Source organism: Sinohyriopsis cumingii, chromosome 7 (assembly GCF_028554795.1).
Source record: "Sinohyriopsis cumingii isolate HCF-2022 chromosome 7, ASM2855479v2, whole genome shotgun sequence".
In the NCBI taxonomy this organism is placed as follows: domain Eukaryota; kingdom Metazoa; phylum Mollusca; class Bivalvia; order Unionida; family Unionidae; genus Sinohyriopsis; species Sinohyriopsis cumingii.
Window position 1 is genome coordinate 92,020,813 of NC_142967.1, and position 1,131,122 is coordinate 93,151,934.

At 35.5% G+C, this 1,131,122-nt stretch overlaps 11 protein-coding genes, 1 long non-coding RNA gene and 1 other non-coding gene across 32 annotated transcripts; 5 read left to right on the forward strand and 8 right to left on the reverse strand.

Annotated features, from left to right (window-relative positions):
• Positions 1–5,149: 5,149 nt before the first annotated feature.
• LOC149795712 (guanine nucleotide-binding protein G(i) subunit alpha-1-like) lies at positions 5,150–70,741 on the forward strand. Its single transcript, XM_089965594.1, has 8 exons — positions 5,150–5,324; positions 40,094–40,217; positions 41,804–41,988; positions 56,915–57,195; positions 62,759–62,887; positions 65,386–65,515; positions 66,309–66,462; positions 67,239–70,741. Exons 1-8 carry the CDS (start codon positions 5,283–5,285, stop codon positions 67,421–67,423), a joined length of 1,230 nt encoding a protein of 409 aa, XP_089821720.1. The 5' UTR covers positions 5,150–5,282; the 3' UTR covers positions 67,424–70,741.
• Positions 70,742–96,146: 25,405 nt separating this feature from the next.
• Positions 96,147–262,418, reverse strand: LOC149795713 (uncharacterized protein ZK1073.1-like). 3 transcript variants are annotated; one of them, XM_089965598.1, is made up of 14 exons: positions 262,307–262,418; positions 262,084–262,134; positions 238,153–238,210; positions 220,772–220,889; positions 181,095–181,130; positions 154,909–154,971; positions 154,323–154,383; positions 152,086–152,172; positions 132,659–132,736; positions 116,993–117,108; positions 114,835–114,870; positions 114,198–114,342; positions 109,079–109,130; positions 96,147–102,378 (listed from the first exon to the last, which is right to left on the reverse strand). In XM_089965598.1, the coding sequence occupies exons 1-14, from the start codon at positions 262,322–262,324 to the stop codon at positions 102,113–102,115; spliced, it is 1,185 nt and encodes a 394-aa protein (XP_089821724.1). In that variant the 5' UTR covers positions 262,325–262,418; the 3' UTR covers positions 96,147–102,112. The 3 variants fall into 3 exon arrangements, with proteins under 3 accessions (XP_089821724.1, XP_089821725.1, XP_089821726.1); XM_089965599.1 differs by lacking the exon at positions 181,095–181,130 and adding an exon at positions 214,756–214,788; XM_089965600.1 differs by lacking the exon at positions 181,095–181,130.
• Positions 262,419–262,622: 204 nt separating this feature from the next.
• Positions 262,623–332,357, forward strand: LOC149795714 (cilia- and flagella-associated protein 99-like). Of its 4 annotated transcripts, none has more exons than XM_089965603.1 (20): positions 262,623–262,689; positions 266,310–266,442; positions 269,713–269,857; positions 274,051–274,145; positions 281,766–281,878; positions 285,855–285,946; positions 289,874–289,932; positions 293,956–294,063; positions 297,649–297,801; positions 298,727–298,777; positions 305,170–305,258; positions 308,849–309,053; positions 311,291–311,349; positions 313,733–313,815; positions 316,385–316,437; positions 317,697–317,837; positions 318,424–318,507; positions 320,363–320,442; positions 322,255–322,429; positions 329,763–332,357. In XM_089965603.1, exons 2-20 carry the CDS (start codon positions 266,335–266,337, stop codon positions 329,877–329,879), a joined length of 2,010 nt encoding a protein of 669 aa, XP_089821729.1. In that variant the 5' UTR covers positions 262,623–262,689; positions 266,310–266,334; the 3' UTR covers positions 329,880–332,357. The 4 variants fall into 4 exon arrangements, with proteins under 4 accessions (XP_089821729.1, XP_089821728.1, XP_089821727.1 ...); XM_089965602.1 differs by lacking the exon at positions 262,623–262,689 and adding an exon at positions 262,831–262,953; XM_089965601.1 differs by lacking the exon at positions 262,623–262,689 and adding an exon at positions 262,841–263,136.
• Positions 332,358–333,592: 1,235 nt separating this feature from the next.
• On the reverse strand, positions 333,593–430,205 carry LOC149795715 (G protein-coupled receptor kinase 5-like). 5 transcript variants are annotated; one of them, XR_016422392.1, is made up of 16 exons: positions 430,042–430,205; positions 429,800–429,895; positions 402,894–403,006; positions 394,044–394,121; positions 385,111–385,214; positions 380,615–380,707; positions 376,914–377,118; positions 375,874–376,102; positions 372,747–372,836; positions 371,386–371,474; positions 366,811–366,930; positions 365,998–366,135; positions 362,505–362,642; positions 359,839–359,970; positions 346,450–356,702; positions 333,593–346,321 (listed from the first exon to the last, which is right to left on the reverse strand). XR_016422392.1 is itself a non-coding variant. In XM_089965605.1 (15 exons), exons 1-15 carry the CDS (start codon positions 430,091–430,093, stop codon positions 356,685–356,687), a joined length of 1,695 nt encoding a protein of 564 aa, XP_089821731.1. In that variant the 5' UTR covers positions 430,094–430,205; the 3' UTR covers positions 333,593–356,684. The 5 variants fall into 5 exon arrangements, 2 of the variants coding, with proteins under 2 accessions (XP_089821731.1, XP_089821733.1); XR_016422394.1 differs by having other exon boundaries at positions 333,593–346,096; positions 346,228–356,702; XR_016422393.1 differs by having other exon boundaries at positions 333,593–346,096; positions 346,185–356,702.
• An 11,392-nt stretch (positions 430,206–441,597) lies between these two features.
• LOC149795716 (uncharacterized) lies at positions 441,598–585,276 on the reverse strand. 3 transcript variants are annotated; one of them, XM_089965608.1, is made up of 16 exons: positions 585,146–585,276; positions 560,367–560,837; positions 538,689–538,753; positions 524,258–524,344; positions 497,393–497,540; positions 496,084–496,134; positions 493,532–493,549; positions 488,672–488,851; positions 481,729–481,992; positions 481,005–481,097; positions 476,525–476,604; positions 474,054–474,111; positions 468,029–468,069; positions 461,562–461,666; positions 459,860–459,931; positions 441,598–455,458 (listed from the first exon to the last, which is right to left on the reverse strand). In XM_089965608.1, the coding sequence occupies exons 1-16, from the start codon at positions 585,147–585,149 to the stop codon at positions 455,345–455,347; spliced, it is 1,851 nt and encodes a 616-aa protein (XP_089821734.1). In that variant the 5' UTR covers positions 585,150–585,276; the 3' UTR covers positions 441,598–455,344. The 3 variants fall into 3 exon arrangements, with proteins under 3 accessions (XP_089821734.1, XP_089821736.1, XP_089821735.1); XM_089965610.1 differs by lacking the exon at positions 524,258–524,344; XM_089965609.1 differs by lacking the exon at positions 493,532–493,549.
• A 327-nt stretch (positions 585,277–585,603) lies between these two features.
• Positions 585,604–607,025, forward strand: LOC149795717 (failed axon connections homolog). Its single transcript, XM_089965611.1, has 6 exons — positions 585,604–585,742; positions 602,446–602,581; positions 603,288–603,484; positions 604,793–604,998; positions 605,821–605,937; positions 606,505–607,025. Exons 1-6 carry the CDS (start codon positions 585,618–585,620, stop codon positions 606,681–606,683), a joined length of 960 nt encoding a protein of 319 aa, XP_089821737.1. The 5' UTR covers positions 585,604–585,617; the 3' UTR covers positions 606,684–607,025.
• A 24,391-nt stretch (positions 607,026–631,416) lies between these two features.
• LOC149795718 (sodium-dependent proline transporter-like) lies at positions 631,417–702,636 on the reverse strand. The gene is made up of 14 exons (XM_089965612.1): positions 702,441–702,636; positions 668,737–668,871; positions 656,938–657,082; positions 656,404–656,445; positions 655,137–655,269; positions 652,836–653,033; positions 647,099–647,205; positions 643,617–643,741; positions 641,789–641,901; positions 641,233–641,373; positions 640,423–640,519; positions 638,700–638,779; positions 635,979–636,149; positions 631,417–635,155 (listed from the first exon to the last, which is right to left on the reverse strand). Exons 1-14 carry the CDS (start codon positions 702,580–702,582, stop codon positions 634,952–634,954), a joined length of 1,833 nt encoding a protein of 610 aa, XP_089821738.1. The 5' UTR covers positions 702,583–702,636; the 3' UTR covers positions 631,417–634,951.
• Positions 702,637–718,416: 15,780 nt separating this feature from the next.
• LOC149795719 (uncharacterized) lies at positions 718,417–863,824 on the reverse strand. Of its 8 annotated transcripts, none has more exons than XM_089965620.1 (13): positions 863,247–863,824; positions 760,095–760,161; positions 757,290–757,378; positions 742,175–742,362; positions 739,705–739,793; positions 735,281–735,421; positions 734,709–734,889; positions 733,742–734,281; positions 731,516–731,905; positions 725,871–726,092; positions 725,163–725,251; positions 724,727–724,867; positions 718,417–724,060 (listed from the first exon to the last, which is right to left on the reverse strand). In XM_089965620.1, exons 4-13 carry the CDS (start codon positions 742,316–742,318, stop codon positions 722,338–722,340), a joined length of 3,660 nt encoding a protein of 1,219 aa, XP_089821746.1. In that variant the 5' UTR covers positions 742,319–742,362; positions 757,290–757,378; positions 760,095–760,161; positions 863,247–863,824; the 3' UTR covers positions 718,417–722,337. The 8 variants fall into 8 exon arrangements, with proteins under 8 accessions (XP_089821746.1, XP_089821745.1, XP_089821747.1 ...); XM_089965619.1 differs by lacking the exons at positions 757,290–757,378; positions 863,247–863,824 and adding exons at positions 745,444–745,581; positions 810,021–810,119; XM_089965621.1 differs by lacking the exon at positions 863,247–863,824 and adding an exon at positions 810,021–810,119.
• LOC149795720 (uncharacterized) lies at positions 833,088–844,243 on the reverse strand. Its single transcript, XR_016422395.1, has 3 exons — positions 842,440–844,243; positions 835,181–835,298; positions 833,088–833,785 (listed from the first exon to the last, which is right to left on the reverse strand). It is a non-coding gene; the product is annotated as an uncharacterized LOC149795720 (long non-coding RNA).
• Positions 863,825–895,638: 31,814 nt separating the features above from the next.
• LOC149795721 (exportin-7-like) lies at positions 895,639–1,071,786 on the forward strand. 2 transcript variants are annotated; one of them, XM_089965624.1, is made up of 30 exons: positions 895,639–895,687; positions 901,330–901,476; positions 906,644–906,737; positions 911,367–911,437; positions 915,568–915,663; positions 917,794–917,871; positions 919,124–919,273; positions 923,018–923,144; positions 929,133–929,206; positions 929,984–930,103; positions 930,478–930,624; positions 934,673–934,845; positions 941,761–941,818; positions 949,766–949,898; positions 951,604–951,709; positions 953,835–953,970; positions 955,807–955,880; positions 957,890–958,034; positions 959,869–960,025; positions 961,192–961,256; positions 962,785–962,873; positions 963,482–963,589; positions 978,273–978,355; positions 981,540–981,594; positions 983,571–983,730; positions 985,668–985,806; positions 989,426–989,580; positions 991,988–992,086; positions 1,067,784–1,067,911; positions 1,071,382–1,071,786. In XM_089965624.1, exons 1-30 carry the CDS (start codon positions 895,673–895,675, stop codon positions 1,071,494–1,071,496), a joined length of 3,297 nt encoding a protein of 1,098 aa, XP_089821750.1. In that variant the 5' UTR covers positions 895,639–895,672; the 3' UTR covers positions 1,071,497–1,071,786. The 2 variants fall into 2 exon arrangements, with proteins under 2 accessions (XP_089821750.1, XP_089821749.1); XM_089965623.1 differs by lacking the exons at positions 1,067,784–1,067,911; positions 1,071,382–1,071,786 and adding exons at positions 993,693–993,820; positions 997,290–1,008,023.
• On the forward strand, positions 952,559–952,635 carry Trnaq-cug (transfer RNA glutamine (anticodon CUG)). Its single transcript has one exon. It is a non-coding gene; the product is annotated as a tRNA-Gln (tRNA).
• Positions 1,016,805–1,059,913, reverse strand: LOC149795723 (ferric reductase 1-like). The gene is made up of 14 exons (XM_089965622.1): positions 1,059,767–1,059,913; positions 1,057,348–1,057,491; positions 1,053,762–1,053,910; positions 1,032,036–1,032,127; positions 1,029,829–1,029,925; positions 1,029,100–1,029,297; positions 1,028,074–1,028,169; positions 1,023,698–1,023,860; positions 1,022,239–1,022,355; positions 1,020,621–1,020,736; positions 1,020,002–1,020,088; positions 1,019,230–1,019,386; positions 1,018,503–1,018,643; positions 1,016,805–1,017,961 (listed from the first exon to the last, which is right to left on the reverse strand). The coding sequence occupies exons 1-14, from the start codon at positions 1,059,819–1,059,821 to the stop codon at positions 1,017,804–1,017,806; spliced, it is 1,770 nt and encodes a 589-aa protein (XP_089821748.1). The 5' UTR covers positions 1,059,822–1,059,913; the 3' UTR covers positions 1,016,805–1,017,803.
• Positions 1,071,787–1,087,103: 15,317 nt separating the features above from the next.
• On the reverse strand, positions 1,087,104–1,109,821 carry LOC149795724 (ferric reductase 1-like). Its single transcript, XM_089965625.1, has 14 exons — positions 1,109,669–1,109,821; positions 1,107,324–1,107,467; positions 1,103,751–1,103,899; positions 1,102,674–1,102,765; positions 1,100,464–1,100,560; positions 1,099,735–1,099,932; positions 1,098,708–1,098,803; positions 1,094,339–1,094,501; positions 1,092,627–1,092,743; positions 1,090,892–1,091,007; positions 1,090,307–1,090,393; positions 1,089,535–1,089,691; positions 1,088,808–1,088,948; positions 1,087,104–1,088,278 (listed from the first exon to the last, which is right to left on the reverse strand). Exons 1-14 carry the CDS (start codon positions 1,109,721–1,109,723, stop codon positions 1,088,121–1,088,123), a joined length of 1,770 nt encoding a protein of 589 aa, XP_089821751.1. The 5' UTR covers positions 1,109,724–1,109,821; the 3' UTR covers positions 1,087,104–1,088,120.
• Between the last annotated feature and the right edge of the window lie 21,301 nt (positions 1,109,822–1,131,122).

The window sequence follows — 1,131,122 nt, forward strand, 5'->3', positions numbered from 1 at the left end:
ATGCATGGGGTAGTTAAACAAAATGTCCGCAACGATGAACCATTTTACTACAGGATTTTCCATTGACTCAGTATATTCCCATGTATGTTAACCTACGGCGTAAGGTTAATACAATTCCACCATACAACTGTTAGTGTTGTTTAGTGTAATTTGCATCACGTGGATAATGTATTTACCGACTTCAATTGATAATGTATTTACAGACTTCGATTGATAATGTATTTACCGACTTCAATTGATAATGTATTTACCGACTTCAATTGATAATCTATTTACCGACTTCGATTGATAATCTATTTACCGACTTCGATTGATAATGTATTTACCGACTTCGATTGATAATCTATTTACCGACTTCGATTGATAATGTATTTACCGACTTCAATTGATATATGGCAAAGCTAAACACATTAATGGAGAGAGAGAGAGAGAGAGAGAGAGCTTCCATATTCTGTAATTTAAATATAGATCAAAAGGGGACTCTCATTTCTGAGCTTTCAGTTTTATTTGTTTTGTTGCTTTCTTCAAGTTTACCAAAGACAAATGAAATCTATATACGGCGCGAAATCCCACATTTTGCATTTCATTTAAGGAAGTAAGTTAACGCATATGCAGAGAGGTTGCTGTTTTTGCTTGTTTTGTTTACACCTAATGCTTTTTTAAATTTGTGAAACGAATTGTGCCAGTGTTAGAGAACTGTATATGTAAACAATACGGATATACATAATATTGGTAAATTACCAACACGTTTTCTTTCCTTCTGGAAGCTTAATCACTAAATTTGTCATTGTTTTAATAATCTTTCTCGCCGTTTCAAAGCAGCATTCCTCAACGAACTCTTTTTGAAACTGCAAAGTGTCAAGTGGTATTTTTCAACACCATAAACTATTTTATCAATTCTCGTCATTCATTTTTTAAAGACGTTTTTGAAAAGGTCGCTTATTTAATGTGGACGTATTTCGTAATTAAGGGACCCACTAATATAGCTATAATCAAGTAATGAAGTCGGACGCGTTTGCATTTGATTGTGCAGTCATTGCTAGTAAAATTATTTATGGACCGGAGTGAAGCATCATATGGAATACTTCAGCATTCTATATGAAACTATGGCACATTTCAGGTCACTCATAGCGAAACTTTATTCCAACATTTAAAGCGAAAAAGAAAACATATAAATAACGTTGAGTAAAGAATTAACCATTAGAGACTAAAACATCATACTTTACAAAATTATTGTTTTCTTAATGATCTATTAAAAAGCATGTATATCCGCATATAACACGAACCGCAAAAGACCTCAGATCAGGGTCTACCCTTCAAATTATACATGTTAAAAACAGCGACACATTGTGCATCGTGGGATCTGAGTCTATTATGTTCACAATTATGTGTTTGTTATGCACACGCAAAAAGGGTACAATATGAAAAATTGAGATTTCTATACCATTTTATGTGTAAAAGGAAAATGTATAAGATAGGGTACATTTTTATATTGCTGTAAATTCATACATTAATTATCTTGAATTTCTATAGCTTTGAGCTAAGATGAGTTTTATGTAGAACTGTATGAAACAAACGATTATTCGTATTCTTGCCATTAAAATTAATTGGCATTTATTTATACATTGGTCATGTAGGTATTTGATGTCCCCGACGAACATATTAAAAGTGATGATTTCTGGTGAACATTGTACTAGAATGTTAACTAAGATAATTTCATATTTCCTCTGTATATCATACTAATAAAACTTACCTACAGTGGAATCTAATGTGTTCGGCCATACGTTTGCTTTCTTGTGCGATTGCTTTTAAAATAGATCATAAATGTTCGCCTTTGCATATCAGTCAGCCAGCCGGTAAAGTCGGTGCTCTATTCGATCAATATGGTAAGGACAAAGGATATTATTTTCTTGATAATTCTCCCAAACAGCAATTCCTTTCATCTTCCTCCGAAGCACACAAGTTCGGCTTATCTTTTAATCAGCTTGATATTAGAAAACGAGTTTATTCATTCTTTCTGTTCCCCAAGTGATTAACTCCTATGGATGCTTAGTGTTTGACTAATGGGGTTAAGATACAGCATTAAAGGTGACTGTAACAGTTATTGTCTTTGGTGTAGGCTGATCATATGACACGATTGCTTTCAAGTGAGTTTAACTGAAGCTTCAATGAATTGTGTGTAAATATATTTCACTCAAAGATACGATGCGACATTCCAACCTGATACATGACAGAGAATTGCTAGAATGTGTTCTCCGTAAGGCAATAACTTCATGCAGATGACGTCATGCAGCATGTAGACTTAATCGATCATTAAAAATGACAATAAAATAAAAAAACAATAACCTTGCACAAATCTTAACAGCCATCTAGAGGTCGCTGGCAGTTGTTTGCTAGATGAAGATTATTAATTTGTGCCTTTCAACGAAAATTTATAATAATTTGTTTTGTACATGGTAAATATTCTATTCGTTAGAAAAAACAAGACGAAACAATAATTTACCTGTGTTAAGAAAAATATTACAAAAAGAAAATGCAATGAAGGGCTTTAAAATTGTATTGGCTATATAACACTCTGAAACGCCTCGTGCATCTTCTTCTACAATAGCAAAATTAATATAGGATTAAATGACCATGGTTGGGTATTTATCCATGTTCAAATTTTACCTAATCACTCACAAAGTAAATAAAGTCCTGACCTTTAATAACCGCTGCTGTAACATGTTGTCGAGGTGAAATGCAATAATGTCTGAAGATTGGCTTCTAAAGCATGCCATATGCCTTCTTCAGCAAAAGGGGTGAGTGTTGGAGTGCAAGAAGGTCTGTGCAATAACATTGTTTTAACTTCTAATGGTCAATTTTAAGCTGTGGCTTGTATTTTTGTATTTTTTGATCGGAAATCACAGGAGTGGGTTGGTGGGAGCTTGTTGTTGTTATTATTAGGGTGTAAGGCATTGATATAGATAAAACTTCACATCAAATGATATGCAAAAAGGGAACCAAACGCACAAACAGCATACTTAACTAGGAAAAACAGGCAGATAGAGCTTTTCCATCAAATTATAAAACTGGCAATTGGTTTTTCTACATACAGATGATATTTGCTATTTGTGTGAAGAAGCAGTCTAGTGAGAACCGCAGCTTAGTTTATGATCATTTCTAACTGAATAACAAAACTGTTGTATTAACTACTGATAAATGCAGAGTCATACAGATGTTACTGCTCACAAATCTGTAAGATACCAGTCTTTAGAAACAGTTGCGCACTCAGTGTATGCGTGTAGTATCCAGTGATTATTTCTTGCAATAAGACCACAAATTATGTAAAATAACTTCGGTCAGAAAATGCCAGAGCAACAAACGTTGTCAAGCATGGCCTCGTTAAGAGCTAGTATTTGACACCGCCAACGAAGTTATTGGATCCCAACGACGAGTAATAGTCCTCTTTGACATCAGTGTAAATACTATGACATGATTTCGCTGTCTGGACTTCTTCTATTCCCTTAATTGTTTCTGTATTTTCTGTGGTTATCCGATTTTTAATACGTCCTGTGTTTTTCGGTCGCATATTACCTGCAAAGGGACGACGGCGATCGAACCTAGGATAGAGGAGTTAACTGAAACAATTAAGCAATTTGATAAATCAAAGGTAGTCACAAAAGTATTTATCGATTAATATCATACTGCCTAGTGAATCTGCCTCAGGAATGCCAAATATAAAAGATACAATATGTGATTGAATATATGTGTTACCGATGTTTTTTTCCGTTATTAGATTGAATTCAGTGATAACCTTGTCATTCAGGGAGAGACAGGATTTTGCATTTGTTAGCAAGGAATTTTTTAAGGTCTAAGTGGATGTATTTTTTGGAAATTCTGGACTATATTATTTTTAAATGATACACTATTAATGGTTATAAAACATGTATTATCGGAACGTTAGCATGTTTCACGTGGATTAGGCAAATCTGTATAAACTGCGATGCCAGTGTGTTCATCAAATATATTTCAGTGAATTTAAGCATTCATGTAACGTTTGTATTACCGTTCCTTTTCACAGGAGAAACCAAATGCAGTCTTTGGTGTTACTATTCTTACTGCTTTTGGTTCGACTTCAAAGTGATTGACATTTGTTTTTCTCAAACAAACTATGGTGAGCATAGTTTTGTTTCTTCAAATGGGTTGACTATTGTTTTCCAGATCAAGAAATAAGTATGAAACTTGTATCATCGTTTATGATCAAATACCACGATGTTAGTTCCTATTTTCAGGTTGTAAAATTTAAGTTTCATGGAAATCAAGTGCATGTTTTCATTTAAATGGATCAGACCTACGTATATTCGGCATCTCAACTGTTGTATAAAATTTTACATGCAATGGTCATGAACATTTAGCAAAATTATCGACGCCCCTAATCAATAACGAAAAATATGACTATTACAGGATGAATAGGGGATGCAAATTACATTGTCGGGCAATGCTTGTTCAAATAAATACCTCCATAGCGTTTGGATGACTTGTGAGAGTAGGCTTCATAAGACCCTCAGTAAGCCCTCTAGCTGATCAATAGATTACTTGTGTAAGTACAGATGCTGGAACCAGGTTGCTAAGTGGTATAAGAACACGAGTCTGTGACAACGGTAAGGAAGTCGAAGAGGACTGAAACTGAATCAAATTCAACACTATTATGGATAGTTGCGAAGGAATTATTTGTCCTGGAGCAAACATTGATACAAAATACGTAACCATGGATGACATATAGATAAACCCTATGTATCTTGTCTATTACCACAACGTTATTCTCAGGGCTTACGAACGGAACATGTGCGAAAAAGTTACAACTGTCCCTAAGAGTGAACATTTGATAAGTATTTTTATAAACAAAACCAGTGAGTAAATTTAATTATTACTGCAAACAGATGTAAGCATTTTCTGAATATGTTTTCATTTTAGACAAAGAAACTTACTAGATGACATATAAAACAGAAATACATGTTTTGAAGTTCTGAATAATCTATTCGTGGCATTTAACCTACCAATGGATAAAACAGCGAGGCTATGTGTCTTAAACTTAGTTTGACTTAAAGAAGCAGATTCTAGGAAAAGATTGTTCACGGAGATCAAGAGTACATCGTATTGAGAATTTTAGGCTAAAGGCTAACTCTTCTATCCAGTCTTGCGTACAAGAGTTTGAAGGAGAAATCATCTAACGTTGATAAACCACTGAAGGTTTGCAATCGTAAGAACAATTCTTCTCATATACTGACTTCGTATTGGAAATCATGGAAAAGTCAAAGAAACCGACACTGAAAAAGTTTAAGAAGGTAAGATGTACTTGCATAGTAATATCTTGCCCCGCCCACTAATTAGCATGGGCCTTTTCTTCATAGTGTTTCAAAGATTACAGTTAAATATCTCATTAATATTAGAAGAAAACTTCGAATAAAGATTTGTAGTTGTAGAACTAAAATAATCTAGGTCATCCATTTGATTGAACAACATGTACGAATTTAATGTGGCAAACATTGTCAAATATCTGGATAGTCGACCTAAGTAGACTTTAAGTAAATGAAAGAACTGGACCAGTTAAACCTAGATATCACCATGTCAGTCACTTTATTATCTTCTCTGTTAGCTACCTGTTCATGCAAGTAGCTTTACCTTTCCTTCAGTCATTCCTTCCTTCACTGGGTTTATGTCCCCATTTTGTAACTCTATTTCGGTTTATGTATGAGGACAATCTAAGACTTGCATATATTTTTATTTGCCTTATTGAAGGTTAAGGACAACAGTCGTTCGATATCACAAACTTTATTGTTTAAATCTTTGTGTATCCTCTTCTTTTATATTTATCAATTTTCTTTAATGCAGCGAATTACCTAATTTCTTTGAATTTTTAAAAGAGTATCTTTACAAAGCACAAAGTGTGTGTGTGTGTGATTTGGATTTTTATCGTAGCCTTTAAAAAATTCAGTCATATTGCTATGATGTCTAGTGTGGCAGCTTATAGTGATGTCTAGCACTGGGTCATCATGCCGCAGATATTTAGCATGAATCCCGACCCAATCACATTATTTTAACACCAGGCAGACCAGTCCTAACACTAACTACTAATGATGAGTGCCTAGCGAGGCAACTGTTAGTGCTATTTTTATAAGTCTTGGGCATGACTCGGCTAGGGTTCAAACCCGCGACCTCCGCATCCGAGGCAGACGCTCTAACCACTAGACCACCGGAGCTGTCCAAAGCACCAAGCACTATGTATCAATAAATATTTACATGTACACAGGGGAAATATAACAATGAAGATAATTTATTAGTATGAAAGGGTATTACTATTCAATTATACTAATAGGATTAATAATATGAACCAAAAGGATTAACATTCATTGCTTCAGATTCAAAACACAGTAAAGTAAGTGTCCTGGAACTGAATCTTTTTCAATGGTATTAAAAGCAACCCAGACTGGTAACTTCAAACTGATTTATGCTCTTTATTTTTTTTAAACCTACATCCTCAGGCTCTATACTGAATTTTAAACACTTGTCATAATTTTCACAACGATGTACCTTACCTTATTACTGCATCAAATACTCAAATGTCATACATCGGACTGATCATAGATTATTTAAAGACACAGAAAACTGATAAAACAAGGCCTTTTCGACAGTACATTTACCTTTTATAGCAATTAAATTTTATCTTTGCGTGGTATACAGAATACATAAACAATTTCTAAATTATTAAATTTTATAGATGCTATTTTTTCAAATTAATCACATATATTGGATTGCGTAATCAACACTGTGAGATAATATAAAAACTGAGAATTCCAAGGAAAAGACAATTTCATTATGCTGACTGGTTCGTCCATGTCTTTAATATCGTTCTGAATTTGAAATATCATTGATCCGCTTGAATTGTTACTCGGTATGTTGCATAAAATGTTTCCATAAGACTTACATTCTGGACATAATTTGAGGAACTTGCTGTCCTGACATGATTGCTGACAAAAGACGTGTTTTAATGGCACTTAATCCATGCGTACATGTTAACGATCCAGTTAAATGCCATATGTACACATTTATAAGGCTCATTGGGGATGATTTATTAAATCGATACATATTTAACATGCAGATAGCATTTTTTTTCTCACTCTTTCAAAGAGTATCTCTTGCAAATCGATTAAAGGCATTACGAAAATTAGCATTTATTTTCAATCACCCTACCGTTATTGAAATTCTCCATTAGGAATATTGCTGTATGGAGTTAAAAAAATTTGAAAAAGTATTCCAATATACGCAGAAGGATGGTTAATGGTGTTTGGTGTAAATGTTACAGTTTTAATGGCAGTTGTGAGTGTCATGTTACCCAATATTTTGATTCCGTCTTAATTCAACTCATATCAATCAACCTTAATCTGTAATTAAATTGCATCAGAGATTGTTGTATATATATATATTCATGTAGTGCCCCATGCTACTCCTCCACTGAAATTCAGAAGCGTTTTTGATTCGTATCACTGGTGAATCCTTTAAATGTCGCTTATTGACTTTGTATTTTAAATGTTTCTGCTAGATTTCATATTGTATGCCAAAGCAGGAACATCAACACGTTTTCCATAAAGAAATAGTACATACATGGAGACGTATAATACTCGTATATGATACATATAAAATAGTGCGTTTGATACAAGCCATTCTATAAACAGAATGACGACTCGTCCAAATTAGAAAGTACTGAGGCGACATAGGGATGCTAATGTGACACATTTCCTTTACTACCAAAATTAAACAGGAGAAGGCTCGACCTGAGACGAATACCAAAGTTTACCTTTAAAATATTTACTGACTGTATTCTGATAGAATTATAATATTCGTCTATGTTACTACATTTATAAATTCCATCCAATTTGATTTGTCTTCCTGAACACTAACGACCAACAACATGATCACACCCACTGCCTATATTCATATTCGAACTCAGTCATGTAAAATATACTGATCGAGTCTTGAGTAACGTTTGTTGTAGTCAGACTAAAAGTAAACATGAATGCTAGTGTTATGTTTCCTGTTTATTTTCAACCTATTTCTGATATAATTAAAGTTCATCTGTTGATTAAAGCATCAGGGCTTAATTGACTGTGACGTTCTATACCGTTGGCTTTAATGTTTGCCGTGTTCCACGTTACATTTTTAAAAGCACCAGAATGACAAGGAAAGGAAATGGCGATTTTATGATTATAAAATATCTTTAGTACGTACTGCAGTATTTGTCTTAAATAGCTTTGATTTTTGTCATGTTTCAGCATTTTGTTCATTAGCCTGGGATTACATCAACACTGATCATTTTTTATATATAAAAGTTTCCTAATTTTGCAACAACGCACAACAAACTTGTAGCTCACTCATTTTAAGACCTTTTAAAAAAATTTCTTCTTCATGTTGTCCGTTATTTAAATATTCTGTGTACTTTCTCCTTGATATAAAAACATGAAATAGTCCAGGTTTTATCTCCATTTTTGTATTCAGTATTTGTTTAGTCATGTAATTTGCTTCTTACACTGACAAGGAGCTTGATTAGTTCCAAAGGTTCTGAAATTCTTTTATACAACCTTCAATATGAAGACTTCAGAAATAACCTTTTCCTCCAGATACGTGGGAAATGTCTATCAGTTACTCGATGTAATTAAGTTCCTGTTTAACTATAATATGCGATTAAATTGACAACTTAGTTAATTCGAAACAATTAGAAGATTTGACCACCTATGTTGGATCTCTTTCATCTTGTTGGGAAGAGGAAATAAAAATTGAAAGTAATGGTAATTCCGATTTATTAATAGACAATTTAAACCTTCAACTCGCAATAAACTAAGATCAAGACATTAGAACAAAATCCTAATAAACTAAGTTCATCTGTTTGTGGACATGCTTCATAATTGAATTATAAAACATTTTTCAAATCGAACCGATCCATTTTCAACTTTGTACCTTCTTTATGGTCAGTGTTGAAATCATTACAGTTCCATTCTTATCAAACTGGTAAAGCAAATCAGTTTCTATGATGAATATCGCCATAATCAAATTTTATTTGGAGCCGGGTTGCATTTGCAGTATAAGAAACAATAAAAGCGTTAAGATTGATGAAATCAAATTCTCACCTGTTGTCAAATAGCTTATCGCTATCGAAATTTTCAATAATGAATATATGGCGTGTTGTTGTTGAAAAATCGTGTTCTGTCATTCAACGCCTTCATTTACTAGGAAAGGTTGTATTTTATAAAATCCTTACTTTTTTGTCCAAACAGCATTCATTATTTCACGTTCTAGTTTTTGTTCACAATTTCCATAGTTTTAGTTGTTCCTTTATGTGGATGTTTCCCATTTCCGGTGTTCATGTAGAACCCAATTTTTTCTGTGAATAGCTTTTCCTAGGCCGCCATTTATAAATGAAGCTGATAGCTGGCTTTTTTCATTCAGTCGTAAAACGGACCTAAGCCTTAAATGAGCCTTTCTTAATAAACAAATAAGAATACTTCTAACAAGATCTGATAATAAACAACCATAGCAACCTCCGATGATTGCCACACAATACTCGCCGATATATATCGAAGGAAGCAAACAGATGATTGCATCCAAGAGGCGAATACTTGCCATCCTGGACACCAGTGAAAATACTTCCTCGTGATTTACTGTCTCAAGTTGTTTAGTTGTCCTTAGTTACGAAGATATTTTCCATCGTGACCCTTTTTATGTGTCTTTATTTCAGTTTCCCATTTCCTTGACACGAAAGTGGACAATTAAACTGTCAATCCTTCGAAGAAAGAGGACATAACTCTAACAATTTGATTAAACATGGAGAGATCGCAGAAAGAATACTCATTTACTGTTATCGATTTAAGAACATTTTATAGGACAATATTGACAATAGTTTCTGGACTAAAATTTTTACCCGAGGGGACTGCATGCAATAGTAGAGAAAAGTTCCAGAAGTCTCAGCTACATTATTTGTAGTAACACTTAGGAAATATCTAAGTTTCCACCTCCCCCTAGACCAACATGCTCTCTTTCATGTCGTGCGAGGCAAAAAGTAGACGTAGAAGCGTCAGTGGCTCACCATTTAGAGTGCCGGACTCGCGTGGGTTTGATTCCAAGCATGTGATCAACCCAGGTCAGATACCGTGGTGTAGATAAAGTACTTTAATCGTATTGCCTCGGCACCAAAAAACGTACTTGTGTTGCTGAGCTATAAAACACCAGATCAAACAAGTGAAACCGAAAGCAATATTGCCAAGAAGAATACGAAGCTTGTAAAGAGTGCAATACTTGAATTTTTCTTAAAATATATCTGGTTCCAAAGTTCTGTAAGCTTGAAGATTCATACTATTATAATTTTAATATATGTGGAATGAAATAATTTTACGATCGTTGTGCTTAGTCTGATAAAAACCCTCGCCTTTAATTCTGACGAAAAATAAATTATTCATAGGGTACAATTGTGTAATTTAAATAGGTTTGTTATAGTTTCTTGTGCCAAAAGAAGATATGCTAAACATAAACTGTAATATTTTTCTTTTGCAATAACAATGAATATCATTTTATATACAAATCAAAAAAGCAAAAGAATTACCTACTTCAGTATGACTACCACACAATAATTGCAGGTAATGCCGGTTTAATTAATCGCCAGCCTGACGTACTAATGACCCGTGAGAGTCAAATCCCAAGGTTACCCTACCTGATTCCGATGAAAGGTTGCGAAGTTAAATTAGTCATCCTCGAGCATCGATATATGTCTCTAGAAACGTAATTTACAAGAAAGATGCAAGGCAATGGAAGGTATGAGGTAAACGAATAATTATTTTCTTTGTTAGACATTCTTCTTAATAGCTAAAGAAGCGATAGAGATACAAAGTATATACTTTCGCTTGGAACAGGCTACGATTGTAATTTCATTCCTTCGTAAATTCTTCTGTTGGAGATTTTGAAAACATTATTCCGTGTTCGTGATGCAAACATGATCTTGTTTGTAGGAACACAACGTCAAAGACAAAGGTTTTTGAGTAGTTAAAAAAATTGCTTTCAATCAAAATGTCAGACGAGAAATCGCTTTTTTACCCATTCTAGCGAAACATAGCTCAATGTTTAAGAAATTCCTTTCTTACTCATTCTAGCGAGTGTTTAAGAAATTGCTTTGTCATGCATTCTAGTGAAACATGGCTGAGTGTTTGATAAATGAATTTGTCGATCACTTTTCCTGAGTAATTCAAAGAAATATGTTAATTTTCTTGTAATCAAGCTGATTTGAGAGACAAAGATGATATCACAGTGATCAATACATGTTCCCAAAGTTATAATTTTTCATCCTGATTTTGTGTAAAGGAAGTGGAAAGAGAAATTGTATGTATTGTTCATCAAAATTGCTAATCCACGAATCTGATGCAATCAAAGAGGACAATAATTCGTTTTTCTTCTGGTCTAATGGTTTGCAAGACTTGGAAATGACAAAATATAGAAGAAATCAGCATTTTGAAAAAGATACTCTGTAGAGGATATGCAGAAAAATTGTATTGCCTGCTCAAATTGACACATTTTATCCACAGTTGCCTTCAATAATTGTTTATCAACCGTCTGTGGAACGAAAAAGAACTGGATTGCTATATTTTTTAATCTGTTTTCCTTTCATATTTCAGTTAAATTCAGTTTCTTCTGTAAATAGTAGCATACAATTTTGCCAGAATCAATCTCGATAGATCAACTAGAATTACAATGATGATGTGTACGGTGGTTATTTTAAGTAAGGTAATGGTTTTCCGTTTTTACACCACTTTCCTACTTAGAGACTTCAGGAATTTTATTTTTTTAAATTAGCTGTCTTATTCTAATTCATTTTCTCTTAGCGAATCTTCAATTTCAATAATACCTTAAAGTTTGAAGTTACGTTTCATTGAACACATGTTTACAAGAGTTCCTCTTTTTTATTTGTTCAATTTGTCTTGAAGCTATTATAACTAGACCTTGCAAGTATTGAATACAGACGACAATTTTATTTTACTGAAATTGGTTATTCTAGAAACCAGAAAGGGACAGCAGGCGGTCTGCCTGCATGTTTACACCGGCAGTTTCCATTTGCTTTCAAACGTCAATAAGTCTACAGTGTTAGGGACCCATTGGGACGATCAGATTACAAATTATTAATGAATGATTGAAATTACTAAGTTGTGTACATTTTTTTATATCCTTTAAGTTTTTTGTTTTTACAATTGGTATGGTTACAAGCAAACGAGAAAGTGTGCGATTATTATAGATCCTATCATTTCTAACTTGATACGTAGTGGAATAAAAACAATTATATAACTATTGTCTATAGTGTGATGGATGTGCAGTAACCTAATATCAGTAGTTTAATAAATGGATAATAAGTAGCCTTAGTATTGAAAAGTCCAGATGTTGAATTACATGCTTTTTCATAAAATACAGGGAAAACTCAGCATTCAACGTACATCAGAATGTTGACACACATTTTTTCACTCTTACATAGGTCTATTGATAACTAGTTTTGAATGATGAAAGTAAGGAAGCGCTTATTTAATGTAATTTATCAAACTGTCACTCGAAGGAATGCAAGCAGGGGTACAAAGCTCATAAATACATTTTCAGCGAGCAATTTTTAAAAAAAATGTCTCCAATGTTTTCTCTTTTCTCATTTTAGATTTAGGTTTTAAATTCACATGACAATGTTTATAAAAATATAAACATTACAAGCTTAATATTTATTATTCTTATTTTGGCTAAAAAGGTTCATATTTTTTAAAGCAGTTTTATTTCTTCCATATTTTCACAAGGCACATCAAAAATGCAATTCAGCAAAAAGGATATTCCCACCAAAAATCACTAGATGACTGAGTTGTTGAATACTGACCACATAAACAAGAATAAGGCATTATGGTCTGGTTTTTTGATACCATGTTTGTTTCCTAATTTATTTTTCTCCTAATTAAATTATTTAGCATTTTATAGAACTGAATCAAACCAAATAATTAACAATGCATTTCAAGGAGATTTCTTACCTCCCACATGAGCAGATTTATGTCAAGAAGATTACCAATTAAGACTGTCCTTAATCTCCTCTATATACGTCTGTCTCATGATTTTCTAATTATCCGAAATCATAATCCTACCACAGGTATTGTAGTAAACTACTACTCATTTTCTAACATTACCGAAATCATTATCTTAAACATTTCACATTGATTTTCAGATAGTAGAAAATGAGTGTCTAATTTCAGAAAAAATGAGTTTTGTTCATATTAACAAAAGAGTTTTAAATATTAAGTATGCCGCGTTTCGTCCACAACGGCTTGCCATACAGTCCAGACTGGACCCCTGTCATTTTGTTGGGTAACCTTAAGGTGTGGTAGATTCAAATAAAACGTAAATCATTCTACCTTGAACCTATGACAATCCATTTTATAGACCTGAACGAGATTCCATGGAACTATATAATAACTGCGTGTTCTCAAAGCAGATATATTAAATGCAAGAGTAGTTTCTCCAGTATGAAATCACAACGCATACGTTTGCATGAAAACATTTAAAACTTCTAGGTCAATTGTATGGATCGTACGTCGAATGAATGCCGATAGCTGTGGTTGGATCACCTCGGTTTATTGTGAAATAAGGAATGACCAAAAGGATGTGAATACATCGGACTAATTTTTATTTACAACTCAGTCAATCCAACTGTAAAAATAACCAAGGTAGACAGAATAGATTGCGGTTTATTTTATCGGCCAACAAAATGTATGATTTTACTGTGAACTGCTGTGCCCACATACAAGTGAGGCATTTTTTTGTCTCGCAGAAATAGCTGAGGTGATATGAATAAAATTAGTGCTGTCTCTCAGGTGATTTTATTTCCCATGGATTGGGGCTGGATAGGGGGTGGCATATACCTTTGTCATTTATACCGAAGTCAAAATCGCTACGGATTCAGCCAATGTGGGTATGTGAGAAAGCTTTCCAGTAGCTTCTCGTGGGTCGGTGGTTCTTTCCGGGGTTTTCCCGGGTTCTTCCTCCACCATTAATACTGGCCACCATGTATAGCTTATCGTGTGCTGAAAAATGGCGTTAAACCCTACAACAACAACAACATCAAAATCGCTATCGTGATCATGTGACAAGCCTTTTTAACATAAATTTCATTTTTATATATGTGAAACTAATGTTTTACATATGAGGAAAAGGCTTATTTGACATCTGTGTATTTCGTTATCACTTATGGAAACATTTTTTTAGCGCATATGAAAACATATATTGCTTGCTAGTCAGAATGAATAACTGTTTCAACTCAAATATTACGATAAATTAAACTAAAAGTCATCTTGCGGAAAAACCATACATTAAACATTAAGCAAATTATCATGGCCCTAGGTATTAAACAATGTGAATGAGTACATATTAAATACACGTATAGCTATTGTCGCAAAACTGCCGTTCTTTACAAATTTCACTCTGGTTTAGACCTGGACACGCAAGGTGTGCAAAGAAGAGTACTATTTAAATTAAGAAGTAATGGGATTGTCGGGAGTTGTTTGGGCACATTTAGTAAATTGTGTCACTAACAAAACTCGTCCATATTTGTTTAGCTTATATCGACCAACTATTGGTGTGCCGGAGGGATCAGACTTATGTCCCTTCTTATTTCTTTGTTAATATTGATGACACAAGTGATAGCCTAAATTCTTTAGTCCGATTATTTTCAGACAATACCTCTGAAACGTTAAGACTGTGTCAATTTATGGCTTGTAAATATCAATCTCTAAAAAACAGAGTGTGTTCTGTTTACTAATCGAGAAACTATATATTTACCATATCTTGAATTTTCCGGAGAAACAAAAATCAGTAAGGTACATCTCAGAGTCATCTTAGGAATAATAAAGTATCAAGTGATCTTTGGTATAACTATATCGATTGTATAGATAAATCTGCTTGTGTACGGTGTGGACACCAGAAGTTTAAAAACTTCGTATATAACGATAATACAAGCAAAATATATTGAAATTTTATTCGCCCGGCTCTTGAACACGGATCTGAAATTTGTCGTCATGTGCTATTGCTGGTTATAAAAACTGAAATCTACTACCGCCATATGCAACAAGAAATGTTAAAAACCGTTTTACCGTTTCTGAACTCGTCAGCAAACAACAAAAACTAACAAATTTCGAAATTTATAATTTCATAGAGTAACTAATTAAGATGTAAGTTTGTCTGTATTAACCTTGATACACTTAATCGTACTTTTGCGTCTACCAAACTCTCTCTCTCTCTCTCTCTCTCTCATAAACTGTTTGATTTCACTTTATACTCTTCTTCCCGGTATTGTGGATAAGTGGTACTAAATGGAGTTGAATTTTAAGCTGTACATTTTGTTTTCAATCTTTTTGATTTGGGTATTTTAATTTTGGCAATAAAATATGCTTGAACTAACTAAATTTCTGTGTTCAGGCTTGCCGTGAAGATAAAATAATGTAACATTGATAATAACAGTTAAAGACCCACATGGTTCTAATATCGATGTTTTGTTGATATTAGCAGTGAAATAACAACTCCGTATCACATACCATAACAAATTTTAAAATAACGAGCATTATCAACATATCACTTGACTAACGTGGATTTCTCCCCAATAAATAGAAAACAATATCCCACCCCGTTCCAACTTTTTATGTCGTCGACAAACTTGAACCTAAGTATTAGTATCATGTAAATAATTTTCAAACAAAAAAGACTCTTTAAAGAAAAACAAAAGAATACATATATTTTAATAGAGATCAGGAAACAGCCTACGCATATAAATACCATCTTTTCATATTAATGACAATTATATAAGCATTTTAAAAAAGAAATTTAATATATTTTATGTTCGTGTCTGGTTATAAAAAGTGAAACAGTGAAAAGTAATTTTCTTAAATACATCTAGATAATTTATGAAATCAAACTTAATCCTTTCTAAGTTGGTGACACGTTTTTTTCGTCACGCACGTGGATATCACGAGACTATAGGTTTGATGAAGAAAAACAAGACAGCTATTTCGAATCGTGAATAATGTCCGTATGTTATGATTGGTTCCAGATCTTGCACCAGCAGAATGGTATTTTAACTCCAAAGGCTGAAGCCTATAAAGAGGAGATCCATATTTTAAAAAATCCAGTTATGGTTTGCCAAACGTTATCGGAAGAAAGTGTGTTAACAAATCATTTAGCAATGGCGAGAACAGCAATGATTTAGAACAGAGAACAATGTTTGCATATCCGAACTGAATCAGGATCTTTATTTATGTATTGACCCTATGTGACATCAATGTATTTATGTCAAATAAGAATAAAGCCAAAAGAGAGAATATCCAGATAAATCAATGTATTTATGTCCAATAAGAATAAAGCCGAAAGAGAGAATATCCAGATAAATCAATGTATTTATGTCCAATAACAATAAAGCCAAAAGAGAGAATATCCAGATAAATAATTAACAGTGATGGTTTATCAAATGTTATCTGAAGAAAGTTTGTTAGGAAATTATTCAGCAATTGTAAGAACAATCAAGAATATTGTTTCCATGGAAACGGCTTTTAAGGATTCATTCAAGAATGATGTTGACTTAAGGAATAGGTCCCTCATTTGCCTTACAAGATTAATAGGCCAACAAAATATATATAGATTATATTCGAAAGTAGAATGATCTGACCTAACGGAATTATGTCTGTCCGAGCGTAAGTCTAGACTAAATGCACATTTGACCATCGCGTGTCGACAGCATTCATCAAATTAGGCACCCTTATTCATAGCACTCGTTCAATGTAAGATGCGACATACTCTTCGTGTAGACTAATTCATCATTTAATATTTCTGATGAACAGAATCGTCTTAGAACGTAGTGGTTCGTTTCAGGAACATAAAAAATGCTTTGATAATGTTTATTCCCAAGATTATCAAATATAACTATGGAAAATCTATGATTATAGCATTTGATCACTGCATGACCTAATTAACGCTAAGAACCAAGTAATGCGAGCATTTTCAAATACCAGAATGAAAAGTTGAGTCCGTATATTATGTGATGTATACTTATACCTTTTGTAGGTCCTGGTATATGCTTTTATTTATTTTTGGCAATTTTTTTTCATGGTTATAAACTGTATAGAATATTTTTTATTATAAATTGTGTACGTGATTTGAATCTGTTAAGAACACAAATTACGTCTGATCTATAAATGATGACTACGTACGTATTGACAATTAATAATAATAATCTTATTAATAAGATAATATGGCGCCTATGGTGTATTTTCTCAGTGACTGATGGGGTATGGAAGTTTCGAAAATAATTCTGAGGCTTCTCATTGTTGCGTGAGGTCATGTGAATATGCTTAGTACGTCAAAAATCAATAGGTTTTGATGTCACGTAGGGTCAATTTCAAAGTAAAAGCGCAATAAACGGTGTATACAAGGAGAAAATTAAGCATTAAGTTTCATTCCGATTTCTGGAGTGATTCACATATTTTGTGTTCCTGATGTAAGTCTACAGACGTGTTTTATGTTGTACTTAGATATTTTTCGAGAGGAAAACATTTGGTTGGACTGTTCAGTGGTGATAGAAAGTGCTCATTATTTGGACAATATTATTCTGGTACTGTTAGAAATTATTCGAAGGAACTCTAGACAACACTATCATGACAATGTCACGGTTCTTGGAGAATCAGTACCTTTCCGGTATTGAAATGTATAAGGGACTTTGCATTCATTTCGGACTTACATAGACCTTTATTAGGACTAGCTTGGATTCACTTTATTATACTATAAGTTCCTCTAAAAAATTCCATTTCTCACTTTAATTATTAAATTGGTTGTAAAGTTTTACAAAACCTTTTGGTTTTGCTTTTTTTCTGTTACTTAAGTTTGTGGCCATAGAATCAAAACAATTAAATTTGGACATCCGGATAATAGAACATCTTATGAACAGAATATTATGAACATAAAATTTGAACATAACATTTGATTCAGACTTTTTAAGTAAGGAATTTGGTGAGAGTAAATTAAATGAAACTCTAATTTATTCGGTTAAAGAAAGAATATAACACTAGAGCATAAATTAGTATTTAATGGACATCCAGAGAACTTTTTAAGTTACAAATAACGTTAGTCTGAGTTTGAACCAATCGTAAAGTTAAACCATAGTCGATTGAATAAGGATAATTAAATCCCCACTTGTTCCTAGCTTTTATTTCATATCCATTTAATCTTACATGGCTCAGTTGGCGTTTGTTACAGCTGTTCAATCCGTGTTTACAAATCACAAACCAAGGCTAGAACTACTTATGCGTCTTTTTTAAAGTCCGTACGTTGATATTTCAAGATGTAACGAATCGGACGTTTATAAATCAAATTTCTTTTGAATTTCACTTATTAAGTAAAGCAAGAACCATTTTAAATCGTAAAAATGGTGTTTGTGTGTAATAAATAAAATACCGCATCGGTGTTTTGTGTTTGGTCAGAGAAAGAACTCGTTTAACATGGCTAATGAATACGTATCGGCATAACTACCTAGACGTATCCCTACGCCATATCACACTCGCTTTTATTGTTCGCCGACTCATTGCAAAATACGTATGTACTTTTGTGTATATAACTCATAATTTATAACGGAATACCTTCAACAACGCCTTCTCATCTAATCAAGACACATATTTTATAAAATGTAATTGTAGCTGCTTGCATTCACGTTAGGTATTTTGGATTCGCGAAATATAGTCCACTCTCTATCACTCTCAGAATGACAATATTTCATTCAAACAGGCCATATATTTTCATCCAACTGCAGGCGAGATGATATATTAACTTAGAAACGTCTTTAGAGACCTTAGAGAAACTGACATCTCAAACAGAACTAGCCGACTTACAGATGAAATTAAAACATCGGGCAATAGTCTGGTCTGGATACGGTATGCATTTATTTCTCGGTAAATATATTAGAACTGTAAACAAGATTAAAATCCGTGATAGACATAAAATCGGATTTTCATCTGAGTCCTTAGGCCAAATTGTGTAAACAAAAATTGTTGACTCGTGGAATTTTCAATATTATTGTGATTGAAAGAAGTGTGTAGTTTTAATGTGATGCATAATGTTCATTGATACTAATAAAGTCTAAAACTTTGAATCTCAGATTTCCCACCACATTGAGCTTTATTATTTTAAAAATCACAAGACGACGGGGCAGCAACAATGCACCAAATAACCAAACATCCAGATAACTACAATGCACCAAAATAAGCAAATAACCAGATAACAACAATGCACCAAAGAACCACATAAAGAGCAATGTCCTCGTATCAGTGGTTGAAATGGTTCTTTTTCCATGACAAATAAATATTTCCAAACGTATGTTGTAAACAGTTACACTTTATTAAATGGTTAGTATGTATATATTTTCTACTGAGGAGTTTTCTTAACGTTCGTTGAAGATACTGTTTTAATGCGGTTCAGTTCTTGTTGAATCTACCAGTGCCTATTCAGCACAACGAAATATGAGAACAAGTTAACTTTGAATCATAACTGATCTGTACATGGAGGAAACGATAGTATTTTTCTTTCCGACGAGGTTTAATTGTGCCACGAATCTCGATTTTATTCTTATCAAAACCGGAAAACGTTATTTTGACAGAATTTAATGTACCAAGTAGGCATACATCTATATCTACTGCCAAAACGCTCGGTTTATGTTCTTGGCCTATATTTCACTTGTAAAGAATATGTTCTAGCTGCCTACAACTATATATTTAATGATTGTAATATTGTAACATCGATAACAGCCTGAAAGCTCCAGATTGTAATATATAGTTTAAATCAATTGTCACTATTATCAAGGCAGTCCTGACAGTAAGTTTGATCTAGGCCTAAGTAACGCTACAATAAGCCATAATCGATTACCCACCTGCCTAGGCCTAAGTAACGCTACAATAAGCCATAATCGATTACCCACGTGTCTAGAAGCAGTTGCTGAGCTTGTTTAACTAAAGTTTACAGTTGATAACAGTTTAAACTTGCTTGACAGTAAACAAAGCGTTTTGCAAAATGAAAATAAAGATTCGCTTCCAGTCTATGTCAACATGTGGATTATAGCAAAGAGAGAATTGTATTTACTTCAATGGTGATTGATCTCCAGCAATAAGTTTGGACTTTATAGTGTGCTCCTCAGTCGTGCAGAGGAGAAGAGCACTTAACATTTCGTGGGAAATGTTTGCTTTTTAGTAGATAATGATTTAGTTACACTCTCTTGTAGTACAAATCTATCGGGGGCAAAGATGTATGACCCATTAGCGTCATGGCAGCCGTCGGTACAGGGAAACCATGGAAAAGATCAATTTCACGACTTCTGAGCGACCTTTTAAAAGTCATCTTTGACTATTGACTTTGTTGAAGAATCAACTGTACGATTCACAAAATCATCTTAGGAATTATCGACAAGATAGATTTTGTATAATAATGCAATGTCATGTGTTGGAGAGACTGCCAGAATGAAAGGAAAGCATAAATAAAACATTACTTTTTCAGAGTTTGATTTTTCAATACATCTGTTATTATTAATTATAAAATGTGTATTACATTATGTTCAGAATCAGTAAAACAGTAGTTAATACAAACTTTAACTTAATCTCAACATATTTGATAACAGAGTTTTAATAAACCTTGTCTTTCTTACTGGACTTGATTTGGTTGCTTTCTTCAAAGGTAGATACTGAACCAAATTAGTCTATCAATAGATATTTTTTATTTGTCAAGCCTTGCCTGAAGAAAAAACTAAAATCAAATATCAATATCAAGGAATAACAAGAGGAAACAATGAATGAGTTTAACGATACACTCTCACAACAAGATATCAACTGTCTTGAAATCCTTTGCATGCAATACACGAATATGTGTTCCTACAGTACACTGTCAACGATTTTATTCCAAATGTATTATGGTTCCATGTGAACCATGTATATCAACTATATAGAACTGCCAAACCTAAGACCATTTTCAATAACCAACCAAAATGCGAATTTTTAGCAAGAGATAAGTATCTTAGTGATTGATAAGGAAAACGAAAACAATGAATAAGTTTTTGACAAATGAAACATTATACTCAGGTATTCGTTAAGCAATCTCTCATTTTCTAGGCTCTGAAATGTTTTCAAACTTTCGAGTTTATATGACTCAAAGAAGGCAAATGGAAATAGACGTTGTCCTACTTTATAGGGTAAAAAGTTTGTCACACTTTTCATAAACAATAACTCTCTTCATGAGTGAATCGGCTTTCTCTAAGAAAGTATCCCCGTTATTGTACCAATAAACAGCTCCTCCTTGTCCGTCCATATCAACAACATAATGTGCAAGTACTCTATAACTAATAGCGAAATACATGTTATGTTCGGTTTGAGAGAAACATCACAAAAGCACTAATGACAGATGACACTAAAACAAATAATAATTAATTACTGGACAATTTTTCATTCACTATAATGTTGACCTAACACATGTTTGTGTCGTCAAACGTAACTTTAACGATATACTTACGAATCTTCAGCTGTGTCCGTGATTTGATCACAAAACCTAAAGCTTCCTGATGAGAAAGATTATCTGACATTTTATGAGCGAATAATTTTCCAGTTTATTACTTCCGCATATATTTCATCAAATCGAAGATCTCCTTTCACAATACAAAAATTTAGCATGCACATTATCTCTTTATGGCTATTTTACTGGTAAAACATTTAAATAATATAAAGGCTAATAAGGAAAAAAGATTCAACATGCATGGCAAGAAAACAATTTTTACAATTTCTGTCAAGAGATAACAGTGTTCATGTAACAAAAACACCTCGATGTTGATAATAAACTATTATGCTTCATAAATGATTCATTACGATATTGGTGAACACCTAATGACCCAAGAGGACGTTTGGACACAACTCGATGCTAAATATTGCATGCGATAGTAACTTTTTATGATTCTGTGATACTGGTTGTAATGACTAGAACTGTATTTGTTTTCCAGTCCGTATCCAGAAGGCAGCTTGATTTCATTGAATATTTTCCCTCGCCTGAGATATGAGTGAAAATATTATTATACTGGAATATCCTGACAGGGAAAGATAAACACCAGGGGCAGTATAGCGTCATTTGAAAGCTTGTCTTTCTCGATCAACAATTAAAAATGCAAGTTTCTTTATCCAATTTTGTATATAAAAAATATTTTGTAAAAGTTAATTGTCTAAAAAAGATCACTCTGCATATGATATTCCACACTTCTAGTCTAAACACATACATACATACATACATACATACATACATACATACATACATACATACATACATGCATGCATGCATGCATGCATGCATGCATGCATACATACATACATACATACATACATACATACATACATACATACATACATACATACATACATACATACATACATATAAAGACCGCTCCAGTGGCCTAGTGGTTACAGCGTCCGCCTCGGATACGGGATGTCGCGGGTTCGAACCCCGGCTGAGTCATACCAAAGATTTACAAAAATGGTACTAACAGCTGTCTCGCTTGGCGCTCAGCATTAAGAGGTTAGTGTTAGGACTGGTTGGCCTGGCGTTAGGATAATGTGACTGGGTGGGACATCATGCTACATGTCGGCGGCATGATGCCCCAGTGCTAGACATCACTATAAACTGTCATACTGCAGACATCGTAGCGATATGGCTGAAAAATTGTTAAAGCTACGTTAAAAATCTAAATCACACACACACACACACACATATCTATATATATAAACTCGTTGCATGATAATTAACAGTTGCTATAGGTACAAAAGTAGATCTTTAAGATCCGTCAAACTGATGTCATGCCCTTTATTTTAGAGACATGATGGAGTCTAAAATTAATGTTCTTTGTTTAAAATGGATTTTGCAATAATATAGTATGACACGACATTTTTAAACATCTAGTTTAACATTAATATACGGAAATTATATTTTTATGTGATTAAGATTGAGAAAAGCCTGATAGAAAATATGAAATTAATAACGATGATTAAAAACTCTTTTGACATCAAACATATGCAAATATTGCACCTCAATGCAAAAAAGAAATTTCCATCTAACTTTCTTTTTTATGACACTGTTCAACCTGTGAAAATATTTAGATATACAAAAAAGAAGAAAATGAATACTGCCATTTTTGGATAAGGTTAAATACGTGCCATATCTATCGTATTACATGTATTTAGTAACATGTAAGTAAGACGGAGAGCACTCAGTGTGTGACAACATTTCAGCATTCATTTCAGTATCTAAATTTTCATTGTAGACTCTATACAGATCCCGGAGATTTCATATTTGTTTTAAACAACCAGTATCTTTTCAAGTTAAATTCTTCGCAAGCTCTAATAACTGATGTTGCATTTTATACGCAGAATGATTTATTACTCAAAATCAGATGGAACTGGAACCTTTCATTTCTCAGCCTCCGCCCACACGGCTAACCCAGTATCAGGTGCGAGAATACGAGGACTAATGATATTTGAAACCGCAACAATTTCTGCTTCCATCGATAATGAGCGCGTTTTCAATTTCACCGTGTTCGTTTAAGAACAAATGAACAATACGAACACAGTGCCCTTCTAATTTCAAGGAAGACTTTCCTAGGATAACAATATGAGTATAATAAAAACATAATACATGTTCAAATTCCAGGGAGACTTATTCGAAGATAGGAACATGAGAATAATTACATGATAACACGTAAATTCCAGGGAGACTTGTCCTAATTACATGCAAATTCATCGTTTTCGTTCGGATTAAACACCTTAAAATAACATCATAAGAAAACGTTTGCTATTATGTAAAATCGATGATGGACTAAAATGTCTAGGCCTTACGAAAGGTCACTGAATCTTTGGAGATGGCTGTCTTCGAATCAACAAAATTAAGCAATTGCAGTGATTCACAATTGCAACACTCACAACGTTGACTCCTTTTCCGAACCCAATACCGTCCACCCTAGTCCCATCTATCGCCCCGTACTCAACTCCACCTACAGAAAATGACAAAAGGAGTCAAATTATTGGTTTCACAAAATCACAATATTTTCCGTTTGTCAGAAATATCTTCATTTCTATTTGAAGGTAATATGCAAGATTGAAATTCAACTTTACTATCCCGTCTACCGACATTAGCCATGCAACTTCCAGCTTTATTTTGTCTTTCGTGTGATAGGGGCACATAATTTCATGTATAAGCTATATATCATTTCGATGTAGTAAATATCCTTATAGACGATTAAAGCAGATTTTAATCTTGAATGTACGTGATGTTGAAAACGGTTTGTTGGGAAGCAAGAACGAGCGCGCATAATGTTGCTGGTATTTTCGTACACAAATATGACGTCTGTGCAAGCAACGGGTACATAATCAGTCAAGTATGCGTTTTTAATATGACTGCATATGTGGAAGTTTGTTAGAAAAATATTTAAATATTTTAATGCAGTTTAATTTTTTTTTACACATTTGAACTTTGACCACCTCCCAGAGACCCAGGATCAGGAGTCAAAGATTCTTTTTTCACAGATGGATGCCACAGGGATATCGTAAACATACAGTTTCATGAAATGCCATGAAACGGCTTAGGACATTTAATAGCAGACAGACTGACAAACAGAGGGACGGACAGAGGAATGATATCACAGTTCTGAGAGATTTTTAAAGCGTATAGACAGCTAAATCGTAGCTGAATGAAAAATGGCGCAAAAAAAGAAATAATTTTACATCCTCCAGCATGAGGACTGTTTGTGGCAGTGATTCCTTTGAAATTAATTGGGACTGAACTGAAGATGATATATGCTAACCTGTAATCAAATTGTACTAGAGACACGTCAAACGTTCACTTCATCTAAATGTACGACAGCATTAAGAGAACCATTACAATTACTTCTTTCTTCAATTTACTCTATTTAATTTGATTTGTAAATTTGAACCTTTTAACCATGTTCAACAGGAACATACATTCAGTATTAACTGGATTAAATATTTATTCGCAACGTTCCAATAAAAGTCACCAGAGAAGTCTTTTAAAAGCTGGAAGCCTACAGGTCTTGGAATGGTCATATCTTGTAAGATCAATCTGTTTTTATCTCAATGCCAAACAGTTTGGGCCACTTCCCAGTCCCAAAGCGAACTGTCTTTTTTATGGTCAGCTTATCTTGTCATTTAGTCGTGATCTAATAATAGAAAAATATGGATTTTTCCTTCCGTATGGTCTTTTTTGCCACGTTTTGATTGACTAATTGATTTTATACATCCCTGGCCAAAGTTAGCTTCATGATAAAAACGTATTTTGAAATTAACGAAGAAACAATTGTATTTACTAGCGTTATTGATGTTTCTTGCTTTCTAATCTCAGGGACCTGATTGTGGACAGTACAGACGCCAAGGCAATTCATGTCACTCCAGTGACTGTTTGTCCGCGTGGTATTAAAATGAAACCCTTTATCCAATAAGTGAGGCAAAATTTCCATACAATTACCAAATTTGTTCCTTACTTAACCTTTATGAATTTGAGCCATTCATTCTTCCGTCCTTGCGATTCCAAAGTATAAAGACAGTTCTAATGATGAGAGTGTCTTTTACTGCATTAGAAAATGTCTTGATGTCCTGATGCGCTCCGAACACTCACGAAGGGAACACAATTTTATCCGATATTAATAAAAATAAAATAAAATAAAATTAATTATTAATAAAATAAAGCACATGAAAAGGGATATATTTGTTACAGTCTGTATCCAAATGCTAAAGTCGTGTCGACTTCTTAAGTAACCGTACCAACATGCAAATTTAGAAACTGTAATTCATGTGATATTAGCTACAAAAATATTTTGTTTTAGATAAATGCCTTTCCAATATCAAACAAAGTTCTGCAGTTATTGTTAAAATCACTGACGTCAATATTTACAGTAAAAGAAAATCTACCATGAAAACCTTAGGTTGAATATGTGTAAACATTTGATGAGACACGAAAGGAGATTTTCAGTTTCAATGTCCTTCTGTGTGTTTTGGTACACATCAAACACGTGCTTTTTCGTATACTTAATTATCACGTACACACTTTATCTGATATATCTCTACTAAAACTTCTTTTTGTGCAAGAAAAAGCACTTAAACGCAAGTGTGATTTTAGTGTTTAAGTACGGGTGACTTTACGACTCAAACTAGCTGCAACCGGTCTAATCTTGCAAAGATCTGAATTCTCACTTTATCGGACTGGACCAAACTGCAATTTTGTGACGTCAGCTGTACTAGCTACTGGAATCGCACGTAGTGTAGGACTATGATTTCATGAGCTATTAGGACAGTATTTATATCTAATTTGTACATAATTATTTTTTTCTCACTATATAAGAAAAGCAATCAATTAGTATGTGCCGTTTGCAGTTCGATACAAACAACATAACTGTTGATATAGGATGATGTTTCAGCAGATTCGCTGACATTAGATATAATTAATAGAACATTCAAGCAAAATGTCAGATATAAAAACATTCCGCTCATAATCAACGATTAATGGAGAAAAAATATATTAGTCATTTCCTTTCCTTCCCATCCCTATCCCAAAGCTTATCTCTAAGGTAGAATTTACAAAAGTCTACGAATAAACTTTATCTTTTTTGTTTTTCAGATTTGCACAATTTCACTGGAAATTGCTGTCTCCCATGTCTAGTCAAATATGAAAATCGTATGTTTAATTGTTAAAAATTCGTTTTCTTTACGTTAAGCCTGTTATGATTTATATAATAGCGCAGCCGTAGTGATTGATTTACAGCAAGAATGTTTGATCATTTTGACCATATCCTCAAAATAATTTTAAAATTTCAAACTGAGATGTCAAAATAGCATACACGTGCTGAAACTCAACTCTTTGCGAGTTTTTGATTCTTTGTTTATCTCTTGGATGATCATATCCATTTTTCAAAAGATGCTCTCTTCGACGCTGCTGACAAAATCAATGCATCCATCGTCTCAATGTGTGCCCAAGGTACTGTTCACAGTACCACAAGTATAGGTTATAAAAAGCAATAGCGTGGTTTCATTTTGCAATACGATCACCATCAATGGCATCATTTGTAATATGAAAATAGAACGAAATGGTTTCATAAGTGGCAATTGGCATTTCCAGAAAAGATAGACATATGGCTTCCACGAATACATTATGATGATAAAATGAATTTAGATTTTTTATAGCTTATAAGATCGTCTAATATGTCATTGTGCAACCTGAATAAATTCTATTCTTCATCACATTAAAGTGGTAATTCATGTGACATTTTCTACATATACGTGCCATTATGGCAGTCAAGTTCAGTAATAAATCTGTAATTTGACTACATCCATATTAGCAAGTGATCCTTCAGAACTATCGATATATCGATCAAAATGGTCCATAAATCATAATCATTCTAAAACAGAACATGTCAGCTTTCTGTTGAATTAGTTTGAAACGGATATCCGTTAATAGTAAGTAATATGGATGTTAAAAACTAGGGATACATTTCCCTCGGAAGGAAGTTTGCAGAACACTTGACTGACTGGATTGAAGCCAGGTAATTTGGCGACGGTTAGAAGCGTACTGTTAGAAGCGTAATTGACTTCACGTTTTGTCCTGATTCGAAGTTTCTTTGAAATGAACGTTGTAATCTGCTCTCGATTACGCTAACCTAAATTGTTTTCTAAAACCCTTCAGAATTTAATGCATATATGCAATGTTTACACTGAATTTACAAATTTAAATAGTGTATTAATTTGCATTGTTCATATCTCAGTTTGTTGACCGAAGCTAAACAGCTTATTTTAAGCTCTTTGATGCTGGAGGTAAAAAAAAAAAATAGGAGTATAATGCCTATGACAGTAAATAAACTAGGTTTGTCGAGCATTTTTCTATGTTCAATTGTTATAGTTAAAAATTGTTGCACTTGATAAAATGGGTAATTCGTGTCGGTTGTTTCCATTTCTTTTTCCTCTAGAATTTACCTTTTTGTTAAATCTTGGGTTTGTACAGGACAGAGCATCATATCAATTAACCATGTTGTACAGTCCATATATTTCCTTCCTTAATCCAGCCTGGGAACTTAAGGGTGTCACTTATACCGTTAGTCTTTTCAGTGCTGGATTTTAGCTACTTAGTTTGATTACCCTTTTGAGAAATTTGCATTCATTTTGCTTTTTTATACGCATTTCTTGGTATAGCAGTGTTTCCCTAGCTTGTTAACATTCAAACACATCAATATTGAAATGTAAGCAGAGGAAGAACAAAACAATTACCACGAGTATGTACTTAGCCTTTGTTTTTGCCACTTTGACCACAGTTGTAGCAAATGCATTTATTACTGGAGTGTCTCTCTATTACCTAGTAAATAAAACATGCAATCCAAAATTTCTCAATGATACACTTAGCAAGGTTGAAAGCAACGACTTTGACTCTTCTCACATCTCTCTTTCAGAAGATATTTTATGAAGGCAAGTTATGAATAGCTTTCATATATCTTATGTTTAACCGGTGAAAGCATTCTATTGGTTGTTCAGTGTCATAATAGATCAAACGCAATACAATGAACAACATTATTTATATTGCAGTAACTTCCTTACACTCCATGAGTTACAACGTTTTACATCTCCTGAAGAAATCAACAGATGGAACACCTAGCCGATTCAAAATCGTATCTAATTCGTCCGTATCGCATGTCCACCATATCTGAGTTTACCAAACTGACTTTCTCACTTTCATTATTTACAATGGTAACCAAACATCGTGCTGCTAATGCCTTCGTCCAATACGAATTTCATACTGATCCATACAACTCGTATGATGTCATTGGCAAACTATATAACTAACATTATATAGTCCATGATATAAGTAAGCCGAGCAGAGTAAAAGTATTAATAGCCGATACTGGGTAGACGTAAATTATTATAAATGTTGTTATTATATACTCATTTATTTCCCCGTTAACTTTACATTGTCAGAATCGTGTAATATTACCCGACTCTGAACTCGCGTGCAAATACACGCATTGCATTCACGTGCATAAAGGAACTACTTTCTAGTGTAAACAAACAATGGACGCAGATGCCAGCACTTTTGATTTGTAAACAAATCATATACACTCGCGTAGTAGGCGCTTTACATTGTGGTTTTTTAAATTTGCTTCTGAATGAACTAAAGCAGATGTTTCGTGGACTGCCACATACCAGCTGCTTTGGCATATTCAGCGTTAACTTTTTTTATACAATGTATCGGATTTAGGCTAGCTATACAACATACACAAGATACGGTCCTTACAAATAACATACAAGTGACAAGGCATATACTGTCTTCTTTAGCTGGTGATAAGAATGGCAAAATAAAATACTTACAATTTTACATCCTGAATTTCCTCAAAATGTACTTTCTTACTTCTGCAAATCCGAATTACGGAGTTATGTGCGCAGTAATAATGTTTTTGCTGTGTAATGATGAATCTGCGCTTATGTATTTAGGTTGGAATACGGCAGACATTCAGTTACTTTGCTTCTTGTAGTGTATTTTGTTAATATAATTAAGCATTAGGTAGAATTAAAAAAATGAGGATATAAAAAGGTTACTGCATTTGTATGGGAAAATATGAACTCGTTTTTTCTGATGGATATACTGCACTCACGAGGATGTACAGTATTTCCATTCGAAAAACTCGTTCATATTTTCCCATACAAATGCAGTGACCTTTTAACTATTCATTATATATAGTGGAAGCCGGGTATTATTAACCATGTTACTATTCATCAGCCGACAGTGGGGGGGGGGGGCAGGAATTATTAACCATGTTACTATTCATCAGTCGACAGTGGGTGGGTAGGCAGGAATTATTAACCATTTTACTATTCATCAGTCGACAGTGGGTGGGTAGGCAGGAATTATTAACCATGTTACTATTCATCAGCCGACAGTGGGTAGGCAGGAATTATTAACCATTTTACTATTCATCAGTCGACAGTGGGTGGGTAGGCAGGAATTATTAACCATTTTACTATTCATCAGTCGACAGTGGGTGGTCGGGAATTATTAACCATTTTACTATTCATCAGTCGACAGTGGGTGGATAGGCAGGAATTATTAACCATTTTACTATTTATCAGTCGACAGTGGGTGGTCGGGAATTATTAACCATGTTACTATTCATCAGCCGACAGTGGGTGGGTAGGCAGGAATTATTAACCATTTTACTATTCATAAGTCGACAGTGGGTGGGTAGGCAGGAATTATTAACCATTTTACTATTCATCAGCCGATAGTGGGTAGCCGGGAATTATTAACCATATTGTTATTGATAAAAAATAATGGTAAGTCTAGACATATACGTCTGCAATATTCTCAGTCAGATGCTAGCAACATTCAATTATACAAGATGGGTGTAAGTCAGATGCTAAACTACACACAAGTATACAAGATGGGTGGAAGTCAGATGCTAAACTTCAGACAAGCATTCAGTTGACTTGAAGTCAGGTGTTAAACTACACACAGTTATACCAGATTGTATAAAAGATGGTTTAAATCTGGTGCTAAACTACACTCAAGTGTACATAATGGCTTGAAGTCAGATGCTAAAGGGTACATAAGTGTACAAGATGGCATGAAGTCAGATGCTAAACTGTACAAAAGTGTACAAGATGGCATGAAGTCAGATGCTAAACTGTACACAAGTATAAAAGATGGCATGAAGTCAGATGCTAAACTGTACACAAGTGTAAAAGATGGCATGAAGTCAGATGCTAAATTGTACACAGGTGTACAAGACCACTTGAGGTTAGATCAAACCTGATTTATTTAATGCGAATGTTTTAGGTATATACATGTATATATGTAAGTGCAATTGTTCTATTAATGTGCATTCAATTACCACAGGACATCAAACAATGTTCACGTGATATAATTAAACGAAATTACTTTAAACTGGTACATGTATATATATTAAGACCAATGAGATTCTGCTTAGACAGTAACATCGCTTTCAAAAATTTCCCGGTAATGCCGCGCAAAGGAAAATTAAAGTGAAAAGAACTAAATGTAATTGGAAGAAGCAGACGTAGCTTAAAATATTTAATTGACTAATTTACATAAAAGAGCCATATGAAAGAAGATATCAGTTTTGATATGAATTCATTTTAATCGGGTGTACATTTGATAAATAATTCATGACAGAAGAGAACGTAATCGGAACTATCAGCATTTTAGATTGATCAGATTTAGCAACTTTCTGACGAAATGGATGTATATGCAACACACATCGGATGTCTCTTGATACACACATCGGATGTCTCTCGATATTTTACTACATAGGAAACAACGAACGAAATTACAAATAAATCAAAACAAGGAGTTCATTAACTCCACCCCAAAAGAAAAGAAAAAACAATTTATGAAAAAAACATTTTTACCCGCAAAAATTTGACCTTAAAAAATATTCCGCATGAAATAGAATAATGGTATGTCAGGTCTGAAAGGTTACCGCTTGCTTCTTGGCTTGGTACTCAAGAAGATATTTTCCATGATATGTGAAATAATTTTCATGATCGGGATTTTCCAGTACAATTTCTTTCTTGATCAAAGCTGCATTATATTTGTATCGTATAGAAAGATAATGCAGCACTTCGATAAGTTGCACCCCATTACTAAAATTGCCACAAAAACTGCATTTCTCCTCATCAATCTTGACTATAGTCAATACTTCCATCTGTTGTCGTGGCATACTTTGCGTCCCTTAATGAATTATTGGTGCTTAATTTGAAGCGTGGACTGCTGCTTCTCTCGCTAACATGAATTTCACGAGTATAGGAGCCTCTGTGCACATTTTATATTGTAAAAGCACACGTCGATCTAAAACCCTTGCATTAATGCATCCTTTATTTACAATCCTCGAGCTTATAGTCATCATCTAATTTGATAGTGGGTGTTTTCGTAACTTTTTTTCTTTTATAATATTTTCAAATATTAGTTTATCGTATTAGTTACACATACTAGTTTCACGTATTAGTTACACATATTAGTTTCACAGGTTAGTTCCATCCTATTCAACAATTCGTAAATTAAAATGATCCACGATGTCTTTTGCGTCAGCTCTATAGAGGCAGTACAACGTCAAAACTGAAGAAAATTCCCTTTTTGTGTCCATGTGTGTCTGTATGTATGTGTGCGTGTGATTAGGATTTTTAACGTAGCTTTAAAAAAAATTCAGTCATATCGCTACGATGTCTGCAGTGTGGCAGTTTATAGTGATGTCCAGCACTGGGGCATCATGCCGCAGACATGTAGCATGATGTCCCACCCAGTTACATTATCCTGACACCAGGCCGACCAGTCCTAACACTAACCTCTTAATACTGAGCCCAAGCGAGGCAGCTGTTAGTACCATTTTTGTAAGTCTTTGGTATGACTCGGCCGGGGATCGAACCCAGAACCTCCCGCTTCCGAGACTGTCTCTGTGCGTGTGTGTGTGTGTGTGTGTGTGTGTCTGTGCGTGCGTTCGCCACTTCAGGCAAACCTGTAAACCCATTAGGATGGATAAACCCACCTCGATTATAATCGGTAACAATTTTTGTTCCTGGGTAGTAAGTGTTATTTCGTCATTGCTTATGCCTAAAAAGTATAGAAAATGGCTATTATGCCCCACAAACTTTGCTTTTGTGACCACGACAGTGATATTTTGAAATTTACCTATTTTCAATGAGAAAACGGTCGAATTTGTGTCTTTTCGTTCTCATTAGGTCAGAAAAAAATATGAATAGAAATTAACATGTATTTATACTAAAGTAATACAAAAATGACCACAAAAGATAGAGAAGTGAGTAGTTTTTTTTAGATTTACGATTGTACTGTAAATCACATTCAAGAATCAGCCTTGTACTGCAATCATTTTCACGAATCAGCCCGCAAACGTAGTCTCCCATCATGTTCTTGTTATAATGTCCTTGGTAGCGGCGTTCAAAGTCCAATATATTCTAGTGGAAGCGCTCGCCTTGCTCCTCCGAGTACGCTCCGATGTTCTCCTTGACTTTATCAAGATGAGCATCAAGGATATGGACTTTGAGGGACATCCTGCAGCCCATTGTGCCGTAGTTCTTCACAAGAGTCTAAACCAGCTCCACGTAGTTTTCTCCTTACTAGTGAGCTTCTTGGGGAATTCAATGCACTACAGGATCTTCTTTCTCTGTGGTCCGACGAAGACACCGGCTTTGACCTCTTTGCCTCAGACAGCTTAGGGAAGAAGTCTTGAAGATAATTGAAGGCTGCCGACTCCTTATCTAGAGCTCTGACAAACTGTTTCATAAGGCCTAATTTGATGTGCAGTGGTGGCATCAGCAACCTCCGGGGGTCCACCAGTGGCTCCCACTTGACGTTGTTCCTCCCCATAGAGAACTCGGTCCGCTGTGGCCAGTTCCACCTATGGTAGTGCGCCTCAGTGTCCTTGCTGTCCCAAAGGCAAAGCTAGCAGGGAAACGTGATCAAACCGCCTTGGAGACCCATCAGGAATGCCACCATTTTGAAGTCTCTGATGACATCCCAGCCCTACTCATCATACGTCAAAGCGTCCAGCAAGGTCTTGATGATGTTGTAATCCTCTTTGAGGTGAACCCAGTGAGCCAGGGGAAGAGACGGGTACCTGTTCCCATTATGGAGCAGCACGGCGTTGAGGTTCCTTAATGAGCTGTCAATGAAGAGGCGCCACTCATCCTGTTTGCATGCGATTCTGATTGCCTCGAACAGACTGGACACATTTTGGCATAAGCAGAGCCCATTTTTACGTTTGAAGAAGCTGGAGAAAGCTTGGTGACGCTTCCTCTGATCTGCGACACGCACACTTTCATCTAACAAGTTCCACTGCTTGAGCCTAGACATCAAAATCTCGGCATTGGACTTGGTGAGACCAAGATCTAGCGTCAAGTCATTTTTTTGTGGTTGTGGTAGTATGGGTTTCTCTCCTCAGCTCCACCTCTTAAATTGTCATCTGGATCTAAAACTTCGTCCTCGCTCTCTGACTTGTTGATCTCTTCTAAAGACAACTGCTCTCTCTTATGAGGAGTGGGTAGTGTTGCACCGGGACAATGGATGAAGAAAGGTCCGCATACGTGATAGCAGTTGCTTGAGTAGTCAGTGAGTTCCCGCCAAATTCTTTGGATAGAGAACTTCGTGCATCTCTTTTCTCCTCTGTACCATCCTACAAAAATACATCTATTTCACCCGTGACTAATGAGTAAGAGATTCTCGCAACATTTTTCATATATGATATATTTTTTCAATAACATTGAAAATGTTAAACATTTTAAAATTAAAAACTTTTACAATTTGAAAAAAAATTAACACATTTTGTAACATGAAATTCCTAGCAACAATTGTCCATCTTACCTTCCAGTTTTTTGGGGGGCAGTGCTCGCATGTGAAATGAGGTGCCCAGGGCTTGTCTTGATCCCCGACAGGCATGCCGAATATGCCTTGTAGGCCTCACACATCTTAGCAGATACTTTCACGGAGTACGTTTTCGCTCTTGTCTTGATAAACTGGTCGAGGACATAGCAAAATGCGTATGTCAAATGTGTGCAGTCTCTTTATGCCATCTCAGACAAATGCAGATATGTATCCACTTAGTCAGCTGGAACTAAACTGAACTGGTGGGCTTAAAGCCCTTGTATTTATATAAATATTTATATTACTGGAAAGCTCAAGAAAGTTCTAGAAAAAAAATAAAAGTTTACCCAGAACTGAATCTATCTGGAATGTTCTGGAAAATAAGTAAATTTCAAAATATCACTGTGGGGAATAATAGCCATTTTCCATACTTTTGAGGCATAAGCAATTAGGAAATAACACATACTACCCAGGAGAAAAAAATGGTTACATAATTATGTAACACAAAACATTACCCAAGATGGAACACAACAGATGTGAATCAATCCAATACATCCCTTAAATTAGGTTTATCCTGTTTAATTATACGATTAGATACCTTTATTGTATATGCGTCTATCTAAACAAGAGGAGACGATCCAATTCGCTCTTAGTTTTGTTCGTAAACAAAATATTAGAGAATAAAAGTACTGATTTCAGCAAAGAAAGGATTATATCCGTCAACATTTCCTTTACGAAGAAGCATTCATTTGATTACTATTGATAATATTTAAAATGCCAGACTTATTAGAATTTATGAGATAAGAAAGTCCCGGTGTGTTTTCCATGTATTCATGTGCTTGCGAAATCGGAATATTTGCATTTTTGATAAAACAACAGCCCAGTGCCTCCACTGAAACCTGTCTAATCGTTTTTCTAACCTTCGACAGTCTCTCCAGAGTAGATGGAGCTCAATGAACTCCGGGGAAAATTGATCATCTGCCGGGAAACGAACAGATGATGATCCCAGCAATATATTTGATTGGCGTTAGGAATAAATTTGCACAAGGTCAGAATTACTCTTGCAAAAATAACCATATAAAGAAGAATTATTTCAAGATGTCTCTTACAGATTTATTAAAACATTAGTCCAGTCAGGTTTTATTATATTTTCTTATGCTGCATTATTATCGATAGCAGTTCAAAAGGATGAAACATTTTGAATACGAAGTTACGATAGTGAAATAATATTTAAATGGGTTAGATAAAATTCTTGAGCTCAGACTAATGTCAATTTTCTAAGCTCCAATCCAAAATAGCAGTGACAGTGTAACTGTGAGCCAGACTAATGTAAATTTCTTTCAAGCTCGAAGCCAAAATTTCAGTGAGCTATAGTTGTGCACTTCATTGTTATGTTCGTTCGGCAGCAGCAATGACTCTTAAGGAGTGTAGGTGACTTATTTAAATTCAAAGTCTCTCTCTCTCCCTCTCTCTCTCTCGTTTGTATGAACTACTGAAGGCAACGACCCGTTTCGGTACTAGATCTGTCTGAAACCGAGATGCAATGTCTCTTTGCACACATTTCCCCCAAAATAATGGCTGCAATAAACATCATGTGACGTGGTAGCAAGGAAATAGTTTCTACTGTTGTCGTAGTATAGAAGATTTATATTGCCATTAGGTTTTGGCACAATGAAAATTATCAGTTTATAAACACAAGGCTACTTTGTATTTCAAACATCTAACAATTCGAGTCACATATCATATAATGACAGATATGTGTGCCTTCACAAGTTTAAGGAAACAATTGCGGAACACAATATCACAGAAGGCATGCATGACCAACTGTTGACATCGTCTGCAAAAACTCAATTGTAAGCAAGCAACCTCTTCATCAACGGAAAGGATCTTTTTTCAACCATACGTTTAATTATTAGGAGTGAGAGTTGCACCTGACATTTACTGTAATAAAGATACTTCATGCGATTGTTCATTAATGGAAAAAGTGAAGTCAAGAGTTGTTATGAAAGAGCTATTGTATTAGGTCAAGGTCTGTTATGAAAAAGCTGTTTTGTGAGGTCACGATCTTTTTTAAAAAAGCTGTTGTGTGAGGTCAAGGTGTGTTATGAAAGAGCTGTTGTGTGAGGTCAGGGTCTGTTATGAAAGACATGTTGTGTGAGGTCAAGGTCTGTTAAGAGAAAGTTGTTTTGTGAGGTGAGATCTGTCATGAAAGAGATGTTGTGTGAGGTTAAGGTATGTTGTGAAAGAGCTGTTGAGTGAAGAAAAGACCTGATATGAAAAAGTTATAAAAGGATAACATTCTGTGCGAACCTAATTTTTAAAATCCACGTAGAGTGAAAGTCGTACTAAATTCAAACGACCCCACTTTAAAATTCAACAAATCACGTTCTGTGGAAAGAAAGTGTTGACGCAACAGACATGAAACAACAAAACGGCATGGCTATATATCACTGTAAAAGTTTCTGCTTAGACTGTTCAGTTTTACGTAAAACAGAACGCTACTTTTATGATACACATGAAGCCTTCATTTTCAAATTTTAAAGTTTTAAAACTCTTTCCTCTGATAATCACCGAACAAAGGCAAGTTTAAAAGAAGTTTTAAGAATATATCATTACAACTGTTACGCATAAAGCTTTTCAGGAGACAATTTTGGCACCAAGTCAGACAAACATTCATCCAATTTTATTGTTTTTGTAAGTGCAACCTTAGAATATTTATTAATTATGTTGCACAGAGAGAGGACCAACAATTTTATGTGGCTATTGCAGGCGATAGCAAACGAAACCTTAAAACAGACTATTGGAATAAATTCTTTCTACAAGTAATGTGCTGAAGATTGTCAGAGAAACTGCGGATGGGACAGAAAGGAATTTTGGGCTTCAGCTACGATTAATTTTATTGCGAACAGAGTGGCATTTCATTAGTGACAAAGAAAATTGGTTCATTATGCACAAGTTCGTTTGATTGACCTGAAAATAGTCATCGCACGTGACATAAGGTGTTCCTATGATTTAGCAACTGCAAGTAATCAGTACCATAACCATCGTCTCCAGTTGTCAGTAGATTGTGAAATTATGTTAGCCAATGTGGTTCGCAATAAAAACATTCCCTTGGTATCTCAGGGAATATTTATTTAAATGACCTTTATTTACTTGTGCTTTTCTTTGGAGTATATTAATGTTTTTATATCGTCGCCATGGGTAATTTTCATATATATTTTAGAGTCGAAAATGCATTACTTGTAATATCAATATTTATAATGAAAGATAAAATGATGCACATTTTGAATGATGGAATTAGTCTGGATTTTTTAAAAAATCTCTCTCATTACGTAAGTTTACTATTGGGGAGCTGTTGTCCCATGAACATGTAAAATTTCATATTTTTCGATTTTAGTGTGGTTCTATACCTGTACATGCACGTATGTATAGTTGAATCAAATTATCGTCGAATGGCTCAACTGGCACTTAAAATGTGGACCAATTATACCCGAATGTTTGTCTCTATATTTAAAATAGTTATATTACTTGCGATCACGACGAATTATGACCACGTTCCTTGGATGAGCTATAATTGTACGTTATAAGCAGATAGGTAAAAGCAGAATAAAAATAATTCTTCCAGGCATATTTAACATCCCCTTAGAACTACCTCAAGGAGGGATATATCTAATAACCTTTTTCATTGATATGCCTTGGCGCTTTGAAAATGGCTAATGCAGCGGGAATGTTATTGTCATCTGTTTTAGAACAGGAAATGTCAGATCTATTTTGAGGCAATTCTCCAACTGGCATCTGTCAGTTAAAGTACTTCAGATATTGTTCAATATGAGAACTTTCTCCAACCGGAAGTTTACAAAACACTTGATCTAGCTTGGAATGAAACGGCGCCCAGTCATTTGGCGTCCCATGAGATATACTTGATATCTGTATATTGAAAAGATTAATTAATTTTCATTTAGAGTTGATATGTTATCCTGGAATGATTTCTTTCAAAACTATGTCTCAGGGCGGTTATTGATTTATTGATAATCTGACTATAGAAATAGACTCCAGACTCCAGACTCCAATTCGAATACAAGTTGATTATTAGTGTTTCGGTACATAATATGTAATTCTAGATTTTTAGCTTGTGCGCAGCATTATCCACCTGATCATTAGTACTCCAGTTAGATCCACTACATTTTACGGGGAAATTAACAGTGCACGGTGCACGGTTTGCATTATTTTGGAACGAGATCAGTCTATATAAGGAGAATTACAGTCAGCAGAACCTTTGACAATATTTTCGCATAACTTGTTCAGGTGCAACGAAAAATCCCATTAGTCTATTAACAAAATAAAGCATTTTTAAAACGTTGTATGAGTTCTTCTTGAAAATGCTGATTAAAATTTTAATTTGGATAACCTGTCTGGCAAATTGTTCCAAATCCAAAGCATCCGCTGGTAAAGTTTTGTATGCAAAACATATCAGTAAAATATCCTAACACTATGCTTCATTTTTAAAGAATCCAACTTGTTTTCGATACGTATTCGATGGCTTTGTAAGTGTTCCTTGTTGGTGTTCACGACAGTTTGAAGTACCTGACTTCTTCCAAATGTCATTTGTTCTTAGAATAGATCCAGTAATAACGTATCCAATTATATGCAATCCAGTAAGAACGTATCCAGTAAGATACCATCCAGCAATAATGTATTCAGTAATATACGATCCAGTAAGAACCCATCAAACAATATATGATCCAATAATAACGTATCCACTAATATGTGACCCATTGTTAGCGTATCATATAGTATACGATCCAGCAAAACGTATCCACTTACAAACCTTGACATTTTTAAAAGCCCGACCTTGCCGTAAGATGAGACATATCAGTTGTATTTAGATTAATATCGAAAGTGTTTGTTGTAAACCACCTGCGAACTTCCTGCCAGTAAACCGTTCAGAAAGGAAGAGAACTATAAATCCTTACAGCATCGCAGACTATAGCTTGTTTATACAATAAAGCTGTCACTTTTGCTCAATATTTCCTCTACTACTTGAAGGATGGAGAGAAAACTACTTATATGCGTTTAGTCTACTGCTATAATAAGAATCAAAGAGCACAGAAATGGAGAAAAAAAGAAAATTCACGGAACTCTTTAGTACTAAAAGGAACTATAGAAACAACATACTTTTATCAAACACAAGATTATCCCGTAATAGGTAATTATCACAGTATAGGTGCAGTTCAATCAGAACACCGCTTTCTGTTTTGGTTTGACCAAAATTTCACAATATGAGAAGAAGAAAAAATTTGCTAAATGCCTAATATTACTAAAACAATTTGCCAAAGTTCTATTTTGTACAGGACAAACATATTTTTTAATTGAGCTTATGTTTGATTAGGTATTCGGTGCCGTCTTTGCAAGTCTAATACAATTTTTGCACGGAACGCTCAAACTCAGCGATATTTTAAATCGAAAGGCAAAAGTGCTTTCCAATGTGCTAGGTTGCCTTCTATTTTAGGATGACTGTCACGCAAGTCTTCTCGTTGGGAATTGACCATGTTTTTGTTCATCGTTTCAGACACTGTCGTGGACCGCGATGAACAAAGGGAGCAGGGCGGCATTAGCGAGGAGTAAGAGCATTGATCATCAGCTAGATGCTGAACGTGAAAAGAGACAACGTGAAATCCAGCTGCTGGTTCTAGGTAAAGACGTCATGTCTTGATTGGTTGCCCTTGCGATTCCGTGGTAGAACGCTGGCTCCGATTCCGACCGTCGATTTGTCCGTCTTAAGTAACATACTACATGACAAAGTAGATGCAGAAGCGGAACAAACTAGACCAAGTTTCCTCTGTCATGGATATCGCTTTCCTATGAGGCCACAAAAAGATCCCGCTTTCCTTTTGGGGTCTGATTTGAATTACAAATTGCGAGTTTTATGGAATTTCTCAGTTGCGTGTAGAGGGATTGGTGTGATTATAAAGGTGCTAATCTTATCAGGATCACTTGTGTCTTGCTAATGATTTTACTGATTACATTTCTCCATTATCTGACGAGTTGGAAAACGAATACGTGTTGATGATTACGAGACTTTATTTTGATTGAGGTTGGCTTCAGTGGAACGTGGACTCATCCTTATCTTATCCTTTGCAGAAATCTACTTGCAGAAATTTGCTGCCACCTTAATGAACATTTATATATTGCTTAAGCTCACTTCTTCTAATTTTGAATTCATGCTTGAATGTCACATATTACACTTATCTCTGAAATTAAAACTTTCCTACGAGAACAGTACGGTTAAAAAAGATTAAACTTCATGAAACATATTCTCACCCCACCTACACCCATTTTCGTACATATGAATCTATTTTTAGAATGTTTCAATTTTTGGTGTGCACACTACACCATTTCTCCTATTTTAACCTGAACCTTTCGCCACATACTCGTCAGATGCTTAAGATGCATATCACGGTGTTACCAATGGTAACGAATCTCAATACCACAATGGTAGAAGGTTGAAAAGTACACAAATATGATACCAGCGTCGAAAATTGTTAATCCCATACACTTTATGAAATATTTGTCTATCCTACTGATATAAATAAGAAAATTGTTATTCAGTGGTTACTTTTATTGTCTTATTGGTCATAAAAATTTTCAAATATTTATGTGGATTGGTCTAATTTTGCTTTGCGGGTTTTAACGCCATTTTTCAGCACACGACGGGCTATACATGGCGACCAGTATATTTGTTGGAGTTAGAACCCTGAAAAATCCCGGGAAGATCAATCGGCCCACTGAAAGCTACTGGCAAGATTTATCATATACCCACGTTGGCCGAGCCGAGACTCGAATCCATGAAGACATAGGTGAGATGCTAGTGATCTGTAAGGCAAGTTCTTTGGACATTTCGGCCATTTGATCCTCCACTTTCCGTATGAAGTTGAGGTTCTCCGTATCCGCCTCCCAACCCGACACACGCGCACACACACACGCGTGCGCGCACACACGCACACACACACAGACACACACACTACACGTATCCACCTTTCCAGAGGAAAGTGGTAAATCAGAGTCTCGATTTCTATCTATCGCAAAATCTCAAAAGAGGTACAACTCCTCAGTCTGGTAACTGGGTCACAAGCTTTTGTCTTTTCTAATAATCACTTCTGCAAAGTTTTGCTTCTGTACTTCTCTTCCTATTCCTCCTTCTCTTCCTTCTCCTCATCTTCTTTAGCTTTTCGTTGCTGTTGTCATCCTAATATTTGGAACACGTTACGATATTTTGCAGGAGGAGCGGGTTCGGGGAAAAGCACTTTCATCAAACAACTTCGTATTAATTATGGTGACGGCTTCCCCGAATTAGAACGCGAGAAGTTCAACCATCAGGTACACGACAATATGGTCAACGCAATAAATACAGTATTAGATCAAATGAAAACCCTCCAGATCCCGTTTGACAACGAAACTAACAAGGTACAGTTTATTGATTTTTTATTATACAATAAATCTATTTTTTTTATTTATATACTATTTAAATCTGTATTTTTTTAGAGGAAAGACATTGAAATACATTATCAAAATTGTATTAGTAGTAGTTGGTAAAATCGCCCACCAAGACGAAAGTACTCTACATTTTGTGGCTGCTGATACCCTCCACCTTCAATAGCTTTCACCACCAAATGTGTTGTTTTTTTTCTTCTCGAAATTTCCCAGCCAACAACCACATGGTATTGCACACAAAGAATACACATGTTACAAAACATTTCCAGCCACTAAAATCCTGCATGCGCAAAAATAAATATTTTAAACATTCATCTTCCCAAAACGAACAATAACTAATTAAATATAAACTTCGGTCAACTTTCCGCCAGTAATTTTAAGTTAAAAGTATTAAAAAAGTTAGAAAAGATTAAGAATGAACAATCTGAGACCCTGCAACTGGGTCAAACTGTACAGTACTATCAACATATAATCAAGCATATTAAAAAATAAAACATAAAAGTTTGATTATGACCAAATTTCAGCCGGTAATTATAAAATTAAATTTCTTACAAAATGACATATGCACTTTTATGTTAAATATGAGAAAATATTCAGAATGACAATCCGCCTTTTCGAAGCTGATAAAGAGGCTTCAAACACCCACAGTACCTCATTTAAACTAAGCTATTCTACAATAAATATATCATTTTATATATTCTACTATATATATATATATATATATATATATATATATATATATATATATATATATATATATATATATATATATATATATATATCTGTGTTGTTTCAGATGAAAGACATTAAAATAATTATTAAAATAGTATTAGTAGTAGTTGGTAAAATCGCCCACCAAAACGAAAGTCTCTACATTTTGTGGCCGCTGATACCCTCCGCCCCCAATCCCAATAACTACCACCACCAAATCTCGAAATCTCCCTGCTAAAAACAAGAAAATAACTTTAATTTTATATATAAAAAAATTAATCTTGACACTACTAAACTTATGATATAATTTAAGGAAGCTACAGTTCAAACGTACAATGTAGAAGCTATTCAAGTTAACAATCCAGCTCTGAACATACCTTTTTGAAGCTCCTACCTAATTTATACTAAGCAATAAAACATACAGAAATATACAAAAAATTAATACGTAAATATACAGAAATATGCACACAAAAAATAATACGTAAATATACAGAAATTTTTACAAACAATTAATACGTAAATATTTAAATTTATTATGCACTTTAATGTGAAATATAGAGACTTATTGGGTAAATAATTTTCATAGTATTTTCCTTCCTGTATTTTCACATGTGAAAAATATATCCTTATATTTTCACGTGTGAAACAAATAAGATTTTCCATCATGTCATGCGACTTCTGATTGTGTATGCCAGCAACAGTTGTACGTCCAGTAACAAAAAGAGAGTACCTTGTGAGCTAGTACAAATATGTAGAAACTGCCTTAAATTTCATACATGAAAATTATTCTTTCATAATGCAATTAGACCAGACGCCTTTAGCGTCTCGTTGATGTTATTTCCACTTACTTCGACAAAAAGCTGTTGTGATGCATGACTGAATCGGATTTGCGTTGTTTTCAGATAGGGTAAAATAGTTTTTAAACTGACAAAAAATGTAATTTACTGTGACAGATTATGTCAACCCAATCCTACTGCTTTCTTAAGTCACGTATATTTATATGATCTGGCTGTGAAAGTGAGATGATTTTACGAAAAGACTGTGGGGGTTAAGTGTTGTGCCGAAGAGTGCGATTAATAGTCTAATCTTCGATTCTCCACCAAGTTTGCTATAGTATAAAAAATGATTATACGTTAATACCTGATATATTATATCCTTTATATACTAAAACATTAATTAGCATATGCAAAATGAAAAACATAAATATGAAGTACCAACATCGTTTATTCTAATTCATTGTTACTATCGCATTGAACCATGTAAGCCCCATTTACTCTACTCAAACACTAATAACTTAAAATCTACATTTTTCTAAATAAAATTTAGATGATATCATTAGAGAAATATAAATTTTCCTAATATATGCTCGTTTTTTTAAAAATATTTTGTAATGAAGTAAATTGAGCTTGATTTAAACAATTAACATAAAAGTTTGAGTTCAGCACCCCACTATCACAAATATAACTTTTAAGATGATAAATACATGACGTGACTAAACAGCCCTATATGACGTTAGCAGCGAAACCGAAGAGTTTTTATCAGCAAAGATAGGAAGATTATAATAGAATTATCATGAGAGCTGTATGACTATTTTACTTCCGCTAAAACTCTATTGCTATAATGATGTAGGGAATTAAATTAATGTTATATATACACGCATATACATTCCTAATTCCAGGAATGTCGTATTTATACACATGTGCATATATTTTATTAACAATAATATCCTTACACAGGTAAAAATCCGTTATAACGCGATGCTCGGATCCAAAGAATAACATCTCGATATAAGCGGGATCGCGTTAACAATTTTTTGTGGGGAAATATATCGCAATATGTTTTAGAAAATTTCGGAAGTTACGGCAACATTAAAGGCAGTGATGAGATTACAAATCTGCTAGCTAGGGTTACGAAGAATCGGCTTTTCCGAGAGCATGTATTTAGGATGTTACCTTAAATTTAAAAAATGGGAGCCATGCTAATATCGCGTTATAAGCGGATTTGCGTTATAACGGGTTTCATCTGAAGTAATTTCTTTATCAGTTTTGCGCAGACTATTTATATTTGATTATTTTATTAAACATGATAATTACTTTATGACTGAATAGGTTTTAATAAATAGCTCCACCCGTCACCATAATACATTTCATATGGTTAGAAATGATAAATGTGTGCACTGTGAGAATTGTTTTCCAATTACTTATTAAACGTTTAGAACTAAATTTTAAAAAAATTATTTTATTGCAAGGCAACAGTATTATTGAACATGAAAAATAAATTAGCTTTTAATCATAGAAAAACAGTTTAGCTTTTAATCCTTTCACTGCGAAAGTGCTGTAATTATTGAATATATTTGATTTATGATCAAACGAAACTTAACGATTCGTTATAGGCGTTAAATAAAATTATGGTTTTCGTTTCCTTCTTAAAAGTATTATTATTATTATTATTATTATTATTATTATTATTATTGTTGTTGTTGTTGTTGTATTTGTTATTATCGTTATTATTATTATTATTATTATTATTATTATTATTATTCAGAACACCTGCTTTGTCTTATGGGTTTGTTATTCGTATGACGCCAACATGATAACAAGGGATGGGTTGAAATTTATTCTAATTACAAGTGCACGTTATACAGCTGATATGAAATATCACAATAACTGTAGCTTGACTAACTGTCGGGACTTCTAAGACTTAAAAACTGTAATGGAGGATATAGTAAAATGCGTAACTATTCTGACGTTTTAAAGCAAGAGAGTTGTCTTCTAGGACAGTTAGACGCACTAAAATCCGTAAAATGTATTGCCCTTGGGGACTGAATTAAAAGAATGAGCAGATGGGTTTTTTCGGGGTGGTTGTTTGCAAAACATTTAAATCGATGTCAATCAGTGGTCACAACTAAATGCCGGGAAAATTCTACAGAATAATTATATTAAAAACTATATAATGTATAAAAAATGATTGATGAACGATAATATTTAAGATTTTTTATTTTTAGATCCTGAACGTTACGTTGCTTAGGCAAATAGTAATCAATTGTAGGAACGTATTAGCAGGTAAAGTTTAATTGAAAGAATTGTTAATTGAACAATCTACCTATACTTTTCACAAACAAATGAACATGGTTCTAAACATAATGAACAGAAATGAGATGCACATGCTAAATGGAGTCAAAAAATCTTAAATAAATGATTTAAAAGATGCCTCGATAGTTTTTATTCTGAATTTTAATTACAAATATCCAAATTTTAGTAGGATACAATTCTCATCTGGTTTTCAAGGCCGTAGTAAAATTGAGTCCAGATCAAGAGGTGTAATTAATACCCAAATAATGAAGAAACGTTAATTTTGTTTAGTAACACTTTTATTGCAGATAGATTTTGCTGTAACATAATAAAAATTATCATAAAGAGAACTATTAGAATTCTAGATCGTTTTCGGTTTAAGTGTTAATCATAGGAATAACTTGCTTGAAAACTAAACGATGATGAATTCACGAACACCATAATATATTTAGTAGCATGGAACCAACATATTAGAGAAAATACATTTAACCTAAGGAGTGCACTGATTGCTTTGAATGGTTTCTTGAAACTCAATTGGCACTAAATTAGAAGTTTCGTTCGATTCTTCAAGGATCTAGCATAACGACTGAAGATTACCAGCGTACAAAATATGTCAGGAAACATTTTAGTTTGAAATATCTTGAAATATCACTAATTTAATAAAGATAGTTTAATGTCATGTGACCTTTTCGATGAATTTAGAAATGTTTGCTTAATAATTACAAACCAAATTTAACAAACAAATTTAGTGTACCTGGGCTAGCTCATGATGAAGGTTTGACAATAGTAAGGTAGGATTAGAATAGCTCATGATGATGGTTTGACCATAGTAAGGTAGGATTAGAATAGCTCATGATGATGGTTTGACAATAGTAAGATAGGATTAGAATAGCTCATGATGATGGTTTGACAATAGTAAGGTAGGATTAGAATAGCTCATGATGATGATTTGACAATAGAAAGGTAGGATTAGAATTGCTCACACATTATATGTTTCTTATGATTGTATATGGAATCAAACGGGTAATAATTATAACACGGTATAGATATGCTAATGCAAAATTACGAGTATTGTCCACAACAAGCAAGCAATCCTTAATGAAGAATAGAATAAGTAATGGTCAAGCTCATTTATTTCGTACCTAGAGTTCAACAGTTTAGATGATTTGGTCATGTGCTAATTTTTGCCTGTCAAAACATTAGATGGGTAACCAAGCAACAACAAAAAAAAACAACGAAGGTATTCTAATGTCTTAGAGTGACGAATACTCTATTGGTGTCATTTTAAAAGTAAATTTGGGAGTTACAGCACATTTTATGATTAATTTAAAGAATTTAATAGAAAACTAATTGCTTAAAAGACTGGTCTGTAGCAATTACAACAGCAACAAAAATAGATAGAAGCTGAAAAAGTATAACCTCTTCAGTACCTAATTATAAGAAAATGCTTTATCCACTATCGTAAATTGGACTTATATGTTCAATTAGAATTCGAACGAGAGACAGATAGAGACATACATACATAGAGATAGAGCAATTTTATTTGATTAAAAGCTAAAGTTTAACAGGTTACATAAAATTATATACAAATTGAGACAAAAACAACAAATGACTGAAAATATTTTAAGCTCATGAATAATGATGCGTTGGTAAAAACTTGGAAAATTGATACTGAAGAAAATAAATATTTTCCTCTTCTAAATGAATATATCATTTGTAAAAAGAAAAATCACAGAAAAGGTGCTTTTGTACGTCACATTAAAGAATTTTAAAAAATTTAAGACAATTTATAGCACCTCACAGTAGCATGTTTATGAATGACGTCTAGATTCCAGTATACTGACAAAGTGAACGTTTTAATAACTGATCCAGACGCTTTATCAATTCTTGATGAGACAATTTATTTTGACAGTGACATACAAAGAAAATATTCAGTTTCACGACACAAGTGACTAAAACAAGATAATATTTTGGTGTTCCTCAGAACAATAAAAATACACCAGGACTATATACAGTCGATGAAATAGTGTACCAATAAAAGATTTCTTTGGTCTTAGATGTGAGCTATATGATTGTAGGTCTGACAATGATAGAAAGAAAGCAGGCAAGGTTATTAAAATATGTGTAGTATAAAAGAATCTTAAATTTAGAAATGTACAAATATTATCCATTTAACCAAATTATGGATTGAATTACATCCTACTATCACGTAATATATAATACTAGGTAAAATAGGTTGCATTATATTGTTATAATGACAAGAAATATTTAGTGGATACCAGACATGCACACACTTCCATATAATTAGTTTCGTTCAGGATATTTTAAAGGAACGGGTACTACAAACTTAAAAGTTTATTTCTTTTGTTTTCTTTTGATTTTCGTCTAGTTTATCTCTCATAACCACATGTTTGACAGTGTTGTTCTATAGTACATTTTCCATAGACATTTTTAGGTTTGACAGTGTTGTCCTACAGCACATTTTCCATAGACTTTTTGCTTTTGAGTAAATACATGCTCGCAGATATCTTTGATGGCATGATTATACTTTGTGCGCTATCACGCACATAGATAATAAATACTGTCTCGTAATGAATGTTAAATTGTTGATTAGACTAGTTGCTTTCATAGAATTCCTATCTTCTTTGTTGTGTGAGTGGGTTGTTTTTATAAAAAATGTTTCTGTCTGCATAATCATAATCAGAAAAAAGCATTAGTCCGCTGGCAAACATTGGTAAGTAAGTCAAGTCACGTATTTGATTTATAATCAATGTCTATCACATTATATTATCGTCTCTAAAAAGCCATATCCTGTTGAAAGTCGTATTATACATAAATACTGGTTATATGATAGTAATGTGGTCAACGAACATACTTTTTTACATTTCCATCAAATCCAATGCAAACTGTGTCATTCTTCAACCGGGTTATTTTATATGGATTTATTAGCTAAAACCGTTTGGTTCTGAATATCTATCAGCTCACTGGACAGAAAATAAATACATATTGTGTGTTCATCTACGTATTCTTTTCGATTTATCTGTACGTGAATGACTTGTTAAATGTTATTTAATTTTGAACCAGTTCCTTGAAATCAATGTATTAAGCGAGCTTCTCAATTCCAACCTGACACGATAGTACGTTTGTTTTTGTTGGTCGTCAAAGAAATATTTTCTTGTTTCTTTAAACTGCTCTTTCTGATTAATCCCTGTGAATAAAACATGTTTGGTCCGATTTCCACAGTAACTAACATATTCTCAATTGCTGAATTAAAATTATTTTCAGAATCAATTTCTCTGTCTCCTTTGACAGCATAAATACTATTTTACACTTTCATAGTGTCTCAGTATGATATTTGTCAAAATTGTATTAGCGACCACATCAATAATTCTCTATCTTGGGATTATATAGTAAACAAACGAAATGCAATTTTGATGTTTTTCTTAGCATGTTTTAACCATTATATAATTAGCTTGCTTTAGACAACTAATCTGAAACTTTTAATGCTGGTTTGCACCTTATATAAATACAGACGACGCATCCAATATAATTGTATATCTTCATTAGTATTGAAAATTCAAGTCGTATTCTAAATTTCATCCCCTTGCCTAGAAATTTAACAGGTTCTGTATAGATGCTTTGTGCATTAATACCTCGTAATCGTAACTTTTTGTACCAGTGACATATTGCTTTATGTTATCTATTCTTGACAAACCGACAACTTTAAACTGCTGAGCGTTATAAAACACCGCCACTAATAGTAAATAAACAAATGTTATTTTCTAACAAGCATTCTTTCCAAATCGTTTACACCTCCATCATTAGCATCTCTTTAAAACTTACATAGAAAGATATGAACAAACTACCTGGTAAATCGTGCATTAGGTTCCAATCTATTATTACATGAAGCATGTTTCCAAGTGTAATGCTATATGGATTGTTATAAAGATGTTATGGAATATATGATGTTTTAATTCCAGTGGGTTGTTTAGTTAGAAAAAAAGAACATTATAATTTATTTTTCTAGTTTACGAGGAGGTAAAGATATTTTAAAGACCTATATACATACTAGTATCCATTACAATGGCAATAAATATCTGCTCTTAAGTTATCTGCTTTTCTGGATATTGGTAAAAATGATTAAGTATACTTTTGCCAAGGTTTCTCTAAAGTAGCAAAGGGATGAGTAGAAATATGGAGGGTGAAACCAACAACCATATTTAGTAATCGTTTTAGTTACCTATCCTTGTTTTCTCAATCGTTCATTTTTTATAGCCGCGTGACGTTGCTCGAATTCCGTATAAATCGTCCGTTTTCTCCTGCAATTCTCCCATTTATTGATTGTCTTATTATTTCTTCATTACCTTGAAACAAAAAATTAACATTATTTTCCTGTGCATGCAGGACAATTGAACGTCGACTCGCTGCTGCAGCTGCCTTTCTTTTTAATGGAAAATAAATTATGAAACTGCTATCGGTTTTGAGTTGGTAATGTCTGCTCGTTAGTTTTTTTTTTGTTCCCTAGAATCAATAATATATAAATTGTATGTCGTTTCGTAGATCTGATTGAACTATTACTTAGCTTTACTTTCTTTAGTTGTCAACTATAATTTTGTTACTACAGTTAAAATCGTTGTTCTTCTGTACTGTGACAAAGTGTTACTTCTAGCTGTTATTTTATTGCAACAACATTAAAATCCCTTTCACGATTACATGGTCTTAGCTGTGTAACAGAAAAAGCATAACCATCACGTTTAGTAAGTCAACAAATAATTTATAACTGTATAATACTCAGTAAAAATTCAAAAGATACTTACAATATTATGAATAAATCCAAAATAATCCTATACTTTCTATCACAAATAAAAAAGTATGTAATGTTCTGAAATCCAATAATTTGAATTAGTAATGAAACACAATGATATAATTCAGAATGTCATTGAATGAGTTCTCAATGATCCCAAAGTAGTGTTTTTGTCCAAACGATCAATGAGCACATGGAATTCCAATGAATAATTTAAATAATTCTTCAATAATTATATCTGAATCCAATTCAAAACTCTGATCTTAGATTCTCATGGACTGATATGAAACAGGAATGAATAATAAACATATTTCACTTGACCATACACAATAGTATTTGCCAAGGAAAAACCAAAATCACAGACCGATATCAAGTAAACAATATAAATTAAATCACTAATTAAGTTTATAGTTTCTTATAATTTGCCTTGATTTCATTATTTGAGTAATTGTTTAAATGATCTATATCTGCGTTTGCAAATTTCGGAATACATCAGTGTTTCCTTATTTTCTTCATTTCACTCTTTTATGCATCTGTCTGAATGTTTATTCCTTGTTAGTGGGATGTAAGTACTGATCTGCCGTTTCTTTGACGGATTGCTACGGATTTCTGACATAGTATGTGATATTATATCTCTGCTTAAACAAGTCCTGTGGATCTAAAAGCTTTTATTTATTTTCCTCAGTTTTACAACTCGTCTCCGTTTGTATATAATATATCTGATTTAGCCATGCTTTTATGCCTTTTAAATTATTATGTTCCAAGGTCTTACGCATCTGAGAGTCAATTCATCTTTTTGTAAATATTTTACTAGCTGTTGTTATATTTGTTTATAAATGTGTAATATAGTTGTAATTAGAGTTTAAGTAATTTTTTAGCGATTTACCTGGTTATGGGTGTGCCTCACAATTTTCATCTGTATATTTAAAACTAAAATCAAAAGAACCTATTGAAGATATTTGTTCTATCAGGCTATGTGCTTAAGATGCAATTAGCAAATTGAAGGTTGATCTGAGACCCATATCATGACATCAAGAATGAAAGGTATATCATGAACTAGCAATTTCTTTACCAGGAAAGTGTGATACGAAATTGCAATTTATCTATTCATTGAAATGTTTTGAGAGATAATTTTTACTCATATTTTCATTATGTTCACCAACATTCAATTTTGCGTCTTTTCAGCCCACGCTAATTGTTTCCTTAACGATTTCGTCCCGTAAAATTCTTTATTTTATCAGATAATTAATCGAAAACAGCCCCAAAGAAATTTTTAATAATCAGCTTTACGACTTCTTCATAATTTATTAACGTCATAAATATCTTCTTCAATTGCATGATGATACCAACTGTAAGAACTGAATTTAGTGCATCATGCTACATAGTGTTAGGTTATTGATCTAACTTGCCACGTATTAATAAAAGATTCACCTTTTAAGTCTGCTTCCGTCTCAATAGCTAAAGCAATGAATTAACCGATTCTTGACTACTTTAATTGGCTGTCTTTTTTAGACGACATCTAAGGTATAGCCATTTTAAAATACATCATGTTAACACCTAATCTTAATGCAAGTAATACATGTTCCAGCTACGTGTACAATCTTGCGTTTCCTCACTCACAAACATATACTAATACTGCAACTGTTTTAAAGTATATGGTAAACATTATCCAGGAATAAAACCCATAAAAAGCATGTACATAAATGCGTGAATAAATATACTAAACACAAATATCACAACGAAGAATCACAGCAAATAATTTACAAGATGAGACTTAGATTTTCTTACCGGCAATAAATTATATAAAGTCAGATGCAACACTAAAAATTATTGTTCCAACACTCTAGTTATGTAAATGCTTCTTAAATGGTTAAATCAAACTAGAATCAATAAAAGCAATTGTTGAAAAAGATCGAGAACAAATTAAAAGACGTCAGCAATGAACAGATGCAAATAATAAACCTTGATTGCAAGAAATGCTTCGAAGCGCTGAAAGTAAAATAGCATAAACAGTGGACTGACTAAGAAAAGATCTTTAAGGATAGATCAAATAAACATCATTTTAAGTTTTTAAAAAATAGTGACAGACAGGTGAAAGGTTAAAATAAATGTTGAAAGAAAATGGTGCAACAATTGCTATGATTATTGCAGCATTAGAATAATAGCATTGAGTTCTATACTAAAAATAACAATATTGTAAACGCTTTAAAGGGGTGAATAATTTGTAAATGCTTTTTTGTAATAAAAGTAGCAAAAAGTCTTTCATTAACGAAGTTAAGCAAGGATTTAAAAATATTTATAACTTTTAGTTTTATTTAGCTAAAGAAACACCTGTAGCAGTAATAGGCTAGATTTTCCTAGATTTTCTATAAAAACCTAAATCCCAAATAATCTAGAAGAGTTTGGACAATTTGTTTCTTTATTAGCTGATTTAGACAGGTTTGCTTTTTTAGAATTAATTATGTTGTTGTATGTAAGCAAAGTTTTACATTTGGCATCAAAAAGATAAAGAAGAAAAATGCAATAATCGTTAATAATCCTATTTAAGTAAGCAAATTCCACCAGCGCATGCAACAATAGATATAACGATATACACTGGTTTTGTTTCTGTTCCAAAACATTTGTTATTACAGTATGAATTATATAATTTTAAAAATCGAAAACCAACAAGTTTTGTAAAAATTCAACAAGTATATTATTTTCCTAGAATACAAAATGAAAATATTTTAAAAACAGTCAATTTTGAAATAAATTACAAATAGTAACAAAGATTAGTAGTCCAAAAGTATTGAGTATTCCAAATGAATTCCAGTGTTGTTCCGAACGAATTCCAATCTTGAAAGTGTGACGTACGAATAGCCTGAACTAGTGTTGATGTGTTAACAGTCTTGATGGATCACAATGGTATAATCCAAAATCTCTATAATCCCAAAATAGTGATTTAGTCCGAAAGTATGATCGAACACTGTGTAATTCCAGTGAATACTCTAAATAAATAAATCGTCTCAAATTAAACAGAGCACGGACAAATACCGATTGCAATAGCCAGATATTAAAGTAGGAATAAAGAATTTCTGTTTACTTCTATTAATCTAGAATTTCGAACAAAAGCCCTAATGAATACAGTTCTGAATAAACTTTAGGGCTATTCTAAAAAAATCCAGCGCTGAAAGTGATTATGTCCTGTGGTGTCCCGTGTTGTGGTGATGTGCAAACAGTCTTTAGTTTCTCACAATAAAGTAATCCGCAAATATATCCTTGCATGAATTTCATTAAAAATGTAAGTCTTCGTTTCCAATAATGTTTTTTAGCACATTTTATTTCCAGAGAAGAATAACTTGAATTAAATAATTTGTATAAATAAATTCCAGCCAATTAAAGTATTGGAGACAACAATATTACAACCTATTCTGCTCTGCTTAGACCTTACAGCACGAAAAAATCTTTTGTCAAGTAAACAAAATTAATTTTAAAAAAACTAAGAAATGAAAGAAGAGACAGTTTGTAGGATAAAATTTAATTTCTAGAAAAATCTTAGTTATGCTTAGAAAGTCTATTACTAAAATTGTTATAAAGAACATAGAAAACACAATGTCCTTGAATCAGACAAGATTATAATCCTAATAGCAAATATACCATCACAACCAGGAGTAAAGTTGTTTCTGTAAATTCTGAAATATATTGCTGAAATCTTATACTTTTATCGGGATGGGGGTGAATAAGGTTGTGACTCAGAAGAAAGCTTATGTTTTAGGCTGAATCACTCAAAATAAATTCTATAAATTTACTTTTCTACAGTGGCTTGAACAGCATTTGCACTGGCATTTTCATTACAGAATCCATAATTTTGTTTAATTTTATCATCATCAACCTTTACTATCTTTATATACTACATAATTCTTTTCTTTGTTTGCTTTATACGTTTTCATTTTCCAGTACAATTACGAAGACGAATGTTAGCATTATTGTGTTCAATTGTTTTAGGTCAATAATTGAGTATGTTGGATCAAAAGTATTTTGATCAGGTAAAGGCAACGAGTACTCAAACAATGGGGGTTTTTTTGTACCTAAATGTAAACATGAAACATACATAGTGATTTTGCTAACTCTCGTATAGTTTCATACGATAAATAGCAGTATGATATTCCACTTCCTGCTTTAATACCGGCCAGTGTAATTTTGCCATAATTTCATATTAAACTGTTCTGTATCATCTATGTCAAATCTTAAAGTGTTTTTATCGAAAATAATCAAATCGTGTATGTAAACCATTTATTTCTATTTGGTAGATTTGTATATCCCGTGATATGTGTGCAGTATTTTTATTACAATGCGAATTGTAATAAGCATAGAACGTCCTGTTTGCTAGTATGCCTCTTTTCTTTAAAATTATTTATCGATTTATCACAAATTAATAGCAAATAAACTAAATCAGAAACCCCAAACGGTTAATCATAACCTTCTTCTTTCCTAGTTTCGGAAAATGTCTGATAAATTTCTTTTCACGATAAATGTTTAAGCCATGCCAATTTTAGTTACCTTTAAAACCCTAATAAAATGAATGACATAGAATGAAAGTTAATATTTCTAAATCTCTATCATCTAAATGTATAAAAAATATAGGTTATAAGTTATGGAGTGTTTAAGTATCAGAGGTTAAATGGCTCAACGCGATAGTAGCACTGTATTAGACAATAAATTGTTACTTCGTATTTATATGTTTAAGTGTTGTGTCCGTTAATTAATATATCTTTCTATCATAAAGTTTCAATCATTTTAGGAATATGTTTGCAAGTTTTATTAGTTAATATGAATGACATGGGCGGATCACTTTAATTGCATGAATAACTTAATAATGTCAAGTTGGCCATTGATAATGACAAATATTGTTAAAATTTTCCTAAATTATTGTTGTTTGTTGGTATTTTTGCTTAGTTTAAATGAGATACTGCTGGTCTTTAACGCTGCTTCTCAATTTGTAAAAGGCGCATGGCTACATTTTTCAAAATGGATTGTTCATTTTGATTAATTTCCAAGTTTTTGCTTAAAAATTATTAGATCTTGTAATAATTTGATTTTAAAATTTCTGTCTGTAGTTTTGTCATAGTTACACATTTCAATTTTCTATTTATGTTTGCTTGATTATTGTTTTATTGCATAATACTTATGAACCTGACTCGATTTTTCGCTGCTTTGCAACTTTTGAGTTTCATATACCTGCATATTTTTTAGCTGCTTTGTGACTTTAGATACTCATAAGCTACGTAATTCCTGGCTGCTTTGCATCTTCAGTGACTCATTTATTTATGTAATTCTGAGCTACTTTGCAAGTTCTGAGTCTCGTATAGATATATAATTCTGGGCTGAGTTGTTCATTTTTCATATTTTATCACTTTTAGCTCATAGCTTTACTTGCAGTAAGTTGGCAAAAATATATATTTTATTTTGGAGGTAGGGTGTACCGATACATTGAAAATGATTCATGATAGTATGGCTAAAGGTCAAGGACATTATGTTATATAACATATGCTGGGGCGTTGATTCCCCAAACATATCTTGTTAAATATAGTACGGTTTTAGTAGCTAGAAACGTTTTACAAAACAAACAAAAGGGGGGTAATGCATATGTTGTATCCCGGAACATTTTGACATTTTCTGGGGGGTGGGAGGATGGGATTTAGTGACCGGAACGCTTTAAAGACAAATTTTTGGTGGGGATTAGAGTTCTAGTGGCCAGCGGTAGGTATTTTGTCCTACTATTCATGTGCTAATAATTTTAGGTTTAAGGTACGATGTTTAAAAATGTATCAAAACGTGTGTCAATGATCACGTATTCATTTTTTATTCGAGTGCTAAATGCGGAAAAAATAGTTTCGCAAAAGATGACAAGTAGATAATACATGAAAATAAACATAAATCCTTCCTACGCAGAGAGCTTGTGTGGTACAAATTACTGACTTAATGATGCTGTGTAGGAAGAATACCACAGTCTCAGTTTCAAATCAATACAATTGTAGCTGATATAGAAAACAACTTTATAATGATTTTTGAAGCCATGAAGAAAGCACGTATACTTGGATGTAGATAAGAATGTTTATTATTAGCTCTAATGATGTGTTGAACAGAACTGTTTTGGTACAAGACTGCAGAGTAGTTCACACAAAAAACCTTAAAACTATGAATTTGAAATATTAGACAAACAAAATTGTCAACCGCAGACAATAATATCAAAGAGTCATACATACACTCATTCGCTCACTCACTTATTTTACTTTAGCCAGTTATATAATGGCCAATCTAACTGTTCTTACAGAAGAAAGCTGCTGAATTCCAAGAAAGGAATCCAAAAATCAGCTTCATCTCTCTTCTGAATCAGCTTCCGGATGACGAAATAGAGTCAAACAAGGGAGCTAACTGTCTCATGTCCACCACAGAATTGACGAAACGATTTGCTTATGTAAATTTGAAATACAATGGCTTGCAAACGGCAGATATAGAAATAGTTCTGAATATTTGGGAAGACAGTGGTGTGCAGAGATGTTACAAAAGGCGGGCAGAATATAAAGGAAACATCCTTAGTAACGGCGAGCAATAGTAAGTAATACAAACAACAGTTTTTTAATTATTTCCATATCCATTGTGGCGATACCATTTTAATCGCCAAAGTAGTGATATGACATTTGCGAGTACTTTTTCCCCATTTAAGAAATATATCTAATCATGTGTATGTAACTTAAACCTTTATTTCCATGCTTAGGCCTATTTCATTTTTCTTCTTTTTCTGCGTCTTCTCTCTCCCCCATTATCCCCACCACTTTGGGATGTAAAGATCATAAAATGTGTCAAATGAAGACCCTCTGTAGTGTTCATTTATGCAATCAGTGAGGTAGAGCTGGGTATCACGAAAATATTTTGAACATAGCGCGATACGTACCAAGGTATCCCGAATTAATACTGTGGACCAACACTTCAATGTTCAGGAGTAGGGGCCTCATACGTTTTTGCTTAATCTCCGTCTCTCAATAGCCGCAAAAATTATCTTATTCTGATATATATATATATATATATATATATATATATATATATATATATATATATATATATATAATCATATTACATCCGTGATATTATTTAGAAAATTAAATGGCCAGTTCCTTATTAGTCGATGAATTTTATTAAGTGTATGATAATTGTTGTAAAATCGCAATCTAAAACTAACTAAAGCGGGAGGAATAAGCTTACACTATTGCTAATACTGTTAAAAACATCATGTTGACATTTGAGAGCCTATTGATACAATAGGAAGTGTTGACACTTGTGTCACACTTTTCTATGCACGCTAATGATATAATTTGGCCCGAGTATGTTTCTGAACATTTCACTTGGATACCGCGTGGTAAACATGTAATAAGGGACTATAAATATAATTATATTTGTGATAGTCACTATTAATTTGTGACAGGTACAAACGTTTTGTAAAAGAGATTATAAGATTATAATCTGTGCTATTTTTCACGAATAATGAAAACCTGCTGTTATCATTAAAATAGTACCAAGGTTCCTTGGGAATTTCTATACATTCCTTGCTAACGGAAACTACAGACGTACCGGTACAGTGAAAAATACCACCAGAAAAAAATATAGCGGGAAACAATTATATCGGTAATAGCATTCACCTCTGCCATGAGATGTCATCAAGAAATGTCTCAACTTAGTTTTCTACGTGGATTATAGAAACTGCCAGTGACTGAACATGCATGACATATTTTTAGGTGTCCCCCAAACAGTATTGTATACCAGTAATACTCTATGATAAACGGTACGCATTTTTAAGAAACATAACCCTCTTTATTAAATATAGTAATAAACAATTGAGATTAGAATTTTTACTCTCATCACAATCGTGTTTGAAAACGATGGATGAATCGGGTATTGATTGTTGTTGATTGCAGACCGAAATTAACTGACAATCGAAAATCAGAGTTTCTGCTACCAAGCTAGACTGCAACTTTGACAAGGCAGCATCATTTTTGTTTGCTTGTTTCACTGTAGAAATAAAACAAAATGAAGGACGAAAACCCTTCAAGTTAAACTCAAAATCATTTAAATCTTTTATCTGAAATGTTAAACTTTGAAGCCTGTCAGATATAACGACTCTGTCTCGTTTCAAGCTACTCCACCCCAACAGCGCTTCAGGTAAAATCTATGTACGCACTGTAACACAGCGGCCCTGTAGATAATTTACAGTTATTTAAATGCACTGGGCACGTTAAATAATTTGTTTTAAACCTTTACTTGTACTTCCTTCATTTTTTTATCCGAACTTTCTCCAGTCATTTCTTCTTTCCTTTATGTTTAGTTTTTGTTATAAAAGCGTAACCGATGCAGTTGTCCATTAAGCACAGTCAGACTGGGAATGTCTTTCACTCTTGAAGGGTCACAACTTTGCAAGGAGTCAAAAGTGTGCGGTAAATAACTAAATACATGATTCTTTCTTCGTCAAAATGAAACTTTTTTGATAATTGAAAACTCCATGGACTATTTTGATACAATAATACATGTGAATACTATGCACCTCAGAAAAATGTCGCATTGCCTAATAAATTGTACCGCGTTTTGTTTTGATTTGATTTGGTCTGTCGTTAAGAGCCGAATCAACTGGCGTACACTGCCTTGTCCAAGAACATGCAACGGTCGCCGACCATGGCTGAACTGATAGCAGGATTCGAACCACATCCTTTCAGTCGTAGGTCAGGCACGCTAAATATAGCCACCATGGCTACTTCGCCCAATTAGACCTCTCTTGCAATGCATGCAGGACGGCACATAACACACATTCTACATCCCCGAGCCTCATTACGTCTTTTTTCTTTGGCACATGCAGAACAGAATAACGAATGTACGTAATCGGACATTCCTGTATGATCATTTGCAGTCGTTATATTGTATCAGAACGTATTCTGATGTACAACACTTGTGTAAATACACACACACACACACACACACACACACATATATATATATATATATATATATATATATATATATATATGCATGCATGCATCCTTCCATCCATCCATCCATCCATCCATCATATGTTCATGTATATAATGCTCAAGTTTGGATAAACTACGTGATCTTTTTTGGTAAATATTTTTAAATTCTTTCATGCCGACTCTAAGATAATTGTTTTATAACAACAGAAAGGAACTAGTTATGTAGTTATGCGCCCTCTCTATGTTCTTGTACATCATTTGTAAGCAATCTTTAGTTTAAGATCCCCCCCCCCCATTTCTGAAAACACTAATTTTATTGTATTTCTTGTTTAAGTTCACATATCATTTCTCGTCGAATTGTCATATCAGCGTTTCAAAATATTGCTAAATTTACCGAATTCGTTTCTTACGCGAATGATGTAAACATAATTTATATTGACATATAGCGAAACACCATTCGTTCGATACATGCTGAAAAAGATTGGTCTGTGCACACGTAATCCGCTTTGTTCATCCTGAGTTCTGAAAGAGTCCATATTTGACGCTGCAAAGAAATCAAAATGAGGCAACTACATTATGACCGAATATAGCTGAATGGGAAAGCTGACCACTCATTAATAACCAAATCGACTCTTCAACAGGTCATGGTGCATCGAAAAAAATTATTTAAACTGACACCCTCTTGTAGCATGTATTTATAATGAGATGTATTATATTGATTGGAACGGTGCTGGAATACAACTGAAAAAGTTGATCCTTACTCTGGATAATTAATCATTAGTAATTTCCCATACTCAGAGCATAAATATCTTAATAATTCAAAATTTTCGGCAATATCACATTGCCTTCAGCATCGGTTAATCTTGAGCATGTGACTTATAATGGTCACGTTATACTAGGGTTGATTATATTCAGAAAAATTAATTGTTGGTTAACGGCAAAGAAACATAACAGAAATTAAGGAGAGACCCTACAACATACGTAAAAAAGCAACTTGATTGACATGTTAAAACAATGAAAGGAAAACAAACGTATACCTTAAACATTATACCACCATATTTACCACACTGCTGAAAACATCCGAAGATAAATACCTAAAATCACATGAAAGATGCCCCACTCCGACCCACAGTATTTAGTTCGGCCGTGAACTTTATACTTTGGTCAAATATTGAACTTCTGTCATAGATCCCCTAGTGGGCAATACGGAACAGTATAACATCACCAGCATGGACACTGTCCCACAAAACCAAGAACCTACAGGTACCACTATGTCGAAAACTGGTCTCTTATGATTTCTCAGCACTTTTCACTAGTATTCCAGTGGATCAAGGTAAGCATATAGAGAACTAAAACGATTTAAAGCAATGGCCGCCTCTCTGAAACCCGCATATTTGCATCCTTAGTATCTACATTCGCCTTTGCAATATGGCCGCTTTCACAAAACACTTCCTCATAACGATATAATCAATAGGCGAGTTTCCCTCGTAGGGACCAAACTAAAAGCTCCGGATGTCTGGTACTGGTACAAAATGAGTACACGTCTGAGATCGGATATCTTGTACTGGTAGCAATAAGAGTACATGTCTGAGACTGGATACTTGGTACTGGTACCAAAACGAGTACATGTCCGAGACCGGATGTCTTGTACTGGTACAAAATGAGTACATGTCTGAGACCGGATGTTTGGCACTGATACAAAAATGAGTACACGTCTGAGACCGGATGTCCGGTACTGGTACCAAAATGAGTACACGTCTGAGACCGGATGCCTAGTACTGTACTAAATTGAGGGCACGTCTGGGATGGTTGATCATATATCTCATTAACATATTGAATTGCAAAAGATTCAATGATTTATTATCGATTATTTAAAATCATAGGTGAATACTTGATTGTTTTTTTCTTACCAATCTTTGATTGTTTTGATTTTAGTCGTCACACAACAAATTGCAGCCTGAACGATAAAGTCAACAAATACAAATTGTTAAAGACTATCGACAGAGATTCCAAGGGATTGCTATCAAGTTCGATATGAATAAGTGCGTACACATTATCGTGTGGCAGGAAACAAGACTCCCCCACCGGTATGGGCATATGGAAATAATTTGCTGTAAAGCACGCACAACTTTATCTCTTTATATATTGGACATTTTTTTAATCTAAGTTAATGCGCCCATAGATTCTTTAAAAGGCCCTGTGGACTTTGGGACCTACCATTACATATTTGGTTGGGGTAGGAGGTGGCGGATTTTCAGTGAAGCCAAGATATATATTTTTTTCTTTTACCTCATAAAATGAATCTTCAACTAATATTAAGGATATAATGTATTCTATGTTGCTATAAATTCGAACAAGAATATATTTTCCAAGTTCTTATACATTTTTTCAGAAACAAATTGCATCAATATCACCATCTCCACCCCAAAAAGTTAAATGGTATGTCCCTTATGCAATTACTTTAGCTTCAAGGTAAATTCAAGATCTTTATATTGCTTTAAACATTTTCAGCAATACCTTTTTTGCATATTTATTCTAGCAGAAAATTTTAGGTTCAATCACACATACATTGTATCACATCTAAATTGTATCACACATACATTGTAGCACATCTAAATTGTATCACACATACATTGTAGCACATACACATAGTAAAACATTAGGTTCAGTCACACATACATTGTATCACAAATACATTGCATCACCCATACATTGTCTCACACACATATTGTATGATATATACATTGTATCACATATAGATTTCATCACACATGCATTGTATCACACGTACATTGCACCACACATACATTGTATCACACATAGCTTGCATCATACATACATTGTTTCACATATACATTGTATCATATATACATTCTATCACAAATGCATTGTATCACATATCGTATCCCACATCCTATCACATATACATTGCTAAACATTAGTTTCAGTCATGCAAACATGTATCACACATACATTGTATCGCATATACATTGTATTACACATATATTTTATTGCATACAATTGTCAGTACTGTAAGTCGACAGGTCATATAACAAATGGTATTTGTAAGTTAACGTTTAGACACATATAAGGCACTAAAAATACATCTGACGTCAACGCGACGTAACTGACTAAATAACACTGTGATCCATCATTTTCAGTTTTCTCGAAAATATGAAGAGAGTTTTGGCCCCCCAGTACATTCCCACCCTTCAGGACATATTGTACATAAGAAGGCCTACATTTGGTGTCATAGATCATTACTTTTATATCGATGATTTTGCATACAGGTAAGATATTTCTGGATGACTTTTTTCAGATCATTTTGGATGACGTTTTGTACAGGTGAATATGTGTGTGTGTGTTTGTGTGTTTGTGTTTGTGTCTGTCTGAAACATCTGTGCACGCGCAGACATTACAGCAACAATGTAATCGTTAACCCAGTTCAAATTTCGAATTCGACCATCTCTAGTAATTACTATAAAACCAGTTAAATACTGGTTAAATTAGTTTGAAATGTCGACTTTCTGAACTTGTTACACTATGCAACTCAAATTGTCTGACACAACCAGTTTGGGTTCATAAAATTAAGCCTGTACACTGTTTCGGAGAAGATAGACAATATCAAGATGCTGGCGGTCAAAAAGGTTGGCTGAATTTAGTTGAATAAAGACATAAAGTATATGACCAGGATAGACAGACAATTTACAAATTAATTAAGTATTGAAAAAGAACCAAATTTTCTGGACCATTATTGAAAATCCCCTGCATGTATTTGTAAATTAAGAGGAAGCTGTCTGAACCTTAAGGTTGATGAAGTGATATATGAATGTGTGAACTTTAAAACTGACACATGAAGATATGAAGTGTCTGAACTTTAGGGTTCGTACAGGGGTATATGAACTGTGTAAACATCAGAGCTGACACACGAAGATATGAACTGTGTGAACCTTAGAGTTGACACAGGGATATATGAACTGTCTGAAACTTAGGATTCACACAGGGATGTATAAAATGTCTGAACTTTAGAGCTGACACAGGGATATATACATTGTCTGAATCTTATTGTTGACATAGGGATATATGAACTGTCTGAAAATTTGGATTCACACAGGGGTATATAAATTGTCTGAACCTTAGAGCTGACACAGAGATATATAAATTGTCTGAACCTTTTTGTTGACACAGAGATATATGAACTGTCACAAAATTAGGGCTCACACAGGGATGTAAGAACTGTATCAAACTTAGGGTTCACACATGGATATTTGAACGTTTTGAATCTTAGAGTTGACACGGGGATATATGAATTGTGTGAACCAAAGAGTTGACACAGGGATATATGATCATATTTCTTCTTATGAAAGAAATGCATCTTGTGACAGTGACGTCGAGACCGAATATCATCTGATTGTGTATGTACAATTTTGAAACTTCAATGTCACCGTATTTATCTTGGTTTCTTGATTTGTGTGCAACTGTACAACAATCTATATCTGTACCGCTAAACAAATACAAATATATATTCAACTGCATTTGCAGACTGATTGTATTACATGTATTCAAGTATAGAAAGAAATCTTGTATGAAATACAACAGTATGTATACATGCAGTGGCTGTTTACAGCACATCAGCACAATATTGTCTATTGAGAACCAACTACCTTATGTACTCGCGTGGAAATCGAGTCCAACTGCAAACAACTAAAAGACCCTTATCGGCCGGCGCATAATACGACTGCGGATCATGGTCTTTTGTTCCTTGTGCAATTTTGGTTAGTGCTAAGAAACATCATAGATTCATTATACGAAGACAGGTCTGGAGCTATGCAGTGTGCAGTGGATCAGACTTTTAAGCGAGTACAATCGGTAGCTGTGAAGTTCGAAATCTGTAAATAGACAAAAATCGATGTGAGTCTTCGTGTAAAATACAACGTTCTTAAGCATTTTTGCTGATATTAGCTTACAATTTTTCTCTAAAATATATTGATTTATGGTAATTTAATTTTCTGTTATCACACTGATTACTTGTAATGGATAATAAGGGGATTATTTCAGTCTACACTAATAATGTTCATTCATATATATATAAACTTCCTTTCCATGCACACGTTAGAATCAGTGAGGTTTACTTAGCTCTACTGTATTCTCGTGGGTCGGTGGTTCTTTCCGGGGATTTCCCGGGTTCTTCCTCCACCATTAATACTGGCCGCCATGTATAGCCTATCGTGTGGTGAAAAATGGCGTTAAACCCTATAACAACAACAACAACAACAACAAAGCTCTTCTGTAGGTGTTCTGTCTCCAGTCTATGTTTCTGCAATTTATTTTTTTTTTCGTTCTTTTACTGCAACATATTCTCAAATGTTGATGTTTCTCACGTAAAGTTTAGGCAAATGCAAAGTAATTTAAAAACATAATGTACGAGACAGACAATTGGTTTCTTTGGGATCTGGAAGGAAATTTACGTAATCCATTACTTGTAACAGATATTACCAGGAACAAGTAGGAAGTTGTGAAATTTGGCGGCCATGGGAAGAATGGGCGTCTCGGAGAATATTTCATTAACTTTCAACCTTTAGGTTTACTTGGATTTGATGTCAATTTGTTTTTCGTACCCAGCGGCTAGAAATCATGTTCATACCAGAAAATTATTTTATAAAAAAATTAACTTGATTTTGAGCTTGAGATGTTGTTTTGACCAGAATAGAAGAATTTTGTTTTCAAGTAGCTTTTTCTCTTATTCCTAAAAGGTTTATATTTTTTATTATTCTATTTTCAATTAAAGGGTGATTGACGTTGCCGGCCAAAAAAGCCAACGGAAAAAATGGATTCATTTCTTTGAAACGGTTACCTCTATATTATTTTTCGTTCCCCTCAGCGAATTTGACGAATATCTGGAAGAAGACAAAACACTAGTAAGTAAAATGAAACCCCTCCCGCACATGAATACATCCTCTTCCACTTGTTAACGTGACACATAAATTAACAACAATGAGCAAATATAGAAAACTCAATAAATACAGTACAGTCTTAAAACAAGCTACTTAACATAATCAGTCTCCTTGTTGTGTACTTTCTTTTATCATCTTTTCTAATTTGCTGGTTTATTGTTTCTCCGCTTTTTATAATTTTTAGTGTTGCTGTTCTTTTTGTGCTGCATGTATGGTTGTTTTCTTTTACTTTTTATTTGGCTCACGTCTTTAGGCTATAAAAATAATTTATTCTCGAGGCGTGATGACATCTAGTACCGAGTTTAAAGCCAGGACATTCTTAAACTTGTTCTTTTCTAAGTCATCTCTCCTGACCAATTCTTGCAAAACATTACTGTTGTACAGATTATTTTAATAATGAACAACTCCCTCCTCCACCAGGTTATGAGATGCGTACTATTGTTCTCTCTCATCGATTTTGATCTCTATTTAAATATTAAAACTATTAAAGCAGGAAGAAAGCTCGATGGACAAATCAATCATTTACCTAGGAAATTGTTTTGGATCGTTCTTAATTATTTGATGATAACCTAATTAGAGAGAAAGGAGATTGTGGGATCTTTCGATTGTCGCTGAAACAATAAGAGGCAGGCAAAACAATTATGAAATACCTTATATTGTTTGAGATGGTCATATATAAATGTGTGTGTGTGTGTGTGTGTCATTTGTTAAAAAAAGTAAATTTAAAATGAATTTTCAACCTTTAAATATTATTTAGAATTCAGTACAAGACAGTCTGCAGACATTCCACGAAGTGAGCCACAACCAGTACCTCGAGCGAACGGACTTCCTCCTTTTCTTAAACAAGTACGACCTTTTCGTCGAAAAGCTGAAGTGGAAACGTTTACAAGTATGCTTTCCAGATTATGACGGTATGTTAATTTGTTGCCCATTATTGCAGATAGAGGACATACAGTTGTATGCTTAACACCTCTGTATGTGGTTTTATGGATTCTCTTTGTCAGTTTTTGCGTCTGTTTGTCCAACTGTCTTAATTGTCTATGTTGTATGCCTTATTTCAGTATCCCTTTTGCGTGTGGTGTGTGGGTGCGTCTTGTTAAACTTAAAATTGATTACTGTATGCTTTCCAGGGCTTCTTCCACACTGTTTACTAAATCTTACATGGACTTTAATTTTAATACATTTACACACCGTACCACCAAAGCTGACATAGGGTGCCTCATGCCATGAATTTCTTTGGTGCTCCAAAACTGCTTCGACGTGACGTTTCTTTCCAATGATTATCAATTACAAATAATATAAAGAAAATACTAAAGCTAATAAGCAGTGGATATATTGAAGTTCTCAGCAAAGTAAATTATAGTCCTTTTATGCTTTGTTGTGGTAATATCTTATTTTCGTTCGCATTCTTCATCACACTTCATCGAGCCAAGGCTCAATTGTTTTGTAACCGTTATAAACCAATTTCTCTGAGTAATTATATTACAAACATGCAGCATATTTTGTGAAAATTATCAAGTTTATTTACTTTCTAAATGTCTACTATACCTGTACGCTAACTCAGTGAGGAAATTATAAATGTGCTTCATCTAAGTACATATTGACACCAAGAGCAAGTTTTCTGCAAAGTGATGATAGAGAGAGGGTATTGTGTTCCCTTGTTGTATTTTTCTTTATGTCTTTGCAGATGACAATACCCCCGAAGCATGCGTGAGATACATTCGAGAACTGTTCCATCAACATCGACCATGTCATAAGCACGTGTATACTCATGTATCCTGCGCCACAGACGTGCCGATCATGCGTGACGTCCTTTCCAAAGTTCTAGACATCATCACAGAGATAAACCTACGAAAAGCGGGAACATTCTAAAGCTTAAACTCGTTGATCCTATGTCCAAATGTTTGAGTAGGGATAATTTTACTTTCCGTCTGAGACATCATTTTCCAAGTCATGCGCAGCAAAACTCAGAAGAGTGAGGGCATTGATGAACAGCATAAACCCATGGAATCTGCATTCCTATCCTTGGAGAAATCAAAACTAATGTGCGGTTCCGCCTGCTGCTTGCAAGATTGAAGAACGCAATACATTGCTATATGGATTCACATGTTCTTAAATGAAAGGATGTAGCAGAATGCTGAAATATGTATTTACCAAGAACGATAATAGTTTCATTCAATAGGATTGTAGATACTGAATCTGCTGTTCGTAATAAAGCACACGGTCAAGATTTGAATCAATGAATGAATGCTGGTAGACAACAACACGTCAATACAGTTGAAGAAAAATGTTTTATTTTAAATATTAATCAGATATGACACATTATGACACATCCTATTCTTCCTTATTTCGGAAAACTCCGTGTATGAGACACGCATGAGCAAACATTTTAGTATCGGAAACGTCATGACTGTCACAGTTGATATGTTTGCAAGCATGTCTGTGCACGTGCTTCGGAAACCTGCAGGAAAAGAGATATTACAGAATAGTTGTAGATTAGAGACAGACTATCTTCATGAATTTTCACACCCAAAGAATACTACTTTACGGACACCATTCAAAGCAACGAGTAGCTAACATACTGTAAATAATGCTGTATTTCACAGCCACTATAAATACACCAGTTGCCTGACAGGAGGTTGTGGAGAGCTCAGCACCAGAAACTTTAACGAACACTTGGTACGAAAATTGCGATGAATATGGATGTCCAAACGCATCTACCAACGGGTTTATAGATTATCACTTCTGCGGCAGTAGGGTGCACCAAAATGAAGTCTCAGTGGAAGGGTTGATATTAGGACAGTCAGAAATATAGAAATAATCAAGGTTAGTTTAATAAAAATAATTGTGCAAAGCAGAATTCCAGGAAGCTACATGTACTATGGTCAGGTGACAACCGACACTGCATACGTTTCGGATTATATACAAAATCGTACACAAGACTTTCGCCCCTGATAAAGATAGTGGTGTATGTAGACGGTGATTATGAAAAAGATGCAAAAGAAAAGTGCATATTGTGCAACAAAGCACTTAACTGAAACACTTTGATCTTTTTATCTCTGGAATTGTACATATAACGCATGAATAACTGTATAACATGTATTAGTGTTAATATTTCAATTGTAGGGAGCTATGCTAACAGATGATATACTATAAACATGTAACGTATAAATTAAAAATAGTTCACCACCGTATTCCATTTATGCGGAGAAATATATCAGAATGTGAACTGTCTAGCTGTAAAGGATGCACGTAATGTAGCACAAAGAAGAGAAAATTGAAACCAGAATGTTGAATGCCACGCTGCACATCTTTCTGACATGCCTAATATGTTAGGAAAAAATCCACCCTCTTTTGTCATTTGGATTTATTATATGATACCACGGTAACCACTGATGAGAAGAACTGCAAATTAATAGGAAACTAATATTCAATAGTGCACACACACACACACACACACACATATACTGATGGAAAAAGTCTTAATGAGTTCTCATAAGAAGATCTTATGATATCGTAAGTCGGCTTAGTCAGACTAATCGCCTGAAGGATAGAATCGACTACTCGTAGAATATATATTTAAAATGCATCATCTTGGCGCTGACTGTATATGATTTGCAGTGGGTATATGATGACGTCATGGGATACGTAACAATCTCGTAGAATCCCATCTCTGCTTACACCTCATAAATAGCCATGTTTGAACATTGGTCTGTCAATGACAATATCACTTGATGTAAGAGTGAATTTTTAGTAGCAAATTATTATCAGTAGCAAGATATCGTTCCATAAATCATCTTTTTATATGCTCATTTTTTCCCCCGTTAACTTTACATTGTCAGAATCGTGCAGTATTACCCGATATTGAATCCGCGCGACAATACACATATAGCATTCACGTGCATAAAGGAATTACTTTCTATTGTAAACAAACAATGGACGCAGACGCGAGCACTTTTGATTTGTACACAAACCATGTACACTCGCGTAAGAGGCTCTTTACGTTGTGGTTGTTTAAATTTTTTCTGAATGAACTAAAACAGGTGTTTCGTGGGCTGCCACATACCAGCTGCTTTGGCACATTCCCCGTTGATACAATGTTACGGATTTAGGCTAGCTACAGTATATAACAGACGCAAGATAAGGTCCTTACAAATAACATACAAGTGACAAGTCATATACTCTCTTCTTTAGCTGGTGATAAGAATGGCAAAATAAAATATACTTACAGTTTTACATCCTGAATTTCCTAAAAATGTATTCTCTTAATTCTGCAAATCCGAATTACATGAGCCATGTCATAGGTTTTCAGTCTGGATTACACATTTCGAAATTGTGCTGTAATTTCGATGATAAGTGCAACTGAATCCTCCTTACTGCACTCAAAATAAAATAAGCATTAAATTCCATAGCGTCTTTTTGATAATTGCAATTGAAAGACTTCATATTTTTGCCACATTATGATTTCAAATATTCAATGACAGAAACAGAAACACATTTGCAGATGTCAACATGCTTCTCCCTAGCTTCTTCGATCTCATGTATTTCATGTGGATTCGTCACATACAAATCCAGTCCATAATCACAAAATGTCCTAGAATCGAGAAGAATACCAAAATCTAATCATTCCAGATCAAATGGAAAAGTTGTTGCAATGCACATTCATTCACAATATGACTCCAAATTTCAAATTTAGCTAGACACGCCATTTTCTTTCGAAAGTTATGTCAAGCGCGCGATTAAGTTCAAATTTATCTGGGCGGAGTTATGTGCGCAGTAATAATGTTGATTTGTATAATGATGAATATGCGCTTGTGTATTTAGTTTGTAATGTGGCATACATTCATTTACGTTGTTTCTTGTAGTGTATTTTGTTTATATAATTAAACCTTAGATAAAATTAAAAAAATGAGCATACAATAAAAAGGTTACTGCATTCGTATGGGAAAATATGAACTCGTTTTGTCGGAAGGATATACTGCACTCCCAAGTTCGTGCAGTATTCCATCCAAAACCTCGTTCATATTTTCCCATACAAATGCAGTAACCTATAAATATAAGCATGGCAACAGAAAATATAAATTATCAAATCGCGTCAAAAATTTAAATGATCCGAGTTTGCAAATTGTTCAATTATGTAAAGGATATATATGATCCTTGATAATAAATTGTCAAACCATGTCAAACATAGGAATGATCTTTGTTTACTAATCGTCCACATGTGTCAATAAGATCACTGATCCTTCTTTACCAATTATCCGACCATGTCAAGAAAGCAATGATCCTTGTTTACAAATTGTCTGTGTCAAAAATGTAGATGACCCTTGCTTACAAATTGTCCTAGCATATAAAAGATAATAATGATCCTTGTATAAAAATTGTTAGTCATGTCATAATATACAAATGATTCTTGTTTACAAATCGTTAGACAATGTCAAACATGTTAATGGTCCTTGTTTTGCAAATAGGCCAATCATGTCATAAGATATCAGTGTTCTTTGTTTTACAAATTTTTAAAGCATGTCAGAAAAGTCAATGTGATCTTTGTTTTAAGGTTTGTCAAATCATGTCAGATATAGCAGTGGTCCTTGAGTTACATACATACTGTCAATCAATTCATAAAATGTTACTGATCATTGATGTGCAAAATATCAAAATAATCATAAAATGTTAATGGTCGTTGTTTCAGCAAATTGTCAAACCATATCATACAAAGTCAAAGACAAACCATTTTAAAAATGTCAAATATAATTATTCGTTGCTGGACAATGTTATTATCAAATCTTTTTAAAAGGAACTATGAACGATCATCATTTTACAAATTATTGTAATGAAGCGTTCAACTGGGACGAAATCATTGGTCAGAACTTCAACTCGGACGATATCATTGGTCAGAACAACCATCATAAACGTCAAGACACGTGTCTGAAACACGATTATTGCGAACATGGTTGTTTTTAAAAACACATCGTTGATTGTCAAATTAATTTAAACACAAAATGCCAATCCATTGTCCGGTGCCTGGCGTTAGTGTTCGTTACTTTTAAAGTCTAACAAAGTAGCGGCGAAGATTTTTTCAGAAACCATGCCTATGGCATGACAAATCAAACTGTGTATTAGTATGTTACTTTGCCTCTGCTTATTACAAAAAAAGTAATACTGGAGATCCTATATGTTGGACTCAACCTAAAATTTAGATATGTTTACAAGGTAACCATGATAATGTACAAGGAACAATAATTAGTTTCATATCTGTACATATTAAAGATTTTTTAATCTACAAATTTGATAGATGATTTTACATTTTGAGAAAAAAGTATGTCTTTATGACCTTTTGTGTATCTAACACAGACTTACTTTCATTAGAGTATAATGCATCCTAGACTTCCAAAAATATATTAAAATAACAAACCTTGAAAGAGAAATAATTTCAAATCCTGCTTTTCCAAACTGATTGTGCTGTTCACGCATCGATGAGGTAAGACAAACAATAGTGTCAACGGACGTCTTTTAAGTCTTTGATCTCGAAATAACTGTTAGAAAAAGTTCTGCTTGACTCTTAATTCAAAGTTTTGTACAAAAATGCAATTAAACAAAATATACCAGATCGACACACATTTGGAAGCTCTTTGGCTTCATGACTATTTTATGCCTATAACTAACCAAACTGATAAATGTTTGTATTTGTTTTTTAAAAAAAAAGAATGATGTAAGAAAGAAAAGTATTTTTATTTGTCTATCTATAAAACGCACGCATCTTCAACGCTTTGTTTGACCTTCAGATAGAATTAAGATGTGGCAAGGTTTTTTGTTGCAAAACTTCATCTGAGGGGTAGAGTTACTATAAACTGATTGAGTTCAAATTGGATTACCTCGTCTTTCTCTGGCTGAAAACTGTTGTCCCTGATGATTAGTGTAGGTAACAATTTTATTAAATATTAATGTCCGATAATGTCTGTTTTTACGGAAAGATGTTCCCCATGAAATGTAGGTTTGAAAGTAATTCTGGGCGAGTGATGAATATCCTGATTAAGCAACAAACTTTGAATGAAACTGATTTGGTAGAATCGTATAAAATATTATTATTTGAAAGGTTTTTCTTATTTTTTTCTTCTTCTTTTTCAACTTGTTGGACATGCTGTTAATCTGATTCGATAAAACAGAGCTTACGGCAGACTTTGATAATATTTTTCTATTGTGTCCTGAAATTATTCAACCAGTAAAAGTCTGACCTAAAAGAAGTGCTCTAGTTTGGGCTTACCGGTTGACCATCCCATTATGTGATAATATTACAATGCGGAAAACGGCAATTTAAAGATCTCTGAAACACTAAAGTTGATTCGGAGAGAACAGATTATTGAAAAAACTGGTGTGGACCAATTTGAATCTCTTAATGGCCGATTGTTTAAGACCTATGAATACTTTGTTTGAAATGTTTCCGGGACTTGTTTGCTAGGTGCCATGTTGTGAATTTTGGGACGAACGTTAATGACAGAATGTAAAATGTTGGCTCTGTCATCTAAATCTAATTATACTGGTTCCAGTTATATAAATAATACAATAAAATATTTGACCTTTCCTATTGAGTCACATTCCTCGGTACAGAGGACAATTTTGAGAAAACAAAGTGGCTATGGCAAATCTTCTCAACGAAGTTAATTAGGCAAAATCATCCTGGACAGAGGATGGTGCACAGTGGAATTCGAAGACTGTAAGATTGACATCAGTCATTCACAAATTCCCTCCTCGTGTGCAAGCTGTTCATGTATTCTTTTATTGCCATGCTTCAGAGTCCCAAAACAGTGTTCTTTATGCGCTTGCAATCTGACAGCAAAGCGTATTTGCAAATCAAAATATCCGAGAAGATTCTATTCGGTGTGTCATCATTCAAAATTAAGTGGGATATTCCACTGATGTAGCTTTCATAATGTTTAGATAAACGTTTGTCATGCGATATTATTGAGAAAATGGAAATACTATTGCGAAATATTATTGGAAAATCTTACTTTAATATCTACAATAAATATTGATACTCAGATTGATTATTTTCAATTTGCCAAAGATGTAGTGATTGCGCTGTATCGAAATATAACAAAAAATCTTAGGAAACCTATCATATGCATCGTATATAGGCAATAAAAGAGGACAAGGAATCGATTTCCGCCTACATTGTATTGATTTAATCAGCAGGCATCATGCTGCCATAAGCAGGGACAACTAAATATTAAAACTGCATTACCAAATCGGCAATTATGGTCACATTGATTCCCATGATGGTAGGCACGACTTAACATTGTCTTTTTAAAAAATGTTTTAGCATATTATGAATTGAGAGATTGTGACCATTTACTTGTATATAGCAAATTTGTGTTTACTGAGGTTAAACACGATACTATCCCCTTTTAAGGTTTTTATTATGTAATTCGTAAAGTAATCACGTTTCTGCCAGTTCCGCTTCAAAAAGACAATAGAGTAAATGCATCAAAGCGATTGATTTACGAATTATATCATATAAACATCATTCTTGTTTATATTAAACAATTTATGTCTATCAATGTTAGATTTCTGCCGGTGAACGTTTTGAATATGTAGTCTGTAATAGTGTTTCTATAACTATATCAGCAATGCAAACTAAAGTAGATTGATATATTTGGTCTTTGAATTACTGACATTTTTGTTCAGAAGACAACTCACTGTAATGACAATACAACGATCCTATAAAGTACACGGTCTCGCTTATGAATAAGTTATGATGACATCAATTTCTGCTTACACAGTCAACACAGAAACACCTAGTATATATATTTTTTTTAAAAACAAGAAGACCTAGTATTTATAAAACCAGGAACACCTAGTATATAAAAAAAGGAAAACCTAATATCAAGGGCAGGAACACCTAGCATATATAAAACAGAAGCACCTATTATATATAAAACCAGTAACACCTAGTATATAAGATGAGGAACATCATGTATATCAAAAATAAGAACACCTGGTATATTATTAAAAAACAGGAACACCTAACATATCAAACACATATTAAATCACATACTTATACTATAATGTAGCGAATGAATAAGTGGTTCGAGTTCTGTCACTTATTTATCAAATTATTCTAACTCAACCTGCAAAGACTATGCTATTATGGTACTCTGGTTGCAAACATGGTTCATTTTGGCCATTAGTTTGTAGTTGAGGTAACATCGGTTTTTGGTGCTTTGACGTTGTCATAAGCATAGCGTAATCCGAGGGATACCTTCGTTTCGCTAGAAGCAAGATGGCGGTTCAGTTTAGTAATTCAGCTGAAGAAAGAGGTGGGTCTGCAGGTTGCCATTTAGTTCCTTTCCTGCTGTTCTCACTCCAAAAAAGACAATGCAATTTGTTGATTCATTCTTGTGTGATGATACACAGAGCTCGAACACAGACACTATAATGTATACTAGATAATTAGTGTAACAATAGCATTATACTTTGCTGCGATACGCAGACCTTTTGCATAGTGAGCGTTGAAAATGTACGTCCACTTAAACACAAAGTATACCAGGCTCAAACAGTGTGGCAACAATGGATTCAACTAAAAACATTACTGGTTAAAAATCCAACGTTTATTTGTACAAAAAAGGTAATAAACACAGAAAAACGTAGAGATATATGTAACAGATTTGTTAACAGGTCAGCTTTTAATCTCATTCACATATATTATCCAGATCACAAATGTGGGATTAACTTTCTAATAAATCTCTCACTAAATACAAAGGGTGCTTCATATTATATGCAAGCATTTCTAGTCTGATGAATCGACCCCAAAACTTGTACTGATATCGGGTCCCAAACCGTCCAATTCGTTACCTGTTGGATAGTAGGTGGTTTTAATGGAATTATGTCAACCTTTTATCTTTGTAAGAAATAATTAATTTAATGAGAGGAGCAAATTGACAGCGCTTTCTTTGCAATAAAATAGAACATTAAAAAAGTTAGTGTTTCTTTCTATCGTTTTCTATTTGACTATGAATGTTCTCTAGTCATATTGTTTAAGTATGAGACAGGCGTATAACTAGAGCGAGATAAGTTTCCGTGTCTGATAATCCTACTGACGTTTAGAAAATGTAACCAAATTGATATGTTTATCAAAATCTAAACAATAAATCTCTTATTCAATATGACGGCCCAGACTCGAGAGCATGGCTAAACTATGATTTAGTGCTATGGTGATGAAAATAAGTCTTAAAGAAAGTTACAGTAACGTGCGTCATCAAATAAATTTATTCTAAGATAAAATACTGCTGTAACAGAAGCCAGGCGTGGTTAAAAAAATATGGAATTTCACCATCTGACTAAAAACCAAATATAATGGCAGTTTTCAGGTAAACTAGTACAGGTCACAGTAAACTCAGTAAACACTTTCCAGGCCTACAAACATTTAAGTATCATACAATAAGTGAAGAAAACACAATGTTTAATAAAGTTTTATTCACATTGCCACATTACTTTTTAAAACTGTTAAAAAGTAATTTTCACTTGATTGATTTTTCCTTTAAAATAATTGGTTTGCTATGGAGGCAAAAAGAAATGACATTTTACTAGAATACGTCACATGGAACATTTTCGCATAGTTTGATAACAAGTAATAAAGTTGTCTTTCAAAGTTATGTGTGTGTGTGTGTGTGTGTGTGTGTGTGTGTGTGCATAGTATGTACGCTGTATCAGTGATATATAACGAGATGTATAACTGTTTCAATAAAAGGAAACGAGTTGTGTATCATTGATATACATAGCATACATATATTTTATTTGTATCACCTACAAATACACATATTTGCCGTTGGAATGGAGTTACGATATGCTCCGGACAACTGTGTATTGACCGAATGAATGAGCTCCTCACATCCCTGCGAGTGTGTCCGCTACAAAAAGTAGTTCTACGACTTTTCTTGTTGCTCACAATCACATATGCAAATTGATAAGTTGAGTTTGGGGGCCCGGAGTGGCCGAGTGGTCTAAAGCGCTCTCCGTTACGGATCACTGCCATCTCTCCTCTGTCTGCGTGGATTCGAGTCTAGGATTCGGCCAAGATGGGGATGTGAGCAAGCTTGCCAGTAGCTTCTCGTGGGGTTTTCCCGGGTTCTTCCTCCACCATTAATACTGGCCGCCATGCATAGCCTATCGTGTGCTGAAAAATGGCGTTAAACCCAACAACAACAACAACAACAACAACTTTTTGAGTTTCTATTTTTATTCCTACTTATTAAATCAATATAAGACACACACATGATTTAAACATGAAATATGTTTTTTAGGCAGAAAGTAGTGCACTACACACACGGTTAGCCTCTTGTACACTGATCCTGAACTGTCAGGCATTCACGTACTGGCGTATAGAAATTAGCGTGGAATAGAAACTAAGCAAATTGATGAACCAACACGATGTAATTGAAATATTTTAATATATTTATAGTTCATCAAAGTCAATATTCTGCTTTCATTAACATTTCTAAAGACTGTAAAATTCTCTCTCTCTCTCTCTCTCTCTCTCTCTCTTTGGACGGTTTGACTAAACTTTACCATCATATGACACAAACGAAAATCCCCAACGCTCGTATTTTCATTGATTTTTGCCCGTATCTAGCCACGATAATCCAGAGAGAGAGAGAGAGGGGTTGACCATTTGGACATTCTTATATTTAATGATTAATAATCAATTTTTAGAACATTATAATAGGTTTAAGAAACAACAACAACAGAACATTAAATGCGCAACAGTATGTATGCTACGTAACGGACAAATTTAACATATGGGCCTAGTGTCGACTGGCTATTGCACCTATGTATCATTGATATTATGAACACTTTAGAGAGATCCCAAGGAAAGCGTCAACATACCGTTACGACGAACCAGATTAATGTAGGTTACTTGGTACCAGTTCAGTTTTAATGTTCTCGTCCAGCGCAATATGTTTTTCTCTCTCACTCCAGATTTTTGCTTATTTTGTCCATTACGCACGAGAGGGGAGAGGGGATGGAGAAAAGAAAGGATTCCGATGAAGTTGTGTAGAATTTGAAGTTCGTTTAGAAAACAGGGACTAATAATACTTTTTATAGTTATTTTCATACGTCATTTATGATTGATGAATGAGTAGAAAATCAGCATTGATCTACAGGTCTGCAATTGAACGAGTGTTTATATATTCGATTATTGCACCATGGGCGGATCACAATTTGATATAGAGAGATTGGTATATAGAATTGGTATATCAATTTACTTTATACCAACACTTTAAATGCCATGTTATTTTTAATGTATGTAGTATAAATACAGAATATATGTATAGCATGTACGCTGTATCAATGATAAATCACGAGATGTATAAATTTTTCATTAAAAGGATACGAGGCTTTCTGAGTTTTCTTTTAATAAAAAATTTATACAGCGAGTGATATATCATTGATACAGCGTACATACTGTACATATATTTTATTTATATCACATACAAATACATATATTTGCCCTTTGAACGGAGTTAAGATTTACTACAGGCAGCTGTGTATTGACCAAGTGAATGAACTCCTCACATGTCCGAGTGTGTCCGCTACAAAATATAGTTTTATGCCTTTTGTGGTTATTCACAATCACCTTTGCATATTGATCAGTTGATTGTTTTCTTTTATTAGTTTCTATTCTTCCTCACATTGATTAAATCAATATAATACACACTTACGATTTAAAAATGAAAGATGGTTTTAATGATTAACATGGTTAGCTTCATCATTCACATGAAAGCTTAGCCATTCACATACCGTCGCATGGAAATTAATGTGGAATAGAAACTAAGCAAAGTAACGAACTAACAAGAGGTAATTAAAATATTTTAATATATTTACAGTTGATCTAAGTCATTATTCTGCTTTAGTAACAGTACCACCAACCATAAACTCTCTCTCTCTCTCATCCTTTGATCGGTTTGATAACTTTTACCATCATTCATAAGAGAGAGAGAGAGAGAGAGAGAGGGAGCCTTTGGGCATTTTCATATTTAATTAATAATAATCGATTTTTAGAACATTATAGTATGTTTAAGAAACAACAACAACAACAACAAAACATTAAATACATCACAGTATGTGTTCAACGTAACCGAGAAATTAACCGTAAAATGTTTGCAGCTTTGTATCATTGATAAACACTGTGAATAAATCCTAAGGAAAGTGCACACATATCGTTAGGACGAACCATTTTCTTGTAGGTTACTTGGTATAATTTCTATTTCAAGGGTTTAGCCAACCCCGATTCATTTTCTCTCTCACTCCACATTTCTGCCTAGTTTGTCCGTTATGCATGAAAGGGGGACGACAAAACGCAGAAAGGATTGTGATGAAAATGTGTACCATATTAAATTCATTTAGAAAACGGGGATTATGAATACCTTTTTATCGTTATTTTCATATGTCACTAATGATTAATGTGTGGAAATTGATCATTGATCTAGAATAAACTGCAGACGCTCGTGAGAATGTTTATATATGCGTATTATTGCGCAATAAGCGGATCACAATTTGATATACCAATAGTATTGGTATGTCAAATTGCTTTATACCAACACTTTAAATGCCATGTTATTATTATTATATATATATATATATATATATATATATATATATATATATATATATATATATATATATATACACACACACACACACACACACACACACTGCTGTCGGTCATTTCTGCGCACCTAAGGTTTTCGTTTCCAATACTGAAGCAAAACGCATACCGAATTCGAGCGATTGACAAAAATAAAATACAGCAATGCTTACCTTTTGAAAAGATGCATTTGTCAGCAGAATATTCTGTTCAAAATAATAATAATTTTAGACACAGGGGATACCACCCCCGTTTTTCTGACTCGCGATATGTCGGCCTGTTCTGTGCATAGCTTTGAAAAGATGTGATGTTTATCCATCTTGCTGTAGAAATGAAATATATTACTTTGGACTGTTTCTGTCAGCAGTTCAGTCGGATAATTAGGTCACGTTTATAGCTAGTTTTACAACATTCAACGTAAAAATGACAAGAAATGGCTAGATATATTAAGCAAACTAAACCTATCTTGTAAAAAAGTTAGTAAAGTTCAACATTTTCTGAAAAATAAGCTATTACGTGGAAGAAAAACAGCAATGAATAGGATGTAATGTGTTTACAACGTCTTGTTGATGGGGAAAAATTACTACAGAATTTAGAAACAGACTATACGCTTGTGAATTTCTTGAGAATTTATATTGTAGCGGCAAGCTGACACATTGGGTAGGAGACGATTTTGTAAATGCAGTTTTGTTTTAAGGTACACATTTCCATCTTTTATAGAATGCATTTATTTGTATGATTCTAAAAGATGCATAGTAAATCGAATTTTCTGGGTTACAGGTTCAAGAAGGTCATGGAGTGGGCCTTCATGTTGACATTTAGAAATCAACGTTTTTATGTGCATTTCAAGTCTAAATGTGGGATATTTTGTACACTTTATGAATATCACTTTTCTTAATTAATGTACGGTTCTTCTTTCTGGATACAAAATAGATTTTTGACCCAAAATAGCACGTGATCAAATGTTTACAGAGCCGACATGGCGATATATATATATATATATATATATATATATATATATATATATATATATATATATATATATATATATATATATGTGTGTGTGTGTGTGTGTGTGTGTGTGATCTGGTTGCTATGGAAACCAATTCTATCATTCCCTAAAGTATGCAGGACAAATGAATAGTGAATAATGTGTGATATTGTACGATACTGTATGTGTCATATTTGACTTCATGTAGAGTTAATAACAGTCGAAACAATAATCATAGACTTACCTTGTTTTCAGATGAAGAGTTCTTTGACAGCAAAGTTAGTGTCACGTGGAACTTTATGGAAACATATCTTTAAATGGAAATATTTATATAAAAAAATACAGCTGTTGAAAATTCCACGGCGACTAAGAACTACATACTCAAAACAACCCAAATAACACGTAAAATATTACATGCATTTAAGCCCTTGTCCATATGTGTCGGTAAGCAGAAGACAACATCCTCAAAGTCCACACACTTCGATCTTGTCTGTGGGACCAAAACAGTAAGATGTTACACAGCTTTGGGGCTTTAAGTAGACCCGCAAACAGCATAACATATGCCAACCAATGACCTTGACTTTCTAACTTGATAATTTCCAACTGAATGGTAATGTGTGCACCTTGGTAAAGTTTCATGAAAATGTTTGTGGAGGTCAAAATGTGACAGAGTAGATAAGGACAGTTAGCCACTGACTTAATTATCCCTTAGTTTGGAACCTGAATTTTAAGCAGGAATAAAATGGTTACTGCGCGAGACTCTACGAAGTTCACATCTATAGCAGGTTCAAGTTTCTGGAAAATATCTTCAGTGATTCATATATTATACATGTATACCGGTAAAAGTCACTGATTTATATTTTCGTTTGATGTGAAATTAACCTTGAGACAGAGTTTATAGGTACGGTATGCAGTACATTGTCTGGCAATGATTAAAGTTTCATTAAAAAAATTCGTCAGTAATTCAGAGTTCTGCTCCTGACAGTTTGCAAGTCAAGGAATTACATTTTTTGTGCATTGCTGTGAACGTAACCTTGCGGAAGGGTGCATGGTTGTGGTCTAATCATGATCTATGCATGACCATAGTTTCATGAAAATCTGCTGGACAAGCAAGTATGAACCGAAGGATGGACATAGCCTGCCTTAATACAACCAACTTAAGGTTGGCACATAGAAATGCATCTAGGTTCACATCACAATTAGCACGACAACCGAATTAGATGTCAACAAACGTGCTCATGCCTTGACCTTAAGAAATTACATAGAATATGGTATACAACACAATGTCGAGTCGTGATATAGTATACATACTTTCCCCCTAATATCTAGTTTCATAGCTACAGCCTGGACACAAAAGACTGAGCACCTTGATCTGCGAGGTAAAACGATTAAAACAATTTATGAAATTTTATTCGATTGAAAGTTGTCCTTGAAGTAGATAATTTTGGGGGATTTCGAACCTGCTTGAGTTACTCAAAAGTTACTGTAGCTATTTGACTACTCGATGGTTATCCCCATTATAGCTGATGCGTTGATAGCTTTTGCTCTTGGGTAAGGTGGAAACAGAACCCGTTGCCCCTGGCTGAAGTGTGTGATGTAACATCTAGAAGAAGACGTATCTAGGTTAATCATACTATTGATCTGATATGGCTTTATCCAATCAACTTGAAATCATACAATCCACACTGATGCAACCGGTACATACGAATATAACCCCCTGCCAGAAGTGTAGCAATTTCATATTGACTAAATAAACAACGCAATTAACACTGATTATCATGCAAATGCCACCTCTATACTTGTTGTTGACTATAGAGTGGTCCTAAATATGCTATTGACATTCCGTGTGGGGCCACTCACCAAGATGATATGCAAATTGCATTGATATAGTTAAGTGAGACTACTTCGTGGGATCCGGTTTCATGCCCACAAAGATTTTGAAGCCCTAAATGGACAGTTGTATTAATTATAGAGGGAAGAAGATCAGTGAAATCTAGAGCGAATTAAGTAAGGATATTAGACATTTTCGACGGGTAAGAAAGAAGTTGAAACTCGTGTACAATTGGTTTTACTACATAAAGGTATTAATGTCAACCATATTGGCTGCAGTGGGGGTAAGGTAGGTACGGTACCCCACCGGTGGTTATTGATTCCGTTAGCATTTACAGTTCTGGTTTAAATGTATTAGCTTTCATTGCATAAACTCTAAGAGATAGGATCCTTCGCAAGAAGGTAATAAAGCAGGACGAGATAGGTACATCTGTACTGGGCAAACTAAATTAGTATATATTATGTCTTTAGAAGGTAACTGAATGATAATGAGATCCATCGCGAGGAATTTACTCAGATACTGAATAGATTGTCATTTAGAAGTGTATGAAAATTTGACCTGTGAATTAAATGGATAGTCTGGCGGAAAATATACTAAAGATTGTTGATAAACTATGCTTGATTGAGTAGATAATGTGTCAAATATGTTAAATCATACGAATTCTTAAAAGCTTATTCAAGTACTTCTAACTAGTATCGCGAAGAAGGTGGTAAAAGATGAGGAAGAAAATGTATCTTGTGTACGGGCTGGCATTGCTGACAAAATAGGACAGCCTAAACTATTGCTCCAAGTTGCGCCACAGATTAACTGATCAACCCACATTTCAGCCCATAATTGAGAGCCTATTGAACCCGTAATGAAACTTGTAACTATATCTACAACTGAAACTATTGAACCTATAGTTGAACCTATCAGTGAATTAGCAAGGCTAAAATTTAGAACATTTTAAACTTTCTGTTGTATATAATAAGGCGAACCAGAAAAAAAGGGAATTACAATAGTCGAGTCTAAGTACTTAGGAACACACAAGTATTTTCGTGGTATCAACCGAAATAAATTTGCAAATGGCGCTGATGTATCTCAGCTCTAGATACGTAACCTTGCATATATGCATTACATATTGGTGAAATGAGAGTACTGTCGAAGGCGAAACCCAGATTTCGTACAGGCTGTGTGAATTCAATGTTGCCGATACGTATTGTTTGAGGTAAAGGACGTGAATGAGAAAGTCTGCGTGGTGGTCAGGATGGCTTCAGTTTTATCATCATTCATCTTCAGCTTGTTACATGTCATCGATGACTTCTCATCGGGAATGCACCTCTCTATTCATTGGACGGTGGCCTCAGCTTTAGCTGGGCAGTATTTGTATATTTGAGTGTCATCAGCATACAACTGGTGAGACACCGGATGGCGATCTATAACACTTGAGAGCGGCTGAGTGTATGGAATGAAGAGAACGGGCTGAGAACAGAGCATTGTGGAACACCAAAACATAGATTAAATCGGCTGGAGTGTTTTTAGATTTACAGACACAATATTTGTCCTATTGACTAAGTAGAACTTGAACCATAGTAATGTTGTATCATGAATACATGCTGGAGACGCTGAAGTAATATGTATTGGTATGTTGTGTCAAATGCCACAGACAAGCCAAGGAGGGTGAGGACTGTAATCTTTCGACTTTCCAAAGCAGAGAGAAGGTCGGTAACTACTCTCAAAAGGGCATTTTCATTATTATGGCGGGAAAGATGTCCACATTGTACATTGCAAAACAGACTATTTGAAATGGGATAGAATAGCTTATTTCCTAAGATTAACTTACATGAATGAGAAGTTAGAAACAGGGCGATAGTTCTTTAAATAGCTATGGTTACGCGTCGGTTCTTTTAACAATGACAGTTTCGAAAAATGACGGACATTCCCCGTATGAGAAGTATTGATGTTGGCAATATTAAATCTAAGCGCTCAAGCAACAATGGTGTCTGAATCAGATCTAGTTCACATGACGGGGGGGGGGGGGGGGGGCTCTTCATCACAATTGTATGTACCAAATCCATGGTGACATGTTCAAATGCTGTAATAGGTTGCCGTGCATATTCTTTATCACATCTGTATGATGACGACGAGTCAACTGAAAATTGTTGTCAAACGTATCTCTAACAGGCACGGAAAGTTGACCAGAGAGAAGGTAGTTCGAAGTGGTGAATACTTATTCCTTGATATTAACGTGTTCTTAATCTCAAAGACCGCTATGCAGATAGAACTTTCAGCGACGTTAGTACTGTAGTAGGATGATTTCGCTGCATGAACTACTTTTGTGACAATCTTCTTAGCAGCTTGATAGACCTGCATATTAATAGCGAGGTTGGTGGGAATCAAAATCCTCTGATCGTTATAGTGTTCTCTTTTAGCAGAGCGAATGTGATCCCTAACATTAGTATACCATGGAGAACACTTCTGAATTGACATTCTGTTACCTATATGCTGGGGCATATTTGTCAAGCAAGAAATGCAAGCACTTGTCAAGTTGTACTGCCGTAGGAGGTAACGATGTTGTTCGGTCCTTGATTGAATGCCATGCATTAGTTAGGTTCATAAGGAGGTTTCTCTTAGTAACGAACACAGTTGGTGGGTTGGGGACTGATACCTTGATATGGCACATAACGCAGAGGTGATCTGGTGCAATTTCGTGAGACATGAGTAAAGACTGTAGAATATTATGATGAGGTCTATGAAGAATCCAGTCTAAATGTGACTATGTTGGCTAACTGCCTCTTTGGGATTGAAAATGTGAGAAAAGATATTATACGTGTCTTTTCCGAAACAAGTAAATGAAGGAACACATTCCAACAGAACAGCAAAGCGTGATGAAATCGATAGCTTGCCCTTGTAGGCTAGAAGTGAATTTAGTCGATTACCAGAATCATCTATGACTTGAAGCCTTCTTCTGTCACATAAAGAATTGTTTACTTCGTGGAGAACAGAGACAATCAAACACATCCCCTCTTGGATTCTGTTTCTATCTGAATGGGGATAAAGAATATCCCTGTGGTCCAAATAGTTATTGACTGCTTTGAAACGGTCTACAAAATATCTGCAAAAATTGAATAAATATTGGTTATGCTGAGATCAGAAATAGTGCAGTGAAGGTGTATGGTAAAAATACTTCAACAAAACCTCTGCCTGTCACATCTGTGAAAAACACATAGAGGGTATAAAGATCACCTGGCAGGTCGATATACTGCAGATATGCGACAACATTCCACTATTAATCCATACTGGAAGTACATTTTACGCGATTATTTTAGAGACTCTTCGTTAGCTCCAGACATGTTAGTACCCAGCAAAGAGGAATTGCCACCATTACAGAAGATGATGGAAATGGTATTAAGCTCTTCATGTTTAGGCTGATGTGTACACTTTACCAGATGGATAAGTGCTTCAGTCATTACAGTCACCTTAATATGATGGGTATGAAGATACATAGATTATTCCTATTTAATAAAAAAGCCATTGTTACTTTGGAAACAATACGGATAAAGGGTAACAAATTAGTTAGAAAATAAGTCCTGAAATTAATGACAAATGCTGGAAGCAGATGGAAAATTTAGGGAAGAGAAGTGGAAGAAAAGTGAAGATATGTGCGCATAACAAAGGCACAGACCAAGGATCAGAAGGATCTCACATTTGCCAGCAGAACATGAAAGATGTCGATTTGGTCTTTGTTAACATGAAGAAACTGAAAGATTAGGTTATCAAAAGGTATTCATAGTGTTTTTTTAAAGCTGGAGTTAGGTAAGCAACAGATGTCCGACTTCTTTCGCAGTAGGATGAAAAGAAAGAATGCATCACGCTAAATTATATCTACGAGTTCACGTTATGTAACCGTTCCCACTGATAACTACAAAGAAGATATCAAATAATCAATGGGACAATACACGTGAGCACGAACGCAACACCCAGTTGTTTAACGACGAGATGCAGATTGAGTGGAAACTTTATCTTCCCATAAATAGTCACACCAGATATAATAGTATAGTGATGTTCATCGGGTCATTTAGATATCATATAGCACATGCTATCATCTATATCGGTATAATTTTCAGATGTCACATGGTCTTAATATAGATGTGCAGTACTTACAGTTCAAATAAATATGGAAACTTTTTAGAAAAATTAACTATTAGGCCCCAACCTTGGAATAACTGCTTGCTTTAATAGTTCCAGGAGAACGTATGATGCAATGATAAAATGAATTTAATCTCTCCACATGCAGTCGTATCTTCTCCTACCTACATAGCTGGCTTCGTGAAATTTCCTTAGGATGCCATTCAAGTACGAAAATATTGTTCAAACTTTTCCAAAATATTTTCCATGTTATCCAATGGAGTAGAAGATGTTGTCCGGACGGCTTGAACGAGATGTCCTCCAATCATCCACACGACCCACCGACATTTGGAAATAATAACAAAATATACTATCGAAGTCTCAGATACTTATATATATCTGTACCCAATCCACACAATATCACACTTCACATCAGGTTTGACTATGTACTCCTACTTAACAATTTCGTCGCAGGGCGAGTAGAAATCATTTTGCTTTGGAGGTTTGGGATTATTCAGAATGGTACTTGGATATGTGACTGCATAGACAGAAAAGGTATCATCCATGTTCGTTAGGTATTAGGTTACCAGACGTTGTTTTCTCAATCTGTAACTATTAATTCAAGAAGGTGACGAAACATTGCAAATTAATAATTGCATCAACGTTGTAAATATTTCAGCTGCGGTGTTTCTTCTACCAATCGATACTGCATCTCTCGAACTCTCATCTTTTTTAGGTTTCCTCTTTCTCTGTGGTGCGATACACACAGGATATTAAATATCCAGATGTTTAGTTCTTGAATAAGTACTGTTTGCATCTTGTTTAAGTTTGCAATAGAGACAATGCGTATTGTGTCTAGTTCTGCATTTACTACAGTTTTGAATATTTCCATGGTGCTTGTAAACTTCTAGTCTACATCATTACATGCTTTCCTCATGCGTTTCTTTCTGGTATGAAACTGTTTTATGCCACCGTGTACCACACCTACATAAACCACTATTTCATTGTCGTCGTACTTCTTGGCATCCTGCATGTTTGCGTTCAGAAAGTCCCAATGGTTATTGAAGTCAGATCATTAAAAACCTCAAACTTGTTGTTGACATGCTGTCAAGATGTGCCTTGGGTTGTCTTCATCGAAATTAGAACGTTTTCAATCGCCCTTGCCTTTATCGACAAGTCCTCTGTCTTCCATCTTTCGATTGACTGATCGAAAGTAATTTTTGCTCTGCGTAACAATAACTGTTAACCATATCAAATTTTTAATACCAGCCTTGGAGTCGTCAAAAAAGGTTCAAGCATTCTGTTATTTTCGTCATCAAAATGATTCTGCAATTGTTGAAGCTGAGTGTTATAAGTATGATTTAACCCTAAATGCTGTATCAGATTCTAGCTGTTAGCAATGACAGTTGGCCAGAACATTAATCCCAGCATTCTGGATATTTGATACCAGAGAATGTCAACTGATTCCGTTCTGTTATTTATCTTCCCAATGGCTAAATGAACCTGGACATCTTCCTGCGAATGGAACAAATGTTAAATTAATTAAGATCCCGTATCTCTAACCCTTGCTAAACCAAGAGCAAAGTGGTAGAGCAGGCAGTTATGGGCTTGGTACTGTAAGAATTTTTTTTTTTTTTGTAGTTTCCGTTAAGATTTTAGCTCTCTTTATTTTACATAAAGTTGTAGGACCATTACTTGTTGTTTGTGTTTCCTTTGACCCCGAATGTAACACTGAGATTGGAAAGTTTGTAATGTTCAAAAACTTATATTTCAGCCACGACACTCTCCTGTTGATCCTTTACTCAAAGAGCTTGCAACTTTGGTACTTCATCATTTATTCCTAGCAGCTTTTAAAACTTTTAACGAGGTAGTTATTAAAATGCTCAAATTTTTGTTAAATGCTTCGTGACGTTCGCCTCTATCTGTGTCTAAAGCTTTGTGTTGGCTACATTCTGAATCATATTCTGATTGACAATTTTCAATTTACCATAAACGTCTTTTCGCCATCATCAAATATCTTTCGGATTGTTATCTTCCAAAGTCTCACGAATTTAAGCATACAGACACTGTTGTACAAACTGTTTAGAATCTTCATCATCATCACTTTATTTAACTGGGGCACCTGCATTCATGCATTCTCCTTATCAAGATCACCCAAAATACAATATCAACAATACTGTCTCCTTTCGTCCAACATGGTGGGCCGTATTAATATTTCCACCATTTACAACGTGGAAGATAGATGTAATTGGAATGGCATTAAATTGTATCATCCAAATGTTAGTTACTTAGTGGGCAACGTACACATTGTAAGTTTTTGTTATATTTTCATGATTTGATTTTTGAAATCAAATACATAAGCCATTGCAAGTGTGGCACTGCTATGGCTGAAGACATAAAGTTTGATCTAAGAAATAGAAACGAAAAATTAATCACTATTAGAGTCGTTAGATCTCAAAGAAGGGATCTAAAAATTAAAACCAGTCATACACGGAGATTGGGAAGAGAAATTAAACCCGTATTTTACGCAGATATCGAAGAGAAATTAAAACCAGTCTTGAAAACGAAAAACAAAGAGTGAACTAATAGAACTGATTAGGTGAGTTCTACCGAGCGGTTTGAGATAATTATATGAAAAAGACACTGAAAAGTGACAAACAGATAGATAGATTACAACATTTACAAAGCTGAAAGGTTGCTTAACATATTTTGATAAACTTTCGGACTTTCCGTGTTGTGGAACACCAGAACACAAAAACGGTCAAGTCGTAGCTTTTAAACAGCCAAGAGTGCTACACAAATATGCGTAAAATGCGAGCTGTTATGTGAAAATAGTGTTCGACAGTGACATGAGATTTGTTTGATTTTTCACAATAGTAGTAACGTCGTCTGTCAAAGCTCCCTACACCTGTAGTGCAAGCCTTAATCTAATTAGTTTTGTATAATCACTTGACAGTAAAAGTAATCAGATATTCCACACTGGGTTAGACCTGATACACATCAGCAGCTGGTTTATGTCACAATTCAATAGGGTTTATATTCCATGGGGAAAATGCTCTCAGGGCAGTCTTTACTCCCTTTCCTAGCTGTATTGATGTCTTGTATTTAATAAATAGTACAGAACGTCATCTGCAGTTATTCTTCAATAACAGCTAACATTACAACACCCACCTTATGATTGGTGTCGTAAATTCCAGTTATTCGTCACCAACCTGGGTTATTTTAATATAGTTTACGGGAATTAGCCAGAGAATTATGGTGTCAGCTGCAATAAATGAAGTTTTGTATTTCGAAGCGGAAGTCAAAGCTCTACCGATGCTGCAAAATCCAAAGGTGAGGTTGGAGATGGTTCTCACGTCAAACCTGTAAACAACGATGCTAGTGAATCAGGATAGGATGAGATACAAAGTTAAACGAAAGGCCTATTCAGAAGGCTTGAAAGAAAAGTGTTGTCTGAAACGTTCGACAAATTAAAAGTAAATTTTCAAACATTATAGAGGAATTCAAAAGATATGTGAAATATATCAGATCCAAAGTGGAGACAGCAAAGGTTAATGCGAGCGTTTTGTCGAAAAAGTGTAATGAACAAGAAGCGAGTGTCATCAAAGAATTAGAAATAGAGGTACACAAGAAAGAAGATAAACAGGCAAAATTTATCAAATCAGTACAAGAAAAATTCCAGCAAAATTTAGACAAATTAATAAATGATGTTTTCTATTAGAGAAACATGATAGAAAATAAAACTTATCGTTGTATGCCATCAGGGAAAAATACATGAAAATTGTTATGTTATTGCTAGAGATTATTTTTTGTCAGGAGCTTCATAAAGATAGATCCAGAGTAGATCAGGTTTATTTTGTTAATGTCCACAGAGTGCCGAATCCACGCTCTGGACTAAAACCCATGATTATAAATTTTCCTTCATTTGATGATAAAAATGTTGGTACGCTCTTGTTTACTTCGTCTTGCTGATATTAGGAAAAGAATTACCACTGACCTATCGTTACCGACGAAGAAAGGGCGGGTAAAATTTCGAAACTTGCGCGTAAACTTAGAGAACATGCCAGGCGAAAGAAAAATACAATATTCGTAAGGATATAGAAAGGACTTAGAAGTCAAGCTGGAAACAAGGAAGCGGAAGAACGAAAATTGTCTAAAATCATATGAATAAAATGTAAAAGATAATAGGCAGCTGATCATCAGGATGATGCTGTGGTGCTTGAGGTCTCAGTTTGCGGGTAAGTGCTGGTGAAGGAGTGAAAATATTGGTTATGATTAACATGAGGATAAATATGATAATGGTAGAAAAGATGAGGATAAATATTGTTACACGCACACGGGTATTTACTTGACCGAGCGGTTGTCAAACCCTGGCGCGATTCTCGCTAGAAGTCATAAGTTTCCCCGACTTTCCAAAGACTTCCATACAACCTCAGTTGTAAATCAGAAAGCCCGACGTGTCCATTCTATATCTAAATTTTCCTCTAATTAATGCAAGACCACATATAAACCAAACTGCCAACTATCTATCAACCGTACATCTGTGTGTTTTGGCTTCATTATGTTTCCGTACCACCAACCGTTCACGCCTTAGAACATATATGAGTACTCCCTAACAATGGGAACTATTTTAACTCCGCCACCTTAGGCCAGTCAATGATGCTTTTCAGGCACATTTCGCCGATATAACTGCACCATATTCGCCCACATGGCGACATAAACGGTGTCTGTCAAGTCCCTTTTTATTTATTCCCTTGTGTAATTTACCAGTTTAATACCGTAAGTACTGTCCTTGCAGTCACGCTACCAATGTATACCATTAGATTTTAGTATGTACTATTTTACGACAGGTACATTCATTCGGTTTTGGTCGGAATTCACTACTAGTGAACCAGGACATTATGGAAACACACTAACACTTCACTCCGTGACGTTTGCTCCTATTAATTAGCTCATTAGTTCGGGCCAGGAATATTTCCATGGCGCCGAATTCCAATAATCAAACAAGTAATCACACAAATCTAAGAACTGCTTAAAACGGGGCACTACAACCAAGTGCACATACTCTAAATTTACTACAATATGATAATGGTAGAAAAGATGAGAATAAAGATGATAATGGTAGAAAAGATGAGAATAAAGATGATAATGGTAGATAAAGGTGTTGATATAAGTATAAGGATGCTGGCAGAAAAATTCAAGGTATGAAATAATAACTATAAATGGATTCCACAGATGTGGCAGTCAGTTCTTGAAATAGAATGAGGTTGTTGAGGAGTCTGATATTCAAATGTAATTGAAGGATTATTATGATGGCTGAAGTAGCATTGATGAAACATTGAGATAATTACAATGAAGAAAAGGAGTGTGATAATTTTTGAATTGGTGGCTTATATTGTATGTATAAAACGTACCTAAGATAAGCACTGGTACCTGTAGATTTCAAGATATGCAGGTAAGAGTTTAAACTGCTAATTTGGCCTCTTTTATTCTTAAATAATTATTTTCTTTTTAATGTTTCTAGTTTTTTTATGCAGCTTGAAATTAGTTTTGTATTATGCGTAATGTTGCATATTAAGTACACGAGATACACATCATGTTGTTCCCAGAAATTGACTTAAACTTTTTAGCTGTAGTTGTGGGCTTGACGCCATTTTACGGCACATGATAGGCCAGTATAATTGGTAGAGAAAGAACGCGGGAACACACCGGGAAGAACCATCGAACCACGGGAAGCTAATGGCAAACTTTCTCACATACACACATTAGCCGAGCATGAGGTTTGAGCCTATGCGGACAAAGGTGAGATAGCAGTGATCGAGACCACTCGGTCAGCTGGGGCCCCACAACCTTTTAGTAATGTGTTTGGTAAAGCAAATACATAGTTGCACTTTTTAAAAAAAAATTGTTGACTGAAAGGCTAACATTCTACGCTGTCTACGATAACTACATTAAAAGGGAAGTAACTATCTAAGTAATAATTATAAACATCAGGCAACTGCATGTGTATGAAAAGTTAGCATCCTATGCAGTCTACCATACTCATGTTTAAAGGGAAGTAACTCTTAAATATCAAAATTACTAAGGGCTGTTTATGTGCTTGTATTATTATTGGTTTGAATTCTATACAGTGGAGTATTTTGGAACAATTTTGTATAATTTAAATTTGGATTACTGTTAATTTGTGTTCTTGTCTTTTGCAGCTACAACTAAGACACCCTCATGAATCTTTTTTATAGTGTGGGAGCACATCTAACTGTATATGATACGATTTAAGTGTGTTTGTGGGTATAATGTGTCTATCAACATTCCATCTCTTCTGTGTGATACTATATTTATGTACGTGTTAGCATTCCAGACCTTGAGTGTAGGGTTATGTGGATTATAACAGTGGTGAGTGTGCATTAGTTTTGCTCATTAGGGATGGCAGGAAACTTATAGAGGACATGGGGGAAATAGGGGAAAGTTTCGTTTTGTTTGTAATGAGTGAACTTTCATTTTATCTAAAAACAAATTACATCTAAATGTGCTGGTTAGTAGATGACTGAGTGTTGGTCAGTTTATGTGATGGTTAATACGTGTAGGTGGTGGTCAGTCAATGTAGTTTTAACATTAAATTTTCCCTTGTCACCATACAGACCCATCATGTTAAACCTTTAAACATTTATAACATTAAATTTCCTCTTATTGTCACACAGACCTATTTCAATATTATTTATATCAACAGGGTGAAATGCCAGGTTAATTTTAGCATGTCATATTTTCCTTGTAGCCATAGCGTCCCATAATATTAATTTTATGGAACAATGTTAAATTCATAGTCACCATAATGGCCCACTTTAAAATGGACGTCCAATATTACCTTCTCAATGGTACCATAAAAGCCCTTCTATACCCAAAGTATCATCCATATACTACTTAGCTTTTATTTCATAACATGTCGATTATATTATTTTTTCTTAAGCTTTACTAACAACGGCAATATTTCATTGTGTAAAAATATGAAATGCTTTCCTGACAGAGTGCTATCGGCTAAGTTTGTTTGAAAATGAATGGTTTGGAGAAGAACTTGAGAAAAAAAAACTCCCAGCAATTGTTGACAGACATACAATGCACCACGTTATAGTGCAAAAAAAGGCACCAGTGCATCATATATAGATCGTCTGTTTTGCATCTACCTAATAGACAAATGCAAAAAGAGCATTTCAACAAGATATATAGTTTAGTAAGATGCTTTTGGAAGAAATTTTTTCAGTTCTGTTAATTATATACGGTATGGAAACAACCGTGTCAACATTTCTGTGTATTTTTTATCTTTATCCATTCACATTTGATGATAGATTGTATACTATCAAAAGGCATGGTTCCTTTCTATCTCAGTTGTTGTTATTTGAGATAATGTCCTCTGAACATTTATAGACTTTCAGAAAGTGCAACATATTTGAAAACGCTTGGTCAAATTCTTTTGATTGCTTTTTGAGAATGTATGCTTTTTGAGAAGTTATCAGTTTCTTTAAATTTTTATAAACATCGACATTTAACAACGAATTTGCAACATTTAACAATGAATTTAATGACAAATTTACGACATTTAACAATGAATTTGCATTAACTGAAGAAAACTGAAAGGCATTCATGCCAAAGTGCTTTCTTTAACATTTTATGTTTCGTCAAATTTTGTACTCTCTTTAGAAGTAGTTATGTCTTTCTTTTTTGTCACAGACTATGTGTAATGACAGAATAAGATCATATGTACATGTTTTGAAAGGCTGCTATGCAAGGTTTCTTTATGACAAATATTTGTTAATTCTGTTGAGTGATGATCAAAAGAATTTGCTTGATGGTTTCTTCATTTAGAGCGTTGGTGGCCACATTTAAAGTCAAATCGCCATCATTGTTACAAATATGAAATGCCAAGATGCCTGGGCACTGTTTGGTGAAATTCTGTTCAGGTTTTAGGAGAAGGCGTTTGTTTTTAATTTTTAGCAACAGCAGCCAGTATTGATGTAGACTTGGCATAACTGGCATGAATTTGAAAAACTTTATGCTGGAGAGCTTTGTGTCAAATTTTTTAACAATATGTTGCATTATTTAATGTCAGATTGGCATAATTTGTACATATTTCAAAGCCTCTTATGTCAGGGTGCTTTCTGTAAAATTTGATAAGCATATGTTGCACTATTTAATCAGAGAGATGCATCACTGTGCATATATGAAAGGGCCTCTTGTCAGTGGGGTTTGTCAACATTTTTCAAATGCTCTTCAGCAATTTATAAGACAAGAATCTGTTTATTAATCGTGTTAAACATCAAGATTTAATGAGAGATAAACATCTTTAAATAAACCTGAGAGACTCTGATGCCAGTTTACTTTTTGTAAAATCAGTTTAAGCATTTGTTGAGCAGTTTCTAAAGTTAAAAATAGCAGATTTGCATGGACAACACTCAATGGACACAGTACCATACCATAAGCTCACTTGGCCATACGGCCAGATGAGCTAAAAAATTGGGTCAAGCTAATGGTTAGAACAGCTTTTTCCATAACAAAGTTTCAAGAAAGCATTCGAACCAGAAAGTAGCAAGAGGGGTCAAATGTTTAGCCAATCATATGGAAGATTACTTCATTATTATGCAACTATTTCATTCATTAAAAAATGATCAGGGTAGGGTCTTCAGATTGGCATCATTACATAGTTTAATCAGAATCAAGACATAAATGCAGTCTGTAATTAAGAACCTCAATCACAGGCATGCTCGCCTCATTAACATGCACGGATATCGCTTATTATGGAAAATAGTTAAGATATTGATGACATAAGTTCACATTTTAAATTCGACCAAAACTGGAGATGAATTAAGTCATTCACATTGGCAACTGTTGATGTTCACTTAATCAAGAACACCCAGAAAGTTAAAAAAAATAAATTTAAAACAATTGATGTTGTGTTGTACATGAAAATACAAAATTTTAAGATTTATCACAAGAAAAGCTTTCAGACTACTGGTAATTTGAAAGAAAATTTCAAACTGGTTGATTTCACAGCAGTAACAATGACAAATGATTTTTGGAACAAAAATGTCAGCTTTAAATAAGGAATTTTGGAAGACATAGCATATTTATGATGTATATAATTTCAATTATTTTTATACGCAAATGTAATGTCAATTGTATGTACGTTAATTTTATGCTACTACTATGGATTTAAGCATATTTGTTAAAATATTGACAAGTTATATGCAAACTAAAGTAAGTATTACAAAATGTGTGGTCACCCTGCAGAAATAGTAATTTACAACTGTTTATCTATTGTTTCTTGCTTTCACTTTGGATTCTTTTTAAAAATTTGATCAAAGCATAGAAAGGAAATGCAGCTTTAAAATAGTATCTGACAAAATACTTTTTGATCTTTTACTTCTTTTTCCTAATTTCATTTTCACATACTATTTTGTAATCTCCTTGATGACAAGTGACCATAAAGAACACCTTAAAACCCAGTTTGTCACTTACAAACTTTGTTCCAAATCAGCAACCGAGATCATGCATATATCAAAGGAAAAGTGGAGTAAATAATGGTAAAATTAAATTTTCAAGTGAAGAAAAATAAAAATAATCTCATGCAGAACAGAGATGTATTTTGCATACAGATCTACCACTAACACTCTTGCTACATTCCCACACATGATTTACTAGTAATGTCAGCAAATGTCAACCAATTAAAAACTGAATGATGCAAGTTGACATGCACCTTTGTAAGGGCATAATGAGATAGGAAGAAAATAATCGAGGGTCATGGAAATCACAATAATAAAAAGTTCCTTTTAAACATTTTAGATCCCAGGTTTTAACGTATTGTTCAAAATGTGCAACAAAAGCATGTTGTTGTCAAACCAATGTTGCAATTTCCTTTGAATTTTCAATCTGATCCTCCAAAAAGACAATACCAACATCTGAGCCACTGAGAGAGCACTGAACATTTTCTGAAATTGTACAAATGATGCTAAATAATCCAAGAAAGAAAAATTAATGAAATTCGACTCTTTTATTTTTCGAATTCTCAACATCTATTGTATTTAACTACATCATACCACTGGTTAAATACAAATAACTTAATATCATAATAAAATCTTGTTACAATTAACTTTCTTCAAATAAGTAAGAGTTCAACAAAATTAAAATATCCAACATATATTTCCCATCACCAAATACATCCAATATACAAAGTACAAAGTTGATGAGGAACAAAATGCACACAAAAACACAGATCATAAAATCAAATACATGTCCCATGTCAGTAATATCATCTGCCTCTATATTTTATCCGCAGATGTGTAGTTAACTTCATTATTAAGAAAAAAACACTCAGATTTAATACAACCAACCAAAATAGTCAATAAAAACTGTCCTAGTCTTCACACAATTAGAAGATATTTAAATTCCTATTTCCAATCAAAAACCAAATATAAGCTTAGCACAAATCTTCCATACACCACAAATATTCCAAGTCTGAAAGATATTGGAAGCACATAAAATGTATTTCTTAAAAAACAATAAACAAATTATACATGCAATTGCTTTGTTAACTATTTGTGGAACCAATCTCAAAATTGTAAATTTTATGAATATTGCCTTAAAATTAAGTTGTGGAAGAAAAAAAATAAAAAAATAAAAAGACATTCTTGTGACAAACACGCTAATGCCATGTTATAATTCCATGTTTAAGTCAAGATTACTTGTAACTCCACTGGCATTTTTGATTGAAAGCAAAATGCATCAGTCATTATGTTAGATTAGAACTGAAGACAGAACACTCCACGGTGAATTAATGAACTGAAAAAATAATAAGTATCAATAAAAATATGAGGAACGAAATGATTCAGAAACTTTCATAAAAATCTTGTAGTTTGATTTTAGTACAGATTCAAAATGAGGGTCTAAATGAATGAAATTGAGTTTTAACAGTAAAGATTTGCATTCTTTAACAAAATGTTTTGTTTATAATCTAAACTGGAAGGAAGAGGTCTGTAAGTTATCATAAAATACAACATAAGAGTCATCCTAGTCTCCTGCTTCCAACCAAAATTTCCCTATGGTCCATCTCTCTCACTTTATATATAATTATGTAAAGAGTCCAAGTGAAATTACCCTATCATCCATCTCTCTCAATTTATATACTACTTATGTAAAGAGACCAACTGAAAATTTCCTATAGTCCATCTCTGTCAATTTATATATACTTAATCAAAGAGTCCAACTGAAACTACCCTATGGTCCATCTCTGTCTATTTATAAACAACTTATGTCAAGTGTCCAACTGAGTACCCTATGGTCCATCTCTATCACTGTATATACTACTTATCTAAAAACTTGGATTGAAAGTACCCTATGATTTAGTATTCCATGTTGTTTTTATTGCATATGCTAGTACTACATGGTCTAATACTATGAATTTATACACTATCTGTTATACTTGATATCCTTAGTAACATAAATAATACTGAATGTGGATACTTTTAGGTAATTAAAGTGCTTGACAGGTATACCAGACATCTCTAGCACAATGTACCGATTGTCGTAGTGATAGCTGTATTTCCCTGTATTACATACTGGTGGGATAATAATATAGTTTCAATTCTGCAACTTAATTTTAAAAATAATCTACAGCAAGAATGAATGGTATCAAGGTGAAAAGGATGCAAAGTTATGCAAATTGTTACATTATCCTAATCCAAACTCACACCATTCTTATTATTTCACTGGGGTTGGTGATGGTGGTGTCAAATTTAAATAGTTGCTGACCATGGAGTAAAATTTCTTTTACATAACATTATTCAGTGTTATATATTAAGATATCAAACCCCATTTGTTTCAGTTGGTGTATATTTATATACATCGACTAACCCAAGTTTTCTGTCTCATGTGTCTCTCAAAAAGCAAGAAACTTCACAGCAAAAACAACTAAAAATTTTATATCCAATTACATTCGGTAGATTGTCCAGGTCATATCTCTGTACCAAATAAATAGTCTTGTATATGTACTGGATTGCTTTGGTTTCTAAAAAGTGAACAAACAGAAGTAATAACAAGTTCATCAAGATCATGTTCTAGAACTCTAAAGGATCCATCCTTAGTAGGAATGTGTTCCCCTGGATGATGAAACTTTGTTTTTTTGAAGGAAAATATAGACAGAGAAAATATAGAAGAAAGTTATTTTTACTAAACACTAGTAGTGAATATTTTTCACATATGGACTTCACACAATATTTTTACTATATTTCAATATCTGATTTAACCATGGTTATCGATGACTTAGTAGGTTAATGCAGACATTAATTTCTGTAAATGTGTTATTGGCACTGTCTGAATTCACTGCAGTTCATGCATTGTATTACTCAAGAAGTCTTTAAAAATCAACCTGTCTTTAAACACTCTGGTCCTGACTATTTTTTCATTCTGAAACTATATACAAAACCATTAAAATAATGCAAAGATTTTAGATAAATATTATTAAATACTTTAAAAATATTGCTGGGTTCTGATTTTGGTTCAAATGTCATGGCATGTAGTAAAAAAAATGCAATGACTGCTAAAAGAAATGACTACATATAAATACTCAGGTCTGACACATAAGCCTATTGTAAAATACTACTGAAAAATATTCTTTAATTGCACCAACATCATTATCAAAGAATTAACATCATGCATGTCTAAAACAGAAGATTCTGTAAAAATCCAAATATGAAACAAAATACAAAACAACATCACATACTTATCGTAAGTTTGTCTCCAATTTTCATAAATTAAAATAGTAATGATAAAGGTTTTTGCTGAGAAAAAAAAACATTACTTGCAATTCTGGGTGACATTGAAAAAAAAAAAGCCTTTGATGTATGTATTTGTAAAGAAAGCAAGTCAATAATTACACAAGATAATGAGGAAAGCTGTGTTTCTATGGTAAATATAGCTAACTGTACTCCGGACCAACTACAAACATATTTAATAAAAAGATCAAATCAATTTAATAAAAACTCAATCAACCCCACAATTTGCACAAGTTGATTCTGAAATATTCTATATAGGACATCAAATAGAATAAATTTTGTGAACACCACTTGCATATATTGTGCATTTCCAACAAAAGCTTGCACTCAGTATCTCACAAAGGTTTAAGTTCATACACTAAGCTACACAAAATACAAAAGAATATTTAACAGATCTGACTATTAAGCAGGAATAATCTTTTGGTATTGTGCTCCCATCAATTTAATTGACCAGTGAAACGCACACACCAAAAGGATTTTAATATTTAAGGTGATTTGAGATGACATGTACAAATCATGCATTTGTAGAAAATAATGTCCCAATTAGAAAAGAAGTCTGTTACCATTCTAGTTAGAGGTAGGATATATCAAGACCTGGACAACATGGCAAGTATATGTGCAGACTGTATTCAAGTGTTCATGACAAAAAATATGAAAACCAATTTCCTGCTGTTTTTATTTTGCAGATGTTATCTCATTTTCCAGCATAGTAGATATTTTACTATACATAATCTACTTGATGGAGAATGGATATAAAACTGCATTTTTATACACAATAAAACTTTAGTTTGTCTCTATGTATACTGGAGTTCATATATATATATATATATATATATATATATATTCAACACCTATTTACAGGGTACAATCTTGAGGTTTTTTACCAAATGCTTTGACTCGTATTCAATATAAGACATAGCAACACATATTTTAAAGTGATATCAGTTTCTGAAACAGCTGCATATACATTGTTTTGTTGAATGAAAAAATTCATAGAATAAACTAATGTAGATATTCGCTTATAAGATCAGTCAAACTGCCAAGTAGACAAGTTATAAATGTGCCATGAGAAACAGACTTAACATAGTGTAACATTATTCTCTTGGGTAAGTATACGACAAAAAAAACAAACATACCATGAGAAACATACAGCCTTGAAATATGGATAATTTATTGTAACATGAATTCTCTTGGGTAAGCATACAACATGTTAAAAACATGCTATCAGAAAGTACTGCTTTGAAATGCAGATAAACTCACTTTAGCTTGCATTCTCTTGAGTAATTATACAGCTTGTTACAAAGATGCTATAACATTTTTCTTTACAACTCTTATGTCCATTTCACAGCTTCTTAGTCATACCAACCATAAATCTTCCTTTAAAATTAAAACGTTTACTAGTTATACAAAAAACTGACTTCATCAAAATGAAGAGAAACTGACATGCAAGGTAAGAAATAAGCACATTATTTTTGTAATGATAAATCAACATTTAAAAACTAATCATGAACTAGAGTTAAAAAAGCAGTACAGCTTTAATTACTGACCAAAACTTTTCAGAACCTTTGGCAATCCACTCCATGAAATGCTTTTCATATTTGTGATAAAGATTTCTAATATCTGCACCCCTAGGGGAAAAAAGTCTGGATGAAAGTTAGCTGGAAAATTACATCTATTGAAATCTATTTTATGCACACAACACGAGTACCATGAAGGAAGTGACACTCTACTGGCTGATTTTTTTCCAGTAATCTATGGTGTGGTTTATTTGTCCTCAAAGATATAGCAAGAAGTCTTTTAATGAAATCCTCATGTACAAAACCACCATTCCTTCAAAACGAGTAATGATACCAAAATTTTATAACTGGACAAATAGGCAGCCATACTGGAGGTCTGATTGGCACCATTTTTATTAAAGACCAACTACACATCTTTGGATGTAGTTTAGTGAAAACTCAATGTCCATATTACAAATCAGTTAGACTGGTACCATTTTCAATCAGAAACAACTAGACGTCATATGAAGTACTGTACCGCAAGCCAAATGATGCTATGACCAGACATTCAGGAGGAATAGTGGTAAGATTTTCAAGATGGTTGCTGCAGCTGCCATATTTGATGACTGAGGGGTGCTATTTTCATTGAAAATAATCAAGACCAAGGTATGAATATGTATGTAAAATTTCATGGCAATACTGTAAATACTTTAGGAGCAGTAAAAGACAACTTACAGGTGGACACAATTCCAAACCATTGCATATGCTCTTCAGATGTAAGACCACTGAAAATAAAAACTGTTTGCTCTGTTAATGAAATCCAAATTAGTACCACTGTATGCATTTTCAGGATAATGAATACAAAAATGTTTAAATCCCTGTGTGTAACTGGTTCTGGTAACATGAAGTGATGCCTGTCCAACAAATACACAACTGACTCAACATAAAACATTACAAGTCTTGAATACAGGCAGAGTGCAAAAAAAATATTTTTTGAATTTCTGATGAAGAAACATTAAATATTTCAGTGCATTTCTTCATTTTAGACTTTGTTTTGAACTCAAGTAGTACACAAAAAAAGAATCCAGCTTTACTTTTGCTTGACATCGGGGGGGGGGGGGGGGGTAAATGTACTTTTTGTATTCCCATGACAATTTCAATTTCAACTGTAATACATAAGTTTCAAATTTATTATTTCTAAATGTAACAAAGGATCTCAGCATGCAAAGATATTGAACATCTTGACAAACTTCACCTTTCTTATTCAAAATTTATTTCTTACCATCGCCATTGTGACCAAGCCCTTCATTACAGATTTGTGTGCATGTTTTGTAAACTCTCATCAACTGAACAATTTCTTTTCTTCTTTTAACAATAAATATAAACCAAAATACGTAATGTCTTTATCATCTCCTTAATTAAATAAAAAAACTTCCTTATTTATTGTACATACATTTGATAATCTTCTTTTGATTGACAATTACCACTATGTTACGCTATAGGATAAATCTCATATAATTACATCGACTATAATTTCTACCCTTGCCCCTGACCCTCAAGGGGTTTTATAGTTGTTTTATATGTGGAACAGCATCAAGGTATTTGTCTCATCTATACACCCTGCCTGATTCAAACAGCTATTGCAAAAACAGACACAAGCTGGACATTATAGTGCTTTAGCCATCCTTCTCAAATGCCTTTTCATTCTCCTCGAGAAAAGAGTCAGACAAGGGAGGGCTGCCTGGTTTAGCAGAGACATTGCTGCTCTTAGGTGGGCTCACAATCTGGGGTGGGCTACTTTGCTTGGTGGGGCTGGTGGAGTAGAGTCCTGTGGGTTGATCAGCCTCCTCCATTGACATGCTGCGAGTGCGGAAACCCTTAAAGCCATGGTCTGTGTAATCTTGTGAACTGCTCCGGACTCGTACCATTGGAACTCCACCCACTGAAATAAAATAACCATTTATATCAAATATTGTTTCCTGCTCCTACAAGGCCATGCTATCAAGACAAGTGAGTCAAAGTGGAGAAAAATTTCACTTTTTGAAAAGCTAGACTGGGGTTTTGATAACATCACTTTTCTCTGCTGACATTTGGAGCCATTAAGGCATTAAATTCTTTGTGTACCTGCTGTACAAGAATGTGTGACTAATTCCACTACCTGTTTTACAGACCTCTGCAGCTGACATAAAAACATGAGATTATTTACTGAGATAATTGCTTTACTACAGGACTAATTAACTGTTTTAGATAGGGATGAGTAAAGTTGTTTAAAATAAATGAGCAGGTGAAAGTGAAGAACTGAAATCTGAATGGAGGCATGTGAAAAGAAAATTTGTCATGGATCATTTTAGTATACTCTCTTGGTGACATTTTACTGTTTATTGGATATCTCTAAATTCAAACATGTGATGGATAAATTGATGAAATATTATATCATTATATTACTGAAATTTAATGGACTTATCAAATATCGCACACTACTTCTTTACATTTCTCTGCATCTCCTTTCTTTTCTAACTGTAATAACCATAATTATACAGATTTATTGAAATTCTGTTTAGTATCCCATGTGACAAAATCAAGTGTGACATAATGTACATTGAAATTTTATTATCCTGACAACCATCAACACACACAAATACACATACACACACACAACCCCTGTATATACTGGACATGTCTGATTGTATCCATGTTTTGATTGCTTTATTCCTGTTGGACTATTGAAGTTGTGAATGTACATCTTATTTTCTTATCCTAACTTCACAAACATAAAACTGTATGATTTCAAACCCGTATATGACAAAACAATCAATGGATGGCCAATCTTCATATGAGATCTATCCAGGTGCCTCAGATATTAGTCATAATCACTCCCTAATCCCGACTTTTGCACTTGAAGTAACAAAGCTGATTATGGTTATACACTGCCATGAATCCCATCTATGCTGGTATGCATAATATAAAGAATTCAACATGATCTCCACATTAAATTGTCAGCATTGCTACAACAATAAAAACTATTGCAGCTTTGTTTTAAATAAAAAAATAATCATGCAGAGAACAATAGGAAAGTAAAGATAAAACAAGTAAATAAAGAACCCGAGTTTCTTTAATTGGTTGTTCAACAGTAGAAAAATGCCAAGTTAAGATGTTTGATGAAATAAATTGGCACTGATTAACTATGTAACAATTCGTAACATCATAGGAAGGATACAACACTATTATTTTCACAAAAGTGTTATAAACAGCATTAACCATTATGAAAGCAAGGCAGTCAGGATGGAAACTTTAATCCAAAGAAGTTTCAATAGCACATGATAAGTCAGTTCTCATGGCTGAGATAACCACAACAGTGAATGTAATGAGTTATGTCAAGAGTATAAGCAGAAGAACAATTTTTCTCCTCTAGGTGTTTAAAATTTTCAAAAGTCACCTAATATTGATCCTACAGGATGTACTGAACATATACATTCTTCCAAAGTTCAAACTGTGAAAAGCTATCCTATCTTTACTTTGTTTTCATACAGTTTCATACAGGACACATGAAGCTACTAAAGATTCTAGAGAAAAAATGCATGCATCACAAATGAAGCACACGAGTTTCATGTTTACATGAATACAAATGACAAAAATGTTTAGAAAAAAGACACCTGTCTCTGTACTATAAATACATTCAAATAACTATATCTATACTATTTAGTATGGATAGTGTTTGTCATTTTCTGAACTTTTATCCTTTTTTAACACAAGAAATATCAAACTCCTTTGGATGCAGATAAGTCCAGTTCTGACTAAAATGATATTCAATCAATTGTTTAAACATTTATTTTAGTAATATTTAGTTTCTTAATGAACTAAAATGCTTTTATGTTCATTTGACTAAACAGTTGCTGGAAACTTTAATATGGCCATGCTAGAGACCCCACCCACATCAACTATCTGCAGCATCTTAAAACTTCCAGACTGTTGATCAGGGCCCCTGAGTGGCCGAGTGCTCTAAAGCGTTCTCTGTTACAGATTACTGACATCTCACCTCTGTCTGCATAGGTTCGAGTCTCGGATTCGGCCAATGTGGGTATGTGAGAAAGCTTGCTAGTAGCTTCTCGAGGGTTGAGATTCTTTCCGGGATTTCACGGGTTCTTCCTCCACCATTAATACTGGCCGCCATGTATAGCCTATCATGTGCTGAAAAATGGGGTTAACCCTACAACAACAACAACAGCTGTTGATATAAACAGTTAAAATGTAAGTACATGTATGAAATTATTTGCCAACCCCAAACAAGTCTCCCAGAGTCCAATCTTTTCCCTCTTTCCCTGTGTTTGAGAAGTAACTTCCTAAAATTCTGACCTAGTTTGATTCATGTAGGCTAACATTCCTTAGTGAATATGAAGTTGGGGGAGTATGCTACCTTTTAAGGCATTGAAGTGGTATGTGTATGCCATCCTTTTATGGTTGTGGAGTGGGAAGAGTATGCTGTTCTTTTATGGCTGTGGGTTGGCGAAGTATGCTGTCCTTTTATGACCGTGGAGTTTGGGGGGAGAGGGGTAAGCTGACCTTTTATGGCTCTGGGGTTGGGGGAGTATGCTGTCCTCACATATGAAGAAGTAAAACAACAGGTAACATACCATTTTTACATATGACGTGATCAAATCTTAGCAGGGTGATGCATTTTGAAAGAAAAAAATAATAAGTAGAGGTGCGATGATTTTTCATATTACTCAAACATTGGTCAGTTAAAGTCAGATCACAAAATATTGGATTATGATTTCCCATAACTGAAAATATATTCTAAAATTTATCTGATGAGAAGAATTACAGAGATGATAATATAAATGACAAACACAAACTTTTCTGCTTTATTTTTTTTTATTTTTTAATGTACCAGAAAAGCATCATCCATATACAGGTGTGAGTAAGAAGTAATTCGGTGAAAGAAAACATAATGATCAAGCCAAAAGTGTAATGGCTAGCATGTGTTCAACTCGAAGGACTTCTCTATGCCATCATGTGTTAGAATAACAGTCCCCTGAAGAGAATGCTGTTCTACTGGCCAGATAATTTCCATGAATTTAAGATGTGACCATTTCTTCCTTGTAACCAGTAAGTATAGCAACCCTGTCTGATTTTCTTAAGTGATAACAAGATTTTCAGATTTGCTGCTGTGGCCACAAGGCACAGATCTCAATGACATAATAAGTCTTTTAGTGAAAACCCGATGTTGATATGACCATCCATTCAGGAGTAGCAACAACAGGATTTTCAAAAGGGGCACTATGCTGTCCATATTGGATAACAGATCAGCAACATTTCCATTTAGGACTAACTAGACATAATAAAAAGTCCTCTTGTGAAAATGCCATATCAATATCACTTTCCAATCAGGAGTAGGGATAAATAGATTTTCAAGTTGGCTGCTGTGTTGGCCATATTGGATGTTAATTCAACATTATTTTCATTTAGAACTTTGTAGATATCATAGGAAGTCTTTTAGTGAAACCCCCAAGTTAATATGACCATCCATTTAGGAAGAACAGCAATACGATTTTCATGATGGCTTGTCTAGTATTATCTTGGACATCAGATCAGTATCATTCTCATACTGGAACAACCAGACATCATAAGAAATCTTCTGGTGAAACCATCTTGTCAACATAACTTTCTCATCATGTGGAATAGTGATAAAAAGACTTTCAAGATGGACATCAGATCAATACCATTTTCATTTATGACAAAGTAGATATCATAAGAAGTCTTCTTGAAAACATGATGGTGGTCATATTGGAAGTCCACGTGGTACCATTTTCATTTAGGACTATAACTAGATGATGAGATGAATGCATGTGTAAGTTTCATGGTGATCCTCCACATAGTTCAGGAGGATTGGTGCCAACAAACTTGTGGAAATGGATAGATAACAGTTTTAATTTGGCTTTGTGGGTTTAACACCACTTTTCAGCACATGGCTAGTATATTTGGTGAAGAAAGAACTCTGGAAGACCCCGAGAAGAACCGCTGACCAATGGGATTCTACTTACAAGCTTTCCCACATTCCGACATTGGCCAAGCCAACACCTAGGCCCTGTCAGACAATGGACAACAGATAATTCCATAAGCTCTCCTGGTCTAGGACTGGTATGCCTAAAAATTCCTCACTTGTAAATAATGATCACTGTCAACCATCCTCAAGCAAGTGAATGCTATTGTATCTTAATAATTTCACTTATGCCATAATAACTGAATAGTATATCACAAGAAATTGTTTCAGGTTACTGAAGCCAACTGACTTTTTCAAGTTTTGCATTTCAAAGTTGCAGGAATAACATTAAAAAATACAAATGCTGGTGTTCATTTGACTGCTGAAATGTCATTTGAGTGTTATTTTCATCACCTACTATGTTATAAGAATGTGTTCTTCGCATACTTAGCTGGGTGTTCATCCATCAAAAACTTACCAAAAAGGGAAGTAATATTATAATTATCTCTTGGGTCTCTCTTTTAGAGAGCTGAAGTTACTTGACTAGCACTGACAAGAGATGAAGATGTTCTCAATGACCTAGATACCAGGATGATTTCAATAAAATGTTAGTCAAAATATGTTAAGCATGCAAGAAAAAAACTAGATGCAAGATGTTTGGTCCAGAGGTCTTTTGAATTTTCTGTATTTTACTCTGATTAACATATCATTTATTTTCATGGGTCTCAATTTGTGTGGTTTTATAAAAATGGACATATTCACTGGAACTTTAAATTCATGGTTTTGCCAGTCTAACTGCATATTTGTAGGTGTTTTATTTCCTGGCACATCTATAAACACTACTAACAAAGAACACAAAAGAACAAGGCTATGAGACCAACAAACAACAGGTGCTTCAATTCAATTCATGAGCACAAATCAAACACATGTACACTCAACATTAAAGAATGCATGAAGCAGCCTACAACATCAAGCTAAGCAATCATTAGCATACATGTCAAGTTTCCTGAACTGTCTGGGAGTCTTTTGATTTTTGACCCCATCCTTTGATCTACCGATTTGCCAACAAGATCTCCCCAAAATTAAAAAACTGCTAGGCATAGGTATTTGCAGCTAAAACAACATTCAATATGCTGTTCATAACTATTGTACTCCATGAATTAAATTATTTCAATTGGAATGTTCTCTGCCTTTTCCTTCAATTTGCGAACTAAACCTCAGATGTAATTTGTCCCCACTGATAATTATATTCTGAACTACTTTTGTTGACATGGAGCAATATGGCAGTGGAAGTAGACACATCACGATCGGAATATCATCATTGGCCTTTGCTGTTGTACAATATGTAGTGTGCTGTGCTGGAGGTGAATCACCAAACACATAAAAATTAATGTATATTCCAAGGTTGGTAATAAGAAACATGGATGGTTGACCAACCTGTAACATGCATACTTTTTGGAGGGCTACAAAAGAGTACATGTGTATAATCACTTAAAACAGTATCATGAAGTTGCACCATTACTTTCTGAAGATCCCTGTCAGTTTGGATAATGTCATCATTCCCCATCTGAACCAAGCATGTGACCAACTGTCCTTTGCTTAATGTAATTAGCAGGCGGTGTTAAATGTTAACATTTGATTTGTTCAGAGCCCATCACGGTGTGAAGATGTTCCTAAATTGAAAAACAATGGAATCACTTGTTTGAGTGAGCCCGCCATATGTTTGAACCATCTTCAACCACAAGACTTTACTTAAACCTTGTCAATGAAGTTGGTCCATGCTGAATGAATAATTGTGGCTCATGCAAAAATCAGACCTAATTATCTATGGCTTTGAGAACATTGGGCTTGTTTAATTCAACAATTTCAGACTTATTTACCTGATAAACATTGGTGTGTACCAGCCTACTTTGTTGACATGATGTTGATTCAGTGATTGTCCAAAAATCAGCATGCCTTAAACTTCAATAATCTGCAGTAATTAGTGCATATACACAGTGTTTCATTTGTAATTTGTGCTTTAAGCAATAGTTTCAGTATTTTTTTAATTCATGTTGTTCATTGAGATTAAGCATGCATAGATAAAATGAGACATGCTTTCACCTTGATTTAAATTTGTGGACAAATTCATTTCAATGATGAATCTATTCGAATAAGTATTAAATCTAATTTTCATTACAGTATCATTTCTTATTCATTTTTTCATTTTCAGTAATAACAGTATTTGATTACATTATGCTTTTTCTTATTTGTCTTTGTCCTTACTTAACTCACAACCTATAAATTTAAGGCAGTGAACTGAAACTACAGCTACTGGATACCATAAAGATATGTGTGCATTGAAACAATATACAATGCTTTATAATGCTTTCGTAAAATGTTCAAACACATGTAAAGGCTAATATTTGTTACCAGATTACAGAAGTGATGGTGATTTATCAAATAATTTTGTTGATCTCCAGGAATGAAACACACTAAAGAAATTGGTGCTGGTGGGAAGCTTTTTAATCAATGTGGCTAATGTTTGATGGGTCTCAAAATTCCAAGTTTGTAACAATGAAATCCATGAAATCTGGGATAGTGATATTAAAATAGATTAATTTTAAAAAATAAATAAATGCTACCTATTTTTGCACTGACTGTGAAAGTGTCAGCTACTTACAAAGTCCAAGACCCTGGCAGAAATACAGGAAACTTTCTGCTAACTTCTGAGGCTGCAAACAAAACAAAAACAAAATGTAGTAATGGAACAAAGTGTGATTCATATACTTCATATTTGTACAAGTTATCTCTGAAAGTAGTACAGAAGGGGCATATTCACTTCACCATCACTGCTGTGTTGCATTAATGACAGTGACATGGCAAGATATTCTTGCCAATTCTATAAAAAAATAATATGAACCATGTCCTTCTACTGCAAATACGTACAACACTTAATCAAGATTGATACAAGTCACTGAGAAAAGTAAATTTGTAATTTCTGATGAGTTCCTATTAATATCACAATGTTAAAATGAACAATTTTCACTATCCCATTCCTGTGAAATACCACATAAGATCTTTTATAATGCCTCATCAAAAAAGTGTTTTTGATAAATGTAAAACTGTCATTCACAAAAGGACCTGCAATTTGGTCTTCTGGTAATCCCCAAGAATGGTGCTTTCCACTGTAGTTGATCAATAATCTTGGCTTGCTCAAGAGGTGCAGCATGTGACCAAGATCATGTCAGAAATATGATAGAGAGTTTAAGGACAGTCAACAAGTGAAGCAATGTACAATGAATGACTACTGGGAAATGCTTTATTTTTGGTGGGGGGGATCTCCTAAATGTCAAGTCTTCTAAAGGATGTTATTGATTACAAAAAATGAATTACTGGTATGCATTATAGATGAAAGTTTGTGCAAATTAGATATTTATCACCATAACTGACCCATAGGACTAAACATTTTGTCCCAGGCTCACAAAATTATGCATAAATAATGTAAAAATACAATCCTGATGCAATACTGTTACTGGTTACTGGGTAATAATGGTAGGCAAGCAGGCATAACACAACTAAATTCACCATAGAATGCCTTTAAAATGAGGTTCTAAGACATATGATCTACCTTTTTCAAAGTTGTTGGTTTGTGTTTTTCCATACCAGCAACACAACTTTTTTTGCTGCACAGAAGAAGTTATTGTTACAGTACAATTCATGTATAGCAAGAGCTGATATATAACTAGAGTCTGCATATAAAGAGCATGCTTTCCCTGCCAAACTTAAAACTTCATTTGCAGAGCATTTTAAAAACAAGATTCACATACACAAAAGCAAACTTCTTATGACCTATGCAATTCATTATTAATGAAATTTACTGTGATTTGTTAAGAAAACTGGTGAACCTTCCTCTGAATCTCATTCACTTACAGCTTGAAATAACTAGAATGCAATAAAACATTACACAGTTCACCTCTATATTCACTAGTCTCCACTGTAAACATTATCATGCAGAAAATAAATTCAGGCTAAAGCAGTCCTGGCACTTTTTCTAAAGAATGTTTTTAAACTTTAAACCTAAATTTGAAAGACAGCAGTACATACTTCATGTATCATTAATTACCTTGATTAACCACTATAGGTAAGGCCTCCCATGAAATGCATGCAACATAAAGTTCACACATGTGATTGGTATACAAGTTCACATGTACACATTTACCTGCTGGTTGGGGGGGGGGGGGGAATATCACAATATACAGTGAAGTCTTTAATATATGGAATGTTGGTGTTTCTTTCAAGCATATGCTGTACCTCAACCATGCATCCCAGAGACAAAATGCCTGAAGTCTGTTATGCTAAGAAGCAGAGGTAGGTGGAAGAAAAAGGTATCATGTGATCGCCAAAATGCTGCCTCCATGACATCCTCCAAGGAAGAATGATTTATAGTGACTCATGAGACAGCAATGGCTTAAATCTCATAAAAGAAATGTCTCTATAAGTAAGGGACTGATTGTATTTTTGATGGTAGCAAAAATCACTGTGAAATGGTGGAAGCTGAAATATCAATGGATCCATTAAGAGGAAGAAAAAGACATCTGCAACCACTCCTTTTCCCTCTGAGAGCACTGAGATAGATATGTGGTGCCCTAATGGTGCATAAAAGCATAGACTGATCATCTCCAGCACATATCCAACTGAGACTGGGGATCTCTATGGGCAGAGGAGTTAATGAAGGCAATTTATATCTGGCAAAAAATCCCAACTGGCAAAAGAGGAAAACAGAATTGTAATTGCCATTAACTGGAGGCAGCCAGTGTCAATAGACAAGTTCCATGCATCTTCTTGAAGATGCCAAGGCAAGTAAAACAGTTTTGAACGTATGGTTCTGGAAGGAAATCTCAATGAATGGTTCATAGTGGGTTTTCATAAAAGACCAAAAATACAAGAAAGATTCCATCTGGGTGTAAGATCAGCTTTACAAATCCAAACCAACTGCCATATTAAGAAAATTAATGTGTGTTGGAAATATCAGCTCTTTAGCCCTTGATAGATGAGACTGATCATCCATTGTTCAAGAAAAGAAACACAAGGAAATCTGTGACTGATCTCAAGCTAGGATCAACATGTTTCCTACTGCACCAATCACAAAAGATTCTCCACCTAGTATCACAGACATTGGAGGCAGAAACTCTCCTGGCCAGGATGACACAGTTGGCAACCCAGCCTGAAAACTTGCTTTGCTGAACAGATTGCTTGACATCAGCTGAGTGTGAATTTGGAGCATGTGAGGGCAGTTGTGTAAGAGGGAGTCCATGTGTTGCGACAGAAGATTCCTCCTCTACAATGATGTGGACTGATCTATTAGCAGGTCTAGAATATCACTGAACTACAGTGAGGTTATGAGAATGATATGAGAAGTGGACATTCTGACTTTTTGTTGAACTTGTGGCAGCAGTCGGAATAGTGGGAAGGTGTACATGAACAGATAATCCCAACGAAGCTAAATGCCACCACCACAGTTCATGCACTCAGGTCTGAGACTGAGGTCAGAGGTCCCCCCCCCCCCGTGAAGAGAGACTGTTATAGAGTGGTGTGGTGACCATTCTGTGCCTGACATGGACATACTGTTTGCTAATATTCTTATTTCACATTTTACTGGCATAAGTGAAAGTTGGTGTATTTAGGTCATGACTTTTTGGCATGCTAGAACTTGATAATTAACAGCAATATACACAATCTGTTGCTATTGTGTAGCTTACTTTTTGTGTTGAAAAATCTTATCTTTTTGACATGAATCCATCTTCCCATAGCATAGAGAATTATCAAAAGGATACAGTCCACCTGTGCACCACCCAAGTCCATGCACAAAACTGTGATTACTGTCAAACATGCCATGTTCATGGATGTGTATTCAATGAGAGAAGTTGCTTGTTGCTACTGTTGTACAGCACTGTAGTCTTTCAGACAATGGAGTTTAAATGTCAGTGTTGCAGTTATATCCTTGAAAACCGTATCAATATTTATCACCCATCCCACCCTCATAAGAATATTTTTCATTAAGAGACCACCAAGGTTACCACACTGTATTCCACCACCACGGTGATAAATATTTCTGTTGCAGAAATTTTTTATTTCAAAGACCAAACAGTGTTGGGAGAGTCTGTGTGTTAATGTGTGGCCAAAAGAAAGTCACTTGAGAGGCTCACCCAGACCGCCTAACTTGTGCAAAATCACAATGATAAATGATATTCCACATGTACATATATGGGATGAAGGATATGTCAGACTCCTTTCACTTCAGAATTCTCAATTTTTTGTCTTGCAGAGGTGCTAGGGTCTTGCTACAAGACGACTAGCTCGTCATGTTGAAAGAGTGCTCCAGGGACCCAGAAGCAAGAGATTATGGTACCAGTCTCACCAGTTTCTTCTGAGACAGGTGAGGCCCCTCCATAAGGAGGGACTGAATGTTCATGGATGTGTCGCTCTCTCCATCATGTACCAGGAGTTACAAAAATTACAGACATACATAACAATAAGAAACAGACATCTGTTTGGTCATCCAAAGCTGTCCTTTAGCAGTATCTTCAAAACCCTCATTCAATAACACATGCACCCTTCATCAAAGAAAGCCAACTACAATCTTCAATAAAAACAAATAACCTTTCATCAAAGGAAGTCAGCAAAAATCTTAAATAGAAGCAATGGAAATTATGCTTCCGGTCACTACCAACAGTGGCATAAAACGCAAGTTATATTTCCTATCTTTTGAAACCAAAGATATATGGCTGTCAAATTAACTTAAGATAGGGTATCTTGCAAAGATGTTTGTTAAACATTTTAATTTGTTCAAGTTTGCATTTCCTTTTCAATAACCTCAATGGCCGAGTGGTCTAAAGCACTCTCCATTATGGATCACTGCCATCTCACCTCTGTCTGCATGGGTTCGAGTCTTGGATTCGGCCAATGTGGGTATGTGAGAAAGCTTGCCAGTAGCTTCTCGAGGGTTAGTGGTTCTTTCCGGGGATTTCCCGGGTTCTTCCTCAACCATTAATACTGGCCGCCATGTATAGCATATTGTGTGCTGAAAAATGGCATTAAACCCTACAACAACAACAACAACAACCTCAGTCCTGGGTAGCCTTGGCAAGATGATACTGCCTCCAACTGACCAAAATGAAGTACATGTAGCATGTAAACAGATATAGCCATGTGTTAATTGAGACAACTTGTGAATTGTTAAGTGACAATCAGATATATATAAAAACTAGGACTACAATATTTTTTTATTTATACGTTTTATGTGTGTTTTCTAATGGGATGAGAGTCATTCATGAAGTTTATAACTTGTGATCTATACTCGAATTCATGGATTTATTATATACAAGTACATTACTTAATGGATTATGGACTGTACTACACAAGTGGAAGTTATTAATACACTAATGTTTTTGTTACTAGTTTGTCTTCATTGAATCTAAAGCATATATTTTTGTGCCCACTTATTTTATTACCCCCTCCCCCACCATATGTTAGGCAATTGCATCATTTTCTTCAGCTAACTGACTTAATTGGTTATGACACAGCTCGGTCTATAACATGGTCGGGTTCGATGGACCCCAACTAGAGAGTTATAGTGGGGTCACACTGTATATATAGTGATGCAGCTTTAGATTGATATATAGATATATGTATAAAATAAAGCTGATAGTGAATGTAGAACATGGTGTATTGATGGCAGTTACATTTCCTGAATGTCGTTTGAAAAATGAAATACCACAGAAGACTTTATATGATGATACCTTTTCCTCAATTACATTAGCTACCCCCTCCATCTCTACCAGTTCAACATTCTTTTTGTCCAGTTTGACTGCCATGTTACTATGCAGGGTGTGTACTGTGTGGTTGAAAGAAGCGCGGTCACCTGTTACCATTAGTACTGGGCACCTGGAAGAGAATAACTGATTAGTTGAATCATTTGTTTATTAATTCCTCAATATATCTTTGCACCAAAATCTAGTATTTAAGGCTCACAAAAAGGACCTGAATTTGTTTGCTGTCTATTTTTGTAAGTATTTCTGTAAATGATCAGACAGATTAATCTATTACAAGCTGAGATTAATCTATTACACACTTCATGTAATTCTTGGAATAAATAAATAAATCAATTAAAAGAAAAAAAATAATATTTAGCATCATTACATCCTTGGAAATTATAGAAATTTATAAAAAAAAAACAACATGTTTTTACAATCTGATCATCTTCAAAATAATACAGCTGGTAAACATGTTCAATCTTTACAAAGATTTTAGCTGTGTCACTAAATTTACTACAATTTTATGGAAATATGATTGACAGATTTCCAGCATTTCAAGGATTTTTTCCCTAACTGTTGATATCTTGGACAAATTTTAAGTCACAAATCAGTGAATACTCACTTGAGTTTCCCAATTTGGTCAGCTATGTTAGAGCGCCTGAAAAAAAAAAATGCTTGCAAAGGTCAAAATTACTACTATAATGTGGGGTCAGGTGTAGATTCCTCCCCACCTCCCCAACAATATCAAAAGAATTGTCCTCTATTTACTAGTATTACTCCTTTATCATCAAAAACAGTAGTTAGTGCCCAGAATTCTGATTCAACATCATGAAATTTGCAACTTTTAATAAGAAGTCATATATTTTGTTAAGTTTTCTATAAAAAATGTCAGTACACAGTAAAGAAAAAACAATATTCAATGATATTTTCACATGTGAAAATAAATACCAATTGAAAAAGCATTGTCAAATGAAATTTGTGTTTAAGCTTTAAAATTCAGTTTCAGTGTAATCTTTATAAATGATATATGCCCTCTTGTAGACAAACATGAAAAGTATCGATCTTCTGCCACAGCTGTTTGTGAGCATTTCTGAGAACCTTATTAAAGGTAAACTCTACTTTAATCTCCAATTTGTTTAAGTGCTTCTTGTAATTTTACAATCAATTAAATGCTGACCTGTATTATATTATGATGTATTAAATCAAATAAAGGGGGTGGAAAAATAAAAATAAAATACATACAAATTATGCCTGCATAAGAGCTATTGGTCATGACAATGTGTCAGATCATTTCAACTTACCAGCTGCAAACTGTTATAAATATTATTATATAGGTAAACAATTTAAGTATCTAATATTAATCAGTGGTTTATCCTAACTAATTTGTAAATGTGAATGGTGATAGTACAAGATGTAAGTGAAAGGATTACTCAGTGCATTGTTTCACCAATACAGTTCGTCATGGATAAGCAAGTTACAAGGTTTGTAGTTAACTTAAAACTCCTGAACTGGCACTCAGAGGTTCTATCAAGGATGAGCAAGTTACAAGGTTTGTAGTTAACTTAAAACTCCTGAACTGGCACTCAGAGGTTCTATCAAGGATGAGCAAGTTACAAGGTTTGTAGTGAACTTAAAACTCCTGAACTGGCACTCAGAGGTTCTGCCATGGATGAGCAAGTTACAAGGTTTGTAGTTAACTTAAAACTCCTGAACTGGCATTGAGAGGTTCTATCAAGGATAAGCAGAAATTTCAGTATTACTTGCAATGAAATCATGTCAAAAGTTTATAAATAGAACAATATTTTTTTTAGAAATCAAGTTCTGATGTTAAGATCCATTACTTCATGAAATAAATGTCCCAAGGTTTTGAATAAAAATCTTACTTTGGTTGTGAATCAACGATAACACTCAAATATATCTACATTCATATGCAAAAGGCATTCACAGTTACATAATACACAATGTTTTTGGAGGTACACGTGTGATGAATGTCAAAATCTCTGAATAATGCTGATAACAGTCTTTCTGAGGCCAGTTAGCTTGAAAATAAAGCTACTTTGTATACAAAAGCCAAAAAATCATTAGAAAAAGCAATTTATTGACAATTATTTCCAGTGTGATTATAAAATGAGTACTAAACCACTTAACAGTACACCCCACCCCCAAATCCCCTAAACCCACAAGCTGTGCTCTGCCTTGCATTTTTTTTCCTGACATGACTGATGGTAGATTATGTCAGAAAAAATGGCAGAGAACAACTTGGTGGTTTACCCCCTCACTGTAATTTCACTGTTGATGTCCCGTGATGATTTAAATTTTCAGAGATCCCTTGGGAACTGGTGCCATCTCAAACTGTGTGCATGTTTTAGGACCCCACTGTTCTCGTGGAGGAGGTGTATTTGAATTATATCTGTTTTACATATCTTTTTCTGATATATTATTTACTATTTGCCAACTGCTTCTCAGAAAGCTTGTTCTCCTAATGTTTCTACCTTTTGCCTTAGCTATTACATGCGTGTAGTATGTTAAAGTCGTGGCAAATAAATCACCAAAATAGGTTACACAGAACAACTTTAGAAATGGTGCACTTGTTTATTACATGATACAGCTAAACTGCAAACTTGGTGAATAAATGAAAAGATACTTCAATAATTAGACCCATTTGTTAAGAAATGTTGAACAAACTCTGAATAATGGGCAACATTAACTTAGTTATGCTAAGTAATAGTAACGTAATGATACATGTACAAATATCTGTCTAAATATTATCATGGACCTACTTCATGAAAGACTGGACAAAGCGGTTAAGGTTGATAGGATTAATTTTGCTGCGAAGCTTTTCTTGGAATGTCTCAAGCACTCGATTTAGTTGTTCAGGATTCTCTGCCTTCTCAAACTGTGAAAAATTCAGAACAGTTTGACATGTATTCATTGAAACACTGTTTGCCAGCAGATAAATATGGTCTCCTTCAAAGAAGAAGGCTGATATCTAATTTGCATTGTGGTGACAGTTATGAAGATTATTAAAATAAACTGACAAATAAATATTGTTCAACACATATTTACCAGTAATTCATTACCATAATGCTGTATTTAATATCACTGAATATACCACAAATATAACTGCTGAATACAGAAAAATAACAGTATTAGTATCAATGGACATAAATGAAAAAATCATATTGCCTTCATTCTTCAAAATTATAATTTAATTTCTATTTTTATGAAAGTTATTGTATTTTAATTCAAATCCATGCATTGAAATTTTGTAATATGCATCAATTTTGGAGCAATGAATAATACAAAACATGTGCATTAATGCTGTTACAACAAACCAAACTTTAGATAACACATCTGGTAAATATTTAAATTCTTGTATGTATGAACATAAGACATTAATACAAAATTAATTCTATAATACACAGTATGTGAAAAAATGTTCTTGACAAGTGCTTGGTAAATAGCTGTACTATAATGTACTAACAGGTTTAATTAGTAATATTATATTTATTTCTTGTAATAATTCTTCCACTTGTCGTATACTTCACCTTTTCAATCTGAAATCAGCTTGCCTTTCTTAAATGTTTGCCTTCTCAAAAGGCTGGTCACAGTTAAAGAGAAACATTAAATTTTTGGGGTGGAAACCATACAGACAAACATAACATTACATTTTTGGGGTGGAAACCACACAGATTCTTTAAGTCTTGATGATCCTGATTTTTTGACTGACTGACCCAAAAGTCAACAGATGCAAGTTTTCTCAAATACAGGCCATCCACAAAGTTTGGTCATGATTTGATGCACAGGACTTGAGTTTGTGGAAACCATTTTTCTTCATGGAGTCTATCTAGTCTTGACCTTTCATTAAAATCAATAGATTTCTTTTCCTTGTCTCAAATGCAAGCCATCTATAAGTTTACTCAAGGCATCTGGTACACAAGTCAAACAGTATTGTGGAAATTGATTTTCCTATTTTTCAGTTCTTGTGCTTATGACTTCTGAGCTTTTAACCTAACTAAAATTGCATCTTTCTGCTCTCAAGTACAAGCCAACCAAAATGTTTGGTCAAAGTAGGTGATAAAGAACATAAGTCATGCAAAAAAGTTTGACATTTTGACAGAAACATCAATAGGAGTCTTTCTTGTATGAAATGAAATCCATTTACAAAGTTTTAATAAGATATCTGGTAAACAACTTAAGTAACTGTATGAAAAGTTTTCTTTCAGTCCATGTGACCTTGACCTTTCAACCCAAAACTAACAGGTCTCTTTCCTGTCCCAAATACAAGCTACTTATGCAGTTTCATAACAGCAGATGGTATACAACTTAGGTTGCTGTGTGGAAATAAAAAGTGAACAGACAAATGGACAGACAACATTTCAACATGGTATACGCTGCCTTTTTTGCAGGCATCTAAACAGACATTTTGACATTTTGTTAAATTTAGAAATTAAACATTTCTCAAACATTTCACTTTAGTTTGTTAGTAAAAATATTTCTGTAACTTTTGAATGAAGTCTTACAAATTACACTTAGATGAAAATTGAGATTATTTTTAATTTTAATCACTTTATTTTCAAACCAGGAAGAAAAACAAGCTGCAAAATATGCCATCTTCAAATGACACAAAGAATTCAGTCTGAAAATGAAACTCTGGGTTATTCACATGCTATGCTTTTGATTAAGCTCGGTTTTTTCTGAAGAAGCTAAAGCATGCAACATGAAAAAAAAAAAGACATGAAAAAATACTGTGAACCTTTTTTTACTTTTGCTAGGTATTAATTTTCAAGGTTTTAAGAATGACATTTCTCTTTTTACTAATAATTAAAAGGTTTATTGTTTCCACAGGACAGTTTTTGTTAGTTTGGTTTTTAAATTGATGGTTAGTAGCAATCACAAAATCCTTGACTTTACAGTACTCTGATTATTGGGATAAAGAGCAGTGGTTATTTTTTTTTTAAAACCTCTTTGAAAACAAAACTTACCTTAGATTTCCCCTATCAAAATATACTGCTGTATCCTGCCAAGGGCAAATTCATGAACAACACATAAATAGATTACTGTAATTTTTCAGGTTTAATCCATAAGGAATTAATACAGTTGGCCTTTACTATAAAATACTTCAGAATAACATGGTCTGACATAAGATGATGGAAAAAATATTATGGATAAGGATCCTATAGCTGAATTTTATTTTTTGTCTTGGACTAGGTATTCTTAAAATGTGTATTTTAAAGTCTTGAAGTCTTTTAGTGGAACTGTTCCAAAATGAGCCACCGTACAACAAAAGAAGCTTGTTTTAGAGTCTATCTGAGTCTGCTACTGACGTCTGTATTTCAATACTTCATACATGTTGAGGAGCAAAATAAAGAAGTACATCAACTCATCTATGAGACATAAAATCATTTCTTTCATCATGCTAGTTGAAAGTTTATTCAATTTTTTCAAAAAAAATAATCTGAAAAGACCTTATCTTACGAAGAAAACATTGCTTAAAAAATTAATAGTTGAATGAGGTAGTAAGAAAATTATAAAGTGAATTCTTCAAAATAGTCAAACATTTTTCTTTTGATGAACATTATGAACTATTAATCCAGACAGTACTTTCATTTCCATGTATGGTTGAAGAGTACTTGCAAGAAGTATTTTACTTACCAGTTTCAAAACTGTTTTCTGAATAGTGGTGATACTCAATTATAAGTCGATTCTGACTGCAAACAACACAGACCCCGATCTGCCATTGCATAATGCACCAGCATAGTAGGGTCTATGATGTTTGTTTAAATAACTATTCCTAACACAATTCAGAGAACCAGACCTGCCAATCACTATGCAATGGCAGATCTGGGTCTGTGCAGTTTGCAGCTGGACTCAACCTATAAGCAAGTACTTATGCCAAACTTCCTGTTGGGCTAGTCTAAATAAAGAGAACCTGTAGCTTGCATTTATCCATGTGTAATGTTAACTACAAGCACTGTAGATCCCACATCTACAATTACAAAAGGCAATGGCAGATCAGGGTATAGGCTATTCCTTTAATGGCCATGGTTCAATACTGGTCACTTTAAGGGGTAGGTAGCATATGCTACATATTATATTACGATTAGTCAAGTAGCTTGAATTTAGTTACCTAACTGCATCTAACAAGGTATAAATAAGAAAACACATAATTAGCCTCCATCAATAGCCAATCAACAAAGTGCTCCATTAGGTGTTAAGCATCGCTATGTCAGTTTGTTCCTAAAGCCAAACAGGTGATCAGGCCTTAATTTCAACATGTCTCATTAATAAAATCAATGCTTGAGACATCTAAATGGCCAAATTTTAAATCCACCTTAAATTTCATCCAATCTGATTACCAGAATCTATATTTAGCTCAAAGTCAAAAATAAACATGATATGGATTAATGTTCATCTAAAGATACATATATATATATATATATATATATATATATATATATATATATATATATATATATATATATATATATATACACACACACACACAGATAGATAGAAAAATCTGTATAAAAAATACATGTATTTCTCTTATTCATTAGGCTACTTGCTGTAAGGAAAAAAATTGACTCTGATAGTAGTTCTACTTTACCTCTGGCTAAATGTAATGCATGTAGAGAACATGACACTTAGTCTAGATGTAGGTAATTAATAGTGGAGGTAATTAAAATTAATATGAATAAAGTGCTGTGTGGGTAAGTAACAAGGCAGCAATAAACAAGCTATACTCCATACTGAGTGTGTAACCTGTGTTCTGACAGAACATAAAAAGTGTCTTTTTTTCTTGTCAAACAGTAATACTGCTTGTTTCAATCATAACAATGTCAGGGGTCAAGCTAGACTTAGATTTTAGGGACAAGTGACTTTTCCTTTTGGAGAGAACTGGGAAAAGTGTGAGCAAAGCAAGACAGGCAATATATATATATATATATATATATATATATATATATATATATATATATATATATATATATATATATATATATATATATATATGCCTATACATACACAGTAACTAGATTATAGTATTGTAATTTCAAGTTAGTACAAATGCTTTATCAACTACCCTTAATCATGAATTTTTCTTTTTACCTTTTTGTAAGTTTATTTTAAAACAGCAGTTGAAAAGATTTCTAAACTTGTTTGAAACAACCACTGCACCATGTATATGAGAAATGCATGTCTTTCAGATCATACTGTTCATCCTAATTTATTTGTTGCCAATAAAACATTGACCATAAGTCTTCACAGACAATGCACTGAAGAATTAAAGTCAGCATATGAATGAACTAAAACCTTTTTTCAACTGAACTGACATAGCCAACAGGCAAGTGCATCTATTTTTAGAAAGAGGGGTTTTCTTCATGTATCCAGTAACTTTATATCTTTGTTACAGCAGTCCATTGATAGGATTGCAAATAGGCCTATCAAGTTTTATTATTTGTCTACATGTGTGTGTGATTTGGATTTTTAACAAAGCTTTAACAATTTTCCAATCATATCACTACAGTGTCTGCAGTGTGACAGTTTATAGTGATGACTAGCACTGGGGCATCATGCAGCAGACCTGTAGCATGATGTCATACCCAGTCACATTATCCTGACACCAGTAATGACCAGTCCTAGCACTAACCTCTTTATGCTGAACGCCAAGCGAGGTAACTGCAAGTACCATTTTTTACAAGTCTTTGGCATGACTCAGCCTGGGTTTGAACCCATGACCTCTCGCATCGAAGACAGAAGCTCTAACCACTAGACCAGCAGAGTAGTCTGAATTGTCTACATACTTGGTGTAACATTACACATTAGTTAAGTAGTATTTGCTTTGCTCTTTTTCTCTTTGTATTTTCAGAAAAATGAGTGAACTTAGAATACAACCTTGACCTTAAAGCACCTCTCAAATTCCACAAGATAGCAATGTCCCATATGTTTCTGATCTACATATTTGCATTTTAAAGCTAAATCTTCAATAAAGTAATAAGTAGACTCTGTTTTCTATGAATTTAATATTTCTCTGAATATATCTGCCCAATGATTTATGAAATGAGACAATCTGATAAAGTGGTACTTCCCAGACACAGCAATTCCACCATTATTTCCCAATGACAGGTTCACTTACAGTTCCAGTGGCCGAGTGGTCTAAAGCGCTCTCCATTACGGATCACTGCCATCTCACCTCTGTCTGCGTGGGTTCGAGTCTCGGATTCGGCTAATGTGGGTATGTGAGAAAGCTTGCCAGTAGCTTCTCGTGGGTCGGTGGTTCTTTCCGGGGTTTTCCTGGGTTCTTCCTGCACCATTAATACTGGCCGCCATGTATAGCCTATCGTGTGCTGAAAAATGGCGTTAAACCCTACAACAACAACAACAACAACAACTTAAAGTTCCAAGCTGATTTTTATGAAGAAAATAATGTACATGTGGCAGTCAAAATATTCATGTTACTGATTTTATTCTTAAAATGCAAATCACTATTTACATAACTTTAAGTTTCAAAACACAAGTTCATATGTTTTTATCGTCAAAGGATAACTTGTGGAAATCAGGCAGTAATAGTTGCTAACTTACTTAGGAAAAATGATCAATCAGCTAACAAAATACATGCCTGTCAATGTGCAAGAGTTTGTCAGCGCGACTGATACCAACACCAGCTATTTGATTGCTTGATGCCTACATTTTGCCTTGAGCTAGGCCCTACAACATAACACTGGAACTAACTCCGCTAAGGCGAGGTAGCTTCTAAAAATGTATGGTTATTCACTGTACTGGTAAAAGAATCACAGGTCAAAGTTGTTTTCACTTTCCTAACAGAAGAAGTATACATTTTTTTAAGCGACTTTGCCTTGTAGCATGACCCCTGAATGTTACATAAATGACTGTTACATACTGATGCACTTTACTGTAAGGAACCAATCTATTTCCTGTATCCTGTATCAATTACATGCTGTAGTACACCATTGCTTTTCTCTGAAGGTATCAGAAATATACAAGTGCAAAATAAACTTCTGGACTAATGGTAAAACAATACACCATTTAACTTTATAACATATTAACATATAACAATAAATTAATGTAGATAATTTCTGTTCAAGTAACCAACTGCTATGAGATACATTAGAATTACTGTATATAATGATGAGTATTCGTTTAAATTATTGTACATGTATAAGGGAATGTATATGATTACACTTGTTAATTAACATGTTGAGTAAAATGTAAATATTAGGACTGTTTTCAAAGCCTCTGTAAAATGTTAAGCAAAATATAAAGATATGGGCTGTTCCCATTGCCTTTGTCAAATGTTGTTGATAAAATTGTAAAGACTAGGACTGTTCTACAGCGGCCTTTGCCAAGTGTTATTGAAATAAGATTGACATATGAGTTTAAAAATTCAATTATGAGAAAATTAACTTGTAACAAAATTTCCTTACAGCAAAAAGATGTCATAATTTGAAAAAGAAAAAAGTAAATATAATTTCAGTGCAAACATATTTAAATATTAAAAAGTAAATGATTCTGAACTGAGTAATATTTTAATGAAAATAAATAAGAACGAATGAATGAGTACAGGAAATAATCTAGAATGGCATACATGAAAATAATTATGCTAGTACTGTCTTATAATAATGCACAGAACAGCAGCATGCATACAAACAAATAACATTACCTGTTGGCTACTGCAGACTTCAAGAATTAACAATTTCCCACAACAGACCTTGTAATGCCTTTTATATTTTGTGCACAATTTATTATGTTTCACAAATAGATCAATTCCTATAGTAACAGGTAAAAATTTGCTTATACAATAATATTCCAGTTACCATGGTAATAACCTTCTGGTAAGACATCCATCTACATGGCTGCCACTTACTTAACTATAATGATGAGATAAAGAAATCCTACGCATTCAAGGCCAGTCAGTGTAATTATTATAAACTGAAGTCTGCATGTAGCTGCATAAGATTTGCATTCTACCATTACTTAACTCACCGATGGCATGTTCTATACAACATAAAAATGATATTAATGTCATCACAGGTACCATCCAAAGTATCTAATCAATTAGGCTTCTCCAAGACTTGCTTAATTAATCTAAATTCATCAACTTAGGTTTGAACTAAGTAAAATATTTCAACATCTGTTACAAAGAGTAAACAAGAATTATTTCTCTCAGCCTGATTTACTGTATTTGACTTTAAAACCACACAGGCCTTAATTTGTTGTAAAGATAATGGCATAATTACTATGCAGTCTCTTGGTCATAATCAGTCATTCTTGATATTGATAATATATCCCCATTAAGCAAATTTTATACAAACTGGAAGTGAAATACAGTCCCTGGATCTAGGAAGGCAACAAACTCAGCCAACCATTATGCAAGGTAATTTCACTAACATAGCCTGTGTTTGAAGCTTAATGAAAATCAGATCAAAATTATGACATTAAGAGAGGCAATAAGCTCAGCCAATCAGATGCAATATCACCTCATAAATATGCATTGATCTTGTTCGTTATTAAAAATGTCCAAGATCTTGATGATATAAACATATTTTCCAATTCTGATCACAATGAGATCAGAAATATGACCTTCAGTGTGGACACAAGCTCAGCAAATCTGATGCAAGATTACATTTCATATCCATGGATTTTGCTCATTAGTGAACCCATCCAAGATCTAGAAAATGTAAGCCAATATTGCAAACTTGATCAAAATCAGATCAGATGTGTGGCTTCCAGAAGGGTTTTAAGATCAGCCAATCAGTTGCAAGATCACCTAATTAATATGTGTGCATCTCAGTCATTGCTGAATTCATGCACAACCTTAATGATCTAAGCATGTATTTCAAGTTTGATAAAAATCAGATAACAAATACATCATCCATTAGGGTAACAAGCTCCGCCAATCAGATGCAAGAACATCTAATTAATATGTGCTAGGGATGGACAGGTAGGATAATTTTGATGGGTACTCTGTAGCATTAGTTTTAACCGGGTCAGGTTTCTCCACTCCCTTTTTGTCTGTTTTCTACAGCCCCCTCTCTCAGCACTATATTTGTCAAATATAAAACAATGGTTTTGTTTTTTGTTTTTAAAAATGTATTACCGAGAGTCATAAAATGGTGAATAGTGGGTGAGGAACCAGATACAGCAAGATCAAATTTCTATCTTAAAACCTGGCCAGGCCAGGTATTTCCTGGGTAGTTGAAAACTTGACCAGGTCCTGGTGGCAAGGCCAAATACTCATCTATCTCTAGCATGTGGAGATCTTGCTCAATATCTAACTCATCTGAGATCTTCATGATATACATATATATTCCAAGTCTGAGCAATAGGATCAGAAATATGGCCTCCAGAATGATTACATGCATAATCACCTCAATATTATGCACTGATCTCACTGATTTTCAAAGTCATACAAGATCATCATGAATTAAATGTATATATTCTGAAATAGGATCAGAAATATGGCCTCCAGAGTGATAACGAACTTAACAAAACAGACCCAAACTCACCTCATTAATAAGGATGGATTTTGCACATCACTGAACTTGTCCAAGATTTTTATCATGTAAAACCCTTTATCCACTTCTGAATCAAATTAGATCAGAAATATGGACTCCAGTGCTGTAAGAAGCAATCATTCATGGACAGATGAATGACACACGATTCACAACAAATGATGAATGATGCACAGAGGATCATAGTATAAGCTCCCTTGACCTTAAGACCTGATCTAGTAACAACAATAAGGCCCATGCTTTCCAGGTGAGACCAAATAATGGAAATGGATCTTTACTTTACCTTGTGGTTTAAAGTATGAGATGGAGAAGACAAGATTCTTGAGATGTTTAAATATTTAGTTAAGCATACCAAAATTCAAACATTACATATACATGTTGGCTAATATTTACATATGTAACACTTTAAATGCATCAATATTATCATCATATAAGAAGTATGTTAGCATTCATATAAATAACATACACATCTGATAAAGTTTTCATTCCCAGAATTTGCATCATATGAAACCAAGTGTTAATGCAAAATTTGCCTAGAGCTGACAGTTACAATAATTATATTTCCAAGGAACATTTACTACAATACCGGTAATTATGGTTCCTAGGAACATTTACTAAAGTGTTCCTCTCAATAGGCCACAATTAACACAGTAATATACATTTGAGCTTAATTTCAATCTGATACAGATACGATCTGATGACATGTTACAGTATACAGATAACACTCAAATGGTCTTTAACGCAAATGGAAAAATGATTTCTGATGTTCTGAGCAGAAAATTCACTTGTCAAATAAGAAGTTCACTGTTTTTGTCCTTTAATCACTGATAAAGGAGGTAACACTGGTGAAATTTGTTAACAAATGATAGTAATAGCAAATGGGAAATTCAGGTTTAAAAAATGGCAACAACTGTCTGCGAGCATTGTCATTCAGATGAAAACTCCTTGGCAATAACTAATGGAGCTTTGTTACAATTTCCACACTTTATACTGTCACACAGTTGCTCTCTTATTCTGACTTAAAGATGTTCATTTTTGTCATGCTCAGTTTTAAACTTTACAGCTTGAAATGATGTGATTGCTATATTATGATGTCATCAACACAATGTCAGGAGTTATCTAATGATACAATAGCACTCTGAAACTTGGGAGAGTTAAGACCTAAAATGGTAGAGTTGTGACTTCTGCCTCTTAATAATTAATCAAAAATAATTTTTTGTACAATTTTAATAAACAAATTACAGTCCTGTGAAAGAAAATGATCAAGTTAACGAAAAGTATATGTGACCTTGAAAAATAATTTGTAAATTACGACCTGGTGTAAGTCTTTTATTGTGGAAAATTGCCATCTCAATAACTATATCATATTAAAAAGTAATTTACCTACCAACATACATTTAATTTTTCATTAGTTTATTTTAAAAGATCAATCTGTGATCTTAAACGTGTGTAAATTGGTTGAGGATTTTAAACTCATTCAGCAATTTTTTGTAAAAAATAATTGGTGATAAAATATTTTTTCCATACTTTTCTTTGTAATGACACTTACATGGGGACAGATTTTCATTTACTAACCATGACTGGATGTATAAAAATTTCTGGGAATGAGACTTTAAGGAAAGCATTGCATCAATCCCATGCTTTTCACTTATATTCACTACATGATCTTGCAATCAAGATTTAGAATGACAGCGTGAAGAACTTGACCTCTCATCATTAATGCATTGAAAAAATTATATTCAATGCAATATAATTAAAACTGAAGTTTCCAACATAATCAATATATGGCACTGATAAAAGTTTAAGTTTTCATGACCTTTGGAATCCCTGATCCATGAATTTTTTTTGCAGCATTTGAAATAACATCATTCACTTTCTTAAATATAAGACCTGTAATTTGATTGTTGAATTAAAAGGTCAAATACTACAGAGCATGACTTTTTATCAGTGCCTTTCAGACCATACTTACTATAAGCAGATCTTAATTGAATGAAATGCAATGCTGTTCATATAGAAGATTATTTTTGTAATTACCAGGTAAGATTATGATTTCTTATGTAAAATCCAAAAATGTCTTCCACACTGTTCATCTGTTTCTTGAACATAAAATGTTATTAAATGATAGCAAAGCTTTAGTCACAAACTGACCATTATATTAATATCAACAAAATATTATGCAAAATAATATAAAGGCATGCTTGACAGCTGATAATTTTATCTCATACTTCATTAATAAATAAAGTACATGCATAAACTGATAATTAAGATTATAAAACACTAAGCTCTAAAAAACAAAAAAATAAATAAATAAATAAAAACATACAAAATGTTACTGGCATCCTTGTTTCTAATAACAAAACCCTCAGAATCTGACCAATGATTGGAAAAAATAATCTTATAGTAAACTTATATATTACAAACAAAAGATCTAAACATGTTCCGAACAATATAAATTTCGAATATAGAAATTATACCACAGACCTCAGTATTTATTCAACAACAGTTCCTGATGATCCAATCTTTTCAATCAAATAGACCATAACAGATTACAATGCCCCTTATAATGGCCCTTTAATCAACCTATACTGTTCACTGAATGAAACATACTCCAACAGACCATAATGTTCCTTAAGACAATGAGACTGACTATAATTCCTGTTCAATAAATCATACTATAATTCACCTTAAATTATACAGACTATAATAGACTATGTCCTTCAATGAAACAGACTATAAGACCATAATGCCATTCATATATAAAATTTTCCACTGAATTATTTTTTAATTTCAGCTGAAAAATTTTATCTTCTTTTTAACAGATTATCAATCAAGAGAAATAATTTAGTTTCACTAGTTTTTAATACAGATAGGGCTTTGTTTATATTGACGGCTTTTAATTCTATTAAAGAATTAGCAAATTGTAGGTACCTAAGAAAATTACAATACTTTTAACTATGGTAATTTGTGCACCTGCAAACACTGGTACTTAATAAACACTGCACAAAAAAAAGTTTAGGATTGTCTCACTGGGGGTGGAAGGAATCACAAATTAGTCATTTATGTAGTCCTTACAAATAACATAAAGTGATTGATTCTGAGCGAGAACAGAAATATTTCTTCCAAACTGGACTTGGGTGTGCTGAATAATAATATGAACAAAACTGTTAACACAGCTTTCCAAATTGTATGTATTGTTATGTTGTGCACCTTACTGATTTGCTGAGGTTTTAATAGAAAAGTAAAAAAATTGGCCAGTTAGGTTAAGACAGGCAAGATTACATATTGTAGCTGAATCACTCTGATTTTCATTTTTATGTCTCACTCACACTATTGATCTATGGTTCCAGAACAAACCTGATGGATGTACAGTTCTTATGAGAGCCATAACTTAGATTGTTTAGCACTGAGTAATACTTGTAGATTTGACCCTTAACATTTCTTCGAAAAACCACCAATCAATCTGATCAATATAAAAAATGGCAAATACAACCAGTGTAATTTTTAACATTGCTACAGCAACTTTTTGGTATATCCACATGGTATCTAAACCTGAGGTGAAAATGTTTTGGAACATTAAAGTGAAACAAGCTACCAGTAAAATATGATATTTTGTAACCTCTCATGTTTCAGGCATAATCATTTACCTTTTAGTAACAGTATCACTGCTTTTTTGGCTTGCATGCAAGATTTCTATTATAAAGATATGCTCCATGTAAGATTTCCAAAACTGGAGTTTGAAGCCAGAGTTTTGTAATTTAAAGAATAATCAATTGTCACATATCTAGTTCCAAGTATCATTACTTGAACTAAATATTGATGGGCTTTAGAATAACAACTTTTAATTAGGCTGTATTGATAAAATAGTGAGTTTTAACCTACTGAATTACAGACCAACCTGTCATACACGGTCACCTCTGGGAATAAGAAAATAGCATCATAATATTGGATGTACCATAAATATGTTAAGTTCTTCAGTAAATTTGTTTTCTTTTTTAAAAATACTCATTTTTTAATATTTCTCTTTTGCAACTCATGATAGTATACTTGTTATCTCACATATTAAGTTTAATTCCTATTTTCTATATTGCAATGATTACATCTAATTTTGTTCTTCAAGCTATATTATAAAATACATCTGTTATAAAATGCACCACCTAAAGCAACATAATGGATATGTAATTTTCACCCAGTGAGGTGTGAATGCAAACAGTGGAGTTAGACCTTTGCCTTAATAAAATACCTCTTAACACTGCAATGGTGGTTTCAAACCCACATGACAGTGATGTGTTTTCCACCCATGTCTTACTGAAATATTGAACCCCATCAACAATAATCCTTCTTTCTCATATACCTGCAAGGATGTGGATAGAAAAGTCAATGTTTTTTTAAAAAGTTTTTGACATAAAGAACTATGATACTGGATTAGAATACTTAATAATGAAAAGTTACAGAAAGCATTTTTTTACTCCAAAACAACCATTTTTCTTTTTCAATAATGATTTACAAATCTTTGGGTTCCCCTAGTGTCAATATAAACAAAGCCTGTCATATGACTGAGAAACAACTGTGGCATAATCCATTTGATTCAATAAGTACATGGTCTACTGAGGGTCTTGTAATGCAATATACAAATATGAAATTATGCAAAAATTATTCATCAATATTTAGAAAATGATTTCCTCTGATCTGGATTCTCATCAAATGAAAACCTTGAAAATGAAAACTGGCTAAACAAATAAAAGGAATTAAAAAAAAAAACATCAACTGATGAAAGAGAACCTCTGAGTGAGCACTGTAAGACTGAAATTCGACAAGAAAAAAAACCACTGAACATAAATGTCTGAAAAGGTTACATTAACCTAATTAAAATCTTATGTCATCTTATACTGTAAGGATCATCTCCTCTAGCCAAGGGGCATTGATCCACTTTATTTCCCAATGACCCTTGGCAAATACAACTGGCCAAAACATTGTTTGCTGCTCTGCTGTCAGATTTACAGCTGAAAGGAACTGATTTGATAAGAATGCTTGTTACATTTACCTAGAAAGGTAGTTTGGGATATTAGCGGTGGTCTCCATAAGCAGGTTCTCTGCTTTAACCATTCATATGCAAGTTCTTCATTCAAATCAAGGCAAGGTGATATCTACGAAGTCACCATATTAAATGCCTAACGGGACAGGTAGCGAGCTGCTTGATTGGTCAGTGATATTGCTTGCTTTGGGCAACAATGATTGATGAAATGTGGAATGAAGCTAATTGATGAACTGTGGAATGAAGTGGATTGATGAAACGTGGAATGATATGGATTAATGAACATTGGTGTGTGTGTGTGATTTGGATTTTTAACATAGCTCATAACGCTCTGATGCCTGCAGTGTGACAGTTCAATGTGATGTCTAGCACTGGGGCATCATGCTGCAGACATGTAGTATGATGTCCCATCCAGTCACATTATCCTGACATCAGGCCGACCAGTCCAAACACTAACCTCTTAATGCTGAGTGCCAAGTGAGGCAGCTGTTAGTACCATTTTTCTAAGTCTTTGGTATAACTCAGCCGGGGATTGAAGTCATAACCTCCCACATCTGAGGCGGATGCTCTAACCACTAGGCCACTGAAGCGGTCAATGAAATTTGGAAAGAAGTAGATTGATGAAATGTGGAATGAAGTGGATTGATGAAATGCGGAATGAAGTGGATTGACGAAATGTGGAATGAGGTGGATTAATGAAATGTGGAATGAAGTGGATTAATGAAATGTAGAATGAAGTGGATTGATGAAATGTGGAATGAGGTGGATTGATGAAATGTGGAATGAGGTGGACTGATGAAATGTGGATTGAAGTGGATTGATGAAATGCAGAATGAAGTGGATTTATGAAATGTGGAATGAAGTGGAATAATGAAATGTGGAATGAAGTGGAATAATGAAATGTGGAATGGATTAATGAAATGTGGAATGATGTCGATTGATGAAATGTGGAAGTGGATTGATGAAATGTGGAATGAGGCGGATTGATGAAATGTGGATTGAAGTGGATTGATGAAATGTGGAATGAAGTGGATTGATGAAGTGTGGAAGGAGGTGGATTGATAAATTGTGGATTGAAGTAGGTTGATGAAATGTAGAATGCAGTTGACTGATGACCCTTGATTAGTGAAGACATGTAAGGATCTGACAAATGCACCTGCATTTTAAAATAACTGTTTAATCAGCTAGTCAGAAGATGGCACTAAAATTTCCAACATTAATCCATTGATCTCATAGAAAAAAGTCTAAATTGTTTGGACGATTAAGACCAAACCATGCATGAAACTGGGATCTTTAATTGGTTTTAAAATTATTTTATTTGTCTGTGTAAATTCAAGTTTTGAGTTGTAAACTGTGGATATGTGACAATCATTGCAAGTAGTTCTCACAAGCTGGTGGTTATTCCCAGGGATTTCCTGGATTCTTCCACCAAATATACTGGCTGCCATGTATAGCCTACCATGTGCTGAAACAAAGCATTAAACCAGTGCTGTCCAACCCGCAGCCTGCAGGCCACGTGGCCTGTGGGATGATTAAATGGCCCGCTAAGACTTGAGCAGCTATACAGTCGTTGCTTTTCAGTTTTCTGCTGCAGCCCTCGGCTTCATGAAAAACATTTTTCAGTGGCCCAAGGTGTCAAAAAGGTTGGATAGCACTGCATTAAACACATAAAAACATTTTAAATCTAATCTCTATTATGGACATCAGGGCAGTATTTCCAAATCAACTGTTTCATATTGTTACTGTGTAGATCAACATGTTGCTAGAGGTCAGATTTATATGGGATTGTTTAAACAATCTTTATGCTGCCCACTCAGAGGTAGGAATGACTATAATCCTAAAGGAAAAGAAGCCTGCATTGAGTTATGGTGTGTACTAACCGAGCCAAATCTGTGCAACATAAGATAGGCTTCTGCTGATGGATTCATTCCAATGTGTGTCAGCTTCCAGCCAAGCATCTGAAAAAATTAAAAACAATACAACGTTATCTAGATGATCACATATCAGTGTTCATTTCAAAAGAAATTCAGGACACTCAATGAACATTTCTATCTATTGAAAGCATTGGTGATTAAAGGATTGAAAGTTTTCAAGAGGTTTCATAAACTTAATTTAGAATGAGCATAAATGTAGATTCTTTTGATCAAGCGATGAAAAATATTCATTTTTATTCAAAACCAAATATTACTGAGGCAAAATGACTGAAATGCATTTGAAATCATCACTAAACACCTTTGCCGTATATAACATCATTTTGTGGCACCATGAGTTGTTCTTATACATGTTAAACAGAAAAACTACCAATATAGCATGGGCATATTAACCTCCAAAACACAGTAGTCATATGATAAAATAAGCCATTAAATAAGCAAGACCTTGTGTGTGTGTATGTGTGTCTGTGTGTGATTTGGATTTTTCATGTAGCTTTAACAATTTTTCAGTCATATTGCTACGGTGTCTGCAGTGTAGCAGTTTATAGAGATGTCTAGCATTGGGGCATCATGTTGCAGACATGTAGCATCATGTCCCACCCAGACACATTATCCTGACACAATGCTGACCAATTCTAACACTAAACTCTTAATGCTGAGCGTCTAGTGAGGCAGTTATTAGTACCATTTTATAAGTCTTTGGTATGACTTGGCCGGGGTTCAAACCCACAACCTCCTGCATCCGAGACATCATTACTCTCTTATTAGACTTAAACATGACCCTGACCTCTGACCTTTAAATCCCAGATTCTATATGTTTGTACAAAATCCTGAAAGTTTGGTCAAGGGACTTACAATAGAACAAACTTTATTTTACAAAACCAACTGTTCTTACAAACTTTGGTAAATGTGGTCTAAAACCAAAATTATTGTGCAAACAATATTTTTCTTTTTTCAGTCACAATAACTTTGACTATTGCTCTTTTCACCCCCTCCCAAAAAAAACTTACTATTGTTTTTTTCACTCAATGTGCATGATATCCACTAACTCTTGTGAAAGTAAATAGCTGATAACTGATATTTTTGTGCAAAAACCATTTGTCTTCCTTCAGTGACCTTGACCTTTTAACCACAAAATCAACAGTCATACCCCAAATGTAAACTATTCACAATTCACAAAGTTTGTTAAAGGTCCAACTAAATTTGCTGTGCATAAACCATTCATCTCACCTTCATTACTATGATCATGACCTTTAAGAAAATCATCCCAAAATTAATAGGCTTCTTTTGATCGCCAGATGCATGCCTAGCAGTAAGTCTGGTAACTGTATTTGGAGTGGAGTACTCAAGCTACTGTGCAGAAACCACTTCTCTTCTTTCAGTCACAGTAACCTTTACCATTCACCTTCTGACCCTCAAATTAATAGGATTCTTCCTAAATGAAAATGCAAGTCATCCACAAACTTTGCATCTATAGAGGACAACTATAGTTACTGTGTGGGAACCATTTTCTTCTTTAAGTTAATGACCTTAATCTTTGATCTTTTGACACCCAGGACAATAGGCTTCTTCCTTACTCTAAAAGCAAGAAATTCACTAAGTTTGCTAACTTTAGGTGTTCTACAACTTGTGTGGAAATGAAACTGGTAACAGAAACATAGACAACAACACAAAATTACATTTAACTTGCTATGTGTTATGGCAGACATATAGAAAGGAGAAAACCTTTATGACTTGTATGATCAAATTCCTAATGTCTAAACAGACCAAACACTATAAATGTATTCATGGCATAGATATGTCCCTCCACAGGTACATAAATGCAAAATTTAAATGGCTTGATGGACAGACTGATGGAAAGTTGGATGGAATCAATGTTTTATCACACTTCCAATTTGTTTCTGATTACAAAGCAACTTCTCCCAGGTATCTTCTTTGTAAATATATCCAACCACATTACCAATAGAGAATATTTAGAACTACAATATTATCAAAAATATGGTGTGACTCAGTATCCAAATGGGCAACAAGTGTGCTGTAAAAAAGAACATGATGAATTTGTAACCATATTTAACTTTATATCAGACAAGCAGTGAATTTATTATCTATATATCATTGAATTAAATACTTCCCATGTCATCTAAATCAATGTAAATTAAATTAAAGTACATGTAGTCAATTTTTGTAAAATCATTGCTTACAGAGTAGCTCAAAATGCTCTGGTCACTAAATTATGACATTGATATTACAACACATTATGTCTACCTGCATCATAGTACTATGAGAGACTGGCCATGAAATGGAGTTGAAATATCTGTTTTGTAATAAATAATGATAATGAAACTAATACAAATACTAACAATAATGATTTTGTCAATTAAAATGATAAAGAAAAGTATACGAAAAGTATATGATATCTTAGGATATCTTTAGCGATATAAGACCTGTAGTAAATTGTCAATGTTGGCTGAATCTGTTGCAGAAAAGAGTGATTTCCAAAAATGTGTCACTCTGAAGATTGTTTTTTTACAAACCAACTGACCCTTTTCTTTGTGTATTTTATAAGAAATCTATTATCTTCAACCTGAGTATGTAAATTTGATGAATTTGATTAAAATACTTATTCAGCTGCAATTTAATGAGACATGTATTTAGTGGCAATGTACATTTTCCATCACTTTTTCTATGTAATTACCTTTACTTCAGGACAGAGATTCAATTAAGAGGAGTGCAAAACAAAACCACACCATCATAAAACCTTTCCAGTGACTTTGGATGACCTGGATCTTTAGCTATATACAAATATAGGTGGGGACAGAGGTAAAATTAATTTTAACGATGTAATGCTTTCTGGTTGCTATAGTCAAGCTTATCTTTTACCTGATGGAAAATACCCTCAAACATATGATGAGAATTCATCCTCCCACAGGGTAACTTGTAGAAAGAATTTAAGTTTAACCAATGATCATGGCTCATATGTACATGCCCTTGTTCTCTTTCAGGATGTAGCCTCAAAACTAGTGACACATCAGTGCTGGGCAGGAGGAGGGAACATGCTATAGCAACAGGTAAGTATTACATGATTAATACTGTTTCCCCTAACCCCCATCCCCACATTTTAAAATCAGCAATACATAACCTATTGCTATGGTGTAGCTGAAATTCCCAGTTCAGTGGGTGGTTGATGACCCCAGACTAGTGAAGGTAAAAGGAAGGAATACTCACCGTTACTTTAGAAATGCAGACTACTACTGGATGGTATCTGCATGGGCCACTTTTTGTGCCACTACTATCTGCCCCAAGGAAAACATACCTCCTCTGCTTTGGTGAGCCAATGAGCAAAGTCAAAAGGAGAACAAAGTCATACAAGATAACCAAAATGTGGCTTTCATCACATCCTCCAGAGATGAATGAGTTAGAATCTCGATGTAGGAACAACTCAAACCTAATGGGCTTTAATTTTATCAATGAATGGGCACTCTTTTTAAGGGACTGATAAGTTCATTTCATAGTTGCGGTAATCCACCAAGAAACAGAGGAAACCCAAATATCAGCAAAGCCATTAAAGGGGTGGAAGAGATGCTTCTTACCCTTTCCTCTCCCTTTAGAAGCTGCCAACTGAAAGCTTAAAGCCTTAACTGGCCATAATGTCAGTCTTATTTGTTGCCAGCAAAGAAATGATTCCAACTGGGGATCTAACACAGGAGTGGAACAAATGATGGAAGCTGTCATCTTGTTAAAAATTTGGTTGACAACAGATATAAAAACTGACTCATGATTTCTGCTGAACTGCTGACAGCCTGGTTCTATGGAACAGGCATGAAGTTTACTCCTTTGTCTTGCAGATGCTAAAGAGACCATAAGGTTCTCAAAAGTAGCTTAACCCAAAGGATCACAATAGTTTTAAATAGATCACAAGGCACACAAGATATTCTGTCTAGGCATTCTCAAGTGAGATATCAATCTTTGCAGCTCAAAATACCTGATCAGGTTAGTAATTTTGAGTCCACAACAACTGCTGATTTTTTTTAAAATTGAGTATGCTGGATAGGGCTGCCCTATAGTCCTTCATAGTTTAAACCAATGATCATCTCTCTTCAAAAGATTCTCCACTTGGTATCAGATTGATTGTTGATTCTCTTCTGGACAAAATGATGCATTTAGCAAGTTTCCTCAAAAACCTGTCCTTTGCACTGTTTGAGATATGCCAAACGTTAAAGTGAAAAATCTGCAGGCTGTTATTGAGTGAGCCCCTGTGCTGTGATAGGTCCCTCCTAGGGGGTGATGTCCGGACTAATTTACAGAACATGAAGTTGAACCATCCACTGCCCAGACTCTCTGATTAGGGACCAGGGAAACTTGAAAGGAGAGCATTTTTTTTGGCTTATCACAAACAAGTTCACCAAAGGTCTCGCCCAAAGCCTGAAAAGCAAATCTGCTATTGATTGGTGCAGAGACCATTCAGTGTGGACAATTTTACCTCCAGCACTGACTGTATGCCAAAATAATCTTTTTGCCAGGAATGTGGCAAACTTGGGAGGGTAACCTCTTCTTAAGTTTCCCAATGAAGTAGGTTCCAAATCTCCACATAAAGAGGAGGAACATGTGCCTTCATGTTATTTGTAGTATGCCACCACCTACATTTTGTTTAAGAAAACCATCACACTGCTATTTCTTATTTGTCAACACACTCTTGATGGGCTAAGGACACACCCCTCATTTCCAAATTGTTCATGTGGAGGGCAGATTTTTCCCAGGTCCACAAACCCTGAAAAATTATTCCTCTCAGATCCAGATGCATACCCCAACCAAAATATAACATGTCTGCAAATAGACAGGAGTGGGGTTCTGGGGGAATGCATGGAAACTCCAGCCAGAAACTAATCCAGATCTAGAGAAATATGAGCAGTCATAGGATCTCTGTGCAGTTTCTAGTTTACTAGATGGAGAAACTGGATAATGTGAAAGTGCAATCTGCTGTGGGTAACCAGATCCACTATAGAGTTCAAGGTTCTTGTAAGAGAGACAAGGCAACATCATGGTCCTGACAATCAGTGCCTCCAACAGGATCAGGATCTTGCCTGCTCTGTCCCACTAGACACGGAGTAATCCTCTGTTTATGAGGAAATTCATCCCCATTTTGACACAATCTTGACATTTGAGTAAGCTCCACTTCTAGTTGAGGGAAAGACCAAGTCTAATCATTATGGACCAACAGTAAAACATATCTAGTCTGAGGGACTTCCGCCAGCCATTATAGATCAACCAATCATCAAAATATTGCAGGACTTTAAGTGGACAGCCACTACAAATATGACGCTGGTAAAAAAGCTCTGTGTGCAGAAGCCAGGCCTCCATATCCAAAACAAATCAGAGATACATCCTGTGAGAAGAAAGATATGGATGTGAAGGTACATATTCAGATGTTCAATGGAGACTGACCACTAGCCAGGTCTTATGGCATTCCTGACTGAAGCTCTAGTGTCCATATTGAAAGGTTTCTCCAGCAGAAACTTCCCCCCCCCTTTTTTTTGGTACACTAGTGAGTAGAAGGCCAAGACTGGCCACTGAACAGCCTCTCTACTGTATCCTTATGGAGATATCAGTGTAACTCTACCTTAATCTTATCAGATTCAACTGGTTGAAGCACATGGGGGAAACTTACTAGAGGAAGATCTCAAAAGTAAGTCAGTATCTTTCTTTTATCACAAACAGGACCCACCCATTGAGTGTGATACATAACCAAACCCTATGAAAAAAGGTTTAGTCTGGCACTTATGGGAACTGAAAAAGGGGAATACACTGCAAGAGAGGGAGCTAGTCCCTTGGGCTGCCTGCAAAGCTCTTCCCTGGGCGTGCCCTTCTACAACCTGACCGCAGACCAGGAGCTATGGATTAAGTTGTTACCTGAACTAGGGCTGAATGGTTTTAAAGAAAATTTCTGACAACTCTGAAGAACACTGATGAACAACATTGAAGGACATTGCTGACTCAGTGGGTGCACAAGATGATTCTGCTTCTTGGATGGTTTCAACAGGCTAGGAGTGAATGAGAGGTACCAGTGCTCCTGGTCTCTTAAATCCTGGGAAGCCAAAAAGGATACAAGTCCTCCAAAAAGCATCTCTGAATCCATAGGAGCAGTTCTTAAAAGGTTCTTACTGTGCTCCACTAAGACCTTGGATGTGTCCAACGTAACATCACTGCAGAGGTGCCGAGTTCTGCTAATAAAGCCATGGATATCGATGATGCACGCTGAGTGCTTCTAGCAAATATTTAAGGGCACCTGGCAACAGAGATTCCTCTTTCAGCAATGGTGACAATGCATGGCTTTGGCAACAAGAGATCTAGCCTTTAGTTTTAAGGCATCCAGTGTGTTACCCAGAAGATGAGCCCAGGTCCCACTAAAATGTACAGCTGCTCCAGCATCTAATGTGGGAGGGTTAAGAGGCCAGGTAGTGGTGTGAACCCCATTACTTGTGGAATTGACCAAAGATCTCAACATGGGGGGGAAAAGAGCCAAACCACCCATTATGCTTTCTAGCAATTTTGTGACCCTTACTAAACTTCTGGGAAACCTCCTTGACCATACCTTTGTGAGGGAGCAACAATACATCTGGGCAAGAAGCAGCCCCAGAGAGACTCTCCAAGTTGGAAAGAATTTTAGCATCCTTGAAGCCTGAAGGCTTAAATGACAGATCCTAGGAAAAAGATGGGAAACCTCATTTACTGCCTTGTAAAAGAACAAGATCTTGATGGTAGGGAGGAGGTAGGAGACATCAAGAGGAGTTGACACCTCTGTCTTTTCTACATCAAACTTGTGAGAATCTATGAAAACTGACAGGACATCCTCATTCATCTTGCACTTGCTCCTTGGAGGCAGGGCTTTGTGAACCAAGACTTGGAAGTAAGAGGGACCTTGACCTGTAATTTGTCACATGAAGCTAAACGACTGTCCCTAGATGCAGATGTTGCAGGTTGGTGAGAGTGGCTCTCCATCCTTTTGGGGTGTTTAGGGGAAGGTCTACTCTCCTTCATCCTTTGTTATATCACTTCATAAGCAGCCCTGACCTTTCTAGCATGTGATCAAGGCTCTAACGTCCATGGCTGCATGCAGGGAAAGGACCAATTACTTCCCTGTGGTGGAAGGCCCCACATCCCATAGAGATATAACATGATTATTTATGGGGGGAGGGCAAGATGACAATCTGATACCCACTCAAATCTAACATCTCTATGCTAATTCTCAATGCCAAGTATGATTCATTGGTAGCCGGGAGAGGTATGATGATGGTGACATGTGGGGGTGATGGGGTATGGTCTTGACCTGATCCTTATTCACAATACTCATAGACTGGTGCTGATTGTCAAGTGACAGGTGCTCAGCCAATGGTCAGACAGTGACTCTGATCCGTAAGATCCCTTCTCAGATCAGGGGTGGGAGGTTGGGGGCTGTGCTGCCCCTCCCTAACAGGGACTTTCTTGTGCCCACACCAGACACTGCTGCCAGAGAAAGACTCAAGAAAACAATAACAATAAAAACTTCTTTAAAGTATCTGGCAATAGTATTTGCATGTAACTATGTATGCAGCACTCTTTTGATTAATAAAGATGAAAATCAGCAAAAACCCATCTCAGTAAAATGCTAATAATAAAGTAAACTAATAAGAAATACTATCCTAAATTGATTTCTAAGAATGAAAGGTGTCGGATTACTAAACATACATAAAAAAAAAAAAAATGACTGCAGTGATAACTCCTTCTGGAGAATCAAAACAGCAGAAATCAGATTAAATGAAATATGAATTCCAATTTAATGTTACTGTATTAGAACAATACAACTGATTCAGGATGAGACAGCAGACTTAATCAGCAAGAATAGAGAAAAAAATTAAAAAATCTGAGCTAGAAAAAATGGAATAAAATAATTTTTTGTCACAATAAGTGTTACCTGAACAGCTCTGTGTGTGTGTGTGTGTGTGTGTGACCTAAATGTAAGGTTATGAAAAAATGTAACCACAATATGCTTATAACTCCAAAGAGTGCTTATTCAGAACAGGAGTAATAACTGATCTCAAGAGTAATTTCACCCTGTACAAATGAAAAAGCTCAATTTGTTATGTGTCACTCAACACGAAGGCAATTTTCTTTGTGATAGTTGTAAACCACTGATTTAAACACTTAACAAACAATGATCCTCTATGGAAAGAAACGGGACTCTTCAGAAACCACAATGAAAGGCCCAACAAACCAGTGATCCTTTGTGTGAATGGAACTCTTTCAAGAATCCACAATCAAGGTTCCAACAATAATTTTGAGTAGAAAGAACAGGAATCTTGTTCTATATATTTCATGTATTACCAGTATCATTTATAAAATATTTATCTGGAATCCGACTCGAAACAATGAAACATTTCAAATTTGAAAATGAGCAATCTTGTCTGTTTTTGTGCCAGCAGATCTGGGTCTATGGAGCTGAAGGACTAATCAGTACAACATACAGCACAGAAGCTTATCTGCCATCACATATTGTGTTGTTTGCAATTGGAACCAACTACATGTAGTATATATCTGGTACAGTGATTCACGAATAGCAACGTCTGTGGATTCATGGGTGCCACAAATTCAGACCCAATGAACAGAAACTCTTTTGAGGAAACAGTAGGGGTTCTTGCCCAAACCATGAAATTACCAACAACAGTCACTTTTTTGTAAAACCATAAGAAATAAATTAAATTAATTCAGTTGTCACTATTAGAAGGAGAGACTGACCTCTGTTAAGGCTATGCTGTATATTGATCAGAAATCTGATCAGTGGGTGTTTACACTGCAATCAATGTATTTTCCTATTCATTAGACCAGACTGCACATAAAAACATGAATTCAGTCACCTACACCATTTATGTAAAAAAAATCTGGTATCATGACCAGTTCAATTTACAGACACTGGGCAACCAGCATAATGCTTTTTAAGTCAGATGGTAATTATCCATCCTCAGAGTATGTCACAATACAATGGTCACATGCTATATTACTAATATCAATAATTATGCTTACTTATAGAGAGGAACTCAATAATTACAGTGAATATTCAACCATAAAGCCATCTATGATGAAAATAAAGGTATGAAATAGAAAGTGAAACATAGCACGACAAAAAATGTAATCTTGGCGAAAAGAAATAAAATCAGATTGAAGGAATGTATACTGTACGTAAGAAAATGATGTATGGTTTACACAAAATAAGGACTGTTGTGCTATGAAGTATGGTCTGTTAAAAAATGGAAATCCATGCCTGACACCGCATTATAAGCAGGTTCGCGAGTTCTCAGGGCACGAGTTATCCAGGTAGTGGTGTACTATGCAATTTTATGTTTGTAACATCTTGAAAGAGACCCTGTGCAGGTACACCCAAATCCAGCTATAGACATTCACTACAACTGACAGCCATGAAAACAAATTACAAATATTCTTGATATACACAACAGGTCTTATAATGCAGCAAATGGACTGTCTTGTTATAAAATAAGATTTACACAGCAAATGGAATCTTGTATTATGAAGCATGGTTCGCACAGCATATGGATTTTTTTGTGTAATTGGTTTTCAACATGTTTAAAAAAATATCTTTTGATTTGACATTTTCATCTGTCATTACACGTGGGAAGTGACTTCTACAGAATGCCAACAGAGTATGGGAAACTTCTTAAACTATTCAGTTTTGAGGTAACACTGACAAATTTACCATTTTCAGCTGATTTTGAATGATCTTGTGTGAAAGCAAGCTGAACATTTTCAGCTGTTCTCAAATGATACTGTGTGGAAGTAAGATGAGCATTTTCAGTTGATCTCAGCTAAAACTGTGCGGAAGCAGGTTGAACATTTTCTTGAAAACATTTAGGTACTATTCCATTTGTTTACTTATATACAAGGACTGCCTTTTAAGATCAATCATTTGTTGAATATTTTTACATTTAAGTTCTGCATCTAAAATGACAACTGCTGCCCAATGGGTCTCAAATTCAACATTTTTAAAACACTGCCCATAAACTGAGAGAGTTTGGGTCTTACATTTAACATTTTCAATACACTGCCCATAAAATGTAATTGAGTTTGGGTCTTACATTCAACATTTTCAATACACTGCCCATAAAATGTAATTGAGTTTGGGTCTTACATTCAACATTTTTACTACATATAACAGTAACAGAGTTTGGGTCTTACATTCACCATTTTTTGATCATTGCCCATAAACTGTAATTGAATCTGAGTCTTGCATTCAACATTTTCACTGGCCACACACTGTAACTGAGACTTTTTGTCTTACATTCAACATTTTCAACACACTGTAACTGAGAATTTGGGTTTTACATTCAACATTTTCAAAACACTGGTCACACCCTGTTACACAGAAACTGGGTCTTACATTCAACATTTTCAAAACAATGGTACATGCACCCTGTTACAGAGAATTTGGGTCTTACATTCAAAATTTTCAAAACACTGGCCATACACTGTAACAGAGCATTTGGGTCTAACATTCAACATTTTCAAAATATTGACCACACACTGTAACAGACAATTTGGGTTTACATTCAACATTTTCAAAACATTGGCCAGACATTGTAAATGAGAATTTGGGTCTTACATTCAACATTTTCAAATCCCCAGCCACACACTGTAAATGAGAATTTTGATCTTACATTCAACATTTTCAAAACACTGGTCACACACTGTAATGGGGAATTTGGGTCCTACATGAAACATTTTCAAAACACTGGCCACACACTATAATGGGGAATTTGGTCTTACTTTCAACATCTTCAAAACAATGGCCATGCACTGTAACTGAGAATTTGGATCTTACATACAACATTTTCAAAACATTGGCCAGACATTGTAAATGAGAATATGGGTCTTACATTCAACATTTTCAAAATGATGTCCACACCCTGTTACAGAGAATTAGGGTCTTACATTCAACATTTTCAAATCCCTGGCCACACAATGTAATCAAGAATTGGGGTCTTACATTCAACATTTTCAAATCCCTGGCTACACACTGTAACTGAGAATTTGGGTCTTACATTCAACATTTTCAAATCCCTGGCCACACACTGTAACTGAGAATTTGGGTCTTACATTCAACATTGTCAAATCCCTGGCCACACACTGTAACTGAGAATTTGGGTCTTACATTCAAAATTTTCAATACAGTGACCACACACTGTAAATGATAATTTGAGTCTTACATTCAACATTTTCAAAACATTGGCCACACACTGTAACAGAGAATTTGGGTCTTAGATTCAACATTTTCAAATCCTTGGCCACACAATGTAACTGAGAACTTGGGTCTTACATTCATCATTTTCAAATTCCTGGCCACACACTGTAACTGAGAATTTGGGTCTTAGAATAGGCATTTTCAAATTCCTGGCCACACACTGTAACAGACAATTTGGGTTTACATTCAACATTTTCAAATTCCTGGCCGCACACTCCAGCTGACAGTTTAGGTTTTACACTCAACATTTTCAAAACATTACCCGTAAAATGAAAGACAGGTTGGGTCAGAAATTCAACATTTTTATTAAACTGCACATAACAATAACAGAGTTTGGGTCTTACATTCACTATTTTCAATACATTACCCACAAACTGTAACAAAACATTTGAAATTAATGCACAATATGCCTTGACATAACAGAGTCCTTCATTTATAATTTACCTAGCATAAGACAACCTACCACTAAGATTTAACACAGTACACTTATAAATCCAATGAACAGTATTAAAGAGTGAGAGGAACTGTAGTTTACTGGATAATCAGTCATGATGGATCAGATTTTATGCCCGGATGGCATTCCAAATTAACACGCAGGAAAACCAATTATTACTAAGTCAGTATGATTGCAGTATTCTGTATAATGACATCTTTTGAATCAGTTTACTAGTATTAACAATTGCTAGATTTGTAAACTTTACCAAAAAAAGAAATGTTTATACATAGCATGATAAAGTATGACAAAGAGTTTTCATCTTATTCAGGTCACCATTTTACTATCCTTCTTTTGGAAACCTGTCTGTCTCATGGCATGACACCATTGTAAACAACTAAATATAGGAGTAAATTTTTACCTTAAATGATGCTCGATTAAAACAAAGCCTAACAAAAGCATAAGTGGCAAATATTTTAAATCTGCCTTTTCTGTTATCAGACATTCTCAATGACAAAATTTTATTGATATGGAAGAAAGCAGTAGCCTTGGACTTCATTTCCACAGAGCTGTCAAGGACAGGAAAATTGTTATACATCTTTAATGAATAAAAACTTTAAAAGTGAATAGCATCAATGTTGATTTTATTCTGTTGAGAAGTTACCTGCTTTTTTTATTAAAAATCAGGCTCTCAGCACATTAATTTGTTGCTGTGCAAGAAAACATCAGCATCCATGGGGATTTTATCTTAGGTTGCAAACCCATTTTACACTAATTCTTTTAATGTAACCATCTCTCCCGGATGATATGAAATTAAGTTTGACTCAACAGTTAACTCATTATCAGCACCCTGGATTTAAATACAGCCGTGATCTCATTCAAACATGTAATGAACACTTTAGCATGTTTCCAATAAATTTACCATCATTTATCAATCGTCCAAGTGAACCGTTCATTGCCAAATACAAATGATCAATACTTTGTTTTCCCATGAAGTATCAAAACCACACATAATAAAGACTGGATCATGAAATTACCATAATGTATTACATGATATATTGTTGTTGGCTGGTTTTCAATTGCACTTTCAACACATTACTGACACTATCATGCTGAGGATATTTGAGTAAAGTGATTTTCCCAAACACTCGATAAGAACGTCGACCTATGCTGGCTTGGGCAAGTATCAGACCCAGGATCTTCTGATTACAATTTGTGTGCACTACCAAATGATCAAAACATGCTCCATATTGCAAAAATCATAATACAAATGCCATGTTGAGTATCATATTTATGCATAACTTGAATCCAACAATAAACCATCTATACATACATTTGCCATGTTATGAACAAGCAGTTCAAAGTCTATGTTGTACATCTGCAAGCTTAAGTAGAACAAACAGCAGTGACAACCTAGATCTCCTAGAGCTTGATGTGATGGTAGTTAACCAGGTGTATGCTTTTGTGAGTTATCCCAATAATACAAGTTTAATATTTAATGTGATGTTATATTCATTAAAGTTTTAAAACTCAGCTCTGACATTCATTCTAAGCCAACTGATAGCTAATGTGAACAAGCTATAATAATAATAATAATAATAATGACCTTATTTAAAGAGGGTAACACAATTAGCTAAAAACTAATCTACCTTGAGGCCCTCATACAAAGGAATTCATTTATTTAAGCTGCATCTCTGAAGCCACTGGATATATTGGGTTTGGAAGAAGGAAATAGAGTGGGCATTTCTAATCTCAGCTGGAATACTATTCCAGAGCAGAGTTCCAGAGTATTGGAAACTTTTTTTAAATAACTCCTTATTTGGTTTGGGAATTTTATACTGTTTGGTTGAAATGGATCGCAGGTGGGGAGTATTACCAGGTAGCCTATACTGGAATAGTGATTGTAAATATTCAGGAGCACTGTTCTGAGATATCCTGTACATTAATTTGGCTTTTCTCAAACAGATTCAGTCTTTAATAGGTAATATTTTTAACCTACCAGCTAAACTCTCCTTGCTTTCTTTCTGGATTGATATTAGCCCAAATGCTCTTTTTTGAAGATGTGCCAGCTTTGCTATGTTTTTATCATTTGAATTACCCCATACTGTACTACAGTAGTCCAAATAGGGTTGTATGTAACTGTTATAAAATAGTTTCCTGTGCCTTTCAGGGAGAAAATGTCTTATCCTACTGAGAAGTCATAAACTTGAATTGACTTTTTTACTGGTATGTTTGATATGTTCAGTCCATGATAGGTTATTATCTACCAGAACACCAAGTAGCCTATCATGACAGACTATTTGCAGATTTGTATCCTTCCATGTCAGACATAGTTCATCACTATCAAGATTTGTCCTTCTTTGCCGTGTTGAGATAAGTAATATTTTAGTTTTACCAGTATTTACCACCATGCCATTACATGTGCACCAGTTTTCCAGTTTGTTTAGGGCATTCTGTAAAGAAATTTCGAGCTCATGCTTTGTGTTTTGGATGTCTGACAATGTTGTGTCATCTGCATAGAGATCTGTAGATGTTATTGAGTCTCTTAGTAAAAGTGGTAGGTCATTAATAAATAAAATGAATAGTAGTGGACCTAGAATTGAGCCTTGTGGTACTCCATATCTAATTGTTTCGGGTTCAGACAGAACATTATTTATGTAAACATGTTGTGTTCTCTCATTTAAGTACGAAGTAAACCATCTAATTGTTCTTTCATCACACTGGTAGATTTTCAGTTTCTTCAAAAGGATTTCATGATCCACCATGTCAAAAGCTTTCCTGAAATCTACAAATACAGTTCCTATTATTCAACCTTGGTCAAGTGCTTGAAGCCATTTATCAGTTAGGGAGATCAAGGCAGTCTCACAGGAATGGTTCTGTCTAAAGCCTGATTGATTAGGGTGTAACAGCAAGTGTTTGGTTAAATATGACATGAATGAGTCATGGACATGTTTTTCAATCAATTTTGACAAGTTTGGTAGTATTGAAATTGGTCGGTAGTTATCAGCATCATCCTTAGAACCAGATTTGTGAATAGGAGTTACTTTTGCAGTTTTCCATATTTTGGGGACAGATGAGGTTGCAATACTTAAATTAATTATGAATGTTATGCTATCTACAATAGCAAAGGCAGAAGATTTAATGAGTCGTGGACCAATCTGATCAAGTCCTGTAGCTTTCTTGGTATCAAGTTCACTGAGACATTTTTTAACAAAGTTTTTTGACACTGGTGGGATAGAGAAACATACCTCCTTTGAGATTTTACTGCTGCAGAACTTTTTCAGTTCATTAAAGTTGTTTTCTATCACTGGCTCTTTTAACTTTGTGGTAATGTTGATGAAAAAATCATTGAAAACATTTGCAATGTCAGTTTCATCAGTGACTATGGTGTCCTTTACCAGAAGTGAGTGAATTTTATTTGTCTGTTTTTTGTGCGTTCCTCCAGTGAGTTCATTGAAGACTTTCCAAATTGAGTTTGTGTTGCTCTTTTTGTTTTCAAGCAATGATTGATAATAAGTTTTTTTAGCTTTTTTGATCATACTTGTTATTTTATTTCTCCATACTTTATATTGTGCATGGTTTTCCATAGCCTTGAATTTGTCTCGTGTTTTCATAGCATCTAGGATTTCAGTAGTAAGCCAATTAGGTTGAATATCAGTCTTTACTCGATGTACTTTCAGTGGTGCATGCTTAGATACTACATCCATAAACAAGTCAGTCCACACCCTCATGGCTTCATCTATGTCATCCAAATTTTGGATCATACTCCATGGAACTTTATATAGGTCATTGAGAAATTGTTCTTCATTAAAAGTTTTGAACGATCTGTAAGTGATCATTTTATGTGTATTTTTCTTATTTTTCTTGCATTTAACCTTTCTTGTCAAAAAAGTAGGATAGTGGTCACTAAGACCAACATTCGGTACATTAACACAAGCCACATTGTCTGGTAGGTTAGTATAAATGTGATCAATAAGAGTGCTTGATTTTTCTGTTACCCTTGTAGGCTCATTTACCAGCTGGTCTAGGCCTAATGATTCAATAAATTCCATCCAGTTGTTCCTTATTTGAGTATTGAGAAGGTCCTTATTTATATCTCCGAGTATATATGTTTCTTTCTCCTGTGCAAGAACATTTTCTATTTGTTTCAAAAAGTTATCATTCCAAAATGCTTTGGAGGAAGGTGGTCTATAAATGAAACCAGCTAGGAAAGATTTTGCATTATTTTGAAAAATTTCCACCCAGATACTCTCAATTTCATGTGACTCCAAGTCAAGTCGCCTTTTTACATTTATATCTTCCCTAATGTATACAACAAGACCCCCCCCTGCTGTCTCTCTGTCCCTATAGAGACATCAATAGAAACTGACTAAAGATAAAATCAACAGCATATCTATTAAGTCAAGTTTACTGAAAGCCCCATTGTTTGGTTTGGTCAAATGCAGAACAGGAACAAAAGTTGGTTACTGAGTGCCAAGGCAATTGGAGTAAAGTGCCTTGCTCAAGGACACATCATGGTAGCTGCACCAAGCTGATCCGATGATAGGATTCAATTTGGCGACCAGTTTGGCATGACAAGCAATGTGCCACAACAGCTCCTGTCTCCATTGGTCTCCGAATATGAGATACAGCAGGACCCATCAGACCTATTCTACATACCTGATTTTGCAAAGGGCTAAACACTCAATATATTAAGCATCTGCCCTTATTTAGTATTTAACCAATGAAATATCACTTGAGCAATTCCTGTATTGTAACTGCATCAAGAGAAACCATTGAGATTTGGTCATAAGATATGACCAAAAATACATCTGTTGCTTATAAATGTTCCCAGGATAAAAAAACAACAATCCCTCAATGGGACTGAAGTTTTTTTAATTAGCTGTCTTTAGGTACCTGTTAAGAATTTTTTAAAATGTTTCCAAATTCAAATTATAGACATCAGGAGTGAGTGAGACACAGAATAATGATTACAGTTCGAGGCTTGTATTATATGACTATTAGATGCTGCACATTTATCATTAGTCCGACCTCCATCTAATTTCCTTATTTTCTATTTGTAGTAACTGTACATAAAACAGTTCCAAGAAAACATGGGTTTCTTGAATGTGAAACAGTGTGTCACTGAATCATTCTGATACACTCATACCTAGGAGACCAGTCTAAATATAAAAAAAAGGCACCAGATATTAAGAGAAACAGGCTTTTTTGATGTGTCTCATAGATGCTATATGACTAAAAAACGTTAGAGGAGAAGGATTTTGTTACACTTAAAAACATGTTGCATTAGAAAAGGACAAATCAATAGCACTTTTCAAATTCTAAAATAAGAATTCGACATTGTAATACAGCATTCATCATTTGTGGATATCATGACCATTCAGTGAAAGATATGTAGACTAGTTAATGTGAGTGTGATGCATAAATAAGTTATCAATTTGTCTTGTGTCTATACTCTAGTACTAACTACTAATCCACATGGATTTAGCTGATTTGTAATTATAGCATGTAATGTACAGTATGGATTGTTCTTTTTATGCTCAGATTATGCTTTTTTACCACTTATATTAGTAATAATTATACCTCTCTGAAAGGCTGGCATGTATGATCCTATAACAAAGCAGTTCAGGTTCACACTTAATGTGACATCCCTTTGCATGGGTACATGGGTAAACAATCATTAGGATATCTGGGTAAACAGTAGAAGTTTCCTAAAATTTTGACAGCTCTAATTAAGTTCTGCAGCATTAAACAAATTCCAGTAATTAAATACCATAATCTTCTTTTAAACACTGGAATTTTTAAACAACCTCAGATATTCTTGAGTGATAAGATCTTCAAATTGACCACTGTGGTAACCATATTGGATATAAGAGCAGTCATTTAGGACTAATTAAACATTATCAAAGTGTTCTGGTGAAAGCCCATACCTAAGGGACCATCCATTCTGGATGAGTAACAATAACAAGGTTTTCAAATGGTCGTTGTGGCAACCATACTTGATATAAACTTGGACAACCATGCAACAAGTACCATCTACTATTTTCATTTGTCTTTTTACATGTTGTCTGTCCCCCATCTTTGGAGGATGGGGGACAGTGCCCTCTGCTCTGTCATCTTAATGTACATTTCCATTAATTTGTAAACAAGGTCAGGTCTGTTTACTTCAGTTTAAGCAAGCTACCTGGCAATGATCAGGCAGTCCATGTTTTTCTTTCAAGGGGAATACCTATGTCCTGAACTCAAATCTAAGTAGTGTTTATAAAAATTATCCTAAAGTTTATTTTAAAGTCATGGACAAAAGTTAGCTTTTTAAAAGTTTTACAAAATGACCCTTACAATCTACAATCATGGAGAAAAATGTAACACACACTATAGATATACATAACACAATTACCATGGTAAATGTTGTTTTACCCTAGGTAAGTCATTAACCTCAAAGGATCTGGTTAACTTGACTGCTCATTGTGACTTGTTTCACTTAGAAGGTTAACCTGTGATGGATTGCTTTTCCATCCAGAAGTCTTTAACTGTCAGTCATTTCAAGCAGGAGATACCAGGCATGGAGACCATACAACTTTCTTTAACATGTTCCTGCTATACCGACAAAAAAATGTAACCAAGTCAAATACATATGCATAGACATGCCAACCAAATTTGACTTGTCTACCAAACAAATATGACTTGTCTGCCAACCAAATTAGACTCGTCTACCTCAGGTGACTTTTGCTTAATCATGCTAATAAGGTTTTTGTCCAAAAATAAAGTATACATTCAAGAAGTCAAAACCTGAAGTATAATCAGGTGATATATATATATATATATATATATATATATATATATATATATATATATATATATATATATATATATATATATATAAACAAGCATGCCAACCAAATTTCATTTGTCTACATTCAGCAAATTTCAAACTAACAAGGTTTTTGCTAAACAGTCTAAGCCACAAAAGTTCAAAAACAGGCATAAACAAAACAGAAAGACCACTGTAATGGCATGAAACTATAGTCAGGTCATTTACATATGGATACTTATATACTACATATAAAGCCCAATTTTATTATAAATATAAAAGCATAATTTTATTTGTTTACATAATATATTAACCATTATTTTTTTTAACATGTATATTAGCGCAACTTTATTGGCTTATTATATTTGTTTTAACCCAATTTTATTTGTTTCCATATATATATATATATCAGCCCAATTTGTATTTGTTTACATATTTATTAGTCCAATATATATTTGTTTACATCGATTATTAGCATAGTTTTATTTGTTTATAATACATTTTGCACAGTTTTACTAACAAGCTTCTTGAGACAGATGGTTGGATATACAGAATGAAGTAGAGATGAATGTATATCATCAAATCAACAAGCCTCCTGCTGCAAGCAGTGGGATATAGAAATAAAGATGTATATTTTATATCATAATGCAGTTTTCTTTAATGTTGCTCTTTGTATTTGACAGTTTTAACAATTAAGTTCAGACTGATAGTCAAAAGTTTTTTGGGTTTTTTTTACCTCCATGCCAAGATGAGACTGGGGCAAAGGTGTTAAAGTTTCAGGAAAACTTTGATCTTTAGAGTGATGGAGGAGGGTGGGGTCAATATAAGGCTAGGTGGGGTTGTCCTACCTTGTCCTTCAAAGATTCCATGAAACCAGCAGTAGTACCAGTACAGTGGATCAGACAGGCCCCCATACAACGGTTAGGATGAGCCATCTGTAAAAAGAAAAAAAATCAATAAACTTAGTGTAACATTAAATGGCAATTATGAATGCATGTATACTGTTATGAATACGTGTATTGTGTTTGCTCAAAAAATATTCTAAAAATCTTTGTATTTGCAATTTTATCATAAATAGATGCCTGACCTCTCCCTAGGACTGGAGAGGATAGGGCCACAACTATACCCCACTTGCTGATGGACGCCATATTAGTAACTTATGTACCAAGTGCCCATACATTCAGGAGAAACATTTCATGCATAGATGGACAGACAGCCAGACACTAGACAAGTATCACAATAACCACAGGTGTCAACTCGTACAGTTTACCCATAATTTGTACGTTTTTTTCTTTTTTCGTCAGTGTATGGCCATACAACCATTTTGTAATTTTTTTTTGTACATTTTTTTGTTTTGTGTGCAACCAGGACCCTAGGCGTACTTTTTTTAGAACAAGAATTCTTTTTTAAATTTCTCTCATCTAGTTTAAATATTCCATCCATCAAATGGCTGAGCCTAAAGTCAAAGAAATACAACCTTGAAGACACTGACTGAGGTCGTGGCAAGTTTCAGACTGACTGAATTAAAGTCTTCCCTGGCACTGTAGATATATCCAAGTTAGGATCTTCACATGCTTTTGGTAAAATATGCAGTAAAGACATTAAAGTGGTGGCGTCGAGCATATATGATCTGGAGGAAACACTTCATAACAAAGCTGCGTAAACCAAATTTTGAAATGAAGAAGGAAGCATCCATCAAAAGCTTCTTTGCTTAGCCAAAGCAGGAAGATGATAGTGTTATAAGTAAAAAGAATGAAATAAAGTTTCAGGAATGTAAATAGTTATGTAAATATGTGTAAAAATACTTTGCATATAACATTTGTTGTTTTAAAACTGTTGTTCTTATATAATGTATGAATACATTTTTTGTGTGTAAGGTTTTTTGGTCTTTGTAAGGGTTTTATTGGTCTGGTGTACAGGTTTTCATCTCACCTATGCAATACCCCTGACACTCATGGGTGTGTATGGCAATAAATCTCTCATACATGTACTCAGATTATGATTGTGAGTAATTTGTGAAAGTGGAAATATGAATTAGTGTTCCAAAATACAGTGTCATTAAATTTTGAATAGGAATGAATGTGTATCCTGAACAAAGAGGGATTCAATTTACATCATTAATTCATAGCCATATATGAATGGTTAACTTGGTAGCAAGGAATTATCTTTTGGTAACTTCTATCAAGCTTCCTTAAATCAATGTATCTGCAAGACATAACCACCAATTCAAAGGTTTTTCTCAGCATATACTCTGAGAAATTCAACATCCATCATAAGACATCCCAAATATTATTATATCAAACTGTCTCTGAAGAGTTGGGCAATCAATAGAGGTGTCTATTGCCTGAAGGCTTTACCACTTACAGTTAAGTGATTAAATGGGGGGTAGAGAAGGGCAACTAAATCAGTAAATTTCAAGGATCTACTTCTTAGTAAAGATGTTGGTTTTTTATTCTGAATATTTCTTTTTCTTTTCTTAATTTGTAGGTTTAGAGTCCTATTTTTATTGCTTGAGCAAAAGCTACTCACCGTGTCAAAGCTGAAGATTAATAATAATGTAAATTGCAACCATTAGCAGATGTCTGTAGACATGAAGATTCACTGTACAGTACTGTGAAGCAACATGTTGATGAATTTTTTACATTACTGGAAGCTGTGTACCTTGGAGAGAAAAAAAACATTTTGTGCACCTTTGCAATGAGTTTCTAACAGCCACAGTTGAAGTGATAACATCAAAGTGATAGAATTGAATCCACACACACACACACACACACACACACACACACAATTTGGAAATTGGAAGAGAAAGATTGGTGCGGAGGGGGAAAAGTATCTGCTCCTCAAAGCAATCTATATAACATGCCCTAAAATATAATCAGTAAACATTCATCCACTACCTAGTTCCTTCACATAATCAGCATTGTTTTTAATCAGCATTGTTTTTATTCGAGAGAGTGATGCTGGATACTAATGATAGCTGCATGTTGTTAAGTACCTATTGCTTTTTTGATAGCATCATAATGAGGTAGACAGGTGAATAATTAGTTACATAGTTATGTACAGGTAAAAACTGACTTGTACTTACAGCAAATCTGCATAAAATATTGGCACCTGCCCCCTCTCCAAGACCAACCACAGCTGAAACACTGTAACGACAAAGAGAAGTACAATCTAATTTTGTTAATAACACTAAGAAGAATTGCTATTAAATGATACTGTTGAATAAACCTAAATATGGAAGAAATAGTTTTCATTTTGATTATTTGAAAGAAATTGTTCTCATTAGTGACACTCGTGTCCAAGAAACGCTACATAATATGTTGAAATGACAGGCATGACCATAAAATATGAAGTATTAGCAAAAATGTCTTTTAATCTGATAAAGATTAAATTTGACAGATTTTCTTAATAATCCATTCTAGTCACCAACATATTTTTGACATAATTTTGACAATAATAGGATACTACTCTTTCTTATGTGAATACAATTAAGACACACTGGCTTGCACCAACAGACAGATCGAGAATCATACAGATGTCAGAAGGAGAGTTCTTGACAGAGAATCATAAAGGTGTCAGAAGGAGAGTTTTTGACAGAGTCATAAAGGTGTCAGAAGGAGAGTTCTTGACAGAATCATAAAGGTGTCATCAGGAGAGCTCCAGTTTCTTACTCTAATTGATCCAACACACACACTAAATCTTCTCCCAGACTCTGCATAGATGGAAATGTGTAGCTAGAAAAACAAGAAAATTATATTGATGAATTATGGTAAGAAAACAGAATGAAAAATCATAAAATCCCTGAGCATCAGGCATGAAGCCATTCGATATTATGAAATTATGTTCTGTAAAGATAAAACCTATCACTAAAAAACATCTGGTTTTCAGATAATGAAAACAAAGGACAGTCTAAATAATGTCCTAAACTGGCACTTTCCATGTTAATTAAATACAGGCTATTAAAGTTGTAAGAAATAAGTCATCCTAGTGCAACTTCAGCAAAATTATATCACACCCCAAGCATATGGTAAAACGTCTGCCAAATTCCTCTGATCTAATTTGCATGTCCTTCTGGTATAACCATATGTTTGGTTTTGGTTAGGTTTCTTATGGACCAATAAATCTGTCCCCACAACAATTTTTTAAAATTCTGACTGAAGTTATAACGACTGTGAGAGTTTAAGAAAAATTTAAAATGGGGACATATTATGTCTGTGTTTTATGGCACAGTAACACATTATTTTTTTGCTGTGCTAAGGCAACTGGAGTAAAGAGCCTTGCTCAAGTACACACAACAGTAACTGAACCATGATGATCCAATGGTAGGATTCAAATCTGCATACTTTTGATCCCAAATCCAGTTACTGTGCCATTGGGACTCTCGCCAGTTCTTCATCACCTCTTACCTCATGCAGGAGAGTGCATCAGGGCCATTCTACATTCTCAATAAGTTGGTAAAAAAATATTCCTAAGTGTCACTGTAACTGCAATTTTTGTGTATTTGTTCTTTAACCCTCTCCCAAAGATCCCATATAAGGAAGCAAACAATACTCTTCTTCTGGTGATAAAGTTATGAACAGAAAGACAGATGGAATATGTATTTAGTATGGATAACAGTCTTTGTTTTTGGTTTATATACAAATATTCATAATGTTTTAAGGACTTTAAATGTGTTATCTTTTATATTATATACAGTTTGCAGAAATGTTTTCTTGTATTTCATGTTTACATTTATCTTGAAAGTTTTAGCAATTTAATGTTATGTATCTGGAAAGTTACCTATAGCTGGCACCATCTAGCCATTATTGTGGATTGCTGCTTTAAAATGTTACATCACACATACATATTATATATGCACGTATTCTTGACACTTAAATCTGCAAAAAAAACTGTACCTATGTTTCCAATATAGTTTCAGTTTACTCAGACCTAGCACACATGGTTGCATTCTCCAACATTAATAGATTATTCTTGTCCACATTTGACATGTACTGCTTATCTTGTCCACATTTAGACATATATGTATAATGTTAATCTTGTCCACATTTAGGCATGTACTGCTAATCTGTCCACATTTAGACATGTATTGCTAATCTTGCCCAGATTTAGATAATTATGTACTACTAATCTTGTCCACATTTAGAAATGTACTGCTAATGTTGTCCACATTTAGACATGTGCTGTTACTATTGTTCGCATTTAGACATGTACTGCTAATGTTGTCCACATTTAGACGTGCTGTTACTACTGTCTGCATTTAGACATGTACTGCTAGTGTTGTCCACATTTAGACATGTACTGTTACTATTGTCCGCATTTAGACATGTACTGCTAATGTTGTCCACATTTAGACATGTGCTGTTACTATTGTCCACATTTAGACATGTACTGCTAATGTTGTCCACATTTAGACATATACTGTTAATCATGTCCAAATGCAGATATATACTGCTAATCGTGTCCACTTTTTGATATATGGCTGCGTTTTTCTACATTGAGATAATGTATTATACTATACAGAGAGCATTTTTGAGCTTAAATATTTGATTACTGTATTTACTCACTTTAAAGTCTGGTCAAACTATATAGACCCTCATCTGCTATCAATTGTGACAGCAGATCTGGGTCTATATTTTACTGATTACAACAACAAAAAATTCAAAAATCTGCTGCACATTATGTGCCAGCAGATTTTAGTATATTTATGTTGCAGTTGGATTTGACTTATAAGCAAGCATAGAGAGTCTTCATCTGAACGATGTGACACATATGCAAACAACCTATTGCAGGACTGTCATGTGCAATCTTGATTGATCCTGGCCTTGATTCTTGAATCAGTGAAGTTTATTACCACAGCTAACTTGTGTGACATTATCTGAAACTAATCCAGTTGTATAAAATGGAGATTTCTTTTCCAAAACAAAATCTGATGAAAGATTATGCAGGACAATAACAAGAGGCAAACATAACTGTTATTTTGATATTAATCTCTGTGATAAAAAGTAGATCGTGAAAAAAAAAAAAGAATCTAACAGCAATCAGAAAATGAATATTTAACAGGGCAAAATACAAACAAATACAACAAATCTGAAACAATCTGAGCATATGAGAAAATGGTTGAAGGTTTCTCAAATTCAAAAGTTGGGTGTATCACAGGCTGGCAGCTAAATTAGAGCTACTGAAATTAATAATTTGGATATGTCAGACATAGTTTATTGAGGTGTTTTTTGAGACTGTATTGCATCAATGACCACGTTCATTGGGTTGTGTGGGCACAGTCCTCCATCAATGACCATGTTCACTGGGATACCTGGGGCACTTGTTTATTAAGGCTGTCATGCATTAATGACCACATTCATCAAGACATATGGGCACCATCCCCCATCAATGACCATGTTCACTGGGATATCTGGGGCACTTGTTTTAAGGCTGTAATGCATTAATGACCAGATTCATTGAGATATATGGACACCGAACCCCATCAATAACCATGTTCAATGGGATATCTGGGGCACTGTTTATTAAGGCTGTCATGCATCAATGACCACATTCAATGAGATATATGGGCACCGTCCTCCATCAATGACCATGTTCACCATGGGATATGTGCAGCAATGTTTGTTGAGGATACAATGCATCAATGACAGTGTTCACTGGAATATGTGGGGCACTTTTGATTTAAGGCTGTACTGTCTCAATGACCGCCTTCATTGGGATAAATGGGACATCGTTTATTGAGGCTGTTCTGCATCAAAGACCCTGTCCATTGGGATATTTGGGGTAATGTTTATTGTGGTTGTCCTGCGTCAATAACCATATTTTAATTTCTGGAAACTGAAATTATCCACATTCCTTAGCTTGCTTCAAATCAAAAACACTTCTACCAATGTTTGCACAAAAATCTTTACTTGTAAATCATGCAGTAAATGTAGAATGCATGCAGATCATTATAATGCAAACAATGCAGGTTTTCTAAACATTACTCACATAACTATATGATATATTTTGCTTGTGTTGATGTTTGTACATCCAATTGCATTAAGCATAGACCGAACTCTGATGTGTTACCTGCCAGAAGATCAGGGTCTACATAATATTCATTCCAGATACTGTATAATTCCCTGTTAAGTAGGTAGACCATGACAGGCCTATCATGCCAGATCTAGTTCTATACATGCAGTTCAGAGCACAGGGGCTTGTATCGTTGTTTACATTTTACCTGTCATACATGCACTATACAATAACTATAAGGGAGGACACTACTCTCCTTTCTCGCGTGACCTATTTAAGAATAAATGCTGATATTTCAAGCTACATTTCAAGCAGTGTAATAAATTTTGTACCAATGTTTAGTTCAGGCATTCTACTTTGTATGCATATCCAAAGTATGGCTTGCTGTCATTATACATTTAAGGAATGCCAGACCATTTTCCCAAGCTACTGCTTGACATGGCCATGATCGCATCCGCTTAATATACAAAAACAACATGCTGAATGGAATACTGCCTTCTCATTGGCCAACTGAAAATAAGCTACAAAAAATGAAGGATGAGATTTTCTTTTAACCAATGAGAGGACAGTATTATTCAGCAGGGTTTCACTTGCATAATAAGCAGGCGCAATCATGACCATGTCGAGCAGTAGCATGGGACGATGGTCTGACATTCCTTAAAAGTATGATAGTAAACCAAACTTTGAATACGCATACAAAGTTGTATGCCTGACCTAAACATCGGTACCAATTTATCACATTATGTGAAATGTAAGCTTGAAATATCAGCATAGGTCATGCACAAGAAAGGAGAAAAGTGCCCTCCCTTGTAGTTATTATATAGTACATGTATGACAGGTAAATTGTAATCAACGATATGGGCCCCTGTGGTTAAGAGTGGGTTGAAAGTCATCCAATGACAAATATGATATCATCAAATACAACACATACTATTAAGTCACATTCAACTGCAAACATTATGGACCCAGAACTGTCATTACATAATGTACTGGAATATCTGGATCTAGTCAGTTTGTCAGAACTAATCAAAGTAACAAATAACAAAGAACCTAACAGGCTTAATGCACTGGCAGATCTGGGTATAGGCAGTTAAGATTAACTGGCCGAACAAATGACACAGATCATGATCTACTGGAACACTATGTGACAACGGATTAGGATCTAAGTTGTTTGCAGCTGGATTGGTCTTGCATGTGAATATTTATATGGTACATTCAAGTCTTAAACAAATGCCTCATTATAACCTTGCAGAATACAGAATAAGATTACTGGCCCTCAGAGTACATATATTAATAACCTTAAATCAAATCATATATTATATAGTTATATGTCTAACAACTGATTTGTGCAGCAGACTTGGCTAAACAAGAAGGCATATAAAACAATAATTCATTGACCCTGAATTCCATACTAGTAACCATAGGGAAATTAGTTACTACTGAAAACACAATCCAAGGATGATGCAGCTTAATGTGATAACTGTGATTGGTTTGACATGTATATTTCCATGCTGACAATTCTGACCTCTCATCCTCCCATCCATTAGGTGACTGAAGGGATCTTACAATTCCTTTAGCATGTTGAAAATTAATATGAAAATCTACCATTGCTAAAGGAATGATTCTTTAACAAAATCTTAAAAACTAGGAATGTCTTTGAGAAACAAAATGCCCCACCAATGACCAAAAATATAATAAAAATAATTTAAATCTTTCAGATGCCCCACTGATAAACAGACAAGGGTAACAGTTTGGGTAACACTGTAATGACGTGCATCATATTTGTGGTGTAATGTAAAACTGTGTCACTCAAAGGACAGTATACCAGATGGACAAATTGTTTAAAAAAAATATGCCATCTAATTGTGGACATTAATTTGTATTGATGCTCAAAATATAACAAAAGAAACAGAAAGAAAGAACAGAATTCCATAACACACATGGAAGATGAAAGGTCTGATAGAATGATGAGCTCAGTGCCACTTTCTCAAGCAAAATATTGACACCAATGCTTGTTTGAAAAAGCTTTGATAACCAGTTCATAGCAAGAATATCAGAACAGGGTGCCCTGAATTATTTTCTTGTTATAAATATATAGATTTGATGAGCAACCTAATCATGTTAGAAATTGTTATGTTACCCTCAAAGAAATATCACATACATTTTTAAAACATCATTCAGATGACTCTGTATAATGATTATAACTAAAGTTGTTCAAAGCAGTGAAAACTGGACTGTCTGGTAGGTGTTTCGTTGAAAACTGGACTGTCTGGCAGGTGTTTCATTGAAAACTGGACTGTCTGGCAGGTGTTTCATTGATAACTGACTGACTGTGATGCAAAACAATTTTTACTGATGCCAAAAGGATGACTGCAACAAGTTATGTAAATGCACTCAACTGTACATCTATTCTTATTGACGTATATACTTACTTATTTATCCAGTCCAATTTCACCATATACAACCCACCCACGCCAATCACATAATACAACAGCAGATCTGGGTCTATGCAGTTTGTTGGAAGTAATCAGTGGAAAAAAAAGTCCAGTCAAACTACACTGATCCTGGTCTGTTGTCACATAATGTGAAAGCAGATCAGGGTGTATGTTTTGTTTGCAGACGGACTTGATTTGAAAGTGAGCGTATAGTATGTTATATACTCTATTTTGTCCAACAGACTTGACACATGAGGTACATAAACAATATTTACCTGTTACTAATGACGTGCCTCATGACATTTTGATTTTACAGAACATTTTACATTTACATTATGACACCATTCAACTTTCCCAACACATTCATGCTCATCAGGATTGAAAGTAATGCAGGAAGTTACTACTGTATTGGATTCAACACCCATTTTTCAACACAAGATAGGCTATACATGATGGCCAGTACATCTGGTGGAGGAAGAACCTGAAAAATTCCTGGGAAGAACAAACAACCCACTGGAAGCTACTGGCAAGCTTTCTCACATATTCATGCCCTATGAAGGAGTTCAATAGCAAATAAAAAGCACATATTTATTTTAATATTTCTTTCCTTCAGTAATGTTAAAATATTTTAGTAAATGGTGCCAATTGTAAGTTAGAGTATATAATAAACATGTTATTGCACATTTGCTGCCTTAAATTAGGGGTGGGGTGGGTGCTTGAGGGCAAAATGCAAAAACAATATTTCCTTCAGAGATGTTAAACAGTACACATACAATAATCTTAATGATAACAGTTTCAGTCCTTAAGGCATCAAACAAGAACTTAAATATATTGGGTATCCTGCCAACAATGTTGCTTGCAAACGAAGCTCAACCTTAGAATTTTTGCTGGGGTTAAACAAATCCATCTGTATGAACTCTTTTCACAAGTTTCTATAATTTTGGCAGGGTACTACATTTGATAGATTTTGTTTGCCTGCTAAAACCATGAATTTCAAGAGCCAAAGAATCTATCTTTTTGTGGAAGGAAACAAATTTATCTCTTTGGAATCTTGTTACAAAATATATTTAAAATATATTTTTTTCAAAATATGCTTGTATGGCATGAGCAAATGCCTGGCACAAGTGAGGTGCAAATAATTTTGCAAACACCCCAAAGTTAGGAAGAAAGATGTTATGAACAGTACATTACTGCAAAACTTTTGCAAATTGGTACTCAAAAAATAATTCCAGGTACCGTATTTACCATCCATTACTTTCATTTTATTAATGAATAGGCAGTTTATTTATCTATTCTATTGCAGCCTGCAGTCAGAGGGGAGGGTGCACAAATTTAACATGATTTATTTTGTTTCCTAATTCTTGGGTAATGTGATCTAGGTGAAAAAAAATCACCGTTCTGCGAGAGGAAAAATATCAATGATTTTATCATGTTTCAATACATATGGTAAATACAGTAAGTTAATTAGCCATAGCTACTGTGCACAAACAAAGGATATGCAAATTTTCTAAACTGCAATTATCTTGCAAACACTGCCTTTTAAGTTGCAATTATGATGATTTGACATTTTGAACCCAATGGCTACTCCAGGGGTAGTAGTGACGGTGGTTACTCAAGATTAGTTTTCAGTTACTCATCTAATAGCACACAATACACAATATAAAATATCCTCTTCAAACTGTTTAGCTAGAATCTTGGTTACCAGAAAAACTGACAAACAGTAAGTAACTGTAAAAGGTACTTAAAGAATAGAACAAGACAAAACAGGGGAGATGGGGTGAGGCTTTATTGAACCCATACTGTTTGTGTTTGCAGAATATCTGCAGCAAGCATAATTGCTCCTTTTCTGATTACTTGAAACTCGATCAGAAAGCAAAGGGTTTGGAAAGGGTAAATGTAGCTGTGCTACGAGTCTTTGCATAATATTTCCTGCAAGTATTTACTAAATATTTACTACTATACTTGCTTATAAGACGAGTCAAAATGCAAACAAAAATGCTTTCCTGATGTGTTGTAGCATAGTGCACCTGAAGATCAAGGTCTATCCTGTTTGTTCTACTAATTACTCCTAACAAACTGCACAGAACCCAGATTCACTGGAACAGTATGTGATGGTAGATCTGGATCTGTGCAGTTTGCAGTTGGACTTGTCCTAAAGGCGAGTATTGATGGTATAATTCATCTTTAGAAAGTGTTCACAGCATACTCTTCCCAACCCATGGTCTGCAGAATATGTGAGGTGGATGTTTAAACCACAAGGCCACCGGAGTAGATGTATGTATGTATGTATGTATATATGTATGTATACATGCATGTATGTGTGTGTGTGTGTGCACATGCATGCATGTTTGTGTGCGCAATGACATGTCATCACAACAATGGCTATATGGTGCTGAGAAAATGTTGTATAAAAATGTTACAAGAACAAAAACAAAATTGAGGAAGATAAACCCTTCTAAATCCATGCAAACATAAAGTACTACAACATCAAAATAAAAGTAAATACGTTAAAATTCTGCAAAATGTATACAAAATAAAAGACAACAGTAAAAAAAAGATTAACATAATTATGCCTGAGCAGCATTTGAAAGACCCACTCTCTAAACATATGAACCTGGTGAACACTGTATTCTGAACACAACATATTATGAATATTGTGATAAATATTTACTGGTGCAACAGGACATGAAGTATAATTTGAATGATTCATTAACTGATTTGCTGACTGGTGCATATTGGCATGTAGACACATGAAAGACTATTCAGTGTTGCAGCAAGTGGAACAGAATGAAGTGGATTCAAATGAAGATGATATAGTCTGCACAGATGTGTTTTGTTTCAGAATCTATTTCTTGTGATAATCTTTATTAAAATAATATATTTATTTAACAATATGATTTGCCAGTATGTTACCTCACAGGATGGGGCAAATTTATATTTTAGATTAATGCAAGAAGCCATAAAGAGGAATTACCTGTATAGCAGAATATAATAAATAATTTCGTGCAAACTCTACATCAGTATTTGCTAACTGAAACATTATTTCTTTCTTCCTGTCTTGGACAGGCAAGTCAGATATCAATATGGAAGCAAAAAGAATTTCACTTAGGTAATGGGCATATAAATGGCTTCCACATTCTAATTATGAAATGTACCAGTTACTGGGATACATGTATAAACAAGCAAATTTTGTGAGATGTCTTCATTATAAACCACAATGAAGTTACCAAAAGTGTACAAAGACGAAATATGTGACTTTTGTGACAGCGCTATACAGTTACTGGGCAGACAATGAAAGTTAACCAGTTTCATGTTATTATGTCAAAGGGCATTAGTGTCATCATGAAGAAAATAGGAACAAATTGACTCTGATATACAAGATGTTATCATAGGAATCATGTCTACCATGTTTCATGCTTGTACTTCAAATCACTTTTAAGTTATAAAACAAAAGCTAAAGAAACCTTAAATATGGACCCATGTCCTTGACCTCAAAGATGTGATTCCCAAAGTGAAATACAATACATTTTCTAGTGACAATATAGTCAAACCTGTCCTAATAGTCACCCGAGTTCAGCAGTCACTGGGTCACAATGACCATTCTAATTTTCCCATTCTAATTACGCAGATCAAATCATGTACTGTATGTTAACTCTGAACCTCAGTAAACTACATAATAAACGAATGATGTTTACGAGAACATGGTCATGCAAGGTCTATCATTCATGTATTGGAAAAGAAAAGATGCCTATTACAAGTTAGATGAAAGAAAATGTTTTATCATATTTCAGACATGGTTCTGCTTTGTGGAGCAATCTGGTATAAAATCGCCAGGTGAAAATGTAGTCATTTAATCAAGAAATTATAAAAGGTCAAGGACACCCATTTTACACAGATAACTCGATTGGTTTTTGCAAAATACTGCCAAATCTATGTCCCCAAAAGTTCAAAATTGTCTGTAAATTTGAGAAATTGCTATGGTGAAAGGAAAATGCAAACAGATCATCAACCATCACTGGTACAAATATCCAAACATTTAAATTTTTCCAGATACCTTATTTTTAAAATTTGGAACAATTCCAATAGGATGTTCATTTATGGACATCAGGCACGGTTTTTAAAGCCAATGAGAAATTAAAAATTAAGCTGGAAAATTCAATAAAGGAAAATTTAACTTGTACAAAAAAAATAGGAGAATCATTCAATAGATGACAGTCAAATTGTGAAACTACTTTTAATTACCTTAATTTTTCCATGGATTAAATGGATTAGCTGGATTAGTTGGGGTGTGTGTGAGATCTGGGCTACATGTCTGCTCGCCAATGGAAAGTGAAAAGTCACTCATAGCCTCTCCGTTCCAGGTGGAGTGATTGCTGTGGGACCACTGTCTGGCTCTGCTAGGCAGGAGGTTACATGTATATGGCCTCTCCTACACTACTGTGTCCCCAGCAGCACTTCATGTAGGTACCTCTGTTTTCACAGAGCCTGCTGTGTGGCACGACCAAGTGTCCAGCAGTATAACTGGGTGGGCAGACTGGGCTCGTTAGCCTTGGCAGGTATCCAGTCTAAAAAAAGAAAAACTCTGACTCTAAACCCGGGCAGATGGAGCTTGTTAGCCTTGTCAGGCAGTCCATATTGTAGAAGGAAACTCTGATGCCAAACCCACCAAGTCCCAGCCATTGGATGATGACTCTGCTGCCTTGTGGATATCTTTGGGAGAAGGAAAGGCTATGGGAGTAAACCTACATAGAAAATCCGAAGTGGAGCCGCTAAGGCGGCTGTGTGTCAACTATGACTTCCTTCTGACAGCTCCTGCATCTGAACTGGTGCCAAATGTCATGCTCAGCATTCCTTTGGACCCCACCAGCAAGGATGAGAGGAGGATCCTGATGTCTGGGCAACCCAGGATCTCCATACTCCGTGCCCAGTGATGTGTTGAGTGATTTGGATTTTTAACGTAACTTTAACAATTTTTCAGTCATATCGCTACGATGTCTGCACTGTGGCAGTTTATAGTGATGTCTAGCACTGGGGCATCATGCCACAGACATGAAGCATGATGTCACACCCAGTCACATTATCCTGACACCAGGTCGACCAGTCCTAACACTGACCTCATAATGCTGAGCACCAAGTGAGGCAGCTGTTAGTACCATTTTTGTAAGTCTCTGGTATGACTTGGCTGGGGATTGAACCCACTACCTCCTGCATCTGAGGCGGATGCTCTAACCACTAGGCCACCAGAGCAGTTTACTCCATGCCCAGGCTTGTGCCTTGGAGAGGCCACTCAAGCCTTACTCCTGAGTGAGGAAACAACACGGAAGCTGGCAGTCTACAGGTTATAAGTCCCACCTGATTGGCGTAGAGAAGGGGTGCGGGTCAGCTTTGACAGAGGGAGTGATCATCATGTTCCACTGGCCAACTACCATCCGCCTCAAGCCAGGCAGCCCCTGGTCAGTAAGGTGTTGGCCCACCAATGTCTGCCTGCTCCAGTGGGTGCTTGGAGCTCAGTGTGTTGCTCAGCATGACAAGCAGACAGAAATTCCACACCAGACAAAAGAAACAAGAAACCAACAAAGAAGACTCCAGGTCTTTGATTTGCAAGCTGGAACACATACGCACCATGTGCACAGGCTACTCTGATGACCTCAAGGAGGAGGACAACACCAGGAAGATGACCATCATCAACAGAGAGCACACCAGACTAAATGTCAGCATAGCTGCCCTCCAGAAAATCATGCTACCCTCCAGAAAATCATGCTTGCCTCCAGTGGCTCCCTCTGAGAGGAAAACTACACCTTCTGGAAGGGTCAAGAACCTGAGAAGCCCACCCAGAACAGAGTGGGCTTCGCCATCAAAAACACCCTCCTGTCCTCAGCTGAGCCTCCCTCAGGGGCCACTGAGCATCTCTTGTCCATCCACCTTGCCACTGCTGCAGGTCCTGTCAGCATTCTTCAGAAGACACAATTGATCAGTTCTATGGGCAGCTGGATGAATAGATCAAAGGATGCCCTAAAGATGAGCCACTATTCCTCCTTGGCGACTTTACTGCCAGAGTAGGTGTGCACCATGAGTCATGGCCTACCTGCCTCAGACATCATGACACTGGAAAGACCAAAGAAAACGGTCAGAGACTGTTGGAGCTGTGCACCTACCATGACCTGTACATTACAAACACCTTTTTCAAGTGCAAGCCACAACACAAAGTGTCATGGAAACACCCTAGGTCTCATCGCTGGCACCAGCTCGACTTGGTCATCACCAGGCACTCTGCCCTGAACAGTGTTCTCTCCACCAGATGCTACCACAGTGCAGACTACAACTCCGACCATGCCCTCATGATGAGCAGGGTGTGCCTACAGCTACACCACTCAAAACCAAAAGGTTGTCCTCACATCAACACTGCGCAGATGTTGGTCCCCTCCAAGGTGGAGAAGCATGTGTCCGTTCTGTACTAGGCTATCCAGGAAGATGCCACAGCCACATGGAACGCCATGAAGGGTGCCATCTACAGCATATCCATGTCCATATTTGGCAAGAAGGAACGGCCCAGTCAGGACCGGCTTAATGTGCACCTTTCAAGGACAGAACCAGTGATCAAGGACAAACAATAGCTTTCACAGCTTACAAAAAATGCCCCAATGAATGGACGCTTGCTGCCCTCATAAGTGCCTGAAGCATCACCAAACGCATCACTAAACACGAATGAGTACTGGCAGCAACTGTGTGAAGGAATCCAGCATTGTGCCAAGTCTGGAAACATTCAGGATATGACAGTGGCATCAAGAAGGCTTTAGGTCCTACAGTGAATGGGGTCTCCCCCCTCCCAAATCAATGATGCATGATGCCCACATTGTGACCCTTTACAAAATCAAGGGCGACCACAGTGACTGTAACAATTACAGACGGATCTTGCTCATGAGCATTGTTGGCAAGTGTATGCCCACATCATCCTCAACATGCTGCAGCTGCTGGCAGACCATGTGTATCTGGAATCTCAGTGCGGCTTTAATTCACTCCAACAACTCCATGAAAAGAACAGAGAGCAAGGTCAGCCACTCTACATGATGTTCACTGACCCCACTAAGGGCTTCGACCTGGTCAGCAGGAAGGGCCTATTTGAACTCCCAAAACTCCACAGCATGATCTCATTCCATGCCAATATGAAGGGAACAGTCCTGTATGATGGATCCTCCTCAGACTCCTTCCCCATCAACAGCAGCATGAAGCAGGGCTGCATGCTGGCGCCGACCCTTTTCAGGATCATCTTATCCTTTCCTATGCCTTCGACTCACCCACTGATGGCATATATCTGCACACCAGGTCCGACGGGAGGCTGTTCAACCTGAATGGACTGCATTCGAAGACCAAGGTGAGGTTGGTGCTCATCAGGGAGATGTTCTTTGTGGATGATGTGGCTCGTGACCCACACCAAGGATGCCTTCCAGAGACTGGGAGACCATTTCGCTGATGCCTGCAAGCAGTTTGGGCTCACCATCAGTCTGAACAAGACAAACATCAGTGTGCAAGATGCAACCACTGCCCCTTCCATCAAAATCAACAGTATCACCCTGGAAGCAGTCAACAATTTTACTTACCTGGGGTCAACCATCAGCAACACTCTCTCAGTGGATGTGGAGCTGGAGAGAAGGCTTGGAAAGGCAAACACTATCATGGCACGACTAATGAAGAGGCTGTGGGAAAACAATGTGCTGACAGAGCACACCAAAATCCAAGTCTCCCTGGCTATGAGGCAAGAGGGTCAGCTCAACTTTTTCCAAATATGGTGCCTAAAATGCATCCTGAAAATCAGCTGGCAAGACCGCATCTCATACATATAGATCCTCAACATGTACTCCCTGCTGAGCAAATGCCACCTTTGATGGCTGGGACATGTGCAATGCATCAAGGATAGGAGGCTGCCAGAGGACATCCTATATGGACAAAGGATGTGTGCAAAAGGGATATGAAGGCATGTGAAATTTCACCTGATGGCTGGGAAGTGCAGGCCAAGGACAGAGGCACCTGGAGACAGACGGTCTGTAAGGGCATAGCAATCGCTGATGTGAGGAGAAGCCAGCTGGTGGCAGAGAAATGTGAGAGAAAGAAGAGCACAGCAGCAACCGCAGCAACTCAGACTTCCCAGTACATCTGCACCAACTGCAACAGGGACTGTCACTTGCATATAGGACTGCACAGCCACAGCAGACGTTGCCAAAACCCTAGAGACAGATGAAACTCCAAGGATGCTACTCGCATGGTCTCTCGAGACTGAGCCATCAATGATGATGAAATGGTTTAGCTGAAGGTATTGTGAATGGATAGAAATAAAATGGCTGGCATGCTCAACAACTCATGATCATATAGCTTTCTAAACAAAATGGTCTACATATCTGACATGTGCGTTTCACAGGTTTTAACATCTGTTTTAACCAATGGCATATTTTCCCTTAATAACCTAATTTGAATGTACACACACCAATAGTAGCATTACAAATAACTGTATTCCATCATCAAATTCCTGAAGCAGTCAAAGTGATTTGGTTCATCTGCATATCTGCGACAATTCTCACCATATCTTGAGCAGACAACATCATTTCAAGGATTCAGAAAGTACATGTATGGCATATGTTTAAAATCTTATGAGGTAAGATAATTTAAATTCACGTATATCATTTCAATAATACATTTTGATGGTGCAGCCGATCTTTTGAAACAATTTGGATAATTAAAACTTGTTCCAATCATCATCAGAATATATTATTTCAATTAGGTTAATAGTCATGGTTAGAGATTGAGCAATGAGATGTATTAAGGATTAATCAATGAGCATTAATCAAAAAATTTGTTTATTTTTTTATGTCCATTCAAACTGATTTATGCAACATGACATTTGCAATGGTTTGTGAATTTGCCCAGGGTTTACAGAAATTAAAGCAATTATGTGATTATTAGCTAGTCAATTACCATATTTAGGTACTGTGCATATTTATCACCAACTGCGGTAATATAACTTTGCAAAAACAAACACCAGAACTGCAACCAGAATTTTATACTTATAGAAGAAAACAATGAAACATTATCATGCAAGTGTTCTTTATTGGCACACAAGGACATGTTTAATAGTCAACATCTAACAAGCACTGAATTGTTGCCTGATGCATCATTATGCAAATCATACAACAGAGATATTCATTTTTCAGAAAAGAAATCTGGGAAAAATTGTGCTCAGCTTATTAGCACAAAAAGTATTTGAATCTCGAGAGAAAAAAGTCTTTTTTAACATCTAGATATTTACAACAGTGATGGTACCTATGCATAATAATAATATGCATTCTAGATTTTGTCCAAAATAAGTCAAAGAACAAAAAGCTAACTGCTTGACCTGTTGATATTAAAGTCTGGTCATGGATCCCATTAAATTTGTCAAATTATGTTTTGTAAATGCAACTAGAATTTTTGCAATTCACAGTTCTTGGGTCATAAGAACTAATTATACTGAAGCGTGATTTAGCATCATTAAATATTCAAATGTTTTTGCATTTGAATCCAATATAAAGATACAGCTTTGTTCGAACATCCCTGTTTAATGTCCCCCCCCCCCCCAGTTTATAACATGGAGTCCTTTTATGGATTCCATGACTCGAGTCACAAAGAAGAAGTAATGCATTGAAACTGAGCTGATGGAAGATTCTGGAAAGACCAATGACAGGAAAAGTTGTTTTCAACTACAAACTATCATTACTGTTGATGGTGTTATAATACTATGGGTCTCAGGTTCCTGATTTTATAAGTTTCATTCATGAAAGAGAGGACTGTTAGAAATCTGTTGATTTGCTAATGCCACATAGCAACATACATTAGTGATAATGTGAATTCCTTCATATATTTGGACTGATGCACATATTGCAGAAGAAATACAAATTTAAACATGACTCACTGAAACAGACAACATACAAACTCATTTCACACACATGGAGAAGCTTCATAAACAAAATGAACACAGCCAACAGAAAATGAAATGTTAAATGAAATCGATTTCACACCGAGTGTTAAATCAATATTAGACAGCAAAACTGATATTGATACAAGCTATCAGTGAGTGATACAGTGGATTGAGTGTTTTCATGGCTGGCTTGGAGGCAACGGATACATTTGATAGCTACATGTTCTCACAACCTTTCCTATCCCTAACAATATCTCAATATCAATACAACTGCAAGGGTGGTTACAATGTCATCTCTTACAAGTGGAAACTGAAGTAAATTTATTTTCTTCATTTCAATCATTTAGGCTACCATAGAATAATATATTTAAAAAAAAATAGGGCACTGTCTTATAGCTTGACTGTCAGACATAAAGTATAGATTTATATCTGGCTAAAAATGCTATATATACTGTGGACTTTGAGATGAGCTCAAGAATTTTGCTAAAGACGGATGGGCACATCAATTTTTATCTTAATAATTTTTTCTTTAAAGATCTTGGAAAATTTGAAACACATACGTGAACAAGTATTCATCCCGAACTAATAGTAAATTATTTCTGGAACAGAAGTTACAAAAACTCTCTGATGCATTATCACCATCATATCTACCTGCCTCAATATTAAGTTCATGGCTAGAAAATCTAAATATAGAAAACTCCTGAGAACTGTACAATGATAATCCACCACGTAGACATTTCTCAACATTCCACAATGACTGGTTTTCTTTATAATACATAGATTATAATGACTGATTTAACTTCTCATGCCAATTCTGACACATACTCTTTTAATGTCTGAAAAAGTTAATGCAGGAAGAGTTTAAATGCATATTTTTTTTGCTTGATAAAAATTCATATAATCTTTGGGATTTCTTTTCCCCCCGACTATATCCATTTAATTATAACAATGTGCCTTAAGTTTTTTTCTGATCGTTGTTTTCTTCTAAATAATTAGTATTGAGACTGTCATTAATAATCACATTCATCTGGTTTTTAATTCCAACATTCAGTCTATAATTAAGAGGAATGCACAACATTGAACAAACAGGTGAGTGCATATAAGCTGGCCAGTAAAAGTGTAGACATAATAATAAATTGAATGATGTAAGGATAAATGACTGAATGAAAGAATGAAGAAATGAATGAATGAACAATAAATAGATGTAAGAAAAGATAAACAGAAGAATTGTGAAACATATGAATTTACATATGTCTGAGAACAAATAAGAGGATAAAAAAACTTTACTCAAACCAGGAAAGGAAATACAAGATAATACAATACAAATACAATGCAAATTACAACAATGAATGGTGGTTACTAGCAAAAGGGGGTGGTGGTTTACTGATGGAATTGAATGGACTGAACAATAAAACAATAATCTTCTTCGATGATAAATTCCTTTTCGTCAAATTAGAGGGCTTAACAACAACAAAACAAGCTTTTATTTGCTTTATATACTAAATATAGTTAATATTTTATCTTTGAATGTTATTTTGTACACACTGATACAGTACAAACATTGCATTATAGTTCACAGAGTACAGACACAGAGCAGCATAAGCATTTCATTGTGTGCAATCTAATGTTGTTTTGTTTGTCTGAAAGCAATATGGCAATGCACACCAGATATTGTGGGTAAATGAAATCAAATTCTATTTATAACAAGGTAAATTCATAACCTGTCATATTTACTCCAATTATCACAGCACTAATTACCTCTCCTGTTTTGCTGTGCTGTAAACTTTCAAAGCAAACTTAAAGCCATGCTATGATATAGTGGTGCTATTTGCTGTATATGTGTGTGTGTGTGTGTGCTACTATATTTATTAATTTGAAATCAGTTTTAAGCAGCCTGAGAGTATAAAGAAACTCCAAAGACAGAAATTACTTCTTGCTAGGAAACTGAATTCATGCTTATTCAGTGATCAAAGAATGCTAATAATGCTTACAATAAATATAATATTGCTGAACAAACAATAAAACTTGGAAACCTTTGCAAATCAAGACAGCACCAGATTATGTCTCACAAACATGTATGCCCATGCTGCAATGAAAAAGCTTGAAGTAAGAAAAGTTCTAAAACTATAAGATTAGTGGAAAAAGGTCTCTAATGGCATTAAAATTCAATTAGATTTCATTGAGTGGTTTGCTAATATCTTGGCAACAATGTTCTGAACATCCCACCCCCTACAAAATGTGATCAAGTCCAAAAACGTGTACAAATTGACAAAAACAATTATAACCGGAGTCCAGACTGATGCTCTATGTTTAAGAATTCAAGATGAGACCACTTCTTACTTTTAACTCTTTTTGCTGAAACCACCCCTGATATTCATCAGTGATGATAACATTTTCAAATCAGCTGTTCTGGTAAACATACTGGATGTCAGATTAGCACTATTTTCATTTAAGACAAGTGGATTTCATTAGAAGCTGTTTGGTGAACTGCCCATTTCATAATGATCATCCATTAAGGGGGCATAGTGACATGATTTTTAAGACAGTCATCAGTACAACCACATTGGATGTGTGACTGGCACCATTTTCATTTAGGACCAACTATGTATCATAATAAGTATATTTCTATATTAAAAAATGTTGATATTAGTCACCCATTTTGAAATGAGCAGAGATAACAATATTTTCATTTTATGACTTTCCATTCTGGAGTAGCAATAACAAGATTTTTTCAAGGCAACTGTTGTGGCAGCCATACCGGGTAACAGATCAGCACCATTTTAATTTAAGAACAACTAGACAACAGAAGAAGTTTCCCGGTGAAATTCCCATGTTGATATGACCATCTATTCAGAGTAGCCACTGTCGATGCCATACTGGAGGTTTGAACATCAACATTATCATTTAGGACTATAAGTAGACCATAGGATGAATGTATGTGTAAAGCTTCAAAGCAATCCACCAAGTAACAGCTTAGCAGTATCAGTGATAACAATCACGTGGATAATAGATAGATGGACTATGGATAATTGATGAAAGACTCTTTCATCATAAGACTTCTCTGGTCTATGAGCAGTAGAGCTAAAAATTGTGCACTAATGCCAATACATCTTTAGGCCAATACATCTTTTATGATCAATGACTGAACACATCTGAGAAAATCTGGATTTGAACATGTGGAATTTCAATTTGGAACCTTCTGATAAATTTGATAGATACAACTGAGCATTGGATTTGTCCAAGGGTTATGGGTTCAATCCCTGCCCAAGCCAGCTTAGATCAGCTGCCTCTGTATTCTTGGGAAGGCATTAACTCCCATTTGCTGATCATGATATATCCAATACTACATTAAAAGTGCAGTTAAAACACACAAAAACAAACAAAACAAATTGGTAGATACAAATGTCTGAGTTTCTTTGTAACAGCATCACTAGGATTGTTTGATACTTTAATATATATTGTAGACACAATGATAAAAAAAGAAAAATAAGAACAAAGAGATTTGCTATTTCTTTGTAGTTTATAATTTCTTCTGTCAAAAAGTGGGGTTTGGTACTTCCAAATTTGCTAGAATATATCAGAAAGATTTCCATAATGAATGTGTAGTATGGATACACTGGTCCAGGATATTGTTCTTTGCCTTTAAAATAAGATTACATACAGTATTCCTCCATGTTTGATGGAGTTTAATTATTCTGTTGTTTTCATACATTCTTTACTCAGCTTCATTCTTAATTTCATTCATGATGTAAATTAATATATATGGTGAGCTGGGTGACATCATTGTTTTGTTAATGCATATCATTACGGGTGACATATACCATTTACTTACTGTATATGCTCTACTTGTAAACTGAGCCAAACTGCAGATAACAATGATCCTGATCTACCAGAGCAAAATGTGCCTGCAGACCAGGGTATGTGTTTTTTGTTCTACTGTTTACTCCAAACAAACTGCATAGACCCAGATCTGCCAGTGCATTATAAACAGCCTTCTGGGTATGTGCATTTTGTAGTTGGACTCCACTTATAAACAAGTACATACAGAAAGAGCTATGCTCAATGTTATTCATACTGGACAAAATCAGACTATATACTACTACTAAATCTAATCTTATCATTATCCAACTCCTCTCATTTATTCAGAATAAATTCCTTTTGAACCCCATAGGTTCCAGCACTCAAATGATCTTTTGTTGTATTTAATCAAGACTCAATTAGTTGAAAACTAGACATAGCATCCACTCTGCAACAAATTAATATGACAGGAAATCTGATGGAAGCCACATTGTGATTGAACAATCCGAAATAATGCAATAAATAATACTGAGATGAAAATCAGTGACACCTGGTAGGAAATATGCACCAACTGGCAGTAATCTTCATTGCAAAAAGCACAAGAGAACACAGCAGAGGATCAATAAAGTCCTAAGCGCTGTGCCTTCTATCACATCATTGCCTATAAACACTGTCTGACAAATATATTTCTATCAGATACAATTAATGAGAAACATGATTAGGGACAAGACAATAGCTTCTTCATGCAACCAGTAAAGACGACAGTTCAGTTTGGCAGACAAATCTTTCTCCTTCATTTTTGGCACTGACTAACTATTAAAAGCTACATCACTCATGATACAGTGTAAGAGGCACTACGAGATTGACCATTTAATCAGTGGGGGAAACCTTCTGATTCTCTTTGGAAAAAATATTTTGGCTCAAAATAGCTTGAAAAATCCATTTTCCCTATGATTTGCAGTACAAAAATGAACTAATTACAGCATTTACACTGTTTGAAAGGAAGAAATTATCTACTGATAAAGAAGACTGTAAAACATTCTGGTTTCAAAAAAAATCACCGACACAACCCCCAAACACAAATTCAAATAGTCAGTCAATATAATGATTTGATTTTTGTTGCATGCATTTACAAAACTCATTTATATCTATATTTTATATGCAAGTACATGAAATAGCTTGGTTTAAATGTCAAAATTTTAAAACCATCAATATTATAGCAAACGTTCTTTCATATTTTTCCATTTAAAATACATTTCAATTTACACTACAGCAAACTGTCTTTAGAGCAGAATATAGTCTGGCTGAACAGTTAAATTTAACAATGAGGACAAAATAAGTAACTTACTTACAAAGTACTCAAAAGTACTTTACTTCTCCAACCTAGAACTAATTAAATTTTTACCTTTCTCTAAACCGCATGCCATAAAAAACATGCAAATTCTTACTTACATGGCAAGTTTAATGAATCATGTGTAATGCCAGTGCATCCCAATCTAAATGCAGCTTGTTCTACTGTTCAGTCCTAACAAATGGCATGCACCCAGATCTGCTACTGCATTAATCTATGGTGGATCTGGGTCTATGCTGTTATTCTGTCAGATATGATATTTATGCTAGTACATGTATATATACTCTGTTTACCAATGTACAAGCTCACCTAGCCGCAAATACGGCAGTCCAATATCTTGAATTCCATAATGCTCCAGCAGATCAGGGTTCTGCATCCTATTCACTGATTTGCTCCAGGATTGGAAATAACACAATTCTGCGCTCAGTTTGAGCTTGAAATTTTGTTACAGCCAATCATAAATGATGCTACTTGTCAAAGCTTATTTCTGATTGGCTGATAGTAGAAACTCAATCTCAGAGTTTTATGATCTCCGAGTCTGCTTCAAAATGAACTTTATCAGGCAGCATATTATCTGCTGATGAGTTGACGCTGTTTGCAGGTGGTTTCTCACTCAACCTGGGTAAATGCATTACCTTGATTCCAATTTCCCTGGTAAGTCCATCTTTATGGATGTGAATCAGTTAAGTAACTCCCTGAAGACTCATTGAGCAAAACGGAGGGCTGAAAAAAATTAACCACTGCCTATGTTCTTTTAGGTCAAGAGAATAAATATGCCTGGGTTCAATTTTTCAGCTTAATTCAAACTGTTGTCAGCTTGTTGCATTTATCTTAAATCCCTGACACATGTGATACCCATTTTGTATCCAGTGCACTGAACAGGACTATGTATATGTGTGTGTGTGCATGCATGCATGTATGTATGTATGCATACATGCATGCGTGTGTGAATGAGTGATTTTGATTTTTTAATGTAGCTTTAACAATTTTTCAGTCATATTGCTACGATGTCTGCAGTGTGGCAGTTTATAGTGATGCCTAGCACTGGGGCATCATGCTGCAGACATGTAGCATGATGTCCCATCCAGTCACATTATCCTGACACCAGGCTGACCAGTCCTAACACTAATCTCTTAATGCTGAATGGCAAACGAGGCAGCTGTTAGTACCATTTTTTAAAGTATATATATATATATATATATATATATATATATATATATATATATATATATATTTTTTTTTTTCACCACATTAAACCAAAGAGCAATCAAATGTGTCTGTTAAAGCTTAGTGGGTTCTCTGTGGTATTAAGAAATCAATAGCTAAGTATGATGGTTACAAAAGATCTATCAGGGGAAATTGCAAATTTTGATTTCAATAATTTCTGAATAATGCTTCTTTGATATAAACAATATCAATTAGAAATGAAGAATGAGAGTTCCTTAAAGGGTCCAATACTCTGCCATCCCATAAGAATCTCTAGGAATTCAAGATACAGTCAAGCTTTTCTTTTTAACTGCTGAGCATTGAAATTATCTCTAATACTTTTGAGTGACAAAATTATCAAAAATTAGCCATTGTGGTAGCCATCATGGATGTAAGAAGGCCACTATTTTCAATTATGGTAAGCTAGATATAATTAGAAGACTTCTGGTGGAAACTCAATTGATATGACCATTCATTCTGGGGAATTAATAATAAGATTTTGAATAAGTTCATCGTGGTGGCCATATCTGAGTTCAGATATGCACGGTATTCATTTAGGACCAAACTAGATATTATAAGTAGTCCTCCAGTGAAAACCCAATGCAGATGACTTTCCATTTACGAGGATGAGCAATAACAAGTGCTGTCATTGTGGCCATTTTGAATTGGTATCATCTTTAGTTTAGTACCAATCAGACATCATAACAATGACTTATGGTGAAAACCCAATGCTGATATGACTTTCCATCACGGAAAAGTTGCAATAAGATTTATATGCTTTTTTTTTCTCTTTTTTTACTCCAGTTTGTAAAACACACTGAGCCCTACTGTGTTATCATGCCAACAAGGTTTCAACAAAAATGTTTAAAATGCAATATCACTTAAATGGTATATAAAAAATGGGTCATCTAATATGCATATTTGCATGCATATTAAGTTTCATTTGCAAAGGTTAAAGTAAAGCAGTTCTTGTGCAATTATGCTAACAAAAGTCTAATTCAAAAAGTTCAAGACTGAAAATAAATGTGTGATATAAAAAGTATCACTGACAGTACAATATGAGATGTTGATCCTATCAACAGCAAGTGTTCATTTAACACCAATGACTACAAATGTAAATGATGAATGTTGCACCCCAAATGTAAATAGTACAAGCTCACACTAAGTGTCCCACAGGGGTGTGAATGATGCAAGTTACACTTGCAAACTGAGAAAGCTTCTCAACTGACATAACTCAAGATAATAATTAAAATGAATATTTTTCTCCCTGCTTTGGAACTAATAGTGTATTTGGCCATTGCAAAATACAAACTTTGGACACCTGACTTAACTTTCATCATTGAGAAATGCCAATAAGACCCAAGTTAATTCAAGATGCACTCGATTTTGTTTCTATTTGATGCAGTGTTCTCACCGGTGATCAAGCACCAGCTTTTCAAATGTTCATAGAACATCCAGACTTAGTCCTAATAACACAAGTTACATCAATAAAATGTGGTATCATAATAATACAGATTACGTGTATGGCAGAGAAAATTGCTGACAATTTAGGTTTAAAATGCATACAATTTAAATGCTTTGTGTAAATAGAAAGCATACAAAATTTCACAAATGCACTTTTGGTCAATTCTTTGCACAAAATTAAAAAAGTAAGCTGCTTTAGATGAGCTCTGTACTATATATATAGTTATGAGCTGACCCTCATCTCCATTCATGAATGACACGGCAGTGAACAAAGAATCTTTATTACAAATGTCACCAAACGATAAACTAGACATCTTTTGAATTAAATAGCATATAACAATTGCTCCCCTCATCACTTATGTCAGTTTATGCATGGTTTTCAACTACATGGCAAAACACTAATATGTTCATCTGAAATTTATGACCCTTAATCAGTACATTAAAATTTCATCTGAAATTCATGACCCTTAATCTGTACATTAAAATTTCATCTGAAAGTTATGACCCTTAATCTGTACATTAAAATTTCATCTGAAATTCATGACCCTTAATCTGTACATTAAAATTTCATCTGAAAGTTATGACCCTTAATCTGTACATTAAAATTTCATCTGAAATTCATGACCCTTTATCTGTACATTAAAATTTCGTCTGAAATTCATGACCCTTAATCTGTACATTAAAGTTTCATCTGAAATTCATGACCCTTAATCTGTACATTAAAATTTCTCCCAAATGCAAAAGAGCAGTCATGTTACTGTTTCCAACTAAATTGGATGTAATAACGACAATTTAAGATTTTTCAAGACTCTAGTCATTTTTCAATTTTTCCAATCAATAACAAGGTTCATCAATATGGCTGGAAACATGGGTTGGCTTATGCGAGGGTCATGCAGATTTTAAAGTTTTATTTATTCAGTCTGAGTGGTCAGCTTTTAAGCAAATGGGCTTATACGGACTATATATGGTAAATCTCGCCTTTGTTTTTGGTCTGCAGTCAATAATCTTTCTGTTGGTTACTACAAAGTCAGTTATGGGCCTGTAAAAAGTTTCAACATCAGCTTGCACAGAAACTTCGAGATTAAGTCGATGCTGCTGTGGTATTCTCACCCTTTTCTGATCTGCAGTCTACACTATTTCTTTTGGTTGCTACAAAGTCAGTATGGGCCTGTAAACAAAATCTTCAACATCAGCTAGCACAAAACTTTCAATACTATGTTACGCTGCTGCGGTGCCTGCCAGTGACAACTACATCACCATCACTTACCTTGCATTTGTCTCAGAAAATAAATACACAGACTGAGACTGGATAGAAATTTCATGACAAGAAACAATATTGAAAGTTAAATACAATAACAAAGTCTGAAACTTAAAGAATAGACCAGATATTCATTACTAAACCATCAATTACAAAGAAGGGGACAGACACAAAACTTGGGACATAAGAGTTACTGTAAACATATTTATCCTGATATAGGAAACCCTGCAGAATTATTACTTCTTGGTGATTCTTGTAATTTACTGAAGAAATGCAAGAAAATGATTTTAACTTTTAATCTTGTTTTAAAATTTAGCATCCTATCAATTTTTAGTTTTTTTTTGTTGAAGTCAGTCAAAAAATAATTGAACTGATAGTTGAGGAGTGATCAAAATGCCACATTACATAACTGACATGGTATATTAATGGAACTAATTTTCCAAAAGCAGACTAAACTTGTCACAAAACATCAAAGTTACGTATGGAGGAAAATACTGACCCAAATCGTAACCTCAAAGTACTATTAGTTTTCAATGAGTGCATATTGAAATCATTGAATTAAATCTGAACTATATATGCTGTTTGCAAGACTTGCTGAGAATATAGATTATACATTTTAGGAGTAAGGGCCATAATTTAACAAGAAAGTGTGAAATACAAATCCCACAAAAGGCAAATCCACTTCATGTAAAAATTACAGGTATACCAAAATCTTGCAACATCATGTACACCAAGTGGCAATAAGACCCATGATAATGGTGATCATAAAAAATAGACATTAAATTCAAAATTGTGAATTCAGTTTTGGGCCATTACTGTATCAGAAGATAGACCAAGCAGACAAAACCCTAACATGGATATCATACATAAATCCTGCCACTTTATACTAAACTTGAAGAATGTAGTGTTTTTGCTGGTTGCAAGGCAGAAAAACAGACTGGATTGACACTGAAAAGAGTTACTAAGTGTGTCTCTATGCATGTTTATCACCATGGAACTTTGGTCAAATCAGAGTTCTCATTAGTGAGAGTCCCTGCTTCCAGGATCTGGTCCTGGACATGACCTACTGGAAAGTGGTTAAATAGCTTTCTTTATTTTAGTTTTTGGCTAAATACAGCCCTTTAGTTCAACTATAAATCCTACTGACATATATGCTGATATGTGTAGATATGACATGTTTTATTTACCACAACAAAGCTGCATGATGAAAACAAAAAAGGGTCCAATATGAAGCTTGAATACTTCTACTAACAGAGCAGTTATACATACACCAAACATACATGCTGCATGTACAGCTGACTGGTTAGGGTTCATGGTATCTACAATACTCAAGCTTCTACAATACAGAGGTTTAGTTCACTTATCAAATATTATCGAACAGTAATTACCAAACATTCAGCCCGGTGCTTTTCCTCTTTGGAGCCCTGTAATTGAGTGTGGGAGAAAGGATAGTAAAAGTTTACATTAGTGCCAAGAATAGTACAATACCCAATATGCTACTGTATATATACTTACAACACTGTTACGAAGAAATGGCGGCTCACTTTTTCACTAATCCATGTCTTCTAAATGAAACTTAGAAATGCTTAGCAAACAAAATTTGTATATATTAATTTCACATGCCACCCAATCCCCCTCAGTCTCAAATAACATACTAAATGTACTTGAAAACAATGTTGTATCTTATCATGTTGGTGCTAAAATTGAATAAAAATCACATGACAATACATTATTATGTATACAGAGACAATTTTATAAAGTACCTTAGTTGTCACTCATGTGAGATAACAAGTGGCAGTGCACTGACGATATTCACTACAGTACTAGTTTGAGGTACCCTGATTAAATGTACATGTACTTTTTCCAAAGCTCAATAACGAAGATAAGAGTAGTTGAATATAAGATGTTTTCTTTTCCTGTTTTAATACCACATATATTTTATTGTGTGGTGCAAATAATGTGATATTTAAACAAGTGGTGAAACCATGAATTAAATTATATCATTTGGTATCAAAAGATGAAATATATATGTTATTAAGATAGGAAAAGAAAATTTCATTTTGTAATATATCAAACCGATCCAGAATCCATGCTTAGATGTTAGAAGATTAGTGGTAAACTCACTTTGCAGCTAAACACACACCCCTTCGATAATTCATCTCACTTTCCAAGGCTGGTCATATAAATATCAGTGACTTACAAGAGCGATGGGATTTGGATTCCCAAACCTGTTGCAGTAAATTACTATTTTGACATTTTTATTCTATTTGACCATGAGTCCGATTTGCAATGCATCACAGTGGGTTTATCATTGTTTCTAAGTAATGGGAAATAACTTCATAGAGATGTGAACGGTGTCAAATCAAATTTCTTAAGCAAAAGTTTATTTCCATATCTGAATGGTAATGCAGCTTCCATTTATTTGTTTAAGTTCACAAAGAGCTTCTTTTTGTTGCTGCAGGTGTAAATTCTGTAAGCAAACACAATCAAGCATCACATGGCATGATGGGAAATCTTATATTTTCACATGCAAAAATATAAGGATATATTTTTCACAAGTGAAAACATAGGAATGAAAAAAATATGGAAACTATTCCCAAGTAAGTTTCTATATTTAACACTTAAGAGTATAATAAATATAGTTAAAACAATACAACTGCCAGAATTAACACAAATAAACATGTCAAAATCAGTTCCATGCACCCTGCCTTGGCTTGTGTGCTCAACATCAAAAGGAGCCAACACAGTAATACTGTAACACCAAGACAAGTGGTGACTGAAGCACATCAACATGATTTTTTAACTTAAACCACTGTCCATAAAGTTGCACCATCAGTACGTTTCAATGATCATGGTGTTAAGAATATTCAAATTTAACTCAGATCCTCAAAAGAAATGTCATTTCAAGATCCTGTCTTTTCAGGATTATTCACGCTGCTAAAGCTTGCATGTAAACTTGTTAGACTCGATGTCTGTTTAGTAGTTTTTTCCCAAAATAGTGACATATGAGCTTTCGTGTATACATGTATATACATATTTTATTTGTGTCTGTGTTCCAAGCAATAGTTCAACCTATTCCTCTATCAACAGTATAAATTGGGAGATATTACATCGCATGTACTATGTTTAATGTAGATTACATTTTCAGATGGACTACAACTCTGTGTGTGTGTGTGTGTGTGTATGTGCATGTGCATATGTGTGTGAGAGAGAGATATATATTTGGATTTTTAATGTAGCTTTAAAAAATTTCAGTTATGTATATCGCTACAATGTCTGGAGTGTAGTAGTTTATAGTGATGTCTATCACTGAGGCATCATGCCACAGAAATATGGCAGCCGCATAATGTCCCACCCAGTCACATTATTCTGACATCAGGTCGACCAGTCCTAACAATAACCTCTTAATGCTGAGCACCAAACAAAGCACCTGCTAGTACCATTTTTTATAAGTCTTGGTATGACTTGGCCGGGGTTCAAGCCTGTGAACTCCCACATCCGAGGCAAAACTGTATTTAAATCTTATATTACAGAAGACTGCAGAGAATAAAGTACAATATTTTCATAAATGTATTATGGACACAACTTTTACTTCAATGAAGGATCTACATAAAAAAGAACATTAAATCTAATTTTCCTTGACTATTTCATTGTCTTTTCTTTAATTATCAATGCATGTAATACTTTATCACTTTCTTTTTTCTTTATATCCTTGAGGACAAAAGAAAAATGTGTGTTTTCAGTTGGTTGACCATTCCTGTTTTTTGTTCCTGACCCTAGTACATGTACTTTTTTTTCCTCCCAGGTTTAAAAACAAAAGGTTATCAAAATTGATTTGTGCATTTAATTTAGCTGGTTTTACTTAGTACGTGAAGCATTTAGTGCATTATATATTAGTGATAATGTTAAAAAACAACAAACTACCCTAATTTTACAACCAGTGCAATATTAAACACACATTTTTGGGGGGCCTGATTTAAGTTATAAGTTAGTTAAAGTAATCAGTAGCAACCAGCTACATGCAAACTAACATGTGCAATTAAACAGTATTAATGATTTCTAAGAAAATTGTTCCAAAAATGGTTAAAATGAAATAAACACATGTAAAAGGTATTTTTTTCTAACTACATCAGCAAGGAAATGGGGGTGAGTAGGCTTTCTACATCACAATTGTTACTTACTGGGTTTTTAAATTTTCAGTCTGGAAGAACTATGAAATCCACAAAAACTGGTATCCCATAGTAACAAAACTAAATGGAAACCACAGTACAGGAATATTATGAGCAAACTGACAGAAATACAAGGAGATATGTACTCTTTAATGGAAAAATTACATATTTAAATATTAAAACATGATTGCATATTGCAGACCTGTTAATGCAGAAATGTCAGCAAGTAATGGGCAATAAAATACAATTTTGGTAGTCTTGATGAAAATTTAAATTCCAAAAGTAACTATCTCATATTATTTCTGTGGTCTTGATAACTGAGTTGCATATATTATTTAGGCCCTCAAAATTATTTCGGAAAAGACAACTGAACTTGTGTAACGAAAGTACTGGTAATAGCTGTTTGGAAACAATACACACAAAAACAAAAAAAAAATGCTGATCACCACCCACTCCCCTTATCAGAGCATTAGTAGTAGGGGTGGATTCAACCACCGCAGTAAATTCATAAAAGTTAAATTATAACACCAGGTCTATTTTTAAATCAAAACCATTTAAAAAGTACAATAGATCATTACCTAAACATTATGTTTATTCTTGATATTTAGCAAGAAACAAGATCTGTCACAACCAGGGGCTCCAAGTGGCCAAGTGGTCTAAAGCACTCACTGTTACAGATCACTGACATTTCACCTCTGTCAGCACGGGTTCGAGTCTCGGGTTTGGCTAATGTGGATATGTGAGAAAGCTTGACAGTAGCTTCTCGTGGGTTGGTGGTTCTTTTCGCGGGTTTTCCCGGGTTCTTCCTCCTTCATTAATACTGGCTACCATGTATAACCTATCTTGTACTGAAAACTGGCATTGAACTAAACAGCAACAACAACAACTGTCATCACCCAATTTGGCACAATGCAGCCATTTCAGTTCATTTACACAATAAGAATTCCATTGTTTATGAACAGTATCTCATTTTATTCAATGACTAATTTTTTACCATTACATTACACTGTTTTCTGCTCAGTACTGAAGGTAATACCAGTAGCAACAACTTTGAGGACATTTAAATTCTGAAGATCAGCACACAAAAAAAGAACTAGACACAGCCTGCCTCTCAAATGTTAGTACAAACAGTATTGATGAACGTTCTGAAACAATAGCTTCTTTATTTATAACAGTGCTTTAACATGAGCAGTGCTGAAAAGGAATTTTTTTTAAAGTAGTAAGAGACATTGCTCACCCAGCTGCCATTTGCCTGAAAGACAAATGTAAAAGCAATGGGCCAAGAAATCAGTACCAGTCTGAAGCTTCCTGATATTTAAAGTGTTTTTTTTAAATTACTGGCAGCCAGAGTGCATGGCTGATAGGCATTAGCTGTGCAAAACTTAAAGGCCTTATGCCAGGATGCCTACTCTGAACATTGGTCAACTTCTAGCCAATGCTTTTTGAGAAACTGTTCCCAATTTTTTTTTTTTTTTAAGCTACAATGGCTAATTAATGATGGATCTGCATCATTTTTATCTTCCACGCCAAATGCTTTCTAATTAGTTTATAACATTTGTATTTGTACATAATTTCTGAGAATTAAGTAAAATGTGAGGCAATGAATATCGTAAATAGCAATGATGTTGTATCAAATAAAACACAGTAAATGGTACCTTACATGCAATTTAATATGATGCCGATTATGGCAAATTCATTAAATACAATGTCTGAAAGGAAAAAAGGCTGTGCCCATGGATCAAAATCCTATATCAGAAACAATGTTAGAAATAACTCAGCATCAGGACTATAGACTATTTAAGTACTGTCTCCAAATGAATTTCAATTACTAGATGACAAGCAAGTAGATGACCATTTAATATGTGCTAGGTAAATGACATTGTTTGCAAACCTAGATGTTTAGCTGCTGGAATGCCAGAGATGTAAGATGCAATAATGCATCATGTGTCTTTAGAAATCAATATTAGAATATGAAATGCTGTCCAACTTAGATTCTATATAGTACCATGTGGCATGCAGAGAGATGATGGAGAAATGGAGATTGAAGTTACGTGCAACAATATAATGCATGCTTATGAGCAGAGAATAGCAAAGAATATCTAAGCAGGAAAATGAGATAAAACTGAAATGCACTGAGAAAGAACGATGTCAGACTGTGAAGCAAGAGCCTGACCAGTCAACAAAACACAAGGAATAAAGAGGTCAAATGTAAACACTGAAAATTCACAACAAATAGTTACCAAAGTCATAACACAAAGAAGACATAAATTAGACTAGGACAATTGCTTGTATCTTGCTGCATACAGTTTAGGAGGCATTTTTTTAATAAGAAAAGTTGGCAAACCTATTTTCTAAAGGATCTGGGCATGCTGAAACTGAATATTTTGTTGTCATGCTCTATTTTGATGTATTAGGACTGAAATTAACATCCACAAAAAAAATAATTTAAAAAATGGCTGTCATGCCAAACTTCAAACGCCTATAAATTCTGAACAGGAAGTCATGAAGCCTTGATCTTTGTGTATAATACCATGTTTTTTATGCCTACAAACACTCTGAATACATCAGAATATGGCAATGTCCAGTATATATATAAGTGGAAACTGTTATTAAGAACAAATAAATTGAATTTTTTTGTGTAATACTGTTTTTTTATGCCTACAACACACTGAATACATCAGAACATGGTAATGTTCAATATAAATATATATATATATATATATATATATATATATATATATATATATATATATATATATATATATATATAATATATATATGTATCTATGTATGTATGTTATAGGTGGAAACTGTTATTAAGAACAGCTAAACTGACATTTTTTAAGCAAAAACGATGTAAGAAATATACATATTTCTGATCCACAATTTACTTATTGAAACATGTACGGGTACAGTGCAACCTGCTATAACATGCCCACGGTAACGCGAATTTGGATATAATGCGGTCATGGCATGGCTCCTGAAATTGTATATATATTCATTTGCACATAAAAAAGTACTTTTTGTTGAAAGTACATGAAATAGTGTATAAAAAATGTATTATCATTTTGGGGAAGAGACTGTGTATGAATTTAAACATAATACAATCATGGCATGGTCCCTGAAATTTGAAATACATGTACATGTATTTTTCTTATACCTGGAAAAATGTTTTCTTTTTTCAAAATATGAGAATTAGTGTGTAAAACATTTATTTTCATTTTGGGGAAGAGTTCGCATATCAAATCGAATATAATACGATTGTGGCGAGGCTTCTGAAATTTAACAATTTCACCAGATTCTTGAAGTGTTATGACAAAATAAACATTATCACAAATGTTACTTATTACTGATCCATGAGTAAAGCCAGTAAGTCTTTGTGATTGTCTTCAATTAATTTTGTGTACAATCATTGCTCAAACAATAACCGACATGTGTTTCTTCTTTAACTGCATACACAACCAAGCGGCAGACAATGCAGTGGTTGATAAAAGATTATCAAAATTTAATAAACATCAAAAATTGAAAACTGCCAACATTTTTGCTGGACTTTGTGGCGTTATTTGATGCAATCAGTTGACCAGTAAATTATGTCTGCTTTATTAGCTGGTCAAATGAGAGAGTATAAAATTGTGATGTGTTCAGCTTAAAATGTTTTTTAAAAGTGACTCTTGACCACTGCAGGGCTACTGCACTTAGTTCTCTGGTTTTACATGTGTATGGTGTTTTCTTACGAACTCGTTATGAATTTCCTATTTTTTATAAAAATAATTTACCATTATGGAAAAGCATGTTCACAAACGCCAAGTCATTCACTGCATTTTGCACACTGATTTGTAGTTTTCACACGTTTCTTTCGATTTTCACAAAATCTGAAGCAAATTTTATATGCATGCTAAAAGCATGTGTTGATTGTTAATTATTCTTGCTGTAGTCATTCAAATAAATAGGCAGAGAAGCATTAATTATTGGAAATTTACAATGGATAAATAATACACGGAAATGTATATGAGAAAATTTTAACATAATTAAATTTGTACAGACACCATTCATAGACCCTGGAATGTAATGAACTGTACATGTGCTTCGTCTTTCTTAACCTAATTTTGCTGTTAATTTTTCCCATCGAATTCAGACACATAATGATCTGTGCCAAAATTATTAAATAGTTTAAATATGTATGCAATTTTTGCAATGGAATTACATGTATTATGGATTAATTGCAAGCCCCGACGGTACGATATCAGATGGCAAGTAAACAGTGCTGATACTCTGTTTGTGCTATATATTAAACATTGCATTCAGACATTATGATCCGAGACAAAATTATTGAATATTTAAAATCTGTGTGCAATTTTTCAATGGAATTACATGCATTATGGATGAACTGCATGCCATGATGGCACAATAGTAAACAATGTTGATACCCTATTCATCATATACATTAGACATGTATACACATATATGTGCCAATCAGTTGTTCTCTGAAAATAGGAAAATAATGTCAAAACCCAGTAATAACATGCCCCCGCTATTAAGACAATCCAATATTTTGGACCCCAATTATCGCATTATAGCGAGGCTCAAATGTATACTGATTTAATTCACAAAACCGACATTAAATACAAGATGAAAACTATCTACTCATAACATTATAGTCACATAACATTAACAGGTAGTCTTTGCAGCCAAATTTATTCTTGAAAATGCTGCTAGTATTTACAATTGTTTCGCTTAAGAGAAAGTGTGCTAGGTCTGCCTTGTTAGCTGACACTGCTAGAAAGTCGGTCCAGTTGCAAGGACTGGCACTGTTCCATTATCCACTTTTCTTTTAGATGATAATATTTTGAGAATTCCTCCTGGTACCTGCCTTTACTGCAAGTTCACAATACTGATCAAAGTAACAATGACTCTGTCAAAGTGTCTTCATGCATGAATTAAAGGTTCAACTAATGCATTTGCCAGTTCACCAAAGTTAACATCACTCCCTACAATACAACTACCATTTGTTCCTTCTGCAATTAGCAAACTCCTTGCTCTGTTCAGGGTCAAATCGGTTGAAGTTTTTCTTTGATTCCTTGAGAACAAAGTTAACAAAGTTACAATTAAAACTCATCTTTGGCTTCATCCTGTAGCTGGTTCATCTCAGTCAAGTGCACTGGACCCCAACTTGCATAATTAGTGTGATCATAGCAATGAAATAATGGAAGTGTTTACCGAAAAGCAGAGGTGAAGCTCCAAGAAAGTAACATGCTGGGCTGCTCAGAATGAACAGGAGTGGTATGCAGACCATATTCATACACTATACTACCACCAATACTGTAAATTCATGTCCTCATCTAAGCTGAGTATAAATGCTACCTTGTGATTACAATACTGGGTGGATCTTATTGATCATGTGATTGTGCTGCATTCACTATCTTCCCTCAGCCCACGGTCCTACTCCTCTAGATATGCCAGGAGTTCTGGAAGCAGACGCCGACAAGAGCTTACAGCGCGAGTTGATGTGCATGTAATCTCTTTGTTAAATCTCTTCCAGACATTACTGCTTCATCTGAAATCGGTCTCAAAATTCCACTCCCTATTCTAGTGTATTCAAGTCCAGATTCTTAAGTGAGCTGTCACGAAAATTTACTGATGTATGAAAGCCTCTAAATTGTGAAATCAGAACATCTTTGTACTGTGGTATTATCCATTGCAGCTCCATCATTGCAGGAAAATGAGCCTAATCAACTATAAGCAATGTATGTTTTAGCTGAAGAGACTGCTACATGTAGAACAATTGTATTCAACATTCCTATGTCATGTGCATTGGCTTTAATAACTGGCAAGTATCTAGCTGTTTTTATTTTCTGGATCCATCTGACTGTTTTTTTGTTGAAAGATGTCATGGTGGGTTTTGGCTGTTGAAACTTTGTATATTTTAACTAGTTGTTTCTTAACATATAAAAAATATTGAAACTTTGGCAAATCCCTGTTTGCAAATGATTTGGGTAGGCTGAAACCAAAAAGTTCTTTTGCCACTTTCTATTTTAATGTTTAGTGACTGAAACTGCCAAAAAGAGAACTTGTTTATAGTTCAAGTATCTGTACAATCGGCATGATTGAAAAGTTGAACACCATTTTGTAGTGAACACATGTATATTTATAATACATATACCCTGATATTTTTAAATCTTTATTTTGATAGTTAATAATCCTTTCTTTTTGTTTGATATTACTGATATAATAATAATAATAATAATAATAATAATAATAATAATAATAATAATAATAATAATGACTTTATTTAATGAAACTCATCTGGTCCATTGACCAATCTTCCATGAGGCCTTCTACAATGACATATCCATTATAAATATATAATCACAATTTTTACCAGATGAGGTGTCTTTAGACAACAAATGCTATTAAAAACAAGACAATGATCCACTGCTACAAAAAAAATTGCACTAGGCTTCAAGGATGAGTATATACAAGATTCATACAAAAAGTAGTAGCAGTGTAAAACATTTTAGGTGAGTATATGATTAACAATGCTGTAAAAAGTTGTTGTTGTTGTTGTTGTGGGGTTTAACGCCATTTTTCAGCACGATGGGCTATACATGGCGGCCAGTATTAATGGTGGAGGAAGAACCCGGAAAACCCCGGAAAGAACCACCGACCCACGAGAAGCTACTGGCAAGCTTTCTCACATGCCCACATTGGCTGAATCTTAGACTCGAACCGCCGCAGACAGAGGTGAGATGGCAGTGATCCGTAACGAAGAGCGCTTTAGACCACTCGGCCACTCGGGGCCCCCTGTAAAAAGTAGTTAAGTACTGAATAAAACCAAATCATACAAGTGATTGTTTCTGAAGATGTTGACTAAGCAGCTTTTTGAGAGCTTGGCATGAGTCAGCTGACTTTATATTAGGTGGAATTCCGTAGTTTGGCACGAGAAAAAAAGCAAAACTCTTCTTATAAAACTCCGAATCTGGTTTAGGAATACGTACCAAGCCATACAATACTGATCATTTTTACTAAATGTATATTAGTCAAAACTCAACTTAATAATAATGATAAACTCTTAGTTAGGGTCTTCTGCAGATCGGACAGTAGAACTATGGATATTAAGGCAAATTTGAACAAAATTAATGTTAGCGGCATCCAGTTTCAGCCTTTTGAGGATAATTTCAGCTCCCCAGAGATATATAGGGAAATCATGGAATGTTAATAGGATTACTACTTGTTCTAAAATTTTAAGAAACCAACTAGACGGCAAGATGATACATCAACAATATAAAATGGGAGATAATACATTTGCAATATAAACTGGGAGATAATACATCAACAATATAAATTGGGAGATAATACATCAACAGTATAAATTGGGAGATAATACATCAACAATATAAATTGAGAGATAATACATCAACAGTATAAACTAGGAGATAACACATCAACTGTATAAATTGGGAGATAATACATCAACAGTATAAATTGGGAGATTATACATCAACAGTATAAACTGGGAGATAATATATTAACAGTATAAATTGGGAGATAATACATCAACAGTACAAACTGGGAGAAAATACATCAACAGTATAAACAGGAAACAATATATTGTGACAGATATTAACAATAACTGGAAGAAATTCCCTGTCGAGATGAAGGAAACTAAAGATAGATATGTCCCTAAGAATGAGGTATACAAGTCCAATAATAAGAAAGGGAAATATCCACTGGACAAGAAGACTGATGAGAGAATAAAAAAGAAACATGCAATTTCATGGAAAGAAATATTAACAAAAGACCCAAAGTAAGGAAAGAATATAATAAAATCTGGAATTAGGTATAAAACTCAATGACTCATAGATCAAAGGAGACATAGGGGAACCATACAGCAATCCATCTGGACTGCATCGGTTATTTCTAAGAGACAAAAAGATTGCCTCTGATGTATGTCAGTGCAGTGATTTACAGAAAAATTATGCATTTTATTTGCCAAAATTTTCTTCTTAAAAAAAAGAAACTTCAAGCTATTCAGACCACCTCAGCTATTTCTATAATTAAACTGACCATAGGTGTTACCAAGAAGTTACCAATGAAACAAAGATCCCTTGAAAAGACTTAACACTTCCTGGGTGAAAAGAATTTCCAAAACTTTCAATATACCAGTAACACCATTTCTTACCTTTAACTCCTGTGAGTCAAAATCATCTCTAATATTTTTTAGCAATACAAATTCTCTGAAATTTACTGCCATGGTGGACATATTGGATATCACATTCGCATTTAGGAGAAAAGTAGACATCATGCGCAGTCCTTCAGTGACTATCACCATTTCCACTTTGGACAAGTAGACATAATTGAAGTCTTGTAGTGAAAAGTCATGTCAATGTGACCATCCACTGGAGGGGTGGGGGGGTGACGGTGTAGTGACAGCAAGATTTTCAAGACAGCTGTTGTGGCAGCAGTGTAGTGGATGGACAATTGCCACCAGTTTTATTTAGCACCAACTAGATCTCACAAGAAGTCTATTGGTTAAAAGCCCATGTTGATATAACCATCTATTTGGGAATAGAGATAACAATATTACGTAACAGCCACCACAGTGGCCATATGGAGAGTCAGTTTGCATCATTTGTATTATGGACCAACAAAACACCATTAAAAACTCTTTCTGATTTAAACACAGTGTTAAAATGACTTTCTATTTAACAGGAGTGCATCATAATGATACCATCACTTTTAAGATGAATGTCAGAGAGTACCAGTTTAGTTCAAGATCAAAGACATTATAAATAGTTTTCTTGTGAAAGAATCAAAAACATTATAATTAGTTTTCTTGTGAAAGACAATGTCAAAATGACTCCTTTTTTCTGAGTAGCAAAAACAAGATTTTCAAGATGGCTACTATGGTCACCATAATGAGTATCAGATCTGCAACATTTCTATACAGACATTATAAAAGACATCTGGCAGAAGTATAATGTTGATATGAACAGCCATCTACGAGAAGTAACCATAACACAATTTTCAAGATAGCAGTTGTGGTGACAATAGTGACACAGTTTTTATTTAAGACTAATTAGGCAACATAAGAAGTCTTTCACTGAAACCCCATATGATATTATGGATAGTGATAATGATGGCCACTGAGGTGGCCATACTTTAAGTCTGAGCGGCACCATTTTAATTAGGACCAATTAGTTATCACAAATCTCAGTTTTAAAAAACCATGTTGATGTTGCCATCAGTTCAGGAAGTTACAACCAGAGATCATAAGAAATCCTGAAGTGAAAACCCAGTATGTCAATATGACTTTATGTTCTGCATGAGCACCAATAACAAGATTTTCAAGATGGCTGCTACAGTGACCATATTTGAAACAGACTGGCACCACTTTCATTTAGGACTAACAATATATTGTAATAAGTCTTTCACTGAAAATATAATGTTGATCCAACCACCAATTCAGGGACAGCAGTGCTAACAAGATTTTCAAGATGGTGACTGTGGCAATCATCAGATTTCTTATCAGCAGAATTTCATTTAGAACCAACTAGATCTAATAAGAAGTCTTCTGGTGAAAACTCCATAACAATATGAATTTCTGTTCTGTCATGGAGACCTTATTGAATATCAGATTGGCACAATTTTCATTTAAGACCAACATGTCATAAGAAGTCTATTAGTGAAAACCCCATGTGGATATGACAATCCATTCAAGAAAAATAGCAATAACAAGATTTCAAGATGGTAGTTGCAGTGGCCATATGAAATGTTGGATCAGCATCATTTTCAGTCAGGACCAAGTAGACATCATAAGAAGATATAAGCATCCATTCAGGAAGAGTAGTGTGACTGCTGTGGTGGCCATTTGGATATGCGAGCAGCACCATTTTCATTTAGGATCAACCAGACCAGAGGATGAATGTGTATATGTAAAGTTTTAAGGCAATTTTCCAAGAAGTTTAGGGGGAGCAGTGAAGACAAACTTGTGCTAATGGATGGATGAATAATGCATGACACACTATACCATAGCACTGCATCACCATTAGAGAGAAAAACAGCCTAATGCATTCAAAACATTTCAGTCAATCCTTGTTTCTTATATAGCTAAGGTGGCAGATATCTGCATACAATCGTGGCATTTAATGGAACTTCAAATGTATAACAATCCTAAGGACCAAATTCATGAAAGCATACAAATGCAATTTCCATTTAGGACCAACTAGACATAGGTCTTCTGGTAAAAGCACAAGGTCCATGTAACCAGCTATCTAGGAGGTCAGATTTGCACCAATTTCATTTATAACCAGCTAAACATTATAAAAAGACTTTCAGTGAAAACCTATGCCAATATGAGCCTTCGTTCAGGAGAAGTAGTGATAACAAGATTCTGTTTCTTCTACTAAGGACTTGTTATAAAAATCACTATAACAGCAACTTCAATACAAATCAAGAACAAAACTAAACAACTAATTTTGGTTTATAATATGAATTTTCTTATTAGCTATGAATGGACACATAAAAATAAACTGCAACATAAAACATGAGCTAAATTAGGCATAGGAGATAATGCACCATTAAGTCTGGGTGTTAAAAATTCCCCCCAACACTAAGTTTGCAATGTAAAATTCCCAATCCTAGGAATGGGGTCCTTAAAATGTTATTGTTGGATTTATCTCTGCAGGTGGAGCTAAACATCTTAAAGGTCCCCATAATGCTTTCTGCAAAATTTTGCTGAAACTGGTCCAGCAGTGTTTAAGAATAAGCTGAAAATAGCAAATGATGATGGTCAATGGACAGGCAATGGATTGTCATGTAATGTACAAAGGACCATACCATAAACATACATGGCCTGAAGGCCAGTTGAGCTTTGATTACAGTGCATTGCATGGATGGCAGCTATCAAAAGATCCATAATCCACATGAAAGGCATTACAACTATTATCAATACATCCTTTCTACAAGGCACTGTGCAATCGAAATCTAATTTTTAACTTTTCTTGATCTTGCTCTATGCATAATATGCCATGCATGTTTCATTGCATGTTAAATACCAGTTCCCTTCATTTATCCACACATAAAAACATGCAGTAATTCAAGAAATGCAGAGACTAAATGCATGTGAATATGCTATCTATTAATCGCTGAGTAATTTTATCATGTGAACAAAAGAAAAGCTTTCTTGCCTTTGAGAGATCTGTGACATAAAAGAAGTTTTGATTCAGCTTACAGGCAACTATAACCAGCCATTTTAAAACTGGATACTTAATGCACAAATATGCTTACAAGTATGTGATAAAAAATGAAACAGCACAAGTAGTCCTCAAGAACTAGACATCTATTCATTGAACATGAATATCCTCCTGTCCCTGTGCAAACCAATTTACTCAAACACAAAACTTAGCCAGATTGGAAGACAAACTATAATCTAAGGTAGCTCTATATTGTCCACCTTAAAAGCTGGGTATAATAATAGTTCCACATAATGGACATGTTCTGAATGTTCCAACCTATTTCCAGATACCTGGCAAAGTAATAAAGAGTGTTAAAAGTAGGTCACTGTGACCTCCTTTTGTCTGTGATAAGTAGTACTTCCATGATGAATATGTCAATAACATTTTGTAACTATACATGCATGAGCATCAGAAAACTGAGCTAACTGCATACACTTAATATTGGTGCAGGTGTCAACAACAGAGATGATGCTGCTGGAAATGTCATATATATTTCTCACCTAAACAGCTGTATTGTATAGAAACTATATCGGTTCATCTTGTTGAAATGTATGAACATGCTATAAATTATGTAACCCATGACTCTTTATCCTCACATATATAATGTGGTAGTGCTCAACTCTGAAGCTCTGTAATGCCAATATCATTTAAGATACACTAAATCGGATGGTATAACAGAAATGGAGAAAGATGTAGCTCTACAATAATACCAAATAAAGTAGACTTTCAACATGTACTATGCGGGACAAATAGCAATTTAAAAATGTCTTTCACACCTAAGCATCTGGACAAATGAAAATCCTTCTAAAATAGATGTGTTTGGATGCAATCATAATTAATCCCAAACGTGTTCCTAATCCCATTTCAGGAAAAAATAAAAAGAATCTCAAGAAACAATGAGTTAATGCAGTATTTATCATGATCAATGTGTTTAGTAATACTAATAAATGATAGTAGCATATCTGACTAAAAGATTAATAAAATTACTAGCAATAGTCTTTTTTAATGATGGACTTTAACGACTACAAGACTCATGTATAACTAGCCTCCTCTTTTTTATTCATTACAAAATATCATGATTTTAGATGACTCTGGAAGAAAAAGTACTAAATCATCCGAAAAATTACTGTCATCACATAAAGGATATAACTGAAATTGTCATGCATCGTAATCATTTCATACTTGGGGACATATAGATAGTGTGTCTCAACATCAGGAAAGTGACCAAAATCAGTTGTTTAATTTGTTGTTTAAACATGATGATTGACTTTTTAAAATGCTTTGGAAAGCAAGAACTTCAGAACAAAAAGAATATATTCACTACTAATGATCACATGTCACATGCTTTAACAAATGTAGCTCCTACTTTTTCAAGGAAAATGGACTAAGCAAACTTTAGATGTAATGGACAGGGTTTTAGTGGAGTAATTAGCCAGCAGCTGAACATGCACAAATTAGCATTTTTAATGCTTGCTTTAGATATGCTCTTTAAAGAACAGTAAAATCAAGTGACAACTGTAGTATAAGAGCCATTGTACCCAGTCCATATCTTATATTTTAAAATCCATTTTTTTGTCTAATAAAAAAATAACAATCGTGTGGGAAACATTGGTTTATACATGCTCAGTCAATAGCTTACTCCAATAATGCCACCCATCTATCAAAGTATGCTTGGATGGAGGTCAATCAATTTCCCAAGCCTTAGCCCCACATGTATAAATTAGCATGTTTAAAGGACACAAATAAGACACTTTCACTTTACATGTAAACCACTTGCATAAAATTGCCTAGTTGTAGTGTAGTAGAATATTTGGGTTGTTGTTCTTTTTTTCTTTTCTTAAGCAAAATTTCTGGATAATATCCAAGCTGCAATTTTAAGAATTCCCAACGGAAACATCTCTTATACACAGCAGAAGTCAATATTGAATGACATGAATGGGTTTTAAATACTGGATATAAATTGACCACATTCGTAACACTGCATTCAACTACATATTAACACGTACCCACTTGAAAGTACAGAAAGAAACTAATCACATTTCCTCAGATTCTGAATTTTGTTGATATCATAAATGAAGCATGAATGTAAGACAGTGCCTTTCCCCTGAAAATGAGGGATTTTCAAATAGCTCTTTCCTTGCCTGCACATTTTGAGTCAAGTTGGAAAATACACTGAATACCAATGCGTGTTACACTGCATATTATAAATATTCATAGATTTGTCGATGTATGTGCTCTTTTTGTTGTGGACAGTACATTGCATTTTTTGACAGCACATTAAAATTTAACCACACGTCCCACATCCCATACAAAACCTTATTTTCTTCATGTAAATTCATAATAACAATAGCTCTCATGAACCCTGAAATTTGGAGCAACCTGAACATCAGTTCTGACCTAATTATTGTAGAGTTTTCATCCACATGGACTTTACAAAACTATTATTTACCAAGCATTACAAAATGAAGTATGTTAACTGTTTCTTCTGACACATTATAAGGACTGTCCCCCTCCACCAATAGAGTACCAAAATGATCTTGTTATGCCATGCAGAGTAATACTGCATTTTTTGCTATTCCCTCTTCGGATAGTCGCAATTGACAGCTTTTGCAGAAAGTCTTATAGTCTGGAAATTTGTCCCAATACAACCATAGCTATTACCTGCACATCTTTGGGAGGAAAGCAAGTGTCTCTGAAATCCAGACCCCTGTGTCAAGGGAGCCTGGCAGGAATCCAGCACTGTGTGCCATGATGAAATGAAACCAGAATGAGACAGCTGTAGGATTGACATGAAAGCATTAACAGCTTTGTCACTGATGACCTTGTTGATAGTTTTCCCTACTAAGTGGAAACGATGAATCCATATGACCCAAACTCACGCTAGCTACAGGAAAATGTAGCCCAAAATAAATTTATCAATCTAACGATTTAGAAGCAAAATTTCTCTATTTAATATCAACTCTACTTTTTTTTAATAGAATTTCCTAGAGTAAAATTCAGCACAATTATTATCTACTCATGGTAAATACATGTCTAAAATCTGTAAATCTCTTCAATGAATTAGTAACCACCATAAAGTAGACTGAGGAAGATATTAATTTCCTGGATAGAGTGATTTAATTATTGTTGGAAAATGCACAATCATGTATTGACCTGCTAGAATATGAGTTTGTTTTCTTCTGTGCCAGATAACAGAGATTGTTAGGTATGAACTGTAAATGGGCAGAAGATCATTATAATTAATGTATAATAACTGGATTCTTCAACTGGACAATGGCCACAAATAGCTTGATTTGCATCTGCAGAAATAACTCACCACCTATTGGACACATCCAAATGACAAAATCAACTGTTCTGGGTCTCAGCTTTTGAACATTGTATTTTTTTATTTCTTCCCTCCAAAGCTTGTTTAAAGGTATCATGCAGTGAACCAACAAAAAGATGCTGTCTGGTATAAAAGACTGTCTTGATGGTTTTCTGACTGGCAATGTACTGTATACATGTATTTATTGAACATTCTACCTATATTTTTATGTTTTATATAATTTTTTGGAAATGTTCATATATTGAACACTTAAATATGCATCTTTTAGATCAATAGGTATGACCAAATCATATTCCTGTATTTATTTCCAAACCAAATGAAAAACCATCTTGTTTAAAACCATTCACATGTCACAAGGTCATTCAAAGTGTTTGATTTATGCCCAGTCTGTATTTACAATTAGGTTTGAAAAACCCTCTTCATAATATTATGCAATGAAGGTACTATAGTTCCTTTCTTGAACATTTCATCTACTTTAATTTAAACTGGAATCTTTTGCAAATCATAAATGGTAATGTGTTTTGGTATTTTGCATTGGTTTCAAACATAACCAAATTCATACTGATTGTATATAAATGATCACATGATACTGAGGTGATATTTTTTACACATTGGTAAGTTCTGCCAACTACATTTAGTTCATAGATTCCAGATCATTTTATGTGAAGCTTTATCTATGTCAACACCTGACACCAAAATAATAACAAGCCCCCACCCATGAATTCTGATAAAAATTTGAGACCCATGATGAAAATTGCCTATTAGAAGTTAAAACAGTGTACAGTCCTTCCTTCACCCCTACACTCACCCATTTTGCCAAAGAAAGCATAAGGCAGGCTTTACAAGCCAATCTATATTCAGAAATTATTGCATTTTGCTTTAACAATATGTTCCATAAACTGTTATTAAAGGTCAGGGTCATATGACAAGCAAGGGGATCTCACTAAACGTGAACACAATTTTTGCTTTAGAAAGATTGAAAGGTGTAGAAAGCAAAACAAAAAAAATGCTAAAACAACATGCAATGTAATGTTGATAAAAAAAAAGAATAGCCTAGTTTAAACAACAACAACCAAAAGAAAATTTAATAAAATGACCATACCAAGTTCCTTAGATCGCAATCATGACCTGCTCTGACAATCTACACTAAGATACAATATAAGAGTCAATGACTCTTGGTTATCAATGATGGAGCTCCGTCACTTCTGGTGCAGTGTGAAGAAGGCAGTGAAATAAAAGTATGGACTATCGACAATTAAATTCTTTGTTCACAAAATCTGCTGACTTGATGACTGAAAGGAACAAAATTGGAATTAGAGGATTAATGATCATGGTTGGGTATTTTTAAATGTGTACATTGCTACCTAATCACTCACAAAGTAAATAAAGACTTTTTTCTTCCTGCACTCTAAGCAGTCCCACACTCTCAAAGAATCAAGTTGAATTCATGTGGCCATATTGTTTGGGAGTATTTTATGAGCATAATCTGCTGAAAATTCTACACCTGTAGTGCCTGTTGGGGTTAATGCCAGTGAAATTGTAAGCCGCTTCATATTACTGGAAATGAAGTACAGTAACACATTATTTTTTTACCAGTAAAGTTAAGTAGCACATTATTTATTTTTGTTTACCAGTGAGGTCAAAGCCTTTGTATTTTTACAAGATAATCAAGTTTGACTATGGACATAACTGCAGCTCTAATGAACTGTTCAATGTCACAAAGGTACTGCCTGTGATGAGAAAAGATGGGATTTGAAAGTACACACCCTGAAGGTCAATGGAGACTACCCAGTGATTGTGTCTTATGGCATTCCTGCAAGAGGCTGTGGTCTGCATCTTGATGGGTTCATCCTATAGAATCTTGTTTAAGGTGGAAAGGTCAATAGATGGATGAAACTTTCCACTATTTTGGAGGGGGGGGGGGCTGGAAAATCCAGGAGGATAAAGCCAGAGACTGGTTGTTTAAAAACATCTCTACTGCACCTCTACCTTTAATTGTGTTAGAGTAAACTGGAGTAAGCACATTGAGGTCCTTAACATAAGTGGCGGTTCCTGGAACTGACGCCAGCAGCCTCTGCTTATATATGGTAGTAACGACCCATCACCCATTATGCCTGACCAAACCTCTAAAAAGAGAAATAGTCTGGCACCAATGGAATCACACTGCATGAGAGGGGGTGAGACCTCATAGCTCCCCCCCCAAAGGAAAGACAGAAGGGACTCCAAACTTCCTCCACTGGCCTCTCTAGAGACCCCTGGTGAAGTGCAACTGCTGAATGGAAAGTCTGAATTTTGTTTTTCTTTGGACTGGTTGCATGGCTTTGAAGAACTTCACGAATAGCCCCATGGGATAGTCAGGATAACCCAGCTTCTTGGCTGGTTTTGACAGGTTAGAAATGGGTGTGAGGAACTGGTCTTGTTGGTCCCTCAGGTTCTGGGAAGCCATGAAGGGAATGAGACATATAAAGAGGGTCTCTGTCTCCATGGAAGCAGCCTGCAGAAGGTTCTTAGTGTGCTCAAGTAAGACCAAGGAAGTGTCCAAATCAACATCTCTGCTGAGGTGGAACAGTTCCATTGATAATGGCATGGACATGGGCAAGGTATGTTGAGAAGTCTTTACCAATGCTTCCAGCAAGAGATGAAATGCAGTGGTCACAATGTTTTCCTTCAACAGGCTGAAGGATCCAACCAAAATATGAGTGGCATGTGAGGATATGGTAACCTATGGAAGCACCTTTAACTCAAATACCTTCAGTGTCTTGATGTGAAGACAGACACAGGTCCTATGCACTTTTGATGTTCCAGAATCCAAAAAGGGAGGATAAAAGCGCAAGGCAGGACTGTATATTAATTTATACATAAATTACATTTTTTAATTTCATGGTATTTGTGCAGTTAATTTTGCCAACAGGAAATAAAGATATAATTCTAAGCTTCATGTTTTTTTTTCTTTTGAAGATAATGATTACTGTTGTTGAAGTCAAACATTTGCTGGAACAATTAAAGTATAATGGTAAAGTTTTGGCCATGGGTCCCAGAGCAGTCCAACAATATAACCATAATAATATTAAGATAAAGGGTGTTGTAGCTAGGATTAGCTATATGTCATAAACAGTGGTGTATTATGAATTATGTATCAATTATCATCTGAAACACACAGACACACACACACACACACACATATATATATATATATATATATATATATATATATATATATATATATATATATATATATATATATATATATATATGGGTGCACAATATTACTGGTATTTTTTCCGGTGGTACATACCATATTACTTCTTCACTGTTCCAGTATGTTGATAGTTTCCTGTCAGTAATGAATGTATGGAAATTCCCAAGGAATCAAACTATCACTTAAATGTTATTAACATCATGTTCTCATTATTCATGACAAAGAACAAAACAGTTGTAGTTGTCACAAATTAATAGTATTACAAATATAGTTTTAGGACATACCTGTTTAATATTACATGGCTGATCTGGCGCTATGAACAGATGTTCAGTCTGTAATTCTGTATCGCACACCCAGCCTGGAACAACTTTTACAACTTGGAAACATTACTGCCCAGAAATTACAGTTAGTTGTTGTCATTGTTGTTGTTGTTGTTGTTGTTGTTGTAGGGTTTAATGCCATTTTTCAGCACACAGTAGGCTATACATGGTGGCCAGTATTAATGGTGGAGGAAGAAACCGGGAAAACCCCGGAAAGAACCACCGACCCATGAGAAGCTACTGGCAACCTTCTCACATACCCACATTGGCTGAATCTGAGACTCGAACCCACACAGGGAGAGGTAAGATGGCAGTGATCTGTAATGGAGAGTGCTTTACACCACTCGCCCACTCAGGGCCCCGTTATTGTTGTTATTGTAGGGTTTAATGCCATTTGTCAGCACACGGTAGGCTATACATGGCGGCCAGTAATAATGGTGGAGGAAGAACCTGGGAAAACCACAGAAAAGAACCACCAACCCACGAGAAGCTACTGGCAAGCTTTCTCACACACCCACATTAGCTGTATCCAAGACTCGAACCCACGTAGACAGAGGTGAGATGGCAGTGATCCGTAACGGAGAGCACTTTAGACCACTCGGGGCCCCTACAGTTCGTTGAAGCTGACAACAATATTTTGGACAAAATGCTTGATAATGAGGTCTCATATGAAACTACTGTTTCCAATTGATATCAAACATGAAAAAGTGGGAGAGACCAAGTTCTTTGCCACTGAAATCTTGTATTGAAAGTTTAACAATCCAGACAATGTAAGAAAGATTTAGAGTTTCATGTCAAGATTCTAGGCTTGGTTAGAAAAGTCTCTGTGTTTGGAGAACACTTTATCCCTGTTTAATTGGACACAAAATGTTTTGCATAACTGGTGAATAATGAAACCAGATAACAAGATACCCAACAGTTAACAAGGACAGATAATGAATGGACAGTATGGCAACAGCATTTTGAACTTCAAATGAGATTGCTAACTGCCACAAAATGGTGCATTCTGGGCAAAAACCAACTTTTGAACTGTGCACCCTGCTTGATGATGTTCCCAGCTGCAGCACTGACGACACTCAGATGGACATACTCCACAATGTAAATCATCCAAAATATCAAAATCTCCCAAAAATCAGTTTCAACAATTTGGTCTGGTGAATTTTGGTTTTCTTTCAATTTTGCTTCTAAGGGGTAAGTGGAGGAACCTTTAATGTCTATTAATATTACTGAGTAAACAAACTTGTTTAGTAAATCTGATCAAGCAAAAGATAAACTTTTGTAACATAAACACAGATGTATTACAGAGAGCAAGTGTTTGGAATATGATGCAAAGTTATAAGAATTATGTTGTGTTACAACATTGTTGTTGAGAATTTTTCCTTACTGGGGCATTTTCAGGGATTTGTATGTACTGTTATTCTGTGAAATGGTAAGTATGGTGAATGAAAAATCAGTCACTTGTCCAAAACCATGTTCCATTGGAGAAATAAGGTAAAATCCACTTACCTATTACTACAATATAAGTCCATTCATATGTTCTATACATCATTTTTGAAAAGTTCAAAGCTAAAGAGTAAATTACCATTGAAGCAATGCACACAGCCTGATGACACAATTGCACAAATTGTATCTAGGCCCAGCCCCGGTTATGTACATAGGGATTTTTCAGCGCATTGTACAATATCTTTCATAAAATGCAAACTGCCAAAATCCATTACAAAACTGAAACATAAAGGTGATGTTTTAATATATACAAAACCACATAAGTGCTTTGTTCCATGTCTGGTGAAAGAACTCATTTGATGCAGTGTAGAAAGATACGTCTCAGCCCGAAAGCCTTGACGCATTCCTACTCTGCATTAAACTCATTCTTTCTGTCCACTTGAAACAAAACGTAACTTTTCTCTATATATTTATAAACCTTTAGTCACATGTTTAATAATAATACAAATAATGATAGCAATAATAATAATAATAATAATAATAATGACTTTATTTAAAGAGGGTAACACAAGTAGCTAAGAACTAATCTACCTTGATGCCCTCATACAAAGGAAGTTGTAGCTACATCTCTGAAACCACTGGATATATTGAGTTTGGAAAAAGGAAATAAGAGTGCGCATTTCTAATCTCAACTGGAATACTATTCCAAAGTTCCAGAGTAATAAACTATTTTTAAAGTAATTCCTTATTTGGTTTGGGAAGTTTAACCTGTTTGGTAGACATGGATCACAGATGGGGAGTACTGCCAGGTAGCCTATACTGGAATAGTGATTGTAAATATTCAGGAGCACTATTATGGGATATCCTGTACATTAATTTGGCTTTTCTCAAATGGATTTGGTCTTTAATAGGAAATATTTAAAACTTACCAGCTAAATTTTCCTAGCTTTCTTTCTGAATTGATATTACCCAAATGCTCTTTTTTAAAGATGTGCCAGCTTTACTATGTTTTTATCATTTGAATTACTCCATACTGTATTAGTCTAAATAGGGTTGCATGTAACTGTCATAAAACAGTTTTCTGTGCCTTTCTGAGAGATTTGTTATCCTACTGAGAAGCCATAAACTTGAATTTACTTTTTTACTGATATGTTTGATATGTTCCATCCATGATAGGTTATTATCTACTAAAACACCAAGTAGTCTCTCATGACAGAACATTTGCAAATTTTTATCCTTCCATTTCAGACATAGTTCATCATTATCAAGATTCGTCCTTTTTTACCATGTTGAGATAAGTAATATTTTAATTTTACCAATATTTACCACCATGCCATTGCATGTGCACCAGTTGTCCTGTTTGTTTTGGGCATTCTGTAAAGACTTTTCAAGTTCATGCTTTGTGTTTTGGATGTCTGACAATGCTGTCATCTGCATAGAGATTTGTAGATAATATTGAGCCCCTTAAGTAAAAGTGGTAGGTCATTAATAAATGAAATAAATAGTAATGGACCTAGAATTGAGCCTTGTGGTACTCCATTTCTAATTGTTCCTGGTTCAGACAGAACATTATATAAACATGTGTTTTCTCACTTAAGTACGAAGTAAAGCATCTAACTGTGCTTTGAATACATTGGTAGATTTTCAGTTTATTCAAAAGGATTTCATGATCCACCATGCCAAAAGCTTTCGTGAAATCTACAAATACAGATCTTATTATTCTACCTTGGTCAAGTGCTTGAAGCCATTTATCAGTTAGGGAGATCAAGGCAGTCTCACATGATTGTTTCTGTCAAAAGCCTGATTGATTAGGGTATAACAGCAAGTGTCTGGTTATATATATGACATGAATGAGTCATGGACATGTTTTTTAATCAATTTTGACAAGTTTGGTAGTATTGAGATTAGCCGGTAGTTATCTGCATCATTCTTAGAACTAGATTTGTGAATAGGAGTTACTTATGCAGTTTTCCATATTTTGGAAACAGATGAGGTTGCAATACTTAAGCTGGTTATGAATTTTATGCTATCTAAAACAGCAGAGGCAGAAGATTTAACAAGTTGTGGACCAATCTGATCAAGTCCTGGTATCAAGTTCACTTAGACACTTTTTAACAAAGTTTTTTGATACTGGTGGAATAGAGAAACATACCTCCTTAACGATTTTGCTGCTGCAAAACTTTTTCAGTTCATTAAAGTTGTTTTCTATCACAGATTTTTTTACTTTGTGGTAATATTGGTAACAAAAATCACTGAAAACATTTGCAATGTCAGTGTCATCAGTGACTATGGTGTCATTTACCAAAGTGAGTGAATTTTTTTTGTCTGATCTTTGTGTGTTCCTCCAGTGAGATCATTGACGACTTTCCAAATGGAGTTTGTGTTGGTCTTTATTGTTTTCAAGCAATGATTGATAAGGAGTTGTTTTAGCTTTTTTAATCATACTTGTAATTTTTTTTTTCCATGCTTTAAATTTTTGTGTATGGTTTCCTTCAACCTTGAATTGGTCTCATGTTTTCATAACATCTAGGATTTCAGTTAAGTAAGCCAATTAGGTTGGATTTCAATCTTTACTCGATATACTTTCAGTGGTGCATGCTTAGAGACTACATCCATAGATAAGTCAGTCCACATCCTCAGAGCTTCATCTATGTCATCCAAATTTGTTGGATCATATTCCATGGAACTTTATATAGGTCACTGAAGAATTGTTCTTCATTAAAATATTTGAATGATCTGTAAGTGACAGTTTTGTATGTATTTATCTTATTTTTCTTGCATTTAACCTTTCTTGTCAAAAAAATAGGCTAGTGGTCACTAAGACCAACATTTGGTACATTAACACAAGCCACATTGTCTGATAGGTTGGTATAAATGTGATCAATAAGAGTGGTTGATTTTTCTGTTACCCTTGTGGGCTCATTGACCAGCTGGACTAGGCTTAATGAGTCAATAAATTCCATCCAGTTGTTCCTTATTTGAGTATTGAGAAGGTTCTTATTATATCGCCAAGTATATATATATTTCTTTCTCCTGTGCAAGAACATTTTCCATTTGTTTAAAAAAGTTATCATTTCAAATTACTTTGGAGGAAGGTCGCCTATAAATGAAACCAACATGGAATGATTTTGCATTATTTTGAGAAATTTCCACCCAGATACTCTCAATGTTGTGCGACTCCAAGTCAAGTCTCTTACTGCATTTACATGTTCCCTAATGTATACAACAAGACCTAACCCAGCTGTCTCTCTGTCCCTGCATAATGGTTTAATGCAGCCTTGGCAGTGAAATAGATTATCATTGTGGTTAGCATTTAATTTGGTTTCAGCAAGTCCTAAACCATTTATAATATTTTATACATGTCAATGCTGTGGCAAAAATGGAAAGTTGTGAAGCATATTCAAGCAAATCCAGCTTTCAGAAATATTTTCGTTTAAAAACAAACCAAAAGAAGAAAAAAAAAGGAACCCCACTTGTCATATTTCAGTGTGTTATGAGTATGTGAATTAAGTATATGCATTCTTTTTTGTAAGATTGCGATTCATTCTATGCTTTTCAGTAGCAGACTTGTTTTCTATCATATGTAATTTTCTCAAGTCCATAATATTTTCTCATTTGTTGAGTAAGTGTGTTTTGCATTTACTGGTCTTCTCTGATAAAGATCATGCCAAGGAGTTTTCGTCCCAATCAGAGCTTCCCTGACTATTATACCAGTAGTGTAGCTAATAAATTGTTGGTTTCAATATAGAGCATTTTTATCCATGGGTCCTCGAATGTCAGCATTAAGTTTTTAATAGTATGATTTATAATGTTTAAGCTTAATCACCCTACTTTACTTTCATGTGTGTGTGTGTGTGTGTGTGTGTGTGTGTGTGTGTGATTAGGAATTTTAACATAGCTTTAACAATTTTTTAGTCGTATTGCTATGATATCTGCAGTGTGGCAGTTTATAGTGATGTCTACCACTGGGGCATCATGCCGCAGACATGTAGCATGATGTCTCACCCAGTCACATTATCCTGACACCAGGTCGACCAGTCCTAACACTAACCTCTTAATGCTGAGCGCCTAGCTAGGCAGCTGTTAATATCATTTTTGTAAGACTTTCATATGACTTGGCCGGGATCAAACCCACAACATCCCACTTCCAAGGTGGATGCTCTAACCACAAGGCCACTGAAGCAGTGCCTTTAGTTTCATCTTTTCAATTGCAAAATTTTACAAGAATTAATGTACATACAGAAAGTTATGGCTGTTCGCTTGTAGTTTTTTTTTTTGGGGGGGGGGCCTGAATTGAAATATTTTATTTTCTTTCATTTCAAGATAATTAATATTTTTTTCAAAATAATATTATGGACTATCCCTAATATAATTACAGTATACTGTGGTACGTATTGCAGTATGTTCAGAAATACCATGGTACAATTTTTTTGTGGTACCCAGCTCTAATGTGTGTGTGTGTGTGTGCATGTGAGATATTATCTGCTCATTATCAGTAACTTAGGTCAGATATTTGTACTTTTTTTTATGTTTTCCAACTGCCTCAGCACTAAATGATATACATGTGTTGAAGTGACATAAAACATCAAACCAAATCAATGTACAGTTCCAAATCATGATCATAATCTTGATAATTAGCAAAATGTAACAACTGATCAGATATCTTAAAAAATTCCCATTTCATAGTATGCAAAGAATAATTAACATATTGTTTCACTTGTTTTGGGCAACCATTTCCAAATATTTACTTCAGTCATAACCCTGATGTCAGATTTTTTATTCTTGTTTTTGCAGTGTATCTCCTTGGAGTGCATGACTGAGAGTCAAAAATCCACTCGCTGTCAAAACTGGGGGTTAGAATGAATAAACAACCAACCATAGTGTCAAAAGTTAAAAATGTGCGGGTCTCTGATACACAAATAAAGGTAAAGTACAAGATGAAAATTTTCAGATAAATTTCTGTATTATGCAATCTATAACAACAAGCCATAATGCTTATCTGCATAACACAGTCTCCCTATGTAACAGATTAATAACATGTAATAGGATTGGACAATGACCTACTCAGTAACCAACAGGTATTGATATTACATTATGGTATTCACATACTCTCCCATTTAAAAAAAACAACAACAAAAACACGATTTTACAAACAAAAGTCCTCAAGGATATGCAAAAAATTTAGTCATTTTATTCACTGATTTATAAGTTCTAACTGGAATGTTGTCAGCGGGTCCAAAACACTGTCAACTTGTTGGCATTTTGAATCAAATGGGAGCTTCGTTAGTAATATGGTCATCATATTTGCATGGGTGAGTCCATGTTTGCAAATGAGAGACATGATGTTGTTCAACATCTTTGATAATCTGTAAATTTTCATTCTACATTTCTCGGAATATATTTATACAAGAGTTCCTCCTTTTTTCATTTGTTCAAGCTGTTTTAGAAATACATTGTATTAAAACTAGACACTGCAGATACTGTACACAAATGACAGAGCAGTTTTTACTTAAATGGACTGTGTTAGAAACCAGAAAGGATAGCAAGCAGTCTGTCTGTTGGCTTACATAGCTTCCATTTGTTTTGAAATGTGAATAAACTGACAGTGTTAGGGACCCATTGGTGAAAATGAAGTTAGAACTTACAAACCAATGAAAGAAATGATTAAGTTTTGTGCATTTTTCATGTCCTTTATGCTTTTTTTTAAATATAAAATATTGAGGGGGATACAAACAGGAAGGTGTGCAAATACTATAATTACCGAGTATCTTGGTCAACATAGTACCATTTGATAGCTTTAGTCAACCAAACAAGATTGGCAGCTGGTTCAGCATGATCACAAATTTGCATATACCTATGCAGAGTTTGTAAACATGTGCAAAAAATAATTTCTTCAATGTTCACTCCAAAAACGATATAGAAAGCAAGACAGATGCATCACAGGGCCTTCAAATGAGAAATGGGAAAATATGAGGGGCCATAACTCCAGTAAATGATAATGTGGCATGCTCAAAGTTAAGCTCATTCAAGGTCTCGTCAGTAAGGTGCCTATTTAAAGACTATATTAATGAAAGCCGGTTAGTAACCTTCTTCGAAGAAAAAATAAATATTAAATTTCAGGACTGCAATGATGTGATGTTATTCAACAATTTCAACAAAAATTTATTTATGGTAATGTTGTTTATATATTTCTATTTTTTACCAAAAACAATCATCAAACACAGGCTGCAGAGTCTATTCTAAAGCAGAGCTGAAAACTGGACAGAAAAATATAAGGTGAACATTTCCTAAACATAGGAGAAATTTAATAAAGTAAACAAATATAAGACATGCAATCATGAATCAATGGTGTGTGATTTATGCACATTCTCTTTATTTTAATACATAATCTTTGAGAAATTGGCATGAATCCCATGATCATACAATGCAAAGTAAACCCTGGGCTATTATACTGAAACTGAAAAATATATGCTTAGTTCAGCAATTCAAACTCAAAATCAGACACTGAAAATCTATGGCAGGTAAAATAATGGTCAAAATCTCTTAATTAGAACAAGGTCATGCGGGTGTGAAAAACTAAAACATTATATGATTATACTGTGTAACATGGCATTGGCAATACAAAATTGCTGTTATGCTCTGTCCACCTCCAAGCTGGATAACATGCAAATAAATTAAACTGCAGTTTCTTCCTACATCTTCATTTTTATTTCTAGCAGAATTATATTTTTAACATAAAGATGAACAGAAAATTTCAGTCTACCTGAAAAGATAATGTACAACTTTTATTTTTCTTTTTTCTCATTTACTCTTGCAATACTTCATTCAGGACAAACAAGATATTATATTAATTCTATTGGTGAAAATCCCTTGTAAATATGACATTCCATTCAAGATGAGTAGTGATAAAAAGATTTTCAACATTGCTGTCATGGTAACCATTCTGAATGTAAGGATGGCACCATTTCATTTATGACCAACTAGATATTATAACAAGTCTTTGGGTTAAAACCCCATGCTGAGATAGCCATCCATTCTGGAGTAGTAGTGATAAAAATATTTTCTAGATGGTCACTATTGTGACCATATTGGATTTCAGATCAGCAGAAGTTTCATTTAGGACAAAGAAGATATAGCAGAAGTCTATTGCTGAAAACCTCATATCCATTCATCCTGAAGTATCAATAATAAGAGTTTGAAGTTGGCCAGCATAGATGTTATCCATCAGCACAATTTTCTTTGAGAACCCACTAGACATCATAAGAAGCCCTATGGTGAAAACCCCATGTAGGTATGACCATTCATCCAGGAGTAGCTATAAAAAGATTTTCTAGATGGCCACCATAGTGACCACATTTGAGGTTAGATAAGCCCCATGATCAAATAAGTATGACCAAGTAGCCATAATATTAAGTATTCTGGTGAAAAGTACATGTTTATATGACTATCAGTTTAAAAGGAGTAGAAAATTTTCAACATGGCTGCTGTGATGGCATTTTCATTTACAACCAATCATACATCATTAGAATCCTTTGCTGAAAACACCACATCAATATAACCAATCATCAGTGGTAGCAATAACAATATTTTCACGATCGCTGGCAAGGTGGCCGTACTGGAGAGCAGATCAGAAGTATTTTCATTTAGGAGCAACCAAACACTAGAAATCATAAGAAGTCTGTTTTGTGAAAAATACATGTTGACAATTCAGAAGGAGCAGCAATAACATTAGACTTTAAAAATGGATGTCCAAGCGGTCCCATTTTCATTTAGACCTTGGAATGAATATGTGTGTAAAATTTCAGGATTCTCCTCCAAATACTTCAAAAGAGGTAGTGATAATAAACTTGTGGTGACAGACAGCAACAATGGACAACAGGCCATTCCATTACAAGACCTTCTGGTCTATGCTGATGGAGAAAGCGAATCCTAAATATACAAATCACCTACCTTTTTAAAGCAGCAGTAAAATAAGCATAACATTAAAAGCTAACTGAGATTGCTGAAACATATTCTTTGATCTATATCACTTACACCATATTGATGACAAATAGAAACCTTTCAGGTTCTGTGACATTTGAGTGCTTTTTGAATTACAAAATGACTGTGCATCTCATTCAGGAATCAAGTATAATTCAGCTGAAAATGTTATTCTAAAGAATTTACTAACCATACAAATGAAAGGAATAACAGTTTCACCAAACAATTCAAAATAAATTCAAGTTTAATCGATAAATCTTCAATTCAAATTCAATGATAAACTGATGTTTTACCTAGAAGTAAAAATATAAAAAAATAGTGACCTCCTAGCACGCAGTGTACTGTATGCATTCATGTAATACAAATTTGCAAACATGACACACCCAATTGTGCCATCATCATAATGTATCTGCAAATCTGGGTCTAAGCTGTTGGCTCTACTAACAATTATTTAAAAAAAGCTCTGACTGATCTGCCAGTATATGTGGTATCAATTCAAAGTATAGTGTTTGCATCACAGCATGCATTATATATAAAATATATGGCATAATCTGTTAAAAGCTGCAAAGTCTGTTGGCTTGTGAGTAAAAAAATGTATACATGCATAAGTGAGGTCCTTTTCTTTGTGGCATTGACCATTTTAACTGTTTTCATACATAAATACAGTCATTCCTAGTTCACTAGAATATTATTTACTGGAGTCGTAAAAGTTTAGTATGTGAAAGATGAGGTTAACTTATGCATAGGTACATAACATTAAAAATATAAGCTTACCAGGAAAATGGAATTGTTGCCCATGCCTGTGATGTATCAGGGACCATGTTATACTGATGACGGTGTTGCATCAGGGACCATATTATACTGAGACATCTGTTGTATCAATGACCATATTATACACAGAGCAGTATTGTATCATGTACCATGTTATACAATGGTCTGTACCGTATCAGGGGCCATTTTACACTGATTGATATATTGTCTCAGGGACCATGTTATCCTGATGGCTGTATTGTATCAGGGACCATGATATGATAATGGCCATGTTGTATTGGTGACCATGTTATACTGAGGGCTGTGTTGAATCAGGGAAAATGTTATACTGAGGGCTGTGTTGTATCAGGCAACCATAGCATAGTAAATGAAAAAGAATATAGCTTGTTTAAATTTTTAAAATAAGAAACAGCATTTGAAATCCAACCAGTGAATAAATGTGGTTGTTGTTGTTGATGGTATAATGTCATTTTTCAGCACAAAATAGGCTATATATGGTGGCCAGTATAGTTCTGGTATGTGTTATTTTCGTTAGAAATTTTTACTCTTATAAAAAAATTCCCATATGTCATTTACCATTTTCTTGCCACACAGAAAAATTTGTTATCAAAATTTCTGTCAAATGATAAGTGGTGCAGTATTGTAAGGTCATTCATAAATTGTTTTGCTTAGAGCTGCTGCAAATCAAATATGGACTTCCTCTGTAATACAATTTTGGTAGGTTATAGCTTTACATCAGACAACATCATTGCTTCAAATTGATTTTGTTTCAGTGGAGGATACAGACATGTGGGCTATTTACAAGGAGTCTTGCTCTCTATATCTGAAGTCAATGCCACAATTACTGGGACACATAGCCAGTGCCAATCTTGTATGTCATTCTTTTCCAAACCATAAATATCAATGTACAGATCAATCTGAACAATCCGTACAATCCTTAGCAATTCTCTGATTATAAGGCATAAATTAACTGAATGCGAGACTGAAAGGTTTTGGTTGCTTCAAAGTCTGCAAACAGAACGCATGAGAAATTAAATTTTCCTTAAATTAGGTTATATTTGACAGTGTTGTTTTTGCTAAAACAACTGCTATATGTAATCAGATGTAACGTTTTACAATTTTTGCACATGGCATACACAATTTTTTGTTTAAATAAGACATTTATATGAAGAGGTAACTGTTATTCATGAAACTAAGAATGTCCAGAATTCAACATTACTACCTGTCCTACAAAGCCCAAGGAGCCAGCATTGTTCAGAGCAATCATGCCTTATCCTTTAAAATTATAGATGCTATAAAACTGTCCACCCTGATAATACTGAGCTGTACGAACAGGGTGCACTGTATATTTAACTTTGGAGAACAGCAGTTGACCTGTACATTGACATGTTAGGTAGGCAAGTTAATACACTGCTCAAACATTTTCAGCAGGAGAGATGTGAACAAATTGATTATGATAAATAAGTTGGAATGTCTTAAAAAGTTTATTTACTTTCATTTGCTGTCCAGTATTTATTAATTTATCTTTGTACGTTATATGCTGAGTTTGTGAACCAGGCAGTTGGGAAAGGATGGGAAGCATGTGCTACAATCTGCCCAGACTGGTTGATTTTGTCTTCTTTTTCTTCCTCCAAGCATTGCTTCATTATGTACACGTGTTTCAAACAAGGTATGTAAAATCTAACATCAACTGATACCATGGATGACAAGTTTTAATCTAATTAACCTCAACAATCTAAAATCAACTGACATTCATAGGCAATCATTCAGGTACCAAGTTTTGTTACTGTGTCATGTAGTTACAGGTACTAAAACCAATGAGCCAATTAAACCCTCATATCAAGCAACTTTCCTCAATGGTACCCAGGTTCACACACTAGAGTCTGAACCTTTAACTTGAGCCATCATAGCTCAAGTTGAAGAGTGTTAGACTCATAATCCAAAAATCATAAGTTTGATACCCATTTAGGCCAGCCCAAGTCCATTGCCCTGGTGTGTCCCTGGAAAAGGCACTTAGCTCACATTTCCTTGGCAAGATATAGCCAGTAATGTATCAAATGTGTAACGATAGCAAACATTCTTAATACTTTTATAACATATTTGCTTATTCCAATCATTATTTTTTTCTGAGTTCATCAGTTTTATTATCAATTCTGTTTTCTTCTCTAAATGTTCTGATATATACTCAAAGAAAAATGTCTGAATCAAGTACAATTAACAGAATCATGCTTCCAGTTTCATGTAACCTTTCAATTCATCCTCAGCCATCAGAATGATAATATTTAGCACTGGATTTCATAAGATATAACTGAATGTCTACCCTCTGCCACCAACTCACATAATAATAACATGGAAATGCAATAATATAAACTGTAAACATTATCATAATATATATAGTATGTTGATTGCTTTCCCCTCCTGTCTATGATTTTTTAAAGACTGAAAATATGCTGATTTTTTGAGCAGTGAACAATTAATTTCTGTCTGGTAATATATACAGAGCTGTTTGCAAAGACTTCTTTATAAGCCACACTATTGTCATCTGCAACCAACAAAGCCATCTGTATTGCAACTGCCACAATCACCGCAGTAGCACTGGGTCACTTACTATTTGACAGAAGGGTCTGGCTCTTTCTCATCCCTGCAGAATCACATGGAAAATAAGCATACAACTCTAATTATTTTCCATGATTTTTCATATGCTATCTGCAAACACTTTTCCTCAATCTTGAATGCTAAAACTATTTGTACAATGGTGAAAGTAAAGTGTAACAATTATCAAAACATTTACATGCTGACCATTTTAAAACATTTATCCCATAGCACTCGTCAGATGCTGCTGATAAAATATACTGAACACGTGCAGAAAAATAATATTCTGTGCAAAATATTGAGTTAAAAAACATATTAATACAGTCTCAATATATATAAAAAAATTTAAATTTCAGGTTAAAAAGTTATACATAAATTAGTCTAATTCTGCCATGATCATATTTGGCAACAACATTAAAGAGCCTGTTTTACATTTGGAATAAGCAGTACAATGCAAAGATCTATCAAGTCCACAAAAGAAACATATGCATTTGTTAGACATCATACAACTTTGTCAGTCTAAATGCATTTCACTCAAAAGTACATACATGTAAGTGGCTTAGCAAACCATTATAACGATATCTGTTTTGGTAATAAAAAACAAAATATAGTCAAACCCATCAATAATGGCCACCCATGTGAAAAGGCAAAAAATATATTATCACTCACTTAAATCATTGATGATAATTTGTTCACACTTTATTAATATATGGATTAGTCAGTTGCTGAGATCAAAATGACAGCTGGCTTATATGAGAAGCCTGTTATGAATAAGAATTAAAATAAACTACATATGGCTATTCTTGATGACACAGAAACTAAAATTTCACCTGCCTTTACAAACAAATTTTAATTATTTGATGATCTATGACCCTAATTAAAAGGTACATAACTCATATATCTTCTCAAACACCAACATTTTCTTCAGTGAGAGTGTAAATTCACAGGCAAATAAATGAAGATATTGCACTATAACTTTCACACTGGCACAGAAGTTCATTTCTGTCTCTGCTGCAATAACACAAAATGGTTTGCATCATCTAGCAAATTAATTACTTCGACCCTCTAACTTAATGATAATGTGTTTTGTTTCGGGGGGGTGGAAGTGGGGTACAACTAAATTGAATGATGTAATACTCACCTGTTGCTATTGCATATCTAGTACTTTTCTGGGAGGAAAATGCCCAATAGAACGATGGAAATTTGGTCATCCCATTAGGTTGGACCAGAATCTTCCAGAACAATGGATCAGTTCTGGAACAGTTTTACACCTACCCACCCCACAAAAAACTAAATGTTAATTATCCCAAAACTGGCAAATCAAAAACATACACAAGGAATACCGACCCTCACAGAAGCGCAGGAGGTTACTGCAGGATGGAATATACATGGGCCACTTTTAAACGTAAACAAAAATGGTTGGGTCTAGTTAAAAAATACCTTTGCTTTAATGGGCTACTAAGAAAAGGTAAAAGAAGGAGAAAGTAGTGAGTGAGTGCCCAAATGCAGCTTTCATCACATCCTCCAAATATGAATGTGTTAGACAGGCCCATGAGGCAGTAATGGCATGAACCACATGAGCTTTAATTTTCATGAAAAACAGGTCCCTATCAGAAAGGAGATTGCAAGCTCTCTTGATAGTTAATGCAATTCACTTAGAATGGTAGAAGCTGAAAAGTCAGCTGATTTTTTAATGGGCAAGAAAGATCTGTCCTACCCTTCCTTCCGTCTTTAGAAGCTCCCAAGTAAAAATATAGATCCCTAATTGGACATAGAAGTTTATCTTGCTCATCTCCAGCACATACATGGCTAAAAACCTGGTTGGCAAAGGAGTCCATAATTCCCACTGAACCTACCAATGCCCTGCTCTAAGGAAAGAGAATGCAGCTTACTGCTTCATCTTGCAGAAGCTAAGTTAAGCAAGAAAATCTGACTTGAGGGTAAGGTTCTTCAAGGAAGCTTCATCCAAAGGTTCATGAGGTGGGTCAGTTTATTTACAGATCACAAAACACAAAAGCGATTCTATTTGAGTATTAGAGAGCAAGACACTGGTCTCTGCAATTATCTGATCAAGTATGCTAAGTTAGAATTCGTCACCATGGCAGGGCTTTTTTGAAAATTTAGCGTGTTGGAAAGGGCTGCTCAATAGTCCCTAATAGTAGAAAATGAGTATTGTTTCTCAGTGAAAAGGAAGACAATTGGCCACTGCATTCAGAGAGGGACAGCTAGGATTTACATGTTATCTACTACACCAATCACAAAAGGGTCTCCAATGGGCATCATATAACTCTGAGGTTGATTTTTTTCCTGGACTGAATGATCCACTTGGCATCTTGGCTTGAAAACTTTCCTGCAGTGACCATTTTAGATGAGCCAAATGTAAAAAGGTGGAGAATCTGTATGCTGTCATGGAAGGGCAAGACACTGTGCTTCAACTTATGGTCCCTCCTCTGAGGTAATATCCTGGGATGGTCCACCAGCAGATCACTGGGGCCATAAAGGGCCAAGCGACCTATGGTAAACTGTGGAGTGCCTGGATTTGTAAAGGACCTGTGGAATCATCCTGAAGGGCGAGAAGACATAACTGAACAGATGATCTCAATTAAAGCTGAAGGCCTCCACTACTCAGGCCCTCTGGAAAAGTAAATGGGGATCTAGTTGTTCAGTTGGTGGTAAAAATGTCCACCAAGGGAGTCTCCAAGATGGAAGAGAGAGTCTGTAATGGATGCATGAAGAGACCGTTCTATAAGAACTATTTTCCCTTTCTTTGAAACTGTCTGCCTAGTGTTATTCCTGCTAAGAATGTGGCACACTCGAAAGAATATTCCTTCTGAAGCTGTCCAGCAAAGGAGGTTCCAAACCTCTGTGCAGAGAGAAGGCACACGTGTGCCTCCTTGTCCCCTGAGATACTCTACCACTGACGTGTTATCAGGAAACAATTATGCACAACCTCTTATTTACTTGACGCACCACTGAAGGTTTAAAAACACAGCCCTCATTTAAAATTTGTTGATCCTGAAGGTAGATTCATCCTGAGACCATGAACCCTGAGGAATCTGACCCACCAGCTTTAGCTGAGTGTCCCACCCTGAATCTGATATGTCTGCAAACAGGTAAGAGTGGGGTTGGGAGAGTGCATGGGGTCAGAAACTGGTCCCAATTTGCTCACCAATTTAGATGATGGTGAAAATACCCTGAGTAGATGGTACGAGTCTCCAAAAAAAGAGTCTCAGCCACCGAGGAGGAGGTAAATCTTCATAAGGTTCTTACCTTGCTCTCCTAAGACTTTGAAAGTGTCCAGTGCCACATCTCTGCAAAGGCAGAGAAGCTCTATTCAAAAGAGCAAGGGCAAAGAAATGTATGCCTAGAGGATTTTTCCGCTGCTTCCAGCAAATGACAGAGAAACATCGGTGACAGGGATTATTCCTTCAGCAGGTTGAATAACGCAGCTGAAATGAGTACCACATGCAAGGCTATACATGTACTTACTTTTGATCTAAGGATTCCAGTGCCATCAATGCAAAGCAAGACAAGGTTCAGATAGAAATACCTACTTCAGCATTCAAAGTGGTAGTTTTAGTAGGCCTGGAAAGAGTATGTACCTTGTATCTAAACTCAGCTACCAAGGGTCATAACATATAAAAAGAGGCAGACTACACCCTACATTACCTAGCAAAAGCTTGTCCCTTGCTAAACCTTTGAGAAAGCTCCTTGATCATAGCCGAGTGACAGAGGAGCAAGTGATCTAGTTGAGAATTTGTCACTAGATAGTTACTCCAAACTGGAAAGAGTTTTGTAATCAGATTATTAGGCATGAGGTGGCAAACCTCATAGTCTGCTTATCAAATCACTAGGATTCCTCCTCCTCTGATTCGTAAACCAAAGACTGAGCAAGGGTATGGGATCCAAATGTTGGGGGTACTACATTGGCTTGCTCTGTGTCAAATTCATTGGCTCCAACGAGGACAGAAAGGATAGTTTCATCCTGCACTCTAACTTGTGATGCAGTTCTGTGTGACCCAGTGTCTTTCTGCTTAGGGGGAAACTTGGTGGGGAAACAAACTTTGGCCTCTGCTGGTAGCCTAGAGAATTTGGGGGAAGATGGTCTATCTCTCTCCCTCTTTTTCAACCCAACCTTGTCAACAAAGTAGGTCTAAGGCCTGCAAGCACAACCTCACTACATTGTGGTCAGGTCCAGAAGTCCATGGCCACATTTAATGAAAGGGCAAATTGCTTCCCTGTGGAGAAAGGGCCCTCATCCCATCTGGAAAGGGGAGGGGATTTCACTTGATCCCTGTCTCTCAACCATGTTGGCTCCAAAGACCCATGTCTGGTGTCTGGTGCCTGGTACCTGTTAGACTCTACGAAGCTAATTATAAGTAAAACTTTAAAGAAGGCTATCTAAAAATAAAACCCGAGTTCAATAGCCAAGCACGAAAGATAAAGTGAAGAAGTGGTGTGACCTTCTTAACACATATAAAAATGTAACAATTCACAATAGAGGTAATGTAAATAAAATGATTTTGTCAGATGATTCCAGAGACTAAAAAAAGTCAATGATATCAAAATTAAAATAAACTACCTACCCTTTCCTGCTGAGGAATTATTATTTGAATATAAATAAAACAACCCAATTGAAAAACTAACATCCTTAGAAGGGGAAAATAAATTGCAAGATGTACATCATTGTACTGAACAACTGTTTAAAATTATCTCATGAGAACTCTTTTAAGCTGATAAAAAGCAATCAGGGTAAAATCCTAACATTCATGAAAAATACAGCACACAATATTAAAAATTTGCTCATAGACCCATTCATATAGGACATTTGTGGGGGAAGTTTGAATGGTTATTGTGAATAGGTAACTGCTAATTAAAGGTGACCATTATAACAGGTTTGACTGTACATGAAAAGTTCTAATAAGCATAGGGTCTTTTCTAGAATTTAAAGTGAAATTCTCCACCCCTCAACTGCCCCCTTTCTGGTTTAAATAAAAGGGCAGGGGTCTGAATATAGGAAGGATTTAATGAGGAAATAATGGTTCAGCTTGATTTTTAGGAACCAGTCCCAGTTCCACAATCATGTGTCCTAGAATGGACCCTGCAAACTAAATGCAAGATTATAATTCAATACATGATTAAAACAACACAATAAAAAGCTATTAGCAGGCTCTGACAACTAAATGTATGCTGTTATGTCAAAGCATTAATCATACATTTAAACCACAATTCACATAAGTAATAAAAAAAAATTCCTTTAAATAACAAATGTTTTGAGGCATAATATTACGGCACATTTTTGCTTCTTAAAAACAAATATCCTTATGTTGAAAATTACTATTTTAAAACCTGTATTTTATCTAATTTTGATCACAAGGGTAATCTGTTGTACTGTTGCTAGTCTACTGTTATCTCAAGACATGTATCTGAGTGCATTCAATATATGAAAGCATGTGCTATTCACCTTAAACGAAACTTAAACTGAATTTTTCACCCAAAAAATTATTTCATGACCGAATCCATAAATTTTCTAAACTTATCTTAAATTATGTGTACTGATTAGTGGTGGCATGGTATACTATATAGTGATATACTTGATTATTGGTCCATGTTGATGTGCAAAATAATAATGAATGTATCACATTTTATGCAAACTTTTAGTCTTCTAAAAAGAAGAGGAAATTCAGTCAAAAGCACTCAATTTTACCTACCTGTGCCTAAAGTTCAAGCAACCACAGAGTTTAACCACATATATGTGTTATTCCTTCAGAAAGGAGAGTTGGCTTCATAGCCAACTTGCAGATTTTGTTATGCTTAAATTAAGCACTTTCTAATTAAATTATATGGAGCAAATGCAGTCACTTCTTTACAATTTACAGTTGAAAAATATTACTTCAGCCATAACTGGACTAAGGACCTTTCAGTTATTGTATGGTGGAAGGTAGAGAAGAAAAAATGAAAGCTCAATTCTAGTAAACTTGATTTTGTAAAAGCAGACTGACCAACTGCTAAGAGGTAAAAAAAAAACTTACTCTGGTGGGAGAGCTGGGGCATCATCTTCCTGACCTGGAATGTCGATATGGATGAAGGCAGCACGTTTCTGGATCTCTTCCATAGACTCATGGCTGATGAAGTTCAACCAACTTGTGTCTGCAAGAGTGACATTTATCATTCATTCATGCATTCTATCTGATGTATTTATTAATAAACATGAGAGAGGTAAATTCTATGGACAAACAGCTATGTTCTTGCTATTTTGTCTAATATTTATTCTCTACAGCATACCAATGGTACCAAATACCACATCCTGAAAGGAATGATGTTAGTTCTACCATACCACTGTAATCAGTGCTCATTAGAATTCAGTTATTTCAATCACCACACAGGGCACATGCCACATTTAATTGGATTATTTGAGCCATACAGACATCCAGCATAAATCAGTAATAAAAAGAGGAACATATGTACCAACACTGTGACATGGATGCACACCAAATATATGTTTATGAAAGTGGTACTCCCAACCAAGAAATGCCAATCTCACATAAAATATCATCAAGAAATTCTGTTTTTGCTATTATACATTGATTCACAAATGATTTCCCTTCAATGGCACCACTATCTTCCATGATCCTATAACCTAAACAAATATATTGGTCTTGCTGCCTTGCACAAAACTGATGATGCATGCACACAGTATGTGTTTAACCAATTATTTATAAAATAAATTAGTCTGGTCTGCACACTGGTATTTAACAGAATCAATAACAATATTAATAATAATAAGAATAAGAATAATGACATTTTTTTTAAAATATGTATTTTCTGCCTTTAAGACTTGGTATGCTTATGTCACAAATAAATGCTATGTACCCTGTTAAAAAAATGTCAGTAATTCCTGAAATAGTCACCATTACTTAAAGCTGGTGCTAATGTTATATGCAGTTAACAAGAGAGAAATTACGTTGGTATGTATTTAATTAATTATTAGTAAAACAAAATAAAAAACTAACAAGGATGACAGATAAAGACCATCCCAAAAGCTCTTCTGGTTAATGACCAGCAGAACTACAAATGACCCATTATATATCAACTGTACTAGATGGTATAATGAGATTGTAGGTGATATTAAAATGCCAAACTGGAAAGAAAAAACCCTCTCATGCAAATAACAAATGATATGAAAATTTAAATTACTCAAATTTGGAATAATATCCCAGTAAAACCATAAAAAGATGTAAAAAAATATGCCGACTCAAACCTTTCAAGCTGATGATTATTAATGTGTGTGTCTGTGTACGTGTGTGTGTGTACGTGTGCATGCGTGCATGAGAGATTGTGTGTGATTTGGATTTTTGGATGTATAACGTAGCTTTTAAAAAAATTCAGTCATATCACTATGATGTCTGCAGTGTGGCAGTTTATAGTGATGTCTAGCACTATGACATCATTCATGCCGCAGACATGTAGCATCATGTCCCACCCCACCCCCTGTCACATTATCCTGACACCAGGCCGACCAGGCCTAAAACTAACATCTTAATGATGAGCGCCTAGCAAGGCAGCTGTTAGCACCATTTTTATAAGTCTTTGGTATGACACGGCTGGGGTTCGAACAAGTGAACTTCCACATCTGGGGTGGATGCTCAAGCCCCAAAGCTATCAGAATGGTATGATTATTACTTTGGAGACACCGCTAATGTACTTTATAATCTTTAGTGAAAACGCAAAAATGGTGTTCTGTTAAATCACCAACCAATTAATGATTACTGTTGTGATATAATGAACATATGGTTCACTACAGTAAGTAAGATTGATATTTTCATGTCTCCATATCACACCATCGCAAAGTTAGTTGGGTATTTTTAATGATATCGCTAAAATTGCAGGACATGTATTGGTGTCTTATTTTACATCTTCTGTGGAAACCAAAAAATGCTATGATCAATGTAAAAAAGAATGTAAGAATTTAAAATACCCAAATTAGGAATATTAAAGCAATAAAACTGCAAAACAAGAATGTACACATAATACTCTCAACTTTTATCTTTCAAGTTGATGATTGTTCATTTGGACAGTCCTCTAATGTATCTCAACATCTTTGGTGAAAAAGCAATTATGGCATCCTGTTATATCTCCAACCAATTAATGGTTACAGTTTTCATATATTGATCTTAATATTCAATATACCAAGATTGGTTCTTTTGTGTGTGTCATCACATAATCACAACATTAGCTGGGTATTTTCACTCATGCTGAGAATATTGTTGGACACAGATTCCTTAGGTGTCTCACATTATATCCTTTTTAGAAAATGTTAATTTTTACACAGTATCTATGAGGAACTATATCCATTTATACAGAAATAAATTGCCCATCATCTGAGAGCCATGTTCTATGAGGAACTATATCCATTTATACAGAAATAAATTGCCCATCATCTGAGAGCCATGTTAAATAACTTGGGCAACTTAAAATATGTACAAAAATGTTTAGAAAACCTTGTCTGAGATGCAAAAAATACATGTATTTATGACACAGAATTTTGCACCATATTACAAAGTGAAAAATTATTTTATAAAGTCTACAAACCACCATGCACATGTGCTCTGCAAATGTTCTGTACATCTACTTTGTTGTAATGACAAAATTTACCATTACATTGCCAAAAATCTCCATTGCAACACTGACTATTTTGGTACACCTTACAGCTGGGACACACTGTTGTTTCTTCTACTGCTTACTAATGAAAAAAATATATAAACCTTGGATCAACTGGTGCATTATGTGATAGCAGATCTGGTTCTGTGTAGTTTGCAGTTGGATTCAACTTATAATTGAAAATATATGATATGTGGTGTGTAATTTGCTTTCAAGATAATAAAAGCTTAAAATCATGCTATAACAGAACCACAAAAACAAATGTATGGTTTTTGGCAGAAGCATTCAACTTTAAAGAAAATACAACTGAAAATGATGTTATAAAAACTTCCACAAAAATGGACAGCTTTATCATAACCTTTCTCCCAGACATTTCAGAACTATGCTGAAGATTTTATTTAGCCATTTTTCACATGCAAAACTATTTTAAATCATTGGGAACATGGATGCTACTGTATCTATTTAAAGTGTTTCAGTTACAGAGATGTTTCATGAGCAGAAGTCAACACAGAATTATCCATGGATCATGATTATTAATTGTACTTATGCAAGATCTTAGTAATTTAAGCCAATATACTATCTGATTCAAACTCAATCAGCCATACAGTCTCTAGAGTGGTAGCAAGCTCACATACATTATCAAACTTGTGTGGGATCTTCACAATATAAGCCTAGATTTAAAGTTTGATCAAAATCAGATTAATAAAATATGGCTTCCCAAGTGGTAAGAAGCTCAGCCAATCACATGCAAGATCTGCTGATTAATATGCATGCATCCCATGCATTGTGGAACTCAACTAAAATTCTTAAGATACAAACCCAGCTTCCTGGGTGCCAAAAATATCCGCTAATCAGATGCAAGATCTCCTTATTAATGTATGTGGATCTTGCTCATTATCGAAATTGTCCAAGATCTTGATGATATAAGCATATATTCCAAGTTTGATAAAAATCATATAAAAAATATGGCTTCCATACTGGTAATAAGCTCACCCAATTCTGATGCAAGATTACATCATTCTTATGTATGGATCTCGCTCAATACCAATCGCATCCAAAATCCTTATGACGTATGTCTAAAATCAGATATGACATCCAGTGTGGGAACAAGTTCAGCCCAAAAGATGCAAGTACATCTCATCAATATGGGTACATCCCACTCTTTATCACAATTTTTCAAGATCTTCATGATATAAGTACATAGCCAAAGAATCACCAACAGTATCAGAAATATGGCCTCCAGAGTAGTAACAAGCTCAGCCAATCAAATGCAAGATCATATTATTAGTATACTTAGATTTTGCTCGTTATATGCAACTCATCTAAGATCTTGACGATATAAGCAAATCAAAGGTTTTGATCAAAACTGGATCAGAAATCTGGCATCCTGAGTGTGGATCTCACTGAGACTGAACCCATCTAAATCTTAATGGCAAAGTACATATTACAAGACTGATGAAAACTGGATCATAAATACGGCTTCCAAAGTAATAACAAACTCAGCCAATCAGAAGATCACCATCTTAGTATCCATGGATCTCACTCGTTATCAAACTTATTGGAGATCTTAATGAAAAAGTCAAACTGATGCCGGTACACAGACCCTGTGACTTTTTTTGTATATTTACATTCAACGAGGAAGATAAAAAGAAAAAGATGTTTTATTCTCTGTAGTCAATTTTAGTACTAATTCAATAATTATAATACAAAATAAAGATAACATAACTTCTAGAGAAATCCTATCTAGAATTCACACACACAATCCATGAAGAACAAGTGAAAATTTGTCTAGCCCAATCTGACAGATGCAGATTAGTTCTTGGTGGATGCAACCAGATTCATTAATAGCAAAATTAATAATATCATCAAATATTTCATCATAAACATGTGTGAGTAAAGGTCTTTTGTTATAGATATGGTTGATGATTTGCACAACTTATTTTTGAGATTAACATTTTATGTTACAAAAAAACTGAAGTAAAGCAATATAAGAGAAGTTTTACTAGCATTATAAACTAATAATGTTTCAACATTTTAAACATCTGACATGAAAACAGGCAGAAACAGTATTTTCAAGTGACAACATGCATTTAGACTCGACTCTGCTTCTCCCTATTTTCACCAACTTCAACCTGTTCTGGCTAGAGAGCAGTAACATGTAATTTCACTAAAATATTGTAATCAATGAGTTATTATGATTAAATACACTTTCTAGAAATGCCAAGGTTTTGCATGATTAATATTATATGTACTTCTAGTAAAGAAAAATGTAAAATTCCAGCTCCAGTCAACAGGGTTCCTCCTTATCCTACGTGGAAGCTATCCATAAAGCTTGGTAGCTGTAGATGGTGCAGAACTGATTATAAAGAAACCAGTTTCTTCTTTCAGTCACAAGGATCTGGACCTTTGATTGATACTGATGGAGTTTTTCTTTTCCACAAGTGCATTAGCCAAACATTAACTTTGGTAACTGTAAACAGCTGAAAACCATAGTTATTCTGCTGAAACCATTTTTCTTTGTTCTGTCACAATGACACTGACCTTTCATCTTATAAGCCTAGAAATAAATAGGGTTGTTCATGTTACCCTAAAAGCAAGCCATCCATAAAGTTTAGTAGTTATTGATGGTGTGTAAGTCAAGTTACTGCACAAAAATGAATTGGGAACAAAAGGACACACAGACATCATGACATAATATGCTCCACATTATGGTAGGTATATAATAAATAAAACTTTCAACCGAATGCTTAACGAAAAACTGTTCACAATTATTAACTGCTAGCAAAAAGTAACTATGTGTAAGACTCTTCCACTAATGAGTGCTTGACAAAAGTTGAACCCATACCAACATTTTTCATAAAGTAAACACCGCAGTTGTACATAAGTACATGTTGACTAAGGTTCTATTACAAGATTAACATGTCTGATTGTTTCAACAGACCTTGAAGCCTTCACTCACAATTTACCAAAACAAACCTACATGTAAATACATCACATAAGCCAGTAACTTCCAGTGAGAAGTCAAGCCTGGCCAAACACCAGCCTCATGAAGGATTTAAAACTGAAACAAGTGTGATTATATGAATTATCACAGATATACTACAAGTCTATCAAAGTGAAAAATATGGTTTTCACAATTTTGCTCAGAGCTCAGATTTTAATTTGTGCCAGGATTGTTAAAGAACTTTTAAGACTGCAGGCAAAAGTACAATAGTTTTGGATTTTTACAGATGGCAAAATATAACTACTTTTTCTGTCCAAAACACAAATATTTTTCAGAGTCTGAAATCAAATGAATGCAAAAAGCAAACAGACATACATATATGATATCGTGCATACCTGCCATCCTCCCTATCAATGTTGGAGGGTTTCTGAGACTCAAAAAGTACGTTCTAGGGTACCAAGGCAGTCAGTGCACAAATCCCAAAATCAACAATGTACAACTGAAAATAACATATCTACTCATACAGCCTAAAGAAAATTACTGGAAATTTAAATCTGAATAAAAGAAAATGGAGGTTGTAGGGGGGGGGTGCATTATTAAAGTAAATTGAAAGCTGAACATGTATACATTAGCATTTTCACCCAGTTGCTTGCTTGAGAGTTGCTTTTAAATATAAACAAAATCATGTGACAGTCACATAAAACCAACTGTTTTATCCTCCATAAGTGATATTTTAACCCTGCTATTGTTGGCTATACCACATCATAATAGGGTGGGAATATGTCACTGGGAGGGTTTATACATACTCAGCCTCAGGCTTACTCTAATAAATTCCCTCATCTATCACATCTCAAGTATGCATGGATGGGGGACCATTATGCTTCATATTAACCTTTAGCTTCACATGTATAAAATAGCATGTTTAAAGATGACAACAAAAACACACAAATTTAACAATCATTTCATTGGTAGAACTGCATTTACAAAGGTCTTATTTAAATTTTTATCTCATAAGTAGAATTTGTAAAAATTCTTGGTCAAGGACCAATAAGCTATTCTAAGAATTTCCTAAAGAGACCAAACTCCATTATGGGCTGCAGATGAAGCTGAATGATATGAATGAACTTTAAAATACTGATTATCAATGTGCTACTTGCAATGGCTTAAAGGTACAGAATGACACAAGGAATTGATCACATTTTCTAAGAATACAGGTTCTATCAATCGAATGTATAAGTGTGTGCATAGGACAAACTTTTTCCTCAGAAAAATGAGGGATTTTGAAACAAAAACTCTTCTTTTGTCTGGCCAGTTTACGTAGATAAATAAAAATGAACCTCCTTGTTTGACATACAAATACATTTTATTATGAATATTCATAGCAATCAGTATTTGTGCCCTTGCTGTGGTGGAAAGTGCTAGAAGAACCACTCTTTTAAATGACAGCAACTTCAGATCTACATTCTGCAGGGGAAACAATTTGCTTATATATTTGTTGTTGTTGTTGTTGTTGTTGTTGTTGGGTTTAACGCCATTTTTCAGCACACGATAGGCTATGCATGGCGGCCAGTATTAATGGTGGAGGAAGAACCCTGGAAGAACCACCTACCAATCAGAAGCTACTGGCAAGATTTCTCACATATCCACATTGGTCGAATCCTACACTCGAACCCACGCAGAGAGAGAGTGCTTATATATTTGAGCACTATTCCAACATCCCATAGGAAAGCATACTTTGCTTGAGGTGGAATCATTTGCATTTGTAATAGCATGAACTTTTGAGTGTTTACAGCAAAGCAGAATTTACCAAGGGATAAAACAAACTCAAATGTGTCACAACTATTTCTTCAGATGCACTATAGGGATTGTTTTTCCCCCCAAAACACCAAATGTTCCACCTGCTCCATGCAAGGTCATAATGTTTTTGTGTGCCTTTTTCTCAGGAATTACAGAGGAGTTCAATAACTTTCTACTTTGGAGGTTTGCCCTGATGCAACCTACACACCAATCAGCTTTAATGTTTCCTTTAGAGGATGAATCTCTCCAGACTTGGTGAGTGTAAGCTGGTTCTTGTGTCAAGGTAGCCTGGCAGGAATATTGATAATGCAAGCCAGAAGTATAAAAAAAATTACAATGTTGAGATGCTAAATTCACTTTATCACTACTGATCTTGTTAACAATTTTTCCTATTAAGTGGAATGGTGGAAAAATGTAAGGTCGAAAATCATTCCAGGAAAAGGAAAAAGCATCACACTTAAATGCTCCTGGTTCTGGATTCCATGAAACAAATTCATGAATCTGAAAATTTAACCCAGAAGCAAAATAAATCAATGTCTGGATGAAAAAAGTAAATGCAGACTCATTACTGAAAATGTTCCTTTTCAACATCCACTCAGTCATGTCTGAAAACTTTCTAGAATAGAAATCAGTAGAAATATTATCAACTCCTGCTTAAGTATATGGATGAATGGTAAATATCTCTTCTGAGGCACCAGTCCCAAACAGATTTTGAAAGATCATCCATGTCTACAGACTGCATTCCAACCATATTAATGAATGACAATGCACGTCTGTTTGAATACCAACATGTTTATTCACAATGAGCTCACAAAAGGATCTTAAGGAATGGAAGATGGCAAGAAGTTTTAAATAATTAATGTGATAACTGGATTCTTTAATTGACCAATGGCCACCAATAGAGACTAATTGAATTCTGTTGAACTAGCACCTCACCCAAGTGTGGTTGCAGCTCTCTGGTGAAAATAATCAACTGCTTTGTTTTTACCATTTCATTTTTGAATGTTTTCAGACCACCATTTTCATTCAGTCTTGATGTTTTCTGACAGGATTATATGTGCATCATAGTTCTGTTAATATGCAATAACTTTGTCTCTTTCCAAATTATGATAATACATTGGCCTTTCTAAAACTGCTTGAAATGCATTAACAAGTAAACAATAAATGAAGCAAACTCTCTTATGTAAATTGCTGTCATGACCAATAACTCATTCGCAACATTCATTTTTTTAAAACTTCTGCATCTGTAACAAAGACTTTAAACTTTAATGAATCAATAAGAAATCCCCATCCCAAAAGTTAATTCTATGAGATGGGATAAGGTGATATTTTTTATGATTAAATAGAGATATTATCTTTTCCAGCATTAAATTTGTATTTTTGTGGCACAAGTTTTGCACTTATTCATATTGATGGATTCATCAAAGTTAAGTGAGAACACAGAACACCTACCATATATACTCATGTGTAAGCCAAATAATTTAGGAAAGAATAAAGGCCTGGAAGAAGGGGGATCGGGGTGGCTTATCTGCGGGCCAATGTCATAACTTTACAGTTTTTAGTTGTTTTTTTTGTTGACTACTGTAATGACTAAATCTTGGGACACGAAACAATATTTGTTCCGTGTCCTAAGACATAGGCATATAAGAGAGTAACTTTCGGTGACCTGACAATTATTAAATGGTTAAAAAGTACTACAACAAAGTTAAATAAAGGTAAATACAGACTTCATAATTTGCGGGCCGGTTGAGATTACCAGGGAGACCATGCTGAACTATAATGTAAAGTACTTACACAGTGCAAAGCATGCATAACATCACTAAAATCCTTACTTATTCCCAAACATATCAGATGCAGATTTTGGTTTATTCATTGTTTCGATTAAATTGCAGTCTTACAGATAACATTTTAGCTAGTCCATAATTGCTGTTTCATTTACGTTGAATCACGCGCTCATGAGTTACTCATTTTCATTGATATAAGCCATCCTACAAATTGAGGTAATATTTTTAAAAAGGTATGCATGTTTAATTGTACAAGGCACATAACCATCATAATTTACATGTTCACGAAGAGTGGTAATAAAAAAGGCTAAATTCTCATTAGATTAACTAAGATCAACATCAATCAATTTTAGTTTTGTGTTTTAGCTGAATAAACATCATAACTTTCCACACAATGGAAAGCTTGATGTTTCGGCGTCTCCTATGTTGATAGTCGGCAAATTTGTCTTTCGTTTTGCGAAAGCAGTACAGGCCAGTTAATCATTAAAACCCTGAAACTGGCTTGTGATAAGAGGGAATTCTGACCAGTAACTATACCAGTACATTGATGTGTAATTGCCTTTTATTCCATAATATTAGCACGATTACCGTAGTTTTGTAAAATGGGGTGTAAGGCATACCTATGAACTTTTCAAAAGCCAAGTAGGGAGACTGAATATAAAAAATAGAGATTGGGACCTAAAATCTGGAGGTTTTTTTGTGGCTTTTTAAAGCATTGTTTTCACTAAATATTGATTGATCTTCCTGGTCCAATATGCATGAAACTTCGCAAAAAGACTCGCCGATTCTCCCTGTGATGTGCATATTTTCCTCATGGATGTGCCCTATTTTCATATTCTGGTCAGCTGTGGTCAAACTGCACAATAGGTTAAGATTAGTCTTAAATAAACAAGCAAGAAAGCCAGCACGACTAATTAAAAGTTAAGCCTTATCCATGCAACTATTTTGTGAAAACGATTGGTCCTCCGTTATAATTCAAAGAAACCACACAAGCAGCAGCAACTGATTGGCAAATGAAGGATTCCCAATTTTGTTGAACTAAAGGTAACAAAATACACAGCCTCATGGTACCGTACATGTGCCAACTATTTTCCCCTATTTGTATATCCTACCTTACTCCGTTATTGTCAACTCGTAAAGCATTTAGTATTGTTTATTATAAAACATGTATTCTGAATTAGTTTTTTGAGGACACATTTGCTGCGTGGTATGCATTTTCATTCCTTCTTTTAATTTAATGAGGGTAATTAACATTGGTATATACGGTATAAAAATGCCAGTTGTTCATTCGTGCAAGTTTCTTTTGTGGGAATGGTGCTATAGCATATCGAGTCATAGCATTTGTAGTGATCATTCTTGGAACTGAAATTAATTATGGACGATTTTATTTATGTGGTTTAGTTTTCAGTTGTGGTTTATTTTTTTTATTACTGTAGAGGTTAAAAAAAACCATTAATTTACATAAATGTTTAAACTTAACATTTTATCTAGTGAAGAAGCGAATTATTTATAGTAATTACTTTGTCACAACAATAATTCACAGGTGATACAACAGAACATGTAGGACTTTTTTTGTTTAGAAGAAATGAAAATCGCAGACATAATGTAATAATCGGGAGTTCTCTGCAAAAATCGGAGGATATTATAAAATAGGGAGGTAGACATGGAGTGACCCCAAACATTGAGGTTTTTTTCCCTCTTGGCATGAAAGTTGACAGGTATGATGTAAGATCGCTTACATCAAAGCAAACTACAACTCAGCTTTTACAGTATTAGCATAATTTTCAAAACAATATTTCCGAAATTTTATTATTCTATTTTGGAGATATCATTAAAATTTAGTGCAATGGTGCCCATGATTTGACTCCAAGGGATGTATTTAATTCAGCGTGTAATCAAACCTGCACTGTACATGCGGTGGCACCATTATGTAAATATGTTCAGCAACCTAATTGCGACCATGAATTGAACCATATTGTTTGTTTCATTGTGTTGTCATGCTGGGATTACATTTTAATGAGTTAGGTATTTACAATTTCAAAGCAAAGTAAAAACGTAATTACCAGTGCACTGATATAAAATGTCCAATGCAATAATGTATAAACAAACAATAATTGAGTCAAAAGGGATAGGTAGTGTTACAGCAATTCACAGTTGTTAAATTCTTGTCATCCTTTGATCAAATTATATATAAATCTAAATTAGGCAGAAACAATAAGAAAACAGATAATTAAATTACTTTTCAAACAAGATTATACCATTTCTTTTTAATAATCATGCACTCAAACCTCAAGATAAGTACATATGTAATTTTTTTAATATAAGTTTGCTTAAATAAATGCATTTAGAACTTACCTTGTGGATCTTGAGATGTTTCGGAGTAGTAGGTTGGCTTTTACGCGGGTCATTCACTTTGTAGTGTTTATACCTGTTCAGTCTGGGGGTCAACTTATATGCGAACAGGCTTATACATGAGTATATACAGTAGTTTTCTAAACCATGAATACAACAGTTTCAAAATTTTTGTGAAGACCATTGGTGCAAGGGAATTCTCAAAGGGTAAACAAATTAAAAAAGTATTCTATTCCACCAGAATCTGAGATATTTTTAAAACTTAATATGAATTGTGTGACAACACTGAATTACGCATCTTTTTTATCAATAAATGTGAAAAAACTCATTTTCTAGTATTATTTACAAAACATAAGAAAAACTTCCTTACTTAAAATTGTTTATAGGTATATAAAAAAATGATTCAAGACATATCTGAAACAATATCAGCCTTTTTGTGAAAAGAAGGTATAATTGCACCTTAAATTTCCTTCATCCTGTATCAGAATTTTCTGTTCCTCAGAAAATCTGATGTCATTTGGAAATCTGCTTTGACAAGGAATTTTGTTACATTAAATCTTGTAAACAATAACTGTTTGCAAAAACAACTTTTCAACATCAGTTATTTCCATCCAACAAGACAATTACGTATTTTTGTTGCACATGAATTTACCTGTCAATTAATTTGATTAAATACACTTTTCATCAATTATTTCCATCCAACAAGACAATTACATATTTTTGCTGCACATGAATTTACCTGTCAATTAATTTGATTATCTCCCTATTGAGACGTGCAGTTTTAGCCTGCCACAAGTTGCATTCAGGAGACCATACTGTTTGGGGTTATTATATGGCTGGTATCTGTTGAATCCTATATCCATGTATGGTCTGGTACGTGGAGCCACCTCTATAGTATCCCCTACCTCTGCCATTGAAATCAGAAGCATAATAATCTTGCCTAAGGTGAAATCCAGTTTCCAATTTCTTTATTTTTTGTGCCACGTCATTGCCAAAGAGAAAAGAGGAAATGGGGGTGTTCTGTTTGCACAGACTGGAATATTTCTTTATTAGTGAGGTCTTAACATTATCATCTGCAGAGAGAAATGTTAAACTGAACTGGGCCCATTAGGGTAATTGCATCCAAATGCATTCCTTAATCTTGGGAGTAAATGACACTTGTACTTTTACAAGATGAGCAATAGGCATAATGGCAGCTTTGACCAAAAGTTGTTTGTCTTGAAAATTCCTGTCAGCAGACTATCATTTTGTTCAATTCTTCTCAAACTTCTGGGTTAACTTTCTGAGGTCCCATTATGTTGCAGTATTGTAGAATTTTCTATTTGTCCACAACGTTATCAGTGATACACTGATGTTATTGCAGCATTAATCAGCTGTGACAAAGACTTTGAAAAAATTTCTCCCAATTGGGGGACATAAGACGGGCAATTCTCGTACCATTTCTAGTCAATTTTAATCAGTGTCATTTATATGAACAACTGCATTTTCATCACACCCTGTATCAAAGAGGGCTTCATATAGGTTCCTGTCACTGATGTACTTGGAACACCACCAAGTGGAGTTAAGATTCTATGTTGAGTCTCAGGGACTGTAATTAAACATGTTTCATGAACTATCCAAAATTTCAAAATCTGTGACAACACAAGTATCATATGTGTTATCAAGGTTTGGGTTAACACCCAATAAATCACAAAAAATATGATAATTTCCAGGTTTAATTTATTGAAGTCGACTAAATTCTGCCATGCCAACCTTAATTTGCTCACTAACCCCACCTTGCTAGTGGCTGGGCCATCCACAACATAATGTTTGGAATGTTTATCCCTTTTAACGCATGTTTTTTCCCAGCGAGACAACCAAAGACTTTGCCTTAGAAACATGATTTGTCTTTTTGGCACTGGTGTTTTCCTTTCACAATTTTAGGAGTTGTCTTTCCTTTCCTCATCAAGGATACTTCCACATGTGTTGTAATTTTGTTAATACAGTATCTAACTCTGAAGAATATGACATCTTTGAATCAGATGGGGTGAGTGACAGGACATGGTCAAAGTCGGCAGCCATAAACCTGTGTTAAATTATAAGTTTGGGTCATTTGACCAGATCAGCATTCAAGGTCAGCTGTATTTATTACAGAAAAATTTTATTAGCTGCAAAACTTGCAATAAATACCGACCACATGGTTAAAATGATATTCTTACATCCTCTCATCTAGTGCCAGTGAAAAGACGACTCGTGGAGCATAATACCGCTGGTTACATGTATATGACTGTGTCACATGATTTCATTTATCTTTAAAAAGTGCTTCTCAAGCAAGCGCCTGGGTGAATATGCTATTTTATACATGTGAAACCAGAGGCTTACTAAAAATAATAACATGTTTTCTTTGAAGTACTTTCTAACAAGAACTAGTTGGAAGATTAAGTGTTTTAAAATATCACCTAACACATGTGCACACACATGATCACAACCACACAGACATTAAATACAAAAATACACCAAGTTTCTGTCTTTCAAATCTTATGGACAGTGGAATATAGTCTCAACTAGATGCAGTCTTTGCTGCTTTCAATAGTTCATTAGTTTTGGGGTTTAAAGGTGCAATTTCCTTGTGCAATGGAAATACTATTTTGAACAAGTCAGAGCGTATGAGGGGAGATGACTAACACTGGACTTTCTGCAGATGCAAAACAATTGTCACTGCCAAAGAAACTTGCTTCTGCCAGTGCAAAAAGAAATTGTTGACAACATCCAGTAACCCTTCTGCAAATTAACAAGGTGACTATAACTGGTACAGTTTGGAATCTGTCCCCATGCCAATTCTGTGCTAATTGTTTTGTCATCCTGTCGTAATATTGTCAGATGTTAGATGTGACATATATCTATGCATGACACACTGCCTTCAAATACAATGCAATTATACGACATGTGAAACAACATAGAAACTTTGCGTAATGTGGTTATTAAATGATCAGTAAATTACTTAATTCACACATGGGGGAACAAACATCGAATGACTTCTTTGCAATGATATGTTATTAGTGGCTTAGCATGCTGACAGGATAAAATAATGAGCATCGAACTGGCGGGCTTGGTATTTGAGGCATATTTCAAACCAAGTGAGTTGGCCACATTGTGTTTGTTAATTTTTTGTTAAACACATATCACAGCACTTCCCCATTTGAAAAACACTGAAGTTTGAGCTGCTTGGTAGGCCCATGAGGGTAAAGTCTTCCCCTGAATTTGGAGGCTTATTTCAAACCATTTGAGTTAGCGACATTGTGTTTGTTAATTTGTAGAAGATGAGTAAGTTTTGTCAATAGTTTTTCTTTCTTACTGACAGAAATAAGTGCATGTTCCTGCAATGGCTGCATGGGCCTAGAAAGCAGTTCAAACTTCAGTGTGGTTAAAATGGGGAAGTGCTGGGATATGTGTTTTATATGTGTGACAGTGAATAGTGGACAAGATGAAGTCCGAGTACAAATCTGGTAGGAAAGCACGATTCCCATTATTCATGATGATTTAGGTCTGACTCATTTCAACCTTCCTTTGATGCAAAGCAAGATTAATAATACAGTCAAACCCGGTCATCTCGATTACGTCGGGGGTGTAAAAAAATCGTCGACATAACCGGGTCCCGAGATATCCGGGTTCATAAAAACCGGTAATTTTAAAAATGTCCTTGAGCATTACTCCTGTCTCTTGCTGGTGTTTACTGGAATCCCCTCCCACTGCATGTTACAATAAAATAAACAAAACGCTTAATTGATAATAAAATGAAATGAACTAACCTGGTGTTGTTATCATTTATTCCTTTTTTATCATCATAAGTAATTTATTAAAGACAAAATATATCTATGAACTCTTTATATCACATGTAGCGTATGCATCCATTACTGTAGTGTGCATCACTTATGTCAGATAACACACGACGCATTTTTATAATTGATGTGAATATTGAAAAACAAATCATGTTTGGTTGTACTCAGAGGTTTGAATATGTTATCAGATTGAAAAATGGATCAAAGAAAATCACAAACGAGAGAGTGAGAGAGAAACATCCACCGATTGCTTTCAGGCACCCGCCATTCATGCATAACGCGGTGTTAGGTGCAAAATAACGAAGATTGTATTATATCCAAGTTAATATATGACAGTATCTCGCAGATAAAGATCAATAAATGTTTTTGAAAATACATGTACATGTACATTGACTGTGAGTGCAAATGACACTCCTTTCGCTAGCATAGGTTACAAAGAGTATTTATTAAAGCAAGTTAATGTTGAGTAGACTACTTACCCCGCAGGCATCAATGCGAGTTTGTATCAATTATGATTCCAGATGGCAAATAAATAGATGTGCGGGTGGTGAATAAACACATCCGGTAGCGAGCAGTAAACTAATTCTTTGAACTTACCGGCAGGATATCAAATACAAAGGTTATTTTATTGCAAAGCAAACCGGAAACTGGAAACTGACTTTTGATTCTTTCAAGTGTGCCGATTCTTATTTTCTTTTCTGTTTTTCTTTTTGCCGACTTGGGTTCCCCTTTACTGGTATTCACAGGAATTTTGAAAATAAATTAAAACAATGGAAGCCAATTTTTCTGCCAGACCTAAATAAGATATATTACAAATAAGAAAACAAAACAAAATTAAGAAGACCTCAAGCATGAGAACTAAATTATGGGGCCTCGACTGCCACTGTATAGAAGCCAAGTGCCTGAGATTATCCATTCGCGTGCATATATACGAGCATATATATAGGGTGATATTCTGCCTAGAAATATATCTGTTCTGTTTATTTTCTGTTGACAAGTACATGTACAGTATATGCTGTTTCATGAGAGAGAAAAAAATGTTCTAAAAGAGAAAGCTTTCAAACCAAAACATTGAACTGAAGTATGAAATTTTGCTACAACTTGAAAAAGGCGAAAAGTGTGCTGATTTGGCAAACAAGTACAACATTCCATCAAACACTATTTCAGGCTGGAAGAAAAATGCTGATAAAATCAAAACTACTTATGAACTTGGACAATTTGGTCCCGATAGAAAGAAAATGCGTTCCGCAAAGTTCGATGATGTCGACGAGGCAACACTAAAATGGTTTAAAAACGTCCGTGCCGAAAATATCCCAGTAGATGGCCCTCGTATCCAGCAACAGGCTGAGAAATTTGCAAAAGACTTGGGACACGAAACATGGAAAGCATCACATGGCTGGTTAGATCGTTTCAAACAGCGCAATAATATATGTTTTAAAACCGTGTGTGGAGAGAGTGCATCTGTTTCAGATGTGGCTGTTAAGGAATGGCATAAAGAAGTTTTGCCAAAAATCTTAGACAAGTTCAAGCCATGTGATATATACAATACTCTTTTAACCGCATGAACATTATGACAAGTCATCTCTAGGATCCCGTGTTCAACCTAACTACTGTACAGTGGTGCATCACAAGCTCTGTACCTGACTGGCAAAAGCTATAACAAAAATGTATGGTTGACAATACCACTTCCACAATATAACTAATAACTAGTCTTAACCTGCTTATTAGGGCGAGACAATAATCACAGAATTAACATCATCTGAAGAGTAGAAGAAAAAAAACCAGAGTGCTTTAATTCATCAAAATTTCTAATAAAAGTATCCAAATGTAACATATCTTCTCGGCTTTACAGTGAAACAGCAAACTGAACTGAAACAAGCTAAGGCCAAAGAGTTGCTTGTCTGCTGGCTGGGTCTATAAGCAGAGATACTCTGGTACCTGATGAACCATTGGTCATAATAACAGCTGATCAAAACTTGTAGTCATAACAACATATGGTAATCTGCCATATCTGAATGACTTTCAGCTGTACAAAAGCATTAAATGTAAGAACTTACGATTACATCCAAGGTCATGTACTGTCAAGATCTTAAAATTGCATCGTTTCAAGTCACCCTGCAAGAGAAAGTGAAAGAGAAAATAAGTTTCACCTGACGTAATAACAATAAGAACCATGTGACACAGCTAAATTTATGCACAGCACATGTACAGCAAGCCACAATTACAAAGTCACATCTACATATTAGAACAAAGAATTTGACCATTGTCTCAATTTCATTTTTAAATTTAAGGAAACAGGACCCCAAAATTCAGAACAGCTAAATTTCATTTTTAAATTTAAGGAAACAGGACCCCAAAATTCTGAACAGCTACTAACTTAATCCAGAAATGAATGACGGTTTCTACCAATGACATTTATATACTGTTTAATGGATTGTGTTAGGTCCTCAACTTACTGCCATATATGGTACAATACTTGAATCTTCATAATACAGTGAAAATGTTTTTTGCATAAATGTAAAAACTATCTATCCTTCACTACTTTTACTCAGTTTTCAGGTATAATATCTAGATACGTATTAGTGTTGAATGGCACATCTGCACAATAATGGCTACATGATGCCAACGTAAACAAGTTTTGTACACCATTCAGTGTAGATGAGATATTAAGTGCTGAAGAGATTTCATGCTCATAAACAATTGGGTAATAAACTGACATACAGTGAGTACTCACACACAGTACCATTAAAGAATTGGGTAATAAACTGACATACAGTGAGTACTCACACAGTACCATTAAACAAATGAACTTTGATATACAACAAAGACATTTGAAAGAAGATGCAATGCAAAGTTACAAGTTGATGCACTGATATACAAGGTCCTGCCCTGTCACTGGCTTTGCATTATACGTGACAGATCATGGTCAAGCTAAGGGACACAACTCCTGATGTCTAATAACAATAACCGTAAAGTGTAAATATGTCTGTGTGTATTAGCATTTAATGGCACCTGAATATAATAATGACTTATAATATAGGTGCCAATTAAAATTAAAGTTCTAAGAATTAAGCACTGCAAAAACTTTAGTACCATAAACCCTTACAAACAAATGTAAACATGGTGTACTACAAAGTCCACAATAAAAGATAAATAAACCCTTCCAAATAAATGTAAACATTACAAAAGTGCTTGGCCGAGATCATGGGTCCCAAAAGTGTTACATATATGCCAAAAATTGAATATATGTAAACAGTTTTTAGTCACTGGTTGCATACCTTTGATCTTATATTTAATGAATATTAATAAAACTGACCTCAGAGATTCATATTTTGACTTAAACATGACAAGAAAAACAACACATTTAAAACACTGCACACATAAAGTGATGTCCTCTTTATGCGCAAATTACAAGTGGAAATAGTCACAAACAAGCATAATAATACAGAATATCTCATTTCACAGCATTTATAATTGAACATTTCTGTGAAACTTGATATAAAGTAGTAACCTGACATATAACAAACATATATAATTGGACACTGTTATCTGTGGAACATACACAAGATTAACTTTTTCCTACTTAAAAATTCTGAAAAAAATGTTATTATTTAATCTGACCTGTGCTATTTTCCAGTATTCAGTGGTCAGGTATACGCATGTGAAAAAAACAATATTATAATTTAATTAACAATATTTTTTTAAAACTACATTTGGTACACATTTAACTTGGACACCAAATCCCAACTAAGATGGCAAATGATCAATAAATATTCAAATAAATTAAAATAAAACATTACATGTGATGTTGGAAAATCAATAAGTTTGTAAAAAAATGTATATAGAAGCAAACTAGATAAATGGGTTGAGAGAAAATATGTATTTATGTCAAACAGTTCTGCATATAACACCAGACAACATAGAGATAATATATTTTTGTGTCTTAGTTATTACCAAAACCGATAGACCAGAAGATATATTCAAAGCAGATTAATACTTGCTGCATGTTGACAAATTTGCTGCAATAAGAACAAGTACAAAAGCCATTACTAAATCCCAAGTTACATGCAGGTCTTATAATACAAAAACAGTACTGTGGTATGTTTGTCAGCAAACACGGCAGCCACGTAACCACCATTTTTACAGATGCAACCAAGCTTATATAAATCTATTGTGAAATAACACCTTCTTCAGAAACACCAGTTCTTACATTAAAATAAATACAACCATTGGTCTAATTTAACTAAGTTACCTTTGATTCAGATAAAACTTCTGCTACCTGAACAAAATTGGTGCTCCTCTGTAAGGGTGAACAAGGCACCAATTTTCTATAGGAAATGGTCTGAACATTATGTAATCTGTATCAGTGATATGGTTACAGATCAGAGAACTATTACTGATTTTGATAACTTTAAAGCCAAATATGGTCTTGACAAATATTTCCTTGTCTTTAAGGGCATAATTCAATGTGTAAAGTCCTTATGTAAAAAGTTAGTTTCATAAAACAAAGTCAGACCATTTATCTTTTCCGTTTAGAAATTGTATTTTATAACAATGAAGTATGTAAGAACTATTACAGCATCAATTTTGAAAAAGGATGTTCAAATAAGTAGTTAAAATAAATGGAATGAAATTTTGCAATATGGATATATGGCCCAACATATATACAAAAGGTTTTAAAATGATAAAAACTCAAAATTACAATGGTTTCAATTTTGTGTTACTCACAGAATTCTACCAATGAATTCATTTTTGTGCCTGATACTGATAAATGTACTTTTCTGTAAAAATTTCCCAGAACAATACTGCATTTGTGTCTGATACTGATAAATGTACTTTTCTGTAAAAATTTCCCAGAACAATACTGCATTTGTTATGGGAATGTAATGTTATAATGAGGCTGTGGAATGATGTGCTTCAGTGGATTCAGTGTAAAGTGAATGTAGATACTGTGCCAAGTGCAAAAACCTTTTTATATTAGGAGACACAAGTAGAGCTGGAATATATGAACAACTGTTTGTTTTCTTCAAGCCAATTACTACATCTATATATGTAACATGAAAGGGGATATGCCTAGATTAAATGGGTTGAGAGACTTTCTTAAAGACCAATATACATGTAATTTGGGAAAAAGTATGCAATCAAAACTGAAAAGAAAAGAGCATTTATGTTCATCTGGGAACAGTGGGAACCATTATTCCACCAGTAACTAAGAAAAATGTATTAATTAAAATGCATGTTTAATGGCATCATATTATAGTGTTTGCAATATAAGCTAAAAGCTATTTTAAAAAATTAATATTTATTTGGGTCCGATTGGATGGTAAACAAGAACAAAAGACTATAATATTGCAAAGTCTATATCACCTAGGTGCTTCATATTTGTATTTGTCTACCTAAATTGTGCATCAAAAAAGAGATTGTATACCATGTGCTTGAATGTGTTTATATTTTTTTTCTTTTCTCTTCCTGTACACTATATTTATTGTCATTATGTTTGATTGTATTGTTGGGATGGTGTTTCCCAAACCAAGTCAAATTGTTATGGGGATATATATATTTTTTGGTCCCTGTATTAGACTGGGTCCTAATTCTTGCCCAGTTTTTTTTAAGTTTCAAGATTTACAGTTGAGAGAGAGACCAATAGATCTGGAAAAATCTTCTCATTCGGCACTAAAGCCACTGCAGAGTAAGAATAAGAACAATTGCAATCTACATTCAGTGAGTTATCAAAGCGGGGTCTCCTCCAGATGGTGTTTTACGACAAAATCATTAGAATTGTGGCATTGGTAATATACACCCTAAAGGAGGTAACGGTAACCATATATTATTAGTATGGTTATTATGTGGTACTCATTCTGCTTGCTCTGTTTATCACCTGCTGACCTGCAATCAGGTGCAAGGTTCACCAAATATGTATACCTGTAAAGGAGTAAAGCAATACATACCAAGAGGTCATGTAAAAGCAAAATGATAACCACTGTGGTTTTTCATTGTCCTCCATGCAAACTTTCCTCCTTTTTCTAGCATCACTAAGTATGGCCATATATGACAGCCAATGTTCGAAATACATCAGATTGGAACACAACAATGATTTTTTTATCTTTTTAACCTGAACTCAATAGGGTTCTTTCTTATCCCAAGAACAAACCATGCACAAAATCTGGTAACCATAGACAATGGAGAACTAAAGTTATTAGTCAGTGACATTGACCTTTGACCTCTTAGCCCCCAAATTTATTACATTCATCTTTACCCCAAGTGCAACCATCCAATGTAATACTTCTGAACCAAACAAATAGTCCAAGTTCATGATTTACAACTATAATTACTTTTAAAATCACCAAATTGAATAATAATAATAATAATAATAATAATAGTAATAATAATAATAATAACTTTTTAAAAAATAAGCTTATTTGGTCGATTGACCAATCTTCCACAAGACCTTCTATAATTATATTCATGATGTAACTTTTACAAATTTTAAAGCAGAGTACTTTTTGGCTCAACTACCTATGATCATGGCTTTTGAATTGGATGTATTTCTCTTCATGATATTGTGCTCACTTCAGTTGATTACTTTAACCAAATCCTGATTCAGTTTTGTACTAGGATCATTGCCAGTTCAAAAGATGTTACATAAATGTTGTGTCACTTGTGAATATGTTAGTGGTAGAAATCTCAATGTGCTATCGTAAATCATAGATATCCTACAACAAGAGTACTGGTCCAAGAATTGATCCTTGTGGAATACTTAATTTTATGAGTTTCTTATCTGAAAGTTCACTTAAAACAGAAACTTTCTGCTGTCTGCCTTCGACTCGTTTGAGATACTGGTCTGAAACCAATTTACACTTTCATAGTTAACTTTATATATGCAAAATTTTTCTGGCAGGATTTTGTGAGTAGCAAGGTCAAAAGTTCTGTAAGGTCAAGAAACAGGGCACCTACCAGGCAACCTTGAACTATTGCTGTTAACCAATAATCCACCATTCTATAGTTAGTGTTGTGTGGCATGAATGTTCATCACTGAAGCTGACTGATGTGAATGTAGTAAATGACAAACATGCAAGTCACATGGCTTCTCAAGTTCCAAACTGTCTATTGATTTCAGTTTTGAGTTTCTGATACAGACCACTCTGATCGGCTAAGTGGTTAGAGTGTCTGCCTCAAATGCAAGGTCATGGGTTTGAACCCTAACAGAAAAACTTCTAAAAATGGTACTAGCAGCTGCCTCCCTTGGCACTCACCATCAAGAGGTTGGTAATTTAAGATTGGTCAGCCTAGTGTACTTTCATTAATTTTACCAGCTTTAGACAATTGTCAAAATTTCTGAAGAAATATTTAATCTAAAGATATAAGTATGATAACTTGATAATTTTAGGAATTTAGCAAAAGTATTCCTAGAACTATAGATGTTATGACATCAAATTTATGTAACTGATTGATTTAAACGAATTCTAGACTTGGTATTTTTAAGGACTTTTCATTGCTAAATTTTGAGGAAATATGCTCGATTAATTCATCACTTGAGAATCTTTTTTGAGCTTTATGGTCCTCAAGTTTTTCTTTTATGTTCAGAACGTAATCATCATTTGCAATCTCAAGAAGTTCTTGCTGAATTGTTACAATTTTAATTATTAATACATTTAAATGAAAGCTCATTTACAGTTTTAAAGCCAATAAAGGTTTTCTTAAAGTTCTTTTCTGCGATACTATCTGTTATTACAGTGGAACAGTAAGTTTTCCTTGCTGTTTGAACCACTGACTTTTTCTTTAAAATGTGACTGCTTGAATCTTTTAATTAATGAAATTATTCCTTATCTTGACATCATTCAATATAATCCTTGTAACTTACTTGGGTTGATTTTGCTGTTTAACTCTCTGACAATTAACAGAAGCATGAATGTTCGGTCATTAAAAAATTCAGTTATTGACCAAGGGATATTTTTCACTTCTTTAAAGAACTGTGGGTTTTGGATTTTGAACATAGCTTTAAACAATTTTTTGGTCATATCAATATGATGTCTTCAGTGTGACAGTTAATTTACAGTGATTTCTATATGATGCTATATGTCGCAGACATGTATCATAATGTCCCACCCAGTCACATTATCCTGACACCAGGCCGACCAGTCCTTGCACTAACCTCTTAATGCTGAGCTCCAAGTGAGGCAGCCGATAGTACCATTTTTATAAGTCTTTGGTATGACTCGGCTGGGGTTTGAACCCACGACCTTGATAGAAACAATGACAAGAATTGAGCATTCACAGTTGCTGTAGCACTACCTATCCCTTTTGACTCAATTGTTGTTTGTTTATGCATCATTGCACTGGACATTTTATATCAGTGCACCAGTAATTACATTTTATTTTGCCTTGAAACTGTAAATACCTAACTAATTAAAATGTGATCTCAGTATGACCACACGATGAACAACAATATGGTTTGATTAAATGCTCACAATTAGGATACTGAATGTATTTACATAATGGCACCACCACATGTACATTGTAGGTTTGAAGACACGATGAATGAAGTACATTCTGCTGAATGAAGTACATCTTTTGTAGTTGAATCATGGGCACCACTGTATAAAACTTTAATAATATCTCCAAAATACAATTATAAAGTTTCAAAAAATAATTCTTCGAAAATTATGCTAATGCCATCAAAGCTAAGTTATAGTTTGCTTTGATGCAAGCAATCTTGCACCATATCTGTCAACTATCATGATGGGGGAAAAAAATAAAAAAAACACCCAATTTTTGGGGTCGTTTTATGCCTACCTCCCGATACTTGCAGAGAACTCCTGATTATTACATTATGTCTTCTATTTTCATTTCTCCTAAAAATGAAAAGTCCTACATATTTAAAAAACCAGAACAAAAATAAACCACAACAATAAAATTGTTGACAATTAATTTCAATCCCAAGAATGATCTCTATGAATGCTGTAACTACGTATGCTATAGTGCCATTCCCACCAAAGAAACTTAACGAGTGAACACCTGGCAGTTTTAAACCCTATATACTAATTTTAATTACCATCATTAAATTAAAAGAACGACTAAAAGTACATAACACGCAGCATATGTGGGCTCAAAAAACTAATTCAGAATACAAGTTTTATAGTAAACAATACTAAAAGCCTTGCAAATTAACAATACGGAAATAAGATCAGATATATGAGGGGAAAATAGTTGCCACATGTACAGTACCATGAGGCTGCCTATTTAGGTACCTTTAGTTCAACAACTTTGGGAATGGTTTATTTGCCAATCATTTGCTGGTGCTTGCATAACACAGTGGTGTAGAACATGGTTTCACTGAATTCTCACGGAGGAATGGTTGTTTTCACAAAGTAGTTGCATCGATAAAGACGAACTTAGGCTTTCTTGGTTGTTTATTCAAGACTAACCTTTAGCTATTGTGCAATTTGGCCACATCTGACCATAATATGAAAATGGGGTGTGTCCTAGGGGAAAATAAGGGACATCAGAGGGAGAAACGGTGCATCCTTTGTTAATTTCATGCATACTGAACCCAGAAGATCAGTCAATATTTAGTGAAAACAAGGCTTTAAAATTGCCACAAAAAAACTCCCCATTTTAGGTCCAGAGTATTGGAAACTTTTTTTAAATAACTCCTTATTTGGTTTGGGAATTTTATACTGTTTGGTAGACATGGATCGCAGGTGGGGAGTATTACCAGGTAGCCTATACTGGAATAGTGATTGTAAATATTCAGGTAGCCTATACTGGAATAGTGATTGTAAATATTCAGGAGTACTATTATGGGATATCCAGTACATTAATTTGGCTTTTCTCAAACAGATTCGGTCTTTAATAGGTAATATTTTTAACCTACCAGCTAAATTTTCCTTGCTTTCTTTCTGGATTGATTTTAGCCCAAATGCACTTTTTGAACATGTGCCAGCTTTGCTATGTTTTTATCATTTGAGTTACCCCATACTGTATTAAAGTAGTCTAAACAGGGTTGTATGTAACTGTTATAAAATAGTTTTCTGTGCCTTTCAGGGAGAAAATGTCTTATCCTACTGAGAAGCCATAAACTTGAATTGACTTTTTTACTGATATGTTTTATATGTTCAGTCCATGATAGGTTATTATCTACCAGAACACCAAGTAGTCTATCATGACAGACCATTTGCAAATTTTTATCCTTCCAATGTCAGACATTGTTCATCAGTATCAAGATTTGTCCTTCTCTGCCGTGTTGAGATAAGTAATATTTTAGTTTTACCAGTATTTACCACCATGCCATTTCATGTGCACCAGTTTTCCAGTTTGTTTAGGGCATTCTGTAAAGAAATTTCGAGTTTATGCTTTGTGTTTTGGATGTCTGACAATGTTGTGTCATCTGCATAGAGATCTTTAGATGATATTGACCCCTTAAGTAAAAGTGGTAGGTCATTAATAAATAAAATAAATAGTAATGGACCTAGAATTGAGCCTTGTGGTACTCCATATCTAATTGTTCCAGGTTCAGACAGAACATTATTTATGTAAACATGTTGTGTTCTCTCACTTAAGTAAGAAGTAAACCATCTAATTGTTCTTTCATCACACTGGTCGATTTTCAGTTTCTTCAAAAGGATTTCATGATCCACCGTGTCAACAGCTTTCCTGAAATCTACAAATACAGATCCTATTATTCTACCTTGGTCAAGTGCTTGAGTAGATTGATGATGATGATCTTAGTTGATTATAATGAGAATTTTAACCTTTATTATTACCACTCTTTGCGAAAATGTAAGTTATGCTGTGTATATGTCTTGTACAATTAAAAGTGTGTACCTTTTCATAAACATCTCCTCAGTTTGAAGTATAGCTTATATCACTGAAAATGAGTAACTCATGATTCAACGTAAATAAAACAGCTATTAAGAACTAGATGAATTGTTATCTGGAAGAATGCAATTTGGTTGAAACAATGAATAAAGCAAATTCTTCATCTAATATGTTTGGAAATAAATAAGGCTTTAAGTGACTCTATGCACGCTTTGCACTGTACAGTGCTAAAAATTATAATTCAGCCTCGTCTCCTGGGTAAACTCAACCGGACTGCAAATTATAAAGTCTGTATTTACCTTTATTTAATTTCATGTTGGACATACAAAATAATTTAAAAAATCAGTAATAGTACTTTAGAACAGTTTAATAATTGTTGGGCAGTTTTCGTGTCCCAAGATTTACAGCTATTACAATAGTCAACAAAAAGACTTAAAAACCATCAAGTTGATACACTGGCCCATGGATAAGCTGACCCCCCCCCCCTTTCCAGGCCTTTATTTTTTTCTAAATCATTCCGCTTATACACGAATACATGCGCTAATACAAATTTTTCAGACATTATGTCTCTTTTCTAGCCACATTATTTCCATATCATTTTCCTCAAGATTATATTATCGTTGAAAGGAATGCTGTCCCTAATGTAAAAGGCAAGTGCACCACACTTTGGAATAATCTATGCTTTCTTTAAAAACTGTACTTTTGGAATTTTTTACTTATGTCAGAAGATCCCACAGAATGCAAAAGTATCAATCAATAAATTATTTCCTGAAAGAAGTAATTCAATTTTAACTACATGTGATTTTGGAGAAAGATGCTGGATTTTCAAACGGCAGATTTTTAGGACCTTGTTGCTAAAGCCACGGATTTACGTGACAACTCAATCTGAGTTTTTATTGCCTTCAGATGAATGGCATAGACTATTGGATTTAATATTTTCACTATCAATATATGAACAATGTTACTCCTCTAAATTATCTTGATTACAGTATCCTAAATCATAATTATCAACTGTCTTTTCAGAAGATTTTGTAAAGAGTCAGATTGCATTATATGATAATCAAGTGGAAAGTTGTTATTTAAAGTTAAGAGAGAAATCAAACATTCTGTAATCTATTTCTATGGTTTTCTCCACCTCATCTGTGCATTTATGTCAACAGCCAGTGTCTCCCATAGGGGTGCAAGACCAGTCAAGAATCTCTTTGGTGTCAAAACTAGAGGTCAGACTGAGTAAAAAAAAAAATATTGGTATCAAAACTGGGGGGTCAAATTAAAAACTTGGGGGTCTCTGAAGCACTATTATGGGTAAATGGAAACACTGTCACCTGAGGGGAAGATTGGCACAGATGAAAGCAGCATATACGAGGTAAAGCCCATAGTGAAAACCAAAATGGATCAAAATCTGGCATCAAATGATATAGGTGAAAGGACATTAAGAAATTTTGTTGGGAATATACACTACCAGTGTAAATAGGAATATTTTCAAGTCAAGTCTCCATAAATCTAGAGATTTCAGCACATTTATGGCATACAGGAAATTGTGGGTTCGAACCCCAGCCGAGTTTTACCAAAGTCTTATAAAATGGTACTAACAGCTGCCTCGCTTGGTGTTTGGCATTAAGAGGTTAGTGTTAGGACTGGTCAGCCTGGTGTCTTGAAAATGTGATTGGGTGGGACATCAAGCTACATGTCTGTTGCATGATGCCCCAGTGCAAGACATCACTATCAACTGCCAGACTGAAGAGAATGTCATGATATGACTGCAAAACTGTCAAAAATCCAAATCTCACACACATTTGTGGCAAAAAGTTTTCAAATATGTTGTTTGCAAAAGAAATAATGTAAACATCATAGAAGACTTTTAGTGAAAAATCCATGTCATGACGATTATCAATACTATGCAAGTAAATGTAGCAATAAAAATATTTAAAAGATATCCACCATGTCCATGAAATTAGAAAACTGACTGAAACCATTTTCGGTTAGGACCAACTAGACATAATTTAATTTAAAGTCTTAATGGATGTAAGAGCAGCAACATTTTCATTTAAGATCCATCATAAGAAGTCGTGAAATGGATACCACATGATAACAGCACCATTCATTCAGAACAAGTAGCAAATAAATTTTTTTTAATAAATGGCCACCCTGGTGGCAGTTGGCCACACTAGACGTCTGAGGGGCACTATTTTCATTTATGACCAACTTTGACGTAATTTTAGTGACAACCCCATGTCAAAATGACATCATCTTTTGGATAACCCCATGTCAATATCACATAATTTTAGTGACTACCCCACGTCAATATGACTATACATATAGTAGCAGTGTTAAAAGAATTTCAAGACTGCAACAATGGCAGATATATTGCATATCAGATTTCATTTAGGAATGAATAGACATCATAAGAAGTCTCCGTTTTTTTATATGACACTTTATTTAGGAGAGCAACAGCAAGATTTTTAAGATGGCTGCTATGGTGGCCATACTGGTTATCAGGTTAGTACTATTTTCATTCAGTATCAACCAGCAATCATAAGAAGTCTTTTGGTGAAAACCCTATGTCAATATGACTTTTCATCAAGGATGAAGATTTCATTTAAGACGAATTAAACACTGTAAGGAATCTTCAGGTGAAAATCCAATGCTAATATGACTTTGCATTCAGAAGAGTACCCATCACAACATTTTTAAAATGGCTGTTGTGCTGTGTACACTAAATGTCCAATCAGAACCCATTTTCATTTAGAACCAACTAGACATCACAATACGTTTTTTAGTGAAAATTCCATGTTGATATAACCATACCATTAAGGCTGCCACTGTGCTGGTCATATTGGAAGTCCAGGCAGCACAATTTTTATTTAGGGCCAACATTATAAGAAGTCTCATGATGAAACCCCATGTCAATTTGACTTTATGTTTAGAAGGGCATATTGGACATCAGATTGGCACAATCATCATTTAAGACAAACCATACATCATTAGACATCTTTTCAGTGAAAACCCCATCTTCACAAGACCATCCACTCTAAGTTTTTATTAAGAAATGTGGATTTTCATTTTTAAACAATATAATGAGCTCAGGTTTGTGCAACAAACTATATTATTTTGAAATAAAATACAGTAAAAACTTAGATATGGACAAATGACTTTTGATATCTGTAGCTGGGCAGTGTCCATACCCCTCTCAAGTTCCACTACAGTCCACCTTCTCTCTCCCACAGGAAGATGGATCCTAAGAAGATTAAAGATTGCACAGGTAAAACCACCCAATTAAATTTATGTCTTAAGGTCTTGATGTCCAATGCTATTATCTGCATGAGCTAAGAGTTGCACAATGACGTTAGTGGCATCATTAGGGTTTGTGTCACAAAGTGCAGTAACTCATGGTGTCACCAACATGGACCTTCTTCTATAACAGACCATACAGAATCCTTAGTAATGTCATTTTGGTGTCATCCCCTCTGATGGTGTCACTAGGTGTTGTCCACACCCCCTTCTGACCCCTAGCAATGCCAATGAATGACAACATGCAAACATTAATCTGGCTTTTCAACTGGCTTTAAAAACTTGAAGTTCATAGAAAAAAATTTTAATTCATAAAATATGATTCCAGCTTTAAAAAATGGACCCCAGTTGTCCTTTACAAACCACTCATATATCTCACCTCTGCACTCACTAAGCTCAAGTCTCAGCTTAACCAAAATGGGTATAAAAGAAAGACTGCCAATAGCTTCCCAAGGGTCAGTGGCTCTTCCCAAGTTCTTCCTCCATCAAATATACTTGCTGCCATATATAGACTATCATGAACTTGAAAACAGTATTAAACCCCCAAAAACAAACTATGTACTAGCGATTTAGAATACACAAAAAGCATAATTTGTTCATGCTATAAGAGGCAACTAATAAGGCAGGAGCAACAGCAGCTCTGTGGTAAAGATGCCTTGCTTGTGACCAAAAAGATGCTGGCTAGAATCCTAGCTTCAGTTGTCGACTGTGCAGTGTTTTCTTGGGCAATAAATTTTGCTCCAAATGTCCTGACACTAAATAACATGTGTATATGAGAAAGCTTGCCAACAGCTTCCATGGGTCATTGGTTTTTGCCTGAGTTCTTCTTCCATCAAATATATTTGCTCTCATACGCAGTCTATCATGAGCTGAAAAATAGTACTTGACCCCACAAAACCAAACTATGTTACTCAGGGATTTAGAATACACCCAAAGCACAATTTGCTCATCTTCTAAGAGGTAACTAAAGGTAGGAGCAACATCAGCTCAGTGGTCAGGTTTTAACATCACTGATACTAAGACCTCTGTATACTTGGGTTAACTGTACCCATTAACTGACTGAAAATTTAAAAGTCATCAAAAAAAGATAAATATGATCAATATATATTTATTTTTCCTTGTCTGCTAATGATCAATAATAATAAAAAAAAATCTTTATTTTCTCTTACCTAATGACTAGAATGGTGCACAGCTAGTCTACAGCTTCCATGAAGGGTCTGTAGTTTACATTATACTGCCATAGGCCCAACTAGACTACAGCAATTTTAGTTGCATTTCTAACACAAATTGTAAGCAGCAGATGTTGTGTGCAGGTTATGACCTGTGACCTTTTTTGTCTTATAGGTAGAATGGGACTGTTATGTATTTGTTGCCTATTTTTAAACAGATAGTTGTCATAAGAATTTAATGTGTGAAATTCAATAAATTTGCTACAATAATTCTAAGTACATGTATGTGGTATTACCTACACTAGTACCAATAATTAGTTACTGTACATCTTGACAAAGTAATCAGCAAATGAATGTAAGGCACACAACAAATGTGTGTTTCTGACTGGTTGACCATCCCTTTTTTTGCGTTGCTGACTCAATAATTTTGTTAACCCTGGGTAAAAAAAAAAAATCAAATTTGTTTTTTTGTTTAAATACCAAAATTGATTTGTGCATCTAATTGAGCTGGTTTATCCCAGTACTTAAAGTTCTTAGTACCTTATATATACTAATCATTATAATACATACAATGTTTTAAAAAAACACTACCTATATACCCTAATTTCAAAACTGGTACAACACGAAACACTATTTTTTTTGGCCTAACTGCATGTGCTGTTTATGTACTGCACTATATTTAAACAAAGAGAGAGAGAGAGAGGTGGGATGGGGTGTATGGATGGGGTAGAAGTAGAAAGTCATGCTTTCTGATTAGAAACTGCCAAAACAACTTGGAATAAACATGTTTACCTTTTTTTGTGACTTAAACTGTAATGTATCTGGCCCAGTCATCAATGTTATAAGAGACACCTAAGTAAACTGAAGCCAACACAGCTGACCAATTTTATATTACCATATGCATCTATCTAAATACATCCAAACTGAGATTTGTATCTTATTATAACCTTCAAATTTCTTTACCTGTCAATGAAGGAACACTTGCAATATTGTTATTCAAATGTTAGTTTTTAATGATTACAGTCTGTTGTTAGATTTTATCCATTTATACAGTCCACTCATGTGTGATAGTATTGTAGTTTGTTTACCATACTTCTTTTGTGAGTATACATGGCAGGTATCTGAAGAAGATGCTGTGTAACTTGTGTGTCTTAATGGAAAAATAACATACTCAGGTTTCATCACCCAGTTCTTTTCCCCTTTAATTCTGACCTTCAACATTTAATTTTTTCTCACCTAAAGTCAGACAACAAACCAAAGACATGGTAAAAATGTATGTTTCTCCCCTAGTCAAACAGAAAGGGGTGGGGGCAGAGAGGAAAATTGTGATATTCAAATGAGAAGTGATAAGATTGTTAATTGTAAAAGCCTTCCCAAATAATACATGTAAAAAAAAAAAAATCAACATTTTATAAAAGTAAGATAAGCTTATTGTTAACAGGAATTTTTTTGTAAGACATACAGGAAATTATTTGTGAAATGAAATGAATGATATGCTACAATTTAATGACATTAAAACATTGTGACTGGGAGTAATCTGGGGCAAACTGCACCTGGAATGTTGGTCCTTACTTGAATTCATTTATTTCATGACAACGGGTTTTGAGGTACTGGTACTCATCTGAGCAAATAATCTGTTCTGTTACAATCTTTTTTTCAACACTATCAAAACTTACAATCTGTTAGATTATAAACAAATGATGGAAGAAATATCAAACTATACAGTCCAGACTATTGTGACAGAGCTTAAATGAATACCAAATTTTCCCATTTTGAATATTCACTGTATGTATTTGGATAGAATCTGACCAAAATTCAAGTAAATGAAGATTTTATTTTCCCTCTTTATCTTCAAATTCATTGGGGAAACAAAGACGTTCCTTGCTGAAGACAGGCTATACAGTTTACTGTAGGAAAAGAATGGAATTAACTGTCAACTAGTTGTTCAGTTAAATGGTGGGAACAACAAAACAAAACTTAATGGCAAAGTGATTTATTCACAATGAAAATCCATGTAAAGTTTTGAGTGCAAATTCCTCATTAACATCTAATCATTTTTTTATATTTATATTAAACTTGATCAAGTCTACACACTCCATGTTATATTTTCCCGTTTTTATATATATCTTCAAAGACTCTAAACTTTTGCAATGCTGTATATTATTATGGGTGTCGTGTATATCAATTAAAGTTGCAATGATATTAACACCATTTTAATGTACTGCAATATATGGATAATATTTATACAATATAAAACAGAAAATACAAACTTTTAAATGATTTTACAAAGGAAGCAATGGTTACAATAATACTGTAGAAAAATTTACACTAAAAATTTCAAATGACTGTGTAATAACCATGTACAAGTCAACCAGTATTTATGACTTTCCATGAAACTTATTTTCAATCAGTTGACTAATTTCTAAATGTTTAAAAAAAAAATTTTTTAAAAATAAAATAAATGAAAAGAGATATTAAGTTCTTTGTTTTAAATTTAAAGATGCAACTTTCTTTGAAAGCAGTTCTAAAGTTCTTTGTTTAACTTTACAGTTGCTGCTTTCTTTGACAGCAATTCTTCAGTAAAGGCATGTGGCGAGATCAAAGATTCATGACAAATATATAAAAACCTAATGTTGTTGTTGTAGGCTTTAACGCCATTTTTCAGCACAAGATAGGCTATACATGATATCCAGTATAAATGGTGGAGGAAGAACCTGGGAAAAGCCCAGAAGGAACCACTGACCCACGAGAAGCTAATGGCATGCTTTCTTACATACCCACATTGGCTGGACCTGAGACTCAAACCCACACAGACAGGAGTGAGATGGCAATGATCTGTAACAATGAGCGCTTTAGACCACACGAGCACTCAGGATAAAAAAAAAATGAGTTCATTTTATGCTAGTAAGTTCAAACAGATGGTCATGGAAACAGAATACAAAATAGTTCTGCATACAAAAGCAAAGAGTCATGTTTGGTATTATTTTGGACTGAAAAAGAAAAGGAACTGATGACATTATTAATGGTGTCACCATTTGCAAGCTGTTTTAATGTGATGTAAAAAAATAGTAGAAATCTAATTAGCCATCTGTCCTGTCAATGTAAACTCTCATCTGCAGAGAAAAATATGTCCTCTATGAAAAGAGTTCCAGTAAAAAGGCAACAATTCCATCTTTGTTTGCAATCCACAAAATATAGTGCTGATAGAGACTAACACATGGCAATCAAAATACAATTTTACAAGATTTATTGTCAAAGATCTGAGAGCTAAATGCTCTAAATGTGTCATGAGTTTTAAGATTTCATTAATGTGTTTGACCCAAGGTGCACTTTATCATCTGGAAAAAGTTTATTCTGGACATGTACAAGGAGTGTAAAGAAAATGTTGTCTAAGAGTCAAGAATGTACCCATTGCCTTGACAAATGATGGGTGGATGAGCTGTGCGAAACAGTCTTGCACAGTCATAACGTCACATATTACACATGACTGGGGGCTTGAGTCACACATTCTTCAGATGTGGGAACTTCCCGAGAGCCATACTGGGGCCAACATTCTTACTGTGTTGACTAAACACTAACGCTGAATGGAGTTTGTATGATAACCCACCCTTGGTAATAGACATTGCAGCAAACATGACTGTTATAGCCAAGGAAGCGGGATGCGCTATCCATCTTGGCTGCTACAATTATATACTGAACTTGGCTGCCTGGAAAGCCTTAAATGACATTACTGTGCATCAAATCCTGAGCCCTATCTACATGATAGTATTAAATTTCCCTAGAAATAGCACTGCTGCAGCAGTACTTGGGTAAAGGCTAAACTTTGATTGAAGTGCTACCTTGGTCACTGATGTCTGCACATGTTACATCTTGCCTGCTGACATCCATGAGAGGTTTCTAGAGAATTCAGAACATGATATATACTCCCTTATCATTACAGATTGCTAGATGTAATTCTGGTAATACAGCTATCTTGTATGAAGCTGATATGGCACTTGCTATGGACTGCCTAGCATGACTTGTTCCACTGAGAACCATCACCACAATATTGTGCACAGAGCATGTGCCACTGGTCATAACCAATACTTCCACTCCAAAAGAAACTCTTGTTGAAAGACTTGGCAGGGCCTCCGCTAGGCTTCGCATTTGTCGGCAAATGCGAAAGAATTTTGAAAGTGGTACTAGTTTTTAATTACTGGTGAAAGTTGCTGATGACAAATTTTTATAAAATAATTTTTTTATTTTCACTGATATAAATGACTTGGGCCACATAATACCTGTTTTCACTATCTGCAACAGTCAGTGGATCACGTCAGTAGATGATGAATAAGACGTTATTCGAACATGTTTGCAGCTAACTGCAGGCTGTTAGTCGGTTTTGAGAAGCAATTAAATGTGATTAGTAGGAAATAAGGGATGGCCAGTGGATATACTCTATTTTTGAATAGGTCAGCAAAAAGATTCAGTGTCATTTGCACGTGTTGATAATTTATGTTTATTGAAAACTTTGAGTGTGAGATGCACCTGGAACTGTTTAGTGTTTTAGGGATTATTTACTTAGATAACATATTTTTGTGGTCTAACTTAACTGAGTAACACAGGATATTGCTACAAGGATGCCAGTTGTCAACTGTGAAGGGCTCGAGTTGTTTATATCAATGAAAAATTTAAAATTTACTTTATAAAACAAGTATGTATCAAGCACAAAGAATATGGCTAATCTAGCTCTGAAAAACAAAGATTTATATCCAGCTGCATCTTAGACACCTACCAGGTTACTTGTTGCCCCTATTTCTACTGCAGACTGTAAGAGGGGGTTCAGTTGACAAAATCTGATCAAAACTAACTTACAAATTTTTTTGGATATATCTACCCTGAAAAATTTAATGAGAATTTCTATCGATGGGAAAATGTTGAGAATTTTTATTTCAGGAAGGCATTTAAGAAATGGTCTGGGAAAAAATGAGGCAGATTTTGATGTAGTATAAGTGACATTCTTCATAAATACTAAGCAGTACTTTGCAATATCAGTTATAAAGAAACATTCTTATTCATTCTTGCTTTTCATATGCTATACATTGAACTTAATGTGTATATAATGGTACTGTTATATTTATTAATAATTATTCTTGTGCTTTGAAATATATTAAAAACATGTAAAAACTGTTTATAGTCATGTTTATGTAGACTAAAAATAGGGACAATATAATATTACACATTTATTTAAGTCCCTGCATCATGGAATATAATGGCTCCTTTGGCTGAAAAGTGGAAAACAGTAGCAGACAACTTGTTGATTAAGGTAATACTATTTCAAATGTATACAAAAGAAATTTACATTTCATCTTTCACCTTTAACTATGTTATCAATTATAAATCTACCTTTCCAAAATATTCTCTTGCATACTTTAAGCAATGTTGTTTAGGTTTCTGAAACAAAGCTATAAGAATATCTTAGCTACAATTAAACAATGTGTATGCTTTTCTAGTATGGCGATAAGCAGGACATTTGTTTTTTTTTAAGATACGTATGGTGCTAGATCAAAGGTTAAAGGTCAATTCAGTCTCTGAATAGGAGTAGTGATGTTTACAACAGATTCGCGGTCTCCTCAAGAGAGGTCTCCTGTCAAAGTTAAACCAGAACTAGGAGCATCAAGTGCACCAAGTAATGACCCATTGGAGCCACCTTTGCCAGTGCTGCTAGTTACAGATAATGTGTAAATGTAATACCTGTTACAGCTGAATAATACTGACACACATATTTTTTTTACAAATTGTAATGTACTTCCTTTTTGAATATTTTTATGATATATGAAACATAGTAAAAGAGGACATTTTTGAAGCATGGCATCTTACTCAATTTTGTAGCTACAGTTATACTGTTTGAATTTATTGCAGCTTATGCATCGTAATTAAAAATAAAAAAATAAATACTCAAATATAATATGAAATTTTAAAAAAATAAAAATAAATGAGCATTAACATTAACACTTATATGATTAATATAAACATGTAAAAGGTATGGTCTTAGATGTTTGATATACATACGAAAGGTACGGTCTTAGATGTTTGATATACATACAAAAGGTATGATCTTAGATGTTTGATATACGTATAAAAGGTATGGTCTTAGATGTTTGATATACATATAAAAGGTATGGTCTTAGATGTTTGATATACATAAAAAAGGTATGGTCTTAGATGTTTGATATACATATAAAAGGTATGGTCTTATATCTTTGATATACATACAAAAGGTATGGTCTTATATGTTTGATACACATATAAAAGGTATGGTCTTAGATGTTTGATATACATATAAAAGGTATGGTCTTAGATGTTTGATATACATACAAAAGGTATGGTCTTAGATGTTTGATATACATAAGCACACAACTGACTGGTGGCAACAAGTGAATCTTGGAAACCTCCATATTAGAGAAAATATATAATTCGATGAAAGCAAAGTCTTACTATTATGTGATAGAAGATTTAGTCAAAATATTTAATCATATAAGTCAGAAACAAAAGAGACAATGCTGTATTGTGGAATCTGTATGAACACAGTAAGGTCAAGGTTGTTTATTCAGTCATATCGCAGTGTGACAATTTATAGTGATGTCTAGCACTGGGGCATCATGCTGCAGACATGTAGAATGATGTCACACCTAGTCACATTATCCTGACACCAGGCTGACCAGTCCTAACACTAACCTCTTAATGCTGAGCACCTAGCGAGGCAGCGGTTAGTACCATTTTTGTTTCATATTTGTGAAAATGCAACAAAATGATAGTAAAGGAAATACTATTTAACCAATGCATATCATTACTACAAGTACATAGACAAATAATAAAACCATAAATGTGCAGTCCTATCAATGGATTGCCATAACGAAGCTAGAAAGTGAGTGGTTACATCAAGAAAATCTCTCTTTCTAAAAACAGATCCACAATGGCACAATATGTATTCCTGGTTTTGTCAATTCAGTTGAAAAGAAAGGTCTGGTTCAGTCATATAGTGTTGTCTATGAATAGTTACAGTAATGTTTTTTTGGCAACAATGAAACTATGATGAACAGTATGGTACGACACCACTTGTACATTTGCTCCTATGTATATGTTAAAGGGGTTGTTTCAAACAAGTTTATAAATCTTTGACTGTAATTTTATTTAGAAGTGGTAGTTTGTTAGGCATTCTTACCAACTTGCAATTACAAGACTCTAATCTCATTACTCCTATGAGTTAAATTAATTACAATGTATAGTTTCTGCTGTATCTTTTAAAGTCATATGGCCAAAATTCACTTCATGTGGCTCAATCCAAACAAACAAGCACGAATACAATGGATATAAATATAATACTCTGCATACACATACAAAATGTGTTGATAATAAATATACAATACAGTAATACCTCGAACATTTGCGAGGTTAGGTTCCAGAACCAGTCGCGGATCAGGAGGAATTGCAAATGTTTGGTACGAGTCACTAAAAATGCTAATAAATGCTTATTTCTATGGTTTAAACCCTAAATATGACCCAAATCGTGCTCCCAAAGCACTTTAATTTCATTTAAAAGTTAGCTTAATACATTACCCTTAAAAAGAGAAATAAATGGTTGACATAAAAATAGAGTACAGTATGGCCTAATGGGTATTTGCCACACTAGCACATTTACAGCATGGTACATGTATACTAATATTACCCCTATACTAATTCATTGGCTGCCGTTTTCTTTTGCACTCACAGTAAGGTAAAACCAAGTAACGAATGGGACTGTAAACTTAATGACTGACGTTTTCTTTGTCATTGTCAGGAAGGTAAACTAGGTAAACTTCATATGTCACAGAAGTCATATAACGAAGGTACAATTCAATAAAATAAAGAAAACATGTACATAGAGGGTACCAATTAAAATTTCGCGAATCCGTGAATTCGCGAATCCAGAAACGCGAATGCACGAGGTATTACTGTATAGATTTTTCAACTTAAAAATAAAGTATTGCTTGAAACTAATGTTAAATGCATACTGAGCTATAAGGGTATAATTAAAATCAAAATAAGAGAAAACATGCACACTGTTATGTGTTTAGGCTCTAATAAATAGCAACACAAAAAGAGTGAAAACAACAAGCTTTTTAAAATTTAACAAATAATTTATTTCCCTTGAAAAATTCTGTAAATATGAAAAAAAGAGAAGAACTTATGGTGTCAAGAATCAAATCCAAAACTAATCCAAGAATAATCCATGAATTAAATTACAAAAAGTCCTTGTAATAAATGTTCTAATAATTTCAAGTTTGAATCCTGATGGAAAATCCAAGATGGATGACGATGACGTATACTGTAGTCTGTACTGAGTTGTTTGTTTTTTACAGTTCCTTGTAGAAATACAAATAATGACACTCTGGTGTTGGAAATCCAAATTAAATTTGTAAGCAATGTCTTTCCAAAATTTCTGTGTGAGCGCTCCTCAAAATATTTCCAGTGAGAAAAAAAATTAATCCTTTTGAAATCCAACTGATCTGAAGAAAATTGTAACTCAAAATTTGGCTACAACAAAATAACTTGACATCAGTGTAAAAAGCCCAAAACTGAGAAATCTCTCTCTATGCATCTCTAATAAACAAATGCACAGTAATGGAAAAACCGGAATTGCAAAACACAGGGCCACGTGACCGTGTTTACCCAGTGTGACCCTGAGAAAACCAATCATTTTTACTCTAAGAAATAAAAAATATAAACAATTGTTTATATCTTAAAGACAAGGTCTCATCATAACCTTGGAAACAACCAATCGTTTTAAAATAAAACAGAACTTGTTTACGAAGGCTGCTACAAATTCTGAAACAAGGTCAGGATTTAGATCAACATCTGGTGTTTATAAACTAACAGTCAAGGTCAAACTATTTTTTTAAAAAGTATCATCTCTAGTGAATAAATTTACAATACAATGTCATGTAATGAAAAATAAAAAAAATTAAAACTGTCAAACAATTAAATTGAAATAAACATAAACTATATCAGATATAATTAAATCAAATATACATAACAACACACACACACACACATATTTGCTTTGCTCCCACTTCTATTCTCCTTGTTCTGTTCAAAAGGAGAAGTCACTTCTCCCTACAATTCAAGTCTAACTTGAACCATGCAAGCTGACATAAGTTTTTATGTTTAGAATTTGCTAGAAACAGACTTTTTTTTTACAATTTCATTGGAATGGCTCACAAATAGGTGAAGTTAAAATGTGTATAAATAGGGGCTTAATAAACAATTCATTCCTGTTTTAAGTTCAGTCTTTGTGAATCATTTACAGTTGTGTTGTGATTCAAGAGGAATTATTTACTTAAATTATTAATAGGAATAACAAATTCATAACTCACTTTAGATTAACACTTGTTTTGGAATTATTCTGAACTCAAAGATATTCTGAATTTCTTCAGTGGTACATCAGGACATACAAGACTATTGGAATTCATTTGGAACTCTTTACTTTAAGACTTGTGATAGGATATTTTCAATTATTTGGGATATAATTCACAATACTGTAAGTGTCTCTAAACTTTTCACTTTATGTCACTGAGAAGTAAATTATTGATTTTAGTTAAATTCCTGGTTTGACTTCTTTCCAAACAGAGCTGTAACACAGGCAATATCAAACTTCTGAAAGATTTTTTCATCTATTACTAAAAAAAAACATTTTCTGCACCATATTTCTGTTGGCCAGTCTATTTATTTAATACAACATATGTGATACAGTTTGCCATCGTCAAAATGCACTGAATAATTCCTTACATTTCTTTAACTTTATGAGTTACATCTCTAAGATTTAAACTTATTCATTTTGTTCAACTCTTTTCTTCAAAATTAAAACTAGACATTGCACATATTGGATGCTGACGACAGTTTTATCTGAAAATGGATTGTTCTAGACACCGGAAATAGTGTTTACAATAACATCGTTCGTCGGGTTGCAAACGCGAAAAAGAAGAAAATGTTAGTCTAGGTAGGCTAGGGGCCAGCTGGCGAAAATCAGGTTAGAAATTATAAACTGACGAATGATATTACTAGTTTTGTGTATTTTTAATATCCTCTATGCGTTTCTTTTTTTTTTTTTTTAATCGGTAGGTGGTACAAACAATCGGGAGGCAAACGAATATATTACAACAACAAATTGTGCAGATACGTACGGTAATTTTGACAGCTTTAGACCTAGTGCTTATGTCTGTAAAGCTGTATCCATTTATTGTGTATGCATGAGGGACTCAGACTGCCAAGGTATACATTTCAATGTCAGACATAAACGTTTATTAAAGATATACATGATATAACCATGTTTATGTTTTACGAGAGGCCTAATTTTTCGTCGGTCTACCGACTCGAGACATCGACTCGACACAGCCTGACCCTATCTGACCTTCACCCACATAGCGCCAAACAAACGTACGGAAACTAATTTAGTTGTAAGCCCTGCAAAAAATAGATATAATATACAGTATAAAAAAAAGATGACAGATAATTAAAATAAAAATATAAATGACAAAAATTAAGAATTTTAGCCAACAATACACAAAATCTTCCCTTAAGATATTTGACAAGTAGCTTTAAGCGTCTGTTGCTGAAGCTGAACATATCTCTACAAATAAATTGCTTACCGAAAGCAGAAAATACAACGTTTATCCTAGAAATTAATATATTTACCTGAATATACACATTGAACTTTCCAACTCTGGGTGCAGAAATTTCTCGATGCTGAAAAAAAAAAAAAAAACGTAGCAAAATTAATAGATCAACCGAGTACTGTGTGGGAATATCGTCAAAACTTGGTTGATGATACGAGTGCATGATAAATTCATAACATGCATGAACAGAATACGAAGCAAGCTCAGACATTTTGTTTTAGAAAGCTTGAACAAAACTTTACCTCCAACTCAGATGTCATTTTCAAAGTTAGCCCTTAAAATCGCTGAATAAATGGACGTAAACTCCAAGCATGCACAACTCTTCCACTCGTCTACGATGTAAACAGTGCAATAATCCTCGTATGACCTCGTTTCCTTCCGTTATTTTACGGAAAATAATCTTGAGTGCTTTAAATAAAAATAAAACACAAAATAACATTGTTTAGCTTTATAACATTTTTAAGTATCAGCTTCTCTTTATTTGAAAAAAACTTTAAACTAGTTTTTTTCTAACTGTGTTACCAGACTACTTCTCTTACATATTCAACACATCCTCTACAATATTATACAAGTTAGTACACACGTCTGGATAGCTAACAAAGAACGATTGACATCGTCTTGAAAGGTACATCTTTCTAGAATTTATACGGAAACTGCCCATATAAAGCTAGTCATTGAATTCCTTCCTATAATATCCAAAATTCAAATTGACTTGTATTGGGTTCTAGCTTTTAACATTTGAGGTATTGTTTACAGTTACCTTAGCGACAAAGATGGCTGCCTCCAAGGCTCCATGATTTATGTACTGGCTCACTGCTGTTGAGGCTTGAGTTTTTGTATCTCCTTTTAACCAACATCAGGACGAATCATTATTTTGGTTATTGAAAAGGCATGCTTTTCCTTTTGTGCGCATTTTTTTTCTAGAATTTCAGCCTTGTGGGGCTGACTGCTTCAATAATGCCCATAGTATAGTCCTACAACGTAAGACGTATCAAATTATATTTTTGTTTGGTGCTAGGTCTTACTGTCAAAATAACGGCATTATGTAACGTGTTCCAGAGTCAACTGAGAGGTAAATTTTCAGGAATGTCTCATACACATGACAGCCATCAAACTTCATCTATCTGTCATTTGGTCTCTCTCTCTCACTCTCTCTCTCTCTATCTCTCTCTCTCTCGATCTATATTTCTATCGATCTACTGCGCCTTCGTTCGTCTGACCACAGGAGTCTGACGTTTTATCAATAAAGTACGGCAAAATCTCTGACAGTATGAAATCCCCTTATCGGTAATATAAATAAACACAAGAGTGCAAGTGTGACCACAACCCTTCGCTTGATTCGACTTTTTCTCACGTGTCTTTTATTGCTTCAGAATCGCAAGAAGACTGAAAAACTACACATATACATTCAAAAGACAGTAACATACCAACGCATATCTCTTAAATGACCATGTCCTGAATCCAATCCGGCGAATTAACCTTTATTTTTACCACTACGGTCAAAATCCCTTTCTAGCGAAATTGGCTAGACGGAAGCTGGTTGGAATGCGATGGAAGCCAGGAATGCCAAAATCAGATCACGATAAAGACTAGATGTAGCACCAAAACATATAGCATGTGATATGTTGTATATTGTAGAACTACCAATAGTTAAGAGTATTCCCAATTTGGATCATACCCTAGTACTAATATTAGTACCCTTTCTTCATGGATGGGATGCAAACAGAAGTCTGTTTGTGTCAACAGAGCAGCCAGGTGTGATTCCCACATGGTACTTTTTTAAAATTTTGAACACGTTCCTTACATAAACTGAAAAAAATTAAATAGTCCTGTTATTTAATAGCAGATTTGCTGCATATCATTGTAGAAATAGGTGTAAAATATCATGTACCTTTTTTAACATATTTTCTTTTGATTGTGTGGCAGATTTACATTGTATGACTGAAAAACAAAAAATTGCAACTCTGTGTAATTATTTATTAACAATTATTTACATACAGATTAACATGCCAAATGAGCACTATGTAGCAGTTTACTCCACATTCACATCAACAACTTTAGCTGCTACTCTTGTAACAGTGAATACCTGTAAACTTTAAATATTCAAAGATTGCATCTGTCAGATTACATCTGTCTGCTGTGAAAATTTTACCTGCAATATAGGACAGGCATTCAGCTGGAGCACATGATGCGGGAATCTTTAGGTAGGAGCAAGCAAGCATGTGCAGTGTAGGGTTGAGGCCCTATTGTTCTTTCCAATAGGCCAGTGAGTCAGAATCCACAGACAGGCATGTGACACAAGTAATCTACCAATTGGGAGCTTGACTGTGGAGACTATGGTTTCAAATTAGCTTGTATATTGGCCACCTAAAATTACCCATTCCTTATTGTAATAGTCAACATTCTTGGTCTTTTATTTATCATAACTTTTATTATTCTTACACTTTTTAAGAATATAATTAGTGGTTAGTGATTTTAGTTTGTAGTCGTTTGTAATTACGATCACACTGTGATTACACTGCCAAAATTTCAGCTTGCCCCAAACTTGATATCCCAACATGAGTAAAATGATCAAGTAAAACATGGGATATTTTCAGGAAATTGCATTTTATTTATTTGAACTTTTCTTTTTATCTTTGTTGACACCTTAAAGTCATATGCGATAATTAAAGTTATGGAAAAATATGTAATAATACATGTGGATACATATGTAGATTAGAAAGGGTTAAATTGTACATACAGTTAGCTGGGAAAAAGAGACATGTACATGTACATAGATAAACAGATAGCTAGAAAAGGGGTTGGGAATCATCATAGTCGAAAGGTTTCAGTCTGTGACTTTTTTTGAACTAAAGGAGATGTTTTGATGAAACTTCACCCAAATATATATCATGAGTATGCAGTGTGTCACAATTCACAACCTCGCCACCTATCTCAGGGATCAAGATCATTGTAGTGTAAACATCTTAAGTCTGTTTTCTTGTTAACTACAGGAGATGCAGGGTCATTGCTAATTTGTGCTGGATGAAATGTCACACAGATGAACATTGTATTCAGCAACCCCTAATCCGGAAACAAGGATATAGCTATTTTGCTAAAAGAAAGCTGTACATTTATTTAAGTAAATACAGAATTAAAGAACATGATCCTTGAAATGGCACACAGACACACATGCACACACAGTCATGGGCTTGGTACCAAGGGTAGTTGCCCAAATCACCTACCCCTTATGACAGCCCTTAGGAGATATTTTGATGAAACTTGACTTAGGTATACATTATGACTACAGAGTGTCACAATTCACAACCTCACTAAGTGAGAGAGAGATGTAATAGGTAAAAGACCTTAAACTAAAAATTAAACAACCATTAACAATATTATAGCCAGGGATACTCTTCAGTTTACAATGATTGGAACTTTCTTGCACATTTTTTTAGAAATAAACTGGTTATTTTTCTTTAAAACAGGTTCATTAGAGATAGAAACTTCCAGTTTCCTTTTTATATCTACATAATATAACAGGCATCTCTTCAAATACAGCAACAATAAGGAAAGATAGATTGTAATGACATGTTTATGCTCTCAAGTGAATGAAATCTAGACACTTCATCCATTTGCTTAACTATTATCATCTAGCCACATTGTAATCAGTGACCAACTTTTGGAAATTTTAGCTTGATGACAGCTTCTTTGTAGAGAAAACTATATGAGCTGCAGCATTTTCTGGACTTGCCTATGTTTGAAATATGTGCTTTCAGTTCTACATCAAAGAGTCAGGTGCTAATTTCAGTAATGAGTTTTCCAAACTTAAGTCTATAAATGGACTGAAATTCCCAACAGTGAAACAATCACTGTTTATTTTCATTTATAGTTAGGATAAGTTCTCAAACAATTGTTTTTACTAAAATGTACTTTTCATTATCAACCGATCATGGCTAGCCAAACCTACTCTATTGTATCTTCACCGATTTCCAACCTGGTTCCCATTTTTCTATGTCATTAGTAACATGAGTCCTTCAGAGAAGGTGGGGTTATGAAGGAAAATATGTTAATAAAGAGAAGTGACAAAAGCTGAATGGGAGCCAGATCTGGAATCGAAAGTTCCATAGTTCTGCACTTTTCTGTTTGTTAAGCAATCATACATGTCAGTAACTTTAAGGGCGAAATTTGAGAGCTACTTTGGAACTTTTAGTGCCATTCTAGCTTGGATCTTCGATTCATTACATCATGTTGTCCTTATTTCAGGTCAGATACAGCTATTCTTACAAATATGAACCATGACCTCCTTCTGCGACACTGTGTCGAGGTGCTAGACACCTATGACAGATACATGGAATCAGTTGAAGAACATGTCAATGACTACATCAAATGGAGAAAAGTAAATTTTGGTTTATTTTTTAATATACTGTGCTTAGTCACTGTAAAGAAACATGTTGAGTCAATAGAAATGGTTTTTTGCTATAATGAGATGTCTTGGCTTAGATTTCTCCAGTAGAACTGAATAGAAACATGTTGAGTTAATAGAAATGGTTTATTGCTATAATGAGATGTCTTGGCTTAGATTTCTCCAGTAGAACTGAATAGAAACATGTTGAGTTAATAGAAATGGTTTTTTGCTATAATGAGATGTCTTGGCTTAGATTTCTCCAGTAGAACTGAATAGAAACATGTTGAGTTAATAGAAATGGTTTATTGCTATAATGAGATGGCTTGGATTTCTCCAGTAGAACTCACTTTAGTGATCTGATTCGCAATCAAATTTTCTCAGTCTAGACTTTAACTTGAAGACAATTGCTGGTGAAATTGGGCCAGATCAGGCACTAAGATATTTTTTGGGATAACTATATTGTTGTGACATTGCAAGATACTTCAGTGTAACTGATGTAAACAAAAAAAGGGGGCATTTTTTAAATAATTTTTAAACTGTCTGCTGAATTTATTTCACCTAGTTTTACCAGGATATTTCTTTGTATGTGTTGAAAAATCACTCTGTGCTTGTTTGTGTTAGAGTTATTACCCTTTTTACTCCTGCAACTAATGGCAACTTGTATTGAAGACTTTTCGTGGTTTGCTGTATGTATGATTTTATAAGATAAGATAGGATAAGAATTCTTTATTTCAGACTACATAGTCCATACATCTAAATTAAAATATAGATATAAAGTAAAAGCATTGTATACATAAAAGAACATATATATCATACGTATATTATGGTTGTCATTTAAAGTTGCACATTTTGAAAAGTCTTTGTGAATTTTGTAAGAATTATTTGCCCTTTTAACTTGCAATTAGAGCATATAAATATTGTGAATGCAGCTACTGCTACAGCTGGTTTGCATAAAATAACTTTAATTCCAAATCACGGATCTGGACCAAACTTTGTGGATTGCTTGAATTTGCAGGAAGGAAGAAGCTATTAATTTTGGGGTCAAAAGGTCAAGGTCACTGTAACATAGAAGATTATTAAACATGGGGCAGGTGTGCTATAGACTTGTCACCATGATAGTTGTAGAAGTGAGTTGGGATGCAGAAGCTGGGGTATATTTACATTAGCAAATCGCTCACTATTCCCCTGATTCCTGTTTTATATACATGAGGGAGGGGGGTACTTTTGACAAAAAACTTGTTAACATGAACTTAGCAAAATGCATTGGAAGCTGAGAAATGAATATTTGTGTTTGTATGCGTATGTAAATGGCCTGTTCAGATTTTCTTAACATTATGGCAGTTTTGATGGTGAGGTAGGTTACAGGCAAAGCTGTGTTACAATGTGTGTGTAACATAAAATCCTTAAATATATCATGAGTTATGCATTGATGAGAAACCACATTATAAAGGGTTAACACCAACTAGGAACTAAAACTTAAGCAAAAATATTAAGTTTTTAGTTCAGAACAAATGTATCCAAAAAATGGGCATCTGAGAAAATATTGATGCTATGTTTGGGACTGTAATATACTGAAACATCTAAATGTGAGGAACATTGTTCAAGCAGAATAATTCTGTTACAACTAAAGAAACAGCTGTGACATCTATATTTGTCATTGAAAACACTGAAAGGGTAAAGATTAAGGAAAGCAATTTGTCAGTTGATGGATCATTTGCACAAACATAATTCCACCAATTCTCTAGCATAACAATTTATGTAAATAAATTCAGGTGGTGACTTCAGGTTAATTGAATGAAGATATTTTGTTGCCAACTTTTGAATAAAATTCACTCTCTACCAAGCCCTAGAAGTTGTATAGCAGCCAAAGTTGAAATGATGGGAACAGTCACTGCCTAATACAGTCAAAATATGGAAGCAGGCAGGCAGTTGACATCATTTCACCCCTGTTCACACAGAATTAGGCTGGCATCATGTTCATACTATATGTATTGTGTTTTAACACCAACAGAATACATGAATAGCAGTTCCCTGTCCTGTGTTTGATATTTTGACTGCATTAGGCAGTGATTGTTTGGACCATTTCGACATTTCATCGGTAGAGCCTTTTCTTTGCCTGCTGCAGGGTTTCAAACAATTTTGAAAAAATACAACAAGAAAATCTATCTTGAAAGAAAGAAACACAATTACAATAGGACAGCAAAGAAAGACATTTTTATGATGGCTTGAGATATAGATGGTTATTTAGATAGTATGTTTAATACTTTATACATCATGATTATTGCTTTACATATGTATTGTAAGCACAGTTTTAATTTGGTTTGTTTTCCAAATATTACAACAAAATGCAAGCATTGCCAGTGGTTGGTCATTAACTTTCCCATGTTTTATGTATTTTGAAATGAAATTGTTCATTGTGTAAAAATTGTAGAGGCTCTGCTGTTAGTGTTCATTAAATATGAAGTACAAGAGAAACAAATTGACAAGTTTTACCGCATTTACTTGCTTTAAGTTGAGTCCCACTGCAGACCACACAGACCCAGATCTGCTGTACCATAATGTGCAGGCAGATCTGGGTCTGAACAACTTGTTAGGAGTAATCAGTAGAACAAACAACATAGACCCTAATGTGCAGGTGCATTATGCTATGGCAGATCAGGATCTTTGTTGTTTGCAGTGTGACTTGACTTATAAGCAAGTACATACGATATATGTCATGAAAAGTGAAGAGTTGCATATGTAAGTTTTCCTTAAGTATCCTGGTAACTAAGTCAGCTTAACACAAGATAGGATTTTTTTTCATATGACAAAAAAGACCATTAATTACTTGAGAACATGGTATTTATTATGTTACAGTATGGCATATATTTGCGATGAGATGTTATGATGATTTTAGATCATAGTGTCAGGTGATCTATTAATATCCAGTCCATTATGTATTGATCACTTTATATGCACTATGTAAGCTTATTTTCAGAATATTTTAAAACTTTTTATTACTGTACTTATTATATTGATATCCTCTCTAAACCAGGAAACGTGAAAGGAATATGGACTTTATTGTTGAGGTGTTCTCAGATTCTGTACCAAATACTTTGAAAACCTTTTATTACAAAACTTACTGTATTGATGTTCTCTCTAAACCAGGTAACAAAGTAAGGGATAGGAGGGACTTAATTGTTGAGATGTTCGCAGGCTTTATGATGAATTCTTTGAATTTGTATTACTATAGTTATCGTAATGATATTCTCTCTAAACCAGGTAACAGAAGATGGGGATAGAGACTTTATTGTTGAGGTGTTCTCAGGCTGTGTAAGGTACTCCAATATCATCAACGTAATTCTGGATGGCTTCTACTCTAAAGATGGCAAAAATACACTACGATCGGAACAGCATTTCTATGGAGGTAGTATAATACTATTCAGTTTTGATCAGTGGTCTAGATAATTTTGGTTATTTTTAAATTTTAAATTCATTATTATTTTTATATGCTTATTTCCACAGTTTTAACTACCATGCTGTATATTTAAATAATAGTTGTGCTCAAAACCCTGATTAATATACTGTAAAATTAGAAAGAGTTTGGTATTAGGACATTATCATTCCAGGTGTTAGAGGGGCTTGATTTTCTATTTCATATAGTAAACTCTGCTTTCTAGAGATATTTAAATCATTGGTAAGGGATTAGATTAGGTCGCATTTGTGAGGGGATATGACAGAATGATTAAATGTGGTTACGGTTGTTACCAAATTGTGTAATTATTTGTTTTGTTATTCATGACAGGAGCTATATTTAGCAGTAAAAATAAAAATAAAATACTATCAAAATTATGTTTGGAAGTAAAAAATATTTCAGGACAAATTTTCCAAAAGGAAATAAATTGGAAGAAATATGTGGCATGTTTTTGAAATCTGGCAACCTTTTTTGATACAGTCCAGTTTCATATTCACCTTTGTGATTTGAACTAAACTAATATAGCGTATAGTGTTACACTTGTTAGTACATCTGTCTGTCTGTCACACCTTGGTTAAGTTCATGTTTAGGTCATTTCAGGCACTGGTGGGGTATCTGTGTTCCATGAACACATTTCTCTTTTTGATAATGTATTACGTGTTCCAGTCCATTACTGTAGTGGCATTCTATAGTCTTGCATGTGTTGCTGTACCACTAAACACCTAACAAACCTGTTAAACTTTTAATAGTAGATTTTATTATGTTGAGTATATGGGCAAATGAGAGAGAGAAAAAACATTGACGTAACTCTGGATGATTGTTTTGTATTGAAAGGTTAGGCTTTGTCAAGCTCTGATGAGAGACACAAAGATAAGCCATCTGACAGAAATATGACAAATTAGTGCTAAAAATAATGAAAATTACAAGAAAAAATGACAGTCATCAGTGAATCCACTTAAATTTTCTTATAGTTTGTATTCTTGACCCATATCCACTAAGCATGGTTAGAAGGAGTCATAAACTTCTAAACTGTCCTGCCTGTATTATTACGACTTATATCGGAAGTCAACAATAGGAATCTTCTGCAACTTGTGTCCACTAAGGTAAGCTGTTGTCCTAAAAGACACAGCAGCCATATCAGAATCCTCAGTCTGTATTAAAAACCAAAAGGTCAAGTCATTTCATATCAGTCATGCCAAATATAGGACTCTACCCAGATCAAAAAACAAATATACAGGTGCATACAATACTTAGAAAATATTATGTAGTTTTGGAGTTAAAAGTCCTGCCAATTTGCTCACATTTAGTCTGCCATTTTGTGTTAAAAGTATAAGTCCTTGTTGCTTTATCCCAGGGGATGAACCAAGAGAATTTTAGTTTTGAAAGATATGTGTTATAATATGACTGACATAGTGTGACACTGTGCTTTCATTTTAGTAACAAGTGCAAAATGTCAAAAAAGTTATGATTCCAAAGGTGGAAGATAGACTACATGCATCATGGATTTCAGATTGCTCACATAGTACTGTAGATATTGACACAAGGGGCAAATAAATATATGTCCACTAAGTATGGATGGATATCTACCCCTTCTAGTGAAATTTCATTGTGGAATTTTATTGCAGCTGTAGTTGGCTTTATGGCACACTTCACCAATTTTATTGCATTGCCAACTGAGTCTATACAGTGAACAGGCAGACAGGAGAAACCCACAACACTATAAACCCAACCATGGCAGGTTTCAGTTTCATATCTTTGCGTTACAGACTTTACAGTCATAAGTTACTGTTTAGTATTTGTCAATGGCCTGGCTATACCCAGGCAGTCATGTCAAATGTCAAAAAAAGTTGCCATTTTTGACATTTCTTTGATTTTCCCCATCCTTGCCAATTACTTCTGAAAAATTGCCTATCTAGCTACAACATTCATCCCTGTTGATCGATTACATGTAGTTGTTAGCATTTATTCATGCAGTATTCTATATACTGTTCTGCAGAAAGCTTTAACTTCAGTTTTATCTTTCAATAAATTAAATTTTATAGAAGTGCATGTTGTACTTGTGATTAATTTGTCACAGTTTGTTTTTTAATTTCTATACTATGTCCCAAACCCCACATGAACAAAATATTGAAAGCAGTTTACAAATAAAATGACACAAAATATTCCTCATCCAGTATCACAAATGTATGTGACATTCATGCAAAATAGATTTAATTTGTTGCATTTGTCCTTTATAAAAGATTTTAAACAGATTTTTATCAAGTAAACAGTTGGATGAAATTTACCAAATTGAATAAATGTAAGGGACACATGTGGCAGTACAAATTTGGAAAATGAAGATAAACTTTAGGACTAATGATTATGACTAATTTATGATCAAAGTATATGCCGTACTATTAATGGAATACTTCTACAATCAAGAACATGGAATATGATAATAAACATATATGTAATTTTTCATTCGAAAATTTATTCATTAAAAATAATGCTGCATCATATATTAAAATAATTTTTACAAATGATATGCCAACAGTTAGAAAATGTACATATTGTACCAAATGAAGTTATATCAACATCAGTTTTAAAAAAGTATATCAGTTGCCAAAATTAATTCACTGTTTAAGCCTTTTCATCACTTTCACCCGTAAATTTTAGTGACATTAGACTTGGCAGATGTCCAAACCAGCTGTTCACAAAGGAATACAGCAGCAAGCTTTTAGTAGAGTCTTCTTACAAACAGTTCATCTACAGTAAATCTAAACATGTGTCTAGTACTGTGGCTTGGCAGCTTTTGAGAAAACATTTTTGGATACATTTATATTCGATGCAGAATTACTATGCAAAGACAGGACTTGAGGATGGAAATATGTTGTGTATTTTAAGATGGTAAATAGTCTGACAGATGAAAACCAAAAATCCTGGCATCTTTCTCATATATTTACTTATTAATTAATTAGTCCATGCAGCATTGGTCCAGATTCTGCATCTTGTATAAAATCTGCAAATACTTGTCTTCTATATATTCATTTTTTTAATATATATATTCAAAAGCAGAATCTCTCTCTCTCTCTCTCTCTCTCTCTCTCTCTCTCTCTCTCTCTCTCTCTCTGTGTCTTTGTCTGTCTCTCTCCCTGGAATGATTATTAAAATCATTGTACCATTGAACTTCATGTATTTTGTGGAGCACCTAAATATTTTCATGGGATTCATTGCTAAAAAATTTATCTTTCATCTTTAGCATTACATGTATGTGTTTTAGTGGACGAGTCAGTCACTATTAAAAACATTGTGTACAGTTTAAAAACTTTATTCTGTACTGTATATTGTAGCTCAGTAGTATGCATATAAGTTCCATATCATTTAATGGATATCTACTATTACATTATTACATTGTTGTGATTTTCTTATGGGAGTAATAAAACTTAATTTTAACTACCATGAACCAAGAAATGAACATCCACAAAAACCACTATACGAGGTCTGTGATGGACAACAGCATGGGCAGATTCATTTCCAAAGCAGTAACGGGAATTTTCTGAAATTTGTGATGCATATGCTATATCATCAAGATATTTATATTTACATCAGTATTTACATGCTATTTATTTCATCGAAAGTCATTACTAGGGAACTGTATGGATTTGGTTGATGTGTATTAGATGGGTACAGTTGCTTGTTACATTTACTTTGACGATCTTAATTAAATCACAAGTTAAAATTGTTTATCTGACATTATTACTGTATATACTTGCTTAATAAGTAGGATCCTACTGAGAATTGCTCAGACCCGGATCTGTCTTCTCATAATGTGCCCACAGATGTGGGTCTATGTGGTTTCTCAAGTGTAAATAGTAGAACAAAGAACCTAGTCCTGATCTGCCAGAGCATTATACTGTGGCAGGTCAGGGTTTATGTTGTTTTGATTTGAATCCAGCTTATACACAAGTGTATATGGTAATGAGTCGTATTATAATAAATAACATTTTAGTGCTTTTTAAAAATTTTATTTCTGTTGAAGTAAGCATAAAGGAATTTACTGCTTACAATAAGGCTGTTTTCACATTTTTGTTGATTCACATTGATTGCATGCATCATCACATTTCACATCACTATCTCTTGTCCGTCACCATGCATTTTGATTTCAGTGTTAAGTTACCTGGCACTGTTTCGGCTAGATGAGCTGGGCATGACACATTTCCGACAGTTTGTCAGCAGTCAGGACACAAACAGGATGTACAGGGTACTGAATTTTAGATACCTTCACTTCATCGTCTTCAAATTCTACTCCAGACTAACCTTACTTGCAGATTTATTTAAGAAACATTAAAATCTGATTGCTTCCACACATTTATGGTGGAAATGGTATTTATACAAGTTTCTCCAGCCAGCACCCTTGCATCTTTTAGCATGGTTCATATTAACACACTTACCTGTGATGAGACATAATTGGCACACTTGCATGTGATTTGACACAGTTGGTACTCTTACATATGATTGGACATAGATGGAACACTTGCATGTGATTTGACACAGTTGGTACACTTACATATGATTAGACATAATTGGCATGTACATGTAATTTGACACAGTTGGTACACTTGCAAATGATTTGACATAATTGGCACATGTACATGTGATTTGACACAGTTGGAATACTTACACATGATTAGACATAATTGGCACACTTGCATGTAATTTGACACAGGTGGTACACTGACATATGATTAGACATAATTGGCACATGTACATATGATTGTACTCAGTTGGTACACTTACATATGATTATACATAACTGGCACACTTGCATGTGATTTGACACAATTGGTACACTTACATATCATTAGACATAATTGGCACACTTGCATGTAATTTGACACAGTCGGTACACTTATATATGATTAGACATAATTGGCACACTTGCATGTAATTTGACACAGTCGGTACACTTATATATGATTAGACATAATTGGCACACTTGCATGTAATTTGACACAGTCAGTACACTTGCATATTATTTGACATAATTGACACAGGTACATGTAATTTGACACAGTTGGTACAGTTACATATGATTTGACACAGTTGGTACGCTTGATTAGAAATAATTGGCACATATACATATGATTAGACACAGTTGATACACTTACATATGATTAGACATAATTGGCACATGTACATGTGATTTGACACAGTTGGTACACTTACATATCATTAGACCTAATTGGCACACTTCCTTGTGATTTGACACAGTCGGTACACTTACATATGATTTAACTCAGTTGGTACACTTGATTAGATATAATTGGCACATATCATGTGATTAGACACAGCTGGTACACTTAAATATGATTATACATAATTGGCACATGTACATGTGATTAGACAGTTGTTACACTTACATATCATTAGACCTAATTTTCACATGTACATGTGATTAGACACAGTTGGTACACTTACATCTGATTGGACATAATTATCACATGTACATTTGGTTAGACACAGTTTGTACACTTACATATGATTAGACATAATTGGTACATGTACATGTGATTAGACACAGCTGGTACACTTACATATGATTAGACCTAATTGGCACACTTACATGTGATTTGACACAGTTGGTACACTTACATATGATAAGACATAATTGGCACATGTACATGTGATTAGACACGGTGCACGTATAGATCAGTTTAGTTCAGTTTTGCCCATCACCCCTGCTGCACTTACATATGATTAGACATGATTGGCACATGTACATGTAATTAGACACAGTGCAATTACATATGATTACACATAATTGGGACACTTGCATGTGATTGAAACAATTGACACACTTATGTGTGATGAGATATAATTGACATATGTGATTAGACTTAATTGGCACATGTACATATGATTAGACGTAATTGGAACACTTGCATGTAATTTAACATAATTGGCATGCTTACATGTGATTAAACATAATTGGCACACTTACATGTCATTAGATATAATTGACTAAGTTGTGTTTGAATGTTCCAGTTAATACACTAATAGAGTATATTTTTTGCCATGGATACTATTTACATGTTTCTGAAGCACTGTCAACCAAAATTGTTCTACTCAGTAGAGTCAAGAAATATAAACTCACAAATTATTCTACAGTGTATATGTTCTTCCATCTGCTGAATCTCAGCTTGACAGGATTTAGAAACTTGAGAAAGTGGCAGCTCACATTTGCTTGAGATTGATCTATTATTTATTTTTCAAAAGCTGTTTTAAGCATTGCTAAAATGGTTTACAACAGAGTGGTTCAACCACAGTCCTGCAGATCATTTATTTTGCATTTATTTTGAGGCCGACACTCATACACAAACTAAGACCTATAATTAGAGTATAATTACTATATATATATATATATATATATATATATATATATATATATATATATATATATATATGCAGTAAACTGACTATGGACGATGCAAAACTAGTATCCAACTAGCCTGAGTGTTTTCAACTGTTAATGAGTCTTTTTCAAAGGCAAATACAAAACATATACAAGACAAACAAATAAAACAGAAAAGCCATTGTGTTTGCAAAACTTTACTTGACTATGACTTGTTGCGGATGCTGTAAGGTATTTTATATTGACCTAGAAATCGATGAGCCATAGCGACATCTGTTATTTTATGTAAATTTATGTACACGCAAATGATATCCTGGATATTTCATTGTTATTGCAGTAATTATAGGTTATCAGGTAACTAATAAGCAAATTTAGAGAATTATTTAAAAGAAAATATGTCGGCTGCAGAAAGATAATTTTATTTGTGAATGGCTGTCTTTTTCTAGTCTTCATGGTTTAAACTGCTTGGTTTCAATGTTCTAAGGCAGTGTATCCAGTATGATTCCTTTTTCTTTCCTGGTTTTGGAACTCCAGTAAGGGTTGTGAGCAATTGCAGTAAGTGTTATATCACTGAAAGAGTGGCCATGGGAGAAGTGTTTTGCAACTGGGCTTCTGTACAGCTTCTTTGTCATGTTATCAGATATATGAAAGTTGATCCTTTTGTGTAGCTTTTCAGTTTCTCTGACATACTGGATGCTGCAGATGTTACATGTGATGAGATAAATTACATTCTCTGTTTTGCACGTTTTGTTTGGACCATGTATGTTAAGGTTTTCCCCAGTCACTGTGCTAGAAAATGTCCTGGTCTCTATCATATGTTGACAGGTTTTATACCTTTTATCACCACAGGGGCCAGATTGACTAGTGTGGTCATGGTTAGTGATTGGCATTAGCTTTGCCCTGACCAGGATGTCCTTGAGGTTTTTTTGGTCTCCAGTAGGCTACTACAGGTTTGTTCAAGAGAATTAACTTTAGTATGTCACACGATTCAATGATAGGCCAGTGTTTCCCAATGATTTTACCTACTTTGGGGTTGCCTGGATGGTAGGTTAGGATAAATGGTATCCTATCAGCCGTTTCCTTCAGTCCATATTATAGTAGGTCATTGCAGTTTGTTTGTTTTGCCCTTTGGATTGCCTTTGCAATCAGGTCTTAGTCGTAGCCTTGATAGATCAAATGTTTAGATAACTCTTCAGCCCTTTTTTGGAATGTTTCATTGTCAGAGCAAATTCTGTGTATCCTCAGTGCCTGGCTGTATGGGATGTTCCTAATGCAGTGTTTTGGATGACAGTTGATTGGGAGGAGAAACTGGTGTTTGTCATATGGTTTTGAATAGATGTCTATATGGAGTTTGTTTTCTAGATACCAGTCTGGTTGTTGTGTCCATGGTTTGAGTTGGAGACTTCTGCCATCAATTTTATTGAAAGATGGAAGTTGTTTGCCTTTTGGTATGAAATCATCCAGATTTCTATTCCATGTTGCCACTTCATTTCTATATTATCAATGAAGTGCACCCGCTGGTATGGTACAAATTCCTCCAATGCTAAGAGTTGACCCTCCAGTTTTCCCATAAAAATATTTGCACACGAAAGGCCAATTTTGTACCCATTGTGGTTCCATTGATTTGGAGGTAGTTTTTTCTTCATTAAATTCAAAGTTAATGAGTTTTGGGACTAGGAAGTGAGTGGGTGGATTGTCTACAGTTCTAGTTTCCCATGCTTTTCTACACATCTGTATCCCATCGTTGTGTGGTATGTTAGTATAGAAAGATGTTACATCAAAGGAAACAAGCAATATATCTGGCAGTAATTGTTCACTTGCTTTGCTTTTTATGAGGTAATCTGTCGTGTCCCGAAGATATGATGGTAATTTGTGGACATGTGGTCTCATGAAAAAAACAGATTATAATAGAATTTAGTATTTATAATACTAAAAACATGGTAAACTAGATAGTAATTACTATTGTTTTGTGTGATGTACATTGTTATACATTATACACATTGGCTTCATTGGTAGAGTGTCAGACTTATAGTCCAAGAGTTCTGGGTTTGATACTCATGCCAGCCCAGATTGGCTGTCTCAGTGTGTCCCTGGGAAAATCACTTAGCTCCCATTCCTCAGTATGTGGTAGCCAGTAAAATATTACAAGTGCCATTACAAACCCATCCACAATCTAATTAATAGGCATTGTTGTTGTTTTGCTATTATGATTATTATTATCATTATTACTATTATTATTAAGTATTTGGGGAATATTGTTCAGTGCTAAGACAACATCGAATGCAATGAATTCACATTGTTTATATCTTTACAGATAATTATGTGATCAAAATACGTGTCATATCAGGCCTGAATTAATGCTTGCATACTTGCAAAATGCAGTTGTGGAAAACACAAGTTGAAATTTATAGCCTGGGGGGGTAGCAAGTGTAAAATTTCTAAACGATACACTGTAAGTTATTAGTAAACCTCATTTTGTTTTCTGACTTTTAAAAGAAAATCAGACCACATAATAGTGCACTTCATTCCATCACTCTTTCCCTACCATCCTATAACTTTTTGAAACCATTTGAGATTAATAGATGAAACTTTATATACCTAAATGTCATCACTAGAAGGTGTCAAATTTGAAATTATATATTCCGTATTCAAGATAAAGGTCACAGTTTAGTAGTTTGTCTTCCATCACAGTTTTTCTTCCACTGTATAAGTTTAAAGTCATTTGAGATGAAACTTGGCATACTTGTACATCATCACTAGAAGGTGTCAAATTTGAAATTATATATTCCATATTCAAGATAAAGGTCACAGTTCAGTAGTTTGTTTTCCAGCACACTTTTTCTTCTACTGTTTAAGTTTAAAGTATACTTGTACATCATCACTAGAAGGTGTTTCATGTGCCACATTGGGAATCCTTTCTTTAGAAGGTGTGTCATGTGCCACATTGGGAATCCTTTCTTTAGAAGGTGTGTCATGTACCACATTGGGAATCCTTTCTTTAGAAGGTGTGTCATGTACCACATTGGGAATCCTTTCTTTAGAAGGTGTGTCATGTACCACATTGGGAATCCTTTCTTTAGAAGGTGTGTCATGTACCACATTGGGAATCCTTTCTTTAGAAGGTGTGTCATGTACCACATTGGGAATCCTTTCTTTAGAAGGTGTTACGTGCCACTTTGGGAAACCTTTCTTTAGCATAATAAAGATCCTTGGCTGAATATTTTACATTTCCATCACACTTTCTTTTCTGCTGTGTAACTTTAAAGCTTATTTAGATTAAGGGATGAAACTTTTGTATAATGGTTCATCATCATTGTGTACCACAATCATGGGTGCTATGTTTAGGGTCAACGTTATGGTTCAGTATTTTAGGTTATCCATCAGGCTTTCCTTTCTGCTCTTTAATTTTTATGTTATTAGAGATCAAAGCAAGAAACTTGTCAAGTTGATATAATTGTACATCATGAATAGAAAGTGCAGAATGTACCACATCAATGGTGTTGTGTTCTAAGTCAAGGTCACTGCTTCCTATTTTATATTTTCTCACCTTTTGTGTTGAGCTCTTTAACTTTACAGCATCTTGAGATTAGGTATACATATACATATCACTACCAGGTGTGTTACTTATCACATGGGGGGGGTCATATGTTCAAGGTCAAGGCCACAGCTCAATATACAGTGTTTTCCATAACTCCTTTCAACTATAACTTACAGATGTTTGAAATTAAATGATGCAGCTTGGTACACATTCATGTCTTAATTAGCAGGTGTAGTTTACCACATTTGGGTCTTATCTTTAAGGTCAGTGTCACGTTGTTATATAGATAATTTTTCCATTACACTTTCCTTTACACTCTATAATTTTAGAGCTGTTTGAGATGAAGGGGTGAATCTTGGTATGACTATATATCATTACTAGCAAGTGTGCCACATACCATATTAGGGTCCTACCTTTTTTGTTCCTTTTGGGTGTTTTTTTTGGGTTGTAATGGCACTTGTAAAATGTTTGGTTAAATCATACTGTGGAAAGACACACCAAGGCAGCAGACCAGGACTGTCCTGGGTGGGTATTGAACCTCCAACCCTTGAATTATCATTCCAATCCTCTCCAGCAACTGAGCTGCTATATTCTTATGGTCAAGGTCTTTGGTAATTTAGGTGTCAGTTACATTTGCCCTTATGCTTTATAACTTCATAACTGTTTACCCTAAATGGATAAAGCTTGGATTAGTTACATTATGTAATTTTACAATAATGAAGGTTATATGTGATTATTTGTTGCATTAGTGAAGATCATATGTGCTTATTTTTTACATTAATGGAGGTCACATGCTATTATTTTAACATTCATGAAGGTAATGTATGTAATTAGCTTTGTCATTAGTGAAGGTTGTATTTCAATATACACTTGATATTTATTTTGATAATAATGTGAAGGTTGTATTTCAGTGTACACTTGCTATTTATTTTGATAATGATTTCAGAAATTTTGGTCTTTATACTTAGAAATACATTTTAATACCATGCTATTTAAATGTGGTTGATTAATGAAAGGATTGATAGCAAGAAGGTAGAATTATAATTAAGTACAAATAAAAGAAATACTGATCACCTAATTAGGAACAGAATCAATACCACTTGAGCAAACTTTAGATTCTGAAGTTTCTCTTTTGCACACACACAATATATGCGCTCATTGCTTGCTGTTAATATGCTGTAATATTCTTATTATTTGTACACATCTCCCTTGAAAACTTGCATACACACAGAAACATAATCGGCAGCATAAGCAAGGATGTGAGTTACATAGGGACCTATGAAAAATTAAAAAAGAGATGGACATTGATAGAGAGAAGGTGGTAGTTTGGGGATAAATGTTGAATATTTATTTTAAAATCACTTTGGGAGTAACTGTCAGTAAAAAGCCTTTTCTAATGACGTTTTTCACTGTTCTATAAAAGTTACCTTTATTGTCAAGATAACCAATCTCTTAAAGCCCATTAAAACTTTGCTACAAGAGGTTTCAACATACATAACATGCATACCAGTGAAAACATTGCTTAGTTTTGCATGTGAATGTGGATAAATTCTAGTGCTATTGTTTATTCTGAATGAAACAAGTTTCTTTTCTTCAAAAATCTTGGACCTTTTGTTTCAAGAAGCAAAAATGTTGAAACCAAAAAATTTCTAGTAGTACAATATTTATGCTGTAATTTAATGTAATAATGAAAATTCTGCTTATCTTTGAACAAATTTCAGAATGCCAATTTGAGAATTTTAAAGTTAACAAACCTTTTTGTACACCAAATGTGCTTTTTGTTTGGTTTCCTTGCTATCTCCCTTGCTATCATTGATCACATTTGTGAAGGACTCAGCTTAAACAGTGATCATTATTACAGGAAGTAATATGCATACCAGGTTGTCATTATCACAAATGTGTAATTGACCTTTTTCCTCTTTTGCTTTTAGTTTTTCAGCTTTTTCCTTGATGAGACAAATTTATTGACCTGGATAAAGAGTCAGTGGGAGAAACTCTATGAGCAGTCATTTGTAGAAGATAACCTTATTGGTCCAGTAATGAGGTAAAGGGATTGATTGATTTCTTCATTCCTTCATTCACTCTATGGTTGTAAGTCAGTCAAGCACTTGTCACATTGATTGAATGTTTGCTGGGTTAATATATATGTTGGCTAGTTTGTTATTTGGTCGGTGATTGTCAGTTTCTAATGCCCATTACACATTTATCCAGGTAAGACAAGGTTGTCGTTTAGTATTCTTGTTTACTCTTTCTTGATGAATAGTTTTTCTCTGTATGGTCTTTATTAATACCACATGACAAGGAACTGCTTTCACACTGAGATGCAGTATGATATTAACACAACATGTCAAGGAACTGCTTTCACACTGACATGCAGTATGGTATTAACACTACATGTCAGGGAACTGCTTTCACACTGAGATTCAGTTGATATTAATACTGTATGTTCAGGAATTGCTTTCACGCTGATATGCAGTATGGTATTAATACTTTATGTACAGGAGTTGCTTTCACACTGAGTTACAGTATGGTATTAATCCTACATGTCAGGGAACTGCTTTCAATTTTCAGTATTTTGAGATGCAGTATGGTATTAATACTGTATGTATAGGAACTGCTTTCACACTGAGATACAACATGGTATTAATACTGCATACACAGGATCTGCTTTCACACTGAAATGTAGTATGGTATTAACTCTACATGTCAGGGAACTGTTTTTACACAAGATGCAGTATGGTATTAATACTGCATGTCAGGGAACTGCTTTCACACCATGACACAGTATGGTATTAACACTACATGTCAGGGAACTGCTTTTAAATTGAGATGCAGTATGGTATTAATACTTTATGTACAGGAACTGCTTTCACACTGAGATTCAGTTGGTATTAATACTTTATGTACAGGAACTGCTTTCACACTGAGATTCAGTTGGTATTAATACTGTATGTTCAGGAACTGCTTTCACGCTGATATGCAGTATGGTATTAATGCTTTATGTACAGGAGCTGCTTTCACACTGAGTTACAGTATGGTATTAATCCTACATGTTAGGGAACTACTTTCACACTGAGATGCAACATGGTATTAATACTACATGTCAGGGAACTGCTTTCAGTTTTCAGTATTTTGAGATGCAGTATGGTGTTAATACTGTATACACAGGAACTGCTTTCACACAGAGTTACACTATGGTATTAATACTACATGTCAGGGAACTACTTTCACACTGAGATGCAACATGGTATTAATACTACATGTCAGGGAACTGCTTTCAGTTTTCAGTATTTTGAGATGCAGTATGGTGTTAATACTATATACACAGGAACTGCTTTCACACAGAGTTACACTATGGTATTAATACTACATGTCAGGGAACTACTTTCACACTGAGATGCAACATGGTATTAACACTACATGTCAGGGAACTGCTTTCACACAGAGTTACACTATGGTATTAATACTACATGTCAGGGAACTACTTTCACACTGAGATGCAGTATGGTATTAATACTGTATATACAGGAACTGCTTTCACACAGTTACAGTATGGTATTAATACTACATGTCAGGGAACTACTTTCACACTGATATGTAGTATGGTATTATTACAGTATGTACAGGAACTGTTTCACACAGAGTTACAGTATGGTATTGATACTATATGTCAGGGAACTGCTTTCACACTGAGTTGCAACACGGTATTAATACTACATGTTTGGGAACTGCTTTCACACTGAGACACAGTACTATGGTATTAATACTACATGTCAGGAAATTGCTTTCACACTGAGTTGGAGTATGATATTAACTCTACATGTCAGGAAACTGCTTTCACATTGAGATGCAGTATGGTATTAACTCTACATGTCAGGAAACTGCTATCACACTGAGTTGCAGTATGGTATTGACACTACATGTCAGGGAACTGCTATCACACTGAGTTGCAGTATGGTATTAACACTACATGTCAGGGAACTGCTATCACACTGAGTTGCAGTATGGTATTAACACTACATGTCAGGGAACTGCTATCACACTGAGTTGCAGTATGGTGTTAACTCTGCATGTCAGGGAACTGCTATCACACTGAGTTGCAGTATGGTATTAACACTGCATGTCAGGGAACTGCTATCACACTGAGTTGCAGTATGGTATTAACACTACATGTCAGGGAACTGCTATCACACTGAGTTGCAGTATGGTGTTAACTCTACATGTCAGGGAACTGCTTTCACACTGGGTTGCAACATGGTGTTAATACTACATGTCAGGGAACTGCTATCACACTGAGTTGCAGTATGGTATTAACACTACATGTCAGGGAACTGCTATCACACTGAGATGCAGTATGGTATTAACTCTACATGTCAGGGAACTGCTATCACACTGAGATGCAGTATGGTATTAACTCTACATGTCAGGGAACTGCTTTCATGCTGAGTTGTAGTATGGTATTAACACTACATGTCAGGGAACCGCTATCACACTGAGATGCAGTATGGTATTAACTCTACATGTCAGGGAACTGCTATCACACTGAGATGCAGTATGGTATTAACTCTACATGTCAGGGAACTGCTATCATGCTGAGTTGCAGTATGGTATTAATACTACATGTCAGGGAACCGCTATCACGCTGAGATGCAGTATGGTATTAACTCTACATGTCAGGGAACTGCTATCACACTGAGATGCAGTATGGTATTAACTCTACATGTCAGGGAACTGCTTTCATGCTGAGACGCAGTATGGTATTAACACTACATTACAGGAACCTATTTCACACTAATGATGTATTAATAATATTAAATTACTCCATTTATCTTCTCAGAAAATGTTCTTCAAATGAACTCATTGAATAGACAAAAATTTACTTTTTTTCATTACTTAAGCAAAATGTTTCAATCGTTTCAGAGAAATAATAATTTTTTCAAAACTGCAGATAAAGGCTTTATTATCTTATTTCTTGTAATTAGTACTGTTATTTTTATTTTTGTTTCAATTAGGATTATGGTTTTGGCATAGAATAATCTTTATGTTTAATTATCTTCATCAATACTCCAGGTCACACATACAAGGGGACTTACAGCCATCTGCTAGCTATCCCTTGTTAAAGTTCACATAAAGGGGTACTTTCAGTTATCATCTAGACATCTTTAGATCAAGGTCACACAGATGGGTACTTTCAGTTATCTGCTGAACATCTTTAGATCAAGGTCACACAAATGGGTACTTTCAGTTATCTGCTGAACATCCTTAGATCAAGGTCATATAAATGGTTACGTTCAGTTATCTGCTGGACATCCTTAGATCAAGTCATATAAATGGTTACTTTCAGTTATCAGCTGAACATCCTTAGATCAAGGTCACACAAATGGGTACTTTCAGTTATCTGCTGAACATCCTTAGATCAAGGTCATATAAATGGTTACTTTCAGTTATCTGCTGAACATCCTTAGATCAAGGTCACACAAATGGGTACTTTCAGTTATCTGCTGAACATCCTTAGGTCAGGGTCATATAAATGGTTACTTTCAGTTATCTGCTGAACATCTTTAGATCAAAGTCATATAAATGGTTACTTTCAGTTATCTGCTGAACATCCTTACATCAAGGTCACACAAATGGTTACTTTCAGTTATCTGGTGAGCATCCTTAGATCAAGGCCACACAAATGGGTACTTTCAGTTATCTGCTGAACATCCTTAGATCAAGGTCACACAAATGGGTACTTTCAGTTATCTGCTGAACATCCTTAGATCAAGGTCATATTTATGGTTACTTTCAGCTATCAGCTAAGCATCTCTAGATCAAGGTCACATAAGTTGGACTGTCATTTATCTGCTAGGTATCCCAAGATGTATTTTCTAGAAACATCAAATTATCTTTACTCTTTTACCAGAATTCCATGGAAAGTAAATATATTTTTGGATCCATCTGTATTTGTTAAGAATTATTCATGCAAAGATCAAAAGTTCATTTGACCATGGAGTTTTATTTTTTTCCCTTTGCAGATGGATGCCAGAGTTACAGGAGATGATTCAGCAAATGAAAACCAAGATAGAAAATAAACTTAAACCAAAGCTGAAAACACAATCTGCTACAAGTAAGTAGACAAGGGAACTTACTATTAACACATTATGATATCTACATATATACACTACAACTTGGATAAACAAAAAATCAAACGTTCATATTCTCATGCTAACTCAAACGACTTAATGTATAATACATTCTGCAACCTTGTAAAATTTTGAAACATCAAAGATTTGTCAAAAGTACTTTGATGTCACAGAACATGGAATTTTCAAAGTTTTGCTGACTGTATGTAATTTAAAGTCATTAACCCTTTACCAGCTCCAAATGGTGTATATGTCAATACTATGGCCTTTTAGTTCTGTGTTAAAAAAAATTTGCTCAGAAGTAAAAGTTAATGTGTCAGTGAGCCAGTCTATAAATCCCTTTGCACACCCATGCCATCTTTTTTTTGCAAGGTTTATGGATGGGTTCCTTTCACACGAAAATGCATTAAAATTATTACAATATTTTAACTGCTTTGAGCCAAACATTATTGCCTAGCCTTGTATGTTGAAAAGGATGTGACACGGAGATCACAATTTTTCATCTGTTTATCAGTTTTTCCATCTGTTTGATAATGTTTCATTTGTCACTTTGTCAGAGCATATTATATTTTGACCCTGTTTGTTTGTGAACTAACTCTTTTCTGCATGATAGCTTCAGTTCTGCAACAGATACCTTCACCAAACTTTGCTATTAGGTCAAAAGGTCAGATGTCAAGGCTACTATGACTGAAAGAAGAAAAAATAGTTTTGGCACAATAACATTAGTTTTCACATAATAAACATAAACTAAACATTATAGATAGCTTGTACTTTAGATAAAAAGTAAATTTATTAATGTTTTAATTTTTTAAAGTCAAAGCTGAAGGTCACTGACTGAAAAAACATAAAAATGGTTTCTGCACAGTATCATTAGTTCTGCGTCACAGACCTGGACCAAACAATTTGCATAGCCTAACTTGGAGTAAAAAGAAGCATGTTGATTTTATGTGGCAAAAGTTAAAGACTAAAGTCATGCTACTGAAGGAATATAAATGGTTTCTGCACATTCAATAACATTAGTTCGAGATCACAGATATGATAAACTGTGTGGATAACTTGCACTTTAAAGTAATAACTTCAAGACTTTATTCAAGATCATTTTGACTGAAAGAAGAAAAAAAGAGGTTTTTTTACTCTTCAAGAACATGCACTTAAATATGGAAGAGGTCTGCTGTTTGGGAGGTCAAATATTCAACAGTAAAGGTGATTGTGGTTCAGAGAAAAATGGGATTTCTATTTTTGTTCTAGACTTCTCTCTTTCACCAAATATTTTGGCTGGTTTGCACTTAGGGTAATAATGCTGCATATAGATTCTGGCATCTAGAGGTCAGAGGTCATGGCCACAGTAAGTCTAATAAAAAAGTAATGGTTTCTGCAAAGTAACTTTAGTTTAAGATCATATACGTGACCAAAGTCCAAGTCATTGAGACCTATAGGTCAGTAATCTCTGTCATGCCATTCTAGTTCCTTCACAGATTATTGTTCAACATGGTCATTTGTATAATGTGCCATTAAGGTACTCTTGTTGTTCTGGGGTTTTTTTATGGGCAATATTTCTTCTTTACATAATGTGTGAAAGTTCATGTGAGAAGGGACATTGAAGATATAATATTTGAATCAAAGGGATAGGTCATTGGATTTCTTAGGGCTGCTAAAAAAATGAATATTGCAAAGTCATTTATAAATTGGATTTGGCTAGGTGGTTGTAGGTTGCTTTTTCAACAGCACATCAATGCATGAATGGTTACATCATGTCAAGACAATATGATTAAAGTTCATTACACTGGGACACACCACCATGTTTGATTTTGCCAAGTTCTGTATTCATAAATGCCACAACTTGAGCACATACTCAAACTCAGTTTTTGACATTCCATTTTGAACAGACTGATTGACATACAAACAGTTTGAAAACTACTGTTTACTTAATTGGTGCAGAATTATTTTTGGAAAATTTAACACGTTAACCCCTGGAGGTTTTTGTCATTTTCACCTGAAATTCGAGTAGGAAACACATTTTGAAAGCTATTTCTGAATACATCCTAAGACATCAACTTCCTTGTGATTTTCTAATTACCTAATGCCTAGTTGTGTTAGAAACATCATTTTTCATTGGCTATTTGGCTCGCAGATAAGCAGAGGGATAAAAGTTAGAGTTCTTTTTTTTGGCTTAATGGACCCATTATTTTTGTATTGAGACCACTCTTTATTCCAAATGCCCATCTTATCCTACTTTTTGCAAAGGTTCATCTGTCTGTTTGCAGCTCATAGTGGTCTGCCTTAGATCTGAGGCCAAAAAGTCTAAAATCCAGACGCAAAATTGGATTTCGACCATAAGCAAATTTTGGGTTGAAAAAAATCGGGTCCAAAAAATTAGGTTTTTCCCTCTGTATTTTGTAGTGCAACTAGACCTTCCAGATTATTTGGCATCATTGTAGAGCTACATCTGTATACCTTTCTATAATACCACCCACTTTAGTGTATCTTGCATGACCTTGATGCTACAAAGCTCAGCAGTAGGCTACTACCTCCTGCCACACTAACTTGTTGCCAGGGGTTAATGTATTAATAAATATGATGGATTAAGTAGGATTTGAACCTGCATCCTTCTGATGAGGAGATCAGCATGCTTACCACTTAGTAACCATGGCTTATAAGAAAATTGAAAATCGTTGTTGTTTGTTTCTAGTTTCAATTGTTTGGTCAGATGAATAAATTGTAAAATAGTCATACTGAAGTAGCTAAGCTAGGATTTCTAATTTTATTAAAGCAGTTTGGTTTGTTGATTTTAATGGCACTTTTAACGTAAATAGCTAGATCATGCTGAAGAAATGGGAGCTACGCGCCTTTCCGGTGGACACAGAGAGGCAGCTGACCCGAGTTGGTCTGGGTGGGTATGAAACCCATAACCCTTGTATTATTAGCCAGAAGCTCTATCAACTGAGCTCCCATTCAAAGCAGTCGTTGATTTAAAGGTTTTCACTCATTTGATTTGGATTTTAATAAGATGATGTCAGCTTATGACACAAGCCTAATTATTCATTACTAGATTTTTATAAAGCAATCAAGCAATCGTAGCAATATTACAGACAACAAACTGTTTGCAATGAGTGACATACTTTCATATTGAGAGTGGTGGGTCAGTGTAAAAATATTTTGTGTAAAGAACTTGTCAGTGAGTTCCAGATTCTTTTCATTAGGTAACTGTGTATACTTTTCATTAGGTAATTGTGTATACTTTTCATTAGGTAACTGTGTATACTTTTCATTAGGTAATTATGTATACTTTTCATTAGGTAACTGTGTATACTTTTCATTAGGTAATTGTGTATACTTTTCATTAGGTAACTGCATATACTTTTCATTAGGTAACTGTGTATACTTTTCATTAGGTCACTGCATATACTTTTCATCAGGTAACTGCGTATACTTTTCATTAGGTAACTGCATATACTTTTCATTAGGTAACTGTGTATACTTTTCATTAGGTAACTGCATATACTTTTCATTAGGTCACTGCATATACTTTTCATTAGGTAACTGCATATAGTTTTCATTAGGTCACTGCATATACTTTTCATTAGGTGACTGCATATACTTTTCATCAGGTAACTGCTTATACTTTTCATTAGGTGACTGCATATACTTTTCATTAGGTAACTGCATATACTTTTCATTAGGTAACTGCATATACTTTTCATTAGGTCACTGCATATACTTTTCATTAGGTAACTGCATATACTTTTCATTAGGTCACTGCATATACTTTTCATTGCTTCTTAGCACTGTTAGGATCAATTGCCAGTTTCAGTACCACACGTTTTTTCTAACATATGATCTACACTTATTACATGGATTATTTGAAAGCTGTGCTCTACAATTTTCCATTTTTGTTCATTTGATGTTTGCAGGACCCAAACCATTCAACATAACACAGCCTCGAGCACGTAGTGTTCCTGTACCAGAGCCCGTAAGTGTTATCATGAGTTTGCACGTTCAGCAATTTTTCTAAATATAAATTAAATTCCCTATAAATTTCCAGTTGAGACAAGCTGGAGATTCAGATAATAAATAAAATAACAAAACTGGGCTGTCTTGCATATTGCATTTGGAAGTGAAAAATGAGAAAGAACTAATAAAAGTGAAAAATTGTATTTGATGTAATTATTTATCAGAAAGTATAAACATTTTACAGTACTTGATTGAACAACATTGGTAGCAACTCCTTTACAACAATTCAACCCTTTCAAAGACCATGCTTACTGACTCCTTAAGAGCAAGAAAACATGTTTAATTTAGCTCACTAATATGCTAGTAACTTCTCTTCAACAATTCAACCCTCTCTGTGACTATGTTTACTATACTGCTTTAAAGCATACTTTCTTAGTCAAATTTATCTGTAATTCTGACAAATCCCAATTTTAACTTGTCTACATTCAGAAATTTCCAATTCCAAGATTCTCAGATTCCACTACAGAAATGATAGGAATGTTTAATAATTACTTTCAATAATTCATCACCACACATTTCACAAATCAAAAGTGAGATATGTTGATTACAATGTCATTTGTTGAGAGCACCTGCCCACCACAAAGTTTCTTTCTTTGTTAAAGTATGAGGATTTGGAAGGGTTGGGAAAGGGTTGTAGTTTTGAAAAGGCTGACTCTCCTGTTTGTACTCTGTGACCTCTGCCAGACTTTGAATGTGTTCTTCATGAGACAGGGGGATTTTAACCTTTAAAGTCCAAGGTTAGCGAGCTTCATTTGAAACAGATGCAATTAAAACATTTGATATAGCTGAACTTAATCTAGAGACTTATTTTAGATTTATTAAGTATTACAATGATTTTTCTTATAAATCATTAAATTTGACATGTTTCTGGTGTAATTGAATGATATTCTAATAAGTCAGTGTTTCCTTTATGCACATTTGTGCATCAGGGATGCACACTGCAGAAAACTGATGCACATGTTTTGTTGCCATGCATTTTTTTTATGCATAGGATTCACATAATGTGATCAGGATTTATTTAATATCCAATGCTTTGGATGAGGGATGGCATTGTGAATACTTCGAGCATAGGCATAGTCTGGTTCCCTGCTTCGTACGCTCCCTGTATTGCACTCCACTATTTGTATAGCAGAGTGCAACACAGGGAGCATAAGAAACAGGGAACCAGGCTAGCATAGGCAATGATGGAGTAGCTTCCTCTAATCTCACAAGCTCTTATGTGATTTTCATTTAGCTCAGCAAGATGTCGTCCAAATGTTTAACCTCAGTGCTCGTTGTACTAGAAAGTGATCTCCAGATTAAGACCGCGTGCACTAAGAATCATTAGCAAAGAAAGTGAAAGAAGCAGAACACAAAAGAGTAATTGTGGATGTAACTTTAATGAAAAAATATATAAAATTATTCCCTTGACTTGAATACGAGACATCCATTGGGATTACCCGTGTGACTTCTGATAGTGTGATTGTGAAGACTATGAAAGTGAATAATCCTTTCATGACAGGGTTTAAGAATTTTAAAAAATCTGCCCTTGTTTGCCACAAGATATCTGGAGAAAACATTATCACCCAAGACATTCTTCACAAAGACAAAGTACAATGAATCCGATGATAGTACACATTTTATGACAGGCAGTAAATTAACTGCCATTTGGTTAAAAAGATTTTATTGGCTTACCGGTATATGTAATACGTTGGTCTATGATATTGCTATGGAAAGATTATAAGGAAACTGATAAAAGTACAACTTTAAACTAAAAGAAAAATGAATAATAAAATTCTTGAATGGACAATGCATTTGTTTGTTAATTGCACAGGTTGGTTTATTTGTATTTTGAGAAAGAGAGATATGTTGTGCAAGTTGCAATAACCTATTTCAAGCTGAAAAAGTACGAGTCAGATAAAAATTTTCTCAGTACATTTTTGACCCCCACATTTTTTATTTGACCCCGGGTTCTGACACAAAGGATTTTTTTTTACCCTCAATTTTACATACCTGGGAGATACACTATCAATATTGTGGACATCTCTGCACAAAAGATGCAAATTTTAAAACAGCAGATTTTATTTGCTTTTCTATGATGAAATCACCATGTATTGGGTTTTTTTCTAACTTTTTAAGGAACTTTTAATTACGTTCTGTTTTTTTTCCAAAGTTCAAGTTCAGGTATCTTTGATTACAGAAAAAAATGAATATCTGTCTGTCTGTCTGTCTCTCTCTCTCTCCTCATTATCATACATGTTAGAGAACTTTTAACTCATACTCTCTCTAAAACTAAATTATATATTTGATGTGTGTGTGTGTGTGTGTGCATTTGTGATTGGTGTAAGCTGAGTACATTCATGAGATTACACACCAAAGTACTGAGGACACACCTCCAACCGATGACGTCCTTGGTTGGAAAAATGGTAAAATCTTGCTTCTCCCAACTATTTTAGCCTGGGATAACGTTAAATCATGATTTGTAGGAAGGTCCCCATTTACACGCTTGGTACTTGTTCACAATTTTAGAGTATATCTTTCTTCAAGGCTGGCAATACAAATGCCCGAAACCATGTCCTCAATTGCCCGGTGGAAAACTTGTAGAGAGATCTCTGCTATCAAATTACATGTTGCAGAAATGTATTATCTCCCTTTAGATCCAGGCATCAGATACCAACTACTTAGCTAAACTATAAGAAGATAAGCTGGTGCATATAACTGTCCTAGGTATTTTTTATTAATATTTCATGCATGTGAGACAGTAGTGTTGGGAAACTCACGATGCATTCATACCATACACGTTCAATACAGGCAAATAAATCTACAACATGTATGAAAGAATTACATCAAAATGCTATTGGAAATACACATGAATTCATTGTAGAGTTGTACTAAAATTGCTAATTATCCAACCCATCAATAAAGTTAAAATGTCTTGTTGTTGCGGCGAGATTTGACAAACGTAAAGATATCAAAAAGACTTATTGATATACAAAGTTTATTTTATGATTATTAAATGAGCTATATCTGCCCCTATTTTATCATTTGCCTACTTAGTATTCAAACAGGAGAGAACAGTTGTGAATTAAGTGATAAATCCCATTAAGGTGAGATCGAATTATCACTAACCAAATTTGGAAGTTACATGCACAGAACTTTAGTAAATATATAGAAAAATAAATATATTATACAGAGGTCAAACATTTATCGTCTAGATGGTCAGTCCCAAAATGAAACATTTAACTACAGCAATTTGTTTTTCATTATCTTGCTCTTAAGACCTGCATCTAAACGCTAGACTTGCAAGCAGTCATAAACTGTTGAATGCATTCATTGTTCTTTTTAAATATATATACTTGCTTCAGTTGGTGATTTGATGACTTTGCTCAACAAATCATGAATTATATTAGTATCGATAGTTCTGAAGTCTTATTAAAACAACACACAACATGTACAAACAAGGCATCAATCTATATTGCTTTCCCAAATTTAAAGAGGTTTTTAACAATAGCCAAAACTCTGAGGATGTTCTACTGGACCAACTTGTATTTATAACTTAACAGGACATTTATTTAGAGCTGCATTAGACTGTAATATTCTTACTCATTTAATCTTTTTTAGTATGGAAAAAAAATTGTTTAAAACTTCCAATCAGTGATATAAAACACATTTGCGTGGTGCCTTGAATAAGCAAATGTATGAACTAAGTCCTCGATATCCACCAAATACAAGAATGTGTGTGTGTGTACATTGCACTCTTACAAAGTCCAAGATTGTGCAGGAATATCATTACAACACACATCCCAAGACCAAACAGTTACCTCCCTTAGTTGCCTCTTATCACATACTGGAGAATGCATAAGGTATCTTGTACACTTCCAAGCCAATAAGGGTTGGAGTGGGGAGGGGTCATTTCACACTATATTATAACAAACATGCAATAGCTGAGGATATGCTATATTCTTCTTTCCCACAACAGAGTTGTTTCCCATTTGTTTTACAGATTCCCAAGCTGCAGAAACACAAACCTCCACCCAAAACTTTGTACCAGCAGCCCACAGAGTTTGAACTCATTGACCAAATAAGACAAGCTAACAGGAGAAAAGCAGAGGTGAGTGGTAATTCCAAGTGAGATTGATACCTAAATTAATTACAATTAGCACAAATAGATTTAAGAGTTATTAAGATTTATCATAAAAACTCCTACATAGTTTGCTACATCAAACTAAATTTAATACAGAAGGTATTAGATTTATTGGATAATTACAACTGTAGGATGAAGTAGAGTAGAGACCTTTGGTAACAAAGAGACATTACTTAATGTTTTTTACATTACATGTAGAAATCCAATACCAGTCTTTTCTGTCATGTCCCCAAAAATTGCCACAAAGGTAATGCTGTGTGCTTTATTTGTGAATGTAAAATGTTCAGACAGATTTTGTGAGTGAAAATCAGTTGTCCAAAAGCTTCATATACTGTCACAAGAAAGCAAACATGAACAATTTCCTTCCAGTGGGCATCTCTACAAGATAATCACAGATGTAACAAAAACCTTGACAAGTGCCGTCACCTTTTGGACATGTAAATTTGAAGTTTTAATGCTATGACAAGTGGAAATTTAGATTTCCACACCTCGAAGTTAGGACCAGCATGTTTTGCAACACATCTTTTTGAGATAAACTCAGTACTAAAATTGTTGTTTTGTGAAATTATTTTCAGAGTTGAATTGGTATTTCTGTTTATTTCTCATTTAATTTGTTGGCTGGTCCCCTGCCTTAACTAAATATTCATTAACTTTATGTTTGCCAAGGACAAGCTATGATAAGGGCTGATTTCAGCCCCAAATCAAATCCAGATTATACTGATATAGATAAATATATATCTCCATCTTCCTTAAGCATGTATTTAGTTTTTATCCAGATCACTTTTAGTAAGTGAAAGCAATCACTCAAAAACCAAATGTTTTCTCCTCATTTCACTTACTGTTTTCATGGATTATAGGTATATGCCAATTAAGATCCTAGCAAGATTTTGCTAATAAATGGTATCTCTTTAATTGTGTATTTGAACACAATACACATAATAGAAATGAAACCTATCAAACTTGATATTCATTATTGTAACATTGTTAAAGTTAGGTGTATATATTCATTAAGTTTGTTTGATTACCTCTGACACCTAATTTTATTTTGTTGTAAAATGTTTTGCTTAAGTTTATATTTAGTACTGTGTAACACTTTATTTTTGTTGGTTTCAAAAATGTTGTGTTTTGGGTATAAATATATATATTAATGGATACCTAATTTCATGGATCTTCCCCCCCCCCCCCAGCCAATGTGGATATGTGAGAAAGCTTGCCAGTAGCTTCTCGAGGGTTGGTGGTTCTTTCTGGGGATTTCCCGGGTTCTTCCTCCACCATTAATACTGGCCGCCATGTATAGCCTATCGTGTGCTGAAAAGTGGCATTAAACCCTACAACAACAACAACAACAAACCTCCCAAAAAAAAATGATGAATACCTGGTATGATGAATATGTCTCCGTAAAGAAATATCTTGACATACATTACGATGCATTATTAATTTATGATCAAATAGGTTCAGTCGATACTGCAGTAATTAAATTGATTTAATTAGGTAATTTTTATTGCTAACATCTGGCTTAAATGCAGTAATCTTAAAGAAAATGCTAACTTCTTTTTCCACATGTCCAAGTTAGGTTCTCAGGTGCTTGTAAGGACTGCTTTTACTTATTTTATTTTCGTTGTTTTTTTCTTCTTCAGTTTTTAGCGTTACAGGGTCAATTCTATAATGTGTGACTCGCAGAATTCATGCTATTTGTAAAACAATTTGTACCAAAAAATCAACCAAGTGCACTTTACATCCTATGCTTTTTCTTTGTTAAATCCCTCCTATATTTAGAAAATTCCCCACCCACATATCAAAGCATTAAGTTTTCAACAATTAAGTATGAGGCATCTGAACAAAGTCAGTTACTGTAAACCTCCTTTTTGGGAAACAGTCTTGCCTTATATAGTAAATTCTGTTGAAAGTGAATTTCACCCCAATAGTTAAAATCAAATTGTCACCAATGACTAAGAGTGGAAAACTAAGGAGTGCTCAGGTAAGTGATCTGGAACTGCTGGTTTGATCTTGACCTCAGATAAGGTACACGACAGTTTTCTACACAACTACACGTGTGTAAGTAAAGATTAGTCATATTATAGTAAACCTGTCTTGAAAGAGTACTGCCATGAGAGACCACTTGCTGTGAGAGACCAGATTTTTAATGCACAGAATTTTTATGTAGTGTTATGAGCTGTTGTGAGAGACCACCTGTCTCGAAAAACCATACTTTTTGGGCAGATCGTGTGATCTTGTGAGATTCCATAGGCTAACAGCAGATATATCCCAAAATTTTGCTTTTGCTTTTTTACTTTCTCATTCCTTTTTAAAATGTATTGCATTAAAATTGACATTTTATAAGTGTGCAATACAATAGTCTTCAATAAATATTTCTTTGAAGTCTGTTGAATTAAATGTTATTGTCTCCATAAACTTACCGTTGGCCTAGATCTAGTCTTCAGTTTTCTCTTTAACAGAGGATGCTTGAAAGTTGCGTATTAAAATAATCCATCGAATAAAAATAGATGGATAATGAGGCTTAGAAATATTATATTTTAACTGAGTCTGCACCTGATATAACTACCTTCATAGCTTGTATGTGTGTGATTGCTATTATTATCTCACATTCAGATAATGTTTGTCAGAGCTCGAGATCATGAATTCATATAAGGGTAGACTAAAGTCTACAAAAAGCCCAGTAAAATAATAAATGCAATTAACAGTTATCAAGGTAATGAAAAAGTAAAGGGTAATTGTTATTTATTATTATCATTTCTTTTCCTTTTATTTCAGATAACATTATTCTTTAAATAGTGTACTTGTTGTAGTATGTATCGCCATTGATCTGCCTCATTTATTTACACCTATTCCAGTATTCCAGGAGGTTACAATATGTTCTTAAGATTGCCCCAAAATGCAGTCAGAAATTAAAAAAGTATATGCTCTTTCATACATATGGCAATCAACATTTGAATGTTTTGTTTAAAGAAAAAGAAAATGGCATTTTATTGATACCGTACAATAGGTTTTCTAGATCCATATGGTAGCAGACATTATAAATAACAGGCGAGCTAAAAACACAGTTTGTCTTCTTTTTTTTTGCTCATTAGGGATGAGTGCAAATGAGAACATGTATGAAGTTTTCATGTGTGTTAAATGGTTCTAAGATAGTGTCATCTGTCAGAAAAATCAAATTTGTTCTCAATTGCACTAGTAGTTTCTGAGGAAGATGCTGAAATATGACAAATTAGAGGTTTTGATTTCATACATGCCTATTTAGAAATAAACTTGACTATTTAATTCATTGTGTTTCATTACATTTTCTGTAGCAGGGTATATGTGTTACAGTGGATGCAGTGATTGTGGTATACCCATACAAAAGAGTCTTGCAAATGCTTTAATTTATTGACAGTTTGGCGGTCAAAATCAACCCTTATCCAATCCTGTCCATTAGTTATGAAAACAGTTATATACCAGTGAAATATAGCTTTTAAAGATTTAATCACAAATGGTTGCAAACTTCGTAGTCTGCGCCCATCCAGTTGTTACATATCATTTTTTCCTCATTTCAAGGAGTGTCTAATGGAGGCATCACGACAGCAGTTTGCCTGTGCCAACCCAGAAAAGAGCCAGAAAACCAAGGAGATTATGAACAAGATTATTACAGAAGGAGAAGCAAAGCTGGATTTTGATCGTCAGAAAGCCAATACAGCACCGTCATTTCTGGTATTTACATATTCTTATATAATACACAGCTGAAGTTCACAAAATTGCTGGCCTTGTAGAATTTTATTTCGTATACTAATTCCAACTTATTAAAATAAATGGAATTTACTTCATCAACCAGAAAATGCTTTTTTGGTCAAGAAAAAGTACCATTCCAAAGCAGTAATTCCATATCCTTTATATTATAGGTACAAATAATTTTATTTATTTCATGTCAGAGTATAATTTACTTATAAATTACTTCAAATATTTCTCATTCAATATTTTGTAATTACACTGTTTGAATGAAATGTATATATTTTGTTTTGTAGATATGTGTATTAACATCTATTTTGTTTGTGATATTTTAGATGCAAATATATATTGGCTATGCACCCCTCAATAAAAATAGAATTTTTTTCTTCTTTGTCTTTATTAATTTTCTTAGTCGTGCTGTGCATCAGTGTTTATGGCTTTTTTAATGTCTTCAGAGCTATTTTTATTTGATCAAATAACTGTTGAAGCAGAATTTTTATTGTAAGCATCAGATAAACAAAATAAATTGTGTTAGATATTCATTCAAATTTTATTTATAAATGCAGAAATAAAAGTGATAATAGATGAGAAACTAGAACCTATGAGAAACAGCTTTATGCACAATAAACATGGGGTAGAGTTGTTACAATTTTGAATTTTCTACCATTTATTTTTTATATCTTTAGACACATTTCATTTTCCTACTCCATGTATTTTATTTTTCCAATAAGAAAATCTTGTATTTTAAATGCTCCACCCAATCTCATCTTGTCAACTACAAATTTTACATCTTCAGTCTCAATTTCCAATCATTTTTTCATTGTTAAAATATGATTTTTGAATATTCCACCCTTCTTTCCTCATCTACTGATTTATTTCATGTTAATATTACACAATAATTTTGAATTAGCTGACACCCCGATCCACTCATGCTGGGTCAAGTAAACCAAGAAGACATCGAGTAAGTTTGTTTTATTTGTGCAGAGGGCTGGAGCGAGTTGGCTTTTGTGTGTTGTAAGCAGTTAATTAAAAATAAAACATGTTGCCTTTATTTTGTTCACAGGGGCAGTAACTCTTGAATATAGTCCAAATGGTTAATGCACCAATGCATGGAATGCAATATTTCTAACTTTTTAAATACTTATTTTGGTTTCTTTTTTCTTCTTCTTTTTTTCAATTATTAGGATTACAGGGTCTATTCTATAATGTGTGACTTGCAGAATTCATGCTATTTGTAAAACAATTTGTGCCAAAAAAATCAACCAAGTGCACTTTACATCCTACCCTTTTTTCATTATTAAATCCTCCTAAATTTAGAATAGTCAGTTCTAGAATAGACCCTGGGATTAGAATAGGGACTTCACTGTTCATTGAGATAATGATTAAAACTAATCAAAGACTCTGTCAGGGTTATCAATAAGCTTTTAATCATTATGCTTTGAAAGATACATAGACACATTTAAACATTTTTTAAATTCTTGCAGATTCTCTCTCTCTCTCTCTCTCTCTCTCTCTCTCTCTCTCTCTCCTCTCTCTCTCTCTCTCTCTCTCTCTCTCTCTCTCTCTCTCTGTGTGTGTGTGTTATCAGGGGTGCAGTTTTACCTCCCACACTCTGTGGTTTCCATTACCCTGCTGCGACCTGTGTATTTGTTCAATTTTGGATTCAGACAGTATAAGTTATTATATGTATAATTAGTCAGACAATAGAAGGCAGAATCCTTTCTGAAACAGAACAACCTTACCTCAAAAATAAGCTTTTAGTCAGATTTTGTCCTTTATGTTCAGCTGTTACCACTTTTCAAATGACAGGCATTCTTTGAAATCATGATTTTCTTAACAACAGTGAATAATAGCGTTTCATTAGCTGGTACCTACTGCAGTATGAACTGTAGACAGTGCAGCATTATTTGTGGCAATAAGAAGGTGTACATGTATTAACTGATGACAAGGTGCAATGCATATTAAGTAAACTATTAAGCTAAAATTTTGGCATATTTTGATTTCGATTAGGCATAATTTATGCCAATATTCCCTTTATCTGGAACAATGGAATGACTTTTGAGTCAGAAGTTAATGAATGTTCCCCAGGTAAAAATGACTGAAATCAAACAGTGATCTATGTAATATTTGTGTGGAGAATGCATCAAAGTATTCCAGAAAGGTGCATGATAGAAAATTAGGAGGAATAGTGAGAAGAGTTAAAAATTGATTCACTCAGAAACAGCCAGTATTTATTTTCAAGAATTCAGTTTAGTTAAACTCTGTGTAAAACATTTTTAAAGTCATGACTAATCAAATTTAACATAAAAAACATAGGGGTTTCAGAATAATTGACACTATCTTTTTTTAACTATAGATCATTATTCCCTCACTCAGATCAGTAATAGATCAGTAATCCCTCATTTAGACCAGAACTCTCTCACTTAGACCAGTACTCCCTCACTTAGATCAATATTAACTTACTTAGGTCACTACTCCCTTACATTGATCAGTATGTCTTCATTAGATTAGTATTCTGAAACTTAGGTTAGTACTCAATCACTTAGATCAGTATTCACTCACTTAGATCAGTACTCCCTCACTTAGATCAGTAATCCCTCACTTAGATCAGTACTCACCATTCAGATCAGTACTTTTCATTTAGATCAGTACTTCCTCATTTAGATCAGTATTCCATCATTTAGATCAGTACCCCTCACTTACATTAGTACTTCCCATACAAATCAGTGCTCCCTCATTTAAATCAGAACCCCCCATTTAGAACAGTACTCCCTTATTTAGATCAGTACTTACCCATTTAGATCAGTACTCACTCAGTTAAACCAGAACCCCCCATTCAAATCAGTACTCCCTCATCTAGATCAGTATTCTCTCATTTAGGTCAGTACTCCCATACTTAGTTCAGTACTCCCTCATTTAAAGAAATATTCCCCCATTCAGGTCAGTACTCCATCACTTAGATCAGTACTCCATCATTTAGACCAGTATTTCCCCATTTAGATCAGTACACCCTCAAACGGACCTGTACTCCAACATGTAGATCAGTACTCCCTCACTTAGAGCAGTACTCCCTCATTTAGGTCAGTGCTCCCTCACTTAGATCAGTACTCACCCATTTAGATCAGTACTCACTCATTTTGATCAGCACTCCATCATTTAGACCAGTACTCACTCATTTAGATTAGTACTCTCTTACTTAGATCAGTACTCAACCATTCAGATCAGTACCCACTCACTTAAACCAGTACTCACTCACTTAGATCAATACTCCCTCATCCAGGCCAGTACTCCATCAAGTAAATCAGTACTCCCTTACTTAATCCAGTACTCACTCATTCAGATCAGTACTCCCTTACTTAGATCAGTACTCACTCATTTAGATCAGTACTTCCTTACTTAGATCAATACTCAATCATTTAGATCAGTACTCATTTAGATCAGTACTCCCTCATTCAGATAATAATAATAATAAAGAGGACTTTGTATAGTGCCTAATCTTTAGCTCTAAACACTTTACAACATTAGACAACACCTAAAAAACATGTAATGATATGTTTACAAAAAACAAACACCATGAAATTAGAAAGCAGAAAATATGCTGAAAATATTTAAGGTAAGGAAACATTATTAGGTCTTTAAGTCTATTTTTGAAGTCGAAATAGGTGAGTTTTAAGAGCACTTTTGAATGGGATCACGGTGTCTTTGTGTCTAAGTTCAGTGGGCAATTCATTCCACATTGCTGTACCTTGGTATGCAAAAGAATGTTGTCCATATGACTTCATTTTCTTGGTGGGAATAATGAGAATACAAGTGTCAGAAGAGGAGCATAAGTATCTTGCTGGTGTGTAGACATGGGTGAGGTCAGATAGGTAGGTTGGACTGGAGCCTGTCAGTGAAACCAAGCACTGGAACAAATTTTGTGTTTGATTCTGGATCAAATGGATGGCCAGTGTATGGTACAGAGCGGTGGTGGGGGGGTGTCCTCTGATCATGGTACTTTAAGGATGCAGTCCTCTGATCATGGTACTTTAAGGATGCAGCCATGTTTTGAACTTCTGAAGTGTCTGGAGTAGATATTGAGATGAACCAGACAGAATTGAGTTGCAATAATCCAGTCTTGAAAGTAGTAAGGAACACACAAGTGTTTTAGTGGCATCAATTGAAAAATATTTGTGAATGGAGATCAATATTCTTACACTTAGATCAGTATTTACTCACTTAGGTCATTATCCCATCATTTATGTCATTATCCCCTCACTTAGATCAGTATTCCCCACTTAGGTCATTATTCCCTCACTTAGGTCATTATTCCCTCACTTAGATCAGTATTCCCTCCCTTTAGTCATTATTCCCTCACTTAGATCAGTATTCCCTCACTAAGGTCATTATTCCCTCACTTAGATCAGAATTCCCTCACTTAGATCAGAATTCCCCACTTAGATCAGAATTCCCTCACTTAGATCAATATTCCCCACTTAGATCAGAACTCCCTTACTTAGATCAGAATGAAAAAGATGGTCTTTATCATCTTTTCCATTCTGAACATCACAAATATTATCAAACATTCTTGCTATCTCATACTCGTTGTTCTTTTTGTTTTTTTGCACTTGCTTAAATATAACCAGAATGCTTTGGGGTTTTTCTTTGCTAATAATAACTCTCTTGATGGATGAGAATTACTTTGAATTTCATGTTTTTGTCAATATCAAGTTTCATTGTTGGGAATTTCATTTTCATCAGTTCCTAAACTTGTTGATTGGGGAGGGGGTCCTCATGTTTCCAAAGAAGGATTATAATGCTTTTTGGATCATTAAATGTGTGGTTTGTAGCATCTACAACATCCATGAACATTGGTACCTCCTGAAACATAGTAAATATACAGTGTTTGTTAACCTGTTTATATGGATTTTATTGTGAAGTACAGTGGTCGCTCTCATGAACAGCCACCCCCTGACCAGTGGCCACCCACTATTTATGGCCAGAATCCCTTGGCTCCAATGAGTTTGTGTTCAAAAGTGCCCTTCAAGAAAGGCCACCCCTTCAACACGACCAGTGGCCAGCATATTAGTGCAAAAACTGTCAAATTTATCCCTCACAAGTGGCCACATTTTATTTTAATGTGTCCATAACTAATATTTAATTCATACAGTAAGGTCAGTAATCCAATTATCATCACCAATGTCTGTTTCCCAATGTCAGGTTTTCATTACTGAAAGAGATGTTGGCTAAACTACATGTACCACCAAGGTTAATATTATATCATTATTGCCAACATTTACAGGAAATGTGGTCAACAGTGTTGTAATAGAATTTTGGGTTTCACACAGCAGTTTAATTTTTTTCTTTAATGATTATGACTGAACATAATTGTCAAGATCTTAACATTTTCAGCATAGGCTGACTATAGATTTTTTTGTTTTACTAATGAAAATAGCCTTGAATATAACAGAGTACCAGACAAAGACCAAAAAATCATGTGACAGTATATGTATTACTTCCTTTATAAACAAGGCATTCACCTGCTCTGCAAATGTTTCATCTGCATATTAATTGCAATACCATACAATTTGCAACATAGGAATAAATCGTTACAAAACTTTAACATGTTGTCATGTAAATGGAGAATTAATACTTTAGAAGAAAAAGTACAAGTTATTCAATTTGACAACAGTGGGGAGAGTTCAAGAGTTATTGCCAAAAATATTTATGCTGGGAAGACTCAAATAAACAACATCGTAACAGATAAGGAGAATATCCCTGAGCAGTGAGAAAATGGAATAAATGGAAAGATAATAATTTGAAATGCTAAGCAATGTATGTACCCAGATTTAAATGATATTCTTGAATGGTTTTGCAATGCAAATGCCAGCAATAAACCTCTCGCATATCATGCTTTAGAATAGGACCTTTTATATTATGTTAACTTGAAATAAGAGTGTTCATAAGACAAGAAGAAACTTTTAATAATTAATGTTACTTTTAAATGAAGATATTAAATGAAGATATTAAATGCTTTGAAGTATGTAGCTTTCTTACTACATATACTTCTCACAAATATAGTATCTGTCTTATATGGCCACTTTTCCATTGCAGAAGGGGTGGTGGTATATGAGGGGGGGACCACTTTACTAACAAAAACATGATGGTGAATGAAAATTGGTTGGAGTTTCTCATTTCTTGTTGTTGAATGTTTTGCTTGTTTAGATTTTTTTAACATGTAACATAAACAAGTACTTTCTGATGACTTGTGTGATTTTCTTAACACTGTATCTGTATGCTTAAGATGGTTGTTGTTTTTGTGGAAACAAAGAAATAAAAACAAAACGCCAAACCCAAATTGATCTGAATTTAATCCATAATGGAATATGTTCAGAGCTACAGTTGCAATATTATAGTGACATTCTGAAGAGCTGCATTTATTTAGAGGGCCAAGGAATTTTCTTTAGAAGAGAAAAGAATCTAGGTTAACTTTTACAGATATGTATTCAGTGTGGCTCACTATAGACTGCAGACTTGGACTTACTATCACATAACACACATGCAAAATTAGGGTCAGTACTAATGTTTCATTGTTTGATTTTTAGAAAAAGGTTTATACTTTTGATTTGCCTACACTGATAAATATTGTATGTAAATTATCCAGTCTATACAGACATGTAACAAGCTCAGAAGCAAAATAAATGTTGGAACATTTTCTGGAAACAAAAGTTGGACATCATTGGTCTCCTTTAGAAAGAATAAATGTCATATGTAAACATATTTCAATAAATGGAGACAAAACATTCCACAACAAGTGACTTGTTCTGATGTCAGATCCATCCATTTTGATGTGAACTGTCAGCAAATTAATGGCAAGTAAACTATTTATAATGCTGGAGATATTGTCTCCTGCACTAGAATGCTGGAGATAATGTCTCCCACACTAGAATGCTGGAGATATTGTCTCCACACTGGAATGCTGGAGATTGGACAGAAATACATTCAAAATGCTGCAGATAATGTCACCATCACAAGAATGATGGATATTGGACAAAAATAGACTCAAAATGCTGGAAATAACAAATGTATGTCTGCATTCTTATAGCATCAGGAGTTATGCTCTCATGATTATTCCAGTGGCTTGTTTTATTCGGAATATAACAAGTAGAGATGTTAATATTGAAGCATTAGATTGTTCTCCTTATTCCAGCAGCATCATTCCAAAGTGATATTGCTTCACTTTTAAAAAATATTTAAATAAGCAACATGGATGTGAGTATTTTACGTGCTTTATAGCTTTATGCAATTTGAATTATTGTCGCAACACAGAAAAATATAGCTTGCTTGTTTTTAAAATTGATGTCTTTATTACAGGGGCAGGAAGTACCAATCAAGATGACTACAGCAGCCATCTTGAGAGAAGGTGCCCTATATCAGAAAAGAGAAGAGAAAGAACTTCAAAGGTTAAAGCCTGTTTTTAGTTCTACTGGTCAGAAGAGCTAATGGGATAGATTTTTGTTTGTCATCCATCATCTGGCAATCCATTAGCTCAATTTTGTTAAATCTACTAAACTACTCAGAGGATTGCCATGAAACTTTACATACACATTCAGCCCATGATCTTGGTGATTCTGAATAATGATGGCATCGATCTAATGTCTACTATGGCCACCACAGTGGCAATCTTGAAAATCTAGCCATTGCTACTCTTCCTGAATGGATGGTCATACCAACATGGAGTTTTTCACTAAATGACCTTTCATGATGTCTGCATGGTGCCTATTTCATGTTCAGTATGATCACCATGGCAGCCAATTTGGGGTTGGCAGGGGATTTTACCAGAAGACTTTTTATGATGTCTGGTTAGTTATAAATGAATGTGCTGCTGCTCAGACATCCAAGATGGCCACCAGAGGGACCATCTTGAAAATCTTATCCAGAATTAATGATCATGTCAGCAATGTTTTTTCTTTGAATGCTATTAATGATTTCTTGTTGGTTGTAAATGAAAATGGTGCCAATCTGACGTTCAATATGGTCACCACAAGAACCATCTGGAAAATCTTATTATCACTACTTCACCTAGATGGCTGGTCACATTTACATTGTGCTTTCACCAGAAGACTCCTTATGCTGTCTGGTTGGTTGCAAATGGAAATGGTGTACATCTGATATACAGTATGGCTGACATGGTTGTGAATGGAAATGGTGCAAATTTGATATACAGTATGGCCCACATGGTTGTGAATGGAAATGGTGCACATCTGATGTACTGTATGGCTGACATAGTTGTGAATGGAAATGGTGCACATCTGATATACAGTATGGCTGACATGGTTGTGAATGGAAATGGTGCACATCTGATATACAGTTTGGCTGACATGGTTGTGAATGGAAATGGTGCACATCTGATATACAGTTTGGCTGCCATGGCAGTCATTTTGGAAATCATGTTGTTATGACTCCTCCAAAATGAAAGTCAGATAAACACGTGGTTTTGAACCAGAAGACTTCTTATATTGTTTTGTTGGTCCTACATTAAAATCGTGCTAATCTGATATCCAGTATGGCCAACATGGTGGCCATCTTGAAAACTATGTAATCACTACCCATCTTAAATGGGAATTCAAAAGAGTTCTTATGGTCTAGCTGGTCATAAGGGGGCGCTCACCAGTTTTTATGTACTTTTGAGAGAGTGACGTATGTAAGGTGAAGTTGTTTGCATTTAAAACATGCACAATGGAGAGAATGTTGGCATACCTCTATGCTACATTAATGTAATGTGGATGATATTTCTTTGGATATTGTACTTTTGGAAATTGTACATGATCTAAGCACACTGCTAACAAAAATGACTGCTCCCTTGTGTTAAAAAATCAGCCTGAATTAGTCTAAAGTACACTATCCATAGCAGCTATTAAAATAGGGAAAATGAATTTTGCCAGACTAGACAATGCCAGCTTCTGAAAGTGCAATGAATGAATTACTAAATATATCAAATATAAAAAAAATTATCTGCTCTTTTTTATACAATTTACTAGTGAAGTTCAGGAAGTGAAAATGACCAAGTGGATCTAGCACTCTTTTGAAAGGTGCACATCTGGAGTAAGGCCAAGCTGTAAACTCTATAACCCATATTACACCCATCAATCATACACCAAAATAAAGGGAATTAAAGGTTCTTTGAAATATACCTAAGATATACAAGGTCTTTTTTAAATAGCCAGTATAACCAGTGAGGAAAGCCAGGGAAATTCTTTTTCTTTAAAATTCTAACCCTATGCAAAATGCAAAACTGTAGAGAGCCACCTAAAGGAATAGAATGCAGATGGACCCTGAAAAAGGAACACCATCTTGAAAATATTGTTATCTCCAGGACTCTCCAGTGGATGGTTAAATCATCATGGGGCTTTCACCAATAGACTTCTTATAATACCTAGTCATAAATAATGATGGTGCCAGTCATTCATCCAATATGGCTGCCAAGATGGCTGTCTTGAAAGACTTACTGTTGCTACTCCCCTGAATGGTTGGTCTTTTTGGCGTGAGGTTTTCACCAAAAGATTTTACTTGGCCCAAATGAAAATGGTGCCAGTCTGACATTCAGTATGTCCACTGCATCTAATTTGAAAATCTTGATATTGTTGAAGAATATCATAAATGGTTTCAACACTTAACAATTAAAAGGTAGCAATGAAAAAGAAGAAAAACTGTCTTGAATTCCTTGAAATTTTGTTTACTCAGTAGAGTGATAGTCCCTTCAACACACCATTGTACAATAATAAAACTATCACTTCCCCACCCCCACTTTTTATTCAGATGATTGCCTAAATCGATTTTAATTTAATTTTAAAGGCTTCTTTATGTTTGGTAAGTAACTTTAAAATTTGAATTTCACAATTTTATTGCGATAATTTGGAAGGTTGTAAACATACTTGAGGGCACATTATCATATAACAAGGCATGGGATGGCAAACTATGAAACAAGGGTTGGTTTCATCTTATAATAAAAACTGAAGAAATCCCAGGATGTGATGAGGACACAGTATTCAGACGGTTATGTAAATGAATGATTTATGTGCAGATTAGAATCATTTGGAACAATCTAAATTAAGGGCTGATGGTGACAAATATGAGGTGAGGACATGTTTCACTCCATTTCTAAAGGTTCTATAGCTGTTCAGATTTAAGAGGTGATTATTTAAAGATGGAACTGAGGTATACAAAGGAATTAGCTGAGCTGTAGTAGAGAAGAGATATCTGAATAAGCATCTGATTGGTCAGTTATATACCTTTTGGTGTTTACTGATTGGTCAATTATATGCTATGTTTGATGGTGTTTTCTCATTGGTCATTTATATGTCTGATGGTATTTATTAATTGGTCATTTGTATTCTTGATAGTATTTACTGAATGGTCAATTGTATTCCTCACTGTGTTTACTGATTAGTCAATTGTGTGCCTGATGGTATTTACTGATTGGTCAATTGTATCCCTGTTGGTGCTTATAGCAAGGCCAGTCCTCTTACCTGTACAGGTAATAAGCCCTTTGTTTGGAAATTCTGTCTTCAAATTGATATGATACAGCCATATTTAAATGAACATTTGTGGTAAGAAAACATTTTCACAGATTCTAGTTCTTCTAATATCCTTATTTTATAAACACCACATCTTAATTGTATAGCGATAGCTTTGCCAGTAGCACTTAAGGTCACTGGTCTTATTTCAGCATGGAATGTAGAAAGCATTCTTAAGAACAAATATCAGTATAGTGAGAATGGCTGTATAATTAAATATGTTGAGAATGATTACCAAATATATTGAGAGTGATTACCAAATATATTGAGAATAATAACCAAACATATTGAGAATGATTACCAAATATATTGAGAATGATTACCAAATATATTGAGAATGATTACCAAATGTATTGAGAATAGCTATGTTATCAGAAGAAGATTTTTTTGTTTAGAATCGGAATATGTGTTACACAAGCAGACTACTGTAATAAATTAAATGATGTGATAACTGCTTGATTCGCTATTAAATTCAGACTTGAGTCTTTAGAAGCAGGGGCAAAAGATCCATCTGAATTTCTAAAATGGCAAACAGGGATGAGACAGCGAGACCTGGAGGCAGAGTTTGCAGAGGTTGAAAGACGACGGCTTGCAGGGAAAATCAGCCATGAGGAGGCCATCTTGGCACACCAGAATCTCATGAAGGAAAACCGTCGCAAGGTGCAGGAAGTACGAGAAGAGGTAATTGTTACTTACTGTATTTTGCTTATAATAGTTGGATGAGCATTTAGTTTTGCTTTGTATTTTAAATCACAGCAACATATGAAGGCTATTTGATACCAAAGCAATCAAGTAAAGTGCCTTGCCTAGGGACACATTATGGTAGCTGACCTTGATTGACCTTTTGGTAGGATTTGAAACTTCAGACTTTCTCTTGTTGAGTCTGGCATGCTAACCACTGAGCCACCATGCTGTTTGCCAAGTAGCAATATTATGAATTTCATGCTTACACAAGTCGCACCATAGTATGATCCCACTACAAAGAAAATATGATTGTATTTTCATCACAAGCAATTTCCTTAAACTAATTTCTTTTACTTTTTGTAAAATGCAGTTTTGTTTAAACTTTCAACAAATGATACCAAAAATAATTACTGATCCCAGAGAACCTGAAATTCTCACCATTACAAATTTGTATTTTAGGGCTCCTAGACAGGGGTGTCATCTTGTGATTGGATTGTCTGTGAGTCAGTCTGTGGCAGAAATTCAAACCAGTATGATTTTCTGGGAATCTTTCCATCATTTGTAAATTTGATTACACGAATTAAGATCTCTTAGTCGGATTCCGATTATGTGGTCAAATATAATTTTATCTTGTGGAACAGGACTGGTAAGACTAGATCACTGAAATGCTTCTAATGCTTGTAACGTCTGATTGTAATTCTTTTAAAGAAGTATCTAGGTGCTTGTATCACAGAAGCATATAAATATTAACCAATCAGAAATCTTGTCAGTTTTATGCCCTGATTTGTGGATAAAAGAATTACATATGCTACAGAAATTACAAATGGAATACTCAGTTTATCAACATTGGATGAAAACTATGTCTTTGTTGTCTTTTCTTAATGATTTCAGCATGTCATCTGACAGGAAATATGTCTGTAAAAAGCATGTTTAACCAAAAAGTACTTTCCATTAGTAAGATTTATTGCTAAAAAAAATAATTTGTTGTGTAAAGGATTCCTATTTTTATATTCTGATTCTGTTCTTTTTTTCCTTAAGATTATCATTCCTACTAATGCACAGTGTTAGGAGTTGACATATCCACTGTGGGTTTGTCTTTAGGCAGCCTTGGTTAAAGTTTTTTTCAACACCATAATCCATTTAACTGTTTTGTGCTGTTATCATATATTGTCATCATGATGTATCGTCATCTGGTTCAGCACTATGACATTAAAGTGTATCTGCAAACAAAAACAGAGTAGGTATATGATATAGATTTCTGATTACTCAACAGTTCATGTAAATCTGTTTTTGGTCAAGCTTAATAAATAGTCAAGTATTTACCAACAATATCCTTGACATGATGTTTCAGTCTTAATAAATTTTTGTCAGATATAAATAGCAATATTGCTACAGGCGATGTTCAGTGGGAGAAACCAGTTGAATTCACTGTGGGCTTTAACCATGGCCTTGGCACACGACTCAGCAACCATCTTCATTTATGCTTAATTAAGATTGATTTGTTGCTAATTTACGCTTCGTTATGCTAGATCGTGATTTACTGGATTTTCATGGGATACAGTAAGAAATCCGCTGCTTCAGTCTGTTATACATATTACTAGCCAATACATTTGAGCATAAAATAAAAAAGAAACATTTGTTTGCAATGAGTGAATAACGGATATATTTTATCTTTTAAGTGAAAAACTCAGGTGCTTTCACTTGTGGCTTTGCCACTTCTGAAAATACCAAGTTTTTCACCCACTCGTTTCAAACAAATATCCTCGCTATAATTATATTATTGCAATAGTTTAATAATTTGTACAAAAAATATGCGGCAGGGTGATGCAGCTTTAGGATCTTGATAATAAAACTTAACCCCCTCACCAGTTTCACTTTGTATTTGGAAAATAATATGACCATGTTCATCCCCTTCCCCTTGTTACCATTCATACTACTCAGTTATGCACCTTTGGTGAATCCAAGTTGTCAAAGAGTAAAACATTATTTGTTAAAGAAATTTCGTCACTCAGCACTTTACTTTAAGTTCTTCTATTGCATTTGATGCTATTATCAAATTTATAATATGCTTACATTTGTCTGCAAAACGTAGCAGATTTTTTAAGCTTTTAAAAACTGCTGTAAATAATTTTCATTTGTATGATTTATGTTTTATAAGTGTGTTGGAGTCATTTTAAACATAGATTTTTACTATAGATGCTTGAATTAACATCTTTTCTATTCCTTCTCTACAGACCAAGAAAATGATGCATGAGTACCTTGAGAAAAAATTTAAAGAGGAACAGGAAATGAAGTGAGTATGTTACATGGAAAATTTTTGGTGTAAAATTGAATCATGTAACCCATGGTTCAAATAATTTCCATGATATTGACAGGAGAAAAATTGAAGAGCAGGACCATATTTAGAAAATTTTGAAGTAAAATTCATAGACTTATACTTAGAATTGAGTTGTTGTGAATCCTAGCTCCACCACAATCTAAGTTTTCAGAATTTGCTCGATCATTTTATAGGAATATGCCTGACTTTAAAAATGTAATGTAGTTACCATCATGGGTTTGGAGCTATTTGATCTCATACTTGGAGTAATTTCTCGGTCTCAGTCTTACAAGTTTTATGAATTCAGGGCCATTAATCTTAGCCTATCCATTAACAAGTGCTTTTTACCACTCTGGAGGCCATGTTTTAAAACTGATTGTGAAAAAAATTGAATATGGGTTTATATCATCCAAATCTTAGAGAAGTTTGATAAGGAGCAAAATCCATGGATATTAATGATGTGATATTGCATCTGATTGGCTTACCATCTTACCTTTCATGAAGTCTTATTTCTGGTGTAATTTTGATCAAACTTCATAAAGAAGCACATCACATTATGATCTCACAGCAGTTTGATAGTAAGTGAGATCAAAACATCTAATTGGCTGAATTTGTTTCCATTCTGGAGACTGTATTTCTGTTCCAACTTTGAACAAACTTGGTAAATAAGCTTAATTCATCAAGATCTTGGATGCCAGACAATTATGAGGAAAATCTACCCATATCTAAGGTGATGAATACATGCTAGCTTGTCAACGCTATATTTCTCTATTTTAGATTAGATTTTGATCAAACTTGGTAAATAAGCTTATATCGTCAAGATGTCCAGTGAGTTTTATTATGAGTGAGATCTATGCATATTAATGATGTGTCTCATTGGCAGTGAGTTTTTTCAACCACTTTAGAGACTATATTTCAAAGGGGATATTTATCTGACTTGGTAATCAGGCTTATATTATCAAGGTTATGGATTATTATTGGTATGAGTGATATCTATGGATATTAATGAGGTGATCTTTATTTGATTTGTTTAGCTTGTCAACACTAGCAGTACTTTTTCTGATAAGATTTTAATACACTTGATAAAAAGTCTTATATCATTAAGATGTTGAATGAGTTTGATTATCAGCATGATTAAGTAGATCTGACAGGCACTGATACAAGGTCATGTTCTGTTGACCAGCAGATTCACCAATCAGATTACTGCTTTGATATTTCTGAAAGTGAGAAACACCATTACGAAGATATTGTTTCTGACAAATAATCAAACAAAATAAAATGCTTTTTTCTCATAAGCTGCTAAAAGAAAGTGGACAAGGAATTTCAAAGGTTGCCAAAAACACAAATTTTTATCAGTGCCTGTCAGTTGACTACAATATCAGAGGTCTCAACTTTATATTCAGATTGGATCTACACATATTTATGAGGCAATCTTGTATCTTATTGGCTGAACTTTTTGCCACTACAGAGACAATTTTTTCATGATTGGATTTCACTCCAACTTGGAAAAAAAATCTTACATCATAGTCTTAGACAAGTTCTTTAATAAGTAAGATATTAATGAGATGCTTTTGCATATGTGCATGTTGCCTCTTTATATTCTTTCATCTAATTTTGGTAAAAATTGGTATGTAGGTTTATATCATCACGATCTTGGATGAGTCTGTATGATTGAAATCTATTAGTATTATCTATGCCATTATCTTTGGAAAGAACTTTTATTTGACTTTAGTAAAATAGGTAAAATAAAAATGATAAAAAGGTTGGAAGTTTCCACAGGGTTTTATTCTTGCAGGAACATAAGCCTGCTTAATAAAATGGTCAGTTGTTAACATATGTAATTCAGGTTAGCAATATTAGACCCGCTTGGGCTTCTTGCTTAAGAAATTCTACGGAAGCTATTTTAAAGAAACAAAATATCATTACCTCTCATGGCCTGGTTCTTAGATTTTATTTGGTTAAAAAATCAAGCTAAGGTGCTGTCATTCCAACTGAAGCACTTAACATTTTTGGTTTTCAGTCACTGTAGTAAAAGAAGATACAAATTATAGGCAACAGACAAATATAGAATATGAGGGATTATTTATGTACTCATAATCCATTGTTTCTTAATAAAAATGTATCATTTTTATATTCTCACTATTTAGTTTTTAACATTGTTATGTTAGGTATTTACCACACTGATTGATTGCTATCCAAATTTATCTAATTTTTATTTGTTAAAAGAATCAAATCTCTGATACTTTTTCCATATTGTTACTATTCATAAATTTGAGGTTTCACATCTTTGAATTGCGTCCCTTTTTTTGCAATAATTTTTATTTAAATTATTTATTTTGAAAATATAATTTTGTCTCAGGCGCTTGGTAGAAGACACAATGCAGGGTCATAGAAATGCAAAAGAAGCTCAAAAGAAATTACAGGAATATAAACAGAAGTTAGGTAAGTATTACATGTACTAGTTTTCAGAATTAGTAAGGTTTATGTTACTGTGAATTAGTCTATTTTTATGAGTACAAGTTTTTATTGTCTTGCAAAAAATGACATTTTTATTGGTACTTGAAATTTGGACTATGCCCCTGATGGCATTCATATATAAATTATTTTTTGCAGTTTGAAGCAACCAGTATTTCTTATGAGGCAGATGAACTCATCTCAGTTCTTTTTTTTGGTAAACATGTGGCAAGAAAGACAACTCTTACATACCCACATATTGTGAAGTCTTTGATAATAAGATAAATCTAGATCTTAAACACTTTCTTGCACATAGATCTCTTTTGTATAAATTATTAAACCCTGTTACCCACTTTATAAGTAAGTTTAATTTTTTGTTCTCGATAAAGAGAGACATATTTCTTTCCTTTCTTTTGAAATTTTTTTCAAACTGCTTCGGAGAAACTATTTTGCCAGCCAGTAATCCTTCATAAAAAAAGAAATATATGGCACTTTGTGAATCCTAATTTTTCAGGTCACGTATCCTTCTTTAATATTAAATGCCTCGCAAAATTAGTTGTTTCTTTATATTGTTTATACTTTAACAAAGATGAGAGATGCACATTTTTATACAAATGTCATATGGTGGAACGTATTATGTTATGAAGTTGTCTATCCATCAGTGTTTGTAGCCAGATTTATTTTTGCACAATAACTTGAGATGTCCACCATCTACAATTAACAAACTTATGGGATGACTTGCATTTGGAGTAAGGAAAAACCCTATCGATTTTGAGGTCCAAAACTATATGGTCATAGTCAGCGCTGACAAAAGTTTGCACCGGATGAAATGGCACCCTGGATTAGCCTTACCTTTTATAGCCCTCATCCTCTGAAAAGTACCACAGACTCCAAGAAATGGTTCCCCCTTGGGGCTGGTGCCCCAGGAGTCAATGTGACTGAAAAAAAACAACTCTTTTCTGGGTAAAAATGTAAGTTATCTACAGAGAGAACTATTAAACAAAGGTATGTGTATAATGTGCCATTCATCAAACTCTTATTAAAAGTCATTTTAGTTGTAATGGCTTGATTACAAATAAAGGTGGGGGGAGAGTTGTCAGAAGGCACTCTTTCCTAGATTCCACCACATGTCACATTTTAATTTGCATGGTGTATAGAGAACATCTAAATTTGTATAGCCTTCTATCACCCATATTTAATTCAAATAAATGCTGTCTATAAAAAACTTTCCCACCCTTATTTTCTTTTGATGCACTATATCTATGGAGGGGGCATAAAGTGACCCATATCCATCCAGGTCAAGTTCAGTTTTCACCATATTCTGCCAGATTTGTTTGTAATCATGGTCCTTGTTTGACTTGCACTTTGTCTTCCATTTAATTTAGCAGTTGAAGGACTTAATGTATTAAAATCAAATGTGAGATATGAAATTTTGCGTTAGAAAAGATCTAACTCAGGTTTTATTTGTACCATTTTCTGACGTCGTACATTGCAGTCTCAGTTTGATGTACAGCTTTGCCTTTCATTTCATTTCCACTCAGCAACTTTCAGAGGATTTAATCGCTTGGAATCATATTGGGCATAAGGTTTTCCATAAAAAATACCTTGCTCAAGTTTCATTTTCATCATTTACCAGCACAATTTTAAAGAGTTGTACTGATTGCATATTGGATACACACATGACTCATGCACATTGCCTGAAGGGTGGACCTTAACTGGAATGCATACCATGCCGGTGTCCACTGCCAGTGGAGCACATCAGAGAGCTGAGGTGGTATAGTTCTGATCTCATATTGGAGACAAATGCCTGACTTTTACATATTGTGTGAATGGTGAACGTCCACCGGAATGATTAGCATGCCAGTGTCCATTGAGAGTGGGACACATTCTTGTAAAGCATGTTGATTTCCACCATGTCAGACATAAGTAATTTGATGTGAACTACTTGAAAAACTTGTATGTCAAAGTACCACCACAGAAAATGTTGACTTTTTAAAGAAATGCAATTTATAAAACAAATTGTGATAATTTTTTAAAGGATTATGAATGTGTTTTACTTTCATCTCATATTTTATGTGCATTTTACAGATCTGAACATTTACATTTTATATTTTATCTTGCTGTATATAATGTTTACATTTATTTCCAAGGGTAAACCCTTTCTAAATTTTATGCAGTTCACTTTTAAATGTTTTGAACTTTACATTTAGTTGGCACTAGATAGCCACTTTTATGCCAATGTGATGTTGGACTTTTACATTTGTGGTTGGTAGCAACAAAATAAAAAATATTGACACTCCCATGAATAAGATGGTACAGTATATTAAACTTTGCAAACAGAAGAATAGAAGTGTTTTGATGTAAAATTCCACTCATGCCACTTGAAAAATTAACTCCCAAAAATCATTAAAAGTATGCCCAGAAGCAATTGAATGGTTTGAAATCAATTGAAATTTGTGGGGGTTTCTCAATTTTCAACCACTGTCAAATGTCAGTCTTTGCAAAACCTTTTGCAATATTCGCTTTTCTTTTAGCTTTTATTTATTTTCATTTTCAGTACAAGAAGTCACAGAAGAAAGTAGAGAACTCATGAGGATGGCTATTGAGGAGGTAAATAAATCAGAGAGTAACTGTAAAACAGAACATTTGTAGATCATATACACTATCTGTAATCACTTATAAATTGGGTTAAGTTACCAAAACTTAGACCCAGATCAGACATTGCATAATGCACTAGCAGATGAGGGTCTGTATTGTTTGCTCTATTAATTACTTGTATTATGTATACTTAATTTGTATTGTGTGATAGACCTTTGTCCATAATGGAGAGTATGAATTTGAGCCTAACTGACCAATGTCATTTTTTTGTAAACATATTTATTTGGATCTGAGTTCAGGGCATTTGTTTTCCCCTTAGAAATTTCTGGTCTACCTGATGTTTGACATGTTATTTACTAAAACTTTTGTAACAGACCTAACCTTCTTTGCAACTTAGAATATTCTGGAAATGAACTTTTGACTCACAGCCATTGAGAGAATTTATGTATTTATATTATTTATTGGAATTACAACGTGCTTATAGATACTTTTGGACTAAATCACTATTTTTGGACTATCGGGAATTCATTTAAAGACATTCTAGATTATATCATTATGATACATCAAGACTGTTACCACATTACCACATTCCAGACTATTGGTACATCAACACATTTATGATTAGAATTTATTCAGAACACTACTGAGATTCATTTGGAACACTCTCTACATTTTTTAACTTGTAATAGAACTTTTAGGGCTGTTTGGGATTGAATTCATAATACTGGTAGTTCTTTTTAAATTTTCACCTTGCATTCTTGGGAAATAAATTATTTGAGAATTTTACAAAATTTTTTGGTTTTGCACATTTTTGTAACTTAGGTTAATACCATAGAGTTGTAACACTGGTAACAAACTGCATATTCCCAGAATATTATGAAATGGCAGATTTTGGTTTGTATAGTTTGCAGTTGAATCCGACTTATTGTGAGGATACAGAAATATTTGTATGATTAGAGATCATTGTATTTGTCTTGAAGATGGATGGATCAACATCTTGACAATATAGTATTACCTCTGCTTATGATCATATGGTGTGTACTCTTCATTGTTACACAAGCTGAAATATAGCTTCAGAATTGACTTTTAAATCAGCTTACCATCAATTTTGTAATAAATATCGTCAAGGTTTTTACTTGTGCCACATGGCTGTGACATAAACTTGCACAGAATTTTGTAAAGCTGTTAAATTTGTTGTTTTTTCTGTATCAATAATTAGACAGTATATGTGAGAATTTTTCCGAGAATAACAATATTTTTATTTTCAACAGGCAGAGGCAGAAATGAGGAAGAAGATGGACTTGATTCATCAGATCAGAGCCATGGAAGCTGTTCCCGTCATCCGACAGAAATTCATAGACTTTACAGAAACATCTGGGGCAGGCCTTCTCAGTGAGATGTCAATAGCAGAGGTGAGAATCTGGATTCAACTTTCAGTGAAAATTTATAATGTACTTTTATCTTTGCCTTAAGAACACATTTATTGAGATTTATTACAGATTTGTTAAGTCTGATCATTTGTGAATGTTGTTGCTTTTTTAAAATCATTATCATGTAGACGTTAGCCACCTATATCACATGACTTTATTCATTAAAAACTTTAAACTTAATTTTTGTTTTTTTTTATCTTTGCACGCACTTTGGAAATAAAACTGTGATTACTTAAAATCACTACCATTTATAACTGCATATAAGTTGCATCCAGTTGCGAAGAACATGGACCCAGATCTACCATCGCATAATGTGCTGGCAGAGTTGGGTTTCTGATGTTTCAGCTACTGAGTAGTCTTAACAAATTTGCTTGGACCCATTATATGATGGCAGATCTGTGTCTGTGCAGTTTGCAGTTGGTTCCAACTTATAAGCATTAGTATATAGTAAATTGTTTCCTGTACTCTGTGATTAGGAACAAGTTATTTTAAGTTAATATAGAAATAAGACATTATATAATCTATTCTATAATGTTTCTCCACTTGACACGTGCCTTTTTGTTAACAGCTGAGGGAAAGGTTGTCACTGATGAAAACAGCAGAAAAAGAGGATGAGGAAAACAAAAGGGATGAAATTCTGGCATCAAAAGAGGTATATAAAATGGAAGGTAGAAATATTGTTAGGAATCTGAGGTTCATAAATCATGTGATTTCAGCACATCTGTGGCAAAAGTTTTTAATATTATGCTATTTGCCATGTGTATTTGTAATACTGTATAGTAAACCTTCAGATAAAACATGTATTTGTGACTTTGATTTAAATTCTTAGATCATTTGTAAATAATTCATTGTTGTTCATATTGGCTAGGAATTAACATTTGTCAAATTCTCTTATTTCACTATCATACGAGATGCAAATATGCTTTTACTTTCTATCAATTCGCATAACAGCAGTCCTATATATGGGTATAAATTGGCATTAGTAGCAAACTTTGCCAATTAGCAAAATTATAATTTTAATGGCAGATTGTTTTTGTAGTCCATTACTGAATGATAGCCACTTTCCGCTTTATCTTCCACTCATATTTCAAACTTGTCGACCATTTATGTTCAGATGATTTGCAAACTTTGCCAATTAGCAAAATTATAAATTTAATGGCAGATTGTTTTTTTAGTCCATTACTGAATGATAGCATCTTCCACTCATATTTCAGACTTGTTGACCATTTATGTTCAGATGATTTGCAAACCAGATGAATATAATAGTCGAACCAATTTGTTTATGAGGGTTTAAATGAAAATGAATTGTAGTTAGCTTTAACAGGGCTCATTATTTCTCTTTGCAAATGATTGAATTATGGATCAGTTTATTAATAGCCTATAGAGGATATTATCTTTTCCTACATTTAACCACTCCAGTGGCCTAGTGGTTAGAACATCCACCTCGGATCTGGGAGGTTGTGGGTTAGAACCCCAGCCAAGTCATACCAAAGACTTAAAAAATGGTACTAACAGCTGCCTCACTAGGCGCTCAGCATTAAGAGGTTAGTGTTAGGACTGGTTGGCCTGGTGTCAGGATAATGTGACTGGGTGGGACATCATGCTGCATGTCTGCGGCATGATGCCCCAGTGCTAAGCATCATTATAAACTGCCACACTGCAGACATGGTAGCTTTAAGACTGAAAAATTGTTAAAGCTGCGTTAAAAACCTAAATCACACACACACACACACACTTTTCCTACATTAATACCAGATGTATTTCATCATGTGGTACAACTCCTCCCCAAAATGTGATATTTTAAAGAATGCTGAAGCCATGAGTTAAAATGTCATTTTTGGCACTGCAAGATGAAATATATCCAGTCTTATACTAAAAAGATAAATTTCATTTTGATATATACCAAACTTGCTTTTGTATTGAAGCTACAAAGATAAGAGATGCTCATCTATTCATCACCCCTTTCATAAGTTCACCTGAATTTTGAGTGCATTTATTGGCTGATCATAAACAAATATCAGTGATTTGAAATAGCAGTACGACTGGGATGTCCTAATCTAATAAAATAAAATTTTGAAATATACTAAACTATTTTACCATATCTGACCATAAAAGCATGTTCATTTAAGCTGGGTGAAACACCATAATTTTTTTACACTGCTGACAACTTTCTTAAGGGACATAACATCCTAAAGAAAGCAAATGGTGGCAGTTATGGTCTTCAGCAGAAAAAAATTGTCATGCCTGAAAGGATATGCATTTTTTTAATGCTAAAGCTCACAAAATTTCCATTTTTCTGACTGCAAGTATAACTTCTTAAGGCATACTCGGTTAGCCATTATGCAAAAATCTGAGAAATCTGTATGCAAAATATGTGACAAATATATTTATATATTTCACACTTAAGTATATAATAAAACCAAATTAAAATCTAACTGTTGAAATGAAAATGAACTGGAGTTTGCATTTAAGTAGGCACATCTTTTTTGCACTATTTCTCTTTGCAGGCCAAAGACCAATACCTACTGGAAACACTGGAGATGATTTCTAAACACAGACTTGAAAAAACAAAGACCGCAGCTCTCAGGTTGGTGAAATTAATAGGAATAATTAATTAATTATGATTTGCTGCAGATGATTATAGCAAATGTTGGATGTTCCCATACTGTTGATTCTGCTCTGCAGTTATGTGCTTCTGAAACTGGGACTGATATATGGTGAAGTTGTGTACATTTGCGAAAATCGGTGAAGAGAATGTTAATATACCTCAATGCTGCATTCATGTCCTGTGACAGAAATTTCTTTATATGTAGTATTAGGAAACAGCATGCTACCTAATTCGGACAGCTGATGGAAATAACTATATCCATATGCTAAAGAAATGAACTTGAAATAGTCCAAAGATCACTAACTTTAGAAGCTAATCAAATAGGAAAATGAATTTTGTGCCAGAGTAGACAATACTAACTTCTGAAAGTGCAATAAATGAATTGTTAAATATGAAAAAACGGGGAAAAGTTAAGTTAATATTTTTTCTTCTCCAATTTACCTCTGAAATTCATGATATGAAAATGACCAAGTGAAAACAAGCAGTCTCTTTGAGAGGTACACATTTGAAGTAAGGTCATGCTGTATAATCTGTAACTTAAATCGTGCCCAGTAATCATACACCAAATTAATTAAAGGGAATTTAAAGTTACTTTAACAATTCCTCACATTATAAACATTCTTTTTGAAATAACCTATGAAAACTAGTTAGACAAACATGGTACCATATATACTTGCATATAAGCCAGTTTGCATAAAAACCAACCCCCAGACTGAAAAGGTAAAACTCGAAAATATGCATGACCTGTGCATAAGCTCACCCGTAAGTCCAGCCATATTGAAAAATCTTGTTACTGATTGGAAAAATTGAAAAAGGACTAAAAAGTCTTGAAAAAAATCTTAAATTTTCATCATTACAACCATTCTAATTACAAAATGGTAATGTCACTGCTCTAGGCGAAATTTTAGTATATGGATTCGGACATCATCATGAGTTATTTACTGTCAGGTCTGGAAATTTGTATTTTTTGGTCTGGAAAAGAATTGCAAAATGTCAGGACACTTTTTTTAAATTTATGACAGGAATCTCGAATACAGGAGATCCTGGGCATTCAGGTTAAGCAAGTTATATCCTCTTTGGCGATCTGCAGTAACAATATATACCAGTAGTCAACAAAAAAAAAACAGAAAAATTTCCAGTTGAGACCTTGTCCTGAGTCTAAGCCAATCTCCCTTCTTCCGTGTGTTAATTTTCTTAAACTACTCAGCTTATACAGGAGTATACACAAATTTGTTTTAAAATATGGAACCCTGTGCAAAATAAGAAACTGTAGAGTGGTACCATTATAACAATCAAGGTGCTAGTTCTTATACGAGAACCATTGTCTCCATGCATGACATGTTTCATAGGAATTGTGTTGTACTTGTATGTGTGTGTATATATACATACATATATATATATATATATATATATATATAAAGAGAGAGAGATGGGGGGGGGACATTTCCATAATTGTGACAAATCATTAGAAAACAGATAATAGTGACCTTGGCAAACATTTTAGCAGTTGATCTTTAAATGTTGCTGACATACTGTTATCATCATCATCATCATCACTGAGATTATTAAAATGTGCTGTTATACTGATATTACTATGAAATATGGATTGTATCAGGGATACTGATCATGGTTACAGTATTATCTGTAATCATAAGAATGATAGTTATGCAGCTGATAATAATAATAACAATAACAATAGATATGCTGGAACTTGAAAGAAAGAACAGTCCAAAGAAAATGATGATTTTTATGACAATGACAATAATAATAATAATAATAATATGTTGATAGACTTGAAGCTAGAAAGAAGGGGGAACCTAAGAAGATGGAGATCCAAAATGAGAAATTGACAGAACTTCAGAAAAAGTACGAGGAAAAAAAGAAGCAGCGATTGAAAGAACAAGAAGTTAAGATTGTGGCTGATCCAAAGTCAGTAAAGAAAACACAAAGCCTTATTAATCAGAAGGTAAAATCTTTAAAACAAAAATCAAAACCTTATTCATGTTATCTGTATAAAAAATAATCTTGAATTAATGTAAATTCATAAAGTGTAACTTTCTGACAATTTTTAGCAGAACACCAAATTCATGAAACTTTTTTGATGTTCAAGAATACAATTCCTTACAGCATACCACCAGCTAATCTGTCAACTTTTAAGGTGCTTACAGGTCATATTTTTAAAATTTGGAAAAATATAATGAAGATATAATCATAATGTTATAATATGATTGACAGTACTTCTCAGTTTCTTTGTAGGAACAATTCTAAGGCTTATTTCCATAACTAAAAGTTTTGATGTTAGGAAAGGTTTGCAATTCATAAATGCTGATTCAGTGCAATTACATTTTTAATTTCATTTTCTGTTTAGGATCATAGCTTTTTCATTTCTTATAAGCTTTCTAAATAATGGTTAGAGAATTGATAAGCCATCATTTATACACTTGTACAGTTGGAATGCTTTGAATTTATGTCAATGAAAAATGTAAAGGTTTTTAAAGACTTGACAAGGGCTTCTTTTTTATTTGGCAAGTTTGAAAACAGTCCACAGGTGATAAAATCAGCAGTAAAAGTGTGCTTTTCGCAAGTCTTTTATCATGTGCAAGTGAAAATAAAAAAAACTAGCTTAGACCTGCCAATGTGCATTTAATTATTGTTTTAACAGTGGACATATTTCTTTATCAAATATGTTACCTGATCATCATGCCACAGCAGTAGGACTGCAACCTCCAAGATCCAGACCTCTGTTTAGATTTAGAAAATCTACAAGCTTTATGCTAATCAGACAAGAGTGCTCTTAAATGGATAGAAAGATTGGCGCTAAATCTGATACATACTGAAGTTACTCCTTTTGCTCATGCTAGGATGCATGCTCTTTTAGAGACCTGGCAAACTTGTTTATTGGTACCTTTTCAGATTGGGTACAAGTTGATGAGCTATCTCACACATGGAAAGAATGCTCTGTTTATATTTCTTTTTCTCCCGCTTTCTGTCCAACATAAAGATTTTAACTTTATTAACCCTGTTATGTCATCTGATATACATGTCAGCACCATTTTGGTTGCCTGCCCTGTGGTCGGTAGTACATTCATTCAAATTTCTACCTAATATGTGAACTCTGTCACTAATATGAACTCTGTCACTAATATGAACTCTGTCACTAATATGAACTCTGTCACTAATATGAACTCTGTCACTAATATGAACTCTGTCACTAATTGTCGAATATTACAGAGGTTGTGCCAGTAACATCCTATTTGCAATAAGTTTACACGATGCTTGGCTGATTTCACCTGTATCATTTTGATGTCTGCATTTATAGGTGACAACCCAATGGGTGACTTAAGTGCTGCAAGTGTAAGCACTTTAATCTGGCCGAGGATAACCATGCTACATGTCTGGAATATGTGGAGCCTGATCCAAGTCATACGTTTGACATTTGCACACATTGAACAGAGAATCAATGAGCTACAGTCTTGGCCAGACATCGAATACAGGGAAGGCAAAGAAGCTCACCATTAGAGAGAAGGATTCCATTAGTAATGCCTCTGATACCACCTCAGTGAACAAATTTAGAAAGGTGGGAAATGTTGAAAGTGGAAAGTTTAACAGTTTAGAAGAAAATCAAATCATTTCAGCTCTAACTCTATCCTTTACAACCAGGACAGGAACAGCTATTTTGAGCAGTAGTTAGGACCGATTCCAACTATATACAGCAGTCATCTGGGACCAACAGTAGTATAACAGGCAGATCAAAAGACATGGCCTTAACTGATGAAGGAAGGGACTGGTTACATTGATATGATATCCCTAACCCATCTTGGCATCATGAACCCAGCATTAAAAGAAAGAAATAATGGCCTCACTGCATCATGACTGGACTCTGTCATCAGATTTAGATTGATTAGGATTGACATCAGATGTAATAAAGCCTATACCTATGCCTGAGGGTTACAGCGTTCCAGTATCATGTATCCCATCCTGACATGATGGTCCTTGAACAGTCCTTTCAGTATAGTGTCATGACATGATGGTCCTTGAACAGTCCTTTCAGTATAGTGTCATGACATGATGGTCCTTGAACAGTCCTTTCAGTATAGTGTCATGACATATGATGGTCCTTGAACAGTCCTTTCAGTATGCTGTCATGACATGATGGTCCTTGAACAGTCCTTTCAGTATGGTGTCATGACATGATGGTCCTTGAACAGTCATTTCAGTATGGTGTCATGACATGATGGTCCTTGAACAGTCCTTTCAGTATGGTGTCATGACATGATGGTCCTTGAACAGTCCTTTCAGTATGGTGTGATCACATGATGGTTCTTGAACAGTCCTTTCAGTATGGTGTCATGACATGATGGTCCTTGAACAGTCCTTTCAGTATGGTGTCATGACATGATGGTCCTTGAACAGTCCTTTCAGTATGGTGTGATCACATGATGGTTCTTGAACAGTCCTTTCAGTATGGTGTCATGACATGATGGTCCTTGAACAGTCCTTTCAGTATAGTGTCATGACATATGATGGTCCTTGAACAGTCCTTTCAGTATAGTGTCATGACATGATGGTCCTTGAACAGTCCTTTCAGTATAGTGTCATGACATGATGGTCCTTGAACAGTCCTTTCAGTATAGTGTCATGACATGATGGTCCTTGAACAGTCCTTTCAGTATAGTGTCATGACATGATGGTCCTTGAACAGTCCTTTCAGTATAGTGTCATGACATGATGGTCCTTGAACAGTCCTTTCAGTATAGTGTCATGACATGATGGTCCTTGAACAGTCCTTTCAGTATGGTGTCATGACATGATGGTCCTTGACCTTACCCTAGAGCAGTTATGGATCCAGATCAGTCCATATTCATAAAACGGTCTATAACATACAGATCCATCTTGAAATTACAGTATCTCTGTCCAGATGGATCCCTTATCTAATTTACTTTCAGTTTTGGCAGGCTTCATCAGCACCATTACAGAAGATGTCTGTGTCACCCCATTTATCAGGATCTTATGTCTCATACACATAAGCTCCATCATCATTATTCAGTCCAGTGAGATTAGAAAAGAATCAGCAAATCAATTGAGTTTCTTGGCTATTAATGTCTGAATTTTACCTACCCTCTCTTGCTCTGTCACTGGTGATGTACAAAATCTGTCTCTCTCTTGGTAAAGAAAGACCAGCCAACTTTAAAACAGTTACCACAGTCTGGTCAAGTTGTGGACTTGTTACATTGTTCAGAGAGGCAACTGAAAAACCCCAATGAACTTTCTTTTCACAGCAAAGACAGTCATCCAACTTTAACAAGGTCTGTTATAAAACATGCATGCCCTTTTTTCATACAGAGATCCCATCTGCAGACAGACATGGCAGACCTAAGAATGTCAATACCCACATCAGTACAGATGAATTGGAAGCACTTCCATGTCATGTAGTTGCTGGTCCTTAACATTGTTGCAGTAGACTATGTTTGACTGTATCCATTGCAGTATTCTTGCAAACTGAACATGGCCTTGCCTGACATAGATATGCCTGCTGGTCAAACTTGTGATTCAGCTTTATGAATGGATCTGAACAGAATGCCACACGACACACTTGCCAATAGTAATGTGCAGCTCATGGAGAGATACATTTTGCTTTCAACTTCTGTCTTCCAGAAAATCACTTTAGATCGCAGCCATTGTCATCAAACCTGCTGTTCAGTGGTCATGGGGAAGGAAATCTGCAAACAGAGTGCCAAGAAGACCAATCTCCCACAATCACAAAATCATAGATCTCAGTGTTCATTCCAGTGCAGGGAGCAAAGAAACAGGACTCTCTAGGGCATGCAAAATGGGAAAGAGTCCTATAAGCAGTATACTTTTTCAAAGATTTAGTTCTTATCATGCAAGTGATGAGAACAGGCAGAGAGAGGGATCATTTTGACTCCAATTTCTCTCCACACCAACCTCCTTTCCAGAATAAAGGACACATTGTTCATGCCTTATCAACATCTTAGTGGGGGATAGAGTCAGCCACTTTGCCACAGAATGGGAAGGACTTTGCCTCAGTGATCCATGGATCCTGCAAGTCATGTCGGAGGGTCTCAAGGTCATATTCAGCATTGCATTGTCTAAGGCTATTTTCTGCTACAGACATCCTAAAAGATCCATCCAGACTTCAGCAACAGGAAGATTGACAATCTTTTCACAATAAAGGCAGTAAAGATTGGTTGGATCATAAGGATTTTTTAAGGCTGTTCTTCAGTGCCAAAGCTAAATGGTCGATGGGGCTCCATGGTTAAGACAGATCCATTCAGAAGGGAGATTTCACAATCAGTTTATCTGCAGGATGCATTCCTCCATTGAATCCATGGTTCATTCTGTATATGCTTTCCCTCCAGCTCTACTGATCCCCGAGGTCTTGCTAATTGCAAGAGAATCAGAGTGCTGTCTTATCCTGATTGCTCCCACAAGTAGGAGAAATTATGGATAAATGATTTTGTTAAACTTAAGAGAGCAAATTCCAAGGAAATCTGTTCTCTTTCTTCTCATGTTCATGCAGCCTTGAGTGGAAGTGTTCCATCAAAACCAAGATCTGTGTAACCTGCACATTTGAATGATATCAGACAGTCCCTATGGAGCAACATTTCTCAGAACAAATGGTGGACGTAAACACTCAGGCAAGAAGGCCTGCCACTCTGAAAGCATACAAGGCAAAAGGAAGTTTTCTTCTAGTGGTGCAAGCAGGATCACATCACAATATTTAAAGCATCAGTCTCCAAAATAGCTAACTATTGGCTAACATTCCACAATTTCCATCGTGATGGAAGGGAGGATACAGGACAAAACAAACCTTCTGGTGAACTTTGATCTATCACAACTGAAGGCTTCTTTCCTGTGCCTGAAATGAAATCAAGGGTTCAGACACAGTTGAATAAAGTCCAGAGCATCATAGGTTCATTACTCTTTTAAAACCTGAACTATCAACAATTTGATTTTAATGGTTCAGACCCTGCTTCCATTCCCAGTACCAGTTTCAGTCTCATGGGCAATCACCCCCCATATTGTGAAACCTTATTGGTCCATTCACCTTGGAGGCACTTGCAAGGCCTGGTGAGGGCTTTTTGAAGTGGTACCTGAAATGAACCAAGCTGGTGAGAAGAGGGAGATCTAATTTATTTCTAGCATTGGATGAAGGATTTATAATTTGGAGTATGATGGTTTATTCACACTGCCTAGAGAATGCAAGACCAAATGATTCCTTGTACATTTTTGCTCAGAATTAAGGGCAGTAACAATTACTGCAATTAAGTGCAATCATTCCCTAATGGACAGTATTCAATATGGGAGATGGAGAGCAGAATTGGCATTCACAAGTTTTGTCCTCTTAAGATATTTCATCCCAAAGGGCTCTGTTTAACTTGGTAAGGCTTCAAACAGCTACTACAAGTTTGTTCTGCAGCTTCACAATGACACTACCACTCAACCGCTACTGGATTTATGTGGTTTTAACCTCTTTATTTGTTTGCTCTGATTGGGTCACTACTTGATCCTATATATTTCTCCCATCTGAAACTGCTTCACATACCTTAGATTGGACTTGGAATCTTGTCCAGGGCAAAGGGACGTAACTCCCTCCACCTCTTACCTAATCTCCCAAGATATTATGATCTGGTAACATATTGAATGTAGAAACCAATTTTTAAAGCAAATGTTTTTATCAATAATTTTTACCTAGTGAAAACACAATATGGACATACCCTCCCAACATCCTTTAGTTCTATCCTACTGTCATAACATACATTTCTACTCCAGCAGTAAACAAATTACAAACCTGCCAACCCTTACGATTTTGCCATAAGTCTTACAAAAATTACCCTTAAAATACAGACTTACAGCATAAAAGCAAAACCTATGAAAAAATTATCATTGCTGAAAAATCTGGAAAATTTGTTCAACATTGTTTGATTTGAATCTAGTTTCATTTTAGAATTGGTGTAATTAGTCAGGGAACCAGACTAACTTTAAAGCAGTTTCTCAGACGCTTTAAACTGTACCTATTTATTGATGCTTAGCGTTTCTTGATCAACCTGTTAATTATAGCATTTTTTTTCAAAATGGCTTCCAGCAAGCGATGCATGTTTAAAATGAAAGGGAAAATAAGCCTCTTGAAAAGTGTTAATAATCAACGCGGAAGAATAAAAAGGAATCTTTGGATTCTTGTAAATAAAAGCTGGAAGGACACAATTACGTGTATTGGACATCATGTTTCCAATTTGAGTATGACTCGAGGCGGGGATATGACTGCTGTTACGTGAAATGACAAAAGAATCTCCAAGAATTATGTCAAGCTGAGAGACAAGCCATTGAGCTGCATATGGTTTGGAGCCAAAGTTCATGCAACTGTACTAGTGGTAAAAAAAAGTCTACGCATACATTACAAATTTTTCAGTTGAAATTAATGTTTATCGTCGCTGCATGTTTCGAATACTGAACTTTTTAATTACGTTTTCCAGCTTTACAGTATCAAAACAGTTTATGATACTTCGTTACACCTTACTGAAAAATGATCAAACTTACAGAAAAAAATCAAACACCTTACTGAGACGAACTTGTCAGGGTTAGCAGGTATGAAATTATGGTAGGATTTGACATCAGTCATTCTATCCCAGTAGAGAGCATTTTTGGTCTGACTCCCCATATCTGTGCAGTCAGGTTTTAGGTTTTTTTAATGGCTAAAATCTAGTTTGTTAGGGCTGGATTTGAAAGGTAGTGATCATACTTCTAAGACATGATGATCAGGAAAAGTGTTAATGAAGAAATATATTTTGCTTAAAAATTTGGTTAGATCTTGAATAAAAATATTGCCAAATTTATCAAATCTTTTGGGTAAGTGCAATGATGTGACTGCCAGGCTTGAATTATGGAACTCCATATTTCCAACCATGGAAGTCCAGGACTTTAAAACTGAAAAATTTATGGAATTTCGGACAAAAGCATATGGTATTATCTTAAAAACAAAAGAAATAGTGCAGTTTCTTAATGAGCAGAAAATCTTATCAGACACTGATTCTGATGTGGGAGCAGAGACCACTAACAACCAAATCCCTTATACTGTACTTGCATGATAGCCTGCTCTAATGAATCTCTGTTTAAAGAATTCAAAGGCAAATGGCTTTTAATTACTCTTGACTCCTTAAGAATTAAATAACTTGTATAAAATTATCATTTTCTATCAGTTCTTCGCAGTTTGTATTGAAAGAGCAGAACTGTTGATGCATTGATGAATTAGACCCCTAATATTTTGCATTTCATTTCAGAAACAATTAGAAGAAAACAGATGGAAAGAATTGGAGGCAACAAGAGAGAGATCTGCAAAAATTGCAACACAGGATTTTGTGACTAATTCTTCAAATAGACTTACAATGGCTACATAGTTGAGAATAGTACCCAAGTTGTATTTTGTCCGACTTTTATTCCCTTACTGCACTTGTTTTTTAAAATAAACACTAAAACTTGTTAGTCCTTGAAATCACACAAAACTTTTCTTGCTCATGCTTTTGTATTCAAAAGGTAGACCTGAATGCTGTATACTACCCAAGAGAATCTTGATTTGATAAACATTTCATGTGTACTGCAAAGACTTGGTACACATTCACTCACTGGATCAGGAGATATGGCCATTAACTGCCACCAAAATGCAACATTTACAGGACAAAGCAACTTTTGATAAACAGCTGATGTGCATGCTTGAGCTTGTCACATTAGTGGGGGGCCTGTGCACAGTATGTATAAATAATCAACGATAGTACCAACAAAAAAAAAAAAATTTTGTTTTGCACGTTATTTAAAATCATGTGGATATTTCCATTAGGTATCATTGAGTTGATGCCTATTTTTGTTTGCATTAAAAAGTATTACGTTTATCACTAACATGCATGTCAGTATCTTGCCCTCAAAAAGGAAAATCTAAGTACTTCCTAACTGACAAAAAGACATGCAAACCTTTTTGACACTAGTAAAAGTTGGGCACCAAATAAAGAATCAGTCATTTTTATGTCAACTATTTATTTTCGAACAATAAAAAAATATTTTCATAAGTCTTGTACATTCTATACAGTATTGGTATTAATGTATTAATATATAGGTGGCCAAGATTACGTTTTCCAACGATGGGGCTTTAATACTGATTCCTCTGCAGGATTGTGAAGAGAACATTTTACGAAGAGAATTGATCATGCATATTTGTCCTTCAAAATAATGGCTGCTTATCAGAACTTCCTCATTTTCAGCAGTTGTGAGCAGTCTTACATAGTGATTTGCAATACAGTAAGATCACAAGAACTCAAGTCACAGAAACTGCCAAATTTGTATGCGACTTGAGGAAAATATTCATGAAGTGCATTTATGCTAAATATCTTGACAACTGTTGATTGTATCTGGCCAAAATTCTAAGATATTGCATAAGGCATACAGATTAATGTAAAGGTATTTGATATCAGGGAATCTGAGTCTACCTTTAGTGTACATTTCTTTTTCACTGACAAAATAACTTGCAAGCTTGCCAAAAGAATATTGAATAGTATTTATAATTTACTTACTACTGTGATACACTTAGGATCTGATCATACTCAAGCTGTGCAAGACATATATATTCTGTATACAGCAGTATTGACATTTGAACCACTACATTTGATATCCAACAAGTGTCCGCCTTGTATTTAACATCCTTTATGTAGCACTAAGAGTTTCATATGATTGGTGATGCTTGACTGAAGAAACATCTAGGTTCTATCTCCATGTTTGCCACCTTGTTTAATGCTATTTACATTGGAATCAAGAATACGTAATTACTTATCAAATGTACCAGGGAATAATTTAAGTGCAAAAACACATTTGTGCATGCCAGATTCAATAGCAAGTCCATTTATTGTTCATTTTTCTGATCTTTCAAGTATTATTTAGGGTGCAAATGTCTCCATCTAATATGGTAAAATATATCTTTTTGTTTAATATAGGTTTCTTTTATGGGGTTGAAAACGTCTAGTTTTATGATGTGATGAAGAGGGTTGGTGTAATAATGTACAGCTTACTCAATGAAGGGTCAGTTTTGTCATCCAGTCTTTTTAATGATTTGGTTTATCCATTCTTAATTTACCTGACAAGTTTGAAAATGTATGCATTTCAATATTCATGGAACAAATTTTTTATATCTGTGACTTCAAATCTGAAGGTACATCCTTGACCATGGTGGTCGCTAAACACTACACAGTACTCTTTAAATAGCCACCTCCATCAAATAGACAAATTGTTCCATTCCACTGGTGGCTGGCATCAGGTGGTGCCATAAAATATTTCCAGTTTCCCAACCTGCTCCACTCATCCCCTGGCCTCAAAATATGACCTTGTCTTGCCTAAAATATCTTGACTTAAACACTGCATATTCCAGCTTACTGACCAATCTGGCTTAAAATTCTGGCACCCTTTTATCTTGAGATTATATAGGTAACCTGAATTTGCACAACATATTTACTCTCTGAGACAATCATGCTATTTGTTTGATTTGAAATCTTCAAGAAAAGATATGTAAAGGTAGATTCTCTTGTACATTGACAGAGTTACTTCCCTTTTATACATATTTTTTTTAGCATCATCAGAACTCCTCCAGTTGAATAACTTGTCTGAAAAAAATCTAGGAAGAGAATTTCATTGATGTCTAGTAAATCTGTTATTTATTGTCTTTATTTCTAAGAAAAATAAATTTCTAAACTGAATATTGTTTAAAAATGTCTACATTTTCACAATGAGAGATTGTTGATGTTGTGCGTATCTCTTCTATCATGTACAATGTGAATGCATTGCGAGAAGCATAATTTCCAATAGCAACTTGAATAAAGGTGATTTTATTATTATCACTCTAAGACTTTGAAAAAAATTTCATAAGTAAAATGTTTCAGTATCACATGGATTCCCTAGAAATATGATGTGACTGAAGAATAAGGTCTGAAGTCATAAATAGTAGTTTTAAAAAATCTCAAAATATCAAACTTGGCCCATGTCTTCTATTGAATTTTGTTTCAGTGCTTTGTAAGTCCTGATCTAATTAAAGAGCCAAGTTCTGCCATACAGGTACCACAACTCCATTAAATATCTTTAGAAATTTTGTTGTTGTTGTTGTTGTTGTTGTAGGGTTTAACGCCATTTTTCAGCACATGACAGGCTATGTATGGCGGCCAGTATTAATGGTGGAGGAAGAACCCGGGAAAACCCCGGGAAGAACCACCGACCCACGAGAAGCTACTGGCAAGCTTTCTCACATACCCACATTGGTCGAATCCTGGACTCGAACCCACGCAGACAGAGGTGAGATGGCTTTAGACCACTCGGCCACTCGGGGCCCCTAGAAATTTTGTAAATTCAACTTGATCTAGGTCTTGTTAATGACAAGCCATGTAACAAATTATCAAGAAAGTCTTCAGAAGTTATGCAGGGAAATGAAATGGCATTCAAGGGTAAACTCATAAGTCAAATATGAATCACAACACAGTTAAATCAATTTGGAACACAGTGAAAATTTTAACTGGACCTAAGTCTTGTAAACTGGCATACTAAATCTGGCCGAGTTAATTTAGTCCTTCAAAAGATATTGTGCAGAAATTAAATCATCATGCAAGATAGGGAAAAGTACTATGTCAAACAAGGAACATGGCTCTTCTCAAATTTGAATGGAAAGTTGTAAAATCAGCTTAACTAGTGGTTTGTAACCCAAGGGTCATGACCCAAACCTGTGTCGCCATACTGTGGGTCACCAACATCAACATTAATAGTTTGAAATATCCCACCCAAATGGATTTTAGTATTTGATGTGTCAGAAGGCTAACACCACAGAGTTGTTAACGAGATGTAAAAGTTGTGGGCCCCATCATCATATGTAACTGATCTGATTTTACAGTTATTGTATCATAAAATTTATTCTAAAGGAAAGTTGTTGCTATCAGGAAAACTTAACATTACTTGCACAAGATTTTCTCTCAGCTTGCCAGTCAAAGGAGACATTCTTGTACACTGTATAACCATCTGTTGTGGCTCATTTGTAACAGCAGTCTGATTAAAATCAGGCTCTCCAGCAAAAAAAAAGACAAGACAAACATCTATAAAAGCTGGTGTTATTATGACTTTTGGAATAGTTCCACTCATTTTCAGTAGTTTATCGTACAATACATTGTATTTCATGTTGGGGAGCATTATCGTTGTTAACAATGTGTTCCTAATAACGTTCATTTTCAGAAATATGAAAACTTTAACCCTAGTGCAGAAATTGTAGAATACTATCAATACCACTTCAGTGTCTAATTTGAAACTCCTATTTCCAAATAAATAGATTGCAATAGACAAGCAGGCTTGATGTTGTACCATTTCAAGTTTTGGTACAGTAAAAATGTACGTTATTTCTATGAATCGCTCAACTGTGTTGATTTGTGGATTATTCACTGAAACCACAATTTATTGTGCATACAAATTGTCAATACAGCCAGTGAACGTGATGAAATGGAGTCTCCCATCATGCGAAACAAAACAAAAAATATTATACTGGAGTTTCAAACATGCCCATCATTCCAGTAAAAATTAGAAAACTGCTATTTGATGTTGGAGAGTAAAGGGAAAATAAGATCCATAAGGTTGAATCAGAACAAAATTGAATGTATTTTACGTCATGATCTTATAACTCACATGATTCATACAAAACAGATACATAGATGATGATGATGAAATCTTCCAGTAGTTTTCCAATTTTTCACACATCAAATACTCATAGCAAATAACTGCTATTTTTTCAAAAACAAAATACAAACATTATGTATGTGTTAATAATAAACACTTCCTCAGTATCAATAAATGATGCTATGTAGACATGCATCCAAATTTTTCACCTTGATAAAATCACTTTTCACCTACTATATATATATATATATATATATATATATATATATATATATATATATATATATACATATATATATCAAACAGTATTAAAGAAATTGAACAAAGATAATGACTTTTCTACCAATTACTTGCCTGAATAATCACATCACCTATCAATAATGGAGTTCTAACCATTAAAATCAATTAAGTACTATAAAAAGTGAACTTGTAAAATCAAACTAGAATAATTTATCAAAGAATTAAAATTAAACTAGAATAATTTATGAGAGAAAGACAAGTGCATTACTGCAAGCTGCTGGACAATTAATAAATAATGATGTTTTGAGCACCAAGTTTCATATTTTGACATGTTATGCAAGGGAAAATAAAACAAATATATAAAAGTTTATAAAATCAACCATGATTCAAAATTAAAGTTGATATTCCAGTGATCATTATCTGTGACCCAATAATCTCTAACAATTTTGAGCATAAAATTGAAGCTTAAATCCCAAAACATAATGTTCTGAAATCTTACAAAAATTCACGTAAATTTCTGGATCTTCTTTCTTTTGTTTCGACTAACCTGCTGAATTTCAATTAAGTCGGTATACTCCAAGTAGCATGCCTGATTTCAGGAAGTTTGAACTAAAATTTTGAGCTTCTCACAAACCCTTTCTGAGAAAATAGTGCCAGGCCAGCTATAGGACAAGAGTTGATTTGCTCTCACTGAAAGATGCACGGCCAGTTTTTATGCAATTAACTTACTAAGTAATGAATGAAATATATTTAAGTTACGACTGCAATTAAGTACCGTAAGTAAGTAATGAATATATATATATATATATATATATATATATATATATATATATATATATATATATATATATATAATGACTGCAATTAAATAAGAAATGAATAAAATGTATCCATGTACTTCATTGGCATTTAAAGTCTCGGCACAACATCTATGAGATAAAGAAAATCGTTAATAAAATGGAAACTTGGTTGAACACGAGACAAAACAATGACTAGCATCAACAGTTACTGTGGCTGAAATGGTACACATTCAATAGATGGCCAAACCTTGTCTATGAAATTCTAATTCAATACTGTAATTTGTATTGATCGAAATGAAAATCTGTATCAACCCTCTGGGAAACAGTGTAGTCATAAATACTGTTACATTTTTTGTAGAGCTATTCTTACAAGTTTTTTTATTGCCTTTTAAATTCATTATCTAGGGAGAAATATTTCCGAAAGAAAAAAGGATCGCTTTTCAGATGTGTTCTCTGCACCTTAGATTGACCTAAGTGTCATACCGCATACTTAACATACCTATCAGAACAATAAAAAAAAAAATTTTAAACTGTGCAAAGTAGAAATATAGTCCTTCTAGTTTATCATATATATGCAAGCCTGAATTCATTATACTGACCGAATATAATGCTTTATCGGTTTAGGCTGTCCATCTCTGCATTAAGAGTTAGGCCATCCTCGTCGTGTGTACAGTCCAAACCATAATGATACCGATCATAAAAATATAACATCTTTTCACACACTGTATACTTTCACTCTGGCACAAAGATATATTCGTTGAACTTTTTAACAGACGTAATATGAACAAATTTGTTACTTTGTATTTCCAAGAAGAAAGTGTAATCGATGAAAACCTGGCCTGTAGATATAAAAAAAAATGACCTCAAGCTTTGAGACTGTGTTTCAACTATCACACAATCATAAATGAGAATTCAAAAGTAACATCAGTTATAACTGTCAAAGAATCTCAAGCTCAAAAAATGCAAACTCACAAGTTATGGAAACACCAAATTTGCCATTACACGATGCAGAAGACTAGAGTCTATACTATTTTCTTTCAATCGTGAAACGGTGTATTTTCCAATTTTCCAGTTTTTATTGCAACAGTGGATTTGGGTCTAAATATTAGATAAGTTTGTATTCATTTTATCATGAGACAATTTATTATTGTATGTACAAAGTAGATTGTCAATCTAGACAATGTTAATGCCAAGTCAGAAAGTGCTGTAGTTGTTGTTGTTGTTGTGGGTTTAATGCCATTTTTCAGCACATAAGATTATACATGGCAGCAAGTATAACTGATGGAAGTCGAACCCAGGAAAACCCCCGTATATGAACCACTGACTCAGGGGTAGCTACTGGGAAGCTTTCTCACACACCCAAATCGACTGAACCCGAGACCTGAACCCACGGGACAGAAATGAGATGGCAATAATTGGTAAAAGCAAGCACTTTAGATTACTGGGCCAACCAAGGCCCACATTGGAAAGTGAGACTGTGCTGGGCCACCCAAGGCCCCAGTTGGGAAGTGAGACTGCACTGGGCCACCAAAGGCCCCAGTTGGGAAGTGAGACCACCCAAAGCCCCAGATGGGAAGTGAGACTGCACTGGGCCACCCAAGGCCCCAGTTGGGAAGTGAGACTGAAGTACTATTATCGAACAATAAAACAAATATTAACATTATTAATTTACAACAGATGTTCTAATCCCCAGTGATAGCCATCAAGTATTTGACAGAATTTTCACTCCAAGTAGCAATCTATCAAGGTCTGGAGTATCAGGCAGTAACAGATACTGTCTATTTAACAGTTCTGTAAGGAGTCCATTTGCAGAAATGGGAGCCTCATTACCCTCTAAGAAAATGAGAACATCCCATCATTGTGGCAAAGAAGGTTAGTCAAAGTCATTCACATTACAGTGAAGATGGCACATTGTGGAATGATGGGGATTATAATTTCTATAATAGATGGAGTGACAAATTAACCAATAGAGAAGAAAAACTAGACAATTCATTAAATGCAAGTGGCACTGGCAGCTTTACACTCTCCATGCCATAATAGAAATGGCAACTGCATGAACTGCAATGATAATTTTCAAGCATATTCATCAGTTTTGCGGAATGTAATGGAAATCACTTTTATGAACTACCTGGTGATTCTACAATGCAAGGATAGAAAATGGACAGAAAGAATTTTTTTTTATACTTCCACTGGGTAGAGGTTTGATTAAACATACAAGTGACGTGTTGGCATATATATATATATATATATATATATATATATATATATATATATATATATATATATATATATATATATATCTTTTCAATCAGATAAACTTTGTTTTTGATCGATCATGAAAAAAATCAGGAAATATGTTTGCTAATTCTATGTAAAATTTCTTTACTTCTTGCAAAATGTAGATTTCTAGTATAAAAAAGCCATATATCTTCAACAACATTTCTCCATACAAGTTATGTGAATAAAGTTATTTTATTACAATGTTATTTTTGTGTTACATTTTGTTAAGTATGCTTTTTACAAAAAACTTACTGAAAGGAGTACAAACATTAGCAATAAAAGATTAATGGCAATCAGAGAGAAAAAAATTATTACTTGGTAATAAACAGTTCACAGTTGGTCCCACCATATACATTACAGAAATAGTCACCATATACACTACATAAATAGTCACTATATACACTACTGAAATAAAGGTCACTGAAATAACTCTTTCAGCGGCTTAGGTTTCTTGTCTGCTCAATAGTTTGGAATCTTAACTTAATATTCCGATCAAGCCAAACTTCAATAAAACATCTCATAATCCTGTACAGCAAATAATTTTTACTCTGCCAAGTTAAAATATACAAACATTTCTTCTACTTAATAACAATTACTAACGTGTCATTTCAAAAGTGATTCCAGATTTACTGTACCCATAAATAATAGGACATCATAGACCCAAATTTGCTGTCCCATCATGCAATAGCAGGCCAGAGTTTGCACTGTTCAAATACAAGCTAGAATTTATAGATCTTGGACTCTCCTGTCCCAAGTCAAACAGCAACAGACTGCAACAAACATACAATCTCTACCAACCAATGCTGTCACTGGCATGGTGTTAAGTGTTACACAGTAACACCCTTGTTAAAATATTGTCATCTGGCTTGTCGGAGCAACTCTGAAACCTTTACGATTGTCATAGTGTATAAATTGTAAAGCATCACAGCTTAAAAACTGCACATCCAATCTTTGTGTTTTTTTTTTAAGTATGTTTCAGCCTTTGTTGTAGTCAACGTTTTAAATCTAATATTTTGCTAAAAGAGCTATCCATCAAACATCAAGGCAGTTACCCAGACATAACAGTACAATACGACTATTAATTCTGGCTCCATATTATTTGCAGTTGGACATGTATTGGGTACCAACAAACCTAGTGGTGTCCAAATTTAATAATTTTCCAACACGTAATTTTGAACACTGACATTACTTATATCACTCCAAATAAATATTATTATTATTATTATTATTTTTATTATTATTATTATATTATTATTATATTATTATTATTATTATTATTCAAAGTTCAAATGCTTGATGAAAATGAAAAGTATGACTTAAATTCCTGAAAAACATGCACATCCATTTTTTATAGAATCAAATGTTAAATTCCCCTCTCTTAAAACATCTAGAACAAAATCTTCTTTTCCCTGAATCTATATTAATGTAGATATGAAGTGGAGGGGCATTTTTTTGTTCATCTTGTTCATGGTCAAATGAGTGATAGGATACAAATGCAGTGATACAGCTACCAATAAAATCACGAATATCAGGTTATAAGGTTAGTATTGTCATGTCATAATTATTTTACGCCACAGGTGTAAACCTCTAAATGTTAATAAACGTGCTGAATATTGCAAACTCTGCTAAATGTGACAACTCGAATCATGTTCAATACTAAAAATAGGTCTATGCCTCAAAACGAAGAGGCACGAGTAAAATTATTCAACACGTCATACATTTTGTATCTTGAGACTTAAAAATTCATAAAATTTGCACAGGTTGAAAATCACAAGTGCCTTTTATATCTCAATAACACAAGAAAAGAATATAAAAGTGATTTTCTTTATTATGACCAGTTACTGAGAACACATCAGTTTTCTACAAGAGAAACCCTGCATTGCCAACTTACGACTGATAGTACCATATACACTCATTTGTAAGTTAAGTCCAACTGCAAATTGCACAGACTCCATCTTCTCTAGCCAAGGTTCCAATAACCCTATCTACACCTTGACGGGTCGAACAGCTATACTGGTGCTTTGTCCTAGCGACATCTATTGGATTTCGTGTGTTGCCTCCTTCAGTGTGTTATGCCAACTAACCAATAGCTTTGTTTATTGTACAATGGCCAAAACCTGGAGGCAGGTGACTTTGGATACTTTGTAAGTTTAACATCAAAAGCATGACTATGTACAAGAGTGAAGCCATTACAGGTGTATTTGCATGAAAAGTATTTGTGCTAACACAGACCGCCAGTGGAAAATTGTTTATTTATTAGTCCGTTCAAGTTGTGTGTTCCCCTCGACTCTGTCACCATTGTTCAATTTGAACAATTTGATTTTCATTAGATGCGGTGCCTTGCTGTCACATCCAATGATATTCACCAACCCAAAGCATAGAAATGTCTTTTCGATATGCCAAGGTGAAGCTAGGGTTATCGAAAACTTGGCTAGCAAAGATGCACAGACCCAAATCTGCCACTGCAAGATGCAATGGCAGATCTGGGTTTGTTCAGTTTGATAAGATGATGAGAAGAACAAACAACACAGATCATAATCTGTAGGTGTATTATGCTATGGCAGATTAGGATCTTTGTTTGCAGTTTTTTGTTGACTAATGAGTGAGTACAGATGGTAATTATGTTTGAAAGGTCTTGTATATTACTGTTAGTTGATTTTGTCATTATCTTTCACAAGACTGTTAATGCAATTAATAAATTTTTATAAAACATTTTCTTTATCTTTATTTAATAAGGTATAGACATTGCAACCATGTCAATTTTACATTCAATCTCCCAGAGTGCATAGCATTACAATACACTTATGAAACGTCATATGAAATATCATAACATAACATGTATTCTAAGCTGTGCAGTAAGTGTTGATTTTACAAAGGCAGACTACCTTGACAATGCATGATAATGACAATAAAGAAAATTGGCATGAATTCATGGTGCTTTTGTACAATCGACTAGAAAAACTTGATTTTTGCATTGTCGACAGAGTGACCAATACTTCTCTTTTCACTTCGTAATACTCCAAAAGATCACACTGGGGTCTCCAAACTAGCTGCCACAGAAGTAACTTCACTGTCATGCAGATGGTGTCACTTTTTGTACTATCCACTAGAAATTCTCAACTTTTGCATTGTTGCCAGAGTGATCAATATTTCTCTTTTCACTTAATATTGAAGTAACTGACTGGCCAGCAGTCATAGTACAGTTATCAGAGTTTAAAGTCCTCCTTCAAAAGTGCATTCTTGATCCGACAAGGGGTTTCATATTAAAATGAATCAGCGCATCATATATATTGATGAACATCAACCCAACATCTACCAGCTTCTTCTATCGAATCAGCATGTAATATACCATTTACATGAAATCTTCACTAAAATGTAGACAAGGATACATTGATATACGTAAGTACTGACACATATAATGGCAGACTTTTGACAACTGATGCTGTTTGCAGTTAGTTATGCATTATACAAAAGCAAACACATATACAAAACTACATGTTTTGTTCGAAACTGGCAGAAAGAATTTTATATGACAATACAATGTATTCAGGCTGTTATGACAAAAAGTATTTCATACACCATATCAAATAAGTTCTTTCCCAGAAGTTGGGGAAAAAAAAACATGAATGCACTTTTGTATTTATTAAACAGCCTATTTTTAATGCTTTTCAAATCCTTTCAGCAATGCTGTTTAATCTGAAATAAAAATTGTGAACAATGAACAGGAATTGCTGCCAATATATAAATGACATCAATCCAAGCTTTTCTGACACAAATTTTGAAATGAAAGCCCATATCCAGTGTTAACATTATACTTACTGTTAAGTGTCAACATTATACTTACTGTTAAGTGTCAACATTCTACTTACTGTTAAGTGTCAACATTCTACTTACTGTTAAGTGTCAACATTATACTTACTGTCAAGTGTCAAACAAACGGAGCTCAATGAAAATCAATCAAGAAAATCAGTAAATATCTTCTGTTGACACAGTTCTTTTCAAGATTGATTGTAATCATTTTCAGACTAGATACCATAAAAACTCTTCTGATGAAAACCTTAATGTAAAAATGACATTCCATTTAGCAGTAACTAAAACAAGAATTTAAGATGGAAATATATTGGATGTAAAATCAGCACCATTTTAACATAGGATCAACAAAACATTATGAGTGTTTCCGTGAAAACTCTTGAGATGATATTCATTTAGGAGTATAGTGATAAAAGATTTTCAAGCTGGTCACCGTGGCAGCCATATTGCACATCAGATTAGCCATGTTTTCATTTAGGGCTACCTAGACATCATAGGAAGTCTACTTGTGAAAACACCATGTCAATACGACTTCACATTCATGAGGAGTAGCAACAATAAGATTTTAAAGAAGGCTGTTTTGTGGCCAGATGGCGCCATCTGTATTGAGGACATCTTAAGAAGTTACTTAGTGAAAACCCCGTGCTGACTTGACCATCCAATCTGGAGTAGCAATAATAATTTTTTTTTATATGGCTCCTATGGTTGCCATGATGGAAGTCAGATCTGCACCATTTTCATTAGGTCCAATTAGACGACTAGACATAACCTTCCATTCAGGAATTTATAAGATTTTCAAGATGGCCACTGTGACACCCATATTGAATATCCAAGAAACATCATTTTCATATAGGACCATCTAGACCAATGTGTAAAGTTTCATGGCAATCCTCCAAGTAGTTTATGAGATGTAGCAATAACCAACTTGTGCTAATTAACAACAGTCAAAGGACTACACAGTATGACTAGCAAGAAAAAACGTAAGAAATTTACCAAAGCCTTATCTGTGTTTTGCAGGAAATTTCCTTCACAAATTTCTGGTCTTGTCAATCTCTAAATTTTTATAATCATGTTTCATGTAATTCCCACCCCCTTTCAAAAACAGTAAGAAAATGTAGAGGTTGGGGTGGGGGTGGGGGTGGGGTTAATTTTAAATATGTGATACTTCTTTGCAATTACTGCATTACTTTCCTTTTCCTGGCCTGAAAGGTCCCTTGTACCAAGCTATGCCATTCCCTCCAAGGTCTTTCCAGCTGTTTTGAGTGACTGGTGAAAGGGAGGTTTGAAGTGAGGATGCTGTGAGACTAGGAGTGATGTCTGCTTGAAATACGTAAGAAAAAGACCCAAAGGGTGGTCAGGATGAGTTCACCTGGACAGATCTGCTACCTAGTGCAGAAACTGCTGAAGGAGGTCACTGAAAAGAGATTGGTGTGTTAGGCAATGGTGACCTACATTCAGGCCATTAGCTCTAATGACTCCAAGGTTTTGGGAGATGGGCCCAGGTCCCAGCTGAATGCCCACCCAAGATGCTCCAGCATCCAACATCCATGAGAAGAGACCAAGCAGGCAAGTGGACCCTGTAACTGGATGCTCACACTATAGATCAAAGTGCAGAAAGGGGAGACAAAGCATCCTTTCTGTTGTCTTTCAAACTCTTGGCCACAGAATAATTTCTAAGTAAGCTCCCTAATTATCGTGGAATATGGGAGCTAAAATAGGTCCAGATATGTGACTGCCCACACACCCCAGAGTCTCTCCTGGACCCGGTTGGAGAGAATCTTTTGGTCCACTAAGCCCCCATGATGGGGACATAATTCTTAGGAATGGTGAGGAGGCAGGGAAGCACAAGGGAGGAGGAGGAACTGAAGCCACCATTTCCTCCTCAAACTCACAGGAAACCACTAGAATAGAATTCACTTAAAAGAGTCATGCCAGGACTGTCACTTTCTGAATGTTTCCGAGGAAACAGTGAGGTGATAACAGGTTTATCCTTGTCCCTCATCACCTCATGGAGAAGGGGGGGGGGGGGTCACAGAAATAATGCTGATAATGGACTCCTCTCAGGTGACTGAGAATGCCTCTTCTCAACCTTCCAAGAGAGTCTTGCAAGGATGAATCAGCTTGTCCATTTGCCTCAGCCAAGATGGACAACACAGGACTGAGGCCTGTAACATCTGTTTTGTACCCATGCAAGGGCAATCCATGGCACAAAAGAGGAAAAAGATGATTCACTTTCCAAAACGGGGTTGGAAAACTTTGCAAATGTACTAAAAGGGAACATAGAAAGGTCAGCATTTTTATCTGGTCCCCTTCTTTCGTCAGTCCAGTACCTCACAACTCCCTTGCCTCATTGGGATTGAACAGATGCATGGGAATCCAATGACTGGTCACTGGTCACCATGCAAAAATTTACTTAAGAAACATTAATGCTCCAAGATGGCACAATTTGTTCATCACCTTAGCCTGGACAACAGCGCTAGAAGGGTACTACTACTCCGTAATCAGAGGCACTTCCTTTTCAGTTGTCTTTCCTCCCGAGGGAGTGACCCTGGATCAATCCCTCACCAGCACTGACATCTGATCAAGCGTCAGAGATCCTAGGGTATTTGATTACTGGACCAACTAGGTCACACAGCCTACTTGCCCCACTGGGGCATTTTTATCACCCCTCTTGGGATTGGAAGTGAAGATGAGAAGGGTCTTTCTTCCTTCCCTTGGAAATGCTTAGACTTTCAGCCAGCTCCCACACTTCTTTGAACCACAAAGAGCAAATGGGACAGCTCTGTACACATTCAGTGTATACTAAGCAAAGTGGCACAAGAGTCTCATGGGGTCTTTTGGTGCCAACACTTTCTCACACCCTGCAATACTCTGAAAGAGAACAAAATATGCAATGAAACAATAATTTTCATTTTTCTTTTCTGGAATAAAAACTGGGCAAGATATACTTACCCCTGAAGCAGAACAGCGAAAGGGGAATACAATGCTTACTCACTGATTGCAAAGCAAAATGTGAACAATTCCTCAAAAACTATCAAGAAAGCTCAATTAACCCTCCAACATCTTCAAATGAAAAAAAATTCCAAAAAATGTTTTGGTACAGAAGACAAATGCAATTATCTCATAACAAAATGCACACATCTAACATGCATTACAAAGAAAAAAAATGAGAACAAGATCTAATTATGGGCTGTGATGCAGGAGTCAGACCAGTCCATGTTTTTTTAGTTTTAGATCATTCTAATTATCTAAAATAATTTGTGGAGGAAATGTTATGGCTTGGACAGGGGACTTTCACTCCCAGTAAAAGAAAGCAATGCATTTGTAGTAGGTAATGTATTGTTGTTAGTAAAATAAATATTATCAATAATTATTGTTACAATTATCAAACTCAAAGTTGTCCGATCTTGTTTGCTAGGGTTTTGTTACACAGAAAAACTTAAGGCTGATTTTTATCTCTCTTAACCTTGGTAATTATTTCACTGCCAACAAGAAAGATCTTCTGAACCTCACAGATTATGCAAATTATGGATACATTTAGGATTCACTTTATACATGAGGTACAAATTGCGGTGGATTTTGGCTTTTCTACAAACCCCAATTTTAAGGTAAGAAGGGTGGCTAATTTTAACACAAGACCCATTCAGTCCCGAGATTGCCTGCCTGTCTAACATTTAACAGAAAAGGCAGCTTACACCAAAAATGTTTGCCTGAAGGATGCTATCTGCAGATATTTCTTCCAATGCCACTGATTGAACATTATCAACAACAAAAACAAAAAGTTTGTAAGTTTCAAGCATTTTGTAAATCTTCACGCACAACATCATGTGTCCACTGAAAGAATCGCTATGCCAGGATGCTTTCTGTTAATGTTGGTCACCTTCTGTTAATATTGGTCATATAAGTGTCTTTTGTTTAAACTTCTTAAAATTGTGTGAAAGTTTATTTTTTAAATTTATTTTTAACAACAGTGGTCTTATTTGATGGCAGACAGTCATAATACAGATAAATGTGAAAGCCAAGTTGCTTTCTCTCAAATTGATTCAATTCTATTATGCAACCTTTTAGATGCATCTAATAAAGTCTATTTTCAGTAACGGCAGCCATACCGATGGCCGACTAGAATCATTTGTGTGAACCTAAAAGCCCTTCACGCTTGGGTGCTTTCTGTCAAATTCTGTTTCATTCCAGCCAATCCATTAAGGTGATGTGCAAATTTACAAGCATGGTGATAATAAAGAGGACATTTAACTTCTTGACATGTGCTAGTAATAAAATATTCCAACTTTGGTCAAGATCTATAATATTCAACGGTTTCAATGCCAATGAAGACGATATTTTTAAAAATGTATTCATCTCGTACATACTAATGGCAATTCTGAGTCAAATTCTTAAGTGCAAAGATGTGAAAAATAAAGTAATTTGGTCAATTTTAAAAGTATTATATATTTTAAGCAATCAAGGCCCTTTCATCGCAGATCATCATGATATGTACTAATCTGAAAGCCATCGGTGGAAAGATGTGAAGAAATTTGGATGGGCAGTTTTAAAATTGCTATTCAAAGGCTTTTCTATTTTTTGTTGTTGTTACTGTGGGTTCAATGATTATTTTCAGCACATGGCAGCCAGTATAACTGGTGGAGGAAGAACCCAAGAAAACTCTGGTAAGAACCACCGACACTCCCCCTACTCCCACCAGAAAACTACGGGCAAGCTTTCTCACAAACCCATACTGGTTGAGCTTGAAACATGAACCTACATAAGAGAGGTGAGATGGAAGTTACTGGTAAAGGTGTGTACACCTGGGACCCCTTTATGTATTGATGGCCATAATTAATGAGTACACCTGGGACCCCTTTATGTATTGATGGCCATAATTAATAAGTACACCTGGGACCCTTCATGTATTGATGGCCATAAGTAATGAGTACACCTGGGACCCTTCATGTATTGATGGCCATAATTAATGAGTACACCTGGGACCCTTCATGTATTGATGGCCATAATTAATGAGTACACCTGGGACCCTTCATGTATTGATGGCCATAATTAATGAGTACACCTGGGACTCTTTATGTATTCATGGCCATAATTAATGAGTACACCTGGGACCCTTTATGTATTCATGGCCATAATTAATGAGTACACCTGGGACCCTTTATGTATTCATGGCCATAATTAATGGTGCATCAGCATTATCTGTACAAACCTGCAAATCAGAGCCCCGAGTGGCCGAGTGGTCTAAAGTGCTCTCTGTTACAGATCACTGCCATCTCACCTCTGTCTGCATGGGTTTGAGTCTAGGATTCGACCAATGTGGGTACGTGAGAAAGCTTGCCAGTAGCTTCTCGTGGGTCGGTGGTTCTTCCCGGGGTTTTCCAGGGTTCTTCCTCCACCATTAATACTGGCTGCCATGCATGGCCTATCGTGCGCTGAAAAATGGCGTTAAACCCAACAACAACAACAAAACTGCAAATCATCCATTCCAGGACGCTATCAAATTTGGGCAAAATTCTGCAACATGGTTCTTAAGAGTTCTCAAGGTTTTTCTACTTTTTTACATTATACATTGATGATAGAGCTGAATGATCTTTAACAAATATGAAAGACCTTTCATGCCTGGAAGCTTTGTATCAAATTTAGTCAAAATTCTGTCTAGCAGTTTTTAAGAAGAAGCTGTTTAAAGGTCTATTTTTAGTAATAGCAGCTGTTATGGATGATAAATTTGCATCCATCACACTGGAATGCACTTAATGATACAAAGCTTCCTGAAAAATCTCATGCAAATCAGTCAGGCAGATTTTTTTAAATGGAAATTGCCATCGAATGGCCATAACATAACCCTCCTTGGCTTTATGAACAGGTACTGCATGTACACGTCTTCATTTTCAAATTTTCTAGCCTAAAAGAGACAAACATTTAAAAGTAGATATATTTATATTGGTCCTTTACAGGAAAATGCTATCAAAGTGGAAAGAGTACTAATTACTTTTAAGAGACTTCATGTTTATTCGAATATTAATTATTTTGAAGAATTCATATAATATTTTGTACTCAGCTATATAATCACAAAAGTCTGAATATGTAATACGATGACAAAGAAATCCTTGTGCACAAAAATTTTGAAGATGCTAAAAAGATGTACAATTTTCTTCCCTCTGACCATGTCATTTATTCCTTCATTGGTGTCCAGACAAAATTTCTAAGCCAATATCACAGGTTGGTAACAAATAAAAAAAAATGTGTCACCTGACTGGTTACCATGTGATGCATTCACACAACACTGACGTCATCCCCATACAGCTAGTTTGGAAACTTGCCTGTGCGCTGCCCTGATTACTTGCTAGTTTCACATCAGCATGGTGCATCATGGGGGAAAAGTATGATGATTTTCTAATTTAACTAACATGATGGTAGTTACCTGTGGTCTCATGAACTCCAGAGAAGAGACAGTTATCAGTACATTCTCTTCTCCAAGTAAGAAAAAAAATAATAACACTTATAATAATAAAGGAATCCACAGTGCAAGGCAAAGTGGTCATGCATCTTTCATTCATGAAAAAGCTACCTGACTGAAATCAGATTTAGACATTTTGTCGATCTAAGCTGTTAAGTTCTGAAATAGTCACACTGGAAATCATGTCAGAATGACCCCAATTCTAATTCAGTATTTCTTTAAAAACAATTTAAAATAACAAAAACCTCACATTTAAGACAGTGATGGTTTGTTCTTTAAAAGAATGAGATGATTAATTTGGTTTAAAATTTTATGGTGATGTTTGAAGGTCATTTAGACGTATCCTCCAATGCAACTGTTCCAAATCTGCACAGCGAAGACAGAATCAGTGTTAGGCTCTGTGTTTTATCTACAAATGGCTTCATGCAAGTCATCTGACTCATCAAGGCAAAAAACAGTAAGTCAAAATCCAAACCTGAGCCCTATTCAAGCCAATGATCAGTCTTCAATAATTTTTTTTTAAAATTTGTTTTAATACACAACAAAAATATTAGTTATATAATGTGACTAAAGCCAATAAAATTCCCTTGCCAGAAGCATCTGAACATTCTATATTTGTTAAAAATCTTGTTAATGGTTTCATGCCATCAGAAATAATTTGAGCATATATGAACGACAAGGCGTTTATTGTTGGCTATGTCAGTGCTTTCACCTGCCATTGCTGTCACAAATGACAAATTTTGCAGGTCACATATTAGACTATCCTCAACAACTTTTGATTGGCTCTCCAGCACCTCTGAACAGGTAGCAGCCGAGTCATAATGAACGGCAAAATTCTTCAAAATGCCAATGGCATCAATTTCTTAGCTGTTAAGTTGTGTATTAAATTAAGAAGAGATTTGTATTTTAAAAAGGGATGTCTTCTACACTCAGCCAATGTACACACTTAGTATCACTTTCACTTCTATGTCTTGTTTGTAAAACTGCATTAAAATCTGCCTGGTGTTGTGGACCTTCAATCAGCAATTTGTGTTCTGGCAACCCAGCATGCCTTGCCAGTGTACTGTTCTGAAAGTTATTGTTTTCTGTACATTTGACCATCAAGGTTTATTTTAGCCTCTGTATGGCAAAACATAAAGGCATCTTCACTGTCACATTCATCACTCAAATTAACTTCTTTGTGAAAATGTATCCAGCTGTATGTTTTCAATCACTGCTGCACAAAATTACGTTAGATCTTATGAGTAACTGTTACACCATCTTTAGATGATGAAGGCTCCACTGGTTCGATAACAATACTATTATCTACAGTCAGTTACAAAAACACTGTCCAAATGATAATTTCATTTGTTTCAGATCTAGTTTAATTATTTTGCCTTGGATGCCATTTTCAGTCGAACAATGACAGTATCTTGAAACAACGCAAGCCATACAATTGAGCGAATGGAAATTGTTGCTTCATTGCATGACAAGGATGTGCACAAAATAAAAGTTTCTCGTGAGAATCACTTTAAAATCATGCGATTCTTTTCTGCCTTTCTTGGGTATGGTGATTATACGGTTCTAACATCCTGTTGCTACAAATGATGTGACAGTTACAGGTCACATAAGGTCAGCTCCAGGCTCCACATTTAGTTGTATCCCTATGTGTTATGATAACATCAGCTAAGAAACTGATGTGCGTTTGTTTTCCCTGTTTGGGAGAGTTGTAATCTAGCCAATAAAGTAGTTAGACCAAGCCTTAACTGTGTGTTAAGTTAATGGCAACGATTTTTAGACCAAACCTTTGTTTTGTATTAATCAGCAAAACATTACATCGGGGTATGTCAATTTAAGTACTGTCAACGACTTTTGTACGTCAAATTGTAAAAGTCTGCATATCTGATGAATAACGCATGGGTAGATAAAACACTGGGCTCCGACTCTGACCAGTCTGATGATTCAAAGACTTGTGCTTGAACCAGCAAAGCACAATTCTGTCTGTGAAACAGCATACAAAATATGTATACAGTATTACTTGAGAAATAAGTTACTCTAAAATAAATAGATTTGTTCAAACATGACAAAAATCATGATATACAATATCATACTATACAAGAGACAGGATATTATCATAATGATACAGGTACCTTGCATTGTCAAATAAAAATGAACATGCTTATAACAAATTCCAATTTACTTATCTTCCACTAACAGCTAACTATTTATAAAGCCCCAATGACATAATAATCTATGGTTCTCCAGTTTATAACAAAATTCTTGAGTAAACTTAACTCTTCATTTCGTTATAAACATGTTCAACTTGATTTTTTTTAATTTAAAGTTTAATTTTTTTATACACAAGTATATACTCTTTGCACAAATGCTCTGCATAATGTCAACATTAAAAGTTTTGTGTCCAGAGACATGATCAAGTTATTGTTACACATATGGGCTTACAAAATCGTCATACCTATGATAAACAGGTTAGATTTGAACTAAAAGCATCTAAGCCGGTCTGAGAAAGAAAAAAAATGGTTGAATTTTTCTTCAAACCAACACAATCAGATTTAATAAGCTCATTACTGCCCAAAGTGTGTACAAAATTCAACAAAGAAATTGATCTTTCTTGCTTTCTGTTACTATTATAATGGGCACCATGAGCCACAAGATAAAAAAGAAAAGGAGCTATGTACAAATATTTAAGTTGTACAATTCCAAAGGCTTGCTACCAGTTCAAGATCTTTGCCCCTCCCAATTCTGCCTACCAAATACAGTCCGTTCTAGGACTGAAAAATTTTGGGCAAAGTACTCCCTTTATATGAAAAAGGTGGGATGCTTAGCTGTGATTTATAATGAAATAAAGTTTGGTTTGAAATTATGATGCATAATTAGCACTTATGGTTTGTCAGCATGAGACTGAACATAAATTAGCACTAAACTTACCATTGCACTTTCTTAAACAGACCCTGTGAGTGAGCAAGCATTTTCAAAAGGTTGGCAAAGTATTTTGAATAAGAAATAAGAATAAATTTTTATTATTTTACCTGCTCACAAATTATAATACTGAATTAAATACATGACTTTTAAAATTTTAAGTTATTTTTAGGTTTTTCAAGGTTTTAAAATATTTTTGCAGTTTAAAACAGTTACAGAATTATCTCCATGGTAAGCATAACATTTATTACAAACCCTATAAAGCATGCTTCCTGTATAAAATTAAAACAAATTAAAATAAATAATTAAAATAACCGGATGTATGTAATTTGCACAGTTCATGCACTTTCTAGACTGCTAGGCTAAAGTAATGGAAAACCATGGGTAAAAAGACACTTTTTTCTAGGATCAGGGTAGAGCCATTCACCATTTTTGTCAAAAATTTTAGTTTTATTATTTGTTTCCTTTAGTTTTTAAAGCTTTTTATAGGTTTCTAAGGTTAAAATGAAATTTGCAGTTTTTAAAGTTTCTGAGGTCTACTTCTAACCCTGTAAATACAACCAAGGCAACTGAAATGGGTTAATATTGCAAAATCTCCATGCTTTCTACCTGATAATTTAACTCACTCCCAACCCAACCCAATGCATTGTGTAAAATAAATGAATAAAGCAAGATAAGGGCTGGATGCAGCCCACTGGAAGAAAGTTGCACATTATTTGATGCATCTTTCTGTTATAACTATATATAAAATTTGGTCACAAAATATTTAAAAATGTCACTGTAATTGAAATTTTTAAACATCTTATCCATTATGGCTTAGGGACTCCAGGGGTAGGAACGAGGACTACACCCCCCTTGGAAGATGCTTACCCTGAGGGCAACATAACTACAAAATTATATGAATTTCCTCTCAACAGTTTAGAGGGAAATGTAACTAACAAAAAACGCTGATGGAGGGCATCACATCATCCCCCAATAAAGACTAAAAATAATGATTAGGCTTCAATAATGAGCAATAGTTATATTAAACCAATATAATATTTATCCCTGTGGACTACTCATGTGCCAGTCATGTAACTGGGAAAGTGATGAAACTGCATTCTAAAAGAATCATATATAAAAAATACAGATGAGAGATACTGATTGTAAATAGGAACTGTACTTGACCTGAGATTATCTTAAATGTTGCAATTTCCAGGCTCCATTGTTAAAAGAACTTCTAGAGCCTAGGACTCCTAGGCCTAAGGTAATCAATGCTAAGCTTATATGTTGCAATTTCCAGGCTCCATTGTTAAAAAAACTTCTAGATAATAGGACTCCTAGGCCTAAGGTAATCAATGCTAAGCTTATATGTTGCAATTTCCAGGCTCCATAGTTAAAAAAACTTCTAGATCCTAGGACTCCTAGGCCTAAGGTAATCAATGCTAAGCTTATATGTTGCAATTTCCAGGCTCCATTGTTAAAAGAACTTCAAGAGCCTAGGACTCCTAGGCCTAAGGTAATCAATGCTAAGCTTATATGCTGCTATTTCCAGGCTCCATTGTTAAAAGAACTTCTAGAGCCGAGGACTCCTAGGCCTAAGGTAATCAATGCTAAGCTTATGTGTTGCAATTTCCAGGCTCCATTGTTAAAAGAACTTCTAGAGCTTAGGACTTCTAGCGCTAAGGTAATCAAAGCTTTGCTTATATGATGAAATTTCCAGGCTCCATTGTTAACTCTTTACCTTCTGCTAATGCATATATGTGATGCTAAAAATAGCCTTGTATCCCTGGAGACAAAAAAAAGTTGCTAATTATACTCTGTCCCTGTTGACTCGAACACGCATTTCTGGCCAAGGGACACATAAAAACATTTCATATTAGAGCTTTTCACTGGATGAAATTGCAAATATCCAGTCCTTTTAATAAGATTTAGCCAATGAAAGTAGTCATTACACAAAATGATAAAAGTGTTCTATTAGTAATTTTACAGCCTATAAATGGGAATTTCCACTGAAAACAAGGTCAACTGTGAAAGTGAAACAAAATGGCAACATTCGTGTATTTAAACAATTCAATTGCAAATGGCATTGACTTCAATGATTAGATTCAAGACAAAGTATCAGACATTACTAGTACAAGCCCCATTTCAACACCTGATATTTCAGATTTATTGGAATCTCAGGGTGAAACATGCAACAATATGGTCAGAACACATGGGGCCAGTTCATGTGTACGATTTTACAGCAGATTTAGGGCCAACAATATGGTCAGAACACATGGGGAACACATGGGGCCAGTTCATGTGTACGATTTTACAGCAGATTTAGTGCTAACATTTGCCTTCAATGAAAATGCAATGGAAGATTTCTTTCACAATTTTTTTTCTCCTGAAGAAATATTCCAGTCATTGGTAGCTAAAATTAGCATGTGCTGAAAATCAAAGTAGTGTGAAGCCTTATCCAAAGTGATCACCTAGTGTGGTGGCAGAAATGAAGGCATTTTTAGTACGTTGCAAATTCCAGAATAAACTTTTCTGAGTGTTTAAATTATTGTTTCTCATTTAATTACATAGAGTAAAAAGAGCTTCAAGAGCCCAAGACTCCAAGAGCTAAGACAATATAAGCTAGGCTTTCTTAACAATGAGTTCCTGAATTAAAAAATCTGTAGTAAATTGTTTTTCATAGCCAGTTAATTAAACAATAAAAAGTTTTATTTGCAACTCTTTCTCTCGCTTGCATTCCATCACCGAGGACTGTGCCTCTGCAAACGTAAAGTGCAGTTATGTTAACATAACAAAATATACAAAATATCTGACAACTGCTATGCATCTTAGCATAGAAAACAGTTAAATCATGTTTCAACTTGCCATTATTCAGTACCAGAAATGCCATTTACAAGTTCTTAAGTATACAGAGTAATTATGCCTGAAGAACTTGTATCATGTTTCCATGCATTAATGACCTGCAACATTTCAATCACTAGTGTAACAATTTGAGTTGATTTAAAATAGAACCCCCAGGTGGCAAAGTGGTCTAAAGTGCTCATCTTACTGATCACTGCCATCTCACCTGTCTGCATAGGTTCAAGTCATAGGTGGGCCAATGTGGGTATATGATAAAGTTTTTCCCAGGTTCTCCCTCCACCAGTTACGCTGGCCGCCATGTAAAGCTCATCACATTTACTGACCAGGATCATAGTTAAACAAAGAAAGCAAAGGGAACAATGTGGCGATTTGTACATGGTGTGGAAAATATGGCCTAAGGGCTAAAAACTGACAATATCGAGGACAAAAGGCAATGTGACAAGCAGTATGATAAAGAAAGTAGGAACCAAACGTTTCTAGAGAAGTGGAAATACAGTCGGCCATGGCTTAACTTTAAACCCCAAGTAAATACCATGTTTTGCTGCGTCTGCAGAGAGCATTAAAAAATGGAGGAGGAAGAAAAGCTCCTTTGTAGCTGAATGTTCCAATTTACGATTGGAAACAATAATATACCATGAAACCAAATCATAAATCCATCAGAAATGCATGATCACAAATCGAGAATTATCGAAACCCAAAGGACAGTCATCTGCAAGTAAAATCGTCATGACGCTAAATGAAAAAGTTGTTGGAAGAATGTCAGTTTTGTTTAGGAATGTACATGCCCTGGTAAAAATGAGAAGGGCATTTAGCGATTAAATGTGGATGGTCCTATTGGAGGCCAAAAAGGGAATTGATGCGATTTGGATTTTAAAAAATTATTTTATATATTTTTTTACTCTGATGTCTCGCTGACTAAAGTCAATTTCATTTTTTTTTTTGGGGTATAACGACATTTTTCAGCACAAGGTAGGCTAAACATGATGGCCTGTATTTTTGGCGAAGAACCTGGGAAAATCCAGGGAAGAACCACTAACTACAGGATGCTTTCTCACATACTAACATTTACTGCACCGAGATTCAAATCCATGCAGAGAGGTGAGATGTGTGACTAATCTGTAAAGGCAAGCGCCTTAGAACATCAAAGTTTAATCATGAAATAATTATCATTATCTTGAATGAGATAGTAAATTTGTGTGTGATAATCTTGTTATAGCCTTGGAACCAGATTGCAACTTCAAGATTAAAATCTTGCTTCGTACTCTAGCCAAGAAAAGATAAGAATATAAAACACTATGTACCATCCCTGTAACCTGGTGTGACATACGTACGCTTCAACAAATAACAAGTCAAGCTACTTACTGAATACTTAAGTACAATTGTGCCTTAATATACAACATGAGATGTCAACTAATGTCTTCCAATACAAACAAAATAATAATTCACATCAGTTGCTATCTGATGCATATAAATGGGTTTTGATTCTGCATTCAGACTTCATGAACACTTGTACATAAACAACAGCTATACTCATCATGTGAACTATTTCATGTCCATACATTCTTGCACAATAAATGGTCTAGTTTAATTAAAAAAAGGAAAATATATGAATAACATTTCCGTTCAAAAGAACAAAACCATTCAAACCCAATTACTGGTTCCCTTTTCACAGAATTAGGTATTAGAAAGTGTATACATCTCATCTAAATTTTCTTTAAAGAAAAGCACAATACATGCAGATATCTTGCAAATGCAACTACTGATGCAAATAAGCAATTTGCCTTAAGAACATCAAACCTTATCTTAAAACCTGTCATCATAATACATCAATGACGACTGACAATAAAGGAGACAAAGGAGACAATGCATAACTGCAAACTTTGTCAACACTAAATTCTCTATAAAAAAATTCTTCATCTGTACAGTAATATCTGTAATTTGTGCCATCAAACTGAGAAAGTCATAGCTCCAGAAAGATGGAATATTTTCACAATTGTAAGTTTTGTGGTCCCATTCAAACAGCAACAATGAGCACAAATTAGACGACTGCAAAAATTATCTGTTACATGGTACTTTCCTCTAAAGATCTCAAGTTTCCTACTTCAGTTTTTTAAAAAAAAGAATTTGATTGTGTACAATACTCTACTGTCATTTTGGCACCTTTTTACAAGAGACTTTAATATTTAAAGGCATGTAACATACATCTAAAGTTTAACATTAGAATTTTAATGTTCTGTTTTTTCATTAAGTGCTGTTAAAGGTTATGCAGCATCTCCCTCCCATCTCAGGAACTTAAAAGACAAATCAACACATATTAGGCTTCAGCTCCCTCCTAATTTATAAACTTTATGACACCAGTTTCTACAAATCTGTAGAGAGACTGATTATTCTTTTAAGGGTAAATCTGAGCATTGTTTTTCAGCACCCTGGCTTTCACTGAATCTAATCTTAATACTTCAGTTTTACTCTCAAACCAGAAAATAGGTGGTTTGTCTTCTCCAAACTGTGCTTGTAACACCAATCAAAATCTTTTGTCTGACGTTGATAGCCCGATCAATGCGATTCGAGGACTTGATTGAAGCAGGTGGGATTGTATAAAGCTTTGATAAATCTGAGGGTCCTTCTCAACACAGTCGATTGTATTTCTTGTGAGGTAGGTACTGTACTGACAAGACACAAGATTCATAAAGTATTATATGTTACTAAAAAGAATATGATAAAGTCCACAACAAGTTGCCAATTGGCATAGACTAAGATGCATTAATTAATGATGTAACAAAAACCTTACATAAGAAATGAAAACAAGTGACACAGTGATGTAAAATCATGAAAGGTATAAATCTGCACCTTGTCTCTACCTTCAATTGGCAAGTAAATGCATATCAAGTGTTTTTACATCATTACTTGATGTGACTGGCTGGTCAGAATGAACACACCCAGTTGCATGGGAAATATGCAGAGTTCCCTCCCTTGACCAACTCTTCAGATAAAGAGGAGAATTCTGCCAATTCATCACAGTTTAAAACGAACACTCAGTCCAGACCTCCTCCTTTGCATAAAAGATTCTCACGAGACTCATAAGACAAATAAATATTCCTCCATGGTAGAGGGACCTCCTGAATTTTCGGCTCTTGACTGAATCCCCTGAATTGTAGATTGAGTGTTTATCTTTTTCAATGAGCATCTCTAGGCTGAAAGTAGAATAAAACACGGCAATGACAATCTAGTTTTACATTATCACTGCACTCAAAAAGCAAAATGATAAAATAACTAATGATAGTGACTTCCATCAAATGCATCGGTAAATATAGTAAATAACAACATATGACATGCTAACATAATGAGGAATACAGGAGTCAGCATTACTTTTGCACAACATGGAAATGTACTGCATGGAAACATGAGCTAAGAAAGTGTTTCTTCATTTAGTGAAACATTTAGCTCTCGAATGAACATCTCATACATATATACAAAGTCATGAATTTTCCTTAGGAAATAAGCTAGTATTTGTAAAACAAGTATATCCCCAACACTGACCAAATTCCAAGTCAACAAAGTTAAAAAATGTTGAAAAATTGCTATAACGACATACAACTTACACACGAATATCTAAATATACAGAAAGGGAACTAAATATGTACACCTGCCCCATCTTCAATATTCTTCTAGGTAGATAAATGGCATTTCTGTGTAGAAAAAATGTCTTCTTTTGGTCAGTGACCTTGACCTTTGACCACAAAACAACAGGCATCTTCCTTATAGCAAATGCAGGCCATCCACAAAATTTTGTCTGTCACAGTGAAATGGATATGGTTCTCAATTATGCGAAGTGCAGGCCATTCACGAAATTTAGCAGCTGATGACTTCAGTTATTGTGGGGAAACAATTTTTCTTCTTTCAGTCAGTGACCCTGAATTTCAAGATTTTGACCTCACAATTGACAATGTTTTTCCTTACCCCAAAGGACAAGCCATTAACAAGGTTTGGTAACTGTATATAGTACTATCAGAAGAGCTTGTGTCAGCTACTCCTAAGCTTAAAAAACACCACACACACACAGGCTTATATACATACATACATACATACATACATACATACATACATACATACATACATACATACATACATGCATACATACATACATGCATACATACAAGGTAGCTAAGCGAATTTCATTTTGTCTATCCAAGTACTTTTTGCTAAAATGTGTAATAAGTCTTTTTTTTCTTCAAATACGTAAATCCAAAAGCATGTAACATTCAGCCTTAAAAAAAATGAAAAAGCAGCCAGAAAATCTAAACAGGCCATCTATATCAGTGCTCAAAGAAACCTTTTTTTTAAATACAGGTATCTGGCCAGTGCCTTAAACTCACAAGACCCGACTGAAATTCCACAAGCCTGGACTCCAATTTCTATATGCCCAAAATTTCCCCTTTTTAATATTTGTCACACCACATTACAATAGCTAGGGTTCAAAGGGGTTTGAAGGTAATGCAAGTGTTATTAATGTTCATCGCTATGCTGGCATGCTTCACAAAGTAAAACCAAGAGTTTTGAAAATTATTTTTGTTGGGCTTTGCTGATATGTGATTGCAAAGTGATTCTTAGATTGACTTAAAAGCACCAGTTTGAAAGGAAAAAGGCCCTCATTGAGAAGGAAAACAAGCGATTGCACATTGAGCCAAAAAGTCAGTGGTGATAAAAAGGAAGGCTAAAGAAATCTTTGCCAAAGCTGCAAAAAAGAGCTCGACTGGCATATCAACAGGCTGTGTCCATTGGAGAAAAAGACAAGTGAATGTATGGGATTTTATTTTTATATAGTTGATGTACTTGGGTGTTTATTTTACAGATTTGTTATGAAAAGAGAGAAGTATAATATATTTGCTGCGAAAATTAATAAATTATTGTGACAATTACAATATGAACACTGACATGCACATGAAATAACTTCAGCATCAATAGTATTGGAGAATAAATTCATGTGACTATCAATACTCTGTGTGTGTGTGTGTGTGTGACTTGGATTTTTAACGTACCTTTAACAATTTTTCAGTCATATCGCTACAATGTCTGCAATGTGGCAGTTTATAGTGATGTCTAGCACTGGGGCATCATGCCACAGACATGTAGCATGATGTTCCACCCAGTCACATTATCCTGACACCAGGCCGACCAGTCCTAACACTAACCTCTTAATGCTGAGCGCCAAGCGAGGCAGCTGTTAGTACCATTTTTGTAAGTCTTTGGTATGACTTGGCCGGGGATTGAACCCACGACCTCCCGCATCCGAGGCGGACGCTAAAACCACTAGGCCACCGGAGTGGTTGATAAAATCGTATGTGAGTTGTCTGTACAATTGTCCATGTCTATGAAATACAAGCAAGAAATAAGAGGACTATGAATTACAATATGAGTTCTTCAAAGGGACTCAATCAGATGTTCTTTTGGATATAAAGAATTTCCACAAATCAAAGGTAAGGACATTCTTTCTTCATAAATTTTAAGTGCTGAAACCATCTGATATTCCTGAGAAATAAGTTTTCAAGATGGAAACTGGCAGTCATATTGGACACTATATCAGCACTATGTTGATTTAGGATCACCTAGATACCATACATTTTGGTTAAAATCATATGTTGATATGACCATGCATTCAGAAGGAATAGCTATAACAATTTTCAAGCTGTCTGCCATGGGGATATACTAAATGTCAGACTGGTATCATTTTCGTTTTTGGAGAAACCCTCATGTTGATATAACTTTCTGTTTAGAAACAGTGACAAGATTTTCAAGACAGCCATCACAGCACCCATACTGGATCTCAGACAGGCACCATTTTCATTTTGGCTCAACAAGGCATTATCAGAAGTTGTGTGGTAAAAGCCTCATGTGAATTTAATTTTCCACTCGTAAGGAGTAACAATACATTTTTTTTTAAATTCAAGATGGCTGCTATGATGGTTATATCTGAAGTCAAATTAGTACCATTTTCACGTAGGACCAACAACATGTTATATCAAGTCAGAGGAATAGATATAAAAAAATTCATAATGGCTACCACAATTACCATACTAACTGTCTAAATAGCACAATTTTCATTCAGAACTTGCAAGTCTTATGATGAATAAGTGTATAAAGTTTCATAGTGATTCTCCAACAGTTTAGAAACTTTTTCTAATAAACAATAGACAATCCAACAAGCTCTTCTGGTATATGATCCGTACTTTAAAAATCTTAATACTTGTGTTCTTTATGAGTGGTTAAGCTTTACAGGATAAGGGAATAAGATAAGAAATTACAGATAAATGTACTTCAGATTAAACTCACCCGTCTCCTAAATAATCTATCAAAAAAGTTCCGACTGGGTGGCGGAGGTGGTCGCTCTTCCAGCAGATCTGGAGTTGGACCTCCATCTGGGGAAAATACATTCAGCTCCTTAAAACATTCCGTCTCTATCATCTGAAAGTGAAACATCAGAGCTACTGTAAAACCATTTGGAAACTGTGTATCCTGACCTACAAAGAATGTCATCACTGGTCATGTCCCCATCTGACCTTTGACATATTTGAGATCTGAAGGTTTGGTTTCTCGCCTAATGATCAAACAAGAGGAATTTACCAATAAATGAGTACCATCCATGGTATATTATACATCCGCCCGTGTTTAATAATCCTCTAATGTGGAATTAGTACGGAATGGTCAACTCTGGAGGTTGCTGACTGATAGGTGTCAATGATCTGCAGTATGCAGTCTAAATCTATTAAACATCCATCATATATCAGGAAGACAGGATGCAAAAATATGGTGGCTGTACTGGATGTCTAGGCGGAACAAGTTTTTTTATATATTGAGACCCAACTAGACATTATAAGAAGTCTTTCGGTGAAACCCAATGTCAATATGACTTTCCATTCTGGAGGAGAAACAATAACATGACTTTCAAGATGGTTACCATGGTGGCCATACTAGATGTCAGAAAGTCATTTTTCTTTTCACTTCAGACCAACTAGACATTAAGTCTTTAGGTGGAAACCCTATGTTGACATGACCATCAATTCAGAAGGACCAGTATTTTAAAAAAAATCAAAATGTCTGCATTTTTGGCCTTCTTGGATGTCTGAGAAACACCATTTTCATTTTGAAATAACTAGACCTTGGAATGAATGTGTGTGTATAGTTTCAAGGCAATCCTCTGGGTAGTTTACGAGTAATGATAACAAACTTGTGCTACAGGATGGCTGGACAGACATCAGATATTGGAAAATGGATGATAGACAACAGGCCAGCCCAGAACTTTTTCTGAGCTATGACCAGTATAACTAAAGATCTTAAAATAATGACATTGGAGCTTTTGACCCCCAAACTGACAGTGTTCTTTAATATGGAAGTGCAAGCTTTACACCAAGTTTGTCAACTTTAGACATTAACCAACTCGAGTTATTGTGCAAAACTAAATTGACAGTTAGACAGATATCATGACAGGCTTTTGCCTTTAGGCTTACATATAAACATTTTACACAACAATACACCAAAGATAAAAACAAGTAACCCCAGGAGGTGCCCAAACCAAATGAGCATACGAGATCACGTGGAAATATACTGTAATTTGTCACTGGTATATAATCAGGTGAAAAGGTCAGCATAACACATGCAGTTCACCCGTAATTAACTTGAGGACCAGCAGAGCTAAGTGTAGAACATATGCATCCACTGTCACAGTGGTGTAACTACTAGTTGATTTTGGTGCGACCTAAAATCTGTCCTACCTAGAAAAGAGAAACAGATCCAATCAAAACCCCCAAGCAACTTTAGTGTTCACAAAACAGATATCCATATGATCCCCTGCTTTGTCCAGCCTACACTATAATCTGCCAAACAAGACAAATCGGGGGGGGGGCAGGCAGTTATAAAGTTATGACCAAGGGTTTTTGTCCCTGGAGAGTATGGACAGAACTTGGGGTCAATGTTATTTGCATATTTCAATTTTTGTGTGGTTGTGGGTGTGATTTGGATTTTTAACATAAGCTTTAACAATTTTCCAGTCATATGGCTATGATGTCTACAGTGTGACAGTTTATAGTGATATCTAGCACTAGGGCAATATGCCGCAGACATGGCACATCCTGTCCCACCTCATCACATTATTCTGACATCAGGCAGATCAGTCCTAACACTAACCTCTTAATGCTCAGTGCCTAGTGAGGCAACTGCTAGTACCAGTTTTAAAAGTCTTTGGTATGATTCAGTCATGGTTCAAACCCACAACCTCATGCATCTGAGGCAGCGCTCTAACCACTTAGGCCACCAGAGCTGTCTATATTTCAATTTGTCTTTTCAACCCCTGCAAGTGCAAACATGATTACTGAGTGGGGTTCTTCACAGTTCCTATGTTATGATACAGGTACTGCCACCTGAAAATTCAGCAGGACTAGTAAATTTCTCTATCTATATGCCCTTCTCGCTACATAGAAATTTGTTAAATTCTAGACTTGGATGGTGTAAGAGAAACTGTATAACATTACTCTTGCATGTAAAATTGCACACCTCCACATCAACTACCAATCGTAAGAATTCTTTTGGGGAAAATCCATTTTAATATGACTGAATTTAGAAGTAACAAAAAAAAATTCAAGATGGCTGCCATGGTGGACATTTTTGGGTCATACAGGTGCGATCACACGGGGGTAATCTCACATGCTTCCCATATTAGTTAACAATTGGTTTTGTGAGAGGGAGTATGACCTCAGGATTATATACCAGTGTATTAAAAGTGTAAAAGTTCAATGAACCCCACCCCACACCTATCACAGTGACGGAATAACCATACACTATAATAAAGTGAATTAAAACCAATTTCTAAAACACACATGGTCTTTTTTTAAATAACCAGGATAACCGGTATGGAACATGGGAAATTCTTTTCATTAAAAATCAAACACCATGCAAAGTATGAAACTGAAGAGCATTATAATAATTCTCAAGATGCCACATACCTCACTTTGCCATGGAATTGAAACACATCCTGTGTTGAATTTACTGTAAAAAGTGTCATCACTAGGATCCAGATTAACTCCCTTGACCGTGGAAAACTGTTCAATATCTAACACATCTTTACAATACACTGCACGAGGCTGGAATCATAACAGATGGCTTGATCAGCATTTGTGAATGTACACAGTATATTGAAAAAACAATAGTATCATCAAGATAAGATAGTATGTCAAAAACATACTGATACACAATGAACAATTAGTCTTTCTGACACCTAATTCTCATGTTTTCCACTCTTATTAGTGTCTTACTGTAGAATATACGATGCTTGAGTAAAAGCACAAGAAATACAGTACTTAATAAAAAAATTTATAATAGAGGTAGGAAGAATGGGGCACTTTGTCAATACAATTACGCTATTATTGATGCATCATTGGTTTATTTGATTTAGTTATTTGATATAACATTAAACTGACATCTTGCTTTTTTAATGAAGCTAACTGGTCCCTTTTTAATAACCCATGGTAAATATTTATGCATTGCCATCTTAAAACAGTTTTCTAAGTATCAAAACAATGCTTATTGTTCTTACATGCAAAAGGCATTCAAATTTTGCACGATTTTACAGACATTATCTGCTGTGCTGTTAAAAAATTATTATTCAATATAGAGGTTTAACGACTGTACAGTTTGTCTGATGCACCTAGAAAGTCTGTGAAATTAAAAAACATAAAAAGTACAGGACAAATAAAACCCTTAAAAGTGTACACAAGTTTAAATACAGGTAAGAATTTGAGCATGTGCATTTTGGAGTACCTAAACTTTAAATTTAAATCTTTTGTTCTCTGTTATCATTTTCATGTGTGCCTAACACAACAGGTAACTAGAGGGAAAACCCAATCTAATAAATGTTACAATGTGCTTCCCGTAAGTGACCTCGTGCAATGGTTATGAGTAGCCATTCAATCCCATGCACATAAGGACAGGTCAATCTTAAATAGCAATATCCTGCAAGATCCAGTATTGCCAATCTACTCATACCTACTCAAGATTAGGCTAATTTTAACACCACCTTAGATAATTTTTGACAAAATTATATAGCAGCATGTCCAAGAATAAATTTACAAGTTGGCCCATAATGTCTACACACTCAAATTTTTAAGAAAACAGCTATAGCTAATCCTGAGATAACATATGAACTGTATACATGTTAAATGTCCTTTTCTATATTGTGAAAATCTGAACTATCTATTACATGAATACTGCTTCAAAAAAATGATACCCAAGTGGGACTATGAGTGTTCACATAACTCACATCTGCCTAATAGTAATATGCAGCTAGCCAAGATTCTTCCCATGCTGTAGATTGCATTTAAAACAACTATTTCAAGTTTTACTCTATTGTTTTGTATCTGTATCCATATTTGATGGCAAATCAGCATAATTTGTCCAAAACTGAAATGCTTGCTGTCAAAGTTGGTCAACTAGTTAAGAAATGGGTTTGAGACAAAATAATCAGACATTTTTATATTTTGTAACAACAGCTGTTATATAATTTGGCCAGATCATCCTATTTTGTACAGGAGTGAAAACCATTCATGCCAAAATGATTTCTGCCACTTTTGTTAAGATCAGCATTTTCTCTACATAAGTGAAAGTCCTTCATGTCGAGTTGCTTTCCGTCAATTTTAGCCAAATCTGCATTTTTTTCTACACAAGTTAAAGTCCTTCATGTCAGGATGCTTTCTGTCTATTTTGGCCAGATCAACATCTTTCGAGTCAAGTTAAAAGTCCTTCATGCCAGGATGGTTTCTGTCAACTTTGACCAGATAAACGTCTTTTGTATGTAAGTTAAAAGTCATTCATGCCAGGATGCTTTCTGTCCATTTCAGTCACATCCTGCTAAAAAGTTTTGAAAAGTTATCTAATGGTTTTCCTCTTTTTAGTGTGTGTGTGTGATATGGATTTTTAACATAGCTTTAACAATTTTTCAGTCATATCATTACGATGTCTGCAGTGTGGCAGTTTATAGCAATGCCTAGACCTGGGGCATCATGCCACAGACATGTAGCATGATATCCCACCCAGTCACATTATCCTGACACCAGGCCGACCAGTCCTAACACTAACCTCTTAATGCTGAGCGCCAAGCGAGGCTGCTGTTAGTACCATTTTTGTAAGTCTTTGGTATGACTCAGCCGGGGATTGAACCCACGACCTCCTGCATTCAAGGCGGATGCTCTAACCACTAGGCCACAGGAGCACTCCCTCTTTTTAGTGATGATGGCCATATCCTGAGGGAGAAAAGTATCATCTTCACCAATTAAGCGCCATTTTGTATTTATGCTTTCTGTCAAATTAAGTTCTTTGGCCCTATGACCAGCTGAAGCAATAAATTACACAAATCCACTTTTATTATCTATGACTTACAACATATGGACTGCAATCAATTTCCAGTATTTAATCTTGTAACCAGGAAAATTTATCACAATAACTCCACAGACATTTACAACTACACTGTTCTCATAAAATTTATAATGACCTTTTCCTTTATTAAAGGTAAGATTGAAAGAGAAAAGGTTCTGCTGAATACCATATAATGCCTGCATGTTATTATGACATAACTTACTATTTAAGGTGGTAAAATAGGAAACCTATATCAGGATATAAACTTAGGTGTATGGTAAAATTGCAACACAACTCCAGTAAAATGCAGCAAATAATGTGACTTTCTAATTTCTTTATCACAAATTCTTAATACTGACAGTACCATTGCAGCAATAATTATAACAAAGTTTCAGCTGATAAAGAAGATTTATTGCTTCATGAAATTCAAACACAAAACCTTAACACTGTCAATGAAGCCGTTTCTGAGAGGGCATAATGAAATATGGGTTCCATGGAATGAGGTGGCTCACCAGAAAACCAGAGTATGAAGTACCACCAATGTATCTGACTTTCATACATTACCACTGTATCTAATTTGCATTTACCAACACTGTATCTGACTTCCATGTATCACCACTGTATTAGACTTATATGTACCATTATTATATCAGACTTGCATGTGCCACCACTGTATCAGATTTGCATGTGCCACCACTGTATCAGATTTGCATGTGCCACCACTGTACAAGACCTGCATGTAACACCAGTGTATCATACTTGCATGTACCACTGTATCAGACTTGCATGTACTGCCACTGTATCAAACCTGCATGTACCACCATCGTATCCAACTTGAATGCACTGCCATTGTATCAGACCCGAATGTCCTTCAACTGTATATTATGTACATTTAGCACCATCATATCAAAAACTTGCAAACACTTTAACATAAAATCTGATAAAGAAACATACTTTTGACAATGCTGCAGCCACAAACACAATCAATATCTCGCATCATCAGCTAATATAAGTGAAAGAAATATTAATAATGCCAATTATCTCACATCATTAGCTAATGTAAGTGAAAAAAATATTAAGGATACTTACATCCGGTATAAATGGAGGATCCAACATCCCTGCCTCTAACCTCTTGAAGTTGATGTTTTTAAAGAAGGGATGAGATTTAATACTGACTGTACCTTCAGGGCCACAACCTAAACGGTTCTTTGGATCTTTCTGTAAAAGCTGTAAAAAAAATAAAAACCAATATATATTGCAACCAAAACTCAAATGAGAAAAACTAATATTCAAGTTGCTACATTTTATGAACATAAGCAAATACCAACATTCCTCTAAAGAATCTTAATTATGCATGTTAAAAGCTTAGACTTTTCTCTTTAACACATAATTTTTAACACTATTCATAAAATAATTTTTGAAAATATTTTAGCAATGACCTTTAAGGAGCATCTGGTATTTAACTGATTCATATTGTTTTAATTACTACATCATCAAATAGGGAAAGAATGCTGTATGTAACTCAAGAATATAATGTAAATACCTGAAATGAAATACTTGAAGTTCTAAGAACAATGGTGTACTTGAATGACTATACCACAGGAAATTTCTTCTACTTCAATGGCATATTTATTCTGACACTAGTTCACATTTCATATTAAAATTTTCAAGTATGATAGTACTGATGACAGAGTTTTACTTCTAAATTTCATCAAATTCAGCCCTTAATTCATTTAGATAATCATATTCAAAGCTACACTATAAACCAATTAAAACATGGTCAATTGTCTAAGTGATTAAGGCTAATTTGGTCCATTAACAATTATTGTTGACATGTCTTTGGGTGAAATTTTCAAGATTTAAAAATTCTTCTTAAAAGGGCTGAAAGCTAACTGCACTTACCTGAGAACATATTGTGCGACTTTCTTCACTAAATTTTGATGAATATACTTCTTGGTCCTCTCTGACTCTTCGGTCAACTTCCTCCCGTTTTACTTTCTCCTTCCGTGCCCGAAATGGGGCCTGCAGTGGAGGATCAAGCATTATTACATAATCAGGAGTTAAATTAATAATACACATGGGAATGCAATACAATCAAGCATCTATTATTCAGTGTAAGAAAGACATGAAATTTATTCACAAAATATGATCTGGATACATAATAAAATGATGAAGAACAATTTGTATATCCAGACTCAAAGGAAGACACAGGATTTAATCGCATAAATGACCTGGATAAATAATGTGCCAAACAACGGTAGATCCACATTATCAGCAAGATACAGAACTTATTCAAATAAATGATCTGGATAAATAATAAAATGAAGAAAAACTGTAAAATAAAATATACAACAAAAAAAAAACTTGAATATTTATGCCAATAAAATTTAATGAGTTTGGATGTAGAGACAATTTCAATGTCCATACTTTTCATCTCAACATCTACTACAACAGTCACATTTCAAGGAAATTTAATTTCATGGATAACTGTTACCCATCCAAATAAAAAATTTTAAATCCTTTATGAATATTTCTTATTTTACAGTATTTCACTGATCCAAATGAATGAATTGTCTGGAAAGTAGTACACACAGAACTGACACTTTAACAATGTAGTACAAATTGTTTCGTTAGTATGGATGACAAAATTAATCTTTCATTTCTATCAAAAGTTTTTTTTAAGTCACAAATCTAGAAGAAAGCTACCACCATTGCTGTAATCATTGAAGTCCAGATTTTCTGAGACATCAAAGTACTACTTTGAACTTGATTTTTCTAGTAACATTTCTCCAAATGGTCTAAGATTTTTCAGGACACTTTAAAGTAAATAAACCTTACTGGCAATAACATTTTTGAAAGAAATTTTACAGATCATATTTGATCAAGTGAGCGAATAATTTTGCTCATGTCCAAAATTTTAAGTCTCCATGAATATATGTCTGCCTGCATGAATACTTCTGTATGCAGAGTACTGTAGTATCATCAATTTTCATAAGGGACCAATTTTTGTGGTTTTCTCTGTTGTTCTGAACCATGAATTTAAATCTCCAATGAAGAATGAGCCATGTAGGCTGATGCCACCCCCTGTTTCGTACAGTGTTTTCTTACAGTGAGATTAACACAGCTATTAGTATTTGATAAATCAAGGTCAATAATGTAATCTGGTTACTAAATATTAGCTTTTACATGTGTTTGGTTTATTTTTTATTTTAACCTTTTGAAACAAGAATTATAAATCATTTTATGTTGTTTAAATAAACACGTTTGATAGGGTATCTGAAGCTGTAATTTTACACTCACTGCGTTAAATCGATATGTGAGGTTAGTAAGAATAGAAAGAAAAAGCCTAACCATTAAAACAACAGTAATACTAAAAATGAAAGAAACAATAATACAAAAGAACAGTATATGAAAATTAAATTTATTACTTATTCAAATCAATCCTTCATTCAAGTACAACTGTTTTTGAAATATTTAAATCCTTCCGAAAGTACATTTCATTTTATCCTTGCATTTTTAATCCAAAAGAACAATAATCCTGTAAAATATTATAACTATTTCTTGAAACACTATTATTAATGAAACACTATGCATATCACTAATCCCCAAATTGCTGAATTAAACAAGTCCAACTTTTTCAAAACCACTGACAATTTGGTCCGATATTTCACTCATTGTCACCTGAGCTGCAATAATCCATTCAGATAGATTGGCTTGATTAATGAGGTTGCAAGTATTTACTAATACTGTGCACTGACGTCACCAGTAACATTCTTTTTCTGTAATGGCACCCATGACCTGTTAAACATACCACTTGTGGAAGTGTGACTTTAAATCTTCTTTGTACTGTTTATTTACTGTCAAGTCGGCCTGCACAAGAGGCAGGCACAAACAAAGGAGTGATTCCACTGTCTTTCAATTTAGTTAGCATCTCTGCACTTTGGTTGGCTCTAAACACATCAAATACTGATGGTGCAACTTGATGGACAGTAGTTTAAGTAACAGATCATTCACATTTACTTTAATAACCGATTGGCCTAGTGTTGTTGGCTGTGTCGGCTTTCTTTGATGTTGAGCACTCAAACGTAAATATGGCAAAAGTGATTAATCTTGACTGGTGTTTTATTTGTGTTCATAGAGATGGAAGTATTGTTTTAGTGTTAATGGCTGTGTCGACTTGACTGATGTTATTCACTTGGTCAAAAACATGGTGTAAGTATTGAACTTGCCAGTCTTTGACTTGTGCTCATACAGGTGGTAGTACTGTTAAACATTAAAGTGACCGCCGTTTGTGTAGGCATAGCTTTATTCTTTTGTATTCTTTATTTTGGGGTATTTGTAGAGGTTAAACTATGAATAAATACCTGCTAATATGCAAACTTTGACAGGCAAAGCCACAAATTTAAGTGCCCACGAAAATGCTGTCTTGTACAAAACCATGAAAATTGAGCCCACCAAAAATAAATGATATACAGTATATGGGTATGACAGTTTGCATGTGCAAAACATACGCCAGTGCATAAAGAAAAGTTTGGTCATGAGTAGGGCTCAGAGAAACAGTTTTTCCTGACCATGTAAAAACTGACAGGGCCAAGTAAAACTTCACTACATACTCTTCCCCTGGGCCACATGGATATATATTCCCCACCCTAAGAATAGATCTGAATGCATTTTCTAACCTCAACAAGTGCTGATGTTCAATATCACTTAACATTTGGCATACATCATTTATAAGCCTTAGTTATTACCTCTTTTTAACTCACTGCACATAGATGTATGCTGAATGTTTGCAAATGAAGGGCCAAAAAGTAATTAAATATTGTGTTATCTGCCACTAAAAATGTTAGTGTTGTGGATATATTTGTAGTTGAGAGTAGTATGGCTTAAAGAATTTCTTCTTCTTCTGGTTTTGGGTTTAATGCCATTTTTCAGCATATGATAGGCAATAGATGGTGGCCAGTGATTCTGGTGGAGGAAGAAAAAAACACAAAGAACCAACGATCCAAGGGAAGCTACTGGCTATCAAAATGTGCATCATCCCTATATTCTTTCATGAAGAAATTGAATGTGTGTTTCTGAGCACGTGTTGTAATTGACATCAGCTGCACTCACACATTAAAACTGTACATGCTGTTTGAGTGTTTGGCATATAATTAAGGGCCCACATGGAAATGCCAGACCTTGATAGTAATCAACTTTTCCATCTGTCCATCCCTACACACTTGTAACCTGCTAGCTCTGCAACCTTTACAAATAAATGGATTCCTTTAAATGCTTTGTCTTTTAAAGTTCAATTTTTATGGAGTTACTGCCCTTATCCCTTCATCATTACGTCTCCACTACAGCAGATCTTTGTAGCCAGGATAGATAAAAACCATTCAGCATGTTCTCACATAATCTGCTGTGTACATTGTCTCATATTCCAAGAGATGCCTTTAATGGGTTTGTTGTTTTTTTTTTCTTCTTGTCAACTCCATTTTGGAAAGAGCTACAGCTATTAACAATTAACTTCATAACTAGCGTAGTTTTTATTGGTTGTAACAGCACGTGTAATACATTGTTGGCTATGCCAAGGAAATGGGAGCTTAGTGCCTTTCCCCAAGTACACTCAGAGACAGCCAACCTGGACTAGCAAGTACAGCTATCAAAATCATGACTCTTGAATTACTAGTCCAAAGTTCTATCAACAAACTACTATGGCACCCACCAGCTACTACAACACTATACTAACTCTTCTTAATGACAAGTTTTTCCAATATATTGGGCTAAATACCACATGCAGTTAGGAGAATAATACTTTCAATTACTAGACTGTCAGTTGCTTTCTTTGTCTAGTCTTGGCAAATAAAAACAACTGTAGTAGGTCAGTGGCCAGTTTAATCATGTTCTATTACCATCATTGATGGTAAATCCAGAATAATGAGAGCATGTAAAAAAAAAAATGGAAGTACTAGTTAATAAAAAAATTGCCAGGCCAACCATACATGCTGATATCACTAAGACTGAGTAAAATAAACTAACAACAGAATAAAATGCAGGTAAAGGCTCTTAATCAGTGAATTTTAGGTCAGGCATCATAGAAATGGTTAAGAAAACTGAAGACTAAATTTCAATGGTTGGCATGAAGTTGTAGCAGGTGATGACCATAAGCCATTCTGTCAGACTGATTTATATACTATTAGAAAAAAAACCTTATGCTTTTTATAAGAAGTCTTTAATTGGCCTTAAATAAAACCTTCACATTTTGGTCATCTTCTACCGTTAATACAACATTCAAATGACTTGTGCTGCCAACTTCTATAGTGACAAAACTATATGGGCTTAAACTCATAACATTTTAAAAGGTCCATAAATTTTTTTAAGTAAGTGGCCTAAGGCAACTAAAGTTTGAAAGGTAGTTGGGCACTTAAATGGTAGCTTTTATCAAACTTTTAACAGGGAACCTTTCACAGCAACAGAAGATTGGTCTGTACATACCTTGCCCTCAATCATTTCATAAATAATACAGCCAAGTCCCCATATATCAGGACTAAATCTGTACTTCTCATTCTTCACCACTTCAGGTGCTGTAAAGAAAACAATCAGTATTTAAGATCCGTTGCATAAAACTGTGATCTGTACACATACTCTACTGATTTATACATGTTCATCATCCAACTTAAGCAACAGTATACAAGTAAACAAGGTACAGTACCAAAGTTTAAATGCAAAAAAATTATATTACTTTTTAAACTAACATTCCATGTCCAGTGCTAAATTTACATCAAATTCAAATAGAGACAACATCACTATACTAATGTGCATTTGTGAGAATACTGCAAACACTATATACCATATTCTGCTGTATCTAATGCAGTTTATACCAATTTTTAAAAAATAATGCTTACTTAGAAAGATGACAGATCTAGGTCTATCCAGTTTGTTAGGAGTAATCAGTAGGACAAAAAACACAAGACCCTGTAGCGATTGCACATTATGCACTGTCACAACAGGGTCTCAGACCTGCCAACCCTGACAAATCTGCCTCAGTACGGCGGTTGATTTTTTTCCCATAAGATTGACCAGTTTTCAGTAAGGTGTAACAAAATATCAATAACTGCTATTGTAAAGCTGGAAAACGTAATAAAAAATATCATGCATCAACGATAAACATTATGTTCAACTGAAAAGTTTGTAAAGTATGCATAAACTTTATTTACCACTAGTACAGTTGCACAAACTCTAGTTCCAAACCATATGCAGTTCAATGACTTGTTTCTATCTCTCAACTTGACATAATTTCTTTTCCATCTCACATGAAGACAGCAATCATATCTCCCGCCACAAGACATACTCAAATTGGCACATGATGTCCAATAAACATAATTGTGTCCTTTCCAGTTTTAATTCACAAGAATCTGAATACTCCTTTTTATTCTTCTGTGCTGATTATTAACACTTTTCTAAAAGCTTATTTTCCCTTTTGTCTTAAACATGCATTGCTTTCTGGATGCCAATTTTAAAAATTCAACAGTTTGATCATGCAGATGCTTCGCATGAACAAATGGATGCTGCTTTAAAGTTAGTCTGGTTCCCTGACTAATTTCACTAATTCTAAGATGAAACCAATACCCAAATAAAACACGGATGAACAAATTATCCAAATTTTTCAGCACCCATCATTTTTATGTAGTTTTTGCTAGAATGCCGTAAGCCTGTATTTTAAAGGCAATTTTCGTAAGACTTATGGCAAAATCAGAAGAGTTGGCAGGTCTGGGGTCTGTTTTGCATGCAGATGGATTGGACCTATAAGTAAATATATATTATATTTACCGCTGTCAATGGTTACTAATACTTACCCATGTAGCCTACAGTTCCCACTCTTCCTTTTATATATTCCCCTTCTGGGATTTCTACAGCTAACCCTAAATCTGATATCCGCACATGACCTGCAAGTAAATAAGATGTTGAGTCAAAATAAAATAACAAAACACTGACCAATCTTATCAAGGATTATGTAGGAATCATTTAACAACAAGAGGTACAAATGGATCTGAGACCACTCGTCTTGCTGAAATCTACCTGAAAATCCAAATGGAACAGCAGCTGGCCAAGATATCCATGTTAATATGATAGTTTCTAATATTAAAAAGGTTTTTCTACTTTTAACTAATGGCAGCCATAGTGCCTACCTGGTTCTAATGCTAAGTATAGTACTACAAATAAAAAATGAAGAATTGCACAAAAACACAAATCCTTCTAAATAAAGGTAAATGCCAAGTACAAGATGAAAAAATATTCTTGGTTAGATAAACATGCAACCGGTTTATTGTAATATGTACAAGGTCACGTCTCACAATGAGGTGACCACTCCGGTGGCCTAGTGGTTACAGCGTTGGCCTTGGATGTGGGAGGTCGTGGGTATGATCCCCCGCCAAGTCATACCAAAGACTTACAAAAATGGTACTAACAGCTTCCTCACTTGGTGCTCAGCATTATGAGGTCAGTGTTAGGACTGGTCGACCTGGTGTCAGGATAATGTGACTGGGTGGGACATCATGCTATATGTCTGCAACATGATGCTCCAGTGCTAGACATCACTAAAAACTGCAGTGTGGCAGTTTAGTGATGTCAAGCACTGGGGCATCATGCCAAAGACATTTAGCATGATGTCCCACCCAAATTATCCTGCCATCAGGCCAACCAGTCCTAACACTAACCTCTTAATGCTGAGTGACTAGCGAAGCAGATGTTAGTATTTTTTATAAGTCTTTGATACGACTTAAACGGGGTTCAAACCCATGACCTCCTGCATCTGAGGTGGAGGCTCTAACCACTAGGCCACTGGAGCGGTGGGTGTTATTTGTATAGTGTCAAGTATACTGAGAGCATATATTACTAGAACAATGATTTTGACTGGTCTTCTCAGACCAATTCCTTTAGAAGCATCAATTAATGACAGTGCACCTATACCCAGCAAGGCACCATCATCCAGTGCTTTTAAATTCGTGAAACTCTTAAAACTGTTTCAAAGTGCAATGTTCAGTCTTTATATAGATTTTACTTATCTAATATAAACAAACTTTTAATATCCCATCTTATTCATCTCAACAAGAACAATTTAAAAAATAATGTATGCTGATTTGCAACTGTCAGAAGATATTAAACAAGTGAGAATGACAAAGTTTAGAATGATATGTCTTTAGATCAAAATTTCCTCACAACTAATTCTTCTCTATTAAAACAAAAAGGGTCAAGAATCGTCCATATTTCTTGTCAAGGCAGATTAAGCAATACTCCAGTTAAGGATCCAATGTCTGAAAAAAATTTATCATGGTGCCATCAAAGTGGGAGAATCAAACTGTCTAATGTATCTAGTTCATACTGCTACAGTACACCAAGGATGAAGAATTTCAAGGTAACAGAAATGCAATAAAGTTTACATCTATATAGTAGACTAATGTATATAGACAGTCTCATCTCAATCTAACATTTACTACCTTTAAGAAAACAAAAAGAAACTTTAAGCATTGCATTCTTCAAATATGCAAAGTAACTGATTTATTTACTTATTTCATTTACATGCATAAAATAATTACCAAAGAATGTATCTAGGATGCTTAATTATCAAAACAAGTGTTCACCACTGATTTCCACTTGATACTAATCAAGGTATTCCACACACTAATTAACTTCCTTAGTATTTCTTTCATTTTCTATCTCTCTGATGAAATACAGCATACTGGTTACAAGCTCAGATATATCAAGCCTATCTCACATATGTTAGGCACCCAGACAAAGCCTATCCAAAACTCAGCTTTGGTTATGTTGCATTTTTCTGGAAATAGTCACATTTGTTCAATCCACTGGAATATTTAATGCAAGTGACCTGTCCGGTAATGGCAAAATCACACCTATCTGATTCAAAGCCAAGAGGATAAATTTAATAAACATTTTGTCTTCTGTTTAGGCTTTATTACTGCTTTTTACTGATGGCAAGCAATATTCTGAACTAGTTAGCTTATATCCAAGAAAAATGAGAAAAACTATTATTGGTTTTCTTTGCAATTATAAAAGGATACAACAGCTGATTAACTGAATCTATATTAAAAAAATACCGTAAAATGACAAAAAAGTCCAGCAAGGTTTAGAATAAGTGCTGTACCTAAAATCCCAAGGGCTGGGAATACTATGTCCCAAACCCTTAAAATCTGGGGGGATATAAAGCATTTTAAAGAGAAAAGAAAAATAGTAACATATAATTTCATTTGTAGCACTAAAACTATGAGATATACCTATTTACTCTGACACTTTTGTTACCTTAAGGCTGTCATCTATGCTGTACTACATTTTGTTTTCATGTAAGTCATGAAAACATTAACATGTTGGACTTTCTGGTTAACCTGAAACAAACTGTACCATGGAATTTCCCATTTACTCATTATGTACCTTGAGTATAATAGTTATTAAAAATACCCATGATTTCTGAATAACTTTTCTTTTAAAGTTAATAAATCATGGAGTTAATGTCAACTTGTGTACCTGCATAGTCTTTTTTGTCAACCAGTCTATATAAAAAAAAAAAAGAATTTCTGTAGCCACCAGTACAAATTTATCCTTGAATTATATTACACCATCACCATCAAAAACTTTACACTGCAACTCTGTTGACTACGACAAACACAATGTTTTCATTGCAAAATATGTTGTTTTAAAATGACTATTAAACGCCATCTTACACTTTTTATCCCCTTTAGTGCCTCTGGCTATAGCTAGTGCCAACACAGATATGGATAGACATCTACTAAATAAAAGCTGAAGACATACTATTTGATATATTTTTTCAGAGGAAAATATTTGTCTGTGGGGCACACAGAAATAAACTTTGGAGAACATTAGACAAAAAAATGTGGGAAACCCATGATCACAAGCTGAAGATGCAACACTGGAACAACATTGTAACTGCACACATATGATCCCACCTACCATAGTCATCCAGCAGGATATTCTCTGGTTTCAGATCCCTGTATACGAAGCCCTCTCTGTGTAGGTCACATAACCCACAAAGAATCTCAGCTCCATAAAATATTGCCCTCTCCTCCTCAAAGCCAGGGCTGCCCATGTTGTGAATATGAAATTTGAGATCACCACCATTCATAATGGTCAACACCAAGCAAAGAGCATCTTTTGTCTCAAATGCATAGGCTAAATTAACCTGAAAATAAAATATGACTTGTAATTATGTCTTTAAAGAGAGATTTACTGATTCAGTCATTAACTTTTACACTCTTCCCTGTATAACAAACTTTCTGAAACATTTCTTAAAACTAGGGAAAGAATGGAAAGTAGAATCAATGAGTACTTATACTATTATAGAGAAAGAGAGTGAGGAGAAAAACTGTACAGTAATAATGCATACTGCATATCATAAGACCTACGATAAAATATTTTGATTTTACTGAACTAATCCAGTTACCTATTCTTACACATGACTAACACCTTACACGTTACATTTCGTTTTTCATCCCTCATAACTTGACATTTCATCTATAACGTAATACAGACTCTATGATCTATTTCTGCTAAGTCCAAGTCAATGCATTTAAAACTATTCATGTGTGAGCATTAGTGAAACAACTATAACAGTCCACATGGATACTACTGGCTGCACAAAAAGTTAGCATTGATTCACAGCCATTCCAACCATTTACTAAGATATCTTTGCCTCATTTTAAGACCAGCCCCATGAAAAATTGAGATTTGCCCCTAGGCTAATCAAAGAAATACTGTAATTCCAGTCTAAATGCTCAATTTGTTTTCAATGAGAAATTACTGGGCAGACAAGGAACTGTCTAACTGACTGGTCCAAAAACTGCCAGAAGACCAGCATCACAAGGAAATACAAATGTATGCTTTGAAAATAGATAATCCATCCCTTGGATTAACTTTTAGAAAGAGTCTAATATTTCTCTCGGACAAGATTAAAGAAAAACTGATGCGCTTTCAGCTCTGGTAGAGAAACTTACCACAAATCGAGAATTAATTTTCTGTAAGATTTGTTTTTCATTTAAAGCCATTGCCTCTCCATTCCTTTTCTTTATCCTTTTCTTCTCGAGCTTTTTACATGCATACATCTTGCCAGTCGCTCGCACTTGGCATGCACACACCTCCCCAAAACCTCCCTTGCCTAAAACTCTGTACATTCGGAAGGTATTTTTTGTAACAGGTTGACTGAAAGGACAGAGTAAACAAATTTTCACAATAAAATGCTACATAAAGATATTAGACATTAATCCTAGACCTTTTCTTTTTTTACCTGATCAGCTGACTGTCTACACATAATTTTATGCCCCACCATGATAGTAATATCAGATATATACCCATGCCCTCCCACTGATACATGTCTGCCCTTCTTTATAAATGAATTTAGGCTGAACAAAAGTACTGGAATTTATTTAATGCAAAATTTATGTTCAAGTATAAACAGCATGGACTTGGAACTGCTGCAATATAATGGGCCAGGTTTTACAAGAAAACTTTAGCTATTTTCATGGCTCAGCATGACAAATCCACATTTTCTATTACATGTTCATTCACCACATGCACAAACCACAACCCTGGAATCATAACCCAAAATCTCTTATAAAATATAGTTTTTCCTCTTCCTACAGATACAAGTACAAAGCTGGGACAAAATATATTCAACAATAGTCTCTCAAAGGGACTGATGCTCAAATGGGTAAAAATAATTCCCAGAATTCAAGACTAGACCATTTCTTCCTTTTAACAGCTGAGTACTGAAACCATCTCTGATATTCTTCAGCAATAACAAGATTTTCTAATTAGCTACTAAGGTGGAAACAATGAAGTCAGATTGGCACCATTTTCATTTAGGACTAAGTGGACCTCATAAAAATTCATTTGTGTCAATATGGTCATCCTATCAGAAGTAGCAACAGCAAGAAGTTCATGACTGATGTAATGACAGCCATACCTGAGGTACAATGGCACCCTTTTCATTTAGGACCAACTAAATATCATAAGAAATCTACCAGTGGAAACCCCACACTGATATGGCCATCCAATTGGCAAGAGATAGCAACCATGATGAACCATAAGAACTCTTCTAATAAAATCCCCATATCAGAATCACTTTCCATTACAAGTAACAATAACAAGATTTTCAACATTCAGCCACAGTGGCCATACTGGATCTCAAATTTTAATTAAGACCCGACAAGACACTCTATGAAGGCTTAGAGTGAAAACTCTGTGATGATAGGACATTCCAGTTTAGAACAGTAACAAGTTTTTCAAGAAGACTGCCATATCGGATATCAATAGTGCCCCATTTCCATTTTGGACCAATTAGACATCACAATAACTTTTCTGGTGAATGTCGCTATAACCAGATATCTAGGGAAAGTAGCCAGAATAAGCTTTTCCAGTTGGTCAATGTGGTGGCCATATTAGCAACACTTATATTTACAACCAACTAGACAGCTTAAGACGCCTTCAGTGAAAACCCCATGCTGATATTTTTACAATACTGTATGTACAATTTTCTATTAATACCTCATTAGCATTATTTCAAGGTTTGAAATATGCCTACATTTGCTTCAATGTAAAAGTAAATCATACTGTTAATGAGAGCATAAACTTATTCTTGTAGCTCAATTTATCTACATCTCATATTCAAGAACTTTCCAAAAATAATTTCTGCAAATAACAATAAATACTGTTTAAATCAATCACTCAAATAACTGACAGCTGCCTAAAAGCCAAATGTAATTGTTGGTCAGGAAATCAAAGTAGGGTTGCTTTCCATAAAAGTTTCTTTCAATGCTGTTGAATGAATATATTTTGAAAAAAGCCCAGCTTTTTCAAGATTTCTGTTTTTTTGGTGTATTGATCTATACCTGATGACACACAACTTTATTTGTTCAATACTGAAAGGTAATAATGACAATATGCTTTCCACTAAAACTGGTCAAATTCCTTCTGATAACCTTTTCATTTATGAATTTATTTCAATGTTTATCTGTTTTTAGTAATGGTGACCAAATTTCATGGTGGAATGGCATCCCTTGTAAAAAATTTAAAAGCTCAAATTTAGTCAAATTATGTTGAGTAGTTTTGGGGTTACTGGAATTTCATCCCTTTAAAGCTAATGGAATGCCAACTACAATTATGTTTTGGACAGGAAATGATTAGAATGGTTACCTCCCTAAATATAGTCAAACAATACATAATTATTTCAATACAAAATGCTCATCCAAGGTAATTGTTATGCATTTGCTTTAAAATACTGTATTAATTGTATAATCAAAACTCTTATGAAATAAAGAGAAAAATTAAAACTTTTATAATTAAGAGGGATATTGGTATTTGCTCATAAAAATAGGGAGAAAGTTGTTAATATTATCTCATGCCATATTCATCCCATTGATCCATTTTAATTCAGTATTGAAGAACTCTCCAGTCCATCAGTATTTTCAGTACTTGTGATGAGAAAAAGCTTTTTTTAAAAAGTGTTTATCTACTTTTAGAAATGGTGTCTATACCTAATTGCCGATTGGCATCATTTGCATAGTTTCAAACGCCTTCATGCTATAATGCTGTCTGTCTACTTTGGTCAAATTCTATTCATTGGTTTTTAAGAAGTCATTTACAAGTTTTTCTATTTTTAATAATAGTGGCCATATCAGATGACAGATCAGCATCAATTTGAAAGTATCAGTCACAAAAAAGTACTCTGGTTTAAACCTCCCAGCCAATTATCAAGTTTTATGTTGAAATTCAATTTTTTTTTCTGAGCCACTTTACCAATCACAGATGTTACTGTCAAGAAAACTGTAATGTATATAAAACAGATCTTCTGACAAGTGTAGATTCCTATTCAACAGTAGTTATTTCTCTATAGTCTTCTTTAATAACAAAAGCCAACATTAAAAAAAATCCAATTGTGCATTTCACAATGTATTTACACAGTTGTCAATAACAGATTTATTATTTTGTCTTTCAAAAGAGCTGCTGGCACAGTCAGTGTTCAGAAAAAGGTCTTGATGCAGACATAGCTGTTGTATTCTATATCTGCAACACAGCTGACATTTTCAATGTTGAGAACTATCTCTTTTCCAAGTGATACACTGACTTGTCTGTAAGAATCCAATCAAATGAATCATTTAAAATATATGCATGAAGATTCATTATCTAGGAGGAACTTTTAAAATGCACATCTAAATAGCTCACAAAAGTGTCTCAATGATCTGATGCAAAGACAATTATTGAATATGAAATAATATAAGCTATAACATTTTCTAAAATTATTAAGTGTTTACTGAAAACAGTTTTTGTGGAAACTTTATATGGACCTCCCCAAGTCTCATGATTCCAGTAAACACAAAACATATACAGGATGCAAAATAAAATAAACTAAATACAAAATCTTAACCAAGAATGTAACAGTAATGGATGTGTACATAGTCCCCTCAGCCACCATTACAGAGTATTGGTTCCATGAAACCCACCCCAAACTGTTGCCCATGACCTAGGAAGAAAAAATGGTTAAGATGCAATAAGACTGTGCACATATACATGCTTTTACACTTGCCGACACTGTCACAGACACACTCGCTGTTCTTTACAATTAAAACTTAACTGCAATAATAACAATTATGATGACAACCTGAGCTTGTAATCAATGAAAAACTATTTCTTATCTTACCTTTCAAGCCATTTCCACTGCAAATATCGCTTATAGTACAAACTATCTAAAAATTCTGTGAAGGGTTCTTTATTTAAATAATCTCTGACTAATCTGAAATAGAAGAAAATTTTAAAAAATCATGAATGTAATGTTTTTCTATCTCTTACATGTCTTTCATTGCTGAAGAACTAGATATCTCAGCATCAAAGTCGTTACAATATTGCCACACTGCCTTACACTACAGTCTCTCAAATGAAAACACAATGGAGTGAAACCACTGTAGCATGCTTCGCTAAATGTAGCATGGCTCCCAAATAAGTACAACCTCATCAGCAATTTCACCACCATTTTGTTATTTACTACATGGTCTGATTGCCCTAGAGCTCTTGGAAAATTATTTAACAGCTGTCAGACATCTGTCAGGAATAGTATTGATCATTAAGACCCTCTATCTTATCCTTCCTCACCATCCCTGGGCTCCTCATTTTTCCGCCCAACAACTCATCCCTGGGACAAGTGAGCTGCAACAGTTACTTGTTCCCATTCTCAATGTACTCGGCAATGAACAATTCTCCGCTTACACTTTTATTAACACAGATACCTGATTTAAGTTTGATATTGAAATGGGTGAAACCATGAAAACATTATGTTCCAATAAATGAACTATTAAATAACCATAAGAGGTTTGCAACAAGAGATTTTGCAGTTGCAAACATCTCTTGATTTCTTAGTGGTATTAACATTTACAGATACGCATCTCAATCAACTAGATGTCATTTTCGTGTTGAGAATATTTCCATTTCAATGAGCTATCACACATCATTATGAGTCAGATATGGGAGAAGAGTCACAGAATCTCAAAACTGTGTTTCATCTGGTCATGTAGTGTTATGCCAATCTAATTAAAATAGAGATCTACCTAAATAAATGTTATGGGAACCAATAAGAGGCCATGTTCTTTTGACCTAGTGATTCACCAGAACTTTGCAAGCATCGTTTGGAACATGTTACTGAAGATAAAAATCTACTGACTTTACAAGAGGCCCATGGGGTCTGATATTGCCCACCTGACTTGCTTAACTTAATAGTTGGCCATTTCGTTAGGCAGGTTTATGCAGTATTTTAAAAATAAAAGAATATGTAAACTATCTTATAGTCGTTACTTTAAGTCAATCTGACCTATTTTACTATGGTCTAATAAAAATTATCTCCAAAGATAAAATCAAAGATCTCACTCATTATTAAACTTTTCCAACCTATTTACATTTTCTTGAAATCATATGAGAAATATAGTCACTAGTGAGGTTATAAGATCAGCCTATTAGATATAAATCACCTCGTCCATGAGTGCAGATCTCATTTATTTCAGAAGACCATGATGATGTAAGCTTACTTATTTGGTGCAAAATCTGATTGGAATTCGGTCTTCTCTGTGTTAACTCAGTCAATTAGATCAGACAAGATTACCTCATCAATATGCACAGATCACAATCATAATGAAACTGATCCAACATTTTGACTATAAGCCTACGTACCAAATAATCATGTTCAATCAAAATCCTCTCAATAACAGTCTCTAAATGGTTGAAAAAAAGCATATTTAAATCCCCATTCAACAGTCTGATGATACTGGCCTATTTACAAAGTTTGATCAAAATCAGGTACAAAAATACTATCTATTAATATGCACAGAATTATTTTATAATTAAGCTCTTTTGACATCTTGATATAAGCCTATTTAACAAAACTGATCAAAACTGGACCAGACAAAAAGCTTATCAACTGTTGACAGGTTTAGCCAATTAGATGCAAGATAACCTCATTAATATGTACAGATCTCATTCATAATAGTATTCATCCATGATCTTGTTAATATAAGCATATTTACCCCCCTTTAGCAAAACTGACTTGGGAATAGTCTCTAGACTGGTAATATGCCCAACCAATCAGATACGATTACCTATGCATGGATCAACCACTTTATCAAATTAGTGCAACATCTTGGTCAGATAACCCTCTGTTCCATGCTTGATACAAATCAATCAGAAAAATGGCTTCTGGCATGATAACAAGCTCAACCAATCAGAAATATGGCTTCAGGCATGGTAACAAGCTCAACCAATCAGATGCAAGATCTCATTAAAATACATGAGCAGGATACAGACCAATATTCCAAGTTCAACCAAAATCAAATCACAAAACTGGATTAAAAATATGGCTTCTGGCATGGCAGCAAGGTCAACCAATCAGATGCAAAATCTCCTGATTAATATGACTGGATCTCACTCATAATCAAACTCATCCAAGATCTTGATGATAACATCTATTATTCCAAGTCTGATCAAACAATGAACAGAACTACAGTATGGCCTCCAGAGTGGTAATAATCAGTTGTTTGGTTTGGGGTTTTACTGAACAGCAACTCAAGTAGGTTATTTAGTGCCAAGACAACTGGACTAAAATGCCTTGCCCAAGAAAAAATCACAGTAGCTGACCTCACCCAATTCATTGGTAGAATTCAAACCTGCCCCTTTTTGGTCACATGTCAAGACACACTAACCGTTGAGCCACCATGGCTCCTACCTCCATGACTCACCATTTATAACATGCAGAAGGGCATATCTGGTTTATTCTACAACACCATGTATGCAAGGGACTATTTCTATTATGAACAGAGGATACCTGACAAGACAAATTGCCATACCCCAAGAACATTTGACCTTATGGCCAGGTGTGTTCATAACACAACACATTTATAAAAAAGGAGTCCCCATTGGGACTCAACTGTCCCAAAAAAATAAAACGTCCATGAATCCAAGACTAGATTGTTTCTTTTTATACTGATGAGTGCTCAAACCATCTCTGATATTCTTTAGTAATTATATGATTTTCAGGATGGTTGCCACGGAGACCATACTGGATGTAAGAACTGCATCATTCTCATTTATGCCAAACCAATAAGAGTGTTGGTAAAAGCTTTTAAACCATGATGATATGACTATTCATTCAAAAGGAGTGATAACAACAAAGATTTTCTATTTGGTTACAAAACTGGTCACAGTGGATGTAAGATCAGCAATATTTTCATTTTTAAGACCTCGACTCTATCAGAAATTTTCGAATGAAAACCCCAAGCAGAATCACTGTTGTTTAGGACCAGCCAGACATCTTCAGAAGTCCTCTGGTGAAAACCTTGTGCTGATATTTCTGTTCAGAAATAGTGGTAAAAAATGTTTAAGATGGCTGCTATGGTGGTCTTATTGGACTTCAGATCAGCACCATTTCATTTAGTTGGCAACCAGACATCATGATAATGAACATCAGATCAGCACCATTTCATTTAGTTGGCAACCAGACATCATGATAATGAACATCAGATCAGCACCATTTCATTTAGTTGGCAACCAGACATCATGATAATAAACATCAGATCAGCACCATTTCATTTAGTTGGCAACCAGACATCATGATAATGAACATCAGATCAGCACCATTTTCATTTAGTTGGCAACCAGACATCAAGATAATGAACATCAGATCAGCACCATTTTCATTTAGTTGGCAACCAGACATCAGGATAATGAACATCAGATCAGCACCATTTCATTTAGTTGGCAACCAGACATCATGATAATGAACATCAGATCAGCACCATTTTCATTTAGTTGGCAACCAGACATCATGATAATGAACATCAGATCAGCACCATTTTCATTTAGTTGGCAACCAGACATCATGATAATGAACATCAGATCAGCACCATTTTCATTTAGTTGGCAACCAGACATCATGATAATGAACATCAGATCAGCACCATTTTCATTTAGTTGGCAACCAGACATCATGATAATGAACATCAGATCAGCACCATTTTCATTTAGTTGGCAACCAGACATCATGATAATGAACATCAGATCAGCACCTTTTTCATTCTGGAACAACTCAACATATTAACAAGATCTTCAGTGAAAACTCCATACTGATATGACCATCCATTCAGGAGTGGCAGAAATACGATTTTCAAGACAGCTGCTGTGGTGGACATACTGATGTCTGAGCAGCATTATTTTCATTTAGGACCAAACAGAATTGGGATGAATGTGTGGGAAGTTTCATGGCAGTACCCAATTTGCAGCAACAGAAAACTTGTTCTAACAGATGAATTAACGTCTAGCTAAATATATCTCAAGTATACTCAGTATCCACTTGTAATGATTAAACAGTAATATTTTGTTCCTTCTTGGTATTCCAATCTACATGAACTAATTCATTAACAATGGCATTTTGTTCCCTAACCATCATAAAAGGTCAACCCTTTTTATAAGGTCACCTGTCATCATCAATTTGGTGGCCGCCTAAATGGGGTACCTCAGTGTCTGATATTTCATCTCTGAGCTCGTGTTTGATTTCCATGCTCGAGCTATAGTTGAATCAAGCAGTATAATTATGGACACTATTTTTAATGAGTTACAAAAATTCAAAATTTATGCAGATCATATAAACATGATACTCACTCCACACATGGATTGAAGAGTTCTTTGCTAATAACGCCTTGAGATAATGCTTCCTTCACTGCCAGTGCCTGATTACCATTCACCTGACTGACATAGTTTGTGGACTGAAAGAAATGACAAGACAGAAATATGACAGACGAAAACTAGCTACTCCCATACACATGGTTTCCAAACAGAAAAATGCGAGTTCAATGAAATTAAAATCTTGCACAACTGTTTTTACTTGCATATAAGTAGTTTCAAACTGCAAACTGCATAGACCCAGATCTGACATTACAAATCTGGGTCTACAGTTTGTTAGGACTAATCACTTTAACAGACAAAACAGACTACGATCTACTGCCTCATTATGTAATGGCAGATTAGGGTCTATGATGCCTGCAATTGGACCCGACTTGTAAGCCTGTAAAAACGACACTCACTATCAAAACTTCTACAGTATAAATCTGTCAATCAGTTAAAGTGCTTACTGATGGCTCAGAATTACAGGTTAACTACTCTGGCAAAGCATTAAGGACAAAACATTTAAAAATATTCTTTCTTTGACATCAAAGTAGAGGTTCTATAATGATTTGATAAAAACCAGAGATTAATGTTTAGGCCCCACATGAAAAGCATACATCATGCAATCCACTCATCTAATTTCAACACTCATTCACATGGAAATTACAGTTAACCAACTGGTAACCTATCACAATGCTCAATGTACCAGTATGGTCATTAATATGGATAATTTACCAAACATTTTTTTCCTACATTCACAAATTCCTAAACCATGCTAGTAAAGGACATACATAAGTCACAGCGACCAATGGGGGTAAGATTGTAATACAACTAACAATGATGCATCAAATCATCGAGTTTCATGACTGGATACAAACAGCCCCTACTAAATGAACTTTAAACACAGCATTTTAAAAGTCACTGAAGCATGAAATCTGGGTCAGATGCCATTTATTTGCAATAAGGATGAAAATTTAATCAATATGCACCAATTTTAATGTTGCCAAAAACTCATCAGATGTATATTAAAAAGTCAATGCAAATATTTCAAAACAGATCACAATAAGATTTTTTCCAGTGTGTGTGTGTGTGTGTGTAACTGATGTATATCATCATCAATTTAATGATTCCAGCACAAAAATGCCTTTGAAATGAACATCAAACAAAACCTAAACCAGTAAAGTGTAATGGATGGGCTACAATGACCTAACTACTGAAAAAAGTAACAGTGCTCATCAAAGTGCATTCCCACTTCAAGTTTCATGGGACAATATGTTCACAGGATGCAAAACAAACAACTGTGTTCATAAGCTCTTCTGGTCTATGACCAGTAGAAATAGAAATTAGAAATGGAAATAGGTATATATCTATCAATATATATATATATATATATATATATATATATATATATATATATATATATATATATATATATATATACACACACACATACACACACACACACATACACATACACCACTCCCTCGATAACTCGCACCCTGATAACTCATGAACCCACTTATCACGCGGGGTCAGGTGTGGCTCCCATTTTTTTATACCAGAAAAGACTCTAAAAATTGATCCCTATTTGTTGAACTTGAAGAAATTCGCGATCAAAATTGGTAACAGAAACTTTGCTGTATCGCTTGTTTTATCATAAAAAACGGTAGATATGACCTGGAAATTATAGTCAACACTTTGAAATATCAAATTTAAAAATAGGTCATAAATTCTTTTACATTTTGTTTCCAAACGACATTCCTATTACACCGCAATTAACAATATTTAAGGAAATCTCATCAATGAAAATGTCAGATACGCCGAGTGGAGGCTGTACTTTAATAAATACAAATTAAATAATTTCTTTATCTATTGAAATTTGTGTTCTAGTTCTATCTTTTAGTTCCTTTTAAGTGCAATGGTCATAAATGCAATGTGCCGTCTTGTAACTAAACATAAATTGCATCAATCTACCATAATAGCTATGTCCATGGGCGTTTCTCTGAGAACCTAATTAAGTGCCGACTGTGTTTTGCTAACTGACTTCTGGAAGTATTTGTTGTATTGTTGCACTGAATTAAAAGCTGGCCTCCTTTGTATTACCATGTTAATTATGTCTTTTGAATCAAATAAAGGAGGTGGAATAAAAGAAAAGTTAAAAGACACAAAAATCCTACAGACTTAAAATCTAGCAGCCACAGTCGTATGTCAGGTGAACTCACTTCATTTGATCAATGGAACACTTATAAATGTTACTGTGTATATAACATAAACTAAATGAACCGACTCTTTCATAACTGTGATCAAAGATAACAAGGCAGCCAAGCGAAATGAATACTTTGTAAAATAAAGAGCTTGATTTCACAGATATGGATCATTGTGGGCAAGCGTCAAAGAATTCTTAAACTGGCACTTAGAGATATCCTCAAGGATGACAAGAAGTTTCTTTATCACTTCCAATGAAATCACAACATCAATATTGTACTAATTGAAAAATACAAAAATTTAATTTTGACGTAGATGATTGTCTCACAAAATAAATTTTGCATGTTTTCAAAAAAAAGGAATCTTGTTTGGTGGTGTTTCAACAGTCTAGATCCCTGCTTTGCGGACTCCTGATTTGGCAGGATAATATTAAACACCCCTATGGAAACCAGACTCATCAAGAAAACAAAAAGCAGTTACATAACAGATTTTTTGCGTACACATGATGGTTGTTGAAACCAGTTGGAACGATCTTCCATATGTTGGACATTTTTGAAAATAAATATTATTTAAACAGAATAACGAACAACTTCATTAGAAAAAAGCACATTATTAAACATTATCGACGTGATTGTAAAATAAGGATTCAGTCAATAAATAAACAGCACAGTTCCATAATGCCGCTCCCCCACCTCAGTTTTCTCGATGTCAAAACAATTTTTAATTTTTGGAGGTCCCTCAGTAACTCAAGACTCGCTTATAATGCGATCTATGTTTGTGGATCTCATTGTGTGCAGGTTATCGAGGGAGAGGTGTGTGTGTATATATATATATATATATATATATATATATATATATATATATATATATATACATACACACACACACACACACTGTATTCCAAAATATAAAACAAAATGTACCTGTTTATTTATCAAACATAATATGATTTATGCTGCATTATAATAATTCCATGTGTTACTTTTAAGTGGTACTAGAATAAATATGCCATATGGCACTTGGTAGTTTCAAATAAAATTAAAATTCTGCAGTTTTAAAAGACAGGAATCTTCGTGGCATATTCACCAAACAAACACAAGTTAACAAACTAAATATTGTTACAAATATTATCCCTTTATGATTAAAAAAAATCCAGGAAATAGACAAATTTTATGCTTTTCTGACCAGATGAAAACATGAATCGTCAACCAAGAAAGTGAAAAAAGCTTAACACAGCAGAGTAACTCTGGAGTGTAATTTTAAGAGAATTTCTGGCCACAAGAGGTATTTAGACACAAAATTATAGTCCAGCTCAAATTTAATTTAATTAAGTGCACTTAAAAGCAATGATAAGATTTTGTATGATAATATAACTTTTGCAATGGAAAAAGGCAAAATTAAAATTCCTACCTCGTTTCACATTATAGATGTGGGGAAAGTTCTGGCAAACAAGATTTAGTAACTTTAATTGGGACACTGTAATATCATTTATTTTTCTTGGGTCCCAAATTGTGGTTTTGTAACAAAAAAAAACAAAGACATTTTCAAGGATACTTAAATTTGAGGTTTTGCCTATAAGAGTTTGCATATTTGTAGTTATTTAAAGTCATGAATTAAACTCAACAAATACCCAAAATAAAGAATACAAAAGAATAAACTATGCCAATGCACCTGAATGGTCAAAACAAAGCTACTACATACATGAAAACCAAACACCTTGCCAATATCAATGACTTTCACTGTCTTTTCGTCTCGTACACAACATGATTGGCAATATCAGTCACTTACACTGAGTTTTCATCTTAGTGCTCAGCCTTAATGCAAGCTGATACAGCCAACAACACTAAACCAACTGGTTATTACAATACTTGTGACTGATCTCTTACTTAGACCACTATCTATATTAAGCTGCAACATCAATTTCTTTCTAATGACCATGACGTTAATACAGTGGTTTAAAAGTGGTAAAGATCAAGTTAGATCCCCCTCAGAACCCACACTTCCTAACCTGTCATAAGTACAAAGCAGGCACCTGCTCACCAGTTGCCATCTAAGAAAAGAAAATGAAGACAGTATAGTCATATTAGTCACACAAAAAAACGTCGTTTTCATTTGGCCAACTGTCCCTGTTTTTCTCTGCAAACACTAGTTCTTTTTTCCTCCAGGGTTTAAAAAAAATTAGAACAAAAACTTCTTCAAATTGATTTGTGTATCTGATATAGCCATTTTTCCTTGAAGTACTTAGTACATGATATAACCTAATCATTATCATACATACATAATGTTATTTTTTCTAAAAACAAAAAACGATATACCCTCGATTTAAAACCAGTGCAATAGGAAATGCATATTTCTGGGGGGCCTTATCCACTGTTTTTGTAAATTCTACTTAACTGAGGGGCCCCGAGTGGCCGAGTGGTCTAAAGCGCTCTCCGTCACGGATCACTGCCATCTCACCTCTGTCTGCGTGTGTTCGAGTCTCGGGCTTGGCCAACGTGGATATGTGAAAAAGCTTGCCGGTAGCTTCTCGTGGGTCGGTGGTTCTTTCCGGGGTTTTCCCGGGTTCTTCCTCCACCATTAAATACTGGCCGCCATGTATAGCCTATCTTGTGCTGAAAAATGGCGTTAAACCCTATAACAACAACAACTACTTAACTGACATGTTGATACAGTGGTTTAGTCCTAAAATCAGCTATGTGTGAACTTTAATTTGTGTATATATTATATAGTGTTTCTTTAGTAATTGTGCTTCAAGCAACAGCTCTAGTATTTTGTAGTGTTCGTTCATTTGAATGAAAATGCATGAATAAAATGAGATGAACTTTCACGAAAATAGAAATCTTTCAACAACAGATACACTTGAATGAAGGATCAAATGAATAAGTATTAAATATAATTTTCATATATTATTAACACTTATTCATTCTTTCATTTTCAGTAATACTAGTGATGAATGGCTTGTACTTTCTCTCATTTCTTTCACTTGTCTCACAGCATACTGATTTTTGGAAAAGACACAGCAGGGGGAAGGAGTGCTCTGATCATTGTACTCTAACGATAATCCGAGCAGCCGTTATTTGAACTTTTAGAAGTTTCTGAGTAGATATTGAGATGAACCAGACAGAATTGAGTCAGAATATAAAACAATTTGCTAAGTGGTACCAGTATCAATACAAAGCCCAAATGGCCGATTTTTGATCATTAACCTTAATTGAGGCTGAAATATACTGCAATGTCTTTTGTGACAGAATTTTGTAGGATAGGTTGGCAGCACTGACAGTAGTAACTTGTACTGAAAGTACTGGAATGTACTAATGTAATTAAGTTGAGAAACCAATAATTTTAAATCTGTGACAATTTATTTTCATGTTACAGCAGCTGTGAACCAAAGTTATAAATCTGCATGTGTCCAACGTTTTTTCAGCCAAAAACTGGCTTGCTTCAGAAAAAGCTCTTTCACATTTTCACAACTCAGGAGCATAATAAGGATGATATGCCAAGACGTGCTCAGCACTGCTTTCTAAGAATATGAATACTCAAGATGTGTGGTCACCAAGCCACAAATCTTGTTCAAGCCAAAGATAGTTACATGTATTTCATGATTTCTCTTCCCCGAGACTTGATAAAAATTGTACATCTTACCCAAAAAGACAAGGTCCATAATTCCAATATTTTGAAGTTTGATTCAAGCACAACTTACTGCATGTCAAGCTGCAGAAATATATGTAAACATATTACAGACAGTAAACACCTGTAGCAATAGTTTTTTGATTCCAGAATTCATTACAAAACTTTCTCCTATGCCAACAAACTGTTCTTAAAAAGAAACCATTTATTCAAACACAAACAAACCAACCCCAGAACCCAACCCCCCAATGAAATGAAGAGATGGTCATTTTTATTTCAGAAACTCTGGCTTTCACCCACCAGGATAAATGATAGGCTGGTTCCAAGCCCCACTTAAATTTTGAATCTAAAACCAGCCTACTAATATATCCCATTGGGCAGTAGACATGGTTTCTCCATGTTTTTCATGATAATTGTTTCTATCTTGAACAAAAGCACTATTTTCAAACACTGGAAGTTTACATATCAATAGGCTGACACTTTCAAGAGGACAGGGATTCTTTCCAAGTTAGCCAACAATACTAATACTTCCTGTGACATCCATCTACATCTACTTACGTCAATCAACACTGATGAAATCTGTTAATCAAAGAGAACCAACATTCCTTTATCACCTCTACAGATTTCAAGTATTATGTAGAGGTCATGAATGTTGCATCTAGAACTGAATTGTAAGATCCGCACCCAACAGCATGGTAATGTGCTTTTCAAGCACCTGATAGAAACAAAATGCACATCAAAGGGTCTGATGCTGTACTGTCTACAACACATTTCCAAGAGATAAGACTATTTCTTCTTTTTAATTGCTGAATGTTGAACCATCTCTTTTTTTATTCTCGAGTGATAAGATTTTCAAATTAGCTGCTCTAGTAGTCACATTGGCACCATTTTCACTTCAGACAAACCAGGCAATATTAGAAAACCCTTGAATGAAAATCCCATGTAATCATCATCATCCATTCTGGAGAATTAGTGACAAGAGTTTCACTATGTCCATTGTGACAGCTAGACTTGATGTTTGTGGGGCACCATTTTCATTTAGGACCAAGTTTGTATCATAATAAGTCTTTTGCTGAAAACCTTATGATAAAATGGTCTTCAATTTTGGATGAGTAGCAATGACAATGATTTTCAAGATGATCAACATGGTGGCCATATTGGATGGCATTATTTTCATCCAGGACAAACTAGTCATTACAAGAAGCCATCTGGTGAAAGCCAATGTTTTACATGACTTTCCAACTGAAAGTAGTAATGGCAAAATTTCCATGACTGTCACTGTGGCAGCCAAATAGGATAACAGATTGCCACAATTTGTATTAAAGTAAAGACCAACTTGACATCACAAAGTTTTCTGTTTAAAATCCCATGCTTATATGACTTTCCATTATGAAGTAGCAAAAAGATTTTTAAAATGGCCACTGTGGTGGGCATATTGCTTGTTAGATTTGCACCCATTTCACTTAGGACAATACAAACACCATCAGAAGTCTTTTAGTAAAAATCCCATGCTGCTATGACCATCCATTCTGGTGGAGTAATGATGACACAGTTTTTAAAAACCATAACTGGCACTTTTGGCAGTCCAGGTAGTAGTACTATTTTCATGCAGAACCAACTAGATATCATAAGAAGTCTTTTGGTTGAAACCCCATGTTGATCTTACTCTCCTTTCAGAAGAGGTAGACATAACAAGAATTTCAGATCAAATTAATTTTTCTTTAGGACCATATGGACATAAAAAAAACTTTAAGTGAAAATTCCATGTCAATATGACCATTCATTCACATGGATTTTCAAGGTGGCAGCTGTGATGGCCATGTTTTGATATCTGAGGAGCAACATGGGCCAACTAGACATTTGGAGAAAACTTGAGTATGAAGTTTCATGATAATTCTCGACAAATGATCAACAGTCCATACCATAAGCTTTTGTGGTCTTTGACCAGTGGAGCAAAAAATCTAAAATTCCCTCAGTAGCTTAAAAATCTAAGTATGTCATCCACAATGTCTTTTATCATTTTCATCTGCAAATTGATTTTCACTATCTAAGGTGGTTTTTGGTTGATCAACAAATTTCACCAAAATGCATAAAAAATATTTACAATTTTGATAATGGCCTCAATATGGAACTGAGAAATCTACATACAAATATGTCAGCTAACTTTAATTGTCCCCCATTTCAATCAGTTCCTCAAAAGGACTTGTGCTCCAAAATTTCCAAAAATTCTAGACAGTACAATTTCTTCATTAACTGTCAAGCGATCAAATCATCTCTTATATTTTCCAACAATAGCAAGATTTAAATTAGCTGCAATGGTGGACATCATGTTAGTCAAAATGACTATCCATTCAGAAATCAAGCACTGTGAATATTTTTCAATTCTGAACCTATTAGACATTAGTATGAGTTGAAATGACCATCCATTTAGGAGTAGTGATGACAAAATTTTTAAAATGACTACTGGTGGCCAAGTTGGCTTCCAGATGGCACCATTTTCATAATGGACCAATTAAAGCGTGAGGCGAATGTACATGTACAGTTTCATGGTAATAATCCAAGTAGTTTAGAAGGAGCAATTACACAATTGTGTTAATGGAATGACAGATGATGACGAGTAGCAATAACAAATTAGAGCTAATGGATGGACAGATGAATGCTGAAAGAAATCACTTAAGCTCTTCTGTTCAATGATAAAGAAGTCATCTTACTAACTGACTTAGTAACTAACTCTAACTGTAATGAAAGTTTAACATATTTCAAAGTTTCTTCCATTCCCAACTTCATATCACTGGTAACAGTTTGTACATGTAGTCTGGTTACAGCTTGAAAGGATCTAACAAATGAGCACTAGCTGTAATGTCACAGGGAAAGAAAGTCAAACATTTATTTAATATCATCATGAAATATGATGCTGGAAAACCATTTAACATAATCACTTATTATTTTTTAACATCCACCCACCTACTTAAAAGAGAGTTGGTATCACATTATCTACATATATATATACACACACACATACATGTACATATAAACATGCACCCACAACCACATATATGAACACACACACACACACACGCACATGTATATAAATGTACCTGTGGTTGAAGATAGGTTTCATATATCTCTTGAGCTCGGGTCATCATTTTTTCATCAGAAATGAGCTCATAGTCACCCTGTGAAGTACAAGATAACAAAATCAAAGTTGAAATGGTGCAAACAATCAGTGCGTAATGCAGTAAAAAGTACTGAGCCACTTACAGGTACATGTACATAATATCCATCCAACTCGTGTTCACATTGAGGCTGGTTTTGCAAATGAACATTTATTAAATGGATGTAGCTTGCTTACCTACTTTTCCATATCAATGCCTCAAGTATGCACCATTTCAGTGTTAGTTGTATTGGCATAAATTGAATATTGATCTATACTCAATAACTGCAGAATAATTCATCTGTTTTCTTGTGAAACAAGAGACTCAAGAGGGCATGAGATTGCTCACATGTTGTACAGGTGCTTAGCACTTGGCCAAGAAACCTACTGCAGGATATTTTCTGAGATGCCACTGATAGCATATTATGGAAAAAACTGTTTCCTGGTTTATCTAGTGTTCTTCAACATCAAAAAATGGAATGACTTGGTACTAGAAAGAGGCACAAGTGGATGCAAGAGACCAGTGTTAATGGTTTCTCAAATCCTGTTTAGTCATGAACAGGATGAGCCCTCCAAAGAGAGTCGCAGCCTTCAGGGGGAAGCTCTCAGATGGTTCTCACTGTGCTCTGTTAAAACCTTGGAAGTATCCATAATGTTACATATATCTGATTTAATTCATATTTATTTTAATTTAACTGTTTGTCTGTTTTAAATTTTTTTATTCTCTTATATGCTATTATAATGTAAATTTATTCACTGGAGATATTTTTCCAGAAAATCAGTTGACCTGAATCATTCTTTCACAAACACAAGGTGTTGATCTCAATCCCGACCTTGTTTCAGAATTTCTAGCAACCTTCGTAAACAAGTTCTATTTTATCTTAAGATGACTGGTTTTCGTTAGATTTTTGGTGTACGTGACATAAACACAATCATGACCCTCCCCTTCGATCTCACAATTCAGTTTTTTCCATTACTGCACATTTGTTAGTTTCAATAGAGATGTGTAGAGAGAGATTTCTCAGTTTTGGGCTTTTTACACTGATGTCTAGTTATTTTCTTGAAGCCAGATTTTGAGTTATAATTTTCTTCAAATCAGTTGGATTTCAAAAGGATTAATTCTTTTTTCTCTGGAAATATTTTGAGGTGTGCACACACAGAAATTTTGGAAAAGACATTGCTTACAAATTTAATTTGGATTTCTAATACTGGAGTGTCATTATATGTATTTTTACAAGGAACTGTAGATAAGCACAGTATTTTACAGCATACGTCATCGTCATCCATCTTGGATTTTCCATCAGGATTCGAACTTGAAATTATTAGAACATTTATTACTAGGACTTTTGCAATTTAATTCGTGGATTATTCTTGGATTTCATTCTTGAAACCATAAGTTCTTTTTTTCATTTTTACAAAAATTTTCCAGGGAAATAAATTGTTTGTTAAATTTTAAAAAGCTTGTTGTTTTCACTCTTTCTGTGTTACTGCTTATTCGAACCTAAACATGTAACAATAACAACATCTCTGCAAGAGTGGAGAAGCTCCACGGACAAGGACAATTCATGCCTTGAAGTCTCCAATAATTTTAATATTCATAAAGAACACAGCACACAGAAAAATTAATAATTAGCTCATTAATCCACCAAGCTGTGGCTAATCTTTATATAAATAAGCTTAACATTACAATATGGTGACCAAAAAATATAACGAAGAGGGCCTTCATGCATGCCTGAGATGTAGGGTGTTCTACCAGGGCTGATTTAGTGTTCCAGAAGATTCTGGTTCACCCTAATGGAAGGATGGAGATTTTGTCATCTGATTGCTATTTTCCTCCTGGCAATAGCAACAAGTATGGTATTACTGACATTGAAATCTTCTAAGTTACTTCCTTCAAAAGATGAAATTAATCCCAAATAAAATACAAAACAAGATGTTAAAGTGGGCCTAATATCAGCCACCTGGATATTTGCATTACTTGTTAAATTTGTTTTGCTGGTTGTTTTTTTAAAAACAAAGTCTTTTATTTTTTTATATTAAGAGCCATTTTACATGACACACAACATCATAATTTTAAAAGACTTTCATGCTGGGATGCTATCCATTGAATATGGTCCAATTTGGTTTATCAGTAATCAGAAGTCATTGTTTCATTCTTCAGTGGCTGCCATATTTGATTGCAAAATATGCTTTCTATAAAATCCAGACAATTCATATTAAGCGACTTTTGAGATGAAGTAATTTACAGGTTTTAATAGTTTTTGTAATTGGATGGTTGATCAGCATATTTTAATCAAATTGGAAACAAATTCATGTCAGGATGATATCCATCAAATTCACCATTTCCTGTTCAGCAGTTTTCAGGAAGAATTCCTGTAAAGGTTTTCTTTTTTTAGTAATGGTGGTCACATTTGGTAGCAGGTAAGATTCAGTAGATGAAATTTCCAAACTGTTCCTGCCAGGATGCTTCTGTTACATTTGGTAAATTCTGTTCAGCAGCTCCTGGCTGTAAGTCAATTAAAAGTTTTTCTATATTTGGCTGCACATGATATATCTGACTGCAGATTAGAGTCATTGAATAAAAGTTTATGGCTCGATGCTGCCAAAACTGTTAATATTCAGAGATTTTTTCAAGAAATTGAAAATCTCAGTTGTGAAGAAATACCATAAGCTTACTTGGCCTTATGGCTATGCATCCAATGAATCACAACTCTCTGACATCAAATTTTAAAAACCTCAATTGAACATCATGTGATCATTTTTTTTAAGCAGTCATAAAGATGTCGGACTTACTTAGTTGGCTGGTTGGTTTTTACATCACTCTTAATACACCGTAAGCTGTATTATGCCGAGGAAAATGAGCCAAAACAAATCTTGATCCTGTGAATGTCTATAACCATGCCTTTTGTAAGGAAAAGTAGTCGAAAGATATGCTTGTAACTTTTATTTAGTGGCTATCCATCCAAGTCAACAATGACCAAAGTCACTAAAGGTGATAAAAAGTGTAAGACGGTGATTATCCATTTCAAAACAATGTATCTGGCAATGAAAACATTCAAGGTTTGTAATTATCAGCAGAGTTGAAACCTAATCTTTGACTGCCACGAGTGCAACTTTGTTTCAAAATTGATGTTAAACCTATGGCAAGGAAGATCTAAATTAATAAGAGGGTGAATTTATAATAAATGACACCAGCTGATCCAAATACACATTGCAGCAATTAATTAATGATTTACTAATTTGAAAAGAAAACTAAATAAGAAAACACAAATATTTTCAGATCAAATGTGGATAGTAACTAGTACATGTTACAGTTAAATGCAAACAAGATCAGGACGGAAATTCCATAGTACAGATCATTTCAGGTCAATGAGATACTCACATGCCATCGTTTTTGACGAGTTACTTGGGCATTTAGTAAATCATTTATTCGAATAATAAAGTGTCCAAGGAAAATGTGGCTAAACTGTCAAGTAATAAGATCATCTCACTTATTTTAGCACTTCTAGTGCATGTGTTATGATTTTCTTTTGTCCCTTTGAAATGCTGTATCCCCTAATTTGAAAGAAAGGTGAGAGATATAATCCCTTGCCCTTGGGATCCTAGGTTCAAATCTGAGAACCTCTTAAGTAAATAAAGCCATGGAATCCATGACAATACTCACCTGTTAAGAGTGACCATATTTTACTGAGCTACCTTAAAGTGAGGGACCTCTGTATAAAGTTGCCACCTACACACCTATACATGGTACACTAAACAGCATTACAGTGAGAGACCTCTGTATAAAGTTGCCACCTATATATGGTACACTAAACAGCATTATTGTGAGGGACCTTTGTATAAGGTTACCACTATACATGGAACACCAGAGTGTTCAAGTGAGGGACCCGAAATACCTCTTCTGCATGTTTCCCACATTGCTTACACCACCAAGACAAGCTGAAGCAATACTAAAACCATACAGACAACGTAAATTGTTTAAAAAACTTGAGTGCAAACAAGATCAAAGAAATGAGCATGTTATTTAAGTTTAAACTTGAAAAATGAATCACCCTTTGTATTCCATTTCATGCAAAACTACTGCAGATAAGCCCCAAAATAACACCTCCAGAGTGAAAGAACATCTCATGAGAACAGTATATTGTGGTGTTAACTATCAAGCCTCTAAAAATTTGTTTACTTTTTACTCAAGTAAGGAAACTAGACCATGAAGCTCCCCAACCCCACCAGATAACAAGCAATTATACTGCTTATATGTTCTCTCCTGAAGCAAACAATCTATACCTGACTTAGTTCTTCTGCAGAGAATGTTACTGAAAAATCTTAATAGCCCCTGGTACACCAACATTGGTACTTGTCCCACTAATGGGACCCATATACAAAAGCTTCAGTACCCCGATGTAAACCAGCCAAGGTCCCATTATTCTATTATCCTATGTAAAATAGTTAACATGAACCCTAGCAACCCTTGTTAGTTTTTTTTTATAAAGTGAAAAGTCACTCAGGATCAACTAAAATCATTTTCTCTAAGATAATGGATTCTGTCAATTTTCTTTTTATATAGATATATCTAACTTGATTGTTAACTCTTCATATGTAAATGTACACTGTAACCAAATTTAATACCCAATAAACATTCCTGTTGGGTTGGACAGAGACAATTGTTTGTCAACATGACAATTTCTGAGCTCATTATTGGCCTTCAATAAGAAACAGTCTGTATGACCAATTTGTGGCAGATCACAATAACAAAAGATTTTCCCAAAGGTCTCATATTTTTAGTTGAATTTATAATTGTTTCCATGTGTTGGTAATTGCAATTATTGAAACTAAAAAATAATTTCTCTTCTTCATTATTAAACAGTTCATTAAGAGACAGCTGTTGCAAGTATGTCACTTAAAGGAGACCAAATATAGAACTTTTCATTTTATGTATGCAATTCTTTACAAATTGTAATTAGACTGTAATGTTTATAAATTAAATATCGTAGGTGGGTAGTGATTATATTGCGCAGAAGATACCACAATTCCATAAAGTGCAGAGTTTTTCCGAGTTTTGATGAGACAACAGATCACGTGGTCCCGTGATGCAATACTAGCCAGTCTTCAAATACAAAAAGAAACATGGCGAGCGAGACAGACAGGAGGAGACCAGATTTGGGTTGCACATTCAAAAGTTGAATCTGCTTCCGAGATATGGCCATAACTATATCTGTTGAACTATGTGTTAACAATGTGTTTAAGACACGACAGCAGAAAAGTACAACAGTAAGAAGGTGCTCCTATTTCATATTTTGGAATTTAAAAAAAGCAATGTAATTTTAAAATAATTATACATTGTGTGATGTGCAAAAATGTGATAAGGATTAAGTGATGGTACCCAATGTAAAATTAAAAATTTACCACAAAGCAATAAATTCATTTAATTGTATAATTCAACATATAAAATATAAGATCTTGATCTTGAAAACGGAACTTTAAGGACATGCAATTTGATTCAACACATGAGATTGGATTTCTCGACATAAAATATTGAAATCTCAACTGCAACTTTCTCACTGGACCAGACTTTTTCTGTATGGCGCCTCACAGCATAGTTTATTTGCCAATCAATTGCTGGTGCTAAGATGCGCACTCTGTCAAACATGGATTCGTTGAACTATGTACAAAGGGCAGTCCCTTTCACACGATAAATGCAAGGATAAGGATTATCTGTTAATTAGTCACAGTGGTTTTATTGCTTGTATACTTAAATCAAAACTTCAGGTATTTTGCAGTTTTGCTTCAGCTGACCAGAATATGAAAAAAGGGGCTTGTCCTGGGGGATAATAAGGCATATCACAGGGAGAAATGATGCGTCCCGTAGGCGCTTGCACATTGGGGCAAGGGGGTGGGGTCAATAGTCGCTTCCCAACAATTTCTATTGTCAGCCAGTTAATGTGAAACTTTGATTTTATACATGACCTCTTTTCTTTTAATCGCTGCTATTTAAACTGCCCAAGGGATAGTTTTATATCAGCTCCAATCATTACAGATTACCGTTTATATATACTACATGTAACAGGCAGAATGATTTTTTAAATTAAATTTTTTGTTGAAGATTACATAAAATTGTGTTTTCTCGAAACATGCCAGACTTAGTATCATTTTTTTAGCAAAGCTTCCATTTCATTAAAATCAAATCTCAATTTCACCTAGGACAGTGGTGATTTGATTTAGATTGTGCTCTGTTAAGGCATGTATGTCAACATCTTGAAAATACATTTACTCATTTCATCAGCACGATCAAAGTTGCCTCAGGCAAACATGTTGTTTCCACAAGCACCATGGGCAGCTCACTTTGAATACAGGATGGGCCCAAACTAAAATCAGAGGAGCCCCGGGTTATGGGCTATCAGATTGTTTTAGCACTGCTGGTGCAGATAAAAGACCTGTGAATTGATTGTTGCATTTTGTGGTCACTTACTCAGCCTTCTGCCTATTTTCATAACTTACACGTTTAACACTTTCCCAGGATTTAAAATATCCAACGGTATGTCTGGAACAGCGCTAACTTTTAGTCTAGGCCTAGCATTTGTGTATCCTAGAGCTGCCATTTTGTTCAGGATCCCTCTCGCAACATTCCTTTGAGAAATGTATTGAGCACATAGTGCTGTATGGTGTTGCTCGGAAATCGACTCGCTTGTAATAATGTATCCATACTTTCTTTATTCCTTTATCTTTTGAAGAAGAAAAAAAATGTGCTACACCCATAAGCAACACAAAACGGCATTGTCTTTTACTCTGGCAACTCCCAGTTGGGATACTGGAGTCACTACTATGATGTTACATCTTGAAAGTAACCAAAGAGGCACTGAAATTTTGCATACGAGGTCACAGAAATTCAGCTCCTAGAAGATATGCCAATATTTAAATACTGGCATTACGGTTGCAGATGATACTTCAGAATAAGGTTTTCTTCTATAGTGCTGCTATTATTATTCTATATTTCCATTGGTTCTGGTCTCCTTTAATGTCCAATCTCTCTGAAAGTTCATAGTACTAGGACAGACTCTAGTAAAATGTCACATCATGATCACCTGACTTATCGTTACTTGTCAATCATGCTGATCAATTAACCAATCAGTGAGCGTAAATTAAACACAACTCCAGGCATTGCTTTTGTCCACCATTTTCCTCCAACAAGCTGCTTATGACTTGAGTATGATAAGTATGTACAAATTTTGCAACGATTACTGATTTCTCCATCGATAAGGGTGAAAAGAAGCCAGTGGGAGCCTTGTAATTCTGACAGTCGATACCCCGATCATCTAAATGGAGAAATTAGTTTATTCACTTCCAGAAACATAAACAAAACTGCGATGGATAAAGACCTTTTGTGGTCACGTATACAATCAGCTGATTATGGAAACAATTGATGGCAATTACAACATGTTTGTTTGCATAAACATATGTAGAAAGCATGTCCCATCGATTGCTTGAAGATAAAAGAAAAACAATTGAAATTGAAAATATGTATAAAAAAATAAACGTTCCTAGAGTATGGGGGGAGAACCCCCTAACTTTCAGGTTTTGATGCATATTATTTTCCTTGTATATGAAAGAATGAACCATAGGCTTTATTATTTTAAAGTTTGAACTTTTACATTTTAATGTTTGATTGTCCCAAAAAATAATAATTTATCGTCTTGATCTTTCAGACTCTTGATTGACTCTATACTTTCTCATTCAGCTGAATTAGGGGTGGGGATACAAAAATGTAATGATAAAGAAATACTAAAACAATGGTTTCAGATAAATATCATCTGATATATAAAGCATGCATTTACATGTTTATATCAACAGACATCACTGATCAAACTTCCGTCTGACGAACACAGTAGAACTTGAAAATTCTTATGTACAGCTGTATACTTCTAAACAGCAACAATTTATGACTGTGTTATTAAGTTTTAATTCATTTATTTCCAGGGCAGCGCAAACATAAGCCAGATAAAATTAATTAGGATAATATTATAATACTAAATACATTAGCATCTTCTGCATCGAATTTCCATTTACATGAATAAGTTCTCGAGCAGCATTGAAATTGATTTATTATTTACTGAAATAAAACATAGGTTATTGCCTTACAAACTTGAACAACAAATATAAATATTATCTACTGCAGTGTAATAGATGCAACTTTTTAATTGTACATTTTTAAGAATAATACAAATCATTTTTAATAAACATATGACCTAAACTGAGACACATTTCTTTGCCAAATACTACATGTTTGTCAGAGGTTAACAGGTGGTCATGTCACATGTTTTGGTAGGTGGAGTGATCTACCATCTGGCGTAAGGTCAATTAATTTCAAGATCACCTCAACAGCACTACATTAAAAGGTACTGAAATAACTATGCACGTGTCTACAATTTGTATTCAAGCTGATCACCACCTGCAGAAAGGGCTCTGCTTTGATGTTAATGTGTAAGATTCATTTTTAGATTGTATTTCTTATGTATGTATTCAATAAAATCAACATTATACTGAGGGTACAATACTGAAACTTAACACAGTAAAAACTAACATTTAAGTAGAAAATTTGTCATTTTCCACTGCTAATTTGGATACACAAAACATTTATTTTACTACAATCAGCAAGGTGGAATTTTATACACTGACACATTAAAAAGATCACTTAGTAAAGATAAAAACTGTTATTATGGGTCATACTAATGGCAACTATGGAAAAATAAATGAATTATTTATTATTGTTATTATAATAATAATAAAAAAGCATACTCACTATTTGGTCCAGAAAACTGATTGCCATTTTTAAGTCTTCTCGTCTACTACAAAACATGCGAAACAACAATTTGCCTATTGGTTGCTGCTCCACAATAAATTTATATGTCATAGCTGGAAAAAAAAGAGGGAAAATATATAAGAAAAAATCAGCTGCAAAGAAAATTTTAATTTTTATCATGAGAATAAAGTAAAATTTAAATGCATATAAATTCCAAGTCAATGTAGATGAATAACAGGTGACCTGGACTTAAGTCTGATCTCCATCAACTTGAAAACCATTCTAGAGAACCAACACTAATCTTTTATAAACAGGCTTCTGTTTCTACTCTGTTATCACTTTTAGCCCTGGGAAAATGGTTAAGGAGTCTTCACATGAATCAGTTCATGTAAGCAAATCTCCCTGATGGACTGGGATTTTTCTTATTTGATTGGGAATGGAGTCTGGGTCTATAAATTTTTTGGGGGGAAAAAATCTGCCATACTTTCTCAGGGATTTGCATTTGCTGATCACTACAGAGTCAATGTAGTGTCAAGAAAGTGGGTGTGGTTTACTTTATATAACCCCTGCCAGCAAGCACTATAAAGTTTCATTGAAAAAAAAAAGGGGGGTGGTGGTCTTAACTACACATGTTACTCCTATAAATTAACAGACAGTTTTTTATGTTTCCAAATCCAATTTTAGATAGCATTAAGATAATGCCAATGACAGGTCAACTTTATGAATACTATATGCAGAATAAGGTAGAAGTTATTGCAATACTTTTTCTACAACTATTGTATCTTAAAAACATTAGTGATATGTGGAACTACTACATCCAACAAATTTTGTACAATAAAACTGAGGGGCCCCGAGTGGCCGAGTGGTCTAAAGCGCTCACCGTTACGCTCTGAAACCCTACAACAACAACAATAAAACTGCATTCACACTTAAACGAAAGTGGAACAAAATCATTCTGTTCCAATACTTACTGAATTCATTCTCTTCTGGAGGAATTTGCTTCCTCTGTTTCTTTATATTGAAAATAATTGTATTATCAATGATCTCATTGGCTGCTTCTTCATACAGAGATAATGTGTGATTTCCTATTATATCCAATTACAGCATTAAAGACTGATAATTAAAACTGAAGAAATCAACTGCTAAAGATAAAAAAAATTATTTTACCAAGTACTGTTCAGAAGATAACAATGACATCACCATCTGTGTGTATATGCAGGGTCAGTATATTTATTTTAGTCTCAGGAACAAGCGTGACATTTTATATGTGGATCATACAAAACACCATCTGATCACATTAATATCTCGACTCTTGAGCATGAGTTCTGCTGCATTGTTTCTTGTAAATGCAAATGGTTGGAAAAAAGTCACTTTAGGTTCGTAAAGATGAATGCTCACAAATGAAGTGATATCCCTACAGTACAAAAGCAGCTCTCCTGCTGATTTTTATGGGCTACAAGATGTTAATTTTTCCAAAGTGGTGACAATAAATAAGGGATGCAAAGGCTGGTGAAGAGTGAAGAAAAAGTAAGATACAAATTAAAGTTGAGTTCACTGACAACATGCAGTCTCAGCTCATGAAAACAGAATATCAGAAATAATGAATTTCATTATCAACCAGAAGTCAACTGAAAATACTGTTTACCACATTCTCAAAATCCTTTCTGAGACAGCCATGGGGAAATAGGTTTTCATCGAAAACATTGAAATAATGGATATATTGGAATCTGATGTTGATGTTGATGAAGCTTAAATGTGTTTTGATGATTTCATATGGTTTTTAAGCACTGAAAGCCCCATGCTGGAAATATCGTGTCCTGCACAGCTGACATGATGCTTTGGCCTTATTTGAAAGGCCCTTTCAGGCTTTAAAGTCATGCTTCTTCTTACAAAGGGTTATAAATACAATATCCATTCTTTAAACAATATTAGAGTAATACAGACATATAACAAATCAGGTGAATAGCACAACACAAAACATATTAAAATTAATTTTAAACAACATTAATTCTTAACGTGCTGGCACAAAGACCGAAGAAAATGATGGTACAGACAACTCCTGTGTATTTATCAGCCATATGTACCTTGTGAGGTTGCGTTCTATAGTAACTCCTGAAGAGTTAATATGTATACTAAAACTTCCCCCAAACACAAAAGATCATTCACATTACCAGTTTCTGTAATAACAAAAATTTAAGACTTTTTCCAAACTTTTTAGTCCTTTTTCAATTTGTCCAGACATTTTCAAGACATGGAAAAACAATTTTCAAAGTTTAGATCTCTTCCAGATTTCAGACCAAAGCATTCACTTTTAGATGTATGCATGTGATTTGGGTTTTTTAACGTAGCTTTAACAAATCAAGTCACATCACTATGTTGTCTGCAGTGCTGCAGTTCATAGCTATGTATGTCGAGCACTAAGGCATCATGCCGCAGACATGTAGTATTATGTTCCACCCAGTCAACATTATCAACCAGTCCTAACACTAACTGCTTAAAACTGAGAGCCAAGTGAGACAACTGCTAGTACCATGTAAGTCTTTGGTATGACTCAGCCTTATTTGCTGGGTGTTATAAAAGACAATGCACTGTATCAAATAAGCCATGCAAGAACTTGGGAGTTCTTTATGCAGTTTTACACAATTTTGTTTGACAGGTCACATTAAAATTCCACCTTCAGAGAGCCATGGTTTCAAACTCAAATGATTTATTTACTTGCACACTTAACTTCTTAGCAAAAAAAGTGTTCATCTGCATTTAATTCAACAGATAAAGCCAACTCAGGACCAAACATGTAGGTTTAAGGGTCATTTCAAAAGCTTGCACTATTTAGCACCTATTCAATTTAATTTTAATTTAGCTCTTTGTTGTTTTGACTCCGTTTAATGACACTGCTGATAACTTTATTACTGGGGGTGTAAAACACTTTTCTATCCCTGAACTTCCCCACTCTAACCCAATGCCCGAGGTCTGAGCCTCTTGAGCAGGCTCTGGGTTGGTTTGCTTCAGAGTTTGATGGCAGTGCACTAAAGTGCCTTGCCCAAGGGCAAACCTTGGTAACCGACCCAGGCTAAGCTAATGGTAGGATTGGAACCAGCACCATTTTGGCTCAACATGCTAACTAATGAACCACTCTGACTCTTCTATACAAGACTTGTCCATAGACACATGTCAATCGGATACCTTATTTCCTCTACAACCTCTGACGCTATTTTGTTTATGGGTACCAATTGTTTATTTGCAGAATAATTTTTTTTTACTCATAATTTTTGGATATCATTTTAAAACAAATGTATTTATGCAGTGAGGTCTTAAAACACACCAGTAGTTCTACAAGACAGACTAATTCTGCTCTCTGAAGATGCATAAATAGCTTGCTTTGTGATCAGAAATAACCTAGACCAGTCTATAGTTTGCTGACAAGCTTTTTATATATAACTGTTATGGATTCACAGGAAAATTAATCTGCTATTACTATTACATACGATTCCAATACAGAATCCTTAATAAGAATTTGAAACTTGAAGCCATTGACTCACTACATGAAAAAAGCTGGAATCTCAGCCCTAAACATAGGATTTCCAATAATAAGATATATTTTGGCTTGCAATAAATAGGGCATTATGCATGTATTACTGAGTCACCAATATAAATATCACCAGACTGCTAATACTCATTCATCGTCAAACATGCAGCATTTTTATACAATGAAAATCTAAAGCAACTGAGAACAAAAGTGTGACTGTTTGCAATGTGAAAATTATAACAATGCTTAATAGCTTAACCTTGCCATTCACGTATTGTGAGGCTATAACGAAATATGTATTTTGTATATTTAAATTATTTTACTGCAATATTCCATTTTAAAATAAATCAATTTACCGAGTCACTGGAAGAAAAAACAATCATATTCCAATTCACTTGTTTTCATTTCATGTTTAAGCAACACAGCACATTTCACACTTTACTTAACCAAATTTCTCCACTGCTAATTGTTGTCAATCCCATTTTTCAACACACGATAGGCAAGGGGTTGGCAACCTATGGCACACGTGCCACAAAAAATCTCAATTTTAACAGTGTTACTCTCTTACTGGTGGCATGCTCTCATTCATTTTGTAATTAATCTGAAAAAAGTTGCAACCTATGTAAAACAGGTTACCAACCCCTGTGCTATAAATGGTGGCAACACAGCATATTTCACTTTACTTAAACAAATTTCTCCACCACTAATTGTTGTTATGGATTTAATCCCATTTTCAACACATGATATACATGGTGACAACACAGAATATTTCACTTTACTTAAACAAATTTCTCCACCACTAATTGTTGTTCTTTTAATCCCATTTTTCAACACACAATAGGTTATACATGGTGGCAACTCAAATATTCCACACTTTTCTTAAACAAATTTCTCCAACCCATATCAGTGTTGTGGTTTTAATCCCATTTTTCAACACACAATAGGCTATACATGGTGGCAACACAGCATATACCACACTTTTCCTAAACAAATTTCTCCACTGCTAAGTGTTGTTGTGGGTTTAATCCCATTTTTCAACACACAATAGGCTATACATGGTGGCAACACAGCATCTTCCACACTTTTCTTAAACAAATTTCTCCAGTGCAAAGTGCTGTTGTGGGTTTAATCCTATTTTTCAACACACAATAGACTTTACTTGGTGGCCAGCAGAACAGATGGAGGAAGAACCCAGGAAAAACCTGATAAGACCCACTGGCCAATGGGACGCTATTGGCATGCTTTCTCACATAACCACACTGGCCAATGGGACGCTATTGGCATGCTTTCTCACGTAACCACACTGGCCAATGGGACGCTATTGGCATGCTTTCTCACGTAACCACACTGGCCAATGGGACGCTATTGGCATGCTTTCTCACATAACCACACTGGCCAATGGGACGCTATTGGCATGCTTTCTCACGTAACCACACTGGCCAATGGGACGCTATTGGCATGCTTTCTCACATAACCACACTGGCCAAACCTGAGACTAAAACCCACAATGAAAGACGTAAGATGGCAGTGCCAAGCATGCATCCTCTAGACTTGTCACTGGAAGTCATCTTCTTGAACTAAAAACAATCTTTTTCCAATTTGTCACTCTTAACTACATGTTCACCTTTCATTACTTTGACTCTGTCTCTTGAGCATTCTGTTTTCTTTATCGGAACTGAATACATTACCTACTTTTTGTTGGCCAGTTTCGCAAGAATCAGGTTGTTATGAAGCCTCATGCTTTCTTTGGTGCCGTCATAACATTTATGCACACTTTTAATATTTGCTCCAAACAAAAGTTACAAAAGTATGCACTGAAAAACTGCAGATTTGATTAAAATCAACATGGGAGTTCTTATTTATGTAACAAAGTAAATCAATCACATTTTAAGGGAGAATACCAAGAAGTTCCAAAATCTTTGCACTAATTTTGAAATATGGCATACATGGTTGGGGAGTAAATTAATTTTAATATCTAATACACAGTGGTCATATAATTAGAATTCATCTGCCCATACTGTGATGTTTAGAAAACAGACCAGCAGAACTAGGACCAAGTCTATTTCACACAGGTCACTGACCTAGCCTCAGTAGCTCATCTTTCTATAAAGGAATGAGACTACTTGTGTGACATAAGAGGAGGATAGGAGGGAATCTGGCAACAGTGACAGGAGGAAGCCCCAAGCAATGTCATCATCCACTAATTACATGAGAATTACAGGATGTACTATTTACACATCTTTTTTGATAACTTTCATTATCTGCATATGAATTTAAGGTGCAATCAGAGAAGAAAAGTAAACAAAGTTCATTATTTGTCAAATAAACATCAAGCAATTTAATTAAATCATTACATTTTACTTAACTGATGTTTTAACTTAGGTTGTGATATAAAGTTAAGACCAAAAGTCAAGTTCTTGTAGTATGAATGGACACAAATGGCACTCTTGGGTTCCAGTCTATTATGTACTGATACTCATGCCCAATTCACATACATGTGAGGCATACAACTTGGGAGTTAGTTAAAATTTATGTAAAATCACTCCTGACCTTTACTTGGATACCCACCTCCAAAGATGTGCTCAAAATTCCAAGAGTGTCAGCACAATCAACATCCACTGGATTACATTTGACCCAACGTTTCATGTCTAGCTTAATTAAATGTCACGAGCAGGAGTTTAAGGATATTATGCATGTAATTATAACCATGGTGCATGGAATGTATCACTATATCCCCATGCTTCTTTAAAAAGGCAAGGATAACAATAAATAGGATGCTCAGTCAGTGCATGTTTCCAGGTCCATTCCTGTTCAGAGTACATACATGAATCAAGTGGGTTTTCCTTGTTTTCACAAACATGTGTAAATAACCTTCTTGAAAAGCCCTATCTTGCAAATAACAACTTTTACCATCACATCCTGAAAAATGTATTTAATGGAAGATCTTTATGAAGACTAGATATAAAATGATACTCTGTTCCCTTCCCTGACTATTTCAAAAAACTGGACAGATAATACACATGATAACATTGAAACTTTTATTGCATCTACAACACCTCACCAAATGAAAACTGATGAATCCCTAGACAAAGCAATTAATTATTGCCACTAATACATGTATAAAGAAACAAATATCATTTTCAATTGTACTGATCAATACCAAATATCAATAACTGTTACCCTAACCTCTTAACCTAAAGCACCTCAGGTAAAAGTAAGCATCCATTAGTTGTCATCCACCACTATACTGTTTCTGATCAATAAGAACAGCACTAGTAAACATATAAACTCAATACACCACCATTTACTAAGGATCAAGACCCATTCCCCCTTTAACAGTCATGAAAGCAAGGCTGCTATGGATATCTTGCTCAGGATAGCTTACAATACAGTCGAGTACATGAACCACCAGTCCACAAAGTATGAACCAGATAGGCTTACAATACAGTCAAGTATATGAACCACCAGTCCACAAAGTATGAACCAGATAGGCTTACAATACAGTCGAGTACATGAATCACCAGTCCACAAAGTATAAACCAGATAGGCTAACAATACAGTCGAGTACATGAATCACCAGTCCACAAAGTATGAACCAGAGAGGCCTACAATACAGTCGAGTACATGAATCGCCAGTCCACAAAGTATGAACCAGATAGGCTTACAATACAGTCGAGTACATGAATCACCAGTCCACAAAGTATGAACCAGAGAGGCTTACAATACAGTCGAGTACATGAATCACCAGTCCACAAAGTATGAATCAGATAGGCTTACAATACAGTCGAGTACATGAACCAGTCCACAAAGTATGAACCAGACAGGCTAGTTGATATGTGAGCTAAATGACAAAAACTGATCCATAAAATAATGTGCATTAAAACCACAACCTGCCAGGCAGCAGAAAAACAAAAATGTTTTTTTTTTGTAAAAGTCAACTAGTATTCTTTTCATAAACGAGAAGGAATTTTGCAGATTTCAGTACTTGCTGGCCTGAAATTCAGCCTCTTCTGAAAGTTAATTTGAATTCAAACTCTACGGACCGTCATAAATTACATTACACTCATTTATCATGACAAAGGTTTCAAAACAATGCCGAATTCATAGAATGAGAAGGAGCAAGACTTTTTAGACATAAAGGTAAGAGCAGGACATAATAGAATATTCAGTCTGCCTTAAGAAATTTAATAATGAAAAATATTTCCTCACTGCACATGTATGTATATTCTACATGTATATATTTACAGTGTATATTTGTTATATTAATTCATTATCCAAGTTCTAGTTCTAAGCTATGCAACACCACCCAAAAAACAAAATGCCAACATGTTTGATCATCATTAATTCATTAACAACCCCAATGAAGTATGATTTGTGACATTTGAAAATGTCATCCAATTCTGTGAAGAATCAGGCTTGTTTGCAATCCGGTGGCATTAATCTTCAGCTGCAAAGAAGAGTTGTGTATTGAAAATGGTGTCCCAATTAAAAAAAAGCATCACCCGTCATACTGTGTGCAAATTTCAAGATCCGCAACTTACTTTCAGAATGATGAGAATAATGACCATATATAACAGGATGAGAAGAATTTTGCACTCATCAAAACAAAAGTGCTTCAAGCACATTATCATATATTCCTACAAAGGCATGGAAATCTATCCAGATCTTCCGAATGCATAAATAAATAAGCTTATAAAATCTTATCTGTGTAATTTTGGTACAATGTATAAGTATAATTTTTGCCCTGAAACACATGTCCAACCACAAAGAAAAAGTGCTAAAAAATATTGTAGAAATCATCAAAATATTTTTTCTAAAACTAAACAAATTCAATTTCTCAAAATGAAATGGTTTTTGTATAGTTGTGCTAACAAGCCTGAGTCTGACAAGAATACTGAGGAAAAAGTATTTACCACAAATTTTGCGTGGAGGGCTTGGAGGTAGCAGCAAGAATATTTTGAGGCCATTTCTTAGAGTTATCATGCAAAATAAATAATGACAGACAATGGCCAGACAAATAGAAGGACATGCTTTTCTTGCTTGTCATTATTTACTAATCACCAATTAAAAAACTTCAAATTTATTAACTAAACAATTTATCAGCAAAATTATGAAATTATGTAACGATAGAACATCTAAAGCTAAACTTCTTAAAACTTGACTAAAATGGTATCCACATTAAACAAAACTGAAGGTTTGACTAGTACACATCACGTCATTTTTCAGAATACTGATTATTGCACTAACAATGAACCAATCATTCACATTTTACATTGAAACTGAAAAAATAAAACACCATAATGATTTTAAATATCTAAGACTAGAATGCTTAAGACTAGATCAAAATGTTATCCATATCACAAGTTAAACACAAGGTACAATAATATACAAATGAAATGTTTGAGTAATACTGAACGCATAAAACATTTTTCAGAATACTGCATATTCTTGTGTTTGTTACACCGACACTACCAACTGTCAATGTTTTTGTTAATAATATTATCAAATCCACATTGTCACAGCTTAAACGAGCCCATTTCTTGCAGACAAAATGTCCAGCCAGACTAAAAAATACCCTCTCACTGGATACAGATGATGCCAGAATACTTAGGTACTCCTGAGCTAGTAAGCTAAGATGGGGGCAGAACTGGCAGTTTTGTTTCCACCACCATAACATTGTGTGATTGGTATCAGATGGAGCAGCAACAAGTTATTTGGAAACCCTGGTGGATGACATCTGTTACTGGCTGTTGACTTTCAACAAGGCGAACAACATCTTGCAACCAATCATCGAGGTCAACATTGACCTTTGCTTTATTGTTTGGTGACTAGGTGTAACCACAGTTTTATCGTCATCTATGACATTTAGTAGTAATGGTACTATTGGTAAAGGTGGCAATGTGTCTGAAGGCTGTTCATCACTAGTCCCTTGCTCCACTTTGACATCAGCCATATCAAGAGCAACCTTCAAAAGCAGAGCATGTCCATCTGCTCGCTCACTGTCAGGTAGAAACTCAAGATCCTTCATAGTATGATTCAATAAACAGCACAACAAAGCTAGATCGTTGTCCTGTGTTATCTTGTAAAGTTCTTGTCTCATTACATCTTCAAGTTAGGCAACTGGAGGTAGATCATTAACATTCATGTCTACACATTTGGCAAATTTACGAGTATTGGGATAACTTTATGAAGGGTTGGTGATTTGTCTCCACAAACACTGTTGCATTCAGGAACTGTGAGAGAACTTCCTCAAATTTTTCAACCAGTGCTTGTTCATCAAATGTATAGACATCATTTTTCAGTTTTGCAGCTGTTGATTTGCTAATGTTTGGGTCACTGATAATAGCCATAATAGCAGGTGTCTGCTCAAGCAGTCATTCAAGCATATCATGAGTGCTATTCCATCTAGTCGGAACTTTCATCTTGAGCTTATGTCATCTTGCACCTAAGTCAAGTAGTTGTTGTTGTTGTTGTATGGTTTAACGCCATTTTTCAGTACAAGATAGGCTATACATGGAAAGAACCACCGACCCACGAGAAGCTACTGGCAAGCTTTCTCACATAACCACATTGGCCGAATCCGAGACTCGAACTCACGCAGACAGAGGTGAGATGGCAGTGATCCGTAACGGTGAGCGCTTTAGACCACTCGGCCACTCGGGGTCCCTAGGTCAAGTAGTAACTGCTGCTTACTCATTAGCAAATCATTTATGCTTGAGCTTTGATGGAAAAAGGCCACAAATCTGCACCCCTTTTAAATGATTTGTGACAGTTCTGGCATACATGCCAACCCCTGGCGAGGAAAAAGTGTAATCCACATATAACATGATGAAAATTCAATGAGCATATATGTACAAAATGATTTATTTATCCCTCTGGAAATTTCAAGAACCAATATTCCTTTCATAACCTGATAAAGAAGAGGAAATTTATATCTTACAGTTATTGGGTCTTTTAGCTGGGAAATAAGATGAAAAAATCAACTCTATCCATATGAAGTACATTGGCAGGTAGAGTGCAGTGCCAACTTGATACTTCAGGAGTTCTTCTAATTTATCAGCAGCTTTTCCTGCAACATGGTGCATCATATGACAGAGACAACCTGATATGTACAATGATGGAGACATTTTTCAAAATATAGAATGCAACTCCTTATGAATTCCATTCATCAATGATGCAATATCAGCTTAAAACCCCATACAATTATGCCAACTTAACCGTTTACCTCATAGAGCATAGTGACAAAGTGCAGCGCGCTATAAATAGAACACCTGTTACCTAGTCGACAGCATACGCATAGGAACCGTTTACCTCATAGAGCATAGTGACAAAGTGCAGCGCGCTATAAATAGAACACCTGTTACCTAGTCGACAGCATACGCATAGGCCTGCCTGTGAACTGTTAAGCAATGTAGTGTATGTTACGTTTAACAGCAATTTTAACCATTTTACATTTTAGGTACACATCTATTATGTGTGGAAAAATTTAAGAGTAAAGTCCGATTGTTATAGCTGTGTAATTATTTTTCACGGAAGAATTTTTTATGTGCTTTAAAATCTTGAGAACTCGTTCACTGCCATGTCAGTGAGGCCACGTGACCAACCGTAGCTGCCATTTCCCATACTCTAAATTTACATGTTTTTCATCTGCTTCTACATCACTAAGTCACCTGAATTTGACAATTTATAAAAACTAATTGCTGCCTACATCAATATCAGAGCCCTTACCTAAAGTTTTTGAATCTTTTATAGTTGTGATTCTAATCGTGAAAATTTGTTAAGTACTGAATGAAATCCACAACCGCCATTTTGGAGTGGAGATTACGACCCAGTTACTTTAAATAGCAGATATCGACCAGTGCATAAACAGCAACCACATGATCTGACGTAATTGTCATTCACAGAAATGAATGTAGTATCTAATATGGGGGTTTTCTCGAAGGTGGCGCTACAAAAACCAGCTCAAAATAGCTGATGTTTACAGCAGGCGTCAAAAGGCGCTTCCATGCAAATGGAGTAGAGGCTTCCAAAGACACTTGCATGAGGTAAAGGGTTAAGTTTAGAAGTATTATCAAGCAAATAAATTTTAAAAATTCTGGTAATGAAAGAAGAACACTCTGACTTGGCCCTTTTCGTTGTCAAAGTCTTTTACACAGACTGGGTAAAACTTTTTGTCACAATCACAACTCCTGTCTGTTGCAATACTAAACAGCCCAATTTGCATGGCTTCTGCAATTCTTAGTGAAGTATCTTCTGCTAAACACCTAGCAATATTAGATGATTTAGGTCTTGCACATGCATATTTTCTGCAATTCTGGAATCAGGAAACATCTGCCTGAACAAAGGACCAATGTAGTCTTCTACTGCTAGAGGTTGTCCGCGTTTTATTAACAACTTGGTAGATAACGCATATGCATTTATAAAATTCGTGTCCACAATTTAGTTCTGCCGTATAAAAAGTACCTGGAGTTAGTAAACGAGCAAATTAAAATTTTTTTTGTTTTACCACCATGACCAATATTAAAAAATCCTTTCCACGCAGCCATACACGGTGCATGAAGACCACTAGAATGAAATCTGTATTGTGTAATTCATGTATTCATCTCTGAATCGGTTTTTCGTCTTTTCCTAATCCATCTGTGAAATTATTTGAAAAATATTTTTGCTCTAACACGCATGGATTAAAATAAATCTGACTTGACTTTTAGTGCCAAATACCTACAAACTGGTTCTGTTCGAATTAGAACAAAGAACCTGCGAGCAAAGATTAAAAGTTAGAAAACCAGTCTGTTTTCTCTTCACTAATCCAAACAGCTGCTATAAACAGAAACCGAGGTCAAAAGTTCAAAGTAGAAACCAGCATGTTTCTTGAAGTAGGGCAACTGCTATAAATAGAACATAATACTGTTAGGATAGTGCATCCAAGTATTCGGACAAGCGTACTCTTATGTCGTAGTTACAGTGACGCTGTCTTTTCTAGAATACAGTCTGTGGGATTAATGGGATGATAATAAAAATGAGAAAACAAATTAATTTTTTGGGAGGGGGATATATCGAAAATGCATAATCCAAACAGTTACGCGTAATGCGTAATTTGGTGAAAAAAGCATAACGGTTGGCATGTATGCAGTTCTGATATAGCTAAAGCTTTTTTTCACAATAAAGTTGATTCTGTGACCATAACAATCAAATGGAGCCCAATGAAGTAAATCAAAAGCCTTTATCTCATAGGCTACATTATCAGTGACTCCAGTTGGTGTTGGAAGACTCCATCACCTCTTAGTGGCTTTCTTTTTTGTTTTTCACAGTGTGACTGCCTTTTCAATTCCCAATCTTTGGAAATAAAATGTGCAGTCACTGTACTACAATTTCCGTGTTTAATGAAGTCCATGCATCATGAGTAACAGCTATATCAAGAACATCATGCAGTTCCTCTTTCACTTTCTTCTCAGCCTGGTCTTTCTTCTCAGCTAGTTTGGAGGACACTGATTTACGACCTGGAATTTCATACCTGAAACATTTAGTCATGGTAGTCAAACAAGACGGGGCATACATGTATTTGGAATATTGGATGTTTAATTCGACAGGACAGCATTATATTTAATGAAACATTGCTTAATTTAGGCATGAAAATTCAAAACCTTACAGCATTGACGTCTAGAATCAAATGGATTAAAACGTTTTTGTTTATTCTGTCATTTTAAATAAATATTAATAATTTATAGTGTTATCATTCAAAACTTGGATTAAGAAGCATCACAAAATCTAAGATATTTATGGTCATCAAGGCTCCTTGGAAGAACCTTGCCAACAATGAGTTTCAAGAGTGCATCATCAATTTCTTTCTGCTCTGTAGCTGACATCCTCTCCGTTGTCTTCTTAAATTATTCATCAATCTTTGTTTAGGTGGGGAGGGAACATCAGCACCTCTTGTTGATCCCATTTTTCTTGTGGTCATGACCAATTAGAAAACATCAGCTTTTAAGCGTTTATACACCTAGTAATGTGTTCTCCCTGGCATTCGGTATGAACAAGGAGGGACACTGCATTCCTTGCAACCAAATTTTGTCACCCCTCTTCTCTCTCCAAGTTGAGTGGCCAGTGAACATTCATGATAGATTTTTTTTTCTGTCAAACATTTTTTCAATGGTATGTTGTACTGTTCCTCTGGTAGGCTCTGGAACAAGCGCTGCAGCCTTTCCAGCTCAAGTGTCACCAACCAGAGATGCAACTAAGTCCTCCAGAAAGCTATGAAATGTTGACCACGTACTTTTGACTTTCTCTGGATCTGTGTCACATGCAATCACATATGCATTGAATGCCGAAGTTTCCATTAGTTAAATGAAAATTTGATGCCACCATTTTTTTGACCGGTGATAAGATAGTACCCAACCACCTGGTCAGAGATCTACTTCCCTTCATGTTTTGCTTGTAATCTGATAGCAATTTGGGAACTACAACCTGTTGCTGAACAGCCAAACCAGAATGTCCATTTACAAAGCCATGTGATGACGGGTCATGAAAATTTAGCGAGACACAAACAGCTTTTGTATCTTGCCAAACACAAAATTTAAGTTCATTCTTCTCTGTGACTTTGTTTTGACAACCCCTTCCTGTTGTTATGAACCGTTCCACAGGCCATCACCCCTCCAGCATGCAAGTCTCAATAAATCTGTGATTGTGTAAAAGTTGTCAAAATAGGCTGTCTGATTTTTTCTGAAAACAGGAGTATGCAGAGATCCATTACCACTATGTAGGCCAGCCCCTTTTTTTGCCCATCTTTTTTGCTGGTGTATACCTGGAATCTGTGCATGTATTCAGTTGTGCTGTCAGCCATATTCCAAAGTTTCACCCCCCATTTTGTTGGCTTTGCTGGGAGATACTGCCTAAAAGAGACTTCCTATGAATTTTAACATGCTTTCATCAATAGTTTCATTTGTTTTGGGTATGAAACTTGACGAAAATCTCTGGTCTAAATAATCCAGGCACCATCTAATTTTCTTTATCTGTTTTGAGTTGATGCTAATGATTAATACCGTATATACTCACGCATAAACCCGTTCACATATAAGAGGACCCACTAAACTGAATAGGTAAATACATACAGGAGGGGCCCAATCTTAAATCAGTGTCCCCGAGGGCTTCGGGCAATCAGATTTTTTAAAGCACTGTCAGTGACCTTAAATCTGGGTATGGATCAAAAGAAATTAAATAAGTATTCTCTTCTTCACTGGACACTAAATAATTCTGGACAACCAAAACAAATACATTCATAGACCTACTATACAGAATTTTCAATGTCCAATCTGTAAGTACATGTACCAAGTACAGTATCCACCCCACTGAAAAATCGGCCCACAGCTCAACAAGTAGTAATTCAAGTTGTACATGGCTCATTTTTTTTAAATGAAACTTAAATTTATACACAGTTCAAATTGTATATTAAATGACATATTTTCCAAACAGTACTTCAAGCTGCAACTTAAACTGACATATTTCTGACTAAAAATTGTGATGTAGCAAGTGAAAATGAACAATGGCATGACCATTGGCAACCTTCCGAGTCACAATAATGCAGCTAGATGACGACATTAATATGTTCTGATAATAATTTTATACCATATTTTAATTTAGTTTATCTTGATCGATATTTCTTGCTTATTGCCAAAGACTTTTGATTTAGAGGAACTTTGTGAACAAAAAAAAAGTGTCCCTGAAATGCATGGTTTCTGTATATTCTTTACTCCCAGGTTTTCATGTATTTGCCTCACAGCTGATGCCTGTAAATTCCACCAAATGTGTCAGTTTGACTTTCAGAAATGTTGCTGTGTTGAACACTATAACAGAACTACATAACTTTTGACATTCTTGCTGCTTGAATAACCAAGTGTAAGCACCTGCCTGACACTTATCAGTATTGTTCTCATGACAAGTTGTACAGTTGTATGGAATTATCTGATAACTGTTATAGATGTCAACTTTATGCTATTGTTTTGAGAAGATTAATTAACCGTTTGTGTATCATGATATACATCACGTAATAAAGATGGGAAATTGGCAATGGCTGTGAGAACCAGAAATTAAAAATTTATGTACAGAATTCAAAGAGAATTTATTGTGGTAGGTACCACGTTTTTTAAATGATGATAATATCCACACAAAAACTTGGTGTAATTATTGATTTCAATGTTCTGTAAAAAAATAATTATGCTTCTGGTATTTAAGTGATTTCACATCTGATCCCTTCTAACATTACTACTGTGTACTCTGTGCTACTTTTAAGTACTGCATATTAATACAGCAGCCGGAGGAACATTTCTACCTATTTTTCTGAGAAACAACAGTGAGAAACAGGCCTGGACTGTGAAAATGAGCACAGCGATAAAAAATATGGAAACATACTCTATCAAAATGCACATGGAAATTCAGAGGACACGTGAAAGGAGACTTAAAATGAAACATCTGTGAATTATGATGGACTGACAAGAATGATGAAAATAATGCAATTTTTTCAATTTTGAATTGCTATATAAAATTTAGTAAACAAAAATAATATAGAATATGTTAAATTCTGTAAAAAAAATTATTCTAACCAAATAATAGCTTTTTTATTATGCTGAACAAATGTTAAATTTAAATAAAAGTGCTTTATCATCTTAATTAGCTATTCAAAACAAAGTTCTTTTATGGTAAATGTCAAGTAAGTAATTTATTATAAATCAATGTTACTATTTTATTTACTGTTACTATTTTCATACATTTTAGTAATGGATTGAATAAGTATAAAGGCAGACCAAAAATGTACACAATCGATTATTTTTTTTTATGTATTTATGTATTTTCATATGTCTGTTGTCAATATGTGTTTCTAAGATGTTTTCTGCATGACCTCAGAAAAGCACATTTTTAATTTTGAAAAAACAAACAACAATGCCTTAAATAAAAGTGTAAGATCTACAAGATCTTCTCTAGCCAAGGTTACCATGACCCTTCAGGTCTGTAAATTTCATTGGATGTGCCAGCAAGCCATTGCATCCAATCAAAATTAAGTTGTTCAAATCTGAACACTGTTCCTACGTGATCAAGACAAGGGAATCGCACAACTCAAATGAACAAATAAGTAAGCACTTTTCAGTGCTGGTCCATGTTTGCAAAAATACCTTTCACCCAAACAGACCTGTAATGGCTTTCCTCTGGTATATAATCGTGCTTTCCATGTTAAACTTACAAAGTAATCATTTTAGGTCAACTGCCACCACAGTTTTTGGCCAACGTACAATGCACCATGCTACTGGTTAGTTGGAATTACCTACACATGTAATCCAATAAATGTTGCTAGGAAAAAGCATCGATATAGCTATTCGATCCAAAAAGGCGCAGATAGGGTTATTGGAACCTAGGCTAGCAATGATGATATCCGCACAAGCAGCATAAATGTTAGATGCTATCAACTCGAAATCTGGTAGGCATATACTAACTACAGCTACTTCACTGCAATAATCATAGCTGAAACAACTGATATAGTGCACAAGATGACTGTAAATGGAAACAAGATGACTGAATGGAAACAAGATGGCTGTAAATGGAATCATTTAAGGCAGGAATTGAGAAGGACATTCATGTCATGGAATGTGTGTCCACTCAATGGAAAATTAGATACAGCTGTAAATGAATGTGGAACAGTATAGGATTAGACATGATAAAAATGATCTCCATTGTAAGTTACAGTACTAGTTATGTTGGGTAGGAAGGGAGGTAAGCACAGAGGCCAAAGGCAAGTTTGACAGTCATTGATATTAAAGACCACTTTCCGCATTAACATGCTGTCTTTGGTGAACAAATTGTAAAGCCTTCCCGAACAATGAATTGGTCACTGATACTGTAAATGTTATCATCAAACATTGTAGAGAGGATAACATCAATTTGAGGGGAAACTGGTACAAGGATGTGAAACTGACAAGGAGTGAACAACTTTACACTGGATTCCAAAATGTTTCAATGGACTACCTCTACAACCTGAAGGAAAACATAGCAACTAAATTTGACAACTCATCTATACAGAAACTGGACATCAACAATTTACTAAATCGAAAACTAGTGCCAATGTCATCCAGTGAAACCATAGATTATGGCAAAACTGAGCTGGAGAAAATATGCAGCTGGTTGACGTCCAAGAATGAAGTGTCAGGGGTTATCAAATATGAGGGAGAAAAAAAAGTTTCAACCTGGTGAATCAGGTGCTTACTGAAAACTGAGGATGTTTCTTGATTTTGGAATTCCAGCAAAATACATGCTCACTGCTCCATTTACCAGTTACTATTTATCATTATTTAGAACCTGAAAGGGGTTTATATGGTCAAAATTGCCAGAAAGTCAAATTAAGATCACAAATAATGAAGGAACATCCGCACATTAACAGTTTAAAAAAGAGTTCTGAAATAATCTGAAACCTCAAAAAGAGTGAAGTAAGCTATTCACTTTGTGAAGCAACTGTAAATATACGTCTATGCTGATTTATAACTACTAAATTTGGACTCTTAGAAATTTTAGCCCAAGAGTCACAGACCCTTAAGATTCAAATAATATGGGGAAAACCTGAGATGTGTCAACCAATTAAGTCAAAAATACCAGTCTTGCCAATTTGGCAAAATTTTGAAAAATTTCAACCACATACCTGTCAATGTGAAACCATTTTCGATTGGTCAAATAAAATGAATTTTGATAATGGTAGTGAGTAAAAGAATTTATGCTCATATTTGCATGCCTTTTAATTTTTTCTGTACCTCCCTTGCTCGATTTGATACAAGTGATAAAACAACACAGGTCTCTTTTAATAGATTTTTTAATGCAACAAGCACTTCCCCAAGTTGTTGATCAAAACAAAGCTGGCATGTAATTAGGTTCTCACAGAAGTACTCACGGGTTTCGATGTGACGGTCGGTTGACTCTTTTCATGTTTTCATAGAACAGAATATGTTGCGATTATAATGTTTACACTGAAACATAATTAAAAGAATAGAACGTGACTTTCACATAGCAAGACATTCAACTAGTGTTTATTTCATTCGCTGTTGCCACCTGTTAGCATTTACCAGGAAGTTTTCATCGATCAATTTCACCAGTCTGTTTATTTATAGTGTATTGACAACTATTTATCATTATTTAACCTGCAAATTTCACTATATGGGTTCTCTCTTTACGGGCATTCATCACCATTTTTTATGATAAAATATGCGATGCATCAAGGTTTAATTTACCAATTCTTATCGTAATTTTTTCACATTCAACATATTTAAAAGATATTTTCTTTGGGGAAAAAACCAAGAGCAATGCCAGACACCGCATTATAAGCAGGATCGTGAGTTATCCAGGGAGTGAAGTGATGTATTTTAATTTTATTTCTTCAAATATTTCTTAATTAGTACTCACTGTCACTGTCAATGAAAGGTACTAACCTTGTCATCAGGACCTCAAAACAAACGCACTAACCATGGAGAGGTACGAAGTTAAGACAGTCCTGCTTTAAATATCAGCACTGATTCTTAAATAGGTCATGTATGATACGTAAACTGTAAGCAATCATACGAGCCCCTGTGATGATGAATAAATGTGCACACAACAAAACGCTGAAACTGTACTCGTCATTCTGTGTCTCAATCTGAACTCGAAATACATTTTTTTTAATGGGCACAAGGTTGTTCATTTTTTTTACCAAAGTTATTATTAACCGGCAGGTACCTGTTGGCATCTTTACTCATGTGCATCCAGGATACATCAACTCGCTCTGTCAAAAGCTGTATCCTGCCACAGGAAAGAAAACAGAAACTACTCTATACATTACAATGTGTGTGACAGAAATGGAGGTGTTCATTTCTCAATGACTTAAGGGCCTCCGCTCAGCTACGCATTTAGCAACAAAGGGGGCGCTCACCAGTTATTATGTACTTTTGGGAGAGTGATACATGTAAGGTGCAGTTGTTTGCATTTAAAACATGCACAATGGAGAGAATGTTGGCATACCTCTATGCTACATTAATGTAATGTGGATATTTCTTCGGATATTGTACTTTTGGAAATTGTACATGATCCAAGCACACTGCTAACTAAAATGACTGCTCCCTTGTGCTAAAAAAAATCAGCCTGAATTAGTCTAAAGTACACTATCCATAGCAGCTATGAAAATAGGGAAAATGAATTCTGCCAGACTAGACAATTCCAGCTTCTGAAAGTGCAATGAATGAATTACTAAATATATAAAATGTAAAAAAAGTTATCGGCTCTTTTTTTAAAGACATTTTACCTCTGAAGTTCAGGAAGTGAAAATGACCAAGTGGAGCTAGCACTTTTTTGAAAGATGCACATCTGGAGTATGACCAAGCTGTATACTCTATAACCCATATTACACCCATCAATCATACACCAGAGAAAAGCCAGGGAAAATTCTTTTTCTATAAAATTCTAACCATATGCAAAATGCGAAACTGTAGAGCGCCACCAAATGCGAAAAGAAGTTTTAAAGTGGCACTATTATTTTTACTTACTGGTGAATGTAACTAGCAACAAATTTTTATAATGTACATTTTTTCTTCATTGATATAAGCGACTTGAGCCAGGATAGTGTGACTGGGTGGGACATCATGCTACATGTCCACAACATGATGCCTCAGTGCTAGACATCACTATAAACTGCCACACTGCAGACAGCATAGAGATATGACTGAAAAATTGTTAAGCTACATTAAAAATCACATACAGTTAGCAACATCTGAATAAATCATTACCAAACATTAACATGTCATCACTTAAATGGACACATTATTTTAGAAGTAATTTATTATACTAATGATATCATGTGGGGTGGGGAGGGGGGACTTGCAGAACAATTTTATGTAGAAAAGACTAGAATAAAACAATTTTATGTAATGTGTGAGTGACTTGGATTCTTTAAATTAAATTTCATACATATTGCTAAGATATCTGCAGTGTAACAGTTTATAGTGATGTCTAGCACTGGGACATCATGCCGCAGACATGTATCATAATGTCCCACCCAGTCACATTATCCTGACCCCAGGTTGACCAGTCCTAACACTAACTTCTTAACGTTGAGTGCCAAGCGAGGCAAGCTGTTAGTACCATTTCTGTAAGTCTTTGGTATGACTCGGCTGGGGATCTAACCCATGACATACGATAAGGAGATTAATCAGTGTATCTCCCAGGGGTGTAAAATTGAGGGTTAATAAAAAACCTTGGTGTCAGAAATCAGGGTCAAATAAAAACTACATTGGTCAAAAATGTACTGACAAATTTTCATGTGACCCATACTTTTTCAACTTTAAATAGGATATTGCAACTTGCACAACATTATCTCGCTCTCTCTCTCAAATTAAAAATAAACCAACATGCACAATTAACACACAAATGCATTATCAATTCAAAGGATAATTTTATTAGTTCATTTTCCTTATAATTTAAACTTAAGTCATACTTTTAACAGTCTTTATAATCTTTTTGTAGCAATATTTTACACCAACACATTACATATAAGCCAAAACAAGAAGTTGAATAAATCTTTTTAACAAATGACAGTTAATTTACTGCCTGTCATAAAATGTGTACTATCACCGGTTTTATTGTACTTCGTCATAAAACACATTTATCCAAAAATCAAAGAGACTAATGATTCATCTTCTCTTTAATAAGTTACGCTTGAACTTTTACATCTTTCCTTCACTGCAGCAAAAGTTAAATACCATCAAAATCTGCAACGACCCCCTGACTGTAATCCCAATAATGGATGTGTCTCTGCAAGTTTACTGATTTCTTTGTTGTTAAAAATGTCCTGGGTGATAATGTGTTCAATAGATTTCTTAAAATTCTTAAACCTGGTCACGAAAGGATGTCTTTTGCAGTCTTCGTAACCATGAGATCAGAAGTCACACCAGTAATCCTAATGGTCATATCGCATTCCAGTAAAGGGAATTATTTTTTCCATCTTTCATTAAAGTTAGATCCACAATTACTCTTCTGTGTTCTGCTTCCTTCACTTTCATCGCTAATGATTCTTAATGCATCTCATTTTAATCTAAAAATCACTTTCTAGTGCAACAAGCATTGGCGTTAAACATCTGGACGAAATCATGCTGAGGTCCACATTATTAAATTTTGCAAATTTCATGGCGCAAAGAAAAATTTCCAAGGGAGGTCCTGGACTTTCAATGAACTTTAATGACCATGCAAACCATGTAATAACAGCCATGATTAGAATTGACATGGTGTTCTCAGGGCTATTCAAATCCAACAGCCAGACATCCCAGACTATTCATTTTTCTCAAGTTGAGCAAGTCAAATCATCCTAGTCACTAGACTTGAACAAGTACCTTTTCCCATCTTAAAAAGTCGGACAAGTTTATGTTTGTACTTAAATCATTTTATCTACCATTGTCTGGTCATTAATGCCCTATGGAGATAATGAATGCTTGATTCCACTCTTTTCTACATATACACTGACATCCTGTATGACACATACCAGTGGTCATTGATAACTGTTCCATGTATGAATATTATATTGCCGCTTGACTGCATTTTGGGATAAGTGACAAAATTACTGACAAATCAAAACATGCCACACAAAACACACCCAGTATAATTATCTAGCAGTGTTTCAAGTGGCTTTCTTGTATCGTGTTTACTCAAACTAGATCATCATGAACAGCTCATGCCAATTTTAATCACGTTGAATCAGTGAAATCAAAGAAAGTAACTTTACTGATATTAGTGTTGGTTTCCTTTATTAACGGATTAAATGACACTAATGGTTCCTTAACTTTTCAGTGATTGTAAAGAGAATTTGCTTCAACTTGTGATATTGCGTTTGAAGCAAAACAATCAAGCTATTTTAATGAGCTCTCTCTTTTTGTATTTAAATGACAAAATATATGTTATGATCACTTTGAAATTAGTTGTCACACAAGTCGATATTTGATCTGTGAATAAGAGTTCACTTGATTTTTGCAATGACAATAATAAGTTAGACTGGGAAAGTGGAGGGATAAAATGTAAAAACTGCAATAAAGTAACCCTTTTTCCCCCAAGAGCTATAAGCCACCCAAAAAATTTAAAATATGAGATAGCTATAAAAAAAATTCAGCTGCATTGACTTGATTGTTATCCCTTGCTTGATTTTACTGACTTAAAAGGAACGATGTTTTGCAGTTATTGTAAACAATATCACAAACTGGCATAGGCTTTTTGGGACAAATGAAAAGTAAGGTGGCAACAGTAACTTTTCAGAAACTGTATGTCCTGGTGAGATCCAAGATTGATCAGCCCTGTCTATTAATCTTAATAATTTCAATTAGTGAAAAGTTTTACATCAAAAGGTAAATAGTTTTCATTCCAACCAGCAGGATCAGACAAGTTAACATTTTATGTAATATTTATGTTTAATTGGTATAATTATATAATGCTTTACCTTATATAATACAAATCTGTAGTTGCAAAAAGTCATCAGTTGCAATTAAAGTTTTATTCTTTTCTCTCATCCTTTTAGTCATTTAGGCAACCAATTAGCCAGGGTAACCTCTTTCGGTTGTTTTGTTTTCCCTCTGGACAATTAGGCCATCCTGTTCTAATTATATAACAAGCAATATACAATTATCCAATTGGTTCGTTTGAAAATGTCAACATGTTTTGTCCAATCATTCAACACTCTGATAAGCATCAGAATCAGTCTAACATATTCTCAGAGGTCTCGCTAGGATTTTAAATCTAGAAGTCCAGGACTCCCATTCTGGTAAAAATAAAAGTCCCACCATCAAAAGCTGCAGTCCCTTCTTTCCTACAGAATCAACACAGACGCTGAGTGCATCTATTTTTAGATGGAGGGGTTTTCGTAATGTAATCACTCACTATAATATAGGTTCATTACAACAGTCCACTGACAGGATCGGAAATTTATGGTTTATTTATTTGTATACATACTTGTAATAATTTTAGGGAAATAAATAGTATCTGATTTGCTGTTTTTTCCTGTATTTTTGCAAATATGTGTCAAGTCAGAAAACAGCTTAGACCTTAAAGTGCATCTCGCGAATTCCAAAACATAGCATTGTCCCATACGTTTCTGACCGACATAATTTGCATTTTATAGTTAAATTTTTAATAAAATAATACCTAGGCTTTGGTTTCAATGATTTGTATATTTTTTCTGAATATATTTGCCTGATGATTTAAGAAAATAGCAATCTAATAAACTGGTACATCCCAGACTTAGCGAAGTCCGCCATTATTTCCTGTTAGGCAACTGGTTCAGTTACAGTTTCAAACTAATTTTATGACGAAATAGTGTACAAGACAGTTAATATACATCCAAATCTCCGATTCTGTTCTTAAAACACAAGTTTGTATGTTTTATCATCAAAGGATAGCATGCAGGAAATTGATAGTTGCTACCTTACTCGGAAAAGGGTTAATGGTCAATCAGCTATCAAAACATAATGCTTGTGAATGGGCAAGAGTTTGTTTGTCAACAAAAGTGATATAAAAACTAGGCCTACCTACTGATGCCTTGATGAATACATTTCGCTACAACACTAGAACTAACTGGGCTAAGGCGAGGGGCATTTAAAAAAAAAATGGTATGGTCAATGTACCTCTTAAATAATCATAGGGCGAAGTCGTTTTCACTTTCCTAACAGAAGAAGGCAAAGTTTACATTTTTAGGCGACTTGTCACCCACTTACAAATGGCATTTTGTCTAAGTCTCAACATGTCTTGATTCTGAAGTCACGTACAGTGCTTATTCTGACACATTCAGAAATGAACACAATAACGAAAGCTAAAGTTGTTTATTTGATGTACTTTTATAAATGACCACATGTACATCTCTGGGTCTTTCTGCCTCTGAATTCGATCACTGTAAATATCAGTACATTTACCACCCGGATGTCAGTCAAAGCCTTTGAACTTGCCCCCCAGCTATTGCATCATTTTTTTTTTTATGTACTCTTATAAAATGGCAATATGTATGTATCAAGGGGTCTTTCAGTCACTGAATTCTGTCATTGTAAATATCAGCACAGCTAACTGATCAACACCTTTTCCCACAAAGCAGGTGGCTGAAGCAGGACTAGCAAGTCTTTGAATTTTTCAGCACACATATTACATGCCTCGGAGGACTCCCGCCTCAGTGATTTTCTGCGTCCCAAATAAAAAACTGGCATCCAAATACGCGTAATTAAGCATTTCCGAGATCTCTTATTCTTTTCTGAAATTTTCTGGTTGTAGGATTTGTTTTCTTTGGCAATATTTGGAAGCATGGATTGCAGTGAGGTGCATACGTTTTCTGCACTTTTTCTGCACATATTTCTCCTGTCAGTGTTGATGTTTTCTATATACTATATTTTTCTCATTTTATATTATTTTTAGATTCAGCTATAGGCTGCTATGGATGAAATGTATAATCACTTTAACTTGCTATTTGTGATATTGTGGTGATACCGCACACTATAGGGTATTAACTTGTTGATACCTAATAAACACAACAGAATGCAAATAAACATGTATTATACATTCAATTATTTGTGATCTTAAACTCGATGAGTGGTAACAGCAAATGCTTTTGTTTTTCCTACAGCTGATCGCTCTTTCAATATTCACATCTGTTAGGTGCTAGTGTACTTGTATACAAAATGTATTTAGATGTATATTAATTATTATTCTTAATTTCTTTGCATTCCCAGACTAGTTTGGTGATTTGTTTGAAAATGCTACTTGAAATATGACCTCTGTCCCATACAATAAAGTACCTCAATTCATCAGACAGGTAAATGATGCATGTTTGACATTTCAGTATTTTAAGTACTTTGTGTATTTCTCTCTGAAATTTATGTGATAAAGACTATCAATGGAACTGCTGTATCTTGTTTAGCTTTGAGTACACTTAACAGACTACCCAGTGTGCCTGTTCTTGCCAAACATTATATACGCCTGTTCTCTCTCTCTCATATACTGGCTGTGTATACACCTGTAATTTGTACATATTCCCATGTATATTAGTTTCACTTTTTTCCTTATGTAGACCGCGTGATTGAATAACAAAGATTCATTCACTATAGACTTTTTTTTCAGATGAAGGTAAAAATTATTCCTACTGCATATAAAACAAACATCCAAGTACAGATACAAAACAAGACTTACAATAAGACAATACAAACTGCACACAGTTCATACGAGGTGCAAAGCAAATATCATCCATATTTATAAATTATCTACAATCCTTAACAGAACCAAGCAGTAATTTACTTATACTTCTTGTAAAAAAAATATATATAAATATATAATATATTGCTACACGCTAAATCGAGATTCACAACTGCTCTCTATGAAGACTGATGACAGACTGGTAAGAGAAAGGAGGATAGGGCCAGGTTAGTAACGCATGCCAACATGCAATTATGGTGAACACTTTTATTCTTTCACTCATTCCATTGATCTACCCACTTCATATTGAGGAGACAACCACTACAAATGTATTATACTACAGTGTAACATAGTTATGCATCCTAGCAGTCTGTACAATGTAAACATGTATAGACAAGACAACATATACAACAGATATAACATTTACACCCGATATAACACTGGCTACACTTATACAATCAATGAATATGACATAAAATCACTCATATTGAGTGTAATGGCAAAACAGATTGATATGTACATGCAAAAATAATTTATGCACTGATGAGAGAATTGTGACGTACATTGGTATTGGTATTAAGTGTATGTGTATTTTCAGGGTAACATTTTCCTCATGATTTATATTATATTCTGCACAACCTCCCAAAATACACAATAAACCATTTGTAAACACAGGATTGCTTTGCTTTGGGTCTATAAACCAGAGAATAGTCATGTACTGTGTATCCAAAAACTTTTCATCTCAAGTATTGTAACACCATTTAAAATAAAGTGAAAATTTATTGTCGCATGCACTGTAATTTAGATCATGTAACTATTCACAATAAACACTGACATCAAAACCTATTATTAATGATCGTAAAAAAATTAATATGTTATAATAAAATATGCAACCAGTAAACTCCCTGTAGTAATTTGCTACACTTCGTAGACAGCACATATGCCGTGCATCTGATTCTAAAGCATGAAACCTTAACGCCAAGTGATCGCGCGATGAAAAAGTGCGTTTAAGTACAAGGTGTTGTCTGTATAATGGCATGGTTCACTGACCCATATTCTAATTATTTCAGTCAAACTGGCATAGGCGGAAACATAAGCCATGCGGTTGTAAACGTGAAGTGACTTTAAAAAAAAAAAATTAAGTCGGATGCTCCCTTCTCACTGAAGATCTACTTACGGAATTTGTTCTTCAGGTCTATACACTGTGAAATATGGGGGAATTTCAGTATCTGCTTCCATTTCTTGCTCTTTCCTTTTCGCTTTCCACCGCCACCTGCAAATAAAACACAATCAACGGATGATCATGCATGTACATCAAAGCACTGCGCATCAATTAGCGATCGAAAAGTGAAAATCAACTGTCAAATATTATTCCCGAGAAGTAGGCCGACCCTTCCACTCAATGAAAATCTAACTAACCTTCTCTCGCCTTAAGGTATACGGTATTTGCAACTATATTTTCTAGTTCCATTTATTCTGTTCAGGGTCCGGAGCCGTTTAAGGGGCCAGCTGGCGACCCTGATTAAGTCCCGTGCCTCATTGATATCCTTTCACGCAGGGTGTGGTGGAACCAATATGGCGGACTTTCATCCAGGAGCAAGAGTGTTGTCAATTTTCATTGGTCCATTTTTCTACGTCATGCCAGTCTCTCTGCACCGACGTCATTGTTCGTGTCACTAAGATGCTCAAATTAAATCTACCGCACATGTATATCTACATATTAACTCTTATATGTACATTTTCAATGGCGCAACATCTAGTCCGGTTCTTAATTTCCAGAAATATACAGCTTTAAAGACTGAACAAATAGACAAAGCCAACACATATTAAATGGATTAAATTGGACTCTATATCTCTCTCTCTCTCTGTTTAGCTAGACGTGGATCTGTGATCCTACCACTAAAATTGTTCGGCCATAAGTAAACTAGTGATTAGATGTAGTGAGAAGAAATATGCCTGGAACGGTACAATGCATATTTTTTTCATCACTTTGCTCACTTTGAACTTCACCCCATTAAAAAATGGCATAAAGAAATGTACAGAGATTAATGTGCTTTAATCCAGGCCATCAGTTTTTCGTGCAGAGCGCAATGTTAGTTTAGACATGGGATGGATGAGAAATGCAGAAGTAATATAGTGGGACCCTTTGGGGACAATGGAAATGTCAGTCAAATAGGTCATGGGACCCTTTGGGGACAAGATTTATAGGGACAATGGAAATCTCCGTCAAAAAGGTCGTGGGACCTTTTGGGGACAATGGGACTTAACATTAATATTGGGACAATAGGAATAGAATAGGTGAAGTGACGTGATGGTACTGAAGATTGGTAACAATGTTGCAACAATGTTGCAAGTGGATGACCTCAGTCGGGACCAAAGAGCGGTAGGGAGGACACCTAGAACGTTTGGCGGGACATAGATATATATAACACATACAACATACAGAAATAGATTGATGAACATTAATCTATCAAACAAATAACTATACAACAGACTAAAAAAAATTTAGGCAAGAAAGCAAATATTTTCGAGGCATATGAGTGGCCATGAAAAGAGCTCTTAGGTTTCTTCTTGTTTGTCTTCTAATCTCTTCTTTTTTTCCACCAAATTCTTATTTTCTCTCCTACGTTCTTTTTTTTCTCTCCTCTTTCTCCTACTCTTGTTTCTCCTCCTCCTCTTCTTTTTCCTTTTTTTTTGTTTGCCTCTTCTTTTTCTATTTTCTCATTCCAGTCTCTCATTCGTATTCTGTCTTTTTCGTCCTCCTTGTTTTCCTTTACTTTTTTCAGCAGCTCTCTCAATCTTTCCTTTGTCTTCTTTACATTTTTTGTCTTCACCTTGGCTCTGTGAATGGTATAGACCATACTCCAATTTCATGATGAATTCCTCCACCATTCCACGATCGTCTATAGCAAATTGCAACATCTTCATGCCATCAATCTGATCTGAAGCCATCTTCTTTGATTATTCCGTGTAGAATGGCGCGAATGATGATGATGATAATAACATTTTGGTCGCCTATGCAGCTGGTGCTTTCGCGACCGGTTAAGTCCTGAAGGTCAGGATTCTTAATTAGCCGGAGTTGTGTGTATGGTGCAACCACAGCTCCTTTTTTATGTGCAAATGTCGCACTCCTTAATTTTGGAATTTTGAATATGTCTAGGCGAGGCAAAGAGGAAAGGCACCCCGGTGACGCAGTAAGCCATAGGATGTCGGTACGACCTGGAACGCTGAAGCGCGTATGATCAAATTTTAGTCCAGTTTTGCTAGTGGACAATTATTTTCCCAGTAGTGTGTAAGCCACCTGCGCAATTTTCCAATTTCATTGAGTTGTATAATTTCCTTTACCATTTTAACGATGTATTGGAATTTTGTGTACGTAGTGTACTTTTACATTTCTAAATGGTACCAATCAGCTGGGTGTCAGGAGCCCAATATACTGTTTTGTTGTCTTTTTTTTTTTGTGTGGGGGGGTTTTTTTTTGGTGGGGGGGGGGAGATTTTGATGGTGGTAGTCAAAGGATCAGATCAGGATTTTGTGGATAGAGCTTTTATCAAAAAAGGACTTCATAAACCAAAGGAAGAACCTCGTATAAGAAGGCAATTTGAAAGTCGATGTCGGTCTTCTTTTTCTTCTTCTTTGCTTTCTTTTTCTTCTCTGTCTTCTTTCTGTTGTTCTGATGGTGTTTTGGTTCCGTGTTGTAGTCCGGCATGATGTTTGCGACTGGTTCGTCTGGTTCTTGGACTTTTATTTGTTTTTACTTAATGGAATTTTGAAATTACATTGTGCCTCTAAATTTTGTTATTTATAATATGTTGGTCTTGTGGGTAATGCTGGAATTTAAATGTTGTGTTTTAATAGTTTGGGGTCTGTATATCTGTCATGTATTTTATTTCCGCTTTGTGCGGTGGGTCTGATGACTGGTCTTTTGTCACCTTATATTCTTGATTCTTTTGGGGACCTAATGTTTAGTGCTGTTTGTTTACACATTGCCAATCTTTGTCGCCTTGTGCAACCGGGCCTGGTGGCGGGGTTAGCCACTTTATATATATTATTGTTTCTTGCTTAGTGGAGTTGGAGAGTTATTTGTGTAGTTTTGTCAGACCTGTTTGTTTATTATTGTATTAGTAGCCTGAACACATGCATACATGCAGTGGAAGAAGTTTATAATTAGTAATATATACACACACTTACATACACCTATACATACACACATTTTTTGTAATTATTTGTTTTTTGTTTGTTTTTTAAGTGATATGAACTTGCCCTTTGGCTAGCGGTCTTACCCTACCGCTTTAGTCCTGTCTGGTGCTTGACGTTTTGTTTTGTTTGTGACTTGTGGCTATATCTATTCTTGTGGTGTTATTTTCAGGCTAGATCTACTTTTGTTTTTGTCTGAGTTATTTTGGTTATTTCTAGTTTTTAACTGAGTTATTTGTTATTTTTCCAGGCTAAGTCTGTTTGGATAAGACGGATGTCTTTGCCGAGTATTCGGGTCGCAAGGACTTTTCAAGGACATTTAGTCTTTTTTATTCCCTAAATTTAAGTTTGTTAGCCTGTTTTATGGTTATGATAGGGCTGAATTTGTTTATTTTATTTATTTATCTATCTAGTGCTTGATGTTTTTGTTCGCTGTTATGTTTTTATTTTCTTATGTTTGTTATATTTTGTCGTATTTGTTAATTTGCTTAAGGTACCATATTATGTTTTTGTATGTAGTTTCGATGTTTTTGTTATATGCCTTATTTAATATTTTTGGGTATATTGTGGGGGATCCGATTTTTTACATTTTTTTATTTTTTGAAGTTAGTTCGTTGATTATGATATTTGGGGCAAGTGTAAGTTTAGTTGGATAGAAATTTTTATGAATCGAGTTTCTGGTGGTATATCTTAATATTTGTTCCTGTCGTCTCAGATGTAATGGTAGATCCCCTGTTAATATTTGGAGCTCCTCTGCTGATGTATTGGGTAAAGCTCCTGTACAAAGTCTAAGCGCTTTGTATTGTATGTTGTTTAATTTTTGGAGCAGGGTGTTGTTGGCTAATGCATATACGTGGCAGCCATAATCAAGTTTGGCCCTAATTAATGATCTATATGGCATGAGCATTGTTGTTTTGGTCTGCGCCCCATTTTGTCCCCTTAATATTTTTTAAGAAGGTTGAGGTCCTGTAGGCATCTTTTGATTAGTGTCGTTATGTCGTTTTTCCCAGCTGAGGGTATCGTCAATTAGCATTCCCAAGAAATAAGTTTCTTTGATAAATTGTATTTGTGTATTTTGTAGATGGAGTTTGGGATCTGTTGTATGTTTAGTTTTTGTAGGTGAGAAAAGCGTTCCAACAGTTTTGGTGTCTGATATTTTAAATCCCCAGATGTCAGCCCATTTGCCGATTTCATCTAGGCTCTGTTGTATTTGGTTGATATTGGTTTGGTTGTTTGGGTTGCCTGTCTTCCATATTCCACTGTCATCAGCAAATTGTGACAGGCACACCCATTGGCATCTTGAATAGCATTTTTTCTAGCGGTTTGGTTAGTCCTGAAAAGGGCTGTTTTTGAACTTCAGATGCACATCTTAATGTGTGCGCATTCCAGGTCTGGCCCCACAGATATAACGACGACTCCAGTCCTGCTCCCAATTCACAGTTGTAGTTTGGAGCGCGGAATCCTCTTGAATGGCTTCAGAACCCCAATCTTCAGTTTCTGGGATTCTGAAGATTTGTTCCCTCTGTCTTCTTCTATACCACATCCTCGGATGTCCTTGTCCTGGCTCCCGCTATCATTCCAGCTCATCCTCCTAGTTTTCTTTCCGGGGCACAGCGGTTCTTGGTATTGGTACTGGTAGAAGTGGCTGTGGTTATTGTTGACGTTGTTGTTGTGGTTCTGGTGGTGCTGCCTGTGGAGTTGTCTTCACATCAGGCTTGACCTCGCACAGAGGTCTAAGTATGAGGTGAGGCAGAATCGTTCTTTTCCTTTCCTTCTCCTCTTCCTTCTTCTTTTCCTCCTCTTCTTCTTCAATCTTAGCTTTCTCTCCAATAGCCCCATGGCCAGCTCATTCAGCAAGCGCCAGGCGTACTCCAGGTGCATTTGAAGTTCCAAGAGTTTTATCAGTCTGCTCATCTTGAATGTTGACGAGTCAGCGATGGGTAGCCAGACTGACGAACGATTTCGCTTTATGTGTTTAAAGCGTGAACGTGAATGAAAACATCCCGTCACCAAAACGTACAAGACCCATATTATCACAAAAAAAACATGAAGAGTCCATGTGACTGGATGACTTTTTTTATCTTGTTAGGTTAAATGGTTTGAATTTGGAACGGTAATGAAAGGTCATAATCAGAAATGGTCATGGTTCTATCAAAATGTGTTTCCAAGTCAAACTAGAAGCCTTATTACAAAGAGGCATTTGGTTAGTAGCCCTGGGGAAGGATGTTAGGACGCCAGGTTGAATGTCCTGCTGCTATTTTCCTCTTCCCACAATTCTGACGCACTCCTAGTTTCTTCGTGCTGCTGTTCAGTGGAAGGCCCAGAGTCCACGAATTTATGTAAGTTGTTTCGCAGCTTCCACCAAGGTCAACAATAGACGTTGTTCGGATGATTCATTGGAGTAAGTGAAGAGTATGTATATACTAAACTGCCATTGTTGTGGCCTTGCTTTTCGCATATGCAGGGACCACCAAGACAAACATTTGACCACAATAACAAAGGGTTCTTGTATAAGGGCTGGAGCTAAAGCTGCGTTTGTAGAGTGGTCAGTCGTCCGTTATCGGGCTTCCATCTGCCTCTCCCTCCGCTTCCGCCTCCTCGTCCGCTTCTTGTTTTTCCTCGTCTTTGTCTGCACCCAGCGCCCAGAAGTGTCATTATCGTCTAAATGCACATTTGTTTCATCCCACACTATTAGAAGGGGTTGTTCATTTGACCACAACTCTCAAGCTTCTGCTAGTAACTAGTGCCTTGCTCTGGGCTCCTAATGGCCCATAGTGCTGGAGTCGGAATGATTTCCGTAAGTAGCAGCCGGAATGGCGCCTCACGATGGTTGTCTAATCTGCGTACTTCCATCGCTGAAGACATGTGCGTGATAGATTCACTAACCATGGCACAACTGACTAACTGAATTTAGATTTACGTCGCGCACGCCTTTTCAGGCATGTGCGACGGTTTAATTTACTTTATCACATGAGGGTGAACGGAGCCCCATCACCGTGCATTATAATGCGAGCATTGCTCGCAACTTAGTTGTCATGTTCAGCCGAGCAAGGAGAGGGGGGACGCCGGAGCCACCAAGGCGCCAACATCCGAAGCGCCCAATCCTGGGGTGACAATTTTGATTCTCATTCAAACGTTCTTAAATGATTCGTCATGCCGAATTTCAGAATATAAATTCTCTGTGCAGTGAATTTTATCCTTTAAATAAAATTCGATGTATGAAGAGTTCTGGAAATGGGCAAGCTATTGGTCTTTACTTTTGACAAGATTTGGGGATTAGGGTTTTAATTCGTTTTCCGAATTGCTTTACCTTGTGTGGCTGAGCCTGGTGGTTTTGGACTTGTACCCACATTATAACGTCTACGTTTATGGACCAGAACCAATCTTTCCTTGTATAAGTCAGAAAATATTCTATTTTATTTAGTCCACCTTGTGTGGAGCCTGATGGTTGGGGATCAAACCACCTTATATTCTTAATTTGGAGCCCTAAGTAACCTTATAGTCTTAATTTAATTTGCTACGTGCGAAGCCGGGCAAGACGGTCGTGGGCTCGAGCCGACTTAGGGTAATCATATGGAGATTTTTTTTGTTTCTTTATATCTATAAGATTTTAATTTGTGCCACCTTCAGGGGCTTGGTCTAAGCGGGTTGGGACAGTTTTCTAATACTTATATTTATTCTTACACCTTTTCCAGATTGAACATGATGGCAAGTAGGCGATAAATGGGTTTAGATTTTTAATTACTATCTAGGTTAAGTTATTTGTATTGATCTTTTTACTATTGCCTGATATTAATGATCCCCTTCGTTAGTTTTGTAATTGTGTGTTTGGTTTGACTTTTGAATTGCATTGGTTGACTATCCTTACCAATGTCCTACAATCTGTTACTAATAATATTGCCATAATTGTTTGTGTTTTGTTTCAACAGCCAGACGTACGAACAGCAGGGAGTTCCGTCTCGACCAATGCCGGGTTCGTGGCGTTACCAGGCCCGAATGAACCTGGGTCCGTGGCCCTTCATCACCATATCTGTCATTCCTGCCCCACTCACAAGGTTCGACAGTTCAGTATTTATTTGATATAATTGCGTTTATAAGATGAGGGGAGGGTTCGTGGTAGAAATTCTACTTTGAATGAGATGGAATGTCGGTTATCTATACTTTACCTTTTTACCCATCTCTGTGGAAAAAATTAAAAATATTGAGATAGGTAAGCTCGTTATTTCTGGAAGATGGCATCGAGAATGCTGGGTATGTACAGGCACATACAAGGTTCTTGTATCTTCTTCTAGTTACATTGAAATATTTTCCTCTCTGTGGTGTAGAACGGCCATTCCTTGAAAATATTACTCGGGTCTTCTACTTTTGGTCAGTGTGGGCACCTTGTTCCCCTTTCTACGTTAATTGTAAGATATTTCCCAAAACTGACTGCCAAAATAGTTTTTCCTGTTCTAATTCGGTTGATTGTTTTTAGGTCTTGATTGTTTCTTAGTTTTGAACTATTAATATTCCGGTTGATCATTGATTGGATTGAGTAGAATGTTAGTCCTTTGATATTGTTGTTCCAGATTGTTTGCCATTTGGTGTCAACCTGTAATCGATGTTCTTGTATGTTGGTTCTTGTAGCTTTAATCTATCCTCTTTCGTTTCTTGGAATCTCTGTATGGGATGATTTTGATTTTATTCTAATCCTTTCAGTATTAAATTAATTTCTGCTAGGAAGTCTGACCTACTGATCGAGTTATTGCGCTCCAGGGATTTTCGAACACTCCGTGAGTCGCAGAGTATTGACAGTTTTATTTTCTATTTTATTATAACGTACCCATTTAAGGACGTCGATGATTGCCCAAAATTCTGCGGAATATATGGAGCAATAGTCTGGGAGTCTGTTTCCTAGTACAAGGTTGTCTTCTTGGATGAATATGGCGCCTGCTATTATGTTGGGTTCTTTCGATTTGGATCCATCTGTTAATATTTTCTTATATCTGGAATATTTTATGCTAAAGGGTATTCAAAACCTTTCAGTGATCTTCCTAATCGGGTGCGTCATATCCTGGAAAGATAGTCTTGCCGCGTACCTCAGGACATCTTCGCTAGCCAAAGTTCCGTTATGTTAGCCCTATTTACACCTTGGGGAATTTAGCAGATATTTTGGCGCTTTGTGCTAGTGATATTGATTGGATTTCATGAGTTTCCTCCTTTAGTATGTGATGCCAACTAACCAATAGCGTGTAACAGCGGTACATTGTATATTCGCCTAAATTGGTGGGGACAATTGACTTTAAAAGCATACTTTGTATTCATCAATATTCACAATAATTGTAACTCAGTGAGGTTTCGGTGGACACGAGTTTTTGCATGTACTGTTCATACATTTGCCACCAAGAATATACTGATAAACCAAATCCAAGAAACGTAGTCATAAAACACACGGTGTCCATAATTCAATGAATCGTCTTGTCTTGTCGAATGAAGTCTTTTAAAAGTAGTTGGTAATCAACTTAGTCTTCAACACCATTATTAACTCCCTTCCACTGAATTTGATGAGAGAGGTCTCGGCTTGGTGAGGTACATAGCTCTTTCCGACTTCTGTAATCAGTCTTTTTATAACCTTCAGATACCAATGGCTAATGCTATTGTGGACTGTAACTTTCACGATACCAATAAGTAATCTGCAACACTGTGTGGATTATAATTTTCCTGATACCAATAAGTAATCTGCAACACTGTGTGGATTATAATTTTCCTGATACCAATAAGTGATGTACAACACTTTGTATGGATTGTAACTTTCCTGATACCACTCAATAATCAACAACACTGTCACTTAGTTAATACACTTGAATGCTCAGTCATGCAATCACTTTAATTTTTGTTTCTTAGGATAAGTTTCTTATTTTTAAAGAAATGTCAGTGTTGTTTGAAAAACTGCAAAGCCGTGAGGGGATGAATAGAAACTGGAACTCCAAAACCCTTCCAGATATAGAGTCTGAATGTGAAATATGAATGAAAAATTGAATTTTGAGGTCACCTATCCATCATTTCCTTAGAGACAATTCTATATCAATTTCCTATTGGGATACATTTGGTCAGTAAACTGAGTTAGTGGGTTGCTAGGATACTGCACTGATTGCTTAGTTGCACCATCAAACACAGGCCTTGCATGGCTCTATTGGTGACAGGGAATGGTCCAGGAAACTCACTGTTGTCCATGATGGGGTGTCTGGGTAACCAGATTTTGCCATGATCTTCAAGAGGCCCCAATGATTTACCGTGTCAAAGGCTTTTGTCAGTCGACGAATGTCATGTACAGGTTGGAGTTCAGTTCCTGGCATTTCTGCAGGAGCTGATGAGCTGCAAAGATCATGCATGTGATCCCTCATCCTTTCCATACTGACTCGCATGCAGTAACCCCATGCTCTATGTTATGCACAAGGCAAGTCAGCAGAATTCTGACCAAGATTTTGCTGGGTACTGACAGAAAGGAAATGCCCCAATTGCTGTCACAGGATTGTCTGTTGCCATTTTGTTTATACAAGTGGGCGATGGATGCATATTTGTAATAGTGGGGGAAAAGTTCCTCGATTCCACACTGACTTAAAGAGTTCAGTCAGTTTCTGTGCCATGTCCATGCCCTTGGCTTCGTAGACTGCTGCTGGTATAGTATTCGCTCAATGTGTTTTGCCATTTGACATCAGGTCAAGTGCTTTCCCAGTTTCAAACAGCTTTGGAGGATCAGCAAGAGATATCTTCATTTCCACTAGGGGAAGTTGTTCCAATGCGTCCTCATTCATATATGTATGAGTACATGAGTACTGTTATGTATATTTGTTTGTTAGTTAGGTTTTTTAAAATCTTTGTTAAATTTCATTACATGCCACTGTAATGTAACATTGTATGCTGGACTTGACGTTGTCCAAAACTTAACAAATTTCTGCTTGACCCAATCGACTTTTCTTTAATTATTTCAGTTTGTGTCAACAACTAATTCATAGCTAAATTATTCTCTGAGTATGACCTTAATATCAGGATCATTATTAATAGAAGTAAATTTGTTTATTTTGGTCTAAGTTTTGGAATTTCCCGAGTGTAAATCAAGGTTATGGTTTTGATTTTGTAAACAACAGGATCATTCCAGAAGGTTATTTTCCATTAGGTAATATCTTCTTGTTTTTTCTATTTTTATATACAGAAAATTCTACTTCTGACCTGAGGTAAAGTAGAGAACTATATAATCTTGTAATCGTGAGGATGTGGTCATTCGTGCTTTAACATTTAGCACTTTCAAGTCGTATTATGTTGTGTCCAGGTGGGATGAATCTTTTTTTCTTCAAATTATTGAATTCAAGTGATTATTTTATCTGGTAAAATTGTTGGATAAAGGCATTCACTGGAATTTATACTGAATTCTGACCTGGAATTATATTACTGTGATTCAACAAAAGACTGTTGACACATCAGCACTCTATAAGCTATAACATACACGTCTTTACCTTTAATTTTGGATTTCTTCAGGACTTGTACTGAGTTTTATTCAGGACTTTGAGTTACTAGGACTTGTGCCTGTAATTCTTTGCTTATTTTGTGATTTAATTTACAATACTGGAAATTCTTTTTTCTCATCTTCAGATTGCATTCTAGGGAAATAAGTTATTAGTGAAATTTTGCAAAGCTTGTTGTCTTTCACTCTAAATGTTACTTATTTTAAGAGCATAGACTCGTAACAGTACTACAAATGTCACATTATATTCCTGCCATGTTTAATTTTCCTCTAAATAGAAAACTAAACACTTTGTCCAGAAACCATATTCTTTCATTCCCAGTGGCCTTGACCAAAAATCGATAGGCTTCTTCTTTGCCCCAAGTGCAAATCATCCACAAAGTTTGGTACAGGTATGTGATGTAGTACTAACGGTATTGCATGGAAACTAATGATATTCTTTCATATTAATTTTTGCATTTGACCTTTGTCTCCAAATTCAATATGGTTCTTCCTTACCCTAAATGCAAACCATCCACATTTGGTAACTGCAGATGATGAAACACTCAAGATACTGTGCATAAATCATTTTGTCTCCAGTCACAGTGGGCCTGATCACGAAATATAGTCTTTACCATAAGTGCAAGCCATTCACAAAATCTGGCAACTATAGATAGTGGAGAACTCAACTTGTTCTGCAGAAACCGTTATTCTTCTATCATGCACAGTGAACATGATCTTTTGACCCCAAAAGGGATTGGGTTATTGTTTACTCCATGTGAAAACTGTCCACAATATTTGGTAACTGTACACAGCGAACAATTAAAATTATGCTGAAATGAAAATGGTAACAGATGAATGGACATCCCTTATGGCCAGCATAAAAACTATGTATGCCTGGCACTGGTGATCTAAAACTAATAATGGTACCTCTATTCCATTGATTTAGCCTTAACAATTCGGCTGCAGTGCAGTAAATACTTTAGAAATAAAGTGTAGAGCAAACTTTTAAAAAAACGCCCAAACTTTAATTGCTTGTGCACTGTATTTAAAATCTAAGTCAAATGCTCAGTCATCAAGCTATTTCAATCAATATTCAATTAATTTGCTTAATAGCACTAATTATGAATACCTAAACATGGCATTTGGTCATCAATGAAACATTTCATGTATGCAGTAACCTAATGATTTAATTGTCATGTATGCAGTAACCTAATGATTTAATTATCATGTATGCAGTAACCTTATGATTTAATTATCTTAGAGCTGGAAGGGCAAAAGACAAAACTATACGCCTCTAGAGTGTCGGGAAGCAACAGTTTATTGCAACAATGCCACATGCGGTCCACACAATGCCTTATAGTGGTAATATGACATACAACAATATGATGAGCAAACAAAACATTAGCAAAGCAAGAATTATCATGGTGAATGTACATTGATATTTTACAAGAATTTAAGGGACATACCTAATCACTGAGCATAACTTTTACTAATCTATTAATAGTGTAGGACCAGAACCGCCTTCTCATAAGGCACACGCAGAATAGGCCTGAAGATAAAAGAACTAGCTTGAATTTGCGTTGCCACTATAAGCCATACAAAAATAACCAATGTGTTGTGTCAAAGCAAATTCAAGCTTTAGAGCAGGGGCATCCATCCCTTCTTTGGCTGGGACCAAAATAGATAAAATGCTTAAGGTCACAGTCGGTATGAGTCAATTTGTTGACAAACATTACTAATACAGTTTAATTTTTTACATTTAATAATTAAATATGAAAATCCAACACAATTATTACATGGCAATAATAAAATTCTTCTTACATGGGTTGTAATAATATTGATAAAATAAAATAGTCATGTATTAGATCATCAAAAAGCAATACAGAAGAATGGAATAAGTATTAACTAAAATGCATATTTTCAAAAGGACTATCTAAATGGCTGTGGGTCACACAATACGAAGGACTGGACCACAGGTTGGACATGCCCGCTTTAGAGTTTTATTATTTCCAGGCCATGTCTGCATGTCTGATCTATGGTACTGATGATTTCAAATAAAAAAACAGACACTGTTATGCCAGTACATTACATAACAGATCTGGGTCTGTGTTGTTCACTGCAGGTACACAATATATTCTGGTATACCTAATCATGAAAAATTACTTCTTAAGTGCATCAATTAACACTAAAGAGATTCAAAATTCTTTTCTTTAAATAAAAGATAAACATTTTAAATCTCTTATACACAAAGTCTTCACAACTACTTCACTTCATTGAGAACTCTCTTTCACATCTGGCTGCTACAAAAGTACTATATGTACAAATAAAGCTAACATTGCACCAAAGGTTTTATTGTAAAAAAAAAGACCACATACAAGTACATAATGAAGCATTTTCATCCAACCAAGACCACTAAAACCATTATTACCCATCAAGCCAATATCTTTTGTGAAAAATGAGATTAAAAATTGAATAAGTTCATTTTATCACTGGTTTTAGAGAACATTTGCATAAAATATGTTTTCTAAATAGAACTTCGTGCACATATCACATTATCTTGGTAAATTTTGAGAATGTTGGAAATAATATTCAAGAGCCATTTTAAAAAAAGGCTCAGAAATAACCACATTGTGCTCATTAAAAAAAGTTTCTATTGAATAAAACAAGCTTGTAAAAATTCTAATCTTTATCATAATTAGCATACCTCAAACATGCTGGTTAAAAATTTATTGCCAAATTAAAAATGAAAATTTTTAAAGTACACAAATCCATACATGTACACAAAACATGATATATATATATATATATTTTTTATAAATGAAAATGCAAAATATCTTGACAGTACACAAGCATTATATCCATTTTCACCTGAACAGATCACAGACCGTAGGCATAGCAAACTTTTACCTACATTTTGAAGTCTACACAGCTTGGGACCCATCTTTAATTTACCCATTTATGGAAGAGTCTTTTGCTTTTATAATAGGGGTGAATTGAGAAAAGAAAGCTTTCAGGCACTACAACTCTTGAAAACAAAATCTGACAAACAGGCTGATGCCTTATTTTTCAGGCATTCATGATATGTAAATAATTACAAATCCAGAGGTTTGCATAAACATAGTTTTGGGGTATTTGCTAAAAGAAACTTGATTTTTAAGATATGTAAACCATTCAGAGCTTGAATAAAACTCCAATCTTGTTACAGGTTTAACTTCAGAAACCAGCCTTAAAATTCCCTGCATTCACATACATTTGATAACTCTATGTATATAAAGAGCATAATGAAATGAAAATGTTGTCAAACCTTTCAGTCTTGTTATAAGACTTTCAAGTTTTGTGTCCATCTTTTTACTGAAGTTCAAAATGCATTCATCATGTCATCTACATTAATTCTGCATTCTATTTTCATTTCAGTGGTAAAATTACCTGTTTAAGAGCTGGAATTTACAAACTTGGGTAAAACTGTTTTATCGACCTCACATGAAGTCTTACCAACCATTAACAAAAACAGTCTGAACAAGAAGTTCACCAAGATCAATGACATGAATAGGAAATATTTATTTTTTGTTTACAAAGGGATTTCTGATTTATGAAGATGGCAACATTTAAGGACACAGCTTCCATAGTAAAAACCAGTTACAAACAGGATATGGTTTAAAAAAATTACTTTTGCTTTAAAAAATTACATTATCAACCAATTCTGGTCTTCCAAACCATTACATATTCTACTGATGTTCACCCATTCCTAGACTGGTTCCCATTTGTCAAAATAATTAGTACTGCGAGTCCTATATCCCACCCTGATTTACCTGACAGACCCATGTATAGCACTAAAATGCATAGTAAACAGTACACATAATTCTGCTTGTGAAAGATTACATCAGTGGATATTAAATCATTTTGAACACTTATAACAGCAATAAAGCATTTCAGGCAACATTTAAATAACACTAAGTGACATTTAAGCATCTGAGTTTCATTTCAGAAAATCTGAAGAAAAAAATATTACAATAATTTTGTCTAATCAAGAGTTACCTTGTTTGCTATCACCATTTATCTGTCTTCAATTTAAGACTGAAATATATGATCAGGATTGAGTAAAACAGTTTATCTCCTAGGGGTGCAAGATTGGGAATCAAAAATCCCCTCTATGTCAGATCTAGGGGTCAGACTAAGTATTTAAAAAAACTTTGGTATAAAAACAGGGGTCAAATAAAAAATTAGGGGTCTATGAAGCACATATGAGGGTAAAGCGAAACACTGGTAAAAGGTTGGTGTGACCATCTATATGTGCATATATTACATCAGAAAAAGATATTTAAATAACAGACTACCTAAATTTCCTTCTGAAGATGTATAATTTTGAACTATAGTAAGGTAGGCATAAGCCAATTAAAATACAAAATAAGTTTCAAAGCATTCACTGAATGAAATTGATGGGACATAAAATCATGAGGGGACATTAGCATTAAGCAAGGTAGTGAAGGACTAGTGATCGAATCTGAAGCAAAATTTGTCACAAATGTGCTATGAAATATCAGACTGGTGACCATAATTACTCTATGAATGGCAAACTGTCTAAAATTTATTATCTATTATTTTGCTTTATGGATATTAACTAATACAGAAACACCCCACCCAACATAGTCAAGTCCACAAACTACAACCCCAACCCCCCAATGGTAACAGTCGCTAGATCTGAACATACTTAACATCCCACCAAAAATCACTGAGGTAGTCCAGAACCAGTCATTGCTTGTTATCCACAAAGAGAACCAGAATTTTGCATCTATTGTAAACTTAATTATACATGCATATGTGGAACCACTGTAAGGCTGTTGTTCTCCATAGAATTCATAGTACTAATTCAGCACCCACTGTAATCCAATGGAAACTTCATCTATAGTAAACTTAATTGTACATGAATATGTGGAACCACTGTAAGGCTGCTGTTCTCCATAGAATTCATAGTACTAAATCAGCACCCACTGTAATTCAATGGAAACTTCATCTATAGTAAACTTAATTGTACATGAATATGTGGAACCACTGTAAAGCTGTTGTTCTCCATAGAATTCATAGTACTAATTCAGCACCCACTGTAATCCAATGGAAACTTCATCTATAGTAAACTTAATTGTACATGAATATGTGGAACCACTGTAAGGCTATTGTTCTCTACAGAACTCACGGTACTAATTCAGCACCCATTGTAATCCTATGGAAGCTTATATTAAACATTTACTAACTTTAAATTTCTGAATATTCATGATCAAACCTATGTTTCTCATTATAGATGTATCCTTCATGCAAGATTCTATGTGGAGAAAACCATATGCCCCACTGTCTGAATTATTAAAACATGTAGTATGCACATAAAGAACCAGGCACTAATTTCAGTAGCAAGTGTTGCAAAATAACAGTAAAAGGACTGAAACTGCTGTCTCGTCTTTTAGGGGTTACAAATTTTACTTTTCAATATGAAATAATCACGGCCTTCCAAACACATATATACTATATTTTATGTTCACCCAATTCTAGACTGGTTCCCATTTGTCCATATTAATTAGTATAACAAGTTCTTAAAAAGCAAAGCACATTCAATATAATCACAAGATTGGAATACACAATCCTGTGCTGAAAAGAAAAGAAAAAACAAGTCAGCAAAAATCACTACATATTTACAACCTATCCTTTCACAAAAATGGGGAAGAAACAGAAAAATAGAATATGCCATTTCTCCAAAATCCTTGATGCAAGTTTCTAAAACAATTTTTAATGAACTATCTGAAATAATTAGACTAGAAATAATATAAAACCTGTAGATGTAGATTTCATTCATATATATTCATGTTATATTAATGGACAAAATGACCTTACATTCTGAAACCTGGAAAGAAATATGCATCTGCCTGAATAGAGTATATCTGAGCCACTTGGGTGGTGTGTGGTGGGGAGTAAGGCCCAAGGTTCAGCTATAAATGACTCACTTTTATCTTTAACACTTTGTCTTATGAAAATATACCCAAAATCACATGCAATTTGCAAGTGCTACAATAAGGATATTGGAGAATTGGTTCTCCCAACCCCATAAAGCTTGCTAATAAACTGAGACAGTTCTAAATCAACAAAATCACCATGCCCTATCAAAACTGCTGACTCATCAATATATATATATATATAACTAAGACCTCATGCATATTTACATTATTCATCTATGAAGGTAAAATAAAATCGAGGATAAATGAAAACAGGTTAATATCTGTGGAAGAATTTCATTTGATAACAAATAAAAAAGGCAGTGGGCTAAGTGCAGTCCCATAATCCTACTGAGGTAATGATAATTTGCAGAATTTAAACAATGATCAAACAAAATAAAAACAACCAACAGGTATATGGTACACTTAATTCACAATTATTCATGGGGAACGATCATGGATTTTGTTCTAACTTGACTTCAAAGACTTGTGAATTATCAGGAAGAAACATATCCATTGAACTAGGTAACCACGGAAACCACAACTGACATATAAATGAATTCATGTTACATTACATATCCACTGAACTAGGTACCACCGAAACCACAACAATTGACATATAAATGAATTCATGTTACATTACATATCCATTGAACTAGGCACCACTGAAACCACAACAATTGACATATAAATGAATTCATGTTACATTACATATACATTTGCAGCTGAAAATTGATTGTCAATGTGGAGTCTTATTTATGGCTGGTTCAATTTTCTCTTTAACCATAAAAGAAAAAATAGAAATCGAATATGGTGTCTAAAACAAACACTACACCATACCAATCACAGTGTTACATTATGTCAACCTCCAATGCCATCGGTATATTTTGCATTTATAATGATGGAGAAACAAGGCAAAAATGACTTTCTACATTTTGCTACATTTTATCCAAATTGCCCTTCTGTTTTAACTAGTTAAGTGACAACTTGGTATGTCCTGAAGATTTCCATAACAATTAGATTTCATCCATGAGAAAGTCCAATTCTTTCAAAATGTGTCGGTCTGTGCACAGATGCCAAATCTCTTCGTCCTCCTCCTTGGATATTTGGAAGTGACAGGAACTTATGTGATGAGATAATGTTGAATCCAACAACCAAAATGGGTTTCTTCTTTGAAAATTGCAAATCGAACTACTCATTAGCCAAAGGCCAGAGGTCCTACCTCTGAATAAAAACTTGCCAGCACAAAAATTTCTGATCTATCAACACTACAAAGATTTGCCCATCAATCTGTCTTTCCTAATGGATCCATCATGGCCCAATGGCTAGCATGATTGACTCACAACCCCAAAGTCATGGGTTAAATTCATGCCCAGATTCACCCAGATAGTACATCTCTGGGCAAGGTGATTTACTTCCATTGCTTCACATGCTGATCTGTAGTTAAACACCAAATTTTGTCTGAGGATCAATTCAAGAGATGCCAACCCCAACTGATGTCGTATTGAAATATGAGCACTAAAAACTTGGAATCTGTACATATTAGGAATATTTCACATTTTTATTCAACTCTCATGGATTCAAAGTTATTTTGGGTTGAACTGTTCTTCCTCAGGTCTTCATTCCTGCTGTGTGCAAGGCTCAAGTCCATCAATAAAAGACTACAAAGGTAATACTATTTGTCCCGTGTTATTGTCTTGTGTAACCCATTTTTAATTTCAGCAGCAAACTTTTTCATTGACATTTTACATATATCTTTCTCACAGGCATGCCAACCCATAAGCATAGCATCAATTTTTGGGAATCAAGGCAGTTTGTCCAGGAGAGATAACATGTTCAAACTTGTACAGTCCAAAACAATTAATGTCTAATGATGATAAAGGGTGTATCCATTCATCAAATTTCAGAACGCTGAATTCCTTAAACATTTTCTTGCCAAAGTAACAACCATATTAGTTTTTTTCATGGATTACTTGGATCCTCCTTTTTTCTTTGGGAACCAAAGCAGCTCAGCTGGAAGAGCACTAGACTTGCTGTTGTTGTTGCAGGGTTTAACGCCATTTTTCAGCACAAGATAGGCTACACAAGGCGGCCAGTATAAATGGTGGAGGAAGAACCCAGGAAAACCCCGGAATACACCACCAACCCACAAGAAGCTACTTCTCACATACCCATATTGGCTGAGTCCGAGACTCAAACCCATGCAGACAGAGGTAAGATGGCAGTGATCTGTAACAGCAAGTGCTCTAGACCACTTGGCCACTCGGGGCCCACATTAGACTTGTAATCCAAGGGTGGTGGATTCAATACCCAACAAAGCCAGCCCTGAAAAGTTCCCTGTGCATCTCCAATCTCTTCAGTAATAATGTGTCAAGTGTACCATTTAAACCCAAGCAACCAACCAACACCTTTTTCTCATCACCTATGCAAGTTTTTAGCAACTTACAATCTAAATTATTTCCACGAATTTACACTGAGAAACTAAGGTCTACTAATCTATCATACTGGAGCCCGAATCCTTTAATATTTATCCATTTCAAAATTTAATTTCCAAGTTTACAAAACTTAGATAATATAATTATCACTGTGAAATTTTAACTAAAAATTCCTAACACTTCTGCAAAATCCATAATGGTTGGCATCTCTGTTAAAATTCATCTAACACTTCATTGTTTTTCCTCAAACTTTCAAAGTTAAATAAAAGATGACTGAACTGACACAAATTCTAATTGGTATATGTTCATTTGCTTTTGTCAATATCTTTGCTTAGGTATACTTTCACAAATGAATTACAATTAACCATAACATCCGCTAGTGATGATGTACAAGTATTTATTGTATGGTTCACCAATAAAAAGTTTTATTTAAATGTAAAATGAGAACCAGACAAAAGTGATCTTAATGGCATAAACTGAGGTGAAAAATGAATGTTCAACCAAAATCAGAATGGTTCGCAACTGCAAATATCAGGGAACTGGTGATTGCCAAAAATCACTAACCTGACGCAACCTATGAAGAAAATACCCCCCTCAATTAGGCTAGCAATGAATTTTATTAACATGATATTCATGAAAATAAATGAATTTACAGCTGATTAAATGAAACAATAAAAAATAAACCATATTTGAAAAAAATCATGATTTACAGTTTAGCATACAGCAACTTAATTTGGTGACAATGAACTGACATGAAGTTGTTCACAGCAGAGGGTACACCCATCTAGGAGGAAGTCCACAATATGATAACATGGAAAGATGACAATGAAGTTGGGTACAGAGTACAGCTTATGCCTGAAGTTAAAAGCCTCCAGTGTCAGCTGTATCTTTGCATCCTTTGTCACTGCTGTATTTATGCTACATACTCTGTATACCTGCCTCCAAGTCAAGTCCAACTGCAAATAACATGTCCTTTTCTGCCGTTACATAATGCACCTGGGGAACACATTGCTAATCGGTGGGCACATTACGCAATAGCTGATCTGGGTCTGTGCAGTCTCCATCTGGACTTGACGTTTCAGCAAGTATATAGAGTAATAATGCAAGGTCAGCATTGGCTTGCACTCTGTTGTTGCCCATTTACACAACTGGCATGCGAGGTTTCAAATACAAGAAGAAATAGAAATGGAAAAGCTAAAGTCTAAATTTCATATATTACTGCAAAAATGAATGCAATCGCTGTCTTCAAGAAAGACACTGAAAACAAGGTTATGGTAAAACAGTAAAATACATACACATGAGTAATTGGTTATAGCATATAAGAAAAGAAATACATTTCTATGGTAGAAATAGCATTTCTGTAAACTCTGGATTTTGCTACTGGGACATACATATTTATTCTATAAAGAAAATTAACATAATATATAAAGTACTGAAATTTCTACCTTTTTCTACTTTTCAACATTTAGCCAATTCTAATGGGAAATAATATTTTATAAAATTAATCAAAATACATTATTTTTCAAATAAACTTCCAAGAGTAAAATCACAAAATTTTCACCTTGATGAGATCTCTGAACATGAATCATGGAGCAAATGGAAATCTTTTGAAGGTTTAACTCAGGACAGCAGAAATGTATGTACAACATTAGAATGTACAAAGTGAGCTGGAAAAAGTTCTACATTAAATATTAAATATTCTCTTACTGTCCAAGAAATACATCATACCTGACAAAATATTCACAATGTTCTTTTCAGAACATATTTGGGAACATTTTGTAAGGCTAATGCTTGTCTTAATAGGTACATATTGGCATCATACTGTCCCCTTTCACACTGCTTGCAAATACTACAAGAGTTAGTGCACTTTGTCCATGTTTAAAGCAAATACCTTGAAGGTGCATTCTCTTGCCAAACATGATTGTGCTGAATAAAACACATACAACAGCAGCTTCTTTTATTTTATTAGACTGATTTAATTCACAAAGTTTAGTGGACACCAGGCAAGCATGGGGGTGGGTATGAGGGCTGGAGTGTGTACTCAATAAATCTAGTGTGTGTATTACCCTGTATACAGTACAATATATACTTGTCTAAAAGTCCAATCCAACTGGAAACTATATAGATCTGGATATGCCATCACAAAATGTGCTGGCAGATCTGGGTCTATGCAGTTTGTTAAAAGCTATCAGCAGAACAACAAAACAGACCCTGACCTACTGGCACATAGTGCAAAAGCAGAACATGGTCTACATTCTTTGCCACTGAACCAGACTATATACAGTACTCTCAGCTGACATTTTTCAAGTTTATGTTGACACACGGTAAGAGACATGCTTCAACTGGCTAACAAAGACAGGCATTTTAAAGGAATACAAATCTGCACATATGCAATGTACTTGACTGTACACAACCATTTTTGAATATCATTTTACAAATTAAATGAACACAATCCTTCCATCCAATAAAATCAAAAATGTGCAAATTATTTTAAGTCACTCAGACTTGCCAATTAATAATGAACACCAGGAAAGTATGTAGTATGTCACGAACTAGTGTAAGTTGCATTTTTTTTTGCTACCTAAATAAATTACCAAGCGTGAAAATGACATTGCATTAAGGATTTATATTTTTGTGTAGTGAAAAACAAATATTAAAAAAATCAAATTGACCACAAAAATACTATTGGTGTATTTAGTTCCAAGGCAAACACTTTCAACCTGATGGAACTTTACCCTCATCAAACTATTTACTCTGAAACCAAGAAAGTTTATCCACACAAAAAGTCAGCTTTGACAGAAATTACTTAAGACAATTACAGTCAAACCTGTCATAAGTAGCCACCTATGAGAACGGACAAAATTACCTTTAATAACAAGCAACTGCTAAATGGAGGTTTATTTCTACAGTTAAGTGGTTAATGGGATCTTGAAAAAGTGGCTGTATAGGAAAGGTGACTGCTCAATTAGGGTGAAATTTTACAGATTTGACTGTACATGAAACAACAAAAATCAAGAAAATAACTGAAATTAAAGGTGTGATGCTGAAATAAGCCAATTCAAAACCCCTCTAAATCTACCTTCTTAATAATGCTAGGGTAGTTTACATTAACTTACAAGTGTACATGAATGCAAACGTGCTTTGTTGTTTGTTTTTAATATAAAAAAAGATGCTTGTTGACTTTTCCATGTTGGTGAAGAAATGATTTACCACAACCAAATGAAAATAAATTATCATATTTATTATGTACAGAAAGAACAAAACATCACCACAGATCATTCCCAGGAAACAAGAGCACAGGAGATAATGTCTATGTGTAAAATTAAAAAAAAAACACGAAAAATAAAAAAATAAACTACAACCTATATAACCATATGTTTTAGGGTTTATTCTAAGACTGAAAATTTATAGCGGGAAATTCTCTGTGTGAAAAAAGGGATAACCAAAATTGCAGGCATAGCAAAAACTGAGCATTATTTTTGTGTATTTTGTAAAATATTTGGTGTTACACTTTAGAAAACTCATCAATCCCATAACTTCATATCCCAGAATAGACCCTATATGCAACTGTTTTTGCATCAACTCATTTCTACCTACCAACAATCACAAGAATAAGTTCTTTTTTTTATTAAAAAATTTCCATACAATTTTGTATAATAAGTCTTAAAAATTGGAGATTTGCACTTCAAATCTTTAGGTAATTTTTTTTTGTGAAACATATTTAATAATTGTGTACAAAAATGTACAAAACAAAATTAGGGTTCTAAATAAAAGTGAATGTGACTAAATTTAAAAGAGAGGACACTTTTTCAGCTGCAGTATCTTGATAAAAACTGCAAATCTAAGCTTAAAAAATGTTCATTTTAAAGCTGCGTCTTTGATTTTTACCAATGGAGGCAGGGGAAGAGTATTATTACATCAAAATATATAGCAATAAAACATAACATTAAAACAGGATAAAAAGGTACAGTCAGAGAAATAAATACTGGCATAGTTTAATACAAAACAATGACTTTTATATCATCCCATCAAGGACCCAAATGATCATTCAGTTTGTCATTTTTCGTTCTGATAATAAAACAATCTGTGCATGTATAAATTTCCTTTACATACAGTAAAAATGATTGTTGTTTTCAAAAATGTTTATAAAACTGCAGTAAAAATGCATAAAATTCGTATTTGTTTATTTTTATTCATGTTAAGGAATCAAGCAGTAATGTTATTATGACACAGGTTTATAATATTTTCATGTAAAGACTAGATGAATGAAAAGGAGTAAAAGCTTACTGTGTAAAATATGCCCCTTACATTTTACAATATTAGCATCCGAATCATAGAAGCTGTTTCTAATACCTTAGTGACTGACATTTCTAATACCTTAGTGACTGACATTGTTTAAAATATTGCAATCCAGTGTTATCTGAGAATAACCGACTAAAACTACATGCCACATGCTATCAAAATAAAGTTTATTCACTTGTACAAACTTTCTGTATATTTGAGAATTTTGTTTTAACAATAGGCTAAAGTGGCCTAATTTCACTCAAATGTTACAACACAACATAATAACTGACCAATTTACTAAGCAAACTTGTCAAATTCTTACGTGTTGATTATATAAGCCTATGTACCAAATCTGGTTTAAATCCTGTAAAAAAAAAAAGTCTCTACAGTGGTAAAAAGAAACAGCCAATCTGAAACAAGATTGTCTCATCTCTACTGATAGGTCCCAATTATTGATAGGTCCCAATTATAATAAATTCAAACTTGCCCAAGATCATGATGACATAAGCCTATATTCCAAGTCTGGGCAGAAGTGGGTTAGATACATGAACTGCCAAGCAAGCATACCATAAGCTCATTTGACCTTACTGCCAGTTAGGAAATACAAAATTATAAGCAACTAAAAAGAGACATAACCAACAGTATCAATTAAAAGCAAGTTCTTAAAAGTTACATATCCATGTCATAAAAAAAAGAAACAAATCCATCTCATTCATAACTGATATGATACATTAAGAATTACATGACAATATTATAAAACTGAATAAATAAACACTTCAAATCCAGGAGAAATATTCTAATCTTGTTTTAAAACATGAATTTGGAAATTCTGCAGGACAGATTCTGACTAGAAAGTTCAAAATTTGCTGATCTGGGATATTATACAATTATACCATATATACTCTTATATAAGAGGAGTTCAACTGCAAACTGCAAAGACCCAGATCTGTCACTGCATAATACACAGCAAATCTGGGTCTGTGTAGTTTGTTAGTAATCAGCAAAACAAACAATATAGACCCTGAGCTGCAGGCACCTTAGCCACAGCAGATCAGGATCACTGTTATTTGCAGTTTGACTTGACTTATAAGTGATCATAGATGGTAACCAATAATACATGTACTAAATTTCATAAATATCTTGTATCTGTTACCCCATTTGACCAAAAATCTTTCCAAGCAACACACTTATTAATCTAATATATATATTGCAAGATGCCTAAAACAACACAATACATAATTTTACTTGTTTGCAGCATTTACAACAAATCCATAATTCATCATAAAATGGTCCAATGCATCCCATGCCACCTGACATCCACAAAATTATTCACCAATGAAGACGGTCAAATTTTAACCCAATTTTGTTTGACATACATATATTTATCAATGTTTGATAACATTCCTCTTTTTATAAAAAATGTCTTTCCACCATCATAACTATACTGAACTCCAGCACTGGTGACAACAGGACAAATTTCCCAATTCATGAATTTATGTATTGACAAAAATACTATTTTCACTGATGCAATTCTATGTGCAATATGTAAAATTCATGTGCCATTATTGTTTTAAAAAAACTTTTAAACATGTCCTAGATGTATCTTCGCATCTTAAAAATCAAAAATATACGCTGTTCTGATTATAATATCTGCTATATCTACAGCTATTGATGAATTTCTTGAGACTGTTCATTTCATATTCATACAATGCTCCCATATCTACATTGCAACGTCTTTGTGTTTGAACACTTTAATAGGCACACTAATCCTGCAAACGTATTCAAGTCTCACAAAATTATGATTATCAACATACATAAAAAGTTATAAAAGGTTCTGCCACCAGGAAACCATAAGGCCTTGAGACATTTTATTTTGAGCCATATCCTTTCAACATCCACTTGAAAAATCCATGAACTGATTTTGCAAAATAAGCCAATTCTCACAGTTACAACACATATTTGCAAGAACAGATGCACAAGTTTCCCCAGGACATGGGGAGATGTTTCACAATGGATGATCTCCATCTTTCTTCCATGACTGGTTATCTTCCTCCCTTCCACTGTAAGAGTTAAAAGCAGTTTTTGGTCTTGTATCATCAATCCAGAATTCCAAAGAAAGCTTTCTCCACTGTAGCTGATAACAGCTGACTGCAATCAACTGGTGACTTCCTGTGTTTATGAAAAACTGCTTTGTTCTTGTAGGACTGGAGGATTCATACATGCAATCTTGTCTCAATGAAAGCAAACAAATGGACAAAAATCTTGGTGTGTTTCTAAATCATTCCAAGAAGACATGAAATTCTGGAATATTGTCAATTGGCTAATACAGATGAAAGGTAAAGTGACTAAAACAGATCAAGCCTTTTTTTAATGTCATTCTTCTTCCATTCTGCCAGACGTTCAAATACTTCTCTACTCATTTTGAAAATATTTTCAAACTCGTTTGTTGATAAATGAATCTGAAATTTACAAGTATTATGGATTATAAAGCTTGCAAATTAACAGTAAACAGGTAACAAATAAAATTTAAAAGATGCATTCAGACATATTTAAATCTGTTTAGGACAGTTTAAGTAACCAAGGTAGGATTTTTTATTCAACCTAGATGGTACTTGTAAAAATGCAATTAGCCACTAACAGTTGTTGTTTTGGACTTAATGCCATTTTTCAGCACATGATAAGCTATACATGAGGGCAGTATAGTTGTTGGAGAACAACCCAGGGAAGACCCCAGGAAGAAACACCAATCCAAGGGAAGCTACTGGCAAACTTTCTCACATACCCACATCGGCGAATGATTGGGACCACTAAGCCACTCTGGCCCCTCCACCAATAATAACCGATTGTGCTATTTATTGCATGTGACCTGTGAAAGTACAGTCACTGTTGCATTTGCCTATGCTCTAAGCAAACACCCAGAGGAATGTGATTTACTGTTGCAGTTAATTAGTCAAATGCAATAGTGTGTACTGTTTCAGTTAAAGGCCATTTATAGATCAGCAGATCAGAAAGATATTAATGCTGTAAATCACCAAAGAATACAAAAGAGTGTGCTGAACATTTTCTGTTCAGGTCTGTACAGATGTCACTCACCCTACTACAATGTCTTGTTACACACCACCAGTGTACTATCCATGTGTTACTGGTAACATCAAGGCCAATCTAAACCGTGCTGTGGGGGCATTAAGACTTTGCTTTATGACCTATCCAGTTATCACTGGCTGCAAGTACTTTTGAGCTATACTATATTTCATGTCATACAAGTCGGTACTTTTTTTAACCTGGAATTCTGGGCTCCATTTTGTACTCCAAACCAAGGCATATGTGAATTATATCATTTAAATAGCTTTATGGGCCAGTAATACCAAGATTATGAGATATAATCAGCAAAATCAAAAACAGGTCACATAGCTGTACCAATTCTTGTTTAATTACCTTGTCAATAAATTGTTATAAATTAATATGACTGCTTTTATATTATAATTTGTATTACTATTTTTTGTGCATTTGTATGTACCTGTATTTTCTGATTTCTCCACCATGAAATAAAAGAAAACAATTAAAGAGTTCACAAGTCATGGGCCATATGGTACTTACGGCCTATACTCTGTAGTATACTGAACTAATGTAAAGCATGTGAACAGATTTTAATTTATTAATCTTCATCATACATCATTCGTCTTGATTACATTTCAGCTACAGGTCTACTGATATTTGATTTACCAGTATTTTCTTTCACACTGAGGCAATAACTGGTACATCTTTTTGATATAACTGATCCTATAAATTGATGTACTACACCTTAAAGACTCAACGGTTCGATAAATATTCATAAAATAACGTAAATAAAGCACATAATGATCACACAGTCATGACACTGCCATACATTCACAAAAAAACGCCCATAATATAGCTTAAAATTCTGAAACAGAGATAAATTACTTGTAGATCATCAAAGATCCATGTTTAGTTTTGTATTTCAGCTTAAAGCAAAATGAAACCTCAAAATATTACCTATATTCAAACTTAGCAAGCTGTTGTTTCGGCATCACTCTTTTATTATAACTGATGGACTGGTCAATGGTTTCCAACAACAATCCAAGCCAGTTAACTGTTTAAATCCTGAAGCGGTTTTGGGGTAAATGGCAATGTTAGTACCCCTTTGTTCTCTATCACTATTCCAAATAAATTACCAATTCCATGATCTCAAGTGGATTGAGAACCACAAGAAATGATGCAATACTAGTTATCATCAATTTATCTGCAGATATGTACCGTATTATCCAATCAGAGAACAACTTAGCTCATTGATGAAGTTAATGTGAACCCCATATGTCAATGAAACCACACAAAATGTTGACATGAGATATCAAAAATGAAGTTATGGACTCAAATTTGCATGCTCATATATGCAAGTGTCAGTTAAAGTTTATGTAAATATCTTGCCCAAGTGTTGCCACCCCACTCAAAGTTTGCCCACCTATTATATCAGTAGTGTAGCTAGTGAATTGTAGATTCAGTGTCAACACTACCTATTTTGATCAAGCTCACTGATATCAGCACAAAGTCTTTTACAGGATGTCAGCTCTAGTGTAAACTTAATCAGCTCACTTTGAGTTCTTAGACCACAACTTATGCAACAATTAAGATACACATAGCAAATTCATCTATTGTAAGGTATTGACCATTTCATTTTTGAGTTGGTGGGCTATAATTTTTTTTCAGCCACAATACTTTATTTCTTTTATCTCAAGATAATTATTTTCTTTTAACAAAAATAATATAATGGATATAGTAGTGATATTTTGCTATAAATCAAACAGGATTTTTTTCCCCAGCCATTGATAGATGGAACTGTTCCTTGAAATAATGTAAGGCCCCTGTCCCAGATCATTAAATTGTTTGTCGCTAACACAACTGCGGTATACCATGGTACATATCATGGCATATTCAGAAATGCTGCTGTACAGGCCTAACAACCCTAATAAGACTGTTTTAGTAAGACAGTTGATTTTTTCCCCTAAGTTTCAACAGTTTTCAGTAATGTGTAACAAAACATCATCTACCACTTTTGTTAAGTTGGAAAACATGTAATTTAACATTTTTGGTATTCAAAAATGATGGCACTGACCGTAAACATTATGTTCAACTTAAAATTTGTACAGGACATGTAGACCTTATTTACCGCTAGTACAGTTGTATGTACAAACTTCAGTTTCAAATCCTATGCAGCCAATAGTTTGATGCTATCTCTCAACTTGACATAATTCTTGGACATCTTTTTGATCTCACATGATGATGGCAATCATGTCTCCCACCACAAGGCATACTCAAATCAACATATGATGTCCAATGAATGTAATTGTGTCCTTTCCTGTTCCTACTTTTATTCACAAGAACTGAATATTCCTTTTTATTCTTCTGTACTGATTATTAAACCACTGTGGGTATGTGAAAAAGCTTGCCAGTAGCTTCTCGAGGGTCGGTGGTTCTTTCCGGGGATTTCCCGGGTTCTTCCTCCACCATTAATACTGGCCGCCATGTATAGCCTATTGTGTGCTGAAAAATGCATTAAACCCTACAACAACAACTGATTATTAAAAGTTTTTAAGAGACTTATTTTCCCTTTCATCTTCAACATGCATCACATACTGGATGCCAATTTTTACAATTTCTATAATCAGCAGTTTTTTTTACGAAGACTCTTCACATGAAAAAATGTGTGCAGTTTAAAGATCCTAAGGTACTGCTGCAAAGTTATGTCCCCGGATTAACTCCAATAAATCTAACATGAAACCTGGATCCAAATCAAACATGGACAAGCTAATTATCCCGATTTTACTGCAAGAATTTCCAGTTTTAACAGTTTTTGCTGTTATTACACCAGTCCTTATTATATGGGTCATTTTTCGTAAGACTTAGGCAAAATCATAAGCAGGTCTGTAGATATGTTTACTCTGGGTGTAATGTGGTTATCCTGGTTTTAATGACCTAACTACTTCCATATAGCTTTCAAAAAGTGATATTCTGCACTTGTGATAATGAAAGAAGTTATCTTGTTTTATACTTCATTCTTTTTTTAATCTAATAAATATAAACATAAACATACAAGTTACCAATTTTTTGGAAGTAAGAATTTACACTTCTGAAAATCACTTTCATGAATTAAGCTGAATCAAACACTACTAGCAACATGAAGCACAAAACTGGATGTGTTCTACTGACCAAAAAGATCTGTCAGGAATCCAATATACCGATAAGACCTATTATCCTTTTTAACTGCTTAGTGTCAAAACTGTTTCAGATATTTTTTGAGTGATCACAAGATTTTCAAATTAGCTGTGGCAGTCATGGTTTTCTTGTTTATTTGGAATAGTGATAACTAGATTTTTCAAGATGGCTGCCAAGGTGGCCACACTGGATATTGATACACCCTGTGATGAATGCATGGCTAAAGTTTCATGGTTTTTTTTTTCTAAGCTGTTTATGAGGAGCGAGAACAAACTTCTGCTAATGGATGGACAGTCACTGGACATTAGACAACAGGACAGGCCATCCCATAAGTTTTTCCGATCTATGAGCTGTGGAGCTAAAAACGTGGAGTGGCATGACAGCATATCTAATATCTACAATGATGGATGTTATCCAACAACTTGATGCAGTGTATATGCCATAAATTATGATTGGTAGAGCCACAAATCATGCCTGTGATGCTGATTAAAAACCTTCTGTGATTCTCATCTGTGTGCTTTTCAATCTTTTCAGTAAATTAACTAAAAACTAAATGTATTGATAAACTAATTTAACACTTATTGATGATACACATATAAATTTGTAATCAGGTGACTGTGCTGCCTTACCTCTAATCTGTTACGGTCTACATCTTTGGGTAAGTTGAAATTGGAAATCTTTAACATTTCATAGGTATATTCCTGAAAGAGGACAAAGAATATTAACATTTTCGCATTCTTTTATAACTCATAAAATTAAATAACAAGGGTAGGGAAGTAACAAGAGTACTGTGAATGGCTGTTACTTACTTGCCCCATGTTTAATTTTCCTCTTTGTAGATAATTTATATTTTTGTGCCCCAAACACTTTTTTCAGAGCAACCTTGCCCTTAAACCTTCTGAGCCCAAAACTGATACAGCTTTTCCTTACCCAAGTGCAAGCCATCAAAAAAACTGTGAAAAATGTGTTACTATATGGAAATCAATTTTTCTGAATTTAATTACAATGATTTTGACATCTGAACTACTAAGCCCAAAGACAATAGGGTTTATCCTTAGACCAAGTGCAAGCCATCTACCAAGTTTGGTAACTATAGATTGCAGACAAATCAAGTTACTGTGCAGAGATGAGATGAGATGAGATTTGGATTTTTAACATAGCTTTTAACAATTTTTCAGTCATGCTGCTACAATATCTGCAGCGTATCAGTTTATAGTGATGTCTAGCACTGAGGCATCATGTCACAGACATGTGGCATCACGTCCTACCCAGTCACATTATCTTGATACCAGGCCAACCAGTCCTAACACTAACCTCTTAATGCTGATTGCCAAGGGAGGCAGGTGCTAGTACCATTTTTTCAAAAAGTCTTTGGTATGACTCGGCCAGGGTTTGAAGCCGCAACCTCCCGCATATGAGGCAGATGCTCTAACCACTTAGGCCACCAGAGCAGTCAGTTATTGTGCACAAACCAAATTGGTAACAGATGAACAAAGATTACAACATAAGATGCTGCACTTTATTGTGTGTACTAGAATCTATTCCATACAGTATTAAATTAATTTGCTCCGAAATCAAAATATTTTTAATTCACTCATCTCCTGAAAAATTGAAGGCTTCAATACCAAGTCTAAGAAACATCTCAGCAATAAAGAAAACAAAGTTCAATGGATCAAACAGCACCATTATTTCATTAAAATGTATGTTACTTAGTACAAATTATGTGAGGATTCTGACCATATAGGCTTACAAACCAAGTTTAATAAAAAATCTATTAATCTAAAAAGTCTCCAAACTGGTAACAAGTAATTAAGGATGCCAATCAATAGTTCAAGTTCTAAACATGCAAACATAAGAACTGCAAAAGAACTTTGCAATAAACACTTCCAAATAAACATAAACATGAAGTACTACATGATAAAATATAAAAAGTTAAAGATGTTAAAATTATGTAAAAGGTGTAGATAATAAAATTTAATTGTAAAAAATTAAAATCCTTCAAATAGAGGGACAGAATCTGTTATGCAAACTTCATTCCCAAAAAAGCCCAAGATTTTCTCTGGTGGTGGATAATACAATTTCTTTACTGGAGTTCACAAAAAAAAAACTTCTGTCCCAAAAGGATTCTAGATTGATCAACATCATTCAGAACATAAAGTTAATAACGACAATGTTCCCTAACACTAAATGCAACACTTGTCTGATAAGCTGCAATTAAGACCAGGAATTCCAAAGGTCACCAGAACATGAGTTTTAATTTGTGCTGGTCAAATCTCCATTATGTTAGGGACCTCAATGCTAATCAGACCATGTTAAGGTTTTACAACTAACCTTGGGTGCAGTTTCTGTATGCCAAGTATTCCTCTGGAATGTCATCAGGGACACACCAGGTTTATCTTCAAACACAGAACTAGAGGTTCGGCTACGCATCTCATGCTGAAAGAAAATCATACTTCTGCTATTAATGGATACAAATAATCTGGTTACATCTGCTAATTATCAAAATTTTAAGATTGTTCTAACAACTGTGTTTACAGCTTACGAGTATATTTAAAACTGAAAATACAATTTGCATTTAATTGCCCCACCATTTAAAACAAGTAGCAAGAACAGAGCATTATAGGGCACTGACAACTAATTAAGTTCCCAGAGACAATAATGTTAATGTCTGACTAAACTGCTGAACTTTCTTGGTAAGACTGGCAAAACATGCTTACATTCTATGGATGAACTGTCCAAGAGGAAACCTTTAAAACCATGAAAATTAATTGCAACATATTTCATTTTTGAGAGGAATGCCTTTGTAGGTGTCCATTCTAGATATCTGGCCCATTGATAGCTCCAAATGTACATCCAGTATATGCATTTTCAGTGACACTTATACAATTTAAGGAAAAAACAAATGATGAACTGGCATGATTCAAAGTACTTTTCAAACTACAGCCAAAATCTGAAATGTATTCAAAGTTGTTATTGTCATCAAACTCACATCAGTATAGCTAAGAACCTGAGTAAGCACTTTTGACCTTGAAGTCAACATCAGAGCCAGTACAGATAAAATCCTAATCAACACTTTTGGCCTTGAAATCAATATTAGAGCCAGTACAGATAAAATCCTAATCAACACTTTTGACCTTGAAATCAATATTTGAGCCAGTAGGATTAAAAACCTGAATCAGCACTTTTGACCTTGAAATCAGCATCAGAGCGAGTACAGACAAAAATCTGAACTGATACTTTTGACATTGAAATCAGTATTAGGGCCAGTACATATAAAAACCTGATTCAACACTTTTGACCTTGAATTCAATATCAGAGCCAGTACAGCTAAAAACCTGAATCAGCATTTTGACCTTGAAATCAATATCAGAGTGCTATTAGCTTGTACAGAATGTAACAATAAAACAAAAGGATTGGGACTAAATTCATCTGTAAAGCTAAAAGTCATTGTGCTTATAAGCTTAATGAATTACAGAGCAGTATGATATTCTTGAGTAAGTAAAACAAACTTTTAGATAATTTGCAATGAAATATAATGAACTGCTATTGTCAAATTTGAAACATGCACATAAAAAGTTAAGAAGTGTGATCTGATGAACTGGAGGCAATCTTACATTCAGCTAAACTCTGATTCCAGTACACTCAGACCTTTATGACCTCCAGTTCTGTTTCAGAAACTGCAGTTCCAAACCACTGAAGGTCAATGGCTTCTGGCTACATTGAACAAATTTCATGTTGTGTCAGCAATCCTCTTTCCTGCCATAAACAATATTCAAATCAACACAGCATGGTGATGACTATATGCAACTGCTGTCTTCCTGACATATGCGATATTCAAATCAACACAACACAATGACCAATATATGTAATTGCCATTTTCCTGCCATGATCATTATTCAAATCAACACAAAATGATGATGAATACATGTAATTGTGGTTCAAGTCTAGGATTCGGCTAACGTGGGTATGTGAGAATGCTCGCCAGTAACTTCTCGTGTGTTGGTGGTTTTCCCCGGGGTTTTCTTGGTTCTTCCTCCACGATTAATACTGGCCACCATGCATAGCCTATCGTGTGCTGAAATAATGGCGTTAAACCCCACAACAACAACAACATGTAACTGCTGTCTTCCTGACATATGCGATATTCAAATCAACACAACACAATAACCAGTATATGTAATTGCCATCTTCCTGCCATGATCATTATTCAAATCAACACAACATGATGATGAATATATGTATTTGCTGTCTTCCTGACATATGTGATATTCAAATCAACACAACATGATGACCAATATACAGTATGTAATTGCCATCTTTCTGCCATGATCAATATTCAAATCAACACAACATGATGACCAATATATGTAATTGTCTTCCTGACATATGTGATATTAAGATCAACACAACAAGATGACCAATATATGTAATTGCTGTCTTCCTGACATATGTGATATTAAGATCAACACAACAAGATGACCAATATATGTAACTGCTGTCTTCCTGACATATGTGATATTAAGATCAACACAACAAGATGACCAATATATGTAACTGCTGTCTTCCTGACATATGTGATATTAAGATCAACACAACAAGATGACCAATATATGTAACTGCTGTCTTCCTGACATATGTGATATTAAGATCAACACAACAAGATGACCAATATATGTAACTGCTGTCTTCCTGACATATGTGATATTAAGATCAACACAACAAGATGACCAATATATGTAATTGCTGTCTTCCTGACATATGTGATATTAAGATCAACACAACAAGATGACCAATATATGTAATTGCTGTCTTCCTGACATAAGGTGATATTCAGATCAACACAACATGATGATGAATACATGTAATTGCCATCTTCCTGACATATGTCCATCTTCCTGCCATGATAAATATTCAAATCAACACAACATGATCAATAAATGCAATTGCTTTCTTTCCTGCCATATGCAATATTCAATTCGATGCCACATCACCAATTAATGTAATTGCTTTCTTTCCTGCCATAGGCAATATTCAAATCAATGCCACATCATCAAGAAATGTAGTTACTTTCTTTCCTGCCATAGGCAATATTAAAAAAAATGCCACATCACCAATAAATATAATTGCTTTCTTTCCTGCCATAGGCAATATTCAAATCAATGCCACATCATCAATAAATGTAATTGCTTTCTTTCCTGCCATAGGCAATATTCAAATCAATGCCACATCATCAATAAATGTAATTGCTTTCTTTCCTGCCATAGGCAATATTCAAATCAATGCCACATCATCAATAAATGTAATTGCTTTCTTTCCTGCCATAGGCAATATTCAAGTCAAAGCAACATCATCAATAAATGTAATTGCTTTCTTTCCCGCCATAGGCAATATTCAAGTCAAAGCCACATCATCAATAAATGTAATTGCTTTCTTTCCTGCCATAGGCAATATTCAAGTCAAAGCAACATCATCAATAAATGTAATTGCCGTCTTCATGGTTTTTCATTCCAATAATCTGAATACTCCATTATATGCTACAGTGCTGATTGTCAGAACTTTTGAAAAGGCTCATTGTCTTTAATTTATTTTCATTTACTGGAAAAAATATCTTTTAATAATGCTATAAGCAAAAGATTAATGATGCACGCAGGATGCGTCCAGTTAAAGCTTGAGTGGTACATCAATGTGGATGGTTGCATTTGCAGATAGGTGGCAAAGGGTTTATTGGTATTGGAATCAGGTAAATATTCTGTCACAAACATAATTTATGATAAAAATTATCCTTTCTTAATGAATACATTAGCCAGTCACAATATCATTAGGATATGGATGGACAACTTGCTATCTACGCTGTTTGAGCATGTTGGGAATGTCTACTGTTTGGTCAAGGTCACTGACATAAGATCTGTTCCACCTCGCAGGAAAAATTTGCATTATCTTGCAGCTGCTATGATTTGAATATCTCTCAAAATAATCATAGCGGACAGATTCCATCTTAAATGAATAATGGTGCATCTAATGCATAGGCTTCTGGTTCTGGCAGTGGAAACACTAGGGAAGCTTGTGATCAGGTACATATCTGAGGGTGAAATTCCATGTCAAGGTCACCATTTATTCCAGAGCAATAGTGATAATAAGGTTTTCAAGATGGACACTATGGTGAAATGTCAGAGGTCAGATAAGCACCATTTTAGTTCAGAACTAGTTATATACTGCTAGTGTTTTGTAAAATGTTTATGTCAATATGACCATAGATTCAAAAGTAGCCATATAGAGTTTCATGATGGCTGTCAAGACAGCCATTTTATGATCATACTAGAGATCTCTGGGGTAACATATGCAATTAGAACCAACCAGGCCCTATACAAAACAGTATGCCAAGCTTCATGACTTTTATCCCAGTTGTTCAGTAGTAGTATTGATAATAAGCAAATGCTAACAGATAACAAAACACATGACAGATGCCAGTCCATTTGTACAGCAATGTGAAAATTCTGCATTTTGATGGAAAATAGCATTTGGAATTTTTAATTTCTGCATCTAATCATCATGGATCCAATGCAATAATACACAATTAATGTTCTTTAATCTATGCATACAAATGAACATGATATGTATCAGTCAGCATGGCTAGTTAAAGTATAATGTGATATGTACCAGTCTGCATGACTAGTTCTAGTATGATGTGATATGTACCAGTCTGCATGACTAGTTCTAGTATAATGTGATATGTACCAACGTGCATGACCAGTTCTAGTATAATGCGATATGTAACAGACTGCATCACTAGTTCTAGTATGATGTGTTATGTACCAGTCTGCATAACTAGTTCAAGTATGATGTGATATGTACCAGTCTGCATGACTAGTTCTAGTATGATGTGTTATGTACCAGTCTGCATCACTAGTTCAAGTATAATGTGATATAAGAATGGTCAATATGGCATCAGAGATTTGATTTTGTTACTTTTCATTGTAAAGGCATTCAGCACATAGTATGCAATTGATATGTTCATTTTTTACAAATGCTGTTTTTATTGTGGGGTTTAACACCATTTTTCAGCACATAATAGGCTATACATGGCAGCCAGTATTAATGCTGGAGGAAGAAACTGGGAAAACCCCGGAAAGAACCACCAACCCACAAGAAGCTACTGTCAAGCTTTCTCACATACCCACATTGGCCGAATCCGAGACTCGAACCCATGCAGACAGAGGTGAGATGGCAATGAGCCGTAATGGAGAGCACTTTAAACCACTTGGCACCCCTTTAAAAATGCTGATGGTCACACATGTGATAACATACTTCACATATAAGTACAGTTATTTTTTAAACATACACTATACTGTGGCTGCCTGAAGCATAATACAGGCCCAAGTTTAACAGTGAAGGAGGCTAGATCAGAAAACCAATGATGTAGTGAAATTAGATGCCAAAATCCGAAATCTCTAGTGATGGGAAAGGTTAGAGAAACAAGCTGACAGCTATAATATCATGGCACTGACTGACAATCAAGTATTTTGAGGACCTCATAGAGGAATAAAGCAGGGGTGTTGAATTAAATATCTGTCAGGCAATACCTTTTAGTTAATATGTGCTGGTATTCATCAGTCATCTATAGGTGTAATGACACAGATATAAGAGAAAAGATGCACAATGCAGTATTGATACAATAATGTTGTTAAATATTAATAAAGAGTTTAACAGATTTTTTTTTAAAAACCATACAAATAGTAAGAAACAAGAGAACTAGAAACTGCATTTGACAAACTGAGAAGATAGATTTGACAAGGTCTATTATAAAGAAAGCAACCAATCCTGATCTTTTGAAGCAAAATGTGCCTGTTTTTGTTTTACTGATTACTGCTAACAAACTGCACAGATGCAGATCTGACTCTGCAATTAGATGGATAATAAAAGGAGTATATACAGCTGTGGATTTTCAATGAGAAATAATTCAGATAATTCAATGGTATGAACTATCAAAATTATTTATTTTCACTCCATTTAACATACACCAGTAACATTATTAACACAGAATCTAATCTGTGATGTTGGCAACTGCCTGGTCTAGTGGTAAACATGGCACCCTATGACAATGAAGTACCAGGTTCAAGACCCACAATGTACTTGATTTTAATGTGCTTAATTATTACACTGCTTATATTTTTTGTGCAAATATACACTAAATATACAGCACAATTGGTAAATTGACATTACTGTAAGAAATCCGCTACTATAACCTGAAATGCACTTAGCGATTACATCTAAGCATAAATTAAAAGATACATTTAAACTTTAATGTTAAAAACTCAAGTATTTTCATCCACTCAATGAAATAAATCCATTCTTCATTCAATACAAGAAAATATCTTTTATGTCATATATCTGTTACCTTGCATTCCCTAGGTTCAGTAGATAACATACTTTTTGTACTTAAGAATTTAAAGTGACCATTAATGTCTAAAGAATTTTATGTCCATTTGTGTTAGTTTGCAGTAATAAAATAATAAATAAAACAAAATTATATTTAAAAAAAAAAACTGGACAAGGGCTTTAATTTTGCTGAGAATTCCTAAAATTCAATTTTAACCTCATTGTCCTAGACCAAAGTGGGGCAATGGCGGCCCCCATATTCTGGTCTACTTCCAGCAGATTTTAAAGTTTTGCACTAACATCACTGCCAGTTAAGCAAAAATTAACCATCAGACAATGCTAATATTCGAGGTACTCCTCATTTTTTCCTTATCACTCCTGAAAATACTCTTATGAACTGAGGGAAGAATAATATTCCTTACCTTTGAACTTGCATCTGTATTAATTGAAGATGAAGATACCCCTGTAAAAATAAGAACACATTTTTTTAAGGGAGCTACAGCAAGCTGTTGACAGAAAATATTCTTCAAAAATGTATAAAATCATGGTTTTAATCTTTAAATCCTACTGACCAGAAAAATGAAAATTTGCAATACTTAATTGTGCATCAAATCCTCAAGAAATATGACTCAATACTTTTGATGGTCAAAATAAGGCAAAATAAGAAACTTCAAGATGCATTATCCAATGTAGTAGTGCATTATGGGTATAATCATTTACTAATATCTACATACATACATACATACATACATACATATATACATACATATATACTTCAATGAGCTAAATTACAGTCAGCCCATCTCTCCAAGATCAGTTACGTTAACATACGATCAACAGAAAAATACATCCATCCTTCCCTCCACCCATCCATAAACCCACGCATACATCCATTCATGCATCCATACATCTGTGCATACATCCATCCATCCATCCATGCATCCTTACACACATACATACATCTATTCATGCATGCATACATCCATCCATCCATGCATACATGTGCAAATTACTGCCAGCCTGTCTGTCCATTAACAGTTACAATCATACAAAAGTAACAGGAAGTTACCAGTCGTCTGATTTTCAGATGCATAAATTGCTGAAGTGTTACAACTACATGTAATTTCAAATCTTTATTACCTGAAGTTCCAAACCATTGCTTCCATCTTAAATTTAAAAAAAACCAACACTAACATCAAAGTGAAACATCTGCAGCGATTAGAAATAATTCCAACTTTTCTTTTGTAGAACTTGATTGGCTACCTACAACCTAAACACAATCAGATAATGTTTTGCAAGTTATCATTTAAGTGGCAAGTCATTTTGTTAAATAAGGCAGTTCAAAACCATCTGCTTGTTCTGAATTAACATTCATGAAACTTAAAGACTTACTTTCACCTTCATGAAATATAGCAAGAATATTATATTTTTTCCTGCTGACTAACCATTTCTAAAACAAGAAAAAGAACTGGGGAAAAAAAGCAAAAATTTCAGGAGACAAAAGAAATTAACAAAGGGATGTAACTACAAAGTTAAATTGTAGATGCTAATGAAGCTTCCTTTTTAGTTTATGCTTCATTAGTCTGTGCAAAGCAACAAAAACATAGTTTTGTACAGGCCTACCTTCCCAAATATTTTTCAATGTAACCAGAACCAAAAGTTTTCTTATTTGGCTTTAGCAGGATTTACTAATTTTAGGTATAACTGTTGCCATCTCATGTATTTTATATTGAAAGTAATTTTCAGTTTGTATTACTAACATAACTTTTGAAAATGATTACTTCCTCACAAACTGCCGTAAGTTCCATCTTGCAGTGACAACTGCCCAGTACCAGGACCTTTTTCCAATGAAATTCTGTTTATCATGTGGTTTCACAGTATTTTTAAATCAGATTATTCCACATCCATTTGAATCCAGCATAACTAACAAATTAATTTTCATACAACTACACTAGGATGGAGTCAAAAATATAAAACATTTACTTGAGAGGCACTTTCAGTCAAGTCCTGAAGTTGAACAAAGTTTGTTGTCATTGCTAGTATAGTGTCCAACACTTCAACATATCACATTAGAGTGTGCGTGCGCGCACACACACAACACACACACAGTAACTGTATATGTCATTGTAAGACACAAATGAGTGAATGTTCCAGATGTTGTTGCAATATACAACCATTTTAAGTTAATGTTGATTTGGCATGGAATTCAACTGTGTCAGATTCAGAACCTGAAATGGTATATTATGAGTATAACCGATTCTTAATTAGGTTCCATGTGATATCTCTGTCAGCGAACTTGTCGAGGGGTGAATTGTTTTCACGTAAACAAAATGCCAAGGGGTTGAAATGTTGTTGAAATGGCATTTGAAACATTTGTCAAAAGTTGAAACTTTGCAGAAATTGGTTTATTAAGGAAAGCAGGAAGGTTGTGAAACCCTGGATGTGTGTGTGTTAATTATGGTAGTTAAATAAACCTAAAATCCTGATTGAACAAGTTATTTCAGAGGTGGGTTTCTCAAGTGAAGTTTCATGTTTTATAAATGTACTACCCCGCAAAATTTGTCAATCTAAGTTTCCTGTGAAAGTCCTGACTTCATCTGATGAATACAGTGGTAACTACTATAACAATGAGGTTGATCATCGTCTAGACATCAATAACCACCACCAACACCTGTAACATACATATTCACAAAGCATATGCAAAGATATACACACATAACACAGAATTAGCATACTGGGAATGCAGACGGATTGGCGGGTGCTTTCAGGTAATACAACATGAAACAGGATCAAAGGGATAACATAACTTTCAAGCGATTGATAATTGTGTTTCTTTTTTATGAAAATAAATAAGTACCAATATATTCCTCTAAATACATGTATCTTTATATCTTAAGAAAGAAACCATTGAAAAAAGTCATAAAATGTTTAGAGTAAATCATTTAAGTGCCTTAGATGTGCAACATTTCAGTTAAATAATTTTAGTAATTACCTTAGATGAGCATTTTCTCTTGAAATTATACTGCAGTGTTTGAAGTGCTAAACAAATTGTTAAACACATCAAGGGAGATAGCCTCTCTGATTAATCATTTCCTCTCAGGATCAGAATTTGAGTTATGTCCCTTTCCATATTCTCTTGATTGGCCATTCAAATTAAAAAGGCCAGAAGAGCTAAGAGCTCACCAGTTATTATGTACTTTTGAGACAGTGATGTACGTAAGGTGAAGTTGTTTGCATTTAAAACAAGCACAATGGAGAGAATGTTGACATATCTCTATGCTACATTAATGTAATGTGGATGATATTTCTTTGGATATTGTACTTTTGGAAATTTTACATGATCTAAGCACACTGCTAACTAAAATGACTGCTCCCCTGTGCTAAAAAATCAGCCTGAATTAGTCAAATGTACACTATCCATAGCAGCTATTAAACTAGGGAAATTGAATTTTGCCAGACTAGACAATACCAGCTTCTGAAAGTGCAATGAATGAATTACCAATAAAATGTAAAAAAAAGTTATCAGCTCTTTTTTTTATACAATTTACCTCTGAAGTTCAGAAAGTGAAAATGACCAAGTTGAGTTGCACTTTTTTGAAAGGTGCACATCTGGAGTATGGCCAAGCTGTATACTCTATAAAGCATATTACACCCATCAATCATACACCAAAATAAATGGAATTAAAGGATCTTTGAATTATACCCAAGATATACAAGGTCTTTTTTAAATAGCCAGTATAACCAGTGAGGACAGACGGATAAATTCTTTTTCTTTAAAATCCTAACCCTATGCAAAATGCAAAACTGTAGAGCACCTCCTAAATATAGAAAATGCCTAATGATCAGAAGCAAAAAGTATCCTTATAAACAGAGAAGTGACAGCATGCAAAAGGCTTTTAATGGACAAAATCCGTTCCAACCAAAGATGAAGATGTCATGTTTTTCATTTCCATGAGATGCCCCTTCCCTGCCCAACGACACTGCATGCATTAGAAAGGTACCTAGCTACATTCCTGTCCATGTACATGATATCAATGCAAAGATGATAAATGTATACAGTGCATCTACTACTGGTGACCTTAGGGTGTCATAGTAATATGAGTTCTTGCCATCTCCATGTTGGATGATTTCCACAATATCCATATAAAGTCTACACTTGCTTTATACTAGATCTGATCCAGAACACTGTACACTGTGAATGCACTATACAAATAGCTCTCCCTCATTATAACACTATTTTAGATATAACAAAGTACCAGCTAGGACCCCATGCCCTAAAACTGGTGTCAGCAACCTATGGCACACATGTGCACAATGGCATGCCTGACTCTTCAAAAAGGCATGAGGTAGGAGTTGTTGTAGTTTTGTATTGCATGTACTAAAAACAATGATTAAATTAAAGGGACGAACATAACTTGGCATGCAGCACTCTACAATTGAGAGGACCTGGCACAGCAGTTCTGAAGGGTTGCCAATGACTGACCTTATTCGTAGCAATGTAAAACATGGGTTGAAATACGACCAGGTAAATATTGTCTTTATTTCTGTTTGAAAACACTATTATTTAAAAAATATTTGATGCTTCCAGATAGAGTGAAGTTTAGCTTATTATGTTTCTCACTATAACATGGTTTTGTACATACTGCAGTTATAGATTTACCAAAGTCAGTTTTCCATTTTGAAAAAGTTAAAGTGAGAGAACTATAGCTTTCATATCCTGCCCCAAATGCAAAAGAGAGCAATGAATTTAGGATAAATTTTAACTGCAACTACATCAAGTGTACATGTATAGTTACCACTGTATTTGTCAGATGATGTTAGTTCTTATTTCATTCAAATAGATATTGTACAGGTACAATCACTGGTGAGGATGCCATCATGTCAATGGTTGTTGTTTTTCAAGTATGTTTTGACAAGAACATTATCATGGCTTGTACTGGATAAAAACATGCTATTGTAAAATACTGTATATACTTGTTTACAAGTCGAGTCAAACTGCAAACCACACAAATCCTGATCTGCCACAGCATAATGAGCCTGCAGATCAAAGTCTTTGTTGATTGTTCTGACGATTACTCCTAACTGCACAGACAGACTTAGATCTGCTGGTGCAATATGTGATGGTGGACCCGGGTCTGTGCAACTGCAAATGTGAAACTTAGTGGCATCTTAAAAAAATAAAGTTAAATTCAATCTTGAATTGCATTCAAAAGTTTGTTCCATTTTCATTTATCATTCAATCTCCTACATTTTCTATTTGTACTTTCTATTTTCATCAAAATGCTTTGTTTGCATTCCTTCTGCATTCCATTTGCTTTCATTCTGTATTCAGTTCACATTCGCATTCCATTTCCATTCATTCCGTATTCAGTTCAGTCATTAAGTCATTAAGCATTCCATTTGCATTCATTCTGTATTCAGTTCACACTTGCATTCCATTTGCATGCATTCTGTATTCACTCCACATTCATTATGCAATCCATTTGCACTCATTCTGTATTCAGTTCACATTCATTATACATTCCATTTGCATTCATTCTGCAGTTTATATTTAACTGGTAGAACATGTTTCAGGGTCTGTAATGCACATATCATTTGTGCATGTGGGTATATGTGTCACTGAGACAGGGGAAGAGCATACAGATAGAGAAACTGAAACAGAATACAGACCTGCCAACCCTGACGAGTCTGTCTCAGTAAGTCAGTTGATTTTTTTCCGTAAGATTGACCAGTTTTCAGTATGGTGTAACAAACTATCAATAACTGCTGTTGTAAAGCTGGAAAACTAATTAAAAGTTCGACACATTGACGATAAACATTATGTTCAACTGAAAAGTTTGTAAAGTATGCGTAGACTTTATTTACCATTAGTCAGTTGCACAAACTTTAGTTCCAAATCCTACGCAACTCAATAGCTTGTTGCTATCTCTCAACTTGACAAAATTCTTGGAAATTCTTTTCCATTTCACATGACAACGGCAATCATATCTCCTGCCATGAGACATACTCAAATTTAAATTGGCATGTGAACGTAACTGTGTCCTTTCCAGCTTCTATTCACAAGAATCTGAATACTCCTTTTATTCTTCTGTGTTGATTATTAACACTTTTCTAGAAGCTTTATCTCCCTTTCGTCTTAAACATACATTTCTTTCTGGATGCCATCTAAAAAATTCTATAATCAACAGTTTGATCAAGCAGATGCTTCGTATGAACAAATAGGTGCAGTTTAAAGCATCTGGGATGCTGCTGTACAGTTAGTCTGGTTCCCTTATAATTTCACTAATGATCATTTTCTATAGCTTTTGCTTGTATATCATAAGTCGGTATTTTAAGGGTAATTTTCATAAGACTTAATGGCAAATTCATAAGAGTTGGCAGGTCTAAGAATACAGGACATAACAAAAAAATGTATGATGTAAAACAGAAAAATGGAAAGAAATTTACTTGTGGAATGTTTAGCTCCAACATCATGGCTATCAGGCAGGTCAAAGTCATACAATCTCTGCAAAAGAGACATAATTAATAAAATATTATAGTTTCTCTCTCAAAAGTTCAGATCCCAAAGTCACAAAACTCTCTAGGTAAAATACTTGAGCTCGACTGTTAAAAATTTAGCCCTTCTAAAGTTTATCTCTGAGTGAGGCTGGAATCACACAAAAAAATGATAAAACACCCTCTTATTGGTATTTCTATAAACATGTCAAATGTAAATAATACTAAGTGACTCATCATGATTTTTCACTTTTGGTCAAGTGTCAGTTCAGTTTTTGTGTGCCAACAGTTTTGTGGTAACATGTCTAGTGCTTTACGTCTTGAAAAGTTTTTCAAATAAATTATTTACAAAGACAGATTTAATCCCAACTTTTCAAAAATGTGGAGACCTCAGTGACTTTCATCTGGCTTATATAACAGTTTACCATTTACTATGCATATTTATCAGGTGGTCATGCATCTGATCAGCTGAGATATTTTTATCACTCTAGAGATTGTACTCTGGAGAGAATTTTGATCAAACTCAATAAATAGGCCCTATGTTGTCAAGATGTTTGTAAAGCATGATTATGAATGAAATTTAGCATATTAATCATGCAAACCTGCATCTGATTGGCTAAACATGTCAACAATGTAGCAAGTATGGTTCCAATGAGACTTTTGATCAGACTTGTTAAATATGCTTATGTTATCATGATGTTGGATGAGTTCAATTATCAGTACGATCGGTGCATATTAACAAGGTAACATTGTACCTGACTGGATAACACTCTCAAGACTGAATTCCAATTGGATTTTCTCCACCTGCAGCTTATTACAGCAGAACTTCAATTATCCATAACCCTATTAGCCGACAGTCCCTGTTAACTGTCAGGGCATTGTACGTCAAAATATTAAAAACAGGTAAATGTACATATGTAGATATTATGATTTTTTCATGACCCGGTCTATTGTACAACATTTTTAATGTACATATTCTATCGTCTATTTTCATATCTGTGATGGTCATGGTCCCACACCATGATGGATAACCAAATTTCTAATGTATCATTGTTGTATAGAAAAGTGAGATCTAAGCATATTAATAAGAGCCCTTGCAACAGATTGGCTGAGCTCGTTACCTCTCTTGAGAATATATTTCTCACCCAGTTTCCATAAAACGAGACTGGATATTAATTATGCCAAAATGTTTTTAAAGAATTTTTTATTGGGGTATAGTAAAGTAGGTAAAAGGAGACAGGGAGACTGTTTGAATGGGTTGTGTTCCTACGATACTATATATAAGCCTGCTTGGTGAAAAGAGCTGAGATTTTGATGACAGAAAACTGTATTCCAAGTCTGAATTCACATCAGACAATGCAAGATGGCCACTGGTCACTTGTCCTTACATTCAGGTAAGCTAAAACACTTTGTGAAATGAAACACAAAGCAGACATCAGATTATGTGACCCTAAATAGGCTCTTCTGGCTACCCAGAATGCAACTGACATGTATTTCACATACAAATTTAAACAAAAAAGACCTGATCAACATTATAATATTATAACAGTTATATTATGTTACAGTATAATTAATGGTAAGAGATTCTGGTGTAAATATATATTGAATGGGATACATTGTGGAGTAGTGTTGAACAAGATATGGTGTGCAATAAAGTTGAAAATTGGATAATTGGATAAAGTTCATATGTGATTGTAAGAATATGCCAACCAGTCAGCAATGCCTTAATAATTAATCAATTTATCCCTACTGACATCTTGCAAAAATTAGAGCTATTTTCCAGTGAGGGTCAAATCCAAAACAACAGGAATGGTGAAGTAATGAATTAGGACCAAACCTTATCGAAAAAATTGTATTCAATTCATTAGTCACCTTGACGAAGTGACCAATGTTCAACCAAATTAATTAATCTGATCAATCCTTATGCTTACAAATTATATCATAGGACATCACAATTCAACAATTTTGATGACAACTGCAATCACAATAAACTACTCCATAATTGTAACCAAATAGGACATCAACATAAATCCCCAAACCTGACACTCATGCAAAACCATATATAGTTTTATCTACATATCTGTTTTAAAGACCTTTACCTATCTGTTAATCATCAATGCAAACTATATTATTTGTGCTTCATAAATGATCTGTACATTATTGACATTCTGTAAATCTGAAAACTTGAGAATACATTTTGACAAATGAATTTACGAAGAACCTATCATCACAATCAATTATAATCTAACAGTGCAAAATTCATATAAAAATAAAAAGTTTTTGAATTTTAAAAAAAATTCATCTGAACTAATCATAAGTATTCTGAAAAAGTAAACAACTAATTCTATCTTTTGTTTATTACAATGTAAATGTGTGGAAAAGAACAGTGACTGTCTAAAAAACAAATACCCACAAACACTCACATAGTTGAGAGGCCCTCCAAAAGCTCCAGCAACTGGTAATGTAGCAGCCCTTGGTGAGATTGCGTAACCAGGCTTGGGAACTGAAAAATGTTTTAAGAACACTGAGAAGCATTTAAAGTAAAACCAAACGTCACACTTAAAACTGAATTAATTTTTTTATAAAAGTTATGGTCGTCATCATCACCACCACCATAACCATCATCATCATCTTTTGCTTATCTCTACACCACTCTTCTTGAACAAGAATACAAAATACAAAACACAGTACATCAATCAGGCATACAGCTGTATGAAAATATAAATCCATATTTACATTGTGGTATTTTAATTTCCCAAATCTCTAATGACTGCCAAATTAAGGTACTATATTTATTAATAAATTAATTAATTAATTTATTCAAATTGTACTGAATTTGAACCAGCATTTATAACAGTGTAGATAATGAACTTTCAAATTTCCAAACATGATACAGTGGAACCCCACTAAAACGCGACAATTGGGGTCCCAAAAATTGGATCGCGTTAATATTGGGGGCACGTTAATGCGGGGTTTTACAGTATTTCACTTTTTTCAGAGAACAACTCATTGGTACATATACATGTATTCATGTCTAATGTATATGATGAATAGGACATCAACACCTTTTACTATCGTGCTGTCGTGGCATGCAGTCATCTATAATGCATGTAATTCCATTGAAAAACTGCAGAGATTTACAGCATTCAATAATATTCAATAATTTTTTTTCCAAGATCATTGTGTCTGAATTTAACGTCTAACATACAACATGAACAGAGTATCAACACCGGTTTACTTGCCTTCTGATATCGTACCATCGGGGCTTGCAATTAATCCATAATATATGTAATTCCATTGCAAAAATTACATAACATTTAAACTATTCAATAATTTTGTATCACATCATTATGTATCTGAATTCAATGGGAAAAATTAACAGCAAAATTAGGTTAAGAAAGATGAAGCACATGTACAGTTCATTATGTTCCAGAGTCTGTACAAATTTCATACTGCTAAAATTTTCTCATATATGCGTTTCCGTGTACATTTATCCATTGCAAATTTCCAATAATTAACGCTTGTACGCCTATTTGTTTGAATGACTACAGCAAGAATAATTAACAATCAACAAATGCTTTCAGCATGTATATAACTTTTACTTCTGTTTTGTGAATATCGAAAGAAACGTGTGAAAACTATACTAATCATTGCGCAAAGTGCAGAGAATGACTTGTGTTTGTGAACTTGCTTTTTCATAATGGTAAAACTTTTTTATAAAAAAGTAGGAAATTAATAACGAGTTCATAAACAAACACCATACCCATGTAAAACCAGAGAACTAAGTGCAGTAGGCCTGCAATGGTCACGAATCACTTTTATAAAAAATTTAAAGCTGATCACATGTAAAATTGTCATACCCTTTTAATTTCCAGCTAATAAAACAGACAATATTTACTGGTCAACTGATTGCTTCTAATAACACCGCCAAGACCAGCAAACATGTTGGTGGCTTTCGTTTTTTGATGTTTTATAAATTGTGAGAATCTTCTGTCTGCTGCTTGGTTGTGTATGCAGTTAAAGAAGAAACACATGTCCGCTATTGTTTGAGCAACGATTGTATACAGAATTATTGAAGACAATCACAAAGACGACTTGCTGGCTTTACTCATGGATCAGTAATAAGTAACATTTTCGATAATGTTTATCTTGGCATACCGGTAACACTTCATGAACCTGGTGAAATTGTTAAATTTCAGAAGCCAAGCCATGATCATATTGTATTCGAATTCAGACGCAAACTCTTCCCCAAAATGACAATAAACGTTTTACATAATATTTCTCATACTTTAAAAAAAAGTATTTTTCCGGGTCCAAGAAAAATACATGTACATGTATTTAAAATTTCAGGAACCATGCCATGATCATATTACATATTGTATTATATTCGAATTCATACACAATCTCTTCCCCAAAATGATAATAAATATTTTTTGCGCAAAGTGCTGAGAACAAATTGCATTTGTGAATTTGCTTTTCCATAATGGTAAAATATTTTTATAACAAAATATGAAATTAATGACGAGTTCATAAGCAAACCCCATACACATGTAAAGCCCAAGAACTAAGTGCAGTAGACCTGCAATGTTCACGAGTCACTTTTATAAAAAAATTCAAAGCTGAATGCATGTACAATTTCATACCCTTTGAATTTCCAGCTAATAAAGTGGACATTATTTACTGGTCAACTGATTGCATCTAACAACACTGCCAAGCCCAGCAAACATGTTGCAGCTTTTGTTTTTTGAAGTTTATTAAACTGTGAGAATCTTTTATCAACCACCACATTGTCTGCTGCTTGGCTGTGTATGCAGTTGAAGAAGGAACACATGTTGGCTATTGTTTGAGCAATGATTGTAAACAGAATTAATTGAAGACAATCACAAAGACAATTTAGTGGCTTTACTCACGGACCAGTAATAAGTAACATTTCCGATAATGTTTATTTTGGCGCAACACTTCAAGAACCTAGTGATATTGTTAAATTTCAGAAGCTATGCCATGATCTTATTATATTAAAATTCATACACGAACTCTTCCCCAAAATGATAATAAATGTTTTACACACTATTTCTTCTACATAAAATTTTTTTTTTCTTTCCTGGTACGAGAAAAATGCACATACATGATTTAAAATTTCAGGAAACACGCCAAGATCATATTAAATTAGAATTCTTCCCCATAATAATAAAACATTTTTTATATACTATTTCATGTACTTTCAACAAAAAATATTTTTTCATGTGCGAATGAAAAATATACGTAATTTCGGGAGCCATGCCATGACTGCGTTATATCTGAATTCGCGTTATAGCAGGGTTGCACTGTACAAAAAAAAAATTCTTGTAAAAGTCAACTAATTACACTCTTATATATTGAATCTGCAGATAAAGCTTGGACATATACTGACAGCAGATTACAGTGGATTAATTTCTACAGTAATCCAAAAATCTTGCTTGAATAGGTATTTCTAATGTGTGAACACATACAAGGGTTTTGGGCAAAGATTCAACAAAATGGTTTTTCACCTACTTATGTCATTATTATTTAACTTTCTTCTTACATTGGCTAGATGATAATTTCTAGGTAAAACCTTTAGTAATATTTCATTGCACAATGACCAATTTTATTTCCCACCATTCTGTTGTCATAAATCTGTCATTGTAAATATCAAGCATTTAATTTAGAAAAGTTTTCATCCTTGCTTGTAAAACTACCATGTATTGATGAGAAGAATGAGTTAGAAACAGAGTTTCAAATTATTTTACTTAAATATAAGGAAATACTTGACATGTGGAAACATTGTTTTGTTAATAGTGGCAAAATCACAAGTAACAATACAAAACATTTCCACTTCATTGTGATATATTTTCCATATATCTACTAAAAAATATACATTTTATCATATATTCAATAGCAGAAAATGTCAATCAGCATGAATTTTTCCCATTCTGTCTGCGCTTATGTGTGTAACGATGAAGACAAGCAACCTGTATTATAATGAGTAAACTGTATTCCTACAATGATAAAAAGAAATTCCAAAATTTTAAAATAATTCAGAACAGTAACCTTTTACACATTTTTCTCCCAAATATAATCACCATAATTGCTGGAAAATTTATGTTTTGCCATTCACAATCATGAGAATTTGTTGTGGGTTTAACTCCATTTTTTAGCAAACGATGGTAACTGGTGGTGATCGAATCCAGGACAACCCCGGGAAGAACCACCGACCCATGGGATGCTGCTTCACATATCAACATTAGCTCAGCCCAAGGCTTGAACCCACATGGAAAGAAATTAGATGGCTGTGATCAGAAAAGGTGACTGCTGTAGACCACTTGGCACCCCCCCCCCAACTCTCCTGTCATGAGAATAATGATATATATTTTTTCAGTCAATAATCGGAAGTTTGACAACTAATATGAAAATCCCTAATAGAGACAGCAACAAAGCAATGCTATTACTGGTCAGCATAATAGACATAAATTGACATCTAACTTGAGAATCTTGCATGTGTATTTGTTATAGGTATCCATAATGACTGGATTCATCCTGTAAAAGTGAAAGAGAGGAACTAAAATGACTGCTGTGTCCTGCCATGTCATAATCCCCAAACCTAGCAAAGTGTCTAATGTAAGAAAAACAGATCACAATGATCTGCTTTTGTCCATGTGAAGTTTCATTCCTCACGACTGCACCCATCACGAGTTTCATGAAAACTTTAGAGAAACCATCTTAAATGCAAAATCTAAATATAATGACTTGACTGAGAAAGGTTGGTCACTATGCAACAATTTTCATGACTGTACACACAGTAATGTAATGCAAAAATGAACTAAATGAAAATAAAATTGACAACTGTCTGGACTATGCAAAACAAAAAAAGAGACAGGAACTTACCTGGGAAGTTGGCCATTGTGGAAATTGTCCTGTATCCACGAATATCACTGTCATCCCATGACCGTTTCTGCCGATCCCAAAACCGCGAGGGTGCTGAAAAAAGCAAATATTGAATAAGCACATCTTCATGCTTTTTGGTAAAGACTGACCCAATAAAACTATTCAGCCCAAGAACACACAAATTAAAAATACCCACTACATAATGCTTTTTTTTTCTTTTTCTATGAGTGGTTGGAACAGTATGTATAGGCAACACCATATTACATTATTTCTGAATGCAACCACCTAAGTTTTTATTGATGGGGATTTCGTAGTAAAATTTACATACATTATGGCTAAAATTCAAAGAGAACATGTTGCATACTTTTTTTTTATTATGGCCTTAATTCAAAGATATATAAAGCTTAAGTATTGTATCATTGATTTTACTAACAGGTTCTGATTTTTACTGATTCGAGTCTAGTACTATAAACATTTAAATGATATTACTATCTGATAACCTTAGATGTAAATAAAAATATACTGATATACAATTAAATTCATTTTTACTGCTATTTCAAACATGTTTACAATATATCCTGCACTTATTTCTTTACAAAGTATTAACAATGTTAAAGTTACTTAAATAAGATAAATATTTTGTTTTGCAACTGGAGATAAAACATTTGTCAATGCAAATTTATCAACTGTACCAATGAAGTATCATTCAGGGAAGGTAGCTTACATGCAAACATTGGTGACTGATATCTTGTCTGATACTTGGGTTCATGATCAGCACCCGGAACACGCGATGCCTTCCAAGGATCAAGCAGCTTTCTGGGTTGGATCTTTTGCTCTTCCAGCTCCTTGTAAATTATCTTTCCTATTCCAGATTCATCCTTGAATTTGGACAACTCTTCAATTTCTCTTTTTATCTTGGGATCTTCCTCGACTAAATTTTCATCCTCATCTTCATCCTTCTCCCCACGACTTTTCCTTCTTTGTCGCACTGCAAATGACAATAATTTTATGAGAAAACAAGTTGTTCACAAGGTAAAAGTTATTCTGTGACATTCCAAATAATGTAGAAAATACATCAGAGCTGATTCAAATTTAATTTACACAAAATTTTGCAAATTATCGTACTACCCAAAAAGCTCTGATACCCTGTGCAGTGATCTTTCTTTTCCTGTGGATGCCAACCATCATGGTTCCCTACAAAATATTTAAGATGGTCACTACAACGGCCACTTTGGATTATAACTGGTACCATTTACATTTAGGACCAAGTAGACCCTGGAATGAATGCATCTGTAAAGTTTCATGGCAATCCTCTACGAAGTTGAGGAGGAGTATAATAAACTAATGGATGAGCAGAAAATGCATTGACAGATCAAAAGACTGCAGATGATCGTTTATGGACAACAGGACATCTCAAAACTTCTGGGGGGCCCCGAGTGGCTGAGTGGTCTAAAGTGCTCTCTGTTACGGATCACTGCCATCTCACCTCTGTCTGCGCCGGTTCAAGTCTCGGATTCAGCCAATGTGGGTATGTGAGAAAGCTTGCCAGTAGCTTCTCGTGGGTCAGTGGTTCTTTCCGGGCTCTTACCGGGTTCTTCCTCCACCATTAATACTGGCCACCATGTACAGCCTATTGTGTGCTGAAAAATGGCATTAAACCCCACAACAACAACAAAACTTCTGGTCTATGACAAATATATATATTAAGATCTATTTTGCACTAATATAAAGACTATTTTCTAAAAGTGATCATAGTACCAGTATATACCCAAATGTTCCAGTTTGTTTTTGTGTAATAAAGCATGAATGCAAGATATATTTGCCACATTTTGTGAGAAAATATTTTGCTATTTAGATGGGGGTTTTTTTTGCAACATTATCAGTACTTCATATTGCTTTTTGTGCCAGCTGGCTTACTGGCATCAGTGTCAAACATATGGGGCCAACTTGAAGAATTGTAACAAATTCAGATTGAAATTTCTGAACATTTTAATTCATATTTTCCAAACCTTTCAACCATCCACACTGACATCTATCATCACAGAAAAATATGTCTGATTTCAATATCAAAGATGCTAACCCCTCTGTACAATAAGAATGTTATCTCTAAAACAGCAAGCAAAAGATATTTCCAGGATCTCCCCTCTGTACAATAAGAATGCTATCTCTAAAACAGCAAGCAAAAGATATTTCCAGGATCTCAAGTTAATACCGTTTCTTCCTTTTAACTGCTGAGTGTTGAAACCATCTGATATTTTTCAGCAATAAGAAGATATTTAAATCAGTTGCTGTTGTACCCTTGCTGGATGTCAGCTAAACATCATTTTCATGTAGGATAAAGTGGAGATCATTTGAAGTCTTCTAATGAATACCCTATGTCTTCTGATGAATACCCTATAATGAATACCCCATGTCTTCTGATGAATACCCCATGTCAAAATGACTTTCTGTTCAAGAAGAATTGTGATTACAAGATTTTTAAGATGACTGCAATGATAATCATATTAGATGTCGATTTGGCATAATTTTTATTAAGGACCAGCTTGACAACATATGAAGTATTCTAGTGACAACTCCATTCATGAGTAGCTATAAGATCTTAAAGATAGCTGCTGTGCCAGCCATATTTAATATCATTTCATTTAGGTCCAACAAAACATTATAAGAAGGAAAACCCCATGCTGATATAATGATCCATTTAATAGTGATAACAAAAACAAGATTTTCAAGATGGCCACTGTGGTAGCATACTGGTCTGGTCAGCAGATCAGCGACATATTCATTCGGGTCCAACTAGACATCATAAGAAGTCTTTTAGTGAAAATCCCATGTTGATATGACATTAGTGATAACAAAATTTTCAAGATGGCTGCCATCTTGACCATATTTGATGTCAGAGTGGAACATTTTCAGGACTAAGTAGACATCATACGATGTCTTTTAGTAAATTCCCTTTTTTGAATTAACCATCCATTCACAAGACTAGAAATAACAAGGTTTTCAGGATGGCTGTCATGGAGGTCATATCAGATGTCAGATTGGCACCATTTTCATTTAGAACCAAGTAGACATCATAAAATGACTTTTAGTAAAATCCCATGTTGATATAACCATCCATTCACAAGAGTAGAAATAACAAGGTTTTCAGGATGGTTGCCATGGAGGTCATATCAGATGTCAGATTGGCACCATTTTCATTTAGGACCAAGTAGACATTATAATAACAGCGTCATGCAACAAATACACAAACATTTCCAATTAGAAAACATGCCTTGGCTTTAGTTACATTATGTAACTAATATTTTTATCATGTATTTAAACAATATAATTATTTTTTAATAAATACTGCCGACTGATCATCAGCCTGAATATGACTCGTAGGTTTGCAGTTTGACTCACAGTTTTTTTTGCCATGACGAGTCAAATGACTTACATAAAGGCATTTGTAGATAAAACACTGTAACAAGTCTTTTAGTGAAAACCCCATGATGATATGACACGCCATTCAACAGAAGCAGTGATACAAGATTTTCAAGCTGACCACTGTGGCTGTGGTCATTCTGAATGTCCAAGCAGCATTTCTTCCTTTCGGACCAACTAGACCATGTGATGAATGTGTGTATAAGTTTCAAGGCAATAGACAAAATCAGAGTGGCAATAACAAACTTGTCATAACAGACTGAAGGATGTCAGCCAACAGGCAGATGATGAATGACAGGCAATAGACAAAATCAGAGTGGCAATAACAAACTTGTCATAACAGACTGAAGGATGTCAGCCAACAGGCAGATGATGAATGACAGGCAATAGACAAAATCAGAGTGGCAATAACAAACTTGTCATAACAGACTGAAGGATGTCAGCCAACAGGCAGATGATGAATGACAGGCAATAGACTATCCCATGAGCTCTTCTGGTATATGACCAGTAGAGCTAAAATTCTCAATCTATACTAAAAAAATAAGAGTAATTCGATTTTTTAATTTAACAATTTATTTTTAGCATTAAACCTTACTGACTCAAAATGCACTGCTTTAGCCGAAATGTGCTTCCTACAGAGTCAGCTTTCCTGCTACATGACAATAAAGTTTGTTTATAAAATAACGCAGCAGCAAGGTATTCCTCCAATGTTAATTGTACTTTAAACAATAAGCAGGAGGTCGTGGGTTCGACCCCCGGCCAAGTCATACCAAAGACTTTAAAAAATGGTACTAACAGCTGCCTCGCTTGGCATTCAGCATTAACAGGTTAGTGTTAGGACTGGTTGGCTTGGTGTCAGAATAATGTGACTGGGTGGGACATCGTGGTAAATGTCTGCAGCATGATGTCCCAGTGCTAGACATCAGGATGCACTGTCACACTGTGGAAATGGTAGTGATATAACTGATAAATTGTTAATGCTATATTTAAAAAATCCATAATCCAAACCAAAAATTAAGCAACACTGAAATGTTAAATCTGACCAGTTTCACTTTATTGCCTCATCAGAATGATAGCCACAAATTCAAATTATTGTTTTTTAAAGTAAAAAATACTGCTGGTATTTAAGAGATTAATGTTATGAGTCAAATGACATAATCAAGGTGATGTTATTGCTTGAGACATTCTGAAACATTCTATTTACAGCCTTAATGCATAAAAATAGCATGGAAAATTCCATTAAAAGATACATAAAACCAGATAATATACATATAATAATAACAATAATGAGGACTTTGTATAGTACCTAATCTTTAGAAGCTCTAAGCGCTTTACAACATTACACAACACCTGTAAGATAAAAAACATATGATATGATTACAAAAACAAACACCATGAAATTAGGAAACATTAAAAAAAAACATGCCGAGTATATTTAAGGTAGGAAACATTATTAGGTCTTTAAGTTTGTTCATGCAGTCGAAACAAGTGAGTTTTGAGAGACCTCTTGAATGTGATCACTGTGTCTTTGTGTCTAAGTTCAATGGGGAATTCATTCCACTTTGCTGGACCCTGGTATGCAAAAGAACACTGTCCATATGACTTTGTTTTCATAGTGGGAATAATGAGTATACGATTGTCAGAAGTGGAGCGTAAGTATCTTGCTGGTGTGTACACATGGGTGAGGTCGGATTGGTATGTTAGACTAGAGTCCAACTGGGAAACATAGCACAGAGAACAAATTTTGTGTTTGATTCTGGATCGAATGGATAGCCAGTGTAGGGTACAGAGAAGTCGGGAGGTGTGCTCTGATCATGGTACTCTAAGTATGATCTGAGCAGCTGTGTTTTGAACTTTTTGAAGTTTCTGGAGTAGATATTGAGATGAACCAGACAGAATTGAGTTACAATATATCTCTATTGAAAACTATAAAGTAAAACATACAAAGAACAAGAGATAACTAGTTACTGAGATGAACCAGACAGAACTGAGTTACAATATATCTCTATTGAAAACTATAAAGTAAAACATACAAAGAACAAGAGATCACTAGTTTTAGTTACCTATATGTGTAATTTTATTATTTATTAAATATTATGAATTTCTAAATGAATGAATATTATAAATAATTTCAAGCTTAGAACATTTTAGATATGTCTGCCAGTATCCAAATGGTAAATCCAATATATATTTTTTACTTAAAATATTTTCTAAACAAAATTAAAGTTGAATTATGTCCCCTTGCACATTTAGTGTACAAAGTTTTCAATACTGCCATAATTTATAAAATTTAAAATAAAAAACAAAAGTATTAAAATATTGTTTGACAATATGATAAATAAATAACAAAAAGTAACTATAGAACATTTTATACAGTTTAGGTTGTGCAATACTTCTGTGTTTCTATTATTGTCAGTATTGTTTAGATAATAAATTAAATTATAGAGGTTCAGTTCCAGTGAGAAAGTTTGCCAGTAGCTTATCATGGGTTGGTGGATCTTCCCAGGGTTTTCCTGGGTCATTCCTAAACCAGTTATACTGGCCACCATGTATAGCCTATCCTGTGCTGATAAAATGGCATTAAACCCTACAACAACAAAGCACTATGGAAATAAGAAATTATGAACTATTAATGAATTTCATAAATAATTTTAGAATTTAAAATTTTCGGATAGATAGTATCTGGACACTGATTGGAATATTTGTTTAACAGACATTCCATTTCCGAATTAAAAATGCTGTTGGCTTAAATTAAAACTCTTACAAAGTATGGAATCTGTCATTAAATTGTGTGATGATATGATATTGAAAAGATGGAGATGGGTGTGAATACTTATTGAAGGGTTTGTTCAATATATTGTATGCCACACTTTTTACAGGTTATCAAACTATTACTGCTACTGAGATAAGTATTTTCACAAATGAAAGAACATCTGGGTCCGTTAGTTGATGAACCCTTGATAAATGATTTACTAAATTTGAACTAACAAAGAAATCTTTGAGATTCTAAATTCTTTTATAAGCAAGTGTAGGTCTGCTTTTGTGCTTTTGTAAAAGTGACCAGTATTCACTCACTTCACAAAACTAGGCCTACACTTTCTTATAATAAACTAAAACCTGTATTGCAAAATGGTCACATGATTTGGGCTAAAAATATCAACCATTCAGCCAAAATCATACAGCAACAGGGCAGGTGTACTAAAGGAAAAAATAACGCACAAGTGGTGCAACTATATCATCAGTCTGAAGCTCTTTATAATTTTGCACATTTTCAAGCCAACTATCTGTAACCACAACTGGCAGTTACATAGATCTTAAAAGGTTATCTCATTGTTTCTCTTAAAGTTATTCCAATTTAACCAAAACTGCGGTATGCTTAAATATCAAGACAAACAACACGAAACCCAGCTAAAAGACAACTTCAAAAACACTGCCATATTTGTAAGCAGCACAAGGACTAGAAAGTCTATAACAGGGTTGTCTTGATAGTCTGTAACAGGGTGGTTAAACATTTTCAACACAGCAATCTAAATCTATATGGACCAAAAATGTAAAGTTCATGGGACATACATCATGTATATTATAGTAATTATACTGTAATTATAGAACTCACATTTTGTATGAACACGGGTCACAAATTCTGGTCTATAAAACAGGTGTTTATTTCACAGTTTAATTTCTGTTTGAATGGAATGTTTCAGACATTTAGAGAGTGGTCATTAAAGATAGGTGATTGCTTAATATAGGACATTTCACAGAGTACAGTAAATCTTTGCAATAACAAACAGTGCTATTATGAAATCATTGACATAGTAAATTCTCCAGTTGGAGCCAGGATAACCTTTATACACAAGGAGAATACCTATTTATAATGAATGCCTTGTTATAACAAACAATTTGAACTGACAGAGCCTAGATAAAGCGGTAGTTTTACACTTGCTTCACAATTCCATTGTCCTAGTTTTTAGCAATGGCTCTGGTAAGTGTGATGGCAAGGTGGCCATCTAACAAAGATCAGTAGTTTTCCCTGGTTCTCTGTTTACTCCACTACAAAAGAAACCCCCTTATGTAAACATCTGCACTGTCCAAAAAATGTTTAAGATAAGATTTAATAACTTGTTTACAATATATATATATATATATATATATATATATATATATATATATATATATATATATATATATATATATATATATATATATATATATTTACACCTTCGTTTCTTAAGACATTTTATGCTACTTACAAATTTCTGGCAAAATGGCAGCTGGAGAGGGTGGGGCAGGCCAGTCCTCTCTCTCAATCTTTGCAATCGGATCATTAGAAGGTTCACCACCTGGATACATGCTCATTCTGACTGGTTCCTCATTGCGTAAAACAGCTGGACTAGAAGTGTGGTGTACCTTTATTATCTTTGTTCCAGAAGCTGCAAAAAAATTTGCTTCATTATCAATTGTCTGAGAAATTTCCTTAAGTACTCTCTAAGACATAAGTGCAGATACTTCTAATTTCTTTTTTTTTTTTTAAATCAACAAAGAGCACTAACTAGAGTCAAAACAAGGGCAGATCCTCATGCCTGGCTTTGAATTATGTCACCCTGACCCCCATCACTCCACCCCTGGGACTCTGATCCTGTCCTTGATGAACATGGCCCAGGGGTCATAACCCAAATTCTGTTGTACCAATTACATGTCCTAATCCTGTTACAGATGCATGTATAAAGCATGGTCAAATATTTTTGATTTAAAATGTCACTGTAGTTTGACTTAAAAAAAAATAAAATCTTATTGAACCTATGGTAACCTTCTAAGCATACCAGGACGGGTTTTAAAATCATATCCTTCTCACAAATGGCCACCACATGATGAGGCAATCTCAAGTACAGCTCACACAATTTTTCATTTTTCCACAATGGAGAGGTAAAGATAAAGTCTTGACAGGATTAAGACCAAAAAAAATGCACACTCCCCTCCATGCCCCCCCGCCCCCGATGTTGTTGTCTTGCAAACTCAGTCTAATCACCACATAATGCATCATGCATCTACATGTCACCATGCCACCAATTCGCAGTGAAGAATGCACAGCCAACTGGTGTAAATCAGAACAGCATGCTCTGAATAAAAGTCCAATGAAGGGGTTTGAGATCTACTGGCCAAAAAGAATGTCCAGGGATACAAAATAAGACAGTTTCTTCTTTTTAACTGTTGAGCAATGAGATAACAATCTCTGATATTTAAAAAAAATATTGTCAGAGTTAACATGTTCACACAATAGCTGAAAGTCAAGTAAATTCTTGTCATGACTACTAACTCGAACCTGACCTTATGCACAGAAAATCATTCAAACTTGTCCTGGACAAGGTCAAAATATACCTAAGTGAAAAGTATGGTTAAATCTATAAGTAACATTTTTTGCAGCCAACCACCCACCCATAAGGCTGGTTTTAACACATTAACCCCTGGTGACAAGTTTATGTGGCAGGTGGTAGTAGCCTACTGCCAAGCTCTGTAGCGTCAAGGTCATGTAAAATACACTAAAGTGGGTGGTATTATAGAAAGGTTGACAGATGTAGCTCTACAATGATACCAAATAATCTGAAGTTCTAGTTGCACTACAAAATACAGAGGGAAAAACCTCATTTTTTGGACCTGATTTTATTCCACCCAAAATTTGCCTGTGGTCAGAATCCGATTTTGACCTTTTAGACCTTTTGGTCTCAGGTTTAAGGCAGACTGGTATGAACTGCAAACAGACAGATGAACCTTTGCAAAAATAGGATAAGATGGGCATTTGGAATGAAGAGTGGTCTTGATATGAAATAATGGGTCCATCAAGCAACAAAAAAACACAAACAAAAAAATCCAACTTTTACCCTTCTGCTCATAAGCGAGCCAAATAGCCAATGAAAACTGATGTTTCTAAAACAACTAGGCATTAGGTTATTGGAAAATCACCTGGAAGTTTATGTCTTAGGATGTATTCAGAAATAGCTTTCAAAATGTGTTTCCTACTCAAATTTCAGGTGAAAACAACAAAAATATCCAGGGGTTAATGTGTTAATGGGGCATTATTCAAGGTATTTATCAGATATATCCACAAGCTGGGTTTGATAAAATTCCATTTATACTCATTGTGTTATCATGCTGATAAACCAGTACAGCTAAAAGCAGACCTATCTTTTCTCCTTAAAATCAAATTCAAAGCCACTTGTTCGTTAGAATCTAACTAAACACATTGTGTACACAAACTCAATGTCAATAAGACCATCCATTTAAGAGTAGCAATAACAAGATTTTTTAGATGTTCACTCCGGTGAATACGCAGGATGTCATACTGGCACCATTTTAATTTAGAATCAACCAGACATCATAAAAAGTCTTTTAGTGAAAACATACATTAAAGAGAAAAATTAATAACCAGGTTTTCAAGATGGCCACAATGTGGCAGACATCATTTTTATTTGCAACTATCTATAAATTATCGTAAGTTTAAGGTGAAAGCCCGATGTCGATATGACTGCCTAATGTCGATACTTTTGGTTTTTGTTAAAAGCCTGAAGTCGATATTTTTGATTTTTGATAAAAGCCTGATGTTGACATTTTTGGTTTTTGGTAAAAGACTGATGTCAATATTTTTGGTTTTTGGTAAAGCATAATATCGATATTTTTGGTAGCAGGTGAAAGCCTGATGTTGATATTTTTGGTTTTTGGTGAAAGCCCAATGTCGATATGACTGCCTGATGTTGATATGTCTAACCATTCGGCTGGCCACATATTGGATGTCAGACCAGCATCACTTTCAATTAGGATAAACTAAACACCGTACGAGGTCACTGGTATAAACCCCATGTTAAATTTTTGTTTCCAGAGATATAGTGGTAACAAATTTCCCAGATGACTGCCATATTGGATGTCAGATCAGCACCAATTTTATTTAGAAACAACCAGGTATGGTATAAGTCTTTTGGTGAAAACCCATGCTGATAAAGCCATCCTACCAGGTGTATCAATGACAAGATTTTCAAAATGGCCACTATTATGGCCATGTTGCAGATGAGATCAGCATCAATTTCATTTAAGACCAACTAGACATAATATAAAGTCTAAAACCTCATGTTGATATCACTTTCTGTTCAAAAGTTGAGGAAACAAGCTTTTCAAGGTGACTGCTATGGGGGCCATATTGGATGTCAGACTTGCATCTTTTCCATTTTGGACAAAGTAGACATCAAAAGTGCTTTGGTGAAAACCTCATGTCAAAAAGATCATCCATTCAGGGAGAGTAGTGTCAACAATATTTTTAAGACTTTCATCATGGTAGCCATACTGGATGTACAACTGGCACCAGTTTCATTTAGGATCAACTAAGTATCAAAAGAGGTATATTAGTAAAAACGTCTGGTTGTTATCCTATCCATTTGTAGAGATAATATTTTCAAGATATGGCTTTCCATTCTGGAGGAATAGCAGTAATAAGATTTTAAAGATGGCCTGTGGTGACCAAATTGGACATCAGATTGGCACCATACTCATTTACATGCAGGACAAAGTAGACATATTAAGAGATCTTTTATAGAAAACCCAAAGCTAATATGACTATACATTCAGGAGGAATAGCAATAACGATATCTTCTTGATGGCTACAGGGGCAGCCAGACTGGATGTCAGATGGGCACTATTTTTATTTAAGACCAACTAGATATCATAAGACATCTTGTGGTGAAAACCCCATGTAGATAATACCATCCATGCAGGAGTAGTAGCAGTAACAATATTTTCAAGATGGCTGCTGTGGTGGCCATAATGGGCATCAGATTGGCACCATTTTCATTTAGGTCCAACTAGGTATCATAAGAAGTCTTTTAGTGAAAACCCATTCAAAAGAAGAAGAGATAAAAGATTTTCAAGATGGCCTCTGTGGTGGCCATAGTGGAAGTCCAAGAGGTACCATTTTCATTTAGGACCAACTAGACCATGGGATGAATATGTGTTTAGTTTTAAGACAAACTCAGCCAATTAGATGCAAGATCAACTCATTAATATCCATGGATCTTGCTCATTACAGAATCTGTCTGAGATCTTAATAAGATAAGCATACATTCCAAGTCTGATCAAATTCCAATCGGAAATGCATTCTCCAGAGTGGTAAGAAGCTCAGCGAATCATCAGAAAGATTACCTAATATTCATGGATCTCGCTCAATATCAAATCTATCAAAGAACTTGATGACATAAACCCATACTGCTAGTCTTATCAACTCTTATCAAAATCAGAAGAGAAAAATGATACACAGAACAGTCACAAACTCAGCCAATCAGATGTAATATCAACACATTAGTATTCATTAATCTTGCTGATTTAAACATACAATCCAAGTTTGATCAGGAATATGGACCCGAGAGTGGTAACAAGCTATTAGTAGTGACAGAAAGACAGATGCGCAATGGATGATGAATGTGCCAAGTTCGATGAATTTCTGACCCCCCCCCCCCCGTAGGAGGTGTAGCTACATACTGACGGGGGGTATGTACAATATCCCTTTGATAAAGCATGGAAAAAAAAGAACATTATACGGTCGGATATGAACTATTTCATAAAAAAGCTTTAGGTATCAAACCTTGAATCTAAGTTGTGAAAAGCAACTACTGTAGCAATTACCAAATGAGTTCACAAATACAGACAAAAATAACTTGAAATACTAATACTAAAATAGATTCCAACCAAGCAACACCACTCTAATAAAATTAAAATCCATTTCCTTCTTTTCCTTCCAAGACTCAATATTCTACCACTTTTATTTCCCAAATTTGTATTAAAAAAATAATTTTCCACCTCCTTGATTATTCACTGTATGATGAGGACATAACTTACCAGTTTTCAAATGTCAATATCATAATTGGAAATAATTAAAGATAAATATCTTAGCAGTTTTTCCACAAAATATGCAACTACTGCCATTTATTATATAAATTTTTCAAATTAACATAACATCAGATTTTTATTTTACAACATAATTTTATGTCACACAGATAATTTTTTGTTGCTGAAACAAGTTTAACACAAATGTTGAAAACCCAAACTTGTAGGCTGTTTTATTTTCTACTTACTTAGTTGCATCATGCCACCTGAAAAAATAAATGATAGCAGAAGAGTTTTAGAAAGCATAGAGACAAAATGGCCACTGACATACTGGAAAGAAACATAAATTCATTACAGCTACAGACTTTTTGTCAAATAGAACAAAATCATATTTACTTCTCAATTAAAGCAGGAAAAAATAATGATGGTATAATCATGATCATCATCATCATTATTATTATTATTATTATTATTATTATTATTATTATTATTATTATATTATTCGAAGCTACCCACTCTGTCCCTACCTGAAGAAATTCTCAGAAAAGCCCTTGGTCCCTACTTGAACAAATTCTTTGCTTTTTTATTGTTAATGCTGACAAGCTGCCAGTTCCGACTCATACTTTGCTCAACAATTATTTAATGCTACCACCAGGCTTTAACGCTATAATCACTTAACAAACAGGCACATGTTAGGTCCTCAGCAGTTTGTTTTCGCAGTGACTTCAATAGTATGTGCACCTTTAACCAAAACAAGCCAGCTACTATCTTTCATAAAAACAATGAACCCATCATCAAAAGAAGTCAGCACTAAACTTGAATAAAGGTAATCTGATTGATTACTGCATTTTCCAAGTTGACAGTGAGTGAAACAAATTTATTATGTCATGCAAGTTTCATTTTCCATAGGATAATCTTAATTACATGTATATGAATTACTCTATTTTGGAACTTGAAAGTGTTTTACAAAATTACAAGTTTTATTTATGTTTAATTATTACAATTTAATTATTACAAAACTTGGTGACAGGTTTTCATTTCCCCATGATAGATTCTTAAAACTTTTTGACAGTTTAATTTCTCAAAGTATAAATTCTACACACTGATGACAAGTTACCCCTTACAAATGAGTTTCATTTGTATGCTAGATTTAGATTTTTTAAGCTCCCCTCTAAAAACTTATGTCGACATCCACTTATGAACTCCCATGTGCCTGATAATGTCAAATTAAATGGGTAGTGCTGTAGTAATAATAATAATAATAATAATAATAATAATGATAATAATAATAATAAAAATGATAATAATAATAATAATAATAATAATAAAAATAATAATAATAATAAAAATAAAATGTAGCTTGGAACAACAGTGAGTGACCTTTCATCTGCAATTACTTCATAAATAAATGTCAAGGTATCAGTCTCTGGAAATTAGTGAAGCATTTATTATACTTAGAGATGTCAAAATTTTAGGAAACTTCTACTGGGTACCCATCGCTCCTAACAATCAGTTACCAGATCAGTAATCAAAGCAAAATTATATTAAATGTGAACCTGAACTGCTGTGTTGTAGGTTCACACATGCCAAGAGAGGTAAAGTACAATTACTACTAATATAAGTGGCAAAAAGCATAATCTGGGCATAAAAAGAGCAATCTATATATTACATGCCATTATTATGGAAAACTATGAAAAACATGCATTTATTTTTGCTATTTACCTGGATCTGCAGTTAAAATTTCTGACACAAATTGTTAAATCCAAGTGGATTAGTAGTTAGTACAAGAGTAAAGACACAAAATAAATTGATAAATTATTTATGCTAAACACTCACTTTAACTTGTCTACATGTCTACAGTAATTTGCGTGAATAGTCATTAAGTCCACAAATGAAGACTGTTGTATTACAACACTGTTGAATTCTTATTTCAGAATTTTTAAAGTGCTATTGATTTGTCCTTTTCCAGATGCAACATGTTTTCAAGTTTAACAAAATCCTTATCCTAACATTTTTCAGTCACATAAGATCCAGAACTCACATCGATAAACTCCAGTTAAATGGTGCCTTTCATTTTCAATTTAGACTGGTCCGTTATGATATGATATTGAAATAGAAGTAATCTATGACACATGGTTTCACATTCAAGAAACCCATCTATTTTCTTGGCACTGTTTCATGTACATACTATAAATAGAAAATATGGAAGTAGATGGTGGTCTAACAATGAACACGGGCTTGTATCGATGTTTCAAATTTAACAATCAGTCATATATAATAATAAATAAAAAAATTGTAAATAGGTTAAGTACATCATTTTCCTTTGGCCATGAGCGGGCATTATTATATTGAGCAAGTTGCACTTGCATATTAGGCGGGCGTGATCATGGCAACGTTGAGCATTAATGTGGGAAAATAGTATGTCATTACTTAAAAGTATGATAGTAAAGATTAGTACCAAATTTATTATGCTATGTGATATCTAGCTTGAAATATCAGCACTGATTCTTAAATAGGTCACATTGTACTTATATAAGAAGTAAACTGTAAGCAATGATACGAGCCTCTGTGACAATGAATAAATGCCCACATGACACAAGCCTCAAAATATAATCATCATTATGTGTCTCCATCTGAACTTGTAAACTTTTTTAAGGGGTATCCAGTTGTCCATTTTATTACCGGGGTTATTATCAAATGGCAGGTACTCAATTACCCATTGGCATCTTTAATTATACTGAAGCTTGAAATTTTATTATTTATTAAAAAATATGAATGGGTGCAGACATAAATTACTTACTTTTCTTTCCTCTCAGAAAACTAGGAGGATCTTTGCTGTATGTAAAGTTTTCTGAAATATAAAATATGAGAGATTAGTTTAACTGTTGGTATAATCTAGTATATACTCTCCTCTCAATTTACATATATTTTAAATTTACATATGCAAAAGTTCTTTGTTCAACTGATACATCACATTCAAACCTATATCAGTGTAAAGTGACACCTGCATCAATATTAATGAGGTCCACACTTTTTAACTCAGTTATTTGTAAACAACACAAAAGGGGTAAGCAAAACAAGGTCTTGTTGAATCTTATTTTATTAATGTGTGTGCACAAGTTAAATGAATAGAGTATATATTAAAGTTTCATTTGTACCCAATCTGAGGAGAACTGCCAATGCTATAGAATGCTTAGGCAGATCAGGGTCTATATTTTAATTCATAAATAGCACATACATACATCATGATCTGTCAACAATGAAAACCAATATCTGTTGATGATGCCTATGTCCAGGCATATCAGGGTCTACACAAACTGTATACACCCTTGTCTGCTGGCACAGTTTAAATCCTGATCTGTTGATGATGCCAAATGCCCAGTCAGCTCAGGATCAACACAAAAAGCACAGACACTGATCTGCTGACACAGAGTAAACCCAGATCATATGAAGATGTCTAATACCCAGGTAGATCAGGATCTACACTAACAGCACAGACAATGATCTGTTGACATAGTGTAAAGACAGATGATATGAAGATGTCTAATACCCAGGTAGATCAGGATCTACACTAACAGCACAGACACTGATCTGCTGACACAGAATAAACCCAGATCAGATTAAGATGTCTAATACCCAGGTAAATCAGGATCAACACAAAAGGCACAGACATTGATCTGCTGACACAGAGTAAACCCAGATCAGATGAAGATGCCTAATACCCAGGTAGATCAGTATCTACACTAGCAGCACAGTTTTCTATCGCACAGACATTGATCTGCTGCCACAAATAGCAAAGGCTCAGATCTGTTGATTCTGCCTAATGCCCAGGCAGTTCATGGTCTGCACTAAAAGTGTACACCCTGATTTGCCTACACTGAACAGACCCAGATCTGTTCATGATGTCTAATTTCCAGGCAAATCAGGGTCTGCACTGAAGCATACATCCTGATCTGATGACAGTGCTGATCCAAATCTGTTATGCCCAGGTACATCAGGGTCTACACTTCTGTCATGAATTAAAAAGGAACAGAAACAGCATAAACGATTAATTGCAGATCTGTGTTTTTTTATGTTAGTACAGCATATTATGCAGAGAAAATAGGTACCTGGTCTGTGGAAATGTGGCGATTTGAGACTCTTCTTTTCTTGACCGATTCCTGTCTTTTTTAGATAATTTTGGCGCCCATCCTTCAAATAACTTGCATTGTAAAATTTCCCATAATTCAAATCAATTTTTCTCTCATACGATGAATCCTGCAAAATAAAGAGGAATAAAATTAGAATGACAGCTTGAACAGTTGGTAAAATGGTTATATTATTACTACTTTCTTAAATGCATCTGCATACCCAGTGGCATTATATTCATTGGTATTTTGTGCAGTTCCTTCCACTGTTGAAGGTATTTTCAAACAAATCCCTAGAAAGGACCAATGCTAAAATGTCCCAAAAGAATTTATGGGTATTCAAGATAAGTGACAATTATTGAAACCAGCTGATATTCTTGAGGAACTCCAAATTACCAAATCTGGCAACACACTGTTTTCTTATGTCCAAGTTAACAGGTTCATCAGATACCTTTAAGTGCAGTAAAAAAATTTCTATCTAGGCCTTTGACCTTGAACCTGATATCATGGATAGAAGATCACTGAACCCTATTTAGACAATGTCAAGATACACCAACATGACAAATTTGGTTAAAACTATAGTCAATAGTTTTGGGGTGGTGGGTCGGGAAACAAAGTTATTTAAGTGGTGTCATTCAAGGTGTGTACGTGTGTTAGCACTTAAAAGGAGCTTGGCACAATAATGGCTGCATAGTACTGATTAAATTGTAAAAAATGCATTCACACTTGTTTGTGTAAAATTCCTTACAAGCCAGTACATATAAAAATAAGATCACAGGTCAGATATGGACCATTGTCACTCAGAACGATTTCATGGTGCAAGAAGTGTTTCAATGAAAACCCCATGTCAATACTGTACCACTAAACATGCAAGTGGAATAGTGATAGCAATCATATTTAGATGGCTATGATGCTATGTCTGAGTTCAGATGAGAACCATTTTCATTTGAAAAGCAGGATCGTTTTATGGTACCTCAGCACAAATAGTATCTGTATGGTGTGAACTAAATCTAAATGTCTAAAATATGTTGGGTGGCTTTTCTCTTAGAACTAGTAACAAACTGCTACATTATTTTAGTTAAAACCCCATGTCGATACAACCATCCAGTCTGGAAAAGTAGCCATATCAAGTTTTCAGGACAGCTGTCGAAGCACCTAATTTGGATGTCATATCGTAGTAATAGAGAAACAAGTATACACTGCAATACAGAAATTGTTAAACAATAAAAGTCCTTTGAAGGGAATGATACTCCCATTGACCAAACGTAATTTACAAGAATTCTAATCAAGACCATTATTTCTTAACTGACAAGTGTTCAAACCATCTGTGACACTTTTAAGCTATAACATCATTTTCAAAATAGCTGCTGCTGCAGCCATGTTGGACCTAATATCGACACCATCAACAGCATTTTCTCATGGGACTAACCTGACATCACAAGTTTTTTGGTGAAAAAGTTATGTCAATTTGACTTTCCATTGAGATGGGGTAGGCAATAACAAGGTTTCATGATGACTGTCATGGCAGCCATACCGGCTGTCAGCTAGCCACCATTTTTATTTTGACCAAACATATATAAGAATTCTTTCAGTGAAAACCCCATATTGATATGATCATCCATTCAGGAGAAGTAGCAATAGCAAGATATTCAAGATGGCCACTGTGACTGCCATACTGGATGTCTGAGCATCAGCATTTCATTCAAGACCAACTAGACATTAGGATGAATCCGATGAATGAATGTGTGTGTCAAGTTTCATGCCAATCCTCAAAGTAGTTTAGGAAAAGCAGCAATAACGAACTTGTGCTCAAAGATTGATGGACAGATGATGGACAATGAATATAAGTAGGATGGACAAGAGAACAGGTGACGGACATGGGCCAAACCCTAAACTCATTTGGTCTATGCCAGTAAAGCTAAAAACTGCAGAAACACTGCAATTTGATGAATGATGAACATGACACTTACAAATTTTCAGGGCAATCCATCACAATCTGCAGAACTTGTTGCGCTAACAAAATTGTGTGCCAGATAAAGGACAGATGGTGAGATAAAATAATTCCTACATTGCCCCACCTTCATTGAGGTGGCATGAAAAAAATTCACAAAGCCACATTCTCACAATAGCCATTAAAGTGTCAGTAGCAATAAGGAAGTCATGGTAGCACAGATGGAAGAGCATCTGGCTTGTAACCCAAGGGTAGTCGGCAAGATACCCAGCCAGGCAAGCCTAAGTCAGATACCATGATTTGTTCTTTAAAAAAGGCAATTTGCTTCTGATATTGAAGCTTAAGGAAACCTTGGCATGATGAAGCCAAAAATGAACTCAAATTAAAATGCAAATAATGAAACTAGCCCAAACAATCAACTTACCCCTGGAATCAATTCAGTGCTCTTTTCAAAGGCATACAAAGTTTCTGGGTAAAATATCCTATAGGAAAATGTTGAGAAAAAAAAATAATCAGGTCATATACTGATATAAATTCCTGGTAGCCAAACAGAATTTTCTTATCACTCATCTTGTTTCTTCATCAAACAAAGGCTTGGCAAGCTTCATGTCCTGATTTAAGTTGCTATATTTATCAAGGTGGGGTATTTTAAGTCCTGACACCTGCTGGGAATTTTATCTTCCAAACACCAGCATAAATAAAATATGTTGATGAAGCATGTCCCAGAAAAGTTACTGTAACTTTTAGGCACCTTTTAATTAGATCATGTTACTGATTTAAACTTGTAGACAACTTACTAGTACACAAAATGATACATTTTCATAGGAATATAGCATGAAAAACTGCTGACATAGAGGAATTTTCAATAAAATGATGCCTGTGACATCATCAGTTCACAGCAGACCCATGGGGGTGGTATTAGAGAAAACAAGAAGGATGTAGATTTACAATGGTGTCAAGTAACAGACATTCTACACACAATAAAAAATACATCAAAAAAGCATCACAATTTTGGAACTCATCTTAACTAATAAAATGGGTGGTTGCTGGACTGGAGTTTTTGTCTGGATTTTAGACTTCCTCTCATTAGATTTAAAGCATACTGACCAAACATCACATGGATAGATGAACCCTTGTAAGAACAACTGCGTAACTTTAGGATTTGGATAAAAGGAGACAAGCAGGAAAAGATCATAGGTACAATATGAAAAAAAAGGTAGGATTTTCCCTCCTGTGCTGAAATGCAGGTCTGATAGCCAATCCAAAACAACCCCTCTTAGATATCGCATCAACCTTCAAAAGGAAAATCACTCTGAATCAGTTGTGCCTGGATTTGATAAGATATAACAAGAAAACTCTCTCCTCAACCACAATTTTCTGGATTTGATAGGAAAATAACAAGAAAACTCTCCTCAACCACAATTTTCTGGATTTGATAGGAAATAAAAAGAAAACTCTCTCCTCAACCACAATTTTATGTGAAAATGAGAAAATTCTCCTGGCCTGAATCAGTTTAATGATGCCTTTTAATGTCATTAATTATGAATATTTCTGATTTCTTTGTTTCTGCATTAAAGAAATACAAAACTTTCCAAAATGTTTATTCAGATAAAATGCACCAGCAGATCTATGTCTGAGCAGTTTGAAAGGAGTAATAAGCAGAACAAAAATCGTAGACCCACATCTGCATGGACAATATGCTACAGCAAATCAGGATCTTTGTTATTTGCAGCCTGACTATACTTATAAGTATAAATGGATGTTTTCTAAAAAATAAATGTCATTCTGCATTTGAAATATTAATCCACACACAAAATTGTTCTGTAATATAAAATATGTATAGAATTTTTCCTGAAATTCAATAGCAAAACATTCAATGATGGTTGTAACATCTGTTCAAACCAAATATAAGATCACAAGGTCAAATGAATCTGTTTCTATTAAAACTAAACAAGTACATCCTTTTGTTGAAAAAATTCTCCTTTTTAATGCACATCTTGCCTGTTGTTGTTGTTGTAAGGTTTAACGCCATTTTTTGGCACACGATAGGCTATACATGGCGGCCAGTATTAATGGTGGAGGAAGAACCCGGGAAAACCCTGGAAAGAACCAACCCACGAGAAGCTACTGGCAAGCTTTCTCACATACCCACATTGGCTGAATCCGAGACTCAAACCCACACAGACAGAGGTGAGATGGCAGTGGTCTGTAACGGAGAGTGCTTTAGACCACTCGGGGCCCCATCTTGCCTGTAATAACAGGCCAAATCAATTACTTTTCTAGAAATCTCAAAATCTAATATATTCATTTGTATTCAAAATTTTAAAATAAATTTATATAATCTAATTAAATAAGGCATGGCAATAATGAATGTTACTAATTATAAGGGGCTCCTAAAGAAATGATTGATAAATTAGTCCATGTAAAATATATTCTATTTATGCCATTACCTCAGGACCCAAATTTTGGGATATTTGCCAAAGAAATCTTCCTGACACTAATTCATTCAATTACAACTGAAATTGTTTCCCCTGTTAACTTGACATTGGAATTGCATCTGCTAACATCAGTAGGATGTATACTATCCAATGCCCAATACATCAACATTAAGGGTTGTAATAATACACAAAACTTTACCATCCATACTTCCTTATAAGATGACCAGTCCAACTGACAACTGCACTGACCAGATCTGCTACAGCATAACACAAAGTCAGATTGGAGTCTGTACAGTTTGTACAGTTTGTTAGGAGTAACAAATAGAACAAACAACACAGAATCTGAACTGCCAGTGGATTATGCAATGGCAGATTAGGGTCTACTTTTTCTTAAGTTAGATTCAGCATAGATATGAGTATACTGTAAATTCATTTTTATTTCTTGGGGATTTCATAAATTGTGAAAAGCAGGATAAATGATCACATGAAGAAACTGATACATTGGTTAGCAACAGGACCATTTCCATAATCAACAAATTAAGTTCCTGTTGAAAGTGTCAATTTCTGACAGATAAAAGGAACTGGTAGTCCCAAAAATAAATAAAATCAAAATTATTTTACATCAATAAGTCTTCACTTGCAAAGCAACCACTCTGATAGCCTAGTGGTTAGAGTGTCTGCTTTGAATGTGGGAGGTTGTGGGTTCAAACCCTGGCTGAGTCATACCAAAGACTTAAGCAGTAAGAAGTTAGGACTGGTTGGCCTGGGTCAGAATAATGTGACTGGGTGGGACAGCATGCTACATGTCAGCAGCGTGATGCCCCAGTGCTGGACATCATTTAAACTGCCACACTGCAGACATCTTAGGAATGTGACTGAATTTTATTTAAAGCTACGTTAACAAATCCAAAAGCATGTATTCCCATGCTTCAGTGCTTGAATCCAAATTTGTGTCCCATGGATAGGTCACTGACAGGAAGAACTGCCAAATGGCAAATGTCAATTGGATGTTTATGCCCAAAACAATTGCATGATGTTATATGTTGGCATCTCAACAGCTTCCAAGCTATGACCCAGGGCATTAGTCACTTTTGAGAGAGTTGGGACAAACTCTTGGGTTAATACCAGCTGCATGTATACATGGACTTTTCATGTAAGTGTACATTATAATAGGGTGAGGACATAAATAATTTTCAAGTTTATGTAAAATCACCATTAACTATCAGTCCCACCCCCTCTGGGACCAGACAAAAATTCCAAAAGTGCTGGCACAATTTTCAACCATAGGACTAATAATTAATGGCCCAAGAATCATGTACCTAGTTTGAACAGTGCAGGAGGATTTCAGGGACATTTCAGATGAATCAACTCCACCACAATGTCTCTGCAATTTATTTTTAAAGTGCAGGGATGATTAAAACTAGGAATCTGTTATGAGGAAGTAATTTTGTTTTTCTGTCATCCATTTTCCGAGTTGTCTCACCATCTTAAACTGTTTTTTCACAATACAATATGACCTATGGTCATCTCCCTTTAACAACCATCTCTCATATCCAGCCAGCGTCAAGCTTCACCTATAGTCATTTGACAAATATTATTTAACTCTGTTAGATAATCCTCTCTCTAATAGCATGAAACAAGGCACACACAAATTTAAATGACTAGTGTTGGATGGATCATCTTGCTGTTTTCACTGAATACAGACCTTTAGACATGTATGCTGGTAACTCTGCAACTTCGAACATGTTATATACAATTTGTTTTAAGGCCATTGTTCATATTTCTGTTAAACTTGATAAATTTAAATTCACTTGTAAGGTATGGGTAGGTAGATAGGTAGGTGGTAGATAGATAGATAGATACAGCCAAGCATATATAGCTGGGAGTGATAATTCATGTGCCCATCTTAAGCCTGAGCAATCAAAAATCATTGTTGGGCTAGTAAAAAACTTTCATGTTACTTGCCAACTTTTGTAAAGAAAAACTGTAATTAGAAGATGACTTTCCATGTGCAATCCTGCATGCCAGACTAGTACAAGGTCAATATTGGAATATATGAATTGCACCCCCACCCCCAACCCCAGACGGAAAGTTAGGTTTAATGTATTATATGTGTGGGCATTACATAAAGCTACCTGCCTGCAGGTACTAACTCATTACAGTGACTGTTTTTATATTTTCTTGGTTCAAGGCCAATACTATTCAGTTGAGATGTGCATCAAATTCATGTACAACAGTGATTCAGGTTGAAGTGCCAGTATGGAACGTAACCTGCATCCAATATTTTCATTATATTGTTTATCTCTGACAATGTTTTGCATCTCTCCTGGTTCAATATAGGGTAGAGCCATTCTGAAGCCAAGAGGAATTTTCCTCTCAATAAATCATTAAGATGTTCAACATCTGGTGCATTATGGGAAAGGACGCTTTCTTTTTACACAGTCCATTTTCAATTTAATCTAAGTGGGGATTTTGTAGAAGACCATCCAAATCAAATTTCTGAGAAAAGAAGCTGCATCTACAAAGCATTCTTCTGATCATTCCTCCAAAATAGGAAAACTAAATTTTTTTAAATAAAAAAGTCAAGATGCTCAAGGTGGCCTAATGATGCTTACCTAAACGTTTTTTAATAGCTACAGTGGTCACTCACTGTCATATATAGCTGTTCAGAGAAGCCATGCACCCCAGTGATACTTGGTCAGTTTATATGATCTAAAACCCATTGTATATAATGGACTGAGCTATAATGAGGTAGTGTTGTGTGTTGTGTAGTTTAATGCCATTTTTCAGCACACAATAGGCTATACATGGCGGCCAGTATAATGGTGGAAGAAGAACCTGGGAAAAACCCGGAAAGAACCACCGACCCTCGAGAAGCTACTGGAAAGCTTTTTCACAATGCCACATTGGCCGAATCTGAGACTCAAACCCACACAGACAGAGGTGAGATGGCAATGATCGGTAATGGAGAGTGCTTTAGACCACTCGGCCACTCGGGGCCCCTAATGAGGTAGTTAATAGTGAGACACTTTAGATGTTCAGTTTGTATTGTTCAAAAACCATGCACACAATAATGTTCCAAATTACATTTTTAACATTCAAGACTATGAAAGCTGTACCACAAAAACTCGCTTATAAGAAAGACAAGTCCAACTGCAAACTGCATAGACCCAGAAATGCGATCGCAAAATGCGTTGGCAGATCTGGTTGTTCAGTTTTAAAGGATTAATCAGTAGAATATAGAACACAGATCCTGATCTGCATGTGTATTATGTGATGGCAGATCAGAATGTTTGCTGCTTGCAGTTTGACTTGACATATAAGCAAGTATAAATGGTAATCTGATTGGCGAATCAAATGATCAAAAGAATACAACTTGTGTTCGTGACTGTCAGATTTACTTACTGACAATTGGATCATGACCTGCATCAGATTCGAAGTAATTCAATTTTTCAGTCATATCGCTATGATGCCTGCAGTGTGGCAGTTTATAGTGATGTCTTGGACTGGGGCATCATGCTGCAGACATGTAGCATCATGTGTCCCACCCACTCTCATTATCCTGACACCAGGCCAACAAGTCTAAACACTAACCTCTTAATGCTGAGTGCTAAGTGAGGCAGCTTTTAGTACCATTTTTTACAAGTCTTTGGTATGACTCAGCTGGGGTTCAAACCAGCAACTTTCTGCATCCAAGGCAGATGCTCTAACCACTAGTTCACCAGAGTGGTCTTTCATGTGATTAGTGAAAATTTATTTATTAATTGAACCACATGATGAATGACATGGGATAAGAAAGCCATCACCTTTAACTTCTTCCTTTACAGGACAGGTGTGAAATGGAAAAATATAAGTAAAGAAGAAAGCACTTTGTCCATGTTATATAAAACCTTGTTTATATAAAAACTGTGCACTCAATCGTTGTTGCCATGTGTCTGTGTGATATGCACTGTATTCATTGTTTGACAAATCTGTGTTAACACCCAGCTATATTTTGTAATAGCCCCAATAACCTCTGATCTTATGCATAGATAAGTAACTTATACTCTCAGAAAAAGAACATCAATGCAATTTTCATTACATGTATATAAAAAGCAGTATGGAAGCTCGCCTTTGAAAAACAGAAATGGCCGAAAGTGTTGTAAGCATCTACTTTAAAGAGGAGTCGGCCCATCCCGACCCGTTACTGAGTTTCTGACACACACCAATAACAATGTATTAACAAAATCAAAGAATGCTTTTGCATATTTTAGACAAATTGTGTTTATATTAAACTTGGAGAAATAGCTGTGGCATGAAGCCAGCTAACTGAAGCTTCATTGATAACTCAGTGTAGAAAGGTCATCTTTCAAAGTTTATTCACAAGCAAATGCAAAACTTTGCACTTGCTTTCAATTAATGCTGCATTCAGATTGGACAATATAAGCCCAGCAATCTGGAGTAATTAGGCTGAATCCTGTGTATTGCATGTTTCTGCTTTTTCAATCAAAGGAGTGACTAAAAAAATTTTTAAACTGATGGCTTGAATTCCAAACGAAAAATCTTTCATTTGTAAACACCTGTTTGTCATCAATCAATAACTATCCATAGGCTCAGGCTTAGAGACCACATGCATCCAAAATGGATCTGGGTTACCACATGTTGAATTCATTGCCCAGTAAGTTACAACCCAACATGATGACTCATTCTTACCTTTTCCCTCCAGATCCAATTTAACAATAATGCTAATTTCTGATGCATAATAACAACCCAATCACCATAAAGGGTACATATTGCCATGTCAAGTTATTGTGCAGAAACAATTTTTCTTCTTTCCATCTGTGACAATGGCCTTTGACCTACTGACCCCAAAAATGTACAGGTGCCTATCTCGTCTCCAATGCAAGATAAAAAAAGGGAAAGCATTTAAGAGTTCGTATATAAGTGCCTTCTCTGGGCTACCATCTAGGACAGTAGTCTCTTCTGTGGTGTTATATTGATCTACATGGATCGTGGTGGAATCTTTCTATCGGAAACTTCTATAAATCTATATGTCTGTGATAAACCAGACCCCCTTTTCAGAATGCAGAGTGTAAGAGGCCATTAAAACCTACCAAGAACAAGCTCTTAGAATGTGTCCAAAACATTAAAATGTACCACACAGTTATGCACAGTTTGCTTTGGATGATAATAAAATTCTTGATACACAGGTTCTTGAGCTCTGCTATTAGCAGGCATGCTAGTTATCTTACAAATTATGCAAGCCTCACACTCCATAGCCAAGCTACACACATGGGGCAGAAAGGTTTGGCTAGGACATCACAAGACAAATGAATTCCACATGCCTGGGCTCTTGTTAATAAGAGTCCTGCAATTTGCCTTCTATCTAATGAGAAATTCCAGTAGAGTAATTGATTTCATAAAATGTTAATGAATGTTACATCTCAAGGAGAAGTATAAAATAGAGAATTAGTATCTGTTGTCTATCAAATAAACACAGACATATACAGATCAATTCTTACAGAGCTTCCTAATGATGATGAAGATGTGTGGATGGTGTACAGTTCTTACTCTGATAGGCTTGCAAATAGGGGTGGAGTACTAGAGTGTCGGCAATTTACAGTCATTTCACACATGCACACATGCAAGTGCACACACACACACATACGCACACACACAAAATCACTCACACACACTCACAAACACACAGTCACACTCACAAACACACACTCACAATCACTCACACACATGAAATCTGCCTAAGCAGATTACTTCCACACAAATAATACATGTGCATAAAGGATATCATTAAGAAATTCCTCTTCACGGTAAACTACATACATCGTATTTCACATATTGTATATGTTTTTTTAAAATATTTTTAATGTAGCTTTAACAATTTGAGTCATATCATTACGATATCTGCAGTGTAGCAGTTTATAGTGATGTCTAGCACTAGGGCATCATGCCGCAGACATGTAGCATCATGTCCCACCCAATCACATTATCTTGACACCAAGCCAGCCAGTCCGACACTAACCTCCTAATGCTGAGCACCAAGTGAAGCAGTTACTAGTATCATTTTTATAAGTCTTTGGTATGACCTTGCTGGGTTTGAATCCGCAATCACCTGCATCCGAGGCTGATGCTCTAAACATGGAGGGAGGGAGGGATGCATGTTCTGAGAAAATAGACATCAATCAAAGGATATTTCCAAACTATTGTTACATCAAGTTGTCTTTGATTGTTTATCTATGAAACTGTCAAATAAATATCTTAACGAACTAAAATTAAATGACTACTATATCTACTTTGCAGACTGTTTCTTTGTCAAACAATCAACAAAGATCTCAACATTTAAATTTATTTCAAAGGTTACTAGGTCTACTTTACTTTGGACAATCAACACAGGTCACTATGCTTGTTACAGCTCAACTGCCCAGTTAGCTGGATGAATGGGAAGAGAAGGACAACTTAAGTCATTCAGCCCCAATCCCACCTGTAGACGTGATCAGGCTGTACCCTATTTCCGAGCTCTGCAGCATCAAGGTCATTTAAGATACACCAAAGTGGGTGGTATTACAAAAAAAGCAGACAGATTTAGTTCTACACCAAATAATCTGGAAGTTCTAGTCGCACTACAAAATACAAAGGGAAAAACCTCATTTTTTGGACCAGTTTTTTTCTCACCCAAAATTCGCTCATGGTCAGAATGCGATTTTGTGTTCGGATTTTAGACCTTTTGGCCTCAGATCTAAGGTCGGTCTGAAATGCACACAGACAGGTGAAACTTTGCAAAACTTAGGATACGGTGGGCATTTGGAATAAAAAGTGGTCTGCATATGAAAATGATGGGTCCATTAAGCAAAAAAAATAAAAAAATTCAACTTTCACTCTTCTGCTCTTGCACAAGCAAAATAACCAAAGGGAAACAATGTTTCTAATACAACTAGGCATTAGTCTCATAAAAAATCTGTTGAAAGCCGACGTATTATGATGTATAGCCCCCAAAATGTCTTTTCTACTCGCATTTCAGGCAAAAACGACAAAAACCTCCAGGGCCGAACGAGTTAATCCTTTAGTGGACAAAAGTGTGGTAATTTGCAAAGATCGGCTTCTCAGGAACAAAGTTTTTTAATTCTAAATGTTTTTCTTTTCTAATTGGTAGGTACTGTATATACTTACTTACAAGTCAAGTCCAACAACTGCAAACTGCACAGACCCAGATCTGTAATCACATAATGCACCAGCAGATCTGGGTCTGTGCAGTTTGTTAGGTCTAATCAGTAGAATAAACAGCACATACCCTGATGTGCAAGCACACTATGCTATGGCAGATCAGAATCTTTGTTGTTTGCAGTTTGACTCAACTTATAGGTAACAACATACAGATTGCTTATATATGACTAGTTGAGATAATAATAAGTAACAGTCCTTACTATTCAACACTGCACTACTCACCATGTCAAAGCATAAGCATAATAAGCATGACAACTACATCCTGACTAAGAAAGCCAGAACATTTAATAGAAATAGCCAGAACATTAAACAGACATAGGACATACACATAGCTAGAAAGCCAGAACATTTAATAGAAATAGGACATAACTAGAAAGCCAGAACACTTTAATAGAAACAGGACATAGCTAGAAAGCCAGAATATTTAATAGAAATAGGACATAGCTAGAAAGCCAGAACACTTTAATAGATATATAAAATCTAGAAAGCCAGAACATGTAATAGAAATAGAACACATCTAGGAAGCCAGAAAATTGAATAGAAACAGGACACTGCTAGAAAGCCAGAACATTTAATAGAAATAGGACATAGCTAGAAAGCCAGAACATTTAATAGAAATAGGACATAGCTAGAAAGCCAGAACATTTAATAGAAATAGGACATAGCTAGAAAGCCAGAACCTTTAATAGAAACAGGACATAGCTAGAAAGCCAAAACATTTAATAGACACAGGACACAGCTAGAAAGCCAGAACATTTAATAGAAATAGGACATAGCTAGAAAGCCAGAACATTTAATAGAAATAAGACATAGGTAGAAAGCCAGAACATTTAATAGAAACAGGACTTAGGTAGAAAGCCAGAACATCTAATAGAAATAGGACATATCTAGAAAGCCAGAATATTTAATAGAAACAGGATATAGCTAGAAAGCCAGAACATCTAATAGAAATATGACATAGCTAGAAAGCCAGAACATTTAATAGAAATAAGACATAGCTAGAAAGCCAGAACGTTTAATAGAAGTAGGACATATCTAGAAAGCCATTATATTTAATAGAAACAGGATATAGCTAGAAAGCCAGAATATTTAATAGAAACAGGATATAGCTAAAAACCAGAACATTTAATAGAAATAGGACATAGCTAGAAAGCCAGAACATTTAATAGAAATAGGACATAGCTAGAAAGCCAGAACTTTTAATAGAAATAGGACATATCTAGAAAGCCATTATATTTAATAGAAACAGGATATAGCTAGAAAGCCAGAACATTTAATAGAAACAGGACATAGCTAGAAAGCCAGAACATTTAACAGAAATAGGACGTAGCTAGAAAGCCAGAACATTCAACAGAAATAGGATACACTAGAAAGCCAGAACATTTAATAGAAATAGGACATACACATAGCCAGAAATTCAGAACATTTAACAGAAATAGGGCATAGTTAGAAAACCAAAGTATTTGATAGAAACAGGTCATAGCAAGAAAGCCAGAGCATTTGATAGAAATAGGACAAAGCCATTCCCTTGGATGCGGTATAACACAAGTTTCAGTGCTATGTTTTGTGAATTCTCCCCAAAAGACCATCAAACCATAATCTCTCAAAATGACTGAAGCTCTACTAGCTGAAAACAACTCCCAGGAATTTAAGTTAACAGAATTGCTTCCATCTGGCCTTTAAGCGACAGATTGTTGAACCACCTTTTTAACTTTTGTTACACAGAAATATTTTTAAAGTAGCTGCTGAGGTGGATATACTGGATGTCAGCTTTTAGCATCATTTTCATGAAGGACCAATAAGGCATCATCTTCTGGAAGAAACACAATGTTGATATGACTTTCCATTTTGGATGAGCAATCTCAAGACTTTCAGGATGGAAGCCATGATGTCCATATTTGCTATAAGATTGGCACCATTTCTATTTAGTACCAAATTATGAAGTCTTTTGGAAAGCACAATACTGATATGACTTGCCATCAAAGAGAAGTAGTGATAACAAAAGTATCAAGATTGCCACTGTGGTGGTCACATTAGAAACCAGACTGGCACTATTTTCATTCATGACCAACAATACATTGTAAGGAATCTGAAGTGAAACCCCCATTTTGATATGACCATGCATTCAGGAAAAACAGTGATAACAAGATTTTTCACATACAATACTTAACACATTATGGACTGTACTACACAAATGTAAGTTGTCTACTACACAAATGTAAGTTGTCAATATGCAAGTGTATTTCAGACCATTTTTGTCTTCATTTAATCAAAAGCACATATTTTTCACCCCCTTTTATTACACACACATGCACAAACACACATACCCTGGCCATCTTTTTTTTATACAGGCATCGCTTCAGCTAACTGCCTTGGTTGGTTATAACAAGGTTCGGTCTATAATATCGTTGGGTTCTAGCAGGATCATACCAATTCGACATCAACATGGATGGATGACCACTAAAGGGAAGTTGTAGGTGTATTTTAGTTTTTGGCAATGAAAAAGTGCACTCAGGGGGTGGGTAAAGATTTGGGACATGGGAAAAAAATGCAGGAATCCCTTGGTCTAGCATGCCTTGTGCTATCCCCTCATCTTATAAACTTCATTTATATTAGGAAAAATTTCAGTAACGAAAGTTTTGTAAAATGAGTCTCTCAAAGGATCTGATGGTCCACCATCCAAAAAATTTTCCAAGAATTCAAGATAAGGCAATTTCTTCTTTTTAACTGCAGAGTGCTGAAACCATCTCTGATATTCTTGAGCAATAGTTTAAATTTAGCCACTGTGGCAGCCATATTGGATATAAGATCACCATTTTCATTTACCTCAAACTAGAATTCATTAAAAAAACCTTTGGTGAAAACTCCATGTTGATATGACCATATGTTCAAGAAAATTTGAGACAACAGTTTCAATACATTCATTATGGCAGCCACGTTTTGAGTTCTGATAGGCACTGATTCCATTTAAGACCAATCAGATATCTCAATTAGTCTTCTGAAGAAAGTACCATGCTGATATGACTTGCCATTTAGGAGAAGTGGAAATAACATCACTTTCATGACACCTGCCACAGTGGCCATAATGAATGTCAAATTGGCACCATTTTCATTTTACTACCAACAAAACATCATAAAAAGTCTTCTGGTGTAAAAGCAATGTTGATATGACTTTCCATCTAGGTAGACTAGCAAAAGTATTTTCAAGATGGCAATAATGAGTGTCAGATTTGCATAACTTTATTAAGATCACCTATACACCATGCTGTAATGCCATCTATTCAGAAGGAGTAACAGTAACAAGATCTTCAAGACAGCTGCTGCTGTGGCAATAGTGTCAGATCGATACCAAATTCATTAGGTATTAACTTGATATCATATGAAGTCTTTTAGTAAAAACCCAATGTTCATATGACTATCCATCGAGGAGCAAAAATAACAAGATTCTCAGGATGGAAGCCATACGGAACGTCTGTGTGGGACCAATTTCATTGAGGACCAATAATAAATCATCAAAAGAAGTTTTCTGGTGAAAACTCAGTTGATGTGACTTTCTGTTAAGGAGTAGGAATCATAAGATTTTCAAGATGGCTGTCATAGTGTCCATATTGGCAGTCTGATAGGCACCAATTTCATTTAGCACCAACTGCACAATGGGATGAATGTAGTTTCATGACAATCCTTCATGAAGTTTAGGAGGAGTAATGATAACAAACTTGTGTTAATGGGCAGACAGATTTTGGATGATGGATGAGAGACAGCAGACTCTTCTGAGCTATGCCCAGCACAGCTAAAATCCAAGCGAAGGCATATCATTTCATGTGGCCATGGTACTGTGACAGTCCAAACACTGTACAAATGGCCTTAGAAAATTATGTGCCTGTGTAAAGACCATTTTTCAAAATGTGCCTGCATACTGTTGCCATGGTTTGAATTAAATTACAGTGAGTAATATGAGCCTGAAATGCATCAGTGAAGGTCAGACAATACTCAACAGCACAAAGCACCAAGTGTAACATGGTCAGTGCACTAACTGCATAGTCATCCTACCTGAACCTGTGCAGGAGAAGTTCCTTTACTCCTGAACCATCCATGTCCTGGCATACACATCCCAGCCAAAGTATGCATTAAAGACTGAGAAATTAACACTGGGTTTAGTATTCATATATCAATACATATATTATACAAAGTGGAACAATCATAAAACCTGGGCTCAAAATTAGGAATTATTTTTCTCACTTGCTCACAGGATCACCATAATACATTTTTTATTGGTCCTGCCTAATTTTCACTGATTCTGCTAGAATCAAACAGAAATAAGTTGAGTTTCTAATTTAACAATTATTATTATCATCAACTCAAAGCAATAACAACATTATTTCACCAACAATGCTCAGAAAAGATCTGATCTAGGTCCATAAGTTCTCTGACATTATGGTCCAGAAACATGTTATAGCTTGATGACATCTCTTGGATTATAAACCTTGATGTCTGGAGTACCATCATCCGATACAATGCAATTGGCCCCAATCTCATCTCACCATTATCATTTCGGTGAACCCTTGGAGCTTGCAATGTATGATTTCTGGGATGATTTATGTTGGGTTTTTTTACATCCATCAACAAATAAGAATTTTCATATTTCTCCAAACTGATGTTTCCCAACAAGATCACTAGCAGACCATGTTCAGCCCATATTCACCTGAGCAACAGGCAACCTGGCAGTTTTGTAAATGTGCAACCACCAAAACTGACCATTTTGAACAAGGCACACTGAAAGAAAATCAATAAGCTACAAATATTGATACTAATAAAAATCCTGATTTCCATTTTGTTTATGTATGTTTTTTTGACAGTATCTTGAAATTCAATTAATTTATTTTAACTTCCAAACACTACATAAACTCAATGGTATATCTGCCACCATACCACACATATGGCCACTGATGTCATTTGGGAACTATCCATAGATAGTGCAGTGCAATTTTATATTTCTTCAAATACTTGGTGTAGAAAGTGCACAACATCACAGCACTTCAGGAGTTATACATTGGCCATTCATACTCTGGCCAGTCATACTTTGGCCATTCATATTCTGGCCATTCATACTTTGGCCAGTCATACTATGTCCATTCATATTCATCTGACCTACATTTCTTCATCTCTTCTCTTGACCTTATTTACAATCACACTCTTTCCTGTCTTCATCTAATTTATGCCATTGCATTGGGGGTTGCACACCTTGCAAATGCTTCCACATTTACAACTGTCGCAGCATGCTGCACTGAATATTTATTAAAACCATTATACTGTATTAGCTGGGTTATTCCTCAAGTCCATGAACAAAAACATTTTCTGATTGATCAATGGTAGCCAAATAGTCTACCTTATATCATCAGTAATAAATCATGACTTGGGGCCAGTACACCTGGCATATGTGTGTGAAAACAGTTTTGATAATTATCACACTAATTTACATGGTGAGTGGACAAGTGGTTTAACACTGGTCCATTTATGGTGCAAGCATTTATTGTACCTTGTCCAGTGCAAGATATTGGCAGGTACTCTAACACAATAAACAGATAAATTAACCTTTAAAGGGAATGTCAACTCAGTTTATTTGATTCAACTAACACAAGAACACTTTGTAAAATAATATGATCAACACTGGTGGTATTTTCACTGCCCCATATGATTAGTGATGGTTGAGGTTTTAGTGATCTATTGGCAAGGTCACTAACCACTGACAAGCTTGATTTTGAGTCCTGCATAATACAAATGTGCTGGTGAAAAGTGCAGATGATTGTAATAAAGTGAAGTGACATTTTTTTAATGTAATATTTTGACTCTTACTATACTACTATCAACCGGTGTAAATTACACTCAACTCCACAGGCACGAATACCTGGCCAATTTATGACTAAATAACAACATTAAAGGATTCAGAGCAGATGGTAACTCCATGGGTCATAAACCAATCACACTCAGCAACAAAATGTAACTTGGGCCTGACTCCACCTAAAACCTGGATATTACACTGTGTAGCAGGGTGCAAATCAGTGGTAGCTACACAAGCATGTGGAAAATGGTCAACTTACTTGGTGCATACTGTAGAAACACAAAGCGTCAAAGCACCAAACATGCAATTCATGCATGAATTCATACATCAAAGGCCATATATGAATTAAGTTCACCATCACTGTTTTTGCAATGTGGACTCCATTTTCAACATAGAATATAAAAAAATAGGGATAGTAGGCCATTTTGGAACAAGTAAGAAAAACAGGGATAGTAGGCCATTTTTGGAACAAGTAAGAAAAACAGGGACAGTAGGCCATTTTGAAACAAGTATGGAAAACAGGTATAGTAGGCCATTTTGGAATAAGTAAGAAAAACAGGGATAGTAGGCCATTTTTGGAACAAGTAAGAAAAACAGGGACAGTAGGCCATTTTGAAACAAGTATGGAAAATAGGTATAGTAGGCCATTTTGGAATAAGTAAGAAAATAGGAAGACTGCTAAAAATGTAGAACAAATTAAGAAATGGGAAAAAGGGTACATCTGCTGGAATGTCCATATAAAGGGCACCAGTTTATAATAAACATAATTTAAGAAAGTTTCTTAGCACATTTTTCCCTGACCTAATGCATTTTATCTGTATTTAAACTACAACTGTTCATTTAGCAAAACTTTCTGCTGTCGCTTGAAAATATGGGCTCATGAAATTAAACTAGGTTCTACCTAGAATCAAATGTCTTACATTTAGACTTGTCCACTCTGATACATTGGTGAAAGAGGGCCAAACTATTACCAGCACGTAAACATTTCAAGTCTGATTCTGAAATACCAGTTTTCAGTTTTTAGATTTTGTTTGCATGGCATAGCAACATGGGAAACCCATATGCAAGCAAAATGGGCAACACTTGTTTTATCTTCAGCTACCCTTGGGATAACAAACTGCAGACTGATTACATGATCCTGATTTCTCAGCTACCCTTGGGATAACAAACTGCGGACTGATTACATGATCCTGATTTCTCAGTTCATTACAAAATTGTGCACTGCCAGGTCTGGATGACAAGTGTTTCTGGCATAGTTTATTTATTATTCACTTTATGCCTGTTTATTCTGCTGCAGGTGCACTACATTAGCTGAAATGGAAAATAATATTCTGGTTTATCTAGTGTGACTCTAATACATTCCTATTTACAAAGTAAATAACTATAGCATATACACTCACTAATAAGCCATAAGCAAAGTCAAACTGCAAACCCAAAGATCCTGATCTCCTGTAGCATAATACACCTGCAGATCAGGGTCTATCTTGTTTGTTCTACTGATCTGCACAGTACCAGATCTGCTCGCACATTAAGCAATGGCAGATCTAGGTCTGTGCACTTTGCAGTTGGATTCGTCTAATATATGAGTACAGATGGTACTGCTTCAACCTGACAAAACAAAAACAAAAAGTGCAGCTTCAGCACAGTGCTTCCCTCTTTACAATGCTCTGATAATTATGCATCTTACAAGGGAGGGAACCTTAAAATGAAGGTAGTTTCAGCAAGTTTTTGTTATTCAAGGGCATAAAACCAGGGTATCTAAAGACGTAAAACTACATTATAATTGATTCATGCAGGTCAAGAATAAGCATTAGGTGAAATAAATTAAGTTCCCATTATAACAAAATTAACTCTTTAACTGAATCAATTACTATACCCACATTAAAGAAGTATTGTATTCGCATACCCTCCCGTGTGTTTGTACCCTCCTACTGATTTTAAAAATGAAAGGCATCAACAGCAAAAAAATGCTCATTTCATTCCTTGACTTATAATTTCAAGTCTAATTGTTGCCAACACTATCATATTATTGGAATGTCAATGCCAATGGAAGCTCCTGATGTAAACAAGCAAGCAGACTGACTGCTCACTGTCTGTTTCTGGTTTATAGAATAATCTATTTTTTAACAAGTGTATTGTCTGCATCCAATATTTGCAATGTCTAGTTTTAATATTTCTCAAAGAAATTGAAAATATAAATAGGAGAAACTCTTGTATACATGTGTTCAAAGAGATGTAAATCCAAAATTTACCAAGTTATTGAGATTTTCAGAGACGGTGAACTACAGTGCATCTTTTGCTTGAAAACATCGTAAATTCTGGGCCAAAAAGAGGCCCTACAGTACATACCTCTTCATTATTGAATTTATACTAGTCTCTGTGTTACTCACAACATGAAAAGGAATTATTAAGTACAGATGTTTCTATGACAACCAAATTATCCAACACTTTTAAATTAGAATGTATATTTTACAGAGACAAGGGTCTACAAAAGGAGGCTCTGATTTCACTGAACTTAATTTTCAGAATAATTCTCATTTGAGTTTTTTTAACAATGTTTTGCACAATTTACTGATTATTTATGATATGGTTATCACCATTAGTTACTTAAAATTATTTGATATGGCTGCTTTTATTTTACTGATTAATTTTGGAGTGAGAGTTCAAAAGAGAGACAAAGGGTCACCATCTTTCCTCTTTAATTGCTATTTCTAATCCTAGAATCTCAATACTATAGGCAGCAGGAGGGTAAGGCTTGATAGAAAGCAATACAATGTGTCTAGGTTATCTCAAACACTCATTTCATCTACTGATAACAAAGACATACTTCTTTTCTGAAAATTAATTTTGGGCACAAGCTGCTGGCAAATGTCTTGTTTTATCAATCAACTTATATGAGATCATACCAGATGTGGTGGCTGACTGGTCCTGGTGCCTGATGATTGAGAGTTCTTATTTGGAGACTTGAATAAACAGCAACCAGTCCATAATTCCTCTCCAATCAATATTATCATGATGATTTACAGCTTTGGTGGAGAACAAGGCTCATTTTTCAGAATTTATGAAGCTACTTATTTCATGGAAATACTCCCCAAATTCCATCAAAATGTACTGAGGTATAGGTCAAATTTGTTAGTTTTGTAATACTTACCAAAAAACCTCATTTGTTTGAGGTTAATACATTCTCCCTATGAGATGAACATTTTCAACAGGCCACACATACAACTTGCATGGAACAATCATCTTCACAGACAACAATTACACCATTCCATTAGTGTGGGTGGGAGGAGGGCATCTACCAATATTGATTGGTAAATATTACATAATTAAAGTTAACATCCCCACCCCACATACAGCCCCAATGAACATGGAGACATCCATGGTAAACCAGATCCACCATGACATGAAATGTTCCCAGTACACAGGTAACAACAAGCAGAAAATGTCTTGCCTAGTATTACCTCTATACAGACATGATTTTGGTATTTCATTTAAAAAAAAGTTGAAAATTTTAAGGGAGGGTTTGGGGGTCCTCCCCCAATGGGGCCACGAGGGGCAGCACCTCTGATCGGGGACCCAGGCGGCCAAAGGCCCTTTACCAAAAACGCATTTTACACTCATAAAAAAATATTCCTGGTGCAACTGATGATTATAAAATAAACCAAGCTAATCATCTGAAAAACTAATAAACTTCCCAAAAATGTTCGACTTCAATAATTTCACAATATTTATAGTCATATAAATCTGTTTTCCAATACTATTGATGCTATAGTTATTTCATGTGCATGTCAGTGTTCACATCATAATTAAGTCACAATAATTTGTCAATTTTTGCAGCAAATATATTATACTTCTCTCTTTTTATAACAAATCTGTAAAATAAACACCCAAGCACATCAACTATATACAAATAATCCCATACATTCACCTGGCTTTTTTCTCCAATGGACACAACTTTTTGATTTGCCAGTCAAGCTTTCTTGCGGCTTTGGCAAAGATTTCTTTAGCCTTCCTTTTTGTCATCATTGACTTTTTTTGCTCAATGTGCAATCGTTTCTTTTCCTTCGTGATGAAAACATTTTTGCTTTCAAGCTGATGCTTGTATTGGCAACATGCAGTGCGCATAATCTGACAGAGGACTGAAATGTTTTTAAAGCTATGTTAAATATCCAAATCACACACACACACACTACTTTGGGTGAGGGGTCAATTGGCTACAACTGGACAAAATGTGTCTTAAAATTTGCTTCTAGAGACCAGGACAAGATTCTTCAAACACTATAAATATTAATGAATTTCATGTCAAGAGTATACATGTCTAAAATGACAGCCAATAAGGAATTTGCTGCTCTCAGTCTTATATCTAACCTCAGCATACTTTGTAATATACATATGTGCAAGTGCAGATACAAACTACAAAGACCCTGATTTGCTGTTAAATAAATTGATAATGTGTGTGTTGGCAGATCAGGGTCTGTGTTATCTGTTCAACTGATTACTCCTAACAAACTGCAGAAAGCCTGATCTGCCAGCACACTCAGATCTGGGTCTGTGCAATTTGCAATTGGACTCGTGAGTATATACAGTAATACATCTATACCTATGCGTTTACAGTGTGCATGTAAATCAGCAATAGGTATCGGTGCATGATAAAATGCAATTTGCCTGGGACCAAAAATATACATCTAAAATACTAAAAAGATAACATGTACAGGAGAGTGCACTTTAGGTATGACATTTATATTTGCAATAATTGCAGTTTCCTTTCTTGTGTACTGCATTAAGTTACAAGCATGTGTAGATTGACAGATTAGGAACCCAACTGCTTCATAATTCATGATAAGTGCTTTTAAATTTAATAGTTCCACTAGGCAAATAATTAATACAAAGAAAAACATTTAAAAACCCATTTTCTTAACATTACCCTCATATGCAATATACATGTAAAGGACATCTATACACAAAAGATAATTTCTGGATTTTGTTGGATGTCCTTAGAAGACATGTTTCACGGTATGAAGTAGTGAAGCAACTAAAAATATTGGTAAATCGCTTCCTTTTATGTTTTACTTATGCTAAATACTGTACTGGTTTAAAAAAATAATTTGTTACAGCTGATTTTTTTGGAGCAATACAGGCTGATATTTACAAGTTATTCAGCATTAGAAATTGCAAATATAAACTTTCATTTAATGTTCATGATTACAGAGCACCATAAACCATATCTTGTGCTCAAGCAGATTCTTTCTCAGATTTGAAAATGCCATCAGAAGGAACCATATATCCTCGCTTAAAAGATGAGTCCAACTGCAAACTGCAAAGACCTCGATCTGCTATCGCCTAATGTGATGACAGATCTAGTTCAGCACAGTTTGTTAAGAATAATCAGTGGAACAAACAAAACTAATCCTAATCTGCAGGCACATCATGCTGTAGCAGATCAGGATCTTTGCTGTTTGCAATTTTGGATACTAAGCTGATTACTGAATCAAAGTTTAAGTCAGAAAATAAATTACGAAACTTTAACAGTAGTCATAATTTTCTCTAAAAATTTTATTTTATGGCATTGTTAATGAGACATTTGTCTAAAACATCAAAATTTGTTGAAAGTGTTCATACAAAAAATATGTATCAGTAATGATCTGTTACCATGTAATAATGCACGTTCAATTTCCTCTTGTGATATGAAATAACTCAGATTTTACTGATTAATGAATCAAAGTGTAAGTTAAAAAATAAATTACGAAACTTTAACAGTAGTCATGACATTTTCTCTCAAAATTTTACTTTATGGCATTGTTAATGAGACATTTGTCTAAAACATCAATATGTACTGGTAATGATTTGTTACTGTGCAAATAGACAGGTCTCATTTCCTCTTGCAATAGGAAATAACAACTTAGATTTGACTCTTTCACTAAATTCACTAATATTGTAAGCTGTACACTTTCTAGCAACTACTTTGATCTGGCTGTACACAATAGCACCTAAAATTTACAAATGGCAGCCATTGTTAATCTTGTCTTAAGGAGTTAAAAACTATATCCATGTTTTATCTGAATGACTGGAATGGATTACATGGACAAACTGACATAATTATTTTCTTTATCACTGTAATGACAATTTTTTTTGATTTTTTTTAATCGTGTCTTTAATGCAGTATGGATAATATCATTCGTTCCTAACACAGTTCTAGCTCTTAAACAGGATGAACTGGAACCAATGCCAGCTCATTTCCTTTTTATGCCTATCTTTTTTACAAAACTGGAGAATGATTGCTTCTGATAATGTTGTAAGACACAAGGAAAAAGTCCTAAAATGGGCATATAGCTTTTATAACAGCAGCCCTAACTTTGTCAATAACTTATTTTAAAAAAAGGCCAGTTATTAGACAAGAAAGAGGGTTATCAGTGATGTAACACTATGGACATCACAAGTTCCTGGTGATAGCTAGGACAGATTAAGAATTTGAGATCAATGACTGCAGGTTGATCTATCAACAATATCATTTAGCTTTGTCAATTAGCCAATCAATGGAGATATTACAGCACCTGGTTCTAAATTGGCTTAAAATGCAATTAATCCAAATATGACTAGAAAGTCTTCTTCCCATTTGTGTTTCAATCAATTAATAATTCTTTCCTCTGCTCATGCTGATACTATACATTCAACTAATCATGGAATCATAGGTTCTGTGAAAAATAGCATAAAACCCTTAAAGTCTACACCGACTGAAACTGCCATGGTAAAACTGTAGATTTGAATTATAACAACTTTATAACAAAAAATAAATCCAACATTCATATCTGAATCAAGAACCATTACAGATGTTAAAGGAAGGACCTATATACAGATAAAACAATAACAACTACATAAACAATGACTTTTGTCACCCAACCCATTAAGCTTATATATCAGTTATCAATAATGTCTCTCTGTTTACTCTGCTCCTACCCTTTTTGGATCTGTTTACTGAAGATCCAAACAGTAAGGTCAGTTTCCTGATTGGTAACAAGAGAACCAGGAATGATACATTATATGTTGCGTTGTTGTTATTGGGTTTAACATCATTTTTCAGCACATGATAGGCTATACATGACGGCCAGTATTAATGTTGGAAGCAGAACCGGGGAAAACCCTGGAAAGAACAACAGACCCACGAGAAGTTACTGGCAAGCTTTCTCACATACCCACATTGGCTGAATCCAAGACTCGAACCCATGCAGACAGAGGTGAGATGGCAGTGATCCGTAACAGAGAGTGCTTTAGACCACTATATTATATGCCTCCACTCTTAAATAGTCCTCTAGATAACTGAAATTTTTGTTTATAAACCTTTTTTCCTCCTCTAGTCAGTGACCATGTCCACTGAACTTTTAACCCAAAATTCAACAGGCTTGTTCCTTGCTCTAACTGCAAGCCACCCACAGATCCAAGTCTGTAAAATAGAACTAATGTTACTGTGCAGAAACCATTTTTCTTCTTTCAGTCACAGTGACCTTGCATTTGGAGTCTAAAATCAATAGGTTTCTTCTTTAACTCAAGTGCAAATGATACACAAAATTTGGTTCAGGTACATGATTCAAAACTGATGTTACTGTTTAGAAACACTTTTGGAAACCATTTTTCTTCTATCAGTCAAAGTGACCTTGACCTGTTTAATTCAAAATTAAGAAGGCTTTCCCTACAAATAAATAGGGTTCTTCCTTACCCCAAGTGCAAGCTATCCCCACAGTTTAGTCACTGTAGATCATGTTTGTTCTCACAGTCACAGTGACCACAAGTTTTGAGCTTTTGAGTCCAAAATAAATGCCATGTTGGATGTCAGACAGTGTTTAGATTTTGAAGAGATTTTTTTAACGTTTCTTAAGACAGTTGTTGCACCTAGAATTCACAAAGCAAGGGACACTGTGTATCGTTGTCCTCCAAATCTGATGTGCAAAGAAAAACAAATTTAGGACCAAGCAGACCATGGGATGAATGTGTACCATATATACTCACTTAAAAGAAAATTCAAACTTCAAACAACGAAGGTTTTCATCTGCAATCATGTAATAGGCCTGCAGATCAGGGTCTAAGTTGTTTGTCCTATTAATTATTCCTAACAAACTTCTGAGACTCAGATCTGCCAGTACATTATACGACATCAGAACTGACTCTGTGCAGTTTGCGGTTGGAATAGTCTTATAGGCGAGTACATTCAGTATGTAATTCTCCAAGTAGTCCAGGAGAAGTAGCAATAATAAATCTGTGCTAACAGATGATGGGCAACAGGCAATCCCATAAGTTCTTTTCTATAACCAGTGGAGCTACATGTAAAACTGAAGAAAGCAATTCAAGGCACCATAGTCATAGTAAAAAAAATTCATTTGCTTTGGTGATTTGGCAATTTTACTGCACTGTCATCACTGAACTGTCATCTGCTGTGGGTGCTTAACATTACTGTAATAAACCTAACTCCTCAGGACATATCCGATTATCTGGTTTACCTGAAATGAGCTGCAATACACGTAATGAATTTTGTCTTTTGAATCTAGTTCCCATTTACCTTTAGTCTTTATCCAACACTGTTTTACTTACTAGTTCCTTTTTTTTAACCTCTTAATTATTCCTCTTCGAAACTAAAAATTAATTAATTGCTAACTTCTGTATATAACTGCAAGTTTCTTCATTTAAACATTTAGTCATTACCACTGGCAATCTGTGAATTTGCAATGAAAACTCACAACTAAACTTAAATACAATGAAATCATTTGCTTCCATAGGTATAAATTTTCATGGCTTTGTGGGGAAAAGTTGGCATCTTCATTCATACTTAAATTTCATGGATTGATAAGAAAGACCTACTGTTGCCATTAAAAAAAACTTTGTCGGATCTTAAAATTTATGGATGACAACAGTCATGAAATCTACAAAGACTGGTACCCCATCAATAACATCATTATATTGCCAAAATTTGTTGTTTTAATTAATATATTATAAAATAGTCATTGAAAAATTATGATTTTCATTGGTAATTTTGGAGATCACTAGCACACCAAGTATTTCATTACAGGTATTATTAGCAAAACAGAAGCACACAAAAAAACAATGGAGGTGGATTTTTCATTTTGTCAAACAAATGACAATAAAAAGTTCCAACACTGCGTGCACAAGAATAAAATACTAGGAGGAACATATAAAACTTGCTGGAAAACTGTGATACAAGATGAAAGTCTGTGAAAGCAATACATAAATATTAGATATGGATTTACATTTATATATATTGTGCTATGTTTACCCATGTAATATGTATATGCATATTTCTCCTTTTTAAAACAAAATTCTGTCAAGTAAATTTTCACTTGTTGATGTGGTTTTTAATAAGCTGCACAATCAAAGACAATGCAAGACCTTCCTACCGAGTGAGATCGCCATGCACTGCTGATGGTGGATCCAGAGACCAATGACATGGTGGATGGACTGGGGCTGCGGAAGGAATTATCAGGCTGCAGGCAAAAAAGAAAATAAAAGAAATGCAAACAGTGCAAGACAAAAGGAAAAAGCAAACAAAACATACAAGCAAGAATAAACTATGAACGTCGTCCAAAAAAATATATTTCAATTAAAACAAAACTATGAACAAAAACATAACAGCATGGAAGCAAGTAATATTTGAACTAAATTTCTTTATTTTTGCAGGTACTTTTGCAAGTACTTTTGTAATTAAATAGAAGTGTCATGGATTAAGCATGCTGCACAAAAACTGCAATAAAGTCATATCTAACACACAAAAAACCTGCAAATTAACTCTTTCCCAAACTCAAGATTTCCTCACTAAACAAGACTGAATAATTTAAAGATTATGGTAATATTTCTTCAATGGATGCAAGCAGAATGCAAATTTGTCTTTTTAAAACAAGCGAGAAATAAACTGATAAAGCATGACAAGCAAGCAAACAAACAAATAAAAAAGGAATAATGAAACAATAAAGATACATGTACTTGTTCTTCGATCATACAATCATTGTTGAAAAATCTTGATCCATTAAGAATTGGTCTACAGATCTAAATTGAATATTTTCACAAACGGTGCTTTGTACCAAAAATTATTACTTGCAGATCCTGTTAACACTGTTTTCAAGATTAACAACAAGGAAGCATTATTATTAATAATCATTTAACCTGTTTCTGTAACACCTCAGTATAAAGTCAAATATATAAAAGTAAAGGCGTATACAAATCAGTTAACAGCCTTTTTTATTGCAGGTGATAAAGCACACCCATGTCAGCCACAAAACTGAAGACTAATGACTATAAATTCAATTACTATTCAACCACAAAATGATAGTGGGTTCAAAGTTCATTTGGAAAAAATGTTTACTGAACCCTCATGTCTATGCAGATTCAGCAAGTTTGCAGATTTCAGATTCAAAGGCTAGCACACTATATTTAAAGATCTGAGAACAGTAATGGTGGCTACAATATTCCAAACAGCAAAACCATCAATAAAGTCTTCAGATCTTCCAATAAAAGATGGCATCCATATTCTAACATACTTGCAAACATTGTGAGAAAAAAACAAGAAGAATTAAATGAATTAGATGCTCTACTCCCTCGCTGAAAACTAACTGTATTTGATTTTTCCAAGGGGGTGACACTGCAAAGCACAAACTTGTGATAAAAGACATGTCTTAATCACCATAATAACAAGAGTCCCTTGAAGGGATTGATGCTCTACTGGGTAAAACAAATTTCCATGAATTTTAATAAAACTATTTCTTCCTTTAAATGGCTGAGTGGTGAAACCATGTCTGATATTCTTCTGCAATACCAAAATTTTCAAATTTACTGCCGTGTTGGACATATACTGGACGTCATAATTGCACCATTTTCATTTAGGATAAAGTAGACATTATTAGCAGTCTTTGGTAACAACCCCTTGTCATAATCATCCATTCAGTAGAAGTAGTGACAAAAAGCTTTTCAAGATAGCTGTTATGTCAGCCATATTTAGGACCAACTAGTTATCATGAAAACAAGTTACATAGCAATCATTTGGGAGATAAGAATGGTGGCCATATTGAGGGTAGTATCTAGCAGACACCATAAGAACGCTTCTGAAGTAAACCCAGACCTGCCAACCCTGACAAGTCTGTCTCAGTAAGGCAGTTGACTTTTTTCCATAAGATTGACCAGTTTTCAGCATGGTGTAACAAATTATCAATAACTGCTACTGTAAAGCTAGAAAACTAATTAAAATTTTGATGCACTGACGATAAACATTATGTTCAGCTGAAACGTTTGTAAAGTATGTGTAGACTTTATTTACCACTAGTACAGCTGCACAAATTCTAGTTCCAAACCGTATGCCACTCAATGGCTTGTTGCTATCTCTCAACCTGACATAATTCTTGGAAATTCTTTTCCATTTTACATGACGATGGCAATCATATCTCCCGCCACAAGATGTACTCAAACTGGCATGTGATGTCCAATAAACGTAATTGTGCCCTTTCCAGCTTTTATTCAAAAGAATATGAATATTCCTTTTTATTATTCTGTGTTGATTATTAACACTTTTCTAGAAGCTTATTTTCCCTTTCGTCTTAAACATACATTTATTTCTGGACGCCATTTAAAAAAATTCTATAATCAACAGTTTGATCATGCAGATGCTTCACATGAACAAGTAGGTGCAATCTAAAGCATCTGGGGTGATGCTGTAAAGTTAGTCTGGTTCCCCGACTAATTTCACTAATTCTAAGATGAAACTCAGATCCCAATAAAACACAGATGAACCAATTATCCTGACTTTTGGCCATGATCATTTTTCCGTAATTTTTTCTAATATGCCGTAAGTCCGTATTTTAAGAGTAATTTTCATAAGACTTATATAAGAGTTGGCAGGTCTGTAAACCCCATGTTAAAATTACTTTCCCTTCAAGAGGATTAGCAAAATAAAAGATTTTCAAGATGGTCACATATTTGTCCACTAAAATGCTTTATTTGTAGAAGACATTATGTCTACTGAAGTGTTGTATCTGTACAAGACATTTGTATCTGTACAAGACATTAGGCATCTTTATTGAAATGTACCTGAACAAGACATTAGGTATGTCTGTTGAAATGTTGCATTTGTACAAGACATTAGGCATGTCTACTGAAATGTATCTAAAAGACATCATGCATGTCTAATGAAATTTTGTATATGTAATTAGGCATGTCTATTGAAATGTATCTGTACAAGACATTAGGTATGTCTATTGAAATGTTGTTATCTGTACAAAATATTAGGTATCTCTATTGAAATGCTGAGCAGCTGGGGGAACACCATGGTCTTCTATTTTTTAAAATACTTGGTTGTGGCAGACAGCAACAAAAAAGTGGAACCCTGTACCCCCACCACTTGCTGGATCTGTGCATAACATTTGCCATGTCTATTCAAATGCTGGATCTGTACAAGTTTAAAAGGTAATGATTCACATGATAATAGTTCAGCAAGATAAAAGTATGGGCATGTTAAATTACAATAGACTTTTGCCTAAATAGGAACAACAGACCCCCTTTATTGTCAAGCACACTATTATTTAGTTAACATAGACAATCATGCTAAAACAGAAAGGTAAAAACTTTTAACAATGAGCTTATTTGAATAAGCTCTAACACTGACTTAATATAGGGTATGAAGGGACATACCAATGGATGGATGGACAGATGGACAAATGCATGGATGGATTTATGCACACATACACAAAAGTGATCTCTATGATGGGTTTCCACATGAAGGACTCAACATAAAGCAGTGAGGAAGGAAAGACTTGGCCAATTTCCTAAACCCATTATAGCTCTGTCATCTCAGTGGAGATCAGTCAATTGATAGGTTTTGGTATTCCTAAGGATACTGCAGGACTAAGCAACTGGGGTTCATTATCCATGAATTCTCATTAGTGTTCTCAGGATAAAATGACCTACACCAGAGTAATAATATCCTACTGTGTGCAATTTACACAATTCTTGAAAATGTGTTTGTCAAATCTGAGTTGTATTCCTTAGATTGTATAGCTCATTTTAATTTCAGGGTGGAATCAAATAACGTTTTCCAAAGGCAAGTCCCACCAGTATGGCCCAAGAGGCAAAAGCTGTGCCAAAACTTAGACAATAAAGTATGTTGAAACTGGAACTGAAAGATTAAATATGGTTAAGTGTTAAGTACAAGAAAATCAGCCATACAATTTGTGTATGATACAATAACTTTACCAGAATTACCTATACTTACAAACTAAGGGTACAGATAATTATATCAGACATTTCTTTACCATTTTTTTCAACAAACATGAGGACACTCACACAATGAACTATTCCAAATCTGTTCAAGTTTCTATCTTCTATAATAATATATTTCAATACATCCAATGATAAACATGATGACAGCTGAAAGACATACAGAGCATCATGCTTTCCCATACAAACTTTCATCTACCTATCTAGTTGACCGCTCCAGTGGCCTAGTGGTTAGAGCATCTGCCTCAGATGCAGGAGGTTGTGGGTTCTAACCCTGGCTGAGTCATACCAAAGACTCATAAAAAATGGTACTAACAGCTGCCTCGCTGATGCTCAGCATTAATAGGATAGTGTTAGGACTGGTCGGCCTGGTGTCAGGATAATGTGCCTGGGTGGGACATGATGCTAAATGTCTGCTAGATATCACTATCAACTGCCACACTGCAGACATCGTAGTGATATGACTAGAAAATTGTTAAAGTTACGCTAAAAATCCAAATCACACACACACACACACACACACATCTAATTCTATCATAGAAATGAAGGGGCTAGGGGAAGAGCTGTGGCAGAGAAACTCTCTCAATCTTTTGAAAACATGAGAACAGTGAGTGGAACATTATTCACCTGCCCTGTATTAACAGTACATTACTAAAATTGTTATGCAGAATCCACTATTCTTCCTTCAGTTACTGTGACCTTGGCTTTTTACTCCAAAATAAATAAGCTTATTCTGTACAGCAAATTGCAGCCATCCATAAAATCTAGAAACTGTAGATAATGGAGAACCCAAGTTGTGCAAAAGAACATTTTGTCTTCTTCAAGTCAGTGACCTTGTCCTTTGACCTCAAATATGAAAGACTCCTTCCTTAAACCAAGTACTAGCCAGCCACACAGATGTTGGAGGAGAACTCAAGTAATTGTACAGGAAAGCTTTTTCCTTATAGATGATGACCGTAACCATTTAACTTTTAGACCCAAAAATTGAAAAGGCTTCTTTCTTACTCAGAGTGTAAGTCATCCACAATATTTGCTAGTAGCTGATTATGAAGAAATTAATGCTATTTTATGAAAACCATTTTTCTTTCAGTCAGAAACCTTGACCTTTTTAACCCCAAAATCAATAGGCCTCTTCCTTTAATGAAAGTGCAAGCCATCCATAAAGGTTAATAACCACAGATGAATGAAAACAAGCCATCCAAAAAGGTTAATATCCAAAGATGAAGGAAAACAAGCCATCCACAAAGGTTAATAACCATGGATGAAGGAAAACAAGCCATCCACAAAGGTTAATAACCATGGATGAAGGAAAACAAGCCATCCACAAAGGTTAATAACCACTGATGAAGCAAAACTAGCCATCCACAAAGGTTTGTAACCACAGATAATGGAGATCTCAAGCTATTGTGCTAAAACCGTATTCTTTCCCAGTTAGTGACCTTGACTTTTGAGCTTTGTAGCTCAAAATCACGTTCTTCCTTACCCCAAATGCAAGCCATCCACAAAGCTGGGTAACTGCAAATGATGGAGAACTCCACTTATTGAGTGGAAACAATATTTCAACTTTTAGTCTGTGACCCTACTTTTTTCATTTTACTGAGCTGGGAGGATAACAACTCATTTCATATGGCACATGAATACATACAGCCTTGACGGCCTCGTCATATGCTACACCATATCAAACTAATTTGTTTCTGCCAACTCGGAACAAAACATGCATGCAGTTTTGCATATGTAATGAAATGTTGCAAAATTAACCCATTAACCCCTGTTGCCATAATAAAGCATCATACTTTACCTCCCTCGTCTACCAAGTACCACGATAACATGGTACAGTTTACCTTGCACGTACACCGGGTGGCAGTATTAGTCTATGCCTGTATCCCGCATGATGATTCAAAACAGCACAAACAATTGAATGATTTCAAGCCATTTCTACATTATACACCTAGATTAACCCATCAAATTTAGCTTATATAGATACAAGAAACACTGCAGCACAAAGGGAAAAAAGTTTAATTTCGATAGCACCAGAAATAGTGGAATTATGTAGATTTGAAAATGATGCAAAATGACAGAATCATCCACTGGGACTCTGATGGAGAATTCTAGATCTTTTTAAGAATTGGTAAATAAATGTTTGGGAAAATTAATTTAGTCAGCATGAGTCTACATAATTCCAAGTTTGTTCAAAGTATTTTGTTAGTTTTTAAATGTTCAGTGGAGGATTCTAAGGAAGAAAGGTATGTAAACGGCAAGAAAAATGCCTATTTGCAGTTTTCACATGAGCTTAAAGGTTGCAAGAAACATGACAAGTGGAATTTCTGTCTACATAGAAGAGAATTATTTCATATGTTGAAGCTGAATTATTCAGTGAGAGTTCATAGTGGATTTTATGGATTATTATTAATGATTAAGTAAATCATTTATTTTTACCGTTAGACCCAAATTTTATTTTTGCATGTTGCATGATATTTATACCATTATGTACATAATTCGACTGAGAACATCTGTGTAAAATTTCAGCTTAATTGAAGGAATAAAAAGCAAAAGGTAACTAATTTATCTCAAGTAGCCTCCTCTGTAAAAGATCAACAAAGTTTTGTCAGTGAGTCTCAGGGATACAGGCACAAGTAAGGCTAACACTGCTCTAGATGATCCCTCTTGTGTGTATGCTGTAGGGGAAAGCTGAGGTGTTTTCCTCAGGGGTTTATGAGTTAAAATTTGCATGAGCAGCCACACTTATGTTTATTATTATTTTTAAATACAGTAATACCTCGTGCATTCGCGTTTCTGGATTCGCGAATTCACAGATTCCGAAATTTTCATTGGTACCCTCTACATACATGTTTTCTTTATTTTATTGAATTGTACCTTCATTATATGACTTCTGTGACATATGAAGTTTACCTAGTTTACCTTCCTAACAATGACAAAGAAAACGTCAGTCATTAAGTTTACAGTATCATTCGTTAATTGGTTTTACCTTACTGTGAGTGCAAAAGAAAACGGCAGCCAATGAATTGGTATAGGGGTAATATTAGTATACATGTACCGTACTGTAAATGCGCTAGTGTGGCAAATACCCATTAGGCGATACTGTACTCTATTTTTACGTCAACCATTTATTTCTCTTTTTAAGGGTAATGTATTAAGCTAACTTTTAAATGAAATAAAGTGCTTTGGGAGCATGATTTGGGTCATATTTAGGGTTTAAACCCTAGAAATAAGCATTTATTAGCATTTTTAGTGACTCGTACCAAACATTCGCGATTCCTCCTGATCTGTGACTGGTTCTGGAACCTAACCTCGTGAATGTTCGAGGTATTACTGTATGGGGTTCTGTGCAAATTTTAAGATTTCTGACTTTTGGTATGTTGGTATGGCAACAGTCTAGGGTAGATCCATGTCTATTCTCTGCCAACAATACACTGGTCAAGGAGACTGGAATGTTTATCACTGCCACCTAGATCACACAAGCCTTTGTGAACAGAAATGATGAAACACTCCAAGGTGCTAGGGACATAATGAACAGAAAAAAAACAGTAACAGCTGAGACTTTTTACTAAGAAAGATTTGATCCTTCTACCAGTATCAGTTACTGAGTCTTTCAGATAGAATCTGCCTAATTTGACGATTGACAATGATGTATGGAGCATTGATAATGATATATGGGGCATATTACCATATGTATTCGCTTATAAGTAGAGTTTAACAGCAAAACTGCACAGACCCAGATCTGCAGTTGCATGATGTTCTGGCAGATCTATGCAGTTTGCAAAGAGTAATCAACAGAGCAAACAACACAGACCCTGATATGCATGCACATTATGCTGTAGCAGATCAGGATCATTTTTGCTTTTAGTTTGACTCCATTTTTAAGTAAGTATAGTTGGTAACAAAAATGACTATTAAATAACAAAAGCTGTACCACAATCTAAGGCACTTTAATGATTCTTGAGGAGACCTGCTGCTGAGCTGTTGCCATGATTATTATGCTACTGGAGGCCAAGTGATGTTATCATATAAATTAAGGCTACAATTTTGTCTACATTCTCTTGCATTAATATGAATTATGGACCAGAGGGATTTTAACTTCAACATTTGATAATGACATAGGGGACTTATCACTAGATAATGCCAAAGCTGAACAAATTATGGGTTACCCTTCATGGTATATTTCTTCAGTAGTTTTCAAAAAATAACCCATTAATCCAAAGATGGCAAAGGGGTTGAAGACTGTGATGTTTGTTGATGATGGATGGGCCTCAAGTCAATGCTAATGACAATATAGCAATCTCACCACTATATATCAGGCATTTGGAATAACTTTGGTTTTTCCTGCATTAGCTTTAAATCTCAACTGACTGAAACAACTGGTCAAACTGTTTGAAAATCAGAGACACTCAGTCATGAAACAGCTTTGACAGAAAGCTGCTATTATAGTGCACTGCATCATTTCACAGAACTTGGTAACAAAATTATAATGAAAAACTTTTCTAAACTCAACCATGTTTTTCAAGATGGTGGCATTCAAGTCAAAGCAAGTTCTGCCCACACTGTAAGAAATGTTTAATGAAAACAGCCTATCACACCAAAATTCTAGCTATTTATCTTGGTAGGTTATTTTGTCTGAGCAGCTCTGATTTCCTCAAACCCTTCGACCAACAGCTGGAACAGGCTGAGACAAAGCCAGTAGGGCAGGTTAGAAATTAGGCAATGCTATGCAATGACCACGCATTCATAAGGAATAGCAACAATAACAACATTTTCATGATGGTGCCTAAGTTTCAGTATGTAGAGTTAATTAAAGACAATGTTCTGGGTTGATATTACATTACAACTTAAAAGGAAGTCATTATGTTATACAACTAAGAGTGTAATGTCATCTCCATAAAAATGGAAATCAATGAAAATTTATATTATTTCAGTAATTTAGGCTTCTTTCCTGTAATCTGTGCAAAAATGGTCACTACACTGGAGTGTAGTGTACTTCTTACAGGATAAGTGTCAGACATCAAGTGTAGGTTTGCAGGAAGGGGGGATGGGGGAGGGAGGAAATGGTTATCTAGCTAATTTATCAACTGAAATCTTTTAAATGAAATCAAGCTAGAGAATTTTTATCAAGATGGGCAGGTTTATCTTAATATTTACTTTCTCTAATATCTTGGATTATTTATAAAATCAAAAAAATTAATAGTGTTCGTCATAAACTAATGGTAAATTATTTCTGGAACAAAGTTACAAATAACTCTCAGAACCACTGTCAACTTACGTGCATGCCTCAATATTTATAGCAAAAACATCTAAATACAGCAAATCCTGAGGAACATAAAAAAGTAATCATCTACATGGATTCGTTAACATCATTTGTTAATGACTTATTTTCTTCTTAATACACAGAATTTGTTTACTGACTTAACATTTCACGCCAATTTTGACGTAAATCTTTTTACTGTATGAAACGGTTAATGCAATAAAAGTTTCTAAGCAGAATTAATCTTCAAAATATCTCCTACACAGCTATATCAATTTAATTATAACCACATGCCTTAAGTTTTTTTATGATCATTGTTTTCTTCTAAATAATTAGTATTGAGACTGTCATTAATAATAACATTCATTTAGTTGTTGATTTCAACATTCAGTCTATAGTTATGAGGAATGCACAATGAAAAGACTGAACAAACAGGTGAGTGCATATAATTTGGCCAGTAAAAGTGAATGAATTAAATGGGAAAAGGTAGGTGTATACATGTTAGTAAGAGTACACGTAAGAATAAAATGAATGTAAGAGCGAACAAATGATCAAAAGAAACAAAACTAATGCAAGAAAAGAGAGACAAACAGGAAAATTGCAAAATATATCAGTTTATTTGAATGAGAATAAACAAGAAAATAAAGATTATAACATTTTGCAAAGCAAACATCTTAATTTGACCAAAAGCTATCATGTTGATGCAAATTAATATATTTAAACTACTATTAAATGGGTTTTTTATGTTTTCATTAGACCGAACAATACAACTTGCATGTTATAAGCCGACAGATCACTAATCTAAAAAACAAGTCTTTATTTGCTTTATCTACTAAATCTGTTTTTTAAAATATTTTTGAGTGTTATTTTGTACACAAAGTGGGCAGATCAACACAGTTCACAGAGTTTAATCCATAGTTCAGCATACGCATCAATTGCGTACAATCTGTTTGTCCGAAAGCAATATAGTGGTACAAACCAAGTCTGGTGGGCAAATGACATCAAATTCTATTTATCGCAACAAGGTGAATTCATAACCTGCCCTACATAATAAAACCCAAGGTATTCCGCATACTCATGATGTAGGACATCGTACTGTATTCATGCTACTTCAAATTATTAAACGATTTTGCAATGACTCGACTTGTGAAAAGATGGTAAAGATTCTGTAACATTACACAGACAAATGGGACTGAGTCACATAATAAAGCCAACATTGAGGAAATTATACAAAAAAGCCTTCAATATTTGTTGTGTTATCTCCACTAACGATGCCTACAAAGACAGTACAGATTATAAAGATTCTGATATCTGATATGATATATGGAACTGGGTCACACTGTGATTGAGATGAAGGCTACTTCAGGATGATACGTATGTGTTCTGATAATGATATGTGGAACTAGGTCACAGTCTGATTGATATGAAGACCAATTTAACATGTTGTGCATGGTGCTTATACATGTCATGCACCATCATTGCTGAAGAATGTCAGTATCTTATCAACATAACTTTTTCGGAACTTCATATACAGGGCATATTACAAGCATGTCAGGCTGACATAAATGTCAGAACTTCCCATATAAATTCTGACAACCATGTGTACTCACACAAGTGGCTACCTATGCTTACCTACAGCTCAGCCCTTCTAAGTGAAGCTAGTTTTAACATTTTATAAATTTGTTATATTACAATGATATCAAATAATAACATGGAAATGGCTTTCAGTGTCTGATCTAAATTCATTATTGGCTGTGAAGTAATGGCTTGAGATTCTGGTATTTAATGATGATGTCTGGAAAATGGCCTGTGAATCACATAACAGCTTATTATTCTCAAAACATAGTTTGGGGGGGGGGGACTAATTTTAATGATGAAATTCTTACCAGCAAGGTAATATAATCCAAGAGTACCTCAAAGGGAAAGAGTGTCTATTAAGCAAAAGCATTTCCAGAAATTCAAGATAAGACCATTCCTTCCTTTTAAATGCTGAGTTTTGAAGCCATCTAGGATATTCTTCAGTGATAAAAAAATTTTCAAATTAGCTGCTACTAAATGTCAGACTGGCATAGTTTTTTCAATTAGGACAAAATAGACATCATCAGAAGCCTTTGGTGAAAACCCAAGTCATAATGATTCAGGGGGAGTAGCATCAATAAGATTTTTAAGATAGTTGTCACTATAGCATATCAGTCACTGTGGCATATCAGATGTAGACTGGCACCATTTGCATTTTGGAACAAGTGAAAACCGCATGTCATAAAAATCATCCATTCAAAGGAAGTAGTGACAAAAAGATTTGTAAGACAGTCATAGCAGCCATAGTGGATCTATGACCAGTTCCATTTTCATTCAAGACCAACTAGCTACCGTAAGAAGTCTACTGGTGAAAATCTCATTTTGATATAGCCATCCATGACAGGAGTAAAGATATTTCCTACACGACTTTCCATTTAGAAGGTGTAGCAATAACAAGAAAAGCCCATTTTCTTATTTGTCGTTCATAAATCTATAAATCTATGGATTAATAACGATATATTTTTGCAGCTAATATTTCTTTATCCTGTGAAAGAGGGCAACTTATTTTCAGTATTCTTCATCTTTCTCTTTTGCTGGCTTGCTAAACTTTCCATGATGATTGACCAAATGATCTGTCTTAATGTGTGTGTGTGTGTGTGTGTGTGTGTGTGTGTGTGTGTGTGTGTGTGTGTGTGTGTGTGTGTGTGTGTGTGTGTGTGTGTGTGTGTGTGTGTGTGTGTGTGTGTGTGTGTGTGTGTGTGTGTGCGTGCGTGCCTGTGTGTGTGCGCGATTTGGACTTTTAAAATTGCTTTAAAAAAATTCAGTCATATCGCTACAACGTCTGCAGTATGGCACTTTATAGTGATATCTAGGACTGGGACACCATAACACAAACATGGAGGATCATGTTCCACAAAATCCAATTATCCTCACACCAGGCTGACCAGTCCTAACACATGCTGAGCACCTAGTGAGGTAGTACCATTTTTACAAGTCTTTGATATCACCCAGCTGGGGTTTGAACTTGTGACTGTTCTCTTCCATGCTCTAACTACATGTACTTAGGTCACTGGAGCAGTGTTATCTGTCTAAATCACTTTTTCAACAGTTAGATGGATTTGTGGTGATTTCATAGCTTGCAAAATATTTCAGAAATTAGAATAAGCAATTAACTTTTCGTGCTGCTTCTCAGTTTGACATATTATAAGCTTGTAGATCCCTATTTTCTGCAATTTTTCTTCATATTGAACATTTTTTTTAAAAAAAAGAAAAAGAACAACCTTCTACTTCTGATCACAATTTGTGACTAGTGTCCTGCATCAATTTTGTCTGAAATGCAATTCTTGTATATTAAAAGCTGGCTAGATTGTTCTAGAATGATGCCACATGTAAGGGATGGGATGCACTGATAACATGCAACTCTTCATTAATTTTAACTGCAAGACTTGGAGCAAGTAGGAATGTAACTTACCAGATATAATGGTCTTAAAGTGACACATAATATACAACAAAAAGTACGAGACATTTTTATTTTATAGATTTTCTCTGCCATTGATTTTTATGTATGACAACTTGTGAATTGTCAAGGTAATTTTTTTTAATGTACATTTTAATGTAGCTATGGGTCCAAGAAATAAAAAAATGGACATGTTGGTGCACATTTTCTTGTGCTGCTCTTAGATAATAATAATAATAATGAGGACTTTGTATAGCGCCTAATCTTTAGAAGCTCTAAGTGCTTTATAACATTAGACAACACCTATAAGATAAAAAACATAATGATATGATTACAAAAACAAACACCATGAAATTAGAAAACATTAAAAAACATGCTGAGAATATTTAAGGTAGGAAACATTATTAGGTCTTCAAGTTTGTTCTTGGAGTTGAAATAAGTGAGTCCTGAGAGCCCTCTTGAATGTGATCACTGTGTCTTTGTGTCTAAGTTCAGTGGGCAATTCATTCCACATTACTGGGACCTGGTATGCAAAAGAACGCTGTCCATATGACTTGTTTTCATAGTGGGAATAATGAGTATACGACTTTCAGAAGAGGAGCGTAAGTATCTTGCTGGTGTGTACACATGGGTGAGGTCGGATAGGTATGTTGGACTAGAGTCCGACAGTGAAACGTAGCACAGAGAACAAATTTTGTGTTTGATTCTGGATCGAAAGGATACCCAGTGTAGGGTACAGAGCAGCGGGCGGTGTGCTCTGATCATGGTACTCTAAGTATGATCCAAACAGCTGTGTTTTGAACTTTTTGAAGTTTCTGGAGTAGATATTGAGAAGAACCAGACAGAATTGAGTTACAATAGTCCAGTCTTGAAAGTACTAATGAACACACAAGTGTTTTAGTGGCATCAACTGAAAGATATTTGCGAATTGAGCTGATGCATCTCAGCTCAAGATATGCAGCCTTGCATATGTTCATGACATGTTGGTGCAATGTGAGAGTACTGTCCAGAGTAACACCTAGGTTTCGTACTGATTGTGTGAATTTAATGTTGGTGCTGCTGATATTTATTGTTTGAGGTAAAGGATGTGAATGATAAAGTCTTTGTGTTGTGATCAGAATGGCCTCAGTTTTATCATCATTCATCTGCAGATGCCTATCTTATTTCCAAATAAAGGTCATTGCATACAAAAGAGAGTTTAAAGTATTGTCACTAATTGTCTAAAAAATAACAGCTGAATCAGCAGTTTCCCTTTAATTGCATTTGTCCATCAGACACCCCCAAATTTTACTTTACTCCAGTTCTGATACCAAGGTCTGTTGTTTACTCAGTCTGAACCCCCAGTTCTGAAACTAAGGTGATTTTTTTTCACTCTTAATGTTGCATCGCTAGGTGATACAAACTGAATGAGTATATTAAAAAAAATTCCATTAAATTTGCACAGTTGAAAATTCTCAAAGAAAGGGTTTGTTAGTGAAATAATATTTCCTTTCTGGCAGAATTAATGAGATCACTGGTTGGTTGGATGGAAGGTTGTAAATTACTCATCCGTCATCTTGTACACTGTTCATGCACTTTTTGAATTACCTTTCAAAGGAAAGTTACTGTAATTATTAATATTGTATAAGCATTTTACTTTTTTATTATTACAAGACAAAAGTCACAATGACATCATTTTATGTCCAATCTATCCCAGAGTTCATAGCGATACAATACACCTATATAAAAGGTTATGTCATATTAATGACATCATAATGAAATGACCATGTCATTTTGAGCAGCACAGTAAGTGTTGATTTAACAAAAGTGAACTACCTTCATACATCTGTCAATTTACCTGTTGCTCTGACGTAAAGGCCTCGTCATCACTTTGATCAGTTTGGTCTTGTTCATCTTCATCACCTGCAATGAATTAAATACAAATGAATTGAAGCCCAATACACTTTTATGAAGAAAATAGCAAATTAAAGGTTACTGTATTTAAATTACCATGAGATCACCCTATGAGCAGAGGTCATGGCAACATAACTTTGGACCACACTCAAGAGACTACCCACTTATCAGAAGCCTTGCTAAAACTTCTTCAGACCTCACTTACGAGACCACTCTGTGATCAGAGACCATGGCATCTCATCTTCACACTCCACTCAAGAGACTACCTCCTGATCAGAGACAATGTCAACACCTTGTCAGGCCCTCTCAGATCACCCACAACCCTGATTAGAGAAATTGGCAGTACCTTTTCAGACCCCACTCAAGAGACTACCTCCTTGTCAAAGACCATGTCAGGCCCCTGTCAAGAGGCCACCCCCAGATTAGAGACCTTGCCAGTACCTTTCAGGACCCAGAGACCACAAATGATCAGAAGTAACCTTACCCAACATCAAAATAGTTTATTTTTAACACAGTATCCTCTACATAACAGGACACCACCTTGATCAGTGAAGAATATGTTGGCTTCCTAAAAGGTAGAACAGCAGTAGTGTGATTTATCAATGTAAAGTCGATCATTCTGTATTTATTAAACATAAAATTTATTCCACTGAATAATATAATATGCTGTGTTTTCTTGAAGATGTGCAACTGCATGAATCCCTGTTCAATTTAAGGAAACCTTAAAAATAGAGAATGAATGAAAATCACAGTTTACTAAGAGTAGAGGAATCAATTAATATTCACAAGATCATGTAAGTAACTGGTTCCTCAACCAACCACCATATAAAATAGCTCATAGTCACTTTTTGCAACTGACCAATCAGATGCCTTTATTGATTATCCATTTATTAAAAGCATTTTATCAACTTCACTTCTCAAGGTGGTACAATGGGGGACATGCAGTTTTCGTATTCAATCATGTCGCTTCAATGACATGTAGTTCTATGACATCATTGTATTACATGACGTGCTAAAAATGAAAATGAACAACTTAAAGTTTTATCTTTATTAATCAAACATTTATCATTCACATCTGCTGAATTATATTAAATGATGTTTACTATCACATTTGCTAAGCACAGCTATAACGTCATGTATAAGCTATAATCTACCCATCTTGGAAATATTACTGCGGCCTTGTGTTTGATCTCTAAACACTGTCACGGGGTTAGTGTAGAACTCTTACACAAGGTTAACATGACCAGCAAGAGAACAGAAACTTGAGTTGGCAAAGGCGACAGTCACATCACTTAACAAAGGATTGCCATTATTACACATATATGTTAAAGGTTTGTTCAAGGATCAAAAGGAAGTCCACGGGGTGGACAAGGCATGTTCTTATCTATTCCCACATTGATAGACAGCAAGAGGGACATTGTCCGCTAAGTTTGATTGGACTGGTCCACAGCCATACCCAATCAAAACTTGAGATAGAGGGCATGATTACAATTCAGACCAAAATGAGATCTCTCGAGCTCACAAGATTAATTCAGTATTTGCCTGAAAGGATTGCAGATCAATAGGATTTACTCTGAGAATGAAGCCACTCATAATCTGGCAGCAGAACTTAGAGGTAGAGTCTAAGGAAAGACAAGGCTTCAAAAAGGTCAGTAAGTTATTTGCTCGATTTTTGCAAAATAATAAGGCATCATAATTGTAATTATGTGTAGTATGTACACTTAATTACTAGGATCATTTAGTATGCAGAATTACCTTTGTAGTGTTCATTTACATGCGTATTTGAGAAATGGGCTTGAGCCTTACATAGAGAATTATTAGATGAAAGGCAGAATTATGCAGATTGTTAGCTTCAGGTCAGAATTAATTTTGTAATTCACTATTAGGTTACTTCATAGTAAACCAGTGCATTTATTAATACGTTATGTTAAAATTTACACATGCTTGAATTGTGAATGTGGAAAATGGTTAAGTATGTAAGATTAGTTACTATGGACATATGCATATATCAGAGCATGGATATTTGAATATTTGTGTACTTTGTATGAGTGTAAGGTAAAGAAATGCATCTAATTATTTTGATATTGTTTATTATAATGGGAATACGAATATGTACTGATGTGATGCAATTTACTGATGTATGTATAAGAAGTAATTGATACCGTGCTGTATTATGACATTTGTTTTACCATACAAGTAACATATATGGGTATCTCGATGTGAATGAATGTGTGACCGAAGAAATTTAATAGCCGTGATCTGCTGATAGGGTGTGTAGTGTGGGATGATAAGGGTAGGGAAAAAGATTGTACCGTCATTGTGTTTTCACAGAAAGTTTATTAGGGGACAGAGAAGTTCTGCTTCCAATGGGTCCCAAGTCTTCAAGAGCTGGAGAGAAAATTGAGACTGTAGCTGAGACAGTCGAAGTTGACGGAAGTCTAGACATGGGGGAGAAAGTGGAGGAGGAGGAGGAGGAGTTCAGAGAAAGTCGAGGAGGAGGAGAAGGAATGTGGAGAAAGTTTAGAGAGGAAGAGAAAGAATTGGGAGAAATAACAGAGTGTGTGAGTGTGTGTGTGATTTAGATTTTTAATGCAGCTTTAACAATTTGTCAATTATATTGCTAAGATTTCTGCAGTGGGACAGTTTATAGTGATATCTAGCACTAGGGCATCATGCTGCAGACATGTAGCATGATGTCTCACCCAGTCACATTATCTTGACACCAAGCCAACTAGTCCTAACACTAACCTCTTAATGCTGAGCGCCAAGAGAGGCAGCTGTTAGTACCATTTCTGTAAGTCTTTGGTATGACTCGGTCAGGGATTGAACCCTCGACCTCCTGCATCCGAGGCAGACGCTCTAACCACTAGGCCACTGAAGCGGTCTATAAGATGGAGAAAGGATACAACAGATGAGTAGAAATACAAGGACAGATGGAAATCAATATTACACTGCTAATCAAGTGATGCAAAAGGCTTATTAAAGGGTCAAGCGGAAGAAGTGTAATTGGAAACTCTGGTCATTTGATTACTGAATTGTTATTAAATTGTTATTCATTGAATTTTAACCTCATTTGGTATATTTAACCATCTAACCATTGGCATTGTTAACTGGGGGCTAGGAGCATTACATCTATCTTTCACTAAATTTAACTTCCAACAAGACAGAGCCTGGGTGGGACTTTTATAATAGTTTAAATACAATATTGGGAGTACCCCACCCTAGTCATATACTTCCTCACATTTACTTAAAAAACACTCTTCTCATAAAATCTGCCCCCTCGCACCCGCCAAAAAACATATTAACACCTGTGTTATGAAAATGATCTTATAAAAATATGACAAATATATATAAAGTCTAGTTAAGAAAATAGAGACTGTTACAGATTAAATATGTGGATAAACCCAACTGTCAGATAAATAGATTAAAGTGAAATTTTGAGAAAGTTCTGCCAAGATGTTACAAGGTTTAGAAGACTTAGTACTTGAAAACACTTTGATGAATATTGCAGATGTTGGTTCAATGAACAGCAACCAAAACATCCCACTTAAGTTCACCTCCTTCCAATTACATCCTCTGTAACCTAGTGTACTTAACCAAGAGAAGCAACCTGTTTTAAATAAAACCACACTTCCATATGAATATGTACGTATATGTACAGAGGAAATATTGTAAAGACATCCAACATATAATTTGCAAAATTCAGTCTTTACTCCACTGTTGCAAAAGCAGTTAAAAAAGTAATGTTTATCTTTGAACTAGCAATGGAAGCCCAGAAAAATATCCACTTTTTTCAATTTTTGTGCACCCTATCAGTCTTTCCCAACCCCAAATCCCTAAAGTCCCCTCCAGGACCTGAAATTTAACTGAAACAACTGATAGCTGGATGAGCAGACCAACATAACACATAGATGGGAACACTGAAATAAATAAAAAAGTCACACTTTATTTTACGCAAGTGCAGGTATACACAGGCTCCTCCCTACACTGTAACCAAGTGTAGCACCATCCCTCATCTCAGGTACAAAATTCTTTGCCAGGGAGCCTAGGACAACGAAACTTTAAGCCGGAAAACCAAGTTTCCTAATGTGAAAGCCCAACTGAGCAAATGAAATTATTATTTTAAAAAATATACTGGAATTCTAGACATCTTCTGTCAGCGAATATTTGATTATTAAATTGTTGCTCTTAGTACCTACAGTAGAGTGCCTGAATTCACTCCATAAAATTCCAAAGTTAAGTGTGATAGGTGATTGTTCCCTACATGAAGCCACATTAATCCTCACATGTTTTGACATTTAACGATATGCAATCACACTGCATACTACCGGTCTCTCAAGGTAAACCCTTAAAGAAACAAGACTCAAACAGTCTTGCTTTTTGTCATGACATCAACATATGCGCTCAGATGGCCTAAGTGATTAGATCATCCACCTTGCATGCAGGAGGTGGCAGATTTAAACTCCAGAAATGGCATTAGCAGCTGACTCACTTGGCATTCAGCATTAATGGGTTAGTGTTAGGACTGGTTGACCTAGTATGATAATGTGACTGGGTGGGACTGGTTGACCTAGTGTCACGATAATGTGACTGGGTGGAACACGATGCTAAATGTCAGCAGCATGGCACCCCACGCATCACTATAAACTATGACAATGCAGACATCATAGCAATAGGACTCAAATTATTAAAGCTGCATTAAAATTGAAAAAAAGAAACCACACATCTGTTGTTCAGCATACCTAACGGCTATGATCTAATATTATGCTTCCTCGTTAGTTGAAACAGGAAATCACTGCAGAGCATCTGACAGTTGCTTCTACTGGCTAACTTTAGCCAGAGGACCATGGGAAATTTCAATAACCAAACCAATCACAATTCTTGTTGCATTCTATATGGTCTATTAAAGATCAAAACAAAATCCCACATGGAAGGTTTGCAGTTCATTGACAGTTTACACACAGCATTAAAAATATCAGATACACAAAAATGTTCAGATAAATGCATTAGGGCTACTAGAACATTCACTGGCAAAAAGAAAGTTTTTTAAAAAAAAGGAAACTGTTGGATTATCTTTTTTTTTTGCTAATATGTATTAAACTGCACACTTTTCCTTATTTTCATTACAGCAATCTTTGGGGCCAATCCACTAAGTATCCAAGTAACCAGAAAAATCTACTGATCAAGTGTATTAATTTTCTAAGCTGGTTGCCCAGGACAAGCAAGCATTTTCAGCATTTTTCTATTGCTGCTCATTTACTGTAACACAGTATACCATGACCACTTACAACATGGTCCACATGTATGGTTCCCCTAAACAACAGCAAGGACTCTCGAATAAATAACATGGGCTCCCATGAACAATGTGACCTGGTACAGCAAGGACCCACATGTAACATGATACAAGATGACGCTACTTATAACATGGTCCACTTTTATGGCTCCCCTAAACACTGAGTCTCATACAACATGGGTTAACACGAACAATGTGACACAGTACAACATGGACCCCACTTAAAACGTGGTGTACTTGTATGGCTTCCCTGAACAATGTGACCCAGTGTATGGTGACCCAAACTGACAGAACACTTTTCATTCAGGACCATCATAAACCATGGGATGAATGTGTGTCAAGTTTCATGGCAATCCTACAGTGTTAACACATTAAGCCCTTGTGACGAGCTTAAGTGGCAGGAGGTAGTAGCCTACTGCCGAGCTCTGCAGCGTCAATGTCATGTATGATACACTCAAGTGGGTGGTATTAAAGAAAGGTAGACAGATGTAGCTCTACAATCATACCAAATAATCTGGAATTTCAAGTTGCACTACAAATACAGAGAGAAAAACCTTATTTTTTGGACATGATTTTTTCCTACTCAAAATTCGCCTGTTGTCAGAATCTGATTTTGTGTTCAGATTTTAGACTTTTTGGTCTCAGATCTAAGGCACACTGGTATGAACCTTTGCAAGAAGTAGGATAAGATCGGCATTTGGAATAAAGAGTGGTCTTGATACAAAAATAATGGCTCCGTTAAGAATTTTTTATAAAAAAAAAAAAACTTTTATGCTTCTGCTCATGCGCGAGCCAAATAGCCAATGAGAACTGATTTTTTTAACACAACTAGGTATTATGTTATTGGAAGATCATCTGGAAGTTGGTGTTTTACGATGTATTCAGAAATAGCTTTCAAAATGTGTTCCCTACTTGAATTTCAGATGAAAACGACAAAAACCTCCAGGGGTTAATGTGTTAACATACTTGTGACAAATAATGGATAATAGATCATCCCATAAGCTCTTTTGGTCAATGACCAGTAGAGGTAGAAATCAAACGTGCAATATACAAATTTCACATGGTATTCACCAAGTATTATTCCATTTATAATTTAAATACACTACAAAAGAAGTCTGTGAATTTATTCATTTAGTTCGTATTTAGGTTCTAATGACACTTTTTTAAAAACCATACACTGTCATTAATCAGCACTTTGCTAGACCAATTATCCCAAAAACAATATGGCAGATACCAAATCCTGGACTTCAATGGTTGCATTATGGTCTATTTTTGCTGTGTGGTTTTCAGCTATTTCTCTCATATCTAGCTAGAAGCAGTTATTCCCACCACAAGCTCTTTAATCAACATTAACCAAAGATAAAACCCTGACTAATGACATAAAGCATTGGTAGCCATATGCCAAAATTATTATTGTGTTCCTAAATTATACAACCTAGAGCTACTAGGCTAAATGTTCTGGGTTTGTTCTCAGTTTTATAATCAACGAAATTATCATGCATAAACAACACTATCAGTACAACCAATTACACTCCCCTGAAAAATGATATCAAAATGTAGAAATTATTCAGTAATGTAAATCATTCTTCTATTCAACAGGGTAAACTAACTATGTAATCAAAGAATATTAATGTAATGCCACCTCACCCAATTTAACCAAAGACAACAAAGCTTGAAATATAGGTCATACTGATCTACATTTGATGGAAGGTTGTTGTTCTTATGAGGCACTGAAACACATATTTGTGTGACTTTGCAGAAAATGATTTGATGATGAAATGACAGATAAACTAATGAATGGATTGATGATAATTTACTGATAAAAGCTTGATGGATAGATGGTGAACTGACAGATAAACTGATGCAATGAGAATAAACTGACAGACAAATAATGAATTACTTATCAACTAATGGATGACAAATTAATAGATAAACTGAATGATGGACCGATGAACTGATTGATGGACATGAGTACCACTAAATACCCCTTTAAAAGAATTAAAAATACATATATTAAAGAAATTGCAGTAATAACATTGCTTGAAAGAAAATAAATGATATCCAGTCTAATTCAGAATTAGTACAATGCATAGCAAACAAGTACAGTAACATCAAAATGTGACTGGACACAGTACCATAAGTATTGAGGAATATTAACAGAAAATCCTCATACACCTATACCCTAAATAAATCACCCGCGATGGGGTCTAAAAACACACACACATAGGCAAGCGTACGAGTTACTGAGGGTCCTCTAAAAATTTTATGAAAAGGATGGATATCGATAGTGCGAATGGGGAGAAGGGCAAATAAAATGGCTGGATACTCGTTCTATAATCTTACTGGGAATAACCATCAGTAAATAGGTTCCAGTGAAGTTGTTCACTTTTCTGTATAAATAATCATTATTATTTAACATTCACTGCAACCTTTACAACACCTTTCTCAACAATTAACTCTATTTGTGAAACAAAGCTTTCCACACACCGAAGACCACCGTTCACTTGGTTCCCTTGCTATCCTGAAGTAGGATAAAAATCCGTTTATTAATTTTATAAACTTTAATCATTTCATTTTGAGATATTTTTTAAAATAGATTTCAGTAGGTCACTTGAAACAAGTTGATTGATCACCAACTCTAATGCAGATAAGATTTTTTTATCCCTTTACTTGATTTCATGCAAAAGACGTAAATAACATGATAATAAGAGGTGTACTTGTAACTGATGGTAATGATTCAACAAACACGATTTTGGAGATCAACAGTCAATGCCTAATTAGAATCTTATAGAAATGCTCGCAGGCATTGCTGTGATGGTCAAAATGACACATTTCATGTTTCAAATATGGTATTTATGTTGATTTCTCTGAAACCGAATTAAAAGATAAAACTGAAACAAAAATTTCACTTGTCAAGACTTATTTAATTAGTATTTATTTCTTAAAGTGTTACCAGTAGGAATTACAAAAAGTTTAATTCATCAATATTTCATTGTATAGTTATGTACAATGTATTGACAAAATTTTAAAAATATGTGAATTCTTATTAAAGTCCAGATTGTCATGATGCTGATTTAAATTTCTGGGCACCAAACGCTGTTTCTGATGACAAAGTTAGCCACATGTCAAGGCTTAATTTAGCAATGATGATCAGGATTTTATTCACTTTCATCAAGTAAGGGCCTATTTAGGGGTAGTTTTTATAGAACAAAATGGGATTCACACCTTCCCTCACATTATAAGAGGATTCACGAGTTATCTAAGCATTCTAAAATGTGTAACTGTGTAACTTGACATCATAATAAACATGTCTTTAAAGGATTACACTTTAGCACCATTTCAATAGAAGATATACCAGTATAACATCCTGGTGTTCCTTTTTTGTCTGTATGAGATACACCAGTATAATTTCCAGTGTTCCTTTTTGTTGGTATGAGATACACCAGTATAACATTCAGATGTTCCTTTATTGTTGGCATGAGATACACCAGTGTAACATCCAGGTGTTCCTTTTTTGTCTGTATGAGATACAACAGTATAACATCCATTGTTTCTTTTTCTGTCGCTATGAGATACACCAGTATAACATTCAGATGTTTCTTTTCTGTTGGTATGAACACCAGTGTAACATCCAGGTGTTCCTTTTTTTGTCAGTATGAGATATACCAGCATAACATCAAGGTGTTCCTTTTTTGTTGGTATGAGATACACCAGTGTAACATCCATTGTTTCTTTTTTTGTCCCTATGAGATACACCAGTATAACATTCAGATATTCCTTTTTGTTGGTATGAGATACACCAGTGTAACATCCAGGTGTTCCTTTTTTTGTCGGTATGAGTTATACCAGCATAACATCCAGGTGTTCCTTTTTTGTTGGTATGAGATACGCCAGTCTAACATTCAGGTGTTCCTTTTTTTGTTGGTATGAGGTACACCAGTATAACATCCAGGTGTTCCTTTTTTTGTCGGTATGAGATATACCAGTATAACTTCCAGGTGTTCCTTTTTTGTTGGTATGAGATACACCAGTGTAACATCCAGGTGTTCCTGTTTTTTATTGGTATGAGATACACCAGTATAACATCCAGGTGTTCCTTTTTTGTTGGTATGAGATTTACCAGTATAACATCAACCATATATACTCTCAATTTAGAAAAAAATAAAGGCCTGGAAGAAAGGGGGTTGGCTTATCTGCGGGCCAAGTTCTAAACTTGACAGTTTTTAGGTCTTTTTGTTGACTACTGTAATGGCTGTAAATCTTGGGACATGAAAAAATATTTTTTCCTTGTCACGAGACATAGGCATGTAAAAAAAAAAACTTTTGGTGATCCAACAATTATTAAACTGTTATAATGTACTATGATTGATTTTGTTATTATTTTGCATGTGCATATTTTCTGATCTCTCCAACACGAAATTCAACACAGGGTATGAACAAGCCATGGGGATACACAGCCTGGGTGAGACGAATGAAAATGGAGAGAGATTTGCAGACTTTTGTGCACTGAACAACCTGGTCATTGGGGGTACCATCTTTCCCCACAAGAGAATCCACAAGAACACATGGATATTACCAGATCATGTGACAGAAAATCAGATTGACCACATCTGCATAGCTGAGATGTTCAGAAGATCCATGCAAGATGTGAGGGTCAAGAGGGGAACAGATGTGGCATCTGACCACCACTTAGTTGTCGCAAGGCTGAAGCTTTAGCTGAAGAAGAACTGGATGGGCATAAAAGAGAAGAAAACAAAGTATAATATCAGCCTGTTGAAAGATGCAAAAATTAAAGAAGAATACAGACTGACGCTTAACAACAAGTACCATGTGCTACAAGAGCTTCTTGAAGATGAGGAAGACATTGCAAACAACAGATGGCAAAAAGTTAGAGAGGCAATAAAATCAACATGCCAAGAAGTACTAGGCCCCATGAAGCACCAGCAGAAAGAATGGATTTCAGCCGAAACATTGCACAAAATCCAGGAGCGTAAACAGAAAAAAGCAACAGTAAATAGCAGTAGGACAAGAACTAAAAAAGTAAAGGTATAAAAAGAGTACACTGATGCCCACAGAGAAGTGAAAAGAAGCATCAAGATAGACAAGAAAAACTATGTTGAAGGAATGGCAGCAGAGGCAGAAGAAGCGACAAGTGGAAACATGAAGCTGTACGACATCACCAAAAGCTGTCTGGCAAGTACAGCAAAACAGAGACCCATAAAGGACAAGCAGGGAAAGACCATAGCAAGTACAGAACACCAAATTAAGAGATGGACAGAACATTTTGAAGCACTGTTGAACAGGCCAGCCCCACTAAATCCCCCAGAAATCCACCCAGCCAACACAGATCTCCCCATAAGCTGTGACAATCCCACCAGAGACGAGATCAGGAAAGCCATCACCCAGCTGAAGAACGGCAAGGCAGCTGGACCTGATGGCATCCCAGCAGAAGCCCTCAGAGCAGACTTAGATGCTTCAGTGGAAACGCTATACCACCTCTTTGAGAAGATCTGGGAGGAAGAAGAAATACTGACTGGAAGGAGGGACACCTCATCAAGATCCCAAAGAAAGGCGACCTCAGCAACTGCTCCAACTACAGACGAATCACACACTTATCAGTACCAGGGAAAGTCTTCAACAGGGTCCTTTTGGAGAGGATGAAGGAGGCCATTGACCCACAGTTACGAGATGAGCAAGCGGGCTTCCGGCAGCGTGGACCGAGAGACACTCTGGAAACTTCTTTGCCACTACGGCATCCCAACCAAGCTGGTGAACCTCATCAAGAACACTTACAATGGAATGTCCTGCAGAGTCATTCATGCAGGACAGCACACAGCTTCCTAGTGCAGACTAGCGTGAGGCAAGGCTGCTTGCTGTCACTGTTTCTTCATTCTCACCATCAACTGGATTATGAAGATGTCCACCAATGGGCAGAGAAATGGGATCCAGTGGACACTGTGGAATCAACCTGAGGACCTGGACTTTGCCGATGACCTAGCACTCTTGTCCTATAGTCAGCAGCAAATGCAGGACAAGACCAACGTACTGGCAGCCATGTCAGCACAGGTTGGCCTCAACATACACAAAGACAAAACCAAGATCCTCAAGATCAATTATGCCTGTAACAACCCAGTCACACTGCAGGGAAGTCCCCTGGAAGAGGTAGAGTCCTTCACATACCTGGGCTACATTATCAACCAGCAGGGTGGTACAGACGCAGATGTCAAGGCAAGGATCGGAAAGGCAAGAGCAGCTTTCATACAGCTCAAGAACATCTGGAGCTCCAAAGAAATTTCCTTAACTGCTAAGATCAGACTGTTCAACTCCAACGTGAAGTCAGTCCTACTGTATGGAGCAGAGACCTGGAGAACCACCAAGTTGACTGTAAAGAGAGTTCAGACCTTCATCAACAGCTGCCTAAGAAGAATTCTCCAGGTCTTCTGGCCAGACACCATCAGCAACTCCAACCTGTGACAGAGAACCTCCCAGCTTCTGGAAGAGAACAAGATCAAGAAGAGAAGGTGGGGTTGGATAAGACACACCCTATGTAAGCAGCCAACCAACATTACCAGACAGGCATTGAAATGGAACCCTCAAGGTAAGCGGAGAAGGGGACGACCAAGAAACACCCGGCAATGCGACCCTGAGGCGGACATCACTAAGATGGGTCACACCTGGAGTCAGCTTGAAGGGATGGCACAGGACAGGAGCCTCTGGCGATCTTCTGTGGGCAGCCTATACCCTGGCAGGGGTGACGGGCAAAACTAACTAAACTAACCAACACAAAATTAAATAAAGGTAAATACAGACTTCATAATTCACGAGCCAGTTGAGTTTACCCAGGAGACCAGGCTGAACTATAATGTACAGTACTTCCACAGAGCAAAGCCTGCATAGTGTCACTTAAAACCTTATTTATTCCCAAACATATTAAATGCAGATTATGCTTTATTCATAGTTTCAATCAGATTGCATTTTTCCAGATAACAGTCCTTAATAGCTGTTTCATTTACGTTGAATCACGTGCTCACGAGTTACTCATTTTTAAAGATATAAGCAATCCTACAAACTGAGGTAATATTCTTTAAAAGGTACGCACGTTTCATTGTACAAGGCACATAACCAGCATAATTTACATGTTCACAAAGAGTGGTAACAATAAAGGCTAAAATTCTCATATAGATCAACATCAATCAATTTTAGTTTTGTATTTTGGCTGAACAAACATCATAACTTTACACACAATGGAAAGCTTGATGTTTCCGCATCTCCTATGTTGATAGTCAGCAAATTTGTCTTTCGTTCTGTGACAGCAGTAGAGGCCAGTTAATCATTAAAACCCCGAAACTGAATTGTGTTAAGAGGGAATTTTGACAGGCAACTATACCAGTACATTGATGTGTAACTGCCTTTTATTCCATAATATTAGCATGATTACCGTAGTTTTGCAAAACAGAATGTAAGGCATACTTATGAACTTTTCAAAAGCCAAGTAGGGAGACTGAATAAAAAAGACAGAGATTGGGACTTAAAATCAGGAAGTTTCTCGTGGCATTTTTAAATCCTTGTTTTCACTAAATATTGATAAATCTTCCCAATCCAATATGAGTAAAATTCGCAAAAAGACTAGACATTTCTCCTTGTGACATGTCCTATTTTCATAATCTGGTCAGCTGTGGTCAAAGTGCACAAGAGCTAAAAATTAGTCTTAGATAAACAAGCAAGAAAACCAGCGTGACTAATTAAAAGTTAATCCTTACTGATGCAACTATTTTGTGAAAACGATTGGCCCTCCATCGTAATTCAAAGAAACCATATTCTGCACTAATGTGTTACACAAGCACTAGCAACTGATTGGCAAATAAAGGATTCCCAGTTTTGTTGAATTAAAGGTACCTAAATAGGCAGTCTAATGGTATATCGCATATGTGGCAACTATTTTCTCCTCATATATCCGACCTTATTCCCTTATTATCAACCCGTAAAGCATTTAGTATTCTTTACTATAAAACATGTATTCTGAATTAGTTTTTGTGGGAATGGTGCTATAGCATATGGAGTTACAGCATTCATAGTGATCACTCTTGGATCGAAATTAACTGTGGACTATTTTTTTTGTTCTGGTTTATTTTTTTATTTCTGTAGAATTAAAAAAATCATTAATTTATGTGAATACTGTTTAAACTTAACATTCTATTTAGTGAAGAAGCGAATTCTTTCTAGTAAAGTAATTATTTTGTCACAACAATAATTCACAGGTGATACAACAGAACAAGTAGGACTTCTCTTGCTTAGAAAAAATGAAAATCGAAGACAACGTAATAATCGGGAGTTCTTTGCAAAAATTAAAAGATATGAAATTGGGAGGTAGGCGTAGAGCGACCCCAAAAATCGGGAGCATTTTTCCCCCTTCTGGCCTGAAAGTTGACAGGTACGGTGTAAGGTCACTTACATCAAAGCAAACTACAACTCAGCTTTTGCAGTATTAGCATAATTTTTGAAGCATTATTTCTGAAACTTCATTATTGTATTTTGGTGATATCATTAAAGTTTAGCGCAATGATGCCCATGATTTGTCTCCATGGGATGTACTTAATTCAGCGCGTAATCAAACCTACTATGTACATGCGGTGGTGTCATTATATAAATATGTACAGTAGCCTAATTGCGAGCATTGAATCGAACCATATCATCGTTCGTTGTGTTGTCATACTGGGATTACATTTTAATGAGTTAGGTATTTACAATTTCAAAGTAAAGTAAAAACGTAGTTACCGGTGCACTGATATAAAATGTCCAAAGCAATAATGCATAAACAAAAAATAATCGAGTCAAAAGGGAGAGGTAGTGTTACAGCAATTCGTGATTGCTAAAGTCTTGTCATCATTCGATCAGATTATACACAAATATAAATTACGCAGAAACAATAAGAAAACAGAAAATTAAATAAATTACTTAAGTATACATGTAATTTTATGAAATGAAAGTTTGCTTAAATAAACACATTTAGAACTTACCTCGTGCATCTTGAGATGTCTCGAAGTTGTGGGTCAACTTATACGCGGGTCATGCACTTTTAAGTGTTTATACCTGTTCAGTTTGGGGGGTCGGCCTATACGTGAACGGGCTTATATGCGATCATATATGGTAAAACAAGAATTTTTAATTGGCATTTATTTAACTGAATAAAATATGACTTCTTATTAGATGCTGAGACTTTCATGATTTTGATTCAAATTTCCAGGTATGTACCACCATATTTTGAAGAAAACAGAAGTGATTTATTATAGGTTTCAGTTACCTATTTTGATCACAATTTTCTCTATCTTCAACAAATCATGATCAGTGTTCATGGCATTTTCCAGTTAAAAAATTGGGATTCACGCCTGACCCCATGTTATAAACTGGCTTGCAATTTTTTAAGGGAGTGGTCTAGTTTAGGAGGAGCTACAGCAAAAAGCTTGTGCTAATGGACAAACAATGGACAACGGCCATCAATTAAGCTTTTCAAGTCTATGACCAGGACAGCTAAACATGACATGGTGGATCATGTCCCATCAAAGTTTCATGGTGACTGTCTTGTAGGTGGAATTTAAAAATCCTTAGAAACATTACATCTTTTCTCAAATTAACCGACAAATGACCTCCTTTTACAGTCCCTCCTACGAATTTGTGATTCACTGACAAATGCATAAAAGGTCACTTTGAAATGATCATGCAGTTCTTATTTGTTTTCCTGGATTTACTCAACCTAATCAAATAACAGCCTTGAGGTTACAGACTGAATACACACAAATTCTACAGTCAACAAAACAAACCCATTCATATCCCCACTTGAAGAGAAACTTCAGGAAATTTAAAATAAAGGACCATTAAAAGATAGCTTTGTCTGCCAATACATTAGTCACTGTTGTATGTACCTCAGTTCAACACTCATAAAGGTTTTAAAAAGTTTATGCAAGATTCAAATACAGAGAGTTTGACTTTGCAAAAACACCTAATCAATATTGTTTCAATTAAGTATGGATATACAAAACAACTGTCTTTCAAATGAATAACCCTGTAATTGCTGAAGAAAACAAATCCAAATGTCTCAAAGCTCAAAGCCAATGGTAATTCTGCCTAATTTATCGCATACTTTGCCCCAATTATCTACTCAGCATGAATTGGCTTGATAGATGAGGTTGTAAGGTCCACTAATACAGAACACTGATCTTCATCAGAGGTATCTTCATTTTTCCAGTGACCTGTTTTGCATACCAGATGAGGAAGTGTAACTCAATTCTACTTTCTAGCCTCTATTTATTGTCACGTCTATTACCTTATGTTGGTTCATACTTGAGGCAGGCTCATGCAATGTGATTCAATTTTTTTTCCAATTTAGTTCACAACTTTTGCACTTTGATGGGGTTTTAACATGTCAGATATTGAGACTGCCTGCTAAATGCATTGAGCAAGAGACAGGTGGTCACGTGTCTGGTTCACATTTGTGTGTGTGTGTGTGATCTGGATTTTTAATGTAGCAACAATTTTTCAGTCATACCACTACAATGTCTGCAGTGTGGCAGTTATAGTGATGTTTAGCACTGGGGCATCATGCCACAGACAAGTAGCATCATATCTCACCCAGTCACATTATCCTGACACCAGACTGACCAGTCCTAACACTAACCTCTTAAAACATTAACCACTGGAGGTTTTTGCCATTTTTGCCAGAAAATCGAGTAGGAAAAACATTTTGAAAACTATTCTGAATAGACTCGAAAACACCAAATCCCCGGTCATCTTTCAATAAAATACTGCCTAGTTGTGTTAGAAACATCATTTTTCATTGGCTATTTGACTCGCGCATGAGCAGAAGGGTAAAAGTTGGACTTGTTATTTTTTTATTTATTTATTTTATTGCTAAACGAGCCATTATTTTTGTATGGAGACCACTCTTTATTCCAAATGCCCATCTTATCCTACTTTTTGCAAAGGCTCATCTGTCTGTTTGCAGTTCATACCGGTTTGCCTTAGATCTGAGACCAAAAAGTCTAAAATCCAGACACAAAATAGGATTCCGACCACGGGCAAATTTTGTGTTAAAAAAGTCGGGTCCAAAAAATGTGGTTTTTCTATCTGTATTTTGTAGTGCAACTAGATATTCCAGATTATTTGGTATCATTGTAGAGCTACATCTGTCTACCTTTCTATAATACCATCCACTTTAGTGTATCATGCATGACCATGACGCTACAGAGCTCGGCAGTAGGCTACTACCTCCTACCCTGTAAAGTCGTTGCTAGGGGTTAATGTGTTAATACTGAATGCCTAGTGAGGCAGCTGTTGGAACCATTTTTTAAATCTATGGTATGACTCAGGTGGGGTTCAAACCCGCAACCTCATGGCAGATTGGCAGCACCTTAAAAGCCCCTCATGCCATGATGCAATCTATCCATTTTGGTCAAATTATGCCGTGTGGCACTTGGAAGGTCTCCAAATATTTTATTAAAAAATGGTGTATGTATCTGACAGCAAACAGTCTTCACACACAGATGCTTTTGATGAAATTCAATTCAAATGTTGCTGAGAAGTCATCTGATGCATACATGCCGTATCACAGGTTGTCACACGAAAAACACCATCTATGACTCGCAAACCTTTCTGATACATCTGTATTTATTATAAAAGAAGATTTCCAATATATCCTATGAAAAGAAAAATGAGACTTTCCACACCATGATACATACTCATAACCCCTCTAAACATTCAATAGTCCTGATTGCATAATTTCACACTAAATTTCACCTCTGGGTAGTTTCTACAGCTGACTGTCATTAAGGTGATTTAAAGGCATTCAGAGATTAACCACCATTACTCTACAGATTATATAACTCACTGACAATAGGCAAATTGAATCTGAATGCACCAGTTCTCTGAGAACTGTGGGAAGACCCATGAGGCTAATTTTTAAAGGTAAAGTACATGAAGTGGAACAACCCCTGTAGGTGTTAAGTGAATGAAAGATGTGCAATCAAGAAACAAAGAGTCCCATAAAGACTCAAATTCTACTGGGTGGAAATTATTTCTAAGAATTCAAGGCCATTTCTTCCTTTTAACTGCAGAGTGTTTGTTGAACCTCATGGGAGTAGTGACAAGCATGATTTTCAAGACAGCTATCATGGTTACCATATTGGACATACAACTGGCAACATTTTCAAGCATTATAAGAAGTCTACTGGTGGAAACCCCCCCCCCCGTGTTGATATACTCATCCACTTGGGAGTACTGATTACAATATCTTCAAGATAGCCTCAACCATGACCAGTTAGAGGGCTAGTCATTTTTGTTCAGAACCATGTAGAAACCACAAGAACTCTTCTGATGAAAACCCCATGTCAAAATGACTTTTCCTTTAAAAGAAGAAACAAACACAAGAATGGTCACATACTTGATGATAGATAAGAACTATTTTAATTTAAGAACAAAACATTAAAAGAAACATTTTTAGTGAAAACCCTATGCTATGACCATTTTCCATTCAGCAGTGATAACAAGATTTTTAAGCTGACCACTGCGGCTCCAGTTTTAGACACCAGATCAACACAATTTTAGACCCCAGATTAATTTTGGACCAATTTTAATTTAGACCCCCCCATCAGCACAATTTTAACCAATTTTAGACCCCAAATCAGCACAATTTTTGACCCCCAGATCAGCACAATTTTAATACCCAGATCAGCAGTTTTAGACACCAGATCAGCACAATTTTAGACCCCATATCAATTTTAGACCCAGATCAGCACAATTCCGAAACCCAGATCAGCACAATTATCATTTAAGATCAAGTAAACATTTAAAAAGTCTTTTGGTAAAACCCTATGTCAGTATGACTTTCCATGCAGGAGAAGTAGCCATAACAAGATCAAGATGGATGTCAGATCGGCACAATGTTCATTTAAGACCAACTGGATATCATAAGAAAGCCTTTTAGTTAAAACCCAACATCAGCATAACCTTTTGTTCATGAGGAGTTGCAATAAGATTTTAAAGACAGCTGCCGTAGTGGCCATGATATACTTCAGATCAGCAACATTTTTATTTCTTCATAACTAGACACCATAAGAAGTCTTTAAGTAAAAAAAAAAAAACATACTGATATAACCATCCACATAGAAGGAATAGCTATAACAAGATTTTCAAGATGGCCAATGTGGAAGCCATATTGGACCCCAGACTGGCCTTAAGATCAGCCCCATTTTTATTTAGGACCAACTAGACATCAGAAGTAGTCTTTTGGTGAAAAGCCCATGCTGCTACGACAATCCACTGAGAGAATAGCAATAACAAGATTTTTACATTGACTGCTGTTGCATCCATACTGGACATCAGACTGGCACCATTTTTTTTAATATCTAAGACCAAGTAGGTATCATAAGAAGTCTTTTAGTAAAGACAAATATTGATATGACCATACTAGTGATAACAAGATTTTCAAGATGGCTGCCCTGGTGGCCATATTGGGCATCAGATTGTCAAAATCTTCATTTAGGACCAACCTGACACTATATGTAGTCTTTCTATGAAAACCTCATGTTGATAATGAAGATCCATTCAGGAGGAACAGTGATAACAAGATTTTCAAAATGGCTGCCAAGACGGCCATATTATATGTTAGATCTGCACCATTTTCATTAAAGACCAACAAGACACCATAAGTCTTTCAGTAAAGTTTGCATGTTGATATGATGGTCAATTCAGGAGTAATATTGATAACAAGATTTTCAAGATGTCAAATTGTCACCATTTTCATTTAGGACCAACATGACATAATAAAAAATCTTTTAGTGAAAACTTCAAGTTGATATCACCATCCATTTAGGAGGAGTAGTGATAGCAATGATTTTCAAGATGGTCACTGTGGCAGCCATATTGGATAGTACAGCAGCACCATTTTAATTTAAACCCAACCAAATCAACCAATGAATTTTTGTGTACAGTTAGAAGGCAATCCTCCAATTAGTTTAGTATGACCCCTAACCATAGCCAGCAACTGCTTCTGCTATCTCAGATCCATAGAGTCCACCATAAGGTTTAGCCCACCAAGAAAGGACTCCTTCATGAGTGCCTTAAAAAATCTTTGCCACCATCCAGCTAGACCTTAGAAGAATCAAAAAGCAATATCCCTACCAAGGCAGTTCGGTCAACAGTACCACTGACACTGAGTGATAGCCAGTGTCTTGCTATCTAATACAGCCTCCTGAAGTCTCATTAAAGCAACTGACAAAAAGGACTCAAATAAATGATTAAAGGGGACTACCATGAAAACGCTGCCATGTGATGTTATAATAGATGCATGTGACACTCCAAAATCCAGGCCAGGTCAAGTAGTCAAACAAATGAGTGAATCTTGCAACTAACCACTGAAACCAGAGGATACAAGGTGGGAGAAGATGAACCTCTCCACTGTCTGGCAGCCTCTTGGTCAGTCTTGTACAATACCTTTTATTATTGTTGAATTGGGAAGCAATGGCTGAACATGCTTTCTCTGTGCCCCCTTGAGCATCTCCAAACCAAAAGAAAATTCAAGTGTCGGAAATCACGGAAGGTTTGGGAATCAAAAGCTGGTAAACTTCATTGAATGTCACAAGCACAAACATTCACATCTTCCATCACTTTCCCAGTGCAGGATTGAGATGGGGACACCATCTGGGAGGAGAGGAGGTTTGACCTAACCCACTTTCCTTCAATAATGAAGTTCTTAGGGTCACAAAATACTAATCAATGGCACCATTGGTAGAAAATAAAAAGATCCAGAATCACCACTTGGTAGTGCAAGTCCTCAAAGAGGTGGAATGCTCACTGGCAACCTACAACCGATGACAGATATCTGACCTGCTTGTTGTCCAGTACTCAGTGCCAAGTAATCAGCACCTATACTGGTACCCAATGCCTGGTGTGTGTCACTTTGCTTAGTTATTTGTATTTATTGCTTTGCCTAGTGACCACAGCATGGTCCCCAGTGTCCAGTCAGTGATCATGGATCAGTCCAGCAACAAATATCATTGACAGGAGACAAGTGAAGAGAACAAGATCAAACCTCCATTCTGCCAAAAATATGGGACTTGCTCTGAAGTGTCAGTGACCTCATTAAAGTGAGAAGTGATCATGATCCCTGCTGGGATTGCTGATCTGGTCATTGCAATGTGGCAGAAAGATGCACAGAAGAACAGACTGCTTCATTCTTCCTGCTTAGGCCAAAATAAAACAATATGTGTTTCCTATTCCACTGGTTTTAAAATTTGAGAAGTTTTCTTTCAAACATGATATATATTTAATGTGTTTGGGGTTTTTTTTAACCTTGGGAGAGAAAATGCTAGTGTTGGCAATGAGAAACAGGACGTGCTGTTGACCTGAAACACACATTTTTGGGGCCTTATTTACAAGCCCAGGCTTTGTCATTTAAATTCCATACATCTGCCTAGTAAGCACAGAAATGACATCCGTCTCAGTGTTCACACTTGGTACATACTACATAGTGTGATGTCAGGCAAAAGAATTTTATGTCCACATATGTCAACCTGCTGTGTCAGTGATCAGAAAAACTGAAAGAAATTGCAAAAACAACACACAAAAAACCAGAAAAATTTATCAAGAGTAACACTAAAACATGGGTACCTACAAGGTTAGCAAATTACACTAACTGCCAAATTAAGAGTCTGCGAGAGATACAAATTCAATGCATTAAAAAAATTGACACAAGTAAAATGTACATGGAGATAAAAAGTCAACTGCAATACAGAAAATGAACAATATTAAATGAAATGGTGACAAAAGAAACTCAAATTAACCAAATCTTAGAATAACCAAATCTTTAGCACCTCAAAGAACCTGTTTTACCAATGCAGCCCAAGAAAATGATTGATACTGTGCATGAATGAGAGTGACAAAGGCGTCGGGCTGGGACTAAGGGGCTCCTTGTCAGGGTGAAAATTCCCTTCATTTAGTTACTGAGGTCTAGAACAGGTGAGCTAAACATTAGCATGTTAAGTCATTACAGGTTTTCTATGCATCTTTAAAAACAACTTTTTCTTCGTAATTTGTAAACTATTTATTCTAATACTTTCTATAAATGTATAATGTTCAGTAGTTTATTATAAATAAATAAATGTATACAGATCAAGCACATTTGCTAAATTCAAACATTTGCAACAACACCTGAGAAATTTTTTAATCGCAGCACTTAAATTCTTACCACAGCAAACCTTAGAATAAACCTTATACTCAGTGCACACTGATCTCTTTTATTATGCTGTTCTTTTATTATACTGTTTCTGACATACTTACTGTATGGCCCATCCTGCAGCTGGTTTCCAGTTGGGATAACACCATTTTGTACAGCTGGTGTAGATGTTGCCTGCGGCTTGTGATTAGAAATTTCACTGATATGTGTTGGGGTGAGAGGCTCTGGAGCTTCTCTGCTGCTAACTTTTGCTGGTGTTTTAGGATTAGATTCAACTCCATTGACTTGTGCTGTAGGTACATTTTCTTTTTGATCCATTATATCAGTTTCATGAGGTTTTGTAGTTTCCACTGGTTTTGTGTCAACAGGCTGGACAGTTTCTTTTACTTCCTTTGGGGATTCATCTGTCACTTGAATGGTAGGAACTTCTCTCTTTGCCCCTACACCAGGGGGTGTTCTCTCACCACTAGGGGTCCTGGAGGTCCTTTTAGGGGATTTTCTAGGCTCCTTTTTGGGAGATGGGGAAGGTTCCCCATTAGATTCCCGACGCTTTGATGCCTTTGCCTGTCCCTGACCTGCAATGAAGAAAAAGAAATCCATCAAAATTTACAAGGAATATTTTTTAATCGCACATGTGGTTCTTAACAGCACATATGTAATAACATTCAGGCTTATATTTTTAAATAGCCCATGAACAGTATTAAACGGATTGCATAACTGTACTGTATATTCTGTGCCTATCTTATCTGACCAAAATTTAATTGAATCAGAGATGATTTTAAAAAATGAGAGTCAGCAGAGTTGCACATTAAGCATGGATTCAAGGTTTTTCCACAGTTTTTTGTTGTATGTCCACCAAATCATGACTCCCATGCATCTTCCTGCATGTGCTTTTTTGTCAGGACAATTTGTTTTCTTTTTTTTAAAAACACATCAACAACTTTTCTTTAGTGTATGTCTATCTATGTCAATGTTAAAGTTAGCAATGGTCAAAGTGACTAAAGGTGATAAAAACTCATCAGATGTTAGTGATTATCCACGTCAAATCAAAGAACATGGCAATGAAATGTTCAAGGATTACAGTAGTCGGCCAGGTCAATAAAGTCTTTGAACACCACTAGTGTAAAAAAAAATAATTCAAGTTCAAGTCACAGCTACAGCAAGTGAGATTTAATTTATTCCAAATCTGAATTAATGATAAAAGAGTTTAATCTATTCAAATACACAATTTTAGTAATTTCATTAAATATTTAAAAAATTGAAAAGAAAATTAAGGAAAGAAAATAATGGTTGTTTATTTTATAAATGCTGATAGATAAGGAGTGAATGCTAAAGACAAACGAGATCAAGATCCAGAACAGAAAATCCCATGGTGTAGCTCAATTCAGGTTAATCAGATATAAAAATATTAATGTTTTCACAATGTTGATCACATGATAAAATGTTTCTTCCGATAATATAAAGTGTCAGAGGAAACAATGACAAAATTAAAGCAGCAAAACTGTTGAACCAAACAAGGTGATCTCTTTTTAGCACCTTTAGTGGATTTTGTACCATAATTTTCATTTGCCCCTTTAACACATTAACCCCTGGAGCTTTTTGTCATTTTCGCCTGAAAATCGAGTAGGATACATATTTTGAAAGCTATTTCTGAATAGACTTGAAAACACCAAATCCCCGGTCATCTTTCAATAACATACTGCCTAGTTGTGTTAGAAACATCGTTTTTCGTTGGCTATTTGACTCGCGCATGAGCAGAAGGGTAAAAGTTGGAGTTCTTTTCCTTTCTTTTGCTAAATGGAGCCATTATTTTTGTATCAAGACCACTCTTTATTCCAAATGCCTATTTTATCCTACATTTTGCAAAGGCTCATCTGTCTGTTTGCAGTTCATACCAGTTCGCCTTTGATGTGACACCAAAAAGTCTAAAATCCAGACACAAAATCTGATTCCGACCACGGGCAAATTTTGGGTGGAATAAATTCAGGTTAAAAAAATGAGTTTTTTTCAATCTGTATTTTGTAGTGCAACTAGATATTCCAGATCATTTGGTATCATTGTAGAGCTACAACTGTCTACCTTTCTATAATACCACCCACTTTAGTGTATCATGCATGACCATGATGCTACAGAGCTCGGCAGTAAGTTACTACCTCCTGCCCCGTTAAGTCTTCGCTAGGGCTTAATGTGTTAAAATGAGGTTTCCTCCAGATTTGGAGGGCAAGGGTCACAGTGTCCTCTTAACTTGGAATCCGATATGCAACACTGGTCTGAGAGCAAATTGATATCTAAATTACCATTAATGCATTTGGTATGATTGTCATAAATGTAGTGAGAAAATTAATGTAAAGTGCTGCATTCTTGTAACTTCTAATAAAAACCCATGTTGCAGCAAAACACAGGGGATAAGAAAAGGCAAAAATGTTAATTCAAAGGCCACCAGCCCATAATACATAGTACTGTTGTACATCACTGTAACATTATAGAGATGTTCACATTTATACTGGTCTCTATCAAAAGCTAAAGATAACAGCTATACAAAAGCTCCAAAAATTACTGTACATACTCACTTATAAGCTAGATCCAACTGCAAACTGCACAGACCCTGATCTTCATTGCATAACAAGCCGGCAGATCTGGGTCTATGCAGTTTGTTTAGACCAATCAGAAGAACAAGGTGCATTATGCAATGGCAGATAGATCAGGGTTTATCTTGTCCTCAAACATGAAGAAACCAATTATCAGGTGTCCCAAACTGTAAGATGGCCTTTCAATACATGTGTACATCACAAAACCTGCCTTAGTGGAAACCTTATATAAAGGCGCTCCAGTTATAAACAATAACAATATATTAATCGTTATTCTTAATTTCACTTTTGAATACAACTCTATAGGAAGAATATTTTAATTTTACTTATCGATAAGATTTGCTGTACTTTAAAATATGCAACAATGTTTTGTTATTAACAGCTCCTATTCCCATGGTACCACTCCGGTGGCCTAGTGGTTAGAGCATCTGACACGGAAGCAGGAATTCATGGGTTTGATCCCCAGCTGAGTCATACTAAAGAGTTACAAAAATGGTACTAACAGCTGCCTCGCTTGGCGCTCAGCAATAAAAGAGGTTAGTGTTAGAACTGGTTGGCCTGGTATCAGGATAATGTGACTGGGTGGGACATCATGCTACATGTCTGTGGCATGATGCCCCAGTGCTAGACATACTACCAACTGCCACACTGCAGACATGGTAGCAATATGACTGAAAAATTGTTAAAACTACGTTACAAAAATCCAAATCACACACACCATTTTCAAGGCAATGTTTTGAAGGGGCATTTGTCAAACTGTCATACATATCTACTCATCACTTATGTCTAAACAAAGACATGTCCTTATAGGAATTCACTGGATTCAAGGGTAGCTTTATTTTAAACAGGTATACATGAAACACTATATGGAAGACTCTAATTACACTTTAGATGGCTGGCTTTATTTGGTAATAAATAAACCATTTTACACACATGGCTGAACAAGGTCACAACAAGGTCTGCAGATAAACAGGTAGGGCTAACCATTCCTTTTGTACCATGGTGTTGAGCAAGGTGATATGATCAACCTGTTGATAAAGTTTCTGATATTTCCAGCAACAAGAGAAATAAGATAACAAAGTGGGGTTTGACAGAACTAATAGGCTATTAAGACCATCACCTCTTGAAGAATCCTTATAAATAAATAAATGATAAATAAATGCTACAAAAATGATGACACTTTTGATTATCCAAGTTCAGACTGGTTAAGAAACAATCATACACAAGTATAATCAAATCCGACTTCAAAAGGGAAAATTAGAGTCTACTAATTTGCATTTAAAATGAAAAAAAATTACACCATGATATATAATATTCTTGATTTATTTTCCAAATCTGTGGTCTTTAATAAAACTATAACATGACTGGGATATGAAACATTGTGTTTACTAAGTTTGCAAACAGTGACATCACTGCTTGTACTTCCTGCTCTCTACTTCAACTGTGTGCTGTAGGCAATACAAGCAATTAAAATTCATAAGAGGTAAAGTTATTCTGTATTCCATGGAATACATATAGCATAACATTATACAAAGAGAGAATATAAAAACACACTAGTATTTTAAAATATATCATGAACATTTTAACAAGTGCAGCCTGTAATTCACAACAAAGTTAACAATTTTAGGGCAAATTTATGACTCTTCATAACAGCACTGATCAAAGCTTAATTTTTCATCATTAACCATGAAAAGTGAATGACTTTATTCACGATCCATGATTCAGTTTTCAGAACGTCAAGGACAGTACATTTACTACAATGGGATTGATACCTTCAGTTCTAATAATGTGTACAGTTAACCCTTGACTTGTGCAACATTTCTGAGATTGATTGCGTAACTCACAATCATGAAACTCAATTTTATTAGTTTCACTGCCTTTAATTTTAATTGAAAATACATGTAGATAATTCAATTAGCTTTAATACCATTCAATTTTGTCGTTTATGAATTGCAATTTTAGACATAATTTCATTATTTTCTTTAGTCTTGTATAAGCATCCCAAAATGATTTGATTTTTTCTCAATCTCTCTCTGTTCTTCCTCTTTTTTTTAGAATCATACATGTATATAAACTTCACTTAGAAACAGACAGCTTGGTATTTAATAACTGAATTATTAGCTTTAAAAGAAAAATCATTCAGAAACAATTGCAATTTTATTATATTACAAACCGGTAAGTAATAAGAGAACACTAAGGTAAACTGAGTACAAGATGGATAATGATTTGGGGAGTGGGGTCAGTGTCCCCTGCCACTGGGATTACAGATGCAAAACTACTGATAACTGCAGTATGCATATACTGTATACGTAAACTAAGTTTCATAGCAATCCACCAAAAACTGCAAGAGTACCTGCATTCACAAAACATTGTATTCAATTCATATGACCAATTAAGAAATATTAAAGGTCCAATGGGCTAGTGCTTGTAAAACTGAACATTTACAATGACAGGCCTGCAACCAAAAAAAGATTAGGTAGCATTGGACATCAGACCACCATCATTTACATGAATGAAATCATGTCAAACACTGTTTTAGTCTACAAGGAATAATGGGAGATAACGTGAAGACAAAAAAATGGGGGGCAGCAAAGTGATTTGTCCACATTTACATCTTCAGGTGATGAACATAACCCAAAAGTTACCAAGTTTCATGACAATCCATTAAAAAATGCTGGAGCAGTTGCACAATCAAGATTGTGTCCTATATTGTTGATGTTGTTGTTGTGGGGTTTAACTCCATTTTTCAGCACACGATAGGTTATACATGGTGGCCAGTATTGTTGTTGTTGTTGTAGGGTTTAACGCCATTTTTCAGCACACAATAGGCTATACATGGCAGCCAGTATTAATGGTGGAGGAAGAACCCTGGAAAACACCGGAAAGAACCACCGACCCACGAGAAGTTACTGGCGAGCTTTCTCACATACCCACATTAGCCGAATCCTCGACTGGTGGCCAGTATTAATGGTGAAGAAAGAACCAGGAAAACCCTGAGAAGAACCACCGACCCACTAGAAGCTACTGGCAAGCTTTCTCACATACCCACATTGGCCAAATCCTAGACTCAAACCCATGCAGACAGAGGTCAGATGGCAGTGATTCGTAATGGAGAGCACTTTAGACCACTCGGCCACTCTGGGCCCCTGTGTCCTACATTGCATTAGGCTACTAGACAAAAAGATCAAAAACTCTGACCAAAAATAAGCAACCAAGGTCATTTGTTGAAACATGCATCGTCAGGCAATAAATACAATATTTACCAAATTTCATGGAATTCCATCAAATGGCATGACCAAAGAGACACTGCATTAAGTTATAAGAAAAAAAGGGCAATAACTCAAACAAGAATTGCAGGAGCAAAATGATTTACCAATATGCCCATCTTCAGGTTATGATCATAATATCTGCAAAGTCCCATGTCAATCAATCAAAAACTGTAGGAAGAGATAAGCTAATGAGATTGCTACAAGACAAAATGGGCAACGACTCTAACACAAATTGCAGCAGCAAAGCGATTTGTCAACATTTGCATCTTCAGGTCGTGACCACAATATTTACCACATTTTCACATCAATTCATCAGGACTAGTACTGCATATGAATGTCAGATGGAAAGACAGACAAATATGATTCTTAGTACAGCCTGTCATGAAAAAACCCATGGTCTCTCGAGATGGGAATCTCTCACAACAGGTCATAACACTATATGATCAATAAATCTGTGCATTGAGATCCTGGTCTCTCAAAGAGGTGGCATCTCACAGCAGTTGTCTTTCATGACAGGTTTTACTGTATATACCCCATGTATAAGAAAGTATTTGAAAAATGCATTGTTGGTGCACAAAAACACTTACCGTATACACTCGCATAAAAGCCAAATAATTTTGGACAAGATAAAGGCTTGGAAGAAGGGGGCTCAGCTTATCTGCAGGCCAATGTGTAAACTTGACAGTTTTTAGGTCTTTTTCTTGACTACTGTCATGGCTATAAATTCTGGGACACAAAGTAATAATTTTTTCGTGTCCTAAGACATAGGTTAAACTATTATAAAGTACTATGATTTGATTTTGTTATTATTTTGCACGTGCATATTTTCTGATTTCTCCAACATGAAGTTAAATAAAGGTAAATACAGACTTCATAATTCGCGGGCCAGATGAGTTTACCAGGAAGACCATGCTGAATTATAATGTATAGTACTTACAGTGCAAAACGTGCATAACGTCACTTAAATCCTTACTTATTCCCAAACATAGATGCAGATTTTGCTTTATTCACTGTTTCGACAAAATTGCATTCTTCAAGATAACACTTCAGCTAGCCCTTAATAGCAGTTTCATTTATGTTGAATCACGTGCTCACAAGTTACTCATTTTCAATGATGTAAGCGATCCTACAAATTGAGGAGATATTTTTAAAAAGGTACACACATTTATTTGTACAAGGCACATAACCATCATAATTTACATGTTCATGAAGAGTGGTAATAATAAAGGCTAAAATTCTCATAGAGATCAACTAAGTTCAACATCAGTCAATTTTAGTTTTGTGTTTTAACGGAAAAAACATAACTTTCCACACAATGGAGAGCTTGATGTTTCAGTACCTCCTATGTCGATAGTCGGCAAATTTGTCTTTTGTTCTGTGACAGCAGTACAGGCCAGTTACTCATTAAAATCCTGAAACTGGCTTGTGATAAGAGGGAATTTTGAATGGTAACTAGACCAATTTAACATTGTTATATACAGTATAAAAATGCCCGGTGTTCACTCGTGCAGGTTTCTTTCATGGGAATGGAGCTACAGCATATGGAGTTACAGCATTCGTAGTGACCATTATTGGGATTGAAATTAATTGTGGGTGATTTTATTGTTGTGGTTTATCTTTTTGTTGTGGTTTATTGTTTTTCTTATTGTAGAGGTAAAAATAATTACTAATTTACGTGAATAATGTTTAAACTTAACATTCTATTTAGTAAAGAAGCGAATGCTTTATACTAAAATAATTATTTTGTCACAACAATAATTCAAAGGTGATACAACAGAACATGTAGGACTTTTCTTGTTTAGAAGAAATGAAAATCTAAGACATAATTTAATAATCAGGAGTTCTCTACAAATATCGGAAGATATTATGAAATCGGGAGGTAGATGTGGAGCGACCCCAAAAATTGGGAGTTTTTTTTCCACCCTGATGTGAAAGTTGACAGGTATGGTGTAAGGTCGCTTACATCAAAGCAAACTGTATACAACTCAGCTTTTATGGTATTAGATAATTTTAAAAGCATTATTTCCAAAACTTTATAAGAAAACAGAAAATTACTTTTCAAACAAGTTCATACCATTTCTTTTTTAATAATCATGCAAGCCAACCTCAAGATAAGTATACATGTATTTTTTTTAAATACAATTTTACCTAAATAAATGCATTTAGAACTTTCCTCGTGCATCTTGAGATGCCTCTGAGTTGTAAGTCGGCTCATATGTGGGTCATGCACTTTTTAGTGTTTATACTTGTTCAGTTCGGGGGTCAGCTTATATGCAAACGGGCTTATACGTAAGTATATAGGGTAGGTTTTATTATTTTAAACCTAAAAGGCACTTCTGAACACTGACATCAACAGTTATTTTCACATGCTATTTTAAGGCATCTAACCAACTGCAAACAATTCCGGTAATTTTACAAGTCCCTCAATTGGAAAAGTTGCAATAAAAAGCATTAAGCGATCTGCCATGCTGCAATTTCAAACCTATCTTGACTACAAAATTGCTGTAAAGGGGGAGAGGGGTAATTTACTTCTATAACCAACCCACCGTCATGGGAAGCTCTTTTGTCATACAGTGGTTAACTTCAACAGGAAGAAATATATTTTGCAGGGTAAATGTTAACACAACAAAAAAAACCACTTCACAAGGTCAATGACTTATTCAATCTTCTGCCCACTTATGAGAGTGTTTGATAAATGTGTGAAACACAAGTACTAACACTCTCACGTTGCCAAGAGCTTCATTCTCATAACCCCATAACACGACTTTGCCAATAGAAAAACAAGAATGAGACGCAAATTGTTGAAATATACTCAATGAACTTGCAACAAGAATGCAATGTAAACTCAGCCTGATAAGCATCGTAGCACGTTTTGGTCCCGATCCTAACAAAGACAGGCTGGTATGTGAAGAATCATACATGCAGGTCTTGATGAAATTTTTAAATTAATTCACCATCATTCTCCCAAAAATCTATCTTACTATCAACGGTGTTTGTTGGTGCCTTGTACCCGCAAGTAAGCACTTAAGATTAAACTACATGTCATAGTAATGGTATAATGCATACATTAATGATCTATGTTGATGTTATGGGTTTAACGCCATTTTTCAGCACATGATAGGCTCAACATGGCAGCCATTGCATTTGGTGGCAGAAGAATCAGGGAAAACCCGAGGAACAAGCACCTAATGGCAAACTTTCTCACTTTATCCACATTGGGCAAGCTTAAGGGTTGAGCCCATGTGGACAGAGGTAAGACATTACTGATCTGTAAAGGTAAGTGCCTTAGTCCACTCTGCCACCAATGGCCCCATGATCTATTTACCAAAGGGTGCACATACATGTACTTTTCTAAGCATCAGCAACACCTTGCAAACAGCACCAAAATAAAAATAACTATATTAATTACAAGTCTGTGTTCTGTGAACGAACTATTAAGGTGGCGCTCTACAGTTTCGCATTTTGCATAGGGTTAGGATTTTAAAGAAAAAGAATTTCCCCGGCTTTCCTCACTGGTTATACGTGCTATTTAAAAAAGACCTTGTATATCTTAGGTATAATGCAAAGAACCTTTAATTCCCTTTATTTTGGTGTATGATTGATGAGTGTACTATGGGTTATAGAGTATACAGCTTGGCCTAACTTCAGATGTGCACCTTTCAAAAAAGTGCTAGCTCTACTTGGTCATTTTCACTTCCTGAACTTCAGAGGTAAATTGTATAAAAAAGAGCCAATAACATTTTTTACATTTTATATATTTGGTAATTCATTCATTGCACTTTCAGAAGCTGGTATTGTCTAGTCTGGCAAAATTCATTTTCCCTATTTTAATAGCTGCTATGTATAGTGTACTTTAGACTAATTCAGACTGATTTTTTACACAAGGGAGCAGTCATTTTAGTTAGCAGTGTGCTTAAATCATGTAAAATTTCCAAAAGTACAATATCCAAAAGAAATATCATCCACATTAAATTAATGTATCACAGAGGTATGCAAACATTCTCTCCACTGTGCGTGTTTTAAATGCAAACTACTTCACCTTACATACGTCACTCTCTCAAAAGTACATATTATTTGGTGATCACCACCTAAGCAAGTTCTCAAAGTCATCAAGATACTTTATTATAATATTAAGACCTAGTGGCAAGGTTCTCAATGATCAAGATTACAGTTACATCATGTTTTGAAAAACCTGTAACCAAATGGCATGATTTTCACTGAAAAAGATTACAGCAACCTTGTATTTTGAAAAATCTCTGCATAAAATAAAATTAGTTAAGAATAACATACTTTGCCATGTTGAATACTTAACAATGAAGGTGATAACAACCAATGTTCTAATATATAACTGCAATTACTATGTGACTTCAGAAACTAACTGAAGTTAATAACACTGACAAAGGTGGCTTTGCCTCAGCATCTGATACCAATACTGGGAGTGATAGAACTTTCACTAATTCAAGCCTACAAAATGATCAAGGTGCTTTGCCTTTTGATACCAGGTAACTGCATACTCAGTTTCAGACAGCATTGGAGGATCAACAGGTGTTATGTTGATTTCCACTTCAGGCAGTTGATCAATTGCCTCCTCACTGACAGATCCTTGTTGAGAAGTTCCACCCATCTTTGTAGTCTCTTTTCTTCGTCAATGAGCAGTGTGGTACTTTCAGTCTCAAGTACTGGAGATGCTTCTGATGACTGTGGCACACTGACTGCCATCAAAGAAGTTCTTTATTTCGAACCTATATGTAGGACTGGATCTCATCTGCCTCAAGTCTAATTTTTTGAGTTTCTACTCAACAGTCCTCTTGATGGCATCCAATGATGCCTTCTTAGATAAACTGGCCTTTTATAAGTGATGTTTCTCATTCATTTGTCTGTATGGCAGCATTGTTCTCATTAATCCAATTGCAATGTGTCGAATTTTGAAAGTATTGAACCTTAAAGTTGAATGCATTGAGCATTACAATTTTATTACATTTAATCCAGAACAGTCTTTGTGAAGGGTCACTTCGACTTTTCTTCTTCCCCCCCCCCCCATGTCACTGTTAAACTTGAAAGGCCAACATATACGACTCACTGAAATCTGACCAGGTCATTGTAATACTGTCCTGAGAAAGTAAACGTTGAACTACCAGCCATTAACCGTTTGAAAGGAACCCATGTCAAAAAGTCATTTTCAAAGGGAAGTTGATTGCAACGTAGATCAGAGGCTATCTAAAAATCTGACGAAAGAAATGATTATCTTCGAAAAAATTTAGGAACCGCTTCATACAATTGATTAGAGTAAATTAAGGTGTACAATTTGGAAAATTTTTTAATTTAAAGTGATGACCTTGGTCGAAATTTCCTAAGAGAGGAGAGGTTTGGCTCCGAGGATGCCTAAAAATAATAGTGTATTCCTCATTAAACAAGAAAAAGGGACCAGATGGCTGTTTTGTAACAGAAAGACATGTTTTAGTTCTAGGATGCACAATTTCTGAAAGAGAAAAACATTAAGGTATGCAATTTTAATTTTCTATTTTTGATTGTTTGTTTTATATAAATATGTTTGATATGACTAGGATCCATATTATGTATCATTTATTCAATTTCATGGAAATCTGTTGATACTAGAGTTATTATGCAATTTATATATTTAATTTTACAGTTTCTAGTTCATTGATAGAACTGACAGACTGCATGCGATCCAAATTTTTATGTGTAGGATTTCATAGGGTTATATGAAATAATTTCCTTTGTCGGAGTTAATCGCATGTTTATATCTAATTTTGTAATATTTAAATAAACTTTGTATGTTAGGGTTTGCTGTGAGCTAGAATTTTGTTAATTTTATGCGATGATAATCAAGCATGTGGTGGCATAGGTAGAGAGATATGGTAATGTTTGATACACCGCTCAACTGTTAATTTATGGTTGGTTGCTGTGAAGCAAGAGTGATAATCTATCGAATTAGGTCAGAATTTATGGAGTATCTGAATACCTAGTTATGCTTCTGATTAACGTAAATGAGTAAATTTTATGTACATATAGAAAGTGATATGTATAGAGATTCAGGGGTAATTTTGTTTTTTAACACATTACCCCCTGGACCTTTTTGTCATTTTCGCATGAAAATCGAGTAGGAAACATATTTTGAAAGCTAATACTGAATAGACTCAAAAACACAAAATCCCCAGTCATCTTTCAATAACATACTGCCTAGTTGTGTTAGAAACATTATTTTTCATTTGCTATTTGACTCACGCATAAGCAGAAGGGTAAAAGTTTTTTGTTTTTGTTTTTTAAATTATTATTTTATTATTTTTGTACTGAGACCACTCTTTATTCCAAATGCCCATCTTATCCTACTTTTTGCAAAGGCTCATCTGTCTGTTTGCAGTTCAAACCGGTTTGCCTTATATCTGAGACCAAAAAGTCTAAAATCCAGACACAAAATCGGATTCAGAACACAGGCGAATTTTGGGTAAAAAAAAGTCGGGTCCAAAAAATGAGGATTTTCTATCTGTATTTTGTAGTGAAACTAGATATTCCAGAATATCTGGTATCATTGTAGGGCTACATATGTCTACCTTTCTATAATACCACTCACTTTAGTGTATCATGCATGACCATGACACTACAGAGCTCGGCAGTAGGCTACTACCTCCTGCCCCATAAAGTCGTCGCTAGGGGTTAATGTGTTAAGGAAACAGCTTTCTGTGAGAGACAGGACAGTCCGAAGACAAAAGTTGGAAAAGAGATGACATGTTCAGAATAAAAGACGAAGTCCGGAAAAGAGATGAAGCATTCAGAATAGGAAGATGTGATACATGGGTTGAGAGAGGAAGGTGATACAATCAGTCATGGACATTGAGTTCTTTTTACCACTCACTGTTATGATGAAATAAATCCGAAGTGGACACTGCTATTAAATTCTGCTTACATAAGTTAGATTGAATTGGAGTTGCCACTATTAAATAATATTGGTTAAATTGCTATTTTTCTTGTCTAAGGGGGCTCGTATTACATCATTTCTTACCAAAAGTCTTGCTCAGTTATCTGTTGATATTCTATCTATCCACTCCCACCAGGCTATAAAATCGAGGAAGATCATCCTCTACATAATGCCAGCCAGATCCAAAAAACCACCCCTCTTACTAGAAGGGCGACATTACACCAATGTTGATGTTTACATGTATTGTAACCAACGGTTCTGTATGCAGTTGAGTACACAAGAGTCTCTGATGGATGCCGCTGGCTATCTTTGGCATTCTCGAGTTCACATTGTTCCCAGAGCATGCGTGTATCCCTGACATCTTGTTGGGTTTGGCAGGCCTGCTACTATGTTGGGGATTGGGAGGTCACAATCGGCACATTTCCTCTATAGGAGGAGTCTGCTGATGTTGCATTTGCCAAGCCATTTTGTCCAATGTCACCTGACTGGTGATTCTGTAATTCAGTACTTTTGCAGTAAGAGACTAAGTCTTCACAATATTAGTCCCTGATCTCGTTGGTCTTAGTAGGTGATTGGTGCTTTTTATCCAAAAAAGGGTTATCTGCAAGATCTGTAAGCTTACTAATAGCTGTGAAAGGCAAACCCAACACCAGCTTCATGTCGCTCTTTTCCAGAATGTGTAGGCTACTACTTCAGTGAGTTGTCCTTCCTCAGCTTGGCAAGTTTCACTCAGCACTGCTATCTAGATACTGAATGTAAAAGTTATCTCTGGTATATCTGTTCATTAATATGTAAACATTCCAGGCAGAGAGTTCCATTACCCTTGTCTTGTTAGAGTTTCAACCATTTAAAATAGTGCCCATCTCCTTTCCTTGTGACCCCCAGGTGTAATATAGGTTGTTGCTGTATTTGTTGTAGGGTTTAACGCCTTTTTTCAGTACAAGATAGGCTATACAAGGTGGTCATTATAAACGGTGGAGTAAGAACCACTGACCCATGAGAAGCTACTGGCAAGCTTTCTCACATACCCACACTGGCCGAGCGTGAGACTCAAACCCACGCAGAGAGAGATGAGACAGCAATGATCCGTAATGGTGAGCGCTTTAGATCACTCGAAGCCCCTCAACACAGGTATCACCACCTATGTATCATGATATACAAGTACATGTATGCTGTATCACAACTTAAAGCAAGCAATACACTGCGCTAATAATAAAATTTTCCTTTAAACTAATAGATAGATACACAATGCCTTCAGGCACAGCTGTAAAACATAAATGTATGCTAGCAAATAATAGCAATCAAGATGGAAATTTAGATATGGAATGTTCAGCTGACATTATCATTACATTAAGATAATACAATTATGAAGAGAGATGTTGTCTATGACTGCCAAACTCATTAAAGATCTTTGTAATATTTTGTAGTTACTGTTATGGGTTTGGAGCTACATGTGGCCTGATGGTTTTAGGTGATCAGCTTTACATAATATTGACACCTCACCTCTATGTGGGTTTGAGTCTCAGCTCAGCCAACATGGGTATGTGAGAAAGCTTGCTATTAGATTCCCATGGGTGAATGGTTCTTCCCTACGTATTACTGTGTTCTTCCTCTACCAAAATATACTACTAGCTGTCATGAACAGCCTTATCATGTGTTAAAAAACTGTGTTAAACCCTAATACCCACCCACTGTTATGGTTCAAAGAAAACTTGAATATCAAGCAAGGATTCTACAACCTTGCGTAACATGTTAAAACTGAAAATATGACAAAACGACTTTATTAAACATAAAATGTAATTTGCCATCTTTTGTAAGGGATAATTTCTCGATTACTTTTCCAAAACTGAGTTTACCTTCATTGTTCTTTTGCGACATTGCATCTATATCTGTGTTAATAAAATTCATAGTCCAGAATACAAAGCAATGGTTTGAAATTAACTCATTTTCCCCTGGAGATTCTACACATTTTCAACTGAAATGGGGGTAGGAAACATTTTGGGGATAAATTCTGATTGTATCCAAACACTTCTGTTTCTAAGACATTGTTTATTGGCTAAACTGCTTGCACATGTGGAGAAGAGTGAAAATCTGACTCTCTCTTTGTAACTTATTGGACCCATGTTTTTCATAATCAGGCCCCTATTTTATTCCAAATTTGAAATGTATCCTACTTTTTTGCAAATGCCCATCTGTATGTGTACTGTTAGGAACAGACCACTTTAGATCCATTGCCATAAAGTCTACAATCTGAGCACAAACTCCAGTTCTGAAACCAGTAATATTTTAGGCCTAAAAAATATAGTGTCTCAAACTCTCAAACATTGTTTTTATTCTGTACGATAAGCAAAAGATCTGAATTATTTGGTATCACTGCAGAACTACATTTTTCTCCTTTTTTGTAATACCACCTGCTTTGGTTCACCAAATGTTGCTAATGTAACAGTGCTCAAATGGAGAGTACCACTTTATAACATGCAAACCTAAATTAGCTATATCTTGATTTAACACATTAACCCCTGCCGATGAGTTTACATGGCAAGAGGTAGTAGCCTACTGCCGAGCTCTGTAGTGTCAAGGTCACGTAGATACACTAAAGTGGGTGGTATTATAGAAAGGTAGACAGATGTAGCTCTACAATGATACCAAATAATCTGGAAGTTCTAGTTGCATTACAAAATACATTATTTGGACCCAATTTTTTCCCACCCAAAATTTGCCTGTGGTCAGAATCAGATTTTGTGTCTGGATTTTAGACTTTTTGGTCTCGGATCTACGGCAGGCCAGTATGAACTGCAAACAGACAGATGAACCTTTGCAAAAAGTAGGAAAATATGGACATTTGGAATAAAGAGTGGTCTCAATACAAAAATAATGGGTCCGTTAAGCAAAAAAAGAAAAGAACTCCAACTTTTACCCCTCTGCTCATGCGCGAGCCAAATAGTCAATGAAAAACGACGTTTTTAACACAACTAGGAATTAGGTGAAAATACCTGGAAGTTGATGTATTAGGATGTATTCAGAAATAGCTTTCAAAATGTGTTTCCTATTCGAATTTCAGGTGAAAATGACAAAAACCTCCAGGGGTTAATGTGTTAAATAAAGTTTTTAGCAAACATTTTCCATTTACTTTAGGGACCGATCTGGTGGCCTAATGGTTAAAACATCTGCCTCAGATGCAGGAGATCATAGGTTTAAACCCGAGTCAAGTCATACCAAAGACATAAAAATGGTACAAGCAGCTGCCTCACTTGGCACTTAGCATCGGGGGTTAATGTTGGGACTGGTCGGCCTGGTGTCAGGATAATGTTGGGACTGGTCAGTATTGTTGTTGTTGTTGTAGAGTTTAACGCCATTTTTTAGCACATGATAGGCTATACATGGTGGTCAGTATTAATGGTGGAGGAAGAACCCGGGAAAAACCCAGGAAAGAACCACCAACCCACAAGAAACTACTGGCAAGCTTTCTCCAATTATTTTGGTAACAGTTACCCACACTGAATGTCCATTAAAGCATTCTGTAATAAATGTACACATAGTACACAGAAATACAACAACAAAGTATGTCAAGATACTCAATGCCAGGTCTCCTTAGATATATATGCATCTCATCTAGTTCAAGAACCATGCACAATAACAAATTTACTGACTGGACAAAGATATTTACTCTTGCCATTAAAGTCAAGATAGGGAACTTCAATGTTTCAGCGATAAAGGTATTAGATTTGTGACCTAAAGGGTTGAGTTTGATTCCCACCAATGGATCTGCCCACATGGCGTGTCTTTGGACAAGCACTTTTATGTTCAGTGGCACAATATAGCCTTCAATGTGTTGCAAAAGGCAAGAACAAAACAAATTTAAGATAGCCATTGTGACATTTGTCACCTATTGTATTGTACAGATAGATAATAAACTGTAGTTGGCCATGTCATTCATAGTGATTAATCTAATATAATGTACATGTCCTCTTTCAAACCACATCTGCAGTACATGTCCTAATCATGTTTACTAAGTTTAGTCTAATTTCAGTGTAATCACATATTATCAGCACTTATTTAGAATCTGACATGTAAAATGAGTAGATAGTACCCATTTCAATATTGTACTTTATCTGCACAACCTAGCTGGAGTCACCATTTCTCTGGTAATAAAAGCTCTATTCGAAACTGGTACTTGTATGCCCTATACTTTCATGTCTATGCTATCAAAATGTACCAAGTAATTTACATACCTCAGCTTTAGTGTTAAACTTCTTATCAAAACCCTGTCAACCTGAGGGGATAAATTCCATTCAGAAATGGATGAACACAGTGAAAATTACATGCAACAGATGCTGTCACAAACGGACAAGTATACAAAATATAGTTCCCCAACTGCCTCTAAATACAGGTATTCTCCCTTCTGTGCACTTTAAATTAACAATATACCATACCTTTGCACAACAAAACACCAATCACAGTCTATCACGACTGCCTGTCTTGTATTTAATTTCATTTATGCAGGCAAGATGATTCTAGCCTTTAACAATAAACACCTGTTCTAGTTTATATTTTAAAGCTGGGTATCTGATTTAATGTAAAGTTTTAACGCATAATTGGTGTTTAATGATACATTAGCAGAGTAAAGATTTTTTTTTAGCACCCAGGAAATATGAATCAAGTTCCTTAGCCACCCACAGACGATGGAAGAAAAAGAGAACTGAACTGAATTTATCTCTTGTGGATATCACCCATCATAAAAAAAGAAGAAAAAGAAACCAGAAACATTTTTAAATACATGTAGCAAAATTGTTTCATCACCCCATGGAACTCAAAAGTCGTAATTTTGTTTCACATACCGATTTACATCATCTTAAAATACATCATTCAATTCTTTAACAATACATTTACACTTACCAAATAATATGTGCATGCACCACCAAAATACATTAAAAAGTGTTCCATAAAACGTGGTGCCTTGATTGTAAAACATGAAATCAGGATTACAATATCTTTGTCTTATAGCATACTGGGATTCATTCTGGTGAGATAACCACCTGAAGTTACCTTGTTCTGCAAACTCCTGGCTACAGTACTAATGGCTGGTATACTTAGTAAAAACAGTAGGAGACCTGTTGAACCAAGGTAACCCAAGCCACCAAGTTACCACAAAGACTGAGAAGATATATTATATACTGAAACAGCTATGACATCAATGAAGCATCTGGCACTTACCACACAAAAAAACAGGCAAGTTCACTATTAAAGACCTAACTTTATCTTTATTTTCTTTGGGGAGGCCGGGGGGAGGGGGTTTACGATCTAGTGTCTGAAATGAGTTTGCTGAGTGTTCCAACAATGTGATATTCTTAAGCTACAAGAGTTTCAAATTTGCTGCTGAGACAACCATTTTCAATGCATGATCAGTACCATTTTGATTTTGGGCAAACTGGACATGGTTGAAAGACAATCTGATGAAAACCATATGCCAAGATGACTATCACTTTGGAGATTTAGTTAACAGATTTTCAATATGTCCGTTGCGGCAGCCATATTGGATGTCTGTGGGGATCAACTAGATATCATAAGAAGTTTTTTGATGAAAACCCTATGTTAATATGACCATTTTTTCTGGAATAGTGACAACATTTTAAAAATGTCCACCTTGGTAGCCATATTGGAAGTCAGATCAGCATCATTTTCATTCAGAACAAAGCAGACACCACAAGAAATCTTCTTCTGGTGATAACCTTATGCTGATAAGACTTTCCAATGAGAAGAAAGTTTTACAGTAGCCAAAGGTCATTAAAAAACTTTGTTCAACCTTGACCCATTGCATATATACCATATATACTCCCTTTTAAGACACGTCCAACTGCACGCTGCACAGACCCAGATCAGCGTTCACAAAGTGCCTGCAGATCTGTGAAGTTTGTAAGGAGTAATCAGTAGAACATAGACCCTTATCTGTAGGCACATTATGTTACAACAGATTAGGATCTATTTTGTTTGCAGTTGGACTTACAGGTGGGTATATACTGAACATGTATCCAAAGCAGTGTTTTGAACTAGTGCCCACTTGCTGCTGAAGAGTTACAGTCCACAGCAAGCAGTTCAAGTGAACAATCAAAAGTCTGTTACTTGACCTGTTTTTCAATACCGTGACAGTCAGACTTCCAATAATGACCACATGTATGACTACAAATTTTAAAAAAACTTTGTAAGAGAGGATAAAACTGGAGTAATTGATATGTGACATTTTATGATTATTCACACCTATTTTCTAGCTAAATGTAATGAGCAATGTACAACTAACTGTACTTGTAATTGGATCAATTTCTTTAGGAAGCAGTCTCAGCAGCAAACACTGTTTTGGCTTGCTACATATGCCAAAGGTTGATGTGTAACAGAATGGAGTAGTTGACCCTTGGATAGTGCAGATGTTGTTGGTTATGATTTGAATCAATATGTCTGGAGCATGAGACACACAGATCATATTCACATGCTAATGTTGTCAGCAAAGCTGGGCAGTTCACTAATATACATGTAGTGCTTTACATAGTCTATAACACACAATGAAATGTAGCATTAATTCATTTTGAAATATGTATTGCAACAAGGTGGAGAACATGCATAAATTATTCATTGCTTTTGCCTGTTTTGAATCCGTGATATCAGTCCAGAGCATAACATAAATGAAGCTGACCTTGGTATTTTTATTTGTTTTTTTACACAGGTAACTGATGCAAACTTGATACTGAACGGTTAAACCCATCTAACACATGGCACCTTGTGACAAATATATAATAAATGACAAGGTTTGTACATTAACCTAAGACATGGCAATTTCAAACCAATGTGTCATACTGATATCAAAGTTTTTCTTCAGAAATAGACCCAGGCTTTAAAACAAGAGTCCCTCAATGGGACTGATACTCTGCTTGCATACAAGAATTTACAGCAATTCAAGATAACACCATTTCTTCCAAAAACACTTCCAATTTTTTCCTTTTAACTTCCAAGTGTTGAAACCATCTCTGATATTCTTCTGAGATAACTAGATTTTGATATTAACTGCTGTGGTGGACATACTGGATATCTAATTGTCACCATTTTCATTCAGGACAAGGTATCATAAATCTTCGGTGAAAACCTGATGTTGATATGACTTTCTATTCTGGACAAACAATGATAATAAATTTTCAATACTGATGCAATGGTGGCCATATTTGACTTCTGACTGGCAACAGTTCTATTTAGTACCAACTAGACATCAAAAATACTCTTGGTCAAAGCACAATGTAAACACGACCAGCCATCAAGAAGTATTGACAATAAGATTTTCATGATGGTTAACAATTCACCAGACAGATTAAGAAACTTTTCATTGAAAACCCATGCTAACATGACCATTAATAATGATTTTCAAGATGGCCGCTGTGTCTGTATGGCACCCTTTTGATTTAGGGCCAACTATACATCATAAGAAGCCTTAAAGTGAAACCTGATGTTGATATGTTCATCCATTCAGGAGTACTGATTACATGATTTTCAAAATGGCCACTCTGGCAGCCATACTGGATCAGAACCATTTTTATTTAGGGTCAACTAGATATTGTATCAAGTCTTCTGGTGAAAACCCAATGTCAAAATGACTTTCCATTCAGGAGGAGTAGGAAGAGGTCTCGCTAGGATTTTAAAACATGTGGTCTGGGACTCATATTTGGGGAAAAATTGGAGTCCCACCAGCATAAGTTGCATTCCCCTACCAGAAGCATATTGGGCGTATCTGAAGTAGCTAATCTTCCAGATGAGAAGAACCAATGGTTGCCATTGAGTTTAATTTTCCAAATTGTTTACACCACTTGACATCAAGCTCTTGTTTGTCCATTAAGGTGAGACTGAATTATGTCAGTCCAAGGAAAAAGGTCTTTTTCCAAACACTAAGCTAGGCATCACACACTTTCTTACATCTAGCTAGTGTTTCATGTGAACTATCAGTTCTAACAACTTTAGCACTTTTCTGAATCTCATAACAATCTTCATCAATTTGCTGTTTAACCCCAAAACATTTATCCAAATTTGCAAACTGTATTTTGTCTAAGTTTCAATGTATCTTGTTTTCAAAGTCACATGCACTACTTATTTGGCTACACTTGGAAATGAACACAATAATTAAAGCTAAAGTTGTTCATTTGATGTACTCTAATACACATGTACATCTCTGGGTCTTTCTGCCTCTAAATAAATATCAGCACATTTTCCCACCACAGCAGCTAGTCGATTTATTTGAACTTGCCACCCAACTATTGCATCATATTCTATTGATGTACTCTTACAATAACATGTACATCTAGGGGTCTTTCCGCCAATGAATTCTCTCTTAGCACAGCTAAAATGATAAATTGATCAAAATAATTTCCCAAACGCCAGGTGGTTGAAATATGAGTGGCAAGCCTTTGAATTTGCCGTCCAGCTATTGCATGTGTATGGAAGACTACTGCGTGATTTTCTGCATCCCAGATAAAAAATTGGCATCCAAACACGTGTGATTAAGCATTTCCGAGACTTCTGGTAGGAGATAACATTACTTTCATATTGGACATCAGATTGGTATCATTTTCATCTAGAACCAACAAAACACAAAGAGGAGTCTTTTCTGAAAATAACATGTTGCTGTGACCAATTGCTTAGTGCTATATTACAACTCAGCATGTTGTGAAAGAAGTTTGGCTTATTTTTAATATATTAAGCCCTAACACAATAAAATAAATTGGCATGGTTACACTAACCTCACAGTGTCCAACATGACTGATAACGCGAGACCCTCGCCTTGACCCCTATTCTAAGTAAGACTTGCCAGACCACATCTGGATATTCAACGCTATGTTATTATCAATCAAGTGGCGAATAATGGCTTCTTGTTGGAATTTCAAAGGTGCAGATAAACCGCATTTACTTTTAATGCACAGAATTTCTGACTCAAACCGTGCCATAATTTTACTACGACTTGTTTACGTTTCCAAATAAGGCCTCAATGTCCTTATATGGCACACAAACAAACGAGGCTGAGAACGGAAGTAATCATTATTTGAACCAATATGGCGGACAATCTAAATGAAAATATCGGATAAAAAAAGGTGAACTAGATTTTACAACTATTTCAACAATGATTTTCGATACTTCCGGTAATAAATAAGATGACTACTCAATTTATTGGATTATATGTATGGAATATGTTCAAATTGTTGATATTAAGCTAAAAGAGCACCGGGTGTGAATCACACCTGGTTTGCTCCATTGACACTTATATGCTCATGTTAGTACCCTGTCCACCAGGTAGGAGTAAGGGTACTAATATTAGTACTAGAGGTATGTAAGAAAAAACCCATAAATACAGCATGTGATGCTACTACACAATGTTCAACAGGGATTACAAGATTTGGAAAACACAATCTAATAATCTGCAAATATTTTAAGATTGGGGTACAGTAACTGTATTCATTAATTGATTGCATTTATAACAGTCCTATCTTGGAATCTGGCAAATATAAAACTTCCCCCAAATACTTTCTCACCCAACCCAGATTACATTGTTGGCCTATGCTGATCTGCCATTGTGTATTAATTAAGGTAAAAATATATATTCCCTTCACTGCTACAAACTCCACTATTGTGTCCTAATCACTCGAGGCTTTTTTTACTGTTTCATGGTGGCATTTTTCCCAATTCAATCCACTGTTGTAACCCTACTCTGTATAGCCTAACAGCCATGTGCTGTCAAACAAATCAAGGCCACTTAGGTGTGAGTCACTTCTTGTGATGCATTTGTTTACACTAGATGAAAACAACAACACTCTCCTTGGCTGGAACTGAATGATTGCTATTAACTATAGCAATAAGATGTTGAAATTGTCACACAATAAACAGCTCCTTGGTCATGCCTTTCATTTATTCAGATATGATTTAACTGTAAGGTTAGATTCTTACCTAATAAATTGTGATTGTCATACACAGCATATCTGTGCAGTCTATGCAGAAAATGTGACTAAAAAATGCACAAATTAATTCTTACATGCATACAAATTACACAAACCGATTTGAGACATTTAGCCCCAAAGTTAGTGTATAGCTTGTACAATATGTACAGTCCATCCTGCATGATAGCAAGTTCAATCAACATAAACTAGGCTATCAATACCACGGGTCAGTATAATATATGATTTCTTTCGACATCCAATCACAGAATCAGGGACCAGAAGTGACTAGACACCCCAAGAGATGGGAGAATGACACCTCATTCTTTCAGACAGTACCTACCAGGAAATTCATGAACTCCGTCATTCTAAAATCTTAAGAAGATTATCTTTTCTTACCGGGTGCATACCTTTCCAATTTCCATTGACACAGGTGCACATTCTTGTCAGGTGCATGGACTTGCACCCAGATACAAGGGTTTTTTCATGTTTTGTCAGTTAAGGAATGTCTCTGATGATGTACCAGCTGAGAAAATCTTTAACTTTTTGAAGAAATGCAGTGTATATAAAGAAATTTGAACACCATATTTAAAGGATTAAATCTTTTTTAGTTTTATTTTTTAGTTCATAAAATTTTACATAATGTTAGCATCTTTGCCTATTATCTTGTAGTATAATATATTTATATTCATTTGGAACACTGTATCTTCAAAAACAGGTTATAATATCACATACCTTCCCATCTGTTTGTACCCCCTACCAATTTAAAAAATGAAAAGCATAAAAGATATTAAAACAATGCACAAAACTTAGTCCATTCATTCACTGATCTATAATTTCTAACCTAACTTTTGCAAAGTGGACCCTAGCAATGTCAACTTACTGGCATTACAAACTAAACTGAAGCTCCTTAGGAAAGAAGCAGACAGATGGCTCACTGTTCTTTTCTGGTTTCCAGAATAGTCTATTTCAGTAAAGACTGTTATCTACATCCTATAACCACAATGTCTAGAATTAATATTTCTAAATCAGACTAAACAAATAAATGCAAAAACTCTTGCATATGTGTGTTCAAAGAGATGCAACACTAAAATGTATAGAATTACTGATATTATCGAAGATGGTGAGCTAAATCACACGTTGCTAATAAACTCCATTTTGCTTCAAAATGCCAACAAGTTGAGTGTTTGTGGCTCCCTGGCAATAAGGTCATAGCATATAAATCAATAAATTAAATGACTAAGTTCTGTTTAATTTTAATATCTTTGGAGTCTTTTGTCTTTAAAATAGGGGAGGGTGTTTATAAACAAACAGGATGGTGTGTGAATACTACAGCGCAATTCTTTATATTTACAGTTTGGAGCATTAAACTGACATAATATAGCCATTATCGTGCTCCTGTGTAAGCACACTAATACATATCACTGACAATATCTGTTCACTGTTATTCTTTATGATTATTTCATCTCTATCTCAGATCCGAGTTCCTCTGACCTGACCCACCCCAAGTTTGATATCCGAACGGTATAAAGGCAGGAAAGGTCAATAGATGCCTGTAGTACCTCTAGCATGTTCAGAACTATTTATATGAGGGGGAAATATTTCCAGGCTTCGTGCTTTTTGTTGTTGTAATTTTACAAGGCTCAAGATAATAATAAGCTTATCTGATTTATAATTAACAAAATTAAGGTTAACAAACGGGTTACTGACTCAGCTCTCGTGAATTTATAAAGCTGTGACAACGCCTGCAAATCATTCGTTTTATATCCACCTAAACGCTCAACACTTGCCCAAATTCTAACCCCAACATCCATGCACTCATAAACACGCTGAGAATGCACAGCACATTCATTTCACCAGAGGATATTATAGGATGCAAAACACCGCCATCTTGGATTCATTTACAACGAATCATTTGCATTTTAATCCTTTTTCAACAAGAACAAATAAAAAAGCCAACTGAATCTGTTACATTTATGAGTGTTTACGCGTATCTACCAAGCCACAATAAAACATATTTAAAATAACTGTATTTCTACATTGGAAAAAGCAGTATTCGATATGAGTGAAGGCATGTTGTTGACACGATCGATTTGCCGGTATCCACAAGTTGCATGCATTCTTTTAGCTTACCCATATTGTCTCACAAGGAGAAATCAACTTCACCTCAAGAGCATATACACATTATAGATAAGTAATCCGGAAAATTTAACCTCCGTTACGAATCACCACAAGTGCTCTCTTACGATCGTACAGGAAACGACTCAATGATTGTGTCTGTAAATAGCCGAATTGACCTATTCCATTAAAGGATAGGGTGGCCAAGTTGTCAGAGAGCCTTGAGTCGAACAGGGAATTGCCCCATTCCCTGCGAGATTCAAAGTTTCTGTATTACAGACTATGGTGCCTTAAAATCGATATTTTCACAAAACAACAAATTATTTTTAAAAATAAACATATTGCTTACAATTTAATATTCTGACTTACTAATGAGAAAATATATTTCCTATCAATAATGGGGCTAACCCAAAGAATTTGAATCAATCAAAACAGTTAACCCCACCTCCTTACCCACAATTCTATTTATTTATCAACATGTGCGTGTATGCACAGAACTGAGGATATTAGAGCACCAAGTGGAACGATGGATATTATACACAACTTGGTTTTAGGACTTTTGTCAGCTTTTATCGTTTCTGCCGTTCTATATTTGGCATTTTTAAGGTTCAGGTCAGTAAATATTATTTTGTACAAGATTCAAAATTTCTTAAATCACTTTTATAATGTTGGCTGGTTAAAATATTGTGGGCCTATATGAATTCTTCGTTTCAACTACATGTATATAAAATATGTATTCTTTGTGGTTTTATTAGGTGATAAGTTTGAAAATCTGCATAGTTTACATAATTTATTAACAGAAAAAGAGAGATGACATTTAAAAATCAAGCATAACGATGATTGATACTTATGAAGGGTAGAATGTAAACTCGGCGACAAAAACATTTAAATGGCCTACATGTTACCGTGGTGTCCAACACACGTGCATTTTCACTACAAGCTTATCGAGAAAAATTTATACAGTTATATACTCTTCGGTCTTAGAGAAAATTTAGTGATTTTGGAATTTTAAATAATTACTCTTAAGCAATGTATAAATACAAAAAACGGGGTTCAATATTCCAGGGTGCACACACATCCGATGCACGTTGTCTTGGTAAAAAAAAAAAAATTCGACAGAGACCCTGTGTTTACAGTTATTAAAACACATGTTTTAGCAAGTTTCAGTGTACAACTGAGCATTTTCGTAAATGTTTCATTTTAAATTGCAAAACTGGGTTAACACATTTTGATTTTTCACAGTATAAACCCCATGCAACTACAGCTGTAAAACGGATGTGCACTTCACAGATCGTGTCGTGGATACATTTTTTTCACCAGTACTTTTCGCACAACCCATATATTCGTCCGACCTATCGCCTCAGGTCAATAGAGACTTCTGCCCTTTTGACTGGTCAGTTTGCACTTGATTACTTTATGCGGCTCGTGTTAGAAGGACTGTACAGAATGTTTTAACCCTATACCCCATACAACTGTGCACATTTTATTATTCTAGATAGTGTCATTATGTCAAAACATTTTGTTAAACTCGTACACAACGAAAACATATTCAAATATTATACATAATTTAATCAATTATAAAATTATTAATAATAAAGTACCTTACTAATGAGAGAGCTTTTCTACAAAGGAAATATAACATATCACGACATTTCCTTCAACAGAATTTCTGTAGTTATGCGACAACTGAACTAATTCGTATCAGTTTTAATTCTAGGAGATTTCAATTTTTCCGGATGAGTGAATACAGTGAACGTAATTTGCTACCTCATTTTATTTCGGACAATATTAAATGCATCAGTTTTAAATGTGCAGAATAAACTGCTTACACCATATGTGACAGATAGCATGGATTCATGCAAAGCATTTCAGGCTACGATATGTGGAAGACGGCATGAATTTATGCCAAAGTACTCTACAATCATGGGCGCCCGCAGCATATGTCAAGGGAAGGGGGTCACATTACCCCCCCCCCCCGAAATCATGATGCAAATATTTCAATAAATTCCGATACGGTTAATCATGCAAATGAAGCTGATAATATGTCACAAGATTTAGTTAAAACGCTTAGTAAATATTAGCTTTTGTTTCAGACTGCTTACGCACGGAACTGTGCAACTAAGTCTCCCGGCCGTGATTGGCTGACCCCCACCCCCGCAAAAAATCCTGCGGGCGCCCGTGTCTACAATTAACTACCGTACTGTCTGCAATTAACTACCATACGTGAGCTTGTCGCTGAAGGGTTTTTACAGTAACTTTAGACAATTTTACTGATTTTGTCTGAAATGACACCAACAGCCACAGGTTCGTGCAATTTATGCTGACAGAGCATTTTATTCTGTCCCACAAACTGCTTTTACGAAAATTACAACCCTGTGGTATGACTGGTTTTAATCATTTTGTGTGGTATGGTCATAGTCGTCACTGATTTTCGTCACATTTGTTTAACAGGATACTTAAAGAGGTACTGTTAACGACCAGTCTGGCGCAACATTTCTGGGGTGCCCCGGGTCTTTTATGGTGTCCAGCTAATTTGTTTTGTATTTAAATGGCCCCTCTTTAGCTTTCGAGCACTTGCAGCCATTTATGCATTGATGACGGAATGTTTGATAAATCTGACAGATAAGCAGATTCGTGAGCCCCTTCAGGGAGATTTAGACTGAGTGTAATAGTGTAATGTGAGAAATCCCAATTGAAAAGGAAAAGGTGTGTGTGCGTGTGATTTGGATTTTAACGTAGCTTTAAAAAAAAAAATTCAGTCATATCGCTACGACGTCTGCAGTGTGGCAGTTTATAGTGATGTTTAGCACTGGGATATCATGCAGCAGACATCTGACATCATGTTCCACCCATACACATTATCCTAACGCCGACAAGTCCTAACACTAACCTATTAATGCTGTTTGTACCATTTTTATAAAAGTCTTTGGTATGACTCGGCCGGGGTTCGAACCCGCGACCTCCCACATCCGAGGTGGACGCTCTAACCATTTAGGCCACTGGAGTGGTGAAAAAGTGAAGACGTGGTGCTACACCTGTTTAACAAACAAGCAAAAAAGAGACAATAGGTTAAATTTGCGTGTTTTATGCCCTATTTCGATTCTACAAATAACCCTTTTAAACAAATTTGTGCACATTTAAGAGAATAAGAAAGGATAATTGACCCTGTATTTCTTTTTAAACGGGAAGTCATTTTGAATGTCCTTATTATGTGTTCAAAAAAATAATAATAATCGTAAACACAAAACTCGTATCTCTTTTACTGCACAAAAATATGCCTGAACAATGGATTTTTAAACACAGCACAACGTGATTTAATTCAGTTTTGGAAACACAACATAGATATCATGCCTAACAATAATGCACTTTTTAAAACTCGCTGAAGTAATACTCGTTGCGTTCTCCGTGGATAAACGCACTTATTAGCTGGTGTTAGGTGTATGTGAATAGAATAAAGATGTAGATATAAATCGACATTACACTGTGTTGTTAAATGGTACGTTTCTTGTTAATTAACTTTTAAGGGCGGCAAAATAACCTCGAAATAGCACTTGTTCTCGGGAAGGGGGGGGGGTTAAAATTAGGCAGTCGCATTAAAATATGTCCTTTAAACAGGAATTATGGCCTAAAGGGGAATATGTCCTCAAATATGGTACTGTAACCAAAAGGGAAACTTGGCGTAAAAAATGGCCCGATAGTCTCAATGGGAGTTTAAAATTTTAAACCATAGATTTAAAATTGGGGTCGGTCTGGGGTCAAGGATAAACGTAATGTGAAAAATGTACACAAATTTAACAGCAGGATACTGTTCGAGGTCTAGGGAAAGGTGATATAGCAATGAAAGGCATACCATTTGGTGAAAGACCTGACAACAGAGAAACATAGAAGACAACAGATTCTTGAAGATGGATGGGATACTGTTCTGGGCTTTAAAACCAGGCGACTTCTGGAGACAGAGCTGTACTAGGTTGCAATAAAGGCACTAGAGAAAGGGAAGTCAGCTGGCGTAGTCAAGTATGCAACCATCATGTCATTACTAAACTCATCCGATGGAAGAAATGCCATGATCTCTTCATTATTCACTAGGATCAGATCTTCACGTAAGGTTTCCGCGGGTTGAACACTTTTCCTTTTTTAGTCGATAAGAAGAAATTATTGACTTGGATGCATCAAGTGTTCGGTTTTTGACATCGGTAGACTGAATATGACTTAAGCAATTGCTCGTCATGCTTCGTTCGGTCAACATGTTTTAGGTCGATTGGTTCTTGGGATGCATACCGTTACATGAAGTAGAGTTTTTCTTCTGGCGTGTACGATCGAAAGCATGAAAGAAGTTTTACATTCAGTTAGTAACACATACAGTACAAATTGAGGACCAGTCACCATCGTATAGGGGCCCCGGGTGGCCGATTGGTCTAAAGCGCTCGCCTTTACCGATCACTGCCATCTCGTCTTTGTCCGCCGGGGTTTAAGATTCGGGCTCGGCCAATGTGGGTATGTGAGAAAGCTTGCCAATAGCTTCCGGTGAGTCAATGGTTCTTACTGGGGTTTCACTGGTTATACCTGTACCAGTTTTACTGGCTGCCATCTTGTTCTGAGAAATGGCGTTAAACCCCAAAACTAAAAATATCGTATAGGAAAGATATGCAAATAGTAAATATGCCCCCCCCCCCCGGGGTGGTTGTTCTTTTCCTTTGTAGTACACAACACACAGGGGAAGTGGCTTTAGGGACAAACTAGATAAGCGTTTCGTCGGTAAATGTGACGTAGTGCTGGGCGTGATCAAAGAAACAGATCAACAACATACAAGAAAACACCCATCATAATTAAAATGAAACTGTATTTGTCTTTGATTCATCTGAAGGTTATATATGATTGGTTCATCTGAAGGTTAGATATGATTGGTTCATCTGAAGGTTATATATGATTGGTTCATCTGAAGGTTAGATATGATTGGTTCATCTGAAGGTTAGATGTGATTGATTCAGCTGAAGCTTAGATACATCAATGAAACACTTCCACCATCATTACTGCCAGCAGACAAATATAGAGTAAATCTTTACCGGGTTGTCCAAGTACAGAGAGACCAAGCAACCTTTCCTCAATATGCATGCAACTAGTTAAGTGTCATGGTTCTGTTTTCACAGGAGTCTTCAGTTTTTCTCTAATTGTTTCTAATTCGTTCATCATTAGCTGATTTATGCCCAATTAGTTTCATCAAATAGCTGCTCCCTGTCAATGCTCTACCGTTATTTATTGCGCTTCAGAGATTACTGCTGCAACGAGTTAACGTGGCAGGAGGTAGTAGCCTACTGCCGAGCTCTGTAGCGACATGATCATGCATGATATACTAAAGTGGGTGGTATTGTAGAAATATAGACAGATGTAGCTCGACAATGATACCAAATAATCTGGAATTTCTAGTTGCACAACAAAATACAGAGGAAAAAACCGCCATTTTTTGGCCCGATTTTTTTCTACCCGAAATTCGCCCGTGGTCGGGATCCGATTTTGTGTCCGGATTTTAGACTTTTTGGTCTCAGATCTAAGGCAAACCGGTACGAACTGCAAACAGACAGATGAACCTTTCTAAAAAGTAAGATAAGATGGGCATTTGGAATAAAGATTGGTCTCGATACAAGAATGATGGCTCCGTTAAGTAAAAAAAAATAAAAAAGGAAAAAAGGAACTCCAACTTTTACCCCTCTGCTCATGCGCGAGCCAAATAGCCAATGAAAAACGATGTTTCTAACACAACTAGGCAGTATTTATTGAAAGATCACCTGGGATTTGTTGTTTTCGGATCTATTCAGAAATAGCTTTCAAAATGTGTTTCCTACTCGAATTTCAGGCCAAAACGACCAAAATAAAATAAAAAATAAAAAAAAAAATACATAGGGGTTAATGTGTTAAAGGAAGTATTAAATTTTTTAATATAAGAGTGTTTTTTGTTTCCGATATTATGCTTGTGTTTGTTTTACACATTCAAGTCTCCCTATGGTGTCATTTTCTGCTTAAAGAAGTAAACGACGCGTTCCATGTTTATCTCTGACCGCACGGAATCATTCACTAACAATATATTTGATAAACAAATTGATAAACAGTTGTGTCGAAATCGTTTTTATTTTTATTTAATTGATATAATGCATTGCTTCCTCTATCATGGGTAATTTCCATTAGCAAAACGCGATGTTAAACCGTGTATTAGTGTTATTTCAGAATTGAAGAGTGTCAGCAACTCTGGTTATTCCTCAATGCGCAGTTCGATCCGTAACAAGTACATCTCCTACCCTAAAACTTATTTTAGCATAATCTGGATAAAAAGAATTATTGTCCGATACAATGCAAAAATTCTAATGCAGTATATATCCAAGTAATATTTATTTTTTGTAAACTCATTTCATTTTCTGTCGGTTTCCTTCTTTATTTCATCCTATCTAAATCCGACTGGAATTTATTTTCCAATTCTTTCTGGAGTTCTTCTGTGTTTAATATATTCAGTGTTAATTTTGTCATTGGTGCGACTTATACCTGGAGTGTAGTTTTATTTATTTCTATTTTGAACGAATATGCTGCTGTTGTATACATTATCCTAAAATCGATTAAATCTTCGTCAACTTCTTTATTCATTTGTCTTTTTCATCACTGCTACATTGCATACACTTATATTATCGACCACCTCTCGATTCAAAAAGAAACTTTTGTATCTGTTTTAAGGTATTCAACCTCAGTGTTTAATTTGCTGTAAAACTCGGTGACATGCAGTTTTCTTCAATTTGATTCTATTGCAGTATGTAGCAGAGAGATCGTATGTTGATGTTGTTTTCATTGATATAATCGTGCATCATTCATAACACCATTTTATTTTTTTATTTTTACGTCAGCTGTCTTTGTTAATGTCTCAACATTATCAGGAATTTCAATGGTGAAAACCAATGTCCAAGTAAACATGTTTTTCATAAATGATATTAGTCAGTTAGGTCCAAACGCCTACCCTCAATTATGGGGAAAGGTCATTTACGCAATACAAATTAAATATACATAACAAACTCCAGAAACGAGCTAGTGAAAGCCGCGATCGTTGTAATAAGCCCAGTAATTTGTGTGTTTAATGCATTTGTTATCGTTCTAATTTCTGGATCTTTATTTTTTATTTCGTTATTCAGGTCACTCTTTACTTCATCTAAGGTTATAGAGCGCCATAGTTCTCTAGAAAAGCTTTGTATGTCGCTTTCACTGTTTGGTCGGTTGGGAAACTTGCCTGACTTTAGGTAAATCATCTGTTTTCTTTGTTTGCATTTCGTTTTGTTTTTGTGTGTTGTGTTTTTCCTTGCTGCTCGTACAGCTTGAATGGCAGTAGATAACGTATCGAATCTCAGCTTAAACCAGTCTTGAGCTTCTAAAGATTTGGCCAACTTTTCAATTACCATTCCGTTTAAACACCAGCTAACTAATTATCAACTGTTCCCTCCAAGTCTCGCTGTCTTTTAAATTGTTTTCACTACATAGTTTTATTAACTGGTTGACAACTCATTTCAGTAGTCAACTCATCTCAGTAGTCAACTCATCTCAGTATCAGTATTTTCTTCGCTACAACAATTACGTTGGCAGGATGTAGTAAACTGACAATACGTTTATAAGATATACCTTACTGTTATTTATTTAACGCAGTGTTGTGTCTTTTGGATCTGGTTTTGTCCCGATTTTTAAATGTTCACCGGAACCTAGAAATGATATATTTGTGAGGGTATAACGAATGAACTGGCGACAATTCAGAGCCACTCAAACGTGAAAATTAGATCACACTGACCTTGTTTTCTTGTGCTTAAGTGACAACCTTCGAGATGCAAACACATGAGGGTGTAGTGAACAAAGGAAAAAATACACAATCACGTAAACGCGACAATTGAGTCAAGCTAGCCTCATTTTGAAATGTCAAAGTTACCACTGTCGAGATGTGGCATCATGTCCCACCCAGTCACATTATCCTGACACCAGGCCGTCCAGTCCTAAATCTAACTCTTAATGCTGAGCGCCAACAGAGGCATTTGCTAGTACCGTTTTTATAAGTTTTTGGTAAGACTCGGTGGTCCTGAAAATACAAAAGTCTTTTAAACATTCAAAATAATGTCTTTCATACATATACGTAATTAGGGTCATATAAACTGAATTTGTCTTGAGAGACCAGTTAAAATGCAAATGTCATTCTCGGTGCAAATTAGGTCACAGTGACCTAGTTTTACAACAGGTGAAGTAAGTCTACCAAAATGCACTTGCAAAGAAATTTTCATGGGTATGGTTGAAAAAATGGTCTGATATATCAAGGGTGTAACGACAGAATTGCCGAAAATAAAATATTCCCTAAAGCTTAAAATTGTGTTACAGTGACCTAGTTATTTCTTTTTATAGATTACCTGCTGTTACTGTCGTCGATATGTATATGCATAAAAAGTTATTTTAGTATACGTGAAATAGAGTCCAATATTTTGTGTGTGTAACAAACGAACAGGTGAAGATACAGATGTCACTCAAGTGTGCAAATTAAGTTGTTGTTGTTGTTGTAGGGTTTAACGCCATTTTTCAGCACACGATAGGCTATACATGGCGGCCAGTATTAATGGTGGAGGAAGAACCCGGGAAAACCCCGGAAAGAACCACCGACCCACGAGAAGCTACTGGCAAGCTTTCTCACATACCCACATTAGCCGAATCCGAGACTCGAACCTACGCAGACAGAGGTGAGATGGCAATGATCCGTGACGGAGAGCGCATTAGACCACTCGGCCACTCAGGGCCCCTTGCAAATTAAGTAAGTGATCAAATGTTGATATAGGTGAATTAATTTTTCCAGACGTATCTTCATACGAATTTTCATCTGTGACAAGAAAATACTTTCAATGATATTGAGCGTATAAAAATCGAGTAGCTGAAAATGCAAAAGTAACTAAAAAATACTTATTAGGTTACAGTGACCTTGTTTTGTTAAACCCGAAGAAATTTCCTGAGATGCATCTGAAATACCTGCTTTCATAGGTGTTATGGGAAATAGTGTCTGAGAATTTTTAGCCGTAGCAAAATATTGAGGGAAAATAAACACGCAAACGAACAGGCGATTTCTTTGTCCAGGGGATACATAACTATAAGAGATAAATAAATATCGAGATTTGTACATTGTGGTTGCTTTATCACCGCCATATAATCAACTTTTCTTGGGGTTGTATTGGTTGCGCGAACCGCTAAAGACATCGGATATCAAAGGTAAGCGTTGATATCATTATGTGGCTTAGAGGCAAGGGATCGAAATATTGTTATTTGTTAAAACATTAACCCCTGGAGGTTTTTGTCGTTTTCGCCTGAAATTCGAGTACAGAACACATTTTGAAAGCTATTTCTTAATACATCCTAAACATCAACTTCCAGGTGATTTTCCAATAACCTAATGCCTAGTTGTGTTAGTAACATTGTTTATCTTTGGCTATTTGGCTCGCGCATGAGGCGATGGGTAAAAGTTGGACCTTTTTTTTTTAGCCTAACGGACCCATTATTTTCGTATCGAGACCACTCTTTATTCCAAATGCCCATTTTATCTTACTTTTTGCAAATGTTCATGTCTGCAGTTCATACCGGTCTGCCTTAGATCCGAAACCAAAAAGTCTAAAATCCAGACACAAAATCGGATTCCGACCATGGGCGAATTTCGGGTGGAATAAAATCGGGTCCAACAAAAGAGGTTTTTCCCTCTGTATTTTGTAGTGCAACTAGAACTTCCAAATTATTTGGTATCATTGTAGAGCTACATCTATCTGCCTGTCTATAATACCACCCAATTTAGTATGTCATACATCACCTTGACGCTACAGAACTCGGTAGTAGGCTGCTATCTCCTGCCACGTAAACTCGTCGGCAGGGGTTAATGTGTTAAGTTGAAATAATGCGTTTTTCCTAGCATACAGTCGAACAAGATATGATGCCGCTACTATGAAATAAAGCGATTATAATGATTTCCACAGTGAGATTAAAAACACGCATGATATAAGGAATGCATTAAGTTTCTTATTTTAATAAACTGATAATGCACATTATAAATATGCAATCGCGTCTTCTTATCTTCATGATGCAGCTTCTTTGTCTTTTTCTTCTTGGCTAAACATTTTATTCCGTTTCCTGTAAACCTCACGCAGAGGGGGGGGGGGTAAAATTACACGGTTTGATTCCCCAAACCTACCTACTGTCAACAGTCAGTCAAGCGTTATTTATTTGCACTCCCCTGGTAAAAGGATCCCTCTCAAGCACGGCTCTGATTTATAATGTTGTAGCACCTAGGGTGCCAAGTTTCACGCGGTCTGGTAAGATACCCTGTCAGCTCTACAATATAACGGGTACACATTTACACCGTTGTAACTTCACTGTATTTAACTAGGTATTTTTAAACTTTCACTGTGAGCCAAACATCAGTTTGTAATAAAGTGGTTAAATTTTCTAAAGAAATTATTTCGTTTCAAATGAATCGATATCGTAATAAGTATTCGGGGTTAAGTATGACTTGGCGATTCTCCAAATATTGACTGCTTTTTTTTCTTTCGAATTATCCTAAATTACAGGAAACAAAAATACAACGCCCATAAAGTTCAATGGAATGAGTCCGATGTTCACCGATGTTGATCCGGGAGCCTAAGTGAAAACTATACTTTCACTGATACATTGTGTTCAGCAAATGCAATTTTTGATAAAGGGTTGAGTTTTCAAACCGACCGGTGAGGATTATAACAATACAAAGATATCACGTGTTTTATATGAGCTATTATTAGTCTGGTGAAGTTTTGTTATTGACCCTTATTAAAGAAAGTGTGTACAACCTAACACCTATGGAGGGGGATTACCGCCATAATTATATGCATGTATTTTCTAATCATCCTGAATGCATTATTGTAAATGGCTGTTTGCAAGTAATACTTTCATAATTCTATCCATGTATATTGTATTCTTCATTGATGCAAATTGTACGTGGCAGTTTGCAAGTGCTACTTTCCTTCTGCATTATTGTAAATGTCTGCTTGCAAATGCTACATTCATAAATCTAGTCATGGATTTTCTTTTCTTCATTGATACAAACTGTAAATGGTTGTTTGCAAGTGCTTATATATACTCTCCTTCTGCGTCATTGTATACTGCAGTTTGCCAGATGTTTGGTTGATGCAACCAGCCGCCAAGTCGTAATGCTTCGCTCTCTCTGTCAATTGATCGCGCGTTAAGCTACAACCGACAATCGCTGTTTCATGAAATTAGCAAGACTTATCATGCACACCTTGCATAAAACTTAACGACCTTGAGCAGGTACACAAATCAAATGCTATACCTCGGGTAACGTTGGTTGAAATAAATGTTTGAAGTGTAACGGTGACCCAGACTCCATCTAATTATGAAACTAATAGTGGTCACAGTGTCACAGACCCAGGCAGATCATAAAGCCAATTTGGGCAGCTTCTCAGATGCGAGGACAGCGTCACTAAGACGGGACGGTAAAATTAGAATACAGCCGGTGGTCAAGATCAGTTTTAGATGTAAAAGACATAAGTTTATTGGTTCATTGCTAGATGCATAACTGTCCAAACGTAAGTAACGGAAGAGGAATAGCCCATTTCATGTAGACTTCGGTGAACTTCGGAATTTGCATGGAATTTTGATCACGTGGCGGGTGGTCAGCTGACCGTAATATGCACTCGATAGGTGGTGGGCAAAATATGGCGGACGCTTCAGCATCAGCATGAACTTCTGTAACAACTTCAACATCGTTTATCGAGTTGAAAAATGCATATTCAACAGCGATGCTACCGCAGATATAGACGAAATTTAATATTGGAACCATCCTGTTTTATTTTCTGGAAACCAGGGCGGATTTCAAACCCATACGAGAGAGAGTAGCTTTGAGCTGTTTACATCCGGACATGTACATTTAAGTAAGGAAACGGTGTCGAAGTAAACAAATTTAATCATGACAGGCAAAGAGCAAGTTGTTCAAACTATTTCAGTGCATCCGAAACGTCACTATAATAAAATGCGTTTCATATGAGTTTATCAGATTTGTTTTTGAAAGTCTGTGGATAATTTACATATAAATTTCAATCATTTAATTAATTTTATTTCTGAAATATTTATAAACAACAATGGACGCCATTTTGTTATGTACATGTGCCCACCAGCGTTTGATTGGCTGGAGTATAAAGTAACTCGGGAGGTTATTCGGATAATTACGGAGCAACTCGGTTAAATTCGGTATGAAATGGACTAGAGCATTACTCGTTGAGTTACTGATACTACGGGGAACACCATACATGAACAATAAAGCCTCCTTGACTTTAGTGGTGTTAGAAGTGGGATGGGAAGAGCTTCAAACGATCTGTTTTTGGTGGACTATAGAAAGAGCATTAAAGCAAAACGAACAGTCGAGACATGATTAATTCTTGCTCTGACATAATGGAGGTGAAACATTCACCAATAACACCTCCAAATTTGACAGTGTACTTAACTTTTCAATTGCATACACAAAAATAGAGAAAGCTAACCTAAAGCTTTCGTCCTTACGCTAAAGACTTCATCAGCAGACTGGTGTGACCTCTACTGATCGTCAGCATCGCTTGATGGGATGGTGAGTGATGTCAACAGATTGTCCCAGAAATGCGGCAGGTTCTATCGGCCCCTGTCCCTGTCCAGCGTCTGTTTGTGCGCACGGATTTAAATCGTTTCCTTAACCCCTAGCTCGAACCAGGCTTGTTCTCGATCAAGCACTTTTATTGAGTTCCAAGTTATGGTATGGGCTAGGGCAAACATTGTGGATGTATCATGATACCTCAAACGAGCTTGAACATGCCGCATATCAGGGACAATCTGTTAACATCGCTCACCATTCCATCGAGCGATGTTGACAGTTAGTAGACATCACGTCAGTCTGCTGATGAAGTTCTTATCGTAAGGACGAAAACCTCACGTTAGCATTCTCTATTTTTGAAGGGCATGTGATTGAAAAGTAAAATACATTGTCGAATATGAATATTACTACAGTTAACCTTTCACCAAAGAACACCGCCAAACTTTTATGAAGAAATGAACGAGGTTCTTGAAAGCTGGCTTCAAACATTTTAGAGGATATCCACAGCAAGCAGGCGGAACAATTCTAGAAATTTGAGAAACTTCTAGCACTGTTAGGAGATCGGGCAGAAAGCTCTTTTGAAGACCTTGATGAAGAAGAAAAAATATCTTATGATGCATTTATTAGAACATTGATGGAAAGATTTTACCCAGAGGAATTACAGAGAATGTATTTTTCTGTATGATTTCAAATGGAAACAACTGAACGTTGAAACGGTAGAAGATTACCGAAACACAAGACATAATCCATCCCGCAAATCCCATAGGAGCCAGAACGAAAATGATAAACTGGTAATGGAAAACTTCACCAATGACTGAAGCCAGAGCTAGAAGGATTTGTTGTAATAAGCGATCAAGAATCCTTTGAACATGCATTGAGGATAACAAAACGCGAGGAACGTTGTGAAAATCTTAATGTACCTCAGTCACTACAAACCATGAACAGTACTATTCGGAGCGATGACATGATTCAAACTTTAAGTGAAACTTTAGAGTTTCTGGCAAGTGACATTACTTCTCTGAGAATTCAGCCACCCCAATTTCGAGGTCGAGGAATGGGCTACACAAGAAGCTTTAATGGACTGGGTCGTGGCACTTACGCTCCAAGAAATATGGGAATAACAGGGTGTACAAATATGTACCTTTAGCCAGCGGGAGGGCTACATCGAAAGACAGTGTCTTGAAAAGTATAACCAAGCACAACTTTTAAAAAAATCGGGTCCGTTTCAGAGAGGGAAAGGGCCCCCAGAAATTCAGGAAAATTCCGCAAGAACGTCTTGCCAGTGGTTATTACAGCCATCAACCAAACACAATAATTACTTCAGTGACGGCGTGGGTCAAAAATATAATATTTATTCCGGGGACACTGTTCGGTCAAAAAGTCAATTTATATCTCGGTACTTGCACTGTCGTGTAATTAGTGAGCGACAGAAGTTTGACAAATGCGGCCAAACAAACCATTAAGCTCCTGAGAGAAATGTGTTTTCTGTAAATGGGCATTCCCTTGACATTATCGGTGTTCATGTTGTTAATGATGATTCCTTTAGGAAAATGAATGATGTCAAAGATTCCCAGTATGACGCAATAATTGCAATATATATTTTGATACAAATTAACTTTGTGCCAGATGCACCAGACAATATAATCTACTGGAACAATCATTGCGTGAAATTAGTAGCAAGTGAGGAGCAAACAAAACCTAAGAAATCCTGGCTTGTGAGCTTACTAAAACAGTTGAAATACCGATCGGTTTAGAAATGCTACTCAAGGTATTACGCCTTTCTGGTCTTAAACTAAGTAATTGAAAAGAGCGAAAATAAAGTTTTGTAAAATTCAACAAAAAATATATTTCCCTTTAATACATAATGAAAATAAATAAATAGAACTTACGGTGTTACAAATTAAATCCCAATGTTACATTCGGTTTCAAAGGACACACAAACACGAAGTAAGGGTTCTACAACTTTATGTAAAATAAAGCTAAAATCTTCAGAAAAACCAAAAACAAGTGTTGCTTACAGTACCAAGCCTAGCTACATAACTGCGTACTCTCCCACTCTGCCCTTGTTTTAGTAAGGGTTAGAGATAAAGGATCTTAATTTAATATGTGTGCCTTATCCAAGGGCATGAACTGGTCCACACTCAGATAGCCATGGGAAGATAAACAACAGAACCGAATATGTTGACAGTCTCAAATATCCATAATGGTGGGATTAATTTTCTGGCCAACTGTCACTACTAACAACTAGAATCTGATACAGGCACCGAGAGCGAAATCATACTGATAACACCCAAATAATCATGCAAGTTCTAACTCAAGTCATAATGATTAAAGTTCTGATTAAACTTTAGTGGTATTTCAAAATCCAACGCTGGAAGTGTTGATGTGCCTATGATTGCCCGAATCACTAGTCTTTTGTTTAATCACTATACTACAAATCCAAAATTATATCCTTATTTGGATATCACTATAAATCCAAGTCTCCATTTCCAAGAATATTATTTTTAGGGCTTTGGATTTCCAGAGAGGAATAACTTGAATTAAATAATTTGAATTAACAAATTCCAGCTAAATTAAATACTGGACACAACAATAATATAACTGATTCTGCTCAACATGGATGAAAAATGTATAGACAAACAAGATTACACAATCCTGTACCTGACCTCATGTCATAATAAGCATTTTCTATTGCAAAAAAAAAACCACAATAACTATTACCTAATCAAACATCATTCTAGAAGGTCCCAGATGTTTGTAAGATAAAATCTAAGTTATAATTAAAAGGTCTGTTACTAGAATTATACTATAAAATGTAATAAACAACAGTTAGGCCCGGTATTTCATGGGAAACTTCCAATATTCTGACACAGATTGAGGTAAACACGTTTACAAAACCAAAATCAATGATTCAGGTCAGGAAGAAAATAAACTTGATTTTGGACAAGGTCAAGTCCAAAATACAATTATCCATAGCAGATAATGACGAAAAGAAACTAACAAACAATGCAAATTAAACGTACTTCACAGGGGGAAAAAATTGCATGTGGGAAATTAGGGTTGACTGAGCAAAACCCAGACTTTAAAGATGGATACAGCATAATGCCAGTCAGACTTTTAACTAAGGTCATTCAAAATGTGACCCAAAGGAGTGTAATGAACAAAAGCAAAAATACGCCATCACATAAACGCGACAATTGAGTCAATCTGGCCTAATTTTGAAATTTCAAAGTTACCACCGTCGAGATGTATATACATATCATGTCTAGCACTGGAGCATCATGTCATATACATGTGGCATCATGTCCCACCCAGCTGCATTATCCTGATACCAGTCCTAACACTAACCTCTTAATGCTGAGCGCAAAGCGAGGCAGTTGCTAGTACCATTTTATAAGTCTTTGGAATGACTCGGCTGGGTTTCGAACCCGCATCCGAGACGAACGCTTTAACCACATTAACCGCCGGAACGGTCTCATATAGAAAAGAAAAGGCTTAGCTCGGTTGCATGAATTTCACTCATGTCATACAAAAATCATATCAGAGAGAAACTATCAGTCCAGCTGTTAAAAGCAATATTAACTTGTCCAATTCATTGAAGAGAATACATGTTGTCAGGCATTAGAATATTTTAAGTTTACTCAAAACTGACATTTTATGACATCAACGACAAGAATGCAAAACAGATTATTTTAATTCATGATCATTTTTGTAACCTTGAGATGTGCATGAACAAAGAGATGGCGTGACCGGAAATAAGAATGATAGACAAATAGATTACATGACAGGAAATAAGAATTGTGGACAAAGAGATGGCATGAGAGGAAATAAGAATGATGGACAAAGATATAGCAAGATAGGAAATAAGAATGATGGAGAAAGATGGTATGACAGGAAATACGGATGATGGACAAAGAGTGGCATAACAGGAAATGTGAAGAATGATGGACAGAATAAATGACAAGACAGGAATTAGGAAAACTAATGAACAAGTAGATGGCATGACAGGAAATTCTAATGGAGAAGGTATGACTACTTGGTTTTAATACGTGACCTTTATGCTTTGAAGACACGTGCATGTGCTCTCCTGTACGTTTATATGGGTGTTTTAAATTCGCTTTGAAAAGTTTTGTTCCTTCCCTATTCCCTAAATTTGTAGTGTTATTGGCAGTTTATTAAATAGTTATTACTATTTGCAATTACTACAACGTTATAATTCTTTACAGTATAAAGTCTACGCTATTCACATTTGAAGCTACATGACCCAAGTACATTGGCATCTTCGCTAGCCAAGGTTCTGATGTGTTAACGTTATGATTACCTAGGCAGATCGTTCAGATATTTCGGTTCTTAGGGTCGAAGAATTTCATTCGATGCGGCGGCAATTCACCACATTCGATGTTAAACTTACAAAGGACCCTTTTTAAATAAATTTCCTCAACCATTTTCAGTTACACGCTATTGGCAAGTTGCCAGTAATACTAAGGGAGACAACTCGTGTAATCCTATAGATGTCACTTGGACAAAGCTCTGAAATATCTGTACGATACGCCAAGGTGTAGACAGGGCTAACACATCGGACCTTGGCTAGAGAAGATGACCAAATGGGTACACGGGCTTTACTTTCCCCCTCAGTCCTTTAAATTATAATAAGCTACTTCTTTTTCAGGTCCAGCCGAAAACTCTCGGCTCCAAAGGATACAGTTATACTGTACCAAATTGGACGTGGCCCAAGATCTCCCAGTATTTCTCCATTTCCCTTGAAGCTGGAAACTTTTCTGAGGATGAACAAAATACCATATATGGTACTATCTGTGTGTTATTCTCATCGTCAGTTGTTTATCTGGAAAAGACGTTTAGAATAGAAAAGAATTTAACTTACGAATCAAACTGGAAACGATGTCACATTTTAAATAATTTGTTTCATTAGTTGGACTCTTTAAAGACGAACTCTAAATAATTTCTTTAAATTCTCTGTTTGAGAATGGAAATTTAACCTCATTCTGCACATTCGGTGAATTTTTGTATACAAGGCCGTCGTCGTCGACACCATCATCATCATCATCATCATCATCATCATCATCAAAGTGTCACTAGTAGTAGCACCAACAGTAATAGAAGGACCAAATGGGCTGATAGATTTAAGGCACTGGCCTTTGCCATCACTGCCATCTCAGCTCTGTTCGCGTGGGTTCGAGTCTCAGTCTCTGCTAAAGTGGGTATGCGAGAAACCTTACCATTACCATCCCGTTTGTCTGTGGTTTTTAATGGGATTTTCCCGGATTCTTCCTCTCCCAGTTATAATGGCCGTCATGTATAACCCATCACGCGCTAAAAATGGCGTTCAACCCCAAAACACCAAGAACAAAACAACAGTAATGGTATAATAATAGTAACTGTACCATTATTATTATAATCAAATCACTACATCCACCATCAGAAATATTGTTGACATCATCATCATCATCATCATCATCATCGTTATTATTATTATTATTATTATTATTACAGAATGATCACAGTGCTCGGTTCTCCTCCAAAGGTAAGACTCCCTGGATAGAATATAACGGTCTCCCTGTTGCAGACTCTCAGATCTGTATAGAATTTCTCAAACGAGAACGTAACATAGACCCCAATCTTCATCTCAGTGCGGAGGACAGAGCGATCGCCCGAGGATTCCTCAAACTCATTGAAGAAAATTTATATTGGTAAGTGTTCAATGTCGATGTTATTCTGAATGAATAATTTCTGGAATCGCTTGAAAGGAAAAATCCCTTTTATTTATTCAATATAGCATGGAGGAGACGTGTAATTTAATCAACTCACATTATAATATAATATAATATAATATAATATAATATAATATAATATAATATAATATAATATAATCTTCACACCAAAAATTTTGAAAATAACTAGAATGTACAAGGTTACTGTCGGCAACGACAAAAATTGGGAGTGCGGACGGGAGCGGGTGCACGTAACACCCCTCCCCAAATCGGTGCAAAACAACACGAACGTTTCCTAGAGCAAGTTTTCTTTTCGGAGCCTCAGACAGAGTTCCGTCCCAGAGACCATTCACCCATTCGTTTATACACCACTATTCCGGTCGACTCAAAATAGTTACAGATCCGCCCCTTGTCTGTGTCGACCACCAATCGGGACTGTCTGTGACGTCAATAGGTCAGTTTGTTACATAACTACATGTATTGCACAGTCAAAACTCGTGATCACATTACCTCCATGCCGAACAATACAAATTATTTACATACTAGTTAGTCATTATTGATACTGATGGGAATTAGGAACCGATGCTTTTAATTTTCGGCCTTGACAAAGCAAGATTTGTCTCTTTTTTATGTAATATCTCAGCGATCACAGTATCGGTAATCATCACAAATTTAGGTCCTTAGGCAAAACAAAGCGCATTGGAAATAAAAGCACACATAACCATCGGTTTAATGAACGTACAATTGTATTCATGAGAATTTTTATCCCGAACATTCTTTTTGCATTGAACGCAAACAACCTCGTGACGTAACAAACCGTTTTGAAGTCCTCTGAAATTATTGTATCATCCATATAATTCACATTTGCAATACAGCGGTGCAAAAAACATACAGTTGATTTTCAAATGCTTCTTCCAAATTTATTTGCTTTGTCCTTATTTATAAAGTAACAACATATCAAATACGAAAAGATGAGAGTTTTCATACTTTCCCATCTTTTTAGTCATTAATTCATTATGCAGAACACGCTGTGTTCTGTTATTCGAAAACAAGAGAAAAATTTAGCGAAGGCTATATCTCTGTATTGAGGTTGTTTACACAATGATTTTACCGGCGGAGAAGAGTTGGGAATAAAATAACTTTTTCATAGCAAAGTTTATTTAAAATCAGTCATGTAATTTTTCTGCTCTGCTCACTGACAGTACGTGTTTCCAAAGGAAGTGGTTGATGAAGGGAACTCCTAATGTTTAGTGCTTACTTAGTAATGAACTTTTCCGCTCGCTCTAGGACAATGTGTCTTGAGATGTTTGGGGACAACCTGGAACCAATAAAGACCGTGATACCATACCGGGGTTTAAAGCTTTGGTTCACAGTCAAAATGCTCCGATTTGTCATCGGGCTTGAAACCTGGGGACACGGCATCGGTAGGCACACAAAGGAGGAGGTCTGGTCGATCGCAGTCGATGACATGACAGCTATTTCAAACTTCTTAGGTAAGCCCCAGGCCCTCTTTTCCTCCTCACACATTCGCCTTTTCCTCAGCCTTCTTTGGACGCAATGTATTTCTTAACTTTGCTTGCGAATAAGCCAGTAATCTTTCATACAGCACAAATAGTGGTTACAAGGTGAGTTACAAATGGAATTTCTAAAGCCATTTTTTTCTATTCTTTTCATTTCTTCTCTCTTATTTTTGTTGAGAGAGATTATAAAAGCCCTTGCTTTGGGTATTGAATTTGCCCCGTATTTAATAATGACCGCCTTATTTTGCATTTTATGCCGTAAAAGCTGACATTAAGCGTAACACAAATTCTTCAGCATATCGGTATGTCCAAGAACAAATTTACATTTTACTTGAAAACTTGTATCACTTTTCTGATTTTGTTTCGTCACCGGAATATACATATGTAGTCGGTACTAAAACTCTCTCTCTCTCTCTCTCTCTCTCTCTCTCTCTCTCTCTCATGCTGCAGATGCAGCAAGACCGATTTTAAATTTTACTTAGTGATCAGAAATCTAGCGTCCGCCTGTTGCAAAAAAAAAAAAAACCCAACCCGACAGCCCGCTTTTGTAATTGCGTCAGAGTCTTATTTCTTTCTTTAATTAGTTTATTATCAGACTTTGTAATTCTTGGTTATCTAATAATGGCGTATACATGTTCTCCTTTTTTGTGGAACAGTATATGTTATTGATAGACAGTCTTAAGGATCCTGAAAATCTTTGTCGCGTTTCATTCATATATACTTCATTATTCTTCAGTATTTCATTCCATCTGTCCATCTCCGTCCTATTACTAAATGAAAATTTCTTTTGCAAAGGAGACAAAAAGTTCCTGATGGGTGACCAGCCTAGCGAGGTAGACTGTGCCCTGTTTGGAATGTTGATCCAGATTATTTTGCATATGCCCGGTTCCAGGCACGAGAAACACATTAAAGGTAACAAACCTAACCCTGGAAATATTCATATTTGGAAATGATAACGACAGATAGGGATGGGTGGTTGGTCAGGTGACAGGATGCTGAGTGACGATGTTCATTACTATGACCACTATTTTTTTAAATAAAGAAAAGCCAACATATCAAATTTTATAAAGGGCAGGATACCCTGCCCCTTGTCCAGATTTGTATAATCATTCAAGATGCACTTGAAATACACTCGCACAATTTGATGTACAGATGATCTCATATATAAATGCAAAATTCCATGCAGACACGTTGTGACATATAGCTTCAGTGAGGCTTGAAGTTCTTTTTTTTACCTCCGTGTTCATCTGCGACCTGGTAACGTTCGAGGACTTTGTAGTTTTAGTGTATATATGTTGTCCAGCAGCTATACGGCGGGACGCTTTTTTCCCCCACTTTATACATTATTAAGCTAGAAACGATAGCTCAAAACATTTTGGGCCATAATATATGTAGTCAAGATCAGATCAAATGGCATTTTTTTTGTTTTGTTGTTGTTGTTGTTTTCTTTCGGCACAAAACTGCTCTTGTCTTTTTCAGAACATCTTCCTAACTTAGTTAGCTATTGCGACCGTATGCGTGAGAAATTCTGGCCTGACTGGCAGAGTAGAATCCTTCAGGGAGAAAGCTACACCTACGATCACGGTCACCTTTATTTCATGGAAAACATTCTTCAGCCGAATCGTCCGAATTCTTATGACCAGAAGAAGACCAGCTAAAGATTTTTCTCTCCAGTAGATCTGTACATATTAAACTGGAACATGGTACCATTAAACTAAAACTGAGTTTTTTCCTTCATCACAAATAGACAAATCGCCATGTATCCTCTGTACAGTCTATAATCAATAGTACAAGAGCTATGGAGTCCAGTTTCATACAAATTTCCAAGATCGAAATAAACAGGGTAATCTGTTTTAGTTTGGAATGACCCTTTTAGTCATAGTTTTCAATTTGCGATCATTAACTATCCGGGAAACTTGAAATTGAATTCTTACTATATCTTTAATATTTTTTGAAAAGTTGGGTTAAATTTCATAATTAGTAAAACATGTTCCCTAATAGGGCGCATTTTTTATCATTTAATTGTCATTTTAAAGACAGTGGTATAATTATTGGTATCTTTGACACTATTGATTCGTTAGTTAGTTAATACAGCTTCAGTTAAGAAGCTCTGAATCCGCCTAAAAATGCTTGTGCTCTCATCCCAGAATCGCCGTTGGTGAGGTGAATGTGTATGTTAGTCACTAGATAAGGTGAATGATAATTCATAGCCAACCACTTCGACTTTAAGAATGATACCTATTTTGATCGTATGCAGTAGCCGACCACTTAAAATTTGACACTGTTAACTATTCACAGATACAGAAGACAATGTGATATGAAGTCATGGTGGAATCAACCTAACTGGGCAGCATGTATGGACACAGCTGGTTTCCGAAATATTCTACCGGCATTTTAAAGATCATAATGTATGGGGTTTGTGAAATCGGTATGCGGATTTCATCTTTAATTTCAAACAAGAAAACTGTTGTCTTAATACTCTATATCAATAAGCTTTTAATTCCGAAAAAATAACAGCATGGATCTTAAACAATTGAACATAATATGTTCAGCATTTATTCTTACCAGAACTGGAGAAATGTCATGGAATTCAATATACCAGCATTATACGGCGATATTGTTACTGGGTTCTGATTGGTGCTCAGCATTAAGAGGTTAGTTTAGGACTGGTCGGCCTGGTATCAATATAATGTGACTAGGCGGGATATTATGCTAAACGTCTGCGGCATGATGCCTCAGTGCTAGACATTAATTTGAACACACACAGACACAGACACACACACACACATCGGGTTCCGATATCGCCAAAATGAGCCAGTGATGATAGACATCAAGATAAGGCCTAGGTATTCATTGGAGTTACTTACGAATTTGAGATAAAGATAGTAAAATATTACAGGTTACTGCATTTGTATGGGAAATATGAACGAGTTTTTCTTAGTAATACTGCACTTCTTGGGAGTAAAGCATTAATACAAAAAAAAAAAGAGTTCATATATCCAATACAAATACAGTAAACCTTTTATTATATACTCATTTTCTTTTTCTACCTAAGGATTCATAATAAAAAGAATAAGTAACAAGAAACAAAGTAATCGAATTTATGCTGTGTTCCAAAAAAAAATATAAAAAAATACACACTCGTACATTCATCAATACACAGTAAAAATATGAATGGACACGTACAGTCGCCCAGCGACCTTTGAACTTCCGCGCGCGCTCGACACTGGTTTAAGAAATTGTCGTTTTTGGACTACTTAAACTTTAAATTTATAGTCATATTGTGAATGAATGCGCATTACAACAACTTTTCGTTGGTCTGGAATGGATGGATTTTGTTTGGATTTTATTCTGTCGATTCCACATAATTCTGCTTTTCTGTTTGTGATGAGCTGCATGCGTGTTTCTGTTCTGTCATTGAATGCTCGGAATCAACAATGTGGGAAAATTATGAATGCTTTCAATTATAATTATCACAAAGGTGCATGTTCATTTCATTTCTAGTGCAGTAAGGTGATTGTGATTTCAGTTGGAAATGTAGTCGAAATTACAGTACAATTTCGCGGTGTGTAATTCAATTTTAGAACCCATGACATGGTTCATGTAATTCGGATTTACACATTGTGAGGATATTCAAGATGAAGAAAGCACATTGCGGAAATTAGGGATACAAAAATGAAGTAATATTTTTGGCCACTCTTATTACCAGATAAAGAAGACATATTTGTGCCGTGTCACTTACATGCTCTTAGTAAGAAACCCAGCTATATAATGAACTGTATGGCTTCTGTCGCTGGCCTATATCCGAAACACTGATTCAGAAAAGTTAACGTGGAAAATTGCAAAGCAGCTGATAAATGTGTGTGCGTGTGATTTGGATTTTTAACTTAGCTTTAACAATTTTTCAGTCATATCACTACGATGACTGCCATGTGGCAGTTTATAGTGATGTCTAGCACTGGGGCATCATGCTGCAGACATGTAGCATGATGTCCCACCCAGTCACATTATCCTGACACTAACTTCTTAATGCTGAGCCCCAAGCAAGGCAGCTATTAGTACCATTTTTGTAAGTCTTTGTATGATTCGGCCGGGGATCGAACCCACGACCTCCCGCATCCGAGGTGGACACTCTAACCACCAGGCCACCGGATCGGTCAGCTGGTAAATAACAGTCCATTCAGCTTGCAGAAATAAAACTCCATCGTATTGGCTTATTGGTTCCCATGTCCTTAATTTCCTATAAGATCTTCAGTTGCATTTTCTACTCATATTTATTACTTTTTCTTAAAAAATGGTACGTCACTGATAGGTATTTGATAATCCTTAGCCTCGATATGCTTTTGCTTGCTATTTTCATAGATTCACAGAGCACTAATAGTCTGAACCATTCCATTTGCGAAAAGTTACTTACATTTCTCTTAAATAAATGTTTAAATGATTACCAGGGTATTTTCAAAACTGCCTCTCACCTTTGCTGTGGACATTGCTAATATCACGTTCATTCGTTTGCTTGTTTAAAAAGTTTCATTTGTAGTTCAGTAAACTCGTCAACATCGTTCACTTTATCATCTCTACTGTCAAATGAATAATTGTTGTTGTAGTTGTTGTGGGGTTTAACGCCATTTTTCAGCACACGATAGGCTATATATGGCGGCCAGTATTAATGGTGGTGGAAGAACCCGGGAAAACCCTGGAAAGAACCACCGACCTACGAGAAGCTACTGGCAAGCTTTCTCACATACACACATTGGCCGAATCCGAGACTCGAACCCACGCAGACAGAGGTGAGATGGCAGTGATCCGTAACGGAGAGCGCTTTAGACCATTCGGCCACTCGGGGCCCTCCTAATGAATAATAATAACCGGATATATTTCATAGTGTGGCACCAAAACTGATATTTTAACGAGTAGTTTTTGGTACCACCACATAAAATGAAATTTATCCCGTCTTAACATTGAAAAAGAAAATTTTCTATTTATTATACACCAAACTTGCTACTGAATCAAGGTTTAGACGATTAAACTCGCTCTTCGGCACAACAGTCTCACTCCACCCCCTTTAAGTATATTCACTTTACTTTCATAGCCTGCTTATATAAATATACGTACTTAAGACAGTGATAGGGTTGGGTTCACCCCCTCTGCCGCAGTAAATTAACATTTTTGTCATTTTCTAACTATTTTGACCCCATCTGAAAACGGTGCAAGTCCGGTTCAGCACTGAATTACAGTGGGTTCATCATTGATGTCAATGAACTGACGGGAGACGCGGATGGCGTCTGGTTAGATTTCTTCATCAATGATTAATTTCCAAGTCTGTAATATAAATAGAGTTTCTATTTATTTGTTCTAGTTCACAAAGTGCTTGTTTTTATTCCTGAATATACTTTTGCAGGCACATACAATTTGGCGTCGAATGTCATGATGGGAATTCTTATATTTTCACATGTGAAAATGTAAGGATATATTTTTCACATATGAAAATATTGGAATAAAAAAAAAGAGAATCATTTTGTCAACAAATCTTTATACTTAAAACTGGTCTTAAAATAAGTAATAGAACAGCGTGAGGAGTTACACGCTTTGTAAAATTCAACAAATAATTTATTTCCTAAGAATACAAAGTGAAAATGTAAAACTAACTTACGTTTTACGAATTAAATCCCAATTAATCCTCGAATTACGAACTCAAGTCCTAATGAATTAAGCTATGAATAAACTATAATGTTATTCCAAATCATATCCAGCGCAGAATGTGTTGTTGTACCTGTGTGGCCGGTAGCTACTACTATACTAATGTACTAATGGCCTGAATTGTAATGATGTGCCAACAGTCTTTTGTTGAATCTCAGTACTATGTTTCCTTGTTTGAATTCATTATAATTGCAAAATAATATCTCTTTCCAAGAATATTAACAAGCGCTTTGTATTTTCAGTGAATAAATAAAATAAATACCCAGCCCAAAATCAAATACTGAGTACAACACTTGAGTCTGCTTCTAGATCTTACAGCACGAATGAATAATTTTTAGATTTATAAGATTATATAAAAACTAAGACACAAAAGAAAAGTAAAGATGTCTGAAAAAATTAATTTCCAGAACAATCCAAGCTATAATTATACACTGTCTGTTACTAGAGCATAATAAAGAACTTGGTAAACATAATGTATTTGACTCAGACTAAGATAATGATCCTAATATTTAAACTATTGTTTACATAATTAAAAAAAAAATGATTCTGCTAAGTACAAAATAAACTTGATTTTGGACAAGGTCAGCAACAACATACAATGTATAATGAATAAAAGAAACTATATATATATATATATATATATATATATATATATATATATATATATATATATATATATATATATATATGAAATGTACTCATTAGATTTGCTTCAATTACTGACGTTGTAAAGAAGCGAAATTTAAAGCAGCTGACAGGAAATGTTTAACAATTCTTCAAACGTTAGACAGCTTTATAAAAGAAGGAAACATCGGTGAGAAATATGTTAGCAGTAAGGACAAAATGGTGACAGGAAACAGTCTTAAAGTCGCAACTGCGCATGAATTGATACACAAGTGTACTAAACTAGGAACAAATCGTATTGGTAAGAATGGTTGTAGGAACTGGATGAATTTGCCTTTTACTGGAATAGATTACGAATCTTGTATAGTCCTTGTTGTTCGTACACATCTGATGAAAAATGCATACAACATATAAAGAAATGTAAGAACAAGCAAAATAATTAGCTAAAATGGGACAATATTTTCAGCTGTTTTCAAGGGATTGATACAGTGCCAACGATACCACGAGACTCTGCTACTGCGGGGGCACTTCCTGGAAATTCGTAGGGATGGTTGTTGGAGCTGTAAACAAGTAGACAAGTACTCTGTAGGATGGACCCCCTGGTGGGGACCCATAGAAGAAAGCCCCCGGAAGCTCCTACATTTTGCGTGTTTCAATTTCATAATTTTAACCTTCTAGTTGTGATGAAAACTCTCTCCGATCCCCTTCTTCTCGGACCCACCCCAGTACTGCACTTTTGGATGGCTGGAACAAAACATATGGCGATATCTTTCATACCTTCTTTGACCTTGTCCAAAATACCTGTTGAACCACCAAAACCTCATCCAACATCATTAGTTCCTCAACTACCTCTTGCTAAACCTTTTACTAAATTTACTAAAGCAGCAATTGATATTGTCAAACTTACAGCTGTAATAATGACGGCTGTCGTTACATTTTTCTCTTTAAATAATAGTTTTAGTCCTGTTCCAAGAGAATGTTTACTTTTTATCATTTCTTTTATTTGTTCTATGTCCGACTTGTAAATATTTGAATTTTTTAAAATGATTCCTACTAGTAACTTTATTGCTAATGAGTGTTCGTTTCTTCCTTTATGTTTCGTTCTCGTCTATTTCTTCGTCATAACGTATGAACTGTTTTTTTTTCTTTAAGTTTACATTTTGAGCTGATCAGTCCACCAAATTTTTCATGTCTCCAATCTTTCTTTATTTTGTTAATTTTTCTTTTTTTTAATTTAAAAATTCGATGTTAATGTTATAACAGAAAGTCCCCATGTTGAAGCTTCGCTCAGTTCGCTAAATTCAATAAAATCGATAATTTATTTTCTTACGCCTGCGGTTAATTAGTCTGTATCGTTCCAAATGTTTTCCATATATTTTATCTTTCCTTATCGCTGACTTTGCTGGTTTAAACAGTATTTATAAACACTAGAAAGTATATAAAATACCTCATCAAGAGATACAGGTAAAAATCAACAATCGTAAGCTTTTTTTTTACCTCTGTCCTAAAAACAGTACTTAGATAAAATGATAGTAACAAATATATGCAGACATCAGAAACGTCTTGCTGTACCAATAGGCAAACTAAGAAAACTTGGTTCTTACTGTGGGAGTCGAGTAACGGAATTTTAACTTTAAATTCAATGCTTTTGTGGGATACATAAACATACGCACTAATGATCTTATCAGGAAAATGTGAAGACAAAAAATACTAGACAGATATCTTAGTTTCAGAAACGAATTGTAAAACAGCGTTAAATATATTTTTTTATTGTCTCAAACGATTGCAAGACGTTATCCATCGGAAACGATATGGTGTTGATATCTTTGTTCAGCAGTAAGTTCATACAGCTATTATAAACGCCTCTCAAGATGTTTATAGTGTGATGGTGTCTATTTCCTTCTTTCGTCCGGTCTAAAGACTTAAGGTATTGAGTTCCACCTTTCGTAGAATCATAGTTAGGTGCCAAGATCTTATTTGGACTACCCATTTTAGAATGTTCTATTGATTCCTGTTCAACTATGATTTATATAATTGATATTGCGTAACATTTATCTTAAAAGTGTTTGAACAAATTCGTGGTATTCTCCATTGAACATGTAGATACTGAAGTTCCAAATCCCACTTCGATAAATTCTTTAAAATGAAATCAACCTCAGTTTGTGCATGTGTAAGATTTTCATCGCAATCATTCTAATTGTACACGCATTTTTTCTAATCTTTGACCAGAGTCATCAACACGGTCTTCCAATTTGCGTGATTAGATTAAGTCCGATTTTGATTATTATTTCAAAGTATACAAAATAGGTAAAGTGGTAGTTCTATTTGCCCTGAAATTAAAGAGCATAAAGAACAATAGAAAATTAGAATAGCAAATGGAACTTACATATAGGTTACCGATGAAACTATAACTATGAAGGAATTGGAGAAAATGATCGAACAATAAATAAAGACGACTTCTAAAACCTTAGTAAATGCAGCATCAGAAAATATATCAAAGTCAGAGTCAGTTGCTATCATACTAGGAGTACCGTTCTGTGTGTGTATGTTTGTAATTTGGATTTTTAACGTAGCTTTAACAATTTTTTCAGTTATATCGCCACGATGTCTGCAGTTTGGCAGTTTATAGGTATTTCTAGCACTGGGGTATCATGCCGCAGATATGTGGCATCATGTCCCACCCAGTCACATTGTCCTGACACCAGGCCGAACAGTCCTAACACTAACCTCTTAATGCTGAGCGCCTAGCGAGGCAGCTGTTAGAACCATTTTTATAAGCCTTTGGTATGACTCGGCCAGAGTTCAAACCCGCGACTTCCCACATCCGAGGCGGACGCTCTAACCACTAGGTCACCGGAGCGGTCACCATTCTACGTATGCTTTGAATAATAAGTTGAGATAATGTTGCATGACATCAAATGGTATTAAATACTTTACTGGGGTTTTATTATTCAACCTTGAAGTTACTTCTGTCTGCGCTGACTTCGACATTCATAATATTTAAACATATCAATTTTAAAAACCCAACCGATGAAAAACAAAACGAAAAACAATACTAAATAAATTTGTACTGCTTATTTCGTAAGCAATGCATTTTGTACGTGTGGCAATTATTTTGAGAGCTGTTGCAACTACTGGAGGGTCTGTCATGTAATTAGGGGTTTTTTTTCTTCAGGGAAACAACAAAAGGGTGAGAACAAACTTTAAAATGGTATCAAAAGTATTAATAAAGTATGCATTTTTAAGGCTTCAACTCTTCTTTTATGTTCCCGTATAACTCTTTAATAAGGCATTCAAATACCCTTATATCCGCTATCATCTGTTCGGACTCTTGAAAACACTTTCCCTGCTGTTGTGGATCTGAGAGAGAGGGTTGGGAAGGAGCACAAGGAATGAAATATATCATTATTATCCGCATTTTTCTGCAGGTTTAGTAATATAATTTCATCTAGGGGAGTAGACAATTCATCGTATACTCGGTATTGTTGGTGGTATACCTGATTTAGAGTCTTGTTTAAATGCCAGTACAGTTTTAACTTTTCAGTTTCGTCATTGATTTCCAGAGACTCGTTATAATGCTCGCCTATCGTCTCCAACTTTTGCGGTACACTCTATGGCCATCGATACTTTCCTATTTTCATTTTAGGTTGTCCTCCTTCATGCATGGTTTGTAACAACAGCTTAGTACCATTCAACTCGATTATGTCTTCTGTTCTCCAAATTTCTTATATATCCTAATGTCCGTCATTTATATTTCAGTATTTCGTTGTCAATGAACGTTTGGCTATTCGGCTTTTGCTACTGTTTACAGCAAAATAACCTTTAATAAGAGACTAATTTGACGTGAAGGTAGCTGAAATTATTTTGCAGTTAACCTTGAAATTATGTTTGCTTTCACCTTGTGAGTTTGTTGCAGATAAATGGAAAATAATCCAAAATCACAAATGAAAATTATTCTGAAAACCCACCAGAGACAACAGCTTTACTAAAAAAGAAAGATCCATCTATAACTGAACTTGGTAGACAAAATATTGAACGCTGAATATTTTTAAAACAGTAGCAAGAAAAAGTACAACGGATATCACGGTGTCAAAACAATTGTGCAACTTTGCTTAGTTCAAACAAAAAGTTGTTGGTGATACTGTTGTCTTTGGTCATATATTGAGGTATATAACAACGCGGTTACATTTTCAAACCTGTAGTACCTACTTAAACACAACACGAACAACCAGTTAAATAAGTTACTGTGTCAAAGTAACATCCAAATCCAATTCCATAATGGATATGAAACCTCAAAGTAATAGATGGCAAGTGGAACAAGTACCATAGTTAAAACTGTCTACCATGCAACATTACAATCAGCTCTTACAGTTTCTTACAACATACATTTGAAGATGTTGAGTTTACCAAAGTTAGAGCTATATATTCAGTTTTATTAATCCAGTTTACAACTGACTACATGATAGCACTCGATATCTTGCCGGAAAATTAAATAATTAGATAGCGTGTGCCACAAAATGGGTCCAAGTTGACCAGAGGTAATTCCAGGTTAATGACAAAAAGCAAACAGAAAAAGACTGCTATAAATTTAAACACATCACTAAACCACCAACATGCCTGATATATCTGTTGCACCTACTAAATACATACAAATGGTAGAAAATGCATGACGTTTGTATCCTACATTGAAAACAGACCAAGGTATTAGTCTCGGAGAGAAAAAAAATACTGTTGGAACTCGTTATTATTGGTACTATTAATGTTTTCTTTTTAAAAAGGTATAACTCACAATGCGAAATTTTTTCGAAATAAGGGTTTCGAATGTGTGGGAGTACATCGACGGTAAAGAAAAACAAAGACTGACAATACAATGAACGTATAATAATTGTATAAGAACCTGTTACCCGACATACCGTTCCCTCAGGATATGACGAGTTCATGACATCTAGGCTACGACTATACAATATTATGGATATCTCAAACTCGGTAAGTGGCTGAAGGAAACACGGTCCTTTTGATCAGAGGAAGTGGTATAAAACCCAAAACCCAATTTCTTCAATCGTAATGTAGGTGTGTATGTGCGTGTGTGTGTGTGTGTGTGTGTGAGAGAGAGAGAGAGAGAGAGAGATGCAACTAGATAAGATTTAAAAATTATTTAAATTTCCGATTGAGTATACTGTGATTACAATGATACAAGTCTTCTTGAAAAACAAGAAAGAACGACACACAAGCAAATACAGATTTTTAAAAGACACTAACGAATTTGTTACATATCAAATAATATCAATCGTTTTAGGCAGTTTTATTAAAACACCAATCTTCACATAATTCTGCACTTCTTTAAGCTGTGGTAAATTTGGTCTTGTATAGGAGCTGTTGGGTAGTAGTTGCTTTCTCCATTCTGCGAAATAGCTCCATTCAAAGAGATGATGAAATTATCATATACCCGATTATGTGCGCAAAGGTGGCTCCTGCCAATGTTTAATGTTTTGACAAATAATTTCCTTTCCTACCTTTAATCGAGTTAGAAATGGACGATTCTTTCGTCTGTAAACATTCAGTGAGAATTTGTTCCTTAAAGAGTGTATCTAACCAGCTTTTATTGGGAATATTTTGATTATCCCAAATAAATTAAAAACTATTTTCAAATAAGATGCTATGGATGGTCACGATGCATTTACTTGTGCTCAGATTATTATTATAATCGTGTAATAGCCTCAAATACACAAGATATAAGATAACTTGGTTTGTTTGCCATTCATTAAATTTATTAAATAGCCAATGATTTGTGTTTGTTAGGGGTGTTCTATCAAGCTCATTATAAATCATACGTCGGAATATCATTTTTAACTTTTAACACGTGTCTTAGAAAGACTAAATGAACCCTTTCCATCGTGTCAAAGTCTTCTAAACCTTAGATCTCGGCTGAATATGCACGAATTGAAACCAATATTATTTGAAAAGGTTTGAACAAGGAATCTACGGGAAAATTAGGATTCAGTAGTCACTCGAAAGACAATACATGATTCCTGGTTTATCTAATTAGATTCTTATTTCCCAATACATATCTTTCGTTCTTCTTAAAGATAAATCCTAAATATTAATCATTTCTGAAAATTTCAAGTTCGGAAACTGATTATTTCAACATCATATAACTAACTATATAATTAAATTGGTATAAGTGAATAGCCCGAGATCTGTACTGACATTTACTGAACCTGCCACAGTTTCTGGATTTCTGAAATCCAAATCAGATCTATAACCCAAAAAACAAAACACTCTAAGGGCTGTTATTCGTGTATACTATAGTCTGTATTTGTTAGAAATGTTTTCAGGCTGACTTTGATATCATACAATGTTAATGGTAATGATAAAACGGTTACATATAAAAATTAAAGACAAAAAACGGAAAACTAACATTTCTTCACGGTGTACCTATGGCATATTTTTCCACATAAGCTAAATGGTAACGATATCTTTATGTGATGCCAGAAATATTGCGTTAAACGTGTGGAGAAAACACAACCAGTTTTGATGTAGGAAGTAGACATAATGTGGAAAGACGTGATGATAATAATTTGCAGCTATTGAACAGAATGGTAGGAAATAGGGGATCAAAAATTGAAGAGTTACAACAACAGATACTATATTGTTGATGCAATGGATTTGTTCATATATAAACAGCAAATAAAACACATTTGCCACTACTTACAAGCAGCTGAAAAAACGGTAAACTCGAGAGATAGATGCGTTAAGTAGCACTCTACATGCATTATGTGCTTCTAAGAGAGGGACTGACATAGGTGAAGTTGTATGCATTGGCAACATCCACAATGGAACGAATCTGGCATGCCTCTGTCTTACGTTCATGTACCGTGACTTAAATTTCATTACATGTGGAAAGCATGCACTAATCTAATGCAGACAGCTAATCAAATGGCTGATCTCATGTGCTCCAACAAGAACTCTAAACTAGTCTAAAGAGTTCACTAACTATAGTAATTGTTAAAATAGGAAACATTATTTTTCTTATATTAGCTTTACCAGCCTTTGACTTGCGATTAGTCAATTACAAGATGCAAAAAGGTTATATTTAAAAAAAAATTATTAGCTTGGGGATTTTATTTTTTATTTTTTATTTTTTTTTTGGTTCTTACAAATTACCTTTGAGGTACACAAAGTTAAAATGACCAGGCGAAGCTAGGAGTCTTTTGAAAGGTGCATATCTGAAGTTAGACCAGCCTGTTTACCCAAATTACACCCAACAGTCATAACAGTCATATGCCAAAAGAATGGGAATTAAACGTTATTTTAACAATACCTGCCGTAAATTAGGTTCGTTCTAAATAACCAGGATAACCAGTGAGAAAGAAAGCGAAATTCCCTTTCTTTCCAGAGCGAGGCCAATGCAAATTTCGAAATCAGTAAATAAGTACCAAATCTGCTCTCAGATAAGAAAACTCTTGTCTGAATGCAAAGTACTATTATTTGATTACCAGTCCTTTAATCCAACAAGCAATAATATAGATCTTAAACCAATTAACATGATCCTCAGTATACATTCTCATCATGCTTGGAGATATATTAATGAAAAAGTATAAAAATTGAAAATGGTACTGAGTACAAAATAATGTTCGTCATGGTTTTTGGAGAACCTACATTAGAATGTGACAAAGATGCTTACAAATGTAATTATAATTACGGAGCTGGAACTATATAACGCGGGATGCAAGACCGCTGAAGAAATAACGATGAAAAATCACGATGAACTTATTTGTTTTCTACAAGATATCAAGGGACTTAAAAAAGAAGGAATTTCTACATTAAATCAAATTATTAGGCTTTCTGTGATATGTAAACTACAAAATATAATATCTTTTCACACAATATTTTTCAACGAAAAAATACATCGTAAAATGTTGATTGAAATTTTTTAATTTTGTGTGGAAAAGGATATGACTCGGATGGAACCATTTGGATAAAATGTCAGCAATATATTTCCGGTCTGAATGTTAGGCTGATGTTGGTGGTGGTGGTATATTTTTGTCAGCATGTAATATGGCAGTGAAATGTGTAAAACGGTTGGTTGCAATAGCAACATCCAAAATTCAACAAATACATTTAGAGTGCAGGAGTACTGTATTTACCTGTCATGTGATCATGGTTTCTTACTTTGTAGTTTGCGGGGTGGGGCCTTTCTTTGTCCTTCCCTTCAGTAATCTCATTTTGACAAATATGACAGTATGTTTCTGGAATTATAATGTTTTTATCATCACTAGCAATTATCACTTTAGAACCCACCTTGGACTAAGTTCTTCACAAACAGAGTTTGTAATAAACTGCAAAGACTCGTAAATTGTTTTATGCGCTCTACTCGTCTGTAAATTATAGACTTGTAGTGTTGACGATTGAACGTAGAGTAGAACTCCTGATGGTTTGTGTTTTGCTATTTTTATCGTCCATAATTTATTCTGGTTTCTTTTACAGTCGATAATTGGTTCTTTAATATTTTCAAGATCACAACAAAAAACAAAGAAACGATTTCATTTTTGTTGGCAATTTCTAAATGTAAAGTCAAAACCTTTTCATGGCATCATGTTTATTGTGTTAGCTATTTGGCACCATAATCTTGTATGTTCAAATAATTTTAATTCAGAATAAACTAATTTAGACACTTCTTCTTAAGATATTTGTTTGTCGTTTGCTTAATTTCGACAAATCTTTTATTACACAACAACAACAACAACAACAATAATAATAATAATAATAATAATTATTATTATTATTATTATTATTATTCCCATCAAATACAATTAGCATATTTGAGTGACCATGTCTATCTTTTTCTGTCATTTTAATTAGCATTATAAGTTTTAAGACATTAATATATATATATATATATATATATATATATATATATATATATATATATATATATATATATATATATATATCTGTGTGTGTGTGTTTTTCAGTTGTATACATACAAGTACACTGACTGGACATTTATTAAACCGGCGTTTACATGAGGTCCATTATATTCTGATTATCTCTAATGGGTTTATAATAATTTCTATGGCATAAAAAACATCTTTTACATTATCGATTCTGATAAATCCATGCTCGTATATTGATCTATATCTATCTGTATGTAGTGTTATATAACCTATTCGGACAAAAGACCAACGAGAATTACAATGTATTTTCCGACTATACTTTTTTGTCTGGTATATCATGTAGATTTTGAACTACATTTCATTCCAGGTCACTATGCTCATATACAATGTTCTATGCTACCAATCTACAATAGGAAATAAACCATTTGCTCCTACTTTAATAGATGAATCTGGATGGACATTTACTGGACCCAAATCTGTGACTTTTCTACTTATTTTTAAGCCATAAATGTGGCTCATCTTCTAAAAAAATAAATAAATATTAAAAATAATCTTCTGCTTCAAATCAATACTCTTGTAAGCGTATTGGAACCTCTTCTCGTCGATACTCTTTTAAGCGTATTGGAACCTCTTCTCATGGATACTCTTTTAAGCGAATTGGAACCTCTTCTCATGGATACTCTTTTAAGCGTATTGGAACCTCTTCTCATGGATACTCTTTTAAGCGTATTGGAACCTCGTCTCATGGATACTCTTTTAAGCGTATTGGAACCTCTTCTCATTGATACTCTTTTAAGCGTCTTGGAACATCTTCTCATAGTTTTATTTGTAGCTTCAGCAACAATTCATTGTTTCTCTTGTCATGTTTTAGATAACGATCTAGTCTTCTTTCTGATTTTGGTAGTTTTGTTATAATCGAATTGCTCACTATTTATTAAAGAACTATGCAGTAAAATTTACTTATCCGTGAAGGAATATTGAAAATCTTTTGACAGTTTTTTTTCTCTCTTTACATTCGCAAGTAATTATTTTCTGGTTGCATTCTCTTATTTTGTAATTGCCTCCAATAATAAACCCCGTTTGATTTCGTAATATATGCTGTTTTTGCAAAGAGGTAGGTTCGTTCTAATCCTCGACAGAGTATTAAATTTGGAGAAAAAGTCCACGCATGAATGAGCACACTGATCTAACACCTTCTATGAGAAAGTCGCTGTTTCTGAATACACAGCCACATAATAGGCACAGTTCACTTCTGTTGTTATCTTTGGCTGTGTTATGTATATTTGATTGAACTTATATCTGATATAATTGTTTGTAAGTTTTACTTTTTTTAAAATAAAAATTTCATTAAATGAGACAAGGTTGTGATTAATCCACTTGTAACTGACAAGCCATGCTTGGATCAGAAAGTCGATCCAATTGAAAAAGAATTCCCTGATTTATTCCCAGCTTGTGCAGTTACCAGAGCTATGGCAAAGAAAACTCTTGAGAATGATGATGATAAGGAATGTATTTCTTTAGCTGCAACATGTAATGATCATGCTTTTAATGAGGTTACTTTTACTCCTTGTTTGGATCAATCATATCCTCTTTTAACGACTCATTCTCTTTCTTCTAATCAGGTTGACAAACGACAATCACTTGTCGTCGAACAGGAAAAAGATCATGAGATCTCCTGTTTGTTTCAAAGGACCATTAGTGAAACTGAAGCTACTGAAGTTCCTGTCTGTTATTTCATTAAAAATGGAATTCTTATGAGAAAATGGAGACCTACTGAGGTGATGAATCGTCAGTGAACTATCAAATTTTGTAGTTCCAAAATCTAGCAGATAGTCTGGCCCATGAAACTCCTTTGGCTGGTCAATTAGGGTTTAATAAAACTTATCACAAGATCTTGACTCATTTATATTAGCCAAAAATCAGAAGTGATGTTAGTAAATACTGTAGATCTTGTCATACCTGTCAAATGGGGGCCCCGAGTGGCCTAGTGGTCTAAAGCGCTTACCGTTCCGGATCACTGCCATCTCACCTCTGTCTGCGTGGGTTCGAGTCCAAGGCTCGGCTAGCGTGGGTACGTAGGAAAGCTTGTCAGTAGCTTCTCGTGGGTCGGTGGTTCTTCCCTGGGTTTTCCAGGGTTCTTCCTCCACCAGTTATACTGGCCGCCATGTACAGCCTTTCTTGTGCTGAAAAATGGCGTTAAACCCTAGAACAACAACAACAACCTGTGAATGGTATAAAAAGCCAATCGGAAAATACCTAAGGCTCATCTACAACCTATTCCTGCTTTTGACGAACCATTTATTGCTTGAATTTGGCATTCGTCAATTCAAGTCAAAAGTGAAATTATGGTTTGACAGAACTTCAGTGGTGAAGAGAACGTTTGAGTCTGGTAAAATATTTCTTTCTCTTGCTTTTTCTTCAAAATTGTCAGCAGATTAAATATTACTGCCCTTACAAAGTTAAAAAGAAACTGAATGAGTTAATTATAATATTAGTGCTCCTGGGATCTAAATAAATTATAGAATTACCAGTATGTTGAAAGAGACAGCCACGTTAAACATGCAAATAATTTAGTTGTACCTGTCCCACTCAGTGAAGATTTAAGTGAAGGAATATCATCGGATTCTACTGATATTGGAGTGACATATCTTCGGAATTCAGAAATTATGAAAGAACTGGACCAAAAACTTTCACATTTGCAAGAGCAAGAAAGAAATGAACTTGAACAGTTATTATTTGAATACGAGCACTTATTTCCAGATGTTCCTAAAAAAACGAACAAAATTCTCCATGACGTTGAAATTGCAAATTCCAAACCTGTGAAACAACACCCGTACATGATGAACCCTATCAAACAGGAATACTTGAAAAAAGAAATGCAATATTTGCTGGAGAATGATTTTATAGAGCCCAGTAAAAGTTACTAGAGTTCACCGTGCATACTTGTTCCAAAACCAGATAAAATTTTCCGTATGTGTATTGCTCATAGGAAGGTGAATAGTGTGACAAAATAGATTCATTTCCATTACCAAGAATCGATGACTGTATTAATAGGATCGGGAATGCCAAGTATGTTACCAAATCTGACGTTCTGAAAGGATTTTGGCAAATTCCACTAACGGAAAGGGGAAAGGAAATTTCTGCATTCTTGACTCCAGATGGACTTTGCTAATATAAAGTAATGCCGTTTGGGATGAAAGAGTCGCCAAGTACATTTCAACGTCTCATAAATATGACTGCCTTTGTTCTAGACAATTGTGATGCTTACATCGATGATGTCATCATCTACAAAGACACCTGGATAGAACATTTAGCAGCAATTCGGAAATTCTTTGACAGACTCACTGATGCATGTTTGACAATTAATTTTTCTAAAAGTGCGTTCTGCTGTGCTAGTGTAACGTTTCTAGGACATATCGATAGACATGGACAAGTTAAACCAATATATGCTAAGGCCAAGGCTATCTCTGAATTTCATGTACACTATGTATAATTCATAAGAGTTCTTATGTTTTGCTTTAACCTCAAGTATAATTAATCTATGGTAAAAAGAAAGCTTTATCATATAAATCTTTCTTTTTCTTTGTGCGGGAGTGTTATTTATATTTGATTTAATTTATATCTGATTTAATTGTTTGTAAGTTTGTTTTTGTTTTTTTTAGATATTTTTTTCATGTCATTACATGTCAAAATGATGTAGTTTTGTTTACTAGGAACTAGGCATGTAAATAGTTTTAGTGAAGTAAGCAACTTTTATTCTTGGAGTAAAATGATTGGTTCTTATCAAGGATATACAGGGGCTAGGTAATTTTTTATATGTTAACATTACTTAGTTTTAATAGTGATGCTTAGAGAGAGATCTCTCAGTCCGGGCTTAAAATTGCTTGATGTCAAGTCGTTTCCTTCTGTTGTAGCCAGTTTTCGAGTTATATGTTAATTTTTCTTCAAATTATTTGGATTCTGAAAGATTAATTCGTTTCTCTGGAAATATTTTTATGCTCATACAGAATGATTCAACAAGGACATTTCTTAAAAACTGTATTCGAATTTTAAGCATTGGGTTACTTCCTGTGTTTCTACAAGGAACTGTAGACAACAACATTGAACAGGATACAGCATACATCATCGCCTTCCATCATGGATTCTTCGTCGGTACTCGAACTTGTAATCATTAGAACATTTCAATATTAGGACTTTAATTTCATTCGTGGATTATTCTTGGATTGTTTTTGGATTTGATTCTTAAAATCACAAAATCACAAGTTCTTATTTTTTTCGTTTTCACAGTATTTTTCCAGGGAAATAAATTATTTGTTAAATTTTTCAAAGCTTGTTGTTTTCACTCTTTTTTGTGTTACTGTTTATTCTAACCTAAACACGGATCATGCTGCTATATGGTTGTAAACACAGATAAGATAGACACCGATTTAATCAATGCTGGAATAAACACCTTTAGTGTTATAATGTTACAAAAAGGGTCAATAACTCAGTGTTTCAGTACAGATTTAAATTTCTTCATGGCATTCCGTTGTTTTTCAGAAACGAAGCTAGAAGACTGGAATTTAACAAGAATAAGAAACTTCAATGACAGTTAATTAAGTCTCACTAAAATTAAAATAGTTCAACAGTACGTTATACCTGATTCCAATAAATAGTTTTATAGAATAAAGCCTCACAGTAACACGGTTTTCAGCATTCCAAATTATCTAATGTAATGGTAGCAAGGTCTGTCTGAGATGGCTTGCATATCTCTTTGTCATGATGCATTCATTCATGAAGTTAATAATACTTGATTCACAACTCGAAATTTTGCTAACCCACACGTGTAATCTTTGTTTTGCACGACAAGCTAACAAGTAATCCCCGACATTTTTCCGTGTGATTTCTGTACTTTTTCACCATCTCTCAGCCTTGCTTTGATCTTAATTGTTGTTTTCTTTGCTTCGTGAAAACTCTTTACAGTGCACAAAGTTGTTTCTTTCAATTTCGAAATTCCTCTCCAAATTTGTTTTCAGGCAAGTTCATGTGAAACGTTAATATTGGCATACATCTGCAGTAATCATCGGAAAGACAATATCAAAGCCACAAAATATGCATTCCATGTTATGATGAGTTCGACAGGTGGTGATATTTAGTAAGACTTCTCAAATTGTCTGTTTTTTACTTTCGTTATGGCTGAAACCAAGAAGGTCGTGAATACTGACGTCAAAGCCCTTTTCACTAGAATTAAAAGAGAACAGATATTGCAATTCCATTTACTGTGCAAGCCTAGACATACCGTTTTATCTTTATATACGATTTTAAACTGTATAAATTTAAAAAATATAAACCTTTGCCTGGAGAGACACCTCTTTTGTATTAAAACCTACTGAGTATGTAAAGTAAGCCGTGACTGGCGTTTGTGTTTCACGACGTACTCGAGTGTAATGGTGCGTTCGGTGCTCTAAAAAAGATCTCTGAGCTGGGGTGATAATTTCTTTTTGTTTCATCAGGTAGGGTTTTCGGTTTTTAAGAAGAAAATGATTTGCGGCTGAGACAGAAATGAAACAACTTTTTTTTTTATTTTTACGGTGTGTTTTATTTGTTGGTAAAAAATCTGATTTTGCTTACATGATTACTTTAATCTACTTCTTAATTTTTCTTGTGCTGTTTTAATCTTAACCAATAATTAAAATCTGCTTCCCTTCGAGGTAGTATATCCATTAGTCTTTTGTCCAATATGATTGAAATTTTTGTTCATTTGGAAATCAATGTAAAATCGAGCAAACTGGTGCTATAATCGATTGCAATAAATACAGTCGAGACGGAAAAGTAATAAACTGTTAGTACTCAAGGTGGACCTCCACAGTTTCGCACATTGCATACGCTTCGCTTTTTAAAGAAAAATAATTTCTATTTGTTTCATCTGGGTAAGGTATTGGTTTCTAAAAATAAGATGATCTGATTTGCGGCTGAGACAGAAATAAAATTTGCTTTAAAAAAATGTTATCTTTCATGATAAGGCGTTTGGTTTGTTTGTTTGAGGTTTTGTGTTTGCTTCGTGAGGGGCAGGGTATTGGTTTTTGCAGTGAAATTGCAGAAGCGCGAGCAGCTTAAATCTCAGAACTGCAGCACATCTTATATTGATGAAGCAAGCAATGTTTCTTCTACCGTCCTGTATGCCACAGTAAGTGCAGAACACAGCCTAACCTGATAAGACACTCACGTACTCATGAAGTCCAAATCAGTTAGTGATATCATGGTCATCTTCGAACTCGAAAGACGAAGAACAACATTGGCTTTTGAAATATGAAAATAGGCTGTTTATGGACATTTCACCTGATCTGTGTTTTACAATGTGTATACTGTTTGTCATGAAGGAGGGTGAGAAATTTGCTCTTATATATATATATATATATATAAACATCTCTCCCGTACCGTACCGCGACACCATTATGAAGATGAGAATAATCAACAAAAGAGCATAACTCTAGTGAAAAAATTGCGAGTACAATGATTGGTCAAAACGTCCGAAAGATTTTGCCATACCGTGCAGTCAGCACAATAACTCTAAGAAATATTGCGGAGGATAGTCATCCTCAATTGTTGACGATAATAGGAACCTAGTTAGTTTCGAGGCAATCCACCTAGTTGCGCAAACTATATCTTTTCTTTCACTGCACTTATTCTGCTGGAGAAAGAGGCTAAAACTATTTTTTTAAATGCGACAACTAAGTGATATCTAACTTAGTATCTCCATCTGATAACCACAATACTCTTGCAACTTTAATAGTAATCCATCAGCTACTGCAGAACTAGTTGCTCTAAGGAAATTGTGTAATACACTGCATACAGCTAGTTGCTCTAAGGAAATTGTGTCATACACTGCATACAGCCTGCTGCTCTAAGGAAATTGTGTCATACACTGCATACAGCTAGTAGATAAAAAGGGAGGCAGGTATCAGCCAACTTTGTGGGTACAGAATAACCTGAATGCTTTTCTCAGAAACCTGACTTTGAGTTATAGGGAAGATTGTATTTAAAAATCGGCAAAGATGAAAAGCGATGTTCGTTTAAAAATAATTTAAGTAATACCGATAAAATTGATCTTGGTTGATAATTGTTTGCTGACAGTCTATTACCTTGTTTAAAGACCGGAAGCACTCTGGCCTGTTTTAGATTAGCTGGAAAGGCTCATGCATCAGTACTTGTATTTATTAAGCTAGCAATTAAAGGGCGAGAACTTTGAGCCAATAGTTCGAGTAGTTTTGGTGAGATTAGATCTAGTCCTGCCGCTTTGTTGCCATAAAGTCGAAAGAGTGATATAACATCATGAACATATGTAAGGGAACTGGAATTCTATATGAAATTAGTTTTTTGACTCCACAAAATCTATATGAAGTAAAGAATCTCGTGAAAATGTTTTCCAAGTATCGAAGTCAACAACGTAAAAGAAAGTTGTTTCAGTTGTTTTTGATGTCAAAAATGGCTCTGTACTAGTATCACTATCGATTTTAAAAAATTACCGAAAATCAGAAACGTTTGAACTTGAACGAAAGTTACGAAAATGCTTCCATATTTTTGAGCAGTCATTTTTATCTTCAATTAATCTTGCAAAATATTATCCTTTTTAGCGTTCGCGATTTAGCATTTCACAAATTTTCGGGTTACTAGAAATATCGAAATATACTCAAAACCGAAACACACATATTTGACAAAAATGCTCATGAAGACGAATGCATTAAAAGCATTAAATGACAAGAAAATATTTACTTTTAAATCAAAATTTGAGTATCTTACCAAAAGGCCCAAATTTTACTGTTGAACCCACTCTACGTATGATATATTTTTCAATGTAATTTCAAAATTCAAATGTATCGGATGATTTCCAGGTATCATTATGCAAAGTAATGAATGCGGTTAATTAATTCGATTCGTATGTTTGACATTATTTATTTTGTGAATTACAATATACTGTCCTGGCATCAAGATCAGTGTATAAATCCATGTCACTATTGTCAAATATTTGGAAAGCTCATAAAAAAATATTAAATTGAATGCTATGGTCTTTTTTTCTTTTTGTCAAAATCTATAGATTTAAAAGTGAAAGTAAATATTTAATATACTATATAATATACTGTTGGCGAAGACTTTTCTTACTTTAATATTTCTCACTTTCTTTCTATGGATGTATTAAGATTCGCCCTATATCATACCTGTCCAATCAAATACGACAGTGATGTCATTACTTTAATTGTTTTATAAACAGGTCAACAGTAAATAATTCGCATCAAAATTACTTAAATCAAAGTTTATCTTGCTTTTTCTTATTGGTGAAACAAAATTAAATCATAATATATTCGTGCAAATGAGGATTTTGATAAAACAAATAAGTGCACTTCAGTATATTTCGGTCAGTCTAGTAAACGCGGAATTGATTTTCTTGTTTTTAACCTTCGTTTGTCACGACGTTGTCATAGAAAACGCCGTTCCCGGTTTCCCATATTTCAGATTGTAAAATTCCTATATGAATTCGAGCTTTAGAACAAAAGGTAAGCAGACACATCTGAAATAAACTAATCAGATTTCTCAATGCATTTAACAGCTTGGAATAATCATGGAAACTCTCGTGTAATATAATCCGTTACCATAACAAAGTGGTATCGTAATTGATCACACTTGGGTTTCAGACGATGAAGAACCTTCTTAAGCAACGACACATGTCACATGTAAAAATTGTCTATTGAAAGAATTTCACACTCTCGTACATGCAAAGCCATGACACATTTGTGTTTAGCTCTACTTGCCGTACAGTATAAGAGCTTTTGCAATGGTCTGTTTTCCGTTGTCCGTCTTCTATCTGTCTGTCGTCCGGCGTCAGTCCGTCCGTTAGCAGACGTTTGTTATCGCTACTCCTCCTAAGCTACTTTCAGGACTGCCATGACACTTCACACCACATTTATCCCACGGTCTAGTGGTGGTAGGTAACAATGGTTCTACTCGCACATCCAGTCAGTGGCGTCACTAGGGCTGGTGTCACCCACTGCGGTAACTCATGGTGTCATCCCCATGGACCTTCTTCCGTAACAGACCATACAGAATCCTTAGTTATGTATTTTGTATGTCCCCCCCCCCCCATCGTGTCACTCGGTGCGGTCCGCCCCCGCCCCCATTGAAGCCACTGCATCCATTATTGTCGACATAACGGTCATTTGAAACTTTTTAATCGCTACTCCTTCTGAATTGATGGTGATATAAAGAATGGGTTTTCACTAAAAGATTCCCTCCCCCCCCCCCCCCGTTTACTTGCTTCTAAATGAAAATGGTGAAAATCCGATTTTGCCGCCACGGCAGTCATCACGGATGGTTATCTCAACAAGGCGTATTCACTAAAAGGCTTCTTGTGATGTCTAATTAGGCCTACGGGAAAGTTGTGCTGATCTGGGATCTAGTATGACCGCCTCATAGGCCATCTTGAAAATTTAGTTTTCGCTGCTCCTTTATGAATGGTACTATCAACATGAGATTCTCACTAAAAGACTTCTTATGATGTCTGCTTGGTCCTAAATAAAATGGCCCTGATTAGGCGCACTGTAGCCATCTTCGAAATATTCTTAACTCAATGACTCCCAAATAATGAATATGGTACCGATCTGATATTCAACATGGCCCCCACACAGCAACTATCTTGAAAAATCACATTATCGCTTCTCCTCCTGAATGGATTGTCGTATCAACATGATCTTTTCAATAAAAGAATTCTTATGATGTCTACTCTACTTGGTCCTAAATGAAAATGGCGCCGATCTGACGTCCAATATAGCTGCACAGCAGCCATCAATAAAATCGTTTTATTGTTACTATTTCTGAAATGAAGATAATATTGACATTGGGGATTCCAGCAAATGACTTTATATGACGTCTATTTTGTCATAAATGAAACTGGTGCAGATCTGGGGTATATTCTGACTGGTCCGCTTTACAGCCTTATCATCATTACTTCTCACGGATGAACGGTCATACTGCATAGGGTTTTCACAAAACGTCTTCATATAATAATTTATTGATCTTGAATTAAAATAGCATTGACCTGATGTCCAGTATGTGGTCATCTTGAAAATCTTGTTTTAAGTTCTCCTCTTAAAGGAAAAGTCATTTTGATACTAATTTTTCATCAGAAGAGTTTTTATAGTGTCGACGTTTGGTCCTATATGATAATGACTATACCTTAAATATGGATACATGGTGGCTGTCTTGAAAGTATTGTTATCTCTACTCACTCACCAAATAGATGGCTTTATCAACATGGGGTTCTCACCGAAATTTTCTTATGACAGTGGGTCCTAGATAAAAATAGTGCCAGCCGTACGTTTGATGTGGCTGTGATGAGGGCTGTCGTAAAAAGCTAGTTGTCACTCCCATGGTCAATTTTTTTGTTTGTTTATCTGCACGAGGTCACTTGTTCAAATCACAAGCTGGGTTTCATAGATAATCCAAGGATTTGTGGAACGAATTGGATCTTCAATCCTTGGCTAGCGAAGATGTTCAAATAGATGTAAAACAAGAATACGAATGGTACTTTAGAAAAATACTAAGAAAGGACACAAGAGTAACGGCATGTAACAAGGTTGTAGGACACAAGAGTAATGGTATGTGACAAGGTTGTAGGACAAGACTAACGGCATCTAGCAAAGTTGTGACTCAGGTTAATATGCATGAAATGTAGAAAAATGAAGGATTTTGAATTGTTTGTTGCTTAAAACCTTTTGTTGCGTGGTTCGTTTTAGACAGGTATTTTTGAACACATTAATTTTTATATGAAGTGTTGGCGCTGCATGTTTGGTGTTGGTAAGGAAAGTATTATGTTTGGTAGCACATACAAGAAAGTTTTACAGTCGCATATATAGGAGTTTGATAGAAGCTGAAGTAAATAGAAAAAATGTAATACCAGCAAGGATAGGTAAGAGTTACTGATGTTGCTTTTCACAGTATTCAGTTATTACAATCTATATTTTTGTGTAAATATGAGTAAGACAGTCCAACAAAGGAAGTACTCTTCTACTTAAAGAATAAAAACAGCTTCAAAACAGCCGGATGCCAAAAAAATAATTCTTAGATAAAGATGACGCTCAATAGCCCTCTAATAAAATAGAGAAAATAGAGGAAAGTAATAATAATAAAGAGGAAAAACATACACGATCCACTGAAACTGATTTATTTTCAATATACCTATTATATTGCATAACATCGTGATAATTGCAATTGATTTTCTTCCCCAAATTGTTTACAGTAAAAAGATTGTTCTATATTTTCACAATCTTTTGCATATTTGTTGTTTTCTGCACTTTGCAAGAATTTAGACCATAGCAACCATATCCCTATGTCACTCCGTGACATTTTAAAAAAGAAAAAGAAAAAGGGAAATCAAATTAGAAAAGTATGAAATCAGAAATAAGTCTGTTTTTTGGTCAAAATCCAATTTAATCTACATTTTTACCCTGGTCAATCACCTATCGCGTAACAGAAAGTATAAACCGCTGGTAGAGGTAGCTCAGCTGGTAGGGCGACGGATTTATAACCCATGATTTACGGGTTCCCTACCAGCCCAGACCATCCCAGGTCGGCTAAATAGGTGTGTCCTTGGGAAAAGCATTTCGCTCCCATTTTCCCAGTATTATATAGCCAGTAATGTGTTGTAAGTGCCGTAAAACAAAATAGACACAAATATTTAACCATTTTTTTGACAGGGTCTTGTCCATAGCACACTCAATTTACCGAGAATAGCTATATTTATGTATGAAAAAAAAATTAAGCATAACGGGTAAAAGTCTCATCTGCTCGTTATTAGATATAAATACTGTAGAGTAATATATAACATTGACATGTGAATTAAAACTTTAATGCACAAACGAGGCCTTACGAATTGAGAATATTTGAAATAAATTAAGAAATATATCATCATTATCATCATCATCATTATCATCATCATCATTATCATCATCATCATTATCATCATCATCATAAAAAGTAAAACGGCTTCACTAAATGATCGGCTAATCTTTGGCATATTGCATGCCTATTTCTAAACTTTGGGTTTAATTTAGTTAATCCTTGTGTCCAATTGCCGAAAAACATAGCGGCCCACAAGAAGCAATAAGTATACAAATATGTTGGAGACATACTTGGGCACAAAGATACAGGCATGTGGATCACAATGAACAATATTTAAGAATATATTACAGAAGTATTTGGAAATGGTATCCTTGTCAATGACAACTAACATATAGGTCTCTTAAATCCTATTCACTTACCCGCATATTCCATTAAATAAACCTCAAGTCACAAAAGCAAGCACGCAAACACACACAGACGCACACACTCACCATATACAAAGGTAAATTACATCTGCTTAAAAACATCGGTATTTACAACTCCGCTCAAGCCACTATACAAAGATTGGCAACATTCGTAATTTTATTGCACATTAACACAGTTTTCAGCGAGAAATCTAAAGATTGTCCATTTTGCAAGTCTTGTAGCCCACCCGTTGTCAATCTGGTCTTGATGAATTTATGTTCGAAAACTTCTTCTGTCAAAGATACTGCATATGTCGAAATTTCGACAATATCGTCGTAGGTGTCTGTTTTATTTCTGCTCTCAGACGCTGTCGTATACATCGTCTACGTCATCGTCGATGTAGTAGCAATAATAGTAGTTGCAGTATTAGGATTAGTAGTAATAGAAATCGCAGTAGTAGAATTAACAGCTGCTGTTCAATAGCAGCAGTAACAGCTTTCATTGTAGCGGAAGGAGGAGGACATGTAATGGAGGAGTTGAAGGTGTGGTGTTCTTGTTCTCTTTGAATTGCAAGGTCAGTAAACGATACAATTGTCCAGCGATTTTTTGATTTCATGGTACAGTGAAATAGTTTGGCATGCGCAGTTATTGTAAAACTAATCGGCATTCCACATTATTTATTGCAACCTATTCATGCTTTATTTCCCCATGTAGTACTTCTGCTACGGGGATAGCCGTGAAAGGAAACAAAATTTTATGAATTATGTCATGGCAGTCTAAAAAAACCATTTAATTATTCTGGTCAATTTGCTGGAATGTCGTGAGGAAAAAGACTACTTTAGTTTAGTGTACGTCAAAAAACAGTCCAACATACGCATAATATACCAACTTACGATGTACCATTATGTTTTATCAAGAAGATCGGAGCAATGCAAAGATACACACACGTTCCTTTCAATTCTCAAAAATATCAATGTACAGGGAACTATTATCAATTATTTAACCGAACCATTGCCGAAGTCTCCATATGCTTGGCCAGTAATCAAATGCCATTTGCTAGTTTCTTAATTGCATACTTCTGAAATAAAATTAAAGTACAATACGTTTTCCTCGTCCATAATTGAATTTAAGCGACTGCTTCATTATGAACTAGTACAAAGAGTTTCCTTCAAGCAAACAAGTCGTTGCTTACAAATGTCCACACTATTTACTCATGCATGACGGTTCCTCGTCCATAATTGAATTTAAGCGATTGCTTCATTATGAACTAGTACAAAGAGTTTCCTTCAAGCAAACAAGTCGTTGCTGACAAATGTCCACATTATTTACTCATGCATGACGGTTCCTCGCATCGCTTACTTTGGCAAAATTTTCAGGAATCTTAAGGCACCAAGTAAAAATTTTAATTAACAAGGAAATCACTTTAGTAATTGTGCACTATTCGAGATGGCTTCAATAAGACATTCTTCATGTACCAGACAGATTTCAAGATATTTTCCACAAAGTTACATGGCTCTATCGAGGATGAAACTTCCAACGCGACTTTCTTAAAATTGCCAAAGATTCATTTCATACTTTCTGCACTAACGGAGTGATAACTTATTTGAACTGGGAAATTTCTTTTGGCAGAGATGTTCAAGTAAACAGTGCAGAGTTACAACCTAACACTTATTACTGATTGATTGTACCAAACGCAATGGCAGGTGGTAACTCATTTTGACTTATTTTATTCAGCTCCAATCTGTTGTACGTGAGAAATTTGTTTATGTATTCCGCACTAGTTAACATTATCAAAGCACAGTTTTGAAAAGATTGTTATTTCTCACTTAGCTTCAAGCCATTTAATTACAAGATTTACGTATTTCACCAGTAGAGAGCGTTCTAACATTTGAGACAGTATAATGGCATGACTGCCGGGAAAAAATTACAATACTGCTTGACAGTAAACCCAATGAGATCTTGACTTAGATGCATATGATTTATACGTACATCGTCGTATAAAGGTCATCGGATTTAAATGGACTGTGTCTCATAACGGACAGAGTTTTATACAGCACCGTTAGTATCACTATATACTGTAACATATTTGCATTCGCAGACATTAATTTACAACAAAGAAAATGAGTCAGTTCCAAGTATTGTCCGATAAAAATAGCACTTACTTTTAATCTAAAGTCAGAAATATTAAGAGACTGCAAAACTATTTGCACGAGTACTTCACAGCATTAAATGAAATGATGATTTTTAAATCTGCTTGAGATTCGACATTATTATTTTTCTTTTTTACTCTACACTTAAATTACAATACTGTTATATAAAATATAAGTGAAGATTTCCGTTTCCGTGTGCGCAATAGATCATAAAAACATTTGCACTTATTCTTTGACATCCTCTGAAATGGTTATCTTTGTCTGTGCTCACTGTTAAAAGAACTATACTTTAGCCACATCACTGTTATCTAATGGCCGAATAAACACTTCCGTTTCCGTTTTCTGCCGGGGTTCTAGGATGACATGCTCACTGCTTGGAGATTTGGCTGCACTCTGTAAGCCCGTGTCAGCGGTGTCACCGGAAGTGTACTCTTGACTGGGATCTGATGCCGGAAACGAATCTGCCTTTAAGGATTGCATAAATCTCTGCAAATTAGATGAGTAAAAGTTTTTAAAACACGCTTAGTTAACTGGTCTCGATAAGTCACAGTTCATTTTTGTAGTAATCCAAGGGATGTGTTTTTCACAAAGATGTATTTAGAAATGCAGGTATCAAATAAACTGCACCATATTTGTAAATTAACACTGAGTTTGATTGTCATGAACATTGCTGGTACATAAATATAGTTTCATACCCAAACCACGTAACGTTACTCGAGTCCTTGTTCAAGTATCTAGTACTGAAAAATGAGCCATCAATCAGTTTTTCATTAATTCTTATCAGATGATTTAAACAGAGATATAATGAGTTTTTTGCTTCCATTTTGTCTACAAGATAGTTTGTACTTTGTTCCATGATCGTTGCTAAAGATCTATTTCTCTGTCATTGTTCCCACATTATAATAAGCCAAATAAACACAGATTCTAAGTTTTATAAAATTTCTTGATAACTGATGTTAACATGCGGGATTCGCGACACAAAGCGACCTAGATTCGAATATTTCACAGACCATTCCAATTCGACTGTGTTTCTTTGCAAGATTCGTTACTCCGTTTGCCTTAGCAGGATATAACCTTTGATGTGTAATGAACCGCTTAACGGCACCCTGTCAATCACATTATATACCGTGATGTACTTGCTTATGCGTGTTAGTAAAATCAAGGCGTGGAGAAGAAAGGAGTGTGTCCATACTAATATTACAGCGGAAGCAATACTAATTGGATGAAAGAGAAGAAAGGAGATGGAGATGGAGGAGAGAACATGAAGAGTTGCTGAAGTTCTGAAGAAATTTTTCTCAGGTATACCGACCTGTTTAACGGTCCCTTTATTTGAATAGACTGCATGTCCAGCACCAAGAAATAAACCCAGGACGACCGGACCTGCTGCAATGAACCAGCCAAGCTTTTCCGCCCACCTTTCCTCATATCCAACTACCGGCCTCGGGTACACGTACACGGCAAAGTAGTAAACGAGCAATACCTTGGTGAGAAGAACACGACAAATATATAAACTCCTCTTTGTCTTCTTTGTGGTTGTGTCTGTAAGTATGACTGTTTAATTCGATTTTGAAAGCAAATACATGAATGCTTTAAAGGTTTTTTCTTTCTTTCTTTAGATGCAAGGATGGATGCTAACTAATAAGTAATGATTGGTGGTTGTTCCGCATTGGAAAATTTAAATCCACCTAAACATAAAATAAAATATGAAGTAGGGACTAGATGTTGTGCTCCAAAACAGGCCTGGTTTGGTATTGGCATCGATACAATTTCGTGATCGATCATCAGTTTTTGCTAACCAAGTCATGATCGAATTATAATCGATTATTTTGTTCCACGTGTAGTCTTGCAAAAACATCATCTATTTATCAAACAGCTTAAATCCAAAAGAGCACAAATGGCGACACTGAATTTTTACTAAAGCCGATAATTGAAATCATACTCGATTAATTTGTCATTTCACAAACTGTTATCAATGCTCTACCTAATTAATTAATCGTTTATTATCCCAAACAAAACCCCATAGGGACACGTGGGAACAATGCAGAGATATTTTTTGTTTACTTTATTTATTAAAAAGACGAGGCTTTACGTGGAGGACTTTACAAAGATATTTTTTTCTGAAATAAAAATGTGAACTGGGTACCTGGATAACTATAAAAATGGAAAAGTCTGAAAGAGTGACGAAAGCACCTCCTACTATAATGAAAGCTGACCAGCTCCGATTTAACCATCTAAGTCCAGAATATTGAAGTAGAAAGTACTATGGGCTCTAGAACATAATTACTATCGATCTCCATGATAGACATAGATGCTAATACTGTGTCAACTAAAGAGGCATCACATTATATCGTATTTACATCATCACAATCATTAACATGTGTTTCTATATTACGTATGCTAGGCAATGAGTCTGTTATTTCTTTGTTCTGATTCTCAGTGCATCAGAATGTATGTATGATATGCAGTACACCTCACAAAGGAACCAACTGATTGTTCGAATAACTGCTGCACGCGATGTCGACACTCACTCGCATAATAATGTTTTATTATATACTGAAGTGTGAACTTTAGACTTATTAGTGAAATAATTGTAATATTTTCTTATCCTATATTTTCGCATGTGAAAAATATATCCTTACATTTTTACAGGTGAAAATTATATCCTTTGTATTTTCACCTGTGAAAATATAAGATTTCCATGATGCCATGCGAAGCTTGATTGTGTGTACCTGCAACAACAAAAAATTAGTACTTTGTGAGCTAGAACAAACAAATAAGAGCTGCCTTATATATGAGGCACGAAAATTGATCTTTGATAAATTAATCTGATAAGACGTCGTTTGCGTATCTCTGAAGTTATTTCCCTCACTTCCTTAACGACAACGACAAAACCGCTGCAATGCATTGCTGATTCGGACATGCAGTGTTTTCAGATAGGGTCAAATAGTTTACAAAATGACAAAGATGTAAAATTTAGTCTGACATATTAGGTTGATCCCACCCAGCTGCAATCTTAAGTCACGCATATTTATGTGATCCGGATATGAAAGGCAGGTGAATTTACAAAAAGGTAGTGATGGTGAGCGTGTTGTAATGATTAGTTAGTTTAATCCTCTAAACTTCGATTCAGGAACAAGTTTGGTGTCCAATAAAACGAAAATTGTCTTTTTGTAAGTTTGAAGTTGGATATTTTTCATCTTATGGTGCCAAAACCTATACTCGTGGCTTCGTCGCTCGTTTAGATATCACGTTTTTGGTACCACACAATGAAATATATCTGGTATTAACGTAGAAAAAGAAAATATCCTCTATTGATAAGCCAAACAAAAGTATGAAAATGTTACAAGCATGCTGATTTAAACCAAGAAATTTGAGCGACATCAAAACAATAGCTTCTAAGTCATTTAAGGTAGCCTGCTTCAATACATTCGATGGTTATTGCACAGCTCGAAATGACGTCATAATTATATTAAATATGTCATCGTTATGACGTCACTTTTCCCAGTGTGCATCATAGCGATATGAACAATGGGAGAGACCAAACGCAAAATGATATGGATGCAACTTCTGTCTCTAATTCAGTAGTAAAAACGAGAACAAACACAACCCAGTGAAAGAATATTACAAAGCCAACGAAGAATATGTGAGACCTTCGGAATTTTAACAACCTGCTATGTCAAAAGGAACATTTTCAATGCAGGAATATTGCCAATAACCCCATGGTGTGAACTTTTCTAACTTTGTAATTTTTAAAACGTTGATTTGGGGAGGGGGGATTTCTTAAAATTCTCAAGTTTTGCAACATATGATCTTGTTAATCTTTATGAAGGTTTAGTTGTTCCTGTATTAATATCTAGTAACTCATCAATTGTTTCGCAAACATTGATCGCAAAAGGGGATAATTACACTGAGGACGACTCAAAACAAGGCCGACCTTGGTCAACCACTCTGTACAGGTCACTGTTTTGTTATTTTTATAAACGCCGTGGGAGAAACAATTGGATGACGTCCGATATATACCTACACTTACCGCAGTTATCAGAGATGACAAACCATACCACAAGCTCATGCAAGCCCTTTCTATCGGCAGGTATAGGAACTCTTGTTTTACTGCAATGAGGAGGAATACATCTCTTAAGTCAGAGAGAAAGAAAAGAAGAAAACCATGTAACAAGGAATTCGCCCTACATATAAGATTGTTTAAATGCTAACTTTAGAAGTAAATAAACCCACCTCTGTACATAGAAGAATGTGGAAATAGACCAGTCTCCCAACTGACGAAACGTTGGGTCTATCAAACCCCAGCATTTTTGTGCGCTGTAAATTGGTTCCAAAAATCTGGTTCTTATGTGATGCAATTCAGATTGTCTCCTGTTAAAAACCAGCTAATACAAATGTCCAGCCACAACTAGATTACAGTACATATGGAATTTCTTCATCTAGTAATTATCCTTTCACATAAATATCCAACAATTTTTATTAGTGAAATTATATACGTTAGGTGTAAATATTGTTCCATTGATTGTGTAACGTACATGAATCAAATTATGAGTAATGATTTAATATTAACTTTGTAAAATTCGTTGAATAATGTCCAGCTTTTGCTCGCCAAGGCTCGTGAAAGCTAGACATTATTCAACTCGTTTCATAAATTTAATATTAAATCATTACCCATCAGATATTAGCCAAAGCCAACGAACGCGCATGATATTCTTAAGTGACAAATAATACGAAGGTCACGTGTGATGACGTGAAACAACTCACTACAAAGCAGGTGAAGGAAAATATGTCGGAGCTTTATTGTATATTTTGAATTTCAGGGAAAAAAATAAGGTAACGTCTTCATGCCTGAGAGAATAAAATCTAGGAGTATATAATATCAATATAACTGAAGAATATAAAAAAAATAATGAAAACTGCGTAAAAGGTCAAATAACGCAACTGAGTTTGATAAATACAAATTTTATTGGCTTGCATTTCGGGGGTGCCTAGATCTAAAACAAACACGATCAAAAGCCTGGACTACACAATTTCAAAGTGAAAGTAACTGGCAGGTATATTCCTCGATTATATACCTGACTTTAAAAAATCATGAAATATTTCCTATTAACGCGCTTTAAATCGTAAAAGCTAAGATTCTGCATGATTACATAAACATAGCTGTGTATTACGGCAATCGGAGCTGCAGAATTTAAAATTTAATTTTCGTATTTGAACTCAAAATTAAATTCAGGCATTTCACAATGTGTTACTTAAAATGTGTTTTGCTGCCATCTTCAGTTGAATACGTTTAAAGCAAAAAGTTTGGTATAATTCAAAGATATCACGGTATGATTCGTCATCAAAAATGTATCAATTCGTGCATTGAAAACAACAACGGCCCAGTGTTGGATATTACTGTTAGAGCCATCTATTTGGTAATTAAAACAATTGGTAAATTATAATTTACCCCCCGTCCGTTCGAACTCTTCTCAACTTTAGAAACTGCAAAATCTTAAAGTTAGAAGATTGCGTATAGGCTTAGTTAGTGTATAGGCCATTCGTTCACTTGCAAAATGTCAGTTGAAGCGTTATCTTTATTAATGAAATTAGCTAAGTATTACAGATGAAATAAAAAATATCAGCCGTTTATACGCATTCATACCAACTTATTAATGGTTATTACTAGTGATGTGATTATGTTGTAAAATATGAATTTGTGAGGAAAATGGTTTCTATCTTTAATTAAGCAGGTATAAAGACCCGGTACTTACTGTATCCAGTTATGAAGGGAACTGTACTGATGATGACCAGTGTGAACAACAGGCGGTCGACATAGTCATTCACGACGGCATACAAATGGATTCCGCTCTGAAACGAAGGACAACCAGTTTTACATTGGGGATTGAATTGCATGTTGCATTAGATCTTTTAAATGTTGTATGATGATGGTCTTTGACTTTGAATTTGATCTCTTGCACAAATGGAACGCAAAATCAGCGAAAATGACACGGGAACAATTTTGTAACAAGAGATCCAGTAGTTCAGATATTGCTTTTTTCACAAACATTTTTCAAAAGTCACGTGAGTTTGGTAGAAAGAGACCAGCTATTTTATGGTTATTTTCTGGTATTGAATGCGCGGCTTAAATTGGTTTTTCTTTGCGAAAATTCAGATGTACTAGATGGTGCACTGGTAGAGATTCTCGAGGAAAAGTTCAAAATAGCAACGTGAACGGACTATTCGCGATGGACACATGGCCATACATTCACTTAGTCTTATGGCGTGCTCAACTTGTGATTAATCTGCACATTTTGATGATCATAAGTAAAGAAGACAGAACAGGAAGAAAATATGGCAATGAATCTAAACGTAAAAGAAACAAGAAAATTGACTAAAGCAAAGATAGGTTCGTGGTCTCGAAGCGTTTTGGTGACTTTATCTACGGTAGCATGCACATTAACTGGAAAATGCGAAGTTATGGCAGATTTGTACAGCTAAAATCTAGAACACTTAGATAAGAAAGGGTGACCCTATATGGTGGAATTGACAAAGAAAAAAGTAGAGAAAGTAAGTAATAATACCTGCGCTGCGAAAGGAAGACTCAGTAAAAAGGCCATGAAGCAGAAGACAGCCACAATACACTCACGTCGCTTGAAATAAGTCATCAGGAACTTGGGCGTGGCAGGAAAAAGATTGTCCATGATTGTCAGCAAATGAAGAGCCTATCAAAACATTACATGCATATATGACACTGTTCGACACAAAACTAATGTGAACTTGTCAAAAGTTCTAATCATAAACAGAATATTCTTTCAATAAAATGAAACACAAAGAACGCATTGTTTCCAGTTCTTGGACGGTAGTTCTCAATACGTGAACATAGTAACGAAACAGAAAATAAAAACAAAGAATTAGACGTGTGATAACATTTATAGGTATTTTCCCAGAAATTATTTCATCTAATTATTCTTTTGTTCAATATTAGTAAAAACATGGTACAATCATTTATTTGTTTAAAATGAATTGAAAGAATAATATGGCTGCTGCTGCTGCAACCTATAGTCTTTTTATTTATTAGTATCATTGTTATTATTATTATTATTATTATTATTATTATTATTAAAATGGATTTGTTACCTGATGAAGAAGGCCGAAGAGGAATATACAAAGGTACAGACAAAATGCTATAAAGGGAGATAACTCCAGCCTGTCAAATGATGCAGGAATAGCGGTAAAAAGAAAAGACAACCCTGCAAAAGACATCAATAACTTTAAAATAAGCAATTTCTCACTAACATTCCTTTGACGATGGAAACAGCTTCACAAGTACAAGTCTTACTTTCTTTAATGAATTATACCTACCAGCATATTGTCAAAGAGCTCGTTTCGAGTAACCAATCAAGTAACACCCTAAGAATAAGATATTAAAATGTCACGCTAATAGCCATTTCGTTAAGTTCCTGGCAAACGTATCTGGTAACTTAGTGATTCATGCGAAATAAAAGGTCTTGCAGTTTTAGAAAGTTGAACTTTAACAAACAATAAATAAAGACTGGTCTGCAAACGAAATAGATAGTCAAGGCACTTATTCTAAAATATCCTAAGTCTGTAGAGAAAACGATTGAATCATGCTTCAGTCTAGAACTTTCTGATATGTGACAATATTGAATAATACAGTTACTAATGCTTTACATATTTTAAGGAATGTAATCCTCATATTTGATATCTAAGAGTGCTCATTAAAAACGAAATTTATTAAATGAGTTAATTAATTTCTATATTTGTTAAACCTTGGTGAATAAATGATTGAAAGTAATAATCGAATTTAATTTGAAACTAGTACAAAAGCAAGTTTATATTTATCATGTGACGAAGAATGTTGATTTTATTCAACAAAACCGCAATAAAATGTACTGAAGTGACCTAGTCTCGACCTGATCAGACTGTACCTGCATAGAGAATTTGCAGATATCAGCCCGGGATATAAGTCCCACTTTCAGTTTGTTGACATAAAGTGGATATGTAGTCTCGACCTGATTAGACTGTACCAGCATAGAGAATTTGCAGATATCAGCCCGGGATATAAGTCCCACTTTCAGTTTGTTGACATAAAGTGGATATGTAGTCTCGACCTGATCAGACTGTACCAGCATAGAGAATTTGCAGATATCAGCCCGGGATATAAGTCCCACTTTCAGTTTGTTGACATAAAGTGGATATGTAGTCTCGACCTGATCAGACTGTATCTACATAAATACTTTCTAGATATCAGTCTACAGTAACGATCTCTGATATAAATAACGACCAGTGTGATCTGCCCTTACGTACGTTGTAGTTTCTACGTCATAATACATCATCGATGTCACAACATTTCGATGACGTGTTATAACTAAGAGCAAATTAAGAATTAATTGGTGTGTGTGTGTGTTGGATTTTTAACATAGCTTAAGCAATTTTTTAGTCATATCGTTACGATGTCTGCAATGTAACAGTGATGTCTAGCACTGGGGCATCATGCCGCAGACATGTAGCATGATGTCCCACCCAGTCACATTATCTTGACACCAGGCCGACCAGTCTTAACACTAACCTCTTAATGCTGAGCGCCAAGGGAGGCAGCTGTTAGTACCATTTTTGTAAGTCTTTGGTATGACTCGACCGGGGATCGAACCCACGACCTCCCGCATCCATTTTATATATATTTGTCAAGTACGATACCTTCAACAACCGCCTGGTCACAGTAAGTTTCATCTCCACACTATTTTCTGTAATATCAACACATGGTTCCAGTATGGGTTACAAAAGGTCACAATTCAGTTAATATTATCAATCCATGAAAATAAGTATTTCAATCCGAGTACACCTTACCATCATCCTGACTACAATACATCTACAACACAAATACTGAACAATTAAGACTTTACATGGATAGGGTAGGGATAATATAAAGTCCCTTGTTTGTTACCTGGTTTGATTCCATTGGCCGCTGCAATGAATCCACCACTGTCACGAGGATCAATGTAAGGAACTAGTGCAAACAAAGCTACTTGCGGAATAATACTGTACACAAGCAGCTGCAGAATCCATGCCCTGCAATAAACGGTAAATACCAATTCAGTGCATTATTATTTCCTCATGAAGAAAATTTTCATCAATTATTTGTGGTTTCTCTTAATTTATTGTGTATAAAGCGCTTACGACGGTGTGAATCTTTGCCGATCATAATGATTTGCTTTGGGGTTTATTTTAGTACAGAGAAGAAAGCTAAATCATTGATAAAAAATCTTGTGTCTAATTTTGATATAGCCACATTGGTGCCAGGCGTTTTGATAGAGATGATGACGTTTATTTCTATAATAAGGATTGTGCCCGTCGTTGGTAAAAATAATATTAATGATACTGCTGTTGCTACTACTACTACTTCTACTACTACTACTACTAATTGTTTGCGGTCCACACAGACATTGCGTTCGCGTCGCACAATTTGCATTTACTCTTGTTAAGATAGGGTGTAACAGGTTGTTTTGTTAGTTTGACAATGTAGTTTCCTTTTCTGACGGAGAATGTTCAATTCATGTAGCATTAAACACACTAAGGAAGTGAACTGAAGCTTTGTTCCTTATCCCGTCTTATTTGATTAAATTTATAACAGCATAGTAAGTGAAACATTTTTTAATCCGATCTTTGTAACATTTTTTAGATAATGTTCTGGTTACAGTTCACCCTTCAAATGGCGTACACATACTAGTTAGCGAACTCTTGTTTTTCATGCTTCAAAAGAATTTGCCGATGAGAAATCTTCCGAAGCAGATAACTAGTCTAAAAATTCTCATCATATGTATGCTCCTTTTAGGGACAGACAGATATGTCATAAAACTGTATCCGGTGTTTCGATAAAAGATATTATTCCAGACTTGGAAATCTTACTCGAAAATGACGAATGCAGCCTTCTGACTGTAGAATATATTTTATTCATATGCTGAGCCAAGTGAAGTATGCAGCAAGCAAATCACTTATCAGTGCAGTAGAAATCAAATGATCGTCATCAACTCACATCACCGAACATATAAGATTGACGCAAATGTTTGCAAATCAGGCTAATTTTACAAGCATAAGGCAGATGCATAGAAATGAAATCGCAAGACTTCAAACACTGACAGGTATTTTTATCTTCTCATTTTTAAAACTTTCAATTATAAATAATACTAGTAGACTGATTACTCCGACTAACAGACCCATAAAAATAATATATTTTACAAAGACACGTTCTCATAAATATATGATGTTTATTTCCCATAATACACCTGTCTGTGTTAGATAGAAAGACTTCTAATGTAAAGTAATTCACCGCTCGGATGAGTACGGTGACTCCCACTTGCCATTTTTGCCTGAAAAGGGCTGTACTCCAGCATATTATATTGCCATTTCAGATTGCCATGGCACAAGGGCGATACAGATTGAGACACGACAAGGTCTTTGGAGAGATGGCAGAACTGATAAAGAGAGAACGACGGAAAGTCCGAAGCCTAGCGAAGTCAGATCGATGGTTCTTCAAAATTTTTAAAGAGGGAAAAAGAAATCTGCAACAAAAAACATGCTGCAGGAATATTTTAATAAGCAAACTCATGGGAGATGAGAGCAGACCAGGTGGAAAACTCATATTCGCAGACGTCACTTCTTCCAGACGTCGTCATATGGTCTCAGACTGTAAACAGGGCCATCTTGGTGCAACTGACCATCCTGTGGGAAGTTCGTACGGAAGATGCATATGAAAGGAAGAGGGAGAGGTACCAGGATATGGAAGAGAGCTGTAGGGCAAAAGAATGAATACATCTGCTGTTCCTGGTGGAAGTAGGGGGTTTCCTGCAGTCGACATGTAGGATGGTCATTGCACCGGGATTAAGAGGAAGAGCACGGAACACATCAGTGCAGACACTGAGAAAGGCAGAAGAGAGAGAGAGAGAGAGAGAGAGAGAGAGAGAGAGAGAGAGAGCGTCCATTTGAATCTGGCTGTGATGTGAAGAAAAGAACTGGTAGCCAAACACAGACGGACAGTGTCAGATCAATAAATTCGTCCCGCTATATGAAGAGCATACCGAGATAAGGGGCGAAACACTCCTCGAAGGATGTTAGCTTGGTTGATGATGTCGGTGCAACCGTAGTCCAAAAGTATATCAACGTTGTCAATCAATAGTACAACAGCATACATTACAATAGCCGACTGACGAATCTGATCACCCAACTAGATGTGAAAGTTTAAATAATTTCCGTGTGTTTTGATTAGTCAAGTTGTCAGACAGGAATCCAACGGGTCACGTCGGTCATTTACACTACATCCTGGTAGCACATGAAATTTCAAATCTGTATAAATTCAATATCATATATAAATCACCGTTTCATTAAAGTAGAATTTATTTTCTTCTTCAAGATAATATTTATGCAATTTGTAGGTGAAGCAATTTTCCTAGGTGTCATTTATCTTGGATGATATTCAAAACCGTTTCATTTACAATGAACGTATAAAAAAAACTATGAGAACTCTCTGCAGAATTTTCACGAATTTCATTGTTGCAAACATATAAATTTGCTATATGAAAGCGTGCAAGTCATTTTTCAGTAATCAAGTCGTAGAAAAAACTTAAGTGGTTCAAGTGAACTGCGGATCCTTTTGCTGCAAATTACTATGTCAATATAATTCAGAGGCAAATTTTAATTGCGCAAAGACAGCAGATGTTGTCCGAATGGAACTCCTTACAACTGTATTCCAGCAAGGTTTTTATGACCTCGTTATAAAAGAGGAATAACCATTTGGTTTTGCTGATGTAAAATAAATTGTCTCATATTGAGGAACTTTGAAGATAGCGATTTAATATATTTCTTTTGAAATTATAAAATAATTAGAGAGAATTATGGGTAAAAACCGATCGTCTGGATATGCTTGCTTTTGAATGTGCACAGTGATTGGACAACAACTTTATTTGTACCATCTTCTCTCGTGATACAATGATTACAACGATAGAGTACACATATAACCTGGAAACATGTATGACACCTAACACCAATATTACATAAATGTAAATCAATAACATACACAAAATCACACACACACACACACACACACACACACACACAAACACACACACAAGGTTTTGTAATATCTCGCATTCAAGGAACTCAAGTATCTTTGGTTGGCTTGTTGAAAATGATTGCATCCCAGATCCAACTGAAACTGTGCTATACTGAAAAAGTCAGGAGACGGAGACTAATTTTAAGAAAACATACTATCATGAAAAGAGTCATGGCTAGTTTCATGTTTCGTTGTTTTGGTTACAGGTTCAGACCCCATACAGAATTGTTTTACATATATATGCAGCTTAGAGGGGTAAGTAAATACACACAGACGCACAAAGAAAACTGTAATAAGAATTCAATACTGCCAATACTTACGCATTTATAATGTACTTTCGATGGTATAGTTGAGTTCCCAGGGTTGGTAAGATGCCAGACCAAAGTCCGACGCTGTTGATGTGAAGATGTAATGCGTCCACCCAGGGCTGCAAAAACAGGCGAACAATTATCTAGCCATTAAACATGTTGCATAATTCAATACATGCAAATAAATTAAAAGTCAAAAGCAATATATAGTGCTGAAGTTCTAACAGTAGATACAAAAGGCAGTTGTTAGATTTTGTACCCAAGGGCGCCCATCGGACAAAATAGACATGGCCTCAGAATTCCAGATTCTAAGGGTCTGGAACCACCAAAACTAAAATACTACCAAAACCCAGGCCGCTGACCAAGAGAGACATGAAACCACGCTCCCATTCATATTTCAGGGGCCGCTCAAGCCCCACTGGACGGCCTAAATAATCCAGCCACCGTTTAAAAGGAGTCCACATCACCATAATTGTGACTAATAACCCAAGAACTGCAAACAGTAAAAAGCATCTGCTGGTCAGATTTGCAAACCTCAAGGAAAACCATATAATTGTGCAATGCACACAATGTTGACATTCAAAATTGCTTTGAGCGGTGGCTCAGGCCCACAGGCCACGCCAACCTCACTTTTGTAAAAAGAACTTGGTTTACACTATCTTTAAAATGAACAGTATTGACGATGAAGAAATATGGGCTGTGCTAACGGAAACAGAGAGGAAAAACGCAGTCTATGATGGAATCCAGATTGAAAACTAATAAAATACATGCCGATTCAGCCCATAAGAATATTTTCAACGTGCTCTGCTAAACGACCCATGAGCTGACGTTTACGGTAAAATGATCAAGAGCACCGGTCGGTGGAGTTATACTATCAACGTAATTTCGCTGTTATTCGACACCGTTAACTATCCAGACCTTCCCTTCATGGTTAGAAATTACTAAACTGAAAAATGGCGATTATGTATCAGTGAGTTCTGCACCATAGCATGATTAAAAAAGAGCGTTTGTGTGTGGAATATCAACCTCAACACTCTGGCTGAAAGCATGAAGCGATAATTTTGCTCTTTGAGGATCGAACAAAAATCGCTGCTTTCGCACGTAACACAGAGCGCCGCTATAAACCCCTCATCACATCAGCAGGTTTAAGTGACACTCGAGGGTGTTCAAAACCAAATGTATGACCAGGAACAGGCACGATACAAGCAGTGGTAGGAGGCCCTAAAGAAGATGTAATCTATCTAGGACTTCGCCGTCTTGGGCTAAGCGGCCTAAACGTACTTCTAAAATATTGTTGGCACAGCAAGTGCAGACATGCTTGTTTTAATTTTTATATATAATTCCGTTGGCATAATATCGCAAGCTAATGGATGTATGTAGAGTCATGGAGCGCGATTCATGGCGTATCATGAGATGCGAAGGGAGACTAAATTCCTGGACTTATCGCTCACTTGTTGGAGAGAGCTAACTTTCTCATGGTCTGGCGTGAATGTTCATCATTGATGCAGCAGCTCGCTGCCTGTTTTGGAGGCACGCGCTTGTAGCCTCTGCCACTCTCAATAACTTTAGTGCCATTGAAAAGCTGGTTATTGTTATTTGGGATATAGCGGACGATCCGAACGGTTAGCGGATGGCAAGCAAAAGCAAGTTTTGCACTGCTGAGCTTGAACTTCCCAAACAATAAAGCACAACAAATTGTGTAGTTTGTAATGCATAGATACTAAACTTGCGCTGATATAATGCAGCCCGCGATGTTATTGGTAGCCACTCAAATATCACAAGATTTTGCTATGGCGTGGCTCAAAAGCAAGTGGCAAATTTATCTACCAAAATCCCCCGCCGAATTTGATGTTTCAACCCCTAAATAGCTGCCCCAGGCCGATCTATTGTTTTATCGTACGTCAACGACAAGCTTGGACCACACCAAGCGCCATAAGTTTTGGACTGACCGTGGTTGATGTGGCTCGCAGTTACAAGAAGGCCAAGCCCTTGATTTATCAAAGAACCTTCCCGTATTTACGGGCTGAGACCACTAAAGTGGCCTCAACTGCCACAGGATGACTCTGGCCAGGAGTGTGTGGGTGATATGTCACAGCTCTTAGATAAGCACACCATGTGGACAGGTTCACATGTACTTTTGCTTAGCGGATGATTGGAAATCAGTACTGTACGCCCAGAAGATATTATTTGCAGAAGAGATCGCAAAATAGCGAATATAAAACGCAGCGTTGAGTGGGTGAGATAACTGCACGTTGATGTGATGGCCCTAATCAGTAACGTTACGCAGCTAGTTTTCATAGTCATACTTGAAAGTCGTTTCGACTGGGACAGTGGTGTTTTCAGCCACAGCGCAATACAAACTCTTGGACTCAAACGCCTAGGTACAGATCTGGAGCTCTGGAAGGAGGGCAGCCCCGTGCAACCGACTCTTGGTGGTCACTCAAGGTCTTCACTGATATATGTTACACTCACGGCCAGCTCTCAACGAACTACAGCTTTTGTATGAAGATGCGCAGCTACCACCGTCTAGAGTTCTTACTCATCATATCATTCGTCGAGGTCAAAGTGCTCGTGAACTTAGTTACTACATGCCCGGGTTGTGATGCTATCTCTGGTAATCCATTGTTTAGGGTCCAGTAAAGATAGACTATCTTTGTTTATTCAATAGACTCCCATCTTGTGGACATTTCTTTTTAATAAATTATAGTGTGCCAAAACCATTTGTAAACTTGTATTCAACCTTCTCGTTAGCTTTGATGTAGACTGGGTGGTCCGTAGGATATTCACTCTTTGTTGTAGAGGTTAGTATCTTCAGTCATATTGCGATAGACATCTGCAATCTCAATCTGCAGCAGCAGTGTCACTTTGAAGTTTGGGCGATATAACTTAATTTGGCCTTTGTGGAATGAACGAAAAAATGTTGCTGATAAAAATGTTCTGCTTCTGAAACATCTAGTCCGGTCAGGCTGCGCAGCTTCCTCACCCTCAGACCTCAAGAGATCCACCCTGATCCGATACCATATGTTCTTTCATGAGTTCCCAAATACTGAGTGGCTCATCAACTTGAAGACAATTTTTCAAACTCCGATGTTATCTTGGTTCTGAGATCGATGTTGAGCTGTACTTGCTTGGTCAAAGTCCAGTGCCCGGTGAATCTTGGTTGTATGCATTCAGAGCCTATCGTACAGATGGGCGTTTAGGTAGTGAACCAAATGTGCTTGAAAGAAATGTTGCGCTTTCAGGGAAATTGCCTCCAGTTCGTTCACCAAACCGCGCTGGAACATGCTCAACCAATCCTTTTGAACGATCATCGAAGGAGCCAGCATATTGCTGGCTTAAAGGTTGGTTATTCAGCTATTTGACATTCCGCTGTCCTAGAATGGGAAGATTAGATTGTACGCTTTCGCATCTTAGCATATCACCCTTGAAATACCACCATGAATTCCCTACTCAATAAACAGATGTATTTTGGTGTCTGTCAGCAGCTCAATTTTAACACCAGTTATCCTTGCTTACACCAAGCATACTATAGTATTGAGATGGGTCAAGGTAGTAGCGTTGAAGTGAATTGTTCTGAAATGCTTGAACACGCTTCATGAGCGGCTCAGCGGTATTTTCCGGTAATATGGAACTGGTCTGACACGCGGTCGTGACCAATAAACGTGGCACAGATGTGGAAGCTTCATAAAACTTCCTGTAGTCGTCTTTACTCGACACCATCCGCGTGGGATTTAGCACCAATTTGCTTTCGTTTAGTTCATGCTCGAGGCTCTGGATGAAAGTGCGAACAGCCTCACTGTCTCTGTATGACACTGGCTGTTGGGATACTCCATTGCAAAGGACGACCAATTAGATGAAGCTACAAGGAACTGGAACCAGGTCAATGCTTTTCTGACTGATGTTTTTATCGAGGTTGATTGGAAGCACTAACAGTAAACGTGCTTTCTATGTTTGTTATGTTGTAGTTGCATAACATACGGTTTAGATCTTGTATCGTTTCATTTGTGGCTCTTTCCGCCATGTAGGCAGGTATCAACAGATCAACAGTGTGTGGCCGGACTGCTCTTGCACAGGTCAAACGCGGCAGGTAGAAGCAATGTTTCCAACCAGACATTCATTTTGTGTTTGCATTATCAGATCCTTTCTTAAAACATTTTCTACGCTAGGTATTGCTTCCTCTAGCTGTACCACAAAACGAGGTCAAACTTTATGCCACAAGGCTCCCAAGCTCTTACGAAACGAACGAAATGATAGTATGTACTCTAGGACTCATAGCTTCTTGAATGTCAGGAACGGTGGTGCGACAGTCTTTCACAATCGCATTGATTGTGCCTGGCCGCTCCGCAGAGTCAGGCAGTTGCAGATCCGGGTACTGATGAAATATGCCTCTAAAACCCTTCAAGCGGATTAAATGAATATCTGTCTATAAGTATGCTTAGTACGTCATCGATTAGCTATATCTGTTACGCATCAATCGCTGGTTCTGCTTGCTAATTTAGCAGGGTGTTGGAACAGGATTTTATTTTACCGTACTTGCGGCCTTGGGGTTCGGCAGTGGATCAGTTTTGGTGGTCCCATACCTCTGGGGGATGTTGGTTGCCAAGCTCTTATTAAGGGTGGGCGCCTCTTAGGTAAAAAATGTTTAACAACTCTTTTTCATCTTCTCGAACACAAAATAGGACCCGGATTCATGACACTATCGAAACACAAATCTTCATTCATGAAGAAATGTTTAAACTGTTGATATATGTAACTATGCCGCAAGTGACGTTAGAATCACCCAAATTTCAGTTGCACGTAATTATTTCTTTTTGTTCATTCGTGCAAAGTTTCACTGATATTTAGATGATTCTTAATTTTGGAGTTTGTGTCAGACTTAGATATTTGTGCTCAGTTTTGTAAATCCGCGCCAAATCTGGCAAATTTAATAGGGAACTTGATGTCGGTAGGACATATTAGATACAATCCTTTTTCACTTGAAGTGAAGATCACAGAAAAACTGAAAGAAGCCTTAGTTTAGTTATATTCGAAGTTTCTTGCAAAAACAGTGACATATCATTGGCGGAATTAGAATAATTTGAAGCTGTCCCCTCCAAAACCTCCATATTTTACCACTGAAAATTAGTTGCCATTTTCTTTCTTATTGCATTCTAATAGTCGGAACTTAGGAAGATCTATTTATATTATGTGATAAAAAGAGTTACCAGGGGACAAATATATCCAACATTTCATTACGTCCCGATACATTTTTGGCTTGTCTCTAGCTTGAAGGTTCACTTCAATGCGTAAAATATATTTTACCTTTTTAGTCCATTCTCGTAAATAACTGAAAAATATATACTCTTCATTTCTGAATAAGAAAAAAACACAAATGGTGATAAGAAAAATACAAATGATGATAAGAAAATAGGAAACATATCATAATTAATAAAAAAAACAACCGAAACTATATAATTGCAGAAGAGATAATACTGTTACAAAATATATAAAATAACTGAAGATAAATTAGAAAGATGTGATCACCTTTAGCAGATTTGAATGACGTAAATTCTGAAAGTTATTACAGAAGCCGCAAAAGATAAGTAGAAAGAAACAATTATGAATAAGGCTCTGAATTTAGAAACCACGATCCAAATCAAGTGTATCTTAAGTCCAAACATATCTACCGGAGGACACAAGCGTGATTCGAATAAATTATTCTGCACCATTCTACACCAAAGAGTGCCTCTTCCGAACCCCGATGACATACCCGTGGTGATCCCAGCTTACTCTCTACCATATCGTGGATGTTGATCTTTTCATCGTGTGCTTTGAAAGACGCTCTGTGTTGTCCCGGGCTTCCAAGGAGTCGGTTGATGGCTCCGCTAGCGCCCGGAATGGCGGCGTAACCGTAAATTAATATGATACCCAACATTAACAGCGTGAGCGGTGTCAAACCATACACTATCTGAAATCACAAATGATGAAGGCTTCAATATGTATTCGTTATCAGCATGAAATCAAACATATCCGTGACATTCATATTTTAATTTTTTTTTATATAAAAACTTTCAAAATTCTTGGAAACAATTTTGTCGAGACCAGAAATGTACACCTGAACAAAACACATTCTATGATGCATATGATGTGCCCAATGCCGTGTTAAGATTTCTGGGTCCTTGCGCCTTAAAGACGTCATTTTTGTCCTGTAACGCTCGTTGGTTGTATCTTTTTATGGGAAATTATGTCCTGCACATAAAATCATATATTTATAATATCTTGGATGAGAAAAGATGTAAAATAGTTTTGCAAATTTGTCCCAACATATGCTAACATATTTTTGCTTTTTATATTTGTGTAAAGAAGCTGAAGAAAAGTTTTCTTCGAAGAACTAGACATTGATTATTATTAACTAGTAGATATTTTAAAAAAATTTAAAATCGCTTCATCTCTATATACTTCTTCTGGAATATCATGTTCTGGTAACTACTAGTAGATTTCTTCAATTGCAAACGTTTGTCATTTGATTAAAAAAAAAAACAAGGAACTTTAATTAGAACAAGCATAGCAAAGTTTTAAATAACACTTCGCTATATCTGGATTTAAACTTGCTCCTTTTCGTTTTAGCTCATGCTTCTGCCTTTGTTTCAAACATGCGTTTGTGAACAGTGAGTTACAAAAGAAAATATTAACAGTGAATCTTTTATGATGCAATGTTAGATTTACATTTTCACTCTTAGCTATTTCTAGGTTTCAGCTTCTTCTTGGCTTTGCTTTGTTGTGTCAAAACCGACATTGGCAAAGATAGTACTTTTTATGTAAACCTTGAGGTGCACGATGATCGTATGATTGTCAAAGAGTTAAAAACAATGCTTCTTGTAGTTTTGGATTTTGTAAGGTATTTGATACTTCTGAAAAATTGTAAATCATATATGAGTAATTGTTATTTGCCATAAGTAAGAATACACAAACAGAAGGGCATAAACTATTTAAGAACACGGAGACAAAATAGACAGTTGTGATTTTGTTTAAGGAGAGCTATTCCAGTTGCAAGTAACTTTTCGAGAAATTCGCTCTGGACAAGGTCGAAATTATCAGATCGATCAATGTCGAATCTCAGTTTACTCGGCATTGTTACATCCGTATACACGTATCTCGTTAGCAAAAATATTAGCAAATACTATCTTAATAATTTCCAACCTTAAATATTTAAATATCGAAAAACGTGAACTGGTACGGGATTTTGTTTATCGAATTGATGTCTCATTTAAAATGCTTTGAAAACTCAAACGAAACGTTCCCCCGTTTAGTAATAATAACTAATGGTCGTTAGTAGTTGGACGTATCCATTAAAATATAATTACATGGATCGAGAAACAGGCAAAAGCAACGTGGTTAAAGCCCTCGAGTCTTTCATTTATGTTGTTTCTGTCTCGAGTCTTAAACGACACATATCAGAAGACAGTGTAAAATGATGATTTTAATAACACAAACCACTAGACAGTGCAATATATTTGATTAATATTCAAATCTCATTGATCCATGCATTACTTTTTCAAAACCAACTGTTTTCACTAAACAAAAGGCTGCCAAGGATGATATTTCTAAGAGATCTGAAATACACACACTAGTACTGCTCATTGAAAATGGTATGCATCAAACTAGGAATCAAAGTTTTGATCATTCTGTAAATATTTCACACATGAAAATCATCACCACATAACTCCTTTTATTCCGAAGATCTACAATTTGAGCATTTTCAAGACATTATGTTTTGTTTGTCATGAATAAAAGGCGAGCGTTTCCAATTATAACTTTTTCTCACAGAGTAATAGGTAGACAAACTGTCAAATATTCGGTCTGGCAAGGTAATTGTTATAATTGTGGTCCATATTGAAAGGTTTTCTAGCCTAATATTGACCCCTACTTTCAAGCCCCATATACACCTTTCACATGGTTTTAATGTAAAACAAAATGTAACTAACAGAGAGGATATCTCCCATAAGTCCAGCAATGTAGGATTTTCAAAATATAGACGGTATTTGCGATCAGATATTGAAGGAAATGTTACCTTGCCGAAGAAAGCCGTTCCCCTCACGGTGACGATGTAAAGAATAGTCCATGTAGCGAGCAGACACAGCGCGGCGTACCACAACAACACCCCACCTTCTCCAATGTGATCTGTTTTCTGCAGAAACTTGTCGCTGTAAAATTGAGCAACCATCAATTCTTAAAAAAAAACACACACTATTTTTCCATTGTTTTCATTGCTAATGTGGCAGATAGCAGTTCTGTTTTCTGTCTCTTTGCAGACAAGCACGACCAGCCAAAGCAGCCATTGGAAGGAATCAACATAAACTACTATCGTTTCGGATTGAACCTAGAATGCGCTTGTTGAATGTGTAATATTCAACTCTTAAAAACTATCACCGATCGTTTGATGACTAAAGACAGTTTCAGTCTTAGCACGAATTTCAAATCCCACGATTGATTCCAACTTGAGACAAACCACACTTATTTAGATAAACGGTGACGATTCATCGTTGTGTGTACAGTTTTGTTATTTTTATATATAAAAAATAACTACCTCTACATGGGTGAAAAGTGTTTCACTGAAGGTGTAGTTTTTTTAAAAAAATGGACATCACGAGCACAGAAGCTCCCGAAGTATCGGGCAGATTCTAACTGTACCTTATTTGTTTACTTTACTTTTTAAAACGAGTATATTGTGTAAGCGTAATTTAAATCTGGGAAAAAAGTATTTTTTTTCCTCTATGTTTTCGCTCAAGGCAGAAAAAGAAATGTTACGTTCAACCAAAAGTGATATTAACAGAAGCTCTGGATCTCTTTCAAATTTATTTGAACGATGACGTAATTTTTCATCCCATTTGGTGTATATATAATCTGTGATTTTTTTTCTCACGATAAAATCTTGAGCCGAAAATGCGATGCATAAAAGTTTTATTGAAAACATTGAAAGAAAATGATGACTATGGATGTATGTCGTAAACAATAGGATTATTTAATAATAACGAGTAATGTTTAGCTACTACATGAAAAGTTGTTGACAAGTTTCGTTCACTAAACATTTACTCTTTCAAGCAAAACGTATATAAACATATTTTAGTCATTGTATCAATGCAAGATGATGGTATATTGCTAGATTTAAGAAAGAACACAAATATTTCGTGTGAATAACCATTTCCCTACAATACATTCATAACATACCCGGTATATAGACAAAAACAATGAACAAGCAGACAAGTAAATTTGTTCTAAATTATGAAAAAATGGCAAAGCAAACGGCAAAAAATAACAAGATATACATTTCTACTTACTGAAAATACTCATCCGACGGACTGTGGTATACTTTTTCGAAACTGAAAGTTTAAAACAACTATTATGAGAAAAATGATACAGACAAAAACAGAATTTAGAGTGTAATGTCATAAAATTAAATGTCGTTTCTTTGTTACACTAGATACCGGAATCGTTTCTTTCCAACATGGCTAACTCTTCATCCCAATCAAAATTAATGCTAGCATATAGACAGCAAGTTTGAAGAAATACAAAATCAGGAAATACGTTATATTACAAGAACCATTGCGGTAGAATATTGTTCGATGGATAAAATTTACGGTAAACGCAGTATTGTGAGAATGGCATGTATAAATAAATACGATTCTTGCAAGATTTTAAACAAGATATGATTCATCTATCAAGTTTCAAAAGTGAGATAAGAAAGCAGATTGTTTTCAATGCTGTATTAATGAAGAGGTCAATCGGAGCCTCCGCGTCTCCTTGACAACGGGATTGTATCGCATCTCCTCGTTATGACAAAAACGAAACAAACAACCAATCAACCTACTAACCTAAATGAATGGTTTCCATGGTTACTTGCCGACCAGACGAAAGGGTAGACCAGGGAGGCGAAGGTGAAGTAGAGACAATAGCTGAGCTCCACGCCGTGCAGGAGAGAACGAATGAGCGTAATTAATAGTAATGACACAGCGACACCTGTCCGGGAAAAGAAAAGAAACGTCTTCAAGAATTTGGGATATAACTCTCTACCTGACTCTTAAATCGCCAATTTTTGCAAGAAACTGCTCCCCAGTTGGCGCACGTGCTTTTCTCAAAACACCACAACCTCCTCAAGCTGATATATATAACGTTTCTTAGGAAACGCATGCTCTTGTTTTCACCTCATGTTTCAGGAGATCAGCAAAGTAATGGATAATATAGAATTGCCAAGCATTGAGCCCAGTCACTCTGGTACTGTAATTGTTAACTTTATGTCTTCTTTTTGCTGGAAGGGGAGGGAGAGGAAAAATTAAACCCACAAAAATGACATCTATAAACAAGGCTGACTCGAGGTCATGTGGTCTATGTACCTACGTCACTGGAGAGCAGTTTGTATTTACAGCAGTATGGTTCATGGTTAATTTCTGCAGACTTAGTTCCATGGTGACATACAATGTTCTATGTAACGTTTAGACAAAGAAAAGTACAGTTTTGGCGTTTATATGCCAAATGTTGTGTTAAAATAGAAATAACAGCATTTTTAAAACTATGAAGTAGTTCATGGTAATTTTAAGACAAAAAGCTTGTTTATTTCCCGGACTAAGAACTTGTTTAGCTCAAAGCATTGGGAAACCATTATCAATTTTCGTGTTAATATACTGCCGTCGAGTATTGGCTGGGACGCCACTAATGATGTCCGTTAATCATCAGATACAGAATTGTAATCTCTTCATATCATGAAATATGGACACCAGGACGAACAGATGAAGCAGAACAAATATAAATGTTATCCAATTGCTGATTAAAGTTTTGTACGATTCATCTGAGAAGGACAATAGTTATTATAAAAAATTGCAAGTTTTAAATGAGCAAGGCAATGGTTAATGCAAAGAATTGCAAGATTTATCTCAGAATGGTGTCAAGTTTGCTCAACCCCGGTTCGTAAGTCGTTATAAACTAAGGTATTATTATTATTACAATCCATGTTGACGTCTGAACATTCTGCAGGCTAGAGTTAGTATCTTACGCAAGGTTACCGTGACCAGCGAGACGACCCGGCATCTTGAATCCGCATAGGCGTTAGATCGAGCGACTTCCCACCTAGGTATCCCGAGTCTCTAAGAGAGGATACGTAAGTAAGACTAACGGAGCAGTCGGAGTAGAGATGTCTAGTGGGAATAGCGTCGAGGCCGAGGAGGAGGAGGAAAGGGAATCTATGAGGAGAAAGTGGAGAAGGAGGAGAAATATAGATAAGTCGAGGAGGAGAAGGAATTTGGGGAAAGTCGGGAGGAAGAGGAGAAGGAATTAGATGAATAGGAGAGATGAATACACATATGAGTAGAATACAAAGATAGGTGGAAAGCTATCTCACACTACAAATTAAATGATGCAATAGGCTAACACAGGGTCGAGAGGAAGGAGAGTACTTGGGAAATTTTAATCATTTGATTATTGAATTGTCATTGAATTGTTATTAGTTGAATTTCACATTTTTGTATATTTAACTATTTAACTGGCGGCATTGCAGACTGGGGGCTCGGAGTTTTACATATATCTATCGCTAATTTAACTTCCAACCGAAATCAAGCCTGAGTGAGATTTCTATAATAATTTAAATAAATATTGGAAGCACCCCACCCCACACCTACCACAGTGATGACATAACAACCCCGACACGCCACAAACAGCAATAGTTATTATAAAGGATTGCAAGATTTACCTGAGAAGGTAAATAGTTAATATAAAGGAGTGTAAAATTTACCTGAGTAGGGCAATGGTTAATGTAAAGAATTGCAAGATTTACCTTAGAAGGGCAATAGTTAATATAAAGGAATGCGACATTTGTCTGAGAAGGGCAATATTAAATATAAAGGAATACGACATTTACCTGAGAAGGGCAATAGTTCATATAAAGGAATGCAACATTTACCGGAGAAGAGCAATAGTTATTATAAAGGATTGCAGGATTTATCTGTGAAGGGCGATAATTACTTTGCACATTAGGATTTTCTGTTACAATATCTTCATGAGGTAAAATGATAAACAAAAATGACAAATACATATAACAAGATATTTGCTTGATATATTTAATATTCGTATGTTTGTAGAAATTGAAGTTGTTAGATTTGTTAGCTGGCAATATTGGCAATATTGACTATATAAAATCAAATTTTTTTTTTTGGGGGGGGGTTAAAGTTAAAGGTTGTGTCGAGAGTAATTGTACTTTTGATTTAGCTTTTGTATTGACAAAGTTTTAATTCAAGTTGCCACGGGAACACTCTTACAGTTTAATGATCCCATGAAAGAAATAATATATGAATCAGCATTTGACTAATATGATATATACATGTCAAATATGTATGGTTTACAAATTTCGCTTATAACTGACAAAATTTCATTGGTTTCCTTGCGGAATGTAATTGACAAACTGTCCATGATACACTGGTTTCCATGGAATGTTTAATTGACAAAATGTACAACTTTCATTGGTTTCCTTGTCCAGTGTACGTAAAATATTGTTTCAGCATACACTGGTTTCTGTGCAAAAGTGTAACTGACAAAATTTCATTCGTGCGCCGGTTTCCATTCCCAGTGGAAAATTACCAGTAACAGTCTAATGCTGCTCTGACCGAATTTGTCCTAATCACAATATTTACAATTTGTCACCTAAGCAAGATTTTTTTACATGACCGGTATTTAAATTTGACAAATTATTCTTTTTAAAAACCAATCACTCTTGTAATATAACGATCCGACAGCTATTTGCATACTGATGAGATTGAAAATTATCGGGAAGCGTTCAATCCTTTAATATTTTTTTATAAAGTAGCTTTGCATAAACTGATTTTCTGAGGAGAAATTGAATCCACTTAAGTCTTCATAGTATACGAAGCCACGGTGACTAGGTGGAAAGCGAGCTGGACTCACAATCAGTAGGTTGCAGGTTCAAATCTTGCATACGCCAGTCCGAGTCGGCTTTCGTGATAAGTCATTGGGCAAGATGCTACCCTCCCTTTTCCACGAGTTGATGTATCTTTATCCAATAAATCAAACTTATTTTTTATGAAATTTCACAGAGGAAACAAAAATCTATACACACGCCTGTCCGAGTCGGCTTCCGTGATGAGTCATTGGGCAAGACGCTATCCTCCCTTTTCCACGAGTTGATGTATCTTTATCCAATAAATCAAACTTATTTTTATGAAATTTCACAGAGGAAAGGAAAATCTATGTTAAGAATGAATGTAACGATAAGCAGCACGAATGGAAATAGCCTGGATCTTTTCATGGAAATAGCCTGGATGTTGTCATGGAAATAACCTTAATTTTATCATGGAAATAGCCTGGATGTTATCATGGAAATAGCCTTAATGTTATCATGGAAATAGCATTGATGTTATCATGGAAATAGCCTGGATGTTATCATGAAAATAGCCTGGATGTTATCAAGCAAAAATCTATGGTGACTTGGTCGAGGAAGACGATCTCACTGCCGATAACGGCGACCCTGTGAAATGCAAACCTCACGCAGAACTATTTTATCTTTATTTTAAATGAAAGACACTCATTTTTATAGTAATCATATTTCCGAACAGTGGGAAAATGTTCGATCGATGAATTCTGCGGATAGAGAAATTTAAAAAACATTTTGATATCATTTTGTCAGTAAAAAAATATGCTACATTTATGTTTCAGAGATGCAAAACCTATTTTAAACAATGAAAAGCCATAATAATTCTGTCTTATCTCACATAAGCTAATTTAGATCATTTTTTAAATACATAATGTTTGTAATTTTTGGAAACTGTTATGGTAAATCGATTTTTAAATAAAAGCCTGTAATTTAGTTTGTAACTGTTAGGTGATAACATTTTTTTAAATATGCGACACCTACTATTTTGTTTGTAACTATTATGTCAGGTAAACGTTTTAATCCATAAGGCTGCCATTTAACTTTAAAGGTTATGTCAAAATAAGTTTGTAATACACGGTACATGACATGTAATAGTTATGCCAGATCAGTTTTGAAATATATATGGCCTGCAGTGGAGTTTATATCTCTTATATAAGATAAATTTTTAAATGCACAAGGCATGCGATTTATTTTGAAACTGATAGATCAATTTTTAAATCCGTAAGGTCTGTCATTTAGTTTGTAATTGTTTTATCAGAACAAGTTTTGAATATGCGAGTCGTGCCATTTAATTTGCAACAGTTCCGTCAGATTATATTTTAAACACATGTCGATTGAACTTTTGTTTGCAAATGTTATGCTAGATCAAATTTAAAAGCGTAAGGCCTGCCACTAAGTTTGTAGCTGTTAAAAATTCGACAGCTTAAAACACAAATTTCAATATTGATGCATCAAAATTTATTCCTTAAGAATCAAATAAACCTATTTTGCGTAAGCCATGCGGTCCACGACAAAGGGCACCAATCAAGAGTACATTTCCAAATTATATGCGGTTAGATTTTTTCTATTTCTTACAATCAAATATCCGTTCTCATCGGGTCAGTTCCCAACCCCCTTTTAAAAATACCGCTTGTAGTGACTGAGGAAGATGGCAAAAGAGTATGTTTCCACTGAAGTTTTAAAGGCTAATTAGAATAAACTTAATTCATATTGACGTTATATTTTTTTCTTTAAAACCAACATAAAGCTTTATGAAAATTAGTAAATAATATCCACGGAAATAGTCTTATTACATGATGTGATCTGAAATCGTTTTCAGAGAATCGATTTTGTGTCAGTCCGGAAAAACAAGATTTCGTGGCTAATAATAGTGACCGTATTCAGTACTCTCAGAAATTGCTTTCGCTTCATTTCAAACTAGTCATACGTTGTTCAATTAAATACGAATATTGATCATCCGATAAATTCGGTGGATATAGAATTGGGAGAAAGTATTCAATATCAATTCGTCCGTAAACGGGAAAGAAAATTGCTACATGTACATTTAGGGTCCAGAGATAACAGGCACTATTAAAAATGTCCGGATATATCGGGTTATCCTTTTCATTTCAAATATGCTATGACCAGCCTGAAAATTTTTTCGTTAGTTAGCTTTAATCTGAAAATACAAAAAAAGATAAGTAATTTTCTTGATATTGCAGTTATTATGTTAGAACCTTATCCGATCTACAATACCAAGAACGACATTAATGCAATCCGCTATATAGACTGTATTAAACGTAGTACTGTCATACTTCAAAGGATAATTATGAACTACTTACCACATATGGACACAAAAACGAGAATGAACCATGCAAAATGTGTCACATGGATCAAATTGACATATCGACCACGATTCGCCTACTCAATGACCGATCGACTTTGCACTGCTTTCACAATAAACTATCGACCATGTTCCGCCTACTTACTGACCTATTGAATTAGCTCCACCTATTCAATGACCTATCGACAAGGTTCTACCTACCAAGTGAATTATCCACCATGTTCTGCTCACAAATTAACCTGATTAACTTTGCTCCACTCACCCGTTAACTTTCGAATATACTCCACCACCTCTGACATGGAGTAGGCTTCATCTACTAAGTGGCCGAACTTTGTTGACTAATTAACCTATCGACTATGTTTCTCCTACTCACAGACCTACGGACTAAGGCAGCTCCAGCTACTAACTTACCGACTATGCACCTCTATTCATTAACCTAATTCATTCAGGTCCCACTTTTACCAACGTGAGACTTGATGTTCTGGTTCGACTTAAGGCATATGATTGGTCAATTTTAAATCAGAATTTAGAGTTCCGCCAATCAGATCGCTGGACTCAAGAATTAAGTTTAAGTTCAGACTTAAGTTCTGCTGTGAAATCCAGGCCAGATTGGATGGATCTTAAGTCCGGTATCAGTGTAACTAATTAAATGTATGAAGTCCTTAATGAAACCGTAAAACATTTTTGGTGAAACTGCTCTAAGTCCAAAACATCCAATCGGGTTCAAAAGGACAAAACTAGAAACAGTCACAGCCTTTTGATGGATGTAGAAATTTATGCTGCAATTTAACGAACACAATAACAAGCTAATTTGTTATATTTGAAAATTCTACCTCTTTGAACAGCAAAGTTATTTGCAATAAAAAAAATCTCAAATTATCGGTTGAGCTCAAATGTTTGCAGATGATGTTTCAAAATTAGTTAAAACGTTAGAACAGATAATTACTCAGATTGGATAAGAATTAAATCTCTTTTCTCGACAAAGCATTTGTGTGTACCTAGCTTTCATGAAACCTAAACAACTGTTATTTAGGTTTTGACACCGTTTCTCGCGCCATATTCTTTATTATTCTCCAAACATATCTAACAGGAAGTGACTAAAGTATTTGACAATCGCAGTACAATTAGTGGCCTTCACTCAATAAGCATCTCTATTTGGCTTTCGGTTTACAATATTTAATAAGGCATTCACTTGTTACGCATTTCTGTTTGACTTTCGGTTCACAATGCTTAACAAGGCATTCACTCGATAAGCATCCTTATTTGACTTTAGGTTCACAATGCTTAACAAGGCATTCACTCGATAAGCATCCCTATTTGACTTTAGGTTCACAATGTTTAACAAGGCATTCACTCGATAAGCATCCTTATTTGACTTTCGGTTCACAATGCTTAACAAGGCATTCACTCGATAAGCATCCTTATTTGACTTTAGGTTCACAATGTTTAACAAGGCATTCACTCAATAAGCATCTCTATTTGGCTTTCGGTTCACAATGTTTAATAAGGCATTCACTTGTTAAGCATTTCTGTTTGACTTTAAGTTCACAATGTTTAACAAGGCATTCACTCGATAAGCATCCCTATTTGACTTTCGGTTCACAATGCTTAACAAGGCATTCACTCGATAAGCATCCTTATTTGACTTTAGGTTCACAATGTTTAACAAGGCATTCACTCAATAAGCATCTCTATTTGGCTTTCGGTTCACAATGCTTAACAAGGCATTCACTCGATAAGCATCCTTATTTGACTTTAGGTTCACAATGTTTAACAAGGCATTCACTCGATAAGCATCCCTATTTGACTTTAGGTTCACAATGCTTAACAAGGCATTCACTCGATAAGCATCCCTATTTGACTTTAGGTTCACAATGTTTAACAAGGCATTCACTCAATAAGCATCTCTATTTGACTTTAGGTTCACAATGTTTAACAAGGCATTCACTCAATAAGCATCCCTATTTGACTTTAGGTTCACAATGCTTAACAAGGCATTCACTCGATAAGCATTTCTGTTTGACTTTCGGTTCACAATGCTTAACAAGGCATTCACTCGATAAGCATCCTTATTTGACTTTAGGTTCACAATGCTTAACAAGGCATTCACTTGATAAGCATCCTTATTTGACTTTCGGTTCACAATGCTTAACAAGGCATTCACTCGATAAGCATCCTTATCTGACTTTAGGTTCACAATGCTTAACAAGGCATTCACTTGATAAGCATCCTTATTTGACTTTAGGTTCACAATGCTTAACAAGGCATTCACTCGATAAGCATCCCTATTTGACTTTAGGTTCACAATGTTTAACAAGGCATTCACTCGATAAGCATCCCTATTTGACTTTAGGTTCACAATGTTTAACAAGGCATTCACTCGATAAGCATTTGTATCTGGCTTTCGTTTTACTACGTTTAATAAGGCCTTCACTCAATAAACATCTCTATTTGGCTTTCGGTTCACAATGCTTAACAAGGCCTTCAATCAATAAGCATCCCTATTTGACTTTAGGTTCACAATTTTTAACAAGGCATTCACTTGATAAGCATCTTTGACTGGCTTAGGTTCACAGTGTCTAACAAGGCCTTCACTCAATAAGCATATCTATTTGACTTTCAGTTCACTATGTTTAGCAAGGCCTTCACTCAATAAACACCTCTACTGGGCTTTTAGTTCACTGAAAAAGTAAATATTGTTTCGAGTAATGATTGGTCATCCTAACTTAAATATCGGATATCCTTTTTTCTTTTTATAAATATGTGACCTCTTCAATCTTATTTGAATAAAATATGGGTTTAATGTGCATCTAATTTCCCTTTAGCAACCGTAATTGTTTTTTTTTTTCTCTTCAGTTGGCTATAATTTAGACAAGCAAAGTTGGAATACCTTTAGGAGACATACATTCAATATTTTAAAGAGGCCATAAAGGGCTTTGCTTCTATTGATTTTCCGAGAAAATGTTGAACCAAATCATTTCTTATTGGTTTGAAATGTCATACAAAGTTCTGTTGTATATATAAAACAGTACACAATACAAATGGAAGGATATAGTTCGAATTTTGTCACGCAACGTGAAATCCTCCAGGTAAAATCAAAGTTTGATTTTGTCCAGACAAAGCTTTTACTGCCTGTACAGTAATATTCGGAAATGTCCTATCTGTTTTATATCCTAGCAGACCGATTGATCCATTACTTCCCCTTATGTTGAATTTTCATCGTGTATTCTCATCCGTCAACATGATGGAAAGCACAAGATGTATCGTGCAGCGATAGCTGGAACTTGCTCCAATCAGTCATCAAAATACATTTTGTTATTGAATGAAATGTTTTGTCGTCAGGTTTCTGTGGGGGTTGGTATTGGGGTGGCTTTCGTTTTCTGCGATTTACAGTTATTGCGCCAGAAAATCAAATGATCTGCAACGAAAATAATAATAACCGAGCTGCAATACAAGCGCTTGAATATTAACCGATCTGCAATACAACCGCTAGAATATAAATCGGTCTACAATACAGCCGCTAGAATAATAAACGATCAGCAATATAACCGCAAGAATGTAAACCGATCTGCATAGTTCAGAGTGGCTCCGAGTGTCCGAGTGGTCTAAAGCGTTCTCCGTTCCGGGTCACTGCCATCTCACCTCTGTCTGCGTGAATTCGAATCTCAGGGTCGGCTAACGTGGGTACGTGAGAAAGCTTGCCAGTAGCTTCTCGTGAGCCGGTGGTTCTTCCAGGGGTTTCCCAGGGTTCTTCCTCCACCAGTTATACTGGCCGCCATGTATAGCCTATCCTGTGCTGATAAATGCAGCTAAAACCCTACAACAACAACAAAATAGTTCGGAATTCGTAAAACTAAGCACACTTATTGTGTAGTTATTACCATTTACAATCCTTATAGGCTCATTAGAAACTGCTTGACTGATAACAAGTTTAAACTAATATAATATTTATCGGATGGATCGTATTTATAATGGATGGTAACACATTGGATACACATTGCCCAATTACAAATTATTATACTTCACTTACTTTTAATGACAATCCAGTTTTACCAGGTTTGTAAAAATCCACTTATTTAGGAAAACTACAATAGACATTACAATCAATATAAACAACTGAACCAGAAATTAAATCCAGAACGGGACCAGATTATTTTAAGATAGCGGTAGAAACGTTGACATATGGCTTCTGTGTCTTGGACTTTATAATTAGTTTAAGCCAGACTTGGAAAATAATCAGATTGGAAAGAAAAATATTTCTTTTATGGTTACTGAAAAATTGTTTTGTTAATTGACCCATATTTAATTCACACAAAATATAAAATTTGATTGGACTTAAATTATATTCGACAAGGACTGAGCTTGAATTTGTTTTCTTCCAAAAATTCAAACAATAATAAACTTAGGTTTTCATAGCACGAAAGAAGCTAGTGTTTTTAAAAACAAAATAACCATGTGCCACACTAATTTAATAACGGTCAGACTTTCCATCGAAATGAAATCCCCTAGATCTTATTAGAATCAAATATGCGTTTGTATAGCACTAATATCCTCCCCACAACGGTAAACAAATATATTTCAGCTGGAGATATACGGCGTCGAATTGATTCCCAAAAATGAATGTTGCCAATTCGTAAAAAATATTAAATGATGGTGATAATTATTTTTTAAAAAATGGTTTATTTTATTCTTAATCTTTTTAGTTGAAATGAGAACCAGATTGTAATAGAATTCCCATATAGAAATGTTAATTGATCTAGAATTATGCTAATGTAGTACATCTGAGAACGCATCTGATTTCATCCCGTCCCTACGAATGTTTTTATATATATATATATATATATATATATATTAAAAAAATTGTATGTTTAAGAAGACGCTGCAGCTATTAAAAATGTGAAGAGGACGCAAAGATGTCTTCTTATCTTACAAAGACACAATTAGTATGCAGATTCAAATACAAAAGATGGGATATTTACTTGAAACCAAAGCTGATATGCAAATATATCAACGATCCATAGTAAAATGCTTGGCAATAATAGATTAAAATATTTGCACTTCTTAGTAAATTGAGTTCTTGATAGATTTGTATTAATACTTAGTAATGCCATTGTTTAAGGGTCATAAAAATAGCAATCACAAGATTGACTGGTCAAAATTGTATCCAATAGATTACGGTTGGTGGGTATTGAGGTTTACAGTTATGCCAGTAAGAAATAGACACAGTAACAAATTCGTCTTAATTATTTTTAAAAAAATATTAGTGTGGCAATATGAGTCGGATAGTTAAGTTATTAACAATTTTATATAGTGTAAATATTTGAGAAAAACATACATGAAATAGTTTTCGACGTGAGTCTCGACAAGATTCATGACCAAAAACATAATAACGTAACAGGGCTTGACCATGTGTTTTTCATTGATGCTCGTACCGGTCGGGACATTTAGTACATGCCCTCTTTTTGTCGGGAGGTTTTGGCTGAGTTTTCCTGCGCGACGTGTTTTCTTTTAGAAACAAGGACATGCACTATGACAACACAATTACCATGATTAGAGTGAAATGTATGTTTACACTATATTCAGACGTGATTATTTGCTCAAGTGTTTGAGAATATGAAATTATGTGGAAATAAACTTCCTTTCTAGCCATAAAAGAGATTTGTTTTTGTTGTTGTTTTGTGGATTTAACACCATTTTTCAGCATATGATAGGCTCTACATGGCGGTCAGTATATTTGGTGGAGTAGGAGCCTTGGAATACACCAGGAAAAACTACCGACACACGGCCAGCTTCTGGCAACCTTTCTCACATAATCGTCTTGGTAGAGCAACAGTGAAACCGACCGCGAATGTGCAAATGTTTACGGTGTTTTGTTCAGTTATTCTCGTGTCTGCCATATATAGAATCAGTACCAATAATCAATACGAAACTGGCAGTCGCGTGTAACGGGGAGAGGTAGTTTGATCCAAAATTTGTATTTTTTCTTAAAATTTCAAAATAATTTACGACTCAATTGTCCTTGACCAACGTTATTTTTAATGTGACAGTTTAATCAAACACGACGTCAGTCTGAAAGATTACTTTTTACTTCATTCCAGATGAACGCTGTAAATGAATGCGAATAGTTAGACATGTTAGGAGTTAAGGGATTTATTTTTGCAATGTTAAACATATCCACGTATCAGAAAAATCTGATCAGCTAAGTAATAGGTATAACCTTTCCGTCTTTAACCATTGCTACGCAAAGCTTTAAGAAATCGATTAACACTTTTAATTAATCCGTTAACAATTTAACTTCAGTTGATGAACTTGAATTACCAGGAATACATTGGGATATTATTGCAAATGACTGCATAGCTACACCCGGGGTGTCCCCGGTAAAATTTTGATATGATAAACAAAACAAAAACATACCCTTTAATATTGGCACAAGGAAACTGAAGATGCCCACAATGCCTCTCTTGTAGAACGCTCCCAATTTAAGCTGAACGTAACACACGGGTATACAAATTAGCACGACCAACAAGTAGTAGGCCACAAGGAATAAGCCTGCAAGAGAAAAAATATATGAGAAATAATGAACGATTTGTCATGATAATGAGCTGAGGATATACGTTTGCTGTAAATGCAATCCAGAGAAGACATTATACATCAGATTTGGATTGATATCAGCGTCTTGTATCCGCAGCGTCTAGAAGCACAGCGAGATCACAAACTGCATTTTTTTTTATTGAGGTGAGCCATAATTTTAGCTCCGGGAAATAACAAGCATTTCTGGTTAGATTATCCATGAGCCGTATGTCGGAAAGTTGAGGCACGAAATCGAGGGATTCAGTAGCATAGTAAGAGAAAGTCTCAATAAAGCACATGGTTAATCTCAATTGCATACATTATATTCATTGTCGTAAGTTTGTAATTACTTGTTGAATTCATTCATTTTACATAAATTTTTTCGTGAGTTTGAAGCCAAGATTGCATGCCTTTGTCTCAGATGTTATATGATTCATGGAGTTTATGAATGAATGTGGATTTAGTGTCGGTATTTAATAGAAATCATGTAAAGATTTTATGCATTTCTTCTTATACAACTTATAAGAAGTAAATTTTCTCTCTTCAATGATTTGTATAATGTATGCTGGTAATTAGTTTACTATGTCTATGTCAATAATCGCCAATTAGCAAAGTAACTTAGTTGGGACAAGGAGTGGAGTCCATTAATTCCTGTGTGTAACTAACGGTGGTGTTAGCATTAGGTACGCATGTTGACCGACATCGTGAGTTAGTGATTTGCAGCTCAAAGTGGCGCAATAAAAGTTATCAACGAGGTCAAATGATGCCATAGTGTTCCAAGTAGAGATGCGAGGAGCCGCTAGAAAAAAATGTAAATTCATTTTAAAGGATTGAGAGTGTGTATTAGTTTGCGAAATGACCATTTTTAGTTCTGTTGAATATAGATAGATGATATCTTACGTAAAAAGAGTGGACATATATTTTTAACTCAGGAGAAGGATAAAAAGAACTGACACGTATTAAGTTTGGGTATTATATTTTTTATTTGAAGGTAAAAAATAGCTCCTTTCCTGTGCTGCATAGTTAAAAAAAAGAGCAGTCTACAACCAAGATGGTTGGTGATCCAAAGACGCTGGGAAGAGAGACAGAGAGAAGAGAAAAAAGTACGGCAAAGCCGACTTGTCACCAACAGTGATTTGAAAAAGACCGAAAGCAACTAGCTGAGGACAAATGTAATGTGAGCAATATTAAGTGTGCGTACTCCCAATTTATTATTTATAGATCTGACAAATTGTGACAGTTTTCCGTTGCAAATGCTCACAAAAACGTACGCCCCAAAAATTATATATTCAGGGAGCCACGTGCAATATGCAAATAGGAATGTATCCACTTGGGATATGAACAGGATATAAATTGTTTTAACAGAGTGTTATTGACAGCGTATACAGATCGCGTTATAAGAAACCACTGGAATAAATCAAGTGGATTTTGGAGGCAAATTTCGGAACTAAATAGCGTAAGGGAGCAGCATCACTTTTGCTTTCTTTAGAGCAAAGACTCAGCTCCTTGTTTCGCATTTGTGGGCTTTTATTGTATATGTAAAGAAGTTCGTTTTATTTTTAAAAAGGAATCTTGAATAAGCATGTTGTGGTTTTGCAAATAATGAATGTTTTGATTAAATAAATATAATCTTGGTTATATATGTCTTTATTTCTACGACAACTTTATTGTTCTTTGTGTGTGTGTGTGTGTGTGTGTGTGTGTGTGATTTAGATTTTTAACGTAGCTTTAACAATTTTTCAGTCATATCTATGATGTCTGCAGTGTGACAGTTTATAGTGATGTCTAGCACTGGGGCATGATGCCGCAGACATGTAGCATGATGTCCCATCCAGTCACATTATCCTGACATCAGGCCCACCAGTCCTAACACTAACCTCTTAATGCTGACCGCCAAGTGAGGCAGCTGTTGGTACCATTTTTGTAAGTCTTTGGTATGACTCGACCGGGGATCGCACCCACAAATTCCCGCTTCCGAGGCGGACGCTCTAACCACTAGGCTACCAGATTGGTCGTTCTTTTTTGTAAGTAATACATCCAAATGCTCGATTTTTTTATATGAGACCGAAATCAGAAATAACGTGTCATTTTTTCTTGAAATTAGTACAAGTAGGAAGAGACAATGATTTTGAATCAAGCTTTTCTGAAGTTTGATTTTTAGAAGTTGTGCCAGTTTGAGTTTTAGAAGGGCTTGTATTAGGCTGAAATACATTTCTGCCAGAAGACTGTTGAGTAGGAGTCTTATTTACAAAAGGAACTTTATGAGTTAAAGAATACTCATAAGCAGCACGAGCAGCATTTTCCATGGTTTCAATCTGATGCTCGTCAAGATAAGACTTAATGTCACTATGGACACAGTTTTTGAAATAGCAACATCTATCAAACAACTGCTATTTTTATCTAGCAAATTCAACATGAGTTTGTCCAGCTTCTTTTCTATAGTTTCTGAATTTTTGCCAATAAGCTTCATGGACTAATTCATAACCCCATAGGATGCATTCTTTAACCACATCATAGTTACCACTTTGGTGAACTGACAGTGAATTGTAAATATCACTAGCGTTACCAGTGAGTATACATTGTTATAACTGAGTCCAGTGCTCCCTTGGCCACTTCAAATGTTCAGCAACTTTTTCAAAACTAGTAAAATATTTGTCTACTTATTTTTCTTTGAAAGGGGGCACTAATCTAATGTTCTTTGCAAGGTCAAAACTTAAATTTGGATTTGAAGTATGAATGTGCTTTTCACTTGCCAGTTCCATTTCTTTTATTCTAAATTGATATTCCCTCTCTTTCTCTAGTTCTTCTTTACCTAATTGGATTTGCATTTGATGTTTTTGTAATTGCATTTGTTTTTCTTTTCTCTTTTTCCGCTTGTAAATGCATTTGTTCCTTTTGTAACTGCATTTGTCTTTCTTTCTCTTTTTCTTCCGCTTGTAAATGCATTTTTTTCTCTCTTTCCTGTCTCTCTCTCCTCTTTCTCATATTGTAACTGCATTTGTTTTTCTTGTAACTGCATTTGCATTCTTCTTCTTTATCTTTCTGAAGCTCCAGCTTCCTCAACTCCGATTCCATCGTATTTCAATTCTAATGATCGAAACCAAAGCACTTTAATCCAAAGCATTCTTTTCTACCAAATACTAAACCAAAATATTTCTTATATCCTGTTTCGCTAATGAAGCCTTTACCTCAGAAAGATAGTATTTTCTAGCAAGTTGAATGAATTCATCTTTTTTGAAAAGAGCTAATTGTTCTTGGGTAGGATTTGATAGAAAGATTTCCATTTTTGATGACATTTTAGAAAAAACTTGCTGATTTCACTAAAAATTTCAGAAACATGGGGAATTCAACTTTCCAAAAACAAAGATTTCAGAAATATTCTAGCCAAAATACAAAATTATCCCGGACGAGCCCCCATTTCTTATGTTACGTGGTTAGGCTCGAATAAACAATAACACAAGAAAGGGTGAAAACACAGGCTTTGAAAACTATAATAATTTATTTCCCTGGAAATTTTCTGTAAAAATATTTAAAAAATGATCTTACGGTTTTAAGAATCAAATCCAAATATGATCCAGTAATAATCCATGAATGAAATTATAGGAGTCCTAATAACAAAATGTCCTTCTGATTTCAAGTTCGAGTCTCGACGAAGAATCCAAGATGGAAGACGATGACGTATGATGTAACCTGTAGTGTTGAAGTCTACAGTTCCTTGTAGACATATGAAATATCACTCCGGTTTTGGAAATCTGGATAAATTTTTTATAAGTGCTGTTTTTGTTCAAGAATATCACATGCGCACATGCATTTTCCAGGTAAAAAGAATTATTCCTTTTGAATCCAAGTAATTTGAAATAACTCCAAACGGCACAACAGTCACTTTCCAGTGTAATAGCCCAACTTAGAATATCTCTCCAAAACAACGTTTATATCGTAAACTAAAACGGAAAAGGGGGTCACTTGATAATGTTCCAGAATATCGTCGAAATTATTTACTTGTTAAAAATCACGCATACCCAGTGTGGCCCTGACGAAAACCGATCATTTTAAAATAAGAAAAGAACTTTTTTACGTGGTTGCTACTAATCTTGAATCAAGGTCATGATCTAGGTAAACACCTGGTGTTTACTAAAACAAACAGGCAAGGTCAAACTATTTTGTGGAAAAAGTATCATCTCCAGTGAATAAGATTACATTACAATAGCATGTATTGAAATTTTATATATAGATATAAAACTGACTAACAAACAATTAAATTGAAAAAAAATTATATATATATATATATATATATATATATATATATATATATATATATATATATATATATATATATATATATATATATATATATATATATATATATATATATATATATATATAATAAGATATAAGTAAATCAAATATACATAACACAAGTATGTTTGGAACTTTGAGAGATCCGTATCCAGAGAAGGACGGGGGAATTCTCGGATGATAAGTGAGCGAATGCTCTGATAAAGCCCAAGGAAGTAGCTATACACACACCTAACTGCACAGTAGGGTAGAGAGCGCAGTCCGCAACTAAGATTTGATGACCCGACGAGGTTGAAGGGATAGAGAGAGAAGGAAAAAATACAGAAACACCGACTGATCACCAACAGTGATTTGGGAAAGACCTGAAGCACCAGTTGACACTGTCAGGCCGGTTAATCGAGTTAGATCTGTCACTCGATCTTATGATGAAATGTGCTCAATCAGTAACAGAACGGCTAAATTTGGCATAAGTTTGTAACTCTATTTCTGAGAGGAAGAGAATAATTTTCATGCCAATTTTGTTTATGTAATTTATTGTTGTGTTTTACATGCGGGTCCTCTTGTTTATCTATTCCTATATCTCTGCACAGTTCTCTGTTATTCCAGCCCTTAATTTTATATTTTATGTTCTTAATTACCGATCCGGGCAATAACATTGTGGTCGATCGTCTCCTACATAACGATAACCAAAAAGCCTTAAGGAGCGGAGAAGATCTCACCCATCTTCCATAAACACCCCCCTCACAGAGTGAAAATATTGTTTGTGCAAAGAATACAAGGATACTTTACATGTAAATGCCAGTTATTGATAATATTCTTCATCTCGAACAGCTAATTAGAATGATCTGTCTTCTTCCTCTCCAAAACTATTAGCAGATCTCCTGCATTCGTTTCAGTTTATGAAGCACATCTTATTCAAGTTGTGTTAGCTCACAAGTCAAAACATTATATGTGGGGGTTGTTATGTTTTCGGTTAGTGAAAAGGACACAAGCAGCGGAGTGAAGAATGAAAGAGTACTATGATTATAGTAGAATCGATGATAAGGTTGACACTGAGAAATTAAAATCCCAGTCGAGGGCTCATATCCGTCTTCTGCGATGCTCTGCTGAATCCAAAGACAATTTCTCTAACTCGAAGACTGGTGTTTCCATGTCTTTGTGCGAACTCCTGCATCAATTAATTTCTTACCGTTTTTTAAAAAAAAGAAGATAAAAAAAATTTATTAAATTTTATTCGATCAAATTAATATCCAGCTGTATTACACTACAAGCAGCATTCTAAGAAGGTCATTTAAAAAGCTGTAAAAAAACCCCCACTATTTTTGTTGCAAAGTATTCTTGCGGGGTGTAAGAACTCTAACAAGGTCATAGCATGATCATGTGACTTTGATTGTTGAAACGTCGTCGAGTGTTATTTTCAGCAGCAAGCCAGATGTTCGTCTGCCAAAACTTATCAATTTGAGAACTATCACTACGATTGCCTCCGAGTCTCATTCAGAGAGTCGAAGTCTCTGCACTAACATCTGAAAAAAGACGAGAATGTTCCGAATACGCCAGGCCAACATTCTAGCATACAAGAGTCTCTGAAAAAGCATATAGGTCAAAACGTAACATAAGTGCCAGAAAACAATAAAAGACTAATATGGTCCCAATAATAGAAACAGGAAAACACCTAGGAGAAAGGATCTTTTTTAAGTGCAGACAGGTGTTTACACGAGCAGTCTGAAGGCTGAATGTATTTAAGTGTAACATTAGTTTCGTACGAACACTTTTTGTTTGGAAACTATTTTTGCCTTCATAATTTTTGCCTTCATAAGTTATGACTCTAAATATGCTCCAACTACCATCGGTTTCTTTCAACTAAATGATAACGACTATTACAGTATTTAATAATATTCTGTTAGTGATATAGATACAGCATTACGTAGAAATTATAACCAGTATTAGTAATTATAAGTGTTGGCGTTGTTGTACATTGATGTTATGTGCTGAGCACATGGTGCTCCAAGGGCAACGAATGATCTTGTATGTTTTTATGTGCCGTTGACCACCAAACAACCAAAACACAAGCTCTGGATAGCAAATGGAAAAGTTGTCGTTATCTATAAAAATGGCTGAAAACAAAACCCATCACAAAAGGCACAAACAATGAGGGCTAAACATTTTCCATTTAAAGACAAATCGCCACGATTCCTCTGCAGTTTGTTAAGAATAATCAGTAGAACAACCACCATGGATCCTGATCCGCGGGCGCATTATGCTACGGCAGATCAGACATGTTCGTTGTTTGCAGTTTGGCTCAATTTATACGGTATAATGAATACTGATAATAAATTAGCACATTATCAAACTCTCCTTGTTGATCATAACAGGTTTATTGTAGTGAGAAACTCCGACATATAACAGTTGAATGTTAGGTATATCACTGAGTGGATCAATCAGCAAATGATTAAAAGTGATTTAGTTATATGATTTAATTATATGAAATAATAATAAACATGCAACGCTGTGTATCATATCGAATCCATAACTTAGTAGACAATGTAGAAGCTAAATACAAAGTTCAGCAAGGATTGCTCTGGTGTTGGGACTGTGGTATAAAATACGATATTTAACATGAGATCGTCGTAATTGTGGTATGGGCGGAAATGGGGTGGGTGGGAGTTAATCTCCGCCTCCGCAAACTGAATCTACACACACATATGAATATATCGGTCTGGTGGAAATACGGAAAAACTGTGCCACCATTGCTGATTTGTTCATCGTATCACTTAATTATTAACATCTACTAGATTGTGATTAAAACTAAAGCAACTACGTCTCAAATGATCTTATTGCATTCTTCATAACATATGTTTAGCTTTGTTTACCTTAAAAATGCATCGTTCTCGTTTTCAGTTTCAATTTCTTTGTCGACGCTCACAGTGCCGTCTAACGACCAACATTTGGAGCGCCTCCTTTTCATTTCACTCCTTATTTTTTTCACAAGTATCGTTTAGCTATCTAGTGCACAGCGATGAAAAATCGAAGTGGATCGGGTCATCCAAGACGACGGGGAGCGTCGAAAGAGAAGCACGATATTATGCTGCTATTCACTGAGCAAACTCGCAGAAGGAAAGGGAATAACAAGAAACTCTAGAAGGAACTGATGAGCTAATAGCCGCAAACAATTTCCTGGAGTCCAATTTTAAGTGTTGAGTGATTAAACCATCAGTTTCAGGATGGCCGCAATGGTGGCTATAGTAAATTCAGATCGGCATATTGTGCCAACTAGACACCATAAGAAGTCTTCTGGTGAAAGACCATGGCAATATTACTTTCCATTTAAGAGGATTAGAGACAACATGAGTTTCAACATGGCTGCCTGAGAAGACATACAGGATATCAGATTGTCATCAATTTTATGTAGGGACGACTAGACATCATAAGGAGTCTATAGGTGAAAATTCCAGTGACGATATGACCATTCATTCTCGAGGTGTAGCAATAACAAGATTTTAAATGTGACCGTCATTGCGGCCATATTAGAGGTATGATCGAGGACATTTTCATTTAGAGTTGACTCGACATCATAAGAAGACTTTTAGTTCATGTTGATATCACCACCTGTTCAAGCTGCCCGGGCAACATTTTGATTTAGGAACAACCGGACCTTTAAATGAATATGTATGTGCATTTTCAAGACAAACCACCATGATGTTTATGAAGAGTAGCGATATCAAATTTTGGTGACAGACAGACGGACGGACGACGGAAATAGATCATCCTTATGACCTATAAGATAAAAGAAATTGGTGCAATTGTATATCCTAGTACAACATTTAACCGCTGAATATGCGAGACTACTATATCGTGGGAGGAGAGAGTGGCGTAAGTCACTTCAAACAGCAACTGACATTTAGTATAAAATAGTCCAAACATCTAAGGACTGATGCGGATTTTGAATAACATTGCACCTAATAATAATAGATAATGTTTGACACTGCGTGATATCCTTTCCTCATGTTCGTGACTTCCTTATCCCGGCAGACAAAGATCGCCCACGCAAGATAATCATTTGATATTCATACATGATTAAATAATATCGTTTCCATTCTAATTTATATACGTCACTTTATTTAATTACTCCCCGGAGGCTTGAATTCGAGATGCGACTGTCATGCAACATTTGGTTAAAAATATAAGAAAATTTATGAAATGACGTCATTTACCTGGAATACATACAGAAGTTTTCCGGTAGCTGTCAGTGAGAGTGTAGTTATATTTTTTCGAGCGTCAAAGAAAGCAATTACTACGCCATATTTCGTGTGCACTGAACATGCTGTTCCTTATGAGGGTTTTCCTTTGCAGCGATTGATGCCTATTTTAGCAAACAAATGGGCATAGGAAAGGTAATAACTTTTAGGTAGCCCTTTCTGACGTAATTGAAATTCATAAAAACGTTGAGTCATATTTAAACGTGTTGATAATCAATGAAAAAGTCAAGAACAGGGCAGCGATAAATTTCCCATTTTCCATCTCTTAAGACACGCCATAGAATTAATAAACATGTTAAGTAGAAGATTAAAACTTTGGTTCATAACGCAACTGTAACAAATCCTAGCTGCACCGTGAAAATTGTTGATCACTGTTACAAACAAATAAGGTTGCCAGAGCTGAACAACATATGCAATTATCTACATTAGAACTGGTAATGTTTAATACTTAAGTCTCGTACAATTTCAAGGTCTCAGTATTTAAGAATGCAACATCGTCACCAAAGTTTGCATGTTAACGCATTCACGTGTTGATTGCCCCCTCCCCCAACTAATAGTGTTTGTTGGATACCCTGAAATCCACTTTTCTTGTCACATGGCGGTGATATTAAAACCTTCAATTTTAGGAAATTTACGTCTGTTGTAAAGGCTCGAAGTTCTTAAGATGGATAAACATTACATATATAGCACAGACTACTCCGACAAAGAACCCTGTCACGAGGAAGACGATTGAAATCCAAGGTATGCCGCGTAATTCAATCATACGTCGCAAATAACCGTTTTGGGGGAGTATTTGATATAAGCAAAAATCCCATTACACTGCACATGCGAAACTAGCAATTAATCCAAGTTTCAAACAGGTACCGACCGAATATACAGAGAGAGTTAATATATTAGATATAGCGTGTTCAAAACTATCGTATTTTATATATTTATACGGGAAATTATTGAAATCAATTTGTTCTCTACTCGGGAAGGATAAATGGTGAAGTTCATTGTTCATGAGAAAATGTTCAGCGGGTACGCTTAAAGATCAGTTTTCGAAGAGTGACAAGATATCAAGATATCAACTTTGGCATTATGCTAGTATCCGGATATTGCATCTCCTCAGGTTTAAATTTATATGTGCATCAATCTGCATGTAAAAGAGTTGCTGTCAAATGGATCCAATTTCATCTTTCACTAGAATTATTCATAAAGATTCCCCATAGATGAATTTTTCCTATTCCCGAGCAGAATAAAAAACAACAACATGACTTATGACTATACAAAGTATAACATGGTACCAAAATAACCTAGTGGTGAATCTGTTTACATTGCAACCTATAACAGTCTTGTTCTTCTTGTATACTAGTGAAACATTCTAATTCCATTTTCAGATAGATACCTGAAGGGTAGGTGGATCAGTGGTTAGCGTGCTGGACACGTGACCGAAAGAACGCGCGTTCGAATCCTACCATTGGATCAGACTGGTTAGGCTACCGTTTAGTATTCTTTTGCTAGGTGCTTTACTCCAATGCCTTGGGTCTAACTATCCTACTCGTGTTGCTGGGCCGTAAAACAACAAATCACCAACATAAACATAGATACTTAGAAACCGGCCACCTAATCTTCCAAGCGGATGGTGGGGTTGGATTAAAGATTATGGATTTTACTTTCCAATTAGTTTTCTTCCTAAATGCTTTTACCCCTAGAAAAATAACCTTAAAAGCCGCATTCTAAGATAAAGATAAAAGTTGATGATAAACATTTCGTGACTTTCTTTCAAAATGGGAGACCGTTAAATATTTCAAGGATGTTAGCAATGTATGTGTTTTGGTTTGATTTGGTGTTTTAGTGTACATAAACACATACAGATTGTTCAGTGCAGAGCAATGGAAGTAAAGTGCCTGCCAATTCACACACCGCGTTAGCTCATTCAATAGTTGGATGTAAACCCGATTTCTGCCAGGAATCCGGCACCCTAACCACTAAGAAATCCAGTCTCCGTCTTCAATTGGACTAAATCTTAGTACTTAGAGATATGCGTGGTCTTGAATCTTAATTTCGAGGTCAGCAAGTAAAATTGTTCCTACTGCATTCTACTTTCAATTTACAAGCGCACTTTTAAAAAAAACAACAAGAAAATGGAAAAGCCAGGTAAAAGTACATGAATGCTAGACCGAGCACAGCGATTTTCTTGAAGAAAACTGGTGTTTAGGGGCGGATTCAGGGGTGGGTGAGATGAGGTTGTGGTCAGAGCTGCCACCCCCAACAAAATTAGTGCAAAATAAAAGGCATGTTTCTTGAAGCAATATTTTTTAAACAATTAGATGTTTACATTTATGTTCAGGAAATATTTCTCTCCCTCTCCTCCCACCCCCACCCTATCAAACAGACCCCCTGTTTACTGGTTTACGACCTTCTATGCGATGTTCCCTGGTCTAACCCTGGTGTCGCAAGAGAGGCCAGGACCCGGCTTCACTAAATTTCTCAGAATTCCTACTCATATTGAGATTTTCGTTACCTTGCTTGCGATATTTCCTGAGATGTTTGTACTTTTGTCAGAAACACGAAGCCATTGCTGTTGGGCTTTATTCAAAAATATTTTTATCGTTGAATTAAATTGTTGAATAATGGTTGAAGATTTCCTCCTAATAAAGGAAATCTTTACATTTTCCTTAGAGGATACAACACACTCTGAGGAAGAATTCAAGCTAGTATGTCAGTATATTGAAAGGTAAATAAATGCTGAAAAAAAAGTGCAACTTTCATTCATAACAACAAACCAATAGGAAACTTTCATCCTGCCAGCAAACCTATAGGAAACTTTATTCCTGCCAACAAACCGTTAGGAAACTTTCATTCCTGCCAGCAAATCAATGGGAAACTTTCATTCTTGCCAACAAAACAATAGGAAACTTTCATTCCTGCCAACAAAACAATAGGAAACTTTCATTCCTGCCAAAAAGCCTATAGGAAAGAATTTAAAATGTCTCAATCTGAGAAAGACATTTTCGGAATCTTAACTGAAACAGGGATCAGACATTTCGTAGTAGACCCAGAAAACAATGCAAGCATGGCATATAATCGGCTAACTCAAAAAAGGGAAAATATATTTGTTAGGTGGCGTTTAAGGGTAATGCGAATATTACAGTTTAGGGTGAGTAACTCGTGTGCTTGTTCGATTTTCCATAATTCTAACCTTTATCCTTTAGAAAAGTTCATCCGCACTGCAAAATATTCTAGGTTTATTGAACCATTTAGGTCTCACTGGATAGTTTCGTATTTTGACACCTCCCTTATTTTCAAGGTAGAAGGCATGAACCTAATTATCACAAGCCTAGCACTTATAAATTCATACAGAAGCTATTTCTGAAATGTTGTTTAGATTTACTTTGAGTTAGGCTTGAAAATGGGTTGGCTTGTTTGGTGACTGCCTGTCACAGTTAAACTAGCACTGGAGATCAAATGCGTAACTTGGGCTGCAAATGAACAGCCGACTTGACTTACGTATGTCTGCTACAGAAGTAAATATCTAAAAATCCGGATGGTTGAGGGGTGATAAAAAGTATGTTAATTTGTTATAGTACTAGTGAACTTTATTCGTGCATAAGGCACATACTGATTCTTTTAGCCGCCTTGTCACAGGAAAATATTCAAAAAAGCTCTATGCTGTCAAAAATGAATGTAAAAAAGAGGGGTTGGTGGCAGTATTGGTTCAGTATAAAAGCCACCAGTTGTATAATGAATTAACCTGATTGCCGCAGTCAAAATCTCACATGTATGCTTTCTACAAAAATCATTAGTTTGTTTTTATTTGTATCTTCAGTGTACAATTATTCTCATTTTTCTGCAATAGGCCATTGTCTAATGAAAATCCACCAGATAAACTGTCCAGTGAGACCTTGACATTTAGTTGTGTGATTAAAGAATCCAAGTGGAAGCTGTTCAGTTTCCTGTCTTTCATCACGGAAGAACTCTCAAATAAAGAACTTCGGTGCTTTTATTATCTCGAGTGACATGAATAAGTTTCCAGTCGTCGATTTTGTTATTTTTTGCTTCAATATCGATCCTTTCCTTTGGTGGAACATCATATGTATGACAATCAGAATATCTGTTGGCAGTTTTGTTTGTTTTGTGCCTGATAATTAGCTACCGTATAAATTACTTAAGCTCCACCATGCCACCTATCTGCAACATGTACACTGAACACTACAAAACAATTAGTAGCACAATTAAGAAAGTATTAAATGATAAAGCATTGTAATGGTGACCCAAGGAGCAGTCCATTTTATTGCGTAACACCCACAAATCAAGTCAAACATGCAAACAAATTACTGTAAACACCTTTCACAGCTTTGATGAAAGTGATTGCTGAAACAAATAACATAGGAGGATTAAGATGATCATTAGCGTGTAAACCATATGGTACAGAACCTTGGTATGAACCTAGAACCCTCGTTGTAAACCATATGGTACAGAACCTTGGTATGAACCTAGAACCCTCGTTGTAAACCATATGGTACAGAACCTTGGTATGAACCTAGAACCCTCGTTGTAAACCATATGGTACAGAACCTTGGTATGAACCTAGAACCCTCGTTGTAAACCTTATGCTGCAGAACATTGGTATGAACCTAGAACCCTCGTTGTAAACCTTATGCTGCAGAACCTTGGTATGAACCTAGAACCCTCGTTGTAAACCTTATGCTACAGAACATTGGTATGAACCTAGAACCCTCGTTGTAAACCATATGGTACAGAACCTTGGTATGAACCTAGAACCCTCGTTGTAAACCATATGGTACAGAACCTTGGTATGAACCTAGAACCCTCGTTGTAAACCTTATGCTGCAGAACATTGGTATGAAGCTAGAACCCTCGTTGTAAACCTTATGCTGCAGAACATTGGTATGAACCTAGAACCCTCGTTGTAAACCTTATGCTGCAGAACATTGGTATGAACCTAGAACCCTCGTTGTAAACCTTATGCTACAGAACATTGGTAATGAACCTAGAACCCTCGTTGTAAACCTTATGCTACAGAACATTGGTATGAACCTAGAACACTCGTTGTAAACCATATGGTACAGAACCTTGGTATGAACCTAGAACCCTCGTTGTAAACCATATGGTACAGAACCGTGGTATGAACCTAGAACCCTCGTCCTAGAACTGATTTCACTATTTTATCTTAACTCTGGTGTACCTATCTTTAAAATATTAGCACTACTGGAAGAGTTACAAAATCACGCCATGCTATTATCTCAATTTTCAGTTCTTTGCAATCCATACTGACTTTAAATCTCCTAGCTAAGAACTATATACAGCATGAGTTGTTACACGGTACTGGATCCAAGAGGTAGATACGGTTTTATTCTAGAAGGCAAATTATTGATTGTATTCGAAACACTTAAGAAAATGTTGCTGTGGGCTTTAGAAATCAATCGCCATACGTATGAATGAATTAGGGGATAGCTTGCAGAAATTTCTACCAAAGACAGACTCGATAACCGCACAAATTGATTTACTTTCAACCCAAAAGTAAAAAGTTAATTGACGTAGTTATAAAAAACATTTTCCATGCTGTGAAATGCATTTTCTTGTCTTCTTTGTTTTTAAAGTGAGTAAGCTTTTAACATTTAAAATTGCAGATTGATTTATTTTGTTTCGGTATGATATTTGACGTGTTCTCTCTTGCACTTTATTAAGTTTTGAAAGGAAAGAAACGGACAGAATTAAAGATAATAAACAATAAACAATACTTGCCTAAAACTGATTAATTTTGGAGCTTGCATCATTTTTACGTATCCGATTTTGTTCGATCTTACAAACTGTCATGTTTGTGAAAATACTTTCGTTAGCTTTATATGATTAATTAGGACGAATTGCAATTGCTTTCATTTCCCATGTTATCACAAAGCACTGGCGATAATTAAGAAGCACGTTCACTTTCGTAAACACAGTTTCTTGGTTAGATTTTGCATTTGCTTTGTTTTTGCTTGTTTGTTTGCTTGCTTTTGTTTTGTTTGTTTTTATTTTGTTTTGTTTTTTGTTTGTTGTTGGTTTACTGTGTTCTTTTTAAGTACAGTAATACATGAATGTTATTTTTTGCTCAGGCAATCAGGACAAAATTTCTTACCGAGAAGAAAACCACGGTGAACGAACCTTCCTGGTTCAGCAATAGGATTCGAATTCGCAATCTTTCGGTCGCTAGTCTGACACGCTAAACACTGATGAAAGGCGCCCTTCCACGGAACGTTCTTATCGACGTGAGTTTGGTTTGTTTGTCTATCTTGTTTCTTTTTTTAGTCGAGAGCGGCGCTTCTTCCGTACCTGCATAAACACTGTAATGATGATATCTGTTTACTTGGGCGTTGGGTTGTTCTTTTTCAAATCGAAAGTTTCGTACTTATGAGAAGCTTATTCCGTACCTGCAGAAACACGATGGTAATTACGACGTAAATTGTTCAGTGTTTGCTATCAGCAAAGTTTCATATTTTTAATCAATTATTTGCGATGCGACTTCCTTGTGACTTTCAGATATTAGAGACAATACCATATCGATTTATTACCATGTAACTGTTGCCATGGAAATGGTTTAAACGTTTTACCCCCACGAGAGTTCTATGATAGAATGACGACGTGTGTGTACTCGTCTGTTTAGAAAAGTTAGTATTAAAATGGCATAATATTGAACTTCTTATTAATGATGATATCTGTCTGCTTGGGCGTCGGGTTGTTCGTTTTCAAATCGAAAGTTTCGTACTTATGAGAAGCTTATTCCGTACCTGCAGAAACACGATGGCAATTATGACGTAAATTGTTCAGTGTTTGCTATCAGAAAAGTTTCATATTTTTAATCAATTATTTGCGATGCGACTTCCTTGTGACTTTCAGATATTAGAGACAATAACATATCGATTTATTACCATGTAACTGTTGCCATGGAAATGGTTTTAACGTTTTACCCCCACGAGAGTTCTATGATAGAATGACGACGTGTGTGTGCTCGTCTATTTAGAAAAGTTAGTATTAAAATGGTATAATAATGAACTTATTAAGTAGTACGATAATGTTCATTTCCTTGATTTAGACTAAAATATACAGTCTAAGAAATGCACGTGAGTACCGAATTCGAACTTAAGACTGAATTCAGAAATTTCGAGTCCGGCAATCTAGACATTATGCTACCGCACCCCTGTCGTTCTTTTGACTGAATTTTTGAGGTTAGAGACATGCGTGGTGTTGAATCTTACTTTGAAGGTGTGCAGGTAATATACTTTCCTTTGACTGAATTTAAAAGGTTAGAGACATGCTTGGTGTTGAATCTTACTTTGAAGGTGTGCATGTAATATGCGTTCCTTTGAATTTTTGAGGTTAGAGACATGCGTGGTGTTGAATTTTACTTTGAAAGTGTGCAGGTAATATGCGTTCCTTTGACTGAATTTCTGTAGTTAGAGACATGCGTGGTGTTGAATCCTACTTTGAATGTGTGCAGGTAATATGTGTCGATTGCATTTTATTTTCAAATTACAAACGCACTTTGAAAAGCAGCAAAATGACTGCAAAAGTCTGTTTAAAATGATTATATAAAAGCCGGACCCAGCATAATAATGATCCTAATGAAAAGAAAACCGTTGTCCAGGGGCGAAACAATCGTAACCGTGGGTAAGTTTAATTTACAGTTAGACGGTTAAAATTATGTCCTTGAAATGCTGAAAATGCACGAGCGCCAGAGGACTTTCATCAAATGGGTCCCCAGCTTCACCAAATATCTAAAAGCTCCTACTAATTATAATATTTGCATTATTTTACTCACGATATGTCTGAGGATGTTTATGCTTTTGTCGAAAGCACATATAGCTCTAAACCTATGGATGAGATTTTTATTTTACTAAAAGCCTACTTAAAGTTGAAGATTTCCTAAGTTGAAAGGACACCCTTACATTATCCTTAGATATACAATTGACTCTTTGAAGAAAAATTGAAGATAGTATATCAGTATTGTAATTTAAATACCTGCAAAAAATTCAGTTCAGCTTTCATTCTTGCCAACAAACCAATAGGAAATGTTCATTCCTGGCCAAAAACCAATTGGAAACTTTCATTCCTGCCAACAAACCAATCGGAAGCTTTCATTCCTGCCAACAAGCTAATAGAAAACTTTCATTCCTGCCAACAATCTAACAGAAAACTTTCATTCCTGCCAACAAGCTAATAGGAAACTTTCATTCCTGCCAACCAGCCTTATACGAAAGAATTTAAAAAGTCTCAGTCAGAGGAATACATTTTGGGCATCTTATGTGAAACTGAGGTTAGACCTTTCATAGCAGACCATGAAAAAGTGAAAACATGGCCCGTTAATGAACTAGCTCAAAAACAGGGAAACAATTTTTATCAGGAGGCGTTTGCATGTAATATAAACATTGCAGTTAAAGGCAAGGACGAACGTCTGATGTTGTATCCTTGCGGGTTTATTGATCCATTTAGATCTGTGATAGAAATGGTAAGAGGAAGCTGTTCAGTTTCCTGTTTTTTCATCACAAAAGAACTCTCAACATAAAGCACTTAGGCGTCTTTCTTATCTTAAATGGCAGGGAAATATTTTCAGTCGTGTATATTTGTCTTCAAGATCAATCATTTTCTTTGTTCGGATACCTTTATATAAAACAATCAGATGAACTGCCGTCATAATTTGTTTATTTTGTTCCTGATAATTTCTACCGTAAGAAGTCTTTAAACTCTGATATGCTACTCAGAACAACTAACACCCTGAACTCAACGCAAAACCAGGAGAAATCCATTTAATCGTGCAACACGCATAAATGAAAACAAATGTTCTACCAAGCTAAGTTTAACTCCTTTGAAAGCGTTACATTGATTAACAAACGGTCATTGAAACAAACAAACAAAATACAGCAACTTAGCTGATCATCAATGTGTACGCTATGTGCAATTGATTCTTGATATAAGCCTAGAACATTCGATGTAAGCTATGTGCGATAGAACCGTGATATAAACCTAGAACATTAGATGTAATCTTTGTAAAATAGAACCTTTATATAAGCCTAGAACATTAGATGTAAGCTATGGACAATAGAACCGTGATATAAACCTAGAACATTAGATGTAAGCTATGTGAAATAGAACCTTGATATAAACCTAGAACATTAGCTGTAAGTTATGTGCAATATAACCGTGATATAAACCTAGAATGTTAGATGTAAGCTATGTCCAATTGAACCTTGATATAAACCTAGAACATTATATGTAAGCTATGTGCATAGATCCTTGATATAAACCTAGAACATTAGATGTAAGCTATGTGAAATAGATCCTTGATATAAACCTAGAACATTAGATGTAAGCTATGTGCAATTGAACCTTGATATAAACCTAGAACGTTAGATGTAAGCTATGTGCAATTGAACCTTGATATAAACGTAGAACATTATATGTAAGCTATGTGCATAGATCCTTGATATAAACGTAGAACATTAGATGTAAGCTATGGGCATAGATCCTTGATATAAACCTAGAACATTAGATGTAAGCTATGTGCAATAGATCCTTGATATAATTCTAGAAGATTATATGTAGGCTATGGGCATAGATCCTTGATATAAACTTAGAACATTAGATGTAAGCTATGGGCAATAGAACCTTGATATAAATCTAGAACATTAGATGTAAGCTATGTACACAGATCCTTGATATAAACCTAGAACATTAGATGTAGGCTATGTGCATAGATCCTTGATATAAACCTAGAACATTAGAGGTAAGCTATGTGCAATAGAACCGTGATATAAACCTAGAACATTAGATGTAGGCTATGGGCATAGATCCTTGATATAAACATAGAACATTAGATGTAAGCTATCTGCAACAGAACCGTGATATAAACCTAGAACATTAGATGTAAGCTATGGGCAATAAAACCTTGATATAAACCTAGAACATTATATGTAAGCTATGGGCATAGATCCTTGACATAAACCTAGAACATTATATGTTAAGCTATGTGCAAAAGATCCTTGATATAAACCAAGAACATTATATGTAAGCTATGGGCATAGATCCTTGATATAAACCTAGAATATTAGATGTAAGCTATGTGCAATAGATCCTTGATATAAAACTAGAACATTAGATGTAAGCTATGGGCATAGATCCTTGATATAAACCTAGAACATTAGATGTAAGCTATGTGCATAGAACATTGATATAAACCTAGAACATTAGATGTAAGCTATGGGCAACATATCCTTGATATAAACTTAGAATTTTTAGATGTAAGCTATGGGCAATAGAACCTTGATATAAACCAAGAACATTAGATGTAAGCTATGTGCAATAGATCCTTGATATAAACCTAGAACATTAGATGCAAGCTATGTGCAATAGAACCTTGATATAAACCTAGAACATTAGATGTAAGCGACGTGCAATAGATCCTTGATATAAACCTAGAATGTTTAGATGTAAACTATGTGCAATAGATCCCTGATATAAACCTAGAACATTAGATGTAAGCAATGTGCAATAGATCCCTGATATAAACCTAGAACATTAGATGTAAGCAATGTGCAATAGATCCTTGATAAAAACCTAGAACATTAGATGTAAGCTATGTGCAATAGAACCTTAATATAAACCTAGAACATTAGATGTAAGCTATGGGCATAGATCCTTGATATAAACCTAGAACATTAGATGTAAGCTATGTGCAATAGAACCGTGATATAAACCTAGAACATTAGATGTAAGCTATGGGCATGGATCCTTGATATAAACATAGAACATGAGATGTAAGCTATGTGCAACAGAACCGTGATATAAACCTAGAACATTATATGTAAGCTATGGGCAATAGAACCTTGATATAAACCTAGAACATTAGATGTAAGCTATGTGCAATAGAACCGTGATATAAACCTAGAACATTAGATGTAAGCTATGTGCAATAGAACCTTGATATAAACCTAGAACATTATATGTAAGCTATGGGCATAGATCCTTGATATAAACCTAGAACATTATATGTTAAGCTATGTGCAAAAGATCCTTGATATAAACCTAGAACATTATATGTAAGCTATGGGCATAGATCCTTGATATAAACCTAGAACATTAGATGTAAGCTATGTGCAATAGATCCTTGATATAAACCTAGAACATTAGATGTAAGCTATGTGCAATAGAACCGTGATATAAACCTAGAACATTAGATGTAAGCTATGTGCAATTGAACCTTGATATAAACCTAGAACATTAGATGTAAGCTATGAGCAATAGATCCTTGATATAAACCTAGAATTTTTAGATGTAAGCTATGTGCAATAGATCCCTGATATAAACCTAGAACATTAGATGTAAGCTATGTGCAATAGATCCTTGATAAAAACCTAGAAAATTAGATGTAAGCTATGTGCAATAGATCCTTGATATAAACCTAGAACATTAGATGTAAGCTATGTGCAATAGAACCTTGATATTAACCTAGCACATTAGATGTATGCTATGGGCAATAGAACCTTTATATAAACCTAGAACATTAGATGTAAGCTATGTGCAATAGAACCTTGATATTAACCTAGCACATTAGATGTATGCTATGGGCAATAGAACCTTTATATAAACCTAGAACATTAGATGTAAGCTATGTGCAATAGATCCTTGATATAAACCTAGAACATTAGATGTAAGCTATGTGCAATAGAACCTTGATATTAACCTAGCACATTAGATGTATGCTATGGGCAATAGAACCTTTATATAAACCTAGAACATTAGATGTAAGCTATGTGCAATAGAACCTTGATATAAACCTAGAACATTATATGTAAGCTATGGGCATAGATCCTTGATATAAACCTAGAACATTAGATGTAACCTATGTACAATAGATCCTTGATATAAACCTAGAACATTAAATGTAAGCTATGTGCATAGAACCTTTATATAAACCTAGAACATTAGATGTAAACTATGTGCAATAGAACCTTGATATAAACCTAGAACATTAGATGTAAGCTATGTGCAATAGAACCTTGATATAAACCTAGAACATTAGATGTATGCTATGGGCAACAGTACCTTTATATAAACCTAGAACATTATATGTAAGCTATGTGCATAGATTCTTGATATAAACCTAGAATATTATATGTAAGCTATGTGCATAGAACCTTGATATAAACCTAGAACATTATATGTAAGCTATGTGCAATTGAACCTTGATATAAACCTAGAACATTATAAGTAAGCTATGGGCATAGATCCTTGATATAAACCTAGAACATTAGATGTAATCTTTGTAAAATAGAACCTTTATATAAGCCTAGAACATTAGATGTAAGCTATGGACAATAGAACCGTGATATAAACCTAGAACATTAGATGTAAGCTATGGGCAATAGAACCTTGATATAAACCTAGAACATTAGATGTAAGCTATGTGCAATAGATCCTTGATATAAACCTAGAACATTAGATGTAAGCTATGTGAAATACAACCTTGATATAAACCTAGAACATTAGAGGTAAGTTATGTGCATAGATCGTTGATATAAACCTAGAACATTAGATGTAAGCTATGGGCAATAAAACTTTGATATGAACATGGAACCCTAGTTGTAACCCATATGCAATAGAACCTTGATACGAACCTGGAACCCTAGTTGTAACCCATATGCACCAGAACTTTAATACGAACCTGGAACCCTAGTTGTAACCCATAAGAAACAGAACCTTTATATGAACCTGGAACCCTAGTTGTAACCCATCTGCAATAGAACCTTGATACGAACCTGGAACCCTAGTTGTAACCCATATGCAATAGAACCTTGATACGAACCTGGAACCCTAGTTGTAAGCCATAAGCAATAGAACCTTGATACGAACCTGGAACCCTAGTTGTAACCCTTATGCACCAGAACTTTGATACGAACCTGGAACCCTAGTTGTAACCCATATGCACCAGATCTTTGATACGAACCTGGAACCCTAGTTGTAACCCATATGCAATAGAACCTTGATACGAAACTGGAACCCTAGTTGTAACCCATATGTACCAGAACTTTGATACGAACCTGGAACCCTAGTTGTAACCCATATGTAATAGAACCTTGATATGAACCTGGAACCCTAGTTGTAACCCATATGTAATAGAACCTTGATATGAACCTGGAACCCTAGTTGTGACCCATAAGCAATAGAACCTTTATACGAACCTGGAACCCTAGTTGCAACCCATATGCAATAGAACATTAATTCGAACCGGGAACCCTAGTTGTAACCCATATGCAATAGAACATTGATTCGAGCCTGCAACCCTAGTGGCATGCTGAAAATGATTAAATGCCTTAACACTAGAGAACATTTTATTTTTAGATTTTATTCCATCTTCAATGATTCTTGCGCTTTGCGATCAAAGATCACATGCTTCTCTTTCAGCTAGAATGAATAACATAATACCGTGAAGAACATGGAGGTTTTGGTTTCCTGTACTTGTCTTATGCTGGTACAAAATAAAACTTCCAGACGGTGCTTCCCTCTTAGAAATGAGCACAGCAATAATGCTTATAACACCATTTATGTCCGGTATTTTCAATCCCTAAATAAACATGGTTGTGCGGAGGAAAAAAATCCCCGTCGATTGCACGTCACATATTCATGGCCAAATGACACTTCATCCTCAGAAACTGAATACTTAGAATGTACATATTACTGTGCAGAATATATTTTACTTTCCGGGAAATCAAATGACATGGTAATCGACTGGGAAGGGTTTCGTTTATCATTTTGAACGGGAAAAAAACTTTTGGGCAAAGTCAAGCAAAATAATATTATTTACACTGTTTCAATAGTAGTAACCTTTGTGAATTTCCAGTAATTTTGTAAAACATAAAAACTGTTAAAATTTCCATTAGTGACTCCTGCAATAATTTCTCCCTTAAGGCCGTTTATGAGACGCCGGCATGTTTAAAATATTATCATCAATTCATCAATTGTCGAGTTCAAGTCAATCCATTTATCCGTATCCGATTGTTGTCCATGTGACAAGTTTAAGTTCATTGATCGAGAACTGAAGTTCATCAAACAACTCATGTCAGTCTTCTTGTTTCCCATCCAAGAAGAGTTTATGATCCCGACTAACACAGATGACTTTTCATGGAAGTGCCATTTGTCCTTGATAATTTATTTTATCCCTTGAAAGCATATTTATTTTCCTGTTATTCCATTTGGCAATGATAGATTCATAGGAAACGATAATTGTCCTTGCTTATTTATTGTTGCCACTTAAAAACACTTAAATTTAACAGAGAAATCCGTTTATTTCATTCTATAAGGAGACAATATTGAACCTTTAGTACACGCTTAAACGTCAAGTCCAACTACAAACTGCACAGACCCATACTGTCATTGCATACTGCGCCGGCAGACCTGGTTCTAAGCGGTTTGTTAGAAATAATCAGTAAAACAACCAATATAGACCCAGCACTGCCGTCGCTCTTATATATACACAATTTTTGTTTTCAGAAAAGATCATTTGAATTAACTTTGACATAATTGTATGTCCTACATGACAAAATGTCCATTCTTGTCTAGAACGTTTGGGATCACATATTTCACATTTAGCAGAGAATACATGATCTAATTGTGCCTATATCTGCTCACGGGGACAAAAAATGAGCTGAACGCGCTTTAAATATCCAAAAATGTGTAGTAGCTTTCTTATAGCATTATATTTGAGTAATTTGCCACTCAGCCTCAATGGGCCTTGGGCCATCGAAAATGCCTTCATGCGGCCCGCGGGGCGGTTTGAGTTTGACCCATGCTTTAAGCTATCCATTTTCAATGACCCTTGAACAAATGCTATTAAATTGCACAGACACAATCTACCATTTGTCTTAAATACGATACATTGCTCAAGTTTGCAGTCTAAAACTTCATATTTTCATGCTTCAGATTTTATGAAGACTTAATTTTAATTTGTAAAAATCTTTTTCACTTTCCAATTTTTATTTAAAATTATACTAAAATTAAATGTATCAATTTTTGCCATTTTAAACTGATTTTTGGATAGATATTTTTATGATGTAGTAGAAATAAGTTTTTCCTACTGTGAAACATTTATATGATTGAGGAAGATATATCAAATTTAGTTTGGGATCTTAAAATCAACTAGTATTGGATGTCGGCATGGGGTAGCCGCTTAATAGCCGACCCAGCAAACTTGAAAGACCTTTCATCGATATATACCTACATGAAATCGATATGAATTTGATTTATTTTCTCAAAAATCGTGAGCATAGCATTCATGTCTTTAATCCGCTGACAGACGAAACGAAAGTACGTCGTTGCTGAAATTTGACTTGGATCTGTCCATTTGCATTCCGAGTCACATGGCTGTACAAATCATGCAACCTACATGTCAATGACATCAGAGGTCATACAGTCACGTGATAGCGACAATAAACAAATTTACAAAGTTGTTGTACATAGAATTTGGACATATTATATAGAAGTCATTTAATGTTTGTAAATAAATATAATGCACACTTAATTATCAACCTATTTATTCTGAGAACAACAACCAGAAACCTCTCGGTATCACAGCAGGGTGGAGGAAACCGTTTGCAAGAAGTACCAAGTACGTGTCATCGATTTTTGTTGGTGTCACGTGACTACCACATTGACATGTGCCCTCTGTGTATTGAATTTGGTTTTCTTCAAATTGCTGCAACATTTACGGATTTTCGGTCATTTTTTTTCATAATAAATATTTTGAGAAGTTTTTGTTTTATTCTTTCTTTTTTCTTTATAAAAATTGCATGACTTTCATTTATATATTCGATTTGTTTTCCTAAAACAACACTAGAAATGATGTATTGTTGATATCACGTGAATGTATGACCGCTGATGTAATTGACACATAGGTTGCGAGAGTTGTGTAGTCACGTGACTAGGAATGAAAATGGCAAGATCCAGCTCAAATTTCAGCAACGATGTACTTTCGTCTCGTCTGTCAGCGGATTAAAGACATAACGAATCGCAATTTCTGAGAAAATAAATCATATTCCTATCGATTTCATGCAGGTATATTTTAATGAAAGGTCTTTCAAGTTTGCTGGGCCGGCTAGAAAGTGGAGGAACAGTGTTCAAATTTGAACATCTTAATTTTGATTGGATGCGGTGGCAAGCCACCTCATCCAGTGAAATTCACAGACCCGAAGCACAAAAATATCTGCTCGATACGCCAAGGTGTAGATAGGGTTATTGTAACCTTGGCTAGCGAAGATGGTTATGGGTTAGATGTAGTCCTTAGTTTTTGTGTGTATTTTCCTTTTCTTTTCGGTCGTGATCCATGGGTTGAATTTTGACATTCTTGGTAGTGATTTAAAAGAATCTGTTTATTCTCTAGATTACAATATGAGGATTGTTATGTGTGCGTGTCTTTTGGTTACAGTGCACGGTGAGCAATCAGGTACTGATGCTGTAACATAAGTGAAATATGTGACCCATGGTACTTTGTTTTGTTTATAGTTAAGCCTCTCCAGAAAATGCCAGAAAACATATAACACGAACTTCACTGTAAATTTGTCTAGGGATTTGGTTTTGGGCACAATGGGTAAAGTTGTATTGAAAAGCAAATCTAGAGCCAATTTCATGGCGTAACGAGTCCAGCTGCAGGTGACACAGGTGAAATCGTCGCCGGATTCTTGACTTTATGATAGGAGTGTGGGAAAAACTCACATCATTTCAAATGGAAATCATCTGTCCGACGATTAATGTCCAAAACACGGATTTCCCTATGCTATCTTGGCTCTGGTGTTCCTGTCTTCAAAATATTATCACCACTATTTTTTGGGAGTTTAAAAAAAAAACAAAAAAAAACCCAACAAAAACACGGTATGTATTATCTCAATTTTCAATTTTTTGGGGGCGATCCATTCTGATTAAAATCCCGTAACGAAAAGCTATGTCTACCATGGGCAGAGGTAGATATGTTCGCCTCCTGGAGGACGAATTAATAACTGTATCCAAAATTCTCCAGAAAAATGTGACTGTGGGCCTTGGAAATCAACTGCCATATGCATGAGGATGAATCAGATGATTGCTGGCAGAAATTTGTACCAAAGACAGATTCGATAAATGCACAAATGTATTTAATTTTGATCCGAATGTCAAAATCTAACTCATGGAGTTTAAAAGAAACATTTTCCACGCTGCACAATGCGGATTTTTAACTTATTTGCTTTTATAGTGATTGTTCCCTTAACTAATGAAATTGTAGATTCATTTCTTGTGTTTTGGTAGGAAATTCCCGCGAGTTCTATCTTGCACTTTTTTAAATTTTTAAAGGAAAGAAGTGGACGCATTTAAATCATGAAAACGTTAATGTTTCAAGCAATACTTGCCCAAATTGATTAATTTGGAGCTTGCGCAATTTCTGTTGTATCCGTTTCGATTTCGTCTTAATAACTGTCATTTTGTGAAAAGACTTTCATTTTTTCTATATGACCAATTAAGACTAATTGCAACTTTCTTTCTCATGCCATCAAAAAGTGATGGCAATAACAGAGAAGCACTCTGAAATTGTTATACAGAATTTTTTTGTTTTGTTTTATTTTGTTTGCTTGGGTTTGTTTCGATTGGCTTGGTTTTGTACGGCACTGTAATGCGCAATGGTTATTTAATACCGAAGCAGTTGTAGTCAAAGTCTTGCCCTGGGTCACATCACGATAGATGACCCGTGCTAGTCCAGCAGCAGGACTCGAACCCCCAACCTTTTGGTTGCCAGTCTGATACGCTAAACACTGAGCAACAACGGCTCCTCGTGGACGTTCTTATCGTCGTGGGGCTCTCGTTTTGTTATTCTGTTTTTTTTTAAAAAAAACTCGAGAGTGTTAAATCAATGTGGCGCTTCTTCCGTATCTGTACACACACTTCAATGATACGTTGACTTGATCAGTGTTTGCTCTCTGAAAAGTTTAAATGTATGAACCCATTATTTGTTATGCGACTTCCGTGTTACGTTCAGATTTTCGAAAAAAATTAAATATAGATTTTATTACTGTGTAATTGTTGTCATAATACAGGGTTTAAAGTACATACCCTCACTGAACTGAGAGTTTAACAATGCTGTCGACTTAATGAAGAAAAGACCGAACGTGCTCTGATGGAAGGGGAGTAGAATGCGTGTCTGCTAACAAAAGCTTGTATTGAAACCATACGTTTGTTAATGCTGAATTTATTAAGTAATAAGGCAATGTACATTTCCTTTCTTTTGAATAAATAAATGTATGTCTGTATAACCAGGCACTGTATTCTGCATAATGAATTATTGTAAGTACTGGATTCTAACTCAACACAGGATTCCGAAATTTTGACTTTCTATACCTTTGCACAAAATGTTGTTACAATTAAATAAAAATAAAACAAATATAAAGAGACCATACCAGTTTTATTAACAATAAGTCCGTTTCATTTTTATTTTAGCTTAAAGAGTCCTGTGAAAAAAAATGAGGTTCTTGAACTTGAGCTTCGTACTGACAAAGCGTAAGAATACGACGAAGGATAATCTTTTCAAGATATTGCATCACGTCACTAATGAAATGGTACTATATATGTATTATCTTAAAGCGAAATTTGTAATAGATCTGAGGTAAAACAATAATTCAACCATTCAGATTGACTGGTTAGGAAGTTTTAAATCTAGTCTCAATTTACGTGACAAAATAACATAAGGCCCTCAAGTATTTGCTCACACTTCTGGCTCAGAAAGTTACCAAGGCAACATTAAATAGTCCATTAAAATTAAAGATATGAACCTCAGCGCAAATTGTATAAACAATATATTTCCGCCCTGGTGGCCTGAGTGGTTTCAGCATCCGCCTCGGACAAGGTAGGTTGCGGATTCGAATCCCCGCCAAGTTACACCAAAAACTTTTTAAAAGAAACAAATGTTAACAGCAGCGGCCTCGCTTGGCGCTCAGCATACGAGGTTAGTGTTAGGACTGGACGGCCTGGTGTCAGTTTAATGTGACTGGGTGGGACATGATGCTAAATTGATGCGTCATGATGTCTCAGTGCTAGACATCATTATAAAGTACCAGACTGCACATCGTAGCGATGACTGAAATTGTTTTAAAGCTACGTTAAAAATCTAAATCACACACAGTATATTTCCTCCATTGTAATGCTACCAAAATGAGATGAACCATTTTCGAAGCTCAAGTGTGGCATCTTTTGAACACATGGTAAATAATAACTACAGCTGTATTAAAGGAATCGTCTATTTTAACTCGACCTCGAATATTTTTTGACGTGAACCCTGAAACTCTCATTTGTAATAGTGGAGTGATACCATGAATACGAAATAGACCACGGTTATATTGTACTAAAATGAACACACCAATAGTATTTCCTCTTTTTTAAAAAAATCAGCTTACAAACTGACATGAAACATCCAAATGAACTTGTACTTTTTACCTCTGTGAAACGTCACAACAGTGATATCACTTTCTAAAAATAGCCACTCATACAAGGCGAACGGCGTAATGGCGTTCGATCTTCTTTTCCGTGTTATTATTGTTATTATTTTGTTCTTACTGAAAACCATGTACCAGGCGTTAAATTTGTTCATCTGAATATGCTACATTGGTGGTTAAGCCTGCATACCGTATAAATCATATAATCAAATTTGATGAATCATCTAGAACAGTATAATACAGAAATTCCTTGTAATTCATCACCTGAATATTTTGAGATGAAAATTGCAAGGGAACTGCCAGCCCCCCCCCCCTTAAATAATGGCCATGAAGTATTCTTATACGTGATTCATGTTTTAACATATAAATAGAGAGGGATGTATGTAGGAAAGTGATTTTTTTCTTATATTTTGTTTAGCACATAAAATTACGCTCTGCTTAGTTGACGTGATTTTATGCATGTAGAACCTAGAAATGTTGCATGTATTTTCCATAAATTTAAAAACAATGAATTAATTTTTTTATTTTTTTTTATTTTTGTATCATGCATTAATGATTTTATTAACGTTTTCTGATTATGATTTGTTAATCGGTAACAAAATTAAGAAAAAAAGGAGAGAAAATTTATGTTTATTTCAATGTCTGTTATACAAACAAATCGTAATATTGAATGACAGTTTAGAACATAAAGAATGCGTTATGTTCATTAGAGTTATGGTGTTGAAAAGAGCAGTACTGGTTGATTATATTTATACTATGTGGATAATACATTTCCTTACTTAAAATATATAACCAATTAAATTTTGTCGGGATGTATAATTATATATATGTATTGATGGAAACAGCAATACAAAAATTGCTGACCCTAATCATGACAGCCACCCTTAAAATGATACACATCTTACACATTATACACACAAATGCTAACTGAAAAGGAAACAAAATAGATATAAATGAATATTACTCGTATCAACATATTCATTTGGGACACACACACACACACACACACACACACACACACACACACATATATATATATATATATATATATATATATATATATATATATATACATATATATATATATATATATATATATATATATATATATATATATATATATATATTATATATATATATATATATATATATATATATATATATATATATATATAACTTTAATGTGTAAATACAACAGCTTTACTCAACGTATATTTGAAAACAACACAAAAGGATCACAAAGAAATAAAATGTACAAAATTATTATTGTACACACTCATATTATAGTGGAATATATAAAAACAATTACATAGTGAGGGAAGAGCGAATAAAAACAACTTTATTTTTGCCTGTATGTCGTGAATTACGATGTGTTTCGAAGCATTTCTCTGTGCTTTGTCCGAAAACGATATGGCGGCAGCCGGGCACAGTGATGTCATGGTCTATTTTAAGCAAAAAGATGCATTCAGTACAAGCGCCTATGGCCAGACCAAGCCTAATTAAAGCAAGCATTACTGACCGTGTTTTTTTTATTATTCCACATAATATTAAACGTGAGCAAGTCAAATTAGCTCCAGCTGGACAGGTCAACTAATGGCTCATAAATCTTGTCCTTGTTTGCCTTCATTGCTGAATGAGTCATCGCTCTAAGAACAAAGAGTAGACATAGACTAGAGGTGTCTTTAACATGGAGCTAACAATGTTGATGATGCTGGTTTCATACAAATGGTCATATGTACAATAAAATCTTTGAGGTTTTAAGAGACCGACCATTTAATTCTCGTGGTCGGAGGAGACTAGGATTTTATTTCAAACCAGCACATTTTATTTTTCCTTTTACCTCAAAATAATATTTGTTCCATACTAATTTAACGGATATTTTTACAAATCAGACCAAACGTATTTGTTCAGGCTATTTAAGACCGGGTATATTTCCGGGTATATTATTTTTTTTTTAAATCTTTGCCCTCCCCCCCAATTTAAATGTGATCGGTCCTTGGACTTAGTGGTGAACGGCGGGGGGGGGGGGGGGGGGGGGGGGCGCTCTCCATGTCATACCCATCGAGCAAACCAAGTACTGATTGATTGCTGGTACAATCGGGAATGTCTTCAGCATGATCTGTTGCTATTTCGAGATACGTATATTTTGGGCTTATCCATTTATAACGATTTCAATAATAAAATGATATTGCTTGTTTAGACAGGTTTCCTGACTATATTATAGAATTAAGACAAAATTATTTGACTGATTGTCCATTCAACGTGATAATTCAAAAGCTCACTATACAATTCTATGCTTGGGATACCGTCTTTGAATTCAAGTGTTTTGTTAAATCTTTTGGTACAACGGTTAGTTCGGTTATGCTATGGCATAACATTATGTGGCGAATAACAACAGATGGTAATCAAATCATAGATAAATTTGCATCAAGCAAAAGTTTAAAATTAAATCTGACCCCTAAACTGGACAACCGGCAATGAAAAAAAACAAAAAAAAACAAACAACATCCAACCTCATCCCTGTCCATATATGATGGGCTAGACGGATTTACGTGTCGTCCTGTTTCAACGACATCACGTCCAGAAGGTTTAGGCTTTATGAGGTATTTGGGCAGCCTCTTTATTCGTGTCATTTGTTGAAAAGCTGAACAAGAAATTTGATCTTTCTGCATACCTAACATCTGTCGTCTGCTTTTCTTAGTTTGATAATTCGGAATTACTCTGGCATTACCGGTTATTCTATATCATTGCTAGTGTTGTCGTGCAGCAAGCATTTAATTGATAAATGACATGATGTTCATACGATTTTCTAGGCAAATTATTTGTTTTTGAAGGACTTGAGATTGCATTGTGAAACGAGTAATCAGTGAGAAAGGAATCTGTGAATAAATTATACATTTCTAGCCTTTGCAAATTTTATTTATGGAAGGGTGCACTCGTGGAAAGAGTGGGATTCTCAAAATAAAATAACAGGACGGCTAGTCACGGATACCAAAGTTAAGCGTCACTTCTCGATTGCTTTTCCCTTCAACTAAAGAAGGTACAAGCAGCGCCTAAAGGGATATGGATGGGGAAAGGGGCTGATGGACTTGCATATCCCATCCAAGGTTTTGTTGCGTATGCTCAATCACCACAAATCCGTGGAATAGAGAGTAAGCTCTGGCATGAGAGTCATCACTAGGCTTTGACGCCTTTGTTTCCATCATTACCCAGATCTGCATACTGTTATTAAGAAAATGAAACTAAAATGTCGTGCAACTATAAGACAGATATTTTACAAATGTTAGTCATGGGCACTTAATGATATCTCACTAAAATGGCTGAAGATCTTTAAAAAAAAATTTTGACGTAATCTTGCCAGTCGAGTTTGAGCTTGAACTTAAGCCACGAATTTGGAATTACTCATAAACTGAATGCATCTTGTATTAAAAGCATGTAATTCCCGCGTCTACTCCACTTGGTAATGTCATAAATGACGCAAAATGTCTAACTAGTGTAGTACACGAAATAGGTGTTGAAATATCTTTAAGGGACAACTCGCCATGAACTATTTTTTCAAGATACTTGAGGATCGAATCGCCTTTTAGCACTTTTGCACAAATTTTGTACAAACGGATACTCGGAATAAGTATTAATTGTAATCTGTATTGGTACTTCCGTTCCATTTTGTAACTATTTCACGCAAAATCGCCGGATGCACTTCGAATAACACCTTTTGTAATGGCTGGTCGATAATTATTTGAGGGAGATGGGTTCAGTCGAGCTTTAAAAAATAACACTTCGAGAAAATGCTGTAAATAATGAATAGTTTATTGGAAAGATACAATGAAAATAAAGAAATACAAATTTCACGTACGAAAATTTCCTTCACCAAATTAATTGTAAAGGGGCCATGCACACAAATTGTTATGCTTCACGTTAAATATGTTTTGCCATAGTAGAAAATCATGTGAAGTAAAGTTTTCAAATTTAAAATAAATACTGTAAAACTTCCATAACGCGAAACTAAATTATTCGAATTCTTGGAATAACTTGCATGACACATGTAACACATTCTCATTTCATGCGTCATCTAAAAACTGGAAACTAACAAAACCTCTAACTAAAACTATTGGCTCTCAGCACTTCGACTTTTCGAAGTTCTAATTTTTTTTTTCATCTAGAAAAAGTCGTGGATGATTAAGAGCTCCTCGAATACTTAGGTCAGTCTGAACATTAACGTTTTATCAAACAGTTGTATGTGTTGAGAAGCATGTTGCATACATGTACTTTAATATTTTACATACTAGCTTTTTTGACACTCCAACTTGTGAATGCGCATGTGCAACAATATTTTCCCGTCTGTATAATGGCTGGGGTGTGACAGCATGGTCAATTACAATGAAATATCTTTGAGTGCGTGATTATCAAATAATATACAAGCAACAGACAATGATTTCAATATTTTTAAAACGATAACTGAAGATTCCTGGGAACGCCAGATATCTGATGGAAGGGACAAAAGAGAGCTGTTATTAATGGATCTTGTTCACTTGTAGCATTGCGTGCTGAAAGAAAATTACTTGTAGGTTACATTGTTCTAGAAGAAGCACGATGATTCTTTACTAGATTTCAGATCCAATGAACTCGTCTTAGGATCGTCCTATATCACACGGAACCTCTTATACATACCAATAGATACTTTTATTGAGTTGTAGGTGTCACCTGCTTGGAAATTAATACAGTAAAAATAACAAATGTGAAGTCGGGCTTGACCATGCTTGGATAAAATCAATTCTCTTTTTCTATGTATATGTCAATAGTACTGGTTTTACTGCTTTTTCCAATGCTTTACGTGTCCTCATGCAATTCACGAATAAAAAACCAAATCTCTTTGATGAAGAATATTATTTAACATGGTAGCATGCAATTAACGGTTATATGTAATAATTTTTCTCTTATAAAATGCTTGTGGAAAAAACAACCTAATAAGCAATATGAAGCAAACGAATATTGATAGCAGTGGCCGCAATGTCACCAGCCCTCTACTTGTAGACGACAATAGAGCGCGTGGGCTTGGCAGACTCATCATAAAATCGATTGACTTAACTAAGAGGTGAGTCATGCACAAATACCTGCACTTCACAGCCACTGACACTATTCTTAGTATTATTATTGTTTTGTCAAATAACTTGTTTTAAAAATCGTATTTTTCTATTTAGAAAAACATACGAATCTCGGATATAATTGAATTTTCATTATTAGAATATAATTACTCGTATCAGTTCCATTTCCAAAGAAAGCCAACAAAACAAACTGAATGACACTGCTCTTTTATATTTTTTCTATATTAAAGAAACTGGCTACGTTACATTTGACCCCAGTTTTGAAATAAAGACATTTACGAGTGATACCATTGACACAGGAATATACTGGTAAGTATAACATGATGGGTACACATTTAACGTTTCAAATTAATTAGATAAATATAAATCATTAAATAACTGACCATAATTCATTATGAAAAGCTTACCAGAATGCTTGTGAATATAATACGGAAAGCTGATCACGCCATGCAGACCTGCCGTGTAGCAAGAAAGAAGAGCAAACTGGACCAGGCTCCATCTTGAACTTACTTGGGTTGAATCAACTGCGATTTCCTCCGTCATTCTCATCCAATTCTAGGGAATTCACAAGATATGTCCAAACATTAAGCTCGGTTCCAGAGCTTGCCGGCTACTGTTGAAATATCAATGCGCATGCGTATTGCATCCCCAATGCATTCGCTCGAGTTTTCACATGAACGGGTTAGTGTTTTCGAATTCTACTTCCAGAATGTTCGCACGCGCAGCCTATTGATCGATAGTATGGCGACGAAGAGTTGTTGGAAACGGTCTGGAATTTAATTAAGATTTCCAGATCGTGTTAAAGCCCCGAATGCATGTTTATAATCCGTCAAATTCAAGAGGCAAATTAGGATAATATTGATCTGGTAACTGAAATATTTATAGGACTTGTCTTTAAATGTTAAATCCTACCATATGCTCATTTATCTGCCTTCAGTAGATACAACGGATATTCATCCTTGAGATTCACCAAAAGAACCACAATAAGTCTAAAATTAAAAAAAGCACGAAAAGCACTAATTTCCAGCTTCGGACCAACTTTAATTAGGATAGAGGCTAATATCACAAAAACACAATTGGTGTTTCCACAGAACTGACGTTGCAAAATTGAAAAGGGTTAAACATAAATGAAAACAATGAAAGAATAAATTAAAGTTGTCATTTTTAAAGTTACGATGAATCTGCGAACAATCGTTTATTGCAAAACTTTCCACATTCCCTTCTTCAAGAAATGTCAAGTCTAATAAAGTATTTAATTGTCCTTTGCTTTCGTTTCACACAAATCCGGTTTTGAGAACGTGTAATAGACATATTTTGAAAAACCAAATATGGATGAAACGCATTTGCTTCTCTGTGCTTAAGAATTGGTAAGAATTAAAGTCTTGAGCATTTTAAGGACAACACATGGAAACAAATTAAGATTAGTTTAATTTTAATACAACAAAATTTAACTGTTAAGGCGTCGACTATCTGTCGCTGTCTTCACACACACACACACGCATATATATATATATATATATATATATATATATATATATATATATATATATATATATATATATATATATATATATATATATATATATATATATATATATATATATATAGTTAAGTGTTTATGCTCGAATAAACAGTAACACAGAAAGAGTGAAAACAACAAGCTTTTTAAAATTTAACAAATAATTTATTTTCCTGGAAAAAAAATCAGTAAAAATGAAAAAAGGAGAAGAACTTACGGTTTCAAGAATCAAATCCCAAAAATAATCTAAGAATAATCCACGAATTAAACTGCAAAAGTCCTATTAATAAATGTTCTAATAATTTCAAGTTTGAATCCTGATGGAAAATTCAAGATGGATGACGATGACGTATGCTGTAGTCAATACTGTGCTTATCTACAGTTCCTTGTAGAAATACAAATAATGGCACTCCGGTGTTGGAAATCCAAATTAAATTTGTAAGCAATGTCTTTCCAAAATTTCTGTGTGAGCACTCCTCAAAATATTTCTAGAGAAAAAGAATTAATTCTTTTGAAATCCAACTGATCTGAATAAAATTATAGCTTAAAATCTGGCTACAACAAAATAACTTGACATCAGTATAAAAAGCCCCAAACTGAGAAATCTCTCTCAAAGCATCTCTATTAAAACTAACAAATGCGCGTAATGAAAAAACCGGAATCGAAGGGGGGTGTCACGTGATCGTGTTTATGTCACGTTCACCAAAAATGACCCTGACGACAACCAATCATTCTACTCCAAGAAATAGAAAATAAATAAAAAATTGTTTGCATCACAAATCATAGTCCCGTTATGACCTTGGAGGCAACCAATCATTTTAAAATAAAAAAGAACTTGTTTATGAAAGTAGCAACAAGTTCTGAAACAAGGTCAGAATTTAGATCAACACCTGGTATTTATAAACTAACAGTCAAAGGTCAAACAATTGTCTGAAAAAGTGTCATCTCTAGTGAATATATTTACATTATAATGGCATATAATAGAATAAAAATTTTAAAACTGACCAACAATTAAATTAAAATGAAAATGAATTAAATCAGATATACAATGGAAATCACAGTCTAAAAGGTCGTGGGCACGTCTGGGGACAAGGGGAATTTAACATGGGGAATACAGGACCGGCACTTCGGGGACAATGGGACTTTAACATGGGAATATTGTGCCTGTATAGGGACTATAGGAATGGAACAGGTAAGGTGACGTCACTGTACTGGACATTGGCAACAATGTCCACCGGGTGTTCTATAAAGTGATATTTACCGCTCTGCCAACCATTCTATCCAGTTCTATGTCTCGCCACGCTAAGCATTGTTTTATTCGTATAGTTCACCGCTGAACTATCTAAACTTACCCGCCCCGCCAGACGCTATAGCCTTTCACTTTTTTTGTGGGGGGGGGGGAGGGCAGACAGATGCCCCCCCCATTTTTAAAAAATAAAAAGGTATTTTATGTTTTTGTGTTTCCCCCTCAGATATGTAGTATGTTTTATTTAAAATAGAATTTTATATCAAAAATTTAGTCTTAGAATTTTTTATAGGATATTTATGTTTCCTTAGTGTTATATAAAAGATTGTTCGTCCCAGCCTGGTATTTTTCACCTTGCTCGAAGTTCCTTCCCTTGAAATTTTTTGTGACCTTTGCTAGAGGTCGCCTAGGTTGTGTGTATGCTATTTTATATATATGTTTGAGACAGCAATTTTAGATCCAGTGTTCTTTTTCCCAGTTGTATTTCTTTTCCACTAATTTGGATTTAGGATCCGATGTATTCTATTATGTTATATTCGAGTCAATAGTTTTGGTTTTTGAATTTTGACGATGGAACGGTGTACTATTGGTTTTTTTTAGGGGGGGGGGAAGCGGTTTGTGGAAAATATTTTCCTATTGTTTTAATCGAGTGCTAATATGTGTTGTTCCTCGTGGTAGTTCTAGGAGTATCAATAGGTAGGTTATGCTCGATTCAAGGTCCACACTTCTTTACAGCCTTTCACGGTGACATAGCGGCAAGGGAAAGGGAACAGGTGAGGTGACGTCACGGTACTAAACATTGGCAACAATGTGGCAAGGAGCTGACCTCAATCGGGCCAAAGAGCAAACAGTGACAGAGGGTAGCGGGTGGCGGGTAAGTTTAGCTAATTCAGCGGGGAGCGGGTGGTGGGTAAGTTCATCTAGATTAGCGGGTGGTGAGTGACGGGTACGTTCAGCTAGTTCAGTGGGTTCAGCTAGTTCATAAACTATACCAATAAAACAACGCTTAGCGGGAGCGGGACTGACGGGATATAGAGATAGACATATAAAACATATACCACACATAATCAATAAAATAGACAATTTTTGGGGGGCAAGAAAGCAAATCTTTTCGAGGCATACGAGTGGTCCTTAAACAGAGCCTCTGGGTTTCTTCTATTTTCATGCAAACACCAAATATACTATCCACACAAACATACGCGCACGCATACAAACCCAAAATATAGTATCAAAAACCCCAATATCAACTATCCACACACGGGAAGGAGAATAAACAAACACAAAATATACTATCAACACAAACGTACGCGCACGCATACAAACACACACTCTACTATCCACACAAATACACACTCTTCTATCCACACAAACGTACGCGCATTCACACAAACGCACAAAACACATTCTACTATCCAAACAAACGTACGCGAGCTCACACACACACACACACACACACACACAGAGACAAACTAACATCAGTATAGGAGTGCGTGTTTATTATCACACTTCTCCACACTCACTCAAATCATGGAACACGTGGACGTCCTTGTGAGGATTTGATCCTAGAAAATTACGAAGAAGAACTGGACTTTGTACAAGCTGACGAATTTGGAAATGTCATTATTGCTGCTTACGTGACAGCCCATGCTCACTTAAAATTGTACGAAGCTTTAGAACTGTTAGGAGATCGCGTCCTGTATTTTGACACGGACAGTTGCATCTACATCGATCGCCCGGGTCAACGCACCCTGACATCGAAGGAGACCGTTTAGGAGCGTGTACGGACGACAAGATTGTAAGTTTTGCAAGTGGCGTTCCTAAACGTTACGGCTACGAATACCGGGATAAACAAGGAAAAGTGCACACGGAGTGTAAAGGGAAAGGACTGACTCTCAATTATCGCAACAGTCGAATGGTGAACTTTGGCGTATTGAAAGAAGCCTTACAGCCTGGGCAGGATGTGAAACTTTAAAGTGACCGCCTGTGATTGTACGTTTACCCACAAACCAAATTGTCAGTCGGCCTTTGGAAAAAGTGTATCAAATCGTGTACCAGAAGCGAGTGCGACTTCCCAGTCAATTCACTTAGCCGTACGGACAAGTCGATACTGGTCAGCATATAAAAAGGGAAAACGTCCAAGACCGTTAGTTCATTGTAACTACAAAGACCAAGAGTTTTGATCCTAAATTCAAACGTCCAGTGAAAAAGGTAACTTTTAAACCTGTGTTAGTGACAGTGCCAGAAGAAGAACCCGTCATTAAGGACAACCAATCCCTTCATGATAAGACTGTCATGAACATTCCCGAAAAGCCATTCTGAGATTCCACCTGTGTGACACTACCCAATGTAGAGACTCTAAGAACATTACACACTTTCCCTAGCACACCCTTTGTTACCAAAAACATGTTGTACAGTGACTTGTTCCACTGTGATAGTTTGATGTGTATTTTATCGCTGTACTTAACCATTTGGCTTTTATGTATTTTTGTCTTTTGTGTTGTTCCATTTTAACTTGCAATAAACTTGTCCTGAAAAAGAATAAAATCCCTGCACTATGGCTATCTCTCTGTCTATGCTCCCTCTTCTTCCACTTTCAAAGTCATCGACTAACACCTAGATCGTTCTAGCTGGGAGGCCATGTATCATCGCCATCCCTTTAACATGTTAATTGCCGGGCCTAACGGTTCAAGCAAAACCGAATTTGTCAAACGTTTGATCGAACATAAATATCATTTGATCGATTGTCCGCCTCAGCGGATCGTGTGGTGTTACAAAGAGTGGCAATCGGCGTACAGTCTCTTGCGAGAAAGTCAAGGCGATTCCGTCGTATTTGTGGAAGGCATTTCTAGCGAAGACGACGGGATCGTGTCTGACCCCAGTCAAACTCATCTGGTCATTCTCGACGACATATTAAGAGAAGACGAAGAAGATATTAAACTGGCTTACGCGCAAAGGGCATCATCGTAATGCCAGTGTCATTTACGTCACTCAAAATTTGTTTCAACAAAGTAAAGCTCATCGCACCATCAGTCTCAGTATTCATTACATGGTCATGTTTAAAAGCCCTAGAGATAAATCGCAAGTCAAGTCTTAGCCATTACAAACTCATGCGTACGATAATGAGACACAAACCCCACACGCATATTTACTCGTGGATTTAAAACCCACCGGCACCGATTATTTGCGATTTCGTACCCATCTGTTTCACCACTGGTGCCAAGACAGAGAGCCTGTCGTGTACACATCCCCTTCGTCGACTTAACAACAACAACAACAAAAATCTATAAAAACCTCAGACACTTTGGGTCTGTCTCACACAGCGTCATCATGACGTCCCTTCAGTCTCATCTTCCGTCAAATTAATTCGTGCCTTTTACGGCATCAGTCGCGACAAAAGTCCACAAATATGTGCTCGTGTCTTAGAAGCCAGTCTCAAAGAAGTCTTACGATGGTTTACGGTGACAGCACGTTAATTACTGCAAGGCATCATTCACATTTCACATGAAACCAAACGCTTTTTTGACAGAAACAAAGTAGCCTTGACGCAACTGGCCGATCTCCGCATCGAAACCCAAACTAAAGAGCAAATCATTCTGAAACCTGGAGGTAGCCGTTCTCTAGGAGGTGTCATCATTCGCTTCCTCTTAAAATGGGATCCTAATGCCCCCAATCTCCTCCCGAAGAAAAAAGCCACTCCCAAAAATGTCAAACAGACCCCAAAGAAGAAAAAGAGCAACGCTGTCAAGACCAGATCACAACTCCAGATAAACAAAAGCCCACAGAAAAAGAAAAGCCCACAGAAAACAGCTTATACCCGCAAGAGAGAAACTTCGGCCAGGATGCAACCTTACATTCGCAAACCACGACCTGCAGGACGATGGCCGCGTCTCCAGTAGCCCCAGGTTCTTCCACTTCTCCGTTGTTAGTGACGCCTGCCAAATCCAATTTGACACCCGTTTTTCCTCAACAGGACACAAATTGTGTCTGCAAATGAAATACATTCCAGCCCAGTTAACCTATGTTGTGGTGGTCCACATAAGTCTGTTCTTGGAGCTGTTCTCTTCATTAAATACACTCAGCCGCTCTCAAGTGTCATAGATCATCATCCAGTGTCTCACCAATTGTACGATGACGACACCCAAATATACAAATCTAGCCACCCGACTGAAGTTGATGCTATCATCCAAGGTGTAGAGAGGTGCATTTCTGATGTGAAATCATGGATGACATGTACCAAGCTGCAGATAAATGTGATAAAACTGAGGCCATTCTGATCACAATACAAAGGCTTTCTCAGACACATCCTTTACCTCAAACAATAAATATCAGTAACACCAACATTAAATTCACTTAGTTAGTACGAAACCTAGGTGTCACTCTGGACAGTACTCTCACGTTGCACCAACAAGTCATGAACATATGCAAGGCTGCATATCTTAAGCTTCGCATGTCATCGACATTAAAAAAGAAGTGACCATCATCATGCCCTTCAGCACGGCTTCAACCGCTACCACCGCAGTGACCACTCCTTCACCAAGTTCTTCTCCACAAGATCTACAAAAGCAACCCTTACGTGTGTGGTGTGGAAAACGTGTGTCTAAAACGCAAATCGTCTTTTTCTGCCAAATCTTTTTAGTGTATTGTGTCATCGGTGCGGCCACTGCCAATTTAAGTTTGCAACAAGGAGACAAACAATTGTGGACCATTTTACTGAGCAGTTGCATTGGTTACCTTTTACCCAATCCTTTCCTGAAATACTCCTCAAATGGAAACTACGGGAGTCTTGCATCCAACGTCAGTCACCACTCCAACAATAACCACAGCAGAAATCATCTTTTAGATACTCTTCTGACTTCCAGTGACCCCTCGAACAGAAGCAGAACTCTGCAATTATGAACAACAACAACCAATTTTACTTAACGTTACCCAGTGACAGTTCCATGAAGGTGTTTCCCAACAATACTTTGTGTTGTTACACGGCCAAATTACCTCAGGCCATCCAATTACATCACGAAGCCCATTGGGAAGTGGCTTTGGTGAAAATGATTCACACTAAACAAATAAAAGACATCACTAAAACTCAAAACACTTTCCAAGTCGAAATCCTGAACGCCAGATTGCAAGAAGAAATGAATAGAATCTGGTTTTCGGGTGACACAAAGCCAGCTAAGCATTTCATCATTCAGCATTTACACGTTGAAAATTTCGGCAGGCTATTATTTTAGCGGTAAACATTTGGTGGACACAATTGCTGACAGGTTCGAGGCAGCGTTTGGCAAAGCCCTGAACAGAGCCAAAAAAGTGTTACGAAAACGTTCTCCATCAGGTTTAATAGTAGTGTGTTTGAAATTTTGGGTGTATATCCACAGATGGTAGCACAAAATTTGAGCCTGAAGATCAAAAGTAATATGTGATTCCTTTCAAAGTGGAATCTACCACGATCGATGACCTAGAAGGTGGTAACACCTATCACGCTCAACGCGAATTCTACATCATCGACTTTATGAGAAGAAATGCCCAGAAGACACGATTCAATATTGTGAAATTACAAGGCACAGATTCCATGGTGTGTGGACAATATTGTGCGTATTTTCTTCATCAAAGCAGTCTTGGATATTCTTTAGAACATTTAGTGACTTATTTTGATCGTCACTCTTCTAGAAATGATGACAAAGTAGATAGATGGTTTTGTGACCATTATGGCTATCTTTTGTCTTTAGCTAGGAAACGTAGTGTACATCAATGGCCCAATGACATCCGTCAGTGGAAATCTCACTTGACTTCTCAACGTTGTCAACAATGCCAAAATAGTTTATTTGTTTGAAAACTTCTGTTTATTTGTAAAAAAAATGTTTTATGGTTAATTGTTGGTTGTTTGTTATTTTAATGAAAATGTGTTTTGAAAAAAAATGTGTCTGTCATTTGTTTTGAAATTTTATCATGATACATGCCCTTTGACTTCTCTCTATCCCTCACCCTAAAATCAAACTATCATAGCGTTCTGACCCAACAAAAAATCGTAGGGATAGTTTCCTTCACGTCCGTCCTTGACAAATATAAAGAGCTCTCCTCAGTCTGGCTACCCATCGTTGATTAATCAACTGTGAAAACAATGAGCAGCAGAATCACAAAACTCTTGGAACGCCAAATGTATCTGGAGTATGCCTGGACGAACTGGCTATGGAGGCAATTGCAGAAAGTGCGAGAATGGAAAAGGAGGAGGAGGAGAGGAAAAAAGAAGAAAGAATCCTGCCTTACCTCATGCTGAGACCTCCGTGTGAGGTCAAGCCTGGGGTGAGGACGCCTCCACCATTACAACCAGCACGACAACCAGCACCACAACCACAACAACGTCAGCTACAGCCACCAGTACCAGTACCAGAGATAAGGAGACCTCACCATCCCCGACTGCAAAAAAGAGAAGACAGAGGGAAGTCTTCACTATCCCACAAAATTGGGAGCAGGACTGGAGTAGACGTTGCGTGTGTGGGGCCAGGCCTGGGAGTTGCCAGCATTAGCCAGATGTTATTGAAGTTCAACAAAAATAAAAAATAAAAACACCAAAAAAACAGCCCCTCTCAGGGCTTATCAAATCTCTAGAAAAGAGACAATTTGAACGAGTGTGGAGTAGTATGACTATAAACACTCACTCTTTTACTGATGTGATTGTGTGTGTGTGTGTGTGTGTGTGTGTATGTATTTGTGTGTTTGTATGAGTGAGCGTACGTTTGTGTGGATTGTATATTTGGTGTTTTGTTTTCTCCTTCCCGTGTGTGGATAGTATATTTGGTGTTTGTATGAGTGCGAGTACGTTTGTGTGGATAGTAGAGTGTGTGTTTGTGTGTTTGTATGAATGCGCGTACGTGTGTGTGGATAGCAGAGTGTGTGTTTGTGTGGATAGTAGAGTGTATGTTTGCATGCGTGCGCGTACGTTTGTGTGGATAGTATATTTGGTAATTGTTTTTCTCCTTCCCGTGTGTGGATGTTTGTTCTTTCTCTTTCCCGTGTGTGGATATTATATTTGGGGTCTGTATGCGTGCGCATACGTTTGTGTGGATAGTAGATTTGGGGCTTGTATGAATTAGTGTAAGTTTGTGTGGATAGTAGAGCGTGTGTTTGTGTGGATAGTAGAGTGTGTGTTTGTATGTGTTCGCGTACGTTTTTGTGGATAGTATATTTGTGATTTGTTTTTCTCCTCTTCCCGTGTGTGGATAGTACATTTGGTGTTTGTATGAAAATAGAAGAAACACAAAGGCTCTTTTTAAGGACCACTCATATGCCTCGAAAAGATTTTCTTTCTTCCCTATAATTTTTTTAGTCGATTTTATAGATTAGGTGTTGCATATGTTTTATATGTCTATGTCTATATCCCGTCAGTCCCGTCCCCGCCAAGCGTTGTTTTATTGGTATAGTTTGTGAACTAGAGGAACATACCAGCCACCCGCTGAACTAGCTGAGCTTACCCGTCACCCGATACCTACTACCCGCTGCACTAGCTGGACTTACCCGCTACCCTCTGTCGCTGTTTATTGTTTGGCCCGATTAAGGTCAGTTCCTTGCCACATTGTTGCCAATGTTTAGTACCGTGACGTCACCTCACCTATTCCCTTTCCATTGTCGCGATATCACCGTGAAAGGCTATAACGCTTGGCGGGGCAGGTAAGTTTAGATAGTTCAGCGGTGAAACTATACTAATAAAACAGTGCTTGGAGGGGCAGGATATATAATTGGATAGAATGATTGGCGGAGCGGGAGATACCACTTTATAGAACGCCTGGTGGACATTGTTGCCAATGTCCATTACAGTGACGTCACCTCAACTGTTCCATTCCTATTGTCCATATACAGGTCAATATTCCTATGCTAAAGTCCCATCGTCCCCAAAGTGCCGGTCCTGTATTCCCCATGTTAAATATTTAGAAGCTTTCTAGTGTTCTTATCATATTTTTTTTTTACCTAACTTATACTATTAGAAGGCTAAAGAATTTTCGCTTGGATTTTCTTTTTGCCCGTGGGACATTCTTTTTGTTTGCAGGTGTTGCGTGAGCTAGTTCATTCGTTTGTTTTGATTTCTTGGTTTTGTTAAATATATTTTTCTGAGATATACACTGCAGTCGATACAACGTCGGATTCTGACCTAAGTTTTTATTTTAGTCCTTTTTCGACAAAAATCACTCATATATCGATTTTCATTTTGATGTTGGAGATGAGGATGGGTGTATTTTTTATTTATTTCAGTGGCATCAATGCTTTAAGTATGTTAAGTGTGTTACATTTATAATTTGTTTTATATACATTTTGCAGAATATTATCATTTTTTATATTCAATCTTATTGTACTTCTCATTTGCATTTATTTGAAAGGGTTTATTTTCATGTTTTTTTATGCAATCCATTTATACATTTTTGGAACATCTACCTTTGGCTGGCATCATATGGCTATCATTGTACTGAAGTACCGTAAAGCACTGCTACAAACAAAGAAATCTAATTATTTACCCCATTGTTCTACATTATCTGAGTCAAAGCATTTAAAAGTCTGACGGGGTGAGACAGTTCTTGATGAGTGTACAGTGTTCTCATGGTTCTTCTCGCTCGAACTAAAAGGACTCTGTTCCTGAACGTCCTTTGCAAGCTCAGAACTGATGTCGGATTGACGAGAACAAAGATCGTGGATTATGATGAGTGATGAGTGTGCATTCGAAATACCTAGACTTTTTTTGCGAGACAAATTTTTCAGACCAGCTTGAGGGTTGGTATTTTCGTCTTAATCTGTCGAAAATTTTGGATCTCATATATCACCTGATATCAGTTGTGACGTAAAATATCAAGGAATCAATTGTTGAATTAATCTTTGGGGTGATGCAGCGGGAAGTGTGAACTTTTAATAAAGCATGATTGTGTGCACTCCTTTCCTTCGTCTTGGCCTACTAGTAAAATATTTATAAAATTAATTGTATGACCGAACTGATAGTTAAACTAATATTTATCAAACGGAATGTATTGGCAAACTTCGTACGGAGTGACTAAAAAACATAAAATTAAAGGAATACATTTGGCATGGTTTCATTGCTGGGCTTTCTCCATATGCAAAAGTTGTTTTGATCACATGACATTATGGCGTCCGCGTTCGCCTCATTTAGTCAGGCTGCACCATCGCCGCTAACAGTAAGCGTCTCTGCTATAGGACACACGGTACTAATTGTATAGACAAATGGTACGACATACGGTACTAATTGTATGGACAAATGGTAGGACACCTGGTGCTATTTGTATGAACAAATGGTAGGAGACACGGTACTAATTGTATGGACAAATGGGAACCAGTCAGGAAATGGGTGGAAATAAAATAGAATATATATGGGTTTGGGTGACCAGGATTGGTTGATAATGAAAGTTATTTTGTGGGAAAAAGAATCTTTTGAGAGCTTATCCTATTTGTAACTGAAAAATTAGAAACGTTATTTTATTGATGGAATTTCAGTCCTTTAACATTCTTGAGTTTGCAGCATTCATTACTGAAATTAGCATCTGACACTTTGGTGCAGAATTGAAAGCACGTGTTTCAAACACATGTAGGTTCAGAAAATGCCGCGGCTCATGTGCTTTTCTCAACACAGAAACTCTCATCCAGGTTTCTTCTATACTGATAAATATTGGTTTGATTATGAGCACTCAAAAATGAAAAGTTACTACATTTTTTATATCATGGTGTTTCCATAGCTTTACCACGAGAACTGAATGAGTACCGCGAATCCTACATTGCAATATTTTCAATACACCAACCAACCCATGGGTGAAATCTGTAAGTGAAGAGTAACATAATAGATCCAAACACGTGGCTCGACTACTTTCTTTATTTTCATGATTTGCTAATATCCATCTAATATATAGCTTAACTGTAATTTAAACTAATCATAATTCTTCTTAAAATCAAGGTGTTAACGTGCTTTTGCAAAGCATAAAATCTCCCAATCGTATTGGAGCACTTTCGTTGTCAAATCTTCACATTCGGAGGTGCGTAATTTTTACACGTAGTTAGGCTCCCCAATTTTGAAGGGAAGTAAATCTTATATGAAGTCCACGATCCCATAATGCCTAAATAGAAGTGATTGGTTTTTGGAGAGAAAAAAACGGAACATGTGCAGATCTATGACTTCGTATAGTGGAAAGTAAGCAGCGAATTAGATTCCTTGTCAATGTGCAAAAACTACGTACCTCCGAAACTGAAGATTTGATAACAGAAGTGCTGCAATGAGCATGGGGAATTTTAATTTGCAAACGCATATGTCAATGCACTTTTATAAAGATTTCTACATAATTCAAGTTACAATCAAGACCTATAATACACTGACCTTTGCAAGTCCTCATAGCAAAACAAGAACAGCAATCCTGTCAGGTCCAGATTTATTTCCAGACAAGAGTAGCTTCCACTTGTATCACAGCGCTCGATATGTTTGCACTAGTAGTTGACCTTGCCTTATATTGTCATTTTTTATTATAAAAAATATTGAATAAATTAGAATGGAGTTGAAAGAGAGAGAACTGGAAGTAAATTAAATAGATTAAAAATGACAACATGCCTAGCAAATAGAGAGTCTGGTAGTATTCTGATGCCGTTGTTGTGAATAAGTCCTTCTATACGAAGACGACGTCTTTTGCGTCAGCAAAGCGAGATAGTGATTGTGTGGAACTATAAAGGTGCTATGGGCATGCTGAGATATTCGAATAGCCACAATAACGCAATCTAAGTAAGTAAATCAATCATGTCAGCATAATAAAGTCATAAAATGGAATGGGTAACTTGTTTTCCGGACATAAATGACGTCATCTTGATCACAAATGCACGAGAAATATAATACTTAATACTTCTATTCATAGTGCCTACGTCCTCGAAATCACCAGATCCACTCACGTTACGTAGTCTATGCACGTGTTTTTGTTTCAACTTTCAATACCAAGAGTAAATATGTAGATTTCTGTTAAGAAAACAGTTTGCATTATATGTACATATGTCAATAAATTCGATAACAGCAAATTTTGCTTTGTACAAAATTATTCATGTCAGTTTTTAGCTCTATCGGGTGAGAAGAATATATGTCGTGATTATAAGACAAACTAGGGAAATCGGTTTTTGTTTATACATCACAAAAACTTAAGTGTGTACATCTGCCTTCAGTTGTATATAATCATGTCCGCAGTCTGCAGTGGATAAATCCTCCCTCCTGCTGGTTTAAATGATGTCTTATAGTATGAACATTCAGTCCATCTGAGGAGATATTTCTATTGCATATTTGATCAAGGTAACGTCTATGAAGTGACCACAAGTCATTTATTGAGGCAAAAGGGATATATAATTTTGTCATCATGCCCACACACAAAATGCGATCGATAATGCGTATTAATGAAATTTTCTTTTTGACAGCCTGTTATAGGTATCTACCGTGAGGTAGACACTAACTGTGATGGTGAACACCAATCTATACTCTCAACGTAATTATCTTTTAGGTACCACGTGATTATCCTGAGTGATTACGAGTTTTATGTCTTACGAATCTATGACCTTAAACTAAGTAAAAGAAAAGAGCGAAAACCAACAAAATCCGAACAATTCAACAAATTTCATCAACACAAAGTGAAAATTTAAAAATAAAAAAACTGACAGTACTGTGAATTATATCCCATATAGTACTAAAGGTTGTATCACAAGTCCAACAGTATAAAGTGTTACGAATGAATTCCAGTCTTAAATGTGCCGATGACCAATAGCCTGGAATGTGGTGATTTGCTAGCAGTTTTTTGATGCATCACAATGATATAATCCACAATGTATTTCAATGAATTCACAAGAATTCCAAAAGAGTGATTTAGTCCAAAATTATCAATGAACATTTTGCAATTCTAATGAATAACTTTAATAAATAAATCCTCTCACATTATGACTTAATACAAAATAGTTGACTGGTATGACTACTTATTTTTAGATAATAATAAATAGTTCTGATGTAAACAACGTAAATATAAAAATCTAGGACATAAGTAGAGGGCCTGGATTAAGGTCAAAAGTTAATTCCAGCACATAGTTGTAAACAAGGTCAGATATTTTAATAAAATGTTAGTAAAGAACATGATAAACATGAGGAAGGTCAGGAATTTCCAAATCCAAAAAAATCTTAAAAGATCTATCCTAAGTCCAAAAGTACAGAAAGTTCTGAATGAATTCCAAAAGTCTTGATATAATCCAGAATGTCTTTGAATGTGTCCTCAATAATCCCAAAGTAATGTTTTAGTCTAAAACGTCAATAAGCACGTTGTAATTTCAATGAATTATTTTATATACAAAATTCATCTGAAATTATATATGAAAGCAACAGTAATGATTCCATAGAATGAGCATAAACATGAATGAATAACGGTTTACCTGGTTTCCTTTATATAAAAATGTCACCTGACCTATGACGCAATAATTATTTTCAGGAAAAAGAATAATCCTTAATGGAAAATTTCATTAATTCGTCAACAAGGTAATGCATTGAACGAACGCTAAGCGACAATGATAGCCATCTGTCATCCCGACATTGCGTTCAAAACTGCGAGCCGCGGTACGAGAGCCTTAATAGGTATCTTGTCCACGCCTATGCCTAAAGCCACACACCGGTGTGAAAACGCTTACGTATCTATAGGGTAGGGGAAAGAAAGATACCACTCATATGTGATCAACAAAACGAGGTACCGATTGTATATCTGTTGACATCTTTCTATAGACATAACGACAAAAATAATATATAGATTGATTGTGGCAGCATACCAGCATATATATATATATATATATATATATATATATATATATATATATATATATATATATATATATATATATATATATATATATATATATATATATATATATATATATATATATATATATTCATATATACATATACATACACACACATATATATACATATATATAACTATATATAACTATATATATATATATATATATATATATATATATATATATATATATATATACCAATTTGTCATGTATGCAATGTCTGCATGATAATCTCAGAAACTTGAAATCTAAGACTCGTTTTGTTCACTCAAAAGACGTCGTACTGAACACATATGTAACAAAAATGTCTCGAGGCATCATTATGGGAGCAATAAGTTGCCGTCGACATTAAATATATATATTGCACACGTCATGGAGACGACGTCTTTTAAGTCAACAAGGCAAGTTACCGATTGCAACTTGTTGTCGTTATGCTGACATGACGACAAATTTACATACTTAATTGTTTATATCGTGGCAACATATATATGCTGTACTAAGTTTCATTATAGAAAGACGTCAACGCACCGCAGGCGATAAAAGACGTGGGCTTCATCACCTGTGCGATAAAACATATCATGTCGATAATACTTCCATACAGCATTCTGCTGAGAGAGACAGAGACAGACAGAGATAGAATTCCAGTCTTGAATTGTACGGTTAGTCCTTCGTCTTGTTCTGTTTTACTAGTATTAGGTATATGATACATTACACCTTACCAACGTTAAATCATAACATGATGTGAATTAACTAATTGCTTCTAATGAACAAGAAGAACACATTTATATCGTATCTTTATTGTCAACAATAAATTGATCGAAATGGTATGACATAATTTTGGGACAATATTATTATATTAACTAGAGTTACATTGGAATTCTTATGTAAAACAAAAATATAAGGTTAGTCAATCTAGGGTTATAAATTGCTTATATTTTCTGAGCTTCAAAGAGTATTTATGTGATATTGCAAAGTTTAAATAAAAACAAAACATTAAACATATATGAATAAAATAAATGACTACACTATAAAAATCAATCGTCAGCTTTTGTTTCCTTGCATGCGTGTCTCTCTGGTTTGGTATGTGTATGCATACGCATGAAAGAAATGGAGAAAGGAAGAGAGAATACGAACTAAAACAGTAAATTCCATCAGAAAGGAACCAAGATCATAAAAATACCAACAATATGATAGCACGGTAAATTAACATTGGAACTTTGAAGTATGCTCCGTACACTTGTTTAGGTCAAATCAGGGTTTCCACCTTTAAAAAAAGGTTTTAAAATTTAAAACAAATCCCAAACAAACATGGTTATTGGCAGAGTACTTACAGTTGTGGGATAAAAACTTTCTGCAAGTTCGACAAGAGGTGTTGAAGTTGTAAAGATTTGAAATTGTATCTGTTACACATGTGTAAACCGTACTGGTGACTGACTGGACTCCAGACTGACCGCTTGACCGTCCCACAAGCGGGTTTTAAACTTTTTTAGGTGAAAGCAAAGATGGGTGAAGGTGATTACACTGGTCAGCAATCCACATGAATTAATAGTTATTGCTAATTTATTACAGTGGTAGCGATAGAATGAGACCTCAATTGACCAATGGTGGGGGGGGGGAATTACCTGTCAATAAACTATTACAGAACTCCGGTAGTACTGTAAGAGCTGAATCAGTGTTGTTTTCAGCAACCATCTGAATCCGTGTTGGTTTGAGCAACGAAATGGCGGGAAATTAAGGAACCATTCGGAACAACCGTAGCTATTTCTGAGTATATGTCGGCCAGGTAATTCGTATAAATATCATATAGTTTGTTCACTGGAAATTGTTAGCAAAAAAAAAAAAAAAGAAGCACAATCTATTCGAACCACATCAACTATTTCTACAATTGTATTGGCTAAACATTGACTATGTTTGACCAAAAGAACTTAATAATATAACAACTACAAATGCAGTTCTTTATAACTGACGTCATTCATACAATTTGAATTAAATGTACATGTTACCGTTGAATCATATTTCAATCGGTGATGCATTTTCAAAAGACCAACCAACAAACAAGCCAGAAACTTGGTTTTAAGGAAATAAATAAAAATGTGAATGGAGCTGTCCCCGTTTTCCGAGGGCTAATTGGAAGTGAATGATATTGTAAGTCACGACTTCCTACACCTGTTTTATTAACAAAGTCAATATTGCTAACAGTTTCAGTTTATAACAGAAATGTATAGCTTGGCAAAAATGCTATGTTATTGGCATGTTTTTTAAAAATATTCGTACCAGCTGGTTCTACTATCTCATTTCGCAGTTAAAGACTCTTAGAGAAAAACGTGCATCATATGTTGTGGGTGTTATGCATTTGATTTCAAGCACATACATACCAATGACCATTGGAGTACATTCAAATGTTGACTACCCTCACCGCCAAATTCTGAAATGGGGCCCCAATGTAAGATTTTGGGCCTCTTCTTGAAAGCTCCATCCTTTCCCCACTTGCAGGGACGCTGGAGTGGTCGTTACGCCACTGCTGATGAGGTATTATTCTTAGAGACGAAAATGTGAGAAAAAACCAGCTTCAGTTAAAAATTCCATCCACTACAAAGGAATTTGCCAGGCTGTAGTTCGAAATAGTTTTCATTTTGAACGAGGGGAATAATAAATAAGACAGCGTAAAAACATAACAACAAGGAAGCTTAGCAAATAACAAAACTTATAAACATGCAACTAAAATGTGTACATTTTAAATGTAATCATGTTTCCCAAATATTGATACAACGTGGTTTCTACCCGACATAATTGAACTCTCATCAACAAAAACGGACTTGTTAAATCGCAAGACTTTTCAAACTTCCAATACACAGAGTACATAGCATCCTGAATGTTGTTTGTTTGTTTGTTGTTGTAGGGTTTAACGCCATTTTTCAGCACACGATAGGCTATGCATGGCGGCCAGTATTAATGGTGGAGAAAGAACCCGGGAAAACCCCGGAAAGAACCACCGACCCACGAGAAGCTACTGGCAAGCTTTCTCACATACCCACATTAGAGCATCCTGAATGAAGACACGAGCAAATTGTTTTAACTTTTTAAAAAATTAGAAACATTATATTTGTATTATTATTTTTAAACTGCTATCGATAAAGGAGACGAGAAAGTCACATTGCAGAATACAAAATGACGTCCTTCTTTGCCTGATGATAACTTTAATTTTTGGTTAAAAAAAACACATTTTTAAAGTCAACGTGTCGGCCTATACTCCATACGCTGTTAAGACCTAAATGTGTATTATATATGTGTATTTGCTGGAAGTACATGGTAGTGCGATATATTTACGTGACAAGCAGATAAAAATTTGATCAAACCCATTTTTCGAGTAACTTGACACATTATATTTTGTTGTAGTCTTAGCACTTGTTATGCACTATGTCATGTATTTAATACAAGTATTTGATTAAAAACGGCAAAATTTAAATTCAACTCTGTCCACAAAATATAATTTAAACTATATTTGATTTTAGAATTCATTTCAAATTTATTTTTCAAAAGATTCAATATCTGGGAGATGAATGACGTGTCACGGTAGAGGTTGGTATATATTTACAAAAGTGGTATTAATATTATGATCAAGACCTTTAAGTGGCCTTCTGAGAATGGATTAAGATAGTAGTATTAATTATGATCAAGACTGTTAAGTGGCCTTATGAGACTGGATTAAGATAGTAGTATTAATTATGATCAAGACTGTTAAGTGGCCTTATGAGACTGGATTAAGATAGTAGTATTAATTATGATCAAGACTGTTAAGAGGCCTTATGAGACTGGATTAAGATAGTAGTATTAATTATGATCAAGACTGTTAAGTGGCCTTATGAGACTGGATTAAGATAGTAGTATTAATTATGATCAAGACTTAAGTGGCCTTCTGAGACTGTATTAAGATAGTGGTATTAAGATTATGATCAAGACTGTTAAGTGGCCTTCTCAGACTTGATTAAGATAGTGCTATTAATTATGATATAAACCGTTAAGTGACCTTTTGAGGCGTGATTAAGATAATGGTGTTAATATTATGATCACGACTGTTCAATGGCCTTCTGAGACTTGATTCATATAACCTTATATATCCTGATTATATACATCATTTGGTATGATTAGATAAAGCTACCTGGATTAAATAATGTAATGGATGGATATGATTACAGCTCTTTGCCTGGAGACAGTCCAGCACAATTGGACTGAAAAGATTTTAAGGCTGGCAGTAAATAAAAACAAAAACAACAATACCAGCAAAACAAAACAATAACAAAACAAAAGTACTCAAGAATCAAGTTGCAAACTGTTAGATTTTTATCAGAGTCAGCAAATTGTATGATACTAAACCATTTGTGGTAAGTTCATTATAGGCTTTGATCTGACAGCACATTCACCAAGTAAGAAAGAACACTTATGTTACATATGATCTAATCAGATTAAGCTAAATTGAAGATAAAATAATAATCACTAAATGTCCACTTGTATTGTTATAATGTCATGCCAAAATTATTTACTGATGTCTAAACTCTTTATTTTATTTTTCGAACACATGAATGCATGTCAGGAAGGAACACATTAGTAAAAATACAAATACCAAGGATTAATAAAGTCTGTAACAAGTTACTAAATGGAAGGATAAGTGCATATTGTAAAGACAGTACTACTGCATATATTACTAAACTCGATACTCCAACAACGTGGCAAAGCGCTCGTCATCTCCCCCATAATTTGCTGCAAGAATAACTTTGGTATCTGTTCCATAATACTTTTCAAGGTTGATAACACCCTCCCACTGAACGGGCCCGCGTGAGGTCAATTCATGAACATTCTGCTCCACAAAAATTACAACTTTTTTGGCCTTTGGCACATGAACTCTGAACTTTATTTCAGGTGCATTAGTCTTGCTGTGAAGAATCAGTGGTTCAAACATGAAGCAACCCTCCTTCCAATGGCCGAGTTGCCTAGGATACGGGTAGACAGGTTCAAGGTCACCTTTACAATAAATCAGGTAGTTGAAAAGGCCTAAGGATGTACTAGAAGCATCCCGAAACGTGTTTCCGTGTATTTGTAGCTTGAAAAATCCCAAGCAAGGAATGTTAACAAGGAATGTCACAATGGATGGTTGTGTTTGGATGAAGACATAGTCAGACAAATCTCTTCCAGTTTCCACTTCTAGAAGCTGAATATTGAATTTCATATCTATCGAAGTCCCAAGCTGTATTTCTACATGATTTAAATCTTTGAGCTCTATGAGTGGATCATGATGATTCAAGGTTTTCAGGCCAAACTCGATGAACTTTGGCTGAGGTCCAAGGAAGCCTGGGGACAAGCTTGGAAAATTGTTGTCCTCCACTTTCTCATTACATTCAACAAGATACTGAGCAATCTGTCTAAACCTCATGTCATCCTTTTCCTGCGTGTCCGGATCGCGGGCGTATATCTCTAGACCATATCGTCCATTTCTCTTCGGAATCACCGTAAAAATTGCACTGTTTTCTATAATTTTGTAGAGAACCATAGGAGATGCACCGTCATTCCATCCTGGGCTTAGCTTCACTTGATATCGTAGTTGCATGGGTTTCATCATCTTAATCCTTATATCTGCCTTTCCATTCTTTGTATGAACAACTCCTCTTGAGTTCCCAGGCGTAAGTCCTAGCTGGTAAAAACCCGGACCTGGTCCCCACATGAGTGAAGAACATAGTGGAAAAGGTACAGGAGGAACTAATGGCGTTGTCTCTTGATGTAGCAGATACTCACACACCAAGCTAAATGACATGTCTTTCGCCATAGGTGTGTCTTCTTTGGCAAAAATATTCAAAGAGTACAGTCCCTTTTCAGGAAGAACGATTTTGAAATATGCCACATTGGACGTACAATCTACCAAGCCAAACTGATTTAGTTTTATCCCGTTGTACTCATCAATTTCAGAGTTCATTAAGAGACTAAAAACAAACTTAAGTCCTGAGCGTTTGGCAGGGAAAATGAGCTGTATTTCTGTCTCATCGTGCGTGTACAAAATGCCGGCTTTGTGGGACAAAAACTGTAGACCAAACAGCAGGAAATGAGGTGTAGCTTTGGGTTGCATTTGGAATTCCTCTATGGACACTGAGTGAGACAGGAGTTGCCAACTCTGTTCATTTGGAAAATGTGTGTATATGAATTTATTGGGATCTACAAGAAAGTAGCTCTCATTGAAACTATATTTAAAGTCCCCGGAGCTGGTTTTATTGACCAAGGGAATGTTAGCGAGGTAGGAGTCTAGAAGGCACCATCGACCGTACAGGTAGACTGCATTCCACCAATGCTGGTTTTCCTCACTGCTAAGTTCTTTGCCAATCTGGTGGCTGGCTCCTTTTGCTATCCCCTGTATTACTCTACAGTGAATCCCAGCGAAACTGTAATCAGAAACACTTATGAATATATATTTTTTACAGACTTAAGTTGGAGTTTTCATGCTTGATTAGATATCTGTGAAATAAATGTATGCTTTGTTTGTAAATCCGTCGATAGCGTAATCATAAAACAAAAGGAAAGGTATGTTTTGTAGAATAAACAAAAACGCGTAAGCATGAAACTTCCAAAGAAAACAGATCTAAAAGACAAAAGTATGATACAAAAATAAGAATATGACTTTATTTCAATTATAAACGAAACTAAACGTTCATTTAGAAATTGCTTATTACGTGTTATGCGAGGCATGTGGCGGTAAAATAAGAAAATATTCCTCTTGTTTGTATTTTTCAGGGTTTCCTTTCTTGGTAAACAAAATTATGATGGATTTCCCAAGAATATTTCAGCAACATTCGCTGACAAAATTAATCTATCAATCTGTTAGAGCGTATAAACATATCCTGATAAAAAATAATTTATAAATGTTTTTGATAATGGGTCATTTCAAAGAAACGCATGCATGAATGAATATATATATATATATATATATATATATATATATATATATATATATATATATATATATATATATATATATATATATATATATATATATATATATATATATATATAAAGGATATTTATGAGTTTGAAGAATGTAAAAAACATACCAGCACATAGTATAAACAACATGGGCGTGCGTGGACCGCCCGTCCTTAAGCCAAATTAACACTTCCTCTGGACTCTCTGGTTCCACGTTCTTGAAAGTAATATCCTCTACCTTTTTGCTCGTTATCCATCGAAATATCAATCTAAAAGTGTATCAAGAGTGTATAAAAATGCATTTACATTAAATATGAAAATGTGACGTGGTTATGGATTATTTAATTTCTTTGTGATCGTAAAACAAGACAGAGTTTACGTTGTCTTCACTGGAATTATAAAGCTGTGTTTTTCATTTGTTATGGTTCTTCAATATACCGAAAGATAGACTGACAGTCGCACACTTTACTTCAATTTACTCCCTAAATATGAAAGATAAAGAGGTCAACGTAAAACAAATCTTGTACATTCTAATGCAATGTTGAAACAAATAAAATTATTTACCTCAGCTTCGCCAGGTCATTTTTAATTTTTGTGGAATAGATCAGGTCCCACATTAGCTCCCTGAAGTTGTCATGGTTGTTATTGGCAACCTAAAATGAGACATGACATTTTGTTGTTTGATTTTATCGACAAAACTGCGACCGACCATAGCCGTGAACTTTCAATTCTGTCATTTCTCCTGTTTTTATTAAAATTATTTTCACATCGTTAATTATGTATACTCTTTGCGTTGACTTTACATCGGTCCCGTTAAATAAAGCTTCACATCAGAATCATGTTGATTTATCTGAAGTTAGATCTGTATGTCCGTAATCTGGCTGAAATATGCAGCAAAACGAAGATAACATTAATATATTGATTCAATTTAGTGCAAAACTCATGAGGAACTATCACTAAAAATGGTTGTTTGTGCTGCGATATGTGGCGATACATGATATGTATGATAGCTCAGCTAATGTCTTACGCATAAACGTTGCTTTATTTCAACTGTCTTAAAAGTGTGCTGAATGTACGAATATATGTCTAATTATAAATATCTTCCGCAGCTATTCCTATGGTTTAATACGTCTTTAAATTGTGCGCTATAACAATGTATGTTCATGTCATAAGTTATATCTTTTTATTGCAAATATTCCTAACATTTTCACGTTGAATGTGTGTGGTACATGTAAGTAGATAATTCACTATAAATGTCTCTAACAAACCAACCATTTCTGCATGCGCGTCCAGTGCCTCGATTGTCCGTCTATCGATGAACTCATAGACGGAGTCGAAGCCAGCGTCGGGTGCTGGAACAGGCGATAGTGCATCGGAGTAAGCAGTTGGTGTCATCTCGAAAGATGGCGGCGGCTTGGAAACGACGTGTTCATCTATCCTCAATTCAGGAAGCTCTTCTGGATCAATGTGAGGAATGTTCCACACGGTACGAGTCTGTAGAAAAAAAGCAACTCCTGTTTATCTACCTGACACAGGTGGATGAAAAGTACATGTTTAAGTGACATACCATGGATGTTTCTGCAGGATTGCCCAACAATTTCAAGTCTAACTGTATAATAAAAAAAAAACAGGCGGACAGATTGTTGGAGGCAAGAGATGGTCATGGAGTGTGAAACAGATAGGGGCATAAATGAGATCCAAATGCTGTAGATACTCGTCGCTTTGAAGCAGTGTTAAAATGAATACCTGAGTATACCATTCGCAGTGGCGCACTAAGGGTAAATGGCGCCCGGTACGATGATGGCTCCACCAACGATTTTACTGCAATTTAATTTTTATCAGCTGTTTGTGCGCCCCAAGATCTCTGGCGTCCCAGAACCCCGTTATTACTTCACTTACTATTCGAATATTCATTTCGTAATCAAATAATGGCGGTGATGTCATCATGAAAAATTTACCCGTCGTCACAGCAGACTTGGGTTGCAACATAAGCCACGACTCCCAAGTCTCTAACAAATTCCGTAAACAACTGCTAACCATCTTGCTTGCATACAGACTTGTTTTGTCTTCAAGGCGGCTGAATTACATAGCTGTGTAACACTTCTACGATAAAAACAGTGAATATGTATCTATTAAAAATTAAAAGATATTTATTTTCCTGAAATACGGAACCATTAAATCCCATAGAAGCAGCAACTGTTCTCTCTGAATAATTAGTGTCAGCTAACAGAAATGGAGAATGCATGGGAGATCTGTTTGAAGGGTATTCTCAAAACTGTGTTCCAACATCGATGTAGTTTATTTAGACTCTCTAAATCCTGCTTTCATAAAACAGATACATTTTAGTATGCATTTATTGACTCTAATCAACTTAGCTATATAAAATCTTATACCAATCAAATTCATGGACAATTGCTTTGAAACAAAATATGTGCAGAATTGTTATTGTAATTTCCAAATGACCGTTGGCTGAAAACGGAGTTAAGTACATACTGAACGCTGAAAAGTTTCGTGAAAGCTTTGTTGTTGCTGTTGTTTTGGGGTTTAACGCCATTTTTCAGCACACGATAGGCTATGTATGGTGGCCAGTATTAATAGTGGAGGAAGAACCCAGGAAAATACCGGGAAGAACCACCGACCCACGAGAAGCTACTGGCAAGCTTTCTCACATACCACATTGGCCGAATCCTAGACTGGAACCTCGTGAAAGCTGGACATGATAGGCTTTTTATACGAGACACAAATATGCCTCACATGAATGTTGGCACAATAATTGAAAGAAAAAAAATATATTATTTTCGCTAGAAATGTATTAGCAAAAAAGAAACCGCAATCTGTTCAGGCTACTTCGACTATTTCTACGATTGAATTGCTCTTAGAAGTGACCATGAACATGCGAATGAACAAATATTTCGATGCATTTGCAATTTCTCTGCCAAATCTTTAGTCCGAGTTTCCTCTGACCCCTGCTACCCCATTTTTGATATTTGGACCTTTATGTTGGCGTGTAGGGTCAGAGCCCACTTCCTATCAAAAAGTTGGAATTCGCCGACACCATTTCGTGTAGGCATAGTGTAGCCGCTTACTAGCCGGCCTAGCAAACTTGAACGACCTTTCATCCATATATACCTGCATGAAATCGATAGGAACATGAAGAAAACCAGATAGCAACAAAAATATCGCTGACACGTGCTCGGTACTTGTTGAAAATGGTTTTCTCCACCCTGCTGCGATACCGACAGGCTTCTGCTCGTTTTTCTCAGAATATATATCTCAATCGAAAGTCGTACAAGTTTTCAAGGCAGGCAAGAAATCGGCTACCATATGCTGACACCAAATGGTGTCGGCGAATTCCAACTTTTCGATAGGCAGTGGACTCGGACCCTACATCCCAACATAAATGTCAAAATATAAAAAATGGGGTGGCATGGGCCAGAGTAAACTCGGACTACCAATTCGTGTTTCTTAAGTAGCTAACATAGTCCGAATGGCAGCAATCTGCATAACAATTGCGGTATGATTCGTAGAAATGAAATCTAAGTTGCGAATGCATGGTCGGGTACGCTTTCCCGAGAATACAATGTTCATGTAATTCAGAAAGCGTGTTTAACAAGCACCACGTGATTTCGCCATGGCTGCTGTCGGTTCGCCAGCTTCGCGTTAACTACAGTTAACTACAGCTAAGCGACACTAGCTACATATCGCGAGGGCCGTCTCAAAGTATGAGCACAGGAGTCTGACGTTTTTCAGTAAGATGATTTTGATGATAAGATAAGATGATTTTGTGTCGTCAAAGATTTCATCGTACTTCCTGACTGAACATCAGACTCCTGTGGAATGAGTAACTTGTCAGGCGCAGTAAAGGAAGACACGTTCATATATAAATACACGGTGATATATACATCATAAAAAAGAATATAAAAATACCTATTCCCCATTCGAATATTTGCCAAAAAGTATTCTTACTCGAATATTCGAATATCTCTTTCAACACTGCTTTGAAGATTAAATACAGAAGTCAAGTTCAAATATACAGTCGCATGTATATCGGGTTGTTCATGATTGATACTGTCTGTGTCATAACTTAACCGTGTATCGTGAAGTCTAAGGGTTATCCGACATATCTGCATGTGCAAATACTGCAGCAGGCCTGTTTTAACTGGTCCAATACGTGTTAATTTGTGATGTTATTTGAACTGAGAATTCTGATAATAATGTCAGATTTGGCCTGTTGATTAACTTATCAACCATGCTTGTTAGAGACCATATCACTAGAGACTGATATATTATTTCAGCTAGCTATTTGTGATCAGCTAGCTATTTGTGTACATAGCAATGATTAAGAAGTGAATGCATGAACATTCGGGACAAAATCGAACCATTAGCCGTCGCTTTTAGGCTCGAAGACTGTTGGAGAAAGAGCTGGAAAAAAAAACCGTATATGATCTCAGAAGAGTGGTTAAAGATCTAAGAACACGACGATTTTATGCTCACATGTTGATGACCAGGGGTTATTTGTAGTTTGTTAGTCACAATATTTCAACCATTAAGGCACTCATCAGCTTCCGATATTTCAAGAGTAACTGAAACGTTTGGCCTTGTAGCAATAGTAGTTCAAATGGTCTTGCTGCAGCAGTACAGCGAAAGTCTGGCTTTGCAGCAAGAGTACGTCAAATGTTTGGCTTTGCAGCAAAAGTACGTCAAATGTTTGGCTTTGCAGCAAGAGTACGTCAAACGTTTGGCTTTGCAGCAAGTGTACGTCAAATGTTTGGCTTTGCAGCAAGAGTACGTCAAATGTTTGGCTTTGCAGTAAGAGTACGTCAAACGTTTGACTTTGCAGCAAGTGTACGTCAAATGTTTGGCTTTGCAGCAAGAGTACGTCAAATGTTTGGCTTTTGCAGCAACACTTCTTCAAACATCTGGATTTGCAGCAACAATACTTCAAATGTTTGACTTTGCAGCAAGAGTTTTTCAAGAGTCTGGCTTTGCAACAAGAACACTTCAAAAGTTGGATTTTGCAGCAACAGTTTTTTAAACGTTTGGCCTTGCAGCAAGAGTACTTTAAACACTTGTCTTTGGAGCAAGAACACTTAAATTGTTTGATTTCGGAGCAAGAGTATTTCGAATGCTTGACTTTGCAGCAAGGGTACATCAAAAACGTCTGGCCTTGCAGCATGAGAATAAATATGATCCAGTTATGTGATGACCTCCTGAGTACGAAATTTTGGCACTCTGTACATACTCTGAAGTTACCCAAAACTAATAACAAATACATAATTAGATCTGTCTTAAATATTCCTAGAAACGGACGTGGGAGCAATCTATACCAGTGTCAGGATCATGTAGCCAATATATATTTCAGTACATGTTCTTTTAAATCGCGTTGTGTTTCGCAGCAGACAACGTTGTTAATGGGATTTTACCAGTGCGTACAATAAATCATCGATATAGTTTTTAGTAGTACTACTGCCTGAAAATAGTAATAAAAGTCTCTAATTACAATTATATCAAGATATAATTTAAGTGGGTAAAATAATTGGGGTCATAATGTCCATGTTGCAAGATAATCGTGAGCTTAATCTTGGCACCTTAATTATTTGAGGTGAAATGATTATATATATATATATATATGTGTGTGTGTGTGTGTGTGTGTGTGTGTGTGTGTGTGTGTGTGTGTGTGTTCAGGATAATTTCAGCAACCATATGCAGCAACAGCTTGAACAAATGTTTGTTGCGCCATCTTTTATCTTACCTTGTCCCAAAAGAACGTAAAAAATATGCCACTAAACATAGCAATGATGTAGTTTTATTTAAAGCTTAATGAAGTGCCTTACTTTCGCAACTGGTGCAGCTTTGGTAACATGTACTTCATCATAATTACGTACTAATTTATGTACTGATATACAAATCTGTACACAGCAATTTCTGGCAAGAGATGATAAAGTGTACTTCAAACTATCTATATTTATATTCGGCCAGCCTTGGTCGAAATACAGTGCAGATAGTGAAGCACTTAAACAAAACTTTTAATGCAGTATTAAAATATATCTCTCTCAATAAATATATGTGCAGTGGCTGTGGTCGGAGTTCGGGAATCGTCTGTGTGCCTAGAATGAGCACAGCCAAGACTTTCTAAATACTACTAAAGCATGAAAACTATCAGTGTTGTGAAATTAGCAACCGAATTGAGACAAACGACCAAATCTTCAAAATACAAATAATAAGCTAGATTAAAACGGTGTTGCTCCATCTGTGTTAAAATAAAAGCAAAACCTTCGCCCGTGAGTAGACTGTGATCTACAAAGATCAAGAGGAAAAGTATCTAATATACATCTGTTAAACGCCACATCAAATATGTGTACTATTAAATGTTGCTGTTGGTGGTGGTTTGTTTTGTTGAGAAGCTTTATAAGATAGCTAACAATGGCTGCAAAGTGGACACTACGCCACGATTATATGATTGCATTATTAAAAAGAAGGAGAGAAAAGCAGAACGTTTTCATAACAGAATGATCTTATGCAAATAAATAAATGTAGGATTCAAATCTTAAATGAATTTCCTTTACTTCTTTGATGGCTCGAAAGATTACAGTTTAGTATCTGAACTCCTTTCTCTTCATAAACTAATTGGAAAAGGCAATCTTTTGGCTAGAAAAAAATTATTTCAAATCTTAAATATTACAACGCTAAGCCACAATGCCTTTTACAAATATACACATTTAACCATTTTTAGCTTTCGGTACGTGCAAAATTTTGTACAGTTTGCTTTTATTTAATACATTATGGGTAAATCTGCCTTCATAATTGTATGTATATTCCTAGTTCTGGCGCGCTGTAAAGGTTTTTGTTTGCCATATATTTATAGGCGTATTCTTGGGGAGCTTTGTATTTCAGACAAATATCAAAGAGCCACTTACATCATGTTCTGCCTTCTTCATTTCCTCACCTCCTGTGCAACCATCATCAACTAACTGTCCGTCGCAGAATTGTCGGAAAAATGGCGTCATATCTTCGTCAGATGATAAGTAGAGCACTAGGTATTGGCATGCGTGGACAAACCGTCTGCCGTCCTTTTTGCCACTTACGTACACATCAACCCCATACTCTCCAACTTCCGGAAGATTTAGGTGGACTGTAATTGTGTCTGCGTTTGTGACGGAAATGCAGCGTTCTAAGATGGTTTCTGGTAGTTCATAACGACGTAGTTTGCAAATAACTGATAGTGATTTAATTTTCTGGAACTTAAGTTTGAATTCATGATCGTATGTTGCCAAAACGCCAGATCGATGTACTGGATCCAAACCAAGCTTAAAATAAATATAGGAATAGAAGCGTGAATTGTAAAACTAAAATATTTTTTCTTTAAAGGTGAAAATATATGACTATTTCGTCAAAGAAAAGGATTATGTTATGTATATTCAGTTTGTATTGTTTGTTGGCTTTTCTCAAAGATAATATGGTGTGTGTGTGTGTGTGTGTGTGTGTGTGTGTGTGAGAGAGAGAGAGAGAGAGAGAGAGAGAGAGAAGAGAGAGACTTGGATTTTTAACGTAGTTTTGACAATTTTTCAGTTACATCGCTACGATGTCTGCAGTGTGACAGTTGATATTGATATCTAGTAGACATGTAGCATAATGTCCCACCCAGTCACATCCTGACATCAGGTCGACCAGTTCTAACACTAATCCCTTAATGCTCAGCGCCAAAGTGAGGCAGCTGTTAGTACCATTTTTGTAAGTCTTTGGTATGACTCGGTCAAGGATCGAACCGATGACCTCCCTTATCGGAGGCGGAAGCTGTAACCACTAATGTGCTACATATATCTATATTTTATAACTGATCTTAGTAAAAAATTTTGTTAATGGTCTACCTGACAAGTGATATTTATATAGCTAATATTTCTCTATGATTATAGATTAAATATTATTCAGATCATTATTAATGGAGGTAAACATGTTTTCTTCTATCTGGGTGGATTTATCAATTTAAATTATTCCCTTTAATTAATGGATTTATTTATTTAAATTATTCACTGGACTTACATAGTGCTCAATAATATTTCTTGCACTAAATCGTCAATTTGGAATTATAGTAAATACAGTCATGGATATTTTGGATTATAGTATTGCAATAATCAAAAGGCTTAACACATCGCTACATTCCAGGCTATCGGCACATTAGCACATTCAAGACTACAGGCTCATCAACAGATTCAACATTGGCATTTATTTGGAACACCAATGGAATTCATTTGGAACTCTGTACATTTAGACTTGTGATAGCACTTTTATGACTATTTGGGACTTAGTTTACAATACCGTAAGTTATTTTTAAATTTTCACTTTGTATTCGACTAAAATCCCATTACTTAGTTTAGACCACAGAGTCGTAATAATTGAAATATCAGATGTTTGGAAATTAGTCAAGCCCTAGACTAATTCATCAATAATGTTGCATTTGCTTTCCTAGACAACACTCCAGATGTCATGTAAAGTTAGTCAGGCCAAAATAAGTATGTCTACTCAGACAAGAAAGCAAACTAATTATCATTACCGGTCTTTAATCTTGATCCCATTATGTATCGTTTGAATAAAATTGGAGTGGATACGCCATTGGTTCATAGAATGTGTAATTGGGTTCTTGTCTAACTTAGTGTCCACAGAGAATCTCTCTCTCTCTCTCTCTCTCTCTCTCTCTCTCTCTCTCATCTGAATGAAGAAACTAATGTCATTGCAATGACGACTCGAGGGCTAGAATATAGGGGTGGGAGGGCAATAGCTGCCAGCGACAGGCAAAAGGGGCACTATCAAGAGCTTATTTTCTTGCAGCTAAAATTTCCATTGTATTTCACCTTCACCTATATGTAACGGGGTCAATTCTTCATAAAACGTGGCCATAGTGACATTCGAAGACGATATCTGTGTTTATCATCACTGTAAAACTTACCTAAAATCAATTTTCAGGCACAAATATCAATCGGCTGGACCTTAGTGGAAAACATGTAAATCAGAGAGTGTACAACAATACTGTCGGTTTTGTCCCATTTGTCGAAGAAAGTAACTGCGTATAACGGATAGACCAATCTGCTTTAATTATATCTCGAAAATTATTTCACCGGTCTTATGAGTGTGGTATATACACCTACCTTTCGAGCCCTGCTACCAGGTCCCCAAATATTATGAGCACATGGCGGGAGAGGCATTGCGTCTTCTGCAGGTTCTTTAGCCACCAGTTTGTATTCAACAATCTCTTTCATAGTGGATGTCGTATCATCACTATCCAACAGCTTAGCAAAGATTTTAAATATATAAGTTCCAGCCTTTGGAGCCCTAAAGCTGAATTTCGTTTCATCGGGTCGGCTTTCCTGCAAAATCAGCGTCCGAAGGTCAACATCTTTCTTTACATTAACTGGGCCGTTTACACAGACGATCTTGCAACCCAACCTGATGGGTTTGGAAGTCTTGATGGTCCAGGATGCGACGCCGTGGCTGGCATAAATTATTGGCATTTTCGTCCATCCCAAATGAATGCTGCATTTGAAAAAATGGGGCTTGACAAATGGAAGTTCTTCAAATTCGCTCAGAGAGATCTGACGGTTGAGGAACTGCCACTCTTGCTGATGTGGCCAATGGCTGTAGATAAATTGGTCCGGGTCCGTCAAGAAGTAAAAGTCTTCACGGGTGATCTTTAACGTTAATAATAATAATAATAATAATATTAATAATAATAATAATAATAATAATAATAATAATAATAATACAGATGAAGCAGGCGACGATAACGGTGAAGAAGGGAATGGTGTTGATTATGGTGATGATGAAAAAGGTGTGATAAAAATGATGTTTTACTTTTTAACGTAATCATGGTAATTGTCATGGTCTTATATTGTACCAATTTCATGGTTTCTAAAACAAAGCAACACTATCATACGGTTGCCTTGTGGTCTTCTTTTAGAACATAGGAGTATTCCATTAAAAAAAAACAATTATGAGGTTTCAGTTTTGCATGTAGATAATTTTTGTATTTTAACTTTTAAGGCTAACTTCGTACATTTTCATGGTTTAGTTTCAGGGGCATAAGAACTGTGTATTCTATATACAACATTAACTTACATCTTTGTTGTTGTTTCTGCCCCCCGACATGGCGGCCCATTTGGTGTCCACAAAATGCCAATTATCGTCTATGTAGACTGCATTCCAGCTATGGTTTGAATCACCGTTAAAGGAATCGCCAGAGTGAAAGTTACGCCCTTTTGCGTATCCCGTGAGAACTACACAATACAGCCCCGCATAACTGAAAGGGATGAAATAACCGACATAAATAAATATCCCATTCGAGTTAAGCAATGATTAAATGAAAAGAAGCTGGTTTGTTTCAACAACTCTTATATTGGAAAGCGCTGATACAGGATAGATAATTCACTTGCTTAAATGTTTGGAAGACGTATCACTTTGGGGTTGTTTAATTGAAACAGAATATTTATACAATTTTGCTTTCTTTATCTAGCAGGGGAGAATAAAGAAAGATAAATTCACAGCATTATATTAAGCAAATAAACTTAATGCTTAACATTCAGTCACACGGTTAAAACAGCATATTACATACATACAGCCATGTAATCTTTGTACTTAAGTTACTGTACGCCGCCAGGTCTTTGAGAGTAAGGCTACACTTTTGTACATACCCACACATCAATGCATAGATCTTTGCATATGTTGTTTCTTTGTTTTGAAGAGCGACGAATTCCGCCTCGGCTGTCCCTTCTTTACACGTTTTGAACTTGATCGTGTTAAGGTCTTTCGTTGTCATCCATTTGAATATCACTCTGGAAGTACAAATGGCATGCTTGATTTTTCAATGCTCATTTACATATATTAAATATATTATCTACATTTTTCAAACAAATTGAATTATAAATCTGTTTATTTTTGCTGAGTTGTTAAATTACTGAAAATATACAGGGGCTTTCAAAACTCAAACGCTAGTTTTGTCCCCGACAATTCCATTAACATCAACCGTTTGAATGGACTGACCCTTTGCTAACGAAAAGAATTTTCAAGAATTTAAGACTATTGCTTCCTTTTACATGCTGAATATTGAAACCATCTATGATATTCTTCAACATTAACAAGATAGCTGATGATGTGGACATATTGGCTGTCGGATTGGCGTTATTTCCATTTAGGACAAAGTAGACATCATTGGAAGTTTTTGGTCAAAGCCTCGTGACATAATCCGTTCAAGGATATTAGTGACAACAAGCGTTTCACATCCATCAGTCGGCATGACATCCATACTGGATGTATGACTGGCACCATTTTCGTTTACGACCAGCCAAGTATTATAAATGTACTGGTAAAAAGCTTATGTTGATATAGCCATCCATGTTGGAGTAAAGCTAACATTATTTTTAAGATAACCACCATGAAAGCAATATCGAGGAATAGTCATTTTCATTTAGGACCAATTCGACATTATAAGAACTCTTCTGATGGAAACCCCATGTCACAATCACATTCGCTTTTAGAGAAGTAGCTTGCAAGATTGCACATTAGATTTCAGATCAGTGCCAACAAAGCTTTACAAGAAGCCTTATAGTATAAAAATGACCATGTCGATATGACCATTCATTCAGGAGAAGTAGTGATAACACCATTTTCAAGCTGGCCCACTGTGTCAGCCACATTAGACCCAACCTCGGCACCATTTTCTATTAGGGTCAGGTAAACATCATAAGAAGTCTTTTGATTTAAAAAAAACCATTTTGATATAAGCTACCGCTCAGGAGGAGCAGTAATAAAAAGACTTTCGATATGACTGATGTGGCTGACACATTGGGTCTCAGATCGGCACCATTTTCGTTAAGGACCAAATTGACATCACAAGAGGTCTTTAAGTGAAACCCCCATCTCAATATGACCATCCATTCAGGAGGAGTAGCGATAACACGATTTTCAAGATTGTCGCTGTGTGGCGGCCATATTTAAGACAGACAGGCCGTCATGAGAAGCTTTTTGGTATATAAAAAACAAACCCATGTCAATATGACTTTCTGGTCAGGAGGAGTTGTGATAAGAATTTGTTTTAAATTTTCATGACTGCTGCAGTTGCGGCTGTATTCGACAACAGATCGCCAATTTTTTCATACAGGACCAAGCAGACATCATAAAGAGTTTTCTATTAAATATCCCACATTCAAGAAGAGTAGCGACAACAACATTTTCAAGACGGACGCTACGGAGGCTGTACTGGATGTGTGAGCAGCAGCATTTTCATTTAGGATCAACTAGACAATACGGTGCGTGAAGCTTCAAAGCAATCCTCCAGGTAGTCTAGGAGAAGTGATAACAAACTCGTGCAAACGGACGAACAATAGACCATGTCTTTAGCTCCTCTGGTGTACGACCAGTATAGCTAAACTAACTCTGATATTGATTTTACAATCTTGTGCAAACTGTATGCATCACTTTCAAAGTTACAAATTTGAGAACACTTTTTATAACAAGGAGGATAGCTGAAGCAGCAACGAACCTAACTGGAACTGACTGGATAAAGTGTTGGAAATGAAACCCGCGGAGGTACATTACGAATCCTGTTTCTATCAATCAAAATCAAGTATAAAAAACGGAGTTACATTTATGAAAACTTATTCTAAAAGTATGAAATTTATTCTCTCGAGTTTTGAAACCTACGCTAAAACACGAAATAAACCTTAGCGAAACTCAGTTTTATTTACGCTAAAATAAAACGTTGTCTTAGCCTTGGCAAGGAAAATCGCCCAGTTCTTGATTGAGAAATGAAACAAATCTTAACAATCTACTAACGGTAATTGGAAACGTACGAAGAAAGATCCTTCAAAAATGACTTTATTGCTGAACATGTAATCTTTTCGCAAAACAGAGTTGAAGTTATTGACATTGAGACGTTGTCCAAAAAATAAATATCAAAGAAGAGGTATTCTTTTTATTTTATTTTGCCCCGTATATAGATAGCAGTAGGTTGGAGAACCATCCAACTGACTACCTCACATCTTGGTGTAAGTGCACATTGCTTTACAAGGAATATTGATTAACACCAGTACATAGTATTCTAATTTAAATATATTACAGAATTTGATTACTGGCTTCGAGAGAGGGAGAGCAAAAGAAAAAAAAAAGTATTTACTGTAATCATTTTCTGTATGTACACATATATACAAACATACAATTATACACAAATACCCAAATATATTTAGACACACACACGTACGCAGGCACGCACGCACGCACACACACACACACATACGTACATACATACATACATACATACATACATACATACATACATACATACATACAAGAAAGTAAGTATGCATACTCATAATAAACACCATATTAAACTTCTTTACACGACGACGCACGTTATATTTACTTGTATTTTATTTTGTAATATTGGCCGGTGGCCTAAAATTACTGAATTATTATTATTATTATTATTATTATTATTACTATTCAACCCAGACAAACTGCAAGATTTTAAACCCCATCAACTACTAGTTTTCAGCCCGTATAAATTGCTAGCTTTTAACCCCTACTAATTGCTATCTTTCAATGGCTAACAATCGCTAGCTTTCAATCCCGACTAATTGCTATCTTTCAATGTCTAACAATCGCTAGCTTTCATTCCCGACTAATTGCTAGCTTTTGACTCCTACCAACTTCTAGCTTTCAACCCCCACCAAATGCTAGATTTCAACCCTTACCAACGACTAGCTTTCAACCCCTACAAACGACTAGCTTTCAACCCAACCGACTGATAGCTTTCAACCCCAACAAACTATTAGAGTTTAACCCCAATACATTACTAGCTTTCAACCTTTACCAATTGATAGCTTTCAACCAAGAGAAATTGCTAGCTTTTAACCTGTTTAAATTTAAAAAACTTACCAACTTCCAGCTTTCAACCTCTACCATTTGCTAGCTTTCATCCCCAACCAAGTGCTAGGTTTCAACCCCCACCAACGGCTAGCTTTCAACCCCGACCGACTGACAGCTTTCAACCCCAACCAACTATTAGATTTCAACCCCTATACATTGGTAGCTTTCAACTCCTATCAATTGCTAGCTTTCAAACCCCGAGGAATTGACCTGTATAAATTGCTAGCATTCAACTCCTACCAACTGATAGCTTTCAACCACGAGGAATTGCTAACTTTTAACCCCTACCAACGTATAGCTTTCTAACCCTAAGAACTGCTGGCAACCAACTCCTACTAATTGCTAGCTTTCAACCCCTACGAATTACTTTCTCGAATACAATGCCTAACTCACTGCCAACTTTAACATGATGGAAGGCTTTATCACCATGACATCTCGTGATAAGACCAAACCGGCGCGGACTTAATTTTGTTAAGACGGCAAATGTCAGGGATCAATAAATCATCATGTGTTGGGGGTTTTGATGGGGGGGGGGGGGGGTGTGTATGCAGAGCTCTTTTCTAAATTAAAATCCATCAGCATTTTACAAATGAAAAATTTTCTGACGTTTACGATGTCTGTTCAATGGTGAGCGCGAAGTCTTCTTTAACTGTAACTTGGACATGCCAATTTCATCAAAGCTAGCGAACAATTTAGATTAAAATAAAAAAGGAAACGAGAAACGACTTATCGATGCAAATCTTTATATTAAATCGTTTTTTCGTCGGTCATGCATTTAAATGTGTGGCCCTCACATGAACATTATTCAAGTGTTCATTGAGAGAGTTTGTTAACTACAGAGAAGTAACAGCTGCTACTTTCAAAGTTTTTACCAGAAAAAAATACGTTGTAACTTTAATCAGTTTAAGCCGTAACAAGAACCCTATTTTAACTTATCAATCAAAGCAATAATTTTAGTTTTCTATAATTATGTTTGCCAGTAGGTGTTGTAATTTATTTCTTAAAATAAATCACTGCAATTCTATTAGTTTTCACTGATGCAGAAAAGTCTGTAAAAACTCACATACAGCGTAACATATGAAGAAAGAATCTTTAGAAAGACGCTCGTTTGTATTCCTTAAACAGTGGTCTAAAGAATGCATGTCAGTATTAGTAGAAAACAAAGTGGATGCGTTTATGCATGTTGAATTACCTTGCCTTTTCCAAGTCTGAAAATAAGCTCCTGCTGTACACAAGATGCCACAGAAGGTCCCTGAACGTTTCGTGGTTCGCGTTTGCCACCTGAAGTACAAGAGATAATTTTTAAACATTAAACATTCGGGCTAATAATTTTGCTTGTCGATTTGTCCACTTGTCATGTGCCTTATTAAACAAGAGTGCTAAGGGACTGACGCCCTACTGGGCGAAACAATTTCTAGGAATTCAATTCAGTGATAAAAAAAGTTTTCAAATTAGCTGCTTTTGTGAAGAAATTGGATTCAAGATTGACACTATTTTCATTTTCTTTGACAGAAACCTCCATTTCGTAATGATCGCACATTCATGGAGAGTAGTGACAACATGAATGACACGACAGTCGTCGTGGCAGCTATATCGGATGTATGACTTGCACCATTTTCATTTAGGACCAACCAGGTATCAAAAGAAGTCAACTGGTGACAACCCCATGTTGATATAGCAATCCATTTGGGAAATGTAGAGATAATATTTTGAAAACAACCAAAATGGTGGCTATATTAAGGGTAAGTCATTTTCATTAAGGACTAAGTAGATAAAATAAGAATTCTTCTGATGAAAACCCAGTGTCAAAATTATTTTCAAGTTATGAGGAGAAGCGCAAACAATATTTTCAAGATGGCCACATATTGGACTCCAGACTAGTGCCATTTTAATTTAGGATAAATAAAACGGTATTGGAAATCTTTAAGTCTTTTGAGCATTAACTCAGGAAAAGCAGTGATAACAAGATTTTCCAGATGGTCAGTGTGGCCAATGATAACAAGATTTTCCGGATGGTCAGTGTGGTCAGTGATAACAAGATTTTTCGGACGGTCAGTGTGGCAGGCATATTAGATATCATATCGACACCGTTTTTTTTTAGGCCTAGAAATACATTATAAGAAGTCTTCTTGCGAAAACAATTTCACTGCGAGTTTCCGTTCAGGAGAAGTAGTGACAAAACAAGATTTTCAACATGACCGCCGTGACAACCATGTTGGAAGTCCCAGAGCACTATTTTCATTTAAGACTAAGTAGACCATGGGATGTGTCGGTGTGTCAGGTTTCATATCAATCTTCCAAGCAGTTAAAGAGGCGCAGCGATAAGAAGCTTGTGTTAACGGACGGTCGGACGATGGGCGAAAGACAATCCCATAAGCTCTCCCGGTCTATGTCCATTAGAGCAAAATAACTGTCACGGTCAGGCGTGCGAGGTAGGTCACTTAACCTATTTTACTTAGCAGCGAGCAGTACTTCTAAAGTTGATGCATTTATCGTGGTTCTTGAGTTTTACTTATAATTCTATCAGAGAAATCAAGCTTAATTCAAAACCTTTACGTCGCTTATGCGGCGCCAACACCATCAATAACACTTCGGAAAGTATAACCTATGCTTCGGAAGCCAAAGAGTATTTCTGAGAATGCTTCATGTTGGGCTTTCCCAAAATTTTCTCGTATCTTTGATAATGTGTGCGTGTGTGTGTGATTTTGATTTTTAACGTAGTTTTAAAAAAAGTTCAGTCGTATTGCTACGATGTCTGCAGTGTGACAGTTTATAGTGATGTCTAGCACTGGGGCATCATGCTGCAGACATGTAGCATGATGTCCCACCCAGTCACATTATCCTGACACCAGGCCGACCAGTCCTAACACTAACCTCTTAATGCTGAGCGTCAAGCGAGGCAGCTGTAAGTACCATTTTTTAAGTCTTTGGTATGACTCGGCCGGGGATCGAACCCACCACCTCCGGCATCCGAGGCGGACGCTCTAATCACTAGACCACCGGAGCGGTGCTCTTTTGAACTTGAACAAACTTCAATGGTTTCTCAGCTATTCGCAAATGTAGTGTTTGTAGGAAAAAAACTGCAAGCTGGTTATGAAATTATGAAGTTTCTTGTATTCACTGCAACTCGGGTTCGAGTCTCGGGCTCGGCCAATGTGGATATGTGAGAAAGCTTGCCGGTAGCTTCTCGTGGGTCGGTGGCCCTTTCCGGGGTTTTCCCGGGTTCTTCCTCCACCATAAATACTGGCCGCCATGTATAGCCTATCTTGTGCTGAAAAATGGCGTTAAACCCTATAACAACAACAATAACAACAACATTGCAACTCATATAATAGTCCCTTCATTTTGGTTAGTGATGTCAATATTTGTCATCCATTTTACTTTTTTTAAACATATTTTACCTTTGACGAAAAATCTGTAATTTCATGAATGGTAAATAGAAACGTCAACATTTAGAAAACAGAACCAAAAAATAAATAAAGCAAAAATAACTCGGAAAGCAATTTAGTTTATAGTTTATATATAATCATTTACTATTTGCAATTTTGTGACAAGGGGCGATAATTTTTAAGTTAGATTCATATATTCTCTTTATTCCACTGCGGTCTTTGTTGTTCATTTAAACCCCCACGGTATTTGGTTAATGGAATTGAAAACAGTACCTCAAGCGCATGTTGATCAACAGAGCGTAGCTGTGAAAGATCCCCGTACAGTTCCGCCTTAGTGTAGCCAAGCCGAATGGGAGGTGGAAGACCTCGATTCGTCTTTAGGATGTTGGCGGGATAAAATGTGTTCGGTGCCTCCATCTTTTGATGTTCTCTAATTCACAAACTCAACACAGCCACCATAGCTGAAATGAAAGCAAATATAACTAGTAAATCGAGAAAAGAAGAAGAAAAAAATCAAAAGCTTATTAGAATCATCATCTATTTCCAGAAGAAAAAAATTATTTTTCAAGCATGCCACAAACGAGACCGAGAATATTGGGACTAATATCATAGGAGTTCCTCCCCAGATAAGGCGAATATCGGTCCATACAAATTGCAATACCTAAAAAAAAGAGGACATCAATTTTCAATCATGTGTCTTTTAGGACTAATTGACTGTTTCTGTTTTGGGGTGTTCGTTAAATGGAGGTTCGTCTCATTGAGGCTCTATTAAACCGAGCTGCTAGATGTGCATCTTTTTAATGTGTGACAGTCACACGTCTAATAAGTCAATTTCCCGTGATTATCTAGCTGGTAGAAAAATGTGTTCTTTATATTATTCATGCATAACGCTCACCAGTGAATAGAGTAAATCCTGATCGGCCATTGGATAATGCGTCTGGTGATTATGATCTATGTTGTTTGTTCTGCTTTTGATTTCTAGCGAGCAGAATAGACCCTGATGTGCCTGGACATCCGTACGAGGGCTGATCTGAATCCCTCTATTCGCACTAGGACTAAGGGTGGATGTTGAGCATGGGTAAATGCGGTAACTGATCTTCGCTCGATTAAAATCGGTTCCAATAACTCTTGCTCAAAGAACATAATCAGCTTGCTCGAACAAATTATTGAATTTTCTCATTATTGAACATAATCAATTTTCTAGAACTTCATAACAAAAGCCAGAAATTTTGGACAAAAGTTAAGTTTGCACAAAATTTTCGTTTCATCGCATACAAAAGAAGACCGGCGAGAGGAAATATAAGCTGACAGATTAATGTCGCTCAAGTCAAAATATAAAATCATTTCTAATTGGTGATGTTTTAATAAATCCAATATGAATGCACTGACTATGCCACAACTACTTACAAGTAAACGGCATATTATTTTCGCCCAATAAATTCTAAATAAGAATGGTCGAATTGGTTCGAGCGTAGGTTTATATAGGTTTATAAACAATGCCTCCTATACCGACCGGCGGGTTCACGTCAAATCTTCATTGATATGTGTTCTTTTTTTTTTCATTTTCTTCCTTAACTAGAACTTAGTTCAAAACGCATCATTATCAGCATTAACAAAAACAACAACCCTTAATTTTACAGATTTAAGTGACTGCAATAAAAATACCAAGTATATATCATATCAATAAAAAATGGAAACAACATAAACTATTGAAGACTGGGACCAACTTTATGACGTTTCAGGCTGTTGTTCTCTGCCTGTCTCGGGAAAAAAATCGGTTTTTCAAAGTCAGAATCGCTGACAACCATATAACTAGGTGGTGCTCTGAACTGGGACACGTGTCATTTTGGTCACTGTTTCGAAGTTGTGGAGACTTGATTGTTATTCTTGTAACGTCATAAGTCCGACCAAAGTGTAACGGAGGTTTATCCGAGATTCCACAGAAATAAGGTCGCGGACATAGAAGTCAGTCATATTTAGCTGAAGTTTATGAACTGAAACCATATAAGCGGTTGCCATGTTTGTTTTTCATCGATTGTTGTCAGGTGTGAACGCGACCTTTTTCTTGTTTTTTTATAAAAAAAATTAGGAATAGTAACTTCTGATCAGAACTCAAAACTACGGTCACGGCTGGTCTATTGATGTCATTCACATACAGCTGAATAAAGTTTCATAAATTATAGAGAACTTGTACCGTAAATTGTATCTAACTTGTACCGTAAACTGTATCTGGCTCTCATCTATCAGTTTTACCGTACCTTTGTTAATCAAAACAAAAAAGGTGTTATTCATTTCGGCTAGTCTTTGATTTTATTGCCAAACGTGTTATTTTGACACAATCGTATCTGACGGTATAACCTGCAAATGACAGAATATTAGTTCGGCACTACTAACTATTCACCAAATTTGTTGCCGTGGTTTCATTGCCAGGTAATTGTTCAGACGCGAAAGCATTCATTGTGGTCGATTCAGATGAAACTCTTTACTTCAGGACTTTTGTTTCCTTCACTCAGGGGTTCGCTCCATAGCAGTCTGCTTGCTAGAATGTGGCATATATTGCTTGTACTAGAAATTGCCGTAATAGTGACAATCGTTTAAATTGCCCTTGAAGTCAGTAGCGACGCACAAAAGTCCAATGCTCATAGTAATATTTCAGCTGGAAAGATACAATGGTTAACATATAATTTTAAAGAGTGGGATGGTTCTTTCAGTTTTTAAAAAGGACTGTCATTAACTAGGTCTGCTTTAATTACTTCCTGGAAGTACCTTAAGACTTGAACCCACAGATGACAAAAGTAATTCCGTCTTTCCAAACAAGGGAGATAATTTTATTAATTAATACTGTAAATTGATTTTCTTTTGTGGCGTACCGATATGCGCGGATTTCATGGTTGCTGCAGAACACAAATTTTAAAGACCATACAAACAAAGTTCCCTCCATGGAACCAATAAGGCTCATTTCACAATTTAACGAAAGCCAAGAAAATTAATGAATTTCAAACATTTGAAACCGTACGACTTAGCCTTTTTCGCTATCAAAGGTTACTCTGAAGCTTACCGCCTCCACACATACAAAAGTGGCAAGATCCATAGAAAGATTGACTCGCGTGTATGTGATTTCGTAAGATTTGATAATTTCTTCTTGTTAACTCCAGAAAGTTCTTATCTAGTTTCTGCTCAGCACTTTAATGCTGACTTGTTATAATTGTCAATACTTACCCAACGGTGGGCACTACAATTTATTTTAAATCATAAAAAGTAATTACAACTTACATTAACCATTTCGAGTCAATAATGTTAATATCTAGCATCCAGAGGTCAATATATCATCGATTGACCTGTCAGAGGCTAATAATGTCTTGATCGACTTCCAAAACCGGCAAAGCTATAACAATGGTCGCAGGCCTGTATTTTTAATTTTACAATGTTCATAGAAACTGGATCCATTTTGATGCTTTCACTTCGTGCTTTAATAGCGTTCCATGTGACCTGGCAAGGACTATATATTATAACTTAATAGTATATGGGAAAACTAATCATACCGTTCAATGATGCATTATTTAGGCTGAAAATCAAAGAATATACTAGGCGGCCTCTATGTCGTTCTGGTCTGATTGGGTTTTCAACCTCGTCAGTTTAGCCGAATGGTCTAAGGCGTTCGATACGGTGATTTTCGTTCTCTGAAATGTACAGCGAGATACTGAAAACAAGATTACTGAATGAACGTAACCGTTTTTATACATCCTCACAGTATCACGATGTTTATGTGCCTCCAACAGTCAAAACTGTCCCAATGTAATTCACGTTTGTATGTTCTATATTAAGTGTAACCTGTCTATAAAGGACACACGAAGATCCACCAAGTTTTTCCATTGCGTTTTCAGTACATAACTTAAGATCAGGCATTCTATATGTACTTGTATGTGTCCTCTACGTTTCAAGATATTTTCAAACCCGTCATTTGGGTGAGGTCTAAAGAGAAACTTAAAATCGTTCTGCTAAATAATATTGCGAAACCCATGGGAAAGTTTTTGAGTACATCAATAAATCACGATAAACAAGGAACTTAATGATCACGCCAAGTCTAATTTGTCAGATTGCAGACGCAAAACAATAACACAATGAGTTGATTCTAAACACGGTAAAAAAAAAATTGGGTGCATGACAAACATTTCACGCAAATCGTTTGTAATCTTACAGCCACTTTCTTTACGGCAACTGACGGTATTAAAGCGAAGTGGTGGGTAGCTTAAGTTTAAATGGGAAATTTGCAAGCTTTCTTTTTAAAATTCTAACTTTATTTAGCATGGCATTTTTTGGGTGCAACAAGGAGATTACTTTCAAGTTAGAAAATCATACAGCCATAAGCCCCAAGTTTTATCCATGACGACTTTAATAGATTATATTGCATACAAGGGTATTATTAGCAACACTCTATTTAAAACGACTTCGAACCATGGCCTTAAAGTTTATAAAGTCATACAATGCAAGGCTTCCAGATATTTCTTAACCCTTGCTCAAAGAAACAATTTCTTACAATAGTTTCAAGTACTATAATATTTTGAATCTGGCTGGGTTGAGAACAAAACGGTACGGCAAGACTTCTTTCAGATTTGATTATTCGATGCTCGAATTCTTATGATGTTTTCTGCAAGTTGATGCCGACTGGAAAGACATGTAAGTGCAACCTTTTTCAATACAGCTGACAGCTTTTCCTGTCTCTTTAAAAAAAAACCAAAAAATTTTCTTTTCAGTTTTGCTCAACTTCTAGCTTTTTGCTAATTTTTGTAATAACTGTTGTAACAGAACATGCAGCCAAGTTTTTAGTTAATTTCGTTTCTTTTAATGAAGATTTTTTTAAATGTCTGTGCTTGCTTTAGCTCCTAGTCTATGTCAAGTTTTTGCTGTTATGAAAATTTGGTCATGTATGTATGTATGTATGTATGTATGTATGTATGTATGTATGTATGTATGTATGCTTTCGTCCAAAGTTGAAATTATATATATATATATATATATATATATATATATATATATATATATATATATATATATATATATATATATATATATATATATATTCTAAAATAACGTTTTAAGTTTAATTTAACACGTGACTCTTTAAACATGCATTATATGTATATATATCATCATCATCAGTCCCGTAGTCTGGTAGACCGTTGGGGCACCGCACGAGATCGAACAACCAGCTTCCTCCATTCCTCTCGATTTTCCGTCTTTCTCAGTGAGTCGCTCAATGTCAAGCCTGTCCACTCTCCAAAGTTATCTTTCCATCTCTTTCTTTTCCTGCCTGTCTTTCTTCTTCCTTGTATAGTGCCTTGCAGGGTTGTCTTGGCAAGTCCTGGTGATCGTGAGACATGCCCATACCACTGCAGTTTGCGTTTGTTTCACAGTGATCTGTAGGTCATCGTGAGGCCCAATGTCTTGTCTTATCCTTTGCCGTATTTCTTCATTGGTGACATGGTCTTTATATGTGACGCCGAGGATCTTTCGGAAATATCTCATCTTTGTTGCCTTCATCCTTTTCTCTAAGTCAGCTGTTATGGTCCATGATAAGAATGCGTAGAGAAATATGGAGATCAGTGAGTGCATCAGTCTGACTTTTGAGCCGAGTGCGATGTTCTTGTCCTTCCAGATGGGCTTCAGTTTTGCCAGCGCTGCTGTTGTTTGTGCAATCCTAGAGAGTACTTCAGGCTTCGATCCTTCATCTGTTACAGTAGCCCCCAAATACTTGAAGCTATGGACTGTTTCTAGCTTCGTATCTTGGACCCTGATGTCAGTGCTGATGCCTTTGGGTGGTGTTGTTCATCCTTTTGGTCTTCTATGCGCTGATTTCTATGCCGTAATCTGTAGAGCTTTTGTCGAGGCTCTCTACTAAGGTAGCTTTTTCTTGCTCATTTCCTGTTAGTCCATCAATGTCGTCGGCAAAATGTACGTTGTTGATTGTTCTGCCTCCGGTGCTGACCGTCCCTTCATACTTTTCAAGCGCGTCCGCCATGTTTCTCTCCAGAACGATGTTTAATATTGTGGGAGAGAGCAGACAGCCTTGTCTGACTCCGAATGTCGTTCTCAACCAGTCCCCTATGCTGCCGTTGAAGTATACTGCACTGGTGGCCATTTCATAGAGGTGCTCTATTACTGTGAAGAGGTTGGCATTGATGTTGTACAGTCTCATGGTCGCCCACAAGGCTGCATGCTCTACCCTGTCAAATGCCTTCTTGAAATCCACGAAGACGTGGTACAGATCTTGCTGCTGTTGGAGGTACTTCTCACATAATATCATGAGGATGAAGAATTGATCTGTTGTGCTGTGCCCTGCTCTGAACCCTGCTTACTTCTCGGCAGTGATCTTTTCAGCCTATGGCTTTGGTCTGTTCAGCAGTCTCCTTAACATGACTTTGCTTGGATGGCTTATAAGAGAGATTGTACGGTGGTTTTGACACTGTTGCAAGTTGCCTTTCTTGGGGAGGGTGATGATCATTGATTGGGTCCACGGCGATGGCCATGCTCCTGTTTACAAGATCTTGTTGCAGATGTTTGTGGGGGTGCTAATCATTGCTTCTTCCCCAGCTTGGATCAGTTCTGCTGGGATGTTGTCCACTCCTGCTGACTACCTCTTTTTCAGCGATCTCACTGCGGCTTCAACTTCTTCACGTAAGATAGGGTGGTGACTCGGTGGTACTCTGTCCATCTTTCCAGAATATATTTTTGTTCTGTGAGGCAGTTTCTGGCTTTGTCCTGTAAGTAGGTAACCCGCCGTTATTTTGTGCTTGTTAGAACTTGGACCAGTTGGTATGCTTTCCTGATGTTGTTCCTTTTCAAGTTTCCCTCAATGTCTTTGGACTGTTCTTCTCTCCAGTTCTCGTTTGCTTTGTCATGCTTCTCTTGACTTCCCGGTTGACTGCCTTGTACTGCGCTGCCCTTTCTGTATCGTTCTTTGTCTTATTCAGTTCCCTCCTCTTGTCACACAGGTTCAAGACCTCAGCTGTGATTCAGGGCTTCTTGACTGGGCGATGTCTACTTAGGATCTCGCTGGCTATTTTGGTCGCTGCTTATTGAATATAAGAAGGTCACTACTGTAATCCACCAACGATTTGGTCCCTTCTTTATTTAAAATTTCTTTATCGATAATATTCGGATAAATGCATAAAAAAAAAAACAACTATAGATCAATTTTAAATCCGCCATCAAAAGCCTCCCAGTATCTTGCACGCAGATCCTATACTGACCTTGATATGCCTATACATTTCATGAAATTGGTACGATCTTCAACAACATCAAAGATAAACGAGCCTGAAGAAAGCTTTACGAGACATATATAATCCTAGTTCCGTTCACTATAATGCTTCTAGTCGTTAGCGTGAAGCATGCTTGGCTTGAATCATTTTATTTAGCAACCTCATGAACCATGCTTCAGTAAAACAAAAAATAAGAAACAAAACAAAACAAAATAAAACAACAACAACAACAACAACAACAACAACAAAACAAGCAAAACAAACCGCACAAATAACCTAAATATTACCCCAGCATATCCAGCGGTGTAGTTTACATTTATCCCAGTCATTATGCGAAGTCTCGTGTGTTTCTCATTCTTTGATAAGAGTTGCCATTCTGGGGTTTTCACGACGTCGATGGTATAGCTGAACTTTATTTCTCCCTCTGGAACAGAAGCTAGTTCACCGTAAGTTATCACTTGACCCCATCACCACTTAATCGGTGCACATTCAAAGCTGGGCAGTTGAATCATGAGATCGAAATTCAATACCAGGACAACGGCGAAAGTCCAAAACAAACCACGAGTTCATTCGTTTCATTCTGTGTCGAGTACATACTACATGTTTATGACTCAAGTTGCTGGGCAATTTGGTTTGCGTATTTCTAAAGGGAGATAAAAATAAACAAAGAGAGAAAGAAAGACCAAAAGATACTAATTGCCAAAGATGAATTCAGCTGGATACTGTTTAAAAAATGTACCTACAGACGGGTACATCGGTATTTGGTGAAAACACTTCGGCTCTTGCAGATTAAAATCTCCCTAGATTTGCTAAGGATCATAAAGTTAAAGTCAGCCTCGTCCATCAAAGATTCTGTCAAAGATTCATTGTAGGGTACTTCGGATGATAACCAGGCCTGAGGCCAAGGGTCAAAAAGGAATCAAATTATTTGGTACAGAACCGGTCTGAAGCATCGTCCTTTAATGTGAGACATTCGGCTTTTATCGTCTGCAGTCTTCTGGCAAAACCGAATAGCAAAAGATGTATTGATGTATTGTTTTCCTTCGAAAACCTTCACATTTGAAAACCCAATTATACAACAAAGACATTCTTTTAACGATCGGTACTTTTTGGAATTTGTAGTCTATATCAGCTAAACGACGTATCAACAATGCTACTCATTCATTATTTTACTGAATAAAAGGTTTAAAAAATGGTTCAAATTTTCTTGAGTAAAAGACGTACATAGCATTCTTCAAGACAATCGTCACTTTTCTATATTAAAAAAAACGGACTTGAAGAGTACCTGTATTTATGATTGATGCAGTCAACTCGCTATTTGTCTTCAAAATTAAGCGAAAAACCTATAGTATTAAAAAAATTGGATTATTATTTGTACTCGCTCATGGGGCGGGTCCCACTGCAAACTGAACTGATTCAGAGCTGATGCTGCATAAATGCACCGGTAGATCTGGGTCTAGGCAGTTTGTTAGAACTAATCGATATAATAATGTGCTAGCAGATCAGGGTCTGTGTTGTTTGCAGCTGGACCGGACTTGTAAGCGAGTAGACACGGTATGGTTTTTTTGCAGAGATTGTCATCGCCGCTTTCTTGTGAGCAGATGAAAGTGACACAATTTTGAGCAATAAAAAAATATTTTTCTTCCTGGTTTACTCTGCGTTGTAAAGAGCTGGGTGAGATTACCGACGACAGCAGTTTATTTTGTGTATGACTTCCCATTAGAGAATATTTTAACTTTTATCTCCTATCACGGAATATTTTATTTTTTTTGTTGCTAGATTGGTATAATTTAAACTGTACCTTTTCTATGCCGAGACAAAATTAGAATTTAAAGTACTTTGGAAAAATACAAGGAAACAACTTTCACAAATTCCGGGATTACCACATCGGGGTAGTAAATATTTCAGAAGATATTAGTGGTGTCTTGTACTGTCGACTGAGACATTTTTTAAAGTATAAAACTGAATATTGGGTCAATTTCGAATTTAAAATTATTCGAAATAGTAATTTAAAGTCAGTTACTAATTGTTCCGCTTGAAGTGTACAACATTTTTGGAATTAATAATAATAAAAAATCTGAGGGCATGAATTTTGCCTAATTTTCAAAGTGTTGGAAGCGAGATTGCCATGATGCACACTCATTAAAGAATGAGTGTCTTTTAAACGTTGTGGTACTGTGAATCTAACCCAGTACCTCAGTGGAGGAAATCAAGTGTTAAGCTACTGTGCGACTCGTGCTTTGGAACACGTTTTACAAAGTGTTACTAATCTACATAAATGCCAATTAAACCCGTCTCGTGACATGTCATGCAACTTTTAAACCAACGTGTAATGCAAGTCTAAGTGAGCTAGGCGCTCTTCATCGGTTGGGTATATTTGATTAACTTTATTTAAGGACAGCTCTCTCAAGATTCCCGATTGCGAGGCAGAAACGGGTCAAACACTCGTATTAACTTATCGCAAAGTGGCCTCCGATCGATTTTGTCTGAAAAACCAAAGGCTTCTGCCACCGCGAAGTACAATATCAATTCATGCAAGAGTGATATTGAATCAATTTATCTCAAACAAACACATTTTTTAAGATCATACTCAAACGACGTTAAGGTTTCCATTTAATCGATATGACGAAAATGACTATTTGTCAACTTTATCAACTAGTTTATTATTGCGCAGACACTCCGAAACGTTTTCAAATATGTTAACAGAACACACTAAGAATTGAATGATGCAGGTGGCGTGTGTGTACCATGGGTATTCGAGTTTCCTGGTTCCGGCGTTTTATTCCTGAGAAAATCATTCTGAGACAGAATTATACTATAAATCCCATAGTGCGCCCGTACATCAGACACGTGAGATAGGCGAATTTCACTGTGAGAAACAACTAATAGCACCAAGAATAAGCTCTCATCCGCCATTACCTGGTCAACGGGGAAAGCATCCAAATTCCTTGTAAGTTCAAGCAAATGTTATACAAACCATATCAAAATAGGTAACAACGTTAAATTATAATGATACAAATTCTCGTCTGCTACTCTATTTCTTTAGCCATGAAATTATATAAGACTCCTCTCTGTCTGTCTGTCTGTCTGTCTGTCTGTCTCTCTCTTTCTCTCTCTCTCTCTCTCTCTCTCTCTCTCTCTCTCTCTCTATATATATATATATATATATATATATATATATATATATATATATATATATATATATATATATATATATATATATATATATATATATAATCTCTAGCAGGTCTGGAAAATCAAACATAACACAAGAAGGGATTCTAACTGACATACTAAGGCATGAAATGTCCATGCAGTCGTACGATTTGGAAGCCCGAAACAATGTAAGTAACATTAACTGTTAGTAGAGTTTATTCACGCTAACGTATGTCTTTCTAACTCAACCACAACTGATCTTTCCTCTTCGCAACTAATAATGTACAGTAGGTTCTAAAACTTACGTGCCAAGGCAGAGTATATAATTGAAATGTTCCGCGTTATAGTAATTAGATTATCAACAGAAATTAACCGAATATAAAAGACCCTAAAATCAATCTGTACACATCACGACACCCCCATAGAACCCATGACCTTTACAAGGCGAAATGGGCGGCTCAATATATTTCCTACACCAGACTCGAAATAGCCAGTGTCAAGTTAAGGAAAATGTTTTTGAAATCAAAGGACAACTTCACTGTTCGCATAAATCAGAGTTATTTCTTTTTCTTCAAACAAATATTCAGCGAAATCCATCTTAAAAAATTATGGGTAGTGAAGAAATAGCACAGGCAAAATTTAAATAAACCGGATATAAAACTGTCAGCAATCGATTTGGTTGTGAAAAACAATGCCCTCTGAAAGGATAAAGATGTTATCTATTTCAGGGAAGTCTTTCTATTCAATACAATCGCGTAACTAATTTGAAAGTCTTGAGTCACTTTGCCATAACATAGTGTGAACGACAATGGAAGTGTAGAAAATGCGGGAGGGTTATGATTTTTTTTAAAAAAAGACAAAGAAGAATTCGGAAAATATACAAAATATGTTGCGAGAGAGGACACAAGCATATTAAACTGAGCAGAGTATAGTATCACTAAAACCTTTTGAAAACGCAGCAAAGTTGCCTGCATTAACTGTAACTTGGACATTTTTAAACACATTTCGCAGCTTTTAATACCAACGTAATCAAAATACCAAAGATTGAAAGAAATGAAAGCGGTTCGAGAAAACTCTTCAAGAAGCTAGTAAAATTTAACATTTTACTGATGGAACGGACCTGTTATGTCAATACGCTTTTGTTACACCTGCTGAACTCTCAAAGTATCGGACTAAATTACATCCCTAATCATATAACAAATAAGAAGAGGGTATTTCGGTGCAAATCTCGAGTGTTGATAGTTATTTAATTAACAACTGGGGAGAAGCGTAACGTCTTTCATATAAAGTAGCCTGCGAAAGTGGAAAAATTCCAGTTCGTGTTGATTTTTGGTGTTGTTGTTTTGTTTCTTTTAAGGAACTTTTTAGCAATAATAATAATAATAATGATATAGTAAAAAAGACAGGAGGAGGAGAAGAAGTAAAGAAGAACGAATAAACGAACAAAGGGAATATATTGAAATAAATATATATGATGTGTTGTGATAGAAGAAACAAATATTAATCAATGTGCATACATAATTTTGTTACAGTGTGCACATATAATTTCTTACAATGTGCATACATTCTTTGTAACAATGTAGCATTGTACATACACACTTTTGTTACAGTGTGCATATATATAATTTCTTACAATGTGCATACATTCTTTGTAACAATGTAGCATTGTACATACACACTTTTGTTACAGTGTGCATATATATAATTTCTTACAATGTGCATACATTCTTCGTAACAATGTAGCATTGTACATACACACTTTTGTTACAGTGTGCATATATATAATTTCTTACAATGTGCATACATTCTTCGTAACAATGTAGCATTGTACATACACACTTTTGTTACCAAGTGCACATAGACTTCTTACAATTTTACATAAACAGATCTAGCTGCGCAGGCGACATTTTCTCTCCATCTTATCACCAAGCATCCTCCCAGCCTCTTTGAGGAACAGGGTAAAGAATGGACAACCTCTTTTATACACCCTGATAATTCAAAGACAGCTATTCGGGGTCAGAATAATCTTTGCTCTACACGCATTGGAACAACAACATTGCCAAAACAACATTTCTTTTTCTAATCTCATTCCGCTATTTCAGAAAATGCTGTACTTTTTTAAAGAACACGAAATCGGGACTGATATGTTTACTTTTCAAAATCAACGTTTTAAATTTAAAATCGTGCCATTATGTATCAAAGCAAGAAAATATTAAATTAAGGTGCTTGGTGTTTCTGGCTGTCTCTTTGCTTAGAACTGAACGTGTTCCATTCCGTTTTCACACGCAAGTTAAAGAGTGTAAAATTCCAATTGTCATTAAAGTATTTTTTATGCAAACCTAATGAACCCACCCCGATAAAAAAACCTGCTAAAACTATGATTTCAGCGATCCTATCAAAGACAGTGAAGTTGATCTATTAATATTTTAAGATAACATTCATGAAAAGGTTGCTAAAGTTTACAATTTTCAGGCCCATCATCACTTTAACACACACACACACACACACACACACACACACACACACACATGTAAATATCAATGATAACGCGAGCCAAATTTGATTTTTCAGTTTTAAGTTTTGCTTCAAAAGGTGGCCTAATGAAAATTTATTTACTATAAGCTAGAAAAACATTTGTCTAAAACTGCCGTTATTTCTTTTTCATCTAGAAGCAAATCAGCCACACTATATTAGGCAGCTCCGATTTAGATTTTATCTGTGACGCTAAACACGGACCGGATCCATTAAACTAGTGTTAAATTAAAGTCAGGCATATGTTCTTCTTTACTGTCATAGATTTCATATTGCCATATCACCATTCGATCATCATGCAACATATCCCCGATGGTCTGTGTAATGCCTACATCCAATTAAACCCTAATGAATCGAACTGCTCACTGAAACATGTTGGCCTAACAACAATTAGATGTTGGGTTATATGAGTTGAAATGGACAGATATAATTTTGAGGCGTTTTTATCAATAGTTCTTAACTTTAAAATGCGGATGGTCGTTCTTGTGTAGGTTGGGTTAACGAATAGGAACGCAGACGAAAACCCTAAAAATGTATAGCATAAAGCCATAAGCGACCACTCAAGAGTAATGCTTACAGCAAACACGTATTACCATGACCGCATCCTACTTATCCGACTTTATCTGCCCAAACATTCAGTAATGGAAAACACAAGGGGGAAGCTCAGATACGAAAAGGCCATCCTTAGACGGGCCATCACAAGAAAATCGTAAATTATGAGCCTCCACAACTGTAGTAAATCACCCTACAAATCCCAAACTTAAAATCTTCAACAAATTATTCAATATTAAATCCAAATTCATTGGAAGAAAAAAAAAAGGACAGAAGAAAAAAAACTTGCCTCTTCCAAAATACAATTCAAAATAACACCGGAACGACACAATAAAATCTAAACAGAAATGCATACAAGCACACACAATACAGATCACAACATGTAGACATATTATTACTTTCCCTTTTCGACTTAAATCCTTATATATTCTAAAATCTTATTCTAGGAATAGATTGGGCATCCAGACCAATACATGATTCGACCAAGATAGCGCCAGTCCTCACAATAACACAAACAAACACAACAAAACATAGACATAAACTACAATCACAGGACAAAACGACTCTGGCAAAGTCACTACGCGTTCTTAACAACAAATGGGAAAAGGGATGGAAACCCACTCGTGGCACAAAATGTTCCAAGGGGTGGGGAGTACAGACCAAAGCTCCAAGCCAGGGAAAAATGGAAACCGGGCCCAAGGCCGACCTGGGCCAAGGGAAGGGAGAACGTAATATTCCCAAAGCTTATGCGATAAAGAAACTTAAAACAATATGATGAGCAAAACAAAAACCAACCCAGCAAAATTCATATACTATTTATATTATTATTTATCTAAAACAAATAAACATCAAACACTGTATGGGTGAACAGAGAAACGTTTACATACAAGACACACATATTTAGAAAACAGGGTGTCACTTCTAAGTCCTAAATAGCAAGACATGCTTTGAAAGGGCTAAGAGGTGTCAACAAGTAACGGTAACAACAACAACATGTTGAAGAAGCATATGGTATCAGCATGTTGATACAGTGAGGATAGGGATAATTGTTATTGTACTAAATCCTTTAACAGACACACACCCCACCCTTGAACCGTTAGTATTACACACTAAAGCTCGTTTAGCTCGTGTTCCGTGGTTAATTACAAAACTCCGTTGGCTCGAATCAGAAAGCCAAATGATCAATCCACATTTCGAATTTCCTAGCAACTCAAAGATCTATTTAAGCGACTTTCAGACCACTACAACTCCTTGTTTAATAAAATGGAATGGAATACTCCATTTGCCCTCTAATTATCTACACTGGAAATGTCTCTTCGTCACATGCATTATATATATATATATATATATATATATATATATATATATATATATATATATATATATATATATATATATATATATATATATATATATATATATATATATATATATATATATATATATATATAAACAAACGCCGTGATATTACCAACGATTCCTAAATAAATGCGTCCTTTGCCTGTACTGCCTCACATTCCCGTGCATGATCGTTTAACAGTGCAGGACAGCGGTACCGAGCAGCTCTCTCCTTATCCTGCCTCACACGTGACCTTTATCCTAACTCGTGGACCTACTACTATAAGCAAGTAGCTTCCCTATTTCCGTACTAAAACGATCAGTTGTTGACGTTAAGTGTCCCGCAAAACTGGCTGTTTCGCACTGACCGACCAGGCCATATGTATGGCTTCTTTAGTTCATAACGAGTCGGAAAAGCCGTTGTTGTAATTGTACTTTTTCATATTCTCAAGAGTATTTCAAAAGGATAAGTAAATTCTAGAACAGACGTTGAATCGATTCCTATTTTCAGCATTGTTTAGTCTCTCTCAGAGTGGACTTAATTTATTTACCAGTTTAGATATCACTGCGCAAGCTGTCTGCATCGCAGAAGTCGGACACCGTGTATTGAATATACCACAGCTGTCTCAACCGATCTTCTCTGAAAGTCAAAATGTACATAAACATCATGTAAAGTTTATACTGAATTCTTCAGGACTCACGGTACTAATTCAACTCCAATGGTAAACATATGGAAACACTATCATATTCAAAATTCAATAACTTAAAATTTATGGGTGCTGATAATGACACCTATAATTTTTCGTGCACATCTAACCTTGGTGCAAGCTTATGTGTGGAGAACACCATATGACCCGCGGCAATTTGTTTACATACATGTGCATGAAACACGTGTTATTGATTCGGCACCAAATGAATCAGGTGCTACTTTCAATGTTGAGTACTCCTGAGTCAAGCCTGTAAAAATGCTAAAATTGCATCAGTAGAAATTTGTAAATATTTTTTTACATTACATATAGGATAAGCTCTCAAAAGGTATTTTTCCTAAAATTTTAATTTTCATTATTAACCAATTATGGACCACCAAACCGGTAAATACTCTATTATTTCTTTACCCATTTCTAGACTGGTTCACAGTTCTTCCGTATAATTAGTACCGTGTGTCCTTCAGTGTAAACCTTACTTATAAAGCTCCATCATACGGTAGGTAACGTTTCAGAGGATGTTACGTTGTTTGAAAGTTATGTAAGTGTCCACAATAGGCCCTTTTGATTTTAACCCCTATTTTTCGTAGGAAAGTGAGAAGAAGAATATTTCATTAAACGTCAGTGCAGGATAAGAAAATTCCACCCTCGAGATCAAACTTCTGTGTCAGACACTCGGCAAAGCCTTATGCATGACGTAAAATTCTGGATGGAATATATCTATCCTACAAAAATGCATCTCTATCACGAATAACACTTCATCATCATCATCATCATTTAAATTATAGAAGTTTTCGCCCATACAGGCATGTACGTCTGGTTAATGTCCATAAGTGGAATATTTAATTGATCCCGGGGGAAGGAATTAGAGCCTCGTCCTCCAGGCATTGCTGTGCATAAAAGGCACTATTTAATTAAGCCGTTAGGTCTTGGATCTAGCTACGATGTCATAGCCTCAACTTGATTTGTTGTGGTTGAGGCTACGAACTGATCCCATATAATGTAATGGAGCACACAAAAATCGTCACTAAAGTCAGAAAAACAAACAATGTAGAAATCTACTACATAAGTATAATCATGTTGTGAAAGAAGTTTGGCTTATTTTAAATTTATTAAGCCCAAACACACTAACCTCACCCTGTCCGCCATGACAGATAACGCGAGACTCTCTCCGTGACCCCTTTTCTACGCAAGGCTTGCCAGACCATATTTGGATATTCTACGCTATGTTATCATCAATCAAGTGGCGAATAATCCCTTCTTGGTGGAATTTCAAAGTTGCCGATAAACCGTGTTTACTTTTGATGCACAGAATTTCTGACTCAAACGGCGCGAAATTTTTACTACGATTTGTTTACGTTTCCAAATAAGGCGTCAATGTCCTTATATGGCAAAAAAACAAACGAGGCTGAGAACGGAAGTAATCATTATTTGAACCAATATGGCGGACGATCTAAACGAAAATATCGGCTAAAAAAGGTAAACGAGATTTTACAACTATTTCTACAATGATTTTCGATACTTCCGGTATTAAATAAGAGGACTAATCAATTTACTGGACTATATGCAAGTAATATGTTCAAAGTATTATTATTAGGCTAAAAGAGCTCCGGGTGTGAATCACACCCAGCTTGCTCCATTGACACGTATATGCTCATGTTAGTACCCTGTCCACGAGGTAGGAATAAGGGGTACTAATATTAGTTCTAGTCTTGGATCAATATGACTGGCTTCATAGACCCTAGCGATCTGAATGTAAGACTATACTCGAGTGGGGATAGACCCAGCATACACTCGAGTTAAAGGTAGCAATTCAGTCTGCATTACACTGCATCCTCGATAGCTGTTATACGGGACCCTGACTGCAAGTTCATCGTTGGAAACGTGCCTCGTAAGAAAAATCTGGAGCAGATTTGCTCGATAAAATTAGTTTAGACCCCTCAGAGGTACGAAACGTCATGTTCAGCTTGATTTCAAATGCATTTTGTTTGAGTTACTTCCATATTACGAACTTGTTAGCATAGCCACGTCCTTTTGACCCTCTTTAAACGTCGCTGTTACATAAACTTGGTGTTGAAAACTGTTGATAATTAGGTAGCCGTCTTTGTTCAGCATTTCCTTTACTATGCGCATTATTGAAAGTTCTGGAACACAATGAGTCGAATAGGCGAAACGAAGTTAAGTTTGGCGGTTTTCATGAACGTTCTAAAAACTAGAATAAACCGATTCAAAAGGTCTACAATGGACAAGTTTGCAAATCTCATAAAGACATAAACCAATTCAAAAGGTCTACAATGGACAAGTTTGCAAATCTCATAAAGACATAAACCAGTTCAAAAGGTCTACAATGGACAAGTTTGCAAATCTCATAAAGACATAAACCAATTCAAAAGTTCTACAATGGACAAGTTTGAAAATCTCATAAAGACATAAACCAATTCAAAAGGTCTACAATGGACAAGTTTGAAAATCTCATAAAGACAAAGAGGTAGGTTTTGTACAACACGTAATAAACACGCTGGTTTAAAATCAAAATCTGTATGGCACATTAAGAACACGTTTTCAGATTTCTGAGGTGTTTGCTTTGTCGTCGATATACTCGTAAAGGCAATAAAACAATTACTTACCCTAGGCAATAAAACAATTACTTACCCTAGGTCTTTTATATGGTCCTCGTGGACAACAAGTCTCACCGGAATATGGTTGTGACGACTTCAACCTGAAACCAAATGGAAATGAACGTTTACATTGGAGATTAATAAAACCACTAATTTCCACCTATTGAATATACATTAATGTAACCACTAATATCCGTCTATTTAATAGGCATTAATATAACCACTACTTTCCACCTATTTAATAGACATTAATATAACCTCTAATTTCCACCTATTGAATAGGCATTGATATAACCACTACTTTCCACCTATTTAATACGCATTAATATAACCACTAATTTCCACCTATTCAATAGGCATTAATATAACCACTAATTTCCATCTATTTAATAGGCATTAATATAACCACTAATATCCGTCTTTAGGCATTAATATAACAACTACTTTCCACCTATTGAATAGACATTTAGATAACCAATAATTTCCACCTATTGAATATACATTAATATAACCACTAATTTCCACCTATTGAATATACATTAATATAACCACTAATTTCCACCTAATGAATATACATTAATATAACCACTAATTTCCACCTATTTAATAGGCATTAATATAACCACTAATTTCCACCTATTGAATAGATATTTAGATAACCACTAATTTCCACCTATTGAATAGATATTAATGTAACCACTAATTTCCATCTACTGAATAGACATTTAGATAACCACTAATTTCCCCTTACAGAACAGACATTTAAATAACCTATTTCCACCTATTGAGCAGACATTTATACAAGCACTAATATCCACCTATTGGATATTCAGCTGCTTAGAAGTATATATATAAAAAAATCAGTCTCAGCGCCATAATGTCACGTGAAAATAGAGAATGATTCTCTTCGTTCTTACTGCTACAGATTATACGATGTGTTTTTAGATTTTAAACCAGTCTGTGGTTCAACAAGCCGCTACGTAGCACGCATCCTTACATATGAAGCACGTCATAAGTCAATAATTTAAAATGTATATACTTTAATCAATCTTATCCAGTAGAGATCGCAAAGTTTTGTATTCATCCAAAGTTTAAAACTTTCATGCAAAGTTTTGTATTCATGCCAAGTTTACAACTTTCATACAAAGTTTTGTATTCATGCAAAGTTTAAAACTTTCATGAAAAGTTTTGTATTCATCCAAAGTTTACAACCTTCATACAAAACAAGTTTAACTGATATAATTTCGTGGTGACATATCTAAATCTGTATAATGGTTTAATGATTTTTTTTATAGTTTCATATTATGTCTAAATAACTTTTTTTAAAAAAATTGAATGTGCGTATGCATCTCAAGGTAGTAATTAATGAAAAGACATACCTATAATAAAAGGTTGTGATGAAGAGAGAGAGAGAGAGAGAGAGAGAGAGTTATGCACATAACGAAATAATAGAAACACATGCGTATTACGCATTTACTAGTTCGCAACGTATTATTTCGCATTATTTTTTTTATTCTATCGAACATATGTTCTCTTGCCTGCTGTGTATGACGTACAGTGTGAAAAAAGTACGTAGTGTAGAATACAAAAATTCCGAGTCTTCGTTTCTATTATTAGAAGCAAACACTCGACTATGCTGCCACTTGAGTACCGCGAAAACTTGCTAGTTGTTGATGAGTTTGTTAGTAATACATTGACAAAGTATCGGATTTGAAATTGGTAAATATAAGAAACACGTGTGCTTGTAGCAAAATAAACCGAAGAAGCATCATCTGTATGCTTTGAAGATTTCTTTTCACAAGAACTTTTCATTAACAAGAAGCAATAAAGAATGTTACAGACCAAGTGGAAGCTCTTATGAGTCTATCAAGTGGAGGAGTTCTTTTCTCTTTCGTATCTTGCCTCATCAATTTCCATTTTAAATTTGGTTGGGTACAAGAAAAAATACCATCATTCAGTGGCCTTTACTTGGTGAGAGATGAGTGTATGATTGGTTAAGTGAATGTGTCACTTGAATGGGGTGAATAGTACACAATCTTGTACTCAGTACCTCATATATATTAACTCCGAGATGATGCGTGCTATACATTACGATAGGTTAAACATCTCGGTAGTTCTTTCGTGAAAAAGCAGCCTTCAACTTCCGGGGCTATTCCGGAAATATGGTCTAAACGGAAGCGTAAACAAGTAGGCGAGGGGTATGTGGGACGGAATCCCCATCGGAAGTTACTAAATTTTAAGAGTTTCCAGGGAATGATTGGAACCATCTAAATCTAATTATAAAGTAAACTTTCTCTACGAATTAATTTATTTTCCTGGCTGGTGGTAGGTGCAGAGAATTACGTTTGCCCATGAAACATGGATGTCAACGAAATTAAAATATAACAGTACACGACAAGTAGTGTTTGTGCAAACATTTTATTATCGACAAGAAGTCATTTGCGGTATTTTGGCAGAACCCAAAACATTAAGCCCTTGTGAATAAACATCAAAGTAACACACTTTAATTTACGAGGAAAAACTAACTGACTTAGCAAAAGATGGAGTAAGAAAAGCCAATGGGGACAATGTGATATACATGATTATATGACCATTTCAGCACACGATATGCTATACATGGCGACCAGTATTAATGGTGGAGGAAGAAACCGGGAAAACCCCGCAAAGAACCACCGACCCACGAGAAGCTACTGGCAAGCTTTCTCACATACCCACATTGGCCGAATCCGATACTCAAATATTTACCATTTGATGTGATTTTCAAGCAAAAATGAGAAAAAAGCAACCTTCAGTTTACGAACAAAGGTGGGCATGAAACATGAGGTAAAAATTAACAAATTTTATAACAAAATGTAGGCTGGAAGGCAAGGTTTAAAAACAAAACTGAAAAAGATAAATAGACAACATCAAATTATTAAAGGTAATAGGAAAGTTAATACTGGAACATTCACGAGATTCCAGGTTCAAAACAATGCGCGGCTTACTGTGTTCATGATACTAAGGGGAACATAAGTAGATTATTGTTTAGCATGTCTAGATCACGATCAGAGAAATGCGAGTTCGAATCCTACTCCAGACAAGCACGAGTAGGTTGCCATGCTTTGCCTCTGAGCAATGCACTTTACTTGCTTTACATGGGTTTATGTGCTTTAAAAACCAACCATTCAATGAATCAATCAGGACAAGAAAGGGATCCAAAAGCAATTTAGCAATTAAAACTGAATACTGAATAAAATCATTATCATAAATTGTATGGATGGGCCAACTTTTATAAATATCCATCAAACATTGCTGGACCAAAAACGGATCACTGTACTCGAAACTTTTGAATGGACAGACGGATAAAAATAACACTGAACTATAGCATAATACAAAACTAGAGGTATATGTCCTTCACTATATTGGGGGGAAAATATCTTTTATTGAAAAAGTAACATAAGAGTATATACAGGTGACGAAAAGTGGCGGTGTGACGTATGACGTTAACTAGATGTTCTCATCCGGCTTCTCCACGGATTTTTTTCAACAATGTCATCTTAAATTTCTTCCTTTGAAGTGCCAGTCAATAGCAATATTTCACGCCGTCTCATTTCCACAGAAACTGTAATCTGCTTCGATACCCGTGTAATCTTACTCCCCACTAATTCTACATCCGCCCATCTGTTGTGCAACCCAGTGGAGACTCGGGATACTAATTCAACTCTAACAAAAAACCAATGGAAAAAAAGCAAGATATTAAACAGTTATAACTTTACATTTCTTAACGCTCATTAATGAGTGTTCCAAAGTCAAGTCTGTAAAGGGACCGAAATCCCATCAATGAAACATTTTGTTTTTCAGTTATAAATAAGATAAGTTCTCAAAATATGCTTACTGCTAACATTGTATTTTTCAATATCAACCAGCCGTAGACAACCAAATTCATATATACTCTATTTTACCTTCATTCATTTCTAGACTGGTTCCCATTCCGATTTACGTAGTTCTTTGAGTGCTATGTCCACCATTAATTTACTTGACAGACATATGTATTGCAGTAGAATGCACACGTAAACAGTGCAAGAGGAGTATTAATGACTATTACATCATATTGCAAGTTTATGAATACGCCTAATTTCAGAAAAATCCGAAAAATATTAAAATCATTCATTCTAATCAAGAGTTACCTTGTTTTCTATCACCATTTACCTGTCCGACTTAAGACCGAAATAAATCATAAGCCTTGTCATGTTAAATAATAAATGAGTAAAAGGTTGGGTTAACAATCTATATGTCCCTGAGTTACTTCAGGAAATGACACAGATTACTTACAATTCCTCCAGAACGCAAATAATTTAAAACCAAAGTAAGATAGGCATAAGCCAATTAAAACAGCAAATATATGAAGCTCCAAAACGTTCATTGGATGAAAGTGGAGGGACACAAAGTCATGAAGGGTCATTACCATTAAACATGGTGGCAGACACATAAGTGACCATGCATGGCGTACAATATTTTAAAATACAAGTAGGAGATATTAAATTGGTAACCATAAGTATTCTACAAATGTTAAATTCTAAATTTGATATATTTGATTTTTTATATATTACCCAGTACGCAAAATCCCCTGCATGATCAAATTACACATTCCCCACCCACACCCACACCTTTCATGGCAACATTTGTCATATCTGAAATTTTTAAAATCCCACTAGAAATAATTTTGAAGTAGACAAATATACTCATTTTGGTTGTTATCCACAAACAGAACCATGATTATGTCTCTACTGCATAGTAAATCTCATTGCAAATGTTTATGTGGAACCACTGTAACCTTTTGCATATATAGTAAATTTCACTGTACATGCATATGTGGAACCACTTTAAGACTGTTGCTCACATGGTACTAATTCAGCTTCCATAGTAAAGTGATGGAATACCACGGTATCAAATAATCACACCTATATTTGTCAGTTTGATCCATTCTTGATGCAAGCCTCTGTGTGAATTAAAACCATATGTGCCAGGCATGTTTTTTATTTTTATTTTTTTTTTTTTTTTTTTTTTATCGACAAGTGTCTGAAACACTTGTTTTTATTGCCGCACCTCAAAACTGAGGTACTAATTTCAGTAATGCGTTTTCCAAAGTCAAATCGAAGTCTATTTTTTCATGTACAATCAGGATAAGCTCTCAAACGATTCATTTTACTACAAATTTACTTTTCATTATGACCAATCATGGCCAGCCAAACCATACACGAGTCCTAAAGCATACTTGGGTGCAATGCTTAATTGCTTTATAACACCTGTTTGGATTAAGTAAGAGTGAAGACCAAGTGATAGTAACACTTTCCCAATGTTTCTGTTTAATTTGATTAGCATGTTCTTGCTGCAGGATGTAATGCAAGGGCTACACTATGTTTGTACTGTAACACCAGAGTAATTGCATCTGATGAGCACAGCATATCACCACTTTAGGATTGTATCGGTACATTCTCTAGCGCAGTGGCAACCAACCTTTTTGTTGTTGTTGGTGTTGTTGTTTTTTTTTTTTGGTGTGGCTGTGATACTAAATTGGCCACCAATAGGACCTCCCACCGCTCAGGTTTATGATATGATTTACAAATTTTCTTCTGATGACCCTTCACGGTCCTACTTGAGGACCAACTGCGACCCTGATTTGATCGTGACCTGAGGCTGGGAACCGCTGCTCTAAAGCCTTATTCTTTGACTTAAGTGGATACAGGTTAACAATACTGCGGAAAATGCGTGTCTCTTTGTAAGTGTAGCACGTACATTGAACACATATCATGAACCTACTACAAATATGGTCACCATTTTGTGTCGTCTTCTACGATAAATACTCCGCACAAGGAGCAAGCGTCTCTGTAAACCTGTCAGAAACACATTTCAACTGACTGCTAATCATCACCGTGCTAATCTTATTCCAAACTCAATCAAATCATAATCCACCTGCAAGCTTTATTTTATTAAGAATTGTAGATGATGAATCCGCTTCTAGTACAAGGAAATTAGATAAATTATTATGTACTCAGTCTGTGCCTTCAATCATTGCAGTTAGCAACATTATAACCGAAAACAAAAGAAGCAAATGATATCAATGCGCGAATACCAGTATCACAGGACCAGAAGGAAACAGTCGGACCATATAGTTATCAGACAAAATGCATTTTTTTCGACCAATGTAAATTTCGTGTGTTTCAGCTGGTTGCCGCATTCAGAATGCATTTGTATTATTTATACCGTCTGTAATGGAACCTCTTGTGTTTTGTTTTGCTGATAATGAATTGGATGATAAAGTGGATTGCCACTATTGTACTCTATTCGTCCTTCTGAAGCCTAGCGCGACTGCCCACGCTTCAGTGTCAAATTGATGCAGTATCAGTTAACAAGAGTCCCTGGAAGGAAAAGACGCCCTACTGGCTGACAAAAAATTTCCTGGAATTCAAGATAAGACCATTTCTTTTTTTAAAAACCATCTTAATATTCTTTAGCGATATAAAACTTTTTCGAGTTACTAGATGTGATGGACATAATGGATGTCATCTTGGCACCTTTTTCATTCAGGGCAACAAGACATCATAAGGTGTCGTTTGGTGGAAGCCCCCATGATGACATGACTTTCCGTTTTGAAGGATAGCAAGATTTTAAGATGGATACCATACTGACCACGTACATTTGAGATCATATTGGCGTCATTTCTATTTTAGTACCAACTAGTCATCATTTGAAGTCTTTAGTGAAAAACCCCATGCTGATATATATTGGAAAGCGGATTGGAACCATTTTCATTTAGGACCAACAAGACATCTTAGGAAGTCTTCCGGTGAAAACCCCATGTGAACACCAGTTTCAGTTCAGGAGGTGTACCGATAATACAAATTTCATATTTAATGTTCCAGCGGCACCATTTTCATTGAGGACCATCTAGACCATGGGATGAATGTGTGTGTGTGTGTGTGTGTGTGTGTGTGTGTGTGTGTGTGTGTGTGTGTGTGTGTTAAAGTCTCATGGCAAGCTCCGAAGTGGTTTAGGAGGAATAGCAATAACAAACTTGTACTAATGGATGGACAGAGGACGGGCAACAGTCCATCCCATAGGTTCTTCTGACTTATGGACAGTCAAGCTAAAACAAGAACGCCTTAAAACTTTAATATTCGTTCCAATCTATTCTCGAAACCTCATTACACACTTTACAAACATAAAACAAGTGTAAAAGAGGGCTATACTCTGCATCATTAATAAGGACTCGTTTTACAACCTTTAGACTCGTCCAGAAGTCTTAATAGCCCACTACAGTTGGCAACGCATCCGCCTAACGTGCGAAAGACTGGGTGGTTCTTAACCCGTTGTTTCAAGTATATTTTTCAGCGTAATGTTATTTAATTGGCTTGACTTGTCATGTCACTCTTGGACATAATTGGAGTGTAGTTTGATTATGAAATTAAATGCGCATAAGTCTGATGCCATATTAGAGGGCATATCTACACAACTACATATTGTATTTGAGTTAAATATCTTTCCCTTTTTATAATCATGCTTGTAAAATAAAAATAAAAACGAGTTCAAATTGGACTGGGCGATTTCCTTAAACATTAAAGAGGAAAAGAGATTCATTAGCGTGTGACAGACAATTGAATTGCGCGTGACATTGACGATTGAATAGCGTGTGACATTGACGATTGAATAGCGTATGGTATAGACGATTGAATAGCGTATGGTATAGACGATTGAATAGCGTGTAAAATAGACGATTGAATAGCGTGTAAAATAGACGATCGAATAGCGTGTAAAACGGTCGATTGAACAGCGTGTGGCATATACGATTGAATAGCGTGTAAAATAGACGATTGAATAGCGTGTGACATAGACGATTGAATAGCGTGTGACAGACGATTGAATAGCGTGTGACATAGACGATTGAATAGCGTGTGACAGACGATTGAATAGAGTGTGACATAGACGATTGAATAGCGTGTGACAGACGATTGAATAGCGTGTAAAACTGACGATTGAATAGCGTGTAAAATAGACGATTGAATAGCGTGTGACATAGAAGATTGAATAGCGTGTAAAATAGACGATCGAATAGCGTGTAAAACTGTCGATTGAATAGAGTGTGACATAGATGATTGAATAGCGTGTGACATAGACGATTGAATAGCGTGTAAAATTGACGATTGAATAGCGTGTAAAATTGACGATTAAAAGCTTCAAACTCATGACTTAAAGATTTATCATTTGGCTTCTCTGGCATTTTATCCTGTTCAAAAGTTTGTATTAATGCCACGCCAAAAGTATTATAATCAGGAAATAAAAATTTTGAAGGAGGCAAATCATGAAACTGCAACGTCAGACTCTTACAGATCATGTCGTACAAACTCTTACAGAAGATAAACGTAAAAGAGAAAAGAATACGTGAATACGTACAAAGGAACTTAGGAAATTTTTTATCGGATTAGTGATAATGCAGTACCAGCAGCAGCAGTAACGTAGCGATAGTCGGTGGTTAAGGTGGTAGTGGTGGCTGTGTGAGAATTAAAATTGCAAATACACCGGTAAAATCCTTTAAAAAAATATTATTTCTGGTTGATTTTTCTAATTTGTTATTTTTATTTTTCTCCAAAGAGAGTATCAGGAATTGTATTTGCTATCAAGACCTTTGAAATAAATTTTCCCCAACCATTTATCAAAATCAATGTGATCCCCTCCCCTCCGAGAGTGCGAGTCAACAGACTAATATCATCATCACTCAATGAACTTCTGTCCGGTAACTTGTACAGTTACCAGCAGTAATATGTGAATGCGAATGTCGAATAAATGTTAAACATATTGTTATCAGTGAGAACCGTGCATACTGATAGGACTTAGAAAATTGATAAAAGGGGTCTTAAAACTGCCCTTGGGGACAGAATCAGGAAAATGTCTATTTAATGAGGGTAGCGATGTGTACTTTGGCTTGAATTCGAATTTAAACGCATGTCTAGCCTCCTCTCTCATTATGATGTTAGTTTGAAGTTACAATCTCTTTCGTTACGCTATTAGTTAGAAGTTACAATCTCTCTCATTATGATATTAGTCTGAAGTTACAATCTCATTTTGCTATTAGTTTGAAGTTACAATCTCTCTCATTATGATATTAGTTTGCAGTTAAAATCTCTCATTATGCTGTAATTTTGAAGTTGCAATCTCTCTCATGCTATTAGTTTGAAGTTACAATCTCTCTCATTATGATAATAGTCTGATGTTACAATCTCTCTTATTACGCTATTAGTTTGAAGTTACAGTCTCATTTTGCTATTAGTTTGAAGTTACAATCTCTCATTATGCTGTAATTTTTGAAGTTACAATCTCTCTCATGCTATTAGTTTGAAATTACAATCTCTCTCATTATGATAATAGTCTGATGTTACAATCTCTCTCATGCTATTAGTTTGAAGTTACAGTCTCATTTTGCTATTAGTTTGAAGTTACAATCTCTCATTACGCTATTAGAAGTTACAATCTCTCTCATAACGCTATTAGTTTGAAGTTAAAATCTCTCATTTATGCTGTAATTTTAAAGTTACAATCTCGTTATGCTGTTAGTATGAAGTTACAATCTCATGCTATTAGTCTGAAGTTACACTCTCATTATGCAATTAGTTTGAAGTTACAATCTCATGCTATTAGTTTGAAGTTACAATCTCATGCTATTAGTCTGAAGTTACAATATTATGCAATTAGTTTGAAGTTACAATCTCATGATGCTATTAGTTTGAGGTTACAATCTCATGCTATTAGTTTGAAGTTACAATCTCATGTTATTAGTCTGAAGTTACAGTCTCATGCTATTAGTCTGAAGTTACAATCTCATGATGCTATTAGTTTGAAGTTACAATCTCATGATGCTATTAGTTTGAAGTTACAGTCAATCAAACTAACATCTTTCACGTGAAAGTTCTCCAAGTTCACACAATATATTTAGACAGTCAATCTAACATCGCGATCTAAAAGTTTTTTTTTGGCCCCAACTTACTTCACAATCACGTGATGTTTATTTGATTATTGCAACATAAGCTATATTCATATTTAGGCGTATGGCCAATAAAAATATGGTGCATACGTTTCTGCCGGCGTATACACTGTGTATACTGACTATAAGTCAGATACATGCAGCCTTTATCGTAGAAATGCAGAATTATACAAATTATATGACCTCAGCCTTAATGCGTGATAAATTGCTGTGTCCTTGTTATTATTCTGCAGTCGCGTTATCTTTCGCTGACTCAAATGAAACAGGAAGTAATTAACATCAGTGTGAATGGATGAACCTTACTTGATATTTGCTTTGTCGGAGTTGGCAAGAGAATTGTACGACCTTCTCGCGTCACATTCACTATCATATAGACATAACATACAATTTGATTGCTGGTTTGTAGCACATTATTGTCTATAGCATGCTGAGGAAATGGGATCTAAGCGGGGTTCCCAAGGACACATAGATGCAGCTAACCCGGTTATCAAACTCGCAACCCTCGGACTACGAGTCTGACGCTCCACTAACTGGGCTACCGCGGCGCCTGACTTAGCATATGAGAATGCTATTCCTTTTTTCCCCTCGTGCATATACGTGCAAAATGAAATATCGCCTCACCGCCGATTTATGTCATCTAAATTCTTCCAGACACAAGAAGTCCATGAAATAATATTTTACCTAGTGAAGTTGGTTTATGTAGATATACAAAATAGATTAGTGGGGTTGATTCGCACCACATTGCCTCTATAAATATGTACTAACGTTTTGACTCAATTATACTCGCTTGCAAATACTATATTTAGCTTTGCGGTCAACACTTTGACGGTTATATAGTGCCTAGTCCGACAGAGTAAAAGTGCTTTGCCCATGGATACAACACAGGGGCGGACCTGGACCAATCTGATGGCGGAAATCAACCAACGTCCATCTGGTAATATAACGGTGCAAATTTTGCAGTGATAATCTTGCAGTACACTCTGTCAAGGTCAACTTGGCAAGTAACCATTAGGTTTGAAGGATGGGCTAGATTCGCAATAAAGTGTTGATTGTGAGGGATGGCGTCTGTTCTGTTTGGACCATGAATTTAATCGATAACGGTCCGACAGATATGTCAGTGTACGGTCATGTTACGGTAAATGACAAGAGTTGAGACAGACGAGAGAAATTTCAGGAAATATTCAGCCAATTGAAACAGGTGTCATAAAATGAAAATTTCCAGAATATTTTTTAATAAAGGTGGACTAGAGAGGATTATTTTGACTTCTATGGGAGTGATATAATGTTTGGCTGTTATAGAGATTAATCCTGACAGGCTTAGCTAAACGAAGGGTGTGTGTTCCCAGACGAAAGTCAAGGTTTGAAAGTAATCTCTATCGCGATATTAGTCAGGCCGACTTTTTCTACAGAAGTTAAAAGCTGGTACAGAGATCAGTAGAAAGTACTCTTCTCGTTAAATAAATAATCCAAGGTACAGGGGTGGGGGTGGCTGAAAATTGGGAGACCCGTAACCAGAGAAGAGAAAGATGGAATTCACTTATGATAAGCAAATGAGAGCTCTGGAATGTACAAAGGAAAAAATAGCTCTATACTGTATTGCACAATGGGAAAATATTTCAAGTCTACAGCCAGGATGGTTGGACACCAGAAGAGATGAGAGAAGGGGTGGGTGGAGAGAGAGAATTAAAAAAAATACGGCCACTCCGACTATCATCAACAGTGATTTGGAAAAGACCGGAAGTACCTGATGATGCTCACATTCCGGCAATTTGAGTTCGATCAGTGACTCGATTATATCATGAGATTTGTTCTATCAGTATAACAGAACGACTAATTGAATTTCGCATAAATTGTGTAACCCTATTTCAAAGAGAAAGTGAATGATTCAAATGTCATGTTCAATTTCATTTTATTTATGTAATTGATTAAATTACTATATTTTACATGGGGGTGGGGTGCGTGTTGTTCTATTCTGTATCTTTGCTCATATCTCTTCATTACATTCATTAATTTCATATTTTATTGTATTGTTAACTCGATTCGGGCAATAACATCGTGGTCGATCATCTCCTAGATAACGATAACCAAAGCATCATAAGGAGTGGAAGATTTCACACTTCATCAAGCACCACCTTCTGACATGTAACTTTAATAATGCTCTAAACACTGATCCCTTGCACGTCCTAAAGAAAAATTTACTTTTACCCACCCACCCCGAAATAGACTATAGTAAACGTATACGTTGTCATCTAGCACCTTTCCTGATCTTAAACAGTAATTGGCATTCTAAAATTTAATACTAAGGCAGTTTTACCAAACTCTCTTAATTCCTGATTATTTAGCAACCTACACCTTAGCTGTCCTAAAACTTCCAGGAGAAAATTATCCATCGCTACGGATTTTTATAATGGGTAACTGGCACTAAATCGGATCGAGAAAGTGGATGTCGGGTTTAAACATTCCCAGCGCAGTGAAAATATTTCGCGGCGCTTTGAATGTTATATCATAGTGCCCGATATTCAGTCCGGTTTAAAAATGATCACATCTCTTGGAAGGTCTCGTTTAAAACTGTCCAGGTACTTTAAAAATGATTTTATCTTATGTTTTTCTCGGGGCGTTTATATACCGATCTACCTAGGAACAGTAATCGATGAGGAGCGAAATAAAGTGAATTATCTCTATTAGACGGTATGTAATACAGCTGATACCTAACGCCTATGTGACTTGTACTTTACAGAGCACAATTTTTCCTTGTTCCTGTTGTTTGTTTGTTTTCTCATACCCTCCCCTCCCCCCCCCCCCCGTTTTAATGCTGCATATACTAGCATGGTCAACATGTGCACCTTATTCATACTTAACAGTGGCAATTTTGCATTTTCATCTCAAATAATTTTCCTTATCTCAGAGTGTACACTTTTCTGTTCTTTTTTCATTATTTGCGAATCAGTGCATGACAGTTCTGATTGCATGTAACAGTCAGTAATATCTATCGATCATGTAGCTTAAATCGATTATCTACGAAAATAAATCTGGGATCCGTTCGATATACATTTTCTTTGCGAAAAGAAAATTTCACGCTACTAGAAAAACTACAAGATCTGAATTGACATCTAAGCAACGTTACCTATAATGGAATTAATGTAAGATGCAACCCTAGCTAAGACTTGGTACAATATTTTAAAACTCGGTTGCGCTACTCCACTTGACACTTAAGGGCCCGCTATCTTACTTGACAATTAAAGGACCGCTACCTCACTTGACACTTAAAGGACCGCTATCTTAATTGGCACTTAAAGGGCCGCTACTTTACTTGACACTTAAAGGCCCGCTACCGTACTTGACACTTTAGGGACCACTACCTTACTTGACAATTAAAGGACCGCTACCTCACCTGACACTTAAAGGTCCGCTACCTTACTTGGCACTTAAAGGACCGCTACCTTACTTGACACTTAAGAGACCGCTACCGTTCTTGACACTTAAGGGACCGCTACCTTACTTGACAATTAAAGGACCGCTACCTCACTTGACACTTAAAGGACCGCTACCTTACTTGGCACTCAAAGGACCGCTACCTTACTTGACACTTAATAACTGCTACCTTAGTTGACACTTAAGGGACCACTACCGTACTTGACAGTTAAGGGGCCACTACCTTACTTGACACTTAAGGGACCGGCTACCGTACTTGACACTTAATGGACCGCATCCTTACTTGACACATAAGGGATTCATGGGATACGTTTAAGGTACCTATGTCATACATACCCATTTCCCAATTTCCTCCGAACCCACCCTAACCCCGATATTGAAATAGACTGTTCACATTGGCACAACCTTCTGATATAAATGATCCGACAGAACAGATACTGCTTTACGTGTTTAGAGCTCGAGAATGCCATTCTCTGACAAACACTCTAGTATCCCTTGCGTGTAAACAAGAATACTAATATATTTTTTTACAAGAGTGAAACAGATGATACAAGCATAACTGCCATCAGCGAAGCTTTAGCACATATGAATTTACGCAATAATCTCTTGGCAATCAAGACCCTACTCATCAAGTGGGCGGTATATACGATAATCACACGTGCCCGACTTCCAAACAGTGGTACTGGTTTTTATTTTAGACTCCAAAAGTCTATTTTGAGTAAATAGATGGGAATGGGAATTAATAAGTGGGCGCGACCAAATAAAGGTCGTCGTACGATTAAGAATAAGTTATCTGGTCTTCTAAGCCTATTTATAATGAGGTGATGATACAATCTGAATAAACGAATATAGAAGATATATTTTGGAGCGTTTAATACACTTTCATAACGGAAACTATACAAATTAGCATCGTCAAATATCAACACACACACACACACACACACACACACTTGTGCCCACAATCAGATAATACTAATAATAATAATAATAAGGACTTTGTATAGCGCCTAATCTTTAGAAGCTCTAAGCGCTTTACAACATTAGACAACACCTATAAGATAAAAAACATAATAATATTATTACAAAAAAACAAACACCATGAAATTAGAAAAACATTAAAAAATAATAAAAAAACATGCCGAGAATATTTCAGGTAGGAAACATTATTGGGTCTTTAAGTTTGTTCTTGCAGTCGAAATAAGTGAGTTTTGAGAGCACTCTTGAATGGGATCACTGTGTCTTTGTGTCTAAGTTCAGTAGGCAATTCATTCCACGTTGCTGGGTCCTGGTATGCAAAAGAACGCTGTCCGTATGACTGTTTTCATAGTGGGAATACTGAGTATACGATTGTCAGAAGAGGAACGTAAGTATCTTGCTGGTGTGTACACACCGGTGAGGTCGGATAGGTATGTTGGACTAGAGTCCGACAGTGAAACGTAGCACAGAGAACAAATTTTGTGTTTGATTCTGGATCGAAAGGATAACTAGTGTAGGGTACATAGCAGCGGGGAGGTGTGCTCTGATCGTGGTACTCTTAAGTATGATCCGAGCAGCTGTGTTTTGAACTTTTTGAAGTTTCTGGAGTAGATATTGAGATGAACCAGACATAATTGAGTTACAATAGTCCAGTCTTGAAAGTACTAATGAACACACAAGTATTTTAGTGGCATCAACTGAAAGATATTTGCGAACTGAGCTGATGCGTCTCAGCTCAAGATATGCAGCCTTGCATATGTTCATGACATGTTGGTGCAATGTGAGAGTACTGTCAAGAGTAACACCTAGGTTTCGTACTGATTGTGTGAATTTAATGTTGGCGTTGCTGATATTTATTGTCTGAGGTAAATGATCTGAATGAGAAAGTCTTTTTGTTGTGATCAGAATGACCTCAGTTTTATCATCATTCATCCGCAGCTTGTTACATGTCATCCATGATTTCACATCAGAAATGCACCTCTCTACACTTTGGATGGTAGCATCAACTTCAGTTGGGTGGCTAGATTTGTATATTTGGGTGTCATCAGCGTACAATTGGTGAGACACTGGATGATGATCTATGACACTTAATCACAACCAAACAGAAATTAGATACTAAATACACCCTGTTGACCTAACTTCAAACATGTGTTATTCCACTTCATGTACTTTACCTGTGCAAACGGTTCTCTCACGAACTATTTTTTAGCAGAACATTACCCACGCTAATGTCATGCAATTAAGTAATCTGTGGACGATTATATATGACCGTCTTACCTTTGAATTATGTGTGTGACGATCAGCTGTTTTAATTGCTGCGAGGTGATGATTCTCCACGAGCAATAAGCACAACTGTTTTCTGTGAAGACACGTTACGTACATATATCGTGCTGTAAAGAGAGGTGTCTCGTACTTTTCGAAACAAGACCGACACATCGTGTTTTTCACTTGGCAGGTCGTGTTTTGGCAGATTTGTTGTTTTTGTGGGGTTTAACGCAATTTTTCAGCACAAGATAGGCTATACATGGCAGCCAGTATTAATGGTTTGGAAACCCCGGAATGTTTTGGTAGATATTATAACAATTAGTAGTCCGAGTTTCCTCTGACCCTTGCCACCCCATTTTTGATATTTGGACGTTTATGTTGGGGTGTAGTGTCTTAGTAAATTTCCTATCGAAAAGTTGGAATTCGCAGACACCATTTGGTGTCAGCATGGGGTAGCCGCTTACTAGCCGGCCTAGCAAACTTTAATGAACTTTCACCGAGATATACCTGCGAGAAATCGATAGGAATATTATTTATTTTCTCAGATATTGCGAGTAGAGCATTTGTTATATCTTTAATCCGCTGACAGACTAGCCTGAACAATAGCGTTGATGAAATTTGACCTAGAATTCGCCATTTGCATTCCGAGTCACATGACTACAAAATTTCGCGACCTACATGTCAATGACATTATAGTTGAAATAGTCGCTTGAGACGGCAGATATGGATCTGTGCAGTTTGCGGTTGGACTAGTTTTATAAGGGAGTACATCAGGTAGTTATAAGGTCTGATAATACTCAAGTGCTAGTTTACCCATGAAAATCTATGACACTGACATACGATAAAAAAAGAAATGGGTTATGTTGTATTTTGTGGTATTATCTGGAAACTGATATTTAAATGAAACGACAAAAATGTTTACTGAAAGTGACCTTTCGGAACCGTGCGAATCAACACTATTTGACCTCTCATCCTCCACACAAACCAAAATACTGCTTACTATCGAATGCAATAATATGATTCACTGCTTAGTGGGACCGCTCAGGTCGCCTGAGTAATTACAGCATCCGCCACGGATGCAGGAGGTCGCGGGTTCGAACTCTAGCCGAGCCATACCGAAGACATCAAAATGGTACTAGCAGCTGTCACGCTTGACGTTCATCGTTAAATATGTTAGTGTTAGGACCGGTCGGCCTGGTGTCAGAATAATGTGACTTGGTGAGACATTATGCTATATGTCTGCGGCGTGATGCCACAGTGCAAGACATACCTATAAACTGCCACACTGCAGACACACTGCCATCTCACCTCTGTCTGCGTGAGTTCGAGTCCCGGATTAGGCTAATGTGGTTATGTGAGAAAGCTTGCTAGTAGCTTCTCGTGGGTCGGTGGTTCTTTCCGAGGGTTTCCCGGGTTCTTCCTCCACCATTTATACTGGCCGCCATGTATAGCCTATCTTGTGCTGAAAAATGGCGTTAAACCCTACAACAACAACAACAACAACCACACTGCAGACATCGTATCGATATGACCTGATAATTGTTAAAACTACGTTAAAAGTCTAAATCACACACACGCACACACACACACACTGGTTAGTTTCAAACGAGCCTCCAGGAAAAGTGGGAGAAAACACATTAATAATTTTCTTACGGACTATACAATACGATGCAACAACAACTCATTCACTTGGTTAGTGTAGCGATACAGAAAACAACATCATAATTATTTAAATCGATTGAATGCGTTTTGAGATGGAGCTTGTCTATAGACTAAGACTGTATTTAGCGGCCAAAAATGATGCTGTTCCAGTCAGAGACACAGTGAGAAGAACTTCTAAATGTGAACCATTCTTCCAGTCAGTAGTTATGTACAGATATCATCGAAGAATCAGTTGCTAAGTGACGTAAGAAGCTCTGAAAATGGTTTAAAAGTGTGCAGGAAAGGAAATCAAAGAATTAAATATCCCACATGCATATATATAATATTCAGGACGCTTACATACGGGCAAGGAATTCGTTTCCGGTAGGTGAAAACATTCGGTTTGGACGATTCTTATGACGAATATAATTTTCAAAGCATGATTGCTTTTTACAAGTTAAAAGAGAATCACACAAATTATATGTACATGCTGTTGAATGCATATTGCATCTCCACACCAACAAAAAATAAACATGCAAAAACTGGATACCCCATTCTATAGGTTATAACACACCAAAGGACCTTGATAGACCTTTTTACAGATATAAAAATCATCTATATCACGCACCAAAAATTCCATTTTTTTAATTGTAAAAATGTTTTTCCTATATAAAAATGTTAGAAATTGTTTTCTAAAGTTTGTAAATAAATGTCTAACAATAAAATGTTTCCCTGATTTGGACATTTCAAATTAATGTTGTCATCCATATTACAAAGGATTTGTTATAACCATCGTCCATATTGCAAAGGATTTGTTATAACCATCGTCCATATTACAAAGGAAAATGACCACTTATGACCACAACGAAATGAAATTATGTTTTACACAACATCAGCAGCCACGTGGGAAAAATGTTTGAGTGACAAGCTGATCTCTGATAACTTAAAATCATACAACTATTGCGGACACCAGCAGTCAACCACTTTCAGTCTCCAGCAAAACTGACTGACATTAAAATAGATTGAAGCTTAACTCGGGTAAACACTTGAATGAGGATTTGTTCATCACCATGGATACAAACAAAGAGGAGCCACTTTCCAAGCTATATGAAGAACCAATACAGGACCATTTGCTCTGTATAATCCATTCAGGATTTGCGATTCAGGAGATCCATCAACCGCCAGTTACGTTAACATGACAAACAGATGGATGATGAACTTGTCTTACGGGAATCTTAATAAAGCTATGCATATTCATCACACTGACAATGAGGTCAGTGTATGATTTACACCCAGACAAAACATGTACAGTTTCTGCAATATATCCTGCCACCATTTCCCTCCGGAATAAACATAAAATTTGACATTGGCACACCGGAATTGTACCTAGCTTTCCTATTGGTACGCCGGAATTATACGATGCAAGCTTTGCCATTGGCAAGCCGGAATTATACAATGCAAGCTTTGCCATTGGCAAGCCGGAATTATACGATGCAAGCTTTGCCACTAACACGCCGGAAGTATACAATGCAAGCTTTGCCATTGGCAAGCCGGAAGTATACGATGCAAGCTTTGCCATTGGCAAGCCGGAAGTATACGATGCAAGCTTTGCCATTGGCAAGCCGGAAGAATAAGATGCAAGCTTTGCCATTGGCAAGCCGGAATTATACGATGCAAGCTTGGCCAGTTACATGCTAGAAATATACGATGCTAGGTTTCCAGATATATCATTCTCAACAAACAAGTTTTTGTCACGGATGTCAAAACAGAAAAAGTAATGCAAACTCTGTGTCTGGGTAGTTAACTAAATGTTGTGGTTGTAAAGTAGGATAGTAAAACACTGATGCATTAAATCTTTACTGGAAAGGTACTGCAGTTTCAAAACATTAATACAGTATCATGGTTATAAAATATCTCCAGCTTCAGGTTATGGAAATGAAGTCTACGTATTATTGAAGCTTGAATACAACAGACACAGAGAAGTTACCGTTACCAGCACAGGTAGATCCCACGAATAACGTTCTGGGTAGCTGAGTAAATAGTGGTTTTAGCAAGGTTTCTAAAGGGTTATGGGTTCGATTCTTGATCAATGACATTAATTCCGATAAATTGCTACAAGATGCATCCATAGTATATTCTTTCACTTTGAATACCTCCATGCCTAATTTCCACAATCATCTCGTAATTCCCTAATACCAAACTGCAACATTTCATGATCTGTTTGAAGCAAAGCTTTTATATACATTTTCCTATCCTAGATGTTTATTGCACTGTTCATAATTTCTGTCTCACCCTTCACGAATGTGCGATAACATTCATTTGGGCGCTATCTGTCAACTGGAGTGATGCAAACACCACAAAAATATACTTTTCGTAAGTTACTAACGGTATATATACGTTATGGTGAATCAAGTTTCGGTGTACATTAAATATAAAACTACAATCCAAAGTAATGTGTTTTTAACGCGAGAGTTCTCATCCCATACTGTGATAGGAACGTATTGAATCAAATATGAAGTTCTTAGCAATCTCAAATTCTCTACTCTGTGTAACCTTTCCTCAATTTGACTATGTATCCTGCTTTTAAGATCCGATAATGATATGATTTTTAAAAATAAATTAAAAATAATAATAAAATAAAATAAACAATTTATTACTCATCACCCAGACACTAAACTAACTTTATCATCAATTACATCATTAACAACTTCGAGGTAATTCTGGATACTACCTCGAAATTATGCTGAAAACTGCCATTGGGACGAATTTGGTTATTTACGAAACAAGGACTGACCGAAGAGTTGCGAATGCATCAAAATAATGTTTCTTTCGCAACTTCTCGGTCAGTCCTATGGTCAGTCCAATCGTATAAATAGCTGAGGTGATCCAAACTGATTGCAAATTCTTTTCTGCAAATAAATATCCGGCAAACAAATTGTTTTTTTTTCTTCTTCCGTACATTACCGCGCATACATAAATCTGATTCATATTTTTGTCTTGCAGATATAACCGATATGATCCAAAAGCAAGCATACTACAAACATTCATACTCATATTCTCGGTATGAATGCCGTACATTTCCGCCGAAGGATGCGCAATGTGCTCCATCTCGAACAGATTTGATTCGCAGATTAGTACTAATAGTTACACAATAGTTCAGCCAAGATGCATGCTAAGATATAGGGTTGAAGTAATTTATTTTGCTTAACATCGTCATTTGATTTTCTAAGTATGTTTTTTTTTTCTTCTTCTGTTCATGACTTTAAACTAACAGCCGGCAAATATCATTGGTGTGAATGGATATCCTCGCCTGATACTTGCAGTGCAGAAGTTGTTGTGGGGTTTAACGCCATTTTTCAGCACGATAGGCTATACATGGCGGCCAGTGTTAATGGTGGAGGAAGAACCCGGAAAACCCCGGAAAGAACCACCGACCCACGAGAAGCTACTGGCAAGCTTCCTCACATGCCCACATTGGCTGAATCTTAGACTCGAACCGCCGCAGGCAGAGGTGAGATGGCAGTGATCCGTAACGAAGAGCGCTTTAGACCACTCGGCCACTCGGGGCCCCGTGCAGTGCAGAAGATGGCTGGCCAAAACCATTAATGTCTCGTTTTGTATTTGCCACTTAACGATAACCTTTCAAATACCAGTATCAGACAGATGTAAAGTGTTCTTGTGTTAAAGTTGTCCTGATGCATATATGTGTAAAATGAAAACAGTGCCTCACCAATGACTTACGTTGTGCCCAGTGAAAAAGTTTTGGCAGACACGAGGGGTCGATGGAGTAAATATCTTATCTATTTCAGTTCTTGGCTACAGGGAGAATAATGTATGGATGGGATCTTTCACTGTCAGGGATGCTTGCATATATGGCCTCTAAAAGAATGAGATCAATGCCGCAAGATTTAATTTCAAATTATGACGACCTCTTCTGTAAGGATAAATGTTCTTTCTCAACTGCACTGCAGTGGCGGTTAACACACTTAAATCGCCCTGTGTGATTTGGCCATGCGAAATAATTCTTGTTCATACATTTACTACGCAACATTTATTACATTCCCTATGTACAAACGCGAATCAAAACGACAATAAGGTCACTATGGCCAAATAGGGGAGTGTATGTCCGGCCGGCAACGTTTTTGTGTAGGACCATACTAGATATCATAAATCTTAGTGTGAAAACCCTATGCCGATATGATTTTACGTTTAGAAGAAGTAACGATAACAAGATTTTCAAGAAGGTTGCTATGACGGCCACGTTAGACGTCTCATCGGCACCATTTCTATTTAGAACCAACTAGATATCATTGAGGAGTCTTTTAGAGAAACCTTTATGTACATAGACCCAACTGGAATTTTGGTGGAATTTGTGTGTATGGGTTCGTGGCACATAGCAGAAGGACGACGGACGACAGACAACAGGTCGTCCCATAAGCTTTTCTGGTCTATGACCAGGTGAGCTAGAAATGACGCTGTACGGTTGGCAACGTGTCAAAAATAGTTTCAATCCGTTGTCGGTCTAAATAAAGTAAGGTTTTTCAGCAGTCTTGTCTACCAGACAAGAACTGTTGAGTTTGACTCAGCATTTAGAGCTGGTGACGATTCATCTGGGGATGGTGGGAGACCTGTTGAGCCGGGTACAAACCTGTTGCCAGAGAGAAGACTGGTGATGCGGGTTTAATGGATTTCCGACATCCATATGGGATGCTAATGCATCTCAAGGATGAGGAAAAACAGAAGAACTTAACAGCATTTATACGTGCAACGGAACCCGCAGATACCAAGATCAAAAACCATCTTTATCAGGTCGACAGCAATGGTCCTTTTCAAAGTTACACACTATTCTAGAAGCAGAGTACCAATTATTATTGCCAATTTCTATGTTTTTTGTGTATATGTGCATATTTGATGTATAATTTTCAATGTCTCTGTTTTTAAAAATATAAATTAATACCCCACCTCCCTTGGTAATGTGTGATTGTATATGTTTGTTTATGCCAGTGATTTTATAATACCCCCTCTTCCTTTGCCCCCCATCGATTTGCGAATGGGTGGTAAATTGGTGTGCTAGTGACCGTTACATTGCTCCCTCTTCCACTTTCCTCATCCGTTTTGACTGTAATGGTGGGTGTAAGGATGCAGTTTTGAATAATAAAAGTCAACGATGGTTTGTAATTTGCCTCTCCTGTAAGTGGGGAGGGACACAATGCCGTCAGTATTGTTAAATTCCACCGCTAATATAATATCAAGTTCCAGAGAGCCCCACACAGTTCAAAACGCTAATGTTATATTTTCTCATAGTTTGTACCACTCAAACGCTGGTGGTAAATCGTCATAAACTCCATACCATTCCAAATGCCAATATGAATATCCTAGAGACTCCATACCGTCCCCAACGCCAATGTTAAATTCCTGTATTCCCCCATACCGTCCTATATTTGCCATAATTTTAAATCCAATAGACCTCATATCAACTCAGATTTTACCGTAATGCTAAATTCCCATAGACCGTTCCACTATGCCACATTTTCCGTAATGTTATATTCCTATACGCCCAATATCGCTTCAGACGGTACTGTTGAATACAGTACACACTTATACCAATAGTGACTATGTACTGCAATGTATTCCTCAAAGATGGTCACAGAGAGCTGTATTGTTAAATTCCCGTAAATAAATGGACATCAGTGACCCAAATCAAATGCAAAGTATTCCCCATATTACAACAATCTATCGTGGCTTTCCTTTTGTTTTAGAACATATGATGCAGTTATTTTGAAAGTCCAACTCTGCATCAGTTAATGAGTGCCAGTAAATATCCTTTCTTTATAATTCTCAAAAGGGCATATTTTAATTGCCTCAAACTGATAACGACAAGTGACTTAAAAATTTTTTTACTCAAAACACGAACGTACCAAGTAGTGAGGATAATATTTTTTGGACCATTTGAGAAAGACAACTTAACAACACAGATTAAACAAAAATAATCAGTGGAGGAAAATTCTACTTCAGCACATGATAAATCTACAAGAGACTATCTTTGGTATTACGTCTAATTGCCTAGCGGTGCAGATGATAAATTACCAAACAAAGGCCATTTTATCTTAAACAAATTAATTTGTTTTTTTTTCTTCTTCTTTCTTCTTTAGATTAAATATTGTTTCAAATGAGAACACGAAAGTAACTAAAGACTGTAAAGTGCTTGGAGATTGTACTTGTTTGGGCCATTTCAATAACTTGGCCATTTAAAACGAGGTAAACTGCAAGCAACACATATCCTGGTCTGCCGCTGCAATAATACGCCTGCAGATCAGAATATATGTGGTTTGTTTTACTGATTCCTCCTAACACACTGCACATACCCAGATCTGCCTGCGCATAATGTGCCGGCAGATATGGGTCTGTGCAGTTTGCAGTTGGAATCTACTTATAAACGAGTACAAACGGTATGATTGTTTATTCAGCGGTAATCGCGAGGTTGTATTCTGAAAAGTTGTTCAAGTGAATACTCCATAATATGAAGTTGGAGACACTTTCTTTAAGTATGTGTGCATGGATTTGATCACAGATCTAGTGGCAATAGCTGATGTGCCTCCAGTTTACATTTCCGCGTTAACACAAACCGAAGAATGAAGACATTGCAGATTCAAGACGTACTATACCCGATAGTTATATAGGGAATAAAGAGCTTAACTGCAGGTAGATTATGCATTTGGTTCGGTTTCTTATTAGTGTCTTGTTTTAATCAAGATTCACCTATTTTCGGGTTATGATATTCTCAAAGAATTTAACAATAAATAATATAGGATATTTTTGACCACTGAACTGACTTCTGCATCAGAAAATGGTTTTCTAGGATCAGAAATCCCGAAAACATTGCAGCATTTCGTGTCAATTATAACTATTTTTACTGTACAGCTTTCATGTTGTCATGAGCATAAGAAAGTCTGTTATTACATACCCTTTCAATTTCAGAACATAATTTAGCAACAGTCATAATAAATCCCGATTTTTACAACAGTGCTATGAAAGATTTACGCAATTTAAAAATACTCCTTTGGAAGGAAGGATCAGCGGTACAGGTTTCTTCTCTCAAGAAATCCATTTTCATAATTTTAGGCTGTTGCGCTCGCAGACAGTATTAATCCATATATTCTCCCGAAAAGGATACTGATGGTCGATGACTGTTTACTTCGAACTGATAATGAAGGCAAAAATGTATCGACTTTTATGAAGTTAGCTAGAAGGTACGTTCTCTTGAAACTTTAACAGAAGACAACGTCCTGCACATGAGGCTACAGTTTTTGAAAGGACTTCCGGTAAAGTGCATTGACTGCGATTAACCATTATGTGGTATTAGTGTAATGCTGACGCTGACGTCAGTGTATGGTTTATATTAGGGCAACAATGTTACAGTGTCAGTTGTACGCCCAGCCGATTATGTCCCCTGAAAAAAAGTCGAGCATTCCGATTGGAATTATTAAATGCGAGGTTTCTGATTAAGGCTTTTAGGATACAAGTTCCAAAACCAGACGTCCAAGAAATTGGAAAGAACGTAGAAAGCAATTATTAGAGAACTATATACTGTATATCTTGAGGTAGCAAGTAAAGGTAAAAAACTACATACTTGAACACGACAAGTAGCAAGACTGAACAATGAGGTCAATATTTAAAATATTTTTGGCTAGACATCCATTTTAGAGTGCTGTTGGAGTATCATACTTTCAGATTATGGAAATATTTATCACAGGACACACACGTTGTATAGTACTGATGGAGTATCGTACTCAAACGATATGTATATTATTATGAAATTGAAGCGTACGCCTTTCAAAATATGAACATAGCTGAAACAGAAGACGGAGAAGGTACCCACGGATGTTTTCCTGAAGATTTCAACTGATATAACTGCCAGCAACTCTTGCTTTGTTCAAAGTTCCATTCTTCGTCAATCGCACATATTCACATCAACCGAACTCCAGAAAATAAGGTAAGATAACATAATTTTTCATACTTCCATATAAATTCTTTAAACTACATTGGTCCCAGCACAATTTCCATGATCGTCCCGCAACTTTTAGATATCTGGCAGGATTTCAAACGGGTCTCTTTTCACTAAATTCATCTACCATTTCAAGTTCTGTTTGCACGTTTAATGTCCCCAGTATTAATTTCACCCAACCTGACCCCCCCCACACACACACAATATAACCTAATTACTGTAGATAACCCTACCAGGGCGTCATGTATCAACACGTGATAGAATCGGCATGGGTTATATACAAAAGCTTCACAGTGACGATATTAAGAAAAATTACTAGCTTTATATCTACGTTCAGTGCAATTTTATCTACATGTCTCTCCTTAGGGATTGATGATATATGCAGCCTGACGATAATTGCCCTCACTGAATCCTATCTAATTCAAAGTATGCCAATCTGGTAATAGCATCTCAGCATGATGAAGTGTTGGGGAAGCAATCCCCGGGTTTAATGGAGTTGACAACAGAATGTGACTAATTTGCAAGAGAATGAAACATGCGTACCGTCGTGCGATGTGCAGATAAGTTGAGACTCACGGTTAAGTTTAATTTGACCTTATATATCTATTTCCAGACAAAATATATGTTACAAAAGAAATCGTCAGACCCATATTGAGCAGTTGAGGCCAGCACCTGTGTTCATGTTGCTCTTGTCTAAAATAAAAATATCAGATGAAGCGACCATGATACTGAGACGGATCAGGAACAATTCAATAAGCCTTAAATATTGAATGCGTTTAGGACACCGATATTTGTAAAATGGACATATAATGTGGTTGTCGACATTTCTGTCATACAAGTATGAAGACCGTAGCTTCGTAAGCATATGTATCATGTGCATCAGATATTATATGTGATGTCCGTTTTTTTTTGTTTTTTTTGTTTTTTTTGGAATGGGAATGATACAATCTGTTTTTATAAGCTAGGCATTTTAGAAGCCTTCTTCTCGTATTGCTTCACGATAAGTAACATGTTATTGCTTTAGAAAATCGTTTAAAATGTAAAAATTGCCTCTCGCATGTAGAAAATGTAGATTTTTATATACTGGCAATTGTCTTTTTAAGGCTTCCTTTGGAGTGGATTAAGACAAATACTTGTCATATAAGGGTAAAAGTTTTTAAATAGCGCTGGATTCGTTTATATAGTATGTCCTGCTATATGTTTCATTCAACAATAAACAAACGAAGGCCTACAATTGTATCGATAGTATACAGTGCTATCGATATGTTTAGTGTACAATGCTATCAATATGTTTAGTATACGATGTTATCGATATGTTTAGCGTACAATGTTATCGATATGTTTAGCGAACAATACTATCGACATGCTTGGTGTACAATGGTATCGATATGTCTAGCGTACACTATTATCGAGGTTTAGTGTACAATATCATCACTATCTTTAGTGTACAATGTCATCGATATGTTTAGTGTACAATGTTATCGATGTTTAGTGTACAATGTCATTGATATGTTTAATGTTTAGTGTACAATGTCATCAATATGTTTAGTGTTTAGTGTACAATATTGTCCATGTTTAGCGTAATGTCATCGACATGTTTAGTGTGCAATGTTATCAATTTGATTTTGAATCCTTTAAATACGCTTCCGATTGTTGTCTCAATTAAATTTTTTAACATTAAAGTTAAAGTTACCATAAAGTTAAGTAATGCCGTTCCCATTGTTTGTCCTATAACATATTGTACTAACAGGGACGACGTTCTTAGAACTACTGATAGGGACTCACTCATCCAGGTACAACATTCTTAGAACTACTGATAGGGACTCACTCATCCAGGTACAACGTTCTTAGAACTACTGATAGGGACTCACTCATCCAGGTACAACGTTCTTAGAACTACTGATAGGGACTCACTCATCTAGGTAAAACGTTCTTAGAACTACTAACAGAGACCCAATCATCGAGGTACGACGTTCTTAGAACTACAATAGGGACTCACTCATCCAGGTATAACGTCCCTAGAACTACTAATAGGGTCTCAACCATCCATGTACGACGTTCTTAGAACTACTAATAGGGACTCACTTATCCAGGTACTACGTTCTTACAACTACTAATAGGGGTTAAATCATCCAGGTACAACGTTCTTAGAACTACTAATAGGAACTCAATCATCCAGGTACGACGTTCTTAGAACTACTAATAGGAACTCAATCATCCAGGTACAACGTTCTTACAACTACTAATATGGATTAAATCATCCAGGTACGACGTTCTTACAACTACTAATAGGGACTCAATTATCCAGGTACGACGTTCTTACAACTACTAATATGGGTTAAATCATCCAGGTACAACGTTCTTGAAACCTGATAATTTCTATCCGTGTACCCTTCTGTCCATTCTCACAAACACCATGCTTTGAGACTCTACAAAGTTGTTATATACCACGTGATGCCCATCAAATTATCACGACATCAGTTATATTTAAAATTTAGAAATATGTCAAATAAGTCGAATGTCTACGTGTTTCAGCCAGCACGTGCAGAGTGTGCGCCCACATTCAGTCGCATTTATGTGGTATTTATTTTCGTGATAACACAGTGTGATAAGCTCAGCCTATATTTATTCAAACATAAGAAGCTGAGATCCAGAGATTCATCTCCTACATTTATTTTGAAAAGTGATCAATAGTCACAGTGACCGTGATCTTGGCCTTTCGACCCCGAAATGGATCGGCTTCTACATTGCCCCAACATCATGCCACATACAAATGGGATGACTGTGGATGGTCGGAAAACCGAATGATTGTGCGGAAACGAAATGGGGAAAAAACGGACGGACAGACAAACAACATCGTAGCATAATATTCTCCTCTTTCTGGTGGGTATTTAAAACAAACGACATCACTAATTCTTATAGATAGATGCACAGAACCGCTTATAGAATGAGCTCATTGTGGAATATCTTAAAGAACCAGAGAGCTGATCTCTTCTTAAAAGGAATGCGTGTCCAGGGTGTCACCAAAGTGGCTATTAGGTTCAGTTGCAGCGTTTTATCTGCATCGCATTTTATATTGATACGGCCGGTCTGTGAAAAGAAAATGTCTTACCCATTGGTGTATACGGTCATGAAACGAAATGGCAAAAGTAAAAAGAGTAGATGTACTTACCGAGATTTAAACTTAGGGGATTCCTAATAAATCCTCTGCTACTAGTGAATAAGGAACGTTACACGTGTACTGTCTGCCATTCATAAAGTAAACAGTTTGCTTCATAAATAATCCAACAGAACAGAAATTGTTTAAGCATATATGGACTAGGAGTAACCACGTTAAAAGAAACAACAGATTTCCTACACGTGTAACAAACAACAAGAATATCTATTTACGTAAATACATGTGATATACGGATAACAATCATGATCGTTTATAACTGTTTGTATGGCCCTCTGCGAAACTCTAGCCCATAGAGGATGTACCAGACTTATTTGCACACTCAGAGACGTCTAATCGCTGGGCGGTGCTGTTGATAACTGACAAATGAAACCAATTTTATCCTGGATATATACAACTGTTCTTCGCTACAGTGTGCGAATTTGTCTGCCTAGAGAACACTAAGACAATATCGGGCCGATCTCAATCAATTACAAGTGTTCGAGACGGGTCTTATCAGGACATGGAAATACTTGGCCATTAATTAGAATTGTATTCAGCTGATCATCATGCGGTTGTAATCTGAGACGCTTTAAAAGGGAAGTTCTCATTAAAATCTGACGTAGGAGGCATTCATTCCAGACGTGCGCCTTCGTGGGATTCATAACCAAGTCCGTGGCTACGTGGAAAATAACAGTCTCTTAAACTGGTTTCCATGTCAGCATGAATGTAAACCAGATAATGCATTTTCCGCAGACACAAGACATGCATAATATATATATATTACTTTTGTATACGGTCTAGCGATTTGTTCCTGTTAGGTTAGCAAGTTAGAATGGGTCTGTCCCTATCGCGTGTTTTATTTCCGAATTCCTCAGAACTTCATAGAATCAAAGAATTTCTCTACACATACCCCAGATAAGTATCTGAATAAATATAGACAATCTGTATTAAAAAAATATATTTCAGTCTTAACGCAAAGAACGGAACTGAAAAGTGCTAGCCGAAAAGAGCCTAGGAGGAAGCCGTATTTTCAGTGTGACATTATACCGATAAGACAAGGCAGATATGTTTTCCTATCAAATAAACAACTATATATAATAAATTAATAGATAACACGAAGTTATTTGACCTTTTAATACCTGTTTTTCACGACGCTAATAAACATTGTTAACGCCGGATATTTTACTATACCGGCAGTAAACTCAGAATAACACCTTTTCAATGATTCATTGTTACTGGATAATTATTATACATAGACATACAATTTACTGTTAATATGAAGAAGGATTTTTACAATTCAACACATAGAAAATACTGTTCATATCAAAAACTCATTTTGTGAATAATCGAAAATAATCCCTATCGATCAGAAACGTATGGAGGAATGTTTACGGCCAGGATCGACGTCTGGAAACAGCTCGAATAACAAGTTGATCTCCCAGAAAACCTATTTCTGTAATTGTCGCAGACACCAACGTTTAATCTCCAGCAAAGGCTATTAAAGGCTATTAAAATCAGACGAATTTTCCAATTTTACAAAACGAGCTCTCCACTAACCGATAGCAAGGCATAAGCTAATTTCTAAACAATACTTTCTCCCTTGATGTGCCACTATCTTTGAGGGTTTCCAAATAGGTTCTGAAAAGTTATGTAGAGGGAGATTTGATTGTATAAATGCACACTCCTCTATTAGCTGCATGATTGTATAAATGCACACTCTCCTATTAGCTGCATGGTTAGATTCGTAATTTTTTTTTGTTAAAGTATTTTATGAAGCTACGATTTAGTCGTCTTAAATTAGAAGCGACAAATATTATACTGCCTATTTGTATGAACTCCAATGTTAGTTTCTAACAAAATAATAAAGTCCAACAAATTAGTTATCTTGATACTCTCTTTTACAGATATGCATGTTATGGATTTCTGTCAGCTCATATTGCATGAAATGCATATAAAATGGCGTATTTATTCATTTTGTTTGAAGGAACTCTGGCTTTTCACAAAAGGTAAAATAATTAATTCATTTTGAACTTGTTAGTTATCAGTATATAGCATCGTGTCTGTGTTAGTAAGTGTGATATTTCACACCTAAATACTTTGTTGTGTTCGTGCTCACTATTCTCTTCATCCTCATCCTATTTGTTGTTGTTGTAGTTGATGTTGTCATTTTGTTGTTATCACTGTTGCTTTATAAGATAGTTAAAAAATACTTTGCGTCTGCTGTTTATGACTACTTGTACAACAACAACAATTACTATATATATATATATATATATATATATATATATATATATATATATATATATATATATATATATATATATAGTTTAGTTCTTCGTTTTAACCAGGTTTCAGAGTTTCAAAGGATGAAGAGGATCAAGGTGAACATAATTTCTAAAGCAAACCAACTAAGAAATTAATTGGAGTGCAAAATGTGTCGATAGACACGGTATTTAACTCGTCTTAATAACTCGCTACAATCGGAACAGCCTAAGTATTTTCCGTCAACAAGAGAAAAGAAGCCCCGAATGTAATTTGTCGCCATTGAGAGCTATATTCTAAATTACTTTCGATCACATGGGACAGTATGGCGACCGAAGGAGACAAAGTCACGATCAGAATATTTTCGGTCTTTCCAGTCTTAACATGTGAAAATTTTTTTGTTGTTGTTGTAGGGTTTAACGCCACTTTTCAGCACAAGATAGGCCATACATGGCGGCCAGTATTAATGGTGGAAGAAGAACCCGGAAAAACCCCGGAAAGAACCACCGACCCACGAGAAGCTACTGGCAAGCTTTCTCACATAACCACATTAGCCGAATCCGAGACTCGAACCGACGCGGACAGAGGTGAGATGGCAGTGATCCGTAACGGTGAGCGCTTGAGACCACTCGGCCACTCGGGGCCCCTAACATGTGAAAAGGATAATCACCAAAAATATCAAATTGATGAATATTCCTACAACTACTTCCGAGGTTATTGCAACACCTGACGGAGATAGTCGAACGAAGTTTCGATCGACCTTGGTACTGTCTGTCTGATGAACCGTCCATTGTTTCCTATGACACAGGCTCAGTGGCGCTACTTTTCTTAAATCAAATGACTGTTTTATATTACAAATTGATTTTCCAATATAATAATATTATACGCATTTAAACATATTAGAAAATGATTTTATAATATTATAAAAGAATTTTCTCATTAAAAAACTTATGTTGTGATGTAAAAGAAATTTTTTTCTAATACTATAAAACGAAACGCCTTTCTACGATTAGAAAATAATTTTCTAATACAAGATATTTATTTTATAATATTCAGAAAATAATTTTCGTATAATAAATATTGATTTGTTTACTATTTCAAAATCATTTATTAATATTAACATTTTAGCGACATTTGAACAGAGCAATTTGACATACTGGACGATAAGTTGGAATCGGTAAAAGTGCCAGACTAATTTCGAACAGACTACAATTTATCTGGAGTCAGGTAACGAGCAAACGTAGCCTATCTTCATGTAATCAGTGAATATGGCTTTGCACCATGTTTGCAAAAGTCTTTATATCCAGAGAACGAAAATGTATAGGCTTCTGAATATGCACAGTGCCAGACTAATTTCGAACAGACTACAATTTATCTGGAGTCAGGTAACGAGCAAACGGAGCCCATCGTCATGTAATCAATGAATATAAGTCTTTGCACCATGTTTGCAAAAGTCTTTATATCTAGAGAACGAAAATGTATAGGCTTCTGAGCATACACGTTTTCTAATTTCAAATCGAATACAAATAAAGAACATATATGAACCTAACAAGCCACAACATTCAAAACATCGTTGGTGTTTATAGACATTCCAAACACTGAGGAAAATCATGTTATTTACATCACTGAAACATACCGACGCCAGAAAGACCACTATTTCTCTTGAAGTCATCAGCGAGAAAGACAATTACAACTTAAAGCTTATCTAACATTTGAAAAGATATTTGTCCATTACTTATTTTACTTTATTTTATACGGTCATATTTTTTTTAAAAATATCAGATCTCGTTATATCGTATTAAATATCCATGACCTCCAATAAAAAGGCGTCCTCCAAGAAAAGAAAGGTGAAGGTCATAATTATAAAGGACATGTATATTTCGGCCCAAAACCATACCATGGGCTAATCTATTGAAACAAAGGGATGTAGAAACAGCTTGGTATATACCTTATCATTTTTATGTAAAATAACAAATGTACAATGTGCATTATCAGTAACAACGATAGAAGAACTAAATATGTTGCATTTAGAAAGTGTGCGTGCTTATAGGTGAGATGGCAAGAGAGTTCGCCATCTGTCAGCGGACATGTGTTTTTCCCAGCAATAAGTGCCATGATATGCACGAACTAGAAGATTTAACCCATGGTGTTCATTTGTCTGCATGGCAGGAAACAATGATCTGTTTGTAAAACCAAATAATCAAGCAACTGATGCAAAATGTGATGTTAAGTTCACTTTTCTATATATTCAACATGTATTATTTTTTTATTTCAGTGAGGAAACTCTCTTATTTCAGTCAAAATGAACACATCCATGTCTTTGAGATATGGGCAAACATACTGTCAACGATTAAACATTTATTTATTTATTTATTTATTTATTTATTTATTTATCTATTTATTTATTTTACTGGCTCTGTACGCAAAACAGACATTTTAGTGTCGACAAATCCTCTCAAGATTATCTAATGTACCGCGAGATAGAGCGTAGGACATGTAATCCATACTTCGTAAGTTCGATACCTGTCCAGGACATAACGAGTCGGCTGCCTCAGTTCCCAGCGTATAAACCTTTAAAATTATCAAACTCTGTCTCTCTTCTCGAGATGGCACGGTAGGCAATGACTAGCTTTCTTGGTGATAAAGGTCATAAATAATTAGAACACGCTCAAATATTTAGCAGCTGTCTGACCAAGGTTTGAAACTATCTGAGTTTTATTTGTAATAAAATCATCAAGCCATCCTAATAGATTTCCCTCAGCCCCTTTGCTGAAATTCTAATAATAAACCCTACCCTTGAGCCAAACTTAGTTAAGAACTTTATATATATATATATATATATATATATATATATATATATATATATATATATATATATATATATATATATATATATATATATATATATAAAGGAAGACATATTGAGGAAGGGGTTTTTAACGTGTTTATAGATTACTATTTCAAGCATCTTGCCGATCTTACTAAGGATTGATATGGATCTATAGTCAGAAGCAAACGATTTTTCTCTTTTTTAACAAAGATTTACTGCAAAGGTCATCTTCCAGAGTTCTTGTCAATCTTTAAGAGTGTAGTGACATGTTAAACAGAAGTGATGACGGATTGCGAATAGAGAGTCTGGTATTTTGGAATACAATATTACTTATATTACTTATCCAGATCAGAATTTTTATAAGTTTGAAATCATGAAATGATAAATACAGTATCACTTTCATTAATTTGGAAATTATCAAATATTTTTATAAGCGCTGTTACATTCCTGAGAACCGATAAATGTTATAGTCGTCTACGGAAGAGGTTGCACAAAAATAAAAATTTATCAAGTCTATTTTTTAATAGCCTGAATATGAAATTTCGAGTCATTTTTGACACGAGGGAATAATTCAAGGGTTATTATATTTTTAGCTATGTTATAAAACTGAATAATTATGACTTTAAATAGGTCACAAGCTTCTTGGAGTTATTGCAGACACTGAGTTAGTAGTACCTATACAACATAATGACAATTCCTACTTGGAAAAAATATTAGTGGACTGACACAAGGAAAAAACCCAAGATATTTTTTAAGTTTTTAAAAATTTCATAAACAAGAGTCATTCGAAGGGGAATAGTGTTATACTGGCCGAAACGAACACCTAGGAAATTCACGATAAGACCATTGCTTCTTTTTAACTCTTGAGTGTTGAAACGATCTCTAATATACTTCAGCAACAAAAAGATATTAATCTATTTGCTATGGTATAGATTTTGGATGTCGCCTTGGTACCATTAAATTTATGACTAAATAGACATGATTAGAAATAATTTAGTTTAAACACCACGTCATAATGATCATCCATTCAGGTGAAGTAGTGACAATAATATTTTCAAGACAGTCATTGTGACAGCCATACTAATTAGATTTATGTCTTACTCCATTTAATTTATGACCAATTAGTTATCGAAAGAAGTATATTGGTGAAAGCCCCATGATGATATAGCCATCCATTTCGAGGAGAGTAGAGATACTAATATTTTCAAGAGTTCCCATTCAAGAGAGAATAAATAACAAGATTTTCAATATGACTACTCTTGTGACCATATTGAAGGTTAGATCGGCATCATTTTCATGTAGAACCAACTGGGCATCATGCGACTTCTTCTGGGGAAACCCGCAGGTCAACATGACTTTCTGTTTAAGTATAGTTGTGATAACAAGATCTGTACGATAGCCGCCATGCTGCCATGCTGGATTTCAGAATCGGCACAATTTTTATTTAAGACCAACTAGACATCAATAACAATCATTACGCGAAAACACAATGCTGATATGACCATCCAGTCAGAAGTAGTGATAAAAAGCTTTTCAAAAAGACTGGCGCGGCGGACACACTGGACCCATAACCGGCATTATTTTCGTCTAGACCAACTAGACAACATAAGAAATCTTAGAAGTCCTAGTAATGAAATGTTCTAATGAATTCAAGTCCGAGTCCCGACGAAAATTCCAAAATGGAAGGCGATGACGTATGCTGTAGCTAGTACTGTGATGTTGTGTCTACAGGTCTTTGTTGATTCACAAACAATATTCCGGTATTTGAACTTCCGAATAAAATTTAGAGAAATGTCTTTGTCCAAGAATTCTGTATGAGCACTAAGATATTTCAAGGACAAAGAATTATCTTTTAGAATCCAAATTATTTGAATAAAAATTAACATATAACTCCAAACTAGTCTCAAACAAACACTTTACAGTGCAATAGCCCAACTCTTTAATTTCTCTACAGACATCGGTATAAAACCTGAAGACTGCGCAATTTCGGAAAACCCAGAATTGCGAAATAGAGGCTATTTGCATATAAAATTACGCACTTCCAGTATGACCTTAATAAAAACCAATCATTGACAGGAAAATAAATGATTTAAATTACATCATAAATACTCCTGGGAGGTGAAAACAAAAACAAATCTGCCACATAAACATGCTAAAGGAGTATATTGAAAAAGATAGCCAGGTTAAACATGCAATTAATTTAGATGTACCTGTCCCACTCACTGAAGATTTAAGTGAAGGAATATCATCGGATTCTACTGATATTGGAGTGACAAATCTTCGGAGTTCAGAAATTATGAAAGATCTCAACCAGAAATGTTCACATTTGCAAGAGCAAGAAAGAAGTGAACTTAAACAGTTATTATCTGAATACAGGCATACAAGAACAAACAAAATTTTCCATGACGTTGAAATTGTAAATTCCAATCCTGTGAAACAACACCCGTAAAGACAGAAATATTTGAAAAACGAAATTCAGTATTTTCTGGAGAATGATTTTATAGAGCCCAGTAAAAGTGAATGGAGTTCAACATGTATACTTTCCGTATGTGCACCGATTATAGGAATGTGAATAGTGTGTCAAAAACAGATTCATTTCCATTACCAAGAATAGATGACTGTATTGATAAGATTGGAAATGGCAAGCATGTCACAAAATTTGACCTTCTGAAAGGAATTTGGCAAATTCCACGAACGGAATGAGCAAAGATAATTTCGGTATTCGTGACTCAAGATGGACTTTATCAATATAAAGTAATGCCGTTTGGGATGAAAGGGTCGCCAAATACTTTTCAACGTCTCATGAATATGATTACATTTGGTCTAGTCATTAATGATGTCATCATCTACAATGACACTTGGAAATAATATTTAGCAACAATTCTGAAAGTCTTTGACAGACTCACAGATGCAAATTTGACAATTAATTTATCCAAAAGTGAGTTCTGCCATGCTAGTGTAACTTGTCTAGGACATATCGTGCGACATGGACAAGTTAAACCAATAGATACTAAGGCCAAAGCTATCTCTGAATTCCCTGTGCCTGTTAATAAAAAGCAACTGATACGATCTTTAGCTATGGATGGATACTCTCAGAAATTTTGTTCCATTTTTTTCTATAATTGCTGAACCCCATACAAATTTATTGAGTAAGAAAAACAAGCTCCTTTGGACTAAAAGAATGTAAGCAGGCTTTTGACAAGTTGAAAGCCATCCTTAAAAGTGCGCCAGTTCTTACAGCTCAAAATTTCAGCCAATCATTAAAACTGTCTGTTGATGCAAGTGATGCTGGTGTTGGAGCAGTTTTGATTCAAAATGACTAAAATGGTATTGATCATCCAGTGTGCTATGTTTCTAAAACATTAAATGAGCACCAAATAAATTATTCAACAATCGAGAAGGAATGTTTGGCTTTGATATTGGCATTACAATATTTTGAAGTTTACATTAGTTCAGCTCCTTCTTCGATTATTGTGTTTAGTGGCCACAAACCCCTTACTTTTATCGGCAAGATGAAAAATAAAAATCAAAGACTACTTAGGTGGTGTTTGTTGTTACATGAATATGATACACCAAGCACATCAAGGGAAAAGATAATTTAATGGCAGATGCACAATGTATTATTTCATGTACACTGTCTAATTTATAAGAGTTCTTTTTAACCTCATGCGTAATTAATCTATGGTAAAAATAAAGCTTTATTTTCTTTATGGAGGGAGTGTTATGTATATTTGATTTAATTTAATTGTCGGTTTTTAAGTTTTAATTTTTTTATTTTTAATTTCATTATATGTCGATGTAATGTAATTTTGTTTACTAGGAATTTGATATTATCCAGAAAATTCAGTTTCACCTGAATCTTTTCAAAAATACCAAATAACAGAAACACTGTTTCTATTGTTGAATCTTTTCATGAATACCTAATAATAAAAACACCGTTTCTATTATTAGGTATTATGAAAAGATTCAGGTCAAACTGAATTTTCTGGAAAATATCAAATTCCTAGTAAACAAAATTACATTACATTGACATGTAATGAAATATAAAAATATTAAAACTAACAAACAATTAAATTAAATCAAATATAAATTAAATCAAATGTACGTAACACTTCCCTTGTCTTGATCGTGTAGGAAAACAGTATTCAAATTTGAACAAGTTGATTTTGATTGAATCCGGTGGCTTGCGGCCGCATTCAGTGAAATTCACAGATCCGAATCACTGAAATATTTGATCAGTTCGTCAGGGCACAGAAAGTTTAGCATATCGAAGCCTTGGCTAGAGAAGATGTCAGATATCACGACGAAGGGACTTCAGTATCAGATATCACGAGAAAGAAATAGATACATATCAGGAGTTAAATAGGAGACTGACCTGCAATGCATTCTTGTCCTTCAAATGGGGAAATATGGTAGAACAACAGTACCCCCCTTATGGATGGTTTACATCATGCTGATAAGTTTTTGTCCCATCTTTTGAGTAAGTTTGGCATCATCGAGATAATACAGTATTGTATAATGTATTTGGCTTATAAATTACGATGGGTTAATCCTATACTAAATTAATGATACAATATTATTTATAAGTGATATACATTTTACTTTGCTTTACCTTCAAAAATGTGATTGAAATGTTCTGCATTTCATTATTAAATTAATTTACCCCAGTCCATAAAGTGCCGTGCAGCCCTGTATTAACAAAACCAACAACGTGTCAAATATGTGGACAATACAGTACCAACAATGTGTCAAGTATATGGACAATACAGTACCAACAATGTGTCAAGTATATGGACCATATAGTACCAGTGTGTGTGTGTGTGTGTGTGTGTGTGTGTGTGTGTGTGTGTGTGATTTGGATTTTTAACGTAGCTTTAACAATTTTTTCAGTCATTTCGATACGATTTCTGCAGTGTGGCAGTTTATAGTGATGTCTACTAGCACTGGGGCATCATGCCGTAAACATGTAGCATGATGTCCCACCCAGTCACATTATCCTGACACCAGGCTGACCACTCCTAACACTAACCTCTTAATGCTGAGCACCAAGGGAGGCAGCTGTTAGTATCATTTTTGTAAGTCTTTGGTATGACTCGGCCGGGGATCGAACCCACGACCTCCTGCATCCGAGGCCGACGCTCTAACCACTAGGCCACCGGAGCAGTTCCATATATTACCAACCATGTGTTAAGTATATGGACCATACAGTACCAACAATATGTCAATTATATGGATGATATACTACCAACAATGTGTCAAGTATATGGACAATACAGCAACTACAGTATGTCAAGTATATGGACAATACAGCAACTACAGTATGTCAAGTATATAGACAATACAGTACCAACAATGTGTCAAGTACATGGACCATACAGCAACTACAGTATGTCAAGTATATGGACAATACAGCAACTACAGTATGTCAAGTATATGGACAATACAGCAACTACAGTATGTCAAGTATATGGACAATACAGCAACTACAATGTGTCAAGAATATGGAAAATACAGCAACTACAGTATGTCAAGTATATGGACAATACAGCAACTACAGTATGTCAAGTATATGGACAATACAGCAACTACAATGTGTCAAGTATATGGAAAATACAGCAACTACAGTATGTCAAGTATATGGACCATACAGTACCAACAATGTGTCAAGTACATGGACCATACAGCAACTACAGTATGTCAAGTATATGGAAAATACAGCAACTACAATGTGTCAAGTATATGGACCATACAGCAACTACAATGTGTCAAGTATATGGACCATACAGCAACTACAGTATGTCAAGTATATGGACCATACAGCAACTACAGTATGTCAAGTATATGGACAATACAGCAACTACAGTATGTCAAGTATATGGACAATACAGCAACTACAATGTGTCAAGTATATGGACCATACAGCAACTACAGTATGTCAAGTATATGGACAATACAGCAACTACAGTATGTCAAGTATATGGACAATACAGCAACTACAATGTGTCAAGTATATGGAAAATACAGCAACTACAGTATGTCAAGTATATGGACAATACAGCAACTACAGTATGTCAAGTATATGGACAATACAGCAACTATAGTATGTCAAGTATATGGACAATACAGCAACTACAATGTGTCAAGTATATGGACCATACAGCAACTACAATGTGTCAAGTATATGGACCATACAGCAACTACAGTATGTCAAGTATATTTACAATACAGTACCAACAATGTGTCAAGTACATGGACCACACAGCAACTACAGTATGTCAAGTATATGGACAATACAGCAACTACAGTATGTCAAGTATATGGACAATACAGCAACTACAGTATGTCAAGTATATGGACAATACAGTGTCAACAATGTGTCAAGTATATGGACCATACAGCAACTACAGTATGTCAAGTATATGGACAATACAGTACCAACAATGTGTCAAGTACATGGGCAATATAGTACCAACAATGTGTCAAGTATTAGGATTATACAGTACCAAAAATGTGTCAAGAATATGGATGATATATTACCAACAATGTGTCAAATATATGGACAATACAGTACCAACAATCGGTCAAGTATATGGACAATAGAGTACCAACACTGTGTCAAGTGTATGGACCATACAGTACCAACAATATGACAAGTGTATGGACAATAGAGTACCAACAGTGTATCAAGTGTATGGACAATACAATACTAACAATGTGCCAAGTATATGGACAATATACTACCAACAATGTGTCAAGTATTAGGACAATACAGTACCAACAATGTGTCAAGTGCATCGACAATATAGTACCAACATTGTGTCAAGTATACGGACCATACAGTACCAACAATGTGTCAAGTGTATGGACCATACGGTACCAACAACGTGTCAAGTATATGGATGATATAATAATAAAAATGTGTCAAGTATATGGACAATATATTACCAACAATGTGTCAAGTACATGGACAATATAGTACCAACAATATGTAAAGTATATGTAAAATATAGTAAAAATAATGTGTCAAGTATATATACAATATAGTAAAAACAATGTGTCAAGTATATGGACAATATATTACCAACAATGTGTGTCAAGTATATAGACAAATACCAACAACGTGTCAAGTATATGCAGTGGTCGACGACTTACATGCAACTGGTCTGCACCGAGTTTCATATTTGCGCATAGGGTTATTTACTAAATAAGCAACCTATAAATGAAAATTCTTATCGCAAGAAAATTTGTCAGACATGATAACGCATGTAGGGAGTGCTGTAGATGTACTTGTAGCGTACCTTATTTTTGGAATTAGTGATAAACAAGACAGAAAGGTTAAGTGGAAAGTTCATACATACATCATCTTTTTTTAAAGTTAGTTTTATATTTACCACAGATCAGCGTATTGCTATGGAAGCAACTGTTTATAATAATCAAATATTATGATCACATCAGACTCTTGCAGAGGCTCCAGAACTTAAATTTCGTCCCTATTTATTTATTCGAGGTGACCTTGGAATAAAATGCCTACTGAAATTAAATACATCTCTTGATCTTAAATGCGTTAATCGGCTCACTTTCAAGAAAACAGTTGTCCTAGCAAAACTATCGACTGCAAAATATAATTTTCCAACAAAAAGTCTTTGAACCACTGTACTGAAAGAGTTGATGTCCAGTAGTAATCTAAACCCCATTGTCGCAGCTGGCTTATATCTAAGGACTACGCTCATTCATTAGGCAGATTACGTATGTACAGTTCCGTTATTTTGTTCATGGAAATAAATCCACAAAGCAAACAATCTCACCATTCTCAGTGTCAGTAATATTGAATATCTACTTGATTACTAAAAGCCCAAGAGTTAGCATTGTCTAATCAATATAGTTCTGTAACTGTCGTATACTTCGTCTTAGACGAGTGAACGTAAAACTAATCCCTTTTTCATGTCTATTGCAAGATGGCTCAAGCGTATTTTAGGATTTCGAGACTGGTTCTGTTTCGAAAGGCTTTCTCCATCAGCAAAAATTATGACCCGAGTGGTCTAAAGCGCTCTCCGTTACGGATCATTGCCATCTCACCTCTGTCAGCGTGGGTTCGAGTCTCTGATTCGGCCAATGTGGGTATGTGAGAAAGCTTGCCAGTCGCTTCTCGTGGGTCGGTGGTTCTTTCAGGGGTTTTCCCGGTTTCTTCATCCATCATTAATACTGGCCGTCATGTATAGCCTATCGTGTGCTGAAAAATGGCGTTAAACCCTATAACAACAACAACAACAACACAAATTTTGAGACATGAACCGGAAGTCCAACAATACGTGCGATCCATCATCGCGATGACAACACGTGACCATAGATCCTCGACACAACGAATCTTTCGCGCTTGTTTAATCTTCATTACGATGGCCCGCTCCATGAGTCAGAGAAAACCAAAAGCCTTAGAGCCAATTATTTTACATAGGACTCAGCCCAAACAAACTAGATTGTTGAGCGTGTGTTAAAAAATATGCACACCAATAATCGCATAATACACGAGGATTCTATGTCGGTCAAACGTATGCAAGTCAAATATTTCATTTACAGACCCCACTTTCATAACAGATTATACGAAATCTGAAAACATAGTCAAGTCCCTTGCGTTTGTCCACTCCTAACATCTACCTTTGTTCAATATAACGAGAAAAGAACGGAATAAAGACAAGGATGCAAAATTAAAGCGCCACCTAAAATAGTCCGTACTTTTCGCTTTTACAATCTCTCGCGCATAGGTCTGGCTTTAAATTATTTGACGACACACAGAAAATCAGAGTTTAGCAAAGTCTGCTTTAAAAAAAATTCTTGAGTTTTGTCTCACGAGCGACGAACATACGGAAAAGTCATTCTGTCGGATGCCAACTTATTCCTGCACTGAGATGGTGATGTACATCCTTCCAGCACTGTTTTATCTGACTATGTTTAAATGAGTTCTCCATCACGCGAAGCAAAACTCAAAAGTCAGAAGGCAGAGTAACATAAGATATACGAGTGATATTCGAAAAGCTTATAATTTTTTTGTTTCTTGGAACCTCTCAATACATGTAATGCCGATCGGTAGACAAAATAACGATCTTTAACATGATGAGCACGCTGTAAACCGGCAGATACATGTTTGTGACGTAACATAAATAACAGTGCTGCTAAAATGTCGAAGGAGAAAAATTCTGATACTGTGAAAAGAAAACCAGGTACTATCCAACTGATATCAAATCCGACCTGCATGAAGGTTGCGGATGAAATTCTCTGTCACATCCTAAAATTCTGAGACAGTTTCATCGTTTTAAAGATGGTCACGAATCCATGGAAGATGGTCCACGGGTTGAAAACCATTGTCTGATGTTTGTGAGAGGGAAGTTGCTTGTGTAAAGGGGACAGTTGATGAGGATACTGGATACACAGAGGAATACATTCCTATTATCACGGACATTAAAATATCAGCTGTTTTTAATATACGGAAGAATCTGTTCAGGCTCAAAAAAAAGGTTTGTGCAAAGATGGTTCCCGCCTTTGTCGATGGCTGATCAAAAATTGACTCCGACTGAAATCGCCAAACAGATACTCGCCAAATATGAAAATAATGACTCGCCAACAAGAAATCATATTTTATTATTAGCGAAAACTCCATGCGGATGTGATCATCCATGTAGGAGTAGTTGCGATAACAAGATTTTCAAGATGGTTGCTGTGGCGGCCATGTTCAATTGGCGAGCAGCACCATTTTTGTTTAGAACCAACTCGACATTCAGAAGAAGTCTTTAAGTGGAAACCCCATGTGATATTTTCATCCATTCAGGAGAAGATTTTTGAGACGGCAGCTGTGATGGCCCTACCGGATTTGCGAGCAGCGACATTTTCGTTTACGACCAACGAAATCGTGCAATGAATGTGTGTACAAAGTTTCATGTTTAGGAACAGTATCGATCACAAACGTGTGCTACCGGATGAACGGACGACCGACAAAAGACCTTCATATTAACTTTTCTGGTATATTAACAGTAGAGCTAAAAGCAAGAACAGACGTTCCTGCAAGAAGGTTACATAAATCAGTTCGTTGAGGCCGTGAGGTTTAGAGAGACGCGAGAGCGCCAACTTAGAATTCTAAACACTTCTGAGGCTATCTTCAACGGCAGTAACGCGGTTGGCACTTGGTTTCTCTCGAAATGCCTGTGCCACCAATAATCTTATATGTTTAGTAGAGATATTTTAAAGTTATCGACTTAAATAGTGAAATTTCAGCATAGGAACGATTTGAATAATAACTCAAAACTAGGCTGGGGTCAAACGTTAAGACGAGAATAGTTTACAGTGGTTGAAATCCACATCGGTTGTGATTGTAGTGATATGCGGAACTTCGATGAAAACGAGGCTCCTTCAAAAACTCTCCAGAATGGGTTTCCTTCTCTCGCTATGAGAAATCTCCGAGATATTCCGGGTAAGCTCAGTATTTGATCAAGCTATTGAAAAGATGTGTAAACTTGAAAGAATAATTCGTAATTTAAACTTCATTCATCCATATTAGTATATATTAAAAAAGTACCCAAATGAAATAGGTATTTGTCCTTAAAAAAAGAACGTTTTTTAATTCCAAAATTGTATATTGAGAAAACAAAATCTTTTCGAATTTGTAAACTTATAAATTGCTTCTGATTTTCAAATTATTCCAAAAAAGGCCAAAGTTCAGCTTTTAGCAAAACGAAACCATTAAGTAAAACATCATGTTCATTGTGTGCTCTCTAAAAGGGTTTCAAAGGTTCACAATGAATTTTATGATAGAGCTTAAGTCCTCTATCATTTTTCTCCGATGAATCATACAAACAAACTTACAAATGGTACTCACATGTTCTGTAGGAGAAAAAAGGTACTTATTTCAACTAATCAAAATCTCGGTTGGAAATTTGTAAAGCTTTATGTCGATGCGTGAAATTTTCTGTGTGTTCTGATTATGTTAGTGGCTGGAGTGAATCGATAGTATGTCAGAGGTATTGAGTTCAAATCCAGTTGGATTCCATCTTCATTTTGGTTTTGAACCTGTCATAATAAACAGTTTTTCCCCGTAGAAAAATGAAACATGAAACATCACTGGTATTTCTGAATTTTGACTTCTTTATCGGAACCAAATATTAATGTGCCCACACCCAAAAAGCACATATTTGAAATCCTCTGAGGAACAAACTGGTTGAGTCGCAAAAATTCGTAGATTTAGTGGACAATTCAAATGCCAAGAGATCAAAATAAACATAACTTCGTGTTTAGCATCAACACATGTCGGATTGTAAATGTCATCTTTCAACACGTATAAATGGGCTCTTCTGACTGGGTGCACTACACAATTCTGTGAATAAATGAACTGTCAAATCCGATCCTCTTCAGTTGATTAAACATCACCCAGTCCTTGGACTGTCAAATTAAATATTCCTATCTAATCCGTCATGGCGAAGATGGTATAAAAAGTGGGATAAAGCGGTTAAATTATTGTCAACAACTTGACGATCCAGCTAAAGACGGCTTGCCCACGATGGAGGGAAACGAAGATGATAATTAAGATAAACAAGCCAATCTTCAAATACGGAGAGTATTAAAAATCATTTGGTTACTGACTGCCTCTGTGTTTGGAAGGAGAAAGCCTGCGAAGCGATATAGAAGAATTTAATTCATCCAGATGAAAATCAAGTGAACTACAAATAATGCACGCAAAACAGTATAAAGTTGTTATTAGCGTCTTCAGTCTAAACTTCTTTAAGTATAAATGTATGTGTACATGTATATGTAAGCGTAGCGATTGTTTTGTGTGGATTTAACGCCATTATTCAGCACATGCGAGGCTATACATGGCAGCCAGTATAATTGGTGGAGGAAGAACCCGGGAAAACACAGGGTAAAACCACCGACCCACGTGAAGCTACCGGCAAACTTTCTCATATACCCACGATGGCCAAGCCGAAATTCAAACCCTCGAATACAAAGGTGAGACGTGTGCGTAATCTGTAAAGGAGAATGCCTTAAAATTGTTACCCGGAGTCACGTACTCGTAGTGACGATAATGATTACCAGTCATTATCGTCGACATTTTCAATGTTAACTTTGTTTTACTAGTAGTCGCGTGAGCGAGAGCTTGTAGCTAGATAATTCTGCCCCCAACCTCACCCCACCCCCCAACTTATAATTGGGTCTCTTCTCAATAAAAATGTTTTTGATGGGAATTTTGTACCATGATTCGACTTGCCCCCCCCCCCCCCCCCAACAGTTGCGATGATTGATTAGTCAGTTGCATCACCACTGCAATGTTAGTATTATTAGTGGTAGTAGTGATGGCGGTGATGATGATGGTGGTGGTGATAACAGAAACTACGGTGGCTACAGCATCACAAGTACTACAAGTCGTTACTACAGACAGTAGTTGTTCGTGTCGGTTAGAGTGTTGTAAGGCTTATGTCATCGGCAGTGAAAGAAGCAGATGGGGATATGGACAGTAATAAAAGTAGGACAAGAATCTTAAGCCAATAAAAACTCTTCAGTTTCAGGAATACTCAGGAAATGGGTGGTTTGCTATTGGAAAATCTGCATTGCAATTCCAACCTACCAAGATTGCATACAATGCCTAGATCCAAATCCCTAATCTTGCAAAGTATTTCTAAAGGTATGATGTCTGACACAAGAAGAAAAAAAAAATGAATTTGTACCACGCAGAGGTAAAGCAGACAATGAAAACGTGCTGATACAAACAAAGAACATATTGAAATTTTCAGGAACCAACCAAAAGGAACTGAACTTATTTGTCAGTCAAATTATTCGCTTTCAACAAAGAAGATAATTTTGGAATGCCTTTTAAAAGGTACCTCTGTATTTCAATAACATGCCAGCCAATTAGTACCAAACTGCTCATCCATCGACTGAACTCGAATAAATGCACACTGAAAACTTCGCGACGTGATTTTCCTTCTAACCCGACACTAGGACGAAGATCATTTATTTTACCATGCATCACGATGTGTTTATCATACCTTCAGCAAAACTCTGTGCGTACGAGCAGGATTACGGCAGGATTGCAGCGTAATTGTTTGCTCTGAATCTTGACCCTTGCTGAACGTAATACTTGCTGCACACCCTAATTACACACACGCGCCACGTGAGACTGAAATTATGTCATTGCTATATGCACCTGTTACACTAATAGTCATAAAAAAGAACGGGTGTATAATTATAGATAACAGCAGAAAGGTACCGGTATATACCGAACTAATCAAATGGTGTCTAGCATTACGGCTTTAGGTCTATTGGGCCCAATCAGATTCCGCGCTCACAAGGGCCCCGCGCGTTAGTATTTTTTTTAGAAATATATCTATAGAGAGAGAAAGTAATTTTAAAGCGATGGAAGAAAATTTTAAGTTCAATATCATAAAAAAAATACTTGTTTAAAGGTTCATTTCCAAATGCCGTGCTCACAGGGGGGCTCGCCAAAATGGTCCAAATTGGGCCCCGCTTTTGCTAAGTCCGGTACTGAGTACATGGCTGCACAATTTTGTGCTGTTTGGTTTCTGGTTTTCCCTAAAATGAGGACATCAGTATTCATTGAACAAATTTCTTTCATGCTTGATATTAAAGACATTTTGCTATATGATACTAGCTTCGATGTAAATCTATATAGCTTAGTCTCTTGAAATACAGTTTTGTCACCTGATTGACAAGCAGTTCTTTACATTCCGTGTCACCTAATAAAAGCCATTTCAGTTAGTTACTGTACTCTAAAAATACCTGCTGTGGGAATTCAATCACTTGCCGGAGGGGGGGGGGGTAGCCAATGCAATACACAAAAAGGCAAGTCATTAAAATAAAAAACGTGCAGAACTTTTCGAGTTACATATTGATTTTAAGAGAAATTTTATAATTTTAGCATGGTCTCTCACCTGTTGTACAATGTGTGTGTGTGTATGTGTGTGTGTGTGTGTGTGTGTGTGAGAGAGAGAGAGAGAGAGAGAGAGAGAGAGAGAGAGGGAGAGAGAGAGAGATTTGTTCGGAGTGGCAGTAATCCACAAGCTGTTGACAGACAAACCCCCAAATTTAAATATTTTTTCTTCATATTACTCCCACTTATCATGCAAGCTTTTAGTAAATTCCCTTAATCAGTTTTCCAGTCCTACCATGAAGACGTGTAACAAAGGAACCCTCTTTTGTAGCTGTCAGGAGACATCGTTTTCTGCATCGAGGAGATTGTCACATTTTCAAAGAAATTATCTGTATTAAGTTATATCTCTTCATTACATACAAACACGCACACGGACGAGAAAAGACACCCATACTATGAGGCCCAACGTAAGTTTCCAGTGTCAAAACGTTGACTGCGTTAGAGAAAAGGTGACATTTTGATTTAAATACTCTATTTAGATGTATATAAATGTAAACTGCGCGGATTCTTACATTGTAGGAAAATTAAAGTATTTTTAACAAATTACGGCGCATTGAATATTTTAATGAGAAGCTCACAAATATGACCTTAAAGATCTGAGTATTAAAATTGTCACATGCTTGCACCGAGAATGAGGTGGTTCTGTGACGGAATTATTAGTACAAATTCCGATCGGACAAAGCAATATTGGTTAATTCACAGGGAATTCCCGTCACTTGACCAGCTTAAATACAAGGCGAGCAACTATTTTACAACCGGCACCTCTCTCTCTCTCAACTTTTAGCATGCATTTGAAAATGCGTGCTAAACGTGAAAAACAAAGTCCCCATTACTTCTTCAGATGGAAAACCATTGTTAACAAGAATCTCATTAATATTCATGTATTATGGAAACGAGGCTAAGACAGGCAGTTGGGCACACAAATCAAAGAACACGTATCAGCATATACTTCAATGGAATTAATGTCAGACTTTTAAGGTACTAACACTCACGCTAAGATAAAAAAGAAAAAAGCTGTAATAAAAAAACAATGTGTATAGAGATGAAGCAGCTTGCATAACGCCTACTAAAACCGATTTATTTTCATAAGATATTCATCTAATTTATATCCGTATTGGTCCCATTTCTCAAATCATTTAAAATATATATTCTTATCTGTCAATGTACTGTATGTGTAATCATGGGTACCCGCACATAGCGGCAAGGGGGGGGGGATGTGCCCATGTGCCTTTACCTCGATTTCACCTCTAAACATTTTTTTAGCCTAAGATCCGTGAAACTTAATAGCTAACCCCTACATGTTTGCTCCCCCCCCCCCCCCGAAAACAATTATGCGGGCGCCCCTGTGTATAACAACTATTCACAAAACCGGTATTAGTTATATTCTGTTAATATTTAGCTACGTTTTTGTTACATTTTTCTTTGACTTGATAGGGACGAATATGTATTAAATATGTTAGCTTCAGTTATTGTGAGATGACAACGACGATGACGGTGATGATGATTATTATTCATTAGTAGTAGTAGTAGTATTAGCACTAGTAGTAGTAGTATGTACTTTGTTATGTTATAGACAACCACGTCAATAAATAACTTACGAAAAGGTACATGCTGATCAAGATAAATGTATATGTAGTACTTAAATTTTTCACATCCAGACTTAATATTGATAATCGAGACCCTGTTTTCAAGGGGGGGGGGGAGGGCAAATGGCATAGTGGTCTAAAGCGCTCATCGTTACGGATCATTGCCATCTCACCGCTGACTGCGTGGGTTCGAGTCTCGGGTTCGGCCAATGTGGGTATGTGAGAAAGCTTGTCAGTAGCTTATCATGGGGCGGTGGTTCTTTCCGGGGATTTCCCGGGTTCTTCGTCTACCATTTATACTGGCCGACATGTATAACCTATATTGTGCTACAAATAGCGTGAAACTCTACAACTTGTTGTTGTTGTTGTTGTTGTAGGGTTTCACGCTATTTTTTATGTGCGGTACCTCATCATGACATATAACAACAATCCATTGATTTCGTTGCTCCTTCTTCTTCAGAGATGAAATATATTGGAAGCTTATTCTAGAATTTCCTACTAAACAGAAAACAGCAATATTCGTCACTGTTTTGCACAATGGTAACCACATGTGCCTAGCTTAGCCTCGCTATCGCTCTAGGACATGGAGGTCATATAAATACATGAAGACATTATAAGAAGGGTCAACAGTAACGCATACATTCAATATATCCGATATATAACGTAAAACAGGTGGGTTGGTGTGGGTACAAACAGTAGTCAAAATGGATAGATTTTCGGGACTTGAATACTGTTTCATATCCAAAGTAATGATAACGTATAGTTTGAAAAAGGATTGTTTTGTCACTATAACTACAACAGGATTTACCATTAAAAAAACGATTCGCATGATTTAACTGGCGAGAAAAAAAAATAACTTACCTGTGAAAATGTTTCCAACGTCAGTGAGCTATACCGATATCAGCTAAGCTCTCTCACATCGGAGCAGATTATTATGAAATGAAGTATAGCATCGCGCGTCAAACTTTACCGTACATATCCATACAAAATTACAAATGCATACATGAAAATTGAACCATATCGACCATTGTATGCGGATAGTTTTCGACAATTCAATATTTTTTCTTCTTTATACACGTTCTTTCAGTAGCTATACAAGAGATCTCAATCTTATGCTAGAATTGTTTGTATAAATGTTTTCCGGCAAGCGACTCAGTAGCCTATCATGAAATAAGTTTTCACCAGACCCATGAAGTTTATATTTTCCCGTTTTTGACACAGACAGTACAAAAAAAAAGACCTATTGGATACCTCTATACTTGGGAGATGAATTACGCATTATTTTGGGTGTGCTGGGAAGACAACGTTCGTAAATTTGACACACCTATAAACTGTAGTATGTAGGGTAAACCTAATCACACTACTAATAGCTTTTAATTTTGCATCGCGATATTACAATAGAACTGAAACGAAATGTTTAAGTTATACGTTGCAAAGGATACAAAACAGACAAAGGTACACTATTTGGGCATAGATCTTACATAACAAAAACAGAGTGATATATTCAAGTTATGTCACATTTGTTCCAAGAAGAAAAAGGTATTATAATATGTCATGTCAACAAAACTGAAAAAAGAGCAAATTTAGTAACTAATATTTTTTTTTTAAAAAAAGGGGGGGGGGACAGCAAGGATATCGAGAGACTGCATTGGAAAGAAATCGGATGTTTTCTACTGTTTGCTTTGCAATTGCGGTGCTGTCCAAACTAGCTTATTTACCAATATCTAGTGTACTTGAATCTCAAAAGATCTCAGTCCTATTATAGTATTTGTAATATTTCAATGCTGATGAGCGAATGGTGTACAGTTCTTTTCATCAACGGATAACACCCCGTCTCTCAGAAACTTTACGATAGATAGCGTTTAAATTGTCTTTTTCCTGGATCGCACCCAGTATACAGTTAAGCTTCCCTTCGGTAGATAAATCTCTCACGTAGAATGTTCCATTTACTTTTTTTGGCGGATGGGCGGGCAGTCCAACAAGTATTTTTACTAAGAATATGAATATGTTTAATGCATGGCAGGGTACTCTGACAGCCCCTGCCATGCATTAAATATATTCATCACTTTTATTGTTCCATGACAATGATGGATCAACCCGGACAATGGTTTGGTGTTATGGGTTGAATACCATTTGACCGCACATAACAGATTTCATGACGTGTATCGGTGGTTACACGAACCAATGGCAAACGTTTTATTGTTGTTGTTGTTTTGAGCAAAACGCAATTGCCGGTACATAGTAGGCTATGCTAGGCGGCCAGTATATTTGGAGAAGGAAGAATAAAAAAATATCCCGGAAGAACCAAACACCCACAGGAAGCTACTGGCAAGCTTTCTCACATATCCACGTTTGTGGAGCCGAGACTCGAATCCACGCAGATAGAGGAAAGATGTCAGCGTTTCGGACCTTTCAGCCACCTTGGGTACCCCGTCCCAGAAAAGAGAAAGGAAAGCGGAAATTTACATCAAGGGAGAATCCAGGGCTTGATCCCTCTAAATTGACACAAAATATGGATATCAGTTGACTATGGTGGTATCTTTAACATAATTTTAATTTACCATGCTTTTTTGTGCGGTAGCATGAGTCATTGCAACCAATTTTATGAATTATGAAGTACAGGTCGGTGAACTAATATCATTGTTTCCTATCTACATACAGGGTAGTGTCCATACAAAAATTAAAACTATATTTAACATCAAACTCATGTTCTACGCGTTTGCTAAATGTGACTTAACGCCCGTTATTACATGAAAACAAAACAACACGGTGTAGTTAACAAGTAATGTGATTCGAACAAAAGCAAAATAACGCGAGAAAAGGTAACATCATAGTAAGAATAAATAGGAAAGTGCTGTAAATATTACATAGAAGAAACATGTGTCACAGCCAATGTGGGTATGTCAGCAAGCTGCCAGTCGCTTCCCGTGGGTAGGTGGTTCTTACGAGAGTTTTCCAGAGTTCTTCCTCCACCAATTATACTGGCCACCATGTATAACATATATTGCGAAGAAAATGGCATTAAACCCAAAACAACAATAACAACAACAGGTGTCACAGCACCATACAAGTGTTACACAATGAAAACAAATCATGATAATAATATAACTTCTCAGGTTTCACATGGCATATAAAATAAACTGTGCCTGATCGCCACGATATGACGTCAGCATCCCTCACACCTCTGATTGTAACTTTAAACACTAAATTTGTGATATTAGAAAACAGCGAGTTCATCATAGCAAACGAGAAAGTATTCATTTATTTAAAATCGGTTTTATAGCTTGTGTTACAATAAAATGGTACCAGTGTAAATAATCAAGTGACAACGTATGTTAGCGGAATGAATACAATGTGGGGGTCCTGGATGGGCGAGTGGTCTAAAGACCTCGCTTTTACAGACCAGTGACATCTCACCTCTGTTCGCGTGGGTTCGAGTCTCAGGATCGCCGAACTTGGGTATGTGAGAACGCTTGCCAGTAGCTTCCTGTGGGTCGGTGGTTCTTCTTCTTAGCTTCTTCCTCCAACAAAAATGCAGTCATGTGCTGAAACTTGTGTTAAGCCCAAAACAACAACTACTACAATAATAAGACGTAAATCGCGAGACAGTGTAACGACCGATACACCTCAGTAAATCTGAATGATACGGTTTGTTATTCCTATTCTAACACACTTTACAAAACTTTGTCTTATACAGGTAAAGGTAAAATTGTCCTGATGAATTCAGAATAGCGTCAAAGCTATGAACCATACAGCCAGAAAAATTTGACGTTAAAGCAATCGAAAAACATGTTACATTAGCAAATGTTCTTTAGTATTCAAGTGATACGATGCTGACATGAGTATGACATAAGTATGACATAAGTGTGATTGCCTGCATCAGAATCTAGCTGATAGTAGTGACAGCTGGCTGGGGACTTGGTACTGTAAGCAACAATGGGTGGGGGTGGGGTGTGTTTTTTGTGAAGATTTTAGCTTTATTTTGCATATCGTTGTAGGACCCTTACTTTGTGTTTGTGTGTCCTTTGAACCCGAATGTAACACATGGTGATACGCAGGTTTTTGATAATGATTTTGTGATGTGTGATTTTTGGGGTTTGACACCAATTTTAGCACATGGAGGCCAGTATTTTTGGTGGAGGAAGAGCCCGGGAAGACTGGGAAGAACCAACGAATCACGGGACGCTAATGGCAAATTTTCTCACATACCTTGATCTCTCAGCTTATTGAAACACTTTCTTGAAGTGTTTTTGAGGAACAAATCATAGCCACTCATATAAGACACTGTGAGACAAACGGCTTCCACATTAGTATCTACCGGAGTCCGATTTAAAACAAGTATTGTTTAGCTATGTATTTTTTTTTATATTTGTTTTCTTCCTGAGCGGTTCTGATTTCTAAAGTGACTTTGACCGATAGTTTCGGATGGGCTGAAACGCAATGTTACAGCCCAACAGCCCAATGTAGAATGTTGAGATTGAGGACTTATTAAACTGAGGGTTATTTTTTTAGACACTTGGTACTCCTCTGTCAGTAACCCACTAGTTTTGGACGATTAATGCTATGTTGTCCAAAATTCACGTTTCACACTCGTAGTCTGAACTCAATCACCTAAAAGTGAGTTCCAAAAATATTGTAGACATTTTCATTTGATTTGTGCAACATAATTTTTCATTAGCAAAACTGCCAAGCGATAGCTGTGACATTGAACTTTGTGCATTTCCAAACGAGACACAAACTACTGATTAAAACAATCGTAAAGTTTGCCCGCTTTGGATCATTAAATAAGATATGCAAGTGTACCACTGGGGGTACGAGGACGTAATCCGTGATAAGGGCAAAACTTCAATTCTTTGATATATTAAGAAACGTTGGAAACGGAACAACTACACATAGGAAACAAATATTATTTAAAAAGTAAATGACAGCAAAAGTAACAGATTTGTTTTAAATAGCTATTTCAGGATCAGAAAATACAGCTAGGATAGATTATATTGTAAATTCTGAATATCGAAAGAGACAGTTTTTGTTTCCACTTGACACAGAAGCCGTATTGTGTTGTAGGATGAATTTTTGGGATGGAATCTTATATGATCAAATTTACACATGCAATTTGTCCCAGATGAACGTAAACACAATGCATATTGCTTATTGTTCACACGCCATTCTGATTAAGTTGGGACAGTACAAAAACGATTTGCTACCGTAGACGAATTGTATCCAGAATGCATAATATGTACAAGTAATATGATCCGAAACTGTTGAATAATACGAGATCTTCTTCACCCAATCTGTCCCAGACCTTTAAATTTTTCGGACTGTTCTGCATTTTATTGTTATTGTTTAGTGTTTATTTACTCTTCTCCTCCTCTACTTCTCGCACACATTTTATTTTTTGTCTGTTTGTCCCCACCCACCATTCTCCTTATGGAGGATACCAGTGATATAACAAAAGCTCCGCACAATGCAAGAAGAACATTTTCTACAGGGACTAACGCAAAACGTATAATGGCCAGAACGTCTTACGTGTGGGCTTAGGATAATCCACCAGTCTTCAGGCTGATATTTCAGTCTGCGTGAAAACTGACCAATCAAATGTTTTAGGTCCTTTATTTCAGTCTTATGTTGTTGAAGTGAGGATTGTTCTGGACTGAATTTAATAACGGAACTGCTTGGCTACGGGCGTAAGATTAACTCAAGAGTACATTGACAAGATGCGGTGCCTCAACACGAAATGATCAATCAAATATCTTACAACTAGAATACCTGACTCAAGGTGTATCTTTATGAAATTGGGGCGGAGACCTGAGTAACGGTCAACGTGTCACTCTTTCTCAGGCGAGGCAGAAATTTGAGGAAAAAAAAATAAACACCCCCACCTACCCGCAAAAAAAACATATATACCGTGTGTACTCTCTTATAAGACGAATGCAACTGTAAACTGCACAGACCCAAATCTGCCGGAGCATTATGCGCCGGCAGAACTGGGTCTGTGCAGTCTGTAAGGAGTAATCAGTAGAACGAATGAAATAGACCCTGCTATACAGGCGCATTATGCTACGACATATCAGGATCGTTTTTGTTTGCAGTTTCACTAGTCTTTTAAGCGAGTTAAAACGGTAATTCGTGACTTTTTCGAACGTGTATACTGTACAATTACACAACAGAATACATAATCTGTAACGTAATAATTCTCTTAAATAAGCACGCAAACCTAATCGGTACCATCAACACTCCCATAAAATGTGGCAGTGTAGTACAGAAAATATGCAAATGCCCCTTAGCACAGAGTAGGAAACACCTGAAACAGAAAACTGTGAGGTATATTTGTTCAAGTGAAAAAAAAGTGAGAAAGGCATGATTGAAAAGATTGAATTATTTTACCTGCAGATCTCGCGGGCTTCCTTTTGATAGTGTATTTCATGGGATATTTACACATGCGTACATCTATCTTCTCGTCGCTATCTTGACAATATATTTCCCAGCCGTACCTTTATCGATCTATATATATAAAGACTTGCTCAAGACGGATTAAGTCGCTTGTTCACTTTTATTATTTTGGTAGTACGTACGTATAATTTAGGAGGGTCTGGTGTTACTAAGGTAGAGGACATTCCTTCTGAGTTTTAATGCTGTAGCAGAGATATACAGTAACAATATCTCAGATAGAGTTTTCTCTGACCATTGTCACTCCATTTTTATATTTGGACATTTATGTTGGGGTGTAGGGTCAGAGTCCATTCTCAATCGAAAAGGTGGAATTCACCGACACCATTTTTGGTGTCGGCATGGGGTAGCCGCTTACTAGCCGGCCCAGCAAACTTTAACAACCTTTGGAGATATATCTGCTTGAAATCGATAGGAATATGATTATTTTCTCAAAACTCGCGAGCAAAGCATTTGTCGTGGGGGCCCCGAGTGGCCGAGTGGTCTAAAAAGCCCACCGTTCCGGATCGCTGCCATCTCACCTCTGTCTGCGTGGGTTCGAGTCCAAGGCTCGGCTAGCGTGGGTACGTGGGAAAGCCTGCCAGTAGGTTCTCGTGGGTCGGTGGTTCTTCCCTGGGTTTTCCAGGGTTCTTCCTCCACCTGTTATACTGGCCGCCATGTATAGCCTATCTTGTGCTGAAAAATGGCGTTAAACCCAGAAAAACAACAACAATAACAGCATTTGTCGTGTCTTTAATCCGTTGACAGACGAGATGAAAGTACCTCGTTGCTGAAACTTAACCTGGATCTGGCCATTTGCATTCCGAGTCGCATCACTATACAACTCTTGCAACCTACATGTCAGTGACATCAGAGGTCATATAGTAACGTGATATCGACAATAAACAAATTTCCAAAGTTGTTGTACAGAGAATTCGAACATAGTATATGCGTTACTTAATGTTTGTAAATAAATATAATACACACTTAATCCGCAATTTATTTATTCTGAGATGAACGACAAGAACCCTGTCATTATCGCAGCAGGGCGGAGAAAACAGTTTTAAAGAAGTACCGAGCACGTGTCAGCGATGTTTTGCTTGGTGTCACATGACTACCACATTGACATGTGCTCTCTGTGTAGTGAATCTGGTTTTCTTCACATTGCTGCAATATTTACAGATTTTCGGTCGTTGTTTTCACAAAAAATATTTTGAGAAGTTTGTTGTTTCACTTTCATATAAAAATTACGTGACTTTCATTCATATGTTCGATTTGTTTTCCTACAGTAGTACTACAAATGGTTTATTCTTGATAAAACACACACACACACGCACACACATTGATGGTGGAGGCAGTTTATACTAAATGGCATGTATAAATTGAATAATTTGATTATTTTTCATCTGCACAGCGTGAAATTTTCCCTTTTAACTTAAAATGTATATTAGATAGTGATGGTTCCACCACGCTCCGTACAGATAAATGACATAACATCTTCGGTTTGACAGAAAAGCTGTGATAATGTGTAGGTATGGTCATATATGCTCTTGTCGATTCGTCTATTATAGGTCAACAGAGATTTGGTGAGATATATCAAGGGTCTGACACAATGCTGATAGTTATGTTATGTAAGCATGGAATGGTCCAGAACATGGTGAATAGCTTTTCTGCACGTGTAAGTCTCGAACTGCAATCTAATTTTTTGGCAATTACATCCCTTATATGTTCAATCACGTAATCGTTCAGAATAGGGTTGAACAGTTTTTCTGCACCTATAAATATCGAACTACAGTCTAATTAGCGTGGCCATTAATTCCTTGCATGTCAAAGAATGCAAAGTATTGTACATATTTTTACATATTATTACTTAGTCAAAAATCGTGTATTAGCAGGATATCGACATTCATAGTTAGATAGATAAATAGACAGATACATAGATAAACTGACAGACAAAAATATGGATAAACATTACTAATAAATAAATGTATTCCTTCAATCAACGTTGAAAAAAAGTTACGTAACCTACTATCCATCCAGACCTACCCGAGTTTCTGAATCCAGTGGAATAATGTGGTCTTAAAGCTGCAAAAATCACATACTGATAATCACGTGCTGCAGTTACGGGCCTATCTATGGTAAGAGGTCAATAATGCGACGCAGTCCGTAATTAATTTCGTCAGCAACCATAAATACTGCCGTAGGCTGTATGTTGTTTGTGTTGTTTGTTTATTTTTGGGCGTGGGGGGTGGTGGTAACTATAGTTTTCAGCTCATGATAGGCAGAGTAGTAAGAGCAGGGAAGTACACTGATTTATATAAAAAAGCGATAGGACTATACAAACGCGAAGCACTAAGGGGGGGGGGGAATCTAGAGAGCCTACAGGTAAAATGGAATGAAAAAATAGTAGACAAAAACGAAATTTTAAAAAACATAAAACTTTTTTACAGCCAATTACACACATCGCAAAACATTGAAGATGGTACAATTGCGGAATATCTTCAAGATATTAACTGTGAGATGATTTCAACAGAACGTAAAAACTTATGTGATGATTTCATCTCGCAAGAGGAAGTAAAGAAAAGCATTCAAACATTCACCAAAGGGAAATCTCCAGGTGAAATGGACTCACCCCAGACTTCTACATGAAATTCTGCGGTGAGTTGTCGCCAATATTAGAATGGTTACATAACAATATTCTGCTTAGAAATGATACTATGACCGAAAGTATGAGGGAGGGAATTATAATATTAATATATAAGAGGAAGGGAGACAGGGAAGATTTTAAAAACTGGAGGCCCATCCTCCTAAATATGGACTACAAAATCTTATGTAAAGTCTTAGCAGAAATGATGAAAAGGGTAATGGGAACCAGTATAAATGTCAACCAAACCTGTGGTGCAAAAGGTAGAGACATACAGAATAATATTCTGAACATTAAAACAATTATAGACTACATAAACGAAACAGGGCAAAACGGTGTCATGGTACTTTTTGATCAAGAAAAAGCCTTCGACAGATTAGAACACAACTTCATACAAAAAGTGCTAGATAAGTTTGGTCTTGGAAACAACTTCCAGAAATGGACTAAAATCCTGTATAATAAAATAACCTCAAGGTAATACAGGTAAACGGAGCCATGACAGATAAATTTGATATTGAAAGATCAGTGAGGCAAGGCTGCCCACTATCTATGCTATTATATGTAATAGCAGTTGAAACCCTAAGCATAAGTATAAAACTGAATAAAAACATTGAAGGTATTAAAGTTCCAAATATAAAAGAAGAGGTAAAAATGTTACAACACGCAGATGATTGCACCAATTTCACAAAGGATCCGAGCTCCTTTAAACACCTGATAAAAGAATTTGGAAAGTTTGGGAAAACATCAGGATCTCAAATTAACCATGAGAAAACCGAAATCCTTAAGATAGGTAACTGGCGGTGAAATCACTCTGGATTATCCCACAATTAATCCGAGGCAAAGTAAAAGCTCTAGGGGTTTATTTTGGACAAGGCGAGGAAAAAGAAAACTGTAAAACAATTAAAGAAGAAATCGAGAAAAATGTGAAAATCTGGGCTCTTACGCCACTATGCCTCATGGAACGAGCCCAACTGGCCAAAAGCTATATGTACACCCATACAAATTACTTTCTCAAATCTATAGAGATTAGTAACAACACGTTAAATAAAATTGATAATAGGATAATAGATTATATCTGGGATTTTAAGACACACTATGTCAGTAAAGAAACTCTATATAGGGCCAGAGAAGGGGTGGGGGGTGGGTTAGCCATAACTAGTCCGATACTTTTAAAATGTTCGAATATTCTAAATAGGTTCAAAATAATAGATGCAGAGCCAAAGGTACCGTGGGAAGGGATTTACATCTACTGGTTTGGGTTTAGTTTAAGAAACAGACCAGATATATACAAAAACAACTGATTAATTAAATAATTGGAAGTACCACGGAAATTTAAAAGCAGAAAAGATTTGTTACATAAATATAGAGATAAAAAAGAATTGTGGGACCTAGATGCCAAACTATCATATAAATGGATAAGAGAAGAGATCACAATGAAGATTAAAAGCAAAATTGAAGGAGAAAATATACACATTAATTGGAAAAGTGCATAGTGGCAATGGGTGAAACTAGGGTCCCTAAAAATTCAAAGCCTCTGCTTCAAATACATGCACAATGCGTGGTTGACAGGAGAAGTAGCAGTGAGACAGCACATGGTCAGAGTACCGCCAAAATGTCCACTGTGTAAAATAGGTCCTTTTTGCAAACTACACACGATGACGCAATGCGAAAAATCGAAAGGAAATAGGTTAAAAATCATACAAGAAATATGCAAAAACGATAGATATAAGAAAGAAAACATTTTGTTTCTTGATGGAAACTTTACCAAAAATACCTTTTATATGATAACAAGCTACATCGTAGCAACAATGAGAGCATGTGGACAAATTATAACAATAGGGAGATAGTAAAAGAAGTAAAAGGAGGTGAAGCTATGATTATATCTCGTCGGGATAATACCTTAAAAGGACAGAGCCGAGCCTCCTAAAGGTTTCTTTCCCCTTTTGAGAGTCCCTTTTTTTTTCTCTTTTTTTTTCTTCTTCCAGTTAACATCTCTTCCTCTCTCGGCACCACTTAGTAGCACAACAATAGAACGTCACTATACATATTAACTACATGGGAAAGTACAAGACGAGGAACTCCTGGGGCTATACCACATGGCGCTACGCGAAGTGGAAAGGCTCAGGAAAGTCTTGGAAATACCCCATGTAGTACATAAGCAGACCAAACACATATACAAAAAGCAAACACTATTATCCAAATCTCTAACTATGTCTCTCTATCTAAAAATCCATACAGCTCCAACTGTATGGGGAACTAGTCCACGCTATAAGTGGCAAGTAACAAAAATCTTTAGACTTTCTCGACAATATTAAATAAATAAACGGAGGTCTAGTTCGATCCAGGTAAAACACAGCTAAATAAAAAGAGTGTGGATCCTGGCTCGAATACAACCTACCCAACTGCTTGCAATACGTTATAACGATGAAACGACACACATGAACACGCATTTAAAACAATAGGATGTGTTTTTCTTTAAAAATAGTGCACCGTTTCATCGGCAAAATTAAAAAACAGAAGCAAAATAACTAATTCAAAAAAAAGCGAAAGAGAAAGGGGAAAAAAAAAACTGGTCAAAAATTGGAATAGAAGGCTATCCCAACAAATATACCATATAGCATACAAACAATATAGCATCATACCCAATAGCATACACGGGATGTAGGTCAACTAGAAAATCAGGGATGAAATTTCGAAGACGGTGAATGAAACCGATTCGGAAAATCTAACCTGTAGAAAACACTAGGGCTGAAGAACAAATACACCGACAAAATTACTCCAAAACAAATTTTGTTCGGAATCCTTTTCTAAAGAATACAAACAACATATCAGGGGGTTAACACATATACATAAAACAACTTTATTATTTTGGTTAAGTGGGGGGGGGGGAAGCATCTGTCTGGTGCCACCCCACAAAAAAAAAAAAATGATAGGCTATACATGGCGGCCAGTACATCTGGTGGAGGAAGAACCCGGCAAAAGACCGGTAAGAAACACCGACCCACGGAAACCAACTGGCAAGCTTTCTCGTCTACCCACAATTTCTGAGCCCAAGGCTCGAATCCACACAGACAGGGGTGAGATAATAGTGATCGGTAAAGGTAAGCACTTGACCACCCGGGGTCCACAAGATATATTTTAAAATTAAATAATAGTTTGATGGGACAACGCAAACCTGAACAGTACCAGTCCTATCCTATAATATTATTACTACCGTGGTTGTTACTGCTACAGCTACTTCTATCACTTTTAGTACCTGGAATATTTAAAAACCTGTTTTATTATAATGCGAAATGCCAATTTTCTCTAATTTGCTCTCTCTTATATGGATGATGTAATTTGCCTTCGCACCAGCAATTCCAATCAAATGTATGCCAATGGCCTTGCCTCGTAAACCATGGTTAAATTTATAGATCTGATAAAGAATATAAATTCAGAATTATGATAAGAAATTTAAGATCCCATCTGTTCACGTGTAGAGCACGTGGATGATACGGCAAACTCTGAAGCTTGAAGTTGTTCGTTGAATTTTGACTGTTTTAACTAACTTTTCTGACGCCGATTTAAACGAACCTCCCCGAGATTCATCAGTCTCATATTTGATTTTTGATGCAAGCATGGCATGCTGAGGTGATGTATACTTTGAGACACACAGTTATGCATGTTTTCCTGTACACAGCGTCAATAACTCGTACCTGAGCACAATGGGACACATGTTGTCTTTACAAGCCACCCTGGAAAAGACTAACCCGAATTTAGTTTCTGGTCAGTGCATCGAACTATTGTTCACAAAGATGCAGATTCTGTATCATACCATCTGCTATTCAAACTTCCGTTACATTCACTTTTGGTGTTGCAATTAGCAGTAAATGCGAAACTATTAGTTGATACATACAGAACTCGAGAAGCATGCGAATACTTAATGCCATACACAATATATCAAAAACTTAAACTAGAACCTGTCGTTGAAATCACCCCTAATTACAATCGTTCAGGCACTAGCAATGAAACCACAGAGAGAGAGAGAGAGAGAGAGAGAGAGAGGGTAAAAAACGAACAGCGCATTTCGTCATCCATAAAATGTCATTGTGGAAAAACAAGTTCTCGAAGTAAGGATGTTCAAAATGTTTTACTTGATTATTAAACCTAACCAAGACTCCAAAACATAATAAACAACACAGTCCTTGAAGAGTTTTCTGTCTACTATGTGGTAATGCGATTTCTAGTGATTGTGTACTTTCACTTATCACGTACTTGCACTTTACATCGGGACGAGTATATATAAACCTTTAACATCTCCAATAAATTTATCATAAGGAAGGGCGTATCATATCATAACCTTTGTCAAGTGTCCTTCAATATTTTACTAAACCTTTAAACACAATATTCTCTACGCGTGCTCGTTGATTACATAGGAAGGTGAAGGGTAGTGTAACATTGGGCGTGCTTCTTTTTGGAAATTGTTCCGTCTTTTTGGTGACCTTGGATTTTGTAATGTGACGTATTGTGTCCAACCTAAAGGTTTCAGTGGCTTATCCTCGCTTAGATCAGGTTCGTCCGACCAGACGTTTGGCAGACATCTCGAGGAGTCGTGTGAGTGTTTGGTTGAAGGTGATTACGGTTTGAGAAAAGTAGGATGGCAGACATGGAGATTGTAAAAGTTTGCCCTGGTTTATGTACTAACCAAGATGGCGGATAGGAGATTGTCGTGTTTGTTTCACGTTTGGCCTTTTTCGCACGTAACAAGATTATATTTGTTTGTACGAAGTTCTATATTAGAAAAGACAACAATGGCAATATCACCACCTACCCACTCCACCCCACCTACGTTTGTTACGATGTCCTTAAGCGTCAGGTTTTGGTAAGAAGGAAAAATGTTTTACGAGCGTACCCTTGAATGCAAGAAGCCATTTGCTACATCAAAGGAAGCATTTGAGCTAGAGCACAGAAGAAGGATAGAAATAACCAAGGATATTCAGAAATAAGTTCGCAGGGTTTACAAAGATTGAGAGGGAGAAACCAATTTCAGTAGCCTGAGGAATACTGGATCCTCACCGTTGTTGTTTTAGACATGCTCCTTGGACACACTCAGGTTGCACGGCGCCGGAAGTAGCCGAACATTTCCACACGTCTTATATTGTTTAATCTTTGGTTATAAATCCAAATACATCTTCAGGGGGAGACCATTTAAATTTTGACCTACTATTCCTGCTAGGATGAAGCAGAGAAAATGGTCTCGAAATTAAAATATGTCTTCTTCTTTTATGTAAACATTTGGCAACAGGCATACAACTTTGCTAGCACGACACTAATGTTTAGTTTTCATGGCTAGTTGGGCTAATGAACTGTTGTATCTTGCTCTTTTATTGCGACTCGTTAGTTATGTATATTTTGGTTCGTTGGTCGATATTTCTTCCAATACTGAATATATTAATAACAATTTGCTTTGTGTGTCTAAAATATGTGACAGCCTTTAGTTATCTAAGTATATGAAGGAAAAAGGACCTGGGTACAGTCTATTATTTCAGTAATGCAAAATTTTATTTTTAATGTTTTAATCTCATTCCAGTTCAAAAAGCATGGGACAGCCGAAAGTGACTCACTCCTTTCGACGTAGCTTCAGACTGTGAAAGATTAACCGTTAACCACGAGCAATTACTACAGTAAATCAAATGGCCGGATTGATACTGTAGTAAATTAAATGGATGGATTGACACTATAGTAAATCGAAGGGTCGGATTGACAATTCAAAACGGAATTGCATGCTTCAATCTGGAGGAAAGAAAAACAAAACAGCTGTGTTTCTGTGATTGTCTTTCATGTAACACTTAAAATCACCCCTCTACAAAAGTTCGCATACAAAATGGTTGTGGCGGTGGGTAATCCTGACAAATGTTGTTTTGGCCACATATGAAGAATTCGTGACGATTTTATCATATTTTTTGCTGGAACAGGAGCATCGACCGATTCGTCAGAAATTTCTTGAAGTACTGAGAGACAATTGAAACCAGTCTTTCTCTCACATTTCCAAATTAATTTTGCAAAATGATAAAAATAACAAAGCATTATTTAGCTCTCCAATAATCTAGGATGATGTGATATTTATTGAGGGCTAAATGTACCAACCATCTAAATGAATGTAATTTAATATAAGACGAGTGTTTGATAGATTCCTTTTTTTAATTCCGTTGCAAACATTAGCTCAGTGCGAAGCGTTCATAAAGCCCACAAAAAAAATATAAAGGCTCGGGTATGAAAATCGAGGGAAAGAAAACTGGTAATTGAGGGCAAACACTCTCCAAGAAATTGATTATACAAGTTGAGACTGTTTGAAGTTCCATTTATAAAGTGTGGTCGTTCGCACGTATTCCACGAAAGAAAAGCGCCCATTGAAACGTAACGCTTCTAATTACAGATTACCGTAATAATTCGAAAATACAGTTTGCACAGGAATCAATGCATTAGCAAGGGTTTGGATTTTGAGAAAATTATTGAAGAGAGCTTACAAGACATCACAATGATACTGATGTCGAAACATCATCATATATGCTTGTTTCGATGCAATTATTAAAATCCTTTTGAAAAAAACGACACAAGAAAATATCTAGCATGTATACTGTAACTGGTCGCGAATTAAGGAAACTATATGCTCTTTTGGCTGGGCAAAAAAAGCAGATAATTAAAAAAATCTTCATAAAGCCCGGTTCGGAGAAATTAATGTTTTCAAAGATAAAGGGTGTAGTTCTTTTCCGCAGTCAAAGAGAAATTATCGACAGCACAACAACGACCCAGTTTCTGACGCAATAACTAATGAATCAATGAAACAACTCAAAAGTCTTACAAGAATAAAATAATTAAATCACCCACTCTAGGAATAAACGGTTTTATGCTTGTCCAAAATCTGACGTACCAAGATTGTAGAATGTTTAATTCAGATGCCATTTTTTTTAGGAACTCGGTATGCAGCCTGCATCGATGTAGAATTCAGCAGAAGTACGCAACAAACAGTCAGATATGCCAATTAATTAATGACAACCCTAAACCAGAACATGTTATAGCTACTAATTTGCATATATATTTCTTTACAATCGGCGTGTTTCTCTTTTTATGTATAAAATCGCCGGTGATTAAAACAGATCTCATAAATGTATAGTGAAAAAGTTGCTTAGATGGGTGAAAAATGTCGACATCAACGGAACTGGGCTAGCATATGCTATGCGATACATTCTATTTGGGTGACCGCTCCGGTGGCCTAGTGGTTAGAGCGTCCGCCTCGGATGCGGGAGGTCGTGGGTTCGATCCCCGGCCGAGTCATACCAGAGACTTACAAAAATGGTACTAACAGCTGCCTTGCTTGGCGTTCATCATTAAGAGGTTAGTGTTAGGACTGGTCGGCCTGGTGTCAGGATAATGTGACTGGGTGGGACATCATGCTACATGTCTGCGGCATGATGCCCCAGTGCTAGACATCACTATAAACTGCCATATTGCAGACATCGTAGCGACATGACTGAAAAATTGTTAAAGCTACGTTAAAAATCAAAATCACAAATCACATCTATTTGGGTGCTATGCTCCACTGGGCAAGATCGTATCTAATCGTCCACTTGCAGAACTTGTCTTTGATAGCGAAGAAAATCCTTCTAGCCTGCTATTTTTGTTTGAAAACTGAGTATTTATAAACAATAATATGTTAAAATGTATTCCCAATATTTTCCAAGATTCATTTTGAGAAATTTTATGAGGAAATTAGAGGTTTGTAAGCAAGATGAAGGATAAGACCTGAGTAAACCAAGTGTTTTCTCCTACCGGAACCGGTCGTCAAGCCTGTTCTAGTGTGTATGTTGAAATTATCAATTCGGTAAGTACAAGCTGTGGAAGAAGCTGACATTTAAGATCTTTATGTTTGTAAGAATTCCAATAAACCAGGAAAACGAAGCCAGAAACAACGAGAAAACAATACGACATCAAGGAAGAGGTTTAATCTTTTTTTCAGGGTTCAAAGCCACCGACCTTCCAGTCAATGTGCAATTCTATTACAGATGTGAGTTTTATGGGGTCGTTTTACTTGTATCGTGTAAATAATGGCTTAGAGCGTAACCCTACAGCGATAATTAGAGTTTCAATTGTTCTTAAATGAGTATCAAAAGTGAAACCGCACATTAGCTGGTCTTGAAAGACAACGCCATAATGCTGATGCTCAGTTGTTGAACTCTATTTGGAATTTCTCAATGAAAGGACAAAACCAGCATACAAACTTCTCGATATACAAGGTAGAAATAAGCGCACAGTTTTTTGTCTCTTTTTATGAGTATTTTTCTTCCCAAAAATTCTTTTTGCTGGCTTTGTGCCCTTTCTCTGAGCGTTCTTTGCACTGCGTTTGTGCTTTACCGAGAAATTTTCATCAGTATGGACTGTTTACATAATGGATTTATGGCAAGCCATGACATGACTGACTACACGTGAGCAAACAGCGTTTACAAAGAAAATGCCAAAACGTAGGGAATGTTTGCATTGCACTTTTTGCCAATAAGGTTTATATATGCAGATATAGTGGGGAGATATAGAAAGAGATATATGTAAAATTTAGCATTCTGTCTTTGAGAAAACGGAAGTACACAGCTGTACTCGTTGACGGAAATGTTTCAGACACGTTGTTAAGAAGCGAGAGCAATGATGACACAAATAATAACCATGATATATGCAAACCAGATAAGAAGAAATAACGGTTTGGGGAGATAAACGTAAACAGAAGTAGGTAGGCTAGCCGCTAGAAAGAAACCTCCCAAGAAGCAACTAACGATGACGAAAACAGAGAATACTGACTGGATTGCTTTTTGCATGCATTGCAAGCCACCAAGTGATAGGAAAAACGTAAAATGCAGTCACACACGATTAAATAATGTACCAGCTCACACTGCTGACTGGGAATTCAACAGCTTTTACTATTTATGATGAAACGAAGAGATAAATGGCGATGGAAAAAGTAAAATCGAGGATCTTATGACAAATTTACAATACAATGTTTTGAGACGATGTGAAAAAAATTGTACATGTTGCAATTTGAAATCAGCACAATTAAGATTAATATTTTTATATGATGAAACATAATGATTTTATTTTATTGTATTAAAATCACTTCCCAGCCTATTTGAGTGCATTATTTGAGATATTAAAAAAGTTAAAAACATGAAGATTTAGTTGACAGCATTATTATAAATTATTATATGCTCATTTTATTTCCGTTAACTTTAAATTGTCAAAAACGTGCAGTATGTTTCGATACTATCAGACTTCATACCGCTCGACACGTGTGACTACAAATACTATCGTGTATTAGGAACTACTTTGTAAACAAAACCATGTACACTCATGTCGTATACGCTTTTGCTTGATTAGATTTCTTTGTAAATGAACTAAACAATCTGTTTCGTTCATTTGAAAGTAGAGTTGATAACGTTGACGATGTGAACGAGTTCATTGAGTCACAAATGAAACTTTGAAACAAGCAAGCGAACGAACGTGATATTCGCAATATCACAAGAAAGGTGAGACATGCAGTAATTGAAAATACCATTCTGATAATTTAAACAGCTATTTAGGAGAAATAACCATAATCTTTCGCAAATAGAATGGTTTAGACTATGACCGGTGCTCTCTAAGGTCTATAAAAATAGCATAGAAAAGCATACTGAGGTCAAAACCTATCGCATATCAGAGACGTACCATTTTACAAGTCTGCCAAAACACCAAATTCAAGAACAGAAATACAACTGAAGGTTTTGGTAGGCAACTATGACCGTCAGAGCCAATAAGCAAAGACGAAAAAGTATTATTTCGGCTGGCTAAACTGACTGTCACACAACCGATGCCTTGAAATTTTCTCCGTTTAACTATTTTGACACAAAGTTAGGCTAGCGATAGAAGACATACACTGTATGATACAGGTCATAGTTGGGGTCCCTGCAACAGCGAGCATGCAAGCGATATGGCATAAACATACGTCTTCTTTAGCTGGTAATAAGAATGGTAATAAATATATTTACATTAATGCATCTTGAATTTCCTCGAAATGTACGTTCTTAGTTCGGCAATCCGAAAGATATGATCAATATCATGGAGAACATTATACACACCGAAAATGTACCATACATTCGAAATGGTACTGTAATTTCGACTACATTTCAAACTGAACTCACATTTTCGTTACTGCACTGAAATCATCCAATAAATCTAGTCCATCATAAGCAGCAAATCATAGTTGAGTTGAATCAACAGAAAATCAAAATCCAACCGTTCCAGACCAACTGGAAAAGGTTTTTTCAATGCTCACTAATTCAAAATATAACTCTAAATTTCAATTTTAAGTGGACCAAAAAGAAAAAAAAATGAAACTAATATCGAGGGCGCGACGAAGTTCAAAGGTCGCTGTCAGTGCTATTTGCGCATTAATATTGTCACTGTGTATTGATGAATCTACGATTGCGTATTTATTTTGAAATAAAGCATAAACTCAATTTGTTTGTTTCTGGTAGTGTAATTCCTTTATTATTAAGCTTATTAAACCTTAGGTAGGAAAACGAAATGAGTATATAATACAAAGATTACTGCAGTTTTATGGGAAAATATGAATGAAGTTTTTTTTGAGTACTGCTGCACTCCTAGGGTCGTGCAGTATTACTCAGAAAAGAAAACTCGTTCATATGTTCCAATACAAATGCAGTAACCTATACTTACAAGTGTGTTTATGCGTCATACGAAAAATATCTCACAGGTTATCTGAGGACATGTAGAGATAGAGATTTAGAATAAAAGTGACCCACCCACCCCTGCTCAGAATACTAGTCCATTTAACTTGTATACAGTGCGTAAGAGACTCAAACCGTATGGAATTGGATCTGGAGAAAACACTTAGCACAGTTTCATGAATGATGTATGTATATAATGAAATTAATGATGAATGAATCTGACACCCTACTGACGCATACAAAGTGTAGAAGAAGACTTTAAATTAGTAGCATAGACTTTCTGATTTATTTCTTCGTATGACCCTCGTTTTGTGCCGTAAATATGCGGTACCTATGACTCTTCGAGTGCTTATAATTTGCAGTCTACGAAAACATTAAACTGCCATCGTTATGACGAAATATTTATGTTGTATATATAATCAAGACGATATCCTTTACGTCCAGAATGATTGCAGCTTGTAGACATGATTATGCAAACATGATGACGAATTAGTATATCTATATTGTTGTACTGACATGTTGACAACATATCATCATAATGCCATCGTGTCAACGTAATGCCATCATGTCAGTGTAATGCCAACATGTCAACGTAATGCCATCGTTAGCTCGTGTTATTGAAGCCAACGACATTGATCATGTATGTCATGCAAATGTCTTGCCATGGCCACTGCACTTTAATACTTCCATACAATGGTTTATTCATCACACACACACACACACACACACACACACACACACACACGAGAAAGGGGGGGGGCATAGACACGCCCTCATAAACGTATATACCTGCATACATTTATACGGGGAGCATAGTACAAAATAAGTATACAACCCGGTAATGTATGACCGTTAAAATAATACAGAACATATTTGTTCAATCGCATGCATGCAGTTAAATACAAACTTCTTTCGGGATAAAAAGCAAAGAGCGTCATCAATATACGATTAGTATTTATAATGTTTTTCTTTGTAATATCATAAGAACATTATACACGAAATAAGATAGATAGATAGGCACGTAATAAAGAATTAAATCGAGATGAGATCAAAATAAGCGAACTTAAGAATACTTATAATATTAATAATTAATAACGAATGAATTAAATCATGTAATTTTATGTAATTGTAAGTAACATTCATCTAAGTATTACGTTCAATTAGTTTTAATTTGATATAACTTCCCAGATTTCTAATCTATGTAGATTTGGTGGAAATTAGTAATTTAATCAATTCAGCGGACTCGGGCCTTCCCACGAATGAATCTATATACTTCTTTCAAAGCGGCAAGTACCTTTGGCGTTTTAATATATCGTTATACTGATTTCCTAGCACGTTGAAACAAATACAAACGTTTGGATCTAGTGGGGGTAAAATTGGTCTCTTTCATCTCCCTGATTTAATATGTAAATTATGGACAGACAGCTTTATTTTTTAAAGGGATTTTCTAAATTTTGTAACTGTTACTATGTTCATATGCTCCTTATAGCGACGTAAACGCTAATATTAAGGTTTTGAACGTAATAATAAATGTCGTTACATATTTAATACAGCATCTTTCTTGTTGCATTTACACTGAACAAAATTAAAAAAAGAAAACAGGCTCTAGAAGCCCAGAGAGCTCCAAGTCAACAGTCTTCTTCACAAATAAAATCAACGTGTCAATAGGCGTAAACGAGTCAATGTTACCTCTGCGATAATTTTGTGAAGGTTTAAGGAACAAAATGTTCCCCTGGAGTTTAAATGGACCTCACACACATTTATTGGAATTTTGACAGAGAACAATCTATAGAAAAAGACATACATTTCTAAACATCGTAAACATTTATCAGCTTTATGCTAATTACACAATTGCTAAGTGAATTGCAGCAAAGTCATAGCTTTAAGAGTATAAGCAAAACTGAACCTACATTTACGTCATCAATTTTATTCACTGCTATTTCAGTTTTAGCTATGCACGCGCGTAGGTGTTCAAATGTACCAACAACCTACACGCTTCGAAGAAACCACATAAATGTCAAATCGCTTGGACCGTGCGAAGGGAGGTATACTAGCCAGACACCCGATGTAGACAAAATGTTGTACGTTAATACGCGGACCGAGTGTATTACAGAGGCAAATGCATAACACAGCTGTTCTCAGGGCTAGAAAACTGCATATTTGATTGTTCAGTTTTCTAGGACTGCTCCCGGGCTAATACGCATGCAGCAACATTTACACTCGCCTAAGTCCAGACATATGTAGGTTAGTTTTTTGATAGTCTAAATACAAAATATAATTTACAATTGTGTTGTGATATAATTTACATCTGTGTTGTGATATAATTTTCAGTCGTGTTCTGATTTAATTCACAATTGTGATGTGATATACAATCGTGTTCTGATGTAATTTACAATTATGTTGTGATTTAATTTATAATCGTGTCGTGATATTGTGATGTAATATAATTTACAATTGTGTTCTGATATAATTTACAATTGTGATGTGATTTAATTTACAATTGTGATGTGATATAATTTACAAGTGTGTTGTGATATAAGTTACAACTGTGTTGTGATATAATTTACGACTGTTTTCTGATATAATTTACGTTTTTTGTGATATAATTTACAGTTGTGTTGTGATATAGTTTACAATTGTGCTGTTTGATATAATTTATAATTGTGTTGTGATATAATTTACAGCTGTGTTGTGATATAATTTACAGCTGTGTTGTGATAAAATTTACAACTGTGTTCTGATATAATTTACAATTGTGTTGTGATATAATTTACAGTTGTGTTGTGATATAGTTTACAGTTGTCTTGTGATATAATTTGCAACTGTATTGTGATATAATTTATAATTGTGTTGTGATATAATTTACAGTTGTCTTGTGATATAATTTACGGTTGTCTTGTGATATAATTTGCAACTGTTTTGTGATGAAATTTACAACTGTTCTGATATAATTTACGATTGTGTTGTGATATAATTTACAGTTGTGTTGTGATATAATTTACAACTGTGTTGTGATAAAATTTACATTTGTGTTATGATATAATTTAAGATCGTGTTGTGTCATAATTTGCAACTGTTCTGTGACATAATTTATAATTGTGTCATGCAAGACAATGCAAAATTTTATCTGATCTGTTTAAGACAAACATTTTTTAAAGAAAAAGTTATATTTCAGAATTCATCAGAAATACCTAAACAATCCCACTCATGAATATCTTGCATTTGTAATACAGCAGTAACCATTATTTGCTATCAGATATAAGACATAATTACACAGGAACAATCATCGTTAGGGTCTTTTTCTAAGGTATAATTAGGAGTTGAGTGCATCTATGGCCATGCTTTAATATACAATTAATAAAGGTGCTTTCCATTACCATGAAAAGGTCGAGTTTATATAAAAGAAATGCCGATTTTCTAATTTCCGTTTATGTTCCCAATGAAACCTTTGAACAGAAAGGGTAATTGAACCAGTCAGTCAGTCAGTCGGTCATAGACTCATTTTCATGACGTAGTTTAATTAAACAAATCTAAAAGACACTCTATCACATTCGAGTAGTTTGAATTTGTTGGAAAATAAAAGATCCCAACGTCATAAAGTATGAAACACATTATGGAGATGCCTTTGGTAATGGCCAACGAAAAGCCACTCGAATGACTAAATTAATTTGGTTACACATTTACAGTTGCAAGTTCCATTTCTGACATGCTTTTTATTTATAGCTTTAATTTTTATCTATCATGTTTTCCCAAAGACGTTTTAACCATTTGCGCGTGATTTACGCGCCGCTGCATGTTTAATTTCGTTTCCTCTCGTTGCTTTATCTCTGTATGTTGTCAGAAAACTTTGTTTTTGCCTTCTGCAAGTTCTCGACAAATATGTACACTGTATATTACTCTTTAACGCCCCCATCTTTGTAAGGGCGTGGGTTGATTGGCGGATTGTACATTCTTTCAAGGTGTCCACTTTATTCGGTTCTCGTTATCTAGGAGATGATCGCCCTCAGGGTTATTGCCTGGATCGAGTAAACTTATAGGCAGAATAAATAGAGATCTGGGCAGATATATAGAACAGAACGACTCGAGCCCCTGTACATAAAAATCAAAATTTAATCAATTGTATAAACAATGGTGATAATACATTACATTAGGAAGATACGCTTCTTTTTCGAATAAATCTTTCACCGAATTTCAAAACACAAATATATTTATAAAGTAGTCGATCTGTTTTACTGATAGAATTAGTTCATCATACGATCGAGTCAGGGGCGTATTAACCATTAAGCAGACTAAGCACGTGCTTAGGGCACCAGGGCCAAAGGGGGCACCACAAAGTTGAGAAAAGGGTGAAAAGAAAAAAGAAACGAATGAAGATTTGTGAAAAAAAAAATTGATAAAACTAGTGCAAATTGATCATAATGTTCTGTTTCTTGATCATGGTGCACCCTAGCGTTATCTTCCCAGGTGTACGTGGAAAGGAGGGGGGCCACCAAGATTTGTCAGTGCTTAGGGCACCAGTGAGCTTTAATCCGCCCCTGGATCGAGTGAACAATCGAAGTTGTTGCCTTGTACAATTGCATAACCTGCTTATCTCTGATTCACTCCAATTTCACTGTAGCTCTTCTCTGTCCTTTCGACTTTTTCCTTTTTTTTCTCCCTACCTCATTACTCTCTCAGCTCCTTTCGGCCCTCAAACTTTGTGTGGGTAGGTGGATATGTAAGCATGTAGATACACAGATACTTGGATACGTCATTGCGTAGGTACATCTGAGGATACGTCTGAGAATATGTCTGAAGAGCCATTTTCCCTTTTAAAACAAACAGAACAACCTAAAGTTTGTGTCGGTTATCCTACTGAGAATAGATCTTTACTCTCCTCTCGTTATCAGATCTTACTACCGGTATTGAAACAGATACAAAATGCTATTAGTCGGCCCCAGCCTGGCAGATCAAAACAAACCTAGTTTCACAAGATTAATGTGCTGCCCAATGGCTGATTCGTCACTCGCATTAATGCACCCCAGACTTAACAGTTCCGCTCTTGTCTCAGTTACACAAATGAATAAGCGAAATTCACTACATGACTTAACTACCCTATGTTCAGCGAATATACACCTTCAAGTCTTTAGCATACATGAAATCACACCTCATGGCTAAACAACGTTAATTTTAGTCAGTATGTATATATATATAACACAGTTATACTCATATCAAGAGAATTGATCTACGAATTTAAACAAATAAATTCATGCACATATAAGCAATTCACTTCAAGCAAGTCATAATATTGGTATCAACAAATTACGTGAAAATTGACACAAATACCTTATGCTTCAAACTTTGTCCGTTTATATCGCCAAAATTGTGTGCGTCGACCTTCCAGACATCCGGTCTGTTTTACGAGAGAATTTCTTTTCAAATTGACTCTCGGAGTCCCCTGTACCTTTATTCTTGCAGCAAAGCTTATACTAATTAGTTTTTTCGGGGGTGGGGGAATATTTACAGCTAGGAAATTTCGTGTGGGAAACACGCCCCTTATTTAACATAACCAATCAGGATGAAATATTTTTACCGCCTTTTATAAATAGCCGCCAAAATTGGGGTCAACTTGACATTTACTCCAGAATAACGGTTCTGTAGAATTTCAATTTTGACAGTTCCGATATGAAATCGAAGTTAACCCTGTCGCTAATAGTTCGTCTCGCGGTTAAGTAAACGAATGCTTAATTTAGAAATCTATACCTCTACCGACCAGACATTAGAAATCCTTGCATTATAGCGATTTAATAAGCTCCTGTCCCCATAAATCTAACTAATTGTTCTCTGGCCCAAACTAATGTGCTTTTCGTAGATCGACAGAAATTTGCCCCCTTACATACTCTTGACATAGCATGCAATGCAGGCAATGCAAATATAACTGAGGCAGCACCTATAACAACACTGCTTATACTGCAGCAGCAGTTTGGGTTTCAGACTTTGCATTTGTTTTATTTATAGACTTTTAAACACATGCAAATGTAAGGTAATGTAGATAATACGTTATGAATGTATAGATAAAACTATTCATGACGTAAATTATACATTTTCCAGGTATATGAAGTATCAGTTGTTTTTACAGCACAGGATATGTAATTTGTTGATCTCGTTATGTTTTTCGTGCATTCTCCATGACTTTTATGAAATAAATTATGTATAATAGTCACCATTCTAGTCCGAGTGTAAAGCAGAACAACAGCAGCTTCACGAGTCCGTACGCCCTTGAGATATATTTTGCTGAGCCCATCAGTAAATTTTGATACGTTCTGAAAAGTATGGCCCCATCTAAATGTACAAAAATCTGATTACAATTGCGGAATGGACATTTCAAATGCAAATGGCAAAACTTGACACCTTTTCATAAAGCCCGTATGAGCACAATTTATAAAAGTTTACGTAAATTTAAGGGTCTGACATAAAAAAAGTTAGATTTATTAATGCTTTGTCTTGGATATATATACAACTCTTCGATACACTCATACAATTGAGGTCATTTCCTACACCTATTTTTTCGTCTTTAAATGGTCACAACACTCAAAATGTCACCATGTATGACAAGAACAATAACACTTTTTAACCCACATCACGAACAAAAATGTTTTGCATTCGTGCTGTCTCAAATATAGAAATATTCAACTTTTCAGCGAAATCAGAGAGTCAACATCATGGCAGCAAATACAAAATACAAAACGTAATGCATCTGCTGAAAGCCAGTAAGCATCCGCATCAGACCAGAATTTACTCTTTTAGGCCGCGAGTCAGGCAATCGAACATGTCTTTAAAAAGCCCCATCACACGAGATTTGACAAAGACAGCTGGTGCCTTAAACTGATCTTAAGTTTGCTAAAAAGGAGGAATATTAAAGAATTATATATCCTTTTAAACTGTAAGAAAAAACTTTACAAAGAAAGAGGGGATGAGAGTGAAATTATTCTTTGTACTGTTTTCAGTTTCGCACCCAAACTCAGCATACTATCTTAGATTGTGTTGTATTTAGTTTTTATTTTCAATGGACACAACAATCTAGGCATTGATGGTTTAGTTTCTTTTTGGCTTCTTTGAATTTCTTGTGTAGATCCGATAAATCATTTTCACCTGACACAAGTTTCTTGGTGATAAAGGGTAGTCTTTGAAATAGTAGTGTAAGTATTAAAAAATTTCAAAATCAACCTTTAGTATGAAGCTGTATTATTGTTATCATAGATGAATTGACAGGTTGTTTTTCTCCCAATCATTTCATTTGCTTATCTGTTCTTCATTTAAATTCTTTCACATATAAATGTTGGCACATTGCCTATTGATATCAATTTAGGTACATGATAAATGGTTTTGAGTTTGTCCCATCACGCTCTGCATAATGTTTCATCTTGCTGTCGTTATCTGTATAAAATGCTTGATTTGCTTTCGCATAGGTGTCGTATTAATCCCACCTCTGAATTCGGACTTTATTATTGTAAGTTAACAACATGAATCATGTCATCTTAAACTGATATCAACTCTAATTCTGCTCATGATAACTTAAAACTTACACTAAATCTAACTCTGATCATGTTATCTTAAACTTATATCAACTCTGACTCTACCCAGGATATCTTAAAATTTACATAAACTCTGACTCTACACATGTTATCTTAAACTTATATCAACACTGATTCTACCCTTGTTATCTTAAAATTTACATAAACACTGACTCTACCCATGTTATCTTAAACTCATATCAACTCTGACACTACACAGGATATCTTAAAATTTACATAAACTCTGACTCTATACATGTTATCTTAAACTTATAGTAAACTGTGACTCTACCCAGGATATCTTAAAATTTACATAAACTCTAACTGTACACATGTTATCTTAAACTTATATCAGTTCTGACTCTACCCTTGTTATCTTAAACTTTACATAAACTCTGACTCTACACATGTTATCTTAAACTTATATCAACTCTGACTCTACCTTTGTTATCTTAAAATTTACATAAATTCTGACTCCACACATGTTATCTTAACTTATTTCAACTCTGACACTACCCAGGATATCTTCAAATTTACACAAACTCTGACTCTACACATGCTATCTTAAACTTATATCAACACTGATTCTACCCTTGTTATCTTAAACGTTATGTAAACACTGACTCTACTCATGTTATCTTAAACTTATATCAACTCTGACACTACCCAGGATATCTTAAAATGTACATAACCTCTGACTCTACATATGTTATCCTAAACTTATATCAAGTCTGACTATACCCATGATATCTTAAAATTTACATACACTCTGATTCTACACGTTTTGTCTTAAACTTATATTGACTCTGACTCTACATAGGATGTCTTAAAATTTACATAAACTCTGACTCTACACATGTTATCTTAAACTTATATAAACTCTGACTCTACCCAGGATATCTTAAAATTAAATGCACTCTGACTCTACACGTGTTATCTTAAACTTATATCGACTCTGACTCTACCCAGGATATCTTCAAATTTGCATAATCTCTGACTCTACACATGTTATCTTAAACTTATATCAACACTGATTCTACCCTTGTTATCTTAAAATTTATATAAACACTGACTCTACTCATGTTATCCTAAACTTATATCAACTCTGACACTACCCACTAGATATCTTACAATTTACATAACCTCAAATTTGCATAATCTCTGACTCTACATATGTTATCTTAAACTTATATCAACTCTGACTCTACCCATGATATCTTAAAATTTACATACACTCTGACTCTACACGTTTTATCTTAAACTTATATCGACTCTGACTCTATCTAGGATATCTTAAAATTTACATAAACTCTGACTCTACACATGTTATCTTAAACTTATATCAACTCTGACTCTACCCAGGATATCTTAAAACATTACATAAACTATAATCAACTCATGTTATCTTAAACTTATATAAACTCTGACTCTACCCAGGATATTTTAAAATTTACGTACACTCTGACTCTATACGTGTTATCTTAAACTTATATCGACTGTGACTCTACCCAGGATATCTTAAAAAATTACATAAACACCAAATCTACTCATGTTATCTAACATTTATATCAACTCTGACTCTACCCTTATTATCTTAAAATTTACATAAAGACTGACTCTACTCATGTTATCTTAAACTTATATCAACTCTGACTCTACCCATGATATCTTAACATTTACATAAACTCTGACTCTACTTATGTTATCGTAAACTTATATCAACTCTGACTCTACCCATGATATCTTAAAATTTACATAAACTCTGACTCTACTTATGTTATCGTAAACTTATATCAACTCTGATTCTACGTAGGATATCTTAAAGTTTACATAAACTCTGACTCTACCCAGAATATCTTAACATTTACATAAACTCTGACTCTACACATGTTATCCTAAACTTATATCAGCTCTGACTCTACCCAGGATATCTTAAAGTTTACCTAAACTCTGACTTTACATTTATTATCTTAAACTTATATAAACTCTGACTCTACCCACGATATCTTAAAATTTACATATACTCTGACTCTACTTATGTTATCATAAACTTATATCAACTCTGACTCTACCCAGGATATCTTAAAAATGTACATAAACTCTAACTCTACTTATGTTATCTTAAACTTACATCAACTCTGACCCTACCCAGGTTGTGTTAAAACTGTCATCAACTCTATCACTACTCATGTTACCTTAAAGCTTACATCAACTCTGACTCTTCTTGTGTTATATTAAATCGTACATCAAATGCTGAACCTGGTGCGCTTAAGTTGTGCCCATGATTTTACTTGGTCGTTTTGAAAATAAGTATAGACTAAGTGACTGTCAGATTTCTAAGATAGTTCCTTTTACTAATATGCACTTTAAGAGAACATCGTTGAAGCAATCTTTATCTTGGTAAGTCACCCTACCCTTTAATTTCTGACAGAGTAGTTATTGTTGGCATTCGCCCAACATTTTAATTTCTAGTGCAGTTCTTTTTCTTCTGAAATCCTTGTTGTAGTATAGAAGTGGTGGGTTCAAGGGAAGGCGGTATTGTTATTTTGCTGAGTTTGTTTCTTAGAGTAGTCATTTAGTTATATACAGTCTAAATTGATGTTTACTGTAGCTGCACCATCATCTTTAAAATTCTGTATTTTAGTCGCGAGTGCAAATTAACAGTTGTGAGCAATGTTCTTCATGAATGTACATGCATGCATTGCGCTGTCCATATCACCATAGTGACGTTGCACGGGTTTGGAGTTCTTCAAAAACTACCTCCGTTCTCTTCACTTCGGATATATTCAAACCTTCTCAAAACACACTACTTCTAACACAATGAATATTTCGTACCAATCTGTCATAGGGGAAAAATGCACAACCCAACCTGGCTATTTCAGATGCAAGTCGAGATTTTCACCGCCAAACTATCCAAATTTCTCTCCGTGGAGTTGGTGTCTATATCAGTCACAATGTCCACTTCTTGACTCATAGTGAAGACTCCCTTTGAAAGGCTGATGCCCATTGGGGCCACCAAATGTCATATGGGAATAAGTGAGCAAGACAGCACTATGTATCAAACGCGGATCTCAGAAATTCTAAGAAGAATTTGCAGAGACGGATTCACAAATGTAGTCGACTTTTTAACGCAGATAAGAAACAATATAACCTAAAAGGGCTTTCTATCTACTGCTTGAAAAGAATTTGCAAGAAAAGACAATTTCTTCATTAAATTGCTGAGCGCTGAAACCATCTCTGACATTCTTGTTCGATAGGATCTTCACATTAGCACCCATATTATATGAAAGATCGGCACCATTTTCATTTAGATCAAAACTGACATCATTAGAAAACTTTGGATGAAAACCCCGTGCCAGAATGACCATCCATTCAAGGGAATTAATGAAAAGATTTTCAATATGTATATTGTGGCTGCCATATTGTATGTCTGCGGGGCAAGATTTTCATATCGGTCCAACTAGATAGGGTAAAAACGCTTTGTTGATATGACATTAATTCTGGAGGAGTATCGATAAACAAGATTAAAAATGCTTCCCATGGTGGCCATATTGAAAGTGAGGTTATAACCATTTTCATTCAAACCCAACAAGACACCATAAGAACTCATCTTTTGAATAGCCACAAGAAGACTTTGAAGAGGGCTATCTTAGTTCAGAGGTCAGATCGGTACCATTTTCACTCATGTCCAACTAGATACCATAATTAGCCTTTAGGTGAAAACTCAATGTCGACTTTCCATTAAATAGAAGTAGAGATATGAAGATATATTATGACTGTCGTGTTGGCCGTATTCTTCGGCACCGTTTTCATTTGGGACAAACTAGATATCATAAGAAGTCTTTTAGTGAAGCCACCGTGTTAATATAACCATTCTTTCGGGACGAGCAGCGATAACAAGATTTATTTTAAAGATGGCCACTGTTGAGTCCGTATTGGAAATTCGAGAGAAACCATTTTCATTGATGACCAACTAGACATTATACGAAGTCTTTTGATAAAATCGACATGGCTTTCCGTTCAGGAAGGGCAGTTAAAGCTACGTTAAAAATCCAAAACACAACAACAACAACAACAACAGGAAGGGCAGTGATACTATTATCTGTGCTACGTTTCACTGTCGGATTCTAGTCCAACATACCTATCCGACCTCACCCATGTGCATACACCAGCAAGATACTTACGCTCCTCTTCTGACAATCGTATACTCATTATTCCCACAATGAAAACAAAGTCATATGGACAGCTTTCTTTTGCATACCAGGGCCCAGCAACGTGGAATGAATTGCCCACTGAACTTAGACACAAAGACACAGTGATCCCATTCAAGAGTGCTCTCAAAACTCACTTATTTCGACTGCAAGAACAAATTTAAAGACCTAATAATGTTTCCTACCTTAAATATTCTCAGCATGTTTTTTATGTTTTCTAATTCATGGTGTTTGTTTTTGTAATCATATCATTATGTTTTTTATCTTATAGATGTTGTCTAATGTTGTAAAGCGCTTAGAGCTTCTAAAGATTAGGCGCTATACAAAGTCCTCATTATTATTTGTATTATTAAAATATTTTTAAGCTGACTGCCATACTAAACATCCAATCTGCACCATTATTATTATATGACCATTCAGTTAGGAAGGGTAGCAATAACAACATTTTCCCAATGGCTACTGTAGCGACTATATTGGCTGTCTGAGAAGCACCATTTTTACATAGGACCAACTAGGTTTTGGGACGAGTTGTTGTTGTTTTTGTTATACGGTTTAACACCATTTTTCAGCACAAGACAGGCTATACATGGCGGTCAGTATTAATGGTGGAGGAAGAACCCGAGAAAACCCCGAAAAGAACCACTTACCCACGAGAAGCCACCGGCAAGCTTTCTCACATATCCACATTGGCCGAGCCCGAGAATCGAACCTACGCAGACAGCGGTGAGATGGCAGTGATCCGTGACGGAGAGCGCTTTAGACCACTCGGCCACTCGGGCCCCTGGGACGAGTGTGTGTGTGTGTGTGTGTGTGTGTGTGTGTGTGTGTGTGTGTTTCATTAAAATCTTCTAAGTAGTGTCGTGGTGGTAGCGATAGCAAACATGAGAACATACGGATGTTGAACAATGGCCACATGCCAAAAGCCGTTCTGATCATTGATCAAGAGCGCTATATACTAACCTAAGATCCACTCCCCGTATTCGAGTTACGCGTAATTTCGACACAAATAATTATTGCGGTAATGAGCGTGAAGTATTATTACTATATACTTAAGACTGTGTTGCTCCAAATCCAGCTTAGCACTGTATACATTAATTGCATGTGCAGATGTTATCTTCAGCAGAACTAACGTGTACCTAACATAATGCTCAAGACGCTCCAAAGCGCAATAACAAGCAGAACTGATTACTTATATTGCCTCTCATTGCTATCTAACGGTAAGAGCAATGTTGTTGTATTTAGCATGTTTAATGATTATGCCAGTCCTTTCCAGTATGTATGTATGTATGAATGTATGTATGTATGTCAGTCCTTTCCAGTATGTATGTATGTATGAATGTATGTATGTATGTATGTATGTATGTATGTATGTATCTTTGCATGCATATATGTATGTATGTATGTATGTATGTATGTATGTATGTATGTGTGTGTGTGTGTGTGTGTGTATGTGTACATGTATCTAGGTATGTATGTATCTATGTATGTATGCATGCATGCATGTATGTATGTATGTATGTATGTATGTATGTATGTATATATGTATGTATGTATGTATGTATGTATGTGTGTGTATGTATTATGTATGTATGCATGTATGTATGTATCTATGTATGTATGTATCTATGTATGCATGCATTTATGTATGTATGTACGAAAAGAGAGAGAGAGAGAGAGAGAGAGAGTTGTTTTTCATACCTCAGTACCAATTTACAACGCAGCTAGAAAGAACCTTCTCATTTTCGTTGAATCCTAATAGTAATATTGAATCTGCCTTGATTTTAATTTCATGACATTACTCATGTTGTGCACAACCACACTCAGCCCATCCCATTCACACTTCAGACGTGTATGTAGGGCCAACTTTTAATGTACATATTTTGAATAAAATCATAGACAATACACTTTTAGTGCAAATACCAGAACGGACCTTCTGCACCAATAGAGTACGTGCAATTTATATATAGAAAAACAACACGCTCCGGTCTAACTTGGTCCATACTGTTAATTCTGCTTGACTGCATATGCGCGAAGAAAAACTCGGACACTTTAAGTCTATCACTTCCTGTTGGTGAATCTGCATGCCATGGTTTATAAAATGTCATGGCATGATAGCGTCGAGAATGCATGACTCATCCAGGATAGAGCGCCAGTTCTTCGCAAGTTAAACCCCTGCCTGATACTGGCCCGTATAGGCTACTAGGATGAGTACAGAGATGATGAGTTGTAATGCCATGTTCCCGTACAGGCTACCAGAATGAGTACAGAGATGACGAGTTGTAATGCCATGTTCCCGTACAGGCTACCAGAATGAGTACAGAGATGACGAGTTGTAATGCCATGTTCGAAAACAAAATTAAGAAAACGTCCTCATAGTTAACTGTAAAATATTCTACTAAATAAATTTGCAATGTCAGACTCCTATTCAAACATTTCGCCTCCACGCATGATATTTCGTGTTGTCTGATACCAGTTACAAGAACGATTAAGCAAACGCTCGTTTTTTGAGTGCTTTGTACTGGATCCTACATCGTGCTCACTTTTGACATCTGTAGTTTACCTTATCTGACTTCAACCACCAGCTCATTGCCAACTATATACTTGATGGAAAATAAACGACTTTTGTATTTCATTCCGATAAAAACCAGAAGATAAAGAGCACTAACATAGAGTAATTCTGGATAACAAAGAAGAATTAAATTATCTTCGAAATATCCAAGAGGATCAAACCTTTAAAGCCTAGAGAAGCTAATGCGAGTCTTTAATGGTGTCGGTTCACGAATATTTTTTAAAATATTGAAAAAGTACCGAAAAAAACTAAAGAAGGTCTGGACTGGTTTTTATATATGTATTATGCGTATATAAACTGGTAAAGTTTCATTTGGAGCACAAGGCACTTTTCAATATGCTTTGGTAAAAACCCTTTTATTGTAAAAGATTTTCTTTCTCTCACTCGTATATTCAACTTTCTTGTCTTTCTCTAATTTTCCAACAAATTAAAGTACATAATGCGAGTTTTATGATATTTGCTTCGGTTATTTAAAGGAAGTATATTTTGACGCGTACAAGCGATTGCCGATATTAACTTACTATGTCGCCAATCGATAGTGCATGCCAAGAACGAATGCCTCTATTAATGACCATGTTCCATCCTTGCATGGGGATCTTAAGCTCAGTTCTCAGTAACGAACGCATCCTAGTTATCAAATATGTCCCATTTAATATAATCGAAAGATCTCAAATTCTAAAAAAAGAGGAATGTGTTAAGGGAAGTTGTTGTTGTGTCCTAACGTCATTTTGCAGCACGGGATAGGAGGTACATAACGGCCAGTTGATTTGGCGAAGGAAGAACCCGGGGAAAGCCCAATGAAAAACCACCGACCCATGGGAAGCTACTGTCAAGATTTCTCACATAAAACATTGCTGAGCCCGAGACTCGATCACATGCGGATAGAAATGAGATGGCAGTGATCCGTAAAGGCGAGCGCTCCAAACCACTCGTTTAAAGGGGGAAAAAAACAGAAATATTAGAATGGAGATGTCAATAAACATCATCAGTACAGTATGTATGTGTACTAATTAGCAGTGATGAACGAGATGCTCTAAATGTTTAAATTAATGTTTGAAAGTTGAAACACACCGTCTTTTTAAACTCTTTCTTTTACTTTTTTTTTAAAAACCGATTTCTCTTTGTAAGAAGAACTTATCACAGCATTATTCAACATACAGATTTGTGGACATCAAAATACAGAAGCACAGTGTCGATATGTTTCATACATCTGAATCAGTCGAGGGTTCTGTCAAGACTATGTCTCTTTCAAGTCTAGACTTTCAATGGACATTCAAACCAATCTAAGGTGGGCTAGTGAGATCTCGGCTAAACAAGCGTTCCTCGTTCAGCGGAGATTCCATGGAGTCAAGCCAAAGTCTAGTTTCTACAAGACTACTTTCAGTGGATACAGGGTTCCATGACTTTGTAGAAACAATTCCCCAAAAGTAAATACATATATCCCCTATGTAATAACCATCCGCGAGAGAAATAAAGTTTTGAGTTCCCTCCCTTGGGATCCACTTAGAAGGGAGAGGATGAAATCGGTAAAAACTGCAGTTGGAAATGGGGCGGGGGAGTCAAACTTTTAAATAAGCATCTGAATTTGCTACGGTGAGTCATGGGAAAAGATCTAGTTGAGCTTCTTAAAGTATATCACCTGAAGGTATATTATTTAAATTTCAAAATATAATACATGTCAGTAGTGCCTTTAAGAGAAATTTATTAATCGTATGCAAGTCTCTTCATTTAGCTTTGACTAAGTAAGGCCATTTTCGATTTATTTAGGTGTGATTCATATAATTCGGCATCATGCTTTGATTTGTGAAAATACAGCTGAAAAGAAATATGTTTCTAGTTAAAGTTTACGATACATTTTAAGGCTGTGATGGCACGTGTGTTATCAGGCCGAACTCGAGACCGAAAGGTGCTAAGCTACCTAAAACACTCAGGCAAGTTGTTTCAGGATAAATTTGGCAACAAGTTTTAAAATCTGGGGAAAAGGATTTGCAGTGGATGTGAAGGGAAACTAGTACCGCCAAAGAGATAGAGATTCCCAAAGAGCAGATCGAACTAAGGATAGAGACTTTCAAACAGCACTTCGAACAAAGAGTAGAGACTCTCAAATAGCACTTCGAACTAAAGACAGACTTCCAATCAGCACTTGGAACTAAGGACAGAGTGTCACGGAATTGTATATATCTATCGTTTGTTTATTATTTGGATTAAAGACGTACTCGGGTTTCTTTTTTGTGTACATCGTTACCCGAGGATGGCTTATGTATATCGTATATTATTTCCAAATGGTGAGTTCGGTTCATCCTATGCTGTAAGAAAAGTGCTTACGATGGAAAAACCTATATGCCTTGTGCGTACAGGCAGTGTATGGTTACATAGCCTGTGTATAACTTACCTCATCGTAGACTTAAACATCATATTACGAAGAGTCTTGTCGTGAGCAGTCCATTTTATGACGCACGGTCTCCAGCCGTAGAGGTATGTGAGTTAAATATTATTTTCCTATTTATAATATATGATATAAATGTTTTACTATCACATTTTTTCTTGTATTTTAGGTAATTCCGACTTGTACTTGTGTAATATAATGTAATGTTATAGACTGTTTTCTAGTTTACCTGTATGTAACTTAACAGAACGATTATATTCATAATAATATTGTATATATTAAGGAAGAGAAGGTGTTACGTTAAGCATTATACGATTCATGTCAGACACAGGTTCACTTCTGAACCTGATTATCACCTTATACAATAGTCCCGGTAATATGATTTGTATAAAATGAACTCAAGCTTATAGTACATATCGTCATTACGTGCTGTTTTATATGACCGTGTCATTTGTAGTACGCGGATTCGGATATGATATTTTCAGCTGGCTGATTGATGACTGATTGGTGCTGATTGATTGATGGGCGGTGACTGGTGAATGCTGTGTAGTGATGAATGAGTGAAGGAGGTACGGAGTGATAGTTATGCTGTATCTCCGTATATGCACCGTATTATAGGTGTTGTTCAGCCGAGGTGCTAATTCGGGTTTTGTTATACCCTGTGTGCAGCTGTCGGGTGTGACGTTGGCCCAGAAGGAGATAAAGGTCATCACGTGGTGAAGAACCAAGACTTCTGGACCAACGGGTCTGCAGAGAACAAAAGATTTTACGGATCTTTAGGCAGACCAGGAGGAACAGACCGTTCGTGGTAGCTTGTCAACCATTCAACAGAGTGTTGGGGCTGAGAAGACCTTTCGGATTTGTGTTCGACTTCACAAGATATATGTCCCAATGTTTCATATCATATTTCACTATTTGAGTGAAAACACATCATATTTCTCCATTTGAGTGAAAACTCAGTCATATTTCATTAAGTGAGTGAAACACATAATATGTCATTAGTGACTGAAACATATCATACATCACTATTTGAGTGAACTATACCATGTATTATTATTTGTAAGGAAATTGTCACTGTCTACTTGAATAATTTTTTCCATTGTTTGTGTGGAATCACTTTGCATCATTAATCATTGTATCTTTTTACTATTTAAGTTTTTTCTCGCATATTAATTTACGTTTCATTGAAATCGCAATACATTATCTGGTTCGTGTATATTTTATTAAATATCCAATATTTCGATTTTGTCGGCGCACGAATCAAACACAGTCTTTTTCACTAAATCATTCACAAATAAACATTATTGTTTTCACCATCAAAAGTGTTCTTAGTTATAATCCGACCCCAACCCAGTTATCTTGTTACACGGAGACTCCCAACAGCACTACGAACTAAGGACAGAGACTCCCAACAGTACTTTGAACTAAGGACAGAGACTCCCAAAAGCACTTCGAACTAAGGACAGAGACTCCCAACAGCCCTTCGAACTAAGGATAGAGACTCCCAACAGCACTTCGAACTAAGGACAGAGACTCCCAACAGCACTTCGAACTAAGGACAGAGACTCCCAACAGCATTTCAAACTAAGGACAGAGACTCCCAAGAGCACTTCGAACTTAGGATAGGTAATTGAACATAACCGCTAAAAGCATTGTATTCACAGAAATAATTTTTTTTGGGGGGTTAAACGAGTTTATTCAACCATGTAGGTTTGTGTCATGTTATTAAGGAAACTCAACCCTGTAATTTTTATTTCCTTTTGGTAAGTGCACCGATCTGAAGATGAGGAAATAATGAATTTAAAAGATGCCAAAATATCCGAAGTTGAGAGATTCCTGTTAGGAAGAATTGTCAAGAACAAGAAAGAAGAATGATATATTCACTTGCATTGCCATTTGTGGTGTTTTTGTTGAATTCTTTTTTTTATAAACAATCCTAAAGGTTTTGATCGGAACCGATATCACTGATTCACCGAGTCAGATGATGAGATGAGACAATATCAGATCTATTTATAGTAGGTATGATTAAAACATACATTAAAGATAAGCTCTAACTTGCTACTGCCGACATTATATAAAACATTAAGATATAAAAATATGATTTAATGAGATATACAGATACAGCTCAATACACTTTTCACAGTTACAATAACAGGCAAATGACATATCGCAGAAATAAATATTTTGGGGCGCCAAAACCCCTTAATACGCCACTGGCTCGACAACAAATACATATATAAGAGTACTAAAATTGCCTTTAAAGATTAAATAGCTACATTGTACAATTCAAGATGAACTAGAACGCTTGTTTTTGGACAAGTGAATACTATATTCCACCAGAAAAATATAACTGGAGAGTAGAGCATGTTGGTTCTAACACAGGTTTTCACGATTTTAGCAAAGTTCAATGTTAAATCAGTAAAGTTTGTTAAATGTTTAACAGTCGTGATTTATCAGCTAAATATGATAGCCCCAGATGTTCGTAGTGTTCTTTCATTAATGAAAATACTTATTTCAGTGGCAGTAGTACCAAAGAAACATTTAGGATGCTTTATAATACTAACTATGCAAAGATCTAATGTCATTTATTCCATAACTTGTAAAAGGAAATGTTAGACAAACCCGTCAGCAAGTATCTAAATGTATAAACTAAAACAAAGGTTTCATATAAAGAACATTATCAATCTATCTCTTTTTAATCTCACGTTTCCACACACTTTAATGACTGCTTCCATAAAATACACGGTATTTCTTTAAGGTAAATGATATATTCGGAAATTGAACGTCTGTTAAAAGAAACATATTGGATCCACTGTCGGGATGCTATGTATTTGGTCATCTCTGTTGTTATTTGGTCATCTCTGTTGTTATTGGTCAGATTTCTCAACAACTGTTTTAAAGTATTTTATTGTCCTATTTACATTAAAATTGATAAAAAAATATATATCCGTAATAATATGTACCTGATACAGATATATCAAAAACCAAACCGCCGATTTTTTCATAGGACAGGAACACACGCTAAAAATCTTATTTATTTTGCCTGCGCGAGTTATATAGTATTTGCCTTAAAAAGATTTGAGTCATTTCTATTTCTAAGCAGCAAATTTCTTTATACTTGCAGTAGCCCAGTCCTTCTTTTTTTTCTCCACTGCTGTATATGCAATGAAAAAATTACCTAACAAATATCAATGGAACTGACTTTTCATAAATTTATTTATAAATAGTAGGAAAGTGACAAAAATATTGTGCAATTTAAAAAATGCACCATTGCCTTATTGGTGTCCTTTTTGAACTATTTATTTATAAAAACAATTAAACAATGAGTTAAATGTTCTTAAGATTTTAAATCTGATATTATATAATTATACAATGTTAGAAACTTTCTATAATAATTGCGCAAAGGGGCATAAGTCAATATTAGTTATGAATGGAACGTCTATGGATTCACCAATTGGATACTGTCAGACATATCTGAAAAGATGTAATGATAAGATGATTTATAATATTCATTGATAAATTCATAAAATTTAATCAGTTATACATATGTAAAGGATACAAAAATATTCATCTCTATTTGGTTATATATGTTTCAACAACAAATAAAAGCTTCTATCTGTACACCGCATTTGATGGCGGACATAGTTTTACGTTCACTATGATCTAAACACCTCAGTTCTCTTGATGCAGTACTACGCATGCTCAGTATTTAGCATTCAGCGAAGGCTAAAGAAATTGGTGTTTATCTCACCTCGGGAGATGAGCTATTGTATATAATGTAGGCTACTCTATTCGATGTACGGGTGTGACTGGTACCGTATTTATTATCATATTATTTTGTAATTATATATATATATATATATATATATATATATATATATATATATATATATATATATATATATATATATATATATATATATATATATATATCTCAAGACAGTCTAAGTTAGAAAGTACTCTTCAACGTAAAGAGTTGATACAGTCCAAAATTACTTATCCGCCAAAATCCAGATCTAGCAAACAGGACGCTCTACTCATTTTGCATCCGTGAATAACTGGGTGGGTGTTTCAGAGAGAGAGAGAGAGAGAAATCAGTAATATCAGTAGACGAGATGGATTGGATTGGATTTAAATGTGTGCAGTGCTACATGAAAACATATGGCGTTACAAGATAAGTAAATGATAAATGTACCATTTTATTTTTATGTTAATGACGTTCCCTTTGCCAATAAAAGTTTGTTATATATAACAATTTTTGAAAAGTACTACCTTCCTAACATAACCGGGGAAGAATTTTCCGTGATCCAGTAATGTACCTGTTGGAAACCTTGAATGGAAAGCATATACAGGGATTGTTTTACTAATGTGATAAATCGACTGCAATGTAGACAATACACAAGCAGGATACTACATTACCGTATCGAGGAAATTTATGACAGCACTATGAAAAATATGAAGTTTAATCCATCTACATCTAAAAAAATAAGACAGATACACCATTAAGGACCACACGCTTGTCTATGATAACTTGAACAAAATAAAGGTAATGGATCCAGTCAATAAGTAAATATCTTTAAGTTGTATTAGTACAGCAACTATGTTTATGTGTGTGTGTGTGTGTGTTTTGAACAAACTGTTTACCATGCACAACTTTAGCAGATCTAGAAACCGGTTTTGCTTTTTTTTCTTACAAAAGAATTAGCACAGAATTAGGTGATCTGGGGAGATTTTTGAAACTATATAGATCAAGGCAAATACAGTACACCTATCACAGCATGATGAGATACAGATTTTAAAGACAAAGTGATCTCATTTGACATTTGCTATTAACTGAATTCTTATGGTAGTAATGGATGGTTAAATTACAATACAGTTATATTGTAATAATTGGACTTGCTTTTCTCCGCAGGATAGCATCACATTGATAATCATAATTTGTATTGAAAAAGAGAAATATATGTAACCAAAAAAAAGGCCAGGATTATGAAAATAAAGACATTAAAGATTGAGAATATTGTTATGATAAAACTAAAAAAAAACAATAAAATTTATAATATAAATATGAATGCACTGAATCTATAGGCTGGATTTACTTCTGCAACTGTTGCAGGCCCTATTGTGAATATCAATTTTTGTGAAATAATACCTAATCTTACAGCTGCAGTGATTACTGAATTTTGTAAACTGATACAATCAAAACAAACAGCTGTGTTAGAGTATTTAAAAATAGGACAATGTAAATTTGCAATATCCAAAGATATAAATTTAGTTTAAGACCGTATTATTTGTTGAATTCACAATAGTCCAGAAATGTTATATTTCTGAATTTCAAGTTTCCCGTATAACTAAACGAGATCCTGATATACAAATATCTGAGAGGTCTAATAACTCTTAAGGACACACTGTACTAATGGTATGGAAAAATGGGAACCAGTCAGGAAATGGGTGAACCTAAAATAGAGCGTATATGGGTTTGGCTGACCAGGATTGGTTAATAATGTAAGTCATGTTGAAGGAAAAAGAACCTTCTGAGAGCTTATCCTAGTTGTAAGTGGGAAAAAATTAAGACATTGTTTTATTGATGGAATTTCAGTCCTTTAACAGCCTTGAGTTTGGAACACTCATTACTAACTTTAGCACCTGACTCTTTGATGCGGAATTGAAAGCATATGTTTCAAACACACGCAGGTCCAGAAAATGCCGCGGCTCATATCCTTTCCTCTACACAGAAGCTGTCATCCAGGTTTCATCTATACTGATAAATATAGGTTTGATCGCGAGCATTCAAAATCTTTAAGTTATTGAATTTTTAATATCATGGGGTTTGCATAGGTTTACTATGGGAACTGAATTAGTGCCGTGAGTCCTTAATGGTTTTAAAAACGCTCCCAGCCTCATGCTGATCTAGTAATTTTTAACTGGGGAAAATTAATGTTGTCCTGTATGGGATTAAAAAACTATTTATAATTAACCAAACAATATGTTACTACTTTCTTCGAAAGAAAAACGGTAATGGAGAAAATTTAAATTGACCTCAACCAGACCGACTAGTGCTCACGTCACAAATATGATAAAAATGTATATACAAACGTAGGAATTACGGATATCAAAGTGTCCGATCATAAATTGATTTGCCTGGAGAAGAATAAAATAAATAAACATAAATGAGGAAAGGGTCCATGGAAGATGAATAACACAATTCTAGAAGAAAAGGAATATATTGAAGAAATCCAAGTACTGATAAGACATTTTACTAGCAAGGGAAATAAGGATATTATAAAGGAATGGGACACTTTAAAAACCATTTTTAAAAAGAAAGCCATTAGCCTCTCATCCGTAAGAAGAGAGAATCAAAAAATGCAGAATGAAGCTATAAAAAGACGACTAGAGAAAAACATAACCGGACGTGACGTACAAAAATTAAAAGATAAACTAAATCTAATACTGGAAGAAGAAAAACAAGGCAGAGAAATTAGAGCTGGAAAATTTACAAAAATATATAAAAAGGCAGAGGGTCTGTATAAACGGGAAGAGCTGAGTAGGGGGAATATAAAGCAAATTTCAGGGATGGGGGGAAAGTAATATCAGGAAAAACAGAAATACTAGATCATATTATAAATTTCTATAGTAAATTAAACAAATGACAAGAAATTGTATCGGAAAATAAAGATGATTACTTAGACGAAATAACATGTGAGATGATATCACCAGAACATAAACTCCTATGTGATGATTTATCTCCACACAAGAAATTAAAAGGACTATAAATCGATTAGCTTAAAAGAAATCCCCAGGTAGAGATGGACTCACTACGGAATTCTACCAAATATTCCAAAGTGAGTTGTCGCCCATTCTCGAATGGTTATATAATAATATACTTTTACGAAGTGATACAATGACTGAATCGATGAGAAAGGGAATTATTACTTTAATATACAACAGGGAAGTGAGAGAGGGAAGACTTAATAAATTGGAGGCCCATCTCCCTCCTTAATATAGATTTTAAAATTTTAAGTAAAATACTAGCTAATAGAGTTAAAATGGAATGGGTAAACTAATTAATTATAATCAGACCGGCGGGGCAAAAGGACGCGACATACAAAATAATGTTTTAAGTAAAAGGACTCTTATTGACTACTTACAAGAGACAGATCAAAAAGGTGCAATGGTACGTTTTACCAAAAAAAAGCTTTCGACAGATTGGAACAAAACTATGTACAAAAAGTACTAGAACAATTTGGTTTTTGGAAATAATTTCCAAAATTGGACTAAAATCCTGTACAAAGAAATCACTGCAAAAGTGCAGGTAAATGGGGCTGCCACTGAGAAATTTGACATTAAAAGATCGGTAAGGCAAGGATGCCCACTATCAACGCTATTATACGTAAAAGCAATTGAAATTCTAAGTATCAAAATAAGACTAAATAAAAATATAGAAGGTATACAAATCCCAAATATAAGGAAAGAAATAAAAATGCTACAACATGCTGATGATTGTACTAACTTTATAAGAGACCCAGACTCCTTTAAACATCTCGAAAAGGAATTTAAAAATTTCGGAAGAGCATCAGGTTCTAGAATTAACCATGCCAAAACTGAAATACTAAAAATAGATAGCTGGCGGGGGAATCACCCCGGAATACTCACATCTAGTCAAAAACCGAGTTAATGCATTAGGAATTTTCTTTAGGACAGGAGAGAAACAAAAAAAAAACTGCAAAAATTATGCGAAAGAAAAAAGAAAACAATGAAAATCTGGGCACTTACGCCATTCTGCCTAATAGAGCGGGCCAAAGTGGCCAAAACATATATGTATGCCAATATCAACTACGTCTTAAAATCTATAGATATAGAAAACAACAAACTACATAGAACAGATAATGAAATTATTAAATTTATATTGGGTTATAAGACCCACTATGCCAATAAAGAAACTCTCTATAGAGCAAAGGAGAGAGGAGGATTAGCCTTACCAAGTCAAATATGAATAAAATGTGCAAACATTTTAAATAGGTTTAAAAAATAAGCTCTGAATCGAAATCGCACTGGGAAGGGCTATACATCAACTGATTTGGGTTTACAATGAGAAATTGGGAAGGGGGAGGATATTTATAACAACAATAAACTTACGAAAAAGCTGGAAGTCCCAATAAAGTTCAAATATATAGAATATATGTTAGTTAAATAATACAGGGCTGCACATTAATTATGGGAACAAGATGGAAAACTGACATACAGATGGGTAAGGGAACAAATTACAAAAAGAATCAGATGCAAAATGGAACAAGAAAATATAGACATAAATTGGGACAGAGCAAATAAAAGTATCTTTTCTCTCATTTTGTAAGCAAATGGTTTCAGGTGCTGAATATATATATATATATATATATATATATATATATATATATATATATATATATATATATATATATATATATATATATATATATATATATATAGGGGGGGGGTATAAATATATATATATATATATATATATATTATATATATATATATATATATAATATATATATATATATATATATCCGAGTCTAACCAATACTCATATCACACTTACTGCTGGAAGACCTCGCTCTTTTGTTGCTTTTTAAGTACAGTTTTATTATAGCAACAACAACTGCGATAGACTACAACAATTCGTACAGCTTAATACATTAAGCTGAAGAAATTAGAGTCTAACATTACAAAGCCACAGTCATAAATCTGAGTTTTACTTTGCGCTGAAAAGAATCGAATGCGTCATTTGACATATATGTGAAATATATATGTTTCATTTAAATAAGCATTACATCTTTAGAGTTCCTTCCATACTTTCTGACTTCTGAGCATCAATCTAATAGCAAGATAGTTTGTTAACTGAATCTGATGAAAGTAAGCGACAGTATTTATCATACTTTCTGAAAGAATTCCAAATGTATCTGAAATGTAAGACAAAAAATAAATAGTAATAAAGAAATTTTCAGAACGTCGGAACGGAAAGTAAATAAAAAGTCTACCTTCCTATTGAAACGTAATTTTAAAGACATCTGCACGATTTCTCCGGTTGCTTTACAAGTACTTTTCCATTACGGTTTTATTGGGCACGGTCATGTTTGTTATCATGTGACATTCCGTCATTACGATACCAATATTGGGAAATATATAGTCGTGCACGTATAATATTAATATTATTTATTAGCAAAATCATTTAGGTTAACAATACAAAACTATGAAGCAATATTGAGTGAACGGAATACCACAGTTTCATTTTTTTTTTAAATGTAAGCCTCTTCCTGTGTAATTTCGTCCAATTACTTGTATTGTTTTTAGTCTGAGGTTGTAATTTATGTAATAATTTTTTTCTTTTTTTCGTCTACTATTTATTTCTACTATTTATTTCAGAGTTCTAAATTTTGAATTATTTACCTTTTTTATTACCAAATCGTCTTCAAAAGAATTTTGCCATTATCATTCAGGCCAGATAAACTAGATAATAATATTCAGCAAAATCATAAAGTACATGTATACACTGTTATCCTCCAAACTTTTGTTCCACAAAAGATTACTGTCTCCTGCTAACCTTGGTCTGTGACATAAATCACCACTAACACTTTTTAAACAATTCTGACCCTAGTTTGTTTGTGCACCATGAAAAAACCTCACTTCACTACTAATTGGCAGCTTACATATTACTGTGGCGATTCTTTGTTTGGCCAGCATGTATAATTAGACTCGTAATTAGCTGCAATCCCTTCGAACAATATCTGGACTAACCATTTGTTCAACTCACAGAGATCAAAAGAGAATAGGTTTACGTGAGAGGTACGGGATTAATAGGGAATTGAAAAAAAAAACCCACCCCACCTTATTTAGCAACTGTTAGTAACAAGATGGCTTGACAAGATACGTATCTTTGTACTAATTTTGTAAGACGTTAATTGTCCCTTAAAGTTTTTAATGAGTCATTTATACTATTTACTGTGTTCCCTTTCCCGATGAATGTGCACATATACCTTCCGAAGTAAGTCGAATGCTTTGCTCGTTGTCTTGTACTAAGCAATTGACACACGTGACTCATTTAATATTTTAGATTGGATTTTAGATATAGTACATCCCAATCTCATTTAAGTTCATGACATTAAAAAATGAAAATCAACATCGAGAGCATCTATTGTTTTACAGTTAGGCAAAACAAACTGAGAAATAAAAGTAAAGTTTTGTTACGGTAAAATATATATAATTTAGCTATCATTTAGTTTTAGACTTATCATTCAAATCGGTGGGAAATAATCACAGATTCGTGTATTATCACATGTACAAGCAGGGGATGTCTAAGTAAATGCTTGGATTAAATTAGTAACAAGGTATTCGTAGCAATTACATTTACTTCTTGGACAACACCAGCCTAATGTTGTTCAGAGATCCATCAGTAATTGCAATATCGTATGCACAGTTTATCTTGACATGATTGCATGATGTGTCTGTGTGTGTGTGTGTGCGTGCGTGCGCACGCGCGCGTGTGTGTGATATTTGGATTTTTAACGTAGCTTTAACAAGTTTAGTCATATCGCCACGATGTCTGCAGAATGACAGTTTATAGTGATGTCTGGCTCTGGGCGTCATGCCGCAAGCACACGGCATCATGTCCCACCCAATCACACTATCCTGACACAAGGCCGATCAGTCCAAACACTGACATTTTAATGCTGAGCACCAAGCGAGGCAGCTGTTTGTACCATTTTTATATGTCTTTGGTATGACTCGGCCGGGGTTCGAACCCGAGACCTCCCGCATCCGATGCGGATGTTCAAACCATTTAAGCCACAGGAGCGGTCCCACACAAATGAAAAAACACATGTACATACAGCAACTAAAACTATTAACTCGGGTGAATATAAAACAGCGTAGTAAAGGTGGATGACGATAACCCGTCCAAGGTGGTGAAACACATGACAAGCCAAGCTAGAATATAATCGAATAGCTAGATATCTTCTAAAATCTATAAGGTATCTTCTAAAGTTGCTTATTATATCATTCATATATATATATATATATATATATATATATATATATATATATATATATATATATATATATATATATATAAGATATCTTATACACTTAATGAGATAACGTATAAATCATATAAACATTGTAAGATATTTTATATAATAAATTATATGTGCAAGCCACCGCATCCAATTAAAATTAAGTTGTTCAAATTTGAACACTGCTCCTACATGATCTAGACAAGGGGAGCACACAACTTGAATGGATTGATAAAGAAGCAATTTTCTACTGCCGGTCCGTGTTTGTACAAATATCTTTCATTCAAATGCACCTATAATGGCTTCCCTCTAGTACATAGTTATGCTTTCGATGTCAAACTTATAAGGTATCCTTTTTAAGACAATTGTCTATCTTATTTCAGGCCAGTGTGGATTGCGCCGCTGTTACACGCTGTTGGTGAGTTGGCATTACATAATAAGGGAGGCAACTCATGAAATCCAACAGATGTCGCGATGACAAAGCACAACAATATCAGTTCGATCCGCCAAAGTGTAGTTAGGGTTATCATATCGGAACCTTGGATAGCGAAGATGATAATATCGTTTATAACATACCCTATATAATGTTTAAGACATGTCAAAAAGTTTGTGAGATGCCTTGTAAAGTTGATTTGATATCCGAATGTAACTGTTTTTTTCTAATTTATTTTATATGATATATTATATACATTATCCGATATCTTGTAATCTTTATCAGATATCTCGTAAACTTAATCAGATATCTTGTAAATTTAATTAGATATTTTGTAAATTTAATCAGAAAATCTTGTAAATTTAATCAGATATCTTGTAAATTGAATCAGATATCTTATAAATTTAATAAGATATCTTGTCAACTTAATCAGATCTTTTGCAAACTTTATCGATATCATATAAATTTGATCCGATATCGTGTCAACTTAATCAGATATCTTGTCAACTTAACCAGATATCGTATAGACTTTGCTAGGTATCTTAGAAACGTAATAAACATGATAAGATATTTAATATAGATCAGAAGATATCGTAAACACTTATTAAGATACATAATTAACTGAATAAAGCATCTTATAAACTTTGTAAGACATATTAGTTAAAATAGTAATAAATATCATCGCGATAATATCAGTTAGGTTATAGTTTGTTATAAATAAAGAGGTAAACTAAGTTTAAAATGTAACTACTGAATGTATAACTGTGAAAAAGATATTACTGACGAGAACTGGAGGACGCCATTAACCTTTCAGTGCAAGATGTAGCTTGCTTTTAATAATATTTTTCATAACAAAAGTCGTTCCAGATATTTCTGTAAGGGGATACTACCGGTCATCAATCTGCATTATCTCATCAGGAGGTTAACCCAGTAATCTGAACCCTGATCTCTCCCTAATCAACAATTTGTAACAGAGAAATGGGGCCGGTCAGTCTGATTAAAATCAGCTTTCCACAATCCTATGTGTAACCTAGGACATGTGGAGATCTGATTTTAATCAGATTGGGGGTGGGGTGCGGTTGTATTAGCTTCTATTGCGTAGGCATATATTTTCTAATTTAAAAAAATATAACTTTTTATAACTTTTATCATATATGTATATGGATTTCTCAATATACATGTATTTGATGCAAAAGAGTTAAATCTATCTTAAGTAAACCAATAAACCAGCATAACAATCTGCATATACCGTAAATACATGCTTATAGGTCATCTTGCAGATCTGGGTATATGCAGTTTTTTTTAGGAGTAATCAAAAGAACAAGCAACACAGACCTAGATCTGCTGACCGATTATGTGATGGCAGATTAGAATCAATAGTATTTGCAACTGGACCCAACTTATAAGCGATTATATACGGTTACAATCTGCATATGCCTTTGTCAGTGAAGCCAGATTTTTGACACTATAATTGTTTTTATTTACTGTGTTGCATTCAAATTTATTTAGGTTTGAGGTGATATTTTCAACTTTCAACTAAAGTGTACAAAATGTGATTGAATACAGTGGTGTAGCAACAACCCAAATGTAAAGGATGCCTTTTTGTTCCTGTACATTCTTCCCTGTGGCACCAGTTACTCAACGAGTATGTTCTTTTTATTCCTTTATTTACTGTTGACCACCTATAATTGAACCATGTTACATATATCTTCTATAACCAAACTTTTCTTAACCCACTTCTCCTCTAACTCTACTTACCCCAGTCATTGTGACCCAACCTTCTCATCTCAATCGCACCCCCATCCCCATTAACTTCATAATTACCTTGGGTTTGGGGCACTGACCACCAGTAGGTTCAAAATTAGCTTGGGACTGGGGCATCGTGACACCAGCAATCTCAGAGGGGATTCCCATCAATCATGCGAACATTTATTGGAAGGGGGCCCCAGAATTGCTTTGCGGATTTGGTGTAGGATGATGTTGGTGGTGGGGGATGGTGTTGGTGGTGGTGTGGGAAGGTGTGGGTGGTGATGTATAGAATGTCTTACTACACCATGCATACTTATTTCGTAAAGTCCTGCACACACATACATACATGCATGCATACATACATACATACATACATACATACATACATACATACATACATACATACATACATACACACATACATAAGAAAGTTTGATAGACTACTTCTCAAAAGACGTGTTTGATTCTACCTGCTAATCTCATCGGCTCGAAGAGTTGATAATATGGTGTACGACAATATTATTTTGTTCAATAATGTCACACGGGATTCCTTCAATTACGACACACGACGGTTGTATTTTGAGCAGAACCATTTTCTTAATTTGAAAATTGTGTTGCATTACTTGAAACTAAATCCTCACCGACGAGAAGGTCCCTGGAAATATCACAACAATTTATACATAATGGATTTGTCAGTTTTATCCCTGATCATCTTATACCATGACATACCATGACATAACTCGTACTCGAAGGAAAAACAGGCTACAGTGACATATATGTCGATACTGTTCCTAAATTATATGTTACTCTTACCCCAACGGCATCTGCAGGCTTTTTTTTTTCTCAATTCAACTGAAAGAGCAACCAGCTAGGTAAGGGATCAAATAGCGCATCAGCTTAGGACTAACTAACCTGACAATATGCCAACCAATCAACCAACCAACCAACCGACGCATCAATCATCCAACCCATATATTATCTATCTACCAACAAATAAAAGAATAAGAACAACAAACGATAAATATTACAGCACCAATGATAACGACGGTAACAGCAACAACAAAGTCATCCCCAGTGCTGCAAGCTGAGAGCCAATGGAGTAGAAGTGAGAATTTAAAAAAGGACAACAGCATCATCGATATTTACGATGATGAGAGCGATAAGGTATACATACAAAGCAATAGTAAACCTCGATAGGAAAAAGTGGCTGGAAAATTGTTAGAGATTTTGAAAATGTGTTTTTGGGAGGGGTGCATATTCAATATTGCCATGTATACAAACAATCTGAAATGTATGGTAAACTTCGCAAAAATGTATTTAGACCAGCATTTCCGGGATCATTATATTGGAGAGACGGAAGGAATATGGCATATTTTAGGATCAATTAATAATTCAATGACTAACTAAATCAACTTTGCCGATAATGACTTACCTAAACATAAATTGCTTCCATATAATATTGCAACTGGGACATATGAATACAAAGATGTTAGCCTATATGTAAAACATTCTTTGCTGCGGAATCACGATCTTGACAACATAGTGATGAATGTAGCTATTCGTCGTTTGGTAACAATGCGTATACATTACTAGTTCATACACAGCATTGTAATAATATTTAAATATATCATCACTCTCAGGGAAATAGTACGCTAACTAAGCATGGTAGCGATCCCTCCAACCACCAAAAAAAGCACAAAAATAACATATGCCTCTAACGTTCCAGTACGGTAAGTATCTTATCAAAATTGTTAGTTATGTGTCTAGAAGATTATTTTAATGGGGAAATTCAGTTACGTAATATCAATGTAGCTATACGGAGAGTTAGTTTTCACTTGAGAAACTTTAATTTGCGTAATATCTAAATAGTTATGTAAAGAGTTAGTTTTCACTTGAGAAACTTCAATTTGCGTAATATCTAAATAGTTATGTAAAGAGTTAGTTTTCACTTGAGAAACTTCAATTTGCGTAATATTTAAATAGTTATGTAAAGAGTTAGTTTTAACTTGAGAAACTTTAATTCGCGTAATATCTAAATAGTTATCTGAAGAGTTAGTTTTCACTCGAGGTAGTTCAATTCGCGAGGATATTTAGACAATATACGAAGCCACATAGTTTGGTATTTATATTGGATGAATTAAATAAGCGATATCACGCTTCCTTTCCACTCACATCAAGACATTAGCGAATTAGAGATGTTCCTTCTGTTTTTGGATCAAATTCATTGATCAGTCAGTCATTATTTCTTTTGTTCGTAAAAAGATAGGTGCTATCATTTGCGTGTGCATCGTATTTGATAGTATGCGTACTATAGTTTCTAGGAATTATTTTGTGTACTATTTCTGCCGACTAATTTGTGTACTATAGTTTCTACCGACTATTTTGTGTACTATAGTTTTTACCGACTATTTTGTATCTAAATAACGACAAAGTTGTACGATTGCTTTAGATCTATGTCGATTAAAGGTTTAGAACACCAGCGATTCTGATTGGTCGAAGCATCGGCAGTGCCTGTCAAATTGGAACTGGTGGATTCCTTAAGACCCTCGCTGCCCACATGATGGTTATAATGCATTTCATGGAAATCAGATATGACGATTCTCAAGACCATGATAAGTAGTACCTTTACCATTAAGTGGCACGTGTCCATTTGAAAAATAGCAAGCTAGTGACAGGATCGTATGTGAGAAGTGGGTGGTGAGACAAAACCTATATGTATATCGATCCATGCTGATGATCTAACACTACATGGGAACATAAGCTTATTTCAAAACACGATTTTGACTAGAAGTACAGAAATGGTGCATAAGTCGTCCTTGCGCTGTGAGTGGGTGTACGTTCATACCTTTTTGTGTGTGTGTGTATTTACTCTTAACATACAGTTAATAAACCAGACGGTAGCGTACAAGCGTGCTTCAGTGTGGCGAATTGGAAGTGTATTGACACAACAGGATAGACCACAACTCCACACTTTACATAATAGTATGTAAATCATGGCCAATATATCCTTTTACATGTATCATTGCTGGAACAGGAATAAGGTTGCCCAGTAAAGCGTAAGTAGTCATTACAATATTGAGCCACTTAGACGGAAAATTGCAATTCTTCATGAATCTATTTACATTTTCTAGCATATAGAACTCCACAGACTTTTAAAAAAAAAGAGCTTGTGAATATCTGAATTTGCTGGCGTCTTGCGTGGTTAGAATTTATAAAACATTACGAAGATGTAATTTCAAATATGAAAAAAAATATATTTCCTTTCTTTTTGCATGGCCTGTCCTCAACCAAGATATGAAGAAATGAAAAATATTAACGTTTTTGTTAGCACATATCATTAATGTCTTACTAAAATTGACAATTTTTAAAACGCTTCCTGAACAGAAATTAAACAATATCTTTCCACAATAGAAATTTGGCACCGAATCTAAACTAGCTAGGTTTAAGATTTCTTTTCAATGTTTCAAATTAATTGTGCGACATTTGTGACAGCGTCCTCTTCGCTGACATTAATCTCCGTCCAAAAGATGCCAATGCTGACAGCTGTTATGCTGTATTGTTCCGAGAGAAGTTGATTATAATGAGTTCAGATGCTAACATTTTCCCAGTGAATCACGTGTTAATGTCAGCATTCAAGACGCGCTTGCACAAAGCAGGAACAAATTAAAAAGACATGAAAATATAATTAACACACAACAGTCTACCTGACATAAGTGTGTTTATAAGAGTAGGGTAGTGCATATATGCACATAAATTGTTCACAATCAAGAACGTGACAACAAACATAGTCTGGCCAACAGAAGGTTAAATTAGAAGCATTTGCTATTTAAAACTATGCATTTAAACCTCCCATGCTTGCACTGGGTGCCTTGCATTTAAATCTAAATCTCGACGTTATGAAGACAAACAAGGTGTTATTATGTTGTAGTAGCGACCCTTTCCAATATCACTGTTACCTCTGGGAAATAAAATCCCTTCATATAGTCGTCGTCTTTCGAGAAAGGTGGGGTGGATGTGGGTATTTTTCGGGTTTTACACGTTTTTTTTTCTTTCTCCCTGTCTTTCTGTCTGTTTGTCTGTCTCTCTCTCTCTCTCTCTCTCTCTCAACGTCACGAATACTCAAGGAAAAGCAAGGATTACAGTAAAATGACAATCCATCACAATATTTGTGAATTATACGATCATGGGAAACTGGCACATGATCACCTACAAACTCATAGAGAAAAGCACGCGGAGTCTCGTCATTTCCCAGTGATAAATGTACTTGTAAATGTGTATACATGTTTGTGAGAAAGAAAAGAAAAGCAGACAGAGACTTACCTGGAATTACCTCTGCAAAGGACTTACAGCACATATAATCCCAAATGTATCTTCAGGTAAAATCTGAAACGGTGAAACATGCGTAGCTGTATATCTGTAAATCTGTGGCCAAACGACGTTTACCTAGCTTTGAGATCCACTATCACATGAATTCAGTGAAAATCTCCCGCTGTCACGTTGAGAGAATCCGTGAATAATATAGGTATAGAATTTCTTGTCTCTTTGTGCTGAACATCGAAATGTGTTTAGCCTGTGTGGGCAAAACAAATGTAGTTTTCTGACTCTTTTTGTTATTGTATGTGATGTTTACATCTCCTGAAAACATACGACGTGAGACACAGTTCATTTAGGTGTCTAACAGTCCGTGATACCTTTTCGAGAATGTTTCTTAAAACATAAACCAGCCTCGACATAAAGCAAAAAATAAACAGTTATTATAATTTCTCATGTTCTTGTTGTTGTCATACGTATCTCCCCCCTCCCATGTGGGAACTATATGAATCTAGTTGTCTATCTGTGCGTGCATGTTGCTTTTGTTTGTAAGGTGATGATTAGGAATGAAAGTGTGGAGGGACGAATAAAAATAATCGACGAAGCACGAGGGCATGATGGTTTGCGGCAGACTACACATTTCTGACTTGGAGGATCTTTCCTGGCTTGCAGCGTTAATAACTGGATAGAAGACTTCGACCTTCCACATTGCATCATCTCTTTGGGGTGTACTCAGTAAAGGTGAGTGTCACATTTGCAACAATTGTGGTAATGAAAGATCACCAGATGTGATGGAACGAAGGGATATCAGATATGCATAAAGATCCAGCTGTCACTAATGCGTTGGAGCAGAGAAAATAACAGCCGTTGGCTAAATAACAGCTACAAAGTGGCCAGACAATGGGTTAATAAACCTGTTTATTACGCTGTGTACTTATCTACACTTTGCACCGGGTGTGGTACAATAAATACTCGCGACCCAAAAAGAGAGGTCTCGAAAGACTCATCAACTCATCAAGTAAATTAGTTTGCTTATTGTCAAACGTCTTCTCGCATGTGGAATTAGTCTGGTTTACTGACCTCAAGCTATGATTTTATTATGATCATAACATACGGTGTATGGTCACAGGATAGTTTTGAAGAATCGTAAAAGGTCGCATACCTTTGAAGAAAGGTGGGGTGGATGGGGGTATTTCTTGGGTTTTATACGTTTTTCTGTTATGCTCTCTCTCTCTCTCTCTCTCTCTCTCTCACACACACACACACACACACACAAAATCCATAATTGTACAGAATTGTGTATTGTAATATTCATATCGTTGTTGAAAACAAAGAGTAATGCTAACCAGCGAAACCAAGCACGGAAGAAGTCAGATACAGAAAACAAACGTGTCACAGTCTAAGATTGTATTAATGTAAGCGAATGATTACTATGTCACTAATGTTTTTAAATTATAATCTCATATTGAGTAGAGCACAAAATAATGAAAGACTATTTGCCGCACAATGAAGGTATACATACAAAAAATATATTGTGATACATTAAACATTCTTAACAGAGCAGATATGCATATATCATGAGTTTAAGATAAACGTAACAATCTCGGTAAAAACAAAATAATGTGCATTTGTTTACAAGTTTTGACAGCTATTACTTGAATATGAGCACTTATTTCCAGATGTTCCTACAAGAACAAATACAATCTACCATGACACTGAAATTGTGAATTTCACACCTTTGAAACAATACCTGGACATGATGAGCCCTTTCAAACAGGAATGTTTGAAAAAAAGAAATTCATTATTTGCTGGAGAATGATTTCATAAAGCCCAGTAAAAGTGACAGGAGTTCACCATGTATATTTGTTCCGAAACCCGATAATACTTTCCGCATGTGCACTGATTATAGAAAGGTGAACAGTGTGACTAAAACAGATTCATTTTCATTACAAAGAATCGATGACTGTATTGATACAATTGGAAATGCAAAGTATGTCACCAAATTTGACCTTCTGAATATATTTTGGCAAATTCCACTGACGGAACAGGCAAATAAAATTTCGGCATTCGTGACTTCAGATGGACTTTATCAATCAATATAAGTGATGCCGTTTGGGGTAAATGGTTCGCCTAGTACTTTTCAACGTATAATGAACATGATTACATCTGGTCTGGATAATTGTGATCCTTACATCGATGATGTCATCATTTACACTGACACATGGAAAAATTATTTAGTGGCAATTCGGAAATTCTTTGACAGACTCACTGATGCAAATTTGACAATTAATTTATCGAAAAGTGAGTTTTGCCGTGCTTGTGTAACCTTTCTAGGACATATCGTGGACATGGACAAGTTAAACATTTAGACGCTAAGGTCAAGACTATCTCTGAATTCCACATGCCTATCAGCAAAAAGTAACTGATGCGACTTTTGGGCATGGCTGGATGGTATCGGATTTTTTTTTTCAATTTTTACATAATTGCTGAACCCCTGACAAATTTATTAAGCAAGAAAACCAAGTTTCATTGGTCCGAAATATGTCAGGAGGCTTTTGACAAGTTGAAAGACATACTTCGAGTGCACCAGTTCTTACAGATCCAAATTTCAGTCAATCATTTAAAGTGTATGCTGATGTAAGTGATGTTGGGGTTTGATCAGTATTGATTCAAGAACATAAAAATGGTGTAGATCATCCAGTGTGCTATTTTCTAAGACATTAATTAAGTACCAGAGAAATTATTCCACAATAGACAAGGATCGTGTGGCTTTGATGCAGGCATTATAATACGCTGAAGTCTACGTTAGTTCAGTTCCTTCTCCGATTATTGTGTTTTGTGATCACAACCTCCTTACTTTCATCGGCGAGATGAAAAACAAAAATCAGAGATTATTAAAGTAGAGTTTGATGTTGCAGGAATATAATATTGAAATCAAGCACATTAAGGATAATGACAATTTAATAGCAGATGCACTTTCACTCGTATAGAAATATATTGTCTCATGTATATTTTGTGCCATTCTTAAGATATAAAATATGTTGTTGTTGTTGTTGTTGTTGGATTTAACGCCATTACACGATAGGTTATACATGGCGGTCTGTATTAATGATGGAGGAAGAACCCGGGAAAACCCCGGAAAGAACCACCTACTCACGAGCAAGCTTTCTCACATACCCATATTGGCCGAATCCGAGACTCGAACCCACGCAGCCAGAGGTGAGATGGCAGTGATCCATAACGGAGAGCGCTTAGACCACTCGGCCACTCGGTGCCCCATTTAAAATATGTAATTTTTTACCACATGTATCTCACCTATAGTACAAAGAAAGCTTTATTGCGTAAATCTTTCTTTTTCTTTATGAGGAAAGGTGTTATATATATTTAATTGTTTGTTTTTTGTTTAATTTTTTTATTTTATTTCATTACATGCTTTGTTATGTAACATTGTATGTTGGATTTGACCTTGTACAAAACTGAATTAATTTCTTCTTGACCTGATTGACATTTTATCTCATTTTGTGTAAACAACTATTACGTAGCTAAATTATTCTCTGTGTGTGGGTTTAATATCTGAATCGTTATTACAGAATAAGTAAATATGTATATTTCGGTCAAAGTTATGGATTTTCCTGAGTGTATTCCAGGTTATAGTTTTGATTATGTAAACATCACGATCATTATCATTATAGAAGGTCAATTTCCAGTTGGTAATGGTTTTTCTTTTTATAAAGAAAACGCTATTTGTGAACTGAGGTCAAGTAAAGAACTACATAATTTTTTTAATTGTGAGGACTTGGTCATGCGTGCTTTAACATCTCGCACTTTCAAATTGTATTATGTTGTGTTCAGATGAGATGAATATTATTTCTTCAAATTACCGAATTCAAGTGATTATTTTCTCTGGAAATACAAAAGTGCCCTGATAAAATTCTTGGATAAAGACATTCACTGAAATTTATAGTGAAATCAAACCTGGAATTATATTACTGTGATTCAACAAAAGACTGTTGACACATCAATACTTTATAAGCTATAACAGAAACGTCATTGCCTTTGGATTTCTTTGAAACTTGTACTGAATTTTATTCAGGACTTTAAATTACTAGGACTCGTGTCTATAATTCTTGGACTTTTTTTGGGGGGGGGATTTAATTCGCAATACCCTAAGTTATTTTCTTCTCATTTTCACTTTGTTTTCAAGGGAAATAAATTATTTGTTAAATTTTACAAAGCTTTTTGTCTTTCACTCTTTTCTGTTACTTTTTTAAGAGCATAAACTCGTAGCAGAGAGAGAGAGAGAGAGAGAGAGAGAGAGAGAGATGTTTATCCTGAACAGCAGATCTTTTCTCACACGATTTTAATTTAATTTGAACTAATAAAAAATTCCCATTGAACAGTTCGGGATTCATAACAATATATTTAGTCGTCTACTGGCCACATACAGTTTATAGCTAGTGTAGTCACAGACCCTCAGTATATCTTTGGTTTTACTCACTCTGTCACATTTTTGGCCTTTAGCTACACAGGTCAGTAAGAGCAAAACTTTGTTGTTGCTGTTTGTCCTCTGCTTCTTTATACTCTGTTTTGTTTTCTCTTCACATACATATTGCTACAGTGTGGATTGGAACTCACGACTTCAGGTCTCACAAGTTAATACTATCGCTCTCTTGGTCATTGGCGATTTCATTTTAGAAAAGCCAAAAGGGGAGTGGTGTTAACGTTGCAGGTTTTTCTATACCGAGTCTATGCATTTTATATTTGTTCTATTTATGTAGAGAATAAATAAACTAGAAATAATTATTTATGGATGTAAAGAGTATGCTTTTTTATGCACTGGTCTGACCTTGATCCTTAGTTTTTAACCTTAAAAGTAAAAGATAAAGGTGCGTGTTCTTCAAACGTTTTGTGCAAGAATCTAGAGCTCAAACTCAGAAAGTTCTACATACATACATACATACATACATACATACATACATACATGCATGCATGCATCCATCCATACATACATATATACATACCAACCAACCAACCATACATACATACGTACATACATACATACATACAAAGCAAAAATGTCGTTTTTATTTTATTGTTATAATTTAACAGTTTTCTTCTCTTCTTTTTAGACCGATCCTGTGGCCTAGTGGTTTGAGGCTCGAACTCCGGTCGAGTCATATCAAAGGCTTATAAAAATGGTATTAACAGCTGCCTCGCTAGGCGCTCAGCATTAATAGGTTAGTGTTAGGACTGGTCGGCCTGGTTTTAGGATAATGCCACTAGGTGGAACATCATGCTACATGTCTGCGGCATGATGCCAGACATCACTTTAAACTGCCACACTGCAGACATTGTAGAGATATGTCTGGATAAATGTGAAAGCTACGTTAAAAATCAAAATCACACACACACACACACACACACACACACTTTATTTTACGATATAATTACATATTTTGTAACGGGACTAAAGCTCCGTTGCCAAGGGAGCAACGAGCCATACAGACTTTTAATATGGGAAGAGAAATAACTCAATTCAAAAACATAATAATTTTATCAGAGTTATTTCTTCCTGTCTGTCCACTCTGATTTTATGAGCATGCTTTGCCAACTAATCGACAGCACACCTTTAAAAATCTCCATTGTTATCCTAAAAACAGGTGATTTGGTTGTATATATGCAATCAAGTTTCCAAGCGTTCATAAAAATTGGACCAAATGATTAATAGTTTAAAAAAAATATGGAAACTATGCATGTTATACATCACAAATTATGTAGGCGACCTTCTCGCTTGGACAACCTCTTTTGTCCATACAATACACCAAAAATGTGTGAAAAAGTGCAGTTAGGCAAATATTACTACAGAGCTATGTGAACAAATCGGGCTACAGTGTATTGCAATGTAATTCTTGTTGTTGTTGTTGTTTTGTAAGCGTGGGTTCGCGTCCGGGCTTGGCCAAAGGGCTATATGAGGAAGTTTGTCAGGAGCTTCCCGTGGGTCAATGGTTAATCCCAGCTTTTTTCCCCCACCAAATATACCGGACGCCGTGTATAGCCTGTCATGTGCTGAGAAATGGCGTTCACCTACACGACAACTGCTCTTGCTGTTGCTGTTGTTTTGTATGATATTAGACTGACCTCAGCTGAAGGGTCAATATACTAGTGAATATGAGCTCTGATCTTTCTTCCTTTACCCATGGGCCAAGAACGTGACACAGGTTAAAAAAAAACTGCCCCCCCCAAAAAAAAAAAACAAAAAAAAAAAACAAAGCAAAATCCCACGGCCTTTTCACCGTAATTTATTTGTACTATATTCGTGCAATTAAAGAGTATACATTAAAATCGGTTAAATTGATCGCATATGCTGTAAATGCAACTGTGCACAGTCCAATAAATATGTTGATAAAAGTTGGCGCAGAAAACTTACACAAGTTAGCATTGACATGTTTAATGAAAAGTGTGATACACATGAATCAATCATCTCAAAATTCAACCGAGGGAATGTTTAACCTCACACGTTTCTATCTTTGCATGTGACAGTTCTAGGAAATGCTGAATTGCGATCTTTTTCGAGCTCGAAGGATACACTATATATACGTATGTATGCATGTATGTATGCATGTATGTATGTATGTATGTATGTATGTATGTATGTATGTATGTATGTATGTATGTATGTTGTTGTTGTAGGGTTTAACGCCATTTTTCAGCACACGATAGGCTATACATGGCGGCCAGTATTAATGGTGGAGGAAGAACCCGGGAAAAGCCCGGAAAGAACCATCGACCCATGAGAAGCTACTGGCAAGCTTTCTCACATACCCACATTAGCCGAATCCGAGACTCGAACCCACGCAGACACAGGTGTGCATGTATGTATGTATGTATGTATGTATGTATGTATGTATGTATGTATGTATGCATGCATGCATGCATGCATGCATGCATGCATGTATGTATGTATGTATGTATGTATGTATGTATGTATGTATGTATGTGCACATATATATGTATGTATGTATATATGTATGTGTGTACATATGTGCACGTATGTATATATGTATGTATGTGTATATATATGTGTACGTATGTATATATGTATGTAGGTATATATGTATACGTGTGTACATATATGTATATGTATGTATGTAGATATGTATGTGTGCATATATATGTACTTGCGAGTATACGTATGTATTTAACTATGTATGTGTGTGTATATATGTGCACGCATGTGTATATGTATGCTTTTATTTCTTAGAGGTCAAGGTCACGGTCATGTATTGAAAGCAATACATTTGTTGGGTCTAATAAACCCAGTTCGATTTTATTATGGAGAATAATGATCCATTCATGTCGAAGGGTTCCATATCACTCTTGGGTGATTCGACCAATCCTATCCCTTTTAAAGTTTTAAGGGACACAGGAGCTTCTCAGAATCTTTTATTGTCGGGTACTTTGCCTTTTTCTGAGAAGTCTTCTTCTAATGAGAGTATTCTATTCAGGGAGTATAGTGCGGCTTTGTTAATGTTTCTCTCTATTGTGTAAATTTGTCATCAGACTTAGTCTCATGACCTGTGACAGTCGGCACAGTGTTTGTTTTACCCGTTGAGGGCATTCATTTATTACTAGGCAACGGCCTAGCTGGAGACAAGGTTGTGGTTAATTCACTTGTAACTGAAAAGCCTTGCTTGGATCAGAAGGTAGATCCAAATGAAAAGAATTCCTTAATGTATTTCCAGCTTGTGTAGTTAACAGAGCTATAGCAAAGAAAGCTATTGAAAATGATGTTGATAAGGAAAGTATTCCTTTAGCTGACACATGTATTGGTCAGGTTTTTGATGAGGTCACTTTCACTCCTTGTTTGGATCAATCAAAAGGTATTGATAACAGTGATCCTCTTTTAACTACTCACTCTCTTTATTCTAATCAGGGTGACAAACAGTGATCATCTTTTAACTACTCATTCTCTTTATTCTAATCAGGGTGACAAACGACAATCACTTGTCGTTGAGCAGGAAAAAGATCATGAGATCTCCTGTTTGTTTCAAATGGCCATTAGCGAAACTGAAGCCAGTGAAGTACCTGTCTGTTATTTCATTAAAAACGGAATTCTTACGAGAAGATGGAGACCTCCTTTGGTACCTGCTGATGACGAGTGGTCAGTGAATTATCAAATTTTATTTCCCAAATCGTAGGGACAAAAAATACTTAGTCTGGCCCATGAAACTCCTTTGGCTGGTCATTTAAGGATTGATAAGACTTATCACAAGACCTTGACTCACTTCTATTGGCCATACATTAAAAGTGATGTATGTAAATATTGTAGATCTTGTCATACTTATAAAATGGTAGGAAACCCCAATCAGAAGTTACCTAAGGATAATCTGCAACATATTCCTGCATTTGAAGAACCATTTAGCGGAAATATGGCAGACTGTGTTGGTCCCTTACCTAAGACCAAGTCAGGTAACACTGGACAACAAATTTTTACAAAAGTCATGTTACTGAAATAAAATTAGTCAATTCTTATCAATTTTTATGTGCTGAACACGAATATGACAGTCAAATTGCAAAATTGGCTCTAGTTTTTTTGTAATCTGCAAGAAATTAATGTTTACATAACGAAATGCATTCCAATAGTAAAAGGTCAACTGTAATAGCCTACCTATAAAAAATCAAGTCATTGACTACATCTTAGATTTCTTCGCCTGTCTCTTGTACAGCTGTTCGGGAGCATCTCTGAGGAGTGTCCAGCAGTAGTCAGCCAGCATTGTAGTGGACCATTTTCCCTGGTATCTTTGTTCCATTGTTGCGATATCTTGATGAAAACGTTCGCCGTGTTCATCACTAACAATACCACAGTTGCTAGGAAAGAAATCCAAATGGGAATGAAGGAAGTGAATCTTTAGAGACATATTGCAGCCAAGTTTCTTATACTTCATCAACATGTCTTCTACTAGTTCCTTATAGTTTTCTGCCCTAACATTTCCGAGGAAGTTTGTAGAAACTAGGCGAAAAGCATTCCATGCTTGTTTCGCGTCACCTTCCAGCAAGTTGTTGAACCGGTCATCTTTGAAAAGCTCTCGAATCTGAGGACCCACAAAAACTCCCTCTTTAATCTTTGCTTCGCTGAGTCGAGGGAATTTTTCATGCAGGTATCGGAATGCTGGCAAAGTCCGGTCAATGGCTTTCACGAAGTTCTTCATCAAACCTAGTTTGATGTGAAGGGGTGGTAGCAAGATTTTCTGAGCCTCAACCAGAGCTGGGTGTTGGATATTCTTCTCTCCAATGGCTACATTCTGCCTGTGAGTCCATTCCTTCCTCATGTAGTGCATTTCCCTTGCTCGGCTATCCCACTCGCATAAGAAACACATGTATTTTGTATATCCTTGCTGCAGTCCCATTAAAAGGGCAACTACCTTCAAATCACCACAGAGGTGCCAGCTGTACTTGTTATACTCAATGGAATTCAGTAGCTGCCTTAAGTTATCGTATGTCTCTTTCATGTGGACAGCATACGCTACTGGAATAGATGGAAGAATGTTTCCATTGTGCAAAAGCACAGCCTTGAGACTCAGTTTCGAAGAGTCCACAAATAGTCTCCATTCTTGTGGGTCATGAGTGATTTTTAAAGCATTCATGAGGCCCTCAATATCGGAACAGAATATCAGATTACTTTCCTTTCTGAAGAAAGGCTCCAATTGCTGGTGGCGCTTTCGATATGCAGTAATTGTGACATCTTCTTCTAGAAGATTCCATTGTTGGAGTCTTGATCCTAGCAATTCTGCCTTGTTCTTTGATAAGTCCAAATCACGAATCAGGTCATTTAGTTCTTCCTGTGTTATTCTGTGTGGGGTTGATGATGCACCACAGTGAAAATCTGGATCACTGCATGCTGATGGACCAGGAGAAGAACAGGTCGACTCACCTTTGTCTTCGTCAGATGAATCAAGAGAATATTCTGCTGGAGGTTCTGGAATAGGAAGTCCCTCACCATGTGGAACTGGTCTCAATGCAGACGGAATGTTTGGGTAGACTATTCTCGACTTCTTTCGCTTCGTTATTCCGCCGGAAAGAGGAGGAACCAAGCAGAAGTAACAGTCATTTAGGTGGTTGCTTGGCTCTCTCCACACCATTGGGACTGCAAACGGCATTGATGACCTTTTGCAATTCAACCACTGTGAAAGCTGTGTTGTACATGTAGCACAGCATATATGCGGAGCCCAAGGCTTGTCTTGGTCACCAACCTTGCATCCGAAGTAAAGATGATATGCCTTCTTCACTTGAGAATTGATACTTTTCTTCTGGTTGGCAAATGTCACTTCCCCACAAATATAGCAAAAATTGTCCGCGGTCTTAACACACTTTCGAGGCATTACTGTTCTTTATTGTACGTAAATGGATAAAATAATAAGTTTTATGTAACAGTAGCTTGAACTGTCTCGCACAACGTCTAAAATATTTTAAATGCTGAACCTATCTGATTGGGCTTTATATAGTACACTGCTTACGTCAGCTTCAGCAGCCGCCTGGCATTAGTATAATAGGCCTACACATGTATAGTACACTGCTGACGTCAACTTACTTCAGCAGCCGCATGGCATTAGTATTGCATTGCATCAGAAAATGATGCAATCAACTGTGGATGATGTGAGCATGATGGTATTATGCAATGTTACATCATTATTCCGGATGTTGCTGCAGTCCTACTGGAGAAATTTACACAGTGAAACATAGAAAATGAGGTATATGAATATCTTCAAAACGAGAGCCAATACAAATTTTTCACGGTTATATTCGTGTTCGGCACACCAAAATACTACAGATTAGGGCCTTTTCAAGTCAGTAATGATTTCACTGTTGACCAGTGTAACCAATACTTGTTGACCATAATGTGAGTGTCAACAAGGTTAACAGAGGCAACTCATTTGAGGACTATTAAATCTAAAACAATATTAAAAGCTTTGATAACGCTTTTATAAAACTTAATTTGGCGATCCAAAATCTGTCCAGTCTGATCAAGGGTAAAATTACACGTCCAACAAGTAATGTACGAATTAGGTATCCAAGAATTCAAATCTTCTGCATATCACCCTGAAAGCCAATTGGCGTTAGAAAGATTTCATCAGACTTGGAAATGCATGATTCGATCGTATTATTCTGATGCGGGTAAAGATTGGGATGAAGGCATTCATTTACTATTGTTTGCTGTAAGGAAATCAGTTTAAAAATCTTTAGGATTCAGTCCCTTTGAACTAGATTTTGGACACATGGTGCGTGGACCATTGAAGTTGTTGAAAGAAAAACTTCTTTCTAATGAAGATACTGAAATTAATCTTCTCGATTATGTTTCCAATTTTAAGTATAATTTCTCAAAGGCTTGTGAGGTTGCAAGAGCGAATCTGCACTCTACTCAGTCAAAAATGAAATTAAGGTATGATAAAAACTCAAAAGAAATAAGTTTTCAGCCTGGTGATACAGTTTTGTCTCTCTTGTTCATACCACAAAATCCTCTTCAGGCCAAGTATTATGGTCCCTACACAGTTGAAAAGATAGTAAATGATTTAAATTACATCATAAAAAACTTCTGGGAGGCGAAAACAAAAACAACCTTGCCACATAAACATATTAAATGAGTATATTGAAAGAGATAGCCAGGTTAAGCATGCAATTAATTTAGTTGTACCTGTTCCACTCAGTGAAGGTTTAAGTGAAGGAATACCGTCGGACTCTACTGATTTTGGATTGACAAATCATCGGAATCCAGAAACTATGAATGATCTGGACCCGAAACTTTCACATTTGTAAAAGTTAGAAAGGAATGAACTTAAACAGTTATTATTTGAATATGAGAACTTATTTCCAGATGTTCCTACAAGAACAAACACATTTTCCATGATGTTGAAATTGTAAATTCTACACAAGTGAAACAACATCCATATTGGATGAACCCTCTCAAACAGGAATACTTGAAAAAAGAAATTTAATATATGCTAAAGAATGATTTTATAGGGCCCAGTAAAAGTGACTGGAGTTCACCATATATACTTGTTCCGAAACCAGAGAAAACTTTCCGTTTGTGCATTGATTATAGGAAAGTGAACAGTGTGACTAAACAGATTCATTTCCATTACCAAGAATCGATGATTGCATTGATAAAATCGGAAATGCAAGGTATGTCACCAAATCTGGCCTTCTCAAAGGATATTGGCAAATTCCACTAACAGAAAGAGCAAAGGAAATTTCGGCATTCGTGACTCCAGATGGACTTTATCAATATAGAGTGATGCCGTTTGGGATGAAGAGTTCGCCAAGTACTTTTCAACGTCTCATGAATATGATTACCTCTGGTCTTGATAACTGTGATGCTTACATATATGACGTCATCATCTACAACGTCACATGGAAAGAACATTTAACAACAATTCAGAAATTCTTTGACAGACTCACAGATGCAAGTTGGACAAATAATTTTTCCAAAAGTGAGTTCTGCCGTGCTACTGTAATTTTTCTAGGACATATCGTGGGACATTGACAAGTTAAACCTATGAATGCTGAGGTCAAGGCTATCTTTGAATTTCCTGTGCCAGTTAGCAACTGACGCGATTTTTAGGTATGGCTGGATAGTATCGGAAATTTGTTCCAATACTTCCATAATTGCTGAACCCCTGACAAATTTATTGAGCAAGAAAAACAAGTTTCTTCCGACTGAAAATATCAGGAGGCTTTAGATAAGTTAATAGTCATACTTCAAAGCGCGCCAGTTCTTACAGCTCCAAATTTCAGCCAATCATTTAAACTGTCTGTTGATGCAAGTGATGTTGGGGTTGGAGCAGTATTGATTCAAGATGACGAAAATGGCGGTGATCATCCAGTGTGCTATTTTCTAAGAAATTAAATAAGCACCAAAGAAATTATTCAACAATCGAGAAGGAATGTTTGGCTTTGATACTGGCATTACAACATTTTGAAGTTTACATTAGTTTAGCTCCTTCTACGATTATTGTGTTTTGTGTTCACAACCCCCTTACTTTCATCGGCAAGATGGAAAATAAAAATCAGATACTACTAAGGTCGAGTTTATTGTTACAGGAATATAATACTGACATCAGGCACATTAAGGGAAAAGATAATTAAATAGTAGTTGCACTTTCCCGTGTATAGAAATGTATTATTTTATGTATATTTTGTATAATATATAAGAGTTCTTCTTATGTTTTTTTAAACCTCGTATATAATTAATCTATGGTAAAAAGAAAGTTTTATTTTATAAATCTTTCTCTTTCTTTATGAGGGAAGTGTTATGTGTATTTGAGTTCATTTATATTTAATTTAATGTTTTTTTAGTTAGTTTTAAATTTCTTTATTCCATTACATGCTATTGTAATATTGTCTAGAATAAACCTTTTTTTACTTTTGACGTAACCAACTTGATAGAGACATTGTATCTTATGTTGACCTAGTTCCTGACCATGATTCAGAGCCAGTATAAGGTTCTTGTAAACAACTTTTTATTTTTATTTTTCAAATTCTTTCCCAGAATAAAAATCATTTATTTTAGTCAAGGCCATACTGTGAGTACCTGATGTTAGGCATGTAAAAAAACGTCTATGTTGTTCAAGAAATATGATCAGCATGTGATCCTCATATGTAAATCTGTTTTGCGTCTTAAATTAGTGTATATATGTTTCCTATAGATAATTTAGTCACTTGGGTTTTAAAGCATTGACACTTAAAGGTGTTGTTTTGTGTGACAAGTCTGAGCTTAATTTTTATTTTTTCATCAAAGTATTGGGATTCCCAGAGATTACTTTTCCCTGGAGATACTTGTGCTTTAAATTAATTCTTGGACAAAGACAGTTATAGAAATTTATACAGAATTCAAATTGGAATAGTACCTCTCAGGTGGCCTAGTGATTAGAGCGTCCGCCTCGGATGCGGGAGGTCGTGGGTTCGATCCCCGGCCGAGTCATACCAAAGACTTATAAAATTGGTACTAACTGCTGATTCACTAGGCGCTCAGAATTAAGAGGTTAGTGTTAAGAGTGATCGGCCTGGTGTCAGGATAATGTGACTGTGTTGGACATTATGCTATATATCTGCGACATGATGCCCCAGTGCTATACATCACTATAAACTGTCACACTGCAGATATCGTAGTGATATGACTGAATATTATTTTCTGTGATTCAACAAAGATATGTTGACATATCAGTACGACAATAACAACCGTATACGTCATCACCCTCCATTTTGGATTTTCATCGGGATTCGAAATCAGTTTTATTAAGACATTTTATTACTAGGACTTCTAGTTTTTAATTCTTGGATTATTTTTGGATTTGTTTCGTAGAACAGTATGTTCTTTTGTCTCTTTTTTTACCTTGTTTTCATAGGGAAATAAGTTGTTTGTTGCATTTTGTAAGAGCCTAAACGTAACATGGTGACGACATGTCATTTGAAATTGTGTTATCAAGCTTATCTCTAATGGTTTGTACTTTGTCACGGAAGAAATTTGCAGACAGGTCCGGAAGGTCAACTGGAGAGAAGGTAGTTGGATGTGGTGTACATTTGTTCCTTGACATTAGCTTCTTAGCAATCTCGAAGGGCTCTTTGCAGCTGGAACTTTTCGTGATCTTAGTACTGTTGTAGGCTGGACTATGTTTGTGACGTTCTTCTTAGCAGATTCTTAGCGGATTTGCTGATGAATAATGAGTTTGGTGGAAAGCCAAAATATCTCTGCTCTATGACGGTCTCTTTTAGCAGTGCGAAGCTGGTCCCTAACACTGCTGTACCACGGAAAACACTTTTGAAGTGATACTCTCCGCTTGGTTGCTGGGGCATGTTTGTCAAGCAATGAACGCAGGAAGTTATCGAGTTGTTCTGCTGTAGGAGGTAAGCAAGTTGTTATGTTTGCTTGGATGTCGTGCATTAGTTTGGTTCTATTTACTTCCACGTTCATTATCACCAAGAGCATTTTGATGATGTTTACTACCATCACAGAACTTCTCAAATACAATTACTTTTACCACAAATATGACGGTTGATTTACCAACTGAGAGTAGCATATTTAATGTGGAGAGAGTTGCCTGGCTGTTTCGCCTACAGAGCTTACATTCCTGAAGGACAAAAAAGGACTCGTCAGTTGGTCGTGTTAAGAGCGACGTCGCACGAAACTATTTCAACAACAGAAAAGTTCTTGCAATTTATTTACAGGGTAATTCACTTGTGAACATGCCGTTCGAACAAATAGAAAAAGAAATGTTAACGTTTGAGCAGGAACGAAAAGATGTTTTTATGAAGAAATCATCGAGATGTATCGCTAAAGTGAGTGATATAGCAACGAACTCGAGGAAGCATTGAATGGCAACCAGAAGAAGAGCAAGAAACAGCACCGCCTTGTGGATTTTGCCTTTTCTGACTCTTGAACGTTGTCAAAAGACTGGAATTTACATTCATAACTATTGCGTGACTCAAAGCGCTTCCGACAAGTGGATTCAAAAGCCCGTATTTAATCACCGCAGAATTGTAGCATTATTCATAGAGGACGTGGCTTTTCGTACCCTCTTTGTTTTTCCGATTGAATTTCAAATCTCACTGACAGTTCTTGGAGCGAAGTGGCTTTACATCGGTACGGAAACTGTTATCAATTTGCAACAACCATGGCTCAAACTTTCTCGAATCACGATAGCAAATTCTTTTGAAACGTTGTTCAGAATAAAAAACTGAATTTCCAATTATTTACCACGAGGTAAAATCATTTACATGCAAGTGGGACACGTATACTTTAATATTCATATTTAGCCATGCCTTTGGCTAGAATGTCTAAGACACTTATTATGATAGATATGGTGAAAAGTTATTTTGCACACATGTTTATACAGAAGCCTTCAGTACATCGCACAACCACATTTGCCAGAAGTTCACGACTACAACCCTGACGGTGTGCGAACATTTCTATGGGAATTGGATGCTTGAATAACTTATTTTTTTTAAAATAATTTTAATCCTCTTATTTTATAACCTCTAATGAATACGTTCCTTTTTATTTTATTTAGTCCTGAACTGAAAGACAATTTTTAAAAGAAACAAACTAGGACGCACACACATACAACCACTGTTTCTCAAGCTGAAGTTAAGTGAAGTCTAAAGATGGCTTGTTAAGTATATAAATTATTTGTTTTGTAATACTTATAACAGAGAGTCTTTACCTTGTTTACCTCAGAATATTGGTAAAATCTCAGTTTATTCATTTAAACACTTCGAATTTATCGTCGTATATGTGAAATAGGTCAGTTACAAATGTTACTCCCATGATGTTAAATACACTCTGGACACAGTCTTGTTTAGCATTGGTGAAGTGTCTGATATTTCATGCAAAGTCTCTTGTATATTGTGAACAGATTCTTCATCACCTTCAAGAAGTATGTGCACGTGATCTGCATATGGGCTAAACTCTTATTCGTCGTCACTGAAAACAATGCCATTTCATTTTTGTGTGGTTATTTGTAACCACCGTTCACGACATTTCTGCACCACTAGTAAATATTTAATGCGAGATTGTTTCTTCTTGCTGCCGTCATCATCGTAAGTGGAAGATCAAGGATACGAATCCATTTTGAATAATACATGATGATGGGACCATTATAAACTAATTAATCGATTTGACTATTAGTTCACCAAATCAAAAGGATGAAGTGTCTGGGTAGATTTACGTACTGACTTTAGTAAAGAAGATCATATATAATTCTTTTCTTTTGACTCTTACCGAGCAGCAGGGAGGATACACAGACCAATTTTGGAGCAAGTCTTCTTTGAAACAAAAATCTTTCTACAAAAATGATAAATACAAACGTAATAACGTGAAACCGAAGCCTCTAACTAAAAACCGAGAGTTTCTCTGGGTTAGCTCATTTTGTTACTTTATCTTTTGTCGTTTATTTTCAGATTTGTATGTGTGCTTCGTTTACTCGTCGGACACTCATTTTACATTCATTTTTTGGTTGCACACTCCCTGCTGCTGTCCTTTTTAATCCAAAGACTTTATGAGAACCTATATTATCAGGACCTATAAGATATCGCGACTGAGGATCTTGTATATTTAATTTGATAAATCCGTTTGGGGTAGCTTGCTCTTTTTAAAAAGAAGTTTTTAAACTTAATCATATCCATGTTCTCACTACACCAAGTATGATGAATGTTTCACAGCGTATGTGTATCAACTCCGTTAAACACATCTAAAATATTGCAGTTTTATCTGATCACTTTAGGTATTTGTGCATACCACTGAGTAACGTAAATCACACCAGTATTTTTACGTCTGCCTCGAGAAAATATTCTAGCTGGATTTGATTTGAATTGTTTGTCCAGCATAACATCATCACATAGCTTCATCAATATCGGTGATAATATCATTGCCGTCCTCGTCCTACAATTTTGCATTTTCATTAAAATCTGTAAGCAATTCGTAGCATCTCTATCATCTACAGATGGTTTCACTAAATATCATTTATCCCACTTGAGCCATCTCATTATCAGATTAAGGCAATAATTGCGTCTAACCAGATCCAGGATGACTCAAAATAATTGCTCTGATAGAATTTGGTAGCACTGGATGATGTTTAGCTGGCTCTTGCTTGCATGTCGATGAGAAATCAATGACATCTATGTTGTAGAATTATAATAAATAATATGAATTTATATTGTGTTCGATGCAGAACACACACTCTTACCATTGGTGGGACAAGTGGTGTGTGTGCGTGTGTGTGTGATTTGGATTTTTAACGTAGCTTTAAAAAAATTCAGTCATATAGCTACGATGTGGCAGTTTATAGTGATATCTAGCACAGGGGCATCATGCCGCAGGCATGTAGCATGAAGTCCCACCCAGGCACATTATCCTGACACCAGGCCGACCAGTCCTAATACTAACCTCTTAATGCTGAGCGCCAAGCGAGGTAGCTGTTAGTACAATTTTTATAGTCTTTGGTATGACTCGGCCGGGAATCGAACCCACGACCTCCCGTATCCAAGGCGGACGCTCTAACCACTAGGCCACCAGTGCGGTCGGGACAAGTGGATTAACAACAATAATAACAAAACATAAAAAGCATGCACATACAGGTAAGTGTGTAAAATGTGGTAGAAGAAAATACAAATTGATCTCCCTGACAAGACACAGAGTGTCTGGTGTTGATATCGCTGCTTCACTGGGAAAGTTACCAGGAGCTCCATGGACTAAGTATCCAGGAGAAAAAAATCTTCCTGGATATAATTATTGTGGTCCTGGAACCCGTCTTGGTATCCGACATGACGAGCGAGATCAACCAAGACCTGGAGAGTATCCAATAAATGATATTCATTAGGGATGTCACATTCATGATGTAGCGTATAAAAAATAAATCTTCCAGAGAAAAACTTGCATGCTTCTTGGTAAAATCTGCGATGAAAGGTACACTAGTATTTGGGGCCGGTAATTAATCAACCGATTATTATTATCATTATGGAATCGGTTTATTATTGGCCAAGAAGATATTGGAAAGGTAGAGCAGCGATTAGTGAACTTGCTGATGCAAGAAAAATGTCACACGTTCTGTTGCTGCAAATTGATTAGTACGACAGGCAATATGGCAAATTTATATATCACCACCTAAACAAATTAAGTACGCACATTTTGATATCAGCACCCCTAATGAAGTACATCAAGCAGATATTTTACCACAGATACTATTTAAATTGGTAGACGTCAATCGCGCACATACAAATACGCGTTGACTGCCATTTACGTTGCAAGTAGATATAAAGAAGCAGAACCACTATCAAATAAAAAAACAGCTGAAGTTGCATCGGCATTTGAACGAATTTATCAACGTGGTGGTCTACGATAGCCACATCTACTACAGGCTGATCCAGGCAAGGAATTTCTTGGTGCAGTATTATCTCTGATGAAAAAACATAACGTCAAAATCAGACGAGGATATACCGCAATTAATCGCGATCAGGCAGTTGTTGTACGAGTTAATCGAACACTTGCTGAGCGGTTATTTGGATATCAGTATGCGAAGGAAATAATTCAGAAAGATAAGAGATCTCGTGAATGGGTTGAAAGACTACCAAGTGTGATAGCTCCGTTAAATAATGAAATTACTCGTGCGATTTCTATGAAACCTACCAATGTGATGACAAAAACAGATACCAATACAACGACATGACTTTTAAAAACAACCATTACGAGGTAATGTGACTGTAATGTATTTATATAAACCTGGTGAACTTGAAGGTGGTAAAAAGAGCGGCTGATTCTATTTGGAATATTATGACACATACAATTTCCAGCGTGGTTACATCTACGGGTAGACCCGCAATCTACAGACAATATTCAACTGCTCCTCAACCTGGATTTGTACGTGAACAATTACAGGTAATTCCTGAAGACACACAGCCACCACCGCATTCACTTTTGTCAACTAGAGCCTCGGCGTCGATTACTTTCAAGACAGGTCAGCATCACATTTTCGCGTGTGTGACCAAGACCACTATTAATTCTATCTACGGTAAGCTGTCTTGGGTTATTATTTGAATACTGGCACAACATTACTGTGTTACATCTCTCACAATGATTGCCATGTCGTTGTTTCAATGTCATGATAAATTCAGCATCAAGATCAAAGTCGCGTTTATCTTTTTATCACATTGTTTATAACTAACTACGTTTTTCTTTACTACATCATCGCTAATGCTGGCAGCTTGAATATTATTTTCTGTGCTGAGATATTCTTCTAACACGAGACACTGCAAGATAAACTAATTTTGACCATTCAATACGATCATCAACAATCCAAACATTAGTGTCAGAAATAGTCAATCCTTGAGATTAATGAATCGTTATAGCATATCCTAGCGTCCAGTGTTTTTTGTTTTTTTTTTCATTGATAATGAAACAACACTGACAGGAACTAAAACAATATCATTTAATACAAGATATTATTTCCCGCCTGACAAAGTCAAGGCGCCTGGAATTTCAACTTCGATATTTTGCCGTCGCGTATCTGCTGGTCGATAACACAATGGTATGGGTAGATTTGAAATTTTGTCTTTATGTACCATAAATAATTGTTGTTGAAGTGTATCACGAACGATCTTTCTGTTTGCAACTATCAAATCATCTGGTCTCCACACTTGCAGAAAATCGTATAGGAGTTTATGAAATTGCTTCATGCATTATTTCACACTGGGTTGTATTTGGTTGTAGTCTGATTAATTTTTTAAGCTCTCTTAATTCTGGATCAAGTGCTCTATGATCAGCAGTTATTTCTTCCTAATAATCAACAAAATGTTTCAGCTATCCATGCGGAGACGATCCAACAAAAGGTGGCGTTGACCATGATCACCACACATTATCACAGCAGTATTTTTTTGAATCAACAACCAGTCAAAAACTATTTTTAACATATCCAAGGATACCGTGCATATTTCATCCCAGATAATAATCTTTGGAATATATTTCTCGCCCATCAGTTCAGGAGTCCGTGTATCTCACTTCCACCGAAAGAAGCTGTGATAAGTATGTTATTTTCTCCTCGTTCGTTCATTTCTATGGCGAGTCTATCTGTAGGTGTTACAACAATCATATCGAAATAATTGAACAGCACGTGTTGTCTTTCCTGATCTTCTTGGTCCGTTTAGATCAGAAGTCTTTTGTATGGTCACATGATCATATACCGATGATGCAGACGACAATCCTGATATTAGATTATTTTTGTAATAAAAATCTTTAATTTCAACGTCGGCAGATTCAGAATAACTAAATATCTTTCTTTTGTTTTATTCACCATTCGCCCCAAGATGTATCAGCGCCAATATGTAGTTGTTCTATCAATCCTGTATTTTTTATTTATATAAAATGAATCTGTGGCGAATCTAACTTCGGCATCATAAAATCTGTTTATCATCAATAATAAATTTATCGAAACGTACGCGAGCATTGAAGATCTTAAATGAATAAAATGCGGTGACACATCATCAGTGTAACTCACAATTGTACCTAATTGAATTCCGTCCGATAAATTAACATTACTTGGATTTATAAATATATTTCTCTTCGTTGTATCAGTAATTATAAAATCTAGTTCAGAATCATCTATAATTAATCTTGTAAAATGTTTATGATTATATTATCCTCCATGGGTAAATATATCAAATTATTTTTCTGCCAATAACCTTTGCGATTTTATTTTCAAAATCAGTCGTATCATGATTTTCTTCATCAGAATATTTTTTGTTGTGGTAACCAAACTTGTTTCTGCGAACTATACGTTATAATTGCTTCATCTATAGTTGCCAAATCGCTCAAAATATTTCGAAGACTCTCCAATTCCAAGAAAACTTCCAGGAGAACATGCCACCATATCAACCGAGATAACCTTCTTATAATAATACCTGGTATTCCACAATACACCGTGTCCGTATTCCATACAACTCCATTGTATTTCTTCAAGAAAATCGAATCGTGTTGGTTTCCTTCTGAGCAAAACGAGCAGCAACCTACGGAACGGTAAAACAATAACTCATTAATTGTTTAGTATCGTCATGGGCATAAATCAGCGATGAATAGCGCTGCGCAATATTTTTCATTTCTTCTTGGAGAGATTCTGCACGATAAATATCTCCATTAGGCTTTACAAACTGATCATAGTTTCCGTTATATGAACTTCGAAACAGCCACACGGATACAGGATCGTTTTTACTGATATATCTGATAAAATCAAACATATCATCGTTATAGAACTTTACAGTTTGATTTCGTGGGTACATTGTTATTGCATTAGTCCAAGCATGCACATTATGAATCAATAATATTTATCGGAGCTCCTTTCGATAAATATTTTGGCACGTATAATATTTCTCCTGTTATTGTTTTCCATATTACTGGGAATTTTGGGGGTTTTCCTAGTGTTTTTGTGTTACTGATTCAGGCTAGTTGTTAATTTTTTCACGTTGTAGATCCGTTAGTTCATTTCCACGTATCGCGTTTGTAAAATGTTCCATTACTCTTTCTGCTACACAATTTATTTTCGAAAATTGAATTGGTTTTAGATTATTAACGCTGGGTTTATCAATAAGCGGATATATTGCAGAAATAACTGCGGTCAGATGATACGCTCGTTCCATAATACGGTTTGTCAATATCAGTCCAGTGTGAAGACGGACCGGGTCATGTTTGTCATTGATAATCCAAGATTCATCTTCCACGGTATCTACCTCTGCAAAAAATTTTACTCTGAAAAGTATGTTCGGTCGTCGAAGATAATTGATAATTTTTTCTGACCGTTTATCATTCATCGTGGCATCGCTTACACCTTCGGCGACACCTTCAGTGTTATGTATATATCTGAATGTTGACCACACATGAGATGCACCATCGTCGCGAAATTCTTTCTTGGCGTCATGAATACTTTTAATCAGACTTTTCGTCGGATCAATCAGAGCTCTCCTCGGCAAGTCAATGGTTCTTCTGTCAAGATCGAATCTAGCTTTAGAAGGTTCGATTGTAGATAATCTCTCAAACTCTTCGTAAATGAGTTATGTGGACTTCACTTACAAAGTGTACAAAGAGGGAGTTTAGGATCAAAACCGTCTTTGAAGTGTGGTGTTGGGGTAAGAGGAAAAACTTTTTATGTGTGCAGTGTGGTGGTAAAAAATACAAAGAGGTGAAAAGATATTTTGATTTGAAAAATTACAACGACAATAATGACAAGGTGATAAAAACAGCTGTGGAGTATCTAGCCAGATTTTTTCAAAACAGATATTTAGACAACTAATATTATTATACAAAATGGAGAAAATTGAGTTTGTAAAACATCCTATCATCAAGAATTATGAAGCATTTCGTGATGGTATCATTAGGAATCATCGATTAAAAAAAGTCTGTAATGTCATTAATAATGGTCATCTCAGATTTAATTTTGGAAAGAAAATGTATATTTCTCATAAATTTATATATGAGTGTTTTCACGAAGTAATCGAATATGGACTAGTAATTGATCATATTAACTTAAAAAAACTCTATAATTCTTTGGGTAATTTACGTGCTATTGCACAGAATCAAAAGAGCAAATTTGAAGATACTGGGAGATGAAAACAAATTGCAAGGATGGTTATTGAATCTGTAAGTACAGAGACTGGCGAGAAATAACATTTCCATCTATAAATACAGCTGGCAAATATTTTGATATTTACCCAAATTCGGTAGAAAACTTCGCGAATAAATTATATAGATAAGCATTTTCGAAGAAATATAAATAAAAAGTAACATTTCAGTATTGCATATAACTCTGTCAAGGATACGCAGAGCAGTTAAAGAGTAACATCGTTTGTATTTTTCAATATTCTCTTATAAATAAATTATATTTTTTGGTTGTTTTTTTCTTTCTCCTTCGGTACAACAAACCAAATCGGCGTTAGAAACAACTAATATTTTCAGTATTTAACTCCTGAAGGAAAATAGGAAACACTCCTATGTAAGACAGAGTAATTTAACGTTATATGACTTCGTCAAAAAAATGATCCTTGACTAAGTGCCTGATATAATCAGGGGGAATAATTATGTCAGGCAGAGTCTGTAATCTTATAAATAATTTCTACTTTCTGACGAATAATGGCTGTTTTAAGAAACATTATCCTTATTTTTCTGAATCTGTCAGGTTTCTTGCTTCATCTAGATTTGTCAGTGATAATAATGAAGAAAAACAAACAGCAAATGCTCCAAGCCCATTGCGTGAGCTACTTTGGAATTATAAGTATTGGATAGTTTAAATAGCATAGGACCCGTCACCACGTGGTGGGTGCTCTTTTGCACTCCTCACGATTGATTTTGGGGGAGTATGTGCAGAAATGTTGAACGTGGAGAAAGCCTTGTATATGTATTGTGCCGTCCTTAGAATTAAGTCATATAATAAGTTAGTGTTGTGCTGTCCATAGAAAGTTACGTAAGATTGTATGTTGTGATGTCCATATAATTAAGATTACATATGTATCCTCTGAACCTGCCAGACTATCGTTTGGCAATCTAGGAGTTCACATGGGAGTTTGTGCCGTCCATGGAACTGGGTTAATTAAGTTAACAGCGTACTGTCCATATAATTAAATTAATTAAGTTAATGTTGTGCTGTCTGTAGAACTAAAATTGTTAATACTTAAATATTTTGTGGCCTTTGAACCGGCTAGAATGTCATTTGGCAATCTAGGCCTTCACATGGGAGTTGCTCCGTCCTTAGATATAAGATTTACTGTATATATTTCGTACCCTTTGAACTTGCTTGAATGTCGTTTGGCGATCTATGAGTTCACAAGGTGTGTGCCGTCCTTAGATGTAAGATTCTAAATATTTGGTACCCTCTGAACCTGCTTGAATGTCATTTGGCAAACTAGGATTTGCATGGGTGTTGTGTTGTGCAAATAATTTTTATTTTAAACATATATTTATTATATAATGAATTACGAAAAACTTAATGCTATTATTTCTGCAAATAAAAATGTAAAACATTAGGGTATAAAAATATCTGATGAAAAGAATCCTATAAAAGTATTTGTGATTTTGAATCATTACGACAACGAAAATTAGAAGACAGATATACAATACCAGCATAATACAGATTTATTAAGCTGATTCAGCAATCTATGTTACACCCTTGGCGACCGTCGAAGATACAGAAGTTGAACGATGTGTATCTCTCTCTCACGCGCACTTGGAAAAATTAGATCAGAATTAGCTCATGAATACGAAACAAAAACATTATTAATACGCCTATAAGACAATTGAGAAAGATTATATCAGATCGTAAAGCGATCCATGGTGAAAATGCGTTGTCAGTGATCGTAATGATTGTGAAAGTGAAGGTAGTGAAAACGTCACCGAAGAAAGTGATAGTTTTGGCGACAGCGAATTTTTCAGCTTTGTCTATTAACGGATTGTGAAAAATGAAAAACAATGAAAAAGTCACTAGTGATTGTAAAAATGTAACTCCATTATAATATTTATTCTTTTAATAACATTTTTATTTATTCAGATTTAGTTTTGTTCTAATTATAATATTTATTCTGATTCAGATGTATTTTTATTCTGATATTAATATTTATTCTGATTCAGTACTATACTTATTATTTTTGCAGCATTTACCCTATCAAATTATAAAAACCGTCCTATAATTATTATTTTTAGTAACATTTACCCCATCAAAGTATAAAAGCTGAATGGTTTTCATAATTTCGAGTACCATTTACCCCATCAAATTATAAACTCTGACTGATTCTCACAATTTTGGGTACCATTTATTCCATCAAAATCAATAATCAGTGGAGAATAAAATTATTCTGATAATATTTATTCTGATAATAATATTTATTCATATTATAATATTTATTATGTAATTTTCTGGGTTTTTTCAATAGGATTTTCACAATTTCGAGTACCATTTAACTGAAATCTGACTGATGATCAGTAAAAAGAAATGTATGTTATTATATATTATTTTGTTCCTTGACAAAGTCAAGGGCGAAATTATTTTTATTATGTATAATTTGATTTGTTCTGTGTTAAATGAGTTGTTTTTAAATATTATTTTGAGCATTCTTTACCTCATCAATTTGATGAAATTGTTTGATTTTATGATTTAATTTGGGTAATATATCCATCAATTTGATGAAATTGTTTAATAATCTGATTTAATTTGGGTATTTACCCATCAATTTATAAGATCTAACTGCCTTGGCTTTATTTCCCTTATTATGAATCAGGATTGAAAATCAATCACGAACGTGTAGATCTATGATCTTACATACAGATTCAAATTCAAAACTACATATCTTAAATCAAGCAAGTGTCCGGATTGGTCAGTAAGCTTGAAATGTAACCTTGATAATAGCGGATTATGACAGCGGAGATAAACTGGATTAATAGTTCTTGTACAATCAAAAATCCAGGAGATACTTGAGGTGTAATGTATATAAAATATATCCCTGCTGAACCTGATTAGATTTTTCATGATCAACTTGATAGCTGACATCAATTGCATCACATACAAGACTGACTGCGATCGTTGGTGTTATATTAACAATACCTGGTGAAATATGATGACCTTCGCCGTAGGGATCATTGTTATACTTGAGAATATTTGATGGCGGGGTTATTTTTCTCCATGACTCAACGATTTTAGGAAAATATTTATTGATAAGATCGTTGATTGATTTCTTCAGCTCATCAGTGGCAAATCCTGGTACTATGAATGTTGCAAATTGTTTTTCTGTGATCGCGCAGTGTCTTAGAAATAACTGTTTAAATGTTTTTGCGTTGGGTATGGAGGAATTTGATATATTACATGATTATCTCATTCAAAAATATTTGCAGCGATCTGTTTATTGATAAAATCGAGGCCTGATTCAACCTGGGTTAGATGTTGTATTGACTCAATGATCTGTTGTTTTATATAATCGTTGAAATGTTTATGTTCAGACTTAATGACGTCGGGAAATGATTTGGCTCTTTTTTCGTCCATGAATTATTTATTTTCCTCGTCCTTATCTTGTAAATCGTTTATATCTAATAATTTAGGATGTCTGGTGCCATCTATGTCAGAAACATAATCATATATATATTTGTTATATTCCATGGATGAGTTTTTCGATATTCTGGAAGTTGTATAAATATTTTCTTATCCGTGAAGAAATGATCTCGTTTTCATTCTAACGGTTCTTGATAAACAGATAGTAGCTCTGGCCATCCTCATACTGTTCGGAGTGACGATTGAAATATATCTACATCATAATCTAGCGAATTTATTTCTATCGCAGCTGATCATGTTGGTTCGTGAACAGTGATAGCTTTTTTAGACTGTTTTCCAATTATATATTTAATTCTGCGCTGAAATTCATCATTGATTTGTTGAATATGATAACTGACCGCTGGTACGCTGACAGCTTGCCAATCCGGAGTTTCATTTGGTTTATTTTTATATGCAAATGCCAGTGAATTATTTGCTGGCAATCCGCCGAATGATTTTGATCTAATATTTGGACAACTACGAGATACTATTAAATGTGCTAGTGCTATTTCATTCCATTCGAATTGCAGTTGGAAAGTTGACGCTGAACTCAGGATTGGTTGGACTTTCTGATATCATCGTAGTTTTTGACGGAGTTGTATTAGCAACGATCCGCTGCAGCAAGTCGTTCGATGACGACATTATTGTTAAACCCCTGATTTTAAATCAGGAATGTATATCCCGATTTTCTAAATCGGAAGTAGATTCTGATACAGGCATTGCTTCGTCGTAAATCTTAATAATTTCTGTGAACTCCGTATCTGATATGATTCCATTGTTAAGAGCTGATGATATCAACGAAGATAATTTGGAGTATGCTAGCGTCATCATATACTCATGTAATTTTGTATTTGTGTACGTACATATTATGTGCGATGATATTTATAATACCAATAATTGTTGTTGCTGCTGAAACACAAATTGTTATAACTGCTGGTGATGTCATTGTTATTGTTGATAGCATAACACCGGTTCCAGCGATAACAACGGACGGTGAATACACATGTCAACATCAACTACACGTGTGCGATATATTTTTACTTTTACTGTATACTCGTCAACGATATTTTTCAGTTTGGTTTGCCACTCACATACTTCCTTGTATCTGTAATGTTGCGCTGCAACATCACTCTGAACGTCGATTGGGGACCTCATTGTTTAATTTGGTGGGATTTAGCTACTAATTTGAGACACCAATAGTAAATCAAGCCGAGTTCTTTTTCTTCGGGTTCCACTACAAATATTTTCTCGTCGTTTTGCCCCAACATTAATAACTAGATCAAGAAGATCCAGTTAGTGGATAACGCCTTGGTATTATGGCGGATATTGTAAATGTTGTAACGCCAAGTACTGAGAACCTGCGCGATGTTTAATAGATTTATTTAGTGGCGACCATAATGCTTGTCCAGGCGCTACTGTATGTACTACACTGTAGGTAATTTTTTATGTCGGAGAGTTTGATACCAACAGATGCTGGATTTCCAAAGAATTCATCAACAATTCCATTTATTCTCTTGCGATAATTCAAAAATGTGTTTACATGAGTATTATAATCAGATCTAAATGTGGTCATTTCTTTATTAATTGAAACTAACGAGTTTATCATTGCGAGGGTTTTATTGTCGATGTATTTCTTTGTTATAGCGTCATCGTCTGATTCTGTTCTCCAAGAACATTAATTTTATTATTTTACATTTTAAGAGAACCAGTCCTTGCATCACCGGATTTTTGTACTCGACCATGAATATTATCTGATATCGTTGACATAATAACACCATACTTAATTTTTCTATTACTATCAAACACCACATCTATGCTGTTTTCAGGTACTCCATTAATTCTAACAATAATATCTTGCTATGAAAGATTACTTGTTTTTAATTTTTCTTGCTTATCTTGAAAACAACCACTTTGTTTGAATCTACATTTGCAAGATTTAATAATTCAGAATGCCATCCCAGCAGCAGTTCCAACTGCACCAAGTGCAGCTGCTTTTGCAAAAGCTGGGGCTGCAGTGGCTATTAACGATATTATAACTGCAAGAATTATAAATGTACCACCCATCTTGAATGCCTCTTTAATGTCACCCGCAGAAAGATAAAGTCTAACGCCAGTCTTTGATTGTTTGGCGTTATTGAAGTACCTGAGTTGACGTTCTGAGAATAATAGTTTATTTTGATCATCTGTGATTTGTTATTTTTTAGTGACATTTTTATTCCACAATTCATTTTTGATACTGATTGTAGGTTTTCAATCTGACCAGGAGTCAGAGTAACAATAACATGATGATATAATATTATAATACCATGAGAGATTTAATTACATGTTTTCTACTGGGGCATCAATGACTCATTCGTCCACCAACACCTTCAAGTAACATTGTTTTATCGCAGAGTATAACTGCGATTGCGCTGTAGCCAACAGCGGATAGTCGAGCTATCTGCCATGTGAATAACTCAACGGCATTACTTTGATTACCGTCTGTGGTAATTGTCAACCATGATAATGTTGATTTACAACCCTGACTCATAAAAGAAAGTAACCGTTTTTCTTCGTCGATCGATGGAGTCATTACTGGCATCCACAGCGAAGGTTTTGTTGGTATTACTTTACCAGCGTCAACTGCGTTGGGTCGCCATATTGCATCATTGTCAGTGGTTTTTCTTACAAGTACTACAGTGTGTTTAGCTCCAAATATAACTTTCCTAACATTTCTATAAAATCTAAAGATATGTGATAATGGAATCACACATGAAAATTTTCCTTCTCCATTTCAAATGATCTGCGTGCTGCGAATATCAAGTTGAAATTTTCATTCATCGATACAATTGTGTCCCCAACTGCATTTAGTCTAACGTTGCTACATTCAGGTTGATCAGTGGTATCCTTTGCAAATATCATTGACAGACCAGCTGACCTAGAGTAGTCATCGCTGTATCTTCCCAGACCCAATATCGTCGTAGCAATATCTACATTTTCGAGACACGATTCAATATTTTTTCCCGTCAATCATGTATATAGCACTGTTAATAATGCCATGGCACCATTATTAACAAAACCAGGTCGATTTAAAAGTCCCTACGCTGTATCGTCTGCTTTCAAAAGTCTACCTTCTACTTCGATAAATGTTTCAGCAAGTAAGAAATATCTGCTTGTATCTTGAACTTGTAATTCTATTCGACCACACTGATTTGGTACATGTGCATCATAAGAATAATACTGATACTCGCGAATATAATCGTCTTTAAGAACCGGTGCGTCTATATCAAACGCGGGATCGGATTCACGTTTGAACATTTTATTATAATTATTCTCGTCTAATACGAAGCCACTTCTACTATTAAACTTGCAGTTATATGTTTTCTTTTTCTGACTGAGGTATATTAATCAACTTTGCTAATTTTTTATTTGTAGCTTGATTTATCATTTTACTAACATTTGCAGGCATAAATTCAGTGCTGTGTAATTTTACTGACTGTGGTTTTCTTCGTACTAATCGAGCTAATCTTTCTTTGATTGCCGAAAATACTTTACCAGCAACATTACCAACAGCACAAATACCTTTATCGCGAACAGTTTCAATAGCTTTCATCCCTAACTGTTTTGCAATCGGTATTGCTTTAGGAGCATTCCTTCTGAATAAACCCGTAACTACATCACCAAGTCCATTTCCGTAAATCGCTTTGTACGTTGGTAATCGTGAGTTTACTAAGCTAACTATTACAGCATTTAATTAATTGTTTTTAGTTGCTGTAATAATCATCGACAATTTCATTAATGAGAGAATCATAAATGTTACGATCGATTACATCTCCTGTAAATAATCTTCGACAAATATCAAATATTTCATTAATAATTTGTGGAGAATTATTTCCTGCACGTTTTCCTCCGATCAGAATTTCTAGTCGGTCAACATCGGCAAGAACACTGTCAGGACAAGTTCCTTCAGTAACAAAACCTCCAGTTGTCCTTTCTACATCTTTCTTACATGGCGAAGAACGTAATTCCCACACTTGTCTAATTCATTTAAATTCCGGGTCTTTTTCTTTTTCGTTTACTTTTTCTTTCTCTCGTTTAGCTTCTTTTTTCTGCTCTCTTTTTTGTTCAGCTTTTACATCACTTATTGTTTGAGATGGTTGCTCTTATAATGATGTAATCGTTGTGATGCTTGTCGTTGTTCCTTTATAATATAGTTATCTGCTCCATCAATAAAATCGTTACATCTTGCATCTTTTTCTATCCATCCTATCAGTTTTACTGTGTACTTTATTAACCCAATCGTACCAGGTTTCACTTTTTGCATATTTGTTAGAGTATTTAGGTTTTAAAAATCCTTTTCTATCATTTAACTATCTACGGCAAATATAGGTAAATCTACCTCTTAAATATTCCTTATGTAGAAATGCTATCATCGCTAAGTTTGCCAATTGCATAAACTATTTCTTGTTTTGATACATCACCCTTTTTAATACGAGCTTGTTCAATATCTTCAAGTACTTCTTTGTCTATGTCAATAAGCTGTGTATCATCTACGTTAATAGGCTGAGCAGCATCTACTTCATTTTTACTTTGTTTAGTTGTTCTTGCTATCTTTTCAGTTTGCTCAGCAGATTGTTTTAACGTTGGAAGGAGACCTTCAATAGCTTCTGCAACTCTTTCAGTAACCTTCGTAACCGGTTTAAATAATTGTTTTGTACCTAATGCAAACTCCACATGAGACTCCCGACGCGCTTGTAGTTGTTGCTTGACAGAATCGCGGACTGGAATATTTTTTTAATTGCTTCTAATTGCTCTCGAGCTAATCTATCTGTGTCACATTCCATTATTCACATAGTAATGATTTAATTACTCATATATTTATATCAGCAGAGAGGGTGCGACCTCAATGAAACGTCCGGCGGGTAAACGAACGCACATACAAGTTTAGAAAAACACGAACGACAAAGATAAAGTAACAGAAAAACTAACCCAATTAGAGAAACTCTCGGTAAGTTAGAGGCTTCGGTTTGGTATTATTGGCCTTATTTTTTTCGTTTTCTTAGGAAGCCTTATCTTTTAAAAAATGACGTTCCAGCAAAATGTCTGTTCACCCTCTTTGCTGCTATATAGTAGTTAGTAGTAATAACAACGTTGTCTTGCAGCTATATATGCGTGTGTGCATTTTTTAAAATTATATAGCATTTAGTTTACAAATGGAAGTTTAAATCATAGGTTTGAGATAGCGAATCCATGTCAGGAAAGCTTATTTTTGGTGATATATAAACCCCTTGTTATCTATGCACGGGAAATAGACCGTTTTGGATTCTTCTTGATTTAAACTGTTGGGGTCGAATGTGCGCAGATTGCGAATCCAATGGGTTATTTGTTTGGTTCACGAACAAAATAATAATCTAATTTCCTTCAAACTATGCTATTATTATTGTCTTTCTGGAGGCTGGAGTGTTTCGTTTATAAATTAATCAACAGTTACATTTTAGAAATTTTCAGTCTTTCTTTCGTTTGGCATTTCTCTTTTAGTTTTACACACCATCCCCAACAAAAGTGGCTGCCTTATGTTCCTAACAGATAAAGGAATGACAGGAGTAAATTGTCTAAAGCACGCAGTTCGTCTTTTAATAAAAGGTTCAAATCATGTAGGCAGTTTCTTAAATTAACATAGTAAAAGTTACGTTACACTTATCATCTTCCAAACATATACTGCATACAGTATTCACGTGGTATTAACTCTGTCTTCTTTAGACGCTCACGAGAATTTTATGAATAAAAATGTAAGCGTCTAATTTACTCCGCAAAGCGCATGTGCAATGAACATTAAATTTGTGAGGGAAAACAAAAATGGCGGAGGAACAGGTGATTTGAACGATGATTATTGAATTTTACGTCGTCGCAAAACAAAATTTGCGAATGAACATTGATCCACGAATTAACAAATACTCTTTCTTTTGCAGGGTACTCATTAGGATGAATTAGATAGCATGTCTTTAAAATGAAACAACAGGATAGCGTGTGATTTGGGTTGATTGACAATTGACGGTCGCGTGCTAAGTTGAATTTGTCAAGCATTGAAGAGAACATGGGGTTATGTGACATTGTTGAATAACTATCTCAGCATAAACTAGGATTTAGACTACATACTATAGCTTAGAATCACATGCACATCTTTCTCTTGGTAAAAGCGAAGGGAGACTAATAACAACACCCACTCCCCCCATCAACACAAGGTGGCTAATTCGCTCGGTTTGAAATCTAATCTCGTCGATTTCGTGTTCATTTTCTGATTGGTGGTTATTGCTTATCATGGACTGGATTAGAAACTGGATTTTTCACTGTGACATACCGAAAGTGTATAGCAATCAATCTGGCTTCGAGAACAGAATCGGCGAGGGGTCGTATTTTGAACTGTGCGAATTGGTTTGGTACAGGGTCGCAAATGGTATTTACATGCTATTCACTAAACATTTACTTACCCTCCAGATGTAACTGAAATTACTGGATTCGTTTCATGCACAAATGATTTAAACATGGTTTGTATTGTCATACAGTGCAACACCATTCATTTGATACATGCAGAGTGGACTGTACATGTCATCTGCCATGTTTGTCAGTGAGTTTTGAAAGAGCCCTTTTTTTATATACAGCACTGAGCCTTATGGGAACTGCATAATATCATCTGCAATAAGCATTGTTCTTGATTAAAATGTAAATGTCTACAACAAAAATTCCAACCATAGAAAAGTTTGCTTACAAAAGTAATGTTATCAACCGTTGAATATAAAGAAATGCACAGTAAGCAGCTTTGGTTAATAATAATAATATTGGACATTTTCCTGATCAATTTCACTCATTCCAAATGTTGTCTTAAACACTATTTTGAATTATTGATGAATAACATAACTTCATTATATTATTTGTGAATTTAAAAAAATAAATGATGCATATATTTATTTTCAAGACGTATATGTAAGTGCCCAAGATAACATTGCATCAGACCATCATGTAGCCCATTTATCTATATCATTTGTATTCACTCCATTTTCATTGTCTGCCTTTATTTATATAGTAAACTAATTAAGTCCGCCTTTTTTAATTAAGGTAAAGCATTATTTTTTTAAAACTAAGTAAAAGATTAAACTTGTGCCTGCTATTAAAATTGCGAATAACCCAGTTGATTAATTTGAGAATTATGTGAAAAAACACGTTTGATATTTATTCTCAGTAGTACACTTTCATTTTAACGGTGACATAATTTTGTAACTGATAATAATGGTTATAACTAATAAGAATTGGGCAATAGTAAAGACAAACAAAATCTACTTCCTCCTTAATTAAAAACGATTGGTACCATTGGGATTTAATGGTTAAACATTTTTTAAAATCAGTTTACCTTTTATCTAAGAATAAGACCTGGACATTATGAATTGCAACTGTATTTTTGAAAAACAATGATAACATGACATAAATTATTTTAAATTCTGTAATGATTTTTTTGTGTGTATAAAATATAATTTATTTTGAATAAAAGTATTTGTTTTAAAGTTTATGAATAATTTTGTTTTTGAAAACAAGACTTAATTTGAATAACAGTATATAATTTTAATATTGTTCAGTTGAGAACTACCTAGGAGGGTGAGGGTCAGAAAATAAGTAAGTTAACATGCAGGCTAAAAGTTGAGGTTTCTGTCAAGACAATTTCCAATTGAATGATGATAATAAAAATAAGCCACAGTTTGCCCATTTTATATGATAAACTCTTGAATTTAGATATCGGTCACAAACAGATATAAAAATTGCAGTTCAGAATGATCCTATTTATAATATCCTGTAATGTGTTAATTCCACACATCTTACAAATAATGAATGTTAAGTCCACATTTTCATGATTCACAGTATCTTATAAACATGGCTGTCTATCGCCATCTTGTACAATCACTATCTGATGTCCAAAAATTCATTCTCATTGTGTGATATAAATCTGAGATCCTCCATCATTGCCTAGCCATTGGAAATGAACATCTGGTTTTTCTAGATATCCAACTCTTCTCTGCTTCAGTGTCATGTACAGGTGCTTATACACAAACTTGTCTTTGGCTCTCAAAGTAAAATTTTGATTATACGAGTCTGAAATCTATTAAAGGCTGCAACTGAATACATTTCAGTTGTGTAGTAAGATCACATGAGTTAAAATAACCACCCTCTGTTTCTTGGCACAGAACAAGTATTAAATTTGCAGCTGAATCAAAGGGTTGTCATATGGCAAATCAAAGAGGACACTGCCTGTTACAAGCTAAGGGATTAAGGTCAAATAGGCACAGGAATTTGTAGAACTGTACTTGGCAAGTATTAAATTTAAAAGGATTGTTAAATTGTAAACAAAGTGATTGCTGTCTTTACAAGCCAAGGGCTTACTTGGCCATGTACACTGGCAGAAAATTTGGGAAACGTCACAAAATGAAAACTTATGTAGCTTTGAACACATTGTTTATATTGCAAAACACAATATTAATGCAAATGCAGGTTGTTCAGACTTTCATAAAAAGGATGCAGTATACTTGCTAAGAAACACCCACACTAAATGACATTTATGAACAATTCGCTTTGCAGTGGGTATTATTTAATTTACCTCTAATATTTTTAGATCCAAATAACAATGATACAAGTATTGTGTATCTAATCCTGTCATGAAATGGATAAACATGGTGCATACCATATAAGCATTTGTGAATGGGAATAGTGGCTTGCAAATGTAAAATTATTTGAATTGACAATATTATGTACCTCAGTCATCAGGTTTCCAAATTACCTGAGATTTATAAAATTGTTCTGTATGTCGTGCTTACAAGATGATTGTTACTGCACATGAATAAAATTTGAACTGAAAAGGGTTGATTTATTAGCAAGTATATCAGGGTCACACTACCAGGCAAAGTTGGCGACTAAATCACCTAAAAAATTTAAACATTGCCTTGTTCTGTTAGAATAAAGGAAATGACTTTGCTTTGTGATTTTTGAGAGGTACATTGACTGATGATAGCTTTTGAGATGCCCCCTCGGTTTAGTCAAGTTAGTTCATGTGTTGTAACAAAATGTATTCATCAGGCAGCTAGTGTTGATATCAATTACGCTGACAAACAAACTCTTGCTCATTCACAGGCATTTGTTTTGATAGCTGAATGACCATTAACCCTTTCCAGAGAAAGTTAGCAGCTATCACTACCTAATATTCGCATGTTATCCTTTAACGAAAAAAATGTATAAACTTGTGTTTTGAAACTTTAAGAATAGTATGTACTGGTAAATAGCAACTTGTGTTTTAAGAACAGAATCGGGCAAAGCATTGTCATTGATTAAGCAGGTGCTGACAGTTATATCTACTAATTAGGTTCAACTAGTAGAAATTTGTTCATTTAATTAAATGTCTCTAACATGATATGGTGGTTTACATTTGATACCAAAGATAAAGTTAATTACCATTTTCTCTGCAGTGTGCTTGCTAAGTTATTATGATGAATCTGTCACCTCGGCAAGGTGTAAATGGTCCTGACATTTATGGCATTTAATGTGGGGGGGAAGCCTTTACTTCTAATTAGGTCACTTTGACTAGTAATTTTGGCTTGATATTAAACAGAATGTGATTGAACTCTCCAACTCACATTAATTCAGTATTTGCATGAAGTATATTTCTGACCAAGTGCATGGTACGGTCAGCACACTTATACCTTGGAAGTGAGTGGCAGTCTGTTTAAGGCTCAGTATGGCTACACCCCAATCATTATTTATAATCCATAGAATCAGTCTTTAGGTGTTAGTGTATTGAAGATTTAAAACTTCATTGGTGAATACTGTGAGGCATAGTATAATCAGTCCTTTTCATAATGGTGAATTTAAAAAGGAAGCATATGAAGTAATGGTTAACATTATTTTTGTTACTTTTAACAAAAATGTACCATGCTTATAAGTTCAGTCACACTGCAAACAACAAAGATCCTGGTCTGCCATAGCATAATGCACCAGCTGATTAGGGCATATATTGTTTGTTCGACTGGTTACTCCTAATAAATTGCACAGACCCAGCTCTGCCAGCACATTATGCAACAACAGATCTGTGTATGTGCAAATAGACTTATAAGTGATTACATACCATATGCATTCCATATGACCAGACCTGCCAACTCTTACGATTTTGCCTTAAGTCTTATGAAAATTACCCTTAAATACGGACTTAACGGCATACGAACAAAAACTACCAATAAACGATCATTGCCAAAAAATCAGGATAATTGGTTAATCCGGGTTTGATTTGGATCTGGGTTTCATATTAGGATTAGTGAAATTAGTTAGGGAACCAGATTAACTTTACAGCAGCACCCAAGACACTTTAAACTGCACCTTATTTTTCATATGAAGCATCTGCATGATCAAACTGTTAATTATAGAATCTGTGTAAAGATCGCATCCATAAAGCAATGTATGTTTAAGATGTAAGGGAAAATAAGTTTCTAGAAAAGTTTTATTAATCAACACAGAAGAATAAAAAGGATTATTCAGATTCTTGTGAATAAAAGCTGGAAAGGACACAATTATGTTTATTGAATATCACATGCCAGTTTGAGTATGTCTTGTGGCAGGCGATAAGATTGCTGTTATGTGAAATGGAAGAAGAATTTCCAAGAATTACGTCAAGTTGAGAGATAGCAACAAGCCATTGAGTTGCATAGGGTTTGGAACTAAAGTTTGTGCAACTGTACTAGTGGTAAATAAAGTCTGCACATACTTTACACACTTTTCAGTTGACCATAACGTTTATTGTTGCATCGTCAAACTTTTAATTATGGTTTCAAGCTTTACAATAGCAGTTATTGATATTTTGTTACACCTTACTGAAAACTGGTCAATCTTATGGAATAAAAATCAACTGACTTACTGAGACGGACTCATCAAGATTGCAGGTCTATATAACATTTAAAAATGAGGAATTATTGTCAGCAGATAAATTGTCTCACAGTACATTGCAGTGCAGTATTTACTGCTCGTGGATTAAAGGGGAGTCAAGGCTTCTTGTATCAAAGTTTATTTACAATGTATGTTATATATACCAGGTCAGCATACTCATTTTCAGTAACATTAAGATTGTGGTCTATGGCCCAAGTATCAGCTACCAGTGACCTTGAAGGAAATATTCACAAAGGTTGCATCTGTCCGTCTACCCACCCACCCACCCACCCCACATATAAGGGTTCAGAATTTCTTAGTTGCAGATAATATATTGCCATAATTTCTTTGTTGCAGATAATATATTACTATAGCTATTCATACATAACACAATGAAATCACAAAATTACAGATGATTTAAGCTTGTACTTTGACCTCCCATTGCATATTGACTTTAAATGTCACACTTGGTGGGAATGTTGAAGGAAAGTCACACATCCTATCCTGAAATAAGCCTTGAAAAACATAGTTCTAATCTGTACATTTTTGTGTGTTCATTTCAGGAGCTTTTGCAGCTCGAGACCCTCTGCAAACAGTTGTATGAGACCACGGACAGTAATGTGCGCAATGAGGCAGAGAAAGCACTTGTTTCGTTTGCTAATTCTCCAGACTGCTTGAATAAATGTCAGCTACTACTGGAGAGGGGAAATGTAAGTTCATAAAGCCCATAGCTGCCAAGCGTCCTGTTTTTTCTGTATTTGTCCTGTATTTTGGACCTGAATACGGGTGTATGTTTCTTTTATTAAAAAAAATATACATAAAAATTTCCTTGCAATTTTCAGTTCAGAACGGGCACTTGGTTCCATTCTGATAGAAATGTATCGCATGTATATAGGAATACAATTCTACAATATGATTGGTTCATTCGAAATCGAGGCTACAATGCCTGTCTTTAAACACAATATTGGATTTCACAAACAGTTACTGCTTTCACTGTATCTCATTTTCATAATATTCAACTTATAATCATGTTGAATAGGAAAGCAGAATATTCAGAATTTTCTCCAGGAAAGATAAATAAAAAGAACTAGAAGGACAATTTTGCTGTCTTGTTTAGATTTGTGAAACCATCTAGTAAAGGAGAAAACTCTACGTTTAGCAAATTGTGTAATGTGATTTTGCTATTGGGTATGGAGGCTCCCATGAAATAAAGAGCACGAAAAAGCTAATAAGCATCAGCTTGCTGCTTCATCATACACAACTCAGTCTGAACTTATGACGTATATAAATACCAGAGAGAACCTTGATGTTATTCGATCGAAAATCGGTTTATTAAATTTCTTTTGGAAATTAACCTTCCTCTTTCAGTTACTAGTGTTGCTGGCGATTTATTTCGCACACATTTTCCAGACAATAAAATCTCAAAGGATTACTCGTATGCTAGAACGAAAACAGTTCATAAGAAAATCACACAGAATTGAGATCATCAATGAAAGTTGATACATTCAAATCGATAGTGATTGGAAAAAAAATAAGGTGTGGAAAAGGCTACTATAAACAGCCTGTGTCTGAGTGTGTTGCACTCTTGCACCTTCTGAATGGGCACCCAGATGGAACATTAAATGATTATGTAAAGCACTGTCCTACTTTACTGATGGTTGGATGTTGTAAATAGTTACATATGCATTAAAATTTAAAAAATCAGTATTTGTTCCTGAAAATCAGTATTTTTGTCACAAAAAGTTAGTATTTTTGTATTCGGGGGTTGGCAGCTATGTAAAGCCTGAAGTGAGTGGCTCATTTGTTCTGTTAGGTGCTTATAAAAAATAAAATAGGTTTAAAGGGAGTTTTATTTAACAGAAAATTAAAGATAAAATGCAGTGTTGCTTGTAAAATAAAATGAAAAACAACTACTAGAGTATGTTTTGCAGATAATAGGTAACCACAATTTCTTTTGCCTGTTGCCAGGGGCAAATTAATTTTCACTTGGGCAAGCAGAAATCCAGAAGTAGTCAGGAAAGATAAAATCTGTTTCTGGGAATAAAGCATCTTTTTCCATTTCTAACATTGTTTATAAGACTTGCATTTAACTAGCAGTTATTTTTTGTGATTTGGCTTTATTATGATGAAATAAATATTACAAGTTTGAAAGGACATGTTATGCTTTGTCATGTACTTAAAAGGCTTTTATAGGTTAGTGAAAATTTGCTGGGGCAAGTAAAACGTTTCTTATCTGTGAGACAATTATCTGGCACATAACTTCTCAAATATTAATATTAATTAAAGTGCATAGTGGAATAAAACTTTCAGTGAAACTGAATTGTACAGGATAGTTAAATTAAAAAAGTGTAATCAGACAGGTGAGCGTTTATATATTTGTTTATATATATCATCACATAATTTGAAATTATATCATTCCATTAAGTGATAGTCAGAATAGCAGCAGTGGTCACTGATACCCATAACAGTCCTGTATTGCTAGTCATGATGTTAATAGAACTATATCCAATTGTTATAGTATGCCATGTAGAAAGCATTGTCAGGTATATAATATATATTTAGAACAGAAGTTTTACAAATACTCTTGAAGAAAAACAAGGTCCCAATTTAAAAAAAAAAATGGCACATGTACATACAAGGGCTGGTATTGTTGCTTACAATTTACCTGTCATACATGTATCATGTAGTAATATTATTATATAGTACATGTATGACAGATAAAGCAACGATATGAGCCCCTGTGTGCATGTGGCAGAAGGGTGAGAAAAGCACAATGCTTTAGCACCCCCAGCAGATTTCAGTTTTGGAGTATTTTAAGCCACCCACTCAAGTCATGCATGCTACCAATGCTGAAACATTGTTTGTGAGCTTGTTGAACATAACCAGCCTTTCTCAGTTGGAGATAACAACAGTGACAGTGAAAATTTATTTCTTATTGTGAGGAAAAATAAGACAAACGTTTAGTGCTTCCTTAGGTGCTGAAAATCTGCAACAATTTTAGTCACCAAGATTAACCAGCTGGCAAGAAACCTGAACTGTTTTGAAAACAAATTTACCATAGCATAATTGAGGAAGTTTATCTGCCACAGCATCATATCATGACAAATAGCATGAAGTGTGTGTATATCAGTGAATGTAGCTGCAAATAAATTTGTACATGTAATCAGTATAAATAACATGTTCTAGTTTTATTTTGGGATTGTCATATAATGCAGAGTTACTGACCACCAAAGTGGATGGAGCTAGTGTTATATCATTTTTCACTGTTCAGAATTCACTAATTTTTATCCCACTTTCAACTGACTGCAAGTCTGGAGGATTGGCAGCTATGTGACTGTAGCTTCCCATGGGTTGTTGTTCTTAGTGGGGTTTTCTACTCTCAAATATACTGGTTACAGTATTTAGTTGGTGTACAGAAACATGTCATTAAACTGCACAAAAGACAAAAAACATTTCTAAGTCAGTAGAATAAAAATTAATGCCCATTATTCAAGTAAGCCAAAATATCCATCACATACAAGCAGGTATCTTATTAAACATGTATTATAATGTATTACTATGATTTTTTTTTACTGTGCTGGTCACAGTTTATGGGAGCTTATGTTATGATTTTTGTCTAGTGTCCATTAGCACGTTTGTTATTGTTTCTTCTAAGCTACTGGGAGGTTTGCCACCAAATTGTAAGGGCATGACAATCGCAGATGTTTTTGATCCTTAATTGTAATTATTTAGCACCCGAGACATCAAATATGGCCATAAAGTCAGCCATTTTAATAGCAGTAATACATTATCTGCTGCTGTTGGATTCCTTTCAGTTTCTATTACTCTTTGTCTGCAAATTCGGGCTATTTAATCCCTCCTCCAGTTTGTATTGGATTGCTAGATTTCAAAAGAATATGAACCCTGTCCAATTCATTAGTCATAGGCAACATACGAGATACCTTTATCATTTTTCTTTGAACTTTTGTATTGTACATGTGCAATATGACGTCAAAAATCTTCATTGTCTTTAAACTTCTTTAATGCCATCTCCAAACACCTTTAAAGCTAATCCCATATGTCTTTGTGGTAATTTGAGTGTATATCTTCTGTCTTTGCTTTATGCGAGTATTTTCTGCATTTGTTTTGTTAATTTTGAAGGGTTAAGCATTTGCTTAAGGCCATAGCAAAGACACCCTGTCAATTGCTGTCCATGTCAGTGATGCCCTCACCTTCACTGGGATGTTGCCTTGGACAAGTACAAGGTCTTGATTGACCTCAGCAAGAACCTTTTAAGGTTGATACCTGTTGAGGCTGAGTAGTTCTTTGGAGCCAGCATTCCCTCTATAGAGTCATAGGACATGACAGCTGCTCAGGGCAACTCGAACTGGCCAAGAATTACATATACCCTGACAGCCGTATGGACCCTCTCCCTTAAAGTGGGTGTTGCCTCAACAGTTTCTGTCAATTCATTCTGTTATCCAGCCATCAGAAAAAGCCCTTTTTTTCAACTACATGTACTATTCTATATTTTTTGATGGCATTAATTATCGGAAAGACTTTTAATGTGCTAAAGCAATATAAAAATATCCAGCTGATTATTTTGTAAACTAAATATAAAAGTCTCAAGAATGCATTTTATTTTATGCTATTTTGTAACTTTTGTTATATTATCTTGTCATTATTGGGACAAGCACAGATCTCCCAAGGGCAAGTCAAGTTTGCCCAGGGCAAGCTGACTTTTGTACAGTTTGCTGGTCACGTATTTTGAGCTTCAGTGTTCAGTCATGCTTTTTGATGCATGGATGGAATCTTTAATGTGTTTTCTTTAGATGTTATCTGAGCAACCAGAGCGAGGCTGCCTTTGAGACAGGCTTCTTACTCTCTAATTCATGCTTTATCTATGGAAAAGGGTTGCCTATGATCCAATGGAAGCTATGATTCAGCTGCCAGCCTGGCTTTCAGGTCAAGAAATTGGCTGCCTTTGGTAGCCTCTGTACTTATTGAAATACATAGTTTTGGTCATATCTGTGTTAGGGATTGGTCAAGAGAGACTCCTTTGGCCACTTCAAACCATAAGTTTTATCTGGCTAAAAATAAGGGTAAAGAAAGATAGCTGAAATGTCTCTTTGCACCTCATAAAGGTACATCTGATATTTTGGAAGTAGCTGTCTCAGTATGGATTATTCTGTAAAAAGAGCTTATCAGTCTTATGAGAGCTTTCCTTCATGATAGTTCAAGTCTTTGAATTTGCAGCATCTTGGGTCTTTCTTTTTCATTCTTTGGATGAATTTGTGAATGCTTCATTTTGGAAGTTTCACTCCACCCTCACTTTGCTCCCTCTTTCTTTGATGTCACATCAGAGTAAAGACAATCAGTCTGTTAGGCCAGATTGTGTCACCCCAGCAATTTGCCAAACTGCCTGAAGTCAAAGGATGGTGTTCCAAATGATGGAAGTGTCTATGGTATCAGACTGGTACTAAGTTTATGTTTGTTCTAGGCCTCCAGTTACTAACTGGAGCAGGGAATTCACCTTGAACTGGAGACTATTGCCAGAAAAGGTTAAAGCAGTGTAATAATAACAGGTTAGTATTACATAATTGAAAATAGTTTTACCTCCAAAAATACATTTCGAATCAGCTTTCATGCACCCTCTGTGCTGGGTTACTAGGTCAATAAAGTGAAATTGTTGCCACCAGGTGGTGGTGTTTTAGTAGCTTTACCATATTAGGACTTGGAGGCCTAGTGTATTCACACTTTTAAGCTTCTTACACAAACTTAGGATCCAGAAATCAGTGACTTTTACTACAGCTGCATGTTCTGTGTTTAATAATGTAATTGTTTTTTCTTTTCTTTACCCTGTTCCATAATGGTTTACATGTATTGTTCATTTTTCAGTCCCCATATGCCCAGCTGCTGGCTGCTACAACACTGACAAAGCTTGTCAGTCGTTCAAACTTGATTTTGCCCTTGGAACAACGGATCGATATCAGTAAGTAAAACAGGATAAGTTTGTTGAGAGTCAGACTTTGTTTAGAAAGTGTTCTAGAACAAGACAGAGTTACAGTATTTCCATGTACCATTTGTACTTGCTTATAAGATGAGTCCAACTGCAAACTGCACAGACCCAAATCTGCCATAACATGATACGCTTGCAGATCTGAGTCTGTGCAGCTTGTTAGGAATAATCACTAGAACAAACAGCATAGGCCCTTATCTGCAGATGCATTATGCTATGGCATATCGGGATCTTTGTTGTTTGAGGTTTGACTCAGCTTATAAGCAAGTATATATAGTAGTCATATTTATGTGGGTAGATTGTATTGTCTAATTTGGAAGCTGCAGTAGCTTGGTTGGTAGTGTCTGACTTACAATACAAGGGTTGTGGGTTCAATACCCACCTGGTTCTGCAGCCCCTGTGTATCCTTGAAAAAAGACACTTAAGTCCCAGTTTTTCTGCATGATATAACCAATAAAAACCAAGCATCCAACTAGGTTGGTGAAATGTAGATAATTGTGTCACTTTTCTGATGACCAGTAGCAGCAACGTTAAGATATCTGTGTTAAAGTTTGTGCAAGTGCTACATTGTCGATACATAATAACACAGGCTGCAAGCAATCCACCAGATTCTGCAACAACTATGTGTTAAATTTGTGGTACTTCTCTTTGGTAAAGCTATGATACTTTTAATTCACTTGGCTTAATGTTTTTTAATAATAAGTAAAAGTCTGAAAAATCTTTTTCTAGTCATGGTGTAATGCATATTTATTTCTGTTTCATTTTAGAATCCCATGTTCCAACTCTTGCATAGAAATATCTGCAGAAGATGTTTTCTCCAATTTAAAAAAAATATTTTACATCGACTTTGAGGGAAAAAAGAACAATGGAAACAAAAGGAAAGAAAATGGTCTTTAAGTCGAATATGTTCCAGAACTTGATGCCTTAAAATTTGTTTTATCTTGAACTTTTCAAAATTATAAGTTTCCTGTGTAATTTAATTTGAAACACCATGCATGGAGCAGCTTATTTCCTTATGAATGGTGATGGCTTCTTATGTAGTGTGTAAGAAATCAACATTTTGAGGGTTCAGCAAAAGATGTAAAGTTAGACTCCATTGGGATCTTTGTTCTTTGATACATCCATGGAAAGGATTTTCTTTCCCAATTGGGGTGGCTGAGTGGTCTAAAGCACTCACCGTTAAGGATCACTACCATTTTCACCTCTGGGTGGGTTGGAGTCCCAGGCTTGGCCAATGTGGGTACATGAGAAAGCTTGCCAGTAGCTTCTCGTGGATTGGTTTTTCTTTCTGCAGTTTTCCCAGGTTCTTCCTCCACCATTTATACTGGTCGCCGTATATAGCCTATCTTGTACTGAAAAGTGGCATTAAATCGTATAACAACAACAAAAACTTATCCATTTGGTGATTGGATGCATCCATTTTCTGTTGATCGCAACATTTTTTTATTTATTCATTTATTCATTTTTTTTAAAGTACTGCTCTGGTGGCTTAGCGGTTGGAGCATCTGCTTCGGATGCGGGATGTTGTGGTTTTGATCCCCGACCGAGTCATACCAAAGACTTACAAAAATGGTACTAACAGCTGCCTCGCTTGGCGCTCAGCATTGAGGTTAGTTTTAGGACTGGTTGGCCTGGTATCAGGATAATGTGACTGGGTGGGACATCATGCTACATGTCTGTGGCATGATGCCCCAGTGCTAGACATCACTATAAATTGTCACACTGCAGACATTGTAGTGAAATGACTGAAAAATTGTTAAAGCTACGTTAAAAATCCAAATCACACACATTTTTTTAAAAGAAGAAATGTGATGTCAAAACATTTGAAACTTATCCCCTCCATGGACTAGGGACAGTAAGATATATATGTTCTTAAATAGATATTTTACTTGTATTGATTGCACAAGAGAACTTACTGTATTTTCTCAAAAGAATCCTTGTTACGAAAACACCCTCAGTCCAGTATTTTAAAAAAAAGTTATTTAAACTTTAAATCTAATTCATAACAACAGACACAAATGGAAACTAATTATTTACCACAAACAAAAACTGTAAAAGTTAAAGTTCCTGAAAATCAGTTGTGACATTCTAATAATTTCTGCATGAATTTAAAGCAGAATACTAATTTGGAACTAATTATACTATTTTTCATGGGGTCTTGGGTGGCCGAGTGGTCTAAGGCACTTGCCTTTACAGATCAATGACCTCTCACTTCTGTGTAGGTTTGAGTCTTGGACTCAGCTGATGTGGGCATGTGAGAAAGCTTGATAGTAGCCTCCCATGGGTAGGTGGTTCTTGCCAGGATTTTCCCAGGCTCTTTTTAGCTTTTATTGATTGCACATGAGAACTCATCTGCCCTCTGTAGCCTATTGTGTGCTGAAAAATGGTGTTAAACCTACAACAATTATAACAACTATTTTCTATCTTTATTGTGCAGAAATTATATACACATTTGGGTGTTTACACAGCTATAACTGGCGAGAATGTAGGCATAAATCTCTTTCATCAGCGAATAGCAAAACAATACTTTGCATGATGTCAGACTTGTAAATATTAAGCGCACAAATATCATAAAATCAACAGTTGGTAACTTTTCCAGTTGTGTCTGACATTTCTTTAAATTCCTTTACATAATATCAGACATGATTTTTGTCCATTTTCTAATTTTCTCCATACTTGAATCAGATTTTCTTGATATGGTCCATTTTTTATATTATCTCCGATCCGGGTTTTTTAAAAACTGTCTGTCCACTCCCGTTTTGCAACGACACTTGTAAATTGTTCGATCCATATATTGGTTAGCACACGACTGTTATAAAGAGTATTCTGATTGGTCACAGGTTTAAATTCATCCAATGAGTCTTTGTGTAATGGAAACTGATGGCAGTGGAAAGAAGAAGCATGCTTGCAAAACATGGTGTCCCAAGTTGTTGAGAGAGACCATGACACAAAAAGTTTAGAGAATGGTTTTAAAAAAACATATGGGAATGGGAATGACTGGAGTAAAAAGTTGACGGAAATTTAGTTGGTCAGTTTGTAAGAAAACTGAACGCTAGAGGACTCGCATTTTGTGATCTCTGCAATAAAGATCTGAATTATGATAATTGTGGTTGGAAGAATTTGGAACAGCACCAACAAAAGGCATCTGGAAAAAGTGCAATTAATTACTATAAGAAAGATTTCTTGCATGAGAGAACATGTCAGAATATGCGCACTGTGTGTCGCGAATATACAAGTACCAGCTTGAAAGGAAAAAGGCTTTCAGTGAGAAGGAAAATAAACGATTGCATATTGAGCCAAAAAAGTCAGTGGTGACGAAAAGGAAGGCTAAAGAAATCTTTCCAAAGCTGCAAAAAGAGCTCGACTGGCATATGAGAGGTTGCATTCATTGGAGAAAAAGACAAGTGGATGTATAGGATTATTTGTATATAGTTGGTGTACTTGGGTGTTTATTTTACAGATTTGTTATGAAAAGAGAGAAGTGTAATATATTTGCTGCAAAAATTGAGAAATTATTGTGACTTAATTATGATGTGAACACTGGCATGCACATGAAATAACTTTAGCATCAATAGTATTTGAGACCCCATTGGGTAAGGACACAGGCACACACCGTTAAAAAAAATCAGCTTTTTTTTAATGGAAGACCATAATCATGTCGTATAATATTCTGACACCAAACCTACTGACAATAGTTCAGAAAACTTTATGGGAAATTCTGTTGGTGTATCGTGAATTAGGTCAACAAATGTAATTTCCGTGCAAGGTCAAATAACATGGTGGCTTGTCAGATTGGCATAGCATGTATGTGATTTGGGGATGTAATGCTTATTATACTAATGTTCTGTCTCAGACATGGTGAAAAATGATTTAATAATTTAGTATTTACTTGGTTCTGGGGACCCAAGTGGCCAAGTGGTCTAAAGCGCCCACCGTTACGGATCACTACTATCTCACCTCTGTCTGTGTGGGTTCGAGTCTTGGGCTCGGCCAATGTAGGTATGTGAGAAAGCTTGCCAGTAGCTTCTCATGGGTTGGTGGTTCTTTCTGGGTTTTCCTGGGTTCTTCCTCTACCATTAATACTGGCTGCTGTGTATAGCCTATCTTGTCTTGAAAAATGGCATTAAACCCTGTACCAACAAAAACTTTGTTCTGATGATCTCTTCTTGATTTGAAATTTGTATAATTTTGCTTCCACAAAAACTTGAATTCCAGTGACTGCTTTGTTGATGAAAATGTTTGCAGTTAATCATGAAATGCTCATTATTGATGCAATAAAACTTGGTAGCATACATAACATTTTGCTTGAAAGGTTTGTTGATGAATTTATTTTATATATGATCAGGTAAAATGTTTGCAAGATCGTTTCTCATTATCGGTAAATGAGAAGAACAACTAAAGTTTTCTTTATTGTTTCTTGAAATACTAATATTTTGTACAAACATTATACTTATTTCATGGCTTCAAATTCTGTACCTTATGCAGACCATGTCTTCATCTGTCATTGTTAGTCATGTATGCCAAAGTTGTTCTATTAATCATTCCAACCTAGTTAGTTTCCTAATATTGGATATCTAATATTTTGATGGTTTATAATTTCAGAAAATTACATTCTGAATTACCTTGCCAACAGACCAAAACTTGTCCAGTATGTTACACAAGCCCTTGTACAGGTAAGCAATGCCAATCGTATCAGCTAAAGTGACACATGAAACTTGTCCAGTATATTACACAAGCTCTTGTACAGGTAAGCAGTGCCAATCATATCAGCTAAAGTGACACATGAAACTTGCCCAGTATGTTACACAAATTCTTGTACAGGTAAGCAGTGTTAGCTCATGTCACAGACAGAAATGCATGGTTAGCATTACAGACAAAAAATCAAGTTAAATCAGTCATAAAATGTATTTAATATAAACTTGGATTTTGGTTTTGCTTGTAATGATACAGTATATCTACTTAACAGTACTGAACAATAAAGTTGTTGTTGTTGTAGTGTTTAACGCCATTTTTCAGCACAAGATACATGGCAGCCAGTATAACTAGAAAACCCTGGGAAGAACCACCAACCCACAGGAAGCTACTGGCAGGCTTTCTCACATACCCATGTTAGCCGAGTCTGAGATTCAATCCCACGCAGACAGAGGTCAGATGGCAGTGATTCAGAACGGTGAGCACTTTCGGCCACTCGGGGCCCCCTGAACAATAAACTGTAACTTCTTAAGGACATGAACATACTGTGGATTTTAGTTTCCATTTACAGTTGTCTGCAGTCAGGTTGAATGTACTGTGGATTTTAGTTTGCATTTACGTCTGCAGTCAGGTTGAATGTACTGTGGATTTTAGTTTGCATTTACAGTTGTCTGCGGTCAGGTTGAATGTACTTTGGATTTTAGTTTGCATTGACAGTTGTCTGCAGTCAGGTTGAATGTACTGTGGATTTTAGTTTGCATTGACAGTTGTCTGCAGTCAGGTTAAGGTTTATATTCTCACTTGTCATAACACATTATTCTGTGGCCATGCAACTTAATGTCTGATCTAGTAAAACATACTTTTTGTCCAGTGTTGACCCATAGATGGAATTTATCATTTTTGACCATTTTGATACGAACTCTTTGAGTAATCAGTGTACCATGATATTTTTTTAAACAGCTGCCTTCCATAGGTAACATGTATGCTTAAATGGAACATCTCTCAAATGAGCAGAGCAAAAACTAAACATTTTAATTCTGGCTGTTGTTAGTCCCTTGAGGCGAGGAAAACAAATTGTGCGATCTCATCAACAGTGGACATGCATGTGGCTCCGGAGTCCAAATTCTGATGCACACAGGAGGGGCATGGGACACTGGTGGTTTGGAGTGGCTGGGATACAGCTCTGTGATGACTCTCACGAGCTACTGCAAAACGCTGGTGGCGGTCAACCTAGAAGGTGGAACAGGCTTTTCTGGTCAGGGCTTGCCAGTGGCTTCTGTCAGAGGCATCGAGCTCAAGCTGGCGGGATTGAAGGTCTGCCCATTTGATGTGTGTCTTGAGATTGTCTTTGTACCTCTTGTGAGGGTGGCCTTGGTTTCTGGTCAGGGCTTGCCAGTGGCTTCTGTCTGAGGCAGCGAGCTCAAGCTGGTGGGATTGAAGGTCTGTCCATTTGATGTGTGTCTTGAGATTGTCTTTGTATCTTTTGCGAGGGCGGCCTTTGTTTCAGTTGCCCTGGGCTAGCTAGCCAAAGAACAGCTGCTTTGGGATTCTGTTTAGATCCATGTGGATGACATGGCCAGTCCAACAAAACTGGGCCTGGAATAGTTTGGCTTTGATGCTTGTTGTCTTGGCTCTATCAAGGACTCCTGGTTGGTGTTTTGGTCCTGCCACTTGATCTGCATGATGGATCTCAGGGAGCGCTGGTGGAATTGTTCCAGCTGACTGAAATGCCTTCGGTAGACAGTCCACGTTTCACTGTTGGTAGTTGGATTTGGATGTTGGATTTTTAAAACGTAGCTTTAACAATGTTTCAGTCATATCGCTATGATGTCTGCAGTGTGACAGTTTATAGTGATGTCTAGCACTGGGGCATCATGCCGCAGACATGTAGCATGATGTCCCAACCAGTCACATTATCCTGACACCAGGCTGACCAGTCCTAACACTAACCTCATAATGCTGAGCGCCAAGGGAGGTGGCTGCTTGTACCATTTTTGTAAGTCTCTGGTATGACTCAACCGGGGATCAACCCTGCGACCTCCTGCATCCAAGCCAGACTCTCTAACAACTAGGCCACCGGAGTGTTCGCACTGTTGGTAGTACTTAGATAACAGTATGGTAATTGCTGAATGGTAAAAAATACAAAATAAACTTACAATTAAATAATTCATTTTTCTGTGGTTTACTCCACACAAAAAAGAATCATTTCCAAAACATTGCCATGAGAATGAGTCTATTTTGGTGATGTCTATCCATCTTTTTGTAACCAATTTAGTTTTTTTGTGTGCATAATAACTCTAGTTACCCACCAGCTAAAGTTGCCAGGCTTTGTGAATGGCTTGCACTTGGGCTAAGGAAGGATGCTGTTAAATTTGATGTCCAGTGGTCAAGGTTACAGTGACGGAAAGAAAACAAAAGGTTTCTGTAAAAGAACATTAGTTTTACATCACATGAAACACTTTGTGGATGGCATGCACTTGCATTAAATAGAAGCTTCAAGATTTTGGGGTTAAAAGGTCATAATTACTGTAACTGAATCGACGAAAATAATTTTCACACAGTAACATTAGTTCTACATCACATGTCTGAACTAAACTTTTGAATGGTTGGCACTTGGTGAAAAAAAGAAACACTTAAGTTTTGGGATCAGAAAGTTGAAGCTCATGGTCACCTTGAAAGAAGAAAAATTGTGTGCAATAAAATTTATTCTAAATCAGGTATCATAAACCAGAGTTTGTAGGTGGTTTGCACATAAAGTATAGAATAGACCAATTGATTTGACAAACTAGTGGTAAAAGTTTTTGTGAGTCAGAGACAAAATGAGTTTTGTAGAATAAGTTTGTTAGATTATGTTCCATGATCAAACTTTTTGGAAGGTTTGCACATGGGATGATAAAAGAGACTTTTGTATCTTGGGGTCAACAGGTCAAACATCACAGACATGGCAAGTATAATAAGAAAATAATAGTTTCTGCATATTAAGTTTAGAGTGTTATGTTCCTCCATAAAGGACAAAACATAGGGCAAATATTTGCTGTACACAGTACTCTTGTTAACCATACTGTAAAAGATTTATCTTATTTTTAGATCTCCAGCTATTGGTTTGTTTTTAGATTTGTTTGCTGGTTTTATCAAGACTTTTAACACATTATTGGTTATATGATGTGTTGGAAAATGGGAGCTAAGTGCCTTTCTCAAAGACATGCTGAGGCAGTTTTCCAGGGCTGGGCTAGTCTGATATTGAATCTTTGACTCTTGGATTATGAGTCAAAACCTCTAATGAGATGACCAATGTTCAGATCTCCAGCTGTAGGTATACTGTGTTCATAGATGTAGTATTTGTTACATTCTTCTAAACCACCCAGTGTGGAAGTTGATCACAGTGACCTTTAATTCTTGCACCAATGATGCTAGAGTTAAAGCTGTCATCACTGTATCACAAGTTTTGTCATAATGGTATATATGTCTCTGCAGCATGGAACTTGATCAGGGTGTTCTTTGCATTGTTATGCCGTTCATTCTAGGTAAAGCAGGTCACAGTGACCAGCATTTTTCAACACTAATTGTAAATGATGCAATGATATTCAGGATGGCCACTGTCAGAAATCTTGAAAGTCTATGGCTGATACAATGAACATATTGAAAATCTTCTCACTAAATCTCCTGATTGGATTTCCATGTCCACATGTTTTTTTATTATCAAAAGTCTTCTATTGGGGTCTAGTTTGTCCTAAATGAAATATTTTGCTGATCTTAGTCTAGTATGGCTGCCACAATGGCTAATTTGACAGTCTTGTAACTGAAAAATATCAAATGATTTCAGTTGGCAGTAAATAAAAAGAAGAAATGGTCTGTCTTGAATTCCTGAAAAGTCTCTTTAGCCAAAAGAGCACTAGTTCCAAAAAGGAACTCTTCTTATTACATGCTTACCTTTTTTCTTTGATTCCTAAGTACTTGATTTTAGCAATGCAAGTATGGCAGTTAAATAGAAGTCTTCACCAGATATGATTGATACAGCTGTCGTTTTTAAGTATGTCCTTTCAAGAAAATACAGTAAAGAATGATGATGATTATAATAATAATAATAATAATAATAAATTTTTCATTACAGCTTTTTGCCAGAATTACAAAGCTTAGTTGGTTTGACATTAACAAGGATGAATATGTGTTCAGAAATGTGGTCACAGATGTTGGCAAATTTATACAGGTATGTTTTTTTGGAACACTTTTATTCAAGTAAATCTTTAAATGTTTTGATTTGTTGTAATTATTTCTAATACTCCCATAATGCATGACTTCCATATTTTCATTTTCATTTTCCTGGACAAATATATTAGTTTGCCCCAACAGTTATAGCATAATTTGTTTGTATTTTGGCCTAAAAATATGCATGGAGATAAAATGGTATGCACTACCATCAAAAATGCTTCATCATCAACAGCACTGCCTGAACTGATAATGTTTATAAATACCAGAGAGAACCTTGATGTAATTCAGTTGGAAGTTCATTTTACTAAATATCTTTTAGAAAGGAACTTGGCTCATTCAGTTGCTAATAATACTGGTGATTTATTTCACACACTTTTTTCAGACAGTAAAATCACAAAGGATTACTTGTGAGCTAGAATGAAAACGGTCATCTGAATTATTTTATGTTGGGACTTCTTTCTTTACCACTCTCTAATGCTGATTGTGAGATGATTTTTAATTCATTAAAAAGTGATCGCTCAGAATTCAGATCATCATTGAGAGCTTTGGAATCAATAATGATTGAAAAGACAAGGTGTGGAAAAGGCATCTATAAACAGCCTGTATCTAATGACTTACTCAGAAGGTGCAAGAGTGCAACACATGCATCTTTGACATTAAATTATTAACCAAAGTTATTGTCCTACTTCACTGATGGTTGTAAATGTTGAAACTAGTTCTATATGCATTAAAGTTTTAAAAATTAATATCTGTTCCTGAAAATCAGTATTTTAGTCATAAGCAGTCAGTAATTATTGTACTTGGGATGTGTGTTGGTGTTTGGCAGCTAGGTAGTAGAGTCAGACATGATTTTTCTCCGTTTTAAAGTGGGATTCCACTTTTCTCCTGACATGAATCAGATTTTTTATATAGTCCCTTTTTTATATCATCTCCAATCTGTCTTTTTTAAAACAGTCAGTCCGCTCCCATTCCGCAACGACCCTTGTCAATTATTCATTTCATATATTAGCACACAACTCTCATAAAGAGTATTCTGATTGGTCAAAAGTTTAAATTCATCCATTGAATCTTCATGTAATGGAAACTGATGGCAATGGAAAGAAGAAGCTTGCTTGCACAACATGGCCTCCCAAGTTGCTGAGAGAGACCATGGCACGAAAAGTTTAGAGAAAGGTTTTAAAAAACGTATGGGAATGGCTGGAGCAACAAGTTGATGAAAATTTAGTTGGTCAGTTTATAAGAAAACTGAACAATAGAGGACTGGCATTTTGTGACCTCTTCAATCAAGATCTAAATTATGGTAATTGCAGTTGAAAGAGTTTTGAACATCACTTACAAAAGAAGCTGCATACGGAAAAATTGAAGCTCAGAAGGCTTCTGAAAAAAGTGCAATTTATTACTATAGAAAAGATTTCTTGCTTGAGAGAACAGATGTAGCCCTGCGCACAGCATGTTGCCAATACAAGCATTAGCTTGAAAGAAAAAGAAAAAGGCTCTCATTGAGAAGGAAAAGAAACGATTGCACATTGAACCAAAAAAGTCAATGGTGACAAAAAGGAAGGCTAAAGAAATCTTTCCAAAGCTGCAAAAAGGGCTCAACTGGCATATCAACAAGTTGTGTCCATTGGAGAAAAAGACTAATGAATGTATGGGATTATTTGTATATAATTGATGTACTTGGGTGTTTATTTTACAGATTTGTTATGAAAATAGAGAAGTATAATATATGTGCTGCAAAAATTGAGAAATTATTGTGACTTAATTACGATGTGAACACTGACATGCATATGAATTAACTTCATCATCAGTATTATTGGAGAATAAATTAATCAAGTTGAAGGCCTTGGATACTTTTCAAGTCAGCAGCCTTTTTTGAATATGCATGTAACTGCTCAATGTAAATTTAACATGTAACATTTCAGGTCATAAGAATGCAGTTTTAGCCATAAAAAATAAGCATGTAAAGAATCAACTGTATTGTTTCCTGTAATTAAATATTATCAATTATGTTGATATGTTTATATTTTAATGTGTTGTATTGCATTACACCTAATCATAAAGAATGAAATTTTCAAGATAATCCTTTGACATGATCTGTATGAAAGTTATTGTGCTTCTTGTTACACAGAGTGGTTCCACCCAGCATGTAATGATTGGTGTACAGCTTCTGTCTCAGCTAGTGTGTGAAATGAACCAAGTTAGTGAGGTGAGTTATTTATCATTTAGCAAAATGGATCATCTAGGGACATTATATCAGTGTTTAAAGACCAGCTACTTACTGTTTAAGAAGTCCCCAGTATGATTGCACATAGTTTTTCCTGTGACAATTTTTCTGATGAATTCTATGTTCTTTTCAGAGAAGATTGCTGTGTTATGTGTATGGTATGTTAAAAAGTAAAATTGTAAGATATTTGTTCATGAATCCTTGTAATCTTTGAATCACGACAAAAAAGTTTCATATAAATATCACAGAAAGGTATTTTTTAATGTATGTCCTTGCTATCAGAAAATTATTACAGTATCTTTCCCATCCTATAGAAATTCCAAATATAGACTTATAATTAACAGTTCGTTCATTTATTAGCATGTTTTTGTAATTTTTTCTTCTGTTTTCAAGTTGAAACAGTTATTTCAGATATAACTTTAAGAGTACTTAAATTCCATGTGTTGAACAACAAGTAATGCATTGAGTCATGCCTTAGTTAATGTTTTCTGTTATGTAAACAACTGTATATCATAAAAAAATAAACTTTGCAAGATTAAGTCCTAATGATTGTGGGATGCGGGAGGTCGTGGGTTCGAACCCCAGCCAAGTCATACCAGAGACTTCTAAAAATGGTACTAACAGCTGCCTCGATTGGTGCTCAGCATTAAGAGGTTAGTGTTAGGGTGTGTGTGTTTGATTTAGATTTTTAACATAGCTTTAACAATTTTTCAGTCAATCGCTAAGATGTCTGCAATGTGGCAGTTTATAGTGATGTTTAGCACTTGGGCATCATGCAGCAGACATGTAGCATGATATCCCACCTAGTCGCATTATCCTGACACCAGGCCGATCAGTCCTAACACTAACCTCTTAATGCTGGGCACCAAGCGAGGCAGCTGTTAGTACCATTTTTGTAAGACTTTGGTATGACTCAGCCGGGGTTCAAACCCGCGACCTCCTGCATCCAAGGCGGATGCTTTAACCACTAGGCCACTGGAGCGGTTAGGTTAGTGATAGGACTGTTTGGCCTAGTGTCAGGATAATGTGACTGGGTAGGACAAGAACATTAATGTCTGTAGCATGATGCCCCAGTGCTAGACATCACTATAAACTGCCACATTGCAGACATCTTAGCGACTGACTGAAAAATTGTTAAGGCTATATTAAAAATTCAAAACACATACACACGTATTTAATAGTTATTCAGTCAGCTGCTGTAATTTATGGTTTTTATATTGTTTTCTTTGTGCAGGCTGAAGCGAGCCGCTCACTGACTAAACACAGGAAGACTGCTTCTTCTTTCAGAGACACGCAGTTACTTGAGATTTTCCAATTATCCTGTTCACTGCTGCGCACAGCAGCTGGGAACATTAAAACACTAGACTTTGCAGATGACAGTCAGGTATTTATAGTAGTTAACATTACATATTTTTTTTGCCCAGCCATGAATGTGGGAGAACATTAAGTGTTAGCCTTATCCATGCCTCCATATATATGGATGCATGAGGTAGGGTTTGTGTTATGGTTAGTTGGGAAGAGATTTTGTGTTCACTAAAAGTATTTCTAGTCCTGTAACTGTGGAGGCCAATACAAGTGTTATTGTCATTGGCAGTAAACAGAGATTTTTTTATAAGCAGGCGCAACTTTTTAGCTTACATAGTTGTTAAGGCCAGTTGAGCTGGTAGTTTAACCATGTGTCATGCGTCATCCATCCAACAATTGCCATTTTCAATTTCATCAAAAAACCACTAGACTAATTTGAGCCAAACTTAAAAACCACTAGACTGGTTTCAGTTGAACTTGGCAAAACACTAAATGGTTTCAGCCGCACTTCAGAACTATTAGACCAGTTTCAGTCCAACTTCAAGAACCACTAGACTGGTTTCAGCCAAACTTCAAAAAACACTTGACCTGTTCCAGCCAAACTTAGCAAAGAACATCTTGGCATGAAGGCCTTTAAAATTTTCTAAAATGATGCCTATCTTTGATCAGATATGACCACCATTACTAAAAATTGAAAAACATTCCAACTGCTTCTCTGGAAAATGGTGAAACAGTTATAAATAATAATTTATATAATGACATTTTTGTGTTGGGGTACAAGACATTTAAAATTTGATACTCTGATTGTAGCTTGATTTTGTGTAAAGACTGCTGCAAACAATCAGCTTTCTTTTTAACCAGTTCATGTTTGTACCATTGTGCAAGCAATCTTCAGTACACAGTTTGAACACATGTACTTTGTTACCTTGATGGTCTTTGCCACTGTTCTTTTAATGCTTAAATCAATGGTCGCACTGAAGAAAAGATGCACAACAGAATCCCAAATGCATAAATTAACTCGAGCATGGTGAAACCCTTGACAATTCTGGCATATTTTGATGACTGAAATATTCCTATTACAGATGAAGAAATTGTGAGAATTATACTTAAAATCAAGTACAACCCCCTGGACCTGATACAATACCTACTCGTTTTTATCAGTGCATGAATGAAACAATCTTAACATTCCTTAATGCTCTTTTCAACAAATGCTGTGAATCCAGCTATTTTCCTAAAGAGTGGGAGAAGAGTATTATCTGGCCTATATATAGGTGTGGTGACAAGAGCGATCCAATCAGTTAGAGGTATCTCTTATTGATACTCAGTGAAAAGTCTTTACTGACATATTGAATACTCGTATGTACACATAAGCAGAAGAGGATGGTGTGATAGATGAATCAAAAGCATCTTTATTATTCAGGCTTTAGCTCATTCATATAGATATATATATATCCAAAACAAAAAGTAGATTTTATTGCCTTTTTGTTGATTTTAAAAATACTTTTGATAAAGTACAGCATGATAAATTATGGTCGTCAATAATATGCAGTGGTATGAACGGTAAAACAATACACATTTTAATAGTAATGTAATAGAAATCTGAAAAGCTGAAGGTTTAATTACTTACTTTGAATGTACATTAGGTATGAGGCAAGGTTGTTTTTTAAGCCCTATTGTGTTTTCCCTTTTTATTAATGATCTGATAACACAGCTGAAGCTCGAATGCAACAAAGGTGTATTTATCTCAGAAGATATTGATGATATTTTGGCAATACTTTATGCTGATGCTGCTGCTAATTGTGCCAATACAGTAAAGCTAGTTCAAAACCAAATAAATGTTGTTGAATGTTTCTGTGATAAAACTGGTATGATTGTCAATCTTGATAAAACTAAAGTCATTGTTTTCAGAAATTGTGTATATCTCAAGCAAGAGGAGGTGTGGTTTTTCAGAGAATGTAGTATTTGAATGTTTGCTTTATTACAAATACATTGGTCTATATTTCACCGCAAAGTTGGTTTGGATGAAAGCTAAGCAGATACCAATAGCTCAGGCAAAGAAAGCAACTTCAAATATTTTGAATTATTTTAAATGATTTGGCTGTTTTAGTATAGAGGATGCATTTAAAATTTTTGATTCTGTAATAAGAACCAATTGCTTGCTATGGCTCAGAAATTTGGGGATATGAATTTAGTGGAGATATTTTGCAAACAGAATTTAGGTGTTCCTAAAACTGCTGATAATGTGATTATGTGAGTGGAGTGAGGAAGATACCCACTATATACTGGCTGAAGGTGGTAAGAATACCTTCAACTCGCTACCCACACCAATGTTATTTAATGTTGAAAAGATCAGATGAAACTAACCATGTCTGGGCTACCAAAATTAAAGACATGTTATTTCGCTTTGGTTGTGGGTATGTTTGGCTAAATCAAGATGTTGGTGACAAAAAACTATTTTTCTCAGTATTTTTGCAAAGATTTAATGGTTTGACACTACAAAACTGGCAAAGTGATATTAACAATTCACATAAACATGTGTATTATAACATGTATAAAAATGAATTAGAACTGGAAAAATACCTCATGTGGATTATCATATTTTCTTAGGAAGTTACTTGCTAAATAAATTTAGATGCGGAAATTAGACAGGTAGGCATAGCAGGATTGAGTGAAATAATAGGTATTGTGAATTATGCCAGAAAAATGATGTTTATTTGGTAGAAGCTGAATTTCATTTTTTATGTGTTTGACCAGCTATGATCATTCAAGAAAGAAATGCTTTATTGTAGTTTATTATCTCTGTCTGTAGAAAAATTTGTATCCCTCATGAGTCATAGTAATACATTATAGGAAATCTTACTATGTCAGTTCAGCTTTTCATCTTAGACAGTATTTGATAACTCAAACAAATGGTGAATAATAGAGTAGTAATATATTTATAATATAATGCATTGATTATAGGAAATTATGTATGTATACTCATGATGACCACCATATTTAACTTCTTTACACCTTGGCACACATTTGTAATAGTAATATGGGCTAGTGTCCTAAATTGCTGAATAAAGTATATTATTATTATTATTATTGTTATTATTGTTATTATTATTATTATTATTATTATTGTTATTATTATTATTATTATTATTATTATTATTGTTGTTATTATTATTATTATTATTATTATTGTTATTATTATTATTATTATTATTATTGTTATTATTATTATTGTTATTATTATTATTATTATTGTTATTATTATTATTATTATTATTATTATTATTATTATTATTATTATTATTGTTATTATTATTATTGTTATTATTATTATTATTATTATTATTGTTATTATTGTTATTATTATTATTTTAATATTGAGACTATTTTAAATGTCATTTACTGTTTGGCCTGAATATTTCAGTGTAAACCTAATTTTTTATGATTTATATTAAGGTGAGTAAATTTTCAGTCTGAGTAATGTTGTTTGAAAGTTACGTAAGTGTTTACAATATGTCATATTGATTTTGATGCTCATTTTTTGTTCAGGAATATTTGAAAAGTGTTCTGTTCATTATGTATAATTGTTGGATTTTGACAATTGCACCGTCATGATCAGAATTTTGCATTGGGTGCACGTCAAAGCTGTTTGTCAGACTAAATATTCGACCATTGGGGCAATTTTCCTATCCAACACTAATACATATGAAGTATTCCTTTTTTATTACATGAAATCAAAAGTTCACAGTATTGGTCGGATAGTAACTTAATGAGTGACAGACGTCAAATGCAGAACTCTTATATCCTCATTTTGTTATAATTTCAGCATGGGTTACTATCTCATTGCTTGCAACTGGCTCACAACTGTTTGACCTTTGATTTCATTGGTACATCGACAGATGAATCATCGGATGATCTGTGCACAGTTCAGATTCCCACAACATGGAGATCAGGTAGCAATGGTTGCTTACAAGTATACAACAAGGAATCTGGCTTATAATGTTAGCCTGTCATTATAGATTAACAATATCTTTAAAGGTCGTTTTTAAAGTTTAGAGAGCTGAAATCAGAAAAATATTCATAAAACATTTTACTAACTAAAAAGTACATCCCTGAGCAGGTAATATTTTTTTAACTTTTGTGACATATTTGTTGCCATCTATTCATTTATCAACTGTATAAAAAAAAATCCATTAATCTCAGTACAACTTTTACAAACAATATTTGCCACATGGCAAGCTACTAATTTGAGATTGACCATTTTTGGATACTTTGGAGTGCTTTGTTTCAAAGGTCAATGATAGTTACAGCTGTTCATTAACAAATTGGACAATGGCCCTTACATTCCACATCCTTAAATAATATTGCAGATGAGTACTCTTAATTATGTCAGTCACTGTAACAAAGCACCACATGCATTTTAAAATGAGTTAAGGGACCATTTGATAGCTTCTTAGCTTATAAAAATTATATCTCATACTAAAGTGAAGATCACAGACCATTGGCAATTAGTCTTATTTTTTTCATTATAGTAATAGAAAAATAGAATTAAAAAATCCTGTCATTTTCTGTCATAAATGTTAAATTCACTTAGTTTTAAAGTAATGTTTTTGACTTGGATTTAATTAACATTTTATTGAGAGTCAATTCTGCAATACAGCCCTCTATTATCTTTATTAGTGAGTATGAATAATAAGTGATACATGTGATTGCTTGTAATTACATCCTCTGCTGCTGTTAGGACAGTGGATAGTAAGTCTCATTTATCTATTGGTAGCCTCACTAATTTGAGACAACATTATCATTTCAGCCATTTCCCTGCTTCCTCTCTCTTTACTAATAACAACTTCAGTCTTTTTGCGTACTTTCATTCTTATTGTAATTGGATTCTTGAGTTGAGTGCAGAATGAAACAAAATTTATGTTTATTTTTTAATGTTAGGACCATTTGGTTGTTGAATATCTTGTGTCATGTCAACCTTGTTTGATCTGTTCAGTACCACAAAGTAATTATTATTTATTTTACATATAAGTTTTCTTAATCTGAAATTAATAATTATTTTTCATATGCAAAAAAATACATGAAATATGGTACCCTAAGAGTGAAGAAAAACACTTTATCTGAACAGGTAACTGTGCAGTCAGATTTTGTTTGCATGTATTTTAAGTTTTAAATAAAACCTAAACCTGTCTGTCCCATGACAGAGTTGTGTATATAAGTGGTGTATTGTAAAAAAAATAAAAAATGCCTTGTTTCTGTTGCTAGTTGACAAACTTATAAGACAAAATGGCTATATGTTTCAGCATTAGTGGCATTAAATATTTAAATAAACAAAATTCACTTCATTTATTTGTGTAAAATATTTGGATAGGTGCGATGGTAGGGAGATATAGGTGCACACTATGTTTTTCCTTAATTCTGTTGAAGTATTACAACACCATTGAGATTTACTACATACAGCGAAACCTCAACAAAAATGAAACCTTGGTATACTGAAATCTCCATTAAACTGAAATTTTTATTTGGTCCTGAATTTTTCTTTCATTTATATCATCAGTTTCTTCCATTAAACTGAAACCTCTTTGCTCTGAAAACCGAAGGAAATTTTCAGTCACAAATTTCAACTTTAAATTTGAAAATACCCCATAAAACCAAAATTTAACTCAAATTTGGGATGTTTACTAAATTCCTCAGAACATTGGTATGTATGATTCAGAAACAGCATGGCTCAAAAGTAGTAGTAGTGCACAATTGAAAATTTCCCTTCATACTAATAGTTTTCATGATTTTATTAGTCCAATATCTAATAAAGTTCGAGTTGTCACCAGTCACTGTGTATGCATAATTTTCAAAGATCTCGATGATCGGACGATATCCAAAATTTTGGAGCTAATTGTGCAAGCCCTTGAATTCATTAGCTCCCCTAGATGTTTCAAGCAAGTGAGGATTTTTCAAATCCTGTTTCAAAATGAGGCTGTATAGGTCTTTACCAGTTTTGTTAGATTATAAGGTCAAGTTTTATGTCAAAGACTTTGTCTGGGTTCCTCTGAACTTTCATACTCAAATTTATGTTGGAATGTGAGGTCAGAGTGCATTTCGTATTGAAAAGTTATAATTTGCCATACCATGCTGTGTCAGCAGAGTCGCTGCTCGCTACTGGGGCTTAAACATTGACACGTACCTACATCAAATCAATAGGAAGATGAAATTTGTTTTCTCAGATTGCAAGTATAACAACACTCTATACATGAACCGATGCGGGAATGGGCCAGCTTTTAAGATAAATTCATAATAACTAAACTTGTAGAAAATCCAGTTAAGAAAGATAATTTAATAAGTTTATGATCTAATTGTGCCTTATCTTCTTTTATATAAATGATCAATAGAAAATTGTTTTAAAATTAAATACCGTGTCGTGTTATTCTTTGCCAACAGACCAACAAAACAGTATGCAGAAGGAATGTATGTTACGATTTACATTTAATTTTTCATGCTCCATCCCTGCTTAACTTCCCTTTCCATGAATGAGGTTTTGCCAAATCCTGAGAAGGTGAGAAAGTTGACTCTTACATGAGAAGATCTGCTCTGTACCTTCCAGGCAAGCAAGAGATTTAAAAAGCAGAACTCAGGGTTCTCTTTCAGGCTTTCATCAAAACGCATGAGTTTGCAATCAGTCTAGATCTGATGGGTGCATCCTTTCTTATTACTATCCATGTGGCTTCATGCGAGTTCAGGGCCCCGAGTGGTCTAAAGCGCTCACCATTATGGATCACTGCCATCTCACCTCTCTCTGCGTTGGTTCGAGTCTCGGATTCGGCTAATGTGGTTATGTGAGAAAGCTTGCCAGTAGCTTCTCGTGGGTCGGTGGTTCTTTCTTCTTCCACCATTAATACTGCCGCCATGTATAGCCTATCTTGTGCTGAAAAATGGCGTTAAACCCAACAACAATCATGTGAGTTCCTTCAGTTTGGATTCCAAGGAACTGTATAGATGTGTTTCCATTTGGTCTTATCATCAGTCCTTGAATATTCACGAAGAACATTTGATGTATCATGACCTGTTCAGGTTAGCCTCATCAACAGAGGCTGCAGTTTACTTGGATGACATCCCTCAGAAACAGATGGTTAGTTCATCTTAGTGAAGGGTAGGGACAACCTTCTCTCTCTCCTTTCAGTTGGGCTTTTTTAGTGACTTGGCAGAAATTAGATCCACTTAATCCATCTGGAAATGGAATTCTTCACCCGTCTCAACCTTGTTCCACTCTCTCACATGCATATTGCATACTTTGTCAAGCAGTCAGGGTTGGATCACAGCAAGGAGTGACTATAATGAGATATACGAGCACACTCCATGAGAGTTTTGTAACTCTTTGGCTTGCTTAGTTTGGGAGATTTATTATTTCTAAACTGCCTTTTCATTCCGCAATTGCAAATGGCCCCACTTGCTCAGTGGTATCACTTTTCCATTTGGCTGGATCACTGAATTATGATCTTAACTGAGATGAGATGGTTCCTGCATCAGTGGTGAATAAAATGAAATAGCTTATGGCATGAATCCCTACAGAAATGTAATTCTTGTAATGTCAGACAGGCTTGGTGTTGGTGATCTTCTGCTTTGTCGAACGGGTTGGGGGCAGATCTACATCGCTGAACCTTTTCTATGCCTTTCTACACTGGTGCTCTTGGCTTAAGTTCATGGGCCTGGTCAGGCACTTTCCTGTCTCATTCACAGTCCTTGTTGATTTATTGTTGAAAAGAGGCTATAGTCTTCACACTTCATTGGTTGATGCATACTTTATTGATTCAGTGGATTTGTGCACTTTGGTAGTTATCAGTGACAGACCTCTTTCTAATGAGGTGGAATCATAAACTCCTTACAGTTATCTCTCTAGTCATAGACTCGGAAGCCTGGGCCATTTATATTTTAGCACTCTAGCAGTCAGATGGAATGGTTGAGTACCTGGCCACAACTTTGCTGAAGCTCTTATCTGTACAAATCATGTATTTTGTTAGCCTTAGTTTTGGCTTATAGGGTGATTGAGTTGCATGGCCTTTTACTTGACCAGAGCTACCCTCATTTCAGATCTGATGATTCTTTGGTTCTAATGACATGGTTCATATGGTCTTTGAAGGTCTTTGACAGTTTGGGAGAAATGAGGTAGCATTTTCAATGCCTTGAAAGTTTGGGAAATTCAAGCAGATTACCCTGAGGTCTTTAAAAGTCTTTGAAAATTGAAATAAACCCAGACATTTTAATTTCTTTCCATAATCACAAATAAAATTGTCCAAGGTTGTTAGATTCGGATGTAGTCGAGTTTACATGGTTCTTTCTTTTGATGACCTGTTCAGTTTCATTTTCATTAAACAGTATTGTAGTATTTTGCATTCGTTGTTTTATCATATAACATAACTTGTATACAAATTGTTCGTAAAAATAGGTCTTGGAAATCTATGTTTGTGGTCTTTGAAAGTTTGGGAAAAGTCTTTAAATTTATCATTCAGAATTCTGTATGAACCCTGAATGATGCTACTGGGTTTCATTGGGTAGAACAGGTTACTGTTAGAAGATGGCCAGTCACTTGCTGTCCTTGATTGATGTCAGGAAAGATGATGGTACAAGATCTGGTCTGTACTCTCGGACAGCACCATAAATGCATGGAAAATAGCCATGGCATCTCGAAATGCCTTTCTTCTGGAAAAGGTCCGGAAACATGACATAATGTCTCAAGCCTTGGCACTTTGGCTTAAATGATTGATATGTTAGTGTACTCTTAATTCTCTCAGGACCAAATGTACCATGTTAAAATTCATCTGTGAGATTCTAGTATCGCAGCAAACCTCATATATGAACTCAAAGTTTTGATCAAAAACCTCATTGAAGCCATTTGCTTGCATGCTGTTAACCATTTCAAGCTCTTTGTGTGGCTAGGGTCACAGGAAAGGGAATTAAAACCAGTGAGTCTAGTGGCTGCAACATAAGACCAAGTTAATGATTGGTGTAGGTGAAATAGATTTCACTGGATTTACACAGAGTTGTCGAGAAAATGTCATTTGTTTCACATTACCAACATGGATATTATATGACTGTTGGTTGTGATGTGTACTTGTTAGGGAATTGGTTTATTCTTCATATCGGGACTCCAGCCATATCTCAGTTAAAGGTTACTTATGGGGGAGTTTGGATGCTTACACGTTTCCTCATCCTATGACCTATTCTCCTGACATTGGTGTGTTCCAGGAATATTTTGACAGAGAAATGAAATTTTGTTGTAAACTTATTTTTGAAGAGTACAGAAAAATATCACATTACTATTAAACATGGAGGTGCAATCATCTTGTATGTCTTACTGAGCTAAAACTAATAAACATCCAGTATATGGATGGTTGCCTAGTGGTGTAAAGGGGAAGTTATGAATGAGTTTCTTCCCGTTTGTGTGGTATATTGTCCAGGATTATGTCTTTCCGGGAGGGTGGGTTTGAGTGGTATCGGAGTTTATTTTCCTAACTATGATCTGATTTGATAAGTATTTTCTCACAAACATAATTTACTTAAATGTTTACTTTATTAGTAAAGTGATACTCATGTGTAGACAAAATTATAAGTCGACTCAAAGTTATGTGGTACAATTAGCAGAGATAAAGATGTGGAATTTTTCACACATTTGACATTGAAGAAATGTTTTTGAATGTTGCATTAAATGAATGGAGAAAAAATTATCTGATGAAATAGATGACTCAACTAAAAATATATGGCTGTCAGTTAAACAATGTAACAAATGCTTTGAGTTAATTAAAATAAAAGTAGACGGCTCATTTTGAAGAGTAGATGGCAGTTTAACCATAGGCTTCGTCAGTAATGAGAAGGCTGATAATTCAATTTTTTCCATCATTATTTAAAGATATATTCACTCACAGTTCTCTTTATATTATATTTTTTACCAGCATTCTTGGACTTTAGTACGCTTCAGCTTTTCTACAACCTTTATACAGATCTTCCAACTTCATTATCACCCATGGTAAGTCTGACTATTGTAATTTAATTTACAAGATTTCACAGATTAAGCTCTTTCAGCAAGTGATTTTATGGATTTATGTCTTGTAGGTAAACAGAACTACTTTTTTGGATAAGTAATATCAGTTAATTAAAAGATATAATAAAGACTACTTAGTGTTTAACTATCTTTGACATATCTTAATAAAATTGTTGCATCTCTTAATAAAATTGTTGCATTTCCAGAAATACCTGAGAGAGTGGGAATGCATATTTATTATGATAACTTGACCACACATTTTGAATCAATTTGAGAGTAACAAGTACTTGTTGCAGGAAACATTTCAAACTTCAAAACACAGACCAGCCATATGGAATATTTACTTACTGTGCCCTTGAAATATGCACCTGTCTATAATTACTTAACTCTTTAAAAACACTGAATATACTTTAAAAAAGTGCTAGATGATATGGAATACACAACATTTTTGCATATTTTACATTTTCCACTTGTTTGTAGAGTCCATATTAGCAGTGTCTTTGATAACATAAAAGGTTGTTATTGTTTCTCATTGAATTTGGATGAATTATCATCAAGCCATTCAGCTTATTATGCAACACATGAACTACTTTGACCTTTGGGTCAAGGTCAAATGGTTTAACAGTAATGTCTTGGTGATGGGCTTGACCTTTGACCTCCAGGTCAAGGTATTCAGACAGTATTACAGGTGAGAAACTTTCATGTTTAATAATGTTTCATTTCTGCTGTCATGTGCATTGCTTGCTTTGTGTTTTTCTTCAGGCCCTTTCCTGTTTAGTACAGATAACTTCAGTCAGAAGGTCATTATTTAACAATGCAGAGCGTGCGAAATTTCTAAACCAGATCGTCGCTGGAGTAAAAAACATTATGGAAAATCCACAGGTAAAGTTTGAAGAAGCTGATATGGTTTGTGTCACCAGCATTTCGTAGATCAGTACCTACTGTCATTCTATGTTTTGTTAAATACTTTTCAGATTTGTTATGAGTACATTTATAAGTTTAAAAAGAATCACGTGACCTATCATCAGTTTCAGCCTAATAGGACAAGATTCCTAGTATAATAATTAAAAGTTTTGCAAAGTTCTTTTGTTAAAAATGTGGCGAATTTTTTAATATTTAATTTTTAAAAATGTAGCTTCAGTTAATTTGTGGTCATGATATTACAAAAGATTGCTATAGTGTCAGTTCACTTTTTTTTTTAATGTAAAGAATGGCATTTGAAAAAAAAGGTTTGTCAGTGTGTTATTTATGTGCAGGGTTTGTCAGATCCCAGTAATTACCATGAGTTCTGTCGACTTCTGGCTCGATTGAAATCTAATTATCAGCTGGGAGAGCTTGTGAAAGTGGACAACTACCCTGAAGTCATCAAACTTGTTGCAGAATTCACAGTCACAAGCCTACAGGTATCTTAGATTTACAGTTCTGTAACAATTTGAAATTTATGAGGATCTTACATATATACATTTTTTATCAAAGTCAGATACGGAGGTTTCAATTTCATCTTAATTTTGAATCTTCCACACTTGAAAATCAAATATTGGTTATTTACAATTCTGTTCTGTAGTTAACAAACTATTGCATTTAAGAGTGTTACCCATGCCTGAATGTACATAGACATTACTTGTAGGATTTGAAAGTAACAGTTATCTTGTGAAATTTAAAACAATTATAATAGTGTATATGTTCAATATAATCACTAATAACTAAAAAAACTTGAACGATAACAACTGTAGGGTAATAGTAAGAAAATTATGTGCATAACATTAGTGCAGTCACAACTTTTGACAGATGCCTATTCTAACCTTTATCTCGTGTAAATTACCAAGAGAAAAAAAAGTATCATACAGAGAAACCTTGCTATCACACAAATGGGGGAACCTGAGTGGTCTAAAGTGCTCTCCGTTATGGATCACTGCCATCTCACCTCTATCTTTGTGGGTTTGAGTCTAGGATTCGGCCAATGTGGGTATGTGAGAAAGCTTGCCAGTAGCTTCTCGTGGGTCGGTGGTTCTTCCCAGGGTTTTCCCGGGTTCTTCCTCCACCATTAATACCGGCTGCCATGCATAGCCTGTCTTGTGCTGAAAAATGGCGTTAAACCCCACAACAACAACAACTACTATTATCACACAAATGATGGTTTCCACTAAGCATGGCCATGATATGTATTTACCATGTAATCTCCATCCAAATCCATTTCATATTTATTTTTTGACAGAGAACCATTCATTAGTACATACATGCATGTGTCTAAGACTATTGGCAACTTAAGTATGCTCACCAGCCAGTCTCGTGGTATACATTATAGCAGTTTAGTCCACAAAGAAACATAATTTCTAGATTTTCTTCTAGGTTTCATTCAAAACCAAGGGATTAATATCATACACTCACACTAAATTTTGAAACACAGTTTTTTTGCCAACAATAAAATGCATGCATCAAACATTGGGAATTCTAAAAGAAACTGGTAGTATACTGTATGTTTAATTATAATAGCAAACATCCACCTTACAACGGGAATGGTTCTTGTCCAGTCATTGGTCTACAACAGTACAGCAATATGCGTGTAACTTTGCCATTACAATGGGTTGTCAAACATACCTTCACCCCTATAACTGGAATGGTTCTCTTCCAGTCAGTGGTCTACAACAGTACAGCAATATACATGTAACTTTGCCATTACGATGGATTGTCAGACATCTCTCCACCCTTACAACTGGAATGGTTCTCTTCCAGTCACTGGTCTACAACAGTACAGCAGTATACATATAACTTTACCATTACAGTGGGTTTTGTATATTTGTATTAAGATTGGGGGATTGTGGCAGTGACTTAAACTGTTCCTGATAGTGCTGTTCTTGATAATTTCAATGATAACCTTATTTCAACAAGTGTGTATGACATTTGATTAAGCAGACGGTGGTGGTCTGCAGTTTTTCCTTAAATTGTTGGGTAAATGGATTTACAAATTCAAGAGAAAGATGTTTTAAGACCTCCACATTATTTGGAGTTCAGCTGAGTATACCAGATGACAGAGCAAATATTTGTTGGCTTTTTTTTAACCCTGGAATAAGCAACAGTTGTTTGCAGGATGCAGTGAAGACAAACACATAGAAGACTTAATGGCTTTATTGTTCATGGTTCAATAACTCGTTGATGAGCTGACATCTTTTCAGTATAAGGAAGAAAATACGTTCTTCTTCATGAAGTTTGATTTAGATTTTTGATGTAGCTTTAACTATTTCAGTCGTATCACTACAGTGTCTCAGTGTTGCAGTTTATAGTGATGTTTGGCACAGGGGCATCATCCCACAGACAAATAGCATCATGTCCCACCCAGTCACATGATCCTGTCACCAGGTTGACCAGTCCTTACACTAACCTCATAATGCTGATTGCCAAGTGAGGCAGCTGCTAGTACCATGTTTACAAGTCTTTGGTATGACTTAGCCAAGTTCTCAAGCCACTTAAGCCATCGGAGCAGTTTCTTCTTCAAGAATACAATGCATCTTGCTAAATTATTGAATCAAAACAAAACTTCTTTTGATTTTGGCACTAAAACATTGTAATGCATCAAGAAATAAATGAAATTGTTTCACAATGTTTGGGGACCAAGCTATGATCATGTTTTATTCTAATTTGTGTTATAATGAAAGGGTTATAATGGGGTTTCAGTGTACTTTTGGATGACAGTGACATTTGAGAATAAATAGCAGTTATTTGAGACGGTAAATGGGAGAAACCTTATTTAAATGTGCTCTCAGATATGACAAAATCTTTCACCATTTTGTTGTTTTTTATATTTGCTGCTGTCAATTCTCATTTGTTTAATGGTAAAGCAAAAGTTGAAATGATGCATTGCACTTTTAGATTTAATTTCTTTACCTTAGGAAAGGGAATTACCTTTTTTAAAATAATCTCTCTCATATATTTTCCTAATGTCATCAAGTCAGCTAGTACTGCTTGTAGGGCATCAGTGGGCATCATGCTGCTTTATATAGGGTTTCAGTAGTTGCTGTCATTTTTGTATCTGGATAAATTCTTTTGTTGCATTCATGAATTGTGATTATTTGATCATTTGTTAAGTGGTTAGAAGAAAATTTCAAATGCATGATTCTTGCAAAGTTTTTTATGCTTCTTGGGAGCACACAGTTTTCATGAAATTAAAAGAAACGAAAACACCTCTATCCACCCCAAAAAAACGTTAAAAAAATTCACTCTACTTCTTGTGAAATGCACGTAACAACAGACTAAGCCCGAGTTCATTGAGGTAGTATAGTCTGTAATTTTAGGTAGTCCAACTCTTTACTACTTTTAACACTAGTTTTGGGGTATTCAGTAGCAGTAAAACATACCAGAGAAGCAGATTTTTAAGTTACCTGTGTTCTGCAAGAATAATTTACTTACTGGCAATTTTCTTCACATTGGACATTAAAAGTGCTTTAAACTCGTGAAAATTTAAGTGTTGTGTTGTGCATGTAGATCAGGATGTTTTTCTTTTCAAAAGTAAAGAATCAACACTTGATAATTGATTTCAAACAGTTTTATGATTCTTCTTATGTTCTGTGTAAAATTCACATGTTTTTAAAGTGTAAATAGATAACTTTTGGGATTCTTGATGTGACTGGAATGTGCTATATATAGATCATATTTAGGATTCTGGATGGAATTTTAAAATATACAGATTCAAATTGGTGATTTTTGGTGCGATAACATTTGGGATTCATGATAGGATTTTAAAGTGTTATACAGATAAAATATGTGATATATAGATAACATTTGGGATTCTTGATGGGACTTTAAAGTGATATATAGATAACATTTGGGATTCTTGATGGGACTTTAAAGTGTTATATAGATAACTTTTGGGATTCTTGATATGACTGGAATTTGCTATATATAGATCACATTTAGGATTCTGGATGGAATTTTAAAATATACAGATGAAAATTGGTGATTTTTGGTGCGATAACATTTGGGATTCATGATAGGATTTTAAAGTGTTATACAGATACAATTTGTGATATATAGATAACATTGGGATTCTTGATGGGACTTTAAAGTGATATATAGATAACATTTGGGATTCTTGATGGGACTTTAAAGTGATATATAGATAACATTTGGTATTTAAGTAAATTCCAAGAAAAATCAATATGGATGGAGAAGATTATGTTGATCAATTCATTACAGTTCTGTACAGTAGTGAAAAAACAATATCAGTTTTTTCTTCTTGACATCCTAAATTTCCATGTAACCTTGATATAGTGATAACATAATTTTCTTTTTGGCAGTACAATATTTTCTAAAAAATTTCTGTTAGTATCAATAAAGTGTTTGCAAATTTAATTGCCTGGCTTGATTCTTTAAAAAAAATTATGTTAGTTGAAATGTTTAAATTAGTAAAACAAGAAACCTTTGTTTTTTTAATATTTATTTTTTTTCATTTTTCAGATGTGGCAGTTTGCTCCAAACAGTGTCCACTATCTGCTGAGTTTATGGCAGAGGATGGTTGCATCTGTACCATATGTCAAAGCCTCAGAACCTCACCTTTTGGAGACATATACTCCAGAAGTTACAAAAGCATATATTTCATCACGCCTCGAGTCAGTTACTGTTGTTGTAAGGTAAATATATCAGGTGTATTTTTAAGGAATAATTGTTTAGTTTATTCAGTTAGGAAGTAGGTATCTGGTACATTCATTTGAGAAATTTAATGAAATAACTGTAATATCTACTTTTCTCCTTTTGTCTTTGCTTCAAAAATTGGATAGTCCCTTTGCATGGTGACTTTAAATCTTATATGGTCACACCATCCTGTGTGAACTATTTATCCAAGGAACCTGCCAGCCCTTACAATTTTGCCTCAGGTCTTAAGAAAACTACCCTGAAAATAGGGACTTAACAGAATAAAAGCAAAATCTATGGAAGTATGATTCTTAAGGTCAAATCTGGATAATTGGCTCATCTGTCTTTGATTTGAATTCTAGTTTCATATTAGATATAGTGGAGTTGGTCAGGGAACCTCAGATGCTTTAAACTGCACGTTTATTTCAATGCTAAGCATCAGCATGATCAAACTGTTGATTATAGAATTTTTCTTAAAAAATGCATCAAAAAAGCAATACATGTTGAAAGACGAAAGGGAAAATAAGCCGCTTAAAAAGTGTTAATGATCAGTACAGAAGAATAAAAAGAAATACTCTGATTCATGTGAATAATAACAGGAAAGGACACAATTATATTTATTGGACTTCGCTTGTCAGTTGGAATAAGTCTTGTGGCAGGAGATAACATTACTGCAGTCATGTGAAGTTGAAAAATATTCCAAAAATTATGTCAAGTTGAGAGATGGTAACAAGATATTGAACTGCATTGGGTTTGGAACTGAAGTTCATGCAACTGTACTAGAGGTAAATAAGGTTTACATGTACTTAACAAACTTTTCAGTTGAACATTTACTATCATTGCATCAGTTTTGAATATGGCACTTTTTTCATGTTTTCCAACTTTACACAAGCAGTACTTGATATTTTGTTACAACTTAATGAAAACTGGTCAAACTTCTGGGGGAAAAAAATCATCTGCCTTACTGAGATGGTCTTATTAAGGTTGGCAGGTCTGGACCTGTTGATATTATGAGATAAAAAACACTTCAGGAAAAGTAGATATTGACGTTGGCAAGTCGAAGACATTACCCTTGGCTAATATGTGAAAGATATTTCTCATTTTCTTAATTCCCTCATTATCCTTCAAGTATGTGATAAGAACATTAATGTTAGTAATATAAGCTTCACATCCTCTTGAGTCCAGAACATTCCAGAAAGATGAAAATTTCATCTTTCATTTCTATAGACTAGAGAGACGAAAAGATGAAACTCTCACCCTATCAACTCGCCTTTGCCCCAGCTTTGTGCTTTTGAACCATCCATCCATATGTGTCGTGAAATTCTATGTGTTTTTGCATACAAGTTTTCACATTTTTCAAAGTTTATTGTCTTTCTGTAATGTTAAATACAATATTGTCACATAAGTGCAAGCTGTACTTTTTAATTGGAAACCTGGTTTAATTAGTTAGTTTGTGAATATTACGGGTGTTATTGAATTTTTATATTTTTTGCCCTTTCGTGGTTTTTCCTTCATCTTTACCTTCTCAAAAGCAGTGGCTGCAAAATATGTAATATTGTCAAAGGTCCAAGAGCAGTGAGGATAAGCACAAGTCTTGCCTCGACTTTAAGAAATTTACTTCCACAGTGCCATATAATATTTGTTAGTCATGGTCAGAGAAGACATGGTCTCCTGTCCTCAGAAAGAGTGCCACAGGCAAACGAGAGGAAGATGAAAGTGAAACATCATACAGTTTTTCCAGACTATGATGTTTTGAGTCTTCATGCCACTCCACCCACCCAGTTCAAGTATGCACATCGCTAGTCAAATGGAGATGGATATTGTAGTGTCTCCAAATACATCTGAATAACACCAGATCAGTATCTTCAGGGAGTCACTGATGGGGAGATTAATTACATAAGCAACAGTGCAGTTGCTTTCATTGGGAATTGTTGCTCACTCCTTGCTCATGTTTATTTAATAATGCTTTTGTTGTGCAGTGGGAGTGACCTCCCAGTGTTTTGCAAACATCCAGTAGTGGTTTGGAGAGTGTCCTCATTAATCAGCATAATACTTTCCATGTAAAAAGTACACTGATATTTAAACAATGGGAGTGACCTGCTTTAAGCAGTCATGCAAGTGGAAATAAACATTCAGCTTTAATAAAATCTTGTTGACCTGCTGTTCCAATTACAGATGTTTTTACACGTCTTAAGTCCATTACTGGGAAGTACATATTGCTACTGTGCCAACATGTGGAGCCCCAGCTTGCAGTGGTCCAAATTCGACCAGTTTGAGTAGTTTCACTGTAAATGCATCAATGGTTTTTGAAAGCAGAAATTTTATGGACTCTAGAAGCTGTCTCAAGCCATTTTAGTTTTCATTTTTGTAAAGGCATTTCACATATTTTTAACCTTTTACCTTAGAGTGTATTTTTCTGTAGCTAGTTGATATACATGTACCAAAATTCACGCTGTGCATTTAACTATCAGTAGAACACCTGTTACATATTTGACTCCATATGCATAGGCCTGCCTGTTAACTGTTACAATATTGTGTTGTATATGTTATGTTCAGCATCATCTTTGGTACAAATCTGTTATGTATAGAAAGATGTAAGAATAAAATCTGATAAATATTGTTGTATAAGTATTTTTCACAGAAGATTTTATGTGCTTTAAAATCTTGAGAAAACTCATTCATCGTCAAGCCACTGAAGCCATGTGAACAACCATAGATGCCATTTCTCATACTCAAATTTTATCAGTTCTATGTCTCCATCACTTAATCAGCTGAATTTGATAAATTATAAAAACTCATGGTTGCCAACATCAACATCGGAACCTTCACCTAAGTTACTGAAGCATTTTTAGTCATGATTCTTATGGTGCATAGACCAGAAAGTAACCCAGTTACTTTAATTAGCAGATTACAACAAGAGCTTAAACAGTGACCATGTGATCTGACGTAATGGTCATTCACATCAATGAATGTAGTATATAATAGATACCGCTCCGGTGGCCTAGTGGTTAGAGCGTCCGCCTCGGATGCGGGAGGTCGTGGGTTCGATCCCAGACCGAGTCATACCAAAGACTTATAAAAATGATACTAACAGCTGCCTCGCTTGGTGCTCAGCATCAAGAGGGTAGTGTTAGGACTTGTCAGACTGGTGTCAGGATAATGTGACTGGGTGGGACATCATGCTACATGTCTGCGGCATGATGCACCTGTGCTAGACATCACTATAAACTGTCACACTTCAGACATCGTAGCGATATATAGGTGAGGTATGACTGAAAAATTGTTAAAGCTACGTTAAAAATCCAAATCACACACACATATAAATGGGGATTTTCCCCGAAGGTGGCACTACAAAAACCAGTTCAGTATGGCTTATGTTTACAGCAGGCGCCCAAAGGAGCTTCCATGAGAATGGTATATAGGTGTCCAAAGTTGCTTCCATGTAAATCGGATTGAGGCATCCAAAGATGCTTAAATGAGATTGGGGTAGAGGTGACCAAAGGCGCTTTCATGAGGTAAATGGATAAGACCTCGTTTCCAGACAGCTCTATTTACAGAAGTATGCTTGTGGAGAATGCAAGTCAGCATATCTTACAGCTTTAGTATAGCACCACATTTTTTACCGATTTAAGAGCAGAAAGTGTGAATGACAATCTTGAAGAAAAACAAATGGATACGCACATCAATCAGGATAATGCACTACAAACTGTTTATTTCCTCCTCAGAATTTCTTGGTCATGCAACAGACGATGACATTTACAGACACCTGAGCAATGCAGTTGTAAAGTTTGGGTACAGACATCTACTGCAGCTTTGTTGTGATGGCCTTAATTTTAACCTTATGGTTCATATAGGTCTGAGGAAGGATGCAGAGCTACTGATTAATCACACAATTTATCTTGTAACATTTTTATGACTTGTAGTTCCACTAAATTATTAGCTTGTTTTCCAGTACAAATATTTCATCTTATTCTCTTTACTTTACCTGTTTTAGAGGCATTATTGCTTATATCTTGATTCTGTTACTCCTTGAAAATCTGGGTTCTGTCCTTCATACTTCAAGAATGATTCCAATAATGACATTTTGGGGACCCCATCCCAAGAATTGGGAATTGTTATGGCTGAATGAGTACTTTTGTTGCAATTTAGTTTCAGATGTTCCTTTATAGAAGATTAAAAAGTTAAAAGGGTTGTTGGATAGCTTATAGTTCCAGCCAAAATTAGCTATGTAATTCTGTCCTTGATTTGCAGAGAAGTTGCCATAAATGGCAGAAGTTGTAGATGTTTTGTTCATGGCATAAAAACAGCTTTTTTAATGACAAGTTCTCAATATGAAACATTTATTGCTCTTGCATAATATAAATTTAGACTGCGTTATAATAATTTTGTTTGTTACTTACATGTGTTACAGAAATAACGATGCCTGGTGAACACACAGCATCATTTCAAATCAAATTAAAGCTCTGTTCACCTTGAAAGGATAGGAATATTTGCAGCATATTTACCAAGTAGACACAAGTCAGCTAACTATAATGCTGTTAAAAACTACATTCATTTATGATTTAAAAAAAGATGTGATGTAGAATGTCATAAAAAAGCATGATTTGGTTCTTTAAAGTTAGGTAGTCGAAAGAATCATTTCATGTTTCATATTTGATTATACGACATCAATTATATCTTGGCAAACCAAATCTCAGTCTGTGTGTTGTATTTAATAAATTTATAGCACAAATTTTATGTATCAGTCATTACCAATATATATAATAATAATAATAATGAGGACTTTGTATAGCACCTAATCTTTAGAAGCTCTAAGCACTTTTCAACATTAGACAACACCTATAAGATAAAAAAAACATATAATGATATGATTACAAAAACAGTCGAAATAAGTGAGTTTTGAGAGCACTCTTGAATGGGATCACTGTGTCTTTGTGTCTAAGTTCAGTGGGCAATTCATTCCACGTTGCTGGGCCCTGTTATGCAAAAGAATGACTTTGTTTTCATAGTGGGAATAATGAGTATACGATTGTCAGAAGAGGAGCGTAAGTATCTTGCTGGTGTGTACACATGGGTGAGGTCAGATAGGTATGTTGGACTAGAGTCCGACAGTGAAACGTTGCACAGAGAACAAATTTTGTGTTTGATTCTGGATCGAATGGATAGCCAGTATAGGGTACAGAGCAGTGGGGAGGTGTGCTCTGATTGTGGTACTTTAAGTATGATCCAAGCAGCTGTGTTTTGAACTTTTTGAAGTTTCTGGAGTAGATATTGAGATGAACCAGACAGAATTGATATATATGTATGCATGTATGTATGTATGTATGTATGTATGTATATATATATATATATATATATATATATATATATATATATATATATATATATATATATATATATATATATATATATATATATATATAATCAGCTATCGAAACAGCTAGTTAGAATATTTGTTATAATTAGGAAGAAAGAGCTTTTGGCTTGCTTATCCACTTTGGGACACAGGCTGGAGAATCCAAATACTTGTAACAGGTCATTCAGTTAAATAGTTGCCTTAGTATCTGTTATTTCACCTAAACAGGCCTAATAACTAAAGTTACCCCACCCTCATTTGCTTTAATAATTAAGTACATTAATAATTAAAGTGAAATGTCGAATTGTTGTATATTTTCCCATCAAAGAGGAAGATGGAAACATAATAAAGTAAGTTCTTGGTTTTGTAGTCCATTTTTGGTGCTAATTTGGTGATCATAGCTTTCTGTGGAATTCCTGCCTAAAATTAAAAAATGATTCACTAACAAACAAATGAAAAATTGAATTTTGTATAGCCAAATCTGAAGTAAATTATGACTTGAATGTTATATCCAATATTTCATCATACAGAAAATAGGCATTCTGGTATGGAAATGGTTGCCACTATTCAGTTGTAACAATTTTCAAGGTTGCCATTTTATGCTATACAGCAACTGTAACAAAGTAATGAAAGAAAAGGGTTACTATTTTTTAAATAAACTTCTAATAGTATTTCATCAGTACTTGAATCATCCAAAATAAAAATATGCAAAAAAAGCATTAGTTTCAAGTGACTATTTTGAACATTGTACACATACTTCTCCGTATTTTTCACCATATTTGCCAAGTTCTGGCTAGGGAGAGGTAATTTCGTCCAAATATTGGAGTCTTCAGCTTGGACCCTGTTTTGTTTTGATTAAATGCACTTTAAAGCTAAGTCAGGCTGAAATAAATGAGGTAAAGGAATGCATGTTATCCTTATTATTGAGAATTCAGACATTCTTCCCCCTGAGGCTGCAGATGATAAAGTTTGAATATTCATGCATTTCCACCTCCTCCATACATATTCTCATAATGTTAATGTGAAATAGACAGGAAGCATTTTTGAATAATATGTTTCTCCAAGAATACTTGTAAGATCACTTTACTTATAAACCCGCCCACACCACACCAAAAAGGTGAGAATCCTCATTGATGTCTCACTCAGCATTTGCAGGTGTAAGGGGAGATAATGGATAAGAGTTTCTTCCCTTTGTTTATATGGCTTATACAATGAAGGACCCTTTCATTCTTTCTGGAATTGCTAGATTCAAGAGGTTGTGAAACATATAGCCCTAATGTTAACATCATGTGGTAAATATTCTCAGAAAAACATAATTCATTAAAAAAAAATTTACATTGAGACTAACAGTAATGTAAATCCATTGAAATTACTTCTGCAGGAGGATAAATGTTAATAAGAATCTTGGGAAGCCAATCTTTTCGACAGTGTTGTTATTATGTCAGTGTCAGTTATTGGTCTATGCAAAATTCTACTTCCTCTGTTTACTTTCTATTATTAGAACAGCGTAACCGTCATTGTCATAAATTTTTACATTGTCTTTTTTTTTTTTCTTTAGGGATGGTGTTGAGGATCCCTTGGATGACCATGGAATGATTTCTCAGCAGTTAGAACAGGTAACAATAAAATCAGTATATAGCTGTTATATGTTATATACTGAAAATACCTTGTGTTCTGAGTTTTAAGTTCATTTGTGCTTTCTGTCCAGGTGAGGACTCAGATTCTGAACTTAAGAGATTAGACCTTAGAATAGTTACCTTTCTTAACAGTGGTTTATCAAGCTGTACTGTACATAATAAAAATCATTTGACAGAAAATGGACTTAAGGGGTAATAGCTACATTATTTTCTTCATCAGGCTTCATACAGTCTATGAAGTGCCTGAATTTTTATTGTTGTTTTAAAAAGTGCTTGGGTTTGAGGTTGGCTTTGAAAGTATCAGGAGCCATGGTAGTTCAGTTGGTTGAGTTACACCTGGAATCCTAGGGTTACATGTTCATTAGCCAATCTGGCTAACCTGCATCAGCTGTCAGTGCATGTCCTTGGGAATGGCACTTATATTACATTTCCTTAGCATGATATTACTGATATTTTGTTAAAGATGCTGTTAAAAATCAGCAAAACAAAATAAAAACAAACCAAACACTCACCAGTCCATGAAAAGTGCATGAATTTTTAAACAAGTGCATATCATTGGAAATTATTAATTTACTGATGTAAATTATCAAGAAAAAAAAAACAAAATCTTTAAAAACATATCATTTGGAAAACTCAGTGTCACTGGAATTGTACATATTCAATAGACTTGTTATTGGATCATTTATCCAGGTCTATTCTAGGATGTACATTGTGGGGTTTGTAGTCATTCCTCATTAAAATTGTGTTTCATATTTGCAAGCAACGCCAATAATGTTTTTCTGAAATCCCTGGTATGTTTGGAAAATTACCCACCCCCTTTTTATTCATTTATAGTTCTACTGGAAATAGACCAGAAGAGCTTATGGGTTGGCCTTTTGACCATCATCCATCTTGCAACATAATTTGTTCCTTTAACACAAGTTTGCTATTGCTGCTTCTCCTACACTACTTGGAGAATAGCCACAAAATGTTACATACTCCTTGATCCAAAGGTATAGTTGGTCGTGAATGAAAATTGTGCTGCTGATACGTCCAGTGTGGCTGTGACAACAATCATCTTGAAAATGTTATTATTGCTACGCATTCTGAATGGATGGCCATATCAGTATGGATTTTCACTGCAATGCTGCTTATAATGTCCTAAATGAAAATGGTACCAGTCTGATATCCATTTTGGCTGCCATCTTCAAAAACTTATTATCACTACTGAATGGAAAGTCATATCAGCATTGGGTTTTTACCAGAAGATTTCTTATGATGTCTATGTTTTCCTAAATGAAAATGGCTTTGCTTGGATATCCAGTATGGCCACCATAGTGGCCATCTTGAAAACCTTATTACTGAATGGATGGCCATATCAAAATGGGATTTTCACTTTAGAACCTTCAATAGATTTACACTTGAGATGTCCAGTGAAAGACCTTTTTGTGACAAGGTGGAACTAAAAACTGCCCACTTTCGTCTCATGAGCCCCAGATCCAGAATCCTTGGCCATGGATGCTCTATCAGTTAATGTGGATTGGTTTTTGGGCATGCCACTGCTACCATCACTATCCCTTACTGTTCTTCCACTGAGGATATTAACGGGAAATGAAGAAACAGAACTTAAAAGTCAAGAATTTAAAAGTAATCATTTTTTTCCTTTCCTCAGTTGGTAAGCTTGGAAAGGCACTGGTACAAGATCATTGAAATGCTCTCAAGCACTGTTTGAAAAACATGAAGGAAGTCTTGTATCTCAGTGTCTCCTTATTCCATTGAAGGCCCAAAACAGAATATAACCCTCAAGCCTTAGCATTGTGGCTGAAATGGGTTTTATGCTTAGCCTTTTCTGAGGTTTTAGAACAGTTACTGAAAATTCAAGCTCCTGAGGTTTGAGTGATCTCTTGGAGGCTCATGTTTTAAAGCAGTGTTTTGTTCTGAAACATTATATATAGCTACACAGTCAGCCAGTGGCTGTTGGCTGCATAGTCCAGCTTCAGTTTACATTTCTGATGTCTAGCAGCACAGAGAGGAGAACTGAATATGGCAGGTTCAGTCGTTGTCACCCAAACAGTCTTCAGCCCCAGTTGACATAATCTCCTCCAGACTGATATAAGCAGGGTTTGCCTACAATAGTTTCTCAGTAATAAAATGTAATTTGTTTCTTTTATCCAAGTATTGACATCACATACTATGTGACTGTAAGATGGACTGCCATTGGACTGCCTTCATATTAGGATAGAGTTTGATCTTTATGTAGGGACTGTAGTCACTTTTTCCTACCAGGATACACTTGGCAGAGGATTGGTGCTTATGCATTTCCTCGTCTAACTTTTTTACTAACAATAATGGTAATAGGGAATTATGTAATGAAGAAAGCAAATGTTTTATTAAATTTTATGTGCCTCAAGAATATTTTCCTTATCACACTGCTATTCAGCCTCCCAGTCCTCCCCAAAAATGTGAGCATCCTTATAGATCTATTGCTCAAACTAACCTGGTAAACATCCAGTTAATGGGCAGCCACCTAGTGGTGGTAATGGAGGGTAATGTGTAAGAGTTTCTTCCCTTTTGTCTATGCTGTAGAATTGGTAAAATGTCAAAAATGACGTGTCTCCTGCTGAGGGCTGAATTTGAGAGGAAGCAGAGCTTATTTGCCTAACATCAAGTATTTACAGAGAATTGTAATTTATTTAATAATTTATGGTTTAAACTGAATGGATGCTAATTAGGTGCATTAATGTTGTTAAAAATACTGAAAAATTTGTTGTTGTTTTTTTGCTTGAATAGTGTGAGAATCTATTCTGCATGTGGCTGTAAAATTTATATATAATATGATGTGTCTAGTGAACAGGGTAATGAATTCACAAAAATCAAAATTAAAGTCAGACTTGATTCTTCTGACAAAGAATTAGATTCCACAATGCCAGAAAATTGGAAGCAAAATTTATCACACCCTTAAGAAATTGCTTAACAGCTGAAACTTAACAAAGAATGATGACTAATGTTGAAGGGGCATATAATTGTAGATTTCGACTTTCCTGCATTGGTAAGGTTTGGTTAGAGGTGTCAAAGAAGAGAATCATAATATAAAAAGGTGGTTAGCTATTGGGGTTTTCATGCAAATAAAACAGACTATAAAAGTTATTATGAACACACAAAAAAGGGTGCCAATTAGCCTCTTTTTTTGTCAAACTGCCTGAAACACTGCAGTTTTATTCTTACTCTTCGTAGTTCTATTGGAATTTGTTTGGAACATGCTCTGTGTAGTTAGGAAATAAAATTATAAAGTCACAGCTTCTTTAAGCATTATGTGAACCAAAAAAAATTTAATGAAAGAATGATCTAATATTTTAGTACTTTCTGATTCCTGAAACAATATTGTGGAAAATTTATGGTTAAATATTTTGTTATATTTAAGATTTTTGTTTATTATTTATTTACTAGCATTGTCAAAACATTAATTCTAAACAATGTCTCATAGATGTATATGTAAGTTGTATGCTTTTGTTTCATTGGCTCCATTTTGGTTAGCTTAGCAATTAACTTTTTTTTTTAAAGAATGGTTGTTTTCACAAATTAATGGTGAATATTACAAATATAATTTAATTACATACCTGTTTAGTCATATGTAGTCTGGTGTGTAATACAGATCTTCAACCTGTGATTCTGTATCTAACAGTTAAAATTTTCCATATCACACACATATCCTGGCACTACTTTTACAACTTTTAAATATTAAATGATAGACCACTTATAATATATCCGCAATAATTTATTGCAATATATTTTAAAAGTCTAGCCCGCATGTTAAAAAGAGAATGAATCTGTTTTCTTAAAAATAGATGTTGAAATTATTACCTTTAAGTACATTCCATCAATAATTTCTTGTAATGAATACAAAAAAATATAGCTTTTGAAAGTACTTTAAAAGTATACATTACAAAAATTGAAAAGGATGTGTGACTAAAAGGGCAATATTCAATAAGTACAAAACCACATAAGTGTTTTGTTCCAAGTTAGGGAAGGAACATGTTTGATGGAGCATAGGAACATATGTCTCAGACTGGAACTTTCTGCCACTCAAAACAAAACACAGATGTAGTTTTTTCTATATATGTACGCTCTTTAAATCATTTGTGACATGTATCATACATACCAACATGGTGGCCAAATGGACTGATGTAAAACCTATCGAGCAAAATCCAACTTGTGCAAAAATTTCAAATTAACCCATTTTATCCCGAATATGACTATGGTCGTAATACTTCATTCTATCCTGAATATGCCTGTGGTCGTAGTATCCCATTTTATCCTGAATATGACTACGGTCATACTCTACTATGTATGTGTGTAGTGTCTCCAGAAACATATGTTATACTTCACAAATATTTGTGTACTTCTTCTCCAACACAGGAAATGATTAAAGTATGCATGCGCAGTGAAATTTAGTATAAAAAAATATGGTTCGAAAAGATATTGTTGGCTTGAAAATCAATCTATAAAATGATGGATGACAACTCTGATGTAAACATGGAAGTTGATAGCGAGGGTAGCGACATTGAAGTTGATGATTTGGATGATTCTGATGATAATATTGACTTAAATGATGGGTTAGAATTGAATCATTAGTTGATGAAAGAGATGATGCATGACTTCATGCACTTTTTGTCAGTGATTCAGAGAATGAAGCTGACTTTGAAGGCTTTCAAGAGGAATGGGTCTGGGATGATTTTTCCAGATTAAATCATCCCAAAGTAACTCAAAGTAATGTTGTACATTGGCTTGTTCTGGGTGTTGAACAGTTGCCCCTTCTATCAGTTTAAATCATGGCTGCAACCGATGTGACAAAAACTGCACACTGAAGTACATGTTCTAGAATGTGAAGTAAACAAATTGTTTCAGGTGTTTTGTTGTCCAATTTTAGTAAAATTATTATAACTTTTGAACTAACAGTCCTAGAAACTTCAAATTTGGACCAAAATACTAGAAATAGAATTTATCTTTATTTTATTCAATACTATTAGGAGCATTTCATTCATCTTCATGAACAAAAGATTCATTGAACATCAAGGTAAGTTTTTTAATTTGTTTTTTTTCTTCAAGTCATATTTCAAAATACAGTTGAGCATGTCCATTGGTAAATGATAGCAAAACATATATCTCTGTGTTGCAAATTGTATTACCTTTTCAGAGATACATAGTTTTATATACTTTAAAAAAGAAATAATGTTACAGCATTTTTAGTAAACATGGTGAAGGTCATCACAATCTCTGCTGCTGTATGATGCTCTGTTTTACCACAAAAATGTATTGAGAATGCTTCTGAGGAATCTGGCACTGAAGTTGAAATTGGCAAACAGGATAAAATGGGTTAAAAACTCAAACAAATACATGTTTTAATCATTTACTAGTGTATCTGAGTGTGCTAAGATTGTGTGTTCCTTTGTAAGGCTGTTAATCATCCATTTATATTTAAGAGTGCACTTGTTTCCTGTCTGAACATGTGTAATTTTGTCAAGTCCACTAAATATTTTCTCATTTGTTGAGTATGTTTTATGTTTACAGTTTTCTCCCTGTTATACCTTTAGTATAGCTAGTAAATTGTTGGCTTTTGTATCAACACTTTCAATTTTTATCATTAGTCTCTTAAATGTTGGCACAATGTCACAGTATCAGTGAGAGTTTAAGCTTAATCATCCCACTTTGATTATATTCATTCCACTTTAGTTACAGTTTTAGATTAGACTGCAAATTATACAACAGTTAACATACACATTGCAGTTTCATCTGCTATAAGGTATTGACCATTTTAGTTTTGGCTGGGGGTGGTTGGACCATGATTATCTTTGGAGATAAAATGTTTTATTTTATTTTATTTTATTTCAAGATAATTAATATTCTGTTTCCAGATCCTATCATTGATGTAATATGGTATTAATTTGCTACAAATTGTAGCAAAATATTTTCCCAACTATTTACAGACACAAATGTAATAAAAAGTACAGAGCTCCTGAATTGAATTGTAGGTCCCTAATATAATTGCATTATCTTGTGGTACATATCGTGGTACATTCAGAAGTACCGTGGTACAAAATTTTCTGCAGTACCAGCTCTGATAGTTTTACATGGGATGTTACTTGCTAAAAAAAAACATTCAGTATATTCAGATGCAGTTTGGTATGAATGTTGTCTCATAGATCATGTGTGGTTTTTGTGAGTTTGGTCTTATCTACACCATTTGGACAGAATTGTGGCTTTTAATCAGCATAGCTCAAGAACCAGTTTAGTAAAATTCTTGTCATCACATGGAAACTTGAAATGGTGCATAGTGGTTGTAGCCAGTTTTTATGTACAAATTTAATGCCGCAATCATAAAATATCAAATACACAAGTGAAGTCAAAAAGGTCCCTAATTTTGGATACCTATATTAAAACGTGGCATATGAATATTATCTGCTTGACAAAAGAAGTCAATGGCAGTTCATAGCAGAAGTTTATGCACCCCAACTCTAAATTTCTACCTGCAATTTTCAATGTCTGAAGGTCATTTTTGACACTATGTGATGGTCACAGTGCAAACACAAGCCATTTTCCTAGATGACAGTTCTGCAAAACAGCGTGCACTTAACAGGCTGATGCAATTGAAAATAGTTGTCATCCAAGCCTTTTTTTTAAATAGATATTCTACTTGCCCCAAACCCATGTGTTTACTGCTATGGAAGGCTAGCTTTTCTTTCTAGCTGACTATTGGTATTTCACTATCAACTATTGCAGAGTAACTATGGAAGGTGTACAGTGTACATGCCTGACATCAGTTTCAAGAACAACACAAGCCCAAAACACCTAGTTCACAAATATATCCATATCTTTAAATAGTAAACAATAATAGCTGAAAAAGTCACACCATAGCCTTAAGTTAAGAAATTTGCCATGGGGCCAATTTACAAAACTGTACCCTGCCACCTTATAGTCAGCATAGCTCAAGAACCAGTCTAGTCAGATTCTTGTCTTCACATGGAAACTTGAAATGTTGCTCATAGTCAGCATAGCTCAATAACCAGTCAAATATTTTGATGGAATTTGGTACAAGCAGTATTTTTTAGATCCAGATGTACCTTTGATGGGTTTTGTCTCATCTACAACACTTATTAGAGTTTTGGCCCATGTCAGTCAGCTTCTTATCCTCAGTTAGGATGTTGTTTGTAATCAGCATTATTCAAGATCCAGTCACCATGTTCTAATGCAATTTGATGTGATCATTGCTTCATAGACCTAAATGTGCCTTTGATTTTGTCTCCATTTTTAACCAGATTGCCATTATTGCACTGAGATGACTTTTAACGCTACTCTGCTTTTGACAAAGTTACATACCTTATCAGTCAGCCTAATGTCTTTACATGAGAGGTTGCTGGTAAAGATGGATTCTTGGTGGAGCTGGATTAAAGACATTCTTATGTCATCATATATAGCAGTCATGAACCTTGAATGCCTATCTTCTCCAGATTTTGGTTTTCCAACACAAGTTCCTTTTTTAAAAGCCAATAGAGTTTCTGTCTTAAAAGTTCCTAGAAGCAAATTGTATTGAAGAGGACACGTGCTAATCAATCAAGAGGGGAAAGAGAGATAAAGAGAGATATATGATACCTTCTCTACAAATAAAATGCAAATCTAGCTAGGAAACTTGGTTCAAAATTCCATGAAGTGTAATAGATGTTATGCAACTGAATAGGATGATCAGTAAAAAAAATTATTAGAAATTTGATATAACTAAATGAAAGATGTGTTTGATCAAGCTAAAATGTTGATTTATGCCAGGTAGAAACATAGTGAATAATTAATAATCTTTCAGCTTGTCTATTTTATGCCTGTTACATGGAAATTTGAAAGCCATGCCCAGTGAAAATATTTCTAATAATTTTAACAATCTTTTTGTTTCTCTTCAAGTTATCAACAATAGGAAGGTGTGAATATGAGAAAACTTGCGCTTTGTTGGTACAGTTATTTGACGAGTCAGCACAGAGATATCAGGAACTCGTTTCCTCTGGTGCTCAGGTGGGAGAAATTGCAATACAAGAAGGTAAGTAGTAATATGTTAATAAATAAAATACTGTATGGCAGGGTTTCTTAAAGGAGGAGAAATTTTTGTGATTCAATAGTCCTAGAATGAAACCAGGAAAATAAGTCTTGTTAAAATATACCATCTTCAGTGTTACAGTCTATCAAGATACAGTCATTGAAATATCAGCTGTCAAAATTAAAATCCCATTTTTGAGCAGAATCACAAAATTTCACATATTCAGAAAATTTGTTACTATATTTACACATTTGAAAGTCTCCCAGCCTTTTTATTAATAACCAAAAATTGGATTCGTGCAGTGTAGGGATTGCCTTATAGTAATAAGAACAACAAGAAAATTTGATACGTCTGACATTTATCCCTTAGCTTGTAAAGGCAGCATTTACTTTGTTGTCCCAGTGGACAATCCTTTAATCGAAGCTTAAGTCACATATTGATACTTGGTCAGTGCCATGTCCTATGTTCAGCTACATGTAGGGGCTTATTTTTAGTACTGTTGATCATGCTGCACAAGTGTTACCTATGCAGAGATCCTTTCACGAAATTTCACAGCCTGTATGATCAAAGCACAATCTCCATATTATATCATGTACACCTCTACCTTGAGTTCAGTGTCCTACAAAGGAAAATGTAATTTAGTGACTTGCATCATTGCCTGGAGTATAAAAGGTATGATGCTTCAGTGTCGGGTCCTGCAGGTGAAAATGTAATTAAACAAAATGCATCCTTGCTGGAGTATTTGTTAAAGTTTTCTAGATTGGAGAAGCAGATGTTTGAGTTGAGATGCAAGTAGAGATATCGTTGGTTCAGTTACAAAAGATAAATGAACGAGATGATGCTGCCTTACTTTTTTATCCGACTTTCCTAGTTTTTCTCTTTTTTAAATTAGATAACCCTTCTTTTTTCCTACCTTTTCATATTAGGTTATTTGAAAGCCTGCACATGGCAAAACCCTTGCCTCTTTTTAATGATCACAGCAAGGAAAATACAATTCAGCAATCTCCATCAGTGTAAAGATAAAGCTGTTGTAATCAGTTGAGATAATTTACAGAAACTTTATCCCTTTCAATATCTTGATATGACAGTATATTGCATGTTCATTCATATCTCGGCATTTAAGGTAAAGGTCATCGCCAGTGATCATGCAAGTCAGTGACCTGTTTCCTTATTCATGTTGTCATTTTTCATGCCCTATAGATACTTTTATGAGACTATACCCAGGTCCACATCTTTTTAGGCCATCTCAAAGGCCTGGGTCATTTATTAGGGCAAGGTCACAAGTTGGATATGCAATATTCCATTTGCCATTCTTTTGTTGCAATTATTCTGTTTTATCCAACAACAGTAACCCAACTAAGAACTTCATAAGTGATTTTCTTTTTCTCAGTTGATGATGAACTAAAGAATATTGGAGTAATAAAAATTAGGATTGGTTTGGTTTTGTGAGGGTTTATTGATGTTGTTCAGTGCATGGTGACCAGTATATTTGGTGGAGGAAGAACATGAGAACACCCTGGGAAGAACCACCAATTCATAGGAAGCTACTGGCAAGCCTCCACACATATCTACATTGGTCAAGCAGACTAATGTGGAAATATGTGAGATCTATGAGTGACCTGTAAAGGCAAGTGCCTTAGGCCACTTGACCTCCCAGGACTGCTGAGATAGAAATTATTCCTGATTGAATTTACGTTTTGCTTTGCAGGTCGTTTGACATGGTTAGTGTATATAATTGGGGCTGTTATTGGTGGACGTGTGTCCTTTGCTAGTACAGATGAACATGATGCAATGGATGGGGAGCTAGTGTGCAGGTAAACATGTATACTTAATGCATCCTCTGTACTTAAACCTATCCAGTTTTACAAAATAATATCCACGTGTTACATAGTTTTCTTCCATGTTAATAGGTTGTATTTTATTCTAATATATTTAAGTGCTTTGCCATAATTTAGAGATGCCAGCCTATCCGGATCTTGTGGAATTATTATGAATTTTCAGCAAAACTTAAACAATGCAAATTATGTAGACAAAATTCCAGAAAATAAAATCAGGAACATTTGTTTTCTGCGTTGACAGGTAGGTGGAAAAGTACTTTGACATTATTATGATTGACTGGTTCCTCAATGTAAAAATTGGTGTGCAATTAACAAGAAACAAGTCTGACTAATTGGGTGAAAAATGTTTGTAGAGAAAACGAAAGTGCAGTTTAATTTATTAGGACTAATGTTTACTGTTATTATTTGGGTAAATATGTTTTAGGAGGTTCTGGATTGGAGGGATGGAATCACCATTTATTATACTGGAGTATACATTTTTTTGGGGTGCAATTTTTATGGTTTTGTATATATATATATATATATATATATATATATATATATATATATATATATATATATATATATAATTGTCTGTCAATGTTTGCATGTTAGTAGGTTTTTAATTTGATAGTATAACATCTACAAACACCCAAAATAGTGAATGCTAAGAATAAAACTATGCCCATGCAAATGGCAGTCAGTTGAATGTTAGAAACTACTGCATGTATGAGCACAAATCAAATTCCACATGCCCAGAAGGGATCTGTACTCATTGTATCAGCAGTGATATTTGATAGAGTCTTAAGCATGTCTTGCTTTAAACAGTTTCTCTTTATGCTTTTTGACCGCTCCGGTGGCTTAGTGGTTAGAGCATCAGCCTCTGATGCAGGAGGTCATGGGTTCGATTCCCGGCCGAGTCATACCAAAGACTTACAAAAATGGTACTAACAGTTGCCTTGCTTGGCGCTCAGCATTAAGAGGTTAGTTTTAGGACTGGTTGGCCTGGAGTCAGGATAATGTGACTGGGTGGGACATCATGCTACATGTCTGCAGCATGATGCCCCAGTGCTAGACATCACTATAAACTGCCACACTGCAGACAACATAGCAATATGACTGAAAAATTGTTAAAGCTACATTAAAATATCCAAATCACACACAAATCTTTATGCTTTTGAAATTGTCCATGGGTTTAATATGTTTAATCAGTGTTGCATGGCTTCCTTAGGCATTTCAACTGAAATCATTTTTGGGTCATTCTTTCATTTTTATTTCATCTCTAGGCAGTTTTTAATGAAAAAATTCACAAGCCACCACTTTTGATTGCTTATTCCTCGTAACACCACCAAAAAATTCTGCATTGGTCAAAACTCTCCAGATTATAACAAGGTAATCAATTAACACCATGTTTTGTTCACATCTTAGCCTTGATCTATTACTCAGCCATGCACCAGTCACAGCAACTGCTGGAACAGTTCCTGTCCCCAGTAGACTGGTTCTGGCTGGTTTCCGTAATGTATGGATAGAACATGTAAAAAGTTGGGTTTTTTTCTCCTTTACTTTTTCAAATGTTTTTAGTATATTTTCAAAAGCAGTAGATTACGGCTCTAATATAGTACAAAAGCCTTTCTTTGATATCTTGTTGGTCCTAAATCCAGTCGGTGTCATTTTAACATTCATTTGTGGCAATCTTTAAAATCTTAGTCGAATGAATGAACATTTTTATATCAACATTGGGTATTGTAAACTAAATAAGAATGGTGACCCTTGGACATCTGTTAAGGTCACCATAGCAGACAACTTAAAAATCTTGGAATTTCAGTATATGTGGAGATGAAATAATGGAGGCAATGAAAATCCTGTGTTAGAATTGTTGATTGAGGAACAGAGCATAGCATAAAGCAAGTTCATTCTCATTTGTACAAAGAAGAAAATGCTGCAGAAATTTGTGGCAATGAATGCTTAATTTTTAAAAAAAGAAATTTCTCACTAAAAATTCATCATGGACAAAATATACACAAAATATGTATTTTTAATATGTTGTATGATCCGACAAAATCATTCATAAATCTCAAACCTAACCAAGAGAATAAATAGCTGTCTGTTATTTGTACTTCAGGGTGTTACAGTTGATGAATCTGACGGACTCCCGGCTAGCTCAGGGTGGCTGTGAGAAGCTCGATCTTGCCATACTTAGTTTTTTTGAACAATTCAGGAAAATTTATGTTGGTGACCAGGTCCAGCGGACGTCCAAGGTGATTTATACATGTTTCAGAACCGAACCATAATACATCAGTGTACAAATGATTTGTCATTTAGCCCTGCTTAGTGTGTTTTCCATCCATCTTGCTGTTTTCAACTTATCCAAAAAATGTTGCACCAATTTGATTAAGCTTGGTAGAAATGTTCTGCAAGAATTGCTCTTCCAAAATTATATTTAGGATGGCTCCCATAGCAACATTGTGATTTTGATAGCAAGCATATTTGCAAAACTGTTTTCGATGGTCTTAAACAGCTTAGCCAATTTTGATCATACTGGGCAGGAATGTTTCTTTGGACATGCTGTATCAAAATTGTGTCTGGGGTGATTCCTAGCAACAGTGTGACTACCATACAATCAAGGATGATAAATTTTAAATTTCTTTTATGGATTGGCCAAACCAGTTATGATCACATTTGGAAGAAGTGTTTCATGTAACATGTTTTATCACATTATTTCTGTTGTTGCTACCCTAGCAGTGGAATGGATTCTCAGATAATTGGGAAACCTATTTTTTACTTTTTCTTTTGAACATCTGCCAGTTTTGATAACTTTGTTGAAGAGTTTCTCCAGACATGCTTTATCAAAATTATGCCTGGTCTGACTTGAATATCAGTGGTGTGTCTTCTATGTCAACCATATGGAACACCTATTGTCAGTGTGTCCAGAAGCTAATTTCAGTTATGATTTGTACGTGTTAGGAAGGACATCCTCTATCAAAATTTTGTCTAGGCTGAATTTAAATTTAAAAAAAATACCCAGCAAAATCAGCCTAAAAGAGAAAGAAAAAAATTTGTGCATTTTGATAACTTGCAGTTTTTTGGTCAAATGTATTACTGCAGATTGTGAAGAACAATCCACAGATAATGAAAAAAGCCTTTTTCTCCTAAGTAGGTAAGTCATTTAAAGTCGTTTTTAAAAAATACAACCAGTGATATGATCTGCATTATACTCTGAAGTACATATGAGCTTTGATTGGAGTCGGCAAAAGAAGGAACACATAATCGACCTTAAGTCAGGTCCAGCTACAGACTGAAGTGACTTTAAGTCAGGTCCAGCTACAGACTGCAGTGACCTTAAGTCAGGTCCAGCTACAAACTGCAGTGACTCAGATCTCTCATCACATAATGCACAGGCACTGCTCTGGTGGCCAGTTGGTTAGAGCATCCACCTCAGATGTGGGAGGTCGTGGGTTCAAACCCTGGCTGAGTCATACCAAAGACTTGGTGCTCAGCATTAAGAGATTAGTGTTAGGACTGGTTGGCCTGGTGTCAGGATAATGTGACTGGGTGGGACATGATGCTACATGTCTGTGGCATGATTCCCCAGTGCTAGACATCACTGTAAACTGCCATACAGCAGATATTATAGCGATATGACAGAAAAATTGTTAAAGCTATATTAAGAATCCAAATCACACACACACACACAAAGCACAGGCAGATCATAGTGCAGTTGAGATATAAGTAGAACAAACAACATACTCAGATCTGCTGGTACATTATTTGATGGCAGAATAGGGTCTTTGTGGTTTGCAGTTTATATGACTTGTAAGCAAGTATAAATAAATAATTTTTTGATGGGATACATCAATGTCATCACACTGAGAATGAGCATTTTAAATTATGTTGGCAGGGGCATTCATAACATATGAACACAATACCTAGTTCAGTAATATTTTATGGAATACAAAGGGAAGACTCATAAAGAGTATATATAAAGCCTTTTCAGCTGTTTTGAATTTGGCTTGATTGAGAAAGGGTACATTTGTTTCAAAATTGGTTATATCAGTCCTTGTTCAAAATGTTCAAATATTTTCCTGTTGTTACAGGTTTACAGGAGGCTGTCCGAAGTACTAGGCCTAAATGATGAAACGATGGTGCTGAGTGTGTTCATAGGAAAAATGTAAGTGTAATTAAAGTTTGAAATATTTTTGGAGCTGTTTAAAATCTTGAGTGAAATAAAATAAGCTTAATTGAGATTATCCAATAAAGATTTGAATTCATGCCATAAAATAAATGGAGTCAAAGGGCAGGAAGTATACTATTAACATGTTTACACTAAACTCCATAGTCCTCATATTCATCACCTGATCTTTCAAGAAGGTATGCATTCAGTCCATGGTCAGTAGATTTTATACTTCACCAGCTAAAGTCGTCGGGTATCAAAACTATTGACCATGGATTATTTACCATTGTCCAAACAGACAGATGTCTGTTTTTGTTTCTGGATAATAATTCTAGTTCTAATGAACAGATTTAATTCAGCTTGATACACAGGTTCCCCTATCACACAGAAAAAAACGTATAGATTGTGGGATCAATAGCTCCAAGATTGTGGTCATTAATATTGAAAATAGCTTTTACCGATGTATTTCATTTCTTACGGATAACTTCAGTTCAAGATAATAAAATTCACTGAAATTAAATACATTTGTTCCCTTTAGCCTCAGGAAGAACACCTTAATGTTTAGGTCATTATCTCTAAGGTCAAGGTCACTGTTACAAAAAGTATAGGGGCCATGAGTGGCTGAGTGGTCTAAAGCGTTCTCCATTATCGACCACTGCCATCTCACCTCTGTCTGTTTGGGTTCGATTCTCGGATTCGGCCAATGTGGGTATGTGAGAAAGCTTGCCAGTAGCTTCTCGTGGGTCAGTGGTTGTTTCCGGGGGTTTTCCTGGGTTCTTCCTCCACTATTAATACTGGCTGCCATGTATAGCCTATCGTGTGCTGAAAAATGGCATTAAACCCTACAACAACAACAAAAAGTATGAAAACAATTCCGGTTCTATAATTCTTGTTCTTGCAGGGTATCATGTCATTTGCTGTACCATTGTTGCTTGATAATACTTTTTTGATGCACAGTCTGTACTATACCATCCAATTCATGCAATTCAAGGACAGTAAAATAAAAAGAACAGAAATTGAAGAAAAATTGATTAGACCTACTAAACAGAGAAATTATTAACATTTTTTGCTGCTAGTTAACACTGAATTGTTCCCATTGTGCAGGTTGAGAGCTAAAGTTGTTTAACTATCTCTCATATTAGAACAGCTGTTATGTCAGTTCATTTGTTGTCCTTCTCTGCATTCACAGCTAGTATTCATTGTTTTTCATCACACCTTCCCTTCTGCTTTTTAACTTTATATTCTTGTAGAACATCATAAAAAAGTGTATTGCGTACCTCATTGGGTTGCTATCTTCCTGGACAACTATTTTTTATTTTCTGGCACATTTTGCTTATAATTTCAAGCTATTTAAACTTGTTTTACCATCCCCAGAAGGTTCATCATATCACATTGGGAGTTGTATATTTATAAGGTAAAGGTCATGGCATAATATTTTGTTTTCATCACAAACCATGGTACATGTGTACTGTTCAGTTTGGTGGCATCTTGTGTATCACAGTCAAGGTTTTATCTGCAACGTCAAGGTTACTGATGAATGTATTTTTACCCTCTTCTGCCTTTTTTGCACTTTTCTTCAAATGTTCTTTTAAACAAGGCAGTGAAACTTGGGTCACATATCAGTTACATTTATAGGCTTTTCTTTTAAAGGCAATACAGTTCATAATTTTTGAATTTTTATTATCTGACCATGATAGATTACAGTAAAAAAATGAACTGATTTTGTTTGTTTTCTCACGGGTATTAGTTGCCATGGATTTGTACAGCATAATCTTTTATTGGGAATATGTATTTGATTTAATCAGCATAAAAGAAAAGTCTTTGTAAATGTGGAAGGATTTTCCTTGGGTTTTCAACTTTCATTTTAAAGCAAACACAGCATCGCTGAAAATTTATCCACAACAGAAAGTAATGAATTCATAGTAAGCACTAGTAATAAAGCTCTTATTTTAATGCACTTGTTCTTATTTGCATGCATAACTATGTCTTATTTATTTTCCTTGCAGAATTACAAATTTGAAGTTTTGGGGTCGAAGTGATCAAATCATTTCTAAGACTCTGCAGTTGTTGAATGACCTGTCAGTAGGTTACAGTAGTGTTCGGAAGCTAGTCAAACTAGATGCTGTACAGTTCATGATTAATAACCACACAGTAAGTGCATTAAGTTCTTATCATGAATTTATTAAATTTCTCTAAAGAGGTAATTGTCACTTGTCACTGGGGTTTTACCAGACAAGGGAAGGTGATATAACTTGAATTTGTTATACATATTTTATTTTTCCTGGAGTATATTGCCTTAAAGTGTAAAAAGATGAAACTGTAGTTATTTATATTTGATTATGGAAATTCATAATGTGCTTGGTTGTTTTACTTTTCTGAAAAATATTTGATTCTTATTGTTTTCATTAATGCCAGTAAATGGAGTTATGGCCCCTGATTGCCTGTCCTCAAAACCCTTTTTTCCACAATATAAATTCAAAACGAATTATTGGATTTCAGTCAAATATTCAATCCCAGTTTACTTGATACTTTACATTGACTACACCTTTAATGAATTCAGTTTTCAGTGTTCCATACTGTCATTTACTGGTTGTCCATGCTCCTTATTTCATTTTCTACAGCATAACCTTACAAATGATTGTTGATTTTCAACTATGGGCATCAATTCATCTGTCTGACTGCTTATTATCAATTTCATTTCAGCAGGTAATTTTTCTGGGAAATGTTGGGTTTTACAAGACTATGGCATGAAATTTGTATATTGATGAGACCTCAGCGGAGTTCAATTTCCAGTCTTCTTTGTGATCATTTACAGGTGTTATTCCCCCAGATTGCTGTCCTCCTGACATTAGTTTGCTTGGCATAACTTTGTCAACTTGGGGGCATGTGTGGTTTTTTAACCAAATCTTGCTTCACTTTATAAAGTCCTCAAAATGTAATCACAGATATCTGTCTTTTGCCATTAATAACATTCCACAAAACATTTTTTTCTGCCCTTCATTAATTCGCTAAATTTTATGGAGTCTAAAAATATGCAAAAATATAAAAGTTTCTCTGAATTTAGTGACTTGCATTAACCTTGATCATACAGTTCTCCGTCATTCAAATTATCTCCTAGGTTCTGGCAGAATCGATTTTATGTAGAAGTTTTGGATGACGCAAACAGCTCTCCCAGGAAATTAATTTATTTTCCCATTACTTATTAGGCATTATTATGTGCAGCACCAAACCATCTGTTCATCTTGCTACATCATATGCAATGTATCACTTGCATTGATCTTTGACCTTTCATGTGGTGCTGGCAAAACAAGTTAATTCGCAAAACAAAGATTAACCTTGTTTACATATAGGTAGTGTATTTATTACTGCACATTTTGCTTTTCAGCATTTAGTAGCCTTTTATAGAATTGCCAGTCTTGTTAGCTCAAACTTTATATTTCAGAAATTGATTTCATTTGCTCTTAAGTTTTAGCTGTCGAGAGTTCAGTGTACAAGATGGGTCCGGGGTCCCTTTGCAGTCCAAAGTTGATCCTAGAGATGGTAGTCACAAGAATAAAAATCTGTCTATACAAAATCATTTGTTTCCTCCAACTTGCAAACAAGCTGATACACTCTGAGATTACTTGGTACAGTTCATTTGACTTGTATAATTTACTTATAATAAAGCATCAAATGATTGCAGCAGTGTTATTTTGTCTTGATCCTTTATATCCATCATTACTCAGGAGCTTGTTGATGTGATTGTGCAAAAAGCCTTTGAGGTGCTTGACAGTTCAGATTTGGTAGGCATATTTGCATACATATTCAAATGACATGGATAGTTTTTCATTTCATCTAAACGATTCCCCTGCCCCCATTTTTAGTTCTTTTCAACTATTGCACTACTTTTCTCAAGGGAATGCTAGGGTTGGAAGGCATAGTGTTCTTACAAAAATCTAGTTTAATTAAATTTATTACAATTTAATTTAATCTGTTCTCTTTGTAGCGAGATCATTTTCCATTCCTGGGCATCAATTCTGGCAATAGCCCTATGGCAGATATGAGGTGCAGGACAACGTTCTACACTGCATTAGGTCGGCTGATGATGGTTGACCTTGGAGAGGATGAGGATAAATTTGAACAGTTCATGCTGCCTCTAACAGGTATAATATGTATTTAGAGGGCTAGGTGTTTTCCTTGTAGAAACCTAAATGCTTCACTAAAGAGTTTTTTTGACAGGTATAGAATGGTTTTCAGGTCCTATCTAATTTTAATTAGAATTTGAGTGGAAAGTTGAAGGGAGACAACTCATAGCTCATGTTTTGTGAGCAACTGGTACTAAGAAAAAAATGTCTTCCTGCTTAAAATGGAAAATAGCTTCAAAGCAGTTAAATTTATTTATAGGAGACATTTGTAAGAAAATCATTCTCTATCCTGTATTAAGCATCTTCATTCCTGAAGTGTGTGTGTTTCTGTGATTTGGGTTTTTTAAGTAGCTTTAACAATTTTTCAGTCATATCGCTACATTGCCTGCAGTGTAACAGTTTATAGTGATGTATAGCACTGGGGCATCATGATGCAGACATGTAGCATGATGTCCCACCCAGTCACATTATCCTGTTACCAGGCTGACCAGTCCTAACACTAACCTCTTAATGCTGAGCACCAAGCGAAGCAGCTGTTAGTACCATTTTTAGATGTCTTTGGTATGACTCGGCTCCTGCATCTGAGGCGGATGCTCTAACCAATAGGCCACTGGAACGGTATATTGCTGAAGTAGAAAAGTTGATCTCTTAAGGCAGATAGTAAATGACAACTTCTGTTGTAATTAGTAATTTGGCTTGCATCTTAAAAAAGTATCTATTTAAAACAAGTGATTATATAATAAAGTTGAACATTTAAGCAGGTTTGTTCATTAATTTGTTTGATTATAAATTCATATTAATGTTTACATTCTACTTTATTAACAGTGTTGCAGATTCAGTAGTTTATTGTCAAGATAATATCACCATTATCTTTTGGTCAGGTATAGATATAGAAGAAATATTTTCAGGGTTATTCCAGTATAATAAATTTGGGACCCAAGGAAGGACCTTTTAATGTGCAGTAATTCCCCATAAATGCAGTTTAGAATTATCATTTTCATGTGAAATTTTTGAGTAATCTGAGTACCCTGACATTTTCAAAAAAGTGCCTTCCCTCGGTACAATGTATGATAAATGGAACAGCCCTTAGCACAAATATTGTTCAATTTTGTTTATATCTTGTGTATAGGCACATGACATTTTGTGTATAGTAATGGGGAAAAATATGGTTTTTCTTTCTTTAGCGGCATTTGACAATGTGGGAACTCTCCTTTCCAGTGCAATATCCGCAAAAACAGAGGAAACAAAGGTAAGCATATGATAGTTTAGAGGTTCATAAATGGCGATAATGTAGAAAAACACTCTCACAAGTATTTTAAGAAGGATTGAAATTATTCAAGCTCACCTTAATTATGAGTACTTTTATTAATGGTAGATGTCTACTAACTTAAACAAGAATAGTTTTTCGTGTGTAATGGATCTGAGTTGATTGTTTGCATCCGATATGTGCAATAGGTAAACAATATTGGCTGGGAATGAGTTAATAAATAACATATTTCATCAAGTGGGTGGTTTTTCACCCATAAGATGAAATATATTCATTAGTCTCTCAGAGTAAATAACTTTTCTTCTTATTTTATGCTCGAACTTAATGGGTGTCAAAATTTACAACAGATGGAAGTAGCAGATTTCTTATAGGATCTTGAGCAATAATGTCATTACCATTTATGTTCTGCTGTATACAGCAAATACCAGAAGAAAAAAGTTTATGCATATTGTGGGATTTTAACTTAGTTTGCCTTCATGCAAGGCAGCCATACTTACCACCAGACCAAGCCTGTCTAAAATGTTATCATTGTTGACAGAGAAGTGAAAATATGCTTCAGGTATTCCACTGCATTGGATTATCAAAATTATTTGACTTGGAAATCTAGCAATTCATGACTTGTAATAAAATGGTAACCCATTGGCTGGCACACTTACATTTACTAACTGCCTGGTGGTATCTCATTGCTTTTATACAGAAGGAAGCTCAGATTGGCTGGAACACTTAAACTCAGTCCATGTTCTCCAAGAATAATAAGTTGGTTAGCTTTGAAGTATGTTTTGCAGTGGGCAGCATGTCACTTGATCAGTTACTTGAACCTTGAAGTAGTTTTAGTAAAACAAGTTAATAATAAAAACCAATCCACCAATCCATTTGTATGTCACATATTTATCAATGCCCAGTCACATATTTGTCAATAGCCAGTTTCCATTCATAATAACCCTCTCTCTAAATTGTCAGATCTTTGTTCGAACAAGGATTCTCAAATTGATTTTTATATCCCATGGATTTTCATCTATTGAGATTTCAGTATATTTGTAAATCAGTTGATTTTCTTTTTCTGTTAGAGTAACATTATGGCATATACATTGAGTCTGGTCAAGATGTGTAGAAAATTATTTAATTCATTCTTAAACACAACCATTTAACCTCATTGTAAAATAGGACTAAATTTAGGGTTTGATACTGGCTTGGGTCAGGTTTGATACTGGCTTGGGTTAGGCTTTGATACTGGCTTGGGTCAGCATCCGTATTGTGTTCTTGGGAAAGACACTTGGCTCCTATATCCTTGATATGATATAGTTAAGAATATTCTAAAATTGAAGTAAAAACAACAAAAACATATTACCGGTTGGCTTAGGTGATAAGTAGACTTTTTAAAGTATTCCAAGTTAAATATCCTAACTAAATTTATTGGGTTTTGTTTAGATTATGCCTTCTCATGTATTCTGCACAAAGTGTTGAATTATTTTACAGTCTGGATAGAATATTTTCTCACTCTCTGTTTCAGCGACTGCTGATAGGTCTTGCCAGAGATTTAAGGGGTGTCATATTTGCCTTTAATACTAGGACCAGCTATATGATGCTGTTTGATTGGATGTATCCTTTCTAAAACCAACCAATGGAAATAGCAGGTTTTTATGTATAGGACATTTGAACTATCATTTATTATTTGTTCATGCATAAATGATTTTTTTTCTCAAAGATTTATTGCTATTAAGAATATTAATTTTAGTATGAGACAAACAAAATGTTTGCTGCATGGTGTATATAAGAATGTTTATTATTGTTTTAGTGTTGTGTCTTGTTTTTTTATGTACAGTCCAGATCATTATTTATATATGACATGAAAATAACATTGAACACCTATTCCACTCATTGTTTTTAAGTCTTCCATAAATTTTGAATGAGACGAACCTCTGACACTTTATTGATCATTTCTCACCCTCACAGTTGGAGTAAAAAGCATAAGAACATTGCTGTTTGTACTGTGAAACATCCAGTCTGATTTGCTCTTATGTGCATTTGAAACAGACACCAGTGTGTTTTTAAGGTCACCCTTACAGATTAAACCTAAATGTAAGAGACTTGTTGAGAGAGAGAGTACAAATCCAAATGTGCATTTATCATGTCCATATAACTGCATGTATGTCACAGTAATTTTTTTAATGATCGTCTATCTTTATTGCTCCTTAACTTATATGTAGTTATCCTACTTACTCACCAGTGTTACATCGTGCAATAGAGCTGTGGTACCATGATCCTTCTGTAACAACTCCTGTTCTTAAACTCATGGCAGAACTGGCACAAAACAGGTTACCCATGGCTACTGTGTCTTCCAAATTAATATTGATATTAAACTTTTTATATGCCAGCAAAATGTATTACAGATATGCTGTCAGGTCACACAAGTGTGTAAATTTGTCGTTGTCCATCCATCCATTTGTCTCCCTGCTTCCATTTTGTTTCTGCACAGTAACAGGTTTTGCACCAATTTGGTAGATACTTTTAATAGAACTTGAAATTGATGTCTGTTTTAAAAAAATACAAGGAAAGTACTTGAAAATGTTCAGTAGACCTTGTAAAATGCTTATATTTTTCTATACTGTTACATGTTTAGGCTCGAATAAACAGTAACAAAAGAAAGAGTAAAAACAACAAGCTTTGAAAAATTTAACAAAAATTTATTTCCCTGGAAAAATACTGTTAAAATAAAAAAATAAGAACTTGCGGTTTTAAAAATGAAGTCCAAATATAATCCAAGAATAGTCCACGAATTAAATTTTAGAAGTCCTAATAATGATATGTTCAAACAATTTTAAATTCGAGTCCTGACCAAAAATCCAAGATGGAAACCAATGACATAGTTATTATTGTGCTGTTGTGTCTACAGTTTTGTTTTATTCACAAACAATAATCAGATGTTTGAATTTTCCAATAAAATTTAATGAATTGTCTTTGTCCAAGAATTCTGTATGAGCACTCATATATTTCTAGGAAAAAGAATTAATCCTTTTGAATCCAGATAATTGGAATAAAAATTAAATAACTCCAAACTGACACAACAAAGAACACCATTACGTCCCCGTCTTTTTAAGTGCAACTGAGAAAAATCTCTATAAACAATGATTATACAGCAAATTGAAACGCAAAACAAATTCCCGGATGAGGGTCAACGTTCCAAGACCTTTGAGAAGTATTTACTTATAAAAGCATGTAGTCCCAGTATGACCTTGACAAAACCAATCATTTTACTCTGAGAATAAGATAAAAATAAAAAGTTATTTACTTCTCTCACTGAATTTCTAAATCAATGTCAGGAACTAGGTCAGCTTTAGGTGTTTACAACTGAAGAATCATGGTCAAACTATTTTCTGAAAAAAATATGAGTTCCTAGTAAGCAAAACTACATTATTTTTTACATGTAATGAAATTAAAAACAAGATTTTAAAACTTACAAACAGTTAAATTAAATTAAATCAAACATACATAACAATACACATTTCATTTTAAAACTTTATTTGACTGATTAAAAACCAGCTAGATCTGTGTTATAAGTAAGTTGTAAATTCAGTCTTCCTGGAGTTGTATTTCTATGGGTGATGTCATAGACTGGAAATTCCTTCTTCAGAATGTCTCCACACGTCCATCTTCCAAATAATGCAAATCTGTCGAGTTTTGGTGGTGGGTTAGGGGGATTAAAGTGGTTGGAAAGTGTTTAGTGGGGTGGTGGGGGTGGTAATCAATGCTTAGGGATACTAAATTTTAAACTTATGGTTTACACTCTAGCGAGCAAACGGAAGTCATCAAACAGTATTCAGTTACTCAAGTTTCCTTTGATGTGTTCTGCTGAATCACAAAGTTCATACTTCACACCTTATTTCAGTGCCCTCTATGGAAACCCAAATAACTCGGACATTGTATTCAACTGCTATTCCTACATTTGCCTCACAGGAATGATAGCAGTTAGAGGGTACTGAATTGTTTGAGTGAGAAACTTCGGCTGATTCTATACCTCCATGTATATCATTTTCCATTGTTTTCTCTATCCCTCCACCCTTTGCTTCATAGAAAGATTTGTTTTAAAAAAGTAATTTGTTGCATTATCTTGGCTTAGTGGTCAACGTTTAGGACAATTAGAATAGTGCTGATGCTAACATTGCAGACAATAACTGCATTTATTGTCTCTCCAGTTCAGTACAGTTACAGATGTGTTAATGACTAAAATAAAAGCACACTTCATTGAGTAAAAACTTTAAGCATAATTGACTACTCCCACCTGCTGGTCCTGTATGGAGGAAAATGCATTGTGTATTTTAGCAGCTTTCTGCAATGTATATACACTGATGATTTTCCTGCTGAGAACACTTGGATGCATAGATAACCAGTTTTGGTCCCAACAGATATGTACTAAATAAAAAATAAAAACTAGGCAACACAATTTTTAAAAAAATCAGAATATCTGATCATCTTATTGAGTAATCCATTGCAGATGCGTGTTTCCTTTTTGATGCTTACTGTTAGTGTTAGGGCATTTCTGAAATACATGTACATGATTTTTATTAGCAGCATTTATCTTCATCTTCATAATTATGTGGTCAGATAAAGAAGTACTTTTTTAAAAATTTACAAGGAAAAATTTATTTATTATTTATTCAATAGATGTGTGCTTCATATTAAAGAATCAGAATTTTGGATTGTTGAATTATAATTTTCATGGAAAAATAGTGTCAAAATTATTCCTTTTTAGCTTGGTGGAGGGGGGGGGGTTCATCCCTTAGACACCTTCCCCTCAGGGCTTTGTCCCGGACCCACAAGGGAGCCTAGGTGGTCCCCCTTAATCCCAGGCCAGTTTTTCAGTATTCTGATTTTTCCCAACTTTCACCCATATATTTTTTAGGTTGGATTACTTATACACTTTGTAAGATTTCTGATTGGTGGCAATTAGGATTGCTACTGCCACATGATATGATTGGTACATCATACGAAATAACTGCACCTATGCCCCAAAGCTCCCTTAGCCTCAGGGTGATCATGTGGCCCATTTCCACCAAAATTATTAAGAATTCCTTTCTAAAAGTTAAATGCTTCAGTCTGAAATTTTATTGACTTTAGAGGTGTGCATTATTAGAAGTTTACTACAGTGTTTTTTCCTGATACATTAACAGTATGCTGGTACTTAAAGGAGCACCTGCCAGTAAGGAATGTGCAGAAATGCCAGAGTAATCTTGTTATGAATTGAATGATATTAAAGCATATATTTGTTTTTCGTAGCCAAATAATTCCCAAAATTATTTTTGTGTGTGCAAAATTGTTCTATTTGTCACAAAGTAATTTTCAATACTACAGTGATAATTGTATTTATGAACCATTAATCAAATGTTTGACAAGGCATATTTTAGCTGAATAATTGTTAATTTAAAAAAAAAAAAAAGTTTTTCAGTTATTTACAAATGTATCATAATATGTTAGGTACAACAATTCCTTTATTGGATTGAGAATCATACCAATATATTAAGGAAAGTAGTTCTCTGTTTAAATTGTTCATAATTTCTGTAGACCCCAGAATATTTTACAGTTTGCTGAGTCAGTGTAATTGTCTTATGTTTACAGGACCTCACTGATAAAAATCTTGCCCAGTTGCTGGCATACTACTTGGTGTTTCCCTGCCTATATCAGTAGTGTAGCTATGTGACAATAGACTTTAGTGTAAGCACTTCCCATTTTTATCAGCAAGCTCTCTCTAAGGCCACCACAATATCTTTTACAGGTCATCAGCTATAGTGTAAGTAGAATCAGTCCACTAGTTACAGTGTTTGGATGACAACTTGCAACAATTAACATTCACATAGTAAATTAGCTACTATATGGTACTGACCATTTGGAAGAGAGGGGAAGTATATTAGATACTATATAGTACTGACCATTTGGAAGAGAGGGGAAGTAAATTAGATACTATATGGTACTGACCATTTTGGAAGAGAGGGAATGTAAATTAGGTACTATATGGTACTGACCATTTGGAAGAGAGGGAAGGTAAATCAGGTACTATATGGTTCTGACCGATTGGAAGAGAGGGGAGTTGCAGTTTTCTTTTCAGCCAGGATATTTTATTTTATTTTACCTGAACAGAATTTATTTTGTTTCAAGTAAGCCAATGGATTTAATTGGGGGTCTTTTCTAATGTATGTCACCAAGACTATTTTTTCAAGTTTTTATAAAGCTGGACATTCTTGTTGCAAAAAAAATTCTAGACACCCCCCACCCCAATAAACAGTTGGACCCTAAGAAATTTGCAGTTTACCAGGGTGCATATTGCTGTGTATTCAGATTACTATGATACAAAATTTTAAATGATACCCAAGTCTAGTCAACATGCATACCAAAATCTACATTTTTCAAAGTATTGATATAGTTAATATAGTACTTGAAAATTATATTGTCCTTGAAAAGTGTTTGAATTTTAAGATGAATTGCTTCCACCAGCTATGAATAACTTTAATTCTTCATGATCTACAGTTACCAGACTTTGTAGATGATTTTCACCTGGGGTAAGGATGAATCCTATTAATTTTGAGGTCAAAGGGCAAGCTCAATGTACCTGATGGAAGACTATCTGTTTTCACACAGTAACATTTGATCTAAGTTATAGGTCTTGCACTTGGGGTAAGGAATAAAAGTCTATCAAATTCTGGGTCAAAAGATAAGAGGTCAAGGTTAAGACTGAAAATAAGAGAAAAAAATTTCTGCATAAATATATTACATCTACTTCACTGACCTGGTCCAAGCTTTAGGGATGGCTCGCAATTAGGGTAAGTAAGGGAAGGCAAAAAAGTCTAAGATTAAGATCAGCGTGACAAAAAGAAGAAAAATTGGTTTTGGTTTCTACTGGACATAGATCAGGAGAGTTTGCGGAGTGGCCTATCGTGCAGCATTGTTGTCTGTCCATTGGCACAAGTTTGTTATCACTACTTCTAAATTACTTGGAAAATTGCCTTGAACGTTCACACACTCATGGTCATGTTGGTCCTAAATAAAACTTGTGCCACTCGGACATCCAGTATGGCATCCAGTGGTCTTCTTCAAACTCCTTCTTGTTGCTACTTCTAAATAGATGGTCCTATCAATATGAGATTTCCACTTAAAGTCTTCTTAGGATATTGAGTTAGTCCTAAATGAAAATGGTACTGATCTGATGTCCACTTCATCAGCCAGCCAGCAAATCTTGTTAGTGCTTGAACGGAAAATCATATTGCCATAGGGTTTTCACTTGAAGACTTCCTATGATGTCTTATTGTTCCTAATGAAAATGGTGCTTATCTGGTGTCCATAGTGGCTGTATTGGAAATCTTTGTTATTACTACTACTCCTTAATGGGTGGTTGTATCTACATGGGGTTTTCACTAAATGATATTTTATGAATTTGATGCTGATTGAAAATAGTTCTGTTCACTCATCTAGTACAGCTGCCACAGTGTTCATCTTAAAAATCTTATTGCTACTTCTCCTGAGAAAATGGTCATATCAGCATATCACTGAGAGACATTCTTATTAATTCTAATTGGTCATAAATGAAAATGGTACTTGTCTGACTTCAATATAGCCATTGCAATAATTATCTTGAAATTCTTGTTATTGCTACTTCTAGATGGCTTGTCACTTCGATCTTATGTTCTCTCCTTTGATGTCTAGTTGGTCCGAAATACCAATTTAACATTATTCTCGTTGGCAGGCAGCTTGAAAATCAAAAAATGGAAAGTCATATCAAATTGGGTTTTCTAGCAAAATTATTGTGATGTCTTGTTGGTTCTAAATGAAAATGGTGCCAATCTGATAGACAAATGTCCACACAGCCGTAAATTGGAAATCTTGTTACTATTGAAGAATGTCGGGGATGGTTTCATACTTAGCAGTTTAAAGGAAGAAATTGATTTTTCTTGAATTAATTTAAATTGTTTTCAGCGAGTAGAGCTTCAGTCTCTTCATGGGACTCTTGTTGCATAATAACTTTAATTCTAAACCATGTACCTTGATCAGAGTTTGTGTATAGCTTGCAGTTGAGGCATGGAATAGGCCTGTTGATTTTGGGTTCAAAAGGTCAAAGGTCATTGGGGCACAAGAAAAACGTGTTTAAAAACTAGTTTTGCAGATTGACTTTTATTTTAGAGTTTCTTTACTAATGTTTGTGGAAGACTTTCATTAAGGATGATAAACATGTATATTCTAGGGTATAGAAGCCAAAGGTCACAGTACTGGTAAATCTAATAAGGTAATGGTCTTTGCACAGTAATTTTGGTTAAAAACCGCATACCTTGAGTAAAGGTCTATAGTCTGACTATACCAACCCGTTTGTTTGTACCCCCCTACCGATTTCAATAATGGAAACCTTTAATGTGATAAAAAGTGCAATGAACGTAATCAATTCATTGATTGATTTATAATTTCTAACGTGACTGTGAATAGAGTGGCCCTAACACCGTCATTATCTGTGCATTTCATGCTTAACAGAAGTTTTCAATATAATAGACGGACATGCTCAAGATCCATTTCCAGTTCCTGGACAAGTCCATTCTCAGCAAAGGGGTGTGTGCACAACTACAGATATACCAATATAAGTCGTCTGCTTCCGATATTTGCAATGTTGAATCAAGCAAAGGAAAAGAATGACAACAACAAATTTGCCTTTCACGTGGATTTAATGAGCAGTTTAATTTCTATGTTCTTGCGTGGAAAGGGATATAATTACAAAATCTTAAAATTATGTAATTACAGAATTATCCGGCAGTTAACGAACAGGGTGAACTACGTCATTATGTTGTCTGATGGAAATAAATTAGCCCATAGTGTACGCAATATGGCACCGTGTTATTATGGAAAGTCTGTTAAGCATGAAAGGTGCAGGGGATGCCAGTATTTGTGCCATTCTGGTCACAGTCAGGTTAGAAATTATAAATCGGTGATTCAATTGACTTAGTTCTTTGCACTTTCTATCACATTTAACGTTTTCGTTATTGAAATCAGCATGGGGGTACAAACAAACAGCGATGTATAGTCAGACTATATGTCATTGAGACCTAATCATAAATAATTACTAGAGTTAACAATTCTCTACTAGTGCCTACATCCAAGACTGTTTAATATATGGCCAGTGTACAATGTGATGATCACATTACTCTTAGTTTGCTTCTGAAAGGAATTTTCTGTCTTTGGTCAGCCTGAAATGAATTTAATAAATTTTGTTTAAAATGAACATGGCTGTAAGATTCTTCTCAATCATTTGAGGAAAGGTACTGATCTTGTGTGACTAACTGATAGAAGTTCAGCAGTTGGTATCAGTAATCAAATGCTTGTCAGTCCATTAAACTGTATCAGTCCCTCTACAGACCAATATCAGCTTATAGGTTGCACATAGATGTTCAGCAGTTGATATCAACAGTCCAGTGTTTCTCAGTCCATTAAGCTGTATCGATCCAGCTACAGCCTAATACCAACTTGTAGATGGCTGACAGAAAAAGTACAGTGGTTGACATTAATAGTTACATACTTCTTAGGCTGTTAAGCTACATTAATCACACTACAGCCTAATATGAATTTTATAGGTTGCTGATACTTTTCATTCCCCATTGTATGTTATTACTTCCTGTGGGCTTTGGGATGTGGAATAGGTCCAACATGTCCAACTGCATGTCACAAGATGCATTTAAAAGAGGTAGGAATTACACTGTGATGGACTCGTGACCAAAAGGGTTTGGGTTCTGGTCCTGCCATTAAATCATTCTGAGTCGGCTAACTTTGTGCATCTTTAGGGAAGGCCCTTGCCTATAATTGTCTTGGCACTAGATAACCTACTTACGTTGCTGTGCCATACAGTGCCAGTTGAGAAGCTTACTTGGCTCAGATACAGCCTGTACAAATCATGTACTTCCCATCCGTTCCCAATGATTAGAAAGATTACAGCTGATGCAGCCTGTACAAATCATGTACTTTCCATCTAATCCTTATGATTGACAAGATTACAGCTGATACAGCCTGTAAAAATCATGTACTACCCATCCATTCCCCATGATTAGCAAGATTACAGCTGATACAGCTTGTAAAAACCATGCACTACCCAACAGTTTCCCCATGATTGGCAAGATTACAATTGATACATCCTGTAAAAATCATGCACTACCCATCCGTTCCCCCACGATTAGCAAGATTACAGCTGATACAGCATGTAAAACCGTGCACTACCCAACAGTTTCCCCATGATCGGCAAGATTAAAGTTGATACATCCTGTAAAAACCATGCACTACCCATCCCTTCCCCACGATTAGCAAGATTACAGCTGACACAGCTTGTAAAAACCATGCACTACCCAACAGTTTCCCAATGATTGGCAAGATTACAATTGATGCATCCTGTAAAAACCATGCACTACCCAACAGTTTCCCCATGATTGGCAAGATTACAATTGACACATCCTGTAAAAATCATGTACTTCCCATCTATTCCCCACGATTAGCAAGATTACAGCTGATACAGCTTGTAAAAACCGTGCACTACCCAACAATTTCCCCATGATTGGCAAGATTACAATTGATACATTCTGTAAAAACCATGCACTACCCATCCGTTCCCCACGATAAGCAATATTACAGCTGATACAGCTTGTAAAAACCATGCACTACCCAACAGGTTCCCCATGATTGGCAAGATTACAATTGATACATCCTGTAAAAACCATGCACTACCCATCCGTTCCCCACGATTAGCAATATTACAGCTGATACAGCTTGTAAAAACCATGCACTACCCAACAGTTTCCCAATGATTGGCAAGATTACAATTGATGCATCCTGTAAAAACCATGCACTACCCATCCGTTCCCCATGATTAGCAAGATTACAGCTGATACAGCTTGTAAAAACCATGCACTACCCAACAGTTTCCCCATGATTGGCAAGATTACAATTGATACATCCTGTAAAAATCATGTACTTCCCATCCGATCCCCATGATTAACAAGATTACAGCTGATACAGCTTGTAAAAACCATGCACTACCCAACAGTTTCCCCATGATTGGCAAGATTACAATACATCCTGTAAAAACCATGCACTACCAAACAGTTTCTCCATGATTGGTAAGATCACAATTGATACATCCTGTAAAAACCATGCACTACCCATCCATTCGCCATGATTAGCAAGATTACAGCTGATACAGCTTGTAAAAACCATGCACTACCCAACAGTTTCCCCATGATTGGCAAGATTACAATTGATACAGCCTGAAAAATCATGTACTGCCCATGAGTTATCCATGATTAGCAAGATTACAGCTGATACAGCGTGTAAAAATAATGTATTAAACATCAGTTCCCCATGATTAGCAAGAGTATAATTTACACTGTTCAGTTGGCGTTGTGTACATAGTGGGGCAATTTTAGCACTAATGATATGCATGACTACACCACTGACATATTGTTATAATTGGAATAACATACATGCCAACCATTACACATTTTTTTATCACCTAATTATGTCTAACACATGTCTGTAAATAGATTTCATTTTTTTGTGGTACTTTTAAAAAAATACAGGAAGAAAGGTAGCATTTAATCATTTCTATTGTCAGCTCTTTAATCCCTGAGAATATTCTTAAACGGAGGACTGCTGCATAAGAATAGTGTAAGAGTATATTTGCCCGTTATACACCTACACGTACTTTCAGTTTATAGCAGCGGTATTTGACACATTTCCAAAAAAGCAGACAGGTTTCTCCAATTTGAAAATTTATATCACAGAATCAATATATTTTTGATAAATACATTTAGGTAGCTGACCTGTCTATATTTAAAAAAACTAATGGCACCAGATGTTAAGTGAAATGGACTATATCGATGATGCATGTGGTAAATGACTGAAAAATGTAAGAGGAGAGGATGTTTTTAAACTTAATATAATGTCGGTTGACATAAAGGAAAAGAAATGCTTTACAAATTTAAAAAAAAAAATGAAAATGATGCAGTCATGCTTACTGCAGAATTTGTGGACTTGACTTTATGACCATTCAGCAGAAGTTGGACATGTAGACTAGTTAGAGTGAGTGTTGTATATAAATAATTTGTCAGTGTGTTTTGTGTTTGTATTCGGGTACTAATCCACATGGATTTCACCCATTTGTAATGAGATTTTTAACTGCAGATCCAGGTTAGTAGCAAAACGAAATTTATGATTTTCATACAGTTGATTTTTATTATGGCATGTAATATATAGATTACACTTCTTAAGATCAGATTACATTTGTGCCACTCTTAAGTACACTTGTACCGCTCAAGGGGATAGCACGTATGGAATAACCCTGATAAAATCAACTGTTTGAATAGAATTTCTGGGTCTTTTTGTATGTTTCCTCGACACAGAAATGTTTAATTTCCATTTTTTAAAATGCTATAATTTACTCATTTACCTCAACTTCCAGTATGATGACAGCTCCAGATATTGGCTTACAAAGTAAGAAGACCAGCTTTTGTTTTTTGGTTTACACGTTGAGAATGATGATTCCTTATCATTGTAGAAACAGATGTTCTAATTAGGCATTTATCCATAGTTTTGACTACAGTTAGAATGGATTGGAGATTGATATCATAAAATATTGCAGATATACATGGCTGTATCATAACTGTTCTCAAAAAGGCCAAAATGGTGGATGTGAACAAACCACATCGTCTGACATATTGTTTGTCTTGGTGATAGTATGCAGTTTTGAGACAGTCCCTAAACAAATGTACATGGATCCAGTTAATTAATATAATGTATTACAGTTGTCAGGTTTTTGTGTGAGAGTGTACAATAAACATGGGTCATAAGTCATCAGAGATGAGTAGTAACAAAACAACTGATTGCAGATTAAAAATGATAGATTTATAGTAATAGTCAAATTGTGATTCCTGAATTTAATATTCAGAATATATTCAAAGACAGTTTCATTGAGGGGAAGCATGGAAAATTCACAAGATTGGGTTGGCCTGGCAAAATAAGTTGACTTGGACTACTGAGAAGTGTCAGGAAAAATAACGTAACTGTTGAAATTAATTAATACAGGATTAATAAAGTTCATTTTGTTACTTTTTGGTAAGTTTTGCACAGAAATATGATTTTGTCATTGAGTGGTTCAAAAGATGAGCATTGAAAAAAAAGCTTCATTGTTGTTGAGGTCAACAACAAAAAATGCATGTTTCCAGCTGGCCTAATCTACCTGTTTCTCATTGCCATCCCTAGCACTTCTTTTCCCCCCATGTTAAAAAAAATGTTTTTTAAAAAAAAATCACATTGAATGCGTGTAATGTTTGATGAGAAAAAAAGCTGCTTACAATAATCTTGAAACCACTGCAGTAAGAAATACATATTGTTTTGGGGTGGGTGGGTGGGGCACTTAAAGCATTGGGCCTTGAATGAGGTCCAGTGGAATTAAGTAATATTTAGTGATGAATCTAGAATAGTTAGACAAAGGAAGTATATCATCCTAAGTGTATAAGCCCTTCCCAGCAGGTGGTGTCAGTTAAGCTGTGGGTGTGTGTGTGCTGTTGCATTATTTATTGCACTGAGGGAACAAGTCGATTGGAGCATTAATGTTGAGAAATAACATTTTTGATCAGCAACTTTGATAAATTTTAGCCAAACTTTTTAGTGATAAACCAGAACAATAATGACCCAATTAGTTATGTAGTTGAGGGGTTGAAATAATATTTGGTATATTACATAGCCAGCACAGTCAATTGATTTAGATACAACTGAAAAGCTGTCTTTGGATCACGTAATCTTTGCAAATTTTTGCCAGAAATATTAGTACCATTGACGAACGTATCATGAAAAAATAATTTTCGAGTTGATCTTGAGCTGTTAGAATTTCATTCCCTGACAGATTGTAAGTTTTCTTCAAAGGGATTCTTAATGATGTATCAGAGATCCCGTAACTCGTGTATTGACCAGAAATGTCCAGGAGGTCAAAGGTTTTGACTAGGACATACAATGAGCAGCATTCCTGCAATCATGGAAATCCTGGTCAAGTTTGTAAATTACAGAAAAGCATTTCAAGGGCTTTGGAAAGTTTTGAAATTTCCATTAAGTCATTCATAGTTTTAGAAATATTATGGAATTAGGTTATTTCGCATTATCCAGTGTCATTTTCGTTTGCAGATACAAATTTTATCAACCTACCTAACTTAAGCAATGGATTTGTTAGAGTAGGTTTCCCAGAAACTTGAGATTTGGACTTCATCCAAGGATCTTGTTACCGTTTAAAATCATTGTACTTGCAGCACTCAAAAAAGAAGGACTTAAATTTGGTTGCTTTGTGCAGAAGTTAAGTTATCGTCCAGTAGGATAAAGTATGCCCAACACGAGTGTAAAATATGATACCTTTGAGTTAACTTTGTGTTGGGTAAGTATTAGCGGTCTTAACCTTGAAATCTTAAAAGGTTTTGGAAAAGTCATGGAAATAATGTTTTTTAAAGATTGCAGATATCAAATTGTCATGTATTTCTTCATCCATTTGGCTGACAAAATAAACACCTTAATGAAGTAAAATTCAGACTTCACGGGGTTTAGTTTACAGATTGTTTCTAAGTCTAAGAGAAAATAAAGATATTGTTGCCATTTAAGCAGTTCAGAAGATGGCTAAGTATCATTGATAATTTCTTTGCTGAACAATCGGCAGAGGTGTCATTTACTGGGCTTGCTTGGTCTCTGTTTTCCCAATTGTTTAAACACTATAACACAAAATAAGACAAAGATATGTCAAAGCTTATATTGTGGACCTGTAAAAAAGCCCAAACTTTAAACTGAATGATTGCCCCAGTTACCATAGTAACAGACATTGGATCAGTTCCCATCTCAAACTGGGATTTGTGTTGAAGTATGTCAGCACATGTCATCTTAAAACAAAATATGTAAAGCCTAGGACAGAATTAAGAAAAGAAAATACTAGGCACAACAACTTACTTTTATGACCATCCTCTGAGACTTATTTGGGAGAAATCAAATAAAACGTCACCATCTGATGTTGCTTTGTTGGGTGAAGTGCTATAGTGTAGTTTTCTCTCCAAAATATGAGATTTACAAAAGTGCTATAGTATAGTTTTCTTCCCAGAATATTATAATTTTAAATAATTAGTTAAACCAGTTAATCAGTGAAGGATAATACACTGCACTAATGCCATAAAATAAGTTCCTTTGAATTTTAGTGAATTATTATCCAGCAAAAATTAAAATTGCCCATTCTTAAAGAAGCATGTTACTAAGAAGCACATCTGTTGTCAAATCTTATGTTTAGGAGGTGTGTATGTTGTCAAACTCTTCAATTTTGGAGGCAAGTAAATCTTGCATGTAGTATGCAGATCCATAGTAGCTATACAAAAGTGATGGATTGTTTTAAAAACACAAGAACTTATGAAGTTTGTGATAATACCAACACTAAAGTAGCAGCAAATCTGGAACTGAAATTGACATTTTCTGGTACAATTAATAATATGGTAAATCCGTGTTTTCTCGTTTGTCTCGTCATTTGATATCTCCATTTAATGTTTTTATATTAAATTTCACAAATATACGCCCACCAGTTAATATTTAGGACAAAATTTCTGACAAGAGGTATTAAAATTACATAACATACACACACAAACACATGTACACGCACTTCATTTAAATGTTTCATCAAAGTTATGGAGACTATTATTTGTTTACATCCACCATTTTTTACCTTTTCATGAATACTTATTGATTGATCATCACCGTATATTTTAGGAGAGGTCACATATACTGTGAATGTACTATTTTCATGTATTAATTTTGGTGGATTTTATAATAACCATGAGTTTAAAGACACAATTGACAAGAATCACCTGGTACCAGTGAAAATGTAATTGTTCATAAAATCGTGAAATTTATAACAGCAAAATTTTTTTTTTACTACAATAGATTTCTGAATGGATTTAACCCAAATTTGTAGTTCAGTACATGTGCAGTGTGATATACAATATAGCTACCATAGCAGTCATCTTGAAATTCTTATTGCTTCTCCTTCTAAATGGAATGTCCTATTGACGTAGGGTTTTGACCACAAGAATTCATATGTTGACTAGTTTATTCAGTATGAAAATGGTGCTGATCTTAATCCAGTATGGCTGTCACAGTGATAAATTTGAAAAGTTTCTTGTTCAAGAATATCAAAGATGGTTTCAATACCCTGCATTTAAAAAAAGAAACAGATTTATCTTGAATTACTGGAAATTTACGTTATACATTTGAGCATCCGTTCCTTCAAGATACCTTGTTGTGAAAATGTTCGAATTTAACAAAGGGTTCATACTTGACACTTTTTTATAATGTGAACAAGTTGTAACATTTCATGTGATGTTTATTCATTAATCAGAATATTTTAACAGGATAAAGTATTTTATCCATACAATGGTATTTGCAGTATGTATGTAATATTGTGATGTAGAAATTGAGATATTTGAATATTTTTATAATTTTATATTTATTTGCATGTTAGTAAACTTGAAACATGTCACTGTAGGTGAACAATGTTTGGGAATAACATTTTGTGTGCTTTCATTATGGTACAATAAATTGCAAGATGACGAAAAAAATAGATTCATTAGATGTCATAATACTTGCCCTGCGTTTATGTAGAATTTTCAGTATCCATCAGGAATTATTGATTCACTAGCCTAGCTCATGCATTAATATAACACAAGAAAATACTTGTTGTTAAATTTCTCTGCACATCATGGTTTCTGTTCAAAAGGTATAAAATTATAATTCCAAACGGACATTCACAGCCTTAAACTCTCAGCTTACAATTTGACACCATAGCCAAATATTACTTGGGAAGTATGAAAAACATCAAATAGCTGTATTGATTGTGATTTGATAATTTAATTCATATACTGTCAACTTTAGTGTAGCCTATATTGACAAATTTCAATAACAGTTTCTGTTTTGCAGATCTCAGAGATTACAGTTTGATGTATCATCGCCTAATGGCATTCTCCTGTTCAGGGAAGTTGGCAAGATGATTGTTAGTTACGGTAAGAGGCTTGCAGCTCTGTCTTATCCCATGTACTATTACACATGAGATTTTTATTGATAAGACCTCAAAAAAGTTTGATCTCTAGCCTTCTTTGTTGTGATTTAGAGGTGTTACGTCCACTGATCACCATTTCTCATAAATTTTGTTTCTGCAGCATTACCAGTTTTAAGCCAGATTTTGCATGCTGTTGTTGTTGTTGTGGGGTTTAACGCCATTTTTCAGCACACGATAGGCTATACATGGTGGCCAGTATTAATGGTGGAGGAAGAACCCGGGAAACACCCTGGAAAGAACCACCGACCCACGAGAAGCTACCAGCAAGCTTTCTCACATACCCACACTGGCTGAATCCTAGACTCGAACCGGCGCAGACAGAGGTGAGATGGCAGTGATCCGTAACAGAGAGCGCTTTAGACCATTCGACCACTCGGGCCTCCAAATTTCTCATGGAGCTGTTTATTCGTGAGGTCTTAAATAAATTTGCTTTTAACAATTTCAAGACATTATTTACAGGAATTAAGGATTGATTGAGTGCCAGACTTGGCTTTCCACTTGATAAAGGTATGCTTGCCCATCTTCCTGACTTTGCTTTCTGCAGCATAACACTACCAAAGAATTGCTGGATTCCATTATTCCACAATATATGTAAATGTGTTTTTCCCTTTCATTGTCTGACCTTCTGACTGTAGTTTCCACAGCATTGCATTACCTAGGATTTTTGGATTTTTGGTTTGGCCTGATATTGATGAGACCTTAAGTGAGTTTGATTTCTAGTGTTCCATGACATTATTTACAGCTGTCCTGCCCTAATTGCTCATCATTCTGACATTGGTTGCAGTAACCTAACTTAGCCAGGTTTGTTGTACTTAGCCATATTTGTCATGCAGCTGTATACCAATGAGACAGTGAACAAGTTTGATTTCCAGTACTTTACACCACCTACAGGAGCTATGCACTTTGTTTACTTTTCCCTGTTTTAGTTTTCACAGTATAATTTTAGCAATGATCTTTGGATTTCATGATCCCGAAATACCTATTCTCATTTGTTTCCTAGCACAAGTTCCTTTGTTTAAGGTTTGTTGAACAAATTGCAGTGAATTTGACTCCTTGCAAAGTACCCATTGCAAACACACTCTGGTTATCATTGTTTGCAATGAAATTTTGATATGCAACTTGATATTGATGATAACTTCAATGAGTTAAATTGTCAGCATTGTGTCATTATTTTGTAGAATTATAGGTATACTAATTAAGCCAAAATACCTTATTGTATTCTGTTGTTTTTCCTAATAATATCAGTTATATTTCTTTCTCTGCTTTTTCTTGGTGATTTGTTGAGCTGTGAAGAATTTTACCTTATATACTGTATATATTGGGACAACATATTTGTTGGGACACCATAAATTAATAATAAAAGTAATTTTATTTCATGTACTGTATGTTCTGGGACACTTTTTTTTTTATTTATCAGTTGTGAGACACCTTATAAATCATTCAAAAATTACATGTCAGAAAATGCACTCAAACGTAAATTTTATTTAAAAAAAATATGAAACTGTGTACTTGAGATAAAAGAATTTAATCCACTGCAGCAGCATCTCATAAACCCAACCTTTCTCCTGTACACATACAATTGATCTTTGGTGCATGAATATCTTTTAGCTTCCTCATGCCATAAAAAAAAATTATCATCAGAGGCAACACATCTCCTGAAGTGGAATCTACAAGGGCTAAAGTGAGATTTTTTTCTGTCCCAGTCATGCGAATTCCCACACTTTTAAGCCCCCCATCTTATCGATAGTCCATCCATGTTAATAATCATGTTGTTGGTGAAATCTTCTCATCTGGCCATCACATATTTATAAAATAATTTTATTTTCTTCTCTAAATCTTTGGGGTGATGCTGGGTCATCAATGTCAATACAGGAATCACTGGATTGTACTGCTTTAAAAATTGTTCCATTGTTTCAGTTTATCAAAATTCCTCTGAATACTGGTAAGAAGGAACCACAGTTGACTGCCCTATGTTGGCTGACTGTGTGTGTGTGTGTGTATGCGTGTGTGTGACACTTGAAAGAATCCAAAGACAGCTTTTGAGATTGGCTGGCTTGGTAATAAAATAATCGTTGTATTTGATATCCAGTTGGTAAGTTCAGAGAATGAGTTTGTTGCTGGCTGCCAGTTGTGTTTTATTCACCACCTGGGCTTATATTTACTTGTCATCAAAAATCTTAATTGATACAAACAGGCATTGATATGTCCAGAGTAATCAGTATATACAAAGCAATAAATTGGTTTAATGTTTTTTACAACCCATGCTAGTGAAAACATTGCGAGATTCTACCATATAGTTAGCCAGGATATAATGCAATCTTGATTATTTTGTAACTTACACCATGTCATTTCCCACCCTTGCTCACCTGTTTGCGATTTTGTTGTATCCAGTTTTCAGTCTGACACCATATTCAAACCTCTTGAGTACAACCAAACATAGTTCATTTCTTTGTATGCATGTCAGTGAACACTGTGTCGTGTTATCTGCACATTGTATTATCACCATCATTGGGGAACTACATTAGCTTGGTTGATAGGGCATCAGACTTATAATCCAAGAGTCTCAGCTTCAGTACCTGTCCAGGCCACCACAGATGGCTGACTATGTGTCTTTGGGAACAGCAGTTTGCTCCCATTTCCTAAGTATGATGTAACCAATAAGTATATTAAAAGTGCCCGTTAAAAAGTACTGAAGGAGATCATCATCACCTATTTCCCCTACTATTTCCCCAGTTCCTGGAATTTGCTTGTTAAAATTCGAATTGAACAAAAACTAATTAAACATAGAATTTCAGAGAGAATTTAATTGGAAACAATGTACATCTTACTATTAATTGACTTGAAAAAATATCATCATTGTCGAAAAATCTATTGAAGCTTGAATAACTGAGGCTATATTACGAATTATCAATAAATCATAATGTTTACGACATTTGCATTTTAAATGTATGATCTTGAATTGTGAGAGTGAAACTTCTGATTTTTTTCTTCTTCTCAGATTTAAAATTCTTTAAATTTTCTACATTTTCATTATCAAAGAATGAGCAGTTACAAGTAAGAGACATAAGTATTTGATAGTAAATTTGTTTTCAGATTTCTTACTTTGTCAAATTTCTGTCTTTTTGCAGGGTCTAGAATATTGACAATAGGGGAAATTCCAAAGGATCAAATTTATCCAATGAAATATCCTTTTTAAACCTACTTTTTCATACATGGTACCTTAGTAGGTGTTGTAACATGAGATCATTTCCATATGTCAGTGTGGCTTAAACATTTACTATGTCTATGTGACTTTATTTTGCTCAGCCAACTTTGATGAAACCTCCATATAGCAGTCACTTTGTTCATCCATCCATCTGTCCCATACATACCAACCATTATACTTTTGGTGTAATTGTTACACTTTTTCTACCAAATTATATTTTACACTAGCCTGTATATAGTTTACACATTTTTGGTAATTAAAAAGAATTAAAAAAATAAAGTAATATAAAAAAAATCATTTTTAATATCATTTTTTAAATTCAACAAATGTAAATTTGAGAATAGCCTTAAAAAAATTACTATAATCTAAGAATAGCATAAGAGTACTTTCTTTATTTGCCATTTATAGCAACTGTCTATGGCCCCTTTCCAAGAAAACAGATGGGTTCTTCAAATATGAACTTTCCTTAGATTTATAATATTGATAGGCTTTTTAGGTGGCAGATGGGTCTATACTTTTAAAGAAAATGGCACCAGTTGGTTAGCAAAACACTTTACGGTGAGTTGTGGATGTTATATGATGGAAAATGTTAGAGCAGATGAATCTTTTAAAACTTCAAAACATGTCAGATGAGAAAAAAGGTCATGTCAACACTGCTGTACAAACTTTGAACGAAGATTATGAAAGTAATGTAATGCAGCACTTTAAGCACATGCATAATTCCAATTTATGATCATTCAGCGTAAGTTACAACTTTGAACTAGTTGAAGGGAGTGGTGAGCATAAATAAATTTTCAGTATATTTTGTGTTTGTGTTCTGATTATAATACATATTGAGTTAGCCCTTTGTGACAAGATTTTTTACCAGCTGCAGAACCAGGTTAGTAGCAAAAATAAATGTATCTTTTTTGTACATGATGTAATTCTGGTATCTAATATATAGATTACACTTTTATGCCTAAATTACACTTTTTTACCACTTGTAATAGCATTAAAATTTTTTTTTTTTAAATCTTGCAGAGTTGGCATGTATGCTGTCCACACAATAGATTAAGGAGGTTTTTTTAACTATCTAGCGAAAAATTAGATAGGCTTCATTTGCTCTCATTTGGTCTATGTGTGATATTTAAAAGGGTTTTCTTTGTTGAACTTTTAATGTACCAGTTGCATTAGTTACCATAAATCATGATTGTGCCAAAGTTATAGAAGCATGAACAGATTTAAAGTCAAAAGGTCCTGCACAAATCATTCAAATCTTCATATAGAGCGATGGTTTCCGCATCATATCTTATTCTTTATATGGAAATCAGAACTGTCATGGACTTTAAGGGGTAAAATTATGCACAAAGATTACCATCATTAAGGGTCATCGATCCACTTCATTCTACATCAGTCCTTGGCATATGTAATTAACTAAAACAGTATTTTGAATGAGTACCTCAGGATGAAGGTGTTTCTGTAGCAAGCAGCTGACAGGTGGAAGCTGTTTCATATGATGGGTCTTAAATGTGGCAGCATCCATGATGACCATGTGCCTTGACTTAGAAGAAAAACCTTATGTGTTAATGGATTAACTTCAAGAAAATGACAAGTTGTGTGTTGCTGTGGATACAGTAATGATTATTACCTACGTCTATGGAAATTTAATGTGCAATCAGAGTAATCGATTCTAAAGAATAAGCTACATTTGTCAAGATTGTAGTGGAGCAATGACCCATGGCTTGTGAAAATGAGGGACCACTGTTTGCATTTGTTTAATAAAACTGGATCTGCAAATATTAAAAATATTGGATCATGTGAACATTATCTGTTCAGTATTTGCTGGTTTCATATCCTGGAAGTTCCTCAATTAAGTTGTGCAAATTAGAATCAGGACAGTCAATTTCAGGATTTCAAGAATAAGATGAAAACATCTTGTAAATATAATTATTTAATTTCCTTAACCATTTCTCACATTGAAAGGTATTTCTATATGTTTCTCGATGTTGAAGGCAGCATTATGTGGTAACTATGTCAACTTTGGCGTGTTCCGGTTGTATGGTGATGATGCACTAGACAATGCATTAGGAATGTTTGTGAAGTTGCTGCTGTCGATTTCACAAAGTGATTTACTAGTAAGTCCATTTTTTTAATATAAATCTTTTGGCATTAGCATGGCTATCTTTCCTTAGATATTTACATATAGTTTTAAGATAGAATTACATTGGAAGTGAATGACTGTTTTTAGACTTCTAGCTCTTGATAATTAATAATTTCTTAGTTTTGTATATTCAAGAACTTGGGTTTGCAGACACTTTCCATCACTTATTGTCTTAAAAATTCCATGATCCAAAACGGAAAGGAGGATATTTGAAGAGTAAACAGCTCAAGGTAGTTATGATCCAGTATGCATTTAAAAATAAAAAATTTAAAAATTTAAAGTATTTTTTTATTTAAAAAAAAAGAGAACTACATGAGAATAATTCTGTATCACATTGAATATGACATTTAAATTTACATTGGACAAATGAAATGAATTTTGTAAACTTTCAGCTGCAGAGAATTGGTTTTCTTTATAAACAGGAATGAGGATCTTTAGAAAATTCCCTTCAGGGATTTTTGGTCATGACAGATAGCTAAAACTATTACAGGTCGAGTCCAACATTATTAAAAATAAAGGGTATTCAAAAGGGGGTATATATTATGCAAGAAATTGGTTGACATTGCAGGGATTCACACAAACACACACATGCATGCTTTCAAAGAAAATGTAGGATTATGTGTTAATTCCCATCTGGATCTTAATGCATGCATAATTTCACAATTGCTTAGATAGCATTCAAGCTGAAGGTTTAACTGAGTGTGTGATTTAGATTTTTAATGTAGCTTTAAAAAAAATATCAGTCATATCACTGCGATGTCTGCAGTGTGACAGTTTATAGTGATGTCTAGCACTAGGGCATCATGCCACAGACATGTAGCATGATGTCCCACCCAGTCACATTATCCTGACACCAGACTGACAAGTCCTAACACTAACCTCTTAATGCTGAGCGCCAAGTGAGGCAGCTGTTAGTACCATATTTGTAAGTCTTTGGTATGACTTGACCGGGGTTCGAACCCGCGACCTCTCGCATCCGAGGCAGGTGCTCTAACCACTAGGCCACCGGAGCGGTCAGGTTTAACTGATATAAACCACATAATTTATTAAGGTTTTGTTTGTCATGCAACTCTTACATGATTTATGAAAGACTTTTCCAACCTTGCAATATGATTGTGTATATAGTATGGAGATGTGCAAATTAATATTAAAATTAAGAATCATTCCACAGGGGCAGAGATTATGAGGTTCGGTTACTAAGTAGCATTATATAAATCTTGTAACTTTTTTAAAGCTTTATGAATTTTTCTTATCAAATAATTCTTCTTGTATATTTCAAGATAGACATCATTTCATGGGATATGATATGGGTTAGTCTAGCTATGCATGCTTGTTTTTGCATTTAATTCTTTTTCCAGTGGAAGGGCAGTGGGGGGGGTATAAGGGTTATTGTAAGTGTAATGAATGTCATCCAAGTTAAGAGAATTATTGTGTTCATCATTTACCTAATTCTAATTATCAAGACATCATTGAATCGGAGCCCAGGGGACACATTAGTAATGCTATTGTGCTGAAAATACCGTCATCATCATCATAACTTGGAATTTATCGATAATCCCACCTGATGTTACCTTACTCTTCCTGTCTGTAAAAAAATGAATTCAGATATGCATTTGACATTGGGCCCCTGGGTCTATCCTTTTTTCCCAGCCCCTGGGGCATAATTTGCAAAATATTGACTTGCCCTTACTGTAAATATATAAACACTGAATGTGGAAAGATGACTGCATATATGCAGCTATTATATCAACTACAGTGACCATCCACTCACGTCAGGAATCGGCCAAATAGAGATCCAAAATTTAGATTGTGATTCAAGAATTTAATCATGGTGATTTGGATTTAGAAAGACAATTTTATTTCAGATTTGTCACTCACATCACTGATAATTCATGACATTTTCCACTTCAGGATTATCCAAAATTAAGTCAAAACTACTATGGTCTGTTGGAGTGTTTAGCACAAGATCACATGAACTTTATCAGCAACTTAGAACCTCAAGTCTTTCTCTACATTCTGTCTACAATTTCAGAAGGTCTTACAGCCCTAGGTAAGTAACTTAATCGCTACAAAATGTTTGTTATATTTACCTTGAATGCTTACCCATTGAGCAAATATTTTCATTTTTGTCTCGCTTGCATTGAGCAGATTGCAGACATATATCATTTTCCAGCAGTGACTTTATTAACAGTTGTGATATTCTGTGTTCAGATTTTTTAAAAGTTTTATAATAATAATAAGATGCAGTGGTCCCCCACTTGAACAGCTCCCCTGACCTACTGCCACCCTCTTCTTACGACCACAATCTTTACTCACCCATGACTTTGTGTTCAAAAGTACTCCTCAAGAATGGCACCATTCTAACATGACCGGCAGCCAGCATATTAGTACAAAAATGTAAAATGTTCCCTTCACAAGCAACCACTTTTTATTTCAAATGTGTTTAGAACCAATAATTAATTCATAGTGTATGGTATGTAATCAGATTATATCTACTGTCGATACCTGTCAAGTTTCCGTTACTGAAAGAAGTGTTGGCTTAAGTACATGTAACACTAAGATTAATATTATATCATTGTCAATAAAAGCTGATGTTTACAGGAAATGGGCTCAACAATGTTGTGATAGTTTTGGGATTCACACAGCTGTCATTCTTTTCTTTGATGATTAAAACCAGACGTAATTGTCAAGATCATAACATGGTCAGCATAGGCTAAATACAGATTTTATGGATTAACACACAGAAAAATTGAACTTGAACAAAATGATGCCAGACAAAGACCAAAAATCACGTGACAATACATCTATCGCTTCCTTTACGAAGAAGGCATTTCATCCACTTTACAAAAGTTTCATCTGCATGATTAAATCGCATAGTTAGCAACATCCAAACAAATCATTACCAAACATTGACATGTCATCACATTAAACAGAGACGTATTACTTTAGATGAAAGTCGGTTATTCTGCTCGACAACATCGGGGGGTGGGACTAGCAGAACAATTTTATGTAGGGAACACTAGAATAAAACAATTTTACGCTGAAAAGACTTGAATAAACAATGTCATAACATATAAGGAGGTTATTCAGCAGCAGTGGGAAAATGGAGCAAATGGAAAGAGAATTATATATGTACCAAGATTTAAATGACATTTTTGAATGGTTTTGCAACGTGCATGACAACAGTACCTGCTTGCATGTCATGTTTAGGTCAAGAATAAGAACTATTAATGTATATTCAGTTGAAATAAGTCTATTCTTAACACCAAAAAAACCTTTTAATAATTAATGTTACTGTTAAACGAAGATATTAAATGGAGATATAAAATGCTTTGAAGTATGTACCTTTCTTACTTCATATATTCTATATACTTCTCAAAAAATTTAGTCCCCTTCTGGAAAAGCTGCCCGTCTTATAAGGCCACTTTCCCGGTGCAGTAAGGGTGGCCGTATAAGAGGGGGCCACTGTAATAATAATAATATTAATGATAATGACACTATTCAGATAAAACTTGGCATAAAATTAATGTTTACATAAATTTTATGACTTGATATGCTATTGTTTCAGTCTTTCATGTATTGGCAGAGTTTGTTGACATAGTATCATTCACCAGCATGACATAGCGTTTCACATAAACCTTGTTATATTTTTGGGGGGTTCAGAATGCTGTTCAGTGCCTTTCTTTATTGTGGAGTTATATCCCCTTTCAACTTGTTTTTTTATCTTGTCACTGTGAAGTAGAGAGCTATTCCCCCGCCCTCCCCCCCCCAATCATTGATGTTATCATTGGCATCTATACAGATTAACACATATATGTATATCCTCACTGCATCTCAGTCATTCTTTTTAAGTCCAAGCCGACAGTTTGGAATTTTTTTCTCACAGGATTTATTCCCTGGGAGGGGGCTAACTTTGTAATTCTTGCTTAAGTTTTTACTCTTTGCTCTTGACCACACAGATTTTTATGTCTGCTGTAAGGCAAAGCATGTCATGTTGTGATGTCTGTTTGCCCACCAATCTGTCCAGCCATCTGTTTCATATTTGTTTCAGCATGGTAACTGTTTAGTTCTTACCATATACCATTATCAAACTTTCTAAGTAATTTGTATTTGGGGCAAGGAAGAAGTCTATCGATTTTGTGCTTATGAGGTCAAAGGTGAAGGCCATAGGGACTGAAAGAAGGCAAACTCCTTCCACACAATTGACTTGTTCCTTGACCAAACTTTTAATTGGTTTTCACTGTAACTGAAAGAAAAATGTTTTCTGCACAATAGTTTTAGTTATATATCACAGACCTGATCCAAACTTTGTAGATTTATTGTACTTGGGGTAAGAAGGAAGCTTTGTTGCTTTTGGAGTGAAAAGGTCAGGGTCACTGACTGGCAGGAACAAAAATGGCTTGTGCACAATATTTTAGTTCTATAATCAAGACCTACACTAAATTTTGGGGATGGCTTGCACTTGGAGTAAGGAAGAATCATACTGATTTGATATTCAAAGGTCAAGGTCATTGTGATTGAGAAATAAAAAAGGTTTCTGCACCAAAACAAAGTTTATGACATTGAGAATATTTGGATGTAATGCTCATTTGGTAAGAAAGAAGCCTATTGATTATGGGGTCAGAACTCGCGGTTAATAACTGAAATAAAACAAATGATTTTTGTATAATAGTTGTGGTAGTGTAGTTTTGATTCTTGGGGGAAAAAAGCAAGGGAACAGCTGCATTTAATGACACCATGTGTTGATTTTCTTGGATTTCTGGACAGATTTTTTTAGCTTGTAGAATGTCGGTTCCATCAGGGACTCTTCACTTTATAAAGTGTGCAGGTATGCATACCTTGGTCTTGATACCTTCCGAGTCAGTTATGTCTTTCGAGTGTCTTCAAAGAAGACTCCTAAACATTGGTTGTGTGTATAATGTACCATCCATGGTACTCTTCTGTAATTCATTTTGCACGTCACAGGGTCCAGCATTTTGTGGGTCATCAGTTTATTCTGAACTTAATTTCTATATGATATTTAATGTTAAGAAAGACTGCTGGAGAACACTAACAGCTTTGTACTGGCAATTACGTTCTGGTTCTTTATTTTCTGCCATGATTCAATCCTGTCATGACTGTCATATTTTAATAATTTATGGTAGTGTCTTTAATATATGCTACATATTGATACATTCTTTTAATACCTGTCATGTATTGACATTGAAATTTACTTGAGGACAGATTGGAAGAAGAGAACTGTTGTTGTTGTGGGCTTAGCTCCATTTTCAGCACATGCTAGTCTGTACATGGCAGCTAACATATCTGGTGGAGAAAGAACCCCAGAAAGCCGCAGGAAGAGCCAGTGACCCACAGGATACTACTGGCAGGTTTCTCACATACCCATATTGGCCAAGACCACTTGGTCACCTGGGGCCACTGGAAGAAATAGGAAGCCTTTATATTTAATCCATAATGGCTTTTATGTTTTGAAACTTCAAACAAATTTCCAGTCAAGAATCTTCACCAAAAAAAACTTTAACCTTACCATGAGAAAATATTGAAGCTAGAGTGAAGCTAGATTTTCATTTATGCTGATCTAAAGCATGTTTTTATTGTAATTTTGGAAAATTACTGTTTGTGTGAATTATTAACCTTTGCTAGTAAAAAGCATGTACATCACATTTCAGACACAATGGTTTGTACTGGCTGCTGTTCTACTCTTGACAGCATCGTCACTTATCTGTTTAAACGTCTGACCACAAAGAAGAAGAAACCAAATGTTTCATCTGACAGTGAAGCATTCCTTAGAATCCTGGAGCTTCATCCAGAAATACTACAACAGGTAATCAAATTAAACATTGTAGAACCTTGAGTCTGTAATCTTTAAGTTTTAAATAAATATTATCTTTCTGAAAGTCTTAAACATGTAACCGTAAATTGAATTATCTGATTACATAATCATCATGTCCATTGAGACAGGAGTATTTTGATGCAGACTTGGAAAAAATTGTATGATTATGTACCACTTGAGAAAATCTTGAACAATTAAGGAAATGTGGTTTATATGACAAATTTTGGCCCAGTTTTTAATAGTCTTTCAAGCCCTATTCCAAAATAATTTAACTGTATAAAAACGATCTTTGTAATAGTGTTATTTCCATATGTTATTTTGATTGCTCCGGTGGCCTAGTTGTTAGAGCGTCCACCTCAGATGTAAGTGGTTGTGGTTTTGGTGGTGATGCTGGTTCGGAGGGAGATAGATCCCCGTTTGAGTCATACCAGCTATTATATTTCTGGTCTAATAGTTATGATGGTTTTTTTCTGTGATAATGATATGTAACCCAAAGGTGGGAGATAACCTGTGGTGTCCAGATAACACAAACATGGTATCTTCACTATCACCACTGTCGAATGGTCAAGGAGACACCATGAATGGCCCACCCCTCCCAGTCCACCTAAAGTTCCCTTGGACCCCTTTGTTGCTTGCAGGCCTGTAGGTCCTGGAGCTTTGGATCCTCAACATGAGATAACCTCCATCTCCCTCCGAACCAGCATCACCACCAACAGCAGCACACTAGGTACATATCAAGTCGCACAGAACCAGCACTTAACATACAAACCAGCATCACGGCTAAGAACACCCCTCTAACATATAATTCCATGACTGACATCATGGACAACACCGACAACTCTACAGTGGCCCAACACAGTCAGTCGTGATGGCTATCACATCACAGACTGCACAGTTCAGACATCTCAGCAACAAAGACAGCATCGACAGCTCTACAGCTGCCAGTGTCCAACACAGGCAGCACAAATAGATGGGGTAGACCCCAACAAACATCGTCACAGTTCATAGTCAAATGACGGCTGCCCCCAACACAAAACCAGCTGAAAATATAAATCCGAAAGCAGTGTAATACATGCGATATGGTAATGTATAAAATACAATGACATATGTTAGGCATGCGTGGAGTTAATTATATCATAGTAAACTATTTCAATGGGACTACTGTACACGATTATCACAGTGATCAGGTATGTATGCGAATCTGCATTTGACAGAACCTTACAGAACTTTAACATTCTCTTGCCCTGAATACATCCAACATTTATGTGAATACAATCGTTCGGTCCAGTTACATACTGGTAAACTAGAAAACAGACTATAGCAAATCTAATAACATTGCATTACATAGTTCAGAACTATCCAAAAATACACAATAAATGTTAGAACAAATAAAATAATTTTATCCTATAATATAAATAGAAAAATACAATTCACATAGCTCAACAGCTGGAGATAACTGCACCATAAAGTAGACACTTACTAACAAGACTTCCTATAATGTGAAGTTGCCATATGTACCTGTGCGCTCATAGTATATTGGTATTCCCATTGTAAGCACTATTTGTGCAGCATGGATTAAATCAAGCTCACTACATAGAAATAATGTATGATATAAGTATAAAAACTACCCTCTGGTAATGCTGCACACAGAAACAAAACCTGAGTAGATTTTAATCCAAATACAACATACATAATTTCATTACATTTAAAAATAGACACTATGTTCATGTTGGATAACGAGATAATCTTGGTTCTTTTTCAGTTTAACTAGGGACCACTGTAGTCGTGAGTACAAATTTGTAACTCAAACCCTAACCTCAGAACTTAAAACCTACTTTGAGTCACTTAAACTCCATGAATTTGGCATTTATGTGGGAAAAGAACATTAGTCTTTTAAGAAAATCATGACTCTCGCAGAAGAAGTTACAGAAGATATAAAAGTTTTAAATTGAGGACAAGTTCAGATTTTGTACTCAGTTTCATGACCACAGGGGCCAGATTTGCCACTGAATAACATTGGTACATCAGGGTCTGTGCAGTTTGTTCTACACCTTATTTGGGACTTCAAAATAATCTCTGTTTTAGCTCCACCTAGCATTGTAGCATCCATCATCTCCACCAGATATCCAACCAGAAAGACCCCCATACCAAACACTTCTTCACAAGACAGCTGTAAATGGACTAAGAAAGAAATTTACTGTTCATTTGCATGTATATGTCAGAAATATACCCAACTTCTCATTTCAGTTCTTACCTTCTCAAACAACCAGCAAACCTACCAACCTTCCTAGCTGACATTTATTTCATATATTCAAAACATCTCAGAATGTTCAGTTTCCAAGACAAATGTACTTGGAGCTACAGTTCAAACCATTAAACTGTTATTTATTCCTTTCAGATGCTGCAGACAGTTTTAAACATAATCATGTTTGAGGACTGCAGGAACCAGTGGTCCATGTCCCGTCCATTGTTAGGTTTAATTCTCCTCAATGAGGAGGTAAGGTTTAATTAAATTTATTTTAATATAGGTGAGAAAGTGATCCCATATTTATGGTTACATGTCCTATGTGTTGGTGTTGTTAATTTTATAATTTATATTTATGGTGTATGATAGAAGATTGGGTTTATTGCTTTCAGCAGTGCTTTAAAGACATTATTAGCTATATCATCCGTAAACAGGAAATATGTTCCACTCCCAAGGACACACCAAAGCAGCCAATACAGAATGTCCTGGGCAGGTATTGAACCCACAACCCTTGGATTACAAATCTGATGCTCTACCAGCTGAACTACTGCAGCTAAGAAGATAAATTATGCCATTATTAGTAATTGATGTAGTAACTATGTACTCCAAGCTTTTGTCAACCCGCAACAGTTTCAGTGTATGTTTGAAATTGAATATGTCAGTTACCCTCATCAGAGATACGAGACCCACTTAATGTTCTTAGTTCACCTGGCCAATTTAACAACATCTTGGTATGAAGCCCTTTGAAATTCATGCACATAATTCCAATCCACCATCAAGTATGTGTACACTGACTAAAGATGCAAAAACCTCCAAATGGCTTATTCTCAAAGACTATTCAAAATGCTGAAATTCTTCAGGCATAGATGGTTTTGAATTATCTACAAAGTATGCCAAACCGCTTCAGATATGGCCACCATTTCTAATAGTAGAAAACCTTTAAACAACTTCTTTAAAACCAATATACAGAATTTGATCTAATCTGATAGAAAGCATCCTAGAAGGAAGGTCTTTCAGGTTTGTTTAGATGATTTTGATCTTTATTCAATGCTTGAAAAGAATTGAGTTAATGCTAAGAGGCAGATGCCATCTGTTCACGAATTTTACTTAACGATTGCCACCAGTAGGCATTAGTAGCATTTTAATTGATCAAAGTTTCATTGCATGTTATTACTTGCAGTGTACTGAGAAATTTGTTATCAAGAAATTTTAACAAAATATTTGAGTTGTTAAAAGCTGAAAATTTACTGATGTTACAGATTTCATATGTTTCAGATTACTGGGCACTAATTGCCATTTTTGACCCTAAAGATGAGCAGTATATGAAGGTTTCATTTGCCAGTTCACATCTTTCAAGCAGGGGCCTATGTTTTTGGCATTTTCTGTAAGGAAACAAAATGGAATATGCACCTACCTCCATGTTATTTGTGGGTCTGTGAGTTATCTGGGTGCACTGTGGTGAAGGAGCTGTTTATATGGTGATAAGTTTAATTCTTCATCTGTATAAGAGTCTAAAATTTGAAACAGCTTTTGATTTGTAAAAGTGTGCATTTTCTGAGCCAAAACAGAAAGTGAAATTTGAGGGGGAAAAAAAGTTTCATCCAGGAAAAAAATATGGGAAAAGACTTGAAAATTTTGTTACTGTTAGTGTCTTTTAGGAGTGTGATTGTACTGTCAATTGACATTAAAATATTTTGGTTGCTTTTAATTGTTCATTTTGTAAAAGAGTATGATGTTTCAAACTCAGAGTTTGAATTCCTGTATTTAATTGGAGTTTAATCCCAGGTGTTGACTCTTGTTTTTTATTCGTTATGAACAGTGAAAAAATTTTGTTCTTCAAATAACCATGTCTTTTTAGTACTTCAACAAGCTACGGGAAAGCATCATTTCCAGTCAGTCAGCTGACAAGCAGCAGACCATGGTCCAGTGCTTTGAGAGCCTCATGGATGGCATTGAGAGATCACTTCAAACCAAAAACAGGGACAGGTAAAACATGTTTGTTTGGGCATTGTCCAATAAATTAAAGCTGTTTCAGAATTACAGCAAAACCAAAGCCCATGGTTATTGCTTAATTACTGCTAACAATTCTGTCTTCACCTTTTGGATTGCTCCTAAAATTCTGCCTAGTTACTCCAACTCATCTCAAATTGTAAATGATTGCTGGGGAAAGGTGATCCCATCAGAGAATCTTTAATTTTTCCTCTTTCTTTCATTCTATATCACAATATTGCTAGTCACTTTACAATCAGAAGATTTTGAACAATTATGAATAATTTGAAAATGAAGGTAGTATTTTTAGTCCAACTGGGATGTGTAGGCAAAGTAATGAGTCATTGTGTTATGTTTGTGTTGGACAATTCATCAGTGGTAGTGTATCTCAGGTGATAAGGAGGTACACAAGCTCATCTCTGTGTGTGATGGTTTTGAACCTCGTTTGCAGTGCAACCTTCTAAGGGATTACCCTCCAGGTTTTTCATATTGCTAGAATAATCTGACAGACAGTCTATTTAGGAGATTCAAGATACACCTCTGGTGGCCTAAGTGGCTAGAGCATCTACCTCAAATGTGGGAGGTCTCTAAAAAACCTGTAAAAATGGTACTAACAGTTGCCTCGCTAGGCACTCCTCATTAAGAGGTTAGTGTTAGGACTGGTCAGCCTGGTGTCAGGATAATGTGACTGGGTGGGACATGATGCTACATGCCTGCGGCTTGACGCCCCAGTGCTAGACATCACTATAAACTGCCACACTGCAGACATCATTGCGATATAGCGATATGACTGATACGTTAAAAATCCAAATCACACACACACACACACACTGATACACCTCTTGGAATGGTCTCTTCCCCAGTACTTAATAGAGTCCCTTTTTGGACTGTGGGGGAGACTCCAAGTTCAGGAGCCAGATAAGCTCTTCGCTTGGTAATGAATAATCCAGCAGAGGAGAAAGCTATTTCACTAGACACAGGCCATCAGAGATGGAATGATACTTTTCGGAAGGCGAGGAAACTGTGCCTTTTGTACACGTCACCATTGTATGCAATCTAGTAGAATAATTGACCAGGTGATAAAATGTTTCAGTTCATTCAGAGCTGTTGCTGGAAGACTGATAGGGTTCAGTATATTTTTAGATGAATACTTAAGGGCAGATCATATTATGCTTTGTTTAATTCACATCAAAATACAGAAATATGCACCTCTGTCTCTGCAGAAAACACTGGCTAACAAATACAAGCCTGAAATACATCTGAAGTCCAGCTCATTTGGGTAAATTTAATTTGGATGAATATTGGAAAACGGTCCACAGCCTTAAAACCTAGACACAGGAAAAGAAGTTTGAAATTTAGCAGGCTGAGCATGATTGTTCTGTCAGTGTCATTTATAATGCTGATATAGAGAGTACAGTCGTCTCAAAGTGATTCAAGAGGAATCTGGAGCAGAAAACTATGACAGCCTGCTAAGTGTGATTTACAATAAATGTCATAATGTGGTCACTAGTCATTGATCTTATCAAAGTAACTAAAACTAATTGTGGATTTTTTTTCTTTTTTTTTAAAAACCCAGAACTTTACAGTGAACTTTGATGTATGCAGCTCTTATCTTTTCATTTAGTTAACAATACACTGACTAGTATTCATGTAGCATTTTCCAATAGAATCTAATTTGGGTTCAGAAGTTGTTGTTTTATTACAGTGAAAAGAAGACGTATAAAAAAAATCAGCTTGGTTTCCTTTCAGTTCCCTAAAAGCATGTAAAATTTATACCAGCAAAAAAATCTACTGGTTTGAAGTCACATGTATTAAGTTCATCTTCCCCAATGGAAAATCTCTTCATTAATTCTTATAGAATTATCTTCTGGAAATTGCTGATTATTCCAGCATCAAGTTCAGATGACAGATCATGTGTGCTCCAATAAAAAAATTATGGAGTAAACATAAACCCTGAGCTCTAGTAGTTGGTTTATCACTAAATAACCAAAGTTCCACACCACATAGCAATATCTTGCCACAAAGGTTTGAGACCAGCTTTTGTCAGCTGATCTTTAAGGCCTGTGTCACAACTACTGAGTGACTGAAATATCCGATTTCATAACACACAGCAAATAACATCATTGTTAGTTTAACCATCAGTGATTTGGAGTAAAATGGTGTGAACGAAGCACTGTGTGCACAAAGTCCTGTCTGGAAGTGGACAAAGTTAACGTCTCTGGAAGCTACCTCCATATTTTTTACATTGTGTGCCACCAGTGCACTGACAGGAAACAGCAAACTCCTCAGTGAGAGACTTGAGGTACCCAGCAGTATTTACAGTCATATGGTGATCCTCTGCAAGTCTGGTGGCTACCAGATTGGACATAAGCCCCCAGTCATTACTGACATATTGCTCCGTCAGTATTATGTGTCCCTCTAGCACTACACTTGTGTATAGGTCAGATATCGGGAAAAATAGCTTTCCCATTAGTTGTCGGTGAGTGATTATTTCTGTTGAGTGTAAAGTGACTAGAAATATTTTGATATAGTAGGCTGTGAAGGCAGCTTGTACTCTAGATTATGGACTGTAACAAACCTTTAAAAACTTATGCATTGGTGATACTTGCAGGATGAAGGTCAACTACACACATCAGTACAAGCAGCTGTTGGGTGATAAATTCCAACCAGCTAGCAGATATCTTTGGTCTCTGGAATTGAAGAAGTGTTTTCTGCACAAGCAAAACGTGACAAATTGATTTTTCATTTCAGAGATTCACTTTTTTCTGCCTTTATCTGAATTTTCACAGAACAAGTTCCTCTGTACAATAAATAGCTGTACAAAGAGTACAGGTTGTCTTTTTTAAATGTTAAAGCATAAAAAACACCCTCCAAATTGTGGCCTTTGTATTATTTTTTTTCTGGCCCATCAACCTAAATTGTATCAACACTGGCATTGGTTTCCCGCATATTGAAGCTGGGTGTATGATGATTGAGTTGTATAAACTGTCTCAGTATCCCACTAGATACCACCAATTTCATGATGTACTGCTAAGTTTGAGATTGTTTATGTACAGCATCAAACAGTAAAGGTAATCAGGGTACTTTCAAAATTATCCTTTTTTATTATACCCTAGAATAGCAGAATGGTATGTGTATATCACTGGACTTAATCTGAGGAAGATTTGGTAAATTCCTTCAGTTCATCTGTAAATCAGCTTGTTGTTGAATAAAAGGCCAGTAGTGAGAAATTTTATATACATTTATGGAGCTTACTGTATACGCTTGGTGTTACTGGGCAAGGTGATTTGGTGTATGTGTGTATGATAATAAACAATTGACCGCTATTACACCAGCTGTCAATGGTTATCTGGGCAATTGTTTTAGCCCTTTTTTTTTTTTTTTAGTTCAATTTTCCTACATAATCCAATTTTCACTTGGCTGTATACATAAGTAATGCATGGGGATTACCTGTTTTATCTTTCAGGTTTACTCAGAACTTGTCTCTATTCCGTCGAGATGTTAATGATTCCCTCAAGGCAGCAGGCAGTAACAGCCCCACATCTTCAACATCTTCTCTCGACATGATGAACTTCAATTAGCATCTGTTGTGACCACCTAGTCTTTTCAATCAAAATACTGTGATGTTTTCTTTTGTGTGCTTCAGAGGCAAATCTGGGACATTTACAATAAAGAGATTCAAAGGCATCTACTTTCCACTACTTTTCAAAGAAATGATAAGCGGGGATTCTTCGTTCATCATGTTATACATGGTGTGTGTTCTCATCTTCAGGATTTTGTTTAAGACTGTTGTTCATTTAACATTACTCTGTATAATCATTGCTTGTTGGTTTTTTGTAAACATAAGTAAAAGTGTTTAGTGAAAAAAACATGTCTGGTTTGTGTTAAATTACATCCACACCAAGCTTTGAAACATGTAATAAGATAATGGATAAAATAATGGAAAGTTCTATTTGTCAATATTTGACAGAAAAGTTGTGGGTAGAATATAATTTCAGAAGTTAAAGTAAATTTTGTGCATCTGCTTTGATTACCAAAGGTTTGTATTGTATACTTTCGGAGCTGTAAAATTTTCAAAGGTTTGTCTTTATCACATCCTAGAAATGATATTGCTCAAATTGTATTGTTTAGTAAAAATTGCTGTATGTGATTATCTTGGGATTTACAATGAATGGTTTGGTTTCTAAACTGTTTTTTTTTAGCAATGTTTTTACAACTATAAATACATAATCTTAATCATCATGCAGTATGTTTGACATAAATATAAAAAAGCAGAATTTAATGTCTAATAATTGTAGTTAATTAAGGAAGCCCATAACATTACTACCCTGGTGAATCTTGATGCAAATAATACAAATGACTTGTACATGCAAAATGTATTGCGAAAAACTTAAATTTAAAATGTCAGTTATTTGAAATTTTGGTTCTGGTAATAATGTGGCCCGATTTTTGTCAGTTATATAATGGCTAAAATACTTTTAGAATAGCTGGTAAATAGTTTACACTTATTACCAAATATGACGAGTCAGCATTCTAAATGTGGCAAATCAAGCCCCCATCATTCCTGGCAGAAAGTATGTAAATTGTAGCTTTGGCATACTGTATCTCAAACAGGAGTGTATGTATCTCAACAGGTCGTTTGAAGCTTTTGGTAAATTATGTCTTTTTCAGTTAAGGTATTTCTAGGTCCTGATTCTAAGAACAAAAATTCAATTCCTTTTCTGAATTCAACAAAAAGTTCAGTAATATTTGGAAGCATTTTTTTTTCATGCTTTCTGGTTGTCAAATGGCTGTAGATTTTATTTTAAATTTTAATGAAAATTGGAAATAGATTAGGATAATACCTAGGAAGTTCCGGAAATCTGATAGCTGAATGTAGTTCTGACCCATGACTAGGATTCCGCTTAAACCTTTGAAGCCGATTCCAACTGCAAACAGCATAGACTCAGATCTGCTGTAGCATACTGTGCCAGCTGATCTGGTTCTGTCCAGTTTGTTATGAGCAATCAGCAGATCAAACAAAATGGCCTTGATCTTCTGTTGCATTATACGATGTTGGATCAGAATGCGTGTTATTTTGACTAGTTTGACTTGGCTTATGCGCAAGTTTATATGGTGATTATGCTAAAAGGTAGGTAGGTTTTGGTGGCAGAAGTGTGTTTTGGCTCTCACTCTTTACAGGATGCTCTTTTTGTTTAAATGGCAAATTGGTGCCAAATAATCACATTTCATTTCCATTTTCATGATGTTGCTTTTATAGCATTTATGGAATTGGATGCATTTTCATTTCTTTGGAAGAGGAATATAAGATTATATAGGTCACATTTTGATAAAATGGAACATGCATTAGTTTCCTGTACGTTTCTAAATTTTCATAAGTATTATTTTCATTGAGAAAAGGGACCATTGCTTTTATTTACAGAAAATTTGCACATGAATATGTACATTTACAAGTAACATTTAATCCGAAGTGTTGTATACGGTAATTCCTGACTATAACATACTTTATTATGATGATGTTTTTTTATATATAACATAACAATCATCTTGCAGATTTGAATATATTGGAATGTGGAAAGAAAACTCTATGCCCTTCGTCTGTATCTGAAACAGTTCATTATTTATTGTGAGAAATTACAGAATGACCAGTCAGACTTCTTGATACAGTATTTGCCTCATGAAGTATTTTTTGGAAAACTGTAGCAAACAGTATAAATTTGTCTAGACATGGACAAATAATGTTTTATAGTCCTAGTTATTGGGAATAAAAAAAAACACCGAAAATTCTGTGCATCTAGTCTTGCATTTACTGTATGCTTCTTCAGGCACAAACTGTTTTGATAGAAATGGATGACGTCTTTATGTTTTAAATAACATTTATGTCCTTGATGTAATGTCATAAATGATATGCATCATCATAAAATTTTATATATATGACAGGATCAAAAAGATACACAAGTTTCTAATGAAAACTGTCAGTAAAATAATAAAATAAAGACAAACAGTCATACATACAATTATATATACAAAGGATATACAACATATCAATTTTTTGTATAATTTTTTTATTTTTATATAGTGCCTTGGTATTAGAGAAGAAATGAATGAATAATTGCTTTTATATTTATTTATATATATATATATATATATATATATATATATATATATATATATATATATATATATACAGTTCTCTAATATTTCAATACATTTTAATACAAATAATCACTCTCTACTCGATTTTTCTTTCATGCCAAAAGATATTGTGCATGAAGACATGAAAAGACTGATAAAGTTGTTGGATTCATAAATTAGATACTTTGTATCCTAATGGCCTTAATACCAAGGCACTAGATAAAATTGGATAAAATTTCGATTAAAAAAAATTGAAATATTATATATCCTTTATAAAAAAATTAATTATACTTATGACTGTTTGTCTCTGTGTTATTATTTTACAGTCCTTGTTATTGTAATATTTGGCATATTGTTTTAACAGAAGGTTGGGGTATTTCTAAAATATTGTTAGTACTTGAGTTTCAGAAGCATAATATTTTTGCAAGTTTAGTGGAACCAGAAGGGTTTGGGTTCAGATCCTTCCATTGAATCAACCTATGTCAACTACCATTGTGTGTCCATGGACATGTCATTTTACTCCATTTGGTGCCATATAATCTCTTGTGTTTTTGTGCTGTAAAAACTTTACCAACACAATCACTTATCAGAACCCTTCATGTGACATGGCACTGGGTCAGGTAATTGGGAGTTTGGAAAGGTTATAACATGTTTTGCTCAGAACCCAGGGTTTAATTCAAATGCAAGTTCAGGCTACCGTATGCTGATTTCAGGTAGCCCATTGAGCAGGCTACCTTATGTTGAGCTGGTTGCTCAAAGAGCAGGCTACCATATATTGAATTCAGCTAGCCCAGAGAGCAGTTATGTTACAAGATGTTCAGGTTGTTTTAAAACAACTAAGAGTATTTCATCAAGTTGAATTATTGTTTATAACTTAGAAGGAGAAAGGAAAGTCTGAGAGCTAAATATTTTATATTTGACTGCCTTGTTGGACCTTCTTATGATGTTGATTGGTCCTGAATGAAAACTATGCCAATCTGGCATCCAATATGGCCCCCATGAGACCCATCTTGAAAATCATTTTGTCACATATCCACCAGAATTGATGGGGAGCATCTGGCTCACTGGTTAGACTACCAAACTCGCAACCAAATGGGTGTGGGTTCAAATCCTGCCATTGGATCGGCCTGTTTCAGCTACTGTGGTGTGTTTCGGGCAAATTTTAGCCCATTTGTCTTGGCACTCAATAACTGCTTATCCTGTGAAGCACGAAACCCAAACCAGATGGTGGTCAAATTGACAAGGAGTTTTCACTAACAGAGTTATTAATATATTTAGTTGGTTCTAGACAAAAATGATACACCATATAATTCTAGTATGAATGCTGCAGTGAACATATTGAGAACAGACCTGCCAACCCTTACAATGTTTTTTTACTGTAAATCTTACTGAAATCACCCTTAAATTACAAACTTGCAGAATAGTTAATGCAATCATTAGAGTAATATTGGGAAATGTGCTTGTCCATATTTATCTGGGTATGGATTTCATATTAGATTCAATGAAGTTGGTAAGGGAACCAGTCTGACTTTTACACTAGAAGCTCATACTCTTCAAACTGACCTTATTTTTCATGCAAAACATTTGCATGATCAAGAAGGTGTTTACAGTGTTGACTAGAAATGGCATTAGACAATCAAAAATACTTTAAAGACAAAAGGGATATAATAAGCCTCTTCAGGAGATTAAACAGTTTGCAGAGTAGTTCAAAAAGGAGTATTGAGATTGTTGGTGGAAAAAACCATGAAGAGGAAGTCTTTGTCGGTCATAATGTCATGTTGATTTGAGTATCTCTTATGGTAGGAGAGACGATTGCTGCTGTCATTTGAAATTGTAGAAGAAAAAAGCCCCAAAACAGACCTAAAGATTATGTTGAGAAACTCAGCAAAAAGCCTGTGAGCTCTGTGGGGTTTGTTGCTGCAGTTTCTGAACTGTGCTGCATTAGTCTCATATCACACTTCTGAAATTTTTAAATGCGTGTTTCCAGATTGACAATTGCAGTTCATGAGATTTCATTACTCATTACAAAAAGGTGGTCTACTTATGGGAGAAGTTTCACTGTCGTACTACTGAGTGCTTGCTATGGTTGACAGGTCTGTGAAAATCTTGTCATTAATTCTTTTGAATGGATGTTTTTATTTTAAATTGATTTTCAGTGTCTTTGGAAGGTTTGTAGTTGTTCCTAATTTGGTGCCAATCTTTTAGCATGGCTGCCACAGCAGCTAATTTAAAAATCTTATCACTCAGGAATTTCAGCGATGGTTTTGACACTCTGCATTTGAAAAGTAGAAGCAGTCTTATCCAGAATTCCAGGAAATTCTTTTCAGATAGCATTAGCTTTTTGAAGTACTCTTGTTGATGCTTGTAATGTCTATATAATTTTGTATATATCTGAAATGTTTAGGAGGCTTCATTTTTGTTATGATAAATAAAAACATTTGATAATGGAGCTTTACTATGTCAAGATCATTCTTGACACTTGGCAGTTTGTGAGTTCTCATTTTCATATTTGAAATAAGTGTTTTGTTAGTGCTGAAATGCATAAGAAAAGAGAGAATTTCAGTATGTGTCAGTTAATGTGTGATTGTGTTTGGTTATCAGTACATTTTCATTTAATTAACGTTATACAGTGTGGTTTGAAAAGTATCATTGTCAAATAATTGTGGTGTAGGTGAGAGTTACAAATGCCTATAGATATATATAGAATACAAATCATATGGCGAATAAGTCCTTTCAAGTGCACTGGATCCAGCAAGGGATCACGTTTGTCAGGGATTGATTAAGATAAATGCAATAAACTGACTACAAACAGTGCAAAACTAGTATCTAACTGCCTGAGTGCTTTCGAGTCTTTTTCAGAGGCAAACACAAGACATAGACAAGACAAATAAAACAAAACCATTGTGTTTGCAAAACTTTACATGTCTGTTGCTTGTTTTGCAAACACAATAGTTTTTTTTTTGTATTTGTTTGTCATGTCTATGTTTTGTATTTGCCTTTGGGAAACAAAAGTGCTCATGCTAGTTAGATACTAGTTTTGCACTGTTCGTAGTCAATTTATTGCATTTATATATATATATATATACATACACTTGTTGGATAGCTGATTAAATGATGATACATAGTGCTCAAAAGAATGTGTTCAAGACTTTGCAGAACTGGTTTTAATGCTCAGAGTTCTAGACTTTGTTTATCACTCATGAATTGTAGTGTAGAACTTTGCAGTATATCCATCAGGAAGTAACTTGTGCAGATTGAAAATTGTACACTTTTGCCAACATAGATTGTACTGTTTGTCATCTTTAGCTTTACTGGTTGTAGACCATAAATGTTAATGTGATGGCCTGAAATTTGTTATTGCCTCAACTACTGGATGGATTGTCACCATACATTAGAGACATATATTCCAAAGTCTAGTTGGTTCTGAATGAAAACAGTGCTCCTCAGACATTTATGATGACCTATTCAGTCTACATTTTGGAATCTTGGTGTCTAGTTGGTCCTAAATGGATATGTTGTTGATCTGGCATACATTAAACTGCATCGTTGGCCATTTTAGATATCTTGTTATCTTTACTCCTAGATGGATAGCCATATTAATAATAGGTTTTCTTAAGAGCCTTTTATGATATTGAATTGGTCCTAAATGAAATTGGTTCTAATCCGACTTTCAGTATGGTTACTATATAGTTTCAACACTCAGCAGTTAAAAAGAAGAAATTTTATGACTTTTCTAGCAAGGATTGCAGTGTATTATCTATTTTGACCTTGTGTGGAATAGTTGAAAGCCACATTCCTCTACAGGAATGAACAGTGTTTTCTACTGTAGAACACCAATGGAGGAAATCTGTTCCATTGCGTAACTGCAGGCTATCTTCACACATCCTTTGCAGCATTTGTAGTTCAGATTTCCATCAGCTTGAGCATTCTTTCGCTATTGAATAAATATTAAATTGCAAGGCAGTTGAATCGGGATATTTCTGCACTGATTGGACTGATGTAGTTGGGTTTTAGGTATATAAAAAAGCCATTGTTGTTTTTATAAGTCCTCATTTTGTTATTATTAATCATTGGAAAATCATGATTGACTGCCATAATTTTATGACTATTCATATTACCTTAGTATCAACATTAGACTGTTATTTTTACAGATTTATATATGCACCTTTGTCTAAGCTGTTTCCAGTACTGTTTGGATTTGACTATTACTGTGATGAGATCTCAACACTCGACAGCTGTTAATTGAATGTTGATAAAGCTTCCACTTAATTTTTCCATGTAAATCAAACTTTTTTGTGCTTAGTGTTAAAGAAAGAACTTTGGCCTTGAGTGTTTTGCTGTTTCAGAGCTGCATCAGTATTCACTGTATGCCATAATGACTTTGACCCTGAATCAAGGAATGTGAGAGAAATAATCCTTCATTATGCATCAGTGTTGAATATAAAATTCTGCCATAATGGTCAGGCACTGGTCAGATCTTTGAGCCTGATGCAGAAATTCTGACCGTTGAGTGGAATTTTTCTGTACTACACCAATGCATGTGAAGAATTCTATTAATGCTCACAATTGTTTGCTGTATTCCCCTGCAGCTTTTGTATAAAAAGATGACACATCTTCATTTTGTATGTAACCCGCAAATAATATGATAATGACAATCAGAGTCAAGACATGGTTTTTCACTGATCATTTGTGTAGTTCATCCATTAAAACTCATGAAGATTTATTTGTCCATAGGTTATAAAGAACAGTTCTAAGACATAAATGATACATGTTTTTATCATTAAATGCATATGGTTCAGCCAGGTTTCAACACATGAGCAACTTTTGATGACTTCATTCTTTACCTTTTGGGTTTTTGTCTTGCCTCTGAATGGCAGAGTCAAGGTCTAGTGAACCTATGGCATGGCTCTGGCACCATCATGTGTAGTGCATGATGCATTGATGAGCAATTACTATTTTAAAGTTCTTCTAAAAGAAGTAGCTGAAAAACTTTTGGCCAAATTTGGTAAAGAATGTCCTGGCATCAGTTTTAAAAAAAGTATGTTGATGCACTAATATGGCCACCATTACAAAAAAAATAACCCCTTTAAATTGATTTTTGTATGTAACCCACAAATAATATGATAATGACAATCAGAGTCAAGACATGGTTTTTCACTGATCATTTGTGTAGTTCATCCATTAAAACTCATGAAGATTTATTTGTCCGTAGGTTATAAAGAACAGTTCTAAGACTTAAATGATACATGTTTTTATCTTTAAATGCACATGGTTCAGCCAGGTTTCAACACATGAGCAACTTTTGATGACTTCATTCTTAACATTTTTGGTTTTTGTCTTGCCTCTGAATGGCAGAGTCAAGGTCTAGTGAATCTATGGCATGGCTCTGGCACCATCATGTGTAGTGCATGATGCATTGATGAGCAATTACTATTTTAAAGTTCTTCTAAAAGAAGTAGCTGAAAAACTTTTGGCCAAATTTGGTAAAGAATGTCCTGGCATCAGTTTTAAAAAAAGTATGTTGATGCACTAATATGGCCACCATTACAAAAAAAATAACCCCTTTAAATTGATTTTTGTATGTAACCCACAAATAATATGATAATGACAATCAGAGTCAAGACATGGTTTTTCACTGATCATTTGTGTAGTTCATCCATTAAAACTCATGAAGATTTATTTGTCCGTAGGTTATAAAGAACAGTTCTAAGACATAAATGATACATGTTTTTATCTTTAAATGCACATGGTTCAGCCAGGTTTCAACACATGAGCAACTTTTGATGACTTCATTCTTAACATTTTTGGTTTTTGTCTTGCCTCTGAATGGCAGAGTCAAGGTCTAGTGAATCTATGGCATGGCTCTGGCACCATCATGTGTAGTGCATGATGCATTGATGAGCAATTACTATTTTAAAGTTCTTCTAAAAGAAGTAGCTGAAAAACTTTTGACCAAATTTGGTAAAGAATGTCCTGGCATCAGTTTTTTAAAAAAATATGTTGATGCACTAATATGGCCACCATTACAAAAAAATAACCCCTTTAAATTGATTTTTAAAAATCTGCTGAACACAATTTAGACAGACTCAACAGAAAGCATCCTGCCAGTAAAACTTGCAGGATTATAAACAAAATTGTGCCAATCCACTTTCAAGTATGGCAGCTGTTAATAAAAGAAAAACCTTTATGCAATAACTCCAGAACTGTTGATTATAAATTGGCCAAACTTGACAGACAGCATCCTGGTATGAAGGCAATGCAAGTTTGAGTAAATGAGACGAATCTGGAACCTTCACTAAAAATATAAACATCCTTAAATGACATCTCCAAAACTGCTAAATTGAATGTGACCATACTTGACAGATAGTATCCATTATGAAAACATTGCAGACTTGTACAAATCATGCCATTTGATCAATTATAGCCACTGTTAGTATCTGGTATGAAAACATTGCAGACTTGTACAAATCATGCCATTTGATCAATTATAGCCACTGTTAGTATCCGGTATGAAAACATTGCAGACTTGTACAGATCTTGCCATTTGATCAATTATAGCCACTGTTGCCAAAAAATAGGTATATATTGAAAATACTTATAAAAAACAATTGGCAGAATATAATGGAAAGTATTCTGGCATAGTGGATTTTTACGTTTGTACAGATGATGCTCAACTGCCATCAGATACGTCAATGGTTACTAAAAATAAACATGTACTTATTAAAGCAAGGGAAGTAACTTATGATGGTTATTTGGAACCAACACAGTTTTGGGGTTATGCAGAGTTTTACTCTTTTGCATCAAATCAGAACTTTTGAAATAATTTTAAGATACAGGATTCATCAATTGTAATAAAATAAGTCATATAAATTAGATAAATAACGCACCTTGTGACTTCAATTCAGTAATTGATGATTTAAAACTGCAGAATACGAATAAGTTGTGTAATACTCTAAGAGGATGAAATACATCATGGATAAGATTAACTTTGAAAACAGTGGAGTGATTGCCAGCTTTGAAATTTATTTTCTGTACTGCAGCCTTTTGCCAACAAAAAATCTGTCTTTAATATCCAAGTCATCCTGGGACGGTCATATTGTTATCACCACACATCCTGATTGGATGGTTGTATCAACATGGATTTTTTCTGTACAACAATGTATGATGTCTAAGTGGTCCTAATGTTGCCAAACAGACATTCACATCTCAGCAGTTTTGCCAAATCTATGAAGTTTCACAGTTTAAATATGTCAGTTAAACCAGTGAGTTCTTTTGTTAAAAGCTGCACATCATGTATCAGTTGTATTATTACCAAATGGTCCCCTTATGAGACTACCACTCCTGTACTGTAAGCTGGCCTTGTAAAAGAGGGGTTCTCATTGGGGGGGGGGGGCAGAATGAAACTATGCTATTTTTGTGTTGGGTAAGGCGGTCACTGACAAGGAGTGGCCTATTTTACTAGGGCCTTTCAAGAGGGAGTCTGCCTTACATACGCCTTCATTTCATACTTTCATATGCTTAGGTACGTTAGCAGAAAGCTATGATATCAAAATCCTTCATGGGGGTCAGACAAAGTATTGTGTGGAATACTGATCACAGGTGTTTGGCAACACATTTACTAATTGATAACTACTACAGTTATCACAAAGATCATGTTGTTTCTTGATAAATTCTCCTTCACTATTTCATTAGCTAGAAAATTTTAATTAGAGTTTGATTGGATTCATTACAAGTTGCATAAAGTATCTTCAGTGACAGAAATTTGTTGCAGTAGAATATCAGACACTGTAAATAGCCTGTATATAAAAAGCTACAATCAAAAAAAGTAGCAAACATGCATTTTGAACAAATATTTGCTTTGGTAGATTGTTCGCGGTGTAATGAAATGGAATGGTTTGTCACTATTTTTGTACTGTTAAGTTGATATGTGGATGTATAGATTGTGCTATTAAATGCTACTGGTACATTACCTTTGTATTGATAGGAAAATTTATTATTGAGGTGAAAGTGCTATTATTTTGAATGTGAGGTAACTGGTGGAAATAAAACCTTGGACGTTTGGGAATAGACTTGTTTATTGCATGAATGCTACAATATGTCCAGGCACTTAAACTGTGTAAAAGGAGAGTAAAACCCAACAAGCAATAAATTTTCCGAAATATAAATTTATTTCCGTAAAATATATAATCAAACAAAGGGAAAAAATTAAAGGTAACTTACTGTTTACATTCCTTGAATATATTCCTTAATTTCGCAGTAATCGGAAATGATCCAAAGGTATTCTGAACGAAGGTTCAAACGTGCTTATGTGCTAGCACCAATGAAGAAAGGGTTCTATTATCCGGAAGGTTTTACTTCAAGGTAAATTCCATTTAAGTAGAGTGTTGTTAAAGTCCTTGATTGTTTCATAGAATCCAGTTGAATTATTTAAATATCCATGTCCTTGCTTTATTTAACAATAGATGAGCCAAGTACTCTGTTTAGAAAAAAGTGGTTTTTCACTTTATGCAATTTCAGCGAACAGATTATAAATAATTGCAATTTCCTCTCCAACTCTTACAAGGCAGAATATAACTTGAAGAATGAGACTCGGCTTACATAAGTCTGCCACTATGTACGCAATGAATCAACAAATCTGAGTCACAAGAAGATTTCAGGTATTTAAATTTTTGTATCATGAAATATGTTAAGTCATGGTCTGACCTTTAATTATTGAGCCAATCAAAAGCTTGGGCACTCATGATATATCTAGAGTACAGATGATCTGGGATCACGTTTTTGTGACCTACATTCAAACTGATGTATGACATACTTTGACCAAAATAGTTGTTGACTTGACTTTGACAATCACCCATTATTTATGAATGGAAATTTCACAACATATTGTACATATACGTTTACTATAGTATAAGCCAGCCACTGAATTAAAGAATTATAATATAAATGTTATAAACCCAAATGACTTGGATAAAACTATATTATAAATTAATATATGATGCAGATATCCGTAACATACTTGAACAGATAAGAGTTGTGATAGTGCTTATTCCTTAAATATAATGGAAATGAAAACCTTATATTTTTGCTTGTAAGTATTTCATTTCATCCACAACCTGTGACGAGTTGTTGGTTTCGTATGATAATAAGTAGTTGCTTCTGAAACGGCAGGGAAATCCAAATCCAACAAATCACCTGACAACAGGAACCACCCTCTTGCCCTCAAGGATCAATAAAACACAGGTGGATCATAAACTAAAACAAGAAATCAAGGTTAACAATATTACTACCAAACCAACCAAATCCGACATCGACCTTCGTTCGGGACGTTCAAATCCAAATATAAACAGAAAATGCAGACCCACCACTACCAAGCAGTGCAAGTAATAAGGGCGAAGGCAATACAGGTAACTCAAGTGCGTCCCCAGGTGAGGAATTCTCACATGACACCATTATTCACTACTTAAGGGACCTCATTATGGTAATCACAGACATCTCTCTCAATTATCACTTACCTTGTATCCCATTCTTCAGGTTATTATCTGACCTATTGGAAAAACACCTCCCAACCAAACGCTAATTTGACCTTATAATTCACTAACCTCCCAACCAAACGCTAATTTGACCTTATAATTCACTAACATAATTTTAACAACAGGAATGGATAAAACTAGGAAAAGAATATAATCTGGCAATGGAATAGCCGGGGATTAAATATTAATAAACCAGAATTAATGGTCAAACTTCAACAATCTGAAGTTAAACCTGATTTGATAATTATTCAAGAAACACTTATTACCAAAGAACTAAATATATAAAAAAAATCTCTGGTTATTCAGCCAACAATTTCACTATGAGAAACAATGAGCAGAGAGGGGTTGGTTTAGCCATCTTTGTCAGTGACATACTCCCAAATAGATCATTCCAACAGCACCCTGTAGTCAAAACTGACCCCAACAATCCCACACCCCTTGAGTATCAATTGATACTCATTCACAGTGGGCAATTTTTATTCAAAATTTTTAATATCTATGACCCGGGTAACCCTCATGCCGTCTCCCCTCTTAACTATACCCAACTCATCAGCACAACAAATGAATACATGATATGCGGCGACATCAACGCACATAGCAAAAGATGGGGAGGAAAGCACAAAACAAGAGAGGCAGATTAATCGAAGAATGGATCATCAACAACAATCTTGTCATACTAAATGATGGTACTAAAACCAGAATTTCACCAGAGGATGGATCACTATCAGCAATTGATTTAACAATTTTCACACCCAGATTAGCAGCTACCATTTCTCCATTATTATTATTATTAACTTCCCCAATCCAGTTGCCACTTCCTCTAAAGTTTCCAAGTGGAGACTGGACAAAGCCAACTTACATTCATTCAATTCCTTGCTCGCTGGAATAGCCAACCTGCGGGAAGACGACATTGACAAATACAATTTAAAAAAATCCCCAATGCAGCCGCCACTCAAAGTATTCCCACTGCTGGAACAAATAACACCGCAAATGCAAAACAACCGATCCCATGGTGGAACGACGACTGTAAAAATATAAAATATAATCAAGGGAGAAAAAAAGAAGGCCCTCAACAAATTCCCCACAAATGGAAACAGGCTATAGTTATCCCGATTTCTAAAGCTGACAAGGACTCCCACATATAACCTCCTACAAACTGATCTCCATTACCGATACCATATGCAAGGTGATGGAGACAATGATAAACAACAGACTCGAACATCACCTTGAAAGCAACAATCTTCTCTCACAAAACCAAAGTGGCTTCCGCAATAAAAGATCCACCTTATATCAATTAATAAGGCTCGAGTCTTGTATCAAACTAACTTTTAATGCGAAAAGAAAATGCGATAGACACCTCATAGCTATTTTCCTAGACGTTGAGAAAGCCTTCGATTTAGTTTGTACTGATGGACTCATTGCCAAATTGAACCACTATGGAATCAATGGCAACATGCACAAATGGATTAAAACCTTTTTAAAAGACAGACACATCAGAACCAGAATAGAGGCACACTATTCAGAAAAATATGTGCTAGAGAATGGCACCCCACAAGGAAGTGTCCTGAGTCCGACCCTATTTAACATCATGATACATGATATAGAACACTCTGTTGACCTCAGTAAAATTGACCTGTCACAATTTCCTGACGACAGCGGCTTATGGAAAGCGGGCAACCCACGCAGCTAACAACTTATTAACATAACTACAAGCCAATTTAACTGATATCGGCAAATGGGCCGACAATGGGGGTTCAAATTATCAAAAGGAAAACAACGGGAATTCTGATCTCCCCCATAAACGATACAACATAGAGCCACCAACCCAATATATCCAAAGCGAACCAATCAAATTTGAAAGAGTTGCAAAAAAATTTAGGTATGTACTACGACCAACATCTCACATGGAATCATCACATCACCGAATTAATACGAAAATGTAGCGGATACCTTAATCTACTGATAAACATCAAATGTTTACAATGGGGTGCAGACCAAGATACACTGGTAACACCTTACAGGGCCTTAATCAGACTGGATTATGGATGCCAGATCTATGCATCTGCCAAACCATCAATTCTCAAACGCCTTGACATAATCCAAGCAAAAGCTCTGCGTATATGTACAGGCACATTCCAAAACACCTCTAAAGAAGAACTACAGATCCTAACAGGCGAAACATCATTAACATTAAGGAGAGAAGAATTAACATTAAGATATACAGCCAGAATTTCTATACAAAATCCGAACCATAACACAAGGAACGTCATTAACAAATGGAACATCCCATTTAGCCGGAGACTCGTCCCCTTCCCATCATCTGGGAAAATGATCCACACATTATGTAAAGAACTACAACTCTGCTGCCTTCGCGCAGAATTAATACGATATCCGAACCCTACTCCATGGACAAAGAAAAATACCCATAATCAACGCCTTAGGAACAACCTTCGGATCCAAAGAACACCCTTTAGAAATAAGATCGATATCGGGGAATTAAATAACGAAATAGGAGGGGACTCCAGGATAAATGTTCAATATACACAGCAGAATTCTGGGTCATATTTGAAGCAGTAAAGACAACATATCAACAGAAAATTCAGAAAATATTAATAATTAGCGACTCGGTGCATTAAAAACACTGGAAACAGGCAACTCAAAGGTGCGCGAAAACCTCCTAAAAGAAACCTACTTGCTACTCAACAACATGGAAAAACAAGACCAAATTGTAGAATTGATGTGGGTTCCGTCGCATATAAACATCCCAGGTAACAACAAGGCCGACCAAGCAGCAAAGAACGCACTAAGCGAACTATAACCAGCCCACATAGATTACAGTGTCCCAGAATTATACAGCATGATAACCAAAAAAATCGCCTCTAAATGGCAAACCCAATTGGATACATGCCTTAAAGAACGTACGCTGTACTCGATTAAAAAAAAAACAGTCGCAAAACCAAAGCACCGAAAACCAATATCAAACATCATCAATGAATCATTAACCGAATCAATACAGGAAAACCCTTACTTGCAAGCAGTATGTGGAAATATGTCCTGGCTAATTGTGGATTTGGAGCAAAATGCCTCAACTGCGCTGATGATGAAGAAATCCGGCATGTTTTCAAGATATGCCCGAAATATGACGAACAAAGGAAAACAGTTAGTCACTACGTTAAAGAAAATTGGCTCGTCATATGCCTACCCCGAACTTCTTTACCAAACTAATCCCAACCCCAAACAAATGATGCCATGTTAATCTTCCTTAAGGAAATTGACAAAATCAATCAAATATAACCCAACCCAACCAATCCATATATTCAGACAGGCCTCGCATAACAGATCCTACATATAATTAAAATTAGTCACTCACTCACCCAGTCACCTCCCACCAGTTTCATACGTTGCTCTGTGAGCACGTAAATGCCTGGGAAATGTGGTACCTTCCCCAGGAGTAATTAAAAAACCTGCAGTGCAGGTATTTTAAAAAAAGGTACATGTACATACGTACGAAAACCTCTTTAATTCAAAGTCAGTCAGACAGTCTGATCATCGATTGTTGACTCATCCTCCTATGAAGATGTGTTCAAGACTAGCCAAGCTGAACGAAGCCTACGTGAATTTGCATCGTGTCAGGCAAAGCCTGATACTGACGCATAAAGAGATAGAGAATGTCAGAATGCTGAAAGTGACCAAAGACCTGATAGAAGAGCTCTTCAGAGAGGAATCAAAAAGAAGAAAGAAGAATGGACGGAGAAGTACAGACTTCACAAAGCAGAGAAAGCAGCAGAAGCAACGGCATCAACAGCAGGAACCAGACAGAGGATTTGTCGACTGCCCTGAATACACGAAAGATTTCTCCTTCTCTGTCAGAAGAAGCAGACCCTATCCTGTAGGAAAACCTGCCGCCAGACGGGGACACAATCTCAGACAATAAAAGATTACCATAGTACCCGTCCACATTTTTCAGGGCTAGCTAAATACTCTGTAGAAAATACATACTAATTCAATTGCCAGTTATATTATTTATAAAAAAAATAGAGGTGTATCTATAAGCACTTCGTTTTCGTAGCTTGTCACCAATTGTGTTTTTGTTTCTAGCTAGTGTTTGTAAGTATAAAAAAAGTGAGTTAGTGTTTCTTTTAGGTCCGCACTTTCCATATTTATTTTGGTAATGATATGGGTTTTATAAATTTTGGTGACGGGGGATGTTTTCTTTCACGTCCGCGCTTCACATATAAAGAAAAAGCGTTCGTCAATTTGGTTATCCATCATTGATTCGTCAACATTCAAGATGAGCAGGATTTCAAACCTCTTAGAACTCCAAATGTACCTGGAGTATGCCAGGCGCCTCCTGGACGAGCTGGCCATGGAGGCAATCTAGGAAAGTACAAGAATGGAAGAGGAGGAGGAGAGGAAAAAGACAAAAGAAGGAAGAAAGAATCATGCCTTATCCCATGCAAAGACATCTATGTGAGGTCAAGCCTGAAGTGAGGACGCCTCCACAACCAGTACGACGTCAGTTACGGCCACAGCCACAACAACCAGTACCAGCACCGCAGACACTACCAGCACTACAACCTCATCATCCACGGGTGTGGCATAGGAGAAGGAGGGAAGTCTTCGCTATTCTACGAAGTGAAAACTAGGGTGATGAGGCCACTCGTCCCTCTTCTACGCTTCCAACCACTCAAATCAATTGGAACAACGATTGGAGCCGTCGATGTGTCTGTGGTGCCCGGCCTGGGAGATGTCAGCAATAAGCGGGTGCATTTCGAGTTCAAAAAACAACCCTTATCAGAGCTAACCAAATCTCTAGAAAGGAGACTATTCTAGTTGCCAACTGATGTGAATGTGGAGTAGTGTGATTATAAACACTCACTCCTTTCCTAATTAGTGTGTATATGTGTGTTTGTATGCGTGCGCGTACGTTTGTGTGGATAGTATATATTGGGTTTTTGATAGTAAATATTGGGGTATTTTTTATAGCAGATATTGGGATCTTTACCCATCTGTTCTGTGTGGATAGTATATTTGTGGTTTGGTTTTCTCTCCTCTTCCAGTGTGTGGATAGTATATTTGAGGTTTGTTAGGAAAGTACGAGAAAGAATAAGATACTGGTGTAGAAAAAGAAGAAATTAAAAGCACAAGAAGAAAACCAAAGTACCTTTTCAGGGCCACTCATATGCCTCAAAAAGATATATATTCTCTTTGCCTAAAACTTTTTTTATAGTCGATTTTATAGATTAGGTGTTGCATATGTTTTATATGTCTATGTCTATATCCCGCCAGTCCCGGCCCCGCCAAGCGTTGTTTAATTGGTATAGTTTATGAACTAGCCGAACTTACCCGCTACCCGATATCAGCTGATCTAGTTGAACATACCCGCCACCCGCTACTCACTGAACTAGCTGAACTTACCCACCACCCATACCCGCTGAACTAGCTGAACTTACCTGCTACCCCCGTCACTGTTTTACCCGATTGAGGTCAGCTCCTTGACATATTGTTGCCAGTGTCTAATACTGTTACGTCACCTGACCTATTCCATTCCTATTATCTCTATACAGGCTCAATACCTTTTGTCCCTCTATCAGCCCATGTCAAATTCCCATTGTCCCTATAAATCTTGTCCCTAAACAGCCCCAGGGCATATTTTAATGGTATGTCCCATTGTCCCCACATAACTATTTCCACACGTAACGTCGTCCCCTTAGTAAGAGGGGTGGTTAATTGGATTTGGCTGGCGTTATCTAGAGGATGACATAGCTCGATATTACAGACTGCTGTGATCGGAAAGATAGAATTTCAACAGAGAACTGAGCAAGAATATTGGGAAGAAATAATATTTAGACAAAAAATAACAAATTTAATCAGAACAAATGAATAGCGGCAATTCTAATTCAATCTAAATTATGTCAGCATAATTTAATAGCAGTGTCTAATTTGGATTTATTTCATCATAATAACGAGTGGTGAAAAGAGCACAATGTCCACGAATGATTACATCACCTTCCTCCCATGACCGTGTATCAATGTCTTTCTGTTTCCTCAAACCTTCCTATTCTCTATGCTTCACCCCTTCCTGGACTTCCTAGTCCTTTATTCTGAACTCGTCACTCCTTTTTTTTCGGACTTCCCTCTTCGGACTGCCCCATTTCTCTCCAGAAAGCTGTTCCGTAAAGGACAAAATTACCCTTAAATCTTTGACTGTATCACTTTCTACACGTTCATAAAATCCATCATTTACATTATTCAGAAGCATACTAGCTATCCACACTGCATAAATTCTGAACTAATTCGATAGAATATCACCCTCATTTCACAGCGACAGACCATAATTAACACGTTAGCCGTATATCCAACGTTACCGTATCTCTTTACCTACGCTACCACATGCTCGATTACTATTGCATAAAATGCACAAAATTCTAGTTCACAGCAGTCTCTAAATTACAAGATTATTTAAACATTACCAACTCAGATATAAATATGCGATTATCGTTAACTCACGAGAATCAGTATCGTCCTAACAAACAAAGAAAATTATTTCATATAACTCTATGAAATCCTGCACATATGAAAATTTGGATAGCATGCAATCGTCAATTTTATCAATAAACTAGTAACTGTAAAAATTAAAGAGATAAATTGCATAAAAACGCTAGCATTAACCGATTTCCATGAAAGTGAATAAACGATATATAATATGAATCCTAGTCATATCAAAGACATTTGCATAAAACAAACAACAAAAAGTAGAAAATCACGTGGGAAAATAAAATTGCGTACCTTATTGCTGTTCTCTTTCCGAAAGTGTGTGTCCTAGCACTAAACTCTGTCTTTTCATGCAAGACAGCCACCTGGTCCCCTTTTCTTATTTAACTAGGAAAGCACTATTCTTTTTAGGCGTCCTCGGTGCTACTTCTCATCTTTCAGGATTTTAGACTGAAGAATTTCGACTAAGGTCGTCAATTTAAATTTACATAACTTTCAAAGTGTACGCTTTATCTTACTTTGGCCAATCGTAAGCAGCGGTTCCTAAATTATCCTAAGATAATCATTTCTTCCGTCAGATTTCAGACAGCATAGAATCTGTGAAGTACGGGGCATATACATTTCCCTAAGAAAATGATAATTTTACATGGGTTCCTATCAAGTAGTTATGGTGGTAGCTCAAATGTTTACTTTCTCAGGACAGCGTAGCAATGCCCTAGTCAATCTCACTGAGTCATAAATTCTAGAATTTCAAGTTTTAACACTGACATTGGGGTGGGGGGGGAAAAAGAAGAAAGATCGAAGTGACTCTTAACAAAGACTTTTCTGGCTTAAATGTGATAAAATTTTAATGTTCGATGCATTCAACTTTAAGGTTCAATACAATTCAAAATTCGACACTTTACACACATCAGTGGTTATATTTAGCTAAACCGTTTTAAAACATTTCTATATATCTAAGTTTTGTACACAATTATGCAGGGAATTTGTCACACCGTGTAATTAGGACGCTGTGACATAATACACACCGTTCATTGGCAAATCTGATCAAAACTGAGATAACCCACATGACAGAAATCTGACAGACACTGATAACAATTCATAGTCTGGTGACATTTTGAACTCACGGTCCACTTATTTTAAGTAGCGTATCAGATAAAGCCTTACATTTTAAGTAGCCTATCAGATAAAGCCTTACATTTTCCATTACGGAGAGCCATTGTTAGTAACGATATGTTCAGAACGTCATTTCGTACTTTCAGCAATATGACATCGATAATTTAATTCATGAATAAAATGGTCAACAGAACACGGCCATTCATTGCCCGTCATCTCTATTTATTGACAAGTAGATCTTAATTTAAACAAAATTGTTTATCGGTGAGACGACCGTGTTCCGCAGAATACAAGTATGGTCAATAGTAAATGTGCATTCATCAAATATAAAGTTGAAAGAATTGATTAAGCTTTAAACTTTACATGGCCAAAAAAATCTGAAAGTATTAAATATATTTGCATCGATCTTTTGTCGCAAGATCCAATAAACCCAGGAAAAATATATATATACATGACTTATAGACTTGTACCCTGCTAAAAGACCAATAAAAAGTCAGATGCCTTTCTTAGGATCATCTGGCATGCCTGGTCATTGTACTTTGTGTTTTCGCTGCTTTTACTGATATTTTGTTCACTTAAGCCAACAACTGCATGCTCAAAGATTTATATAACGTGATGCAAAGTTTATATTGTGCATAAATTCATCAACTGTTACATCTTCCATGTCCACTAGATTTCCACCAGCTTCACTAAATCACCGTACATTAGAACAGGAGAACAGATAATAATCCAACAACCATTAGGACTGCTAGTGTGACGAGATACGCTCCCAGTAGAACCAGATCGCATTTCGTTTCTCCTGTCTTTCCATTCTGTTTCTCCATTTCAAAATGTGCTGTGTTTTGTGGCCCATAGGAGGGTTCTGTGTTGTAGAAAAGACAAAATAAAATTAAACTGGTTTATACTTAACAGTGAACAATAAATATTCCTTGTTATCAACCTTACAATATAAAATTTAATTTGAAGATCCAGATGAATTTCAAAGTGGCATGAAGAAATGTTCATTGAAAATTTTGGCACTGGACTGAGCAAGGAAAATGCATTCACCTGCACCTCTACAGTTCCAAGTTTGATCTTGGGCGCTATCCCAAGTTCGGTAGTTTGTGTATGTTCTCTGTTCTCTGTTTTGCCCCTACCTCAAAGCCCATCGCTAGCCAACGCTGAGGCTACTGCTATTTCCTGCTGCAGGATGGGGAGCAAGGTTAGATAATGTACGAGACAACATTCTGTGACTGCTTATTATAACAAAACATATGATACATACTTCAAATTCTTATATTGCATCAAAAGTCTTATCATAAAATATGACTACGATGGAGATGATTTTAAGGAATAATGAAATCCTGAAATGTTTTCTAATCCAACGAGAGAGAGAGAGAGAGAGAGAGAGAGAGAGAGAGAACCTGAATTTCTGCATTTCTTGATTTCAAAGAGAAGCTTCCAGATTAACTGCGAGCCAGTCCATACGGCTATCACAATGGTCCCGAAAATCTTCTGTGTTCCCGGAATGATGACCGAATTAAAGGCAAGGAAGAGGGCCACGGCTGCGGACAACAAAATGATAAAATGTTCTATTGCCTGTAATCCGTTTTTTAAAACTATATACTTGGGATGCTCTACTGTTCGCACACTGCTAAGCTTGTGATCCTAAATTGTTCAACCAGCTCTGACTTCAGTTTGAAAAAAAATTAAACAAAATTACATATAATTATACACAGCAGCGCCGACGTGCTGACGCCAGTATGTTCTGAAGATGTGCTTGACGTTTTATTGGTCAGGTCTAACCAAGACTTAAATTTCGTCTAATCTAATTGGATTTTTACCAACACCACTTAAGTCTTGACAAGACTTGAGCTTCAGTTCAACAAATTTATTTGATTTAACCTGATTCTTACTTCAGTTCACCAATCATATACCTTAAGTTCTGTTGATGAATTTGAAGCCAGGTGTTGCTTTGCTTCTTAATTTGTTGTCATTGTTTTGTAGTGAGTCTATATGAAAATTACCGTTCTAATACTGGAGTCTATATGCTGTCTTCATGACTTCTTGGAAACTGATTTCTGTTTCCACCCTACATAATACTCCCCCAGTTTCAAAGAGCACTATTTAAAATGAATTAGTACAACTTACCCGATAGAATGTGTGACGATTTTCCAAGAAACCAGTGTCCCCAGTTAAAGATTGGTCTGATACTGGAGTCCAGACCGGGTCTCAGTAATCCAGCAAGCACCTGCACTGAACTGGCCGCCATGAGTGCGATTCCGATGTATCCGTGGGTCGCACTTAACTGTCAATCAGGTACATCAAGGTTATTAATGAAAGTGACTGATATATATATATATATATATATATATATATATATATATATATATATATATATATATATATATATATATATGTGTGTGTGTGTGTGTGTGTGTGTGTGTGTGTGTTTGCATTTCCTGGTGAAGGATCAATACCTTTTACATATAGATTACTTTTACGTGTAAAATTCTTTTCATTGTCATATATTATTAAAGTGTGTCAGTGTAATGCTATTCTGGGAACCAAGATAAGAACCGATTGCTGAACATAAACTATTATCCTACCAAAGGTGCGAAAATGGTACGTCTGCAACTGCAATGGCAGATGTATGGTAATAAAGATCAACAAAACAATGCAAGATCTGCTTTAATTTTCAAATTTAGCGACATTTCGAATACAACCAGAGTTGTGATTAGGCGTTTATGACTAGAAATATGGTTCCAATTAATCACTACTCAAAATTTATCGCATGACCTTGGTTTTAACAATTATTCATTTCTTTTCATAATTACTAATATCACAATCACTAATGCATAAAGATTAGGGTTCGACAAACAAATTTCCAGTAACGGTGCCAAAAACTGGTTTAAATACTCACCTTGGTCAGACCTCCAACATGGACGAAAATTATAATGAAACTGATTGCGGTCAGAGCCCAGGCCAGGACTGCGGCGGCCCTGTGAATCTAAAAATACCGCATGATTCTTTAATAAATGCTGAATAATTATGTCACTAAGCGCTCGCTATCATTTTTGTCCAATGCACAAATAAAGAAACAAACAAAAAACAAACAAAAACGAAAAAGGAGAGGAAAAGGAAGATAGAGCTCAAAGTTTTTATTGGAGAAAAATACAAAGTTAAATTCTATTAACACGTTTTAATGCAGTTCTTGCAACATTTACACGTCTACCTACAGCTCGAGAGATCTCCTGGATGGTTTTAGAATAAAATCGCAGACATAATATGTAGAAGCCATTTAAAAAGGACGGTGCAGATGGCGCTGTAGAAGATATATTTCAGTCAATTATACATATGAATAATTAACCGTTATAAAAAAAACAGGGTTTGGATATTTTAAACTTAATTTTTTGTAATTTAAAAAGTCGATATGTAAATAGATTATGTAAATAGATAGACAGACGGACGGGCGGACAGACAGTCAGACAGACTGACTGACTGACTGATAGATAGATAGATAGATAGATAGATAGTATTACCTGAAACCATATCTTGGTTCCTAGAATTTGTTTGGACTCGCACATGCTCTTAAAATGACGAGCGATTACTGTAGCTAAGCCCACCAACAGCATCCATGCCACTATCATCAGGGAACCTGAGTAACACCATTTGTAGTAATAGTAGTAGTTTTTGCAGTTATAGTAGCAGCAGTAGAAGCTGTAGTTGTAGTAGTAGTAGTAGTAGAAATAATAATAATAATAATAATAATAAGAAGAAGAAGAAGAAGAAGCACAAGATACACACAAAAACTGTGCACTATCCGTGTCAACGTGTACAAAACTAAATTTTGACTTCTGAAATTCTATATCAGTAATCAAGTGGTCTTGATTGATTTCTGAAACTCGAATGTACACGTTATCAATGTACTTATTCTACAAACTCCTATCTGAAACTCGAATGTACACGTTATCAATGTACTTATTCTACAAACTCCTATCTGAAACTCGAGTGTACACGCTATCAATGTACTTATTCTACAAACTCCTGTCTGAAACTCGAATGTACACGTTATCAATGTACTTATTCTACAAACTCCTATCTGAAACTCGAGTGTACACGTTATCAATGTACTTATTCTACAAACTCCTATCTGAAACTCGAATGTACACGTTATCAATGTACTTATTCTACAAACTCCTATCTGAAACTCGAATGTACACGTTATCAATGTACTTATTCTACAAACTCCTATCTGAAACTCGAATGTACACGTTATCAATGTTCTTATTCTACAAACTCCTATCTGAAACTCGAATGTACACGTTATCAATGTACTTATTCTACAAACTCCTATCTGAAATTCGAATGTACACGTTATCAACGTACTTATTCTACAAACTCCTATCTGAAACTCGAATGTACACGTTATCAATGTTCTTATTCTACAAACTCCTATCTGAAACTCGAATGTACACGTTATCAATGTTCTTATTCTACAAACTCCTATCTGAAACTCGAATGTACACGTTATCAATGTACTTATTCTACAAACTCCTATCTGAAACTCGAATGTGCACGTTATCAATGTTCTTATTCTACAAACTCCTATCTGAAACATCGAGCTACATGATCCACAACAAAACACGCACTTGCAGCGATCTATCCTGCCGCAACAACTACTATCACTACCACCACTAATAATAATAATATCAGAAGAGAACGAAGACAATGTCGAGTGTTAAAGACGACAAAAAATTACTACGATAACATGAACGACGAAAGGAGGTGACGAAAATGATGTTTTATCAATCGATATTGGAGAGAAGAAAAAATAGCCACAATTATTAATGCAACCGTTCGAAATTACTCTATCTTTGATTAGGTAAATAAGGGCGTGTTTCCAGATGAAATTTCCATTCTAAAATGGCAAACTGGTAAATTTTATCACTGTGTAATGCGTTAGGAGTTAAGAAGCTGGTGTGATTGACATATGTGTATAATAAAAACGCTTCTTTGCAAAAAAATAAAAATTATACTAACCTGGTAACAATTTAAAACAACTGTTTGCACTTGTGTGTATTAACTGTGAAATTGTTTTGAATCAAAGAATATTAGTTATGGGGAGAATACAGAAGTTAGTGATAATCATGTACGTACCATGTACCCTGGTTTTCTCTGGCAATGATGAGCCACGCATGATTACTGTACTAAGAAAATCTGCAGTATTGTCCGACACTGCTGGTAGTTCTATGTGTTTCTCCATTACATTGGTACCTAAAAATAGTGAAATATATATTTTAAAACAAAATAGTTGCTTGCCACGTTGAACCTTTCATTTATGGTTCGTTTGACGCATCAAATTTCATTATAAATTTATTACCTCCTTTTCACTAACATAAATTTCAAGCTAAAAACTTTAAAATCGACGGCCAGCTGACATTCCGACGATATATCAGCACGAGTTAAAACAATTTTAAATAAAAACACTCACCTGAATGCAGACAGACGACACACAACGATATCGCAACCATCGTATCTTTGCAAGAATGACAAACTGGTCCTTAAAAATACCATTTTAAAGGACTGAATTAAGGACCCACCTCGGGCCAACCTAGTCATGATGACCCCACCCCACCTGGTTGCCTTGGATAAAATTACGTGTGTTAAAATAAACCGTATTTAGGTCTAAACCGTCTACTACTTAGCCTAACATAGCTATAATAATTATACACATACACAGGACAGTTTAAGGACTGCTTTCTTGGTGTATTTATAGATCTATAACGGCATCCCAAAGCCTTTCCCCGGCCCTGACTGGGGATAAAATATCAGCTCGATTTTATCACTTACATTTGTACCTGTATTACCACCACCACCACACACCCCAAAACCTCCACCCTGTAACACGACTCGCAATTTCAATTTCAATGGCGTTAAACCCTATAATAACAACAATAACAACAACATCTGACTGGTTGTGCATCAGAGACGTACACTGTTTTTGATCTTGATTCGGTTAGCAGTGCGACATACAACCATGTTTAGAACCAAGAATCCTCAAAAAATACCCGAGAAACCTGGTCCGAGTAGAGATTGCCAAACGTGAGTAATGAAGCATTAGACGTCCATTATTATAATTATGTTCAACACGAACAAGATATACATTGATGGTAATTCATTATTTTCTCCCTATCTTGGATTAATTGTGATGACTCTTATTTTATAGCTGAAATATATTTTATATTTCTATTATTTGTCTTCTCAAAAGTCAAATAGCTCTGTTCTGAATATAATGTAAGATCTCTCTCTCTCTCTCTCTCTCTCTCTATATATATATATATATATGTGTGTGTGTGTGTGTGTGTGTGTGTGTGTGTGTTATATGCATGTGTGTATGCATGATGCATAGATGGATGGATGGATTAATTTATTATATTTGCCTGCCATAAATGTAGTTAAGTTAATATTGTATACATGATCAAGGGTCAATAGGCTTATTGCAGTAATGTTTTTTCTTTTATCTTGTCATCCATTGAGTTGTTTATTACATCCTTGACAAAAAAAGTTATATTAACTAACGGAAAATGACAATGGCTGATGTCTGACGCCAGCTAACCTCTGTAGAGTCTGCCCCAGGCCAGAAATATGTAGTACTTGTTATTCAAGTCGAACGTATATCTTTGTGGCCCAACCCCGTACGTCTGGGTTACCATTGGGCGGGCAAAGCGACAGTAAATCTGTCCGTCTCTTTGCTGGACCTCCATAGCGGTTAGATTACTCTGAAAAATATGCATCCATCGTCAGGTCATTTCATCACAAACAAGTCACCTAAGGTCACTAACACATTATCTAGATAGTGGACAACCGGTCAGTTTCACTTATGTATGGCTACCTTAATCAACCTGTTTAAATAAGAAGAAACAAGTCAAAATCAAACATATAAATGACAAATACGGTCAAACCTGTCCTCCCGGTCACCTGTGTTCAGCAATCGCTTGGTCACAATGGCCATTCTAAACCCACCCACCCCCGCAAATGTCCTATATGAATGCAATGTATTGAACGATCATGTGTCTCCCGTGGTCAGGAGTAATGTGTTTCCTAACCAAACAATGATTACACACTCCCAATCCGGTCACTGGAGTGTAATAGCAGTGACCGTTACAATTATTCAAATTAAACATTTGTTTACAAATATATGACAGCAACCCCATTTTGTGTTCTTTCTATTGTATGAGTTTCTTGAGAATCATTGAGTTTGTTTAGACCTCCAAACACCTTATAAAACAAATAACCGAACGATGATGGTACATTAGTATTGCGGGGTCCCTTTCCCAAAAAATGGCCGCAAAACTTCAATGCAGTTTGCACAAATCAGTCTGTTGAAAGGATAGAAAAAGATAGCGCTTAAGACATCCATTTTGTACCTCTGTGTTTTAGTAAATAACAGTATAAGTAAATTTGTTTGGTAAGTTAACACCTTTCTTTACATCATTTACATTACTTGTCTCATTATTACTAATATTTTAATGTTAATACCTAGTAACGGTAGTTGCCCTGTATCAGACGTGTAGTCTGAATTCCGAAAATGAGTGAACTTAAGCACAGACAAAAGAATATTTTTAACCAATAAAGATACAAACGTAAGACAAAAGGAAAGAAAAGGAACGAAAATAGACACTAAACATATGGTAAATAAATTTACGCGATATTAATTAAAAGATCATTTTAATGATTGAAACTTATGAGGAATTAATTTACGCCTGTAATTACATTAAGCATGGAGTTCAAATTTATTATACCTTGTATCATATATGTTTGGACTCATTTGATTATATTTACAATAACATTATGTTTAAAGTGATTTCTAGCTTTTACCCTTTTTGGATGCCCGGGAGCAGGCGTCCACGATTGACCAGATGCAAAAGACGGAGGATTTATATGATTAGTGATTTACAGTTTTACCGAAACCGCCACTTGTTATAAGAAAGGTATTTCGAAGTCTAGTAAATTACCTTAACAGTTTGCTCAATGTTGACATTTTGTTAGCATCTCAGAATAAGAATAAAAAATAAGTGTTCATGAAATAATGTTACGTTACACTTAAATTTACAGCTGCAGTCATAAACGCGAACAGAGACGGATCCCGGAATATAGCTGCCTATGTTTGTTTTTTTTGGGGTGGGGGGTGGGGTGTAAACAAACGGACAAGCGGTCTGTGTGATGGAACCCCTGGTGGTGGCCCATTTTTGAGAAGCCCTCAGAAGCTGCCACATTTTAAGTGCATGCAGGGCATACATTTAGCCATTTCCTAGTAAAGACAACTTACTCTAGAAACGAAATATATAATAAAAAGAACACATATTGTCATTTTATTGACATAATGAAATGTTTCACGAGCGAAGTGAAATCATTTTGTATTTTCACGAGTGGCGTTACAACACAATGTTTTCACGTTTCTCTTGAAATGTTTTTGTGGCTTCGTCACTCTAGATACAATGTTTAAACTACAATGTTTCCACTTCACTCATGAAATGTTTCCTTACTTCTACTCCACCAGACCCCCCCCCCCCGATAAAAGGAGATTTTTCTTTTTGTTATACATTTTAAGGCAAGAACAGTCGATCTGCATGGATTTTACAATTATATCATAATAATAATAATAATAATAATAATGAGGACTTTGTATAGCGCCTAATCTTTAGAAGCTCTAAGCGCTTTACAACATTAGACAACACCTATAACATAAAATAAACATATATAATGGTATTATTACAAAAACAAACACCATGAAATTAGAAAACATAAAAAACATGCTGAAAATATTTAAGGTAGGGAACATTGTTAGGTCTTTAAGTTTGTTCTTGCAGTCGAAATAAGTGAGTTTTAAGAGCACTCTTGAATGGGATCACTGTGTCATTGTGTCTAAGTTCAGTGGGCAATTCCTTCCACGTTGCTGGGCCCTGGTATGCAAAAGAAAGCTGTCCATATGACTTTGTTTTTATTGTGGGAATAATGAGTATACGATTGTCAGAAGAGGAGCGTAAGTATCTTGCTGGTGTATGCACATGGGTGAGGTCGGATAGGTATGTTGGACTAGAGTCCGACAGTGAAACGTAACACAGAGAACAAATTTTGTGTTTGATTCTGGATCGAATGAATAGCCAGTGTAGGGTACAGAGCAGCGGGGAGGTGTGCTCTGATCGTGGTACTCTAAGTATGATCCAAGCGGCTGTGTTTTGAAGTTTTTGAAGTTTCTGAAGTAGATATTGAGATGAACCAGACAGAATTGAGTTACAATAGTCCAGTCTTGAAAGTACTAATGAACATACAAGTGTTTTAGTGGCATCAACTGAACGATACTTGCGAATGGAGCTCAAGATATGCAGCCTTGCATATGTTCATGACATGTTGCTGCAACGTGAGAGTACTGTCCAGAGTGACACCTAGGTTTCGTACTGACTGTGTGAATTTAATGTTGGTGTTACTGATATTTATTGTTTGAGGTGAAGGATGTGAATGAGAAAGTCTTTGTGTTGTAATCAGAATGGCCTCAGTTTTATCATCATTCATCTGCAGCTTGTTACATGTCATCCATGATTTCACATCAGAAATGCACCTCTCTACACCTTGGATGGTAGCATCAACTTCAGTTGGGTGGCTAGGTTTGTATATTTGGGTGTCATCAGCGTACAATTGGTGAGATACTGGATGATCATATATGACACTTGAGAGTGACTGAGTTTATAGAATGAAGAGAACAGGTCCAAGAACAGGTCCAAGAACAGACCCCTGTGGAACACCACAACATAGATTAACTGGGCTGGAGTGTATTCCATTTGCAGACACCATTTGTGTCCTGTTGACCAAGTAGGACTTGAACGACAGTAAGGCTGTATCATGAATGCCAAATACATGCTGGAGACGGTGAAGTAATATATCATGCTCTATTGTGTCAAATGCTGCATACAAATCAAGGAGGGTGAGGACTGTAATCTTTCCGCTATCCAACGCAGAGAGAATGTCATTAACTACTGTTAGAAGAGTAGTTTCAGTACTGTGGCAAGGGCGATATGCAGATTGTACATTGCTAAAAGACTGTTTGAATTCAGATTAGATACAAGCTGGGATAGAACAACCTTTTCTAAGATTTTTGATATGAATGGGAGATTAGAAACTGGGCGGTAGTTCTTTAAATCGTTATGATCGAGTGTTGGTTTCTTCAGCAGAGGCTTTACAATGGCAGTTTTGAACAATGATGGGAATTCCCCGAATGAGAGAGAGGTATAATAATTATTATTATTAGATACTTAATGCAGTTTTATATATTTTTAGGCAAGAACCGTCGATCTGCATTTTCTCCTCAGCTAAAATATCAGTCAGCTAATTAGTCAATCGATCGATTATTTTACCGTACTAAGCATAGTACAGGACACTGTACAATTTATGTTAAAATCTAATTTATGTAGCATTGATGATAATAATAATAATAATAATAATAATAATAATAATAATGATAATAATAATAATAGCAACAGCAACAATTATTATGACAACAGAAATTAGAATCGGTAAAGAGAATGATTGGTACCTATGTGGTCCTCGGTTCGAACTCTGGCTCTGGTGCGCGAAAAAGCGTGCCAGGTGATTTTATCTGGATTATTCTTCACCACAAAGTAATGCATACATCCGAACCGTTGTATAAATAAGAGAAAAAAAAAAGTTGTTGCGCAATCGAGTGAAATAAAAAAAATAATTAAAAATTGAAAGATTTTCTAAAGAAAATGTGCTTTCCGATGTCACAGACGGTTTAGGAGTAAATATATATGTAATTATGTGCTATGTAACACAATCTTATGAATATATTGTACTATATTAATTTTGTTTGTGAAGAGAAGTATTAAAAGTGTTCAAAATAAAACTTGACTCAGCTAATACAATTAATTTTTTAAACTGAAAATGTTGCAAGAAACTGATTAAACCTCAACTGACCCGATACTGCAGAGCATTGTAGTATAGCGGATTAAAACCGTGTTGCACTGTTAATCTTTCCCCAGCGGCAGTGCAGGAAATTGTTTCGTCTTCGCCCTGTATAGAAATAAAGGAAACAAAAAAAAAATAACAGTATATATTTGTTACATTTTCAGTTTAAAATTACTACCTGTACGAACTCCTATGTTTATCCGAAACTTTAAAAATTATTTAATTATTTGTCTTTCTTTTAAAAAAATATGTTGGTGGGGAGGAAAATCTACTGATTTCAAGAACAAACATCGTCAAACAGGCCATTCAGTCTGATTAAAATCAGATATCCAGTGTCCCTGATTTTAATCAGATCGGCAAGCCACAAAAAGCGCCAACATCTGAAAAGCTACAATCTGAAGAAACAAGTAGGGATCTGTATATTACAGTTATGGTGAAATGCAGATGAGGCATTTGTGTGTTCTGGTGTTGCAGAAACAAGAATTACCAAAAACCAAACCTTGAAGAGGGATGCTAATTAGTTTCAAACTGGAGGTGATAAGAACCAAACCTCAACTCAGATTTAAAACGGTATACCTGCCTAAGACAAAAGATTGAAGCTGATATGATCAGGAAATTCTCTTACCAAAAGCAAGCAAAACAACTATAAACGTTCTAACGCAAGATGGACCTTGAAGATTTTGAGACACCAGGACACCAAGCCCTTCAAAACCAGGCTGACTCGTGGAAAAACAGGACATTTTGGGTCTATTATAAGAAGGCACAATCTAATGTAATTACTTCGTAGTTTTATGGTGTAATTATTTGAGTATATCTGTAATTACTTCAATCTTATATTAAAACAGCACTAGAAACACGTTTAGGAGTAAAACAAATGTGAATTTCAGTCTGCTGACGCCAGAGCCTACTCTGATAAAAACAGCGATTGATGCATATTTTATGGATCCATTCGTTAAGATACACTTTCTGATATAAAGGCTGTGAATTTCTCATTTAGGTTTTTAGTGCAGATCAAAATGTATTATATCTGTTTACCATCTTTTTGTCCGCAGAAAATCCAACCGATACGTATCCGTCCGTTTCAGCTAGTAGCTCAAACTCCATTGTATCGGCATTTTTTCTGAATGATACAGCCGCATAACAGTCACTTCCTTGACACATCCGCGGATACAAAAAGCACCCCTTAGTCTTACCGCATTGATCCCAGGCTATCGTTTTCACTTCCGGTGTGATCTGAAGAAAAGGGCAAGGACTTGGGTTAACAATTCCTGTTTCTATTTAATTTCAAACTGCTTTAAAAAAGAAACCTATGCAAAAGAAAGTTATCCGATTCAGTTATCTTTATTAAATTCAACATATTATAGAGTTATGGACAACAAAGTCTCAGTTTGGTGTCTTTCGATAGGTACTTGATTTAAAATATCTCTTTTCATGGATGAATTTGCAAATCGTCCCCAAATATGTCAAGTCTTAATCATGTATTCGGTGGTTATAAAATGTTTGTTGTTAAAGTAAAATTTACTTTTTCTTTTTTTTTCCTAACAGAAAAAAGCATTATTAATATAGTTTTACAAAATGTAATTTTTCTTCTCCGTGGAATAATCGCAAAGCAAACCTGGATCATGTGTTGTTAGTTCGACATATGTTTTTTTAAGTGAATTGATAGATTGATATTGCTGTCTTTTATCCATGGCCCCGATTCCTTTTATCGATTGTAATAAATAGTTTGAACGACGTCATCGTGCTGTACACCAATGGCCTTACCTGTTCAAGCATGGGTGGAGGTGGGGTGGGTTGACCGGATCTCAATTCCGTTGTTATGTTAAACCAGAAAAGATTGTATTTCTCAACCACAGTTGCTCTAAACAAAATAAAAAAGATGATTCAAGTTATCTGATTTTTATAGGTTACTGCAATTGTATGGGAAAATAAGACCGAGTTTTTCAGATGGAAATACTGCACGACCTTGGGAGTGCAGTATATCCATCCGACGAAACGAGTTCACATTTTCCCATATAAATGCAGTAACCTTTTTATTATATGCTCATTTTCTTATTCCACCTAAGGCTTAATTATATAAACAAAAATACACTACAAGAAACAATGTAACTGAATGCATGCCGTATCCAAACCAAATACACAAGCGCAGATTCATCATTACACAACAACATTATTAATGCACACATAACCCCGCCCAGATAAGTTTGAACTTAGTCTCACGCTAGACATAACTTTCGAAAGAAAATGGCGTGTCTAGTTAAAATTTAAATTTGGAGTCATATTTTGAATGAATGTGCATTGCAACAATTTTTCCATTTGATCTGGAATGAATAGATTTTGGTATTTTTGTCCATTCTACACAATTTCGTGATTATGGACTAGATTTATATGTGACAATTCCACATGAAATACATCGGATTGGCATCGTGTTGACATCTGCAAATGTGTTTCTGTTTCTGTCATTGAATGTTTGAAATCATAATGTGGGTAAAATATGAAGTCTTTCAATTTCAATTATGAAAAAGATTCAACGGAATTTAACGTTTATTTCATCTTGAGTGCAATAAGTAGGATGTAATTGCACTTGGAATATAGTCGAAACTACAGTACAATTTTGAAATGTGTAATCAAGCGTGAGAACCCATGACATGGCTCATGTAAATCGGATGTGCAGAACGAAGAAAGTACATTTTGAGGAAATTTAGGATGTAAAACTGTAAGTATATTTTTTGCCATTCTTATTACCAGCTAAAGGAGACAGTTTATGACTTGTAACTTGCATGTTATTTGTTGGTACACAGCAGTTTTATGAAATCTGACGTCTATCGCCAAAATCCGAAACAATGTATCAAAAAAGTTAATGCGGAATGCAGCAAAGCAGCTGGTATGTGGCAGTCCACGAAACATCTGCTTTAGTTCATTTAGAAACAAATTTAAACAACCAAAACGTAAAGCGTCTGCTACAGGAGTGTACACGATTTGTTTACAAAGTAGTTTCTAATATACTATAGGGCACACGTGTCCTGCACGTGAGTGCAATATGAAGGTGTGCAATATCGTAAAATACTTAACGATTCTGAAAATGTAATATTAACGGAGAAATAAATGAGTACATAATAATAATAATTACAATGTAAATGTAAACTTTGCAAAAGTTTTAGAGGAAAACGTTCGAGGGTTACAGTTCTATTCCTGAATTGATCAAAATGACGGAATAATAACTGCATTCGTATCTAAACACGCCAGTACTAATGTTGTTAGAAAATGGTCGGTTGCTGCATCAAAGTTTGTGTCAAACACTATGAAAACAAATCACCCGTTTTGAATTAAAGATAATGCAGGTTTTTTTTTTTGCTTTGTAACACCAGCGCCGTTTTGAAAATGAATACCGCCATCATAGACACAACACTTCAGATAGTTTACAGATCTTTAATATTTGTTCACACAAATGACATGTCAATTATATCTAATCTTGTTTAATTCTTTAAATAAATTACATTACTTTAGCACCGGAAGTACGCACACTGATTGTCAAGCGATTAACAAGAAATTGGGCTGTCCAGTTGTATACCTGTCGAGTTTGTCCACCGACATGGCGTATTTAATAAATTATACCTAAAAAAACCCCAAATAAATAAAACTTCCTCGAATACATAATAATATATTTTTGGTTGTCATGGGTTGTAATAGAATTACCATTTTTAGAGGATTATTATCGAAATCTTTCCTTGCTTAACAACTGGCGGAGATCAGAACAAACAAAACATAATCCAGAATGTTCAATATGTATTGCGTCTTTATTTAAGAACACGTGGCTGACGTTAACAACTGACTTTCACACGTTTAATCTCTCTCTCTCTCTCTCTCTCTCTCTCTCTCTAACCCACACACAAAAGTAACATAATTTTTAAAAAAAATATTACTCATTGGTCATTAAGCCAGAAAGTTAGAATTAAATTGCCAAAACTCACACGAAAATAATACTGCCAACGTTTTGATCCGGCGTCTTCCAAGTGAATTCCAGCATCTGAACTTCGTCGTTGTTACGATGTGTGACTATACTCTAAATTGAAATACATGATATATTAGCAAGTGAAATGAGAGATGAACATATCTTGGGAAAATGGGATGGGGACCTAGAGATTTAACATTCACTTTCAAAATAGCCTTTTAGATACATGTTAAAGAATTACTTCTTGCTAAGTTCAGCTCGGAACGATATTTTTCAATATTGTTTCAGGTTTACTGTAAAATAGCATTAGATTGAGAACGATTCACAAAAGCTACAGCGTGTGCATGGGCAAAACATCTAATTCCTGCTCATAAACCGGAAGAGGGTACTCATCTTTCGTTGAAGTTGTGATAAAAACAAGTCAATGGTGTGTTTATAAAATAACGCAATGAAGCCTATACCGTATATACTCTCTTAGAAGCAGTGTCTGGTTCTCGGTATTTGCTGTGTGGAATCAGTAGAAGAAACTGTCGACGCATTATGCGTTTATTTATGCAGTTGGACTCGATATATATATGCGATTATATATGGTTTGTAGTGGAAATTAGTTCTTCCTATTTTATTAAGTAAACAGTTTACAGAGACCCACGTGTCAATGTCATCCATTGCTTATCCAAGAATTCTTATAACGGTCTTTTTTAAATGTTTAATGTGTACTTAACATTTTGCATTATTTTCAAGCTGCTGGATTAGAAGAACATATACTTTGGAGTATTCACTTGGTAAAGTCCATTCTAGTCTTGTCGAACAGAAAGAAAGAAAAACAAACAAACAAACAATAAATAAATAAACTAAAGCAACAGTGACTGAGAAAATAATGAAACTGGAACTTTGCGATCCAGTGACTAATTATCATGAATGCAGAAAAGGAAATATTCTCCAAAAATCATTATTTTTTCTTCAACACGTTGGAATTCTTTATCCGTAACTGTTAGTAGTGAAGGGGGTCACCCTACGGACAATGGGAATTAGCATTACAGGGACCCGTGGGTCACTCTACGGACAATGGAAATTTAACATGGCGAAAAATCGTGGGTCACTCTACGGACAAGGGGAATTTAACATGGGAATAAATCGTGGGTCACTCTACGGACAAGGGGAATTTAACATGGGAATAAATCGTGGGTCACTCTACGGACAAGGGGAATTTAACATGGGAATAAATCGTGGGTCACTCTACGGACAAGGGGAATTTAACATGGGATTTTTTTTAAAAATTTTTTTAAAAAAGGGGTAGGCAATTCAAAGACTATCTCTTTTCGAGAAATATGGCTGGCCCTGAAAAGGGCCTTTGGGTTTTCTTCTTCTGCTTCTAATTTCTTCTTTTCCTCCACCAACTTCTTATTTTATCTCCAACACTCTTTCTCTTCTTTTCTTTCTTTTTTTTCTCCTCCTCTTCTTCTTTCTTCTCTTCCTCCTCTTCTTTCTTCCTCTTCTCATTTTCTTCTTCTTTTTCAATTTTTTCGTTCCATGTTCTTATTCTTATCTTTTCCTCTTCATCCTCCTTCTCCTCCTTTATTTCCTTCATCACACCACTAATCTTCTCCTTTGCTTTTCTTAAATTGTTAATTTCCATTTTTACTCTATGCGGACTATAAGAATAGTGGTCTTCAACTAGTCCTACGAGCATTTGTTCTATCATGCCCAAATTGTCAAGGACGTCTTGCAATGATTGAAACTTATCCAGGTGGTTTGAAGCCATCTTCTATGTAGAATGGTTTGAACGACGAATACCGTGGGTTCTTATACTTAAAGCGCGTACGTGAAGGAAAACACCCCCCTAAAAACATACAATGGATCTTACCTAGATCATGACCAAACAACGCGCCGACGTGAAGGAAAACATCCCCCTACTTTTTCATTTCATATAATATAACCCAAACTATACTCTTCACATTTGCTTAGAAACAATAAAGAAACCCATAATCTACTATTCTCACTAACATACCTTTACTCTTACTAACACAAACACACAAACACATACTCTCACATTTTTATAAAAGAGTTAGTGTTTATATTCACACTACTCTACCTACACATTGGCAAATTGATGGTTATTTCTTTTCTTGAGTATTGGGTAGCCCTGAAAAGGGCTGTTTTTTTTAAAACTTCAGAGACCCCTGGTTAATGGTGGCACCTTCCGGGTCTGGCACCACAGACACAACGTCTACTCCAATCATTAGTCCAATTCACATGACTTGTTTGAAGAGCAGACGGTGGGTGATTGGCTTCACTATCCCACTCCTCCGTTTGCGGAATAGTGAACACTTCTTCCCTCTGTCTTCTATGTCTTTGTCTTTGTTCTGATTGTGGTTCAGCTCTCTTTCTTTCATTCTCTTCTTTCATTTTTCTCTCCTTCTCCTCTTGTTCTATTCTCACTTCTTCCACAAGGGCCTCCGCAGTCAGCTTGTTCAATAGGTATCTGGCATACTCCAGATGCATCTGAAGTTCCATCAATTTAGTCAGTCTGTTGCTCATTTTTACTGTTGATCAATCAACAAGGGTAGCTGGACTGCCGAACGAGTTTCAATTTATAGTGAAAGCGCGGACGTGATGGAAAACATCCCCTAATAACATAAAATTGATCTTACCTAGATCATGACCAAAAAACAACAACAACGCGCGGACCTAAAAGAAACACTCGCTCACTTTTTTATGCTACCCATCACTTCAATAGACTATCCACATACGCAAAGCAATCCAATTTAACCCAAAATATACATCTCAAACAGCCCTAAAAACAAACATCATTTTAATCTACTATCCACACCAACCTACTTTATCACTTACAAACACAATCACACCAACACATACCCTCACATTTTTAAGAGAGAGTTAGTGTTTATTTTCACACTACTCTACCTACACATTGGCAAATTAATAGTTATTTCTTTTCTAGAGTATTGGGTAGCCCTGAAAAGGGCTGTTTTTTGTTTTGCTATGGCATTCTTTTTTCAGTTTCTAAGAATGCGATGTCCTCTGAGGATAGACTTTCTGGCAATAGGTCTGCTTCTTCGGAAAGAGAAGAAGAATTCTTTGGTGTCGATACGACAATCGACAAAGCCTCTGTCAGCTTCAGGTTGCTGCTGCTGTTGCTGTTGTTGCTGCTGTTGCTGCTGTCTCTGAAGTCTGTACTTCTCTGTCCATTCTTCTTTCTCCCTGTTCATTTCTTCTCTGAAGAGCTCTTCTATCAGGTCTTCAGTGATTTTTAACATTCTCACATTCTCTATTTCTTCTGGTTTCGGTATCAGACTGTGTCTGACCCTATGCAAATTCACGTAGGCTTCGTTGAGCTTAGCTAGTTTGGAGCACATCTTCTTAGGAGGATGAGTCGACAATGGATGGCTAGACTGGAAACAACCCCGGTTCTTAAAGTGAAAGCGCGGACGTGAAGGAAAACATCCCCACACGGTTTTCGAGCCGCAACGTTCATGAGAGGGATAGTAAGAAATGAAAGAGCATCAATCCAACATTCTTATAGCTAAACAAACCACAAAGGCATTTTTTTCTAAACACAACATTTTTTATTCTAAAAATCACTTAACACTAAACATCAACATTTTTAACAATAATCCAACATGATAACATGAAACAATTTTTTTCAAATCACAAACACTTTTTTCTCAATTAACTATCTACTTTAAACAGGGCTGACAACGTTGTGAATGAAATTGTGATTTCCACTGTTGGAAATCATTAGGCCATTGATGGACACTACGTTTCCTAGCTTGAGACAAAAGATAAGCATAATGGTCACAAAACCATCGATCTACTTTCACATCGTTTCTAGCAGAAGAACGAGGATCAAAATGAGTCACTAAATGTTCTAAGGAATAGCCCAGGCTGCGATGATGCAGAAAATACACACAGTACTGTCCACACACCAAGGAATCTGTGCCTTGTAATTTCACGTTATTGAATCGGGTGGTTTGAGCATTTCTTCTCATAAAGTCGATGATATCGTCTTCCAAAGGGGGCAATCCGTACGAATCGAAATATTCCACACATCCTTCTTGAGGAAAGTAGACGGCTACCCAGTGGGTTCCTGGGAGATGACTTTCGTCCGTGTTGATCACGTAAGCTTGATGGTCTTTAGGTTTGCGATGAGGGAGTTCATCTTTAGCACAGACGACGGGATTCCAAGAAGCCGTATACGAACTATGGTTCAAAAGGTAATAAAGTTCCCAGGTATCCATTGTTTTGTGTTTTTTCTTCACAGGTAATAATAAGTTGTCAATTCGATCCTGACTTTTTGCTTGAAAATGTCTGACGAATAAACGGTTATTCGTTCTGTTTCCTCACTTTGATTCAGGAGAGTTTCGATACGATGGATCTCTTGAGTGGTTAATGCTGGACAAGAATGTTCACGCAAGTCTTTATACCACTGGTGCAACACGTCTTTGTTTGAGATGAGACTCCAAGCTTCGTCCAGATACTCGTCCAATTTTTCTTCTTGACTCAACATCAGGCATTTATCGTGTTGAATTTGACTGGGATGATCGTTTTGACATCCATAACAATTTTTCTTGATCAATTCCGTCATTTTGTCGACCAAGTGTTTGGCAAAACAGGAGACTAAATGGGCTTCTTGTTCTGGCCATCTCGACTTCATCATGACAATTTCTTCGTCTTTGTCTTGGGATTCTCCTTCCACGGTCTCCTCACATTTCATGTCCAAAGTTTCTTCACTAGGTAAAGAGGGATAACAGTCTTCCATGGCTTCTAGTAATCTAGAATGACTTCTCTCAAACTGTTGATTTCTATCGTATTGTCAAATTCTGCATACAGGATCACGTTCAACGTTGGATCAGCAGGGTCTCGATTTGCAAACTGAATTTCCACACGAATCTGGCCAGATTTTATAGGGTGGAAATGTCCCTCGTCGCTGCCTTGGTCTGGAGTGAAATCGAAAGCCCACAAAGCGTAGCCTCCTGCATAATCTTCGTACGTAATACCGTGACTGGTATTGGTTCCTAACTGTCCGGTGGCTTCGTACAGGGACAAGTACGATCTCAAGTAATTGTTCTGGGCAAAGTTAGGCTCAAAGGGTCGTGTACACAAGGTCTTGCCGTCACGACTGACTTCGATTTTGGACACGCTAGAGTGTCGAAACTCAAAAGGATTTTCGTTATGAAGTCCATTGAAAGCTGAATTCCTGACGATACCAACGATCAAACGCTTGGGTAACTGTCCTTGGAACAGATGATCTTCGATCATGGATCGCTGTCCAACAGGAATGGTGAACGTTTTCACTTCCACACGTCTTATGGGATACTTGGCGGTCGTTCTGCTCAACGTCTGACTGATGTCGTTTCCTACTTTAGGTAACACTTCCACACGGCGTACGTAAAGTCTGGCTTCTTGGATAACAGTTTTGTATTCGTTGGCATGGGCCATCAAATGGAAAGCGGCAGTGCTACGATTCAGTCTCAGGCGAATATCAACTCCGTTCAGTAAATACTTTTCTTGTAACCACATGTCCAAATGCAAACGATCCATCAGTTCTAAACTACGTCCTTGCAAAATTTTAGTTCTACGTGTGTTAAACCCCACATTGTGAGGATTGTCATCTTCTGTCAGGGCTGTGTCGCTAAACGTGCCTGCACCTGCCGTGTCAGGTTTCCATACCACGCAAGCATCCAGATGAGTATTCTTGGCTTCTTTTCCGTACGTCAAGAGATTTTCCAAGTAGGCACGATATGGGTAAGTATCCATGCTGCTGCTGACCAGTTTGTTATTCAAGTACAAGTCCACTTCGCTGAACAAGGAATGCATGAAATTGTTGACGGGCGCTACCCTATCATTGGCTCCAGGATTGGTGTTGTCAGTTTTGATCACTTTGACTTTCAAATACAGGTAACTGCTATTCAGATCGATGTAATCTTCGGGTTGTCCTTTGATTTCGAACTCGATGGGAGCGGAATCCGTCAAAGAGGAGACGGGATGAAATTCCACCCACTGGGATTCTTGCATCGTCATCATGGTGGGGGGCATGGCAAACATATCCAGTTCCGTCTTGGAACAAGCACATGACTCTCGGTGCATCATTTTTTTCTGTGTCTCAATAATCGAAAACGTCTAAGTCTCGAACGGTTCTTCTTTTCTTGGCTTTTCTAGCTTGAAGTCTGGTGAAAGGGTGTTTTCTTCGTCGTCTCTTTCTGCCTTGTCCTTGCTGAATGCCTGACTCGGTAGCGTGCAGGGCATTTATAGGTGTGTCTCGTCGACCTAAAATGTCTTTACCCGTTTGCAGCAGGACATTTTTGCCTGCCCTCATGAAGGCTTCTTTAGGGTTTTGTTTGTCGATGATGACATTTTGGAGAAATTCTTTGCCTTGCGTCAGTGCCGCATCTTTCAAGGCGTGCAATCCGCGTGTCACCATCGGTTTCAACACCGGGGCCACCGAACGAAAGGCCGATTTTAACATGTCTCCTAAACCGTGTCCTCGCTGTCGTGCAACCCCTTGGTACACTGGATACATGACTTACTTATGAATCGTGAGAGAACCGTTTTCGAAAATGGAGTTTCACCGTGACTTTTCCTTTGATGAATGGAATATTTTGTCCCAGATCTCCTTTTATAGTAATGTTGACCGTGTCCAAATACGACTTGTTGACTGGCAAATAGTGAGGATGGACAAATTCGCGGTGGACGTGGTAAGTGTTTCCACCTTCCTCGTCAGCGTTCGCGGCAGAATCCACTTTGAAAGGAATGACACGCAGTAACGGTACGGAGGTGTGTCCCACCACGTTATACTCCACCACATCGGAGTACACGAACATCAAATTCAGTCCTTGGTTCAGTTCTACTGGGGTACGAAATAACTTGCTAAAAGACTCGTTGTCGTAAACGATGGGTAATTCGTTGTTCTTGAGTATGCTTATTCTCAGGTTCATGTCTCCGCCCAACATGTCAAACAATTCAGGACAAAATAAAATGGACATGATTTTACTCCGTTCAAATTTCATCAAGAAGCGACGAGCTACTTTGTGGTACTCCATGGTGACACTTTTGTTGACATGCTCCAAAGCTTTCCCAAACACGCCATTAAACCTGGAGGCTATGGTGCTGACCAAATGTTGACCACTAAAATAATAGCCTGGGGAAATGAAAAAGTGGTAGGTCCACTTTTGAGTTTTCTCATTATAGGTTTTATTGTCATATATGACTTTCTTATTCAACTCCTGTTGCAATGACTCGTCATGAACTTCCACATGAAAAAAATTTTGATTGGGAAGGACATTGAGGACTTGGGTTGGGTGAATGATTTCCACTAAAGCCACTTCCCAATGGGCTTCGTGATCTAAGGGGATGGCTTGAGGTAATTTGGCCGTGTAACAGCACAACGTGTTGTGGGGAAACACCTCCATGGAACTGTCACTGGGTAAGGTTAAGTAAAATTGATTTTGGTGACTCATAATTCCAGAGTTCTGTGGCTGTCCGAGGGAATATTAGTGGATGTCAGAGGTGTGTCTCCGCCCAAAATGGGGTTCTGGTTGTTATTGGAGTGGTGACTGACACTGGCACTGGACACAACGTTCCCGTTCGAGGAGAATTTCAGGGAAGGATTGGGAAGCAGGTAACCGATGCAACTGCTCAATAAAATGGTCCACAATTGTTTGTCTCCTTGTTGCAAACTCAAATTGGCAATGGCTGCCCCGATGACACAGTACACCACGAAGATTTGGCAGAAAAAGACGATTTGCGTTTTAGGCACACGTTCTCCACACCACACCCACAAGGGTTGTTTTTGTAAATCTTGCACAGAAGAACTAGGGGAAGAAGGAGTGGTCGACGTAGCTGCGTCTGCTGTGTGAAAGGGCATGATGGTCACTTCTTCTTTTTATAGTCGATGACTTGCGAAGCGTCGATCCAAGAATCAAAACTGGGTGGATATCCTTTCCAACGTACTTTGACTTCTTTGACACGTCGTTTGCCCACTTTACGGGTTCTGCGTTCGAGAATGCTTTCGATGTCGTACACGTCGTCTTCTTTTTTGGTGACACGTTGTAACTCGGGCAAATAAAACGTTCCTTTGAGTACTTCTCCGTTCATGTCTTCCAATTTATAGACGGCAGGATGACGGCCATGCACTCGTCCAGTGACGCGAAACAATTCGGTCGTCCAGTTAGGTAAGTAACCTTTGTCGAAAGTGCGTTTGGTTTTGCCAATGCGCACCCAATCTCCTACGGCCAACTCTCCACTTTTCTTGGGGACAGCCCTCGTCGGGGACGTACCGAACAGGCGCTCAAACACCAGCACTTCGTTGTCGGGAGTCACGTCTTGCGGGGCACGTCCGATGCTTCGATGGTAAGATTGGTTGTACGCTTGCACCAGGTGCGGTAAGATGTCGATGTACTTCAGAGTGTGGTGATGCGTAAAATATTTCCACATGCGTTCTTTCAAAGTGCGTTGAAAACGTTCCACGATGCTGGCTTTGGTTTCGGGATTCTCGGTGGTAAAAAAATGAATGTCACGTTTCTTTAATTCTTTTTGGAAAGCTTGGTTCAGAAATTCGGTGCCTTTGTCCGTTTGCCATCGAAGAGGGCGACGACCGCTTTGTTTCAACACCCGTTGCAGGGCTCGCACTAACTCGCTGCTCGATTTGGAAGTCAAGGGCACGACCCAGGCAAATTTGGAAAAGACGTCGATGACACAAAACAAATATTTGTAGCCGCGATTGTAGCTGGCCAAATGAGAGACATCGGCTAAATCGGCTTGCCATTGATGATCGATGCCTTCCACTCGGGTGCGACTTCTGGCAAACTTGCGTCGAATGGGTTTGTGTAAAGTGTAGGTAGCTTGTTCTTGTAACCATCGTTGCACTTGAGGTAAACGGAGACTTTTCAGTCGAGTTTTGGCAGCACGATACAATTTTTGAACTCCTGCGTAACCTGCAGGATGGGAGGGATCGTAGTAAATGCTGGCTAAGACTTTTTCCATTTTTTGTGTTGGTTGATGTGTTAATAAGGCACCCACTCTTGGAAGAGGCTACTCTTTTTCTCTTGGGGTATTTTCTTGGATTGCAAGGCTTTGCGTGTGCGACCAGCAATAGGTGTCGAAGAGGAGGAGGATGTCTGTGCAGGGGATATCTGTTCTTGTTTCACTTCTGTCTTCACTTTCTTTTTCTCTTGTGATGAAGAAGGGGTGGCCATCATCTTTTTAATCCATCCAATTCTGGAGGTAGGTGGTGTTGTTAACTTGCGTACTTTTTCTGGTGGAGTTAGAAACCCTTCCTCTTCTTCTTCTCCTTTTTCTGTCTTGACCACTGGTACTGGTACTGGTACTGGTGATGGTGCTGGACTTTTCATCAAGGTCTTAAAATCTTTCAGAGTGGGTAGAGCTGTTTCGTCTAAAGCTTTCTGGTGAAAGAGTTGCAATCGTTGCAAGAGTTGACCGTACTTTTGCGATTTTTCTGTTTCGGACAAATCTTGGCGATCCATCAAGGACTGCAATTCGTGTTGTAACTGGGACATTTCGCTCAAATTGGGATTGGGAGGTAAATGCGGGGTGCGTTGTTCTTGCCACCGATGGTATTCCATCCATCGTTTGTAAGGCACTAAAGCTAGTTTTCGTCCTTCCATGGGGTTGTCAGGGATGAATTCTGAGATCTTGGGACTTCCGAAGGCCTTTTTATCTTGCTCCCATCAGTCCTCCCAACATGGTTCCCAAGACTCCTTTTAGTATGGGGCCTAACAAGAGAGGTAAAATGCCTCCACGTTGGACCAACATCTTCTTTTTTTGACGAATGGGAATTTTCTTTCGAACCATTTTCCGAAGAACGTGACGATGTTTGCCTAAGCATTGTTTCTGGTGTTTGGACAAAGGGATCGTGCCTTTCAAAACGTTCAAACAACATTCGCACACGGTATCGATGACCTCTTTGGAGGCCGTTTGAATGAGTTTTTTTCGTAGGGGTGGAGAAGCTTTGGACAGAACAGATAACAGGTCCCCATGTTTGGCTAAACGTGGTGGCAGTCCTTTCCTTTTCTTTCCTTGGGGTTTTCTGGAGGGTGACATTTTTGCTTGTGGGTTCCGGGACATTCACCGAACAGACACTAACGTCGATGACTTAACGCACACCCTTTTATCTTTTTTTGGGACTATCGCTTTGTCATAAAGGTGACAATGTTTTTCCCAAAATCGCCGAGGAATCCTCCCCTTTGTTGACGCCTCTTTTTCTTGGAACGACTGTGTCTTTTCTTAGGGTAATGTCGATGCTTGGCTAAGCGCTTTGTCGGATGACGCATCTGCCTTTGTCTCTTTCTTTTGTGGCTTCTTGGAGGTGACATCTTTTTTACAAGTTCACTGATACCCCGACTTGGTCACAGGCTCTTTTTATACTGGAACGCGTCGCCACTGATTGTCTTTACGTTTTATCAGTTTGAGGACAGGCATGACACGTCGTGCAGGGGTACGCAACGGACTAAATCGAGCCAGTTCTTGCTTGGACAAATCCAGTAAACTTTGTAACATGCCCGATCTTTCTTGGACTTTGATTTTGGGAGAAGGTACTTTGTGAGCAGCAGCCACTACCGCTAAATTGGAAGGTCCTGCCACTGGGGAAGTTCTTTTGGGGGTCATCAACGGAGAAGTTCTTGGTGTAATCAACGTCTCCAAGTACTCTTCAGTTCCTGGTGACATCAACGGAGAAGTGGACAAACGTGAGGCTGCCGGAGACGCAGTCACCGCTGTGGCAGGTCGTGGTTTGCGAGTGTAAGGTTGCGTCCTGGCCGAAGTGCCTCTCTTGCGACTAGTTTTCTTCTGTGGACTTTTCTTTTTCTGGGGACTTTTTCTCTGTTTCTTTTTCTGGGGGCTTCTTTTCTTTTTCCGGGGTGGTGGTGTCTGGTAAGAGGAGGGTCCTGCCACTGGAGAAGTTATTCTTCTTGGGGACCTGGTCTTTTTCTTTTTCTTCTTGGGGCTTCCTTGGACTTTCGTCTTGGGGATAACTTTGGGGGCATTAGGATCCCATCTTAAGAGTGAGCGAATGATGACCCCTCCTAGAGTACCGCTCCCTCCAGGTTTCAAAATGATTTGTTTTTTGGTTTGAGTGTCGATGCGGGGATCGGCCAGTTGGACCAAAGCGACTTTGTTTCGATCGAAAAAGCGTTGGGTTTGATGAGGAATCTGAATGATTCCTTGGAGTAATTGACGTGCCGTCACCGTGAACCATCGTAAGACTTCTTTGAGACTAGCTTCTAAGACACGGGCTCGTGTTTGTGGATCTTTTTCTCGGCTGATGCCATACAAGGCACGAATCAATTTGACGGGAAGATGCGACTGAAGGGACGTCATGTTCACACTGTGTGAGACAGACGAAAAAGGGTCTGAGGTTTTTATAGATTTTTTTCATGGGGAGTGAAATGAAGTCGAGGACGGAGACGTGTACAGGACAGGCCCTCCGTCTTGGCACCAGTGGTGAAACAAGTGGGTACGAAATCGCAAATCCTCAGGGGTCGTAGGTTTCAAATCGACGAGTAAATAGGCGTGTGGAGTTTGAGTGGCATCGTCGTACGCCTGAGTCAGCCAAGGCGTTCCTAACTGTTTGGCTAAGACTTGCACTTGCGATTTATCTCGAGGGCTTTTAAACAAGACCACGTAATGCGCATTGAGACTGATGGTGCGATGGGCTTTACTTTGTTGAAACAAATTTTGGGTGATGTAAACGACACTGGCATTACGGTGATGCCCTTTGCGCGTGAACCACAATTTAATTTCTTCTTCGTCTTCTCCTAACATGTCGTCGAAAATGACCAAATGGGTTAGACGGGAGTCAGAGACGATGCCATCGTCTTCTTTAGGAATGCCTTCCACAAACACGATGGAATCGCCTTGACTTTCTCGCAAGAGGTTGTACGCCGATTGCCACTCTTTGTAACACCACACGATCCGTTGAGGGGGCCGATCGATCAAATGATGTTTATGTTCGATCAAACGTTTGACGAATTCGGTTTTGCCTGAACCGCTAGGTCCAGCAATGAGCATGTTAAAGGGATGGCGAAGATACAAAGCCTCCCAACTGGCACGATCTAAGTGTTCGTCGATGACTTTGACAGTAGAGGAAGAGGGAGCAGAGACAGCAGAGGTAGCCATGGTATGAGAAATGTCACTTGTGACACGAAAAAACAAACAAGACAAGAGTTTATATACTTTTTCAGAACACGTTTATTGAATGTTTCAAATATGAACACGAAAGACAAAAATACATACAACCCAAATAGTGATGTACAGGAATATAAAACACAGCAAAGCGATCAAAGTGGAATATAAACAAGTGTCTGTACAACATGTTTTGGTTAACCAAGATGTCCTAGGGACAGTGTGTAATGTTCTTACAGTCTCTACATGAGGTATTGTCACACAAGTGTCCTCCCGGAATGACCTTTCAGGCATGTCCATGACAGTCCTGTCCTGAAGCGAGTGGTTGTTCTCGGTGACGGGTTCTTCTGGCACCGTCACTAACACGGGTTGAAAAGTAACTTTTTTCCTTGAACAACTCTTGTGCATACTGGGCCACTTCTTGGGTCCAAGCCTCAAAACCCCCCTTTTTCCAATCACGAACATCTGTCCAATGAGGGTGTAAGTCACAAGCTACACACACATCGTCATACACGTCTTGGGTCGCTAAAAGTTGACGAATCTTTTTTTCCTGTTGAGGTCGAGAAGTATCCAGATGAAACCGCAAGGCTTTGAGCAAAAGGAGTTTTTCGTGACCATTTAAGGCCATGGAGGTGGTAAGTACTGATCGTAAAGAGTCCACAAAGAATCGGCTGGTAAACGAAATCCCAGAAAACAAGTCACTAAGACACACACCACTTGTCGTCCCAAATTGAATGGATACAATTCTTGTAATAATTGATGGTAATGATCCACGGTTTGAATATGGTCATTGAGTTCCTTCCACGGAATCTGTTGAATGATATGTGACATAATCCGTGGCATGGCAACTTGATTTTATAGTGTCTTTGTTTCGGAAGCAATAAAGGTAATTTCTAACCAAACACGTTCGTTCTCCAGTAGGGAATTTAAATGTTACATACTGTAACTGAAACGTCAGAGTTTGTCTAGATGTTTCGTCTTTTTCTAAGCAGATTCCATGTAACAAATGTTGGTAATCCTTTAACTCGTCTTCCTCAATACGTTGCAGTAAGTGAATCTCCAAGTAACCAAAATTACGAACGTCTAGCCCATCATCATTCATATACTGAAAGTATTCAACAAGGTCTGACCAGTGAAAAAATTTCTGACGAATCAGTCCTCTTATACCCTTCAGGTACCAGTGGTTAAAGATCTGGTGACGTAACGGATGCAATTGTTCTTTACGTTTCACTTGTATTTTCACCAGCTCTCGGTAAATCCTTTCTCTCAACTCCACAGGCAAAGCACGAATGTTCTCTTGTAAAGTATCCATGAATAGGTCATTGAGTTCCTTCCACGGAATCTGCTGGATGACATGTGACATAAACCGTGGCATGGCAGCCTCTTTTTATATTCTCTTTTTTTCGGATGCAATAGACGTACTTTCTAGCCAGAGATCTTCGTTCTCCAGTAGGGAATCTAAATCTTGCATACTGTAACCGAAACGTCAGAGTTCGTTTAGGTGTTTCCTCTTCCTCTAAGTAGATTCCACGTAAAATATGTTGGTAATCCTTTAACTTGTCTTCCTCAATGCATTGCACTAGGTGAATCTCGAAGTAACCATAATCATGAACATGTCGATCATTAGCGACCTCAAAGTTTTGAACAATGTCTGACCATTGAAAGAATTTCTGACGAATCAGTTCTCTTATACCATTCAAGTACCAGTGGTTAAAGATCTGGTGACGTATCGGATGCAATTGTTCTTTACGTTTCACTTGTATTTTGACCAGCTCTCGGTAAATCCTTTCTCTCAACTCCACAGGCAAAGCACGAATGTTCTCTTGTAAAGTATCCATGAATAGGTCATACTAAATCCTCTTTGGTCTGACACAAGAAATGTACTCTTTGCACAAACATGGTTTCACTTCAGTGTCGAATTTAAATCGTTGAGTCACTAATCTACACATTACAATTCGTTCAGAAGTTTCCTCTTTCACCAAGTTGACATTGTGTTCAAGATGTTGGTAATTCGTTAACTCTTCCTCTGGAATTCGATGCAGTACGTTTACAATGTAGTAGATAGAATCGTCAATACCAAACCATTCCTTTTTATAACCAGGAGGTCGTTGATCAATGTCTGTCCAATGGAACACTTTCAACTCAATCAGTCCTTGTATAGCCTTCAGGTACCAGTGGTTCAAACACCGGTGACGTAACGGATGCAATTGTTCTTTACGTTTCACTTGTATTTTGACCAGCTCTCGGTAAATGCGTTCTCTCAACTCCACAGGCAAAGCACGAATGTTCTCTTGTAAAGTATCCATGAACAGATTATTATGGTAAGAAGTTACTTCAATGTCTCGGTCCCACTAAGGGTAAGTAATGACAATTCGGTGACCATCGAGCATGTTCTACGTAGGCCGAATCTTGCGGTTCCCAGTGGTGAAGTGTCACATCGCAACTGAAGCACCTGACTTTATCTCCTTCGCCCAAGTAGAAAAATCCGGCTCTGGCTAATTCTTCGGGGGTCGGTCCTCCCAGATACTTTGGCCATTTTCCTTTGAACGATTGAAGACGATTTTCAAAGTCGCAGTATTCCGACAAACGCACAGGAAACGAATATTCGTCTTTCACAGGTTCGTTTCGATAAGGGTTGGGTGACAGGAACAGGAGTTTGCTCAGGGCTGGATGACATCCGTAGGGGGGTAGACGTGAAGGTGAACATTCCCCTTTAAACCCGGTAAAATGTCTAAGAGGACGAGCGGCATCGCTTTCGCATCCCTCAGGTTTGACACGCACAGCATCACTTTCCATGACAGGGGCAGTGAGAACAAAGTTCCCATGATGCTTTACGGCATCGCTCAGGTCACAACGTGCAGCATCGGTCCCATCGCAAGGCTCACAATCGCACTCGTCTGCAAACTCCGTTACGCAATTACAATGGTAACCACATGGACAATCGCAGTTTCCTTCCGGACATTTTCCGTCGCAATGCATGGGTCTTATCCATCCAGTATTAGTCACACTAGAGGAAGATACAACTTTTTTACAATCCCCAAACTGGAACGATGTCTTTTTCAAAGTATTCATCTTGTTCGCTCGGTCTTGGTAGTCACAATGAACTATCGATCTTGCCTAGGGTTCCTTTTTTATATACAGATCAATACCGACGTGACCGTACGGTAAGGTGAAATGATTGGGAAGTCGAACTCGCTTCTGGTACACGATTTGATAGACTTTTTCCAAGGGCCGACTGACGATGTGGTGAGTGGGTAAACGTACAATCTTGTTCGGTTGGTGAGTGGTCACTTTAAAGTTTCCATCCTCTCCCGATTGCAAGGCTTCTTTCAATACCCCAAAGTTGACCACTCGACTGGTACGATAATTCAGAGTCAGTCCTTTCACTTTGCACGTCGTGTGCACTTCTCCTTGTTTGTCCCGGTATTCGTAGCCGTAATTTTTGGGACCGCCACTGACAAAACTTAGAATCTTGTCGTCGGGATGCTCGTCTGTCCAGGCTCCTAAACGGTCTCCTTCGATGCTAGGGTGATGTTGAATCGGGTGATGGATGTAGATGCAACTGTCCGTGTCAAAGTACAGGACGCGTTCTTCTAACAGTTCTAAAGCTTCGTACAATTTTAAGCGAGCATGGGCTGTCACGTAAGCCGCAATGATGACATTTCCAAAAGGGTCGTCTTGTACAAAGTCCAGATCTTCTTCGTAATTGACCAAGATCAAATTCTCTCGAACGACGTCCACGTGTTTCATGTATTTGGTTTTGTCGTGAATCATCTGGAAGTAGCGGGAAGGTTCTGTCAAATATTCCGTCTTGGGTAAACACGGTCGTTGTGCCATTTTACCCCACAAGCAATTTAACATCACTTTGGCAAACGATCGCCTGCCTTCGTTTTTCTCGATGTGGTCTAAAGTGATGCCTTCTTGTTCGTAATATTTCTCTTTGAATTTTATTTGGTCTTCGGGAGTGTGACACCAGGAAGGATAGCCGCTAGCTTCTTGCTTCAGTTTCAAAAAGGCATCCACGTAGTCTGCGAAAATGCCTTTCTGCGTGGGGTCACCCTTGCGATACTGTTGTGTCTTGGGAAAGTGGCAAATTTCGTACACTTCTAACAGTTGGTATCCCATGTCCAGAGCTTTGAACAATTCCACGCTGACCCAGGTTCCCGTCAAGGCCCGTTCTTCCTGGCTGTGCTGACAAGGCTGGTCTTGGTTGCACGTTTCGGCACAAGTACGGCACAAGGGAAACATCAGTTTGCCTTGACAATGGTGAGGTAAGACGGGATGGTATAGGTTCGTGGGAGGCAAAACTTTGCACTTGATCAAGCCTTCGTATTGTCGAATGTTTTTCAGGTCGATGTGTTCCGTCAGCAATTGCGGGTGCCCTACGGGAAAGCGACAATATTTGCACACGTAGGGATACAGCGAACACACGTCCAAGTATTTGATTTCTTCTCCTTTCTCTTCGTCGGCTTGGTACAGCAAACAGGTGGCATTGGTCCTTCCTCCGTACAAACTATCCCTCGGATTCAGCGGGTCCACGAACTGGTAACTTTCCACGGCACGTTTAAACTCGGGATCGGTTTTCATACGGTGATCGTACTCGTGTTCCCACATTTCCACCACTTGGTATCCTTGCTGTTCTAACTTTAGGCGTCGCTGACAAGTGTCCTGGTACAAGTCTTCCATGGTTCGTTGCAAAAACTGATTTTTAGTGCCACGGTCAGGGTAACAGACGGGACATCCGTGAAATAAGCAACCGTTAAACTCGTACACGATCTTGGGGTTTTCTAAGTCCCAGCCATCGACCGAATACGTTCCGATGGTCTTTTCACCCCCTCCGTTGCGGGCATGCTGAATCCACTTGTCTTCCTTGTCGCACAAGTAATGTAACCAGCGTAGGGCTTTGACCGAGTATTGACGTTTGACAAAGTGGGTCGTTTGAGGACTGATGACAGCCACGGTGTTTTCAGGCATGAATCGTTGTCGATACACTAAGGAACACGCTTTGGCAATGGTGCAAGCTTCTTTCAAAGGATCGACCCCTCCGTGTTCCATGAACAGTTCTCGAAATTTTCCACAGCAACGCCGTAAAATGTCCACGTCGGAACGACAATACTTTAGCATTTCTTCCTGAAAGTCGAAAGGGTCCGAGGCGTGAGCCTGGTACCAAGCGTAGAAAGCTTCTCGTTGTTCGGTACGCATGTTGTCGGGGTCGTAATAGTGAGCCTCAGGTAAATGGGGTAGAACGGCATGTTGATTGGCTTCCGTATTGAAAAAGTGTGGAAAGTACCCTTTAGCCATTTCTGTCATTCCAAACGTTTTAGGCATTCGACTCAAAGGCATGGCCAAATAGCTCATCGAATCTTTAAACTGTACTTGTCCCACTTGCATGAAAATGATTTTGGCCCCGTTCAAAGTCACTTTAGGACGTTCGGTGCCTTGTTCCGTATAGTACCTCAAAAGAAACTGTCCATCGTATCCGGAAAAATTGTGAGCCATCACCGTGGCATGACGATGACAATCTCCGTAACGTTCGATGTCCTCTTGGCTCCACGTCTTGTCGACGGGGTCTAAGACCCATTGGGCAAAATCGGCTAACGTGTTTGGTCCCCGAAAGATTTTTTCACGCCCTCCAGGAATCTTGCTGCAGTGAGGACAATGACTGAAGATAGGTTCTTGAATGCACTTCTCGCACGCTCGATGAGCCACGCAGAAATTAGGGATGTGAATGCCAGTCTCTTGCATGCATTCGAAATCGAAAAAGATGAAATTGCCTTTCTTCTTGTGACCGTCCTCTTTCTCTGGTGGGGGTTGGTATTTTTGCACGTAACATTGGTGTTCCAAGTCCACGATGTGGTGACAAATGTGACATTTTTTCTTTCCTGAACATACGTGTGCCTTGGTATTATTGGTACGTATGACTTGTTCACACGTAGGGCACAATCTCAGCAGTTGACAAGCACATTTATGCTGTGAACCTTGCGTCTTCAAATGTTGTTGGTAACATTTAGGGCTGACAAACGTGCGCAGACAAGTGGAACAAGGCACTGGTTCTTCGCTCAGACAGGGTGGAGAGGCCAAACATCCTGAGCATTTCCATCCACAATGTTTGTGTTGCTCTCGATTATTACAACCATGGTCACATTTCTCACAATAATAAACATATCTCAGGAATCCAGTGATACTGGTAATGGTATCGAAATGGTCATCGTGATGATAAAGGTGAATGTATTTTCCGTCCTTAAAGTCTTGGCCTCGAAACAACAGAGGTCCGCGCACTTCTTGAGGGTGCACTTTCAAGGTGTATCGTGGAGCTAGGGCATCTTGCAATTTTTGCATCTCTGGAATGCCACAGGGTGTGTCTTTGGGCAATCCGGCTTGTTGTAACAGGAGTTCTGCTTCATTTCGTTGTTTGGCTCGGTCGGAACGTTGAATAGTGTCCCAGGTTCTTTTCCATTCTACCGTGTCGTTCTTGTTGGCATAGGTTCGTCCCACCACGATGGCACGGGCTAAACACATCTGGTCATGAGGGTTGTTAATTCGGACGAGACTCGTTTTGGTGTTGCGAAGGTCGTCCACCAATAACATCTTTTTGCGTCCTGTCCCTTGAGGAGGAGAGACGTGGGTCATGTCCAGTGTGGCTTTACCATCGGTGATGTCAAACTGATCATTAGATTGTTGTATGTGTTGAATCTTGTCCATGACTTTGGAAGCAGTCAATTCTGCAGGGGTGCTAAACTCGATCCAAACAGGGGATTTCAAACCGTCGTGTTGTATGGAAAGTCTCAAGCGATCGTCTTCTTTGGGTTGACATTGCTGCTTGAGTGAAGTGAGCAAAGAATCCCACACCTCGGTGATGAACACTTCTGCTTTCTCTAACGGCACTTCAGCCTTGAAATCTTTAAACTTCACCGTGTATTTGTAAGCCGTGGTTCTAAATTTTCTAGAGGAGCGCTTTTCCGTCTCTCGAATGGAATAGAACTTTTCAGGGTTGACTAAGGGTGGTGAACTTGGTTTAGAGGGTTCGGATTCTGGTTCACTCATGTCCTCTTCAAAATCACTGGCATGAATTTGTGCCAAGATTTCAGCCCTGGTACGAGGCGATAGATCACGTTTCTGCCTCTTACTTTCTTCTTCTTTCTTCTCGAATGAATGGGATCGTTTCATCTTGAAAGCAAAAAGTCAAATGACTCAAGTTCAAACACCATAAACTACTTTATAGTCATAGCAAACCAGCGTATATAAAAGGGTGTGTGTCTTGTCCTTTCACTATTCATTTCACTCTCAAACCAAGCACAACGATGGAAGAGACTGACCAGATGGAACGTTTCGTCAGAGCTTTGCGAGGGGTCATTAGAAAATTCTCTTCAGACCAGCCTACGGACTACTCTCCTTCCTTTAGAGATAAAAGTCAAGATACTTGCTATATCTGTCAAAAGAAAGGGCATTGGTCTTCAGAGTGTCCAGACCGTCAAAAAAGAAAAAAAACAGGGGATAACAGAGACAAAAGTCAAGATACCTGTTATTATTGTAAAGAAAAAGGACATTGGTCTCCAGATTGCCCAAAAAAGAAACAAGAGGAGTCAGAAGAAAAGAGGAATTCTTCAGAAGAAGAGAGGGATTGTTCAGAGGAAGAGAGGGATTCTTCTGACGAAGAAAGAAGACAGGTGAAGAAAAAGAAACAGGAGAAAAAAAGAAGAAGGGAAGAAAGCGAGGAGGAAGAAGAGGAAAAGAGTGTGACGGTGAAGAAATTCAAAAAACCGAGAGACTAAACAAGGAGAAAAGAAGAAATCAATGAACTTTTCATTAAAGTGTTGTGTTGTGAATTGTGAATTGGATTGTAAAAAATGGAGAAAAGAATAAATGAATGATATAAGGTAAGTGTCTTTGAGTTGTGATTTTAAAATAAGAAGCTACACTCACACACTCATACACAGACACGTATCATAAGGGTAAAATGGGTGAGTTTTTTGAGTTAGTGGCAAATTGAAATTGTATTTCTTTTCGAGAAATGTGGGTGGCCCTGAAAAGGGCCTTTTTCTTCATGGTGAAGGGGTGAGTTTAAGCAATCAACTTTAACTGCCTTATGCCTTTGCCACGGCCAAGGCCTACTTCTGGACTGCGTAATGTTGATGATGATGATAATGATTGGGTTGAAATCACTAAGGGTGGTACGGTAGGCTTAGTCACAGGGTTGACGTGTTTAGCTCGGGAAGGTCGTATTCTCTTCGGTCGTGATAAAGAAGTCTGATACATTTGTTTCAGACTTCTTAACTCCGCTAAAATGTCCAACAGTACCGTAACCGTTTGATTTTCACCCTCTTGTTTCTTTGCTGCTACTTCTTCTTGCTGTTGCTGCTGTTGTTTTTTTCTTACCTCTTCTTCTTGTTGCTGTTGCTGTAGGAGAAAAGCCTGTTCCGCTTCCTTTTGTCGTTGTATAAATTTCTCCAATTCTTCTTTCTGTCTCTGTCTAAAATTTTCCACTTGCGGTAATGAAGAAGGTAACGAAGGTTCCGGAACAAATTCTTGCGAGGAGAGAAAATCCACAAAATCCCAATTCACCTCTTCTGAAAGTAAGTCGGAGTTCCCTTGGGCAGTCTCCCCTGCTGGTGCACCCCAATGGATCGTTTTCTGAGTTTCCGTCATGTTGAATCACTGTCGCATAGATTGACTGCACACAAGCGCTAGCGAATCTAAATAGACTACGTGACGTCACAGACTGCTCTCTTCGGATTGGATGCGAGCTGACTGAATTCTGTAACGCGTGTTCGGATTGGTAAATGAACTCAATCCGTTTCAATCCTTCCTCCGCCTATAAATAAGCGCCGTTCAATGCATTGATTCACCTGTTCTCGTCGCTTCAAGATGTGGACTACAGTTGAGTCATCCACCCTTGTGTCTTCCATGATGTTTCGGACAGACTTGCTCATGTATGTCCGATCGAAGTGGACCGTTGTCCACAGGACCAACACCAGCCTGTGGATACGTAGGATCTACGTCGAAAGACAAGGATGCCTGAAAAGAGTGCTGATGTACGGACCAACAGTAAGACGCAGCCTAAGGACAAGAAGAAGACCAATGCGGTGCCATTTATGTTAATGAATACATTAACATAAAACCCAAAGGCCCTTTTCAGGGCCAGCCATATTTCTCGAAAAGAGATAGTCTTTGAATTGCCTACCCCTTTTTTTTTAAAAAATTTTTAAAAAAAATCCCATGTTAAATTCCCCTTGTCCGTAGAGTGACCCACGATTTATTGCCATGTTAAATTCCCCTTGTCCGTAGAGTGACCCACGATTTATTCCCATGTTAAATTCCCCTTGTCCGTAGAGTGACCCACGATTTATTCCCATGTTAAATTCCCCTTGTCCGTAGAGTGACCCACGATTTTTCGCCATGTTAAATTTCCATTGTCCGTAGAGTGACCCAGGGGTCCCTGTAATGCTAATTCCCATTGTCCGTAGGGTGACCCCCTTCACTACTACTGTTTATTCAAATTTTCTTTCATTTTGTTCTAACCTAGGACCAATAACAAACAATAATGTGCGCCAAACGCCTCTTAAACACAATCAATAAAACATATTGATACCTTGGCGTCCGTCCAGCAATCATAAACCTTTGTCTTGTTTTCTGGGAATTGCACAAATGAACCCAGTGACCGCTCAGGTTCACCATCTCGTCTGAAGGCCCTTAATTGGATTCCCCTGTAGCTCCTTCTGTCATTAGAATACACCGACACTGTAAAATAATGGACAAATATCAACAGAAAACACAATGTAGAAAAATATGTGCGACTTAATTATAAAGGGGAACATGTTTAGCTTAAGTTCCGTCTAAACATGTCTGTCATCAAGGGAAGTCACTTTTCGGTGGCAGCTGATTGGCTGGTTTGCCTTAGTACCTACTAAGATAGTGATTATGAGGTGAAGCTTTATAAGATAAGATAAGAATTCTTTATTTCAGACTACAAAGTCCATACCTGATTGATCACTTGTTAGTATAAATACCTGTAGAGGATGGTCAATTCGTCTAAAACTCGTTGCTCTTGCGATTATTCACTAGAACGTTTCAGTAGAAGGTTCTTCAGTGTTTACCTCCCCTGGCAACTCTCTGTTACTAATTATATATATGCTTGATTCGAGAAAGGCAGAATACAAAGATGTTCAAGTGGGCAATGATATCGCTTACACCGGCTTACATAACTCAGCTGCTGACTGTTTAACAGACATACTTATGAAGTATTGTAATTATCATTGAAAGATAAAATGACAAATACAAATTTCATATATATACATTCGTTTGCTTAAATTTCTAATGATAGATCAACGTTACAAACTTCTTATAGGCACTTATTTGCCTTAGTTCAGTGTTTCTTGTTATGTTTTTATTTTATACTTTGTTCTTCAGATTTAAATTAAAATTATTCGCTTTAACCCTAAATTATTTTTGATTTTTAGAAATTGTTCTATTGAAATGCATGTATCTAAAATGTACTTTGTAATTATCTGGTGTGCAGCTTTTGGAGAACTCTTTGTATCCCAAAACACTCTAATTCTCAATAGTTAACATAATGGAAAAGGAAAAAGTCCTTGCTTTCTTTTAGACAGAGAAGAAAGGTACATGAAAGAGAAAATAAATTGATTGCATAGCATACGAATTGAGAACTATTTCTAACTAACATAAATTTCATTTTTATTTTCTGATCTTGCTCGTAATTAAACTCAGTTGATATGCTAATGATATAAGCCTATTTCCTTAGTTTGATAGAAATAGCAGCCGAAGTGTTGACAAATTCAGACAATCAGGTGTAAAGTTACTTCATGAATATGCATGGCTTTCGCTCATATTTGTATGACCTTGGTGAATTAAGTCTGTTTACCAGTCTAACTCAAAGTCTGATTCTTACTACTGAACGTCAACGACAGATGAGCTGAGTTCAGAAATGGATAGAGCAAAACGGGTTGAAAAAAAAATCCTAATACAGAACCATTGTCAATTACATCGAATTCATGATGACCCAAAGTCGTTGATAAGACCAGCGTTTCTGGGTTTATTTTAGACTGTAAACTATTTTTTTAACACGCATGAGATACCCTAGGAACAAATTTAAGATGCTTCGTGGCCAATACAGATTTTTGAACACATTGCAAGATCTTGCTCCGGTTCTACAGATCATTAGTAAACTACAAATTTGACTATAGTTCGACTGTACGGATCAACTGAAGAATCTTAACCTACAGATGCTTGATCTTAGACATTAGACTTTGTCTGGGTGCAGCTAGAGCTTCCGCTTCAGCCTTAATGTGGAGGCAAACAAACCGTCGTTATATCTCAGCATATTACCAAACTGTCTTCTGATCTCTCTAATCCAAACTGTCTTCTAATCCACCAAACCCAGACTGTCTTCTAATCCATCTAATCCAACCCGTCTTCTAATCAATCTGATCCAAACTGTCTTCTAATCCACCTGATTCAGACTGTCCTCTAATCCATCTAATCCAACCCGCCTTCTAAGCAATCTAAAATACAAACCGTCTTCTAATCCATCTAATCCAACCCGTCTTCTAATCAATCTGATCCAAACTGTCTTCTAATCCACCTAATCCAGACTGTCCTCTAATCCATATAATCCAACCCGTCTTCTAATCAGTCTAATACAAACCGTCTTCCAATCTATCTAATCCAAACCGGTTTCTAATCCATCTGATCCAAACTGTCTTCTAATCAAACTAATCCAAACTGTCTTATAACCCGTATGATCCAAACTGTCTTCTAATTCATCAATATCCAAACTCTTTTAATTCATCTGATCCAAACTGTCTTCTAATCAATGTCTTCTAATCCATCTAAGTCAAACTCTCTTCTAATCCATCTAATCCAAACTCTCTTCTACTCCATCTTATCCAAACCGTCTTCTAATCCATCTGATCCAAACTCTCTTCTAATTCATCCAGTAATCTAAACTGTCTTCTAATCCAAACCTTCTTATAGTCAATTTAATCCATACAATATTCTAATCAATCGAATACAAGCTGTCTTCTAATCCACCTAATCTCGCAGGTGATGCAGTATTTAGGCGAAAATACCAAACTTTGTACGCACAGAACCCAAACTTCATTGCAACCTTTGGCATTCGAATTCGTCCTCACCTTGAAACAGCCCAAATGAATGAAGGAAATACTGCAAAAGTCTGTGTTCCAAAAATCACCACCTTTGCTTATCAACACGCTTCACAATTATATTTGATTTCTGAGAATTAAAACGTCTTCAACAAATCCTTGTTTTTTTTATTTAGAATTCAGAACCTCCTGTTGTGGCCTCATGTCCTTTTATACAGATGGTTTGAAAGATTGAGACATGGTCTGAAGCACCACAACAACACTATGTGGCGCCATCCCAAGCCGGTTGTCGCATAAGGTATCAGTTCTTATTGTATAAATTTACAGTCATACTCAAAACCTTTAACTACATCTATACCTTCCTAGAAATAAATTTCATCATCTTTTCGGACTCCGTTTAGGTTCTGAAACTTTGCTAAACCTTTAATCTGACACCTCGTTAATAACCCAGATATTATAGAAGTATGACTTGTCCAAACGCTTTTGACCGCTCCAGTGTCCTAGTGGTTATAGCGTCCGCCTCGGAAGCGGAAGGTCGTGGGTTCGAACACCGGCCGAGTCATACCAAAGACTTATAAAAACGGTACTAACAGCTACCTCGCTAGGCGCTCATCATTAAGAGGTTAGTGTTACAACTGGTCGGCCTGGTGTCAGGATAATGTGAATGGGTGGGGCATCATGCTACATGTCCGCGGCATGATGCCCCAGTGCTAGGCATCACTATAAACTGCCACACTGCAGATATCGTAGTGATACGACTGAACAATTTTTAAAGCTACGTTAAAAATCCTAATCACACACACACACACACACACACACACACACACACACACTGTCCAAAATCTTAGATATTTTTTATGTTTATTTTCACATCCATTGTGTCTGCTGCTGCTGCCAGCCTGTCTCTCTGTGGTCGGATTGTTGGCTGTTTTGATGGCGACTAGATAGGAGGGTAACAAGTTGGTAAGAAATAAAAGAAATAGAGAAAGACCGAAGGAATTGCAGGAATAAATTTAAAAACAGGAAATAAAAGAAAACTACAAAATCCAAGCTAACCGTTAATGTAACTGCCAGGTATATAGGTTTGCGGACTTAGCTTAATCAAGAAAGGCGATTCGGACGTCTGCCTGTCGGATTTATGTTTAGGGAACATTGTAAGGCACGTTGACGCAGGCGCTCCAACGCCGTACCCATGGCTTACTGAAATATAATATAATATAATATAATGTAATGTAATGTAATGTAATGTAATATAATATAATATAATATAATATAATATAATATAATATAATATAAAACTACAGCATAGCTTGAAAATTACAGTAACTGCGGTTGCGAGTGACTTTCCTGTGGCCATAACTTTTACTTTTCTTAGGATCCGTATTGTCCTTAATTGAACAATTTGACAGTTAATGTGATGATCCACTGATATTACAAAATAAGAGTCCCTCAAAGGAAATGACGCTTATCTAGCAGAAAAGAAAAGTCAGGAAGCTATTTGATTTTTGATATTATAGTACTTGCACAGGTTTACTATGGGAGTTGAATTAGTACAGTGAGTCGTTAAGTAATGCTACCGCCCGAGTAGCCGGATGTTGAACAGGATTTTGAGATGAAACAGTACCGTGAGTCACTGTACTAATTATACAGTTCAATGGAAACCAGTCTAAAAATGGCTAACATAAAATTTTTGATATTATAGTACTTGCACAGGTTTACTATGGGAGTTGAATTAGTACAGTGAGTCGTTAAGTAATGCTACCGCCCGAGTAGCCGGATGTTGAACAGGATTTTGAGATGAAACAGTACCGTGAGTCACTGTACTAATTATACAGTTCAATGGAAACCAGTCTAAAAATGGCTAAACATAAAATAGAGAGTATATATATATATATATATATATATATATATATATATATATATATATATATATGTGTGTGTGTGTGTGTGTGTGTGTGTGTGTGTGTGTGTGTTTCGAAGACGATGATTGGATAATCGTTTGAAAGCATATGCTGATTGTAATTGAAAGAAATAGAGATAACGTTCTGTCCAAACAATTTCAGTCCTTTTACAGACTCGACTTTGGGAAAATCATTACTAAAATTAGATTTGGATTATTTAGCTGTGGAACTGAAAGCACGTGTCTTAAACACGTGTAGATATTTTAAAAAATGCCGCCGGTCAGATGGTTTCCCCGCTGAAAGGCATGCACGAAGGATGGACAGATCATGAATTATATAGGTTTGATCATGAATCTTTATAAATGTAAAGTTAAGTTTTTAATCTGATGGGGTTTACATGGGTTTCCTGTGTGAGTTGAACATGGGCGTACGCAGAAGGAGGGCCATTGATCACTCTCTGATATTTCACCAAACAAAAAAGTCCATTGTGCAATATATATATATATATATATATATATATATATATATATATATATATATATATATATATATATATATCCCTTTGATTTTGGTTTTACCCACCCCCCCCAAGAAAAAGATTAATGCCCTTGGAGATGAATTAGTCTCGCGATTCCTTAAGTCACGCTATCGCCCCTGCAATAAATGTATAACTTACTATTTTCCTGAGCATCAAAATGTATCAGGTATTAATGAATCTCGACTGCATCAAGACCTACTGAAATGTCAGGAAAATTTGTATTAATCACTCGTGCTGCCAGTCTGTCTTATCAAATGCAATGCTGCATCCACCCACCCCCGTTTCAAAACTTGGAACCTTCCGTCTTACCATGGACATATCAGCTGTTTTTCTTCTCTCAAGGGATGTCAGTTCTCAGGGCCAGATCAGGTCAAGTGTAGGGATGCGTGGGTGGGTCTAAACATTAAAAAGGGCCCTGACTTTCCTCAAAAGAGCACCAAACCAAAAGACTACGTGTATGTTTGCTCAATAAACGTGCGCAAGAATAAAACGATGGTCAAATTCAGAGTTCAGAGTTGGTAAGCATAGGGATACTATCCAAAATTGGACAGTAAATCGTCGGATAGCAGAGTCGCTTTTTTTTTTTTGCGGCTATGGCGCAGAGTGATATTAAAATGTGCGCTATCAAAAGCATTCCAACATTAGGGACCGGCCATTTAATTTTTTTTGGGTGGGGGGAGGGAGAGGTAGAGGCGGTCTTGTCTGATTTTTGGAGAAACAAATATATCCAGTGACCATTAAATTATATATATATATATATATATATAACTTCTTGTAATTTGTAGAAAAAGAACCTATTTTACCGATTACATTAGCAATATTGATATACATAATCCCAGACCCCCATCTTAAATGATCGGTCCCTTAGATTTTCACACATCCATCCTTTTCAGCTGAGGTGTACTTCGATAGATGGCATAAAATAGTACAGTAACAAACAACAACAACAACCTAAACTATGTAATAAAGCAAATAATAAGTGAGCAAGTTCAATTGTTGATCTCTCCTATTCAGGGTGACATAAAAATGTACTTACTAGATAACGTTGAGAAAAAAACTTGGATAAGCAAGGCACTTGAAGCTCCAAACATTATGAGTAGGTCAGCTGCTGGCAGTTATTCCAAGTGATTGGCGTGCTGGCAGTAATCAGAAGCGAATGAAAACACCAGCGTAAGTTGACAGACGATTTATAGGGCAATGCAAAATGTATGGCTGGTCGAAAGGATCATAACTCCATGGCGGCTAGATTTTGTAATTCACCAATCTGCCAATTCTTTGACGTGTTTTAAGAATAAGGTGCAACATTTATTTTTTAACATATGGATTTTTTTTTTCACTTGTGAAGAATGAAGTTTTGACATGTTAATAATGGAAGTTTTGAAAAGTTATTAATTTAATTTTTGACATGCTAGTAATGGAATTTTAGAAAAGTTATGAATTTAATTTTTGACATGTTAAAAACGGAATTTTTTTCATTGAAGGAAACCAAATGATAGCAGTAGAACAACTGCTGGAAAATCATATCCTGCACACAGTGGAGTCACTAGGGTTGGTGTCACCCAGTGCGGTAACTCATGGTGTTACTCCCATGGACCTCCTTCCTGCACATAAATTCTAAAATTGTACAGACAGTCACGTGCGGTAATTCATTGTGTCACACCTACGGACCTCCTTCAAAAATTATACAGACGGTCACGTGCGGTAACTCGTGGTGTCACACCTACGGACCTCCTTCCTGAACAAAATTTCAAAATTTTTATTGACAGTCATTTTGGTGTCACCCACTTTGATGGTGTCACCAGGTGCAGTCCGCACCCCCGCATCCCCTAGTGACGTCACTGCCTGCACACACGAAACAGGAGACGGACAAATAAGGTTTTCTTATCATTAACGTCTTTCTATTCGTTTGTGCGTGTGCCTGCCATCATGTCCACTAAAATATAGTTCATTGTAGAAGGATAGATTAATACAAGGTCAGTTATCTTTCTTACAGCCATAATTATTGGGATGTGATGTGTGACGTGATTTGGATTTTTAACGTAGCTTTAACAATTTTTCAGTCATATCTTACCTATATATCGCTACGATGTCTGAAGTGTGACAGTTTATAGTGATGTCTAGCACTGGGGCATCATGCCGCAGACATGTAGCATGATGTCCCACCCAGTCACATTATTCTGACACCAGGCCAACCAGTCCTAACACTAACCTCTTAATGCTGAGCGCCAGGCGAGGCAGCTGTTAGCACCATTTTTGTAAGTCTTTGGTTTGACTCGGCCGGGGATTGAACCCACGACCTCCCGCATCCGAGGCGGACGCTCTAACCACTAGGCCACCGGAGCGGTATTAATTATTGGGAAGAGTATACTATGAAAGATTTGATATATAGTACCGCATATCTCTCATTCCATGTCAAAGGTACCAGACTGATATATTACCGACACCAGACTCTGTTGGGATCAAATATTTGGCCGTTGTATAGAAGTGTCTGGGATAAAGAGGTATGATTAGTATTAGATAGGCCTTATTGGGATCAAACTGAGTGGTCAGTCTGCAGATGACACCATGATACAGAAGGCAGATTCTAGTTACTGTTGTTATCAGCCGGGGCCACCTTGATTTGGTCATGTCCGTCCGTCCGTCCGTCCGTCCATCCATCAGTCACAAGGAACTCGCAAGCAAGATTGCACACAAACCAAAAAACTCAACGAAAGCAAATGAAATTCTGCTTGCATATTTGTATGCACATTTAGGTTACTTGATCACATTTACCTGCCGTTACATCAAATTTTCAACTTTTTTAAACACACTTTTAGCTGTTGGAATTTGATTTGTTTTGACAGAAACCTTCGTAGTGCCATTAAGCAAAAACCGCTATAGGCAGGGAAACATACATTGATACAAATATGATCAAATAGATGATATAGTTATTATTTGTACCTTGGTACAAACATGAATCTAACCCAAGCTGCGACTGACGACCCTCGTCTTGTTCAAATGCACCGGCTCTCTAATTTCACAAGCATTAGCTTTTCACCAGAAAGATGGAACATGGTCAAAGCAATGAGATCAAACGTGAACGTGAATCAACTTGCTTAACAAGGTGCAACTATCACTGAGCTTAATGCACAAACATGCTGTAATGGTATTTCAATATGACACCAGTATGCGAAACAGAGAGGTAAACGCATTTCCCGTATAAAAAATGGTATGGATACATACTGATTATATCATATAAACGTAGATGGAATGGCACGAAGGCAATCAAACAGATTAGAGTTATAATGTTATAAGGTATGAACAATTGAAGAAGAAAAAAAACATTGAAAGAATAAGATGGAAGTGATCTTACCTATATCTATATTTTTTATGTTCCTGGTACATGATTTTAAACCGCTCCAGTGGCCTAGTGGGTAGAGCGTCCGTCGTGGGTTCGATCCCTGGCCGAGTCATTCCAACGACTTATAAAAATGATACTAACAGCTGCTTCGCTTGGCGCTCAGCATTAAGAGGTTTGTGTTAGGACTGGTCGGCCTGGTGTCAGGATAATGTGACTGGGTGGGACATCATGCTACATGTCTGCGGCATGATGCCCCAGTGCTAGACATCACTATAAACTGTCACACTGCAGACATCGTAGCGATATGACTGAAATTTTTTAAAAGCTACGTTAAAATTCCAAATCACACACACACACACACACACACATGATTTTAATTATTGTTTGTAAGTTTTATTCATGGCTGTAAGTTGTATAGATTATCTTCAGATTGATTTTTGCCTACGTGGTGACTAGGGTCTGTTAAGAACGTAAAATTACATGGCATATATAAATGGTTGGTTACATATGTGTTGACAATTACTAATAACAATATTAATAATTAGACCTAATGATCACTTTGGGTTAATATTTCAATTGATGATGGGGTTAGGACTATTGTAGAAGAGGCGTAAAGTCACACTTTGAATTTTGTTTAATGCATTTAAATCATGAAATTATATTATTCTTAATTATTCTTGACTATTATTATTATTATTATTATTATTATTATTAATGATCACAATGAATTAATGCCTTCACAGGAAAAGGGTGATTTATTATCAACTGAAGTCTTACGGGCAAAGTGTAAAACAAGCATATAACATCGAGATCATTTAGGTTTATTTAAGGCTTACCCATAGAGAGGAAAGGTAAATTTTTGTTACATATATACAAATACAATTTTGGATTCAATTTATAATAACTCTTTAAACAAGTATGTTAACAAAATGAAACATTTTTGATGCTGAATGTTTGACTTCAAACAAAATTAATTTATATATAAGTCGTTAGTGAATTTTTGCATTAGTAATGCCAGTTACATCAATGTGATTATTTTGTTAGTACTATATGTACTGTTATTTTGTTGGTACTATATGTAGTTGATTTGCTAGTAATATATGTACTGTTATTTTGTTATAAACTGCTATAAAATATGTTATCAAATATTACAATTGATACTGTATTAATTATATTAACACCTCAAAGAAGATGGTATAATTAACTGTGTCGTTCATACAAAACCCTGCAATATTACAAAATTTAAAGTGACATTATATCATAGGGCTATCTGTTCTATATGCAAATCATAATAGTGAAATGTCAAATTGTCACTTTTTGTGCCTTGACTTTCTCTCTTGCAACCAGAGACAAGCAGCATAATAACGTTAACGTGTTGTTCTCTGTCTGTCTGTCTGTCTGTCTGTCTGTCTGTCTCTCTCTCTCTCTCAGTTATTTTGAAATTGACATTTTCCGGGGGGGGGGGGGCGCCAGAATCTAACCTTACCTAGGGCGCCAGATAGTCTGTCCGGGTCTGGCGCCGGCCCTGGACGTAGAGGTCAATGCCACTTTCCTGAACACGTTTACAGACATAACTAACTCTCCTTTAACATTGCTCCAAATTCATTTTCAAATCATTAAATATTTTGAGTCATATGCAAAATTGGTGACTATATCTACCGAAATTGTTCTTTAATGGCCTATATACATGGATCACTTTGTATTGTTAAAATTGAGTATTTATTACACTTCTTTTCTACGTTTATGCACGCTTTGTTTTGTTTATATCCATTTTAGACAAATCTGCGAACGAGTTTTATTTGAGAGGTAGATATCTGTAGTGTCAACTATTAAATCCTGTTTTCACTTAATTTGGTTAGCAAAATTTGGAGTCTTGTTCTGTGAGATAATTCCATATACTCTCTGTTTGTCTGTGTCTGTCTGTCTCCTCTGTCTGTCTGTTACTCTCTGTCTCTCTGTCTGTCTGTCTCTCTCTCTCTGTAATAGGATATCCCAAATATCGTTATTTAAACTTTTCTTTGATTTGTTTATCCATTAATCTGTAAAGTAGACACCTGAACAAAGTAACATTCAAAGGTTACTATATGTAGTTTATAGACTGTTTATTTGTCAGTCAATCAACAAGGTAATACCGACTAATCTTTCAAACAATCAAAAGATGTGTCTGCGTCGCCGTTAAGCTCGTTTTTGCTTAACTGCCTGAAGACTTTACCAGTCACATTAAAGGTGGGATAAGAGAAGGGCAACTTAATCCTGTTGCTGAATTTTAGTTCAAAGTCGGCTTCACAGTAACATATTTGTTTATTATTCTGGAGTTGAGAGCAAGTAAAAACACACATCTATGCATATAAAATAAACAGAATACTTTCATCAAACTAAATAGATTTAACATAGTGGCAAGATCGTAATAGGCGATAGAAAAACTTTGTGAATAAGTTTTGGTAGCACAAAAACATTGCGGGGAACTCTGGAACATATCATAAGATATACTTATTCTTTGCTGCTATCACCTGATGAGACCTACGGAGGAGTTTAAATAGTCTCTTGTTTTCTAAATAAAAACCTAAATAAATATAAATATATATTATAAACATTAGATTTATTATATCTGGGTTAAATGGTGCTGATCTGACATACACAAGAGCGAAAAATCTTATCATAGCCACACGACGTCACTAGGGGGGTGCGGACCGTACCGGGTGACACCATCAGATGAGGTGACACCAAAATGACTGTCGATTCAATTTTGGACATTTTTGTGCAGGAAGTAGGTCCATGGGGGTGACACCATGAATTACCGCACTGGGTGGCATCAACCCTGGTGACCCCATTGCATAGCCATTCCTCTTGAACGAAAAGAAATGTTGACATTGGATTTTCCACCAGAACATGTAGTTTGATGATGTCTTGATCCTAAAGAAAAATGAGCATCCACTATGGCCACCGCGTTGAAAATCAGGTTGTTGCTAGTCCTCCTATGGAAGGTCAGACTGACATCGGGCTTTCTCTTCTAGTGGTGTCTAGCTAGCTCGGAATGAATATTTGGTCGATCTGAATTCTGATATTATTATCGCAACTACTCCAACATGGATGGGCATACCGATAGAAAGCTGTTAACAAGAGACTTGTTATGATATCCGTTTGGTAGTAAATGCAAAAAGAGCCAATCTGATTTGTAATAAGGATGTAACGGTGGACATTTTGGAACTCTTGTTATTGGTATTGCTAATTGAAAATGGTGGGATCTTAGATCGAGTATCGCCGCCACAGCGGCTTGAAAAGCTTTTCGCTCAAGAATATCCGGGATGGTTTCAACATTCAGCAAGTAAAAAGATGAAATTATTTTACATATCATAGCTGCGACTATTATCTCTTTGCTTTATGTTTTCTTTTTATTATCTGGACCAATCACAAATTAATCTTTGAATTTTATTTTAATCCATTGTATTTCATCATACTTGACATTTTATTTTGTTCAAGAACAATTCATCTTATACCCGTAACTTAAACGCATGCGCATGAACGTTATTTTAGTATTGTTTCTAATGATGTCTTCATACGTTGTGCGTAAATTCCATATTGATGAAAAACCGATGCCATACCCACAAGGAATACTCCGTGAATTTAAACAGAGGGGCAAATCGAAGTTGCCAACTGGGCTAAAAGGTATGATTCGCGAAATCATTTCTATTTTTTACGTAATAGATTTTGAACAAACTTAATGTTTTCGCATTTTATTGCAGTAAATTCTTCGGTAAATTGAACGTTTTTTTTAAAATGTTATTTTCAAGTCTTTTCATATATCCAACTGAAAATGAGAGTTTGAGAGCTTGTGAAATATACGTTAACAAAGACGCCTGATACGACCAGGAATTATATTCATAATAAATGAAAACTTAATTGTGTGCAAAATTAATGCAGCTCACGCAACAGCATTTATTTCAGATGAAAAAATGATTAAAATGTTGTTTGAATATAAAGACATACTCATTTAAATGCTGATTAAATCACTTAGGGTCCATTAATGATTAGGGCTATAATTTAAAAATGTGAAAACTGGAAATACTAATATGAAATAAGTAAAGCACATTTCCTTTTAATCCCTTGTAACACTGGACAAAGCGTCGAAAGCAATTCTCGTTAAGATATTCGTTGATTATGTGGAGCTGAAATGAAAGAAACATGGAAAAACTGATTTGAATGTAGGTATATACAGTAGATACAACTTAATTTATTGACATACATTATTTTTACAGAGTACATGCAGCTTTTCCAATCCATCGTGATTCAGTTATTAGCATGTATACAAGGACACACCAAAGCAGCCAATACAGAATGTCCTGGGCAGGTATTGAACCCACAACCCTTGGATTACAAATCTGATGCTCTACCAGCTGAACTACTGCAGCTAAGAAGATAAATTATGCCATTATTAGTAATTGATGTAGTAACTATGTACTCCAAGCTTTTGTCAACCCGCAACAGTTTCAGTGTATGTTTGAAATTGAATATGTCAGTTGCCCTCATCAGATATACGAGACCCACTTAATGTTCTTAGTTCACCTGGCCAATTTAACAACATCTTGGTATGAAGCCCTTTGAAATTCATGCACATAATTCCAATCCACCATCAAGTATGTGTACACTGACTAAAGATGCAAAAACCTCCAAATGGCTTATTCTCAAAGACTATTCAAAATGCTGAAATTCTTCAGGCATAGATGGTTTTGAATTATCTACAAAGTATGCCAAACCGCCTCAGATATGGCCACCATTTCTAATAGTAGAAAACCTTTAAACAACTTCTTTAAAACCAATATACAGAATTTGATCTAATCTGATAGAAAGCATCCTAGAAGGAAGGTCTTTAAGGTTTGTTTAGATGATCTTGATCTTTATTCAGTGCTTGAAAAGAATTGAGTTAATGCTAAGAGGCAGATGCCATCTGTTCACGAATTTTACTTAACGATTGCCACCAGTAGGCATTAGTAGCATTTTAATTGATCAAAGTTTCATTGCATGTTATTACTTGCAGTGTACTGAGAAATTTGTTATCAAGAAATTTTAACAAAATATTTGAGTTGTTAAAAGCTGAAAATTTACTGATGTTACAGATTTCATATGTTTCAGATTACTGGGCACTAACTGCCATTTTTTACCCTAAAGATGTGCAGTATATGAAGGTTTCATTTGCCAGTTCACATCTTTCAAGCAGGGGCCTATGTTTTTGGCATTTTCTGTAAGGAAACAAAATGGAATATGCACCTATCTCCATGTTATTTGTGTGTCTGTGAGTTATCTGGGTGCACTCTGGTGAAGGAGCTGTTTATATGGTGACAAGTTTAATTCTTCAGCTGTATAAGAGTCTCAAATTTGAAACGGCTTTTGATTTGTAAAAGTGTGCATTTTCTGAGCCAAAACAGAAAGTGAAATTTGAGGGGGAAAAAAAGTTTCATCCAGGAAAAAAATATGGGAAAAGACTTGAAAATTTTGTTACTGTTAGTGTCTTTTAGGAGTGTGATTGTACTGTCAATTGACATTAAAATATTCTGGTTGCTTTTAATTGTTCATTTTGTAAAAGAATATGATGTTTCAAACTCAGAGTTTGAATTCCTGATATTTAATTGGAATTTAATCCCAGGTGTTGACTCTTGTTTTTATTCGTTATAAACAGTGACAAAATTTTGTTCTTCAAATAACCATGTCTTTTTAGTACTTCAACAAACTACGGGAAAGCATCATTTCCAGTCAGTCAGCTGACAAGCAACAGACCATGGTCCAGTGCTTTGAGAGCCTCATGGATGGCATTGAGAGATCACTTCAAACCAAAAACAGGGACAGGTAAAACATGTTTGTTTGGGCATTGTCCAATAAATTAAAGCTGTTTCAGAATTACAGCAAAACCAAAGCCCATGGTTATTGCTTAATTACTGCTAACAGTTCTGTCTTCACCTTTTGGATTGCTCCTAAAATTCTGCCTAGTTACTGCAACTCATCTCAAATTGTAAATGATTGCTGGGGAAAGGTGATCCCATCAGAGAATCTTTAATTTTTCCTCTTTCTTTCATTCTATATCACAATATTGCTAGTCACTTTACAATCAGAAGATTTTGAACAATTATGGATAATTTGAAAATGAAGGTAGTATTTTTAGTCCAACTGGGATGTGTAGGCAAAGTAATGAGTCATTGTGTTATGTTTGTGTTGGACAATTCATCAGTGGTAGTGTATCTCAGGTGATAAGGAGGTACACAAGCTCATCTCTGTGTGTGATGGTTTTGAACCTCGTTTGCAGTGCAACCTTCTAAGGGATTACCCTCCAGGTTTTTCATATTGCTAGAATAATCTGACAGACAGTCTATTTAGGAGATTCAAGATACACCTCTGGTGGCCTAAGTGGCTAGAGCATCTACCTCAAATGTGGGAGGTCTCTAAAAAACCTGTAAAAATGGTACTAACAGTTGCCTCGCTAGGCACTCTGCATTAAGAGGTTAGTGTTAGGACTGGTCAGCCTGGTGTCAGGATAATGTGACTGGGTGGGACATGATGCTACATGCTTGCGGCTTGACGCCCCAGTGCTAGACATCACTATAAACTGCCACACTGCAGACATCATTGCGATATAGCGATATGACTGATACGTTAAAAATCCAAATCACACACACACACACACACTGATACACCTCTTGGAATGGTCTCTTCCCCAGTACTTAATAGAGTCCCTTTTTGGACTGTGGGGGAGACTCCAAGTTCAGGAGCAAGATAAGCTCTTCGCTTGGTAATGAATAATCCAGCAGAGGAGAAAGCTATTTCACTAGACACAGGCCAGCAGAGATGGAATGATACTTTTCGGAAGGCGAGGAAACTGTGCCTTTTGTACACGTCACCATTGTATGCAATCTAGTAGAATAATTGACCAGGTGATAAAATGTTTCAGTTCATTCAGAGCTGTTGCTGGAAGACTGATAGGGTTCAGTATATTTTTAGATGAATACTTAAGGGCAGATCATATTATGCTTTGTTTAATTCACATCAAAATACAGAAATATGCACCTCTGTCTCTGCAGAAAACACTGGCTAACAAATACAAGCCTGAAATACGTCTGAAGTCCAGCTCATTTGGGTAAATTTAATTTGGATGAATATTGGAAAACGGTCCACAGCCTTAAAACCTAGACACAGGAAAAGAAGTTTGAAATTTAGCAGGCTGAGCATGATTGTTCTGTCAGTGTCATTTATAATACTGATATAGAGAGTACAGTCGTCTCAAAGTGATTCAAGAGGAATCTGGAGCAGAAAACTATGACAGCCTGCTAAGTGTGATTTACAATAAATGTCATAATGTGGTCACTAGTCATTGATCTTATCAAAGTAACTAAAACTAATTGTGGATTTTTTTTCTTTTTTTAAAAAAACCCAGAACTTTACAGTGAACTTTGATGTATGCAGCTCTTATCTTTTCATTTAGTTAACAATACACTGACTAGTATTCATGTAGCATTTTCCAACAGAATCTAATTTGGGTTCAAAAGTTGTTGTTTTATTACAGTGAAAAGAAGACGTATAAAAAAAAATCAGCTTGGTTTCCTTTCAGTTCCCTAAAAGCATGTAAAATTTATACCAGCAAAAAAATCTACTGGTTTGAAGTCACATGTATTAAGTTCATCTTCCCCAATGGAAAATCTCTTCATTAATTCTTTTAGAATTATCTTCTGGAAATTGATGATTATTCCAGCATCAAGTTCAGATGACAGATCATGTGTGCTCCAATAAAAAAATTATGGAGTAAACATAAACCCTGAGCTCTAGTAGTTGGTTTATCACTAAATAACCAAAGTTCCACACCACATAGCAATATCTTGGCACAAAGGTTTGAGACCAGCTTTTGTCAGCTGATCTTTAAGGCCTATGTCACAACTACTGAGTGACTGAAATATCCGATTTCATAACACACAGCAAATAACATCATTGTTAGTTTAACCATCAGTGATTTGGAGTAAAATGGTGTGAACGAAGCACTGTGTGCACAAAGTCCTGTCTGGAAGTGGACAAAGTTAACGTCTCTGGAAGCTACCTCCATATTTTTTACATTGTGTGCCACCAGTGCACTGACAGGAAACAGCAAACTCCTCAGTGAGAGACTTGAGGTACCCAGCAGTATTTACAGCCATATGGTGATCCTCTGCAAGTCTGGTGGCTACCAGATTGGACATAAGCCCCCAGTCATTACTGACATATTGCTCCGTCAGTATTATGTGTCCCTCTAGCACTACACTTGTGTATAGGTCAGATATCGGGGAAAAATAGCTTTCCCATTAGTTGTCGGTGAGTGATTATTTCTGTTGAGTGTAAAGTGACTAGAAATATTTTGATATAGTAGGCTGTGAAGGCAGCTTGTACTCTAGATTATGGACTGTAACAAACCTTTAAAAACTTATGCATTGGTGATACTTGCAGGATGAAGGTCAACTACACACATCAGTACAAGCAGCTGTTGGGTGATAAATTCCAACCAGCTAGCAGATATCTTTGGTCTCTGGAATTGAAGAAGTGTTTTCTGCACAAGCAAAACTTGACAAATTGATTTTTCATTTCAGAGATTCACTTTTTTCTGCCTTTATCTGAATTTTCACAGAATAAGTTCCTCTGTACAATAAATAGCTGTACAAAGAGTACAGGTTGTCTTTTTTAAATGTTAAAGCATAAAAAACATCCTCCAAATTGTGGCCTTTATATTATTTTTTTTCTGGCCCATCAACCTAAATTGTATCAACACTGGCATTGGTTTCCTGCATATTGAAGCTGGGTGTATGATGATTGAGTTGTATAAACTGTCTCAGTATCCCACTAGATACCACCAATTTCATGATGTACTGCTAAGTTTGAGATTGTTTATGCACAGCATCAAACAGTAAAGGTAATCAGGGTACTTTCAAAATTATCCTTTTTTATTATACCCTAGAATAGCAGAATGGTATGTGTATATCACTGGACTTAATCTGATGAAGATTTGGTAAATTCCTTCAGTTCATCTGTAAATCAGCTTGTTGTTGAATAAAAGGCCAGTAGTGAGAAATTTTATATACATTTATGGAGCTTACTGTATACGCTTGGTGTTACTGGGCAAGGTGATTTGGTGTATGTGTGTATGATAATAAACAATTGACCACTATTACACCAGCTGTCAATGGTTATCTGGGCAATTGTTTTAGCCCTTTTTTTTTTTTTTAGTTCAATTTTCCTACATAATCCAATTTTCACTTGGCTGTATACATAAGTAATGCATGGGGATTACCTGTTTTATCTTTCAGGTTTACTCAGAACTTGTCTCTATTCCGTCGAGATGTTAATGATTCCCTCAAGGCAGCAGGCAGTAACAGCCCCACATCTTCAACATCTTCTCTCGACATGATGAACTTCAATTAGCATCTGTTGTGACCACCTAGTCTTTTCAATCAAAATACTGTGATGTTTTCTTTTGTGTGCTTCAGAGGCAAATCTGGGACATTTACAATAAAGAGATTCAAAGGCATCTACTTTCCATTACTTTTCAAAGAAATGATAAGCGGGGATTCTACGTTCATCATGTTATACAGGGTGTGTGTTCTCATCTTCAGGATTTTGTTTAAGACTGTTGTTCATTTAACATTACTCGGTATAATCATTGCTTGTTGGTTTTTTGTAAACATAAGTAAAAGTGTTTAGTGAAAAAAACATGTCTGGTTTGTGTTAAATTACATCCACACCAAGCTTTGAAACATGTAATAAGATAATGGATAAAATAATGGAAAGTTCTATTTGTCAATATTTGACAGAAAAGTTGTGGGTAGAATATAATTTCAGAAGTTAAAGTAAATTTTGTGCATCTGCTTTGATTACCAAAGGTTTGTATTGTATACTTTCGGAGCTGTAAAATTTTCAAAGGTTTGTCTTTATCACATCCTAGAAATGATATTGCTCAAATTGTATTGTTTAGTAAAAATTGCTGTTTGTGATTTTCTTGGGATTCACAATGAATGGTTTGGTTTCTAAACTGTTTTTTTTTAGCAATGTTTTTACAACTATAAATACATAATCTTAATCATCATGCAGTATGTTTGACATAAATATAAAAAAGCAGAATTTAATGTCTAATAATTGTAGTTAATTAAGGAAGCCCATAAACATTACTACCCTGGTGAATCTTGATGCAAATAATACAAATGACTTGTACATGCAAAATGTATTGCGAAAAACTTAAATTTAAAATGTCAGTTATTTGAAATTTTGGTTCTGGTAATAATGTGGCCCGATTTTTGTCAGTTATATAATGGCTAAAATACTTTTAGAATAGCTGGTAAATAGTTTACACTTATTACCAAATATGATGAGTCAGCATTCTAAATGCCGCAAATCAAGCCCCCATCATTCCTGGCAGAAAGTATGTAAATTGTAGCTTTGGCATACTGTATCTCAAACAGGATTGTATGTATCTCAACAGGTCGTTCGAAGCTTTTGGTAAATTATGTCTTTTTCAGTTAAGGTATTTCTAGGTCCTGATTCTAAGAACAAAAATTCAATTCCTTTTCTGAATTCAACAAAAAGTTCAGTAATATTTGGAAGCATTTTTTTTTTCATGCTTTCTGGTTGTCAAATGGCTGTAGATTTTATTTTAAATTTTAATGAAAATTGGAATAGATTAGGATAATACCTAGGAAGTTCCTGAAATCTGATAGCTGAATGTAGTTCTGACCCATGACTAGGATTCCGCTTAAACCTTTGAAGCCGATTCCAACTGCAAACAGCATAGACTCAGATCTGCTGTAGCATACTGTGCCGGCTGATCTGGTTCTGTCCAGTTTGTTATGAGCAATCAGCAGATCAAACAAAATGGCCTTGATCTTCTGTTGCATTATACGATGTTGGATCAGAATGCGTGTTATTTTGACTAGTTTGACTTGGCTTATGCGCAAGTTTATATGGTGATTATGCTAAAAGGTAGGTAGGTTTTGGTGGCAGAAGTGTGTGTTTTGGCTCTCACTCTTTGACTTGGCTTATGCGCAAGTTTATATGGTGATTATGCTAAAAGGTAGGTAGGTTTTGGTGGCAGAAGTGTGTGTTTTGGCTCTCACTCTTTACAGGATGCTCTTTTTGTTTAAATGGCAAATTGGTGCCAAATAATCACATTTCATTTCCATTTTCATGATGTTGCTTTTATGGCATTTATGGAATTGGATGCATTTTCATTTCTTTGGAAGAGGAATATAAGATTATATAGGTCACATTTTGATAAAATGGAACATGCATTAGTTTCCTGTACGTTTCTAAATTTTCATAAGTATTATTTTCATTGAGAAAAGGGACCATTGCTTTTATTTACAGAAAATTTGCACATGAATATGTACATTTACAAGTAACATTTAATCCAAAGTGTTGTATACAGTAATTCCTGACTATAACATACTTTATTATGATGATGTTTTTTTACATATAACATAACAATCATCTTGCAGATTTGAATATATTGGAATGTGGAAAGAAAACTCTATGCCCTTCGTCTGTATCTGAAACAGTTCATTATTTATTGTGAGAAATTACAGAATGACCAGTCAGACTTCTTGATACAGTATTTGCCTCATGAAGTATTTTTTGGAAAACTGTAGCAAACAGTATAAATTTGTCTAGACATGGACAAATAATGTTTTATAGTCCTAGTTATTGGGAATAAAAAAAAACACCGAAAATTCTGTGCATCTGGTCTTGCATTTACTGTATGCTTCTTCAGGCACAAACTGTTTTGATAGAAATGGATGACGTCTTTATGTTTTAAATAACATTTATGTCCTTGATGTAATGTCATAAATGATATGCATCATCATACAATTTTATATATATGACAGGATCAAAAAGATACACAAGTTTCTAATGAAAACTGTCAGTAAAATAATAAAATAAAGACAAACAGTCATACATACAATTATATATACAAAGGATATACAACATATCAATTTTTTGTATAATTTTTTTATTTTTATATAGTGCCTTGGTATTAGAGAAGAAATGAATGAATAATTGCTTTTATATTATATATATATATATATATATATATATATATATATATATATATATATATATATATATATATATATATATATATACAGTTCTCTAATATTTCAATACATTTTAATACAAATAATCACTCTCTACTCGATTTTTCTTTCATGCCAAAAGATATTGTGCATGAAGACATGAAAAGACTGATAAAGTTGTTGGATTCATAAATTAGATACTTTGTATCCTAATGGCCTTAATACCAAGGCACTAGATAAAATTGGATAAAATTTCGATTAAAAAAAATTGAAATATTATATATCCTTTATAAAAAAAATTAATTATACTTATGACTGTTTGTCTCTGTGTTATTATTTTACAGTCCTTGTTATTGTAATATTTGGCATATTGTTTTAACAGAAGGTTGGGGTATTTCTAAAATATTGTTAGTACTCGAGTTTCAGAAGCATAATATTTTTGCAAGTTTAGTGGAACCAGAAGGGTTTGGGTTCAGATCCTTCCAATGAATCAACCTATGTCAACTACCATTGTGTGTCCATGGACATGTCATTTTACTCCATTTGGTGCCATATAATCTCTTGTGTTTTTGTGCTGTAAAAACTTTACCAACACAATCACTTATCAGAACCCTTCATGTGACATGGCACTGGGTCAGGTAATTGGGAGTTTGGAAAGGTTATAACATGTTTTGCTCAGAACCCAGGGTTTAATTCAAATGCAAGTTCAGGCTACCGTATGCTGATTTCAGGTAGCCCATTGAGCAGGCTACCTTATGTTGAGCTGGTTGCTCAAAGAGCAGGCTACCATATATTGAATTCAGCTAGCCCAGAGAGCAGTTATGTTACAAGATGTTCAGGTTGTTTTAAAACAACTAAGAGTATTTCATCAAGTTGAATTATTGTTTATAACTTAGAAGGAGAAAGGAAAGTCTGAGAGCTAAATATTTTATATTTGACTGCCTTGTTGGACCTTCTTATGATGTTGATTGGTCCTGAATGAAAACTATGCCAATCTGGCATCCAGTATGGCCCCCATGAGGCCCATCTTGAAAATCATTTTGTCGCATATCCACCAGAATTGATGGGGAGCATCTGGCTCACTGGTTAGACTGCCAAACTCGCAACCAAATGGGTGTGGGTTCAAATCCTGCCATTGGATCGGCCTGGTTCAGCTACTGTGGTGTGTTTCGGGCAAATTTTAGCCCATTTGTCTTGGCACTCAATAACTGCTTATCCTGTGAAGCATGAAACCCAGACCAGATGGTGGTCAAATTGACAAGAAGTTTTCACTAACAGAGTTATTAATATATCTAGTTGGTTCTAGACAAAAATGATGCACCATATAATTCTAGTATGAATGCTGCAGTGAACATATTGAGAACAGACCTGCCAACCCTTACAATGTTTTTTTTACTGTAAATCGTACTGAAATCACCCTTAAATTACAAACTTGCAGAATAGTTAATGCAATCATTAGAGTAATATTGGGAAATGTGCTTGTCCATATTTATCTGGGTATGGATTTCATATTAGATTCAGTGAAGTTGGTAAGGGAACCAGTCTGATTTTTACACTAGTAGCTCATACTCTTCAAACTGACCTTATTTTTCATGCAAAACATTTGCATGATCAAGAAGGTGTTTACAGCGTTGACTAGAAATGGCATTAGACAATCAAAAATACTTTAAAGACAAAAGGGATATAATAAGCCTCTTCAGGAGATTAAACAGTTTGCAGAGTAGTTCAAAAAGGAGTATTGAGATTGTTGGTGGAAAAAACCATGAAGAGGCAGTCTTTGTCGGTCATAATGTCATGTTGATTTGAGTATCTCTTATGGTAGGAGAGACGATTGCTGCTGTCATTTGAAATTGTAGAAGAAAAAAACCCCAAAACAGACCTAAAGATTATGTTGAGAAACTCAGCAAAAAGCCTGTGAGCTCTGTGGAGTTTGTTACTGCAGTTTCTGAACTGTGCTGCATTAGTCTCATATCACACTTCTGAAATTTTTAAATGCGTGTTTCCAGATTGACAATTGCAGTTCATGAGATTTCATTACTCATTACAAAAAGGTGGTCTACTTATGGGAGAATCTGCTGAACACAATTTAGACAGACTCAACAGAAAGCATCCTGCCAGTAAAACTTGCAGGATTATAAACAAAATTGTGCCAATCCACTTTCAAGTAACGCAGCTGTTAATAAAAGAAAAACCTTTATGCAATAACTCCAGAACTGTTGATTATAAATTGGCCAAACTTGACAGACAGCATCCTGGTATGAAGGCAATGCAAGTTTGAGTAAATGAGACGAATCTGGAACCTTCACTAAAAATATAAACATCCTTAAATGACGTCTCCAAAACTGCTAAATTGAATGTGACCATACTTGACAGATAGTATCCATTATGAAAACATTGCAGACTTGTACAAATCATGCCATTTGATCAATTATAGCCACTGTTAGTATCTGGTATGAAAACATTGCAGACTTGTACAAATCATGCCATTTGATCAATTATAGCCACTGTTAGTATCCGGTATGAAAACATTGCAGACTTGTACAAATCATGCCATTTGATCAATTATAGCCACTGTTAGTATCTGGTATGAAAACATTGCAGACTTGTACAAATCATGCCATTTGATCAATTATAGCCACTGTTAGTATCCGGTATGAAAACATTGCAGACTTGTACAGATCTTGCCATTTGATCAATTATAGCCACTGTTGCCAAAAAATAGGTATATATTGAAAATACTTATAAAAAACAATTGGCAGAATATAATGGAAAGTATTCTGGCATAGTGGATTTTTACGTTTGTACAGATGATGCTCAACTGCCGTCAGATATGTCAATGGTTACTAAAAATAAACATGTACTTATTAAAGCAAGGGAAGTAACTTATGATGGTTATTTGGAACCAACACAATTTTGGGGTTATGCAGAGTTTTACTCTTTTGCATCAAATCAGAACTTTTGAAATAATTTTAAGATACAGGATTCATCAATTGTAATAAAATAAGTCATATAAATTAGATAAATAACGCACCTTGTGACTTCAATTCAGTAATTGATGATTTAAAACTGCAGAATACGAATAAGTTGTGTAATACTCTAAGAGGATGAAATACATCATGGATAAGATTAACTTTGAAAACAGTGGAGTGATTGCCAGCTTTGAAATTTATTTTCTGTACTGCAGCCTTTTGCCAACAAAAAATCTGTCTTTAATATCCAAGTCATCCTGGGACGGTCATATTGTTATCACCACACATCCTGATTGGATGGTTGTATCAACATGGATTTTTTCTGTACAACAATGTATGATGTCTAAGTGGTCCTAATGTTGCCAAACAGACATTCACATCTCAACAGTTTTGCCAAATCTATGAAGTTTCACAGTTTAAATATGTCAGTTAAACCAGTGAGTTCTTTTGTTAAAAGCTGCACATCATGTATCAGTTGTATTATTACCAAATGGTCCCCTTATGAGACTACCACTCCTGTACTGTAAGCTGGCCTTGTAAAAGAGGGGTTCTCATTGGGGGGGGGGGGGGGGGGCAGAATGAAACTATGCTATTTTTGTGTTGGGTAAGGCGGTCACTGACAAGGAGTGGCCTATTTTACTAGGGCCTTTCAAGAGGGAGTCTGCCTTACATACGCCTTCATTTCATACTTTCATATGCTTAGGTACGTTAGCAGAAAGCTATGATATCAAAATCCTTCATGGGGGTCAGACAAAGTATTGTGTGGAATACTGATCACAGGTGTTTGGCAACACATTTACTATTTGATAACTACTACAGTTATCACAAAGATCATGTTGTTTCTTGATAAATTCTCCTGCACTATTTCATTAGCTAGAAAATTTTAATTAGAGTTTGATTGGATTCATTACAAGTTGCATAAAGTATTTTCAGTGACAGAAATTTGTTGCAGTAGAATATCAGACAATGTATATAGCCTGTATATAAAAAGCTACAATCAAAAAAAGTAGCAAACATGCATTTTGAACAAATATTTGCTTGGTAGATTGTTCGCGGTGTAATGAAATGGAATGGTTTGTCACTATTTTTGTACTGTTAAGTTGATATGTGGATGTATAGATTGTGCTATTAAATGCTACTGGTACATTACCTTTGTATTGATAGGAAAATTTATTATTGAGGTGAAAGTGCTATTATTTTGAATGTGAGGTAACTGGTGGAAATAAAACCTTGGACGTTTGGGAATAGACTTGTTTATTGCATGAATGCTACAATATGTCCAGGCACTTAAACTGTGTAAAAGGAGAGTAAAACCCAACAAGCAATAAATTTTCCGAAATATAAATTTATTTCCGTAAAATATATAATCAAACAAAGGGAAAAAATTAAAGGTAACTTATTGTTTACATTCCTTGAATATATTCCTAAATTTCGCAGTAATCGGAAATGATCCAAAGGTATTCTGAACGAAGGTTCAAACGTGCTTATGTGCTAGCACCAATGAAGAAAGGGTTCTATTATCCGGAAGGTTTTACTTCAAGGTAAATTCCATTTAAGTAGAGTGTTGTTAAAGTCCTTGATTGTTTCATAGAATCCAGTTGAATTATTTAAATATCCATGTCCTTGCTTTATTTAACAATAGATGAGCCAAGTACTCTGTTTAGAAAAAAGTGGTTTTTCACTTTATGCAATTTCAGCGAACAGATTATAAATAATTGCAATTTCCTCTCCAACTCTTACAAGGCAGAATATAACTTGAAGAATGAGACTCGGTTTACATAAGTCTGCCACTATGTACGCAATGAATCAACAAATCTGAGTCACAAGAAGATTTCAGGTATTTAAATTTTTGTATCATGAAATATGTTAAGTCATGGTCTGACCTTTAATTATTGAGCCAATCAAAAGCTTGGGCACTCATGATATATCTAGAGTACAGATGATCTGGGATCACGTTTTTGTGACCTACATTCAAACTGATGTATGACATACTTTGACCAAAATAGTTGTTGACTTGACTTTGACAATCACCCATTATTTATGAATGGAAATTTCACAACATATTGTACATATACGTTTACTATAGTATAAGCCAGCCACTGAATTAAAGAATTATAATATAAATGTCATAAACCCAAATGACTTGGATAAAACTATATTATAAATTAATATATGATACAGATATCCGTAACATACTTGAACAGATAAGAGTTGTGATAGTGCTTATTCCTTAAATATAATGGAAATGAAAACCTTATATTTTTGCTTGTAAGTATTTCATTTCATCCACAACCTGTGACGAGTTGTTGGTTTCGTATGATAACAAGTAGTTGCTTCTGAAACGGCAGGGAAATCCAAATCCAACAAATCACCTGACAACAGGAACCACCCTCTTGCCCTCAAGGATCAATAAAACACAGGTGGATCATAAACTAAAACAAGATATCAAGGTTAACAATATTACTACCAAACCAACAAATCCGACATCGACCTTCGTTCGGGACGTTCAAATCCAAATATAAACAGAAAATGCAGACCCACCACTACCAAGCAGTGCAAGTAATAAGGGCGAAGGCAATACAGGTAACACAAGTGCGTCCCCACGTGAGGAATTCTCACATGACACCATTATTCACTACTTAAGGGACCTCATTATGGTAATCACAGACATCTCTCTAAATTATCACTTACCTTGTATCCCATTCTTCAGGTTATTATCTGACCTATTGGAAAAACACCTCCCAACCAAACGCTAATTTGACCTTATAATTCACTAACATAATTTTAACAACAGGAATGGATAAAACTAGGAAAAGAATATAATCTGGCAATGGAATAGCCGGGGATTAAATATTAATAAACCAGAATTAATGGTCAAACTTCAACAATCTAAAGTTAAACCTGATTTGATAATTATTCAAGAAACACTTATTACCAAAGAACTAAAAATATAAAAAAAAATCTCGGGTTATTCAGCCAACAATTTCACTATGAGAAACAATGAGCAGAGAGGGGTTGGTTTAGCCATCTTTGTCAGTGACATACTCCCAAATAGATAATTCCAACAGCACCCTGTAGTCAAAACTGACCCCGACAATCCCACACCCCTTGAGTATCAATCGATACTCATTCACAGTGGGCAATTTTTATTCAAAATTTTTAATATCTATGACCCGGGCAACCCTCATGCCGTCTCCCCTCTTAACTATACCCAACTCATCAGCGCAACAAATGAATACATGATATGCGGCGACATCAACGCACATAGCAAAAGATGGGGAGGAAAGCACAAAACAAGAGAGGCAGATTAATCGAAGAATGGATCATCAACAACAATCTTGTCATACTAAATGATGGTACTAAAACCAGAATTTCACCAGAGGATGGATCACTATCAGCAATTGATTTAACAATTTTCACACCCAGATTAGCAGCTACCATTTCTCCATTATTATTATTATTAACTTCCCCAATCCAGTTGCCACTTCCTCTAAAGTTTCCAAGTGGAGACTGGACAAAGCCAACTTACATTCATTCAATTCCTTGCTCGCTGGAATAGCCAACCTGCGGGAAGACGACATTGACAAATACAATTAAAAAAAATCCCCAATGCAGCCACCATTCAAAGTATTCCCACTGCTGGAACAAATAGCACCGCAAATGCAAAACAAGCGATCCCATGGTGGAACGACGACTGTAAAAATATAAAATATAATCAAGGGAGAAAAAAAGAAGGCCCTCAACAAATTCCCCACAAATAGAAACAGGCTATAGTTATCCCGATTTCTAAAGCTGACAAGGACCCCCACATATAACCTCCTACAAACTGATCTCCATTACCGATACCATATGCAAGGTGATGGAGACAATGATAAACAACAGACTCGAACATCACCTTGAAAGCAACAATCTTCTCTCACAAAACCAAAGTGGCTTCCGCAATTAAAGATCCACCTTATATCAATTAATAAGGCTCGAGTCTCGTATCAAACTAACTTTTAATGCGAAAAGAAAATGCGATAGACACCTCATAGCTATTTTCCTAGACGTTGAGAAAGCCTTCGATTTAGTTTGTACTGATGGACTCATTGCCAAATTGAACCACTATGGAATCAATGGCAACATGCACAAATGGATTAAAATCTTTTTAAAAGACAGACACATCAGAACCAGAATAGAGGCACACTATTCAGAGAAATATGTGCTAGAGAATGGCACCCCACAAGGAAGTGTCCTGAGTCCGACCCTATTTAACATCATGATACATGATATAGAACACTCTGTTGACCTCAGTAAAATTGACCTATCACAATTTCCTGACGACAGCGGCTTATGGAAAGCGGGCAACCCACGCAGCTAACAACTTATTAACATAACTACAAGCCAATTTAACTGATATCGGCAAATGGGCCGACAATGGGGGTTCAAATTATCAAAAGGAAAACAACGGGAATTCTGATCTCCCCCATAAACGATACAACATAGAGCCACCAACCCAATATATCCAAAGCGAACCAATCAAATTTGAAAGAGTTGCAAAAAATTTTAGGTATGTACTACGACCAACATCTCACATGGAATCATCACATCACCGAATTAATACGAAAATGTAGCGGATACCTTAATCTACTGATAAACATCAAATGTTTACAATGGGGTGCAGACCAAGATGCACTGGTAACACCTTACAGGGCCTTAATCAGACTGGATTATGGATGCCAGATCTATGCATCTGCCAAACCATCAATTCTCAAACGCCTTGACATAATCCAAGCAAAAGCTCTGCGTATATGTACAGGCACATTCCAAAACACCTCTAAAGAAGAACTACAGATCCTAACAGGCGAAACATCATTAACATTAAGGAGAGAAGAATTAACATTAAGATATACAGCCAGAATTTCTATACAAAATCCGAACCATAACACAAGGAACGTCATTAACAAATGGAACATCCCATTTAGCCGGAGACTCGTCCCCTTCCCATCATCTGGGAAAATGATCCACACATTATGTAAAGAACTACAACTCTACTGCTTTCGCGCAGAATTAATACGATATCCAGACCCTACTCCATGGACAAAGAAAAATACCCATAATCAACACCTTAGGAACAACCTTCGGATCCAAAGAACACCCTTTAGAAATAAGATCGCTATCGGGGAATTAAATAACGAAATAGGAGGAGACTCCAGGATAAATGTTCAATATACACAGCAGAATTCTGGGTCATATTTGAAGCAGTAAAGACAACATATCAACAGAAAATTCAGAAAATATTAATAATTAGCGACTCAGTGCATTAAAAACACTGGAAACAGGCAACTCAAAGGTGCGCGAAAACCTCCTAAAAGAAACCTACTTGCTACTCAACAGCATGGAAAAACAAGACCAAATTGTAGAACTGATGTGGGTTCCGTCGCATATAAACATCCCAGGTAACAACAAGGCCGACCAAGCAGCAAAGAACGCACTAAGCGAACTATAACCAGCCCACATAGATTACAGCGTCCCAGAATTATACAGCATGATAACCAAAGAAATCGCCTCTAAATGGCAAACCCAACTGGATACATGCCTTAAAGGTCGTACGCTGTACTCGATTAAAAAAAAACAGAGTCGCAAAACCAAAGCACCGAAAACCAATATCAAACATCATCAATGAATCATTAACCGAATCAATACAGGAAAACTCTTACTTGCAAGCAGTATGTGGAAATATGTCCTGGCTAATTGTGGATTTGGAGCAAAATGCCTCAACTGCGCTGATGATGAAGACATCCGGCATGTTTTCAAGATATGCCCGAAATATGATGAACAAAGGAAAAAAATTAGTCACTACGTTAAAGAAAATTGGCTCGTCATATGCCTACCCCGAACTTCTTTACCAAACTAATCCCAACCCCAATCAAACAAATGATGCCATGTTAATCTTCCTTAAGGAAATTGACAAAATCAATCAAATATAACCCAACCCAACCAATCCATATATTCAGACCGGCCTGGCATAACACATCCTATATATAATTAAAATTAGTCACTCACTCACCCAATCACCTCCCACCAGTTTCATACGTTGCTCTGTGAGCACATAAATGCATGGGAAATGTGGTACCTTCTCCAGGAGTAATTAAAAAACCTGCAGTGCAGGTATTTTTTAAAAAAGGTACATGTACATACGTACGAAAACCTCTTTAATTCAAAGTCAGTCAGACAGTCTGATCATCGATTGTTGACTCATCCTCCTATGAAGATGTGTTCAAGACTAAACAAGCTGAACGAAGCTTACGTGAATTTACATCGTGTCAGGCAAAGCCTGATACTGACGCATGTCAGAATGCTGAAAGTGACCAAAGACCTGATAGAAGAGCTCTTCAGAGAGGAATGAAAAAAAAAAAAAAAAAAGAAAGAAGAATGGACGGAGAAGTACAGACTTCACAAAGCAGAGAAAGCAGCAGAAGCAACAGCATCAACAGCAGGAACCAGACAGGATTTGTCGACTGACCTGTAGACACGAAAGATTTCTCCTTCTCTGTCAGAAGAAGCAAACCCTATCCTGTACGAAAACCTGCCACCAGACGGGGACACAATCTCAGACAATAAAAGATTACCATAGAACCCGTCCACATTTTTCAGGGCTAGCTAAATACTCTATAGAAAATGCATACTAATTCAATTGCCAATCATATTATTTATAAAAAAAATAGAGGTGTATCTATAAGCACTTCGTTTTCGTAGCTTGTCACCAATTGTGTTTTTGTTTCTAGCTAGTGTTTGTAAGTAAAAAAAGTGAGTTAGTGTTTCTTTTAGGTCCGCACTTTCCATATTTATTTTGGTAATGATATGGGTTTTATAAATTTTGGTGACGGGGATGTTTTCCTTCACGTCCGCGCTTCACATATAAAGAAAAAGCGTTCGTCAATTTGGCTATCCATCATTGACTCGTCAACATTCAAGATGAGCAGGATTTCAAACCTCTTAGAACTCCAAATGCACCTGGAGTATGCCAGGCGCCTCCTGGACGAGCTGGCCATGGAGGCAATCTAGGAAAGTGCAAGAATGGAAGAGGAGGAGGAGAGGAAAAAGACAAAAGAAGGAAGAAAGAATCATGCCTTATCCCATGCAAAGGCATCTATGTGAGGTCAAGCCTGAAGTGAGGACGCCTCCACAACCAGTACGACGTCAGTTACGGCCACAGCCACAACAACCAGTACCAGCACTGCAGACACTACCAGCACTACAACCTCATCATCCACGGGTGTGGCATAGGAGAAGGAGGGAAGTCTTCGCTATTCCACGAAGTGAAAACTAGGGTGATGAGGCCACTCGTCCCTCTTCTACGCTTCCAACCACTCAAATCAATTGGAACAACGATTGGAGCCGTCGATGTGTCTGTGGTGCCCGGTCTGGGAGATGTCAGCAATAAGCGGATGCATTTCGAGTTCAAAAAACAACCCTTATCAGAGCTAACCAAATCTCTAGAAAAGAGAATATTCTAGTAGCCAACTGATGTGAATGTGGAGTAGTGTGATTATAAACACTCACTCCTTTCCTAATATGTGTATATATGTGTTTTTGTATGCGTGCGCGTACGTTTGTATGGATAATACATATTGGGTTTTTGATAGTAAATATTGGGGTATTTTTTATAGCAGATATTGGGATCTTTACCCATCTGTTCTGTGTGGATAGTATATTTGTGGTTTGGTTTTCTCTCCTCTTCCAGTGTGTGGATAGTATATTTGAGGTTTGTTAGGAAAGTACGAGAAAGAATAAGATGCTGGTATAGAAAAAGAAGAAATTAAAAGCACAAGAAGAAAACCAAAGAACCTTTTCAGGGCCACTCATATGCCTCGAAAAGATATATATTCTCTTTGCCTAAAACTTTTTTTTATAGTCGATTTTATAGATTAGGTGTTGCATATGTTTTATATGTCTATGTCTATATCCCGCCAGTCTCGCTCCCGCCAAGCGTTGTTTAAGTGGTACAGTTTATGAACTAGCCGAACTTACCCGCCACCCGCTACCCGATATCAGTTGATCTAGTTGAACATACCCACCCCCGCTATCCGCCACTCACTGAACTAGCTGAACTTACCCACCACCCCTACCCGCTGAACTAGCTGAACTTACCTGCTACCCCCTGTCACTGTTTTACCCGATTGAGGTCAGCTCCTTGACATATTGTTGCCCATGTCTAATACTGTTACGTCACCTCACCTATTCCATTCCTATCATCTCTATACAGGCTCAATACCTTTTGTCCCTCTATAAGCCCATGTCAAATTCCCATTGTCCCTATAAATCTTGTCCCTAAACAGCCCCAGGGCATATTTTAATGGTATGTCCCATTGTCCCACATAACTATTTCCACATGTAACGTCGCCCCCATAGTAAAAGGGGTGGTTAATTGGATTTGGCTGGCGTTATCCTGAGGATGACGTAGCTCGATATTACAGACTGCTGTGAGCGGAAAGATAGAATTTCAACAGTGAACTGAGCAAGAATATTGGGAAGAAATAATGCAATACGAGCCCCCTTTAGACAAAAAAATAACAAATTTAATCAGAACAAATGAATAGCGGCAATTCCAATTCAATCTAAATTATGTCAGCATAATTTAATAGCAGTGTCTAATTTGGATTTATTTCATCATAATAACCAGTGGTGAAAAGAGCACAATGTCCACGAATGATTGCATCACCTTCCTCCCGTGACCGTGTATCAAGTCTTCCTGTTTCCTCAAACCTTCCTATTCTCAATGCTTCACCCCTTCCTGGACTTCATAGTCCTTTATTCTGAACTCGTCACTCCTTTGTTTTCGGACTTCCCTCTTCGGACTGCCCCATCTCTCTCCAGAAAGCTGTTCCGTAAAGGACAAAATTACCCTTAAATATTTGACTGTACCACTTTCTACACGTTCATAAAATCCATCATTTACGTTATTCAGAAGCATACTAGCTATCCACACTGCATAAATTCTGAACTAATTCGATAGAACATCACCCTCATTTCACAGCGACAGACCATAATTAACACGTTAGCCGTATATCCAACGTTACCGTATCTCTTTACCTACGCTACCACATGCTCGATTACTATTGCATAAAATGCACAAAATTCTAGTTCACAGCAATCTCTAAATTACAAGATTATTTAAACATTACCAACTCAGATATAAATATGCGATTATCGTTAACTCACGATAATCAGTATCGTTCTAACAAACAAAGAAAATTATTTCATATAACTCTATGAAATCCTGCACATATGAAAATTTGGATAGCATGCAATCGTCAATTCTATCAATAAACTAGTAACTGTAAAAATTAAAGAGATAAATTGCATAAAAACGCTAGCATTAACCGATTTCCATGAAAGTGAATAAACGATATATAATATGAATCCTAGTCATATCAAAGACATCTGCATAAAACAAACAACAAAAAGTAGAAAATCACGTGGGAAAATAAAATTGCGTACCTTATTGCTGTTCTCTTTCCGAAAGTGTGTGTCCTAGCACTAAACTCTGTCTTTTCATGCAGGACAGCCACCTGGTCCCCTTTTCTTATTCAACTAGGAAAGCACTATTCTTTTTAGGCGTCCTCGGTGCTACTTCTCATCTTTCAGGATTTTAGACTGAAGAATTTCGACTAAGGTCGTCAATTTAAATTTACATTACTTTCAAAGTGTACGCCTTATCTTACTTTGGCCAATCGTAAGCAGCGGTTCCTAAATTATCCTAAGATAATCATTTCTTCCGTCAGATTTCAGACAGCATAGAATCTGTGAAGTACGGGGCATATAAATTTCCCTTGGAAAATGATAATTTTACATGGGTTCCTATCAAGTAGTTATGGTGGTAGCTCAAATGTTTACTTTCTCAGGACAGCGTAGCAATGCCCTAGTCAATCTCACTGAGTCATAAATTCTAGAATTTCAAGTTTTAACACTGACATTGGGGTGGGGGGGGGGGAAAAAGAAGAAAGATCGAAGTGACTCTTAACAAAGACTTTTCTGGCTTAAATGTGATAAAATTTTAATGTTCGATGCATTCAACTTTAAGGTTCAATACAATTCAAAATTCGACACTTTACACACATCAGTGGTTTTATTTAGCTAAACCGTTTTAAAACATTTCTATATATCTAAGTTTTGTACACAATTATGCAGGGAATTTGTCACACCGTGTAATTAGGACGCTGTGACATAATACACACCGTTCATTGGCAAATCTGATCAAAATTGAGATAACCCACATGACAGAAATCTGACAGACACTGATAACAATTCATAGTCTGGTGACATTTTGAACTCACGGTCCATTTATTTTAAGTAGCGTATCAGATAAAGCCTTACATTTTAAGTAGCCTATCAGATAAAGCCTTACATTTTCCATTACGGAGAGCCATTGTTAGTAACGATATGTTTAGAACGTCATTTCGTACTTTCAGCAATATGACATCGATAATTTAATTCATGAATAAAATGGTCAACAGAACACGGCCATGTCAGTGCCCGTCATCTCTATTTATTGACAAGTAGATCTTAATTTAAACAAAATTGTTTATCGGTGAGACGACCGTGTTCCGCAGAATACAAGTATGGTCAATAGTAAATGTGCATTCATCAAATATAAAGTTGAAAGAATTGATTAAGCTTTAAACTTTACATGGCCAAAAAAATCTGAAAGTATTAAATATATTTGCATCGATCTTTTGTCGCAAGATCCAATAAACCCAGGGAAAAAATATATATACATGACTTATAGACTTGTACCCTGCTAAAAGACCAATAAAAAGTCACATGCCTTTCTTAGGATCATCTGGCATGCCTGGTCATTGTACTTTGTGTTTTCGCTGCTTTTACTGATATTTTGTTCACTTAAGCCAACAACTGCATGCTCAAAGATTTATATAACGTGATGCAAAGTTTATATTGTGCATAAATTCATCAACTGTTACATCTTCCATGTCCACTAGATTTCCACCAGCTTCACTAAATCACCGTACATTAGAACAGGAGAACAGATAATAATCCAACAACCATTAGGACTGCTAGTGTGACGAGATACGCTCCCAGTAGAACCAGACCACATTTCGTTTTTCCTGTCTTTCCATTCTGTTTCTCCATTTCAAAATGTGCTGTGTTTTGTGGCCCATAGGAGGGTTCTGTGTTGTAGAAAAGACAAAATAAAATTAAACTGGTTTATACTTAACAGTGAACAATAAATATTCCTTGTTATCAACCTTACAATATAAAATTTAATTTGAAGATCCAGATGAATTTCAAAGTGGCATGAAGAAATGTTCATTGAAAATTTTGGCACTGGACTGAGCAAGGAAAATGCATTCACCTGCACCTCTACAGTTCCAAGTTTGATCTTGGGCGCTATCCCAAGTTCGGTAGTTTGTGTATGTTCTCTGTTCTCTGTTTTGCCCCTACCTCAAAGCCCATCGCTAGCCAACGCTGAGGCTACTGCTATTTCCTGCTGCAGGATGGGGAGCAAGGTTAGATAATGTACGAGACAACATTCTGTGACTGCTTATTATAACAAAACATATGATACATACTTCAAATTCTTATATTGCATCAAAAGTCTTATCATAAAATATGACTACGATGGAGATGATTTTAAGGAATAATGAAATCCTGAAATGTTTTCTAATCCAACGAGAGAGAGAGAGAGAGAGAGAGAACCTGAATTTCTGCATTTCTTGATTTCAAAGAGAAGCTCCCAGATTAACTGCGAGCCAGTCCATACGGCTATCACAATGGTCCCGAAAATCTTCTGTGTTCCCGGAATGATGACCGAATTAAAGGCAAGGAAGAGGGCCACGGCTGCGGACAACAAAATGATAAAATGTTCTATTGCCTGTAATCCGTTTTTTAAAACTATATACTTGGGATGCTCTACTGTTCGCACACTGCTAAGCTTGTGATCCTAAATTGTTCAACCAGCTCTGACTTCAGTTTGAAAAAAAATTAAACAAAATTACATATAATTATACACAGCAGCGCCGACGTGCTGACGCCAGTATGTTCTGAAGATGTGCTTGACGTTTTATTGGTCAGGTCTAACCAAGACTTAAATTTCGTCTAATCTAATTGGATTTTTACCAACACCACTTAAGTCTTGACAAGACTTGAGCTTCAGTTCAACAAATTTATTTGATTTAACCTGATTCTTACTTCAGTTCACCAATCATATACCTTAAGTTCTGTTGATGAATTTGAAGCCAGGTGTTGCTTTGCTTCTTAATTTGTTGTCATTGTTTTGTAGTGAGTCTATATGAAAATTACCGTTCTAATACTGGAGTCTATATGCTGTCTTCATGACTTCTTGGAAACTGATTTCTGTTTCCACCCTACATAATACTCCCCCAGTTTCAAAGAGCACTATTTAAAATGAATTAGTACAACTTACCCGATAGAATGTGTGACGATTTTCCAAAAAACCAGTGTTCCCAGTTAAAGATTGGACTGATACTGGAGTCCAGACCCTCTCTCAGTAATCTAGCAAGCACCTGCACTGAACTGGCCGCCATGAGTGTGATTCCGATGTATCCGTGGGTCGCACTTAACTGTCAATCAGGTACATCAAGGTTATTAATGAAAGTGACTGATATATATATATATATATATATATATATATATATATATATATATATATATATATATATATATGTGTGTGTGTGTGTGTGTGTGTGTGTGTGTGTGTGTGCGTGTTTGCATTTCCTGGTGAAGGATCAATACCTTTTACATATAGATTACTTTTACGTGTAAAATTCTTTTCATTGTCATATATTATTAAAGTGTGTCAGTGTAATGCTATTCTGGGAACCAAGATAAGAACCGATTGCTGAACATAAACTATTATCCTACCAAAGGTGCGAAAATGGTACGTCTGCAACTGCAATGGCAGATGTATGGTAGTAAAGATCAACAAAACAATGCAAGATCTGCTTTAATTTTCAAATTTAGCGACATTTCGAATACAACCAGAGTTGTGATTAGGCGTTTATGACTAGAAATATGGTTCCAATTAATCACTACTCAAAATTTATCGCATGACCTTGGTTTTAACAATTATTCATTTCTTTTCATAATTACTAATATCACAATCACTAATGCATAAAGATTAGGGTTCGACAAACAAATTTCCAGTAACGGTGCCAAAAACTGGTTTAAATACTCACCTTGGTCAGACCTCCAACATGGACGAAAATTATAATGAAACTGATTGCGGTCAGAGCCCAGGCCAGGACTGCGGCGGCCCTGTGAATCTAAAAATACCGCATGATTCTTTAATAAATGCTGAATAATTATGTCACTAAGCGCTCGCTATCATTTTTGTCCAATGCACAAATAAAGAAACAAACAAAAAACAAACAAAAACGAAAAAGGAGAAAAATACAAAGTTAAATTCTATTAACACGTTTTAATGCAGTTCTTGCAACATTTACACGTCTACCTACAGCTCGAGAGATCTCCTGGATGGTTTTAGAATAAAATCGCAGACATAATATGTAGAAGCCATTTAAAAAGGACGGTGCAGATGGCGCTGTAGAAGATATATTTCAGTCAATTATACATATGAATAATTAACCGTTATAATAAAACAGGGTTTGGATATTTTCAACTTAATTTTTTGTAATTTAAAAAGTCGATATGTAAATAGATTATGTAAATAGATAGACAGACGGACGGGCGGACAGACAGTCAGACAGACTGACTGACTGACTGATAGATAGATAGATAGATAGATAGATAGATAGTATTACCTGAAACCATATCTTGGTTCCTAGAATTTGTTTGGACTCGCACATGCTCTTAAAATGACGAGCGATTACTGTAGCTAAGCCCACCAACAGCATCCATGCTACTATCATCAGGGAACCTGAGTAACACCATTTGTAGTAATAGTAGTAGTTTTTGCAGTTATAGTAGCAGCAGTAGAAGCTGTAGTTGTAGTAGTAGTAGTAGTAGAAATAATAATAATAATAATAATAATAATAAGAAGAAGAAGAAGAAGAAGCACAAGATACACACAAAAACTGTGCACTATCCCTGTCAACGTGTACAAAACTAAATTTTGACTTCTGAAATTCTATATCAGTAATCAAGTGGTCTTGATTGATTTCTGAAACTCGAATGTACACGTTATCAATGTACTTATTCTACAAACTCCTATCTGAAACTCGAATGTACACGTTATCAATGTACTTATTCTACAAACTCCTATCTGAAACTCGAATGTACACGTTATCAATGTTCTTATTCTACAAACTCCTATCTGAAACTCGAGTGTACACGTTATCAATGTACTTATTCTACAAACTCCTATCTGAAACTCGAGTGTACACGTTATCAATGTTCTTATTCTACAAACTCCTATCTGAAACTCGAATGTACACGTTATCAATGTACTTATTCTACAAACTCCTATCTGAAACTCGAATGTACACGTTATCAATGTACTTATTCTACAAACTCCTATCTGAAACTCGAATGTACACGTTATCAATGTTCTTATTCTACAAACTCCTATCTGAAACTCGAATGTACACGTTATCAATGTACTTATTCTACAAACTCCTATCTGACACTCGAATGTACACGTTATCAATGTTCTTATTCTACAAACTCCTATCTGAAACTCGAATGTACACGTTATCAATGTACTTATTCTACAAACTCCTATCTGAAACTCGAATGTACACGTTATCAATGTACTTATTCTACAAACTCCTATCTGAAACTCGAGTGTACACGTTATCAATGTACTTATTCTACAAACTCCTATCTGAAACTCGAGTGTACACGTTATCAATGTTCTTATTCTACAAACTCCTATCTGAAACTCGAGTGTACACGTTATCAATGTACTTATTCTACAAACTCCTATCTGAAACTCGAGTGTACACGTTATCAATGTACTTATTCTACAAACTCCTATCTGAAACTCGAGTGTACACGTTATCAATGTTTTTATTCTACAAACTCCTATCTGAAACTCGAGTGTACACGTTATCAATGTACTTATTCTACAAACTCTACAAATAATAATATCAGAAGAGAACGAAGACAATGCCGAGTGTTAAAGACGACAAAAAATTACTACGATAACATGAACGACGAAGGAGGTGACGAAAATGATGTTTTATCAATCGATATTGGAGAGAAGAAAAAAATAGCCACAATTATTAATGCAACCGTTCGAAATTACTCTATCTTTGATTAGGTAAATATGGGCGTGTTTCCTGATGAAATTTCCATTCTAAAATGGCAAACTGGTAAATTTTATCACTGTGTAATGCGTTAGGAGTTAAGAAGCTGGTGTGATTGACATATGTGTATAATAAAAACGCTTCTTTGCAAAAAAATAAAAATTATACTAACCTGGTAACAATTTAAAACAACTGTTTGCACTTGTGTGTATTAACTGTGAAATTGTTTTGAATCAAAGAATATTAGTTATGGGGAGAATACAGAAGTTAGTGATAATCATGTGCGTACCATGTACCCTGGTTTTCTCTGGCAATGATGAGCCACGCATGATTACTGTACTAAGAAAATCTGCAGTATTGTCCGACACTGCTGGTAGTTCTATGTGTTTTTCCATTACATTGGTACCTAAAAATAGTGAAATATATATTTTAAAACAAAATAGTTGCTTGCCACGTTGAACCTTTCATTTATGGTTCGTTTGACGCATCAAATTTCATTATAAATTTATTACCTCCTTTTCACTAACATAAATTTCAAGCTAAAAACTTTAAAATCGACGGCCAGCTGACATTCCGACGATATATCAGCACGAGTTAAAACAATTTTAAATAAAAACACTCACCTGAATGCAGACAGACGATACACAACGATATCGCAACCATCGTATCATTGCAAGAATGACAAACTGGTCCTTAAAAATACCATTTTAAAGGACTGAATTAAGGACCCACCTCGGGCCAACCTAGTCATGATGACCCCACCCCACCTGGTTGCCTTGGATAAAATTACGTGTGTTAAAATAAACCGTATTTAGGTCTAAACCGTCTACTACTTAGCCTAACATAGCTATAATAATTATACACATACACAGGACAGTTTAAGGACTGCTTTCTTGGTGTATTTATAGATCTATAACGGCATCCCAAAGCCTTTCCCCGGCCCTGACTGGGGATAAAATATCAGCTCGATTTTATCACTTACATTTGTACCTGTATTACCACCACCACCACACACCCCAAAACCTCCACCCTGTAACACGACTCGCAATTTCGCTCTCTACAACGTCTGAGGGGCTCCGAGTAACGCTCACCGTTACGGATCCCTGCCAGCTCACGTATGTCTCCAACGGTTCCTGTCTCGGGCTCAGACAATGTGGGTATGTGAGAAAGTTTGCCGGTAGCTTCTCGTGGGTCGGTGGTTCTTTCCGGGGTTTTCCCGGGTTCTTCATCCACTATTAATACTGGTCGCTATGTACAGTCTATCTTGTGCTGAAAAATGGCGTTAAACCCTATAATAACAACAATAATAACAACATCTGACTGGTTGTGCATCAGAGACGTACACTGTTTTTGATCTTGATTCGGTTAGCAGTGCGACATACAACCATGTTTAGAACCAAGAATCCTCAAAAAATACCCGAGAAACCTGGTCCGAGTAGAGATTGCCAAACGTGAGTAATGAAGCATTAGACGTCCATTATTATAATTATGTTCAACACGAACAAGATATACATTGATGGTAATTCATTATTTTCTCCCTATCTTGGATTAATTGTGATGACTCTTATTTTATAGCTGAAATATATTTTATATTTCTATTATTTGTCTTCTCAAAAGTCAAATAGCTCTGTTCTGAATATAATGTAAGATCTCTCTCTCTCTCTCTCTCTCTCTCTCTCTCTCTCTCTCTCTATATATATATATATATATATATATATATATATATGTGTGTGTGTGTGTGTGTGTGTGTGTGTGTGTGTGTGTTATATGCATGTGTGTATGCATGATGCATAGATGGATGGATGGATTAATTTATTATATTTGCCTGCCATAAATGTAGTTAAGTTAATATTGTATGCATGATCAAGGGTCAATAGGCTTATTGCAGTAATGTTTTTTCTTTTATCTTGTCATCCATTGAGTTGTTTATTACATCCTTGACAAAAAAAGTTATATTAACTAACGGAAAATGACAATGGCTGATGTCTGACGCCAGCTAACCTTTGTAGAGTCTGCCCCAGGCCAGAAATATGTAGTACTTGTTATTCAAGTCGAACGTATATCTTTGTGGCCCAACCCCGTACGTCTGGGTTACCATTGGGCGGGCAAAGCGACAGTAAATCTGTCCGTCTCTTTGCTGGACCTCCATAGCGGTTAGATTACTCTGAAAAATATGCATCCATCGTCAGGTCATTTCATCACAAACAAGTCACCTAAGGTCACTAACACATTATCTGGATAGTGGACAACCGGTCAGTTTCACTTATGTATGGCTACCTTAATCAACCTGTTTAAATAAGAAGAAACAAGGCAAAATCAAACATATAAATGACAAATACGGTCAAACCTGTCCTCCCGGTCACCTGTGTTCAGCAATCGCTTGGTCACAATGGCCATTCTAAACCCACCCACCCCCGCAAATGTCCTATATGAATGCAATGTATTGAACGATCATGTGTCTCCCGTGGTCAGGAGTAATGTGTTTCCTAACCAAACAATGATTACACACTCCCAATCCGGTCACTGGAGTGTAATAGCAGTGACCGTTACAATTATTCAAATTAAACATTTTGTTTACAAATATATGACAGCAACCCCATTTTGTGTTCTTTCTATTATATGAGTTTCTTGAGAATCATTGAGTTTGTTTAGACCTCCAAACACCTTATAAAACAAATAACCGAACGATGATGGTACATTAGTATTGCGGGGTCCCTTTCCCAAAAAATGGCCGCAAAACTTCAATGCAGTTTGCACAAATCAGTCTGTTGAAAGGATAGAAAAAGATAGCGCTTAAGACATCCATTTTGTACCTCTGTGTTTTAGTAAATAACAGTATAAGTAAATTTGTTTGGTAAGTTAACACCTTTCTTTACATCATTTACATTACTTGTCTCATTATTACTAATATTTTAATGTTAATACCTAGTAACGGTAGTTGCCCTGTATCAGACGTGTAGTCTGAATTCCGAAAATGAGTGAACTTAAGCACAGACAAAAGAATATTTTTAACCAATAAAGATACAAACGTAAGACAAAAGGAAAGAAAAGGAACGAAAATAGACACTAAACATATGGTAAATAAACTTACGCGATATTAATTAAAAGATCATTTTAATGATTGAAACTTATGAGGAATTAATTTACACCTGTAATTACATTAAGCATGGAGTTCAAACTTATTATACCTTGTATCATATATGTTTGGACTCATTTGATTATATTTACAATAACATTATGTTTAAAGTGATTTCTAGCTTTTACCCTTTTTGGATGCCCGGGAGCAGGCGTCCACGATTGACCAGATGCAAAAGACGGAGGATTTATATGATTAGTGATTTACAGTTTTACCGAAACCGCCACTTGTTATAAGAAAGGTATTTCGAAGTCTAGTAAATTACCTTAACAGTTTGCTCAATGTTGACATTTTGTTAGCATCTCAGAATAAGAATAAAAAATAAGTGTTCATGAAATAATGTTACGTTACACTTAAATTTACAGCTGCAGTCATAAACGCGAACAGAGACGGATCCCGGAATATAGCTGCCTATGTTTGTTTTTTTTGGGGTGGGGGGTGGGGTGTAAACAAACGGACAAGCGGTCTGTGTGATGGAACCCCTGGTGGTGGCCCATTTTTGAGAAGCCCTCAGAAGCTGCCACATTTTAAGTGCATGCAGGGCATACATTTAGCCATTTCCTAGTAAAGACAACTTACTCTAGAAACGAAATATATAATAAAAAGAACACATATTGTCATTTTATTGACATAATGAAATGTTTCACGAGCGAAGTGAAATCATTTTGTATTTTCACGAGTGGCGTTACAACACAATGTTTTCACGTTTCTCTTGAAATGTTTTTGTGGCTTCGTCACTCTAGATACAATGTTTAAACTACAATGTTTCCACTTCACTCATGAAATGTTTCCTTACTTCTACTCCACCAGACCCCCCCCCCCCGATAAAAGGAGATTTTTCTTTTTATTATACATTTTAAGGCAAGAACAGTCGATCTGCATGGATTTTACAATTATATAATAATAATAATAATAATAATAATGAGGACTTTGTATAGCGCCTAATCTTTAGAAGCTCTAAGCGCTTTACAACATTAGACAACACCTATAACATAAAATAAACATATATAATGGTATTATTACAAAAACAAACACCATGAAATTAGAAAACATAAAAAACATGCTGAAAATATTTAAGGTAGGGAACATTGTTAGGTCTTTAAGTTTGTTCTTGCAGTCGAAATAAGTGAGTTTTAAGAGCACTCTTGAATGGGATCACTGTGTCATTGTGTCTAAGTTCAGTGGGCAATTCATTCCACGTTGCTGGGTCCTGGTATGCAAAAGAAAGCTGTCCATATGACTTTGTTTTTATTGTGGGAATAATGAGTATACGATTGTCAGAAGAGGAGCGTAAGTATCTTGCTGGTGTATGCACATGGGTGAGGTCGGATAGGTATGTTGGACTAGAGTCCGACAGTGAAACGTAACACAGAGAACAAATTTTGTGTTTGATTCTGGATCGAATGAATAGCCAGTGTAGGGTACAGAGCAGCGGGGAGGTGTGCTCTGATCGTGGTACTCTAAGTATGATCCAAGCGGCTGTGTTTTGAAGTTTTTGAAGTTTCTGAAGTAGATATTGAGATGAACCAGACAGAATTGAGTTACAATAGTCCAGTCTTGAAAGTACTAATGAACATACAAGTGTTTTAGTGGCATCAACTGAAAGATACTTGCGAATGGAGCTCAAGATATGCAGCCTTGCATATGTTCATGACATGCTGCCGCAACGTGAGAGTACTGTCCAGAGTGACACCTAGGTTTCGTACTGACTGTGTGAATTTAATGTTGGTGTTACTGATATTTATTGTTTGAGGTGAAGGATGTGAATGAGAAAGTCTTTGTGTTGTAATCAGAATGGCCTCAGTTTTATCATCATTCATCTGCAGCTTGTTACATGTCATCCATGATTTCACATCAGAAATGCACCTCTCTACACCTTGGATGGTAGCATCAACTTCAGTTGGGTGGCTAGGTTTGTATATTTGGGTGTCATCAGCGTACAATTGGTGAGACACTGGATGATCATATATGACACTTGAGAGTGACTGAGTTTATAGAATGAAGAGAACAGGTCCAAGAACAGGTCCAAGAACAGACCCCTGTGGAACACCACAACATAGATTAACTGGGCTGGAGTGTATTCCATTTGCAGACACCATTTGTGTCCTGTTGACCAAGTAGGACTTGAACGACAGTAAGGCTGTATCATGAATGCCAAATACATGCTGGAGACGGTGAAGTAATATATCATGCTCTATTGTGTCAAATGCTGCATACAAATCAAGGAGGGTGAGGACTGTAATCTTTCCGCTATCCAAAGCAGAGAGAATGTCATTAACTACTGTTAGAAGAGTAGTTTCAGTACTGTGGCAAGGGCGATATGCAGATTGTACATTGCTAAAAGACTGTTTGAATTCAGATGAGATAAAAGCTGGGATAGAACAACCTTTTCTAAGATTTTTGATATGAATGGGAGATTAGAAACTGGGCGGTAGTTCTTTAAATCGTTATGATCGAGTGTTGGTTTCTTCAGCAGAGGCTTTACAATGGCAGTTTTGAACAATGATGGGAATTCCCCGAATGAGAGAGAGGTATAATAATTATTATTATTAGATACTTAATGCAGTTTTATATATTTTTAGGCAAGAACCGTCGATCTGCATTTTCTCCTCAGCTAAAATATCAGTCAGCTAATTAGTCAATCGATCGATTATTTTACCGTATTAAGCATAGTACAGGACACTGTACAATTTATGTTAAAATCTAATTTATGTAGCATTGATGATAATAATAATAATAATAATAATAATAATGATAATAATAATAATAATAATAGCAACAGCAACAATTATTATGACAACAGAAATTAGAATCGGTAAAGAGAATGATTGGTACCTATGTGGTCCTCGGTTCGAACTCTGGCTCTGGTGCGCGAAAAAGCGTGCCAGGTGATTTTATCTGGATTATTCTTCACCACAAAGTAATGCATACATCCGAACCGTTGTATAAATAAGAGAAAAAAAAGTTGTTGCGCAATCGAGTGAAATAAAAAAAATAATTAAAAATCGAAAGATTTTCTAAAGAAAATGTGCTTTCCGATGTCACAGACGGTTTAGGAGTAAATATATATGTAATTATGTGCTATGTAACACAATCTTATGAATATATTGTACTATATTAATTTTGTTTGTGAAGAGAAGTATTAAAAGTGTTCAAAATAAAACTTGACTCAGCTAATACAATTAATTTTTTAAACTGAAAATGTTGCAAGAAACTGATTAAACCTCAACTGACCCGATACTGCAGAGCATTGTAGTATAGCGGATTAAAACCGTGTTGCACTGTTAATCTTTCCCCAGCGGCAGTGCAGGAAATTGTTTCGTCTTCGCCCTGTATAGAAATAAAGGAAACAAAAAAAAAAATAACAGTAGATATTTGTTACATTTTCAGTTTAAAATTACTACCTGTACGAACTCCTATGTTTATCCGAAACTTTAAAAATTATTTAATTATTTGTCTTTCTTTTAAAAAAATATGTTGGTGGGGAGGAAAATCTACTGATTTCAAGAACAAACATCATCAAACAGGCCATTCAGTCTGATTAAAATCAGATATCCAGTGTCCCTGATTTTAATCAGATCGGCAAGCCACAAAAAGCGCCAACATCTGAAAAGCTACAATCTGAAGAAACAAGTAGGGATCTGTATATTACAGTTATGGTGAAATGCAGATGAGGCATTTGTGTGTTCTGGTGTTGCAGAAACAAGAATTACCAAAAACCAAACCTTGAAGAGGGATGCTAATTAGTTTCAAACTGGAGGTGATAAGAACCAAACCTCAACTCAGATTTAAAACGGTATACCTGCCTAAGACACAAGATTGAAGCTGATATGATCAGGAAATTCTCTTACCAAAAGCAAGCAAAACAACTATAAACGTTCTAACGCAAGATGGACCTTGAAGATTTTGAGACACCAGGACACCAAGCCCTTCAAAACCAGGCTGACTCGTGGAAAAACAGGACATTTTGGGTCTATTATAAGAAGGCACAATCTAATGTAATTACTTCGTAGTTTTATGGTGTAATTATTTGAGTATATCTGTAATTACTTCAATCTTATATTAAAACAGCACTAGAAACACGTTTAGGAGTAAAACAAATGTGAATTTCAGTCTGCTGACGCCAGAGCCTACTCTGATAAAAACAGCGATTGATGCATATTTTATGGATCCATTCGTTAAGATACACTTTCTGATATAAAGGCTGTGAATTTCTCATTTAGGTTTTTAGTGCAGATCAAAATGTATTATATCTGTTTACCATCTTTTTGTCCGCAGAAAATCCAACCGATACGTATCCGTCCGTTTCAGCTAGTAGCTCAAACTCCATTGTATCGGCATTTTTTCTGAATGATACAGCCGCATAACAGTCACTTCCTTGACACATCCGCGGATACAAAAAGCACCCCTTAGTCTTACCGCATTGATCCCAGGCTATCGTTTTCACTTCCGGTGTGATCTGAAGAAAAGGGCAAGGACTTGGGTTAACAATTCCTGTTTGTATTTAATTTCAAACTGCTTTGAAAAAGAAACCTATGCAAAAGAAAGTTATCCGATTCAGTTATCTTTATTAAATTCAACATATTATAGAGTTATGGACAACAAAGTCTCAGTTTGGTGTCTTTCGATAGGTACTTGATTTAAAATATCTCTTTTCATGGATGAATTTGCAAATCGTCCCCAAATATGTCAAGTCTTAATCATGTATTCGGTGGTTATAAAATGTTTGTTGTTAAAGTAAAATTTACTTTTTCTTTTTTTTTCCTAACAGAAAAAAGCATTATTAATATAGTTTTACAAAATGTAATTTTTCTTCTCCGTGGAATAATCGCAAAGCAAATCTGGATCATGTGTTGTTCGTTCGACATATGTTTTTTTAAGTGAATTGATAGATTGATATTGCTGTCTTTTATCCATGGCCCCGATTCCTTTTATCGATTGTAATAAATAGTTTGAACGACGTCATCGTGCTGTACATCAATGGCCTTACCTGTTCAAGCATGGGTGGAGGTGGGGTGGGTTGACCGGATCTCAATTCCGTTGTTATGTTAAACCAGAAAAGATTGTATTTCTCAACCACAGTTGCTCTAAACAAAATAAAAAAGATGATTCAAGTTATCTGATTTTTATAGGTTACTGCAATTGTATGGGAAAATAAGACCGAGTTTTTCAGATGGAAATACTGCACGACCTTGGGAGTGCAGTATATCCATCCGACGAAACGAGTTCACATTTTCCCATATAAATGCAGTAACCTTTTTATTATATGTTCATTTTCTTATTCCACCTAAGGCTTAATTATATAAACAAAAATACACTACAAGAAACAATGTAACTGAATGCATGCCGTATCCAAACCAAATACACAAGCGCAGATTCATCATTACACAACAACATTATTAATGCACACATAACCCCGCCCAGATAAGTTTGAACTTAGTCTCACGCTAGACATAACTTTCGAAAGAAAATGGCGTGTCTAGTTAAAATTTAAATTTGGAGTCATATTTTGAATGAATGTGCATTGCAACAATTTTTCCATTTGATCTGGAATGAATAGATTTTGGTATTTTTGTCCATTCTACACAATTTCGTGATTATGGACTAGATTTATATGTGACAATTCCACATGAAATACATCGGATTGGCATCGTGTTGACATCTGCAAATGTGTTTCTGTTTCTGTCATTGAATGTTTGAAATCATAATGTGGGTAAAATATGAAGTCTTTCAATTTCAATTATCAAAAAGATTCAACGGAATTTAACGTTTATTTCATCTTGAGTGCAATAAGTAGGATGTAATTGCACTTGGAATATAGTCGAAACTACAGTACAATTTTGAAATGTGTAATCAAGCGTGAGAACCCATGACATGGCTCATGTAAATCGGATGTGCAGAACGAAGAAAGTACATTTTGAGGAAATTTAGGATGTAAAACTGTAAGTATATTTTTTGCATTCTTATTACCAGCTAAAGGAGACAGTTTATGACTTGTAACTTGCATGTTATTTGTTGGTACACAGCAGTTTTATGAAATCTGACGTCTATCGCCAAAATCCGAAACAATGTATCAAAAAAGTTAATGCGGAATGCAGCAAAGCAGCTGGTATGTGGCAGTCCACGAAACATCTGCTTTAGTTCATTTAGAAACAAATTTAAACAACCAAAACGTAAAGCGTCTGCTACAGGAGTGTACATGATTTGTTTACAAAGTAGTTTCTAATATACTATAGGGCACACGTGTCCTGCACGTGAGTGCAATATGAAGGTGTGCAATATCGTAAAATACTTAACGATTCTGAAAATGTAATATTAACGGAGAAATAAATGAGTACATAATAATAATAATTACAATGTAAATGTAAACTTTGCAAAAGTTTTAGAGGAAAACGTTCGAGGGTTACAGTTCTATTCCTGAATTGATCAAAATGACGGAATAATAACTGCATTCGTATCTAAACACGCCAGTACTAATGTTGTTAGAAAATGGTCGGTTGCTGCATCAAAGTTTGTGTCAAACACTATGAAAACAAATCACCCGTTTTGAATTAAAGATAATGCAGGTTTTTTTTTTGCTTTGTAACACCAGCGCCGTTTTGAAAATGAATACCGCCATCATAGACACAACACTTCAGATAGTGTACAGATCTTTAATATTTGTTCACACAAATGACATGTCAATTATATCTAATCTTGTTTAATTCTTTAAATAAATTACATTACTTTAGCACCGGAAGTACGCACACTGATTGTCAAGCGATTAACAAGAAATTGGGCTGTCCAGTTGTATACCTGTCGAGTTTGTCCACCGACATGGCGTATTTAATAAATTATACCTAAAAAAACCCCAAATAAATAAAACTTCCTTGAATACATAATAATATATTTTTGGTTGTCATGGGTTGTAATAGAATTACCATTTTTAGAGGATTATTATCGAAATCTTTCCTTGCTTAACAACTGGCGGAGATCAGAACAAACAAAACATAATCCAGAATGTTCAATATGTATTGCGTCTTTATTTAAGAACACGTGGCTGACGTTAACAACTGACTTTCACACGTTTAATCTCTCTCTCTCTCTCTCTCTCTCTCTCTCTCTCTCTAACCCACACACAAAAGTAACAGAATTTTTAAAAAAAAATATTACTCATTGGTCATTAAGCCAGAAAGTTAGAATTAAATTGCCAAAACTCACACGAAAATAATACTGCCAACGTTTTGATCCGGCGTCTTCCAAGTGAATTCCAGCATCTGAACTTCGTCGTTGTTACGATGTGTGACTATACTCTAAATTGAAATACATGATATATTAGCAAGTGAAATGAGAGATGAACATATCTTGGGAAAATGGGATGGGGACCTAGAGATTTAACATTCACTTTCAAAATAGCCTTTTAGATACATGTTAAAGAATTACTTCTTGCTAAGTTCAGCTCGGAACGATATTTTTCAATATTGTTTCAGGTTTACTGTATTGTTTTAGCATTAGATTGAGAACGATTCACAAAAGCTACAGCGTGTGCATGGGCAAAACATCTAATTCCTGCTCATAAACCGGAAGAGGGTACTCATCTTTCGTTGAAGTTGTGATAAAAACAAGTAAATGGTGTGTTTATAAAATAACGCAATGAAGCCTATACCGTATATACTCTCTTAGAAGCAGTGTCTGGTTCTCGGTATTTGCTGTGTGGAATCAGTAGAAGAAACTGTCGACGCATTATGCGTTTATTTATGCAGTTGGACTCGATATATATATGCGATTATATATGGTTTGTAGTGGAAATTAGTTCTTCCTATTTTATTAAGTAAACAGTTTACAGAGACCCACGTGTCAATGTCATCCATTGCTTATCCAAGAATTCTTATAACGGTCTTTTTTAAATGTTTAATGTGTACTTAACATTTTGCATTATTTTCAAGCTGCTGGATTAGAAGAACATATACTTTGGAGTATTCACTTGGAAAAGTCCATTCTAGTCTTGTCGAACAGAAAGAAAGAAAAACAAACAAACAAACAATAAATAAATAAACTAAAGCAACAGTGACTGAGAAAATAATGAAACTGGAACTTTGCGATCCAGTGACTAATTATCATGAATGCAGAAAAGGAAATATTCTCCAAAAATCATTATTTTTTCTTCAACACGTTGGAATTCTTTATCCGTAACTGTTTATTTAAATTTTCTTTCATTTTGTTCTAACCTAGGACCAATAACAAACAATAATGTGCGCCAAACGCCTCTTAAACACAATCAATAAAACATATTGATACCTTGGCGTCCGTCCAGCAATCATAAACCTTTGTCTTGTTTTCTGGGAATTGCACAAATGAACCCAGTGACCGCTCAGGTTCACCATCTCGTCTGAAGGCCCTTAATTGGATTCCCCTGTAGCTCCTTCTGTCATTAGAATACACCGACACTGTAAAATAATGGACAAATATCAACAGAAAACACAATGTAGAAAAATATGTGCGACTTAATTATAAAGGGGAACATGTTTAGCTTAAGTTCCGTCTAAACATGTCTGTCATCAAGGGAAGTCACTTTTCGGTGGCAGCTGATTGGCTGGTTTGCCTTAGTACCTACTAAGATAGTGATTATGAGGTGAAGCTTTATAAGATAAGATAAGAATTCTTTATTTCAGACTACAAAGTCCATACCTGATTGATCACTTGTTAGTATAAATACCTGTAGAGGATGGTCAATTCGTCTAAAACTCGTTGCTCTTGCGATTATTCACTAGAACGTTTCAGTAGAAGGTTCTTCAGTGTTTACCTCCCCTGGCAACTCTCTGTTACTAATTATATATATGCTTGATTCGAGAAAGGCAGAATACAAAGATGTTCAAGTGGGCAATGATATCGCTTACACTGGCTTACATAACTCAGCTGCTGACTGTTCAACAGACATGCTTATGAAGTATTGTAATTATTATTGAAAGATAAAATGACAAATACAAATTTCATATATATACATTCGTTTGCTTAAATTTCTAATGATAGATCAACGTTACAAACTTCTTATAGGCACTTTTTTGCCTTAGTTCAGTGTTTCTTGTTATGTTTTTATTTTATACTTTGTTCTTCAGATTTAAATTAAAATTATTCGCTTTAACCCTAAATTATTTTTGATTTTTAGAAATTGTTCTATTGAAATGCATGTATCTAAAATGTACTTTGTAATTATCTGGTGTGCAGCTTTTGGAGAACTCTTTGTATCCCAAAAAACTCTAATTCTCAATAGTTAACATAATGGAAAAGGAAAAAGTCCTTGCTTTCTTTTAGACAGAGAAGAAAGGTACATGAAAGAGAAAATAAATTGATTGCATAGCATGCGAATTGAGAACTATTTCTAACTAACATAAATTTCATTTTTATTTTCTGATCTTGCTCGTAATTAAACTCAGTTGATATGCTAATGATATAAGCCTATTTCCTTAGTTTGATAGAAATAGCAGCCGAAGTGTTGACAAATTCAGACAATCAGGTGTAAAGTTACTTCATGAATATGCATGGCTTTCGCTCATATTTGTATGACCTTGGTGAATTAAGTCTGTTTACCAGTCTAACTCAAAGTCTGATTCTTACTACTGAACGTCAACGACAGATGAGCTGAGTTCAGAAATGGATAGAGCAAAACGGGTTGAAAAAAAATTCCTAATACAGAACCATTGTCAATTACATCGAATTCATGATGACCCAAAGTCGTTGATAAGACCAGCGTTTCTGGGTTTATTTTAGACTGTAAACTATTTTTTTAACACGCATGAGATACCCTAGGAACAAATTTAAGATGCTTCGTGGCCAATACAGATTTTTGAACACATTGCAAGATCTTGCTCCGGTTCTACAGATCATTAGTAAACTACAAATTTGACTATAGTTCGACTGTACGGATCAACTGAAGAATCTTAACCTACAGATGCTTGATCTTAGACATTAGACTTTGTCTGGGTGCAGCTAGAGCTTCCGCTTCAGCCTTAATGTGGAGGCAAACAAACCGTCGTTATATCTCAGCATATTACCAAACTGTCTTCTGATCTCTCTAATCCAAACTGTCTTCTAATCCACCAAACCCAGACTGTCTTCTAATCCATCTAATCCAACCCGTCTTCTAATCAATCTGATCCAAACTGTCTTCTAATCCACCTGATTCAGACTGTCCTCTAATCCATCTAATCCAACCCGCCTTCTAAGCAATCTAAAATACAAACCGTCTTCTAATCCATCTAATCCAACCCGTCTTCTAATCAATCTGATCCAAACTGTCTTCTAATCCACCTAATCCAGACTGTCCTCTAATCCATATAATCCAACCCGTCTTCTAATCAATCTAATACAAACCGTCTTCCAATCTATCTAATCCAAACCGGTTTCTAATCCATCTGATCCAAACTGTCTTCTAATCAAACTAATCCAAACTGTCTTATAACCTGTATGATCCAAACTGTCTTCTAATTCATCAATATCCAAACTCTTTTAATTCATCTGATCCAAACTGTCTTCTAATCAATGTCTTCTACTCCATCTAATCCAAACTCTCTTCTAATCCATCTAATCCAAACTCTCTTCTACTCCATCTTATCCAAACCGTCTTCTAATCCATCTGATCCAAACTCTCTTCTAATTCATCCAGTAATCTAAACTGTCTTCTAATCCATACCTTCTTATAGTCAATTTAATCCATACAATATTCTAATCAATCGAATACAAGCTGTCTTCTAATCCACCTAATCTCGCAGGTGATGCAGTATTTAGGCGAAAATACCAAACTTTGTACGCACAGAACCCAAACTTCATTGCAACCTTTGGCATTCGAATTCGTCCTCACCTTGAAACAGCCCAGATGAATGAAGGAAATACTGCAAAAGTCTGTGTTCCAAAAATCACCACCTTTGCTTATCAACACGCTTCACAATTATATTTGATTTCTGAGAATTAAAACGTCTTCAACAAATCCTTGTTTTTTTATTTAGAATTCAGAACCTCCTGTTGTGGCCTCATGTCCTTTTATACAGATGGTTTGAAAGATTGAGACATGGTCTGAAGCACCACAACAACACTATGTGGCGCCATCCCAAGCCGGTTGTCGCATGAGGTATCAGTTCTTATTGTATAAATTTACAGTCATACTCAAAACCTTTAACTACATCTACACCTTCCTAGAAATAAATTTCATCATCTTTTCGGACTCCGTTTAGGTTCTGAAACTTTGCTAAACCTTTAATCTGACACCTCGTTAATAACCCAGATATTATAGAAGTATGACTTGTCCAAACGCTTTTGACCGCTCCAGTGTCCTAGTGGTTATAGCGTCCGCCTCGGAAGCGGAAGGTCGTGGGTTCGAACACCGGCCGAGTCATACCAAAGACTTATAAAAACGGTACTAACAGCTACCTCGCTAGGCGCTCATCATTAAGAGGTTAGTGTTACAACTGGTCGGCCTGGTGTCAGGATAATGTGAACGGGTGGGGCATCATGCTATGTGTCCGCGGCATGATGCCCCAGTGCTAGGCATCACTATAAACTGCCACACTGCAGATATCGTAGTGATACGACTGAACAATTTTTAAAGCTACGTTAAAAATCCTAATCACACACACACACACACACACACACACTGTCCAAAATCTTAGATCTTTTTTATGTTTATTTTCACATCCATTGTGTCTGCTGCTGCTGCCAGCCTGTCTCTCTGTGGTCGGATTGTTGGCTGTTTTGATGGCGACTAGATAGGAGGGTAACAAGTTGGTAAGAAATAAAAGAAATAGAGAAAGACCGAAGGAATTGCAGGAATAAATTTAAAAACAGGAAATAAAAGAAAACTACAAAATCCAAGCTAACCGTTAATGTAACTGCCAGGTATATAGGTTTGCGGACTTAGCTTAATCAAGAAAGGCGATTCGGACGTCTGCCTGTCGGATTTATGTTTAGGGAACATTGTAAGGCACGTTGACGCAGGCGCTCCAACGCCGTACCCATGGCTTACTGAAATATAATATAATATAATATAATATAATATAATATAATATAATATAATATAATATAATATAATGTAAAGTAATGTAATATAATATAATATAATATAATATAATATAATATAATATAATATAATATAATATAATATAAAACTACAGCATAGCTTGAAAATTACAGTCATTGCGGTGGCGAGTGACTTTCCTGTGGCCATAACTTTTACTTTTCTTAGGATCCGTATTGTCCTTAATTGAACAATTTGACAGTTAATGTGATGATCCACTGATATTACAAAATAAGAGTCCCTCAAAGGAAATGACGCTTAACTAGCAGAAAAGAAAAGTCAGGAAGCTATTTGATTTTTGATATTATAGTACTTGCACAGGTTTACTATGGGAGTTGAATTAGTACAGTGAGTCGTTAAGTAATGCTACCGCCCGAGTAGCCGGATGTTGAACAGGATTTTGAGATGAAACAGTACCGTGAGTCACTGTACTAATTATACAGATAAATGGAAACCAGTCTAAAGATGGCTAAACATAAAATAGAGAGTATATATATATATATATATATATATATATATATATATATATATATATATATATATATATATATATATATATATGTGTGTGTGTGTGTGTGTGTGTGTGTTTCGAAGACGATGATTGGATAATCGTTTGAAAGCATATGCTGATTGTAATTGAAAGAAATAGAGATAACGTTCTGTCCAAACAATTTCAGTCCTTTTACAGACTCGACTTTGGGAAAATCATTACTAAAATTAGATTTGGATTATTTAGCTGTGGAACTGAAAGCACGTGTCTTAAACACGTGTAGATATTTTAAAAAATGCCGCCGGTCAGATGGTTTCCCCGCTGAAAGGCATGCACGAAGGATGGACAGATCATGAGTTATATAGGTTTGATCATGAATCTTTATAAATGTAAAGTTAAGTTTTTAATCTGATGGGGTTTACATGGGTTTCCTATGTGAGTTGAACATGGGCGTACGCAGAAGGAGGGCCATTGATCACTCTCTGATATTTCACCAAACATAAAAGTCCATTGTGCAATATATATATATATATATATATATATATATATATATATATATATATATATATATATATCCCTTTGATTTTGATTTTATCCCCCCCCCAAAAAAAAAATGATTAATGCGAATGCCCTTGGAGATGAATTAGTATCGCGATTCCTTAAGTCATGCTATCGCCCCTGCAATAAATGTATAACTTACTATTTTCCTGAGCATCAAAATGTATCAGGTATTAATGAATCTCGACTGCATCAAGACCTACTGAAATGTCAGGAAAATTTGTATTAATCACTCGTGCTGCCAGTCTGTCTTATCAAATGCAATGTTGCATCAACCCACCCCCATTTCAAAACTCAGAACCTTCCGTCTTACCATAGACATATCAGCTGTTTTTCTTCTCTCAAGGGATGTCAGTTCTCAGGGCCAGATCAGGTCAAGTGTAGGGATGCGTGGGTGGGTCTAAACTTTAAAAAGGGCCCTGACTTTCCTCAAAAGAGCACAAACCAAAAGACTATGTGTATGTTTGCTCAATAAACGTGCACAAGAATAAAACGATGGTCAAATTCAGAGTTCAGAGCTGGTAAGCATAGGGATACTATCCAAAATTGGACAGTAAATCGTCGGATAGCAGAGTCGCTTTTTTTTAGCGGCTATGGCGCAGAGTGATATTAAAATGTGCGCTAGCAAAAGCATTCCAACATTAGGGACCGGCCATTTAATTTTTTTTGGGTGGGGGGAGGGAGAGGTAGAGGCGGTCTTGTCTGATTTTTGGAGAAACAAATATATCCAGTGACCATTAAATTATATATATATATATATATATATATATATATATATATATATATATATATATATATATATATATATATATATATATATATATATATATATATAACTTCTTGTAATTTGTAGAAAAAGAACCTATTTTACCGATTACATTAGCAATATTGATATACATAATCCCAGACCCCCATCTTAAATGATCGGTCCCTTAGATTTTCACACATTCATCCTTTTCAGCTGAGGTGTACATCGATAGATGGCATAAAATAGTACAGTAACAAACAACAACAACCTAAACTATGCAATAAAGCAAATAATAAGTGAGCAAGTTCAATTGTTGATCTCTCCTATTCAGGGTGACATAAAAATGTACTTACTAGATAACGTTGAGAAAAAAACTTGGATAAGCAAGGCACTTGAAGCTCCAAACATTATGAGTAGGTCAGCTGCTGGCAGTAATTCCAAGTGACTGGCGTGCTGGCAGTAATCAGAAGCGAATGAAAACACTAGCGTAAGTTGACAGACGATTTATAGGGCAATGCAAAATGTATGGCTGGTCGAAAGGATCGTAACTCCATAGCGGCTAGATTTTGTAATTCACCGATCTGCCAATTCTTTGACGTGTTTTAAGAATAAGGTGCAACATTTATTTTTTAACATATGGATTTTTTTTTCGCTTGTGAAGAATGAAGTTTTGGCATGTTAATAATGGAAGTTTTGAAAAGTTATTAATTTAATTTTTGACATGCCAGTAATGGAATTTTAGAAAAGTTATGAATTTAATTTTTGACATGTTAAAAACGGAATTTTTTTCATTGAAGGAAACCAAATGATAGCAGTAGAACAACTGCTGGAAAATCATATCCTGCACACAGTGGAGTCACTAGGGTTGGTGTCACCCAGTGCGGTAACTCATGGTGTTACTCCCATGGACCTCCTTCCTGCACATAAATTCTAAAATTGTACAGACAGTCACGTGCGGTAATTCATTGTGTCACACCTACGGACCTCCTTCAAAAATTATACAGACGGGTACGTGCGATAACTCGTGGTGTCACACCTACGGACCTCCTTCCTGAACAAAATTTCAAAATTTTTATTGACAGTCATTTTGGTGTCACCCACTTTGATGGTGTCACCAGGTGCAGTCCGCACCCCAGCATCCCCTAGTGACGTCACTGCCTGCACACACGAAACAGGAGACGGACAAATAAGGTTTTCTTATCATAAACGTCTTTCTATTCGTTTGTGCGTGTGCCTGCAATCATGTCCACTCTTCGACTAAAATATAGTTCATTGTAGAAGGATAGATTAATACAAGGTCAGTTATCTTTCTTACAGCCATAATTATTGGGATGTGATGTGTGACGTGATTTGGATTTTTAGCTTTAACAATTTTTCAGTCATATCTTACCTATATATCGCTACGATGTCTGAAGTGTGACAGTTTATAGTGATGTCTAGCACTGGGGCATCATGCCGCAGACATGTAGCATGATGTCCCACCCAGTCACATTATTCTGACACCAGGCCAACCAGTCCTAACACTAACCTCTTAATGCTGAGCGCCAGGCGAGGCAGCTGTTAGCACCATTTTTGTAAGTCTTTGGTTTGACTCGGCCGGGGATTGAACCCACGACCTCCCGCATCCGAGGCGGACGCTCTAACCACTAGGCCACCGGAGCGGTATTAATTATTGGGAAGAGTATACTATGAAAGATTTGATATATAGTACCGCATATCCCTCATTCCATCTCAAAGGTACCAGACTGATATATTACCGACACCAGACTCTGTTGGGACCAAATATTTGGCCGTTGTATAGAAGTGTCTGGGATAAAGAGGTATGATTAGTATTAGATAGGCCTTATTGGGATCAAACTGAGTGGTCAGTCTGCAGATGACACCATTATACAGAAGGCAGATTCTAGTTACTGTTGTTATCAGCCGAGGCCACCTTGATTTGGTCATGTCCGTCCGTCCGTCCATCCATCAGTCACAAGGAACTCGCAAGCAAGATTGCACACAAACCAAAAAACTCAACGAAAGCAAATGAAATTCTGCTTGCATATTTGTATGCACATTTAGGTTACTTGATCACATTTACCTGCCGTTACATCAAATTTTCAACTTTTTTAAACACACTTTTAGCTGTTGGAATTTGATTTGTTTTGACAGAAACCTTCGTAGTGCCATTAAGCAAAAACCGCTATAGGCAGGGAAACATACATTGATACAAATATGATCAAATAGATGATATAGTTATTATTTGTACCTTGGTACAAACATGAATCTAACCCAAGCTGCGACTGACGACCCTCGTCTTGTTCAAATGCACCGGCTCTCTAATTTCACAAGCATTAGCTTTTCACCAGAAAGATGGAACATGGTCAAAGCAATGAGATCAAACGTGAACGTGAATCAACTTGCTTAACAAGGTGCAACTATCACTGAGCTTAATGCACAAACATGCTGTAATGGTATTTCAATATGACACCAGTATGCGAAACAGAGAGGTAAACGCATTTCCCGTATAAAAAATGGTATGGATACATACTGATTATATCATATAAACGTAGATGGAATGGCACGAAGGCAATCAAACAGATTAGAGTTATAATGTTATAAGGTATGAACAATTGAAGAAGAAAATAAACATTGAAAGAATAAGATGGAAGTGATCTTACCTATATCTATATTTTTTATGTTCCTGGTACATGATTTTAAACCGCTCCAGTGGCCTAGTGGGTAGAGCGTCCGTCGTGGGTTCGATCCCTGGCCGAATCATTCCAACGACTTATAAAAATGATACTAACAGCTGCTTCGCTTGGCGCTCAGCATTAAGAGGTTTGTGTTAGGACTGGTCGGCCTGGTGTCAGGATAATGTGACTGGGTGGGACATCATGCTACATGTCTGCGGCATGATGCCCCAGTGCTAGACATCACTATAAACTGTCACACTGCAGACATCGTAGCGATATGACTGAAATTTTTTAAAAGCTACGTTAAAATTCCAAATCACACACACACACACACACATGATTTTAATTATTGTTTGTAAGTTTTATTCATGGCTGTAAGTTGTATAGATTATCTTCAGATTGATTTTGCCTACGTGGTGACTAGGGTCTGTTAAGAACGTAAAATTACATGGCATATATAAATAGTTGGTTACATATGTGTTGACAATTACTAATAACAATATTAATAATTAGACCTAATGATCACTTTGGGTTAATATTTCAATTGATGATGGGGTTAGGACTATTGTAGAAGAGGCGTAAAGTCACACTTTGAATTTTGTTTAATGCATTTAAATCATGAAATTATATTATTCTTGATTATTCTTGACTATTATTATTATTATTATTATTAATGATCACAATGGATTAATGCCTTCACAGGAAAAGGGTGATTTATTATCAACTGAAGTCTTACGGGCAAAGTGTAAAACAAGCATATAACATCGAGATCATTTAGGTTTATTTAAGGCTTACCCATAGAGAGGAAAGGTAAATTTTTGTTACATATATACAAATACAATTTTGGATTCAATTTATAATAACTCTTTAAACAAGTATGTTAACAAAATGAAACAGTTTTGATGCTGAATGTTTGACTTCAAACAAAATTAATTTATATATAAGTCGTTAGTGAATTTTTGCATTAGTAATGCCAGTTACATCAATGTGATTATTTTGTTAGTACTATATGTACTGTTATTTTGTTGGTACTATATGTAGTTGATTTGCTAGTAATATATGTACTGTTATTTTGTTATAAACTGCTATAAAATATGTTATCAAATATTACAATTGATACTGTATTAATTATATTAACACCTCAAAGAAGATGGTATAATTAACTGTGTCGTTCATACAAAACCCTGCAATATTACAAAATTTAAAGTGACATTATATCATAGGACTATCTGTTCTATATGCAAATCATAATAGTGAAATGTCAAATTGTCACTTTTTGTGCCTTGACTTTCTCTCTTGCAACCAGAGACAAGCAGCATAATAACGTTAACGTGTTGTTCTCTGTCTGTCTGTCTGTCTGTCTCTCTCTCTCAGTTATTTTGGCAGAGTGAATCATTTTTCGTTCAGCTTCACTAAGCTCCGCATGGTTGAATCATCTGGCTTGACGTAGACAGGGCCGGCGCTTTAGGCAAACTAGGCAGCCGCCTAGGGCGCTGATTTCAGGGGGCGCATTTTTCAATTTTTTTTAATTGTTTTTAAATTTTGAAATTGACATTTTCCGGGGGGGGGGTGGCGCCAGAATCTAACCTTACCTAGGGCGCCAGATAGTCTGTCCGGGTCTGGCGCCGGCCCTGGACGTAGAGGTCAATGCCACTTTCCTGAACACGTTTACAGACATAACTAACTCTCCTTTAATATTGCTCCAAGTTCATTTTCAAATCATTAAATATTTTGAGGCATATGCAAAATTGGTGACTATATCTACCGAAATTGTTCTTTAATGGCCTATATACATGGATCACTTTGTATTGTTAAAATTGAGCTTAAAGTATTTATTACACTTCTTTTCTACGTTTATGCACGCTTTGTTTTGTTTATATCCATTTTAGACAAATCTGCGAACGAGTTTTATTTGAGAGGTAGATATCTGCAGTGTCAACTATTAAATCCTATGTTTTCACTTAATTTGGTTAGCAAAATTTGGAGTCTTGTTCTGTGAGATAATTCCATATACTCTCTGTCTGTCTGTGTCTGTCTGTCTCCTCTGTCTGTCTGTTACTCTCTGTCTGTCTGTCTCTCTCTCTCTCTCTCTCTCTCTCTCTCTCTCGGTAATAGGATATCCCAAATATCGTTATTTAAACTTTTCTTTGATTTGTTTATCCATTAATCTGTAAAGTAGACACCTGAACAAAGTAACGTTCAAAGGTTACTATATGTAGTTTATAGACTGTTTATTTGTCAGTCAATCAACAAGGTAATACCGACTAATCTTTCAAACAATCAAAAGATGTGTCTGCGTCGCCGTTAAGCTCGTTGCTGCTTAACTGCCTGAAGACTTTACCAGTCACAGTAAAGGTGGGATAAGAGAAGGGCAACTTAATCCTGTTGCTGGATTTTAGTTCAAAGTCGGTTTCACAGTAACATATTTGTTTATTTCTGGAGTTGAGAGCAAGTAAAAACACACATCTATGCATATAAAATAAACAGAATACTTTCATCAAACTAAATAGATTTAACATAGTGGCAAGATCGTAATAGGCGATAGAAAAACTTTGTAAATAAGTTTTGGTAGCACAAAAACATTGCGGGGAACTCTGGAACATATCATACAGATATACTTATTCTTTGCTGCTATCACCTGATGAGACCTACGGAGGAGTTTAAATAGTCTCTTGTTTTCTAAATAAAAACCTAAATAAAAATAAATATATATTATAAACATTAGATTTATTATATCTGGGTTAAATGGTGCTGATCTGACATACACAAGAGCGAAAAATCTTATCATAGCCACACGACGTCACTAGGTGGGTGCGGACCGCACCGGGTGACACCATCAGATGAGGTGACACCAAAATGACTGTCGATTCAATTTTGGACATTTTTGTGCAGGAAGTAGGTCCATGGGGGTGACACCATGAATTACCGCACTGGGTGGCATCAACCCTGGTGACCCCATTGCATAGCCATTCCTCTTGAACGAAAAGAAATGTTGACATTGGATTTTCCACCAGAACATGTAGTTTGATGATGTCTTGATCCTAAAGAAAAATGAGCATCCACTATGGCCACCGCGTTGAAAATCAGGTTGTTGCTAGTCCTCATATGGAAGGTCAGACTGACATCGGGCTTTCTCTTCTAGTGGTGTCTAGCTAGCTCGGAATGAATATTTGGTCGATCTGAATTCTGATATTATTATCGCAACTACTCCAACATGGATGGGCATACCGATAGAAAGCTTTTAACAAGAGACTTGTTATGATATCCGTTTGGTAGTAAATGCAAAAAGAGCCAATCTGATTTGTAATAAGGATGTAACGGTGGACATTTTGGAACTCTTGTTATTGGTATTGCTAATTGAAAATGGTGGGATCTTAGATCGAGTATCGCCGCCACAGCGGCTTGAAAAGCTTTTCGCTCAAGAATATCCGGGATGGTTTCAACATTCAGCAAGTAAAAAGATGAAATTATTTTACATATCATAGCTGCGACTATTATCTCTTTGCTTTATGTTTTCTTTTTATTATCTGGACCAATCACAAATTAATCTTTGAATTTTATTTTAATCCATTGTATTTCATCATACTTGACATTTTATTTTGTTCAAGAACAATTCATCTTATACCCGTAACTTAAACGCATGCGCATGAACGTTATTTTAGTATTGTTTCTAATGATGTCTTCATACGTTGTGCGTAAATTCCATATTGATGAAAAACCGATGCCATACCCACAAGGAATACTCCGTGAATTTAAACAGAGGGGCAAATCGAAGTTGCCAACTGGGCTAAAAGGTATGATTCGCGAAATCATTTCTATTTTTTACGTAATAGATTTTGAACAAACTTAATGTTTTCGCATTTTATTGCAGTAAATTCTTCGGTAAATTGAACGTTTTTTTTTAAAATGTTATTTTCAAGTCTTTTCATATATCCAACTGAAAATGAGAGTTTGAGAGCTTGTAAAATATACGTTAACAAAGACGCCTGATAAGACCAGGAATTATATTCATAATAAATGAAAACTTAATTGTGTGTAAAATTAATGCAGCTCACGCAACAGCATTTATTTCAGATGAAAAATAATTAAAATGTTGTTTGAATATAAAGACATACTCATTTAAATGCTGATTAAATCAGTTAGGGTCCATTAATGATTAGGGCTATAATTTAAAAATGTGAAAACTGGAAATACTAATATGAAATAAGTAAAGCACATTTCCTTTCAATCCCTTGTAACACTGGACAAAGCGTCGAAAGCAATTCTCGTTTAGATATTCGTTGATTATGTGGAGCTGAAATGAAAGAAACATGGAGAGACTGATTTGAATGTAGGTATATACAGTAGATACAACTTAATTTATTGACAGACATTATTTTTACAGAGTACATGCAGCTTTTCCAATACATCGTGATTCAGTTATTAGCATGTATAAGCATTGTACATATCATGTCCACAAAGAATGCCACAAGAATTCACACATAGACAATACTGTACGAAAGTAAAAGCTGAGTCAGTTATAAAAAAAAAAAAAACTTGCTCTTAAGCAAATATTGACACTAACCTTTAAACATAACTTATAATGAGATGCAAATAATATGAATCAATAGTATGAGAGAAAGACATCAAATGAATAAAGTTTAAAAACTGCACAGAATGAACATCATTTAGTATTCATATTTTTGTAATATTTTTTTTTTAAATTTGCCTTGCTATAATTTCCAGGTTTATCAATATTGCGGACAACAATGTAGACAACAAAATTCTTTGTTGCGGGTTATGCGGGTTATCAATGATGTACTTGTAAAATGTTTGACATTGCATTTATCAGAAGTTATAATGTATAAGGTAATAAAATATAATGAAATATTTTTCGCGATCTCACTCCGAGACCTTTAAATTTATAGTTTCTTCAGTAATAAAAATTACCCTCTATACGGCATGCTATAGTGTGGAAAAGTATAGTAGCGTTTTCAGGAAGAAAAATAAACCACTTGGCTTTTTCACGTTTGTCCAAGGAAATACGCCATTGAATGAATCCATTTTTGTAATGACCGGATGCTGACTATACTTAGCAAAGAAGATGTATTTCTTCGTTATGAAAGCAATGTTTCACGACAGAAGCACCTATCGTGATAAAACTTAAAGTTTACATGGAGGTTTTTTTGTCTGATGGCACTACGTCAGTGGGATGAATGATTATTTCTATAAAAAAAATAAAATAAAAACTAATTTGTTTTCATCCCATATCCGGACACTTGGTTCACAACTTGTTGTACGACTATACAAACTCACATTAAAGACACCTTTCCAAAAAGAACAATTTAGTGTTAAGGTTAGCTCATTTAGTATAGAGTGTAAAGCAGATTGTCATAAAGAGCAGTAATACGGTAAATGTTTAATTGTATAAAGCGTTAATTTTCTATCACAGTAAGCAGGTGTCTATAGCACGGTCACCGTTCAAATCGCGCGCGTGTGTGTGTGTGTGTGTGTGTGTGTGTGTACGTGTGACGCTTCTTGTAGGTTATGAAGCACTCCCTCTGTCAGTGGTTTATATATATATATATATATATATATATATATATATATATATATATATATATATATATATATATATATATGATGTGTGTGTTGTTATAACCGTTTGACATAGATTTTTTTTATACTGTACTTTGTCCAATTTATCTACGCACGTGTTCAATATTGTTATATTACTTACGTTTAGCATGATATATAAGTTCATATAGTTATTATTATTATTATTATTATTTGTTTTGGATAAAACGTTTTAATGCAGACATTTCACTTATTAATAGCATGACCCACGGGTTTCGGGTCAACAGTGAGAACATGACATGAGCTAAGCGTACAACCTGTAACGGATGTGTTGTTTGCCTGTTGTTTTTTATTACTTGGCTGATCATACACAGCTGGCTCGGTGGTTGCAGATTACGTTCTGTGCCCTCTAGCGTATTTCACGACTCAGTAATACCATTAACGACACAGACCAGGAGCAATTGAAGTAGTTATTATGAGTTTTAGGGCACTAGGTGGGTTTAACAGGAAAGCTACTGAACATACCGCCTTTCAGATACTTGTGCTACGTCTGCTTATTTGTCTTTTATGTAAATCCATCCATCCATCCATCCATCCATCCATCCATCCATCCATCTATCTGTCTATCTATCTATCTATCTATCTATCTATCTATCTATCTATCTATCTATCTATCTATCTATCAGTTTAATACATGTATAAATAAACGTGCCATTGTGCAGAATAATATCGCAATACAACCAAATGCAAAAACTGGCTTTATGCACTTAAATTAAGAACAAACTTTAGAAATTGTTCACCATCATCTATATCTTCGCGACCGCTCCAGTGGCCTAAGTGGTTAGAGTGTACGCCTCGGAGGCGGAGAATCGCGGGTCCTGCGGGACCCGGCCGAGTCATTCCAAAGACTTATAAAAATGGCGCATACAGCTACCTCTCTTCGTGTTCTGTAAATCAGAAGTTAGTGTTAAGAATGGTCGGCCAGGAGTCAGGATAATATGACTGGTTGGAACATGATGCTACATTCCTGCGGAATAATGCCCATCTGCAGACGTCATGGCGATGTGACTGAAAAATTGTTAAAGCTACGTTAAAATGTCGAATCACACACAACGCACGCACGCACACACACACACACACCCCTTATATTGGTGTAGAATTTAGGGACAACATGAAGTACCATTAAGTCAACAACATAGCAAACAGTGTATCTTGCACCAATGATTTTTTAATCAAAATTTTAAACCGAATTCACTGATAGCAAAGGAATGAGCATTCCAGACATAAACTGCTTCCACCATTCGGAATTCTTTATATAAAAAAATAGCCGCTCTACAAATTTCAGGAAAGATGCTGATTTACAGATTGCAGTCAGCCATACAAACATTCAGATAAGTAACATTAATCTAAAGAAACGCCTGACGATGGAAAATAAGGGGGGGGGGGCGGTAGTAAGAATGATTAAATATTTATCCAATAAAATTATGTTCAAATACATTAATTTCAGTACTTATGGTGTTACGTTTAGGTTCTTACAAAACGCAACAAGAAAAGAGTGAAAACAAGAAACTTTGTAAAATTTAACAAATAATTTATTTCCCTAGAAAAACAAGGTAAAAATGAGAAAAAGAAATTACGGTTCTACGAAACAAATCCAAAAATATCCAAGAATAATCCAGGAATTAAAAAAAGATAGAAGTCTTAGTGATAAAATGTCCTAGTGAAACTGAGTTCGAATCCCGATGAAATCCAAAATGGAAGGCGATGACGTTTGCTGTGGTCAGTGTCGCACAGATGTGTCAAAAGTTCTTTGTTAAATCACAAAAAATAATATTCCAGTTTTGAATTACGATTAAAATTGCAATAAATGACTTTGTCCGAAAATCCTGTATGATCATTTAAATATTTCCAGGGAAAATAATTAATAATATAATAGAATTTCAACTCCAACTGATCACAATAAAACACCTTTAAGTGTCAATGGTTTCAAGCCCGACTCACTAAATTTTAACAGAAAATAGTTATACACTAATTTAAGATGCAAAACAGATTCCCGTACGAATGTCACTTGATCATTTTTCTAGAACAACTGAGAAGCTTTTTACATGCCTAACATCACGTACTCCCAGTCTAGCCTTGGCTAAAAGCCAATGATTTTACTCTGAGAAAATAATATAAAGTAATATAAAAAGTTGTTTACTTCAAATCAGTGATTTTGTTTAATCAATGCCAGGAACTAGGTCATCATTAGATACAAAGTTTTTCTTTTTAGTGTTTACGAAAAAATAGTGAAGTCAAACTAATCTCTGGAAAATGTCAAATCCAGTAAATAAAGTTACGTTAAAATAGCATGCAATGGAATAAATAAAAATTTAAAACTAAAAAAAACCAAACAATTAAATATAACCAAATATAAATTAAATCAAATATACATAACACTTCCCCCATAAGGAAAAAGAAAGATTTCTATAATAAAGCTTTCATTTTACCATAGATAAATTAGATATGAGGTTAAAAATATAAGAAGAACCTTTATGAATTATACAAAATATACATCAAATAATACATCTCTATAAACGGGAAAATGCATCTGCTATTAAATTATCTTTTCCCTTGATGTGCCTGATGTTAATATTACATTTCTGTAAAAACAAACACAACCTTAGTAGTCTTTCATTTTTATTTTTCATCTCGCCGATGAAAGGAATAATCGAAGAAGGAGCTGAACTAATGTAAACTTCAAAATTTTGTAATGCCAATATCAAAGCGAAACATTCCTTCTCGATCGTTGAATAATTTCTTTGGTGCTTATTTAATTTTTTTTAGAAAAATAGCACACTGGATGATCAACACCAGTTCAAATTTGGAACAGTAAGAACTGGCGCGCTTTCAAGTATGGCTTTTAACCTATCAAAAGCCTCCTGGCATTTTTCAGTCCAAAGAAATTTGTTTTTCCTGTTCAATAAATTTGTCAGGGGTCCAGCAATCATGCAAACATTGGAACGAAATTTTTCATAGTATCCAGCCATACCTAAAAATCGCATCAGTTGCATTTTAGTAACAGGCACAGGGAATTCAGAGGTAGCTTTGACCTTAACATATATAGGTTTAACTTGTCCATGTCCCACAATATGTCCTAGAAATGTTACACTAGCACGGCCGAACTCACTTTTGGATAAATTATCAAACTTGCATCAGTAAGTCTGTCAAAGAATTTCCAAATTGATACTAAATGTTCTTCAGGGGTTGTTGTAGATGATGGCATCATCGATGTAAGCATCACAATTGTCTATACCAGTGGTGATCATATTCATTAGACGTTGAAAAGTACTTGGAGAACCTTTCATCCCAAACGGTATCACTTTATATTGATAAATACCATCTGCAATCACGAATGCTGAAATGTCATGTTCTCTTTCATTTAGTGGAATTTGCCAAAATCCTTTCAGAAGGTAAAAATTGGTGACATACTTGGCATTTCCGATTTTATCAATGCAGTCATCGATTCTTGGCAATGGAAATTAATATGTTTTGTCACACTATTTCACCTTCCCATAATCAGCGCACAAACGGAAAGTTTTATCTGGTACAAGTGTACATGGTGAACTCCAGTCACTTTTACTGGGCTCTATGAAATAATTCTCCAGCAAATATTTGATTTCTTTTAACAAGTATTCCTGTTTGAGATGGTTCATCCTATATATGGGTGTTGATACACATGTTTGGAATTTACAATTTCAACGTCACGAAAAATTTTGTTTGTTCTTGTACGAACATCTGGAAATAAGTGCTCTTATTCAAATAATAAGTGTTTAAGTTATTTCCTTTCTTAATGTTGCAAATGTGAAAGTTTCTTGTCCAGGTCTTTCATAATTTCTGAATTCCGATGATTTGCCAATCCAAAACCAGTAGAGTCCGACTGTATTCCTTCACTTAAATCTCTCTCAATATACTCATTGAACATGTTTATGTGTCAAAGTTGTTTTTGTTTTCGACTCCGATGAGCATTTATGGTGTAATTTAAATAATTTCCTTTCCTTTCAACTGTGAAGTGACCATAATACTTGGCCCGAAGAGGATTTTGTGGTATTGACAAGAAGGAGGGAGTTTTTATCATACCTTAATTTCATTTTCGATTGAGTAGAATGCAGATTTGCTCTTGTAACCTCACAAGCCTTTGACAATTTATGCTTAAAATTGGAAACATAATCGTGAAGATTAATTTCAGTATCTTCATTAGAAATAAGTTTCTCTTTCAACAACTTCAATTGTCCACGCACAGTATGTCCAAAAACCAAAAGGAATTGAATCCCAAAGATTCTTGAACTGATTCCCTAACAGCAAACAATAGTAAATGAATGCCTTCATCCCAATCCTTACACGTATCAAAACAATATGATCGAATCATATTTTTGAAAGCCGGATGAAATCTTTCTAAAGCCCCTTGGCTGTCATGGTGATAGGCAGAAGATTTGAATTGTTGGATGCCTAATTTTTACACAACTTGCTGGAAAATTCCAGACATGAAATTTGACCCTTGATCAGACTGGACAGATTTGGGATCGCTAAAGTGAGTAAAACTCTTTGTCAAACTATTGTTTTAGATTTAATATTCTTCAAAAGAGTTGACTCTGGTAACCTTGTTGACGCACACATTATGGTCAATAAGTATTGGTTACCTGACTTGGTCTTAGGTAATGGACCAACACAATCATGCATTATTCTGCTAAAGTGTTCGTCAATTGCAGGAATAGGTTAGAGATGAGCCTTAGATGTCTTCTGATTGGGTTTTCCTACCATTTGACAAGTATGACAAGATCTACAGTATTTACAAACATCACGTTTGATTTTTGGCCAATAGAAGTGAGTCAAGATCTTGTGATTTAATAATCCCAAAATGACCAGCCAAAGGAGTTTCATGGGCCAGACTAAGAATTTCCTGTCTGTAATATTTTGGAACTAACATTTTATAATTCACTGACCGCTCGTCACCAGCAGGTACCTCGGGAGGTCTCCATTTTCTCATATGAATTCTTTTTTTAATGAAATAACAGACAGGTACTTCAGTGGCTTCAGTTTCACTAATGGTCGTTTAAAATGAATAGGAGATCTCAAGATCGTTTTCCTGTTCGACGACAAGTGATTGTAGTTTGTCACCCTGATTAGAATAAAGAAAATGAGTATTTCAAAAAGGATCACTGTGATCAATATCCCTTTGATTGATCCAAAGAAGGAGTGAAAGTGACCTCATCAAAAGCCTGACCAATACGCATGTCAGCTAAAGATATACTTTCCTGATTAACATCATTCTCAAGAGCTCTTTCTTTGCCATAGCTCTAGTAACTGCACAAGCTGGGTATAAATCAGGGAATTCTTTTTCAATAGGATTGACTTTCTGATCCGAACAAGACTTGTCAGTTACAAGTGGATTAAACGCAACCTTATCTCCAGCTAATAGGATGCCTAGTAATAAATGATTGTCTTCAACGTGTAAAGCAAACACTGTTCCAACTGCCACGGGTCCTGAGACTAAGTCTGGGGAAAATTTACACAATGGAGAGGAACATTAACAAAGCCGCACTCTACTCCCAGGACAAGAACATTCTCATTAGAAGAAGACTTCTCAGAAAAAGGCAAATTACCTGACAATAAAAGACTCTGAGAATCTCTTGTGTCAATTAAAATTTTAATAGGGAAAGGATTGGCCAAATCACCCAAGAGTGATAAAGAACCCTTCGACATGAATGGTTCATAATTCTCCATAAAAAAAATCAGACTGGGGTTTATTAGACACAACAAATGTATTGCTTTCAATACATGACTGTGACCTTGACCTCTTAGAAATGAGAGCTTTTTGAATATGTCTTTCTTGATTCTGATGCTTATTTTTTAATTTATAGCAATGAGAAATCAATTGTGCTTTCTTCTTGCTATAGTTACTTGTAGGAAGAGACAAGGATCTTTGATCAATCTTATCAGAAGCTTGATTTATAAAAGTTGTGCCAATTTGAGATTTAGAAAGGGTTGTATTAGGCTGAAATACTCTTCTGTCAGAAGACTGCTGAGTGGAAATCTTATTTACAAAAAAAAAAAAAAAACAACAAAAAAAAAACGTATGAGCTAAGGAATATTCGTCAGCAGCACGAGCAACATTTTCCAAGATTTCGATATTATGCTCATCAAGATAAGTTTTTATGTCACCATGGATACAGTTCTTGATCTCTTCACGTAATACAGGTTGCATGAGATTTTCATAATCTTGATCAACTTTCTTGGTTAAGCACCATCGATCAAATGACTGCTCTTTTTCTCTTGCAAGTTCGACATGAGTTTGTCCAGCTTCTTTTTTCTTATAGTTTTTGAATTTTTGAATTTTTGCCGATAAGCCTCATAATCTTTTAAGATGCATTCCTTCACCAAATCATAGTCAACACTCTGCTGTACTGACAGGGATGCATAGATATATCGGGTTTTGCCAAAAAGTGCACACTGTAACAATTGAGTCCTATGCTCCCTTGGCCATTTCAAATTTTTAGCAATATTTTCAAAATAAGGAAAATATTTGTCTACATATTTTTCTCTAAAAGGGGGCACTAACCTAATATTCTTAGTGATATCAAAACTTTAATGGGTATCTAAAGTGTGAATGTGCTTTTCACTTGCCAGTTCCATTTCTTTTATTCTAAACTGATATTCTCTCTCTTCCTTCTATCCTTGTATTTGCATCTATCTGTCTGTCTCTTTCTTCCTTCTCTAACTGCATTTGTTATTCATCTTTATCTTTTTGTAACTGCATTTGTTCTTTTTGTAACTGCATTTTTCTTTCTCTCTTTATTCCTTATTTAATTGCATTTGCATTTGCATTTGTTTTCTTCTTTTTGCAATGACATTTGTTCTTTCTTTTTCTCCAATTGCAACTGCAATTGTTTTTCTTCATCTTTCTTAAGTTCCTGCTTCCTTAACTCCATCTTGTATTTTAATTTCAATTCCATTACTTTTGTGTCAGAGTCTGACACAAACTTGCTGATCGAAACCAAAGAACTTTTATCCAAAACATTCTTTTCCACCAAATATTGGTCCAAAATATTTTTTATTTCTTCCTTCACTAAGGAAGCTTTTACCTCAGAAAGATAATATTTTCTGGCAAGTTGAATCAATTTGTATTTTCTCGAAAGGTCTAATTGTTACTGGGAAGGATTTAAAAGAAAGATTGCCACTTTTGATGACATTGTGAAAAAGCCTGTTGATTTCACAAAAAATTTCAAAAATGTGAAATAATACATGGGATCTAACAAATTAAAAATCTAGGGGAATTCAAATTTTAAAAACCAAAGTTTTCTGAAATATTTTAGCCAAAATTCATATATCCCAAGGACGCGCAACCCAGTTTTCTTTGTTACCTTTAGGCTCTTACAACACGCAACAAGACAAGAGTGAAGACAACAAGCTTTGTAAAATGTAACAAATGATTTATTTCCCTAAAAAATAACAAGGTATAAAAGAGAAAAAGAACTTTCGGTTCTACGAATCAGATCCTAAAATGAACCAAGAATAATCCAAGAATTACAAAAAAATAGAAATCATAGTAATAAAATGTCCTAATGAAACTGAAATCCAAAATGGACTCAAAACAGATTCCCGTATGAGGGTCACATGCTCATGTTTCTAGAACAACAAAGAAGCTTTGGACATGCATATCATCACATACTCCCTATATGACCCTGACTAAAACCAATGATTGTACTCTGAGAAAGAATATAAAAAGTTGTTTACTTCAGCTGACTGATTTTTGAATCAAGGTCAGGAACTAGGTCAGAATTAGATGAAAAGTTTCTATAATTAGCGTTTACAAAAAACAGTCAGGTCAAACTAATTTCTTTAAAATGTCAAATCCAGTAAATAAAGTTACATTACAATAGCATGTAATGGACTACAACAAATTTAAAACTAACAAACAAACAATTAAACTAAATCAAATATAAATTAAATCAAATATACATTACAATGGAAATGAGGCGACAAAGCACATGCACGTGTAATTAGTCTTTAGATAAAAAGGATCATTAGGTAGCTTAATCTCCATTTCTGTTATGCGCTAACATCTAACCCGCGAACTATACGTCATCATCATCTTTACAACCAATTCTCTCCATCTTTCTGAATCCCAAGCCAGTCCACTCCTCAATTTTGTCTTCACACATCTGTCCCTGTCTGCCTCTTCTTCTGCACCGGCGTACTGTGCCTTGCCAGATTGGTGTTGCCAGTCCAAATGATCTTGAGACATGACCGTACCACTTCAGTTTGCGCTTTATTTTACAGTGGTCAAGAGGTCTTCATAGGGTCCGATGGCTCACTGGATTCTGGTTGTGGACTTCCTCTTCCTTGATTACATGGCCAATGTATGAGTTGCACAAGATCTCGTGATAGCATCTCATTTAGAAGGTTTGAATCCTTCTTTGTAGATCTGATGTGAGCGTTACTGTTTCACATGCATACAGAAAGATGGATATGACAATCGAGAGCATCAGCCTTCTTTTTGGAACCAAGAGCAATGTTGGTATCTTTCCATGTTCGTCTCAACTTTGTTATTGCTGCTGTTGACTGGTCAATCCTGCAAAGTAGTTATGGTTTGGGGCCCTCATCTGTGATAATTGATCCCAAGTACTTGAAGCCTGTGACTCTTTCCAGCATCTGTCCACTAACCCTTATTTCTGAACTGATGCCATTGGTGTTTGTCATCAGTTTGTTTTTTTCGGCGCTAATCTCCAGACCATGGAGGATGTGTTGAAGCGCTCAACCAAGTCAGACAGTTCTTTTTCATCTAATGCTAAACCATCAATATCATATGCGAAAGTTGGTGATTGTTCTTCCTCCGATGCTGACAGTGCCCGTTTGGTCTCGCAAGGCATCCTCCATGATCCTTTCCAGGAAAATGTTGAATAGTGACAGTATACATTCTTGTCTAACTCCAACTGTTGTTAGAATCCAATCTCCTCTGCTGATACTGATGGGGAGGGGGGCAGCATTGGTGGCTTTGTCATTGAGGTGCTCAACACCCCGCACCAGGTCTGAGCTGATGTTATACTTTCTCACAGTTGCCCACAAGGCTGCCTGCCAGACCCTATCAAAGGCCTTTTTGAAATCTTTAAAGACGTGGTATAGATTCTGCTTATGCTGTAGGTATTTGTCACAAAAAAGTCTGCTATTGAAGATTTGTTCTGTTGTGCTCCTTCGTGCTCGGAAGCGTGCGTGCTCTTCAGCAATAATTTTCTCTGCTTTAGGCTTTAGTCTGTTGAGAAATATCTACATCATGACTTTGCTCGGGTGACTGATCAGACTGATAGTTCTGTAGTTTTGGCATAGCTGTATGTTTCCTTTCTTGGGCAGCACAATAACCAAGGATGGGGTCCCTGTGGTGGGCCATTCTCCTGTCTGCCATATTTTGTTGCAGATGGTTGTTATGACTATGACTATCTCTTCTCCTCCTGACTGAATGGGCTCGGGTGGTATGCTGTCAACACCGGCTGACTTTCCATTGACCCAATTGCAATTTCTACTTCATCACGAAGAATGAGGTTGTCATCAATTTCTTCTGCCTGAGGGCAATTTAGTACTGCTGAATCTCATTGGGTCTTATTATTGTACAAATATGAGCAGTATTATGTCCATTGCTTGAGGATCTCTTGAGACATGTTCCTGATCTGTCTTGGATTGTGGTAGTTTTTCCTTGTTTTTTGGGGGTTGTGAGATCTTTCACCAGTTGATATGCCATTTTGCTGTAATTTCTACTCAGACTGTCTTCGATTTTGCAGCATTGTCATTCTATCCAGGATTCCTTTGCCTTTTTCATGCTTTTCCCGATCATGTTGTTTATCTCTCAGTATTTTCTAGCTCCTTCATGATCTTTTCTTCCCTTTTTCAGTTCTCATTTTTGTCACATAATTCAAGGACATCTTTTGTGACCCAAAATTTCTTTGTTCGACAGTATTTGCCAATAACCTTTGTTAGTTGTGCTAGTCACAGCCGTGTTGAATGTGGCTGTTAAAGACTCTAGGTCGTTGTCCTGTCTGTCCAAGGTTATCAAAGGTGCAAAGTTACCACCTATCATTGCTTGGTGGGTTTCTGAAACTTTTGGACCTTTCTTTTTTTTCAAGGTCAAATCTGATTCTTGGTTGCTTAGGCTTTTTGATCATTTATTGTGGAGGCGAAACGTTGTCATTAATACATCATGGTCACTTCCAATATCTGCTCCTGGAATCGTTTTTTTACCAAGATGTAGTCAATCTGGTTGTGATGTTGTTCATCTGGACTGTGTCAGGTCTATTTTCTAGTTGCTTTGTGAGGGCCGTACGTGTTGGCTAGTACAATATTGTTGTAGGCGGCAAGCTCCAAGAGCCTGAGTTCTGCATTGCAGAAGGGTCCACAAGTACTTCGTCAGTTTGTCTGTGATTCAACTCCCACCTTTGCATTCCAGTCTTCTTGTACAAACGGAATGTCCTTCTTGGGTGAGTTGTCAATGACATCTTGCAGTTGTTTATAAATTCTCCAGTTCATTGTCATCATAGTTAGATGTGGGTGCGCAGGCTTGTATGATGTTGATATTGAAATGAGTTGCCTTCAGGCTGATGGTAATGAACCTGCTTTAGACTGGGCAGCAACCCATAATGCTGTTCACAATGCCCTTGTGGACAAGAAATCCAACCCCATGATTGTGTTTGTCTCCTCTTCCCATGAAGTAGAGCTTATGCCCGTCATCTGTTATTATTTCGCCAAAATGTTTCCAGCGCACTTCGCAGAGACAAATAATGTACTGGTTGTGCCTCTACAACTCGTGTGTAAGTTCTTTCGAGTTTCCCATTGTCCGCAATATTTTAACGTTCCATGTACCGATGCTGATGTTGTCTCTCCCACGGATTTTGGTAGTGGAGGCACCAGTATCATAATTGTCACCTCCGTCCTGGTGTGCAGCCGAAGGCGCGGTCATTGTTGATCCGGGCTGCAACCGATTCGGTATGGAAGAATTGTTCGTTGTCTATATGTGGTGTGTCAGGGGCAAAATACATCCTGGCGGGGCCTATCCCACTCCAAACTGGATGACCACAGCCGAAATCCAATGATATAATGTGGCACGCCATGGTCCTGAGCACATGGTCGTTGAGCTCATCTTGGAGCCCTTCTGTCTTGGCCGTCGACTTCATCGAGGAAGATATCCGCCTAGTGATGCTGTGCTATCATCACACTATTTTACCCATAGTTGGGAGGCTCGTGGGGGGCGGGAGCGTCTTATTCCATCCCGTACGGATGAAATGGAGCTGTATCACTGCCCACTGTATCACTACACCTTTACAGACATACAATATTCTCTTCTAGAGATGCTTCGCTATTCATTTTCAAATGAGCACATAACATAAATTGCTAGTAGTCAGTGACTGTATGTACTATTTTTAATGGCCTGTTTACATGATCATTTGGTATAGTTATAACTGAATATACAATTAGCAAGTTTTATCCTTCCTTTTCTAAATTCATGCAATCTTTGTTTTGTTTATTATCAGTTTTGGTAAATCTGTGAAAGAGGTTTCTTTGAGACGTTGATATCTATTCACGTGCAATGTCATATATTCAATCCTGTCGAGCAGCTACCTTGTGATTTCACTTAACTGCAAAGGATATCCCAATATTTCTGTTATTTTCTTTCATTACATTTCTTATACTTGATTTTGATTGTGTTCAAGAACGACACCTAGTTACGCCGGTAATCTAAATGAATGCTCATTTCCAAACTTTTTCATTACTGGCATTTTTCAACAGCTGCCCCTCTCTCCTCCTCCATCGTACTTGCAGACATACCCTTTTTCATCTTAGGCATACACTTTATAAGTACATACATTTATATGGGAGTCAGATAAAGGTCACATAAATATAAGAAGAGTTTATGTCATTCCTTATGCAGATCAGTTTGGCAGATACCTTTCTTTGTTTAAAAATGACGCTGCTTAGCAAGATGTTCACATATACACAACATCCTCCATAGGGCAAACAATCAATTTAAAGAATAGCTTTTCATTCACAATGAAAGCGTTATTTTCTATAAGTCTCATGTAATTGATTAATGTACAGTGCAAAAGAGCACACATTATAGCCAGTTTGCCCTGCCGGTACCAGGAGGGTTTCAAACTTCGAATGAAAGTTTCGTAAAATTTGGAAAGGATAAATCAATTCTTCATGTTTGCAAACATCAAAGTTGACAAGCAAAATATTTTTGATACCGGTTGCAAACTTGAATCAGTTATTTTAACCCACTGATACAACGACGAAAAACAGATGGTTCAGATTTGTATATTTAACAGAACGCGTTGTAAAAAAAAAAGAAAGAAAAAAAGATGTACGATCTAGGAAAAATGATACCATTTTGCTGTGCAGAATAGTATCATCACTGTATATAAGTATTATTTATAGACAATAAATTATAATATGAAATAATGACAGCTCGTTTGACATTAACTTGCTTAAAGGCTGTTGGCATGTCCAAAACGCAACTGACACTTCAGAAAAATAGATAAAAGTAACAGTCGCAAGGTATTGTTCGAAATATAGATGGCTAAAATATCTCTAGTAGATACATTTTAAAATGATTTAAAGAAAAAAACGTTATTTTAGTATTGAACTATAATGACGTCTAAATGCCTTTGAGCATCGATTCCGCATTGCAGCACTGTGGACACATGGCCCACAAAGAATCCTCTGTGAATTTAAAACAAACGGACAAATCCAAGCTGCAAAGAAGACGAAAAGATTTGATTTGATAGAGACTTTACTTTTTTTTCTGTAGGATATTTGGAATATTGTCTCTATTGATTGGTCTAAGTTTCATTTCCTGTCCTTCGGATGTCTGAATTAGTAGCATTCAAATACTATTTTTGTTTTGGTCTTTTCAGACGTGCAACTGTAATGGAAAGTTTTTGAGAGGTTTTGAAAATAGATGTAGACAAATATGCCCTATATAACCAGCAATTGTACTGATCAAGAATGGTAACTTAATTGTGTGTAAAATTGACGCAGCTCACGCAACATTATTATTTCAGCGGGTCTCTGTGTGTGTGTGTGTGTGTGTGTGTGTGTGAGAGAGAGAGAGAGAGAGAGAGATTGGGATTTTTAAGGTAGCTTGAACAGTTTTTCAGTCATATCGCTAAGATGTCTGCAATGTGTCAGTTTATAGTGATGTCTAGCACTGGGGCACCATGCCACAGACATGTCACATTATTCTGACACCGGGCCGATCAGTCCTAACACTAATCTTTTAATGCTAAGCACCCAGTGAGGCAGCTGTTATTACCATTTTCATAAGTCTTTGGCATGACGCGACCGGGGTTCGAACCCACGACCCCGCGCATCAGAGGCGGACGCTGTAACCACTAGGTCACCGGAGCGATCGTTTATTTCAGATGAAAACTAATTAAAACTTTTTTGAATATAAGGACATTTTCATTTAAATGAAATGCTGATTCGATCAGTTATGATCCATAAATTATTAGGACCATAATTTAAAAATGTGGAAACAAGAAATACTAAT

What these genes read in the sequence shown, in the direction of transcription:
- LOC149795716 (XM_089965608.1), bottom strand. An exon ending in TTGGAGGGCCTCTCAACTAT is followed by an intron (nt 474,112 to 476,524) that starts GTGAGTGTTTGT and finishes TCTCTTTTGCAG; the next exon opens with AGATTGTATGACTTTGACCT. An exon ending in TGGAGCTAAACATTCCACAA is followed by an intron (nt 468,070 to 474,053) that starts GTAAATTTCTTT and finishes TTATTTTTACAG; the next exon opens with GGGTATCTTCATCTTCAATT.
- LOC149795714 (XM_089965603.1), top strand. Translation starts at nt 266,335, where the DNA reads ATGAACCATGACCTCCTTCTGCGACACTGTGTCGAGGTGCTAGACACC. An exon ending in AAAGAGGAACAGGAAATGAA is followed by an intron (nt 311,350 to 313,732) that starts GTGAGTATGTTA and finishes ATTTTGTCTCAG; the next exon opens with GCGCTTGGTAGAAGACACAA. An exon ending in ACAAAGACCGCAGCTCTCAG is followed by an intron (nt 320,443 to 322,254) that starts GTTGGTGAAATT and finishes ATATGTTGATAG; the next exon opens with ACTTGAAGCTAGAAAGAAGG.
- LOC149795712 (XM_089965594.1), top strand. Translation starts at nt 5,283, where the DNA reads ATGGAAAAGTCAAAGAAACCGACACTGAAAAAGTTTAAGAAG. An exon ending in TTGACAACGAAACTAACAAG is followed by an intron (nt 41,989 to 56,914) that starts GTACAGTTTATT and finishes CTGTTCTTACAG; the next exon opens with AAGAAAGCTGCTGAATTCCA. An exon ending in CTTAGTAACGGCGAGCAATA is followed by an intron (nt 57,196 to 62,758) that starts GTAAGTAATACA and finishes CATCATTTTCAG; the next exon opens with TTTTCTCGAAAATATGAAGA.
- LOC149795715 (XM_089965605.1), bottom strand. Translation starts at nt 430,093, where the DNA reads ATGGAACTAGAAAATATAGTTGCAAATACCGTATACCTTAAGGCGAGA. An exon ending in CTCTTCAATCCATGTGTGGA is followed by an intron (nt 380,708 to 385,110) that starts GTGAGTATCATG and finishes CTTCTATTTCAG; the next exon opens with ATTAGTCAGAGATTATTTAA. An exon ending in CAATTCCATGGCAAAGTGAG is followed by an intron (nt 359,971 to 362,504) that starts GTATGTGGCATC and finishes TTTCACTTTCAG; the next exon opens with ATGATAGAGACGGAATGTTT.
- LOC149795721 (XM_089965624.1), top strand. An exon ending in AGGTCCAGCGGACGTCCAAG is followed by an intron (nt 953,971 to 955,806) that starts GTGATTTATACA and finishes CTGTTGTTACAG; the next exon opens with GTTTACAGGAGGCTGTCCGA. An exon ending in AGTGTGTTCATAGGAAAAAT is followed by an intron (nt 955,881 to 957,889) that starts GTAAGTGTAATT and finishes TTTTCCTTGCAG; the next exon opens with AATTACAAATTTGAAGTTTT.
- LOC149795723 (XM_089965622.1), bottom strand. Translation starts at nt 1,059,821, where the DNA reads ATGTTTGGAGCTTCAAGTGCCTTGCTTATCCAAGTTTTTTTCTCAACG. An exon ending in ACCTGGCAGTTACATTAACG is followed by an intron (nt 1,053,911 to 1,057,347) that starts GTTAGCTTGGAT and finishes ATTATTTTACAG; the next exon opens with TGTCGGTGTATTCTAATGAC. An exon ending in AGAGAAAACCAGGGTACATG is followed by an intron (nt 1,020,737 to 1,022,238) that starts GTACGTACATGA and finishes GGTGTTACTCAG; the next exon opens with GTTCCCTGATGATAGTGGCA.
- LOC149795719 (XM_089965614.1), bottom strand. Translation starts at nt 742,318, where the DNA reads ATGGAGGCACCGAACACATTTTATCCCGCCAACATCCTAAAGACGAAT. An exon ending in TTGATCAACATGCGCTTGAG is followed by an intron (nt 739,794 to 742,174) that starts GTACTGTTTTCA and finishes CTTGTACTTCAG; the next exon opens with GTGGCAAACGCGAACCACGA. An exon ending in TGAAGAAGGCAGAACATGAT is followed by an intron (nt 726,093 to 731,515) that starts GTAAGTGGCTCT and finishes TTTTTTCTACAG; the next exon opens with ACTCGTACCGTGTGGAACAT.
- LOC149795713 (XM_089965598.1), bottom strand. An exon ending in GCCCCAGCTCTCCCACCAGA is followed by an intron (nt 181,131 to 220,771) that starts GTAAGTTTTTTT and finishes ACTCAATTACAG; the next exon opens with GGCTCCAAAGAGGAAAAGCA. An exon ending in ATATTTTATGCAGATTTGCT is followed by an intron (nt 152,173 to 154,322) that starts GTAAGTACAAGT and finishes TTCTTTTTACAG; the next exon opens with ATGGCTCATCCTAACCGTTG.
- LOC149795718 (XM_089965612.1), bottom strand. Translation starts at nt 702,582, where the DNA reads ATGAGAATGACGGAGGAAATCGCAGTTGATTCAACCCAAGTAAGTTCA. An exon ending in CGAAAGTACATTATAAATGC is followed by an intron (nt 643,742 to 647,098) that starts GTAAGTATTGGC and finishes CGTTTATTGCAG; the next exon opens with GGCATGGATTCTGCAGCTGC. An exon ending in TGTCATCTCTGATAACTGCG is followed by an intron (nt 636,150 to 638,699) that starts GTAAGTGTAGGT and finishes CTTCTCACCAAG; the next exon opens with GTATTGCTCGTTTACTACTT.
- LOC149795724 (XM_089965625.1), bottom strand. Translation starts at nt 1,109,723, where the DNA reads ATGTTTGGAGCTTCAAGTGCCTTGCTTATCCAAGTTTTTTTCTCAACG. An exon ending in ATTGCTGGACGGACGCCAAG is followed by an intron (nt 1,102,766 to 1,103,750) that starts GTATCAATATGT and finishes ATTTCAATTTAG; the next exon opens with AGTATAGTCACACATCGTAA. An exon ending in GAACCAAGATATGGTTTCAG is followed by an intron (nt 1,090,394 to 1,090,891) that starts GTAATACTATCT and finishes CGGTATTTTTAG; the next exon opens with ATTCACAGGGCCGCCGCAGT.
- LOC149795717 (XM_089965611.1), top strand. Translation starts at nt 585,618, where the DNA reads ATGCACAGAACTGAGGATATTAGAGCACCAAGTGGAACGATGGATATT. An exon ending in AGCTATTTCAAACTTCTTAG is followed by an intron (nt 604,999 to 605,820) that starts GTAAGCCCCAGG and finishes TCTTTTGCAAAG; the next exon opens with GAGACAAAAAGTTCCTGATG. An exon ending in GCACGAGAAACACATTAAAG is followed by an intron (nt 605,938 to 606,504) that starts GTAACAAACCTA and finishes TGTCTTTTTCAG; the next exon opens with AACATCTTCCTAACTTAGTT.